Source organism: Phyllostomus hastatus, unplaced genomic scaffold (assembly GCF_019186645.2).
Source record: "Phyllostomus hastatus isolate PE091 unplaced genomic scaffold, TTU_PhHast_1.1 phas_contig_40, whole genome shotgun sequence".
NCBI classification, from domain to species: Eukaryota; Metazoa; Chordata; class Mammalia; order Chiroptera; family Phyllostomidae; genus Phyllostomus; species Phyllostomus hastatus.
Window position 1 is genome coordinate 1,971,942 of NW_025333872.1, and position 951,952 is coordinate 2,923,893.

At 39.8% G+C, this 951,952-nt stretch overlaps 3 protein-coding genes and 1 pseudogene across 7 annotated transcripts; 1 reads left to right on the forward strand and 3 right to left on the reverse strand.

The window, feature by feature from the left end:
- Positions 1–72,266: 72,266 nt before the first annotated feature.
- ZFAND3 (zinc finger AN1-type containing 3) lies at positions 72,267–403,510 on the forward strand. Its single transcript, XM_045843915.1, has 6 exons — positions 72,267–72,831; positions 176,491–176,531; positions 315,925–316,107; positions 338,964–339,029; positions 370,183–370,350; positions 401,160–403,510. The coding sequence occupies exons 1-6, from the start codon at positions 72,761–72,763 to the stop codon at positions 401,312–401,314; spliced, it is 684 nt and encodes a 227-aa protein (XP_045699871.1). The 5' UTR covers positions 72,267–72,760; the 3' UTR covers positions 401,315–403,510.
- Positions 102,853–102,935, reverse strand: LOC123822350 (annotated as a pseudogene).
- A 12,657-nt stretch (positions 403,511–416,167) lies between the features above and the next one.
- On the reverse strand, positions 416,168–870,271 carry BTBD9 (BTB domain containing 9). Of its 4 annotated transcripts, none has more exons than XM_045843294.1 (11): positions 870,126–870,271; positions 808,106–808,317; positions 804,286–804,649; positions 802,157–802,421; positions 781,296–781,515; positions 776,371–776,490; positions 574,080–574,189; positions 539,396–539,585; positions 492,315–492,422; positions 437,926–438,004; positions 416,168–419,635 (listed from the first exon to the last, which is right to left on the reverse strand). In XM_045843294.1, the coding sequence occupies exons 2-11, from the start codon at positions 808,288–808,290 to the stop codon at positions 419,438–419,440; spliced, it is 1,839 nt and encodes a 612-aa protein (XP_045699250.1). In that variant the 5' UTR covers positions 808,291–808,317; positions 870,126–870,271; the 3' UTR covers positions 416,168–419,437. The 4 variants fall into 4 exon arrangements, with proteins under 4 accessions (XP_045699250.1, XP_045699249.1, XP_045699251.1 ...); XM_045843293.1 differs by lacking the exon at positions 870,126–870,271 and adding an exon at positions 869,980–870,062; XM_045843295.1 differs by lacking the exon at positions 870,126–870,271 and adding an exon at positions 861,780–861,842.
- Positions 870,272–902,259: 31,988 nt separating this feature from the next.
- On the reverse strand, positions 902,260–930,125 carry GLO1 (glyoxalase I). Of its 2 annotated transcripts, XM_045844187.1 has the most exons (7): positions 929,968–930,103; positions 925,992–926,060; positions 912,052–912,134; positions 909,230–909,370; positions 907,595–907,662; positions 906,723–906,812; positions 902,260–903,709 (listed from the first exon to the last, which is right to left on the reverse strand). In XM_045844187.1, the coding sequence occupies exons 3-7, from the start codon at positions 912,111–912,113 to the stop codon at positions 903,621–903,623; spliced, it is 450 nt and encodes a 149-aa protein (XP_045700143.1). In that variant the 5' UTR covers positions 912,114–912,134; positions 925,992–926,060; positions 929,968–930,103; the 3' UTR covers positions 902,260–903,620. The 2 variants fall into 2 exon arrangements, with proteins under 2 accessions (XP_045700143.1, XP_045700142.1); XM_045844186.1 differs by lacking the exon at positions 925,992–926,060 and having other exon boundaries at positions 929,968–930,125.
- Positions 930,126–951,952: the final 21,827 nt, after the last annotated feature.

A 951,952-nucleotide genomic window follows, 5' to 3' on the forward strand; every position in this document is an offset into this window, starting at 1 on the left:
AACCTCAGGAAGTGTCCTGCCTACAGGGACCCCACTCTGATTAGGGTTACAGAAAGCCTGCCCTCCAGGAGCCCCTGATCTGACAGCAGGTCAGACATCAGATCATGCCCAGGACATTGGGGAGCACTGGGTTTGTTGGCGAGACACATCGCTGGCACTCAAGGGCGCCCAAGTCTGATGGAGAGGGAGCACTCTTGCCCTCAGAGAGCTCTTTGATAGCAAAGGCATAGGCCCTGGCCTGGGGGCTGGGACCCAGTTTCACCAGGGAGATATAGCGCCTGTCTACAAGGGTTACAATTCTGATGGAAGAATCACAGCTGCTGCCCTCAGAAAGCCCTTGGTCTGGTGGGAAAGGCAAGCCCCTGCCTCGGGGAGTCCCTGGTCCAATGGTGGAGACCCTTTGGTTTGCAGCGCTCAATCCACTGAGCCACCCCAGCCAGGGCTGCTGGTGGAGGCATGTGCCTGCACTCAGAGTGACCTCTCAGTTTGATCAGGAGGTTACCACATAGCCCCTGATTTCTGGTTGTCTCTGAGCTTCTCTCTGTCCAACTCCATGTAAGGGGCGGAACCTGACAGTGAGACTCGGATTAGCATGTTAACCATGCTATCCTGCTCTGGGAGGTGTGTTCAGCTCCCAAAGCCTTCCTATAGCTCTGCCCAGCACCCTCCTCCCCAATATCCTCACAGCTTTCACATTCCCTCCAGCCATTCCAGCGGGTGAGTAAGGTGATCCTAGAAAATCCCTCTCCCTCTGCTTGCTGATCTCTTTTATTTGCAGGCCTAAATCATTCATGACGTGCAATAAAGGCCACCATGCTCCCTCCCAGCCCCTGCAGAAAATATTATTTAACAGAAAGGTGACAGTTATGTAATTTAGTCTCGGTCTCCATTATTGATGAATTTGACCATGAAATATTTAGGTTCCTTCATGTTCTGTCGCTCAAGGTCTGACAATAACACTGTCACATTCCAGCTTATCCCCATGGAAGATGTGTCAACCAGGAATTCCCTGCCTCATCTCACCACTCAGCACAGACCCTCGCCCTCCCTACCCAGAACTGACAGTAACAGTTCTTTTGGTCCCAGAGATCCAGCAAAGGGGCCAGCATCCACGGAGGGACCTATGAATTCAAGGCATTCTGGGAAAGAGAAAGGCAAGGTGGGAGGGGGAAAGCATCACGTCTTGAGAATCATGTGTTATCACTGTGTTAACTCATTTAATTCTCCCACCAACCCCAAAAGGTAGGTATTATAATCCACTTGGATTTGAGGAAACAAAGGCTCAGAGAGGTTTAGACACTTTCCTAATGTCACACAGCTAGCCTGTGGTAGAGCTGAAATGGAACAGTGATTTAGCTTGCAGGCATCTGTTCCCTTCACTCTTCCCTCGTGGAAACAGTCTCTGCCATGATACATAGTCTGTTGGAAGGCACAGCTTGGTCAACGGAACACACACATTCAGTGACTCTCAGTCCAGTGTTCTCTTCTGAATCATAGTTCTGAGCTGAGAATTCTAGGTGGAGTGAAGAAAAGATAGGAGAGAGAAGACAGGATTCTTGTTCTCAAAGGATTTCCAGCCTGCTGGGGGAAGCAGTATCCCCGAGGAGTTAACGTTATTAGCAGGAAGCCACAGCCAATTCTGCTGGCCCAAATAAGGGTAGTACCAGCTGAAATTGGGGAAACTGAGGCCTGAGCATCATCTTCCTGGTCTGGAAACTGAGGGAAGGACTTTGGAGCTTTTAACATAGCACAACTCTCCAGGCTGCTTTGTAACCTTCAGGGGGTGCCATGCCTCTGAAAAGTCGCTGAGAAGACCTTCTTCCTTACAGCTCTGCAGACTGACTGTCTGTCTCTCCTCAGCTACAGATGATTGCTGAGCAGCTCTGGTGTGATGTTAAAATATGCATTAGGCTAATTGCATGTTAATTAAACAAACGAGGCCATTACAGCTGTTCAGGGGCCCATCTGTTCTCTGGGGCACCCCAGGGCGGCTGGCAGGGCTGGGACCTCAAGACACTGAGAACCCAGAATGGCAGGGGGATGGACAAGGTGACCCTCAGAGGGAGCTGAAGGATTGTCAGACTGAAAAAGTCGTGTTACTGGAGTTTGCAGGCATTTCAATGTAAAGAAGATCTTTGCAACAATGAGTCACCAGCTATTAAACGAGGGTAATGAGCTCCCTGTTCTCAGAGTTAAGCAAGCAGATAAATGAGAATCCCTGAAGCATTTTGTGAGAAGGATGAATGAATTCTGTGATTGCTTCCACTTCCATGATTATGAGTTTCCACAATATAGGACAAGGCCCTCTCAGTTTCCCTGCCACTCCCTCAGCCACCCCCCGCCCCCGCCAAGCAGAGGCATCCTTGTCCTCCTGGGGATGGCTATGGAGGGATACCCATACAGGGGATAGGAGGAATCTGGAGATTTGTTTCTTCCCACCAAATAAAGACACATAGCATGTGCCCTGGGGTCCCCAGAGCTCTGGGAGTGGGGACCCCTGGAGGCACCCCCACTTCTCAGCTCCTCCATTCCTGTTCCTGCAGGAGGGAGGTTTCTGCAAGGGGCTGGGATGGGCGTGCTTCATTTCATCATCTGGAGCCTCATGTGTAAATATTTCATATCCCCATTGAATATTTTGGGATGATTATGAATTCTTGATGTGATAAGAACCTTGGTATGTATGAGATGCAGTCGACTGCCAGGAGGGGAGACACAGGAGAAGGCAAATCATATAAATCATTACATACCCTGAGCCCAGAGCACACCCACTGACACCTGCGCACCCCTCTCCCTGGCCACCATCTACCCGACAACTCCACACGACCCATTTTCCCACCTACGTACCGTGCCGTGGCCAACCCACACAGCAGCACGCAGACACAGGCCGCCACACTCCGCCCACGTACCGCCAATGCAGCACCCCCATGCCAAGTGCACGTCGCCCATACCCCAAGTACACGCACACCATCCATTTACTCTCTGGCCCCGGTGCTCATCCTTGTCATCACCATCTCCCATCTACCCAACACCCGATCATCCCCAGACCTCCACCACCTGCACCTCACCGTGAGGTCAGAAGGCCGGCGATCGTGACCCTGAAGTAACTGTGGCACAGAGAGAGGAAACCTGTATCCCAAGGCCACACAGAGCCAAAGCAACTCTTCAGCAGTACAAAGTTCTCATTTGTTTGGTTAAAAAATCTTTCCTTTGGTTATTAAAATGTCCAGTCCATTAGGGGGAAGGGATAAGGGTGACAATGGGGATGACACGAGACTGGCCCTGAGCTGGTAACTGCTCAGTGATGGTGACTGGGGGGTCCCTTAAAGTATTCTCATTACTTGGAAATATGTTTGATATTTTCCATGATAAAGCACATTTATTTTTATAAGTCCCATCTACATATTGCCAAGGAGGCAGCTTCATATAATTTAGAAGCATCTCCCTGGCTGCCTGCCCCATATGGGGCCTGACTCTGGTCAGCCGCCTGCTGTGGGAAGGGGAGGGACACATTTCACTTGCTTTTCTTCTCTTTCCACAGTAGAGCCCCCTTTCCCATCCCCAGCTCACCAGGCCACTTGTGCCCCCCCCAAGTCTGGGGGTCGGGTGGCACGGAGCAGGAAAGGTTCCACTTGCCTGGTGCTGTCGCATACTCCGGCAGAGCTCTCCCTGGGCTGGGCGTGTGTACAAACTGCCTCTTCCTCATGGGGATTTTCAGGGATTCTTTTGAGACACCCGCCTCTCAACCCATTGCTGGGCTTTCTCACCTGTCACTGGTCCCTGATGTGAGTGTGGCACTCTCCAGCTGTCATTTCATCTACACTCCCTCTCAGGGCATCATCTGGTCCACCCCTTTGGAAAGACTAAGTCAATCCCAGTTGCCCCCACATGCTCCATGGGAAATCTGCAGCACCTTTTGTCCCTGCAAATGCTGACTCCTCTGCCATCAAAGCGGGTAACAAGAGCAGCCCATGACCCTTTAGGTTTCCCAGGCAGGAGTCCTAAACCCAGCCACTATGTCCCACTCTCCACATGTGGGGAGATGAGACTCAGCTCACTGGTAGTTCTCTTCTCCTAACCTCCCTGTTGGCTGCAAGTCCAAGTCAGGCTCTCTGCCACCTCCGTTGTATATCCTGCTGGGGTGATCTCACACCTCACTCTAGATGTCAATCACTTGGCACCTGTTGACTTCGGGGCCTCAACTGAGACAGAAATAGTGCCATCTAACCTGGTGACCCTGTGATTACTGAGCAGAAAACAATCCATGTCATTAGAGAGAGACTGGAAGTACTCCAAAAGGTCAAAGGTAGGAGATGGGACTTCCAGCATGAGGGCAGAGAAGGCTTCACAGAGACAGTGTTTGAAGTGTGAATGATGCTTTCATGTGTGTGGGTGAGGAAGGCCCACCAGGGGAAGAGCACAGAAAAGGTCCAGAAGTGGGGAATGGAGGAACACCTGCCTGACTCAGCACGCACTTCATGACCTACTACGCTGGTGTAGCAAGGGGAGGGGGTGCGGGGGATGACGTGGGAAAGCGGGTGCTCTGGGTCTGACCACAGATGGCCTGAGTGCCAAGCGAAGGAGTATGAATTTCACTGGGGGACTCTGTTGTTCTACTGAGAGTCATCTCCGGTGGGGTCCCTAAAAGCAGAGCCTCAGACAGGTATTCAAGTGATGTGATTATTGAAGGAAAACTAAGGGTGTGGGGGCAAGTAGGGCAGTGGAATGGCTAAGCGAGGTGTGGTCTACATTTAGAGTCTGGCTTCAGCCTGATCCCTCAGGAAGTTCTGAAGAGTAAAGTCTACCATAGATTTAACCCCTGCTTTGAGGCAAGAGGGCTGGCCAGTCAGTCACTGGATGCTGGCAGCAAGGACCTATCCTCCTGCAGCAGATGGCTCCCACTGGCCCAGGGCAATTCTCCAAACAAGGGACCATTATGAGTTATTATCAGTCAACAATCACAGCAGCTGGGGCTGCATTCTCATCGGAGGCTTGACTGGAGAAAGATCCACTTCTGAAGTGCCTCAGGCAAAGTTAATGTCTGTGTAGGTGTGGAAATCCAGGTAATTCCCTTCTTTGAGTCCCACTGGAGAGAGTCTCTGATCTCAGAGGGGCCCCCAGACCCTGTTCAAACAGCTTTCACCTGATTAAGTAAACCCAACCCAGGATAATCTCCTTTTTTGAATGGTCTAAAGTTCATTGGTTTGGGACTGTAAAATCCTATAACCAATCACAGGTTTCACCCACACTTAAGGGGTGTGACACACGGAGGGGTCATCTTAGGGTGTGTCTGCCCACAGCAGGAACTGAGTTACAAGGACAATGATTGTTACACACACACACGCGTGCGCGCGCACACACACACACACACACACACACACATAGAAGTGTAAGGTGCTGAGGGAATGCAGAACCCTCATCTGAGTGAGGGAGGAACAGCCTCATGAACTGAGACCTGATAATAAAACAGGAATTATATGGTCCATATGTGGAGGAAGAGTGCTGTAAAGCAGGAAGTAAAATAAAGTGGCATGTGCAAAGTCTGTGGAGCCAGAGAAGACTGAGTTGAAGAAACATAAAGACTAATGTGATTGGCACATAAAGAGGTGGGAGAGACTGGGAGCTGCACAGATGAATGCTGCCCACCCCAGAACCCTGCTTTCCTCCTGGCCACCAAGCAGCCAGTTGCTGCTGAAGTTAACACAAGCATCGATAAAACCACAGCCACACAAAGAACTTGAACAGTGGTTATCTCTGCAGGGGCTATTACTGGGAAGGGGCACCAAGGCACCATCTGAGGTGCTAGAAATGTTCTCTTTCTTGGCCTGAGTGGTGTTACATGGGTGTGGCCCTTTGTTAAAAGTCATTGACTTAGATTTAGGATTAGGGCACTTTCAGGTGTATAAGTTATACCTCAATAAAGAAACAAACCACAGCCACAGGGTAGGTCCACAGGTGCACTAGCTCCAGGCTATGATCCTGACAGTGACCAGTCACTCCCAAAGTCACATCATTTGTCTTCAGGGAGCAAGGACCTGAGATCCTCAAGGGCTCAATGTAATCAACACAGACACAGTAAACACCATCTCTGCCCCACTTGCAACCGGCCGTGAGGAGGCTCAAGGCTCTAGAATTCACTGCCCCTGCCCCAGGGGCTCACAGTCTAGAAGGGGTGATCAACTCCAGACCTGACTGCAACAGACAGCAGCGAGAATTTCTGATAAGGACCACAGGCAAGAGCCCAGGAAGAAATGGTTAATACCACATGGGGCTCTGAGAAGTCACTTAAAGTGAGAGGCATTTGAATGAGTCTCTGTCAGATAACATCAGAGACTTCTAGTTGTTCCCCCAACATCCTTTCTCCTTTCTTTTGTAGCAGTAAGGGCCTAGACAACATTTTTAGCCAGGAATATGATTCAAAATAAATTTCCCATCCTTCCTTGCCACTGACTAATGGATATAAATGCAAATGCAATGTATGAGGGAGGACTACCCCCTAAAACCCAGAATTTACTTATTAAAAAGCATGTATTTATTCTTACATGTTTAAACTTCAGTCACCTTCAAAGTACTCTCCATTTTATGCAATACACCTCTTGAGATGATTTTTCTACTGCTCAAAACAGTTTTTGAACTCATGGATTTTGATGCCTTTTAGTGCTTCTGCTGGGTTTTTTGTTTGTTTGTTTGTTTGTTTCACCTCTTCCACATTGGCAAAATGTTTCCCTTCGAGGACTTTTTTAATCCGGGGAAATGGAAAAAAATGTCATTCGGGGTGAGATTGGGTGAATAGGGAGGGTGGAGCATGGGGGTCATGCCATTTTTGGTCAAAAAATGTTGAACACAGTGTAGTGTGGCAGGTACACCCATAAATCACCCATCATGAAATGGGCAAACATGTTCAAAGAATCTTCAAAAAAAATTCACTGAAGCCGAACGCAGCCTCTCACAGCAATGTCACCTGGTGCACTGATACATGGGTTCCTAGAGCACTCACCCAGCAGGGAAGCCTATACTACAAGGGGCCTGCCCTCCAGAAGATAATTCCAGGTTTTTTGGCCTCCTCTCGTAGTACCTCTGCTAGCCTTCTTTAAATGGAGTCACACATGCCCTTTGCCCTCTTTGCTGCCTAGAACACAGAGGGGATGGCTGGAGCTCTGGCTGTTGTCTTGCATCAGGAGGATGGGGCCACACCTGAAGGATGACAAAGCAGTAAACTGGAGTGAGCCTGGGTCCCTGAGGAATTTATGGAGCAGAGCTCTGTCTGGACTGCTACATGAAAGAGAAATAACATCTATAATGTCTTGTTTAAGTCACTATTATTTGGAGTTTCTATTATTTGCAGCTAACCTAACACTAATAAGGTGAGTAGAATAGAATAGGTAGGAATCAGGGATAGAGCTGGGAAGGGCCTTTCTGGTCGAGGGACACATTTATGCAAGTTCCAACACCCAGGGTGAGGCTTAGGCAGAGGGTTCAGGGAGGGAGGAGGGAATACAGGGAGATGAGGTGGAAGGAGCCGGTTGTGACCAACATAAAGAGCTCGCCTGTGCCTTTCTGAGGAGTCTCGCCTTTATAACCTGGCTGGAGGGTGGATGAGAGATAGACAAGATGAGAAGCAAAGAATCCCTGTGACAGAGAGCAGAGGCCTGAGCCAGGAGGATGTGGGGGAAGGTGAGGAAGAAGTAGAAGAAAGAGCTATTCAGGATGGAACCCCAGGGATCCTCATGGGGCTGGGTGTGACTACCAGGTCTCTGCAGAGAGGGACTGAAAGGGTGATGATGCCGGTTGAGGGTTTAAGGATTGAAAAAGGAGAATCTAATTTGCAGAAGATTCTGACAAATTGCTATAGGCAAATTGAATTTGAGGTTTCCAGCAGGAGGGCCTAGTGGAAGTGTCCAGAACACACCGGTGATGTCCTTGGAGAAAGATCAGAACAAGGGATAGGAATTTCCTTGGGAGTCTGCTTAGTGGAAATAAAGGAGTTGAAGACAAGAGGCTCAAACACATCACACAAAAGGGGGACAGGTGGTGCCGGAATTGAATTCTGCTGGGGATGGAGTCTTGGAGGAGCTGCCTGCATTTAAGGGGAGGACCGAGCAAGGAGCCAGAAACATGGAGGAGACAGAGGAGGAGCTGCCCAGAAGGTGGGAGAGGAAGTGAATGAGTTCAGTGTCTGCAAAGTAAAGGGAGGGAGTCTCAAGAAGGAATGAGATGGACACAGTGTTGGTGTTGTGCTGAGGCAGTGGGCAACCTAGGGAAGCCAGGCCTACCCACCATGGGGTACAGGGTGGGAGGGACACGGCAGCCTCACTGCAGAAGTACAGATACCCCACTTCTGTACAGTAACCAACACCTACAGAGCACACCTGTGTCCTAAGACCAGATCTTAAATCCTTCAACAGCCCTAGGAGGACCATGCCCTTACTATCTGCATCTCATTTTACAGGTGAAGTGATCAACTGACTGGTTGCAAAATATTCAAACAGCAAGTACAAGAACGGAGCGTGGAATGGATAAAACAAGATTAGAGAAATATCGATAATTTGTAGAAACTTTGTGTTGTGTACATAGGAGTTCATTATTAACGATTCTCTTTTCGTATGTTTGAAATTTTCCATGATTAAAAGTAAAATAACAAAAACAAAGAAGCAGTTCTGGCCCATAGTATGTGCTCATTATCTCTTAAGGACTAACTGAGATAATATATGGAAAGAGCCTGCTATAATTCTCATACTCCATTGAAAGTCAGAACGGTTGCCTTTTTGCTACTACTACTATTATTATTATTCAGAACAGGCCTCTCCTGCCCTATCGCCCTTCACCAACAGCCTTCTACTCCCCTTCAAGCTCTGTCCTGGTCTCCTCCACCCACCAGCTCCCTCCGAGAGGGCGCCACAGCCCTGGACGTGACGGCTTGGCTGTAAACTTTGTGAGCCAGCGCGTGTGCCTGCCTCCTGTGTCCCTGGAAGCCCAGTGGAGCCAGCGCACAGGGAGCAAGAACAGCGTCCCTCCTGTTCCATTCAACAAACACTTTTACAGCTAGACGCCGTGGGAAGCGTGGCGCTCGCGAGCTCCGGAAAGCGGCGGGCAGTCTGAGCTCAGCCGAGGCGGATGCTAACGTGGGACGCGGATGCAGCCCTGAGGACCTAGACTGCTCTGGGTGCCGGGAGCCAAGAGACCTGCGAGACAGCGCAACTCCAGCGTGTGCCTGCCCTCCCTTTCAGCGCCCCTGCCCCGCCCCGCCCCTAGGCCAGCTGAGTCCCCGCCCAGGGCTAGGGCTCCCCTGTCAGCTTCAGCCAAGGTCCCAGACGCCCACCGCAGAGGGCGGCCTACTTGGGCTCTAATTTTAACCCTGAGGAAGGTGCCAATCGTTCATTTGCAAAGCTGTTTCAAAGTGACTCTGATAAGCAAATTGCTGGCAGCCCCGGCGGGTGATTATTCCTGCATTAATCAGAGAGAAATTATGCCAGTTACTGATTAACTAATTACAGCAATCAGACCGGCTGGGAGAACAGGGCAGGAGGAGGAGGCCAAGGTAAACACAACCTGGAAAAGGTGAAGGAGGCAGTTTGGGGTGGGGGCGAGGGCAGAGGCAGGCCCTGCCTCCTCTTGCCCAAACCACCCCACCCCAGCTGAGTGGCCTCTAGGACAGAACTGGGTGTCTAGTCTGATGGGGGAGGTAGGGCCCATCCCGAAAATTAGTGCCCAGTGTGACAGGTGGATTTGTCCTCTCCCAGCCTTTGACAGTTCCCCATCTCCTGGAGGACATGGGTTCTGGCCTTCAGGAGGCCCCTTTCTGGTAAAAACAAACAAATGAAAACAAAAACAAAAAAAACTTGAGGTTTCTACACCTACCTTTACCCCACTGCCTGAGGGAGGAGACTGGGGAAATAGTCAGGCCTTGGGCATTAAGACACAATCTCAGAAGCAGGGAAACAAGTGACAAAAGCTAGTGAGGTGTGGCAGCCAGGGTTTCAGAACCCAGAGCCCCAAAGTCACCTGGTCAACCTGGTAAAAGGTTACTGTCTCACCCCACCAGCTCCTCTCCCCACCCAGAAAGGACAGTGAACCCCAGCCTGCCCTCCCAGCACCCAGCCACAGAGCCCACCATCCTCCTGGGGAGATGCAGAGGACTCCTTCAGATCCTCTGTGCTCACTCCCTCCCAAATGCTTCTATTCGTATTTGTTTGGGTGGGGAAGGGCAGTGCGTATGCGTGTGGGTGACCAAAGTTAGAGCCTGGTCCAACAGTTTGCCTGCTGCCACTTGGCTCAGTACAGAAGGTGTCACTGAATGAGACATTGATTCTGGACATAGTAGAAACCAGAAGACAAGGAAGGCAGCCATTTTTTCTCCCCATGGCCTCTAATTATGAAGAAGTGGGAGACTCTAGGGAGGAGCTATGAGCTGTGGGGGTCTCTGGGGAGGCCACTGCTGGCCTGTGTGTGTGCGTGTAGGCCATCTACAGATGATTTATGGGGTTTCCAGGCTTACAATGGACTCTTGCGCCTCTGCATGGGAAGCTCCTATGTGTTCCCTCTCCAGAGTTCAAGATGATTTTTCTTCCTGTGGTGGCAGACCCAGGGAAAGAGTGCCCAAGGATGAGAGTGAGGCTGCCTGGCCAGAGGCTGTAGGGGTTGACTGCCAAGGTGGGTATCAGCACTGGGGGCCATGGAGTAATGTCTCTTCCCCCACGGGTACTTGTTCTTTTCCTAGAGAATAGCATCTGCTTAGTGCCCCACTCACCACCTTGAGAAGGGTCACTCAAGGACCTGTGGGGAGAGAATGGTCCTTCTGATCAATTAGAAGGGAACGGAGCCAGCAGTAAAGACACTGCCCACACCACTGAGCTCAAGAGGAGCTGCAGGAGAACCTGTGGGAGAGGGTGTGATCACTTAGGGAACATCGAACGTCTATCTTCCTTCTCTCTCTGTTCCTGCAGGTTCCGCGCAAGGGCTGGTGGGAGGGTAGGCAGGGGCTGGCCTGACCAAAGGGCTGGACAGAGGATGTGAGCAGCATCCTACACTGGACTGGAGGAAGGCTAAAGAGAAAAAGAAGAGAGAAAGATGGCTTCTGGTAATCAAAAATCACTACCACTTATTTTTTAAATTTTTATTTATTGATTAGAGAGACAGAGGGACATTGATTTGTCATTCCACTTATTTATGCATTCATTGGTTGATTCTTGTATGTGCCCTGACTGGGAGTCAAACCCACAATCTCGGTGTATCAGGACAATACTCTAATCAACTGAGCTACCTGGCCAGAGCCATTACTACCACTTACTGCAAGCCTACTATATATGGACCTATATCATAAACTCTGATTTACAAATGGGGAAACTGAGGCTTTAGAAAATTAAGAAATTTACTCAGGTATTATTATTCAAACCTAGGACTGCCTGACTCCTTGTCTATAACCATCATGCAATATTGTTAGAAAATTAGTATTTTACTACTCTCCATGTCCTTGCACAACACAGTTCCCTAAAGTGAACAACATAAAGTTTATTTCTTTCCCCTGGGCAGAGACAATTAGTTGTCCCCTGATAGCAATACTCCTTTTCCTAAAAAACCTTTAGCTGGGCACATGGCCATGAGGAATGACAATTACATTTTCCAGCTTCCATTGCAGCTATGCAACCAGGTTCTGGTGAATAGGATGTAACCAAAATTAACACATGAGACTTTCAGGAAGTGACCTTTTAAGGGAAGAAGGCATGTTACTCTTGATGCCTTCTGCTTATCTGTTGGTTAAGATGTTGAAGTGATAGCTGAGTTACAGCAGCCATTTTGGGCCATGAGGAGACCTTGGGAATAGAGGTCACTTATGATGGATAGAAGGAAGCTGGAGGCCTTCATGGGCAGAACTACCATGTCAATCCAGAACTACTTACCTCCAGAAGTTTAAGTGAGGGAGAAATAAACTTTAACCTATTTAAAACATTTGTTTTCTGATCTTCTTTTCTATTACAACAGAACCTAATCCTAATTTGACCCTTTGACATACTTTTCTTTACCTACCCCAAAATATGAACATGTACAGATTTGTGGAATCCAAACATATTTATTTTTGCTGCAACTTGATTTCATGAGCAACTTTCCAAGTCAACAAATAGGTCTATGTTCTTTTTCACAATTACATAATATTCCAAAATTGGACCATAATTTATTCAACCATTCTTCTATTAATGGACATTCAGGTTTCTAGTATTTTGTTATCACCAGCAATGTGGCAATACATGTCAAGTACAAGATTCTTGTGGGTTGGTGGTTCTGTTTTGTTTTATCTTTTCCTGTTGGACAAATTCTGCAAAAATAGGCTGGGATCAAAGGGATGTGCCTCCTGAGTCCTGGACCATTAAGGCAGCCTAGAAGGCCCTTATTAGGGTGACCTCACAATCTAGAAAGGATCTCTTCTATTCTCCCCTTCCTCTTCCTTCTCCCCTTACTCCTCTCCCCCAGAGGTGCTTAATCTTTCAGGATACAAGTACTTTTACCCCACAGGCAGAAAGAAGACGTGGCCACTTCTAATTGAGGAGCCACATAAGCCCACACAGAGGCACAAGTCCTTGGAAGCAGGTCATTTCTGGAGAGCAAATCCTGAGAGTGAAGAGGCCCTGGTGCCCTAAGGGGGAGTGAAGAACCCTTGAGACAAAGGAAAGGGAGTTCAGACAGGGATGCTGAGAGGTCCAGAGACAAAACCTTATGCAAGAACCCAGAAGACCAAAGCCTGAGACTGTCAGCCTCTTCCTTCATAACTTGCCATGCAGTCTCAGCCTTGCCTCCCACTTCACTAGCCTCTTCGCACACGTTGTGAATGGGCTGAAATCTACTGCACATTTTGCTCAGGGTGGGCCTGATACAGGCCTTCCTAATCCAGGGCGCTCTCTTCCCTGCCACTCTCACATGCCTCTGCCACCTTCTTCTCCTGCTGCCCCCTATTTCACACGGCCCAGAAGAGTAGAAATGGTGCTCCCTGACTCAGTTTCCCTCCAGTTCCAGTTTGAGGTCATCATCCTCATTCCCTGGGCAAGTAGTGGGGGTACACCTCTGGAAAGAAAGCTGTGCATACAATGGAAAGAGCCCTGGTAGAGCTCTGGCGGGCTGTCAGGGGGCGATTTAGGGCGATTGCTTTCCGCCGGGCACATTGTTTCACTGCAGCAAATATTTCCTCAGCGTTGCTACAAGACGTCCATTTGGCAAACCGCAGCGGGCCTGCAGGCCCCACTCTCCACTGGTAAAGAGGCAGGCGGGCACTACTGATGACTGGAGTAAATCTGAGCTCACAATTAAAATCTCTTTAGAGATTGCAGCCAAGTGACTGATGGATAGGACCCCAGGTTCCATCCGTCCCCCTCCACGCTCCTCTGCCAAGACAGATATCGACAGGGCATCATAAATAGCCTTGCATATCCAGGGCCTCGGAGGCTGGCAGGCAGTGTGGAGGAGAAATGCAAGGGAAGGGCTGAATTGAGCTCTGCTCTGCAGGTCTAAGTTGGTGGGGAGATCTGTGCAAATCATCTTGGATGGGTAGGGAAGGTGTTTTTATTCCCCTTCTATCAATGAGAAAATTGAGACCCAGGTGATGCAAAGCCAGACTTCTTGGACTTGAACTTTGGATCCATCCAAAACTATGTGTGGGCTTCTGAGTCATCACACCCTTTGCCCTTGCTCACTTTACCTGTCTGGCATGCCCATCTGCTCCCCCAATACCTACCATGGCAGAGATGTCAGAGCGTCCCACGGGACCTCTTTGTCGTTACCACTCCAGTGCACACCTGCCTGACTTCCACCTGCCAGACCTGTATCCTCTGCTCATAGTCTCTCTGTGGCCCCGAGAGCCCCCTTTTTCATCTGTGCAGCAGGCCAGGAGTGCTGAGGAATTAATGCACCCCAGGATGGCCTCACCAATGATTGATGGGAGTTGATGGGAGTATGCACACCCCAGCTCCCTCACCACTCAGTTGGGACACTCCGAGCCATGTTCCATACAGTCTCCCAGAGGTTCCCAGAGGGAGTGACCCTAGTTGTCCACAGTGGGGACATGCTCACTAATGTACCCGTCTCAGCTCCCTTTCCCCTCCTCTGCGATGCCTCTGTGGGCCCTCCCAATCCTTGCACACCTTTCCTTGTCTTAGGGTCTGCTTCTGGGTAAGCGCAAATCCAGGCATCTGATTTCTCATCCAACTTGCTCTGCACACAGGAAACCTTTCCCACTCCCTCCCTTGTGCCACATCCTACATGATTACACATCAGCATACCACCTCTCAAGTTTTCTAGCACATACCAGTGCCCAGATCAGTTTCCCCAGCTAGGCAGGAGCCTCTCAAGGACAAGAACATTGCTTCATGTTACTTGTATGTCCCGTCAGTCCATCACAGTGCCTGGCACACAACTGGGCTCACTAGCTGTTTACTGAATAATTAACTGAATGAATGGGCCAATGAGTGAATTAAGTGTGCCTGTCAGTTAGGGGAATGGGGAGGAGGTACGTTTTCTTCCTGCGAAAAAGAAATAAGCAAGCAAGAGCCACATGAACAAAGAACAACTTAACTTAGCTCTGTTTTGTTTTAAGCAAGGAATATAAAGCATTTTATTGATCTGCCTTTTAAATTAAGAACAGGAAATGTACAGCCGTTCAATAAATAAAACATAATAAAAACACTTTGGTTCCTAAGTATGGCTAATTAAAGGGAGACACGTAGAGAGAACAAAGCAGGAGCGAGGAGGGGACATGAGAGTCAGGCAAGAGAGACCAAGCCAGGGTCAGAGAGAGACAGAGACAGAGACAGCAAGACAAAGGAAAACTGCCCAAGTGGTGAGTCACCGACACACAGTAAGACACCTGAGGCTGGAGGTCACCCTGCAGCTGGGGCCCCTCCAGAAGCAGGCTGCTGGGGAGATGCAAGGGCAGAAGGAAGACAATTCTGTGCTGGCGTTTGGGCACCAGGAATAAAGGTCTGATGCAAAGAAGATGCCACTTCCCAGATGAAGGATAGGGCTCTTTCCTCTGAGCCCTTAGAAAGAGACTTCTTAGGGCTGGCTGGTCAGGACCAATGGGGTCATGAGATTTGTTCAGGTTAGAGATGAGCTCACGGTGGAATGCAGAAGGTGAGTCAGTCACAGGTGTCTGGACACCTGTGTTAGTTCTTCTAGTAAACTCTGGTGGATTAGCACTTCCTGCCTGCCAGGCTAAGTGGGCTAGTGTTTAAGTGCAAAATGTATTGAAACATTATAACAACTCTATGGGACAGGTACTGTTATTATCCCCATTTCACAGATTAAAAAACTGAGGCTCAGAGATTTTAAGTAATTTGCTCAATACCTCACATGGTGAGGAAGTAGTAAAACCAGCCAGGATCTAATCCCATGTCCCCTGACTCCAAAGCCTGCGCCTTAATGCCTGCCTGCCACCGCTTTGGAGGGGAAAGGCCACACGGGGTCCGGGGACAGCGGTTGGGGAAGGCTCATGAAGAAAGAGGAGACCTGTTCCAGACTATAGCTCCTGAGTCACCCAGCCCTGCCCTGCTGCTTTCTTTGCTTTCTCTATGCCCATTTGGTATTTTTTCTAGCCTGTCATAAGTACAATTTATGAACTGGCAGTGGAGGAGCTAAAAAGCAAAGTATGATGGGGGAGGGGAGGCTTACATTTTGGCCTAAGGCTTGGCACCACTAATTTGAGGGTGTCAGGGAAATGCAGTTGGGAATCCAGAAAGATGAGGGCAATGTCCTCTGTGGGTGCTATCCCCTCGTGTCCTTCCATGTAGGTCCACCTGTGGGACTAAGGTACTTACACCTGCCTGGTCCGAAGTCATCAAGACACCCCCCAGAGCCAGGGGCTTACCTTATATGAACTCAGGCTCTCCCCCAGTGACCTGCCTTTCAACTCTTCTCAGCACTCCAGGTTGCACTGGGATCTTCAGGGCCTATGACCTGGGGTAGCCCTGCTTTCTCTTCTTCTCCATCTCCTGTCATGCCAAGAATTAGCTGACTTTGTGCCTAGGAGATCAGGGTTCAGGGCAGAAGTCAAGGAGCTCAGGACACTGCTGTTCTCCTGGGAAAGAAGTCAGGAGAGGGAAGGCCCCCTATGCCCAGGAAATAAAAGAGAAAGTTAAGAAGTTGGAAAGGATTTTGTTATTGAGCATCTTCATCCCCAGCCCCAAACCAACAACAGCCAAACACACAAAACCCCTTATGGGAGCCTGCTGTGCCCCCACCCCCACCCCCACAGCCTGTGTGAGCTCCTCCTGCAGCCTTCCCCCAGCTTTGGTCCCACGCTCATGGCTGGCTCAGCCAGGCCAAGCTTCCGTAACATCCGGGGATCTCACTGACTTCCCCAGTGGATATTAATTGCCTGGCAAAAGTAATACCAATATTTATAAGGGAACAAACACAGATACTATAAATAAATACATTACTGACTCATTGAATTAATTAGTGTTTAATTACTTGAAATTACCATCAGTTACTACCAATTACTTGAACAACAAATGAATTCTTTCTCCATTACAGATGGCAATTCTCAGATGAAATCCAGAGATCCCGGGTCCCATTAGATCGCACCTGGCCCTTCCCCCACTGCTGCCCCTCCTGTTCGTTCATGCACGCCTTTGTCACAGATTTATCGAGCAACCAGTGATACGCCAGACATGGAGGTGGACAAAAACAGAAAAAATCCCTGTCCTCTTGAAGCGTACCCTCCGATGTGCAAAGATAAACAAAAATTATATGGTATTTAAGGAAGTAATAAGTGGAGTACAGAAAAATAAGCAGAGAAGAGGACTAGAGAGCTGGAAGTGGTATTTAAACAGTGCAGTCATTGGCGATGACCCAAACTTCCTCCGTTTGCCCCTCCAGATCCTCCCTCCGTCCTTCTCCACCCAGTCTGCGCCTGAGGAGGCTGACCCTCGTGGACTCCATCACCCAGTCCCCCTGCTCTCTGGCTTCTGTTAAGTCTGGCCAGCACATAGACTGACTGTATCCCTTGCCCAAAGATCTCAGTCCCTATCAAATTTTCCTTTCCACCCAGCCCTTTTTGCCTCCAGGATTTTATAACAGCTTCCTCTCTCCAACCCAACCTCCCCGCCCGTCAGCTGACCTTGGGATGGCCACAGTCCCTCACTAGTGGTTCGTAGCTATGGGGCCCTGCACTATCCCTTGTGGTTTCTAAACCCCTGCCTGCATCTTTGTAAACTATCCTGAATCTGAGTGTGCCATCTGTTTTCTGCTGGGCTGTTACAAACAGAGATGGCTTCATTTACAAGGTGACATTTGAGCAAAGGACTGAAGGAGGTAAGGGAACAAGACATGTGGATATCTGGGAGGAACGTTTCCCAGGTACCAGAAGTAGCAAGTGCAAAAGCGAGAGACAGGGCTGTACTTGGCATCTCTGTGGCAGGAGCAGAGCCAGTGACAGAGACAAAGGCAGAGAGAAGGCAGGAGGTCAGGTCAGCCAGGGCCTGACAGGCATTGTAAGGACTTCGGCTTTTACTGTGAGCAAAACAGGGACCCCTGCGGCACTTTGAGCAGTGAAGTGACTGGGAGGACCCACACTTATAAGCATTACCCTGGTGGTTGTGTTGAGAATAGACTCTAATGGAAAGGGAGACCACTTAGTTGACTATTACAGTCAGCCAGGCAAGAGATAGTTACCCTGGGTGGCGTAGCTCAGTGGATTGAGCACGGGCTGCAAACCAAAGTGTCGCAGGTTTGATTCCCAGTCAGCGTACATTCCTGGGTTGCAGGCCATGACCCCCAGCAACCGCACATTGATGTTTCTCTCTCTCTCTCTATTTCCCTCTCTAAAAATAAATAAATAAAATCTTTTAAAAATTTTAAAAACAAAAGAGATGGTGGCGGCTTGGACCAGGATGGGAGTAATGAAGGTGGTAAGAAACAGCCACATTCTAGACATATTTTGAAATACAGCCACAGGATTTGCTAATGGATTGGCGTGAAAAAAAGAAAGGAACTGTGGGCTACGCCAAGGATTTAGTCTGGACAACTGGAGGATTTACTGAGATGGGAAGACATTCGGAGAAGCGGGTTTGGGGGGCGGGGGTGAGGGTGAGATCCAGAGCTCAAACTGGAACATGTTATGTAAGGGCATAGCCTAGAATGTGGATGCACAGTGTCCCAGGTATTGGGAGGTTAGCTTGCCCCCGACCCCAAATACAGGCAGCTCTGCTCTCAGCCTCCCCCGCTGGGCAAAGACATTCTCATTCCCCTCATGCCTTCTCCTACCCCCTTCCCTTCTCCTTCTGAGTTCAGACTTCCCTCTCTCCTGGCCCAGCCTCTCTTGCTTTCCATTTAATGTCAGAGTGTGCTCTGCAGCAGGAAGGACATGAAACTAGGGAACCCGGGGGACGATTCCTGCCTGGGTACAGTGGAGGAGGAGGGAGTCTGTTTTCCTCTCTCTGCACCTTAAGCAGCTTGTGCCAAAAAATAAATGTGGATTGAGAGTAACCCCAATCTCACTTGGGTCAGAGCAATCAAAATGTAATTGGATTTGTGAATAACTAATGTTTACACTGATGTTGTCCTAATAGGACGATAAGACCTGGAGATGTGACTTTGCTGTCTCTGCTCAGTGAGAAACTTGCATTTTCGCAGAAACTGAGTCAGGCAGCAGGAGACAGAGAGAGAAGTCACTGTCCTGGGCTAGGGGGCCAGGATGGGGACATCTAGGAAATTCTCTGGAAAGACACAAGGAGGCTGCCATTTGGGGAACTGGGTGTCTAGGACAGCAGTTTCGCCCTAGAATAATTATAATAATCATTTTATGTGCCATGTATTGAGCACCAATGTGTGCTAAGTGTTCAACTATGTTATCCCTACAATAACCTACAGAGATGAATTTAATATCCCTATTTTACAGATAAGGCTACTGAGGCCCAGGAAGCATGTGACTGGCTCTGGACCTCTCATCTGGTCAGTGGCACAGAAGAGTCTAAGGTCAAGTCTGTCTAGAGCCAAGTTCCTCTCACGATCCCACTCTGCCACCATAGAACCAGGGACGGCAGACAAAAAGGATGCTTCTTCTTCCAAGAGCCATGGAGGTCCTGGTGGCAGAAGTCAGGAATGGAGGTAGAAATAGCTCTAAAATTTCTGATTACCTCATTGCTCTGAGACAAGCCAAAGTGGGTAATGAAGCCAGCCTGGTAATTACCTTCCTGTTGGTGATAATGGTGGTGATGGAGGTGGCAGGGATGCTGACTGCCGCAGCTTGAGGATGATGTCACCAGTGACACTGTTTGTCTTACTGGCCTCGTCAGGGCCTGGGGTGGTGGGAGGGCTGATACCGTGAGTGGGTGTTGGGAAGCTGTGAGTGATCCTTCCAGTGCCGCCAGGTTAGCCATGGAGGGTGAGTGACATTTGTCCCTGTGGTCCTGGTGATGCTGCTGGAGACCTCCTGGGAAGCTGGACTCAGGCTGGCATTGCTGCTGGTGCCTTGCCCCACCCCCACCAGGACAGTCCCTCTGCCCCCTCCCACCCTCAAAGAAGGGGACAGGGCTTAGGTTCTCCTGTAGAACTGGGTTTATTGCGTTCCCTGTTCTGAACAGTGTAAGCGATGGGCCTGTCTCTCCAAAGAAACAAATGTGATAAATAACCAGGGAGGACAAGCGGGAGGAGGCAGCCCAGCCACCACAAGTCATAAGTCTCTGTCCAGCCACGTGGCAGGCTCATTACAGAAAGCTCCAGGGCCACACTGGGCTGCCTGGCCCGCGGAGCCCCCTGTGTGGAAGCCTCTGATCTGATGGCTCTGCAGATGCCGGTCTCACCAACCTTCCCCGCTCAGCGCTCCCTGCACAGCAGGCCTGGCGTGCTCAGCCCATGCTTCAGCTGTGTCCAGGGGCTCAGGCCTCTCTTGCCCACTCCCCACCCCCACAAAAAATCCAGCAAGGCATTTTAATGAGGGTTTTCTGAATGTCCTTCGAAGCAAGATGGACAAACACGAGCAGGACAGTAATCCAGTTAGATGTGTTGGATTATAGCATACCCACAGAGACCTGGGCTTTAGTCCCAGCTCTGGTACTTACAAGTCATGTGGCCTGGGCTGTTCACTTACCCTCTCCTCACCTGCAGAATGAAGACAACATCTTCCCTGGCCAGTGTGGCTCAGTTGGTTGGAGTGTCATTTGACACACCAAAAGTTTACTGGTTCAGTTCCTGGTTAGGGCACGTGACTAGGTTCCGGGTTTGATACCTACTCAGAGGGAGACAACTGATTGATATTTCTCTCACAGCAATGTTTCTCTCTCCAAACCTTCTTCTCTCTCTCTCTAAAAATCAATTTTAAAATATTAAAAACAAACTAACAAAAATATTTTTTAAAATGAATAACACACACCTTTATTAGGATGAAAGTGTGAGGTGACATATGTAAGCTTTTTGATTATAATAGTTAATATTTGTGTGCCTTCTCTAAGCCGGGTCTTTGCATAAATGATCTCATTTAGTTCACACGTCAGTGCTGTGTGCTTAGGTACTATCCCATTCCTCTTTTAAAGATAAGGAACTGAAGTACAAAGATGGAAATTAACTTGCCCAATGACACATTGCTAGTTAAGTGGTGGAACTAGCATTTGAACCCAAGTAACCTGACATCAGAGCCTCTTCCACCAGATAGCCAACCTAGAACACGTCAGGCACTCAACAACACGCATTTACTGAGCAGTCACTATAGTAAGTTAGACTCCTAGGGTCCTCCCGACTCTGAGACATACATGTCTTTGGCATGAAATATTACATTTAATAAACCGCTTTCTTATTTAAACCTTGGAAAACCATGTGAAAGGGTGTTATCTTCATTTCCTTGAGGAGAGAGTAGCTGCTTAGAAAGGCTAAGTGACTTATTCAAGATTCCACATCCAGAAGTGGTGAGCCAGGCCAGCGCTCCAGCTCAGGATTTCTGACAAGCAACCTCAGTTTCCCATCACGGCTGTTGGGGCTGCCCCTTCTGCCCTGTTCCCTTCAACATGTGGTTTTTTAATCCTTTCGTCTTTCACACACCCTCACCACTTTTTAAGCAGACAATATGGCAGCCTGATAACAAACAGTGCCAACTGGAACCACCAGACCCTCCACGACATGGCTCCTCACTGAAGGGACACTCATTCCCTCCCAGTTGTCTCCTGGGATCAAATACACTCATTTGCAAAAATAATTGGCTGAGGTTAAGAGCAGAGTCAGTGCATATCCAGAATATAAAAAGAAACTACTAGAAATCAATAAGAAGAGGGCAGGCAACACAATAGAAAAATGAGCAAAAGATTTAAACAGACACTTCACAAAAGAGGCCATCGAAATGGCCAATGAGCACATGAAAAGGTGCTCCGCATCATTAGTCATCAGGGAAATGCAAATTCAATGAGAAACCACTTCACACGCACAGAAGGGAGAAAATGAAAAAGATCGACAGTGCCAAATGTTGGTGAGGATGCTCATGTATTTCTGGTGGGAGTATAAAAATGCTACAGCTACTTTCCGAAACTGGCAAAACCTACAAAATGCATACATCATGACCCAGAGACTGTGCTCCCGCAGATAGAATCAAATATGAGTAATGTGTGCACCAAATTATAAATAACAGACTGTCATAGCTGCACTGCTCATAATTGCCCCAACTGGAAGCAACACTAATCCCCAACAGTACAATGAATAAATTGTGCTAGACACAGATAATGGTATATTGGGTAACCATGAGAATGAACATCTACAACTACATAAAATGTGGACTAATCTCACATAATGATGAGCAAAGAAGCCAGAAACAAAAGAATACAACCTGTAGCTCAGTTGTTTAGAGTATCATCTGGATACGCCAAGGTTGTGGGTTCAATCCCTGGTCAGGGTGCATAAAAAAGGCAACCAAAGGATGCATGGGTAAATGAAACAACAAATCCAAGTCTCTCTCCCGCTCCCTTCTTCTCTCTCTCTAAAATCAATCAATAAAACGTTTTTAGAAAAGAATACAGCCTCTGTGATTTCATTTTTACAAAGTTGAGAAATGGGAGGGTCTGATCTATGGTGTTAGAAGTCACAGAGGGTTATTCTTGGCAGGGGTAGGTGACCTGAAGGGAAAATGGGGGCGCTTCAGGGGGCTGGTGTTGTTGTGTTTCTTGATGTGGATGCTGACTCCAAGGTGTGGCGTTTGTGGGAAGTTGCCAGGCTGCACACCTGTGACGTGTGGTCTTTTCGGTGCGGTGTCGGTGTCTGGAGAACAGAATGCACTCTTCCGTTCTGTTCTTTACAGGGTGGCTACACGGACAGAGAGGAAACTGTCTCAGACGTGGTGTGCCTGGACTTCATGAGCGATGTGACAAGGCATTTTATGATGTCCTTGTGAACGAACAAATGTGGCTGGGTGACCGTGTAATTAGTTGGATTGAACCACTGTCCCCAAAGGCTGCCAATTAAGGAGTAAGTGTCCACCTGGGGGGAACTTCTAATGTCTCCAGGCTCTGTCCTTGTCCTGGGCAGTCGAACACTGTTAACCCAGACTGCAATGAAGACATAACGGGAGCTTATCACATTCATGGATGACATGAAGCTGGGCGGAGAGGAAGGACAGGGCAAGATCTAAAATTATTTTGGCAGAACGGCCAAGTGGAGCAAATCTAATAAGATGAAATTGAGTCAAGGATCTGTGGAAGGCCCTGTGACTGGGGCTAGCTAAAAGCTAACTTCACGGGAACGGGATGGGGTGGACGTCATAGCTTGACAAGTACCGCTCTGTAAGTGGAGGGTGTATGCTTTGCAAGGACAGGGACCCTCCTGCTCTGTGTCTGGATCCCCAGGGTCTGCCTCAGGACCTGTCAGAGATGAAGAACTCAGAAATAATTGCCAAGAAGGATGGGGCTGTGCCTGGTTGTGACAGCCTGGCCCCAAGGCTGTGTGAGGGATCAGTGGCCATGCAGACCTGGATGTCCTGCTCAGCAGGTGGCACCGGCAGCCTACCACTCAGTGGACCCTTTTAAAGGGATGTAGACAAACTGACCCCAGGTTACCAATCGGAGCCGGGAACCTGTCATTTAGGAACCATTGAAGGCACTGGCCATGTTTAACCAGCAAAATGTAAGCCTGGTGGTGGGGACAGGGGTGAGGACGGTCAGGGTCCTCAAAAGCCTGCAGGGCTGCCCTGCCCTCTGGGAACTCAGGGCCCACAGGCAGAAATGGATTCCCTGTGGAGCTGCCGACACTCTTGCTTCAGGGCCCCTCACGTAAATAGCCCCCTCTTCTGAGATCCACAGATGGGAGTTGGCAAAAATATTCAAATGGTCATATGGCTTTGTAAAATTTGTAGACATAGATATTTTAACCCTAATCATTTAAGATCCCTGCTTTTTCCAGTCTGACTTCCCCTTCACCACCCTTTCCCTTACGTTGGCTGGTATCAGAGTGGCCATGGGCACTGATGGGATCCACTCGCAGGAAACTAAGTAAGGGACCCATTCAGGCCGGGTTTAGTGGATATGTGTATTTGATTCACAGTCACATCCACATTACAGTTGCATTATTGCTAGCCATCTTGGTGCAGCAGTGACAGTCAGGAATACTCCTACCATCCATTGTGCTGACTTATCCAGCTGCAGGACCCAAAGGGGCAGGGGCAGAGGGGTGGAGTCCATGAGTATGCCCTGTATGGCGGACACTAGAAACATGTGGATAGCGGAGAAGAAATCAAGTGGGAATTTATGGAGCCAAAAACAAAACAAAACCCCCACAGGGCAATCCTGTGCAAAGAATGCATTCTCCATGGCCCTGAGGCCTGGGACAGGGACCTAAGGCCCGAGGTGTGGTCATTCAAGTAGACACTTTGTCTAACGGAGTTACACAAAGGACATTCTTGTCCATGTCTGCACCTTCTCAGTATCTGCATTATCTGGCATTACTTGTGTCAAAAGTGTGGATGGAGAGAGCTCCCTGTCTTTAGAAGGTGGTCAAGCACAGGCTAGAAACCACATAGCAGGGATTTCATAGCAGAAAGTTCAAGAACCAAATGGACAGGCTTACCTTCTCTGACCTCAAGGTTCCAGAGTCCTGGCCAGTTCATTCAGGAAGAAATGCCCGGGCAGCCGTGTTAAAGGGCAGCTGTTTACCCTCTCATGCTCTTGGCTCCGTGGAGCATATCGGCACAGTGTTTTGAGAGCTTTAGTTTTCAACAGTTTTTTAAAAATTGATAAGATACACATTTACCATCTTAACCATTTTTACATGTACAAATTTGTAGCGTTCACTGTATTCATATGATTATGTAAACAATCCCTAGAACTTCTCACCTTGTAAGACCGGAACTCCTCCCCATTAACCGACAACTCCTCTTCCCCTCCCCCCCCCCCCCCCCGGCCATCACCATTCTGCTTTCTGTTTCTGTGCGTTTGGCTACTCCCGAGACTTCTATAAGTGAAATTATATAGCATTTTGTGCTATATAAATTCATTTTGTGACCATTTAGGGCTTTTATTTTTGCATTATTTAAAATAAGACACAATTTGCATATAATAAAATGCGTAAATCTTTAGTGTGAAGGCCAGTGATTTTTTACCTATTCACACGTGGGTGTTGAATCCCCACTGAAATCCAAGCATGGTGCTCCCAGTGCCACAGAAGTCCCCTGTGTAACCCACCTGACCACTACCCCCACCCAACGGTAGCCGTTATCCTGATTTCTGCCAAAGTTCTTTATAGCATAATATACGTGAGCTTGGAAGTGAAAAGCCCAAGAAATGGACAATAGTTAATCAGTCCCCTTATTAACAGTGTCACTTTAGGCAAGTAATTCTGAGCCACGGTTTCCTCAGCTATAAAACAGGGATGCTAAAATCTACAACATAGGATGCTGTAGGAGGAATCAAATTAAGTAGGATATGAGAGCCCAGAAGAGACTCAATAGACTTTGGCTGAATATGAATGCCCTCCCCTAATAGTGGTGCCACAGTGGGGTGATGAGTGAAGGGCACTGTACAATGGGTATAACAAGGGGGCCTTAGACTCTCTGGGACTTTGGGAATGAAGGTCTTCGGGGGGGATGGTGGGGAGCATCTCCACTGCCAGATAAGCCTGGTCAAACCAGCCAAGCTAGCAGCCACAGACCTGGGTGCACAGACCCATGAACAGACCCATGTGCATCCTGCTGGTCTGGCCACACCGGCCTCTCTGAGTCCCATGAGCACTGGGACAGTGACTCATTGCTCCCTGGGTGTTCTCCAAAATAAACAGGTCTCACAATTACCGAGAGGACTATTGAAAACAGAGCGTGCTGGGTCCCATCCCCAGAGTCTCCAATTTAGGGTCTCTGGGACTGACCCTGACAATTTTCACTTCCCAACTGATGCTGGTACTGCTGGTCCAGAGACCACACTTCGAGAACCACTGGTGTAGTAGAACCTCCTGACCTTTGCCCAGAAGCCCTGCACCCAGGTAGGAGCACCATCCCTCAGCTGCTGTGCCTGCTGATGGCTCCTGGCTTCCTCTGCTTATGGGCAGCACCTTGTCCTGAGGTGACACACCTCCCATGGCCCACAGCCAAGGACCAGCTGATGAAGGGCTGGCCCTCCTCTCAATGGGGAGACAACTTTGCAGTTTTGGTTTATGCTTCAGAGCTCCCTGAAGATCAGGCCAAGGTTACGTGTTAGCTGAGAGCCCATCCCCGCTCAGCTCTCAGCTTTGTGTCCCCCCTCACGCATGTGTCGAAGCCCTAATCCCCAGTGTGATGGCATTTGGAAATGGGGCCTTTGGGAGGTAATTAGGTTTAGATTAAGTCATAAGGGTGAGACCCTCATAATGGGGTTGGTGCCCTTATAAGAAGGAGAGAGGGAACCACGTCTCTCTCCATGAGCATGCACTGAGCAAAAGTCGTGTGAGCGACGCAGCAAGAAGGCGGATGTCTGCAAGTGAAGAAGAGACTCACGAGAAACCTAATCAGTCAGCACCATGATCTTGAACTTCCCAGTCCCCAAAACTGTGAGAAATAAATGTCTGTTGTTTAAGCTGCCCCACCTTATGGTATTCTGTATAGCAGCTCAAAAAGACTAAGATGTCTCCATTCTCTATAAGAGGTTCCTGAAAGCAAGCCCCCGCAGTGAATCAAATGTGTCTAAAACCCCCTCTGCTTTCAGGGACTCTGGCCCAAGACACATAGCAGGTGCACAATAGTGTTTGTTGAATGAGTGAACAAGTGTGAGACATACCAGGCTTGAGAAGAGGATACCTCCTTTCTCACCTCCCCCCAGCCCCTCTGAGAGTAGGACCCCAGCGTCCACGAGGTTGAGCTTGGCAGAGCCTGCCAGGCCCTAACCTGGTTGGAGGTGCCGCCCTCTCTGCTGTGCTGTGTCAGGGAGAGGCTGCCCACGCTGCCTGGGCCTCTGGATGGGTTGATTAACTAATTACCTCCAGCACCAGCAAGAGAAGGCAGCCAGCGTGACAGCTCCGGGCTGCTGGCAGGGCCCGTGGTGCCCCTCCCAGCTCCTCTTGGCAAGTGAGGTCTTCATTTCCCAGCACTTGGCAGAGTCAGGCTGGGGAAGGGGTAGGACTGAATGCAGGGGGGAGGGGAGCATAGTCAGGGGAGTGAGGGCTTGAGGGAACAAAGGCCGGGAGAACCATTTCTTAGGCACCTGTGCCCCAACCAGGGACTCTTGTGCGGAATTAACCCCACTGTCCAGATAGAGAAACTGAGACCGAAGGGGCACTGAGATTTGCCCAGAGGCACAGGTTTAGTGGGGGAGGGGGTGACACCCCAGGCCCTCTACCTCTTAACCTGGCTTTTGGCTTGCTTTGGAGTATGGATGGTAAGTGGGGGGCAGGATTTCTGGCAACAACTTCTCTCGCTTTTCTCCTTCCTATTGTTAACCTTTGTCACCAGTAGATGCCTTCTCAGTCTGAGACAGACCAGGAAAAACACACACAAACCCTGAGAAGGGGCCACATGTCTGCTGCAGAGGGGCCAGGGATTAGGAGGCACTCTGTCTCCAGCTCTCTGAGTTCCTCTGGGGCTTCTCGGCCCCCATCTCCACGCCCCACCCCATCCTCCCCTTTCCTGAGGCCTGGACTGAGCTGATAGCTATTGGGCTGATAGGAATGACAGCTGCTTCTGTGATTAATCACCGTATGCCACACACGGGGAGAAGGGAATGGGGAGAGGGGCAGGGGGAGGCAAATGGCAGGCAGGGAGAGACGAGGACCCTTCAGCAAAAGAGAAGGTCTGGGAGGGAGCTTTCCAGGGTGGGCAGCCTCCTCCAGGCTTTTCTCTGTGGCCCTCCACACAGTTCTGCAGGGGTTACAAGCCTGGCATTGGTGTTTCCAAGGCTGCCCATGGGGCTGTCCTCTCCTTAAAGGGGAAATGAGAATTCACCTCTCTGTGCCTCCATTTTCTCGTCTCTAAAGTGGGAACAGGAAGAATTTCTCCCCCTGGGGTGGGTGGTTGGAAAGCCCCAATGTGCTAACACATGTAGAGCAGTTAGAACAGTGTTGGCAAGCGGGAAGCCCTGTAAGCACAGCTATTACCAAATTTCATCAAATCTAAGCCATCGTGGTTTAGATGTGCCATGACTTTATGTACCTCTATGAAAAATGAGACACTGCTGAAAACAACTGTAACCTTTGATGCTTGTGAGACACACCCTGATTTCAGCAATGTTAAAATTGGGAGGGAAATGTGCTTCTTAGGAAGATGAATATGGCATTATTCTCATTCTTATTGCTCCCTAACTGAAGCACTTAGCCCCCCACCAGCCCCACGGCAGGTGCTGAATAAACGTGTGTTGAGTCAATGAGTGAGTGACAGGTCAGCACCCAAACAGGTGTGAGGAAGGCAGCTGGAGTCCAGCACCTCTCTGCCAGCCCCACCCCACATTGCCCTTCCCCCACTTGCCCCAGGTGCCTCACTCTGGAGCCTGCAAGCTCCTGGCCTTTTCAGTTGCTGCCTCTCCCTGTTTGCCTAAATCTGGATGGCCAAAACCCTTGGCCTGACGTGGATCCCACCAGGTTAATTCAGTAGACTGGCTAATGGCCCCTCCCTCCACACCCACACATCTGTGGGTGCCATAGGTCCTCTGGTGCCCCCAACTCAGTAAAACACACCTTCTTTGTGTGACCTTCAAGAGTGACAGACACGGGAAAGTGCAGTTTGAAGGACTTCCTGGCCCCTAAAGTGCAGAGAAGTGCTGTTGGGGCAGGTGGAGGGGGTGGAGGGAAGAGGAACAATGTGTGCATATCTCTCTTTTCCCCTCACCCCCAGTCTTCTAAAAAGAGGTTCAGATCCCAGCTGACATTAGCAGCATGACCTTGGTCATGTTACTGAACTTCTTGGAACCTCAGTTTTTCCTAGCTGTAAAATGGGGGATAACCATTGTATTCCTTCCCCACACTTGGTGCCAGGCTTAAATAAAACAATATGTCCACATGCTTCCTCCACCCCTCACCTGCCTCGTTCTCTCTTCCTCTACCTCGCTCGAGCCCTGACCTATGACATACTTAATGCCAACATCAATTAATTTTCCTTCCATTGCTAAGGTGGACTTCCATCTGGGTTGTGGGGGAGGGAGCGAGGTGGGGCCCCAGGCTGTTGGAAGCCTGGGGGTGGGGGCAGCCAAGCCGGTGAGAGGCCTTCCTTCCTTACACAGGGCATCTGTACTCTGGCCATTCCCACAAAGATATGATTTATGTCTTAATGGGCCTCAGCCTCCACTGTAAGTGCCTAAAGTGCCTTTTTATTTAAAAAATAATAATAATAAAAGTTGCTGATTGTGTCTGCTGCATCCTGAGGGATGGCAAGCAAAAGACAGGAGAGAGGGGAGCTCAGGAAGAAGAGGAAGTGGTAGCAGGGCCCTGGGCTGTCAGATTCCGCTTTCCCCCTAGGCCCCCTGTGCCCAGGACAAGCACCATGGGGCACTAGCCCTAGCCGGCAGTGAAGAGTACTGCTCCTGGCTGATCTGGGGAGAGCAGTTAGAGCCAAAATCCTGGACCCTCTTTCTCTGGGTCCCAGCCCCCCAAGAGAATAGAGATTGTTGGGATGCAGCCATTTGACTCAATCCAACCAACAGCCGCCAGTGGTCCACACTACCCTGTGCGAAGGTCTGGCTGGGGCCCCTGGAGTTTTACAGAGGCAGGGAGGGGTGGGAGAAGGAGGTGAGGTTGAAAATGTCACCGATGTTTAGTTGGCTGTCCCTGGAGAATGTATCCTATTCCACTTCCATCTCTCCTTCTCCACACAGAGCACCTCATGCAGAGCCATGACTTAAGACCTTGGCCTCAACCACCTCTGCAGCTCTAACTCCTCCCAGAATCCCTCTTACAGCTTTTTGTTTCTTCTGTAGCTGAAAGACCGCTCCACCTTCAATATCGGAGGCAGACAACTGCAGGGACTGCTAGGGGCCCAAAGTGTGGTATTCAGGTCTCCCAGCTGGGAAGTGCCAATTCCAAAAAACAGGACTCCCATACCAAATGACTCGAGCATCAAGATCTTTCCTTCCAACAAACTGTTCCAGGCCAACCAGGCCCAGGAATTTAGCTCCAATGGGAAGAGCAGATGAAGCTGAGAAATACAATTCTGTGCTGATCACAGTAACTTATAACACTACAGTCAACAGAAAAATAGCAAAGCTCTCGACTTTCCTCCTGTTGAGGCCTTTTATGTCCTATCTTACAAAACCAACCTCTTTCCACTAGGCATGTGCAATTGTGCCTATCAGCCCGACGGGAAAACTGAGGCAGAGGTAAAGAACATCGGTTATACAACTAAGGAATCAGAAATTCAACAAAGTCAATGTGAGACATCCTTAAGTCCCTCCTCTCCTGCCCCAGTTTCCTATCCCCAACTTTTTCTACTTCTCCAGGATTTTTTAAAAGTGGGGAATGATTAGACAAGTTATTTTTCCAAATACCCCTTTCCACTATGGTTCTCTGAAGCTCTGATCTCTGGAGTGTACCTGAACCAGTGGTCACAAACATAGATGCCTACAGCAGGAAGCCAGGAGGGAAACAAATGTGCAAATCAGACCAGGTGTAGCACTGCAGGGAGTGGTGAGGCCTGTGGCAAACTGGAAAGTACATGACCCTCCTTATAGCAGTCAAATTCAAGTAATGAAATTTAAGAATACGAATCATTTGGTTATGTTAAGAATATGAATCTTCTGATTAAAAAAAGTAATTGAATGTATACATTTACTCTGTTCCTTTGTAAATAACAATTAAAGATACTTTTAGAGGTAAAAACACACAAAAATGAAAAGAATAGAAGAGGAATTGATAGCAGATGAGAGGTATTAAAATTTTGGAAGTTGGAAAGCTGACAGATGAGTAGTAATAGATTTTTAATCATTTTAAAGCATCATTTTAAGCCTGGAAGTCGGAGGGGATGCATCATCAGGAAGCCAGACAACTCACACCGCAGGACCACTGTGAGAATTGAGCGCTAAAGACACCAAGTTCCACCAAAGGGGATAGTGAGGGGGAAGCTGAAAACTGGGAGACTAGTTTAAGTCTTTAGTAGGAACAACTGGAACCTAGGGTCCCCTCTCAGACCTCGGTCAATTTCCCTGTCGCCACCCAACAGGAGCCTGGAGGTTTGTTCCCAGGAGAGGTTGAACCAAAGAGCCTCTGGTCTCAGGGATAACAGGCCAGTGGAAGTAAGGGGCTATGCAAGTTCCCTAAGGCTGCTGTAACACATTACCACAAAGTGGGTGTCTTAAAACAGTAGAAATTCAATCTTCTCACAGTTCTGGAGGCCAGAAGTATGAAATCAAGGAGTCAGCAGGGCTGAGCTCCTTCCAGAAGCTCCAGGGGAGAATCCTTGCCTCTTCTAGCTTCTGGTGGTTCCTTGGCTTGTGGCTGCGTAACTCCGGTCTCCGCTTCATCTTCACATGGACTTCTCCGTAGTCATTCGATTTTGAGCCCACCTGGACAATCCAGGATAACCTTATCTTGGGATCCTTAACTTGATTACATCTACAAAGACCCTCTTTCCAAACATGTTCCCATGAACAAGTTCCAGGAATTACAACACAGACATCTTCTGTGGGGGCCACCAAACCTCTCACTGCAGGCATTGCACTGAAAAAGATGGTAAGTGCGCGTCTGTGCTGCAGGTTCTGGAATAATGTTGTTGGTTCAGCATCGTTTTGTTATAATGGTGATGAGCTGCTGCTGGAACTTAACTCTTGTTTATATCAATCGGCCTACGGTGAAATTGGCTCTATTACACATCACTTTGCTTAAAGTCATAGAGCCTATCGATGACGTTAAGCAGGGACTTACTGTATTCTGAACTTCGGGACTCTCACTCTCCTCTCCTGCTCAGTTCTCAGCATTCCGGCGGTCAGGCTTACACCCCTGAGTGGGGGTGGGAAGGTTGGAGATTCCCTCTCTAGAGAAACAGACTGGCTTAAGAGAAAAGTCGGTATGAACTGACACTGGGCATCCACCAATGAAGCAGCTAGGTCCCACCTGATCACCTTCCATGAGACCCACTAGTGGACAGCTTTCCCATAAAGCTATCGGATGATTTTCTAGTAACCCACTCTTAAATATGAATAGTCGGAATGTGGACAGCAAGTCTCCAACCTGAGAGACAGAGACCAAACAGAAAACAGAAGAGAGGAAAGGGGAATCTGAGGGAATAGAAACCATGCAGGGAGCACATAAAAACTTACAAAATAAAAAAATATATACAAATTATTTCCAGAGGGATGAGAATTTGCTGTATTCATTTAATAAAAATAAAATTAAAGAAAACAAGTGCTCTCAAAAGTTTAAAGTAATTTATAAGGATAACTGCCTGAATTTGATATAAAAGTTAAAAAATAAAATTATGGAAGTCTCCCACAAATTAGAACAAAAACAAAGAGTGAGAAAATGAGCCCTGGCTGGGGTAGCTCAGTGGATTGAGCACGGGCTGCAAACCAGAGGGTTGCCAGTTCGATTCCCTGTCAGAGCACATGCCTGGGTTGCAGGCTCCATCCTCAGCTGGGGCGCATAAGAGAGGCAACTGATTGATGTTTCTCTCTCACATTGATGTTTCTCTCCCCCTCTCCCCCTCTTTTCCTCTCTCTCTAAAATCAATAATAAGCATGTCCTCAGGTGAGGATAAAAAATAAAATACTGATATCTGGCTCACCTTTGTTTTAGTTTCTTATTGTTCCCATATCAAATTACCACAAATTTAGTGGCTTAAAACAACATAAATTTATTATTTTATATTTCTGTAGGATGGAGTCTGACACTGGTCTCACTGAGCTAAAACCAGGGCGTCAGGAGAAGATTGTTCATTTCTGGAAGGGAGAGCCTGTTTCCCTGCTTTTTTCAGCTTGTAGAAGCTGCCAGCATTCCATGGCTCCTAGCCTCTTCCATCTTCAAAGGCAGCAGCGTCTTTGTCACATCAATCACATCACATCACAATGCCTGCTTCTGTCGCTACATGTCCCTCGCTGACTCTGGCTCTCCTGCTCCTGACACCTGTGTCTCTCTTCCACTTTTAAGGACCCCTGTGATTACAGTGGTCCCACCTGGACAAACCCGGATATTCTCCCTAAGGTCAGCTCATGACCAATCTAATTCCATCGGCCACCCCAGTTCCCCTTTGCCATTTAACATATTCACAGGTTCTGGGGACTAGGGAGCAGACCAATCTCTTTGGCAGGGTGGGGAGGAAGCATTATTCTGCCTATGAAATCATGGATTTTGTTTTTATTTCCCTTGATTACTGAGGTTTTTTTGGTGCCCCTTAAGTTTTATGTCTGAACTTTTTCTGTCTTTGCCCACCCTTTCCGGCCTCAAGCCCAACCTGGCAAGTCCTCCTGGGCTTCAGCTGCCCAGAACCCAGACAACTTCTGCAGACCCTTTCCCAGCTATGCATTTCTCTGCTCCCGTTTGAGAGATGGGGGCTCAGGTTGCTGAGTCAGAGAAGAGAAGAGAAGTTGTTCAATTCTTCCTAGACCCTAAGTGGAGCTAGGCCCTAGCCCCTATACACCTGATCCCCTCTTGGGGCTGCAGAGATAGCCTTTCAGCCTGGCAGCAAGCAGAGAGGATCGAGGTTGGAGATGGGGGTGCAAACAGGAGAGATGAAAGAGGATCCTGGTACTGCCTGAATGTCAACGGCCACCAGCCAGCCGTGTCTGCGCCACCAAGGTTGGGGGCTGATGCTAGAAAGCTGATGCTGCACACAAACCAGAGAGGCAAGCCCTGGGGGCGGGTTCTGATTCCCTGCCACTCTGGCAATGTCACAAAGGACACTGCTGGGGGCAGGGGGTAGAAAAAGACTGGGAACTTGGTGCCTCCGCCCCAGAGGTTGGAGGAGGGGGAGTGGCCTACAGTGTAGGCAGCGTGCTACAGTCTCAGAGTGTGGAGTCCAGCGTGTAGAAGAGGAACAGATTTAAGGAGCCCACTATAACAGTCCTTGTGGGAGGCTTTGCCCCAGAGACCTTACCCTTGCACAGCTTCTTAAAGTCCCCAGAGCCCTAACTATTCTCTTCGGGTGCTCACCACACCCGGGAGGCAGGCAGGGTAATCACCATTTTGCAGATTGCGGAAGAGGAGACTCCCTGCAGGGAATTCCACAGGTCATCCTGCTCACAGCCTGGGTCTCCCAGCGCTCCTGAGAAACCAGGAACATGTGAGGGTCCCTGCTCAGACAGGGGCCAAACACCACCACTGCCACCCCCAACGACAACACGTGTGTCTCCGAGTGTCACTCTGCCAGGCAGTGCCAACCTCAGCTCATTCTCCTGGAGTCGGCCCTCGATAGAGCCCGCACAGGAGCCCGTGTGGGAATGTGAGGGACACCCCCTGCTGTCCTGCACTCAGAACTGCCTGGTCCCCCATGTCCACCACTGCAGAGAGTCAGATCAAAGGGTCCAGTGTCATTGTTCCAGGTCCCACGTGGTGAAGGTCAGACCAGCTGCCCCCTCCCCTACTCCAGGTGTCCCTCAGCACCCTGCTCCCTCAGGCCATCTCGCTTCCAGTGGCCCAGAGGTGGGGCTCCCGCAGTCCGCAGACCTCCCTGGCTGGCAGGCACATTGAGGAGGGGATTTTAGAAGGTGACTTCCCTGAAGACATGCTGCCACCGCCTGTCCCTCACACACACTTCATTTTATAGAACCTAGACACTGCCAGGCATGCAGCAGGGACCTGGCAAACATGGATTAATTCTCTTCTCTCCCCTGCCATGCCTCCAGGAAGAATCTCCCCCTCACAAAGGTGCTGGCAGCAGGTCTGGGTGTTCAGAAAGCTGTGCCATCCTCCTGGGTCCTGCCAGCATGGAAAGGCCTCTCCGCTTGCCCAGCATGGCCTGGGGGAGGCAGGGGCACGGGCAAGGTGCCCTCACAGCATGCCCTCTGGGTGTCCTCAGAGGCAGGTGTGACTGGCAGCTGAGGGTCTTCTCAATGGAGTACATTCTATCCTTTGCCTCCCCCGCATACACACCACCAGGGCTGTCTGGGTCCTCCAAACACATCAAATGAGAACCAGGTGCAAATTAAGTGACTGAGACACAAAGACATTGAAGTTGGTAAAGTTTCCATCAAGAGCACTGAGGAAAGGTCACTGGGGATAACTCTGGAGATATCCAGAGACTAGGCACAGAGAGGAGAAAGAGAGGCTGGGAGGCTGGAGGGGAAAGGGCAGGGGGCAGGGGAGGAGGGAAAAGGAAGTTCACACACTGTGAGAGGGGAGGGGAGGGGAAGACACGGAAGCTGGAGCCAGAGAGCCTGACCTGCCACCCCAGGAAAAGGTGGGGCAACTTGCAGCTTGCACAGGGATTTCTCTGAGCCTCTGGCTGCCTGAACGCTGCACTGTCCATGGTGTTGCCAGGGAGGGTGCCCAGCAGGGCTGGCAAGCCAAGGGGTCAAAGGTCCTGCTCTGAGCCCACCAACACCACACCACCTGACACTCCCCAGGGCCCAGTCAGAGGCTTGGAGCACAGACATATCAACTCATTAGTTAAAGGACCTAAGCTGGTGAGCCACAACTAATCACTAATGGTTTTCATATTTTGCATATCATTTGCATTCTCCTAGGGTCTGTCAAAGCCTCTGCAATTGCCCCCTAGAGGCCCCTGTCCCTGTTTCTCAGGTCTCCCTCCCCCTCCCTCTGTCCCCCATGCCCCCAGGCCTAGTGCCTCAGACTCCCATCTCCCTGCCCTGCTCTCTCCTTTCAGGTCAGATAGGGTGGGTCATGGGTGGGGGCATCTCTCAACCCCAAGGGTTCAGCAGGGACAGCTGAGGGCACCTTGGAAGGGGGTGACCGAGATCCATCTGGTGATTAATCCTCCTGCTAATTAATGAAGGCTTCACTGTCACCAGGGCTTTTAAGGAAACTCAGGGAAGCTCTTTCATACATCAGAGCTGTCTCCAAGGTCCTCCAAGGTCTTTGACCTTGGTGGGCTCATAAGTAGCCTTTCACCTCAAAATTAGGGGCCCCTCCTCCACTTGGTCATGGGAGAGGAAGAAAGCTTCCTGGGCCTCTGTGGCCCAGGGCCATGAGCAGAACCGAGGCAGCCTCCACTGCTCCTGCACCCACACCGACTTAGCAAAGCCTCTGAAACGGAGTGAGGCTGCCCCTGCCTCTCTTCCATTACACATGCAGCTGGAGAAGGGTTTGTATTCTTCCAGACCTGCCCTAGACAAGGAAAGCTGTGTCCGGGCCACAGGGCAAGCCTGCTGGAAGTTGGGTGTTCAGCCTCCCAGCACTGTGTCCCCAGCGTCAGGTCTCTACTTCCTCCCCCAGCATTAGGAGAGACAGCCCCTTCTCTAGAGGCTTTGGAGGGCAAGCAAGCCGCTGGCCTGGTTAGGACAATCCCCAGGCCAGAAGTCAAATGAGATGATCCCTGGGAGTTTCCTATAAGCTCAGGACACAGGGATTCTCCCATACTCTGGCAAGAGCAAATGTGGTGTGTGGCCCAATTTACTTTCAAAACTGGCTGTAAAGCTCCCCGTTGCTCGATGCATAGCAGATTAAGGCAGAGGAGGCCTCTCTGAGGGAGAAATTGTGTACAGAGAACAACAGTCAACAATCCCTGATAAAGGCTGCTTAGGAGGAAAGATGGAACATAGAAGCAACTTCATTTATTCCGCAGACGGGAGCACCTGCCCTGAGTCAGACCCTCTGCCAGGTGTGAGAGGGCACAGATGTGAAAGAGACAGGTCTTTAGTCTCAGGTCAAATCGATGAATGAATTGGAGCAAACCTTTTCCATTATGATGAGACTCAGTTTCCCCATCTGTAAATTGGGAATCAAATCTGGTGCTATAGGAAGCCTGAAAGACCATACATAACTGAGTCTCAGGGAGAAGCTATAGAAGATGATAGAAATGACAGTGAAAGTCAATGGCACAGCATCTGCCACATAGGAGCTCATGAATGCTCATCAGTGCTGTCACTACTATTTTGTGGGGGTGGCGCTTGCTCCTGAGATGACTGTCTGACCTCAGGGTCCCAGGCTGGACAGTATATATCACAACCTCCTTTCCTAGCCCCCAACAGATTACAAGATAAAGGAAATGACATTTGTCACACACCTGCTGTGTGCCAGGCACTGAGTAGGACAATTTGCATGTGTTATCTCATTTAATCCTTGTGATCACCTAATGAGATGGTTACCACCTCTCCTGTCTCTCATTTTAGAGATGAGGAAATTGGGGCTCAGAGAAGTTAGGTCCCTTGCTAAAAAAATTCTGCACCCACAATCCAATGCTTGGTGGAGGGAGTTCCCCACATAACACCAAGCAATTCTTCATAACCCCAACTGGATGCCCTACAATTCAATTCAATTCTGACACTATTTACATGGAGGTAGCATCAGATCCCCCAAGTTAAGGGCTCCATCCCACAAGGTCACCCCCTGCTTCAGATGCCTATTGCAAGCCCAGGTTGCTGGTATCTGTGCTTCTGACCCAATGGCTGCAGATTGGATGTTTCCATGACCTGCTGCCTGGGTTCGGTCAATTTGCTTGAATGGCTCACAGAACTGAGGAGACCCATTTACTCATGAGATTACCGGTTTATTACAAAGAACATTAAAAGATACAAATCAAGCCCTGGCTGGCACAGCTCAGTGGATTGAGCGTGGGCTGGGAACCAAAGTGTCCCAGGTTCAATTCCCAGCCAGGGTACATTCCTGGGTTGCAGGCCATAGCCCCCAGCAACCGCACATTGATGTTTCTCTCTCTCTCTCTCTCTCTCTATCTATCTATCTCCCTCCTTTCCCTCTCTAAAAATAAATAAATAAAATATTTTTAAAAAAAGATACAAATCAGCAGTCCAATGAATAAATACATAGGGTCCCAAACAAATGTGGAATGTCTGTCCTCATGGAGTTTGGTGCCCAGCACAGTGGCACATGGAAACATCTGGTTTTCCAACTGAAAGCTCTCTGAACCCCCCTTCCTGGTTGCTGTAAAGGCGTCATTCCATAGGCATGATTAAGTCATTGACTGTTGGTGATTGATTCAACCTCCAGCCCCTCCTTGCTCCCCAGAGGTCAGAAAGTAGGACTAAAAGTTTCAACTCTCCAATCACATGGTTGGTTCTCCTGGCAATCAGCCCCATCTTTAAGTGTTTTCCCAAAGTCACCTTACTAACATAAGCTCAGGTGTGGTGGAAAGGGGTTTGTTATGAATAACAAGACACTCATTTCACTTTTCTGTTTCTGAAGCTATTTCAGGAGCTGAGGACAGGAGAACAATCACTCAGTACGTTCCAAGGGCTTTGGGAACTGTGAGCCAAGAAGTGTGCACAAAAGCCAAATATATTTCTTATAAATCACAATATTGCATTTCCCAAGGTTATACAGCTCTTAATGTACAAAACATGTCAGGTTCAAGAATATTCGTGCCGCTTTATTTATAATCCCCCCAAAACTAAAACAACCCAGGTGTCTATTGAGAGGAGGCTGGTTGAATTAACTGGTATTTTCACACAACAGAGTACTCTATAGCAACGAAAAAGAGTGATTTACTGCCATAAACAACAATGTGGACAAATCTCATGGATACAATGTTGAGCGAAAGAAGCCAGACACAAAAGGCTGTATATACTGCATGATTCTATTCATATAAATTCACTGACCAGCAAAACTCATTTGTGGTGCTGGAGGTCAGAATAACAATTACCCCAAGGTGGTGGGGGTGGGGTGGGTATAGACTGGGATTGTGGCATGAAGGGGCTCCTGGGGTGCTGGAGATGTTTTCTACCTTCATCTAAGTGGTTCGGATACAAGGGTATGAGTATATATTGGGAAGCAAAATTTGCCACCCCAAAATGTATCTCTTTGAAGTGAGACTTGTTTTAGGCTGATTTTTTTTTAAGAAACAAGACTCAGGAAGTTCTCTTTATCTCCTCCTTAAGTGGAAGAATTGAGAGGGTGCCTACAGCTATTACCAAAGATCACTTTATTTACATCAGAAAGACCTCTGTGTGACACAGCAAACATTTATTTACCAAACATTTGCTCCCATCTCCAAACGAATGTCTTCCTCCCCTTCGAAGTCCCAGACCCCAAGCCCCCTGTCCTTAGCTCGGGATGGCGTGTGGGCCTCCACTGCCTGACTGCCTGTGGTCCTCATATTCTTATGGGACCCCAGCGCACACGTGAAATTAAATTTGGTTTTTCTCCTGTTAATCTGTATCATGTTAATTTAATTCCTAGACCAGCCAGAAGAGCCTAGAAGGGTAAAGGAAACATTCCTCCTCTCCAACAATAAATATATAAAACTCATCAAGCTGTACCCATAAGATTTTCCTCCATAAAAAGGAAAAACAAACAACAAACAACAAACAAATAAACCTGTAACATGCAGTTGACCACTGAACATTGTGGGGATTAGGGACCCCCCACAGTCAAAAATCTATGTTTTGACTCTCCAAAAACTTTGTTAATAGCCTACTGTTGACTGGAAGCCTTATTCATAACATGAACAGTCAATTACCACATATTTCATATGTAATATATATTATATGCTGTATTCTTATAATAAAGTAAGCTAGAAAAAATACGTTATTTAAGACAATTATAAGGGAGGACACCAGTTGGGTAGCTTGGTTGTTTAGAACATCGTCCAGATACGCCAAGGTTGCAGGTTTGATCCCCAGTCAGGGTGCAACAAGAGTCAACCAACAAATGTATAAAGTGGAGCAACAGATCAGTGTTTCTCTTCCCCCCTCCCTTCCTCTCTCTAATACCAATACAAAATTATAAACTACAAACAGAGCCCTGGCTGGCATAGCTCAGTGGATTGAGCCCAGGCCTGCAAACCAAAGGGTCACCAGTTCCATTCCCAGTCAGAGCACGTGCCTGGGTTGCGGGCCAGGTCCCCGGTGGGGGCCGCATGAGAGGCAGCCACACATTGATGTTTCTCTCCCTCTCTTTCTCTTCCCTTTACCCTCCTCTAAAAATAAATATGTAAAATCTTTTTTTAAAAAAAAACAGGAAATCATAAGGAAGATAAAATAATTTTATAGTATTGTACTATGTTTATTGATATCATAAGTTTATGTTGTCTGTTTTGGGCTACACAGTTCATTTTTGAGTTTTTTCAAATTGTCAATTGAAAAATATCCACCTAGATGTGAACCCTCACAGTTCAAACCGGTTTCGCTCAAGGGTCAACTGTATATCTTTGAGTAAAGTGCAGGGCCAAGGTCGGAATAGCTACGTGAATTCCGCATTCTCGCAGGAAAGGGTGTGAGGAGGCAGGCCCTGACTCGCTCTCCCTTACTTTGGAGGGAGAGGTCCTGAGGCTTTGCACAGTGGGAGGGGGTCTGTATGCTGTGCCCCCCCCCCAACCCCTCCTCCAGGGTAGGCCAGGCTAGTTATCCACTCCATCCCAGGAGGGGAAGGGGAAGTGAGAGGGAGGAAGAAGGGGAAAGGAAGAAGGAAGAACAGGGAGGAAAGAGGGGCAGATGAGGAGTGGGGAGGGGCATGGTCCTACAAGCCTCCTGTGGTTCTGACTTGGACAGAATAAGCTCGGTGAGAATTTAGCCTCCTGGGTAGGAGGCATGGGGCTGGCAGGAGCCAGCGGGCTGGGGGAGATGAAGACATTTCTGTGCATTTTGATGGTGCATGAAGAGCATTGGCCCTGAGTGCGAGATGATATTCCAGTGCATGTCCCAAATGGGGAGGATGGGGGGCCGGCGCACTGGCAGATTTCCGGGAGGGGTGGACTCTCACCATCCCACCGGCCCAGACCCAGCCACCCGCAAGTGCAGGGAGCAGAGCCAGCACCCACACTCCAGGGCCCAGGCTAGCCCTCCCGAGCCTGGAGCCCACTCCAGCCTGCCTTCCCTCCGGCTTCTTTCCATCTGCCAGTCTTTTCTTCTCTTTCTGTATTTCCAGGGCCTCCCCCCATGCTCTGTCCCTGCGGCTGTTTTTCCATCTCTGTCTCTCACCTCTTCTCCTCTGCCCCTCCATTCCCCAGACATGTGGCTCCTCTCTAGCCCAATATAAATAACAGAAATTAATTTGTCAGCCAGCACATGTGGCTGACAGCAACATGCTGAGGCAAAATGCTGGTTGAAATAATTATTCTGGACTTAAGAAATCATTTTTTTTATTATTCCTGAAGGCTAATGGAGTGAGAGGAGCACCTGGCCAGGCTGTGCTAATAGCGGACAGCATGGACCAGGGAGGGGTAGCAGCTTCTGGTTCTCCTGTAATGAGTGGATCCCCCCCACCCCACTCCACTCTTTGTTTAAGGGGAGAACGAAGCATGAAGAGGCGCTCTCCAGGTTAGTGGAGTTACTCATATGGCTTGAGGACAGGGTTTTTCATCAGGAGTGTTTCCCCAGTCCCTAACTCCCCCTCTCTCCTGTGCCAGCCCCCTCTCGGAGGGAAAGCTCTCCCTGAGATCAGGTGAGACAGGTGCAGAGCGAAAGCCAGTGCCCGACGGGAAAGGACCCTAATGTTTACTAAGATTCTACAATATACTAACTAGGCTGTAGGTACGCTAGGCCTACAACCCATGAAGACACATTAAATCCTTACAACCACTTAGGAACAAAGTTAGGACATTCACATTGGTCCAGAAAACAGAGACTAAGCAATTTGTCAGAGATCAAAGGGAAGAATCACCAGTGCCCCAGAGGAGGGGTACAAAGATCCTCACCCCAGCTAGAGGGTGGAGGGAGAGTTGTGGGGTGGGGGGATTTGAGGAATGTATCCATCAGTCCTGGCAGGAAAAACAGGGCACCCTCCAAGGGTTCACTGAAGGCATATAAATGAAGGGACTGTTTGTGGAGCTGTGGGCAGCTCTAAGGAAACTAAAAAGAGATGATGAAGCACCCAGGGCTATTTACCATCCCAGGCGTGAAGGGGGGCAGGGTGAGGGCTGCCAAGAGCTGTGGCTGTGGGAGCTGGCAGCCCACTCAACAGGAACCTTGGTGCAGAAATGCAGCCACCCTGTAAACTGCCTGGCAGAGGGGACAGTGTGAGTACCCTGGCCTTCTCCCCCACCCCCACCCCTGCCCCCACCCGACTTACTGCTAGTGGTTCCTATCCGTGGCCGGAACCCAGCTAGAAGCCAGTGAACAAACAGACCATCAGGGGTCGGCCTTCTGAGCCCAAAGCAAAGTGGAGCAGGACAGAAAGTGGGTCTGAAGGGAAGTGAATAACTAGTACACAGTGGAAAGTTTTGGGGGGCTCTCTGAGAAAGGGCCGACTGGATGCAATAGAGACTGGAGAGTCTGGAGAGGACAGGAAGAGAGCACCCCCAGACTTGGAACCCAACTGCTGTCTGATGGGAGAAACACCAATTCCTGTTGAATGGGGAGGTACCCATTAGTTGGGTATCCTTGGACCCAGACATCAGTCAGGGAACCAGAGAGAAATCCAGATAGAACCGGGACCCCAACAAATGGCTGAATAGCCAACCAGGAGGGAGTGAGCAGGTCCCTGGAGAAGGGGAGTCTGCCTGCAGGTTTGGAGGAGAGAGGAGAAGGAGCTGAGTGATCACCAGTCCCCAAGCACTGAGTCTGGTGCAAGGAGGGTACACAGTCTACATAAAGGCATCCAGGTAGGAAAAGGTGTCAGGGGGAAGGATTGGCAGCTGAGGGAAGGACCCCAAAATCACTTCTGCAGCAGGAGGCTGAAGTCATAGGAGGGACTGGAGGCTCATCTGGTCCACTGCCCTCCCCCCACATCTGTGTTTTAGAAGTGAGGGAATGTGGCAGAGAAAGCAGTGATTACCCCAAGTCCACTAGTATGGGGGGCAGGTTGCTAAGCCAGTGAGCACGGAGGCCTCAGGCCTGGTAGATGGAGTACCCAGCTGGCCTCCCTGTTTCTCACAGGCCCCACATCCCATCCATCTTCTCTGCACACAGCAGCCACCGGATCTTTCCAAAACAGAAGCCTGATCGTGTCAGTCACGCCTGAATCCCTTCAGTGCTCCCCACTGTACGGATCAAGTCAAAATCCTCAATCCTTTGATTCTCCCTGGCTGACATGGAGACCCCAGTGGGGGCCCTTCTGACCTCACCAGCCTCATTCCCCACCCTCCCCGTACTGAGTCACCAAGTGTCCAGAATGTCCTGCGTCTGCCCCTTAAACACATTGTTCTTTCAGCTTAAAACGCTCTTCCCTCCCCACTCACACCCTGATCTGGCCAATGCCCATTGGCCCTCGTCATGGGTGTCACTTTCTTCAGAAGCCTTTCCTGGCACTCCCTTGGCTTTCTGTTTTAAAGCATAGTTCTCCCGTTATGAAACTTCTTATACAGAAAAGGCGTTTGCCTGTGTACTTACTTTGTCTACCCTGACTGTTAACCCCATGAGGGCAGGCGCTTTGATTCATTTACTGTCATAACCCTACTGCCTAGCGAGGTCCCTGGCACGTAGTAGGTGCTTTGTGCCTATGCTATAATCCATCAGAGGGAAGACAATGCTGCACAGAAATGAGCAAAGCTTGATTGTATTCAGGTAGAACCACTTCCAAGACACATTGTGAAAAAGCTCAGTGTATGTTTGTGTAAAACAGAGGAAAACAACATACATGTATTTATGGCTATGTACATACTTTTTTAGAAGGAAAATAAAAAAAAACTAATGACATTGATTGTCTCTGAGAAGAACTGGGTGGTTGGGGGTAGGAGTCGAGGGAGTTTGTGGCTTTGGGATTTAGGGACCCAGTCAGTTAAAAAAAAATCCCAATTAAAACTAAATGGGAAATATTTGATAATTAAAGGGGTGGCTCGGAATCCTGGGAATGTGGAATGTATGAGTTTTATTGGAGCAACTTGCCACTGCCACCTGCTCTTCCTGGGATGACCAGACCCTGGGCCTACCATCAGTCACTTGGTGAGGGTATCCAGGTTGTGCCAGCCACCATCTCGGACCCAGAGAGGCTGGTGCAGAGAGCAAGCAGGTGGAAGGGACTGGGAGAGATTTTTCAGAACTTAGGGAAAAACAAGGAGGTAAGGCTCTGAGTATCTGTGCCTTCCCCTCTACTGACCTTTAGCCTCTCCATTTCCCGTGAAGACAGAACAAAAGAGTGCCTCTAAGAGGAGGAATGGAAGTTAGACAGCAGAGAGAACTTCCTGGAAGGGCGGGGCTGAGCTACTTCTCTGCCATCTGTCCTGAGTGCCCCTGGGCCAGCTGGAGGGCAGGTGCGTCTATACAACTCTCCCGAGGCAGATGAACCTTAACTGTTCTTTCCCTTGACCCCGATCAGTGAGTGTGGTTCTGGAGGCCAGCGTCAGCATGAGCGGCCCAGCCCTTCCTGCTTCCCTTCTCTCTGTAGGGCAGCCTCTCACCCCAGCTCTCTCAGCCTCAGCTTCCACTCTCAGCTCTCACAAGCAGTTAGAAAATGCAGGAAATCCTCTTAAAAGGAAAACCCTATCACGAATTGTACAGAAAGGGTTAGGCACCACCTAGGATAAGAGGCAGAGGCCTAGGGGGTGGGCGGGGAGGCAGGGGTGTCACTGACAAAGAAAGGCAGGACAGCTTCCAGCCAGCTCTCTTTTCCCTTGGAGTGGGGTGGAGGGAAATCTGAGCTTTCAAAGTACCCCCCGCAGGCCTATAACCAGCCCAGTCATCACACATCCTCCTTCCCCTGAGCAGCCTCCCACGCTGAGGCACCACAGTGGAGAAGCCCCGCCCCTCTCTGAAAGACCCCAGAGGAGTAAGCCTCCCCCCAACTCTCCAGAGGGAGTCTTCCATTGGGGAAGAAGAGGCTGGGCTCCAACCCACTAACTCAGCAGGAGACCTTAGATAAGCTCCTCAGTTCTCAGGCTTTTTTCCTCAGCAGTAAAATCCAATAAACCCCAGAGGTTTAAAGGAGGTAAAGCACCTGCAAGGGCTTTGCAGGCTTTCTCTGCTTAAAAGAATAAGGCAGGTCTTTACTTGGATTTGAGGACTGTCAGTTCAGTCTGCTTAGCATGTGAGTGGAGAACTCCAGGGTACAACCCCACAGATCAAGGGCAATGCCCCCTCAGAGTGACTTACAGGGTAGGGTGGTTAAGGGAGGGGGCACCCACCTGTTCCTAGACAATGGGAAGGAATCTGGGAATAGTGGGTGCCCATCCTGCTCTCTCCCCTGAGACAGGCTCCAATTCTCCCCGCCCGCTCAGATACCCTTGCCCCTCCCTTAGGCAAAGCCTTCATTTATCCATTCTGCCTCAAGTGCCCATTCTGGAGGGTGTTTCAAGCTCAGAGACTTTGGGGATGAGGCAGGTCATGGGTAACACCTGGGAGACATTAACACTAGTTTTTAAAATTGATATATAATATACATCAAAGCAAAGTGCACAAACCTTAAGGGTACAGCTCAATTAGTTTTTACCTACAGATGCATGCATGTAACCACCACCGGGATCAAGACAGAGAACACTTCCACATTGCCAGCACCTCAGAAGGTATGTGCCTCCTTGTGATCAACGCCCTCCACAGGCAGCCACTGTTAGGATCTCTATCACCATAAATTAACTCTGCCTCTTCTCAAACTTCGTGTAAATGGAATTATACAGTGTGTGATATTTTTGTGCCTGGTGTCTTTAACTCAACATTGTATCTATGAGATTCACCCATGGTATTGCCTGTGGTTATAGGAATTCTTTTTTATTCCTGAGCAGAATTTCACTCTATACTGCTAGTACTATTACACTATATGTAAATGAATATAATTTATATATAATCACAATTTATTTATTCAACTTCTTGCTGGTGGATATTTGTGCTTTTTCCAGTTGTTGGCTAATAGGAATGAAGCTGCTCTGAACCCCCTTGTACCTGTCTTTTGATGAATCCATTAACATTATTTTGAGACACGTACTTGACTTTTAAAATAAACAACAGGACGCTGCTCTCCACTTCCTCCCACTGAGCCGTGCCATGCAGGGATGAGATTGTGACACCGCTGCAGCGTGGACATGTCCGTAGGGGAGGAGGCAGCCTCGGGACCCCCTGGGCAGACCCCATAAGCTTCCATCTTGGGTCTTTGTGACACTCCTGGAACAGCTGGGGCCCTGGCCCAGGTCTGTACCCAGAACCCAGGGGCAGGGGAAAGCAGAAAAGGTCCTAAAACCCGCTTGGGCATGTCTACCATGGGGTGTATGGCACAGAAACTATTTCATAGACAAGAAAGCAGAGGCTGGGGGAGGCTGAGTGACCTGGGCTCAAACTTTGGCTCTGCCTGCTGCTGGGGGTGTGGCCTTGGACACGTTTACTTACGTTCTCTGAGCCTCCATTTCCTCACCTAAAAAATGGGAATAATGATATCTACTTCATAGGGTTTTCAGCAGAATTAAATAACAGATGTAAATACCTAAAAATGTAGTTGGCATCTGTAATAATGATTTTTTCTGGTGTATTTTCTGCTCAAGATTAAACAGAAATAAAGGGGAGAACTGGAACTCTTCAAGGAAGAAAGTAAGAGTGGAAATAGGGTCAGTGACCATGTTTATCTCTGTATTCTCAATATCCACCATAATACCTAGCACACTGTTGGAATTCGATAAGTGCTTATTGAGTGACTGAAAGGAGGACTCAGGCATTCACATGGAAATTTCTTGTAAGTCTTTAGACTGGCTACCAATCAGGAATCATTGTGATGGAGAAACAAGCTGGGTGGGACAGCAGCTTGATAGATGTCACTGGCAGGCTCTCGCCCCGGCCAGGAAGGGTTTCTTGGCCTGGGAGATGATGAGGTTTGGTCAGAGAACACAGGCCAGGGAGCAGGAGAAAGGGCCTGTAGGGAAGAGAAAGAGGCACTGAGAGCAGATGAACCATAGGGGAACCACGTGGGCAATGAATGGAACCCTCACCAGGACATGTGGAATATGGGGGCTCTGGGGTGGGAGCAGGAATCGACTTGGAGCTGGCTGGGTCAAGAGGTCAGCCAGGGCACCTGGGAGACAACACTGTCATCGCTATTCCTCCGGAAGTCCAGGGGCAGGACAAGCAAGTTTGCAAAGACTACTCAGCAAGGCAAGGCAGCTGCTCTCGGATTCCTGCCCCCACTTCAAGGAGGTGGAGTTTGTTCTCCACTCATTCATTCTTTGGAATGACTCATAGCTGAGATGTCAGCAGTGCAGAAGGTTCCAGGGAGGAGGGGCAGCTGCTGCCTCGCCCATCTGTGCACAGACAGTCCTGGCAGCCTTACAACACAAATGTTCCCAGGCTGGCCACAGGGGGGCGAGGGGGATCCAGGCCTGGCGTTCAGGCCATCTGGGCGATTCCTGCACTGGGAAGAGAACCGGAAAGGTGGGAGTCAGATCCTGGGTGCCAGCCCTTCCTGGCCTCCTACATGCTGGCCACCCTAGGCAAGTCATTTTCTCCCTCTGCACCTCAGCTGACTCCAACATGGGTGCGACGAGACCTCTCCTTCCTAAAACCAGAAGGTCTCATTTGTCATTTGGGTTTATGCCTCAAGTTTGATAAGTCAGGGAAGTCTTCCCGGTTGATTTATGTAAATAAACACACTCCCAGCTTTGTTCCCCAGAAAGACTTAGGGAAAACTACTTTCTTTGAGATTGTGTCGTACAAACCCATCACGGTGCAAACAAGGAATGAGAGATGCAATATTGCCAGTTTGTCTGTGGCAAATGCTGTGCTTTCACACTCCCCGTGAATGCTTACACTGCCCTTCAGGCTAGACTTGAGAACCAAGGGCATCCTTTCTGACTCTTTACTTTTGTATTAAGCTATAACAGACTCGCAGTAAAGAGCCCTAACCTTAAGCTCACAAACAGCTCGACAAATCTTTGCCTATATGCACAGCTGTATATCCACCACCAGATCAAGATACAGAGCATTTCCAGTGCCCTAGAAGGCTCTCTCATGCTTCATCCCGCTTAATGCTTATAGGTAACCTCTATTCTGACCTCAAAATGCTCTTTGCCCATTACACAGATGACGATACTGAGGTTCAGCAATGCGACTTGCCCAAAGTCACTTGGCTAGAAATAGCACCATTTATGTTTTTGAAGGGAGAGAGTGTTCGGAGAGCTCGAAAGGGATGCAGGTGTGCTGGATGTGACCTTAGCACCCAGCAGCTGCCTGCCGTGCTCCATCATCCCCATGGCAGCCAGTTTTGGCCTGGGGACACTTTTGCCTCCACTGGCTGAGGCCACTTCTTCCCTTGCCAACTCCTGCTTGGCCCCACTGGTGCCAGGGTGCCTCACCTTGGTTGGACGGTCCCCTGAGAGAACAGAACCATGCCCAATCCCAAAGCACTTAAGCTTGCAAGCTTTACTCAAGAAGGGACTGAGGCTTTATGCTAGGAGCGAAATCCAGCCATTTCTATTTATAGCTGGTGATCCCTCGCTGCACCTTGGAGTGCTGCAGACGGTCATGAGGAAATCTTGCCTTTCCCAGATCCTTCCCAGGGTCCTGTCTGGGTTTGGGCTAGGAGACTGCCCTGAGAAGCTATCACCAGGAAGTGACCCCAGTCCTTTCGGGAGCTTTGTTCCAAACTTCTCCTCTGAGAGGATGCTCCGGCAAGGAGTGTCACTGGGGTTTGCCAGACCCTTGTGTGGAGGTTGTCCATGACAATAAATTTGTGTTGTAATGCACATATTTGTGTTGATCTTGACCTCAGAATTCTCATTACCTCCAACCCCTAAAATGCTCTACTCCTTCCTTAAAATTTTGTAAATACCTTGCCCCAGCCTCCTGGTTGAGGGAAGCAGTGTGATTCACCAAAAGGAACATTGGCTCTGGGGGTTTGCAGAGACTGGCTTGAGTTTCAGCTCTGGCGACTCCGCTGTGTGACGTTGGGTAGATTACTTCATCTTTCTGTTTCAAAGACTGCTAGTGTTGTCTCTCTTCTTTTACAGCAATAGAACCTCCAAATTTGAGCTCAGAAGACATTGTCCATTCTCCCTTATACCTAGGTGACCATGTGGTTAAGTTCTGGCCAATGGGATGTAAGCTGAAACGTCATGTGGCAGCTTTGAAGAACCTTCCGTAGAAGTCAAGAACCCTTCCCCTTCTTATTCATTCTTTCTTCATCCATCTTCTACCTGGAACAAAAATGCAATGGCTGGAGCTCCAGCCACCATTCTGGACCATCACATAAGCAAGAAATAATCTTCTTTCTAGGGGTCTGTATTATTTACAACACAACTGATCCCTGACAATACATCCTCTAAGCATCAGTTTCCTGATCTGTAAAATGGAGATACCAATGTCTAGCTTGAAGACTGTTCTGAGGTATAACATACAAAAAGGGCCCAGCGTGCAGAGTAAACACTAACAAACGCTCATCTGTCCCCCCGCCCCAATGTCTGTGCTCATTCAGTACGGCACTGAGCATCCCCACTGTGTCCAGTGCTGCTCTGGGCACTAGTGATTCAGAAATAGGAGGTGCAGTCGCTATCCTCAGGGGACCCCCAGTTCCTGGGGAGTCAGGTGGGGAAACTGACTCAGTATGGCCAGTGCTCAGCTGGTAGAAATGCCATAGAGGGGGGAGAGGCCGTCCAGATTGGGCACAGGGGTTGGACCAGGGGAGCTTTTCTGAAGGCCGTGCTGGAGCTGAATCTAAAAACTGGAAGAGGAGTAAGCCAAAAGGGAAAGTATGCTGGTGGAGGACACCAGATGTGCAAAGGCATGAAGGCGTGGCTGCATGAGCCATATTTATGGAACTCCAGGAAGCTATTAGGACTGGAGCCCCAGTGGGAGGAAGCAGCTGCAAGAGATAAAGGCCTAGCTTGCCACGAACTGTCTGTCTTTTGGCCACAGGGGCCAGAATGCCTGCCTGTCCTTGATTAATGGCAGGTGACTGAAGTGGGAAATGTGTGTGTGCATGTGTGTGTCTTTTAAAGTGGGAGTGTGTACAGAAACTCACACACACATATAAACACATATATACAAACACAGAGAATAAGACTATACACATGTAAAAGGCTGCTTCTTAGTACTCTGGTTACAAGGAAAATAAACTAATTTAAAAAGAAAGGGGAAATGTATTATTGTGAAGGCAAAGGAATCCACAGGTACCATCACAACTGATCTCTGCCCCACCTGAGCTCAGATTACGGTACCAGCCTCAAGTTGGGTCTCACTCAGCCTCCCTAGAGCTCTCTTTCTCTCTCCTGATTTCAAATGCCTAGGCAGAGCCTCCCCTTGTCAAAGCTCAGGGTAGGTGCCATCCTTGATTCCACCCCAGGGACCAGTGAATAGGGCCATAGCAAGACCATCCCTGTGAAAGAAAGGAGGAAGAGACAGCTCCATAGGAAGGTGGGAGACAAGGAGAAATCTCAGAGACCAAGATGAGATCAAGATGTCCTTATTCTCAATTCAGAGTCTTCCAACTAATAACAATGGTATAATAATACTAATAGTATGTATTATTATTAGTATGTATTATTATTAGTATGATCATAATTAGTATAATTATGTATGATATACACAATAGTATGATATACTAATTAGTATAGTATTAGTATTATAATATAATACTACTTAGTATAGTGCTAATTAGTATAATAATATAGTTAGTATTATAATATAATGGTATTATAATACTAATACTCACAGAACAATAATGGTAATAGGAAACATGTCACACTGAGGACTTATTCTGTTGCTTGGTGCCATTGTAAGCATTTTAAGTGTATTAGCTCATTTATTCTTCAGAACAGCCCCATGAGGTAGGTGTTCTCATCACACCTACTTCACAGACGAGGACACTGAGGCCAAGTGCTTTCCTCCTTTAGTCAAGGTTACACACTTGGAAGCCAGGGTTTGAAGCCAGGCAGTATGGTGTCAGATTATGCTTTTGGAGCTGCAGTCTTCTACCTCCTCACCCCTGCAACACTAAGGGAATTCTACTGTGCCTTCCAAAGTGCGTGTTTGAGCCTTGGCTCCGGCTCACATGCACATGCACACACAGCGGGACTCGTGTGTGAACCAGACTCTGTTGGGCTCCCAGCCAAGGCTCAATTGCAGAAAAGCACCCAGGATAAGATGCCTGGCCCTGGCTTCTTGGGGCCTATATCAGTCCTCACATCCAGGCCAACTGTTCCCAGGCTGAACTGTCCCAAATTTTCATGCCTTTCTCCTCTGCTATCAAACCTGCTCCCACGGAATTATTTGAAACTCACTTTTACAAACATGTATATAACTGAGAAAAGCTTAAAATACTACTCTGTACTTAGTAGTTCGTAAAAACTAATCCTATGGATGCTTAGCCTAGACCACACCATGTTCTTTCTCTAATGTCATCTAGGGCTCCCCATTTTTCAGAACAAAGCCCAAACTCGTGCCTAGCATTCAAAGTCCTCTAGCACTGAATCTAAACTGTTCAGCTTTCTCTCCTACCTCATACAGCTAATGCATATATGTTTCAGACACACAGTTCAGATAAATAGAACTACTTGTCCATTGAGTGAGGAAGTATGGGAAAGAAGAAAGAAATGTGTCCCCAGAGATAGAGAGCAGTGCTGAGATCCTCCACTGCTGGCGGAGGATGTGGGTGGGAAGAAGGATGAGCAGTTAGAAGGATGGGGCAGAGGAGCCAAAAGAGGCTTGTCTTCCTCCCCACAGCCCCTGAGCCCCGGGACTGGGAGCTAGAGATGGTGGTGACAAGAACAATACTGATGATGATGACGACGATGATGATGATAGCAGCTAATATTTATATTCAATAAAACAGAACAGCCAGGCACTGTTCTGAGCACTATAGGTACATTAACTCGTTTGATCTTTGCAATAACACTGTAAGGGAGCTACCATCATTGCCCTCTCTGTGGATGAGGAACCTGAGGCACAGGGGCTTAATAATAAACTTAACTCCTCTGGCTCCTCTGGATCAACTTGGGGTTTTGTTAGAGCCCCATTTTGATTTCCCTCCTCTCCCAACCCACCTCTCTCGTTCTTCCTCAGCTTTAGTATCTGGGCCTCTCATTCTGCCTCCTCTTCCTCTCATCTTTCTATCTTCCCCTCATTCCACTCATGTATCTAGTACATATATACACACACACACTTCCCACTCCAATCTTGAAGTGCTGGTAATGCCTCATCCTGGAGGAGGCTGCTGGAGAGAGGGCTGGGGGACACGGAAACCAGGGGCCAGGGAGGCAGAGTCGGAGGGCAGTGCCTTGGTGGGCAGAGAAAGTCTCCCTTAATCCTGGTTGTCCCAAATGGGCTTTGGAGGGAAAGAGGCAAGGATTTAACCTCAGCTCTCCAGGAAGAATCTGAAAAAGGATCTGGATTCCTTGCAGTCCAGCTCTATTTCTGGCTGCCTCTCAGAATGTGACAGAAAGACACAGGGCCGATGAAGTTCCATTTGTACACCAGGCCCAGCTCCTGGCCCCTAAGGATGAGGCTCCCTCCAGAAACAGGGGCAGGGACAGCTTGGGGACAGCTGCAGCAGGAGGGAGCGGGCAGGCAGAGGCTCAGGGAGCCTGAAGTCTGATACAAAATGGGTTCCATGGGCTCCTGTGAGCCGGCGAGCCAGAGTGAGGGCAACTCCAGTCCTTCCCTCTGCACCACAGACTGCCTGTCCTCAGGAGGGTGGCACACTGTGTCTACAAGCACGCTGTGACCACAACAGCTCCTTTGCCAGGAAGGGGCACAAATGTACTTGGAAGTCTCTGCCATGCTGAGAGACCGATGCAAAGATGTGTGACATGCTCACCTTTCTGTCTTGTCAGTGGGTCTTTTATCTGTACTAGGGTCTCCTAGTGCAGCAGAATTAGCAGAAAAATTAAAATTAGCTCAAAGTCTTAGCACAAGTGCAGTTGGGTACAGAGCAGCACATTTTGGTAAGTTAGTGAGACCAGCAGCTGTGGGTCAAATAAACATCCTATAAACAAGAAGCTGGTAGATGGACATTCTCCAGATTATGCATGTACTTTTGGACTATGGCTTTTACTGACTTTCAGATATCAGAAATTCTTCCAGGAACAGACTTTGGCAGAAGGTAGAAATGTAAATACAGCAAACACACAAGACAGATTATGATGAAATCTAAGGAGGGGAGGTGGGATTTCCATTCTTTTTGTGCTAATGAGTCCAGTAGGAGGCAGGGATCCTCCCAGGCTCTGGTACTTCCGGGCTCAGACTTTGTGCTGTGATTACAATTCATTTTCTTTGATTTCCTCTGTGTAGGCTGGAATGCTCTGGCGAGGCCTTCTTTGGGACCACATGAAAGCTTTAAGAGATTTATAAATAGAGCTAAATTCCTGGATTGTTTTCCCACAGTTTCATGCTGTAAATTGAGATGGCTGAGGTGAGAGGTGGAAGGGCACAGTGAGGTGGGGACTTGACCCTGTCCCCGCTTGCCTGCCGGGGGCAAATTCATTGCTATTGCCTTTGCTATCTGAACCCTGGATGCTAATGCTCCTCTCCCTTCCCAGCTTCCTTCTGACGCAGGCCAGGTGCAAGTGCAGCACTCCTGGTGAGCTTCCTGCCTGCGCCTAAACTTGCTTGGCCTGCAGGCTCTGGCAGCTGAGTGCTAGGAAGACACTTAGGAATTCTAATAGCCCAGTCTGTAAAGAGTGTTGGGGGCCTACTTCTATTGGAAAATCACCTTCTCTTTGGAATGTCCTTGTTTTAGAGATCTCCTTTTGGTAAGAACTTTCCTCTTCCTTGGGAAATCCTAATCTATTGAGATCTCCTTTACTTGGGGGTATCTCTACCAATGAAGAAATCCTAAGGGAGAACCCCTTTTTGGTTTCTTGGTGGGTAGTCCTCCAGGCTGGGCTGGGTAATCTAGGGGATGGGAGTTGGGGAGAGCAGAGTGAGGGTTCTGCATGGGAGGGGTGTCTGGCGTTTAGTCCAAAGGTGGGATGGTCACGGATTACCTATGTTGGAACAATGCTATTTGTTTTAAGGAACTATGTGGGGAGGCAGGATAGATGAGACTGGTGGAGAGTGAAAAGACATGTGCACTGTAGGATTCGGTAGTCCACTCCTCCCTCATGCTTTTTCCTTTCTCTAGTTGCCTCAGCCCCTCCTCTAGGGCAAAGGGTCCCAACCAGACATGATTTTGGCTCCCACCTTCCACTCAGAGGCATTTGCAATGTCTGGAGACATTTTGGGTCATCACAGCTGGGAGAGTGGATTCTTTTGGTGCCTGGTGGGTAAACACTAGGAATGCTGTTTAACATTCTACAATGTACAGGACAGTCCCTCAAGACAAGGAGTTGTCCAGCCCAGAATGTCAATAGTGCGGAGGCTGAGGAAGCCTGATCTGGGGCAATGGAGCCCCTTCCTTGGAGGGGTGAGAGGACCCAGGGATAAAGACCTGATGAGGGAGCCATTTGTGACCCTTGGCTTGGTGGGCAAAGAGAAAGCCATTCTGCCATGTCTAGAACTCCGAAACACTGAGAGTGTGATGAGAAACAGTGAGACTCGGGGCATTTGTGAAGCAGGGGTGTCCAACCTTTTGGCATCTCTGAGGCACACTGGAAGAAGAGCTGTCTTGGGCCACACATTAAATACACTGCAACATGTGATCACACACAAAAAAAATCCCATAATGAATGTTTTAAGTAAATTTACGATTTTGTGTTGGGCTGCATTCACAGCCATCCTGAGCTGCATAAGACCCGTGGGCCAAAGGTTGGACACCGCTGGTGGAGAGCAATTAGGCGGCCCAGATTGGATCAATCTGAGGTAGAAGAAGAAAGGATAGAAGTGACATGAACTCCCCCACCTCCCAAATGGATGAATCTGGACAGTGTAGCCTGTCCTTCCAGAGCAGGAAGGGTGGGGTGGTGTGCAGCAGGGGCACAAAGCTGGCCACCCTGCTATTGCCTGTCTCCCCACTGATCTCGGGGTAGTGTTACTACTGCCCATTAGAGCCCTAGCAGAGACAAATACAGTAGCATTAATTTAATTTTATTTACATTTCAGAGTCATTTAGAGGGAACAAATTGAACTGAAGTTGATTGAAAGTGTCCTACAGGATAGGCCCTGAGCTTCCTCAGGCTGCCTGGCTTTGATGAGTGGTGGCAGCGGCTTCTGCCTGGAGCACACAGTCTCCCTGGAAGGCTGGGCAGGAGGCAGAGGGACCAGCCAGGGGACAGCCTACTCCCAAGAGCCTTAGGGCGGGGCCCAGGCCCTTTCATTTCACTGCCTTTACCAGCTCCTTCACCAGTTTGTCCTTTCTCCTCTCTGGTTTTCCTGGCAGGCCTGGGATGCTCCCCCACCATCCATCCTTTATTTAGATTCAAACACAATGTGTATTAATTGAGCTCTGGCATCTTGCTAAGTTCTCGGGGTAGAGAGACCAACAAGCCATCTTCATGGGTTTCAGAGACAGGATTCAACTTCCAGTCTCACTAATTCAGAGTGTGGTGATCAGGACAAATTACTTCACCTCTCTGGGTCGAAGTTTCTTCATCTTTAAAATAAGACTAAATCAGGAAAAAATGAAAGAGCTAGTTTTTAAAAAGCTGATGCAGTCTCTTCTACCTCCTGAATAGATGGTTCTTTCATTTAGGAAAATGCCTTGATGAGTCTTGATAGTTGATTTTGGTGGGAAAGAGGAGGTGTTATGGGCCCATCTTGGCTGGGAAGTCCCAGGCTAAGGAGAACTAAATTACTTTGCATAACAAAGTAGGGGACTAGGAAGCCTTGAAAGGGGGAAAGAAAAGGCAGCAGGGTCCCCAACGGTGGGAACTGGCTGAATGCAGGCCACTTTTATTAAAGACACCTCCTCCCCCTGCCTGAGGGATGTCGGGTTGGAGCTGAGTGTGGCTGCCCTTGTTTCACAGGGGCTATACTCTGGAGTTCATCACAGGCGCTCCTTACACCCAGGCCACTTCACACAAGTTATTTTCCTTTCCCAGGTTGATTTGGAGTTGATGTTCTTCACCAGGGACAGGAGGTGGGCAATCACATGATAGAGAAGGGAACTAGGGGGAGCCCACCCAATGACAGAATGGCCAGTTCAGTTCTGGGGCCTGTAATGCTGAAGGAGGAGCTTCAGGCCGCTTTCTGCCCTGTTTTATAATTGTTCCCAGGTGACTCCAAGTCTTCAGTAAAAATCCACACAGTCACGATGTGTTAGTGGCACTTTCAGGGGATGAAGAAAGAGGGGTGGTGTCCAGTGTGGGGTAGAGTGTTGCAGTAAGAAGACAGTGGCCAAAGAGCCAAGGGCGAATTTTAAGAGCCACCTGGCAGTAGAAAAAGGTGGGTAAGAACCACCGAGTGCCTGTTCTGGGGCAGTATTAGTGCTGTTCTAAGAACAGACAACACTCCTCTCGGGTAACAGACGTCAGAATGGTGGTTACTTTTGTTGGGGGGGTGGGCTGGGGACCAGGGATCTAATGGGGTGCTAGGTGTTCAGATGTTCACTGTCTTGACCTGGGTGATCATTATGCAAGTGGGTGGGTGTAAATCAAATTGTACACTTAAGGTTTGTGCACGTTTATGTATGTATGTTAAACCTCAATGAAAAAGGTTCAGGAAGATAACACTGAGCTGTGCCTGGGCTTCACTCCACAGAATCTTTGTGCCTATTTGCCCTCCTTCCCACCCAGCCCCCGGCAACCGCAGACCTTTCTGCCACTGTGGATGTACCTTCTCTTGATGTTTTATAGTCATGCAGTCACACACTATGTGGAAGTTTGCACCTTTCACTGAGCATGTTCTTGAGATTTATTCATGTTGTAGTATGTACAGTGCTTCTTCCTCTCCTTTGATTGATGAATTATATTCCAAGGTATGGGTTAACGATCATTTGGGTTGTTTCACTTTGTGACTATTATGAATAATGCTGCTATGAACATTTGTGTACAAGTCTTTGTGAACACATATATTTTAATTTTTCTCAACAGGTAGACACCTAGGAGCGGAATTGCTGGGTTGTATAGTAAACCTATGTTTCATCTATTAAAAACCTGACAAACTGTCTTCCAATGTGACTGCACCATTTTACATTCCAACCAGCAATAGATGAGAGTTCCAGTTTTCCCACATCCTTGTGGGAACTTATTATTGTCTGTCTTTTCACTTATAATCATTCCAGTGGATGTGAAATTATGTCTCATTGTGGTTTTTATTTTCAGTTCCCTGGTGACTAATGATGTCGAACATCCTTTCATGTGCTGATTAGCTATTCATTATCTTCTTTGGTGAAATGTCTATTCAAATCTTTTGTCCATTTTTAAATTGGATTCTTTACCTTTTTATTATTGTGTTTCAAGAATTCTTTATATATTTTGGGCCCTGGCTGGTGTAGCTCAGTGGATTGAGCATGGGCTGGGAACCAAAGTGTTCCAGGTTCAATTCCCAGCCAGGGTACATTCCTGGGTTGCAGGCCATAACTCCCAGCAACCGTACATTGATGTCTCTCTCTCTCTCTCTCTCTCTCTCTCTCTCTCTCTCTCTCTCCTTCCCTTCCCTCCCTAAAAATAAATAAATAAAATCTTAAAAAAAAAGAAAAGAAAGAAATTAAAAAAAAAAAGAATTCTTTATGTATTTTGGATACCAGGCCTTTATCAAATGTTTGATTTGCAAATATTTTTCCCCAGTCTGTGGCTTGTTTTTCATATTTTGATGCTACCTTCTGATGCACAATTTTTTAAAATTATTTTTTAATCATTGTTCAAATACAGTTTTCTCCTTTTTACTCCCAATCCAGTGATGCACAAGTTTTTATGGGCTGCTCTTAAATGAAACTGACATAAACTGCTATAGTATTATTAGCAGAAAAATAACTGATATATACCTCTTTCCCTTCTCCAAGCACAATGTCCCATAGGCCATGCAGTGTGTACAGGAGGCTATAGGAGCGAGAAAAAGTGCAAAATTCCAAGTGGAACTTGAAGAATAAAGCCTTTTGGGGAAGTTGGCATTTGAGTTAGGAGATGAGTCAGAAAGTTCTTCCTTAAGTTTCTCACCTGTCAGCTGTGTCTTTGGAGAGCTGATGTTCAATCAGTCTGTGTGGACTCAGTCCTTTTACCAGTTTTTAGAACAGATTCTATTAGTCTCTGTATTTTGTGGAAAAGATTTAAGAGGTAGGCTTCAGATGCTTTCCTAGGGGAAGAACTCCCACTCCACAGCACACAGCTTCATAAGCCTCCATTAAGTCAGGCTATTCTCCCCAAAAGTTCCTCTCTGGCTGGGTCGCCAACCTGGAACCTCTCCCTGCTGCTCTCTGCCTGGATCCCCTTCCTGAGACTCTTTTCTGGGATCTCTCCCAGTGGGACTTTCATGGCAGGAGGATCAGTCCATCTCCCTGCCTCCGCCACCAATACCCCTCCCTGGCCACCGCAGGCCAGGCACTACCTCGTGGATTATAAATCCATCTATTCTGGCCACAGCTACCCAGAATGAGTAGGAGGCATCTTCCATCTTCCAGACATACTTTCACTGGATGCCAACCATGGTCCATGCTCTGTGCCAAGTGTTTTTACTTTATCACGCCATTTCATCCTCATAGCAGTCTTTGATGACCCATTGTACAGGGGCGGTAGCCAAGACTCTGAGAGGATAATAACTCTCTCTAGGTCCCATAGCCAGTAGAGGAGAGAGCCAGGAGGTCAAGCCAGGTATGCTGGGCTTCAAAGGCCACAGTCTTCTTTCTTGGCCACTAGACACTGACTACCTTTGAAAGCCTCTCTTGTGTCCTGGTCTATTGACTTTGAACCATCTTTAACTCCCCTAGGTCCTTCTTACTCCTTGCTAGCTGGACTGGAGCACTCAGCTTGGAGTCCACTAACCTCAGCACCCTCCTCGCCATACCTCACCACTCCACCCCACACCCCCAGCTCCTCCACAGCCTGGGAGCTTCCTGAGGCTGAGACTGTGTCACCTGATTAGAACAGGAGCACCCCTCCCCTTCCCACAAGGGTAGGCTTTGTGGTTTTTTCTTCCTCTGAATCAGTCACAGCCCCTGAGATTTTTATTAAACTTTGAGCTTTTTCTTTGAGGTGAAATATTTATATAGAGAAGTGCACAAACCATACATGACTTTGCATGAACTGAATGCATACATGGAAACAGCACCCAGGTCAAGAAGGAAAATATTACATATGACTAGGCCCCCCAGAAGTCCTTTCAGTGCCCCCTTCCAGTCATCCCCTGCCCCTGCAAGGGTAACCGTTCTAACTCTCAACTGCATAGATTAGTTATGTCTATTTTTAAACATCATGTAAATGAAATAATGTGGTTGGTATTTTGTACCTGACTTCTTTTGTTCAACACTGCTTTTATGTGAATGGGTCACATTGTCCTGTGTAGCAGCAGTTTGTTTGTTACTCTCATCCTGAGAAGATTTGGAAAGGGGTGGAAATTAAACGTCACACACTATGGAATTGGAGACATAATCTCAAATACTGGCTCTATCACTTAAAAATTAAGTCCTTGGACCAATTAAGTCTTTGGTTTCCTCATCTGCAGAATGAAGAAGGTAAAATTTCTCTAGTGTAGTAGCTGTAAGGTTTATGTTACTACAACTGATGTGTGTAAAGCACACCTATTATAGTTACTGGCATGTGGAAGGTGCTCAAAAATGGTAGCATTATTATTTATTAACGACTAATTTGCTAAATAATCTCTGCGAAGGAAATAGAACCACAATGATTTTGAACTCCCAATGTTTACATCCATACTTGTGTGCAAAAACACAAATACATACAGTTTCATACCTGTGTACACTCTTGTACCTGTGTGTACATGTACACACTCCTGCCCGCATGAGCTGTATGCAGAGTTTTCCTCCCAGCAGGTCTTTCACGAAGGATACAGCATATGGGATTGGGTGTGCTTCATGCCTGAGCAGCACCCCCACATCAGAAAGTCATAATCATTGAATCCATCATGTGGTACAGCTCTGGTGAGGGCATGGCTCCCTGTCCTGCCCGCTAGGCCATAGGGGAATGCATCCTCCTCCAGAGCAGAGAGCAGGCATGGGTGGCAGCTGCCAGGTAATGGAGCCAAGAGAACAGATGGCAGCTGCACAGCATCCTCCTAGCCCCCGCTCCCTGGCTGCCAGGGAAACCCTGCACAGCAAGGATTCTGTGGCTACCTCCCTCCCTTCACTAGGCCATCCTGCACTCTGTCCTCCTAACAGGCTTTGGAGTAACACAGACCAGGCTGCAATCCTGCCTCAGCTGCAGAAGTTCAGGCAGGATGAATAAGCCTCTCTGAGTGCTCTCAACAGAACCCTAATTCTCTGATCTTATTGTTGATCCTAACCTTAACTTTGCTCTCTAACTTTTAACCAGAGGTCAAGTAACCTTACTTGATTACTCATAGCTTTAGGAAGAAACCCTTGGATAATTTTATCAAATATCACACTACCTAAATATACACACAGAGACATGTGCAGACACACACACACACACACTGCCCCCAGCTGTGCCAGACATGTAGGTGCTCCATCCGTATCCCTTTGGCCTTACCGCTTCAGAGAGCCCCCACTAACTCTCAGTGGCCTGTCTCTGCATCTCTCTGCCTGAGAGCTTTCTCTGAAACCATGGAAGGGTGTTCTGCCAGCAAAAGGCAGGCTGAAGTGTTGCTAGCAACTGTTAACTATGAACAAAAGTGGGTGTACAAATACTCAGTCCACGCCCCGCCTCAGATGAGAGAACTTCAAGGTGTGATTTTGCACAGTCCTTACAGGACTAGTCACGGGCTCTTGTAATTCCCAGAGATAACTGGTTTGATGGTACACCCTTTACAGGCCACCTTGCTATTTCTAGAAGTGTTCTCTGCACCTCCCAGTTCTTATTTCAGAGTCATCTTTTGGGAAGCAGAAATCCAAACTAAGACACTAGCCTTAGCCTTTTGACACTATCATGGGCATCTCTAAGCCTCTTCTACATTCATAAACATTTTCCTGAGCTAGTGGTTCTGCTTGGTGTTCTAAATACCTACTCCTGACCCAGCCTAATCTCTCCACCTCTGAATCCTTCCCTAATTTCAACTGAACCCTTGTTTCAGTTGAATTCTAACCCTTGTTTCCAAACCACCCCTTCTTCCTCAAGTACCTTTGGTTCTTCCCATTAGGTCAGTTCTTGGAGCCCAGCCCTGCTGTATGTGGTGTCATTCACTCTTAGATATTATGTCTGCCATCCTGAGTAAGGGACTTGATGGGAAACTTCAGGCCAGTCCCTGGAGTCTGACAGAGCTATTAGGCCACACTTCTAGACAGGAAAACAGGAAGGCTGAGACCTAAGTGTGGATGATTCACCTCAGGGCCCTGGGGCTGGCACAAAGCCTAGGGGCTGAGCGTCACCCTGGAGGCCTTGGCCTTTTGCTTCAGAGCTGAGCCTGCCTGACAGGAGGTGATGCTGGGCAGGCTGAGGGGATGGGCTTCCTCTCAGCACTGGTCCACCATCTCCTGCAATTTCCTATCTTTTCTCCTTTAATTCTCTGAGCCCTCCCTTTCTCTCTCTCTTTTCTTTCTTTCTCTCTTTCTCTCTTTCTTTCTTTCTCCCCCTCCCTCCCTCTCTCTTTCTTTCTTTCTTTCTTTCTCCCATGTGGGCAATTCAAACATTAGCCAAACTTAATTCACATAGTTCTCCTGCATTTTAGACTCTTGAAAATCAAAAGTATAGATACAATTAAAAGACAAATGACAGAGAAGTACTTTGCAGTACATGTGACAGAAGGTTGATATTTTTAATATCAACACAAATACAGGGTGGGGCAAAATAGGTTTATAGTTGTTCATATGGAAAATAATACAATAACTATGAAACCCTTATAATTTTTCAACCAATGACAGCCTAATAAATTTAATAAAATAAAATAAGTAAATGGGTTTAGCATTGAAAAATACAATTAATAAGTAATAATATAAGAAAGAACTATTTCACATAGTCACAAGTATACACCTACCTTTGCCCCATCCTGTATCTTAAACTACATAACAAAAAGAAACCTTTGTGAAAAATGGACAAACAACATAAACAGGTAATACAAACAGATAATGCACGTATAAATAAATCCAAAATCCACACAAAAATAAACTCAAATAAATCTAAATTTTGTGAGACCTCATTAATAACCAAAGCAATGCAAATTAAAACATCCATTAGGTGCCTGACTTCTGGTCAAGATGGCAGCATAGGCAGACATGGCTTGCCTCCTCCCACAACCACATCAAAGTTACAGTTAAAATACGGAACAACCATCACTCAGAACTGTCAAAAATTGAGTTAAGTGGAAGTCTGACAACTACGGAATTACAGAAACCATATCCATCCAGGCTAGTAGGAGGGGAACAGATGTGGAATGAGCTGGTCTCACACCCACATGTGGTGGATAAAAATTCAGGAGGGATACTCAGGAGAGAGGAGTCCCAGCCCAGGCCCCCAAGCCCAGGGTTCCAGTGCCAGGAAGATAAGTCCCCACAACTTCTGGCTGCAAAAGCAAGCAGGGATTGAGCCAGTGAAAGAAACTTTTGGAGCCCCAAGCAGTTCCTCTTAAAGAATACACTCATGGACTCACCTACTCAGACTTACTCCCTCTGAGCTCCAGCACTGGGTTGCAGCTTGAAAGGCACCAGTGGCATAGAGGGAGAAACTGAAGTGCCTGGTATCAAGGCAAGCAGAGGCCATTGTCCCTTTTCTGAACCCTCTCCCCACAGAGCCACAGAGCTGGCAGCTGGTGCCATATATGAGACTCCATCAACCTGGCTAAGACTGTTTGCCCCACCCTGGAGATCCCCTGAGACTCCATCCCACCCAAGCTGTTTTTCCATATGAATGGCTGGTCTTGGCTCCTGTTTCACAACTTCCTAAATCCTCTCAAACAAGCCAGAGCTGGCCTCAATGAGCCCTTGGTCCCCATACCTCTTGCTAAGTAGTCCCAGGCCCAACACTAGCAGCAGCCAGCCTAGATTCACAGTTTTACTTCACCTGGGAATCCCTAAGCCCAACACAAGTAGCAGCTGTCTCAGATTGTTTTACAGATCAGGCAGGGTGGCCACGGGGAAAATACAGGTGGGGACCGTCCTTGCCTTGTACCACCCGGGAAACCTCAGAGCCTGTGCACCCAGTGGGCAACTATAGATCACATTAGAGTACCACCTTGCCCCTGCACAGCTGATCCTCCTCAGAGGGCAGAGGTTGGTGGTCAGTGGTCACAGCCAGTCCTTGCAGCTGATTGGCCTGGATAAATCCCTCCCATTGACCTGCCGAGAGCAATCGAGGATCAGCTACAAAAGGAGAGTGTACTCAGCCCACACGAAGGGTGCACCTTGAGTACACAGCTTGGGTGATAGGGGAGGCTGTGTCACTGGACCCTAGAGGATACCTACCACATTAGGCCACACTACCAAGACAGGGAGACATATCAGCTCTACCTAGTACATAGAAACAAACACAGAGAGGCTGCCAAAATGAGGAGACAAAAAAAATGGCCCACATGAAAGAACAGATCAAAACTCTGGAAAAAGAGCTAAACAAAAAGGAGAGAAGCAATCTATCAGATGCAGAGTTCAAAACACTGTTTGTAAGGATGTGCAAGGAATTTAGAGGGAACCTCAACAGCATAAAAAAGATCCAGTCAGAAATGAAAGATACACTAATTGAAATGAAGAACAATTTATAGGAAAACAACAATAGAGTGGATAAAGCTGAGAATCAAATCAATGATTTAGAATGTAAGGAAGGAAAAAACAACTGATCAGAATAAGAAGAAAAAAGAATTAAAAAAAATGAGGATAGTGTAAGCAGCCTCTGAGATTACTTCAAGAGGTCCAACATTGGCATCATAGGGGTACCAGAAGGAAAAGAGAAAGAACAAGAAATGAAATCTATTTGAAAAAATAATGAAGGAAAACTTCCCTAATTTGGTAAGGGAAATAGACATGCAAGTCTAGGAAGCACAGAGAGTCCCAAACAAGGTGGATGCAAAGAGCCCTACTCCGAGACACATCATAATTAAAGGCCAAAGGTTAAAGATAAAGAGAGACTCTTAAAAGCAGCAAGAGAAAAGAAGTTAGTTACAGACAGGGTAGTACCCATGAGACCAACAGTTGATTTCTCAAAAGAAACTTTGAAGGCTAGAAGGGATTGGCAAGAAATATTCAAAGTCATGAAAAGCAGGGACCTACAGCCAAGATTGCTTCACCCAGCAAAGTTATCACTTAGAATTGAAGGGTAGATAAATAGTTCCCCAGAGAAGAAAAAACTAAAGGAGTTCATTATCACCAATTATTATAGGAAATGTTAAAGGGACTTACTTAAGAAAACAAAAAGATCAAAACTATGAATAACAAAATGGCAGTAAATACTTATTTATCAATAATTGAATCTAAAAAACAAACTAAGCGATCAAGAAGAACAGAGATAGAATCATGGATACAGAGAGCATTTTGTTGGTTGTGGGTATGTGTGTGTGGGTGTGGAAATTGGTGAAGAGGTGAAGGGATTAAGTAGTACAAGTAGGTAGTTACAGAATAGCTATGGGGTGTAAAGTACAGTATAGGAAAAGGAGTAGCCAAAGAACTAATATGTATGACCCATGGACATGAACAACAGTGTGGGGATTCCCTGAGGGAGTGAGGGGTACTGGGTGGAGGGGCAACAAATGGGGAAAATCAAGACAACTGTGATGGTACAATAAATAAAATATAATTAAGAAACACATCCATTAGGTGCCATTTTTTACCTTTTACACTGGCAACAAATAATGATATACCAGTGCTACTGAGATGTAGGGAAACCTTCCTTCTTATTGACTGTTGGAGGGAGTATAAATTGGTACAACCTTTCTGGATGGAAGTCTGGCCATAAATAACAAATGTGAAGCAGTATTGCCATTGTTTCTAACAATTTATTCAAGACATTAAGAGGAAAAATGGACAAAGATTCATTGTAATTTTTTTATAAAAGTAGCAAGCTGGGCTTCACTGTCCTTTAAGACATTTTTAAATACTTTAAAATTGTCTCCCTCCACCACTAAGAGGATAAACAGCACTAGGCTAGTGAACTTTATCTGCCTCATTCACCACTGTACCCTTAATGCCAAACACATAGTGTCTGTTGAATGAATAAATGAATGAATGATAACATAAATGAACCAAGAGGAAATTCATTAAATGGTTCACTTATACAGTACAGTGGTCAACAGCCATAAGAAGAAAAAATAATAATAGTGAATGTTTATGGAGTGTCTACTATATGTTGCATACTATGTTAAGGTTTTCTCATGGGTCATATAATTTAATCTTCACGATAAACCTATGACATAGGTAGATACTATGATTCATAGACAGAACTTTTCTCATTGAAACATACTGAAACCTAACTCAAGTTAGCTTAGAAAAAAATATTGGTCCATGTAACTGAAAAATCCAGAGAGTAGTTCTGGCTGCAGATTTAGTTGGACTCAAGGACTCAGACAATGTCTGAATGATTTAGTTTTTCTTTCTCTCCATATTTTTTCCTCTCTGTTGGCTTCATTGCCAGGCACCCTGGCTCCACATGGAGGATCCCTCCATAGCTCTAAGCTTACATGGGCCTAAGGACACTTGATCTCTGGAAGCAAAGCTAGCAAGTCATCCAGGGAAAGTCCTTGGCTCTCCCTGAGTCAGATGGACTCCTGGAGCCAGAGACTAGGGCTCCCTGACTAAACCTAGTTAGTGAATGCATCTCTGAGAAGGCCTGGGAGGAGAAGGGGGCCCACCAGAGAGAAACTGGGCAATTGAAAAGCACAGCTCCCGCCCTGGCCAGGTGGCTCAGTTGGTTGGATCATTGTCTTGTACACCAAAAGGTTGTGGGTTTGATTTAGGGTCATGGCATGTACTTAAGTTGCGGGTTCGATCCTCAGTCAGGGGGCGTATGGGAGGCAACCGATTGATATTTCTCTGTTACATTAATGTCTCTCTCTCCCTCTCCCTTCCTCTCTCTGTAAAATCAATAAAAACATACCCTCAGGTAAGGACTGAAAAAAAAAAAAAGCATCGCCTATTACAAATGTCTCCTGCATCAAATGAGTAAACAGAGGTACAGAGAGGCTCAGTAACTTGCTTAAAGTCTCAGACCTAGTAGGTGAAAGAATCCAGATTCAAACTCAGGCAACTTGACTTTGCAGCCCATGATTTCAGTGTGATGTTTAATTTTACGTGTCAACTTGACTGGACCATGGAGTGCCCAGATGTTGGGTTAAACATTCTGCGTATATCTGTGTCGGTGCTTCTAGATGAGATTAACATTTGAATCAATAAACTGAGTAAAACAGATTGCCCTTCCCCATGTGGGCAGGCAGGTTAAAAGCATCAGTAGTAGATCAAAAGGTTGAGCAAGAGAGAATGTGCTTTCTGCCTGATGGTCTTCCAGCTGTGACATCAGTCTCTCCTTTGTTAGACTGGAACTTCAGCCATCAGCTCTCTTGGTTGTCAGGTCTTTGGACTGCAGATCTCAGGAGCCCTCAGCCTCCATAATTGCATAAGTCAATTCCTTATAATAAGTCTCTCATATATATGGTAAATATAAATAAATAAATAAATATTATATGTACAATTATATATACTTTATATATATATAATTTTTAATCTATTTATCTATCTACCTATCTATGGAGAACTCTTACTAATACATTTAGCTACAAGACAATACTTCAAAGCTATATGCGTAGATACAGAAGATGTCCATGACATACTTCTAAGTTAAAAATAATCAGCTAGAATATGCTATGCATTGAGTCACTCTGTTTTATCTAACCATACACAAATGAAAAGCCTGAAGGGCTGTATACCAAAGCTGTATTAACAAAGGGTTTTTCAGGGGGATGATATTTGAGAGGACTTTTGTTTTCTCATTACTTGAATTTTCTCCCCATGCAGGTCAAGTATTTCTGAGAAAAACAATATTTCCGTTCTTGAGAAGAAATGTAAAAGTCAGTAAAATCAAATTTGACACCAAGATGGGTGTGAGCAGCAGGGAAGTCAGCAATTGCTTCAAGAACATGAGGGCATGGGATGTGGAACGATGGTACTTTCTCCTCTCCTCCGCTCTCCTCCCCACTGCACTCTTCATTTATTTATTTTTCATTTCCTAAGGAGGTCTGGAGAGGGTATGCTTGGTTGTTCTTCTTTTCTCTCGGCTCTGAGAATTTATCCATGCCAAGTGGACCAAAAGTGACTAAAAGAATCAACTTGAGGGCCAGAAGGAATGCTAGGTAGGGTCTAGGTCAGAGATTTAAAAAAAAATCTTTTTCTTTGAAAAACCAAGTCCAAGTGAGGGAGGAGAACAAGGGAAACCAGAATTCTTGCTCTGAGAACATGATTTGAAAGCCATTTACCTAATCTAATCTGATCATTTTGTAGAAGAGTCAAAGGTTTTCTGCTCTTGGCAAACTGAACCACACATTCTTGAATCTACACAGGTGACTTAGAGCACATCTTTTCTGGACATTCAGAGGCTGAGCAGCTTGTGAATTAGGCAACAGGGCAAGATATCACCAGACAGGGTTTCTATGTCCTGCCCAGGTGAGAAATGCCCCACTTACTTTTTCCTCTCCTCTCCTCTCCCTCCCTCCCCCCTCCCCCTCCCCTCCCCCTCCCCTCCCCTCCCCTCCCCCTCCCCCTCCCCTCCCCACCCCTCCCCTCCCCCTCTTTCCTTCCTTCCCTCCCTCCCTCCCTCCCTCCCTCCCTCCCTCCCTTCCTTCCTTCCTTCCTTCCTTTCCTTCCTTCCTTCTTTCTTCCTGCCTTCCTTCCTGCCTTCCTTCCTGCCTCCTTCCTGCCTTCCTTCTTTTCTTTCTTTCTTCTTCTTTTTTTTAAGGACTATTAAAACTGGCACCCATTCCCCACCGGGGTACCGGGTAATGCAGAGTTCTCTGCTCCTAGGAGTGGGATTAGGGTCAAGGGACACAAGAAAGAATAGCTGGGAAAGCAGCTCAATGGCAAGGCAAGGAGCTCATAGAATTAGGGTTGGGATTAGGTTTGAAATCTAGGATTAAATTTTACAGATAACATTAGGATTAGGATTAATACTGAGGCTAGAGGCTGGATTAGATGTTGGGGATAATACTACATTAGAATGAACTATAATGATGAAAGGGTGTGAACTGGGATTTAGAGAGAGTTGTGTGACAAGAGCTAGAATCAGAGTTGGAGGACTGTCTTCTCTCTCTCAGTTCTCTATGAGCTCTATGAGCCCCTCTTTTTTGGTTATATTTTCCATGGCTAAAGTCTTTGGGCTCAGTATCACCAAGAAGGCAACCCTTGTGAACCCCTGACCTTGAGTCACACTTGGCTTTTTCCCATACCACCTCAGTTGCTACTTTGAGGGTTCTGGCTACTGAAACATTAATATTATCTTTTACTAGACTCCACTGAGCATGTATATGGCTCCTTTTGGGCCATTGGTGATTGCAAACTACCTCTAAGAGTCACATCACAGGTTTATCTGGAATGTAATCCACACTAGAAAATAGTCAAGACAATTATGATAAAAGCACCTCAGTCAATTAACCCATACTTTGGTCCCACAATTTGATGATGCCTTGACAATTTATGGCCTCTCTGAGCTTTTGGCCAAATAAATGGGCATGTTATAGGAATTGGTTCAAAGGCTCTTCATATAGAAACCTTGGGAATTAAGAGTGGAGAGTTAGCCAGCTATGAACATCATAAGAGGAAGCAGATGAACACTGGGTCTCATTGCATGTAACTACATTGTGGTAAAAAAGCTCACAGTGAGTTTCAGTCTTCTAGAGAAGTGGGTGGTGATGGAGACATTCCCCCAGGATAGCCTGATTAGGATGCCAATGTGAGAGGGAGGAGGGAGAGATCAATCAGCCACACCTCCTTGTCTGAGACACCAAAGGGCTAGACGTCAGCGAGGGCTAGACCAGCTTTACTGACATCTCTTTAAAAGGGGCAGTAAACCAGTGTTACCTGAGCACCTACTGTGTGCCAGGCACCACGAAAGGCCTTTCAAATGCTTGACTGCATTTAAAATGTCACAAATAATGCTCACATACATTTTTATTGTTAAAAAGCAAACACACAGGCCCTGGCTGGCGTAACTCATTGGACTGAGCATGGGCTGAGAACCAAAGTGTCACAGGTTCGATTCCCAGTCAGGGTACATGCCTGGGTTGCAGGCCATGACCTCCAGCAACCGCACATTGATGTTTCTCTCTCTCTCTCTCTCCCTCCCTTCCCTCTCTAAAAAATAAATAAAATCTTAAAAAAAAACCAAACACACCTATCTGTAGCACTAATAGTATAAAAGCAGAAGTCATTCACCATCCTACTCCCACCCTTTCTAATTCTTCAGTTCAGTGAGTTTTCCTCCAGACTTTTGTTATGAGTTTGCACATATTATACACATGCTTCAAAACCAGTTTGTTTTGTACAGCTTTTCAAAATAATTAGTGGTGTTGCACAACATGTATACTTCTATAACTTTCATTCCCTCCTTAACTATGTACCTTAGAGATCTTTCCATGCCAATACATATAGTTACAAAGTTGACCCTTGAGTAACAGAGAGGTTAGGGGCACCTATTTGCCCCCATACAATTGAAAATCCACATATAACTTTCGACTCTCCCCAAATCTTAACTACCAATAATAGCCTTACCAATAACATAAACCACTGATTAACAAATTATATTGTGCCTTTTTACTCATTCAACAAATTTATTGAATGTCTTAGCAAATATGCCCTGGGCATTGTGTACATAGCAGTGAAAAAAACAAATATGATCATGCCCTGACCTGTGTGGCTCAGTTGGTTGGGCATCATCCTTCAGATCGAAGTGTCACTGGTTTGATTCCCTGTCAGGGCACGTGCCTGGGTTGTGGGCTTGACCCGATCGATGTTTCTCTGTCACATCAATGTTTTTCAAGACTCCCTCCCTTCTCTCTCTAAAAATAAACACATAAAATCATTTAAAAAAAAACCAGGCATGATCTTTGGAGAGGAGATACACAAATAAATATTTAATTATAAGCCGGGAAAGATGCTATAAAAGAAGAGGGTGCCATAGAAGATAAACATGGGGAAACATAATTTTAATTGTGGCTGGGAGGGGGGTCAGTTAGGACTTCTTTGACTAAATGTCATTTAAGTTTAGGCTTGAAATAGTTTAAGTAGACTTAGTTTGTTGGAGAATTCTTGGTTGTACCCATTGTTCTTTATGCTTTGAATTTCAGGCTGCAATTTATTCCTTTTTTGGTGGTAGACACTTTTTAGAATCTTTGCCAAGAACACAACTGAACTTCTTTGAGAACTGTAGGCTACAAGATGGGTCTCTGGCAGTCATATGTACATTACAAAACAAAGAGCCTTGACAACATTCTGTTCCATAGGCTACAGGTGCCTATACCTAGAATAGACAATTTGACATAAGGTAGACCAATTGGGATTCATAGATATGAATTAATCTCTGTTGGGTCTTGAAGTGAGGGTAGATATGCTTGGACAGTCATGTTCTACAATGCTCCCAGAGAAGCAGTGAAAACAAGTCTGCAGAAAGCAAGAAGCAGCTCTGTAGAGTGAGTAGAGGTCTTAGAACATTTGACTGCAGAGAAAGATAATGAAGGAATAGCTACTCAGTTTCCTGTTATTTTAGATCCTTATTCTAGTACTTCATGAGTTCTTGTTGCCCTCTATGCCCCTGGCTTCTACAAGATTATTTCCGTCAATATTTTTTTTTTTTTCACAAATAAGTTTCAGTGGGTTTCTGTCACTTACAGACAAAAGAGCTTTCACTAAAAGTAGCTTTTATCAGATTTGCTCTGCTGCTCAGCAAGCATAGCTTGAGTTTGCTTAAATCTGATAGAGATTTGGGGACCCCACAAGTCCACAGAGAATAAACAAACAGAATGACATACATAGAAATAAAATAATAGCATTTGGTAATAAAATTAATGTAGGTAATACCCTCTGAGCCTCTTGCATCCCCACTAGGTTGGGGGTGCATTGCAGCTATTTCTAAGAGTCAATCCTTTTGGAGCAAAGTTTTCTGAGAAGAGTAAACATAAATTTCCTCATCCTACAATGGACATTATGTGGGCAGATGAAAGAGGGATTAATTCTGCCCTGTCAGAGTATGGAAGACACTGAAGAAGTAACATGTGCCTAAGGTAGGAGTGTGCTGGGCAAGTGAGAGGCAGGGCGGTTGGGCAGAGGAGAACAGGAAAGACAAGGCCTTAGGAAATACAGGATACTCCACAAATGCTTAAGTTAAATAGATTGCAAACCAACAGGCAGAAAAGCAGCTTTTAAGATGACAATCGCATTTTATATTAAAATTTCCTTTTGGTTTTAGGGTTTCCTTCCCTATATAGAAAAGAAAATCAAGATGTCAATGGTCTACTTAATCTGTTTGTTAAACTCATAGGCTGTAAGTCTTCCACAAATGTGGAAACGTTATGTCAACTTAATTGCAGATTTAAGGGCAATGAGAGCTAGGTGTGCTGTATGGTTTGATTCATTCTATGGACTTCTTAAATACTTATTGAAGATTTGCTTAAGTCCACAAAATCGAAACTAAATATTACACAAAATAAATCAGCACTCACATTTAGCGGGTGACTTGGCTTTAAATGGCTTTATTTAAATGGCAATGATTCTGCAATCATTGTCTTCATTCATCATCATTACCTTTAGGAAGAGGCCAAGCTAAATGTGATCCTTGCTCTTTGGAGGCTAAAAGAAGAGACATCAATGTAAGAAGTCCACAGAGCATGCGCATACATAACGGTATATACAGAAATAAAATATTTTTATTAAAATTAATCTGGTGTCTCCACGGAGTCTGGGATACACAGCAGATACTTCTAAGAGCCAGGAAGCCTTCTTTCCTGGAAGTATCACGGCCTTAGAAATTCATCCATAAGGGCCTCCGCTGTGGGTCAACTCTTCAGGAGGTCTTGTGGAAGTTTCCTCCCTTCGAGATTAGTCACCAACAATAGCCTTCTGAGTACATTTGACTGGAGCTCAGAATGAGTTCAGAACCCAAGACACTGAGAGCTAAAGGGCTCCTTTTTCTACTGGCTCCATTTTCTTTGATCACTCATAAATTTCCATCACTGATTCGGTCTTAGCTCCCTCCCCTTCAAAATCCAAACACGTTCACTCTAGGAGGAAGGGAGGTTCTCCCAGCCTCTTCTCAAGGCAAAGAGAGTGGACTTGTGTCTCTGAGGCTTGAGGGGGCCGGGTACGGAGAAGGGAGGATGGGCAAAGAACCTGACCTGGACACCACACTCCCGACCCCGCCCCCCCGCCATTGTTGGGGCGGACCATTTCCCTTAAATCCATTACTACCAAGAGGAGACCAGCTCTTCGGGGGGAACTGGAAGAGTGGGTCGGGTGCTGGGGTACTGGGAAGAAATAAAGATTTCCAGGGGATTGGCAGTTTATTGAGAAATACGGCCCAGTATCACCTAGGAGCGAGAGCAGCCGGTTCGGGGATCTCTCTGGCAGACGTGACCCCAGTCGTCTCCGAAAGATCGAGGCACACTTCCGGGTTTGGAAGCGCTCCCTACAGCCCTCCCAGTACCCCGTTAAGGGGTCTCTGAGCGCATGCGCAATGCTCAATCGCCGCTCTGGGACTAGCCCGATTTACCCCAAACTACTAATCTCTTCTCCCTCCCACTTGGGGTATACCATTCACGTTTGGGGGGGACGGGGACGCTAGGCGCCCCAAAGTGTTCGAATCGGCTCCCCCGCTTCAAGTGTGAGGTGGGGGAGTAAGTTTGCCTCAGATGTCCCAAGAATACGAAGGCCTCAGAGGGCCGTCGCCAGTGACAGCCTGCTGCTCTCGGTATGCTCACAGATCCATACTCTTCCTCTGAGGCGCTGAACAAAGTGGCACGCCCGGATCCCAGCTGATCAGCTGCTGGGCTTTGGCTGCGGCTCCCCTGGGCGAGACCATTGTGACTTCTTGGGAGGGGTGCGTGAGGAGGGGTGGGGGCGGAGCGGCCATTGTCCGGTCAGCGCAGCCTCCGGGGGAGGGTGAGCGAGCGGGCCCTGGAGCTTCACTGCGGCCGCTGCTACGCCAGAGCCGGCGGGGGGCTCAGGTCCTTCCCAGCGCCGCCGCACGGGACATCGCTCTGGCTGGGAGCGGCGGTGGGAGCTGCCGAGGGCACCCGGTCTTCCCTCTCCCCTCCCTCTCCGCCCCTTGGTCCTAGGTTCAGCCGCACGCCCCTCCTCCTCAGCTCCCCTCCTTCTCTCCAAGCCTCTCCCGGCCCCCCGTCTCCGCTGGCCTAGTGGTGCGACCCGCCTCCAGCTGACCGGCCTGGAATCCCGGCTAGGAGCCCCGGACTGCGCCCGCCCGCGCACCCGCTCCCTCCCCCTCCCCCCGCCCCGAGCCCCCCGCGGTCGTCGCCGCCGCCTCCGCCTCCTTCGAGCGGGGCCCAGGCCCAGCCGCCGCCACCGCTGCCGCCTCCGAGCTTCGCCGCCTCCGCCGCCGAGCACCATGGGAGACGCCGGGAGCGAGCGCAGCAAAGCGCCGAGTCTGCCGCCTCGCTGTCCCTGCGGCTTCTGGGGGTAAGTGCCTGGCCGGGTGGGGGCTGGGGCCGGGGACCCGGGCACGGGGGCTTCCTAGGCAGGCCTCCGGGCCCGGGGAGGCCCGAACCCTGGGGGCTGGGCCCAAGCCGGGCCTACGTGGAGGAGGCAGGGGCCGAGTCCTGGGGAGGGGTGCCGGGTGGGGACTTGGAGTGGTCAGAGAAGGCGCTGCCCGGGGTGCACTGCCACCCTCTGGGTCTCAACTGCTCGAGGCTTGGGCCAACCGGGTCTACCCGGGCCCCGGGTGAGGGGGCCTGGGCAGGGAGAGAGGATGAGGGGCGGTGTTGGCACCTCCACTTGAACTGGGGTTCCCTCTTTCCTTGGCATGTGGATGCCAGCCCTTCATCCCCCCCCCTTCTCCTTGGTTTGTGTTGGTGCCCAGGCACCAGGAGGGTATTTCCTCTGACTTTTTCACCTCCGCTCCTCCCTCTCCCCCAGAGACTTGCATCATCACTTCCTAAATTATATCCCAGTGCCCCATTTGCTTTTAGGAAACTGTTCGCACGTCACCCATTTTTAAAAATCGAGAACAGAATCCGGGCTGAGGTAAAGTTATAGGACTGTTGAGGTCTCACTGTTATTTGAAACACGTTTGAGAAGATCTGTAAAATTTCCTTGTCAAAACTCAAGTCAGCCTGGCTTGGGAACGTGAGAGCCAATTAAGCAAATTGGCTCAAATTCCCTTCTTTCTACATTTTTTTAAGTGACAAAAATATTTGAATTGGCCACCTACGTTATTATTTGGCTACTCTGTGTTAGAATGGAAAAATATGACGTGGGAAATCAACTTTCCCACCTACAGTTTAAATTGGAATACTTGAGTTTTATAGATTGCCATCCCTCTTACTTAGCAGGTGCTTCCACAGTACCTAATGACTCTAGTCCTGTTGTAGGGAAACTGGAGACTTTGAAGGCCAACTTTTGTAATTGAGACCTTTTTGTCTTTTGGTTTTATTTTCCAAAGACTCGGTATATTTGGAGGTGCATAGAAACAGTAAGGAATTGATTTCTGGTGGGAAGAGGTATTAAAATATATTATCTTTCAGAACCTAGTAATAGTTAAGGTGATTTTAGGAGTGGAGAGAAAGATTAGGAAGTTTATCTTAATGTAGATAACTGTGGAATTTGTCAAATCCAAGGGTTATGATGAAGAAATAGTGTGTAATTTTATCATCTTTCTGCTTTTAATAAAAAATTTCTCAGTTGGAATGACATTAGTAAAAAATAAGTTGTGACATTACCAAAAGTTCTGAAGATGTAAAAATATTTTAGGTTTTATAGTCTTTCCTTCTTTTTTGACTTGAAAATAACAATTGGGTTTTGCCAAGTGCTTGGACAGTCTAACTCCCACAAGAATCTTACGAAATCTTATCTATTTATTTATAGATGGGGAAACAGGCATAGAGAGGGTGGATAACTCACCCCTTGCATAGGAGGAGTTTAGAGTTGATCTGGTGAACTCTTCAGAGGGCTTAGTACCATCATGTTTATGCCTGGAAAAATCTGGTGTCACAAGCCTCAGATTGTAACTCATTATAAGAAGACATGTGGCTCAAAGAAAGTAGCTGCCAATAGCAACTAATGCCCAGGATGTATCAGAGGTCTGTTTCCTGGCAACATGTTTATGTTCTTGGGACCATTATCATGAGTGGTACTCTGATTGAAAGACATACCAAGACTTAGAAATTAAGGAATCTGAGTAGCCTTTTACCTTTAGTCAGTAGAGTTCTGAGTAATGCCAAGAATTGGGTAGTGGCAGAGAGTGATAGACTGATGCCATATTTGGCCTATAAGCAACCAAGGCTTCTTTTTTGATACTTTCAGTATGGTACTTTTTATGAACTGCAATTTGCCTAGTAGTAGTGACCACAAAACTAGTATTTTTATAGTGAAAACTTTTTTTAAAAAAGTGTTTTTTAAAAATATGTAATGTTTTAATCTTTCCTTTAAAGGTGCTTGTGGGCAGCTGTATAGTTTGCATTTTATACCAAAGTATAATGAAATTGCTACCTAGTTTTCATCATATCTTAACCGACTGAACATGTTTCCTTTATTGCATGTATGACATTCATGTTATGTTCATTAAGTAAACTTAGAATATATTAAAACATTTTTCAGTGCCTCTGATACAATGGTGGATAGACAAAGGGGCACTGGCCGCATCCTCTGGGAGTAGGGAGCATAGAGCAGTAAAGTGACAGTTACAATAAAATGTGTTAGGATTGGTACAGGTTATGATAGGAGGTAGAGGAAGGTAGCCTGGAAGAAGTGACACCAGCCTACTTGTAGGAGAGAATGGAAATAGGTAGGGAGAAGAGTGCTTCAGGTAGAGAGAATAGCATGGGGGAAGACCTGGATGTGACAGAGCACTGCAAGGTTGTAGAATTGAGATTTCATTGGGGTTGATTGGTAGATTGTGAAAGGGGATTGCCTAGAGATGAGTCTTAGATGGTGAGAGCAATTGGTAATGCAGGGCCCCAAAGGTAATGCTTAGAACTTTGGTCTTCATCCTGGGGAGCGATAAAGAACCTTGAATGGGTAATGATGTGATTTCCTTTAATGTGAAAGATTATTGGATCATCTTGAGAGTGGCCTGGATTTGTGGGTATGATTGTGTGAGTCTGTATGAATATGGTATATTATGTTTGTTTTTGGGGTGTTGCCAGAAGTAACAGAAGTCTTGTCAGGAGGAATAATACAGGCCAGTGATGATGGTGGCTTGCACTTGCATGTGGCCAGGGAGAATGGAGAAAAACAGAGAGATATGAAAGCCATTCAGGAGGTATCTTTTGCCTTTTCCCTTCATGAAAATGAAGGTGAGTCTTAAAAATTTTAGTTCGCGTTGCACTCTGTGGAAGCTGTAGGTCTGTAAAGTCAGCTAGCCAGGGCACACACCCAGCCCCTTTGCAGAGGAGCCTCTCAAGCAGAATGTTCTGGCACCAGCAGACTAAAGGCATTTCCTTTAGGATTGCTCTTTTCTCCAGTGACTTAGGTCTAAGGACTTGCTGACCAGCATTGTCTAGTCAGGACACCATCATTGTGGTTTGGTTAAATAGGAGAGCTTTGAGGTCTTTTTGTGGGGACACAATTAGAAAGGGGAATGCCAAGAGGGGCATACCTGTATGTTGCAAATGTGTTAGTGCTTAGAACACAAAGCTTCTAGTTCTCTCCCTCTTGGTTTATATTATGTAATTGTGTGCAGGTAATTTTTGAACCATTTAATAGGGAGACCATCTTTCCATTGAGAAACTTTGCTACCTTGGAAATCATTGAAGATTCACCTGGTTTTAAAGCTTGGAAGTTGTTTGTATAATGCAACAATGTTTTTAGGTTAATGACCATAAACAGTATTTTTTCCTCTGAGACAGGGATTTGAAACATTTAATGAAGTATTAGCATTTTCTTGCTTATTTTAGATGATCAGTAATCATGCAAAATACATACTAATTTATAATTGTCAAATATGAAATGAAATAATCAATTAGAAGATTTTTCTTTAGTTGAAGTATACACTTACAGAAAAACATAAGTGTATCTGTAACTATACAGATATGTGAGATTAGTTGAAGCTGCATTTTAAATTGATTAGACATTTAAAATGTACTGAGGCATGTGGATTTTTCAGATATTTTCAAAAGTTGTTGAAAATGCACCTAGAATATTATAAAAAAAGACAGGAAGAATAAGGCAATAAGAATATACTGAGTGTATTATTGGATATAATAATAGAAAGGATAATTAGGTAGGTTGGGGAAAGATGGACTTTTTCCTCATTGTACTTAAGTATATAAAAATCCAATTACTAGTATTAATACCTTGCTTTTACAATTGAAGACAATCTCTATCATAATGTAATTTTGTGAAAACTTTGGGAAGTAACTATTCGTCCATACATAAGTTTAGAGTAGATAAATGTTCAGTTTGATATTTGGGGAATAATGGAGTATTTAAGTAAGGGATTTATTGCATAAACCATTTATTGTTTTGTTAAAGAAGCTTTTTAAAAAATTTTCTTAGTGAATCATGTCAAAAGAAATATTAAACCAGTATATATTTTGGTGTATAGGCTGATGTTCCAACCAACTGAGCCATCCTGTCAGGGTCAAATTGGTATATATTTATTAGGGAAATAGATTTTATTGGTATTTCACTTTTGTGATCTATTCTTTTGAAGCATTTTCCTTATCAGCTAGGTCTGCTAGATAGATAATAGATGTACTATTTTAAATAAAATGGGATTATGAGTATATCAGGAGTTACGAAATAAATTCTATTCCTGAAATGATTACTAATAGAAAGTTGATTGAACATATAACATTTGTTTATTCCATCTTTTGAGAATCACAAGATACTTGAGTTACCTTAAGTAGAATCTACATATATATATATCTGTATACCTGTTTTCTTTTTCTCTTTTTTCCCCCTTGAGCCTAGTCTCCGGGAATTGATTAAATCTCTTTTTCTGTCACTTTGTGAGTCATTTGGCCAGTGTGCTTGGCTCCTGGAAGTGTGTGGCTTTCACACTCAGTTTGATTCTTCAGTCTCTGTCTCCCAGTTGGAACGTGTTCCCCCACTTCAACCAGCTTAACCTGGGCTTTCAGGTTCATGTGAGCACAGAATGAATCACTACTTAATCAGTAGAATGTTCAGTCCAGTGATGTCACTAATTATCCTTGATTATAATATCTCCTTAAATGTTCTCTTAAAAACAAAACAGCTTGTTTGTGCAGTTTTTCCTTGCATCTTTGAGTGTTGTGTGCACCTGAAGACACAACATGGTTTAAGTGAAGTATTCACTGTCAATAATAAGTTTATCTACTTGCCCTGTTTTCCTGATTACATTTGGGGTGTCCAGAAAATAGGAACTTTGCCCCTTTAATGTGATGGAATACAGGAGATACTTTCTTTCTTTTTTTTTTTTTTTAAAGAAAACACAGTCGTTGTTTACATTGGTTTGAGGCAATAGCTATTTAGAGTTACATCCAGTTAACATATAGGACATATGGCTCATCTGATAATGTCTTCTCCCTCATCATCCTTTTCCTCTCCAAGAAAGAGGAGAACCCAACACTTCAAGTCATACAGAAAAATTTTGACTAAACATTTCTTATAATCCTTAATGGTATTAAAGTTCACATTGGTTTTCACAAAATAACTTTTTCCTAGCTGGAAAAATTAGAAAACTAGGAATTCTTTGAAAGGAATAAAGTCTTTAAAAAAAGCCCTAGTGTATTAAATATTATTGAGAACAGAGTGATAATTAATATAGTTTGGAATTTTAAATTAAGTTATAAGGAGGTTGTATCTGTGTAAAGTGATACAAAGTTTTGAAATCCTATAATAATTATAGATTGAGGTTCAGAATTATTTTTTATTTTTGAAGAAAGGTCTCTCAACAAAACCATATATAGGAAGTGACTGGTTACAACTCACCACTTTGATAATTTTAATGAAGCACTTAAAAAAGTCAAGATTCAGCCTGTCTGCATGTTGTAGGCCTTTGTGTCATAGTGATTTGCAAAAGAGGACCTTCATTCCAACTGGGTGGATGACATATCACTCACTTCTACTAGGGCAGCAATTTTCAACTTTTTTCATCTCATGGCACGCATAAAATAATTACTAAAATTCTGTGGCACACCCCAAAATATATTTTTTGTTAATGTGACAAAAAAATGTATAATTTTGATTCATTAACACCAGGTGGCTATCGTTGTGCTTGCTGCTGTCATTTTTTAGTTTGACAGTCTAAGGGGAAAGAGGTCAGTGTCCCTGTCTAAGTAGTTAGGTATTGCATGTTTTAAAATTCTTGTGGTACATGGGCTCAAAATCACTGTACTAGGGACTTTGAAAAACAGTCCAATTCTGTTCTGGGTCCCTATATAACAAGATTATGTTGCTGAATAAGATATTTAGGCATAAGGCAGAAACTTCCTGTTAAATGCCGAAGAGATGTTAAACAACTTTATTTGAAATGTTTAATAATCACACTCTAAGACCCTATTCTAGAATTGTGCAGTCCATTATGGTAGCCACTGGCTAAATGTAGCAATTTAAAATCATACTAATTAAAATTAAATAAAATTAAAAATTCTGTTCTTCAGTTACACTAGCTACATTTTAAGTACTCACTGGCTCAAGAACTGGTGACTACTGTATTGAGGAACACATATAGAACACTTCATTCTCCCAGAATGTTCTGTTATACAGTACTGTTTTAGAATGTTCACCAGATAGGCAGCTGGGATATTTGAGCCTATTATCTTTTTTCTTCCCAGTTTTATTGAGATATAAAGATGTACAACCTTATGTTCTTGCGAGTTCTCCAGATCCCAGTTTTCTCATACTCTGAAAATGAGGGATTTTCTAATTTAACTCTTGCGTTTCTTTCTAGCTCTGACATACTGTTGATATTTTATATCTATTGGAGGAAGCAATACTATTGTTAATCTGGACTTCTGGGAAGTGCTCCTTTGATTAGTTTTGGGAACTAAAGTTTCAGTACAAGTTAGTCTATAATTTGAACATTGTTTTCATATTAGCTTTTCAGTCAGTCGTCTTTGCTTTTTTCTTCGCCCTATTAAACTGGCAGTGTCAGAGGTCTGTATAGGAAGGTGTTGGACTAATAGAGAATCATATTTTTCCTGTGACTGTTGTAGAGGAATAATATTTTCACAAATGTAAATTTCATATGGCAGTTTTTGATATGTGATCAGGGATAAGTACATTGAATTTTCTGCTAAATTCAAGTCCTTTATATACAGTGGAAGATGGAGTATATTGGAATATCCAGCAGCGGTGGGCAAAATCACACTGATCTGTGATGTACCAAGCTTGAGGGGATGGTACAAGATGAATGAAAATGCAGTGTCATCCCTGAGGTTAGTGGTCAGAGTTGCAAACAATGCTGTACATCTGAGGTGGCTTCAGCTGTTAACTAGAGGCAGGAAGAATGTAGTAGGAAGAAGATGCAGTACTAGCTAACTGCAGCTGTTCATTCTCCTGTACCAGATGTCTTGTATCATAGGCAGGTGTGATTTTGTATTAGGGCAAAAGAATTCCTGGGAGAGGTCATTGATGCAGCTTGCTGGCTCGGTTTGGGGAGGGCAGACCACACCACAATATTTTGTTTCCAGTTTGTGGACAGGCTCTGTTTAGCCTCGTTGGTGCCTCATCATTAATGATCTGGCAAACAGTGAAGTTGGTGATGTACCTGGGACCTTTTGGGGAGTGCCTTTTCTCATTTCTTTATGCTAAAGTGGAATGGTATATAGTAAAAGCTGTTGATGTTTTATCTACTTCTTATGTGCTGCTAAGTTGAAGTCATTTGTAAAAAATAATTCTCTCTCAGCCACATTTCCTGAAAGAAGTATCTGACCACTCAAAAGTATCACAAATACTCCTATTGCAGTCAGGTTCTTGGGCCAGGCATTTGATTTTCTGTTACATGCTCGCATTGGTAGCATTCCCGAACACATGAGGTTTCTGTAGCTTATAGTACCTAACTGGAAGAGTGGGGGCAAAAATTTGGAGACTACAGATTGGGTGGAGGACTTTACTAACCACATCTATGTGTTCAAAGTGTCTGCCTTTTTCAGGTCATTATTTTTAAATTTTCAACCCATTCTAGGGTATTTTATATGGATGGACGTGCTGACAAAGTTATCTTCTGAAAGAATTTTTTTTTGACATATGAATAAGACATTAAATAGATTGAACAATACACTCATTCTTAAACTGCCCATAAGTGTATTAAACCAGCAAGAAATAAAAAAAAATAAGCTTGAGGTTTGGGAGAAGGTGTGGTGTATTTCAATATGAGATTTATGATTTCTTGGTTTCTGTCCTGGGGAGGCATGGGTAGGATTCTTAATTATTTTCTTCAGAATGCCACCGAAATCCAGAACACCAGGTTTTTCAAGTCTTTGTCTGCATGTGAAACTTTGCATATAGTATCTACAAAATCTCCACAATGTATGGCTTTACACCGTTTTATCTAGTTTGCTTTTCCCTTTTAACACAACACAGAGTTGTGCTACTCACCTTGAAAAATAAAGGGGTGTTCTTGGTTGTTGATCCACAAAAAGTACTTGCTAGGGGAATTTGTGTTTATTCGTTTGTTGATTGGCGATGCATATTCATGTAATCTCTGAGACCTGTATTTGCTCTTTCTATGGGTAGGTCACTGTTAATTAGCTCTGCCTGTTATCCATATTGTAAACCACCCCCACCCCCGCCGCCGCCAGCCTGGCCATCCAGTACTGTAGCACTTTTAAGATGTGTTCAAACTGCATTTTATTTGTGAGGCAGATATTTTTTTCTTCAGTGAACATTGGGCAGGATGTAATCAAGGAACAGTTGCCTAAATGATAAAGATCTCTTGAGTGAAAGTGTTAAGTATTGCATGATGTATAATAGAGTCTCTTTAGAGGTTTATAATCTCAATAGTATCAGTGTAGATTAATTTAGAAAATGATAGCCTCAGTAAAACCTGTCCTGTGGAAGTATATGTCCCAAAAGACTGCATGTTACTACTTTTTGTTTTGAACTGTTTAGTGACTAATACTCTAATTCCATAGTTGAAAGTTCCCTCTGTTTACTTGTATAATTTTTAGAAGATACATTAGATGCATTGTGTGTGTTTTTGGTTGGAGCTAGGGACAGAAAGAATGGACATGTTGGTTTTGTGTTTAAACTTGGGTGCAGAAAAGTCACTAGACAGATCTGTATTATACCAGATTTGGAGGTGAGCTGGAAGAGGTAAGGGCACGGGTTAGTCAAGGGGAAGACTGGAGTATGAGGGGGATGAGGATGGGAAAATGTGGATGGAAGTGGTGTGGTAATTGGAAATGAAAATGCTTTGTGGTCACCAGCTCCCAGTTAAAAAGTGAGAGATGGCTGTGTCATTATGGGCCAGCAAAACTAATGTGAACAGGTGGTGGGTGAGTTAAAGAAAGCATTCTGTCTTGAGATGTGTTGTAGAGTGTGAGTGCAGTAGAGTCTTTCAGGGAAGTTTTAAAGATAATAGGATAAGAGCTGTGGTGCAATTCCGAACTAAAGTTTAGTGGAAATGGCAGCAGCTTTCAGCAAAATTGGTGTTCCAACTGTTAGAACCCCATGGGCTCGCTCTTCTGCTAAGCCCAGAGGCACCTTCTCAGTCAGGTAAAAGATGGTGTTTAATGGTGTCTCTTTGTAGCAGGCCATGGAGGCTCACTACACCGTGTTTTATTGGGATTGCCACAAATTCATTCTTTGGGATTGATTTTTTTGTTTCCCTTTCCAACCCCCATCTTCTGGTTTACTTGTTCTTGAGAAAAACACTCTCACAAGCCCTTCTCTTTTGAAAGATTTTGCAATTAATACATATGGGGGAGGTTGCATTAAATCTTAAAGAATTTATTAATAGTGCTACCTAGGGAATAAGACCTTTTTCATTTGCTGGGAAGCTAATGAAGGGCCCCTTTCATCAAACCCAAACTCGTCCAAGAAATGCCTCCAAGGAGAAGGGTATGTTGATCTCTAGAAAACCAGCTGTGCTCAGTGGGTAGGCATGGGCTTTACAATCAAAGTTCTGGGTTTAAAACCTGACTTTATAACTTGATAACTTTGGGCAGTTTACCTCTCTGCCTCTTTTATCTTCAAAAACGAGTATCTTAGAGTTGCTTGGAGGTTCAGCGAGATCTAACGCCTGTCAAGCCCTTGGCACAGTGCCTGACCATAGTAATTCCATTTATTAAGGGCTGACTTCTCAGCTCTCCTTCTGAGTGAAGGAGTATTGGTGGCAGATTAATAGATGCAGACAATCTTGCTTCAGCTGGGCAGTTTGCATTTATGGTAATCTCCAGACCAGTGCTACCTAGTTAGTTGATGAGGTTCCTGGCTAGCCTTTGGCCATTTTTGGCTATTTTCTAGAGCCGGTCGCTAGTTCAACAAGCATTTGGTAAGCACTCTGTCGTTTCTTGAGTTCTGCTAGGAATGATATATCCTGCTCTGGCTTTTGCCCTGAGAAAGCTGGAAGGGGAGGTAGACTAATAAACTGACAAAACATCATGAGGAAAGAAGTGCTATGGGAGATCATCACAGAGTACTGTGAGAGCACTGACAGGTCTTCTTACCGAGACTGGGAGTGGAAGATAGCCAGGAGGGTTTCTCTGGGAAGATGGTTATGAAAGATGAACAGAGGTTAACCATGTGACAGTGGTGAGGAAGGGCTTTCTAGGCAGAGGGAACAGCTTGTGCAAAGGCAGAAGAGGAGTAAGAGAGCATTGCTGAGTTCAGCAAATTGCGAATCTAACTCAGTATGTTAGTTACAGTGTATGGCATGAGGGAAGATGAAGCTGGGGAGATGGACAGGGGCCGATTATTAATATGATTGCCATGCTATTGAGTTGGATTTTATCCTGGAAGAAGTTGGGACCACTTAACGATTTTAAGCATGGTTCACAGATACTTATGTTTCAAAAAATTTACTTTGGCAGCAGTGTGGAGGAGAATTGGAGGGTGTAAGCATGGAAGCAGAGTCCAGGTAGAGTACATAAACCTTTTTGGGCCATATCCTTTTGGCAATTTGATGAAGCCCATGGATCCCTTCTCAGAATAATGCATAAAATAAGATGCTTATGAACACATAGGAAACCAGTAGATCTAAACACATTTCTTTCTATCCATGGACTATGGGTGCGGTAGTTCCTAGATAAAGCAACCCTGAGCAAATGCTGTGTAAGGAGAACTGAGAATGTGAGAATGAATGTAGGCTAAAACCTCGGTATTTCAGTCTGTTTGGGCTGCTATAACAAAGTACATTGGGTGGGTTATAAACACAGAAATTTATTTCTCACAGTTATGGAGTCCAAGATCATGGCACCAGCAGATTTGGTGTCTGATGAGAGCCTCCTTCCTCACTGATGCTGTCTTTTCACTGTAACCTTATATACTGAAGGAATAAAGGACCTCTCTCCAGGCTCTTTTTTTTTTTGAGGGCACTAATCCCATTCATGAGGGTAGAGCCCACATGATCTAATCACCTCTCAAGAGCCCATCTTCAAACACCATCACATTGGGCATTAGGATTCAACATACGAATTTTGAAGTGGTGGTGGGGGGCACAAGCATTTCAGTCCCTAACACTGGGGCAGTGAGGAATGAAGAGGAGGGCTTGATGAAGGATGAAGTGGAAGAGGTGGAGAGGAGAAGAGAGGCAGCAAGATTTCTAACATTGGCAAGATTTCTAACATTTCTAACAGTGTGAAAGATGGTGCCATTTGTCCCTAAGTCCAAAGTGAAATTGTAGAAGCAACCACTAATGCCATCTGTCAGTGGTGTGCAGAGTTTCATTTGGTAGATGAGAGTTTATACTTTGGAAGTTTTTAAGTTGAAGTGACTCTGTCTAGAAGATGAGTGGGTTGTGGGGAAGAGATGACTAGCTTTAGATAGGTTGAGTACATTTTTTGGTGAATTAGATAGCATGTCAATGTACTTTTATATTGTATCCCTTTTAAAGTTTTTTATTAAAGTATGACACACATAGTAAAAAATGCATAAATCTTCAGAGTAGAGCAAAATGAATTTTCACAAAGTGAAGGTGCCCATGTAACTAGCACCTATATCAAGAAGTAGCTTTCTAAGCACCTGACAAACCCTCCTCCTGTCCTTTTCCAGTCACTGCCCTCCTCAAGGGTGATCACTAACACCATAGTTTACCTTACATTTTTTTCTTCTTAGTTGTTTTTTCCGCTTTTTAATTGAGGTGTAATTAGTTTATTGCACACATTTCAAGTGTATACTTTGATGCATTGAAAAATATTTTTTAGAGCAGTATTATATTCACAGCAAAATTGAATAGGAGGTACAGAAAGTTTCCCTATACTCTTGCCCCCCCCCCACACAGCTTCCCTCACTATCAGCATTCCCCACCAAAATTGTTCATTTGTTACTGTCAATGAATCTGCATTGACACATCATTATCACTCAGAGTCCATAGTTTAAAATAGGGTTCACTCTTGGTGTTGTTCATTTTATGGGTTTTGGCAAATGTGTAATGACATGCATCTTCCATTATAGTATTATACAGATGGGTTCACTGTCCTATAAAATTTTCTGTGCTATGCCTATTCATACTCTACTCCCTAGCAATAACTGATCTTTTTACTGTCTCCATAGTTTTGCCTTTTTCAGAATATCATAATGGTTGGAATTATACAGCATGTAGCCTTTTCAGTTTGGCTTTTTTTACTCAGTAATATGCATTTAAGGCCCCTCCATGTCTTTTCATGGATTGATAGTTCATTTCTCTTTAGTACTGAATGGTACTCCATTGTTTGGATGTTTATCAGTTCACTTATTGAAGGACATCTTGGTTGCTTTCAACTTCTGGCAATTAAGAATAAAGCTGCTATAAACATGTGCAGGTTTTTGTGTAGACATAAGTTTTCAACTTGGTAAAACCAAGGAGTGTGAATGTTGGATTGTGTGTTAAGACTGTGTTTAGTTTTGTAAGAAACAGCCACACTGTTTTTCAAAGTGGCTGTACCATTTTGCATCTCTACCAGCAATAAATCAGAGTTTCTGTTGTTCCATATCCTTACCAGCATTTGGTGTTGTCATTATTTTGGATTTTAGCCATTCTAATAGGTGTGTAGTGGTACCTCATTTTAATTTGCAGTAGCTTAATGATATATGATGTTGAGCATCTTTTTAGATGCTTCTTTACCATCTGTATGTCTTTTGTGAGGTGTCCAGGTCTTTTGCCTATTTTTAAATCAGGTTTGTTTGCTTACTGTATTGGGTTGGCTAAAAAGTCCATTATGTTCTTTCCATACCATGGCTCTAGTAGTGCTTAGTTTTCTTCAACTTGATTCAAAACAGTTTAGTTACATTGTGTTGTGACAGCTGTCCTATCAGCATGCACTTAAAAAAACATCGAAATTGGTGAATTTTTGTGCAGCCATTTAAATATTGAAGATGGAAGAATATACACCACATTTTCAGTGTATTACATTTATCATTTCAAGAAAGGTAAAAATGCAACTGAAATGTGAAAAAAGATTTGTGCAGTATATGGAGAAGGTGCTGTGATTGATTGAACGTGTCAAAAGTGGTTTGCGGAGTTCCTTGGTACTATTGACATTGTGGCTAAATAATTCTTTGCTGTGCCGCTGTCTTATGCATTGGAAGATGTTTAGCAGCACCCCTGGCCTCTTCCCACTAGAAGCCAATAGCAGAAGATAGCCGACATACTCAAAATATCCAAGTCAATAAAATTACTGGTGAAAATGAAAAATGTGTCTTTAATTTTATGGAAAAAACCTAACAGACTTTTTGGCTAACCCAATGTATTTTTTAATCCTCACCCTAGCACATGCTTATTGATTTTAGAGAGAGGGTAAGAGAGAGAGAGGGGAGAAGAGAAACATTGACATGAGAGAGAAACATTGATTGGTTGCCTCTCATCCATACCATGACCAGGGACTAAACCTGCAACCTAGGCATGTGCCCTGACCAGGAATGAAACCCATGACCTTTGATTGGGACGATGGTCCAACCAACTGAGCCACACTGGCCAGGGTGTTATTGTATTTTAAAAGTTCTTCGTATATTTTGGACATTTGTCCTCTGATAAACATATGTCTTTTGCAAATATTTTCTCCCATCTGTGGCTTGTCTTCTTATTCTCTTAAGTTTGATGAATTTTTATATGCATACACTTGTGTAATTTAGCACCTACCTGGGTTGACATATAGTTAGTACATTTCCAGCACCTCAAGCAGTAGTCTCCTTCTGCCCTATCCTAGTTGATAACCTCAACCTATTCTGACCTCTGTCATCATAGATTAGTTTTGCTTGTTTTAAAATTTTATGTAAATGGAGTCATGTAATATTTACTCTGTTGTGTTTAGCGTCTTTCCCTCAGCGTTAAGGCTGAGATTCACCTACATTTTTGTAGAGAGGTGATAATTCTCTGTTGGTATGTGGTATTCTATTGTATGAAAGCATAACTTATCTGTTTGACTTTTGGAGTTTTTTGGTTTAGGAGTATTAGGAATAATGCTGCTATGAACATTCTTGCATGTATCTTTTGGTGGACATAGTATTCATTTCTATTGGGTATATACTTGGCAGTAGAATTGTTGAGTTATAAGGTGTATGTATATACTGTAGTTTAGATTTAGTAGGTACTGCCAGTTTTCTAAAGTGGTTGTATCAATTTATATTCTCACTACCAGTATTTTGGGGTTCTGGTTATTCCACATCTTTCTCAGTACTTGATATTTTGTATAGGGTTATATTGTGGTTTTAATTTGCATTACCTTGATGACTGATGAAATTAAGTCTTTGTTGGCTCTTTGGCTGAACTTTGTTGTGAGGTGTCTGTGCAGAATTTTCTGCTCATTTGTCTATTGGGTTGCTTGCATTTTTCTTATTCATATGTAGGATTTCCTTATATATTTTGTATATGAGTCCTTTTTCAGATAGTATGTAAATGTACCTCTATAGCTTTGTAATCTTTTAAATCCTTTTAAAAAATTAATAAGACTGTGTTTATGTACTAAAACACTCAAACAACACAAATGGGAATACAATGAAAGGTATGTCTCCCTCCTAAGTGATACACTTAGTCTAACTTTCTAGTGAAAATCATGGTTAAGTTTCTGGTATATTTTCACAAGCTTCCTATGCATATATTGTATTTATTTTTTTCTAACACAAATGGTACCACATTACACACTATACTGTACCTTGCTTTTTTAAAAAAGACTTCATCTCTATTTTTTAAAGATTTCGTTTATTTATTTGTAAAGAGAGGGGGAGGAAGGGAGGAGGGAAACATCAATCAGTTGCCTCTTGCACACCCTCAACTGGGGACCTGGCCTGCAACCCAAGTATGTGTCCTGGCCAGGAATTGGGCCATTGACTTTTCAGTTTGCAGGCTGATGCTCAATCCGCTGAGCCACACCAGCCAGGGCTGTACCTGGCCTTTTTTTTTTTTTTTTTTTTAAACTTAGTTATATTTTGAAGTTCTTTCCAGGTCATCATATACATTTCTAGCTGCTGCTTTTAAATGGCAGCACAGTATTCCATTAAGTGTATATACTAGGTTTAATTTAATCATGTTATTTAATCACTTCTTGATGGGTATTATTACTCTACAAAAATGGGGTCAGACATGTTGAATTTTAGGGCTATGGACCATCTAAATGTGGAAAAGCCTTAGGTATTTGAAATTTGGGGAGAGAGTGAGCCACAGCTATACCATTTTGAACCATAGGTCATAGCTAATGGAACATGTAAGTTTACACAGGAAGTAATAGAGTAGGAGTGGGGTCTTCAGAACCACTATGGTAGACTTTTCTAAAAAAACACGTTACTGCTGCTTCCCCCAGCTCCAATTTACTGTGTCCAAGGTGGGCTTTGGGTAATGTATTCTTGCCTTTTTTCCTTCCATCCTTTGACTACTACCCCTTTGTGTCATTTTTCTTTTGAGATCCACTTGTATAGAGTGAGAAGATAGGTGAGGACGGAACCATGAGAAACACACATAGAATAACAGGAGTTTGGGACAGAGATGGATGGACAGAAATAGGAGAAATTAGGTGAGTAGGGTCACTGAACCCGAGAGAGGGGATACTTTGATGAAGAAATGGCAGTAGGGTCATGCTACAGAGTAGTCAATCAAGATGATGATTGGGACTTTTCTGTTGCCTAAAAGTGCTAGAAGAATTCAACTAATGCCTTAATCACATTGTGTGTCTCAGCAGAGTTCTGGCCCAGCATAATGGGGTACCAGGATACTTTTTGTGAAAATTGCCATAATTACCTCCCATGTGTTCCAGGAATTAATCGTTTCTATTAATAATCCAATAATCATGAACTAAGAATCTTTATAATTTAAGGCCCTGGCTGGTGTGGCTCAATGGATTGAGCACTGGCCTGTAAACCAAAGAGTGGAAGGTTTGATTCCCAGTCAGGGCACATGCCTGGGTTGTCCAGGTTCCCAGTAGGGGGCACACAAGAGGCAACCACACATTGATGTTTCTCCCTCTTTTTCTCCCTCCCTCCCTTTTGGTCTAAAAATAAACAAAATCTTAAAAAAAAAGAATCTATTTATAATTTTGGTTTTGATTCTCTTCCAGTAATAAATTAAGTTTTAAGTTTTTATGTTAGATTTTTTTAAAAAAGAAAACTTGAACTTTTAACATTTTAGGTTTGAAAAGGTACTTTTGTCATTACAGTCTTTAGGTTCTTGTGGACAAGATTGCACTCCCCTTGTCTGTCTTGATATTTTATTTAGTTTTATAGATTTAATCCTCCTCTCTCAGCTTTTGTTTTTCTAGAAAGAAGTCTCTTTTATTTAGTCTGGACTTTCATCCCTGGAAATATTCAGATGTCTTCTCTGAAGTCTTTTCAGTTGTGTGTTGTCTTTTTGAAGTGCATCTATGTTGTTGAAAAGACTCTAAATATCCTTCTTCCCTCCACTCTTTCAAGGGGGTGTAGGTTGGTGTGGGTAGAAAGGAATTGACCATGTGGGAGGTAATGAAATTAGTTTCTTAAATAAAAAGCACAATATGTATTGAATTTAGGGAAAATTAGATGAGGCATGAAATAAGATGTGGGGGCAAACTTCTTGGCTAATGTTGATTTACGCTGTTTCATTCATGATTATGGTTAATATGTGTGAATATAAGAAGGCAGGATATAGTCCACACATGGTGTGATTGAGAGTTAAGGTCGGGTTGCATTTTTCAGATACAGTATTATGAAAATATTATTTTGTGCATGTTATTTCCTATAAACAGTCTTTATTTAGCTTATATGACTGCTATATTATGACTTTAAGGAACTTTAAGTATTTCAGTATTTGAATTCTGTGATCAAAGAATTATGTCATTTGAATTTATATTATAGTTGAGCTCTTACTAAAGTACCATTATATACCATTGTGTTATTGGTAGATATGTTAATATTAAATATGTGTTAATGGTAAATATACACAACGATGTATTTTAAATTTGTTTGAAATTACAATGATACAGTTTAATAGTCTCAAGTATGATGGCAGCTTGCTGCTGTTTCAGGCCAGGAAGGTGAGGTTGAAGCTATTTTGACTTCCTGCTGGATCTGCAGGCAAAGACAACGTGCTGTATTTTAACCCATAAAGATTAGAAAGTTGGAACTTGGGTTCCTGGCTCAGACTGAATTAGATGTGTCTGTGAAGTGCTGCTGATACTTGTTTTAGCTGGAACCTTGGGATTGTCATTTTATAGTTTTGAAAGGTATTGAAAATTTTTGGATATGGCCTTAATAGTACAACATCATTGAATATGGAAAGTAAGTTTCAATTGCTTGTTCTTCATCAATTTTTTTGCTTTTTATAATTCTGAGATAGTTCATATACTGTAAAATTCATTTTAATGTATACAGTGTAGTGATTTTTAGCATATTGAAAAAAAACTGTGCAACCATCACTACCACCTAATTCTAGAAACTTTCACCTCAAAAAGAAATCCTCTACCCATTTGCAGTCATTCCACATTTCTCTCTCTGGCAACCACAAATTTTTCTGTTTTTATTGATTTGCGAATTCTGAACATTTCACATAAGTAGAATCATAAAATACATATATGGCCTTTGTGTCTGACTTTTCACTTAGAATAATGTTTTCAAGGCTTATCCATGTTGTAGCATACATTATTATTTTATTGCCTATTATGGCTGAATATATTTTGTTGTATGGATGTACCATATTTTGGTTATCAACTCATCAGTTGATGGACATTTGTGGTTTTCCTATTTTTTGGGTGTTAATAATACTGTGAACATTTGTATACAAGTTTTTGTTCGAATGTGTGTTTTCAGTTCTGTTGGATATGTATCTAGGAAGGGAATTGCTGGATCTTATGGTAACTGTATTTAACTTTTTGAGTAACTGCCAGACTGTTTTTCAGGCCAGTGGTATGTTTTACATTCCCACCAGCAATGTATGGGGGTTCCAGTTTCCTCCACATCCTTGTCAACACTTGTTATTGTTCATCTTTTTGATTATAGTCATCCTAGCAGACGTGAAGTGGTTTCTCTTGTTTTGATTTGCATTTGCCAGTGTAATGATGTTGAACATCTTTTCATGTGCCTATTGGCCATTTGTTTATCTTTGGAGAGATGGTTATTCAAATCCTGTGCCCTTTTAAAAATTGGGTTATATGTCTTTTTATTGTGGAATTGTAATTCTTTTTATGTATGTATTTAGGGTACTGGTTTCTTATTAGATAAATGATTTGCAAATATTTTCTCCCATTCTGTGGGTGGTTTTTCACATTTTGGGGGGGATAGTGTCCTTTGAAATATGAAAGGTTTTAATTTTGGTGAAGTCCAGTTTCTCTTTTTCTTTTGGTTGCTTGTGCATGTCTGAGAAATTGTTGCCTTAAAATCCAAAATCATATCAATCTTTAATCTATCAATATATGATCTGTTACTTTGGTTGATTTTCTACTAAACCAACCTTGTATTCCTGGGAGAAGTTCCACTTGGTCTTTTAGTGTATATCAATCTTTTTTTTTTGTTGCTGGATTTGGTTTGGTGGTATTTTACTGAGGATTTTTTGTATCTATATTTAGAATAGATTTTGGTCTCTGGGTTTTTTTTTGGGGGTGATATTTTTGGTTTTGGTAGGAGAATAATAACTGGCCTCATAGGTTAAGCTGGGATATGTTCTTTCCTTTTTCATTTTTTTTTTTTTTTTTTTGGAAAAAGTTTGTGAAGAACTTTTATTTGGTAGAATTCATCAGTGAAACTATCGGAGCCTGAGCTTTTCTTTGTAGAAAGTTTTTCAATTACTTATTCCCTATTTCTCTATTGTTTTTCTGTTCTTTATATCATTACTTTCTACTTATTACATCATTATCATTTCCCTCCTCCTGCTTGTTTTTTTCTCATGTTTTAAGGTAGAAAATTAGTTTGAGCCCGCCCGCCCGCCCTTCCCTTTTTCCTCCTCCTCTTCTTTTTTTTTTTCTTTTTTTTAGAGGGGAAGGGAATGAGAAAGAAATGGAAGAGGGTAATGATAGTCCCTATTCCAAAGAAGAGATTCCGGGTGAGCTTTAATGAGGGGCTATTTCTCTAATGATTTTCTTTTTTCCGCTAACATTTTATCTTGAGAAAATTTTATGATACAATTTCCAGTTATAATGAAAAAGAAACATTGGAAGAGTTCTATACAAATTGTACAGCCATTTACCTACCACCTAGATTCTGTAATATTTTGCTGTGGTTGCTTTTTACTGTGCTTTTTATCTGTTAATCCATCTTTAAAAATTTTTTTCTAAGAAAATTGCAGACATCAGTACATTTTTTACCCATGCACTTAAACATGCATATTATTAGAGCTTAACATTAAAAATTTTTTTTGAAGCACAATTTACACACAGTGATGAAAAACATACATCTGAAAAATACTGTTTGATGAGTTTATCACAAGTGTATACTCCTGTGTACATAACCTCTATCATATCCCAAGCCTTATCAAGATATATAGGGGTGAGGCAAAACTAGATTTACAGTTGTTTGTATGGAAAATAACACAATTATTAATAAAAATATGAGAATAAGCTGTTTTGTGTACTCTCAACTGTAAACCTACTTTTGCCACACGATGTATACTATACTATACCACATTATATGTTATTCAGACTTCAGCCCTCCTCATGTCTCTTTCTAGTCAGCCTCCCATTCTCTCTTCTCTTTTCTTCCCCAGGCAACCACTGCTCTGATTTTTTTCCCACTGTACATTAGTTTTGCCTGTTGAAGGTCATGTAAATGTAATCATGTGGTATGTATTCTTTCTGGTTAAGGCTCATTTGATTCAGTGTCATGTTTTTGATTTTGTCAGTGTTGGGTGTATCATTAGTACATTCCTTTTTATTATTGCATAGTACAATAATAAATAGTATTCCATTGTGTGATTATAACACCCTTTTTTGGTCTATTCCATTTATAGACACTCAAATTTGCTTCTTAAATAATAATCTAACAACAAAAATCATTTCTCAGCAAACCTGACATCAGGAAATGGACTAGAATAGATTGTATTTTTCTTTTTTTAGATTGTAATTTTCTTAGATAACTTATATTCCAGCTTTGCCATATCTGGTTGCCTCAGTTTGACTTTAGGTATGGTTTGGGAGATGCCTTGGCCCCATGAGCGCCCCATTTCCAAACCATTGCATCCATTATATATTGATTTCTATTAGGGAATGGTTTTTAAAATCTTAACATGTTTAGCTCACTGTACCCTGTTAAGGTGAATTTTGTTTTTTAAATGAAAGTGTGCCTATCCTCATGTGTGATCCAATTTTGTAAAATCTCTCTGTCTCCCTAAGCTGAAGGCTGTATTAAGAACTAATTACAGAGTTTTTATACATTACATTTTATTGATTATGCTATTACAATGGTTCCAATTTCCCCCCCTTGGCCCCTGTCCCCTCAGCACCCCTCACTCCCTCAGGCAATCCCCACACCATTGTTCATGTCCATGGGTCATGCGTATAAGTTTTTTGGCTACTCCATTTCCTATACTGTACTTTATATCCCCATAGCTATTCTTTGACTACCAGTTTGTACTTCTTTTTCAAAAATTTTTTAATTGTGTCTTTTGAAGAGACAGTTTGTACTTCTTAATCTCCTTACTTCTTCACCCATTCCTCCATACCCCCTTCCCATTTGGCAACCATCAAAACACTCTTCTTATCCATGATTCTGTCTCTTTTTTTTGTTTGCTTAGTTTGTTTTTTAGATTCAGTTGTTGATAGATATGGATTTATGACCAGTTTGTTGTTTATGGGTTCTTTTTAGATTTTATTTATTTATTTTTAGAGAGAGGGGAAGGGAGGGAGAAAGAGAGGGAGAGAAAAATCAGTGTATGGTTACCTCTCTTGTGCCCCCTACAGGGGACCTGGCCAGCAACACAGGCATGTGCCCTGCCTGGGAATCAAACCTTCGACCCTTTGGTTCACAGTCTGGCACTCATTCCACTGAGCCACACCAGCCAGGGCCTTGTTGTTCATAGTTTTGATCATCATCTTCTTAAATAAGTCCCTTTAACATTTCCTATAGTAACGATTTGGTGATGGTGAACTCCTTTAGTTTTTTTGTCTGGAGCACTCTTTATCTGCCTTTTGACTCTAAATGATAGCTTTCCTGGCTGGTATACCAGCTAGGAAAGTACCATGAGTGCAATACCATGGGTATAATAACGGGTATAATAATCCTTTGTATAACGTGCACAAAAATGTGGGTGGGCATTATATATGGGAGCACATTATACACAGCAAAATATGGTAGGTTGGCAGACTGCTGTCTAGAGCCAAATCTAGCCAAAGAACTAAGACTTTTTTTAAAAATAAGAATTGGTTTTGTTTTTAAATCATTGGGAAAAATATTTCTGTGAAAATTACATGAAATTCAAATTACAGTGTCCATAAATAGTTTCATTGGAACACAGTCACACTCATTCATTTACTTAACTGTTGACAGCTGCTTTGGAGCTCCAGTGGCAGAATTGAGTTGTTGTGACAGAGAGACCATGTGGTCTGAAAAGCCTAAAATATTTACAGAAAAGGTTTGCCAACTTCTGTCTTCGGACATTAGTGCTTAATTTTTTCTTGTGGAACCACAATTGAGAAAGGCTAAGATTACCAATGAAGACACCTGTTAGATTGCTGTGGCATTCTTTGTATTTAATGGGGGAGGGTATGTGTATCACAACTATTTTGAGAATTTGATCCTTTCTTTGCCCTGGAATGATATTCTGTGTCATTTGGCTTTGACAGTTGAAGCCTGGATTGGGTACTCAGGTTTTATTTTGTTCTAACATGCTGAGTTTGACTAATCCATTGTATATGACACTTTGAAAAGCACTTTTTAATGGCTTACGTTGAGATTTGCTTTTGAGAAGGTACTAATTGGCAGTCTAAACTGGACAGATTGAGGCCAGGTAAAGCCTGTAGGTGTCTGTCAGACAGCAGTGAAGTTAAAAATCACCTGCTGTCAACAGTAGGGAATTTTATTATCATTTTTATTTTTAAATAAATGAAGAATCATTAGATTCCTGGAGCTGCAGCACTCAGTGGGGAAAATGGATAGTCTGTCTCTGTGGAATATTTCCTTTGTCTCTGTAGTCTCATCATAAATTTATCTCTGCTAATATCTTTTTGGCTTTGGTTAAAAATTGTATCTCTGGTAAGTTTTAATTAGCAAATGCAGAAATAGAACTGCTTGAGTTGTAACTTAAACTAGCCATGGAACTTTTAAACTGGAGAGGGAGCTGTCTGGCTTAGAAAGTGACTGAGTTTATCAGTGAAGATCTGTTTGAAAAAAACCAGAGATATGTTTGCTGTCTTAATGTTGGTAGTTCTGTATTATATGAAGCTGAAGACAATTATATAATAGGTAAGGATAAGAGAACTGTTGAGAAAGATGTTGACTTCTTTCTTTGAACTTCTATTTTGTATGGAGCTTTTATAACTTTTTTAAACTGAATTCATTGGGGTGAATTGGTTAATAATAATATAGGTTTCAGGTGTACAATTCTATAATGCATCATCTGTATGTTGTATTGTTTGTTTACCACCCCAAGTCAAGTCTCCTTCCATCACCATTTATTCCCCCCAATACCCTCTTCTACTTCCTGTCCTGGAACTTGTACAACTTTGATTTAGTTTTGACAAGTGAGGTTCTTCAATATCATGTTTTCCTGTAGAAGTAGTCCTTTAAATAAAATAATCAACTCCAAGGTTTGACAGAAATCTTATGGCACATCAGCCAATAGTTTTGTATTATTAAGGTAATTGAAGTAAACTGCCTTACAAGATGAGATGAATTAGCTCAGATTCTGTGTTCTACTGCCCTTCAGCAGTAGTAGCAGATGATCAGGAAGTTGGAGTAAAGGAGGTAAATGGGGAAGAAGTGGGAAGTGCAGGTGGGCCACACCCTAGAGCTGGAGCTCTCCTTTTAGAGTCGCTTTGTGCTGCTACTTTTCTCTTTTTGTCTTACCCCAACCATGTTTTAGGGGAGGGGAGTGGTAAGTGATTTATGAACACCTGTCTTTCCCAATTTTTTGCCTCATTTAATAGTGTGTGCCTGTGCCATTAGTAGTTTTATTTTAAAACTTTACCATGTTTAAAAAAATTTATTGATTGATTTGGGAGAGAGACAGGCATCGATTTGTTATTCCACTTATTTATGCATTCACTGATTATTCTTGTTATGGGCCCTGATCAGGGATTGAACTCATAACCTTAGAATGTTGGAGGGGTGCTCTAACCAGATGAGCTACCTGGCCAGGGCCAAAACTTTACCATATTTAAGATGAAACAGAGTTGTGATAATAGCAGGAAAACGTCCTGATGGATAGTTGATGGGCTTAAAACTTTATTTAATCAAGTGCCTTGTGGGAGGGATTGTGATGGTCCCAAGGAAAGAATGAGTGAGGCTTTGTGGGTCCTGCCATCCCTCCTTTTGATACCCATAGTCTCATGTAGGTGTGGATTCTTTCTCTTCTTATCCCTTCCTCTGCTCCCTTCTACTCCTACTTGGTACTGCCACTACTGCCTGCTGCAGGTGGTACCTGTAAGGTAGTTGTGTTGTGTATTTAATCAACAAATTGAGCAGTGAGTCATTAGGAAGAATGTTGCATTCATCCTGGGCCTAGTCCCAGTAGGTTTACTGCTTTGATGGGGGCTTGCTTGTAGCCCTTGAGTAACTTATCTCAAAGGAAGAATAGATAAGAATAAACGTAGATGATTGAAACATAACCACTAATATTTCTACATATGTGTTAACAGAAACAAGATGGTTTTCTTTCTGTTGAAGCTCTTTGGAGCCAGTCAGGAGAAGCCTTTTGGAAGAAGTTAGGTTTTCTATCTGCAGAAGAATAAACTGAGGTTAATGAAGAAATTTTTAAAACTGGGATTAGGAATATGAATGGGAGTAAATGAATCAATAAATGTTATACTGTTTATTTTGTGCTAGGCAGGTTCTAGGTACCACAGATATAAGAGCATCTCTGCCCTCTTGTAGCCTGTGTTGAGAGTGACGTATCTGTCACTCCCTAGAGGGCCTAAATGGAGGCATAGTAGGATATAGTCTAAGAAGTAGAATAATGTCCCCCCTTAAAAATAAAGGCCATGATAAGTACCTTAAATATGATTTATTGAGACCATTGGGAAGATGGTCTCATTATGAGACCACTGCTGGACTGTAATATAATTAATATAATACTTGAGAAAGAATATTTCTGTGACATACAGGGAATTGGAATTAAGGAATTTTGACAATAGAGGCAGCTCCTCCCATCCTTTCACCCTCAGAAGTTTTTGTTTGTTTTTCTTTTATTCTTTTGCCTCATGGGGAGTAAATTTTTTGCTGTCAATATTCCAAGTATCATCAGGGATAGGGAAGGAGGTAGAATTCTGTTTCTGAGAGCTCTCAGAATTTAGTCTGCTCTTATTTTTGATGGTTCTCTCCCTCTTCTCTCTGCTACAGCAGAGTTGAAAGGCATACATTATTTCCATGGTGTGATAGAATCTTAAGGTATCAACTACATACAGATCAGATAAATCATTAAGTATATAGACTTTTGTCACTCCTCATTGAAGCAGAGGTCAAATTCTTTAACTTTCTAGATCTTTAAGAAAGCTTGACAGTTTTCTGCTTTGGTCTCACAGCCTTTCACAAGGTCAAATCACAGTTCCTTACAGCTACAGTTTGCTTGACCCTGTTGTTAAATTCTAAGTTTTGCCCCTTGAAATTCCTTTACTTTTTCTTGAGACAGGTATTTTTTTAGCTCTTTCTTTTTAATTTTATTTATTTTTTTTAGAGAGGGAAGGGAAGGAGAAAGAGAGAGAAAAACATCAATGTGTGGTTGTTGGGGGTCATGGCCTGCAACCTAGGCATGTACCCTGACTGGGAATCGAACCTGCGACACTTTGATTTGCAGCCCATGCTCAATCCACTGAGCTATGCCAGCCAAGGTAGCTGTTTCTTCTCAAAAGAATGTTTTAGCTCTCTCTCTAAGCTCTTATGGACTAGCTCCATATGATCCTGGCTATCTTGTGTGTTCGCCATTCCCATTCCCCATACACAATGCTTAATTAAGATTACTTTGGTCATAAGAAACAATTCCATTAAAACTGGTTTAGTAAGGAGGAAGTTTATTTTAAGGTTATTCAGTCATTCATTCAACAAACATTCATTGAGTGAGGCACAAGTCTAGGTGTTCAAGGATACTGGGAAATCTCACATAAATCTAAGGGCAAGATTCATGATATGCCTAATAAACATGGATCCAAGAGGGCTCTGAGGGCCTTAATAAGAGGCAAGTGTTTATCCCTTAGTGATTTTCAAACTTCAGGGTGCGTCAGTCACCTGAAAGAATTGTTGAAACATAGATTACTAGGCCCTGTTCCTAGTAATCTATGGGGCCAAATAATGTCTAACAAGTTTCCCAGTGATTTGGATGCTGATGCTGTTTCTCTGAGGTCCTCCACACTTTTGAGAACTTTGGTAAGCTCCTTTGAGTGATTATCTAATTGATTTACCTCTGATGACATATGGATGTTTTCTAATTATCTTCTGCCACCAGTGGTGTCTGGTATTTATTCCTCATTTAAACAAGTTTTCTAGGGGTCACTTACTATTGAAAGATGTGATGGTCAATATAGGCAATGAAACATGCCCAGTAAAACATAATCAACTGTGGCAGGTTGTGTGATGTATTCATCTATTTTTCTATATTTTGGTTTTTCTTCCTTTTTCCTACTCATTCTTCCTCTTCGTAAAACTCCCAAGTTTCTTTACACAGTCTGAGTCAGCCCTGGAGGTTCTTTTGGGAGGGAAGGTTATGGTGCTCTAATTGTCTGCAGCAGTTTTCCCTCCTGAGGTTTGACATGTAGAGGACACACATTCAGCTCAGTTATTTTCTCCTTCATCCAGACTAGTCAGAGCTTCACAGTGAGGATTTTTCTGGGGTGGGAGGGAGTGGAAAAAAATTAATTTCAGAAAATGTTAGCAGCTATGAGACTTGAAGTAGTGCAGATTCAAAGTAGGACTGGGTTAGTAGGAAATAGAGTAGACAAGGTAGAGTACAAGAAACAGGTGAAGATGAAAAATGTGCCAATGGAAAAAAATCTTTCAGAGTTAATTTTCTTAGTGTGATTTTTCTGTAAAAGATACAGTTAAAAATGTCAAGGCAGAGGTGAAACAGTGGTGAAATTAAAAACCAGGACAGTAGAACAGAAATGACCAGGAAGAAGCCATTGACAACTTTCATATAGATTATATAAGGGGTGATTACAAAGATTTGTGATAGGGAAATAAAAGTACCCCGTGAAGATTGGACTTAGTGGTAGTTTTGCCAGGAATTAAAAGAAAAATTATTCCTTATAGTAGACTGGTTCTTTACAGAGTACTTTTACTCTATTATTTGATCTTCACATACAATTTGGATGACTTATTTTTCCCCATTTCACTGAGGATGAAGCTTAGTAAAAACTTGACTTGCATAAATAAGTAAAGCCTAGTTCACTGAGGCCATGAGGCTAGACCTTATAACCCAAATCTGGCTTATAATCTTTTCCCTTGGAAATGAGGTTCTCTTACTGTTTTCTCATTCTTAGTTGTGTCCACCCAACGAGAAGCCAGTGTCATTTTTAGCTCTTTATACTCCTCCATTTTTCACCCATCATTCACCAAATTGGTCTTCTAGCTGTATCTTAATGTCCCTCTCTCCTTTCCAACCTTGCCACCCTTGTTCAGGCATCCTCTGCCTCCTACTTGACCTGTTACCTCTAAATGGAGCTATTTGGGGGAGTCTGTTTTGTTCTCTTCCATCCTGTTTATTTCTGATCTTTGGAAACAGACGGATTCATGCCATTTACCCACCAAAAGAGCATGGTGAGTGCTTACTCTTAGATAGACTTTAAATTATCTTCAGTGTTCTCACTTAAGTGGGTAAGGTAGTGTATAAAAGTAAAGATATTTGTCCAAGAAAGTTAAAACTGGGGGAAAAATACTTGGTACTTATAAGGACAGATGTTATAAAGTACTTTTGGAGGGGTGAATTTGCCTCCTATAGGACATGTGACAAGGCCTGGAGACAGTTTTAGTTGTCACCACTTGGTGGAGAGAGGTGCTAATTCCATCAAGTAGGTAGATGGCAAGGATACTGGTAAAGATCCTCCAGTGTATAGAAAATTCTCCACAGCAAAGAAATACCTGCTGGCAGTGGTTCAATTCTTGTCTGTTCAAATCTAAACTGTACCTGTTTGCTTGAAGACTTTTTTTTCTGTTTGAGCCTATATTATATACCTCCAGGTCAAAACCGTGCTCCTTTCTTCTTTTATCCCAGTGTGGTGTCTTTATCACCCATGCATATACCTTATTTTTTCCTCTCAAATTCCTTGCCTTCTTATTTTCTTTCTTCTTGGAATGTCTTTCTGTCTCCTCCTTACGTACTTATTAATGTCCCTCAAGACATAATTTTTGTGTCCCTTTAGTACTTGGTGTTAATTTAAATAATTACAGTTCTTTAATTTAACATGTTCCTATATGTATTTTCTAAACTTTTTAGTTTCTCAAGGGGCATCTAATCTCTGCTTCTAATCTTTTCTTCACTGTAGTTGTCTTTGAGGAGTTCAAAACCTGGTGGGCTTAGAAAGAAGAGTAAGATAAAAGTTTTGAGAAACTGACTATGACTGGTGCTGTTCCAGGACTATAATGTCTATTTTGATGTAGCCTGAATATTTTACTTCATTTTATATTACCGGAAACTCTCTCTGTTCAAATTAGGGGGTTCCATGTAAATTGATTCATTCATACCTAAATGGGATCAGTTACATTGATAGGGAGAAAAGGACTGGCTGGGCAAGGGTGCATCATGGGAGACCTGGCTTGGGTGGGGTTTTTTTTGTATTAGGTGGGCACAAACTTAAGGGCAGTCAAAAAATATCAAGACAAGTTGCCTATTTTGAAATTTTGCCAGGGCCTATAGCTGAGCCTCCAAACAGGTGCTGGACTTTTTAAGCTGCTATTTCTTGTTTTTATGGCTCGACCCTGGATTTTAGAACCTAGTACAATTAACTCATTACTAGAATTCAGTTAATACTATCGCTAAATAATTTTTGAGTAAATCTAGAAACTGTAACCATACTTATAGCATTGTAAGAGAAAATGAGGTTTGAATTCTGAACAGTTAACTACAGATTGTATTCTAAAAGTGAACTGGTGATATATAAAATTTATTTATATAATATTGTTTAGTAAATGTGTTTTGTTTCCAGGCCTTTGCTCATGAGCAGTGTAATAGGTATAAGAAATAAGAAGAAAATAATAAAACCTCCAAGAGTCTAAACTATTTTATTAGGCACTTGAATAAATAAGTACATTGCATAAGAATTCCTGACTGCCAAAATAAATTATTGGGGGGGAAAAACTAATCTTATAACATCTATTGTATTTTCTCATTAAAAAGTAATGCACATTCAGGACAAAACTCAAAGACACAAAAATAAGACATTTGCTCTTCTTTTTAGTGGTCTGACCCACTATAAGTCTACCAGGAAGAAAGAGAACAACAGATAAAACATTCTTCTGAATATGCTGTCTTTAGGGAAGCATGATTCAGGTAAAAACAAAACAAAACAAAAAAAATGAAAACCCGAGCCATATTACTGATTTAATTTCAAAATGTAATGGAGGACATATTAGGACATTATTATAAAACCTCAGGTCCCTGTACTTCTCAGAGGTTCTTGGATCTAGTAATGGAGGTCCTTTGGTTATTTTATTATATATTTCAAAGCCTAGAGAAATGTTAATAGAGATTAAAACATTTACTGAACATTTTCCATTTGCCAGGCACTGTTCAAACAATATTACCTGTATTGTCTCCTTTTGGCTCTAACAGCTCTATGAGATAGGTGTTAGTAATATCTGTATTTTACAGATGAGGAAACAAACTCAGATTGAAGTTACTTGCCCAAGATCAGTCAGGATTGTATCAGGTGTGTTTGATTCCAGAACTCTCTCTTAACTACTTTATTAAGGAGATCATGTAGGCTGAAATATCAACTTTTAAAATTTTGTTTATTTAACTAATTTATTGTTTTTGGTGAGTACTGGGCTGCCCTAAAATTGAACCATTTAATTGTAGTTTTTTATGCTGATCAGATTTGGTCTAAAAAAGGTTAACCCCAAAAATTTAGTAGTAAGTGCAGTTTAGAAGGCAAAATATTAGAAGTTTGCGGTTCATGGGAAAAATAGAATTGTTCTGTGTTGAGGCATTTGGGATCTTGCTGGATTGTGATAAGGATGCTTATTAACATATCTCCTTTTTGATCTCTGAGTATCAGATGTCAACCATCTAAAACCCTACTTTTTGGAAGATTGCACTGAGGGAGTTACTTTGTATTCTGTGGCAGTTGAAATTTGTCTCCATAATTCAATTAAACTGTTGATTTTTTAAATACTAATTCTTTGATAGTGATTTGAACCTAATGAAAAAGGAGAGGAATTTGGTTGTGACGTTAGGAATTTTTTCTTACCAGGGATACCTGCTTCAAAGTTTAAAATTTGAAGAGAGCAGAGAAAGAGTATCCTATCTTGTTTTGTTAGTCAAATGAAAAGCAAAACCTTTTCTCTCCTTTTTTTGGGGGGGAGAGGAAAATGCAATGACTTTATGAATATAAAATCTGGGTTGCATTTCAAAATGGAACAGTATATGTAAAACTTTATGTACTACGAATATACCTTAAAATTATTGCTTCCTTAATCCACGAGGAATAACTAGGAAGAATTTTCTTTCTGGATAGAAACTTTGTAAAATTACGATATTGTTTATATTCAGGCATAATACTGCATTATGCTCTTCTTGAACTCTGACATTGTACTCATGAATGATCCATAACTTTCCATCTTTTCCTCTCCCCTTTTAACCTATTCCTTTCTTGTGTAAACCTTGGTATTGGTTCATTTTCTTCTTTATCCTTATTTTCTGATAAGAACAGATACTACACTTGATCTTAGCCAAAAGGCCGAGAAGTGATTTTATCCTTATTTTCTGTCAGTTCACTTGCATGGCCTTTTTTTAGAAGCATTCTTTTTGGATCCCTGTTACTCTTCTTTCTACACACCTAATATTCCATTTTTAGCTCTGCCAGATACCTGCTTCTTTCATTATTCAATATACTTGACTTTCTGACTCCTTCAGAGCTCACTCAGAACTCCACTTGTTCAGTGAAGCAAACATTACCTGCGGTCTTTTCCTTATCTTCAGGGTTTTTTTTTTTTTTTTTGGTCAGGGTTACCCTCCAACCCCATGTGCACACTGTTTCTAATTACCTTGGGTTATCTGTTAAGTTCTAGACTTCTTATGGCACAATTTGATTTTGTTCTTTTGATATTGTACATTATGTTCACTGGCTAATACCTTTGTGCTTTATAAATAATGAAATAATACACATATCATTTGTTTATATGCAACAATTTTGTGAAGATATATTTAATAATGTTAATTAATGTAGTAAATACTGCACCTAAAATACAATCCATGGTTATAACTGCCCTTTTTACATGCTTGCAAGCTGTATTAGAAAATTCAGAATAATGGAGTAATAAAAATAGCCTGCTTTCAAATATTCTTAAATAATTTGATTAGGATAAATATTATGTTTGTTAACAAAATTGTTCACTTGTTGAGGATAAAACTCTGGGTTTTGTGGGAACATATAAAAGAATAGGAATGATAAAGACTAGTTTATTTGCCTTGTATTGGGGAGACAAGTGCTTTTTACAAGTGAATCTGAAGAATATGGTACTATGGAAATGATTGTAAATAAATATTACTGCTCAGACTGTGTTGGAGTAAAGCTTTTTTTTGTTTTAATTGAGGCTGAGCAGATTTCAAATAATGTGTAGCACAAGGTAATTTCTGTTTACTATAGGTTGAACTGAATTTCAAAAGTTCACTGAAATGTATGATTTATAGAACAAACTATATGGAGAAATTACAGAGTAAAGGAGTAATTTAATGTCATTTGGATCTGTGGGAGAAGTCTTGAAGGAGATGGGTAATCAAGCAGGTGAAGATTACTATGGATTATTGTGATGAGAGAGACTTTTAGGTAATGGGCAGGGTCTGACCTCAACTTCATCTGTTCCTACTGCATAATGGTTTGTATAAAGGCTTGACTGTCCAATGACCAGGTCCATGGGTGTGATGAGTGAACATGTTAGTGTTTCTAGCAAAGTAGGTATGTTGTATTAGACTTTTTTATAGCTGTGCAAAATAGAAACACATCTTGAAGAATGGGGTTTAATGAGAGGAGTATACAGTAGTGTAGGATATTGTTTGCTTGCTAACTGTATTTACTCATGGTCCCAATACTTCCCAGGCTAGAATATAGAGTAGTCCTCATGGAGAGCTTGAAATCATTTGGGAGTAGCGGTCTCCCTTCTCTGTGCCTTAGTGTTTACAAGAGGGTCTGTTTGGACAGATCTGTCACCATTCCATGCACAGTTATTCCTGTTAGGTCAAATTTGACCCTAGGGTGTCCAGTTAGTCCATGGCAGCCTTGGGCTGGAACACCAGTCACTGATTCAGTCTGGCACAGCTGAAATTGCAGGGTCATCTTCAGTGAGAGACACATGCAACTTCATGCCAGAAGAAGCTCTTGAACATTTTCCCAGGGGAAGAATGGTAAATTATAGATGGTTTGCAACAGATAGTAAGGGCCTTCAAGACTTTTCATCAGAATGCCAAGATGTGTTGGTGACAACAGTTAGACTTGTAGTGCCCAAAGGTTTGAATAAGAATTAAAATAAAAAAGTTTTATTTTAAATCTGAGTAGATTCTGGGGTATTATGAGTATGAAATCTCTTGTTTTGGAGGTTTTAGACCTAGGAAAGAGGATGGCTTTTGACAGTAGAGGGTAGCTTTTTCTTAAATTTAAATTTGCAAATATATAACAAAAGCCTACATTTCTACTTATTGACTGAAAAGTGGGACATTGAGTGTAAAACAGATCCTATTGTATATGTGTATTTGTTGATTTGAACTTGAATAGCATATATTGCTGTCTAACTTTTCTAACACTGTATATTTAATATTTGCTGAGTGTGAGTAAAACCTGTTAAACCAGGTAAGGAAAAGTTACAAAAGGTTAAGCTGTTGTTTTAGGACAATCCTTTGTGTAGTACTTTGAAGACCAATGTGCTTACTCCTCAAGGAATTATTAATGCTTGATCAGCTCTTTTGTGTTTACAGGGCTCTGCTACAAACATCATTTTTGAGTTTGCCTCTAACTTCATTATTATTTGAACTGGAAGAGCTAGAAAGAACAAATATGCTATCAGGGCCAGCATCGGGCATGTCACATTAATTGCTATTCATGTATCTATTTATTATTATTATTATTATTATTTATTATTATTATGTACTCTTTTACCAACCTTTCCCTATTTCCCCTACCCCCAAACCCCGGCCACCACTTTTCTACTCTTTCTATGAATTTGACTTTTTGACCTTTTTAAAAATTAAGATTCCACATATAAGTGATACCGTGCAGTATTTACCTTTGTCTCTCTGATGTATTTCACTTAGCATAATGCCATTGAGGTCCATGCATATTGTCACAAATGGCAGGATTTTATTCTTTCTCATGGCCTAGTGATACTCTATTGTATGTATGTGGGTGACTTCATCTTCTTTATCCTTTTATTCACTGATGGTCAAGTAAATTGACCATATTGTATGTGGGTTTATTTCTGTGCTCTTTATTCTCTTCCACTGGTCTGTGTGTGTGTTTTTATGACAGAGTGCCAAACTATTTTGATGACTATGTAACTTTGTAATATTGTTTGAAAAAAGGAATTTTGATGATCCCTTGAGTATTGTTGTTCATTCTTAAGATTGTTTTGGGTATTTGAAGTCTTTTGTGCTTTCATGCAAATTTTAAGATTTTTTTTCTGTTTTTGTGGAAAAAAAAACAGCAACAAAAAAACAAAAACAAAACCTTTGGAATTTTGATAGGGATTGCATTGACTCTGTAGATTGCTTTGTATAATATGGACATTTTAACAGTGTTCCAATCCATGAGGATGGATATCTTTCCATTTATTTGTGTCTTCAGTTTCTTTCATCAATGTCTTAAAGTTTTCAGTATATACCTCTTTCACCTTTTTGGTTAAATTGATTTATAAGTATTAAATTCTTTTTGATGCAGTTGTAAATGGGATTTTCTTAATTTCTGTTTCTGATAGTTCATTATTTATGTATAGAAATGCAGCTGATTTTTGTATATTGAATTTGTGTTCTGCAATTTAAGCGAATTTGTTTATTAGTTCTTAATGTTTTTTGGTAAAATCTATACGTTTTTTTAATGTTATATCATCTACAAATAGAGGCATTTTTACTTCTGCCTTTCTAATTTGGATGTCTTTTATTTCTTTTTCTTGCCTAATTGCTCTGGCTAGGACTTCCAGTACTATGTTGTGTAAAAGTGGCGAGAGTATGCATGTTTGTCTTGTTCTGATCTTAGAGGATAAGCTTTCATCTTTTAATCATCATTGAGTATGATGTTAGTTTTGGGCTTGTCTTATAGGGACTTTACTTTGTTGAGGTACATTCCCTTGCTACCGTTTGTCAAGAGTTGTTTTTCTTTTTAATCACGAATGTATGTCAGATGCCTTTTCTGGATCTATTAAGATAATCATATGATCTTTACCCTTAATTTTGATAATGTGATGGTTCACATTCCTTGATTTGTAGATGTTGAACCTTTTTGTGCCCCTGTATATAAATCTTACTTGATCATGGTGTAATCTTTTTAATGTATTTTAAATTCAGTTTGCTAATTTTTTTGAGGATTTTTGCTTATGTTCATCAGGGATATTGATCTGTAATTTTCTTGTTGTGTCTTTGTCTAGTTTTAATATCAGGTAATGCTGGCCTGGTAAAATGAGTTTGGAAGTATTCCCTCCTCTTTTATGTTTTGGAGGAGTTACAGAAGAATTGGCGTCAGTTCTTATTTAAATGTTTGATAGAATTCATCAGTGAAGCAGTCTGGTCCTGGGTTTTTGTTTGTTGGGAAGTTTTTGATTACTTTTTCAATCTCAGTGTAATTGATTTGTTCAGATTTGTGTTCATTCATGATTCAGTTATGGTAGGTTATCTGTTCCTAGGAATTTATTTATATTTTAGGTTGTCTAATTTATAGATATAATTGTTCATATATCTGTTATTGAAAAAAATCTGCTCTCTTTGTGGGAGCAGGTCAGACATCATGTTGTGATGCAAAGAGTTTTGACTTTGCAACCGGAAAGCCCAAGTTAACATCTTGTCCCCACCACTTGTTAACTTTGTTACCTTGAGTAAGAAAACCTTTCCACATCTCAATTCCCTTAATTTAACAAAAAAGGCATATTACCTGCTTTTCAGAAGGGTTGTTGTAAGGCTTATATAGTAGTGAATATAGAAGTACATTTCAAGCAAAACAGATAAATTTGGTACATTTTAAGCAGAACAGATAAATTTGGATATTATGTTTAGGTTCTGCCTATCTCAGTGCTTTTCATTAAAGATGCTCATGACTTAATTTCACTTAAAGTAATTTTGAGTAATCTGTGTTTGGCAGTTTGAACTTGACCTTTAGTGTTTCCTATTCTTGATCCTCCTGTAGTATCTATCCATCTGTAGCCATGCTTGCCTGTAGTTGTCAGTGGAGACTGGGCTATTCCTTAAACTGTGTCTTAGAAATACATAATTTCCACAGCCTTAACTTTTTTATGACTCTCATGGTCACAGACTAAAAATGACATTTGTTTACTGGGGAGGGTCATTATAGTTGAAGCCTGGAGACCAGCAGAGGAGGTTTTGGGATGAACAATAGAAGACGACTGAATTGTTGAGTGTCTTCTTGAAGTATGAGACTGGCCTTGTACTTCAGAGTAACATTTTAGAAAGTAGCAGCTTTTCTCCATTGTCATAGGAATTTTGATTAATATTGATTTATTTTTATGCTTTGAAAATGGATGTATGTTTATATTTTATTTATTTGGAATGTACCTATATCACAAAAGAACCTGAGGTAAGAGATGGCAGTTTTATGGAGTATATATATGATGTAGGATAATTTATAAAAAGATGGGCTCCAGGTCAGGAGATCTCCAAGATGGTGGACTAGGTAAAACACAGCTTGCCTCCTTGCACAACCACATCAAAATTACAACTAAACTATAGAAAAACCGTCACTCAGAAATGGCAGTAATCAACTTGAACGGAGGTCCTGCACCACAGAATTAAAGAAGAAACCACACCCATCCAGACTGGTGGGAGGGGCAGAGACCTGGAGATGTGGAATGGGCTGGTGCCACACCCACATCTGGTGGAGAAAAATCAGGAGGGGTATTTCAGGAGCGAGGAGTTCTACCCCCCAACACTAGTCCCCCCAGCCCAGGATTCCAGTGCTGAGGAAAAAAGTCTGTGGTGGCCAGAAAAAAGTCTGGCCTGTGGTTTCTGGCTGTAAAAACCAGTGGAGATTGGGTCAGTGGAAGGAAACTGCTGGATTCTGAGGCACTACCTCTTAAAGGGCCTGCATGCAGACTTACTCAGTCACATTTCCACTGAGCTCCAGCACTGGGGCAGCTTAAAAGGTACCAGTGGCATATGGGGGTGATGAGAGCTGGGGGGACAGCTTTCTCCAAGACAGAACTGCTGGCAGAGGTCATTGCTCTTCTTCTGAGCCCTTTCCTGACAGAGCCACAGAGTGCAGCAGGCACCATAGTTGAGACTCCATCAACCTGGCTTATACTGTTTGCCTCACCCAACTTGTGGGTCCACCCAGTTGATTAACAGTGGCTTTTCCATTCAAATAACTTGTCTTGGCTCGTGCTTCTGATTATTCTAAATTCTCTCAAACAAGCAGCAGCTGGCCTCAGGGAGCCCCATACCTTCCTAAGTGGCACCAGGCTTGGCACTAGCAGCTAGCCTTGGTTCACAGTCTGGCCTTGCTAGGGCACTTCGAAGCTCAGCAGAAGCAGCAGCTAGCTGCAGATTGCTTATGGCTTAGGCTAAGTGGCCCCAGACAGAACACAAGCAGGCACTAGAGCCCTGCTGAAGTAAGCCTTGCTCTGTGGAGTGGGTGCCCACACAGCTCATCCTCCACAGACGGTGGAAGTTAGTGGTCAGTTGTCATAACCAGTCCTTGCAGCTGACTGACCTGGGTAAATCCCTCCCATTGACCTGCTTATAGTAATCAAGGCTCAACTAGAAGAGGAGGCTGTACTCAGCTCACACTGTGGGTGCACACACTTGATTACCCACCTTGTATAATATGGGAGGCTTTGCCACTGGACCCTACAGGACACCTCTTAAATTAGGCCACACTACCAAGACAGGGAGACGCAGTAGCTCTACCTAATACATGGAAATAAACACAGGGAGGTTGCCAAAACGATGGGACAAACATGGCCCAAATGAAAGAACAGAACAAAACTCCAGAAAAAAACGAAACAAAATGGAGATAAGCAGTCTGTCAGAGGCAGAGTTCCAAACACTGTTTATAAGGATGCCCAAGGAACTTGGTGAGTACCTCAGCAGCATAAAAAAGATCCAGTCAGAAATGAATGGTACACTAATTTTTAAAAAGATTTTATTTATTTATTTTTTTAGAGAGAGGGAAGGCAAGGAGAAAGAGGGAGAGAAACATCAATATGCGGTTGCCAACTGGGGACCTGGCCCGCAACCCAGGCATGTGCCCTGACTGGGAAACAAACTGGCAACCCTTTGGTTTGCATGACAGCACTCAATCCACTGAGCCACACCAGCCAGGGCAAGGGTACACAAATTGAATCAACAGAGTGGACGAACTTGAGAATCACATTAATTATTTAGAACATAAGGAAGCAAAAAAAAAACCACTCAGAATGGCAGGGAGAAAAAAGAATCCAAAAAAAAATGAGGATAGTATAAGCAGCCTCTGAGACAACTTCAAGTGTACTAACATTCGCATCATGGTGGTGCCATGAGAAGAGAAAGAGCAACAAATTGGAAATCTATTTGAAAAGAAATAATGGAAGAAAACTTTCCTAGTTTGGTGAAGGAAGTAGACATAAAAGTCCAGGAAGCAAGAGTTCCAGACAAAAAGAGGCCCATACCAAGGCACATCATAATCAAAATGCCAAAGGTTAAAGATAAAGGGAGAATCTTAAAAGCAGCAAGAGAAAAACAGATAGTTTACCTCCAAGGAAATTCCCATAAGACATAAGACTTGTCAGCTGATTCCTTAAAAGAAACTTTGCAGGCTTGAAGGGATTGGCTGAAATATTCAAAGTGATGAAAAGCAAGGAAGATTACTACAACAAAGATTATCCAGCAAAGCTATCATTTAGAATTAAAGGGCAGATAAAGAGCTTCCCAAACAAGAAAAAGCTAAAGAAGTCACCATCACCAAACCATTATTACAAGAAATGTTAAAGGGACTTATTTAAGAAAAAGGAGGAGATCAAAGCTATGAACAATAAAATGGCAGTAAATACATATCTACCAACAGTTGAATCTAAAAAACAAACTAAGTAAACAAGCAGAACAGAAACAGAATCACAGATATGGAGAATGGTTTGATGGCTACCTGATGGGAGGTAGGTTTGGGGGAATAGGTGAAAAGGTGAAGGGATTAAGAAGCATAAATTGGTAGTTAGAGACTAGTCTTGGGGATGTAAAGTACAGCGTAGGAAATGGAGAAGCTAGAGGACTTACATTCATGAACAAAAGAGTTCATATTCATGAACCCCTTGGACATGCACAAAGGGGTGAGGATTGCCTGAGGGAGTAGGGAGTGCTGGGAGGAGTGAGGCAAAGGGGATAAAATTGGGACAACTGTAATAGCATAATCAATAACATGTAGTTAAAAATACTTTGTCAGGCAAAAATAAAACAAACAACAGCAGCAAAAAATAAACCATGTGCTCCAGTGACTTTTATGGCTAAAATTTAGAAGTTTAATTTTTAAAAACAATTTCAGAATTTAAAAAATATGTTAGCCATTAAGTACAGGCGTGGGCAAAGTAGATTTACAGTTATTAGTATGGAAAAATCTATAATATGAGAATAAATAATAATACAAGAATAAGTTCTGTTTTGCTTAGAACTATGAATCTACTTCTTCCCACCCCTGTATTTTGTGACTATGAGTTAGTGAACTTGTACACCACCTGCTGGCTGACCCTTTAGAAGTACAGTGAATTAGGGAAGAGAATCCCAATTCTCAGCTGAGGATATCTGTCAAATTTTACATTCTCTGTACAAGTGTCTAATGTTATAGGAAATATCATTATGCTTAAGCAGTTGATTGCATAATGTGTTTCCTTGCTTGTAACTTATTTGCAGTTTTTTTGATGCTTACTGGATATTCATTTAGTTTTAAGAAATTGCTTTTAGGTAAACTATTTTTAGTTATATAGCATGTGTCATAAATTTACTCTCCGTGTTCTCAAGAGCTACCTTAACTACCTTTTTTTTCCAGTTTCCCTTCTCTTCTTCCGAACAGGACAGCTTGTAATTTCTGTGCCTTTATTTAGTTGTTCATTCATATTTTACTGATTGTTCCTGTAGTTTCTGTGAAGCACTGGTAGGTGTTGAAGTGGACGTAGAAGGATGAGATGTGCTATGTGAAGACTTGGAGCCTTTCCTCTTCTTGAGATTTACACTACTGTATGCCAGTGAAATAGTAACTAAAATTTGGAGCATTATCTCATTAAGTAACGTGATGAATGTTACGGACAGTAGACAATTAGATATTAAAGATGAAGAAAGGCCATCATGGTAGTCACAGATAGTGTAGACATCAAGAATGACTTGAAAAAGACTTTGAAGAATGACATTGGTTCAGATAGGGAGAAGCAACAAGGAGGAGGACAGGCATTCCAACCAGAGGGAACAACATGGCAAAAGGCATTAGTGGGATATTAGTGTAATTTATTTAAGATATAGTGAAAAGCCCTCTTCCAAGGTCTTTAAACCTTCACTTGATTTAATTATCACGTGAATCCTCTGGTATGGTGTGACTTTGCACTCCACAAATGAAGTAAGTTCCTTAAGGGATTAAAACTACTGTTAGCATTTCCATTTACAAGTTATGAAAGTTACAGGGTTTTATCTTGTTTATATCTGGGTGCAGAGGAAGTCTCCCTCCTCTGGCTGTAGCTGAGAAGAGAGTTGGATAGGGCCATGGAGCTTATGTATAACAGTATGTGATTTTTACCTTCCAAAATGCTAGAAATATTTCTTAGTGGGCATTAAGTCTGGGTAACTGAAGCTTTATTCTAACATTTCACTGTTTTTACAACTTGCTAAAATTTTATTGAACTATTGGTAGTGAGGATAGAAAAGAGAAAATATGTTATATGTGTTGTGCTGCTCTTTACCCCACTTCTCCACCAGTGTCATGGGTGGAAATGGAATAATTGATCCATGACACTCTTCTTATTGAATCTGGATTGGGCTTCATTTTAAAAAAATGTACTCAAGGGAATAGTATAAGAAAAGTTTGTGTGATTTTAATTTTATTCATTAAGTTATACTCTGATTTCTTTTCTGTTTCTTTTTTCTTATTTTTTAAAGTATATTTTATTGATTATGCTATTGCAGTTACTCCATTTCTTTCTCCCCTTTCTCCCCACCCCCAACCTGGTATCCCCATTCCCTCCAGCATTCCCCCTCACCCTTAGTTTCATGTCTGTGGGTTGTACATATAAGTTGTTGGGCTTCTCCATTTCCTGTACTGTTCTTAACATCCCCCTGTCTATTTTGTACCTACCAGTCATGCTTCTTGTTCCCTGTACCTTTTCCCCCATTTTCCCTTCTGCTCCTCCCTGCTGTTAACCCTCCATGTGACCTCCATTTCTGTGATTCTGTTCCTGTTCTAGTTGTTGGCTTAGTTTTAGGTTCAGTTGTTGATAGTTTTGAGTTGGTTGTCATTTTACTGTTCATAGTTTTGATCTTCTTTTTCTTAGGTAAGTCCCTTTAACATTTCATATGATTGGGATTTAGTGATGATGAACTCCTTTAACTTGACCTTATCTGGGAAGCACTTAATCTGCCCTTCCATTCTAAATGATATCTTTGCTAGATAAGAAATCTTGGATGTAGGTCCTTGCTTTTCAAAACTTTGAGTACTTCTTTCCCCTATAAGGTTTCTTTTGAGAAATCAGCTTATAGCCATATGGGAACTCTTTTGTAGGTAACTCTCCTTTTCTCTTGCTGCTTTTAAGACTCTCTCCTTCTCTTTAATCTTGACTAATTTAATTGTGATGTGTCTCAGTGTGTTCCTCTTTGGGTCCAACTTCTTTGGGATTCTCTGAGCTTCCTTGACTTCTGTGTCTTTTTGTTTCACCAGATTTCGGAAGTTCTCCTTAATTCTTTTTTTAAAATAAGTTTTCAGTTTCTTGCTTTTCCTCTTCTACTTCTGGCACTCCTATGATGTTGGAACATTTAAAGTTGTTCAGAGGTTCCTAAGCTTCTCATTTTTTGAAACCTTATTTCTTCATTCTGTTCTGTTTGAATGTTTATTTCTGCCTTCTGTTCCAAATTGTTAATTTGAGTCCTGGTTTTCTTCCCTTCACTATTGGTTCCCTGTATATTTTTCTTTATTTCCCTTTGCATAGCCTTCACTTCTTCCTCTATTTTGTGATTGTACTCAACTATTTCTGTGAGCATCCAGTTTACCAGCGTTTTGAACTGCATCTGATAGGTTGGCTAGCACCTTGTCACTTAGTTCTTTTTCTAGAGTTTTGATCTGTTCTTTCATTTGGGCCATATTTTTTGTCTCTGTGCATCTTTTACATTGTATAGAGAGGAATGTTAGATACTCATCAGGTGGGGCAACCCTCTTTGCTGCGTTGTGGTGCTGTATCGGGGGGGCTGGTCAGAGAGGCTACAGTGCCTCTTCTCCACTTTTGCCCCCCTTTCAGTCCCTTCCTTGGCTCCCCACAAGTGAATTGTGCCCCTCAAGGCGCTTTCCTGGTGCTGATTTCTGGTTGGGTGTGCTTGTGTATGTTCTAGGACCCTATAGGCCCCTCCAGTGGACATCTGTGAGACTGGTAGTTTCTCCTGCAGCCACAACCCCCACAGATTTTTTCAGCTAGAGGTTTTGAGACTTTCTTCCTGGTGCTGGAACCCTGGGTTGTATGGTCTGTCTTGCTCCCCAGTTATTCCTCACAGTTTATCTACATGCAAATGTGTGACTGCCTGGTCCACAAGCTGCCATGTTACCTGCTGGTCGGCCAGACACTGGCTGCCCGTCTCTGCCCCTCCCACCAGTCTGGATGAATGTTTCTTCATTAAGTCCTTGGTTGTTGGGCTTCCTTAAGTTCAATTTTCTGGCAGTTCTGGTTGTGTTTTGTTTTTAAATTGGTTGTTAGCCTTCTTTGTTTGTGTGAGGGAGTGAAGCCTATCTACTTATGCCTTCATCTTGGCTGGGAACCTCTCTTTTTCTTTTCTTTTTTTTTAAATGTTGTTCTATTATAGTTGTCCCACTTTTCCCCTGTTGCTGATTTCTTTCATTTTTAATGATGACCTGTTTCGGTGTTATTGTTGAAAAGTTTTAGCTTTCACAGATTTTTCTGTCCCATTAGCCAAAATGATTTCTCAAACCTATTTTCAAATGGGTAAGCAGTAAGCTTTGATTATAATAAATACCTTACTAGAGCAAGGCATTTCTCTGTTCTGGGAGATGGACTAATCAATTTAGGACAGTCGGTGTTTGGAACATTTGCCAATCCTGACAGGTAAAATTGTTTTTGTGTAAATGAATGGATGGATTGGATTGATGGAACATGCTTAACTCCACATGGGAAGGGGATTCTCTAGATCAGTGATTTTCAACTTTTTTTTTCATCTCGTGGCACACATCAAGTAATTATTAAAATTCTGTGGCACACCAAAAATACTTTTTTTGTCACTCTGATAAAAAAGTAGGTATAATTTTAAGTTACAAAAACATAGTCATTACCTTTCTGCTTCAAGGTGACTTTTTAAAAAATCAGCTGCACCCTGACTGGCATAGCTCAGTGGATTGAGCGTGGGCTGCGAACCAAAGCATCGCAGGTTCGATTCCCAGCCAGGGCATGTGCCTGGGTTGCAGGCCATGGCCCCCAGCAACCACACATTGATGTTTCTCTCTCTCTCTCTCTCTCTCTATCTCTCCCCCACTCCCCCCTTCCCTCTCTAAAAATAAATAAATAAATCTTTTAAAAAATCAGCTGCCTATGCTTGTATATAAAAATTTCTGATGCCATAAATTAACCAGTCAGACTCAACCTTATTATGCAACATGAGCAATAAAATGCAACTGTTTGTATGACCTATATATTTATGGTTCAAGACAGGACATTCCCACCAGATGGCTATTGTTGTGTTGGCTGTTGTCATTTTTTCATTAAACAATATAAGGGAAAAGAGGTCAGTGCTCTGACTAAATAGTCATATATTGCATATTTTAAAAACTCTTGCAGCACACTGGTTGAAAATCACAGCTCTAGATTACTGAGGACTAAGGTAGAGCCTCTTACTCCTCCCCAGCTGATCACTTAAGGATACATGTTTACCAGGTTTATGGATTTGAAGAGGCATACTTGGATCAATTTTCAGATTAGTGGCAACTTGAAGGTTCTGCTTTTGAGTTTTAATAAAAAAATTAAGTCAAATAAGGCTTTTGCTTTGAGGCCTGACTCTTATCTAATGATTTCTTATTTTTCTTTCACATATACAATTTCCCTTTATGCTCTTACCAGACCACGTTTTCTATAATGGCAAACTTACTGGGGATCTAAGATAAGCAAAATGGTTTCTTAATTAAATATGAGAACTGTTGATTACCTATTATAATTCCACTTGGAAAGGATTATAGGTTTTCCTGCAAGGTTCTTCTTTGCAGTGGGACATGATGAATGGTTAGGAGAGGGAATGTAGCATGTTGTCATGTATGATGTCTGTGTTGAACAGCCTTTTTAAAAATTGAGATATAATTGACATAATATTGTATTAATTTTAGGTCTACAGCATTGATTTGGTATATGTATATATTGTGAAATGATTTATCACAATAAGTTTACCATCCATCACCATACGTAGTTACCTTTTTTTCTTGTGATGAGAACTTTTAAGATCTCTTTTAGCAACCTTGAAATATATAATACAGTATTGTTGCCTATACTCTAATCATGCTGTATATTACAGCCCCAGCACTTAGCTTTTTTAAAAAAAAATTTGATTGTATTTTTCCATTACCATTTATACCCCTTATACTCTCCTCCCTCCTGCAATTACCACACCGTTCTCCACGTTCATGAGTCCTTTTTCCTTTTTGCACAATCCCTCAACTCGCTAACCTCCTCCCACCCCAGTAGCTGTCATTCCTCTTTCTATTTGTGAGTCTGTTTCTATTTTGCTTGTTAGTTCAGTTTGTTCATTAGATTCCACTTATAAGCGAAATCATATGGTATTTGTCTTTCTATGACTGGCTTATTTCATTTAATCATAATGTTCTCCAGGTCCAGCCGTGCTGTCACAAAGGGTAAAATTTTCTTTTTTATGGCTGAGTAGAATTCCATGGTGTAATGTCCCATAGTTGTTTTATCCACTCATCTACTGATGGACACTTGGACTGCTTCCATATCTTGGCATTTGTACCCAGAACTTGATGTTAAAAGGCAATTTGTATCTTTTGATCACCTTCACCCATTTCACCACTCCCCCGTCTTTCTGGCAACCACCAATCTGTTCTCGGAAATTTTGAGTTCATTTTTTAAAAAGTATTTAAATACAGTATTTGTCTTTCTCTTAGCATAATGTTGTCCAGGTCCACCCATGTTGTTTCAAATGGCAGGATTTCTTCCTTTCTCATGACTGAATAATACTCTATTTGATATAGATAACACATTTTCTGTGTCCGTTGATCTTTATGTGTTGGTAAGTAGACACTTAAATTGTTTTCTTGTCTTGGCTGCAGTAAATAATGCTGCTATGAATATGGGGCTGCAGATTTAATTTTGAGATACTGATTTTGTTTCCTTTGGATAAATAGTTGGAATGGAATTGTTGGATCATACCGTAGTTCTATTTTTAGGGGAACCTCTGTGCTGTTTTCTGTAGCAGCTGCACTAGTTTACATTCCCACCAACAGTGTGCGAGTGTTGAAAAGCCTTTTTTGTAGGAAGACCAAGAAAATTATACATACACATAATAAGACTTGTCAACATTTTCAATATGTATGTAATTTTTTCTCTGTTGAAATTGATCTTTGACACACATAAAACAATATCTATAATTGCAATGATACATTTTTTTTTAGCTTTTTTAACTGAAGAATTTTCCTTTTTGCTAAAAATGTAGAGGCTACATATTTCACATGCATTGTGATATCTGAAATGCTAACCTTTAAACAAATTTTATGTGAAACAGCACTGTATGGGTTGGGGACGTGGTTTGAGCATTTTGAGCACAAGAAATAAATTGACTTTAGAATTCAGCTGCAGATTAGGGTCACAAAGGATTTTTTTTTTTTAAAGAGCTTAATTAGGTATTTAGGATGCTGGAGGGAAGGGTGCCACCATTGGAAATGGAGAGGTGGGTTGAATAGGATTGGGTCACAGAAAATGTAGTTCATAGATAGGTTCGGGGGTGGAATGATGGATGTAGAAATTTCTTTGTTTCAACTATGGAACTTGGAGTAGGGCTTTCATCCTTTAGTTTTCTTGAATCTCTGGATAAAGCATTACTTGACTTCTCTTGTGTGTCCCCCAGTGCTACATCTCTTGTGACAACCTCTGCCTGTTGTTAAAGTGGGAATTCCTGACTTTAACCTTGAGATAGTGACAGCTCTGGCAGGCCCAGGCTGATGGTGATAATATTTGGATTAGAATTATTTAGCAAGAAGAGAGCTTTAAAAAAGTGTTAGAAAGTGATTGGTTGGGATTATTATTCTTTGAACATTTTTAATTTCTTCCTGAAATTAGACTCGAAGGTGATATTGTGAAGTGTTGGTATATAGTTTGCTTAACATTATTACATGATGTGGTACTTGAAGGAATTTTGAATTACCTTGATAATTTTACCATTATTTCTTAGCTGATGGGGAAAATAATTAAATCTAAAAAGGTTTCCTTATTTTTAAAGACATACTCAAACATTTCTGAATTCTTCCTGGAATTAAAGAGAAGTTTGAAGTTACAAATGGACTTATCCAAATGTCATAGTAAAGCTATTTTGTTCAGTAGAACTTGATTTAAAATTTAGATTATCTAATGGTTTTCCTAGGACACTCCCAAAGATTGTTGAAAGCAGATGATTTTGAGTTCAGAAGTATTTGGGATACTGGTGCACTCTACCTGGTAGTTATATTATCCAATGGCCTTTGAATTTTCTGTGTTGCTTGAAGAAAAGAGGTCCTTATTTTTATTTCAATCACCATAAATGTCAGTGAGAGTACTTCTGTGATCACCCAGCCTTTTAGGAAGTTGTGTATAAAAGGCATTGTGTTAGCATCAAACATGTAAGCTACTTTATAAGGACTTGGGATGTTTACACAGGAAACAATTCTGTTTGTGGAGAAGGCTTATTTTGCCTTAATTGTTTGTTTTGTACTAGAGAAATGATGATTCATAGTCAAATGTTCACTTGAGGAAACACAAAAAGACACAAAAGAGGATGCACAGAAATAATTGGTCTATAGAAATAATTGTACCACATATGGCTGTTAAGTTTTCTTATTGTTTTTTTTCCTCTCCTCTCTGTTGTCTAGATTGGATAATAGCTGTTGGTCTTTCTGCAAGTATACTGGCTCTTCTGCGATCTTATTTCTGCATCCAGTGAATCTTTTTACTTTGGATATTGTATTTTTTCAATCTGGAATTTTCATTTGGTTCTTTCTAATAGTTTCTATTTCTCTGCTGAGGTTTCCTATTAATGAATATTTTTTCCTCTTGAATCCTTGGGCATGGGTATTGTAGCTGCTTTTTAAAAAACATATATTTTATTGATTATGCTTTTACAGTTGTTCCATTTTTGCCCCTTCACTCCCCTCCACCCTGCACACCCCTTCCCACCCACATTCCCCCCCTTTAGTTCATGTCCATGTGTCATACATACAAGTTCCTTGGCTTTTACATTTCCCATATTATTCTTACCCTCCCCCTGTCTATTTTCTACTTACCATCTATGCTACTTATTCTCTATACCTTGTCCTCCTCTCTCCCCCTTCTACTCCCCTGTTGCTAACCCTCCATGTGATCTCCATTTCTGTGATTCTGTTCCTGTTCTAGATGTTTGCTTAGTTTGTTTTTGTTTTTGTTTTTTTAGGTTTGGTGGTTAATAATTGTGAGTTTGCTGTCATTTTACTATACATATCTTTCATCTTCTTTTCCTTAGATAAATCCCTGTAACATTTCATATAATAAGGACTTGGTGATGGTAAACTCCTTTAACTTGACCTTATCTGAGAAGCACTTTATCTGCCCTTCCGTTCTAAATGAAAGCTTTGCTGGGTAAGCAATCTTGGATGTAGGTCCTTGTCTTTCATGACTTGGAGTACTTCTTTCCAGCCCCTCTTGCCTGTAAGGTCTCCTTTGAGAAATCAGCTGACAGTCTGATGGGAACTCCTTTGTAGGTAACTGTCTCCTTTTCTCTTGCTGCTTCTAGGTTTCTCTCCTTCATTTTTACCTTGGCTAATGTCATTATGATGTGCTTTGGTGTGTTCCTCCTTGGGTCCAACTTCTTTGGGACTCTCTGAGCTTCCTGGAAGTCTATTCCTTTGCCAGATTGGGGAAGTTCTCCTTTATTATTTGTTCAAATAAGTTTTCCACTTGTTGCTCTTCCTCTTCCCCTTCTGGTACCCCTATAATTTGGATGTTGGAACATTTAAAGATATCCTGGAGGTTCCTAAGCCTCTCCTCATTTTTTGAAATTCTTGTTTCTTTGTTCTTTTCTGGTTGGATGTTTCTTTCTTCCCTCTGGTCCACACCGTTGATTTGAGTCCAGTTTCCTTCCCGTCACTGTTGGTTCCCTGTACATTTTCCTTTATTTCACTTAAAGCTTTTATTTTTTCATCTAATTTGCGACCAAATTCAACCAATTCTGTGAGCATCCTGATCACCAGTGCTTTGAACTGTGCATCTTATAGGTTGGCTATCTCTTCGTTGCTTAGTTGTATTTTTTCTGGGGCTTTAATCTGTTCTTTCATTTGGGCCATTTCTTTTTTTGTCTTGACGCGCCTGTTATGTAGTGAGTGGTGGAGCCTTAGGTTTTCACCAGGGTGGGGTAACCCATGTGGCTGATTTGTGATGCTGTATGTGGGGAAGAAGTCTGAGAGGGAACAGTGGTGCTTGCTCTGCTCTCTGTCAGATTTCAGTTCTTTCCGCCACTTCCCCGAAGCAAACTGGGCCCTTCTGGTGCTGATTCCCATGTGAGGGGGCTTGTGTATGTTCTGGGACCCTGTGGGTCTCTCCAGTGAACTCTCCTGTGAGGCTGGGCGTTTCTCCCAGTACCTCAACCCCCACTGGTATTTTCAGTCAGTGGTTTGGGGCTCTATTTCTCTACTCTGGGACCCTGAGTTGAGTGGTCTGTCCTACTACCCAGTTTTGCCTGGTTTATCTGTGCATGAATGTGGGGACTCCTGATCTGCCAGCCACCTTGCATGCTCTGCCCCGTTCCACAATTCGCTGCCTCTGCTGGGTCTTCCAGCTGCTGCCCTGCAAGCCTGGGGCCTCCCCTCCTGCCAGTCTGAATGAATGTTTCTTCTTTAACTCCTTGATTGTCGGACTTCCATAGAATTCAATTTTCTGTCAGTTCTGGTTGTTTTTTGTTTTTAAATTGTTGTTGTCCTCCTTTTGGTTGTGCAAGGAGGCACAGTGTGTCTACCTACGCCTCCATCTAGGCCAGATGTCCTAGTAGGTGCTTTTAAATTTCTTGTCTATAAAGAAAGACTGAGGAACTACGTCAGGTTGGAGGAGCTTACAATATATGACAACTAAATGCAACGTGGGAGATCTTGGATTGAATGCTGGTCCAGAAAAGGCATATTGTAAATGAGTAAACCGAGGCTCATCCACGTGGTGCCTTGATACATGACCCAACAATTACTTTTGAAGGAAACAGGTTTTTTTGTTTGTTTGTTTGTTTTGTCTTTTAATTTATAGGATTCCAACCTTTGGGGGCTCTGAGAGCACTCCTGCTCAGAGTCCTTCTCTCCCATGAGATCCAGCACTTTCCCTGCTTCCTACCAGGTTGTAAGCCAAAACCATGCCCGGAAGTTCCCTATGTCCTTACTTAAGCTGGCTGTGCAAGTAGGTCTCCATCTGGAATGTGTACTTGTGGGTTTCAGAGTCGCCATCCTCTTACGGGAACTCTCTCCTTGAAGATCTGGTGTAGGTTGATCTCAGCATCCATGTAGCAGTTCAGGGAAACCATGTTCCATGTTACACTGGATCACTGGAGTATAGGGAGGCACACATCCCAAAAGAGTGACTTCTCCATATGTTCTTCAAAGAAGTAGAAGTCTGCAGTTCAGCATTCCTGGTCACAGTTCACTTCCAAGCATCTCCCACAAATCCATGCTTGGTTAGGCTGGTCCCCACACACCTCCATCAGGTCTGCCAGGTTCCGGCACAGCTTCATCAGCTCTTTCCTTACCCGCTTTCCATCCTCATGGTAGAACCCCTCCTTAACACCCCAGGCCTCGTGGTGGAATTCCCTTCTCTTTCAGCCTGCCCTTATTTTAAATGCTGGGCCTAAAACTTCCTATGTGACCTCATACCTGGCCCCTCCTGTGATGTGCTACTTTTGCCAGTTCCCCCATATCTTTTACCTTTTTTTGGCTTCCATCTTTAGTTAGGGAAAGAGTTCTCAGTGATGCAGGGGCATCTGGTTTTTCCCCCAGCCCCACTCCCTGGGGGTGCAGCACAGCTATCAGTTTGCCATTTTTTAAAATATATTTTATTGATTATGCTATTTCTGTTGTCCACATTCCCCCCCTTTAGCTCATGTCCATAGATCGTACATATAAGTTCCTTGGCTTCTACATTTCCTATACTATTCTTAACTTCCCCCTGTTTTCTACCTACCATTTATGCTGCTTATTCCCTGTACCTTTTCCCCCTCTATCCCACTCTCACTGCCCCGCTGATAACCCTCTGTGTGATCTCCATTTCTGTGATTCTATTCCTGTTGTAGTTGTTTGCTTAGTTCATTTTTCTTTTTGTTTTTTTTTAGGTTTGGTTTTTAATAGTTGTGTTTGTTGTCATTTTACTGTTCATAGTTTGGATCTTCTTTTTCTTAGATAAGTCCCTTTAACATTTCATATAATAAGGGCTTGGTGATGATGAACTCCTTTAACTTGACCTTATCTGAGAAGCACTTTATCTGCTCTTCCATTCTAAATGATAGCTTTGCTGGATAGAGTAATCTTGGATGTAGGTCCTTCCCTTTTGTGACTTTGAATATGTCTTTCTAGTCCCTTCTTGCCCGTAAGGGTTCTTTTGAGAAGTCAGCTGACAGTCTAATGGGAACTCTTTTGTAGGTGACTGTCTCCTTTTCTCTTGCTGCTTTTAAGATTCTCTGCTTATCCTTAATCTTGGGTAATGTAATTATGATGTGCCTTGGTGTGTGTGTTTCCTTGGGTCCAACTTCTTTGGGACTCTCTGAGTTTTCTGGACTTCCTGAAAGTCTATTTTCTTTGCCAGATTGAGAAATTCTCCTTCAGTATATTTTCAAATAAGTTTTCAGTTTATTGCTATTCCTCTTCTTCTGGCACCCCTATGATTTGGATATTGGAATGTTTAAAGTCCTGGAGTTCTCTCATTCTCTCCTCATTTTTTTGAAATCTTGTTTATTTTTTTCTGGTTGAACATTTCTTTCTTCCTTCTGCTCCAAACCATTGATTTCAGTCCTGGTGGCCTACCTGTCACTCTTGGTTCCCTGTACATTTTCCTTTACTTAACTTTTAAAAAAAAATTATTTATTTTATTTATTTTTTAAAATATATTTTATTGATTATGCTATTACAGTTGTCCCATTTTTCCCCCTTCGTTCCTTCCACCCTGTACACCCTTTCCCACCCATATCCCCCCCTTTAGTCATGTCCATGTTTCATACTTATAAGTTCCTTAGCTTCTACATAGCCTATACTATTCTTGCCCTCCCCCTGTCTATTTTCAACCTACAATCAATGCTACTTATTCTCTATACCTTTTCCCCCTCTCTCCTCCTCCCACTCCTCTGTTGCTAACCCTCCACGTGATCTCCATTTCTGTGGTTCTGTTCCTGTTCTAGTTTGCTTAGTTTCTTTTGGTTTTGCTTTAGGTGTGGTTGTTAATAATTGTGAGTTTGCTGTCCTTTTACTGTACATGTTTTTTCTTTATCTTCTTTTCTTAGATAAGTCCCTTTAACATTTCATAAAATAAGGGCTTGGTGATGATGAACTCCTTTCACTTGACCTTATCTGAGAAGCACTTTATCTGCCCTTCCATTCTAAATGAGAGCTTTGCTGGACAGAGCAATCTGGGATGTAGGTCTTTATCTTTCATGACTTGGAATATTTCTTTCCAGCCCCTTCTTGCCTGTAAGGTCTCTTTTGAGAAATCAGCTGACAGTCTGATGGGAACTTCTTTGTAGGTTACTGTCCCCTTATCTCTTGCTGCTTCTAGGATTCTCTCCTTTATTTTTATCTTGGCTAATGTAATTATGATGTGCCTTGGTGTGTTTCTTCTTGGGTCCAACTTCCTTGGGGCTCTCTGAGCTTCCTGGATTTCCTGGAGTATTTCCTTTGCCAGAATGGGGAAGTTCTCCTTTATTATTTATTGAAATACGTGTTCAATATGTTGCTCTTTCTCTTCCCCTTCCGGTAACCCTATAATTCGGATGTTGGAACGTTTAAAGATGTCCTGGACGTTCCTAAGCTTCTCCTCACTTTTTTGAATTCTTATTTCTTTATTCTTTCCTGTCTGGTTGTTTTTTTTTCTTCCTTCTGGTCTACTCTATTGTTTTGAGTTCCAGTTTCCTTCCCATCACTATTGGTTCTCCGTGCATCTTCCTTCATCTCTTTTATGGTAACCTGCATTTTTTTCATCTAATTTGCGCCCAAAATCAACCAATTCTGTGAGCTTCCTGATCACCAGTGTTTTGAACTGTGCATCTGATAGATTGGCTATCTCTTGGTTGCTCAAAAGGATGAGTCCTGGGGCATTGATCTGTTTTCTGTTTGAGACATGTCTCTCTCTCTCTCTCTCTTTTTTTTTTGGTGTGGTTGCCTCTGTTACAGTGAGTGGCGGAGCCTTAGGTTTTTCACCGGTGCTGGGCACCCCAGTCGCTAGATTGTGACGTTGTATGTGGGGGTGGGGGAGGGAACAATGGCGGTAGCTCCGTTTTCCTGGGACCTCAGTCCCTTCCCTGGGATCCTGGGTTGCATGCTCTGCCTTGGTCCACAATCGCCGCCTCACTGGGTCCACCAGCTGCCACTTGTGTACTCAGGGTCCACCCGCTGCGATCTTGTGTGCCCCAGATGCCTTACGTGCTCCCAGTTGCCTCATGTGCCCAGTTCTCCCTGTTCTCCACGAGCCATGACCTGCGCCCGGCTGCTTCTCTCTGTCCCTCCTACCGGTATGGATGAACGGATCTATTTCAATTTCTTGGCTGTCCGACTTCCATTCAGATAAATTCTCTGTCAGTTCTGGGTGTTATTCTGCCTCTAAATTGTTGTTGTAATCTTGGATGTGCATGGAGGTACGGTGAATCCACTTATGCCTCCATCTTGCCAGAAGTCTCTATTTAACTTTTCTCCACCCCCCCATGTAACAGTTAATATTTTAATTGTTTTGCATATATTGATATTAACTTTTAAATTTTTATTTTATTTTATTTTCATCATTGTTCAAATATAGTTTTCTCCCTTTTACTCCCAATCCAGCCCCCCCTCCCAATCCTCCCCACCTTCCTCCCATCACCACCTTCCCCCTAGTTTTTGTCCATGTGTCCTTTAAGTTTGTTCCCGTGAACCCTTCCCAATAACCCCTGAAATTCCCTCTTCTCTCCCCTGTGGTCACTCTCAGCCTGTCCTCTATTTCAGCATCTTTGGTTATATTTTGCTTGTTTCTTTGTTTTGTTGTTTAGGTTCCTGTTAAAGGTGAGATCATATGGTATTTGTCTTTCACTGCCTGGCTTGTTTCGCTTAGCATAATGTTTTCCAGCTCCATCCAAGCTGTTGTGAAGGGTAGCAGCTCCTTCTTTCTTTCTGCTGCATAGAATTCCATTGTGTAAATGTACCACAGTTTTTTGATCCATTCATTTACTGATGGGCATGTTGGTTGCTTTCAGCATCTAGCTATTGTAAATTGTGCTGCTATGAACATTGGGATGCATAGGTTGTTTGGATTGGTGTTTTAGTATTCTTAGGATAGAGTCCCAGCAGTGGAATCGCAGGATCAAAAGGCAGATCCATTTTTAGTTTTCTGAGGAAGTTCCATACTGCTTTCCATAGTGGTTGTACCAGTCTGCAGTCCCACCAACAGTGCACTAGGGACCCCTTTTCTCACAACCTCTCCAACACTTGTTGTTTGTTGCTTTGTTTATGATGGCCATTCTGACTGGTGTGAATTATCTAACTTTTCATAGCCTTCTCTCTTTCCTCTATTTTGCAACCGCACTCACAGGAATGGTTATTCCTGTGAGAATCCTGATTATCAGTGTTTTGAACTGTGCATCCGATAGGTTGGCTGTCTCTTCATTGCTTAGTTTTTTTTTTTTCTGGAGCTTTGATCTGTTATTCTTTCATTTGGGCCATTTTTTTGTCTTGGCATGCCTATCATGTTGTAAGGCGAGGAGCCTTAGGTATTCATCAGGACAGGGCAGCCCAAGTTGCTGTGTTGTGACACTGTCAGTGGTGGAGGGATCTGAGAGGGAACACTGCTGTTTGCTCCGCTCTCTGCTGGCTTTCAGTTACTTCTGGGGCTATCCACAAGCAACTTGGGCCCTTCTGGTGCTGGTTCCCCAGGCGGGTGGGTTTGTGTATTATCTAGGACCCTGTGGGTCTCCAACAAACTCTCCTGTGATGCTGGGTGTTTCTCCTGACGCCACAACCCTCACAGGTTTTTTCAGTCAGAGGTTTTGAGGTTTTGTTTCACCACACTGGAACTCTGGGTTAGGTGGTCTGTCTCACTTTCCAGTTATTCCTCCTGGTTTATCTGCATGCAAATGTGGGACTGCTTGCTCTGCCAGCTGCAACCTTGCTGTGAGTCTTTGCCACCCAGGTGCCCGTTTCCGCCCCTCCTACTGGTCTGGATGAATGTTTCTTCTTTAAGTCCTTGGTTGTTGGACTTCCATATAATTTGATTTTCTGGCTGTTCTAGTTGTTTTTTGTTTTTCAATTTGTTGTTGTCCTTATTTTGGTTGTGTGTGGAGGCACAGTGTATCTACCTATGCCTCCATCTTGGCTGGAATCTCAATTTGCCGTTGTTATGCAAAGTATCTTAAATGCTATATTGTTCAGTTCCCTCTTCCCCCAACTGAAATTTGTAGGGAATATGCTTTGCTATTTTGTGGGACCACTGTTCTGCACCCCATTATAGTATTAGCGGATTGATTGACAGAATTCACATAATGTTTATAAATTAGTTAATAGTGTTGTATCATTAATTAGTTTCCTGGTTTCTATAGCTGTCTGGGAGTTATGTAAGTTGTTACCATTAGAGAAACCTTGGTGAAGGTTAAAAAATTCTTCTGTACTAATGACAACTTCCAGATTATTTTGGTGTAGGCCTCTATTTATTATCTTTACTCTTCTGTGGGTCACGTTTCTCAGATTCTTTGATTATTTGGTAATTTCGAATTTTATCCTGGACACTCTGAATAATTCTTATGGAGAGTTTGGATCTGTTGTATACTTCCAAAGAGTATTGATTTACATATATTTTGTTTTAGTAGGGTGCACTCTAAACTCCAAATCATTTCCCCCTGTGGTTAGCAGTTTAAAATTGGATTGTTTTTAGTCTAATTGGGAATGCTTGTAGTCTGTACCAGACATGCATGTTTTAGGGATCAGCAAGAGGTTTGGGGCCAAGTTTATATGTAGACTTTGGGATCTCTCTGTATGTGGCTGTGTCCTTTTTATTTTACCTGATGGGGTCACTGTGAATTCTGTCCCCTGGATCTTTCTGCCAGTAAGAGTGTGGTTTCTATCCAAATTCTGTTACCTAACAATGCTTAGCTGGGCCTGCCTTCAGACAAAAAGACATTAAAAAAAAAAGTAAACTTCCTCTAATAGTGTTGGTCCCCTACAGTCTCTGTCTGCTTTTGGATTGCATGCTAGTGTCTTCAGGTAGTTAACTTTGTATTTTGTCCACAGTTTATAGTTATCTTAGGTAGCAGCTCCTGGAAGTGGAACTTAAATTTTTTGCTTAAGTATTGAAGTGTGATACATGATACATACACATACACACTGTGTACTAGTCATAACTGTGCAACTCAGGATGGTATCATAAATTGAACACGACTTAGGGAGAGAAATCTAACATTACCAGCATCTAAGAAGCCCCTTTCATATCCCTTCCCAATATCTACTCCCATCTGTCTGTCCCGAGTAGACACTCTCTTACCTTCTAGTGTCTTAGATTAATTTCACCTGTTATTGAGTTTTGTGTAAAGAATATTATTTATATATTTTACTTTTTGTATGGTATCTGGCTTTATGTTTGTCAGATTATTCCATGTTGTGTGTAGGAGTAGATTGTTTGTTTTCATTGGTGAAATGTATTTCATTGTGTGCATTTATATAATTCATTTCTCTCTTCTATAAATGGGCATTTGTGCCTGTTACAAAAATGTGCTGTTGGACATTCTTTTATGTCTTTAGGAATACATGTGCATGTATTTCTATTGGGTATGTATCATGTAATTGAATTACTGGGTCATAGTGTATGTACCCTTTGTTCAGCTGTAGCAGATACTGCCAAACAATTGACCAAAGCAGTGGAATTTTTTTTTTATGAGCAAATACTAGGTTTTAGGTTTTAGGAAATTGGAACCAAAGAGTTATTGCAAACACAACTTGTTCTTTCCATGTAGCCTCTAGTGTTTGATAATTGGCGGTTTGATAATAAAAGCCTTAATTCATATGTAACACTTGTTTGCCTGCTTGCTTGCTTGCTTGTTCAGGCTCACTGGATTTTAGTGGGACCATTTATGTGGTTATGATTCTTGGTTATGTCATTAACAGCTATATGGTGTATTTTATCTAGTTTTATTGGACACATTATGTAACATTGGTGGGCTTATCAGGTCCATGGTCTAGGAATATGTTGTTTCCCCTAAAATTGTTACAACTTAACTTACATTGTATGTGGGTGGAGTTTTATAATTTTCATGCTTTTTACATTTTGTAGTTTAACCAGGCATTTATATTTGTTACCCACTTGATCTACACACAGAGGAGCCTTGGCCAGTAGGTGCAATGTAGCTATTGTTTCTAAGAAAATTAGGATACTGAAGAGCAACGGAAAAAGATGGGAAATGGTAACAGATTGACCTTTTTGGTGTCTTTGTACATGCAACCAGTTGTTATGCTTTGTGACAGTAGACTGGGAAACTTCTCTCTAAAGATCTAGAGAGTAAGTATTTTAGGTCATATAGTTTCTGTTGCAGCGATGCAGCTCTACCATTGCAGCGCAGAAGCAGTCATAAGACAATACAAATTAATAATGTGACTTGTGTTTCAGTAAAAGTTTATTTATTAACACTGAAATGTGAGTTTATGTAATTTTCACAAGTTACCAAATACTTTCTTTAATTTTTTTTCCCCCAACTGCTTGAAAATGTAAAAACAATTTGTATTGGTCAGTTAGGGCTACTGTAACCAAGTATCACAAATTGCCTTGCTTATAAAACAAATTTATTGCCTCAGGGTTCTGGAGGATAGAAGTCAAAAGCTAGGGTGTTGCAGGATTGCAACACTCCATAGGATTTAAGGGAAGGATCTGTTTCAACCTCTCTCCCTGCCTTGTGGGTGACTATCTTCTCTTTGTTTCTCTTCACCTGGTCTTTCCTTTGTGTGTGTCTGTCTCTGTACAAATTTCCCAGTCATATTGCGTTAGGGACAATGCTAATGAGCTCATTTTAACTTGATTACCTCTATAAGGACCTTCTATCTAAATGGTCACATTTTGAGATACTGGTGGTTAGGACTTCAATAGATCTCTTTTTTTGTGGAGGGCACAATTCAATCCATAATAATAACTTTTAGCTGTGGACCATTAAAAAACAGGTGGTGGGCTGGACTTAGCTATCTTTGTCACACTTAGCTCCTCTAATTGAGACAGAGATGATGCTTGTGGAATCTTTGGGTGCATCTTTGGGTGAGATGGCTAATCTTTTGGATTCTTCAGGGTCATTAGAGGAACAGTCATCAGTTTCATCTTTGAATACGGGGGACAACAGTTTATACTGATTAACTGAGTATAGAGTTCAGTTGTTTTAGACATTTTAATAATTCAGGTTCAAATAACCATTTTTGTATCTTCTGTTGTAGAAAGAATAGACCCTCTAATTAGAGAGATTCCTGGGAGGTGGCTCAGAGTTATAATGTATTAGAAGGTGGCTCAGAACAGTGATTTGAAATACAGGGTTTGTCAAAAAGTCTGTATGTTTTTTTCTTAAAAGATACTTTTTTTATTTTCACCAATATTTATTGATTTGGGTATTTTGAGTATGCCAGCTATCTCCCATATGATATAACATTGATTGCTTTCAATTAATGTCTCAATTTGATCTCTATAAACTTCAACAGGTCTTCTCTACCAGGGAGCATCGTCCAATTAAAAAATCTCCAGCACAAAACCACGCAATCAATTTTGACAAGTCCAGTCTGTGACAGCACCTTCTCTATACACTGCACAAATCTGTATTTGTGGTTCAGTTGCATTTTTACCTTTCTTGAAATAATAAAGTTATAATATGCTGAAAATGTTTATTTCCTTCCATCTTAAATATTAAAATGGCTACACAAATATTCACCAGTTTTGATAAATTTATTTGTTTTTTTAATTATATTTTATTGATTATGCTATTACAGTTGTCCTGATATTTTCTCCCCAGTCCCCCTCCTCCCATCACTCCCCAGTCCCTCAGGCAATCCCCCCACCATTGTTTGTGTCCATGGGTCATACGTGTAAGTTCTTTGGCTACTCCATTTCTATACTGTACTTTACATTCCCATGACTGTTCTGTAACTACCTATTTGTACTTCTTAATCCTCTTACCCCTTCACTCATTCTCCCTGTTGCCCCTCCTATCTGGCAACCATCTGATAACTAACTTATTTTCTCTTGCTTCTTTTAAGAGTTTCTCTTTATCTTTAACCTTTGGCCTTTTAATTTTAATGTGTTTTGGAATGGGGCTCTTTGCATCCACCTTGTTTGGGATTCTCTGTGCATGTTTATTTCCTTCACCAAATTAGGGAAGTTTTCTTTCATTATTTTTTCAGATAGATTTCCAATTTCTTGCTCTTTCTCTCCTCCTTCAAACACCCCTATGATGTGAATGTCGGATCTCTTGCACTTTTCCCAGAGGCTGATTATACTATTCTCATGTATTTTGGATTCTTTTTTCTTGTTGTTTTCTGTGGTTGTTTTTTGCTTCCTTACATTCCTTATTATTGATTTGATTCTCGGCTTCATCCACTCTACTGTTTGCCTTAAATTGTTCTTTATTTCAATTAGTGTACCCTTCGTTTCTGACTGGGTCTTTTTTATGCTGCTGAGGTCCTCACTAAGTTCCTTGAGTATCCTTGTAACCAGTGTTTTGAACTCTGCATCTGATAAGATTACTTATTTCCATTTTGTTTAGCTCTTTTTCTGGAGTTTTGATCTATTCTTTTATTTGGGCCATGTTTCTTTGTCTCCTCATTTTGGCAGCCTCCCTATATTTGTTTTATGTATTAGGTAGAGCTGATTTGACTCAATGTCTTAGTAATGTAGCTTAATGTAGTAGGTGTCCTGTAAGGTCCAGTGGCACAGCCTTCCCTATCACCCAAGCTGAGTACTCGAGGTGTGCCCTTCATGTGGACCGAGTACACCCTCCTTTTGTAGTTGAGCCTTGGTTGCTGTTGGCAGATCAATAGGAGGGATTTACCTAGGCCAGTCAGCTGCCAGGACTGACTATGACCACTTACCACCAACCTCTGCCCTCCATGGAGGATCAGTTGTGCAGGGTCAGGGTGGTGTTGCTGCAGTGTGGTTTGTAGCAGTCCACTGGGTATGCTGGCCCTGGGGTTTTCCAGGGTGGTGCAGGCCCAGGTCAGCCCCTGCTTGTGTTTTGCCTGGGGCACCCTGCCTGATCTGTAAAGCAATCTGAGATGGTTGCTACTTGTGCTGGGCTTCGAGAGTCCCAGGTGAAGCCAAGCTCTAATTGTAATCTGGCTGCTGCTAGGGCTCATTGAAGCCAGTTTGTGGCTTGTTTGATAGGATTTAGGAGCCAATATCAGCCATTCTTATGGAAAAACAGCTTGGGCGGACCCTTAAATTGGGTGGGGCAGGGCCTCTGGGTATCTCTAAGGTGGGTGAAACCATGTTAGGTAGGTTGTTGGAGTCTCAGATATGGCACCAGTTTACTGGCTCCCTGGGGGGAGGGTTCAGAAAAGGGACAGTGGTCTCTGCTCACCTTCATGCCAGACACTTCATTGTCTCCCTGTATGCCATTGGTGTCTTCAAACTGCTACCCTGGTGCTGGAGCTTAGAGAGAATGAGTACCTAAGGCCATGTGTGGGTTCTTTAAGAGGAACTGCTTGGGACTCTAGAAGTTTCTTCCACCAACTCAATCCCTGCTTGTTTTTGCAGCCAGAACCCTGGGCTGGGGGGCTTGGTGTGGGGCTGGGACTTCTGTCTCCTGAGATAGCCCTCCAGAATTTTTATCCGCGTGGTTGTCAGATTAGCCAGTTCCTTATCTGTACCCCTCCTACCAGTCTGGATGGATGTGGTTTCCTTAATTTTGTGGTTGTCAGACTTCCATTCAACTTGATTTCATAGCTGTCAGACTTGCATTTAGCTTGATATCTGATATTACTGAGTGATGGTGGTTCTATATTTTAGTTGTAATTTTGATGTGGTTATGTGAAGAGGTAAGCCATGTCTGCTTATGCTGCCATCTTGACTGAAAGTCCCCAGAGTTTTTTTAAATGCATGCTGTTATGACAGTTGTCACAATAGTCTTAACAGAATTATTTCAAATTAAGTTAAAGACAAATAAGTGCTATGAGAGCCATCTTATGGAAAAAAACAAATGAACTTTTTGGCCCACCCAGTAGTTGCTCAGTGTGTTCTGTGGAAGTGCTTTTAAGGCTTTCATAAATATTTGATTAAAGTTTTATTTAAAAAATAAACTTAATTTTAGACCTGGGTGGTGTGGCTCTGTGGATTGAGCATTGGCCTGCAAACAGAAGGGTGGCTGGTTTGATTCCCAGTCAGGGCACATGCCTGTGTTGTGGGCCAGGTCCTGGTAGGGGGCGTGTGAGAGGCAGCCACACATTGATATTTCTCTCCCCTTCTCTCTCCCTCTCTTCCTGTCTCTCTAAAAATAAACAAATAAAATCTTTAACAATATAAACTCAATTTTAATACATTGGCAACCATTAATGCATTAATTGTTGATTATTGCATTGTCATTTTTGTGATCTCAAAATGCATAATTTTTTCTATTTCTGTTTAATATAAAGAGCCTCTCAAGTCTCAGATATAACCTGTTTAAAATAAAAATCTGTTATTGTTAACAACTTAGGTGTGTGAATCAGGATTTTTAATTGCCATTTATTGTATTCTTGTTTGTATAATATGTAATTTTTGTTTATGATTCTTATCCATAACTCTTGGTTTCAGCCTATATTAACTAGCCTTTTTTCAGTAATAGACTTTATAATATGTGAAGGCCTTACATTTGAACTTAGAATATATATTTACCTTAGAACAGGGGCCCCCAACCCCTGGGCTGCATGGTAGGAGCTGATGGGGTGTGGGGCACTGGTCTATGGAAAAATTGTCTTCTGTGAGACCAGACTGCTGCCTTATAACACTTGTTTTTCCTTTTTTTTAGTTATATATTTATGTTATTTGTAAGGTTTCAGTTGAAAGGAAGTATTTTATTACTTGAAATTTTGGAAAATTGCTTGTTTACCATGTGTAACAAAAAAAGGCGAGGCAGGAGATAAAGCAGATTGTCTCTTTTAATTGGGTTAATATCCTGATGGGGAAGGCACAGCAGAAATGAAATCAATTTGTTACCAGTTATCCAAATTTTGTCTTCATTCCCCTTACAACTTCTGGAATTTTATAGATGCTAATTTGTTTCTTCCTTCAACTTCAGTAGGCATATCATTATTTATTATTTCTTGGTATAAGCTGTTGAGTTTCTGGTACCTTCTGAACAGGTGAAATGACTTCTTGCTTATGCATTAGTGGTAAGAGAAGCATTATTAGTGGTCTTTGTCAGCATTATGGCAAAGCAAGTATTGATAAGTCCAGAAAGGTCTTAAAATATATAGTTCTTGACTGTGCTGATAGGTATAGAAGAAAATACAGAAAAGAAAGGGTTTTATCCCTGTTGTATATAAAAGGCTATGTTTTTGGAATATATTTTCTTTATAGCAGTTCTTATACTTGTTTATGTAGTTGAAATGATCTATGGTTCTTTTTTTTTTTTTTAATCCTTACCCAAGGATATTTTTCATTGATTTGAGAGAGAGAGAGAGAGAAGGGGGGTGGGTACAGAGAGAAAAAAGTAAATCAATTGTCTCCTGTACATGCCCTGACTGGGATTTGAACCTGCATCCTTTTGGTACACAGGCTGATGCTCCAACAAACTGAGCCACACCACCAACTCATCCACATTGGCCAGAGTGATTTGTGGTTCTTTTGAGGAGATAGTGATATATTTTATTTATTTTATTTGCCTTTCCTACCAACACCTGAAGGGTTGTAAGGACAGTCAGTTATGGTGTATCTTATGCTATTTCAGATAGATTGGAGTGTGATAGAAAGAGCACTGAGCCTCTTATATAAATGTTGCGAGAATATTACTGTGTAGAGCTCTGTTCCTGTTGGCTTGTAGTAGGATGGTTATTGCATGATCTCTTTGCTTTGTTTCTGGGATTAAGATGCACACAAATATAAATTAATTTATTGAAATTAGCGAGTTTAGCTGTTTAGTCATTTTTATGCAAATTTATTAAATTCCTTTGCTTTGGAAGTATTTCTTCACCATTGTAGAAACTCGAGAAATGTATTAATTGATTCTGTGCCTGCAGCATTCATTTCCTTGAGTGACTCATGGATCCTGGGTTTTAATGTTTGTATATTTATGCAAGCACTTTATGCATGTGAATGGAGGGCTGGAAACTTTGTGTAAGTATTCAGTAATATATTTTAAAGACACTTTTCATAATGTGTTGTCATTTCTCTAGTGGGAATACAGAAAGTGATGATCTATTAGCATTGACAAATCATACCATTTCTCATTGGTATTTTCCTCATCCTTGTGGGGAGAAAAATGCTTTAGGGTAGCCTTCTCACTTATTATTCTGTAGATATTTAATAAGAACCTCAGATTACTATGGAAATTGTTTCTTTCCTGGTTGTGTAAATACTTATTTTTGAAACTGGTTGAAATAAGAGAAAGGAAGCAACTTCATGCTGTTAGGTTGGGAATTAGTGTAGTTTCTGAAAAAGGGTTTATACTGATCTGGTTGGTCAGGTTTCTTAGTGGCAAGGAAGGAACATGGTAATCACAAGGATGGAATGTTAAGTAAAAGGGGAATTTGCTTCATTCACCGAGATAGGTGAGTACTCAATTCCTAATGTTCCTGATAAAGTTCTTGAATAGCCAGGAAAGTGTCTCATTTTTGCTCAGGACAGCTGAACTACTCCAGATACCCCCTTTTTCACCCTTCAAATTAATCCTGCAGATATGGTTTGATTGGATTGATTTAGCATTGTTGTGCCCAGAGCAAACATCCTTGTTGGTCCCAGTTGTAGTGAGGAACCTCACGGGGAGAAACCCCTTATACCTAGTCCATATGTGATTGATTATGAGCCTGAGTAAAGGTGCTTTTCTTCATTCAAACCCTTGTGACCTGTGTAATTACTGACTTTGTGTTCCTAACACAGTATGCCTTGAAAGGATTACAGTGGAGAGTGTGATAGGATGGCAAAGAGAGAACAGATTGGGAAAACTTCACTCAGAATTATCTTTGTATGCTTCATAGGTCTTTAGTCCATCAAGAACAGGCTTTATTCTGCTTCTAATTCTCATTCCAAATGAAGAAGAGGTGTTTTTTGTTTTTTTTGTTTTTTTTTAAATGAGGGGGGAAGGGGTTGAGTGTTGGGATTGATTTTTTTTTTTTGAAGGTGGGAGGATTGTATGAAACCATGTTTATTGTCTTTGATATCCTCATGGATTTGTAATACTAGTAGTAGTATTTACTTACTACTTTGGGTATGAAATAGAATTGTTTTCTGTGTGTAAACTAATACATATGTACATAGGTATTTCCATGTACCAGAACCCAACGAAATAAATTAACTGTATAACCAAAGGTACTTAAATGTGTGGGTTTGAAACTTTGTTTTGATTGTATTTAGTGAATATTTTAAAACTGTTATTCAAATAACTGAATGAAATGGATGAACAAACATGCTTTATCTTAATATGGATGATAGTAAATTCATTATTAGTAGAAGATACTATCTTACATGTTATATAAATCCTTTAGAATGTGGGTTTAGGTATGAAAACTAAGTAACAACCGGAACCAGGTATGTTTGGTATTTAATTATTTTGAACTAAGTATTGTATTGTTTTCAGGAGAGCCCTTTAAAGATACTGGTTTGGAACCTTGTGAGGGGATTGTGTAGTAGGCTATACATGGGGCCGACCATTAGTGCTAGCTATCTGGCTGTGGTCTAAGGATTAAAAGCAAAATCTTTGCATTTGATGTTTTGTATATTTGGCTTAAAAAAATCCCCAGTCTTTTAAAGGTTGTGAGGTATGGGTCTTTTTGTTGAGATAAGAGTAGGTCAATAAAACATTTACTAGCATGAAATGTTTTTCTTTTCCCCTTTCTCAGTGTTAAAAGAAAGGTGAATGGACAAAATAGCCATTAAAGGATTTGATTTTTAGAAATGTAGCAGCAAAAACCACACACTCTGTCTGTTACTTTAAGCTTCATATTTCAAAACTATATTCATAGTTTCAGAAATAAACTCCCCAGTAACTGGATGGTATTAACCAGTGGTTTTCTTTCTTTACCCTATTGTGTCAGCAGGGATGCGTAGCAGTTCTTTTTGATCTTTAAACTGCTTTGTTCTGGACCTGAAAAAGAAAAATGTTCTAATCTTCTAAAATTTTATCTGACAGTGAGGTCAGTCAGACACTGGAATAACTTGCTAAGGGAGTTCAGTGAGTATCTTTCCCTAGAGATGTTCCACAGTTGACTTGAATGAGACACTTAGAATTGAAGATCAAGCTGGAAAAATTCTCCAGGATTAAGGAATTAAAAAGTCTGTATTGCATGTTTTGATAAAATATTGCCCAAAATCATTTTTCAGAATTCAGTTTTTCAGGTATGTTTTGGGCTTTATAAACATCTTTCATGAAGGTTATATCTAATCATTAAAGTATATATTTAAAAAAGCAATATAGTTCTAGATCATAAATTACTACTCTATCATGCCTGTTTTGAAAAGTGTATTATTAGATCCTTGCTGTTGTGTGGGAGTGTGTCATAAAGGATAGTCTGCAAGGGAGGACTGAGATTATGATGACCTTTAAATTAAAGAGCTGGTGAGTGGCTGGCCAGACTGTCACGGTCATTATTAATGCCCCATAAAGGGATGCGAGAGATCTAGATGTGATTCTGTCTTTCTGCTTAGAGCAGCAGAGGTATGATTGATGCTGGAAGGAGGGTGTTAGCTCTGGGGCAAGGCTAAATCTTTAATCTTTCTGGGGTTTCCTTTGAAAAGAGAACAGCTGGACTGCTGGCATTTTGGTGTTTCAGTCTCCTTAGCCAAAAGGTACCTTCTATTTAGGGTTTTTAACAAAGCAATAGACCACTGAAGGGTGAAAACAAGGATTTTAAGTCTTTGGAACCTTCAGAGAGATTTTTATTACTGGCTGCTTAGGATTTGAAAGAAAAGATTCAGGGTTAAGAGAGAAAGAAGTAGAGGGATGGTGATTGAGGCAGGGGTGGAGTTGACCACTCTTTGTATTTAGAATTTCGACAAATATAGTTTAAAAAAATCATTCTTCTGGATGCTTATATATAGTTTAAAAGTACAATATGTTAAAAAAGATTGCTGTATAATCATATGTAGACTATAGGTCAATGTGGTGAAGGGTTTAGCAAGTTGTGCATGTTAGAACAGTTTTGTTCTTTTCATTTACTAACAGCCAATTTAATTTCACTGATGTTGCAGCAAAATGTTCAATGTTTAATTTTCCAGGTTCTCTAAAGCATGGTTATTGTACAATAAATACAGCTGTGATATTTGGGTGCTTTTAAGTGATAGACCAGTTGTGTGGTTAGTTCCTTGGACATGGGGTTGCGGGGAGGGGATTTTCATGAAGGGCCATCGTTAACAAAAGTATTACTCTGTGTCTGTCACTAAAGCAATCCGACCACCTCTGAAATAGAAAGGACCAACCTCGAATTAGGTTAAAATGGTTAAAGCTGTTTGTTCTACCATTGGTTTCTTTTCTTGTTTTTTTCCCTGTTACCAGTATGAACTGGCCAGATTAAGCACTTAACCTCAGGCTCTTCTGATTCTGGTTTTGGAGGGCACTGTTCAAATCAGAAGCATGATATAGCCCACTTATTCTTTTCCCTCTCCCTTTGCCCAAGGATAGAGGTATTTGTTAATGTTAGGACTTTCAGGACTAGGGTTCTTCTGATGTCTAAAAGAAGGATTGCATTGGAAGGTATATTTTTCAGTCTAGGGGTTAGTCCCAGCTCCTACACTTTTATTTGGAGAAGGAAAGCAGAGAAGAGTATAATTTCTGTATACAGAGACACCAGCCTCACTGCTCTATACCTCTTTACCCCCAAAACTTGCCCCCCACCCCATGTCCCAAAACCATCCCCAACCATTTGTTTAGCGTGGCAGGTTTGTTTTACCCTCTTCTTAGACATTAGAGATGGAGGCCAGGACTAGATTAACCTAGTTCCTTGGGTGGGTTACATAAAAGATGAACAGGGAGTAGTTGACCAGATCTTTTGGTATTTATCAGAAATACTCTGTGTCTCTTTATATTTGTTCATTGTTGGACTTTCCTCCCCCTTCCCCTCCTCCCCTCCCCTCCCCTCCCCTTCTTTCAGACAAGAGGAGGAACATATACCCTCCTCTTTTTATCCTCTCCTCTTTTATCCTCTCCTCCTCCTCTCCCTTTACTCCTGCTCAGGATATTTCTGTAGTGGCTTAATGTTTCACTAGCACTGTCCAGTATATGATTATATTTAAATCATCTTACAGTTCTAGTTAATAAGTTGGTAATGTGAGTCACAATAGTATAAGTAGTGGACAAGGCACATGTGGCAGGCCACTGCATTCAATTTTATCTCATTGAATCAGCAGTATTATTTGTCATTGTAAAGAGAATTCATACTGGATTTTTCTGTTCATTCTAATTTCTCTCTCTCAATATCTCTTTGTCTCTGTCTCTCCCTGCCCCTTTCCTGTTGATAATACAGAAACTACTCAGATTACAAATGAATTTTATTTGCAGGTGTTTTTAAATACGTAAGCCTATAGATATCTATTCCATATTAAATGGTATGTCTCTTTTATTGTCTGTTTCCCTTTTCCAAACCCACCTAAGAGGTTCACGATGTTCTGGAGATTTTCCAGGCCAGAGAACTTTTAGCTAGAGCTTCTAAAGGTTATAGTCATCCTTCATGGAGAAAACCTGGATGTCCAAGAGCTCTAGGGCGTTAAGAACTTGTGTGGATAGAAAGATGTCCAGAGTTCTTCTAAAAATCTATGGGAGTAGTGTCAGTGGGAGAAACTCTTAGGATTACAGGAGAGCCTGTGGGAGAGGCCCACAGGGTCTTAGAACATACACAAAGCCACCCATCTGCAAATCAGCATCTGGAAGGCCACAATCTGCTTGTGGGAAGCGAGGAAAGTGATGGAAAGTAGAACTAGAACAGAGCCAGCAAGTGGCACTGTTCCCTCTCTGACCCTTCCCCCACAGACAGTGCCACAATGCAGCAAAGAGGGTTGCTCTGCTCTGGTGAATACCTAAGGCTTTGCCCCTTACAACACAGCAGGTGTGACAAGACAAGGAAATAATGGCCCAAATAAAAGAACAGATCAAAACTCCAGAAAAGAACTAAGCAACGAAATAATAGCCAACCTATCAGATGTGTAGTTCAAAACACTGGTAATCAGGGTGCTCACAGAAATGATGGCGTTTCATTGCAAAATGAAGGAAGAAGCGAAGGCTATACAAAGTGAAATAAAGGAAAATGCACAGGGAACCAAATGTGAAGGGAAGGAAACTGGGAGTCATACATAGGATTTGAAACAAAATGAAGAAATAAACATCCAGCCAGAACAGAATGAAGAAACAAGAATTCAAAAAAATGAGGAGAGACTGAGAAAGCTCTGGGACAACTTTAGACGCTCCAACATCCAAATCATAGGGCTACCAGAAGGAGAAGAGGAAGACCAGAAATTGAAAGCTTATTTGAACAAGTAATGAAGGAAAACTTTCCCAATCTTTGTGGACCCAGGAGGACCACACCAAGACACATTATAATTAAAATGCCAAAGGTTAATAATGATAAAGAGAGAATCTTAAAAGCAGCAAGAGAAAAGGAGACAGTTACCTACAAAGGAATTCTCATCAGGCTATCAGCTTATTTCTCAAAAGAAACCTACAGGCAAGAAGGGGCTGGAAAGAAGTACTGAAAGTCATGAAAAGCAAGGACCTACATCCAGGATTGCTCTATCCAGCAAAGCTTTCATTTAGAATGGAAGGGTAGATAAAGTGCTTCCCAGATAAGGTCAAGTTAAAGGAGTTTATCATCACCAAGCTCTTATATGAAATGTTAAAGGGACTTATCTAAGAAATAGAAGATGATCAAAACTGTGAACAGTAAAAATGACAACAAACTCACAGCTATCAACAACTGAACCTAGAAAACAAAAACAAAAAATAAGCAAACAACTAGAACAGGAATAGAATCACAGAAATGGAGATTACTTGGAGGATTATCAGTGGGGAGTGGGAAGGGAGAATGGGGGGAAAAGGTACAGGGTATAAGAACCATTCCTATGAGTTCTACCTCTATCTGTCTATGAGTTCTATCTTTTGAGCCTACCTCTGAAGGTTGGCACAAAATAGACGCCGGGCGGGGGGGGGGGGAGAGAAAAAAAAGAAAGATGTCCAGAGTTCTGGCATACGAGGGTTGATGCAAAAGAACCCTGGAATATCTTCTGAAGAGCAGGCCCCTTGTAGTACAGGTTTCCCTGCTAGGTGAGTGTTCTAGGAACCTGTCTGTAACAGTGTACTAGCTGGCATTGTTGTGAGAGTCTGTGTTCAGCTTCAGTGAATTTTTCTTGGGGACTCTTTCAGTGTGTTTGCCCATTTCCTGATGGGTGATTTATCAGCACACCTGCCCACATCGCGCTGAATGTTCAGCAGCTTTGACCAAAAACAGCATGGCTCTGTGTCCCACCCTCCTATTCATCCGGTCTTGCCCTGAGTGATTCTTTTTTGTTTCCTTGGATGAAAAAAAGTCCTCAAAGGGAAAACACTTTGCTGATGTGGAAGAGGTGAAACAAGAAAACAGCAGAAACGCTAAAAGATATCAAAATCAATAAGTTCAAAGACTGTTTTGAGCAGTGGAAAAAAGTTCTCGATAGGTGTATTGCATCAAATGGAGAGTGCTTTGAAGGTGACTGACATTTAAATGTAATGTAATCCTTTTTAACATTGTAATGTTACTGATGTAATAATAAATACATAATTCTTATAAGTAAATTCTGTTTATTTTGGGTTCCCCCTTGTGTGTATAGCTCTCGTAATGGAGAGAGTTTTGAATTTGATCACATAAAAGTGAGAGGTTGTTTGGTATGGTTTTGGTATTGTTTGGGATCTATCAGGGCATTACAAGTGGTTGAAATGAAGTATATATTGATTTATAAAAGTGGGAATTGCTTTGGGTACCATTGCATGTCCTTTGAGAGATTGCTATAGTTCCATTGTGGCCTCAGACTATAAAACAGGTACCTGTGAAAGTCTCTTAATTTCTACCGTTTGTCTACTACTGTAAATATTAAGTGGAAAGGTAAGATTATCAACAAGCAAATTAGATTGTCAAGTCATTCAAGTATACAGTGATGTTACTCAGTACTTTTCTGAGAGGTGTGATTGAAGAAAAGAAATTATCAGTGGGTTCTTCAAGCTATTGTTGTATAGAGAACATTTATCACAGTTCTAGTCATTCTGAAAGCTGTTGCCAGATAGTATTTACAAATCCACACGTGAATTTTTGGGAAAGAATTTTGACTGCATTTTTATTTTCCCCCCACCTTCAAATTCCATTTCTTGTACCCAAGTAAGTCTATGTTTTTAACAACTATATGGACATTTTGCATACCTTTTGCTTTGAGCTTCATTAATTATTCGAACAGTACTGTCATTGCTCAGAATGCCTTGTGGGGGGTGGGGGGAGTCCCTTTTCCTAGGTTGGTCTTCAAGGATTGAAGAACATTTCTCTTGACTGCTCTTTGTGGTGGCCAGTCATTTCTTGGAACTTGGATATGTCTTTTGGAGGAGGGGGAATGAGTAACAAATGTTTTGGAGATAAGATTGGGGAAAAAAGGTTGTTGATCATCAAGTTGAAGACTGCTTAAGGTCTGTTTATTGAGGGTGGCTATAGAACAGTGAAAGGAGCCAGTGTTGTGTCAGGAACTTTAAAGTCACAGTACTTTCCTGACTTGGTTTTCTTGTTTCTTAAACGAAAAACATATACCCACTTTATAGGATTAGTATAGAGGAGAAAAGTAAGAGTCTTGGTGCCTAGTTTGTAGTTGGCTTTCACATATGGTAGGTAATTCCTTCTTATGGTTTGTAAATGTAGATCTGAAGACAATTCTGAAGAAGATTTCTAACATTGTTTTTGAGTACTGGCCTCAATGTCCATAATAACTTCTTTGAGATTACTTCTTTAAAAACAAAACAAAACACTTATTGGGCATATGGTTTACTTGTTTAAAGAAAAAGGAAATTACTTGTTTAAAGGAAAAGGAAAAAAGTCTATATAATTTGAACAGAAGCAACTGAGCAAATGTTTGGTTTTTAATTTTTTTAAAGACTTATTTTTAGAGCAGTTGTAGGTTCATTGAAATTGAGAGAAGGTACAGAGATTTCTCATATATACCCTGTCCCCACACATGCATAACCTCTCCCATGATCATCATTATTCAGCAGAATGGTACATTTGTTACAATTGAGCAGCCTACAGTGACACATCATAATCACCCAAAGTCCATAGTTTACCTTAGGGTTCACTCTTGGTGGTGTACATTCTATGGGTTTGGACAATGATAACAACATCTATCCATCATTATAATAACATACAGGGACAGGATATTTTATTTGTACTAAAATACTGTGAGCTCTACTTATTCATCTCTCCCCCCCATCCCAACCCCTGGCAACCACTGATCCTTTTGCTGCTTCCATAATTTGCCTTTTTCAGAATGTCTTATAGTTGGAATAATACAGTATGTAGACTTTTCAGATTGGCTTCTTTTACTTAATAATATGCATCTGAGGTTACGCCATGTCTTTTCATGTTGATACATCTTTTTTTAAAAAAGATTTATTTTTTTAGAGAGGGGGAAGGGAGGGAGAAAGAGAGGGAGAGAAATATCAGTGTATGGTTGCCTCTTGTGTGCCTTCTACTGGAGGCCTGGTCCACAACTCAGGCATGTGTCCTGACAGGGAATTGAATTGGTGACCCTTTGGTTGGTTCGCTCAGTCCACCGAGCCACACCAGCCAGGGTGGATAGGTCATTTTCTTTTAGCACAGAGTACTATTCAGTTGTCTAGATGTTGAAAAAAATGTTTTCAGTCCAAAGAATATGATGAAATACAGCCTTGAGTACTACAACCAAACTGGGAAACCAGTGCTAGGTTTTAATTGAGGAGTAATGTGATATTAGATCAGTTAAGCATCTCTGGGCCTTGCTTCTTTGTGTGGACAATTAGATGTTTAGATTTGATCTGTTAAAACAGAAGCCTAGTTAGTTTGAAAGGCTTAATCCTAAAACAGTATAGATTGTTTAGGCAGGACTAGTGATTTATAATTGGAGATCTCTCATTGCCCTAGTGTGGAAAGGACCATTGATTCCACATTGATCTCTTCACACTTTGGCTCAGTAAAGCCATTGCCATAAAAAGTTAAGGTGACCTAATACATGCCTGTGTGAATATCCATGTATTTGCTGCAGTAAGAATTCCATGTTATGGATGTTATAATCAAGAGGATATTGGTTGTACAGCATGCTTCTGTTCCTCAACAAGGCAATTCATTATTCAATCAGTGAAAATTAGAAAGCATAAAGAGTGTTTTAATGAAGTTTAAGTGTGGTGATATGGTGAAACAAGCCCTTTACATTTCTTTTAAATGTCATTCTTTTGTTCTTGGATTTGAAAACTGGAATTTCAGAGTAATGGAAGTAATTCTCTTGAAAAGTGTATCAGAGCTACTTCTCAATTTAAAAGAAATGCATTTATCCTTGGCATGTGTGAGAATTTTATTAAATATGTAATCCTTCTGACTTTCTTAATTAAAAATATTTTATTTATTTTTAGATTTATTTATTTTGAGAGGGAGAAAGAGGGGGAGAAACAATGAAGGGCTGTCTCTCATGTGCCTCCCAGCTGGGGACCTGGCCCGAAATCCAGGCATGTTCTCTCTGCTCAGGAATTGAACCAGTGACTTTACGGGTTGCAGGACGATGTTCAACCCAATAAGCCACACCAATCAGGGTGTGACTTTTTTCTTTAAATAATAATCATTAGTATGGTTGTGCCTTGTTATCCATGAGGGATTGGTTCCAGGACCCCCTTGGATAGCAAAATATGCAAATGCTCAAGACCCTTATATAAAATGGTGTTATATTTGCATATAATCTATATACATCATCTCTAGATTACTTATAATACCTAATACAATGTAAATGCTTTGTAAGTAGTTTCTATACTGTATTGCTTAGGGAATAAATGGCAAGAAAAAAGTCTATACATGTTTAGTACAGATGCAACCATTATAGGCCTAATAACTAAGTAGTACTTGTCAGCAACAATGTAACTTTTTTTCCCTTGAATATTTTTGTTCCTTGGTTGGTTGAACTTGCAGATGTAGAACCCACAGATAAGGAAGGCTGACTGTACTTTGTACCAACTAAAGCATTTACTTTATGTCAGGATTATTAAAATAAATATTTATCTTTTAAACAAGTTAAGTAACCTTAATGCACAGGTGGCAAACACAAGGCCTGAGGGCTGATTCCAGCCCTCCACCTTAAATTATCTGCCTGCCACCTCGTTTCTACCCGGCAACAGTGCCAAGCTCCTTGCTCCTAGTTAAGGAGTAGTTACATTTATACAGTCCAAAAATTACATTTGACCCTTTGAAGGCAACCGTGAGGCTGATGTGGCCCCTGGTGAAAATGAGTTTGACACCCCTGCCATAACTGCATATTATGAGAAAAGTCGTAACCAAGTTGGAACTTCTGGTAGTTAGGAATGAACTCGTAATATAAAAAGAAACAAAACACCTTGAATTGTATTCCCTGATGGAAGACTCTTGTCTGACTTATTTTAAGTTCAAAGCAAGATTAATATAAATTTGTATTTCAGTTTTGTTTCTGTTTAGATTAGAGAACTCTCTTTGGTGTCAGATGCAGCTTCCATAAGTGTACCATATATGAATTTTTTTGTCCCAAGGTATGTGATTGCTTTGTTTAGTAATTAAGTGTTTAATCAATGAGAGTTACTCTAATTAGTCTGTTAAGATGTTTGTTAACTACAACCATAATTTTGGTACAAGCTCTTTTAACTGCTGATTACAGATGTGAATAATTCTTTTAAGAAATTAATATATAGTCTGTGGCTGGGTATCTCAGTTGGCTGCAGTGTCATTGTGATAGACCAAAATTGTGGGTTTGATCCCCAGTCAGGGCACATACTGGAATCAACCAATGAATGCATAAGTAAATGGAACAACAAATTGATATCTCTCTCCCCACCCTTCCTCTCTCTCTAAAATCAACCAATAAAAGGAAATTAATACATAGCTTTTTGAAAAGCAAATGCCTTTGACAAACACATTTGCAAAGTCATTTTGTCTCCAGTGTAGTTGGGTTTTTCAATGTGTTGAGATGCTACTTTTATGTTCTCATCTGTTGTTTTTAACTGTTTCTAGTAGGCATTCACAGATTCTTTCTAAGTGTTTTCCTAATTTACAAAATGGAAAAGAACCATAAGTTGGAACTGTAAGTTAAGGTTTTTAAAAATTTTCTTAATGTGTTACATCTTCTTGGTAAATACTTTTCTAAGTCTCTTGCTATAAATTTTTGTATGTGTTTTAGCTTTCTATATCAGAATATAAAAAATTTTACAGATTATGACTAGAAAAATTTAATAGGCGAGTTAAAAAAGTTTTCCGTTGTTCATTGTTTAACTTTAAAGCCAAACTGGCAACTATGAATGTTACATAGCTCAGTCTCTGATACTTGTGGATCAGTTCAACTGAGCTCTGAAATAGTTTAATAAAGTCAGATAGTAATATATTCTAAAGAGAATTAACATCTGAAATGTAGTCAAACAATTATGGCATCAATAAGAATGCATAACAGTTCAATCATTTATGATTTATTCTTTTAGAGCTTAAATTTTTGTGTCGTTTGGATTGTATATGCATTCAGTTTTCTTCTGTGACTTTCCCTTCCCTTCTCTACAGTGCTCTGGGATCCTGGGAAATTTATGATTAGATGAGAGACCAAAATACTGTTCTCCAAATCATATTTGTTTCTATTTTGTTTAATTTCACTTGGCATGTTTTATTATTTTCAGAAAAGTTACTCTTGAAATATTTAGATGAGGATATTATAGGAGGAATTGTATAGACTGCTTTCTCTTCGATGTTGCTGAACACCTGGATATTTTGGCTGCGAGTGACTTAAAACCCACCTTAAAAGTGGCTTAAACAAATGCCTTTCTACTTTGTAGTGAAGAACCAGTTTTTTTGTTTAATTTTAGTTTATTGCAATTATATTTTGTAAAATATAGTTAAAACATGGGAATATAAAACTTCTACAAAGTTTCTGAATGCTTGCTCTTAATTTCTGTACTTATGTCATTATAGATGGGCAATACACACTTTACAGACTGGCAGCAGTCCGTGGACCACCCTTGATTAGCACAGGCTGGAACCACACAGACATTTATTATTTCACTTAACAAGAAGCCTGGAGTCAGTGTTTCCAGGATGGATTCAGCAACTCTGCAATTTGCTCATCCTTCCATTGTGGTTATAACATGGCTGTAGCAACTCCAAGTATCCCCGTTCATATTAGACATGTGAAGCAGGAAGGAGAAAATAGAGATTTCTCCTTTTGCTTTGTCTTCTAATAAGGGAATACAACTTTTCTCAGTAACTCCTCTGCCACCTTCAGAAATTTCCCTTTACATTTCATTGGCCAGAATTGAGTCTCATAGCCACAGCCATAGCCACATCACTTGTTGGCATAGAGAAACAATGGATGCCATACTGGCTTAGAGCAGTCTTGATTCTACCCTGGTGTTATGCTTTGGATCACCAGAGGAAAATGTGGAGTTTGAGTCCAGAGGAAGGAAGAATGGTTGACCATGTTACCAGTAGTATTTGCCACACTGAGAATAGAGGTCAGCCTGAGAGTCTCAAGCACTGAATTTAGTAACTTTTCTGTGTTATAGTTAAGAAAGGCATAGGAAGGTGAGATGAAAATAATAAATGCCTTTGAGACTTACTCTTTGACATTGGACTGTCAGCCCCTCTTGAGTCTAGTATTTGCCATTGCACATTGCTGCTGTATAATACTTGCCTACTGGCTAGAGTATGTTTGATCCAAACCATGTCAGTAACCATCCAGACTTGAGAAAATAGAAAATGTATTCTTGTTTGTTGATATAACTTTTATTGTATAATATATGGTTTTTTAAATTCAAATGTATGTTTAGAATGTATGTCATCTTTAGAAGCTACAACGTACATATTTCAAATAGGGATTCATTTTTTTCCTGATTACTTCTGCAGCTGTCTTTGAAAAGTGAAATGATTTGGCATGTTAAGACATGTTTTATCCATCATCTTTAGGGTACTTCTTATAATACTTCACTTGAAGAGCTAAGTCACAAGTTTGTTGTGTTATTGTTTGCATTTAGCACTTAATCTTAGTTTTAGATAGGATGAAAACAGAAATTAGTAAAAAAATGTAGCTTCTACATATAACTGCTCATAATAGCAAGAATCCTTTTAGTTCCTTCTGTATTCATATCCCAGCTGACAACACATACAAACATTGCTTTGCTGGCATAAGTCTGTAATAAATAACTTTGAATGAGAAATTTACACATGTGCATTAATAAATCCTTTCCTACTTATCAGTTATTTAATATATATTTATGCTTTTTGGTTTTAAAATAAACAGCACTTCAGTTTAAATCCCTAGTCGTGCTTCTTTTATTAAATTTAAGATATTTAGATGAGTATTAAAGCTTTATTGCAGCTATTTGGAATTTTGGGTCTCTATAGAGAAAGAGTGCAGGTTGAATGGAAGACCATTAGCTTGAGAGCCAGGAGTTCCTGGCTCTCTTCCTGACTTTGTTATAGACTACCTGTGTGGTATGAAGAAGACACAGTTGCCTTACCTGCTCTTATTATTCTATTTCATTGGGTTGTTGTGTGGAATGAATTAAACTATGAATACTCTAAAAGATTTCACGAATGTACTTGACATCATTATTTTTGTTAATAGAAAGTTTTATGGAATAATTTGACAGTGAATGGTATGCAAAACACCAGAGAAGTATGGTTAAACTAACACCATCAGATTAGTTTATCTTTTGCTAATTCACCAAAGCAGCATTGTTTTATCAGTTTACTTCACTCTGAAATATGTACAGCCTGGTATTCTAAAGTTCTTAATAACCTGAGAATTTGGGCATCGACATATATAATAGAAGTCATTTTAAATTCATTTTTGTTTTGAAATGGTTTGAACTATCTCGATAATTCCTCCAGCTTAATATCTTAAAAATAAGCCTAGAAATGACTTCAGCTAAATGGCAGAGCAGGTAGCTCCAAACACTCATCCCTCCACAGAAATATTGACAAAAACAAGCTAAAACGGTCAGAACTAACTTTGTTAGAACTCTGGAAAAAGCAGTCAAAAGGTTATAGCAGCCAAGCAAACATTTTCATCACCACAAATTAAAACCATGTATGTTTTAGCTATCACCTTCCTACCATCCAACCTTCTCCATTCCCACCAGCCCCCATCGACCACTAATCTGCTTTCTGTCTGTGTAGATTTCTGTCTTCTGGACATTTCATTGAAACAAAGTCTCATAATATACGGTCTTTTGTGACTGGCTTCTTTCACTTAGTATACTGTTCACAAGGTTCATCTGTGTTGTTGCATACATTGATGCTTGTTTCCTTTTTTATAGCCAAATATTCCATTGTGGGGATAGTGTATTTTGCTTATCCATCCACCAGTTGATGGGAATTTCTGTTATTTTCACATTTCCATATAATAGAGCACTAAAATATATAAAGCAAAACTGATACAAAGAAAAGGGAGAAATAGATAATTCAACCATAATAGTTGAAAACTTCAAAACCTAAATTTCAATAATGTATAGAAAAACTAGGCAGAAGATAAACAAGAAAATAGAAGACTGGAAACACTGTAAATCAAGTAGAGCTAACAGACAACTGTAGAATATTTCATGAAACAACAGAATATACATTTTTCTCAAGTGCACATGGGACATTTCCAAGATAGACCATAATGCTAGGTGGTCAAACAAACCCCAGTACATCAAAAATAATAGAACTGTTGTACTTCTGATTGTAATATTGAATGTAAATTGTAATAGAAAATTTAAAAAAGAAATAGAAATAATACAATTTATGTTCTCCTACCACATAAAAATGCTATCAGAAATGAATAGCAGGAAGAAATTTGGAAAACTTACCAACATGTGGAAATGAAACAACACATTCCTAAATAACTGGTGGATCAAAGAAGAAATCAAAAGGGAAATCATAAAATGCTTTGAGATGAATGAAAATGAAGATACAACACATCAAAATGTATGGAACACAGCTTACATAGTGCTCACAGGTAAATTTATAGCTATAAACAAACACCTTGACTAAGAAAGGAGTAAGAAAGTGACAGTGGAGAAGAAGAGCAAACTAAACCTAAAGCAGAGGTAGAGAAGGAAAGAACAAGGATTGGAGCAGAAATTATTGAAATAGGTAATAGAAAAATCAATAAAGGAAAATAAACCAAAAACTAGTTTGTTGAAAATATCAACAAAATGATAGACATTTATCTAAAGAATTAATACCAAATTTCTACAAACTCTTAAAAAATAATGGAGTACTTCTCAACTCATTTTAATGAAGCTGATATTAATTACCCTGATACCAAAACCAGACAAAGGTATCACAAGAAAATCACATACCAGTATCTCTTTTGAATATGGATGTAAAAATCGTCAGGTAAATACTGATAACATATAAAAAGAATTATATACCAAACCAAATGGGATTATCTCATGAGCATAATACTGATTTAACATCTGGAATGAATTAATGTTATGTATCAATAGAATAAAAGGCAAAAACCACATGATCATCTTAATATACTTAGAAAAAACATTTGATAAAATTCAGCAACTTTTCATGATAAAAATAATCAACAAACTAGGAATAGAAGGGAACTTGTTTAACCCTATAAAAGACATCTAGGTATAGCTTTTCATTGTGTTATTTTAGTGGTTACATTTATCTTTTTGACTGTCTGAAGGACCTTCTGCTTTTCATTTCTTTTTTTTTCTAAGATTTTTATTTTTGTTTAGAGAGTGGGAAAGGGAGGAAGAGAAGGAGAGAAACATCGATGTGAGAGAGTAACATGGATTGGTTGCATCTTATATATACCCCAACCAGGGACTGAACCTGGCAACCCAGGCATGTGCCCTGACAGAATATTGAACTGGGTGACCTTTGACTTGGCAGAACAATGCCCAGCCAACTGAGCCACACTGGTCAGGGATATTCTTCATTTCTTGAACTTCACGTATTGTTGTCATATAGTTTTACTTCTCCATGTGTTATAAAATTCATACTACATTGTTATTTTTGAAAGAGTATGAATAATTAGTCATTATTTCCATGCACTCACTTCTTTGTGTAGATCTGCGTTTCTATTTGATGTCATTTTACTACCTTTTTTTTTGTGGTGCAGGTCTGTTGGTGTGGAATTCCTTCAGCTTCTCTATGTCTGAAAAGCTCTATTTCTTACTCACTTTTGAAATGTATTTTTTCTGAGTATAGAATTCTATGTTGACAGTGTTTTCTTTCTGTGCTCTAAAAATATTACTGTCCTGCTTTTTAGCTTGCACTGTTTTCCATGAGAAATCTGTTGTCATCCTTACCTTCTTTCCCCATATGTCTATTTTTTCCTGCCTGTTTTGAATATTTTGTGTTTATTACTACTATCCTTTTTTTAATCCTCACAGAGGACATGCTTATTATTGATCTTAGAGACAGAGGGAGAGAAACATTAATTGGTTGCCTCTCATACATGCCTCAGCCAGGGATCAAACTTGCAACCTAGTTATGTGCCCTGACTAGCAGTCAGATCTGTGACCTTTCAGTCTATGAATGACACTCCAACCAACTGAGCCGTATGGGGGAGGGCTGTCAGTGATTTTAAGCAATTGTATTATGGTATACCTTGTTGTAGTTTTCTTTATATTTGTTGAGCTTTTTGGATCAGTAGGCTTCTAGTTTTAGTAAACATTTTAAATGTTTCTGGTGTTATTTCTTCAAACATATTTTGTTTTTCTCTTACCCTTTCATAGACTACAGTTACACATATATTATGCCTTTTGAAGTTTTCTCACTGGCACCTTTTCTCTTTCTTCATTTTCTCCTTCTTTTATTGTGAATATTTATTAGGTTTTCAAGGAAATTTATCTTTTTTCTGCAATGTCTACTGAGCCTGTTATGTCTGTCCAGTGTATTTTTCATCTCTAGGAGTTCTGCTTGATTCTTCTTTATATCTTCCAGATCTTTACTTAACTCTTTGAAAATACAGACTACAGTTATAATAATTGTTTTAATGTCCTTGGTTAGTGATTCTATCATGTGCAACAATTCTGAGTCATTCCCTACTCCGCCGCCCCCTGGTCGGTTTTAATTTGATTTTTTTTACTCTGGGTTGTATTTTCTAGTTTCTGTGCATGCTTGCAGCTTTTATTATATACCAGAAATTGTGACTTTTAGCTTGTTGGGTGATGGATATTTTTAACATTCTTATAAACAATCTTGAGCTTTATTTTAGGATGCATTTAGTTTCCTGGAAAGAATTTGAACATTTCCTGTCTTTCAAGCTTTTTCTTTAAGTCTACACCTGATTGGTGTTTAATCTAGGGTTCATTTACTCCACTACTAAGGCAAACCTTTCTGAGCACTCTACCCGGTGCCCTATGAATTATGAGGTTTTTTCATCTTGACTCATAGGACCAGGTACTATTGGAGGCCCTGTGGAGCTATATCTGTTGTTCCCCTCTATTCCATTCTGGTGATTCTTTTCTCTTCTTCACACATACACATTGATAACTAGTCAGCTAAATATTCAAAGAGGATCTTCTGTTGATCTCCAAAGTCTCTTTCTGTGCAGCTCTCTTCTCTCCTGTAACTGCCCTGAGGACTCGAGCTTCCTTGGCCCTCTTAGATTCTCCTGCCCTGTGCTGTATATAGCCTTGGATACACTTTCTTCTTTCAGTAAAATGGAGAAACCAGGAACTCATGTTGTTCACTGTCTCTCAGTGATTAGTGTCTTGAGATCTGTTGGTTCATGTTTTGTTTACTTTTGTTATTTGAGGTGGGAGGGTAAATCTGGTTCTTATTATTCTGTCTTGGTCAAAAGTGGAAGGTGAAGACGTTGTGTGTGTATGTGTGAAATTAAAAAATGTAGCATACATCAGGAAATTGTACACCACTGATGTGTATATCTCATTGAACTATCATGAAAGAATTCTCATGTAACCACTGCCCAGAACACAAAATAGCACATTTGTCTGCGTCCCAGAAACCCACTTTGTATTTTCTCTCAAGTCTGATTTCTTTTGATCAATATTAGGGGGTATATCTACATTATTGGATGTAGCATTATTTTATTCATTATTCATTTTCATTCTATGTACTGTTCCATTCTAGGGATGTACCAGTATTCTTATTCATTCTACTATTGATGGACATTTGGGTTGTTTACTACTAACATTCATGTAAAATACCTTGGGATGTACCTGAGCATATGTTTTCATTGGGTATACAACTAGGAATGCTAAGCCATAGGATTCTGTATTGTGTATTTTAATAGGTTATGACAAACTATTTTCCAAAATTGTGCATGTGGGTTCTGGTTGTTTCATATTCTTACCAGTACTTGGTATTGATTCTTTTTGATATTAACCATTCTTTTGATACTGACAATTACCTTATTGTGGTTTTAATTTACATTTGCCTGATTACTGCATTCTTTTTCCTATGTTTAAAACATTCCCTGTGCCCAAGTAGGGGTGGTTCAGTTGGTTGGGCATTGTCCTGCAAACCAAAAGGTTGCTGGTTTGATTCCTGGTCAGGGTACATGCCTGGGTTGTGGGCTCTGCTCTGCCCCATTGGGGTGCTTGAAGAAGGCAGAAGGCAATCAATGGATGTTTCTTTCTCATATAGATGTTTCTTGCCCTCTCCCCTTCCCTTCCCTTCTTTCTAAAATAAAAAAATAAAATAAAATTTCCTTGTGAAGTTTTTAGGCCTTTGACCCCCTTTACTTTTTGTTTATTGTCTTTTTTTTCATTATTTTTTTAGTTCTTACACATTCTAGATATTAGTACTAAATTCTGTGTGCTACAGATAGTTTCTCTTAATCTGTAGTTTGCTTTTTTTACTCTGTTGTGTCTTTCAGTGAAGAAATAGTCTTAATTTTAATGTATTCCAGTGTAGTAATTCTTTATGATTAGTGCTTTAGTGTTTTGACTAAGAAATCTTTATTTAAAGCATATGAAGACATTTGCCTTATTATTTAGGAGCTATGTTGTTTTGATTTTATGTTGAGTTCTATAATCCACCTGAAATTAATTTCTATGTGTGAAGTGAGATGTAGGAGTCAGGGTTCATTTTATTTCATTTAGATGTTTAAAGAGCCAACATCATTTATTTATTAAAAAAACCTTTTCACCCCATTGCTCTGCAGTAACACCTTCCTTATAAGTCAGAGGTCTGTGCATGTGGTCTGGTTCTGGGTTTTCTAATATATTAGTCTTCTTGTTCTAGTACCAAACTGATTATTACTGTAGTTTTATAGTTTACAGAGAATTTTAATAAGTTATAGAGCATGCCTTCTAGCTCTTCCCCCCACCACCAAGATTGCCCTGGCTACTTTTGGTAATTTGCATTTTCATATAGCTTTTAGAATCAACTTGTCTTTTTTTTGGGGGGGGGATTGAAATTTCGATTGGGATTGCATTGATTATTATTTTAGATTTGGGAAGAACTGTCTTTATTGAATCTTTCAGCCATGAACATGGTATATCTTCATTTATATGAAGGTTTTCTTGACTTTTTATCAATTATGTTACAGTTTTCAGAATATAGGTTTTGTAGATATTTTGTTGATTTAAGTTAGGTTTTTTTAGTACTAGGTAAAGGGGATGTGTGTGTGTGTATTTTAACTTTTGTTACTTTATTTTGTCTTTTAAATCAACTGTATTTTTAGAGAAGGTTTAGGTTCACAGCAAAATTTAGCAGAATGTACTGAGCTTGCCATGTTTTCCCAGCTTACTCGACTATTGATACCTTGCATCAGAGCGGAATATTTGTTAACCTCCATTGATACATCATTCTCATTCAGAAGTTTATATGGTTCATGTTAGAGTTCACTCTTATGTACATTATAGTATAATGCAGAATGGTTTCATTTTTCTAAAAAATCCTCTGTGCTCCCTCCTGTTCATTCCTCCCTCTCTCCTAACCTCTGACAATCACTGATCCTTTTACCATCTCCATAGTTTTGCCTTTTCCAGAATGTCATATAGTTGGAGTCATACAGTATGTAGCCTTTAGATTGGCTTTTTTCACTTAGTAATATGCACTTAAGATTTTTCTGTGTCTTTTCGTGGCTTGATAGTGCATTTATTTTTGGCACTGTATATTATCCCATGGTCTGGATGTACCTCACAGTTTGTTTATTCATTCACTTATTAAAATACGTGTTGGTTGCTTCTATATATTTTGACAATTAGGAATAAAACTGCTATAAACATTTTTGTGAAGGTTTTTGTGTGGATATAATTTTTTAACTTCTTTGGATAAATACTAAAGAGCATGATTGTTGTATTATATGGTAAGTGTATTTTTAGTTTTATAAAAAATTGCCAAACTGTATTCCAAACTGGCTGTGCCATTTTGCGTTCCCACCAGCAATGAACAGTTGCATTTGCTGCTCTACATCCCTGTCAAGCGTTTGATGTTGTTAGTGTTTTGATTTTTAGCCATTATTTTAAAATTTATTTAATAATTTTTATTGTATTTTTATCATCATTTAGTCCCTTATGCCCCCTTCCTCCTGCAGTCATCACGCTGTTGTCCATGTCCATGTCCATGTGTCGTTTTTCCTATTTACTCACTTCCTCCACCCTCAACCTTCCCTCCCTTAGCTGTCATCCTGCTAACTATGAGTCTGTCTCTGTTTTGCTCATTAGTTTAGTTTGTTCATTAGATTCCACATATAAGTGAAAGCATATGGTATTTGTCTTTCTCTTCCTGACTTATTTCACTTAGCATAATGTTCTCGAGGTCCAGTCATGCTGTTGCAAAGGATAAAACTTTCTTTTCCACAGTCAAGTAGTAGTTGATTTTTAGCCATTCTTACAGATGTTTGGTATTTCATTGTCTTTAATTTGCATTTGTGCAATGACATATGATGTCAAGTTCTTTGCATATTTTGGATGATGGTCCTTTATGAGATAGGTCTTTTGCAAATAATTCTACCTAGTCTATATCCTATTTTATTTTCTTGATACTTTCACTTTTTATTATGAAAAAATGTCAAAAAAATTAGAATGGTATTATAAATCGGTCTTGTATCCATGATGTAGTTCCAGGACGATGTTCAGTTTGCTTAATTTGTGGCCCTTTAGTAATTTGCAACAAATCCTAGCCATTATATAATTGCATCTAAAATAAATTTTAAATGTTTTTTAAAAACTCAGGAGTTTTTTTTTCCCCTCTGGGCATAACATTGACACCATTATAATACAAAATAATTATTGGGTTGGCCAAAATGTCTGTATGGTTTTTTCCATTAAAGACACATTTCTCATTTTCACCATAACTTTATTGATTTGGATACTTTGAATATGTTGGCAATCTCCTATTTTTGGCTTCTAGTGGATAGAGGCCAGGGTAGCTGCTAAACATCTTCCAGTGCATAAGACAGCCCCACAACAAGGAATTATTTGGCCACAACGTCAATAGAAACTTTGGAAACCACTTTTGACATGTTTGATCAGTCACAGCACCTTCTCCATACACTGCGCAAATCTATTTTCACGTTTCAGTTGCATTTTTACCTTCCTTGAAATAATAAAACATAATACACCAAAAATGTTCTGTATTATCTTCCATCTTCAGTATTAAAATGGCTCTACAAAAATGCACCAATTTTGATGAGCTTTTTTTACAATACACGCTGATATAACAGCTGTCACAATACAATTTAACAAAATTGTTTTGAATGAAGTTATAAAGACACCTAAATGCTACTGGAACCATCCTATGAAAAAAACTAAATGAACTTTTTGGCGAACCCAATATCTTACTATAATAATGTCTTAATATCACCAAAGACATTTAATGCTGTTGTGAAGAAATACAGTGGGGTTTTGTATATTGACTTTGTATCAAGCAGCCTATCAGAACTTTGGATTTTCTACATATATAGTCATGTACTCTGAGTTAGTTTTAACTTCTGTCTTTTAAATTCATGTACCTTCTACTTATCTTTTTACTATATTAACTGGGTTGCCTAGTATGTCACTGAAGAAAATGTGTGAAAATTGTGATATCAGTTACACTTTTGCTTCTGTTTTGAAACAAAGCTTTCAGCTTTTCACCATTAAGTTTGATGTACCCTGTTGTTGGATATCTCTCAATCTCTATCTCTATCTCTATCTCTATCTCTATCTCTATCTCTATCTCTATCCATATACGGGTTATGGATATGGATATAAGCTGCCAATCACCAGTTAACCTGTAGCTGCAGCCTTCTGAATCATCTGAATAGTTTCTGTGGAGGAATGTTGGAGCTTAATGCAAAATTTGATGCAGATTTGTTGCTGTACTTGCTCAGTCATTTTGAATGCAATGGTCACACAGTACACATGCTCACTCAATGGTGTCTACCACCCCCACTGAGTAGTACAGTGAAGTTACCATCATTCACGTATGCACATTCCCATCCACTCTCCTTGGCTGCCAGGTTACATCGATGTCACGCACATCACTCTTGTTATATATTTTTTAAACGTTTTTTTTTAAGATTTATTTTTAGAGAGAGAAGGGAGGGAGAGAGAGAGAAACATCAATGTGCAGTTGCTGGGGGTCATGGCCTGCAACCCAGGCATGTACCCTGACTGGGAATCGAACCTGCGATGCTTTGGTTCGCAGCCCGCGCTCAGTCCACTGAGCTGTGCCAGCCAGGGCTTACACTCTTGTTATATTAACAATGGTTGGACTTTTTCTGGATAGACCATATATATATATGGACCATATATATATAATGTTGTTGGATATGTATATCTATATCTAGTCATGTGTTAATGTGTGCTTAGCTTTTTCCATGATGGCTATACCAGTTTACTCTTCTAGCAACAATGTATTAGAATTCCAGTGTCCCATACTTTTGCCAACATTTAGGTATTTTCAGCCTTTAATTTTAGCCATTTTGTTGTGCATATATTGGTATTATGATTTTAATTTGTGTTTTCTCTTGTCTAATGGTGTTGAGGAGGTTGCCATTTGCATATTAACCACATAAATATCCATATTTTATTTAAAATGAATTAAATATTTATGTATTTAAATTTATTTTTATTGTTCTTCAAGTACAGTTGTCTCCATTTTCCTCCCACAACTGCCCCTGCCCCATCCATCCCACCTCTCATCCTCAATCCTATGCCCATTGGCTTTGTCCATGTGTCCTTTATACATGTTCCTTGATGGCCCTTCCCCTATTATCCCCTATTATCCTTCTACCCCCTCCTCTCTGGTTACTGTCATTTTGTTCATTCCAGTGTCTCTGGTTGTATTTTGCTTACTTGTTTGTTTTGTTGATTAGGTTCCACTTATAGGTGAGATCTAGGTGAGATCTAGGTATTTGCCTTTCACCACTTGGCTTACTTCACTTAGCATAATGCTCTCCAGTTCCATCCATATTAACTACATAGATACCCATATTTTACAAGTGCCTCTTCAAGTGTTTAGTTTAAATTGGGATGTCAGTTCCTTTATATATTTTAAGCATACATTATATATATCTGTGGTTTACTCTTCTTTTAGTGTTAATCTCTTGACAAACAGACATTCTTAATTTTAATGAAGTAGAGTTTATGAGTGTTTTATGTGATCAGTGTTCTTTGTGTTTAAGAAATCTTCTATTCCAGTCTTATGAAGACACTCTTTTACTTTTCTAGCCTTACTGTTTTACATTTCACATTTGAGTAGCTACATTTGTGGTAAAGATCAAAGCTCATTTTTCCTATATGGATATCAGGTTGACCCAACACTATTTATTGAAAAGGTTATTTTCCCCCTTTGATTTGCCATGGTATCGTTTTGTCTTAAATCAGGTGACAAAATACGTGTGGAACTCTTTTTGGAATCATAAATCTGTTCCATTGCTTTGTCTGTCTCTGTACTGATGACATATTGTCTTTATTGCTGTAACTCTTTAATAAACCTTGATATTTGGTAGTATAGGTCCTCCACTTTAAGATTGTTGTAGCTATTCTGTATTGTTTGCAATTCCACATAAAGTTTAGAATCAGCCTGTCATTTGCAATAGAAAAGAAATTGCTGGTGTTTTGATTGAAATTCTGTTGAATCTATAGATCAGTTTGGGAAGAAATGTCATTTTGTCATTGAGCCTTCCAGTTTGGGCATAGTGTATATATCTCTATTTATATGTCTTTAATTTCTCTTAGTAATATTTCATAATTTTCAGTGTAGCTGCTCTGTAAAACTTTTAGATTTATTTTTGTTAGTGATTTTTTTGGGTGCAGTGTAAACACTACTGATTGAAATTTTATTATTTACTTTTTTGTTGCTTCAAATGTAGAAATAAAATTTTCATATGTTGACTTTATAGTCAGCTTGCCAAATTCATGTGCTAATTTTGATATTTTTAGATTCCTTCACATATTTTCATATCCATTTACGTCATGTGTAAATAATGACGGATTTACATCCTTTCTAATCTTCATGATTTTATTTCGTCCTCACCCAAGGATATGTTTATTGATTTTAGAGGGAGGGGAGAGAGAGAGGAGAAGGAGAGAGAGAAACATTGATTGGTTGCTTCCCTTACACAGCATGTGCTGACCATGGATTGAACCTGCAGCCCTAGTGTGTGCCCTGATTGGAAATTGGACCGACAGCCTTTCAGTGTATAGGATGATGCTTCAACCAACTAGCCACCTGGCCAGGGCTAATTTTTAAGGTTCTTATTTAGCTTTTCTTGCTTAATTGTACTGGCTAGGATCTCCAGTATAATATTGAGTAGATGTGACTCTGTACATCTTTACCTTTTTCTTGACATCAGGGGGAAAACAGTATTTCACCATTCAGTTTGTGTGATATTAGCTTGCTATTGTCATTAATTTTTTTCTTTTCCAATTTTTATTGTTTTTAAAAAATGTTCTATTATAGTTGTCCTATTGTCATTCTTTTAAGTTTAGCTATTCTGATGAGTGATATGTTATTGACTTTCTTGTGTGTTGTGATTTTTTTCCTGTGGTGGCATCAGTACTTTCATGATCCAAAAGTATTCTTTATCTGTTCAATTTAGAATATATTGGATTTCAGTTGTATATATGTTACTACTTGAAATAAGCACCACTTAAATGAGATTGATCTAATTTTAATCCTTATGCCTACTACACACCAGAAATGCCCACTATTTTTGCATATTTTAAGTAAAAGCAATTTTACTTAAAATATTTACCTCTGTAGTTGTTTCATTTTTTGAAAAAATAATATTCACATGGTAAGAATTCAAACAGTTCCAAATGACATACAGTGAAAAGTAAATCTTTTCACCCCAGTTCACAGTTACTTTACCTTGTGGCAACCATCTGCCAAGTATTTTTGGGTCGTGGGTATACTGGGCTTAATAATTATACCTTTAAATAATATACCTTTGGATATGTACTATACATACTGTTCAGCTTCCTGTGTTATGTCTTACAGATTGTTCCATATCAGCATGTATGGAATCATATTCTTTTGGATAGCTTCATATTGTACTGCATAGATACAGCAATCTTTTTTTTTTTTTTTAAGATTTTATTTATTTATTTTTAGAGAGGGAAGGGAGGGAGAAAGAGAGAGAGAGAGAAACATCAATGTGAGGTTGCTGGGAGTCATGGCCTGCAACCCAGGCATGTGCCCTGACTGGGAATTGAACCTGCGACACTTTGGTTCGCAGCCCGAGCTCAATCCACTGAGCTATGCCAGCCAGGGCAGCAATCTTTATTTAATTAGCCTTTTTTAGTGGACATTCAGGTTTTTGTAAATATTGTTTTAACTATTTAGGCATTTAACTCTTCGAAACAGTGTTGGAGGAAACCTTGTAATACATGTCTTTTTTCATGTGTGAAGATTTCTTCCCTTATTTTTCTGAAAATAAGAAAAAAGATTTTTTATTTTCAGAACTTTTTTTTAAAAATACATCCACTTTTTTTTAAAGATTTTATTTATTTATTTTTAGAGAGGGAAGGGAGGAGGGGAGAGAGAGAGAGAGAGAGAGAGAAACATCAATGTGCAGTTGCTGGGGGCCGTGGCCTGCAACTCAGGCATGTGCCCTGACTGGGAATTGAACCTGCGATGCTTTGGTTCGCAGCCCACGCTCAATCCACTGAGCTACGCCAGCCAGGGCTCTCAGAACATTTCTTAATGTTTTTATTTATAATGCATTTATACTTTATTCTGGGGGAAAAACATACCAAACTGCCTTTTTAGTGCTCCTGGAATTGCAAATTACCATTTAAAGTTTTATCCCTTGGGTAGACTTGTAGAAGACATCTTATTTTCAGAAAATCTCAGGAGAAAATAATCTTACAGGTGGTGTTTAAGTACACTTTCTTTTATGTAGAAAGTCAGTGTAAAATTTATAATGTCACACAATGGGCAATATTGAGCATTAGCAATTTTAGTTATTCTAAACTGATTTATAGTGTACTCTTTGTGTAGCTTTTTTCCTTTTTGGAAAGACTTTGTATTTTGCAAAGAATAGATAGCTTACTTATTACTAGTATTGGTAATGGAAGGTTATGAACTCATGCAAGAAATACTTATTAAGGGTCCATTGACTAGATACTCGCACTCACTAGAGAGAGTGGCTATTCCATTCCTATTTCCCCACAGGACCTGGTTGTCTCTGTGTATGTTTTTCTCGTGTTTCGACAAGCATCCGCAGCAGAGATGGATACTGCTGGCCGGTATCTGCTACAAATATATAATAATAAGCTCATTGTTGATCAGTCTAGAGAGAAAAATAAAGCGTGCAGGCAGGCTGGTGAGTGCTGAGCTTTGGAGGGCAAGGGGATGTATTTTTAAAAGAAGATGTGCCTCAGGGAAGGATGTATAAGAAGTTGGTAATAGTGGTTCCTTCTAATATGGTGAACTGGTTGTCTGTCAGACAGGGGTGGAATGAGATATATTTTCATTAATACTCTTTATTAATGCCTTGTGAATTTTCTGTCATGTGATAAATTTATTCATAAGAATATATTTACCGTAATTGTTACAGGCTACCGTGGTGTTAGAGGTGAGGGCTAGCTACCCTGCTTTCTGCAGATCATTCTGGTCCTTTTGCTGTGGACAAGGCCTTTTATTTTTCTACCAATACTGTATTAAGAAAAAGGACTTCCTGAGAGAGTAAGGAAGTTTTGAGTGGCAAGTGAATCAAACTTGGGTGTGTTTTAAATCATTGACAAGGCTATATTTACCTTTTTAACATGAAAATGAAACCATTCATAACTACCTTCCAGTGTGTTTCAGTTAAGCCTTTTAGAGACGTGTCAGTACTTTGATTAAAAACAGTGAGGCTGGACCTGACATGTATGGCTGGGTCAGTTGGTTAAGCATGTCCCCACAAAGCAAAAAGGTTGCTGGTTGATTCCCGGTCAGGGTATATGCCTGGGCTCTGGGCTGTTCCCCAGCTGGGGCACCTGCAAGAGGCAACCAGTTGATGTTTCTCTCAAATTTTGATGTTTTTTTCCTTTTCTTTCTTCTTCCCCTTCCCTCTCTAACAAGGAAAAAAAAAAAAAAAGCAGTGGAGCTGAGTGAGGGTGTGATGGTCAGCACCATGTGCTGGGTCACTATCTTTCTGTTACTGCCTTTGAGCCACCATTGCTGGCTGACTTGAGGTTTCTCTTACACAAGCGAAAGGGATTCACAGGTCCTTGCTTTAACTACTGGAGAGAACCGTCTAATTGGGTGTTTTAACAAAATTGTAACTTATTTTCTTACATTGATACTTAATTCTATACATCAAACCAATTAATTTGTAACACTGATGCTGTTTAGGGTTAATCTTGAGTATTTTCTTATTCTGTCCCTGATAAATGTAACTATTTTTGACTTTACCTTTCATAGTTGTAAATTTGGCAAGTATGGTCAGTGCCTGCCAGAGGTAAAACCAGAATTAATTTGGAATCTGAATAAGAAATATGTTATAAAAAGAACATAACCTCAATAAATTATAAAACAAACTTTTTCTGTATCATTTAATGTTGGTTAAATCCTTCTAGTCCTTGTTTGGTGCGTGCATGTCCATGTTTCTAATGGCTATAGTCATGAATTGGATCCCATTTACTTAACATTTTACAAACATTCTTTTGTGGTTTTACTTGTCTGAAAGTGGTTTCATAGATGTTTTAAAATATTAATAATTTCAGAGATTATAACTAGTTTTCTTCAGAGTAATAGAAAGTTGGAAAATCAACAAAATATATTAAGCTGTAGCTGTAGTACCTTGGTTAAATCTTTACACATCTCTAAAAATGTGTTTAAAGATTATTTTATTTATTTATAGAGAGAGGGGAAGGGAGGGAGAAAGAGAGGGAGAGAAACATCAGTATGTGGTTGCCACTCACACGCCCCCAGCTGGGGACCTGGCCTGCAACCCAGGTGTGTGCCCTAACTGGGAACGGAACCAGCGACTATTTGGTTTGCAGGCCGGCACTCAGTGCACTGAGTCATACCTGCCAGGGCAAAAGTGTTTATTTTTAAAGGATTGTTTTGATCACCAATCTTAACAAAGTTTTTTAGAGGGTCTTTATGTGTACATAATAAGAATCTTGAAGCTTAGAAAACCATTCTTCTGTTTAACCCTCTTATTTATTGGGTAGAGTTGTTTAACCCTCTTATTTATTCAGAATTATACCTAGCTGTATAATTGAAAACCCCTGTAATTTAAAGTATAAATATTAAAGATTTCAAGTTAGATTCAGTAACAAGAAACCAAATATTGGAATGGTTGATTTCATCTTTGTTTGAAATCTTTAGGCTAATAGAACATTTTCCAGAGATTGAATAAAAGTTTTTAGTTTATCACTAATGTACCAGTCTTCTAGATTAGTATATTTTCTGTGAACTTTGTCATTCAGGGCCTGATCATCATTTTCTGAATTTTCCAATTTGTCTCTAAAGCTTCTCCTGTCACCCTGACTGGTGTGGCTCAGTGGGTTGGGTATTGACCTGCAAAGCATGGAATTTGCTGGTTTGAGTCTGGTTGGGGCAAGAGGAAGCCTATTGATGTTTCTTCAGCACATTGATGTTTTTCCCCTCTCTTCTCCCTCCCTTCCCATCTCTCTAAAAATAAATGAAATCTTTTTTTTTTAAATTAAAGCTTCTCCTATCTAGTATATAACTTTTCTTGCTCTCTAGCTTTTTACCTATAGCACTTATCCCTTATCCCCTTTAACAAGTAGGATAAGAGGGCATTGAAAGAATGATTTCAGGATTAAAATTTACAGGAGGTCAGTAGCAGTCTATGTTCTTGAGTGGGAAGGATAAAATGAGGTTTAACAATTGGAAATTTAAAACTTGTCCATTGATTTTATTATCAATGGCAGTGTACTCTAGTATTATGAATAATTTAATATAACTAGGTAGAACTGATGAAAAAAATTTTAAACTTGCAATTGATTCATAAAAATATGCCTACTTTTAAAAAATATATTTTATTGATTATGCTATTACAGTTGTCCCATTACCCCCCTTCATTCCCCTCCACCCTGCACACCCTCTCCCACCCACATTTCCCCCTTTAGTTCATGTCCATGTGTTGTAAGTTCTTTAGCTTCTACATTTCCCATACTGTTCTTGCCCTCCCCTTATTTTCTACCTACCATCAATGCTACTTATTCTCCGTACCTTTTCCCCCTCTCTCCTCCTCCACTCCCCTGTTGCTAACCCTCCATGTAGTCTCCATTTCTGTGGTTCTGTTCCTGTTCTAGTTGTTTGCTTAGTTTGTTTTTGTTTTAGTTTTAGGTGTGGTTGTTAATGATTGTGAGTTTGCTGTCATTTTACTATATATGTCTTTTATCTTCTTTTCCTTAGATAAATCCCTGTAACATTTCATAAAATAAGGGCTTGGTGATGATGAACTCCTTTAACTTGAACTTATCTGAGAAGCACTTTATCTGCCCTTCCATTTTAAATGAAAGCTTTGCTGGATAGAGCAATTTGGGATGTAGGTCCTTGCCTTTCATAACTTGGAATTCTTCTTTCCAGCCCCTTCTTGCCTGTAAGGTCTCTTTTGAGAAATCAGCTGACAGTTTGATGGGAACTCCTTTGTAGGTAACTGTCTCCTTATCTCTTGCTACTTCTAGGATTCTCTCCTTCATTTTAATCTTGGGTAATGTCATTATGATGTGCCTAGGTGTGTTCCTCCTTGGGCCCAACTTCTTTGGGACTGTCTGAGCTTTCTTGACTTCCTGGAAGTCTATTTCCTTGCCAGATTAGGGACGTTCTCCTTTATTATTTGATCAAATAACTTTTCCACTTACTGCTCTTCCTCTTCCCCTTCTGGTACCCCTATAATTTGGATGCTGGAACATTTAGAGATGTCCTGGAGGTTCCTAAGCCTCTCCTCATTTTTTTGAATTCCTGTTTCTTCCTTCTTTTCTATTTGGTTGTTTCTTTCTTCTGGTCCACTCCATTGATTTGAGTCCCAGTTTCTTCCCATCACTATTGGTTCCCTATGCATTTTCTTCATTTCACTTATTGTAGCCTTCATTTTTTCATCTAATTTGTGACCAAATTCAACCAATTCTGTGAGCATCCTGATCACCAGTGCTTTGAACTGTGCATCTGATAGGTTGGCTATCTGTTGGTTGCTTAAAAGTACTGGTTGCCAGGCTTTCAATTCTGTTTGAACCATCTTTTTTTTTTTTTTCCTTTGGTCTGGTTGTGCCTGTTACATATGAGGGGCGGAGCCTTAGGTGTTCACCAGGGCGGGGCAACCCAGTTGCTGGGTTGTGGTGTCTGGGTTGTGGTATGTGGGTGCTGGGTCTGGGTTGTGGTATGTGGGGGCGGAGTCTGAGAGGGAACAATGGCACTTGCTCTGCTCTCCCTCGGCCCTCCAGTCCCTTCCGCTACTTCCCCCAAGCAAACTGGACCCCTCTGATGCCAATTCCCATGTGGGTGGGCTTGTGCACCCTGTGGGACTTTACAGCGACCTCTCCTGTGAGGCTGGGAGTCTCTCCCTGCACCTCAACCCCCACAGGTGTTTTTAATCAGTGCCCCAAGGCTCTAGTTCCCAGCATTGTGATCCTGGGTTGCGTGCAGTGCTGTGCTTCACAATTGCCACCTCACTGCGTCTGCTGGTTGCCACCCCTCAGCCAGGGTCTGCTAGCTGCCGCTTGTGGGCTCAGGGTCCGCCCACTGTGGTCTTGTGTGCCCCGGAAGCCTTACGCCCCCGGGTCCCAACAGTCTCTGCTCTCCACGCTGCGACCCGCACCCGGCTGCCTGACTCTGCCCCTCTTGCTGGTCTGGGTGAACTTGTCTATTTTAACCTCTTGGTTGTCCAACTTCCATTCAGTTCAATTTTCTGTCAGTTCTGATTGTTATTCTGTTTCTAAATTGTTGTTGTCCTTATCTTGGTTGTGCCAGGAGGCACAGTGTGTCTACCTATGCCTCCATCTTGGCTGGAAGTCCAATATGCCTACTTTTTAAAAACATGTTTTCCATAAATAAGTTGGAATCTGTGCTTGTACTTTGCAAGTTGCTAACTGCTATTACCAAAAAATAGTCAGTTTGTGAGGTGTGAGGGTTTTGTTCTGTGGATATTCTCAAAGGGCTAGATGAGGAAATTCTAAAATAAAGAGTCAGATTAACTTTTAAAAAAAGCAAAGTACTTTACCTACTTGGAAGGGAATAAACAACTACGTTTTGCTTTTCTGGAATGTCAGTTTTCAGCTCAGAGCAAGTTCTTCAGCAGAGCAATAAACCTTTGAAAATTGCTTTATAATGGAAATGCTGACAGACCATTAACTATAGTGGTGCATATGCGCTGCTCTGACATACATAAGGTTGTCCTAAATTGCTAAATACAGTAAGCCTTGTTGGGCCATGTACATCCTGTGGAAACCTGTGTGAGTGTATATAGTTTGTCATGTTATGCCACTTAATTATTAATGGACAAGCTCGAGATAACCTTTGACATGCAGAAGTACTATTTTAGAAGGAAAGTGTGGTTTAGGTTCTGCTGATGCTGATAGTTCACTTTATATTTGCCATACTATAAAAGGCCTAGAGTAAATTTAACATGATGCATTTAATCACCATTCCAATTACAGTCTCACTGAAGCAGATCAGTGTTTTCTTACTACCAATTCATTGGAACTTCTAGGTCATAAAGTATCATTATTAGGCATTTTGGAAAGTCTCAGCCCAATGGAAATGTGGATCTAGAATTTTCCCGGTTGCTTTGAAATAGTAACAGAGGCTGCCAGAATGTGCATTTTCCCTGTGTAAAATGAAAATTGGAATTTAAGGGGGTTGATATGACAAAGTGAAAATCCTAATGCCCTGGGGAAGAATGAAATAGTGTGTTCACATGTAAAAGTGAAATAAGGAAAAGGATGAAAAGGGATGGGTTCCATAGCAGTCTGCTTAATGACTGGATATGTCCCTGTTAATAAGAAGTATGGTGCCCTGGCTGGTGTAGCTCAGTGGATTGAGCGCGGGCTGCGAACCAAAGCATCGCAGGTTCAATTCCCAGTCAGGGCACATGCCTGGGTTGCAGGCCACGGCTCCCAGCAACTGCACATTGATGTTTCTCTCTCTCTCTTTCTCCCTCCCTTCCCTCTTTAAAAATAAATAAATAAAATCTCAAAAAAAAAAAAAAAAAAGAAGTGTTGTGAGACTGTGTCTTGTTCTTGGGCTTAGCATAGTGCCTGGCACATAGTGTGGGTGCCCATAAACATTCATTGGATTTATTTGTGTTTGTTTATTTGAAAACTAATTCAGGCTAGATTGTCAGGCATGCTTAATGTTATTTAGGTTTACTAATGTGTGTACACGCATTTTTGTATATGTATAATATACATAGTAAATATACATATGCAGGTAGAATTCATAAAAAATTTATTAAAGGCATTATAGGTACAATTTGATATATTGAATATTATGAATTAATGCAAAGATTCAAGTGCATTTTGGGTAGAATCATGCCCTCTAAAATCTAAGTGTACATACAGTAGTAGGTAGATCTCACATCATAATTAGATTATAACTAAGTATGATACTCCTGTACTTTAATACCAGTTCTAACCAGACCAGGCTTATCTATTCTGCTCTATTTGACTAAAAAAAAAAAAAAAACAACACTTTTTTTGCCACTTGACTCTGGCAATTTCCAAACTTGGTTGCCTACCTGGGCTTTTAAGAAAACATAAGGATTCTTGGGCATTAACCCTGTGATTTTTATTTACTAGGTCTAGGGTGGGGACTGAGAATCTCTATGCATACATTTCTTTAACTTTTAAAATTTACTTAGAATGGAGGGGAGGGAGAAAGAGAGGGAGAGAAACATTGATGTGAGAGCAAAACATCAATTGGTTGTTCCTTGTACATGCTCCCTGGGGACCGAACCTGGAGCCTAGGCACGTGCTCTGAGTGGGAATCGAACCAGCACCCTTTTACTTTGTGGGATAATGCCCAACCAGCTGAGCCTCACTGGTCAGTGTGAATATGTATTTTTAAGTTATTTCCATTTCTTGAATGCTTATGTGCAGCCATTGTCCGCACCCCTCTTCATGATTTACTTTGAAATGAGTGGTGACAGTTACTTGGATCTTTTGGACTCTTGGAAATGATAACCAACACTATAATTGATGTCTTGGTGTTATCCTGGTGGAAGGAAAGAAATGCTAGCATATATCATACTGAAGGTCTTTTAGGACTAGTGTTGACTTTTTTTCCATATATATCACCAGAAAGCTACTATCAGGACAGTTTGGGGAAGGATATGATTTTGTTTTTTCCATAGCATGTTCATTGAGTTGTATTACTGGAAGGGGTCTTGAAAACCATTTAGTTTATTCCCTTTTATATTTGAATTAATCTTATAAATGCTAGGGTTTGATCCCACCTCTCCCTCTTACTAGTTGTTGCCTGAACCTTGGTGTCTTATACCTCCCTACCTACCTTACAGGTTTTTAGGATTAAAATGCGCGCGGGCACACACACACACACACACACACACAATACCTAGCATGTGTCATACATGGAGCAAATAGTAAATGTTAGATTTTATGGTATATTTATTATATGATCTATGATATACATAGAAGCCAAAAGAAGCAGAAGAATCAATAGATTCAAGTTAAAGACATAAGCAGAGTTTTAAAAAAAATATGGTAAAATACATATAACATAAAATTCACCATTTTAAAGTATACTACTCAGTGACATTTAGTACATTCACATTGTTGTGCAACTATCACCCACTACTGTCTAGTTTCAGAGCACTTTCGGCACCCCAAAAGGAAACCCTCATGGTAAGCAGTCATTCCTTATTCCCTCCTCCTCATTTCAGCCACTGACAACCACTAATGTGTTTTCTGTCTCTGGGAATTTGCCTATTTTGTATATGTCATATGAGTGGAATCATATAGCCTGTGGCCTTGTTTGTGTTGCTTCTTTCACTTTGTATGTTTTTAAGGTTCATCTGTGTTCCAGCACATACTACTACTTCGTTCCTTTTTATGGCTGAATAATCCATTGTATAGACATAAGCCATAATTTGTTTATCCATTTATCAGTTGATGAACGTTTGAGTTCTTACTACCTTTGGAGAATGTGAATAGTGCTGCCACAAACATGCATGTACAAGTTTTTGTTTCAAAACTTGTTTTCAGTCTTTTGGGGTATATACTTAAGAGTGGAATTTCTGGTTCATATGGTAATTGCATATTTAACTTACTGGGGAACTGCCAAAATTTCCATGGTTGCTGTACCATCTTACATCCCACCAAGCAATTTATGAGGATTCAAGTTTCTCTACATCCTGGCAAACACTTAAAAAAAATTATAGCTGTTCTATTAGGTGTCAAGTGTAGGTTATTATGATTTTTGATTTTCATATTGCTGACAACTGCTGACTTTGTGTTCATTGTGCTTGTTGGGCATTTGTGTATCTTCTTTAGATGATGTCTATTCAAACCCTTTGCCCATTTTTAAATTGGGTTGTTTGTCATTTTATTGTCAAAGGCAGTCTTTTGATATAAACTTAATTAATGAATTATCTTTGGAGGGGTCTTATTTGGGAACACAAAACTATGTTTGAGAATATAACAATAAGGGATTGGAGTTCTTTACTTTTAAAATAACCTTTTATTCAGTGTTTTCTGTTTATCTTCCTTTTTTTTATAGAAAGGTAACTCCGTTTATTATATAGTTTAACCTGATGTCTTACTGCCTGCTTCCAGTCTACGCTAGCAGATAACCAAATTTATTTCTTTCCAAATTATCATTGTTTTACATTGATATTTTTTTTCAGATCATAGAATGTTCCTTTCCTAACTTTATTTTTAAACAACTTCAGTGAGGTATAATTTACATACTATAAAATTCACCCATTTTAACTGTACAGTTTGAAGATTTTTAGTAAATTTGTATAGTATACTACTATTATCACAATCTAGTTTTAAAACATTTTTATCACCCTCAAAAGTTTCTTCAGGAGTATTGGTGGTAAACCTCTGTGTCCAGTTCCAGGCAACCATTGATCTGCTTTCTGTTTCTATAGATTTGCCTTTTGTGGGTATTTCACATAAATGGAATCATAAGATGTATTGGGTTGGCAAAATGTTTGTTTAGTTTTTCTGTGCAGTGGCTGTAGTAATGCTTATTTGTCTTTAACGTCATTCGAAACAATTTTGTTCCATTGTGTTGTGACAGCTATCATATCAGCGTGCATTTAAAAAACATTAAAATTGGTGGATTTTTGTGTAGCCATGTTAGTATTGAAGATGGAAGAAAATACGCAACATTTTCGGAATATTATGCTTTATTATTTCAAGAGAGGTAAAAACGCAACTGAAAGAAAAACGGATTTGTGCAGTGTATGCAGAAAGTGCTGTGACTGATGGAATGTGTCAAAAGCAGTTTGTGAAGTTTCTTGGTACTATTGACATTGTGGCTAAATAATTTTTTGCTGTGGACTGTTATATTCATCGGAAGATGTTGAGCAGCACCCCTGGCCTCTACCCACTAGAAACCAATAGCAGAAGATACCAACATACTCAAAATATCCAGATCGATGAAGTTATTGGTGAAAATGAAAAATGTGCTTTTTATTTTATGGAAAAAAGTAAATGGCCAAAAAGCCAACCCACTAGAAAGAAGACTAGCTTCTTTCATTGAGATGAATGTTTTAAAGTTTATCCATGTTGTAGCTTGTATCTATAGTATTCCTTTTTATTAATGAATAGTAAGCCCATTCTGTGGCTAATATCACATTTTATTTCTATATTCATTCATTGATGGGCATGTGGATTGTTTCTAGTTTTTGGCTATTATGAATAATGCATATTAATGTGCAAATAAATCTTTGTGTGGATATCCTCCATCAGCTTTTTATTTTGAAATACTTCACCACAGACAGGTTAAGTAGTGTAATGAATGTCCATACACTTTTCCCCTAGATTCACTGGTAGTTAACATTTGCTACCCATGCTTTAGCTCTTTCTATAAATACACCTTTTTCAGAACCATTTGTAGCTGTCATGACAGTTTTACCTTTTAATATTTCAGCATGGATCTCTGAAGAACAAGGATGTACATTCTTGCATATAACCACAATATCATTATCAGACTTAAAAAATTAAACAATAATTTTGTCCTGTCCAGGTGGCTCAGTTGGTTGGAGCATCATCCCATACACCAAAAGGTTGCAGGTTTGATTCCTGGTCAGGGGACACACCTAAGTTGCGGGTTTGATCCTAGATGGGGATGTGTAAGGGAGGCCACTGATCATTTTTTCTCTCGCTTTCTCTCCCTTTCTTAAATCAATAAACATATCCTTGGGTGAGGATTAAAAAAATAATTAAAATAAAAAGTTAACAGTAATTTTATAATGTCTGTATTTTACATACATATTGAAATTTCCCCAGTGCTCCTAAAATAGCTTCTAGAGCTGTACCTCCACTTTTTTTCCAATGCAGAATTCAAAAATGAGTTATAGATTGCATTAGGTTGTTATTCTTTTTAGTGTCTTTTAATGGAGAAGTTTAAAGTTCTAAAACACTGCTTTTCATTTTTCATTGTTTGTGAGGTTTAGAAGAATACATACTATTCTCATACTATTCTTAACCTCCCCCTGTCTATTTTCTACCTACTGTTTATGCTTCTTATTCCCTGTGTCTTTCCCCCCATTCTCCCCTCTGATAATCTTCCATGTGATTTCCATTTCTGTAATTCTGTTCTTGTCATAGTTGTTTGCTTAGTTTGTTTTGGTTTTTGTTTTTAAAGTTTAGTTGTTGATAGTTGTGAATTTGTTAACATTTTGCTGTTCATATCTTTGATCATCTTCTTTTTCTTAGATAAGTCCCTTTAACATTTCATATAATAAGGACTTGGTGATGAAGAACTCCTTTAATTTGACCTTATCTGGGAAGCACTTTATCTGCCCTTCCATTCTAAATGATAGCTTTGATGGATAGAGAGATCTTGGATGTGGGTCCTTGCTTTTCATGAATTTGAATGCTTCTTTCTAGTCCCTTCTTGCCTGTAAGGTTTCTTTTGAGAAATCAGCTGATAGTCTTATGGGCACTCCTTTGTAGGTAATTGTCTCCTTTTTCATTTGCTGCTTTTAAGATTCTGTCCTCTTCTTTAATGTTGGCTAATGTAATTGTGATGTGTCTTGGTGTGTTCCTTCTTGGGTCCAACTTCTTTGGGACTGTCTGAGCTTCTTGGACTTCCTGGAAGTCTATTTCCTTTGCCAGATTGGGGAAGTTCTCCTTCAGTATATTTTCAAATAAGTTTTCAGTTTCTTGCTCTTCCTCTTCTCCTTCTGGCACCACTATGATTTGGATGTTGGAATGTTTAAAGTTGTCCGGGAGGTTCCTAAGCCTCTCCTCATTTTTTTTGAATTCTTGGTTATTCATTCTGTTCTGGTTGACTGTTTATTTCTTACTTCTGGTCCAAACCATTGATTTGAGTTCTGGTTTCCTTCCCGTCACTGTTGGTTCCCTGTGCATTTTCCTTTATTTCACTTTGCACAGCCTTCAATTTTTTCTCCATTTTGCGACCATCCTCAACCAATTCTGTGAGCATCCTGATTGCGAGTGTTTTGAACTGTGCATCTGATAGGTTGGCTATCTCTTCATCACTGAGTTGTATTTTTTTCTGGGACTTTGTTCTTTCATTTGGACTATATATATATTTTTGTTTCTCACGCCTGTTATGTGGTAAGGGGCGGACCCTTAGGTATTCATCAGGTCGGGGCAACCCACATCCCTGTGTTGTGCTGTTTGTTGGGGAGGGGTCCAAGAGGGAACAATGCCGCTTGTTCACCTCTTTGCTGACTTTCAGTCACTTCCCCTGTTATCCACAAGCAAATTGGTCCATTGTAATGCGGATTCCCCGGGTGGGTGGGTTTGTGTACGTTCTAGGACCCTTCGGGTCTCTCCAATGAACCCTCCTGTGAGGCTGGGAGTTTCTCCTGCTACCTCAACCCCCACAGGTTTTTTTCATTCAGAGGTTTTGAGGCTTTATTTCTCACGCTGCAATACTGGGCTGTGCGGTCTGTCTCACTCCCCAGTTGTTCCTCCCATTTTATCCAAGGGCAAATGTGGCAGCCACCGGTTGATAGCCGCTGCCTTGCCACCTGGGTCCTCCAGCTCTCATGTTGCCGTGAGTCATCTCCACCTAGGCTGCCCATCTTTGCCCCCTGTACCAGTAGGGATGAACGTTTCTTCTTGGTTGTCGGGCTTCTGTACAGTTAGATTTTTCGGCAGTTCTGGTTATTTTTTGTTTTTAAATTTGTTGTTGTCTTTTTGGTTGTGTGAGGAGGCAAAGTATATCTACCTGCACCTCTCTCTTGGCCAGACTTATTTTCTTTCTAGTGGTGAAAGATACTCAAGAAGCAAACGGGTCAGTGACTGGATATAAAAATATAATGTGAAGGAAACAGGAAGAGGGACTGATTTAAATTGGATTGTCTGGTGAAGCCTACTGAGGAGGTTTGAAGCAGGTCCTGAGTAACAAGAAAGAGTCAGTCTTGCAGTGATTTTAGGATAGAGGCAACAAATTTGGCAAGAATGCTACAACACATTCTAGAACAGAAGAGAAGCCAGTGTGGTTGGACCATGGTAATTAAGAGGGGCATAATGGTGAGAAATAAGGAATGGAGGTAGGCAGAGCCAAGATCATGAGGAGACCTGAGGACTTTGGTAAGAAGTTTCAATTTTATACTAAATGTGATATAAATTGTTGGATGGCATTAAGCCCGAAAATAGCATAATATAAGGTTTTTTTAAAAGATTACTCTGGCTGCTATGTTTAAAATAATTGTGAAAGGTCAAGAGTGGGAATGGGGAGACTAGTAAAAAGTCACTTACACAGGACCAGTGTGAGTTAATGGTGGCTAGAGTAGAGGCATTGACAGAGGAGATTAGTAGATAGATTTGAGGTCTTTTGGAAATAGGACTAATGAATCTTGCTTAGTCTTATGTATGAGAGACTGCTGGAAAGATGGGAATCAAAGTTGGTTTCTAGGATTTTGAGTTGAGTGACTGAGAAGAATGTATTACCTTTTACAAGGTGGGTGAAATGGGTCATGTATGTTTGCGGGGAATATTGAGAGTTCTAGTTCTTTAGGTGGTTATTATTCAGCCTACTAAAACCTACATTGGTTTTAAAAACATGGTAGCCATTAGAGAGCTCAGTGAGAGCGATTTTTGGGGGAGTAGTGGGGACATTAGAGAATCATATTAATCTTTCATGTTTGCTGCCACATAGAGAACTGTTTGTCCCAAGATTGTGCATATCGATCACATGCGCAGTCAATAGTTGTATGCCTATGGTTAACTTCAAGTTTTACATGTTAAACATGAGAAAAGAACAATATTCTCAGAAGCTTCCACCAGTTTTTGTTGACCTGCGGGATCTAAGTTGGCATTACTAGTGGCCATTATTTCTGTAGCCAGAATCTGGTTTATTTCAGATTTCAGACATCTCTGTTTTGATTAATAGTACCAGGTAGCTGTATTATTTCATTAATAGTCTGATTGATAAATATATTGCTGAAAAAATCCTAAGCAGAAAGTGGAATGTATGTCATTTAGGTAATATACAGGTTTAGTGAATATTTTAAATACATGAAGTATCTGCAGATAAGAAAATGCAGAGAAAAATGCTGTTTTGCCATTTTTTTTCTTACCAGTTTATACAGATTTTAAAACTAGCACACTTGGTGCTGATCTGCCCTCTACAGTTGTTCTCTGTAGGCTTTTCATGATTCCTGCTGGACAGTGGGGAGCAGCAGAGGAGACAAAACAAGTTACCTCTGGCTCTAATGGCAGTGCATGTATAAGAGAAGGAAACCATATCTGGGAGAGAGGACTGCTTCCCTGGGGGGGAGTTCTGGTAACAAAGGAATTTACTTTTTAGATGTGTGTGTTGGAACTGGCAGCCTTGTGTTGCTCCCTATAGTGTGTACATGTTTTTGGAGGGGAGGACAGGCATTGTGCTTTCACCATATGAAAGACTTTACTTTCTTAGGGAGCTGACCTGATTTCTGTAGATTAAATCTTTAGTTTTGGGACCATTCTCCCAAATTACCCTTCTCCTTCAGTACTGGAGGCACATGGTGAGAAGAACACAGGTTTTAGAGTTAGACAGACCAGATTCGTACATTTACATGTTCTGTAACCTTTGGAAAGTTATATAGCCCTTGGAGCCTCTGTTTCCTCATTTGGTAGTTGAAGATGAAGGCATCTGGTATCATGCTTACCACATAGTAGGCATGTAAAAACAGATTCTATTATTAATACATCTTTGTTAATTTATTCATTTTATGCATTTATTGATACTTAAATTTTCTGCTTCCTTTTGTGTCTTTATATTAAGCAGAATCTTAAAGGAAGATCCACTTGTTAACATAGCATCTCCTTTGGGAAAGAGAAGTAATGACCACCCCTTCCCATTTCCTGACTTTGTCACCCTATGACAGTTACTAACCATTAGGTCTTCAGTTCCAGAACACTGGAATACAGTCATAGTCATCAGGGAATACTTCCTGAGGGAGGCTTTCATTAATTATCAAATTCACTAAGGAGTGCGGAAGAAAGTTGGTTTATTTCATGTGTAGAATCAGCTCTGGGCAAAGACTAACATATTAGGAGGGGAGTTGGTGAGGAATGAGGCTATAAATAGCTCAGCTTATCAACATGCAGTATTCTAGGAGGCTTTTGGAAGAAAGCTGTAGGAATGAGTCTACTTGGAAGAGAATCAGGAAGGGAAACAGCAATGAGAAGAAATTAATAGGTGCCTGTCATGTTGTGCATGGGCCACTGTGTTGTGAACAAAGGATGGCAGAATTGCCTTTGGAGTTAGCTTAGTACTCATGTCACATACTTCGCCTGCAGTTCAACTATGTGACCTTGGGCAAGCTGCTCACCTGTCAAATGGGCATGAGACTGTATGTCTTTGATTTCCTAAGACCTCTCAATTTAAGACTCCTTGGAGGAGGAGGCGGTGGGAACATTTTCTCAGTAATTTAGTCATCCCTTGTAGCCATGTATGTTTCCTGGTTGTACAAATGTCAGTGTGATTTCTTGAAAAGTGCATTTTAGAAGCAAAGCAATATCATAATAAATGTCCATCTCAGGGATGTTGGGAAGATTAAGATAATGTATGTGAAGTGCCCATAGAAGTTATTATTCAGTGAACTGTAGCTATTATTAACAGATGAAAGGACATGAAAAATAATGATTGGGAACATCTTCAGAAAGCATTTTAAACAAGTTCATAATGTGACTAGAATCTGAAATATGACTAGAATGAGGAGAAAGAAGATAGGATAAAAGTTCAACTAATGCAATGGAAATAAATGAGTGCATATATGAGGAGAAAGTTTTACTCTTTTTCAGACAAAGTTTTCATTGTTTGTAGTGATAACTTTGTGGTATATGTTCCAGTGTGAACATGGGAATGTGGTAGTCATGTGGGAGATAACTGGCTCCTGTGTCATCTTAAGCTACTAATCACAAAAAATAATGCATTGGATAAGTCACAAGAAGCATTGTGTTTTGTTTGTTTTTGTTTTGCGGTGGGAGAGGTGAGGCTGGTTAGGGACTTACCATTAGTTTATTAGTTCAGTTGCTTGACCAGTGATGCTGATTTTTAGCTTGCTCTTTTTTCTCTTTTGCCCTAGGTCCAGCAAGACTATGAACCTCTGTTCCAAATGCTTTGCTGGTAAGTGCAGAAAAGGATTTTTAATTTACTTTTATTTTTCTTCTTTTGGTCGTTTTTAAGACTATCTAAATCATTTGGCTTTCCTTTGGGTCAAATGCATGGGGTTTTGTTTTTTTGCTTGTGTGTGAAAGCTGTTTCTCTTCACCAAGGTGCTTCATGTATTTGCCTAGGACTGTTGAAATAGACTTCCCTGAGTGAAATGAAGTCTTCTGTGTACAGTTGCACCAAACAGACTTTCCTCATTGTAGAGTTGTTGGTACACAGTGGAATTGTAAAAACTCGTGTTGTACTGGAGTAATATATGTTTATGTTTGTTATTGAATGATTAATGGTGAATATTGCTTTACCAATGAGAATGCAAGAGAAAGAATATGTAAAAAAAGTATGTGGGGGAGGGGTCAAAAATATTTTCATGTTGGAGTTGGAAAGACAGTGATGCTCAACTAGCTATTTCTAATCCAACCCCTCATTGAAATCACCTTGGGTAAATCATTTAATATCTTTGGGTCTTAGATTCATCATTTGTAACTGAGAGGATTGGGGCTTGGTGTTTGCCAGGTACCTTTTCCTGTCCCTGAATGCTGATTGGTTGATTCCATGAATTATGATTCCTTCATAAAATTAAAGCCTTTATGTTTTCTTTTTTAAAAAAGAACTTTATATCTAAAGGCTCTTATAGAAAGTATTTAAGTCTTTACTAATTGAGATATGTTTAATGTTTCTTCTTACTTAATTTTTGTCAAAGATAAAGCCAAACACTAGTTAAAAGTGGTAAGGACAGATCTTTATCAGTAATGTGCTGCTACAATGAGGAAGAAGGTCTTGTGTGAACTGAACTCAACTTGGATTTGTGCAGAGGGACTGGATGTTTTAAAGGCAGAGTAAGAGTAGGCAGGAGTTGCTATCTTGGCTCAGTAGAGTCAGGGAAGTGAAAGATTACAGAGGGTTGTTCAGTGTGTATGATAAGGCTGGCTGTGTCTTTTAGCTGTCAACCATAGCAGGATTTTATTCTGGTACAGAGAATGAGAGCCTTATCCTTACCGAAGATTACCTTTTAAAAGAATGGCTTTCCTGTGTCCTTGAGAAAAATCTCCTGAGTTGTAGGAGATAGTATACTGCATCTCAAAGGAACAGAGGAAGGATTCACAGTTGTAAACTCTTCTTAGTAAATGCTCTAAGACAGGTTGCTCAGGGGCCTGTAGGAAGGTGTTGGCTATGACAAACCTTAAATTGTTTTGAGCTTTCCTAGGCAGGCAATTTAAAAGGTGCTATGGTCAATTTAGGGATGGGGCCTTGAGCTATTAGAAACTGTTAGCATTTGTTTAAAGTCTTTTAATGTTGGGTGAGAGGCATGGATAAAGTTAATTGTGTTAAGAGTTTATAGTGTTTTAGGCTAGGTTGAGGCCTGGTTGAGAAGAGGGTTCAGAGGAGCCTGGCTAGAGTTTGGTTAAGGGGAGAATCTTTGTCAGTTTTTATCTTCTATTTATTATGCTGTTTGGTGTGGAAATAATCATAGTATAAGCTTTAGGCCTTTGCATTTATGCCTAAACTAGGGGATAGGTGGGAAGGAGTTGAGAGGGCTGGGGAGACTGGCTGTTTGTAACTGTTAGAAGTTTAGAATTTGTGAAATACTGTAGGTCTTTTAAAGGAAAGAATATTGGAAAGTTTGATTTTTATCTGACTTTCAACAGTATCTCTGCCATATTAAAGAGTATATTTTGCTTTTCTTTCTCTCATATCTGCAATTATAGGTATCAAGAAATGCTTCCTGACTGATGAATTTATAGTAGTGATGAAAGTAGAAATGAGACAAAATGTAGGTTAGATTGTATGACTCTCCATGTAGAGCTAGCTTCCCCTTATAATTCAGTAAAATGTAGCTTTGGGGAAGGCCAGGCCCCTTTGAGTAACGTGGCTGAGATCAGATACTCAAAGAACTGTCTCATGTCCCTAACTAAATATAAAATTTAAAAAATTACTAATGAAGGCAGTTCAGCCACAGTCTTTGTGTTTCTTTGGACTTGTTAGTTTTATTTTCCATGGTTATTATTTGTTGTTCCTCTGGTGATCTAAATCCATTTACTCTGTATAGAACTTTGCCATTTTTGTTTGAAAATATTAAAAGATTTTCAAGTATGTAAAGAAGATACTCTTTCCTTCTTTCCCCTTTATCTTTACCCCCACATTCCCGATTCTCCCATCATTTGAAAGGAGTAACTAGTAACATCCTGCTTACTGAAGTAGCATTTGGCTTTCTTTTCAAAAATCAAAAGAAAAAAGATCATTCATTGTTAAAGATATACTTGTGAATTTTGTTCCTGTATGAAGATAGGTTATAGAAATGCGTTATTGTAGTAAAGTCATGAAATACACAAGACACCGTGGAGGTTATTTGGCCACAGCCACTGTGATTGTAAGTACTCTTTTTAAAGTATAACTTAAAGTGTAAAATATGCTTTTGGAGAATGGAAAAATCACTTTAAAAATTGCTGTGGTTATTTAGAGATTTTTCAAGATTCCTTTTCAGAATAAATCCTTGGTGAAAGAGTGAGTTTGTTATAGCTTGTTTACATAAAATTGAATGAAATGAGTAAAAATGTACTTAAAGTCTTGTTGAAAGAGAAGGGTGCTAGTTTAAAGTTAGCTTTGATAACTGTTTACCTCTGATGAAATACAGCTGGTGAGCACATACTCCCAATAACTATCATCAATTAGATAAATTTCCTTTTCTTTATAAAATTTTTGTGGGCTGTTCGAGGTCAGAGAAAGGGAAGGAAATGAGTATTTGGAAAAGAAAGTGAGAGTTACTAAAAGACCATTGAAATGTTAGTTGTTGGTAAATTGTATACCAAATAATAGTGGTTCTCTGTATTGTTAGAATAAGAAATGTCTGTGTCATCCATTTGCTTGTATGTAAAAGAGTGCCCAACCTGGCTGAGTTTGCTGTTCCTAAAGGTTTGCAGCTCAATTAAAATTTCTCTCTTTGAAATGGGAGGGTATTATTTTTATTTTTTGACAACCCTCATCTTGAATCCTGGTTTGGCTTGGCTGAAATCATTTAAGATAATTTGGATTCCCCACCACCACCCCCGCCCCGCCCCACCTGGCCCCCGCCAATGTGTAGTATGCTTCTTTCTTAGCCTTAAAGGGCTCTGGCCTGAAGACCTTCATCATCCATGATTTTCTGTGCTAGGATCACCAGGCATTTAAAGGAAGTATTTTGGGGAAGCTGTTAGAAAAGATTGACTCTCTAGTGTTAGGATTTCAGGTACAATGGACTTAAAATGCTTCTGGATTTTCTTTAATCTTGGGTTATTATTTATTTAATCTTTAAGCAAAAGAAAACAGGCAAGATTTAATGTGTTGTACATAGTATTTGCAGTGATTATTTCCTGTTGCACTCAATTTTTTAAATGCTAATCATGACCCATTTAACTGATTTCTCTATCCACTAATGAATCACAATGAACCCACAGTTTGAAAAACTGCATTAGAAAGTAGTGTTTCAACCAGTAAATGTTTGTTCACCATAACATAAATATTATATCATGAAATTCTGTTTTGTATATCTATCTTTTAGTAAAGTCATATAAATAATAATATAAAAAAGTGTTTAGTGAAAGAAAGGAGAGTATGACATGTAGAATATTACCAAGGGGCTAGGAAAGCCATAACTAGACCAAACAAACAAAGAAAGAAACAAACAATCCCCCCCAAAACAAAACAAAACAAAAAGGACCCTCAGCTTTAAAAACAGTCAAGGTCTGTGATAGAAGTCATGAATTGATAACTTATATTCAAGGGTGTTTAAATGCCATAATTTTCAGTAGTTTACACATTCTTTCCATAACTTCAAATAAACTGCAAATCAGCTATGCAAATCCTTTCTTTAGATATAATATAAAAATAATTAACACTCCTGACTGGGAAGGATAATACATCAAAACTCAAAGATGGGAGAATCTGGCTTCTCACAAAATAGTCTTAGTCTTAAGAGAAACCCAAATTTCTAAACATATATACAATTGTGATTTGAGGAAGAAAAATACACAACGTGTGAAGGGGGTGCTGATGGGGAAGGCAGAAAAACAGCAAATGGAATGGAAAAAATAGAGTGGAGCAAAAGTAGGTTTATAGTTGTGAGTATATGAAACACAGTTTATTTTTGTATTATTTTCCGTATGAACATGACTTAAACCTACTTTTTCCTCATTCTTTATATTACTGTGAAGTATAGTTTTAAAAGTTTGAAAACCACTCAATTGCAGAAAATCATTGAAAAGTCATTGAATTATTTGGGCTTTCATTTTCTTTGCAAAATAGGGCTTTTTTTTGGTCTTCAAGCAAGGGGTTAACCATTTGATTTCTTGTGACTTTTGTCCATTCTGAGCTCTTTAACTAGTTTGGATTTCATGATTTTCTGTGTGAAAATATGGGCTAAACCTGATTGCTGTTAAAATACACATGAAAAATCAAGCATAGCAGAAGGGAGAGGGGAGGGGATAATGGGGGAAAAGGGTGAAGGGTTTACGGGAACAATTATAAAGGACACATGGACAATAACAGGGAGGGGGTGGAAATGGGGAAGGCAGGAGGGCAGGGCACGGGTGGTGGGAAAAGGCAGAAAACTGTACTTGAACAAAAATTAAAAAACAAAACAAAACCAAGCATAGCACCTGAAGGGTAATCCTGCCCTTTACAAAGGTGAAAAATGATATTGCCTATGGTTTTATTTTGTTTGTATGCCAATTCAACTCATATTATGAATTTGTGAGTGTTAGATACTAACTGGTCTTTGATATTTAAGGACATTTATTACCTAATTTACAATGACCTCCTGTACTATCATATTGAAGCCCAACTATCATTAAAACAGTGTTTTTCACAAAATGATATGGCTACATAAAAGTATGGATGACAAAAAATCAAACAGGATGATCACAAGTGGAGAAGGCATACATAAAATTTTTAAAGAACTGACTGGATAACTTCTTCTGCATTGTGACATTATCTCTGCCACCCTTAGAAATGCTTGCTGCTAGGGAGAGAGGAGTATGGTGACTATGAAATAGCTATAATCGATAGACTTAATACTTAAGAAGGGAGTAAGCCTGATGTCCCAAGGGATGGAGGATTCTTTGAGTAGCACTGATGACAGATCCATATCAGAAGAAAAACTTAGCATGTGCTCAATGTACAAAGAACAAGTTGGTCCTGTGGACCTTTAGATAACAGTATGTATTTAATTTTTAATAACTTTCAAGAATTTCTTTAAGTAACATGGGATGGAACAAAAAAGAAGAACCCATTGACATGGACAACAGGGTGGTGATTGTGGGGGATGAGGGGGGAGGGTGGGGGTAGAAGACCGTATAAGGGGGATAATTGGTGATAGAAAAAATACAATAAAAATTATAAAAACTAATACTAAAATGTATATTATAAACTATGAGAAGGGTTCTTCATTGAGAAATCAAAGGAGGCGATTTCTTTTAAACTATAGACATGATTTAAACATTGTTTCACTTAAGGCTTACTTTTAAGAAACTTGCATGATTCACAAAATTGGCTATGTCAGGGAGAGACAATTATTCACAGTGCAAGAAGCTCTTAAAAAACTTTATAGAATAGTTTCTTTAAAAAAGAATACTTTTAATGCTATGCTGATTTACAGAAAGGGACAAGACTAGAAGAACTAAAGTACAAGAGGTCTCATCAATTAAATATTAATTAAAAATGCAGATAAAGCATTTCTTAAATTATAAGATAATGCTGAAGTTATTTAATTTTATGAAAATTAGTTTTAGTGTAATTTTTCAAAAATATATATTTCTTACTGGGAAGATAGTTAAGCCTACCTTTGTGTGATGGTTACTTATGTCTTGTGCCCATTGTTAGTGAGGAATGCTGCAATAAATAAAGAAAATGATATAGGTCATATAGGAAGCAATTCTGGTAGTTTTTACAGCTTTTTACTTAGTTTTGAAGGAATCTGTTTTCAGGTACCTGTTCAAATGAATAATCTTAGGTGTTGGGTTTTGTTGTTTAACTTTGGAGAACAATATTGTTATAATTAATATATTTCTGTTACTAGCCTTCATCAGCTAGTAGAAAACTTAGTTCTGTATGTAATTTCATTTCCATTTTTATTATTTGTTGGTATTGTTCTATAATTATTATTCTAAATTCAGTACGGACTTCAGGAAGGCTGTAAGGGATTGAAATAGCCAGTATCAGTGTAGGATTTTATTTTTCCCATTGCTGCATACTTGATATCCAGTCTGAAAATTACCAAGTTTGTTTATTGCCTGTCAAATTTTCTAAATTTTCTGAATACAAAATGTTAATTGAATAATAGAGTTCCATAATTTATGCTTTTAACGTTAGTTTATTTGGGAATTTTTTCCCTTTTAAAAATAACATGGGGACATTAATTAAATGCTGATTAAAAAAAGACTAAAAGCAGTATGTGAAATATCCTTTTTTAATTAGACTGCACATAATTTATATGTATATAGTTACATAAGATAAAGGTGGAAGAAGTTACATGAAAATTTTAATATTGGTGGTCTCGGAGTATCTGGAGAAGGTTTAAACTACACTTGATTTTGTTTATATCAGCAATTTTCAACTGGTGTGCCACAAGAGACATACTGGTGTGGTGCGAGAGTTTTTAAAACATGCAATTCCTGACTGTTTAGTCAGGGGCACTGGCCTCTTTTCACTTGATTGTCAAATAAAAAAGTGACAACAGCCAAACACAACAATAGCCAGCAGGTGTGAATGAAACAAAATTATACCTATTTTTTTTGTTAGGTCAGCACAAAGTGTATATTTTGGTGTGCTGCTGAATTTTAGTAGTTTATGTGTGCCATGAGATGAAAAAAAGTTGAAAAGCATTGGTTTATACATCCAGACTTTTATTATTAATGTAATTGTAAAAATTATAAAAATTTAGAAAGTAAAGTGCATTGTACTTATGCCTTACAGACTCCAAAGTGATTAGTTTCTTTCTGGAATGAGCAGAATGAGTTGGCTGTAGCTTACAAGATAGGAAATCTAAATGTTAACATCCAAGATAAGTAATACAGCAATGCTGGGTGTAGGGTGAAATGAAAATTTTGATTTACCACTATTCTTCGAGGTGGCTTGAGTTTCATGGTTATTTCCAGAACAGGGTAACAAATTCCTATTTCATAGCAAGTAAATTAAAACGTTTTCACATGAAGCTGCAACTCTTACTGCTTGGAATTACACTCTAATCTCTTTCCTGCTTTTATTCCCTGTTAGAAATTAAGAATAGAAGTGGCCTAATTCCAGTAACTTTTGAAAAGGAAGATTTGAGGGTTACAGCTGAATCTTGAGGATCTGAATAAGAGGAACAGAGTGAATCTGAAAATTTTAAGTACTCCTTGTTGTGCATATATCCTTTTAGAAATTGTGAGAATGTGTACCCATCAGGAAAATAGTGTGAAAGTATCCATTCCAATTAGTTATTTCATAGCATGGTGAGATACGGGCAGGAGAGTATGCTTCTCATGCCTTCATTTTTCAAATTGCCTTTTCTCAGAAGGAAGGCAGCTAATGCTCTCTCTTTTATTTTTAAAAAAAGATTTTGATTGTGCATGTATTTATTTATTTATTTATTTATTTATTTATTTGAGAGAGAGGGCAAAGCGGGGAGAGAAACATCGATGTCTGAGAGAAAGTTTGTTTGATCTGTTGCTTCTTGCACACTTCCAGTTGGGAGGACCTGGCCCACACAACCCAGCCACTTAATCTGACTGGGAATGAAACCTGTGACCTTTATATTTGAGGGAGGATGCCCAACCCACTAAGCCATAAAATCAGGGCTCAGTTGCTGCTTTTAAAATAAAGCATTTGAAATAGGGTATTTCTGTCTTTGTAATTCTGTTGACTTGATTACTGTTATAGACTGATTTCTTTAAAGCCAAAAATCCAAGAAAGATTTCTTAATTATAACACTGTTATGTACTTGTTGAAAAGAGACAGTTCAGTTCATCAGATTCTCTCAGTCATTACGTGTCATCCACTGGAGGGTGTCTGTCTGCTTTGGGTATCTGAAAAATCAGACTGTTATAAAGAGTAATACATCTACTAGTCAACCCAGAATTAACAGACACTAACATTTTGGCATTTTTTAACATTATCTTAAGAGTTTTCTTTTACTCAGTCATCCTCCTTCCTCTTCAGAGACAACCATTGTCCTTTTTATTCTTGTATTTATACTTTTATTATGAATGGGTATTTATATAAACAAGGTATGATTCTGTTTTGTTTTAAAAATGTATATTGCACTAGTCATTTTACAACTTGCATTTTTTTAATGCTTTAAATTTTTTTTTTTATCCTCACCCAACAGCATTTTTTTTCATTGCTTTTTTTTAAGGGGGGAGAGGAAGGGAAGTGGGGAAAGACAGACATACATTGATATGAGAGAGAAACATCAATCAGCTGCCTTCTAGTATACGCCCCAACTGGGGATCGAACCTGCAACCTGGGCGTGTGCCCTGACCTGGAATTGATTCTGTGACCCTTGGGTCCATGGGACCATGGTGCAATCAAGTGCCAGGGCTTTTAAAGTAATGCTTTTAGAAACCAATCATCATTTTAACTGTTACAGTATTCTGTTATAATTAATGTCGTGATTTACCTGGAATAGTTTCAGTTTTTGTTTTTTGCACTAGTACTTCTCAGTGTGGTTGGTGAATTATTGGTCACCCTTATTATACTGTGCACCAGGTTATCTAGTCCTCTGTTGATGAACATACAAATTTTTTTCTTTTTTAAAGATTTACTTATTTTTAGAGGGGAAGGGAGGGAGGACAAGAGGGAGAGAAGTATCGGTTGGTTGAGAGGGAGAGAAATATCGATGTGAGAGAGACACATTGATTGTTGCCTCTCTCATGTGCCTCATCTGGGGACCAAACCTACAACCCAGGCATGTGCCCTCATCGGGAATTGAACCCTGGCAACCTTTCATTTTATGGGATGATGCCCAACCAACTGAGCCACACTGGTCAGGGTGACATATTAAGTTCTTTTCAACTACTGTTTTTATATTACAATTGCAAACCCATGTTTTCTTCTAGTTTTTTAAATTAACATTTGTTAGAAATATGTCAACTATTTTTGTATTAGAAATTGTGTTTTTTTTGTGGGGTAGCTTCCTTGTTCTCAAATGAAAGCAAGACAAGGGCAGTGGGTCCTTCCCTGATTAGGAAAGCTGAGCTGGGGCAGCCTTTCTGACCTCTTAGTCTATAGCAGTTTGCTGTTTTACTTATAAGCATTTTTAAATTATGCTGCTAATTTCTGTACTAGTCAAGATAAATGAAGCAGTGTGTTGAAGATGTTATGGAAACCATATCGAAAATAATTGTTGCCCTTCCAATGGGAAACAAAATGCTCAGTGTTTTAAGGAGCAGAAAGGTAGCTTCTTTTCCAGAGGTGTCCAACCTTTTGGTGTCTCTGGGCCACACTGGAAGAAGAGTTGTCTTGTGCCACACATTTATTATACAAACACAATGGAAACTGATGAGCAAAAAAAAAAAAAGAAAAAAGGTTTTAAGTAAATTTACGATTTTGTGTTGGGCTGCATTCATACCTATCCTGGGCTGCATCTGGCCCGTGGACAGTGGGCTGCAGGTTGGACACCCCTGTTGGCTTTAAGTAGAGAAATTGTGACCATGTGGTAGTATTTTAGGTGAAAAGGAAGAAATTTAATAGTGAGTGGGTCTTTTAAGATAGTGTGGCTGTCATTTGGCTCTATTTCTGCCCACATGTTTGTTTGTAGCTGTGGTCTCTCTACTGGTGCATGGGATCCATTGAGGCATCGAGGGAAAATTTGAGAATTTATACTTATTTTTATCATCCTTTATATATTGTTAATTTTTATAGAGTACATAATCTTATTGGTATTAATTTCTTAGAGTTGCTGCAACAAATTACCATGAATGTGGTGACTTAAACAATAAGAAGAACTATGAGTTTATTCTCTCATAGTTCTGAAGGCTAGAGGTGTGAAATCAAAGTGTCAGCAAGCAGGGCTGGTTTCTTCTGGAGGTTCTTGGCATTCCTTGGCTTGTAGACACATTACTCAAGTCTCTACCTTCATCTGCACATTCCCTTCTTGCCTGTGTCTTTTTCTAAGGACAAGTGTCATTGGGTTTAGGGCCCACCCTGATGTGGGATGATCTTAACTTGAAATCCTTAATTACATTCTCAAAGATCCTTTTTCTAAATAAGATTACATCCACAGATTCCAGGTGGACTTTTTTTAGTGGGGGAGGATGAACATCAGGGGAGAAGTGAGGATGGGTTGCACCATTCAGTACACTGCAGGAGAATATAATTATTTTTTAAAATATGTAAAAGGTATGTGCTCAAATTTTGTACTAATATTTGCCTGTACCAAAGAATTTTGGAGGACCCTAATTCTGAGGCCTGCTTGGGTTGATGTGGTTGGCTCTTTTTCATGTAATAAAGCACCTTCTATGACATGAAAAGTAATGAGTTAACTGCTAATATTTCCTGTGTTACATGTTCTCAGCAGACTAATGCAAACTAAATTAAAATGATCAGACTTAGGTTTATGGACTTGCTTTTGGATTTGGCAGGAGTATGGATAACTATCCAATAAACTCAGGAAAACAGCATGAGACTTTTTATGTGCTTCAGTGGTCTTGCTTCCACCCTGCTGTAGATACTTAGAGTAATTCTTGATCTGGCTGTGTACTTTGTGCTTGAATTAGAGGGTTATAATGAGACCCTCTAATTTGTTGACATTTTTGCTGGTTATAACCCCCTTTCACTTAATTCTTCTATCACAGTAGAAATGGCTGGTAAAATGATAGGGCTTTATTTTCAAGGCATTAATGTCTAACTAAAATATCTTTAACATACAAAAATTTTTATCAGTTAAAAGTCTCACTGCTAAGGTGGTTCTTAGTGTGTAAAGTAGAACTAATTGTATGTTAAAATCATAACTATTACAAGGTTTTTGTTTTTTAAAATTTCTTAATTTACTTTTAGACTAAAAATTGGATATAGAGAAGAAAAAAATACCTTAATCTAAGAATTCTGGCTGGGAGAAAAATAACAGGGGTACATAATATTAAAAGAGGAATGCCAAAAACAAGATAACTTAAAAGAGGAATGGAACAAGAATTAATGTATGTGAAATAAGATGGAGGAAGGGCATGGACAGTTATATATTGTTTTTAAAAAGGTGATAAAATCCTGAGATGAAATAATTGCAATAATAAGTAAGATTTCCACAGCCCTTTTACATTTTAAAGCCATTTTGCCCAATATTAATTGCATTTGATTCTCACAGCTTTGGTGATTTTGTATCTTTATATTACAGATGAAGAAACTGCAGCTCAAATGGATTAAATAACATTCCAAGATTAAATACATTTAAAAAACATTTTATTTATTTATTTTTAGAGGGGAAGGGAGGGAGGACCAGAGGGAGGGAAACATCAATTGGTTGCCTCTCACACACCTGCAACCCAGACATGTGCCCTGACTTGGAATCAACCTTTAGGTTGGTGGGATGATGTCCAACCCACTGAGTCACACCGGTCAGGGCAAGGTTAAGTATAAGTTTTAAAGCAGAGAACTTAGATTTGATTTTAGGTATTTAGACTCCAAATGTAATCTTCCACTGTTTGATATTTTTAGGAGTAAAGGTAGTAGGTTTAGATGGGATTGCACTATAAAAACCCTGTGAGGATGTAGCAGTAGCATTGTTTTGCATTTGTGTATAGGTTAGGGTTTTTTTTAAAAAAGATTTTATTTATTTATTTATTTTTAGAGAGAGGAGAAGGGAAGGAGAAAGGGGAGAGAAACATCAATGTATGGTTGCCTCTCATCTGCCCCCCACTGGGGACCCCCACTGGGCCCGGAACCCAAGCATATGCCCTGACTGGGAATTGAACGGGCAACTCTTTGGTTTGCAGGTCTATAGGTCAGGGGTTTACGTTTATCATGTATATTCTCTTTTAGTTCAGGTACAGTTTGTCTTTAGATCTCTCCAGGGAAAATCAGAGAAATAGTGCTGGAAGCTTCACGGCATAGCTGATTTGGGAAAAAGGTTTGCATGTGTGGTGGTGGGAGTGTTTTTTGCATTTTCTATTTTGGTCGTGCGATCTTCATTTCTTAACATCTTTCTTGTTCATATAACTTTTAGTTTATTAATCTTTCTGTGCTGCATAGTGAAACATCCTTTCTAATTTGGTCTCCTGTGTTTAGCTTCTTAGAAGGTTTTTTTTTTTTAATGTTTGGAGGTGTGATTTAATTGCAGGGCTCTTTGCACATTGTCAGCGTTAAGGCAAAGACGAGCTTCATATTTAGATAATGTAACCTGTAGGTTTCGTTTGTTAAACCTTCTTGTTGGTATTCCCATTCTCTCATACATGTGTGCATAATAGTATTGAAAAAAATTCCAGTTTTGTGTTACCCATATTTAGCAATTTGGTTGAGTTATGGGGGAGAACCAAATCCTAACTGCTAGACCACCAGGGAGCCTCTGGTTGAGTTATGGGAAAGCCTGTCCTCTGCCTTGTGTATTTGCTCATTTGGAAACCTTGTATAGTTTGTAGAGACACTAGTGATTTGTTCCCCGGTCTCCCTGTGGGTTTTGTTTCATATTACAATCTAATTCCACCTCCCTGCCCCATACTCCTGTGCCTTTAATTTGTACATTTTGATGCAGTTTGTTTCCGTGGTGTGTTTTTGTAATCCACACTGAATGTAATGAGCTATGTGCTTTAGGGACTGGCTTTGCCTTGCCAATTAGAACAAAGCAGTTAGTGAGAAAGAGTATGTTTTAAATAAAACATGGCACCTCTGAGTGGGGCTGACACTCATTTGGGAGTAAAAGATGGTTTTAACTCTTTGACTCACAAAGAAGAGCCATTACTGAAGATCAGCTGTTTTTCGGGGAAAGAAGAGTAAAAATTTACCTCCATAAAATATGGTTTTGTAAATTTCCTCATGGACTAAAAAATTTAAAAGTTTGTCATTTCAGATCTACTTTATTCTTTACGATTAAGATGTGTTAGCAAAATATTCTGAATTCCTGAGTATTCATCTGTAGGGAAGGGGGCGGTTATATAAAACCGTAGCTTTGGTAGCCTTTTTATTTTCTAATATATCTAGCCAAGTTTGCAATGTAATAGAGAACCCCCAAAAGATACTTGAAAATTATGAGGAAGAATATAAAATTTTCCCATAGTGTATAGATGTTATTTTCAGATGATAATAGAATTTTGAGTCATCATTGACTTAAGACTCTGTAATTTTAGCAGCACTTTCATTAAACTTTTGAAGGACAGATGTCTTTAAATAGATATTTATAGACAGACAGTTTACTACTTCACTTCTTAGGGAGATTCCCTCTTAGTTGGCTCCAGTATTGTATTTGTATCTACACTAAAAATAATAGAGTTCTGTTTTTAGCTTATATAGCAAAAAAACTAGAAATTCACCATTGGCACAAGGAAATCATGTGTTGCTTATGTTTTTTGTTTTTCACTGGACTTAAAATTCGACAGCATCTTAACGTTTATTAACCTACACAAGCAACAGAGAACAAGAGGAAGACATTTATTTGGAACAATTAAAAAAGTATGTAGTTATACTTTGTTGGAAAAAATTGTTTTTGGAAAAAAGAGCTCCATACTAGAGGAAGCTACTTTAATTGGACCAAATGAAAGTAAACTTACACATTTTTAACACTGTCCTGTGAAAGTCTTGTAAGCCCTACTGATGCTTTGAAGAGACAGTCATTATGACATTAAATGCCCCATAATCCACATTAGAAGATTAATACTCATGTTGATAGTATTTTAAGTCTGAAAAATTTTCTCATTAAAGATAACAAAGGCTTAAATCTGCTGCTACGTTTCCCTTAACACTGTTCTAATCTGTAACTGAACTAACAGGCTGGGGCAGATAACTTTGAAATATTTACCATCTTCAGAAATCACTGAATTTGCCAGCTTTGCATAAAGTGATAATGGTGTTTTCTTTGACTCATGTGGTTTTAAATCCAGCAGGTCTATTAATCTCCATGCCTGAAGCACAAAGTAATGTCAGAGTCTCTCTCAAAAATTCTTTTTTTTTTTTTAAAGATTTTATTTATTTATTTTTAGGGAGGGAAAGGAGTGAGTTAGAGAGAGAGAGAAACATCAATGTGTGGTTGCTGGGGGTTATGGCCCACAACCCAGGAATGTACCCTGGCTGGGAATCGAACCTGGGACACTTTGGTTCCCAGCCCATGCTCAATCCACTGAGCTACGCCAGCCAGGTCAAAAATTCTTTTAACACAAGTTGTAGACGTCTAATGGCAACGGAAAGCTTGATTATTCATTTCTTCTGTGCCCATTCAGTTACTCAGTGTACATTGTAAGTGTTTTACTATATGTTTTAAAGTCTGGAAGTGTTGAATCTTATTAGGTGATATTAGGAAATGGTGATCATGGAATATATTTTTAAAGATTTTATTTATTTATTTTGAGAGAGAGGGGAAGGGAGGGAGGGAATCATTAGTGTATGATTGCCTCTCCCACGCCCCTCCCACCAGGGACCTGGCCTGCAACCCAGGCATGTGTCCCATACTGGGAATGGAACCAGCAACTCTTTGGTTCACAGGCCAGTGCTCAATTCACTGAACCATACTAGCCAGGGCTGGTCATGAAATATTTGATTGGAAGGAATGTTAAAGTCTTTCCAAAATACTGGTGCTTATTCCAAATGCCAGCTAAGTTACTGAGTTTCAAAGTAAACTGAGGTGGTCCTGAGTAAAGTGGTTTGTTTTTTTCATTTTTTATGTGTATATCTCAACCTCAGTTTTCTTCCTCCTATACTGTGTTAGCAATATTGAAGATGGGACTAAAAAGAAATGTAACAAAGTAGTAACAACTTTTATTTGTTGGTATTTCTAAGGCATTGTATACATGTTTCTGTTTATTGTTTATTCATTTGCTGATTGTTTTGTAAAATTATTTAAGTTTACTCATTCAGTAGAGTTGGTACAATTGACAATTTAAACTATATTGATTACAGTTTCTTAAAATTTTTCTTAAATATGAGGCTTGCATTATACATGTATATGAGATTTTATCCCATGTAGCAATTAAAGAATCACTAAAATGTCCTAAAAATGTTTTCTGCATCATTAGTGCCTAAAAGAAATCCCTCTGAACTTGACAAGTCTTCAGTAAAGTTTTTTGTTTCCAAGCCAGGATGAAGTATTTCATGTCTTAAGATACATACTCTCTGAGAACGGACCTTTTCTTATGGTGTCCTTCTGTCAGATAGTCTGGTTTTATATCGTTATTATAAACCAGACAAAATCCTCCTCTCAAAAATCTTAAAAAAGGACCTGCAGGAGGAGCCAAAACAATGTACTTTATATACACTAAGTATATGTACTCTCCTTAGGCCAAAATTTGTATTTATTGCAAGGAAAGTCAAAAGCAACAAATTTCTTTTCTTTTGAGATGACTGGGGTCTTGTGTTTTGACCTATAATGGGTGCCACATAGAGATAGTCCACTAATAGCTTGTGTGGCAATCAAAAAACTTAGGTAACAGTCTATGGACATGACACCCTGAACTCACCCAATGTCATCTAAAAACTTAGGTAATAGCTGTGCTGGATACTTAATATTTTGTCTTTTGAGAGGTTAGGAGAAACTACATATTGTCTAGATGAATAGCAAGTGAAACAGATGCATTGGAACATTATCGGCAGTTTTACTTTAGCTAACAGTGGTAATCACGTACTTTTGGACATGTTAAATAGTTTAATCTTTATAAAACAAAAATGAATGTCTTACCTAAAATACCTTTTTATATAGTTGCCATATGAAATATCTGATTTTGTTTTAGGCAGACCTTTTTCTTTTTTCGGTGATGATATTCTGAGTCTATGAAAGTACATCTCCTGCTTAAGTGCTTGTCAGACACCTGGACACTTGAGCCACTACTGGTTATCAGTCCTTGTTAAAATTCTTTGAGTGCCTCTAGTTGCATCATAAATCAACACTCAGAACCAGCTGCACCCTAATATCAGTGATGTTTTTGTTATCTTAGAGGGCTGGTGTGCTTTGTCTCTTTAGTGGCTCCATTGAAAGGTTGGGACCTCTGTGAGTTTTAGGTGGAAATAAATGCACAGTATTTAGGGCAGAAATTCAGACTAAGAGAAGGGAGAGGAATGTAATGGCATACAAACTTTTTTTTTTAAACTGCAACCAAGGGAACCTTTTCAAAGTATATTGGAAAGGTCAGGTTTCATGTATTTCCTATTTTAGCTTTGTGTGGCTGAATAGAGTCTATTTGGCTTCTGATTTATAGGATATTTACTATGACTCAGTATTTTGTGAACACCTAACACTGTCTTTATTGTGGCCCCACCCTTATAATACAAAACAAAGACTCATTCTGCATTTATGGAAGGTCTACCTTATAGACCTTTGCTGCATAACATAAAAGAGCACCAACCTTAAAGGAAAAGTCATTGTTTGGATTTTTCATAAACAAAAGTAGGGGTTTTCCTTTGCTTTGTATACATTGTAAAGTACCAAGATACCCTGTCTCAATAGTTTACTAATGGGACTTACTCCCTTTTTTCTGTTGTTCCCTGATCATGGTTAGGGGAGAGGGAAACATTAATTTTTCTTAACTAAATTTAAGTTCAACTACATTATTAAGTTCACTGTGCTTTAATTTTTTACAGTATTATGAAGGAATTGTTTTTCACTGTTTTGGAAATGAGTTTTTAAAAGTTTTGCTACAACATGGATGAATCTTAAGGACACTATGGGAAGTGGAAGTCAGCCAGTCATAAAAGAACAATTAACTATGATTCGATTCATGTGGGAGGACCTAGAGAGAGGTTGAACTCAGAGTAGAATGGCAGTTTCCAGGGGTTGGAGGGAGGGGAGAATGGGAAGTTGTAGTAATGTGTGGTGGTGATGGTTGCACAGTGGTATACATGTACACAGTACCATCAAACTTAATTAAAAATGTTTGAGATGGTAAATTTGATGTTATGCGTATTTTATCACAGTAAAAAGTAGGATTAAAAAATGTTTAATCTTGGTGTTTGAGTATATTTTGTTCTCCACATTTGCTAAGAATCAATCTTTGTTCAGATTTCTTTTAAAACAGGAGGTTAAGTGCTTGCTTTGGCAGTATATATACTAAAACAGGAGATTAAGCTGAATGTTCCTTCTACGCAACCAATTAGTCATCTTCAGTAGAGGAGAAAAAAATAAAATACTTACAGAAATAAAAACTAGAACTGAAATTTTTTTTCCCTTTTTGAATTACTTGTGTAAATGATGCCATGATAAGTGTTGTATATATGATTATTAAAGAGAGTGTAGCAGTTCTGACTTTGAGCAACCTACTACCCTGGAATATCAGTTAATTCTTTGTCAAATGGAGGCCATCCTACTTCTCTCACTAGGAATCATATAGATGATGTAGATGAAATCTCTTTTTAAAGTATTTATTTTATCAAAGCACCGCAAGCACGAAGTCAAAGACTTATGTGTAACAAAATGCTCCATACTCCCTCTGGTTTTCTGCAGAAGCAGTTTTCAATTCTTTTTGCTATTTCTTCCAAAGTTATACTCTTAATATTTATGATTAATATACCTACATTATTATATTTTGATTTATCACCTTCAGACCTTTTTTTAAAAAATATATTTTATTGATTATGCTATTACAGTTATCCCATTTTCCCCTCTTCATTCCCCTCCACCCTGCATACCCTCTCCCACCCACATTCCCCACCTTTAGTTCATGTCCATGTGTCATAAGTTCTTTAGCTTCTACATTTCCCATACTATTCTTGCCCTCCCCCTGTCTATTTTCCTACCATCTGTGCTACTTATTCTATGTACCTTTTTCTCCTCTCCCCTCCTCCCACTCCCCTGTTGCTAACCCTTCATATGATCTCCATTTCTGTGATTCTGTTCCTGTTCTAGTTGTTTGCTTAGTTTGTTTTTGTTTTAGGTGTAGTTGTTAATAGTTGTGAATTTGCTGTCATTTTATTATACATTTTTTTAATCTTCTTTTTCTTAGATAAGTGCCTGTAACATTTCATATAATAAGGACTTGGTGATGGTAAACTCCTTTAACTTGACCTTATCTGAGAAGCACTTTATCTGCCCTTCCATTCTAAATGAAAGCTTTGCTGGATAGAGCAATCTGGGATGTAGGTCCTTGCCTTTCCTGACTTGGAATTCTTCTTTCCAGCCCCTTCTTGCCTGTAAGGTCTCTTTTGAGAAATCAGCTGACAGTTTGATGGGAACTCCTTTGTAGGTAACTGTCTCCTTATCTCTTGCTACTTCTAGGATTCTCTCCTTCATTTTAATCTTGGGTAATGTCATTATGATGTGCCTTGGTGTGTTCCTTGTTGGGTCCAACTTGTTTGGGACTCTCTGAGCTTTCTTGACTTCCTAGAAGTCTATTTCCTTGCCAGATTAGGGACGTTCTCCTTTATTATTTGATCAAATAACTTTTCCACTTACTGCTCTTCCTCTTCCCCTTCTGGTACCCCTATAATTCAGATGTTGGAACATTTAAAGATGTCCTGGAGGTTCCTAAGCCTCTCCTCATTTTTTTGAATTCCTGTTTCTTCCTTCTTTTCTGTTTGGTTGGTTGTTTCTTCCTTCCATTGTTTTGAGTCCCAGTTTTCTTCCCATCACTATTGGTTGCCTGTGCATTTTCCCTCATTTCACTTAGAGTAGCCTTTGTTTTTTTCATCTAATTTGCAACCAGATGCAACCAATTCTGTGAACATCCTGATCACCATTACTTTGAACTGTGCATCTGATAGGTTGGCTATCTCTTGGTCTCTTAGTTGTATTTGCTCTGGAGCCTCGATCTGTTCTTCCGTGTGGTTTTTTTTTTTTTTGGTCTTGTGGTGCTTGCTACCTATGAGGGTTGGAGCCTTAGGTTTTCACCACAGCGGGGCAACCCACATGGCTGGTTTGTGATGCTGTATGTGGGGGTGGGGTCCGAGAGGGAGTAATGGCGCTTGCTCCGCTCTCTGTCAGATTTCAGTTCCTTCCACCGCTTCCCTGAAGCAAACTGGGCCTTTCTGGTGCTGATTCCTGTGTGGGTGGGCTTGTGTACGTTCTAGGACCCTATGGGTCTCTCCAGTGAACTCTCTTGTGAGCTGGGAGCCTCTCCTGGCACCTCAACCCTCACAGGTGTTTTCAGTTGGTGTTTTGAGACTTTATTTCCCCAAGCTGGTACCCTGGGTTGCATGGTCTGTCTCACTCCCCAGTTTTTCCTGGTTTATCTTTGAGTGAATGTGGGACCGCCCAGGCAGCCAGCCGCTTTGTGCGCCATGTCCCTCTCCACAATCACCGCCTTGCTGATTCTGCCCATTGCCACCCCACACCCAGGGTCTGCCAGCTGCCGTCCGCATGCCCAGGGTCCTCCTGCTTCTGTCTTACGCACCCGGGGTTTGTCAGCTGCTGCCTTGTGCACCTAGTGACACTGCTTTTTTTGCTATGACCCCTCTCCACCCTGCTGCCCAGCTCCGCCCCACCTACGGGTCTGGATGAATGTGTCTATTTTAACTCCTTGGTTGTCAGACTTCCATACAATTCAATTTTCTGTCAGTTCTGGTTGTTATTTTGTTTCTAAATTGTTGTTGTCCTTATTTTGGTTGTGTGAGGAGGCACAGTGTGTATACCTATGCCTCCATCTTGGCCGGAAGTCCCATTTTTTCTTTTTGTTATATAAAATGTTTGCTTTCCTATACCATTTTGTTCTATCCCTTACCCCCAAATATATTTATAGTGTAATTTTTTGTTAAATAATTGTTTAGTACTTATATTATCATGGATATATTATTATGATGTTAATGGATATCTATTTGCAATGATATATTTATAATGGACATTTATAATGATATATTTAAAATTTATATTTATGATATATATGTAATGGACCTGTGGCTTCCTCAGCTTCATTAAATCTGAAAACATTTTGATAATTACTGTATTTTGCCATCTATAATGTGTACTTTTTTGCCCAAATTTTTGAGGGAAAAGTAAGGATACACATGATACATGGATAGTACTAATTCTATATCTATATAAATGTTTTTATTTCTTTTATTTATGCTTGTGCATTACAAGTATAACTCTAGAAAGCAATAATGATATCCACATGCAAAATAATACCCTGGAATATAATAATCAGTTTTGTTTCTAAATATAAATAAATAAATAAATTAATTAATTAATAAATTAAAAATTAAAACAAAAGATTATTTTTCCTGAAAGTTTGGGCCAAAAGTGTGGGTGTGTCCTATACACAGGAGTGCATTACACATGGTAGGATATGGTATTTCTTCAAATATTTTTTCATAGCTCTCACTCTTTGGGGGGTTCCAGTTGTACATATAGTAAGCCACTTGAAGTTATCCCACAACTAAATGATACTTTTTTTTCTCTCTTGTTTCTGTTGTATTTTGGGTAGTTTCTTTTGTTACATTTTTCTTTTTGTAATTTTTCCTATCCTGCTGATCACATCCAGTGTATTTTTCACCTCAGGCATCATAGTTTCATCTCTAGAAGTTTAATTTGGGTCTTTTGTATCTTGCATGTCTTCTGTGTGAACATTCTGAACTGAAAAAATATAGTTATTTGTATGTTTTATGTTCTTATTTAATAAGGATATTATAATAAATTGACATTGATAAATGCCAGGACTAATACCTCTCAGTTCTTAATAGTTTTTATTGATTTTTCTCCATTTCGACTCATATTTTTCTACTTCTTTAGTTCTATTAGTTTGTGAGTTGATGTCAGATACTGTATTTTATCCTTGTTGGGTGTTGAATATTTTTGTATTACTGGAGATCTTCGTATGCTTTATTCTTGGATGCTATTAACTTGGAAACAATTTGTTCTTTTGTGGTCTTGATAGTAAGATTTGTTAGGGAGCCCAGGAGTACTTCATGAGGGCTAATTATTCCACAAAATTGAGGCAAGGCTCTTTTGGGTACTTTGTGTCCTGTGAATTAAGAGGTTTCCAACTCGGGTGGGAACAGGAGGTTTCCTGGTCCTGTGTGAGTACCAGGTATCATTCCCTCTAATCAGTCCTTCAGCATGGTTCTTAGCTTAGGGTTCCTTTCTCACACAGTGCTCTTGATTTATAATGAGCTAACCGCTCAAAAGGGACTCACTGCAGTCTCCTGTGTTCTCTCTCCTGTGTTGTAAACTTTAGTAGCCTTGGTCTCTGTGAACTGTCAGCGCTGTATCTTCAGTTCTGGGAGTTTGCTGGCTTTGCCTGTATTTGTCCACCATATTAGTTTCCTCTCTCTAAGGGGATAACTGTCTTTCATGTCTGATAACTAATGTCTTGAAAAGTCTTTTGTATATTTGCCTGTTATTTTTTGGTTGTTTCAGGTGAGCTGATAAATTCAGTTTTTTTTTCTTCATCTTAGCTAGAAGTGTAAGTTCTATAGATAATCTTTATAAAATTAGTAGGAAAGGCTAAAGATATTTATTGCTTAGTTCTGAGAGATCATCTCAATTGAATTGAAGATTGGTTGCTTTGGGGGACTTTCAGCTGTTCTGTGAATTTACATGGGCCTTTGCTTTATTGAGGTGTGTGCCATTCATTCATGCTGTACTAAGTAGAAATGCCTTGTGTTGGGGTTTTTAAGGACATGGAAATCCCCAGAGTAGAAAGGCTCGGTTGTTGGATCATAGGAAGAAACTGATGGGTATATCAGTGAAATAGGTGTTTTTTCCATGAATGCCAAAGTAGTAAGTTCAGCTGTGATCCAGTAATAATTATTAAGACATTTAGGATCTTAAGTAGAGAGTTAAATGATGTCAGTTCTTTGTGCTCCTTGGAAACAGTATAGTATGATGAATGAGAGCTTGAACTCTAGGGTCAAATAGCCAATGGTTCATTTCCTGGCTCTGCCACTTAGCACTGGAGAAGTTGCTGGTTAGACGTTTGCAACAGTAAAGTCCCAGGTTAGGGTGTTGGTATGGGAATGGAGAGCAAGTGGTAAGTCTAAATCATGTTGGGATAAAATAATCTATGAGTTCTTGTTGAGATTCATATGTAGAAAAAGAGGAAAAAATAATGTGCCTGTAAGGTTTTTAGCCAGTGAGTAGAGTAAGAAAGTTTTGCATTTTCTGCTTCTGTTTGTGTGGGTGTTTCAGTGAATTTAGTTTTGGACTCAATTTTAGGTAATGCAGGAACAGCATCTGTTTTGTAGGCAACTTAGAATTTGGGACTGCATGTAATTTGTAAAATCAGTTTCAAAGAGTAGCCATATTAAGATGGGTTCCTTGCACAAAGCTAGTGTTAAAAGACAAAATAAACTAATACTATGGAAGCTTATTGTGCGTGGGACTATAGTTCTCAAAGTTGATCATGCACCTAGAGGGACGTTTAAGACACATTGCAGTACTCCCGCTCCCCTACCCTCAGAGTTATTTTGTGGGCATGTGGAATGAGGCTGGAGTGATCTCATCTCTTAACAAAACCCCAGGTCATGCTGTTGCTGCTGCTTCTCTGTGGACCAAATTTTGAGAACCACTGACTTAGGGAAGTGAATATAGGAAGCACAAGGGAGTGCTCAGGTTTGGGTGGGGTGTTGGGAGGTGGGAGGAGGAGGAGGAAAAGATAATAGAGGTCACAGAGGTAGTGGCTACCAGTCACTAGATGATACCAGTGATTCAGAGTCTAGAAAGTATGTATTTAGGATTTCAGATTTGGGTAATAATTGATATCAAGTGAGGTTGAGAGAAGAAAATGAATAACTTACCGGTAAATATCAGATTTAATGAATAGTATTGTTATTAGTGACCTAAAAGGGCAGTGTTTATACTTTTGGGGTCACCTACTTTTGAAAATTTGACGAAAGCTATGGGTTATTCTTTCAGAAAAAGGAATGTGTGCTCTCATAGTTTTGCACACATTTTTTAGCGAGTTCATAAATTTCATTGCAACTCCTGCATCAAAGTCAAGAATTATGTTTTAGGGTAGTCTCATTAAGAGTGATGGATGTGGAAGCCAGGTTTTAAGAGGGAAAGAGTAGGAAGGAAACAACTGTAGGTGTGGACAGCCCTTGATGATTGTTAGGATTGTTGGTAGTAGACTGACTGGTAGTTGTGGAATTTCCCTTCCTGGAGGACCTTAAAATAAGCCTGTGGAAATCTGCACAACCTTCTTAGTGTTTAGGGATACTATGAAAGAAATGTACTCATTTCAGAAAACCAAAATATTCCATGGTTTTTCTGACTTCCTTTACTGGCTACTTTTTCTTTGCTACCTTTCATCGCTGGAGGGCTCAGAACTCTTGATTGCGTTTGGGATAATTCAGCCTTACAGTCTTCTTTTCATGTATTCAGCAAGTTCCCCTTTTTCAGGAAAAACAAATTACTTTTTCTCCAGAACAACATTATTTTTATATCACTTACTAATTCTGGTAGAAACATTTCACTGTGTTTTGTATTCTTGGTCAGATGATATGGTATACTTGATATCAAATTTTATTTTTTTTCATTGATTTGCAGGTCTCCTTTTGTTTCTTGTGTGATGTTGGATAAATGACTTAAATTTCTGTGAGTGACATTTTGCACATTTGCATGGTGATGATGGTGATAACTTTCCTTACAGGAATTTTAAAGGATCAAATAAAACTTTAAGGCACTTAGTAAACTGTAAACCTATATATGCATGTAGGTTGTTTCTTATTAGACACAATTTAATAAAACATTGATAAGCAATGCTAGGGGGTCTAGGTTTTTTTTTATTCAAATAGAAATTTTGGCTCTAGTATCTTAAAACTAGAAGCTGGTGTGGAAGAATTGTTGCATAGTTTAAAATAAGTGAATGATAAATGAAAACTATAAGACATTTGTGAAAGAAATTGAAGAAAAAAGAAATGGAAAGATATCATGTTTTCATTGACTATAAGAATTAATATTGTTAAAATATTCCCCAAAGTAGTATACAGATTCATTGTAATCCCTATGAAATTTATAATGGCATATTTCACAAAAATGAGGAAAAAAATCCTAAAATTTGTATGGAACCACAGAAGACCCTAAATAGCCAAAGCAGTCATGAGAAAGAAGAACTAAGCTGGAGGCACCACACATCCTGATTTCAAACTATATTATAAAGATGTATCAATCAAAACAATATGGCATCAGAATATGAACAGAATAGAGTGCCCCAAAATAAATTCATGCATATGCAGTTATCTGATCTTTGACAAGGGTGCCAAGAATGTACAATGGGGAAAGTATGGTCTCTTCATTAAATGAAGTTGGAAAAAATAAAAAGACAGTCTGTGGAACTGAAGAAAATATTTGTAAACCGTATATCTGATAATGGGGTTAATATTAAAAATATATGAGGGGGAGTCCCCCCAAAACCCCAGAATTACCTTCTGGAGGGTGGGCCTCTTGTAGTACAGGCTTTCTCCGCTAGGTCAGTGTTCTAGGAACCAGTCTGTATCAGTGTACAGCTGGCATTGTTGTGTGAGGCTGCATTTGGCTTCAGTGACCTTTTTTGAAAACTTCAGTGTTTTTGCCCATTCCATGATGGATGATTTATGAGTGCATCTGCCCACACCACACTGAGTGTTCAGCAGTTTCTGACCAAAAATGGCATGACCCCTGTGCCTCATCCCCCCTATTTACCCAGTCTCGCCCCAAGTGACTTTTTTTGTTTCCCTGGATGAAAAAAAGTCCTCATAGGGAAAAGTTTTGCTGATGTGGAAGAGGTAAAACAAAATAGGCAGAAACACTAAAAGGCATCAACATTGACAAATTCAAAAACTGTTTTGAGCAGTGGAAAAAACATTTTGATAGGTGTATTGCATCAAATGGAGAGTACTTTGAAGGTAACTGAAGTTTAAACATGTAAGAATAAATATATTACTTTTAAATAAATTCCAGTTTCTTGGGGTCACACCTTGTATAAAGACTTTGTACAACTGAGTAGCAAAAACAAAACAAAGTGTATAGGATGGGGCAGAAAGTAGGTTTATAATTGTGAGTATGAGAAATGGAGTTTATTCTTATATTTATTAATTATTGTATTTTCCACGCAAAAAACTGTAAACCTACTTTGGCCCCATCCTGTATAACCCAATTTAAAATTGAGCAGTGGACCTGAATAGACCTTCAAAGAAGATAAACAGATGACCAACAAATACATGAAAAGGTGCTCAATATCACTAATCATCAGGTCAGTGCACATCAAAACCACAATGAGATAGCATCTCACACATGTTATGATGGCTGTTATCAAAAGACAGCAGGTTAAGTATTCGTAAGAGTGTGAAGAAAAGAAACCCTTGCACACTCTTGGTAGGAATATAAATTCTTAATAACAATGATAAAAAATAGGAAGTTCCTCAAAAAATTGAAAACAGGTCTACCATATGATCCTGCAGTCCCACTAACTGGACATATATCAAAAGGAAATAAATCAGTATTTTGAAGAGATACCTGCATTCCCATGTTCTTGTAGTACCATTTATAGTCACTAAGATAAGGAAACAACCTAAGTGTCAGTGGATGAACAGATAAAGAAAATGTGATACACATGTTTGCGCACACACAGTGGAATATTACTCAACCATAAAAAGAAGGAAACTTGTCATTTGTGACGGCATGGATGAATCAAGAGGACATTATGTTAATGAGCCATACAGAGAAAGGCAAATGCTTTATGTGTAAAATCTGCACTTAAATGTAAAATCTAAAAAGAAATTAAAACTCCCAGAAGCAGAGAATAGAATGGTGGTTGCTAGGCTGGGGGGTTGGGGGAATGGGAAATCTTGGTCAAAGGGTAGAAACTTCCAGTTACAAAATGGATAAATTCTGGGTATCTAATGGGTAGCATGGTGTCTATAGTTAATAATTCTGTTTTACGTACTTGAAATTTCCTCAGAGCAGATCTTGTGTTCTCACCATACCCAAAAAGTGATAGCCATGTGAGGTGATAATTAGCTTGATTGGGTAGCCATTTCATGTTGTATATGTCAAATCATCACATTATACACTTCAAATACATACAATTTTTATTTGTCAATTATTCCTTAATAAAGCTGGAAAAATAAAACAATTGTAATAGAAATAGAGTTGTCAGCTGCTTTCTACCTAAGGAATGCGGTAGAACTTTACTTTCAGTTGTTGTCAAGGAAATGTCATCTATTCTAGGAAACTTGTTTTTGTTTTCACATGTTAGCTGCATTACAGACCTGGACTGAAATTACAACGAAAGGCAGCATGACTCTGGTAAATATTACTATAGAATAATTTATTGATATGCCTTTGGAGAAAACTCAGATATGCTATGTTTGCGACATGTTTTATAATTTATGTTTATAATTTATGATTTGCTTCACTGTATTTAGTACACAGATCTTGTACACAAATCAGATAGGGAGATTAGACCAGATTAATGTGGTAGAAAGCTAAAGTAAATTTGGATTTTTTTTTTCCCCTGGAAGAAAGAATTTATAGTATGGCTATGGACAGAAAGGTAGCTACACAATATTGGTTTTGATGGTTGTCTTTGTTCTTTATATTTATTTGGATGTGTAAATTTCCACTATAAAAAATGATTTTTGAAAAATTACTTAAGGTCTACTCTGAACCATTTCTAATGCTGTAATGCCATCATCACTCTAATTACTCCTGGAAGCTAAATGTTTGATTTAGGATACTGAGCACTTGGTTTGATTTTTATTTAGAACAAAATTGAACTGATACAGTTCTAACTATAAAGTTTATGATGAATATATATCAGCTCTTCTTCCACAGTTAAGCTTTTAAAGACATCTTGCCAGCTTTTCAAGACGCAGATGGGCAAATGTAGTTTATGTTTACATTGTTTATACAGATCTAAGCAAAAGTACATTTACATTGTTTGTATGGAAAGTAATATAATTAATAATAATACAAGAATAAACTTTGTGGGACCTCATCAAAATTAAAAGCTTCTGCACAGCTAAAGAAAACAGTATGAAAATTAAAAGAGAACCAACTGTATGGGAAAACATATTTGCCAATGACACCTCAGACAAGGGTCTAATCTCCAAAATATATAGAGAACTTACACGACTGTACTGTAAGAAGACAAGGAATCCAATTAAAAAGTGGGCAAAGGACTTGAACAGTCACTTCTCCAAGGAGGACATACAGAATATCCAAAGACACATGAAACGATGTTCAATATCGCTAGCTATCAGAGAGATGCAAATTAAAACCACAATGAGATACCACTTCACACCAGACAGAATGGCCATCATAAACAAAGCAACAAACAACAAGTGTTGGAGAGGTTGTGGAGAAAAGGGGACCCTAGTGCACTGTTGGTGGGACTGCAGACTGGTACAACCACTATGGAAAGCAATATGGAACTTCCTCAGAAAACTAAAAATGGATCTGCCTTTTGACCCTGCAATTCCACTGCTGGGACTCTATCCTAAGAATACTAAAACACCAATTCAAAAGAACCTATGCATCCCAATGTTCATAGCAGCACAATTTACAATAGCTAGATGCTGGAAGCAACCAAGATGCCCATCAGTAAATGAATGGATCAAAAAACTATGGTACATTTACACGATGGAATTCTATGCAGCAGAAAGAAAGAAGGAGCTCCTACCCTTTGCAACAGCGTGGATGGAGCTGGAAAACATTATGCTAAGCGAAACAAGCCAGGCAGTGAAAGACAAATACCATATGATCTCACCTTTAACAGGAACCTAAATAACAAAACAAAGAAACAAGCAAAATGTAACCAAAGACACTGAAATAGAGGACAGGCTGATGGTGACTGGAGGGGAGAGAAGAGGGAATTTAAGGGGACAGTGGGAAGGGTTCACAGGAACAAACTTAAAGGGCACATGGTCATAGACTAAGGGGAGGGTGGTAATGGGAGGGAAGTGGGGAGGGTGGGAGGGGGGACTGGATTGGGAGTAAAAAGGAGAAAACTGTATATGAACAATGATTAATAAAAAAATATTTTGTTGATTTAAAAAAAAAGAATAAACTTTGTTTTGTGTATTCACAATCATAAACCTACTTTTGCTTCACTCTGTATTGTATAGAGGTTTATCCCCATGGATGTAGTTAAGAATATTATGATAAAATCTCATCTAAGTTTGTTTCATGTATTAAGTTTTAAGATGATTTAGCCCCCTTAATTGTATCTGCAGAGTTAAATCTGAGTTCTAGTTTAATGTACCAAAATGGTTAAATGGCTAGAGGAACCAGTATTTTGCCATAGGGTTTGTACTTATGTTAAGGTTTATTACCCATTTGTAGGCTTCAGTTAAGATTATTTCTTGGTGAAGAACTGAAGAGCTAAGTCCATGGTGAGTGGAAATGGAATAGTGAGTACTGGAGTATGGTATTCTTGGCAGCCCATTTCACTTTCAGAATTCTCTTAAATTCAGGGCTTTGTTTTGAGGCTGCAGTTTTAACAATATGATGCAGTATAGCCTAACACAATACAGAGGTCCATAAATCAAGCTGAAGTTTAGCTCCGTGACATTAATATGCAGCAACAAAAAATGTCTCAATGTTATCAGGGCAGCTTCTCCACAGTAGTAATGGTTTCCTGAAAATGCATTTTTAGCCTGACTTCATCAAGATAGAAATGTTAGCATTAGAATCATATAGATGGCTTCACATCTGGGAATTTGGTCCTCTATTGTTATGTGCACAATGTTAAAAACAGATTTTTACCTTAAAATAAGCCTACAGTTTTAAGCAGTTAACATAACCTTGCATTTTCTATTGACTGTGGTGGTATTTTATCTGTGTTGTTTCATCATTAAAAGGATGTCAGTTTGAATAATATGGGTACACATTATGTATAGAAATGGTAATGACTTAACATAAATTGTCCAATATATAAATATAAATAGTTGAATATAACAGAATTTGATGTGAACACTGTTGAGCCTTATTAAAGACCTTGTCCTTGTGATTCTTGCTTTATGTAAATGAGCATTTTCTGGAGCTGCTTCTTGGTTTTATCTGTACTTTCAACATTTTCCCACTAAATTGGCATAACTTGTATTTCCCAGACTCAGAATTAAACAGACCAAATAGAGGCAAGTTCTTCAGACTTCTCATTTAAACTTAAACTTTTCCTTCTAAGGAGAACACTTATAATCTGGGCCTCTGAAACTTGAAAGAAATGCTGTGTGGAAATTAATTGCATTTATCCCAGAGATGATTTTCTTGAATATCTGCTATGTTTATGTTATGTTTTATGTTTATCTGCTTATGTTATGTGCTTTACATTAAACACTAAACATAGGGTGAACTGTATAGTCTCTATTCTCAAAGACCATTGGGGAGATCTGACATAAACATTGAAATAGCGGTATAGTAGACTCTTGTAATTTATGGAGATGTGTTCTGAAAACTTCAGGATACCAGCGTAGCATATCTTTTATTTAGTTTTCCCAGCTGTAAAATGTGTGTGATAATACCCTACCTCTTATGATTGTGAGAATTACTTGTGTTAAATAAAAACTGTAAAACCACACTGAGCTGATCTTGTTAGACTCACTGATCAGTCAAGTAAATCATGACTACTCAGCTGTCCTGCAACACAAGTCATTTTATTCCTAGCAATTTTTACATGTAGTAAAACTTGAAACCCCAAGTGTTAAATCCTTGAATGCCAAATGTGTAGTGTGGCAGATGTTTCAGGTCTCTGTTGCCATTACATATTCCTCTGTGCCTTCTACTCTCTGGACGGATGGGCAGTGCCATTGGTGACAGTTGCCAGAGCTTGGCAGCTTCCTTTCTTTTTCAGAACTGCTCACTCTTCGTGAGTTACATCTTAGCACGTACACACACTGCTGATATTCAAACAGCCATCTTAGAATGTTGTGTAGCTACCTGTCCATGTATGTACCTTCCCTTTATTTACCGTCTCTTTATTTAGAGGTTGAGAAAACACTTACATATTCACTTCTTTGTTGACTCATTGTAGCTACAGAAGTTATCAACATTTTTAGCCATCTCCATGTTAAATGACTATCATCTGTCCTGATAGGCCCCTCTGCCTCTTTTTAAAATTAAGGTCATGGCTGGTTTCTAGTTCTTAGGTTTTTCTCCTGCTTCATCAACAATACCAATAGCTTCTTCTGTGAAGGTCTCTAGTCTGCTTCTGAATGTGGAAGGCCTTTTCTCCCAAGTCCTTTCTTCTTTTGGCTTTCTGTTCTTTTCCCTCTGAACTGAGAACATACCATTGTTCTGTTGATCTAGGTATTAAACTTTTCTATCCAGGGTCTCTTTGTTGAATTTAATACTCTACCATGCTGTAACAGGATTAGTCAATAATTAAGGTATATAAGGTGGATATATAACTTCACACTTGTCTGTACTGTCTCAGGATCTCAATTATGAAATCTGTTATCTTACTGATTAATCCTACTTTTCCCGAAGAAGTGCCAACTGTTTTTGGCTTGGACCTGTGTTTCCTACGTGAAAAGCCTTCTCATATCTTATTTCTGTTGTAATTCTGTTTTTCATTTGTACCATTTCTTTAATTTTTTTCCCAGTGTTTTTCTTACTCTCTTCCCCAAGTCCTGTGAAATGAAACAAATCCTTGAGTCAAAATCATTCCTCACCACCTATAGGCTGGTACCATCTTCTCAAAGATAATGTAGTAGAAGAAATATGGATTTTAATGGACTTTTCAGTCCTACCCTGACCTTTAGCTAATATAGATGAATTCACTCAGGTTCTGTCACTTGACCACCATGCCAAGCCACTGTACCAGAAGGATTGCCTGAGTCATGAGGTAGCCAGCCCTTAACCTTTGACCTGTGTGAGTCATCAGAGAAACACAACTGCAAGAGAGGCAAAGGGAAATTTAAACTGGTGATGGGCAGGTATACTTGGTTTGGAACATCTTTGGTTGTATGCAGGTTGAAGCAGAGGAAGCCTCAGGCAGAGAAGAAAGCAGTGTAGTATTCATGATATCAGTGACTGCATAGCCCCTGAGACAGCCAGCCAGCCAACTTTGGTTTCTGACCATGACCCAGTTTTTGCTGTTGGATTCCTGTGGTATATGTATGTTTTCTTGTGACTACTTAAAGCAAGTAAAGTGGGTTACTCTCTCTTACACACAATGGAATGTAGTCTGAATATCCATGTTCAACGAATGGCAGCTGTTCCACCGTGCATTCAGGAATCCTCTCTCGTTATTGCCAAGTAAGTTGGCCAATTGTTTTTTTTGTAATTTGTATTGCTTTCAAAACTGTGGCTTAGTAATTAAGGACTTAAGCTCAGAAGTCAGACATATTCTTTACTCTGATACTTGGGTAGGTTGTACTAAATTGTATCCTGTGCCATAGTTTTCTCATCTGGAAAATGAGTACAGAGTTAGGACTTTTGTTGATGTGAGGATTTAATAATATATATATCTTTTTGTAAAGCAGATGTACCTTGTGTGCATGTAGTAAGTGCTTATTCACAAATTTAGATTCCCAAAATCTTAGCATATTGCTTTTAAACTGTCTGATAGGTCAGTTCTTTTTTTTTTATCCCAGACTGTCACAACTCAGTGTTTTTGTAACATGCAATAAAAATGAATTACTAGATTAAGAAATCACCAATAATAAAGATATATGTCTGGTTTTATTATATTCAGTAGATAAGTTATTCTGTCAAGTTATAAAAGTTTCTAACTTTTTACCCTTGGTATCTCTACTTATTACAGCCTATAAAAATACTTTGCAGGGAAACCATTCTTACAACATTTATTAGAATGTTATTCTACCCTTCCCTGGTGATGGAGTTGTTCTTTTTCTTTGAGCTGTGCAGTTCTTTCCTAGTTGCTCTTCAATTTAGAAATAAGAAATCTCTACTCCCTGAAGTTCGGATAAGCATGCTATCTCTTAAACAAAATGACTCTGCTAAGTGGGTGAGAGTAGGATGCTGCCTTATGGGCTGAGGTGAAAGCAGTCACTGGCAATGTGGTCAGATTAATAATTTAAGGATCCCCTAAAGCACAGCCTCAAACTAGACTGCAGTTAATGGACAAATGGGGAACCATAGAAGGAGCTTGGCATTTGTGTATTCCTTCTATGCAAAGGCAGTAACAGACTGCCATTCATTTGTGGTACAGAGTTACAAACAGCAAGTTTTACAAATAGCAACTGTGGTTGACAACCAAAAGTCTGCAACATGCTAGACTCAAGCAGGATTGGTATTCTTTTCCAAGTATCTTAAGAGGAAGCCAGGCATTATCAGATTTTATCTTCAGAGAAAGTATAACTGTTAGCAAGCACATACTAAGTGTCCATGCATTGTGCTAATATGTTTTATGAACACATCTCACTTAATTCTCACCACATATAGATTGATCCCCATTGTTAAACAAGCCAAACGAGGTTTAGAGAGATTAAACAACTTGTCTGAAGCCTTGTAGTTGTCAGTACCTGATTTTGAAACTATGTTTGCCAGACTCCTAAGTGGATTTTCTTTTTCTTTTTTTCCCATACATAAATCACAATAACTTTTTTTCTGGGGCAATTTGAGAGTAAGTTTCCTACTTGATGCCCACTCACTTCCAAATATTTTAGTGTGTATTTTCTAAAAACAATAACAATTTCACTTGTACCTAAAGTATAATGATCAAAATAAGGAAATTAACACTGATACATTATTATTATCTAATCCTCATACTGCATTCAAGTTTGGCAGCTGTCCCAGTGATGTCTTTTATAGTACATATTTCCATAATGTTTCCTTATTCTCTTCTGAAATAGTTCCTGAGTGTTTTCTTGACTTTTATGAACTTCTTGGCACTTTTGCATTAACAATCCAGTTATTTTGTAAAATGTGTCTTGATTTGATTTTCTCTTATTTCCTCATGATTCAAGTGATGCAGTTTTGGAGGAATAGTGCATAAATGATGTTTATTGTACCCTATCACATGTAATACAATTTCAGTTTGACCCATTACTAATGATGACTACTTTTGACTGCTTTATTGAGGTGTTTGTTGTCTGCTGGTCTTCATTACTGTAGAGTTACTCTTCTCACTTTTGTAATTAATAAATGTTTTGTGGGAAGGTGTTAACAACTATGTAAACACTACATCTCCATGACAGTATTTATTATTAATTAAATTTGTGTCTGTATGGATTCATGGTTTTCAGTTAATTATTTAATGGTTTATAATCTGTTACTACCATTATGTATTTTGATGTCCAGATTGTCTCAGATTTGGCTGGTGAGAGCCCCTTCAGGCTGATATGTTTTTGACATGTCCCTTGACAAAATATTTCTGAGCATTTTCTTGCCCTCTGGCACAACAGGATGCCCATGCTCATCTTGTACTTTCCATGCCACAGTCGTTTCTCCAAGGAACCTTGGTTCTTTTTAGTGGAAAATAGTATTCAGAAGCCAATATCTGGGTGATTAGTGTGGTGATTTGCTGTTGGATGTTGCTGCTCCCAGACCTTCTTAGTGGGTACTTACCCATTTAGCCCCCTTTTTATTTATATCCCTAAGTATATTGAAAAGTCACAAATTCATATTAACTCCAGTCTAATGCCACAGGTTTTGTTCTAGTTTTCCTTCTTTCTTATTTTGTAAAGCCTTTTTCTGACACTGAGAAACCTGTTTAATAAGTTTACTGAGTGATCAGTACTCCTCTGTTACCAGTCTCCCATCTCTGTTACTACTTTTTCCTCTGCATGGATGTTCTGCTTTCCTTCTTGGGCTCTGGCTCCTCATTCTAGACACTTTGCAATTTCCCTCTCCCAGTGTAGGAATACCATTGTATGATACCTCTCCCAATGGAGGATACCTCAACTTGGGCTCTAAAAGGAATTTTCATAATGACCACATTACACTGTCTCAGTCCTTTTATTTTTGTGTTTTTGATACTGTATATAAACTGCAACATTGAGAGTTCTCTAAAACAGAGAGCACCATGAAAATAATCTAAGTGGGAGGAATTGAACATTAGAGCTGAAAGATAACATATTCTAGGATCAGCCTGGGTCAGTAATTTGTATTCTGAAAATTATTACAGGAGTAGAATTGTTCTTTTGACAAGAATTGGGGCTGAGTAGGCTGTCTCTGTAAGTCTCATCAGAGATTAAAAAGAAAAGCAAGTTTTACTCTTACGCAGAGGATGTAAAATGAGGTGTGCTCCTGGGTGGGCAAGAGGACTTAGAATGGATAGAACAATAGAATCTCTTCTGAAGGAACTAATTGCTAGGCCTAACCATTGGCAAGATAATATGCATTCAGCAAGTAGAACAGGGTGGAGACTTGGAGCAAATTAGATACAAAGACTTCTCCTTGGAAGGATGATGAAGCAAATAGTGTGCCAGAGGATTAGTAGGAGGTGGCAAGAAGATGGGTATTAATATGGGGGTAGGTTGACAGTTATGTTTGGTTTGTACTGTTCTACAGGGAAAATAAGCAGGAAGGATGGCTAGCAGGTACTGAGAGGGAGGTTTTAAATCTCTTAACAATGAGAACTGTGGACAGTAAGTGAGCAAGGTGGCATACTGTTCTAGAGTATGCTCATTCTAAGGACCACACATTCTCATTTTTTTTCTCATTAGACCAAATTGGTAAGAGAACTTATTTTAAGCTTGTTTTTGAAACACCTCTGAGTGAATCTAGTAATTTGACGATATCATGAAATCCAACCCCTAAAAATCTTAAAGATGTAATTCAGTACAAATAAACAAACCATAAGCTGTATGCTATTCAGAATTGTGGGTTTGTTTGTTTATTTTGCAAAGAGAAAGGTATATTGATGAATCAGATATATAATAGTGGTCAGAGTAATGACTTACGCAGAAAAACTTAAAATATGGAGGAAATTGGTCTAGTAGTTACTAAAATAATTTAGGCTGAGTCATCATTTTTTTTCTGTGCCTCCTCTACCTGAATTCAGTAATTTGGGAATTACTTACTCCCCATGTATTTGTTCCTCTGATGGGAACCTTGCTTAGTAAGTTCTTACTCAGTGTATGTCCCTAAGAAACAATCACATTTCTTGTGGTTATTCACTTGGTTTAGTATCATTACAGTGAGAGAAGTTAGAGGTCTTATTAGAATGTCCAGTCATTTTCAGAAAGAAAAGAAACATATAGGTCAGAGATAAAAAATGTTACCAGATTTTCCATACCAGAAAATGTGAGAAATTGGTAGATCTGGGTATATGGAGGTTCCTGTACTATTTTTGTAGGTTCTCAATGTTTGAAATTAAGTAAAAATTAAAAGTCAAAAAATTTTACACACTAAAGTTTCAGCCAATTTCTTTTGGTGTACCAGGAGGCCAGCGGAGCCCATTCCAGTGACTGAGTATTGACAGTTTGGTTCTATGGCAGCAATTATCTAGTGCCCCAGCACTGAGGACCAGGACTCAGTAGGTCCAAGATCTTGACTCAAATATCAGGATAGTTGGAATGGAAGCTCCCAGTGATTCAAAAAGACTAAATATGCCTTAGTCTAGAATTCTCATTCATTCCTTCTCAGTCTTTCTGTGATGATTCACATTGAAAATGTGGATTGTGTTTCGATAAAGGTGTTTTTTTCACAGACATCTGAAAGATACCATCCAGTCTGCATCAGGAATATCTTTTAGTTTTCATTTTAGTATAGTTTTTATTCTCTACTCCTCTCACTATCACATACTTTACATAGAGTAGAGAGTACTTTTGCAGGCCTTGTTATTGTTGAACCTGTAATCTAGTCCTTAGGTTATGTGGCTTTTTTTTTAAGCCACCTAGTGTCTCAGCCCTTAATTATCGTAATTAATTCACAGCCCTTTGTTTGTATACATTCAAGCATATGTTGTAAATGAAAGAGATGCTGTTCTGTGTATCCGCATCAGAGATTGAATCCTAGGTTGATCAAGTGTCTAATTGAGATTAAATTTTTGCTCTTGATACTTGCTGATTTCACTGCCTTTTGAGTAACATGATGAGCACATCCTAAATTTGTTGTTGATGGTTTGATGAAGTTTTTGGGTAGACTTCCTCCTGTTGTCAAGTTCTAATAAAATGACTAAATTTACTTTTGATTCATTCTAGTTAACAGCTTCACACTTATTTATAGGATTTATTTAAGGTTTTTTTCTGAATCAACAATGTTTGTTTTTCATTATTTTCCCCTGGCTTAGTAGCAGAAATGATGGTTTCATATCACATTTGTATTAAATTCCTCTAGTTGATATTTCTTGTTCTTATTAAGTAGTAGTGGCTTTCCCAAATTATTTTTGGATGCGTATGAAGGAAAAAAAATACAAGACCGAAGTTGGTTATGTGCACTTAGTTTTTCTTCTTTTCCTTCCTCTAGGTTAAATAACCACCTTCATTTTATGACCTGTTAACAGTTTGCTAGGCTTGGTAAGACCCTGCTGTTACACTTCAGTGCAGTACCTTTTTTTCAGTGACTTAGGCACCAGCTGCTCTTCCAGCTGCACAGAGAGGACCCATGCAAAGTGATTCAGCACATAAACCCCACTCTTACAGCATCAGTTAATCAAACCAGTCTTTTTATTTTGCCAGACATTCAGAGTCTATATTTGCTTTTGTAGCGCTTCAGAAATAACTGATGATTCTCCTGTTGATGAAACACATCCTTAGATGTCTGATGCTCATTAAATATGTTTTTAGGATAACAGATGTGGCTACCTAGCCTTTTTTAGACCCTTGTAGGTATATAGAATTGTAAGGATGTTTATTTTAACGATCTATAAAGAGTTAGAACTTACCAAAATATGATATGAAACATCAAAGGATAACTCTTAATGTCACAATAGCTGTTATTTTATTTGAATGGGATTATATCGTTGGTATATTGATAATTGGGACCTGGTGCTATACTTTATGTCCTCCCTTCCCTTTGTAAGGTTTTTGGCCTTATTAAATTGTATATGACATTGGGAAAAGATTTTATTTTGACAGAAGGAACTTAAGTGAAAGAGATAGGTGAATGATAGATAATACTCATCTCTACTATTGCCTTCAAACTAGGATTAGAGTAGTTTTGTTAGCAGTCAACTGGAAGACAGGTACTGTGAAGACAATAATGTATAGCCTCAGTGAAGATAACACTTAAATGAAAATGGACCTGAATTATCCATGCCACTTACCATCATTTATATTATTCATTAATAAAGTTTATTTTGAAAAAACTTTGCACTTACTGAGTTTTGTTGGCTCTTCACTCACTCCCCTGAATTCATTTATAAAAGTCATTAGATCTTCTATCACTATATCCATGTGTTTGAATTATTTCACTGCTTTTTCTCAGTTCCTGAGTTGTTGATTTGGTAAAGTTATGGTTTTCTTCTCAGATTTCAGAGGTTCCAAAGAGGGCAGAACAAGTTTGAGTGCCAGTTACCGATGGTACTTGGCAGGTAGTTAACTACACCCAAGGTAATGGAAGCTTTATGGGATTTAAAATTCTGTGATGTTTTCTGGGTTGATGGTGTCTAGGGCTAATTTTATCCACGGATGACTTCTGTGCTTGGAGTTTAAAAAAAGAGCATAGGTTCATAAAATTATATTTTTTAAATAAAAATATTATTTTTACCAAATGAAACATCATTTGTGAAAATATCTAAAAGACTAAAATAAAGAGTTTGTTAAAGAGCACTGTTATCTTACTCTAAACTTGGTTATTTTCAGGAAGTTCTGCTCAATAAAAATTTCTGTGTGGAGGAAATGTCCTGTTACCTGTGCTTTCCACTATGATAGTAGCCACATGTGGTTATTGAGCACTTGAAATCTGGCTAGTATGACTGAGGAACTGAATTTCTGACTTCAGTCTGATAGACATGTGTGACAGTACAGTTCTCTGCAGATGTGCTTTGTGTTGGCACAGTTCTGAAGCGTTACATTGAGTACCTAAGCTAGAGGTTCTGAAAGAAAATGAGCCCATTAGGATTTTTCTTGAAGCTGAAGACTTAAACATTGCTTGGCATTACTCTTCTTGATTTTTCCATTAAATACGTAAGAACCATCTTCCACTCCTCCCAATTTTTACATTGGGGAAATTCTGAAATGTTCTTTATTATCTATTTAGCAAAGCATTTATTGTAAACTTAGATGAGCATACAGTAGTCAGTGTATTGTGTTACAGCTTAGATTAGTTCTCTATCTCAGAGAGACAGTTCTAGTGACCTGAGAGTTTATTCCCTACTATCTTGAAAGTACTGGATGTGGAAGTGGAAATAGCAGATTTTGCCTTTTCACAACAAATAATTCTTCACTGGGCTACTTCTCATACCTGTCACCTTTAGCTTATTACTTACGTGCTTTGAAAATTTTTTACATGTAAGTATTCTTTCCTTTATAAAATTCCATATGTAGGTAAAATTGTGAGTAATATTTCCCATTATTAAAGTATTCTTGTTTTCAAGGTAGTTTTTACAGGTTTCTCTAATTAGTAACTCTGAAGTTTGTCATCTACCTTAAGATACCCAAGTCTTCAATTGAAGGTCATTTGGAAGCAAAACTATGTTATCAGTGGCAAAATAGATTCTGTGTACAAAAAAATATTTTTTGATCATGTATTAGATAAAGCGAGGCATAATTGCCCCAAGAAACTAGTCAGGTAGCCACAAACTGGTGGTGAGCTATTTCCTCATACTTACATCTACTTTTTGTCACTGTAGATTAGTTTGTATTCTGTAGATTGTTACATAAATGGAATCATATGGCATATAATCTTTTAGGGGAGCACCTGCCTCCTTTCAGGCACATTTAGTGATTCATCCAGACTGTTGCCTGTATCAATAGTTTGTTCATTTCTGTTGTTAAAGTAGAAATAGTATTGTATTATGTGGTTTATTCTGGTTGTTAAAAATAAAGCTGCTGAAAACATGTAGAGGTCTTTATATGAAACGATATATGAAAAGATATAAAGTACAGGTCTTTATATGTGAAAATATATAAAACATATTTTATATGTTTTTCTTTGGGGCAAATTTCTAGGAATACAATGGCTAGATCATATGATAGGTGTATGTTTAACTTGTTAAGAAATTGCCATACTTTTCCAGCAGCATCTGGGAGTTCCTCCATTTCCTCCCAACTTTTGGTATGGTCAATCTTTCTCAATTTCATCCATTAATTGGCATATACTGGTATTTCATTTGGCTATAATTTGCATTTCTAGTGATATTGAACATCTTTTCATAGCTATAAAACTTAATGTTGGAATATTTTTCTTCATTTTTAAATTGTATTGTTTATTTTTATTATTAATGAGTTTTGAGAATTCTTTGTATATTCTAGACACAGGAATTTCTGCTCTGTGACTTGTCTTTTAATTCTCTTAACAGTGACTTTTGAAAGAGCAGAAGCTTTTAATTTTGATGAGGTTGAGTTTATCAGACCATAGATAGCAGTTATGAATGATAACCATAAGAAAACCTTTTTTTAATTAGAGGTTTTGTTTTTCTATTTCTTTCTTTGCCTAATAATCTCTGTTTGGATGCTAGATACTTTTATCTTTCTACAGATTTTTTTGAGCTTTGTTCTGGGATGCAGTTATTTGGAGTTGTGCTTTTATGATTTGTTTAACGAATGGATTCAGAGTGGACAGTTTAGGCTTAATTGTTCTCCACTTACAGAGCAAGATCTTCTTGAATACTTTACCCATTGCCCCTGAATTATGAGTTTTCTCAATCTGACCTTTGGGAGCAGGCGTTATTCCTCTAATCCTCTTCGATAATTCTTTCCCTGAGCTCAGATGGTTTTTTAAATATGCATGTGCTTATTCTTTCCTATGAACTCTAGCTGCCGTGGACTGACCAGACTCTCAGCTCATTTTGTTAGTTCAGGGCACCTGCCCGGCAGGACCAACCACACTGTTTGCAGGGCTCAGCGTAAAATGAAAGTGTGGGCCCTCTGTAAAAATTATTTTGAATTTCAAAATGGCAACTTCAGAACATTCGGCCCATTCTGAGCTGTAGCTGCACAGGTTGTGTGCCCCCAAACCCAGTGCTACTGTAGGGTCTCCCCACACGTTCCCTTTTCTTTTCCAGGGCCTGCACACTCTCTTCAAAGCAACAAGCTGAGACAGTCATAAGACTTGTCTCCTTTGTTTCCCGTTTCTCAGGGTTCACTGTACTTTTGTTGTTGTTGATTTTGCTAGATGTCCAGAGTACTGATCACTGTTGTCTCATTTTTTTCTGTTTTGTTTTGTTGTTGTTGTCATTTTTTCAGGCAAGAAGATAAATTCAGTTCCTATTAGTCCATCTTAGCTGGAAGCAGTCATTTTTAGTGTAAAGATTTGATAGCTTCTTTTTTTTGTTTAAGGACTTGGTAACTAGCTTCTTTTGTGTCAAATTAGGATTCCTCTATTTGTTCTATTGGCTTGGCACCTTGTTTAGATAGGGTTTGGGGTAAAATCTGTCTTGTGTCATTTGCTGATCTGTTTTCCATTCTTAATTCTTTGGCTAGAGGGTCTTGAATTGGTAACTATCAACTCATTTTCAGAATTTTACCACTTGATTTCAAGCAAGTGTTGGCTTCCTGCTTGAAATCACCCTGCCCTGATTCTTCTCCATGTTGCATTTAAATACAAGCTGTAGATGAGTGAGGACAATTCTTTTTTCTTTCTATCTTCTGCAGAATACACCCTTTGCAGTGCAATTTGATTGGCATTTGTGCAGTAAGGTATTAACTGCCTTTCAGATGTGCCCTGCCCTATTAGCAAGAATATACAGTGACACAAAAATGAATTTGTCAAGAGTTTTATGGTTCCATGATCTATTGTATAATATTAACCCTGCTGCAGTATTATTAAGTCATTTTTCATCTCCCCTCAAATTAATGTTGACGTTCTATTACTGGATTTGTTCTTGTCCCCAGATTAAAACATAAGGAAAAAAGTCTTCCCCGCTACAATATTAAAATTAATTGTAGGGTAAGCAGTACCTTGCTTGGTGAAGTAGAATCCTCCTGGAAAAATTATAACATGAATTTATTTCTCTGCTTTCTACTTGTTCTTGTGCACAAAAAAAGCACAAGTGGAACATATTTCTAAGGGCACAGGGAGAATATAGCAAGGGAGAGGGTAAAATTAAAGTATGTAATATTTTCCAAAAAGAGGTTTAAGAAAATCAGGGCCTGAGCCTGGGAGAACCACACCTTATCTAAGCTTCTAGCCTAAAGGCGGATAGAAATGCCAATGGTGTTAGATTTATAGGTAGAAGAATTTGGGCTGACTTACGATGTTTTATGTTATGTTCATGAGAATAAAATATTTTGTTTAGTCCAAGAAATTAGGTGAACTTAAAAATTATGTGGCGAGGTCAACATTTATAAAGCTGGGTGATGTCATTATCAGGACTGAGGAATAATATTGTTCCAAAATTAAGCCTAATGATGCTTTTTGTGAATGCTTTTTTAAAAAAGTAAGTTATCATTTTCACCCATAGGGGAGTGAATATAAGTCTCATGTCTGTGGGCTCTGTCATGAAATCTCAGGGTATTTCAGTGATTTCTAGTAATGGTTAAGAAGGTGATCTGGAATGCTTATTGTTCCTGTGAAAGGCATTCTACAGTAATCCTACATTTAATTGTTTAAACCAAGACATACATTTTAACTTAAAATTTTTATGTTTTTGAATGAAAGAAGCAAGCTAAAATATAGTTATCTTTTGTAAAAATATAAAAAGTACAGTTGTAATTAAACTTTTTAAATGGAAAATCGACATTCTAATGAAAATTTTGCCAATTGTATACATTTTCATATTTTTAAATGATATAAACAGTGTAGCAACCTTCAATAGGGTCATTGTTGGGGGTGGGATGAGGAAAATTGATGTTGAGTCTCTGGTAGGTTGGAAAAATAATCACCATTTATCATGTGGGTACAGTGGATATACAAATTCTATTATTTTTATGGACAATATACAGAAATAAGAGTAAAAGGATAGTGAGAAACCTTTAGGAATTTTAATTAGAATTTAAATGTGGCAAACCTCTTTGTATCAAGTAGATTTTGGTGTGCAACATCCTAAAAGGTGAGAGAATACTGTCACATGTACTTTTGGCAGAATGAGATGGTCTGTATTCTTACTGCAGAATTTAGTGTGACAGTGTCATTCCTGATAATTGACTAACTGATGAGAATACCATATTTTCTTTCTATTTCTAGAAATGTATTACAGTTTAGAGTGCCACTTTCTGTCTCTTTGCATTCATCTGATTGATAATTTTGAAACATCCTCCTCTGTTAATTTGCTTCTCTTTGTCATCATGGGCAGAAAATGAAGTTTTGATCTCAGCTATATTTTTTAAATATATTTTATTGATTATGCTATTACAGTAGTCCCATTTTTTCCCCTCCCTTTTATTCCCCTCTGCCTTGTACCCTCTCCCACCAGCATTCACCCCCCCCTTAGTTCATGTCCATGGGTTGTACTTATAAGTTCTTTGGCTTCTACATTTCCCATACAATTCTTAACCTCCCCCTGTCTATTTTGTATCTACCATTTATGCTTCTTATTCCCTGTACCTTTTCCCCCTCTCTCCTCCTCCCACCCTACTGTTGCTAACCCTCCGTGTGATCTCCATTTCTGTGGTTCTGTTCCTGTTCTAGTTGTTTGCTTAGTTTCTTTTTATTTTATATATTTTTTTAGTTTCAGTTGATAGTTGTGAGTTGGTTGTCATTTTACTGTTCATATTTTTGATCATCATCTTTTTCTTAGCTAAGTCCCTTTAACATTTCATATAATAAGGGCTTGGTGATGATAAACTCCTTGAACTTGACCTTCTCTGGGAAGCACTTTATTTGCCCTTCCACTCTAAATGATAGCTTCGCTGGATAGAGTAATCTTGGATGGAGGTCCTTGCCTTTCATGAGTTCAAATACTTCTTTCTAGCCCCTTCTTGCCTTTAAACTTTCTTTTGAGAAATCAGCTGATAGCCTTATGTACACTCCTTTGTAGGTAACTCTTTCCTTTCCTCTTGCTGCTTTTAGGATTCTCCCTTTATCTTTAATCTTGGCTAACTTAATGGTGATGTGCCTTGGTGTGTTCGTCTTTGGGTCCAATTTCTTTGGGACTCTCTGAGCTTCCTGGACTTCCTGGAAGTCTGTTTCCTTTGCCAGACTGGGAAAGTTTTCCTTCATTATTTGTTCAAATTAAGTTTTCAATTTTTTGCTGTTGTTGTTCTCCTTCTAGCACCCCTGTAATTTGGATATTGGAATGTTTCAAGTTGTGCCAGAGGTTCAAAAGTCTCTCTTCATTTTGTTTTTGAATTCTTGTTTCTTAATCCTGTTGTGGTTGGATGTTTATTTCTTCCTTTTGTTCCAAATCGTTGCTTTGAGTCCTGGTTTCCTTCCTGTCACTGTTGGTTCCCTGAATATTTTGGTTTATTTCACTGTGGGTATCTCTCATCTGTTCTTTAATTTTTTGACCAAGCTGAATCAGTTCTGTGGGCATTTTGATTACCAGGGCTTTTAACTCTCCATCAGATAGGTTGGCTATCTCCTTATTGCTCAGCTGTCTTTCTGGAGTTTTGCTGTGTTCTTTCTTTTGGGCCATATTTCTTTGTCTCTGCATACCTGTTAAGTTGTAAGAGGGTGGGGCCTTAGGTAGTCACCAGGGCAGGGCAACCCTCCTTGCCCTGTGGTGCTGCCTTTGGGGGAGGGGCCAGAGAGGGAACAATGAAGCTTGCCTGTTTAGCTCTAGTGCACTTTCCAGTGAACTCGAGTGTGAGACTAGGGGTTCCTCCCCCATGGCAACCCCTCCTGTAGTCCACAATCAGTTTTGAGTCTCAGTTTCCCATTTAGTCAGCCCTGCCTGCACAGTCTGCCACCTTGCCTCTGGTTCTATCTGCCTGTCTTACTGGTCTGGTTGGTCTGGTTAACTGTTTCTTTAATTCATTGGTAGTTGGAGTTCCATGCAGTTTGATTTTCTGGCACTTCTGGTCGTCTCTTGATTTTAGATTGGTTGTTATCCTCCTGTTGGTTGAGTGAGGAAGCAAAGGGTTTTTACCTACACCTCCATCTTGGCTGGAACTCCTCCTGTACATTTTCCATTATTTCATTTTTCATAGCCTTCACGTTTTCCTCTATTTTGCAACCATACTGAGCCATTTCTGTGAGCATATGATTATCACTGTTTTGAACTGTGCATCTGATAGATTGGTTGTCTCTTCATTGCTTAGTTCTATTTTTGGAGCTTTGATCTGTCCTTTATTTGGGCTTTTTGTTTTTGGTCTTGGCATGTGTTATGTAGTAAGGGGCAGAGCCTTAGTATTAGCCGTGGCAGGGCAACCCATGTTGCTGCCTTGTGGTGCTGTGTGTGGCGGAGGGATCCGAGAGTGAACAGTGCCGCTTGCTAGGCTCTCCACCAGCTTTCAGTCACTTCTTCCACTACCCACAAGCAAATTGGGCCCTTCTGGTGCTGATTCCCCAGGTGGGTGGGTTTTTAGGACCCTATGGGTCCAACAAAGTCTCCTGTGAGGCTGGGAGTTTCTCCAGTTCTACAACCCTCACAGGTTTTTGCAGTCAGAAGTTTTGAAGCTTTATTTCCCTCTGGACCCTGGTTGCGTGGTCTGTCTCACTCCCCAGTTGTTCCTCTTGGTTTATCTTCACACAAATGTGGGACCGCTCAGTCTGCCAGGTGCCGCCTTGCCCCTACACCTGGTTTCCAGCCACTGCCTCGCTGGTCTTCCTTTCCGCCCCAGCTGTGCATCCAGGTGTGCAGAATGACTTTAATGTATGAGAGCGAGCTGCTTTTCTAGAGGTTGAGGCAAGTTTCAACTGAGCCTGTCTAAGACAGTGAGTGAGTTGTGGTTGCTATCATTGTTACCTCATTTTTCAGAATATGAAAGCCCTAGGACTTGGTCTGTTAATTTTCTGAGTAGCTATTGTTGTATGCTGTGTGTCCATTTGGCTGCAGCAGCAGTTAGTTGTAGTTAAAAAAAAAACATATTCTTAACATGTCAAATATGAAAATGTGAAAAAATTTGTGATTGTTCAATTGTGTAAGACTTTAATGCTTTAGTTTTATTTCCCTCAGCTTTTTATGTCATAGTAAATAAAGATCTATAAGCAAGCAATGAGTATGTATTGAACACTAGGTATAGTTGAGGCACTGGAGGAATGTGATACTTAAGGGAATCTTTTAGAAAAATAAAATAAAAAATTGTTTTTGTCATGACACTGGTGAGCTCTAACAAATAGTTAAAGAATTTAAGTGGAACCAGGAATAAGGAAGTGGTAGTTGGAAGATACATAAACATGACAATCCTGCCCCACCCCTAATCTTGGATTTTATTTAATGCTTTTTCTAATACTTATGTAAAAAAGGTCACCAGTAAAGTTTAGGTTGGTGTTACTATGTATGTTAGTGCCACTACCTGAGCAATGCATAAGAAATTGCTGGGGGGAAAACAAGGAAGAGATTTAAAAAAAGAATTAAGATAATAGGAGAAAAGTTGAACAGGACAGGATAGGCAGATCTCTGTAAAGTTGTGAAACTATGTGAAATTCTTTTTATATTCTTCTTGTCTCTCTTAATACCTGAATTATTTTGTAATCTCATATGTATCTATTCATCTAACAAGTCTTTATTGAGTCCCTAATCTGCTAAAGGCATTATGCTGATATCTCTAGGCTGAGTTGAAAACCACCTATTCCAAGGGCATTTGTGGTATGACAGGAAACACAAAAAGTAGAGATTGTCCAAAGATGGTCTTGATTTGGTCTACAGTATTTTAAAAATAGGGAGAGTTCACAAAAATTTTGAGCGTTTGGGTTCTCTTTACAAAATGTAGTATTTTTCTTTTCTCTTTTAATTTCTGTGTGCTCGGGTTCCAGTCAAGATGTTGGTGTCAGTAAAGGTGGTACTCAGAACCTTCCACAACCACATCAGAATTATAACTAAATTACAGAACAATCATCATTCATCACCATTTGAAAGTGAGCTGTATAGAAGCCTTACAACTAGGGATATACAGTTGAAGTCACATCAAGACTGGTAGGAGGATCAGAGATGTAGACTGGGTTGGTCCTACACCCATGTGTGGTGGTTAAAAATCTAAAGGGATATCTCAGCTGCAGAGATCCTCTTAGGAGCAAGAGGTCCGAGTTCTACCTCAGAACCCCCAGCCCAAGTTTACAGTACAATCCCCCCAGCCCAAGTTTTCAGTACCAAGTTTACAGTGACTTGTGGCTGTAAAAACCAGTGGGGATTGAGGCAGAGTGAGACAGAGTGCTCTGTAGTTTTAGGCATTCCTCTCAAAGGGCCCATGCATGGACTTACTCAACTTACTTGCTCTGAGCTGCAGCACTGGGGCAGGTAGATGTTCGAAAGGTTCCAGGGACATAAAGAGAGGAACTGAATTGTTTGGCTTCAAGGCAAGGACTGGAAGGGCAGCTTTCTCCCAGACAGAAGTGCTGGCAGAGACCTCTGTTCCTTTGCTGAGCCCTTCCCCTACAGAGCCAGCAGGCAGGCTTGATATGTGTCTCCATCAACCTGGCTAATACTGTTAGCCTATCTTGGTGATTCCCTGAGACCTTGCCCTACCCAACTTGCAGGTCCTTGCTTTCCAGTGGCTTTTCCATACAAATCAACTTTCTTGGTTCATGCATGACCCATATCTCTTGCTAAGTGGCTCCAGGCCTGGCACTAGCATCATCTGGCCTTGGTTTGCAGCTCAGCCTCTCCGGGGCACCTCCAAGCCCAGAATAAGCAGCCACTATCCCAAAATTGCTTTCTAGCTTGTACCAAGTGGCACAGGTCATGACTGATCTTATGTCTCCCAGGAGGCCCCAGTGGATGGCTTCAGATCACGCCAGATTACAACCCTACTACCTCCTTGAATGACACTCTCAAGGGGCAGACTTGGCAGGCACCAAAGCCCTACTAAAACAAATCCTGCTCCTTAAGGTTGACCTGTACACAGCAGATCCTTTGGTGTAATTGCAGCTGGTCCTCACAGCCAGTTGGCCTTGTGAGAGCCAACCCCTCCCAGTGATGTGCCAATAGCAATCAAGACTCAGCTGCAATAGGACACTGCATACAACACCCACAGGAGGCACACCTGGAGTGTTTAGCTCAGGTGACTGGGGAGGTTGTATCACTGGCCCTTATAGGAAACCTACTACACAAGACCACTGTACTAAGACTGGGAGATGAAGCAGCTCTATGTAATACATGGAAACAAACAGGGAGGTAACCCAAATGAGGAGAAAAGAAACAGGTCCCAAATGGAAGAACTGAAGAAATCTCAAGTAAAAAAACTAAATGAAATGGAGGCAAGGAAACTGCCAGATACAGAGTTCAAAACAATGGTTATATAAATGCTCATGAAACTTAGAACTTCAGCATAAAAAAAGGACATGGAAACCATAAAAAGGAACCAGTCAGAAATGAAAAGTGCGCCAACTTAAGTGAAGAATAAATTACAACAAATCAACAGTAGCGGAGATGAAGCTGAGTATCAAGTCAGTGATTTCGAATATAAGGAAGCAGAAAACACTCAATCAGAACAGCAAGAACAAAAAAGAATTAAAAAATGAGGATAATATAAGGAGCCTCTGGGACAGCTTCAGATATATCATCATTTACATCATGGAGGTGCCGGAAATAGAAGAGACAGGGCAAGGAATTGAAAACCTGTTTGAAAAAATAATGATTGAAAAGTTCCCTAACTTGGTTAAGGAAATAGGCATACAAGTCCAAGAAGTGCATAGAGTCCCAAACCTGATGAATTTAAAGAGACCCACACTAAGACATGTCATAATTAAAATGTCAAAGGTTAAAAATAAAGGGAATCTTAAAAGCAGCCAGAGAAAAGCAGTTAGTTACCTAACAAGGAAGCTCCCATAAGACTGTCAGCTGATTTCTCAACAGAAACTTTGCAGGCCAGAAGGGATTGGCAAGACATACTCAAAGTGATGAAGAGCGAGGACCTGGAACCAAGATTAGCATGCAGAGCTATCATTTAGAATTACAAGGCAGATAAAGAGGCTCCCAGACAAGAAAAAGCTAAAGGAGTTTATCCCTACTCCAGCATTACAAGAAATGTTGAAGTGTCTTCTTTAAGAAGAAGAAGGAAAAAAGATAAAAGTGAATAATAAACAGCCATTAAAAAGAACAAAATTTATAGCCCCTGGAAGCACGCACTGTACTTCTTCCAGATACTGTGAGTAATGAACTTTATTTTGGTTAAAAAAAATCTTAACCATTTGTAATAGCATGAATGGACCTAGAACAGGGGTGTCAAACTCATTTTCACTGGGGTTGCCTTCAAAGGGCTGAATGTAATTTTAGGACTGTATAAATGTAACTACTCTTTAAGGGCATGAGGTATAAACACCAATTTCTACAGGAACTGAGCAGGTAATACAAATGAACTGTATCAGTCTGTTTTCTGTATCTCTGAGTCTGTTCATTTATATTCTTTAGATTTCACATATAAGGAAAATCATTTAACATATAAGAGAAGACAAATGGTATTTGTCTTTCTCTGACTGACTTATTTCACTTAGCATAGTACCCTCTAAGTCACAGGCGGCAAACACAAGGCCCGCAGGCCAAATCCAGCCCTCCACCTTGTTGTATCTGGCCTGGCACCTTGTTTCTACCCAGCAGCAGCGCCCAGCTCCTTGCCCCTAGTTAAGTGACTGAGGTCTGATGATATTCTACTACCTGAGAGAGGATTCAAACAGATTTGGGAGTGGTGACAGTGGTTTACTGTCATAAGGCACCAAAAATTATGCTTAGTAGGCTGCTTTCACCTGCACATAAGAAATACCTTCCTTGGGAAGTGAAGAAATAACTCCACTAATATCCTTAAGTAACTTATATTAGCTAGCTCCCAATTTTAAGTTTCTTATTCTTGGTTTAGTGGCTAAAATTAAGGTTTTTAATTAGTAAAAAACATTGACCCAGCTTTGTTTTAAAGCATTTTGGCAAATCAGTTACATTTATCTTTCTATCCAAGAAAGCTTAATCATTAAAGCAGGAGATGAATCTCTGAAGAAAGCGGTAATATTTTATTATTTAACAATCCATACTTAAACAGGAGGATGGTTTTTCCTTATTTATTCCTTTATTATATGGTTAAAGACAAACTTTGTCCTGTGCTCAACATGTTATTAAGAAGTCTGTCATAACTATGTCCATGAAAAAATATTTTTTAGAAAGTTTACTAAATGTTAAAGGCATGGGGAATACAAAGATGATAAACATGTGATCTCCTTTAGATAGGCTGTGATTGATCAGTTTTAAAACTTCTGAATGTGGGTCAGTGATTTACCTCACATCCAGTATTCAAGAATATTTAGATTGGAGTGTGGTTTTACTTTGAATCAGATTATGGTACCCACTGACATAGTTTGAAATTTAATTCTAGTTCTAGGAGATGTTGAGAACAAAGGAGGGGAGTTGGAGTCAGTGGCCAGCAGATCTCCAAAGCACGAGAGGAATTCATTCCTGTAATATGAGGAGTCAGAGGTTACAGGTGATGATGTTCAGAGGCATTAGTTTATAGATTTTGAAAAAAAATGATTCAGAGTTTTGAATTTGCCCTCAGAATCCTCCCAGGACAATATCTCATGTTCCTTTCATTGGTAACTTTATTGCCAAAAAGTTTACATTCAAATGGAGTTAGTAGATAAAACATAATTCATTTTTACAGAGATTTGAAATACAGTCCTGGTCTATATTCTTCTGAGAATAATAAGGATGGCTGTTATTCATGTATGGTATTGGGACTGTAACTGTAACCTTAAAAAACCTTCAACATTCACAGTGCAGTAATTGTCTGCTTTCAAACAGTAATTCAAAATTATCTGCAGAATTTTTGTAAACTCTAACCCCTGCTGTGTAAACACTGCTACCCATGTGTAAACACTGCTGTCCTGGTGTAGTACTTGCTTGCCCTTTGTTGAATCAAGATTAAGAAGGGAGAGAAGCAAGAGCCAGACAGGTGACATTCTGACTCCTCCTTGGAAACTGGCATGGACCTAACAACTCTAGGTATGACTTGCTTGGTTCTCAACTGTTCCTTCTTAAAAAGGGAGTACCACAAGATTTTTCTGCTATCTCAAAGTGGAACATTCCTATGAAACTTTTTGTAAGTCAAAATGACATAAAAACAAAGAAGCAATTACAATTAATTTATATGGAAAAACTTTGGAGCATTCACAGATGTAAAAAATAACCTACCAAATCATGCCAAGTGATACATAAAGCCCAAAACAACACTAAATATAGTAAAAGCAGGAATAATATGGTAAATACACAGCCTGTATAAAGTAGTAAAAATGTATGTATAGTGTTGTTTCACTTATTAAAAAGACTGACTGATTTACCCAGAAGTTTAAGGTACCAGAACACCATGATTTGTGCAGCCATCAGTCCTCTCCAGCAATAGATTTTTCTGTTTTATCCGTTACTGGATGCTGACTAGAAGAGACCACTTTGCTACTAGCAGAACCAGAATTAACTTTCGTAGCTTTTAAGATTCTCTCTGTGTAAATAGTATGAATGGTGGGCTCAGGCAAGTTCAATGTATGGATAATGCCTTTATTTTGTTCACTGTGAGGGATACCTGTATTACTGTTGGATATGCCTTCAAAATGAAAAATCTTCTTTAAAATAATGTCTTTAATAAGTTTAGTATTGTTTCTGAGGAGAAATTTGGAGTTTCTCAGGCAAGTCTAGAACTGTTTTAATTACTTGAATATCCTTTTCCTTATAGAGAGCATGTTTTTGAAAACTTATTGTTAAAGTTATTGTAGTTGGGAGGAAACACTTTATGTTAGATTTTTTGGTAAAAGTTTTTAATTCTACTGTACATTAGAAGTACAATATTAATTTTGCCAGTAAGTTGGAAAAATGAAGCAAAGTTCCCATAGTAACGATATCTTTGCCCTCACACAGCTGCATTATTACCCCACTGGACTGTGTAATTAATGCTTTTCCTGATAACCATAGAATCACAGAGGATTCTTTCGGTATCACTATGTATGAACTTTAATACTGCTTTTCTAGTAAGCTGTGTAAATATGTGGTCTCAATGTGTATCTTCACTTAGACCTTTATACTTTCTATTCTTGCCAAACTTTGTCCTTGTTGTGGTATCTTGCTGCATCTGTTGCAAACACTTTTCCATCCCCTCACTCCCTACCAGATATGTTACTGTTATGAAATTTGTTTATTTTTGTCTCCGAATTCCTGACTTTCAGCATTGTGTCCATGCCCCTCCCCCTCCGTAATTCAGGCTGTTGACATTATCTCAATATGTTTCTAACAATATGCTTACTACTTTTTTTTTGTTTTGCAGAATTAAAATATACTACTTTCTAAATGCTTTTCTTAACTCTGTGTGTTCTTTTCTTACTCCGAGATAAAATAAATAATTGATTTGTTTTCATATTTCTTCGAACGACTCTTGTTTTTCTTGCTCACTTAAAAATGTGGCCTTAACTTAGATTAGTAGCTTTTTCCTTCTTTCCTTTTCTCCAACATTTACTGAATATGCTTTATGTCAGAGACTTTTAGGCTCCAGAAATAAGAGCAATGGGAGGCTTGCCTACTTTTTCAGTGTCTAGTTTTTATTCCACAAATATTTAATTCAATACCTAATGTATACTTGGCACTATTTTACCACTAGGAATATAGCAGAAAATGGAACTGGCAGTCTACCTTATATTCTTGTAGGAGGAGAGATAAATATATTGATATAAATATGTTGTATGTCATTTGGTGATGAGTGCTGTGGAATAAAAAGAATAATTAAGGGGAGAGAGGGCTCCTAGGGGAGAGCTGTGTAAATATGCAGGCTTCTTATTTTATGTAGGGGAGGTTGGTCATTGGGTAAAGACCAAGTCATGAGGTTATCTGGGAGAAACAGTGTCCAGACAAAGGTGACAAGTCCAAAGGCCCTGAGGCTGGAGAGTATTCAAGATGTATACCAGAAACAGCAAAGGTACCACTTGTAGCTGGTGCAAAGTAGAAGACTAATAGACTGGTAAAAGATGGAATCAGTAGTAATAGGAGGTTTATTTAGACACATCTGGACAATATTAACCATTTTAGATGGTGCCAGTCTAACCACTGCTCCTTTTCACCCTGCCTTCTTAGACACCTCCATTACATCTAGCCTTGCTACAGGTACTGATTCTTGGTCTAATTTATTATAGACATGCAACTGAAGCTTGTTTCACTTGATGTAGAAATAATGACCTTGGGCAGGGCAGGTGTCCTCGAGCTGGGTATAGACCAGTAGGTCTTTAAGAGATGAGTGAGGAATGAGAATTTCTATTCCTCAGAGTCAGTTTCCACCCAGGATACTGTGCCACACTGGAACCTAATATCCTCTGAAAGATCTGTAAATTCTGTAGGTTTCATATTTGTCATTGGAAAAGTGGATCTGGAAGAGGTATGGAATAGCCCTGATTCTTGAAAGCGCATGTATTATCATTGGTTTGTAGAACTTGGCCTCTTGACTCATGAGAGAGGCATTTTCCTTTTTTGTAGAGAGTCTCTTGTGGAAGAGGATCCCCTTAGGACTTGTGATTAGTTTTTGATAAATACACTTTTCAAACAGGCACAATACCAAGGTTTTGGCTAGGATTTTACTAGGGTATACTATGTATATCAATTATTGCTATCTTAATTAGGGAAAAATTTCTTTCACATGCCTCTGTTTTGTTAACAAGCATATATTAAAGGCAGGTAGTGTACTTTTGTATTTAGTATTCTTTAGCAAATATTTGAGTACCCACTACATACATGGTACAGTTTTTAAAAATTCTTTACAGATTCTCTTTGGAGTTTCATATTTTTCAAAGTTTGTTGTCAATCATTTGGCTTTTACATATTGTAAGCAACATAAGGAAATCCTAATAGAAAAAAGATTTTTGTGCTTATTAACTTTTTGTATTCGTTCAGCATTCTTTCACACTTAACCCATTTGAAGGTAAACAAATGCAATGTTAAGATTTTCTTGCCTATGGGTAATAAATCATGTTTGATAAAGCATTTAAATTTATAAATGGGCAATGTGATTTGCATTTTTTGAAAATATTTTACTACTGTTGCTGACTGGCTTTCTTTAAATTGATTGGGGCTTTTATTTTAACTTACATAATAAGGTTTGGGAACTGTGTTGTTTCTTAAACTATGCTTTTAAATTTACTCACCCTTGAAGGGCTCTCTTCTGGTTTTGTTTTTCTAGGTAGCACTTCTTGTGCTTAGAAAAAGAAAGAATTTTATGTCTGTGCCCCCCATCCTTCACCTGTATTTACCATCTTTTGCTGCTGAGAGAAATGGAATGATGATTTGGGTGTTTTTTTGGGGAGATAAAAGTAAAACACAGAACTGCAAGTGGATGAAAAAATTTGGGCCCTCACACCTGTTCTTCTCCTCAAACTTTATAGTTTAAAAATGTTCAAACCTACAGAAAAGTTAAGACTAGAACACAAGATCTGTATATTCTTCACTTAGCCTGACCAATTAGTATTTTGTAATATATGTTTTTCCTTTCTAATTTTTCTCCCACTGTTTCTTTGCTGCCTGCTGTACACAGGAGGTAGACATCCTTGACACTTGAACCCTAAATCCTTCAGCATGCCCTAACCAAGAATAAGGATGTTCTTTTACATTTCTACAATACAATTGTCGTAACTAAGAAAAATATCAACAATTTTACAACATTGAATACTCAGTCCCTATTCAGATTTCCCTAATTGTCCCCAAAATGTTTTTTATGGCAGTTATAAAATTTTGTTTTAAATTCAAGATTCAATGAAAGTTCAAACTTTTGAGTATGTTTGTTTTACTCTACAGTGGTTTCTCTGCCATTTTTTGGTTTGTTTCTTATTTTTCTTGACTTTTTTTGTAATCTAAGCCTTGGTCAAAGTCTATTTTATACATTCCAAATTTATCTCATTGGTTTCCTTATGATTAAATTTACCTTAAACATTTTTTTTCTTTTTTTGGCAGAATGCTTTATAGCTGACATATGATGGTACTTCTATTGTATCCCATTGGGGGTTTCAGAGTCAGATTGTATTATGCTTGGTATGAGTAGGTAATTTCAATTACTTAGTTATATTAGTAAACACCAGATTACTTCTCATATTTTCCCATCTGTGGGATCTAGACTCACTTTTGGATTAAATTATATATAGGAAAACATTATCTTTTCAATCTAGAAAACCTGGGAATATTGGCCTAAGACACATTGAATGAAACCATGAAGCTACAAATATAATCTTTGCTCATTTCTGTTAACCTTAAAGTGAGGTTTTGTTTTTTTTTTTAAAGAGGCTTTTTTTGTGTCCTTATTGGTAACATGAGCTGTTTATGGTTTTAAATAATAAAGTATTGGTACAGACTTATCAATTTCCTTTCAGAGCTCAGGAATTTAACTTTGAAGTAAAAAAAGTTTTCTGAACTATTTAATAGCTTGTTTTCAACCTAATCAAATTGAAATTGTCACATGGTAGTGATTGGTTTAAATGTATTTACATTACAGAGCACATTGTAGAAGTATTTTGTTTTTTGTTTATTTAGTATGGAATTCTCAACTCTTTTGAGGCTGATTATGATTTTTTAATTTTTTTTGGCAGTTACAAAAATCCTCCTTTAAAGAATGAATGTCACCAGTAAAGAATAAATCATTATTGATCTGCTTAAACAGGATATGTCACAAAATCAATAAGAATTTAGTTCCTAACTTTTTGCATTTTTGAATTTATTTTCTAGAATTATGTGTTTGGTTTAGAAAACAAGTTGATGGTGTGTGTGTGTGCATATGTGTGTCTGTGTTGGTTTCTGTTAGAAAAAATAATTATATAATTGAAATGTTTTGATCTCAGAGTTGGAACAAAGTGGTTAAAGTCATTGGACAGTAAAGCCTAAAGTGTCTTTGGAGGACAGGTAACTTCCCATATTGGATCAGGGAAATGGGAACACATTCATTCTTTCTTTGATTTTATTTTTCTTACATTGCCTTCTACTCAGAATCAGTAGACTACATAGACCACCTGATGTCTGTCTCTAAGTGGATGAGATTATTTATGAGCAGGTTGAAGCAGTTCTTAAGTGTCCACTTCTTCCATACAGAGAGACTGCATATTCCAAGCTCAGACATTATTTTTCCCACAGAAATTGCCTGCCATCACTTCCCTAGCAGGAGAATGACTAATTATGAGCTGGAGTCTTAACATTTTTCATTGTTTTGACATTGTGTGCTTGGCAGGGTGTAGAGTACTTTACTTCTTTAGGGTGTCTATATTTATCAAATACAATGTAGATGCCTTTATAATATTAAATATGTGATTTGTAACTCTTACCTTCCAATTTCCATCAATAAAGCACAGCTGCTTAGTTACAAATCAGCCTGGATTAAGCCGTTTGTTACATTTTGTGGCTCACTAGAGTTACTTGAAACAATGAAGATTTACCAAGAGTATAAGGCCAGATTTTTGCAGGTACTTATTTCTGTGCTTTGGTAGCATTCATCTTTAATGGAATGTTCCCCAAGTGGACTGGTTCCCCAAGTAGTGAGCAGCCCTGAAATTTCTTATCTCAGACAAAAGGGATGATCCAAATGATTGTGTTCTAGAATGTTGTCTCTAGGTGATCCAGTGGTTCTAACTGCCTGTGTTGCTGGCTGTAGTGTAGTGGTTGAAGAGCTCCTTTGTGTCAGTGAATGAATGAGAGAATAAAAGGCAAGGGTATTAACAGGAAAGTGACATACTGCTGGAGATACCTGTGTGAAGACATTAGTTCTCTTGATGCAGTGTGCTATGCCCAGGGCACACAGGCAGCTATTGACTTCTGGCAGATCCTATTAACCAGATTTTTTTTCTCATTTTTTTTAGGTGATTTATTTAGTAGAAATTTGTTTCTTTCAGCTTATTTAAGGAAAGGGAAATTTCTATCTGTGTCAGTCTCATCTGCAATTGTAGGGACAAGTTTTTAGGTGAACTTACTGTCTTCAAGCATTAAATCCTCAACTTTAGTTCCCTTTAGCAACCCCAGATATGTATTAAGGAAATAAATTCTAGCTGGTGCCATTCCGTTGGTTTCTTGTGTACATTGTTTCTGAGTTTCTGTTAATGACAAGTTCTAGAATAAAGTAGAAATTCTTTTTTGGAAAAATCCATTAGGAATGTGCAGTGGTAACTGTTCCTTAGCCAGATTGTTGCGTAATTTAATTCTGTAGTGGGAATAAAAAATGTTTAAAGAATTCCATTGATGAATATTCATTGTTAACTATATATGTTGTGTATGTTGCCTGATGCTGGGGAAATATAAAGATGAGTAAAGCAGAATCTTTCTTGAATGAAATTTTATGTTTTTAAAAGTCTTTTAATAATTACAAAAAAAGTAAAACAAGTAAAATGAGTAAAAATTTGTTTGAAATATAAAAAAGTGAGCGGGTAATATTTGTCTTTTACAAGATACTAACATATTAATCTAAGTACAAAATTTTAAACAGTGGACCTGTTATCTTAAAGAAAAAATTTTAAGAGCAGGTTTTCAAAAGTTGTAGTCTTGCCAACACTATATAAATAACACAAAATGTGTTCTGCTTTAAGATTATATTGATAGTCTTTACAGTATTTCTTTCCAACACTGTTATCTGATCATCACATACGTGAATGGAATGATCACTTACATTTATCATACACTTGTTACACACTTTTTTTATTATCACAAACCTTTAAGAATAAATTTTATAGGGAACTCGTAAAGATTAGTAACTATCTCATGTTATAGATCTAATAGTGGTCAGACCCTGGATTGAGACCAAGTGGTAAGCTTCTTTTTAGCTGCTTGCTTTTATTAGGCTCAGTTATCTTCACCCACTCCCTGCAGGTTTTGGGGTTTTGTTTCTTTTTCTGTTCAGTGTGATTTGGAAGAACCTGCAAAACTCAATCTAAAGTAAAGAAATACACTTTTCACCCTTTCAAACTTGTATTATAACAGAAAAATCTTAAGGAAAAATGTGGCTGATTTCATTATCTAAATCATTTTCAATATTTCTTTTCAGTTCTGCATATATACATACTTTTGTAACGTGTAACTGTATTTGTAATCTTATATTCTACTATTTCTCTCTCATTGAATTAGGCATTTCACATTTTTTAAGAGTTTATTTTTTAGAGAGGGGAAGTGTGGGGTGGCTCCACCTGCAGGGCTCCTTCCCTCCTACCCCCCTGCCGCCATGGATGAGAATAAGTCCCCCAACACATGATCTGCTTGGGGAGGAAAGGTGGCCGATCTCTCAAAGGAGAAGGGCCAAGAGCCTTTTCCTCAATGGGATTTTATTGGGTTCAGTTTGCACAGGAATACAGGTAAAGGTCATCAATCATTGTCAGGCAGTAAGGTTCAAACAATAGATAACATACAAAGAACTACTAGGGCTTATTCTGAGTCCGGATCTGTTAGCTAAGGGCCTATAAAACTTTGGGAAACACACTCATTTCCTGATCGGACCCTTATCATTTAATTGACAGCATTCTTAGCAAAGCAGGTTTCACAGGATTTTATGTATTCCTTCTTAGGCCTGATTGCCCTGGGGAACCCACCATTTCCAGCACAGGGCTGCACCACCCTTTGTCATTGTTTCAGGCTTAAGTCAGGCAGGGGAAGTAAGGCAGCCAAGAGATTAGGAGACTTCTCTCAGACAGAATGAGGACTCAGGCTATGTCAAAGCCAAGGGGCGAGGGCCCATCACCCCCTTTTGCTATAACCCCCCAAGTCCTTTCCTGGGGCCCCCGTGATCGTGCCTGTCATAGGTCGTCCCTCCCTTGAGGAATCTTACCTGTCATTGGCTAACCAATCATGCATTGGAGAACAGGTAGGATGAAGTAAAAGGGGCAGAGGTGGCACCCTGCCAGGGAGATAAGCTTTGTCTCTTTAGTGGTTTATGGTCCCAAGGTTGCTCACTCTGCCTTAGCCATGGGGGAATTATAGCTTCTAAAACCAGGCCAGGGCGGTTCCCAACAGGGAAGGGAGGGAGAAAGAGAGGGAGAGAAATAACAATGTGTGTTTGCCTCTTGCTCGACCCCTCACTGGGGTTTGAAGCCCTTGGTCTGCAACCCTGGCATGTACCCTGACTGGGAATCGAACCAGCGACCCTTTGTTTCACAGGCTGGCACTCAATCCACTGAGCCACACCAGTCAGGGCAGCATTTCACATTTTTTTAATTAAAATTATTTTTAACTGTTGCAGATTATGCCATTGACCTAATTTATCCATGTTTCGTTTATCTATTTCCCTACTTTGGGACTGTGTTCTGGTTTTCAGTTTTTCATTATTATGCATAACATCGTAATGAACATTTTTCTGAATAGAAAATTTTTCTTCTTTTGAATTATTTTTATAGGATAAATTTCCAGAAGTGGGGCAAATCTGCTATTGAACCTCATATGTTAGATTGTGTCTAGTAATACCTTTGTGTTAATTAAGTAGGGAGAAAATTTGCAGAATAAAATGTGTTATATTCCCCATGAAGTCTGCATTATCTAGTCATTTTTGCATATAAACAATAGAGGTTGAGTTATTTATACTATTTTTATAGATATTACTGTACTTTATTTATTTTTATTTCTTTAGTTTTAGAGATAGGGGAAGGATGGGAGAAAGAGAGGGTGAGAAACATTGATGTGCAAGAGATACATCAGTCGGTTGCCTCTTGCATGCTCACCATTGGGGACCTGGCCCACAACCCAGGCATGTGCCCTTACTGGGAATTGAACTTGGTGACCTCTTAGTTCGTAGGCTGGCACTCAATCCACTGAGCCACACCAGCCAGGGCTATATTTCTTATTTACATAGGGAAAATAAGAATTGTAGAAATACAGTATTAAGTTAGAAGTGCTGCAGCATTTCAGTTTTATCCTGTGGCATGTTCTTTTAGTTTTCATACTTTTAGGAATATAACTGGTATATGATTCTAAGCCCTGTAAGAAATAGGAATGAAGGTAAGAATGGCATTGCATTGATAGAATAAGGTTCAAGAATGCTTATTGACTGGGTTGTTAGTGGATTTATGTCATACCTGTAAGAAAGGAGTTTAGCCAGAGCAGACACATAGTAGCAGGAGGAGAGGAAGGACTCAAATAAATAAATACACAGTTCATATCCCTAAGGAGTACCAAGGTAGCTCCTACTTAAGGTTAAGATAGCCACTACAGGGGGAGAGAGCTATTGGGTCAGGCTTGGGTGCCCTGTGCTTTGTGTTTCACAAGAAGTGCTTTACTTCCCTCATTGGAGGCCAAGATTACTGTTTTATTCATCCTTTGAATTCTAGTACAGTGCCTGGCACATAGTAGGCCCTTTGTAAATGCTTATTTAGTTGTTAAATTTATGGGTGGGCTTTGAAAAGAGTGGCTAGCATACATGCAGTAAAAATTGTATTAAATAACTTGAGGCTTCTTGGGCAGATGTACAGAGGTTGGTAAGAGGAGATTTTGGTGGCTTGACTGGTAGTTAGCAGAATTGGAAGATTGCTCAGGAAGAAGAAATGATGTTAACTGCTATATTGAAACCTCATTTGAGAACTTAAAACCACACAAAAATCTGCACAGAATGTTTTTGTGGTAGCTTTACTGTGGTCTTCAAAAAACCCTAGAAGCAACCAAGATGTCCTTTAATAGGTGAATGAACAAACAGACTGGTACATCCATATAATGGAATACTGTTTGGCAATAAAAAGAATTATGAACTATCAAGCCCCAAGAAAACATGAATGGATTTTAAATGCATGTTGCTGATTGAAGAAAGCTTGTCTGAAAAGGCTACATTTCGTATGATTTCTGTTATATGAAACTAAAGTGATGGTTTGAAGATCAGTGGTTGCCAGGAGTTTGGGAGGAGAAAGGGAGGGTTAATTAAGTGTGTGGGGAAAGTTTTAGGGCCATGAAACTATCCTATATGACACTAGAATGGTGGGTACATAACACTGATTTGTCAAAACACATAGTTTTACAGCACAAAGGGTGAACTTTAATGTATGCTATTTAAAAAATCATTTAGGAGATTGTGAGATCCCAGGATAGAAGACAGAGTGTGACAAAAAAATTACATTGTATAAAAACAGCCTCACTGAAGGGAAGGTAGAAGGAAAAGATACTGACCTAAGTAACTTTGGAAACAAGACCAAAGGCAAAAGACCTGCACATAAGCACTATACTTTACTTGATAAAGTTGTTTCCCAAGGAGAGGTATACAGATGAACAGTTTTGATACTGCTATACATGTATACTGGAATTGAACAGCTAAGTAAATGGATGGTGGCTGGTTGAAGTCAGGTTTCTTTCCAGTATTTGAGTGGGAGTTTACAGACAAGCAAGGGATGGAGATTACAATGATCTATATGGCAGTGCAGGGTTGTCAAACTCATTTTCACCGGGGGCCACATCAGCCTCGAGGTTGCCTTCAAAGGGCCAAAATAATTTTAGGACTGTATAAATGTAACTACTCCTTAATTGTTAATTCAGGAGTTGAAATTGCATTTGGCCCTTTGAAGGCAACCGTGAGGCTGATGCGGCCCCCAGTGAAAATGAGTTTGGCACCCCTGTGGTAATGGGTTATAGTTGGAGATACCAGTAAGAACTCATTACAGATACAAGTGATTATATACAGGAATACTTATAGATACATATACACATAGGTTGGTACACACACAAATATTTCCTTAGTCAGTGGAAGGGCCCTACAAACAGTGACAGCGCAGTAGCATCAAGTATTCTCCAATACAAAGAACCAGGGTTCCTGGAGAAATAGCAAGTTCTAGGACTGAGGCAGGAAATATACAAATACAAGATGAAAATGAAGCATATTGTAATGGTAGAAAGTAAAAGAAGTGATTTAAGAAAAAAAAATAGAAATGCCAAAGGGACATAAAAGCCAACTAAAAAGAGCTCCCCAATAGCTGAAACTGGAACAATTTGAGCAACAAATTAAGTAGTAATGGATTACAACCCAAAGCATAAAGCACCTGTGAGTCCATACTAATATAATTAGTACTTGATTAAATACATAAAAATGGGAGAAGAGATGAATTTGTTGTGCAGAAGAATTCCAAATTGTTTATGGAGATATTCCTCCCTCAGGGAAGGGGAACCTAGGCCTCCACCCCTTAAGTGCAGGCTGTGAGCAGTGACTTCCTTCCAAAGAGTAATATGGAAAGCTGGGGGAAGAGTACCTTTAAAATGGAGATTCCTGATAAGTACTTCCTCAGGTGATCAGCATCAGTAGTGATTATTCATGTTGATAGCATGTACCCTTGATATGATGTGATGAGAATGGCACTCTATGGTCTTTATCCCCTAAACCCATAAACCCAGTGTAAATATGAGTAAAACATCAGACAAACCCAGACTGATGGTTCTTCTACAAAATACCTGACCAATACTCTTCACAACTGTCAAAGTCAGGAAAAAACAGGGAAACTGTGAGAAACTGTCAAAGCTAAGAGAACCAAGGAGACCTGATGATGAAATGTAATGCGTTTTCCTGAGTGGATTCTGGAGCAGAACAAGGAATTAGTAAAAACTAAGGAAATATGAATGAAGTATAGACTGAACATTAATACGGTATCAGTATTGGTTCGTTAATTGTAGCAAATGTACCATACTAATGTAAGATATTAATGATAGGGGTATTGGCTTCCAGGTATATAGGAACACTTGATACAATCTCAGTACCTTTTCTATAAATCTGAAACTGTAAAAATAAAACTTACTTTTTTTAAAAGAAAATACTACTTAGTGGCACACAGCTAGAATTGCTTGTTCTTATCTCCTGATGAAATTAAAAAAATCTTTTTAATAAAAGCAAATTCAGATAAACCAAAAAGCTTCCTGTGTTGATCCTAAAAGTTTCAGTATGAGATCTGGCTTGATTCTTATACTTATTTACCACTTTAAGAGCCCAGCAGCTTCTGTTAATTAATTATAAATTCTTTTTCATCTAATTCTGAAATTGAGTACTAGAAACTGGTGTTCCTGTACCCTCCAAAAATGTTTATGAAAAAGTGAAATGTCCACAAATCCTGACTTTGGGTCGTGCTTACCTTCTACTTTGTGTAATAATTCTTTGTATATTTATATTAGCAGAAGTAGTCATAAATTAAAAAATTATGTACACTGAATCTCCTTCTGATGCACCAGATAAAGCTCAAAGTTTGCTCTAATTACACTCAGGAGAACATGTTGAAGATGTAGGATAATTTATAAATGCAAGAATACCTCTGTAATCTCCAAAATAAACTAGAAAGAATTCTAACATATCTGTATTTAGTGCTGCTTAAATAAATCATATTCTCCTGACCTGGAGAGGTTAGTACCAACTTCAAAGTTGAATAATATCCTTAATCCCCTAGAAACAATTCAGTTATTTCTGAAACTAGTTCACCCTTCCTTTCATCATGAGTCCATTTCTACTAGTGTCTGCCCTTCTTGAATGTACAGAGTGCCTCTGAAACAATAGTTAGGTCTGAGAACTAAAGGGCTGATACAACTGTATCTCGTGAGATAGTCTGTGTTCTGTTATAAATGGTCTTCATCCTATTGTCCCATTCTTGCTCAATTTATTTTGTGTTTCTCTGATCTTTCCACAAAGCAGAGTAACATAAACTATATTAGAATCTTATCTTTTAGTGGGCTTTTGGCTGGAGGTTCAGAGTTCCAGATTTTGGAGAGTATAGTATAGCATTGCTTTTTGTGCCATAAAATTATAAGCTTGATATTTGCACCTTTTCTTTTTTAACCATTAATTTATCCCATGGTCATAGGTAAATACCCTAAATTTGTATGATATAATTGATGTAGTGAGATATCTGATATATCTAGTTTTGGAAAAACTTTTTTTACAGCATGAATAAACATATATTTGTATGTTCCAATAGCTCCCAATAAGCTCTGTAAAGAAAGTCAAAGGAGTAAAAGTAAAGGTAATATCTTTGTCCCTGGGAATAAAAACTAGTTGCACACAAAAGAAATGAGCTTTGGTTGTTGGCCTGAGGTGTTCTCAATCTTTTTCCTTCAATCTAAATATTGATACATTAAGTGAATACAAAGTTTAACAGTTATGTGCTACTTTTATGTTTGATTCTCTGGTTATTGTTTATATTTTAGTTTTCTCATTATTTGAAATGTAGATGAGAATAGTTCCCAAACTTCGTGAAATTTTAGGGCTCAAGATCTATCAGCTTTGAATCTTCAGTTTAGATTTTAATTAAAGTGGCTAAAATTGTATTGGGCTTCCACTATTTCTCCACTGAAAGCATTGACATATACTAAAATGAAAACAAAACTAATTCAAAGATCAAATTGTTCAGTGAGCAAAAGGAAATAGTTTGATTATATTTGATTAATTAACTTTATTTTTATTTTATTTTATTTTTAATACTATCTTTATTTTTAAAGAGGGAGAGAAGCATTGATGTGCAAGACATACATTGATTGGTTGCCTTTTGCACGCCCCCAACTGGGGATCTGGCCCACAACCCAGGCATGTGCCCTGACTGGGAATCAAACTGGAGACTTTTCAGTCCACAGACCGGTGCCCAGTCCTCTGAGCCACACCCGCCAGAGCTATTAACTTGATTTTAGTATCTTGAAGGTGAGATGCTGGACTATTTGACCCAGTGGGTAGCAGGTAATAGACAGTGGTTGTTCACTAAAAAGTACCCATCTTTTATGACCAACATCTTTGGCCTGCAGTTGTCATATAAGGACAGCCTGAGCCAATTTATTATCTTACTAGAAGGATATATGTTTTCACGAATGAAAATACATCAAATGTGAACATTTTAAATAAAGGAAGCCCCAGAAGTTTTGTCCAATTAATAAAAAGCATGAGTTACAGAATGTTAAAAAAAAGAGGTGTGATTTTCTTTTCAAGAACAAAATATAGTATTATAAGAACCTGTGTGTTATATAAGCCAGTATAAACATAAACTAGGTTTGGTTCAACAATAAACACTTTCTGAGCTCTATAAAGACATGAGTACAGAGATTCCTCAGGAAGCTTAGAGTCTGGTTCTGAATTATACAGTTGTATTTTAACTTAATTTATAATTATTAAATCATCTTTTGTATTGTGTTTGCTTATAAATGGGAATTAATGAAATTTGAGTAAATGAACTTGTACTGTTGAAAGCTGGGCAGACAGAATCTTAAGCTTCCTGTTTATATCTCTCTACCTTCTCCCCTCAGGGTATACTCTATTACTTTGGTTCCTTACCCCAGCCATCATTTTCTGTATTCTGAATGAAAACATTCTAATTTATATTTTCTTTAAGGCTCTACTATTGAATGGTAACTTACTTTTTCTTCCTCTTAGCTTTACTCATTAATTTTTTAATATTTAATATCAGACCAAAGGATAACCCAGGCTCATCATTCATCTTTCTGGGATCAGCATTCTAAGTTTTATAGTGGTCCCTTAGAGGAATGTTGTAATACTGTATTTTAAAAGTTTGGTAACAGGATTTGGGTGTGTAGCAGATGGGGAAAGGCTACTATGGCAGGGGCTTCAAATTAATGCCCTCAAACTTGGGTATATACAGTTTGGGATCTTGTGGCTATAGAAAACTTTCGTTTATTATGAAGTTGATTTCTGATAGTAGATATTTGGTAGAATCTTAGCAAAGGGGATATCTGATTTCCAACACGTTAGCTCTTACTATTATATTGCCTGCCTTGTAGATATGATCAGTGTTCTTTCTGTGCTGGATTCCTTTCCTTCTTTTCTCTTTCCCTCTCATCTTTGCCCCTCCCACCTTTTGCATTTGTTGGGGTTGCACTGTGCCAGCAATATCCTGATTAAGACAACTATTATTATAAATGCAAAAACTTTGTTTTTGACAAGAATACTTTTGTTCAGATGAAAGTGAATGATATTAAATGTAACAAATTTTTCATTTGTACTTTTGATGCTATAATTCTAAATTTTGAATATTTGAATGTGCAACATATAAATTTATAACCTTCAAACTTGACTTTTTAGCCCAACACACATTATTTGTAGAATAGGAATGGGTTGGGGAAAATGAGATCCCAGAGATAATTTTCAACCTTTATTTTTAACCATTTAAAGTTAAAATGCTCATCTCTTCTATTAAATGTCCAGCTATATAACAGATGTGGTAAAGATAGCCAGATTGGAAAAAATAGAGTGGCAGTTCTTTTGGGGGGCTCAGGCAATAATCAACCTGGGCTTACACAAAGTCTATAAAATACAGATATTGAACTAGAAAATCATTATCATCCCCTCTAACTATGAAAGTTGGTGATTTTCTTGGCATCAGAAATTAGTGGAAGTGTATGTGAATTGTGAAATGCTAAGCCTATAACAAAAGGAGATAGTTGGTCTTCAATGAGATAATCAACTTCTGAAGAGCAGTGACTTTGAAGTTTTTATATGAGGGAGATCGAAAATGAGAGTCTGCCCAGCAGATTTGCAGAGAATCTTTGATAAATTTCTTTAGTGCCATTTCAAACCCCAGGAGCACCACATAAGATAGCTTTATTTTGGGCTCTCTTATGGACATATTATATATATCTACTCTCACTGGATAGACCTGTCTAAGCATTTTTTTGAAAAAGACTGCTGAACTCTCAAAGATAGGGTTTAATATCTTTAGCAATAGATGGCAGACATTGATAGATGGTTTCTAAGCATAACTCCTTGCAATCAAGCCTTAATTTCTTTATAGTGTCAGTATATAAAATGAGGAAAGGTATATATTATTACATTTTTCAATGAGAACTAACAGTTGATTGCCAAAAATACATTTTTAATAGCCCCCAACTTTTCTAGATCAGAATCACATAGTGTAGTAGAAGAAGCTCTGAAACAAGATTTACAAGTCTCCCGCCTTCTCACAGTTTTGGGCTCTTGGGCAAGTAATTTAACCACTCTGAAAGACAGTTACTTTTTTGTAGAATGATAATAATACTACCTATTCTATTCATATCCTATAATTCCTGTGAGAATAAAATATGTATATTAAACTATTTTGAAAATATACTTAAATAATTTGTGGCCATGGCCCTGTCACAAGCCCATTGTTTGGGAAGGGGGAAGAATCAGTAGTTTAAAATTGTTTATAAAACTAGTTTCTACTCTTTTATTTTAGAATTAATGAAACTGAAATCTGTCTCACATAGCTAGTCAGTTGCAGATACAGGTCAGTGACTTACGGCTCTGACCCATACAGTCCAGTTACTCTTTTCTTACTCATTACATTGATCTTTTCTCCCTTTAGATTCAAAATTAGTCATGCACTTCTCATGGTCTTTGGTAGAGGGTGGGAAGGAGAGGAAAGGAAGGGATAAAACAGGTTTTGTAACTTTGTATCCTTTTTAGACAAAAGTATTTAACATAGATTTCTGAAAGGATACTTATAATTATGTCACTGAAGTCAAAGATGTAGTCTAGGTTTTAACAGGCAAGTACAGTCTTAAGTCTGACCCTCTTCGTACTGTGTGATGGTGAGAGTTTAAGTCTGTGGCCATTTTAGGGTTTTGTGTAGAATCCAGTAAGAACTGTGTACTTATTTGATTCTAAATTAGTCATGATTATGTATATTTTCACAGATGTGATGGAATTATTTATTGTAAGAAGTAGAAAACAGTGTTGACAGAGCTATCTTTCTCTAAGCACCATTGAAATCAGAGTAATTTTTCTTCCTTTGCCAGTTATGACAAATAACTTCCCATTTATTCAGTGTTATACAAGAATATGAATACATTAAATCAAATAATCACTTTTCTTATAATGATAGATTTTTTAAAAATCTTTTTAATTATTATACAGTTATTATATTCTGCATAGTTAATAATATATGACTTACCAAGAAGAGGATATTACAGCTGAAAAGTCTTAATTTAATCAGGTCTCTAGAACAAGATAGGTTTCAAAATATTTCTGTGGTTTTACAGTTTTTTGCTATGTATGAGGTAAAGTTGACTGCTTGGCTGTTACCAGTTTGCACTAAACTAAATGTACAGTTCAGGGCACATGAGCACATACACACATTTGGCAGATTTATTAAGCCCATAATTCTGGTCCTTTGAAAGCCCTTTAAAAAGTTATTAATTAGGCAATCACAGATTATTGAACCAGAAGAGTTATCTCATGGTGTACTAAGTGAACTCAGATGAAGGTAGAGCCAGCTAGCTTCAGCATCTGTCCCCTACGTGATGTAGCCCTGAGGCTCACACTGAAGATGTATAATGTGGGTTACTTTTACTTCGGTTTTCCATGGTGACAGCTTCAACATACATTATGCCTTAGAGAAAGGTCATCATCTTCCCATTATGACACATGGTATACCATTTCTAATATATCATCTTTTGTGAGCAAAGGAATTGGAGAAAGTGTGTTTAATGGACCTGAGGTAATGTTTAATAACAGAAGATATAAGTTAAATTGACCAGCTCTTGTGTGTCTCTACATTTAATGCAATAGAGTGTGAGGTGGTGAAAATTTTCACACTAATTTTATTTCACATTTAACAATTATTTTTTAAATACAGAACATGTGAAATTTGCTTAATTAAGAGGCTGTCCTTTTAAAGTTACCTATAAATTAGGCCTACTTTAAGAACTCTGCTGTTAGTGCTTTGTCTGCATTCAGTGCTATTAATGCAAAATAAGCTTGCTAGCAACTGGCTAAAACATATCTTCTTTCTGTTATGAATAACACAGGGTGCAAAACTCACCCACATACTTCACGCAAAAAAACAAAGCTTATGCATAATACTGACATGTACTAAGCCTGCAGAACAGAGGATGAGATTTTTCTTGACTGATGGTTTTGTCAGTTGTGGATTGTTCAGAGAGGAGGGAGGAACAAGAGAGGTGTAGATTTCTTGAAAGAAAAGGCTTCCAGAGTTCCAAGGACCTGAGGAGTTGTCTCATGTAGTGTGTCTAAATATTTTAATCCCCCACCCCTCAAATCCAGAATCACCTGAGGAAGTCAGCACACTTCCTTCAGTAAATAATGTCACAACCTGGCGGTTGGAGGGGAGGACTTGAAAGTGCCGGAAGGGATTCTCATTGTTCCTGCACTTATACCTACGAGTACTCCCTCTATTGAGAGTCCAGCATCCCTTGATCCCAGAGAAGGGAGAGCTGTGGAGGAGTTATTTGAATTAGGTGGTTCTCAGAATTTGGATCACATCAAGTTGTTTTAAAAAGTTTAAAAAAGAGAAGGGAAAATGACTGACGTGGGTTTTACAGCTTTTATTCAGTTGGACATTTAAAGAGAAAGTCGTCAAGGTAGAGTTACAAATAAATTATAACAAACATAAATGTAACAATGGTAGAATATGTTTACCTTTATAAAAAACTGATATTGATCTTACTCTACTTATTTAACTAAAACATTTCATTGCCTGGTCCAGGATTGGGCTAGGATTTAGGAGTTACTAATCAAGTGATATAATTAACTTGAACAATACTATGACAGTTTAAAATTAAAAATTATGATGTTAGCCTATTGCAGCTCAAAGTTAATTCTTGCCTCATGGTAAGCACTGCTGCAGAATAATTTTAATTAATTTTAGGTTCAACAACTAGAGAGGCTTATAGAAAATTTGAGCACAACTGAGAAAGCAACCCAAATCAGTTTCAGTAGGTACTCCTGAAGGTGGGTGGTGTACATTGCCATATTGAATTACTGTATTCACAAATAACAGTTTTCTTGGGGTTGTGGGATATATACGTTGAAATCTTGAAGAATGATTTAGGGCCCGGATACTCCACCCATAATCTAGGAGCTAGCTATGTTAGTACTTGGGAGCTGCTGGAAATGAAGAACCTTGGGCCCCACCCGAGACCTGCTGAATCAGAATGTGCATTTTAACAAGATCTCTAGGTGATTCACAAGCATAACAAACTTGGATACTGCTTTCTGGGACCTTTCTGAAGGCTACGGTTTCGATTAGGTAATTTCCACATAGCCTTTCCTTTGTCTTATCTAATTAACTGGTGTTATAAGTGAGGATTATTAGAGGAAATAGGTTGTTAAAAATAGCACCTAAGCCCTGGCTGGCGTAGCTCAGTGGATTGAGTGCGGGCTGGGAACCAAAGTGTCCTAGGTTCGATTCCCAGCCAGGGTACATTCCTGGGTTGCAGGCCATAACCCCCAGCAACCGCACATTGATGTTTCTCTCTCTCTCTCTCCCTCCCTCTCCCTCCCTCCCTCCTTCCCTCCCTCCCTCTCTCTCTCCCCCCCTTCCCTCTCTAAAAAAAATAAATAAATAAAATCTTTAAAAAAAAAGAAAATTTACTTAAAAAAAAATAGCAGCTAAATCTAGCCCAAAAGTGTAGTACAGAGGGGTTTTAAGACCAACATTAATGATAATATGACATAATTAGCTTATCAATTAAATATAAATTGGTATATCTAAAGGAATCCTAAGTTGCTTTTAAGGCTTATCTTTTCAGGATATTTTTTTAAAGTCAATTTTTTATAATTGGTTCTAGAGAGAGTGGAAGGGAGGGAGAAAGAGAGGGAGAGAAACATCAATCAGTTCCCTTTTACAGTGCTCCCCAACTGGGGACTGAACCCAGGCACGTGCCCTGACCAGGAATCAAACCGACAAAAATTTGGGTTTGTGGGAGGATGCCCAACCAACTGAGCCACACTGGCCACTATTTCAGGATTAGTTTTATTTTTAATAAAACCTAGGTAAAATTGCAAATAGAGGAACATTTTTTAAGCAGGAAGAAATTTCCATTACAGTTTTTGGAATATACAGTAACAAGCAGTTGAATTTTCTAATGTTTGAAGTTATTTGTTACACCCTTCACCCCTCCTCCAGCCCAGCCAGCTTCAAAGCTCTGTTAACAGTGAATATTTTGAACAGGAAGACTCTGTTCTGTTTGGGTATGTCTAGCAATGGGGAGATCCTCACTCCCTCCCTGTTTGTCCCTCTTTCCATCTCCCCAACCCCTCTCACACTGTTTTTTTTTTTCTTTCCCTCTTTTCTACAGATAATTTCAGTGTTAGTGTAAATTTAAACTTCTTGGTGATAGTACTAAGATTCTTGAGAACTTGTCCAGTACTTATACACAAAGACTATTGTTCACTTTTAAAGACACTTTGAAGGGCATAGGTTTAAGTCTGCTAAGTGGAATTAAGATCTATAAGAATTACAATGGGCCCTGGTTGTTGTGGCTCAGTGGATTGAGAGTCAGCCTGAGAAGCAAGGGTCGCTGGTTGGATTCCCAGTCAGGGCATATGCCTGGGTTGCAGTAGGTCCCCAGTAGGGGGTGTGCAAGAGGCAACCACACATTGATGTTTCTCTCCCTCTCTTTCTCTCTCCCTTCCCCTCTAAAAACAAAATCTTTAAAAAGCATAACAATGGAAATTCTAGTAATAGATATTTAAATATATAATCATTCCTTTATGTTTGTATATAGGGTTCAGAGTCTTTAGTACCCTGTAATTAAGAATTCCCTTAAGGATGCTTACCTCCAAGCATATTGTTCAAAACTGACTCTCTCCTGTACTAGAATTAGTTCCCTTGTACTGGTTGTGAGTAAGCATTAAGTACCTACCTGAATTGCCTTCTGTGGAAGAACTAAATGATTGGAGGATCTGAGCATTAGGGAGTCTTTATTGTGTACTTTTTTATGCCTTTTGAATTTTAAGCCCTGTGAATGTGTTGCTAGTCAAATAAATAGTTAAGGAAGTGTGTGATTTCTGATGCCAGCACTTGTAAGTGAAAGGGAAGAAAATAGGTTTGGATGGCAACTTGACAAAAGATAAATGCTCTGGACATCCTTGGTGGTGGAGTTCTTCTCTTTCTCCCTCTGTAGCAAGTAATTTCTAAAACACTGTTGGGTATCAGGTTAGAAAAGAGCCTGTTGTTCATCTCCTACCTTGTGGTCTTCTGTGTAAATATCCATCTGAAAATGATTATATCTGGAGAGAGAAAACCATCTTCCAAATCTCACTCACATCTGTTAGTCTTCAAGAGCCTGCCAAAACTGCATCCTGCACTTTTATAGGACCCTGCCACATGGAGCCATCATCCAGATTTTGTCTTGGAAATGGGTTTGGTTGAGCTACTTTTTGAGGGGGTTTCCAAAGAAATTCCTGGAGCAAATTAGGTCTCCTTCCAGCTATATTCACATACCAACAGAGAGACCTATCTTTGTTTTAATCTGAGCATATTTTAAGGGAGCAGGTATTATAACTAGTAGTTATGAAAATGCCTTTAAAGTTACAAACTGTGTGTAATCAGTCTCTAGAGCAGGGGTGTCAAACTCATTTTCGCTGGGGGCCACATCAGCCTTGCAGTTGTCTTCAAAGGGCCGAATGTAATTTTAGGACTTTATAAATGTAACTACTCCTTAGCAGTTTAGCGAGAGTTCAGTGCTGCCGCCAGGTACAGACAAGGTGCCAGGCCCTGATAAAACAAGGTTGGAGGGCCAGATTCAGCCTGAGGGCCTTGTGTTTGCCACCTAGAGTGTGCTCTAGAGTAACCATAGTATTATATACCATCTCTGAAATATAAAGTTCTCATCTTATCATTTGTTTAGGTCATCCTGATGAAATGAGAATATTCAGGGGATGATGGTGTGGAGGAAAAGTGTTACTTCATTTAATTTCTGCCAGGTAACTGGCCATAATGGTATAGGCTCCTTCTGAACTCAAAGTGTCAGTATATAACTATAACTGGATTTTGAAAATTTCTATATAATAGAATTATTTTGATTGGATTAATTCAGGTTCAGTGGTATACCTTTACTTTTTTCCTTTTTTAAATGTTATTTTAAAATTTATTATTTAATCTTTATTGTATTTTTCCATTACCATTTAGTCTCCTTACAACCCTCTCCAGCAATCACCACACTCTTGTCCCTGTTTATGAGTCCTTTTTCCTTTTGCTCAGCCTCTTCATCCTCTCTCTTCCCTCTCCACCAGCTGTTACCCTGCTCTCTATCTATGAATCTGTCCCCATTTTCCTTGTTAGTTCAGTTTGTTCATTAGATTCCACATATAAGTGAAATCATATGGTATTTGTCTTTCTCTGATTGGCTTATTTCACTTAGCCTAATGTTTTCCAGGTCCATCCATACTGTTGCAAAGGGTAAACTTTTCTTTCTTTTCTTTTTTTTTTAAATGGCCAAGTAGTATTCCATTGTGTAAATGTCCCATACTTGTTTTACTCACTCATTTACTGATGGACACTTGGGCTGCTTCCATATCTTGGTGATTGTAAATAACACTGCAATGAACATAGGGGTGCTTATGTTCTTTTTTGAATTAGTGCTTTGGGTCCCTTCAGATATATTCCCATAAGTGAAATCACTGGTTCAAAAGGCAGATCCATTTTTAATTTTTTGCTGTATCTCCATGCTGCTTTCCACAGTAGCTGCACTAGTCTGCATACCCACTAACAGGGCAGAAGGGTTCCCCTTTCTCCACATCCTCACCAACACATGTTGTTTGTTGATTTATTGATGATACCCATTCTGACAGATGTGAGGTAGTGTCTCATTGTGGTTTTAATGTGCATTTCTCTGATGGCTAGTGACATTGAGCATCTTTTCATATGTCTATTGTTCATCTGTATGTCTTCTTTGGAGAAGTGTCTATTTAGGTCTTTTGTCCAGTTTTTAATTGGGTTGTTTTTTTGGTGTTGAGTTTTGTAAGATCATTGTAAATTATGGATATTAACCCCTTATCAGATGTATCAGCAAATATGTTCTTCCATTCTGTGGGTTGTTTTTTTATTTTGTTGATGATTTCCTTTGCTCTGTAAAACTTGTAGTTTGATGTAGTTCCATTTGTTTATTTTTTCTTTTGTTTCCCTTTCTTGGGGAGATACATCCAATAAAATAGTGCTATAAGCAATGTGCAAGATTTTGTTGCCTATGTTTTCTTCTAGGATTTTTATGATTTGGGGTCTAACATTTAAGTCTTTAATCTGTTTTGAATTTATTATTGTGTGTGTTGTAAGAAGGTGGTCTAGTTTCATTATTGTGCATGTATCATTCCAATTTTCCAAACACCATTTATAGAATAAATTATCATTAGACTATTGTATGTGCTTGCTTTCTCTCTGTCAAATGTTAATTGACTGTAAAGGTGTGGCTTTACTTCTGGGCTTTCTATTCTGTTCCATTGATCTTTGTGTCTGTTTTTATGCCAGCACCATGCTGTTTTAACTACTACCACCTTATACTATAGTTTGATATGAGGTAGTGTGATTTCTCCAACTTTGTTCTTTTTTCTCAGGATTGCTATTGTTCTGTGGGGCCTTTAGTGGTTCCATATACATTTTTGATATATTTGTTCTACTTCTGTGAAATCATTGGAATCTTGACAGGAATTGCATTGAATATATAGATTGCTTTGGATAGTGTGGACATTTTAATTGTGTCAATTCTTCCATGAGCATGGTATGTGTTTCTACTTATTTTACCTTCTTCATTTCTTTTTTTCAGTGTCTTATAATTTTCTGAGTATAGGTCTCTTACATTCTTGGTTAGGTTTATTCCTAGGTATTCTTTTTAAAAGCAATTGTGAATGGATTTTTTTTCTTAATTTCCCTTTCTGTTCATTATTGGCAGCATGTGAAAATGCAAATGATTACTGGATATTAATTTTGTATCCTGCTACTTTGAAGTCATCTATGAGTTTTAGTAGTTTCTTGGTGGAATCTTTGGGTTTCTCTATGTATAGTGTCATGTCATCTGCAAATAAAGACAGTTTTCCTTCTTTCCAATTTGGATGCCTTTTATGTTTTCTTCTTGTCTGATTGCTATGGCTAGGGCTTCCAGTACTATGTTGAATAAGGGAATGAAAGACGTAGCTATCTTGTCCCCAGTCTTAAGGGGAATGCTCGTAGTTTTTGCCCATTGACTATGATGCTGGCAGTGGGTTTGTTATATATGGCCTTTGTTATGTTTAGGTATGGTCCCGCTAATCCTACTTTGCTGAGTGTTTTTATCTTAAATAGTTAATGGATTTTATCAAATCTTTGTTCTGTATCTATTGATATGATCCTGTGGTTTTTGTCCTTCATTTTGTTTATGGGGTGAATCACATTTATTGATTTGCTGATATTGTACCATCCTTACATTCCTGTAATAAATCCCACTTGACCATGGTGTGTGATCTTTTTTATGCATTACTGTATTTGGTTTGCTAATATTTTGCTAATATCTCTGTTCATCAGGAATATTGGCCTGTAATTTTTTCTTTGTAGTGTCTCTATCTGGTTTTGAAATTAGGAAAATGCTGGCCTCATAAAATGAGTTTGGGAGCCTTCCCTCCTCTTGTATTTTATGAAATAGTTGATAAGGAGAGGGATTAGTTCTTGGAAGGTTTGATATAATTCATCTGTGAAGCCATCTGGTCCAGGGCTTTTGTTTGTTGGGGGTTTTTTGCTTACTGCTTCAATTTTACTAAGTGTAATCTGTCTATTCAGATTCTCTGCTTCTTTCTGTTTTATTTTTGGAAGAGTGAGTGTATGTTTCTAGGCATTTATCCATTTTTTCCAGGTTGTCCAGTTTGTTCACATATAGTTGTTCATAATATTTTAATATAGTCCCTTGTATTTTTTTGGTGTCAGTTATTATTTTTCCTCTTTTCATTCTGACTTTATTTATTTGGGTCCTTTCTCTTTTTTTCTTTATGAGACTGGTTAAAGGTTTGTCAATTGTGTTTATCTTTCCAAAGAACCAGCTCTTGAATTTATTGATCTTTTGTAGCTTTTTGGTTTTTTTTTAGATTCTTAACTTGTTTATTTCTGCTCTGATCTGTATTATTTCCTTCCTTCTACTCACTTTGGGCTTTGTTCTCATTCAGATTCCTTTAAGTGTGAAGTTAGATTGTTTATTTGAACCTTTTCTTGTTTTTTTTTTTGAGATAGGCCTGTAATGCTGTGAATTTCACTTTTAAGATTGCTTTCTCTGTGTCCCACAGGTTTTGGATTGTTGTGTTCTCATTTTCATTTGTTTCAAGGTATCTTTTGATTTCTTCCTAGATCTCCTTGTTGATCCATTCATTGTTTAATACCGTGTTATTTAGCATCCATGTCTTTATACGTCTTTCAGTGCTCTTCTTGTGATTGATTTCTAGTTTCATGGCATTGTGGTTAGAGAAGATGCTTGATATGATTTTAGTCTTCTTGTTTTGTGTCCTAACCCATGGTCTATCTTAGAAAATGTTCCATGTGCACTTAAAAGGTACGTATATTCTACTGCTTTGGGTTGAAATGCTCTGAAAGGATCAATTAAATCCATTTGATCTAGTGTGTCATTTAAGGCTGCTGTCTCCTTGTTGATTTTCTGTCTGGAAGATCTATCCATTGATGTCAGTGGTGTGTTAAAATCCCCAACCTGACTCTATTTCTGTTGATCTCTCCTCTTTATGTCCATCAGGATTTGTTGCAGATATTTAGTTGCTCAAATGGGTAGGTAAATGTTTACTTGGGTTATATCCTCTTGTTGGATTGTTCTCTTTACTTTGTCTCTTACTATATATCCTTGGTTTTAAAGTATAATTTGTCATATATAACTATAGTACCCCAGCTTTTTTTCCATTTGAATAAAATATCTTTTCTATCCCTTTACTTTTAGTCTGTGTGCATGTTTTGAACTGAGATGGGTCTCTGGGAGGCAGCATATATATGAGTCTTGATTATTCTTATCCTTCAGACCCTGTGTCTTTTGGGTTGGGCATTTAAGTCATTTACATTTAAGGTGGTTATTGATAAAATGTATTTATTATCATTTTATTGTTAGACTATTTTCTTCTATTTAGACTGCTTTTTTCCCTTTCACTCCCCCCTCTCTTCCTCCCCCTTCCTTCTCATTTTCCTTCCCCTCCCTCTCCCCGTTAATATCTGTTGCAGTACTTGTTTTGTGTTAACGAACTTCTGTAGCTTTTTCTTGTCTGGGAAGCTTCTTATTTCTCTTTCAATTTTAAATGATAGCCTTGCTGGGTAAAGTAGCCTTGACTGTAGGCCCTAGCTTTTCATCACCTGGAATATTTCATGCCACTCACTTCTGGCCGGAAATGTTTCTGTTGAGCAACCAGGTAACAGTCTAGTTGGTGCTCCCTTATATGTAACTGCCTGCGTTTCTCTTATGGCTTAGGATTCTCTCCTTGTCTTTAAGCCTTATAATTTTAATTATGGTTTGTCTTGGTGGAGGCCTCTTCGGGACCAAGTTGTTTGGAACTCTCTGAATTCCTGGAGTTGTGTGTTTATTTTTTTTCTTCACTAGACTAGGGAAGTTTTCAGTCATTATTTCTTCAAACAGGTGCTGGATCCCTCGCTCACTCTCTTCTCCTTCTGATATTCCCGTGATGCGGATGTTGTTACGTTTCATCTTGTCCAAAATATTTTTTAAGGTCTCCTAAATTTTTAAAATTCTTTTTTCTTTTTGCTGCTCTGCCTGGGTGGGTTTTTTTTTCCTGCCGTGTCTTCCAAATGGCTGATTCAGTCCTCTGCTTCATCTAACCTACTGTTCATTACTTCCAATGTATTATTTATTTCTGACTGGTCCTTTTTTTATGTCTTTTTTCATGCTGGTGAGTATCCTTGTAATCATTACTCTAAACTCAGCAGCCTGGCTTAAATGCCACAGGGTCAGGCAGAGTAATTCCTACAAGTCTGTCTATTGCTTCCCCTCAGGCTGACGCCCCTCAGGCTGATTGATCCTTAAGAGACTCTGAGTTTCCAGGAGTCTGTCCCTGGCAGATAGAAACGCTGCTGCTTTTCACGCTGGTTATTATCTGGGTTCCTTCCTGGCCCTCCTTCTGTAGGCTAGGGAGCCCAGCATGGGATTTAGAGCCCTCTTCAGGGGTAACGGGCAATTGCTGAAATATCCTTCTGGAATTTCAGCTCCCACCCATGGGAGCCCAGTCAGTACTCTTGCACTTCCTCCACACTCCCTTATCAGTCTTGTTGTGGTGAAGTGATTTCTTTTATCTGTATGTGGTTATAAGGCTTCTCTCCAGCTATGTTCAATTGGTTATTCAGGATGATTTCTCTGTAGTTTACTGGTAATTCCAAATTGGTCTGGGGAGGAGGTTAGTGTAGCTTCCTCTTCCTCCTCCCCCATCTTGGATCTCACATGAGTATGTCTTTACTTTCATCTGAATCTTTTAGTCTTTTTATGCCTTTGTTAGAGCCTCAGTGGGAATGTAGTAATGACCCACTGAAAAGCTCTAACTTTTCCGTTTTAGTTTGTTAATTTAGCAGAACTTTCTCTAAATACTTTGCAGAATATGAAAGATAACTGGTGAATGCTTAATTACAAGTTCAAATTTAAAAATAGATGTTTCCATAGGGCTGTGCTTTACATATCTAATATTTAGTTTGTGATTGTTTCAGAACCCTGAAAAGAATATGAACTTATAATTTATTCACTCTGGTAAAATCTGCAACTTAATAGTGAAGCTTTCTTTTACCAATTGAATTGAGTGTGAGTCACAACACTGGTATACTTGATGTACCTATGATCATATTTGGCTACTTTATAGTTATTTCAGGGTAGATTGAAAAAACATTTTCTATATGTATAAAGAATTTTATAAATATATACATGATTTAAAAACTTTATACATATGTAAAGGATTTTGTACATATGTACATGATTACACATTTATAAGAAATTACACCCTTTGTGAACTTCTAAGAAAGGTGATGTGTGTAAAATCAACATTGGATTAGAAATCTTTGTAGTCTTTACTGCATTTTTGCTGATAACCTTGGCAAGTCACTTGCTATGCATCCTCTGTAAAAATAGAAAAGTAGGCAATGTGTTATTTAAGGGCTCATAATGCTCTGTAATTATTTATCTAGTTTTATATAGTTCAGGGCAGTTTCATAGAAGTTAATTAGCTAAAATACTTTAGTAGGTGGCTAAAAAAATTGACAATCATGAAATTGGAGAGGGGGAAGGAAAAAAACATCAATGTTAATAGTGTAAAGAAAAGCAACAAATTTATATTCAGGATAGATGTTTAGAACCAGACTTGGAGGACCTTTAGGCATTCTTTCAGCATTTCTTCCTGAGCTTATTCTCCCAACCCTGAGCCAATGTATGTATGTTCTCTTCTTTCTTCCCCTACACCTTCCTCCCCCAGTGGTCACCTCTGACACCTATCCTTTTTTCAGTCATTAACCAGTGCCTTCTGGCTGCATTAAAGCTTTTCTGGTTCCAGTACTGAGTTCTAAACTAACATGATAAACTATGTTGACTTTTTAAAAAATAGCTTTATTGAGCTTTAATTTACATTCCATAATATTTATCCATTTAAAGTTTACAATTTAGTAATTTTTAGAGTATTCACAAGATGTGCATCCATCACATCACCACAGACTAATTTTAGAACATTTTCCTTTCCCCCTAAAAGAAATTCTGTATCCATAAAAGGTATTGATTTTATCATGCTTAATGTAGATCATTAACTACATATTTTGTACGGTAGTTGCAGACCTCTCAAACATTATTTAATAACTCAGAAGAGTGACTCTAGTGGCAGAGGTTTTAGACATTGAGATAAAGGGTATAAGGAACAGGTCATTTTGGTGTTGCATGTTGTGCCCTAGAGATGGAATGAATGGATTACTTCATTCCTCTTTTATGAAGATTTAGGATACGTAGTTTTGGGGAAAGCTGGGCTTGTTTCTTAGGGTTCCATGGCTAGCCAGTAAGACATGAGGGAACAGTGATAAGGAGACATGTTCCAACTTTGTACATTTAGTCAGCAACTGAGACTGAATGCTTATCTACATTGTGAATAGTGAAATCACTATCACTTGTGCATGTACATATCTTACATATGTAGATCTTTATACGTAGGAGCATATAAACATTCATTATGGGTCTTTTAAAGGAGAAAAATTATATGCCTATATGTACTGCCTTCCTTTTGACTATTTCTGTGCATTCTTTGATTTATTAGGCTGACATTAACCATTACAATCAGTTTATTTTGCAGGTTTTTTAATGAAATTTTAAATTAGCTTTTTTTGAGTTGTAATTTCTTTAACATTTATTGATTTTAAGAGTGTACTTTGATGAGTTTTGACATATGTATGCAGTTGTATAATCAGCACTATAATCATATATATATATATGTGGCATTTCCATCATCCTGAAAGGTTTCCTTAAAACTCTTTGTAGTCATCCTCTTCTTTACCTCTGGTCCTTGACAGTCACTGACCTATTTATTTTCTGTCACTATCATTTTGCTTTTCTAAAAATTCATATGAGTGGAAGTGTATGCAGTATTTAGTCTTGTGTCTGGTTTCTTTCACTTAGCATAATATCTTGGGGACTGATTTACGTTGTTGTATTTTTCAGTAGTTTGTTCCTTTTCATTATTTTCCATTGTGTGGATTTACCACAGTTTGTTGAGTTGATGGACATTTGGGTTGTTTTCAGTTTTGGACTATTTTGAGTTAAGCTACTGTGAAAATATTTGAGTATAGGTTTTTGTATTGACATATGTTTTTTAATTTTTCTTGCATAAATACATGAGAGGCATTTCTGTATTGTATGTAGGATAAAGTTTGGCAAGTGTATGTTTAACTGTCTAAGAAACTACCAGACTGTTAAGTGGCTATATACCATTTTGCATTCCCACCAGTAATGTATGAGAGTTCAGGTTGCTCCACATCCCTGTCAGCACTTGGTATTGTCAGTCTTTTCAAATGTTAGCTGTTCAAGTGAAGGTGTGGCAATATCTCATTATGGTTTTAATTTGCATTTCTTTAAGATCTGTTTTTAATGGATGTGGATGTATACTTTGTGGCACTTGTGTTAGAAGCACCAAATATGGTGAAGTCTTGTGGGGGGTTTTTCCCTCAGATTTTGTTACTAAATTTGTTTTGTAACCCTTATGTTCTAAGAACATAATTTGATTCTCAACAATTAGCAGGACAATTATTTTATATTAATTGGTTTTCTTGGTTGTCTAGAAATTTGTTACAATATGATCAGATTCTATCATTAGGATAGTTCTTTGTGATTGTACCTTATACCTTATGTAAATTTTCAAAATGTTTTTAACATTTTTAACAGTTAAGGGATATATAACTATACTCATATATCATGTCATTTAATTTTTTTGGTGAAACTGTAATATGAAAGCTGAAAATATAAAAGATATTCTCAAAGTTTGACATTTGATAGTTGGGAAATAATAATACTTTGAGGCAAATTCTGTAGAAGTATTCAGAATTGAGATTTTTGGCCTAGTATGTTTCAGTACATTAAAGAGTTATTGGGCAGGCAGTAGTGGAATGCTGTTACATGCTGCATAATGCAGATTTCCTATCCCTATTGGAGAAATTTCATCTTGTTAACCAAAAAGTAGAGGGAGACATTTGATTGAGTGTGTGAGCAGCCAAATTTGGTGTCTTAATTATTAACACTTTATTAATTTGAGGGAATTTCTCCTGTTTGAAACTAATTTTTAATCTTTATGTTAATAAAGTGTTAAGGTCCAGAAATTCTAACTTGAATGTCAGTCAATAAAGAGCCTTTGAGACAGTAGGGGAGGGTAATGGATGTATCAGACTTGGCCACCCTCTAGTGGCTGCTCTGGTCATATTGCATGATGTAACTGATCCTCTTTTTGTGTAAATCTGGAAGGGTAATGGCTGAGTGGTTTTTTGTTGTTTCTACAGAATTCTTTCTTTTGTACCACAGCGTAAAATATCTAAACTGACAACTTTAGTATGGAGTTTTTAAAATATCAATATTAGCTATCTGGGTAGTATGATTATGGATGACTTCATTTTCATAATTACACTTTTTGTATTTTCTGAATTTTATTCATTTAACTTTTTGTTTCATTTGTTGAAAGCCAGAGAAATAAAGAGGGAGACTCATAAGCAAATAAATTCCTCTTACTTATGTACCAGGCACTGTTAAATACACTTAATCCTTAAGTACAAATCTGAGTTACATTGATCCCTATATACAAGATTTATCTATGTACTATGGCCTATATTTTACTCATCCTTGTTTGGGGTTTTACTAGAATGCTGATCATTATCTAACGTTTCTGTGGCACAGAGTTCTTTCTGATTCTGTTTCTCAGAATGTTCTTTCACTCTACTTCAGTCTTGCCCAGTAAAGTCCTCTTTGCGCTTTAATGACTACCTCAAGTAATACTTTCTTTTGGGACCACTAACCGTTCCTGTGACTCTTCAAAGTAAATATATTATGTGTTCCTGTTAGTCTTAAAATATTTTTAATACAGCACTTGTTGCCTGCTGCTGTAGTTATGTGTTGCCTGTTTCCTGCTTTGATATGCCCTTTTTGCATCCTGTAGCCCCAGAATAACACACAGAAAACAGACAATAAGTATTTAACTAAAACCATATGTTGAAAGCTTTTGGCTTGCAATCTGATTGTATTTTTCTTGTTTATTTTTACTTGCTTGGAACTGTTAACATATTTTGCTAGAAGCAGTATTTCAGATGGTGTGTTTTGGTGCCTAGTCCCTAGGACTGGTTTTAAAACTTTGGTGCACATTTTAAAACTCTGGGTAGTTTTTAAAATCCCACTGCCTAGGCCATGCTTCATACTAATTAAATCAAAGTATTTGGGATGGAAGCAAGGCATCAGTAGTTTTATAAGATCCCCAGATGATTCCAGCCTAAAGCAAAGTTTATGAACCACTGTGCTATTTAACCTATAATGTTAAACTCCTGCCATATAAAACTTTGATTTTTATGGGAAAATACCTTCTCTAAGCTAGGTGTAAGGGGTTTTGATGGCTTAAGAACTATGCATACTTAACAGGCTTAACATCTAAGAATACTTAACAGGCTTCACATCTAGATATTTGCTATTAAAAGAGGTATTTGTTCAATTTACTTGCACATGATTTAAAAAAAACCCTCAGAAAATGAATGATAAAGTAAATTGGGTAAAATGTAAAAATCGGTGACTCTTGTAAAAGATATGTGGGAGTTCCTTGTATTAGTCTTATAACTATGGTAAAAGTTTTTTTAATGTTATAATATTAAGTTCTGTAAAAAAGATAGTTATTAATTCAGATTTCTAATTGGTAAAATGTTTAGGGAGGTACTTTTGTCTTTAATTTTAAAAAATATAGGGGTGAGCAGAGTCCATCTGGCTTTTAGTCATCTCTTCATTCATATTGTCATTTATCTGAGATTCTCTTCTTCCTGTGGCCCTATTTTGTAAAGGGTGAAGGTGGCATCCAGTCTAGCATCTGCATACTTCTCTTTCATTCTATTCTCAGGATACAGAGAAGGTGGTATCCAGTCTGGCATCTGCATACTTCTCTTTCTACCTCTTTCTTCTGCTTCATAGGCACAGAATACTGCTCTCTCAAAGATGCCTAAAGATGATGCAGGTACAATTCTGCAAATTCAGGAAATAATTATTGAGGTTTTCTAAATACAAAACAATTTGCTGGTTGCTGTGTGTCTTTGATTCATTAATTCATTCATGTATTTAATCATTTATACAGGAAGTTAAATGATTTTCCATAGAAGGGCTTTGACTTTTAATTTAAATTTTTAGCTGGAAGATACCTTCTTTTTTTATAGCTATTTTTTAAAAAAGTTATTTATTTTTTTTATTCCAGAGAGAAAGGAAAGGGTGGGGGGCGGGGAGAGACAGACAGACAGACAGAATTGATGGAGTGCCTCCCACATAAACCCTGACCATGGACCAAACCTGAAACCTAGGAATGTACCCTGATTGGAAATCGAACCCGGGACATTTTGGTTTACAGACAATACATCAGCCAACTTAACTTAGTCACACTGGCCAGGGCTGGAAGATCCCTTTGATCATTGAATTTAACCTCTTGCTTTTTACCAGCACAGTGACTAAGATCGATAGGTGAAAATATATTATTGAAGGCCTTGGGGTAAGGGGAGTACATATTTTACTGTTTTTTTTTTAATACTTTCAGGAAAAACTTTTATATCCATTTTTATATTACATCTGTGCTCTTGATCCATAGTTGACTGTGTCATTTCTTTTTTAAAAATTGTGGCTAGTAATTATGCAAACATGCTCATTTTCTTTACTAATCAGGGAAATACTAATTAAAATGAAAAGGAGATACTTTCACATCCATCGTATTGACGAAAATTAAAATGTCTGGCAATATCAAGTGCTGAAGAGGATGTGTAGGTCCTCCTGTTGGTAGGAGTGTGAATTGAACATCAGTTTCATGAGCAATTTGGCAATATTTGGTAAACGCACCCTTCCTTTTGACCTGGCAATTCTGCTTCTAAGTCTGTATCCTGGAAATGCTGTAATGCTTATGCAAAGGAGACAGGTATAAGAAGTGTTTGTATTAGTGGAAAATTAGGAACAAGCTAACTGCCCAGTATCAGGCAGTTAAGATTAACTGTAGTTTGTTCATATACTGGAATGTTGTGCTGTGGTTAGCACGGGATAGATCCCATTAACATGGCTGAGTAGAAAAAAAGGTTTCTGAATGTTGTATGTGTATTATGCCATTATATAAAGTTTGAAACATGCAAAAATCATACTTTCTATGGATGATTGTAGAAATTAGTTTAAAAACTTGCCTTGGGATGCAATTCCTGAACCAAATTTAAGATAGTGGTTACCTCCGGGAAAGAGGGAGGGAATAAGATTAGGGAAGGAGTACATATAAGCCTTCAACTTGACCTGTAATGTTTTATTTCTTTTTAAGACTCTGGAGCAAATACAGTGAAATGTTAAGATTAGACAAAAATACATAGAAGATCATCAAGTTATTCTCTATAACTTTCTGTGTATTTATAAAACATGATTTAGACACATTCAGGGTAGTATGTTTAAAGGTGGCAGAAATGCATGAGTAGTAATATATTTTGTTGGCCAAAAAGTTCATTTGGTTTTTTCCCCATAAGATGGGCCTAGTAGTATTTAATCGTCTTTAACTTCATCTGAACAATTTTGTTAGATTGTATTGTGACAGCTGTCATATCTGCATGCATTTAAAAATTTTATAAAAATTGGTGAATTTTTGTGTAGCCATTTTAATATTGAAGATGGAAGAAAATAACATCAGCATATTATGCTTTTTTATTTCAAGAAAGGTAAAAATGCAACTGAATTGCAAAAAAAAAATTGTGCAGTGTATGGAGAAGGTGCTGTGACTGACCAAGTCAAAGGTGGTCTGTGAAGTGTCGTGCTGGAGATTTCTCACTGGATGATGCTCCATAGTTGAGTAGACCAGTTGAAGTTGGTAGCTATCAGATCAAGACAATAATTGAATCAATCTAGTTTATATCATGCAGGAGATAGCAAACATGCTCAAAATATCCAAATCAATAAAGTTGTTGATGAAGATGAAAAAATGTCTTTTATTTTATAGAAAAAACCTAACAGATTTTTTGGCCCTCCCAATAGAACAGTAGACCACCTCTTGATGTATAATCCTGAGACTAAAGGCATTATTTCAGAATTTAAGTTTTGCAGTCAAATATATGTGGGCTAGAGTATCAGTTTACCTACTTAGCTGTCTAACTTTGGGCTTTATTGTGCTCATTTGTGAATGAGCAATGAAATTTACCTCCTGGCATGGGTTGTGAGATTAGAAAAAAGTCTGGGACAGGCAGCAAACACTCCCATATGTGATTGTTACCCTTAGCCTTTAACCACACAGATTAAATCATTCTAGTTATGAAGACCCATTGTTCAATAGAGATTCCTGGTGATGTGGAGACAGTGTGTTAAATACACATTATTGCTTGCTTTTTGTATGACTGGTATAATTAAACATTTTTTAAATAAAAAATCTATGCAAAGCCTAGAGACCACACTAGATTTCTATTTCTATACCGAGTTCCCCCTGCAACCTTAATTATGAGTGACCATGGGATAAAATTGTTATTGTGCTTTTCCTCTTGGATAGCCTTGCATTTTAGAAGGAAAAGGCTCCTTAAAATTAGGTCAGTTGTAATTTTTTAGCAACTGAAACCCCATGCTTAGTGAATTTGTTCCATGAAAATTATTAATAAATGCAGGTATGAATATATTAAAAATACAGATACAAGAGATGAAGTGATATTTCATAGACTGAAAAAAGGTTTTTTATAAAGATGATATTTTTGGTGATTTTTTTCCCCTTGATACTCATTCATTCCTTCATTCCTCACCCAAGGATATGTTTACTGATTTGAGAGAGAGAGAGAGAGAGAGAGAAACATTGGTATGAGAGAAACATTGATGTGAGAGAGAAACATTGAAAAATTGTCTCCTGTAAGCACCCCAACCAGGATCAAACCTGCAATCTAGATAGGTGCCCTGACCAGGAATCATACCCACAGCCTTTTGGTGCACGGTACAGCACTCCAACCAACTGAGCCACCTGACCAGGACTTTTCCTTGATTTTTTACAAAAACATTTTATTTACTTATTTTTAGAGAGAGAGGAAGGGAGGGAGAGAGGGAGAGAAGCATTGATGGGTTGGTTGCCTCTTGTATGCGCCTTAACTGGAGACTCACCCTGCAACTCAGGCCTGTGCCCTGACCTGAATCAAACCCGAGACCTTTCACTTTGCAGAAAGATGCCAGACCAACTGAATCACACCTGTCAGGGCTTTGCCTTGATTTTTAAATACAGGATTAGTGTTAATATATTTTTAACTGTCTTTTGAAAACTGGCTTTAAAGATCTCTAGAAACTTTGCATGTATAAACCAGGCACAGACATCTAATCTAGCTGGGGACTCCTTCCTTACTGTGTGTGGAAGAGAGGAGGCAAAGCTTTACTTTTTCTTTTTAAACAGTTTTAATATTTTCTAAGCTGGCATTGCTTGCCATCTGGGCAAATTCACCAAATTGAGAGGTCAGTGGTTGCACATTGATAATGGAGAAGATTTCATTTTAAAAGACTACCAGTGGAAGGATTACAGGTATTTTAGAGTTGTGGGTGGGTATGTGGCAGGTGCCCAAAATCAAAGGCTAACGAGGGAATGGCTGTTTGAGTACAGGATCAGCTTTCTTATCCAGCTTTTCCCAGTGGATTAATCATGCCTAGAAATTCCAGCCCAAAAGGTAACTCACAACTCACGGAGAGGCAGGAGGTTTTGGGGTAAAGCATGGGAGTAAGAACCATTGTGGGGGAGATCTGGGCAGGACTGTTTGGCATTCAGTTAGAAGCGCTGCCTTTGCATTCCACAGTGATTTCAACTGGTAGTTGAAGCTAGTTATTAGTGTGCCCAGTGAGCCATGCATTCCTTACGTAGCTCAGTGTTTTTAAAATAAAGTCTGAAAGCTTGATCTGCTTAGTTCCACTAAACTACTGTTCATATTTTTTTCTGAAGGTACTTTAGCAGAGCCTGTCTTTTCATTTTGTGAATACTAAACTGCAAAGTAAATGATGCTCTAAAGGTGAATACTCATTTTAGAATTTCTGTATTTGATACTTGAGAAATTGATGTGCAATTTATGTCTCACTGAAGAGAAATACCTCTCTTATTAAAAAAAAAGCCCCCACAAATTTCTACATGTACATTTTTGTCTATCTGCCAAGGAACTTCTTCATCTTTTACTTTCCTAGCCGAAGATATGGGCTTGTTTTTGGTTTTTGTTTTTTCCCCTCTGCCTGTGCTCTTTCTTTATGGAAATAGGTGCTGAATATATTTTCTCAAACAATAGAAAGTAACATTCGTTTCAGCATTCTTGGATCTCTGGTTTTGGGGTTTGTCCCCTATCCCTCAAGTCTCTATCCCTTCAATCTCAAATATGTGCTTTTCCTAGGTTTCTGGAAAACTAATCATAAATTTTTATCTTATTCTGCCTCCCCTGGCTCCTCACATTTGGCAGCCTTTTAGGTCAGCTCCATTTTGCAGTCCTTGGTGAATTGTTGTAGCTGAAAAGCCAGTTATCTCATTGGAATATGAATTTATCATGTTTATATGTGACTTTGAAAATAAGCTAGATTAAATAATGTTACTTGTAACCTGTCTCCTAAGTAATTAAAACATAATATAACAGTTTATATGGTGGTTCTTAGCCTTGTCATCCATAATTTTTATTTTAAAAGGGATCCACTGACATTACATATTCCTTTACTGTCTTCATATGAGTAAATAAAACATTTTAGTTGTTTGAGTTGTGAAATAAAATACTTTAAAATATTACATCTTGAATGCTTACCACAGATAGGTAATGGAAATTATGTGACAAGATGGAGGTGTTAGCTAATACTGTGGTGGTAATCATTTTGTAATATGTAAATGTATCAAACCAACCAGGTATAACTTACTAGTGTTTTATGTCAATGATATCTTAATATAACTACAAATAAAATACTGCTTTTTGTAGCATGTCATAAATGTTTACAATTAAGCTCTCATATAATGTTTTTCTTTTTCACTATCTTTACAAAGCAGTATTTTTAAATTTTTTAAATGTAAATAGTGACTTTTTGAACAGGAAGTACACACACATTCTGCAAAATCTTAAAACAGGTGCAAAGACTTGAGTCAAACTACCTGGGTTCAAATCCAGGCTCCTCTATTCACCAGCCATGTGGCTGTAGCCACGTTCATCGATTTCTTCAAGCCTTCAGTTTCTTGCCTCTAAAATGGTGATATATTGTAGTACTTATCTCACAGGATGGTTGTGAAGCTTAAAACAAGTGGTTACAAAGTTTGAAATCATGATAATGGAAACATGGAACAGACTGACAGCTGTAAGAGGGGAAGCGGGGAAGGTAGGGACTGGTTGAAAGGTGAAGGGGTTAGCTGAAGAATATACATGCATCACCCATGGATATGGGCAGCAGTGTGGGGATTTATTGAGGGAGTGGGGGGTACTGGGTGGAGGGGAGCAAAGGGGTAAAAATTGGGACAACTGTAATAGCATAAGCAATAAAATATTAAAAAAAAAAAAACAGTTCCAAGGTCTACATTACAAAAAGTAATCTCCTCTGCTGGACCCTGATCCACATAGTTTTTATGTATACTCATTTGGTTTTTATACTTAACAAATTCTACTGTGCCTTCATCATTTCATTCATGTTCTAGAGGTCATTTTGTACTAGTACAAACAGTTGAAGTTGGGTCATTCTTTTTTTATGGCAGCATAGTTTTAAATTATACTGTAATTCACTTTAGCAGTTCTCTGTTGTTGGATGATTAGGTTCTCCCCTCTCCCCCAGACTTTTACTAAGACAGTGTTGCAGTTGTTGTCTGTGTACATTGGGCACTTAGCACATGCAAGATTTTATCTGTAAGATGAAGTCCTGGAGTAGAATTGATTGGTCAAGGTATACAAATTAATATACGAATTAAATGTACACTTTTTATTTTGACATTACCAAATTGCTCTCCATAGAGGCTGCAGCAATTTATACTCCCAGTAGCAGTGTTGGAGAGTATCATTTCATCTACTCTTTTGGCAGCAGAGAACAAACCTTTTGATTTTTGCCAAACTAAATGATTTTTTTAAATGATACTTTTATTTTGATTTTTTTAAATGATACTTTTATTTTGCTTTAGTTCGTGATTTGTGGTTGAACATTTCCCTGTATTGTTTAAAGACTGGTTTAGATTTCTTTTCTGTGAATTGTGCTTTTATGTCCTTTGTCCGTTTTTCTTTATTTGTGGGAACTCTCCCATATTAAGAAAATCAGTTCTTTTATTTGCTATACTGTATGTTGCAAATATTTTCCCCAGTTATTTGTCATTTGACCATTTATTGCATGTATTGAAATAGAGTTTTTATTGTTGCATAGTCACATTTATCTATTTTTGCTTTTTTGGCTTCTAGGTTTTGTGTCAGATGGAAAGTCTATCCTTTCTCTGAAATTGAAAAGGTTTATTGAATATCAAAATAAACTTAAAATGAATATCAAAATATACTATTTTTTTGTTTTCTCATAATAGCCTTTGCAGTTTAATTATGGGGTGGCCTGTATGGCATAGACTATAGATCCAGAGAGACTAACAGTCAAATGATAGCTCTGTTACTTAATTGCTATGTGAGGTGAGCAGATTATGTATCTAAATCTGTTTTCTCATAAGTAAAATAAGGATAATTGTACCTACCTCCAGGATAGTTATGAAAATTGGAAGATAATGTGTATATTAGTTATATTCTTATAGCAGGGCATCACAGTTTATAATTCAACACATACTAGTTTTCTCCTTTTCCTGAACTATATGTCATGGTCACGGGAAAAATTTTAAAAAAGGCAGCATCAGTTGATGATAAAAAACATGTTCCAGATTATCTTGTAGAATACTATGCTTTAGTGATACTTGGGTATTAATAAACAAATCTGTTCATTATATCATTTATAAATAATAGCATTTGTTTTCTAAAAAGAAAGCAGTTGCAGGCTTGTATGTTAAAGCAAGAAAGTTGCAGTGGCATGTGGAAAAAATTTTTTAATGCTCTTAAAGAGGAGGTTAGAAAACACATCTTATTTTGCCCCTTTCCCCATTACACAGTCTTTTATTGTCCAGATTGCTGTGGGTCTTCTCACCAAATGAGTTTTGTATCTCTAAGTTAATTTTCTGCCAGAATCACTTCAGTCTGATGGCTTTGGTGTTTGTGTATCCATTAAGCACACTGCCAGGATACGTCCACTACCTTCCACCTCTCCCATTAAACAGCTGTCAACAGTGTTACAGAGCTACTCTCTTGCTCTGCATTAATTGTATGAAGCCGTAGGATGCAATGTAAAAGGGTCCGTAAAGGAGTTATATGGGACTGGCTTAAGTATCATAGAAGGTAAACATAAATCCTGTCATCAGTTGGGACTAATTTATTAGTGTTACATACTTACATGAGTAGAAAAGATATAGAGGAAAGTGAGTTTCAGTGTTTAAGTTCTGTTTCTTGGTTAACCTTTTTCCCTTCATTCAACAACCTCCACCAGTAAAATTCAGCAATTCTGAACAAGCATATATTGAAGGAGACTCGGGTAAGAAGCTCTCATTAAAGTTGTATATAGCACCCTGCTGAGCTTCACAATTGGTTTTGAAATGAAAATCTGTTAGATTAGAGCAAATATTATCCTGGCTGTGGTGATAAGTAATGTGGAGAAGATTAATGATTTGTCTGTGAAAGCCAGTGAGTATTGTCTGCATTTGTGCCCTTGTTAAATAGGTGGAGGTGAGAGAGGTGGCAAGAAGAAAGGACAGATCATGCTTTTCATAGCTGTATGGTTACCTTCCTTATATGAATTCATGATTCCCTAGCTCTTTTCTCCCTTGATAAAACCAAGGAAGTTTTAAATTTCAATTATACCCCCAGAGGCTAGAAAGTGGAGTGGAACCCGGAAGGAGGAGGGGTTAGGGATAAACTACCTTCCTTATGTAAGTTTAAAGGTTTTCATTTCTGTCTTCCTCTTGGCAATGCAGTTTTTCTTTTCCCCTTTCCCTGGGTAAGTTGTGGTATCATGATCATTCCTTTTGGGGCAGATGTCTAAAGGTGAATGGGTGAAAAATGGTGGTGGTGGCAATGCCGGTCCTTTGGACCCACTGCATGCATCATTAACGGTAAAATTGAATTGAGCTGCTGTTATAACCTTAGATTCCCTGACTCAGAAGGGCTGCCCAAGATAGTCTCTACTTCCTCATTCAGTTGCAAATGCCTGTTTTCTGAGCCACTCTATTGTAAGGCAGGGAGAGTGACACCCGCACGGTTCTGAAGAAGTGTGTGCCCTGGCAAAGAAAGACTGGCTTAGATGAGTACACCAATACTTAAACATAGATCTCATGTATCATAGCATACTTACAATGGTAACAACACCATTCTAATCCTGTGATTTGGAAATCAAGCTCTTGGTATCAGGACTAGTTAGGTGATGATTGTTTGAATGTGGTATCCTGTAAACCTTTGCCATTCAAAGTATGATCTCCAGACCAGTAGCATCCTCATCACCTGGAAGTTTGTTAGAAATGCATAATTTCAGCCCCTGCCCCAGACCTACCAATTACTTAATCAGAATCTGCATTTTAACAAGACCCCCAAGTTATGTGAATGTACATTAAACTTTGAAAAGCTCTGTTACAAACCATAGCTGCTTTAAAAAAATTAGCATCTATTATGCCTTACCTTTGTTCAAAGTAGGCAAGAGTGTTTTTAAAAAGAATAGAAAATGTCTTTTATTTCACCAGCAGTAGGCCTGATCATGATTTTAGTGTACCAAACAGCACCAAATAACTGCAACGCCACGTTATTTGGTGCTGTTTCTCAATCTTCGTGGAGATGCTATTTATAAATGAACTTACTTCTACCTAATTTCTGCAGCAGAAATAAGGCAGTTCTTTTAATGAACAACAGCTACTATTTATTAAGAGTTTGCTATGTTCAAGACACTATCTACTAAGTTTATAAATTCCCATTGAATCCTTCCTTACAACGTGTGCTCCTCCCTTTTCCTTTCAAATGTGAGGACGTAGGCCCAGAGAATTTTAATATGACCTGGTCAGGTCCTATATCTCCTTAAGTATTGAGTCTGAGATTTGGACCTAAATTTGTCTGAGCCCAAAAGCTAGTGTGCTTTTCTGTCCTTCTTCCATTTGATCAGAATTTATCTAAAAGCTGGTAGGTGAAATGTTAATTTTTACTAATTTAGAATATTTGCCTTCAGAGTTACGATTCTTTAGGTCTTATATAGTGCACTATACAATTTGATGGAAACAACCTTGGGCTAGAATTCAGGAGATCAGAATTCTAGTATAGTTCTGCCACAAACTCAGTGACTCTTACCTTCGTTGGCCTTGTTTTTTCCTTTATAAACTTAGGAAGCAGGTATATTGCAGGAATGGGAGGAGCTTTAAAGACAAAGAATTTTCATATACTTTGCAAATAAGTGAAATCAAGTTTGCTACTAGAATATACTATCCATTTTAAATTTCTCAATTTGTAATATACTAGGGTAAAAGGTATTTTGTAATACCTTTCAACAAATCTTTACAGCTAGAAGGGGCTTTCAGAGATGAGCTAGCCAAACACTTTGAATGGAGGAAGATTAAATTTTTCTCGAAGTTTTTATTTAGAAAACCTATATTGAGAAGCAGCTATGCACGTTATGTGAAGTTTGTTTTAAGGTAGACATTCCCCTTTTCATCGAACATTAGTAACAATTTTCAAGACGCTTTAATAACAATAAGAACGATTTTCTATTTTAAAAGAATAATTGAAAGCTGATTCTTCTAAGGAAAAATCCAGAATGTGCTGCCTTTAAGGTGCCTGTTCTACTTTTTGTCATAGGTCAGGGGGAAACATTTCATTTTGGTAAGAGGAAAATATCCAAGTTTAAGAGCAGTTTCATGCGTACAAAAGAAAAATGTCATTACTTGTCTGGGAAAATCAGGAATGATTCCTCCAGAAAAGCTCTTAAAAAGATTTCAAGTAATCAAAGTGGTATTTCTACTTCCTTACTCATTTTGGTCTCTAATACTTTCTATCAGTGTTCAAACAGACTACTCTTAAGGGAAAAAATCATGTTAATGATATTGGTCAGTTGTAGAAATCACTGTATTTAGTATTTCTTTCCTCAAAAGTATATTATTCAACTCAGTAATTCTACAACTACATATATATACCCCAAAGAATTGAAAACAGGTACTCAGACAAGTACATACACATTCATGTTCGTGGCAGTACTATTAACAAGAGTCCAAAGGGGGAAACTATGTATTTTGGATGTATTATTGGATGAATGGGTAAAACACTTTTGGTATATCTATACAGCAGAATATTATTCAGCTACAGAAAGGAATGAAGTATGGATATGTGCTGTAATGTGGATGAAACTCAAAAACATTTATGCAAAATGAAAGAAACCAGAGACACAAGAGGTCACTTATTGTGTAATTCCACTTATATGAAATATACAGAATAGGTAAATCTATAAAGATAGGACTCAGATGGATAGTCACCAGGGGCAGCATGGAAGAGGAATGGAGAGCAACTGTTTACAGGCCAGAGTTTTTTTGGGGGGTGATGAAAATAGTTTGGAACTGAATAGAGGCAGTATAAATGTACTGAATATCACTGAATTGTTCACTTTAAAATGCTTAATTTTATGTTATATGAATTGCACCTCAATACAAACTACGTATTCATGATTTATCCTTTGGTTGCATCTTTTATTACATTTGGTATGTGGTCATATGTCACATATCATCAGAGATGCTTTTCTGGAATTCAGTGTTAAGTTTAATACATTTTAATTTTGGATGCATTTATTACATTCTTTTGCTTTAGAGATAAGTTTCAGTATCTAACTCAGGGATTTTAATTAAGTTGCTATAAATATAGCAGCACTAAAAAAAGTTTTTCCCTCCAGGAATTTACAAGTCACATCCTTTTAGGAGTGGACGTTATTAAGTGGAGGCAAAGGTCTTCTACTCCAGTTCCAAGTCCTAGAACAATTTCCTTTACACCCATTTTAGCACTGTAATTAGGGTTTTGTTTACCCACATTGTTACCTACAAGTAACAATACTTGTTACTTGGGACTTAGGCCTTTAATTCAGCATCACATTATGGATTTTGTAAGCATTTATTATTTGCATTATTTTAGTATCTCTTTAGATGAACTTAAAAGGTTTTAAAATCTGACAGTAGACATCTCTTATGTACCATGTGGGGTAGATATTGTGGCTCTTTATATATTAATAAAATATCCTAACTATATGGGTGTGTGTGTGTAGTATAAACCTAGATATCTCTCAAAGTATGAGTGCTCTATTTAGGAAGTAAATTTAGTTTTAGTTCTTTATGCATATTAGCTAATTTTTTTCTCTTGTAGATGAAATTCCACATCCACTTTTTTTTTAATTGATTAATGTTCACTAAATAAGGACTAGATTTACTGACTTTTTTTCCTTTGGAACTAAGTAAATTCCTGTCCCATTTTATAAATATTTTCCCCAGTCCCAGAAGAGAAACCTTCCAAAGCCTACAGGACTTTACTGATGGATAATGAACAATGAGCACAAGCAAAATGGTATTGTTATGTGAATACAAACATCTGTTACACCCTCAAAATAAAGGATAGTTAAGAGAGTAGATTATAGTGATTTTCTTCTATGTCCTTCTGCTTTTAAATATTTCTTATAAATACGAATTCACCAAGCCTCTCCAATGCTTCATTTTTTTTTACTAGTAGTTTGTTCTCATTCAGTCCTCATTCAAGAACCCATTTTCGTGGAATCTTTCAAGTCCTTCTCAAAAAAACAAAAAAACCAAAAAACCACCAAGATATGGAGATACCTTTTTCCAAGGTTAACTTTTTCTTTTGTAAGTATATTTTAGGCAGCAGCTTGTCCTTCTAAAGGTACCTCTTTTTAATAAAGCATTTTAATAGAATATATTGTTTACCTGCCTTGGAATTAAGTCTATAAAATATTAATGAATGTACTAAAGCTTGAAAAACCCAGCAGTGTGTGTAACTTATCTAGCTCTCAGTAGCTCAGAGAGAGTAGAAAGGAATCAAAGCAAAATTTTAAAGAAAAACTGTTTTTCATGGCTGGCTGCCCCAGTAGGTATAAAATATTAATATTTGTACAAAAGGCTGTTGCTCTCAGCACAGGTTTGAAACCAATCTGGACGTCTTAGGAGGGTGGGAGGTATGGTAGGGTGAGTGGAAGACTGACTCAGCAAAACATCTCAGGGAGCCTTCAGCTGCAGTCCAAGGCAGGAACCCAGTTTATCTCATCTGAGCTGTGCCTGCTGTGTGGCCTTGTTTTTGTTGTCTCTGTAATTCATTCGGGCCTCTTGTGGCAAAGACTAGGAAGGCTTTGCTTTTCAGGATTAAAAGTGGTTAACCAACGTTCCCCAGGACATTGTTTGTTCTCCCCAAGTTGTCACTCCGTTTGGGAGAACACATTTGCTACCAGAATGTTTGGAAATTGGCTTCAGGTACTTATTTCATAGAGGTATGTAAGTAAGCCTCTCTGTAGTCAGTATCCCAGAAATACCATGAAACCTTGGAACAAGGCTGTCTCTTCTTTTCCCATTCTGTTTTGTATTTTGTGCCTCCTACTGAAATTCAGACTTAAGATCCCATAGTCAAATGGCATACTTTCACAAGATAAATAATGTATGTGAGTTAGAAAACATAGGTCTCTAGCCTCACTTATAAATTTTGGGTTAGGTTTGTAGGAGCTAAATGTCTGTGTGATATATATTAAGAGGATTTTAGGTAAACATTGAACCAAATTTTCTGTGTTGTATTATAATTAAAAATATTTCTCTCTCTTCCTTTATCTTTTTTGAGTCATATCTTGATAGCTGTAATATACTACAATTTGAATGTACAGTGGTCTGTATTTCAAGATTGTATTTTTTGTTGAGTCAAGATATCTTTTTTCCTAGTTAATTTCCTTAGGCAAATGCATATCTGCTTGATTAGGTTCAGAAGGTGATGTCCCATTGCAGCTAAAACTTGTTTGATGAAAGATTATGATAGTAAAGAATTTTGCTGACCTCTCTTTAACAGTATGGCAACAAAATAAGGTTGAAGTTAATGTGCCAGCAAGTGAATTCCAAGTTGCAGCTTTCTACCCTACTGTGGGATCTTGGCCTGGCATCTGGTTTATCATGAATAGATTTCATATATTCCGTATAGAATTCCATTATATAGTGTAACTAGGTGACTTTTTTCCTTTATGAAGAAAGCATGGAGTAGAATAACCCACTCCAAATCAAGCTCTATTTTATGCTTGTGAGGAATTGTTTCATTGACCTCTGATTAGATGTATTTTCAGTGAGGTTGACCTTGATTCTTATCACAGACACATTTGTTTCTCTTGACCAACTTGATTGAGCCTTACTTAATAGTAGCCCATGGAGTAACTGGGAAGTCAGTAGGACTCAAATAAATCTTCAGTTATGGGCTTGGCTAGCTATTTCAATTTTATCTGAATTTCTACCTTGAGAAAAACTAGGGTTAGTAGAAGAAGCTATAAGGGATCTGTCAGCCTTCTTTACCCATCTTTGTTAAAACAGTATAGTTTTTTAAACATTTGTGAAAGTTTCCATCAAGATATATCCACAAACTATTTGCATGTGGGCGGCCCTCTTTCTAACTGCTGATCTAAGGTTGCCCAAGCTGACAATCATCCTGTAAGCTGACTGTACAAATTCTCAGCCTCTGGATCTTAGGAAAGGTAGCAATTCTGATTTTACCTTTTGCTGTCACTTCTACTTTATTAGTTTCCTTGTTACTAATATTAACAAACAAAACTTTAAATGTGATTGTCATAAAATGTGTTCCTTGTGGTTTCTTTTTTTAAAGATTTTATTTATTTTTAAAGAGAGGGGATGGGAGGGAGAAAGAGAGGAAGAAAAACATTGATATATGAGGGAAACATTGACTGGTTGCCTGTCACATGTGCCCCATGTGAGGGACCAGGCCCACAACCCAGACATGTGCCATGACCAGGAATTGAACTCTTCACCTTTTGCTTTGCAGGACAGTGCCCAACCGAGCCACATTGGTCAGGGCGTTTTGTGGGTTCTTAACTTACAATTAAAGTATTCATTTGGGTATAATACCAGTGAAACAACATTTACAGGTTGTACTTGGCTATAATCTCAGGCTATAACCAAAGTGAGAACTTGTATCTAAAATGCATAAAGAATACCTACATAATAATTTTTTAAGTAAAAGATACTTCTCCCCCTTAAAAAAACCCTGTAAATAAATAGGCAAAAATTTGGCATTTTATAAAAAGGGATATCCAACTGGTCAGTAAACATGAAAAAATAGTTATAAATTCTAATGATCAGGGAAGTACAAAGAAAATATGAAGTGTTGGTGAGGATATAGGGCAATAGCAATCTATGCATTTCTATTCGGAGGGTGAAATTTTTGCCATATCTTTTACATGTGCTGTAATACACAGATAAGTTGCTGTTATTTTTGTTTTAATGAGTCATGGATGAAGGCAAATAAATATAAGGAAAACATTAAGTTTATATTTACCTTAAATTATTCTATATTTAGTATTCTTCATTTCTGTGTATAAATTTGTTTCTATCTGGTACCAATTCTCTTCTGGTTGAAGGACTTGCTTTAACATTACTTGTTATATAGGTCTGCTGAAAATAAAATCTTCAACCCTTTTTTTTTTTTTTTGGTGTATGTGTCTGAGAAGGTTTTTATTTACCCTTAATTTTTAAAATATATTTCTATTTTAAATAATGTATTTTTTCCATTTTATAGAATACATCTTTAAAATATGTTTTACATATAAAATAATATGCACCCCTGTATTCATTACAGCATTATTTCCAATAGCCAAGATAGGAGAACAACTCGTATCCATTAGTAGATGAAGAAAGTTATATACATAAACACACGGGAATGATATTCAGTCACCAAAAAAAAAGGACGAAATTTTGCCATTTGCGCTATGGATGAACCTTGAGGGTATTATACTAAGTGAACTAATTCGGGGTGGGAGGAGACCTTTATATCCTCACCTATATATGGGATCTTTACAAAAAATAAACTTACAGTTACAGAGAATTGACGGGTGATTGACAAAGCTGGGAGGGGGCTGGGCAAATTGAATGAAGGGGGTCAAAAAAGTTATAGGCTTCCAGTTATAAAATAAATAAGCCATGGGAATATAATGTATAACATGATGACCATAGTTAATAATTCCATAATTGTATATTTGAAAGCTGCTAAGAATATATTTTAGAAGTCCTAATCACAAGGAAAAAATTTAAGAGTATAGATGTTAACTAGACTTAGGGTGATCATTTCATAATAATGTACAAATATTGAATCCATGGTATACATGAAACTAATACAGTGTTATATGTCAGTTATACCTCAGTATTTTAAAATGAAGAGGAAAATATAAGGAACTGTTCTACCCTTTGGAAAAAAGACCATTCTAAATTTAATACTAAAGGGAAAAAACCCAGTAAGAAAAAGACTGAAGAATTTAATAGCATAAACATTCTTGAAGGTTAGTAGAGAAACTTATAAAAATTTTAAGAGTAAATGTCAAATTGAAAAGAAATAACAGCAACATATATGGCAAAGGCTTACTCTTTTTTTTAGAAGAAAGGTCTTTAAACTTTTTATTTATTTTTGAGAGAGAGAAACATTGATTTGTTACCCACTTATTTATGTATTCATTGGTTGATTTTTTAAAATCCTCACCTAAGGACATGCTTACTGATTAGAGGGAGGGAAAGGGAAGGAGAGAAGCATCAGTGTGAGAGAGAAACATCATTTGGTTGCCTCTCATACACATGCCAACTGGGGACCAAGTCCACAATCTAGGCATTTGCCCTGACTAGGAATTGAACCCACGGCCTTTTGGTTTATGGGACGATGCTCCAACCAATTGAGCCACACTGGCCAGGGCCATGGGTTGACTTTTATATGTACCTTGACCAGGGATTGAACCTACAACCATGGCATATTGGGATGATGCCCTAACCAACTGGGCTACTCAGCCAGAGTGGCAAAGGCTTACTTTTGTTACTATATAGTAAGCTCTCCTTTATCAAAAAGGACAGATGTCCAACAGAAAACCTGGCTAGGAACATGAACATGAAACTTAAAAAGAAATGCAAATGCCCAACAAATACAGGAAAATAACATACAATATTGCTAATAATAAAATAAATTAGGTAACATTAATCACTATTAAATTGGTAGGTTCAATTTTTGAAATGATAGACCTATTAGGATTTGCCAAAGTTTGCACTTATATGTGAAAGACTATATTATACTAAGAAGCAATGGATATCAAAATCACTTCAAAAATATCTTCTAGCCATTTACCTAGTCATTCTTTTTAGCTTATTATATTTGAAGAAGTAGAGATGCTTGAGATTTTGGTATAAGGCATTTATTATAGCTTTATTTCTAAAAATTAGAAAATATTTTCCCTGAATATAGAATTATGGGTTGACTTTTTTTTTTTTCTTTTCAGCACTTTAAACATGCTCCATTTGCTTCTAGCTTCCATGGTTTCAGATGTGAAGGTCTGCTGAAGTTCTTTTCAGCAGGACTTTTTCCCTTAGCTGTCCTCAATATTTTATCTTTTTCTGTTTTATATTCTACATGAGTTGAAATCATATAGTTCTTGTCCTTTTCCATCTGACTTGTTGTGCTTAGCATAATACTCTCAAGGTCCATCCATGTTGTCGCAAATGCCAATATTTCATCTTTTTTATGGTTGAGTAAAGTTCCGTTGTATATATCCCACATCTTTTTTATTCATCTGTTGATGGACACTTAGGTGGTTTCCATGTTTTGGCTATTCTCATAATGCTGCAGTGAAGAGAGGACTAAATATATCTTTATGTATTAACAAAACAAAAAAAAGTAACAAATGAACTAACAAAGCAAACGATAGCCCATAGATGCAACAGAATGGTGGTCACCCGAGAGGAAGGTGAGTATTAAATACAGAGAAATCCACACCAGTGCTTATCATAGTAAAATGAATTCCGTGAAAGCAGAGAGAATTGGGTAACAGCCATAACACAACTGCTAAAAACTAAAGTATTCAGAGAAAAGGACACATTTTATTGAAAGAAGCAATACTAAGACTGAACAGCCCAGTTCAACAGGAACAATAAAATCCAAAAGGCAGTGGGATGACTTCTTTAAAAAGGTAGTAGGAAAAAAATTGTCAAATTAATTAAAACACAGGGAAAATATCCTTCAGAAATGAAGATGAGAAGGCATTTTCATGAAAACAAAAACCAAGGGACACTGTCATCTGCAGATCTGCATTAAAACAGCCCTGGCTGGTGTGGCTCAGTGGATTGAGTACTGGCCTGTGAACCAAAGGGTCACTGGTTCAATTCCCAGTCAGGGCACATGCCTGGGTTTCAGGCCAGGTCTCCAGTTGGGGGCATGCTGGAGACAACCACACATTGATAAATTCTCTCCTTCTCATTCTTCCTCCCTTCCCCATTCTCTAAAAATGAGTAAATAAAAATTACAAAAAAAAAATAGAAGAGTACTAAGAGAAACAAAAACCCTCTAGGCAGAAGGGGAAAAATGCTGGTAGAGAAAATGATTAACAAAGGATGAAATAAAATTACTGTAACTTAATTTAAATGAATATTGACTATGAAAATTTATCCATTCCATTGTCTTCTGGAGTTTAAAATAGAAGTTGAACCAAAATGGAGGGCAACTGTCAACATAAGAAGAGCGTTAATTGATGTAAAAATCTGCTGAGGTTTTAGTGGTATCTGAAATAAGGTAAAAATAATCATTTGAACAAGAATGTGAAAGCTTAAGGATACAAAGGAAAAAACTGCCTTCCTCAAGGTTATGTAGCCAGGATGGAATTCTCATCGGTCTATAACCAAATTGCTGCTTTTTTTTTCACTTTATAATGTTTTTGTTTCTTTTCCATTCTTGGGCTATCACCTGTTTTCTTCCTTGTTTGCACCCTGTCTTTTCCCTTAAAACAATATATAATTACTCTGTAATTATGTACTTGCATGTCACTACAACTTTCATTCACTTCCTGACTAGCTACCTTAATACATGATACAGTTTCATGTTCATCTTCCATAACTACTATTTTCTGCTCCTGTGTTTTATGCCTCAGACCTATACTTCTTTCTAGTGATTCCACTAAGCTCAGCCCTGTTTTTTCTTACCTTACTCTTCTGGAAAGGAAAAATCCCCCCTAGCATGTTCAATCCTGTCTTCAGTTCAAGCTCTACTGGCAAACCTGTCTCAGTTTTGAATTTTTCCGTGGTGCGAGTGTAATGCTCAGACTTTGGAATTTATCAGACGTGTATCCTGACTGCCACTTTCCAGCTCTGTGACTTAGAGCAAATTTCCCAATTGCCATGGGTCTCAGTTTCTCCATCTGTAAATGAAGTTAATTAAACTACTTCAAAAGGTTGTTGGTTAATTGAAATAACACTTAATTGCCCAATAGAGTTCCTGGTTAGGCATTTTAATGTATCTCCTTTGTTATAAATACATAATTGCAATCTATTAATAGTTTTGTATCTTGTATTATTTGACATAACATGTCATGACCATTTATGGAAATGTGATAATGCTAATAGTTCTGTTATAGATCATGTAGTAATATCAATATAATTATAATCTACTTTATAGCAAAAATAATAATCTTTGAAAATATTCTTAAAAGGTATAATGATTCATGCTCTTATGTTTATACTTTAATCATTTTTTTACTGAGCATATCAACTGTTTTAAAGTTTTACTAATAGAAATAATCCTGTGGAGAATATCTTTGTGAAGTCTTTGAGATGGTTAAGTTATATCAGAAATACCATTTGGGTTCTGCCCAGTGGTCATGGAGATAGGATAGGAAGGAACATGAACCTCACTGCCCAGAAGCAAACAAAACCCTGAACACCTACTTCTTTTAAAATGTACTGAAGAAATACTGGGGAAGGTAGAAGCCTGGATTATTTTCAAAAGATGTTTGATGAATATCTGTATCTCTTTTAAAAGCTAGAATTAAGGACAACTGAGACAAGTTGCTTATCTAATAACTGGAAGACAATGGTGACCAAGCAGAGCCCAAAGGAGTCCCTAACTTAGTTTAGCTCAAGTGTACTTGCAAAGTTGGAACTATGTCTTATGTAGAATATAGCAAACTTCTTTGCTTATAATTAGCATTTGGTTGATTTAAAACATGTGTTCTGAATTTATTTATTACTATGTGTTCAAATCTAGGGTCTACAAAGTAAAGTTCAGACCTGGTTTTGTGATTGAATTTACTATACAGAGCTCATGTTGCTGCTCTGTATAAGACCATAAGTCTTGGTTGTCTTCCCCAAATTCCAATACAAAAGCTGTTATGTTATAGTTAGTTTGTTGGCAGAAATATATTTTGGTACAAAGCTAATAAGGGAAGTATATTGAAAAGATATGGAAGCCTGGTAACTGAAAAATTTGAACACTTGAGCCAAAATGAATGCAAGTAAACCCTTATCTCCTAAAGTAGATTCCTTCTTATTGAATTTATTGGGGTGACAGTAGTGAACAAAATTACACAGGCTTCAGGTGCACAATCCTACAGCATACCCATCAGTACACACTGTATTGTCAAATACACTGTCAAATATAAATCAACTATTAAGGTGTGGGTTTATTTCTGGGCTCTGTATTGTGTTCCATTGATCTATATGCCTGTTCTTGTACCACTACCATGCTGATGTGATTACTATTGCCTTGTTATATAGTTTGATATCAGATAGCATGATTCCTCCAACTTTGTTCTTCTTTCTCAAAGTCATTGTTGCTGTTTGGGGTCTTTTGTGGTTCCAGATAAATTTGGGGGATGTGTTCTAGTTCTATGATATATGCCATTGGTATCTTGAGAGGAATTGCATTGAATCTATAGATTGTTTTGGTTAGTATGGACATTTTAATGCTGTTAATTCTTCCTATCCATGAACATGGTATGTGTTTCCACTTATTTCTATCTTCTTCAGCATCTAATAATTTTCCAAGTATAGGTCTTTTACATCCTTGGTTAAATCTATTCCTAATATTTTATTCTTTTTGAAGCAGTTGTGAATGGGATTGCTTTCTTAGTTTCTCTTTCTGGCAGTTCCTTATTGGTATATAAAAATGCAGCTGATTTCTGGATATTTATTTTGTGTCCTGCTACTTTACTGAACTTATTTCTAGAAGTTTTTTGGTGGCCTATTTTGGGTTGTCTAACAGTATCATGTAATCTACAAATGATGGCAGTTTCACTTTTTCCCTTCTAATTTAGATGCCTTTTATTTCTTCTTCTTGTCTGATTGCTCTGGCTAGGACTTCCGGTACTGTGTTGAATAAGAGTGGTGAAGGCAGGCATCCCTGTCTTATTTCTGATCTTAAGAGAAATGCTTATGTTTTGCCAATTGAGTATGGTGTTGGCTGTGGGTTTGTCATGGATGGCTTTTATTACATTGAGGTATGTTTCCTCTGTTCTCACTTTGCTGAGAATTTTGATCACAAATGGGTACTGAGTTTTATCAAATGCTTTTTTTAATACCTGTTGATATGATCGTGTGCTTTTATCCTTCCTTTTGTTTATGTAGTGTATTAACACTTTTTGATTTATAGATATTGTGTCAACCTTATATCCTCAGAATAAATTTCATGCGTAAATGGCCAATAGTAGTCAAGACTGAATTACAGCAGGAGGACCCACATAACCCACACAGGAGACATTCCTGGAACACATAGCTCAGTTGATCAAGGGGACTAAACTACTGGACCCCACAGGATACCTATACATAAGGCAACCCTATGAAGACCGAGAGTCATAGTGGATCTATTCAGTACATAGAAACAAATGCAAAGAGGCAGCCAAAATGGGGAGACAAAGAAACAGGCCCCAAGTAAAAGAACAGAAGAATCTCCAGAAAAAGAGCCAAATGCAGTGGAGGCAAGTGATTTATCAGATAGATAGTTCAAAGTACTGGTTATAAGGATGCTCGACTGTGTGAAAAAAGGGCATAGAAACCATAAAAATGACCAGAAATAAAGAATACCATATCTGAAATGAAGAATCCAGTGGGTGGAATAAACACTGTAGGTTGGATTAAGTAGAAGACTGAATCAGCAACTTGGGTAACAAGGTAGGAAAAACACCCAATCAGAGCAGCAAAAAGAAAAAAAGAATTTTTAAAAATGAGGGTAGTTTAAGGGACCTTTGGGACAACACGAAGTATAACAACATCCACATCATAGGGGTACCATGAGAGTAGATTCCTGAGATCTAAGTTTAAAATAATTTATTTAGATACAAGAAGATAGGAAAGGACTTAGCTTTGCTTTAGTTTCTCTTTATAGAAACTGAACTTCATATAGATAGACTTTATAATGAGAAAAGGGACATAGAAATCAGTGATAGAAAATATCTGTCCAGTTTTACTAGTCTTAAATGTTGTTAAAGGTGGAGATTTTGCCTTTTGTGTAAATCAAGTTGAAATGTTTTTCTAGCTGGAGTGGATGTCATTGCACCAGCTGTTTGATCTAGAGAGTAGAACTTGTATTTATTGCAATGTGCCTCTCCTTCCCTCATTGTGAGGCCAAGTTTGTTGTTTGTAGGAGGCTCACAGGAATAGTGTGCAGGTTTGCTTTAACCAGGCAATTACATCAGCATGTATGTGACAGCCAGTAGTTTAAAGTAGTAATTCAGTCCTGCCTGGAAGGATTATTTACTCTTCCATTTACTCACGTTTCTCTTTTTATACTGAATTTTGCATGTCAATCCAGAGTTAGTTTTCTGTGGTAATATACTGTACTCATTATATAATTGTCAACCATGTCTTGAGTTGAAAGTTCTTTCATCTTGTATTTTACTGATAGTCAGGAAGCAGGTAGATTTTTATGTTTTCTCTAGAAGTCTTTTAGGGATGACTCAGTTAGTCACAGGACATCTCTGAAACAATTGTCATGACATTCATCTAATGGCACTTGGCAAAATAATTAAAATGAATACGTTTAGATATTTAAGCAAACAGAGTTAAATCTTTTGTTTAAATACCCGACCTCTACTTACTGTTTCAAAATGAAATTTATTCTTCAAGTGACTTAAATTCTAGGGTTAAAAAATGGAACTTTTAATAAGAGAATATTACGCATTGATCTCCTGATATCACGCTTTCTATGAAAGCATTAATACAAAGTTGGCCTTTTTATTGATATAGTGGTTTCCTCAGCTTGTTAAAACAAATTTGAACTTACCAGTCATGTTTTATATTCAATTTCGGCTTTTGTATGAACTCAGATGTGCCAAACTGCATTTCTTCAGTGTTTTTATTTAGTGAAATGAACTAGTCCCTCCCCTTTTTCTTTATATGAAGCTTTTACTTTCCTCACCACCACCTCAGCATGTATGAGAAATGGAGATGTTAAAATACAAGAAAATAATGCAGATGAGAAAGGGAAAAGTCCATTGAGATTGGTTTAATAGACCCTTACTAAGTCTGCTTTGATGAAAGGCCACACATTATAATGTGTTGGCCCTTCTCTAGTTATTTTACTAGGGGAAAAAAAAGTATTTTGTATTTCTACTTCAGTGTGCAAGGAACATCTAAAAAGAAATATTTCACGCCCTGGCTGGCGTAGCTCAGTGGATTGAGCGCGGGCTGCGAATCAGGCATCGCAGTTTCGATTCCCAGTCAGAGCACAGGCCTAGGTTGCAGGCCACGGCCCCCAGCAACCGCACATTGATTCATTCTCTCTCTCTCTCTCTCTCTCTCTCTCTCTCTCTCTCTCTCTCAAAAAGAAGAAAAAAAAACAAGAAATATTGCAAAGCCAGCAGAGGGAGCATATCCTGTGTCTGTTGAGTTGCATTGAAAAAAATGCTGTCTTTTTAAAGACTTTTAACCAAAACAAGTAAAAATAAGCAAGATAATTTTTCCAATTTTCTCTAGTTTTACCAATATCAAAATTGATATTGGTAAAACTAGAGAAAAAATTAAAAAAGATTCTCTGTCAAAATCTGATAATGGGTCTTTTCCCCAAGTATAGATGTCAGGTATATGGAAAATTATCAGTTCTAAAGGATGGTTCTCAAAAACAATGACTTTAGTAGGCATTTAAGAGAGTTAACCTTAATTTTTTAAAAAAGAAGAATTGAACGACCAACAAAAATTGTCATTTATCTGCGGTATTTATTTTACAGTTAAAACATTTAATTTGATAGATACAACTGTGTTAATATTGCTTCCTAAAAATAATTTTTAAAAACATTACGCATTAATGACCTGTGTTGAACTTGTGGGTTTAATCTTCAAACTTTACAATAGTGTAAACACTAAATTAACAAGGCAGATTACAGTTTAAAATCTTGAATTACTCAGGAAACTACAGTAGTATAACTACAGTAGTAAACCTGCTGGCTTAAAATCAAAGCTTGTAAGTCAAGCATGGCACTGACAGAAGGTTTACCTCTTCCCCAGTGTTATCGTACCAGTTTCACACATTGAGGGATTTCACTTCTCTGGGGACCGCTAAAATGCTTTAAGGAAATCACTTTTCAATCTTACTATCTTTCAATCTATCTTTGCTTTCTGGGGATATGTTCTGTTTGTTTCTACCCTTTATTAGCTGTAAGACTTAAGACAAATTAATTTGTGAGCCTCTTTTTTCCTCATCTCCTACTTCCTCAAAACAATTTAAAGCAACTAGCCACAGTGTCTGTGTAATCAGTTGCTCAGTGAACAGATAGGTGGTGGTGGTTTTGAGCTGTTAATCCTCCTCACACAGACATTACTTCCTCTGATGTTATTACTGCGTGCACCTCTTCTTAAACTAAATCAAACAAGAATATATATCTGGAGAATCTTTTTAATGGACTTCTTTTAAAGAGCAGTTTTAGGTCTACAGCAAAATAGAGAGGAAGGTACAGAGATTCCCCATACTCCCCCCGTACCCGACATGTGCACAGCCTGTTTTATTATCAACATACCCCACCAGCACAGTACATTTGTTAGAATCGATGAGCCTACATATTCATCATTATCACTCAAAGTCCATAGGGGTCACTTTCAGTACTGTGTGTTCTCTGGGTTTAGACAAATGTATAATACATATCCTCTGTTAATAGTATCATACAAAGTAGTTTCACTGCCCTAAAAATCCTGTGTTCCACCTATTCATCCCTGTCTCCCCGGCAACCATGGATCTTTTTACTGTCTCCATAGTTTTTCCTTTTTCATTATGTTACATAGTTGGAGTCATACAGTATGTAGCTTTTTTAGATTGGCTTTCTTCCCCTACTTAGTAGTATGTGTTTCGGTTCCTCTGTGTCTTTTTTGGGCTTGATCGTTTCTTTTTGCCACTGAATAATATTCCATTGTTTGGATATACCACACTTTATCCATTTACCTACTGAAGGATATTTTGGTTGCTTCCATGTTTTGGCAATTTTGAGTAAAGCTTCTGTAAAGTTTATACATCTGCATGCAGGCTTTTGTGTGAATATAATTTTTCAGCTCCTTTGGGTGAATAACAAGGAGTATGATTGATTGGATTGCATAGTAAAATTCTGTTTAGTTTTGTAAGAAATCTCCAAACTGCCTTCCAAAGTGGCTTTACCATTTTGCATTCCCACAAGCAATAAAGAACATTCCAGTTGTTCTACATTCTCACCAGCATTTGGTGTTTTCAGTGTTCTGGATTTGGATCATTCTAATAGGTGTGTAGTGATAATCTTGTTTTAATTTGCATTTCCCCAATGACACATGATGTGGAACATCTTTTCATATATTTATTTGTCATCTGTATATCTTCTTTAATAGAGATGTTTGTTAAAGCCTTGGCCCAGATTTTAATTGTATTGTTTTTATTCTTACTGTTGATTTTTTAAAAAGAGTTCTTTGTGTATTTTGGGTGAGTTCTTTCTCAGATATATCTTCTGGACATATTTCTCCTAGTCTGTGCTTGTCTTCCCATTCTCTTGACAGTATCTTTTGCAGAACAGATTTTAAATTTTAATGATGTTCAATTTATCAGTATTTTTTCCATGGGTTGTGCTTTTGGTGTTGCATCAAAAACATCATTGTGAAACCTAAGGTCATCAAGATTTTCTATCTTGAGAATCTTGAAAGAGAAAGGAGACACAAAAGACCTTTTTGTTTGTTTTTCAGCATGTGTCATGGGAAGAGATTTTCGTATATTTATATGCTATTGGTAAGGAACCAGCACATAGGGAAAGTTGAAGGGGGGCTAGTTGGCTTGAAGTGGCCCTAGTGCAGTTGTATAAATCTTTCCAGCAGAATTTGGCAGTTTAGATTCAAAGCGGGTTATGGGACTGATCCAGGGTTAGGGGTTTGTTTGTTTGCAGAACTTATGGAATAGAAGACCAAATTGAAAGGGATTGGTGACAGTAGTCTAAATACCAGACCATAGAATTTACTGGTTGGATAAGGACTTAAGACTGGGAAGAAGCTAATGATCATTTAAGAGGAACTGGGGAAGAAAAGCAACAATTGTAGGAATAAAGGAAAGCAGTACAGACTATGGAAGTAAAGTAGACTGTGGTCAGAGTATGTGGTAGTGAGTTACAGATTTTCTGAAATGGGTTGTTTGGGGTCCTCAGGGTCATTATTACCTTGGGAGTAGTTAACTGAAGAAGAATGGTGATAAATGTCATTAGAAATGAGGTGAAGGCCCAATGACTTCTGTGTTGGGGAGATTGTCTGCAGGATAAGGATGAGGATAGCAGTTCCTGTTTATTGGATTTATTATATGCTAGGGAACTGTTCAGTGTGCCTTAACATGTATTAACAAAGTCAGATTGGACCCTAAATACAACTTCTCTCGCCCTAGAATTAGTTTGAATATAGGAGGATGAGAAATAGCCCATTTTTTCTCAGAAATTTCAGACCATTCATCATGTTTTAAAGAAATGATCAAGGCAAGTTAAGTGGGAATCAGGTTGTGCTGAGACAACACACAAAGAGGCATCAAGGTTCCTCTGTTGACCTTTAGAACATACAGGAGGAACCATCACCCTTTTCGAGTGGTGAGTCCTTTCTTTTTTTTATTCGATCTCTGCACAGCTAGGAAAATCAGCACCATTTGCAAATTGTGTAAGTCTCTCAAGATTTGTAATTCACAAACAAATGAACTGTAAAAGCCTCTAAGACAGACTGTGCCCAAGAATTTTTGAACTTTATATGATATTTTTTACTGGTATCTAAAGTACTTTTCCTAGCTGCTACAAGAAACTAACTTTGGAAACTTTTAACAATGATTTTACTCCTCTCCTCTTAAAAAGGAATAGAATATTCTTTTCTTGCTTAAGAAATTCTTACTTTAAACCACTTTTACAATTTATTTTTTATTATGCTTTATTTCAGAGTGGGTTAATTACTTAAACTTAGAACACAGGTATCTTGTTAGAGGTTAATGATTTAGAGTGAATACTAAAAATTAGAATTTAAATTCACTTAATTATTAAAGATCACTTTTTGCTTAGATATAACCAAATATAAATTGTGATGGATATTTCATAGAATCAATTTAAGTAAATGTTTTCTACGTGTGATTAGAGGCACTATATTCTTTGCAGGTGTTCTCTTGTTTTTAAACATAATCAGGTTTGAAACTTCCTATTAAATATACAGGGTTGTTAATGGGATGGGTTGCTTTTTATCTGCTTTACCTTATTAAGTAGAATTGAGTGGAAATTAAATTTTTACACCTCCTGAGCCTAGTGTAGAGTTGATTTTACAGTGACCTTTGGAGTTCATAAATATAGGTCAGCTTTTCTTTCTTGGGGTTATGGACATGCATTAAAGTTATCCCTTTTTCTTGGTGAACTACAACTGAAATGAAGTATATAACTCAAGAGCAGAAGGAATAAAATGCTTTGCTTGAGAAGACATCTTCACATGTGACATTCTAAACCTTCCATTATGTTTGTTTACTTTGCAATCTCATTTTCAAAATATATAATTATAAGCAGGGCATTTTTTAAACCTCTTTTTAACAAAGGATTTCTTCCTTCTGCTGCTCTGATTTTGCTTATTCAGGCCATGTTTTATGGTTTCTAAGCAACCATGATAATACATGGTTGGACATGTATGTCCAGCATTTAAGTGATGGTTTATTTTACCTTTGAAACCCTTAAAAATAATTCTGAAAATGTGAGAAGGTGATATATTTTTAATGGAATCACATTCTGAGTTTTTAGTAATATGTATATGTAGGCACAGTCAAGACAGTAAACTAATGTTGCTTAATTAGTATATGAGAGTTCCTCATTAACATAATTCTTGTAAAAATTACTGCATTTTCTTTTCCTCTAGTACAAACTGTTGGGTCACTTCAGAACAGAGCAGACATACTAGAAATCTAGAAAAGGTGCAGATTCCGTCATATCATAATCTATGTTTTAATTTTCTAGAAATAGTCCAGAGTAAGAATTTCTGGAATGGCTGTATAATAAGGTTAGTAGACATTCTTCCTACTGCCATCTACTGAAAATCATTTTTTAAAAAATTTCAATCTCTGAATATTGTCCTGAAGGTACCATATAGCAAGTGGAGAAATGCCTATTCAATAAAATCTAAATCTTGGCAAGAACCTGTGGCGTTTGAGTCACAACCTGCTCCTTTTCACTCTCTCTCCCAGCACCAAGTATCAGAAGGTCTAGTACGGGTTAGTGCGACCAAGAGTACAGAGCTCTTTCTTCCCCCAGCTCAGAGCTGGGGGTACAGTGTCACTCTGCCTCCAGCCCTACTGCAAAAACACTTTTCTGGACATGGGTGGCTGAGGGGACTGGTGATTCCTTCCATGATGCAGCTCCCACTCATACAGCAGAAAGGACCCTACTTCACGTGTAACAAGCCAGAGATACTGGACCTGTGATTTTACTTTCCCCAGTTTGCTCATATGGCTGAGGTTCTATACGAGGAAGCGGAAGCCAAGGTGAAAGGTGAACCCAGGGTGTTGGCTCTGAGAGAGGCGAGCTGTTGTCCTGACCCTCAGTACCTATGTGGTGGTGGAGGTTCTGCACTGGGCAGTGAAGGTGTGGGAAGAATGGTGAAGACACTGACTTTATTTGGAACAAAGCCTAGAGAAGTTCAAGCCTAAGGGGAAAGGTAGCTCTATGACACTAGTAATGAAAAGCAAAAATGTAAAGCAGCCAGAAATTGAACAGAACCAAGGAAAAAGACAGCCAAAAAGAACCTTCCTGGGATCACAGCCATACCTTCAAATCTGGAAAGCTGTGGGCATGCAGTAGGCAGTACCCACTCAGGAGCAATTTGAGCAGGATGTGGAATGGACTTGAAAGCATTTCCCAAGCCACAGACAGACTCATCAGTAAAATGGCTCAAGGGGCTTAAATATAGCCTATGAACAAACATGACTAAAAATAACTTATTTCTGACCCAGGAGGGATTGATAGAAAGCCAGGTTTAAAAATAAAATTACATTCCACACTTATGTCTGGTGGTATGGAAGATTGTGTGCAAGCCCAGTGCTGTACCCTCTCAAGTAGTGACCAGAGAGGAGAGAGCCTCCAGTCTTCTTGTCTCTGGCTGACTGTAGGACAAAATCATAAATTCCTTGAAAAGTGAAAAGTCTCCAAGCCACACATACATTCAACAGTAAGGGGTGAAAAATCTAATTGGGTATGGAGACTAAAGTACAGCCTTTGATCACCAGTAAGTGCATGTATGTGGCCCGGGAGTGACGCCTAGAGATGTAGGCTAATAGATGTAAAACGGGGGGAAAGTCTGAGCAAGGATATCTGAGGCTACAATCTGCAGGGGAAATAGACCTCACAAAATTAGTCTAACTAGGCCTCTCAACAAATAATCAACCAGCCAAACAACAAGCCTCCCACAAGGGGGAGGGTAAGTAATCAGAGTTGGTACAATATATTATCTAAAACATCCAGTTTTAAATAAAAAGTGACAAGACATGCAAAGAAATGGGAAGTATGACTATACACAGGAAAAAAGGTAGGCAATAGAAACTGTCTTTTAGAGGGCCCAGATGTTAGGTAAGAATTTCAAATTGTATGTTTTAAAATTATATAAGTATAAATATGTTTAAATGAAGGCATGATTACAATGACTCTGAATCAGAGAATATCAGTAGATAGAGATTATACAAATGAGCCAAGTAGAAATGGAGATTTCAGAAGCTAAGTTGGTAAGCAAACTTTAACATGTAATAGTAAATATATGGCTATATTTTTAAAAGGTAAACTATATGATAGTATATTCAGAAACTATGAAATCAGAGTTCAGTTTCTATACAATGTGTACTTATTGGGCAGACAGCCTTTGTTCCATTTAATTCACCTTGTTTTATAGGACACCAAGTTGCTTCAAAAGCTTGTGTAAAACATAATGTGCTTTTTGCCTGAGGAGCAGGAACATCTTTACTTTAGTCACAAACTCTACTAACCCAACATATTTTTTTTTCTCTTTCTTTGGGCTACTCAATCTTTTAGGGAACAAGAGTAGGGATTCCGTGGCCATTTCTAGCTTATAACCCCTTACAGGGTTGTAAATGTAATGGGTAAGCACATACAACATAAACTATCAGGAAATCGGTAGAAAATGTTTTTAGATTATCTGAATGATAGCCAGGCCTTGGTGTAGCCCCCTCTTGTGATCTTCCTCATGTCTGGCACGGTCTAGCCATTTGGAGTTCAGCAGAATAGAATTTTTGGCAAGGCTGTTTGATGAGTGGAACTTGCCTCCCAGAATGTCAGTAAACACTGTTTCTGGCCATGTTCTCATCTCAGATTTATCAAATCCTGAACTGTAATATTCTGATTAGGATAAGCATGGTTGGGCTACTCCGGCTGATGAAAAAGTATAGGCATATTTATAATGCAGACATACATGATAAGTAAGACTTGAAAATATTTTTTCCCTCTGTGTCCTGGTATCATACACAAATTGTATCAAATGTATTTATCCTTAAATAAGTATAACAGCTTACATTCTTGTTTAGGCTGACCCAATATTCATTTGTCTCCAGGAAGAATTTGGAGTATGTCACAGTTCAATTTTTGATTCTTAAAAATGTTATGGTGCTAATTTAACAAGCTGTATAACTACTAACCCATCACCATTTTAAAGGTAGATGCATAAGAAACTTCTTGATAAAACTGTTTTCACAACCAGTTGCCCAGGTCATTAAGATGATGTTGATAATGTAATTAATAGGAAGGCATCAGCTAATAGGTGAAAGGTATATATGCTTTTTTAAAAGTATGTTTTATTGATTATGCTATTCTAGTTTTCCCAATTTTTCCCCCTTTACCCCCCTCCAGCCTGCCTCCCCAACCCTCCAGCATCCCCCCCCACACTTAGTTCATGTCCATGAGTTATACATATACAGTTCTTTGAGGCTTCTGTTTCCTATACCATTTTTAATCTCTTCCCATCTATTTTATGCCTACTAATTATGTTTCTTTTTCCCTGTACCTTTTCCCCCACTATTCCTCCTTCCCCCTTCCCACTGAACTCCCTCTGTGTGATATCCATTTCTCTAATTCTGTTCCTGTTCTGGTGGTTTGCTTAGTTTTTGTTCTCATCATTTCTCTTTTAGGTTCATTTGTTAATAGTTGTGAGTTTGTTATCATTTTACTGTTCATAATTTTTATCTTCTTTTTCTTAGGTATGTCTCTTCAACATTTCATATAATAAGGGTTTGGTGATGATGAATTCCTTTAACTTGACCTTATCTGAGAAGCCCTTCTAAATGAAAACTTTGCTGGATAGAGTAATCTTGGATGGAGGTCCTTGCCTTTCATGACTTTCAATACTTCTTTCCATCCCCTTCTTTTCTGAAAGGGTTCTTTTGAGAAATCAGCTGATAGCCTTATGGGAACTCCTTTGTAGGTAACTGTCTCCTTTTCTCTTGCTGCTTTTAGGATTTTCTCTTTGTCTTTAATCTTGGGTAACTTAATGATGATATACCTTAGTGTGTTCCTCTTTGGGTCAGACTTCTTTGGGACTCTCTGAGCTTCCTGGACCTCCAGGAAGTCTATTTTCTTCACCAGACTGGGGAAGTTTTCCTTCATTATTTGTTCAAATAAGTTTTCAATTTCTTGCTGCTGTTCTTCTCCTTCTGGCACCCCTATAATTCGGATATTGGAACGTTTCCGGTTGTCCCAGAGAACTCTCAGCCTCTCTTCATTTTTTTGGATTCTTGTTTCTTCGTTCTGATCCAATTGGATGTTTATTCCTTCCTTTTGTTCCAAATCATTGCTTTGAATCTTGGTTTCCTTCTTGTCACTGTTGGTTCCCTGAATATTTTACTTTATTTCATTTTGGGTATCTTTCATTTTTTCTTTAATTTTTCGACCAAGCTGAATCAGTTCTGTGAGCATTTTGATTACCAGGGCTTTAAATTCTTCATCAGATAGGTTGGCAATTTCCTCATAGCTTAGTTCTGAGGTTTTGCTGTGTTCTTTCATTTGGGCCATATTTCTTTGTCTTGGCACAGCTGCTGAGTTATAAGGGGCAGGGCCTTCTTAGGTATTCATTCACCCAGGCAAGGCAATCCTCCTTCCCGTGATGCCTGTGGGGGAGGGGCCAGAGAGGGAACAATGCAGCTTGCCTGCTCCTCTCCAGCCCACTTTCCAACAGACTCTGGTGTCAGACTGGAAGTATCTTCCACCGTGGCAACCCCAGCCTTAGCCCACAGTCAGTTCTGAGTCTCAGTTTCCCCCTTAAGTCAGTTCTTACTGTGCAGCTCTGTGGAGCTCCGCAGTCAGCCCTGCCTCTCAGCCGCCTCCCACTGTTTTTCCTGCCTGATGAGTCTGGTTGTTCTGGTTGATTCTTTCTTTAATTCCTTGGTTGTCAGAATTCCATGGCACTTTGATTTTCTGGCATTTTTGGTTGTTTATTGATTTTAGATTGGCTATCCTCCTTTTGGTTGTGCGAGGAAGCAAAGGGTTTCTACCTATGCCTCCATCTTGGCTGGAACTCTGAAAGGAATATATGCTTTAATGTAGATCAAGGAAACATTTATCCCCAGGACTGAGGCATGGTAGCACTTCCATTGGGGAGGAGCCACACAAAGCACCCCATCATGGTCAGTACTTCGTAATTAAGATGAGAACTCTTTGGGTCCTTTAAAAAACTTTTGAGGGAAATATGACAAATTTTTTGTTTGTCCTTATTGCGTCACATCAGGAGGCATGTGATTAAGGTGGTTATCCCTAGGTCTCTTTGCTGTAAAATCAATTTCCTCTAATTAATAAGAATTTCTGGGGAGGTACTTTGAGACTATGTAGATATCCTGTTCCTCTTAAAAATTTCACCTACTAGTTTTAGCATCCATTGATGATTTTTATTAATTACATCACTTCTGCATTTATTTGCTTTCTACTGTAACAAGAGTTTTCACTTCTTTCCCATTTTAAAAATTCTATCAGTATGAACCTATGAATGTCTGTCTGTTAGTATAATTTATTACTATTATTTTTTTGATGCTCTAATTGCCCCAGATTTGGCCTGTGCATCCCTTCAAGTTGATTTCTGTGTCCTTTTGTGTCACTATTTAAATATACTCACACACACATCTTTTTATACTTGTCTTGTTTTTCTTAAAACAATTTTCAAAGTGGAATTGTTGGATTAAAAAGTATGTGCATTTTGCCCTCATCGATGTGGCTTGGTTGGTTGGAGTGTTGTCCCATACACTGAAAGGCTGTGGGTTTGAGTACTGGTCAGGGCACATACATACCTGGATTGCAGGTTCGATCCCCAGTCATGGTGAGTATGGTAGGCAGGCAGTCAATATTTCTTTCTGTCTGTCTGTCTGTCTGTCTGTCTGTCTCTGTTGCTTTGCCTCTCTGTTTCTTTCTCCCTGTCTTCCTTCCTTCCTCTCTAAAAGCAATGAAAAGATGTCCTCCCTCAGGTGAGGATTTTATTAAAAAGTATGCGCCTTTCAAATAATGTATGGACTAAAGAAATCACACCTGTGGCCAGTTTAAGGGGGTTGGAAAGTATGCTCATTTAAATTTTTGGCATTTCTTGTGCTGCTTTGTAAGAAGCATAAAGAGATTGTGATTACTGGATTTCAGCTACAATAAACATCTAAAAGAAAGGGAGACAAAGATAAAGTAGGGATTATCTTTCAGTGCCATTCAGGACTAATAGTTCACAACCTTTAGGGTTTTATTTTCTTAAGATTTTATTTATTTATTTTTACACAGAGGGGAAGGGAGGGGGAGAAAAAGGGAGAGAAACATCAGTGTGTGGTTGCCTCTCATGTGCCCCTCACTGAGGGCCTAGCCTACAACCCAGGCATGTGCCCTGACTGGGAATCAAACCAGCAACCCTTTGCTTTGCAGTCTGGCATTCAATCCACTGAGCCATACCAGCCAGGGCCCTTTAGGGTTTTTTAAGAATAGATTATTAATGTATATAATTTATATTAAGTAACAAAAACCTACTTGGGAAAGTTACAGAGTAGCATCAATAGTGGTGTGCATTTCCCTTCTAGAGTCATATGTTTTTGTGTTTCCCTTTTGAACTTTTACTACAGTGATGAAGATGCCTAGAACAAGTCGATTTATTTTTTTCTTTGTACCTCAGTTTCCTCATATATAAAATGAAGATACATTAGGTCATGTAAGATATATCAGGTCAATACCAATGACCTAATATATCTGACCTATTATTTTTTGCTACATCCTACAATAAGAAATACATTTTTAAATTGTGATCTAAATATTTTCAAAAATATCTTTGCATACATACATGTGTGCATAATACATGTGTGTATATAAAAAACAAAGTCAGTTTTTTAAAACAAAATTTAACCTTGTTGTTTGCAGTGCTCTCTGATATTTTTTTCTATTCTTTTTAAAATGCTGGTGGTACTTTTTAAATTGTTTTTATATCAAAAAATGTTGTAGTACACTATTTCTAAAAGCTCTTCAAGCTCCAAATTTGCATGAGAATATTCTATAAAATTCTTTTAAAATGACAAGATAAAAAGTAAAGAATTTGGAACAAGGTCTGTCACAGGAATACTCACACAGAACAGCTTCTGTTGCTGATAGTCGTAGCCAGTTTAACAAGCAGTTCAATAAATATCTAAGAGTTTTTAATCTGTCCCTTCAATTATAATCACTGCTAGTATAGGCCAATTTTGCAATTTTCCCCTCTTTAAAATGACCCTTTGCACTGTGCACCCCCCCCCCCCCCCCGTTTTGTTTTGCTTTCATAGTTACATACTAAGTACTATCTACGGTGTATTTTTTTTTTCTGACCTTGACCAACTGAATAGTTAGTGGAAAAGGTTGATTTAAAAAATATTGCTGGACTTTAATTTGGTTGAAAATAAGGCTAATCCCTACTCTTTTTAAAATGTACTTTCAAGGAAACATTGTTATCTGTGCAAATAAGGTTGTCTGTAATGCTTTTCCTATATGAAGTGAATACAGTTGAAACAAAAGCTTGTCCTTTAGCTATCTTGAAGAAGAATTTGAGCTCCTGAATGCTAGCACCACAGTTCACTCTTGACTAGGTATGCCAGCATTTCTATTGCTCGGTAAGAACTTGGCTGAAGAGAATGTAATTTTCCTTGTCACTCTCAGTTTTAGTTTTTAGCAAAAAAGATGAATGGAATTTATCATCAATCAAATTTATAAACACAATATTAAAACAGAAGTTGGCAAAGTACTTAAGTTTTCCGTGTCATGCTAGCCTTTTCCCTTGAGTTTGCACTACAGTGTTACTCACATATAGAAACCAAGTGAAATAGTAAATCACTTTCATGAAATGGGAGCTTTGTGGCTGGTTGTGTCAGGGAGATGCTTGTGCTCTTGATAAAGTATGTTTGAAGATTCGAAAGTAATTACTCTTTCTTTTCAGAGCAGATCTTTTAGGTTTGTATGATTTGTGCTGAAATAATTGAAGTGTGAACTGCAAGGGAAATTGTTGTCCTGCTTTGGCAGTGTTGGCCCTCGTTTCCTAAGCATCCTGTGTTCATTTTTGTTTGTCTATTACTTTTCAGCTTCTCAGTTTTAGATGTATTATTTAGACTTGGTGTGTCTTGCCTTGAAGCCTGTTTGGTTCTGTTTAGTTGATATTTCTTTGGCATGCATTATTTGCCCTGAAAGGTAAAATGAAAAATAAAATCCATTAACTCTAATCTCCTCACACAGAAATTCTAATGCATTTTATGTAGAATTTTATTCCCATTTTGATATATATATTTTCTAGTATTTTTTTTCCTTTTGGTTTATTAGTAGCTTTCACTTTACTGTATATATACCACATTTTTCGGACTATAAGATGCATTTCCTCCATTTCTCCATTTGGGAGAAAATGGAGGTGTGTGTTATAGTCCGAATGTAGCTTACCTGGTTCACTGTTGGGGGGGGGGGTGGCCTATGTTAGTAAATATTTTACCACAATTTTTTTCCTTCAAAATTTTTTTCCCATTTTCGTCCTCTAAAACCTAGGTGCGTCTTATGGTCCCAAAACTTTGGTAGATATAAATATATGTTACTTATAAATGTTCAAAATCCCAACATAAAAAATGAGATTGTGGTATTTATTTTAATTTAATTATCACCACTTCTTTCCCCCAAAAATGGTAGTTTAGTAAAAAAAAAACAGAGTACAGTGAACTTTTCCTTTTTTAAATGAAGGAGTCAGGACAAAGGGAAAATCCAAATTGATTAGTAAGATGAAGACAAGAGGAATTTGAATACCAACTCATGCCATAAATAGCTGTATACTTCTGAAAGACAGTGTAGACAGAGATCTGAGATTTGTAGGAGTCAGAACAAAAATGGAAATGGAAATGTTTAAAGGGTCAACATCCTATGAGCTCTAAAGTGGATAGTGAGAATAGTAGTGAACAGTGTTGTCCTCAACAGCCCTTCAAAATATGTTTCACATGGCTGTTTCTTATACCATCCCTCATTAGAAGCCAAGAGCATTATCTGTGAAAGGCGAGTTCCAGGGGTAACAGTACATCTCGTTTTCCTTTTTCTCATTGGTCAAAATTAATGATAAATACAGTTTCTCAGACTAATGCAAGATACAAATGTAGTTAACTGCCTAAATTAGAAGTTATAAGGGTTTGATTTATAAGTCCTCTTGTAGGGCTACCTAGAATAAGAGTAAGGGACAATTAGTTGTGTCTACATAGAACAGTATCACTTAATTTGTTTGGTACTAATACAGATTAAGGAGGAATCTGTATCACATACTATTAAACATAATTTTAAAATAGATATATTTTTTTACTTTTCTATTTTATGTTTATTCATATTGTTGCATTTGTAATACTTTTTAAAAATATATTTTATTGATTATGTTATTACAGTTGTCCAATTACCCCCCTTCATTCCCCTCCACAACCTCTCCCATCCACATTCCCCCCCTTTAGTTCATGTCCTTGTGTCATAAGTTCTTTAGCTTCTACATTTCCCATATTCTTCTTGCCCTCCCCCTGTCTATTTTCTGCCTACCATCTATGCTACTTATTCAACTTCTTCCTCTTTATCCTATTCAAAACACATTTTCCCACATTGCAAGTTAAATAAAAAGCAAATTCCCAAATGAAAAATAATATATTTTTAAAGATTTTATTTATTTTTAGAGAGAGGGGAAGGGAGGGAGAAAGAGAGGGAGAGAAACATCAATGTGTGGTTGCCTCTCTCCCCCAACTGGGGACCCAGCCCAAAACCCAGGCATGTGCCCTCACTGGGAATCAAACTAGTGACCCTTTGGTTCACAGACCGGCATTCAATCCACTGAGCCACACCAGCCAGGGCAAAAAATACTGTTTTTAAATGGATGTTAGATATACATGTTTCACCTATCTTTAAATAATTTTAGACAAAAACAGATTGAATTATTTAGTTTGTATAAGACAGTTTCTAAGAAGGACTTTCTAATAACTTTTTATTTTGATAGGGAGCTGTAAATATTCAGAACATTGACATTGTCCATTGAGAATCAGGAGTGAGCCTGAGTTGCAGTCATTAAAAGAGAAATAAAATAAACATAGCATGACTTCATTAATTTAAAACAGAATTTTGAATTAGAGTCATACCATTTTGTAGTTTATAAAGAACAGGATTTATCATTGCCTAGAAGTTGTAGTTTTTTTTTTTTTCAGATAAGATAGTTATTTTCAGTAAACTAGCATCAGCCCAATATAGTTTTATTGTAATTCATATACCTAGATTTTTATAATACAATATTAGCATTTAAGAGAGCCTGGTAGAAAGTTCAGATTATTTTCCCACCCACACTGTCTAATAATCAGAAGCTGAGAAACATCAGAGTCAGGAATATTGTACTGATCTGGTACAGTTGACCCTTGAACAGTACGGGGGTCGGGGTGCCACTCTCCTATGCCAATGATTTTTTCAACTTTTTTCATCTCATGGCACACATAAAGTAATTACTAAAATTCTGTGGTACACTAAAGATACATTTTTTTGCTTATCTGACCAAAAAAAATTGGTATAATTTTGATTCATTCACACTGGCTGGCTGCTGTCATTTTTAAATTATTATTATTGTTGTTGTTGTTGTTGTTGTTATTATTATTATTATTATTATTATTATTATACAATCTGAGGGAGAAAGGTCAGTACCTCCTGGCTAAATAGCCAGGTATTGCATGTTTTAAAAATTCTTGTAGCACATGGGTTGAATATTATTGCCCTATGCCACTGAAAATTGACTTCCAAGTATTTAACTACAAATAGATTACTGTTGACTAGAAGCTTTAATAATAACATAAAATCGATGAACATGTATTCTTACAATAAGGTAAGCTAGAGAAAAGAAAATATTAAGAAAATCATAAGGAAGAAAACATATATTAATAGTATTTGTTGGGGGAAAAAAAAAACATGTTTAAGTCGACCTGCACAGTTTAAATCCAGGTTGTTCAAGAGTCAGCTGTATTATAAAATTGATGTATATAGTAATGGTCAAATGTTAAAGACCTGAGTTCTTTCAAACCCAATCTAATTTCTTTTAAACCTTTTTGGTCTGTGATACCTTTCAGAATATGATATCTAAATTCTGTTCTGTGAGGGGGAGAATGGGCCTGTATGCAAATACAATATTGCATATAGCTCTATAAGATTAACCTAGAATTATACAGGCATACCTCAGAGATATTGCAGGTTTCACTCCAGATCACTGCAATAAAGCAAATATTTCAATAACATTAGTCACACAAATTATTTTGCTTCCCAATGCATATGAAAGTTGTGTTTACACTATTCTGTACTCTACTAAGTATGCAGGAGCATTGTGTCTTAAAAAAAAACCCCAATATGCATAGTTTAATTAAATACATTACTGCTAAAAAATGCTACCTGTCATCTGTGCCTTCAGCAAGTTGTAATGGTTTGGTTGGCAGAGGGTCTTCCTTGATGTCGATGGTTGCTAACTGATCAGGGTGGTAGTTGCTAAAGGGTGGGGTGGCTGTGGCAGTTTCTTAAGTAAGACAGCAGTGAAATTTGCCTCATTGATTGACTCTTTCATGCGGTTTCTTTATAGCAATGTTGTTTCATAGCATTTTACCCCCAGTAGACCTTCAGAATTGGAGTCAGTCCTCTCAAACCCTCCTGGTGCCAAGTTTGTGTGATACCCATTGTTGTCATTTCAACAGTCTCACAGCATCTTCACCAGGAGTAGATTCCATCTCAAATAACCACTTGCTTTTTGCTCATCCATAAGAAGCAACTCTGCATTCATTAAAGTTTCATCATGAGGTTGCAGCAGTTTAGTTACATCTTCAGGCTCAGCTTTCTAATTCTAGTTCTCTTGCTATTTCCACCACATTTGTAGTTACTTTCTCTTGAGCCTGTCAAAGTCACCCGTGAAGGATGACTTTGTAGGAGTCACCTTCTCCCAAACTGTTAATGTTGATATTGTGACCTTTTCCCATGAATCATGAATGTTCTTAAAGGCATCTTGAATGGTGACTCCTCCAGACCCATCAGAAGAAGCAGTATCTTTGACAGCTATCACCTTACAAAATTATTTTTTAAATAATAAGACTTGAAGGTTGAAATTACTCCTTAGTCCATGGGCTGCAGAATGGATATTGTGTTAGTGGGCATGAAAACTATATTAATTTTGTTGTACATCTCCATCAGAGCTCTTGAGTGGCCAGGCACATTGTCAATGAGCAGCAGTGATATTTTGAAATGTATCTTTTTTTCTGAGCAGTAGGTCTCAGCTGTGGGCTTAAAATATTCAGTAAATCATGTTGTAAACAGATGTGCTGTCATCCAGGCTTTGTTGTTCCATTTACAGAGCACAGGCAGAGTAGATTTAGCCTAATTGTTAAGGACCCTAGGATTTTTCAAAATGGTAAATGCACATTGGCTTCAACTTAGCAGCTGCATTAGTCCCTAACAAGAGAGGCAGCTGGTTTTTGAAGCTTTGAAGCTAGGCTTTGACATCTTTTTAGCTATGAAAGTCCTAGATGAAAGTTCAGTAGAGGTTGTTTTGTCTACATTGGAAATGTGTTGTTTAGTTTAGCCACCTTTATTAATTATCTTAGCCTGATCTTCTGGATAGCTTGCTGCTTCACCTTGTACTTGTATATTGTGGAGACAGCTTCTTTAAACCTTCCTTAAACCTCATGTACCAACCTCTGCCAGCTTAACACTTACCTTCTGCAGCTTGCGCACCTCTCTCAGCCTTTATAGAATTGAAGAGAGTTAGGGTCTGCCTCTGAACTAGGCTTTGGCTTAAGGGGATGTTCTGGCTTGTTTGATCTTTTTTCCAGACCACTAAGACTTTCCCTATATTGTTAGTAAGGCTGTTCTACCCTCTCTTCATTGTAGTAGCACTTACAGTGTCCTTCAAGAACTTTCCTTTTGCATTCACAACTTGGCTAACTGGCGTAAGAAGCCTAGCTTTCAGCCTAGTTTAGCTTACAGCATGCCTTTCTCACTAAGCTTAATTATGTCTAGCTTTTGATTTAAAGTAAGAGAAATGTGACTTTTTCATTTGAACATTTAGAGGCCACTGTAATTGGCCTAATTTTTAATATTGTAGTTATCTGAGCCCTGGCTGATATAGCTCAGTGGATTGAGTGCCAGCCTGTGAACAGAAGGGTTGCTGGTTTGATTGACGGTCAGAGCATATGTCTGGGTTGTGGGCTAGGTCTCCAGTAGGGGGCACATGAGAGGTGGCCACACAATGATGTTTTTCTCCCTCTCTTTCCCCCTTCATCTCTTTCTAAAAAATAAATAAATAAAATCATTTAAAAATACATTGTTATCTGAGAGAGTAGGTATGCCTAAGGAAAGGGTGAGAGATGGAATGGCCAGTCAGTGGAGCAACCAGAACATACACAACATTTACTGACTGAATTCACCATCATATATGGGCGTTCCAAAAACAATTAACAATAGTAACAATGATCAAAGATAATTGATCACAGATCACCAGAACAAATAGAATAATAATGACGAAAGGTTTGAAATATTGCGAAAATTAGCCAGAATGTGACAGACACAAAGTGAGCAAATGCTGTTGGAAAAATGGCACCAATAGACTGACCTGATGCAAGGTTGCCACAAACCTTCAACTTGTGAAAAATGCAGTATCTGCAAAACAGGACAAGGTGAAATGCAATAGAGTGAGGTATGCCTGCATGTAAGTTTCTGTGTGCACAAGTTTATAAACTCTAGTTGATGATATTGCTCATACCTATTTGCTGCCCCTTCCAATGGGAGGATCATACCTCCCTGTCCTCATATTAGGCTCAGCCTTGTGACATCTTTTAACAAATAAAATGCAAGTGAAAAGTTTATATGCCACATATGAACAGAAACTTCTAACAGACATGGTGTAGTTGCTTATCTCTCTTTTTCATCTTTTATTCTGGATTACTGCAATGAAGACATGTGAGCAAAAAACCCTGTTGTTATAAAACCTCTAGATTCTAGGGTCATTTGTTATTGCAGCATAAGTTAGCCTATGCTGACTGATATAAGAACCCTTAGTTAAGAATCTTCTAGATGTAGACGAATTTTTGATGTTCATTTGTTATTTATTGCTATACTTTACTATTTGCTCTTTATATCTATTTTACATTAATCTGATGAATCATTTTGTTACCAGTATGTAGAGTTAAAAATGCAATGTACAAAACTTTAGGTTATAAATACCTTGTATTTTAAATCATGAGTCAAACTATTCCCTTGACAGGCACAAATATGTTGTATTTGGGAGTTCTGATTTTTATTTCCAAGTTTGATACCACATGCCTCTAGGTGAGGATCACACTTGCCAATGACACAAGCAATCACAGCTCCCTATGTTTTAGACCAGCTGACTTTGTACATTTATATCTGCCTGGTCTCTGAAAATCTTTGAGTTTGTAACTCCTGTGTGCATTGTTAATGAGACCAAGCTAGGTGTAATTCCTACCTGGTCATTTATTGACACCAGAAAAATTATTGGTTATTGTTACAGTCTCAAGCTAGCAAATTTTTAAACTGTGTGCAAGAAAGCATAAGGGAAATAATAAAAGTCACCGCTAGTATGTGCCAGGCAATCTCCTAAGTCTTCAACATGTATTATCTAACATAGCCCACACAATAACCTTACGAAGTAGATATGATTGTGCTCATTTTAGAGGAGAAACAGAAACAAGAGAAGTTAAATAACTTACCCAATGTCACACGGTGGTGAAGAGGTTGAGCCAGGATTTGAACTCAGTGTGATTTTGAACTCCTAAACACCATACTATGCAGAGGGTAATGTAGATAACTATATGTGAGCTTTTCTGAAGGTGGGGAAATTGCTTCAGTCTTTAGATGATTGCCTTTATGTGAAGAACAAGTTTTCCCTTATATTATGCTACAGCTTTTTCTATGACTATCCATAGTGTTCTTCAGAAAGGCATATCTCTTTCTACTATTAGACAAATGCCTTTTGGGGATTGTGAATCACATTCATCATACATTCAGATCACAGACATCATACATTCTTTTGCTCCCTCGAGTTCATTGGATAAAAATTAGTCATTTAGCCCTTATGTTTGGACTTGTGAAATTCATGGTCTTTTCTGAACATCCCCCTGATATGCTTTTAATAGGTGTAATAAAATGTTAGTAAACCCATTACTTCATCCTTTTAAAAAAATTTCTCTTAGCAGTTTAAGCCAGTGTATGGGGTCTGTTACTCTTGGGTAAAGAAATTCACAGTTTCAACATGTACCACATTGCACTGTTTGAAAAATATTTATTTGTGCTGAACATTTTGCAGTTTTATATTAAGGGAAAAGTGTGTTACAACCATCACTGGAGTTGAATTTCCTGAAAAAAATGAAAAGGTCATCTTGGCAATAGAACTTCAATGCAGGAGGACTGAAGATTGGTAGCATGTGACCCTGATATGAGATGATGAGACTGAGAACTGAGTGGAAATGAAGTATCAGGGGGTGGGAATGGCTCATTAAAGGTCTGAGTTACCCTCATAAATGGAGGGAAGCAAAGACAAAAGAAGACCAAGTTGAAAGGGTGTCAGTGGGCAAGAGCACCCAAAACAGAAGTTGCCAGTGGGAGGTGTTTTTGTTTTATTTCTTCAATTACTTTTGCACTGTAAAATGAAGGACTGGTAATATGAAAACTGTGGATACCACTGTAAAAATAGTCAAGGATCTAGAAAAGGGGGTGACCTTTTTCTAATTTATTCCCATGTTTTTCTAATTTTCTATTCTGTTGTCATTGAAGTCTTTATAGGGCACTTGAAACCTTAGGTCTGAACTGAAAAAGATTTTTCCAGCCTCCAGCCTCTCTACCCACACGTGGTGCCATAGAAATCATTCATGAATGACAGTAAGGACTAATGGCTTTAGAGGAGGTCTTTCAGTGGTACCAAGAATCAGCTATATGCAGATAGGTCAGATCTTTTTGTTTTGTCTTTAGGTTCTTATTTGCCTAGTATTTCTGCAGTATGCCAAACCCTATTGGTAATTTTGAGGTTGAGCTGTGTGTGTATGATGTATATGTATATGCCCACACATCATTTCAAATGTTTGTTTTGTTGAAACTGAATTCAGTGTCACTATATTCAGGAAACTTCTCCCTGTGTTTTCAGTTTTTTAAAAAATTGACACGTTTTGTGGTCAGACTGAAATGAGGTAAATGTCTCTCTTGTGCAATTATCGTAGTAGTAATGGATTTTTAGATATTTGCTGTAATGTTAACATGTTAATTTATGCCCTGTAAATGAATATAAGACACTATTACTGGGAAAACTGTATAGTCTGCACAATAAATGCTGTATAAGGAGCAAGCCTTCCTCTCAAGAACTTGTTTTGCTAGTTCACACTTCTGAGCAGTCGGCACTATAGGTGCAAAGAATCTAGGGACTGTATAATTTTAGTCATAAACTTGATTATAAGCTATACTTAATTACCAATAAGAGTTTTGTTTGTAAGCTCTTTCAGCTTTATGTATTCATTCTGTTCTTGACATTTTGCCAGAAACATTTGAAGACATGCTTTTGAGAACATAACTAATGTTATTTCTGTTCTCAAAGAAGTTTGCAGCTTTGTGGTTCGAACCTTAGCTAACAGGACTTGAGAGGTCTTAGAATTTTGAGTCCTTTTATAACCATTTGTTGAGTAGTAAGGAAGAAAATTTTGTGCAGGGATAGTTTGTAAAATTCAAACATCTGGTTATTGATGGGTACTTAATATTTCTATGGTATGTAGAAGCATTCTTGTTCCCTATAAATAAATTTTATAGCAAATTGAAGTCCACTAATGTTTCAGAGAACTAATATTTTTGTGTGTTCATTAGTATCAAATAAGTTAAAAGCATAGTATATGTTATATGGCAAGCATTTTGCTAGGGGCTGGAGTATACAGTGACTAAGACATTCATTCATTCCTCCAACAAATATTTATTAAGTGCTTTCTATGGATGATCTTAAGGCCTCCCTGTGGAAACAGGTTCAAAGATGAGTAGGAATTTCCAAGGTGGATAGCAGGGTAAAGAAAAGTATTTTCCTACATGCCACGATCAAAATAATCCAGGTTGAGAAAGAACATAGAGCATTGGAAAAAGCAGAAGAACCCCCAAATGACTGAAGCAGTGGGAGGGAAAGGAGGAGCAATGGCTTAAGAAGAGACCAAAGAGCCAGAAGCTGGTTCTTGGCAAAACTTCTAATTTCCAGGCCATGTTTTAGAATTTTGGCTCTGATTTTAAAATCGGTGGGAGGCCATTCAAGGATTTAGGGAGGAAAATGACTTGATCAGAATTTGTCTTTTATGTCACTCTGATTGCTTTGTGGAGAATGGATTGCAGCAGGCCAACAGATAATAATATACAAAGAAAATCAAATTAGGAGAATCTTTGATATAATGTTGACTTAGACTAGAGTGCAATGGAGAAGTGAATGGATTCAGGAATTATTTAGGAATTGTAAATAGCTGGATTTGGTGATTTTTGAGATGTAGAATTAAGGGAGTGAGAATGTGTAATCTGAGAGGATTCCCAGGCTTCTGACTTTAGACTCTTCGGGGAATGTTGGTGCCATCCCCTGAGAGATTCATGGACATAGGTAGGGAGTAATTTATCACCAGCAGGATAATATGTGTGTGTGTGTGTGTGTGTGTGTGTGTGTGTGTGTGTGTGTGAGAGAGAGAGAGAGAGAGAGAGAGAGAGAGAGAGAGAGAGATGTGTAATATGTATATTTCAAACTTGTCTGAAAGTATCAGTCAACATTAAAACAGTATTAGTCTGTCTGTTCTGAGATCAGTGAAGGTAGTCTGATTTTTAAAGAGGAGAAATCATCTTGAGAAACTCAGGTGAGAATCTGGTAGGGTAAAGGTTTTAGGTTTTCATTTTTGTTTTTTCTTTCATAAAGAAGCTAGAAAAGATTACGTATGAAAGGAAGTTTAAATGAACTCAGCCACATTAAGTAGATAACAGTTTTCCCCATAAGCTAGGATCCTAGGTGAGTGCATTTTAAAGTTTTAATAGTAACCAGACATTTGGTTCTTGCTAATTTTTGTTTAAACCACTTTGTTTTTGCTGAGGCTATTAACCTAGGTTCACTTTCCAACTACTAGAATCTTATTAAAATTTTAATTAGAAGGCTAAATCTCTGGTTTATGAATTGGCTGGCTATTGCCATTAGATTTTGTAGTTTTTAAAAATAAGATATCCAAGGTTTGTGGCTGAGGTGGAGGGGGGAATGTGCAGCTTTAAAAACCTCAAAATCAACTTATAAATGGAGGCTGTAACCTATTACGGACATAAATTGGGAGAAGGGATGAAGAAGAGGAAAAAAGAACCCTATTCTATTAAAAGGAAACCTTTATATTATACAATGTCTTGCATTACCCAAACCCTGCAGCTATCAGAATTGAATTTTTATTTGCAATATTTCTATTTTATTTTAATTGGATACTTGAAACATGAAGCATTTTAAGGTGTCAGACACCTAATTAATGCCTCCAGTGAGAACATGAGTTGTAATCTCTGATAGAGTTGGGTGGGGTTTAGAGACTGGGAATGTGGGAAGTGGAAAACTAACCCCTGCAAACTTCCAACTGTTGCATTTTGGCAGGCTGGGCGATGATTGCTTCAGTGGTGCGTGCTATAGTGGGGAGAGTATGGACATTATTGTCACATAAACCTAGGTCTCAGACCCTAGCTCCAGCACTTGTTAGGAGGAGGCAGGTTTCCCCAGGCTTGGCATGCTCTCCTCTCCTCTGCTGAAATGTGGGATGACATCTCTTGCCTAGTTTACTTTGAGAATTAAATGAGAAAATGAATGTACCTCTGGCAGAGTGCCTTGCTCATTGTAGGCATTTAACTCTGATTTCATCTTTCACCCACCTTTAAAGTCTGTAATAATGATATGGAAGCCATATTAGTGACCAGATACACTTAATGAGTGGGTTAGAACAAGTGCAGTTGAATTTCTCATCTTTACTTATTGATTATGAAAATGGAAATTCACAGGTACTGAGTGCTTCATCTTTTAGAAATGCTAACCCAGATGATGGTATGAATGGCTTTAAAGGCATGCAAAGTACTTTTTGAAAGGTTTAAAATAACAATTAATATATAATTTTAAATGTAATCCAGTGGTATTTAAATGTAAATAAATAATTTAATTATTTGAATTATTTGAATTTAATAATTTTAAATGTAATCCAGAAAATTACATTTAATAATTTTAAATGTAATCCAGAAAAATACTATTGTGTTTTCTGTGTTTTTCTATAGAAAAACATTTTGCCTCTTAAATTCAGATAACATTTATTGAGCACTGTTATTGTCCTGGGTCTGTCTAATGTGGGAAACTGTTGAATAAATTATTCTTATACACCATAGTAAGTCTTGTGCAGTGGGAAATCACAGGGTTTGTGCCAAGAGAATTTGAAAATATGTACCAAATGTTTTAAAAATGTACATTCTCCCTAACCTGTTGATCTACTTCTGGCAATATAACCTAAGGGAGCTTGATGAAATCTTGCTTATAATAGTGAAAAGTTGGTAACTGCAAATGTGTAACAATAGTGAATTGGTTTAATTGCTGTATTATAAATGGACATACTATGTACTCATGAGCAATCACACAGATCTCCATGTCATAAGAAAAAATATTCATGTAAGTATTGCTAAGAGCAGAAACTAGCTTACTGGGTTTTTTAAAAGACCATTTATTTTAAAAGAAAGGAAGTTTAGTGAAATCTTTTTCAAATCACTTTTGTATATTTTCTGCCTTGAAGAAATCATTCGAAAAGACATGATATTGTTATAATCTGGAAGTGGGGTGGGAATTTAAGTGAATTAATAAGCATCTTGCTAAATCGTTGTATTATGTCTGAGAGGTAAACAGTTGGGGTATATACATATGAAAGGTGAGTTTTGAGTAATGAGTAGACAAGGTATAGTCCCAGCGAGACTGCCCAGGTGAACAGACTTGTCAGCAGAGCAGGGTGAGGTGCCTTTTTAGTGCTCCCAGTCTTTTGAGGTACATCCTGTAGTAAGAAGGTAGATCTGCGACAAAATCATTCTAAAAATGGAGAAGAGTATGTCTAGAGAGTACATGGGCAACCAGCCCCAGGGACTTCACTGGCCATTTTAGCTCAGCTGGTACCATTAGATCAGTCTCTATCTTGTGAAAACATCCCAATTCTGGATACTTCAGGTTCTAAGAGTACTGTTGTTGAGAAATTATTTTTCCTTTTAGTTGATAATAAGGTAAGCTGCCAAGATCTTGGCTTGTTTTGAACAGCAGTGCTATTAAAGTTCAAAGGTTTTTTTTTTTCCCCCCCTCAGGTTTTGAAAACAGTTTAATTTGGAAAAGCTTTATTCACACAAACCTGCCTCTCTCAGCCTCACAGCTTTATTCAAGACCAAGTTTAAGTTTATACCTTTGGATATACCATTAACTATTACTAACTCACAAAATATGTAATTATTCCTAATTTTTTGTTATCTTCATGCTAGGACATGCTTATATTGATTTTTATTTTAGAGGGAGAGAAACATTAATATGAAAGAAAACTATCCATTGGTTGCCTCTTGCTCACCCCCCTGACCAGGGACCGAACCCACAACCTAGGCATGTCCCTGAAATCTAACTTGTGACCCTTCGGTTTATGGGAGGATGCTCCAACCTGAGCCACACGAGACAGGGCCTAAATTCTTTTTTTTCCTCCCAGAGATATATCAGCTTGGAGATTTCTAGTTTTCCATTTATACAAAAAGTATAAAACAAGTGAACAAGTGTTCGCTGTGTCTGGGTCAAATGAAGCGGCGCTTTTAGAGCTGAGTGTTGAGAAACTATTTAATAGCTTGTCGTGTTGTTTACTTTTTTTTACATGTGATATAAACCTGCTACTCTAGACTTCTGGGAACTTTGTTTTTGGCAGAAGTCAGAAGTTGGATGCTTAGCGATTCAGAAAGAAAGGAACAAGAGAGTAAGAAATACGATGTAAACTTTTGGGCTAAGTGGAAGAGATAACTCAGTGTCCTTTCTTTAAACTAGGAAAATACCTTTTTTTTTTTTAAGATTTGATTTATTTACTTTTAGAGAGAGGGGAAGGGAATAAGAAAGAAAGAGAGAGGTACACATGTGAAAGATGCATGGATTGGTTGCCTGTCATGTGCCTCCAACTGGGGACCTGGCCTGCAATCTAGGCATATGCCCTGACTGGGAATCGAACCAGTGACCCTTCTATTCTCAGGCTGTATCACTCAGTCCATTGAGTCACACCAGCCAGGGCAGGAAAATACCTTTTATTTTTAATGATTGTCATTTGTTGAGTACCCATGTACTACATATATAAGTACATTATTTTATTTAATCCACACTATTCTGAGAGGTAGAAATAAACCACCTCCTGCATTTTACAGACAAGACCCCAAAAGATTAAACAATTTGCTTTTAGCAGTATGCCCAGTAAATAGCAAAGTCAAGATTTGAACCCAGATTCACCTCTAAAGCTCTATTGTACAACCTGCTAATTTAGGCATAAGAGTTAGAAAACTCTTAGGATTAATTCTGTGAATTTCTGGTGAGTTGGCATTAACTTTCTTGGCTCCTGCTTTCTTTTTCTGTATGATGAAAGGATTGAGCTGTATCTGTAAAGTTCTGGTTGTAAAATTCTGTGATTCTTGGGTTGTTTATTAAATTGAAGCAGAGAACGTATAGAGTTTCTACTGGTTCTCTTGTGTGCAGCCTATTTGGTTTGTAATGAATACTTTTAGCTTGAGGATTTTTCACATCATTGCCCTGTGGAGGTGCAGGAAAGGGGAACGATGGGTTTTAAAAGGTACATTGTGTCAACTGCATATTTACAAAAGAGATTTGAAAGAACCCTGAGCATCAAGGATTGTGGCAAGTATGGACTGGAGATTGTGTGGGTGGGACCTGGTAATGACATTTTTAAACAAAAACATTATTTAACCTTAAAGAGTTATTTTTATTTTGCCTGTGTGTGTGTGTCTGTCAGGAGGACTGGGGATTGTGCTAGGTGTTACAATGATGATTCAGTTTCAGTTGTGTTAGGGTCTTTTACCATTTCCAATTAAATAGTAGAGAGATAGGTATAGGAGGGACACAATGATTATTGACATAGGAGAGCTAATGAGATGACATGACAAAAAAAGAACCATCATTATGCAGTGATTTTATTATATTTATATACTCCCTTTTTCTCCAAAGGTGCTATGCAAATAACATTGAGATAATAGGCCATTTAAAAATGTCAAAACACTGAAGAATAAAAAGTGGCTAAGAGAAATAAACAGAAAAGCAGTAGAGTAGAGGCTTTAGATCACGGATTGCCACAACAGGTAGTGATTCTCCCATGGCCCTCATCTTTGCTGCCATGGAAGTGGGTGGAAGCTTGACATGGAGGCCTTTTCCTTGGCCAGACTAGTTAGTGTTCACCATTCCTACATCCTGTGGTTGTGATTGAAAACCATGGATTTTGGTGTAAGATGGGCCTGAATTTAAATCCTGATCCTGCTACTTACTAACCGTTAATTGGAGCCAATTACCTCAATTTTTTCAGTCACAGTTTCTTTATCAATAAAGTGGTGTTAATTTTATCTCCCTTTTTAGGGTTGTCTCCAGGATTAAAGTAAATGAGTTATCTACCTAAAATGTTTAGTTTAGTGCCTAGCCACATGGTAAATGTAACATAAATGCTAGCTGTTCCGATGCTCAGAATATGTTAGAATGGTGGTTCTGATGAGGTCATAGAGTAGCAGTTTCTCTGTAGTTCAAAAGATGAAGCAATGCAGAGTTGTCAATATCTCCTATTCCTTCTCTGAACTGATATAGTAAAATATAATCTATACTTCATAGACTGGTATTAGATTTTTAAATGAAACATATAGATAATATACATAATAATTTTAACTCAACACCAGCTTTAAGAAACAAAAAATTACAGATAGATTTGAAGATGCCAATAACCACTATCCTGAATTTGATATATCATCTCCATGCATATGTTTATATTGTTATTATATATCCATAAACAATATATGGTACTTTTACATAACACTTTTTAATTTAATCTTTATTGTATTTTTTTCTAGTACCATTTAGTCCCCTTATACCCTTTTTCCCCCAGCAATCACCACCCTGTTGTCCATGTCCATGAGTCCTTTTTACTCAATCCCTCTACCCTCTCTTTTCTTTTTGCTCAATAACCTCCACCCTGCTGCTGCACTCATCCTACTTTTCATCTATGAGTCTGTCCCCATTTTCCTTATTAGTTCAATGTGTTCATTAGATTCCACATATGAGTGAAATCATATGGTATTTGTCTTTCTCTGCCTGGCTTATTTCACTTAGCATAATGTTCTCCAGGTCCATCCATACTGTCGCAAAGGGTAAAGTTTTCTTTTTTATGGCCAAATAGTATTCCATCATGTAAATGTCCCATACTTGTTTTATCCACTGATCTACTGACGGACACTTGGGCTGCTTCCATATCTTGGTGATTTTAAATAACACTGCAATGAACATAGAGGTGCATATGTTCTTTTGAGTTAATGTTTTGGGTTCTTTCAGATACATTCCCAGAAGTGGTATAGCTGGGATGAAAGGTAGATCCATTTTTAATTTTTTTGCAGAATCTCCATGCTGCTTTCCACGGTGGCTGCACCAGTTTTCATTCCCACTAACAGTGCAAAAGGGTTCCCCTTTCTGCACATCCTCATCAGCAGTTGTTTGTTCATTGATTGATGATAGCCATTCTGACTGGTGTGAGATTATATCTTAATTGTGGTTTTAATTTGCATTTCTCTGATAGTGACATTGAGCATCTTTTCATATGTCTGTTGGCCATCTCTGTGTCCTCTTTGTATGTCCTGATTAGATCCTCTAATCCCACATTGCTAAGAGTTTTTATCATAAATGGGTGCTGGATTTTATCAAGTGCTTTTTTTGCATCTATTGATATGATCATGTGGTGTTTATTCTTCATTTTGTTCAGGTGGTGTATCACATTTATTGATTTGCAGATGTACCAATCTTGCATTCCTGGAATAAATCCCCACTTGATCATGGTTTATGGTCTTTCTGATGCATTGCTGTATTCAGTTTGCTAATATTTTGTTGAGGATTTTAGCATCTTATGTTAATCAGAGATATTGGCCTATAATTTCTTCTTTGTAGTGTCTCTATCTGGTTTTGAAATTAGGAAAATGCTGGCCTCATAAAATGAGTTTGGGAGCCTTCCCTCCTCTTGTATTTTATGAAATAATTTGAGAAGGAGAGGAATTAATTCTTCTCAGAATGTTTGGTAAAATTTACCTGTGAAGCCATCTGGTCCAGGGCTTTTGTTTGTTGGGAGTTTTTTGATTACTGCTTCAATTTTACTAGGTGTTCTTTTTTTTTTTTAATCATAAATGGGTGCTGGCTTTTATCATATGCTTATTCAGATTGTCTCCTTCTTCCTGATTTAGTTTTGGAAGAATGTACGTTTCTAGGCATTTACCCACTTTTTCCGGGTTGTCCAGTTTGTTCACATATAGTTGTTCATAATATTTCAGTACAACTTTTGTATTTCTTTGGTGTTGGTTGTTTTTTCTCCTCTTTCATTTCTGACTTTATTTATTTGAGTCCTCTCTTTTTTCTTGATGAGTCTGGCTAAAGGTTTGTTGATCTTGTTCATCTTTTCAAATAACTAACTCTTGGATTCATTGATCTTCTATATCTTTTTTAGACTCTATTTATTTCTGGTCTGATCTTTATTATTTCCTTCCTTCTACTCACTTTGGGCTTTATTGTTCTTTTTTTCAAGTTCCTTTAAGTGTAAAGTTAGATTGCTTATTTGAGCTTTTTCTTGCTTCTTGAAATAGGCCTGTAATGCTGTGAATTTTGCTCTTAGGACTGTTTCCCTGTGTTCCACCAAATTTGGGTTGTGTTCTCATTTTCATTTGTTTCAAGGTGTGTTTTGATTTCTTTTCTGATTTCATTGTCGACCTGTTCATTGCTTAATAACATGTAATTTAGCTTCTGTGTCTTTGTGTGTTTTTGAGTTTTCTTCCCTGATTGAGTTCTAGTTTCATAGCATTGTGTTCAGAGGAGATGCTTGATAGGATTTCAATCTTCCTAAATTTATTGAAACTTTTTTTGAAGATTTTATTTATTTTTAGAGAGAGGGAAAAGGAGGGAAAAAGAGAAAGAGAAACATCAGTGTGTGGTTGCCTCTCATGTGCCCCGCACTGGGGACCAGGCCCACAACCCAGGCATGTGCCCTGACTGGGAATTGAACCAGCAACACTTTGTTTTGCAGTCTAGCGCTCAGTCCACTGAACCACACTAGCCAGGGTAATTTATTGAGACTTGTTTTGAGACTTATTGAGACTCAATAAAGACTTGTTTTCTGTCCTAACATGTGGTCTATTCTAGAAAATGTTGTGCACTAAACAGTATGTATATTCTGCTGCTTTGGCAAATAAATACTAACTAAATTCATTTGACCTCATGTGTCATTTAAGGCCACTGTCTCCTTGTTGATTTTCTATCTGAAAGATCATCCATTGAAGTCAACGGTGTTAAAATCCCTGACTGTGACTATATTTCTCTCTCTCTCCCCCCTTTATGTCCATCAAGATTGGCTTCTTATATATATGTGCTCCTATGTTGGGTGCATAAATGCTTATTAGGCTTATATCCTCTTGTTGGATTTTCCCTTTATCATTACTTAGTGTCCTTCTTCATCCCTTACTATAGCCCTAGTTTTAAAGTCTGTTTTGTCAGACATAACTGTGCTATCTCAGCTTTTGTTTTTTCTTTTCCATATGTAACAAATATCTTTTTCCATCCCTTTACCTTTAGTCTGTGTGTATCTTTTGATCTGAAGTGGGTCTTTTGGAGGCAGCATATATATGGATCTTCTTTTCTTCTATCCATTCATCTATGCTGTATTTTGGTTAGAACATTTAAGCCATTTATGTTAATGAGAATTACTGATAGATATATATTTAGTGCCATTTTATGGTTAGACTATTTTCTTCTGTTTTTCTTTTTTAATACATTTTATTGATTATGCTGTTACAGTTGTCCCATTTTCCCCCTTCACTCCCCTCCACCCTATACACTCCCTCCCACCCACATTTCCCCCCTTTAGTTCATGTCCATTGGTGATACATATAAGTTCTTTAGCTTCTACATTTCCTATACTATTCTTATCCTCCCCCTGTCTATTTTCAACCTTCCATTTATGCTACTTTTTCTCTGTACCTTTTCCCCCTCTTTCTCCATCCCACTGCCCTGTCAATAATCCTCCATGTGATCTCCATTTCTGTAGTTTTGTTCCTGTTCTAGTTGTTTGCTTAGTTTGCTTTTGTTTTTGTTTTAGGTGTGGTTGTTAATACCTGTGAGTTTGTTGTCATTTTACTGTTCATAGTTTTGATCATCTTATTTTTCTTAGATAAATCCCTTTAACATTTCATATAATAAGGGCTTGGTGATGATGAACTCCTTTAACTTGACCTTGTCTGAGAAGCACTTGATCTGCCCTTCCATTCTAAATGAAAGCTTTGCTGGATAGAGTAATCTTGGATGTAGGTCCTTGCCTTTCATGAGTTGGAATACTTCCTTGCAGCCCCTTCTTGCCTGTGAGGTCTCTTTTGAGAAAATCAGCTGACAGTCTGATGGGCACTACCAGACTGTAGGTAACTCTTTCCTTTCCTCTTGTTGCTTTTAAGATTCTGTCTTTATCTTTAATCTCAGGTAATGTAATTATGATGTGCCTTGGTGTGTTCCTCCTTGGGTCCAACTTCTTTGGGACTGTCTGAGGTTCCTGGACTTCCTGGAAGTCTATTTCCATTGCCAGATTGGGGAAGTTTGCCTTCATTATTTGTTCAAATAAGTTTTCCATTTGTTGCTCTTCCTTTTCTCCTTCTGGTACCCCTATAATTTGGATTTCGGAACATTTATACATGCCCTGGAAGTTCCTAAGCCTCTCCTCATTTTTTTTGAATTCTTATTTCTTCATTCTTTTCTGGTTAGATATTTCTTTCTTCCTTCTGGTCCACACTGTTGATTGGAGTCCCAGTTTCCTTTCCATCACTATTGGTTCCCTGTACATTTTCCTTTATTTCACTTAGCATAGCCTTCATTTTTTCATCTAATTTGCGACCAAATTCAACCATTTCTGTGAGCATCCTGATTACCAGTGTTTTGAACTGTGCACCTAATAGGTTGGCTACCTCTTTGTCACTTAGTTGTATTTGTTTTGGAGCTTTCTGTTCTTGATCTGTTCTTTCATCTGGGCCATTTTTTGTCTCAGTGAACCAGTTCTGTTAGTAAGGGGTGGAGCCTTAGGTATTTGGCAGAGTGGGGCAGCCCACATTAACTGCATTGTGATGCTGTATGTGGGGAAGGGGTCCGAGAGGGAACAATGGCGCTTACTCTGCTCCCTGCTGGATTTCAGTCACTTCCCCTGCTACCCACAAGCAAATTGGGCCCTTCTGGTGCTGATTCCTGTGTGGGTGGGTCTGTGTACGTTCTAGGACCCTGTGGGTCTCTCCTGTGAGGCTGGGAGTTATCCCTCTGCCTCCTCAACCCCCACAGTGTTTTCAATCAGTTGTTTGAGAGTTTATTTCCACGCTCTGGGACTATGGTTTGTGTGATATGTTTCACTTCCCACTTGTTCCTCCCAGTTTATCTGCAAGCGAATGTGGGACCACCCACCTGTTCCACCAGCCGCCTTGCCAGGTCCCCCAGCTGCTGCCTTGCTGCAAGTCCTCTCTGCCCGGATGTCCATTTCCACCCCTCCTACCGGTCTAGATAAATGTTTCTTCTTTAACTCCTTGGTTGTTGGATTTCCATATAGTTTGACTTTCTGTCAGTTCTAGTTTTTTGTTTTTAAATTGTTGTTGTCCTTCTTTTGGTTGTGTGAGGAGGCACAGGGTATATACCTTCACCTCCATCTTGGCCGGAAATCTGTTTTTCTTTCATTATCTCTTTCTTCTTCTTCTTAAAGCAAGCCCTTTAACATTTGCTGCCATACTGGTTTGGTGTTAACAAACTCCTTTAGCTTTTCCTTATCTGGGAAGCTCCTTATTTCTCCTTCAATTTTAAATGATAACCTTGCTGGGGGAAAGGAGCCTTGGTTGTAGGCTCTCGCTTTTCATCACCTTGAATATTTCACACCACTCCCTTCTGGCCGGAAATGTTTCTGTTGAGAAATCAGTTGACAGTCTAGTTGGTGCTTCCTTGTGTATAACTGCCTGCTTTTCTCTTGTGTCTTTTAGGATTCTTTCCTTATCTTTAAACCCTGTCATTTTAATTAGGGTTTGTCTTGGTGTAGGCCACTTTGGGTCCAAATTTGGGACTCTCTGTATTTGTGGACTTGAATGTTTTATTCCTTTACCAGATTAGGGAAGTTTTCTGTTATTATTTCTTCAAATAGGTTCTCAATCCCTTGCTCTCTGTCTTCTCCTTCTGGTATTCCACAGTTTTTTGGCAAAATATCAAATCACCCAGGTGACTCTGCCCCCCTACAGCCAAGATATGGTGCCCTCAAACTTCTGGCTTTTCCCCCAAATAAATTCACCTTTGAAAGGGAAGAGATTGCAGGCCATCAGTGAGATTCAGGAAAATACAACAGGGCAGCCGTTGGCAATTGGGAGAACTGTGTGAGGTCCCAAGGTATCTGCTTTGAAGGGGACTGAGGCATCATTGTCCTGTGTAGTGTTTCTTGTATCCTGTAGCTTCTTCAGTAAATGTCTCTATATTTCATATTACATGCCTACATACTTTCTGGACAAACTGTGTATATCCTTCTGTAGCTTGCTTTTCTCCCTACATTGTTTTTTTTTTTTTTTGAGATTTTTCTGTTATATTTGTAGCTTTATTCACTTACTATAACTACCATAGAACGTTCTATTATATGATTGAATATACCATTTTAATCCATTCTTTAATCCAAAGAATGGATTAAAATGGACATTTTATTGGACATTACCTATAATTTTGAGTATTTTCATGTACTTCTCACCTTCACATCTCCCTTTCTCAATGTAAGAAGTAACCACTATCCTGATTGTGTTAATATTTTTTAACAGATTTTATCTATTTTTTAGAGAGAAGGGAAAGGAGGGAAGGAAACATTGATGTGAGAGAGAAACATCGATTGGTTGCCTCTCGCATGCATTCTGACTGGGGATTGAACCCACAACCCAGGCAGTTGCTCTGATAGGAAATCAAGCCTGTGACCTTTCACTTTGTGGGATGACACCTAACCAACAGAGCCACACTGATTAGGGCACTACCTATGGCTTTTTAATCATGTATTTTCTGGTACATTTTTATACACTAGTAAAATTTTCTTGTATCCTCATTTATGTTTTTAATATGTTTTGTAAACTGCAGGGGACAAGACTTCATTTTTAATCTGAACTTTCTACCTTTTAACTGCTAAGTTCAGTGTGTTTGCGTTTATTACCATTACTGGTGTGTCTATAATGGGATTTATTATATGTTTTCTATTTACCCTGCTTTGTTTTCTGCAGTTTTTAAAAATCTTTTTACCTGTTTTTTGTTTGTTTGAGCAACTTTTCTGTATTTTTCCACTTTATATTGATTACCCCCAAAATTTCAAATATGCATTTTGCTTTGCAAAGTCTTAATTAAAATCAGCATTCTACCTACCATTGTTCTAAAAAAGATGAGAACTTTGGAAAGTTTTCACTCTACTGAGTGTCTACCAATATTATATATTTTTTACCAGTATTTTACTTCCATTTGTTAATCACCCAAATTAGTCTTTATTATTGCTGCTGTTAGTTTCATTTTTATACTTTCATTATTATATAATACCCAAGGAGATTGTGAACTCCTTCATTAAACTAATTCTCTTACTTTTTCTTTTCAGATTTTCAAAAGAAACAACCAGATGATGATTCCACTCCAAGTACAAGTAACAGCCAATCAGATTTGTTTTCTGGAGAGACCACCAGTGACAACAACAATACCTCGATAACCACGCCAACTCTTAGTCCCAGCCAGCAGCCGCTTCCGACAGAACTGAATGTAACTTCACCAAGTAAAGAAGAGTGTAAGTACCCAGATCCTGTGAAGTGGTAGAGAAATCAGCCCAAGAATCCTATCATGAGTTTCTTGGTAATGCCTCACCCCACAAAAAAGATAGCAGCTTTTTAAATTCAAGAATAAATGTTTACATATAGGCCCAAGCCAGCACGTCAGAATAAATTTCATCCATTCCATAGAGCTTAAGTTGATTTTAAAAGATAACCTTTTATGTTAACTGTGAAGATACACAAGATTTTGAACCAGTCTAGGGCAGTGGTTCTCAGCCCTGGCTGCAAACTAGAGTCCATTGGGGGGTTTTAAAACAGTTTCAGTTTTCATCAACATCCCCTAAGTCTAATTTAATCAGTCTGGATGGAGGCCCAGGAATCCGTCCTTTTTAACTCTTCAAAGGATTCTAAAGTGCAGCAAGTGTTGAGAACCACTGATCTAGGGAACTTACCCAATTTAGGAATCTTAGAGTGAAACCTTCTGTCACTCACTGAGCCTTGACTCTTTCTAGGCAATTAACTGAGATAATAACATCGCTTTAGCTCATAGAACATAGATAATTGAAGAGAGGAGGAAATGGTTTCCTCTACTCTTCTGTAAGTTCTCAGTGATAGAATTACTATCATTATGTATGTGATTTGGAAATCTGTTGTCCACTTAAGCTTTATAATGCTATAACCATCTCCTTTAGGGCATAACTAGAACTGACAATGTGTTGAAAATTATAGGAATGTTATGGCATAGCAGTTTTTGCCTTTTGAAAGCTTTAGATACAGGTTGAAATTTGTTGTTTCAAATTGAATGAATATCTAGAAATTCTTGGAATGTGGTAGGTTAGAATGTTGTGTCTACTAACTTTGGAAAGATTACCAGAGAAGGAATATTTATTCAAACTTATCATAAATCATGGTACTAGGCAAAATTGAAAATATAAAAGTAAAGAAAGCCATGGTCTCTGTTCTCAAAGAATTTACTGTTTAGCAGGGGAAATTAAATATATTTGCTATTAAAGATCATCACTGTTAAAGAAGAATGTTAGCACTAGAGAAAGTGGTGTTAAAGACATTCTAGATAGAGTGGAGTTAGATATGGAGGAAAGCTTCATGGAGCTCTGCAATAGCAAGTGACCCTTTCATGACCATTTATGGGGGACCGGGCAGGAAAGGAGGATTATAATCAAGTCATAGAGGATTGAATGCCCAACTAAGATAATTGGATCTTGGACAATATGTTTTTGAGCAGAGAAAGTAATGTTACAGTTCTTCTGGAGAAATAACCTGGCAGTATTAAAGATGAGAAGGATTATATGAGAATAACATTGCAGAAAGAGATTTTATAATACTTGAACTTTGATTAGAGACCCAGGGAAAGGTGTAGAAATTATTTAAGAAGAGAAAAAAGATGAAAATTGTAGTGGTAATGTTAAGGCAGTAGGTTTGGTTTTGTTTCTAAAAATCTGTTTGGAGTCATATACTTATTGAGCTGATGAAAGCTATGGCCTCAGAAAAATACAGACCATTCATTTATACTTAATTTTGAATAAAATTTTTCTAAAGCTCACTCTGGCCATTAGGTTAAGAATGCCTTGTCTATGAGAAAGGTTGGAACTGGTCAGGATCTCATCTGATGGAACTTAGGTGATTGGACCCACGCACATACCAGGGACGGGCCACAGGAAACCAACTTCAGCAGCCAAAATATATATGAGACTGACAAACAATAGCTACCATTTATTGAGCACTTAATGTACAAGACATTACAATATATGTTTTGCACATTTTTTTCTTCCTCCTGACAACCAGTGACATTGACACTATCTTTATCCTCATTCTATAGGAAGGAAACAGGCACAAAGAGATCAAGGAATTTGCCTGTGGTTACAAGCTAGTGCATACCAGAAACAGGATTCAAATTAGGCATTGGGCTTCAGATGAAAATGTTACTTTACTTTTTATGGCGTGTTTGCTACATTCTAAACACTCTTCTAAGCTCTTCATACATACTAACATTTCATTTTTACGATACCTTGTGAGGTAGGTGCTCTTATTCTCTCCATTTTTACAGATGAGGAAGTTATAGAGAGGTTCAGTAACTTCTGCTCAAAGTTACAGACCTCCTGGTTTGCAGTATAGTTCCACCCTACTAGTCTGGCTTCAGAGCCTATGCTTTCAATAACTGTAGCATATTGCCTCAATGTTATGAAAATGCTACAGACTCCAAACTGGCAAGCGACATTGGGATTTGGTGATCATGAGATTGATTACCTAAAGAAACTATTTCAGAGCTTTGTATATTCATTTAGAGCCTTTGCTGAGAGCCTACTATATTAAGCACCAGGTTATGGTGCTAGGACAGAAATGAATAAGAATTAGGTCTCTACTCACAAGGTCACCTTTGTGGACAATACACATGCCTGTCCCTGAGGTTCTGGCTTGTTCCCCAAAACAGGGAGAACAAGGTAAAAGGGAGGCAGCAGCAGTATCAGTGGTTCATCATTTGCAAAAACTTTCTCAGGTGGGTTTTGCATCTAGGTTGAAGACTATACTAGACTGAGGAGATGTGTGCCTGGTTTGTAGGTAGGGGGTATATGGATGAAGAAAGTAAAGGTTTTTCAGAGGTGTCAGAGCTGTCCGGGTGAATGCATTACAAGTTAAAATGATTGTCAAGGAGTAGTGAGGACTCAGGAGAGATTAGACAGCCTGATCCATTGACACCTTGCGAATTTCTTTGGCTGTGACCTACCTAGGAGAAGAAGGATGAAGGAAGAAGTGTCAGGGAATTACTTTGTGTTGATCTTTCCATATCCCCAAGGGACCAGAATTTCTTAGTTTCCTCCCCTAGAGGGGTATGGAGAAGTAGGGAGTGGGAATTGCTGGGAAATGGGTTTGGGATTCCCAATCCACAAACTAAATTTTTAAAATGTCGAGTAGTTATAGATCCATCGTTATTGTGTTGAACTGGAAGTGCTATGTCTTTGGGGCTTGTTGAAAGGTTTTACTTTTTTCCTAATAATCAAGAGAGTAAATAGTGCTTACATCTACTTTCTACTTCTTGCTGTTCAGTGAATATATGAACAGAAATGTTCTCAGAGTTAGTACGTTAATGGTGTTTTGAAAAGACTGAAGCTAGCATAACAACTATTGACAAGAGTGTGTAAAATACAGATTTTTATCCAAAAGAATTAAAACACCTGACTGAAGGTCAAATAAAACAGATATATCCAAGTGATATTTGTCTAAACACACATCTCTTCCTCTCCCATCTTGTGTATCTGCAGAAAAGTCCATGGAATGTTAGCCTTTTTAGAAACATTAAAAAAAACGGTATAAACAATTCAAATAGTGACCAGAGAAATTGTCACAGCATTTAAATATTATAATAATGGTAACTGCTAACACTAGCATGCTCATCAAGGACTGTTTCGTATACTTGATCTATATTAATCTAATTTATCTTCATAATTATCCTATAAGGTGAGTACTGTTACCATACCCATTTTACAGATGTGGAAATGGAGGCATGGGATGATTCAGTATCTTGCCCAAGGTCAGCAGCCCTACTCTCTGGCACCATACCATAGCTGTCTGTCTGTCTCTATAGTGATTTATAGTATAAAGGACATTGCATGCAAATGAAAACTGCAGAGGGAAGGGGTGTTGCCCAGGCACTTAAAAGGAACAAAACATTTCTGTTTTTCCTACTACCTTTTTACTAGTTTTTTTCATAGAGGATATAAAGTGTGATTCCTTCCTCTCCCCCATTTTCTTGAATCAGCTATTGGGGATGATGTCAGGTTGCTGGTAGAATACTGGAATGAGTTATTTTGTTGTTGTTTTTGAATGACAGGCAGAAGACTGATTACTTTAAGTTAGAGACCAGATTGGATTTAAAAATTAACCAAAATTGCCCTTCTTTTTCTCTTCTATAAATGAGCTTTCCTGTTGTCATGCTCTTAAAAACCTCAGCATTCCTATTGATGACTTGTTTGGGAGCCTTATGATGTGCATGCCTACCTAGGTTTCTCTTCCCACACTCCCAGTCCCACTACATAGTGGATGGAAATAGAGGTGTTGGAGGAGAGTTGACTGGTCTGTTTCTGAGCAGGAGAGGAAGAGAACTGATACCTGTGCTACTAGGGAAAAGGAATTGCTAGCAGTTGTTTTCAAATATTTTGACATTCTGATCTAGCATTTAGAGAAGATCCACCTGGTGCAGAACACTCTCCTAAGCTCTGTAGAGGCACATACTCAGAAATAAATAGCAACCAACACATACATAAAATTATATTTACAAGAGGAGTTGGCAGACTATAGCCCAAGGGCTGGTCCAGCAGCTGTTTTTATATGGCCTTTGAACTAAGAGTGATTTTAAACGATTGAAACAAATCAAAAGTATTTTGTGACATGAAAATAATATGAAATTCAAATTTCAATGTTCATAAATTTTACTGGAACACAGCCATGTTCATGCATGTATGTCTTTTCTGTGGGTGTTTCTGCTCTACAGCAGTGGAATTGGGTAGTTGCTACAGAGACCCAGAGGTCCTTTACAGAGAAGTTTGCCAATCTGTTTTACAAAGCACTTTGACAAACATTATTTTCCTGGGATCATCCTGACAGTGTGCAACATTGGCAAGGCAGATAATCTCCTTTCTATTCTACAGATAAGAAAGAGGTTTGCATGATGAACCGCCTTGAGTCACATGACAGGGCTAGAACTCAGCTATGGGCCCTGTTCATCATAATACTTGAGTTTTTTCCTATTCTTTTATGCTATATTTACCCAGGAGATGCTTTTGTTGTAGCAAGAGAAAACATACAGAAAAAGTGAGAACCATACTAAGCAAATGTTAGTGAAGAGTTTTAATGACTGAAGCTTAATTTCCAAGTGATGGCTGGATTTTTCTTTAATATGACAGTGATTCCCAAAACAAATTTGATAACATTCTCTATCTGTGGTTAATTTAATTTGGTTGAACAAAGAGAATTCTATTGTTTTCTTGGAAATTGGTTCCTGGAGATACTTTCTAGCTCCCTTGGGCATTTAAAAAAGTAAAGCAAAATGAGGGTGAGTTTTTACAAATTTCCTTCTAGACAGCTTTTGGGTCTTTGAACATGCATTGGACCTCAGTGGCTACTAGTCTTCATTCCTGTCTGACATGCCCACATCTGTCCCCTGGAAAATTAATATCATGCCAGCAAGTGGCTCAGCTTTTTTGTTTTTACCAATTTCTAATAATGCCCAAGTGAAACTAGTTTTCCTTTTTTTTTTTTTCTGGAGTATTCCTACTTCAGAAGACCAGATATCGGGCAAACCAGGCTAGCTTATTCTAATAGAACACTTAGAAAATATTACTATTAAAAATACTTTATGACTTCCTGCTGGACTGGTTTTACATGAAATATGGTGTGAGATTTATTTACCATTCTCTCTGTATGTGTCTTTCTCTTCCCTTTTCTTTAATGAAGCTCAAAGCATCAGGCTGTTTATCAGAGATAATTATACAACAGATGGAGCTTTTCTGATATATAATAGTCTCAAAGTGGAAGATTCTTCCCCATAATGAAAAATGCCCAAACTTTAAATGTCTCTTTTGATTTTAATTTAAAAGGTTCCCCCCCACCCAGTGCATTTATTTATGCTGAAGCTGATTCTGTAAAGTATGCTACTTTTATTAGGGCTATGTTCTAAAAAGATTGGTACTTGGCAGTACAGTATAATGTCCAGTTATATGCTGTATTGAATTGAATGGCTGTAATTCACCAGTAATGAATGCATGGGATCATTAAATTAATTCCCATCAAAATGCAGGAAGACTTGAGCAGGTTAGCAGTGTTTTCTTATGGAAATTATTTCTATTTCATAATGTTAGCTGGATCAGAACTGTTCAAGCACTTTCAGTGCCATCTGACCTTCAACTTGTATTTGAAATAAAGACCAAATTAAAGCAACATCATGATTTTTAAATTATTCATTTGCTATTTTTACCTTTTTTCTTAACTTTTAATCCTATTTTTTAAAAAAGAATCTATTTATTTTTAGTCAGAGGAGAAGGGAGGAAGAAAGAGAGGGGCAGAAACGTCAGTGTGTGGGTTGCCCCTCGTGCGCCCCCTGCTAGGGACTTGGCCTGCGACCCAGGCATGTGCCAGCTGGAAATCAAACCAGCATCCCTTTGGTTTGCAGGATGGGGCTTAGTCCACTGAGCCATACCAGCTAGGGCTTAATCCCATTTTTAAGAACGCAAGTAAAGTTCAAGACATACAGGTTTATTGCATAGAATAAAAGGTAAGAATGCTTCTTTAATATTTCTACCCCACCTCCATCAAATTTCCAACCATTCCCGAGGTAACCAGTGTTCATTCATTTTGGGTTATACATTCTTTGCTATAGTTCTATACATGCTTATATACATATAAGGTTTTCTTTATTTTTATACAAAAGAGAGTATACTATCTATATACATTGTTTTTTAATTTAACAATATATTTTAGAGATTTTACCAGGTCAGCACAAAGAGATCTTCCTAATTCTTTTTAAACTGCTCCATAGTATTCCACATACTTACCATTTTCTGTTGAGCTATTTCTAATACTTCACTACTATAACCATATGAAGTAGAAAGTTTTGTAAATCACTAATGGTGCATGGAAGAGGAGTTAATAAGTCAGAGAATATGTATATTTTAAATTTGATATTCATGGCCAAATTAATTTTAAAATTACTATTTTATACTAAGAATAGTGATTGAGACTGTTTCCCATATTTTACCAGTGTTAGGCAGTCCTTTTTTTTTTTTTGCATTCCCCTGACATCTACTGGTAGTGAAATTGAGAATTCTTTCATATGTTTATTAGTTATTTGTGTCTCCAGTGATTTGCCTGTCTGCATTCTTTGCTTATTTATTAGCCATCTTTTTCTTACTGATTTGTGGGAACTCATATCCTGGATAATAAATCTTTGTTATGTGTCTTACAAATATTTTCTTTTGTTATGTCACTTGGCTTTTATTTTTGAGTACCTTGGATTCCATGAGAAAATATGCAGATTTTAAAATTAAAGTCTGTTGGTCTTTTGTCTTCTAGGTTTGTGTCTTTCTTAGAAGGTTTTCTCTATCACAGGGTTATAAAAGTATTTTTCTCTCTATATTTTAATACTTTTATAGTTTACCTTTCAATTTATTTAGCTCTTGAATCTATCTGGAGTTTATTTTATATATGATATGAGGTGTAGGGATTTACCTTTTATTTTTCCCAAGTGTTATCTCAAAACCATTTGTTAAATAGGCTCGATTTGAAATGTCATTATTATTATACAAACATAAATTTGTTTTTAGGCTCTTGTATTTTGTTCCATTGGTCTGCTTGTGTATTTCTGAGAGTGGACTATAGCTTTGGTGTTTGTATTTATATCCGATAGACCTAGTCCTCCTTAGTTTTTGTTCTTTAAATTTTATTGGCTCTTCTTTTCTATATTCTCTTCTTGATGAATTATATAGTCAGTTTGTGAAGGTCTATTACAAATTACAGCCTAGGTGGCTCAGTTGGTTGGAGCATCATTCCATAAACCAAAAGGTTGAGGGTTCTATTGCCAGTCAAGGCACATACCTGGGTTGCAGGTTTGATCCTCAGTTGGAGTGCTTGTAGGAAACAACTGATAGATATTTCTCACAGCCATGTCTGTCTTTCTCTCTCTCCTGCCCCCACTCCTCTCTCTCAAATCAATAAACATATCCTTAGGTGAGAGTTAATAAAAATAAAAGTTATAGCATAGTTTTGATTGGGATTACATTAAATATACAGATTTCGTTGGGAATAATTGTGGATGTTTTAATACACTATTGAGTCTTCTCATATAGTTAGATCATTTGTCTTCATTTATTCAAACTTTAAATATTCTTGTGTAAAGATTTATTATTTTTTTAAATAAGCCTTATACATTTCTTGTTAGAATTTCTTCTTTACAGCTTTATATTTTTTTCTTTTGCTCATTACTAACTCTGATAAGACTACATCTAGTACAATTTCACAAACATAGTTTTGCAGTAGGGTTCTTGTAGATATTATTTATCACATTAAGGAAACTCTGTTTACACTTGCTAATATTCTTTTTAATTTGAGAGGAGTATTGAATTATTTAAAATGCTTTTTCAGCATCTGATGGTTGTGTGGATTTCTCCTTTAGTATCTAATCTCCTAATTTAATAGACTTCCTGTGTTAAACCATTTTTCCATTCCTTGAATAAACCCTACTAGTTCTTTCATTATACTGCTGAATTCAAAATGCTAATTTTACTTTAAATTTTATACCTTTTTAATAAGTGAATTAGTTTTGTATATGTGTTTATATGTGATGTGTATGTGGCATGCTTCTTTCCTATGCTCTAACATAGCCTTTTGTCTTATGTCTTATGTTCTGACATTATGTGATGTATCTATTCTTTGAAAGCTTATAGAATTTTTCATAAAACTGACCTGATACTAGACTATTCATGCTTTTGACCTCATTTAAAGTCAATTTTGGCAATTAATATTATTATAAAACATCCATTTCATCTAGATTTCTACATTTATTAGAATAAAATTGTACATAGTGTTATTTTTTAATTTTCCTCTATTAAAGGGCTTTTAAATGTTAGAGTATATATTATCTGAGTATACGAATAATCTTTATCTTACTCTAATACTGTTTATATTTCCTAATTAGTCTTTGTTTATGATCCTCTAGTTCAGATCCATGTAGAAATAATAGAGGTCTGAGAAGTTGTCACTTTTTATAGGATTACACCTTTGTTAGGATTACAGCCATAATCTTTACAATTCTGGCTTCTAATCTTGTTCTAGTCCATAAACTTGTTAGATGAATCTCCCATTGATACTGTGTTAAACTCAAAAAAGGAGATTCTTCTTTTGACTCATCACTGCCTCTTGTTTTTTTGTGTTGCTAACATTCATTTTTAAATATATTTTATTGATTGTTATTAAGTTGTCCCATTTCTTCCCCCCTTTTATTCCCCTCTACCCTGCTTCCCACCTGTATTGTCCCTACTTAGTTCATGTCCATGGATCATACATGTAAGTTCTTTGGTTTCTGCATTTCCTATACTTTTCTTAACCTCCTCCTGTCTATTTTGTATCTACCATTTATGCTTCTCATTCCTGTACCTTTTCCCCCATCCTCTCCCCTTCACCTCCCCACTGATAACCCTCCATGTGATCTCCATTTCTGTGATTTTGTTCCTGTTCTGTTTGTTTAATTTGCTTTTGTTTTTCTTCTTTTAGTTTTGGTTGTTGATAATTGTGAGTTTGTTGTCATTTTACTGTTCATAGTTGTGATCTTTTCTTAGATAAGTCTCTTTAACATTTCATATAATAAGGGCTTAGTGATGATGAACTCCTTTAACTTGACCTTGTCTGGGAAGCACTTTATCTGCCCTTCCATCATAAATGATAGTTTTCCTGGATAGAGTAATCTTGGATATAGGTCCTTGCCTTTCATGACTTTGAATACATGTTTCTAGTCCCTTCTTGCCTATAAGGTTTCTTTTGAGAAATCAGCTGATGGTCTTATGGGCACTCCTTTGTAGGTAACTGTCTCTTTTCTCTTGCCAGTTTTAAGATTCTGTCTTTATCTTTAATCTTAGGTAATTTAATTATGATGTGCCTTAGTGTATGCTTCCTTGGGTCCAACTTCTTGGGACTCTCTGAGCTCCTAGACTTCCTAGAAGTCTATTTCCTTTGCCAGATTGGGGAAATTCTCCATTATTTTTTCAAATAAGTTTTCAATTTCTTGCTCTCCCTCTTCTCCTTTTGGCACCCCTATAATTCAGATATTGGAACATTTGAAGTTGGCCCGGAGGTTCCTCAGTCTCTTGTCATTTTTTTGCATTCTCATTTCTTCCTTCTGTTCTGGTCAAATGTTTATTTCTTTCTTCTGGTCCAAACCATTGACTGGAGTCCCAGTTTCCTTCCTGTCACTGTTGGTTTCCTGTGCATTTTCCCTTATTTCGCTTTACATAGCCTTCACTTTTTCCTCTATTTTGTGACCATACTCAACCAATTCTGTAAGCATCCTGGTTACTAGTGTTTTGAACTTTGCATCTGATAGGTTGGCTGTTTCTTCATTGCTTAGTTGTATTTTTTCTGGGGCTTTGGTCTGTTTTTTCATTTGGGCCTCCTTCTTTTTTTCTTTTCTTTTTTTTGGTCTTGTGCACCTGTTATGTAGTGAGGGGTGGAGCCTTAGGTATTTGCCGGGGCAGGGCAACCCACAGTAGCTATGCTGTTGCACTGCATGTGGGGGATGGGTCTGAGAAGGAACAATGCTGCTTTCTCAGCTCTCGGCTTCTTTAAGTCATTTCCTCTGCTAGCAAATTGGGACCTTCTTGTGCTGATTCCCAGGTGGGTGCATTTGTGCATGTTCTAGGATCCTGTGGGTCTCGCCAGTGAACTCTCCTGTGAGGCTGGGAGTTTCTCCTGCCACCACAACCCCCACAGGTTTTTTTCAGTGAGGTTTTGAAGCTTTATTTTCTTGTACTGGAGCCCTGAGTTGCACAGTCTGTCTCACTCCCCAGTTGTTCCTCCTGATTTATCTGCATGCAAATGTGGGACTGCCAGCCCCTGTCCTCCGGCTGCTGCCTTGCTGTGAGTCCTCTCCGCCTCTCCTACCAGTCTGGCTGAATGTTTCTCCTTTAACTCCTTGGTTGTCAGATTTCCATACAGTTCGAATTTTCTGGTAGTTCTGGTTGTTTTTTTGTTTTTAATGTTTTTGTTGTCCTTCTTTTGGTTTTGCGAGGAGACACAGTGTCTACCCATGCCTCCATCTTGGTCAGAAGTCTCATCACTGCCTCTTTGTTCATCCAGATTCTTACTCTTGTATCAGACATCCTCCCCCATAATATGACTTATTTTTGTATCTGACCTGCTGATCCTTCTCAGCACTGATGCTGAGCTCTAAACTAAACCAGACCCTTATTGTCCACAGAAGACACCATGGTTGTCATATTACCATTTTTATTCATGTTCTTAGAAGCCTACTTCAGAACTTATCCATATTCCTGTATTTTTTACCTGTAATGTCTGTTCACATACTGTCTTGATTACCTCTTTGACATGAGAATGTCATCTCACTCAACCAATTTATAGGCTAAACCCAAAACTAGCAAAGACTTTATTTTATGCTGCTTTGCTATGCCTTAGAGCACCCAGCATAGTGTTTGGCAAGGCAATACTCAGTAAATGCTGACTGATTTAAATATTTAGAGAAATATCCTTATTTTTCTTATTTTTAGAAACTTACTTCATGTGTTTTGATATATTTAAGAGAAATGTCTCATTGCCTGAACGTGATTTTGAACAGCAAGTTCATATTCTTTTACTATTTCCTGTGTCATTTGGTGATTCCAGGATAAAGCAACTTGAAAAGTCACATTCCCTACCACATTTACAAATTTGGTTGCCTCATATGGTGACAAGTCATCACTTTTAACAGAACTTTTAAAATAATGGGAATAACAAGAGACATTTTAAAATTGCGCAGATAGCCACCTACCTGTTGTGAAATAACAGTTTTTTCTCATTTGAATTTCCATCTTCAAAATGATTCCCCTTTTCAGGAGAGAAGACTGGCAAACTTTAAACACTTATTTTCAAGGGTCCCTTTAGAAATCTACAAATCTGAAAGGTTGGTTTCTCATAAAGATTTCCTTTGGCAGGCTATGCAGTTATTGGTATTCAAACTAGGTTTTGAAGCAAAATCATCTTTGCTCCATCTTGCAAATGCAGTTTTTTTTAAATGTTCTTATTAAATGAAATGCTCTGTATTTTGCTATAAAAGTAAAGGTCATAGCGAACAACCGCACTTCATGCAATTTTAGACCTTTGCAGTTGTCATACTGTTTTTATTTTGTGTAGACACAGGTAATGGGTAACATTGTGCTGATTTTAAACTAAACCTAAGCTTTATTATGACAGAAGTGTTTGGCTGAAAAGGATCATATTACAATAGGGGAATCCATTTGGGTGTTACATGAATATATTTTAATTGTGTTTGAATTTCTCTCTGAAAATTCAGAGCTGCCAATGCCAAAAAATGACTACATGTAACTTTACATTTTTTATCTTTATGTGTTGTTACTTCATAACCATTTTAATTTTTGATCTATCAAAAGGATGATTCTTTAGGTTCAATTAAAAAAAGATTCTACCTTGCTAAGGAATTTTTAATATTCCAAAATATTGATATAAACACTTCTCTGCATAATTCAAATTGTGACATTTTCAACTATTACTTGCAAAAAGAGGTCCTGTTAGTAAAACCTGCAAGTGTCCTCTATGAGACAAGGTTGGACTAAGGTACCTTCCAGTTATTGTCACTCTGAAAATGTTGCCAGCTGTGGTACAGCTGCCTATAGCAGAGGCTTAGCAAAGGGGCAGGAAGGAAGAACACTTAGGTTCAAAAATTTTTTTAAATGTCCGTGGGATAATACCTATGGCCTAAACAGTCATCTTTTTCCATTTTCTCTGAAGCGTCTTCTGAAGAACATGCACAAGTCACTTCCTTTTATGAAGATATTGCAGCTTTTCAGTTGCTGATGCAATCTAAAGTTTATGAAAATGCTCTTGGTTGCTGAACTGTGTCAAAAAAAAAGCTCTTCTAATGCTGAGTGGTTTCTCTGTTAATGTTATGAGATTCATACTCATGTTGATGGTAAAATGCAAATATAGAAATTTGAGTTGGGCCTTAGTTAAGCCTGTAAATAGTCAGAACTGAAGTCTTAATTAGAGGAGTGACAGCTCCTGATTTCATATCCATGTTAAATATTCTTTGTCATGGAAAGAAACAAAAGTGTGTAAAAATAGAACTGAGTTTATTATCCAGGTGGTATTTCAGCCTCTTAAAAAAGGGTTTTTAGTTTTGATCCCCAACATGGTGGCATAGAATTTCAGTGTTAATTGCTGTAGTGGATATCACTACTGGTTTATCAACCAGTATTTTAATACATGGAAAGGTCTGTTTTGGTCATGATGATTTTAAGTGAGAGATTGCATCAGAAAAACTGAAATAGAACAAATTCAACTCCTTGCTCAGGAACCTTTGAGTTTCATGAGACTTGTTTTTACTCTTCCTACAAATAGCAAAAACAAAATATACTGAGTTGAAATGACTGTAGAGTTTATTCCACTGTCCCTTGCCTTTATTTACTTAAATGTTACCATCTTGTTTAAAATGGGCAGACCTTTTACTGTTATTTATACTTGTGTGTCACTTGGTTTCTGCAAGACTAGAATAAACCAGTTGGCATGTGAGGAAAGTATGGAGAAGTTGGAAATTATATTAACCTTTAGATTCATTGTTATGTTCTGTGTCATTGGTTCTCAGAGTGTGGTTCAAAGACCTGTAGAGGTCCCCAAGTGCCATTCAGGGGATCTGTGAAGTCCTTCTGTTTCCAACTACATATCTGTGTGAGGGTGTTTTTTTTTTCTTCATATACTTCATATAAACAACACATTGAAACATTGAAAATAGATATAGATATGGAAATCAGGTGTCTTTAAGCCAGGCCACTCTCATAGTTTTAAAATATTTTACAGTTATTTTTCATAGAACATTATGTTGACATGTAATTATTTTGGGAATTTTAAATGGAGATAATATTTTTACATTTTTCAGATTTAATTTTAGATCAGGTAAACATCAAAAGATATAACCCACATAAACAAAAGCTCTTTAGTGTCCTTAATACTTTTTTTTTATCCTCATTCAAGGACACGCTTATTGATTTTAGAGAGAGGGGAAGGAGAGAGGGGAAGAGAGAAATATTGATCAGTTGCCTCTCGCTCACCCCCCATCCAGGGACTGAACCCACAACCTAGGCATGTGCTCTGACTTGGGAATCAAACCTGTGATCTTTCAGTTCACAGAACGATGGTTCAACCAACTGAGCCACACTGGCCATGGCCATTAATAATTTTTAAGTGTAAAAAGATTCCAAGACCAAAATGTTTCAGAATTGCTGTGTTAGATTAACATGTAAATATGATGAAAATCAACCATATTTATTAAGGGTTCTATTTCCCTTCTGAATAGCTATGTATGTCCAGTCATTACTTTTGGCCTGGATCATTTTCATTCAGTAGTGAAAAACATGTATATTTTTGCTTTGTTTTGTTTTTATTTACTTTTAAATAAAAATTACATATTCTTAAGTTATACAACAGGCTGATTTGATATAAGGTTAAAGAGAGATTCTCATAGTTAAACTAACTTAACATTCCTTTCCTTGCATAACTTTGTGATAATAGTACCTGAAATCTACTCTTTCAGCAAATTTCCAGTTTTCAATACTGTTTTATTTCTTAATTTACTTTTCAATTACAGTTGACATCCAATATTACATTTGTTTTAGGTGTACAACACAGTGATTAGACACACATATATATATACTTTACAAAGTTATCACCCCAAAAGTACCCATCTGATACCATACATAGTTATTATAATATTGTTGACTATATTCTCTACGGCAAGATATATTCTGAATACCTAATGTGCTAGATTACCAAGATGGGTATAAAACTTTGTCTCCTGCCCATGAGGTTCATTCTATTGATGTCACTGCTTGTTTAGGAGAGAGCATTTCTTCCAAAGCACATCACTAATAGGGACGTCCAATCAGCTGTAGAAGAGTTTGTCAGTACAAGGTAATGGAAAGCATTCCTGATTTTATTTTGCTTGTAATAGTTTTCCTTGGGGAAGGTGGTGTGGGAGAATTTTTAATTTTGTTTCTGTTGAACAACAGGGTAATGAACACACATGTACATACACACTTATATTTGCAAAACTGCCCCTGGAGGCACACTGTATCTGTCCTGGGTGGCTTTTCCGTTTTCTCCATCAGAAACCTGGATGAGGCTGACATCAGTGTGCCATGTACAGATCTCCACGAACTCCTGGGGCATTGGAGGAGTGACTACTTCTGTGGAGAAGGGTGTCTCTGTCCACCACTCAGCCAGGGCCTGTGCTGGAGACTTGCTGGGCTACATGTCAAGTGACGGGGAGGGGCACCAGGTGACACTCATATCTTTATCCTTCTTTTTAATCAATGGCACTTTTCAAACTCAGTTATGTGGACAGATTAGATGTGTTCTTTCTGATTAGAACCATGAACTTCAGGTTTAGGGTGCAGTTGGAGGACAGGGTTTTCGTTTCTGAAGAGATGACTTATTTTCTTGTGCATTCTGCCCTGTTCTTGATATTTATTACAATTTACTATGGTAAGTCTTTGTGGGTACATAGAAAGCTTTTAAAAGAAGAAAACATTTTACTGCTGAAGAGATACAGACGCTTTGAATATTTTTAAAAGACAGTTTTATATTTTTTAAAGTTATATTTTATTGATTATGCTATTATAATTATCCTGACTTTTTTCTCATTGCCCCCTCCATCAAGCCCCCTCTACTCCCTCAGGATATTCCCCCACCACTGTTCATGTCCATGGGTCGTGCATATAAATTCTTTGGCTACTCCATCTCCTATGCTGTATTTTACATCCATCCCCACAGCTATTCTGTAACCATGTGTACTTCTTAATCCCCTCACCTCTTCACCCATTTCACTACACTTCCCTTCAGTCTGGTAACCACCTGGTAACTAACTTGTTTTCTCTTGCTGTTTTTAAGAGCCTCTCTTTATCTTTAACCTTTGGCCTTTTAATTATGATGTGTCTTGGAGTGGGCCTCTTTGCATCCCTCATAATATGGACACGCTATGCTTCCTGGACTTGCATGTGTATTTCCTTCACCAAATTAGGGAAGTTTTCTTTCACTATTTTTTCAGTAGATTTCCAATTTCTTGCTCTTTCTCTTCTCCTTCTGGCACCCCTGTGATGTGAATGTTGGACCTCTCGAAGTTGTCCCACAGGCTGTTTATTTATTTTGTATTCCTCATTTATGTTGTATTCTTTTTTCTTCTTGTTGTTCTGCATGGTTGGTTTTTGCTTCCTTATGTTCCACATCATTGATTGGAATCTCGGCTTCATCTACTCTACTGTTGTTTCCCTGTAAATTGTTCTCTATTTCAACTATTGTATCCTTCGTTTCTGGCTAGGTCCTTTTTATGCTGCTGAGGTGCTCACTAGGTTCCTGGAACATTCTTATAGCCAGTGTTTGGAACTCTGCATCTGACAGATTGCTTACTTGCATTTCGTTTAGCTCTTTTTTCTGCAGTTTTGATCTGTTCTTTTGTTTGGGCCACGTTTCTTTGTCTCCTCGTTTTGGCAGCCTCCCTGTGTTTGTTTCTATGTATTAGGTAGAACTGCTTTGACTCCATGTCTTGGTAGTGTGCCTTAATGCAGTAGGTGTCTGGCGCAGCCTCCCCTATCACCCACAGCCTCCCCTATCACTCAGAGTCTATCCTTTGTGTGGGCTGAGCATAGCCTCCTCTTGTAGTTGAGCCTTGGTTACTGTTGGCAGATCAATAGGAGAGATTTACCCAGGCCTGTCAGCCTGTCACCTTCCAGGACTAGCTGTGGCCTTGACCACCAACCTCCACCATCTGTGGAGGATCAGCTGTGCAGTGGCAGGGTGGTGGTGCTCCAAGGTGGTTTGTAGCTGTCCACTGAGGATGCTGGCCCTGGGGTTTCCCCAGGTGGTGCAGGCTCAGGTCAGCCCCCCCACCTGTGTTTTGCCCGGGGCACCCTGCCTGAGCTGTAAAGCAATCTGAGATGGCTGGTGCTTGTGCCAGGCTTGGGGAGTCCCAGGTGAAGCCAAGCTGTGAGTATAATCTGGCTGCTGCTATGGCTCACTGTGGCCAGCTTGCTTGTTTGATAGGATTTAGGAGCCAATACCAGTCATTCTTATGGAAAAGCAGCTTAGGTGGGCCTATAAATTGGGTGGGGCAGAGCCTCTAGGGATCTCCAAGGTGGGTCAAACAGTGTTAGCCAGGTTGATGGAGTCTCAGGTATGGCACCAGTTTACCAACTTTGTAGGGAGAGGGTTTAGCAAAGGGATAATGTCCTCTGCTCGCCTTGGTGCCAGACACTTCAGTGTCTCCCTGTATACCACTGCTGGCTTTCAAGCTGCTACCCTGGTGCTGGAGCTCAGAGGGAGTGAGTCTGAGTAGGTGAGTTCTTGTGTGGGGTCTTTAATAGGAACTGCTTGGGGCTCCAGAAGGTTATTTCCTTGACTCAATCCCCACTGGTTTTTGCAGCCAGAGGTTGTAGGGACTTACCTCCTTGCCACTGGAATCCTTAGCTGGGGGACCTGGTATGGGTCTGGGACTCCTCTCTCCCAAGATATCCCTCCCTAATTTTTATTCACATGGATGTTGGACTAGTCCATTCCATGACTGTGCCCCTCCTATCAGTCTGTATGGATGTGGTTTCTTTAATTCCATAGTTGTCAGACTTCCATTCAACTCATTTTCTAACATTCCTGAATGATGGTTGTTCTATATTTTAGTTGTAATTTTGATGTGGTTGTGCGAAGAGGTAAGCCATGTCTGTCTATTCCGGTCATCTTGTCCAGAAGTCAGTTTTACATTCTTACTTAGGTCACATCGGGAGAAAATGTAATGTATTTTACTATTTCCAGTGCATGGGTTTGTTGTTTTGTTTTTTTTTGTTTGTTTTTTGTTTTGTTTTGTTTTGTTTTAGAGATGCCTCAACAAAAAACTCTGAAGATACGAATCTTAGGGGGTGGGGGGTAAAGTGTAGCTCCTTGATTTTGTTGTCCAAAACCACCTCTGGAACAGTGAGCTGGAAAAGTTGGATGCTGCAAAGGTAAACATCATGCAGATTAAGATAGAGTGGAATTGACAAGCTGGTTAAAAAAGGATGATGCATTTCTAATTAGTCCACAGTGCCTTTAGTTGGAAATTAATTAGATACTGTTATGTAAATGTCATGTTAATTAAGCTAGAATATTGAAGTGTTATAAATCTGCAAAAGGAGTGGCTATTTTTGTGTATTAATGTTTGCACTTACCGTGAACGAGCTGATAGAATATTTGTTTGATTATTGAGCTTCTGGCAATTTTTAGCTATCTGACTCCTTGACAGTCCATTTATCTTAATTGATGTGTTTTAGCACATGTGTAACTGCAGCCAGTGAGGGCTAGTGGAACCTAGAACCAAAAATGACCAGTCATCACAGCTGTTTTAACAAAAGCTTTCTGGGTAGATATTGATCTCTGTTTTCAAGGTTAAGGAGAAATACTATTTTTCTGTATTTATTCAGTCTTAAATTTGGAGTGCCTAAAATGATTGCCAGCCTAAATGCAGCTGCCCTCCAAACCTGTGTTCTCTACTTCCTCCTGAGTAGTAAGTAGTCTTTAACCAGTCTTTGAAGTGGAGTACACATGGGGGTAGCTCAAGGCTTTTTGGCATGCTCAGTAACTCTACAGCTGAAAAAGAAAATTTAAGAATGCTGCTACTTTAGCTTGAAATGTAACTGTTGATAGTTAATGGGATACCTTTATTCAGTCCTGCTGGTTTTACAGATTACAGTGAAATTAGTATGTAGATTTCACCCGTCTTCAGTTTTACAGGCCTGAAAATCAGTACTATTTTCTCAGGAAAATCCACTGCCCTCTTGCTAACGCTATAAAGATTTCTAGTTGTTGGGAATACAGCTAAAGAATTTCATTTCATGGCTCTCATATGGACTTGCAGATGTGATCCATAGTGCTGCATTATGTATGACACCTTTAGTACAAGAGTAGAAACATTTCTTAGAAGAACATAGAGTGAATATTCAGACTTTTGGTCACAAACCACAAGCTACCACAGACATTATTTACTGCAAATTCCATACTCTAAATTATTGAAACTTAGGGAAAAGTCCTCCGAATGTAGTATCAAATGCCAAATGATAGTTTGTTATTAAATATCTTCAGATAATGAAGAAACTTGAAAAAATTCAGATATTTAATTTGTTTTAGCAAAACAAAGCAAGTAGCACTCAGGTGATTTGTTGAAAGTTAGTTTTGGTTGGTTGATCTTGTTTCCTGGTTCATAATCCCCAGAGAAACTGTCAGATTAAGGGAAGTACTTTATACTTTTTAAAAAAATGTTTAAAAATCTAAAACTTATCATTTAAAATTCAGTTGCTGCTAACATAGGCTGGAAGATAATGATGGGAATCGTGCTGTGCTTAGAAATACATTAATTTTTCCAACTTGATCCCACTGAACACACAGAGACACACACACACACTGTTCACCAGTAGAACCCAGTAATCAAGAGGCTTTCTCATCTTTCTCTTATTAGCTCTGTTCACCCTGCTGCTTAGGAAGAAGAGGAAGGAAGGCCAAAAGTAGCAGAGTTTACAATGATTTATGGGACCATATACCAGGCCCTCTCCCAGACATTAGCCCAATTAAAAAAAAAATAAAAAGCCAACAGCATTTCTTGATGGAGCAGATGCCCTGACTTTGACCCTTACTATCAACTCTCAAAATTATTTTGTTTGCTACAACCATATGGGGCTCATGGTATATTTTTATTATTGTTATTATTGTAGGCAAAAATCTGAAAAGGTTCCCCTAGCATGGCCTGTAATTTCTTGTATTCATTTTAACAGAGTTGATTTGGAATTAATTGTGTAAGAGTAGGTATTATAATCTCCTGTGGCTTTTTTTGTGTGTGACAGTACAAGAATTTTGTATTGTTAAAGAGTTTCATTGGTTATAGTCTGCCAGACCAAACTGAATTCCGAGCTCTCTGTTTATAATACTGTACAATTATCAAAGCTGGGATATATTATTAGTGCCAGTTATTCTTGCTGTCAATTTGTTTTGGCTCACCTATGGTTCTATGTATACTTTACTGTAATGTAGCAGATATATTGGATTGTGTTGTTAGTTTAACAAGCTCTCTGGAGAACAGTTTCATCATAATGCATGTTGAGACATGGTAGGTGGCTTTAAAGTTATTTGCGTATTTGCCAAACCTACAGAAATTCATTCACTAGGAGGTTTAGAAAGTATAAACTCTCAACCTACAGATGAAGTAAAATTTGTATTTATAAATGTGAGAGTGTTAATTTATGAATCCCAGCAAAATTTCTTTAGGGGGTTTTGATTTGAGCAATTTCTTCCTTCTTATAATTTTACTAGATGAATTATTTTATGATTTTTTTTTAAAAAAGTGTTCTGGTGGTTAAGCCATTATTGACTCTTTGTGCTCTGTGTAGTTACTGTATTGTGGAAACTCAGTGATCTTGGCCAGATATTGAGCTGGGAGTTAAAGAAATTGTTATCAGAGACTGGAACTAACTGGGCTGTTAATATTTACATTGTGCTCAGCTGGTTTAAAAATGTACACTAATCTCTTTCTTTGTCTGCTCCAGCCTATTGTGTCAAAATTTCCAGAGTCAGGGTCTGGGAATCTGTACTTTAAAAATGTTCCCTTGAACTTTCTGGATTCTGAAAATGCTGTTAATATTTTTCCGTGATAGTAATTACAAATGTGTGTATATGTTTAAACTCCTCAGGGTGTACATTTAAGATTTTTTTTTAAGATTTTTTTTTTAAATGATATTATTCATTTATTTTTAGAGAGGGAAGGGAGGGAGAAAGAGAGAGAAAGAGAGAAACATCAATGTGTAGTTGCTGGGAGCTGTGGCCTGCAACCCAGGCATGTACCCTGACTGGGAATTGAATCTGCGACACTTTGGTTTGCAGCCCGCACTCAATCCACTGAGCTATGCTAGCCAGGGCTACATTTAAGATTTTTGCACTGCATTTTTATATTTTATTCCTTTATTTTTTTATACTTCAATTTAAAAAATTTTAATAAATGTACATTAGTCTCTTGATTAAATCAAGCAGTTTGCAGTGGTCTTATTGAGTGCTATTAAGTGCTCCCTCTCCACAGAGTCATAACCCAAGAGTAGATGACAAATTGGGACTTGGCCTTAGGGACATAAAATCTGGTGAAAGAGAAAGTGGTGATACATAGTATAAAATGGCATAGTTTATGAAGTCTTTTTGTAGAGGTGATTCTCATCAACACTGTGGCTCATGGGCAGTTTTGCTATCCCTATTGTTTGTTAAAGAAACTGAAGAGTTCCAGAACTTAAAATGAGTCTTATATAAAAGCCTGTTATTTTCCCAGAAATAAGAATATGAACAAATAAAAAACAAGCCCTCATGGAAACAAGAAGCTCTGGCATATTTATGGAGCTATCGAGGGTAGTGTCCAGAAGAGAGTTCTCAAGGATGTGGGGTCTGTTAGGTTTTCCTGCAGCTCATTGTCTCTCTATGTTGCTTATTTTCATGTCACAATTGCCCATTTGGGTCCCTAGAATTTTAGTATGTTAAGCTTTCTCTGGGGATTGTGTTTGTAGAAAAAGGCCCTGCTCTTTTGGTCTTTCTAACTTTTGATTCCTGCCTCATTTTCAAATTCTTGAGAAGTATTTTCAGTTGATGCTAGCCAATGGTGAATATTCTTCCTGATTACATTTAGCATTCATTACTTGTTCCATATTCTTTGACACTTGATTATTTTTTGTTCCAGCTTTTTACTGCTGGCATGTATTGTCCTTTATTTATTTGCACAAATGTTATCCTCCTAAAAAAATTATAAGCTCCCTGAGCATGAGACTAACCCAGGGTAGTACATAGTAGGTATTTGCTAAGTGCTTTTTGACGTTAACAGTACACTTACTTAGTCTTTTCTCCCCTTTTCCATTTTCCTCTGTGTCTTCTTATACACACTAAAGTTTTACAATCTTTCCTTGATATAGGAAAGATTGGACTAACAGTTAACTCTTAAGTGGGGTTTCCAGGTCCCTAAACCCATGTATCTTGGTGGCATAAACTCTAGGAACATCTCAGAGCTCTCTCATCTTTCTTTCCTTACCAATGAATAACTTCAATGATATGAAGTCTTGTCATAAGTGACATACAACTCTGTCAGTTAACCATGTTTACCTTTGCTAGTCATAGTCACCTGGGGAGCCTTTTCAAAATATGTGTGTAACATTTGCCTGTGTGTTCTATTCCTTTACGATCATCACTATTGCCTCTCCTAGGACATATCAAGAGCCACTGGTCTTTATGTTTATATAATAACTTCCTATTTCAGAAGGTAGGTCATGGTTGGTGGGGAATGTTGCGGTATATATCAATATCAATTTAAGAATCTGTTGGTAGTCTTGAAATTATTGCTTTTCAGGTCTTTACCCACCAACTGACTATATCTATATCCGTATATCTATCTACACCCATCCATCCATCCATCCATCCATCCATCCATCTATCCATCTATCTATCTATCATCTTTTGCATACTCTTGAATTGTACCTGTCTATCAGATCTCTGGGCCCTCAAAGATTCCATGCAGGCCCTCTTCATAGCATATTCTTATAATTAAATTAGACATTCCCTCTTGGTCAGCAGTGTTCTCTTTATGAAAATGTTCTTTATTCCTTCTGACAAGCAGTTTGTTTTTCCTTAGGCACACATACCTTTTACTAGTTTTGCAATAAATTCAAAGGTATGGTGACCACTGAGATCAGCCTGAGAGAGAGTACTCCTGCTTATGCTTTGTGGAAAAACTCATCTCCCCAAACTTGTGAGTAATTTCCTTTCATCTGCATTGGAATTCTAGTTAAAATTTTATCCTTTTACTTCTTAACATTTTGTGAGACTTGATTTTTTTTTTTATGAAAAGCATGTTCTAATGTAGAAAGAATACAGATCTAAATTGCTTAAGGTTAACCTACCACAGCTACCACCTTCCCCATTCTTTCTACTACCTCTCTTATGCATATTTGCCAGTTGATCCCTGCATTTTTAGGCCTTTCTTAATCAACATAGCAGCTATGGGCATGGAGCGGATATGACCTGACTGATGTGCCTGCCTTTCTGTTTCTAGGTGGGCCATGCACAGATACAGCTCATGTCTCATTAATCACACCTACCAAAAGATCTTCTGGTACAGGTACGTACATCATTCCCTTATCTGGATTCATTCTTACCCGAATCCTTTACAGAAATTAGCTATTGTTTTTAATGTAGTATTCTTGCCAGGGTGCTCTTTAATCTCTTCCATCAATTTTGAAGTGATGTATTATGTGCTTAATATTGGGAGTGGCATGTGAGCTGAAGTATTGCAAAGCGATACTCTTGGAGGTCAGATTGACTGAATTAATGCTCGCAGTAGAACCAAGAAGGTGGACAGTTCACCTACTTTCTAATGCCTGAAGAATATTAAAATATGAAACATACACATTGCCCTGTTTCTAGCATGTGCCTACTTGGCCTACATATTAGACTTACTAAAAAACTTTTTAAAAAAGATTTTATTTATTTATTTTTAGAGAGAGAAGGGAGGGAGAGAGAGAGAGAGAGAGAGAAACATCAATGTGCAGTTGCTGGGGGTCATGGCCTGCAACCCAGGCATGTACCCTGACTGGGAATCGAACCTACGACACTTTGGTTCGTAACCCATGCTCAATCCACTGAGCTACACCAGCCAGGGCTAAAAAAACTTTTTTTAAATAATGGAGACTGTAGAGGGAAATCAGTTTTGGTACAGATAATCAGTGTTTTAACTTGACTGTTATAATATCCTAATAGTTTTGGAAAATTATATTTTGTCTTTCATCTTCAAGCCATAGGGTATGCTAAAATCATCCTTTTCAGATACATAAAGTCTCCCAGAAATCTTTGTGCATCTGTGACATTTTTATTAAATATGAAGCCATGAATCTTGTAGCTCTCTAAAAAGCAGTCATAATGGCCATTCCTCCCTTGCCTATAGCTTACTTTATTTTTAAACAATATTTGCCTTTTCCAATAATGTGGCCTGCTATTTAACATATCTCAAGAATTATATTTGGAAGAGTAAAAATAATTATATTGTTTTTCAAAAGGTCACATTCATAGTATTTTTCATAACTTAAAATGTCCTTTTTAACTTTTAAGCAAAAATAACACAAACTATTTCAGTGTTCAAACTTACACTGAAATCTCAGCCCCTTTAAATGCTCATAGTTTTGATGTTAAACCTCAAACAGGCCTGTCCTTGAGTAGTTTGTAAGTAACATCCAAGTATTGAACTCTGAGGAACTTAATTTTACTTTTCTGTTCTAAATGACCAGTTTTGATGCAGGGCCGTGGGAGATGGTCCTGGCATGCTCTCATGCCTCCTGTCCTCGGTATGCAAACTCCCCTGGGTAGTTCCTTATGGGGATGGAAGAGAACTGTGCCCTGGAGTGAGACAGACCAGCCTGATTAGCCAGTGGAAGTCAGAGCCAGCTTCCTACCCACTCCAGCCAGAAGCTTGAAAACATTCAGAGCCCTTTGATTTCAGGTCTAGCACTTCACAAACACAGTGTACTTTAATCTTTCTTCTTTCCTTCCAGCCTTGGCCCTCAGGGCAGGGTTTATTGTTAATACTACCAACGAGTTCAGGTAGTAGTCACAGAGTGAGCATCAAGCGCATTGGGTCATCCTGAGAGATTTAGGAAAGAGGCTTGTGTGCTCAGCTTAGACACTGAAACTAGAGGGAATTATTCTTTGCATATCATGTACTTGTGTCCTTCATCTTGTAGGCAGATCTGTTTTCTTCTCTTTCCTTCAACAATATTTTTGTGTATCTAAAAATAATAACATACCCAAAGTGTCGCAGGTTCAATTCCCAGCCAGGGTACATGCCTGGGTTGCAGGCCATAACCCCCAGCAACCACACATTGATGTTTCTCTCTATCTCTCTATCTCCCTCCCTTCCCTCTCTAAAAATAAATAAATAAAATATTTAAAATAATAATAATAATAATAATAATAATAACAACAACAACATACACTGCATGATAACTGTATTACCAGGCACCATTCAGTATCCTTTACATGCATGCCCATGTAATCTTCAGAACAGTTCTGCAAAAGAGTTACTCCTTCTTACAGATGATAAAAATAGGTGCTCAGAAAATTAAGTTCCATTTCCTGGAATATTGCTAGTAAGTAATAGAACCAGGACTTGAACACAGATCTTTCATATGTTAAAGCCTGTGTTGTTTTGCAGTACATCATGTTATTGCTTATCATACTTTATTATAATTATACTCCTAGCCATACAGTGGAAAAGAATATCACTGCATGAAATATGGAGAAAGAGAAACACAGATTTGGAAATATAGCATATAATGAAGTAGTTTTTAAAAACACTAGTTCTAAAAGAGATCTGATTTCAGAGCCCTAGCCTTGCCTCTTACAAAATGTGATTTTTAAATAGATAAGTTAACATCTCAAAATTTGTTCTTCATCTGTAAATAGATCTGTCTCATAGGTTTGATGTAAGAAATAATATACATAAAGCTCACATAGTACATCTTTAATGGTAATTGCTATTATAGTATAATCTTATTATTAAAGATTATGTATATACAGTGGCCAACCATTAAATGCTGTGGGTAACACATCAGTAGGTAACTTAGTTGGAAAGAAGAAAAGATGAGAAGTACCAAAATTCATTGCCATGTCTAGTTTAATTAATTGATTTAATGTTGGTCACATTCTTTGTTGCATTTCAGTACTATAGTAGGAACTGATGGTAATATTTTCAGGTCTCCACAGAATGAAATATAAGCGAGGAATTAAGCTCTCAGTCACACATTTTCAGGCATTTTTTTTTAGGTGACTGCATACTTCTTAACTGGAAAAAGATTGAGAATTTCTGGTTTGGAAGGAAATTAATATAATGTGCAGGCCATCTTCTAAAAAGCCTGAAGGAAAGTTGAGATTTCTCAGCTTGGATATTAAAGGCCATCAAGTTCAGCCTGTTGCACTTTTCAAGAAGCCTATCTATGCCCCCTCAGGCATCTTAAACTAGCCTTACTGCCTCAGTCTTAAATGATGGCCCTGACACTACAGGACAGAGCTTCCTGATTTATAAAGGTAAACTGAATGATTTGCTTTGAGAACTGCAGGTTTACTCTCTTTGTCTCCATCTTTCTGCATGTCTGGGAATCAGCAGGTTGCCCATGGTGGGGATTCTGAGCATTTTTCTTATGATCATCATCAGTTATAGTGCTACATTGCTGGAGTGTTCTTGTATTCTTATGTCTAGGTTCTTCAACAGAGGACTAATGCCCCTAACACATGCTCTGTGGTGCTTCTACCACGAGGGACACAGTAACAATAGCTCTCCCAAAGATTTAGAGCACAAGGCTTCAAGCATAGAAGTCCATAATTTAATTACCTTACAGTGGTATCATTTATTCCATGGAGTGAGACCCTCTCACCGACCTGCTCCAAGCCAATCTGTTCAATACAAGGTTGGACCTAAAGCATTCTCCAGCTTAGTAATAATGTGTGTTAAGAAAAGGGTATTTAGACTAGAATATACTTAGTGGTTCTTTAAGTCAGCAGTTTCTGAAGAAGGGTATATAATGTACAGTCTGTGAGGTGTGGGGAGGAAGTAGTAAAAGTTCTTATCTCAGTCTTTCAAAGTTTCTATTTTTCAGATTCATTTTTTTATTATATATTAGGCTATATTTACAGTTTAAACCCATCAAATATACATATAAATGTATACATATTAAAGGTACATAGCCAGATATCTTATTAGGTGGGAGTGTACTCTCAAAAATGGTTAGTGACCTTTTCAGTGCACAGGTCATTTTCTTTTTAGTAAATTAGTGTTAGGTCTATAATTACAAGCCTGAGTGGCTGATTAACATTTCTGTTTCAAGGGACTACTGTTAATCAGAGTGTATTATAATTTAGACAGGTGGAAAGCAGTGTAGAGTGGCTGGTCTACAACTATCAAAGTGTGAGAGGGAACTCTTTAAAAAATGGTTTTGTGTTAACTGTAAGTGTAAGAAGTCTAAGAGGCAGGTTGCAAAAAGCAGTAGTAGCAAATGAAAGATCAGTTTGTATTTGTGAACTAGGTGAGAAAGGCTTTTCTTTAGATGCTGGCTTTTGGCCACATAGCACTATTCACAGTTAAACTCTGTAATCTCTAGATGGAAAAAACAGCTGCACCATGATCATTTTGGTATTTAAAACAGAGAAAAATTCAGTGACAGTGTGTGTAGCTTTGTAGAACTTTGGGATATCTGGAGTCAGCAAAGAGTTGAAAAATGGTGACAAGTCCCAGGTTGCTTTGGTTAGAATGTGAGAGTTAAAGCATATCACACCTTCAGATTACTAGAGAGAGCTTCCATTTCTTTAAAGAGGTTTGAATGTTTTGCACATGTTCCCTTGTTAATTCTCACAACATTCCTGCCAAGAATGAGTATATTGTGAAGGAAAAGAGTTTACTTTCCTTGGCAACAAACTGCCTTTTGTCCTTTGTCTTTTCTAATTATTAAGTTATACCATAAGCCAAAACATTGTAATCTGAGCCGTGGTCATCCTTTTCAGGGAACTTTATTTGGAAGGTATTTGTATATTTAGATGAATATATTCAGGAAGTTATATTTTTATGTTTAAAGTGCTTTGTGGGAAAAGAGGGAGGCCTGTTACCTTTTCTTAGAATTTTTTATTTAAAGACATATATAACTTTTTCATAAGACTTATTTACAGAGAGTTACAGCAAAAGAAATTATTTTGTTTTTTATTTATTGGAGCTTGCTATCGGTGAACTTAGAAATTTAAGCTGTAATGGACAGCCAGACCATGTCTTGTCCTAAATTTCCATGGAGAAATCGTTTCTCTGCAGCAGGATCCTTGAACAGTGACTAACCCAAGGACTCCACTCCCTCCAGTGGAGCATTGACCAACTAACTCTTAGCTCTAGGGCCTGGGTTGGATATATCAAGGGATAGACTTTTTAGCATATGAAGAAAGGAAATTCATCCTTCCCTATTTTACCACTCTGGGGGCTTTTTCTTTTTTTCCATTTTATACTCTTTATTTCTGAAGTTAAAATTAAAAAGTCATAAACAAGCTTACATACTTGATGGTCCTGTCTACACACTTTTGCTCCGCTATATCTCTATTCACTGCACTCTTCTTCTTCCAGCAAATAATGTTGAGTAAATAATACTCTCTCTGATAGACTTGAAAAATGATGGTTTTAAAATGCTCTGTGTATGTTAAAAATGTGATTATAGTTAATAGGTTCTCAAGTAAAATAGCCATTTGTGGGACCATAGGGAGCTGTACTATTGCCTGGGATGAAAGAAAGCAGATGGGACTAGAAACTCCCATTAAACACCAAGTTTTTCCGGAAAGTATCATCTTTCCACTCTATAAGAAGCGTGTTAATTCAGTTTATATGTCCTTTGTCTGCTTTGTCTTGCCTTGCCTTACCTTTCTCCTCTCTTTCCCTTTCCCTTCCCTTTCCCTTTTCTTTCCTTAGCACATGGTTACCCTTTTAGGTCACCTATTTTCCTCTCAGCATGATGAACAGTGACATGAACTAGATAGCCTTGTATTGTTCATTGTTTCCATTTTTTTTCTCAAAAAAACCTTTTTGATTCACTTCTCTCGGGCAACCTGCTTGTGATATTTGTCTGTTTTTACAAAGACAAGAGAAGAAAATGGTTCCCCTTTCTCCTGTGAGTTAAGAAAAGAGTGATGTGCTAAACACTTTCTGCATCAGTGTTCAGAAGCCATTTAAAGGGGAATGTTTCATTGTTGTTATGTTAGCATGAGGTTTATATAAGATCTTTTAAATTGATTCAGAAGCTAAAGGGTGGCAGTGTTAAATCAGAGGTGGCCCTGTAAATCTTAGAAATACCTACAGTTGTGTATTTTATCTCCTGGTAGAGTCAATACTCATGGAAACATTTCAACCATCACATTTAATCCTAGAGAGTCGAGCCTGTGACTATAAACTGTATTGGTCAATATAACATTTTGTAAATGACTTCCACAAAGGACTCTGTAGAGCTTTAAAGGAAGGTAGATTTGGGTGTGATTGAACTGTGTAATTCAGTTCTTTTTTTTATTCTTTCTTGTTGGTCCTTAAGGTACAGCTTTTCCTTCAGATCTCCAGTATCAACATCTGAGACAGAAAGATAGAAATTTGACCGACTTATGTAATATGCAAGTTCCCATCAGGAGAGTATTAGGAAAAAGATAAACCTTTCATATTTTATTAGCATTTAATGTAACCATGGAAGAAAGATCAAAACAGTAAATCTGTCATGGCAAAGAAAAAAGTACAGTGGCACCCTGGTACTTATTAATTTGTCCCAGAACTCGTGATAAGTGCCGAAACTGACAAATGGTGAACGATGAAGCATTTTCTTTTGTGGGGCGGTGTTGTGACTCACACAAACTCGAGCAAGTGCAATTAGTCCTGAGCAAGCGCCAAGTGCTGAAACATTTTTTCCTCATCAAAATGTGACAAGTACTGAGTTTAACAAGTTGAAGTTGACAAGGTGTGACTGTACTAAAAGTTTTACCTTGTGCATTCATCATCTTGGGTCCTGAAGGAATTTATTTGATTTCTGGGGCAGGGGGAAAAATGAATACCAAATATTTGGCAATATTGCCAAGATTTTTCTAATCTACAAGGTACATCTTATGTGTTACCATCAAAAAATTAGATAGGTTACCAAAGTATAGTGTAATGTTTGCTGACAGAATGTGATTTTTGGCCGTTGAGTCAATAACTGAGGAAAGGAAATAATCTATTAATGCTTTTTTGTGTGTGGGTGTTTTTTTTTTTCCTGTAAAAACTTAAATCTGCCTGAGTTGTTGCTTATATTAAAGAATAGAATGAGGTAGCAAGGCACTAAATAATTAGATGATTTGATGAGATGTAAATGATGGCAAGTGAGTTTAAAAGCACCTCATACAATGTATGGATTGAAGAAAGGTTAAGACAGTTTAACTATTTTTCGTTTGTACTCTTGAATGAGAGTGAGGTCCAGTTGCCACCACTCGCTGTTTGTGTTATAGGCTAGCTACACATGTAACATATGAGTTTGCTGAACTTGAAGTCATTCTCTTGTTTTACAGGCCTTGTTTGGGCTTTACTTGAGAAGCAGCGGCTTCCTCTCTGAGAACAGGCTGATATAAGTGAATATGAAGCCAGGATGCCAGTGTAATCAAGAGGAATTTTTGCACTTGAAGGATAAAATTGCACTCTAGTATAAAAAGGAAAATGCTGTGTGATGAGGCTTATTGCTATTTTGGATGTGTGTGTATATGAGAAGTCTAGGCTGTGGTGTTGAGCTGCTCATGGTCTACTTGATTTGTGCTAACTCAGTTTGCATGGATTCTTGAGTACAGTTACAACTTGGGGTTTTTGCCTTTATGGTAAAATTATTTTATCACAGCTTGCATTCTTACCAAGGAGAAAGCCCTGAACTTCCATTAATTAGCTGTTCTGTTGCTCCACTGGGGCAAAAGGTCTGAGCCAATATTATTTTAAAAGGATATCAGGGGAATTTAAAACCCCTTTCCTCCTTTGCAACTTTTGGGTTATTGGAGGGGGGCTTTTAGGGGGGTGCTTTTTCAGGTGCTGCTCCACACACAGCACGTGTGTACCTGCCTCTTAGGGGGCAGCATGTTAGAAATGTACTTTTCCCGAAGCAGTCTTACCAGAGGAGCGAGATAGAACAGCCACAAAGCTGCATTATAAATCATCAGGGCCTTGCAGTGATACTACCCATTAAGGAGACTTTTTTTTTTCCCCTACTCAGTTCCTAGCTGTACTAATAGCACAGCACATCAAGCAAGGCTGTAAATAAAAGTTATTACCTAATAGGTAGGTGCTGAAGTGGAACGGACAGAGCTGAGGCATGGAGGCCTTATTACTGCTCATCAGCAATTATAAACAGGATAAAGTGTCTGGGACTTGCGCTGATGCAGTGAGGGCTAATAGAGGCTGGGAATGACACTAGGCCATGATAGGATGATGTATGCTGATGGGATTTTACTGTCTCATCGTGCTGCTTGCTTCCACAACAAGTTACATTATCCGTTTTCCTGGTTGCTCATCTATCTGAAAAGACAGTCCCATTGCTTCTCCTACCAGCAGGTAGACCGGAATTTAGTCCTCATACCTGTGTCTGTATCTGAGGCAACCCCCTTACGAAGAATTGTTGGAAATATGTCATAATCTTGCTGATAAAAGCTGTAACCTTATTGTATTGCCTGCTGTAGAAGTTGTTGTTTATGTGGAATATAGGACCAACTCAGGCCCTGTAGTTAGCCAGCCAGTCCAGTGCTTTATTCAAAGACCACTGTAACAGTCTTCTAGTAGATTCTATGGCAACATGAAAAATAAGTGGTAAAGGTGCATCTTGCCCCTGGGAGCTTATATCAGAGATAGAATAGGTACAGAAACATAAATACAACTAATTGTAGCTACAGTGAGTAAGAAATGTAACTGATGTTTATTTTGAAAAGTAAAGACAGGAAGGATCAATGATGCTAATCGTTGTGAGCAAATATAATACTAATGTTGTCTTTCTCTTTTAAAGAATTATCTTATTAGTGAAATGCTTAGAATTTAGTTCCTTAGAGTGAATAGGAGGGATAAAGGGATACTTGAATGTGAAGGGAAAGTCTAGAAGTAGGATTTTGTTTTTTAGTGAACAGAAAACAGCAAAATATGACTTTGCAGTGCTTTTGAGTAGTAGATAAGCACCTAATACTTGGTAAAATTGAGATATGGCTCTCTTCAACTTTGATCATTCAACCTCATAAGTCACAGCAATTAGATCTTAGAGATAGGATAACTCTGTAGCAGAGCCACAAAGGAATGCTTTCAAAGGAGTTTAGCAGTCTGATCTAGGAGTTTAAGAGCATTTGTGTAGTGTAATTGTTTGTCACTTGTGCCTTTAAATGAATACACCTCTCTGTGCAGTGCATTTAAAGCTAACCTATCAGGAATCTTCCTGTTGTTTGAAAAATTATGTTTTTTTATGGAGTTCTTTGATGGCTTAAGTTATGCATAGGTGTACCTCATTTTAAAGAAGCCTGATATATGATAATCTCAATATTGCAAACCAGATAAACTAAGAATTGATGTTATAAGATAGCCCTTAGGTCTATAAAATGTCCTGCCACCGAGTTAAGGTAGATAGGTTTTTACTTTTGCATATAAAGTAATATTTAACTTACCAAATAATTAATTCCTGCTAATCCTATTTGTTCACATAGTGTTTTGTGGGTAGTGGCTAACAGAATGGAGAAAGTTATGAACATGAGAAAAAAATGTTTTAAAATAATAACAGGATTTGATGGCTGATTAGAATTGGCTGAAGAAAGAATGTAAAGTTATAAACATGAGGGACTGAAAGAAGAAAGATGAAATTGTTGGCAGGGAGGAAAGACTGGTTGAATCTATTTTCAGTTTTTGATAAGCTAAATTTTAGGTTATTTTAGATAGTCTGTAGAAAAGGATAAAAATAGGCCTGTTTTGGAAATCATCAGATTAGAAACAAATTAAAGTGGGTAAGGGAAATAAATACAGAAGTACAAGGGCCTAAGGACTGTCCTTAGGGGGCTGGGAAACAAGCCAGTAAGTTAACAAAGCTAAAGAAAGGAGAAAGCTTCATACAGAATTATGAAAGATGTATGAGAAGAGGGACCAGGAAACAGGAGGACTACGGGAAGCTGTTGCCTGTGGCTTGCAGAAGGTCATTGAAACCTCGAAAGAAATCTAGTGTACTGTGGTGGGATTAAAAGCCTGATGAGAGGGCATTAAAGAGGCACTTCATAACAAGGAAAGAAAGGCAGCAGCAGATAGAAATCATTCAGTTTAAGGCGTTAGGTGAGCCTTTGAAAACCAGTTAAGTAGTGGTGGTTGGAGGGAGAAACAGGGTCAGGCATTTCTTCATATGGAGGTAGTTAGGTTAGGGAAATATTTTTCCTTTGTTAAGATACAAAGGAAAGATACATAGGAAGAGAAAAACTAGAAAATATTAGAAGAAACAGATACAAAAGCAAGATTCTTTAGAGACAGAAACCTAGAAGTATTAGTTGCTTTCAAAAGTATATGGAAAGAGATACAGATATAGATACATTTTCTCTTTTCATCTATAGATAGCTGAGGCAAGATGAACGAAGGAGTTCATCCTAGAAAGTCATCATTTTCTGAATAAATAGATAATACCATCAGCTGTAAGCAGCAGCAGAGAACTGAGGTTGTAAGGAGAGGATTACTGTGGACTGAGGAGGGAAAATAGAATTTTCAAGTAGTACCTAATCCAAACAGTCATTAAATAGTTTAAGTTTACAGTGGGCCAAAGTGTCTCTGGTTACTACATTTAACCCAAGAGGAAAGAACAAAAAGAGAACAAGTGGTACCTATTTCTTTCTTTTTCAATTATATGTTTTCATTTTTTAAAACTAACACATGGTAGCAAATCATAACACAAAATAGTTATAAGAGAAAGAGTCTAGAGACAGTCCTACTCCTCAAAACTGGCCAGCATTTCAATCCTGACAATTTCTGTTCTAGTATTTTCATCCTGTAGTTTACCTTTATAATTGTGAAAGAAAAAATGCTGGTATCCCTACTCTTCAAATGTCGCTTGGTGTGAAATGGAAGGTTTAGCTCACACTGTTACGCACCTCAGTGTTTGGTATTTGTATTATTTGTTTTCATTCTTCTCTTTCTTGATCCATCAACTTGCAGCACCATCTCTTAATGAGGACATACCTCTGATTAGAGGTACTTCCTTGTCATACTTCCTGTCAGCTAGCTATACTTGTACTTTTTTTATTGTCACAGTTGTTGACTTTACATTCAAGCCATAACCACAAGCAAATCTTCCATGTTAATATACATAGGTTGTTTCCCCAAACTGAAAGCCAGTAAATGGCATTTATTTTATTATGACTCTGTAAGTGTTACTTCTACCCAGGCAGCCATGTTATCTGCCAGGAATAGATATTTTTTTTTCTGTGGGTCTAATGTCGCAGTCCATGGGCCACTGAAGGAGAAGGTTCCACATCAAAGCCAAATTAGTTTTTTGTTATATTTCATCAGTTGGTCAAATCAAGCCATACTTTAGTTTGATTTATATTTAGGTTGTAACTTTTTCAGTTACTTTTTTCTTGGCATTTATAATTATGTCTTTTTTTGTTGCACTGTTTGGTTTTATGTCACTATTTTTTAAATTATATTTTTATTATGTTGTAACTATCCTGACTTTTTTCTCATTGCCCCCTCCATCAAGCCCCCTCTACTCCCTCAGGATACTCCCCCACCACTGTTCATGTCCATGGGTCGTGCATATAAATTCTTTGGCTACTCCATCTCCTATGCTGTACTTTACATCCATCCCCACAGCTATTCTGTAACCATGTGTACTTCTTAATCCCCTCACCTCTTCACCCATTTCACTACACTTCCCTTCAGTCTGGTAACCACCTGGTAACTAACTTGTTTTCTCTTGCTGTTTTTAAGAGCCTCTCTTTATCTTTAACCTTTGGCCTTTTAATTATGATGTGTCTTGGAGTGGGCCTCTTTGCATCCCTCATAATATGGACACGCTATGCTTCCTGGACTTGCATGTGTATTTCCTTCACCAAATTAGGGAAGTTTTCTTTCACTATTTTTTCAGTAGATTTCCAATTTCTTGCTCTTTCTCTTCTCCTTCTGGCACCCCCTGTGATGTGAATGTTGGACCTCTCGAAGTTGTCCCACAGGCTGTTTATTTATTTTGTATTCCTCATTTATGTTGTATTCTTTTTTCTTCTTGTTGTTCTGCATGGTTGGTTTTTGCTTCCTTATGTTCCACATCATTGATTGGAATCTCGGCTTCATCTACTCTACTGTTGTTTCCCTGTAAATTGTTCTCTATTTCAACTATTGTATCCTTCATTTCTGGCTAGGTCCTTTTTATGCTGCTGAGGTGCTCACTAGGTTCCTGGAACATTCTTATAGCCAGTGTTTGGAACTCTGCATCTGACAGATTGCTTACTTGCATTTCGTTTAGCTCTTTTTCTGCAGTTTTGATCTGTTCTTTTGTTTGGGCCACGTTTCTTTGTCTCCTCGTTTTGGCAGCCTCCCTGTGTTTGTTTCTATGTATTAGGTAGAACTGCTTTGACTCCATGTCTTGGTAGTGTGCCTTAATGCAGTAGGTGTCTGGCGCAGCCTCCCCTATCACCCACAGCCTCCCCTATCACTCAAAGTCTATCCTTTGTGTGGGCTGAGCATAGCCTCCTCTTGTAGTTGAGCCTTGGTTACTGTTGGCAGATCAATAGGAGAGATTTACCCAGGCCTGTCAGCCTGTCACCTTCCAGGACTAGCTGTGGCCTTGACCACCAACCTCCACCATCTGTGGAGGATCAGCTGTGCAGTGGCAGGGTGGTGGTGCTCCAAGGTGGTTTGTAGCTGTCCACTGAGGATGCTGGCCCTGGGGTTTCCCCAGGTGGTGCAGGCTCAGGTCAGCCCCCACCTGTGTTTTGCCCGGGGCACCCTGCCTGAGCTGTAAAGCAATCTGAGATGGCTGGTGCTTGTGCCAGGCTTGGGGAGTCCCAGGTGAAGCCAAGCTGTGAGTATAATCTGGCTGCTGCTATGGCTCACTGTGGCCAGCTTGCTTGTTTGATAGGATTTAGGAGCCAATACCAGTCATTCTTATGGAAAAGCAGCTTAGGTGGGCCTATAAATTGGGTGGGGCAGAGCCTCTAGGGATCTCCAAGGTGGGTCAAACAGTGTTAGCCAGGTTGATGGAGTCTCAGGTATGGCACCAGTTTACCAACTCTGTAGGGAGAGGGTTTAGCAAAGGGATAATGTCCTCTGCTCGCCTTGGTGCCAGACACTTCAGTGTCTCCCTGTATACCACTGCTGGCTTTCAAGCTGCTACCCTGGTGCTGGAGCTCAGAGGGAGTGAGTCTGAGTAGGTGAGTTCTTGTGTGGGGTCTTTAATAGGAACTGCTTGGGGCTCCAGAAGGTTATTTCCTTGACTCAATCCCCACTGGTTTTTGCAGCCAGAGGTTGTAGGGACTTACCTCCTTGCCACTGGAATCCTTAGCTGGGGGACCTGGTATGGGTCTGGGACTCCTCTCTCCCAAGATATCCCTCCCTAATTTTTATTCACATGGATGTTGGACTAGTCCATTCCATGACTGTGCCCCCTCCTATCAGTCTGTATGGATGTGGTTTCTTTAATTCCATAGTTGTCAGACTTCCATTCAACTCATTTTCTAACATTCCTGAATGATGGTTGTTCTATATTTTAGTTGTAATTTTGATGTGGTTGTGCGAAGAGGTGAGCCATGTCTGTCCATCGTAACGGGAAGTCTATGTCACTATTTTTTTTCTAACCTGCATTCATATCTTTTGCTCAAGACCTCCTTCCTGGATCCCATTTTTCTGCTTCAGTCTCTAATAGATGTTCTTTAAGTCTTCTTTGTCACCCCAGAATTTTCCTTGACCATTATTTTATTCCCTCATTTTTTGGAATACAGTCTTCAAACAAATTCCTAAGAGAAAGGGGTATTGGGGTTCTTGCATATCTAAAAATGTCTTTTCTGCCCCTAGCATGATGGAGAGTTTGTTTTAGTATAGAATTTTTGTATGAAAATGATTGTTCCTTTCCCTTCCATATTATTACTGAGAAGTCAATGCCACTAGTTTTCATTTTTATAAGTGGTATGACTGAGAATTTTTTTCACCTCTAAAACACTTAATATTGTGTTTTTTATCTTTAGTGTTCCAGAATTTGTAGTGAAGTTTCCAATGGTCATCTATTCTCCAAACCCCCCATTCCCATTCAAGATGTTGGATTTGAAGACTAGTGTCCTCCTTGAGCTGTAGACTGTCTTTGATATTCTCCCAACTTATCTTTTGGGTCTCATAATATAGATATTGGACCTGCTATACTGGCGAATTTTTCCTTAATTCCTTTCTCGATTTCCATCTCCTCTATGTTCTGGGCAATTCTTTACTTTATCTTTCAACCCTTCTTTTAACAGTCATACATTGTGAGCTTTCTTTTGTTCCCTGAAGGTTTCTTTTTCATAGTATCCTGTTCTTGTTTATAAATATAGTAATAATAATTATTATTATGTAGTAATATCTTCTTAATATATTAGTGATTAGACTTGTGTTCCTGTGTTTGCTGAGTTTCCTGTGATTGCCTTGAGGCCTCTTTTTGTATTTGTCTTAGGTTTATCCTTCATGCATCTGGTGAAGCTTGGTTTTCTGTTGACTTCTAAGAAAAAAAGGCTTAAATAGGTGGGGAGAGTGCCTGCCACTGTCTTTTTTTTTACATGGGAATTTCTACTGAGGCCCTGTGTGGGACGGAGAAGAGTAGCAATGTCAACCAGCAGCATTTATTGTGAGGAAGTTGAGAGCCTGCTGTCAAGGCTCTGAAGTGGAGGAGGAGGACTTAACTATGAGGAGCCATAGAAAGAGCTTTGCATAGGTGGGTCATTCACTTTCTTTGTAGAAGAGCTGTCCAGATTTCTGCCAAGTAAATGTAGGCTGCTACTAAGAATGGGAGGTGTAGACTAGTACAGTTGTTCTACATATACACTTTCAGTGGATCCCCCTACTTTCTGCCCTGCTTCTCATTCTGCTTTTCTTGTCACATAGTGGCTGCCTCCTCTGCAGCCACCAGGCTTCAGCCTCAATGCATTCCCATTACTATCAATGTCTAGACATTTGTTTAAAATCTGTTGTTGATTATGTTAAACACACAATTTATTAATATTACAGTAAATTCATTCTTCATGTTATTTTTGTGCTTTTATTTCACTTAAGTCTGGGGAAGGGTCAGAGGAAAATGTGTTTAGTCTTCTTGACCTAAAAGTTACCTGGAACAAAGTCAGGACTGTGCTTTCTGATTTGACCATTGGTGGAGATAAAAGGGAAGGGTAGCCTCAATAGAATGTTGTGGTTCTTGGAATCTAGAAGATGAGAATGTACCCAAGTTAAAGCCCTTAATTTTGAAAGGAAAGAAGTATAGAAGTTGGTAGTTGAAATTGTAGGCTCTAGAGGCAGTTTGTGTGGGTTCACATTCTAGTGCTCCCTTTGATCAGCCACATAGCTGAAAGAATTGTTGAATCTCTTCGTGAGCCTTGGTATTTCTCATGTAAAATAATAGGCCCAATCATAGAGGGAAATGAGACAATGCATTTAAAGCACCTAACATGGTGCCTCATAAATCCTTAATAGGCAACAGAGATGGGAACAGAAGGTATCAGATGATCTGAATGAAAGGAGAGTAAAGAGAAACAAGGTAAGGTAGAGGAAAGTGAGAAAGAACTCACACAACTCAGATAGTCTGGTTAGAAAAAGAGGTAGAATCAGAAACTGGTGATGAAGACTGGAAGCCAAGCAGATTGGAGAGTACAGACATGAAAAGGAAGTCTGGGTCAGTGAAGTCAAGAGAGGAGGGTAGAGTAGTCACCAACTCTCGTTTGAATAGGTGAGGGCTGTGAATGACCGGAAACCCAGAAAACTTTCAAAGAAAGAAGGCATCAGAACCACAGAGATCAAACTTCTTTATTTTTTATTTTTTGTTTTGTTTCTAGGACTTGTTCTTAAAAGTAAAATTTTATTGTATGTGTTGGTAGAAAGTAATTTTTACAGAGAATTCATGAGCTTGCCTTCTAAAAAAGATAGTCTTATTTCCTGACCTCTTTCTTCTCTACACTTTTATTCTTAAAATTGAGAACTTCTCTTTTTTCTGGAGAGAAACACATTTAGGAGCCACAGAAGGTTGATCATTTTCTTCTGGGTAAAATCTTGATAGAAAGACTAGCTGTTGCATCCAGACCAACAGCATAATAGAACTTGAGCCAATAAATTCACTTCTTTATGATTAAAAATCAGACAGTTTAACCTTGGAATTATTTTTGTCATGGGGGACTTCATATTGTGATTAGTTATCTTAACAGCCAAGTGCCTCTATGGGCTCAGTTAACCAGCCTCCCACTGCATATGTATAATTATTTTTAGTGCATATACACATACTGCTATAAAAGCTTATTTGGCCTTAATGCTCCCCGCCGTTCTGAGTTCTCTGTTTCATTACCAGTATCCACCCACAGAGTTTCAGAAAGCCATTCCCAAATAACAGAACCACAACTCAGAATTTTAAATAAACCACATCTCTCGTAGCTCACTGGGAAGGGGTATTAGGCATGTTACACATTTTGCACATCCATCCACTCTTCCAAAATTTATTAAAAATGTATACATATATAAGCAAGAAAATAGGGCATTCTAACTCAGATTTTATGGTAATTTTTCTGTTACTTTAGCAAGGGATAAAGAAAGAGAATATAGTAGACAACCTGTAAGATTTTTACCTTGAGTGTGGGCCGATATTTACTTGAAAAAATACACTGGACACTGCTTCTTTTTTCTAAAGAAAGTTGAATAACTCCTCTCAAGAGATGTTATCACATTATAGTCTGAAACATATGTTCAAATATGCAGGATGACTTTTAAAAGAAATTTGGGTTTGGGGAGGGAACTTAATGTAGTACTGATTTGAACAGGAAGTGTTAGCTGCAGCAGAGTCTGTGTTCCAGCTTGGCATTAACTGATAGCTCCTGTAATTGACAAGGATTCAGATCCACTTTTTATTTGGCGTCCTGTTGATAAATCCATTTCTAGAAGATTAAAATCACATCTTAAGGCCTTGATCATCATCTTTCCTGAAACAGCAGTTGCAGTAATTGATGCAGTTAAAAGTGGGTCCTTATTGGATTGGAGGAAGTATAGACTAAGAAAGTTTTAACATATAAAAGTCTGACTAATCACTAAAGTGTACTTCCAGGTAAATGTTGACTTCACTACAAACCTGGAGAAGCATGAGCTTTTGCCTTACTGTTGATTATGTGCTACAACCATTTTGTCCTGCACTTTCCCATCAGACCTAAGTAGTGTCAGCATTTACCGGGAAATAATCCAGCAGGCATTCTAGCCACTCATCTCCAAATACGGCTACTCTGGAATATAGTTGTTAGGTTTTATAAAAACATAATTTCAGACAGAAAAGTTACAAGAAGATTACATAGAATTTTCAGGCGCACATGCCTCCCCCACCACGGAGTCCCCAAATGTTAACATTTTACCATATGGAGCATCGACTTTTTTTTTTCTCTCTTCTTCCCCTACCCCTACCCCTGGGCATGCATGTATGTATTATATCCATATTGTTAACCATTTCAGTAAGTAGCTTTATGTTATACTAAAATATTCAATGTGTAATTCTTAAAATCAAGGTATTATGTTAATAGCCATAGTACAGTTTTCAAAATTGGAAATTAACATGGATATAATATGAAGTCTGTCTGAAAGAAGTCCAACCATCGTCAATATACAAGAGCAGTTTGCATGACATCGATGTAACCTGCCAGCCAAGGAGAGTGGACTGCAATGGGCATGTGTGAACAATGACTTCACTATACTAGTCGGTTGGGGAGGTAGATGCTGTTGAGTGAGCATGTGTGCAGCGTGGACGTCACATTCAAAATGAGCAAGTTAGAGCAGCAAATCTGCATCAGATTTTGCATTAAGCTTGAACGTTCCTTCATGGAAACTATTCAGATGATTCAGAAGGCTGCAGCTCTGGGCCGTGCCCGCATATGCATCACATCTCATGCAGAGTTTTTTGATGAAACATCAAATCACTCAGCCCCCCTATAGCCCAGATTTGGTGCCCTGTGACTTCTGGCTTTTCCCAAAACTAAAATCACCCTTGAAGGGGAAGAGATTTGAGGCAGGTGATGAGATTTAGGAAAATAAGATGTGCCAGCTGATGGAGATTGGGAGAACTGTGTGAGGTCCCACGGTGCCTACTTTGAGGGGTACTGAGGCATCATTATCCTATGTACAATGTTTCTTATATCTGTATCTTCAATAAATTTCTCTATTTTTCATAGTATATGGCTGGATACTTTCTGGACAGACCAGAAAGTATTTTTTTTAGTATGGTTGTACATAGCTGGGGCATCTTGATAATAATACTTTCAGTGAAGCGTATTGAACAAAGTCAATTGAATTGAGGATAAAATGTTAGGTATTTGCTCCTCTGGTGTTTTAAATATGGACTAAAAACATTTTATTTTTTTTTTAATCTTCACCTGAGGCTATGTTTATTGATTTGAGGGGTGGGGGAGAGAATGAGAGAAAAACATTGATGTGAGAGAGAAAAATGGATCAGTTGCCTCCTGTCCCTACCGGGCATTGAACCCACATCTTAGGCATGTGCCCTGACTGACAATCGAACCTGCAGCCTTTTAGTGTATGGGGTGTTGGTCAAAGCAACTGAGCCAGCCAGCCAGGGTCTAAGAACAATGTTCAGTGTAATTTTATGCAGGATTCCTTGCCTCTGGTTTTGATTTTCCAGACCCTTGTTTTACAAATAGGGTTATTTGTCTTTACTTCATAAGCTATTTTCTTAAGGCAGCTTTTTTTCAACCCACTACGCACTTGGTAGTGCCTGCATCAACAATGATACACCCTGAGTAGTGAACACCTAATATATTCATGGAGGAGGAGGACAAGGCTTTCTTTGGGCAGTTTGCCATCATGTATTAAGTTACAACTTGAGGTTCATTTACTCTCACATTAGAAAGAGTTAAAATGGCTGGTCAAGATGGTAGTTTAGGTAAACACAGTACTTGAATTCTTGCACAACTGCATCAAATTACAACTAAACTACAGAACAGCCATTATTCAGAACCACCTGAAATCTAACTGAATGGAAATCCTACAACTAGATTTAAAGAAGAAGCCACATCGAGACTGGTAGGAGGGACAGACACAGAACAGGTAGGTCTCACACCCATACGTGGCAGATAAAAATCAGGAGGGTTATCTTAGCTATGGAGGTCTCTCCTGAGGAATGAGGTGTCTCAGCCCCAGACTAGGTCCTCAGCCCAGGGTTCCAGTGCCAAGAAGAGAAATTCCTATAACTTCTGGTTTTAAAACCAGTGGGGGTAGAGGGTGAGTGGTATAGAAGGCTTCTGGAATCCCAGGCAATTCCTCGTAACGGCCCAATGTGGACTCACTCCCTCTGAACTCCAGCGCTAGAGCAGCAGCACAAAAGGCACCAGGGACATATAGGGAGGAACTGAATCATCTGACATCAGGACGAGAGCTAGAGGGACAGCTTTCTCCCAGACGTGCTGGCAGATGGCCATTGGTCCTTTTCTGAGCTTCCCAGCAACAAAGCCAGATGCAGGCGCCATATCTGAGTCTGCATCATGCTGACTCACACTGTCCTGCTCTGGTGATTCCCTGACACCCCACCCAACCTGTTTTCAGTCACTTTTCCAGACAAACGTCCTGTATGGCTTATGCTTTAGATTTTTCTAAAATCTCTCAAGACAAGCAGCATCTGGTCTCAGTGTGCCCCAAACTTCTTTTTAAGTGGCCTCAGACCTGGCACTAGTGGCAGCCAGACTTGGTTCACAGTTAGCTTGTATTGGGTACCACCAAGCCCAGCACAAATAGCAACCATCTACAGATAGCTTTGTAGTGCATGCCAAGTGGTCCCTAGCAGAACACAAGCAGTGGTTGAACTTGGCCTTCACCTACTGGGAGGCCCAAGAGCCAGCCACCTAGGTGGACAGCTTCAGGCCACGTCAAAGTACTACCCAACCACTACCACAAGCAACAGACTCAGCGGGCACCAGAACCCCACCGAAGTAAGTCCTGTTTTGTGGGGTGGAACCCTGCACAGCTGATCCTCCACAGTGGTTAGAGTCAGTCCTTGCAGCTGATCAGCCTATGGGTAAGTCTCTCCCATTGACATGCCAACAGCTTTCAAGGCTCAGCTGTTGTACCACTGGAAGGTGTACACAGCCCAGAGAGTAGAGGGTGCACCTCGAATGCCCAGCTTTGGTGAACAGGGAGGCTGTGCCATTGGACCCTACAGAACACCTAAACAAAGCCACTCTACTATGCCTGAGAGACATAGTAGCTCTGCCTAATACATAGGGAGGCTGCCAAAATGAGGAGACAAAGAAACATGTCTCAAATGAAAAAAAAAAAAAGAACAAAACTTCAGAAAAAGAACTGAACAAAATGGAGACAATCTACCAGATGCCGAGTTTGAAACACTGACTGTAAAGATGCTGAATGAACTTTGTGAGAACTTCGACAGCATAAAAAAGAACATGAAAACCATAAAAAAGAATCACTCAGAAATGAAGGCTACACTAACTGAAATGAAGAATTTACAGGGAATCAACAATAGAGTAGATGAAGCCAAAAATCAAATCAATGACTTGGAACATAAGGAAGCCAAAAATACCCTATCAGAACAGCCAAAAGAAAAAATAATCCAAGAAAATGAGGATAGTGTAAGGAACCTCTGGAACAACTTCAGGCATACCCACATTTGCATCATGGGGATGCAAGAAGGAAAAGAGAGAGAACAAGAAATTGAAAACCTATTTGAAAAAATGACAGGAAATTACCTTAACCTGAAGTCTAGGAAGCTCAGAGAGTCCCAAACAAGATAAAACCAAAGAGGCCCACATCACAGCACATCATAATTAAAATGCAAAAGGTTAAAGACAAAGAGGAAACCTTGTAACTAGCAAGAGAAAAGCAGTTAGTTGCCTACAAGGGGACTCCCTTAAGACTGTGAGTGGATTTCTTAATAGAAACTTTGCAGGCCAAAAGGGACTGGCAAAAACCAATTCAGTGATGAAAAGCAAGAATGTACAACCAAGATTACTCTACCTAGCAAAGCTATCATTTAGAATCAAAGGACAGATAAAGAGCTTCCCACACAAGAAAAAGCTGAAGGAGTTCCTCACCACCAAACCAGTATCACATGGAATATTAAAGAGTCTTCTTTAAGAGGAAGAAAAGAAAAAAAATTTAAAAATGAACAGTAAAATGGCAATAAATACATCTATATCAACAAATGGAATCTAAAAAACAAAAATAAACTAACAGGCAGAACAGAAACAGAGTCATAGATACAGAGAACATTTTGACAGTTACCAGATGGGAGAGGGTTTTGGAGGATGGGTGTAAAAGGTGAAGGGATTAAAAAATATAAATGGTTGTTACAGAATAGCCATGGGATGTAAAGTATAGCATAGGAAATATAGTCAATACTGTTCTAATAACTATGTACGGTGTCAGGTGCATATGAAATTTATTGGGATAATCAGTTATGTAATGTCTAATCACTGGGGTGTGTACCTGAAACTGCTGTGATATATTGTATGTGAACTGTAACTGAAAATAAAAAGTGATTTTAAAAAAAGTTAAAGTGAGGTACAGGAATATATATAAGTTTAAGGATTTAACCTGGGAGTAATGAGCCAAAAGACTAGACCTTGGGTAGCAAAAAACTGAGTGATAAGTAGAGGGAACTGATTTAAGCTAATGCTAAATTAGAAACCAAAATAGTTTAAAAACAAATCAGCTATTTAATTTTGGCATCTGCACTACTTAGTTATGCATTCAAGCTGACTTTTTTTTTAATAGCAAAATAAAAACATTCAAACTTGTTTCCCTTTACATTAAGCCTGGAATATAGCCTACAAGATGACAGTCTTTCATTGAGAGATTACCATCATTAGGAACTTCATCCCTGTTAGAGAGTTATTCTTTATTATTACTATCATCACCACCACTGTCGTCGTCGTTGTTGTTGTTGTTATTTTATTGTTGAACACCAGTGCAGTACTAAATATAGTCAGTTCTACCCCTGCCCCTTAGAAGCTTGCATTATAAGTCAGAAAGGCAAAACAACTGGAAAATTTAGAACACTCACAGGGAAGGTGGTTAAGTTTCATGGGTGTGAGATAATTTGCTTTTGAATATTTGACTTTTTTTCTCTGTGTATGTTTTTAACAAAGAGTCAGAAAAATTGAATTAGCGTCTCATCTTCTTTACCCATTTCCCAACCCTACTCCCATACTCAGTGTTTTTCCATAAAGGACACTTTATTTTCAGGCGTCCTGGTCCCAAACCCAAAGCTAGACCAGGTTAACTCCTGGGCAAGTCATTTATGCTTTGGAGGACAAGCCAGGGGAGTAGAACATTATTTAAATACTTCTGGCCTATCTCTTCCCTCCAGGCTTCTTCAAATATAAGTCAGCCTTAGGAACAAGTGGCTATAGTCTATGGCTGTGTACTGCCCAGGTGCTTAAAACAGTTGTGTAGTTTTATATGACATTATTTGAAAAACTCTAGGGTTTAGGTAACTCTATAGAGTAAGTAGAAGTCTTACTCCATATTTTTAGTCAATTTCTAGTAGTCATTCTAAGAAACTAAATGAAAACAGTATTGTTTCATACACAGTTAATATAAAAATAAATCTGGACAAATAGATACTTGATAGATTCTCTCAAATTTCCCTTTCTTTGGATAAGTGAAAATCATGGCTGATCTTAGTTTTCTGGAAAAACTGGAAAAGATAACAGAACAGAAGTTCAAGACCAGTCTTAGCACTGTAAGGGTCTTAGAACCCTCATGATCATTGATCTGATTTGTGGTCAGGAACAGAAATTGGGGAACCTAGGCATGTGGCCTTTGAAAAGTATGTCTTTCTCTTAGGTTTCTCTTAATCTTGCTTCACTCTGTCCCTCCTTGCTACCTTATTCTGTACTCTACAGATGCTATAAATGTAATATTTTCTAAAAAATCAATGTATTGTAATGTCGTTGAACTCTAAAATACCCAAGCAGGTTATAAAAAGGAAAGATTATCTGTTGAGGATAATTTGTCAGTTACAATGAATAACTGAAAAATCTATGAAGAAAAGTAATATGGTTTAGTTGGGCAGGCAGGACAGGTCTTTCTAATGGAGAAGCTGAAACAAGGAAGTGGTGCCAGGCCAGTGCCAGCTACAAAGGGTGACTGCTGTGTTGCTAGTTGGACAGGTATGCTGACCAGCATCCCTTTGTAGAATTTAGCTCCTAGTGATACACTTTAAGTAAATAGTGTAGCAAGAATGACACTTAACAAACAGGAATAGTAGCTGTGGTTTTTCAGATAAACCCAGGAGTGGTTTATTGGCCACCCACCCTCATCTGTGCCCTTCTAAAGAGATCTGACCCTAGCTAGTGTGGCTGAGTGGATTGAGTGTCAGACTGTTAACCAAAGGATCACTGGTTCAATTCCCAGTCAGGGCAACAACGCCTGGGTTTTGGGCCAGGTCCCCAGTTGGGGGCACTCGAGAGGCAACCACACGTTAATGTTTCACTCCCTTTTTCCCTCCCTTCCTCTCTCTAAAAATAAATAAAATTTAAAAATCTTAAAAAGCGAGAAAGATCAATCTGGTATACGAGCTGTAGGAAGCTATCAGGGTGATTGAGAGGAGAAAGCTTTGTCTTTTGCCTGTGGGGCCCATGTAAAGGTGAAGAAGGCATGTTTTACCTTTTCTGACCATTGAAAGAAATAAAATTTCCAATAACAGTAACTGGCTTTTATTATGTTACTGGGAAAAAAAAGTTTTTTGTATCTTCCTACAAATAAACAGTAAAAAACTTTTGTGGTCAGATATTTTAAAAATAACAGAGGAAAAAATAAAGCTGATTTTTATGAAAATTAAACACCGTGACTGCAATCCACAGAAATCTAGAGACTTAGCAGGAATGGGAAGGGAATAGTAAGAGCAATAAGTCGTACAAATCACATTCTAAGAGCAGAGGACAAGTAGGGTTATTCAACTCTTCAACAGAGATGTATCTTAGAGAAATTGCACCAAAATATTTGGATAAGAAGATTCTAAGTGGAACAGAGAGAGGTGTTTGGCCTTTTGGGAACAACTTCAGTCACAGACAGTGCCATCAGACTATAAGGAATCATGGGCTAAAACACCAATAGCTAGCTCATCTCATGCTTGCCTAAGCATCCATTCCTTACTAAGGCACAGATGAACTATAGTCTAATGTACCATATGTGGCAGGGATGCAAGTAGAGGCAATTAGAGAAAGAGCATTCCTCCCCGCATTGCCAAGGTGCAACAGGAACTAAGCTGATTACACAGTGCTTGCTCTTCTTCCCCTGCCCTCCTTGTGCCACCCCTTCAACCATGTGCCGACCCTTCAACCATGTAGATTTTTCAGGTGCTTGATGAAAGTTTTAATTTCTGGTCTTGGGTATGAAGCAGAGAAGATGTACAACTGTAAATCTCCTCCTTTGCAAGTTAAATGATTCCATAAAATAAATAGATAAGCTAGAAAGAAAGAGATTGAGAGAAGGGAAGGAGGGCAGAAAGGAAGGAAGAAGGAAAGGGGAAAGAAAGAAAAGAGAAAAGAAAAAAGGCACATTCCATAGGAAGACTATCCAGGACTATTCAGAAAGTCCATGTTTCAATGAAGGAAGGTAAAAAGGAAGGAACAGTTTGAAGAGCACCTACTGTTTTATATTAAAAGAGACTTAGACATAAGATCCAAATGTAACACATGAGACTTGATAGGACATACCTTTGAAAACAATGGAAATTACTTTGATATGGACTAGAATGACATTGAATCTTTCTTAATTTTATTAGGGGCAACATTTTGGTTATGTAAGGAAATGCCGTTATTAGATGTATATGTGTATGTATTTTAATGTTTGCAACTTATTTTTAGACATTTTGGGGGAAGGAGTAAAAATATGGAGAGGAGAGATAATGTGACAGATTGTTAACAATTATTGAATCTGAATGGAGTGTACACAGGTGTGTGTGTAGTATTGTAGTGTTGTTTGAACTTTTCTATATATTTGAAATTTTTCAAAATAAAAAGTTGAATGAAGACTGAGTACTTTCCTCCTGAGGTTGGAAACAAGGCAAAGATGTCCTCTCTCAACACTCATTCAACATCATACTGGAAAGCCTACTCAGTACAATAGGCAAGAAAAGGAAATAAAAGGCAGACAATTAGAAAAGTTTAGGGGAAAACCCTTGCTTTAGAACTGTTGGACTCCAGTGCCATTTTAAAGATTGTTTTATTTATTGGAGAGCTGTTCTCACCACAGCACATTAGCTTCTCCTATTCAATCTTTCGATGAATTCATATTCACTTTTTTTCTGGTGTCAAGGTGTTCCACCAAAATCAGCTTTCAGCTCCTGGTATAGCAGGAATCAGAGGAGGGAAATGGACTAAGAGGAACTGACAAGTCTGATTCCAGCTTTAAAACATGCTTTTGGGACATGTGGGTGCTTTTCTTCTGAAGGGAACATGTCATGACTCATCACGGTTCTGCTGTTCTTTAAGCTTTCTTTCAACCAGAAATGTCCTTACAGAAGCACCTTCTGCTCTGCTGTCATGAGGACCAAAATCAGATGATTACATGATATGGTTACCCCAAAGAAGGTTTCCGAACCTTATGTCTTTTGGGCATACTGAAGAGGACAGAGACCTCAAAAGTTAAGGTGCACTTCCAAGATAGTCAGCTCTACTGATAGGTAGGTAGGTAGGCAGGCAGGCAGGTAGGTAGATAGATAGACAGACAAGTAGGTAGGTAGACATACATACATAGATACATAGATAGATACATACATACATACATACATACATACATAGAGATTGAGATACCCGAGATACCCCAGGTCTCCCCAATCTTGTGTTCTCAGCAGGAAGAGGAGTCAGAGGTCTGCTTTCAGCCTTGAGGTTGTGATAGAGGAGACCAGTATCTCTTAACAGCATAGGAGACAGAGAAAAATAACCTGGGGGGTTTGGGAGTGGAGATTGAAGGAGTAGAGAGGGACTAAGAATAGTACTGGCTGGCAGTTTGAGAACAACTGACCTTTGAAATAGTTATGATCTAAGACAAGACATCCTAGCTTATTTCAAGCTAGATTCATCTCCATATCATATATCAAGTGAAAATGAAGGGATCTGGCACAAAATTTTAATGATCAGCCTCTTCCAAAGACTTGAACTTCTTTCTCTGTCCATGTAGTAGCTTTTGACAGGTGTGTTATTCCAAAACGGTCTAAGGGCTATTAGAAAGATAAGAAAGGAGGGGGAAATCCCAGTTGAATAAAGTGGGAAAAAAGTTTTTAATGGATAATGAGGGAGTTTTCTCTCCTGAAGTCTTTCATGACACACAGTAAAATGCCAGGAGAGGATGAATCTAATCCCTGCATAAACTCTGAAAGTACTGCATGAGGAGAACCACAGAGAAAATACCTATAAAACAGATTTTTTTTAAGCCCCCTAGTTTTATCAGTGAGAATGTGGTGCTGTTCGTGGACAGAGAGGTTCTGGCAGCTTAAGCGCCTTTTAAATGGTCAAAGGCAAGACAGCAGTGATGTGTGAGAGTTCATTAATTATTGCTCTTACCAATGTTTGCACAGGCTGTTGGGATCATAAATGTCAGTATGTCAAGAGACTGTGATAGGTTCTAAAAAAATTGATTGAGTACCTCAAAAGCTGTCACAGAGCCTGAGATTAAACAGATTCATCTTTCCTTCTTAGAAGTGAGGGTAGGTGTGGGTGAAGTGAATAGAAGAGGGCTTCCTTCTCTTTGTTGCCACTGTACTTCTCCACTCTCCTATAAACTGCGAGGATTGGCCTGTATAGAGGACGAAGAGCCCGCCTGAGGTGTCAGAAGGCCACAGTCGTGGTTAGTAGTCCCAGGTGTGTGCAGGCTGCCAGCTGCACAGTGACGGAGATTAAGAGAGATTGGGATTCGACTCTGACAAGTCTGACACAATTTATTTGAAAATTTCTGGGAGAGAACATGAGTAATAAAGACAAGAACTGTGACAGTGAGGAACAAACGTGAATTTCTGTCAGAGGCAAAACAGAATTTTAAAAGCAGTAGCTCTGTTTGTTGTCTCCAGTCAAGCTTCCAGTTAAACTGTGTTTCTAAATTGAAGGTCTTAGCACTGCTTTTTGCGATTGGCTAGGAAAGTACAATTAGAAGAATTTCTCTCTTTAGAAAAAAATTGTATGTTTTAAAATCACTGTACTTGTTTCTCTGTCACAAATTAAGCACTAGTTATCTTAAAACCTAGGAAACTGATCTTTAAAATATTTTTTCTAAGATTTTTATTTCTAATTTAATCACATTATAATTCTTGATCAGACTAGAAGACCTGATGTGATATTTTTTCATTCTGTTAAATTTAGGCAGAGAAAGAAAGGGTTTCTTATGTGGGTATATACAGACTACATAATGTTCTCAAGAAAAAGCATACTGGAAAAAATATGTGTTCTGTTGGCCCTTTATGAACGACCTTAATTAGAAAGCAGTCTTAACTCCTGGGGTGGGAACAGTTTTTAGCTTTCCACTACAGCTCTTCCTGCTGCTAATAAGCATGCTCCTTGTAAGGACTCTTTTCTTGTGACAGTTAAAGCTACATGTAAGAGTTATTTCTGTTCACCTTTCTCTCTGTATTTTAACCCTTCCTGCCCAAGTTCTGATTGTACAAGTAGACTGTCAGGTATTTTCCTTCATTGCTGAACAAGTTCAAAGTGCTGCAGAGTAACCGAAATGATGTTTGTGAATAAAAATAAAGAATCAAAGTTTAATTTATTCAAATACGGACTACAGACAAGAATTCATTTAGTTTGACCATGTTTGGATCTTTTCTTTCTGGTAGTCTTTTTGTAATTGACATAAAATTTATAATTGAATAGTTGAATTATTTAGTTCATTATTATGTAATTAGAATCCCTGCCCTGGACATCTGTTTCTCTTATTTAGGCAAGTCACCCCTGGCATAAAGTTTCATTAAATAATTAGCAGAGAAGATGTAAATTTCCTTTACAGACATGATGATAATCCTGTAGACTGCTGTTTATTTTATTAGCTTCTAATTAAAACAGTAAGTTGGTTTCTGAGAAAATGCCAAGGAATAGTTTGTTTCACCAAGAAGTGATATCGAACAGTCACCTCCCTGGATGGCAGTGTGTAGGAGGTGGTAAACAGTTTAGAGAGCTTATTTCCCTTCCCTTTTTGTGGTAGGGGCATTAGAAGGTGCAGGATTCCTTTCCATTGAATAGACCATGGACTGAGTGAAGGAGGTTAAGGGGACATATTTCAGCATGCAAAAAACTATGAATCTCTTAATGTCTAGGGACATTTCCTTGATTCTAGAAAATAACACATTCTGGTAAACAGTTTGTGCCTCTTGGTTTAGGATCATTGAAGGGCTGCTTCTCTTGGCTCAGACTTTCAGTATACTGATACCTTTGGTCTTAGACTTGTGCAGATGCCGAGACATTGACTCTCAAGGGCCAACTAGGGCTGGGTGGTATTCTTTTAGGATGGACACTGCAGTGCAGCCAGAACCTGTTGGCAGCATCAGGAGCCTGTCTTAGGACCCATTATTTGAAATGGGATGTTCCCATGCCTCCTGCCTACCAGAACAAATAACTCAGTAGTCTTTATCTATAATGTGGAATGGGTAAAGAAAAATTGCAGCTTGAGGCCAAGCAGACTTATTCCTTAGTTGTGTTATTGAATGCTCATTGATCAAAATGGAGAATTAGAAGAAAAGAGAAATGGGCTGGGAAGGCCTCCTTATTTTGGGGAGGGGGCCCATCAAGTGGGTTGTTTGGTGATGACCAGTGATGATTAAGATTATATAAATATGAATTCTGTCCCCCAGTTTAGGAATCATACATTTAAAAATACTTTCTTCATATATCATCCCTGGCTTATTTTAAAATAGTTAGCTGTGGATAGCATTGCCACACTGAAAGAAAATTGTCTTCTCCTTATAGCAAAGAGTTGCTTTAGGAATGGAGATGGGTGCTATGCAGGTAGACAGCACATTTGACAGTTTGAGACAGATTCATGTGAAAAACAGCTTTGTGAGCTCTGCATTTCCAGACATACACTCAATTTTATCAGCTAATGGTGTGAATGAAAGGCTTATGGTCTCAGTGCACCTCTTTTTTGTTAGAGGTGTGTTGTCCTCATCTTAAGGTCCTCCAGATGTTAAGAATATTAATAAACGCAGAGGATTCAACTGTCTCCCCCTTCTTATGTGAACCCTTCTCTGTCTTCTCTACCCTGCCCCCTGGGGTTGACGGATAATTGCTTATAAGGGTGCTCCAGATTTAGGACCTTGTCTCAGAACAGACACCATTTTTCTTTGTACAGCTTTTACTCTAGAATTTTCTCACTGCAAAAAAAAAAAAAAAAAGGGTGGGGGACATGTCTAAATAGGGTTATTAATGTAAACAGTATCATTGCTGGTTTGTGAAAAAGGATTCCCAGAGGCAGTGTGGCTCATACAAGGTGAAATCCTTTTGGCTGGCTGCTTCGTAATGATTTACATTTAGATTGTTGCTTGTTACTCTTGTAGGGGAAGGAGAGGGGACCTGGTGTGTCGGTGGCTGTCTCAGTCATCACACCGACTAGGTTTGGACAGCTTCTCTCAGCAGAGGTGGGAAATAGACTGAACTTACTTTCAATTGTTTTCATCAAAGACCTTCTTTAGTTGGTTTATTTTGGGGAAAATACCATGTGGTCATGTAGGATGGGAAGAACTAAATGAGAAAAAAATGAAGCTTACAGTTGCTAAGAATAGTGTGTGCCTTCCATAAGTCAGTGCACAGTTCCATGGGCTGGGGTGCTGTGAGCAAACACTTACCATCCTCACTGTTGGGACCAGTGAGTGCTCTCTGATGAAGTGCAGCATCATCTTCTCACAGAGGGAGCCTGGGGTAAAGGAGACAGCCTTCATTGAAATGCAGCCGTCTGCTGCTTCTCACTAGATCCACTTTAAATGGAAAATCAGGACTGCCTGAGAGAAGATTGAGTCCTTCAAGAACTATATATTGAGTTGTAGGCATAGAAGGTGTATTGGTGAACAAAGCAGGTCAAACTTCCTGCCCTCCAGGAATTCACATTCTCCTGAGGGATAATGTTAAAAGGTAAGTGCTATGGAGGAATAAAAGGCAAGTAAAGGGAGTAAGAGAAATGCTAGAGAAGGGTGACAAGAGTGGTCTACATAGGTTGATCAGGGAAGACTTGATTGAGAGTGGTGATCACTTTGTAAGTTATATAAAATGTCTAATCACTCTGTTGTACATCCAAAACTAATACAATATTATATGTCAAGTATAATTTAAAACTAAATTTAAAAAAAGGAAACTGTGACTTAAAAGAGGTTAGATCCCATACAGATCTGAGTGAAGACTGTTACAGACAAAGGGAGCAGAAGGTGCAAAGGCCCATGGTGTGGATGGACCAAAGGGAGAGAGCAGCAGGAGATGAGGTGGGAGAGGTGACAGGAGGGCACATCATTCAGGGCCTTTGTACTAAGATGGATGAGATGGTGATGATATGGACCAGTGCTGGTGGTGGTGGAGGGGTGAGAAGTGGTAGGATCTGGATTTGTTTTGAAGAAGATTGTCTAGGAGATTGCCTTCCTGAGGTGGTTTAGCACAAGCCACTTTGGGACCTTGGCAGGAGGTGCATCCTCAGTATGCAGTGGCAGGAGTTCCAGGACTACAGAGCCCCCTTGTACTGCCCTTTTTCAGGAGAGTTAGTCACAACCTCCCTATTATAATATGGACTTCATTGCATTTTAGTTACTTTTTTTAAGGTTATATGAAACACAGGTTGTCACACACTACACCGACCTCCATGTGGCAATTTGGCACCAACCCTAAGGTTGTGGTGCAAAGTGTTGCCTCTGTACCATTCCACAATAGAGGCCTGGGGCAGGTCACTGGTAAACAAGCAGGGATATTCCTTAACTCTGAACACAGTTGGAATTATTTCCAATATTAGCTCTGATTCTTATCTGTTTGGAGTAGAAACATGAGTATTTTTGCTAGAAAGTATTATGGACCACCCTTCAAACACTGGCTTAGGTATGGAATTGTGCTGAACATGGCAGTATAAGAAGTACTAGACACAGTCCCTTCTCTAAAAAATTATATTCTACTTGAGGACAAGCAAATATTCGAGAAAAAGTAGATAACCAATTGAAGTAGTAAACAGCTGCTGTCCAAAGAAGGGGTGCAAAGAGATGATCCTGTTTCCAGTTTGAATGGTCTCCACATACAGACAGCTATTTTTAAAGCAACCTAGATTTTTGTTAAGCCATCCCCACCCTCCTCTCCTGGTTCAGACCTAGCTTGTTAGAAGTCAGCCCTGAAGGTTCATGCTTGTCACAATTTGTGGAGTATAAACCAGGCCAGTCAGAGCTGGCTGTTGCTCACACAGGTCTAATTCCTGGGAAGGGACAGGAGCCTGGTCAGAAGAATGCCTGGCAGTACATTAATCAGCTCTTCTTACCAGGCCAAGTACTAACCCTAACCCCCAAATGTGTTGTTTTGGTCAGATTCGCAGTCTGAGAATGAGGCTTCGCCAGTGAAGCGGCCACGACTACTGGAGAATACTGAACGATCTGAAGAAACCAGCCGATCTAAACAGAAGAGTCGACGTCGGTGCTTCCAGTGCCAAACCAAGCTGGAGCTGGTGCAGCAGGAATTGGGATCATGCCGCTGCGGTAAGCATCTCCCCCATTGACACCTTGACCGTAGCTTTGAAAAGTATTCTAAGAGGCTGACCCCCTTTGTTCTCCTGTGAACCTCCCTGAGAGCAATAGATTTAGAGTTTGAGAAATCTGGAGTAGAGGATTTTTACTTCTAAACACATTCAAAGAAGCAGAAACATCCCCACTACTTTGTCACATGTTTCTTTAGAGTTACATTGTCACTGCTTACTGCTTTCAGCTTCTTTCCACTGATTTCTCTGGTTCCTTCTCATTGATGACTTATTTAGAAATTAACCAAACTAGCAAAATTCTGGGATATGTACCGTAAAATTCAGATATTAAATTAATTTTGAATGAGTCTCTTACTATGTATAATAAATGAAAGATTTCTCCTCCCATATCCTTTCTAAATTAAAGTTTGATTAGAAAATTATTTCTTTGAACCGTAATTCATCGGCAGTTAACCTCTTGAAAACAGCTTTAAAGTAACCTCTTCTGTATTACCTCTCCAGTGTAATACCACCTCTTAGAACTGCTGCACTTTATGCACACCCACTGTGGAACAAAGCATAGACCAATTCTTCCTCTCCCTTCAACCACTCAGAATTACATAGCTGCGTCATTTAGGCTGACTTGGAGTTTTCCTGTCGCTCTTCTTGTTTCCTGATTTAAAACATAATTCTGTGGGATAAAACTGTCACTAGGCAGACTTTGAGGCCTAGGTCTAGTCTCTGCGAATCTATACCCTTAGTCCTTAAGAGTGAGCTTAAGAAGCTTCCTTTCACCCCTGGGACAGGCATAGATACCCAACAAGAACCAATGATGGAGGTCAGGGCTAGCTGGTTCTCTCCACTGTTAGAAAGTCACAGTTACTCCAAGTCCTTTATCTTCTAAAGACACAGCTGTTCCTGCTCTTGTCCCTCAGTTATCTGCCCTGTTGGAAGTGAGAGAGTACCAGCTTTTCATGGAAACTAAGTTGGAACTCCTGTTACATGCTTGGGTGTGTGGTCTGTAAGAAGATTAGAAGCATATCTTAAATTGCAGGAATGGGGACCGGCATGGGGAGTCTAGGTGTCACTGGACAAGGTTTTATTTTTTAAATTGGCATTTAGTTTCCTCCTGAATGCTTATGTGAAAGTATAAAGAAGAGAGATAAGTGCAGAGGCTGTCAGCAGAGCTTCCCAACTTCAGTTGTGTTCATGCATGTGGCATGGCCCGGGTGAGCCCAGAATGTTATTCATAGGCTGCTCCTGGATCGGCTCTGCCAGGGAATTTTCAGTTCTAGGTGAGGTAAGGAAGGAATACCATGTTTAGCTAAGGAAACTCTGGGGCCTGATGGCTGACCACCTTTACCCATATTGCAGAGCTTAATCTTTTGTGGTGCACATTCTTGCTCTGGTCTTCATGTGAACTATTGGGGGCGTTGGGTTTCAGCAGTTCAGTCTGGTACCAGTGTTGTGAAACCTACATGGCCATTTTGCTTGTTGCTTTATAACACAGGCCTTTGGTTGTTCCTAAATTAGAATCAAGGGATTTGCTTGTACCTTATGTTCTTGTTTCCTTCTTGAAAGCAACTGAATCCTGGGTATTACACAGGATTTGCCTTAGTGGATCAAGCAGTTGGTCCATGAGTGTGCTGTCTTGCCTCTGGCAGTGGTTAATACCTCCTCTCCTTGTCAGGCAAGCAGTTTAAAAGTTCAGTTTAGTGCTGAGAGATCCAGAAGTGTTGTAATCAAGTCTCCCAGTTAACTCTTCAGCTTTAATGGACACCATCTATTTCCCTAAGGTCTTAGGAAACTGCTGAAAAAAAATCTAGAAATACATGTTGGATAAATTCATATGTTCCTAAATGGGACCAACTTGATTGTCTCTGGTAAGTGCGGATTACTCTCCTGTGCTCTTCACCTTTTGGGCAGGAGGCTGGATTGCTACGTACTTACTGGGTTTGCAACAGATGTGTATTCTTTTAAATGATCTAGTGTGTATCCCTTGGCTTGTGCCCAATTCTGAGGGTCTGCTTATAGAGAGATTGGATTTTTCTGGTGGAGAAGAAAGTTTTGAGCTTTCTGCAGTCCCTCCAGATGTAGCCTTCCCAGAGAGCTGGGAGTTCCGTTTGGCCCACTGAGAGCATTACACTTCTGTGCCCAGAAGGATGACTGAGTCAACTGCCACATTTCAAAAGATGAAGGGCAGCAGTGGGAATAGACACCTCTGGGACTGTCTTTGACAAATAGCTCTTGTGTTCCTCCTGCCTGTCTGCTTGGATCTCTCCAGGAAAGGGTGAGCTGTATAGTTATTTCCTTGAGGATGCATAGAGTGTTGGAGAGACATTTAACTGCCCTGAAAGGTTTTAGAGGGGTGGGGGAACAGTACTTTTCTACTGAAAGTGAGGACTCAGGAAGGTAGTTTGAACTCAAACAGCACACTTCTCCACTGCAGAAAATTTATATATATTTATTCACAATCTTTTTTTCCATTCCCCTTCCACTCTGTACAGGTTATTAACTGCTGACAAGAAATTCACATCTCATAAATAATGCTTAAGAGCCATTGCTATATAAATTGAATGTGTTATGAATTGTGATGGGCCTTTTTGTAGCATTCACTGCCTAGAGCAGGAAGAACAGAGGATGTCATTTTCATTAATTTCTAATGAGGTGCCAATTAAAGACAGGGAAGATGCTCCAAAGGGAAGAGTGGCCAAGCTCCCCTGAATCCTCTGCCCTGGGGCTGTCATCCAAACATTGCCAGCAAGCCTTTTCTAAAAATTCCATTAAATTACAGTCTCATGGAGAGCACACACAGACACATTCAGCTTCCCTTTGATCTTCAGGAGAGCAATTTGTAAGACGAATTTCTGAGCCTTCTCACTTAAGGAGCAGCTAGAGGTGATAGGAATTGTTAATTGCCAAGACACTCCATGGGTTTTCAGTAAATAGGTGAATTTTGAAGATTAATTCTACTTTGCTTCACTGTGACTAGATAGCCTTTAAATCAACAATACCAAAGTAACACCGTTTTCCTGTGAAGTCACTCAGGATGCCAGTTAGAAAAGGCATGTGGTGAGGATGGGATGATACCCTCCATGCTAGAGTATCTTCAGCAGTTTAGCTTCTCAAGATAGAAAACAGTTGCATAAAAATGGATTTGTTCTATTTTCTACTCAGTAAGCAGATTGACAGTTCATTCTCTTTATAGAAGTCTTTTTCTCTCCAGATGCCACCTAGAGGATGTTCTTCTGAAATCTGGCCATCCTCATCAAATCTGGGCCACATTGCTGCCACATGAATGCTGTGTTTTCTAAGCAGACCTTGCATGATACACATAGCATGGCTTTTTAATCACTGTGCATTTCTTCCCAGGACCACAGAATTAATTTTTAAATACCAGTCTAATAGCTTGCATAAGTTATCACGTATTTTCAATGGACAGTGACTTAACAAACTGTAAGCTGATACGCTCCCTTTAGGGACAACAGTGCTTTTACTATTCTCGTGAGTAATCTGATTTCCTTTATTGCTTTTGAAATAAACTTTACTTTCACTTTAGAAACTCTCAGTGATGCTTTAGCCGGGACCGTTAGAGTAATCATCTCCAAGTGCCTCAGTGGTCGTTTCTGCCAAACTAAATTCAGCAAGCTTTTATTGAGATATGACACAATGCATTTTGCTAGGTTTTGTGGGAATATAGGAGCTAGATATACAGAGTGTAGGATCTGTAGTCTAGGTCAGTGGCTTTCAATTAAGTGGGTATGAGAACCATATGGAGGGTGTGGTAAAACACAGCTCCTCGGCCTCGTCCCCACAGGGTCTGAGTCAGGAGGCCTGTGCATATTTAACAAGTTCCCATATGAGGACCTTGCTTTGAGAACTGCTGTTCTAGACAGTTATCAATCTTGGGGAGCTTTTAAAAAAATAGAATGCCTGGGTTTCACTTAAAACAATTAAAAAGAAGTCTCCAGGAATTTTTAAAAAATTTTTTTCATTAGTTTCTCCCCCTTAGTTCTGTTAGTAATTGTTTTAAATATTTCAGTGTTATGTGGTGTTCCCTTTATCATAAAATGTCCATCTTTGTCTCTTGTTACACATTTGTCATCTTAAAAATCTATTTTATCAGATGTGAGTATGGCTATGCCTGCTTTTCTGTGAATACTCTCTGCTTATAGAATCATTTTCCACCCTTTTACCTTAAGTCTGTCTTTGTCTTTGCAGCTTAGATGTGTCTCCTGAAGGCAAGCATATGGTTGGGTTTTGTTTTTTGATCCAGTCTGCTACTCTGTGCCTTTTTATTGGTGAATTCAGTCCATTTACATTTGAGGTAATTATTGATGTATGAGAATTTCCTGTAGCCATTTTATCTCCTGTTTTCTGGTAGCTCTGTGCCTCCATTGGTTCTGTTTCCTTTGTGTTTCTGTCTGTTGTCTTTATTTGGCGGTATTCCATACTTTTTTCCTTGGTTTCCTCTTTTTTTAAGTTATATGTCTCAGTTTTATTTTGGTGTGTGTGGTTACCATTAACTTTTTTTTCAGATTTTATTTTAGAGAGCAGGGAGGGGAGCAAGAAAGAGAGGGAGAGAAACATCGATGTGCTAGAGATATATCGATTGGTTGCCTCTCACAGGGTCCTGTGTGTCGTGTGTCGTCCCCCCCGCCCCCCACCAGCTAGAGACCTGGCCCACAACCCAGGCATGTGTCCTGACTGGGAATCAGACCAGTGGCCTTTTGGTTCACAGGTCAGCACTCAATTCACTGAGCCACACCAGCCAGGGCAACATTTTATTTGGAAATTAAAAGTTTTCTTCTGGACTACTTGAGAGTAAGTTGCAAATATCATTGCTATTCAGTCCTGTAAGCATCAGTGAATGTTTCCTAAGATGAGGGATATTATTTTATATAACCACAGCACAATTATCGATGTCAGTAAACTGACACAGATACAATGCTTTTATCAAGTCTCTCATCCATATCCCAGTTTTGTCCATTGGTCCAATAATGTCCTTTACAAAAAGCATTTTTTCCTGTCCAGCACAGATTCTATTCCATGATCAAATACTGCAGTTAGTTGTCATGGCTCTTTAGACTCTTTTAACCTGGAGCACTCTCACAGCCTGTCTTTGTTTTTAATGACACTGGCACTTTTAAACATTATACCCTTCTCCCCCTACCCATGTACCCACCCACACATTTTTTTAGTAGAACATTTATCATTTGGGGTTTGTGTGATAGTTCTTCAAGATTAGATTCAGAGTACATACTCCCAGCCAGAATACTATGTAAGTGATGTTGTGTCCTTCTCAGGGTTTTATATTGGAAGGCATAGGTACCTATTATCCTCTCATTGTTGGTGTTGTGATTCACTCACCCATTCAAGGTATTGTTTGATTTTTTGCTATGTAGTTAATACTTTTAGCCTTAGAGCTAGAAAACAAGCTGGGGAAATACTTTTTAAATGCATTTTTAAAAATTTAATTGAATTTATTGGTATGGCATTGGTTAATAAAATTATCTAGTTTTCGAGTGTACAGTTCTGTGTATTGCATAGTGTGTTTACCATCCAAAGTCAGATCATCTTCCATCACCACATATTTGACCCCCTTTACCACTCCCCACCCACCTGCCCTCTGGCAACCACTGTACTGTTGCCTGTGGCTATGAGTGTATTTGTCTTATTTCTTCATTTGTTGTTTTTAGTTTTATATCCCACATATGAGTGAACTTGGTTACTAACTTTTTCTGGCTGACTTATTTCACTTAGTATTAAATCTCAAGATCCACCCATGTTGTCACAAATGGCAGTATTTCATCTTACGGCCGAGTAGTGTTCCATTGTATGTATGTACTACATCTTCTTTATCCAGTCATCTATCGAGAGACTGGTTGTATCCATGTTTTGGCCACTGTGAATAATACTGCAGTGAACATAGGGTACGTATATCTTTGTGAATAAATGTTTTCAAATTTTGGGGGAAATACCCAGAAGAGTAGGTTGCTGGGTCATATTGTAACTCTTAATTTTTTGAGCAACCTCCATACTGTTTTCCATAGGCTCTGTTCCAGTTCACATCCCCACCAGCAGTGAATGAGGTTTTCTTTTTCTCCACAACTTCTCTAACACAGTGTTGGTTGTCATTGTTGAAAATAGCCATTCTAATCATATGAAGTGGTATCTCATTGTAGTTTGATTTGCATTTCCTTAATAGCTACTGAAGTTGAGCATCTTTTCATATATATGTTGGCTATTTATATGCCTTTTGGGAGAAGTCTTTTATATGTCTTTTCAGGTCCTCTCTCCATTTTTTAATTGGATTGTTTGTTTTTTTGGTGTTGACTTATATGAGTTCTTGATATATTTTGGATATTAAGCCCTTGTCAGAGGTATTGTTTACAAATATTTTCTTCTATTCAGTTGGTTGGCTTTTTGTTTGTTGCTGGGGGGAAATACTTTATGACCATGTAAATGTCCCATTCTTCACCAAAAAAATGTCTCCAAGGTTTAGCATTCATTGATGATTGTTGCCTGAACCAGTCTTTACTGTGATGGTTGCACAATGATGATTTTCTAACTCTAGCCTTTCTTCTAACATTTACCATTTGGCATTCAATGTTCTTTAGTAAGTGAGAACCCTCTCCCACCCCATTTATTTACCTTTTATTAGTGTGGACTCATGGGCTCCTATATTTTTTAATGGTTTCTAATTCATTACTAAGCCTAATTATTTTGGTGCTGAAATTGTCCCATACTGGCTGGCCAGTGGAAGTTCTTTTAAGCTTCTGTGTTTCCATACCATGTTTCAAAACATGTGTCTCTGTGACATGGTATGCCCCTTACCTTTACTGAGTTCTGGAATGAGCCACTTTGCAAGGATTCCCAACATGATTTTAATATGCGTGCAAAGTAGAAAGTTGTTGGGCCTGAGAGGAAGGCAGACATATGCATAAAGTAACTGGTGTGTTAGGGCAGCCTACCATAAAAGTTTTAGCTGAGGTATGAACCCTATGTTGTAGGAATATGGGGAGAGAGATAAATTTTAATTGAAAGACTCTGGACAAGCTTCCACAATTAGAGCTTTAAAGGAAGAGTGGGACTTAGATGTGGGGAAGAAGGGAATGCTTGGACAAAGCTGTATCCTGGAGGTGACCTCTGGGCAGCTGGGTGGAGCCTTGGGGTAGAATGAGGAGAGACAACTAAAACGGGAAGGAAGGATTCCAGATTCCAGGCCTGGAGGGTTCGGACGTTGGTTTGCAGTGAGACATTATCAGTGGTTGTGAACCAACATGGTCTAATTTGACTTTTTTTTTTTTAAGTAAGCACACAGGAGAGCTGAGGTGGCTGTTGGATCTTTTTAAAGAATAATCTGGGAAGTGTGTGAATTGATTTCACTGAGTGAAAAAGAATTAAGGTGTTGTCACAGCCTTTGCTGACTCTACAGGGGACTGCACAGTGAACAAGTCGTGATATACTGAGGCTCCGTGTGGGGCAAGGTGATTATGAAGCATGTTGGCGACATAAAATTTCCAGGCTGGCCTATTTCACCAGATCAAAAATGACCACAAATAAGCCCATGTGTGTGCCTTTGTCTTTACTCTTGTCCAAGTGTGATGTAAACCTAACAGGAACATTGGGTATTTTATCCTATGACTCTAAAAGAAAACAAGGCAGCAGATAAACAAATAAACAAACAAACAAGTAAGAAAAAGGAAAAGAAAAGAGAAAAGAAAAGGCAGTATGTTCTTATGAAAGGCTGTATTCCGTGTAGAGAGTTCTGGCCTGGATCTGTCATAATACCCTGCTCTCCAGAGAAACACCTGAGATCTTTTATTGTGACCAAATTGATTTGGCTGGTTAGGTGTTACTATTACTGCCATGGAGTGCAGAGTCCATGCTCTGCCATATGTACATAGAGAGTGGTTGTCAAGTCCTCAGCCCTTTAGGAGCTTCTATTTTTTTTTTATGCTAAGTCTGGCAGTGAAAGGCAAAAGCTTCTCCAGCACTTCTAAGACAGCTGGTAGGTGTATGTTACCTATGGCTCAAGAGAAGAAGGTGTCCTGCCCACCCTCCCAGAAACACACACACACACACAAAGTTGATGGGAATTACTATGTTTGTGAAAGCTAAGTAAGGGCTATTAGAAATCTTTAGGTAAATTCTGAGGAAATTCTCTTTTTCCTAATCCTTTTCTTTCACTCTCACTATATTTTTACTTAAACAAGAATATGCTGTCTGCATTCCCCATTTAATCTTTAACGTATAAGAAGTGTCATCTGAAACAAAACAGTCCCTCTGCTGCTCCTCCATAAATTACAAGTTGAAGTGTTAAAACAAAACAAATCAACCTTTTACAGAACATGAACTTCATGTATTTAGCCCATTAGTTCAGCACTGTCCCAGAGATCCAGCCTACCATCTGTCCTTTGACAAGGCTGTAGAGAGATTTCAGAAACATGAAAAGCTCCCTTCCCCAGCACAGGCATCAAAGACCAAGCTTTTAAAAGACCGAATGTGCAGAGCACATCTGCTGAAGCCTGTGCCCCATCCCTGCTCATACCCTACCGACTGACAGGTGAGCCAGGAGACCCTTGTCCCATGAAGTAAAGTATTTTCCATCTGGATAGCAAATTTGCAACCACTCCTAGGGTCTGTTCTTAGCAGCCATCACAACACAACAATAATTTTCTCAAGGCTATTTGGGTAGGTTACCCTGCTTAGAATACTTACTTCTTTATAGGGAGAAAAATGGATTGTTACAAAAGGAAATTAATTACTGATATTTTATTGTTTTAGGTCCAAGAGTAAATAGTTTCAGTTAATTTTTTGCCCAGCAAGGTTGTGCGTTTATTTGGGGTTTTTTTACAGATTTTTTTGAGATATAATTTAGATATCGTAAAATTCACCTACTTTACAGTTCATTGAGTTTTAGTAAGTTTAAGTTGTACAGCCATCACCAAGTTCAAATTTTAGAATTTTTCTATCACCCCCCAAAACTTCCCTTCTGTCCCTTTTTAATGAATGTCTACACTCTTCTACCCCAGGCTCAGGTAACCACTGATCTGCTTTGTTAATATAATTTTGCTTTTTCTTGATTTTAATATTGATGGATTCATACTGTATATAGTTTTATGTCTATATTGCATGTTAACCTGTTTTTGAAATTTATCCATGTTGTTGCATACCATTAGTTCATTTCTCTCTAATGTTTAGTAGTAACCCATTGTATAGATAATATCACATTTGTTTATCCATTTACTAGTTGACATACCTTTGGGTTGTTGCCAGTTTGGGGATATTATGAATAGGACTGCTGTAAATATTAATGCACAAGTCTTTGTGTGGCCATGTGTTTTAATTGCTCTTGGGTAGATACATAGAGGTGGAATTGCCAGCTTGAATGGTCAGTATATAGTTAACAGTTTAAGAAAGCCCTGTCAGCAGTGTATTAGGGTTCTGATTTCTCCTTAATTTGCAACATTTAATGTTGTCATTCATTTTAACTTTAGCTATTCTAGTGGTATGTGGTACTCTGTCACTATGCTCTATTAATTTGCATTTCCCTCATGACCAGTGATCTTAAGCATCTTTTTCATTTGCTATTTTGCCACTCATATATCTTCTTTTGTGAAGAGTCTGTTCATACTTCAAATAGTTCACCCATTTATAACATTTACAGAGTTGCCATCTTAAAATATTCTAACCAATGAATACATATCTCTCCATTTGTTTAAGTCTCTTATAATTTCTCAACATTGCTTTCTATTTTTTAGCATATCTTTTGTTAAATTCATATTTTAATTTTTGGTGCTTCTGTAAATAGAATTTTTAAATTTATTTTCAGAGTATCCTTTGCTGTGACTTCCTAATAAGTTAGTTTTTATATGTAATCTTTTTTATTCTATAACCTTGCTAAATTCATTTTTTAGTTCTAGATTCCTTAGGCGCTTAGGGCAAGCGCCTGTGTGTGTGTGTTTGTTTGTTTGTTTGTTTTTCCTTTCATTTACTGCACTGGCTAGGACCTCCAACTACTGTTTAATAGAAGTGTTGAGAGGAGGAAGTGTTGAGAATATACCTCCTTGCCTTTTCCTTAACCTTAGGTTGAAAACATTCATTTTTTTATCGCTGAATATGATTTAGCTGTAGATTTCACGCAGTTGCTTTCCATCTCTACCCCTCACCCTGACAAATTTTAATATTTATAGCTGTTGAATGCATTTTATGAAAACATAGGAAATGTTCAAATGCATTCCCCAAAGCAGATATTGTTGCCCATGGTGAGCTACCATATTGCCTAAAAGGTCCACAGAACTGTGTTTTGAAGAGTTTTGTCACCCCATGGTTCGTTACTGTTTTTACGGCTGAAGCACACTCCGTTTGCACTTACTCGTATATGATGTGTGTGTCTGCAGTGGGGAAAGCTGGTGGCCTGAGAATACTCCTTTTTCTCCAACCCTTATGGTAACACACACCCCAGGTGCTTCTCTGGGTTATTCTTACATGAGATAATGAAAGCAAACCACACTGAGAGATGCTTAAAGATACTTTGTTTAAATTAAATGCTTTTACCATAAGACAAAATTTTTAAAATGTATGGGTAAATAACCACCAAGATTAAAAAGAGCCTTAGCAATCATTTTGTCAAACCTCATTTTTTTCTTTCATAAATGAGGAACCTGAGACCAGAGAGGTTGTTACTAGCTTCAGATCAGACTTGCGTACTAAGTATTATTGGTATTTCATGTAGCCTTTGATCCCCAATACCAGGACTACTGTAACATTTCTGACCCGTGTGACTCCCATTCCCCCTGTCAGCATACATTTCAGCCCACTAACTACGGCTTCTCCTCATGCATTCCTGCCCATCCCTCCCTGAACATCTGCTCCGTTGTCTCCACTGAAACCAGCTTATCTTTCTGAGGTACTCAGAAGATTTCTTGGTCTTTCCACCAAATTAATACACCTGATTCTTTTAACCTCCTCTTACTTAGTTTGGCCTTCAAGACCTTGCTCAGGACTCATGTGGACCCTTCATGGCAAAATGTCACCAAATTAGACCAGTTGTAAAAATAGTATCAGCCAAAAAAATAGGACTTTGAATTTTTTTTAAATTGATAACAAGTTGTTGAAAAACCTTTGCTGAGTAATTTGTGTTCACAACGCTGTGTAAATATCTGCTACTAGACATACTCAGTCTTCCTACTATATTCTTCTTACGAGTCCCCCTTGAGCAGTGCCTCTTAAAAAATGTGGGCCTGAGACCCTGGGTAGGGGAGGATAGGATACATCTTTGGAAAGTAAAATTGCAGTTACTCAGGTAATTCTAATACACCCCAAAGTTACACTTAATAGCTCATTTTTCATAAGAAATGCAAAGGTAATTTAAGACCAAATAGAATTACTAGAAGTTTCTAGTACCAGGTGATCCACATCATAGATGTTTTATATCAGATGTGGCTGACTCCATTTTCTTTCACTTTGAGATTTCTATCTTCTGAATTTTTAACACATGCCTTCTTCCACTGGTCTGCTGTCCCCTGCTGGATTCTAAAATCACCCAAAATGACAGGGGCCAGGATCATTCTGCAGCTTCTTACATTCCCTGTTAGAATATAGCCTACAGTGGGTACCTGGGTGGTGTTGACTAATAACTACAAGGAAAAATTAGAAGTCACAGGAATGTGGTGTTCTCATGAGCCTGCTGATTACCTTTAGGGGAGAGTCCTTTTGTAGTAGTGTTTGAAGGCAGACCCAGGCAAGTGAGCCATAGAATGTTTGGGTCAGTCTCCATGCAAATTCTCGAGGCCAAGGTACATGTACCACCTGAGGGTTTCCCAATTGAATATTTGGCTGAAGGAATAAGGTCTAGAGAGAGAACCTTAGCATTATTTATTATTACATACTTTTATCTGCCTTGAATTTTTATTGGTAGGTGGAGAAAAATCAGACAAAACATACAGGGTAAGGCAAAAGTAGGCATACAGTTATGAGTACACGAAGCACAGAGTTTATTCTTATATTATTACTTATTAATTATTATATTATTTTCCATACAAACAATTGTAAACCTCCTTTTGCCACCCTGTATATACTATCAGATAGGGTAGCATTGCTTACTTGGTCTAATTAAAATTATTTGAAAAGCTATGAAAATTATTTGAAAAGCTATGGTTTAATTAAATACTTGACTTTGGGGTAGGTGTATTTGCATAAATAAAACCTGTGGTTTATCTGCCTCATGAATAAGATGGGCTGTTTGGATGTCACAGACCTACTGTGTGAAAGAAACCTCACTAATCTCCTGTTCGTGCCTAACAAAGCTGTCACTCTCTGATGTAAAATCTAAGCACTCAGATAACTTGGAAGTTACCTATCTGGTGCCAGTCCAGCCCCCTGAGCTGGCACAGCAGAGACCATAACAGTTGTGTCCTGGCACACATAATCCAGCCACCGTGTGCACTCCAGCCTGCAGGAAGTGTGGCATGTCTTAGTGCCAGGCAGTGTAGATTGACTAGATGCTGCTTCAACTAAAATGAGCCTCTTTGTATAACATGTCCTCCTGCCTCCTCACTCTGCCCTCCAGAGTGACCTAGCACAAATCACCGTGCTCTCCTGCGAGCCTGTACTTCCAGTATTTGAATGCAGTGGCTGCGATTTTCCAGCACCTTGTTACTGAAGTGGCGAGATCATTCACAGGGAGAAAGAACTGGTGTGAGGGCATCAAGGACACGGTTAGTCACAGGAATGCCAGACTGGACTCAGTGTTTATCTCCACAGTTTTTCTCATCAGAGACCCTCACAAAATCTGGGTGTCTTTTTTAACAAAACTTTTCACCTGCCAGTGTTCTTCTGAGAGTGCTCAAAAGTAGTCTCTTTGGTGTAGTTTATGGTTGGCCTCTGTTGTTACACTTCTCAGAACACATTAAGAATTGTCTGTCTACATATCTGTCCTCCTGGAATGGGAGGGACATACCGTGTTCTTTGGTGGCTCCAAGCGCCTACTGCAGTTCATGGTGTTAACCTCTGGGTGAAGGAAAAAGAACTGGTTTATTGAGCACTTGCTACACACTGGATGCCTGCATCTGTGTTATTATCAGTTGACCCCTATGAAAGCATCACTGGACAATGATACTCCATTTTTAGAAGTGAAAACTCAAGCTTTGAAGGTAAGTAAGTAAGGGAATTCCTGGCATTCAAGCCCAGGTCTGTTGAGTTCCCAGAATCCCATCACTTCGTATGTCCCCAAACTGGCCCATGGGATGCCCTGCACAGTGAGATGATTGTAGCATGAGTTGTCTGTAGTCTCAGCCATGCAGATCTTAGCCCAGTCCTTAAGCACCCCTCATTTCAGAGGTGCTTTCTTTTGCACACTGAATGGTAAAAATGTGTATGACCTACTGTGTGAGAACTACTTGAACCATGTTAATCCCATCCCAGTGCACTGTGTTCAGTTGTGTTCCATGTGCCATTTGTTAGTCCATCTAGACAGATGCTCCTGGAGCACAGGGCCCACAGTGCTTACCACCTTTTTGTCCCCCACTGCACTGGGTAATATGAGCCACACTTAATTCTTATTGATGTGTACATTCCATTTTCTCCTGAGTGCTAATTCATGTCCCCATTTTCCTTGAAAACTTATCTCCTCCTGGATACCTTATGCAGTTGACCTCTCCTCGGTGCCCCCGATTTATTACACATAGTGGATTGTATTGATTTTATTTGCAGTTGATTTCTTGCTTTTCCTTTTATGTCCTTCAGCTGATTTCTTCTCTGTGCATCTCCAGCTGTCTTTAAAAGCAGGAACCAAAGACATTTTTTTTTTCTTTCTCTACCCATCCCCCACACCTAGAACTCTGTAAACAGGGCACAGATGACCGGTAAATACTTCTGACTCCTTGAGCCTGATAGCTTCCTTCCCTTGCTGGACTGACATCCCAGGCCTGGAGCCTGAATCCTTTATTTATTAGAGGAGATTTCTATAGCATCTTCCCTCTGAAGAGATCAATATCAATGAAGTTTGTTTCTGCTTCTGGAAAGTGGTTTTACCTAAGCAGACCAATGTTCTGATAAGATCACATGATAGCCCTTACTTCTCAGCTGTTGGGCCCTGGAGAGGCAGACTCCAAGAAAAGCCTCACCACTTCAAGGTTTGCTATCATGTTCCTGGCAGTGAGCCTGAATATGACTGTGACAAATAGCAGCCCCAGCTCTCCAGTGTTGGTGACATTGTGCTTGCTGCAGGAAAAGAACCTGCATTCTGGGAGCATTGCCGTCTTTTGGAAGGCAGATAGGGAGAAGCCCTTCTTGGAACTCAGTACACCTGCCCACTATCCATACCCCAATGTACACTGTTTGTGGGTTGTTGATTCACACAAGTGCCTGGTGTCAGTAGTCTCTTGAGACTGAAAAGTCATGCTTCTAGGGAGCTGGATCTCTGGGACAGATCCACAAAGGGCATGATACCTAGACACTCAAGTGCTGGATGGGCAGGGAATTGGCGCTGAGAGATGGTCTCTGCTAGCTAATGGGAAGAAGAGCTGTCCTACTGCAGATTTGGGTAGTTTGGAGTGACTGAAATATTGGAACAAAGTTTAGAGGCCAAAAGCTGAAAAGGGTGTATGAGTCAGTCCTGTAATTCATTGGAGAAGTACCTAAAATAATTGGATCAGCTGGCCTCTCTAGGGAATTGCTCCCCTTTCCACATCTTGTTTGTACAGGTGTTATTCCCATCCCTATTCAGGGTTAGGTAGAACTCAGTAGGAAATGAAGACGTCTCCTGTGGGCTCTGCAGACGGGTGAGAGGTGCATACATAGAAGCTGCGTGATGTGGATACTTACAGCATCACCAGACTTGGCCTGCCCTCGATCCTGCTGTGCAGAAAGCACCCTCTGCTCTCAGATCAGGAGTTACGGCAGCCATAGTTCCTGAGGCACCTTGAGAAGCAAAGAAGAGGGGTGTTGGAGAAAAAGAGGAAGTCAATAGAGAAGAGAAGGACTAGGAATGTAAAGAGATGTAAAGAGGGCTGAAATGGGGATGTGGTGGGTATGGGAAGCCCACCAGCATTTATTCAAGGGTAGAGTGATCTGAGGGAGGGTGCCACTGCTTATTCCCATCTGAGAATTGAAAGCTGTTCTCTTTCCCTGTTGCCTGTGGGTTTAGAAGGAGGAGATGGCAAGAAGTGCCTTTGTTTCCTTGGGATACCTCCTTATACGTGGTCATGGGGCCTCACCAACTGATGTGCATGCTGAAATGTGCAGTTCCTGGGTGGACAGCTGGAAGACAGTTGACACTGGTTGCCTGTGTATTCAAAAGAGTACTCAGGCTGCAGGGGAGCTGGGGGAAGTGTAACATACAGGTATTAGATGCTCTCCTCAAAAATTTTCTACTAAGTATCAGTCAAGATACTGCTTTTGATATAGGAGATGGGTGGTTGTTGGGCCATAGCATGGGAGGCAGCAGACAGTGGCTATAGAAGATATTTCCCATGGATCGAGGAGACATAGTCTAGCAGTGATCCACTTGTTTCTAGAGGAGCTGAGCAGGCCTTTTCCACACTGGATTATAAGCATACCTGTTGTGCACCTCAGGCCACTGCTCTCCATACACACACTCTTCTTCTTGAACCATGTCAGCCCAGTAGCCCCTGGAAGACAGAAGCTGTGAGTCAGCACATGATGCAGTGTGTGTGTCCTTGTGGTTAAAACACAGGATGATATCTGCTCTCAAGAGCTATGCATTGCGGTGTTACAGATTCACTCAGGAAGGGACAGATGTTCCAGATTTACAAATGAGACGGCCAGGTTTGTGTTAATACTCTTTTTTAAATAACCACTTACTTAATTTTTACCTTTAAGTTACAATTGATGTACAATATTTTATTAGTTTCAGGTGTATTATGTCATGAATAGACATTTATATAACTTACAGAGTGATTACCCTGATAAATTTAGTGTCCATCTGACACTGTACATAGTTATTACAATATTATCAACTTTATTTCCTAGGCTCTACTTTACATTCCCATGACTATTCTGTAACCACCAATTTTGTACTTAATCCCTTCACCCTTCTCACCCATACCCCCTCCCATCTGGCAACTGTCAAAATGTTCTCTGTATCTATGAGCCTGTTTCTGTTCTGGTAGTTTATTTTGTTTTTTAAATTCCACGTATACATGAAATCATCTGGCATTTGTCTTTTGGTCTCATTTCACTTAGCATGGTACCTTCTAGGTCTGTCCATGTTGTTGTTGTTGGCAAGATTTCACTCTTTTTTATGGCTGAATCATATTCTAATGGGTATGCAGCACTTCTTTATCCATTCATCTGTTGATGGACCTTAGCTTGCTTCCATATCTTGGGTATTGTAAATAATGCTGCAATAAACATATGCATGTATACGTCCTTTTAATTTAGTGTTTTGGATTTCTTTGAATAAATACCCATAAGTGGAGTTGCTAGGTCCTTCTATGTCTCTTGTAGCCTTTGTTTTAAAGTCTATTTTATCTGGTATGAGTATTGCTACCCTAATATTTGTGCATTTGTTTCCCTTTTCATGAAATATGTTTTCCCATTTCTTTACTTTGAGTGTGTATGAGTCTTTTGATCTTGAGTCTCTTGCAGATGGCATATGTAAAGGTCTTGTTAGCCATTCAGTCACCATATGTCTTTTGATTGGAGCATTTAATCTATTTGTATTTAAAGTAATTGTAGATAGGTGTGTATTTATTACCATTTTATTATTCATATTTTTAATCTTTTTTTAAAGAAGACTTTAACATTTCTTATAACACTGATTTGTTGATAATGAACTTCTTTAGCTTTTTCTTGTCTGGGAAGCTTTTTAACTGTCCTTTTAATTCTAAATGATAGCTTTGCTGGGTAGAGTAATCTTCATTTTAGGCCCTTTCTTTTCATCACTTTGAATATTTCATGCCTGCAAAGTTTCTGTTGAGAAATCAGCCGACAGTCTTACGGGAGCTTTCTTGAAGGTAACTAACTGCCTTTCTCTTGCTACTTTTAAGGTTTTCTCTTTGTCTTAAACCTTTGGCATTTTAATTTTGATGTGTCTTAGTGTTGGCTTTTTCAAAGTTTTTTAATTTATTGATTTTGAGAGAGAGACAGACAGACAGACATCAATTTGTTGTTCCATTTACTGGTTGATTCTTGCATGTGCCCTGATGCAGGGATCAAACCCACAACCTTGGCAACCTCAACAGCTCTAACCAGCTGAGCTATCTAACAAGGGCTGGAGTGGGCTTCTTTGGGTTCATCTTGTTTGGGGCAGTCTGTGCTTCCTGGACTTCTATGTCCATTTCCTATAGCAGATTAGGGAAGTCTTCTATCATTATTTTTTGCAATAGGTTTTCAGTTTTTCACTCTCTCTCTTCTTCTGGCACCCCCATAATGAGAATGTTGGTATGCCTGAAGTTGTGCCAGAGGCTCCTTACGCAGTGCTCGGGTTTTTTTTTTGATTCTTTGTTCTTTTTGCTGTTCTGATTGGGTATTTTCTTTCTCCTTATATTCCAAACTGCTGATTTGATTCTCTGCTTCATCTAGTCTACTGTTGATTCCTTGTAATATTCTTTGTTTCAGTTAGTGTATCCTTCATTTCTGACTGGTTCTTTTTTATAGTTTCTATGTCCCTTTTCATGCTGTTGAAGATCTCACTAAGTTCCTTGAGCATCCTTATAACCATTGTTTTTGAACTCTGTGTCTGGTAGTTTGCTTGCTTTCATTTCATTTAGTTCCTTTTCTGGAGATTTCTCATGTTCTTTCTTTTGGAACCTGTTTCTTTGTCTCCTCATTTTGGCTTTCTCCTTTTGCATTAGGTAGAACTGCTACCATCTCCCAGTCTTGGTAGAATGGCCTTATATAACAGGTGTTCTGTAGGGCGCAGTGGCACAGCCTTCCCAACTCACCTGAGCTGGGCACTCCAGGTGCACCCCCCATGTGGGCTCTGTGCTGTTGTAATTGAGCTTTAATTGCTGTTGGTGTCACTGGGAGGGATTGACCACCCTCTCCCCCACCACCAGCAGTTTGAGCAGCTGCGAGGACCAGCTGTGACTACATGGAGGAGCTGCTGTACAGGAGCTGACCACACAGAGCACAGCTCACTTCAGTGGGGCTTTAGTGCCCACCAAATCCACCCCTAGATTGTGTTGCTTGTAGAGGTGGTTGGGTTGTAAGCTAGCATGGTCAAGCTCTTCACCACATTTACTGGCTCTGAAGCCTCCCAGAAGGTGTAGGCCAGGGTCAGCCACCTCCTGTAGCCTCCCTGGGACCACCTGGCGTAAGTTACTAAGCCATCTGCAATGTGTTAATACTCTAGCATCAATTAAATTGCTCCTCCCTTGAACTAAATTGTTGTCCTAGGATTAATTTTCCACAGAATCTGGGGTAATTGACCAAAATACCAGGGTAGAACCGGAAATGAATGTCAGTGGAAACCTATATGATTATGTTCAGTTGTTCATTATCTGTACTCACTGAATTTGTGATCATGAGTTACAGCAAAGTTTTAATTCCAGGAGAGTGTCTAATGCTATCTTGGACATCTTGGGATGCCTTTCAGAGTGACCTCAGCAAATACTGGCTCATACTCACCATGGCAGTAAAAAAGAATAGTTAGGAAAGTGAGGAAATAAGATACTCCTTAGCCAGACAAACAGTTTTGGGATTGTGCTCACTGCACCCCTGCTCACCTAGGTGATTGGAAGTAGACAGTGTGGTAGCAGGCCTCTCCAGGACTGGGGTGAGGAGCCCCATTACCGGCATTAAATATTCTTTTATTGCTAGAAGTAATTTTTTCTTTTTAATGAGGCAAATGTTGACTCAAATTATTTATTTATTCAGTCTACTTACTAATCTTTATTGAGTTCCAGAGGAATGGCAGAGAACAAGACTGATAAAGCCACTGACCACATGGTGCACTTACTCCTTAGAGGAGAGATGCAGTAAACAGGGAACAGGTCAGGGATATGCTGATGGGAGTCAGTGCCGTGATGTAACAGAATGGCAGCGAATGAGGAGGGCGACAGAGAGCTGGCAGAGGGAAAGCCAGCATCTGGAAGGATGTGAAAGCTGAGCTAAGACATAAAAGCTAGAGAGCCAGCCATTTAGAGAGTGAGGAGGAAAGTGTGCTAGACAGAGAGAGCAGCGTCGGCTGTGGGGGCCAAGAAGGCAGCGCTGGAGCTGGAGCACAGGGCATGAGGAGAGGAGAGAGGCAGGCAGGAGCGTGGGGGGCGGCTCACAGGCCTTTTGCAAGGAGTTAGAATTTTATTCTAAAGTAGTGGGGAGGCATTGACGGGTTTTAAGCAAAGCAGTGACATGATCTGATTTCCATTTTAAAAATATCCCTCTGGAAGATACACATAACTACTTGTGTATGGATAGGCTCTCAAGAATATGTAAGAACCGGTAACAGTGGTTGCTTTGCCTCAGAGGAGGGTAACTGAGAGAATGGGGCTGGAGACTTAACTTCTTGCTGAATCTTTTATACAAATTCAGTTTCCATTATATTGATGTGTTACCTATTCAAAGAGGAATTAATTAACAAATATTAAAAAGTAAAGCTCAGAATAATTACCCTGGAAAAGAAAAAAGAAAAAGATAATTGCTCCAGCTACGGTGAGGGAGAAGGCCTGGAGTGCAGCAAAGGCAATCCTGGCCCTGCTGGCCTCCTTCCTGTTCCATCAGCATGCTGCACTCATTCTTGCCAGAGGATGGTTGCATGAGATGCAGAGAAGCAGGGCGGGTTCAGGAACAGCCAACAAGATTACTAAAAAAGATGCTGTGAGGGGTAAGGGAAAGAGAGGAATCAAGAATGAGTCCTGGGTTTGGCCTGAGCAGCTCTGTGGATATGGTATCATTAACTGAGGCAGGGAAGATTGGAAGGTGAGCTAATATAGGTGTCAAGAGGGTCGAGAGTTCTGGTCTGAGCATGTAGAGATTCCTATTAGTTAGAGGTGCTTGACAAGTAGGGAGTTGCATGTAGGAGTTTGGAGTTTAGGGGAAGAATGTGTGGATGGAAACAAGTTCAAGAGGTACCAGCATTTAGATAATACTGAAGCTGTGGGTCAGATGAGATTACTTAAAGGGGGGAACATAAAAGGAGAAAATGCAGGAAGACCAAATTCTGTGGTGGTTTTTGGAAGAGAAGCTAGTAAAGAATTCCAAGGAGTGACAACCATTGAAATGGGAGGAAAATTAGTGTGATTATCGCTGAAGATGAGAGAGAGAAATACTTCAATAAAGAGGAAGAAATAGACAAATACTGCTGAGAGGCCAAAATGAGGATATTGGATTTGGCCACTTGCATTCTTGACTGTCTTTTACTTGTCTCCCTTGAGGTTCAGAAAACAGTCTGTTTGTAATTGACTCTCACTCACTCAAGCAAAATATTTTGAGTGAGCCACACACTGTTCTAGGCATAGGGGATGTGTGATAAATTACAGAAGCATTGTTCTTGTTTTCATAAGATCTAGTTAGAGAAACAAGGTAAATGAAAAAAATCATATAAATGATTTTATAATTGTGACTAGTGACTGAAGGAAAAGTTGAAGATGCCATTAAAGCCTAGAATGCGGTCCTAGCCCACTCTGAGCACCTAGGAAGGTCATCTTGAGGAAGAACCATTGAAATAGTCCTGAAGAAGCAAGAATTTAATTAGGAGGTCAGTGTGTCTAGAGCACAGAGTTACAAAGAGGTGAATGGCATAAAGCAGGGACGTCAGACTCATTTTCACCAGGGGCCACATCAGCCTCGCGGCTGCCTTCAAAGAACCAAATGCAATTGTAGGACTGTGTAAATGTAACTATCCCGTAACAGTTAAGTGAGAGCTCGGTACTGCCACTGGGTAGAAACAAGGTGCCAGGCAGATAAAACAAGGTGGAGGGCCGGATTTTGCCCGAGGGCCTCATGTTTGCCACCTGTGGCATAAGGCGAATGAAAGAGGCAACGGGAACAAGAGTGTACTGAGATGGTGACATTTATACTATTAATTCTTGGGAGACTTTTAAAGGGTTTAAATACAAAAGTCTGCTTGTCACAAAGAGGGGTGTACGGAATCACTTTGGCTGCTAGACGGAGGATGGATTTGACGTTGGTGACAACCTAGAGGAGGCTGTTGGAGTAGCCTGAGCAAGAGATCCTGGTGGCTTTGACCTGATGGTGGCAGTAGAGATGGAAAGAAGAGAAAGGATTTGCTCTTTGGAAATTGCTTCCACAGGACTTGGTAATTAAATGCGAAGAATGAGGAAGATACCAGTTGATGACTCCAGGTTTGTCTCATGAGCCACTGGCTGCATGGTGGCCTCATTCTCCTAGAGTGGGGGACTCTGAAGGAGAAGTAGGTTTGTGGGGAAGTAGTAGCAAGTGTTCCATGTTTGGTGTCTTCAGTCAGGTATCCCAGACACCAAACTAGATCACTGGATACAGAGGCATGGAGCTCCAGAGAGAGTTTTGGGCCAGAGAGAGGAGCTTCAGAGTTGTCAGCATATACAGTTAGAATATAAACTTTGGGAGAGCATGTGGTAAGATAAAGAGAGAGCCCAGCACTGAATAGTTCTAATATTTTATGGACAGTAAATGAGGAGCTACCAGAGAAAGAGAAGGAAAACAAGGAAAGCAAGTATGTCACAGGGCCTGTTGGATTTAGCATGTTCAGGCTCCATTCGTGCTGGTGTTTTTATACCCAGACTGTAACCGTTGGAAGTTTTCATGTCCGAACCCCCACCCCACCCATTCCCCAAGTGAAATGGGTCTGGGCTATGAGGACAGCTCCTGTGACCTGTCCAGATAGAAATTCTCTAGAATCCTGGAGCAGGCTCTCTGTTCAGTGGTGGGTTCACTATATATAGCCCATAATCTGACTTCAAATTTGAACTCATGTCTGCAGTCAAAACAATCTTCTGCCACCAAATAAGGCTCTTTTCCTCCAGGGAAGGTGTGTTTAAATAGACTAACTTTAAACACAGAGAATCAAGAAGCCAGCATCTCAAACTGCACCCCCCCCCCCCACTACATGCACGTGCACACACAACAGTGAACAGCAGATGTGGGACTTGTGACCTTAGAACCCAGATTGTGTGAAAATAGAGAAGCGTGTTTATACTCCTAAGGTCCTCAGAATGACCTTTCTGAGGTACTGGGAAAACAAGAATCACGTGGACTTTTCATTCTCCAAGGAAGCTCATAAGACAAGTGTGCGGGATGTGGCCACAGTCTGGGTAAAAGCATCGGTTGTTTGCAGTGTCCACAGCCCATCACTTTCTCTCTTTCTCATCCTTTCACTGTGACTCCCAGCTCATTGGTCTCAGGGAAATAAACACAGGGCTCTTTGACACGTCAGTACGTGACCAAACTTGGGAATGCATGTGCTCTGCCTCTGCTTAGGAAAGAAGCTTGCAGAATTCTCAGCCATACCTGTGGAGAAGCCCCACAGGAGCAAAAAGAAGCTGCTCTCTGCTGTCCTTGGAAAATTTCTATGTCCCTTTCATGGTGTCCCTAGCACTGAGTGCTTTCCAGCCTGCCTTGTGTAGTTTTCATGTATTTAAATCAGGTTTCTCTAAAATTTGCATATCTTCAACAGAAATCTTTATGGAACTTGTCACTTACCGTGCATTTATAATCTGTACAGACAGGTTTGTGGGAACTTGTGCATCACACGTTTAAAGGAAGAGTTCCCTGTTCAATCTCCTTTGTCAGTACAGGCTTCTCAAAGGAGAAGGGAACTGTAATCTAGACTGAGCAGTAAAAGATGGCAGAGCAGAAGCCATGGGGTAAGCGGAGCAGGGGTTGGGGCTCTTGGCCTAAAGCCAGGTTTGTGAGGTGACAGGATGACAACAGCTGGAGGAGCCACGCCGGTACCAGCCAACCCTCTCTGTGCGGGGACTTGGCGTGCACTGACTGCTGTAAGACCCGTAACAACCCCGTGTCGCAGGAAACACAGCTGAGGCTCTGAAAGGTTGCACAGCTTACCTGCAACCACACAGCTTTAAGGTAATGCGGCTAGAATGTGAATCTGTACTCAGGTTCCAAAGCATGAGTAGCACACTGGATTATCTAGAAGGAGAACTTGAGGTTGAGGTTCCTTGTTAAGTAAGGGACTTGCCATAGGTCTCTTCCAACGCACGTCTGTCATTTTTGTACTCCCTACAGCCCCAGCATATGGACTGAGAGGCTAGCAGAGAAAAATGTAGAAAGTATTCCTTTCTTTCCCAGGTGTTGCTCTGGAGAGAGACGCATGGCATTTAGTCTGATGCCCCTAATGGCATTGTCACTTGGATACTCTGTGACTTGAATGAACCGTCTCCTGCTAGTTTAGCCCTTGGGGATGGCCACAGTCCAGCCAGCAAGCCATGGACCCAGGCCATGCCCTCAGGGGCTGTTGAGTAATTTGAGTGTGGCCCTTTTTCTTTGCTTCACTTCATCTTTGGAGCTGGTTTTCTGGAAGACATTTCTGTTTGAGAAGATAATCTTTTAAAGGACAAGGAAATGCTGAAAAATAAGGCCAAACAAATCAGCAGCCTGCCAAGAAGAGGAGAAGGTCACCCGGAAAAACAGAAGTTTTCTACCAGCACCTCACTATTCTCCTGAGGCATGGCAAGGAGGCCAGGAGTGCAGGCACTCCCTAGGGTTCTTCAGATCCTAAAATCTGGCCCAGGTACCGAGAGACTAATGCTGCCTGCTCCCAGCCACTGAAACGAAATGATGTTTGCAAGAAAGACCAAGTCATTATTCCGTTGAACTGCCTTGAGCCCTTTTCTCTTAGGTTTTAAATGTATGTTCATCTCTAGATAAAACAGCCTAGCATAATGTGAGCCCACCGCCAGCTCCTTCTTGTGCACTGAGGACTTGAAGGGCTTGTTCAGAGGAGGGTTCTCACAAGTCAGAGTGGACCGCACAGGATCCTTCATGGTGTGGGTGCTTTGCCACCAGGCCCAGCCCGCCCCCAGCCCCAGTGGCAAAAACAAGTTTGTCCTCCTGGAGGCAAGAATGAAGGGTGGAAAGACTTGTTCTCTGCATGTCAGGGGAAGTGAGGCTGCCAGAGTCGAGCATTGGAAGAGGACATTTCTGGGACAGGGCACACATTCCCCACAGAGGGTGGGGAAGGGGATGTTCGGGTTTTTGCTAGAACAGGGCTGTCTGGAGAGCTACTGTAAAGGACACAAGAGTGGTGGATTTTGTACACTTCTAAGTGACGGGCGGACACACTGCGGCAGGAACTTCATTAAGCTGGACCTGGGACACAGTTTCATCTGCTGACTCCTCTCACGGAGCCACTTACCGAGTGCACACAGCTGCCTTACGAGTTCCTCTTGTGTCTTTGCCTCCTTTTGTTCTGTTGATAACTTTTAGCTTGTATCTAACTGGTATGTTAATTGATTGGGGGGGCAGGTGATTGCTGCTGTTTTAGAATTGTTTCAGTAGGATTTGGTGGTTTTTATTAAATTGTTAAGTAGAATGGGCTCTTCTCCTTCCCTTCAAGAAACAGACACACTGATGTCCAGCTTGGAGATTCACTGTGGCTTTGGTTCCAGCGCCCTGGACAGCTGACCTCTGTTCATCTGCACGTTTCCTTCCTCAGCCCAGCCGAACACTGTGTCAGCCAACTCAGTGAGCTGGGATGCAGTCGTTTCTTGGAGTGTGATGCTTTTTCCTTCACCACGCAAGGCCAGGGATAGGGGAGAATGTAAAGTAGATGCAGTCCATTCCCAAAACGGCTGCGGCTGTGGCTGCTCTGCCTGTACCATGAGCCTGATGAAGTAAATGCATTAAGATCCTTTAACGTGTTTCTGTGCTACAAACTCCACCTTGGGTCAGGTCAGCGGATGTGGTGTAATCCAGGGATTGCTGCTGGTAGGAGTATAAACGGCTAATGCTTTCCAACAAGCTTTCCTGTAGCCACCTGCTATTAAACACATGGACTTACAAATGAGCTATGAGGTCAGTTGCTGTCCTGAGCTTTAAGAAACTCTTACCTTGCTAGAAAAATGTGTTTCTTTTTTTTCTAATGAGCTTGCCTGATCATTTCAGACACATAGGTCAGGCATATTTGTCATTTATTTTTTAAAGAGTCACTTTAGATAGCCTGTTGGTGAGTTGAGATTTGAGGCATCCTTACCTAGGTCTCAGGACGCTTCTGGAGGTCTGGGTTAGGCTCGGTTGGCTGGAGCGAATGCGCAACTATAGGAGCAGCTTCGGATTTTCCTCCTAACTGGACACTCGCGCCAGGGCCGCAGCGCTAGACGGCAGCTGGTGCCCCAGGACCCACGTGGCTTGCCAGTGTTTTTAGGTTCTGCTTGAACCTTTGACAATTGGGAATTCAAATGAGCAAGAAAGTGTAAAACATTTCTTGCAAGTGAGATAAAAACACTCGAGCAGCTAGAGCTGAGGCCATCCTGTTCCCCGCCTTTACTAAAATGGCCGCTTTGGGGGAGCCTCCAAGTGGGAGGAATCTGCAAGGAAACAATTGTTTAATTAATTAAAGTCCAAAAATACCCAGAGCTGCCCAGTTTTGCCAATTTTAAATGGTGCTTTTTACTCCAAGATAAAGCTAAAAAGCAACATTTCAGTCTGGCAGGATTGAATAAAAATGACAAGGGCTCAGACTTTGAATGTGAATTTTGGCATCACTTTCTTTGTCTCCCATAGGAAATTCCATAGAAAAAGACAGTTCCAACCTCTGCTTAATCCTTAGGGTTTGGAAGGAAGTGCTGGCCTTGGGGCCCAGGGCCTCAGCCAAAGGAAGGGGTGCGCTGCCCGCAGGATATGCTGTCCCGCGCCGCCCCCCCCCCCCCTTTGGCCCTTGAGCTCGTCCTCCACCCACCTTCCTCACTCCACAAATGGTAGCCATTCTCTGTGGCCTTTGGGTGGGTGAGCAGTGAGGAAAGGGAGTAGGCAGATGAGGCCACTTAACTGGTTTTGCTGCCCTGGGGGCCCTGCCTGCCAGAACTGAGAAGTGGAGAGCACAGACCCTCTCTCCTCAGGCCCAGTGAGGCCTGAGTGTTCCTCTTGGACAGCCATTTCTGTTGGTTTTTGTAAACGAGTCAAAACAGGAAATATCGTTGCAATTTCCCTAGCACTTAGAGCAAGGTGTTGGGTGTTATGTTATCTCTGCCTAATGACGGCGTTTGTACAGATTGTTCTTGATCTTTCTTGTTTAGTCTTAAAATATCCTGGCCAGCAGAGGTGAGGCTTATCTGTGAATGGGTTCATCTGAATGAACTGCACAACTTTCAGGTACTAGCTTGAAAAGCTGAAGGGTCAGGTCAGAGGTTTGGTTCCCATGAAATGAGCATTTTTAGAAACCTGCTTGTCAGACCATAATGAGTCTTGGGAGAATGGCCGTCAGTTTCATTGTCTGCTGGGACCGTGTTCTCAGGGCCATCGCAGTGGGCGTCTTCAGGTTAATGTGGCTCATTGAGTCATGGGCCCATGTCTGCGCCAGGAGGGCTGAGTCCTGATGTGCTTGTTTACACCCAGGAGCACCCTTCATTGAAACGCCTGCTCTCCCCAAGGGTGCCTGCCCCTGGGCCCTGCATTCAGAGTGAGTGACGAAACGCTGCCTTCTGTGTTTCTCATTCCATGGGATTCTTTCAGGACAGAGGGTTAGATAGGTCTCAGATTGTTTTTTATTTTGTTATGTTTTTTGCTTTATGCCATGATCTTGTGTCTCTGATGGTGACAGAGTCAGAGAAGCTCCTGCCATCTCCCTGTCTCCTGCTGTCCACAGCCATAGGCTTGGGCCAGTGTCTTGGGACAAGCCCCCCAGGTGGTTCATCTGCTGTGGCTGACTCGGCAGAGTGGTCTAGGCATTCTCTCCCTTCCCTCCTGATGCTGCCTACTTAGTTGAAGAAGGTTTTTTTCACACTGACAGTATAGCTGCTGGACACCTTCCAGCCCAGCTCGACAGGGTGCTGACTGGTATCACATGCTGTGGTCAGGCCTGCTCTCCCTGTTCCCATGCCCAGGATGGCTTGGCGGACACCGGGTGGTAGCAGGCGGAGAGGGGCCTGGAGTGGAGGGGAGTGGAGGGGAGGGGTGGCCCTGGAACAGTGCTCATAGAGCTGCTGCCTCGCCCTCCCTGTCCAAGCAAGGGCTTGTCCCAAAGTGCTTTTCAGTGCCAGCAAACAGAAAAATGCCCACAAAGGTTCTTGAGCAGTTTGTGCATATTTCCAAAAAACTCTGGGGGCCTTAAAGGAGCTCTGTGGCTTTCTCCTGGGCCCGTCCCATATTTCATGAAAACCTAGTGATCTGGGGTCCCCGTGACATGGCAAGGAAAGGCCTGAGGTTAAGCCACATTTAGCAGGCAGATCATATCTTCAGAAACTTTTGCCTTGGTTGTTTTCCTCTCTTTTGGAGGTCAGCATCCTTTCACTGATATTCTCCTACCCCATATTTCTCCTTATCCCTCAAGAGCACTGTGTGGTATACAGCGACTGTAAGCAAGAGTATATTGAAAATGTTTTTAGAACTATGGGGAAGCTGAGTTGGACACCTACAGTTCCAGCTGCCCAATCAATCAACGTATGTCTTACAAGCCCCTGTGAAAAAAGGTGGTGGGGTGGGAGACTACATGTGAAGCTGAACCATGAGGCCATAAGGGAAATGTAGATATGTATGGATTGTGTGTATGTGGGTGAGTGAGTGAATTCAATTTTGATATATAACTTTTTAAAATCAGGGGAAAAAGAACTATGTGATAAATTACCACAGCCTGGGTCACAGTTCGGCTGCTTAGCTCAGTGTCCTTTGTGCTTTTGTCCCTCTTGACACCACCTTGTCCTACTCTGGAAAGACTCCACCTGGTTTCTGGTGAACGGTGCGGAGGATGGGCTGACCAAGGTGGGGGCTGTAAGTGCCCTGGTGTTTTAAAACTGTTGATCACTGAACTTAGGGATAGTCATCTTCCCCAGCAGCCTGAACACGTGTCTCTCCAGGCCTAGCCTGGTCTCCAGATCCCATCAGAGAATAATTGAAAGTCCATGACACTTGCACTGGTTTCTGGAAACAGATTTGTGGGTACCAAGAAAGGAGGGTAAAGGTGCATCCCACCCTCCCCCGTGGGCTGTCCAGAACAGCCCACTCTGACTACTGACACTGAAATGCACTGAGCCACCGGGCTGCTGTCAGTGGATAAGACCTGCCCAGCATTTGGGACAAGTTCCGGCATACAGCTTTGTTTTGGTGAGTGATCCTGAGAGGAGAGGGAATTGAACTTAATTTATGCCATCGAATAACCACAGTGCAACAACTTGGGAGGCTTTCCAGAAATTTCCCCTTGGAATTACAGTGCCATGTATTCTAAAATGTACAGTACTGTTCCCAAAATTTAGCTGCTGTTTGATGGTTTTCACTTTTCAAAAATCAAAACCAAGTGTCAAGGTGTATCAAACCTGAGGTTCAGAGAACTTTGGTAGAGAAATGAGGTGTTTTGGGCTGGATGGTGAATCCTTGGGTAGGTATAGCAAGTATCAGGAAGTTGCTGTGGTTGTCACCACCCCCCCGGAGGGGTTGTCACATCTGCCTAGGTGGTTGCCCCTCTAGCTGTAGAAGGCAAGCTAAGCAAAGGGGTTGGGTGCGTAAGTAGGACAAGACTGCAGCTGAGCCTGTCCCCTCTGCCTCAGTCTGCCTTTGACTCACGAGATCTTAGTCTGAACCAGGGCCAAGTTAATTTTAGGAGTAATCCATTTCCTGCTACTTCTCCTCAACCAGTGCAGTTCATCAGCAGGAGAGAAGAACCTCTGGGACCTTCCTCTGCAGCATCCCAGTATCTTGAAGGAAGGGAAGGGAAGGGGCGGTGGGATCTCCCCACCCCTTATAGATGCTGCAGATACAGAAATAAAATGCTCACACCTCCTGCACATAGCAGGTACCCTCACCCCAAGCTGGGACCTAGCAGCTTCTCCTCATTCAGATGGGGTTCGCTTCACAAGGGTGATTGCAGTGGTTAGACAGGCACGCATGCTGAGACGGTCCATGCGTCTGCTGTGAAATCCTTTAGGAGAAAGACAACTGGCTTTCAGTAGCTTCCAGTAATGAACTTATCAGTAAATATAACACATGAGCTCATTAATCTTAACTTTGGTTTTGGACCAAATGGGAGCTCAGCTTCTCAGGAGACAAAAATTTCATCTCTGTTCTTTTCCTTAAACCCAGTCCAAATTTAAAGTCGAGCATATTGCCATGCTCTCCCTGGGAAGCTGTTACTAACGGTTTTCTCACACCGGGTGGTCCAGGCTCAGCCTGTGCACAGCAGGAGCTCAGGGTGCGGTGGTGGCAGCTGAGGAACATTCTCTGGGTGAAGTTTATCTTAAAAGTTAAGGCTGTTGAAACTTTTTGTCCATCCTGGTCTCTCAGTCTTTGCTTCAGCTGCTGCTGTTCTTCTAAAATCACTGCCTCCATCCTCGTCTCTGAAAAGAAAAGTAGGATGTGGAGATGGATGGATCGCAATTTGCAAGGGTTGGCTGCCCTGGCCATTGGCATCTAGGCTTAAAAGAAAGAAGTCTCTGAGATAAGACGATGTTTGCTTGGACAGTGAACGGGAAGAGCACTGGGTGGCAGGGCTGCTGAGGGAAGCCTGCTACAGGCGCAGAGAGAGGTGGTTTCGTAAAGGATTCAGATTCACTTACAGGTTGGTCCTGTGGACGTGGTGTAAGCTCATGGGACCTGCATGTCCCAGCAACTGATGGGATGAGGAGCTAGCCGGCAATGGCAGGAATCTTCCCAGCCTAGATGTCCCCTTCCCCAAAGACAGACTCAGGGGGCTTCAGGTGTCTGTCTCCCCCTGCCCCCCCCACCACCACACACACACCCCTGTCTGCAATTGGGAAGGAACCATCACATTCTGGTGCTACTGTGTGTTCCCTTTGTCCCCTGAGCCTCTCTGCTGACCCCCTGAAGCCTCTCATTGTTTCCTGTCAGGGGGACCTCACCCACCCCCTCGGCCTCTCCCTCATGCTTTGTTCTACCAGCCTCTCCAGTGTTTCCCTTGGTTTTTCTCTGTGGCTGGAGAGGACCAGCCCTGCAGCCTCCTCCACTTCTGGGAAGGTAGGGCAAGTGGGAAGGTCTGAGTGTAGGGATTCAACCTCCTACCTGCTTAGTGCAGTTAGAAGCATCAGCCTCCTTTGAGATGACAATTAGAGCTCAGCACTTCTGATTTTCCTCTATTTGTAATACCTTTTCCAGCACTTGACACAATCCATTTTCCTTTGAGAACCCCCACTCACTTTGTAGGTTGTGGTTTGATCACTCGCATGCTGCCACACCTCCCGGCGCCCCTGCCCCAGCCCTAGCTGTGCTGGAAGTAATGTGTAATTTAAGCCTAAGCCATAATCACTTGTACCGCTCCCCCTCTTCCTCCTAGAAATGGTGGTGTCCTGGGGTGGACATTCCAGTATGCCAAGCCAGGGAAATGCTGAGCTGGCAGCTCTGTGCTCTCTCATCTACTTGGTGGCTGGGAGGGAAGGAGCTCCGTGCCCGCTCTTTCCTAGGGAAAGGGGTATGTCTCTCAGCAGCAGCCTCCTTTGGGGTTCTGCCTTCACAATCCATCCAGGTGGGAGCAGAATTAAATGCATAGTCAGCCTCCAGAGCCGCTGCCCTTGGCAGGGAGGGGTCTTGTCCCTAGGATGTCCTGAGGACATCACACTGACTGGAGGAGCTGTGAAGTGTGGAGGTGCAGGCCCTCTTGTTAGGGGCGGGCACTGCTGTAATAAACTCTCCAGCGGCAGCGGCAGCCCCATCCACTCACCGAGGTGCCCCCCAATCCTTCTGGGCTGTGGGCGTTTGGAAGCCTCCCTAACCCTGTTCTCTCTGCTGCCTCTGCTCCTACAGGTTACGTGTTCTGTATGTTGCATCGCCTCCCCGAGCAGCATGACTGTACGTTTGACCACATGGGCCGTGGCCGAGAGGAAGCCATCATGAAAATGGTGAAACTGGACCGGAAAGTGGGGCGCTCCTGCCAGCGCATCGGGGAGGGGTGCTCCTGAAGGCCGGGCACGGCCGCCACATGACGCTGTTCTTAGTTCACTAATGTTAGCCTTATTTAGGACAGAGTCAGCCAGACACCTTGTACTGGGCACGCGTCAGACCACAGCCAGTCCGTTTCCTTTCTTTAGCCAGCCATCCTGGTACTGTAGTTTAGGGGTTGACGGTGGTTGAAATTGATTTCTGGCTGGTTCTAAGGTGCCTGCTAGCCATTGTATAAAATTAAAACATGAAGAATATTTTTTGTTTGAGCATGGCTAGTGGATTTAAAACAACACATACCTGTCACTGCTGGAGTCAGACTTATAAAAAAGCCTTAAGCGGAAAGTGTTCCAGATGGAGACTCTGAGTTAATAGAGGAGTAGAAGCTGATGTTAAAGTTCCCACAACGCACATGGCTCTGCCGGAAACTCTGGTTAATGTCCGGCCTTTCACCTCTCCCCTTACCTTTAGCCCCGGGAGCCAGGATGCCGGATGGCCACGCGTGCCTTGTCCACAGGAGGCTGCTGAGATTGGCTACGTGGCTTGGCAGGGTGGTGGCCTCGCTCTCCCACAGAGTTGGAAACGGGGGTGGGAGAGCAGGTTCTTATGAAAATCTTACGAATTTTTTTACCCGACTTGCTATGAAAAAACTCATCACATGAGAAGAGAAACAATAACCTCACTTTGAAAATTAGCTCCACTCAAGACTAGTCCATGCACGAGAACCACCTTTCTACACAGGACCCCGTGGTCAGGGAAAGCAACCAGGGAGGGACACTCCCTGACCTCGCTGGCTCTGGTTTGCCACTTGCCAAGTACAGGGGTCTGGCAATGGATCAAATAAGGCTAATTGCAGCACAGCAGCTGTGGCTGGGCTCCACAGACTGGCCTCTGCAGCTAGATTTCTATATTGGGAGTTTTTAAAAAGACATTTCACAGCCAACAGGAATCACTAGAAATGCTGGGGAGCACCTGGGAAGCTGTGTCCACAGAGTGACTCGGCCCCTTCCAGCAGGAGCCTGCTGCGCCCCCCGGGGGCCAAGGGGAGGATGGCCTCGCCTCTCCAGCCTGTGCAGCCCTGTAGTCCAAGGACAGCCTGTCCACATCCACCACACAGCAGGTTTAGTAGGGGAGGCAGCATCTGCCACAGGACGGCGGGTGTGATCCGTCTAGGACCGTGGGTGGTGGCTGTGGCCCACCTCCAAGAGAGCTTGCTGCAGAGGGTGGCCGGGGGCACATTTCTCAGCCTGTGGCACTTTGCCTAGGCAGAGAGGAGCGCAGTAGCTCAGGCCAGGTAGGGAAGGGAGGAGATGGGCCTGTTTGCCCATGTTAGGAAAGAATTACGCATCAGGTGGGGGGAGGTAAGTAGACAGGATGAGCCAAGCAGGGGTGAGTGGCCCAGCGCCCCTGTCTGGTCCAGGGCGGTGACAGTCGGAGGCTCCTGCAGAGGCAGTTCAAATCTGCCTACCCACAGGCCACTGGAAGGGTTTAACCCAGCAACTTGCCCTTTTATACTGCAACACGCATTTCAACTCTGTCTGCAAATTAATACCTGCAACTGCAAATGTTTTTGATCCAAAATACTGAAAGAGAAAATCATGCTCTTCCCAACCTTCTCTTCCCCCACTCCCACCCCCACCCCCACCAGAGTGGAATCCGCTACAAAATCTCCAGCCTTAATTCTTGCTTCAGGACCCAGACCGGTGTCTTGCTCTAGGGCAACCCAGGGCAGAGGGCCAGGTCTGCCCACGTTTACCACTGTTTGTCAAGCCACGGCCCTCCGGACAGTCCATGGCCACCCTCAGTGAGGCGGGCCACCTAGGCCCCTGCCAAGCTCTGATTCCGAAGAGGCCACCCCTGAGCCCTCCGCCCTCCTCAGGCCCCACCTGCTGCTGCTTGGAGGCAGCGATGGGGAGCAGGCTCTGGGGAGCCGGCCCTCGGGCTCGCTGCCCACATTCACTTCCTGATGGTAGAGCTGGCGGGGAGGGGCTCGTTCCCCTGCAGTATCTGTTCTGTGAAGTTTCTTAAATGTAAGGAAGCTTAAATTCCGTATCTTTAAAAGAGAAAATCTTATTTAACCCTTTTGTGTTCTAGATTTACTTACACACATAGCCTAGAGCTCAGTTTTAGTTTTAACATTGTGAAAATATTAAAAGAATCTTGTAACTTTATTCTTTTTTCTCCTGCTGAAAAAAAATTAAACCAATCATATAAAAGCTTGGATTGCTCTGTTTCGCCCATTCTCCTAAGTGCTACTGGGATAACCAGAACGACAATACAGGGCTCCCCATCCTCAGCTTTGAAGAGATGGGGCTCCCGTGTGCCGAGCCCCTCTGGTTGTCCCGTGAGCCCGGGGAGCGTCCGGGCTGATCAGCCACTGCCCTGCTCCGCGCAGCAGTTCTGCCTCGGGAGGCCTGGGGCCTGCGCTCTGCTGTCAGCGGGGGTTCCGTGTCTGGGATGTGGGGGCGGGGAGAGGTGCGCACCGACCCTGGGCTCCCCGGGTTTGTGTGGGTTGTGGGGGAGGGGGTAGCACTTCTGTGACCTAAACCCCAGCCAGGGAAGGACCCAGAGAAGGAGGTCTCCCTGAAGGGAGGATCAGAATGAGGTGTTGGCGCTGTGAACTCTCCAGTGTAGAACAGCGGTATTTAACCTTCTTCACCTCGCGGCACACGTAGACTAATTACTAAAATTCTGTGTCACACCAAAAATTTATTTTTTGCTAATCTGACAAAAAAAAGCATAGGTGTCATTTTGATCCATTCACACTGGATGGCTATTGTGTTGGCTGTTGTCATTTTTTAATTTGACAGTCTAAGGGAAAAGAGGTCAGTGCCCCTGACCGACACCCAGGTATTGCATAGGTGCTGCATGTTTTAGAAATTATTCTGGCACGTTGGTTGAAAATTGCCGGTGTAGAGGATACACTTAATATATTGAAGATGTTTAAAAACATCTGGCGGGACGTGACAAAGGAGTGGCAGCCATCCCCACCACCTTGAAGGCAGAAATGTTGGCCACACGGTTGTCACGACGGCGATGAAGAGCCCCCGGAGGAGATCAGAGGTGCGGGGTGGAGGTGAGCAGGGTGGCAGAGAGCGCAGGGCTATGCTGGCCTCGAGACACGCCAGGCCTGGCGAGAGAGAGTGGCACTAGCTCTCCCCCGGCCACCCGCCTCCACCCAGCTTTGGGAAGAAAAGGGGCCCGTCTGGTCGGGCAGCAGGAACAGGCAGCCCCGGGCTGGAGGTCGGAGTGGGACGCGGCAGTAACAGCAATAGAAACACTCCAGAAAAGTTGCATGGGCCTCAGAAAATTTACCTTCTTTGCAGCCATTCTCAGACCTTTCCGGGGGAGGGCTCTGACAAAGAGAAGTCACCAGAGAAGGGGGGGACGCACGGGAGAGTGCAGCAGGCACCCCCCAGGCCCGCAGCGCTGTGAGAGGCTCTGAGTCTGAGAGTGTTGGCACTTGATCTACGCTTCTGTCGTGGGGTTTGGTTATGAGTCTTAGATACAAAATTACACAAAACAAAAAGACAATTGATTGCAAAAGAAAAAAAGAGGAAAAGGAACCATAGACCCTGCATGACTTAGCTGTGAATAATACCAAATACAAATAATGTGAACATGTAAATAACGGTGAGTGCTGCTTTGGTGGGAACCAGTGCCAGGACTCTGTTAGGAGGCTGGGAGCCTGCGCCTGTGTTTGTGAGGAGTGAGAGAGGTCACATTCCCTTCGTCCGTGGCAGGAAGTCAACAGTGTCTAAAATTTAGAAGTGTAAGTGTACTAGAAAAATCTAAAAGTCCACTCGTTTGCTTTGGAGCAGGGGATGGAAGTGAAGTCAGCTTTATGTTTACTGCCATGACTGTGCATGTGTATAATGTTGATTTTAAAAACTCAAACACAGAAGGGACAGCCCTTCCAAGGTGTGGGAATGCCGAGCTCAGAAACCGGCGTGCCCTGGCGCTCCCCGAAGGGGGGCACACCCAGGTCCCCACCACGCGAGCGGAAGGTTGGCTTCCTGGTCAGAGATGTTTCGGAAGATGCAGGCGGCGGGTGCAGCTGCTTGCACGGCATGAGACCCGTGTTGATCTCAGACCTTTTTTTTAATCAGCACAGCTTGGGACAAGTTGCCCCAGTTCATCGAGCACCTTCTGTGTTTCTTGAGGAAAAACTTCGGCCAGTCTGGAGGTTCCAGCAGGTGCGGGCCTCTGGGCTGCATGCACCCTGACAGCAACCCGAAACCCAAACACCTGTGGGGTTGCTGGCCAATTTCTAGAACTCCACCTTCCCCCCCAGTCCTGCTCCCTGGGTTTGTACATCGGGGTGTTTCTGATCAATCACTGGAGGGAGTTGGAGGTGGGCCACCGTGGGCTCCAGGGCTGGCTCCTGCCTTGGAGACGCTGCTCCCACTGCCCCGCTCACAGAGCCCGGGCAGGCTTCAGCAAAAGGCCTGCAAAATAAAACTGACAGGCCCCCTCAGCTTGTGCAGGAGTGGTCTGGCTGGGAAGGGGCTGACACACAGCCACTGGGGCTCAAGGGGGGTCTCACACATTGGGCTGGTTAAGCTGTTGGTGAATGAGGTGCTCCCCAGACTGTGGTCACAGCGATGGTGATAAAACACCTGGTTGGGTTCGTGGACTTAGGAGGCAGGCTGGGCAGGTGGCTCCCAGCATCCCCTGCTCTTCCCTTCTCCTGGCAGTGGGATGAGCCTGAGCTTTGGGGGGAATGTGGACTTGGGGGGGCAGGGCTGTGGAAGGCTTTGGGAGCAGGAGGGCCACGCTGTCAGATGTGAGAATTTACCAACCCCTTGGGGCGGGGGCTTGGGAGTCCACCAGGCCACATGCGGAGCGGGGGAGGGGGAGGGGGAGGGGGTGAGGCCCCGGACCAGGAGGAGAGGGATCTGACGCAGGCGACACGGTGCCCGGGAGGAAAGGGGCAGCGATGAGGACACAGGCCTGAAAGAGGGACACTCCTGGTCCGTGCCTTTCGGGCCCATCCAGCAGAGCCCTGGCTTGGTGCCCTCACTCAGCACCTGCTTAGCACTGTTCCAGGTTCTGGGAGTACAGTGGTGACCAAAATCACTTGGGGGAACAGGGAGCAAAAGAAGGGAAGTGCAAAGACTATTCCAAGGGGGTGTGTGTCTGACGAAGCAAGGCAGCTAGTTAGCAGGGTCGGCGTGATTTTGTCGGAGATGGGGGCCATCCAGAGCTTGAGCTGTGCAGGGCCGGGTCTGACCTGGGTTTTAGGGAGAATAGCAGGAAGGGAGCAAGGGAGGAAGTGGGAGGCCGCCACTTGATAACCCAGGTGACAGGTGGTGGGGTCGTGGACCTCAGGAGGAGGGTAGACGTGAGAGAGAAGAGAGGTGAGCGACTCCATGGTTTAGGCTTGAGCCCCTGGTAAGATGGAGATGTCATTACTCAGGACTCTGGCGGGAGTGCAGTTAGGGGTTGGGTGGGAACAGACCACGCTGGGGTGCAGACCAGGCATCCAGGTGGAAATGTGGAGGAGACACCTGGGTACGCAGCTCTCGAACTCAGGGACCCTGGCTGGAGATGTGCATTTCTGAGTCACCAGGACACAGTTTGCACTTAGAGTCCCCAGCCTGGCTGAGGTGACTGGGGGAGGGAGGGGCTCAAGCTGTGCCAGGGACATGCCAGTGTTACAAGGTCCAGGGAGACAGGGGGGAACCTGCAGAGGAGACCAGGAAGAAGCTGCCAGCAAGGAAGGAGACCGAGGGCGTGGAGTCCTGCCGAGTTTCCAGGAGAAGGGCTGGCGGTCGCCCGTGGAGGTGCTGCTCGGGGACTCGGCATCTGGGGACTGGCCTCTCGGCAGCAGCACTGGGACGCCTGGCTACAGGACCTTTCTTGACCAGGGGTTTTGCTGTAAAAGCAGCAGAGAAACTGGCAGTAGTGCAGCAGGTGTGGGAACAAGAGAGCTTGTTTTCAAATAGAGGAGAAGTTAGTGTTTTACACCAAATGACCCAGCAGAGAGGGAGACACAGGCTATGCAGGAGGGTGGGGACAAGTGCCTGAGCCAGGGCGTGGTGCACAGGGGCGGGCGGGCAGGAGGCCGAGGCGGCAGGAGCTGGTGGAAGTTTTCTGTTGTTCCCTCGGGGAGGCACAGGGGCCTGTGAGGCTGGAGACGGGGGTGTGCAAGGTTCGATGGGTGCTGCGGGGGATTCACAGTGAAATGGCGTTTAGCCGGGGCCCTTCCTCACCCCTGCAGAGGGCCTTGGCAGTGGGTTCCCGTGTTCCCAAGGTTTTATAAGGTTTGCAGGAGCGGGGTACTTCAACTGCAGTTGGTTGAAACTGGTCCCTTGTTCCATTCCCACTTCCACGCATCACACTTCCTCTTCTTTTGGGAGGTGCTGAGGCCACGGGGGTATTTTGGGGATTTGGCCGAGGGGTAGTCGAGTTGGGGAGACAGTTTGGAATTAGCGGGATATTTAGTGTGATGTGCAGTCACCTCCACGTCTAGTTGGGTCACTGATGGTCATCCTGGGGTAGGGACAGCTTCCAGGGTGGCTCCAGCCGCCCAGTGTGCCTTCACTCTTTGACTGGAAAGTGCAAGGCCAAGGTTGTTGCAACCCGAACACGTCCTGCAGAACCTTGCCCAGGGAGTGGGTGAGTTGCGTGTGGCAGTGGGGAGACAAGTCTTGAAATGTATGGTGCCCGAAGCTAGTCTGTGGGGAATTCTTCGGTCGCCGGGTGTGTGAACTCGGAAGAGGAGGACGCGGTTCTCATTCACCCTCTGAAACAGAGGTTTGCCCCGCGGTGCAGTGGGTGCCGGACTCCGTTCAGCAAAGAGGACGAGAGACCAGCGGTTCTCGATGTGTTCCGGAATCTCACAGCTCATGCGTGAAAGAAACTTCCTAATGGTTTCCCCAACAGGTCTAAAAACTCGTATCTGTGCCACTGAATTGTGACGATGAAAGAAACTTTTCTCAAGTACCGATAATTCAAAGCAAGTTCCGATCAGCCATGCGGAGGAAAGATTGAGGACTCTTTCTACTCTTACGTGAGATTGTGGAGTCATCATCACGTGACAGGGTGACCGAGGGGACCTGCCGGCAGCGTGGGGCCCAAAGACTCCAGAGGAGCCACGGGGGCACCGCTGTGGCTCCCTGTGTGGGGATTTGTCAGCTTTTAAAAATGTGTAGTGTGTTGTGATTTCTCATTCTTCGTATTGAACCTAACTTTGTAGTCATTTTTTATTTTCCTTAAAGGGGGTGCTGTCAAAATGTGTAAACTTCAGGCCCCATAAAATCTGGGGCAGTTGAGGAGGACGTAAAATGGTCATTTAGGCTCACAGTGCTGCTCAGAGGGGTCCCTGGGTCCCCTCGTGTCCCGGGCTGGGAGGAGGAGCTGGGCTCAGGGTGGGCCCCTGCGTAGCTGTGCCTCTGCGCCCGCTCCAGCGGCTCCAGGGCCTCAGAGGCAGCGGGCGCCGGCTCACGTCTAGCATGAGCGCCACCTCGAGCCACAAACTGGCCTTGCGAGTAGCACTGGACTAAGGGAGTAGATGAGAAATGCTTTGGAGGTGTCATGATTTTAAAACATGTCCCTAAATTCCTTGACACTCCTCCCTTGAAAAAGTGGAGCCCCTCCTGAGTGTGGCCCGGCCGTGTGGGGACTTGCTTCCGGCAGCAGGCGTGTGGCAGAGTGCTGCTTCCTGACTGGGCAGGGTCCGAGGGTCTCCTGCGCGCAGGGCTGACCGGCGAGGAGTCTGACTAGGCACCCGCACGAGGAGGAGGACGGTGGCCACTGGACAGTGGAAAAGAGCAGGTGCTGGGAAGCCTGTGGCGACTGGGGCGGCGGGGGTGGGGGCACTGTTGTTGGGAGTGTGAAATGGGGTGGCCACTGCAGGGAATGGTCTGGCGGCCCCTCAAAAAGTCAAGCAGAATTACTGCCTCATCCAGCAGTTCCGCTCCGGGTTACACATCCCCCCAAAAGGGAAAGTGGGAACTCATGCTGTGCACACGTTGGCAGCAGCTCTAGTCACAACAGGCAAAAAGTGGGAACAGCTCAGGTGTCCTCAGAGGGATAGAGAAGACGTAGGACATGCGTGCAGTTCAGCCTCAAAGCAGCGCTGACATGAGACAACTGGGTGAGTCTCAAAAACGTGCTAAGTGAAAGAAGCCAGACACAAAAGGCCACATGCTGTGGAATCCCATGTACATGGAGCGTGCAGAACAGGCAAATGCACACAGAAGACAGACAGCGGGCGCCCCAAACCCGCGGGGTTGCGGGGAGAGGAGACTGACTGGACTGACTCCCTAAAGAGGAGGGTGTTTGCTTCAGAGGTGGTGGCAATGTCCTGGACCAGGACGCCCTTTGTACAGCGTTGTAAAGGTACTCAATCCCATGGAATTGTTCGCTTAAAATGGAGGATTTTACATTATGCGTATCTCAACTCAGTTTTTAAAAAACCTTGTCCACCCCGAAGCTGCCGCGCTGGGAGCCCACAAGGAGCGCTCGCACGAGAAACAAGTCCCAGAGCCGGCAGTCTGCGGCCTCGGGTGCTGCCGCGTGCTCACTGGTGTTGATCGAGGTGGGTCCTTCCCTTTCGCCAAAAGGCACACCCAGCCAGGGTCTGTCACGCCAACACCCAAGCCCCAGCACCCCCATCAGGTTCGCCTGCTGCTCGGGGTTCGCCCGCCCTGAAGGGACCACCCCTGGGGGGGAGGTGTTCGCGGGTGGTGGCTCCAGATGCTCTGGAGGAGCTCCTGCTCGGGGTCCTGCGTGGCATGATGCCAGCAGATCACCAAGAAGCTAGCATTCACCACACACCCACGTCGTGCCAGGCACTGTCCCCGCAGCCTTTCACATCCTGTCCTAGTTCGTCTTCAGAGCCTGCGGAGTATTAACCATCAGCTCCATTTGACAGATAAGGAAACTGAGGCCCAGAGTTGCTGGCCTTGCAGCCCACACGTCTGCCCGAGCCTTGCGGCTGCTCTGCAGGCCCTGGGAGAGCCCTGAGCTGGCGGGGAGGGGTGGGGCGGGCGGGCCCGCACGTCTCCCAGCAGAGCGAGTGGAGCTGCTTTGCAGAGACGCCAGCGGCAAATTGCTCTTGTGCGTCTGAAGAGACCTGTGTCCTCCCGTTTGTGTTCTGCATGTGTCTAACCAAGCTTGCCATGCTTACCTTTCGCCAGTTCCAGCGTTTCTGACACCCCCTCCTTACTTCCTCTTCTGTATTTATTCCTTAAAATACATACTGTTTTGGTCATTGCTTGTGATTTGGAGGGAGGGGAGGCAACAACGTCTGCTCTTTGTGCCTCGTTCTCACACGTTCAATTGCTGTAGAGACGGCCAGTTGCCTTCCAAACTAGCCGCCTATTGAGACTTTGATCTTTAAAATGTAAATAGGTGAAACAAATAGAATATCCTGGAAGTTCTGTGGTCCCAGGTAGGTGGAGGGACAGTGGGGTGTTTAGCCACTTCAGAAGAGTTTCTCCCTCCAAGTCCTGGGTAAGCACCTCCCGGGCACAGATGCTGCAAAGTCCATGCTGGTCGTTGGTGGGAAGGTCTCACCGATGAGGGACCACTGACTCTGAGGGGCAGGCACAGGCCGTCCTTACAGCCTGGCTCTGACCCCCAGCAAAATGAGAGGGCAGTATGTGAGGAGTGTGGACACTGGAGAAATGAAAGTGGGAGTCCCAGGTACCTACCCGTGAGCACACAGCCAGTCTCAGGGGTTGTCCCAAAGGCGATCAATTCAGAAAACCAGATTCCACCAGAATTAGATGCTCTCTAAACCCCCAGTCAGTCCTTAGCCCCCACCTTGAGTCCTCAGCCCATGCGACACAGTGCTCTGCCCTCCCTCTGGGCTGTCCCCGCAGGGCCTAGGCCCAGGCGCTCTGTTCCCCCTTCTCATCGCCCCGGGCTCTACCCGCAGGCGCACCGGGGCTCAGCCTGGGACCTGTCTCCTTCCTGCTTGGTGATCTCTTCCAGGCTCTGCAAGCACTGGTGACCCCAGATCTCCCCCTACGCACCCCAGACGTCTGGGCTCAGTTCTCAACTGCTTTCGTGTCTAGTTCCGCACCTTCCACAGGCTGGGTGCATTGTCAGAACCAGACGCCCTGGGGCACTTGAGAATGCAGCCAGAGCCGCAACCTGTAGGGACAGGTGTGCAGGTGACTCTTACTCGTCACAGAGGCTGAGTCCTGCTGCTCTGGAAGTCATCTCCAACTTGCAGGAGGAGAAACACACTGCCTGCCAGGGCGCCGACAGCATTTCCCACACCACCTTCAGGCAAAAAACCAAACCAGCTCACACCCGGAGCTAAACCGAAATCAACAGGGCCATCCTGACTCGGCCTGGTTCCCATATAACAAAATCTTGACTCTTTCCCACAAGCAGAGACCCCCTGTGTTAAGGCACTTTTATCCCTAGCTTTTTGCTCAGCCGATGTACAAAGATAAGTCGTGACCTTTTGAGCTTTCCCATCACAGATGGGCTAGTGTGAACTTGACCACCTTGTAAAGTTTGTGCTGTTTTCCTTAAATACTTCTTGGGCCTGTGTTTGGTGAGCTGGTCGCTCTGAGGTCCGGCTGCCTTGTCTTCCCTGTGACAAACCCGGCAGGGTATGTCAGGCACTGACCCACCCTGGGCCGACCTCTTGCACCCCAGCTCCCCTTGGAGTCCACAAACCCTGTGGACCCTGCCCACCCACAGCCCCCCTCACCTCTGTGGCTCACTCAGTCCAGGCGGCCACCACCTCTCCCTCATTGCCGTAACAACCCCTTCCGCTCTCGGCTGCTCCTCATTCCCTTCTTCCTATGGGAATTCTCTGCAGCCGGAGTCAGATCACAGCCAGCTCCTCCGAACCTCTCCCTGGCTCCCAGCGCACGCAGAGAGGGGCCTAGAGCACCCTCCGTGCTCCAGGGCCCCCAGCCACCGGCCAGTGCAGCTCGCCCCTCTCCCACCCCCTGCCCAGCACGGGCTCCCGTTCCCTCCTGGAAAGATCTCGGGGGCCTCAGCCTTGGTCCTTTCCTCTCAGGGCTTTGCCCAGCTGTCACCTCCGGGAAGCTTCTCTGGACCTCCGGCTGGTACTCGCACTTCTGCGGCTAGTCCTCACCTGCGCGAGAGCACACAGGGCGTGGGCTGCAGGCACATTCACTCGGCTGCTTGCCTCCTCCCTCTGGAACGTAAGGGCCTTGAAGGCAGGATCCCCGGGGTCCCCCACTTAGAAACTGGCCTAACCACCCACTGTGCTAAATGACAAGCTGGTGGTGGTGGCAGCAGCCTGAGGGGACAGGACCCGGGGAGGGAGTAGCGGTGCTCTCTGCATTTGCTGTCGTCTCATTCAACACTTAGGTCAACACGTTGGTGAAATGTTGTCAGTTCCTGATGATCAGAGCTTGGAGGGGAGACACGTGAAGGCGACTAAAGCAAGTTTCGAAATGGCTTCGCTTGACAGTAGGCTCCACTGTGAGGCTACAACCACCAGGTAGAAGTTAACCAGAGAAACGTCAAGTCTTGGGTTTAGGTCCAGAAGGAAAGCTATATCCAATGGTAACACACACCTGCTGACTCGGGCTGTTTTAAGGGACCTGCTCAGCAGGAGCCAAGTGCTCTCTCGGGTTCTGTGCTGAGCCGCGGTCGCTGTGCAGCGTCGGGCAGCTGCGGGCACCACGTCGTGCTGGGGCCTCAGGTAAAGGAGAGTCTGAGTCGGAGAGAGAGCCGCAGCCTGGTTCCCATGTGCTGGTCACATAGAAGAAGAAAATCATGGCAGCTGGGGTGGAGCTCAGAGCAGGAGAAATGACAAGGGATGTGGACCTGGTTCAACGTGATAGAATTTTCTTCCCATCAAAAAATGCCATTGAGGCGGCCACCCCAGGGTGGTGAGCGGGTGACGGGGCCTCCAGCGCACAGGGGCCTCTCTGAGAAGGCAGTGAGTGCGCCCAGCTGTGGTCCCAGCGGAAGGCACGCGCCTCTTTCTGTCTCAGAGCAAGTCAGCCCCCGCGCCTCGCTGTCCGCGTGGGGGCATCTGGCCCACGCCCAGGGCTGTATGGGGACTGAGGGTGACCGTGCTGGCTTGGGTGCGGGCTCCCTGTCCACAGGAGGGGAGGCGGAGCAAGGGGCCGACAACGCACGGCTACCTGGGACCTGGGTGGCCAGTGGCCGTTGGAGGGGACTGGGGCAGACGGGCTGTGGAGGGAAGGACGGCGCGGATTTCGGTGGAGCAGGAGGTCGTCACTTTATTTTCAAGAGGACCCACACCAGTGGTCCTACAGGCGTGAACTTAGGGGTGGTTTTGAACACATGCCGTTTGCGTGTTTGCTCACTCAGGTTGTTCCACGCAATGAAGAAGCCACAGCCTGCCCTCAGATTCGTCTACATTCCAAACACAACCCTTTGTGCTGCTTTAGGATTTCGGACAGATCTCTCAGGTGCGTCCATCACAGGTGGCTCAGAGGAGCCGTTCCCAGACCAGGCCCAGACTGTCCCCCCACCGCCTGCCGCCTTTCAGGCTCCGAGACCCCAAAGGCAGAGGATGTCATGTTCTCTGGTAAATTCAGGATATACACAGGTGTGACAAGAGTAGCACGTGGGCCCGTGTCGCCCTGAGGTGTTCCTGTCATCCCTTCTCCCCACCCCAGTCGAGAGGCTGAGCCTCAGACCTCATGCTCCTGACTCTTCTGGTGCTGGGGTGCTAGGAGGGGGTGTGGCCTTGGGACCGCAGTGTTTTGGGGGCGGGGGGCAGCAGCGGTGAGCAGTGCTCCTGGCTGCTACTCAGGTCACCTGTGGAGGGAGGAGCTCTGACAGTCAGAGCTGCCCTCTGGGGGAGAGGCTGGGAAAGGCCGCCCCTGGTCATCCAGCTCTGTGTCCTCCGTCCATCCTCTTCTCGGATCTCACTGGCAGTGCCCTGTCCCATCGATGTGGGGCTGCTAAATGGGGGCCAGGAAGACCTCATTGCCTGGGGCCACTTTGCAAGGGTGCCCCACCCCCACCCTGCACACACCATCAGGCCCAGGTGCAAGGAGATATGGACGGGCAGTGAACCCGAGAAACTGGAGCCACAAGCAGCCACGGGAAGGACCAGCCTGACCCCTGCACCCAGGGCCAAACACTGTGGCCACACTTCCCAGGGCAGACATGGCGACCTTGGACAGGCTGGTCCTGTCCACCCCAACACTGCTCAGGAGTGCCCAGCCCATGGGACTCACGTGGCAGGAGAAGGCTATTTGGTGGTAGACGGACAGCCGGTAATCATCAGCGTCACCTGTGCACCCAAAGTGTCCCAGGAAATGCATGGCCCAGGGCTCAGACCCCTACCCTGAAGGCCTCTCAGACCTGCCACCCATCCCTGCCCACACCTTCTTCTCCGGGTGGCACTGTCTGCTCCCACCGGGGCCCAGAGTCTCGCTTCCCGGCTTTCTGCGTGCTGGCCCCCCAGGGCAGCGTTCCGTAGCTGTCCCAGCCACCGCCACGCAGCAGACGAGGGGAGAGACAGGTGCAGGCCGCCTCCTCCTCACCTCCCCAGCTCAGGGCTATAAATACTCAGGATACAAATGGTAAATGCTCAAGACATTTATCACAAATTACAGGTGGATGATTGTGAGTCTTTAGGCTGTGCGGCCTCTGAGGGAGTATTGCAGTTCTTAAAAAAGAAAGAGACTGAGCCAGTGCGGTGGGAGGCCCCCTGGCTCGTTGGGAAGAGGCTGCCCAGCTCAGGGCGTCAGCCACAGACGAAGTGGACGGCCAGGCCCAGGGCAAGGGTGACTCGGAGCCAGACAAGGGGGAGGGCACCCTTGCCCCTTTTGCTAGGGTGGAACATTATTCCATCAGCATTATTTCTTTAATAATTTTTCAGATGAGTAATTTAAAAATTCCAGTTCTATTCTAACAAGTGTATATTGTGGGGGACTTGTCAGGGCCCCGTGTGCCTCTCCCACGCCCCATTGGAGGCAGGTCCCTGGCCCCGTCCATCCGGCACACAGTCCTGCCCGGGGCGCGGGGTGTCTGGGCTCCCCATCGGCCAATCCGATGGAAACCAGGATGATCCCACACCCTCTCCTCCGGTGCCCTGCAGGGGCCCGATGGGGCACATAGGAGGCCAGTCCACCTTCCAGCCAATCCCTTCTCGCCACCTTTCCCAAAGGTGACATTCTGTCATACCTCCAGGGCTTCAGACTCCCGTCCAGTAACTGGGCGTGATGGGTCAGCCTCGAGGAGAAACAAAGCCTGAGGACTGCCCTGCACGCTAAGTCATTCCCTTCCTCGTTTCCAGAAACTCCTGAACAAACACCAGGCACCAGGAGGACTTCTAATTTAATATTATAATAATAAAAACCACGGGGGCACAGAACCGTGAACTGCATTTTAAATTCCCAGGGCCGCTAATGAGCACAGAACTCCTGCTGGTGCTGCTGTCAGGACAAGCACCGGAATCGATGGCCGCAGCCGCAAAAGCAAATAGAGCCCGGCCCAGCCTGTTGCAGCCACGGCCACGGGCAGTCACCAGGCCGCAGGCCGCCTCTGCCACGTGGAGGAACACGCCCCCACCCCACATGCACACACACACGGCATGGTGACGCCGAAAACACCACAAAGCAAACACTAATGAAGAAAAACTCCTGGAAGGAAACAAATTTAATTTTCCTTTTACCCTTTGACACCTTTCTATTCTGTCCAAAGGGAGGTTCTTAATTGAAGTCCGCGTGGGGAACTATCCCTCTTTATCACCAAGTGGCTTGGCACACAGGATGCTCTGCTTTTTATCACAGATTATACCTTCTTTTTCCCCTGCGCCTCTGGAAAGGATAAGCGATTACAATTTTGTTATCTTCTAAATTAAAGAAAAGGTGAGGTTGGCTGGGTTGGAGCCGTCTGCACGGCAGTTGAACAATTGGGGCGACAGCATAACTACTGAGCAATTCTTTGCACAATTCAAACGCTTTTTATTTTTTTGCCGAAGAACCAGTCTAACAAACATATCCCACTGTTGCTGAAAATAATTTCTTTTCCCAATTCTTCTAGGAATAAAACACTTTAATGTATTTGTCATTAAATAAGATTTAAAAAGTGACAATTTAAAGAGCACAGGCTCATGGTTTTAAAATCAGAACAAAAACAGTAAAAGGACTGATAACACGGGAAAACAAGTGTGCGCGCGGACCGCTGTGTGTGACACTAGTGCGCTGGTCCCAGGTCGGCAGCCTGGACGACTTCCGGGACCCCTGCCGGCCTCACTCCGCACACGCCCCGCCCAGCACAGAAGCCCCGCTCAGCACGCTCAGCGCAGGGGCCCCAACTGGCCCTCCAAGGAGCTGCCAGAAGGTGATTTTGATAGCTTTCCCCAAAAGCCCTAATGAAGTTTGCTTTTTGTACCTAAAACACAAGCAAGCAAACAAACAAAAATGTGATGTGAAATGAAGGGTGGGAGTTCTGGCAGCAATCTGTTTCTTGATCTGGGTGGCGGTTACAAAGCTGTTGCTTTAGTTTGTGACTGACAAGCATCACAATCAAGGGCCAGAGGTCACAAGCACCTCCCTGCCCATCTCTGCTTAGGGTGCAGCCTCACCTGACCTTTCCTCAAACCGCACACCACCCAGGCCGTGTCCTCACGGAGGAAAGGGAGCCACACCTCACCGCTGGGCGGAGGACTCCAAGGGCGTCTGGGAATCCTTCCAGCTGAGTGCCAGCCCATCTTATCACCCGCAGCCCCAGTTAGCTGCCTTGGTCTCTTCAGGTTTTCAGGCCATTTTGGTCCAGCTGGCTGCAGGGGAGAAGTCCTCCACAGGCTCAGCCAGGGCTCTGGAGAACACCAGTCGTCTGGGGACTTTCCATGGTTCCCCACTCATCCTTCACGCCCTGAACATCCAGGCCTCGGTCTAGGCCTGTCTGCTGTGACCAGCTTGAGTGGGGTCTCCAGTCCCAACCAGCAGGCCCTGGCCCAGCCGTTCCACAGAAAGAGCCCCTCCTGCTCCCCAGATCAGAAGGGGAGGCAGCGCAGGATTTGCTGAGCTCCGTCAGTGGGGGCCTGGGGTCCAGGGCAGCTCCCATGAAGGCAAGGCCTCCAGACAGGCCAGGGGGGCAGCAGGAGGCAGGCTGGTGGTGGCTTTGGGGAAGGTCAAAGTGGAACCTTGGTACAGAGCGCCTCTCTGTACCATGTTGTCAGACTCAGTTTCCCCTTCCTTCCTTTTATCCGATAACGCAAGCACCTGAAGTGCTGGAGGGGAGGGCGGGGGAGACAAACTGTTCTCTCAAGACATACCTAGGGCAGAGATCAGGAAGGGCAAACTGCAGAGGAAATTCTCAGGAGATGGGGAGGAGGGGCCTGGTGGGAAGGACACTGATGTGGGTCCAGTGCTGAGGCTTCTGATGCAGTCTGTTCCCCTCGGGCGAGAAGCTGAGCAGCTGGGCGGTATGTGGCACGTGGGCCAGGATGGTGAGGTGTGCTGCACACGCAGCAGAACCGACAGGTCCATCACCTGCCCACCCCACACCCCGGTCCACAGTGTAGCCTCTGAGCCTGGGGCTCTGCTCTGAATGGTGGGCTTCAGAGTTTAAATAGAGAACCTTCAGCAGGTGACCCTTTGAAAGCATTTGCATTACACCCTTGCTCTGACTTCCCTGCCTGCCCAGCCAATGCACGGCTGGAAGGAGTGCTGAGCGGACAGGATTCTCCAGCTAACAGGCAGCCTGGGGCTGGATGCCGGCAGAGGGTGGCCTATAGCGGGTGGCACTGCCACTGGCTGTAGGAGCCTCCCTCCCCTTTCCAAATGCCCAGCACCCTCAGGAGTCCATCCCACACAAGGGCAGGTGGGTGGAGACCAGAGAGTGAGAGGGCAGGGAGACTGTAGCCCCGGGGCTTGCCCTCGCCTGCACTCACTCCGGAGACTGGCTTCTGGTGAGTCCCGCATTTGAGGCTACCCTGCTATTCCATCCGTCACTCAGAACTCAGTTACGTGAGGAGAGAAGTTAGTTGTCCCATTGCTCTTTGTATCCCCACAATCAACGTGTCCTTATGACACCAGAAATGACCCCTCTGAGCAGGTCACAGGGTGTGGAGCTAACAGCCAGCCACCAAGGGAGGACCTGCAGAATCACAAACACCTAACACTGAGCAGAATCTGATAGAATTACAAAGGAGAACAGGGATGGAGACGGTCAGGCGGCGGCGTTTCAGTGAGGATCAGGAGCAGAGCGTCTCAGAGCTGCGTTTTCTTCAATCCCAGGTCGAGTACTTTGGGGGGGGGGGGGGAACATGGCCACCAGCGGACCCTGCACGCAGGCAGAGGCCAGGGTTGTGTCCCTGACACCGCGGCTGCCCTCCCTGCCCGGGGCCAAATGGGCGATTTGAGGACAAGTCCAGCCCAACTGGAAGTTGGTGCAGATTTATACACACAGACTTGTGAACATTAAATTAGCAGATGGCATAATAATGATTTCCTTGTCAACCTCCCGAAGGCTGGATACATTTCAGGAAGGGCAGGTTAATAACCAAGCACTCGAGTGCTGATTAGCTCCAGTGTCCACAGGGGTGTTTGCTCCTTGTGGTTTCATTGAACTTCCTCAAACGAGTTTTCCCGTCAGCCCGGGTGTCCCGGTGAGCTGCACCTGAGCCCCACTCGGGAGCTGGGCACGGGCTCTCGCTGCACCCGGTTCAAAGCCAAGGACTGAAAATCACAGCGTCAAAGGGATTAAACAAGTGATTTGCTGTTTGAGCATTTCAAAAAGATCAGGAACACACGATTCAGCAAATGGAAAGTAACGAAAAGAAATTTAAAAAATCATCTGGTTGCCAGGGCGATGTGGAAACCCATTTCCTAAAAGTACTGAAGGCCCGACCCGCTCTCCTCCACACCAGAGTCACTCGCCATTTCTTACCCCGACACGCCTGTCTGTCGCTTCCTCTGTGCCCTTGCCCGGGTTAGATGAGAGAGGTAGGGTGTTAATGGTGGACTGATGAAGATTGAAGACCCATTTTCTACCCCTGGAGACCAGCCTGATTTGAACAAATTGAGGAGAACAAAGCAGCCCCTTCCTGTCCTTGGGAGCAAACCTGTTCCGCGTCTGTGTTTGCAGCCAGGTCTGCTCCTGTCTGGAAAGGGGGAGGGGCAGCGACAAAGATCCCTGCTCAGGAGGACACCAGTTCCTGCTGCCATCTGGGCCCACCGAGTCACGGCACATCAGTGCCCCCTTTATTGGTGCTGCCGGCTGGACGAGCGAGAGTTGGAGCCTGGGCTGGAGGGCAGCGAGCTGCCACCAGGGGCCTGCAGGGCGCGGGGCTCCGGCTGCTGGCCGGCCGGGCTGCTGTCCCCTGCCCCCAATTCCTCGCTGTTTTCCTCTTTCTGGCTGTTCTGCTGCTCTGGACACTCAAAGTGCACACAGTGAAACACCTGGTGAGAGAAGGCAAAAACCCATGAGTGACAGGCCAGTGTCCCACCCTGGAGCTGCCACCAGTGGGGACACTGTCCTGCCCAGCTCTGGGGGCTGTGTCAGGGAATTAAAGGAAGTCCTTCCCACTGCCCTGTCCCCATGCCGACACCCAGCAGCAGCTGGAAGGTTGTAGACACATTTTAGGATAAAAGTAGGTGGATGGACCGATGGGCTATAAGTTACAGCAGGTCTGGATTCTTGCAAAATGTTCTCACTGGATTCCTCTATTGTTGGTTACTTTTGTCTTGGGAGCTCTTCTTTCTAATTAGTTGGTTAATTCTTGCACTCAGCCGTTGGGTTAAAAGTCAATAGGGCAATGCCGCCTGTGGTGGAGGCTGCACAGCTCTGTGAAGATGCTACCACCACCGACCTGCACACTTTAAGCAGGTGAATGGTATGGTGTGTGGATTACCTCAATAAAGTTGCTACTTAAAAAAAGCCATGGGGGTCTCCCCAAGGGAGAGCCCAGGCTTGTCCAAGGGCACAAATGAGCCCCTCCTGCTCCAACTCCCGCATTCTCAGGAAGCAGCTCTGAGGCACAATTACACGCTGGGGAGGGGAAGTCACTCTGGTTGGCCTGGGTCAACCTGGAACACACGCCCTCGCACGGGGAGGGGGTGGGCAGCCACCAGACGGGGGCCAGAGAGCCTGCCTTCTGTGTGTGCGAGCAAGCGTTTTTGAGCTCCGTGCTTGGTGCCGGGCCAGCCCCTGTGCAGACCGCACCGGCAACCCACGGTGCCCAGCCAGCAGGGGTGAGCCAGGGCCCTGTCCTGGAGAACACACAGCAGGGACGGGGTGGGGTGGAGGGGGTAGTGCGAGTGTGACACGCCTGGCACAAGGTCAGAGGCTCTGCACTGTGAGCTGGCGTGTGCAGGGAGGGGCTGTCAGCGGTGGGCCTCTGGGGACCTGCACCACCCTAGGCACACTGGGAAGGTCCTCTCTCACTGGGGTTCCAGCTGCCACTCGGGTGCGGGCCCTGAGCTCTTTGCAGAGGAAGCCTTGCATCCTCTGCAGTGGTGGTCTTCCGTCTGGGGTGCACACAGATTGCTTTCCAAGGAGCATGCTGGGAGCTTTACGAAAATGAATTTCCAGATCCTCAAATTCTGTATTTTCTAAAACTGCCTGAGAACGTGACTGAATTCACAACGCCCTCCCCACCTCACCGAAGGAAAAGCAGAGCCCTCACCTGCCCTCACCCGGCTGGGCTGGGCTGGGGCGCAGCCCCCCTCCCGGTCCCAGGTCTCGAGGAGGAAGTGGCCTGAGTGAAGTCTTCTGAATTCAGACCTGAAGAGTATTCACAGCTCATATAATTTTTAAAAATATACCCGGAATTTTCCCAAAATTATGAAAACATTTTCAAAATACCCACGGATACCCACAATTTCACATTCACTGTGCCTTGTTCAATGGGCTGGTTAAAATCTATTTTAGCAAATCATGTCATCAAATATTTATTCCTAATAATTACTCCTCATCTTCCATCTTATTTTTTGTATCTCATATTAACAAAATAACTGTATTTAAATTTATGAGATATTTTACTTCTGAACCTTAAAATGTTCCAAGGATTGTGTACAGGTTTTTCCGAAGCTCTTTCAGGAGACACGCAGACGCAACGTTAGAACGCCGTGCCGCGCGCGCACTCCGGAGACCCGCGCTCGTTGAGGTGACGGTCACAGGCAGCGCCTGGGGGGAAGGCGCGGACGTGACAGACGTGTTCCGGGTGCAGGGAGCGACACGTGGGGACACTGGGGAGGAACGGGGTCCCCCCAGAACTGCGCAGCAAACCAGACCACAGGGAGGGGCACTCGGGCTGTGGAGCTGCGAGGGCTTTGGAGCAGGAACCCGGCGTGATCTGCTCGTTTGTGGAGACTGCCGGGGGGCCTGTGCGTCAGCTCCGACTCGAAGAGCTGCGCTGGTGACCTCGTACCTGGATATTTGGGAGGACACTGCCTGGAGGGAGATCAGCTTGGGCCCCTAGGGCTTCTTCAACCAGAGGAGAGAGCTTTGAGCCAGAGACCGCAGAGGCCAAGAGGAGGCGCTAGGGTCCATGAGGCATTTAAAGAGAAGCACAGAGAGACCCAGGCTGCTGGTTAGAGGTGAGGCTTAGAGGACTGGGATCGATCTGAGAGGCCCCAACCCTCAGATCAGGATGGTCTGGCACAGGGACAGCCCCAGCGCACAGCTCACTGGGGACACCGAGGGGTGAGGAGGAGGGGCCTGCAGGACCCCAGCATGAGGCAGAGGTGAAGGTCAGTGAGGGGGCAGCAGGGAGCAGATGAGGCCTCAGCTGGAATGAGATTTTTAAAAGCAGATTTTATTTATTTGTAGAGAGAGGGGAATGGAGGCAGAAAGAGGGGGAGAGGAACATCAATGTGTGGTTGCTTCTCATGGGCCCCTAACCGGGGACCTGGGTTGCAACACAGGCATGTGCCCTGACTCAGAATCGAACCAGTGACCCTGTGGTTTGCAATCCACTGAGCCACACCAGCCAGGGTGATGAGATGTAAGGGTGAGTGAGTTCTAGCTCCTGAGGGTTCCGAGGGCCCAAGAGAGCCTTAAAGAAAATGGTGTGCTGGGCCAGTGATGGGACACGGACCAGGCTGGGGGAGCCACACAGCCACCAGAGACTGGGGCTGTGGGACTGGGGAGAAGACCAGCCCTAGAACCAAAGCTTCCTGAGAAATACCTGGTGGGGCCCAGGCTTCCCACACGGCACTGCGGTACCCTGAGGCTTTCTGCCTTTGAGCCCCTGGCTTCTCCTACACTAGCCAAAGGCCCTGGATAAGTAAGGTGATGGATGTAAAGCTATCACTGAGCTTGCAAACGCTAAGGCTAAACTGTGGAGGAGTGACTGGTTTGGACTGATATGCTTGTGAGGGGGTGGGGGCTGTCCGAGGCCAGTGTGGCCCCATGAAAGGAGGCCACGTGGCAGAGAGGTGTGGACACACTCCGATCCCACGAGGGCGGGACGCACTGCGGCCCGCCTCCCTGGCCACGCAGTGCTCACGGAGAGTGCGATCCTGGTGCTTCCCTGGGGGTGGGGGCCAGGGCGGCCCACCCTTTCCTTCCCAGGGGTCTGTTGGAGAGCCACTGAGCTTTGGATCTGCCCATGTTTGCTGAGTCCACTCCTGGATAAGAGCCCGTCTTAGGGGAGAAGGCACTGGCACCCCGGATGTGGGTGGGACTTCCCCGCCGAGGGAGGAGCAGGCAGAGGAGAAGGTAGGGGCTCAGGGAGTGAGGGCACGGCAGAGAGATGGGGGCCGGGGGGCTGCCACTTTCACCCGGAGCTCTGCGTCTTCCACGGCTTGGACAAGGACACGCACACACACACACACAGCACACAGAAACACGCCAGGTACACACGCACGCACACACTCGTCTGCTGAAGAATCAAGTTCACAAAGAAGACAAATGTAGTATCAACTGTGAAATTATATTTAAAATATAAGTTCTCTGCTTACCTTCCTATATCACTACTTTTCCATATCCCTACTCCTCATTTATCTACAACTGTTTCACATTTCACATTTCAAACTCTAATATTAAGGCTAAGTGAGGCATGCATCTTCTGGTCTGTGCTCTTCATTTTGGCAGAAACCGTTTTCTCTGGAGTGAACCGATTTCTCTCCTTAGAGCTCAGGCCTTCGCTGTTCTCATCCCGGCCCCTCCTGCGGACCCCACGTGGCAGCCGCCCGAGCTGGCCCTGTCTCTCCTTCTCGTTCGTTCCCTTCTGTCCTCCCTCTCTCCCTTTCACAGCAAATCGCCCCCTTCAGGCCCACCTTCAGGTGCTTACCTGTCCACAGCCAGATGGGATGGCTTTTCGTGGAGATTTAAAAACTACCTGAGCCCTCAGCTCTGATCTAAGCCACACAGGGTAAATCTGAAAATCTCCTCCTAAGCAGCAACATCAATCTACTAGTCTCCATTGGCTTCGCCTTCTGTAAGAATCTGAACTGACATGACCACCTTCTGGCAGACTATCAACAGTCTCTCCTGCTTTATGAACACTCCCCCTTCCAAGCACCGGACAGTTGGGGGACACGCCCAGAGACACTCTTGCTGAGCGGCCAGGGCCATCCCCCAACACAGCTCTGCTTCCTCACCTCCCACCCGACACTCGTGCTGCTCCGCAGCTGCTGGTGAGCGCGAGCACGCAGCCTGTCCTCTTCCTCAATCCACCCAGCCACGCTTCGTCCCGCACCAGTGTCCCAGCTTCTCCGAATGTGCTGCGTTTTCCTGCGCCTTCCCGAGCTCCTCATCCTGCCCCACTGCATTCTTTAATCGGTTATTTGTGTAATCCTCGTGCTCCTGTGCCTGTTGACACCTCCGGAGGCTGCTCCTCCAGGCTCCAGACTGATGTAACTCCCACACTGACTGACATCTCTCCTGCTCCTGGTTGCCTTTCTCAAGCGCTACCCCTTTTGTAGCCACTGGGTTTTCTCTCCTTGTGCTCTTGTGAGCTGCTCTTCAGCCTCTAGGTTCCCAGGTGGGCTCTTCCCAGCCCTCCCTGGGAGGCTTCTGGGTGCCTCCCACCCCCAGGCCTAGCCCACCCTCCTGCCTCTGTCTGCTGGTCTGTGGACCTGACTTGAGGACCATGCGTGGTCATCCTTTCTCCTGCTCAGTGTCTTGCAAAGGAATAAACAAATCAATAAAAATCCAGGATTGAAAAATAAAGTTGAAAAAGGTCTCAGTGTGGCCTGGCACTGACTAATGGCTAGTTCTTCAGGAAGGTCTCCCAGAGCGATGCTACTGGAGGGGCAGGTGGCTTTCTGCTGTGCACGGAGCTGGTAAAAGCCTGGGAGGATACTGTCCGCGGGGAGCACTTAATAAACAGGGGTTCACTGGCCTGACTCTTGCTGCCCCGTTCAGTGACAGGACGTGACTGAGCGGTAGCCATTCTTAGATAGCAGTCGTCTCAAGGTCGCACGCTAACCCCCGCATTCTGCTTCTGTAAGCCCACCTCCCGCCAGCAACTGCGCTCCTCCCTGCTCCTGCTTCTGCCTTTGCAGCAAGAATATAAGCCAGCCCCCGCCTGACCTCGGGGCCCAGAATTCAGAATCTGCCGCCTCTGGGTCCGCACGCGTGAATGAAACTCCACTTCGTAAACCCCGAAGCTGTCTGAGTCGCTTTTCTGTAACAGTTCCTGGTGTCATTCCCACTTGTCTAACTTGGTGATGTTAACTGCACACCTGCCTCTAGCCCATGTAACCAACCTGTGTCAAAATAACAGTGCAAAAGGCTGCTATTCCCAACAGACCGAACAATACCAATGGCAAATCCCTGCTGGCTGTTTTGGTTTTCTCGTCTGCATATTTCTCCGGAAGTCATGACCATTTCTTCCCAACACTGCAGGGCTCACGGCAGACCCTTCTACCTGAGGTGGGGGAAACTGGAGGCCCTTGGAAGTCCCAATGCTCCCGGCCTGGCTAGGCTCCCTGGGGACTCTGGGTGGGCGCACTGTGACCAGGGAGTGACGACCAGACATGAGGACTGAGGCTACCTCAGAGCCACGCTGCACTCTGTGACCATGGAGCCCCAATAACATCACTAAAGGACCAGCTAACTTGAATGCGGGCTGAGCATTTCTAGAGAGCCAAGCAGGCTCTGCCAGATTCAAAGGCAACACACAGGAGATGGTTATTTTTTTCTGAGTCACAGAGGTGGAGAGTGCAGTGGGTGTCCAGGTGAGCAGGCTGAGGGCAGGCGGGCCGGTGCCTCCACACGCCAAGCACAGAGGCCAGAATGAGAGTGACACGTGCAGTAGGCGTGGTCAGAGGAGCTGAACGTGTGAATGGGGTTTGAAGGTCAGGATGTCTGAGTGCGTGCATTCATTCATTCATTCATTCATTCCACACACTGAGGAGGTGCCTCCTGTGTGCCCCCGTGGAGGTCTTGGCTCTTGGGGTGCGCCGCCCAGTGAGGACAGCAGAGCAGCAGGGAACAAGCGAGGGGCTCTGGGTCTGTGCAGAGCCACAAAGTGGAGCGGGGACGTCTGAGCTGAGTAGGGAAGGTCAGAGGAGGGAGCCCTTCGTGCAGGAGGAGAGGGGGAGACCACTGTAGATTCTCCAGCCGAGGGTGATGACAAAGTAGGAGGTGTGGGGTAGGGGGAGCAGGGGCAGCGGAGGCAAAAGGCCGCAGCCCAGGCCGGGGGGACGCAGTGAGGACCCGGCCGGATCTGGGCAGGGCGCTGGGTACTCTGGAGGGAGGAGACTCTAAGCAAAGAATATTCCTTAAGTTCACAATAGCACAAAAGGAATACTCACATATGGTGAGAATATTGTAAGTGTCCAAAGAAAGAAAGTGGATAATGACAAACACTAAACCTCACGTAGAAAACACAGTGATGTAAACAGAGCCCCTTTAAGACGGAGCTGGAGTCGCGCCCAGGGGTGGTGCCTGGCACGGCTCAGGCCTCAGATGCCCGAGACTTTAAAACGGGGCAAAACGGCCTCTTCATTGGGCCTTGGCAGCACCGTGCCCCGGAGAGCTGTTTGCAAGGGTGACAGGAAAGCAGGCAGTGTGACGACCGGACTGAACACTACAGGACTGGCAATTTAAAAGTTGACTGGAATTGCATAGCATCCCCACGGCATCTGCGCCAACTGAAATGCCTCCCGTCTGCTATCGTGAGGTCCCCTTCCCGTTCTCACAGATGCCACTGCCTGGGTCTCCTCGTTGGAACAGTATTTGGTTTTCTGCCTGAAGCAATGCTTCCCTATCAGCTATTCTTTGATCACAAATAAATGCCTGTTGCCTTTCACTTTGAAAGGCCTTTTATTTTTAGGTGAATACTTGAAATCCCCTGATGCAGAATTTAGCAATTTGGGATAAACAGGGAAGACTCATTTTTAAATGAAGAATAACACAACTTGAGAACAGATTCAGCAGACTGACGGGAAAGAAAAGGGCCCGCGGTGGTGCCAGACTCTTTGGGAGAAGATGCTGGCAGGCTGCAGTGCTGCTGAAGGCGACAGCAGCGGGGCCCCCAGGGGCCTCCAGCTCAGCCAGCCACCGAGGACCTGCACCCCCCTTCAGAGCCTTTCTCTGGTTTTGTTTCTGAAACTCTGACGACCTCACTGAGCAGGAACACAGCCCAGGCACCACACCTCCCACCCAGCAGGGGAACCGGCAGCTCGCCGCAGCTCATAGCCGTGGTGGGAGTCAACCTCTGGGCCAAGCACTTCCCAAGCCTGTGCTCTCTGTGTCTGGATGCCTGTCTCACACAGAAAGTTCTAATAGCATCATAATAGGATTGTGATCGGTAATCCTAGAAATTAATTTTGCTTGGAAGGCGGAGGTCAGAGAGGAAGAGGGATGTAAACCAGGCCATGAGGAGCAGGGAGGCAGACGGTGGGGGGAGCGGCCCTGGGGGTGGGAGAGACAAAGGGAATACTCCCAGATAGAGTCTGGGCTCCTGCAGCCCGCCCCCACCCGCCCGGCACGCCACGGGAGGCTCTGCTCAGCCCTCCCCAGAACAGTGTGCTGGCTCAGTCATCTCAGTGGATGATCCAGCCCACCAGCCTCGCACCTGGCATGGCACCAGTGCAAAGCCAACACCGGCCAGGCAACCTCACCATCACCATCTCATGCAAGGCTAGGGCTCCTTCCCTCAGGCTGCCAGGTACCTTCCTACGTGTGCCGGCCCATTGCTAATGGGCACTCAGAGAGGGGCCTGCAGTTGGTCTTGAAAGTGTTCTCGGGAGCAGAGGTGGAATGTAAGCCCATCCTGGGGAAGCTGGTTCCTTCACTGGTGGCCATGCAGTGGGGCTGTGCACCAGAGGAGGTGCTTGAAGGGAGGGGGTGTCTCTGCTCTTTTCACAGGAAGCTGGAGGAGCAGCTGATTCTTGGAGGAGTTGTCACTACCACAGGTGTTGGGGGGGGTCTAGAAATGCAGACCCCAAGCTCCACTTCCCACCACACACTTGTGAGCCTCCCTCTAGGTGGAACAGCCAAGGCCTGAGTTCCTCTTTCCTCAGAAGCTTTTGTGATTCAATTTCTTTCCTCTGAACCTTCCTCACACCACAATACAACTCGGACAGGATGTGACCAGAAGTGAATGCGGCAGACAGGGCAGCGCTGCACTACTGCTTTATGCAAAACCACCACCACCGTCCGGCACTGGTCTCCCTTCCCCTTTCAGCTCTCACGTACCCCATCAGCCTGTTTGATGGCCACTGCTCACAAAGGGGCACCTTCGCTGAACCAGCTTCAAAGGCCTCTGGATCTGTCCCCAGGGAGGGCCGGCTAATTTGGAATGTAGTCCCGTCTATGAGTCGGCCACAGCCCCAGTCACCATCCGGGGTCCTTCTCCAAGCTGCCGTTTCACAGCACTTTGCCTGTCCTCTCCGGAGCCATCCCTCCCAACGTGCCTGCGACAGACATCCCGGCGTTCCTTTCTCCGTGAGCCCTGGGGCAGGGAGCAGTGGATGCAGGGGCCCCTTCTGGGCGATCCGGCTGCTTCCTCCGTGGTGCCGCCGCACCTTTCATTCATTACAGGGATTCCCCAAGCACTAATTGTCCAACATGCCTTCAAGGTTTTTTAAAGCAGAGAAGCCTCTGCTAATTTTCCCATGTTGGCCTAAGAGTCCACTGTGAACTACAACAGAAACTGGGGAAATTTAGTAAATGGTGATCAATGACTCTACTACCTTGCTTTTCTGGCTTCTCTGGAGTAATTTTTACCAGCTGCTTTCATGCCAACCGAACCAATAGGATTTCTGACCCAGGATTCCAATCTGCATTACGAGGGACGCAGCTGCACAATAGACACCTGCTCCTCAGAGACGCCTGCCGTGGGTCAGACACGAAGACACGGCTTCTGAGCGGCACTGCCCTGAGGACTCCTTACGTTTCTCTCACACGCCCGGCGTGGCAGCGCTGCACACCCACTCAGCACGCAATGAGCCACTGATCCTGTGAGGGCGACGTGAATGCCTTTCTCACACTTCTCTCCGGGGTGCGGCCCCACAGACTGCAGGGAGGTTCCACTTGTGTCCCTTTGAAAATGAAGGCCAAGTGTTTCCAACAGAATGTCCCTTTTTATAAACCAAGGTTTTGTCTATGGTCAAACAACCCACAGCATTGTTTTCGGGTGAGGAACCCACTTCAGACTGTGAGCAGCACCTGTCAGCACTGCGGAGGGTGACAGGAAACCCAAACAGTTTGCACCATTAGGAATAGCACCCATTCCTCACAGTGTCTTGGTGACTCTGCTTGTATGTGACATCAGTGTGTTAACTTCCTCACCCATATTCACATAGGCCAGGGCACCCACAAATAACCAGAACTCCATTTCTTGGAAGGTTCTGGAAAAACAGCTATGCCAGTGCTACTCCCCTAGGCAGCCCCGGGACTCCTGGTTGTTTTCTATGCGTGCACACTCCCGAGTTCAGTGAGAGTGATTCGCTAACTCAGTTAATTGGGCCCCAAAGTGATAGACAATATCTTTTTATTTTCAAAAAACAAAAAGAGGGACATGTTCTAGTTGCAGGCACATTTGGTGAGTGTGGCCTTACGAAGGCCTCGTCCCTGCTGGACAGGCATCATGGGAGCCTGGCTGCAGCCCCAGCCTCCTGGGACGGCCGGGTGTAGCCGGGCTGTCCTGGGCAGCCCCTCACTTCAGCCAGGTGACAGGCACCTGTTTTGTCTGGAAGAGCTCCAGCTGCACGGAGATCTCAGGCCTGACCCCTACCTGCGGGCTCAGCAGCGGGACCCCGTGAGTTATCCCCACAGCTGATGTCTCGTCCCCCTCACTGCTCAGAGGCTCCGGCACTTTCCCCTCGGCCAGCTGCCGGTGCAGAATCACCGCTGCTCCAGTTCCGGGGGCCTGAGGGGGGCTGTGGAGTGTTTGGGACAGTGACATTACTCACTGTTGTGTCATGTCCCTCTCTTTTCCTGATAAAATCTTTCATAATAGACATTTAAGTATAAAGATGCCTACAAAAGGATCTTTTAGAATTATTCCACAAATTAAACATTTTTCTGCTTTTTACCTATCTCACTGGAAAAGAACCTTTAAGATGTAGCTCACTCTCCTTATTTTAAATACGGGTGTCCCAAGAGCCAGGGACCACAGCAGCAGGCTGGGGCGAGGCCGGCCCCAGTGCTGAGGTCTCCACGCACTTGTCTGCCCTCCTCAGCCTTCCCCCGCCTCCCTGCCCTGGTCATTACGGCTGTTTCTCAGGCTTACTTCTGGATCCTTTCTTCCTGGCCTGACTCTTCAGGGGCAGCTGACCTTGACCATTGTCTGCATGTGTAGTCCTTGAATTCACATTTTTGTTTGGATGGCTTATCTTTAACCACCCCTCACCATTTGTTTTCTTGCAATAAATGCTTCCAGGCTTCCTCACAGCCAGCATAGCCCTACCATCCCCCAAGGTCAGGGGACGGCAGCCATGATATGATCTTCTCTTCTCCCTCGCTCCTCAGATGCAGGTGGTCATGAGTGAGTCCTGAGAGCTGATCTCCCTCAGAACCCTGCACCCAAACTCTGGTCTAGTCTGATTTATTGGCGGGGGGGGGGGGGGTGCCTACTGTGTGCTGGACACTGGGTTGAGTGATCGGACACAAGGATGCCATCCCACTGTCTGTGCCCTCAAGAAGTGCACTGCAGTAGGGCCCAGGCAAAGCCTCCTGCCAGGACCATCGGCAAACTGGCCGATGCAGGCTGGGCTGCCTGTCCTGGGGCCTGCTGCTGCAGTGCTCATGCTCTCTCTGGCCCACACCTAGTCCCGCCCCTGCCAACGCCACCTCTGCCTCTGTACACAGCACAGGGCACCCAGATGCCGTCTCAAACCTGGTTTCTTTCAGTTGTCTCTACTCTGAGCGGGTTTTATCTGCAAGTACCCCTTCCCCATCACTGCCACGTGCAACCCTTGGACACCGGGTTCTGTTTCCTTGTTGAAGAAGGGGTTTGAGGGCTGGAACTGTGTCTTTCTCTGCAGGTCCTGATGTCACAGAGGGAGGGGCTCGCCTGTGCGTGAGCTCTTTCAGTCTCTGCCCCTGATGCCAGTTCTAGTGCTGACCGACTGACTGGGAATTCTGCCCTTGGGAGCCGGCACATGACGGAGGTGCATCTTCAGGGCTTAGAGGGCCTCCTCCAGAGGACGCTCTGGGGGAAACCCTCTGGGAGCCGAGGGACGTGATCAGACCTAGGGGCTGGGGGCTGGTAAATACTGATTACTAGGCTAGGAAGGAGGTCTGGTTGTTTTTATTTAGAAACAGAGTCCATATCCCTCTCTCTCTTTTTTTTTTTCACTAGAGCCACATGTTGCTATGGGAACAGGGATGGCACTGGGAGCCCACAGCCACTCGCCGGCCTGACAGGGCCTGTAAATAAACTGTGCCTCACTGCCAGCTCCGCCGAGTGGTCCTGGAGGGCAGCTCCAGCAGCCGCTTCTGGACCTTCAGATCTGCTGGTGCCTCTGGGTTTGCGGGGAGCCTCCTGCGGCAGGTGCACGGGCAGAGCATCCAATGAGGAGGAGGGGTCTGCCACCCTCCCACTCTCCCAAGCCCTCACGCAACATCTCATTCACGGCTCCCTGGACCCCTGTTGTAGACAAGGAAAGCCCCTCCCCAGCACCTGGCCCACACCCACCCACACCAGCCTCTGCTTTGGCACACTCCCCTGTGCTTTGGTCTCAGACACTGACTGCCACTCGCACCGTCCCTGGAGTTAAGGTCCTCTTCACGCAGGTTGACTTCTCTCGGCAGCGGACCTGTGACCCCCACAATGAAGGGCCCTGCCTCGGTTGCCTCCTAGATGCAGCTTGGGCTGTGGCACAAGCCGGCCACAGGCGCCACTTGCTCACCAAGGTCTGACTCGGTAATGTGGCCACGGCAGAGCTGGGCTTGTTTGCGCCGCCTTGCTATTTATTATGCCTTTTTGGGAGATGGAGCAGCCTGAGTCATGAGAGCCATAGTGGCAGGGTTCAAATCCTGGCTCTGCCACTCACAGTGGGTAGGGAGACTTGTGCCAATCACTTAACATGGCTCAGCTTCAGTTTCCTCATCAATTTTCCCATTTTGCTGAAAGCAAAACATTTATCATGAAAACCATGCACTAAAAAGTGCATGAAATGCCTACTGTATGCATGGCATGTAACCACTGTACAACAGCACGTACACCCCACTTGGGTCAAGAACCAGCAACAGGGCTGGGGCCCCGGTCCCTCCGCATGACTCTTCCTGATTTGAGCCGGCCTGCCTGAGGAAACCACAATTCTGACTTTAATAAGAATCATTCCTTTGTTTTAAAAAAAGCTTTCACCACCTGTATATGTATCTTAAATGTTATAGCTTAGTTTTGCCTATTTTTTGACATTTGTATGAATATAACCCTACTATATGCATTTTTTGTTATGTGTCTGGCTTCTTTCCTTCGCACGGATGGTGGCCCCCTCGGACCACATGATGAACTTTGCTTGTCCTTTCTCTGGAAGCTGCACCATTGGGAGGGGTCCCTGTAGGTCTGGTATGGATAGTGCTGCTGTGAGCACCCTTATTCCTGAATCCTGAACTTGTACAAGAGTTTCATTAGAGATTATATACAAAGCTGTGAAAATGCTTAGTCATGGGGCAGGTTGCACATACTTAACTCTGGCAGAAAACTGTTCTCCAAAGTGACTGTACCCGTTTCTACAGCCACAGCACTGATGAGAACTGCCCACAGCCCCTCGGCTTCATCAGTGCCTGGCACTGAGTTTCCTCATTTTTAAAATGCAGTGAGAGTAGAACCTGCTTCACATGAGGATTACACAGTGCGATAAATATAAAGGGCTTGAAATAGGACCTGGCACATAGTTAGTGCTCAGTAAATATTAGTTATTATACTTTATTATTACCTCCTAAAGTAGGAGATGCTGAGGTATTTAGCATACAGATTTTTCCATTTACAAAAGTTTCTGGTTTAAGAAACTCCTCAGTGTGACTACAGAAACTCTGCCTTGGAATGATGAGAAACTGAATTACTAAATCTTTCCCTTTATCTGGCTGGCTGACGGGGAGAAGCAGAGATGGACAGACCGAATGACCCACCCACTCATGCAGCCAGCAGGTGCTCTGTGCGCCCACGCGCCAGGACCACGCTAGGTGCCAGAGATGTAAAGATAAACACAACACAGCCTCTCTCCTCCGCTACATAAATTCAATAAGTAAATGGAACCCTGAGAGCTGGCTGCAGACTGTCAATATGATCTTCAGCTTCGTTATTGACTCGGCAAAGCCTTTCACATGGCTTTTCGAGGGCAGGAGCCCAGTCTCTCTGTGCTGCCGAGCTAGTTTTCCTACAGTCCTTTTTAACTCTTGGGGTCGTCTACGCCATGAGCTCAATGCCCAATAACAAAAATCACACCAAAACTTGCTCTCAAACCCAGCTTTTCATAAAAGCCACAAAACAAACAAACATAACTCCTATTTCTTTTGATACACTGGCTGATTTTCATAGGGCTACGGACAGGCTTCACGTGGGTCCGCCTGCTCTCTTTAAGGATGCGGAAGTGGCCTTTGTCACTTTGCTGTGGTAATCACTGAAACGAAATGAAGGGTCCGTGAGTGGTGTGGTATCAGAACCAGTGTGGCTCTCTGACAGTCACTGCAGCTGAAACTTCAGATCCAGTGACATTAGTGGTGGTGATGACAAGGGCCAGTTTCTAACCTTTTCCTGACATGAGAAAATGGGCAGAAATGCCTCCTGCGGAGCTCAGAGTCCATCAGCAGCTGAGGCAGGTGGGCCCAGACACCCCGTGAGGAGACTGAGGAAGGGGCCACAACGGATCTTCCTGGCTCAGGCACCGGGGAGAAGCACACGCGTGAAAACAACTGAAGGACAGCAGGGCGAGGGGCTATGGTGGAGGACAAGCTGACGTGTGTCTGCCATCCAGTGCTAAGTGTGGCAGACCGACAGAGGAGCCCTCGAGAGGGGCACACAGGATGTGCAAACAGGCACCCGAGAGTGCAGGGGAGAAACACGAGACGGGTGGAAAGTGTGCCAGGCACGGGGGCGCACCGAGCGGAGAGCGGAGCAGGGCACCGCACACGCGCACGCACACGGGGATGAAGGGGAACTGTTCTGAGTGAGGGCAAGGGACGAGGAGGACACCGGGTACACAGGAGCAGGAGGTCGTGAAGGAATGGCGCCACTTTTAAGAGGCAAGCATCAGGGAATTCACTGACAGAAGTCATAAAGGTAGCGGAAACATTAAACAAATTCGTTGCTGCAGTGCTCACAAAGGAAGATGAGCGACAGATGCCCGCAGCAGACATACACTTCCCAGAGGAGAGGGATGAAATGCCACAGGAAATCAGAGGCATGCCAAGACAGAGGATCAAGAAATCTGAGCCTCCACAGACTGCTCAGGCTGCTGTCACCTGGGAGCCAGCTCCTGCCCCGTCGAGAGAAGTGAGGGAAATTAACGTGCAGCGGAGAGATGCTGAGCCCTGCGTGCAGGAAGGCCGGGCCGGCTAGAGCCACACAGACACATATCTGCAATGGGCAGGAAATCTGTATCTGCCTTAGCTTGGGAGGCCTCTGCTACTCCAATAGCAGCCAGATGTTTGAAAGTCAGGGCAGTTTCCACGGCCACCGTTGCACAGCTGCTGGTTGCCATGACCACTTAGGCACCGTGCAGGCCTTTTGCCAGAACAGCCCAACTCCATCTCTTCTGAATGCTCAACTCCCAGGAGCCTCCACACTGCACGCTCCCCACCGTCCCCTGCTCGCACCCTCCCTCTCTGGATGGGCCAGCACCTGAAGAAGACAGAATTACCCGGAGATGCGGCAGGTTATTCAGCCACATTTCTCTCTGTTGTCACACAGACGAGCTTCACATCTATGCTACACACCAGGACCAGCTATGCTCCTGAGACCAGCCCCAAGTCTTCGGGCTGCTGAACACGCAGTGTCTGCATGGAAACGGGCTCTGCCTCTGAGTAAGGGGAGGCCACTGATGCGGCTTGGCAAACCAGCAGTGGCAACCCTGAGTGGCAACCCTGAGTGGCAAGGCCGAGGAAACCCCGCCTCCCCTCCACATGCCCTCCACAGTGACAAAGACGCTCCAGCTCCAACTTCCTGGTGGCATGGTTCTCGCTCCCATGGGACTCGGGATTAGACACGTCCTGGACCCCAGCCCATCCTGGTCCCCTGACTCTGCCCGGCCTCCTTTCCGGCTGTCTGCGACATCTGGGTGCTCCTCTAGGGCTGCCTCTGCCAACCAAGTTACCCCCTTCCCTTACAACAGCCCTGTCCCTCACCCCTCTTTGCCACACTGGCTGACCACATTCCTGCTATGCCTGAGATAGATGATGTTACTTCCTCCAAATGATGTCCCAGAACCCAGTTATGCTGCAGTAAAGAACATTCTCTGGGATGGTTTGCTGCATGCTTGATGCCCAGTGAAATTTAACTTTTCGTGCCTTTTTTTATTGGTTTTGGAGAGAGAAAGAAATGGGGGTGGGGAGAGAGAGAAACCTCGACTCATCGTCCCACTCATTTATGCGCTCACTGGTTGACTCTTGTATGTGTCCCGGTGGGATCGAGCCTGCAGCCTTGTTTGTGGGGACAGGCTCTAACTGAGCTGCCCAGCCAGGTATTGTGTGGCCTCTTGTGTGCTCTGGGAATGATATGTTTCGTGGATCTTGCCTTATGACCCAGGATCGGCCACTATTTATTTAAGGATTTAAGATGTTTCCCAGTGGGCAACACTATGCTGAACTTACTTTCTTGATCAACAACTGACTCACTAAGGCAGCTGATCAAGTTGCTCATCGGCCAAATGTGACAGATCACAGCGGCCAACCCATTCACACAGGCTGGTCTGAAGTGGCTGGGCCCCTTACACAGACAGTTTTGGGAAACTCATCAGGGAGAGAAGGTCTTGCGCCCCCACTTCAGAGTTGTGCGATGGGGCGTCATTCCCCATCTGGTCACCGAGGTGAGGGGCGGGGACGCCCAGACGCATTGCAGGGCATCTCAGCCTCCTGTGCCTTAAGGGTTTCTTCTGTTGTAACACATAACTGCGCAGTCCCTCTCAGGAATTAAAGAAAAATCTGGTCTTTTTTATGTTTTATATAAGAAACAAGTGACTGCAAATAAAATGATTTCATTTTAGCTAACAAATTTAAGTGGCAAGAAAGACTGGCATTTACTGGCAAAATTTAAAAAAATATGGGGATCCTATATGTATTACAATGTAGATTTAAATTTACTTTTGTTACATCATCAAAAAAGTGCTTTTATGAACTGCTGTTTAGAATTCTTTAATTTAGTGTTTTATAAATTATCATCTGGTTTACTTTTAGAATTTTCAGGTTTGTCTTGAATTAAAGAGATAAGAAAAGAGTTTCAGGCTTCTATTTACAAGTTCTCTGCAAGAAACACATTGTAGGGGTGTAATATTTTTATTCTAAAAACTAAAAAGGCAAAATGAATATAAAATATCACAATATTCTCACTTTTTAAAATGCTTTTGAAGTACCAGAGCAACCTTGATGTGCCCCGGAGATTCTGATTCAACAAACACAACATACAAATCTCAGACCAGCTTTATAACATGCAGAAACCTCTTACTCAAAAAGCAGGAAAAAAGCTTTTTTCCAGTCTCTCTCTTGACCTATCACAGGGTTTGCATTTGCTCTGTACTGTGTTGCTCTCTGGGCACAGGGGACTCTTCAGGCCAGGGCAGACACAGGAGCCGGGGCCGTACCCAGTGACTGTGCGCACTCGGGCTTCCTACCCGAACCTGACCCCCTGCCAACGTGCCAGTGCCCATCACAGTGGAGGGAGGCGGTGACTGGGAGGCACTGGGGGTCCCAGAGTGGGCAGCTGAGAACCCGTCCTGGGAAAGCGAGAGGGGCGGAGGCAGGCCTGAGAGTGAGGCTCCAAAATCTGGGTGGGTGTTTCGCTGTCCCATTGGGCTTCCGTTACAAACAAAAACGGCGACAACAAAACTGCTAAGAATTTCAAGGTGGTGCTGAAGTGCATTCCACCTCCAGCCCAGGGTCCCCCTCTGGGCGAGGAGCCCCATGCAGGTGCCCTGATTGCCTGCCCGGGAGGCTGGTCCATACAGGTGTGAAAGAGACCACATTAAGGTAAAATCGCAGAACTGTTATTACTTTGATGCCTTTCCTTTACCACCGAAGTTTCAGCCTTACTGTTCCTCCCAGTTCCTGTCTTAACCAGTGGCCCTTCAGGGGTGTGCACTGAACACACGTCTGTACAGACAAAAGCAAGGGATGAGCAGACTAAGCTGGCAGCACAGCAATCGGCTAGACACCAGTCTTCTCTCACTTAAGAATGAACTATGAATTGATTATTTTAAACTCAAAACTGAAGCAGATGCTATTCTCACCTGAAGTTGTGCGAGTGAGCCCCGAGGGGCCTCTGTGAGCCCAGCGGGCCTCCACACTGTTGCGGGGACTGCAGCCCAGGTGCGCCTGGCTCCGTCCCAGTTGGCGCTTGCCGCCCCAGTGCAGTCGCCGCTAGCGCCTCCCTCACACTCAGTGTCTGGGCATCTGCAAGCCCTGTAGGCACTGTCTCCTCTTTTCCAGTCCAGAGGAGCCCCATGCCCTTTTTCTGAGCCATTTTCATTCCAGACAAAACAACATGGCAGTGCCAGGCACCCCACCCGACTGCCTCCCTGACCTCGGGCGCCAGAAATGAGTGAAAACAACCCGCCCACTCTTTCCTCATTACACCCAAAGGTGAAGGGACACCTACAAATAGTGTGGTCCGCTGGCATGGCTGCCTGTCCCTGGGGGCCCGGCGTGGGGCCAGGGGAGGAGCAGGCCTGGAGGGAGGGGCTCCATCAGAAACATTTCTGTGCAGCCCGCACGGGACCGAGCAGACAGACAGCAAACCAGCAATTGCGTACCATGACCACCCCTGTGGGGCTGGGGTTCCTTAAACACCACCTCAGAGGGCCAAGGGACCTCTGAAATAACTGTCCTCTGGGAGGATGGAGGACTCTGAGGACAGGGCACTTGACCCCTCAAGGTCCCTGTGGTCTCCAGTTCCACAGAGGCAGGAGGAGTAGGCAAAGCCACAGGAGCTGGCTGTCACTTGCCAGCGAAGAGACGTTCAGAGACGATGATGACATCCCCACCGTGTGAGAGCGGGACTTTCTTCTATACCAAGCTGTCTCCATAACGGGCCATGAGCGGGTGGGACAAACGGTTCCACTTAACTCAGGGTGTAGCATTTACCTGCGCATCACGAAACATCACAGCATCTTCTGAGAAAGGAGACCCTTACCTCATTTGCTGTATTGTGTGTTCCAACGATGCGGATGAAGGAGGCAGGCTGTCTTTCGAAAGTTACTGATTGCCAGGACCTGTGAGAGGAAGCACAGCCATTCGCCTGGTTAGACGGCACAGGTAACCGAGCACACGCACACAGGGAAGGTCCGCATGGCCTCTGCTCTCTGGGCTGTGCCACAGGAGGGGTGGAGGGCGGGGCGGGGCAGCACCCGCTGTGTGGCTGAGGGAGGTGGCAAGTATCTAGCACCCATTCAGATCCCAGTCTCATTACAGAAGGTGCTTCTACCCTTCTGTGAAGGTGACACAGGTTCTTATAACACTTTTCACAAACAAGCACTAAGTACAGACCAAGGTCCCGTCACGAGAGAGTGCGGCCTAACAGAAAAGAGATCAAGGTCAGTGGGAGTTCATACGACACATCTCCCCCTCCGTGACTCGGGGCCTACCGCGGAGGGCCGCTGGCTGGACGGCCGTGTCCGAGCAGGTGCGGGCTGCATAGGAGGGCTCCGGGAAGAGGAGGGTTTTGAATCAGAGCAGGACTGTGGGCAGGGCAGGGAGGGCTGTGGAGTCCCACACTCTGGTTAGAGAAGTGGGGTCACTCACTGTGGTGCAAACCCCAGCTCTCCCGCCTGACCACCACGTCCCCGGCCCTGCCCTGCAAGTGGTGGCACCTGGGGAGGGCGAGGCCATTTCCCACAGGCCTCCACCCCGCCTTCTTGACCCCAGTGCACCCCACGGCAACAGCGACGTATTCTCAAGACTCCCAGGCTCTGGGCGGGCCCCAAAGCAGCCCCAATATTTTAAAGGCAGTTCCTCGGGGTCAACAGGGCCTAGGCCAGGTTTCTTAAAGACCAGCCTTAAACCAGCCCTGAGAGGAGGAGCCCTGCCCTCGGTTTACCGCCCACAGCTCCCCGGATGCACAGGGAGGGCACAACACCCACGACTACGCGCGACAGCAGTGTTTTCTGTAAGGAATGTGAGGGGTTCGAGGTTGTGCCATCCCTCCTCTGTGCACACAGTGGAGATGCCAGCTGCTGGGAAGCTGTCCCCTGTCATTGTCTAATTACCAAGTAGTGCTACCAAAGAAAATATATGTATCTGTGGTTTGTTTTTCCCTCTTTGGTTTCAGGTGTTCCATCTTGTCTCTCACTACGAGCCTCCCACTGAGACCGAAGCACTGCTGCCTGGACACCAGGCCCTCAGGGTCGTTAAAAAGTCGTTACCATCCTGTGTGCGAAGTGTGTTCCTCTGAAAGCAGTTTTCTGGAAACAGCACAAGAAAAATCACTCTCCTTGTAAAAACGCTATTCCTCACACGTGAAGGGGATGCCATCTGACCACCCCTAGAGCTCGCGTCCCTGGCCATTTTCTTGGCGGGGGGGCTGTCCTCCCAACCCGCTCGGCTCCCTGGGCAGCCTGCTGGGTGGGTTGTGGCCGGTGGGCCAGGTGGGCCCTGTGGGGCTTCGACACAGGCCCAGCTGTCACTTCCTAGCCAAGCCATGTAACTCGTGACAGACTCACGTCCTTCTAGCAGGTCTGGGGGCCCACACTGTGCCGGGCATCAGGTCCCATCATGTCCCTGCTTCTCAGATCACCCCTCAGGTACCGGAAACAGGACTAGGGTAAGTGACAATAGCCAGTGACAGTGATTAGGTCCAAGTTTGTCACAGAAAGGATTGGGGTGGGGAGGGGTGGGAGTGGAGGAGGTAAAGGTTTTGCTCTTAGCTTTCTATCCCCAGGCCCACCAAAAAAATCTTCAAGTGCTTCTGGATGTAAAGGTGGAACTTGACACTTGTAAGCTCAGGGTCCTCACAACATGCTGGGGGCTCTGAAAGTGCAGGCGGGATCCTCAGCCTCCGGGGGCCCAGCCCTTCCCACAAGGAAGAGGCAGAGGCCCAGGGAGGCAGGTGAGGCCTCATCCGGGCGCCTTCCTCTCACTGGCGGCTGCTCTCCTGCCCTCTCCCCCCCAACACATGGGACCCCAGGCTTCCGCAGTGGGCTGGGGTGGGGGCTGGGGGCTTTGTTGGGGAGACGGGGCAGCAGCCTGAGCAGGGGAGAGCATCTGTGGAGTAATAAGATCCAAAGGCTTCAATTGAATACAAATCCTCCATTACAGTACATTAATATCTAATCACATTAGAGTTCATTTTCACTAACACAGCCTGAGAGTTGAATAGATGATTTCATTTTCAGCAAAACTGGATACCAAACCTAAGGCCAAAGTATCAGTAGGAAGGGAGTGAGTGGGTAGAATGAGGTAATGAGCCTGTCTCCCTCCCCAAATATCAGATTCCATTTCCCCTCAACGGCTTCAAAACAACCTTGGATGCTGCTCCACGGGAAAGGCGGCGCTGGAGCATGCGTGTCACCGTCGTGACTGAGCCACGCTTGCGATCACTGCATCCTCGAAGGAGGCGGCTGCGGCCGAGATTTCACAGGGTCGGACGCCGCCGCATCGCTCAGCCGGCTCAGAGGCTGGAATGCCGTTTCTGTCGGGCGCTGCAGGAACGCTCGAACTCGCAGTCACTCCGATCTCTCTTGCGGCAGGGAAGGCAGCGTCAGGGGCGTGGCACCCACTCAGTCAGAGGGAGGCCCGGGGGCTGGGAGGAGGTGTCTGAACGGGAGCCTCGGGGGTCAAAGGACACATGTGGTGTCTGCCGTGGGCACTACCCCCAAACCATCAAAGCCCGCACAGCCCGAAGCCCCGCCCCGGCCCTCGGCCCTCGCTGGCTGTCCGCCAGAGGAGTCCATCCCCTTTCCTGAGCTGTAATTCCTCATGTGTCCAGTGCTGGTGGACATATTACCACCCCCTGGTTGCAGAATGAGGTCCCACTCACAGCACACTGTAAACATGTATCTACGCACGCAGGAAGTGAAAGATGTCGACAGGAATGCTGGCCGAAATGTTGATCAAGCTTTTAGCTTTGGATAGAAGAATTTCAAGAGATATTTACTGTACTTCTGTACTATTCGAATTTGATAGGGAGTATATGTAATCATTAAAAAAAAGTACCCATCTTACTACTGCCTAAGGATTTAATACTGATCCCATGACACAAACTGAAAATGCCATCACTGTATTAGCACGCGAGATGTTTCCAGTTGGGAGGATCACTGAGGTGACGGCCGAGACAGCGGATTCTAGCCCTGGTCCTTCGAGGGCGAGAGGTGGTGTGGTTCGGGGGCTGACGGCCTGGGGTCTGCAGCCAGGCTGTAGGCGTGTGAATGTCTCTTTTGTGAAAGTGAAATGATCTCCGTGACCTTAGGCAAACTGCTTACCTCTCTGGACTTCAGTGTCTTTATCTAATAATAACAATGACTATCAAAAAAATTTCAGTGAAGATTAAATACAGGTCCAGCAGAAGTAACACCTGCTTGAGGGTGGTTGGTAGGATAATAATATAGGTGTAATAACCTATAGTTTTAATTTGAACATTTCACCTAAAATGTCACATGGAGTGCTTGAATGTGATACTACTATGTTACAGAATTACAAACTTATGATTTTGTAATAAGAGATTCTGTAATAAAACAGGGGTGTCATTTGTCCCGGACCCCGTACATTCACAAATGTAAAACATCGATTACTACTATAATTACCATTCAGCTCAGTGAGCCTGGACAAGACACACTGCTCCCCTGGGCCCCACCCGTGAGTCATCCAGGTGGACAGTGTGTGATTTAATGACTCCTGCAGAGGTCCCCAGGGAACCCTAGGCATCCCCATCAGCACCCATTTCTCAGAGGCAGACAAAATAGCTAGATGTCATGGGCATCCACACAGCTGTGGTGCTTGCCCTTAGGAAGTCTGTAATCTCCGTGGGGAGACCCGCTACCCTCCTTGAACTGATTAGAAAACAGTGCACACAATATAGTGGTCCCAGCTCACGAACTGGTGGTGTTCTAAAATTTCCCTTGTAATCAGTTGTTTCAAGCTTCAAAAGGAATTTTTCCAGAGAAATAAAGCTATACATTTTGATTGGGTTCCCAGGCCCACCCATAAAACTTAATTTAACCCACAAGGAGGCTGAAGTATGATATACATGAAGCTAAAAAAATGATGTTGTTGCCATAGTAGTAATTAAACAAGCTAGAAAAGCAAGAAATTTAAAACAATCTCCCTAGCGCTGCTGCTTGAGGAGTGAGGATTAAACGCTGTAATGAATATAAAATCACGGGGACGTGGCTGGAATATGGCAGGTGGGCCGTCGATAAGGAGCATGAGAAGGGGGGCGGCGGCGTGCCCTCCTGAAAGCCACCCTCCGTAGAGCACTGTGCCGCTCCCAAGCACGTCACAACCATGACCCTTCTCGCTGGCCCCGAATGCAGTCTGTTCAGCAGGTAGGCACCAGCTGCAGTCCCACTTCAGAGGTAGGACACTGAGGCAGCAAGAGAAGGTAAGTCATCTGTGAGCACCCCAGAGCCACGGAGTGGAGTCAACCACAGAAGCCGGATTTGATGACTGTTAGTTGGTGCTTTTTCCACCAAAGGTCACAGTGGAAACTTTCGAATGATTGAGGGGCTGGGGCACTTACTATTCACTGCCACCCGAGTCCCAGAGTTTTACAGCACCTCACCCAGTGTGGGTGTCACGACTCCAGGACTGGAGATCACACCCTCCCCACACCGGTGGATTACAAGATGACCTCAGGTGAATGACAGTCCCCTGAAACCTCAGTTCCCTGTGTGAAATTGGGGTAAGAATTCAACAAGCAAACAGAGGTGCCTGGCACAGGGAGCGGGCATCACAACTGCTGGCTGATCGCAGTAGGTCTTCACATTCACACACACGGAAAATGGGGGCAGGGAGCAGGATCGGCAGGTGCTCCTTCTCTCCACACACACACTCCGCGGAGGGCTCGAAAACGCAAGGTTTACTGAATGCAAGTCAGAGGATGCTACGTATCGTGTGGGACCGCACACACAAATCTGTACACAGGTTACTCATGAAAACATACATGCTGGTAAATACTTTTAAATGCTCTGGGAGGACGTACGCCCAATTCACGAGAGTGGCTGTCTCCGAGGAGAGGTGGGGAGTGGGATTGCTTTGGGGGCACAAAGGAGGCTTCAACACTAACTGGAATGTTTTATTTCTTTGATTAAAGTAAAAAGACTTGAAGTATATGTGGAAAATATGAACTAGCCAATTCTGGGGATGAGTATATGAGAGAATGTTATACTACTCTTTAATCTTTTCTGTATTTTAAACAGTTCTTGAAATAAATAAAAAGAAAGAGGAAGAAGAAAGGGACTAAAACCACATCTGTGTGTATGTGAGAATTTGCCAGAGGATTCTAGAATTATCTAAACAGAAAATACAAAAATTATGGGGAAAGGTGGAGTTCCTCTCAGTGGGGGTGTGGGTTTGCCGGGTGGTGCCGCTTGCTCCAGACAGCTGTGTCTTTGTGGGAAGCAAGCGGAGGACAGGAGAGTGGCCGGGTGGGGGAGGAATGTCGCTGTCTGTAAGTGCAGGGTTGTGCTCGTGGCTCTGGATGAAGGACACCACCTCACAGGCCCCTAAGGGCTAGAGGAGAAAGACCACTGAGAGTGGCTCTCCAGCCTAAACCTCGTCCTGCCTCCTCTGGAGATGCTGCGGATCCAGTGCCAAGGGTGCCTGGTCTTTTCGGCCCTGGGAATACATGACTCTGCTGCCTGTGCTGTCAAGAGAACGTGAAGGTCAGGATTTTTCTGTAGCAGACCTGCTGAGCAGTGGGGAGACGGAGACAAGAAAGCCTCTGGCCAGCGTGGGACACCTCACGCCAAGATTAATCGCAGGGGTTAATCTTTGCTTCCTCCACTAAAAACACAGGAAGGAAACTTAATAAACGCTTCATATCTAACATATGTGTTACAACACACACACACACATACATATGAGCACAAAGCAGAGAAAGGGAAAGGATAAGGAGATGTTACCATTTCTCTGCATCAACACCTCAGAGAGAAAACACATAGGGAGCAGGCGGATTCACCCTGCAGAACCTGAAAAGGCTGGTGTCCTTGACTCACCAGCCACCTCTGATGATGAGGGTGTGCAGGGGGCTGAACCAAGAGCACTAGTTGAAAGCAGGGAAAAAGAACAGGTGGGCTCTCCAGCTCCCCTGTCCTCCGCCCAACCCAGTGGGGAAGGGCCCCCTGACACCTGGCAGCGGACAGGGATTTCACTTGAGTCTTTGAACACACAGAGCCTGGACTCTGGGGGCACCAGGCACAGCAGGGTGGGACCCTATAGGTGCTGAGAGCAAGGGATCACACAAAGGTGAGTTTCCCAGGTGGACAGTCCTGGGCATTCAGGCCATTGTGATCCAGGCTTAAGCCCCCAGGCAGGAGACTGACCAGCCCGAGAGGAAAGATCTTGGGATACTGATCCACTGTCCTTCCCTCTGTCCCTCCTGTCTTTTTCTCATTGATATTTATCAAGTGCTTCCCATGGAATAGGCCCTGTTTCAGACTGCCCTCAAGAAGCTTCCATTCTAGTGGAAGAGAACGACAAACATTCATCTGAGTTAAAGAAGGGCTACGGAGAAAAACAGAGCAGTGTAAGGAGACAGAGCGGGGAGCCTTGCCTGCAGTAACAGCTTTAAGAAGTACTCTCTGGTACAGGGGCAGCTGAGTTAAGACCCACAGGAAAGGAGAAAATGGGCACGCAGAACTGGAAGAGTGCTCCAGGGAAGGAAGAGGAGGCAGCCAGAGCGGGGCCGGAATAAGTGGGCAGGGGTCCCCCAGGGAAACCTAACCCCTGTCTGATGACCTGCAGTGAGGCCCACAAAACCATCCACATGGAAGGCTCCCAGACAGCTTTCTCAACGCCTGACTTTAAAAGGTAAACAGCCAGTCAAGGATCATCAAAGACTCTAACATGAAAGACAGAGACCAAAAGCAAATAGAAAAGAAAAATAACTCAGAGGATATAGATATAATTCAATAAGCAGAATAAAACTTCAGAAAAAAACTCTATACTCCCTCCAGAAAGATAAGAGAAAGTATTATTACATGTTTGAAATAAGAATAAAATAATATGAAAAGAAGTATTCAGAGAACAAGAAAATGCTCTTATAAATTAAAACTATGATTTGAAATAAATAATTCAACAAAATAGTTAGAAGCTTAAGTTGAGGAAATTTCCCACAATGTCAGACAAAATGACAAAGATAGAAAATAGAAAATAAAAGATAAAAGAGAGAGAAAGAGGGAGAGAGAGAAGAGGGATGAGAGTCAGCCCTGGCCGGGCAGCCCAGTTGGTCGTAGTGTCTTCCTGAGAGGCCAAGGCTGTGGTTCGACCCTCGATTAGAGCACATGCCAATGAATGTATCAATAAGTGAAACAACAAATCTCCTTCTCTCAAATAAATCAACAAAATTTAAAAAGAGAGAGAGAGAGAAGGAGAGAATCAAACCAAGAAGTCCACCATCCAGTTACAAGTTCCAGAAAAAGAAAGGAGAAGATATGACCCAGAAAATTGTCACAGTAAAATGAGGCACTTTCCCAGACATGAAGGGCATAAGTTTCCAAGTTAAACAGGCCACTACAATAAATGAGAACACCCACACCCAAGTATAGTATTGAGAAACTTTAGAAGGTCTAAAAGGCAGGTCAACATAAAGACGCGGGAACCAGAATCAATGGGATTTTTAAAGAGGAACACTGGGGGTCTGAGGATAATGGAGCCCTTCAGTCCAAATGCTGAGGGAAAGCTTAGTTCCCGGCCAGAGGGCTTATTCCCAGCCAAACTGTGATCAAGTATTAAGACAGAACAAAGAAACTTTCTGGCATAAATCTCAAAAAATTTACTTCCACTGCATTCATAAGAAACTACTGGAAATGTACTCCATCAAAAAAAGCACTAAACAAAGGCAAAGAAAGTTATGGAATCCAGAAAACAGGCTCCGCCACGGAAGAGAGGCGGGGGAATTCCCGGGTGACAGGAGACGGGAGGGCTGTGTGGCGCACCCCAGCGCAACCAGCCCCGACGGAGGGGAAGGCAGGGCTCCCAGCAGACTTCTCAGGTGGGGAAAAACTAAACTGATGTAGCAGGTGTTAGAGCAGGTTGAGGAAATCTGCATCACCCTGAAAAAAGTTTGGTGGAAGAATTAACGATAAGTACATAGAAAACTAATGAAATATGTGCATATATTTGTGTATATGTATATACACACATATACATGTACATGCATGTATAATACTAAGTGATTTTTAACTACAGGAAAGATGAATGAAAAAAGAAAGGTGACCAGAACATAGTACGTGGCTCAGCTCTGAACAAGTATAACTTTCTGGCATAAATCTCAAAAAATTTACTTCCACTGCATTCATAAGAAACTACTGGAAATGTACTCCATCAAAAACAGTCACTTAGTCACGCCAGCAGCTGTGATAAATGACACAAAGAAAAACTGCTCTAACTAGAGAGGGAGGATGGAGAGAGGAGGAGAGTGTTGTAGTTGCCAGGGGGAAGGGCAAGAAAGCCAAATCCCTATCTTCCAAAGTAGGAAGACAATAGATAATTCTGATAACAGAATTAAGAAATAAAACAAGCATATAGTTTAGAAACATGAGTGTATAGACCAAAAAAAAAAAAAAAAGAAAAGAAAAATAAAGGTCTAAAACAAATGGACATGTTTGCCCCCAAACCTGAGTCTGATCACATGCTATGTGGGACAAGTGGAGGGACTGTCACTGTCACACGGCAAGAAGGGTGTAAACTGACACACCCCCAAGCAGCAGTATTTGAAATGTCCACGCCCCTCGAGCAGCAACTCCTCCCACGTTCTGTGGCGTGACGCACTCACAGCGTGGGGACACAGCAGGAACGGGACCCTGTAGCAGCCCTGTGTGAGCACAAGAATAGAGTCAACCTAATGCCCATCCCTGGACACTGCTAAGTAAATTCTGGCACATCTCTATCCCTACTAGGGCAGGCTAGCAGCTGAACAAAAATAAAGACTAGAACTGTCTGGGGGAAGGGAGAGGGAGAGGGAGGAGAGGGAGAAACAGAGCAAGCTGGAGGAGAGAGAGGAGAGAACCAGTCACCGGGTGGGGGCGAGACTCTGGAGATCTTCAAGGTATAAAACATAGGGAAAATACACACATCTATTTAGGCATCAACTATGATCTCTGGAGGAAGAGGTGTGTGGGAGGAAGACATTACACAATCTCCACAGTTTTTAACTTTTAAACCATATTAAATGCATTTTCTTTGAGTGTATAATCTTTTCAAAATATTAACTTTTTTTAAAAGGAGAAGAAGGAAAGAAGTTGCCTGTGGGGAGTGGGACCTGAGGTAGAAAAGAGTGAAGCAAGGATTGCTGCTTTTTGTTATAAACCTTGTGGTTCTGCTTGACTTTTAAAACTATGCACATATATAACTTTTATAAAAGTAAAAAAAAATTGAAAGTTAAAAAAAAAGAAGCAAAGCAGAGTCAAGAAAGGGAGCAAAGCCTGCGGCGATGAGGGATAGAAAGGGGACGTGGGAAACAGATTTATTTACAACCTTTGGAAGCAAGGCTGGAAGGCAAACATGAACCTTCCAAAAAGATTCTCGAAAAAGGAGGAAATAATAAAGGCCGTTCCCTATCAGCTGAGCTTATGCAGTGAGGGCGGCACCCTCTGCGAGCCTGTGGCCTTGAGTGAGCCTCCAGATCAGCCTGAAGACCGACCGCTCTGACAGTTCTTTATGAGTGTGCCTCTCGTGCTGACCCCACAGCTGCCTGCCATCCCTCAGAGCAAGCTATTCTTATTGTCTTCCTCGCCCTTGAAATGGGCCAAGGACCACAACAGCCATCTCTTTAATCATATCTAAAGACACGCTATGGACTGGGCATGGGAGGGAGAGCGTGTCTTCCACAAGACTGGGTGAGGCGGGAATTCTCGAGTTGTCACAGCCCTGAGACTGGGCTCTGGGTGCTCTTCCCCGGTGGCTCCCAGCCTGGCACATCCTGGGGACTCCCTCCCTTGCTCCAGAGGCACAGAGAGGGTGTTTATGCAGTGGAGTCTGCGGTGGAGTCAGCCCAGATCCTTGAACCCCCTCCAAAGAGCTCCCCAGTCCCCAGATCTCTGAAGCCTTGGTGCAGATCTCACTGTCTAATCTGGCACCGGGAGGAAGTTCTCTTGTCTTGCACGATGCCTCAACCGGATTTTATAGCTGGCTCACTGCCCTGATTTGCAGGGAATTTAGACTCACTTATTCATCCTGTCTGCCCATCCATTCAACAAGTACTTATTGAGAGCCCTCTATGTGTCAGGCTTAGGTAAACTGGCACCAATTTGTCTAACTGGACTGCAGACCTGAGGTGGCAGGAAAACAGCTTGTTAGGAGCCACCAGCATTGGAGATCATTTAGTCACATGCTGATCAGCCTAACGCATACTGAGAGCAAAGGTCACACATGGGAGGCTTGCAGACATTTTGCTCGTTTGCTATGTACTTAAAATTTGAGCTAGTTGCCTCTTAAAAATGGGAGATTTCAAGTAAAAATGCAAAATTTTGGTTTCTCTTGAAAACTAGGAGACCTGGCATCTTCGGATCCTCTTTTCCACAAAGACGATATTGGTGGGAGCTGAGGGGACTGTGACAGACTCAGGCCCTCGAGCTTCCAGTGGCCTCCGTCGCTCCCTGGAGCCTGTCCTGGCACCAGCTCACGCCACCCACCTGGTCCAAGCAGAGACAGAACTCAGGCGGTAGTGAAATGGAATAAATTAAATTCCTAACTTGTACAGGAATCACACCACCACAAAGTTCTTTGGGGGATCTGGCACGAGAATTGATACACAAATTATGCTTCAGTTAAAAAGAAGAATTTATCTTCTTAACGCTGTTCTCTTCTTAGCCTCAAGAGAGGCACCAGTGAGGTTCCGGGAAGGACGGAACAGCTGATAGATAGTCTTCAGGTGCTCCTGTGGGGCTTCTAAAACCCCAGCTCCACACCACGCCTCAGACCAGCTGGAGCCCAGAACCTCTGGGCGGGCCCTGCATGAGTCCAGCGTGGGCTCCCCGGGGGATTTGAACACACAGCCAAGGTGGCGCCCTTCCTCCTGCTGGAGATGGGGCGGTGGGGAGTGGCTTCCTGGGACAGAGACGGGTCATCTTTCCTCCTAATTACAGTCCAGCTCAGCCTTCCCCTAGGTTCCTCCTGCCCCTGGGGCTGCTGGACCTAGGTGGCTGAGGAGAACTTCAGGCCTCTCTGGTGAATGAGGGCACTTGCCTTTACTGCTCTAACCTGAGCCAGTCTTGGGTTTTGCCTTCCCTGCACATAGCATAACTTTCCCCTTTAGAGGAATTTCCTCTCAGAGAGAAGAAGGTCAGGACCCTCCAGCCAGCTCTTCATGAGCTGAGCTGAGAGCTTCTAACCCTGTGGCAGCTACAGGAAAGTATGTGTCCCGGGGACATTGGTGGAGTGTCTGAGTGAGTATGTGGGGGGGTGTGAGGAGAGGGGGGCTGTGTTAATATTCCAAATCTCACGCAGTCCCCATCCCCTAGCTCCTGCTCTCACTCGCAGCCAGAGAGCGCTCCTCGATTCCCCCAAGGGGGTGCAGTAATTGATGATTAGCATTCGAAAGCATGGCTTACATCCTGCTAGCCCGTCATATTTAATTACATTTTAACTATATTCGTCTTCGATAATAGCACGAACATAATTTAGATAATTATCTCCCTCCCTCATTCTCTGACTCTGTCTGCCTCACTCAGAGCTCCCTGCCACAAAAATCACTTTCTTGGCTCCAACACATAAACAGACTCTGGGGCCAAGTGCTTTTCTCTTTTGCAGCAGCAGCTGTGCTACAAACACAATGATTTTGAGTATCCTGCAGAAAAAAAAGAAAATTCCTGCTTCTTCCTGCTTCTCTATTCATGTTTGTACACAACTGGTGATGGGAAGTTGGTGTGTTTGGGTGTGTGCGCACACCCACAGCCGTGCACATCTCTACGTCGGGGCGAGAGCTTTTGTGTAGTGTAGAAGCCGGGGTGGCCGAGTCAATCAGATCAGGGGTCTGGCATTTCTTACAAGGTTTAATGGCTTCCCTCTCAAATTTAAACCAGCGGACAGTTCTAAATGTCTGGTAAGTCTTTTGAAGAGAAGTTCTTCCTAATAGGGTTTCTGTCACAGTTGGCTCTTATAATTAATGACTGTTAGCCTTGCTGACCATCAGCCTCCTCCAAGAGACCGCAGGCATGAGAGAGAAACTTGGGGCTTTTCTGGCAGCGGGTGAATGTGTCGCAGGCCTACTGTTCCAGTGTCGGGGTCCCTCCAGACCCTCCCCAACACCAGCTAGGTCACAGGCCATCTGAAGGCCTCGGCCTAATGGCTCCCATCTCGTTCCCCGCTCAGGAGCCTCGTCCATTGGTTTCTCTGGTGAAGCTGCCCAACATAGCTGGGTTTTTTAGGTGTAAAGATTTTATGTTACAGGACTTCAGGCCAAGATGGAGATGTAGGTAGACACACTGTGCCTCCTTACACAACCAAAAGAAGGACAGCACATGCAAAAACAAAAAACAACTAGAACAGCCAGAAAATCAAATTATATGGAAGTCTGACAACCAGAGAGTTAAAGAAGAAACATTCATCCAGACTGGTAGGAGGGGCAGAGATGGGCAGCCAGATGGAGAGCAGTTGAGGCAAGGCGGTGACTGGTGAACGAGGCAAGGCAGAGGCTGGAGGACCTGGTGAGGTGGTGACTGGTAGAGTGGGCGGTCCCAAATTCATGTGCAGATAAACTGGGAACAACTGGAGAGTGAGACCAACTACGCAACCCAGGGTTCCAGCCCAGGGAAATAAAGCCTCAAACCTCTGACTGAAAACACCTGTGGGGGTTAAGGTGGCAGTGGGATAAACTCCCAGCCTCACAGGAGAGTTCGTTGGAGAGACCCACAGGGTCCTCAAATGTACACAAACCCACTCACAAGGGAATCAGCACCAGAAGGGCCCAATTTGCTTGTGGGTAGCAGGGGAAGTGACTGAAATCCAGCAGAGAGCAGAGCAAGCGCCATTGTTCCCTCTCTGACCCCTTCCCCACCTACAGCGTCACAACCCAGCAACTGGGTTGCCCCACCCTGGTGAACACCTAAGGCTCCAACTCTTACATGTAACAGGTGCAGCAAGACAAAAAAAAAAGTCCCAAATGAAAGAACAGATCAAAGCTCCAGAACAAATACAACTAAGTGACAAAGAGATAGCCAACCTATCAGGTGCACAGTTCAAAAACACTGGTAATCAGGATGCTCACAGAATTGGTTGAATTTGGTTGCAAATTAGATGAAAAAATGAAGACTACAATAAGTGAAATGAAGAAAAATGTACAGGGAAGGAAACTGGGACTCAAATCAATGGAGTGGACCAGAAGGAAGAAAGAAACATACAATCAGAAAAGAAGGAAGAAATAAGAATTCAGAAAAGTGAGGAGAGGCTTAAAAACCTCCAGGACGTCTTTAAATGTCCCAACATCCAAATTATGGGGGTACCAGAAGGGGAAGAAAAAGAGCAACAAGTGGAAAAGTTATTTGAACAAATAATAAAGGAGAACTTCCCAATCTGGCAAAGGAAATAGACTTCCAGGAAGTCCAGGAAGCTCAGAGAGTCCCAAAGAAGTTGGACTGAAGGAAGCACACACCAAAGCACATCATAATTATACTAGCCAAGATTAAAGATAAGGAGAGAAATCTTAGAAGCAGCAAGAGAAAAGAAGACAGATACCTACAAAGGAGTTCCATCAGACTATCAACTGATTTCTCAAAAGAGACCTTGCAGGCAAGAAGGGGCTGGAAAGAAGTATTCCAAGTCATGAAAGGCAAGGACTTACATCCAAGGTTACTCTATCCAGCAAAGCTTACATGTAGAATGGAAGAGCAGATAAAGTGCTTCTCATATAAGGTCAAGTTAAAGGAGTTCATCATCACCAAGCCCTTATTATATAAAATGTTAAAGGGACTTTTCTAAGAAATTGAAGATAAAAAACACGTATAGTAAAATGACAGCAAACTCACAATTATTAACCACCACACCTAAAACAAAAACAAACACAAACTAAGAAACAACTAGAACAAAAACAGAATCACGGAAATAGAGATCACATGGAGGGTTATCAACAGGGGAGTGGGAGGAGGAGAGAGGGGGGAAAAGGTACAGAGAATAAATAGCATAGATGGTAGGTAGAAAATAGACAGGGGGAGGGCAAGAATAGTATGGGAAATGTAGAAGCTAAAGAACTTATGACACATGGACATGAACTAAAGGGGAATGTGGGTGGGAGAGGGTGTGCAGGGTGGAGGAGAGTGAAGGGGGAAAAATGGGACAACTGTAATAGCATAATCAATAAACTATATTTAAAAAGATAAAAATTAAAAAGAAACTGAAAAAAAAAGATTTTATGTTACAAGTTCCCACCTCTAAGAAGATTTCTAAACAAATAAGGGAATAAAAAATGGGTTCAGAAATAGCTACTACCAAAAACAAACCTGTCCAAAGTTTAGAAATTTGGAGCCTGAAAGAACTTCAACAAACTAATCCACAAGCTACAGTGCAGAGATGGGAGGTTCTCACCCCCAGATTTTCCAGGTTCTGTCCTTTTCCTTGCAGTTTTCAAAGGCTCCAGTGAATATGGATTTTGTATAAGTATTCACTTTGTCTGACATTGAAGGATTATCTATTTGCCAAAGATCAGTTACTTGTGTTCTTCAGATAAAATTCATTGCTCTTATGGTTCTAGGTCCACATCAGAGAAGAATATCCTTTATTTCCCCCCAGAAAAATAAATGCCAGCAAGTGGACAGTGCCTGCTGTGTGGAGGTACAAGCAGGGAGGCTGACAGGAGTGTGTCTGTGTTGTTCACAAACAAAGGGACTCTTGCTGCCCCTTGTTTGGGAGGCCAAAATTCCTCGCTATCTCTGGAAATACACTCAGGCAGACTTCAGAGCCAGAGAGTTGTCTAGACCAACATTTGCCATCACCGTGTTGAGTCCAGCAACCGATCCTTCTAATGTGACTGGGCTCACTACTGGCTGAGGTGCAGAAGGGAAACAGCGCCCTCCTGATCCTGAAAACTGAGTGGTGACTGTTGGCCCAGCAGAGAAACTCAACGTGGCGACCAGGAATGGTTGTGGAGTCCTGCCTGGGCAATGAGGAGGCAGCAAGGATGTGGTCCTCCCTTGGACGTGAGGAAAGTGGAAGAGTTCTCTTCTGGATCAAGGGCTCTCCATCCATGGCACAGGTTCTGGGCTATCACCTCCCCTCAATGACAGCTGGGCAGAATGATCTGGACCCAGCACTAGGTGTGTTCATCCCTGCCTGGGGCTGTGGTTTCACACGTTGTAGAGTTCCTATCAGTACAGCCTAGGCTACTGTAGGCCAGGCAAGTGGTGGGGCGATGGGACTTTAGAACAGGTGAAGGAGGACTCAGTTCTCCTCCCCCACAGCCCTGCACACTCCAAACACCTTGATTCGCTCCATGTTGTTCATTAGGGATGTTCTGATTTCTCTGTGCCCAGCTCAGGCACTTGGGAATTTTGCTGAAATCTGCCTGAAATGTAAGAACCATTGGGTGTATGGAGGGGCTGGCAGCTTGGCCACACTTTGTGCCAGTAGGCAGTTCCAGAGCCTGGTGGGAGAGGGCAAATTCAGTCTGCTGTTCCCCAGAGGATTCCCTGTCCCCGGCGAGTCGATGCTCCACAGAATAACTGATTTAATGACATAAGCGACTCCTTCCAGCCTGTGAGGAGTGCACGCTCAGCCTGAAGAGGCTGTTGCCTCTGCGGAGAGTGCCACCTCCTCTCTCCAGCCTCTGCACGGCTGTCCAGCGCCACCTCCACCTCTCTCCAGCAGCACACTGTCTCTGGGATGCACACTGGAAATATGAGGACTAGGCAAGAGCAGGAGCCAATTTTCAAATGTTAAGCATTTGGTAATTTTATTTCCTAGTGTTTTAAATATCAAATGCATTTAGAACACAATGAGGACTGAATGCCCCTTGAATTTCAAGTTTAAAAAAAGGGCTGCTTTCATGGAAATTCATGCCAAAAGCCTGTGCAGAACAAAGCCTGGCCTTGACCTCAGAAACCCACTACAGGGCGCACAGTTGGCAAGCCAGCAGCCTCCAGAAGGACTGCCAGACATCCTCTGATTCGAACCTGACCAGTTTCATACCTAAAAATTACACTAAGTCCCTGCAGGTATTCCAGATCTGATGACATGCCAAAGTCATTCAGCACCTAACACTGGGGTATATTTAGTACAAACTTAAAAATAGACTCTCTCTCCAGCCATTAAGGGCATGATATTTGTAGCTGAACAGATAAGAAATTGGGGGCACTGGAGAGAGCTTTAAAAATCTCCAGAGTACAAAAAAAAATGTTTTTCTACGACGGAAACTTAGGATCTTAGCGTGGAGCCGCCTAAGATTAGCCTACAGCCATTTAATGCACGAGTCTCCGAGTGCGAGTTCTGTAATGAACAGGTGACAAGTGTGTGCGGCAGGCCCCATGAAGGCCTTCTCCAGAATTTGCATAAACTGCCACATTCAACACAATTAAAGCAAGACAGTGAATGGCCTGAAAGCTGATACAGTACATGTAACAATCTTTCTTCTGGGACTTTCCTGACAGTAAAAAAGGTGATCTTTAAAAAAGCATTTCTTTCTCTTTTCAAACACTTTCTTGATTAAACAAACAAACAAAAATCACCACTACCCTCAACTTGGTGTTGGTGACTTTCTGGGTCCAGTCTTTGTTGGCCTAGACCTTTCAAGACTTATGAGGCGTGTGTTCTTTTGTAAGCTCCTCGCTCTGCTTGTGCTGGTTCCAGGTCACTGTCTGGCCCCTTCCCCAGATCCCTGCTGTGCCCTGGCCTGGAAGCGGGCAAGAACTTGCCCTGAGAGTCAGCTCTGCCCATCTCAGCGCCTTCAGCAGGGCTGCTGTGCGGTGTCAAAGGGCAGGCAGGGAAGAGGCAGCCTGTGGGTTCCCTGTGTACTCACAAAGCATGATGGGCAATGAGACAGGACAGCTGACAGCCAGGGCACGTGTGAAATATATGAATTAAGTTAAACAATTTAGATAATGCATGACACAACAATCAGACACCAAGACAGGTAGGAGGATTTGGCCAGGCAAGGAGAGAGGCTGGAGGTATGGCAGGCCAGGGGTTCTCTCCAGACCATTTTAGTTAGCCACCAAAAGAAAATCAGGGAGCAAGAAGTTGCGTGGGAGGCATCTCACTCTTTGTGACGAATCCCGATTCTCCTCAAGCCAGCAACCTCAGAGATTCTCTCTCTGTATTTTCGGAACCAAGGCCACGTGTGTTTGCATGCACCATTCCCAAGATGTGATGCAGCATATTTCTTTCTTTATCTTTTTTTTTGCTTTGTAATTTTTTTAAAAATTGACTATATTGGGGTGACATTTGTTCACAAAACTATACAGGTTTCATGTGTACAACTCAACAAAACATCAACTGCACAGTGCATCGTGTGCCCACTGCTCCAAGCAAAGCCCCTTTCTGCCTCCATTTTCCCCACCTTTGCCCACCCCCACCCAGCCCCAGCCCCTCCCCTCTGGCTGTCACCACACTGTCGTCTGTGTCCGTGTGGCATGCGTGTATGTTTTTTGGCTAACTCATGACATCCAGCCCCCCGTCCCTGACAGCTGTCAGCCTGTTCCATGCCTGTTTCTATTTTGTTTGTCAGTTTATTTTGTTCATTAGATTCCACATATAGGTGAGATCATATGGTATTTGTCTTTCTCTGACTAGCTTATTTCATTTAGCATAATAATTTCCAGGCCTATCCACATTGTCACAAAAGGTAAGATTTCCTTCTTTTATATGGCCATGTAGTTTTTCATTGTGTAAATGTACCACAGCTTTTCTTATTCACTCATCTACTGACAGGCACCTGGACTATTTCCAGATCTTGGCTATTGTAAATAATACGATGCAGTGTATTTCCTAACACCTGCTCTGCATTTTGTTCATGTCTCCAAGGCTAAGACATCAAACAGTGACTTCTTTACTACTTCCGGGTAAACAAGCAGCCATGTGACACACACAAAAACATGCTTCCTTTCAGGTTGTTTCAATATACTCCTAGTTATTCCCCATTCTGGTCCCCTGCCCTGAGGGTTCTGCAGAGTTGAAGGCAGATGTCAAGAAGTCAAATTGCATTCAACAAGGTTAAAAGTTATCCTTGGCACATGGAAATCTCTTGCAATAAAATACTGTGAGGATGTTGCTGAAGCCAAATCAGCTTATTCTTCTGTATTCTATTTTGGGGAGAAAGGTTGCTGGGTGAAGGGAATGGATGAGAAGACTGACCAGTAACTCTTTCTGATTCCACTGTCAGGCTTTAAAATCAGATAGATCAGCTATTAATCTCAGAAAGCCAGAAGTGAATGTGTGCAATAAATTTGTCATCATTTTATGAATAAGCTCTCGGTCATAAGGGCTTACTGTCTGGCAATTCACCTTTTCTGTGATATTTTCTTTCACTTGTATTTTAGAGCAGCTTAGAGAGAATATTATTTGTGTTCCTGGAGAGCGGAACATAAAAAAGGGTCAGAATGATGGAGATGTACAGGCAGGCTTCGCATCTGCCCCTGGGCTCGCTAGGCAAACAACTCACCGATGCTTGAATGAGCACCACTGGGGGACAGGAATCACTCATCCAGGCTTGGAGAGCACCCATCCCCTCGGCCGCTGCTAATGAGGCCCTGTTACTGCTGGATGACGTAGCAAATGCCCGTCGGCTTTCTGTCAAAGGCTGTCAAATAGAGCTGTTGGTAATCACAGCTGGCAAGTTGTTTAGTCAATATTTGTGAAAAATTCAACCGAGTGTGTGAAAGCACAAAGTAGATTTTCCTAAAGTTGCTGGGTAATATACTCATCTGCCCATTTTGTTGTGGCTCTACCCCCATGCTATCATGCTGGTGTCCTGCAGGGCGGTCCCGGTGGGCTGTGGGGTATGATATGTAGCAGCAGATGAAACTGCAGCTGCTTTGGCATTCAGCTCTTTTCTCTTCCCCACTGCATCAACAGAACTTGAGATCTGAAACGCTGTACCGAGGAGCCTTTAAACTAGAGATGAACAAACAACCTAACACCGCTGCCAATAATAACATGGTTTTGCCTAAATAACGCCCCAGGGAGAAGGCCCCTCAGTATCCATTTTATGGCTGTGGGGAGAATATATTTCTGCCTTTCACTCCTTGTGAAGGACCATTGCTCTATTCTGTACCTGAAGGTGACAAATATCCTTCTGGAGCCACTTCTTCTGGATATGACACAATATCGCGAAAGGAAACCACACTCAATTTAGATCATAACTCTGACAGGTGAATTTGGGGACCGGCAGACTGGTACAAGCTCTGCAGAACACTTCTGAGCACCCTTGGCTAGGACCACTTTCTGTAGTGAGTGAGTCTAGTTAGATGCACTAGAGTGCATTCCACTGAAACGTAGCATTTGGGAAACACAGGTCTCCCTCTGAAGATCTTAGATGTTGGGACTCCCAAGTGTGGGTCCCTGGATGAATGGTTTTTCAGCATGTATGGTAGAAGGTTTGTCCCACACTCCTGAACTCTGTTAATGACCACCCTCCCCCCCACCGTACAGGACTGCTTAGCAGCTGGGGCTAGCATTTGAAGAATATGCCTGTAAGTGAAATTCTCACTGGCCTCATAACAGAGCCAGTATACAATGACCTGTGCTGCAGCTGTCACCAACACTTTCATAGTCAGTGAAGCATCAGCAACTGCCTTCTGGAGAGACCATATCTACCACGCTGTCCAGGGGCTCCCAAACTTGGGCATCACTTGGAGGGCATGCTAAACACAGACTGTGGGGGGCACTGGGGGGGCACAGAGTTTCTGATTCTGGTGCCTGGATCTGCACTTTTAACTCATTTCCAGGTGATGCTGGTGGCCCAGGGGCCATACTTCGAGACCCACTGTTTTAGTCAATAGCATAAAGGACAAGCTTATGCTCCAGTAGTGGAAGATAGTGAGTTGGAGAAATCAAGGGGGGTTTAGAATAAGGGAATTGGAGAGACTTGGGAAGGTAATTTTTGTGGCAGGGAGGATGGGGGACTGATACGGAAGTGATGCTGTGAGCTGGAAGGTTCCAAATCCAGCCTTCGGAAGTACCCCATAGATATCTTGGTCAGGTGGAGAGGTTTGTGGCCAAGGATGACAACCACGGGGACGACTGTGGTGGAGCAGAAGTCCACCAGATAGGAGACACGTATCTGGGCTTCTGCCACTTAGTGGCTGCAGGGCCTTGGGTGACTCACTTGATCTCTGGAGCATTTGCTGTCACTCCTGTAACACACCTATCCTGCAGGCAGTCCAGCCAGTCTGACAGGCGGAGGCTGCGCAAGCACTGTGTAAACTGCCAGCAAATGTCAGGCTCCCTCTGCTGCCGCACCGCCCATCCAGAGAGCTTCCCGCCTGCTGCTGACCCACTCAATTCTCCCTCACCTGCAGACTCTGCCTGGTCCTTGGTTTAGTCCCATCCCCAGTAAGGGGGAATGCAGTTAGGCGAGCCCTGCTCTGGATCCCGCTCTCCTTATGGGTCCCAAAAGCTGGCTCTCACCTCATTCCTGGCAATTCAGCAAGCATGTCAGGCCCCTGGTTCCAGCAATTACTCTAATTCACGTCTATGGTTACCCCCAGGGTCAGCAAACTTTACTATAAAGGGCCGACAGTGAATATTTTAGGCCACATAGCACCCCCATCTCATATTCTTCATTTTTCACAACCTGTAAAAATGTAAAAACCATTCTAAGCTTAAAGGCCAGACAAAAGCAGGCCATGGGGCAAATTTGGCCCTGATGCCCTGCTCTGGCCAACCCCCTTGACATCCTCAGGGCCTGCCACAGCCCTTCCAGCCTTCCTAGGGCTATAGTCTGTTCCTGACCCCAGGTTCCAAAGCTGGGTCCCTGCTGCCACCTGCCTGGAATGCTCCCTAAGTGCCAGCTTCTGGGCTGTGCTATTGTCCAGAACAACTCCTGGACCTACCAGATTTCCCCGAGGACTGCTTATCCTGACTTCTCCTGCCTCCTGCAGCAGTGACCTTCTGAAGCATTTTCTTACGCAGGAGTAGGTTGGACCCATGCCCAGGTCCTAGTGTTCCTGGTCTGGAATGTCTACCGCCAGCTGCCCGGTTCCCCCTTAGGCTGAGCATGTGTGGCACAGACAGAAGCTCACAAGGACAGACACACTGAATCTATGACTGGGCAACTTCACAAAGGAAACACTGTCCTCTTGATTTAATTTTCTTTATTCTCAAATCCCAATGATCAATAGATTGTATATTTCTCAGGCACAAAAATTTAATGACGAGTTATGCGACATTTAATTTCTATATATATGAAATTTAATTTCTAGTTACACATGACATTTTATCTGATGAGGGAAAAATAATCCAATTGTTGAGTGTGACTTTCTAGGTAGACCACCCTTTCCTGTGCAGTTCTTGCGTTGTGCCCACGCAGATGGCACCAGGTTGGGGACACGGATGGCTCCTCCGAGCTGTGACTGACGAGCTCTCTGTGCAGGTCTAGTGAGAAGCAACACGCATGCACATGCTGCTATCTGCTCCTTCAGGAGGAGGATGAGGACACTGATTTATCACTGTCTCTTCTTCGGACTAAATATTCTCTCCTCACAAATTAGCCACCTAAATCCAGCTTCTTCACTTTCATCTTTTTGATAAATGCTCTGATTTGAAACTGTTCCAGTTCTGTCACACAGTCTAAGGGTTTGCCATGCATCTCACGTTTGACCTGACCACGGAACAATACAACCACAAAGTTCTGATATTTACTAAGACAGAAGAGGCCAGGTGGTCTTGAGGTGAGTGAGTTCTTGTGGTAAAATTAGATCAGCAACCACCAAAAGATGGAAAAAATAATAATTTTGGCTCTTTTTGCCACGTGAGTCACCAATGGCTTTGTTACATCTTTCCAATGCATAACCTAAAATAGATACCCAAATACAAATAATCTCAAACACTAAAAAAGCATTTGACTACCCCTGCTATCTCGGAAACACTCTTCGAAGAGCTGACAGGCCGTCTTTAGCTACTGTATTTTTAACAGAGTATATCGATGGTATTTAATACAGTATTTAACATGGTAATACAGTATTTCAGATTCATGAGTTGACCTGGCTGTCTGTGCTTAAAATAGAGAAATAAACAACCATGGAAGTGAATTTGTTAAACATCCAGATAATGGAGAAGCGGTCCACTTCTTAGTATTTGCAGCCCTGGGCTGGTGGCAGGGCAGCGGGAGCAGGAGAGCAAGAAGCCCAGAGTGGTGCACGAGGTGAGCCAAGTATCCTTGAGGGTAAACATGCCCATCAGGGCAGGCCCCACCTTCTTCCCTAATGTGCTTCTGGGATACAGACTTTTACGAGCCCCCCAAAGAGCGAGCTGTGGTCTTTCAGCACAGAGCTGAGTGGTAAGATCCTTTGAATGGAAGTTTACTCTTGGTTGTTTTTGAATAAGCTACTTTGGCAATAAGAAAAACTCCTTACCATCCAAAAGGAGCTTGTACTTGAACTACTGCTTCTAGAAAGGGGTGTAACCCTATCAGTGTTCTCACTGGGATTTGAAGCTATCCTTTGTGCATGGTGTGACAATATACACTTGTACTGGCCAACAAGGGATCTTTCATTCACCTCTCACAAAGTTTTGCAGTGTATGATTTTTTTCAGAAATGAGACTTGACAATGCACATTTATCGCAATGAGAAATCTGCCTTTAAAATGTAATTTAATGACGTCTATAGTTATTCACTGACATCTTTATAAAACTGTTAGTGTGGAAATATATTTGTCTTTATGAAAATAATTATCCTCTTTACAAGCATCACGTAATACAAGAGCCATACATTAAAAACACAGCAGGAAGAGTAGCAGTGGTCTAATTATATTGTGCTGAGGCAACATTGCACCGCCACACTGAGCACTGTCTTTTATAGATTCTAGCTATCCACCAGGCAAGGCAAACATTTCCTTTCTGTTAACTTCCACCCATGCTTCTGAGTGCTCAGCTTAGGGATGCTACTGAAACCAGAGAATTGAGAAAGGCTCTCCAAGGTCACACAGATGCAATAATGCAGCAAATAAACAAGCTACTGATTGTGATTTAATGCTGCTTTTCTTCCTACCTTACCTTGGTTTATGAGCAGACATTGATGATTTAACCTTTCAGACAATTAGAGAAGAAGGTTTGATTGACAGCAAATGAATAAATAATGTTTTAGTGCAGGAGACAGAGTCATCCTCCCCTATTAATCAGTCCCTCTGCCCACATACAGGTAACGTGATATTTATCATGCCACTCTGTTACAGTCCCTTGGGGTGTCATTTCATGGCTTACCAGTAAAAACTTCACATTTACAGCAACTGCCCCTCTATTACTGTCGATAGCATCTAATTGATATGTCAAACCTCCAAGGAATGCAGTAAATTGAAACACTCCCTCCCTAAAGAAAATCAACTGGCAAACAGGTAAATCAGCACCCGCCTTCCTGTAATCACTTAGTTACCTCCTGACCAAAAGCCTCCCCCCAGAAAGCTAATGCCACCATCTTCACTTCCGTCTCAGACATCCCTGTGCAGAAACATAGGCCAGGACCACCACTAAATCCTGCCCACAGAACATCACAGAGAACCCTGAGCACAACCCAGGATGAGCCACTGCATTTAAATTACTTTGCCAGTGAAAGTTTAGCTCAACTGTGGCGCCACAAGCATTATACTGCATGGGGTTCAATTCAGAAGAGAACAATAACGACCTAGTAACAACACTGCAGAATGCCTCTGAAGATCAGGCCATGCTGTCAGAGATATGATCTCATTTACCTTCCGAATATCGCTGCAGTGCAGGGTGGAGCTGGAATAATTATTTGCTGTCCTGAAGAAAAAATGAAGCCCAGAGAAGGTAAGAAAATGGTCTAAGTACTTATCATAAATTGGACATATTCAACACTGAAATATAAAATTTGTCTTGAAAAAACAAGATTCTTGGTCACTCAAATATAACACTTAAAAGTATTAACAAAAATGCTTAAAATCACACTGATAAATAGAGAAAGAACTAAATTAGCATTGATAATTCATCCAGTTTACTTACTTAACAAAAGAACCCTGACTTTAGTTTAATAATGGGCAAAAGGGATGTAGCATATGTGTAACGGTTCCAGTGGAAGCATATATAACATTCATCTTGGTATCTCAAAAATGGGGACCCACACATATATCCAATGTAAAGTAGAGAGATGGACGTGTGAAATATACATTTATAGCTGGGTGTACACACACAGGCGGGTGCATGGCCATATGTGTCCTCTCTGGTGTTCCATCCTAGTTCCCCCATACTGCTTTCTTTACTTATTCTTTACCTATTTTTTAAAATGCACGTCTGATGTAGGCAAGTCAGCAGGAATGAAGTTATACCCCTGAGTTTGGGGGAAGATTTGTAGATTATAACAAAAATAATTTGAAAATATTCTAACAACTGATCCCACTAAACTATCATGCCAAACAATTACTCTCTAAAACACGGAAGGTATTCTCACATAGGCATTCTGAACTTAGATACTCAGTCATCTTTCTTTCTACCCAGTTCCTCACCCATCCACACATTTGCCCTTACCCTGTCACACTACTTCTGCTCAAGTTCACCCGAACATTTCATTTACTTGCAGTGTTTTTATTTTCTGTTCTTTAAAAAAAAAACCTCAAATTGCTTACGTCCACCCCCACCATGTTCCCCAAATTTTCCCACTTTTTTTTTAAGATTTTACTTATTTTTAGAGAAGGGAAGGGAGAAAGAGAGAAAAACATTGATGTGTGGTTGCCTCTCGAGTGCCCCCTACTGGGGATGTGCCCCTCAACCCAGGCATGTGCCCTGACTGGGAATCGAACCAGTGACCCTTTGGTTCACAGGGTGTCACTCAATCCACTGAGCCACACCAGCCAGAGGCCAATTTCTCATTTTGCTCTGGAAATTCCCATTTTGGTTTCCCTTCTTCCTACAGTGTTTGGAGTGCCTGGGAATTCTGTACAATTCTGAGAAATGGATAAGTCAGTAATAAGATTTATTTGAGTCTCCTGGCCAGCACAACCTGCTTTTCTATGTTGTCATTCCTCTTCTTGGATTTATCTGTCTGCCTGGCTCAGCTGGCAAACCCCGGCCTTCTGAGCAATGGTCCTAATTTTGGATATAGCCATGAGCATAATTCTGGATGAGGGCCATCTCATAATGAGAAAGAAAAGGATTATCAAAACCCAGTGCCACTGCTTGGGGAAGAGGACCCTTGGGGTAAAACCAAGGTTGACGGAAAATACTTAAAAACTGAACACAAAGGCTTTTAGAGATTCCCTAGGTATACACAATATGTAAGTAGCAGAAAGGGAAGGTCTGAATCGGGTAAAAGAGTGTCACAAAAGAAGGTAAAATCAGAGAGAAAACACCTGTGTGAGACCATGATTGGCAGGAGAGAGAATGAGCTGTTACTGAGCCAAAGACCAGTGTGTGGCGGTTCCAGTGTAGAACTGACTTGTTCTTTCCGTTTCTGATTTCCATCATTTATATACTTAATCAGAGTTATCCAAACATCACCCATTACGAACTTGCAGCTTATCATGGAGCTTGTTTCAGAGTATGTGTGTCAGGTGGTGCTTATATTGCTTACAAGTCTTGGTCATTCAGAGTGAAATTGTGATTTCAAGGTAATAATGAAGTCTGATACTTCAATTCCACAATCTAATTAGGGTAAATCCATAAATGTGGGTCTGAAAGACATTTAGTTAAAGGTAAGTGACGTCTGATGGAATTCTTGCTGGTTCAGGTGACTGTCTTAACGAGCTCCCTCTGAGAAGGGCACGCAGTGTCACCATGGACAGGAAGGTATGAAAGAGCATGCATTCTCCTCAGGCCTTTGAAGTTGTCTCTACATGCTTGGCCAGAAGTCCACTTACCCCCTTCTCTGAATCCGGAGCCCCAGAGCCATCCAGCCCTTCTTGTCCTCCAACACCATGGACAAATGGGGCAAGGACAAGTCAACTAAGGCAGCTGCCATCTCTGACCCAGTAATGTGTTCTCGAGGCTCTGAGATTTATGTGAATCAAGTCACCAGCAGTCATATTCAATGGTAATGAGAAGAGGGGGAATGGTCCGGGTACTTCAGGAAGCTGGCCCAGCAGAACCTGAAGGAAAGGCCAAGGACTTCCCCAGTTGGTAAGATCTAGGAGAACAGAGACATTCTCTGGCCCTAATGTCCTCCTGGGAACTACTCCTTGAGTAACTAAAAAAAAATATTGATGTGGCTCCTGGGAATGTAGATATGAACAGAGCAGACAGGGCCCCTACTTTCATGGACCTTAAAGCCTAATGGGACACACATACAGTGATAGGTAAATTACAGATAACATAAAATTATAAATTGTGACAAGTGTCATGAGGGAGAAAACACAGTGCTATGAGAGAGAGTAACAGGAAGTTGACTCTAGCTTGACTGGAAATGATCATTTAACCAGCCAGGCAAGGAGCAAAGAGATTAGGGATTACCTGTGGGAGAGCAAAGAAGCATCAAGGGCAACTTGAGGAGCTCCTCTGAGCTTATATTCAATGAGCTTATGCTCTAGTTGAAGAAGTTGAATGGTACCTTCTGTTTGTATAGCGTTTTACCACTTAGGGACAATCTCCATGTGCATCAATTCATCAGAGGCAGATACAACACACACATAAAAAGAGAAGTCTAACCATACTAGTGTTCAATGAGCGAGGATGTGAGGCCAAAGGCCAGAGGCAGATTAGCTTCTCTCCTTTCCAGGTGTCCCAAAACCTAAAGCAAAGCACACCAGACTGTCTTGTCCTAAGGTACTTAGCAATTCTTGTGCCTTCCTATTGCTTTACAAAAACACCTGCCCTATGCTGCTCTGTCTGGGTCTCCCCGCTCTATTCATAGGTATGTTGGGCTGTTTCACATTACTCAAAATAGCTCACTTCAGGTTTCAGAGAGGGAATGGGAGTGCAAACCCTTTCTCTTGTGGAGAACTGATAAGATACTGATCCCTGCCTAAGTGGTTGGACTGCACAATTCAAAGCATGGCGACCTATACATAAGGAACCCACTGTGGCCATCCTTGTCAAGATGGAGCAACTGGGTAACACTTGGCAGCTTTCACGGTAACTGAGTAGAGCACTTCCGAGATGGGAGAGTGGAGGCCCTTGCTGTTGCTGCAACCCTGCGAAAGGCAAACAGGGCTGGGCTGGCACACAGCAGGCGGCAAGCCAGCGGAGGTTCAGAACAGATCTGTAAGTACGGATTAGAACCGCCCATTAAGATGAGTCTGGCTGGGCAGCTCCAACCGGCCCCCGAACATCACAAACAACCAAAGAGTGTGACAGGAAAAAGTCTAAGAATCTAGGGGTGATGCCAAGATTTTTGACTTTGGGAAAAAAGTATTAAAAGCTCAAACCTGTGACCTGGGTTAGGAGACTAAAGTCTCATGGTGCTTGCTCAGGTGTGAAGGCACATATGTACATATGCATGCCCACGCACAGCCACAGAGTTATGTCCCCGACGCATGAGGCTTCTAAAGCCATTTGCAGTACCGTGGGGATCCAATTAACTGCAGTCTCTCGCAAACATCCAAACACTGGTTAGACGTGAAAAACACTGCTGCGGCCCATCAAAGGCAAGCCTACAGCTGAGAGGGCAGCCCTGAGTAAAACAAAGACCTAGAGATGCAGGGTTGCTTTGAACACAATCAACTTTATAACCACAATTTCACCCAGCATTTTCCAGCTGTGACAAGCAGACGTTGGACAGTGTAAGGGTTACCACTCAACACGTGTGTCCTGGAGTGGCTTTGCCATCCAACCTGTGTCTCAAGTCTTCCCCAGTGCAAAGTCACTTAACAGGGAAACCAAATCCTCTAGGGCAAGAAGGACACACAGAACATCGTCTAGAGAAGAGGTCAGATATTTCCTTTCTTCAAGTTTCCAGAGAATTCTGGGACTGTAATTTCTTCCCAAATGAGGTCATTTTGGGAGTTTGTGCTTTGAAGTCCTGGCTGTATTCATTAGCGCTGCCACTTAATGTTGTCTTAAGGGCACACACATTTATTATGTGGTTTGCAGCTTAAATTCTTCTACCTCCTGGCTTTGAATTCCTCAGATTTCTAACCTAAAGATTCTCGAAGGCCTAAATGATGAGCCTATCAAAAAGAGCTGGAGAGTAAGGAGCCACACAACCAGGCTTGGCTGAATGCTACAGAGCCCCAGACACTCGTCGGTCCCTGGCCCCTCTGCTCCGATGGGCAGAAGGGACAGAAAGGGATCCAGCAGCAGGAGGTGGCCGAGGCAGCAAGGCCGGTGGCCCACAGTGGCAGTCCGAGTTAGCTGGTTAGGGGTAGGCGCAAGAGCACTTCAGAAGAGGCCATAAAGACACCTGCCAAAGGTCGCAGCTCCACATCTATGAAAAAATGAAGGATCACTTTCCTTTGCGCTGCAGGTCCTCCTGCAGACGGAGCTCTGAGTGAGTGTAATGCAGAAGGCGGCATGGGGCCAGCAGTCTTTCCATGCTGATTAGCGGACAGACTTGAGAATAGTGGGTTGTATTGCAATGGCACTTCTGGAATAACGTGGTACTTTTCTCAGATGAAGTCCTTCAGCCTCTGACTGGTTTGCTCTCGGCAGTGCAGCCTACTGACTGCTTGCCCCAGCTTTGCCCCTGCCTCTGGCGCTAGGGCACAGAGTTACAGAGTTTTTCCTAAAGGGGACCACCCTACTTCCATTTCTCACCTGGAATACTTTCTGTCCCAACTGCTAGAGCTCTAGGTTAGCATCTCATTACCACTCATCTCTAACTGCCGCTCCCTGGTTTTCCTGTCTCTACCTGCTCTTACTAATAACTCATTTTATTATTGTAGGAACAATGTATCTGAATCTAAAGCATAGCTTTATCACTCCTCTCTTCTGTCTAAAGAACAAGTTACTCCCTTGTCAAGGTAACTCCCTGACATGGTGTCCAGAGATTTCTATAGTCCGGTCCCAGTTTGTCCCTCCAGCTTTGTCTCTAGCGCATTCCCCAGGGGCTGCCAAGGGCACACTGTTGGAGAAACCCCCTCACTCTCAAGAATGGGCCATCCCCGGATCTCCCTGCTCTCCGGTCATGCCAACCAAGCTTAGTTACATATGCCAGGCTACGTCACCCCTGTGCCTCTCTGCACATGCTGTTTGCCCATCAAGCACGTGCTCATCTCTCAAGGCTCAGGAGAAGTGGTGCTTCCCCCAAGAGACCTCTCTCAACCCTTCTCAGGTAGGATGGTCACTCTGTCCACTGCATCCCCATCGTACTTGATGCATACTTGTGGCCTCTGGAATACTTATTGTATTTATTCCCTTATACAAGTATATCCATTTCTCTAGATCACAAGTGAGTACCATACATTCACAGACTTTTTTTTAAAAAAACAGTCACTGGCATAGAACAGATGCTAATTAATATATGTTGAGGGTAGGAATAGAAAGTTTATTTAGTGTCAGCTTCTAGGGTTAACAGAATTAGGTCTCTTTTTTTTTGAGATAGCTGTGCACATGTTTAAAGACAATTATCATGACCTCAGAACTCCCGTGGTCTTGTCTTATCTGAGTCTTGTCTCATCCCTAGTTCCTTCAATTGACCGCCCCCCATGAAATGGGTTCCTGAATTCACAGCATCTGGTCACCTTCAGTGCACCTCTCTAAGCAGGGCTGCCTGTGTCCTGACCAACACAGAGAACAGTGGAAGGTCACATGGGCACGTGGACACTAGGCAGCCAGCATTGACTAATACCGGCCCAGGTCTGTAACAGCCTCATCCTAACTATGATCTCACGCTGAGTTTGTGGCCAGCTAAAAGCACAGCTCTTTTTCACATAAACTTCTCTTAAGCTTGACTGCCTCCATACTGTATTTATACAATTGATTTTCTGAACCTAAATGGAGGGCATCACATTTATTCCTATTAAATCCCATCCTGTTGGTTTGGTCCCACATTAGAGGCTGCAGAGATTTCAAATCTCACATCTGTCATCTATCCCAGTAGTCACCTCTCCCATCTAAGACACCCAAGAAGCATACCTTGTGTCCTATTTTAGGACACTGAAAAACAACAACGACAACGGTGAAGTGTTGAAATGTCCAGAACCAAGGACAGAACCAGAAAGTACACATCTCCCCCATCTCTATCCTGGCCCTCGGTCCAGTCCATCAACAACAGGTTTTCCATAGCCAACCACTTCTCACTATTTCCAACGTCAGCACCCTAGTATAAGACCCAGTCGTCTCTTGGCTGGGTTATAGCAACAGCCTCCTTGCTGGTTGCCCAGTTCCATATTTACTCCCTCCAATTCATTCTCCACACAGCAACCCGAGTGACTTCTAAAAATCAGAAAGCAGTTCATAACACTCCTTTGCTTAAACCCTCCAATAACTCCCATCACTCTTAGAGTCCACACTCTTTCCCAAGACCTAAAGGTCATACATGGTCTGAGATCTGCTGGCCTTTCCATCTCATCTTGTACCACACTGACCAAACTTTTCAGCAGCATTAGTCGTCTCTCTGTTCTGCACACACACCAAGTTCTTTCTCTCTTCATAGCCTTAATTCTAACTGAAATTCTCTTCCCCCAAGCTTTTGTAAGGCTGACTTCTATATCACTTACCTCAGCTGAAATGTCACCCTTTCGGGGAAGCCTTTCTGACCTCAAGTAGCTGCTTCCTGCCTACCAGGGCCTTGTCACTGTCTACCTACTGCCCTGTTTCTTCTTCTTAATGGCATTTGTCAGGTGTTGAAACGTTCTTATTTATCCGTCCTTGCCATTACACCCACTAGGATGTAAACTTAATGAAAACAGGGATCTTGTCTGCCTTGTTCAACACCTAACACTTACTGGGTGCTTAATTTGTTCATTTCGTGAATGAATGAATAATAGTGAGCATTATGGAATCAGGAGAAATCAAATATATCTGCTATGTCTTCACTTGATTTAATAAAAATGGTCCTTGGTTCCAATCAAACACCATTATTATTATCAACTTTGTTATCAATATTTTATGATGCCACCAAAAAATTAATTGAATTACCAGCACTGAGTTAGGGCAGACAGTAATTGGTAGTAAAAATGCATTATGTGGGATAACACAGACATGCTACTTAAAAACCACGTCCTATGAGAGACCTCTATGAGGTCAGTGCAGAATTAATCTCTAGAATGTAGCTCTGTCAGAGGATTCAACTGTTTCCATATCAAAAAAGGACTGTTGCTCAATCAGGTCAAGCTCATGCAAATGTCTCTAACTCTTGCATTTATATGTACTTATTCCACTGTAACATCAGGGGCAAGGATCATTTTGATTTCAGAATCTGAATTTTATTGACTTAAAATCCCATTATAACACAAGGGTAAGACTATTTACAGTAGAAATTCACACTGTTGATTTAGTAGCCAGCACATAAAGTGGCTGTGAGAAGGGCTGAAATGGCTGATCAAGAGCCTGACAATTCATCAACCCAAGGCCAAAGAACCAACACTCCTGAAGCCTGCGCTGGCTCCTGGGGGCAGTGGGGCCCGGCCATGTGTGAGGAAGACTGGACCATTCTTTTTACTGTGGCAGCAGGGCCCTGTGATGTGTGCTTTGCCCTCCCCTCACCCCAAAGCCCCACAATGAAATCTCTGGGTTTGAATATGTAAATGAAAATGCATTAAAGCAGTGATCTTTGGTTCAGCCACACATCTCTGCAGAGAGAACCATAAGAAATAAGAGGTGGGGCAGCGGCAGGAAGCAGGAGAGAAAGGAAAAGTGAATGTGACTCTTCCTTCTGAAGGAACTGCAAGGAGACAGCAGAACAAACGCAGTGGAGAGAAAAGTTATGTGTCTTGGCTGCAGTTTCAGTCTAGCCTTCTTCAATGGCTGAGAACCCCACTAACGTGGTGCTTCTGTGAACTGGAAGCTGCAGAGGTTTGTAATCTGCACTATTCACGTTAACACAGCAGGAAAATGAGGGCCTTTCTGTCACACAGCGCTGTCCCTGGTCTCTAATATAAACAGTCCTTCTTACAAGGGTACTTTCAGTGTCGGATCAAGAAATGTCCCACAGTCTCTGTCTCTGGCTCTCAAATAACAGCTTTATTGTGATACAATACACATACCATAAAACTCATCCTTTTAGACCATACAATTCAATGGTTTTAGTATATTCACAGGATTGTGTAACCATCGCCACAATCAATTTTAGAACATTTTCATCACTCTGAAAGAAACCCCTTACTCTTTAGTAGTCATTCCCCATTCCCCCACACGCTCAGTCTCTAGAAACTAATAATCTACTTTCTGTCACTATGGATTTGCCTATTCTAAATACTGCACAGACATGAATTATATGGTCTTTTGTGACTGGCTTCTTTCATTTAGCATGTTTTCTTTCTTTCTTTAAAAGGGGATTTTATTTATTTTTAGAGAGAGGAGAAGGAAGGGAGAAAGAGAAGGAGAGAAATATCGATCAGTTGCCTCTTACATGAACCCTGACCAGGGACCAAACCCACAACCCAGACATGTGCCCTAACTAGGGATCAAACTGGAGATCCTTCAATTTGCAGGATGACTCCCAACCAACTGAGGCATACCAGTCAGGGCTCAATTAGAATATTTTCAAAGTTAATCCATGATGTGGCATATATCAGAACTTCATTTTTATTGCCAAGTAATATTCCATGTATATACCACATTTTGTTTATCTATTCATCAGTTGGTAGACACTTGAACTGTTTCCAATTTGGAGCTATTATGACTAATGCTATGAACACTCATGCACAAGTTTTTGGGTGGATGTATATTATAATTTCTCTTGGGTATATACCTGGGAGGAGAATTTCTGGGTTCCATAGTTTCTTTTTAATTATTATGTTATCCATAAGTTCCCCAAGTTCCAATTGTAATTTTTTAAAAAAGATTTTATTAATTTAATTTTAGACAGAGGGATAGGGAGGTAGAAAGAGAGGGAAACATCGATGCGTGGTTGCCTTTCATGTGCCCCCTACAGGGCACCTGGCCTAAAACCCAGGCATGTACCCTGACTGGGAATTGAACCAGCAACTCTTTGGTTCTCAGGACGGTGCTCAATCCACTGAGCCACACCAGCTAGGGCCCCAGTTGTAACTTTTAAATTCTAGATTAGGAAACATAATATTCTGGATAACTCATGCAAAGTAACACGCAACAAATGGCAGGAATATAGTAGTGAACAAAACCAGATTCAGCTCCTCCCTCATCACCAGAGAAGTGATGTGAAGTAAAAGTGGTTTCATCATTCGATCAGGCCTGAAATGCCCCCTTTCGCCAAGTCTGTGATCCTGTTTTAGGACTGAACAAGGAGAACAGAAGGTCTTTGCCACATTTTGCCTGAGTTGGGTATTCTGGCTATTCCAAGTTTAGTCTGTGGTGGTGGTGGTGGGGTGCTCAGAATTCATAAAGGAGGTGACACAGCTGGGCATAAAGGATGACCTGGAAGTCACTAGTCAGAGAAGGGTCAGGGATAGACTTTCAAGCTGCCGTTCATTTCATGAGGCCTTTTAAAATGGGTGTCTCTGGATCATGATTTCGTCACATCAAGAGGCCAGGCTTCCTCCTAAGGCCAGACTGGGCCCCGTCCACTCTGCAAGCCCTTCTCAGGGGATGTTCTGGGGAACCATCTGCTTCCTGTATCCACCCACTGAGGAGCTGGGCCAAATGAGTTTTTAATTCTCATTTAGGGTAGGGTGGTCATACTTCCTTGTTGGAAGACCTCTCTAGATCTCAGAGCAAAAAAACTGCTTTGAATTAGTTTAAATCTCATTTTCTACTCTTCCATAGTAACAACCTCTACCCAATTCACTGTAAGTCTCACAAATTTGTGCTATAATTTAATGTTTAAAAAATTGCTCCCCCAAACAACTACTTATTCATTCATTAGTTCATTCATTTATTTGTTCACAAATCATTTCTAAGCTCCTACCACATCAGGCTGTGCTGTGTTTTGGTGATTCTCAGATGAATAAGACATAGTCCCTGACCCCTGAGGGGCACCAGACAACGGTGTAAATAAATCAGAGTGCGTCTTTGCAGCACATATTTCATTCTTATGACCACAGCCCCCAGATCCTCAGCACCAGTGGGGCATTCTGGGAAGAGTACAAACCCCTCATAACCCCACTCTCTTGCCTCCAGCACAGGATTAGGCAAAGAGCAAGATCAATAAAAGTGCTCCACAGACTGTTCAAAGACAGCCACTGCACCTTTAATGTGGCCTCACTTTGCCTGCCAGAAGCTTTCAATTCTTACCTTTTGGCAGGTAGAGTTTAACATGAAGCAACAGCCCTGCTACTAAATGACAGACGTGCGGGTTGGTGACCTTTGTATTCATTTCAACAACTCAACCTTTCTCAACCGGAACAGTCATGCACCTCCACTTGCGAGCCCGAATTCGGCTGCCACATTTGCATGCATAATGTATCAAAGCCTTCTTTATAATGTTTACTTCTATGTTTCTTCCAAATGAAATCACTGAAGGGCAAATTTGATTTTCAAATCAGTTTTAAAACATCTGCCTTCTAAAAAAGTAAGAGTAAAGAGATAAGACTTTTAGATTACAGGCAAGGGCTAATTATTTTAACTGATACTGCTGTGTCCATGCTAAAAATACAAATGTTAAGACATTTTTAATGTGCACTCAACATCTTACGGATGTTCATATTTCATTAGGAAGGCTTCCAGTCATGAGTTATGTACTTAATGACTTTAGAAGAAAAAGGCTAACTTCCTAACCCTTCTGTCAATACAAACTCATCACCTCTGTTTGTGGTTCTACGTGACTATATTTCTTTCAAATATAATTTCACTATATATGTTACAGCAGCATGAATCTCCAAGAAGCTCAAGGTATTGGATATATTTCAGATTTGTTTTTGTTTTTCATTTCTCAACAAGAGTATCTGTGGTTGAAAGCTTTTCTCTAGAGGTGGAACTCCTTGTAGCTGTCTGGGCCCCAGCACATCACAACGCTAGTTTGCAGGGCCTAAGAGATGGAGAGAGGCAGCTAAAGAGATTGGTTCTACCTCATATGTAAGAGTTAAAAACTCACTTATAATGTATTTTATACATAGAGTACACATGTATGTCAGTGTCTGTGTATCTGTCCAGCCAACGCACCATCCTAAGACTGCAGAATCATGCTACGTAAGTGTTAGAAGGTGCTTTTGAGGTAAATCCATTGTACTTCAATTTTTACAGAAGTAATATGCATTTTTATTGATAGCATGACAATAAATTGTACTATTTCAATAAAGCAGCTCTTGGAGTCTAGCTGTAAGCATCTTAGGAAGCTGCTTTACAGATGCGGAGACAGAGTACAGGGAGAGTGAAGGACTTGCCCAAGGACACTCGCCAGTCAGGGTAGAACATGGCTGAGAGCGAGGCCTACCGATTCTCACCCAGGGGTTGTTATTTTGCCTGTTCTACTTCATTCATGTGCAGTGAATGTTGCCACACTGCACACTTTTCCTCCTGGTGCCGAGATACAGGTATTTCAAGAACATAATCACTAACACAAAGGCTGAGATTGAAGTAATTTTACATTTAACAAACAATTCCAATGTACATTTTTTACTTTCATTCAGGCACACATTATTTCATCCACTAGTCTGTACCTTCCCTGGGGGCGGGGCTCTGAACCCTCCCCTGGCCAAGTGTCTGGGACACGTGAATATGGGGATGCACAGTAAGCTGCTCACCCACAGGGACCCTGTACTTCACACTCTTGGCAGTTACCTGGGGCCGCCAAGTTGCAAGCTTCAGATGTCCGTACAGGTTTCCTGTAGGTAAAATGGGAGTCCAGGAAGAAGGCAGGCAGTCAAGGAGGGCTAGAACAAGGGCTAAAGCTTCCCCAGCCCTGATCTTTTAGAACAAACCTACAGGACTGATATGCAAATGCAGCTGCAAAAGGAGAAATGATTCTGAAATCTGAGTCTGGTGAGGAGGGCTCAGGTTTCACTGTGCACTTCATTTGGTTCCTAGCACCACTCACATTTCAAGGGTTATGGTGGCAAGGTTGATGATGAAAATGAGCATGACACAGTCATCTTAGCAGCAAAGGGCCCCAGACCTAGGGTGTGCACCAGGTGGACAAGGTCGTAGGAGACCAAGTAGAAAGAAGGTAAAGGACACCAGTAACAAAGATGTCAGTAGCTGACACTTCCCGTGTTTTCCAAGTGTCTGCTTTTCCTGAGGGTTCGCATACGTGGGTATTCATCGGACCCTTGAGTCCTCCCTTTTTGTGCCATGGATCTCTCGGGCAGCCCCCTTCTCAGAATGCTTTCAAACGCATACAATAAAACACATGGGGATACACTAGTACAGAGACAGTGCTGTCCACAGATCCCCTGGGCAAAAGGACCCCTGGCCAGAGGTAGAAAGGACAGGCCTCATCGTTTGCATGGGACAAGACTTCAGAGCAAGGAACCTCATTTCTCAAGAAAACACGGGTCAGAAGCTCTCATTACAATAGCGGAGCATCTTATTTAAGAAATAACAATGATGACAACAGCTTTCACCTTGCTTCCCCTCACCCTCCTCCTGGAGCCCCTCTGCTGTGTGCTTTTCCTCCTCTGCTCCCTTTCCAAACAGACTGGACACCAGGAATTGGCAACACTGGTGCAAATTTTAGGTGCTCTTTGAGAACACAGTGCTGAGTTTTCCATATCTTCCCCCTACATTACCTTACTTCTCACTGGTAGTAAAATTAACAAATGATTTGATGTAGACTTTTCTAAAAGAAAACACTGGTCTGTGACATTATTTCGAACAACTTGGAAAACTAGCCCCAAACCTTAAACCCAAATACCCAACACCCTAACAAAAGCTAAACAATAACACCAAGTCAAATGTAGGCAAACCACTCTGCTTGCAAGGGAAGATCTTCATTTTTATCACAAGTGTCTGCTAACACACCGTGTTCTTCTACCTGCAGTTGGCACAGGGATGTGTCTCCATGTAAAAGGATCCCACAAACCATAAATTTGAATTTAATTAAATCAATCTAAATAAACCCCCAAAGACAACATGCTGGGCTAGAAATCAAATCCCCCTAAACAACTAAAAAATGTGGGCACTAGTGATTACTAAGACTCCAGAGATTTTGGTAGAAAATGGGTTGTTCTCAGGTATTTGATTAAAAATCTATTCCCACCTGGGTCAGTGCATTTCATGTGCTGCACTGATTCAGTTTCACATGCACAGGGGCTGTTTCCAGCTAGGCGCTGTGGGAGAAAGAAAACAATAGCCATTGAGATGGTGTGTTCAGGACACAAAGGGGCTATGAAAGTGCCAGATGGATGAGAAGCACTTTCCCTGAGCAACACGGGCGGGGGCGTCCCACCTGCGGGCCACGCGTGGCCCAGGACGGCTGTGACTGTGGCCCAACACAGAACTGTAAGTTCACTTAGAACATGAGAGAACAGGCTGACAGTGACCAGAGGGGAGAAAGGAGGGGGTTTCAGGGGAATTTCAGGGGAGAATGGGAAGGGTTTATAGAAACAAATATAAAGGACCCATGGACAAAAACTAGGGGTGATGGAAATGGGAGGGAGGTGGGGAGATGGGTGGGTGGGCTGGGATGGGAGTAAAGGACAGAAAACTGTACTTGAACAACTATTAAAATAAAATTTTAAAAAATATTGGGAAAAAAACATTATGAGATTGTTCTGTGATCACATGTTGCAATGTTTTTAATGTGTGGCGCAAGACAACCCTCCCAGTGTGGGCCAGAGACGCCAAAAGGTTGGACACCCCTGCTCGACGCTGGCGACCGTAGGAAGCATGGTCTTCACCCAGGCATGCACTTCTCCCACACCTCACTCAGAAGCAAACTAACTTTATAAAGGTGTGATTCTCTTGCTTTTTGGTTCGACAAACTGCGTTCTTAAACTGTACACAATTTCTTCTGGTATTTGGATGAACTTGTAAGCAGACACGGAAAGTATACAATCATTCAACTACAGTTTGCTTTTTAGGTGACACTTGGAAAGAGTCAGCTGATAGGAGAGTCTTTTTTGATGTGTATGTTGCTTTTGAAGTAGAGTACAGGCAGGTAGTCTATCTTCTCTTTTCCTCATAACTCCATACAGAACTCTGCACGCAGAAAGGATCAATCTATCATTCTGATGAACAAATCCAACCTTTTGTGCCAAAAAGGCACAATCATCTTTAAAATGTGAGGTCAGCTCAAGTATCTTCTGCATCTTAGTTGACACCACTCACTGATACCCTAGTTTTAGAAAGGCAGATGCATCGGGGTGCCATGCCAGCAATCTGCAGGAAGGCCAGCCTGCGACAGACAAATGGCAGGAGCCCGCGATCATGGAGGCACCAGGGCTGCCGTCGCCATGATTCATGCGGCTTCCCCAATATCACCAAATGAACGGCTGCCAGTCTGGCTCACGCTGTCTCAGAGGGTAAGTGGTTACCAAGGGGCCCACAGGAATGCATGAATACAGAATGCAAGCCATGTCTCAGAAACAGGTAAGACAGTCTAATGAAAGAGAAATCTTCATTTATTGCAGGAAAATACTGAATTTTATGGGTTCTGACCACTTGTCAAGGGACAGTCAAGAGCTGACTTTAAATAGAGGTGGGGAGGATTAAAGTGTAAAGCTGGTGTCTATTTTTTTAAGTGTTTCGTAATGATTTAAAAAAAATCAGGGCACGAACCCCATCCAGTCTTGACAGTGTGTGGCTCAGGGGAGAAGAGCACAAAGCATGATGGGCCTCCTCTCTCAGGGAAGGGCACCAAGTCATCTAGGGCGAGCTCACTTTATACTTAAGATATAATCTCTTATAGAAAATTTAAAACAATAACTTGAGACTTGGCAGTTTTATCATCTAAACTATTGGGCTAAGCTTCAAGCCACTAATCCCTTGAGGAAAAGCACAGCCAGGAGAGAGCTAAAACGAGTTTAAGAATGGATATAGTCATTTTATTACAAATGGTTACTTCAGAACCATTTGATCTGACTTTGACTTTTTAAAGGCAAGATGAGACATTACAAATTTTGGACACACTTGGAAAACAACTTGCCAATCTATCTTGTGAAAAGAGATGCCTCTGAAAATTCATCATCTTTGTAAAAAAACCACCCATGTTTTGGCTATCACTAAAAGCCAAGCAGAAATCTCCTGTTATCAAGGGTAAGTGGGAAATTATTGCTTATTATATGGTATTACACAGCCCACAGAAACTGTAACTGCTCATTACAGAATGAACATCACACTTATCATCAGAGAGGGCAGGGAAAAAGCACTGGCACGGGCCTGCAACAAAACATGCTCAGTTTGCTAAGGCTGCTACAGCGGAGGCTATTGTTTCCAGTACAAAGGTAACAAAGAAGTGGATTGGCTGAGTGAGCAGGCTGCAATCCTGCAGTCTCTGGGAAGATCTGTGCTCAAAGGCACATTTGAACTTTCCTCCAGGGGGCTGAAGGGAGAAGGAGTGATCTTTCCATACCTACCACGGCTGAGCCTGCTCCCTTCTGCACAGTATGTGCTTCCAGGCATAGCAGGCTGCTTGCTCCCATGAATGTTGTCCCTACTCATTCCCTCTGGGAAGATATGGTCCATCTAGGTGTGTCAGAATCCACAGATGCTTCTATTTACAGTTGGATCAAGGCCTCTCAGTTCCTACTGGCCCTGAGCTGCAGGGAAAACTTTATTGATGAGCCCAGGAGAGGAGGGAAGTGCCCAGCACAGGGCCTGGCCTAGGACAGTGCCTCAAGATATGTCTGCTAAGTTAATGGACAGGTAACACATTTTTGAGTTAACATGGTTCTGTGCCCCACACATCAGGGCAATGATTAGTTGAATACTAGTCTTAGTTAAGAAAGTAACAAAAGGAGAAAATAGTGCCTGAGAATATCAGTTGCTCATCCCCAAATATGAAAGGCATAGAAGACAGTGTGTGCCCCGTGTTTCCTCCACATCTCAGAAATTTATAACATTAATTAATATTTATGTAAGAATGCAATATTAATTCAATGAGAAGGTATAAATTTGATGATCAGATTAGAAATCCAAAAATGAATGCATTCATAATTGTAGATCACAGTACATGCCACGTCTTACTAAAAACTTGCTTACTACTAAATGTTATTGCAGAGGCTCTCTGTCCTCACAGGGCGATACAGCCGCATCCCTGTGCACCTGAGGCTGTTATTTGTCTACCTGAGGCACCTACAAACAGGCAGAAGCAATGATATGAGGGGCTCAAAGGCACTGTGAGAACAAGAACTTTGGAATCATATCTTCTTGTTAGTTTAAACCTGTGATCTCCACATTCGATTAGCTTAGGTTCCAATTTTTGTTTTAATTAGGAGAAATGAATTCAGAAGCTTCAGAAATGTAAAACAAGCAAATAAGCATCCATGAGCCCCTCCTTCCCCCATCCCAAGCATACCCTAGAGAAAGGACTATACATTTCAAAGCTCCAGCAGGCAGAATTTCTATTAAGCCTATATATCCACTGCCAAATTCTACAGAGAATTCAGCAACTCCCTAGAGAATTAGGAAGGAAAAAAGAACAACGTACACAAGTTACTTTCATTTAAGAGCAGCTGTACCAACACTGCTTCCCTCCTTTGCCTGCGCATCACTCCCGCTTAAGAAATTTACACTTGAAGGCTCAGAGAGGCAGGCGATGAGGAAGCAAGGAATATCACCCAGTCTTTGTCACTTAGAGGAAAATCACGAGCTCTCTGGGACAAGTTTAATGTACTTAAAGGAATTCTCTGAAGGTAGAAGGATGGACATAATGACTGCTCAGCACCCCTTCTAGGTCAAGACTGCTAAGCCACATTACTTAGAGTACAAACACGCTTTTGCTCAGTTAAGGTTTGTTACATGGCTCCATTTTGTTGTATAAATTTGAATAAAGAGGTGAAAAGTGTATGAGCAGAAAACAATCGCTAATTCCCTCTAAAGCAGCTGGTTAATGTGTGCAATTCCAGATGATCACCAGCTCGAAACTACACTTTAAAACTTTGTAAGAAATGTTTATTACTGATACTCAGGACATAATTTATAATACCATGGTGAAATTCACTTACACTCCATTTCAAGGGATCGTGAAAAGAAAATGTCAACTGTGGGGGAAAATATGCTTTATGGATATTGGCTTAAAACAGAAAGAAAACACACACACACAAGTCTTATTTTGACAGAAGGGAACAACCTGATGAATAGAGTAATGAATTCTTTTTTTAAGTAGGTAATAGGAAGGAAAAGGGAAGCAAAGCAGAGGCTGATATACTCTGTAACTTGGATAGTGAAGTCCTAGGCAATCTGGTCTTGACCACTGGTATAGAGACTATACTTTAAAAGCTGGTTTTAAAATATGAATTATGATACAGTTAAGAGGCTGGACATCCTAATATTCCATGGAGCAAATAGTAGTGACAGCAAGGTAGGAAATCATCTGAAGTGCCATATATTTATATTTATAATCTATGGTCTTCATAATAACTTCTGGGAGGTGAGTCTATTTCTGATTTGTTCCTCTATGTGATTTTAAAATCTGAAGCTCATAGGTTTCTGTGGTTGGTGAATCATCAGTTTTTTTTTTGTAGTTGGTTTTTGTAGTTGGTGAATCACCAGCTACAGTGGAGGCCAGTAGTAGGTGGCTAGGCTGAAAAATGCATCTTTTCAGAAGAACTTCCCCAACTTCAATCATGTCTATATTCTGATCATGTCTCTATTCTTACAGCCCCTATATGTCTGTATTTTTTTTACTATGGTCTTATAGGTCATGCAAAATTCTGGGAAACTCAGAATCAGAACATCTGGGTTCTAACCTGGACCATTCCACCAGAGGAGAACTTGGGAAAGGCATTTGTGGTTTCTGCCTCAGATTCTCATCCATAAAGAGAGAGGCTTGGACTATGATTTCCAAGGTACTTTCAATTATAATACTCTATGATTATAGGACCCTGTTTTGTATTTTGTACTCTGTGAGTGTCTGAGATGGTTCCCAAATGTCTGGAATGCGTATAACCTGTAAGTTCCTTCAGAGGGAAAATGTCTTCCTTTCTCCTAGGTATTCTCCCTTACAATGTAGCCTGTACCTAGGTCACTTAATAAATATTAGACTGAAGCAAAGTTGGTTGGGCTATGCATTTGATTACAGCTGGACTTGCTAGAGGTTGCTGGAAAAATTTGACCCTATACTTTTTTTTCTTTAAAGATTTTATTTATTTATTTTCAGAGGGGAAGGGCAGGAGAGAGAGAAAGAAGCATCAGTGTGTGGTTGCCTTTCACATGCCGCCACCAGGGACCCGGCCAGCAACCCAGGCATGTGCCCTAAGTGGGAATAGAACTGGCAACCCTTTGATTTGCAGGCCAGCACTCAGTCAACTGAGCCACACCAGCCAGGGCGGCCCTATACTTTCACAGGGTCACTGCACCTTTAAAAATGGTTAGATTTTTTAAAAAGCAAACGTCCTCCCAGCCTAGCCCCTTATTTCTCCATTCTCTGAAACAGACCCAAGAAAAAGTGAATGTTATCAAGTTATATGCAAACAAATTAGGATGAACATTCTGCTAATAGGGCAGTTATTTGTGTTTGGGAGAAGGAAAATTAAGGAAGAATGCTCTGAGCATTTTTGGCTGGGTTTTGAAGGGAACAGAGGATGGGTAGAGACCTGAAGATCAGCAGGTGGAGATAAAGATAATTAGCTATCTAAAGCATGGACTCACTTGGCAATAGTAATTGGGCCAGACTGAAAGGAAAGTTGGATACCTGTAAGGAGAGAATTAAAGAGATAAAGGTTAGAAAGTTTGGTGAGAGTCAGAGAGACGTGGTAATTATAAATTTGAAATCTGGACATGAGATCTGACAGTGGCACAGAATATTGAAAATAAGATATTTGGGAAAAGCTGATCATGTAGAGTAGAGACAGCAGATGACCCAGGCAGGAATCAGAGGCTTTTCTCAGTAGACCACTGGCATGCTACAGAGGGGACTGAGGATAAGCCAGGCCAGTCTAGCAATGTGTTCCAGACACCAGGACAACCACAGATGCAAAGAGTATAGATTCCAGGAAATCCATTAGAGGCTCCTGTGGTACTGTGGGAGGGACATGTAAGATCTGAATTCAGGTGGACCAATGGGACTAAGCATAAAGGAAGAAAAGGTGTAAAAGAGAAGTTAGGATACCTGACTGGCTGTGGAAGGGAAGGAAGAGTCAGAGCAGTAAGAGATGCCCAGAGAGGGGTTACCACCAATGCAAGCAGGGACATCAAAGAGGAGGAGCTGCTTTCTGGAGAAAGACAACAATGAGGTTAGTTTTAGAGAAGCTGGGTTTGAGAAGCCATTTCAGAAGGGGCCAACCTTTAATGGAAGACATGAATGGATGAGACAGCTGAAGCCACAAGAATAAATCAGAGTCAAGGAAGAGTGACGTTTCAGCTCTGAAAACAAATTCTATGTGCATGCTGGATCCCTAAATCCGTAAGAACAATTTTTTTCTTTTTGTTTTTTAACCTAGGAAGGAAACACAAGGCTGTTAGCATTCTGGGACACAGCTGAGTCTGCGTTAATCACAGCATGATTACCAGGACAGTGCTTCTCATTAGGACTGAGAGGTAAACTGAGGACTGAGAGGTGGACCAATGGGACTAAGACCACTTTAAGAATATATGATCAAAACTACACTGACTTTCCTAATAGGCTTTACTCTCCTCTTTCACAGATGAGAATGATGAAAATTCATTTTTAAAAATGTATTTTTACGATGACTGTTATTCTGGTGTTTCTGAATGCTCAGTTTGCTTGCGTACATTAGGTTTCTCTGATTCCTACTAGAGGCCCATTGAGGGGCAGTCTGCATTGCTCTACGGGCAGTGCCTATTTCAGGAAAGGGGCTGACCATGGCTTACTCATGGTAAGGCACACCTCCAAGCACCTCTCCAGCCCACGCTGAGGCTGGGCCCTCTGCATCCATCCTGAAACTGTGTGAGGGACCCAGAGCTCCAGGATGCCAGAGTGGGGTCTGTTCTGTTGGACAGACCCTACCCTGCTTGAGAGGTTCACAGAATGCCTCAGCATGTGGTTTAGAGTTCCTCTCCAGAGACTAAGGCCAGCTTTTTTTTAAAACCTTTCACTCTGAAACCCAGAGAAGCAATTGAAACATATTAGCCTGGCAAACTTGGGATTTTAAATCAAATCAATTTCCGAATGAAAGGGGCACAGCTGGCAAACAGTTTTTAAAGCACTTGGCCTCTCCATAAAGAAAAACTTAACTCTCTCTAAGAGTGGTTAAAAATAAAGGTAATGGACTTCCAGTCAGTAACCAATCTCAAGTGATAGTTACTGGGGTTTCCAAGTCATTAACTTGAGGGGCAAGGATAGATGTGGAGACCAGAGAAAACTGAACCTTTGACAATGATTGAATCTGTGGAATAAGGCTGTAAATAAATCAAGGATGACAGACCAATAATGGATTAATAAAGAGAAGTGGGGAAGGCACATTCCTAGTATATAAGGATGAAATTATCAGGGGCAATGAGCAACTCTTATTCTCCTACATAAACTCTGCCTTGCTCTACGTGACAGCATCTGAGCAGGGATGGACAAACCTCCTGACGGAGCCCTGTGATGACAGCAGCTCCAGAGAACAGCAGGACAAATGAAGCCAACATGTGCACATGCCTGGAGACAGAGCGGTAGCACTCGTTCACTCAGACAATGCAAGTGTCAGGTCCTTGCTAGGCTATCATGGATAAGTGTGGGTAAAAGAGACCAAATCCCTGCTCTCACTGAGCCTACAGCCTAGTGGGGAAGAAAAATAGTCACACAATAACCACACTAAGGAAAGGGTCATTGCAAACACTGATGGAAGTTGTGAAGGGAAGTAGCTCAGTTCAGTGAGAATGGATAACAAAGTAATCTGATTGAGATGGGTGGTCAGAGCAGATTCTCCTGAGAAACTAGCCCGTGAGCTAGTTTCTCCCAAAGAATAACAGAGGTTAACCAGACAAATGGCAGAGTGCAGGGCTCCAGACAGAGGCCACGGGGTGTGCAAAAGCTCTGTGGGAGGGTGCGGCACGGTGCGTGGAGGGAGGTGAGAGGAAGCCAGGTGGAGGTGAACAGGGAGAGTGATGCAGGAAGGGAAGGAGCGGCAGAACGGGGCCAGACTGTGCAGGCACTCCAGGCCAGGTAAAGAATGCTGGTTTTCACCTAGAGAACCATTAGTGAGGAGCCAGCGAAGGGTCCTAAGCAGTATCATATCAGAGCTGTGCTTCAAAAATGCTACCCTGGCTACAGTAAGTAAACTTGAAGAGGGTATGGAGAGAATATGAGGTAGCAGTTAACAGAGTGGAACAGAGAAGGGAGATGATGGCAGCTGGACTAGTGTGGTCTTGACTTTTGTCATTATGAATGTAACATTAATATGAAAGTTTTTCCATAATAAAAGAAAAATCTTCTGACCATGTACATTTTAATGTGCTCACACAGCTCACTGAGAAAATTTTACTGAGGCATGCTTCATTTTATGTATGACAGGCTTAGAAAAAGTTATTATCCTCACAGAGTGATGTGGCTCCTGGATTAAGCAAGGCAGAGAGAAGGAGCTCTCAGCTTCTCCCTCCTGATCATTCGCCAGCTGAGGGAACTTCATTTCCTTCCAGCTCCTTCATCTGTCAGATGTTCTGGTGGGAGGAACCTCTCCACTGGTGGTTGACAGAACCTGCTGATAGCTCTGACTTTACAACTCAGTTCACATACTTAGCATCAAAATCTACTTTCCACATGGCTTCCAATATATGGGTAAATTTTTGCATAAGACTTTCTGCAATATAGAAGATAAGCCCCTTGTCTAGATACACAGGTATGAGTGACTGACTCCCTAGTGATGTTTTCTATAGCAAAATATTCATCTATTCCTGGTACTTCATTACCCCATAAGCAACAGTTTGATTAACAGGCATCTCCAAGTCTGGTCTAACAGACAGATGCCTTCTGCAGGACAGGCTTTGATAGCTCACCATTAACACAGGGGTCTACCTAGTGTTGGACTTGTCGTGTGTGTGTGTGTGTGTGTGTGTGTGTGTGTGTGTGTATGTGTGTGAGAGAGAGATCTAAATTCTGTTATTTTTCATTTTCATTTTTTGCCAAACTCTTACAGGTACATGTTCTTTTATCATTCAAGCTCTAAAATTTTTGAAAAAATTAACACCAATGTTTGCCCTTTGAAAATAAAACATAGGAAAGAACATGACTGGCTTTTTTCATTTCTGTCAGACGCTATGTAGAAAAATGGAATTAAGTATGAGAAGAGAAAACATCTCCCCAAGCATTTTAAAAGTGGCAATTACACAACCAGAGCCCATTAATTGGCTGGCACTTCAAGAAAGAACAAGCAAGTGCACTTCTCCAGCCTCACAGGGAGGAGAGCAGCCCGTCTGCTACCACGGCGGGCACTTGCGAGAGGCAGTCATATTTCAGTGCAGGACTATGTGACAGTCAAGAGCTACAATCTCATCCTGGAAATGAAAACTTGGCACTAAATATGAACTTCTTCTCATCAGCAGTCTCACTGGTGAAGACATTTCCTCCTTTAAAACCCACTTTTGTTTTATTGCATCACAGTAGTGACCTCAAGCCAGAGGGGTCACTACTACACACAACCCCCAGGTCACATGTTCAGCAGTGACCTCCTGGAACCAACCCGAGACTTTTGTTAAATGTCAGGCTAAGAAACAACGCTGGAAGAAGGAAAGCTTTTTCAACTTTATTGCTAACATCATGAAAAAAGATGCAGAAAATCACAGGCAAGGTAAATAGTTTAGATTTAAATGTGCTGTTTTTCAAACCTGCTACACTTTGGAAGAGTTTACTGAGGCTGTAAATCTCCACCTTTAATTTATCTCATCACCCTCAACTGAGGCACTTAGAGAAAGAAACATGGCCCCTCGTTCTAAGATTCCTAGTAAACAGTGATTAGAACCAGCTACAGAAACAGACCCCTGAACAGAATGTTAACCTTCCCCAGGACTAAAGGACAGTATATCAGTGAGGGGGACACACTGCTTCTCAGATAGGAGTGTCGTCATGCTGAAGACCAGGGAGCAACAAGCTGACCGCACAGAGGCCTTTCCAGGTGACGCAGAGACAGTCCAACTGCTCCTCAGGTACAGTGTAGCAACTGTCTAAAGTTAGGATGCTGTCTAAAGTCAGAAATCACCTAAAGTTAGAAACTGTCTAAACTTAGAAATTGCCTGATCCAAGGTGATTCTCCAAGTTCTCAGGTAGGCCAGGCTCCTTTGAAAGGGAAACCCACGTGGAAATGGACTGCTAAGGTCGAGCAGAAGAGGTGCTCTCAGAGCACTGGGCTTCCAGAGGCCCACGGGGAGAAGCACAGGAGTCCTCTTCAGGGAAGCACAACCTGTGCTCCGTGTGAGTGGCTTCCAGGTTCTGAAAAGCTACTAGAATATCACTATGGACGGCACTTATTTAATTTCTCTAATTAATTGCTGACTGAATAAACCATTCTACTCTGCCAGCATATGCTACTCTGGCAAGGACAAATATCTATAAAACATTTGTGGCTGCAGTAAGACAAAACTCTCTTTCAAATAAAGTTTTCTTTTTGATTTTAAAATAAATACATGTAAATTGTCAAAAAATGTAGAAAGCTAGATAAGTCCATAATCTCAATACACAAAGGCAGTCATTTTTAACATTTTGCCATATTTCCTTCTGCCTTTTTCCATAATTTTATTTCCTACTTGTGATAATACTTCTATAATTTTGTACCTTTGCTTTAGAAAATCTTATTATATAAGTATTTTCTTAAGTTATTAAAAACTCTTTACATCATTTTTAATGAACACTTAGGTTAAATACAAAAAGAAATCTGGATAGTATATCTATCAAGGAGATACACAGTTTGTGAGAAAATTAAACTAAAAGCTGGAAATACCAGGCAATTCTACTAACCTGACCACAGAATTCTCAAATGGAAATAAAAATTTCAGTATTATCCAATTCATTATATATAATCATTTATATTTGCCAAAATGTTTTCCAAGGTCATTCTTGGGCAGTTGATGGCTGAGATCATTAACACTTTGGCAGACAGAATTACTAGTCAATGGGACCATAACAAAGTGAAGAAACAGTTTGAAATGAACACAAATGAGGTCAATATGCTAAGGAAACACACACTGGCAGGAAACAAGACAGCTACATAACATGGGAGAAGCGCAGCCAGGCACAAAGAAAGAAACGGAAAGGATTTGGGTCAAGGGAGTATCAACAGCCTGTGCAGCAGAGCTTTAGGAAATTCAAGTTCAAGATGGCCCATACTGCAGGCACATTAACCTTTCTCCCTTCCTAGGAACCCAGTGAAGTGACATCAAAAAAAAGACAAAGGGAATATAGTCATAAAGGTGTTGCAAACTGGAGGGAGGGATATTAGCAAGTCAAGGCTTTGGTGAATTTCTGGAAAAAGGTAGATGGATGAAATATTCATAAATCTGAGGGAAACTGGGTAGATTTCCATACTGAAGCAAAGTAGACAGGATGAACCCACATACACCATATCATTGTGAATCCAAGGATAATGAGAAGATCCTAAAGGATTCTATTGGGAAAAATAAATTACTATAATGAATGAGAATCAGATTTATCAGATTTCTCATCAGCAATGTTAGATGCTAGATGGCAATAAATCCAAGCTTTCAAATTCTGAAGGAATTGAATTCTATACATAAACTATGTTTCATGCATGCAAAATTCTGAAAATTTGCTTTTCACATACCCTTTCTGAAAAAAAAAATCACCTATAGATTCACTGTATGTAATGCCCACGAGGGATCTCCTTAACAAAGACCTACAAAATTGCATTTGACTTAAGAGTCACCCAGCAGAGAGAATAGACAACAGCATGCCACTAGGGTAGCAGCAGGCATTTGACCTCAGGGGCAGTCCTTGTCATAGTCTACACAACTGTAGAGGAGTTATTCCTGCTGCCATGCAGGGGTCAACTCAGGTGAGAGTGTACGAAACAGGGCAGGTGTGGGGCCACTTTGGCTTAGAAGCCTCATATTTTAAAACAACTATTATCTCGTGTAATAGCTCCATAAACACAGATCCCAGAATTTTCATGATGGACATGCCTAGTCACAAAAGTCAGCTTACTCAGAAAATCCAAAGCTATGGCTTTCAAGTAAATATTTACAGTCCTCCCGGGACAGACGCATTCACCAATCACAGGTAATTTTTATCATAAACAATAGTGCCTAATGTATGGCTGACATTCCACATCTATCACATTTCCAGGGGACAGATCTAAAAAGGTAACCACTGGGTCCCAGGTCAATGTCTCCTGCAAAGGAAAAATGGGTTTTGTTATTAGCCTTTTATCCACATTCTACAAAAGAAAATCGAAGAAACAGTGGAACCAACCCAGATACAAAAGAAAAAGAAATTTTAAGATCACAGCTATAGAGCTGGTCTAAGAAGCAGTCTGTTCAAAAATTAAATAGTGACCAAACAGAGGCTTCTGAAACAAGGAAAAGAAAGCAACTAGGAACTCCAGAAAAACAAAGAGCTGGAGATAAAGCTTTTTATTTATTATTTGTGGAATAATTCTGAGCACTTGTAAGAAAATCGAATTTCTACTTGATCTGAACACAGTACAATTCTTCCAAGAGGGGTATAATTCCAGCGACACTGAATATTTCCCTCACTACAGATCTGTAGTGAACAATGTTTATGTAGTCATGTTACTATATTGAGTTCTCAGCAGCTTTTCCTTTTTAGGAGCAATTTATACTTAACACATAGAAGATGTAACTATAAGTTACAGAACAGAAAAATAAGTATCATAAATATTTATAATGCCAATGTGGTGGGACAGCTCACAGAAGATGGGGACAGACAGAGAAATGAAGGGATAGTAATTTCTTTATTAACATAGAAGGCATTCAAGAAATACTGTCCATACTTGATGTATCAAAAACCAGAGATTTAAGTATATTGTTTAACTTTAACAGGTAAGTAATAGCAGAACAAAACAAAACAAAAACTACACTAACAAAGATAAAGAGTGCTGCCCTGGATGGGTAGTTCCTTTAGTTAGAGCGTCATCCCAATGTGCCTAGGTTGTGGGTCTGCTTCCCAGTCAGGGCACATACGAGAATCAACCAATGAGTGCATAAATAAGTAGTTCCTTCTGAGGAGTGGAACAGAAGATGGGAAGGTAAAATTTTACTTTTCACTTATATGATTTCTATTATCTAAATTAATTTTCCATGTGCATGCTTTACACTAATAATAAAAAGACTGATGTCTGTAATCTTACTGTATTAATACAGACTTAGGATTCGACAATTTAGAAACAGTGCAGAAAATGAATAAACAAATTGGAAAGTGAAGTTTTTGAAATAAGGCGAAAGGGTACAGGATTAGATTGTGTATAAAAATCGGAGGTAAAATGTAATTTTATAAAGTCAGTCAATACACTTGAGACAACATGGATAAACCTTGAGGGCATTATGCTAAGTGAAATAAGTCAGAAAGAAAAAACAAATACCAAATGATCTCACTTATATGTGGAATCTAAACAAACAAACAAACATGAACTCAAAGAAACAGAAAAGATCAGCGGTTGCCAGGGGCAATGGGATAGGGGTAAGGAAGTGGATGAAAGTGGTCAAGGGGTACAAACCTCCAGTTATGGGAGAAGTCATGGGGATGTGATGTTCAGCATCATGATTACAATGACAATACTAAATAGTATTTGAGAGTGCTAAGAGATGGATATGTTAGCTAAACTCATTGTGGAATCACTTTTAATATATACATATATCAAATCATTATACTGTATATCCTGAACTTACACAGTGTTGTATATTAATTATATCTCAATAGTGCTGGGAAAAACCAAAATCATTCAATATAAAAACAGAGTTCTCTGTAACAGAAAATGAGCCTTTATTCTAAAAGCAAAGAACTTAATGTACTAACTAATACAGGAAAACACACACACACTCCAACCCCCAAAGAGCAGAGGGGCTCACAGGGAAACACTGGAGCATCTCATTCCCTAGGTATTTTTCAGAGGACCATAACAATCTGCCCTCATGTTATTTCTTGACTACCAGAGGGCAGAGCTGTGATCTATAAAGATCCTATAGAATTTCATTTGTAACATGACTTACATTCTTTATTTCAACTAAAAGCAAGCTACAATACTTGAAGCTAATAGACTCCTTCAAAGTATACAAGTTAAAAAGGAAAGGTTTCCTTTTCTAAAATCAAATCTGCATATCTTCTATTATAATTCTTAAGACTTAACACAAAAATGAAAGCCACAGTAGACTGAGGTCATGCCTATAAACCTAAAATCACAACATTTGGTTCCAATGATTCCTGGAGGGCTGACAGGCACCTGACTGCTTGCTACTACTCTTGTTCTTCTCATATATTATTTATTTATTAACTTATAAAACACTGCTGTAGCATCTAAGTGCTAACATACAAAGTTAAAAACATGTAAATTATTTACATCCATCAACTAATGGAAACAGAAAAGAAAAAAGAAAAAACAAAGATGTCGATAACTTAATGCAAACCTACTAGGAAAGCGTCTAATGAATGAATGGATTTTTGAATCAAGAAAAAACATTTCAGTAAATATAAAATAGTTATATATGTACCTAATCAGTAGTTAGTCAGCCAATTCTTATTTTAAAAAAACCACACCATAGAACACCTTCAACAGGGGAACATAAAAGAAAGAAGTAAGGAATCCAATTTGTAATACATGAAATGACGAGAGGGGTGATGGTGACCAGTGAGATGCGTAAAAGACGACAAGCGCTGAGGAAGCGGAGGATCTGGCCTGCGAGCTGTACAGCCAGTAAGTAATGACTCTGGACAGATGAATGGACTGCTGCTCGTGCGCCTTGAAGGCCTTCCTCTTGTATAAAAAGAGTTCTGGGAGCTTGGAAACAAATTAATCCCTTCATTTACTAGTTTTCATCCTCTATCTTGGTTTAGTTTTTTTTTTCTTTTTTTACTAATGCTAGGAGGCAATGCAGTACAGTAGAAAGAGGCTTTCATTTTCTACTTTTAAAATGGAGACAATACCCCACAAGGTGTTTTGTATTCAGGACAAAATAAGATAAAATATGTAGAGTACTGGAATACTAATTATTACATAATTATTGGTTTTCTTATGCTATGTCAGAGATAGCTATGAGATTTGTGCCCCAATGAGAAGTCACTGCCCAGCCAGGAACTGACCATATTTCCCAGCCCTACTAGTGCGACTGTGGCAACTGACAAGTTCTCTCTGGGGTAATGCAAGTGGGAGGGGTATTCGCAAAGCCCAGGCCCAGGCTGTTCAGAACCAACCAAATACACCTTCCCTCTGTTCTTTCCCTAGCTGCCAGTTAGACACAGGTGATGCTGACAAGGCTGTAGGTGATGGCAGAGCCACAGGAAGGATGATGCCTGGGTTCCTCCATCACCTGTGGAGAACATCCACGTGACAACCAGGAATGCCCATACTGACTGTTACACAACTGAGAAATAAACTATTGTGTGAAACCACTGAAATGTTGAAGCCACTATTTGTTATAGTAGCAAGTATTACCCTAACCAATATAAGCATGCTACATGATAACACTATGATAATGGTGAGGGTGTCAGACATTGCATCAAACTAGCCATCGTTAATGCAATTATAAAATCTTGGCCAAATAGTACATGAAAAGATGTTCAACATCATTAGCCATCAAGAAAATACAAATCCAAACCATAGTAAGATGCTACGTCATTCCCACTAGGATGGCTATGAACAAAAAGATAGACAATGACAAGTACTGGCAAGAATATGGAGAAACTGGAATCCTCATACATTGTTGGTGGGAATGCAAAATAGTGTAGCAGTTGTGGAAAAGTTCAGCAGTTCCTAAAAAACTTAAACATAGTTACCATATAACCCATCAATTCTACTCCAATTCTAGGTATATACCCAAGAGAACTGAAAGCAGATGTTCACACAAAAACTTGTACAGGAATGTTCAAAGCAGCACATTAGCTTAAAAGTGAAATAGTTCACATGTTCATCAACTGATAAATAGACAAACAAAATTTGATATATACATATGTATTTTTTCATATGATGAAATATTATTCAGTTATTAAAAGGAATGAACTGCTGACACATGCTATAACATAAATGAACCTGGAAAACATACTATGTGAAAGAAGCTGGGAACAAAAGATCACTTACTATGATTCCATATATGTGAAAGATCCAGAACATATAAATCCATAGAAACAGAAAGTAGACTGTTGGAGGCTGAGGGAGCTGGAGGGAGATGGGGAGACTGCTGATGGGTAGGTTTCTTTTGGGGGTGATGAAAATGTTTTACAACATTACGTGGTAGTGGTTACATGAAGAATATATTAAAACCACAGAACTGTATGGTTTAAAATGGTGAAATTTATGGCATGTGAATCATTATCTCAATTTTTAAAAAGATGAGCTGTTTGCTTTATCTTGCCTTTCAGAGGATCTGGCTCCACACTGAAAAGTGCTGTGCTCTTCTCGGGTAATGGCTGGGAAAGAGTATGAGGGAACCCTCCAGGTCTAATTTTGATCTAAGTACTAGCTACACAGGTATATACACATGTTCACATTCATTCTAGGCATGCCTCTAGGGTCAGAACTAGCAGAATCTTTCTTACTGGCTTCCCCCACAACCAGGTTAAGCTCAAACAGACCCAATACCCCATGCACAAAATGCCCCATTCGCCTATAAAAACCCAAGGTACAAGCTTTCCTTAGTTTCAATAACAATGTAGCTAACACAGAGACGAGACAAATATTTAAAGCTACCCCTGAAAATGGTATGAGGGTGGAGAATATGATAGAGTCCCAGAATAACTACTAAAGTGAGTATTGCATCTGCAAAATTCCCTAAGGAAGAAACAAGTCCTAAAGGGGTAGTGTGGGATGTGGGGAGAGGATACAGGACAGAATTACAGATAGAAAATACTATTTTTTCCCTGCTTAGGTGTCTGCCATCTTCAAAAATCAAGTTCAAATCACAAAATAAGGAGAGTTTGGTCTTATAACGTAAATTCTCATTTAAGTACTTAATAGTCAAAACTGAAGTGATCATCAGAATGTTTTCAAATTCCAAATAAGATAAAACTTGGTGATTCTATGACTCTTCCTTGGGACCTTCTGAATGCATTGGAAAGACTGTCTTTAAATTGGAATAAATTCTTCAAAGGACATCACTTACTTGCAGGAGACTTTCGTTCTGTCAGCCACCATGGTCCATTGCTGCTGATTGGTGGAAACCTCAATGTAGTAGCTATAGCTTCGATCGTCACAGTCCCAAAGCAACAACCTGAAGAAAGGGAAAACGTAAGAATGCTGTGAAATGTTCTAACGGGCTGTTTCCTTAGGCTGCAGGCATGAAGGGATGTGCCTACTCTCTCCTTCCCCCTGCCACCACCGCCGCCTCCGCCCAACCAGACTTTCAGGACAGGAGGAAGTATCAATAAGCCTCAAACAAAAGTTTGATGAGAGAAGATGGAGTTAATCTGCAGCAGGAGGTTTGTCTGTTTAGGACTTTATTTCGTAAGTCACCCAATCCCAGGCTGTCTCTGTCCCCCAAGTGGCAACACTCTTCTGACTAGATAGTTTATCAGGGAAAAGATGTCAGCAAATCCTCTTCCCAATTCCTTGGTCAGCTGTGCTGACCAAAGGTAATATCCTGAGACCACTGTTTATAGGGGAATCTGTGCTTTCTAATCAATTGGTAGTTTTGCAGTAACCTAATTATCACGTTCAGGTTCCTTGTCATTATTACCCAACTCTTTGTTTGCGGCGCTTTGGTAAGATTATCTGATTTGGACGTACAGGAAAACACACTCATTAGTAAAACTTTCTTATTATTTAAAAATTATTTATCTGGTCCTGTTATTCTTATCCCCTGCCCCGCTTTTAGCCCAGGTAAGAACCTAAGATACAGGATTCCGCGTCCACAAAGCTCAAAAGAGACAACATGTATACATGGTGACCGGAATGAGAACAGTGGTTGCCTCACAAGGTGGCAATGACTGGGACGGGGTGTAAGGGAACTTTCCGGGACACTGGAGATGTGCTGATGGCGATCTGAGTGGTAGTTATATGAAAATATTCATCGAGCTATACTTTAAAAATCTGTACACTGTATGTGTGTTATTCCTCAATTTAAAAAATAGAATATAAAAGAGCCTAAGTATTGCAATACGGGATCAGCCTAGAGCCCGGCACTCTGCCTGGCCTTGCCACAGCGGTGAGGACTCACTATTTTCTGCCATCCCAGCCTCACTACTCCTTCCGACACAGTGCGCCTACTTTACTGTTTTATAGCTGGTCACACATGCTTGTTTCCTCCACCAACTAGAAAGCTAGTGAGTTCCCTGAAGGCAGTACCTATGTCTTACGGGTTTTTCTTTTTATTTATTTATTTATTTATTTATTTATTTATTTATTTATTTATTTTTAATTTTTTATTGAATTTATTGGGTGACACTGGTTAATAAAATTATATAGGTTTCAAGTGTACAATTCTATAATGCATCACTTATATATTGTACTGTGTGTTCACCACCAAAAGACAAGTCTCCTTCCATCACCATTTATCAACCCTTTTACTCTCTTTTACTTGTTCCCCCTTCCCCTCCCATATGGTTTGTCTGTGTCTGTGAGTTTGGTTTGTTTTTTTGCTTAATCCCTTCACCTTTTCACCCAGCCTCCCAACCCTCCCCCACATCTGACAGCTGTCAGTCTATTCTCTGTAGTTATGAGTCTTTTTCTATGGTTTGCTAGTTTATTTTGTTCACTAGATTCCACATATCAGTGAAATCATATGCTTATTTCCCTTAGCAGAAGGCTCTCCAAGTCCATCTATGCTGTTGTAAAAGATAAGATTTCCTCCCCCCACCCTTTTTTTTTTTTTTTTTTTGGCTGAGGAGTATTCCGTGGTGTATTTTTATCTACTCATCTACTGATGGGCACTTGGTCAGGTTCCAAATCTTGCAATGAACATAGGGGTGCATATATTCTTTCAAATTACTGTTTTGGGTTTCTTTAGTTATATCTCCAGAAATGAAATTTTTGGGTCATAAGATAGGTCCATTTTTCATTTTTTGGGGAAACTCCAGTTTTCAACAGTGGCTGAACCAATCTGCTTTCCCGCCAACAGTGCACTAAGGTTCCCTTTTCTCCACATCCTCTCTGGCACTTAATGTTTGTTAACTTACTAATGATGGCCATTCTGACATTGTGGTTTTAATTTGCACTTCTCTGATGATTAGCAACATTGAGCATCTTTTCATACATCTACTGGCCATCTGTATGTTCTCTCTGGAGAAGTGTCTGTTCAGGTCCTTTGCCCATATTTTAATCAAATTGTTTTTTTGGTGTTGAGTTTTATAAGTACTTCATAAATTTTATATATTAACCCATTATTAGATGTATTGGAGAATATGTCCTCCCATTCAGTAGGCTCTCTTTTCATTTTGATGATTCCTTTGCTGTGCCAAAATTAGCTTGCTGTAGTCCTTTCATTTTTTCTTTTGTTTCCCTTGCCTGAGGAGATATATCAGAAAAAATAATGCTATAAGAAAGGTCCCATATTTTGCTGCCGATGTTTTCTCCTAAGATTTTTATGGTTTTAAGTCTAATGTTTGAGTCTTTAATCCATTTTGAGTTTATTCTTATGTATGGTGTATGAAGGTGGCCTATTTACTTTTTTGCATGTATCTGTCCAATTTTCCCAACACTACTTATTGAACAGACTGTCTTTACCACATTTGTGTTCTTGCCTCCTTTGTCAAATATTAATTGACCATAAAGGTGTGGGTTTATTTTCGGGCTCTCTACGCTGTTCCATTAATCTATATGTTTGTTTTTATGCCAGTACCATGCTGTTTTTAAAAGATTTAATTTATTTTTAAAGAAAGAGGGGAAGGGAGGAAATAAATGAGGAAGAGAAATAGCAGTGTAAGAGAGAAACATTGATTGGTTGCCTATTGTATGCGCCCCAACGGTGGAGGAGCCCACAACCCATGCATGTGCCCTGATCAGGAATCAAACTAGTGACTTTTTGCTTTGTGGGACAATAAGCAAACAACCGAGCCACACTGGTCAGGGCAGTATTATGCTGTTTTGATTATTAGGGCCTTGTAATATAGTTTGATATTAGGTAGCATGTTTTCTCCAACTTTGTTCTTTCTCAGGATTGCTATGGATATTCAAGGTCTATTGTGGTTCTATATACATTTTTGGAATATTTGTTCTAGTTCTGTGAAATACTCCATTTGGTATCTTGGTAGGAATTGCATTAAATCTATAGATTGCTTTGGGTATTATGAACTTTTTAAAATATATATATGTATATCTTGCTAATTCTTTTTTTCAAGTATAGTTATCTTCATTTTTCCCCCACTACTCCCCACCCACCCCAGTCATCCCCACCTCCTACCCTTGATCATACCCCCCTTTTGGCTTTGTCTATGTGTCCTTTATACATTTTCTTTGACAACCCTTCCCCCTTTGCCCCCCATTGTCCTCTCCCACCTCCCCTATGATTACTGTCAGTTTGTTCTTAATTTCAGTGTCTCTGGTTATATTTTGTTTGCTTGTTTTGTTGATTAGGTTCCACTTATAGGTGAGACCATATGGTATTTGTCTTTCACCCCCTGGCTTACTTCACTTAGCATAATGCTCTCCAGTTCCATCCATGCTGTCACAAAGGGTAGGAGCTTCTTCTTTCTTTCTGTGTAGTATTCCATTGTGTAAATCTACCACCATTTTTTGATCCACTTATTTACTGATGGGCACTTAAATTGCTTCCAATACTTGGCTATTGTAAATTGTACTGCTGTGAACATTGGGGTGCATAGGTTCTTTTGAATTGGTGTTTCAGGATTCTTAGGGTATAATCCCAGCAGTGGAATTCCCAGGTCAAAAGGCAGTTCCATTTTTAGTTTTCTGAGGAAATTCCATACTATTTCCCACAGTGGCTGCACCAGTCTGCATTCCCACCAACAGCGCACTAGGGTTCCCTTTTCTCTACATCTTCTCCAGCACTCGTTGTTTGCTGATTTGTTTATGATGGCCATTCTGACTGGTGTGAAGTGGTATCTCATTATGGTTTTAATTTGCATCTCTCTGATGGCTAGTGATGCTGAGCATCTTCTCATATGTCTCTGGACCCTCTGTATGTCCTCCTTGGAGAAGTGTCTGTTCAAGTCTTTTGCCCATTTTTTTAATTGGGTTGTTTGTCTTCCTGGAGTAGAGTTGTGTGAGTTTTTATATATTTTGGAGATCAAGGTATCCATTGATCTCCAATGGATATAATATATCCATTATATATTTTGCAGATCCGAGGAATCATCTGCAAATATGTTTTCCCATACGGTTGGTTCCCTTTTCATTTTGCTGATGTTTTCTTTAGCCACGTAGAAGCATTTTATTTTGGTGAAGTGCCATTTGTTTATTCTTTCCTTTATGACCCTTGATCTAGGGGACATATCAATGAAAATACTGCTGCTTGGAATATCTGAGATTTTCCTCCCTATGTCCTCCTCTAGGACATTTATGGTGTCATGGCTTATATTTAAGTCTTTTACTCATCTTGAGTTCTTTTTGTGTATGGTGTAAGTTGGTAGTTGAGCTTCATTTTTTTTTGCATATAGCTGTCCAGATCTCCCAACACCATTTGTTGAAGAGGCTATCTTTACTCCATTTTATGCTTCTTCCCCCTTTGTCAAATATTAATTGACCATAGAGACTTGGGTTTACTTCTGGGCTCTCTATTCTGTTCCACTGATCTATGTGTCTGTTCTCATGCCAGTACCAGACTGTTTTGATTACTATGGCCTTTTAATATAGTTTGATATCAGGTATTGTGATACCTCCTACTTTGTTCTGCTTTCTCAAAATTGCTGCCACTATTCAGAGTCATTTATGGTTCCATATATATTTTTGAAATGTTTGTTCTATATCTGTGAAATATGTCATTGGTATTTTAATAGGGATTGCATTGAATCTATAGGTAGTATGAACATTTTAATGATGTTAATTCTTCCTGTCCATGAGCACGGTATGTGCTTCCACGTATCTGTATCTTCTCCAATATCTTTCTTTGGTGCCTTATAAATTTCCAAGTTCAGGTCTTTTACATTCTTGGTTAAATTTATTCTTAGGTATTTTATTACTTTTTAAAATTGTTCTATTGTATTTTTTCCATTACCATTTTAGTCCCCTTATGCCCTCCTCACCCCCTCACAATCACCAAACTGTTGTCCATGTCCATGAGTCTGTTTTCTTTTTGCTCAATCCCTCCATCCTCTACTCTCCCCCATCAGCAGTCATCCTGCTCTCTATCTATAAGTCTGTCTCTAATTTGCTTGTTAGTTGTTTGTTCTTTAGATTCCACATATAAGTGAAATCATATGGTATTTGTCTTTCTCTGACTGGCTAATAAGCATATTTCTTATATGAAATAATAAGCTTATTTCACTTAGCATAATGTTCTCCAGGTCCATCCATACTATTGCAAAGGATAAAATTTTCTTCTTTATGGCCAAGTAATATTCCATTGTGTAAATGTCCCATAGTAGTTTTATCCACTCATCTACTAATGGACACTTGGGCTGCTTCCATATCTCGGCAATTGTGAGTAACACTTCAGTGAACATAGGGGTGCTTATGCTCTTTCAAATTAGTGTTTTCGGTTCCTTCAGATATATTCCCAGAAGTGGGATAGCTGGGTTGAAAGGCAGATCCATTTTTAATTTTTGAAGGACCTCCATACTGTTTCCCACAGTGGCTGCACCAGTCTGCATTCTCAACAACAGTGCAAAAGGGTTCCCCTTTTTCCACATTCTTGCCAGCACTTGTTGTTTGTTGACTTATTGATGACAGCCATTCTGACAGGTGTAAGATGATATCTAATTGTGTGTGTGTGTGTTTTAAGATTTATTTCTTTTTATACAGAGGGGAAGAGAGGGAGAAAAAGAAGGAGAGGAATGTCAATGTGTGGTTGCCTCTTGTGCACACCCCACTGGGGACCTGGCCCAGAACCCAGGCATGTTCCCTGACTGGGAATCCCACTGGTAATCCTTTGGTTCTCAGGCCAGCTCTCAAGCCATTTAGCCACACCAGCCAGGGTTCAATTGTGGTTTTAATTTTCATTTATCTGATGATTAGTGATGTTGAACATATTTTTATATGTCTATTGGCTATCTGTATGTCTTCTTTGGAGAAATGTCTATTCAGTCCCTTTTCCCATTTTTTAATTGAGTTATGCTTCTGGTGTTGAGTTTTGTAAGTTCTTTATGAATTTGAGATATTAACCCATTATCAGATATATGGTCAAGAGACCCACTTCAAAGTGAAAGATATACACAGGCTAAAAGTAAAGGGATAGAAAAAGATACTTCATGCAAATGGAAATGAAAAACAGCTGGGGCAGCAATACTTATATCAGACAAAAGAGACTTTAAAACAAAGGCTATAGTAAGAGACAAAGAAGGACACTACATACTGATAAAAGGAAGAATCCAACAAGAGGATATAACCCTAATAAACATTTATGCACCCACCATAGAAACACCTAAAGATGTAAAACAAATCTTGAAGGACATAAAGGGAGAGATCGACAGAAATAGAGTCATAGTCAGGGATTTTAACATCCCACTGACATCAATAGGTAGATCTTCCAGACAGAAAATCAAGACAGAGACAGCGGCCTTAAACTACACACTAGGTCAAATGGATTTAATTGACATCTTCAGAGCTTTTCACCCCAAAACAGTAGAATGTACATACCTTTCAAGTGCACATGGAATATTTTCTAGGAGAGACCACATGTTAGCAAACAAAACAAGTCTCAATAAATTTAAGATTGAAATCATATCAACCACTTTCTCTGACCACAATGCTATGAAACTAGAAATCAATCACAAGAAGAACACTGAAAAACACATAGAGATAAGGACACTAAATAACATTGTATTAAACAATGAATGGGTCAGGAAGGAGATCAAGGAAGAAATCAACAGATACCTTGAAACAAATGAAAATGAGACCACAACAATCTAAAACCTGTGGGACACAGGGAAAGCAATTCTGGGAGCAAAATTCATAGCATTATAGGCCTAGCTCAAAAAACAAGAAAAAGTTCAGATCAATGATCTAACTTTACACTTAAGGAAATTTGAAAAAGAAAAACAAACAAAGCAAAAAGTGAGTAGAAGGAAGGAAATAATAAAGCTCAGAGCAGAAATAAACAAAATAGAGTCTAAAAAAATATACAAAAAGATCAATGAATCCAAGAGCTGGTCCTTTGAAAAGATGAACAAGATCAACAAACTTAACCAGACTCAAGAAAAAAGAGAGAGAGGACCCAAATAAATAAAATAAGAAATGAAGGTGGAGAAATAACAACTGACACTAAAGAAATACACAGGATTATGCTAAGATATTATGAAAAACTATATGCTAATAAACTGGACAACCTGGATGAAATGGATAAATTCCTGGAAACATACAATCTTCCAAAACTAAATCAGGAAGGATTGGAAAATGTGAACAGACAGATTGCACCAAATGAAACTGAAGCAGTAATAAAAAAATTCCCAACAAAGAAAAGCCCTGGACCAAAGGTTTTACCAAACATTCCTAGAAGAACTAACACCTCTCCTTCTCAAACTATTAGAAAAGATTCAAGAGGAGGGAAGCCTCCCAAGCTCACTTCACAAGGCCAGTGTCTTCCTAATTCTAAAACCAGATAAAGACACTACAAAAAAAGAAAACTATAGGACAATATCCTGATGAATGAATATAGATGCTAAAATCCTCAACAAAATATTAGCAAATTGAATACAGCAATGTATCAAAAATATTTTATACCATGATCAAGTGCGATTTATTACAGAAATGCAAGGTTGGTACAACATTTGCAAATCAATAACTGTGATTCACCACATAAACAAAATGGAAGATAAAAACCACATGATCGTATCAATAGATGCAGAGAAAACATTTGATAAAATCTAGCATCCATTTATGATAAAAGCTCTCAGCAAAGTTGGAGTAGAGGGAATATAACAAACATAATAAAGGTCATATATGACAAACCCACTGCCAACATCATACTCAATAGGCTAAAACAAAGTATTTTTCTTAAGATCAGGAACAAGACAGGGGTGTGCTTTCACCTCTTTTATTCAACATAGCACTGGAAGTCCTAGGCACAGCAATGACACAAGGAGAAGAAATGAAGGGCATCCAAATTGGAAAGAAAAAAATATAAAACTGTCTTTATTTTCAGATGGCATGATACTGTATATAGAGAACACTAAAGAGTTCACCAAGAAACTACTATAACTGATAAATGAATCCAGCAAAGTAGTAGGATACAAAATTAATATCCACAACTCAGCTGCATTTTTATATGCCAATAACAAACTAACAGAAAGGGAAATTAAGGAAACAGTCCCATTTACAATTGCTTCAAAAAGAATAAAATACCTAGGAATAAACCTAATTAAGGATGTAAAAGACCTGTACTCAGAAAATTATGACACTGAAGATAGAAACTGGAGAGATACAAATAGGTGGAAGCACATACTACGTTCATGGACAGGAAGGATTAACATCATTAAAATGCCCTTACTACCCAAAGCAATCTATAGATTCAACACAACTCCTATCAAGATCCCAATAATGTATTTCACTGAACTAGAACAAATATTTGAAAAATTTATATGGAGCCACAAAAGGCCATGCATAGCAACAGTGATCATTGTTTTTGTTGCAATTTTATGTTTTTTTTCTTAGTTTCCTTTTCTGCTAGTTGGTTATTGGCAACATAAAAATGTAACTGGTTGCTAGATAATAATTTTGTATCCCACTACTTTACAATTTTACTTTTTTCTTTCCAATTTGGATGCCATTTATTTCTTCTTCTTGACTGATTGCTGTGTCTAGGACTTTTGGTACTATGTTAAATAAGGCTGGTGAAGGCAGACATGCCTGTCTTGTTCCTGATATTAAGAAAAACCTTTCAGTTTTAGCCCACTGAGTATGTTGCTGGCTGTGGGTTTGTCACATATGGCCTTTATTATGCTGAGGTATGTTCCCTCTATTTCCACTTTGAGGAGTATTTTTTATCATTGATGGATGCTGGATTTTATCAAACGCTCTTTCTGCATCTATTGATATGATCGTGTGGTTTTTATCCTTCATTGTTTATGTGGTGTATCACATTTATTTATTTGAAGATTTTATACCAACCTCACATCCCTGGAATAAAGCCCATTTGATCATGTTGTATGATCTTCTGAATGTCTTGCTGGATCTGGTTTGCTTATATTTTGTTGAATTTTAGCATCTATGTTCATCAGGGATACTGACCTATAATTTTTTTCTTTGTAGTGTCTTTATCTGGTTTTAGAGTTAGCATAATGCTGGCCTTGTGAAATGAACTTGGGGGTTCTCTCTCCTCTTGAGATTTTTGGAAGAGTTTGACAAGGAGAGGTGGTACTTCTTTGAATGTTTAGTAAAATTTCCCTGTTAAGGCATCCAGTGAAGGACTTCTGTTTATTGGGAGATCTTCCTATTACTGCTTCAATTTCATTAGTTATAATTGGTTTAATCACATTTTCTGATTCTTCCTGATTCAGTTTTCAAAATTGTATGTTTCTAGGAATTTATCATTTCATCCAGATTGTCCAATTTGTTGGCATTTAGTTATTTGTAGTATTTTCTTACTTTCTTCTATATTTCTGTGGTGTCAGTTCTTACTTTACCTCTTTCATTTCTGATTTTATTTATTTGGGTCCTCTCTTTTCCTTGATGGGTTCTGAATAAAGGTTTGCCAATTTTGTTTATCTTTTCAAAGAGCCAGCTCTTGGTTTTATTGATTCCTTTGTATTGTTGTGGGTTTTTTTTTTTAGATTCTATTTCATTTATTTCTGCTTGATATTTATTGTTTCCTCTCTTCTACTCACTTTTGGCTTTGTTTAGTGGTCTTTTTCTAGTTCCTTTAAGTGCAAAGTTAGATTGTTTGAGATTTTCTTGTTCCTTGAGGGAGGCCTATAATGCTATGAACTCCCCTCTTACAACTGCTTTTGTTGTGTCCCATAGCTTTCAGGTTGTCTTGTTCTCATTTTCTTTTTTCTTTGTCTTTATTAACATTATTTTTATTGTTTACACTAGTACAGAAGTGCCCAATTTCATTTGTTTCAATAATATTTTTCTTAAAAAATCCTCACCTGAGGATATGTTTATTGATTTTAGAGGGGGGAGCAGAGATAGAGCAAGCCAAGGAGAGACAGAGAGAAACAATGACGTGAGAGAGAAACTTTGATCTGTTGCATCCCGTATGCACCCAGACTAAGCATCAAACCTGCAAGCTAACGTGCCCTGACAGGGAATTGAACCTGCAACATGTTGTCATACGGGAAGTTGCTCCAACCCACTGAACCACCGGCAAGACTGTTTCAAGGTATTATTTGATTTCTTCCTTGATTTCATTGTTAACCCACTCACTGTTTAGTAACATGTTATTTAGCTTCCATGTCTTTGTGTGTTTTTCCATTTTTTTTCTTGTGAGTGATTTCTAGTTTCATGCTATTAAGGTCAGAGAAGATGCTTAATGTGATTTTAATCTTCTTAAATGTATTGAGACTTGTGTCCTAATATGTGATCTATCTTAGAAAATGTTCCATGTGCAGTTGAAAAGAATGTACCATATTTTGCCATGTATAATGTGCACCCATGTTTTTGGCCCAAACTTTCACGAAAAAAGTCTTTTGTTTTAATTTTTTAATTCAATTATTTATATTTAGAAACAAAACTGGTTATCATATTTCAGGGTATTATTTTGCATATGGATATTGTTATTGGTTTCTAGTGTTACACTTTTATTGCATAAGCATAAATAAAAGAATTAAAAACATTTATATAGATATGGAATTAGTAATATGCAGGTATAATGCCGATCTTTATTTTTCCCTAAAAAATGTGTGCAAAAATGTGATACATGTCAAAAAATGGTATGTTCTGCTGCTTTGGAGTGACGTGCTTTGAAAAAATCAATGAAATCCATCTGTTCTAGTGTGTCATTTAAAGCTGCTGTCTCCATGTTCATTTTCTGTCTGGAAGATCTATCCATTGATGTCAATGGGGTGTTAAAAACCCCTACTGTGACTATATTACTGTCAATCTCTCCCTTTACGTCCATCAAGATTTACTTTATATGTTTAGGTGCTCCTATTGGGTGCATAAATGTTTACACAGTTTATAGCCTCTTGCTGGATTGATCCCTTTATCATATAATGTCCTCCTTTGTCTATTATTGTAGCCTTTGTTTTAAGGTCTCTTTTGTCTGATATAAGTATTGCTACCCCAGCTTTGTTTTTCATTTCTATTTGTATGAAATATCTTTTTCTGTTCCTTTACTTTTAGTCTGAGTATATCTTTCATTCTGAGGTGGGTCTCTTATAGGGAGCATACATATGGGTCTTGTTTTCTTATCCATTCAGGTAGCCTGTGTCTTTTGATTGGATGATGTAATCCATTTACATTTAAAGTGATTATTGTTAGGTATGTATTTATTCTATTTATTGTTCTTACAGAAGATTCTTTAACATTTCTGGTTTGGTGGCAATGAACTCCTTTAGCTTTTTCTTGTGTAGGAAGCTCTTTATTTCTGCTTCCATTTTAAATTATAGCCTTTTGCGTAAAGCAGTCCTGGTTGTAGGTCCTTGCTTTTCATTACTTTGAATATTTTGTACCAATCCCTTTTAGTCTGAAATGTTTCTGTTGCAGAATCAGGTGAGTCTTATGGGAGCTCCCTTGTAGCTAACTATCTTTCTCTTGCTGCTGTTAAGATTCATTCTTTCTCTTTAGCCTTTGACGTTTTAAATATGATGTGTTTGGTGTGGGTCTCTTTGGGTTCATCTTGTCAGGGACCTTATTTACTTCCTGGACTTGTATATCTTTTTCCTTCACTAGGTTAAGGAAGATTTTAGTCATCATTTATTCCAATAGGTTCTCAATCCCTTGTTCTCTTTCCCCTCCTTCTGGTGCCCCTATGATGTGGATGTTGTTAGGTTTCATGTTGTCACAAATGTCCTTAAACTATCCTCATTTTTAAAAATATTTTTCTTTTGGCTGCTCTGGTTTTTTCCCGCTACCTTGTCTTGCAAATTGCTGATCTGTTCCCCTGCTTCATCCAATATACTGTTTATTCTTTCTAGTGTACTCTTCATTTCAGATATTGTACTCTTCATTTCTGACTGGTCCTTTTTATGGTGTCTATGTCCTTTTTTATGCTGTTAAAATTCTCACTAAGTTCGTTAAGCATCTTTATAACCATTTTTTTAAAACTCTATATCTGGTAGATTGCTTGCTTCCATTTAATTGAATTTATTTATTTATTTATTTATTTATTTATTTATTTATTTATTTATTTATGAGTTTTCTCCTATTCTTTTATTGGGGGCAAGCTTCTTTGTCTCTCCATTTTGGGTGCCTCTTTGTGTTTATGTTTATGATTAAGCATATCTGCTATTTCTCCCAGTCTTGGTAGGGTGACCTTATATAGTAGGTATCCTATTGGACCCAGTGGCACAGTCTCCTTGATCACCTGAGTTGGGTGCTCTAGAAATGTCCCTTGTGTCGGTTATATGCACTCCCCTATTGTAATTGCATCTTGATTACTATTGACCCATTTGTACTTGGGGTCAACCCTCAGGCTGGCTGACTCTATGGATCAACCCCAACCACAATGTATGAGCTGTGGCACAGATGCTGACCACACAAAATAGAATTCACCTCAGTAGGGTCAGTGCCTGCCAAGATCTCTCATTACATATGCTGCTTGTGAAGCTAATTGGATCCTGCTCTGATGCTGCCAGAAGCTCATCACTGGGTGTTGGTTCTGGGGCCTCTTGGAAGGAACTCTGCTGCAGGTCCATGATAGATACTGCTTGTGACTGGCCCTGTGCAACCTGTTTGGAACTACAAATGACCCACAGTCAGTGGCTGCCTAAGCTTGGCCCAGGTGTGCACTGGAAGGAGCAAGCTGTACATCAAGGCCAGCTTCCACCAGCCCTGAGTTTGTGGGGCAAGTCAGCAAAAGGCCAAGGCACCCGTGATCTGCCTCTGCCTGCCTCTACCTATTGGCTGCCTGTTAGGCTCAGTCACTGAATGAGCCTCTGGAAGTACTCAAGTTGCATGAGGTAGGTTCTCAGTGAGTCACCAGGTAGTGATGAGTGGTGTCTACCAGATTAATATAGGTTCAAACTCAGTGCTAGTGCTAGGTCTGAGGCCACTCAGCAAAAGTCCCAGGGTATATCAAGTCTAGCTGCCACCCACCATGTGCCCACAGACCTTTGTGGTGTGGTGGGGTCTCATGGGATCATCAGGGTGAGGCCAGCAAATTTTATTAGCTGGACCACAATGAGAGCCCAAGGTCAGCAGAGCAGGCATGCTGGCAGTCAAGAGGGTGGGGCTAGTGGATCTCCTCTGAGGGGGAGGCTCCAATCAGGCTCTTAGGAAGGTGGGAGGCATATTCCCTACCACAGTGCTATACAACTCAGTCTGTCCTAGATTCTGTCCATGTCTTCTGGGAAGCCCAAGCTCAGCAGGATGCAGACACTTGGAGCTGGGAGGGTGGGACTGGTAAGAGCCTGGAGGGTGGAGCTAGTAGATCTCCTGTGAGGGGGTAGCACTGGTCAGGCTAATGGGAATGTGGGAGAAATGGCCCCCATCTTTCCAGAACAGCACACTCAGTTACTGATGGCCCCTGAGTCTGCCCAGCCCTCTACACTCTGACCTAGGCAGCTGACTCCTCTGCAGGGCATGAACTCTGCAGGGTTGGGTGACAGGGAGTTCAGAGGGTGGGGCTGTTGCATTCCCCCAAGGCTGATGCTGTAAGGAGGGGAGTGCTCCATGCAAGAAAGATGGTGCCTGCTGTGTGGGTGAGGGACTCAGCACAGGGAGCCTGGCAGCTGTCCTTTTAGCTCTCTTCTCAGAGCCACAACCCCTGTGTCTTCTCACGTGACTCTCGTCCACTCTGCCCTCCCTCCACCAGAGCCCAGGGTGAGTGGCTGCAAATGAGATTTTGTGTGCTGAGCCTTTAAGAAGACTCTTGGGTTTCTAGCAGCCTGCTGTCTCTCCCTGGCAGACAGAATCCCTGCTGATTTTCACAGCCAGATGTTATACAGGTGTCTCTTCCTGGCTCTGCTGGGAAGCTGAGCTTGGTTCAGACCCCACACTTCTTATGGGGAATCTTTGAAGCTGAGGTAACCCTCTGGATTCTCAGCTGCTACCCATAGGCCAGCCCTTTTCCCACATCTCTGCCCATCCTGCCGGTCTTGATGTGGCTTCTTTTGTAAATCCTTGGTTATAAGACTTCTGTTCAACTAGTCTTCAGTTGTTACTCAGGTTAACTTTTCTATATTTTAGTTGTAATTCCAGATTGATCCTGGAAGGCGGTGAGTGTAACTTCCACTTACTTTACTGCCATCATGGATCCTCCCCTTTGGGTTTTTCTATACCCATAACTTGGCACAGCGTCTCACAGAGCCTATACTTAATGGATGTTTGCTGAGCAAATGCATTATTTGTAACAAATAATGATTATTATAATCATAGCAGCCAACAATTCTCCAGTGGTTACTGTGGCCTGGGCCCTATGTTAAGTGCTATATATAATGTAACATTAAACCCTTTGAAAAATCCTCTTAGCAAGCATTATTATTCTCATCAAATTAGATGTTGAAAGTGAGGCCTAAAACTATTAAGTAACTTGTCTAAACTCAAACAGTTAGTGATGGTGAGTACCAGGTTCCAGCCTGGTGTCCTGACCAAAGCCCGCTTCTGGAATCCCTCTGCCAAATGTTTTCCTTCCTCCCAGTATATACATCTGGGTCATAATTTACAGCTGGTAACCTATCACTCTACAAAAGTAGTTCATATTACTTCCCCTTAATCTTGCAATAAATATCTTTTGTATATACAAGGTTCTGTTTAATGTCCTTATAAAGCTGTTATTGAGGATAGAAAAATGAGGAATGCCACTGTGTTCCCCTTTCCTTTAACCCTTTATTCCTTGTTTTCAATTTATATATATATTTTTCTCTCTCTCTAAATCCATAATACCTAATATTTTGGAATTCATCTTTTAAATAGATAAAACTATTAAAAGGCTTTTGGAAAGCCTACACATACTACGCCTATTGACTCCCTTTAATTTACCCAAGTATTTAGTCTGTTAAAGTACTCTGAATGAATCTGACAGGATTTTACCCTACTGTGTTTTTTTAAAGCATCTAATAATTCTACTCTTATCAGCTTGCCTGATAAGGAGAATCGTTTTCCTCACCAGCCATTTCCTCAAATACTATTCTAGTCTCTCAGCACTTTTATCCAGTTAGCCTATGTTAATTTATATTTATGTTGAGTAACTTTTAAAAGTACATTTTTTGCTTCTATGTTTGTATGGTTATCAAGATGATTATAAGCCTTTTATAAAGACCATTGATCCTTTTCTTTTAAAAAATTCTACTCCAAACATGTGCCCTGGTCGTAGTGTATGTTTTATACATGTTCTGAGCTGAAATCATTCATAACTCTGTTAGAGTAGATAAAAACCAGGAAAAAAAATTCAAATTAATTAATAATTCCCTTAACAGTGCTGGTAACAGGCATTTTGGGAGTCATTGTTGAGGCTATTTCCCCAATAGAATATTTGGATTATTTATGGAGAGCCAGGTAATCATAATCCCTCTGCTTCTGGATAATAATGTTAGTGTTCCTATCAGTGTATCCAAATTAAAATAATCAGTCCCATTTGGAACAGAATCTAACCAGATCTCAAACTATTTCATAGGAAAAGACTGTCCTGATGATAAGGGATGTGCTGAAGATAAAGAGGAAGATGAAATATGAGTATCATGAAGGTTCTAGTAAAGATTCTTGGAGTGGTGGCATATTAAAGGAATTTTTAAAGTTGTGCATATTGTGCCCCATAGTAGCTTATTCTACAAAGTCCTCCAATTTGTTTCATAGTAAATTATTATGTTAAAATGAGGGTCACCTATAATTCCAGTAATTTTGTAAACACATACAAACTTCAATTATTTGTAACTTGATTGTTTTGCTTCATGATCTATTATGAATACCTTTTTTTTAAATCATTGAGTAGTCTTCCTTATTATATGTACTGGCTTCACAGAATTTCACTTATGGATATTCCATAATTTATTTAATCAATCTCCTATTATTATTGGGTACTTAAGTGTTAATAATATTGCATTGCTTATGAAAATTCTATGGTGAACATTTTTAAAAGCTAAATCTATGATTATTGCTTTGAAAGTTTCTATAAGTGAAACTCTTGAACCAGTGCATGTAAGGCCTTGAGGTGTATCAGAAAACAGATGCCCACCTTTGCCTGTCACCCAAAACAAGAGTCTGCACCCTTTTCCACTCACACCAACAGCAGTGTATCACAATCCTGTCTTCGTGCATCCCCACCGGTATCGTGCATTGTCTTTAAAAACACTGCCAATTTGATAGATGAAACATAGCTCATTATGTACTTTAGTTTGCAGTTTTTACTTATCATTGAACTTGAACGTTTAACCCATTTTCTACTTATATTTATTCTTTTGTTAATGACTTACAAGATGCCCTCTATATTTTAAGGCTATTAATCTGCTGCCTATCATAGTCAGCATGCTGAAGGTATTAATTTTTATTAGCCTAGTCTATCGATCTGTACCTTTGTAATTTCTCCTGGCCTAAAGTCTTTTTTTCTGAACAGCAGCCAAATGCACATACTGGTTGAGACATCTCCTCTCTATTTCTCTATTAGGAGTCCCTGGGGGCTGGAAATCAGGGTCATAGTGACTCCTGAGTGGAGAAGGGACACTGATGGATCTGAGCTATCAAGCCTAGGGCTCAGAGTCACCTACGCTTTGGAGTTTTTAAGAGAGATTCTAATTTCATGTGTCAGGATACGTATTTACTTGGAATTTGGGCTTAGCCAGGAATGAAAATCCCTTTGTTTGATCCAACTGAAAAAAAGCAAGCACAGCTTTACAGTAAAGGGAAAATGAGCTCAATTTATTTTTTCCATGCAGAGGAATTTTGTTCTAATAAGGCACAACAGCAAAGCCCACCAACTCCCTTCACTTCTTTCCCTACCAGCAAAGTCTGTCTGATGTCTTTCTACCTGCAACACAGAGCTACTAATCTGCTGAAGAATGCTTGCCCAGTGAGCTTGTCTGGGACAGACACACTCTCTGACTTTGACCGAGAGCAGATCCCTGAACATATGCCCCACATCTCACCTCTCCACTGTACATCAGAAGCCATTTCCAAGAGGGGCTGAATAAAGGAAGCTGCTGGCCAGAATCTATCACTGCAGATTGGGTTTGTGTTTAGCTGTTGCCCCAAACCCCTCTCTACCTAAAAAGCACTGCATGAAGTGCCTGGTGATGTAATGATGTGGTGATGTGAAATGTCTCCTCCATCTTCCCTTGTTCTCATTGTGGAGTTTCTCTTAAAAACAGGAAAATGCTGGGCTTTTTAAAATTGATTAACAGCTGTGATTTTGCCTACATCTTCCATAAATGTTCTGGCTGGCTGCATACCATTCATTGATTACCAGGGTTCAGTTTACAGCAACTAATTGCTCTCCTCACTGGTGTTTTGATGCAAAATTCAATAGTGAATATGTTTTCAAAACTCTGTCTTTGTGGCTCAAGTCAGAAGTGACTTCAGGCAAACCCAGTGGGCTGAGTTTTCCCTTCTTTAAAATAATTGCTCTCTCATCAGTCTGTGAAGAAAGTTTCCAAATTGTAGCATTCTAATTGGAAAGCCTGCATTATGCATGCAATGACAAACTATGTTGCGCTGAATGGTGGGTTTTTTTTCCGTCCCTTTCTTAAGGGATTAATTCTGTACCAGACTGTGAACAATGGCTGAGATTTAACAGTTGAGATCAACAGCTTCTCCACAGAATGGTGTGGCATTTGGATCAGGAGCAAGGGTCTGTTCTGCCTGTTTCTAACTGTCCTTTGCTTGGGGGAGACCCCACTGGAAGGCCTGGGGTCCTGACTGTTGCTGTTGCAGTTTTCTCATTGGAGTGAAAACACATAACGAAGGGAAGACCAACTGCCAGGACATTAGTAATATAAGAGTAAGTCATCACCCAGCCTATTTCTAATCTCTTGCTCAAAATCAAACCTGACCTCAAAAAGTTTATACAGACTATTCTTTGTTAAAGGTCTTCAGAAATAAGTTATTTAGAAAAAATTGTCTTCCGTGCAACAATTCACCAAATATTTACTGAGTACTGATTAAGTGATATTAGGCAAGTCACTTAAATTCAGTTTCACCCCTTGTGAAATTAACAGGCTAGATACAATGGTGCTAAAGCTCTTCCAGTTCTAACATTTTACAATTCTCTGCAACAATGTATGCAATAGAGGTTGTTTTGGGGTTTTGTGGGGGTATCTATCTGTTCATTATATATTGATTCCTCTCTTTGAGACTGTTTATGGGCATTCATGAGCTTGGTTTGCAGAACTGACTGCATTCTAGGAAGAAATACAACCTATGCTGGGCCAAATCAGATTTCCTCTAAAAAATTTAGAATTATGTGATAGTCTAGCTTAATTGCCCCTGTACACTTAAAACGAGAAGACAAAATGCAGGCATTCTGGGGTGATCGTCTTTCATCAGACGTACAAAAGAAGCAAAAAAAAAGTCATCTGTAGTGACAAGTAAATAAAGAAAGATGGTGTGGCTTGGGGGGGGGGGGTGGTCGTCTGGGCTCCTGGCAGGATTCCAACATCTGATTTTAGTCCACCGGGATTTACCAGAGTTTCTGTCCCAGTGTTCCATGAAAAATCTGCCAATTACCATAATAAAGTCACCATTTATGGTTTCCGCAGCTGTGAGCCAAAAGGGCCTAAGCTTTTAGCAGAATGAGTGAGACAGAAAGGGTGCCCAACAAAGACTAGATTTTCTGATGATGAGGATGATGAGGATGACAAGATGGCTTCAGGACCAGAGAGACAGTGAGAGGGAGAATGGGGATGGCGAGGAAGCTCATTCTGGACGACCATCTTTTCATTCGAGTATGAAAGGAGGTTCTTCATAGCACTGAGAGGGGGCAGACTGCACTGTGGGGTTGAAAGGCAAAACAGGCTTTGGAACAGGCTCTGGAGGGCCCGCTGTGCTGCAGGCAGGGGGCCTTGCAGACAGAACACTCAGCATAGCTCAGAACTCCCTTCAGCAGTGGTACCAAGGGAAAGAAGACAGCAGGGTCAGCAGTGACAAGGAGGATGCAGTGCAGGGTCAGGCAAATGAAGGACCAGTAAGAATATATTTACCAGCTTAGGCTGTTAAGGAGGTAAGTGGGGTCAGAGGGAGCCCACCAACTTCCAGAATAGAGAGGGGCTGGAGGTCATGAGGTGAAAGAACACTTGCAACGGACATGAAGATGAGGGAGGAATCTAAAAAACTGTGGACACAAAGGGAAATTTCAGTGTTTCACCTCATTCAGAAGATTCCAGTTCTCACTCTTCTCAATGAGAAGCAGAAAAACAAACATCATGTTAGGGACTCTGTTCTAATTTTGTTCTAATTTCTGCTCTTCAGAGTCAGGAGGGAGCTTAAAACAGCTGCCAGAAGGAACTGATATAGGTTCAGGGGAACAACGTTGCTGGTGAGAAACTGGGATTTGCCTAGAGATGAGTGTGTTCCTCATTGTTGGCTGTGACAGGGTTCAATTATGTAGCTTCCTCCTCTGGTAGGGAGCAAGGTCAAGCTGAGAGGAGCTGCTGGAGGTCTGCAAGTCCAAGATGAGATTCTCAGCAGGAGCCTGGGACTAAGTAACAACGCTTTATCAGAAGTGTGTGAATTGGACCAGGTGGCTGCCCCCTGCAGGCCCCAGACATGAGAACTCCCAAGAAGCTGCCACGACGGGACCCTGCCTCTAAGTGGGCCCCAACCTTTCAGGACAAAGACAAGGCCAGCCTGTTCCAACAGGCAGGAGGTGGGAAGTACAGGCTGCTCGCCGCATGGAATGGGATCTTGGGAAACAGGTTAGTCAGTGGACATTACAGAGTGTATGTCTTGTCTGATACTGTTTAATTTCTCATCTTGGACACAGAAGGTGATTTCTCTAAGAGAGGGAGAAATAATGGCACTGGTAAACAATATTCTTCTGGAACTGATAAGGGAAAAGACAAGTACAAGCTCTGGGTTGTTTGGCATATGCAGTTTCTGTGTGTAGTTACTGAAGCCCCAGGATGACAGACAGTGAGGAGATGGCAAAGTACACACTCGGGCTCCACTGGGTAGGTTGGCACATGACAAAGTGACAAAGGGGCAGTGAAAGATGAAAGGCAGGGCTTTCTCTCCATCAAATCTCACGTTCAATGCCATATAATCCAGGTAAATCATGTGAAAGTGGAGAGATGTCGACGGAGAGTATGACTGCAGGCTATGGCTACAGGGATGGCTAGACAGGACAAAACTTTCCAAAAGTTTGAGAAAATATAAAACTACCAACTTGTAAGAATTTACTGAGACCACCATTTCATGTCTTGGAGGGGTTACAATTTTAATTTTACATTTCGGTGGTGACATAAAAGGTAACACCATACAATCAAATGGCATGGCTGCAGCTGCAATGTTCCATAAGCACTGAGTGTGGATAAATGGTGAACTACTAATCATAATCCCACCTCACATTCACACACACCTCAGTGGTCTTAAAATGTTTTTGCATTACATTATCACATTTCAAAAAAACCCACAATTTATAATCAGCACATTTCTTGCTTTCAATGCAAATCTATTTTTTTAAGTCACTTGGTTCATTTTCTTAGGGGTACTAAACACTGCACAGGCAATTTTTTATAAATTATTCAATCACTTAGCAAACCTTTCATTAATAAATAAGTTTTGGCTTATGTCTAGATTTCATACTATTCAATTTGATGAAAATTCTTTAACTTTATGTTTTCAGTGTGAATATATGGAGGAAATTATGTCCAGGCCAAACAGCCGTTGACAAGAAAAGCTGTTTTCTTCTATTTTTCAAGGTGATTCTTTCCAATGTAGCCCCTTTCTTAGGGAAGATGTTAGCATCAAAAATATTGGTAACCCTTTCAAATGGTCTTGCTACGTTTTAAAAGGTGAAGTCTCATTATGTTACAGATCTTCCCGGCAGTGACACACTACGCAGGTATGCAGCTTTCACAGATCTTTCCCTGGGTTTAAATTTGGCACCGTCCATTTCCCTCTCAGCAGCAAGGCCGTCTTCCTTGATCTCAGCAGCTTCCTGATCACGACCCGGATACACAATCGGTGAGATTGGCCCAATTTGGCTCACCAGCAGGATCAGAAAAGGACAGGCAAGAGGTAGGAATGCAGGAGGGCCTGCCCAGGCCACAGGGCTTATCTCCCTAGGTATCAAGTCCAGCTCATTTTCAACCTCATTTGCTGGTCAGGCTATTATTAGGGGTTGTTGTAATTTTAAAAGGGCCAGAATCAGCATCCTCTGTTAACAGCTATAGGGAATATGTATTTGTGGTTTTTTGTTCCCTGTCCCAAAATCTATAAAATTATTAGGAGGTGAGAAGAAGGGACAGGCATGTTAAAGAGCTCAGAGCTCACTAACCTCCCAGCTGAGTGTTGGGGATTTTACTCCTTGGATCTCTACTGACATTATGACTCCTACAGAACAAAACGGCCCCAGTGTGAACCTTCATCCAACAGGTGGGGAGTAGAGTATCACCTGGCTCTAGGTCCCCTGGTAACACCATCCAGTGCCCCTTCCCTCAGCTTTCAGGACCAAGTCCAGTCAGGAGGAAGCACCCTGAGTGTGTACTTCTACAGTACAGGGACTGTGCCTGGCTATGGTCTTGGTGTTCCGCATGGTCTCCAGCACATCACAGACCCCACTGAGCTGAACTAAGGAGACATGGGAGCTGGACAGGAGAGAAGGATGGGAAATGGAGAGGGAGCCACAGATAAATCCTTCTTACAAAACCCAGGCAGCTCATCCTACACAGTATTTTTTGTCTTTTACCATCCTTTGATTTTCTTTTTTTATTTCTAATATTTTTATTGAATTTAGTGGGGTACCATTAGTTCATAAAATTATATAGGTTTCAAGTATATAATTCTGTTCAATATAATACATCATTCATATATTGTAGTCTGTGCTCACCACCCCAAGTCAAGTCTCCTTACCTCACCACTTACCCCCATACCCTCTTTTACCTCCCCCCACCCCCCTTTCCCTCTGGTAATCACCATACTGTTGTCTATGTCTATCAGGCTTCTTTTTCTTTGCTTAATCCCTTCACCTTTATCACCACACCCTTCCCTTCTAATAGCTGTCAGTCTGTTTTCTGTATCTATGAATCTGTTTCCATTTTGTTAGTTTATTTTGTTCATTAACACTCTGTGGATTGCATTACATTTCAATCCAAAAATAGCCCCCAGACAGTCCTCCACCCCCACCATTTTGGAGAGCCTCATTTAAGAGATATTTATGAATATATCAATTCTGAATGCTATTTTTTCTCTTGAGTTTATTCTTGTGCTCCTCCTCTGACCACATGCTAATGTGTGCCCACATGTACAGAACCTACAAAGCACCAAGAAGCAGAGTCAAAGAGAAATTTAATAAGCTCCAAAGCTCCTTTCTAGTCCCTTGGGTCATGTTTTCATAGGAATCCACATCTGTGAGAGAAGTCACGATTTAGCTATAGGCAGATCTTTGTATTCTTTCAACCTGCTGATAAAGGGAGAGAATGGAAGGGCAAAACAAGGTGGGAAGGCTCAGCTCTGAATAGTATAGGTGAGAGAACATTCCAGCAGGGATGAACTTCAAGGCACAACTCTCCCTATTCAGTCATGTCGCCTCTTTCTTTCTGTTCTCACCAAATCTCTTCTCTGGTCTCTCTTAACACAGCCAGTACAATTTCCCTACATCTCTCTGTCTTTCTTATCAGTCTGACCTTTTCACCCAAATCAGATGTGGGTTTCAACCTTTGCTCCAGCTTTAAATCATAGTCTTTTCTCTACAGGACACAATCTACAGCATCCTGAACTCTTGCTGAAAATGATTTTAAAATACTTGCCCATCCAATTCAGGCCCTCATCCTCCTTCAGCTGTACCACCCGGACTAGCTGTTGCTCATTTCTCCTCTAATCCTCTCTCTACTAAGTTCTTGCCTGACTCCGCTCACATCCCCAAATCTCGTACTTATTCTGTTAGCTCCTGTACGACAAAAGGCTTGCCTGCACATGCTCTCTCTCATACTTACCTGGTCTGAATTCACTCCCTTTAAGAACTTTCTTTCACGAACTTCCTTCACAGAATTTTTTTGTAAGGCTTTCATATGAAAACAATTACCCTCTAAAACAGAAAAATAAATCTATAAAAACTACAAGTGCTGTAAAATTTAAACACTCAGAGGAAGAAGACTATTCTATTTGAAGTTGGAGGTGTCTCACAAAGCACAATCCTCCATGTGGCACATGATTTACCATTAAAATAAAGACAAGATTAATCAGAATAATAATAGTAACATCTTCTCTATTAATATATAAAAGTGAGAATCCTAACTACAAGTACTTATAAACAAAAGATAATTAATCAATTGAACATGTAACTGTGATAAATCTTTTGAAGAATGGTAAGAGGCAAAAAAAAGCACAATTTTATGTAGTTTTTTGGTAACAACTAGAGGGAAATATGGCTAATTATGTTTTTCACTGCAATTCTTTTGATCACTGGTCACTCAGTACAGTTTTTTTGATCCAGGTCTTCAAAGCTGGGATCATAAGTTTTAATTCAAACATTTTCAGTTGAACATTAATAACTCTAACTTTCCTAACTGCTAAACAGTTGTAATTAAATCAAAATGATGTGGGTTACAGGACCAAAGGCTAAATGGGCAGCTGTCATTTCTTTTCTGGGATCACCTGTGCTGTTTTCCCCAGAATGGGAGGCCTAGGCAAAGGCTCCAAGTAGGGAGGGTTGTGGTTCTCCCCCTTGCTACAGAGGATGTGACGATGTAGTTTCTGTCTCATAAATACTCACCAGGATTGCAGAGTAGCTTCTCCTCCCTCCCACATTTGTTTGGTTGAAGGATCAGTAGGCAAGAGAAAAACACTCTCTTCAGAATGTATTCTGCACAAGCTGCCTTTTTAGAACTAACCTTCCCAGGTGCCGGCATGAATATTCACCAGAGTATACTGGGCACAAGGGCCAGTCTCTATGCCATGTACACTAATCCTTCAAAATGTATTCCAGGCAAGCTACCGGGGTAAACTCCTGTACAGAAACTGGGCTCTCTGGTGATGGATATTGGACAGCTGAAAGGAGAAAACTGGAGTGAAGGAGGCAGAGATGAATAAATCACTCCTATCTAAGGCCCTGCTGCAGCTAGTCCTTGCCACTTTGACTCAAGCACAGCATGAGGCTTCATTAGAATCTTACACTCTGTGAATTAAACCATTTCTTTTATTCATCTGGCTAATCCTTCCTCACCAAGAAGAACAAACATTTATCTTCTCTGTGTTCCAGAGGGTTCCACAGCCCTACCTGTTGTACCCATTTTTACTTTCTTCTTATTTTGGCTGATAGGCCCTACAAAGGCATCCTGAGAACACAGTCCTAGTACCATGCAGATACCCAATGTGCATGTGTGCATGCGTTTATGTGCGCACACGCACACACACCCTATATCACTGCCCTGACTCACATTTAGGAAAGTACAGACAACAAAGATGAAGAACTTTCACAAGCCAGGGAAGGAATCATGCTCAAGGTGATGAGATCACAGATTTCTCAGGATCCTCCCACTCTGGCACTGAATCCCCAAGAGTCAACACTGAAATTCATGCTGAGGGGGAAAAGGGGACCTGGCTAAGGCAGCCTGTCTGAGACGGTTATAACCAACAATCTTCAGACAATCAGATCAATGCTTAGGTGTTAGGGAATGGGAGACATCCTAGGGTGACCTCCAAGGAGCAAGTGCTAGAACTGTCAGAGCTGTATGCATATTTCATGCCCTAATAGCTTGAGGCTTTCAGGAGCTTGGGGGCTCCTAGTAGCTCGAAGGTAGAAACACCCTGAACAGGGAAGAAGAAAATACTGTGGTTTTAATGACGTGGATCAAGATAGCCTCTCACCCTATCTGAATCATGAAGGAATCTACTGACTCTCCTCCAGCCTCTGATGGGCACAAAGATATTCCGAGGTCATGTGGTATACTAGCAGCAGCAGCAGCGGACAGGAGACGGGAGCCTCAGCTCTGCCTCTGTTCTGCAACCTATCTTCCCCAATTTATAAATGGAGTATAAGGGGTAGGGGAAGAGAGGGAGATAGATTTAAATTTAGATGATTTGTGATTCCTTTTCTCTAAATCTTTTCTTTTAAGTATAAAGTCTACTCAGCCCTTCACAACTGCAGGTTTCACATCCATGGATTCATCCAACCACAGAAACAGTACATAGTTTTGATCCATGATTGGGAATCTGTGGATGCGGAAGGTTGACTCTTCTACGCCACTTTATATAAAGGACTTGATCAGCTATGGATTTTGGTATCCATGTATGGTAATGGAAACAATCCCCCGTGATTACCGAGGTATAGCTGTAATACATGAAAAAATCCCTTGGTATTTCTTACAAAGTATCCATCACAAAAAGGTATTATACTTACTGCAAAACCCCCCACAAAAGCCTATAAAGCTGTGTTTAAAAAAATATTCTTTAGTAGCAAAACTCTTTAGACAAACATCGTCCTAGAAGAACCTCAGTGTTCATAACATAAAAGTAGAGTTACTTCTCTAAGGTCATATTTGTGGCTTAGACCTCATCTGCCAGCCCCCTTGGGGCAGACCCCTAGTCTGATCCCCCATGAAACACAGGAGAAAAAACAATAGGTCATAGTGTTTATCTTGTCCCCCAAACTAAATGCTGATATTAATATTCATATCTTTCAATAACATAAGGTATAATTATTTACACTTTTTTGAAACTATGAAAAGCAAATGGTCTGCCCTAACTCTTCACTTTCACCTGTATGAACCAGAGTTGTTAGGAAGGGAAGGAACTGACAGATTAAGCACTGCTCAACTATGGCCCATGACTGCTTCTTTTGTAAATCAAGTTTTATTGGAACACAGCCACACCTACTTGGCAGAGTTGAGCAGTAGTGACACAGACTATAGCATATCAAGTCAAAACTACTACCTGGCCCTCTATGTGAAAAGTTTGCCAATGCCAGAAATAGAGAATAAAGCTGTTCTCATTGAGCAGTAAAGACTCATGGCACCAAGGAAGGAAATAAAGGCACAATTTAAGGTTAAGCTTAACCTAGAAATGTCTAAAATCTCTTCCATTGAAAATGTTTCAATGCATTTTTCATGTAGCAAATTTCACATGAAATTTTTAGATTCTGCTATAATCCTAATCCCACTTTTGTTACTGTGACAACTGTAGTGACAATTCTTGGCTTACCTTTCACCCAAAATTTCTAATATTTCTCCTAAGAGTAAAAGAATAGGAAAAGAAATGGGAGCCCCCCACCACACCGAAAGGCTCCAAATAAAAATAAAAACCTGCAAACCATTCCCAAACCCTCCCTATTCCCTGATCCGATTAAGTGCCCAGGAGCTACTGGGTTGGCCAAAAATCCCATTTAGTTTTTTTCTGTAAAATAAAAGACATATTGTTCACTTTCACTAATAACTTCATTGATTTGGATACTTTTTAACATATTTTTTATTGTTGTTCACATACAGTTTTCTGCCTTTCCCCCCGACCCCTCCTTACCACCCCAGCTCTCCCCACCTCCCTCCCCTGTTTCCATACCCCACCCCATTGTTATTGTCCAGGTGTCCTTTATAAATTGTTCCTATCAACCCTTCACCCTTTTCCCCCATTATCCCCTCCCCTCTCCCCTCTGGTCACTATCAGCCTGTTCTCAATTTCAATGTCTTTGGCTACACTTTGTTCGCTTATTCATTTTGTTGATTAGGTTCCTGTTAATGGTGAGATCATATGGTATTTATCTTTCACTGCCTGGCTTTTTCACTTAGCATAATGCTCTCCAGTTCCATCCATGCTGCCACAAAGGGTAGGAGTTCCTTCTTTCTTTCTGCTGTATAGAATTCCATCGTGTAAACGTACCATAGTTTTTTGATCCATTCATTTACTGAAGGGCACTTAGGTTGCTTCCAGCACTTGGTTATTGTAAATTGTGCTGCTGTGAACATCAGGGTGCACAGGCTCTTCTGGATTGGTGTTTCAGGGCTCTTAGGATATAATCCTAGCAGTGGAATTGCCAGGTCAAAAGGCAGTTCCATTTTTAGTTTTCTGAGGAAATTCTACACTGTTTTCTATTGTGGTTGCACCAGTCTGCAATCCCACCAACAATGTACTAGACTAGGGTTCCCTTTTCTCCACAACCTCTCCAACACTTGTTGTTTGTTGCTTTGTTTATGATGGCCATTCTGACTGGTGTGAAGTGGTATCTCATTGTGGTTTTAATTTGCATCTCTCTGATGGCTAGTGATGCTGAGCATCTTCTCATATGTCTCTGGACCCTCTGTATGTCCTCCTTGGAGAAGTGTCTGTTCAAGTCCTTTGCCCATTTTTTAATTGGGCTGTTGGTCTTCTTAGAGTGGAGTCATGTGAGTTCTTTGTATATTTTGGAGATCAAATCCTTGTCTGAGGTATCATTGGCAAATATGTTTTCTCATATGGTTGGTTCTCTTTTCATTTTAATGCTGTTTTCTTTAGCCATGCAGAAGCTTTTTTATTTTGATGAGATCCCATTTGTTTATTCTTTCCTTTATGTCCCTTGCTCTAGGGGACATATCAGTGAAAATATTGCTGTGTGGCATATCTGAGGTTTTCCTTCCTATGTTCTCCTCTAGGACTTTAATGGTGTCACAACTTATATTTAAGTCTTTTATCCACCTTGAGTTTATTTTTGTGTATGGTGTAAGTTGGTGCTCAAGTTTCATTTTTTTGCATGTGCTGTCCAGCTCTCCCAACACCACTTGTTGAAGAGGCTATTTTTACTACATTTTATGCTGCTGTCCCCTTTGTCGAATACTAATTGACTGTAGAGATTTCGGTTTATTTCTGGGCTCTCTATTCTGTTCCATTGGTCCATGTGTCTGTTCTTATGCCAGTACCAGGCTGTTTTGATTACAGTGGCCTTGTAATACAGTTTGAGATCACATCTTGTGATCCCTCCTACTTTGCTCTTCTTTCTCAAAATTGCTGCAGCTATTTGGGGTTACTTATGGTTCCATATAAATTTTTGAAGTGTTTGTTCTATGTCTGTGAAATATGCCATTGGTACTTTAATAGGTATTGCATTGAATCTATAAATTAATTTGGGTAGTATGGACATTTTGATGATGTTAATTCTTCTGATCCATGAATATGGTATATGTTTCCATTTGTTTCTGTTTTCCTTAATTTCTTTCTTCAGCATCGTGTAGTTTTCTGAGTATAGGTCTTTTACTTCCTTGGTTAGGTTTATTCCTAGGTATTTTATTTTTCTTGTTGCTATATCAAATGGGATTTTTTTCCTGATTTCTGTTTCTGATGTTTCATTGTTGGTATACAAAAATGCCTTTGATCTCTGGATATTGACTTTGTATCCCGCCGTTTTGCCAAATTCATTTATTAGGTTGAGCAGTTTTTTGGTGGAGTCAATATGCACACTATCATGTCATCTGCAAACAATGACAGTTTTGTTTCCTCTTTTCCAATTTGGATGCCTTTTATTTCCTGTTCTTGTCTGACTGCTGTGGCTAGGACTTCCAATACTATGTTGAATAGAAGTGGTGAAAGTGGACTACATTGTCTTGTTCCTGAACTTAGTGGGAAGTTTTTCGTTTTTGCCCATTGAGTATGATGTTGGCTGTAGGTTTCTCATATATGGCCTTTATTATGTTGAGGAATGCTCCCTCTCTTCCCACTTTGCTGAGTGTTTTATCATAAATGGGTGCTGTACCTTATGAAATGCTTTTTCTCCATCTATTGACATGATCATGTGATTTTTGTCTTTGCTTTTGTTTATGTGATATATTACATTTATTGATTTACAAATATTGCACCACCCTTGCATCCCTGGGATGAATCTCACTTGGTCATGGTGTATGGTCTTTTTAATGCATTGTTGGATGCAGTTTGCCAATATTTTGTTGAGGATTTTAGCATCTATGTTCATCAGCAATATTGGCCTGAAGTTTTCTTTCTTTGTTGTGTCTTTATCTGGTTTGGGGATTAGGATGATGCTGGCTTCATAAAAAGAGTTTGGGAGTCTTCCATCTTCTTGGATTTTTTGAATAGTCTGTGAAGGATAGGGGTTAGCTCTTCCTTAAACACTTTGTTGAATTCTTCTGTGAAACCACCTGGTCCAGGGCTTTTGTGTGTTGGGAGTTTTTTTATTACTACTTCAATTTCATCAGCTGTTACTGGTCTGTTCAGGCTTTCTGCTTCTTCTTCCTTGAGTTTTGGAAGATTATATTTTTCTAGAAATTTGTCCATTTCACCTAGGTTTTCAAATTTCTTGGCCTACAGTTCTTCATAGTAATTTCTTACAATCCTTTGTATTTCTGTGGTATCAGTTGTAATCTCTCCTCTTTCATTTCTGATTGTGCTTACTTGGGTCATCTCTCTTTTTTTCTTGATGAGTCTGCTTTAAAGGCTTGTCGATTCTGTTTATCTTTCCAAAGAACCAGCTTCTGGATTTATTGATCCTTAGAATTGTGCTTTTAGTCTCTATGTTGTTTAATTCTGCTCCAATCTTGGTTATTCACTTCCTTCTACTTGCTCTGGGCTGTCTTTGTTGTTGTTTCTCGAGTTCTTGTAGGTGTAGGGTTAGGTTGTATATTTGAAATATTTCTATTTTTTTTTTTAGATAGGCCTGTATCACTATGAACTTCCCTCTCAGGACTGCCTTCTCTGTGTCCCATAAGTTTTGGGTTGTTGTGAGTTCATTTTCATTTGTTTCCAGAAACTTTTTGATTACCTTCTTGATCTCATTCTTGACCCATTCATTGTTTAGTAGCATGATATTCAATCTCCATGAGCTTGAGTGTTTTTGAGTTTTTTCCTTGAGGTTGGTTTCTAGCTTTAGTTCCCTGTGGTCAGAGAAAATGCTTGATATGATTTAAATTTTCTTGAATTTGTTGAGGCTTGTTTTGTGTCCTATCATGTGGTCTATCTTTCAAAATGTTCCACGTGCATTTGAAAAGAATGTGTATTTTTACTTTGGGATGAAAGGCTCTATATGTATCAGTTAAGTTCATTTGATCTAGGACATTGTTCAATGCCACAATACCTTTGTTGATATTTTGTTTGGAGTATCTATCCATTTTTGACAGTGGGGTGTTGAAGTCCCCTACTATAACTGTGTTGCTGTCTTGTGTGTCTTGAAGTCCTCCAAGACTGAGTGCTCCTATGTTGGGTGCATATGTATTTACATGTTTATATCTTCTTGATGGATTGTTCCCTTGAATATTATGAAATGACCATCTGGGTCTCTTTTTATGGCCCTTTTTTGGACGTCTATTTTTTCTGATATGAGTATTGCTACCCTGGCTTTTTTTTCCCGTCCATTGTTTGGAATATTTGTTTCCAGCCCTTCACTTTCAGCCTGTGCAGGTCTTTTATCCTAAGGTGGGTCTCTTGTAGGCAGCATATGTGTGGGTCATGCTTTCTTATCCATTTGGCTACTCCATATCTTTTGATTGGAGCAGTTAATCCATTTACATTTAAGGTTATTATTGATAGGTACCTATTCATTGCCATTTTTCGTACCTGTGTTCCTCTCCCTCTCTCTCTCTTTTCCTTCCCTTTCTTAAAGCAGTCCCTTTAGCATCTCTTACAGAGCTGGTTTGGTGGAGGTGTATTCTTTAGACTTCTTCTGTCTGGGAAGCTCCTTATTTGACCTTCCATTTTAATTGCTAGACTTGATGGGTAGAGTAATCTTGGTTGGAGGCTTCTGGCTTTCATTACTTGGAATATTTCCTGCCACTCTCTTCTGGCTTGGAGCATTTCTATTGAGAACTCAGCTGCTAGCCTTATCAGGGCTCCCTTGTATGCTACTTTCTGTTTCTCCCTTGCTGGTTTTAAGATTCACTCTTTGTCTTGGAATTTTGCCATTTTAATTATGATGTGTCTTGAAGTGGGACTCTTTGGCTTCCTCTTGATTGGGACTCTGTGTTTCCTGAATTTGTGTGACTTTTTCCTCTTGCCAAATTAGGGAAGTTTTCCATCATTACTTTTTAAAACAGATTTTCTATCCCTTGATCTTCTTCTTCCCCTTCTGGTATCCCTATCATATGGATATTGTTACATTTCATGTTGCCTTGGAGCTCTCTTACCACCACTTTGTTCTCTCTGACTCTCTTTCCTTTTCTTGCTCTTTCTGAGTGTTTTTTTTCTACCTTGTCCTCCAACTCACTGAATTGGCCCTCTGCTGCATCCAGACTGCTTGTAATTCCTTCTAATGTGCTTTTTATTTCTGATATTTTATTGTTCATTTCTTCCTGGTTTTTGTTTATAGTTTTTATCTCCTTTTTCATGCTAATGTAGTTCTCACTCAGTTCCTTGTAGCTGTCTTTGAGTTCCTTGAGCATCTTTATAACCATTAGTTTGAATTCTATATCTGACAGTTCGGTAACTTCCATTTCGTTTAGTTCTTTTAGTAGAGAGTCTTCCATTCCTTTTGATTGCAGGTTCTTTTTTTTTGTCTCCCCATTTTAGATGACTCCTTTTGTTTGTTTCTGTGCTTCCTGATGTTTCACTTTGCTGGCTGTCTTTGTAGAGTAAACTTCTATGGTATGAATTCTATGAGGTTCAGTAGTGTGGTCTCTGACCTCCTTGTCTGGATGCTCTAGGTTTATTCTTTTGTTGTACTTGGGTTTTTACCTTTTTGGTGGTTCCTTTGTTGGTAGTTTTTCTTCTCCAGGAAGTATACTGATGTTTGCAGCTCCCACCTATTCTTGTGTATGTGATCAGTGGCAGGGGGTAGGCAAAATTGATTGAGACAGCAGAAGAGTATTTTATGGGATTTAAAGTACCAGCAACTAGAGAAGTGATAGGAGAGTCTTTGGATAAGTACAGTGTTAACTGTGATATTTCACCTAACTAGCTACTTTTTATAGAAGGTAAAAGAGAGATAAGACTCTTGTTAGAGGGGAGGATGATTGTGAGCTGAATCCAGAAAACAGAGCACTTGTGCAAGGTTAGATGATGAGATACAGTGGGAGTAAAGGATAGAAAGTAGGCATAGTGTGAGAAAAAAAAAGAGTTGACCACAATAATAATAATAATGCTCAGGACTGAAGTGAAGTGGGCTAAGGTCAGGGAGGGTTGCTGTGTAGTGTGTACAATTGTATGGAACAACAATTATTTACAATAGTACATCTGTTTTTCAATGTCCTCTGCAATTTTTTGCCTCAAAACTTCATATAAGCTGGGATTCCATTGGCTGTTCACTTTGTTCCTTAGAAGATCAGCTAGGTGTTCCAGCTAGGCACGAGGAGAACTGGGCTCCATTCCCACCTATGTCGCCACCATCTTCCCTACCTGATTTGGATATTTTCAGTATGTCAGCTATCTCCCCCAAGTTATAATATTGATTGTTCTCAATTAATGTCTCTATTTGATTGCTATCAACTTCAGCTGTCTACCCAAACATGGAGCACTGTCCAGTGAGAAAGCGCTAGCATGAAACTTGACAAACCACTTTTGACGTTTGATCAGTCATAGCATCTTCTCCATACACTGCACAAATCTTTTTGTGCTCCCATTGCATTTTTACCTTTCTTGAAATAATAAAGCATGATATGCCAAAAATCTTTTCTTCCATCTTCACATTTTCTTCCATCTTCAATATTGAAATGGCTACCACAAATATTCACCACTTTTGATATGGTTTTTAAATGTATGCTGATATGACAGCTGTCACAATACAATCAAACAAAATTGTTTCAAGTTAAGTTAAAGACAACTAAGCATTACTAGGACCATCATATGGAAAGAAAACCAAATGAACTTTTAGGCCAACCCAATACATTCTCAAATTTAAGATGTGCAAATAGGACAGTCACTGAGCACCAACCTCCAGATCCCTATAAACTACATAAAAATAGTAGGTTAGGGTGAAGAAGTTATAAAGACGTTTAGAGTCAATAAACAATCTACACATATAAGTTATACAGTCACTGATAAGGCAGTTAATACAACAGCAGTAAAATAATACTATATAGGTTATAGAGGAAAATAACACCACAGGCTAAGCCATACCAATTAGGTAGACAGTGTTGCATTGTTTATTGGTCACCAGCAGAAAATGGATTTGTATGGATCCATCCCCTTGCTATCTCTTCAGCTCTGTCTACTGTGATTATAAAAAGCAGTTTATAAGATAGCTGACCAGGACAGTCTGACCACAGAACAACAAAAACCTTATAGTGCTTTGTGTTTTATCAGAATAACTTATTTGAAATCTTTAATGAAACCAATTTTAAGTGGATGACTCTATTTAACATGTTTTTCCCAAATAGTTCCAACTAATTTCCATGAATTCTCTTTGTCTCCAAGTCTAACACATACAGTTAACATCTCACAATAGTGAACACAGTTATGTCAAAGCCATTTACCTATTCTACCAAGAACATTATTTATCAACAAGATATTAGTTATTTTGTAACTATCAATTATCAGACAATTCTCTATAGATAATGCTTTAGCTGTCTCTAATGGGGCTCCTGTGAACTTCCTAATAAAGACACTACTTGCTTATAGATACTTTTTTTTTAACCTCAGGGAAGAAATTAATACAGAAGGCTAGATACCATGAATATAATTAACAAGGGTTTGAATTAGACATCAGGGGACAATTAAATGGTATGTGCCTAAGGGATCTAGGAACAAGATCAATATCCTAGACCACAACTACCCCTTCCCACAAGGTTCTTGAGATAAGTATATACCAAAGAAAATCACAAGTGAAAGCAAAGGAACCCTTATTGCTGGTAGAATTTTTGAAAACTCAAATGCACAAGGCATAGATATGGAGCACTCCCTATTCCCAAGTTGGTTACACCTGATCAGCTTCAACCAAAGCAAGCTAAGAGGCCTGCTCTGTGCCTTCCTCAACAACCATAACTTATTATTGGTTTTTACCACTAAAAATTAAGGAAGGATCGACCTAATACACATTCTAGTACCACTGAAACAATAAGGGAGGGATTATTGTCTCTTGCTGCCCAGCACAAGCTGTTCCTGGGCTGAGGCAGTAACCTTACCCTGACTGCCTTAAAAGATAAAAATGGAAGTAAGAATGACCAAGGAGAGAAAAGGATGGGTCTGCTTATCACTTTGTTGTAAGGACAGAGGAGAGGAGTGAGGAGAGATGGGAGAAAGGCAGGAATAAAGGAAGGAAGGAAGGCCTCTTACAAGCAGAATTAGTCTTGGCCCATGCCACTTAAGGCCCAGTGGGAGACAAGAGACACAGAAGTGATTCTACTGGACTGAGCACCGCCACCCCCCTCCCAGTCCCAACAACTCACCAATCTGATCAGCATCTCCCGGGAAAGGAACTAAATGCCTTGACCACGACCACCATTTCAGGGAAGGGTGAAAATGGGGATAAAGGCACAAAGAAATGGTGGGAGAAAAAGCAGAGGGTATTTGAATTTCTTCTCCCAAGATCTAAAATCCTGGGATTACTATAAACACCCTCCCACTGACTGTACTTCTTGTTTCAAATGTTTCACAAGCCAGAAACACTCACGGTAATCGCACAAAACAAAACACCATGTTCCAAGAACTTAGAGGAGGAAAAGACTGGAGATGGTATGAGAGTTTTTGCCCAATATCCCTTTTGAAAATCAGAGGTTTTTTAATATATCATTTCATTCTAGGGCAGAAGGGCCTACCTAACTGGTTTAATTTCATATCTTAAAGATTAAACATGTTATTTCTAGCAGGACTTTTGACATAATGAAATCTGTCACCACAAAATAACAGGGATGTACAATAACATTTCTGTTATTAGATTTTTTTATATGTACAGAAGAAAAGTCAATTCTCTATTACCTGGTTAGGTAAACAGGTGTTTTGATTAATCAAATATGTCTGGTTAACACATTCCATATGAACTGCAAATTTTAACAAGAATTCAGATATGATAAAATACACTTAAACTGGAGTAAAGCCACACCAAATAAAATGTATCCCTCTTTTGATCAATCAGGAGGTACTTGGGATCTTGATTGCCCAGATTTCACTAGGTGCATCCACTATCACTGTGCTGGTAAAGCACGAAGAGCAGTTACAGAAAACCAGTAAACCGAATGCTAGATAACAGTTTGTAACAAAAACTTACAGTTTATTTTCAAGAGGTAAATTTCCTGAATAAGAAATCAAATAAATGCAATCAATGATGCTTCTCATTTTGGATCAAAATTACCCAATAGGTAGATAAAGGCTTTTAATTTACTGAACATTTTAAAAGCTGAGAATAATATAAAATGTAACTATTATATCAACTGGACACATCCAGAAGTTGTAGGCTTAAAAAAATAAATGGACAAGATGGCAGGTAAGTAAACATGGTACTTGAATCCTCCCACAACCACATCAAAATTACAGCTAAATTACAGAACAATCATCATTCAGAACCACATGAAATCAAGCTGAATAAAAGAAAGAAGCCACATTGAGACTGGTAGGTGGGGCAGAGACGCAGAATGGGCTGATCCCTCATCCGCATATGGTGGTTTAAAATTGAGAGGGATATCCCGGCTGTGGAGGTCCCCGAGGAGTGAGAGGTCCCAGCCTCACATCAGAACCCCCAGGCCAGGGTTGCAGAGCCAGAAAGAGAAGTCCGGTAACTTCTGGCTATAAAAAAATAGTGAGAATTGAAGCTGCATGAGACGGAAGGCTGCTGGAGTCCCAGTCAGTTCCTCTTAAAGGGCCAGCACATGGGCTTACTCAGACTCACTCCCCCTGAGGTCCAGCAGTAGGGCAGCAGTTTCAAGGAACCAGGAACATATGGGAAGTAAGTGAATTGCCTGGCCTTAGGGTGAGAGCTGGGAGTCAGCTTTCTGCAGACAAAGTGGTGGCAGAAGCCATTGGTCCTTTTTTGAGACTGCCCCACCAACCACAGAGTGGCAGACAGACACCACATCTGGTTTTCCATCAACCTGGCTCATACTGTTTGCCCTTCCCTTGTGATTTCCTGAAACCCAACCTCAGCCAACTTGTGAGCCCACCAAAGCCTATTCCAGTGGCTTCTCCATATGAATGGCCTCTCTCGCCTTATGCATCAAACTCTCCTAAAATCTCTCAAACAAGCAGCATCTGGCATCCGTGTACACAAAGCCACTCCACTAAGTCCAGGAGACACAATGGCTGTATCTTAACACATAGAAACAAATACAGGGAAGTGGTCAAAATGTAGAGACAAAGAAACAGGTCCCAAGTGAAGAACAAGAGAAACCTCCAGAAAAAGAACTACATGAAGAGGAGGCAAGCAAACTATCAGAGGCAGAGTTTGAAACAATGGTTACAAGGATGCTCAAGGAACTTAGTGAGAACTTCAATAGAATGAAAAAGGACATAGGAACCATAAAAAAGAACTAGTCAGAAATTAAGGCTACATAAACTGAAATAGAGAATAATTTATAGGGAATCAGCAGTAGAGTAGATGAAACTGAGAATCAAATTGGTGATTTGGAATATAAGGAAGCAAAAAGCACCCAATCAGAACTGCAAAAAGAAAAAAGGATTTAAAACAATGAGGATAGAGTAAAGAGCCTCTGGGACAACTTCAAGTGTATAAACATTCACATCATGGGGGTGCCAGAAAGAGAAAAGAGAGAGCAAAGAATTGAAAACCTATTTGAAAAAATGACAGAAAACTTCCCTAGCCTGATTTTAAAAAATAGACATGCAAGTCTAAGAAACACAGAGTGTCCCTAAAAAGATGAACTGAAAGAGACCCACACCAAGACATATCATAATTAAAATGCAAAATGTTACAGATAAAGAGAGAATCTTAAAAGCTGCAAGAGGAAAGCAGTTAGTTACCTACAAGAGAGCTCCCACCTATAAGACTGTCAGCAGATTTCTCAATAGAAACTTTGCAGGCCATAAGGGATTGGCAAGAAATATTCAAAGCGATGAAAGGCAAGGACCTATAACCAAGATTAGTCTACCCAGCAAAGCTATCATTTGGAATTGATGGACAGATAAAGAGCATCCTAAACAAGAAAAAGCTAAAGGAGTTCATCACCACCAAACCAGTATTACATGAAATGTTAAAGTCTTGAAGATGAAGAAGGAAGGAGAAGGAGGACAAGGAGGAAGAGGAGAAGAAGAAGCTGCAAAAATATAAACAATAAAATGATAATAAATATGTACCTGTCAACAACTCAATCTAAAAAACAAAACAAATGAGTAAGCAAAACAGAAACAGACTCATAGATACAGAGAACATGTTGATGGTTGCCAGATGGGTGAATAGGTGAAAAAGGTGAAGGGATTAAGAAGTACAAACCGATTGTTGCAGAACAGTCATGGGGATGTAAGTACAGCATAGGAAATATAGTCAATAATATATGGTGTCACATGGGTATAAGTTTTTATCAGGATGATCACTTAGTAAGTTATATAATGTCTAATCACTGGGGTGTACACCTTAAACTAATATAATATTGTATGTCAACTGTAATTGAAAAATAAAAATGACTTAAAATATAAGTAATTTTTTAAAATAATAAATAAATGGAACCCCCCTCACTGAATTCTATACTCCAAATGGGTAAATTGTATGGTACATGAATTATATATCAATAAAGCTGTTTTAAAAAGTAAAAGGAACACATGAAATATGAAGACTTAGAAAAATTCCAGAAGATGTGGAACGTGAAGCAGGAGGCAGGGTTTGTGGCACGGTTGTTGACTGGATGAGCAAGCCCTTATCACGCCTTCAACTTCCTCTCCAACCTTGCTAGGGCAGCTGGTATGACATAGTTCTACCTAAAAACTAAGTGGAACCTGGCAAGGTGTGGTTTCAAATACAGCTTTCACTTTTCTTAATAAGAAGGGACAGACTTGGCTGGCAGAGTTCTTCACCCTTTTACCCTCCTATGCCCTTCTTCTCCTTCCTGTCTAAATGGAGACATAGTAGTTGAAGCTGTAGCAGCTGCCTTGTTTCTCTGAGGCCCTAGAGGGCCTCAGACTGAGGAAAATACTGAGAAAACTGAAGAGCCCACTGAATTGCAGAACCAATACCAGTAGCCACCCTCCTACTTGTAGACTTTTTGCTATGTGCAATCAAAACAAATAAAAGCAAAACAAAAAAAATCTCGCAACATTTTAAAAGTCTTTCTTAATTGAGTTCTTTGTTATCTGCACTCAAATGAAATCCAAATGCAAGCTGCTTTGGAGCAAATGAGCACTAGTAGTAAAAATACATGTTGTCATATCTTAGCTACAACATTTAATGAAAGTTTCTATAACTTCCACCTCTATGAAAACAAGGGCAGGTTGACCAGAAAGTGCGGTGCTTTCTCTAATTTTCCTTTTAAGGCAGAGGAGGCTGTGTAGGATCTTGCAACAAATGAGTATCTTCCAAGATACAGTTTTAACACCAGCTGCATTGCCATGTCCATAGTGGAGAGAGAGAGAGGAATTCGATTATAGTTTGGTTTCTTCATCTCTCACATGGGGACAGTAAGGCAGCTAAAGCTCCAGAGCTGCTCTAAGACATGGCAACTGAAAGGACCATTAATCGTTTCAAAACATTAGACTGTACAGAAAACCTAAACAGCCTTGCCTGGCATTCGGTTACAATAAAAGCATAATGTGACAAGGCCAGTAATGTCATAATCATTGAGGGATGTGGTTTCAGACATCATAAGGTAGGAGGAAGGAAGAGGATTCTTACTGTTAGGCCTTAGGGGAAAAAAGAAAGAAAATCAGGCAGAAGTAAAAGCATAGTCTGCAGTTATCCAGTAACCGATACTGCTTATATGGAGTCTGATAACATTGTTGAAAGAGGCAACACAGCAGAAAAAATGATTCCTCAGCTGGAGTTAGGGCCCTGAGTGTCCAGGAAAGTTGCTGAAAGGAGTCACTGAGGGGCACCAACCAGTCTGTCATAATCATTTTTCCCAGGAGAAGGATGAGGAATGGAGGTGGATGGAGGTGGACGGAGGTGGAAGAGTTTTCCTTGATCTTAGTTCTGTTTGCTCTTAAACACAGATACGAGAACATTCTGTTCAAGTGTCCCAGTAGTTACTGGTTTACAAAGGGCTAAGCTCTCCTACCCTTTGTGACAGCATGGATGGAACTACAGAGCATTATGCTAAGTGAAATAAGCCAGGTGGTGAAAGACAAACACCATATGATCTCACCTTTAAGTGGAACCTAATCGACAAAACAAAGAAGCAAGCAAAATATAACCAGAGACATCGAAATTAAGAACAAATAGACCGTAACCAAAGAGGAGATGGGAGGAGATAATGTGGGGAAAGGGTGAAGGGTTTTCAGGAACAGCTATAAAGGACACATGGACAAAACCAAGGCGAGGTGGGATCAGGGGAGGGAGGTGGGGATGGCTGGGGTTGCAGGGAGAGGAGGGGGGAAGAGGCAGACAACTATACTTGAACAACGATAAAATTTTAAAAAATGGGGGAGAAAGGTGAGATACACTGACATCAGGGGCTACCAAGATGCACCAAAAGCATGTTTACAAGGTGACAAAATTGGGCTCCTGGGGGAAAAAATCTCTGATTTAAGAATACCTGAGCAATTGAAGGTTTTCAAAGGTAGGTTACTGCTCTGGATTAAATAAATTATTAACCTTAAATGACTGTGACCCTTCATCAGTTTTCAGATTAGCTTTACTTAATACTCAAAAAGTATCTTCAAACAATGTGATGTATTAAATTTCTAGAAATTTAATTCATTTTGCTGAAAGGCCTATGCTTCTTTCAGTCCTCACGAGAAGAGTCATACGTCTGTGATGGTGTATGGCCCGTCCCAGTGTAGCAGCATGTAAAACACCTGGCAACGTACAAGTGCAGAAGGAGGAGGTTGAGGCTTCCCATTCATTTGATCTTCCAAGGTGAATGGTTCCAGTTTTTAAAATGACTGTTTAAAGCACTATTGGTGAAGTGAGTTTTTGTTCAGAGGGGTCTTGAATAGCAATTCTGGATAATTATTAAACATACATTTGTGCATGAAATACTGGCTCAAACGGAGCTGAGAGACTCTGTAAAAATGTCTTCTTGATGGATTGATCTTTAAAAACTAAAAGGTATTTTTGGTTATGTATCCAGCTATATTTTATGACGACTAGTTGTCAAGTTCTCTAATCACTCAAGAGAGATAACTGGTTGACACATCAGGTAAATCAAATACACACACACACTTTCTTTTTTGGGGGGTGAGTGGGGGCACTTAACGTTTCCTGCTTTTCCAAAGAACATCTGAATTCTAGTGCCCCTCCTGTATTTTTAACATGGAATTTAGTTGCCCTAACAATCCTTTCTGGTCTTGAAGTGCCTCTAGGGTGAAACTGCCAGAGGCATATTTCCTGTGCTCCCTTAACTCTACTGCTTCCAGGCGCCAGGTTTTCTGAATCCCTCAGCATTCACAGAGTTCAGACTCCAGTGTCTAGTGGGAACCACAGATAAAATTTTTTATTCAGTAATTTTTGGGGGGAACCAGAGTTCTGAGGTCTGAGGGTGATAAGAGACTTTAGTGCAATGCAGACAGGCGGAGAGGGAAACAACACTTGGTAAATAAATCATGAATCAGCAAGACAAGCAAGAATTCCTTTGGTTCAGGGCTGGGACAGATGACATTCAGCATGACTGATATGAAGCAAATTTTGTAAAATATCTTTCCAATTTTGACGAGAATTATAGGCAGCCTTAATCCAAGCCAGAGGAGTCATATATTTTGATGTTTATTGTATTTTTTAGACTATAAAAAGGAAATTTCTAGCTCTCTAGGTTGCAAAGGAGGCTGCCCTAATGTAAACAGATGCACTGCTTGCCTGTGCAGCATCTGGCAGAATGAGATGGAAGCGGCATGGAACGTGTGGGGCAAGCATCCTCACCTGTGCTAGAGTCAGCACCTGACTCCAGAGCTCAATCTCAGTCATTTGCTAGAGATGTCAAATCTTTAGCAGTTTCCTCACATACTTAGATCAGACACACTGAGCAAATATGATGTCCAATTTAGTTGATAGATAGAACTCCCTTTAGCTGCACTAACATACTATGTTGTCAGTTCAGTCAATGAGTATTTATTGAGTACTCACAGCACAGAGAACTATACTAGGCTAGGCCCTTGGAAATCACGGCCAAGACTCAAGTCCATCTCAATCCTACAAAATCACTACCTTCAACTGGAGATTATCTGTGGTCCTATGAGAGACTGAGGGCAGCAAAGATGTGGAAAATACTCCAATAATTACAAAACAACACTTGAGTCATTAGCTTTGATTCCTCTCTCCAGCCTTATTGACTAAGCCTTCGTTTGGAGCCATTAAATAGAAAACAAAATGGAATGTATATGATTCCTCTCCTTTTTCTCTTCCATGCCTAGCCTTTGAGCAAGAAGTGGATGAGCAGTAGTTTGGCAGGGTGGTAAGCAGTAGGATGAAGGAAAAATAGCAGTCAAAAAGGGGTCTCAGGAATTCACAAACTGAACAGATCATCTGGAGCTGGTAGTAGTCACACAATAGTGAGAGGGCAGCTGAACCAGGCCCCAGCTGACAACTCACAGAGAAAGGAAAATATGCTGGGGTGAGTAAGGACTACAGTGGCACATCTAATTTTTTTTTTAAGAATCAACTTGTTATTGTTTCATTCTAAGTTTAATAACTGCAAAACATAAACTGATCTGCGGTTTAGACATTGTGTGCTAGATTAACTTTTATAAATAGAACTGGCTTTTCCTACTGCAAAACAAGAAGATCCTGACCTCCCCCCGCAAACTAAAGAGATTATGAATATTGAGAACATACTTTGGGCTAGGACCATTTTGTCCTAACATATTCATCTAACATTTTCCAACTGAGGATCTCAAAATCTTTTTGTGTCATTAACTCCTTAGTCCTCATGGCACCCCGAGAGGTTCTGGGTTTATTTAGCAGATCCCCTGTGCTGCTTGTCTTTGGGCAGCCTGCTTACTTACAATTAGGTTTGTTAGTTAAAGCATTATGGGCATTTTACTTATAGCATTGCACATATCAATTACAGAACCATCACTTTCAAGCTAATGCAAAAATTGTTAATTTAACTGACTATCTTATAATTACGGTTTCAACAAAGTGCTCCATTTATTGGCTAAAAAAGACTGGGTGAGAGGTGTACTTAATGTATGCCATATGTGATTTCTCATACTAACCTGAAAACACATAAAAGAATATCATGATTAGTAAGTGAAAGATAATAAGTCTTAAACCAAGGTGACAGAGGGGCTATAAACTAAGACATTAGGTAGATCTGGTTGGTTATTATGACTCTACCCTGGTGTTTTTATGTGGTCAGGCCTCTGAAAATTTCCTGTTATTTAAATTTTAATGTTTTTTAAATGGCATGAAGCTAATATAATTAGTACTCAGTTACCCATTATTATGGCACATTCCAGGCAATTTCTCCCTTTCTCTCTCAAATAAAATGAGTAAGTTTGGCTGTGCCTGTGAACCTAGCAAAAACAAAGGCAAACTCTATTTCCCAGTTGTGCTGCCTGCTCTGGCTGCTGGGAAAGAGAAACACAAAGGATGGGGAGAAAGCTTCCAGTTAGACTGTATGGACTAGGATTCCTCCTGCTGTTTCTATTCTAGAAGCCAGTTGGATAAAGGCAGGTCAGAAGCAAGGAAGGTGCTTCTAAAGGCATGATGGCCCCCAGCCCTGCCTTTCTCCTCAATAAAGAAAACTCTCCTCTACTTGTGCTAGTAAAATACTGGGACAGGGGTCATGGAGGTAGGTGAGATGGTTTGGGAACTGGTGACTGATTACAGAAACAACAACAAAGCATGGGGGGGGGGCTTTCTTCTCTCCAAGTGACCTCCCTCTGCTTGCCTCTTACTCTGCTCCAGCCACAATGGCCTCCTTGAGGCTCCTGCAACCTGCCAGAGGTGTTGCCCCCTCAGGGCCTTAGTACTCTGCCTGTGATGTTTGTCCCCAAGTCCCCAGATGGCTTGCTTTTCTAAATCTAAAACTGTACTGTCTCCATCCTCTAGTCCTCCCTCCTGATTCCCTCATAACACTTGTGAATAACTGACACATTACACGTAGTATTTGTTTACTGTTTATCTCCCCACAAAAATGTCAGTTCCATAAGAACTGACATTTAATGTCAGTTTGATGATTGTTTTCTTTATCCAGTGCTGTATTCCAGTGCTTAGAACAGTGCCTGGAGCATAGGAAAAGACTCAACAATGGTTCGTTGAATGAATTAAAGAAAACAGGGAAAGGTAGAGATAGTCAGAGATCCTATTTCAAGTTCAGCCTCTCCAGGATATGACAAGGGAACTGGTACCAGATGCACTAGCAGGAGTAGGTTTCTGCTGACTGAAATAAGGCTCTGCTTGCCTATCCAGCTACAAGGGAAACTCCCAAGAAAGGAGGAAATGGTTTCTGTAGATGGAAATGACAGAAATGAAAACAAATAGTTTTTTATCCACAAAATAATTATGTCTTCTCATGGGAATAAAGATGAAGTGATGGAAATAACTTGCATTTGAGACCTTTGCCTTTGTAGTCATCATCTACAAGGAAATGTGAAACTTTAAAGCCAGTGTACCGAGAGTTTTCCGGATTGCCAGGTCTCCCTTTTAGACGGAGAAAGTGTTAAGTCACTCAGCTTTGTAATGCTGTCCCTCAGGTGTTGATTCAGAATCACTGGGCTTCTTCCAATACAGTGACTAGCAAAGCAAGTCAGTCATCAGAAGCAATAGAAACTGTAGGTCAAATGTCACTGACTAATCAGCCTGTCATTGGTCAATAACCCATCCCCCGAAGAAGTGCCACTGATCTCCTTTCCTATCAATAAACATCTATCTGGGCGCATCAGCTGCCGCTAACCATGGCCTGCCAAGATATCCAGCATCATCCACAGGCATTGGTGGTTAAGAAATCCCTCTCCCTTTATTCTTAATAATGTCACAGAAGAGGCAAATGCAGTCCCTGACAACATAATGTGAGTTTCACAGAGACGTGTCTCTTTCAGCACTCAGCCAGTTACACAGGGCTTCAATTGCATGGATTTTCTCACTGCAGAAACAACAGCAGGGCTGAAGGAAGTTGGAGGCTTCACACTGTCCTGATACACAATTCTGCCTTTGGTTTTGCTCATGCCCCTATGCCCTCCTCTGAGTCAGGGAAAGAAAATTGAAGAAACAATTTTAATTCCACATTTAAAGAAAAACTAATGGGCACTGTTCTCTCTTGCTTTAAGCCCTAATCATACCTTTCTTCTGGAGTCAGATTCAACCTCTCTGATGCTTTGACTAGAGCTAGAGTCCGAGGTAGCCTTGTCACACATGCAGCCTATTTGTCTCTAAGGTGTCACTTTGGCAAAGACCTCATGAGGCCCTGTTGAATCTAAAATTCTAGATCTCCTACTGCACTCACTGTAATTTCCCCTTCTGACTTGACAGACTACCTCATCTGACAGGGGATGTTCATTCTGAGTTGCCACAGGCTTTATGTATCAGGTGAGGCTGGGAAGAGGCAGCAAGCAAACAGTGACACACATATGACATATGCTCTTGTAGGAAATATATATGGAGTGTAAGAAATGTAAGAAATCACTGAAGAGGAGTGTCTAAATCAGCCCAGGAGATGATGGAAGGTTCAAGAAGCATTCCCAAAGGAGTGGAGTCTTCAAGGGGGAATAAGAGCCAGGTAAAAAGAGGGTGATGAGAAAGTAGTGTGAGTCACAAGCAATGAGAACAGCATGTTCAAAGAGTTGAAGGCATGAGGGTAGCAGAGGTGATACATGTGCAAAACTGCAAGTGGCTGGATAGGCTAAGACGGAGTAGGTATAGGGTGGGTGGAGAAACATGAGCCAGGCTGTACAGACAGAAATCAAGTCAGGTGATTTTTAAGTGTTTTTGTCTGAACTTTCCCCTGAAGGCAAATAGTAGGCATGAATCTATCTTCTTAGGAAAGGGCATGACTGTATCAGATTTGTGGTAACAGGTGGGAGACAGTTGCTGGTGCGGAAGGAAGGGCTAGGTGAAAGTCCGAAGACCAGGCAGAGAGGAGAAACTACACAGGTGCAACTCTGGTGATGGGAGTGGGATGGAGAAGAGGAAAGGATCTGTGAGACAGGAAGGAATGGTATTGACAGAACTTTACAGATGACTGGTTGAGGGGAGGAGGGGAGGGAAGGGAATAAATTTAGAAAGATTCCCATGTTTTTGGCTCAGGTGATGGATAGAGGGGTGGCATCACAGAATAAGACCGGGAATCATGGTATAAGACAACTCGAACAGGGGAAAAGAAGGATAACAATCCATTCCTGAACTGAGATGCACATGGAACATTGTTAGGTGGGGGAAAGGGATGGGGTACCAGGCAAGCAGCTAGAATGCAAGGGACATTAAAAGAGAGTGAACCGAGCTGCTAAGCTGCCAGTTTGCTTACATCTTCATTGGCAAGAAGACCAGTCTTCAAATTAGAAATGGCAGAACAAACATAATAAAAAGAAAATTGAAGCCCCAAATAGGTGAAGTGAAAGAAAAAGAGTATCTAGTCAATTTAAATGATTTCAGGTCTCCTGGCTCAGATGAGTTACACCACAAGCCTGCTGAAAGAAATTGCAGATGTAATCTCAGAGACACGATTGGTAATCTTCAAGAAATTGTGGAGACTATAAAGAGTGCCAGTGACAAGAGAAGGACAACTGTTTCCCAGATTTTTAAAGTGAAGAGGGATAAATTGCAATAAGAAATATTCAGATAAGCTTTGCACCATCTATGACAAAAATTCTAGAATGGTTTATAAAATAGATGGCTTATGAATATTTACTTCAGTTAATGCATGCAGCTGAGAAAAAGGAAGGAGGGACTGTTGATTGCTATGTGACGGAAGTTTATTTGTACTGGTAGTTTGTCCAGACTGATTGTGGCTTGACTCTCCCCGCCTTCCTAAGCACAAAGTGGGCTGTCTGGTGGCCAGTATAAACTTCAGACTTTTCTACCTGCAATTTGTTGTCTATGGTACTCAGACTATATAAGCCCTTTACGAAAATAGTTGACAATTTAAATGAAGAAATCCACAGTCTGAATTCTCCAAGAAATCCACCATCACTCGTCAGGGTACTTCCAGGAACTGACAAGCAGCAGTAAGCTTCTTGATTATTAGCCTAAACATGAATTAACCTTTGCCTATTAGGAGCCTACTACCTTATTTTTCTGTGCTATTTCTCTTTTTACATATACTGACTTCAAAATGAGAACAGGAAACAACACAGCAAATGTGGTGGAGCGTGATGAGGGGAAGGCAGCCATATCCCACCATCATCTCTAACCATGGCAGCTAAGATATAATGTAAAACATCTTATCTAATACTATACATATACATATACATATACCATTAGTCAGTCTTTCAGAGAGCTTCTTAGAACATTAAAAAAAATAAAGGCAGCCTACTCAAGACCCAGATGGCTCTCTTAACTGAAAGTATATTCTCTAGGGGATGTCACCAGTCTCACACTTTAAAATTATATGACTCTGTAAATCAAGCAAAATTGAGTTAAAGTTCCTTTTTTAAAACAAAATTAAAACAACAACTAAAAACCAGACATGAAGATCATTACAAAGACTTTTTAGAAACAGGTCTCCTATCCAGTTCTACTTGGTTCCTATGTAATTTATTAATGTTGCAAATGATTTCTGATTCTATATAACCTGTCTTGACATTATACTGTAAGTCCCTAACCAATATAAACTCAGGGAGAGGCCTCTATTCTAGTTTCTCCACAAGTCTAATTTTGGTGCATCTCCCCACCAGAGAATCCAAACAAGCACTTTAAATCCCTTTGTTCCCCCTTTCCTACCTTTACTTGATAATTTAGAGCAAAGAACAGAGGAGTGTCTTCACTGAAGGTATTAGGACCATCACTGTCCAAAAATATAATTTGCACACATGTCTCCAATTTTAAAAGTGGTGAATGAAAAAGAATCTTCTTACCGTATTGATCCAATCATGTACGGCTGTGCCAGCTGAACCACAATCGCACCACTCCCTAGCTGATGACACGTGTAGCCAGAATCCCAATCATAATTCTTGGTGTCCCCGTTTAGCAAGGCATTTCGGCTCCGACTGACTCCTTCAATCACACTGGCACAATCAGCAATTGTTGCAACGTTCTCCGTAGGAACTGTCAATCCAACACGAGATTCAGCATGAAGATGAGAGAAGCCAAATGTATCCCAATAGTGTTCAGTAAAAAAAATTAATTAATATCTATCTCAAATCAATGATAAAAGGAAAACTAGAACATCTTGACTATCTCAATATATGAACACATTTGCCATGCCAAATAGCTTTTTAAAAAAAAAACCAGTTGAACCTAAGGTTGGAATAAACCAACTACATGTAGCAATTAACCCTAAAGAATTTCTTTATAAAGAAACATACTGCCCCCCAAATATAAAATGAACAAAAACATTGCAAAATATTACTACAATGGAAAACTACACAGTAATTGAGATTAACAAACCACAACTGTATACAAACAGATGAATCAAAAAACATAATGTTGAACAACAACAAAAAAGCAAGGCACAGAAAAAAAGAGTGAGTTCATTTATACAAAGTTTTTAAAAAGGTAAACGTAAAAATATATTTTGTTTAGAGACACATACATAAATGTAAAACTAAAAATGAAATCCAGGGAATTATTGTACAAAATTTAGGATAATTCGTCTAGGAAGGGAGAGGTGAAGTCTTGGAGGGACTTGAAAAATACTGGTCTCGTTCTGATCTTAAGCTAGGTGGTAGGTACGTGGCACTTGCTTTATCAGTATTCTCTCAACTGTACTTATTTATTACATTTAAACATTTGTTTATAGAAAGATTACACACACACACACACACACACACACAGGTGTGTGTATCTGTATTTACTATTTTAGAATTTGTAAAGCAGGAAAGTTATCCAGGTTGTGGCACCAATCCCTTTTCAGAACATACAATTGCCCTCAGCTATGATTCAGTTCTCTTTTTTGTTTACTATTTCATGCATTTTATTTTATTTTTTAAAGATTTTATTTAATTATTTTTAGAAAGAGGGTGGAGGGGGAGAAAGAAAGAGAAACATTCATGTGTGGTTGCCTCACACACCCCCTGCTGGGGACCTGGCCTGCAACCCAGGCATGTGCCCTGACTGGGAATCAAACTGGAGACCCTTTGGTTTGAAGGCTGGCACTCAATCCACTGAGCCATACCAGCCAGCGCTATGCCATGCATTTTAATACACATGCTCTTCTCTTTGTTTGCAAACTGCTGTAGTTTCAAACATTGGCTCTATTCATTCATTCACTCATTTACTCATTCATTCATTCATTTATATTTTATTGCATTTGTTCCATTATCATTTATCCCACCTACACCCTCTTCAACCTTCACCTATCCTCCTCTCCTACATGATCCTAGCTGTTTTGATCCTGGGTTTCTCTCTGTATGTGAAAGCCCTATCAACCTATTCATTTATAAAAATCAAGGGCTTCCACAAAATGATAGCTGTTCAAAAATAACATAGATTTTCTGAACACTAAGCAGAGAATGGTAGAAGGTGAGGGCCTTTTACATCCCTGGGACATTTTCTGTACATTTACTAGTACTGGATTTTTCCTTCAGACATTTAGGTTATTTAACCTGAATCTACAATTAACCCTAGCTACTCACATTCAAGATCTGTAGTTTATTTTACATTAATTTTAAAAGTGATCAGGGGAAAAATAAAGTTTGTCATTAGGTCTTTCCAGAAAAACTCCAGCCATTATTAATATAACAAGAACAGTTTGCATGACATGAATGTAACATGGCAGCTAAGGAGAGTGGACTGGAATGCACATGTGTGAACAATGATGACTTCACTGTACTAGTCAGTGGGGGTGGTAGTCACTGTTGAGTGAGCATGTATACTGTGTGGCCATCGCATTCAAGATGACTAAGTAGAGTAATGAATTTGCATCACATTTTGGGTTAAGCTTGAACATTGCTCCACGGAAACCATTCAGATGATTTGAAGGTTGCAGGTGTGGGCAACTGGTGATTGGCAGCTTTATCACAACAACGCACCCACTCATGCATCACATCTCGTGCAGAGTTTTTTTTTGTGAAATCTCAAATCACCCAGGTGACTCAGCCCCACTCCAGCCCAGATTTGGCACCCTGAGACTTCTGGCTTTTCCAGAAAGGGAAGAGATTTCAGACCATTGATGAGATTCAGGAAAATACAACAAAGAAGTTGATGGCAACTGGAAAAACTGTGTGAGGTCCCAAGATGCCTGCTTTGAAGGGGACTGAGACATCATTGTCCTATGTACATGTTTCTTGTATCTTGTAACTTCTTCAATACATGTCTCTACTTTTTATATTTGTGTGGCTGGATACTTTCTGGACATACCTTAGCATACTGTACTTTTTAATACAATATTATACTCTTTGAAAAAAAGAGAGAGTGAGCAGTATTACCACTGCACCAAAATATTTCTAACTTTGTAATGATGCTGAGAAATGTTACGAAAGAAATGTTATGTTAAGAAAGGTTATGCTGATACATAACCTTATATGTATCTTTATGCAATGCATTTCTTTCCCAAAGTTGGGCACGCCTGCACTTGAGCCCTCATCTCACAGACCTCTAATGGCTGTTCTCAGCAGATGAGGGCAGCCATGCACAGATAAAGGGAGGAAGGGAAAGGGGAAGGAAGACAGGACCGATTTTCTGATGATGAATCTCTCAACTGTGAAGCTTAACTCCAAAGCAAAAAACAAAAACACTGATGAAATAACTTGTTAGGACAGTTTCCTGATGGAGAAGAGGCACAGAGAGAAGCTTCTCATGACTTTCAAAAGAGACAGATGAAAGACTACATTTAGAGGCTAAGTCCTGGCTGTGTCTCATGGAAAAGAGGAAGTATTCTGTGATTTGGAAGAGAGAACTTAAGAAGGGACACAAGATGCACAGTAAATTGAGCTGAAACATAAAATAATACTGTAGGTAACTTGGGCTACAGTAACAGCTCCCACTCTCTCAGAGCTTAACATAGCACATGTTTCTTCTTGGCCTTCCGGATGTGTTCAATGACAATCAGCTTAGTACCTGTGCGCATTGTACCACTCAGGCACCCAGCTGCGAGAGGCTTTGGGTGCCTCTCACACCCAAAGAGAGGCTTTGGGTGCCTCTCGTACCATTAATATGCGGTTCCTCCATCACAGTAGCAGTGAGAAGAGAGTGAGCTACTGGCTTTTAAAACTGTTCCTCCAAAGTAACAGACATTTGGCTTACATTTGGTTGAGTAAAGTAAGTCATAGGCCCTTATCTAAATTCAAAGGAGGTGGGAAAGGGTAACCCTGCTGTGTGCCCAGGAGAAGAAAGGGAATGTTTGTGAACAATATTAACATTTAACACAAACATTAAACCAGGATGAAGGAATATATAAGAGATAAATCTAGTTCATTCTAGTGTAAAGTATTTAAAATATTTCAATATGTAAATATACAAGCATTTATATATCTAGTCTCCTGCTAAGGGACATTCAGGTTGTTATCATTCTTGTCTTTGTGATTATAAACAAAAGTGTTATCTTGTGCACATGGGTAAGGGTTTCTTCAAGTAATATATATTTGTATTTACACTCATGGCTATGAGTTAACCTTCCAATTGCCAAATTATTCACCTAAGTGGTTGGAAAATTTATATGCTCCACTCAGTGCTCCTCCTTATCATCTCCTGGTAATATTAGACAGATGAGTGTGACATGGTATCTCAGTGTGGTGTAAATTTTTGTGTTTCTGTTAGATAAAATATTTTTCTCTTTTTTCTCCCTCTTAAATCATTCTCCACTTCTCATCTGTAAACCATCTTTTGTCTGTTTTTTTTTTATTGTCTTTCTAACTGATTTGCAGAATGCTACTGTTTTGCTGGTTAATATACTGAGTTGAAATATTTAATATTTTCCTTTATGATTCGTGCTTTCCTTTTATTTATAAATTCTCTCCTACCCTGAATTTATTTTTATTAATAAAAATATTTTCCTATATTTTCTTCTAAAAGTTCTCTAATTTTGCTTTTCACATTTGGTTACTGAATTTATTTAGGATTTTTGGTATGCTGTGAAATAGAAATCTACTTTTATTTTTTACTCATAAGGTTAGTCAATTTCCCCAGCACCGTTTAATGGACAGTCCATCCCCACCTCAATTTATGTTGTTTACTCATATATAAACTTCATATATATATTTGTGGCTCTTTTTAAGATGTGCAGTTTATTTCACTGATTTGCCTAGCCCTGTGCCTGTATGATGCCGTTTTAATTACTATAATTTTATAGTAATCTTAAAATCTGATAAAATGAACATCTCACTACTCTCCTCATCCTTTTTTTTTCTGTAAATTATCTTGAATATCCTTGGCCCTTTTAGGAAAATTTTCCTTTAAAGCTTTTAAATACGCTAGCTTATAAAAATGTTCACAGTATGTCTTTTTATCCAAATATTTTTATTTGTATCTTTTCTTTCTTTTTTTTTTGATCAATCCTATACAGGTTTGTCTACTTTATTAGTGTTTTCAAAGAACCAACTTTTGGTTTTATTGATTCCTTATTTCCTACTTCAGTAAATTTTTATTATTTCTTCCTTCTATTCCTTTGCAATTACTCTATTTTTTTAACTACTTGAAGTGAATACTAAGTCATTAATCTTTCTTCTCTTCTAATACATGTGTTGAAAGACAATATTTTTTAAAAGATTTTATTTATTTATTTTTAGAGAAGGAAGGGAGGGAGATATAGAGAGAGAGAGAAACATCACTGTGCGGTTGCTGGGGGTCATGGCCTGCAACCCAGGCTGGGAATCGAACCTGTGACACTTTGGTTTGCAGCCCGCACTCAATCCACTGAGCTACGCCAGCCAGGGCTACTAAAGACAATATTTTACCTCTAAGTCCTGATTTGTCTTTATTTTTAAGTTTTGACATAATAGTATTTTGAAGGGTACTACTGGTCAGTATTGTATAGAATGTCCCTCAGTTTGGGTTTGTCTGGTATTGTAGTATTTTAAAAGTTGATCACTTCTGCCCTGATCAGTATGGCTTAGTTCGCTGGAGTATCACCCTGTAACCAAAAGCTTGTGGATTCAATTCCTACTTGGGGCATATTCCTAGGTTGTGGGTTCTATCCCAGTCCTGGAGCAGGTGTATGCTGGGATGTGTGCTATCCTGGGTCCAGCCACTGATCCCAGACCCAGAGCACATGGGAGGCAACCAATCAATGCTTCTCTCTCACACTGATGTTTCTTTCTCTCCTTTCTTCTCTCCTTTCCTCTCTCTCTAAAAGCAATGAAAAAAATGTCCTTGGGTGTGGATTAATAAAAAAAAATTGACCACTTCTAAATATTTTCTAAGTTCATTATGATTTTTTCTTTGACCCATAAATTTGAATTACTTAAAAGTATGTTTCTATCTTCCCAAAATTTAATTTTCCAAATATAATTTTTCAAGTTAGCTTTTTGTTACAGATTTTAATTACATTGCAATGTGGATAAAAAATAGTGTGGTCTGTATGGTACTGATTTTGTAGAATTTGTTGAGACTTGCTTTGTGGCCTAGTACATGGTTAATTCTTATTGATAATTTATGTGTGCCTTAAGAGAATGTGTAGTCTCTTATTTGGGAGATATATGGTTCTATATATATCTATTATACAACATGTATTAATTGTATTGTTCAAATCACTTATATCCTTATTAATTATTGAGATATGTTTGTTAAAATCTCCCACTATTAGCTATAGATTTGTTAATTTCTCCTTATAATTTTGTCAATTTTTCCTTTATATATTTTGAGACTATATCATTTCACATGTATCCTTTTAGAAGAATATCTTCCTGGTGGACTGAACCTTTTACCATTTGTAGTATTATTCTTTATCCTTAATAATGCCTTTGTTCTAGAGTCTACATGGTAAGATGTCACATAACTTATAATGCATTTTTCTGGCTACTATTTCCTTAGTATTGTTCTACTTTCTATTTTTCTGGGCTCCTGTAAATAACATAAAACTAGATTTTTTAAAAAGGTGAGTGTTTTTTTAACTGGCAGATTTATATGACTTACATTAATTGTTATTACTGATATCTTTGGATTGACTTTTACTTTCTATTTACAAGTTTTTTCTTGCTGCTTCCCCACCTCTCCATGTACTCGGGTCCTGTTTTCTAATGGAGTGACAGTTTCCCTTACATCCTCATCAGATATTTCTATTGATTTGATTTGAAAGGTACATATTTCTACTCTTACTAAATTTTAGGATGCAAACTACACTTAACAATGCCTAAAATTAAAATTCACAGATGCCCTTTTCCTGAACAATATAAAAGACCTTAACAGTTTTTAATACACATCACCTGCCTTCTAGCTTATTATTATTTAACATTTTAGTTCCACCTTGTTTTATATTCTGTATATCAATTAATATTATTTCATCCAGTCAAAACGTATTTATTCACATTCACCAATTTGTTCACCATTACTTTTTTATACAGTCCTTTCTTCTTGGCTCAACTTCCTTCTTTCTAAGACACATTTCATGTCATTAGTATTCAGCAGTCTTTGTTTAAAAGTGTATTTTGCCACCACTCTCATAAAATAGGTTAATTGGGTATAAAAATTCTATGTTAAAAGCTGTTTTTTCCCTCAGCACTTTGAAGACATTACTCCACAGTCTGCTGGCTTCTACTGTTATGTCTGTTCAAGTCTGCCACCTTCTACTACAATTGTTAGTTTCTCTACAGTTAATATAGGAAGGCTTTCTCTTTGGTTTTGGTGTTTTGTAACTTTACTACATTGTACCTGGATGTAGATTAAATTTATCCTGCTCAGGACTGAATATGACCATTTATGACTTTATCAAGTATGGGTAACTTTGGCCATTATTTGTTTGGGTATTGATTCTCTCTTATTTTCTGTTTTTTTCTTCTTTAGAACTCCTTTTAGACCTCTGTTGGAACTTTTCATTTCATCCTCCATGTTTCTTAAACTTCTTTTCATTTTTTCCCCTCTTTACCTCTTTTTTGAAGCATTCTGGGTAATTTCTTAAAATTCTCCTTAGGTATGTCTAAGCTGTCCAATGAATTATTAAAACTTCACTACTAAACAAAAACTCCACAGCACTTAAAATGAATGAACTAGAGCTATGTGCATGTATCAAAGCTCAATTTCACATAGAAAGCTGTTTAAGAAATGCAAGTCAGAAAAATACTAGAGTATGTTTCCATTTTTACTGTGTAGTGACACATACCTATGTGGTGAACTTAGAAAGAAAAGCTAGAAAATGGTAAACACTAAAATTCAGAGGAATAGTTACCTCCAGATAGGAAGATAGTGGGAATGTAAATGGGGGAGGGATACACAAAAGCGCTTTAAAGGTTTAGCAGTGTTTCATTTCTAAAGTTGGGTAGTGAACATGAGTGTGTTTCTGGCTTCCAAACTTTACATATATGTTCCTTACATTCTTTCCAGCATATGGAATATTTTTTTAAAGAGTCTCTCTTTTTTTTTAACATTTTTTTAAGATTTTATTTTATTTATTTTTAGAGAGGGAAGGGAGGGAGATAGAGAGAGAGAGAAACATCAATGTGCAGTTGCTGGGGTCATGGCCTACAACCCAGGCATGTACCCTGACTGGGAATCGAACCTGTGATACTTTGGTTTGCAGCCCGCGCTCAATCCACTGAGCTACACCAGCCAGGGCTAGCATATGGAATATTTTTAAAACAGTCTCACACATTTTAACACTGTTGTTATGAAAACCAGAATGATGGCAAGCCTCTGAGAAAATAAAAAGATCTCAGAGGATATCTTTGAACAGATATCCTCTGTTCCATTAGGTCTTACCAGTTATCTTTGCTGACGCTCCCTGAATTTGTCAATTTCCACCTACCCTATGTTACAGCTTCACAATTTTATTCCTAGATAATCTGATTTTAACTAATGGCTAATTAGTATGGCAGCATCAGGGACTATCACAGAATCATAGGAGATGTAGTTCCAAGGTCTTTGGGAAAACAAGTCTAAGGTAAGTACTCAGCACTCCTTTCCTATAGACACATAAGTGGGTTTATTTTTACATGTGTGTAAAACATTATATATATATATTTTTTAAATTGTTTTTCAAGTACAGTTGTCTCTATTTTCCCACCACCACTTTTCCCTGCCCCACCCACCCCCACTCCCACCCTCACTCCTTCCCCTCTTTGGCTTTGTCCATGGGCCCTTTATACTTGTTCCTTGATAAAGTGGGTTTATTAAAGAATATTCTTTTAGTCTCTAACATATTCTCTAAGCAAAACTACTTTAGTAACATCACATTCTGACCCTCTGGAGTCTTGAGGTGGTCTAACATATGTGCTAAATTAAATAACTTTTGCCTTCTTAACAAGGAATCCTATGTCAGGGTCCTGGAGAATAGCATCCCATGATTTCTACTTTGATTTTGACATAATCATTTATATCCTTATTAATTAATATTTATTAGTCAAAATTTGGGTATACAAGAAACAGTGCCCAATACAGACACATTTCAACATACACACATAGAGATGGACTTTATCAGTGAAATCTACCCAAGTCCAACATTTCCTTCTAAGAAATAACTTTTGCTAGAACTCTATTAGCAACCTGATAAACAACTGTCTACTTCATAAGATACAAATCAAAAGACTACCATTTTTCCTAATTCTCAAGTCTATTTTTTTGATAATCAGTCAAATGAATAGCAAAATGACCAAATGATGCCAACAGATGGAAGGAAGAGGACAGGGATTTGAGCACAAACCCAGTGTGTAAGAACCTTCTGTAAATAACCACCAAGATGAGACCATCACTCCAGGAGCATACCAATCCAATTCTTAATATGCAAATCAGCACTTCAACCTGACCTAACCTGATAATCAGATTCAGTATGTGATTTTCCTAAGGGCAGGAACTTTTATTTCTCTTCTTCACTGCTGTACTCCTAACTGCCAAGAAACAGTGCCTAGTGTATAGTAGGGATGAAGTAAATATTTGCTGAATGAATGAATCAGAGCTGGAAAAGGATGCCTATGTAGGCTCTGGTACTTAACCTTGCTTAACATAGTTCCTTACCAAAGATAAAAAATCTAAAAGTTACTGAATAAAGCAGAAAAAATTGCTTTCTCAGTGAAAATTCTCTTAAAAAGTAAAGTATAATCAATCTTTGGGTCTTGACCTAAACATTAGAAAGAAAACTGCTATGCCCACTGCGGGAGAGCTGCCCTAGAAGCATTACACACACCCTCGGCTTTTCCAACTTCTCCTCTAATGGTTTACCTTGCATACGGAAAGTTTGGTTGCTCATGGTAGACTGAAATATCTTGTGATGAAGAAACCATTTTGGGAGTTCAGGCAGGAGAGGAGGGATATATATAACGGTGTGGTGCCTGAGGGGTGAGCCATAGTCACAGGATGGGAGTTTTCACAGAACAGGTCCGTCCGAACTGTCACTACTGGGTTTGCTGACACAGAGAGGCCAATCCCTCCATTTCAGCAGTAAGTAATTCTCTTATTAGTTCATCTTCCTAGAAACACAAACCTCAGCCTGCCTAGTTGGAGTGCCTGTTAATTACTCAATGGTCTGAATAAGTTCTGTGGTCTTCTTCACAGTGAAAAATTAGAGTGATTCTGACTGCAATGCACAGAAGGTGTCATACTGGTTTTCTTCCCAGAGGGGCTGGACCACACCCTATTTGAATGTTCATTACTGTCTTTCATATGCGTCTGATAAATTTATTAAAAACACCATCTGGATAGGACTCCGCTTTATGCTGTATTTCCAGTCTCCCTCTTTCCCCCTTGTCCCACTGGAATTTCTGCCCCAATCTGTGTCACTTTGTTTACAAAACCATACTGCTCAAATCCAGCATCTTGTGTCTGTCTCTTTCTGGTGTCTCTCTGCTGCCCTTCAGTTACACACCTATCACAATAGCCTGTGCTATAAGCAAAAGGCAAAGGGGAACTGCCTGGGTGCAAATGACTTTTCCCCCTCTGTGCACACAGCAATTCTGCTCAAACAAATTAAATTTTCTGCTTCTGAATGCAAAAGTTGCATATTAACAAAGTGTATACATTTTGTGAGTATATGGATGTTGGGATGACTCAGACTGTGGGGAACTGCAGAAAAAGTGATCTGAAAACATTTTCACTGTTCTCCATTCTTATGCAGCACTGGGGGTGGTCAACAGCTCACCAGTAAATTTAATTCAGGACTGATACATTTTTAAAAGGCAGTATTTAAAGGCTATATTTAAAGATAAGACTGACATGTTATTTAACTGTCTCCAGAGATCACCTTTGAGAGGTGGGGAAAACAAACTCGATGAAATTTTTGAAAAATGAAATAGCACTTAGCACTTGCAGAGGACCATCACCTTCAAAACCCTGCTCGTGCTGGGCTTCCTTACCACTGCCTGCTTGTTGTCATTACACAGTGGTTTCTAACCGCACAGTGGTTCATGCAGCAAACAAGTACTTAACAGCTTCAGCATAAATTCTTCTCTACTGCCACGATTTTCAGAGATACAAGGTATTTCTTTCAACAAGACAACTAAGGCTACCAGCTGAAGGTCACACAGATATATTCTCCTACAGACCCACACTTTGTTTTCAAATGGGGATTCACCCTAGGGGCCTATCACCAGGCCTACATGGGAACTTACTGCTGACCAGGCAAGCTTCCAACCCAACTGCAATCCCCTCTCTGTCGAGTAGTCTAAAGGAAGAAACACCCACAGCTGTTATGTCTGAACAGCTGTAAAAGAACAATAGGGAATTAGAGCACAAGCTCATCTTTCTTGGAAACTATCAAAAGCTACAAAAATGTATTCTACAAACACTGGCACTAAGTTACATTAATTCTTAGTTTTATCTATCAGGTTAAAAAAATCACTTTTCAATCACATATTACATCACCCTGCTGAAGAAAAATCTTGCAAACTTTTCCTTCCCTGTTCCTTCCCCAAATTTCCCTAGTTCCCAGCTCTGTGAGAAGGCTGCTTCCTAACCCCATTTCAAGGATGCAGTCAGGAGCACCTCTCCATTCCTGCAGGGGAAGCCCATGGGAAGAAGACAGACCGCCTTTGAGTGCTGGAGTCCCATTACTCTGAGCCCTTTCCTTTTTCTTTCTTTTCATTTTACCTATTTTAATTAGTATGAATCTTAGTGTTCTCATCATTTCTGTTCTAGCTCTAATTCTGACATCACCAAGGTTGCCCAAATCACAGCATATCTTGATATTGATTATCAGGGCTTGGACAATCATGCTCGGCTCTATTTAGCCCATGATAGAAAGTAGTAACACTTTTCCAGACTTCCCATGTGCTCAACCCCCAACCCCAAATAGTAAACCTTTTTAACTTTTATAAAGCTATAGCTCCAAACACTTCAGAGGAAATGGCCTTTTTCTACAAAATGAAGGTGAGAAATCAGAGGTAGTTATTGCCAGGGGCAAAGGTGAAGTGAGGTGTGGCCAGGGCATCTCATGTACAAGTTCACCAGGATCAGTGAATTCTCTCTTCTTATCCTTGAGCCTTTGAAGAAAAGCAAGGCCCAGAACTAACTCTTTAAGAGGTCTACTCTCTTCTGTGTAGTTTGAAGGCTGGAGGTTTTAGCTGTGAGAACCTTCAATTCAAAAAGACCTTAAAGCAGTGATTTCCAAACAGTGCACTGCAAGAGGCACACCGGTGTGCTGCAAAAATTTTTACAAACATGCAATATTGACCCTTTAGTCAGGGGCAATGACCTAATTTCCCTATTTTATTGTCAAATAAAAAAATGACAACAGTCAATGCAACAGTAGCCATCTGGTGTGAATGAATCAAAACTATACCATTTTTTGTTAGATAGGCAAAAAACATAATTTTAGTCATTAGTTTATGCATACCACGAGATGAAAAAGGTTGAAAATTGCTGCCTTAAAGAATCAAGCATCAGACTTTTAACAGAAGTAACCACCGCAGTTTATCAAAGAGGGATTCACTTTGTTCGTGAGGCCTTGAAATTTAGGACAAAAGCATTTCCAGGTGTAAGGAAAAAGATACTCGAAACATCCAACTCTGTGTTTGAACTAATAGGCAATGTCTCATTGAGGTGTTTTTTGTTTTTTGTTTTTCTTCTCTCTGGATATAATCTGTCAGAGAAAGAGAGTCTACATCTGCCACCTACATAGGGACAAGTTATTCAGGCGGATGGGGATGGGGATAAATACCTAACATACAAAGAGTTATTGAAATTGATTTTACAGGTTTTGAAAATTATCTCAAAAATTTTTTAAAAGTTATAATGTAAAGGGTAACATTTTCTGTATCCTAAGAGTTTTACATGGATTTATTTTTCTTTATCTCCTAAAAGATGTTTAAATCAACAGTTATTTTTATTCCACTACTTTTGAAAGGTTTTGTCAGGCCACAACAATTCTGTGACTCGGATTGGAGATGTCACCACAGCTTGGGGGAATACTTCTCGTCCCGTTGAGCATAGAACAAAGGATGTACAAAAGGTTTTTTAAAAGCCTCACAAAAGACGTGGTGGTTTGCTTAATACTTTTTTGTAAAGAAGTTTTTTTATTAAAAAAAAGATCCCTTTCATAAAGTAGTAGCTTTTTTTTTTATTTTAAGCAGAAGGATGGATCTGGTTCAGACAATTTTACGTTGAAATGATTCTAGGATAACGAATAACTCTTCAGTATTAACATCTTGAATGATATTTCTTTAACATGCATCAATAACTATAAAATTTGAGTTTTTACTAAAAGTAGTATTGGTAGTGAGCTGTTCAAACATTAAGTGAAGCCCTGTACATTGCACCAAAAATGTCCCAGTCGGATCTGTGACAAGCATGCCCAAACAATCCTCTTTGGCAGAACATTCCTGCCAGAGCTTTTGGAGGAAGAGAGAAAAAGGCTAGAGATGATGCCAAATCCTTGCACGTTTTAGTGCCCACAAAGCATCCTGGATTGAACTGTGAGAACAAATCTCTGAGAATCTCAAGGGAGCAAGGCTGGAATTTAGCAGAAACATACAGGTGATTCTCCACATCTGAATATTGGGCTCTCAGAACTGACACTCAGTAATCAAACCACAGACAATGCCTAAGAGAAAAGCTTGCTTCCTGGGCCCTCTCATAGTTTTAGCCTGAGGGACCAGCCCAGGGCTGTGGGGAGGTGAGACTGAGGTGATAATGCTTCTGGTGGGGGGGGCACGGTACACTTCAGGGTCCCTGGCTCCCCAGCTTCAAAGACTGACAGTCAGGGTCTCCAAAGTGACCTGGAACAACTCTATTCTCACCTCTAAATAAAATAGTTATCCGGAAACAAAACAAAACAAAACAAAACAGCAAAACACACAGTTTATACTACCTTCTGAAGGCCAAAGTCAATCTAGATTGAGGAAATAGAATCATGTTATGTTTTCCAGTAAATTTATAGTATGTGATGAAAAAAGTCTTGCCTAAAATACAATAAAAGGTAATTTAAAAATAGCCTTTTGCTACTACTTTCAATTAATCATTCTTTTAATGGCTTAACACAGTGTTTTGGGGAATGATAAATGGTAATTTTAAATGGAACTTTATTACAAATATTTCATATCTGCCTGTTAAGAAGCATCTTATTTCTGAGGCATAGCTCTCTCTGTATCATATCTATACACTTTAATTCTGAGAGGGGGGCTGGCTGCTCTCCTGCCCACCTTCAGCTGTACAAGGCAACAGATTAGACAGCAGACGCCCAAAGACTAACCCTGGTTCTGTAAATGGATTCCTAGGCCATCTCAAGGAGGACATTTAACCACTCTGGACTGTTTCTTTGCCTCTAAAGAGAATAATCCCTTCTTCTCTCTATACTCTTATGAACATTGACAGAATATATTAGATGATGTTTATAAAAGCATCTTGACATTCTCAAAGGCAAGACCCAGGCTTAGTACTTCCCAGCCATGAAGAGCCGGATTTTGCCCCATGTGGAATGGGCAGATAGGATAAGCGTTTCAGGAATCTGGGTATTATACAAGCAAGGACACTTCCATTCCCATGAGCCACCTTGTAATTATAAAAGGATTGGGGGCAAGAGAAAGAAGAACCAATAACAATTCGACTGACCTGCAAAAAAACTATTAGCACCTGCTAGTGTAATATGCAGCTGGCAGTTTCAGAATAACCAAGAAAGCAGTTCCTTCTGGTCGATATTTGCTGGGGACAGCAATTTCTGACCCACTGAATCAGATCAAGATGATCCAAATCATTAGAGCAAAGAAGCTTCTTTGTGCTAACAGTATGGTGACTACAGGTCTCTTTTCATTAAACAAAGAGATCTGTCTGTCCACAGCCTGCTTTCTAGGACAGTCACTGCTCTGGGTTTCATGAGTGAGAAATCAAAACATTTAAAAAATCACAGAAACAAATGGGCTTATAATTTGTCAGTGAGAATGACAGTGGTAAATGCCATGTGGCTGCCCCACTCTCCTCAGGGGAAGGCAGGTGGGGGAGCAGGGAGAAAGGGGAAATATAAGATTCCCTACAGTATTTAGATGGTCTTCAAATGTTCATAATTTCCTTAGGGTGTGCTCGTTGCCAAGTTGACAGATGTTGCTGGAAAAACCTGTACTATTCTGAAGAAAGGCTAACCTTTCAAGAGCGGGAAAGGGGGAGGGAGGTAGCCCATCCCTTCGGTGAAGGGATGACATTAAACTGGACAGCAAACTACCCTTAGCATGCTGCACCTTTGAAAGGCTGTGTGATAACACTGCCAAAGAGAACTGTCCTGGGAAAAATCTCATTTTACCATGGTTTTCCTTGCCATGAGTTTAAATTAGTTTTTAAAGCTAAATATTAGCATGCCCTAGATTAATAAGTGATTATTGATTATTACTTTTTTAAACCACCATGACTCTGAGCAATTGGTTGCACAACATCTCCCTAAGAGAAGCCACGACTCCACCATTTCATGCTCTCTCTTGAGCGTCTGCCACCTTCTTTCTCATTCCTTCTTCCCTGTTGTACTTTATGCATGAAGAGAAACGGGTTCTGCAAAGCAGACTGACAAGGGTCTTATCCCAGACTTCCAGGCAGGGTGCAAACTCACTGGCCTCTTGCCTGGCCCTTGACATTTCCCAAAGAGAGCCTTCAAACAGAGAATCAAGAAAGCTGAGTATTAATTTATGGAACAAAATGTTAGCTTTGCAAAGCCTCAGTCCTTTGCCACCAAAAAAAAGGGGGTGCGGAATAAAGCACATCAGGACTTCCTTGTTTAAGATCATCAACCTATAAGTCAGTCAGTGTAGCAAAGTCAGCATCCCACGTGGTAAGACCTGGGGCTGGGAGGCAGGAGGGAGAGGTGAGCGAGGCCGGACCTCCGGACCTCCCTCTTCGCAGGCACTGCCTTTGTCCTCTTCCCAAGGAGGACTGCATCTCCCTTTTATCTCCAAAGGAGTTTTCTTGCATTCCCAACTTGAAACCTCCCACATACGAATCCATGTGCTCTTGCTCATTAATGTGACCATTAGTCATTTCTTCCTGTGTCCTGGTTACACTCAATGTTTTTATCAGCTCTGATAAGAAGCAACTGGCCTAATGCCTTCTTGTGGAAAGGAGATTAACCAACCACCCTACCCATTTAAAGACGAACAGTAATGTGCCATAAGGAAAATTATACCTCCAGCATGAAGATCTGCAATTGGGGACCCATTTTAAAGGACAGCATTCATTTATATCAATTATCTTGTTTATCAAAGACAATAAAACCCAAACTGGTAGTAAAAAGGTACAGAGTGCACTGTGAGGAATAATTAGGTCTTACCCTTCTGGAGGCCGATGGCCATTTACCACTTCACTATGGGAGGCGATGTTTACAGTGCCTGTTTTATGACTCTCTCTACACTAACTTTCAAATGTCAAAAGCAGGTGGTTAATTGTTTATCATACGAAATGTCACATATAAAAAATACTGAGAATTAAAATTATTATAACCGATCTACCGCAAGAAATCCTAGCTTTTAAATTTTATAGCTTGTTTGTCAGTCTCTGGATCACAGCTTAACTGCCATTATATGGACTGTGTGTGCCAGGCAGGCACTGTCTGAGGAATTATCTTCTCTGTGTGCACTCTGTCCTCAGCCAAATAACAAATAAAAACAACATGGTGTGAAAAGTACTGTTGTGGTTTAAAGTAATATGTACTGAGAAGAATGGAAGATATCTGAATAGCAATGCCATGAGTTCTGATTTCATTTTAGTTTTGACAGTGAGATTTGAGGATGAAGCAAAGCTTATTGAAGCAGTTACCTGACAAGAGCGTGCATGGCCCAAGTTCTCGAAAACCACCAGGTGCTGACACCTGCACCCTGTGTCTGCTCCAGAATCTCTCCATCATGAGACTCTGCACCATCCCAAATGTTTCTTTTCTATCACTTGCCAAATTGGTAAATACCAACCCCTTCACTCTGCTACCCATTACTCTGACCTTGGATAAACCATCCCTCTGGTAATTTTTCTCTCTTTTTTATTTTTTAAATTATTTTATTGTTGTTCAATTACAGTTGTCTGCATTTTCTCCCCACCCCTTCCCCCCACCACATCCAAACCTACCTCTCTTCCTTGCTGTACTCAGAAAACTATGCATTTCTCTCTTTAGGCTCAATAAACCCAATTCTCCTCTAGAGCCATAAAAATCCAACAGCAGGAAGGAGAAGAGTACAGTGGGAAAGAAGGGAACAAATAGGAATAAAAAAGGCAGTGTATTTTTATATGGAAGGAAAGGAGAGTCTAGAAAATCAGCTGGGGTGGGAGTGAGGCCAGGAAGACCCTTTACAATGAATGCATTACACACAATTTTTACACCAAAATTTATGTGGCTAAAATTCAGTAAAACAAATGAGTGGTCAAAAATGGATTCAGGCTGACTAAGGAATTCCTATCTACAGCCATCAATGGGCACATGATGGAAAAAGAGCATTTTGTGCCTGTAGCAGGTTAATTCCCTCTGACATCATCAGATCTTGCATGTATGTGAATCGCCTTGGCTCATCCAGACAGCCAGTGAAGCACTGGTGAGAGACTCACAGTAGCTCATCAAGTCATCAAATTTACAGTTAGAAAGAAACCTTGAGAAACACTTATTTCAAGGAGTAGATAATTTATATCTTATTACACATTGATCCAGAAAACAAAAAAAAGAAGGAAAGCCGCTCAAGTCATTGTAATGTAACTTTGGTTGTAAAATAACTTAGAGATGGGTCAAGAAAATAAATTTATAGGCCTGTTTTCTTTAAGAAAACAGGTATAAACATTCTAAAATAAATATTAGCCAACCAAACTCAATATTTATTTAGAATATACATCATGTCCAACAGCACTTATCCTAGGAATGCAAGTATGAGCTATCATCAGACCATCTATCATTTCAGTGGATTAAAGAAAAAAAAAGCCTCTAAGTGATCCTGAATAAAACAGTATTCCAACGTGATGCCTCTGGCTGGGGTCTGGAGAACCATGGGAAGGACCAGAGAGGATACGGAGACCCGTGAGGAGACAGGCCTTGGCAGCAGTGAGGAGATGGTGGTGGCCAGCACTGGGTGGTGGCAGCAGCCGTGTAAGAAACTCACTAGGCATCAGAGAATGCAAATTAAAACTCTGTGACGCTATTTCGTGGCTGAGATGAAGTGCAGAAGTGTGGGTGAGGGCACGGGAGGGAAGTGCTCTCTCGCATTCCCAGGGTGACAGAGTGAACTGGCACAGCCACGCAGGAAGGTGATCTGGAAGCACAGAGCAAAGTTAAAGACTGTGCTTCAGCACTCAGGGGCCATACTTTGAGACTTTTGAGTACAGGTCCCAAAGAAATTCTCACATGGGTGGCAAAGGAGAGAGATACGAGGAAATTCATTGTAGTATTGTTTCTGAGAGCTGGAGACAAGAGTATCTGGTATCTGGTATCTGGTATCCGTCACCAGGGCAATGAATGAATAAAACAAGTCAGAACAATATGTACCCTACAACTGTTGTGAGGGTTAAATGATTTTATGTAAAGGGCTTAGAACAGTGTCTGGCAGATAGTAAGGACTATATAAACTTGCTAATAATAAATTTGTAATTATCTGATAGAATACTAAGTAACATTGAGAAGCAATGATATAGAGGTCTTAAAACATAATATTGGATGAGAATGGTATGAAAAAGAATGTATAAAAACATTTTGAAAATTAAAACACATATGCAAACCCCAAAATTACAGATTTGACAAATATGTGCATATTAAGGATCTGATCAAACACACTAGAGATGGTGTCTAGGCGAGGGCAACAGGGGCTGGGTTCAGAGAAGAGGAAATATAAATGAGAGAGAAGTCCTGCTTGATCCACAGAGGATGATGGATTATGACCCGAGGTATCTGATTAACACAGTTATCTACGCCCAAAAGATACTTGTTTAAAAACAAAAAAATTCCCAGATCGTTAGGTTAGTTTTTTCATTTTATAAATGAGAAATCTGAGGCTCAGAGAGATTGTGTCTTATGTATTATGCTACAAATCGGCAGTAGAGTGGGAATGAGAATCTTAGTTGACCTTCTGGTCCTCAGAATGCAAAACATCATTCCATCATTCCATCCATCTATCCATCCATCCATCTAGTAAACATTTACTGACTGTAAGGATCCATGTGTTGGGAATACAGCAGCACAAATGAAACTAAATGCTTTGCGGGAAAACCCCCAGATCTATTAGCAACATACAAAGAAACTTTACCTAAATTGGGGTAAGACTTAGGTAAACTTTTCTTAAGAAGTGACATTTAAGCTGAAATTTAAAGGATCAATAGGAGATTACCTAGATAAAGGGAGTGGGGTGTAAGGTGAGGGTAAGAATGAAGACAGGGTAAGGGGTGTTCCAAAGATGGTAGTGCAAAGGCCCTGTGGTCAGAGAAATAGGGAAATAGGAAGAAGGCTTCCTATTTGGGAAATAGGAGGAAGGCTCAAGGCCTGAATGTAGGAAGTTAGGTGGGGATTGGCACAAGATGAAGCAATTATGCTGGCCAGATTATGCAGGACCTTGCGGGCCACAGTGAAGATTTTGAACTTTATCCTAAGAGCAAAGGAAAGGCTCTGAGTGACTTTGAGCAAAGGAATGTTCCTGTAGGAGTGTGGAGAACAATGAGAAGGCCTGAGAGGGTGCAGGGACACTGCTGAGAAGACAGGCATGACAACAGTGCAGGTGGTAGCAGCAGTGGTGGCAAGAGGAAAATAGATTTGACATTTGGAATACGGTATCAGTATAAAAGTTATTTCTGTATTATAAAAATATCCCATGATATATATTTTAGTGTGCTTCCACAGCTCACTGATGTTTTACTGAGGTGTGCTTTACTAAGGTGTGCTTCCAGTTTTTTATAACAGACACTGACTGAACATTAATTCATCAAAGGATCACTGGAAAAAAGCAGGATGACGCTCCTGGGGTGACAGGTTCCTAGGTTTTGAGCAAGACGGAAGGAAATAGGGCTCTAAGCTCTTTCCTAAACTATCATTTCCCAACAAAGACCACTTCTCTGTCAGCTGGCTTCTCTGGCCTTCAGCAAAATGGTAGCTGCCCAGCTGGGATGTGGAGGAGCCCACCTCCCGCAGCCACGGGATCTGCCCGCACCACTGACAGTTCTGAACTGAGAATTCAATCAATTCATATTTAATATTTTACAGAATCATTTCCTGCAGATTCTAATTCAAACATTCTAACACCTTCTGCACTTTTACATCTCACTTGAGTCCCTTACTTTTACACTCCACTTTATTACCATTTTAGATGATTTCATCACAGCTTCATGGAAAACAACCTCACCAACGGCCATTTCCTGTCATTATGTGGGCAGAATTGAAGTAATCCCCTGCTTGAATACTAGGTAGTTTTTATGATAATTTTACCACAGATAACGTTGTGATTTTTAAGTACATTTCTATCTTGCATAGCACTGTACTGGTTCCCGTCTTTAAAAAGATAAGTATTAGATGCAGCTATAAAAGAAACATACCCATCGTCACAATATTAAAGAGCCAATAAATTCCAAAAGATTGCTGCATCCCAGACTTGTCTACCTACCAGGCACCCACTATCATATGACCACTTAATTTTACTCAAATCAGTGACACACCCAGGCTTTGTTACACTGAATTATGAGGCAGAAAAAGGCCATGAGCTTCAGAGGCCCCCTCCCAAAATATTTTATACAGCAGTCTGCTCCAGCAGTCTTCAAATCCTTAAGGTTTTATTTGATTCACAAAAGCATAGCCCTCATATCACTGTATTAATAAATGAGTAATATTGTAATGCCCAAAAGGCTACTGAGATCTTTTCTTCCAGTTCCTTCTTGCCATTTTTAAACATCTTTTTTGAGATATAAATGACATACAATAAATGGCAAACATTTAAAATGTACAGTTTGGTAAGACAGACATATGCACACACCCATGAAGCTATTAGCACAGTCGAGATAAACCTTTCCACCACCCTCAAACGTGCCCCCATGCCCCTCTGTATTCCTCCCGCAGCCCCAGAGAACTATGGGTCTGCTTTCTGTCACTCTCTATTAGATTAAATTATCAGGAATTATTTATAAATGGAACCATACAGTATACACTGGTTTTGTCGCCTCTTTCATCTAGATTTTCAAGAGCTCTTGCTTTACTCAATAGAATCATCAGGTAAATCACTATCCTTCATGAAGAAATTCCTCTACCTAACCTGGAAGCAGTGCTTGAGTAATTCAGGGGCTACCTGAGGGAGCACGTGGGGCCGTGATGCAGGGAGGGCACTGGTGCTCGCCCTGCCCACTCTGCCTTATCCCTCACTTGAGACAGGCGACGTGGAAACAGCTTTATTTGGGAAAGGAACATTAATTTCTTTAGGATTATGAAGGTAATACACAGTCACTGAAAAAAATATGTAAATGCAGAAAAATACAATAAAAAAACTAAAATTACCTGTAACCTAACCAACTAGAAAACCTGTTAACATTTTGATGTCTTTCCTTATAATCTGTTTAATGTACTGTCACACACTGAAATGTATCCTCCCCAAATTCATAGGTTGAAGTGGTGATTCCCAGTTCCTTAGAATATGACTGTACATGGAAATGAACCCTTTAAATAGGTCATTAAGATTAAATGAGGTCATAAGAAAGGGGCCCTAATCCAATACGACTGGTGTCCTTAGGAGAAGAGGAAGAGACCAGGGATGGGAGCCCCTGGAGAAAAAGCCCTGTGAGGACACAGGGAGAACGTGGCCGTTTGCATGCCAGGGAGCCAAGCCTCAGGAGAAAACAAACATGCTTATTGCACCTTGATCCTGCACTTTTAACCTCTATTTCTGTGAGAAAATACACTTCTGCTGTTTAAGCCACCCAGTCTGTGGTATTTTTTTATGGTAGCCCTGGCAAATTAATACGTGCACATATAAAAATACATATATTACCTTTAATTTTAAAATATTGACATCAATCTGGCTATAAAGGTGGTATCCTGTTTCTATTTACATTATATTATGGGCATTTTTCTATGTTATAAATGGCTATATAGAAATGTGATATTTGAATGTGCCATAATTTATTTCATTATGCCCCTATTGTTGGACATTTGTAGTCCTTCCCCTTTTCTGGTTGTCATAAATAACACTGTGCAGAACATTCATTAAAAGAAATGCTCTTCCTGAATATTTTTTTAGGATAAATTACTAAAGGCAGAAGTAGTAGATCAAGGGATATTTTTACAACTTTTAATACAAACTGCCAAACTGCCTTCTAGAAAACTTACACCACACATATTTCAGCAGTGTATGACACTGCCTATTTAGTGACAGCCTCACTCATACAAAGCATTTTCATTTAAAACATCTTTGCCAAGAGGATTTAAAAATGAAACTTGACAAGCTGATTTTCAAGCTCATTGGAAAAGCAAATTTAAAAGAATAGCCTAAAAAATTTAGGAAAAAATAACTTTAAGTATGGATTTGCATACTAGACAGCAAAATATATTATAAAGCTATAGTTATTTAAAGGATGTGACACAATCTAGAATAAATATACAGATCCATGATATATATGATTTTAAATCAATGAGGGAAAGGATAAAATAAACAATACAGGATTTCAAAACAATTGGTCACATATTTATTTAAATAATTAAAAAAATATTTTATTTATCTATTTTTAGAGAGAGGGGAAGGGAGGAAGAAAGAGAGGGAGAGAAACATCAATGTGTGGTTGCCTCTCACATGCCTCCAAATGGGGACCTGGCCCACAATCCAGGAATGTGCCCTGACTGGGAATTGAACTGGCCACCATTTGGTTCATAGGCCAGCACTCAATCCACTGAGCCACACCAGCCAGGGTGAATTTTTTAAATATATAATCTTTATTATATTTTTTCCATTACCATTTAGTCCCCTTCTAACCTCCCCCAGCAATCTCCACACTGCAGTCTATATCCATGAATCCATTTTTCCTTTTTGCTCAATCCTTCACCCCCTAGCCCCCATGCCCCTCCAGCTGTTATCTGTTCTCCATCTATGAGTCTATCTCTGTTGTGCTTGTTAGTTCAGTTTGTTCATTAGATTCCACATATTAGTGAAATCATATGGTATTTGTCTTTCTCTGACTGGCTTATTTCACTTAGCATAATGTTCTCCTGGTTGCGTATTTTAGAAATAGAAGGTAAACCCCTACTTTAGACCAAACACAGAATAAAGTTTAAATGGGTTAAAGAGCTAAGTGCTAAAAACACACAACAATGACAAAAACAATAATCAACACTGACAACTACTACAGAGAACCATATTCTTATATTTTGGTCCGGGGAGGGAATTTTTAAGCAAGTCACAAAATCCAAAAGCAAGAAATGGCTAACATATGTGACTAAATCAAAATAACAACCTTCTGTACAACAACGACATCATAAACAAAATCAAATGACTAATAGTCTGCAAGAAGACATTTGCGATGTATATAAAAACAAAGAATGAATATCCATAATCTACAAATAGTAAAAATATAAGCAAGCAAAAAACAAATTAACAAAAAAATATGAAGTCATACTTCATAAAAATATGATATGGTCAAGAAACATAAAAAGATATGCCTTTTGACCATTTCATATTTTTTGTATTAACTAGGCAATATCAGTAGTAACTAAGCAAATGCAAGTTGAAACACATAGTTTTTAATGCATGTGCTTCTGTATTGTTTGCCTTTCACTGACTGATAAATGACTGTTTTATTACTCATATAAATAAAAAAATTTAAATTACAAATATTTACCAATAAAACAAGCCAAAAATGGTATCTTATTTTAGTTTGCAATTCTTTGAATATTAGTGAGGCCAAACTCTTTCAAGTTTATTGACTATTCCTTTCTTTTTCTTTCTTTTGAAACAAATTGTTGTGTGTACATACATCCTATTGGGAATTCATATTATTCCTTAATATTTGACAGTACTTCATATGTATTAAAGTGAATATTTCATTGTCACTTTTGTTGTAATTATTTTCTCCCAGTTTGTCAAACACCTTTGAATTCTGTTTATGGTTTCTGTCTTTGCTTTTATGCTGAGGAAGTACTTCCTCACCTTGAAATTAGATGGATACTTAATAATAGTTCTCTACAGTTCTTTAGAATAATATTGTAAAAATCTAACTCTTCACAAAAAACTACTTTAGTATATAGTGTAAGTGTGTGTTTTCAATAGGCAACTGTCTCAACACCATTTGCTGTATTACCCTTCCATTCTCAACTAATGTGAAATGTCATCTTTATCTTGTGCTATACCCTTACATGTCCTGGGATATATTTCAGAGTTTGGATGATTGCTTACTTTGCCAGTTTATTCTTGCATTAATGCCAAACTACCTTAGTATGTAATACTAACTTTAATACATGGTGGTAGTCGACCTCTCATTTCATTAATTTTGTTTGTTTCATTTTGGGGAGAGATAGATTTACATTTATTTAGACTCTTGGAAAATTTCTTAAAGACCTCAGTCAAAGTTGTTTTTATTTTTTTGAAGAACAATTGGGATTCTGAGTAGTACTGCATTAAACTGGTAGATTAAGAAGAACCAACACCTTTTCTGTATTAAATTTTCTCATCCAAGAGTATCTTTCCATTATTTAGTGTTTCTTAAAGATTTATGGCTTCTTTACATAGAACCTGTGGGTTTATTAACTTTATTTCCAGGTAGGTATTGTTTTTTAGGGGGTGGGAGTTAAAAAAATTCTAGCTTATCTCCCTGGCATGCTAGCCTCCTATCCACACAATTTATGAGCTCAAATCATTTTTCTGCCTCCCACCTTCTGACACTTATCCCATCTCTAATGGCATAGGTGGTTCAGGAACGGGTGATCTTTGGTAATAAGGTTAGAGATGGACTAGGTGTAAAGGAGAAGCATGGCTCATGGATTGTGACTAAGTGTTTTATAGTTTTCATCGCTATGATGAATGGAATCACCCCCCTACCCATTATACTTTCTAACTGGTTGTCATAGGTATTTGAGAAAACCTTTGATTTTTGTATATATGATAATATCTGGCTACAATCCTTAGAATTCTTTTTAGTAATTATAATTGTTCAGTTAATTGATCTGCATACAATATTTCACTCCTTTCCCCAATATTTATCATACTTTTTTCTTGTGTTTCCCCTTCCCCATTCCTGCTCCCCGACCCCAACCCCACTTCCCCAATCAGGACTTTCAGAACAATGTTAAACAGAAGTGGTAATCAGGGCCAGCTTCATAGACATGCAACCTGTGCTTTCAGACCAGCCTCACATGCAGAAGAGACCCACACTTAGTCTAATGTTCCACTTTCCCTGCCTTGAAATTCTTAATAGTCTTATATTTGAACTTATGTTTTGGAAGTAAAGTCTGATAGAACAATGGAGCAAACCTAAGAGGACACACCCAACACATGCCTGTGCACAATTCCCTGCTGCCCCAGTTTGTATGTGGCGTTCACAATGCCCCAGGCGTGCAGATTTCCAGTGGGCCCACAATGTGTGGGAGCTGAGCGAGACTAAGAGCAAGGACAAGGTCAATGTGCTATGACAGAGACGGAGTAAGCAGGGCTGTGGATGACCTTGAGAGGCCACATTTTCCTTTCCAACCAGACTTTGCTTCAAATGTAAAAAGGAGGCAACAGTGTTCCAAGAAGCACAAACGGCCCATTTCACTCTTATTTCCCTATATCAGCCAAACCCTTATGCTGAAAATAATGACATAGAGAGAAAGGGAAAGACAGGGCAACCACAGTTCCTTTCCCTTTAGTCCTTACCTAGTCATCAGTAAACCAAAGGTGCAGATTTTTGGTAGAATGTGTATGAATTAAAAAGTAAAATAACAGTTTAGTTTTGTGCAGCATTTCCATTGTTTTGGTAAGAACTAAATACACACATATGAGCTATCAAATGTGAATTTCATGATTTTGATGATTCTGCATGTAAGATAAATGCTCTCATATTTGCATTTAAAACGTCCATTGCACAATAAAAGGATAAATGATAAAACTGATGCTAATAATTTAAGTTTACTTTTCTTTACTTAGAATAACATTAAACAAATAACACTATGCCAAATAGAAACTGCAAAAGAAAAGAGCCTCTTTTAAAAGTATGTTTAATGCAGGTTTTTCCTGTTCTTTGAACAACAGGGTCCCACATTTTCATTTTGCAGTGTGCCTGGTAAATTATGTAGCTGGTCCTGGGTTACAGTGGGCATTTTTTTGTTTCAGGTTTTACTGAACCTGCCTCTGATTAAACCTCACTATTTATAAAATAGGTCATCACAAAATTGTTGTAAAAGACGGCAAAAACTGACATGTCTGTCAAAGGGAGCTGTTTAAATAAATTACAGAGCCTCTGTTCAATGGAATACTGCACAAATGTGAAAGAGCATGAGAAAGCGCCACATGTATCAGTAGGGAAAGATTTCCAAATAACACTTAAGTGGGAAAGATAGCAGTTAAGTGAGAAAGATATATGTGAATATATACTACAATTTTTAATAAAAAGGGGGAAAAAGAATATATACTTATAATACTTAAAATATTAAATTAAAAAATCACCTACTAGGTTTTGGGATGGAGGACTGAGGTACTGAGTTATGGACGAGGCCCACAGAGTTAGGATTTACATCTCCGTGGCCACTAGACTATCTTTCACAGTCAGTGCCAGAGACATATCTTGCCCATTAATAACCTGGCATTCAGAATGCCAGTTTGAGGAAGAATCATGGTTTGTAAGAAAGTGATATTGTTGCATAATGTTGGATATATGCTCCAAGATGTCACATTTAAAAACAGCTGTGTTAATTCCACTTCTGGTTATTTATCCAAAGAAATCCAAAACACAAATTAAAAAAGATATATGTACCCCTACGTTAACTGCAGCATTATTTACAATAGCAAAGATATGGATATAACCTAAGTGCTCATCAATAGACAAGTGAATAAAGAAGATGTGGTATATACATACAGTGGAATATTACTTAGCCGTGAAAAAGAATGAAATCTTACCATTTGCAATGGCATGATAAACTTAGAGGGCATTATACTAAGTTAAATAAGTCAAAGACAAACACCATATAATTTCACTTATATGTGGAACCTAAATAAACTAACAAAACAGGAACAGACTCAGATGCAGAGAACAAACTGATGGTTTGCTTCTGATGGGAGGGGGTTAGAGGGCAGGGTGGGGGAAGGTAAAGGGATTTAGAAGTACAAATAGTAGTTACAAAATTGTCATGGGGACGTAAAGCACAGCATAGGGAATATAGTCAATAATATTATAATAACTGTGTATGGTACCAGATGGGTACTAGACTTTTTAAGTTATATAAATGTCTAACCACTATGCTGAACACCTCAAACTAATATAAAATCATAACAAATGCCAACTGTAATTGAAAAAAAATTATGCACATTTACCTGGACACATATACAAAAAAAAAAAAATCCCCTACCCCCTTATACCCCTGATGTAACAAGGGAATATATATTAGGGTCCAAAATATTCAATCCTGTAAAACATATAAGTAAATTCTGTAAAATAAGAGCAATACAATCTTTCAGGCAGTCTTAATTCTCAAACACATAAAAAAATAAAAACAAAAACAGGTATGAAGGATAATGAAACTTCAATGTATACGAAAGACCACACTAAATCAAGAATCCTTAATGACAGTGGGAAAGTCACTTTATAATCATCCCCAGACTCTCCTCCACATAGGAACTCAGCCCATTTTTGTTTGAGAACATGGACTCCCCAGGGTAGGAGGCAAACAAAAAACTGTACTATATTCTGTATGCATTATCATGGAGTATTTACTTTACCTGAATTTTTGTAAAACTCTTAAGATCTTGTGAGAAGATAATGCTTAATTTTCTCCAGAGGAAGAGTGAGGGACCACAAATAACTATAATTCCTACTTCATCCCCTACGAGATGAGAGGTAGTCCAATAAAAAGGATGCTGGCTTTGGAGTGAATCAGAGATGAGTAAGTCTTTTTACTTGCTAGTCATTTTGTGTGATGCTCCCCTGATCCTCACCTTGTTCCTCTGCTTAAGGACTGGCCCATTTATAACCTCCATCATATTATCCCCCAACTCAGGTTAGGTGCCCCTGTTCCAGTGTTCCTATACCATCTGCTGAAACTTCCCAATAGATGACTTATTCTGCTGTATCGTCACCTTCTGTTTAAGTGTCTTTCTCCTCCATTAGCTCATACGATTCTCCAAGGCAGAAACTACCTATGTATCTTTCTATTCCCAGTGCCGAAGATACACTTGGAAGCCTCTTTATAAATGTCTGCTAAGGCCAAGTAATTTACTGTAGATAAAGAAGTTAAGCTTCACTGACAATTAGGACCAGCTTTAATATCTGGTTGGAGAAACAGGCTGGGAAAAGCACAGTCTCTTGGTCTAGATTAGTCTAGACTCAACAGTGCCATTTTAGGAAATTATCTGCACCAAGGTCTTTAGGGGCCCTCTGCTGCTCTAGCAAGTTTGCTTCTTTGCCATATTCTAACACCTTCAACCTCTAGTGAGCTCCTCCATTCCCAAGTTTCTTTTTCTGCTCAAGGAGACACTTATTTTTTAAACACTCTTGCAAAGCACAAAACGCATAACCCTAATTCAGTGGATTTCAAAAGCCCTTCACAGTATAGATTCCTAACTCCTTTTACTTTCCCAGGAAATTTACAGAATTCTAAACATACTGTTATAATTTTACAATACTTTTAGATGATAGAAGCCACTACAGAACACCTATTTCTATTTCCTGCCTCCAGCTCTTCCAAGGAGACCAAGCCGCACCATTTCTGTTGCTACATAAATTAGCACTTCTGTAATGCTCTGTATAGTTTACTGAATTTTTCAAGGTCCAGCTCAAAATATCATTCTTCATGAAGCCTTATTTTACTAGGCAAGAAAATAAGTTGGGTTCCTTCACAGCCTAAATATTTAACCTTTCTCCACACTCTGCTCGTGCCTTTGTCCGCTCTCCACTCCACATACTTCTGTCTTGCCAATGTTCTTATCCAGCCTTGAATCGGATGTTTCCTGATGTCTGGAACCCCTTTTACAACCAGTCCTGTCTGTCTGCTCCCAGCTCCATTCCCTCCCTTGCTCTTAGAGGCTAAAGCTCTAAAAACTATAGTTCCCAAGCTTGCCAGCTTGGTTGTTAGTGAAGTTCTGCCAATACCAGAAACTGGTAAGAGACTGGAAGATGGGAAGAGGAGAGAAAACATTTCTCTGTTTCTGGTGGTATTGCAGCTAGTACAGTGGCAGAGACCTATGGGTTCTAGCATTCCCGTTCAGACAGCATGGTTCCACGGTGGCAGCAGTAGTATTCCCAGGCTTTAGCCATGCAGAGTTCCTGTGCTTATGCTGCCTACTTTGGTTTCCCTACATCAATTACTAACAAGAACCTAGAACATAAAAGCCACCAGGCTTTGTGGGTACACTCTGACTGCTGGCAGACACAGCAGTAACACTGAAGGGCCTAATGCTGTAAGGAAAGCTTCTTCTTGTCCTCCAAAAGGGCTAGAGAACCTTGAATTTTGAGCCCAGGGCTCCATGCTCTAGTTACTATCTCTTAAGCAGAGATAGAGCCAATGGTAAGAATGGAGAGGGACTTATGAGAGCTCATGTTTTCCAGAAGAACTAGGAGACTTTAAGAAGGGAAACAAGACTCATACAATGCTAAATAGCACAGGCTAGTATCAGTGTAAAGTGCTTACTGCTCCCCCAAGTCTTTGTAAAAGCATATTCTCTATTCATCTACAAGACTCATAAGAAGAGCTATTAAAAAAAAAGAAAAGAAATGCAAATGGCCCTTAAACATCTGAGTAGATGTTCAATTTCTCTCATAAGAGAAATGTACTCAAAACCTCACTGAGATACCTTCTTTACCTATCTAACTGGCAGAAACCCAGAAGTCTGACAATATATGCCACTGGCAAGGCTGGAGGAAATAGTCATTATCATACATTGCCAATGAGAATTTAAAAAGGGTACAGTCCCTATGGAGGTGAATTTGGCAATATCTAGCAAAATTATCCTTGCATTTACTCTCTGATCATGTAACTTTCTTCTTGGGATTACACAGATATATTAGCAAAAATAGGAAATGACTTATGCACAAGGCAACAGCATAATTTGTAGCAGCAGAAGATTGAAAACAACCCAAATGGTTCATCAATAGATAACTGGTTGAATAAACTGCAGGACCTCTACACTAATGAATACCGTGCAGCTATAAAAATGAATCAATAACATCTTTCTACACAGCTAGCTCTAGCGTTAAGAAAAAGAAAGTGTACAAAATATAGCTAGACATATTTGTCTAGCGTGTGAAAAAGAAAGTATGTATAGTATACAGTATGCTACCAATGTTGGGGAAGATACAATATACAAGTTAAGGTTACTTATTCTTCATTTTTAAAAACAGGACAACCCAAAAAACTAAGGAGAAAAAGAGAATACCTGCAGGAGTGGGGGTGGTGGTGGTAATATAAGCTTGATTTCTATAATATAGCTCTTTCATAAATTTGATTTGGAAACCATGTATATATTTTACATAGTTATAAGAAAAAAGGTACTTTGAAGACAATCACTAAATATTGAAAGGGAAATGAAACAAATGAAATCAAACTGTATACTAAAATACTGGCATGATCACACAGAGAATTATTTTAAGTGACTTTAGAGCACAGCAATTTTACTATATATCTCTAGTGGATATACACTAAAGTCCCAAAAACTAATTGCAAAAATCTTAAACTATTTTTAAAAATCATATGGCACACAGTTGTACAGGTACAGTAATTTGAGACTGTTTGGTAGGCACTGGGTACAGAGCAATGTATTATTGTGCTATGTCACTGGTGACCAAGATTTTCAGCACAGAAAAAAGGAGATGAAAGATGAAAAAGTGAAAGTGCAAGTGATTGAAAGGTGTCTAATTTATTTAATCCCATAAATGCAAAATAATATATATTCCCCCCACTAAAAAAATAAAAACAAACCTCATTGATCAATTTTAGAGGATGCTAGGTTCACTTTGAAAACTGGTAAATGAAAAGAAAGAATATAACATTTATCCTTCTCTTCCTGAGCAAAAAGCACCTATCTCAGGATAACCAAATGAGTGCTGAAAAAAATTTTCTCTTTCTAGCTACTGCATGAAGAAGGAATGACAGAATCAGCTGTTAACTATTTTGCAACTTTGAATAAATGTGACTGAATATCCAAAAGAGGCAACCAAAGATTTTCTGTGTTTCTTGACAAACACATATCCTACCACCTATAGGGCATTCTGACAAAAATAATAAATTAAAATAAAACTTGAATCAGATTAAGCCTCTACCAAGTTACAACAAATACAACAGAGGAACATATCAGAAATTACCATTGGGGACTTAATCGACAAAATACAGGCTATTAGAAATGCTACAGAATAAAAACTTAGTCTCTTCAACAAATAAATTGTAATTAGAGAGAGAGAGAAACAGAGAGAGAAAAGGGAACCTACAGATTTAAAGACACATGAGAGTCACAACAGCTATTTATTGATGGTTTGGACTTTATCTGAATTCTGATTTAAACAACCTGTAAAAACACATAGATTCATTCCAGACTTTCATTCACCCAATTAGGGACATATGAACACTGAATATTCAATACTCATTAAGAATTGTTATTCAATTTTGGGGTATTATAATGATATTGTGATTATGACTACAAAAAGAGGAGCCCTTAATTTTAGAGATTAATTTTGAAATATTTATGGATAAGACAATAAACTCTCTAGGATAGGCTTCAAAATAATCTGTTGGGGAGGAGTAGGTAGTATACAGATAAAACTACGTTGTCTGTGAGTTGATAGTTCCTTAAGATGGGTGTTGGGTACTTGTCTCTCTATCTGAATAACTAATAGGGTATTCAAAGAAGTGAATTTAAATTCACTTATGAGATTAAATGCAAAGGAAGTTTTGGCAACGATTATGAGAAAGTGGAAGGACTTAGCACATGCCATGTGTGAATCACAAAGTGGAGAGCCAAGGCAAAGCAAACACATTCTTTGGGAGGTTGAATGCTTATAAAATAGCAGTCGTATCTATTCTAATTATTTCTTCCATGCTTCACTGGTAAGATAGGTTCAAGCACCACATATATGCCTCCTAACAAAGAGGAGACTGTCATCACAGGCTGACTCTCCTGGGCAAGAATGTAACCCAGCATGATCCCGAAGCAGCCACCACAGGAAGGTGCAGATGAGGTAGGAGAATGCTGTGAGGAGAGTGTGAGGCTCAGGTGTGGTCAGTGTGGTCAATGCTCCCCTGGATACAGGAATCCACTTGGTTCCCAAGCTTCCCCGTGAATATGTACAAGTGAAGCAGCATGAAGAATGACATGCTGTCAACAAAAATGGGGGAAAACCCTTTAGAAGACAAATCTTATAAAGCAAATATAGTTTATTTTTATTTGTGTTTTTCCTGGCATCATTATACATTTTGAGTAATAACATTAAAATTTTATTTTAAAAAATAACACAAATATTTTAAAAGTAATTTTAAGGACTATAAGGAGAACACTACTCTAATTAGAGTAGCTTACACCAGGAAACAGAGACCAGGAACTGTAAAAGAAAGTTCTGAATCTTGAAACAGCAAAGCAGGGTTTGATACCTTATTAGTTATTCATGATGACTTTGTTTTAGTTTTACTCTTTTTTTCCCCATGAAAATCTGGAGTTTATATCAGTGGTTCTCAAGGGTGGAATGCATATTTCACAGGATGTAGGAAGAAGGAAGCAGCTGTTCCTACAATTGGAAAGCAACTCTGGGTGGTTCTGACACACACTGTGCCCACACTAGAGTACAACTCCTTCCTTAGAAGGTCTGTGTACAGCCAAAATGTACCTGAGATCATCAACATGGAAAGCTGGCCATTACTACTGCAGACACCCCTTTAAACTAAGCAGATCTGCCACATCAGACATGCACTCCCTCAGGACTCACACACCTCCCTGCCTGCCCAGCATGGGGGCAGCTATGAGCTAAGAAGATGGTAGGAGGACCAGAGAGAATCCCATTGTAGGCCGTCTGCCCACACGTGCACCACACACCTGCCTACCTGCACCACTGTTCCATCTGGCTGAGGGATGTTGACAAGCAGATGATTTCAGTGTTCTCTGCTCTCAGACTTGTGAATACCATAGAAAAGGCTCAAAAAAAGTGTTTTGACCACTGAAAACACTTCTTGCATCTCTGAAATCTTCTCTCACCCCTTGACATGCCTGAAGCTATCATGGCTTTTGATAATGCTGACTGGTTCAGTGTGGACAAAACACGCAGTTGGAGAACAGCACCCCTCACTACAAGTGATGCTGAGTTTCATCCCTGTAATGACCTCTCATGCCAGATGGGCTTGTTTCTCTGGTAATTACAGTGTCCACAAACCTGTTCTTTCTCCAATGGAAATGCGGGCTTTTTTAAAGTAGGTGACACCTTGTATGTAGCATGTTTAAAACTGCAGTGCACTGGGCTGAAATAAGTAAACAAATGCTTCACATTTTATGACTAGGAAAGTAGCCTGGTTTCTAAGATCCTTCCCAGTGAGGACTCTCATCAGTACACACACAGTGAGGTCTGCAGTCTATAAAAGGATCTGGGAGGACCCATGACCCTCCCCACAGCCCCCATCACACAGCCCACAAAATTAAAAGCCTTGATAATATCAGGTAATGCTTCAGTACTATTAAACTTCAAATTACTTAAAAGTCACAAAAATTTTTAACATTTATATTTAATATTAAAAATCATACCCATAACAAATTTAAAACCAAATTACTTATTTTAGTTAAGCTCTAGAAGTTCTCTATATGTTGGAATAGTTTCCACTCCCACTACTTTATAATATTACTTTCCTAAATTTCTTGTAGGTAAAGGATTCCATTTAGGGCACAGCAGGTTTTAGGAAAATTCACACTTATGACCAAAGAATTAGAAAAAGACTTGCAAGTTACATTCATGCTCCCCATTCTGGTCATCACCATGTTTTTAGGACGTCTGTCACTATGTTATGTGTCCCAGCATGGACAGGACTTGAGAAAGAGAGGGGAAGTGAATGCCTCTGTAAAGGCAGAGTTCTGTTTTAGGTATACCAAGGCAGGGGCATCTTATCACCCCGATCTAAACATACAAGGTACATGTTCAGAGAAGCTACAGTAAAGGCACAGATTTAAGACTCTAGTCAAACTATGATCCTTGCAAGAGCTAAGTAAAAACCTGAGGGCATAGGAAAAAGGAATAAAAAGAAAAAGTCACTCATGATATCTAGAATGTCAAGACCTGGATGGACTATACACAATGCCAGACTAAATAGTACCTGAAACTAAAACAAACACAAAACACAACAAAATACAACACAAAGCACCCAGACAAATAATTAAACCAAAATTAAAAACACACTTTTGAAAGATCAGTCTGGAAGTATTTCCTTCCAGGAAACTTGACTTTCACAATGACAATTCAGTTACTCTGGTCTTATTCAAATTATATGTAAGCATTTTCTTGAGGTGAACTTGGATATGGACTGATGTGTCCATGAAAAGAAGATAGATTCACACTAAATAAAAGCCAAAAATACCTGCAGAGCCTTAGGAAGTGTGAGCACTAGATCAATATTATACAGACTTCCTGATCTTACCCACCATTAAACACAGAAAAGCCTTCAGTGTGAAAGGCTTTGCCTGACTATCATAAGCATTCCCCACATAGCAAATCTCAATGAATCACTAGAACATTTTCAATTCTTAACTACTAGTAAAATACTTATATTCTTTTATGTTTATTGGAATTATTATTTTGACTATTTCTAAAAATATAAGCCCTCCCCTATGTAACTAAGCTATATGGCATTCAAATCCACCAGACTTTAGTCAAAGCTGATTAAGGGATGAATTTAGATCAATTAATGGAATAACAAAATATTTAAAGATAAAATATCCAAGTATATGTACAAAATGTGATTGTAATACTTACCTATCAGGCCCTTTTCAAGAGTGAAGGTTTTGTTTGTAAACATACATTCAAAAGCCACAATGTGAAAAATCTTGTTCACTGTGTTGTGAGTCCCAACTATTCGAATATACCTGGGGGTAAAAAGAAAAGAAAATCTGTTGAAAAAAATGAGCTTCCATTGCAACCAATCCAAAAATAATAGAATAAGACATATTACATATAATACAGTGTACCAGGGCACGAATTAAAGGAGACTCTGAACTTGACTTCAGACCCTGCTCCTTAGGGCTAGCAAAATTAGGGAGATACCACTTTCCAGAGAATTAAGTAGATCTTAGATTTGATTTACCTAGAAAATCAAGCCAGGTACTGTTCAGCTCGAACCCCGAATGTCAGTGCAATTATACGTCCATGAGACATTTATGCTGGAGACTAACAAACAGCTTCTATTTTCACCTTGTGGTTAGGAATGCGCTGGTGCAGAGGTGCACAAACACACGCAAAAATCAAATGCTTTTCAACTCAATAAAAGATTTCATCCATTGGAGACAAATGCATGAAATCAATATTGCTTTCTGGTTTAAAAGAAAACCCACAGAAACTACTGGAAATGATTCAGCTTCTTGTATTTTAATATTGCTCCCAAATCCTTGCTAGGAAGTTAACCCTTTATACTTACCCCAGCCCCCCCACTTGAGTGCTGGGGAAGCCTTCTCCTGACCTGAGGAAGTGATGTGCAGAGGTGACCCAGCCTGCTCTGCAGCCTCACTCCTGGCCACACGGATCTGGCATCTGCACACAGTGCAGAGTTTCACAGGGCTGGTCTTGAGCATCTTGGCCTGTTCCCCCCTGTATCTCCCTGGAGGCTTCACCTCCAACAAATAAGCATTAACCTTGGAGTGACTTGTTCCTTTCACTCTCCAAAGGGATCCAACAGTTCACAGGTTAATGAACAGACAAACTCACTCTTCTGAGTGTCACAAAAATCCAAGAGGAGTGTGCCACATTCTTGTTGGAATTCAAAGGAAGAACCAGGAAAATAAGTTTATTAACTGATAATGCTCTACCAAATTATGAACTATGTGCTCTTACAGGATGGGACATATTAAATGAACAGATTTCAATTAGGAGACGACAGACTGGGCCAGGGTTCGGCAATATCCTCTCCACACTGTGTAAAACCACCTCCAACTTAGATGATATAATTTTACTTCTGAGTTAATCGCTGTTCACTAATTTGGTAATTTCCTTACATTTCTCATCACTCCAAGTTAACTGTATAACGTAAATGCTGATTTAAAAAATTCACATTAAGGAGATTTGGAGGTTTTATATCATCAGTATTTTCCCTCCTGTTTCTTCAAGCCTGAATCTCACAGCATTCCCTGTGCACCTCATTTAGCCATCTGCTCCTTGAGACGAGCTGATCACTCATCTTCATAACCAATATAAATGCTATCTCCTGGACTGAGTTCAGCATGCCCACACACAATGCAGAGTGATGCTGTTTTCCCAGTGTGGAGAGTCAGGGCAACTGCTCCATTACCTGAGCTCTCTGGTGAAACAGGAAGTTGAGTCCTGTTCTCTTGAGCCCTCAAGGCAGACAGAAGTTCCTGAATTTACTGGGTTTGGGTGGATAGTTGGGGTTCTTTCAAAATAAGTTCTAGCCCTGACTGGGGTGGCTCCAGGGTTGAGAGCCTGCAACCTGAAAGGTTGCCCTTTCCATTCCTGGTCAGGACACATGCCTGGGTTGCGGGTTTGGCCCCTGGTTGCAGGCGTGTGAGAAGAAACTGGTGTTTCTCTTGTATATTGATGTTTCGCTCCTTTCTCCTTCCCTCCCTCTCTCTCTAAAACTAAATAAATAAAATCTTTAAAAAAATCTAAATGGTCTGAGCAGAACAGATTGTGTTGTTCTTTAGTGTTGATGGTGACACGCTCTCTGGGCTTTCTGGAAGGGGAGGGGTGTGTTAAGCCTGGCACCTTGGCCTGAATCTAATTTTGTCCATTTCCTTAAACCCACAGAAACTTAACCAGCATAGCATTTTAAACTGCTTATGGTCGTGACAGCCTGAGTGCTGCTGTCTGCAACTTTGGTGGGAATGGAGGGAATGTGGTTTGGTGGAATTTGATCAGACCATTTTCCTGTTCCCTAGTTCCACTAAAGGAGAGACAGCTCTTCTAATACTGTGTAAGACAGAGAAGCCAGAAAGTGACTAATAGGACCTTTTCCCATAGGCATTTCTTAAGGTTAATAGTCCAGCTGACTAAGGGATGCAGTAATGATCCCCCCTCCCTTTCTTTCTTTTTAAAACATTATATATGGAACCAAGATCTCATAGTCATTTCCCAAATTTTACCCCCTGCCTCGTTCCCCAATTATAAGGAACTGAAAATAAAAATTGTACTGGAATACATTTTACAGACTTAATGATAGTGTTTGTGATAACAAAAAAGATAATACATATGGTTGGAAAAGGACCGAGAGATGCCTCCAGATGAAAAGTTCTATATAAATGAAGATACTATTATCTCTGCTACATAATCCTGAGGTCAAACTAGCAATTTACCACTGTATATCACACTTCTTGATTAGTCTGTTAAATGTAATGCTCATAACAAGTTTAATTATTCCATTTCTACAATACTTTCTAAGTCTCCATAAAATTATAGCATAATTTACAGAAATGGCATAAAGTCCCTATTCAAATACACATTTAAAAAATGGTAACAAAGTCACAAGAATGAACGATGCTCCTTTTCTCCAGCAAGTTGCTGCTGAGCATATAGGATTCTGTCCTTTACTGAAAATCTCAACTACAGCTAGCAAACAGGCTTCACATCATCCCCCAGCCTCACTGACTGGAGCTTTACATTAAGAACATAGAGGCCCTGTGCAGCTCAGAAGGAGAAGCAATGTGCCATGAGCAATGTCTAGATGGAGAGGGAGGCAGCACAGATTTTCTTAATGGGGCTCACTATGGAGTCTCCCCGAGGCAGGACAGAAGTTATTACTACCTGAGATAGTGAAAATCCAAGGGATGGGGGTGGAAAAGAGTCCCCTCTTCTTTACTTTTTGAAAAGCAGAGCAAAACTTGCTCTGGGTCATAACACTTAAACAGGAGAGGTAGACACCACATGTTTTTTTCCGTCATGAAAGATTTTGAATAATAAGCAAAGTTTAAGATTAATTTTTTTCCTTTTAACGTCATCCTTTCAATACACAGTCAGACTCAGATTTAGCCTGATAATAAGGGCAGTGACAGCTAGTGACTTCATCAATGTTCAGGGAGACTACTTTTGAAAAATGTAACAGCGATATTTTGTTCTCTCGCAGGTCCTCAACAGCAGTGCAGACAGTTGGAAGATAATTAAAACTTAAACAGCGCTAAGGAAGGCAGATACGCGACAGATTGGCCATTTCTTGTGAGGATGAATGCCGTCCACATGAGCCCCACTGTAACAGTGGGCTTCCCAAATTCTCCCTTCTCTATGTCAGTTGTTAGCTGCTGACAAAGACTGGGTCCTGAACACAGTCCACAAAAGGATGTTTCTTTTCGATGCTGAAGTCTCTAGGAGCTATAATATTGTGGGTGAAAACAGATTTTGTCTTCTTCAATGAAATGGAATCTAAAACCTCCAAGGATAGCACTCTGAAACTGAAAGGCACTAGAGTTTTGAAGAACATGCTTTGGAGTCTAAAAGAACCAGGTCTGTAGCCCAGCCCCATCATTTAATTAGCTGTGTCACTTTGGGAGGAAAATGCTTTAAGCCTTTTAAGCTTTAGTTTCCTTCTCTATAAAAGGAGGTCAGTAACACAGACCTTATAGAATATAAATGAGGTAAGTATGTAAAGTGTCTAATGGCAGTGCTTGGCAAAGCAGGATATGTTTAAATAAAAATTTAAAGAGCAGATCGTTATATACAGAAGTTCTTGGCTTGAACTTTGAGAAAACCATTGTCTGGGAGAGAATTCCTACCGTGGATGTTAAAATGGTGCATCGATAATGAGACAGGCCCAGGGGCAGACTTCAAGAACCCAGGCAGGGTCTCATCCTTCCTCTTAGGGTACAGCAGCAAAGACACTAAGGGCCACAGTAAGAAGCTGCATCCCAAGTATGGATGACCTGGCTCTGTGGTATTTCTGCTTTAAGGCCCTAGTCGGTAGAAAAGCTTGTTTAAAATGCATTTGACCTGACTCAGCTATGCATGAGAAGGCAAGGGAGGAATCTTTTGCCCACGTTTGGTCCAGCAACCCATAACCAACAGAACATTTCTTTATTGTACTAAATCTAGAAGTTTAAGAAAAACAGAATTTCCTAATAGTAGATAGACATCAGAATACTGTGACCTACAGGAATTTTGCTTTGGAGAGTTCATCATATTCCCTGTCTGCTCTAGGAAGGTACAAATTCCTATTCTCACCTATGTTTCCATCATTTCTTATCAGGATGCTAGCAGATTTATTTCCTAAGTCACACACATCACATCTTTAGCATACTAAGAGAGAGAGAGAGACAGAAAGACAGAGAGAGAGAGAGAGAGAGAGAGAGAGAGAGAGAGAGAGAGAGAGAGAGAACCAGCAACTTGTATATTCCTAATTTAAGTCCCTTGGTATTTATTCTCTAGTCTTCTCTAGTCTTTCTAGTCTTTAGTTCTGGTGGAGTACAAGCCTACTTGTAACAGGTTATACTACAAGATAAAACTGAATTCAGTAAGAAATATTTAAATGAGCTCTCAAGGGATCAACTAAAGCCAAAATCCATCAGAATTCTATTTTTTGGTAGACAAAGTTTATTCTCAAAGGGAACTTTGTATCCCTGGGTTAAACAAAGACCCTTGAGAAAACTAGAGTTGGCCTAAGACTGGTACAGAAGAAGGGATCCTTCCCATGCCGGCTCTCCCTCTAAGGCAGCCACAGAAAACTCAGAGGAGAAAAACTGTTCTTGGCTGTGGCCAGATGCAGTGACATAACAAAAACTCTAGCTACAGCTTTCCTAGGGATTTGGAACCATGTGGAGTTTGGATCACCGTTTCTAAGATTTCCTATTTGACCTTTCCTTTGAAGGATATACTAAGAATGTACATAAACAATTCTCTAACCCCAAACGCAGGTAATGTCTGTGAGTTTCCCTAGTCTAAAATTTTCTGTCTGTTCTGGGTCCAATGCTAGTGCTCTTATAATCAAACCAGACTGAAGGGGGAAGTGAATTCAGGTCTTGTTGCTAAGGCAGCAAGTAGAAAACAGTTTACTGCCAGAATGACGAAAAGCTTCTAGAAAAAGCATGTTGCAACAGAAAAGATTTGTTAGTCTTACAAAACCTTCCCTCTGGCTGATCTGTGGAGCTATAGATTCTTGTCCACTGACTTCAGCAAAGGCCCCAGCAGCATTTGCTTATTTGGGAGAGGAAGAATTATTGGGAGGTTAAACACTGCGTCCAGAGTTAGCCTAAGCAGAGGCTGCTGTCTCAGAGAGCAGCCCTGACGCTGTGGGACAGTTAGCCCTGCAGAGGGAGCAATCCCGCTCCACCGCCTCCACCACTCAACCTGAAGGGCACAGCAAACCAGTCGTCTGTGTCTCAGAGAAAACTGATGGTATGCACATCAAGTATGCAGAAGGGAAAAGATGGGCAAATAATTACTAACACATCAGAACCCAGCGCTACAATAATAGGCAGTCATTCCAACTTTAGAGATAAATATTTAAGTGCTGTTTTTTATTTGGAAGAAATAAATGAATTTTGAACAGTGATGGGCTTTTTTTCCCATCCTCAAATATGCAGAACCTAAAATCTGCCATGAAAATATGGCTTCAACTTATGAAATTATATTTGGAGTTAATATCACAAAAATAATTTAATTGTAATGTTTATATAAATTATATGAAAATAATATAATATGTAAAATTTGTGTAATTCACTCAAATTCTCTGCTTATATATTTACTCTTATAGGCATATTGGGTAAGTCTGCTTTCAATCAAGATTTAAACATGTACAAGGCATAAGAAATTGTGTTAATCACTGTGAGGAATGGACCCAAAAGACAGGACATAAACCTTCATCTAGAGAAGTTTATAGTGCAGTCTAGAAGGGAAAACTAAAATACGCAGAGATGAGGAGAAAGACAAAAGAGCTTCTTACCTATTCACACATGGTAGTCTAACCTTCAAACACCAAATTTAGCAATATGAACTTTAAAATGAACATGGCTAAAAGAGAAATACACACACACACACAAATGATGACTGACTCAGCCAACAAATATTAACTGAGTATCTACTGTGTGTCAGCTACTGTTCCTGGGTGTTGGGATATGGAATTGAATAAATATAAAATCTCTTCCCCATGAAATTTACATTTCAGGTCAGGAAACAGCAAGTTAAAAAGTCAAATAGTTACATACTAGTTGGTAGGTGATCTATTTTGCACAGAACTTTACAGACCATCTTGTTAAACCAGAAGGATAATAGTCTGAAACCTGTCTCTGCAAGAAGAGAAGAAGGTCAAGGGGGGAAGGCACAACTCTGCCTGAGAACAGGGATAAAGTGTAAATGAGTCTGGGGTGTAGACACAGTATACCTATTACAGACATTTAAGAAGATATAAGCAAAAATTTAATTAAGTAGGCCTCTTTGAATCTGGAAAGAGGAACTGATTTGAATTTCATGGGAAGAAATGTGTTATTTATTTTATGGTTTAGTTTTCTTTTCATCTTTGTTTTTTTTAGACAGTAATTTTCAAGGGACTGTAGAGACAAAATGGGAAGTAGAAGATATAAAATGAAAAATGAGCTTTAGAGAGAAGGACAGAGGGAAGGACAGAAAAAGAGGGGAGAGAGGGAGAAAGGGAGCATGAATATGAATAAACCAATCCCTTCTCTATCTCTGTTATGTGCTAATGTGAACAGATCCCCATGTGGGAATACTGTTAACCAATCTTATTACTCAATAAAACATTTGAAACCAACACAAAGTATATTTTAAGAAATAGAACTAAATTACCAAAAGTTCAACATTTGCATTTTTTCATTAACTTTTCCCCTAGTCTGAAATGCTAGGAGAGAGAACATTTCACTAGTTTTATCTTTAAAATGGCTGCATTATCTTTTTCAGTTTATCCAATAGGCTATGCATTTCCATGAATGTAGACAAATGAGTCTAATGGAATTGTGCACTAGAGAAAAAGCAGAAGAAAATTAAATTTGTTAGTTTCCCTACATATTTGTAAGAACTCATTTGGTGGTTATGACCTGTAGCAAGCCTGCTTTAGAAACATGAAGGGTAAGGAAAGTCTCTCTCTCTTTCTCTCTCTCTAGTTCTCTATCTCTCAACTAAGATTATGATGGGTATATGCCATTTATTGTAACTTAAAATTTTGAGGGCTGGAGGAGTCCATCTTCTTTCTTCCTTTTAGAGTGAAAAATTAAATAGTGAAGAAGGCAAACAGAAGGAGAAAGGATTTGCCACTTCTCAAAGAAAAATCTCAGAATCCTTCTAAGCATGTAAACATTTGACACACTAGGAAATAAGACAGGAACTGCCCAAGATAGTCAGAATAACAGGAGTGAAAACTGAGCATCAAAGCCAAGGGAGTAATAAGGAGGGCATGGGGAGTAAGGAAATCACAAATCTTCAGCCCAGACCCCTGAGAAATTAGCACTGGAATCAAAGTAAATGCTCCCATCTTCTGAACACACCCACATGCTAGCCTTGGAATGCGTCACCTCCTTCCCCGTTATCTCCAATCAGGCTGGAGACTGTGCTCAAAGTTCCACAGAACATCTGCCCCTCAAAGGTTCTGTATTGTTTACAAGACATGTAAAGAAACCTGTGTTGCAGGTAATAATATCTCCTTAGAGAACTAACTAAAAAATATTTGGGGAAACCAAGCCAAACCCATAAAAGCCCCACACTAGTCCCAGACTGCTTCAATGTTCACAAAAACTATCAGACACCCTTCTTCACCTTTGGGGAGTTCTGGACCTTCACCTAGATAATGCGTCAGGGGAAAAAATCTAGAGATTTGCTTAGCACATAATTCAAGCATCAGTATAATTATGTACAAAGCAACCAACCAGAGGCAGAGTAGTCAAAGTAAATTTAAAAAATACTACCAAACACTGGTGAGAAGTATTTTTGTCTCGGGTACCAAATGGGTATGGATATGTACAACGTGCTAGCTCGGGGACTGTTAAAGCTGGAAGGGCACGACTGATTTCACTGTGGAAGCCTGTCCTCCCATTTCCAAAGAGCATGAAGGATTACTAATTTCAGCACTACTGGTATAAGAGATCTTGCTGCTAAAATCTGTCAATGTGTTATCACTTTAACATAAGAAAAATAGAAAAGAAAACAGCAAGATGCTCTAAGCAGCACTACTTGGTGGTTTACAGAGTCAGCAGTTTATAGTAAGGCTGAGCAGACACGGGAGTTTCAAACCTAACACTCTGCCCAATTGTTTTAAGAAACCTCCCCATATTCACACCATTTGTGCTAGGAGTCCTATGCACAGCTTAAGTTCAATTTTGAAGACTATACCCAACCCATATTTCTGGATTAGCAAGAAGGATGAGAGATGGAGTACTTGGCAAGGATTGCTTTTCCCCTACCCAAAGCTTCTTGAGAATTCAACCATTCATGACCTAGACTTTACTGGTACAGCATTAGTGCTAAGCCACTGATCAGAAAGGAAATGTCAATCTTTACACTTGTTTCAGAAATTCAAGGAAAGAAAAACATATGAGGTAAAGGCATATAAAGTAAAATGTGTACTTTGTAAGAGAGGATTTATTTTTTTTAATAAACAGAAAGGCTCTATGATATTATTAATAGTCACTACTACTGCTGTGGTGTTGGGATTCCTCATTAAAATAAAACTGACTTAACTATTTCTTTTTCTTCTTTAAAATTTTTTATTGTTGTTTAAGTATAGTTGTCTCCATTTCCCCCCACCATTTCCCCTGCCCCACCCATCCCCACCTCCCTTCTCCATCCTACCCACCTTTGGCTTTGTTCATTGGTCCTTTATATGTGTTTCTTGATGTCCCTTTGATGCCCCCCCCCCCCGTTATCCTCTCCTGCCTCCCCTCTGGTTACTGTCAGTTTGTTCTTTATTTCAATGTCACTGGTTTTATTTTGCTTGCTTGTTTGTTTTGTTGATTAGGTTCCACTTATAGGTGAGACCATATGGCATTTGTCTTTCACTTCCCGGTTTATTTCACTTAGCATAATGCTCTCCAGATCTATCCATGCTGTCTTTCTTTCTGCTGCATAGTATTCCATGTGTAAATGTACCATCGAGACTTCTCCAGGGAGGACATACAGAGGGCCCAGAGACATATGAAAGGATGCTCAGCATCACTAGCCATCAGAGAGATGCAAATTAAAACCACAATGAGATACCACTTCACACTGGTCAGAATGCCATCATAAACAAATCAACAAACAAGTGCTGGTGAGGTTGTAGAGAAAAAGGAACCCTCATACACTGTTGGTGGGAATGCAGACTGGTGCAGCCACTGTGGGAAACAGTTTGGAATTTCCTCAGAAAACTACAAATGGAACTGCCATTTCATCCAGCAATTTCACTGCTGGGATTATACCCTAAGAATCCTGAAACACCAGTCCAAAAGAACCTATGCTCCCCAATGTTCATAGCAGCACAATTTATGATAGCCAAGTGCTGGAAACAACCTAAGTGCCCATCAGTGAAGGAGTGGACCTTTTTCTTCTTTTACATTTTAAACAATAAAGTTTTACACATATGTAATTTAAGAAGTTGAACAGCCTGTAAGGTTTATATAAAACATACTCCTCACATGATCTATTTTCTCCCTTCACCACTACCTGTTTTAGTGGGAGTTTTAGGATTTATTTCATATCTATAATTATCCTGCTTGTAATGCTACTTCTTGGATTTTCAGTTTTAGGCTTTATCTACAAATATTTAGCTATCCCATCTCCACATGCACCCTTTCCTATCCCCCCAATTTGTTTATTTATTTAATTTTTACTTATTGATTTGAGAGAGAGGGGAAGGAAGAGAAGGAGAAGGAGGGAGACAAAGAGAAAGAAAGAGAGAGAGAGAAACATAGATTTGTTGTTCCACTTATTTATGCATTTCTTGGTTGCTTGTATGTGCCCTGACCAGAGATTGAATCAAAACAAAGCCTTGGTGTATGGGGACTATGCTCTTAACTGAGATACCCAGCCAGAGCCTACTCCCTCCCAATTTAGATTAGATTGTAACTTTGGCTGACTCAATATTCAGTGTTTATATTATGATTTTGTAAACATTAATCAAAACTAATATATGAAGTAGTTTCCTGCACAATTTTTTCCCTACTAGAGTTAAAAATTGTCTTGGTTTTTTGTTATGCTTACTTTTGTACTCAACACTAATTCACCTCTTCTGTCCCAGCTCTCCCTTACTTGAACTAAAGCTCTTCTCAAGACATCTGACACATCGGGTATTTCTAGCAATTTCTTCTTCTTGAAAAAGTCTCCTCCTAGGTCTTTTGGCTGGTTTCAATCAAGTCTGATCACTCTCTAAATCTTAAACAAGCTGTCATCCTGGGATCTGTCTTCACCATCATTCTAGAGATTCCTTTCATCTTCCTCCCACGCTAAACCGGCCCTCTCCTGTGTCTCGTGTTGTTTCCTTTCCTGGTCCACTCTCTTATCTTTATGGAGAGCATCCCCAATAGCTTTTTCCAATGGAATTTGGAAGGTAAAAATTTTAAGGCTTTGTTTGTCTGAACATATCTTTAGTCTACCTCCATATTTGGTTGGTAGTTTGGCTGGATATAGACTTTTAAGTTGAAAGTAGTTTTTCTTCAGAACTTGAAGGTCTAGTCTACTGACTGTCGAGCTTCTAGTTTTGCCAGAAGCCATTATGATACATGACTTGGCTTCTCTCCTCTTCCTCCTCCTCCTCCTTCCTCTCCCCTCCTCTTCTCTTTCTCCTTCTCCTCCTTCCTTAAAAAAATGTCCTGCTATAGAAGCATGTAGATTTCCTCAACATTTCTAGTATTCCGAAACTTCATGATAACATGCCCTGGTGGGGGTCTGTTTTCTTCCAGTGGGCTGGGCACTCAGATGGCCCTTACAATCTGAAACCCATGTTGTTCAGCTTTGGTAAATTTTCTTGAATTATTGTTATCAACTTCTTCTTCTGGATTTTTTCTAATCTCTCTTTATGAAACATTTAGTTTTAGATTGGACCTCCTGATCTTCACCTGCACTTTCATACTTTCTCTAGTTGCTGTCTTATTGTCATTTTGTTCTCCTTTCTGGGAGTGTTCTTTATCATCTGTGCTATCTACCAAGTTTTTCATTTTTGCTTTAATATTTTAAATTGCCAACTATATTTCTTATTCTTCTAATGTTCTCTTTTTATGGCATCTTCTTCTTGGGCTAAGATTGCCATATTTACTCTAATTCTCTGAAGACTCTAATCGTCTTGAAGTAAATACGGCAATCTTAGCCCAAGAAGAAGATGCCATAAAAAAGAGAACATTAGGAAAGTATTATTATATAATAAAATAAAAATAAAATATTATTATTATATTTTAGTTTTTATTTCCCCATATAATTTTTTTTCCTGTTTGTTTCCTATTTGTTTTTTCAGATGTCTGGTTGTCAAGAAGGTTTCCAGGAAAAAACCTAGACATACAATAGAAAATTGTGAAAATATAGTTGCCTGAATGTGTCAGTTGCCAGGAAATCCCCACTTTCAGATTCTTTAGCTCTTGTCTGGTCAGATTGCCTAGGAAGATGTTTTTAGCTCACTGCATGGAAGGTATAGGCTTGACTAACAGAGTTCTAGGAGTTCAGGGCAGGGGTGTGTGTGTGTGTGTGTATGTGTGTAGGGATGGAGGGCAAGGTATTACTGAGAGGTGGGGTCTCAGCACTTGACCACTTAATCTTCTTATAGTACAACCTTTCTTAACTGTGTATGGTGTCTTTCTAGGTTTAGAGACTCATTTTATCCTCATCAAAGAATAAATTTTCAAAGTCAGACAGAGAAAGACAAATACTTTATGATCTGATCTCACTTATATGTAGTTTCTAAAAAAGCATAACTCACCAAAACAGAGTAGAATAGTGGTTGCCAGGGGCTGGGGATGGGGTGGGACAAAAGGAGAAGTTGGTTAAAAACTTATGAAGACAGGGAAGGAAGTTATAAGATAAATAAGTTCTGGTGATCTACTGTACAGCATGGTTGATACAGGGTGCAGCCAAGAGGGGGGCCCCAAACAGGGATTTGGAGTGGGGTCCAGAAATCAAGGTGTCCAGGAAATATTAGAAAGACATATAACATGTCCTCACCCCCTTCTCCTTCAGGTGTTAGTTAGGGGAAGGGACAAACAGAGCAGGGCCATTGAGAACTGTTTTGCATAGCAACAGCCTTGCAGCTACCCTCTGGCATGGTCATTTAATATATCTATAACCTTTAAGTGGTTGCATAGATATGTTAAATAGCTGTGACCAGGCTTTGAGCCAGGGGGATGGAAGTCACTTCCACCAAGATGTAACTGGAGGGCAGATCCCTTGAGTTACAGCACCTGTGTGAAAGCTTGGAGATGATTGGCTCCATGACATGGGACCACACCTGCCCAGGCTCATGATGGCAACCCAGTAAAGCTGGAAGGATATGGGAGTGCTGGAAAGTGTAGCTGATTGTGGGAGGAGTCGGAAGTGGGGCTGCAGAGGAAGACTGGAGCAGGGATTTAAAACCAGATGCAGCAGCCATTAGAGGAGAGAACCACTCGCTCTTTAGCAGAGTGGGGACTCTCGCAGTTCTGTGAGAGAGAATCACCCTACGACTTTAGCAGAGAACTGCCACTCGGCTTTGGCAGAGTGGCGACCTGTCCCCCATCCCTGCAGCTTTCTGGAGAGATCCATGAGGTTTTGCTAGAGTGCAGACCCTTGCAGCTTTGGTAGAAGAGGGCCACATGGCTTTGGGGCGCTCCCTTTGGCTGTGTGGCCTGGGAAGCAGGACAGACTTTGCCTGGAAGAAGGCTGAAAGAACTCTTGCCAGTAGGCCATGAGAAGGTGCCACATGGCTTTGGGCTAATTGGAGATCCTGCCTGGACAGTGACATAGCTGATTATGCCAGTGGCCTGAAACACAGACCTTTGCTTCTTTTCTGGAGTTACGGTACCCTGAATTAGGGCAGGGGGAGAAGGAAGCACTGTGGGCATCTGTGGGTATCCAAAAGGACTTTGATATTTTAATGAAGACATTAGGTCACTACTTTAAGTCTGTATAGCATTAAATAAACATTTCTTTTCCTTTTCACAAATTTCTGGCATTGAGAGATGTCTTTCCTACAAGGCGGCGGACATAACAAACCTGGGGGGGGGTTCCTTTTGGTAATAGCATATCATGTACCCGCCTTGGCCCTGTGTGGGTGTGTTCTGTAACATCGTGACTTCAATTAACAAAGCTGCATTATATACTTGAAAGTTACTAAGAGAGTAGATTTTAAATGTTCTCACCACAAGTGTACAAAAAAGGTACTGTGTGAGGTGAAGAAAGTGTTAACTAACCTTACTACGGTAATGATTTGACATTATTTAAGTGTATCAAAGCACCATGTTACACATCATCATATTAAGCTTATACAATGTTATCTGTCACTATATCTCAATAAAGCTGGTGGGGAAAAAAAAAGAATAAATTTCCAGTTTTTTATCAGAGTGGTGGAGAAGCAGTCAAAGATCTCTGAAGTGGGGGAGAGAATCTGGAGCTCTTCATTTTTTCATAAACAAAGAGTTATCCAATCCTCCTCATTTTAGCCTTTTCCTACTACTTCATACAGTGCAGCTTCAAAGACTAGCTCTTCTAATTCCTAAGCCTTTGCAGATTCAGTGGCTTAGAATTCAGTTTCCTTGAGCCTGTTAAATCATTTACCACTAGTTCATCTGCTTTGCAGCTTCCTCTTTCATGTTTTACCTCCTCTTCCTATTTTCTTTACCCTTGTAGGTTAATACCTAAAACAAATCCCTTTATCATCATTTTAGTGGAGTTTTCTTCGGAAGGGCTGAGACTTGTGTGTTCATTCTGCCACCATTTCCTGAAAAGCTTAATTTGATTCACAAGAGTGTGTCCACGCCCGTGGCTACTCCTATAAGGATAAAGGTCCAATCAAGATCTTTCTGGACTAACTCACAGAGTCTGAGACCTTAGGTCTTCCAAGCTGCCATGGCCACAGGGCACAACCTCTAAAACGGTTTGCTCCTTAGGACAATAAAATGGGAGATATCATCATTCCTCCTCACTTCCTTCCCTGCCTTCCGCCTGAGGGCTACAACTCTATTCCTCTCTGCCTCAAAATAACATTTTCACTTTGTTGCTGTTCCTCCTTCCTCTTCCTTGTGCCATTTCTCCCACCAGGTCTTCAACCAGTTGTCTCAGATTATTTAGCTATTTTATCTTCTGAACTGGCTTTTTGCCAATTAAATGTCCAAACAGGGATATGTTCAGACAGTCCCATAAATTATCACCATTCTGCAGAAAGATTCAAATCACTGAGTGACTTTGTTAGCCATGGTCTTCTCTCTAAAGGAAAGAGATGTGTGTGTGTGTGTGTGTGTGTGTGTGTGTGTGTGTGTGTAATTTCTACTGAATAAAAATAAAATAATTCAGCTCATCCTCACACTGAAACAGCTGCACAGACAGCATTGGCTGCTCTATTTATCTTGATAACTGTGGAAAAACACCATCTCCTCCACTTCCCGCTCCTTCCAGAACAATCACCACACTCCACATGCAGATGGGGCGATTTAGCCTCGCAGAGACAGACTTGTCTGGTGTCCTTCCTGCATGTTCACACAGCACCCTTCCTTTGCTGCTGTTGGCAGGACCCAGTTGGTTCAGATTACAGCTGTTGCAGAGGACCTGGTAGATTCAGCTTAGTTGCCTGGAGGCTTCCTAATGCCCCAGCTCAGCCAGCTCTATCTAAGCAGAGCCTTGAAAAGTGAATGCCAAAGTTGGAGAAAATACATACTGACATCCTCTAATCCTTAGAGCTATTGCAGCAGCAGCAGCGAAAGACAGGGGGGAGGAAAGATGAAGGAATACCTTATAGATGTGGGGAGCAGGGTGTCCAAGATTCTTCAATAAGACAAATGGAGAGCAAGATGCAGGTGAAATCGGGAAAAACCTTTCAACAAGGGTCCATTCAATTTTACTGCTTACTCCAGGGACAAAAAGGAAACTCTCAAGTTGTCTGTTTTTATTCAGTGAGTCAGACAGGATTTGAAGACAATAGGAAATGATTTCCAGCTGATTGTGAACTTTTTGTTAAGCAAGGAAAGTGCACAGGATGACCAACCATTCAGGTTTGCCAGGTAACAAGCTGGTGTTAGTGGCAAAAGTCTCACAGCCCAGAAAACTGCTCAGTCTCAGGCAAACCGGGATGGATGTTCACCCTGCACCCCCAATAGCTATTTCCCCTTCCAGACTCAAGTGAATGAAGCTGGGCTGCATTCACATTCTGCTCAGCGCCTTCCTTATCTTCCAGGGCCGCTCCTGTCACACACACACTCTTCAGCCTATATCATGCACAGTCTAACAGACAGGGGCATGAAAAGGCCAGCCTGGGCTTGACTCTCAGTAGAAAAGGGAGCTGTGTCATTCAGAGTTCTCCCAGCTTCCTTTCTAGAGTCCCTGTCAAAAACGCAAGCCTTGCAGCCCACACAGCTGAATCAGAGTGATCAAGGCAGAAACTGAAAGCACGACTCCTCTCAATGCCTGGAGAAACAGAGCATTCCCCAATACCTTTAAAATGCTGAACTCTGAGAGAAGAAAGCCAAGGAAAACTCCATTACACAGAGGCTGATAATTCAGGGTGTGGATTACTCAGGCTCTCTCCTCTGTTCTCTCCTCCCTCTGGCACTAGTTATTAGGCCATTTTACTGCTCATTAGCAGGGAGGAGGAGGAAAGAAAGGAGGGGGAAAGTCGAACTAGCCAATTTTTCTACTTATGAGCAGGTTTCCTAGGGAGGGTGTTCAAAATATTGATTAAAGTGGTTCCTCAGTGGGGAAAGAGAACTGGGAAATGGGGGTTGTAGAACTACTTGTTGATTTTAATCATTTGGTCTCTCTCAATTCCCAAATAGAATGAATTGCTGGTCCTCTATTTTCATTGACAGGCTAGCAAAAGTATGAATGTTAGACAAGAATAGAACCACACAAGATCTCATCTTTTAAAAAGAGTCCTTTGACAAACACCAGAGACAACTGGTAACGCTGTTGATTTACAAAATAAATATAATTGGATAATATATTAGCCTTAGAAAATGTTACAGCTAAATTACAAAAGTACCTCCAGTTTAGACTAAGTGTGATATACCAATTTGAGAAAGATATCAGAAAGAGCAATTCTGTTTTGGTTTATTCACTTAACTTCTCAAAGCCTTAAGTTTCCTCATCTTTGAAGGGGAAAATAACAGTAGCTAACTTGGGGGTTGGTTAAAGAATACACATGGTTTAAGCAGTCAGTACTTGACCAGGCACATACTGAGTGCTCAATCATTGCTGGCTAACATACAGTAGTAGGCACTCAAAAACTGACAAGTCAATATATTTAACATGATTAACTTAGCAAATTCTTATTGAGGAATTATTGTATAAGTACTGTTAGGTACTAGATATGAAAATAAATATGAATAAGTCAATTCCTAAAAGGCCCATTGTTTTGATGCAGACACGTAATTACAAAATATATTAATAAATGCTATTATACAAATTCTACACAAAATAGCATCATAACACAAAGAAATGGCACCTAATCCAAATTGGGAAGATCAGGTAGGGCTTCCCCAATGTGGTCTCTGAGTACTGAAAGACAGGGGGCAGGGGAAGGGGTGCCAGGGAAAAATGAGGCAGGAGGAAAAACCCAGGAAGAAGAGTGGAATGTATAAAGTCCAGGAATGTGACACGCTGAAGGGCTGGGACGAGTGTGGGCGGTGCAGTGGGACTGAGTTGGAAGCACAGGGTGTGGCTATGAAGACAAGAAGGATGATGGGAGACTAGAGAGAGACTCTGGAGTTAAGAGAGGGATCTGGTTTGTTAGTAAGTGAAAATGATTTGAGCATATTTCAGTGCTGCTGGGAAAGCTATGAGTAGAGGTAGAGCAATTCTGTTTTGGAGGTAGAGGTTGCTACTTCTAACCAGTGCAAGGGGGGAATGGGTTCTGACTTAAGGTTCCCCTTTTTAGTTTTAATGAGTCTGGGTCTCCTCAGGTACTTCCACTAACCTGTTCAAGTGTTGAGGAGGTCTTGATCAGTAGTTCCCAAACCTGGCTACCCACCAAAATCACCTTGGGAGCTTAAAAAAATATGAATCCCAACTTTAGAGATTCTAATTTAACTGGAATAAGGCAGAGATTTTAATGTAAAGCTAGGTGTGTGAACCAATAATCTAAATCATAATAAACATCTATAGACACACACATTTCAAAAGCAAAAATTAATTCCTTTGGACAATGCTCCTCTGAATTACCAGACTGCTGCTCCTCTTTGTCAGTGTACCTCCATTTACTTTTCTGGATCCTTGTTAGCTGCTTGTATCACATGCCCTATGTTTAAATCACGGGTCATTCCTTACTGTATTTCAGATACCTATGCCTTCCTCATATTGGTCTGCTCCTGGGCACACCTTTCTCTCCTTACTCCCTTACTGAGCCCTTACTTCTGTAAAGCTCAGCTCAAATGGCGCATACTTTATTTTAGCCACTATGAATACTGATTTATCACAAGAAGCAGTAACTTCTCCCTCATCAGTGCCCACAGCACTTCTACTACAGGGTATCTCACAATGCATGACAGTTCAGTGTACACTGTTGGCTTCTCCTACTGAACTTTGATTTTTTAAAAAGAGACCTTTCCCTGTTTATTTCCCTTTTCAAAGCACTCAGTACAGTGTCCAGCAGAGTACACTGAAGGCCCTCAGATGTTGGCTAAGTGAACAAATCAAAGTGAATAAACAAAATGTAATCATTTTAACAACTGCGGTGAAAAATATGAGAATTTTTAAGGATTGTTAAAATTTATCAAAGCAAATCATATTTTTATAAAATTACTATTAGAGGAGTATAAATTACCCCAAAGAGCAAAGTACAAAGAACTTTCCACTGGTGTTATATAGAGTATGAACCCAATGACTATGTCTTTGTGTAAATATAAGGGGGGACCCCCCCAAAAAAGCATTATCTTCTGGAGGGTGGACCCCTTGTAGTACATGCTTGCCCTGCTAGGTGAGTGCTCTAGGAACCAATCGGTATCAATGTACCAGCTGGCATTGATGTGAGAGGCTGCGTTTAGCTTCAGTGAATTTTTTTTGAAGACTCTTTCAATGTGTTTGCCATTCATGATGGCTGATTTACAAGTGCACCTGCCCACACCACAGTGAGTGTTCAAGCAGTTTTTGACCAAGAACGGCATGACCCCTGTGCCCCACCCTCCCTGTTCACCCAGTCTCACCCCAAGTGACTATTTTTTGTTTCCCTGGATGAAAAAAGTTCTCAAAGGGAAACATTTTCCCAATGTGGAAGAACTGAAGCCAAAAATGGTGGAAGCACTAAAAGGCACCAAAATCAATGAGTTCAAAAACTGTTTGGAGCAGTGGGAAAGAAAAGTCTCAATAGGTGTATTGCATCAAATGGAGCGTACCTTGACAGTGACTACAGTTTAAACACATAAGAATAAATACATAGTTTTTTATAAATAAGTTCTAATTTTGGGGGAGTCCCCCCATATGTCTAAATTAGATAGCATTTATTTTTTCAAAACTTCTTTTTATAAGGCAGCCATACACTGCTGAGACAGGCACAGCTGCAGGAATGAGGAGGCAGGATTTGATGAGTATAGCAGAAGAAAGGAAAAACACCAGTAAAGTTTCTAAGTGACAATCGTCAGCAGGTTGGAAAATTGCTTACAAATACAATAGAATTAAATAACCAGGTATGATGGCAGAGTTGCTCAAATATCATCACAGAGGATAGATAAAAATTCCTGTCTAGAAAGATGATGATGTTGAAATCTACCTTTCACTCATGGGAGTGTCAGTAATAGCAGAAAGTAGCCTAGAAATGACATGACTGGATGATTTCAGAGAAGAAAATGCAGGTAAAATTAAAAAAAAAACCACATCAGGACTACCTGATTATTGCATTAAGAAGGTAAATACTGTCTACTTGTATGGGATTCATCAATATCTCCTTTTGAAAAAGTTACTCTAATGCTGAAAAATCTGTATGTAATTCTGCCAATAGAATTATCATGAATACTCTGGGAAAACATAACTGGGAAAACAGAGAAGGAGGAGATAAAATTATTTATGTAATCAGAGAAGCACAAAGAGAAGAATATAAAAGACTTGAGAGGTATATTACCAGGAGTAATGGTAAGAAATTAAGAAAATATAAAATTAAGGTGCAGAGCAGACATTCTCTTAGCATGGTTTCTACTGCAGTATGAAAGCACCTTCTGGAATAAAATGCTAATTTTAAATGTCCTCTTAATAAAATGATCAGGTTGCTATAGCCTATTAGGCAGCAATTAAGACATTGTGAGTGCTGCCACCCCTTTCTCAGGTTGGCTGCAGCACGGCTGCCGCAGGAAAGAAGGCCTGTGAGTCCTGGGCACTCTGGGTTACCCTGGCCAGGTAAAGATGAAAGGTCATCACTCAAATCATTTAAAATTGGACACAACATTAGAGAAAATGCAGTGGAGCTGAGAGGGATGAACTAGAGAACCTAATGTAGCATTAAAAAAAAATCACATTCATTGGTGCCAAGGGACATTTGGAGGACACTGTGTTTAAGGTTTGGACTCATGTTGCAGAAATGAGTGTTAACTGTCCTTGACTCCACACACAGGAACAAAACTCCCTCCTAAAAATATTAAAAGCATCAACGACCTGATAGGGAATAGTTTAAATCTTCAGCTCACAAAATGATTTCCTTTTTTCCTTCTTTGGTTCAGTGGTGATGATGTCATCATGCATCTATGGTTTATTATTTTTATATGGACACAAAAGCAGATAGAAAATACATTAAAGTGATGTGTAATTTTCCATGCAAATGATTTCAGACTAACAAGAGTTGTGCTTTATGATTAAGTGGAAATTGGTTATTTGCTTTAAATATTTATGATAAAATGTTTGGAATTAACATTTAAGCTCCTCAGTCCACAAGATAAAAAAATATTCCTTGGCTGACCTTGGCAGCTTATGGTGATAGGGCATATACATATGTTACCTTCGCTGTGGAAGGGTTTTATATAATAAACCACATCCACAAATAGCAGTCAAATGGTTTTGTGCCTAGTTCTCCTACCAAACTGAGGTAACCTAGAGCAAATCCTTTAACCTTACTCTATTTCAGCTGTTCTAACAGGATAAAATAAAAATATTGACATATCAGACAGAAGAAAAACTAAGCCAAATAAGCCATTATGTGATGAATAATACAAGGTCCTGTGGATCTTGAGAGGTGATTTATTCCCTCTGCTCTAAGATTTCTCCCAGAGATTCCTCAAAATCATTCAGTAAGGCACCAGTTTTGTGTAAATAAATCAAGCCCTAGGAAAACTGAATCCTATGGCACAAATTCTAAAGCACTTGAGGGAGACTGCGCAATCCAGCCTCCAAAGGTGTCTTCAGGACTATGCTAAATTGTAATGCTTATAACATCAAGGCCAATGTCAAATGGCTCATAAGGCTAACATTTTAATTATGATAAAGAAAAAAATCAGTTAACATCTATTGAGCACTGAGTCTATGGCAGGCACTATACTAAATTCTTCGCCCATTTTATCTCATCAAATCCTCATAACTTATGAGGTAGACACTATCACTATCCCCATTTTAGAGATGAGTAAACTGAAGCACAATTGTAGTGTTTAACTAAACTGGGCAAGTTCACAAGCTGAGAAGCAAAGAGCTATGCTTTGAGTCAGGCTACGTCAAGGCTATGTTTCAGTACATTACCAGTGCTTTGCCAGCCAGCACAGAATGACAATGGCTGATGGGTCACAGTTCCCCACTATTTTTTTTAAATTTTTAAAAATTCCTCACCCAAAGATATGTTTACTGATTTTTAGGGAGTGAGTAAGGGGTTGGGGTCGGGGAAATCAATGTGAGAGAAAAACATCTATCGGTTGCCTCCCATATGTGCCCTGACCAAGGATCAAACTTCCAACCTTTTTGTATATGGAACAAAGCTATAACCAACTGAGCCACTTGGACAGGGCCTGTTGTTTTTCAACTTAAACTTGCATTTGTCCATAAGTCCCTGGCCATGGACGTGGATGCTAATATGCATAGCTATGTGAACTGAACTAAAACAAGTAAAACATGACACACTTATAATTGTGCTATACAAATTGGCAAGGTGACAGGCTACTAAACTGGTAATATAATCCCTGTGACTAAGTCAGTCTGTAAATAACATTTTTGTGTGCTCCTTAGTGAATAATTTGTAGATAATTTTTTAAAATTTTTCTGCTTTTAAAAATTAAAGGAAGGGCTGCTTACAAATTAGACAACTGCTGGTTTCCAGAAACAAGGTTCAGAAGGAATAATAGAAAACAGAGACAGCTGTTTCCACGTTAACTGGAGAACACTCACTCAAAAGGAAGAGATTACACATTGAACTTTGGCTTCAATCAGGTTCTTTAGTGGCTAAAGGTGAGCCACTTGGACAGGGTGAAAAAATACCAGTGATACCGCTTCGGAATTAAAAGGGGAATATGACCTATTTCATAAGTGAATAGGCTTGATTCATCAAAATGTAAAGAATTCACAAGTTAAATATTTTTTTTAAAAACCTGCTGAATCTGATTTTTCACTTGCCAAGAAAAAAGGCTCACAATTTTAATTTGCAAAAAGTGTCCCCCTTCCTTGCCTCCATGGTGACAACGAGTGTACCCTTAGAATGATGTGCAGGCATAGCTTGGCAGTTTCCTCCAGCTTCTTTTCAAGGAAAACCTTTTCCTGTCTACAGATTAATTCTGACAGCTATCTGGAGTTACCAAGGAACCACTCCATTTCCCAGCACTGCAGACACCCATCAGCTGACATGAAAAGCAGGGTCTGAAAAGGAAAGCTGTCCCCAAAGCACATCATATAAAGCATGTCTATACTGTTCACTTCGTCACAGGGCAGAACCACAGAGTATATGTAAAACAGAGGCCTGGGCTTCCCTTCACAAAACAGAATTTTTGGTTTATGAATGAAAACCAAAACATGTATTTAAAATCAAATATTTGGAAGTTGCTAAACATTGAAATGCTCCTAAATAGTTATAAGCACAAAATCATTATTGATCCCATGAAAGTGAAAAAGAATGATAAATATAATGATGATGTGTCTTGTAGGTTCTTTTTGGAAGAAAGAAAAGAAAAGGCTTTCAACTTTATGGCCTTTCACTAGGATGGGAAGAAGAATGATACTCCCTTCTAATGATACTTCCTCAGTTCCTCCAGCATTTCCATACCATCGCTATCACAGCGTGGCCACCTGTCGTCAGGGGTTAGGTAAGGTAGGCACATGCATGGCATGCTCTCAGTGTCCGGACTGTGGAGGCCCAATAACAGACCCACTTTCAGAATAAAGCTTCAAGATAAACAGAGGTTCAAAGGGCTGAGATGTTTTTCTTGAAGTGCACAAACATACAGTTACCCTATGGAAACCCACACCCACGTATGTTTAAAAAAATGTGAACACTTCAGAACAAGAGTTAATGCAGATGAACTACTTCTGACTTAATGGACCATGGTGGCCAGAAACCTGCTGATCTTGCTTTCCCCTTCTGAAACTTGCTGCTCTCAGCTCTGGCCCCAAGGGTGGCCAACAATTTATATCAAAATAAAAGAATAGAAAGATTAGGAAAATTTGGTTAATTCAAACATCTTTTTTCATAAGCAGCTTATAAAAGAATTAAGATTAGACATACACAATACATTGCACAGTGAATGCCAGCCTCCAGATATTTATAGTAACTTAGGTTTTCTTGAGAAGGGACTCAGAGTGTGATTTGACGATTGCACCAAAGCAATGACTTGCTTCTGAAATGAACTGCTGCTTTTTTAGGGGAGGGGGGACAGAAGCTTCTCAAAGAGGGTACTAGGTCCTCTTTGAATTCTACAGAGCTACTCAACATTTAAATCTGGTGTCATGTACACAGAAAGGCTCAAGAGATACTCAGTGGAGAAAAGTATTAGCTATGGAAGAGGAGATAAAGAAAAGACCCAAGGGAGAACCATTCCTGGAAGCTCCTAGAATCCCCAGACCACAAACAGTGCTTGCTTAGTCAGCAGATAGGGTAAGTAGTCATATCCATTAATGTAGAAGACTAGCTTTAAACTGTTCTAAACTCGAGATTTTCTTAACAGTTACTCTGTGCATCACAGTAACTGTGTTGCACCAGAAATGGCGAAAAGACCCCTTTCTGAAAAATAAACTGACTTTCCTTTATGCCCTTTACCCTTAGTAAACTTAGGTCACTGCAACAGAACTTTTCAGAAGGTAGACACAGGATATGTGTGGTAGTGGTGGTGAAGGTGATGTAATAATAAGAAGGAGGAAGAGGTGTGGAACAGCAATATTACTGCCAGCAATAAAACTATAGATTCTCTGTCCTCAGCTTTATGACATTGAGAACCCACTGCTCCTCTTACCCCACTCCTTTTTTCCATATCACTCCCCTAAGGAGCCTTTTAAGACCTTTTCTTTCTAATTGCCCCCATGAAACTTTAATACCACAGGTGTACTGTACATCTGTACCCACCGTATGTATATATGCACTTTATACATAAAAAAGTAATACTTTTTTGCCCCCTGGAAACCAATTTTTGCCTCTTTGGGGAGAAATATTGCCCCCTTTCAGAATGCATGCTCTATACCAAAGTTCATTAATCATTTTTGATTTACAAACTCCTTAGAGAATCTGAAAGCTGTAAATTCTTTCCTAACCACCATCCCCCATCAATATACATGTACAAAATTTTATACACAACCAGGGCATTCATTAGAACCTCTGGAGCCCATCCACAGATGCTCTGGTGAGATTCCTGCTCTGCATGCTCTCCTGGGGCAGCTGCAATAGGTTCTCATCCCTCTACCTGCCATCTGAGTATGCTTGGGTCCCAGTTCATACCCTGAGCACTGATCTCCAAATTTCAGACTCAGAAGATTAGGCTGAGAGAAATATCTATTTAGATGTCCCACAGATGCTTCAGACTGAATTATCCAGTTCTGAACTCCTCATCACCCACCCAAACCTGCTTCTGGATCCCAACTCAGTTCATGCCACCCTATCATCCCAGTTTCCCACTTAGAAATTTGGATTATCTTTGATTCCTTTCTCTTCACTTCACAGCTATCCAATCCACAAGCCCTGCCCACCGTACCTCTTTCACATTTCTCAAAGCATCCCTCCCATTTACCTCTCTGCTTTAGCTCAAGCCTTATCTCCTACCTGAGACTTCCACTCAAATGATGTCTCAATGTCTCTGCCTCTACCCTTGCCCTTCTCCATCCAATCCATTCTTGAAACATCTGCCCACATAAGCTTCTGAGAATGCAAAGCCTGTCAGTTTTTGCTTAAAATCTTCAATGACCAACTTTTTTCCCAGGGTGCAGGGAAGATAGACAAATACACACAGAAAAATGGCTTTCAAGATAGAGCTCTAGATTCCTATCAGAGTCTCCCAATTATTTGTTTCTCAAGTCTCATTTTCAGGCCATTCCACCTCCTTACTTGATGACCAACTAGTAGCAGTGTACACAGTTCACTCAGCACATTGTGCAGCTTCTTGCTCCTGCTGTGTCCTCTGCCTGGAACATCTTCAGTGTCTTTCCTCCCCTTCTTGCTCTTGTGAGGTAACTGTTCTAAAACTGCAATACTTACAGAAAAAGAGAATTGTGTATGGGAGGAGAAATAACAAGAAATACCTTTAGCCCTAGTGCCTTCCTGGTGCTGGACTACTGTGCTCTCTTGGCCATAGCTCTTAGGCTACCTGAGTACCCTGGGCCAATCAGATTCTATTTCCAGGAATATGGATTAGGAATCAGGGATCTAGCTGGTTGGCTGGTATTGCTTGAATTGGGAAGGAATACAAGTCTGAAATAAAGGCAACCATGATAGGCCACATATTTCTCACTGAAGAAAAGTCAGTACGCAGTCAGAAATGGTGGTGAGAGACAGGAGGCCACTGTACAGCCCTAAGAGAACTACAAAAATAACGCCAGCTCTAGACCACTCTCTAGTATCTTTTCTGGTCCGTAATGACCACATTGCTTTCCTTGGATCCATCAACCATCCCAGTATCCTGATTGCAAATTCTCAGTTTGTTTCCACCAGTCTGAGTAGGTTTTGACTTCTTGCAACATAAAGGACTTGATTATGTCAGCCTTAGCAGAGAATTGACACCCAGTATAGAATCCAAATCACCTTCCTTTGTTTCATAGCCAGTACTACTCACTCATCCTGCTCCTTTGAACATAATATATTACTTGCTGTGTAAATGGAAGGTCAATCATATTAAAAGTCATAAATGTACCTCATTTAAATAAACTAGCCAAGTTTCAATGCTCCAGAAAACATAAGACAAAATTGAAAACAAATGAATCTTTGCTGTGGGCTTTAAGGTTTATAAATTAAATCAGCTATTAATCAGACTTTGAAAAACTCTGGCTTCTTTCCCATAGTTGTTACTATAGAATTATTATAAAGAGTCAATAGAACTCACTAACCTACATGACTTCCTGGTATTTTCACTCTTTAGTTTACTCCAGAAGTTATTGCTAATTACTGTAGGTCTAAAAGAATCCACACACAAGTGACAAAGGCATAAATTATTTACAGGGCAATTCCTCTGCAATGGACATCCTATTAGATTCAACCTTGTAAGTGTCATAGGACCAGTTATTTTTAAATCAGCTTATATTTTATAGGAAATAGTAAGGATGCTATAGCAGCATAGTAAGTCACACTAATAGCAGATCTGCATTTCATTGCAACAAATATCTCTACTCCAGTAAGCAAGCACTGAAATTTGCCCTTACTGTGCCATGGACTCAAGGGTTTCCCTCAGAATGTTCTATAGACTTGGCAGTTGTCTGAGGCTAAAGGCCTAGTGTGGGACATTTTTTAAATACCCCTTCCCCCACCTGAGTTTCCATATGGGAACTACAACTCTCTTGGATCTGAAAGGACTTGCTTTAGTCTGAAAGGACCTTGCTCCTGGCATTTTTCTCATCTGAAACATTTTTTCTCCTCTGCTGTGATCCATTTTGTCTCTGCAACAGAATGGTGTTTATCATCTGGGACTTATCACATTGCTCTTGCTGACTGACTGAGTGGTCAGCAAAAAAAAAAAAAAAAACAACAACAAAAAAAACAAGCTGATGAGTCTAGGATGTGAGTACTTGGCAGCCCCCCACTGCTTTAATGGATCTCAGCAGTATTAGTTTACTGAAAGGTGATCCAGTCCCCTGGGAAAATTTATCATTCTGTGTATTATGAATAGATGAGACCTTTTATTTTGTTAGAGTTTAACTTTGGTTTTCTCTCTAAAAGACAGGAAGACTTAAAGTGTTCAGATAGTCAGGTAACGATGAATAAAACCAGCCCAGTGCACTTGCGATGGATGCTAAATCACTCAGGATTACCAGATGATCACCAGCCAGGAGGACCAGGGAGACAGTCAGCCCTCCTTCCCAGGATCTCTTCCCCCACATGACAGACAGGCCCATGCTACCCAGAGGTGTTGTGAAACACAGACCTGTGCAAAAGCACGGAGTGAATGAGATGGATGACTTCTCAAGGTCACTGCCATCGCCATGATTCATTAATGTCTTTGCTGCTCTAAGCTGTGTTTTCCTAAAGCAATAGACTCTACTGTCCACCTTCTGTGAATAATAAATCAGCTTCCCAATCTTTCTGTAATCGGTACACTGGCACACTGAAAATAATGTAAAACAAGGTTAGCTCACAAAATACGTCCTGCACTCAGTGAATCCAGTAAGTATGATGTGGCTGATGTTCTTTCCCGTCTCCAAACTGTTACACAATATCTAACCTGTGATTACAATTGGAAAAATTATTAAAAATGTCAACTTCGTGTACCTTTTGTGTCCTCATGTCTATTTCTAATTTTTATAAAACTAAAGGGGAGATTTGTATACAGTTTTGAACATCTCCAATAAAACAAAACAATTTTATCCACAGACTAACAATACGAAATCACAGTACCTCAATGTAAAAATGTAGGTTCCATTAGATGTCCACCCCGCTCCACTTTACCTCCCAAACCCCATGGGAAATGCAATGCACACGATTCATCATCTTCTACTACGCCATCGGTCACATGCGTCAACAAGGAGACAAGTGTCTCTGGGCCTTGAGTGATGAAATTTTAGCCACATCTTTTGGTCACTCATAACCCCAAATCTAAAGTGATTAGAATTTAAATATCACCAAAATCCCTGTGGAATTATATCTTTGTAAAAACTGCCAGTTTAATCTCTTCCCATGTAGAGTCACACTCATTATTAAAAGACTCTAAGCCTAATCACAGTATGATGAGGTACACTAACTTGTCACTTCCTCAGGCTATTTCTGCAGTGGTGAGCTGGGGTTTGGTGAGTTGGTGTGGACTGACATAACTCATTTTCTAAAAAATCAAACATAGTGCAACGTCAGCTAAAAGAAAATCCTACTTCATCAATCTACAGATCATTAAAAAAAAGACTGAAAAAGAAGAGGAAGAAGACTGAAGTATGAGGCAGCATAGGATAAAACTCTTTTCATTCATATTTTCAGGAAAAACAAATTTATCATTTCCTGTGTTTATTTTCCTTTTGGGGGGATAAATTTTTGGCACTCTCAGCATTGAGACCATGGCCTACCCATCTGGTGCTAGGAAATCCTAGAAGGGCTGTTCAGACTCCCTGGTTTTTATTTTCTTTTAAAAATTTATTTGTAATTACAGTTGACATACAACATTATGTTAGTTTCAGATGTACAACATAATGATTAGACATTTATGTTCCTTACAAAGTGATCACCCCAACTGATAATTCTAGTCAGACTCCCTTGCTTTTCCTTCTGGGCCCTCCACGTGGATCACAAGGGGCTCTTTGCAGTCTTCCTTCCAATAATTTCCTCCACGTGACACGATTTCTTCCACTTTCTACCTGTGACACATCCAAATGCCGTCCCTCTAGCCAAAAGCATCTTACACTTGGCATAAAACAAGCACAGCAAAGGTCTGTCAGATTCTTTGAAAACTCTAAGATGGACTTCCTTCTCCATCTGGTTTTCCATGTTTTTCTGCACCACCCCTCTAGAATTCTCTGTGGGCCTTGCATGTGTACATGTGTTCATCTCTTTACTTTCAGGAAGAGGCAGGATTAGGTTCTTCTATTAGCTTTTTCTGCAGCTTCAGGGATACTGGCTATCTATGAGGTAACCCACACCAAGAACTAGGAACTAGCATTTGACAAGGGCCATGGTGTTGGTCCTTGCTGGCTACTTTCCTCCGAAGGCTACACAGCCACAAGAGATCAAGGGTAAAATGTATCAGTTTGCTGTTTCCAAAGATTTCCTGGACTTCACTAAAAATCATCTAGAATTCAGAAAAATTTCTGTTAAGCTTTAGACCTTGCTTAATAGGCTTTAAGTTCACTGACTATAGGAATCATGATTACGTCATATTTATATTTCCCACGTTGTCACTAAAATACCCAATTTGTATTGCAAGGAACACTGAGATAGTTTCCTTTTTAGTAAGACCATAAAATATGCACTTTAGAAAAGTATTCTGCTATAGTTAGTGTTGAGAGGTACATAAAAACTTGAACATTCAGGTTTAAAAGTCAATATTAAACATCAAAAGTGGAATAGGAATATATAGATATCAAGGTAAGTGACATTCAACTCTGATTCAAGGCCTAGCAGCTTTTTGACAAGTAAGTTTTTTAGATATCAATACTTAAACTACATAAGAGTAAGAGACAATAGCACAAAAAAGTTATAATCTATAAACTTCAGAAGTAGACTTATTAATACTCAGAAATATCTACATTATTATAAATATCATTATTTGAAAATCTAATAAATTATTTTGACTTACTGAATCCTAATTGTAAAAAACTCTCTCCTGGAGACTTCTCATTTTTTGCTTAATCACCATAATGAACAAACTAATTAATAAAATGTTTTAAAACAAATTATTTGAAAAGTTTGCATGCATGCAGATACTGCCCTCCATTACACACACACACACACACACACACACACACAGAGGAGACCTATGGGGAGAACTAACCCTGCATAGAAATCAGCATCAAATCAATATCTTTTATGTGGTTTTGAGAGCACTGATAGATCTATGGATATACCTTCTGTGTCTTAGGAAAGTGTCATTGGCTTTTTTTCCTGACTATAGTGATTTGGGATTTAGGAAAGAGATTTAGAGTTTGCAGCAACATTTTAGTGATTTTTGGAATACAATGTCCAAGAAACACAAGGCACCCCAGGCACAGCTACAGTGTGATAGCCATCGCTCTAGAGATTGGAGGGGGGAAAGAGGCTTAGAGTTGTCTTTTCCATGTTCTCATCTTTAAGGCAGGACTATGGACTGAATCACATCTCAATATTCCTTCCAGCTATGGAATTCTAAGTCCCTTGATAAAACCAGGACTGAAGGAGCAGTCAGGAGGCAAGATGTACCAGGACCGGGTACATTGCAGGAAAGTTAGTGGAACAAATGCTGTTGTTGAGTTGTCCCCCAAGTTCTTTCTCTAAATGCAAAGCATAGACAATCAAGATAATAATGAAACATAAATTTGGTTAAAATCATGTCCAACAGGAACTGTGGAAAGGCTTATTTGGATAACCGAATTGCCTGCATGCTGCTTTTTATTAGCATCAAATACTGAGCAATAAAAGATGCATACTGATGTGCTTGAGTTAGCATTGAGACGTTTTAGTGGAAGTTAGAAAGTCTGTGTCCCAAAAGGGCTTACAGTCTTTTAGACACATTCTCTGCTAATCACAGTGACCAGTAACTAGAAAAGATGGGGAGTTGGCAAGCACCTGAAGTCAGAGAGTTGAGGCTTGGAACAAGGTCTTCCAGACTGTTGTCTATTACTGCTCATCACAACATGAAGGGTTACTAGATATTTGAACTCTGACTGTAATATCAGACCTTTTCTTGCTCAGAGGAGCTCAACCATTTGAATTATTGAACAGACTTCTTCAAGAAGACAAGGTTTGTGGGAAAGGGCAAGTTGGAATTGGAAAATTCAACCTTGCTTGAGTTGCTAGGGATAGACACACAGACATACACAAACACACCCTCACTGCACACTGAGTAATTCTAGTTCCTTTAAAATAAAAGTAATATGTTTCAAACATCAGTTTATTACTAAACTAAAAATGTAAATCTTGACTTATCCAAAATGCTCTCAAAGCAATTAACCTTGAGCCAACTAGAAAATTTGCGGAGGGGTAACAATGACAGGAAAAGAAAGCCAAGTCTGCCATCTTATATGTGTTTATTCAACACAACCAGAAAGCACACCCCGATTCAGGGGCAAAAAGCTAACTCCTAATGATCTCTTCTTGCTTAATGAGTATGGGAGGCCACAAAGAAAAGTTTCTTTAAAAAAAAAGTAAGATGTTATACAGAGTAAATAAAATGTAGGAAGAGCAACACTGGAAGAAAAGCTCAGACAGAATGATTCAAGCAGGAGTTAAGTACATACAGTTTGGCTAAGGGCTGGCTAAATAGGCAGGTTTCTCTACAAATAATGTTGAAGATTATTCCAACAATGAATTTTTTGGTAATATTTGCCAGTGTGGTATGAAACAGGGGATTGAAACAGGAATGAAATTAAGGGAAGGAAAATTTATTCTCAATGCCAGAATTTTCTCACAATCTATGTAATATAAATATTATGTTTGGAGGTTACTGTATAAAATACACACATCTTGAGTGGTTACTGTATACATGCAGATGGACATTTAAGTTAAATAGAATGAAGGCTGTAACAAAATTATTCTCAATGCAGAAACAAGAACTGTGTTAACTCTCCGATAAAAGGAAAATCATTATGTAAATCATTAACCACTAAGAAACCTCCTAACACTCTGCAATGTACATCAAATTTTATTGCAATTGTGTACAAAGAAAACTGGAGACAAGTTGATGTATTCTATCATTCATTTTACCTAGTCTATGCACTCTGGGTACTCAATAGCTTTGTATGCTTATTATCTTATGGTTGTCCTTCTTAGAGTGGTTATAATCATAAAAAGCTACCCAGCACTCTGAATGGACTGGATAATTAGAATTACAATGACTTCCATATGAATACACAGTGTGTCATAATTTCTTTTAAGTGCATCATCCTATTCAGTGACACCCACCCAACCCTGCCTTGTACTGAATAAAGGCTGCTCTCTAAGGCAAAGATAAGTTTCTTGAGCAAAGTTGGGCTTATCTAAACCAATTTTTTTGAGTTGATGGATGAGATCTCCAGTATTTCATCAGGTTCACTTACCTGAATCTACTATATTTCTTTTATAACCATCTTATTCTGTTCAGAAGGTACATAAATTTTTGGTTGAACTTATTACAAGTCTATTCTGACATGTAGATAAATGAAAAGTAAACATTTTACATAATGATTTCTTACTCCTTTGTAGAAGATGCATTTTAGTATGTAACTGTATACTGCTGCTTAATACATCCATCTCAGAAGAAACCATGTCAGGCACAGCAAGAAAATTACTCTGGGGCTAGGACTAGTGTTTCTATGGGAAACAATTATTCAGAAACAGAATGAAAACATCCTCTCTATTTAGCAATGAAGGGACAGATACTATTTATTATGGCATCTTTTAAGAATATTACAGACCAGTGATAGTAGACAACTGTTACAGCTGAGGCCAAAGCAATCTACCGTCTAAAGATGAGGAACAAGGTTAACCTCTACTTTGAGTTTTTGTTTCTCAAATTACTGTGTATTCATTTATTTTTTCATTCTGGAATGTAAAGCTCTTTTTAATTGAAGTATAGCTGACATACAATATTATATTAGTTTCAGGTGTACAACTAGTTATTTGACATTTACATACTTTAAGAATTGATCACCTTAAGAAATCTAGTAGCCATCTGTCACTGCACAAAGTTATTGATGTATTATTGATTGTATTCCCTATGCTGTACTCTATATCCCTGTGACTTTGTAAGTTTGTACCTCCTAATCCTCTTCACTTTTTGCCCACCCCCACCCACTCTCTGGCAACTATCAGTCTTGTTCTCTGTATCCATGAGTCTGTTTGTTTTGTTTGTTCATTTGCTTAGTTTCCATACATAAGTGAAATGATATAGTATTTGTCTTTCTCTGACTTATTTTATTTAGCACAATACCCTCTATGTCCATATCTCTTGGAAATGGCAAGATTTCATTCTTTTTTATGGCTGAGTAATATTCCATTGTATGTCTGTGTGTGCGTGCGTACGCACATGTGTGTGTTTGTCATATTTTCCATATCCATTCATCTAACAAAGGACAACCAGGTTGCTTCCATAACATGGCTGTTGTAAATAATGGTGCAGTGAAAATAGGGATGTAGTTATCTTTTCTAATTACTGTTTTCATTTTCTTTGGATAAATGCCTAGAAGTGGAATTGCTGGGTGCTTCTTTTTCTATTGTTATAAAGTCTATTTTGTCTGATATGAGTATTGCCACCCCAACTTTTTTTGTTTGTTTCCATTTTCATTAAGTACTTTTTCTATCCCTTTACTTTCAGTCTATGTGTCTTTCCATCTATACTGAGTCTCTTGTAGGCAGCATATGTAAAAGTCTTGTTTTTTTTTTAAATCTATCTGGCTACACTATGTCTTTTAAATGGGGCACTTAGTCCACTCACATTTAAAGTAATTATTGATAGGTATGTGCTTATTGCCATTTTAACTCTTTTCATATTAACTTTATAAGTGGTTGGTCTATTACCTTTACTATGTTTGCCTTTATTAGGAAGACTTTTTTTCTTTCATAAATGTTCTTATTTCTAATTTTGGCCTTTTGTTTTTACTTAAAGAATTCCTTTTAATATTTCTTGTAATGATAGTTTAGTGGTGATGAACTCCTTTAGCTTTTGTTTGGGAAACTCTCCTTTAACTAACTGATAACTTTGCCTCTTGATTTACTTCTATTGCATTATTCGATTCATAAAAAGTAAGAGCACACATAAACTTCGATTAGATTTAACCAGAACTCACTCTCTCACACTTTCATTATTCTGTATTCTCCTGGGAATTTCCAGTAACAATATTTGATAAAGTTCATTGTTAAGTTGTTATGTCTCTTTTCATAATCATATTTACCTAAAACATTATTTTTCCATATAGAGTATTTTTTCATTTTAATAGAATTACTAATTTTTCTACTATGAAATGTTTTATAATCAACAGAGTGGTATACTATACTATACTATACTATAGTTAAGTTCTTCCTAAAATAGAAATCTTTAGATTTGTTTTTGAAAAGACATTTTAAAGGATATAGTAAGAACTTTCATTTCTAGCAATACAACTGACCATAGTTGTATTGAAAAGAAATCCCTCTTCATGAAGAAGACAGAGGCAAAAAAAACAAATAAAGAAATGTAAAAAAAAGCAATTTGAAGTAAACAGAAAACTTAACTGTTTAAGAACAAAACTGAGCTCTTAAAATTAAAAACAAGAAAGCAGAAATTTTAAAAATCAAAATAGAAATCATAAAATTAAAATGTGGCAGTATCCCAGAATGTAGAGCTGAAAAACAAAAAGAAACAAAAAAAAAGCAATGAAAAAGTAAATATGAGAGATAAAATAATAAAATTGAGCCCTGGCTGGTGTGGCTCACTGGTTGTGCGCTGGCCTGCAAATCAAAGAATTACTGGTTCAATTCCAAGTCAGGGCACATACCTGCCTGGGTTGCAGGCTAGGTCCCCAGAAGGGGGCCTGTGAGAGGCAACTACACATTGATGTTTCTTTCCCTCTTTCCCTCCCTTCTCCTCTCTAAAAAATAAGTAAGTAAAATCTAGAAAGAAAGAGAGAAAGAGAGAGAGAAAGGGGGGGGGGCGGAAAGAAAATCGAATCGAAGATCAGTCCAGGAAGGATAATATTTAAGTAGTAGAAGTTTCAGAAAAAGACAGTAGAGAAAACGGACAGAAGAAAATTCACAAAATTGAAGAATGTGAGTTTTCATATTTAAAGGGCTGAGAACAATGATAAAAATGGAACTAGCCTAGGCATATGATTATGAAATTTGGAACATTCGAGATAGAAAAAAACCTTACAAACTTCCAGATAAAGAAAAACAAAACAAAAAAACCCAAAACATCACATATAAAATATCAGTTTCAGATTTTTTGTATCAGAACAGTTTCAGATTTCTCAAAAACACTGAAGGTAGAAAACAATAGGAAAATGCCTTTGACTTTCTAAAGGAAAATACTTTCTAACCTAGAATTCTGTATGTAACCAAACTGTCAAATAAGTGTGAGGATAGAGCAAAGACAGTTTCAGACATCCATGGTCTCAAAGTTTATTTCCTATGAATCTTTCTGAGAAAACTACTGGAGGGTATCCTCTACAAAAATGAAATTTATCCTAAATCACAGAATACAAGAAACAGAAATTCCAACAAAGAAGAAAAACAAGGGGAAACTCCAGGTGATGATGGAAGGAGGTGACCACTGTGCACCAGGCATAGAGGACAACCAACGGGAATAGTCCAAGTCCTGTAACTCAACAAACAGGAATACTGATGGCTCTCATCACCATACCCTTGGCCACTATAATCTTTGTAATCTGACAAAACTTCTGAAGGGTTTGCTTTACTAAAAAAAAAAAAAAGGGAATGAATCAAGAAATGGGAAATAGGTAATCCAACTCAGAAGAAAGGCATAAAATTCTGAGAATAACAAAGAAGAAGAGCCCTAGAACAAAAGTTGTGCATAAGGCTTAGAGAGCAATGCGAGGAAAGCAGAGGTCTCCAAGAAGGATATCTATAAGGTACAAAAAAAGAACGGATACAGTGCTCTAAGAAAACTGTATTTGGAGGGTACTGGAAAGTACAAAAAATCATCAACAGCTACTAAAAACTATAGGAAAAACAAAAACAATAAAGAAGGAAATAATCGTAGTACATATGCTTGGGTGTGACAACAGTAAAACACGGAAGCAGAGGAGTTGGCAGTGTAAGGGAGCCAAACCTTCACCTAATAACCATAATAAAAAGTTCATAGAAAATGACTAGAATTGATTAATCAAAAGAAAAACACCGCAAAGAAAATTGTAGATCTGTGTAAATGCCTGAAGAAAAAACTAAAGGAGTAAAAAAACCTTTAGAGACAGAGTCTGTACTGAATGAAGATGGATGGGTACGGGAACTGTGGTGTTTGTTAAATACGCTTTTAGTGCATTAAAATGCATATTTGACTTTTTAAACCATATGCATGTGTTACTTTAATGAGAAACAAAAACAATTGTAAATATATAGCAAGTTAAAGTATATTCAAGAAAAAGGGTGAAATAAAGACTGCATTTTCGGACAAAAATGGAAAGAATCCATTACAAACAGAATCTTATAAAAGGAAATTCTGAACAATATATTTCAGAAAGGAAAATGATCCCAGAAGGAATATTTGAAATACAAGATGAAACAGTGAGTCAAGAATATAAAATATTTGTGGATAATACTAAACAACATAGAATAGGTAAAACAAACACACTATGTCACATTTGTGGGGTTAAAAAATCAGAGTACACATAAAATTTTGGAAAAGAAGAGCATTTAGGTCAGATCAAGGATGATGGGAGATAAATGTATTCTAAGGTCCTTATAAAGTCTAAGAGGAGGGTAAAGATACAGATTTATTTCAGGCTAGTACATTAAAAGTACATCTTAAAAATTTCAAAATCTAATGTAATCATTAAACTGGAAACAGAATGTGTAACTTCCAAACTAGTATGGGGAAAGAAAAAAAAAACAATGAAGAAAAAGAACAATAATAACAAAAATCAACATAAAAGAAAATAAAAAAAGATAGAGGAAGAAATGTAAAATAAAAAATTGGACAAACACAAAGCAAAAAATCATAGCATAGAATAATACATAAAATGTATTAGGAGTCACAACATACGGGGAATAAATTCAGTAGTTTAAAAGACAAGATAGTCAAGCCCTGGCTGGCATAGCTCAATGGATTGAGCGTGGGCTGCGAACCAAAGTGTCACAGGTTCGATTCCCAGTCAGGGTACATGCCCGGGTTGCAGGCCATGGCCCCCAGCAACCGCCCATTGATGTTTCTCTCTCTCTTTCTCCCTCCTTTCCCTCTCTAAAAATCTTTTAAAAAAAAAGACAAGATAGTCAAACTAAAAAAATTTAAAATACAATGATACGCTGTTTATAGGAAACACAAAACATTAGCACAAAGAAAGCCTGAAACTAAAAGCATAGAAAAAGATACATCAGGTAATTTGCAAAACTTAAAATAGTATCAAAGTAAACAATAAAGTGAAAAGTATTACACTAAAAAACCCAGTAACTACATACTGATAATGATTTCATTTTGCCAGAAATATATAACAATTCTAAATGCATATGCATCTAATACCATATAGTGAAAATATAGAAAGCAAAAAGTGACAAACCATGAGAAACTGACAAATCAACTCTACTGGAAGATGTTAATGGCTCTCTCCCAGCAACTGACAGGCCAACCAGACAAAAGGATAAAATACAGAGTACTGGAGCAATACAACGAAAATAACATGAGCGTAAAGATCAATGTTTCCAGTAACTGGAAAATACACATTCTTTTTAGGCACACAAAAGACATTTACTTTCAAAAAAAGAAACACTACATTCCAGGTAAGCATCAACAAATTTTAAAGGATCATCACATAGATCACATTTCCTGACCACAATCAATTAACTGGAAAACAATTAACAGATATGTACTCTCCTTAAAAATAACTTTAAAAATATAAATATATATTTACAAATATATATGCATACATATATATTTGTAAATAAATATATTTCCAAACAATCCATAGGTCAAAAAAGGAATAAAAAATTCAATTTAAAAAAACTAAGATAAGAACAAAAATTAAAATAATACATGAAAAATTATGGGGCAGTGTCACTGAAAATGGTGGTGTTAGTAATTTCAGAGCTCCATCTCTTCATTGAAAGCAACCAATAAGCACCAGCTGTCAGAATCGACTTTGCAGAATTCTAGAATCTAGTAAAAACTTGAAACTTAAAACACCAAAGGGAAGGAAAAGTGAAGAAAAGAAGATTGCCCACTTACTCTCCCTCGCAGCTCAGACTGGTCACAGCCCACACTTTTGGTGCAGATCTCTAGTGCCAGAAGGAGCAATGTGGACCTCGATCCCGAACAACTGCGGTTGTTCCAACCTATCTGGCATGAGTGTGCTGAAGGACTGGAGCAAGGATTTGCCTTTCTTTTGCCCAACTAAGAACATTCCCAGGGCTCAGATGGCTTTCTAAATGGTGTTTAACAACAGCATTTCTGCCTCAAAAAAAAGTATATTCTGTCCTCAAATTTCACCTTAAAATTTTTCTTTTAAGCTTGCAATTGATTCTTTCTGTAAAGTGTCTTGTGATGCTGTGAATTAGGCTATATAAAAATAAAGCACACTGCATTATACAAAATTTTACTGCTTCTGGGCTATAACATCAGATGTGCTTGATTCTTCTGGCCTAACTTGTTTATCTTTAGACTCACTAAGTAGTTTTCACCTTTTGAAGAATTCAATAAAATGCTATTTAAAGAGACAAAGATTGCTGTCAGGTATAAATTCCTTTTATATTTACTCTGAACCTAGGCCTCTGACAAATGGTTCTTTCGGATATGCTAAACGAATCCCACCAGCAAAGCCCTGCTTATTAGCTAATAGAGAAGTTAGATCAGTTAGTATTTACAAACTGGAATAACCCATCTCCAAAAGAAACTTATTAGAGGGTCTTCACAACTAGCATTTCCTAACAGTCACATAATTGATGCTTAGGCCTCCAAAGACTGGAAAACAGTTTAATTGGGGTATTGTGTATTTGACACCTCCTGAATGACTTCAAATGTCAAATGAAGACAACGCTTGAATACAGTGGCCAATTCACTAGAAAAACATTGCTAGGATAAAACCTCCATGCTTCAAGGGGAATTTTGTCTCATTTTCCATGGAGTATACTAACAAAAATACACTTGCTTCATATCACATCTAAATCTTCAGGATTCTTTTAGCTTTGACTCAGCTATCTGTAATTTGATAACTTTAACCTTTGGAAGGGTGTTAAAAGCCTAAGACCTGCTTCAGTGTCATTTCTGGCATCCTTGAATGTATTCACGGTCAAAGATCATGTGACATGTAGGTTCCTGTAAAAATATAATTAGTATAGCAACCAAAGTAATCCGAACAAGGTATGCTGTCAGGACTTCCAGCCAATTATGATTATTTTTTAAATAAAGGTAAGCATGCTAGATGCAACCAGGTATGAGAAGCTCCTTCTGTACTTTGGATATTGAAATCTTAATCAACTGAAGTTTGAATTTGTGTTTATTATTTTAAGAGTAAATGCTGCTATGCTAATGATTATGGTGTGAAAATTATTAATTTTACATACAAAATTAGTTATTAAAAACCAGAATGGTCAAATAAATGAGGAAATTGATTAATACTGCAAATATTAAGAAAAGGTAGATTTGCTTCATATCTTTAGGAAGAACATTTTTTAAATCAAAATATGACTATAAAATTAAAACAAAATACCAAGCCAACTATTAAATATTAGGTAATATCGTAATTATAATCTTTACAATATTATTTGGTAAACTATTATTCATAACTTTAAACAAAAGCCCTTGATTTAATTTTAGTTATTTTGTTGCATTTGGGAGACGAGTTCCAAGAAGCAAGTCTATTTGAGAAATCTTCATGCCACACGAGGACAAATGTCAACTTTAAAGTAAATGTCAACTTTGTCACCTCAAAATTTCGCAAGAAGGAAAGACTCTAAAATATCCTAACAACATCCATGATAAAGTATCTTAAACTTAAATGAAATAATTACCAAGAGAAGGAATAAAAGATTACAGAATAATAGAAAAATGAGTTGCCCCCAAATATCCTGCTCCTCTTCGTACTTTAGATGGAAGAGTCTATTATTATGCAATACAGCAGCCACAGGGTCAGTTTATCGGGTGATAGAACTGAGAATTCTGGTTCCTGCATTAGTAGGTCAAATTTAAAAATTCTGACTATTAAAAATGTAATAAAATTATAATAATATCTATACTTGGGATACATTTTTGGGTTTATTGTTATTTGCCAAAAGTCCATATTGTGATTACTTCTGCTCTCAATTTTCTATTTTGCCAAAGTATGTATCTGAAATGCCTCTAAAGTGACATTCTGTACTATGTAAAAAGAAAAGAGGGTTGGCCATGGCCAGTGGCTCAGTTGGTTGAAGCAATGTCCATGCACGAGAAAGGTTGTGGGTTTCATGCCCAGTCAGTGCATATACCTAGGTTGCAGGTTCGATCCCTGGTGGGGGCACGTATAGAAAGCAACTGATTGATGTTTTTCTCTCACATTGATGTTTCTCTCTCTCTCTCTCAAATCAATGAACATATCCTTGAGTGAGGATTTTTTTTAAAAAATTTAAAAATAGGATTAACAATGATGCATTTAAGAATTTACTCTTGGTCCTGGCTAGTATGGCTTAGTTGGGTGAGCTTAGTCCCACAAACTGAAAGGTCACAGTTTGATTCTCAGAGCATATGCATGGCTTACAGGTTCAGTCTCCAGTCAGGGCACATAAAAAAGGCAACCAATTGATGTTTCTCTCACTCTCTTTCTCCCTCCCTTCCCCTGTCTCTAAAAATCAATAAGTACTTCCTCAGGTAAGGATTTAAAAAAAAAAGAATTTACTCTTGGACATTCATTTTACTAATAACTCAAGTTAAATCAAATCACATTTCTTTTTCTATTATGTTTCTGAATAAAAATCTTTATATATTTGTTTGCTGTAGAGGGAAATTATACTAAATATAGAATTATAAGACAAAAGCCATAGAAAGAGATTATGTATCTAACGTGCATTATTCAGCAATGGGTATCTGGTCAGAATGACAGAAATTATGAGTAATGGCCACAGATATAACATATGGCTTTGAGAGAAACCTTCTAAAAGTTCATCATTTGCTTTGTTCCATCTGTGCCCAGGGGAGAAATCAGTCAAACAGATAAGCTATTCTAATAAATTTTGGGGAAAAGGACTTTCCCAGATGCCAAATTCAGGCACAATCATAAAGGAGAAGAGTGAATTCAGAATGAATGTGGCAGACATCTGTGGTGAGGAGGCCTGAAAACCACAAGAAAAAAAATAATGATCCATTTCATTAGCATTCCATGTTCTCAGAACTAGGTAGCATCACTTTGATTTGAAATGCATGTGTTCAACTCACACCAACAGGATATTCTAACTTCTCACATACCCTTTCTAATCACAGCCCATAGGGCTGTCATCTAGAATAAAATGTAGTCTCCATGTGACAAATATAAAATGATGGAAAAAGTGTTTTCCTAACTCAAGTGAAATCTGGTTTTATGGTGTTCTTGATCAAGAGACATCTGTTAGCATATTTGGATTTAAGTGTTCAGATGTGCACTTGGTGCCAAGAAAATGCTTCTGTATAACTGCTCTGACAAAGTCTGCTTTAGTAAAACAGCTTTGAGGTTCACAGTTTAATTGGCTGGAGCCAGACTGTATTGGTAACTAGGGCCCCTCTCTTCTTTGTCTTGTACAATGACAGCAGCATCAGCTCTTGAACATCAGGAGCTGTTTTATTTTACCTTTTAAGAAAAGAAAAAAGGAAGATGGTATAACTTAGTACCCATATTAGCAATTAGGGTTACAGTCTTCTTAGACTTTTATAATGATTTGTTTTACAGCTTTATGTTTTTCACTGAGGAAAGGGGAAAAAAGATGCTTTGGAATAGTGAGTTATTTGTGTTTTTTCTGCACATGGTGTATTAACTTTTTCCTATATCTTCGCTGTATCACTAGAGTTCATACTGACTGAAAGGGAACATACCCACTGAGTTTAGTGTTTAGAGATTTGATATGGTCCTTTTCAAATGAAGTGTGTTGAAAACAGCAGTCCCTATCAATCCTTTGGTCAGTAGGATAATACAAATCCTTTGCATAGATTTGAAAACACCTATTCTGTTTCTAAATTTTAACCTTGAAGTGACTCTGTTCCTAATAAATACTAATACCAAAAACCCGAGAGTCACTTAAACTTGAACTTAAAATTAAACCTTCATGATTTCTGAAATGCTATTAAAATGTGATCATAAAAACTACATTTTTAAGGGGTTACATCAATTGTTTTATGACACATTGTCTTATCCTTTCTCAAGAATGAAATCTGAGTTTTGTTAGACCACAGGTTTTATACTAGCAAGAAAGATTTTTAAACAAGGGGAGAAAATGACAATAGTACAGTAATAATTTGTTTTTAGGGCTATGTAATGTACCAAACTCTCCACTTGATCTCTTAACTGTCTTTAACTGGCAGGAAATCTATGAAAATTTATAGGATAGACATTAATTAATAGAGGTGAGGGTTTAATAAAGAATCTTTTAAACTTAGTTTTACCACATTTTAAGACATGTTATTTCTAGAGCCAAATTTCTTTCTGCTTGCCCTTGCTGGGCAAGTTTCATTTCCATTAATTCAATACATAACATCTGCACCTTTGTTGACAAAGAAATATGCTCAAGTCATGGTCTGTTTCATGGCTTGATGTACCACGATAAATTGTTAATGAAACATTACTGCAACAAAAACAAGCAAGTGCAATATTCTTAGTACATTTCAAATAGAGCCAGGAAATGTCAAAGTATTATACACTCCTTTAAACCTTCAACATCAATATCACCACCAATACACATGTATTAAAATCTGCACTACACTTACAGCCCTGTGCTGGGCATTATTGGGTGTTCACATTCATTCACAATTGAATATACTTTAGATCAACTTTATAGTATACAGAGATTATATGGGAAAAAGCCAGTAATTATTCATCACCTTTTTCAAGAATCAATCACTTGAATACAGAAAAACCCAAATTAATTACTGTCAGGTGATATGATAAAGAAAAAGCATTAAAAAATCAAGATTAACTCACCTAAAGAAAGAAAACACTGAATAAAAAATTAGATGTCTTAATCTAGAGATTAAATAGACAGAGAGAAAAAAATCTGGCATATGATAGCTTTAAAATCCTGGGCACTATGAATATTAAACTATACCAGAATGGTACAATTTACAGTTTATATTTTCTCTCTGGTTTCTGGTGCCTCAAGCTTCATGTTGGTGATTTATGACTTATATTGTCAGTCAAAGCTCTTAATAAAAATACAGCTTTATGTCATTCAGTTGGGAATAGAATTTTCCCCCTTTTCTCTATAGAGCCTTTCATACATATTGAATATATTCTAGTAGTAATTATGAAATATGAGGTTACAGGGCCATCATTGATTGTCATCCTATGCCACTCAAACTTCTTTCTGATGGTACGATGAGGTGACTAGAAATAGCTTTCTGCTGGTGCTGTCACATGTCTGAGCATGCTGGGCTGTAAGGACACAGAAGGCTTTCATACTCCCTGAGGGGTAGGGTACTCCAGACATTTTCATGGTACTGTCACATCAGGCTCTTTGGACTTGGGAAATCTAGCCTTCCTACACAGGCTTTTCTCACACACATTATTCTCCACCATGCAGTCAAAAAGGGGTTTCCAACGTGGGGTGCATGCACTCCAGGGGGCTGTAAGATTCTGATTCACTGATTATGAAAAGAAAGTATCATTTATATCACCATTACCTTTATTGTATACTTAAAAAATGTCTGTGTCTCATAATGTACATAATAGTGCAGAAGTACACATACATGTATAATTTATAAGTGGGTAAATATACTTGTACGAGGGGTGTCCACTTGAAAATCTTTTCTGTAATAGCCTTAGTAAGATAAAATTCACATGGCGTATGATCACCCACTTCAAGTATACCACCCAGTGGTTTAGAGTACATTCACAGATCAATTTTAGAACATTTTCACTGCCTCGAAAGCAAACCTCTATCTTTCACCTGGCGACTCTCTATACTGCTCTGTAACCTTAGCTCTCACCAACCACTAATTGACCTACTTTCTGTCTCTATAGATGTGCTTGTTCTGGACATTTCATATAAATGGAATCATATAATGTGTGATATTTTGTGACTGGATTCCTTCACTTAGCATAATGTTTTCAGAGATTTATCCATGTTGTAGCATGTATCAGTACCTCATTCCTTTTAAAGGCTGAGTGATATTCCTTGCACAGCTATATCACATTTTGTTCATCCATTTATCAGTTGATGGACATTTGGGTTTTTCCTATCTTTTGGCTATTATAAATGATGCTGCTATGAACATTCATGTTCAAGTTTTCATGTGGACACATGTTTTCACCTTTCTTGGGTATACGCCTAAAAGTGGAATTGCTAGGTGAAATGGTGATTCTACTATTTAACTTTTTGAGGAACTGTCAGACTGTTTTCCAAGGCAGCTGTACCATTTTTATATTGCCACCAGCAGCTTATAAGTGCTCTAATTTCTATACATCCTTGCAAACACTTGTTATCAAACTTTTTTATTCTAGACATCCTGCTGGGTGTGAAGTGGTGTCTCATAGTTTTAACTGGCATTTCCTCAATGACTAATGGTGTGCAGGAAAAAAGGAGCACCCTTAGATAACATACAGATCAAGACAAAAAGCATGGGAGACCAGTGGCGCAATGAAAGATCAACCAGGTGTAGATATTTAGACACCACCTCCAAATGAAAGCCCTTATCCAATACAATTCTGAGGAACATGCAGAGAATCACTTTCACGGTCACCACTTCTTAAGCTGATACATGTCTCCACTCTGACTACAAAGAGGTAGTGCTTTATTTACTTCCTTGGCACATCAGCAGCAGCAGTCCACAAAAGGCACACTTAGGGGCAACTTTGAGCAAGGCACTCTGCGTGGAGCAAGAGGACACTGCCTGTGTCTGTGTAACAGCAATCTTTAGACCCCAAAGAACTATATCAAAATTTTTAAATATAGCAAAATACAATGTAAACAATTTAAAGAACTGCCCTTTTTAAAAAAACTAGATTATACTACTCTGGTATTATGCAGCAACAGTGACAGTCAACATTTTTACTTAGCAAAATTGCTTTCGGAAATTGCATAGGTTGGTGAAATCCAAAAGTCTGTGAACTTCTGCTCTAGTAGATGCCTTCCACTCTAGAAAAGACCTACGGTCTCCCTAACTAATGCTACTCATTCCTCCTGTTCTCCTAACCCTGGAATACCAAGTCTTCAAATGCTACCCATTTAAAAAAACCCAACCTCTTATTCATTCAGTCAGTGTGTCAGTCAGTTTACTCAAATATTTACTGAACGTCTAAGTAGAAGGCACCATGCTTGGCTGAAAGAATTAGGAGAGCGTGTGTGCCAAGATGGTCAGCTCATGAATCCTGCTCTCAGGGTTTTATGTATTATGCTCTCTACCAAATCTCCACCAGTGATAGACTGATTAACAATTTGTGGATCACATCATCTGTTAATGGAATGGTGAATGGCCAGACTCTTTAAAATCAGAATTGCTTTGTAGCAAAATGTAGCACATAGAGGTCACAGTACCTACTACACAGTACAGTCCCAGAGAAGGCTTTTTGGATGAGTCACAGCTTTAAATAGGAAAGAAGGCAATAATAATGGTCTGTACCTTAAGTCAGACCAAGTGAAGCAGAGCTTCCTAGCTCCCTAAATCTAAGAACTAATGTCAACAAGTCTTCTGATTATTTTACCATGAAAGAAAATGCTCTAATGATTAGTTCTTTTTTAACTAATCCTTTTTATTCCTCTAATACCAGAGTGCTTGTTTCTGAATAAAAAGTCTCCCTTTTCCTTTTTTCACAGCCATTCTCTCTCTAATCCTCACCCTGCTGAATTTAATTGCCTTGGCAATGCCAAAACAATGTCTGATCCTAATAGGTCAGCATTGATCGCTTTAAACCAATTGGTTCCTTCATTAGCAAGAAAATGAAGTAAAGAGAAAAGGCAGGTGGCTCCCGAACAGGCAGCTAGACTTTTGCTCTGTTTGCAGTGCCTCTCTCATTATACAGTAGCTGATCGATTGGCAACTTGCCGAAAATCCACAAAAACTATTCATCACTTTTGACATGGACCTGTTTTAACAGGCCACTCAACTCAAGATTTGTATACCCCAGACAGTTTATTTGTGGGGCCCATCATATTCTTTCTAGACAGATCCTCTCTGAAGATGATATGGAGAAAAAGGAGGACACATCATCCAAACAATCACACCCTGGCAGGGCATCAGGTAAAGGCCTGAGTGAGAAACCTCAGGAGGACGGCTCTTCCCCCACAGCCTAGATTCTATAGCTTTGGAAAGGCAGGTATGGTGAGGAGCTAGTCTTAGTGATATCAGCAAGTGGAAGGAAGAAGGGATCTAAAACTATCAATCATTACCAAAGGGAAGGAGAAGAAAACAAGGTCAAAGAGGGAAAGGGAATACAAAAAAGAAAAGAAAACACACACAGAAAAAGCACAATACGTTCAGATTCCACTATTCGGTTGGAGGAAGTAAACTCAGGAAAAGAGCAGACTAAGTTTTGTCAGATGACCTGGGGAACTACCTCTCTGCCAGAATCAATGAGTCACTTATTCCTGAGGCAATGGGGCTCTGATCCCCATGATACTGCTAAGCACTGCTTCAAGCTAGGAAAAACAGACTAGGGGAGGTGGTATTACCCAACCTTGACTGAACATCTACTATATGCCAGCAACTATATGAGGCACTTTACATCAGAGAATTTATTGAGTCTGATGACAACCTTATGAAGGGGTCACTTCTATCCTCATCTTACATACTAAAACAATAAGACTCAGAGCCATCAAGTGACTTACCCAAGCACACAGAGCCAAAAAGAAGTGGTAGGCAGAATTCGAATGCTGTCTGTTCAATTGCAAAGCCCATGCCCTTTTAACAACCTCTAGTAGGCAATTTGAAAATAAAAATAAAATACAGAATTAACTTATAAAGTATAAAAATAATAAAGGAAAAGAAGACACTGATTTTTAAAGGAAATTAAAAGAGTGGAAGGAACACGTGAACACATTTTATTTACTGCATTATCACTTTACTCCCAGTGGGTTCTTGCTAACTGACCCCTGGTCTTGCACATTTGAAGGGGAGGGACCAGCACTGCTGACAGCAAGCCTCCCTTTCTCTTGCTGCCTTTCTTCATAGCCAGCAGGGTAGCTGAAGAGAACTGGCCTTAAAAACAATCAAATGCCAAAGTCGTAGGTCAATTTTCTCCTAAATTTCAAATCCAGAAACAGAAACAATTTATTTCAACTTACATGTCAGTAATTCCCTGTCTTCACAGAATCAAGATCTAAGAAAAACTTTTCATTTTTCATACAATCTGAAGCTTCACCATACTTACTCAGTAAAAAGCACTGACCAATAAGGTGAATTTAATTACCATTTATGAAACACCCTTCATGTTTCCTACTTAATGTACCTACTTAATGTACCTACTTAATCCTGAATGAACACTGCTATGATTATTAAAACACAAATACAAGGTATAAATTATCTGAAATATTATTACAATGTTGACTTATAGGAGAATATCAGCAATAATTGAAATAAGAAATAATCAAGAGGTAAGTTTTGTAAATAATCAAATTTAACACTAATGATAGACCCGGTGGAGATGTTGAGCCTCTCAAGATCTTTATTCCATTAAAAATAATAGGGGAAAGATAAGGATAAAGAAAGAGATATTTACTGGGGGCCGACCATCTGTGCTAGGTAGTATGCTATATCCTTGGGAAACAGAAATGAAAAAACCAGGACACTGTTCTCTAGGAGTTCAGAGCCTGGTAGAAGAGACAAGATGTCTCGTAAACCAGTCATCCATCCACTCACTCATCCTTCCTTCATATGTCCAACCAACAACTATTTACTGACAACCTGCGATGTGTTACCAAGCACTGTTCTGGGTAGTAGGGAATACAACCATGAACGAGGAAGACAGGGTCTTTGCTTCCATTAACTCAGAGTTTAATGGGGGAAACAGCAACTAAAATAAAATATAAGTGCTATGATAGGAGAAAGATACAATACTCTGATAGCATGGAATAAGGATGCCATTGGTGAAGAATAAACAGGAGAAAGGCAAACAAAGAGGAGAAACAAAGAGGGAATTCTTTTGTGGTGAGAATAAATCAGGGCATGTTAGAAGGACTCAAAGAAATTCTACAGGTACATCACTCAGTGGCAGCCAGCCTCCAATGTGCCCCTCAATGGTTATCTTATGTTATTCAAGTCCATGTGCAGTTCCCTCCCATACCTACAAATTCTAGAAATGACAGTGTGTGATTTCTAAGGTTAGGTTACAAAAAGGAAACTGCAGCGTCTGCTTTGCTCTCTCCTGGATCACCCTGGGGGAAGACAGGCACCATACTACGAGGAGACTCCCCAGCTCCTAGAGATGCCAAAATGAAGAGGAACTCAGGCCCCTGCCAACAGCCAGCATCAACTTACCAGCCATGTAAGTGGCTGTCTTCACAAATGAATCCCTCAAGGCTAGTCAAACCTTTGCATGGCTATAGCTCTGACTGACATTTTGGCTACAATGAGCTAGAACCACCCAGTTCAACTAGTCTCAAATTCCTAATCTATAAATTGTGAGATAATAAACAGCTGTTGTTTTAAGTTATTATGTCTGGGGTAATTTGTTACCCAGCAATAGGTAGGTAATATACATAGCATTTAAGAAGGGAGGGAGGTGGTTGGGACCAGAAGCTAGAAAGGGCCATATCAAGTGAGACTTTGAACAAAAAGTGTGTTACACTTAACCCTGAAAACAATGGGGTATCATTGGAGAAGGGAAATGACAATCAGATTTATATTTAGCAAAAGTACCATCTAAGTATGAAAAATGTACTGAAGAAAAACAAAAACAGAGTCAAAAAGCTCAGTCACTGTACTAAATACAAACTTAGTACTGACATTAAGATTCGTTCAATCTCCTCCAACTTTTTCTTTAACCTGTGCTGAGTTGCCTTTCCACTTGCAGACTTGGATAAAATGTCATACTGAGACAGGATAGTAAGAAGCTAGGAAAATTCCTTAGCAAGTGGAATAGGGAAACTGAGACAGAAAGGTGAACACAACAGCCAAGCAATTACAGCCAGATCAGATGGTCACCAGGGAAGACGGTCCCCAGTACCTGGCAGGGGGCAAAACTGGGAAAACAAGGACCTCACCCCAAGGGTAACAGTTCTTCCCCTGGCCTTTCCTCCCTGGAGACAACATCTAGCCCTCAGTTGTATTTCAGCTGCAGGGCCAGAAAAGCAGTAAAACAGGTGGGTGAAGCCAGAATCAACTGCAATGACTAATGACTCCCTGCCCTCCTGGTGACCAATCAGTGGAGACCATGACCCTAAAAGAGCACACCTGGAGAATGATGCCTATTCTCCGAAACCCTCCCCCTGAGACCTCCCCTAACATTCCCACCTGCAAGAAAAAGATAAAAAGCCTTAAGTTAAAGGACACAGTACTTTCTCTCCCTCTGGGGAGCAGTTGACAGGATTTCCTCCTTCTTCCCCCACTTCTTTCTTCACAGGCACATGTCTCCTAAACTCTAAGGCAATGGGCAGCTGACAGCTTGTCCCAGGCTGTTCCTCCAAACCTGTCCCCACAGCCCGCTTTGTTCTGACTTCCCAGTGAGCTAAGGCAGCCCAGCCCAGGCTCTCCCGTTGCTTCCTCTGTGCTAAGCCCTTTCTTGTTCCACTGTCCCCAGCTGTAATATAATAAATGGATCCTCATAGTCACCTGGACTCGTGTTGTGAAATCTTCCCCACACGAAGTCAAGCACCCACACACTATCAGCTGTTCCTAGGCAGACCCGCTCAGAGCTAGGCCCATGTCTGGTAACAATACTGCCTTCCAAACAGCTGTCAAAGGGTTGCAGGAAGTGCAGAGAAGTTAACTTCCTGTGGGGAAAAACAACCTGCTCTGTGTGTGCAGTGGTCGTAAGGTGGTGGCCAGCATGACAATGCACTGTATCATGTTTTTTCCTCATTTGACCTTTATCTTCACCACTCTGGGCTGAAATCTACCAAAGACAGTATCAGCAGGCGCTATATTTTACAGCTGTAATGTTGAACATAGTAACCATGAACTATAGTTACCTAGAGATAGTAATGTAGCTCATCTAAATTGAGATATGCTGTAAGTGTAAGATACACACTGTTTTTTGAAGACTCAGCATTAAAAATGAGAGTTTAAAATACCTCATTAATAATTTTTTATATTTGAAAATGTGATATATTTAAACAACGGAACATCATTCAGACTTTAAAAAAGAAGGAAATCCTGTCATTTGTGACAACATGGATGAAGCTAGAGGACATTATGCTAAGTGAAGTAGGCAAGACACAGAAGGGCAAATACCACCATCATATCACTTATACGAGGAATCTAAAATAGTCAAATTCATAGATGTGGAGACTAGAATGGCAGTTGCCAGGGGCCTGGTTAGAGGTTAACAGGGAGGTGTTAGTCAAGGGATATGAAGTTCAAATCACGAAAGATGACCAAGACCTAGAGATCTACTGTACGGCTTAGTGCCTGTTGTAAGCAATACTATATTGTTATACTTAAATATTTGCTAAGGGGCTATATCTATGTTAAATGTTCTTATTACCATCATAAACAAAGAAGGCAGTAGAAAACTTTTAGAGGTAAAGGATATGTTTATGTAATAGATTGTGGTTTCATGGGCATATACTTATCTCCAAACTCACCAAACTGCATACATTAAATGACTACAGCTCTTTTGTTATATCAATTATAACTAAATTAAGAGGTTTAAAATATGTAATAAATCATTTTAAATATTGATTACATGTCAATGATATTTTGAACATACTCATTTAAATAAAATCATTATTAAAATGAATTTCACCTGTTTCTTTTTACCTTTTTTAATGTGGCTACTAGAAAATTTAAAACAATATTTCTGTTGAACAGCACTGTTCTGGAGGACATGGAATAATACAGTAAGCAATTTAGGCAGGAAAAGGGCAGCTAGTTGTTGCAATGGAGATACAGAAAAGAGGATGAACTGGAAAAGAATTTGAGGAGAAAGAACTGCCAGAACTGAAATGACTGGATATGGAAGAGGGAGGAATGAAAGATGGTACCCAACTTTCTGGAAGGGGCAACTGGGTGTCTTTCACTAAGATAAGAAGATAGGAAGAGGAACACATTGGATTGTAGGATTAGTTAGCTTGAGGGATTCTGTTGTAAATTTGAAGTGATCTGCATTGTTCTGAGGAAGCTATGCAATGACCACTGCAGTGTACTGGCTGGAAGCCCCGAAGACAGAACTAGGCAGGAGGTGAAGATCTTTTGTTGACTAATGCCACAGGAGCCCATCAGATTGCCTGGGAGACTGTGCAGAGTAAGAAAAGCAGAGAATGCAAATAAACAAATACATCAAAGAGACTGTTCTAGGTGGTGATGGGTATTATGTCAGAAACAGAGAAGGACCAAAGGACACTGAGTGACAGGATAAAGCTGGGTAGCTAGTTTAGTCTGGGGATACAGAAATGGAAGCTAGGAAGTTAGATGGACAGATGGAGAAAGCATCCTATGTAGAAGAAACATCGAATGCAAACACAAGGCAGTTGTGAAACAGCCTGACAATTTCCAGGAAGCAACAAGAGGCTGGTACCACAGGATTATAAAGTAAGAGAAATGGAACAGAAGAAACCATGTGGGTACAGACTGGGCAGATCATGAAGGGCTTTTTGTTCCAAGCTAAGGACCTTGGACTTTATTTTGTAGGCAAAGAAGAGTCCTGAAAATTTTTAAGTAAAGAAGTGAAATGACCTCATTTGATTTTTATGACATTTAAGGTACATGTTCCTAACTTCAAGGAGCCCCCATTCACTTGACCCTGACATATCACTGGGTTCCATGGAGCACAATTTGAAGATCACTGAACTAGATGACTTCTTTAGGCCTGAAACAGTCTATGGTTAAAGGTTTAGTGAGAAAAGTATAAAAATGTACCTGTGCCTATTATTTTACAAGCCTCTCTCTTTCCTCCCACCGCCACCGCCCTGCCCCAATTCACTCACTCTCAGCTAATCATACCCATGTTAAGCCTGACTGTTAGGAGTATGAGGGCATACTGAGAAACCAGTGCTTATTTTGCAGTAGCGTATCATATATTCAGGCAAGATACCCAGGAAAAAGGAAGTAAACACCCTCTTGAGGGATGTCATCGAACAACTCAAATTAAAAAGACACAATGAAAGTCACAGGCTGCTTCCCCATCAAAGGCCTCATCCAGGCCCTTTCACTATCCTCAATATGCCTGCTCTTCAGCTCGGTGATTCCTCTCCACACTTTCCCTGCCTTCAGGGGCAAACAGTTTAGGAAAAGACGGAAATTCTCTTCAGTTCAGGAAAAACAAGTAAATTCTGACAATGAAGGAGAAGAAAATTAAACTAATAGCTGAAACACAATATAATATTATCTGTTTATTTCAAATGCGTAAGTCCAAGCACTTACAATTTTTCTCCTAATGTATTCTCTCATCCTTTCTTTTAAAAGTAATTGTTTTATTTTATGGTTAGAAGAATGAACAGACTTGCCCAGAGTCACATACTCCCTGCTCCTCAATTCAGAGCCTTTTATCATCACACTACTTTTGTTCCATCATGGGTTTTCTAAGATGAAATATATTTCATAGTACTAAGATGGAGAAACATTTGTTTTTCAGTAGGAAAAGATTTGTTCTTAAAATAAATGGTGTTCAAGAATAGCCTTCTCCAGTGTTCTTTATGATAAAATAGCAGGTCCTATGGCGGGAAGAATTTGCAAACACTTTGACAAAACTGAGAAATGACAGTGTCTCAAAAGCCAGATGAGATTCTGAGTAAAAACTACATTAAATCATTATAAAAAGCTTTTCAATGGACCACATCTAAATTTTACTGATTTCTTAATCTTTCTGGACTTTAATATAATGTATATAATACTACTTAGAATATTTATATCTGCAAGTAAAGCTCCAAATCTTAAACTTGCCTTTTAGTTGAACTCCTATCATCACATGGAAAGCAATGGTGCAGAGCAGAAAGAGTGCTGGGCCGGCTGCATGAAGACTGGTTTCTGCAGTGCTGCCTACTCATTATGTGAACTGAGTTAACTTCCTTAATCTATCAATACCTTCCTCAGTGTCAGTTCACTTGTCAGTAAAATAAGGTGACTGATGAGCTATCCATCATTTTCATTTCATATATATGCTCACTAACCACCTATACGGGTTTGGTTGTCTGTGACAGAGACTGTGAACTGCATGCCCCAGAGTCTGTTCTCCTCTTCTTCCTTAATAAAACAACCCTGACCGTTCTGCATGCTGAGCACATGGCTGCCGGGAATGAAAACTACACTTCCCAAACTCCCTCCCCTGCAACTATCTAGGAGTATCCATTTGACTATGTTCTGACCAGAGATATAAGAAAGAAGGTTATGCAAACCAAAGATGCCAACTCAGCTGGCAAGGGCACTCTTTGGTACTTCTTCCCTTCTTCTTTCCTGGGATCTGGAATTTTGTCATGACAGCTAGAGTTCCAGCAGTATTTGGACAACATGGGTGAGAATGGAGCTAGGATTCATGGTGGCAGAACAGAAAGATAAGAGGAATCTGGTTGTGGTTTTTTTTCCCCATGGAGTCACCAGACTAGTCCTAGAATGCCTATACGAGGGAGCATCCAAAGAAACTGGGATTATCTTCTGGAGGGCGGGCCCCTTGTAGTACAGCCTTCCCTTGCTAGGTGAGTGTTCTGGGAACCCATCTGTACCAGTGGACCAGCAGCTGGAGTTGTGAGAGGCTGAGTTTGGCTTCACTGAATTTTTTTGAAGACTTTTTCAATGCATTTGCCATTTCATGATGAGTGATTTACAAACGTACCTGCCCACACTACGCTGAGTGTTCAGTTTTTGACCCAAAATGGCATGACTCCCATGCCACACCCTCCCTATTCATCTGATCTCACCCCAAGTGACTTTTTTTGTTCGCTCAGGGAAACAATTGCTGATGTGGAAGAGGTAAAACAAAACACAACAGAAACACTAAAAGGCATCAAAATCAACAAGTTCAAAAAATGTTTTCAGCAGTGGAAAAATGTGTTAGGTGTATTACTTCAAGTGGAGATACTGTGAAGGTGACTGAAGTTTAAACATACACAATTAAGAATAAATATACCATTTTTATAAACATATTCTGTTTTTTAGAGGTCCCCCCTTATATTCAACCTTCTCTTACATGAGTGTGTGCTTAAACTACTGTTACCCTGGGTTTTTTGTTATATGCAACTGAACCTAATTCTAAATGATACAGTGGACTCATATGTGGACTCATGAGACTATGTATTTCCTCATTTTAATACCTACCACACTTGTACTGTGTTTGCTCACTTGTCTGCTTCCCCAACTAGACTTTAATTTTAGTGAGGGCAACACTGTGTCTATTTCATTTGCTACTGAATCCAGAGTGTCTGGCACAAGGTAGATAATAAATACCTACACAATGATTGACTACTTTCTCTGTATGAAAAAGGAGAAAGATGGAAAGACAAATGAAGGTGTGATAATCAATGCATCCAGGCATCTGTTTCATAGCATTACTGGAGAATACACTATGTAAAAGCACTGTGCAAATCATAAAGCCTATAGTACAAATGTGAATTGCTACCATGTAAGTGAGAAAAAACATATTCCCATACCTCCTAGTTATACCAGATTTTGCAGAGCCATTAGAGTTGCTCAGCAATTCCTTCTTCCTATAGGCTTCTCTTCTTTACGGGGACCATTCTAAACCTGTACCTCTCTCTTAAAGCACTCTACCCCAACTCCTGTATCATTCACTCCCAGAGGTGATCCTGTGTCCTGTTCATCGAAAAAAATGGAGACCATGAGACATGGTGTCTTCCAACTCTCCTTCTTTTTCGTATTTCCCCCTTTTCCTGTCATTCTCCCTTTCTAATGAATACCTCTCTGCTTGTGTTCCTGGCCCCGCCCTGTCGTGCTTCCTTCACCAATTCCTTCTTCCATCTTCCCCATCAGTTATTCCTTCTCTCAAGTATCTGTAGCAGCTCTCTCTACTAGTCACTTCCTGTCAGACCAGATCCTTGAACAACATGCCTGTTTTATACCCTAGTCACTTTGTAAGCAATCATCCCTTCTCTCCCTCCCTTTCTTCTTTTTCTTTAAATTCACTGATTTTTAGAGAGAAAGAGAAAGGGAGAGAGAAACATCAACCTGTTGCTCCACCCACTTTATGCATTTATTGGTTGCTCCTTGTATGTGCCCTGACCAGTGATCAAACCTGCAACCTTGGTGTATGGGGACAATGCTCTAGCCAAACTGAGCTGCCCAGTCAGGGCCTCTCCTTCTCTTTCTCATCAAACTTCTGGAACTCAGTCACACATACACATTTCACTTCTTCACTTCAGATTTAGCTTCTCAATCTGCTATATTCCTACCTAAAAACTGATCTTAAAGGTCACCCAATGCCCTCCTAAAGGCCCGCCCCATGACCTTTTCTCAGTCTTTATCCCACTTGACAGCCTTACAAGCATCTAGCATGATTAAGCATCCATTCTTCTAAAAAACCCTCCCTCCATCCACACCTTTTATAACATCTCCCCAGTTCTCTGCTGCCTGTCTGACCATTCCTTCTCAGGCTCTTTTGCACCCTTGCCCTCTCTGACTTACCCCAATGGTCATTCCCTGGATACCACCCCATCCACTCTTGTTTCAGCATTTCCACTTTCCAAGGCTAATTCAGTCTTTCCCAGAGCTTCAAGTACTTTTAAACAGTAAAGTGAATTTGGCTTTCTGGTGATAAAAGTATCCATGCTCATTGTAATGGCCTTTAAAAAGGGGTTTGTTTTAAAGCCCACGTAGCAAACACAAGCCCTGAGGGCTGAATCTGTCCCTCCACCTTGTTTTATCTGCCCGGCACCTTGTTTCTACCCAGCGGCAGTGCTGAGGTCTCACTTAACTGTTAAGAAGTAGTTACATTTATACAGTCCTAAAATTATATTTGGCCTTTTGAAGACAACCTCGAGGCTGATGTGGCCCCTGGTGAAAATGAGTTTGACACCCCTAGCCCCTGTAACTGGGCTAGGCTAGGAATTATCATGAATATGATCTATTTAATCCTCACCAGAAACTTACGAGATAGATATTGACTATCTCTTCTGCCTGGATGGTCTCTCCCATTTTAAGTCCGGCTACTTCCTACCATATATTCAGGTAGGTCACAGCTCTTGAGTCCCTTCCTAACCCCCTTTCCAGATCAGAACGTCATATAACCCTCTCATAGTATCCTGTTCTTTCCTTCCACAGTATGCATCACACTTGCTATTTACACACTTTGTATTTACTATGTCTGACTCCTTCATTATAAATCCCATGAAGATAGGAAGCATGTCTGCTTCTTTACCATTACACAATCAGCAACATATTTCTTGAATATATAAAATGAGAAATATATAGTGATTGATGAACTAGAATATAAACCAGTTTGTCTGTCTACTGTACTATACTCAAGTTTCCAAACCTTTATATTACCAACTTCCCTCTGCTGCCCCAGTAAACTCACCATCCTCTCTGACCTAACTAATCTACTTTCCAGCAAATCTACCAGCATTTATTCAATCATTAAAACTAACCTCATTCATTTTTACTTTTTTCTTTCTCATTTCCCATATAAATGGTTTCTTGTTGTACTTTCAAAATGTCTCTCAAAGCCACACTCTTATCTCATCTTCTCTACTGATACTTATCCATCTCCCAGTTGAGAGAACCTCCTGTTCTCAGGCTCCATCCCTGCTCATACATTCTGCTGAAGGGTACCACTGAAATTAAAGTTCCCCAAGGGAGGGAGAGAACACCACTGTACAAAACTAAAATGATCAACTCTAGTAAGAGATAAGAATTAGAGACCTAAAAATATTTCCATGTTACTTAATTTATTGCCTGGCTTCCAAGATAGAACTAGTTTCAATTATTCCTCAAAGGCAGTTATGGTTAAGTGGTTAAGATGATAGGTTTGGGAGGTGAGAGATTTTGGTTCAAGTCCCACCTCTGCCACTTATTTATTAACCGTAAGACTATGGACAAAGATTTTTCATTGTAAAATGGAAATAGAAGTAAGCACTAAATGAGAATAATTCAATGTAACATATATATCATAGATGCCAATAAATGTTACTTATTCATAGTCTCATCTTTAAAAGAATCCCCAAAAAGACTACAACTACTTTTATAAATTGGTTCTAATATATTTGAAATTGTAATTAGAATATATTCTTAGGGGACTAAATGGTAATGGAAAAATACAATAAAGATAAGCAAAGAGTATATTCTTAAAAGTAGCTAATATAGTCAATATAAAAATCAGTTTATTTCAATATGCAACCAATAAACAATATAAAAGCAAAATTAATCATACATTCCACTTATAAAGCATAAAAAAAGATAAAATAATTAGGAGTAACTTTAACAAAAATGAATCCTAAAATTCATATGGAAATGACCCAAAACAGTCAAAACAATTGTGAGCGGAGAAAAAGTTGGACTCACACTTTCTGATTTCAAAACTTACTAGAAAGCCACAGTAATCAAGACAATGTGGCACTAGCATAAGGACAGAAATATAAACCAATGGAATAGAAATTGAGGGTCCAGAAATAAACCCATTCATCTATGGACAGCTCATTTTTGACAAGGACTCCACAACACTTCAGTGGGGAAAAGGACAATCTTTTCAACAAATGGTGCTGGGACAACTAGATATCCACATACAAAAGAATAAATTAAGACTCCTAGATACACACCACATATAAAAATTATCTCAAAATGGATCAAAGACATAAACGTAAAAGGTATAATTATAAAACTCTTAGAAGAAAACATAGGTGTGTACCTTTGGATTAGGCAATAGTTTCTTAGATATAAAACCTAAAGTACAGGCAACCAAAGAGAAAATAAATTGGACTTCATCAAAATTAAAATGTGCTTCAAAGGACATTATCAAGAAAGTAAAAAGACACTCTGGCTGGTGTGGCTCAGTGGATTGACTACTGACCTGTGAACCAAAGGGTTGCCGGTTCAATTCCCAATCAGGGCACATGCCTAGGTTGCAGACCAGATCCCCAAAGGGGGAGCATGACAGACAACCACACATGGATGTTTCCCTCCCTCTCTTTCTCTCTCCCTTCTGCTCTGTATAAAAATAAGTAAATACAATCTTTTTTAACAAAGAAAGAAAAAAAACAACCTACACAAGGGAAGAAAATATTTCTAAACCATATATCTGATGAAGGTCTAGTATACAGAATATATAAAGAACTCTTAAAATTCAACAATAAGAAGACATATAACCCAATTAAACAATGGACAAATGGACTTCTGGCCAACTGGAGATACAGGTAGATACACTTTGCCTTTTTCCACAACCAAAAGGACAACAAATTTAAAAACAAAAAATAACTGGAAAATCAAACTGTATGGAAGTCCCACAACCAAGGAGTTGAAGAAGAATCATTCATTCATATTGGTAGGAGGGACAGAGAGGACGAGGGACAGAAAGGACAAGCAACACAGCGGCAGCTGGAGGACCAGGCGAGTGAGGCAGCAGCTGGCAGACTGGGTGGTCCCATATTTGCATGCAGATAAGCCCAGAGGAACAACTGGGGAGGGAGATAGACTGCACAACCCATGGTTCCAGCACAGGAAAAGGAAGCCTTGAAACCTCTGGCTGTAAAAACCTGTGGGGATTGCAGAAGTAAGAGAGACTCTCAGCCTCACAGGATAGTTTGTTAGAGAGACCCATGGGGTCCTAGAATGTACACAAGTACATCCATCCAGGAATCAGCACCAGAAGGCCCCAATTTGCTTGTGAGTAGCGGAAGAAGTGACTGAAAGCTGGCTGAGAGCTGAGCAAGTAGCACTGCTCCCTCTTGGACCCCTCCCCCACATACAGTGCCAAAACCCAGCAACCTGGGTGGCCTCACCCTGGTAAATAACCTAAGGCTCCACCCTTACAACATTAGAGGTATGCTAAGACAAAGAAATATGGCCCAAATGAAAGAATAGATCAAACCTCCAAAAATAGAACTAAGTGATGAAGAGATGGCCAACCTATCAGATGCAGAGTTCAAAACACTGGTAGTCAGGATGCTCACAGAAATGGTTGAGGATGGTCACAAAATAAAGGAAAAAGTGAAGGCCATGCAAAGTGAAATAAAGAAAAATTTTCAGGGAACTAACAGTGAAGGGAAGGAAACTGGGACTCAAATCAATGGTTTGGGGCAGAAGAAAGAAATAAACATTCAACCAGAACAGAATGAAGAAACAAGAATTCAAAAAAATGAGGAGAAGCTTAGGAACCTCCAGGACAACTTTAAATATTCCAACATCCAAATCATAGGGGTGCCAGAAGTAGGAGAGGAAGAAAAAGAAACTGAAAAGTTATTTGAAAAAATAATGAAAAGGAACTCCCCCAATCTGGCAAAGGGAATGGACTTTCAGGAAGTCCAGGAAGCTCAGAGAATCCCAAAGAAGTTGAGCCCAACGAAGCATACACCAAGGCACATCATAATTACATCACCCAAGATTAAAGATAAGGAGAGAACCTTAAAAGCAGCAAGAGAAAAGGAGACAGTTACCTACAAAGGAGTTCCCATCAGACTATCAGCTGATTTCTCAAAAGAAATCTTGCAGGCAAGAAGGGGCTGGACAGAAGTATTCAAAGTCATGAAAGGCAAGGACCTATATCCAAGATTACTCTATCCAGCAAAGCAATCATTTAGAATGGAAGGGCAGATAATAAAGTGCTTCCCAGGTAAGGTCAAGTTAAAGGAGTTCATCATCACCAAGCCCCTATTACATGAAATGTTAAAGGGACTTATCTAAGAAAAAGAAGATGGCCAAAAATGTGAACATTAAAATGATGACAAACTCTCAACTATCAACAACTGAACCTAAAAACAAAAACAAAACCAAACTAAGCAAACAAACAGAACAGGAACAGAATCATAGATATGGAGATCGTGGAGGGTTATCAGCTGGGATGGGGAGGGGGAGAATGGGGGAAAAGGTACAGGGAAATAAGAAACATAAATGGTAGGTAGAAAATAGACAGGGGGAGGGTAAGAATAGTATAGGAAATGGAGAAGCCAAAGAACTTAGATGTATGCCACATGGACACGAACTAAGGCGGGCAATGCCAGTGGGAGGAGGGGTACAGGGTAGAAGGAAATATAGAGGAGGAAAAAAATGGGACAACTATAATAGCATAATCAAGAAAATATACTTTAAATTAAAAAATTAAAAATAAAATTCTAAAAAATGGACAAATATGCAAAGAATAAATCAATTAAGATGGGCAAAGGATTTAAATGAGACATTTCTCCAAAGAAGATATGCAATACCCAAAAAGCACATGGAAAGATGTTCAACACCATTAGTGATCAGGCACCCTGCATTTCATGCCCACTAGAATGTCTATAACCAAAAATTCTGATAGCACATGTTAGTGAGGGTGTTGAGAAATCAGAACCATCACACAAAAGTGGTTAGAATGCAACATGATGCAGCTGTGAAACCCAGTGTGGAAGTTCCTCAGACGTTAAGCAGCCTTAGCATATGACCCAGCAATTCCACTCAAGAGAACCTGAAAACATATGTCCACACAAAAAATTGTACATAAATGTGTATAGCAGCATTATTTATAATAGCCAAACAAGAGCCCACATGACTAAACACACATTCCTGAGCCTGCCTGGCATACATGAGATCTATTTTTGCTGAAACCCAAATTCAGAACAAATACCAAGATTCTAGGGAGGACAAAGCTCAAATAAACAAAAACATTTCCAGTTGTTTTCAGCAGGTAAGGGAAAGTAAACAGATGTGTTTCATTCTGGACTTGTTATCAAATGGGCCTTGGCCAGCAAGCAGGGGATAAATGTGGGAGTGTAACTCCAGGTGAAAAGGTGGAGCTCTGCTCCAAAGTGGCCCTTGCATGAATCACGGTCTACCCCAAATAATTCTCACAGAAAAAAAAAGGCAAATTCAGAAAGCTATTCAGATTACAGATCTGTTCTTTTTCCTTTCACTGTTTTAAAATTCATACTGGGAAGTGGCTGAGGCAGGAAATATTGAGGCATTTAGTGCTTATTGTGACTCATTACCAAGCACTCCTTGTCAGACGCACACCTCCAAACAATCAGAAGAAACAAAGTCACAATGTGAGAGTTTCAGGAATAAATACAAAATTGTCTGATGGCTGTGGCTTTGACTTGTACAATTGTAGGAGTGCACTATGACATCTAGCTTCTGTCCAGAGCGTTAATGGAAAGTCTTGTCCGAGAAAGGGCCTGTCCCCTCACAGCTGGCCTGGGCAGGCTGTCACTACATGTCTATCACCACTTTGAACCTTTTAAAGAAAACAGATACCCTATAACTGAAGATAATTTGGAAATTGGCACAACAGTTAAAAAGATAAATCCAATTGGACAGTCATTGTAGGGCTCCTGCCAACTTCTGGTTTCTTGCCATAGAGAGTAATGATTCCTGTCAGTCACTTAGAAAAAGAATAGCTTCTAGAAAAGCCAAATTGTCGTGACCTAAAAACAGCAACCCTGCATCAGCACATAAAAACTTACAGGAAGTTGGAAGTCTAAATTCAAATTCAGAAAGTTAATCTCTGCTTCAATATTGAAGTTTTAATGAGAAACAAGCTCCTGCAAAAACACATATTAATCATTTTATTGGTTCTGTTGTAAAACAGGAAAGAAAACACAGTTAGTATTGCATTCCCAGAGCAAATGATATATTGTTTTGCGACTATATCTTCAAATTATTTTATCCAGATTTGTTCTGTAATTTCTAAAAACCAAATATCCTAAAAAAAAAAAAAGAAAAAAGAAAGAAAAAGTGTAATCAGGAAAAGTAGCCATTAAAGCCTGTTCAAGTTTTCATATTAATCACAAATATTATAGTGGGCTTTAAGATGCTAAACAGTTCAGCATTTAGGCTAATTTTACATGTCACAGACATACAATAGTTACAACTTAAATTTTAAAAAGCCTCGGGGAAGTAGGGGCTTGGTGAAGATATTAGGGAGTGGTCATGAGCTGTGGGTGTTTCAGAGTTCTGTGATAGTGGTGAGAGCATCAAAGGGCTATGAAACCAGCAGAGATATATTAGTAAACTATGCTTCAAGTGGCTAAATTTTAGGCCTCTTAATCCAGAACCTAAGCTTAGATCCAATAGGTGCTCATAGGCCCTTAGGTAAAAGGCAGGGGAAGAAGACCAGGAAAGAAGTCCTTTGCAACTCTACGGAAGGAGATCTAGCACTTTCTTACAAATCACTGGCTACAATTTAGCTCAAACACTTTAAAGTTCCAGAAAAGAGTAACAGTAAGGAGCATGAGCACAGACCAAAGGCAAAATTCTTTGCCAAGCTGGAAGTTCTGTTAAAATTCTGATCTATAGTCTGAGATGGACTGTTTAAAAAAATCTCCAAATTATGACTATCAGCAAGTTTAAGCAAGTTCCACATCACAGTATATTGGAATGTATACTTTACCATTCCATTCAATTTCTTGTCAGCAGTGGCATTTGGAAAGGCCTCTTAGATTAGCAAATTGAATTTTCTTACAGTAAGAACCTGGCATTCCCAATTCCAGAGAGTTTAGAGGTGGCAGAAGGATTGGGGAAATAGTGTTTTGATACCCCACCCTCAAAAAATAGTGTCCAAGGATTAAAGTAGTAATCCTGGATGTGTGATCTCATTATAAGAAATGGAACTGTGGGAAATTAAAGTTTCCATATCACCTGAAATCAATAATCTCCCTGATGAGGGAGGCAGGCTAGATAATTTCTTCTTCTTGCTCAAGGAGGCTCAGTGACCAGTCTGAGGAGTCACACAACTAGTGACAGAGCGAGGTCCAGAAATGAAGTCTTCAGAGTCCAAATTCCTTGTTCTTCTCCTACTGCCTGACTGTCTTTTGTAAATAAACACACAAACATAATCAGGAGGATAGAGATAGGAGTGAACAGGGAAAGAACATAATAAAAACATACATTGCATCTGAGTAATGCTCAGATTTTAATTTTATCTTCCTATAGGTCTGGAAAATTGTTTGGTGATCACACTGTTCCAGGGGTGTCCAACCTTTTGGCATCTCTGGGCCACACTGGAAGAAGAAGAGTTGTCTTGGGCAACACATTAAATACATTGTGACATGCAATCACAAAAAAATCTAATGTTTTAAGTAAATTTACAATCTTGTGTTGGGTCACATTCATAGCCGTCCTGGGCCGCATGCAGCCCACGCAGGCCACAGGTTGGACATCTCTGGGAACTTTAAACTTTTGTTTTAAACTGTTTAAAACTGTTTAAACTTTTGTTTTCATTTTGAATCCAACTTGTAATACATTTGTTGATCACATAATAAAGTGAAATTGTCAGAGATTAAGCATTGAGTTGTTGTTTTCACTAAATTTCAACATCCAATTCAAATGACAGCTTTCAGAATGAGCCCAAATTGAAAGATCATTTCTGAGCAATAAGAGAGGAAGCTCTTTTGGTGGAGGATCAACTTTGAATTCTAGTTCTTTGAAATTTTATGTTCACAACCAGTTAATTCTCAGGTGTGTTTGCCCTATCTGATGCTGATGCACAAGCCTGGCTGTGCGTGAATCACTATGAGAAGCAAAGCAGCCAAAGTTCTTCCTATGTTCAATCTGCATCATTCGTGAGTAGTCTGGTTAGGGTTTTGAAAAATTCCAGCCATGCATTTAAAGTCATTTTCTCAATGTGTTAGACTTCAGTTCTAATACTTTAGAAAAAGGGAGTTAGAGTGTGTGGTTAAGTGTGGGGAAACATGCAAGATAAAACCAGTTAAGGAAGGGTCAAGTCAAGGAACATGTATAAAGGACCCATGGACAAAGACAATGGGGGGGGGGGGTAGGACAGAAAGTGGAAGGTGTGGGTGGGTAGGACAGGAGAGAGTAATGGGGGAAAAATGGGGAAAACTGTAATTGAACAAAAATTTTTTAAATTGAAAAAAAAAAGCAATTGTTACCAAAAGCAAAATAACACAGTTATGTGTAGCTTAACAATGAGGGTGCATTCTGAGAAACTCGTCATTAGGGGATTTCTCTTACACAAACCTAGATGGTATATAGCCAACTACATGCCTAGGCTGTATGTGGATGGGTTATAGCCTATTGTTCTAGGCTCCAAACCTGTACAGCATGGTGCTGTACTAATACAGACAGTTGCAACACAATGCTATTTATGTACCGAAACATAGAAAAGATACAGTAAAAAATATGGATGCCACACCTTATTGGACACTTGTCATGAAGGGAGCTGGCGGCACGGGAAGCTGCTCTGGGTGGGTCAGCCGGTGGTGCATGAGTGTGAAGGTCTAGGACATGCCCACACACTACTGTGTGCATGCTTCATAAACTCTGAACATTCATTTAGGCTACACTAAATTTATAAAAAAATATTTTTCTTTCTTCAATAATAAATCAATCTTAGTGTATTATAACTTTTTACTTTACAAACTTTTAAGTTTTTTGAAACTTTTTGATGCTTTTGTAATAACAGCTTAAAACACAAACATGCTGCATAGCTTTGCAAAATATTTTCTTTGTATTTTATTCTGTAAATGTTTTACTGTTTTTTAAAATATTTCTTTTTTTTCTTTTTTAACTTTTGTGTTAAAAACTGTAAGACACGAACACACACATTGGCTTAGGCCTACACAGGGTCATCAATATCAGTGTCTTCCACCTCCACATCTGGACCCGCCCCGAGGGCCTTCAGGGGCAATAACACGCAAGGAGCTGTCCCCTCCTATGGTAACGATGCCTGCTTCTGGAACACCCTCTGCAGCCCGGCCTGAGGCTCTTCTTGAGAAGGCATCACTCTTTTCAGAAATATGTCCATGATGGTTTGCTTAATTTGTTCTTTTTTTCATCATAGTTTGCTTATAAGGAGATAATGTATCATGAACATTGTTCTCTATCAATGAAAACCTTTCAGTGTTGGGGGAGGGTCCATGTTTTGAAACTTTTTCAGGAGCTGCTAAGGTCTGCAAAAATGCTCCTACTAACCCCGTCACCGTGAACTTTCCTGAGGGTTCTTTTTCTTCTCCTACAGCTTTCCTTTCTCTTGCCTATTCTTCAGCTACATGTTCCTGTTCCATTTCCAGCAACTCATCGGTCAGCTCCTCAGGAACTACTTCTCAGAGCTCCTCAACGTCATCTTCATGCACACTGAAATTAAGGTCGTTTGCCATCTCAACCACACTTGTTGATTTTTGCAACCTTTGCACTACAATGTTAAGATAATTACAATGTCACTAGACAACAGAAAATTTTCAGCTTCATTATAATCTTATAGGACCACTGTCCTGCATTTGGTCTGTTGTTGACTGAAATGTCATTATGCAATGCATGACTTTTATTTTCCTAGGATATTTTCACAATGTTTTCCTATATTTATGGCTATGAAGATAACCCATAGGAAAACTTGAAAAAACTATGCAAATGGTTATCAAAACTGGATTCAATTAGAAGACTACAAAATCCATGATGCTTGCTTGCTAAATATCTAGTTTGATTCAAGAACCCTTGCATTCAAAGACCTGAAAGGGCCCACTCTGATGTATGCTCAGATGTGTGATTTAAAAAGAAAAAAAAAAAGGCTGCTTTCTGGTTTCTTTTTAGAAGTAACTGATTTTTCCCCCCTGAAAAAGAAGTCCCCCAAAACACTTAACATATAACCTAAAAGTAAGCTTTTTAACTTATTCATACTGAAGGCCATGACTTAAAATCATGGCATCTACAGGCCTCACAGACAGGAGCAACCACCTTCTGTCACTGACAGGTGGGAATGCCTCTCTCCAAAGCTGTCCCTGCCACAGCACGCTGCTTAGTTAAAGTAGTAGTGAAGGCTGAGTGAGAATGAAACTTCCTGTATTTCCCAACTTTTTATGCTTTCAGATTCTTATTCCTTTTGCCCACTTATTCTAATGCCAAAAAGTTAAATGCATTGCAAATGAAAGAATTCAAACCTTTGTAAAGCAGATAGGGAGATGACCCCACCAAAGTTAGTTTTCCTTCTGCAGGTTGAAATAATTATAAGACTACTTACTAAATTCACACCTTAGCCCTGTGTCAAAATAGTTGTGAGGGTCATTATGTCTACCTAGTAGCTTAACAAGAAAAATTCCTGAAAAATCATTTAACCTATCTCTATTCCCTAATTTTTAATATATAACATCCCAACAAAAATACCATCAGTCCCCTCCCAGCTCCCATTCCTGGAATTAGACAAGTTGATTAAAAGCTAATTTGGAAGGGTAATCAAGCAAGAATGCCAGGAGTCCTTGAAAAAGAAGAGCAGAGATTAAAATATATTATAAAGCCTTTATAAATAAAATAATGTGATATCAGCATGTGTCAACACATCTCAATGGAATGGACAGAAAACCCAAAAGACAGACACAAACTTCCCCCCTGAAAAAAGGGGGGTTTCATATATGAAAATGTATGCATATTATATAATAGAGTTAACATCTCAGATTAGGAGTTGGAAAAGACTGGATTTTTTAAATTACAATTTATTCATTATGCTATTACAGTTATCCTGATTTTTCCCCCTTTGTCCCTCTCCACCCAGCACCCCCCACTCCCTCAAGCAATCCCCCCAGTATTGTTCATAACCATGGGTCATGTATATAAATTCTTTGGCTACTCCATTTCCTATATTGTATTTTATATCCCAATGGCTTTCTTAACTACATATTTGTACTTTTTTATTTTTAAAGATTTTATTTATTTCTAGAGAGAGGGGAATGGAGGGAGAGAGACAGAGAAACATCAATGTGTGGTTGCCTCTCTCGTCCCCAGGTGACCTGGGGCGTCAACCCATGAATGTGCCCTGACAAGGAATAGAACGGGTGGCCTTCTAGTTCACAAACTGCCACTCATTCCACTGAATCACACCAGCCAGGACTATTTGTAACTCTTAATCCCCTCACCTCTTCACCCATTCTCCCCCTCCCCACTCCCATCTGGCAACCTTCCAGTAACTAACTTCTTTTCTCTTGCTTTTAAGAGTCTCTCTTTATCTTTAACCTTTGGCTTCTTAATAATGATGTGTCTTGGAGTGGACCTCTTTGCATCCCTCATAATTGGGACTCTCTGTGGTTCCTGGGCTTGCATGTCTATTTCCATCACCAGATGAGGGAAGTTTTCTTTCAGTATTTTTTTCAGATATATTTTCAATTTCTTGCTCTTTCTCTTCTCCTTCTGGCACCCCTATGATGTGAATGTTGGCTCTCTTGAAGTTGTCCCACAAGCTGTTTATACTATCCTCATTTTTTGGATTCTTTTTTCTTCTTCTTGTTTTGCGTGGCTGTTGTTGTTGTTGTTGTTTTTGTTTCTGTATGTTCCAAATCACTGATTTGATTCTCGGCTTCACCCATTTTACTGTTGTTTCCCTGTAAATTGTTCTCCATTTCAATTAGTGAATACTTCATTTCTCACTGGGTCTTTTTTATGCTGCTGAGGTCCTCACTAAGTTCCTTGAGCATCCTTATAAATAGTGTTTTGAACTCTGCATCTGACAGATTGCTTACTTCCATTTCGTTTAGCTCTTTTTCTGGAGTTTTGATCTGTTCTTTCATTTGGGCCACGTTTCTTTGTCTCCTTGTTTTGGCAGCCTCCCTGTGTTTGTTTCTATGAATAGGTAGAGCTGCTTTGACTCTGTGTCTTTCTAGTCTGCCCTAATGTAGTAGGTGTCCTGTAGGGTCCAGTGACACAGCTTCCCCTATCACCTAAGCTGGATACTCAAGGTCTACCCTTTGTGTGGGCTGAGTACACCCTCCTCTTGTAGTTGAGCCTTGGTTATTGTTGGCAGATCAACAGTAGGGATTTACCCACGTCAGTCTGCTGCAAGGACTGGCTGTGACCACTGACCACCACCCTCCACCCTCCGTGGAGGATCAGCCGTGCAGGGACAGGGTGGTGGTACTCCGACATGGTCTCTAGCTGTCCACTTGGTGCACTGGCCCTGGGGTTTCCTGGGAGGTACAGGCCAAGGTCAGCCCCCATGTGTGTTTTGCCCAGGGAACCCTGCCTGAGCTGTAAAGCAATCTGAGATGGCTGGTGCTTGTGTTAGGCTTGAAGATTCCCAGATGAAGCCAAGCTGTGACTCTAATCTGACTCTAATGTGACTCTAGCCAGCTGTTGCTTATTTGATAGGATTTAGGAGCCAAGACCAGCCATTCATATGGAAAAGCACCTTGGGTGGGCCTATGCCTTGGGCATGGTAAAGCCTCTGTAGATCTCCAAGGTGTTGGGCCACACAGTGTTAGCCAAGTCAATGGGGTCTCAGATATGGCACCAGCCTACCAGCTCTGTGGGGGGAGGGCTCAGCAAAGGAACAATGGCCTCTGTTCACCCTGATGCCAGACATTTCAGTGCCAGACATTTCACTTGTATATCACTGGTGCCCTTCAAGCTGCCACCCTGGTGCTGGAGCTCAGAAGGAGTGAGTCTGAGTAGGTGAGTGCATGTGTGGGTCCCCAGTGGAAACTGTTTAAGGCTCCAGCAGCCTTCTCCACGGACTCAATCTTCATTGGTTTTCACAGCCAGAAGCTATGGGGAGTAGTCTTTCTGGCACTGGAATAGCATGTCTGGAACACAGATTAATTTACCAAAGCGAATAATCCTATCATTACAGGTACTGTCAGCTATATTCACATTGGACGTTCATACAATACTTAATAGCCCCAAAAGTTTCACCAAAGTTTAGGTGTTACTTTTAATACCTCCTCTTTTTGTCTGTGGACTATCTATCACTGAAGGAGACTTTAACAACTGACAAAATCTGCCACTTGCAAAAACACCATCATTGCTATTCAGTGCCTACTGTTTGTTAAGGTGCCTATTTTAAGTGGATTGTTTGATGATATGTTATAATATTTTGCCAGCTATTTGGAATATGAGGACATCTGGTGTGGTCCTGATGTGGGTCTGGGACTCCTTGCTCCTGAGATATCCCTCCTGAATTTTTATCCATGTGGGTGTGGGACCAGCCCATTCTGTGTCTGCGCCCCTCCTACCAGTCTGGATGGATGTGGTTTCTTTAATTCTGTAGTTGTCAGACTTCCATTCAACTTGATTTCTGATGTTCCTGAGTGATGGTTGTTCTATATTTTAATTGTAATTTTGATGTTGTTGTATGAAGAAGCGGGCCATGTCTGCCTATACCGCCATCTTGACCAGAAGCTCTCAAGACTGAATTTTTAGTAAGTGGAGTTAGGTTAACATCCTTCACCCCATACACAAGGATAAATTCCTAATGAATCAGAGACTTAAATATAAAAATTTAAGAAAAAATTAAGCACTAGGAGAAAAACAGGTAAATTCCTGTAGATTCTGGGAGTGGAGAAATTCTTTCAAATAAATTACTGAAAATCCAGAAGCAAAAGAAAGAAGACTGATAAATTTGACTATATGAAAAACATAATTCTACATAGTTAAACAAAACCCTCCATTAGCAAAACAAAAGTACAAATAAAAAAACTGAGAAAAAAATAACTGCAACTCCTGTCACACAGGTTAATATTCCCAATATATAAAGAACTCCTAAAAATAAAGGATTAAAACTCATGTAGAAAAGTGAGAGAGAGAACCAAGGAGAGTTCACAAAAAGAATTGCTAAGTAGCCCCTAAACATGAAAATACACAACTTCCCTCCTGGTAGGAGAAATAAAGATTTTTCTTCAACGAGGCTTCTAAAGTTGAAAAGCATACTCTGTTCACAAGGTTGTGGGAAATAGGTCCCCCACATATTGCAGGTGGAAACTGCATTTGAGGGGACATGGAGCAATGAGGTTTTGTTACTGTGCGACAGCCACCTGGACTTTAATAAAAACTTCACAATTGGAAATTTTGTAAACTGCCTTAGAAATTTCCAGTCCGGGCTACTGTGCCTAGATGGGTATGCACAACCCCAAGGGGTGGCTTTCACAGGGCTACATAAAGCAGTGCCCATTAGAGCTGTTCAATGTACGGCCCTGCTTCCAACTGTCTAACCCTGAAAAAAAATCATTTCTTCCCACCAAACTCTTATTTTGATAGAATTCAGTTTCTTCCCTCCCACTCCTTCCCTTTGTTCTTTTTCTAACTATTCCCTCAGGGAGGGCAATAATATCCCTCTTTTAAAAAGCATTCTTTCTCAAAGCTAGACTCCTCCCCAGCCAAGGTGCCTTCATCTAGGAATGACAAACTGAAATGTCCATGTGGGTGGCATGGGTAGAGGTCCAAGGCATACTTACTGTAGCCAAGGGGCAATGTGAATTTAGTGTTGACAAAGCTTCCTATTTTTTAAGCACAGCTGGTGATTTGGATTTTTTATGGGAAATACCACAAATTTTTAAAAGCTAACATCCAATTCAAATTTCTCTATATTGTATAGGCCAAGCAAAAATGCCACTGTTTAGACCTCCAATTTGTAAGGTCTAATTTAAATCTTCTTCCAGGGGGCCTTATTTTTTAGCTAATTAATTATCTGGGTGGTTCTCCAGATCAGCTGTTATTCATCAATTGTCAAAATACAGAGATCAAAAACAGGAACATAATTTTCTAAGATATGATGTGATTGGTGTGACATTATTTTTACCTGTCACTTTCTGTATAAGCATTCTAGGATCTCATTCTCTAAAATAGAAAGAAAAGTAGTGCATCATCCTACGCTGGACTTGCCCACAGTCTCAAAGCTGCCTCTCTCTCCCTCTTCTTTTTAATTAAAGAGAGTTCAGATTAGAAGCCAGTTCCTTTGATGCTTGATTCAGCCCTTCTGTCCCACTGACCTACTGTGTGATCTTGGAGAAATTTTCCATCCATAAAGTGGAAATAATAATATAGTATTTACTTGATGGAGCTGCTGTGAAGGTTGAATGATCTGACAGGTGTAGTGTTATGCACAGTGTCTGGCACACAGGTTAACTTACCAAAGTGACTAATCCTGTCTTTACAGGTACTATGTCAGCTATACACACATTGGACATTCATAAAATACATAATAGCCCCAAAAGTTTCACCAAAGTTTAGGTGTTACCTTTAATACCTCCTCTTTTTGTTCGTGGACTATCTATCACTGAAGGAGGCTTTAACAACTGACAAAATTTGCCATTTGTGAAAACACCATCATTGCTATTCAGTGGTTTGTCAAGGTGCCTATTTTAAGTGGATTGTTTGATGATATGTTATAATATCTGTCCTCCTATCTGGAATAGGAAGACATCTGTAATTATTGGGGTCATCCAGAAACTATTATCTAGTATAATAGTTTTTTACAGCTCTCTTTTGTGTTCCATGGCATCTTAAAAATAATAGCTAACAGTGGCTCTACCAATAAATTTTACTAATCTTTTGAATAATAGAGGATATAAGTCATAGAGCTCTGCTAATATGAATTCATCACTTTTCCCCAACCATTTATTATTTAAAAAATTAAAGAAAAACTTTTTTCAAACCTATATCCTCCCTCTGGCTACTGCCCTTTCTCTTTTCTCTCCTTCATGTCAATCTCCACTTTCCCGCTTCCCATTCATTCCCCAGTGTGCTGCCATGAGTCTTCTGCACCCACCATTCCTCTGGACCTGATCAGGTACTTTTCAGTCCTACTGACTGCAAAACATTCTTTGGTGACACCATTCTTTTATTCTTTGTGCCTCTTCCTATGCTCTTCATCAGCATCTTTCTCTTTGATGGTCTTCTTCCTTAATTTTGTCCCTTAAATACAGGTGCTATCCAAGAGGCTCACCTGATCTTTTCTTGTTTTTACTCTACATACCTACCCCAGGCAATCTCATCCACAATCATGACTTCACCTACCATCCTTAAATTAAGAACACCCAAATTAATAATTACTAAGCTCTAAGCTCCAGAGCTACACTTCCAACTGCTGACAGGATATTTCTCCCAGAAGGTTCTACAGACACATTAAACCCCAAATATCTAAGATAATAATCATCAACTCGATGCCCCCACCCCAAACTTTTTTCCTTTTCCAATGTAGCAATGACACCACTATCTATCATAGGCGTTTTTGTTAGGTAGAACAATGTCTCTCCTCCCAAAAATGTCCATGTCCTAATTTCTAGAACCTGTGAACAGATTAGGTTACTGGCAAAAAGGAGCTAAAGTTGCTAATCAACTGACTTTGAGATGGGAGCTTATCTGGATCACCTGGGTGGGACCAATGTAATCACATGGAAGAGAAAGTCAGAAATCCAGAGCCAGATGGATGCAGTATGAGAAAGGCTCAACTAGCCTGCTGGTTTTGAAGGCAGAAGGGGACCATGAATCAAAGAACGTGGACAGCCTTTAGAATCTTGAAAAAGACAAAAAAATTGGTTTGTCCCCTAGAGCCTCCAAAAGTGAACCCAACACTGGTGACACCTTGAATTTAGCCCAGTGAGTCCTATTTCAGACTTCTGACTTCCAGAGCTGTAAGACAAGAATCTGTGCTGGTGTGATCCACAAAATTTGTGGTAACTTGTTACAACAGCAATAGGAAACTAGTCCAGCATCCAAGGCAGAAGCTGGGGAGTTACCCCCTGCTTCTAGTCAATTATCCTCTAAGTGTTACTGCATTTATCACCTACATAACTTTTAAGGCCAATTCCTCTTCTTCATCCCCATTAATAGAACCTCATCTCATTTTATCTAGACTATGATCACAGTTTCCTGTTGCATTTCTGTCTTTCATTTGGTACTCTCACAAGTTAATTCCTATCTATTGATACTTGCTGTCTGCCTGAGGCAGAGGGAGAGGAGGGGAGGAGATGGAAGGGAAGGAGAACGTCCCTTTGCTGATCTTATTTCTTCCAATGGCTCCTCAATGACTTCAGGAGTAAGTTCAAACACCAGCATAGAGCTTACAAAGCCCTATCAGAACAGAGATTGGCTATATGGAACCTTAAAACATTGTTGGGGACTAAACACTGCTAGAATATAGAGAGATAGAAGAAAATTACACCAAACAGAATGTCACTGGGATGTGGGGAGCATGGGGAGCAGTTAAAGTTCTCAGGAGCATTCTCGAGTGCATAGGTAGGTGTTGAATTGTCATCTAAGACAGATCTATGCCTTTAACTAAGGAGCATGGCTGGGGAGGCTCTGAGATCTAGGACATAGTCCTCAGTGTCTCTGGTAATGCTAACAATTAGTTCTGGGTACCATATAATTGGTCTTCCCAAGACTCAGGGAATGTGTTCTCTCATCCCCTGTTATTCTGTGTACACACTCAGGTTCTAATCCTTGTTTAAGCACTTCATCTATCTGTGGGCAGCAGGTACCCCCTCAAGACTCATACTGCCTGGGACACTCTGTTGTATGTATCTCACTGAGAAATAAGGTTTGAGTGTTTTTTATTTATTTATATTTTTTGGTAATTTTGAGTACATTTATTAAAGCTAGGGTCAATGACACAAGGAAGGGCCTAGGGTAGAAGCAGCAACAGAAGAGCCTAGGTGGGGATGCTTTGGCTCACTGGGAAGTCAGAGAAAAGGGGCTCTAAAGACAGATTCAGGGGGTTAGCTCAGGATGAGCTGCCACTGCCCACTGCTTCCCTGGTTGCAAGTCTTGTGGGGTCCTTTAGAGTTTAGGGGATGCACACCTGTGGGAGAGGAACAGGGATAAGCAGAAAGGAAAGGTGCAACTGGCGAGGGTGGGGTGGGTGCTCTCTGGAGGGAGAGCATGCTGATTGTTTTTAAAATCTAGTTCCTGTGTCTAGAATGTAATCTCTTTGAAGGTAAGACTTATTTTATTCATGTCTGTGCCCTGGTACCTAATAAAGTGTTCACAAATAACTGGTATTCAACATTTATTGAATAAACAAATAAGTATATAAATATAAGTTTTAGTTATCTTTATAATTTTCCCATAATATGAGTAACATTTGTTTTGGGTAACTGATCATCACAGCTTATTTTTCTCTAAGGGGAAGGTGTAAAAATGAAAAACCTTTAAAAAGTCATTTATTAGTTTTTTACCATGAGAAAAGAATGCAGCTGAACAATGTACCCTACAACTCTTGCCTGCTATAATTGAGGAATATTTTTTCTATTATCATTTATGTCTTTCCTTATGGCCCATAAAGAGTCAGATTTAACTACATTGAAAATTTAAGGGAAAAATATAAAGGATCTTGATGAAACAAAAGTATTGGTATGAGATGAGTATTCCAAGGGAAATAAATTACACAAAATCACTCTTTCTGACTCTAAGTATAGAAAGAAATATGTTTAGGGTTGTATAACTACCATGTAGTTATACAAAATGTGTATATCTAAATGTGTTAAGACCCAGATACAGAGAGTGGCCTAATCATATATAAGACTGTCCATTTACAAATCAGACAAGCTGGACCTGTCTACCCAAGTGTATTTTGGTCCTTTCCTTAATCTCTACCACACCCAAAACCTCCTACCTCCACCCCTAAAAAGAAGGGGAGGAAGGAGGTGGGAGCAGGAGAGAGTATATGTGTACATGAGTGGAATAAGTAAGCTAGCCAGTTTCCTAGTTACTATAGGAGATCCTTAGATCTGAAGATCCCCAAATGGAGCCCAAAATTCTCCAGGTCCCTTTAGAGTAATGATTTTCCTCTTTATGGAAGTATTCTTCAACATTCTCATTATCATTTTTCATTATCATCTCCCCTTAAGGAGTTTTTAGGGTTTTTTTGGGTAATTGTGCCCCCCCCATGAAATTTTAGTGGGACAACTACATATTTCTTTATGTTCTGTGTATATATCTGTGAATTATATGTAAAAAAAAAGCATAAGAACTTTTTGACCCCAAGAGCCAGTTTTCACCCATGTGGGGCGATATCCTCCTGGATGAGAATTCATGGGTTAGAGGTTACAAATATGATACCCACTGTTCTTAAGCAAATTAGGCCAAAGATCACTAAACCCATTCTTACAAAATAGCTATGTGTGGCCCTGGTCAGGTAGCTCAGTCGGCTATAGCATCATCCCCATATGCCAAGGTTGCGGGTTGGATTGACAGCTGGGGCACATACAGCAATGAACCAATAAATGCATAAACAAGTGGAGCAACAAAGCCATAAAAAGAAGGCCAAAAAGAAATAAACTACCTATCAGTACATGTACTATTCATATAGTCAACATGGATAAACCTTGAAAACATTATGCCCAGTGGAAGAAGTCAATCACAAAATACTGCAATTTTATAATTTCATTTAAAATGAAATATTCAGATTACACAAATCTAAACATACAGAAAGATTAGTGGTTGCCTGAGGCTATGGGAAATGAAGAAACAGGAGGGTGACAGCTAAAGAGCATGGAGTTCCTTTTTGAGCAACACAAACGTTCTAAAATTAATTGTGGTGATGGTTGCAAAACTGTGAAGATACTCAAAAACGTTAAATTGTACCCTTTAAATGGGTGAATTGTATGGCATTCCAATTATATCTCATTAAAGCTGCTACCAAAAAGGGGTAGAGTTTATAATTCAGAAATGGTTGGATATCACATTTGAGACCCTCTCATTAGTCCTTTTTACTTGGTCTGAAATTATAAATTCATGGTGATTAAAAGAATCACAGTATGATCTAGTTCATAAAGTAGAGAAAATATTCATTTTCAAGGACTCTAAAATACTGGCTTAGAAATATTAAGAGACAACTTTTTAACACTTTTAGTGGTGCCCAAAGCAAGCTTCCTCTCTAACAAACTAAATGCCCAACAGCAGGGTAATATAAATAAATCACACTGGACCTCCTGAAATAGTCAAAACTGACTCATCCCAAGGTATTCATAAATCTACAATTCTGAAAAAACCTCTTGACAATATCTCATTTCCCTGACAAATAAATAAAACTGGAAAAAATAATCCTTTTAAACTTTCAATTATTTTATAAGTAGAAGACTATAACTACTTATAAGGCTAATACAGCCAATTTTGCCACTAAAATGAACACTGTTCTGTATCATTACTATATGACTCTGTGAGGGTATTATTTTAAAAAGGATCAGCAGGGCCCTATAGGAGGAGAGAAAGGACTGTCTAGAGCTGCTTCACATCTATTTCTGCATGTTGCAGGAAATAATAAAGATGTCTGATGTGGTACACTGTTTGGACTAGGAGACAGAACCACTCAGCCTTTGACACTTCCTTAACTGCCTGAAACGAACTTTCATTTTCTGGTCTCCCCGGATTCCCAGGTGAAGTCTCTCTGTACTCTGCATCCTACAGCTTAGGCTGACATAACCTTTCTGCCCTCAACAGCAGCACCATGGTGCTCATACCAAGCATCCTGGGACACATCAATAACTGTCATACCTGGATCCCTTAGGTACCTATTAAAATTACCTGAGGAGCTTTTAAAAACACTATTAATGGCAGGTCCAACCCAGACCCATTTAGCCAGACTCTCCAAGAGGCAGGATCTAGGCACTGGAATGTTGTTAAAGTACCCCAAATAATTCCAGTGTCCTGCTGGAGTTGCAGCAAGTCCTCACCAAGGGAACAAGAGCAACCACATACTGCAGGGGTTAACCAAGCTCAGAAAAGACACGTCCCTAGAAGGCAGAAAAAGGAATCTCGGCACCTAGAAGTACTAGAGTTTTATTTTTCTAACCTGTGTGTCAAAATATTTCTGTGGCATTTATGAGCACACAAAATAATTAGATTATATCAGTACCAAGAAAAACTGTCAACAATGAAGATAATTATGGGTAATAAAGAATTAACAAAACAAAGAGAAAACACACTAAGATCTACTTTCACGTATAAAAGAAATGCTATTGCATTCTCCAGGTCAACTGTTCTCTATTTGATAATTACAATACAGCACAATAATGATAAGGTCCATTATTATGGTTTTGTGTTAACTAGAGTAAGTTTTATTTGATTACAAGATTAAAACATTTCCCGTACATTTAACCTTCATAGTTTGTTACTCCAGAACACAGTACTGTTGAAGGGAACATTGCTCCTGGGCACTGGGAAGTGTTAATGTCCAACATTTGCATAAGTAAGGGTATTTTTATGTATTTGCATAAAAGGGGGTAACTGGGGCCCTCTGAAGGTATGAGGAACAAAGAACAACTACTCCCAAGGTTAGAGGTTCTGGGAAGGGTGATTTGTTGAGGGTTTGAGGGGTGAGGGTGGAGCCAAAAAATGGGGCTACGAAGACTGAAATGCATCCCTTAAAATCTAAACATCAAGAGGTGCATAAAGAGCTTTTGTAAAGGAGGCAGAGTGAGACTCCTCTGCAGGAGTGGGGCATTTGGGAGAAGACAGCACTGCACGTAACAGCACTCTGGGTAAGTTGGCCACTCCTCTCCTGTGGCCTTAAAAGACCTTTGTACACACCCCTATGTTAAAAACTGCTCTATTAAGACATTCTTTTACTTATTTTTTTGAAACTTCAAACACCTTTTATTACCAAATTCTAGTAGGTTTAACTTTGAACCAGCTAGCAGCAGAACAGCATCTCTAGCAGGATCTGGGATGGAGATGCAGACCTAAAGAAACATTCTTTTAGCATACTATATGGTGTTTGAAGGCAGGGACCATGATTCATTTCTCTTTGTTTTCCCACGTATTCCCAACACCAAGAACAGTATTTGACACAAAGCTTTTGATAAATACCAATGAATGAATGGTTCCCAAATGATTGTTAAATAACACAGTTTATCCAGTCATTGAGATGATTTATTCATTTAATTCTGTAATCTGCATTAGTTCTCTCCATGTGCCTATTATGTTTTTCTCTAGGTTTCTGAAGACCACTGGGCAGGATGGCACCAGAAACAAAATCCTGTGATACTCCACTAGAAACATTATGAAGGTCACTGATTCAAGAACCAACACTCTGAATATAATTGCACCATCCTGTCAAGTGCCTTGCACATGCAGGTACCGGTACTTAAATGTTAGCTCATCCTTCAAATCCACGTCATGCGAAACTCCACCAGACACTTTGCTGAAATTAACATACACTATATCTACACCATTGCCCTGATTTTCCAAGGGTATTCTAAAAGAAAATCCATTTATTTAGGAATGACATATTTTTAGACAACTTTAATTGGTTACTGGAACTATGCATTTTCCCCTAAATACTCATCCATAAACCATAAGTTTAATCACTAGTTCTAGAATTTTGCCAGGGATAAAAAATCAGGCCTACTGTTATTTGTATATAGAATTTCCCAATTCAGGGGAAAGGTCACCCATAGTATTAGCTTTCTGGCTAGAAATAATGGTGAATAAAAATTTCAAAATCAGATCTGAAAGTTCTCTGGGATGTAATTTGACAAACCCTAGAGACCAGACCAATCTAAAGCAGCAGACCCTTCTTTACTCTTCCTCTGACCGCCTTGCTAACCCAGGGCTTCAATTCCTTCTTAACCATTGCTTGTTTTATCCTTTCCTATTTCAAGTCCAAAGGCATACTGAAGAAAATGGAAGGGAATCAGAAATTTAATAATTCTGTTTTATCACTGGTAGCAAGTAATATTACAACATCTTTCTATGTAAGGACTGCCCCTTCCTTATTGTTAAGAATGCACTGGGTTGGCCAAAAAGTTTGTTTCTTTCCACGAGATGGCTCTTAGTAGCACTTAGTTGTCTTTAACTTCATTGGAAACAATTTTGTTTTATTGTATTGTGACAGTTGTCATAGTTGTGCATTTAAAAACACCTTATCAAAACTGGTGAATTTCTGTGAAATTCTAATTTTGATATAAAAGATGGGAAAAAATAAACATTTTGGGCATACTATGCTTTATTATTTTAAGAAAGGTAAAAATGCAAGTGAAATGCAAAAAAAGATTTGTCCAGTCTGTGGAGAAGGTGCTGTGACTGATCAAACGTGTCAAAAGTGGTCTGCGAAGTCTCATGGTGGAGGTTTCTCGCTGGATGATGCTGCACGGTTGGGTAGACCAGTTGAAGTTGATAGTGATCAAATAGAACATTAATTTAGAACAATCAACATTACACCACGAGAGACATAGCCGACATACTCAAAATATCTAAATCAATAAAAGTTATTGGTGAAAATGAAAAATGTGTCTTCTATTTTAAAGAAAAAACAGTTTTTGGCCAACCCAATAGCTTTAAATTTTTTTAAATCAATTTTTGTTGCCTACAGCATTTGTCTAGATCTTCAACTCATTGTGAATACTTCAACTCTTACCCTGTCTCTCACTCTTCACCTTATACTTCATTTTAAAAGGTATGCAATTAAATAGAAATGACCATCTTTCTATTCCCAAATCCACCATCTTACTTATCTTGTCTTCTCTTGTTTTCTCTTGTGTCTGCATAGATAATCTCATCATCCTATAGTTTTAAATACTCACCTACATGCTGATACTATCAAAGTTTATTTCCAATCCTTACTTCTGTCTTGAGCTCCAGACTTATATATATATCCTATTGCCTACTTAACATCTCACATGGATATGTACTATTTTTTATAATAATATTAATAACAACAGTAGCAACAGCAGCAGCTAACATTTACTGAGAACTTAGTATGTGTTCAATCCTGCTTTAAGTACTTCAGGGTATTAATTCATTTAATCTTCATATCAACCATATGGCACAGGTACTATTACCATCCACATTTTACAGATGAGGATAGTGAAACAATTTGTTCAATATTTCTTAGCCGAAAATGTCAGAACTACGTATTTCAAAATTAACACGGCTAAAACAAAACCCCTGATTCCCATCCCTCAAACCTGCTCCTTCCCACGGTCCTCCTCACGTATCACGCATCCACTAGCCCAAACCAAAAAGTTCTCTCTTGCCCTCTCTATCTATTCCAACAAATTCTGAACATATCCTGAATCTGACCACAGCTCTCTGTCTGCTACTAGGACCCAAGGCCCAGCTGCCATCACTTCTCTTCTAGGCCATGGGCTTTCTCTCTGCTCTACTCTTATCTACATCCCTACTGCAACAAGAATAAAACATTTTTTTTAAGTTTTAAAAAAATTACTTAAGATCTTCTAATGGTATCCTATCTCACTGAGAAGACAATGACGCAAACTCCTTGAAATAGCCCACAGGCCCCTACAGGACCAGGGCCCAGCCACACCTCCAGCTTCACCACCACCCTCCCTCTTGCAGCACCAGCCTGCCTTCTGGCCTCTGAGCACACCAAGCTCATCCTAACCCGGGACTGTTCCAGTGCTCCTGCCTGGAATGCTTCCCCCGAGATTTTTACTTACCTGATTCTATCCTCCCATTTAAGCTTCACCTCAAATTTAATCTTCTCTGACCACTCAGTTTAAGGTTTCCCACTCCTCAACCATATTTTATTTTATTCTAGTATTCATCATATTTGAAATTGCCATTTTTGTTTATTATATTATATTTCTTTCCTCCACCATAAAATACAAGCTCCACAACAACAGGGATTGTATATGTTGGGTTCATCGCTGTATATCCTCGGTGACTGGAATTGTGAGTGCCAAGCACTCGTTTAATATTTGCTGAATAAGTGCATCCAAATTCAAATAGCTTTCTCTTATACTCTCTTCACAGCAACAGTCTACATTTAGAAAGTCTTTGATGACACGTGAAATTTTGTTTTGTTGTTTCATGTATGTATGTGTGTTTATACATATATAAATATATAGATGCATAGATATAGATAACATATTGATATCCATAGATAGCAATATGATAATATAGAAGAGGATATAGATAAGGATATATGGGTAATATCAGTATCTCTCCATATAGGAACTTTTAGAGAACAGGAAACATGCTTTTATTCTAGGAATGTGTATAACGCATAATACAATTTGGTCTGTTTTGCCACAGCTAAGGGGATATGTTCCTTTGACTCACTGTTAGCCCAGAGAAATCTACCACCTCATGTTGTTTACCCAACTTTCCTTTCAGCCTTTCACAAACACAGGACACAGATGAGTATTAAATCTGATCTTAGAGGAAGAGTGATTAGAAATTTGTTCTATAAAAAAATCTAGAATAGACTAAAAAACAAAAACAACTATCTTTCTAATAATACATTAAGGCCTGAGAGTGTTCTGGTATAACCACACATCTAAGGGAATGTTCAATATTCACATTCAGAATGTAAAGTTAACAATTCGGAGCAAAATCATTAAATGCCATAAATCTCTTAAGTATCTTGAAACTGAAAGTTATACAGAATCTCTGCCCAGTACTGTTAAGTAGATAAATAGGACATACCATTTTATTAAAGGTAAAATGTGAGGCTCAGATTGAAAGATTCTTGCAACAGCTAATAGAAGCAGCAGAGTGAGGAACATTCCAATTTCTCATCTTAAATCCAAATCTCCCACTTGCTTCCCTCCAAATATTTCAGTGTCTAACATTGGAAAGAAAAGCTAAGAAATCTTCAACAATGAAACTAATGAAGCAATAATAGCCATCCAAATTCTAATTTGGATATATGTTAACATCAGCATTCTCATTCTTGGAGTTTTTCATTAAAGAAAAAAAAAGGTGGGGAAAATAGGTTTGGATGCCTCATTCCCTAGCCCTGCATTTTTTTCTCAGCAAGAACCAGAATCCCTGTCTGTGTGAGTCATCTCTTGGCATTATTCAGTCACAGAGTGAGCCCCTTTTCCAGTATCTGTAACAGGAAGTGCTATGAATTACAAGTGTACAGTGATGTTAGTTGTAGTAAGAGGGATATGTATATGCGTACTACTCTTGGAGCATCCACGTTTTCCCCCGACTTCTTGTGATACCCAAAGCAAGCAGTTTCTCCTAAAGATGAAGAATCAAACATGTTATCAAAGAGGGCTGAGTTAGTTATAATGTACTCTATACCACTGATTTTCAACCAGTGTGCTATAAGACATGCAGTGCCTCACTATTTAGTCAGGGGCACTGACTTCTTTTCCTTTAGACTGTCAAATAAAAAATGACAACAGTCAACACAACAATAGCTGTCTGGTGTGAATAAACCAAAATTAAATCTATTTTTTATCAGACTGGTAAAAAATATAGTATATTTTTTGCCGCAGAATTCTAGTAATTAGATTATGTGTGCCATGGGATGAAAAAGGTTGGAAATCGCTGTACTATACTAATGTACTAATAAACTTACAATAAACCCAAGACTTCCGGAGTACGACTATATATGCAGAGTGAACCTGCATATACCACCTGTATATGTTTCAAGATTGAAAGTTCACGGTGACAGAAAAAATAGAGGGAGAACATGGACATCGATGACAAAGTGCCCCTGGATGTGTCCTACTGCCCTAGGGAAGCCATGTGAGGGTGACAACAATACAACTCCTTGCAAGAGAGAAAGGGGTCCTAGTCTGTATCTTGTCCCATGGCTCTGAGGGCTATTGACAACAGAATTTGTCAGCTCACAACAGCAGGAGGAAGAAGAAATATAGAAAGATGCAAATATCTTATTTGGATTCATGTTATTTTGCCATTATTACTAATTTTTACTTCTATTTGCTGAAAAGAAGAAGTGTAAAAATAATCTCTTTTTCTGGACTGATTGTTATTTCTTTTAAAAAAAAAGACATCTTCCCTTGGGTGGTATGTCGCAGTGGACTGAGTGCTGGCCTGTGAACCAAAGGGTCGCCAGTTCTATTCCCAGTCAGGGTACATGGCTGGGTTGCAGGCCAGGCCCCCAGTGGGCGGGGGGGGGGGGTATGTGAGAGGCAACCAGACACTGATGTTTCTCTCCCTATCTTTGTCCCTCCCTTTCCCTCTGTCAAAAAATAAATAAATAAATTCTTTAAAAAATATAAAATAAAAAAGAATGACATCTTGAGAAGGACTGTGGAAACTCTAATACCCTTTGCAGATTTTCTGACACAGTTGTTTTTTAAATCTTATAGCCAAGACATACCTGGTCTTACTTTGCAATTCTTATCAAATGAAAATTCTAGGCTTTCTGCTCAGTATTTAGTTCACATAAGAAAGATGGTTTCCTCAATAATAATTAAGGGGGAAAGATCATACAACTAAAATGTACAAGATTAACCCAGAATATAATTTTAAAGCCAGGGACAGTGTTCAAATGGGGGAAGCTCTGCATTTAAGGTGTAAAAAATCCAGCAACTGAATTTCTTCTCTGGGTGGGAGATGGGAAGAAGGGAAAAGGAAGCTGAAAAGCCAAAAGGAAGTAACCTGTGTTGAAGGGTGACACCTCAGACCCAGTCTCAGATTTTAAGCAACCTTTTCAAAGTCACACAGCAGGGTGGCTGAGTGTCAGAGCTGGAATTCTAATCTAACTCCTGCCCTGCCCCCACCCTCACCTTGGGCTCCAAAGCCCAGTGATCTCTGGGAAGAGAAGGGAGGACATCTTCACCTACATCAATAGTACTGACTATCAAGTTCTTACACATTTATAGAAAGAATAGGACTTTAAAAATGTTACTACCCTTTTATAGGTATATGGCAATGTAGTACATAAATAAAAGTTTCCTCATACCTTAGACTCTCAATAAGCTTGGGTAGCAGAGAAGGAGTTGAAGTGGGGAGATGATGATCACTATATGAGGTACACCCTGGGAGCTAACATCCTTTCAGAACCCAGATGACAAGTATATAACTTCATTTCTTCAGGCAGAAATATAGGAGTGATGAATAGGACTCGATTTCAAAAAGAAGTAAAAAGCAGTATACAAAATATCACCCATGTACCACCAATAGGAAATATTTTCAAATAGAAACATTCCTAGGAAATGAACCTTTTGGTCACTCAGGCCTCAATTAGATGAACAGTTTCTTTCCTCTGAAAACCATACAGGAAGAATGAGTTCACTTTTTCAATTTTATGTATGTTTATTGAGCACCTACTATGTACCAGGTTTGGTTTTAGATCCTGGGGACCTTCATTTTCCTGGGAATGAGAGAGAGACAGTAAACAAATTAAATAAGACAAAATAAATTAGTAAAATATATATAGTATGTGGCAGTTGGCATGGAGAAAAATAAAACAGAGATGAAGGACAGGTATTGGCAACCTTAAAAACAGGATAGTCAGCAAAGGTCTTACTGAGGAAATGACATGACTACAGACCTGAGGAAGGTGAGGAAATGAGCCATAGAGAAATGGGAGGAAAAAGGTCCCAACAGAGGGAATGGCAAGTTCAAAGGTCCTGAGGCAAAAGTATGCCTTGTATGTTCAAGGAAGAGCAAGAAGGTCAGTGTGGCTGGAATAAAGAAAACTAGAGAAAGGTAGTGAAAAATAAAGTCCAAGAGATAATGGGGAACCAGATAATGTGGGGTCTTAGAGGCCACTATGAGGAATATGACTTTTCATTAAGGTGGGATGGGAAATCACTGTAGAAGAGGCTAGGAGTGTTAATGAGCAGTGGCATGACTGGACATTTTTAAAGGACCAGATCATGATCCTTTGGCTGTTAGGCTGAGAAAAGACTCTTGGAAGCAAGGGCAGAAGCTCTGTCGCTGGGCTATTGTAATAACACAGCAGGAGACAAGGGATAGGTGTTGAATTGAGGTGGGGGTTGTAGCTGAGATGGTCAGAAAAGATCATGTTCTGGAAATAATTCTGAAGGTAAAACTAACAGGGCTTACTGACAGATGATGCCAAGGTTTTTGGCCTGAACCGAAAGATGAAGCTGCTATTTATCAAACTATGGAAGACTACAGGATGAGGGGAATTTTAAGGGCCAGCTCAGAATTGTGACTTTATGTTACATTTCATATGTCAATTAGACAGTCAAGAAAAGGTGTCAAGTAGGCTGTTGAATTGATGAGTCTGGAGTTCAAGGAAGAAGTCTGGGCTGGATATATAAATTTGGGAGTCTTCAGCCTAGAAGTGGTTTAAAGCCCTTGAGCCTGAATGAGATCATCAAGTGTGAGCCTGAGTATAATAAGAGAAAAGAGAGTCACACACAGAGTCCAGGGCATTCAATTTTAGAGGTCAGGGAGACAAGAAGGAACTGGCAACACACACAAAGTAGGAGCAATCAGTGAGGAAGGAAGAAAACCAGGAAGAGTGGTGTCCTGAAGTCAAGTAAATGAAGTGTCTCAAGGAGCAGGGTCTGATCAATGGAATCAAATTATACTGGCAGGCAAAGGAGGACTGAGACTCAGAAGAGACCAATGGTCTTGGCCTTACAGAAATAACTGGTGACCTTGACAAGGGCAGATGAGGCCACAGTAAGAGGGAAGGCCTGTTGGGAATAGGATGAGAGGCTAGGCCAGCTTCTGGACAACTTTCTTAGTATTTTTGGAAAGTATCAAACATTCTCATATAAGGTATCTAAATTCCTCCCATCAAGTTCCTTCCAAGTTGTAAAAAAGCAAGCAACATTAGTGTTAATGAAATGTTTAATGTATATTATAGCTAATGTGTTACTTTTGGGTTATGTCATATTTATGTCATAATAGATGTATTTTTAGTGTGTTCAATGTATATAGTGTAGTGCATTAGGGTCTTCTGTATCACATATACCCATTAAAGATTTAGGCATATCTTATAAAACTTTTAAAGGAGAGATAATGTGATGCACACAAAAGATCAGGGAGCCAGGAGATCTGGGTTCTAGTGATGGGTTTGTCCTTTAAGTAGCTATATAAAATTTGGAAATTATTAGCATCTATGGGCCTCTTTTATTAACTGTAAAATAAGTGGATTATACTAGATCATTTTTAAATTCTTTGCAACCCTAAAATCATAGAAATTTTAGCAATTTTAAGAACTTAAATGTTTTATTTGCTGTGTCTTTACACATTTATCAGTGGCCAAATCTAGAATTTTTTTATACTGAGTTCAAAGATAGCAAAGTATTTACACTTACAGTTTGCCTACAGAAAAACTATAATACATTTTATCATAGGATTTCCAGAAACATCCTGTGGCGAAGCAGAGGAGCTGGGTGGCTGCCTATGAAGGCAATAAAGAGAATTATAACCCTGAGGGTAAGAACCACTATTCTACAGCACTCATGGTTAACACTAAGGTAAAAGAGAAACCTCCCGAGGGGCACTGAATGCTGTTTGACCCAATCCCAGGCCCAAAGTGCCACGGGGCTGTCCACAGATCAAAAGGGGCTATTGGGTGCTATTGATTCCTCTGGATGCACTAAGTCCCTCTCATTTCTTTAATAATTGACACAATTTTTTAGGAAGAAAAGAGCTCTCTGAATATAGAATACTATATTAGATGCTATTACAGATAAGAAAACCTATCCTCTCCCTGTTCTAAGCATTTTACATATTTTACTCACTGGGAGGTATAAGGAAGGCAACAATAGCTAACATTTATTGAGCTTTTACTATGTACCAGGTACTATTCTAAGTTCTTTACATTTCCTGACAACAGGTATGAAGCAGATATTAAAAACAGTCCATTTTTACATATGGCATAAACAAAAGTTAAAGTCATATAGTTTACACAGCCTAAAGTTACATAGCTAGAGTGTGCAGAGGTAGGAAATATCCCAGTCTGGTTCCAGAGTGACTCTCCTAAGTAAAAAGGTTTCCTCCCCCAAATTCCTCAGAGAAAACAAAAGTTCCTATTTTAAGGGCTCAGGCAAAACCATGCAAGAAATACTGGCTCCCCAGTACTAGAATGTATGAAAATACACATAACAGAATCATGGCACCTTCATAATGCTGGTGTTGGGGGACAGGGTTTTGTTCCACTCAACTATTATTTTGTGGGAACAAGATTTAGCATGTAATAAACTTGAATTCATTAGTAACAGAGTCTTGCTGTATCTACATATAAATAAAAAGAGAAATATTGAATGCCTAGAGAGAAAGAAGACACCCATGCTAACATGATGCCATGAGCAGCTTTACCCTATCTGTGCTGCTCAGCAACAGATGTCTCTTCCTAGGAAGAGGGAAAGCTGGAGGGAATAATGTAGCATAGTCTCACTTGTAATATGGAATATGGAAGTAGCAAGAGTATTTGTTTTTGAAAAAACAAAACATTGTGAAGGAACTCAAGCTGGACAGAATCATCCTGATTTCTGCTTTGTATGTCAAGCAAATAGTTACTTTGCAGGCAAATGAATTGTGGTGATAGGACTTTATGTCACAAATGAACAATTTCCCAAACAAGACTGGAAAATACATCTATACTAACTTATTCAGACAAAAACAGATTTAGACCTCTGTGAGGAATACCAATAGACACTAAAACCCTGATATTTCACACAAATGTCCTCTGTGAAAAAAAAAATGTAAATACATAACACACTTTAGATTAGTCTGGGTTGGCCCTGTGTCCAAATGAAGGCATGAGATGGGTTTCTCTGGCTGAATCATCCCATGTCCCAAACCTAGAGATGTATCAGCACCTAGCTGTTGTTTCTGGCATGTGTTTTCATGTTCACTTTATGATGGACACCTTCTCCCTTATCTTGGCCTTTCCACTCCTGTTTCCGCCTACAAAGGTAGACAAGGCCCCTCATCTTCCCCTCCAAAGGCTTCTCCACCATTCCCATTGTAGAGAAAAAGCAAGCACTCAGCTGCTCAAGTCAGAAATCTGGAAATGGGCCTTATCTCCCCTCTCCCTCTCCCTCACTCCTCCTCTTCTCTCCTTACCACCACTGACTCCCATACCCACATCTAGTTAATCACCAAGTCCTAAACCAGCTTCCTTCTAAATCTCTCAAATCTACTTGCATCTTGGACCCCTGCTGCCACGGCCTCTGTCCCCTAACTAGCCTCTCTCAGGAAAACTGCTATAACAGTCTCACTGGTCTCCCTGATCCACTCTTGTTTCTGTCTAACCCATTCTGTACCTCTGCCAAGAGTGGTTTCTAGACACAGATCTGGCCATGTCATTTCCCGGCTTAATGGTTTCCTGTGTCTACAGGCCTGCATCCATGTGACATTCCTGCCCTTGGTCTCTGTTCACAACAGACTTCTCCCAGTTCCTCACTGGTCACCTGCCTCTCAGCACTGGGCCTTCTTTGCACATTCCCTTACCCTTTCCTTTTCTGCCTCATCAATGACAAGGAGGCTTCCCCAGCTCTCTCGGAAGATGTTAAACCCCCTGGCTATAGGCCTTCATGGGACTTTTTGTGTTTTCTTTCAGTGATTACTCCACAGGAACAAAATCTTCATGAGAACAGGGACCACATCTGTTTTATTTACTATAGTAAATCCCCAGAGTAACTAGCATAGTGCCTGGCACAGTCATTTTTTTTTTCTCTTTAATTTACTCAGTTATCAGAACAGAAGCACAGGGCTAGAAAGAAAGTTCTTGGTCACCTAGTCCAGCCCCATTCCAAGACCTCAATTCCCCTCTTCTTGCCTTAGGAGTCCTCATTATGGCACATAGAATAATTATTTAAGAAATCAATTTTCTGAGGGAGATGATCTGCTATGAAATTTTTAAACTACCATGTAGTCTATTCGTTAAAAGCCTGGACTCTGGAGCCAGGTTAATTGAGTTAAAATCCTGGTTTTGTTACTTCCTAGTCAGACAACTTTGGGCTTCTTAATTAACCTTGTTGTGCTTTAAATTAAATATCTTTAAATGGGGGGGGCAGTAAATACCTTTTTCATAGGGTTATTATGGAATTAAATGAATGAAAATATGTAAAATACTTAGAACAGGGCCTTATACAGAGTAAGTGCAATGTTGGTAGTAACTACTGTTATTATAACAAGAGTTTATGTTATGTGTATGTCACAAACTATATGTTAAAATAGCTTTATCGAAACAGTCTAATTTGTCAAATACAATGTTAAAAACTAACTTCTCAAGCTCAACATACACACAAAGGCAACTTCATTAAGAGAAGATTGGTCAATGTATTCATAATTGCTCATTATTTCTACTCACTGATCTCGCTATCCAGTTCTCCCATCTAGGAAATGGAAGATTGAATGGCCTATTCCTCTGTGGCTGAATGGCGCCACACGAATTGTAAATGGAAGTACCTGTGCTATGTCTGAGCTGGAAGATTCAACAGCTTGGAACTATTTCCCCACAATTTCGACGGTCATGGAAGCACGTGCTGAGATGCCATCTCTGTCCGTCTGGGTCCCTGACAGACTTCAGTGAGCACAGCCCCCTACCAACTCCCAGTGAATGTGTTGAATAATAAGAAGCCACTCAAGATTTTAGACTAGTTTGTTACTACTGCAAAACCCTGCCTATTCTGGCTGACACAATAATATCTACAGACTATCACTTTCTTAAATGACCCACAAGCTTTTTTGGTCGTAACTCCTTTCCTGTTGACTGCTCCACATCTGACCAGCACTCAAGCTGAAGAGTCTCATAAAAGGTTGGTGGAAGTCAAAATATGCCAAGAAAGACTGACTAACCAGTAATTATGAACTTAAAATAAATGATGTTAGCCTGACAGTGAGTGAGTGTGATCTAACAAAACCCTCCTTCAAGTCATTCTCTCTAACATTATCGTTTGATTACTCTAAAGTTTATACGTTCAAAGACTATTGGAGATTCACTCTCTATTAAAAATTCTTAAAGTAGACATCTTAAAGTAGACATCTTTTTAACCTTTTGGGGTTATCCGTATCATCATAGTTTCTTCATCAAATGCAGACAGTCAGACAGAAATATACAAATGTCTGAATGATTACACGTTGAAATAAAAAATATCATCAGCAGATCTTGGAATGAATGCACAGAATTTACAGTTCAGGACATATTTGTGTTGACATTGTTACCACATAATCTGGCCAGATGTCAAAAAGGACAAAAGACCACATGCTTAGTCCATGTGCTTATCTCTTGGCTAATCAAATTTACTGAGAGCCTATATGTGGAACATCATGCTAACCAATGCTGAAGAAAACTCAGTTCCAGAAGCATACAATCTAGATGGTAGTTGAAACAGTATATTAAATGTCAGTAATGTAATTCATCTCCCCACAGCAGAGGCCTTGCTGGTCCTCCTAGGAAGTTCTCACTGAACCTATGGATACACATTAGAGCAAAACAAAAAGCAAGACACTAAAGTGGGGACTCCACCCTCATGGCTCAATAACTGGGGGCTCACATCCTTTCTAGCAGAAATACATCTGCCTAGCTGAAGACCCAGCACATTCACTCATTGTAAACCATCACAAGGGAATGTCCACAGAAAAGCAGCCACTTTAAATGTACCCTGTACTTTGCCCAGGCACATAGGTAATCTATTTAAACAATTACTCTTATAAGGATTTGTTTATTGTCTTCTTCACCATTAGGCAGTAAGGTGCACTGTGTTCATTAAACTCTTGTTCATCACTGATACCTGACATTTATTGAGTGCTAGCTCTATGCCAGGCACTGAGTACATTTACGATTTCATTTAATCCTGCACTCTATGAGGTAGAGTCTGGTATTTGCCATATATTTAATAGAAAAGAAAATTGAGGTTTAGAGAAGTAGCTTACTGAAGGTCATACAGTTGTACTTGAACCCAGGTCTGTTTGATGCCAAAGCAAATAAATGTTCACTACACATTTAAAGAGGTAGGCAGAGTGAAATTAATCTCTCTAATACATACTGCAAAGTCCTAAGTCAAATCCTGCACACAAATCTAGACAAATTAAACAGGGAAGGCAAAATTTTATGCACACCTGGCTAATTAGAAAGCTTGAATGATCCTTTAAAAATCCTTGGTTAAAACAACAACAACAACAACTCTTCCCTACGCTTTTCTTCTTTATTAATGACAATTTTACAACTCATCAAAAAAAAACATCATTGCTTGGATTTTGTTGCCAAGATTACTTAACTGTAGGGTTTTTTTTTTAAAGAAACTATATCAATCTTCACAAAAGTTGACTAGTACTGTGACAAAACACTGCAGTAGAGTGAAGACTCACAAAAACCCAACTGTTTTGTTAGTACTCAAGGAAGTATGTATGACCCATCAATCAGAGACAGAGAATTTAGGTCAGTGGGTATAGCAATTTGTTACAATTCAGCTATCAATTTTGGGACCAGAAAAATAGGGAGAAGGACTTTTCAATCACCTGCTATAACAAGAAACAAACAAAAGATGTTGCAAATAATTCAGCAAAGTCAAAAAGAAACTAAAACAGCAATATTTGGAAACTGTGATTGACTTCATGTAACCACCGGCAACCTTATTCTGGAAGAAAAACATCAGCAGAAAAAACAAGAGCTCTTACAGTCATCAATAAATTTAGTATGTTGCCAAAGGGCAAGCAAATGAAAAAAATTCGAGGATATGAAAGTACAGACTTTGTCCAGTATACTGAACTTTGACACAAAAGAGCTAATTAGTAGACATCCTTTCTGAATAAGATTACAAAAGAAAAAAAAACTGTATTACTTCCTCTCTTTTTCCCTTCCTACCAGCCTATTTATGAGAAGAAGGCTACCTGATATAGTTTATCAGCTTGGAGAAGCACCCCATCTTGAAATAATTGATATTTAAGCTTTTCTAAGGGTAAATTCAAATATGTTGGGGGGACACAAAAACTGACTAAAATTTAGCCATAGAGAATGAAGCCTGCAGGAAGATCAGTAAATGTTCTTTGGTACTATTCAATAGCTTTAAAACAGACTTAGAGACATACATTAACCCTCCAAGAGGCAATTTATGATTTAAATTCAACTTGCTCAGCTGTAGCTCTGGTTACTTAGCCTCAGAGTCCAAGCTTAAAAACTTCCTATAGCAATCAGGATGTGTCAAAGGTCACACAGGAGAAGAACAGAGATGGAAATGACTGCTCTGTCCCTCAGCCCCTCTTCAACCATCCCAGTTCTCCAGGACTGTCTTGCTTTTTGCCTTACCCCAAAATACCTGGATGACATGAAAGCACAGAGAACAAAGTCCTTAACACAGAAAGGAAAGGAAAAGGAAAGGAAAAGGAAAAGGAAAGGAAAGGGGAGGGGAGAAAGAAAGCCGTAAGAGGGAGGAAGGAAGAGAGAGATATATATTTTTATAAACCAAGATGGCAGTAAAATTAAGCATGGGGAAAGGGAGTAGGGGACAAGGACAGCATTCCCTCTCGTTCTGTTGCATTCCAAAACCAAGCATACAAGCCAGCCCCAGTCCCTTTCTTTTCTCAGTGGTATATAATCTCTTAATAAAGGTTATTCCAATCAACCCTTTGTCCCCATGTTTCCATTACAATATTTATGAGGACCATACGAGAAAATAATTGATAAAACCACATGGCCCACCTGGGTACTATTCACTTACAACTCAGAGACCATGCAGTAATAAAGTTTAGCTCTGGGTGTTACACTTTACAAAGGTCACCCAAAACTGGAATGCATTCAGAGGCAAGCTTCCAGGACAGGGAAAGGACTCAAAAGTAAACCAATGAGGACCTGGATGAGTTCAGCCTACAGAGGAGAGGATTCCAAAACTTGAAGGGCTCTCACATGGGAAAATATCTATTATTGTTTTCTCTGGCCTCAAGAGATGAGACCTAAAATCAATGGATAGAATAGACAGAGAAATTTCAGCTCAATGAAAGGAAAAACTTTCTTAGCTGGGCTATTCAAAGACTGACCATGCTTCCTGGAAAGATAGTTCCATTTCATGTCAAAGGGTGGACAATCACTTGGCAAAGATGTTTAAAAAGGGGTTCTTTAATCACTGATGGAATGTTTGGGACCAGGTCAGTGTTTCTAAGTGTGTAATTCGAGGAAAATCTGAATTAGAACCATCCAGTGTGCTTATTAAACAGAAAATAATAGGAATTCAGAAAATCATGGATGTTCTTGGATCACTTTCTAGGTTTCATGACTCAGAAGGGGGAGGTGCCTGGGAATCTGCATTGTAACAAGTTCTCTGGGGCAATTCTAATGTAGACTCAACACTGAGAACTACAGTAAGGGACCTCTGAAGTGCCACTATCCACTCATATCACTTGGCTGCTCAAACAGTTTGCCTGCTTTTATTGTCTTTTATTGTTATTGCCTCTGTCAGAAAACATCTCACCCAAGTTTCACTAACCCCTTCTTTGTCTATTGAAAACCTATCCACCCTTCAAGATGCAGCTTAAATGAATGATAAATGATTTTTTCTGATTTTCCAACCACTTGTGATCCCTGATTAAACTGTATTGCTACTTTGTACCATACCAATGGAGCTTGTTACTACAAAATTAAGTCAATAATTCATATCCATACACTAAAAATACTTTGACGGAAAGGTCTGTGTCACCTTTCTTGTTTTATCCCATTACTTAGCACAGAAGTTGGCACACAATGTGTTATAAATAGAAACTTTAAATATTAACTGAATGAATGAAGGTCCTACCTCATGAATATTTTGTGCTTACTTAAGTATAAGCTCACTGAGGCAGGTACTCATCTCTAGTCACTATGGTTCTAGCACAGTGCCTAAATAGACCAGAGGGTCTGATGAAACTTGATTCAAACTAACTAATGAGTAACAGCCATTTTCTTTCTGGGTTTTATGAAATAAGACATGTTAACAAACAGTTGTCTCATCTACTGTCCATACAACTTCTTATAACTCCCACTAGTCTTAAATGTGTGCCTCAAATGTGTAAATGGCAAACATTTTGAGATTTCTCAAAGATTACAATGTTCACAAGTTGAAGAAGAGAGGCAAAAGAATAGTAGGCTTGCCATGGCCAGGTGGCTCAGTTGGATAGACTGTCACCCCATACACCAAAAGGTTGTGGGTTCGATTCCCAGTTAAGGCATATGCCTAGGTTGCAGGTTCAATCCCCAGTCAGGGTACATATGGGAGGCAACTGATTGATGTTTCTCTCTTACATTGATATCTCTCTCTCTCTCTCTCTCTCTCTCAAATCAATAAGCATATCCTCAGGTGAGGATTTTTTAAAAATATTTTATTTATTTATTTTTAGAGAGAGGAAGTGAGAGAGAAAGAGAGGGAGAGAAATATCAATGTGTGGTTGCCTCTAGCCCACCCCCTACTGGGGACCTGGCCCACAACCCAGGCACGTGCCCTGACTAGGGATCAAACAGGCAACCCTTTGGTTCGCAGCCCACACTCAATCCACTGAGCTATGCCAGCCAGGGCAGATTTTTTAAAAAAAGAATAGCAGGCTCAAATTCCTCTCTGGTACAAGGATAGTGACCACACATGAAAAATGAAGACAGCAATAGTGCCCCAAAGCAGCCCAAGTACAACGTAAAAAACAGTATCATTAGTCCTTCCAACTCATGGAGGTCCTTGTTTTCATGTTTATCCCCAACAATGGTTACTTCTTGTCTTCTAAATACTTTATGTCACCACCTATAGTAAAAAAACAAACAAATAAACAAAAAAACCCTCCTCATATCCCTGTTGCCTCCTACAGGCAGTGCCCCTATTTAATTCCCTCTTTTCACTATAAGCTGGTTCAAAGGTCTACCACTCTCTGCCTCTATTATTCCATTTATTACAAAGTTCTCTTGATTTATCTTTGATAATTTTTCTTATGTCTAACTCTCTTATTCATTCCTATCTGGCAACCTATTGCTCTATATGAAACTGCAATCTGAAAAGTCAGCATTAAGTTCTTAATCATCAAAACCAACCTTTGATAATCTTGGGATTCCCTACATCTAAAAGAACCAGAGGAACAACAACAAACAAAGCCCAGAGTGAGCAGAAAGAAAGAAATAATCAAGATCAGAGCATAAAGGTCATAGAGACTGAAAACGCAATTCAAAGGATCAATGAATATAGGAGCTGGTTCTTTGAAAAACAAAATTGACAAACCTTTAACCAGACTCATCAAGAAAATAAGAGAGAGGACCCAAATAAATTAAATCAGAACTGAAAGAGTAGAAGTAACAACTGATATCACAGAAATACAAAGGATCGTAAGAAATTACTATGAACAAATACATGCCAAGAAATTGGGCAACCTGGGTGAAATAGATACATTTCTAGAAACATACAATCTTCCAAAACTGAATCAGGAATAAGCAGAAAACCTGAATAGACTGATAACAACCAGTCAAATTGAAGCAGTAATCAAAACATTCCAGCACACAAACACAAAACTCTTGGATCAGATTGCTTTACAGGCAAATCATACCAAGCATTCAAAGAAGAACTAACACCTATCCTTCTCAAACTATTCCAAAAAATTCAACAAGAGGGAAGACCCCCAAACTTTTTTTTACAAGAACAGTATTATCCTAATTCCAAAACCAGGTAAAGACACAACAAAAAAAGAAAATTACAAGCCAATATCTCTGATGAACATAGATGCTAAAATCTTCAATAAAATATTAGCATACTAGATCCATCCAGCAAACATTAAAAAGGTCATACACCATGATCAAGCAGGATTTATTCCAGGGATGCAGGAATGCTACAATATTCACAAATCAACATACATGATATAGCACATAAAAATGAAGGACAAAAATCACATGATCCTATCAATAGCTGCAGAACAACATTTGATAAAATCCTGCACCCATTTATGATAAAAAAAAGAAACTCAGCAAAGCGGGAATAAAGGGAGCATACCTCAACATAATAAAGGCCATATACGAAAAGCCTACAGCCAACATCACACTCAATGGGCAAACACTAAAAGCGTCTCCCTTGAGATCAGGAACAAGACAAGGGTGGACATTTTTGTCACTCTTATTGAACATAGTACTGGAAGTCCTAGCCACAGCAATCAGACAAGAAGAAAAAATAAAAAGCATCCAAATTGGAAAGAAAGAAGTAAAACTGTCATTATTCTCAGATGATGTGAGAGGTACACAGAAAACCCTACAGGCTCTACCAAAACTCTACTCCATCTAATAAGTGAAATCAGCAAAGTAGTGAGATAGAAAGTTAATATTCAGAAGTTGATGGCATGTCTGTACATCACCAGAAAGAGAAACTAAGAAAAAATCCCATTTACTATAGCAACAACAATAAAAATGTACCTAGGAATAAATTTAACCAAGGAGGTAAAAGACCTGTACTCAGAAAACTATAGAACACCAAAGAAGGACACTGAGGAAGATACAAATAAATGGAAGCATATACTGCATTTATTAATTGGAAGAATTAACATCATTAAAATGTTCATACTAACTAAGCAATCTATAGATTCAGTGCAATTCCTATTAAAATACCAGTGGCGTATTTCACAGATCTAAAACAAATATTCCAACAATTTACATGGAAACAAAAAAGACCCTGAATAGCCTCAGTAATCTTGAGAAAGAACAGAGTTAGAAGGATCACAATACCTGATATCAATCTATACTACAAGGCCATTGTAATAAAAAAAAGTATGGTACTGGCATAAGAACAGACACATAGGTCAATGGGAAAAAATAGGCCAGAATTAAACCCATGGTGAATTGATAAATTTGACAAATGAGGCAAAAGCATACAGTGGAATAAAGATAGTCTTTTTCAATAAATGGTGTTAGGAGAACTGGACCGGTACGTGCAAAAGAAATGAAACTAGATTACCATCTTACACCATGCACCAGAATAAACTCAAAATGGATAAAAGACTTACATGTAAGTCATGATACCATAAAAATCCTAGAGGAAAACATAGGTATTAAAATTTCAGATATCTGCCCTGGCTGGCGTAGCTCAGTGGATTGAGCGCGGGCTGTGAACCAAAGCCTCTCAGGTTTGATTCCCAGTCAGGCCACATGCCTGGGTTGCAGGCCACGACCCCCAGCAACCACACATTGATGTTTCTCTCTCTCTCTCTTTCTTCCTCCCTTCCCTCTCTAAAATAAATAAATAAAATCTTTAAAAAAAATTTCAGATATCTCATGTAGCAATATTTTTACTGATACATCCCCTGGGGCAAGGGAAATAAAGGAAAAAAATAAACAAATGGGACTACATCAAATTAAAAAGCTTCTGCACAGCTATAGAAACCAGCATCAAAATGAAAGGGAAATGACTTCATAGGAGAACATATTTGCCAGTTATATATCAGACAAGTGTTTAATCTCCAAAATATATAAAGAGCTTATGTAACTCAACACCAGGAAGACAAATAATCCAACTAAAAAATGAGAAAAGGACCTGAACAGACACTTCTCCAAGGATGACATACAGATAGCCCATAGACATATGAAAAGATGCTAACATCACTAGCCATCAGAAAGATGCAAATTAAAACCACAATGAAATATCACATCACTTCTGCCAAAATGGGTATCATTAATAAATCAACAAACAACAAGTACAGGTGAGGATGTGGAGAAAAAAGAACCCTAGTGCACTGGTGGTTTAAATGCAGACTGGTGCAGCCACTCTAGAAAAGAGTATGGGATTCCCTCAAAAAACTAAAAATGGAACTGCCTTTTGACCAGTGATTCCACTGCTAGGAATATACCCAAAGAATCCTGATACACCCATTGAAAAGAAATTAGTACCCCCATGTTCATAGCAGCACTATTTATAATAGCCAAGATTTGTATACAGCCTAAGTGCCCATCAGTAGATGAGTGGATAAAAAAACTGTGGTACATTTATACAGTGGAATACTATGCAGCAGAAAAAAAGAAGGAATTCTTGCCTTTTTCGACAACACAGGTGGGACTGGAGACTATTATGCAAAGTGAAATAAGCCAGTCAGTGAAAGACAAGTACCACATGATCTAACTTATAAGAGGAATCTAATGAACAGAATAAACTAATGAGCAAATTAGAACCAGAGGCATGTAATCATGAAACAGTCTGACAGCTGTAAGAGGAGACCAGGGAGGCAGGGACTGACTGAAAGAAGGTGAAGAGATTAGTCAAAGAACATATATGCATGACCCATGGACATGGCCAACAGTATGGGATTGACTATGGAAGTGGGGGGCTGGGTGGAGGGGGACAAAAAGGGAAAATTGGGACAATTGTAATGAACAATAAATAATAAAATATTTTTTGAAAAAGAAAAAATAAAGAACATAATATTGTTAAAAACCAAAGAAATCTTAGTTCATATATCTGAAAAATTACAATATACAGTCTATTTAAGACCTAAATATATATAAAAAATGTAAACATTATAAGAAATGCAAAATATAAAACCCCTTATTTTTTTGGAAGCACTTGCCAATAAAGAAAGACTCTTTCCCCTTATGATTTCTAATTGAGGGGATCACCACTGGTTCCATCTTCTAATTTCTGTTCCCTTTCTCCATTTTGTCCTAAAGATAATAACAGCATAAGACTTTTATTAATAACTGTCATTATTAATTGAGCCCACTAAGCTAGGTTCTTCACATAATGTGGTTACTCCTTATAATAACCATTTTCAGCTGAAGAAACTGAGGACCATTTTCAGGTGAAGAACTCCTTACAATAACCATTTTCAGTTGAAGAACTCAGTCCCTAAGGTGATACCACTACTGTGGGATTAATCTGAGATTCCAACCCATCTTTACTTGGTTCCAAAGCCAATATACTATGATATCTCTTAATAATACAAATAGCTTCAATTATTTTTGCAATCACTTCCAAACTTTCAAATTGGTAAGCATAAGAAAAGTCATGTTTTAGTAAGATAAATCTACTGGTAAAATGTAGGGTAGATTAGAAAGGAATTAATTGGAGGTTGGGAAACCAATTAAAAATATAATAATTTAGGCATGAGTCCATAATGGCCTGCACTAGAATGCTGGCAACAGAAATAGAAAAAAGAAACAATATGAGAGAAATTATGAAAGATGAATCAAAAGAACTTGGCAACTGCTTAAACATATGAAGAGAAAAAGAACCAAAGCTAACTTAAAAGTGTAAGTCTGTGTGACCAAGAAACAAGATGAACTGAAACAGGAGAGACAAGGGCAAGATCAGTTTGTAGGGGAGGAAGTGATAATTTCTTGTTATAATTATTAAAAGTAAAACAATGCTGTGACCTAGATATAGGAAGGTGACCACTTTAGAATACACCTGTCTTTAAAATAAGAGTAAAAATGCCTTTCTGCTTTTCCTTAATGTGAACACTAATGCAAAGGATTTCAACGAACAAGTCACATTAGAATACTGATCTCTGATTGGAGTAAACACCCTGTGTTACTTGCATGCAATTCCTTTCTTTTCCTAACTTGTAGAAAGTGCAATGCCAGCAAATTCCAACACCATTCATTAAAAGGAGATGAGTAATAGGTCTCATCTGTTTAAGTAGAAAGCATATAACAGGTCCTTCATAGGAAGACCATAGACAATCATTAGAGTAAAATTTTATGCAACGTAACAGATTAGTAATAGTTTTACACCAGCAGGGCTTCATGTCTCATTATTTTATACTGACTACTAATAGAGTTTAGTATTAGAATTTGAAAAGGAACAAAATGGAAAGCTCTCCCTGCAGAATTTATTGTACGCTTTCAGCTATTATGGGTTTCATTACAGATTTCTACTCCAAGGCGTTATTCTTTGTTTTATTTCCAAAATGTGGCTCGTACTTTAAAAATGGCTTTCTGGGAAACCTCTACATTTGCATGAATTCAAATGAAACTGTTCTCTGTCTACTGTCATCATTCTATTCAGCAGCTCGTTACATATTTTATAGGGTTAGGACATGATTAACAATGGACTCCACTACAACATTCCATAAAACAACAAAATCAACAGTAAGGCTCAGCAAAGTAAACATCCAGAGTGCTTTTAAATATCTGCTTTATAGTTTTTAAATGACAAGTTTTAAAAGAAATGCTATGATGTAGATGAAGATGTAGCTACACTACCATCCTGTGATTGAGGACAGCCTGATAACTGGATATATTTTGTATGAAGAATGTTCCCTACTTAGCTCTTCAACATTCTCTTATGATATCCACTGGAACATCAAATGTCCCCTTACATATTGCATAGCATCCCAAATGGAGAGAGAAGATGATAGAGGAAATTAAAATGCTACAACTGCAATAACTATTACCTAAATAAATTGAGTTGCTTTTTGGAAAGAGAAGACATCAGAAAATGGGATAAATTTCAAATGGTGCGGGAATGTTGAGGATGCATTCCAAATCCAACTCTGTATTCTATAGACTCATAAAACTTACAGGTCACACATCAGCAGGACAAAAAGTGGTTTCCTTTTGTTGAGGTAGATAATAGAAAAATAAATGCAGGGAAGTTTTCAAAGGCAATCAAAAGGTGCGGTGAATAATGACTCTGATGTACTTCAGAATGGAAATCCTTCAAGCAAATAAGTCTGGGTTTCAAGTAATTAACATAACATTTGCACAACGGATTGTGACAAACTATAATGAAGTTAGTGCACAAAACACTATCTGATAAATGTTAACTCAATATTCGTATTCTCAGGTGGGCACAGCTGTTTTATTAGAGACGAGCACAAAGATTAAAAATTGGGGAAACACTACCTTTTTAGTCTAATTGTTTTTCAGGTTAAAGAGTTTAAAATTCACATATGGAATGCTGGGTCATTAAGTACTGACCCAGTACTTTAAAATCATCCCACTGTTAGGAAATTTTAAGTTTAAAAAATATCTTTCCACTTTTTTATAAAGGTAGTTTTAAAAACATTGTGGACAAAGAAGAGATGCTGTAATAAATCTACCTGAAAATAACCTCACAGATTTAATCATAAATTCCTACCTGGGTCATAGTAGGTAGTCACTCCGCAGGCACATAACTTCTTTAGTAAAAGGTTTATCTTTGCCTTAAGCAAGCCCTGTCCACTGCTCCTGTGCACCTAGGTGAACACACCTTCGAAATAAGCATAACCACCCTTAAGAGAGCACATAATCTTGTTACCTATCCTATAATCCAATTCCTCCTTGCTTTCTCCCAGCCTTCACATAATCTTCCTTATGTTCCCTCCTTAATTTCAAATGTGTAAAAAAAACTGCAAATGTCATTCGCTGGAGCATTTGAGATCTTGCTTCCCAGCAATTTTTGTCAGTTTTGGCTCAAATAAACTCATAAAGATTCTCCACAGGTCTGAATATTTTTTATATCAACAGGATAGGTATTGCGTTATATCCAATTTTTATAAATTATTAATAATGTTGCTATAAACATTCTTATTTAGGTTTTTGTGTGGAGTGGTTGGGTCATGTGTAGGTGTATGTTTAACTTTTAAGGAACTACAGAACTATTTTCCAAAATGGCTGTGTCATTTTGCATTCCTACCAGCAATGAATGAGAATACCAGATGTTCCCTATCCTTGCCTAGACTTGGTATTGCCAGGTTTTCTTTTTTTTAATCTCACTGAGGTTTTACTTTGCATGTTTCGATTGACTAATGATGTTGATCATCTTTTCATGTGTTAATCTGCCATCAGGATATCTTTTTTGAGGTAGCTGCTGTTTACATCTTTGCCTTTTTAAAAAAAATTGGTTTTTCTGTTTTCTTATTGTTGAGTTTTGAGGGTCCTTTATATATTCTGGATACAAATCCTGTGTCATATATGTGACTTGCAAATATTTTCTCCCCCTTGGTTTTTTTTCTTTTCACATATCTTCTCAAATATCAAGTGTTTTATTTATCATTCCCCTAGCTCAAACAGTTTGCCACAGGCTTTCACTAAATTATACTGTGTGGCATGAAAATAATCACTTTGAAGGAAATAAAGTACTATGATAAGGATAGTTACCAGGAAAGACTCTCTGAGAAGGTAGGATTTAAGATCCAAAAGATAAGATGCTGAAGAGAAGAATAGATGGGCAGAGAGAAGAGAAAGACAAATGCCCTTTGGTGGGAAAGGGCTGGGTAGCTTCCAGGGGAAGAGGCAGGCCATCCTGTGGAGCTCAGTGAGGGAGGCAGAATGAGGCATGCGATGAAGATACAAGTAAAGGCAGGGACTAAAGCATGTACAGGCTTACAAGCCTTAGAGGAGTATGAAGGTGAGATACCATTGAAGCATTTTAAACACAGAAAGTAATTCAATCTTCTTTAACTTTTTATTTTGTCTGGCTACCACATGAAAAATTAATGCGAGGGGCAATCTAAGAGACCAGTTAGGAGGCCACTACACTCCAGACAGGAAGTAATACTGGTGTCACCTAGGGAGGTAGCAGTACAGAATGACTGTATGAATTCAAGATGTAGTTTAGAGTTGAAACCAATAGGACTCTCCAATGGTCTGAAATGTGGAGAGTAAGAAAAATGGAAGAACAGAAGATGACTCCTAGTGTTAGGGACCAAGAAAATGAGGTGGACAATAATGCCATTTACTAAGATAGAGAATAACTAATGGAGGAGTGAAAATCAAGAGTGCCGTTTGAACGTGTTAAATTTGAGATGTCTAAGAGATACTCAATTATGGATTTTAAGTCAATAACTGGAGCACAAGGGAGAAGCCTCAACCAGAGAGATGAATTTGAGAGCTAGAAGCACATAGATGTATGAGAAAAGAGGGAGTGCAGCATAAAGCCCTCAAGCACTCCAGTGCTTGAAAATATCATTGTACATGTCTCTCTCCCCAAACTGGCCTGTAAGTTCTTCGAGGACACAAATCATGTCTCTTCATTATTTGACAAATCTTGGTGTGTAATACTTGACAAGTGCTCAGTAAGTGCTTGTGGAACTTACACAGGCATAATATATGAGAGAGAATGATGACATTGAGATGTCCAAGGTACACCAGAGTGGCAAAGATGAAAGGAGTCTGTAGTCCCAGAGTGGAAGCTTCAAATGCCAGATTTTGCAGTTTTTGCAGATTTTGCAGATTTTCCATGATGAGCAACTAGCATCTCAAGCAAAAAGGAGCCCTAAAAACATATTAAAATACTTGTTCACAAGTAAAAGAAGGTGGTTTTCAACTGGAACTTTTGTAAGGATTCACTTTTCTACTATTTCAGTTTCCTACATGCAAAATAATGATGAGGTCTTTCCTTTATTAGAGTTTACAAATTAATAGGTCAAATAACTGAGTTCAATTGGGACTGAATATTTTTGGATTTAATAATTTGAATATAAATCTCCCTGATGTCCCTAAGAATGCCAAGGGACTCGAACAGTTCCAGCCATTGCTACCCTAGATTACTCCCACATTTTATTTGTCTTCTCCTCCCCACCCTTACAAAAGCTTAGAAAATGGCCTAACTAAAAGCTCAAGATAATACTATCATGATGTAAGACTGTCCTCAATGGTTTAGCTTTACAGGAGGGAAAAGCAACATAAAAACTCAGCAAAAACTGGGCCCGAGTCACCCCTCACAGGAGAAACTCCTAACCAAAGATACCTGAAGTCACACTAGCTGCTTTCTAAATATATCACAAATTTTCATCATAGCCACATATTTCTATACAAACATACACACAAAATCTTTCTTCATGGTCAGAAGCAAGGTCATTTTGATTATGTGGAAAATGGAAACTGGCAATTTACTATTTACATGAATAATAGTAAACTGAAGAATATATTAATTCTCTTTTCCTTTTCCTTATTAACAAATAAGAATACAAAAGAATTTAACTGTGACATAAAAAGTCCTTTTTATAAACATCCTTACTAGTTGGATACTTTAATTACATAACATTATGCCTTCTATTAAAGGTATTACTTCAAAAGTGCCAGGCAAAGTAGACCTTCTGTGTTGTAAAAATCTGTCCATCTTTCCATAGCAAAGACATTTACTTATCGTGGACTATCTATGAGCTCCCCCACAATTCTCCAGATACCTTGGAGTTATAGGTGGAGCCACATTACTGGTTCTGGCCAATGTGTTGTGAGTGAAAGAACATGTCAATTTAATGCTAAAAAGGCTAGTGTCTGATTCTCTAACTCTCCCTTCCCCTTCTCCAGTGACCAAGGAGGCCTCATGTTCTAGATGATGTAACTATAAAGTAGTAGTGCTTTCATCAGCCTCGGTCCCTGAAAGACTATGTGGAATCTCTGACTATGCGTAATGTCAACCAAAAAGACTTTTGTTGTGCTAAGTTACTGAGATTTTGTTTTTGTTGTTACAACAAAGCGTAGCCTAACCTTATAAATACACCTTCACAGTTGAAAATCACATTTATAATTATGGATAATCTGGAGACTAATTTTGATCCAAAAATCATTCACATTACACAAAGCATGTTTAATTTACAACTATAAATACTTGCAAAGACTAACTGTTTTAAAGTAGAGGTCAGCAGGTAATGTGCTTTAGAACAGCCATTTTATTGTTATCCCCTGAACTGCCATGTACAACATGGTTTGCAGCATCCCGTGGACATAGCTATAGCTTTGTCTCATTTGTTTCATCATCTTTAGGGATCATCGTGAGCTAGCTTATGGTAAAGGTATCAACTAAAAACCCTACCAAAACAGCCTATTTAATAGAGTGGGGAGTCAATGCTAATATAATTACTTCAGAGAAATAATGTTGGCTTACACTTTAGTGCATAGGTTAACAGATTTCTCATTTCAATATTAAACTTCCAAGAGTTAACTACATCTAGATTGAATAAAGAAAATGCAAACAATCTTTTTTCTACATGAGTTTCTCTGTGTATTTATGTATTGTGTTTTCTTCCTTTCCAACATAGTGTTATCACAGCAATCACCAAACAGTTGGATTTGAGAAATGATAAAACCAGACTGCCCCTTATGTCATTTCTACCCAGAAAGCTGACAACACTTTGCTATTTGTTTTTGGATTGGTAACAACATTAGTCTGAACATCATTACGCACACTGTGGTTGCATATTTATTTCTTCTTCCAAGAGAAAAGCAAAAAGAATTTACTAGTGAAATATAAGAACAATGGGACATTTAAACTAATAGCTAGTGAATTTATAATAAACAAAAAGAAATGTTTCTTCATATATCATATAGACATTCAACCAAACCTTGGAATATGTTACTAATTATTTCACAGTTGGGGCTTTTTAAAAAGCTGTATAACTTAATACTTGATAAAATCTTTAATTTTTGTCACCTAACTATAAAAGTAATTAAATTTTGCTCTTTAGGAAATCATCTCCTTGGTCCTGATGAGGACTTTCACTCTTAAGCTGTTCCCCTCTGGGGTGAAGGAGTGGCACAGTAAGTCTTACAGCTGCATACTGTGGTGTCTCCATTAGGAATGCCTCAGGCAAGTCCCAAGTCTCTTCCAGGTTGGTAAAACCTCTGAGCCTCACAATTCCATTCACCTTCTTAAAGAAAGGCAAGTGGTGTTTTAGTTTTTAACAGCTTTATTATGGCTTAACTGAAACAAACTGAATATACTTGAAGTGTACAATTTGATCATTTTTGACCTATAAAACCATCACTATAATCAAAATAATGAACATAACTATCACCCACAAAAGTTTCCTTGGGCCCCTTTGTAATCCTTCCTCCTCCCATATCTCACCACTCCCCAGCTCCCTGTTCCCAATGTGCAGGGCTTTCGAAAATTATAGATCATTTTGTATTTTCTAAAATATTCCCATAAATGTAACTATACAGTATGTACTCTTCTTATTTGGCTTATTTTACTTATTAAAATAATCAAACAAGGAAGCCACTAGACTGAGGGGGCTCTAATGCCTTGGTAGTCCATGTCAGCAAAATGAAACCTATAAATGCCTCACAGTTAGGAAGAACAACCAATTACTAGCAGCCAATTAGGCTTTACCAAATAATGCAATCACTTAAGCAATAGCCAATCAGTTAATTTCCTTGCTTTGCTTCCTGGTCTCCCCTGTAAAAATCCTGCCCCTAACTCCTGCTGGTGGGGCACTCTTAAACACTTGTGGTTTGGCGCTGCCTCACTGGAATCAATGTTTGCTCAAATAAACTCTTCAAAATATTTAATGTACCTCAGTTTATCTTTTAACACATGCAGCGTAACTATTTTGAGGTTCATCCATGTTGTTACATGTATCAGCAGTTATTTCTTGTTGCTAAATGAATGACAACTTATTTTTTCGTTTATCTGTTGATGGACATTAGGACTGTTTCTAGTTTATATTACAAATGAAGCTACTGTAATCGTGCAAGTCTTTGTATAGATATGCAAAGTCTTTGTATAGATATACTTTCATTTTTCTTGAGTAAATACATAGTTGTGGAATGGCTAAATCATATGGTGCTTGCATGTTTAATATTTTATGAAATTGCCAATTTAGGAATTACCAAACTGTTTTCCAGTGTGGTTATACCATTTTTCATTCTCACCAGCAGAGTAGTAGATTATGAGTTATAGTTCCTTCACATCTTTACCAATACTTGATATAAATCAGACTTTTTAATTTGAGCCAACCTAGTGGTGTGTCATTTTGGTTTTAATTTGCAATTCTCTAATGACTAATGATAGTGGGCATTTTTACATGTGCATATCAGCCATTCACATATTATCTTTGGTGAACTGTTAAAATCTTTTGCCCTTTTATTCTTGGGTTTTGGGGATTTTTTTAATTAATAAACTCTAAGCATTCTTTATATATTCTAAGTGCAAGTTCTTTAACAGATATAAGATTTAGAAATATTTCCCTTCAGTTTGTGGTTCAAAAAAACAATGTCTTCATAGTGTTTTTAGAGGAGCCAAAGCTTTTACACTTGATAAAGTTTAATTCATCAATATTTTTATTTTATGAATCATGCTTTTTGTGTTTTATTTAAAAAACCATTACCTAAGCCAACACCATAAAGGTTTTTTCTTACATTTTCTTCTAGAAGTTTTCTAATTTTGGGTTTTACATTTAGATCAATGATCCATTTTGAGTTAATTTTATGTGTTGTCCAAGAATAAGTTGAAGTTCTTTTGGGGGGGTTGGTTTGGAATATGGATATCCATTTGTTCCAGCATCATTTGTTACAAAACTTTCCCTTTTCCATTGAATTGCCTTTGTACCTCTATGGAAAATAAGTTGTCCATAATTATGTAGGTCTATTTCCAGACCTCTTCTCTGGTCCCAACTGATATATGTATCAGTTTTTACACCAGTACCATCCTGTCTTGATTTATAATTAGTCTGAAAATCAGTTAGTGGTATTTTCCAATTTTGTTCTTTTTCAAAGCTGTTTTGATTAATCTAGAGTCTTCACATTTCCATATGAATTTCTTTAAATGTGCCTGCTGGGATTTTAATTGAGATTGTGTTGAATTTATTGATCAATTTGAGAATGACACCCTAACAATGTTGACATTGTTAGCCCATAAAAGCAGTATATGTTTCTATTTATTTAAGTCTTTAAGTTCTCTCAGCCTTGTTTTATGGCTTTCAGTGACTTACACATGTTTTGCTGATTTTCTCTACTTCAAATTTTTGATTCATTGTAAATGGTATTGTTTTTAAGTTTTTAATTGCCAATTGTTTATAGATATTATGCAAAAATACAATTTTTATACAATGATCTTATACCCTGCACCCTTGCTAAACTCATTTATTAGTTTTAGTAGCTTTCTTTGTAAATTACACTGGATTTTCTACATAGATCCATAGGTGATGATGTTGTCTGAGAATAAAAACAGTTTTACTTCTTCCTTTCCTATCTGAATGCCTTTAATTCTCTTTCTTGCCTTACTGCACTAGCTAGAACTTCCAGTACAATGCTATATGGGAGTTATGAGCATGAATATCCCTGACCTGTTCTGGTGTTGCTAGTCTTTCACCATAAATTATTATGTTAGATATAGGCTTTTTTTTTTTCTTTTTCAATGGATCTGTTTGGGTTTGTTTGTTTGTTTGTTTTTTAAGATTTTATTTGTTTATTTTTAGAGAGAGGAGAAAGGAAAGAGAAAGATAGGGAGAGAAACATCAATGTGTGGTTGTCTCTTATGCACCCCCCTACTGGGGACCTGGCCCACAACTCAGGCCTGTACCTTGACTGAGAATCAAACAAGCGACCCTTCGGTTCACAGGCCAGCACTCAACCCATTGAGCCACACCAGTCAGGGCAGCTATAGCTTTTAATAGAAGTCCTTCATCAGTTTGAGAAAGCTCTCTTCTATTTCTGAGTTGCTGAATGAGGAATAGATGTTAGGTTTCATAAAATTCTTTTTCTGACTCTATTGAAATGATCACATGATTTTATAAAAAAATATTTTATTTATTTACTTTTAGAGAGAAGGGAACGGAAGGAGAAAAACAGCCATGTGTGAGAGACACATCCATAGGTTGCCTCCCACATGCCCCCAGTCAGGAACTTGGCCTGCAACTCAGGCATGTGCCCTGACCCAGGAATTGAACCTGTGACCATTCAATTCACAGGCTGGAGCTCAAACCACTGAGCTACACCAGCCAGGGCTAATCACACAATTTTTCCATTTTAGTTTGTTAGTATGGTGAATTACATTAATTTTTTAATGTTAAGCTAGCCTTTCATTTCTGGGATACCCTCACATCCTTGATTATGATGTATTATCCTTTTTATGGATTGCTGGATTCAATTTGCTAAAATGTTCTTAAACATTTTAATCTGTGTGTCATGAGGAAATAGTAGATAATACTGCTTTGTGGTTTTCTTTTTATGTTTATGTAATATCTTTGTCTGTTTTGGTATCAGGGTCTCACACAATGAATTGGGAAATGCTCCCTTTTGTTCTAACTTTTCTGCTAGAGTTGTGTAGAATTCATGTCATTTCGTTCTTAAATATGAGGTAGAATTCAACAATAAAGCCATTTGGGCCTGGTGTTTCTTTGTGAGAAGGTTTTCGGCTATAAATTATAATTTATTTAATAAATATATGGCTATTCTGACTATTTCTTCTTGGGTGATCTGGGTAGTTTCTTTCAACAAATCTGTCCACTTTAACTGAGTTGTTTAATTTATTAGCACAAAATTATTTATAATACTCTGTTATTTTTCTTTTGGCATCTGTAGAATCTGTAGTGATGTTAACCTCTTCCAAGGTGATTATAACCCTGAGTTGCATACTTCCTTTGCTTCTTAAAGAAGGCAAAGTGGGTTTTTTCTTTGTGTTGTTGGTTTGTGTTCTTGAACTAAAACTTCAAAATGCTTCTCTATGGGTACAATTCAGTTACAGAAATGGACAAAATATTTTTATTGGGGTATATACTTTATTTGTATGTGGTTCCACATTTTAAAAACATAAAATCAAGATAGACCAACCAAAGGGACAAGATAGTGCTCTAAGACCCAAAAGAAAGGTCACACCGAATGAACAGAAAAGAACTAGAAAGAAATACCTGCCACTCATGTAAAAATCTGGCATTTTCAATCATATTTTAAAGAAGTTAGAAAATCCTTGAAATCTGGAACACTTCTCACCCTGATAAGCTGTACTACTGATAAATATAAGCACCAAAATTTAAGAACAACAATAATAACAAAGCTATGCAAAACCAAATATATAGAGAGAGAATACAGTCAATTTTAGTCAATAAAGCAGAAAACACATTAAAGTATGCTAATGAGCAAGTTGATTAATACAAAATGCAAATGACAGATTTTCCTATTTATAGCTCTGAATTTAAGAAAAAAAAGGATTACAGGTCAGAAAAAGTTATTAAGACTGTTCCCCCAACCCATATGGAATATTATGGAAAAGGATCTCATTCTATTTTTGTCCCTCTCAGGTTTGGTTCCCAAAAACGGTCACACACTTCTTTTGCCTCAAGGTTTCTTCTCCCCCCAGACTTGGGGAAGAAAATGTCTGTTATTTTCACAAAACAAACATAAAACTATTTATCTGTCTCTAAAAATCTGCAACTCTACCAACATCTTTGTATGTAAATACCTCAGTCATAAATCCAAAGTAGAAATCACAGGAATCATCGCTACCCTATCAACAGAATATCAGGCCATAATATCAACTTAAATATGAATTAAGAATGCAAAGGATATATTTAGGAGAAGGCAAGTAAATTGCAGGGATAATCAGGGAATGCTTCCTAAAAAATATTTATATTAGGCCTTGAAAGATGTCTAGGATTTTTCCAGACAGAAGGATCTAATATAAATATTTTTTAGGAAGTCTTTACTGATTATCCCTACATATATTGGTCTCCTTCCTCTAGACTTCTACAGCATTTGTACTTCTGTTATCTCACTTAACATATACTACTTTTTTTGGCATTATTTTGCACCCATCAAATGGTAAGCCCCTTAAAGTCAGAAATCATGTTTTGTTCTCCTCTGTTAAATCTCCAGGTTCCCAAGGATAGTATTTTAAAATTCAACTCAAAAGGAGAGAACTCTCTGCTATGTGCAGTATACCACCATAGAGCCAGAGACTATACTCGAACATTTACAGAATGGCCAATGAATGAATATAACAACCTCAGTATGTAAAACTTTGGTTAAAGAATGTTTATAGGTATAAATACAATTTCCATATTCCTCCTCAAAGATTTTTGACTACCTCTCTTAGCCTTACTTCCCTAAAACCATCCAAAATAATGCCAATATAGAGGAAATCCTGAGGATAGATTTGGGACTCAGAAGATTGTCAAGGCATTAAAAAAAAGAAGAAGAAGAAGAAGAAGAAGATGAAGAAGAATTCCATTCTTTAATAAGGAAATAAAATATCAATTTTCAGACCTACTATTTTTGTTTGTATGCTTGTAAAAATCAAAAGTTGTATCCCCTCCCCCCCAAAAAAAATGTCTACTCAGAAATGCTGGATGATTGACCAGTACAAATAAATATTCTGAATGAGGCCCAGGCTCACCAATTCTGACTTTCAACAGTGCTTTGTGATCCCTCATCTCCAAATGAAGTCTCTCTGTGACCTGCTTGACCAAGATCTCAAGGAATGTAGAAAGGAAGGTCAGGAATGATCACACAGCCCACTCTAAAAATACTCTGCCTGATTTGTAGCATAGTAACTCCCTCATCTTTCAAGAAAGGCATTGTTAGAAGACTGTTACACAGGCAACGTGATCATTTCATCTAAGTGATCTTAATGTGGATTGTACAAATGATCACTCAATTTTCACCTTGAAATATATCTCCTGTACTCCATAGCCATATCTCTGCCCTTTCAGTAAACTTTCCTATCCACCTGCATTCATTACATGTGATGTGCTTTTTTAGTCTTCAGGCATTTGGAAGTCACACAAAATATTTTAATATTTAACTCAAAACTGTCCATGTATACCAGTATTTAGAATTATCTCAAAATTTCATTGTTGGCAGGAAACACTATGAAGTATTTCCTCAGAAATCAAAAGACATTAATGTAATATCCTGTAGACTGAATTGTTTCACCCGATACCAACAATTTCCAGAAAGAAAGAACAGGGAGGGAAAATTTATCTAGTGAGTGGTAAATTTCAATCCCTTATTAAAGACATAAATATATTTTGTTGCCAGTAATCTTTAAGGCCCCTGCAGACTGTGTGCTTTGCTATTGTTAAATGGGCTTTGTTTTCCTTTCTATAAGAACAGAAGAAATAACCAGGAAGAAAAGAAATGATAAGTGAAGAAAGAACCTGGCCATGAAATGCAGTCCAATTTTCACATTTATCATCCTGCCCAGCACAGGCCTAAGCTTAGATGGGATGCCAGGCTTAAATGGGAGGACAGCTGTGGTCCTGGCTACAGGATTTCCATCTAGCCAAAGGATATCTCAGTCTGGAAAACGAAAGCATAGGTTGAGGATGGGTGGATTATAGCTCGGGGAGTTGCAGGCAATGCTTTGTCTATGGATATAAATGTTGGTTAGAAAGTGCTCATTTTATTGTGAAATCAGAAAAAGCCTCTTTTTAGAAAACCTTTATTACCCAGATACTACCTTTTGAAAAATGCTTCATCATCTTAATGTGAACATTTTTGAAGTTTCTAAGTAAAAGACAACCAATAAGAGAGGAGTTGCTGGAGTCAGTACCTATGTAGAGCAAGGTGATGATAGCATGAGCCATCTAAAGGCATGAGGAGAAGCACACTGCTAGTAAAGCACCCTTCACACTTACCTGCCTTTAGCAATGAGCTCTGGAAGACCTCCTGCCTCAGATCAACAGGCCAAGCAAAATGCCAGTGAGTATCAACTGGGAAGTGCCACCTCAGAGGCCTTTCAAATCACATTCAGTTATATGATTCACTGCTTCTTCTTTAACATGCATTGAACGAAGCAGTAAATTAGAAAGCGAGCAGTTTTCCAAGATTCATTTGCTATATTTAAACTCTTTGGGAGTTGTCTGTAAAAAAAAATCTTCATCACAGATGATGGCTTTGGAGCTCTGTTGAACCGTATAAATACAAGATAGTAAACTTCTTACCACAGCATCACTATTTTAGGGGAAGAACAAATAACTTTAATTTTCTGCAAATGTATTTTAAGCAAGTTGTAAGATTTTCCATTTATGAAACTGGTTATCAAATCTCAATGTACCCTTCAAAGGTGATAAAAAGCTCTTCTCTGGATGGCTTACTTGGCCACTTAAATCAGTCTGTCTTTTGAGACACATCATCTTTTCAACTGGTCAGTAAATACTAGCAACTCTGGGTTCACCAGGTCATGGCTAGTGACTATGCTGCTACCAAAGCAAGGAAGATAAGATTAGTCATGGGCCACCTAGGCCAAATGAATCAGTCATCAGAACATCAGAAACAAAACTAACTCGTATAATTAGGACTTAGTCATAATGAATCTACATTCTTTTACCCATTTTTACTAGTGGGGGAAAATTAGAACTCAGAATTGAATACTTTTAGGTAACCAGTTTAAATGACTTGTTGTAATTAAAGATCAGTCAAAATGATTCAAAAAAACTCTTCCAAAGTCTTAAGCCTTCCATCCCCTAAATCATCTCCTCCAGCTCAAGAACACTTAGAGAAAGAAATGAGATGCCAATCCCTGGAATTATGTTTCTTCACTCTCAGAAAGAGTAGATAACATATGTTATTTCTGACTCATTAAATAATTTTTGAAGGTGAAACTTTGGTAATTAAAGCAACGATGACTGCCTCTTTTGAGATGAATACATTTACAGTTTGAGTCCTTTATTAGCCTCTTAGAAATATGAAAAAAACATGCAATAACAGCTTCCCAGAGCATTCTGCAAGATTCCAATTTGTCTCTGTAGAAAATATAGGTATTGTACATAGATTTTCTGCAAAGTGCTCTGAAAAATTCCATAAATCCCATCCTGCAGGGATTTCACTTTTCTGTAGTCTTTCCACCATACTTGAGTTCCTATCCCCTCTAAATATATGTTGCAATATGAACATTTCCATAGTCAGAGCACTGCACACTAATAAAACACAACACTGTTTACATACAGTGCAAATATATAACATATTTTTAGTGTAGCTTATGAGCAATATTTTTAGATGGATGGAGCCTGCAGTGATATTAGTAACAAACTTCTGTAAATTAGTGGCCTAAATAGAAATTTATGTTCCATAAAACCCAGCACGAAACAATAAGTTAGAAATATTTAAATAACATTTTACAGAGCATTAAGCAGCCAATACCACTGTGTCAGGCTAAGCTGGGTACTGGAAAAAAGAGCTGGGCACTGTCATAGAAAGCAGCAAAAGACAATTCCTTGGCTTTTAAAATAACTTCTAAAGAATTATGCATGACTTACAGATTGTATCTAACATCTCAAAGTGGCCTCAATCTTGAAAACAAGTGAAAAATGACCCATTAGTCCAGGGATAAATTTTATAAATTCTATAGATGCACAGCCAGGAGGTACCTACATGAGTTGGGGGTTTGGGTTCATATTTTCATTTATTTTTCTAAAAGTATGCTAGGTCTATTATATGTGAAGAGATACACTTATATCTAGGGTTGGCTTGCTAATGTCTATAATCCTTCTCAAGTCAAAATCTACTCCATTCTTGCATTGCTCACATTTCAGAAAGCAAAGAGTATTTCTAGGGAAAAATCAACTTTTAATTTAAGTTTATCTTTGTAACTCTGTAAAATACCATGACTTTAAGCACTATACTCAAAATCTAATATCACAATTCTGATACTATGGTTGGATCCCAGTAAATATTGGAAACACTATAGAATCTCCCCAAATTTGTAATTTAGATATTTTCCCGAATATAATTGGAGTGGGAGTTTATGGTAGTTGTTGGGGTAGAAAGAAGGAAAGTTTCAACTTCTTTTCTCCTCCAAATGGGATGGGGAGGTCTCCGGGCTTCAGTAACAAAGAGGGTAGCATGCCATGTCTTCAAGTGAGACTAAAATGCTGGCTTTATACTTTATATTTCTTCATCTGCAATCTAGGAGAATAAATGCAATAGTCTAGAAAAAAAACCTTCCAGGACCCCAATAAAAAAAGAGAGAGAGAGAGCTCTGATTCATGAATAATATCCCCAAATAAAAAATGAACAATAGGTTTGGATTAAGGCTTTGTTTTATTAAGGCAAGAGACTGGTATGCTGGGTTTTTCCAATGAATTATCCCAGTTAGCCCACTTTAATCCTTAAATTCCACATGCTGAAAACTGGATCCATCATTTCTCTCCTAATCTGACTTAGCCTAACCATTTCTGTCAATGACATCTTTATCCTACTGACCATCTAAATTAAGGCTCTTACATTCATCATTTCTGATTATTCTTCTCTTCCCCTCAGAGCCAATATGGAGGTTCAATAAGGTTATAAACTGTAAGAAGATTGGGACTATATCTGTCTTATTCAGGACAGTGACAGGTAATGAGCAAAAGTGAACAAGGCAGTCATGGTCCCTGCCCTCAGGGAGCTTATAGTCTAGTTGGGGAGTCATACATTAAGTAAATACACAAATAAAGGCATCATTACAGATTGTGATAAGTGCTATAGAGAAAAAGGACTGGTTTCTATGAGGAATTAAGGGGTGGTGGTAGTAAAAAAGGATTCTTGCCTTGGCCAAATGGCTCAGTTGGTTGGGGTGTCATCATGTACAGCAAAAGGTTGCAGGTTCGATCCCTGATCAGGGCACATACCTATGTTGAGTGTTGTTCCCTGGTTGGGGTGTGTATGGGAGGCAACCAATCAATGTTTCTCCCATTCCTCTCTCTCCCCCGCCCTCTGACTCTTTTTCTTTTAGGTCAATAAACATATCTTCAGGTGAGGACTTTTAAAAAAGGACTCCCTAAGGTATTGAAAACTGAGTTGAGACTACTAAAGGGTAGACTACTAAAGGGTCTGAGGTAGTTAGGTAGCTAGGTGAAGACTGGGGAAAGATTGGGAAAATTCATTCTAGGAAGAAATGTAACATGTGGGAAAACTGTAGGGTAGAAAAAAAAAAACTCAGAACATTTTAGAAAACCAAAAGGGCCAGTAAAGTTGGAGGTAATAAATGGGCAGTGCAGCATCCATATTAAGGTTTTGGGGGTTTGGCCCAGGGTATAATGGAAAACCTACAGGTAACATGCATGATCTGACTTAATGTCTTAAAAAGAACACCATAGCTGCTGGGTGGAAAATGAAGGGGAGCAAGCGTGTAAACAGGGAGATCAGTTAAGACACTACTGCAGTGGTTCTAGGGTGAGCTCTTGGTGACTTTAATCCAAGCTATCCTCATTCCCACGGTTCAGCACTGCTCCTGGTTCAGATAAATGAATGAATCAATGAATTGTTATCAGCATCAGTTCTTATAGTCTTCTCTCATGACACTCCTACCTATCCCAGGTTAGAGCCATCCTCTAGTTTTTTTCTAAGATACAACCACATTTATTTTTTAGAGCCAAATTCTTGGTCAACATTATAATTAAAAAAATTTGGACAGTATCTAATGTCTACAATTTAAAGTTCAATCTCCTCAACTGTCACATTAAATTCTATATGAAAGTATAAGTAGTTTTTGAAATCTCAAATAATCAGGTAATTTGTATATAAAAATAAGCAAAAATTAACAAACAGAAATAGTGACCACAGCATTATTCACAATATCAAACAATCTATATGTGCTTCAATATAGAAAAAAATCAAACTATGACACATATATAATGAAATAATGCACCATTAAGTGAAAAAAGGACATAAAACATATATGATATGATCTGGAGTTCACTTTTTAAAAGAAAACATGCACATGATCACAAAGAAATAGATCAAAGACCAAAGTAATGATTTATGGATTGTGAGGTTATAGGTGATTTTTAATGCATACTTTTCTATTTTCTAAATTTTCTACAATAGTAATACTTTTAGTCTCAGAAAAATCTCCCATTAATGGTTATATTTAAAAGGAAAACATTTCAGCCCTGACAGGTATGGCTCAGTTGGTTGGGCATCTGTCCTGCAAACCAAAAGGCTGTTGGTTCAATTTCTAGTCAGACCACATGCCTAGGTTGCACTTAGGTCCTCAGTCGGGGTGTGTATGAGAAGTGACCAATAGATGCTTCTCTCCCTCTCTTTCTCCCTCCTTTCCCCTCTCTCTAAAAATAAATAAGTAAGAATTTAAAAGGAAAGCACTGCAGCCTAGCTCCGTACTGCCCTCCCAATCTTTGCTCAGAAGTCTGTGATTCTGTGTCTCATGACCTGCTTCTGCTCCTGCCACTGCCTGCGTGTGGCATGCAACTACCCTGCAGCTCTGAGTCTGTGAGGGCCGCCCTCAGTGTTCCAATCCCTGCTCTCAACACTTACTCTACAAAACACTCATCTGACACAACATATGCTGTCTTGACTCATCCATTAGCTCACTTCTCTATCAAAATGACTGTTTTTGTTTTTTCATCCTGCCCCACAGCACCAAACGTAGCATCTTTAAAGAAACACAGTATCTGTTGATTGTTCAGAATGAAGTTATTCTAACAGTACTACTATTTGGCTCTCAGAAGACTAGCATGGCTGTGATCTCCTGTGTTCTTGCTGCTTTTTGACCAAAAGCTGCTGCCATACTTCCCAATTTGAATCACAGATGGTTAGGACAGAGAAGAGACCCGAGACAGAGTCTAACTCAACCCCTGAAATGAATAAAAGAGAAACTGAGTCCTAAAATTACACAGAAACTCTTTGTGGGTCCCTGGGAGAGGCAGTAGCTGGTCCAGGCCTGGAAACAAAATGATTCCAATTCAGTGATCTTATCCCCAGTCCATCCTTTGGCAGTAAACTCCAAGAGGCCTTCTCTCACTCATCAAATAATGTGAACTTGCAAGCAAGTTTGGAAATGCTCATTCAATTTCCTGAAAATCCATTTGACAGGTTGGAGAAAATTAATTTGGGATTGCCATTGTGTTTTTCACTCTGTATAATCTAACCGTTGAATATCAAAGGTTCACTGAAAGTACATGAAAGTGGTTTTTAAGCTTAACCATTTGGCACTTTGGAAATTGTTCTCAAAGCAGCACAATAGAAAGGCCAGAATAATCTGATCACAAATTCCTCCCAGGGATGTAAAATTAAAAGCATAATTCAGTGTACCAGTGAGGCTACATCTTCCCTCCTCACACCCTGACAATGAATGCAGGCCTGAGTGAAGCCAGGGTGTGTGATGCATGCTTACGAACTAGCATAGAAAGAACACTTTTAACCACTCCAGGAAGGTATGTTAAAGTCACTGATGAATAATTATTCTGATAAAGTACCAAGATCCTACGAAGTTAGGCTGTGATCTGAGTTGACAACTTTGCTTATAAACACTGGTTCTAAAAAATACCAATTAATGATTCATTTGAATCCTGCTCTGCTGTGATACTGTCCAAATTCTGGCATTTCACGTCATGCCATCATCTTTTACTGCATAAACTTCAGTTTTATCAAGGCAAAGAGAGTAAAAGAAAAATACTTTCAAGTGAAAATAATACAAATAACAAAGGACCTATTCTATTGTTGCAAACTCTGACAATTTCCTCTTCGCATTAAAAAAGATAAGTGTCAAACCAGTTATTACAACACATGACAGCTTCAGAATAGAGACAGCACATCCGCACATGGGAAAAGAGCAAACAGTTTTTCTAACAGATTTCTCTGCCTCAATGCCAATATGGCAAATAATCTTATGAAAATGTTATCACTCTACCTAATTTTCCCTTGGAGCTTTTAAACAAAAACTTCTAAAGAGTGATTTTTTAAAAATATGCAGAGAGAGTGGAGATGGCAATAACACCATGAAGGGTCCTGCCCAAGACACCCGGGTGTAAGTGAGGTGACACCTGGGATGGGTGGGGTTTTGAAGATGACTGATAAGGGCTGGGGACCAGAGATCCACAACAAAGACAGATGTCTTTTCTAAAGTGGAAGGGCTCCGGAAATGGCATGAATGCCACTGAGGCAGAAGTTGGAGAAAGGATAAGAGAAGCCTTCATCTGTGCTTTCTTTCTCTAATCACTGGGGATGACAGTCAAAATTAGAGGAGAGTACAGCAATTCAGAGGTAAAAGGAACAGAAGCACAATGGAGTAGTTGAAAGGTGACAACATTTTATTAGAGACTGAGATCGATTCATTTCAGCTAACCTGTCTTAGCTTGGCTGCCATAACAAAATGCTACAGACTGGGTGGCTGAAACAAAAGACATTTATTTCTCAGAGTTCTGGAGGCTGGAAGTCCAAGGCACTAGTCAATTTGGTTCCTGGTGAGAGCTGTCTTCCTGGCTTACAGGTGGTCACCTTATTGCTGCATCCTCACATCTGTCAGGAGACAGAGAAAGACAGAGAGAGAACACTCTGGTCTCTCTTCTTTTTCTTATATGACACAAATTCCATCATGCCCACTCTACCCACTAGTGACCTCATTTAACTCTAACAACCTCCAAAGGTCTTACCTCCTATTACCATCACATTGGGGATGGTTATGGTTTCAACACATAAATTTTTAGGAGGTTACAAACATTTAATCCATAATATAACTTTTGCCTAATACCTACTCTGGTGCTAGATGCAAGGCCTGAATAAAATTAAAAACACACAACTTCTTTTCATCTATAGAACATGCTGATAATAAGATGCTCAGAAGCAAGATTGTATTTTCTTTTACACCTAAAAATGCTTGTTTAGCAAAAGAAAGTTATCTTTATCTAAAATGCTTTTAAAGCCTGTGCTTTGTATTTGTCAATACTTTTTAGATAAGACCTACTTTGTTGCCAATTCTCACATTTTACTGATCTATTAAGCAGTAAGATACATTTATCGATTTTATTTTCTGTCACCCTAATGTTATCATAACTTAATGCTATCAGGGAATAAGAAAGAATCAATGCTGATTATAGTTAAGAAAGTGAGACTGAAAGCAATCCTAACTGGGGATATCTGTTTTTTTTGTAAAGCCTGGACAGGATGTCCTTTTATCATGGAGTCAGTTAAGAATCACTAAGTTGTCTCACACAGAGCAAACATGCTACAAATACATCAGGTAAAGATGTCAGCAGTTTCCCGCGAGACAGCAGTTTAGTGGAAAGAGGATCCACTCAAGGTCTTTGGAGTCAGGTAGACCTGGTTTTGAAATGTGGCACTGCCATGGTTTTGTTGTTGTTGTTAACACTGTGACCTCTCTGAGTTTCAACTTCTTCATCCATAACAATGAGAACGCCCCCTGCTGCACAGGGATGCTTTCCAGAGTTAAGTGAGATGCAAGTAGGTGCAGGTACCTAAGAAGTAGCAGCATGTGGTCAGTATGCTACTGCCTGTGTTCCCTCAAATGCCTTCTTCTCGGGAAGAATCAGTGATTCAAAAAGATTCACTACCAGTTCTGCCTGAATGTATATACATGCAAGAGAGGGGGGCACGTGCAGAAGTGATGTATTTGTGAGCAGTGTGCTTTCCTGACCTTACCATCTTTAAAATATTTTTGGCTTTACTTTGTTGATTTGAATATCATATTAATTTACCCACATATATCATCTGACACCTCTGCTTACTGGTCTTGTAGGCATCTCTGGGCATGTGCATGCTTGATAAATAGTCTATTCATATGACTTGACTATCTCTATCTTATCTCCCGTTTTTTTTTTTTAAGAGAATTACAGGGCTGGCAGTGAGAATGGCATCAAATCTCATCACTCATTTACAACCACTTTCTCCCCTTTCTGTATCACTAATTTGACTCTGTTTCTTCCTGTACGCTCCTTACAAGATCATCTCTGGTCTCTCTTCCCCGAGAGGAAATGTGCACAGGCAGGCAAAGCAGAGGACTAAAGGAAGGAAGAAATGTGACTCTTGGCTTCTACATGGGTTCTGGCCTAGTTCACGTGCCCTCAAACTCTGTGAATCTATTTCAGCAACTGAAGGGAAAGGCTAAGGAATCTGGTTTTCCTTAAAGAAGGGAAAGAAAAATCACCAGACTGAAAATTATGAGAAAGGCTGTTACTAAAGGATGACTATGTTGCCTTGGTATGTCTCATAGGCTAAAATTCCGTTACATTTTCATCACACACAGAACCAGAATTACAGTGCCAGGAAGAGCTGCACGTTGTGTTCCCTCTGGTCTGCCTGAACATTCCAAGCAGTATCGCATTCTACCTGAAGAACCCCCTGGAACAGACTGACAACACTTCAATTATCTTGGCTGTAGGCAAAGACAAAATAAGAGTCTCTGGAGCTCTCAAAAAGCTTTAAAAGTTCTCTCTAAACTATGTTATTGGATGGAAACTGTGAGAATACAACCAAAATGGTAAGAGAAGAGATTTCCCTGGGCTTTGTTCTAGCTATAAGATAGTTTCCAAATATGCAATGAAGACAGAGAGGAGCAGGGTAAATAGAAGCCAGGGGTCCAATGCACATCAAAGTGACCCCAATCCAGGCACACAACCTGTTGAGCAACTCTAGCACCCCCCAGGCCCCCGGCCTCCCATTCATACAGTGTTATCCAAACTCTGCTTTACCTAGCATCCACCTTCCTGTTGAAGTTTATCTGATAATCCATAGTGTAGATTTGAGAAAATGGAAAGACAGAAAGGAGAAAGCACAAAAAGAATATTGTCCTTAATGTTAGTAAAAACATAACTTTGTTACATGGCAAATGTGAGGTAGTAATTAACAATACAATGGCAAAGTTATCATCTTTGGAGGAAAAAATCCCACTTTTTTACAGTTTTACATTAAAATGCAGGTCCAGCTTGAGCCATTGCTGTGCAAGGCAACACCCCCTTTCTGAACCCCACCTGTGTGACTGGGCTACTGACACTGCCATTACTGCTCACCAACACACCCCAGAACAAGAATTTCATTTCTGAACTGAAGTTGTTCGAGTCCTCCTGGGGAAGTAAGCCAAACCTAGGCACATCCAGCAATGTAAAAAATTCTCTTAACTTATGGCAGTAGCCTTATGTTTAAACTCAAAAATGCCTTTCTACTTGTATCCGCCTCTCTCAGGTAAAAGGAAATAAAAACAGAAGCCATGGGCCCCTTGAGTAAAATCCTATTGAGGAGGGAGAAGCAGAACAGGAGGCTTTAATTTTAACATGAGGGGCCCCAGGATGGTGTAAAAGGACAAGGAGAGAGAAGAGGAATGTCACATAATCTGCAAGAATTAAGAGCATTCACAGAAACATTTTCCCAAGGTGTGCAAGCAGCTAGCTTTCTTTAAGGAGACAACCACAGCATTGTGTAATTCAAATTAACTCCTTTCTGAATGAGAGCTGAGTAACAAAGACAGAACTTGACAAGATGGCACAGCACAGTGAGGGCGAATTGTAGTCCCAGCTGATACTTGGTGAGATGTTAGGTTGTCAGCTTAATGTAACATAAAATGAGGCCACACATCGGAAAGTGTTTTGAAAAATAAAAATCCTGCGGAAAGATGAAGGCAGCATTATAATGATCTAGAGAAAATAAACTCTGTGTGGTGGGGGTACTGGCTGTGACCTTTCTTCAGCTGGTGGCCATCCACCTCTGGGAAGGGAAGAGACATGATAGAGAGACCAGCGCCCACCTCCTTCCCCTACACGGATGGCAGCACCTTTTGCCAGCACCTGGCAGCCCAGAGAGAAAGAAAGCCTGGTATGGAGACCTCCTGTCCATTAAAGCAAGAGAGTGAAAAGTGGGAGAGAAAGCTCCCAATACCAACAGAAGTGACCTGGGGTCATATAGTAAGGAGTTATAAAGGCATAAAAGCGTCTTTATTCAGATGGATCCTTTCAGGGCAGCTCATTTCATGATACTTAATGCAAGCGGTTAAGAGAACAGTTGGGCTGGATATAACTTACAGAACGCCACACAAATCTGGAGTGCCCACGGAACATTAATTTCAGGGCATGCATTGAGATTATGCTCTTAAAACAAGCCTCTTTGCCAGGGGCAGCTTGTAACTCAGAAAAGTCATGTTTCATCTAGGATGTGCTGTACAATGTTGAAGGGGAAGTTAACTATTTTGTTTTGTTGTGGTTTCTTTTCCCAAACCAAGCAGAAAAAAGATTTGGGAAAGAGCTATACATGCTAAACTGAAATTTCCTATAAAATTATCTTCATTCATTCCATAAATCTGCTTAGGTCATATATCTTTAACACTCTTGTGGAAAAATGAAACAAAATATTTACTCTTGTTCTGAATACATGACTTCCCCTGCTACTCTGAGAGCCCCACAAGCATACTGACCACACCGGGATTTGCAAATTTGCTTTTACTACACACGCCTTTGTCTCACTTCCTCCTGAACCTAGAACTGTGCTTTCCATCACAGCATGGCATCACTACACTAACTGACCCTACTCAAAGTGGCCACTAAAATCCCACCTTCTTCCAAGTAGTAGTGAAGTGGCACCTTTCTTTCTTTTTTTTTTTTTTAACTCTTAGCTACTCCTCAGCTCTGGTAACCATTCATTCAAATTTAAAAAATCATACTAATTCTTCTAAGTAATGCAACACTTAATTTTATTCATATTCTCAAATTACTTTCCTTTGCTACTGCATGTTTGTGTAGTTGTTACATAAATCCCTTGTACTGATGTAACTGTCATTTCTTCAACTCAGTTCTTGCCAAACACTGAGCTGTGTCTGGAGATACAAAGATAACCACTCCTGTTGAAGAAATGCCAGTTTAGTGAGATAGAGAGACATGTAAACAGATCTGTAAGTGAGATACATGGCCTAGAGAGGGAGCAAAAAAAGTTATTGCACAAATAAATCAGCACAATAGCACAAAAAGGTCTAGAGGCTATAACATACCACAAAGACCCAGCAAAACACAAGGATTATGAACATGAAGATAATGCTTCCAATTTTGCTATTCAATCTACCCATGCATACCCATACTCTGCCTTTCCTTCTGTTACAAGGGAAGAAGTAACCTCATCCCTACCTAAAGCCAATCTTCTACTTGAGCTCAAGGTCCTAGCCCCTCTCTATCAGGGACTTTTACCTTGCAGTGGTCCACTTTCCTGCATTATCAATTTTCCCTTCCTGCAGGATCATTCCAATTGGAACACAAACATACCTTAAAAACACTCCCTTAACCCTCTGTCTGCTTCTCCACCCAGTGACACCCCTTTCATCTACATTTACTGTTACCCCAGCTGCCTCACTCTCCATTCTCTCCTCCCACAAGAGAATGAATTAGCTCTTTAGCAAGGTCACCAATAAGCTCCATCCTGCCAGATCAGATCCATTAGTTAATGCTGCCCAGTACCATTTCTCCTCTGCCCATATTGACAGACTTATCTTCTTTGGGCTTCCATGAAAATTCTCTCCTCTTTTTCTTCCTGTCTTGCTGGAAACTCCTTTCCAATTTTCTCTATTCACTTTTCCTTGCCTGCCTAACTTCCTGGCCCCTAGAGTCCATTCTCACAGTAGCTAGAGTGATCTTTCAAAAATCTAACCCACGTTATTTCACTCCCTGACTTAAACCTTCCAATGGCTTCCCATCATCTTTAGAATATGTTCCACGCTGCCAAGACTCTGTAGTCTCTGGCACTTTCCTACCTCTCTGCCCTCATTTCTAGCCATACCTTCTCCCAACATCCCACAGACTACCTACCACCAGATTTCAGTCATATACAGCCTTTTTCCCATTCCTCAAACACCACAAGCCAGTTCCCACTTCACAGCCTTTACCACTGCTGTTCACTAGCCTGGAACACTCCCCTTTACCTCTCTGCATGGCCGACTTCTGATGATGCAAGCCTCAGTTCAACTGTCTTCTTTAGAGAGGCCTGCACTGATCATCCTGCTCAAATGTCCCTTCCCCAAACTTAGTCACCTGCTAGCTCATGACCCCATTCCAATTTCTTCAAAACACTGCCAACAAGTATCCCATTTATTCCTCTACAGTTTGTCTGTCTACCTCTCCTTCTAGAATGCCAGCTGCGTGAGGGCAGGGGCTTGGTCTTGTGCACTGCAGTCCATCCAGCTACAGACACTGTGTTCAGCACATTGTCGCTGCTCTGTAAATATTTGCTGCATGGATGAATGAAAGGATGAAGAAAGTCTTGTTCAGAGTCCTGTGTCCAGCTCTTTGCTCTTCAACTGCAGAAGGGCACAGTAAGGGTAAAGTTGAAACATAAAAATAACTAAATCATAGGGAAGTCAGACTTATGGCATAAGGTTAACAGAATCAGAATTAATAAGGAAGTAAAATTTTATTTTCATTCTTCCGGGGGTCATAACTAGTGTTTTTTAATGTCTAATGAGGATTAACTAAAAAGAAGGAACTACAGGTTCAGTAGACTGGGTTTAAGTTCCAGAGTAGATAGATGAGCTGTGGGTCAGAGTTATAAAAACACTTCCTGGGATTGATTACTATTTGAGATAATAATTAGCTCCTGAGAAGAAACACTTACTAGGTTTCTAAAACAAAAGAGAATAACAATAATAATCCTATATCAACTGAGTACCTCTTGTGTGCCAAGGGCTATGCTAATAAGACTGTATGACCAGCTGATCTCCTTGGTCACTTAAAGCAACCCTGAGAAACACATTACTATTGTTTCCATGTTAGAGATGGGGAGACTGAGGTTTAGCACATTTAACTATCTGGGAAAGGACACACAGTCGATAATGACCAAGCTGGGGCCATTTTACTATAAAATCTGTGCTCTTAACGACTCTGTGTAGAAGGGAAAGTTTATAGAACTGGATACAGCCCTGTAAAAGTATGAGGGTCACCTTTTTGAGTCTTCACCCAAATGTAGAATTCTAAGATATTTTCAGGAACAATATAAATAACATGATATAATGAACAACTTAAAACAGTACTATAGTCCAGATTCTGTATTTGAGCTTTTGGTCATACAGGCATTTGAAGAACTGAACAAAATAATGTGCTTTTGGTTACTCATTACATAAATTCTGTCATCCTAAAAGATTAGGTACTTTATTTATAGTCTGAAGACTTGTCTTAGAAATATGAAAAGAGAAAACCAAGTTTGCAAGTATCACCAGGTATGACAAAATAACTTCTTGTTCCTCTAAGGTTATGAGCAGAGGTCAGCAAATTATGGCCTGCTTATGGTCTGCAAGATAAGAATTTTACATCTTTTAAAAGGGTTGTTTAAAAGGAAATGTCACAGAGACTGTGTGTGGTCCACAAAGCCTAAAATATTTACTATCTAGTCCTTTACCAAAAAGGTTTGCTGATCCCTGGTCTAGAATTTAAAAATGGATGCAAGAGTATGAAAGAGCTGTAACAGAGAATAAAATACCTGATTAGAAAAAGTGATTCCCTGAAGGTTCTATAAAGTATCTATGAAGGTTTTCATTTGCTTATTTGTTTTACCATGGACAACAAAACTTCCTGGAGCCAGAATGTAAAGTGGGGCTGGCCTCCCAACCTAGGATCAATGAAATTATAAAAGGGGACACAAAAAGAAAAGCAGAGTGTTAAATAGCTTAGGCAAAAATCAGAGTGATCCAATTTTAGAGCTGTGTGGGGCCACAGAGAAACTAGGTGCCTGGGTCAATGAAGAAACCCCCCAGGGGAGGGGTGGAGACTTAGTTAGGTGGCCATGGGCACACACTGCACAACGGTGTGTCCCGGCTCCTGGGCTGGGTCTGTTCTCACTGTGCTGCCAGGTGGCCTTTCTCTTCCTACAGACACGCTCCACAAACCACAAAGCGGGAGATGACAGCTTTTTAAAAGGTCAGACAAGAACCAGCAGATCTGCAAAGATTGTGTGATCTGAAGGTGAGGTTCCAATCCCTTTTATAAAATGTTTGTTTCTTTTTTAAATTGCAAAAGTAGTACACTTCATTACAGAAAATTTAGAAAATGTAAAACATTTATAAAAGAATAATCAGTCACAATCCTTCCATTCAATGACAAACACTTTTAAGATTAGGTGTATTTCCTTACAGAATTTAAAAAATGAATATACATATATGTCAATTAAAAATTAGAATATTGTTTATTTGGTAACATTTTTCCACTTGTTACACATTAATTTGTGACCATTTTTAATATAAAATTCTCTTAAGACAGTTTTAATGGTCATATAATTCCACTGTATGTATTTATCATAATTCAATAACTAATTAATCCTCCCAGGACCAGCATGTATGAGAGAATGTTTTGGCTCACCCTCACCAACAGGACTATACACATAATTCAAAATATTTTCCCATTTGATAAGCACAAAATGGTTTCTCTTTGCTTTACAAAGAGGTTAATCTTTTCTTCACATGGCATTTATTTACTATGTCTTCTTTTGGGAATTGTCTAATTCCATTGTTACATGTCCTATTCCCATTTTTCTTCTGGTGCATTTATCTTATATTTTTTTAAGAATCAAACTGCAAAGATTGTAACCATTCTTTTAGCATAAATTTTGTGTATTTCCCACTTGACCATTTGCCTTTTAATTTTGTCTTTTACTTTTTGTTTTTAATTTCAGAAGCGTAGCATTTTGTCTAGTCCAATTTCCTGCTTTTTGTTCTTTGTGACTTGGATAGAAATCAGTAACAGCTCAGTGTTGACATGGGCTGTATAAGGGACGATCTACTGGAACGGGCTTGTCATCCATTGAACTGTCTCTAAAAGCAGCCAGCATCAGGCTTCCAAGTCTGCTGAGCCTGCAGAGGTTCGGCCTAGTGGCCAAGGGGAGGGACTGTGTAGGGGACATGCCATGGGATGGACTAAGAGTCGGGACACGGGGGCACGAGTCCTAGGTTCACTGCTCACTTGCTGCATGTCCCAAGGCAAAGTCTCTCTGCACACCCATATCTCACATATAAAACAAGAAGTGTGGAGACTGCAATCTCAAAAGACACATTTGGTTCTAAGGCTCATTCTTATTTGACAAGTGAAAGAAGGGAACTCAGTACTAGGTGTTGCGGGCTGGTTAGAATCTACACCCCAGAGAGACCTGTCAATGAGAAGAGTGAAGAAGGTGAGAGGTGGTAAAAGGGAATGTCTGGCAGGACAGAACTTGCAGTCCTTTCGACATGCAGGTTATAGAAATATATTTCAAGTAAGTCAGCACAATCTGCAGGGTGAAAGAGAGAAAGAACCAAAGGTGGAAAGGGGCTCGACATCAGTGCACAGATTTTTCCTGGAGAAAGTACCAGGTAACCTTACTGTGGCTTCCTCTGAGTAGGTTGGGGGACAGTAAAAGGGCCTAAAATCCAGAATAAAACAAAAACAAAAACAAAAACAAAAACAAAGGGGGACGAAGATGAGAAAAAGCAGTGAAAGTTTTGAGGTGACAGGGAACAGATGTTATGAGGGTGGTGTTGAGAGAGAGCTCTTAGAGGGCAGGCATACATTAGATGACAGAGACGGAAAGGGATCTGTACAAGCAGTGAAACTTGAGCGTAGGACAAGAAAAAGCCTCCATCAGGCTGGCAGGGATGTAGTAAGAGGTGAAAGCGACGTTCCACGATCCCTGTGAGGTATATGCACAGTCCTATGAAAAGATAACACGTGCTCTTACGTATTTCTGGAAAGAAAGGCAAAGTGTTGATTAAGTAACAGTAGCACCAACAAGTCTTGGGTCTAGGTTACATAAGATAACAAGGAATCATATTAATAACCTAAAGCCCTTACCTCTATTTGGTAACTAACTAACTAGATTTATTTACATGTACTTAACAAGTAATTGTTTTTTCTGGCATAATATTAAGTAATAACACCATTTCATTTTCTTCACTTTATTGCTGTTAGCCATTTATCTCTTTCATCTTAGCACTGATTAAGACATAAAATGTCTTTAGGAAATGTTATGTCCTAATTTATGGCTTAATTTAATCTCAGCAGTCGAACACTGATAACATTGCAAGTCTTGAAGAAATCAGCATATCTATTATCACACGCCAATAAGTACATTAAAAAAAAAAATCTCATTCCCAAGTGAGAAGAAATTGCTGCGAAGCTAGGAAGCAATGAAGGAAGAAAAACCCCAAGTCTTCCACCTGGCGCAACAAGGTTTATTAAGAAGAATTAGAGGATACTTCCCTGTGTTTCAACAATGGAGGATGCTTCCTTCCCGTACTTTTCAAGCTTGTTTATTGTCTTTCATTTAAGACAAAGAAAAGAGCCACTTCCCCTTCCAAAAATACAGAAAGTAAAAACTACACTGTAAATAGTTTTTACCGCCAAGGCTCAAAATTCTCAATAAATTAAAACTCCATTATTATTTACTGTCTTGGATAAAACTGTAAAATGACTAGCCAGATCCCATTTTAGAAGCAAGAAAACTAGCACACGGAAAGCAAGTCTAGAACACATGGGAAAACAAGGGCCAGCCTTCCCAGCAGAAGGCCTCTCCAGGGACAGCCTCCCTCCAGAGTTCACAGCCACAGCCTTAGACCGTGCTACTGCAGTCTTGGGAAAGCAGTTTTAACGTTACAATATAGCTCTGTTTCCTTCACAGTAAAGTGGGGGTAATATTTATATCTATTTCCTAATACAGTGTTTGTAAAAATCAAATGAAAAGATGTGTTCCTAATGAAGTACTGGGCACTTTGTCATTTACGGCTTTAAAAGAGAAGAAAGATGCAACTAAAATAATGATTTTTAAACTTGCACCACTCTGTTATTCATGACTTTCATAAGCTCATCTCCTAAAAGTGCTGCATGGCATATATTTAAGAATAAGCATATGCAAAAAAAAAAGCAATTAAAAAGGTAAACACATTTTTTTAAAAAGAATAAGCATAATTTTTGTTTCAATTATTTTGTTTTACCCAATGGAGATAATTTTTATGTATGTGTGTATACAAACACACACAACATTTAAACTATATATGCATACATATTTTTATATAAAGCACACATATATGTTTAAAATTATAATAAGGAAAATTACAAATATATAGCACAATACCATATAGTACAAATATCATATAAATTTTTTTAATTGTTAATAAACAAACTAGCATCAATGTGCATTTTGCTCATGAAATTAAATTTAAGCTTTCAACTTAAGATTTTATTTACAAAATTAAATAGTGCCACTGGATATAAAGAAGTACATGATGATATAAAATACTATAAAGAGTTGACAAATTCTGTTTACAGGGTTTTTTTTTAAAAAACTAAGACAACAAATTCTCATTTAGAATTCAATCTAAAAATGATGAGACACTTTTACATTTTTAATCCTTAAAAAGTTGTCCAGGTAATAAACAAAATTTCCATAGACTCTAGAATATTAACAAAACATACTATAACCTAACAATTACTTTGAATAAAGGATATTTACGACAATTACAAAGCATTAAAATGTTCTTTTCTCTGCTACCCTGGAGGAGCAGTGCTTCAGAAGACAGGATTCTTCATGCCCACAAACAGAGAACTGTAGTAGGCAGTTTTAATATAACCCATCAGAGCAGCACAAGCAAGCTGCCAGAAAGGTGCTGCCTTGTTTTAACTTACACTCATCTGATTTCCACGACCAGACTAAAGGTTTGAAAATAGCTGGGGTTTTTGGTTTTGTTTTCTGTTATTATTGAGCGTCACTGGCAACAAGATGGGGTCTTCAGGCAGGAATACTGAGGTTCCCCATTTCCTGCTGAAAATGAGTTCTCACGGACTACTAGGACTAGTGATGCCAACATGTACTTCCATCTTTTCTTCCTCTTGCTAAGTGCTTACAGTAATTTAGGGATTTCAATCATTACTACATTCATTTTAAAGTAACAAAATGATGTTAGGAAGTTCTTATCATAATACACTACAAAGACAAGCTTTCAGAGGGAAAACCATGTACGGTTAATCAGTTTTGCTACCAACTGCAGCTGTTAGTATACTAAAATCAAATTAATGACAGAAACAACAGGAAGAGGGTGGAAGGTGTGTGGGGCAGAGAGCAGGGCTGAGGGGAGATGAGCACTGAACCGAGATCAGCCTGGGCCAGAGGGAAACCTCTTTATAGTCTGGGCGGGCAACAAAACAGGGAAATTGGTTTTTGTGTTTTTAACTTCAATTAGTCACATTAATTAATACTAAAAACAATGTTAACAGTATATTATTTTCATCTAGTTAAATAAAGGATTATACACATTTGAGTAAATTACATAGCATTAAACATTTAAATAACTTGAAATGAAGCCATTACTGTCATTCAAACAAGTTTCTACAGCTAAAGGTTGAATGTTAAGTATGAACTGATTTGGTGTTACAGGAATATAAATCCTTTATCTTTTTAGTGAGAAGAACAAATGAAGAGATTTGATGACTTCTGACTTGAGTAAGTGGTTTGCAGTAGCACAGCGCCCTCCAGTGGTAAAAGGCTTAAGTGCAATTCCCAATGGTCAAAATTCAGTAGTAAATCTTTCATTTTGAAAAAGGGTGTTAATACAAAGTTAGCTCCTTTAAAAGAAAAAATGGCTTATCTCAGCACATAGCTTCAACATCCACAGCCAAACTTATCTCATCAAATTTAAATGTTTTTTATTTAAGTCTAATTTGTTCCTATGAAATATTCTAGAGAATAAAAAAGAAATCAAAGTAAAACAATACAAAACCTTACATGGACAGACACAGTTGCAATGACAAGTGGATTATTTTCTATAATCCTGGAATAATGGCTGGGATGCCAGGACTATAAAAATATGAAGTGATATTTATGTGTTAAAATGTAAACTCTAGAGTGAGATTATAAAAATTATGAAACTCCTTTGCCTGTTACACAATATGAGTGCATATAACAAGTGCAAAATTATGGAAATTAATTAAAATTATAGAAATATTTTTTACATATAGAAATGTCTTTTACTCGTTTTTAATATATGAATATTTCTGTTTTAATATAAAAGATTTATTTATGTATATTATTTTTCATCATTAAAATGGATCATAAGTTAGAGCCCCAAATATTATTCTGAAGGAGTAGGGGAAAGTATTTACCCTTACAGATTACCATAGAAAAACTCTCTTAGGCGAATCTATCATACTTTTATTCTTGCAAATATTTCAATTTCTTATATGCAAGGGGATCATAATTCTATTTATAATAACTGAAAATAGAGTTAAATGATTATAACATTCTTGGTCTCCTACTCTATAAACTGCAAAGTATGAAAGCATTATCCAGATCCTTCAGCAAACAGCTATTAGGTAGAATAAGGTAGTTATTTCCAAAAGAATAATAATGATTATCAAATTATTGTTTTCTTATTATTATCCAAAGAACAGAAATGTTTGGATATGATTTTGAAAGCATCATTCATTTCACTGGAACCAATGAAGCAGCTTTGTATAATGTAAACAGAAATGGCTTTGGGTTGGATTTTGACTCCACTAGTGCACAGCAACTTCGGCAAACAACATCTTTGTGCCTCAGTTTCTTCCTCTATGAAATGGAGATAATTTTTCCCACCTCATGGGAAAGCTGTGAGGATTTGGTGTAATAATGCAAGTAAAATACTTGGCCTTCACTCGCATGGGAGATTCTCAAAGAATGTTCTTTTTCTTCTATCCATTCTTACCACTGAAAGAATGAAGAAGACCTATTCTTCCCTCAAGGAGGACTAGAACCAGAGGAGGAGATATGGAGTCACATGGATAAAGCAATAAGACCCACTTAGAATTTCTTCTATGAAAACGCTGCCCTCCTTTATTATCATTAGAAGACCCAAAGAAGCAGAAACACTGAATTTTGTGGAGGGGAGAGAAGGAGGAAGGAGGGGAGGGCAGGGGACAGAACTAGTATTTGTTCTGTGTTTCATATGCTACCCATTGCACCAAGCCTTACTACACATTATCTTATTATTTAAAGCATTGCAGTTCTCTATCCAGCAGAATTATTACTGTGATGGCAATCAGGGATTCTGGCTTATTCTTGTTCAGGTAAGACTGGAGGACAGAGCCCAGCTGACCATGGAGGTAAATCAAGGGTAGTTAGGACAGGGCAGTGAAAGAGCACTAACAGCACAGCCCATGGGGATGGCGGCTGAGAGACATGGATGTGCTCATGAATAACAATGTCCTGCTCTGGCCAAGTAGCTCAGTAGGTTAGAGTGTCATCCCAATACACCAATGTTGCAGGTTCAATCCCCAGTCAGGGCACATACAAGAATCAACAAATGAATGCATAAATAAGTGGAACAACAAATCAATGTCTGTATGTCTCTCGCTCTAAAATCAACCAATCAAAAAAACAATGTCTCCCTTATCCTGTCTTAATCACTTTCACCTGTTTCTTCTTGAGTGTGTAAACCAGGGAAATGGTGGAGATGGTAGGGGAGTCATATCAAAATCTTTTTCTGGAAAAGATGGTGCATGTTTTAACTAAAGTTGCATTTTCAGAATTATAATAAAATAGATAATATTTGCAAAACAGGCTCTCTGCCCTTTGTGACCATGAAAACAAAGCAGCTAAACAGGTTTGATGTGAAAGTGACCCTATGTTGTACTCTGTCACAAGAACAGGCAAAATGCTGTGGCAAACAAGCAGACCTCACTTTCACACTGTGACTAAAAAAACTCATCTCCTAAGACTGTCATTGCCTTGATTCTTTTGTTACAATTCTTATTTTTTAATGGATATTTTAAGTAATATTAAAGATGTAAGACTTATAAGTTTATCAAAAAGGACATGAATTTTAAAATGTTTAAAAATATGTTTTGTTTTGTTTTGTTTTAATTTTTAAGATGCAAATCAGCTTTGGTAAGGGAGGAAATGCAAATGGTAAGGCTTCTAGCTTTGGCCAGCTTGTCAAGTACCATGATGACTTACTAGTGGCAACAGCCATTATGCCTTCCCTGGCTGTGTCAGTGTCCTAAACAATGCCCTCTATGCTTAGGACAGCTGATGCCAGATCCCCAAGTGGGCAGTGCCTAGCAAACACACACACACACACACACACACCAAGATTCACCCTGAGGGTGGAAACTCCACCAGGGCAGCAAAGGTACTGACATATTCCACCCATCTACACAGGAAATAGCTTTTTCTCAAAAGGCAAATCTCATGTCACAGAGCTAGGACCATCTAACAAGCAAAAGACAGATGAGCTTAGAATCATAAGGTAAAGGACAGAATTGGTTTTGGTGACTCTAAATATTCATAGAATCTATAAAAAGTCCAATCCTTTTAAGATGCAGTCTGTTAGAAATGAATATGCAATTGTAGCAAATAAAAACACTGTATTCTCAAAATGTACATGGGGTGGAAACTTTTTCCTTGTCCCTTTGTTGTCACAAACAATTTCTGGATGAAGTACTATCTGAACTTTATATTGATTTGTGATTTATGTTCTCTAATGTAGGCCTGACAACATGCTTTCCTTTCTTTCTTTTTCTCTCACACTGCAATCCCTCGTTTATCATTTCACCATCACAAAAGATGCTACATTCAGTACAATGCTTCCTAAGTATAGCATTAGAATCTAGAACTAACTGGCCTTCAAAATGATCAGGACTCCTGGACACCACACATGGCAGAAGTATGGAGTTCCTTTCTTCAAGTTTCCCAGATCATTATATGGGAAGAGAGACGGAGACAGAAAGGGCGGGCGGTAAGGGGAGGAAAGGGGAGAGAAAGGAAGGAAAAAAGAATAAAGTATTCAGTAAGAAACAGCTGTTATAACTACAGATGACTATTCTGTACAACTAGACCTTTTACAATGAGAATCACTGTGTACTTGAGGATTTCCAAACCTTGTTGCTATAAGACTCCAACCAAGTAGCCAAGCAACCACTACAGTCAGCAAAAGTTTCAGACTTGGCTATCCTCTCAAGTCCCAGGCAGGGATGAAGGTCTTTTTTCAAGTCTGAATATAAAAAGCTTGGTTAGAGTCAAACTACAAGCAATCAACCAAGATAGAAACACCCAGGTTTATACAAAGGCATTCAGTGGACATAACGTGTTAGGTAGGCTGAAAACAAATGGAGTCAAGGCTGAGGCATCCCTTAGTCTCAACACTGCTTTTTTGAATTGTGTTGTCTTTACAGAAACACTAATTGTAAAGTTACTTTCATATTAATAAAAATCTATAGTAAGATCAACATTTGACTGTTTCCTAACAAAGTATCAGAGACAGACATCTGATCATTTATTAAAGTGGTTTACTGTATGAATTTGGCTACCTAAGTCACCTGTCTAAATATCTAAAACCAAATTCAACTTCTCCTAGTTCTTTCCACAATGAGGCTTTCCTAGGGCTCATATGAAGTATCAAGGACCAGCCACAACACCAGAATTATTCTGTCATCCACATTCCATATTCATGAAGGAGAGAATGCTATGCATATTTGTAAATAGCAGGTGGTACTAAAAAGGTGTATGTATCATAAGCTGAATGTCTGCCCTTATTTAGAAGCATATATACATATATATATTTCAAAATGTAGAAAGTTCCATTTTGTTCTGTTATCTAATACCAAAGAAAGGGTGGGGGGGAGCAGGAAGTAATCCAGAAAGGGATAGAAGGGGCACAATGACTTTTAAATGCCTTGGCTAGGAAGTGTCATACATCCCTTCTGCTCAGAGGCTATCTGCCTAAGCTAGTCACAGAGCCCAAACCTGACAGCAAAAGAGGCTGGGTAATGTAAGGGGACACATGAATTAGTCGATGAACACTACTGCTTCTCCACACCATTCAATTTTTAAATTCTTCAATTCTAAAAATCAAGCAGCCCCATACTATTTCTTTTGTAAGCTTTGCTCTCCATAATCAGGATTCATGTGTGTCATCTCCTTTGGTAATTTCCCCCCATAACTGACACTGGACCAGTGCTTGGCTCCGTGTTGATTTTCTTACAAAATTACATCCAAAATGGACATGGCCCTATGGATATAAATTCCACAGAACAAAAACCTATATAATCATTAAATCCCTACACACTTTTCTCCAAGTCAAGTATGTACTATATTTTATTAAAAGAAACATAAAACATGCTAATGAATGCTCTGCCACATTTGGAATCTAAGCAATGCCTGTCAGCAACTGCCAGAGGTTCGTCTTTACACTGGGACTTTAGCTGAGCCTATTTTCTGTTAGCTTTCTTCTTTTCTCTTTAATTTTGCTAAGTAAACATTATTTTGACAAGGGGTTAAACAATACACAAAAAGCAGAGAAAAGTATTAACAAATTAAGCACTTTTGTCTCATTCTCCTCACAACACTGGGCTGGGTACTGTACATTCCCCACTGCAGCCTCAGAAAACGCTGCACAGATGCCGCTCTGCACTCAGCACACAGACCACTTCATCTATCATCACATGTATTTATTTTTAGAATCTCCTCATTGTTGCCAATGACAGGAATATTATTATTACTAATCCAGCTACTCCTAATAATAGTATTTAAGTAGCTTGTCATCTTGGGAACTTAATAGACAATAATTAATTAATTGTCAAGCATTAATATAACAGGATTCTAATCTCTAACCTCTGAAGCAGTGTATTTATTTGTTATAATGGTAAAACTTTTGTTTGAATTGCTTATTTATGCAATATATATTCTCTATCACCTCAATTCTAATTTTTATATCTACTTTGTAAGTAAAATAATCACATGCCAAAAGACACAGACAGTACACTTCACAAACAGTAATGAATTTCCTGCGAGTCCTTTTATTCACACTACAATAGATTCTGTATCACCATGCAGAGAAAAACAAAACAAAACACCATAGATTATTTCCGTTATTTGCAAGATATGCACACAGTTTTCTGATAGGAACAAGAACTTGAAGGTGCAACATGCTATGTCTTAGGAATGTGAGTAAATACAAAATTCTGTTGACATCTTGTTCCTTGCTTTCAAACAACCAGGTATGTTACATATGAACTGTCAGAGCAGCTAAATAAGTTTTCCTGTCTAAATGTGCCCACATTCTTGTCAGAGACTTCATCTTAAGCTGATCTCCCTTATCTTAGTTGAACACTGAGGTAACCATTTCTTAACTAGTAATAGTCATTTCAAATCAATATTTAAATGGTATAAACACCACCACTTTTATCCCCTAACCTTCCCCTCAAATACACCATACGTACTGTCCACACGACAATGCAAATGATCTGCATCTGGAGAAAACAGAAAGGTGTCAAAGAAAGAGATAGAATCCCTTTCTCTCAGGCCCTTAATGAGGTCTCCAGAGCCAAAGGCAAAGTAATAACAAATTGTACTTTCCACATATTGGGGAAGAAAAGGAGAAAGGCAAGGGGGTGGGGGGATGGTGAGCTTGTCATTTGAAATTAATTGAACTTAGCCATGCCAAGAAAACACTGGTAATAAACCCTCCCCATCTAAATTAAGGGTTTTATACCATGAAAAATAAAAATAAAAATTTATGGCAGTAATTTCATCCGGGTTTTCCAAGAAGTGCTTGCTGATTTTCTTGTACTCAGTAGAAAAATCCCCAAGGAGCAATGCAGACTGCAATAAGGCAGACTTCTAAAAAGATACCATTTAATTTCTCACTCCTCCCCTTGTACTATTACCACATTTCCACTTTTCCCCGGCTCAGTATTAACTCTCTCAACACAGTTCTCTTCCATTAGCTCTCAGTAATATCTTATGGGGCAGGGGAAACATGCTCAATCTATGAGCACCCTGCCATTGCTCTGAGTCAAAAGAATCAGAAACCCCAGAAACACACATATTTATGTGTCTTTGGTTTTTCGTCAGGACACCCAGCCAATCTTACCTGAAGGTACCAAAAGTCAAAATGGTTTCAAAACAACTCCATCGCTCAAAACCTTTAACACTAATGACAAGAACTGATGACTGACTTCTGAAGGAAAAAAAAGCAAACACAGAACCACAGTTCCCAACCTGTGGACTGTATGTGGTGGGGCCAGGCACAGAGTAATTTGCAAGGGTTTTGCAAATCCCCATGGACACCAAGCACTACCTGCAGAACAATCTGTATAATGGGTAAAAATATAGCCACAGTATTTGTTTTCTAATGTCCACAGATACTGTTGTAGTGACTATTGAAATTTATTAAAAACTACAACTAAACTCACAGTAGCTTTTTCTCATGTTCTCAATTAATGGAAGCTATAAGTAAAAGAGCTAATTTATAATCCTAAAATATTTCTGAAGTCAAGTTGAGTCTTCATATTAAAGAAGACAGAGAATAATTGATATGACTGTTGGTACTTTCATTCCTTACATGCAGACACATGGTGGGCACTCAGCATGTGTGGATCACAGGCATCAGCACATTTTTCTTAGCCCCATTTGTATCTATTTTTTCTTATATTTGTCCCATCTCTTTATGTACAAGACAGCAGCAATTCTCAAAGGAAGGTCTGGGGACTCCTAGAGATCAGTCCCAAGATCCTTTCAGGAGGTCCATGAGGTCAAGGCCTCTTAATTTTAAGAAATTACTTGCCTCCCATGCATGTACAGCTGAGCTTCCCAGAGGCTACATCTGTAACATCACATTAAATTAAATGAGAAATAAATATGAGAATCAGCTATCTTCTGTTATATCAGAAATTAAGGAGATTTGCAAGGTTACTTTCCTGACAAAACATATTTTGTTTTGAAAAATAGTTATTTTTCAATAAAAATGTTCTTATATTGACATGTAATAGGTTTCTTATTGCATTTTAAATTAATTAGTAAATATTGATAAGATATATACCCTGTATAAACAAAAGCTCTTTGAGGTTCATAATAATTTTGAAGAATACAAATGGCTCCTGGAAACAAAGTTTGAGAATTACTATAACAGAGCAGAACCTGGTTTCTGTTCTCAGTACACAAGCAGATGCTGGACACCCACCTGGTAGGGATGTTGAAGAGGGGACTCAACTGTTGTACAGGGTGGCTGGGCCAGCTGCTCTCATGTCCCTTCTTACATTAGATTCTATAATTCCATGTTACAGGGAACCTATGGGGGCCTCCTTCCAAAGTTGTGGATACTGACATGGAATGTGAATAAATACTTAAAAGTTCCTTCATTTTCCTACTCATGAAACAATATCAGCACATTTATGGGCAAATTAATATTCTCCATAGTTGTACAGTCCTCACATCAGTATAATATTTCCAACATTATGGAAACAAGGTGATTTTTTTAAAGATTTTATTTATTTACTTTTAGAGAGGGAAGGGAGGGAGAAAGAGAGAGGGAGAGAAACAGGAATGTGCGGTTGCTGGGGGCCATGGCCTGCAACCCAGGCATGTGCCCTGACTGGGAATCGAACCTGCGACACTTTGGTTCGCAGCCTGTGCTCAATCCACTGAGCTACACCAGCCAGGGCTTGCAAGGTGATTTTTTAATTTTGCTTGAGTTCTTTTTATAAGAAAAGCCCTCTCCTCCAGTTGGAGCCTCCCACAGCTTTCAAATCACATAGTGCAATTCTATTCACTCTGAAGGGAAAGAACCCTAGCACAGTACTATTCACTCAGAAGAGTATAGCCATTGACTATATTCTCAAAGAATGTCCTTATGACCAAATGGTAAGGTCAATAACAAGGCTAAGATTCTGCTGACAGAAATTCCCAATGTAAATAAATTCCTGCCAAACCTATAGATTCAAGGGAACATCTTAATCTCTGCACAGGTCCTGTTTCTTGCATAACATGAAAATAGGATGAATTATCTTAATGAGCACACTGTGACCATAGAAACCATTAAGTAGTTTAGAATGTATAGTTTCAGATCAATGAAGGAAAAGGAGTATCAAAAAAAATAAATAAATAAAATGACCACACTTGTGTAATTCGATTCAATTCAATGAACATTAACTGAGGGCCTGCTCTGTTCCAGTCATTATTTTAGGTGATCATGAAGAGAAGATAAACGAGACATAAGCCTTACTGTCTAGGAATTCACACTCTAAACCGGAAAGGTAAAGTACGATGTGATAAGTAATATAAAAATAAGTGTTTAATACCACGGAATCATAGTTGAAAAAGCAATTAATTTAGTCTGGTGGAAATAGGGAAAGAGACAGGACATATGTAATAGGAAGGGAGGGTAGGGAGAACTTTGTGCCTAATTCCTAATCTCCAGTCTTAGCTGAGTCCTTACCATCTCCAGATAATCCTTCTTTGTGTCACTTCCATTCTTCCACTCTCCACAAATGCTAGGTCAAACCTCCTCCATTCCTCTCACAACTTTTATTCATTCAACTCTCCACAGCTGTGCTTATCGCCTTCCTCAGGAGACCAGCCTTGGGCTACCTAACCAGCAGGCTTAGTAACCTACGCCTGTTGCCCCTCCACCTGCCCTCTTCCTGGAGGCTAAACTTAATCTTTCCAATGCAACTCTACAGTCCATCTATTCTCCCTTCTCAGGAACCTCTACCTCACTCCTGATTTCTTATCTCCAGCATTTAAACATGCTTCCCCAGCAGCTATCTCAAGAAGTGACTGTTTTTTTTTTTTTCTCTCAATGCCCCATAAATCCCAGGGCCAGGATGCAAGGGAGGGAACTAGTTCCTCATTACCATACTCCCAACCAGCCTCTTCCCACTCTGCCTGCAAACCTCCCTCTTATTTTGAAACTCACGGTCCACCCTGTACTGTCACCATTATCTACCAACTCCATTCATTCCACCCCACTGAAAACTTGTATTCCTGGCCAATTCCCCTCTACTCCAGTTCTGATCACCACATGCTAACAATGATATACACTACACAAACATCTTGGCCTCCCAGGTCCCGAATAGCCTCTTCAGGGACCCCTCCTCAGTGGCTCAAATCCATGGGCAACACCCCTGACTTGGTCAACAGAAGCTTACACCATGCCAAAATTCTAAATTCAAACAACCAATATTTCAACACCCCTTCTTACCCTTCCCCTTCAATTGCTTTAGTATCCCCATTGCTAAAAATTTTTCCCTCTCATTAAACCTTCTAATCCACTGATCCCGTCACAATCCCTTCTGTCCCACTTTGTTCCTTCCTCTGTTCAGCCTAGATTCTTATGGTATATGTATAACCATTCCCTTGCAGAATACCCTATTTCCCTTGTCCCTCTCTCCATCATACTTGCCTGGGAAACTCCAGCCCTACTATCTATTTTCTCAGTGCACAAACTCAAGTAACAGTATACAGGCAGAGAAAAAACACATAACCAGACTTCATTTTATCATGGCCAAATAATCTTACTATAGTCCTTTTTTACTTTTTAGGAAGAATTTCATATTTTGAGCCTTCTAAGTTCCTCTTTTCAACTAATGATTTCATGTCTTATTTCACTGAGACTACAAAACTTCTTCATGCTACTACCATCAAAACTACAAAATTATAGGCATCTAAAATCTTCTCCCCCCTCCCCAATTTACAATGGAGAAAGTGTCCCTCTCCTTATCAAAGCCCAGTCCCTTCACATGTACTTTCATTTTTTTAAATCCATACTCAAGGATATATATTTTTAAAGATTTTATTTACTTATTTTTACAGAGAAGAGAAGGGAGGGAGAAAGAGAGGGAGAGAAATATCAATGTGTGATTGCTTCTCACTCATCCCCTACTGGGGACCTGGCCTGCAACCCAGGCATGTGCCCTGATGGGGAATCAAACCCTTTGGTTCACCAGCTAGTGCTCAATCCACTGAGCCACACAAGCCAGGGAGAGGATATGTTTTTTTATTGATTTTACTATTCTTTCATTTCTTTTTCTTTCTTTGAAAGAATTTTAATATTATTAAAAGCCACAGTGAGATCTACATAAAACTGAAAGTTTTCAGAATATATAAATAATACTAATAACAGTACCATACAAATTCTAACTATAAACTCTAAGAAAAAAAGCAATAATAGAAAAATAAGGGATATAGACTTCATTGATTTTTTTTAGAGAGAGAGGAAGGGAGAGAGACAGAAACATTGATGTGAGAGAGAAATATTAATCAGATGCCTCCTATATATGCTCTGAGAAACCCTAAACCTAGGTATATACCCCCAGGATTGAACCTGCAACCTTTTGGTGTATGGGATGATGCTCCAACCAACTCAGCTACTCAGCCAGGGTTCTTCACTTATACTTTAAACCCATCTCCTCATAACTATTCAGTTTAACCCCCTTCTCAAGTACCATCAATTTCATATAAACTGCTCGTGAAAATGTGAATTTTTACTGTCTTTTGGTAAGCTAAGTAGTAATACCAGCTAAAATTACATAAAATACTCATATCCTTGAACCCAGTAACCCCAATCCTAGACCCTCTCCTATGCAAATAAGTTCACCAGTATGTAATAATGGACACATACACCACATACACATGGGGAGGGGGAAAGGGGAGAAAATGTTTATCATAGCCTTATTTTCAACGGAAAAAAAAATGAAAGCAAAGCAAATACTCATCACAGTGAAAGGCTGAATAAATTATTCTAGAATCACACCATGGAACATCATACAGCCCTTAAAAGAATGAGATCACTTCTAATAGATCTAGTGCAGGGGTGTCAAACTCCTTTTCACCGGGGACCACATAAGCCTTGTGGTTGCCTTCAAAGGGCCAAAATAATTTTAGGACTATATAAATGTAACTACTCCTTAAGTGTTAAGGAGCTGAAATTACATTTGGCCCTTTGAAGGCAACCATGCGGCTGATGTGGTCCCTGGTGAAAATGAGTTTGACACTCCTGATCTAGTACAACTGGTACAGTCCTACTTCCTCACTTCTGTCCCCAGTCATCTTCTGTCCCCACCACAACACTGAAAATGCTTTTGCAATGACAACTACTAATCTAGGTGATGCCAAATTCCAAACTACTTTTCTGACCCTACTAGAACCATCCAACAGAGTAATCCTTCATTCTCAAAACACCTCTCTCTCTCAGCTTCCATGATACTACTTCCTCCTGAGTTTCTTTCTTTTCATTAGCTTTCTCAACTTTCTTTGCAAGTTCTGTCTCCTTTTGACTTCTAAATGCTGGCATTCCTCAAAGGTTTAGTGCTACATCCTCTTCTCAGGTGATCTTGTCCATTCTCCTGACTTGAAACACACCTAGTACCAACAAATTTTCATTGTCTATTTACAAACCAAACCTCTCCTCTAACTTCCACATATCTGCATTTAATTGCTGTGTTAAAAATCTCTTATGCAAATACATTGTAGAATGTATAAAATGGGAACTCTTAATTTTACATGTCCTCCCAACACACACCAAAAATTGGGACCCCTCTCAGTTTTTTCCCCTCAGTACATGGGGTCACCATTTACACAGACACTAACCAGACACTTAAGTGCTCCCTCTTCCCTGTCCCTTGACCACTCAGACAACGAGCTAACTCATGCTGATTCTATGTACACAACACGCTTCACTAGCTAACCTCTTCTATTTTCACCCTAATCCAAGCATCCACTTACTGATGTCCTTGCTTCTATTCTTGCTCTACCTCTATTTATAACCCATTCTCCTCAAAGCAGCCACTGTGACTTTTTTTACAACTTAAATCAGACGATGTCATTCTGCTTCAGATTCTCCAATGGCTTCCCACTATTCTTGAATAAAATACAAACTAGTACCATGTGTACACGCTTCAACTCATTCTACTCTACCCCAGCTCACCCCACTGTGCCCATAAAAACCTTGTGATCCTGCTGGTTTCTACAATATACCAAGTTCCTTCTCATCCCAGGACCTATGCACTTAATGTGCACTCGCTCTCTCTCTCTCTTTCTCTCTCTCTCTCTGCATGAAATATTCTTTCCTGGGTTTTTTATATCCTGTTTCATTTCCACCTTCAGATCTCAATTTAAATAACACCTCCTCAAAGAGGCCTTTCCTGGCCTCCATATATAAGGTGTGTCCTCACTATTATTCTCAATCACAGCAGCCTGCTTATTTCCTTCATAGTGCTTCGATTTATTTTTATTTGTTTGTTATTCAATTATTAAGTAGCCACTCCAATAGAATTAAGATCTATGAGAACAGAATCTGGTTCACAGAAGGCTTTTAATGAATGATTACTCCAGGACAGAGTCAACAGAATGATCAAATCTCTCCTGTCTCAACAATTCTCCTCCAACCCCTCCACCCGGAGTAATCAGCCATCCATCTTATCTCTTTTGTCTCAAACTTCTTGAAACAATGATCTACTCCAGTTTTATTGATATAATTTACACATAACACTACATTAGTTTAAGGTATAGAACATGATAATTTTATATTACTCATGATTATTTCACCTCACACCTTTCAACCTATTTCTCTCCATGACATCAGCTGCTTTTCCTTCTGATATAAGGTTCTTGTCATTAAGGCAAATGGAAATTTCTTACTGACCTCTTCATGATATTTAACCCTGGTGATCACTACTTCCACCTTAAAAAGTTCTCTTGCCTTACATGACAAATCACACTCTTAATGTTCCTCCTACTTTTACTACTCTTTCTCCGGCTCCCTCTAAGGCTCCCCTTTTCTCCTTCTTTCCTAAAATGCTGCTATTCCCAAGGATCCAGACCTTCTGAATCATTTCATACACTTACAGTTTCAGTTACTATTGATATGCAAATACCTCCTAAGTCTTTATTTTTCTCCCAGATCCTTCTCCCTGGCTTCAAACCATCAGATCTCTATTTGGATGTCCAACTGGTACCTCAAACTCAATATATTTAAAGTGAATTTATTGCCCTGGCTGTGTAGGTCAGTTGGTTAGAGTGTCATCCTGATACTCCAAGGTTGAGGGTGCCATCCCCAGTCAGGGCATGTAGGAGAATCAACCAACAAATGCATAAATAAGTAGAACAACAAATCAATTTATCTCTCTCTCTCTCTCAAATCAATACATTAAAAATAAATAATGTAAACTTAACCCCTTTCCCTGCCATATCTGCCTCTTCTCCTATGTCCACATCTTTGTGACCGGTACCTCCATCAAACCCATGACCCCAAGCCAAAAACCTAGTCTTTGACACACTGATGTCTCTCATACACATCCCATCCCAATACATCTACTTTTAACCAAGGTCAATATATTCTACCAACTAAGTATTTCATTAAATTGTCCACTTCTCTGCATTTCCACTGCCATTACCTTGATTCAAACCACTGGTATTTTTTGCCTAAACTTCTGCAAATGTCTTCAAGTTCTATTCTTATTTCCCTGAAAGCTATTCTCCATAGAGTAGCAAGAATGATTATATGAAAACATAATAAATCTTATATTAATTACTCCTCTACTTAAAACCCATCAATGGGTAGGTAGATACCCTTTACTTCCTCCTACAACCAACAGAAGGATAACAACAAATTTAAAAACAAAAAATAAACAGAACTGCCAGAAAATCAAACTGTATGGAAGTCCAACAACCAAGGAGTTAAAGAAGAAACATTCATCCTGACTAGTAGGAGGAACAGAGATGGGCAGCTGGGTCAGAGAGGACTGGAGACAAGGTGGCAGTTCGTGGACTGGGCAAAGTAGCAGGTGGCCCCACATTTGCATATGCATAACCAGAAAGAACAACTAGGGAGCAAGACAGATCGTGCAATCCAGGGTTCCAGTGTGGGAAAATAAAGCCTCAAAACTTCTGTCTGAAAAAACCTGGGGTGGGAGCAGTAAAGTCTGTTGGAGAGACCATGGGGTCCTAGAACATACACAAAACCACCCACCTGGGAATCAGCACCAGAAGGGCCCAATTTGCTTGTGGGTACTGGGAGAAGGGACTGAAAACGAGCAGAGAGCTGAGCAAGCATCACTATTCCCTCTCGAACCACTCCTGCACATACAGTGCCACAACATAGTGATCTGGGTTGTCCCTCCCTGGTGAATACCTAAGGCTCCAGCCCTTACTATGTAACAGGTTCACTGAGACAAAAAAATATGGCCCAAATGAAAGAACAGATCAAAGCTCCAGAAAAACACAACTAAGCAACGAAGAGACAGCTAAACTAACAGGTGCAGTGGTCAAAACACTGGTAATATGGATGCTAACAGAATTGATTGAGTATGGTTACAAAATAGAGGAAAAAGTGAAGGCTATGAAAAGTGGAATAAAGGGAATCAACTGTGAAGGGAAGGAAACCAGGATTCAAATCAACAGTTTGGAGCAGAAGGAAGAAAGAAACATTCAACCACAACAGAATGAAGAAACAAGAATTCAGAAAAATGAGGAGGGGATTAGGAATCCAAGACAACTTTAAATGTTCCAACATCCAAAACATAGGGGTGCCAGAAGGAGAAGAGAAAGAGCAAGAAACTGAAAACTTATTTGAAAAAAATAATGGAGAACTTCCCCCACCTGGCAAAGGAAATAGACTTCAAAGGAAGTCCAGGAAGCTCAGAAGTCCCAAAGAAGTTAGATTCAAGTAAGCACACACCAAGGCACATCATAATTAAATTACTCAAGATTAAAGATAAGTAGAGAGACTCCCGGCCAAGATGGAGGCATTAGTAGACACACTGTGCCTCCTGGCACAACCAAAAGAAGGACAACAAAAATTTAGAAACAAAAAACCACCAGAACTGACAGAAAATTGAACTGTATGGAAGTCCAACAACCAAGGAGTTAAAGAAGAAACATTCCTCCAGACTGGTAGGAGGGGCAGAGTTGGGCAGCCAAGGGGAGAGGGGTCACGGCAAAAAAAGGGGTAGCTGGCAGACCCCAGGTGTGGGGTGGTAGCAGGCAAACCCAGTGAAGCAGCAGATTGTGGAGGGGTGCAGCGTGCAAGACTGCTGGTGGGCCAGGCAGTCCTACATTCCTGCTCAGATAAACCAGGCGAAAATGGGGAGTAAGACAGACTGCACAACCCAGGGCTCCGGTTCAGGGAAATAAAGCCTCAAAACACTGACTGAAAACACCTGTGGGGGTTGAGGTGCCAGGACAGATTCCCCACCTCTCAGGAGAGTTCGTTGGAGAGACCCACAGGGTGCTAGAATGTAAACAAGCCCACCCACACAGGAATCAGCACCAGGAGGGCCCAGTTTGCTTGGGGGAAGCAACAGAAGGGACTGAAATCCAGCAGAGCAGAGCAAGAGCCATTGTTCCTTCTCAAACCCCTCCCCCACAAATAGCATCACAATGCAGTGACATGGGTTGCCCCACCCTGGTGAATACCTAAGGCTCTGCTCCTCACTATGTAATAGGGGCATCAAGACCAAAAAAAAAATGGCTCAAACAAATGAACAGATCAAAGCTCCAGAACAAATACAACTTAGCGATGAAGAGATAGCCAACCTATCAGATGCACAGTTCAAAGCACTGGTGATCAGGATGCTCACAGAATTGGTTGAATTTGGCCACAAATTAGATGAAAAAAATGAAGGCTATGCTAAGTGAAATAAAGGGAAATGTACAGGGAACCAATAGTGATGGGAAGAAACTGGGGCTCAAATCAATGGAGTGGACCAGAAGGAAGAAACAACCAAACAAAAAAGAAGGAAGAAACAGAAATTCAAAAAAATGTGGAGAGGCTTAGGAACCTCCAGGACATCTCTAAACGTTCCAACATCCGAATTACAGGGGTACCAGAAGGGGAAGAGGAAGAGCAACAAGTGGAAAACTTATTTGATCAAATAATAAAGGAGAACTTCCCCATTCTGGCAAAGGAAATAGACTTCCAGGAAGTTCAGGAAGCTCAGACAGTCCCAAAGAAGTTGGACCCTAGGAGGAACACACTAAGGCACATCATAATTACATTACCCAAGATTAAAATGAAGGACAGAATCCTAGAAGCAGTAAGAGATAAGAGTTACCTACAAAGGAGTTCCCATCAGACTGTCAGCTGATTTCTCAAAAGAGATCTTACAGGCAAGAAGGGGCTGAAAGAAGTATTCCAACTCATAAAAGGCAAGGACCTACATCCAAGATTATTCTATCCAGCAAAGCTTTCATTTAGAATAGAAAGACAGATAAAGTGCTTCTCAGATAAGGTCAAGTTAAAGGAGTTCATCATCACCAATCCCTTATTATAGGAAATGTTAAAGGGACTTATCTGAAAAAAAGAAGATAAAAAAATGTATAGTAAAATGACAGCAAACTCACAATTATTAACAACCACACCTAAAACAAAAACAAACTAAGCAAACAACTAGAACAGGAACAGAACCACAGAAATGGAGATCACATGGAGGGGTAGCAACAGGGGAGTGGGAGGAGGAGAGACGGGGAAAAGGTATAGGGAATAAGTAGCATAGATGGTATGTAGAAAATAGACAGGGGGAGGGCAAGAATAGTATGGGAAATCTAGAAGCTAAAGAACTTATAAGTATGACACATGAACATGAACTAAAGGGGGAAATGTGGGTGGGAGAGGGTGTGCAGGGTGGAGGGGAGTGAAAGGGGAAAATGGGACAACTGTATTAGGATAATTAATAAAGTATATTTTTAAAAAATAAATAAATAAAGAGTAAAAGAAAAGATAAGTAGAGAATCTTAAAAGCAGCAAGAGAACAGGAGACAGTTACCTACAAAGGAGTTCTCATAAGGCTATCAGCTGATTTCTCCAAAGAAACCTTGCAGGCAAGAAGGGGCTGGAAAGAAGTATTCAAAGTCATGCAAGGCAAGGACCTACATCCAAGATCACTCTATCCAGCAAAGCTATTATTTAGAATGTTAGGGCAGATAAAAGTGCTTCCCAGGTAAGGTCAAGTTCAAGGGGTTCATCATTATCAAGCCTTTATTATATGAAATGTTAAGGGTATTTATCTAAGAAAAAGAAGAAGATCAAAAATATGAACAGTAAAATGACAACAAACTCATAGCTATCAACAACTGAACCTAAAAACACAAAAGCAAAAATGAAACAACAACTAAGCAAACAACTAGAACAAGAACAGATTCACAGAAATAGAGATCACATGGAAGGTTATCTGCAGGGAGCAGGAGGAGGGAGAATGAGGGAAAAGGTGCAGCGAATAAGAAGCATAAATGGTAGATGCAATTTAGACAAGGGTTAATGGGACAACTGTAATAGTATAATCAATAAAATATATTAAAAATAGACAAGGGGAAATTAAGAATGGAGAAGCCAAAGAAATGATATGTATGACCCTTGGATATAAACTAAGGGTGGGGAATGCTGATGGGTGAAGGGGTGTACAGGGCAGAGGGGAATAAAGGGGAGAAAAAATGGGACAAGTATAATAGCATAATCAATAAAATATATTTTAAAAATAAAAATAAAATGCATCAATAGCCTCAACTGTCTTCAGATAAAATTCAGATTTCTTAAAAAATGGCTGATAAAGTCCTGAATAATCTAGACCTTGCTTGTCTCTCCTGTCTCATCTGTTGCAACTCCTTGCCTCCTTTTCTATCTTCCAACCACAATAAACTATCCATTTCCCATGCTTTTTCTTCCTGCATTCCAAACATGTTATTCCCAAAGTCTCCATCAGGTTTTTGCCTTCCACTCTGCACCCATACCCTCCTCATCTATCCACCAACCCTGATCTTCCAAGCCTGAGCAAGGTGATCATCTCTGGTACTCACTAACTATCCTGTTGCTCACTTCAGAGAATTTTATTTGCCTATTAACTTGTCAGCAATCCTACCTACCCACTCAGAATTATGGAATCAAAATCTCCAGGGCAGGGACTCCAGTGTCTATACATTTTTAAGGCTTATGTGTAGAGCTTATGCACAGCTAGGGTTGAGAAAAATAGCTGTACCCTCTGAGGACAAGAAGCATTATGATTACTATTGTAACCCAATACCCAGCAGAGACCTGACACATAGAACTTACCCAATAAATATGAGGAGAAGAAAGGAAGGGAACAGGTACTCTTCCCCCTGAGAGCATGCCCTCACCTTTCCTGTCCCCCTCCCCTTCCCCCAGGTGAGGTTTCTTGCCGCTCACTCTCTCCAAATGCTCACTTCTACCCTTGTGACCTTTGAAACAGAAAGAGAGGGGGAGGAGGGGAAGAGAAGGGAGAAAGGGAGGGGAGGGGGAAGGGAAGGGGGAGGGGGAGGGGAGAGGGTAACAAACAAAAGGGGAAGGAAGAATGAATTTAATATAATCCTCAAGAACAGGTTTGAATGTTCTTACACACTTATAAAAGGACATATTACCAGGAATGTGATCTTTAAGAATAAAGTTTCTATTCTGCTTTCAGTGTTACTCAGTTTTTCCTTGCTACAACTAAACTATATTCTCTTTCCATCAACTATAAGTAAAGAATGCCAGCTTAAGTATGTTAGGCCTGAAAGGTTCAGTACAAATCAGCCTTCACATATATAATACTGCATGCTCCACCTTCTTGACCTTATAAATATTGGCTGGAAAGGCACAATACACAGAAAAATGCCAGCCATTTGGGCACTGTACTCTCCTCAAAATGCAGAGTGAGAACTCCTGAAATAAAGCAATGGAGTGGGTTAAATGGTTCTGAACCTTTTAGACAGAGCAATAAGTGCACAGTGCTTTAGTAGCTAGCATGCATAAAACAAAATAAAATGGCACAGAATTAATACTTCTCAGAAAAAAAATCTAATAAAACCCTGAATTTGGGGAAGAAGCACTGCACAAACAGGGCAGAAGCATCATTATCTCTCCCTTGTTGCTCTGAGCACAGCAGCCTCAGTATATATTTGTTGAATGAATGCCTGATGAATGAATATGGTTCTTAAAGGATTAACTCACATTTTCCTTCCTGGATCAAACAGCCAGCTACTCTCAGACTCATATTTCATCAAAAAAATATATATATATATTTAACAAGGGCATAAATCAGCTTATAATGTGCTAGTAGACAACATTCTAAAAGAACCACATGGGCTTGGTTTTGCGCTGCAGAGCTTAGTATACTAATCCTATTGGTGAGTGTGTCTCCCAGCACCAGCACCACCAAATAACATGCACACCATGCAGTTCAGCCATGTCCCTTAAACATGCAACATGCCCGATTCTTTCATGATGGCATAACTTTTCACATCTACTATTCCCTCTGCCCAAAATAACCTTCCCACCTGGAAAACTCTTCATCCTGAAAGAGCTAAATAAATATTATCTTTTTAAAATTATATTTTACTGTTCATGTTATTAGTTATTTCAAAAGTTTCCCCTTTGTCCCCCTCCACTTTCCCCCTCCCCCACTTCCTCAGGCAATCCTCACACCATTGTCTATGTCCATATGTCCTACATATGTTCTTTGGCTAATATAGTCTCTATATTGTATGTTATATCCCAATGACTATTCTGTAACTATTAATTTGTACTTAAGGGTAACCTTTTCACCTATCTCCCCAATCCCCACTCACATTTGGCAACCATCAAAATGTTCTCTGTATCTAGGAGTCTGTTTCTCTTCTACTTGTTTGTTTTTTTATATTCACTTGTTGATAGACATGTATTAATGGCCATTTTATTGTTCACATTTCTCTTCATCATCATCGTCTTTTTCTTCTTAAAGAAGACCCTTTAACATTTCATATAATACTGGTTTAGTGATGATGAACTCCTTTAGCTTTTTCTTATCTGGGAGGCTCTTTTTCTACCCTTCAATTCTAAATGATAGCTGTGCTGCATAGAGTAATCTTGGTTGTAGGTCCTTGCTTTTCATCACTTTGAATATTTCTTGGCAATGCCCTCTAGCCTGCAAAGTTTCTTTTGAGACATCAGATGGAAATCTTACAGAGGCTCCCTTGCAGATGCTAACTACTTTTCTCTTGCTAGTTTTAAGATTCTGTCTTTGCATTTAACCTTTGGTATTTTAATTATGATGTGCTATGGAGTGGGCCTCTTTGGGTCCATCTTGTTTGGGACTCTGAGCTTCCTGGACTTGTATGACTATTTCCTTCACCAAATTAGGTAAATTTTCTTTCATTTTTTTCAAATAGTTTTCTAATTTCATGCTGTTTCTCTTCTCCTTCCAGCAACTCCATCATGCAAATGTTGGTATACTTGAAGTTGTCCCAGAGGCTCCTTACATTATCCTCACTTTTTGGATTCTTTCTCCTTCTTGCTGTTCTGATTGGTTATTTTTTGCATCCTTATGTTCCAAAGCACTGATTTGATTCTTGGCTTCATTCACTCTACTGTTGATTCTCTCTAAATTGTTCTTTATTTCATATCCTTCATTTCTGACTGGATTTTTTAATGCTAATAACCTTAGAAGGTTAACATGCACACCTTAGAAGATTATTAGCACACCCTTCATTTCTGACTGGATCTTTTTTATGCAGCTGAGGGCCTCGCTAAGTTCTCTGATCATCTTTATAATCAATGTTTTGAACTCTGCATCTGACAATTATCTTCTTTATAAAGCATCCTCTGAATTCCCCAGAAATAAGTAATCATTTCCCCCCTGTGACCTTCTGCCATAGTATATTCTAAATATCTTCAGTATATTTTAATCCCATTTGAATTAGGATGATTAACTACATTTTCATTATGCATAAATCAAATTATGAAGGGAAACCATTCACTTTTTTTCACATAAATCTGAAAATTGTCCACATAGGAGAATAAAAAATAAAGACTTGCTTGGATAGATGACAGGAAGGGCATAAGGTACAGTCCTGGGAAAGACTTAACCAAGTACAGGAAATATAAATGAAATGATCTGGGGCCCTCTTCAAAGCACAGAGTGGGAATTTTGAACTTGATCCACTAAGTTTTATAGCAGGAAGTAGACGGTAAGGTTCACATCAGCCATTTAATCGTGGAGCAGTAACTGTGGAACATGTACACACCAAACACCATATGGTGACTATCGATTAGTTGACATCAATTGAGATGACCCACGTAAAATTCCCTCTTCCAGTAAAGTGTGAGCTGTTTAAGGGTATGGATGTTGGCTCATTCAACACTGTCTCTCCAGTGCCACACAAAAGTAGGAGCTTGCTTAATGAACGAAAATGAATTCTTCTTTAATAACTTTACATAACATGCTCTGCAAAACCTTTATGAGCTTATGTAACAGAGCATATATGTTGCTGGGAGGTAAATTACTTTGCCTGGCCCTTTAACTAAAAAACTAAAACAAATAATCCTTTTAGAGGCAGTCATCAAAAATTTAATAAATTTCAGGAAATACCATCACACTTAAGAAGTTTTTAGACCTGGCTGGCGTAGCTCAGTGGATTGAGCGCGGGCTGGGAACCAAAGTGTCCCAGGTTCGATTCCCAGCCAGGGTACATTCCTGGGTTGCAGGCCAGAACCCCCAGCAATCGCACATTGATGTTTCTTTCTCTCTCTCTCTCTCTCTCTCTCTCCCTTCCCTCTCTAAAAATAAATAAATAAAATCTTTAAAAAAAAAACAAAAAAAAAAAGAAGTTTTTAACTCTAAAAGGGTGGATTTAAAAAGTGAACCCATTGTCCCTGGCCAGGTAGCTCAGTTGGTTAGAGGGTCATCCTGTTATGCCAAGGTTACAGGTTCAAGCCCCAGTCAGGGAACATTTAAGAAGCAACCCATGGGAGACCTAAGATAGTAGATGAGTAAGTGGAAGCTACACTAACCTCCTCCAGGACCAATCTGGAATTACAACTAAATTGTAGATAAATCATCCTGAATAACCAACTGAACAATAGCTGGTGAGAAGCCTTATAACCAAGGATGGACAGAAGAAACTACTTCACAAAAAGACTGGTAGGGAGAGCCAAGGAGGTACAAGAGGACTGGCTGGGCTCCCACAGGTGGCAGCTGAAGTTCCTAAGGGATATTTCAGCAGCCAGGGGGTTCCCCCCGAGAGGTGTGGGTTCTAAACAGGAAGCTGGGCTCACCAGCCTACAGCACCAGAAACAGCAAAGAAACCAAGATAACATCCAGCTGTGAAAAAAAGAAGCAGGGTTTCTATCTGTCAAGAAGAGATGGCTGGAGACACAGAGAGCCTCTTAAAGGGCCACCACACAAAATTCCATTTGCAGCCACTTACCCTGGACTCCTAGGGGGTAAGAGCAGAGTGAACTAGAGACACTTGATAAGAGTCTGGGGCTGGACTCTTATCAAGTGTCCATGGCTCTGGGAAGAAAATGAAGGAACAGCTGCCAGGAACCCTGTGCTGAGTCATACTGCAAAGGCCATCTTTCTCAGGCAGAGCACTCCCTTCCAAATGGTATCAGCCTAAGAGAAAGCAATAGCCCACAGGCAGGAATTACTCTGCCCCACCCTGTGGATCTTAAGCTGCAGCTGTTAAATATAGCTTGAGGTTATAACTGATTAAGTTTAATAACTAAGGCAGATAACTGGGAGCTCTAAGACTTTAGCTGACTCTGCCCCTGGGCCAAAGCTGGTAAAAGCCAGCCTTGGTGTGCAGCCTGGTTCTTTCTGCACACGAACACGCCCAGCAGAGGGAGCCACATGCTGTGGATCCCTGACAGCTCCCAACAGGTTACCCAGGGCCAGTCAAAAGCAGCACTGGACAAAGATCTGCACCAGAGTCTTTGCAGATCTACTGAATACATAGAAAGAAAAAATACAAAGAAGCCAAAATGAGAAGGCAAGGAAACAGACCCAATGAAAGAACAAGAGAATTCCCCAGAAGAAGAACTAGATGAAATGGAGGCAAGAAATTTATCAGATAGAGAGTTTATAAAGTAAAGATTATAAGAATACTCAACAACATGAAAAAAAGACGTAAAAACCATAAAAAAGGACCAGTCAGACATAAAGAACACAATATTTAAATAAATAATACACAGGCAGGAATAAACAGTAGGTTAGATGAAGCAGAGGACTGGATCAGTGAATTGGAAGACAAGGTAGAAAAAAACATGCAAACAAAGAAAAGATTTTAAAAACTGAGAGGAGTTTAAGAAGCATTTTGGACAACATGAAGCATAACAACAACAGCATCATGGGAATATAAGAAGGAGAAGAGAGTAAGCAAGGGATTGAGAACCTATTTGAAGAAATAATGACCAAAAATATTCCCTGATCTGGTCAAGGAAAAAGACACACAAGTCCAGGAGGCTCAGAGAGTCCCAAACAAGTTGGACCCAAGGAGGTCTACACCAAGACACATCATAATTAAAATGGCAAGACTTAAAGACAAGGACAGGATCCTAAAAATAACAAGACAAAAGCAGATAGTTACATACAATGGAGCACCAATTCAACTGTCATCTGATTTCACAACAGAAACAATTCAGGCCAGAAGGGAATGGGGTGAAACACTCAAGGTGATGACAAGCAAGGACCTACAACCAAGGCTACTTTACCCAGCAAGGCTATCGTTTAAAATCAAAAGAGAAATAAGGAGCTTCCCAGACAAGAAAAAGCTTAACACCAAACCAGTACTGCAACAAATATTAAAGGGCTTGATTTAAGAACATGAAGAAGAAAAAGATAAAGAAAAAAACTGAGGTAAATAGTCTAACAATAAAATGGCACTACATACATATCTAGCAATAATCACCTTAACTGTAAATGGCTTAAATGCCCCAACTAAAAGACACAGTGTAGCTGAATGGATAAGAAAGCAAGACCCATATATTTGCTGCCTCCAAGAGACACATCTCAGATCAAAAGATACACACAGACTAAAAGTAACAGGACAGAAAAAGATATTTTATGCTAATGGGAAGGAAAAGAAAAAAGCAGGCATAGCAGTACTTGTATATAACAAAATAGGCTTTAAACTCAAGGCCACAGTAAGAGACAAAGAAGGATACTACATAATGATAAAGGGAACAATCCAACAAGAGGATGTAACCCTAGTAAACATTTATACACCCAACATAGGAGTACCTAAAATTGTGAAGCAGATCTTGAGGGTCATAAAAGGAGAGATGAACAGAAATATGGTCATAGTCAAAGATTTTAACACCCCATTGACTTCAATGGATAGATCTGCAAGACAGAAAATCAACAAGGTGACAATGGCCTTAAATGACACACTAGATCAAATGGACTTAATTGATATCTTCAGAGCATTTCACCCTAAAGCAGCAGAATATACATACTTTTCAAGTTTACATGGAATGTTTTCTAGGATAGACCACATGTTAGGACATATGTCTCAATAAATTTAAGAAAATCGAAATCATATCAAGCATGTTCTCTGACCACAATGCTATGAAACTAGAAATCAATCACAAGAAAACATTGAAAAACAAACAGACATGGGCACTAAATAACATGTTACTAAACAATGAATGGGTCAACAATGAGATCAAGGAAGAAATAAAAAAATACCTTGAAACAAATGAAAATAAGAACACAATATCCAAAATCTGAGGTACACAAAGAATAGTGTTTCTAAGAGGGAAATTCATAGCAGTACAGGTCTATTTCCAAAAACAAAAACAAGAAAAAGCTCAAATAAATAATCTAATTTTACACTTAAAGAAACTTGAAAAGGAACAACAAACAAAGCCAAATGTGAGTAGAATGAAGGAAATAATAAAGACCAGAGCAGAAATAAATGAAATAGAGTCTAAAAAGTTATACAAAAGATCAATAAATCCAAGAGCTGTTTCTTTGAAAAGATAAACACAAGTGACAAACCTTTAAACAACTCATCAAGAACAAAAGACAGAGGACTCAAGTACATTAAATCAGAAATGAAAGAAAAATAACGACTGATACCAAAGAAATACAAAGGATTGTAAGAAAATATTATGCACAACTATATGCCAACAAGCTGGACAACCTGAACAAAATGGATATATCCCTAGAAACATATAATCTTCCAAAACTAAATCAGGAAGAATCAGAGAATCTGAATAGACAGATTACATCTAGTGAAATTGAAGCAATAATCATAAAACCCCCACAAAAAGCCCTGGACCAGCTGACTTCACAGGTGATTTTCGTCCAATATTCCACAAAGAATTGACACCTATTCTTCTCAAATTATTCCAAAAAAATTCAAGAAAAGGGAAGAGTCCCAAGCTCATTTTACAAGGCCAGCATTATCCTAATTCCAAAACCAGATAAAGACACTATTAAAAAAAAGAAAATTATATGCCAATATCCCTCATGAACATAGGTGCTAAAATCCTCAACAAAACACTAGCAAACGAAATACAGCAATGCATCAAAGAGATCATACACCATGATCAAGCAGGATCTATTCTGGAAATGCAAGATAAGTATAACATTTGTAAATCAATAAATATGATTCACTACATAAACAAAATGAAGGCTAAAAGCCACGTGATCATATCAATAGATACAGAAAAAGCATTTCATAAAATCTAGTACCCATTTATGATAAAAACTCTCAGCAAAGTGGGAGTAGAGGGCAGGTACATAACTAAACATAATGCCAAACCTACTGCCAGCATCATACTCCATGAGCAAAAACTACATGTGTACCCCTTAAGATCAAGAACAAGACAGGGATGTCCAATTTCATCTCTCTTATCCAACATAATACTGGAAGTCCTAGGCACAGCCATCAGGCAAGAAGAAGAAATAAAAGGCATCCAAATTGGAAAGGAAGAAGTAAAACTGTCTTTATTTGCAGATAACATGGTACTGTACATGGAGAACCCCTAAGATTCCACCAAGAAACTACTAGAACTGATAAATGAATTCAGGAAAGTAGCAAGATACAAAATTAATATCCAGAAATCAGCTGCATTTTATATGCCAATAATGAACTAAGTGAATGAGAAATTAAGAAAACAATCCCATTCAAGGTTGCTTCAAGAAGAATACCTAGGAATAGAATGTGGGAGGTGGGGTGTGGGTAGGGCAGGGGAGAGTAATGAAGGGAAAGTGGGGAAAACTGTAATTGAACAACAATAAAAAAATAAATAAGTGAAAGTTGTTGTTTTTTTTAAAAGAACACCTAAGATTAAACCTAACCAGAGATGTAAAAGACCTGTACTTGGAAAATTATAACACACTGGAGAAAGAAATTGAAGATACAAATAAGTGGAAACACATACTGTGTTCATGGACAGGAAGAATTAACATCATATAAATGTCCATGTTACCTAAAGCAATCTATAGATTCAACACAATTCCTATCACGAGTCCAATGATGTATTTAATGGAACTAGAACAAATATTTCAAAAATTTATATGAAACCACAAAGAGCCCCACATAGCCCAAGTGATCCTGGGAAAGAAGAACAAAGTTGGAAGAATCACACTACCTAATATCAAACTACACTATAAGGCCATAGGAATCAAAACAGCATGGTACTGGCATAAAAACAAACACATAGATCAGTGAAAGAGAATAGAGAGCCCAGAAATGAACCCATACCTTTACAGTCAATTAATATTCAACTGAGGAAGCAAGCACACACAATGGGCTAAAGAAGGTTTATTAAAAAAATGATACTGGGAAAATTGGACAGATACATGTAGAAAAATGAAACTAGACCACCTTCTTACACCACACACAAGAATAAATTCAAAATGAATCAAAGACTTAAATGTTAGACTACAAACCATAAAAATGATAGAAGAAAACACATGCAGCAAAATCTCGGACACTGCTTGTAGAAATTTTTAATCAGATGTATCTTCCCAGGCAAGGGAAACAAAAGAAAAAAATAAACAAATGGGACTACATCAAACTACAAAGTTTGGTACAGGAAAGGAAAACAGCAACTAAATAAAATGACAACCCACAGAATGGGAGAACATATTCACTGATACATTTGATAATGGATTAATACCCAAAATTTATAAAGAGCTTACAAAACTCAACACTAAAAAGCAAAACAAAACAAAAAACCCTGAACAACCCAATTAAAAAATGAGCAAAGGACCTGAATAGACACTTCTCCAAAGAGAATATACAGATGGCCTACAGACATATGAAAAGATGCCCAAAGTCACTAATTATCAGAGGAATGCAAATTAAAACCACAATGAGATAAAATCTCACACCTGTCAGAATGACTATTATCAATAAATCTACAAACAACAAGTGCTGGTGAGGATGTGAAGAAATGGGAACCCTTCTGCGCTGTTCGTGAGAATGCAGACTGGTACAGCCACTGTTGAAAGCAGCATGGACATACCTCAAAAAATTAAAAATGGATCTGCCTTTTGACCCAGCGATGCCACTTCTGGGAATATATCTGAAGGAACCCAAAACACTAATTTGAAAGAATATAAGCACTCCTATGATCATCGCAGCATTATTTACAATCACCAAGATATGGAAGCAGCCCAAGAGTCTATCAGTAGATGAGTAGATAAAAGAACTTTGGAGCATTTACACAATGGATACTACTTGGCTGCATTTAAAAAAATGTTACTCTTTGCGACAGTATGGATGGACCTGGAGAACATTATGCTAAGTGAAGTAAGCCAGTCAGGGAAAGGCAAATACCATATTTCGATAATATGTGGAATCTAATGAACAAACTGTAGTAACAAGAAAAATAGACACAGACTCATATGGTATGGATAGAGAGCAGGATGTCAGCTGAGGTGGTTGAGGTACTGAGCAAAAAGAAAAAATGATTCATGCACATAGACAACAATGTGGTAACTGTGTGTAGGGGGGTATATAAGGGGACTAAATGGTAATGAAAAAAATACAATAAAATGTTTTCAAAAAAGAAAGATGATTTAGTTTTTCCTTCAGTATAGTTAATAAAGTTTTTACCTATTGACAGCTTCAAAAAATGCAAACAATGAATGCATAAATAAGTGGAACAACAAATAGATGTTTCTCTGTCTTACCTTCCCCCCACCTTTCCCCTCTCTCTCTCTAAAAATCAATAAATTAAAAAATGAACACAAGGCATTATAAACTATTATTTTCAGGGGTGTCCAACTTGTGGCCCATGGGCCACATGCATCCCAGAATGGCTATGAATGTTGCCCGACACAAAGTTGTAAATTTACTTAAAACATTACGAGATTTTTTTGTGATTACATGTTGCACTATACTTAATGTGTGGCCCAAGACAACTGTTCTTTCAGTGTGGTCCAGAGATGCCAAAAGGTTGGATACCCCTGCTTTATATAAATATATAACAACTACTACACTGACAAATTTTGTTCAAGCCTTAAGTATTTCCATGTAGACTAATGCTGAAGTTTAACATTGTTATACATGTGATGTAAAAATAGCAAGGTTTTAAATTATGTATAGCCTAAAAGCACCAAAATTAAGAAAAATATAACAAGAATCCAGTCAAAAAGCTATGTTAACAAGCACAGTGGTTTTTGACTAGGTTAAACCATACATTCCAAGTATAAATTCTGAGAAATTCATGGGGTCTACCATTAATCCAATGCCTAACTATGGACACATTAGAGCTCAGGGATCCTTGGGGTATACCTGGCTTACAGAATTTTTGTTATACGGTTGATTTAATGAAAGTTATGTTTTAAGAAGAGCTCCTATCTTGGTTTAAAAGTTCCATGATGTTTTTCAAAAGCTCTGATGTAAATGAAGAGAAGAAATGCTCCTTGGGCTGATGTTAAAATCAAACTAGGAGTACTGCTAATAAAAATGAACCCCAGGAATGATTCTGCTTTGGAGAAAGAGATTAATGTGAAGATATACATGCATACATATCCATTTACAGCCATTTCACAGTCTTCTACAGGCTGTAAAACTATCAGGAGAGGTGAGACAGACACAGAAGCACCAATGCCGTCACCTAGACATATCAGGTGGTAGCTGTTTTGGGAGGTAGGGAGGTTGTCTGTAGCTCACCAGCAACAATGCAGTGCTCATTCAGATGATATTTTTATTTTTGAAGCCTTACTAACATATCTCAAGTTCCAAAATGCAGTATATGATCCTTGACTGCAGAAACAAATTGCCAGCTGTCTCATAAAGGACAACCTCATTTAGTAGAAGGCAAATGCTAGCATAGAACAAAAGTAAATAAAAATGGCTACATATGCTCTAGTTTTCAAACTGGAGAGTGGCAGCGATGAGAGAAGCAGAAGAGAGAAAGGATTAAACATGAAGAACAGCTGTCGACTATCTGATGATTTAAGCAGTCTAATAACGCAATGCGGCAACAACGCCAATTAAAATGGCTGGTGTGAAGCTTTATATCCAGAGAGCTTAAGGCAAAAAAACCACGGGAGTCCAACCAACCCAACCCTCTGTTATCACACACAGTCACAGTAAACTTGGATGAAGAGAGTTTTGTAAACTGTAGTGCTCTATAGAAGTACATGGTACTCTCGTTATTCCTAATATGGGTTTATTTCTTCTTTTAGTTGTAAATTTATCAGAAGTCCTAATTCCTTTTGCATTTTTTCATTTATGATCAACAGAGTCGATACACAACTACAACTCTGTTAATAATATTACTATTATTATTTTTATTGTTTTACTTTTTGTTGCCTGGAGAACCTTCAAACAGCATATGCTGCTCAAACTGAGAATCTTGCAGGTATAAAAGCATGAATGGAATATGCAGTTTATTAGAGAATAAAACCTGAACAAGGCCCACTTCATTTCCACCCACAAAATGCCAGTTGGATCTATCAAAATTGTCAGATGTCCCCATATCTCCACAGAACCAACCACTCATTAAAGGTTAAGGCAGGAAGGGAAAAAAGAATGACTGGCCTTTCTTGACAAAGAAGGAGGGCTTGGTGAAGCGGTTTCAGTGAGTGGAATAAAAGAAACATGGTTTTGAAGGGTCAGAAGGAGAGAGCATGAAGAGAAGCTTAAATGTCTGATTTCCCCACCCATCTTAAAAGGACTACTTCATCCAGCTGAACTCAAATAGACCACCACTAGCTATTACAAAACCACCTAACAAAGAAAGAATTTCTACAAGTGACCTCTGGTTACCCTTCAACACTGCAGCCCTTCCAAACAAACTGGCACCAGAGTAAATGCAGCCAAGAAGAACCTAACATTTATATTTTATGATTTTATTTCAATTTTTCATGTAATTTTTAATAGACCTACTTTGTGGATATAATTTAATTTTAAAGTATTTGGGAATTACATTTAGTTCAGTTGTGCCTTAAAAAAAGAAAAGAAAAAGTAATTTTCCAGTTTTACAGATGCTTTAGGAATCCTGTCTGAAGATGGATTAATCTATAGTTACTCAGCTGCAGAGTATTACTTTTATTCCACAGACTTGTATATAAACTATTAAATCCATTAGATCGATAGCAATCCCTCCCACCTACTCTTAAAGAGCTGATTTAATGGAAACACCATTTTCTTAGCCAGGCTTTCTTTCTTAAGGGAACACAGTCCTATGTGAGCACAGTCAACATTTCCTCTTACATCACGGTAACTTCATATAAACAGCCTGCGACAGAGCAAAATGTTGGGTGGTAAATAAAAGAATTTGTTTAAAAGACACTATTATGGAACTTAAAACTGAACTTAACTTACAAAGGTTAAAAGGAAACCAATATTAACCATTTTCTCAAAAAATCTTGAAATGACACAGGCACTGGTGGCATCATAACAGAAAAAGGAAGTGTTTTTTCTTAATAAGTGTAGAACTATCACCATTAAATATTTCAATATCCTCTCTCCACTTTCCTTCTGCAACTAAAAGACAAGAGTGGAAAGAAATTTCCCCTTTCATTCTTTCTGGACCTGCATATTAATAGAGATAACAGTGACTTATGCCCATTTTTCCTGGTTTAGATAATATAAGCAATGGAGGCCTCAAGATACAGTCACCAGCTACTAAGCTCTCTCCTTTTCCTCTTAGCCTTTACACACAATAAGCATAGAAGAAATCATAAAGTACTACATAATGCCCCCAAAATTAAAAATGGAGACAGAGGGCGGATCAATGCACATTGTCTCACAAATACAGTTTCAAAGATAATTGCTAATGTTCTTTTTGCAAAGAAGTGAGGGTTAAATATAGTCACTCTGTACAGAGACGGATGATCTTTAAGATGTGTAAATTATACATTACAGTTACATAACAGACTAAATCACAGTCATCAACAAAAGAACAATTGGCACAATTCTTGAATTTGTATATGATTCTAGCTCATAAGTAGAGCCCCAAAAAGAAGAAAAATCTCACCTTAAATCAGTCCCTATATGCAGCCTCACACCTCATGACAGATAACAAGTGCCCAAGGTGAATGTAAGAGAAAGGCAATTATCTTCACTGGACTACAGAATGGGAAGGGACTTTTATTTTGAACACTTTCTTAAATAACACTCAGTAATTCCATTAATTTTAAAAAATAAAAAGTCCAACAAATGAAGAGGGCCAACAAATCCAATACATGTAGAACTCTGTGTTTTTACATCAAAAGATCTAACGTGCCTTTACATTCCTAGGTTAAAATCCAGACACTGAAGTCTGGTGAAAGAACACAGATCCTATCGGAACATTCAAATATCTAGATAGCACAAACCAAAGACTGGCAAAGAATTCTCATGCTTCCAATGCAGCTCAAAGGGCTACTGGGCCCCACAGTATACTGCCAGTGCCTCTCACTGTAGGCAATGCAGAAGTGGTCTGGAGCACTGAGTTAGCAACAGGCAGAGATTGTCCAAACATTCTGCCTCAGTTCCTATGATGACACAGAAACAGGAATTCTCCTCAGGCTTATTAGATGCACCCGATTAACATTCATCTCTGACAGGCTCATCCTTTAATCTCCCGTACAAAAACAGCTATCATCACTCTAGAATACCTATTAAGAAGTCATAGTGATCTGAGTAAAGTACACAATGGAAAAAAACAGAGATCTTAACCCAAGAAAATGGAAGAAACCTAGGAGGAATGCAAAGACCAAATCAACCAAGAAAGGACATTCTTTCCTTCATTCCATCAGATTGTCTTTTCTCCTACAAATTCAACACAGTTTTCTCTCTGCACTCTGAACAAAAAGCAAAAGTTGCTCTTATTGAAAAGAGATCAGCCTTGTAAGAATTTTCAGAACTCAAAGCCAATAATCAGAGAATTTCCAAGTGTCTAAAGCTCCAAAGAATCCCTCAATCTTGATCTGTTTTGAATGACCGGACAATCTAAGGGTACCTAGAGCGACTCCACTCAGCTTGTACCATATCTTAAGATGACTATGAAGAAGTCAATGTTGACCTAGATCCACAACGACCAATATGGTTTGTGGACTCTGAAACACTGCCAACATTTCTTGTTAGAGATTCAAAGACCACGGAAAAGTAAAACATTTCATAAGGTGGTTATCTTAAACTTCATAGTCTTGGATTGCAAAAGCAGTCTCTGGCTTATTTTCTGAAAGTAATATGTTTCCAAATAATTAAATACCAAACTAATGCTATGGCAAAAAAATTTAACTTCAACCTTCATAGGTGTACCTTCTTAGATATAACCACCTCCGTGTCTGTATGTCCTCTTTTTCTCTGTCAATTGGCACCTTATCCAAGTCACTTTTGGACTTGGAGGAAACATCACACTGTAGGGCATGAGATTTGGCATCTTGAGCAGCTACACAGGAAATGGATGAGGCAGCTTGGGAATGCAGAGGAGTTTTTTTCCCATGGGATAAACCTCCATCAACTAGGAACAGGAGACCTGAGGAAATTAGATAAATTCTCCCATTCTTTCTCTTTTCCAAGAACCACTACAAGTGTAGTTTGTCCTTAACAACCCTTTCAGAGAAATCCTGTTGGCAAGTGAACATGTTTGCTGAGTGAATTGCTATGCCTCTTCCCAGCTTGTTATGAAGCAAGAACTAGCCCTACAATCCACCAAATCAACTTCTTGGCCTCTCTCCTTGCTTCTCCTCCTTTTACCCTTACCTTTACAGACCTGGACCTGTGCCTCTCAAAGAAAGCATTAACACTTTAATCCTTGCCACAGGCTCTGTTTCCCAAAGAACCCTGGCCCTGACATTAGGCTTAAAGAAATTTTTTCCCAGAATTAAGAAGAAACTGTTAAAATTTACAGTTTTTCAAAATACAATTGGAGTTGAAGATTGATCAATCCTAGGAAGTAGAAGATATTAAGCAGCTAAAACTTAAAAAACCGGGGCCAGTACAATATCATGTCACTGACTGCGAAAGCATTCAGGTAGCAACAAGAGTCAAATACAGCATTTGTTCAATGTGCCCTACCCTCCACAACCAACTTCAGAGGACAAACAAGATCAGGCATTCTCAACAATGCTGTGAAACAGGTGATACCTACTGCCTGTACAACATCTCTTCTCTCTTACTAGCAGGGTTCTCATTGTATCAGTATGATCCACTCTGTTTTCCACTCTCCCCCATGTGAAAAGCAGAGGGATGCCCTATCCACAGGTAAATACTCATCAGAAATCACCATGGTTCCATTATCTTGACCAGTAACTGATTGGGGCTCATTAATATCAACTAGTTCTAGCCAATGACATATGGAGACCTGCTCAGGGGCCTCTGTGAAACATTTCTTAGCTCTTTTGAGGGATAGAAGAGACATTAATGCCTCTAGATGTGATGCCTGGACCTGTAACAGCCATCTTATAACCGTGAAAGGACACAGTCTGAGGACAAAGCTGTCACAGAAATGATGGCAGAGCCTAAAGACAGAAATATCCTAGGTCCTTGACAATGTCATTAAGCCACAAATTAACCATCCCTGAAGCTAGCTAATCTCTGAACCCTTACATAAGGAAGTATACTTCCTTATAACTTAAGCCTCTTTTAATCAGAGTTTCCTGTAATACTTGTGGCTGAAAGCCCCTTCACAGATGCATAAAGAATCTGAGTATCTACCATCACATGCCATTATACAAAGGATAAGGTTTGATTTGAAACAAAAATGGTCTTTGCTCTCAAGAGTTTGCAATATATTTTTCAAAAGACAAAACATGTGCTATATCAATTAAAGAAAAAAAGTGATGAAGTACAGGTATATACAGTAAAGAAATCATCACTGTGGATATTAGCGTCAGCTTTCTAAAGAAGATGAAAACAGCTTTGGCTGGTGTGGCTCAGTGGGTTGAGTGCTGGCCTGCAAACTAAAGGGTCACCAGTTTGATTCCCAGTCAGAGTATATGCCTGAGTTGCAGGTCAGGTCTCTGGTTGGGGGTGTGTGAGAGGCAACCAGTTGATGTATCTCTCACACATCAATGTTTCTCTCCCTTTCTTTCTCCCTCCATTCCCATCTTTCTAAAAATAATTAAATAAAATCTTTAAAAAATTGAAACTAATAAACATGCTTTTTTTCCACAGCACAAAGGTATGCTATCTAAATTCAGTTAGTGTTATTTAGTTTCCAGGAAGTTCTCTCCTATAGATATAAGTATAGTTCTATCTGTCCAGCACCCTCTTACATATGGGAAATGCTGCTTCCTTCACTTTCTGAGCCCAGCGATGGGTGCCAGACCCAAAATGGACTAGTCAGAACAATTTCCTGGGATTTTTTAAATCTTAGGATCATAAAGTGAATCTCATAACATTTGGGTTACAGATGTGTGCATTTGTCAGAAGTCAGCAAATAAAAACTTAAAATGCATTTTCTTGGATGCCAATTTTACATAAAAATATAAACAAACAGTGAGCTCTAAGTTAATGGTATGCATGCGGAAGTATTCAGGTGGGTGTGTACTGATGTCTGAAACTTACTTGGAATTGAATTTTTAAAAGATGCACTGATAAAAAGCAGGACTGTTAGATGAACAGATACATGATAAAGTAAGTATGGTAATAACATCCATGCATGGTAAAGCTTTTTGTTTGGGTAATTTTCAAAATATAGTTTTGAAGGAAAAAACAAAGTGAAATCCCACTCTGCTGGCAATGCTGTGAACTGTCTGCAGTCATGTTTTCCAGGGTATGGAGGGATACTGTTTCAGAAAACAAACAATGCAGAAAGACCAGGAACAAGGAAGGGAAGGGGGGTTAAGGTATCTGAGTTGTCCCTGGCTCCGGCTTACTATAAGGCCCAGCTGCATCTCTGCCACTTCAGCAGTTAAACAAGCCAAAAAAGATTCTGATTTTACTAAGTTAGTTCAAGATGGGTTCCTAACACAAACTAAGGAGTCCTGACCAATTACCTAGCCTAAGGTGATAATAAAAACTGTAGGCAAAGAAAGATGGCCACTGTAGCACTACTTATTTTTAAAAATACAAAATGACCTGATTGGACAAAAGAAAAATGGCAAAATTTATGGTACATTTGATGACATTACATAATAAAATTTTAAATTAAAATCTTACAAAAAATATATGTATATGTATATATATGTGTATGTATGCATGTATATGTATGTATGTGGGTGTGTGTATATATATGAGGTCTGTCTGGAAAAAGCCCAACCATTGTTAATATAATGAGAATGGTTTGCACAACATCAATGTAACCTGGCAGCCAAGGAGGGTGGACTGGAATATGCATGTGTGAACAACGACAACTTCACTGTACTGGTCAGTGGGGGCAAAAGATGTATTGAGTGAGCATGTGTACTGTGTGGCCATCACACTCAAAATGACTGAGTGTGTACAGCAATGAATCTACATTAAATTTTGCGTTAAGCTTGAACATTCCTCAGTGGAAACTATTCAGGTGATTCAGAAGGCTGAAGCTATGGGCAACTGGTGATTGGTAGATTCATCACAACAAGCCCACTCATGAATCACACCTCGTGCAGACTTTTTGGCGAAACAGCAAATCACCCAGGTGACCCAACCCCACTACAGCCCAGATTTCGTACCCTGCAACTTCTGGCTTTTCCCAAAACTAAAATCACCTTTAAAGGGAAGAGATTTCAGACCATTGATAAGATTCAGGAAAATACAACGGGGCAGCTGATCGTGATTGGGAAAACTGTGTGAGGTCCCAAGGGGTCTACTTTGAAGAAGACTGAGGTGTCACTGTCCTATGCACAGTGTTTCTTGTATCTTGTATCTTGTGTCTTCTTCAATAAATGTCTCTATTTTTCATATCACATGGCTGGATATCTTCTGGACAGACCTTGTATAAACTACATAGTTTTTATATATAGTTATATAGATATATAATTCTATACATAACTATATATACATGTATATACAAACAGACATATTTATGATACAATTTTGGAAAAAGAAAAATAAATTTAGAAAAATGTTACATGAAAATATACAAAACTGTCAACATTGGTTATCTTGGGTTTAGGATTATTATGCTGAAATGCACATTTCATTTCCTAAGTTTTCTCCAATAAATATATATTACTTTTAGAATAACTACAAAAAGAGGTCATTTTTTAAAAAAACTCACTACCATTAAATATGTTTTAAAATATATCTTATGCTTGCTTCCTGAGCACCATTCCCACCATAAATGTTCTAAATGTTCATGAATACTTGAAATCTGCCATTCATTCTCCAAGGCCTGGGAAGCGATAGTCCATTGGTTAGATCATGATCCATGAAGCCAGGCTATTTCAATTGAAGTCCCCATTATGCCCTTATTTTTGGCAATGAAACAAAGTGTATGGTTCAGGGCAAATTAGTTCATCTTTCTTGCCTTAATTTGACCATCTACTAAGTGGATAAATACCTTACAGGTTTGAGAAATAAGTGAGCTAATGCATGTAAAACACTTAGACTGGTCATTACTATTTTCATGAACACCTTGAAGTCTGGTGATCTTGTTGCCTACTTTAATAACAGAATTTAACTTATGAGGTATTATTAACTTTCTCTTCTTAAGATTTTTATTTATTTACTTTTAGAGAGAGGGGAAGGGAAGGAGAAAGAGAAAGAGAGAAACATCAATGTGAGAGAGAAACATCTGTCAGTTGCTTCTCATATGTGCCCTGACCAGGGATGACCTGCAACCCAGGCATGTGCCCTGACCAGGAGTTGAACTGGTGACCTTTCACTTTGTGGAACAATGCCCAACCAACTAAACCACACTGGTCAGGGCTTAACTCACTCTTTATCACCTCCTCCCTATTTGTCTTAAAGCAGATGTTCCTCCAGCAGTAAGCCCAACTCTTCCTATTCTGTCTCTTGAAGATCTTGATTCTTCCATGGCTCAAATAGTAGCTCTAAGGAGATGACTGCCATATTTCTAACTCCAGCTCTGACTGCTCTCCTGAGTTTCGGTCCTTCATTTCCAACTGCCTGCCAGGCATCAGGCAATTTCCAATTGGACTTTCAGTCTAATAACCATGTTCAAAAAATCTGATAATTCCATCCACAGACTGCTCCCTTTCTGATTTTCCCTCTGTAGTAAAAGATACCAAATGAGTGGAAAAATCCACAATTCTATCAATTTCTGCTGATTTTGCAGGTCTAAAGTATCAGGTTAATCTTCCGTTTCAACACAAGAGCAAGAATATCTCTTTTTACTTCTTTTCTTTTGAGAAGTACTCAAAGAAAAGAAATACTTCTTTTTTTGAGAAGTAGGTATGGGGAAGAGTTAGGGGAAAGTGCTTCACTTCGAATTGACATTGAATTTTATGTATGAACAAAGAAAACATTAGATATAAGATGGAGTGGCAGCCCTCCAAAATTTGTTCTCTCCTCTTCAGCAAATTTTAGCTGGTACATGGCTACTCAACTGAGACTATATTTCCCAGTTTCCCTTGCCAGTAGGTGTGGTCAGAAGCTCAGTTCTAATCAACAGAATCTGAGTGGAAGTGATGAATAACATTTCCAAGCCTTGGTCTTAATACATTAGGCAAGCACTCCTCTGCTGTAATGGAGTCTCCAGAGGAATCATGGAAGTCACATCTAAAGGACAGAAGAGTCACCCTGCCAACCTGAGTTCCATGAGGTTATGAAGGAGAGGCTGCCTATCAGTCCTAGACTGAGAAAAATACCTTCTGTTTTTATCAAAGTCATTGGGCCTTTTTGATGCAATAGCTTAATCTGTATCCTTACTGATACAGACATAGATAAAATTAAACATCAGAACTGCTTATTAGAACTTACAACCACTCTGCAAATTCATAGTACTTTGGTACCAATTTAGAAGAAAAAGTCATCCAGAATGAATTTATTCCTACATACTTGATGCCTAGGAATTCATTAGTTTCTTAAGATAAAAAAAAACAAGTACTGGTTGAGTCCCAAGAGACAAGAAAATTACAAATTACTTTGGGGAAATTAAGGGGTTTCTGAGGAGCACATGCATTGTCAACACTAGCAATAAAAAGGAAATGAGAGTGGGAGGAGTGGGAGAAATAATAAAAGTATTCACTGTGATTTTAATTCTGAAATCCACATACATTTTTGGAGTGACAGGTGTTACCTACATAATATTCTTTTAATATTTCTTATATATAAGCAGGAGTAATTTTGATACCTAAAATTATCTTCATCAATTTTTTCATCTAAGTCTGTAGCCCTTCATTTACCAAATTGTTAATCACTTGTACCACATTAAATATCAACAATTAATAATGTCAACAACTAATGAAACATTAACTAATATTTATGCCTTAATTCAACCAAATATTACCAACCTTAGCCTTATTTAAATGTATTTATTCCTCTAACCAAATTAGTTCAGGGTTAACACTAATATCCAAGAGAGTAGAAGTGAAGTGAAGAATCAGACTCTGGTGCCTGAATTCCTTTAGGACAGATGGCTGGTTTAAAATTATTTATAACCAGATGACCACTATTCTATTCAAGAATGATATTGTGTCATAGCCAACTTTTGATTATTTATGTTAACTGAAGGCAGAAGCACAGATGATCAAAAACAATCTGCAAATCACTTATAGTTGGCTTTGAAATATCTATTAATTTTTTCAAAGAGATTGATTTTATTATCTTTTTCTCAGGATAGTATGAAAAATGACTTGTGTTCCCTGGGTACAAGCCAAATGATGGGGGCATAATTGGTAGCTGAATCAATTAAACATGGGTATAAAATTCACCACAAAAAAATGGAAACTGACCAGCTATAAGAGATAAATGAGACTTGATGACAAGTATTAAAAATAAGATATTTTAAAACATAATTCTATATTAAGCACAATATAGAATTAAGAATCATAGAGATATAACCAGAGAAAAATTTTGTGCTATACTTGATTTCACAAGTTCAGGGAAATAAATATTTCTAGAAACCCCTCAGTGGCTGGATTGCCAGTTTTAAAGGTATCTCACAGAATGAAGGGCAGTGATGTTGACATTATCAGTGTTTTCCTCTTAAAAGTCAAGGTTCTTTATTAATACCTACTATGAATAGGACACATGGATCATAAGCATTGCTACATGTACTCCCAAGTTTAAAATGGAATGAAGTCATTTAAGAGTCAACAGTGTGGCAGGGGCACAGGCACCAAAACAGGAGGCACACAGATAAGTAGCACTTTTCTTCCTCTGCCTTACTCCCATGTAGTGTGTCAAACGACTTTTTCACCTGGGTCAAGTTCCACTTTCTGCCCCTGTTCAGTGCCTAAAAAATGTCTGGCATTTAATAAGCACTAAGTAATAATACACACAGTGGACTTATAATAAATTACTATGAAATGTTCCACAGTGGGGCCCATTTTATGGATTAGGCTAATAATCTGCGAGCCATATTTTTGATAAATTGGTTCATATTACAATAGAATTTATTGTATTATAACAGATTCACTGACTTACAGCACGTTAAACACGTGCAAATCCCAAATCTATAAGGCATTTATCTTTTATATAAGATTTATAAAATCATGTCCATCTTAAGATGCCTCCAGGCGCACATATGGTATAAAAGCAAGTACAAACTTGTAACAAAAAGAAAAGCCAGGCTCTGTTCAGATTTACCTTTTGTTCTTTTATTCAACACTAAACAAAAGCAGTATGTCTTATACCTGAAGGTCAACCCAAAGGGCTAACTTCATAAAGATTTATTAAAAAGTCTATCTCAAGAAAATACTTCTATCTCTGGACAGGAAAGACTTAGGCTGATTAGCAGGACAGCTTTCGGCAGTGCCTCACTGGAAGTCAGTGTTAACATACCTAAAGGTTTAAGTATTCTTTTTTAAAAAAGAAAATCACTACTCTGAATTTAATTCCAAAGCAAAGCAGAGCTGTGATGTATCTCCTGCTGTGTTCTATGAGTCCAAATGCTGCTGTGTGATACCCTGCACACAGCATCACCCTCACGTGGTCTGTACTGAGCAGGGTCCTTCTCTTTCACATACACATTCACAGCTTGAGAAGAAGGACAGAAAGGCGAGAAAACACAATAGCTGTCTTAACGTTGAACAAAGGTGAAATGGTAAATAAAAACTTAATGAAATGTTTCTGGTAGTCTCAGGTGAACAATTCCTAAAGTGAAATGCATATTATTCATATTAATTCGGATTTTTATTTTTGGGCCTCCCACACTAACCGTACCCCTATAAAAAGTGTGAAAAATCACAAAATGGATGTCAGAATAATAAAATGCTTGAACAGATATTATTACTGCAAACAGACAGTAAGTTTCATGGGGTTTTTTTGTTTTGTTTTTTACTACTCTTATGTTACCTATGCTTATACAAAGCCTTGTATACAGCAGATGCCCAAATATTTGAGGAAGATAGGAAGGTCAGGAAGGAGAAAAACATTAAAAAGTAGGGAATTTTTAAGTAGAACATGGACATAAAGGTAACTATAAAATTTTCATTCTGGGGTTGACTCACATCCTGAAATCTCTTTTCAGAATTAGCCCTGCTTTCTTCCTCTATTTCTAACATATTTACTATAAACCCAGCCATTTCTTGTAATTGTGTGTGTGTAACTCCTTAGAAGTTAAAATTCCTAGAGTTCCTAAGGTTCCCAAGATTATTGTCATATTTACTTAAAAAGATAAAAGTGGTATTTTCTCAAGTAGAAAACATATAAATTTAACTTCATATTTAATCCATAAATTTATGTAGAGTTTATAGAAAGGGAGAACAGAGATGGTTATTAAGAGAATACAATTATGATTCTCAAGCTGGACACATGCCCCTCCTCTACTCTCTCTCAATCCCTCAACTAGCTGAGTTTATCTACTCCGGTAGCTTCAATTCAGCTGTATGTCAGTAACTCTCAATTTTTATTTCCAATCAAAACTCACTATCTATGCACCAGTCCTTTACAGCCAACTCTCTATGGAAATCTCCAGTTGGATGATTTACAAGCATCTCAAATCTAAAAAGCCTCAATACTAAATATTGGTCTTACTGCACCCACAACATGCCTTTCCCCAGATTTCTCTATCTAAGTAAATAGGCCACAATTTACACAGTTGTTCATGCCAGAAATCCAGTGTCAATGATGAGGCCTCCCTTTTATCCCCATCTCCTGCATCTTCCACATCCATGCTTTCATCACTTTGTCATTATTGCCTTCAAAATACTTGTATCTCAATCCCATCTACTTTTCTCCATCTCCAATGTCATCACCCTAATCCAGAGACTGCAAAGTGTCATATATGGGACCCCACTATATTTGCAGGTTGGTGTGTTTGGCCCATATTATTTTCATAAACTACTTAAATCAATTGCTAACACCTAATCATATAAAAGTTGAAAGGTTCAACAAGACAAATCAGATCCCTGACTTCTCTTGGAAAATTAAAAGAGCTGGCAATACTGGGCATACATTTCTATTTCATTTAAACTTGGTGGGATTCAGGAGGGGCTACACCTCTCAATGTAGGGCCCATGCCCTCTGGTTTGTTTGCCAGCCGCCTCTCTACTATCTCCCAACACTTAGGCCAAAGGAGAGCTGCCATTTATTAATGCAGCTTCAGTATTATTTTGTTTTATATTTTTACACTATGTAACCACTGAAAGCAAATGAGTGTGTGAACCCATTCCAGTACAAGTTCCCATTTAAAATGTGAATCAGATCACATCACTTCTCTGGTTAAACTTTCTAATGACTTACCATTAAATTAAAACAAAACCTAAACTCTTACCATGGCCTAAAAGGCCCTGCATGACCTAACCTGTCCAATTTCATCTCCCGCCACTCCCCTAACTCACCATGCTTCATCTACTATCCTTCTTTCTCTTCCTTGTTCACAAGTTTGGAAGGCCCTTCTCATAGATATCCATATGGCTGGTTTCTCCTTGCCGTTCAGGTTTCAGCTCAAATGTCACCTTCTAGAAAAGTCTTCACTGTCTACAGAACATAAAGAAGTGTCCCCCTACAACCTACCTTCATTTTCTATACCTCGTCGAAGTTTCTTCATGGAAGTCATTGTTATTTAACATTATCGTGCTTATTTATTTACCAATTATATATATCACATTTCTAGAATGTAAACTCTATTACAGCAGGAATCACAAATGTCTTATTTGCCATTATAACTCCATTGCTTAGTACTTAGTAAATATTTGTCAAATAAATATTATACTACTGTAATAGTTCTTGAAACTTTAAATGGGCTTGATCAACACCAGCTCCCAATCCCCTTCTCACTTCTACTAATCTAGAGGGTTGCCTCTTTTGCAGCCTGGGATGTGGCATGACACAGCTCAGTCATTCAACAAATATATATTACAATTATTCAAGGTGCTGGGATCACACAGCCAAAAACCCCTACCCTCAAGGAGTTTATAATCTAGTAGGAAGAGACAGACAATAAACAAAATAAGTTAGTAAATTATATACTATATTAGCAGATGGTGAAGACTAAAAGAAAAAATCGAGAAAAGGGATACAGGGAGTGTGGTGAATATTGTCAGTAAGTGTGTATGTGTATATAAGGAGGGGACTGAAATGTAACCAGTTACCTCCTTGTCATTCCTCAGGTCTCAGCTTAAACACCATTGCCTCAGGGTGGATGTCTTTTCCTTCACTACCCTTATGATATCATTTAAGTGAAATGATATAATCATCTGTATGTTTATTATCTGTCTCCTCCTGTAGAAGCAGGGACTTTGTTTTATTAATAATATAACCTGGCACACATAAGCTTTCAATAAATTTTTGTTATATGAGTGAAGTTTCTTTCCCATTGTAAACAATTTGCTAAATTCTAAGAAGTTTAAAAACAATCATTCTTAGCTACAGATTTTATAGTATATATTATATAAACCACTATTATACTCTTATTTTTCATACTTAACTTAGTTACCTCTGATTCTTTACTATGTTTTTTTACAGCGAATCTACAAGTACACCACTCCCTAGAAACACATCAAAAACATTTATATGTCTTATTTTCAGTAAGGAATAATAGAATTATTTCAATTTCACTCATTTTCACTCCACCAAAATGGTATAGATTTGCCAGGCTGAAACAATTCATATTTCCCCTTCATTTACACACTTATGTGTGAATGCAGCATCGAGTATGCCACAGGAATCATCTCTCTTCTAAGCCTATTATGTATGCTTTGTAATTTACTGGAAATTGAAATCATCAGTAATCGTTTTTTCCTGTTCTCGTCAAGCTAGAGTCCTTCTTTTGAGAGGTTTCTTTTCAGGTTTTGCCAACACATTTTAAAAAGTCATTTTCTATCGTGTTTTATAATAAAAATGTGCCTACAAAGTTCAAAAATTTTTAATAGTTCATTCCTACAGGGCACCAAAAAATAAAGAATACGGCAATTTCAAAGCAAAATTTTTTTGCCCGATTCAGACATTTATTGTTCCCTAAGGATATGTAAATGAGTCAAGAACTGAGGTCCACACATTAAAAGAAAAGAAAAAAAAAGCACAGTATACTAAGATGTTTAGCTGAAAACCACACTATAATTCAAATACCATTAAGGGTCATTGTAAAGATGCTTAGGCCAGAAACAATCCATCTTTAAATTATTGTAAGCTGATACAAGGGATAGAAGTTTGACAGTATTTCTCTAAGGAGAGCAGGGTAAAAAAGATGGGCAATAAACCCATCAGAAAGTGAGTATGGTCAGACAAGAGCTATAGAAAAGGCACCAGGGAAAATCAGTAACTGCAGAAAGGAACAACAGAACCCATGGTTAAAAGGGGCCTATAAATTCTACATATTTAGGATCTTCTGGATAATTTTCATTGGATTTCATTTCATTTTATTTGGCTTTTCTCAAAAGCAAGCCTCTCAGTTAAATAAACAAACAAACAAACAAGCAAGCAAGCAAGCAAGCTTCTTAACCAGGAGTTTATAATATTTAAAAAGTACTCCACAATGTAACCACTTTAAATGTCTCTGTGCCTAGTTCCGCAAATGTGCCTGGCCCTTCACAGTTATTCATAAAACATCCCTGGGCATTTCAATGAGCTACCAAAGTGGATGAGATAAAACAATGCTAAGAAGGTTGTCCCAAATGCCAGTTAGTTATCTGTAAGATTTTCATTATGAAGCTCTATCACCCCAAGTTGCTATTATGGTTAAATGGATAATGATGTAAAACACCCAGACTGTGCTAGCACAGAGGAAGCACTGGATAAATATACACACCAAACTGCTGCCCCAACTATTAGGAAATGCTGTGTCTCCAAACTGACATTCCTGTTAACCTGCTTTGGAGGACAGTATCTTTGTCCCCAAACAAAGGCTGCCTCAGTATTTTTTTCAGTACTTTTGCATCCTATTTGAGGATCAGGAAAAAAGCAAGATTTCAGTAGGTCCTAACTTAGGCATCGTCAGTGAGGGAAGCAACCCAAAATGACAGCTGTCAGGAGGGGAAAAAAAGCTTAATGGTAATAACAAAGTTTCTGCAAAAGTAACTTTCCCCAGGCAGCTGGTACCAGAAGTGATTGTGTTGCTAAGCCTCCAGAAAGCAGGGAACCACTGCTCTACTTCTTTCTTTCGTTAAGCTTCTCAAAAATGTTGTCTATATGTGCTGTTCTCAGTTCTTTTCTTCTTTTTTGAACCTACTCCAATTAGGCTTTCATCCACCTCATCTAAAACTACTTCACAAGGGTATTCGGGATCGCTGTGTTGCCAAATCCAATCATCAGTCCTCATCTACCATGACCTCTCAGCAGCACAACAAAATTGGTCACTCCGTTCTTTGGCTTCCAAGACACTATCCTTGCCTGGCTTTGCTTCCACCTCACCACTGGGTCTTGTGTGCTGGATCCTCCTTCTGTCCTCAACCTGTTTTTTTTTTTTAATTTGCTGATTTTAGAGAGGAAGGGAGGGTGGGGATAAGGGGGAGAGGAGGAGGGGGAGAGGAGGAGGGGGAGAGGGAGTGGAGAAGAGAGAGAGAGAGAAAGAGAGAGACCTTGATTTGTTGTTCTACTTATTTATGCAGTCACTGGTTGATTCCTGCGTGTGCCCTGACTGGGGATCAAAGTCACAACCTTGGTTTATGAGGACAATGCACTAACCAACTGAGCTATGCAGCAAGGGCTGTCCTCAACCTTTTAACACTGGTGATCTCATCCAGTCTCACCCACACCTTTAAGAAGCGTCTATGCTGATAACTAACTCCTAGATTTATATATGTAGCCAAGACTTCTTCCTTGAACTTTAGATATTGTTCAACTGTATCTTCAACATCTCTAACTGGAAATCGAAAAGGTATCTCAAATCTAAAATGCTCAAACTGAGCTTTCCTAAAACCTACTCCACTGTCCTCCTTAACTCAGAGAACTACAGTTCCATCCTTTCAGTAGTTCAGGCCATAAACCTTGATGTCACCCTTGATTCCTTTCTTTATCCCATACCAAATCTATCAGCCAATATGACTAGCTTTACCTTCAAAATATAACAGAATCTGAAGCATTTTTCCCTACCTTCATTGCTTCTAAATCTGGGAGTTTTCATAGGGAAGGTAATGCTTAGACATCAGGTGAGTGCAGTTCATTCAGGGCAAAGGATGTATCATGTTTAAAGACACAGAATAATAAATTAGTACAATATGCATTTGGAATCTGTAATCAGTTTCATTTGGTTGGCTTAAAGTTTCAGCAGGAAGGAGACTACAAAAGTAAGCAGAGGTCTAACACTTACTAAGCATTTACTATGTGTCAGGTATTGTTTTAATTCCTTTATGCTGTTTTTAAACAATTTAACCTGATCAATTTAACAACTGATCACAGCAATCCTTCTCCTACAAAGAAGCCACTACTGTTATCTCTGTTTTACAGGGGTGCAAACTGAGGACAGAAAGGTTAAGTGAACTGGCCAAAGTCACTCAGCTAATAAATGAAAGGCAAACATAAAGCCAGGCAAACTGACTCTAGAATTTCACTCTTACCTGTTACACTACATTGTCTTTGTGCTAAGGATCTTGAGTTTCATGGTATAGGCAAGAAGGAGCCACTGAAAAGTTTTATGCAGGGGAATGACAGGATCGATTTGCATGTGGGGAAGATGACCCTGACAGCAGCGTGGAGAAAGTACTAGCAAAGGACAAAGAGAACAGCAAGATCCAGGCTAGAAATGTTGAAGGTGGAATTTAGGGTAGGGAATAGGAAAGAAGAAAACAGATTTTAGAAACATCCAGAATGTAGAAATTATTAGGAGTTTTGATAATGTTGTGGCTGAAGGCAGGAATTCCAGCTCTTTCATTTATCATTCTCTCCATATATATTTACAGTAAAAAAAAGAAAAGAAAGAGAAAGAGAGAGAGAGAGAGAAGGAAGGAAGGAAGGAAGGAAGAAAGGAAGGGGAAAGAAGAAAGAAAGAAAGGAAGAAAGGAAGAAAGAAAAGAGAAAAGAAAAGAAAAGAAAAAGAAAGAAAAGAAAAGAAAAGAATGAAAATCAAAGTATCACTCTACCATTGGTTAGTTTAGCACCCAAACACCACAAAGCCAGAATTCGGTAATGCTGGACTACAGCATTTGGCTTAGGATGAAGATGCAATCAAAGGCCTGTGTCTTTCCTTAAATCCAATTCTGTATCTTGGGATTTTTTCCATTTCAGACAAACCACAAGTAAAGAAACCTGAAGTAGTCTGTGCTTGGCACACTTTTCAACTCATGTACTGAACAAACAAGAGAGAATGAGAATGAAATGGTCATAAGGTGAATGTCTAGGTTACATGAAGTATTCTGGTTCAACTTACTACACAGACTACACAGAAGGAGGAAGTACAGAAGTAGTCCAGAGGGAGAAAGTGATGGCAGAACACCTCATAGAGGCAGGAAAGCCCCAAGAGGGAGAACAGAATGGCAGGGTCAGGTCAGTCCCAAAACTGAAGGAAATTAAAGACAGAAGACTACATGGCTGCATGAATTTAATATCCACCAACCTTACTCACTAGTAAATACATCCAATGTCCTGGACTCTGATCACTTAGATTAGCATATTGTGAACATACTAGAAAAAAGCCACCAGATACAAAGTGTGATGAAAAATAAGGGGCAAAAAACCAACAGGATCACCACACTTGTCTGTAAATTTGAAAGTCAAATTAATTCCAAGATAATGGTGAGGAGACTATAATTTTTCACTCAATTTTAAATAGATATGGAAGGAGCAGGCTGGTCACTGATTTAAAAAAAAAAAAAGCTGTCACCTCTGCAACTTTACCTGAATTTTAGCATCTTTAAGTGGACATTTAGACTATTAGAGAAGAAAAAGCTGGACAGATATACCTCAGTTACTAATTAATATTAGTTGAGAGGTGGGACACACGGCCTCTCTAAAAGATCAAGGGCAAAAGTCTTTTTTAAAAAGATTCTAGACAATGGAAGATACTATCTAGCATAAGAACCAAGAGATAATCCTTCCACCCTTGAAAAGGGAGGTATGACAAGATGTCCCATTAGTGATCTAGCTGAATGATACAACTTAAAATATCTAAGACTGATCACTAAGCACTTGAGAAGAGGAATTCTGGGTCTAGTAGATTTCTAGGCTGTTCTTAATACCTGGCACATGGAAAACATTCAACAATATATACTGTTTACTGTTTAGTCTTCATGGTGTCAATGCTAAAGAGGCCTACCCCTCCCCACCAGTCAAACCTAATAATCCCTCTGGGAAAGCTCATTAGTCTTATCAAAAAAATATGTCTTTTGGTTACAGAAAGTTAATGATTTTAACACAGTCCACCTATCTTTAAAATATATAATATCGAACAACATGAAAATTTATTAGCATATAGACCAGAGAAAACATGAATGTAAAAACTCTTCTAATTACAATAAAATCAAGCACATATCTGATGTCATTGCCCTTATAATCCAGTCATGCAGAAATGATGAAATAACATTAACAACATTAAAAATAAACAAGTCTGCTTTAAAATAATTATATTTATATATAAATAAATTTTTGAAAGATTTATATACTAATTTGGTAATTTAATAGTATTGAAAATAAGCTACATGAAACTTTCAAATTTTTTTATTTTATTTTAGGTTGAAAGTCATATTTTTTGGTAGGCTTATTCTGATGTGTCTATGATATACATATATAACTACTTCACATGTCATCACAGAAGAAATTTTTGTTTTTCATAAGCCCAACTGCCTGGTAAGGAGTTTTAACTAAGTGCTCTCCCACATGGACTGTAAAATCCTTGAAGATTATATCCTCAGCTTCTAGGAGGCAGACTGCAGAGAACAAACGCCCAATAAATATTTGTTGAATGAATGAATAAAAAATGAATGAATGATGTTGCCAGTGTGTGGTTTAGAATAGTTTTCTGAATCTGGGGGTAAAATCTTGGCAGGAACATGGTATGTTTTATAAAAATTAATTTTTGGATAGGACCTGGAGACTAGCAGAAGTGCTCTGCCTAACAGAGGAAGAAAAACTTAGAAACTCTAGGAGAAATCTTGGAGAAGAGAACCAACAAGATTGGACACTGAGAAATGGACGTGTCCAAGAAAAAAATAAAGACGACAGCATTATGGTGAAGATATTCTAGAAATTTGCTTTTTTCTCTCACTTCTTACTCCTCTACCCCAACCCTCATATCCTCTTCGGCCAGTAAATTCCTTTTTATCATCAGCCACCCCCATCCCCAGTAAGGTCAAAACTCTCCATTAAATGTTCTCAAGTACCACAAATGTCTTTTTCATAGCACTTATCACAGTTAGAATTTTACATCAATCTGTGTGCCTGATTGATTACCGGGCTCCCCCACTGGTCTATAAGCTCTATGAAAATGGAGACCTGGTTATTTTTTGCTCATCCTTGACTACCCAGTGCCCAGCACAATGCCCAACTCATTAAATATGCTTCACTAAATAAATTAAAAACAATGTCTAATGGAATACATGATGTTAATTCTTTCCTTATCTCTCCCAGTGAAAGCCTCAGAAAAGACTACATCAGTAACTAATGCTTCTGTTGGAGAGGACTCCCCTGCAGAAACTTAGAAGCTGTGTTGAGCTTCACACCTGGGACAAAATGATGCAGCACAAATTTAGGACATTAGGATAAAGAAGATCAGAGTCAGGGAAGCTGTAAAGAAGACCTGGGATTTCTCAGATATCTTGGGAAAAGGTGTAGACTTCCAAAGACCATGGAAGTGGGGGTCTGAGGCACTATTACCTAGACTGCATGGACTGGAAGGCTCCAAGTTAGTTATACTACATAAACTGAACCCTTGAAAGCTCATTTGAAAACAGAGATCCAGGCAGAAAGAATACTACCTATAAGCATCAATGGAAAGAGTAATAAAAAGAAGCAAAGCAACAGAGGTTTAAATAGTAAGTTATAAGACAAAAAAAGAAATTATGTTTTTGAGACTATATCATACTCTTTTAAATACTGTAAACTTAATACAAAGAAAAAAATTTCCAAATTCTGTTCTTGAAGGATTAAAATACATTATTATAATAAAGGTCATGCAACTGTTCTTAAACTTCATTTAGTTATTAGACTAAATTCTCACAAGAATCAATCAATTAATTAGCTAGCTCAGTCAAGAAACAGTCACTGAATGCCAACTCTGGGTCAGGCGCTGGACCAGCAATGAGAAACCATCAACTATTCAGTCTGCTAAATATAATTCTGCTCTGATAATATACTTCTATAGTTTTATAATATAAAACTATATTATATAACTATAAATATAAAACTATATAACACCACAGTTAGATAACTGCAACACATTTTCTGAAATTTTACTGTATATGTGATATAATGCAAAGGTACAAGCTGGCCAAAAAGATGGCTAAGTCTTCCCTGGGGGAGCTACTGTTTCAATACATACATTTTTAAATTTTCTAACATGTTTTCTAAATAATCCAATCTAAGAGATTTATGCTTATTAGCTAATTGAATGCAAGTTTTTAAAGATTTTTTATTTATTCATTTTTTTTAGAAAGGGAGGGGAGGGAGAAAGAGAGAGAGTGAGAAACATCATTGTGCGGTTGCTGGGGGCTGTGGCCTGCAACCCAGGCATGTGCCCTGACTGGGAATCAAACCTGCGACACTTTGGTTTGCAGCCCATGCTCAATCCACTGAGCTATGCCAGCCAGGGCTTGAATGAAAGTTTAAAAAAATGAATATACCAATGTACAGTAGTCCCTGCTTTATCTGCAATTTCACTTCCAGTTTCAGTTACCCGCAGTCAACTTTGGTCCAAAAATATTTAATAGACAATTCCAGAAATAAACAATTCATAAGTTTTATAATTGTGTGCCATTCTGAATAGCGCAATAAAATCTTACACTGACCCTCTCCATCCCCCTACCAACTCCCCACCACACTGTATGTGAATCATCCATTTGTCCAGCTTATCCATGCTGTAAACAATACTCGCCCTTTAATCGCTGAATAGCCATCTGTGTTATCCGACTGACTGCCATGGCAGTGCAGTGCTTGTATTCAAGTAACCGTTATTTACAAAATTTATGGACTATGATCCTTGGATGGGATACAGCATTAAAGTTACCCATATGATTACTGAAGGATTACAACCTCTGCAGCAACACTGTGATGAGTTAAAAAGAAAGAGACAGCTTCCAATTATATTCTATCAAAAGGTTTCAGAAAAAAAAACCTTAAAACCCTCAACTTTTGAGCATCCCCAACCATCAGTATCATCTGCTCCTAACATCCAATTATTGACATCGTCATGGCTCAATGATCCAGGACCACCCAAAGCACATGATCCTACTTCTGACATATGGTCAGAAGGTCAACGGGAGCCTACAATATCTATATCATTCACCTCACTTCATCTCTTCACATAGGCACTGTATTATCTCACATTGTCACAAGAGGAAGGATGAGTACAGTACAATAAGATATTCTAAAAGAGTCAGACCACATTCATATAAATTTCACTACAGTATATTGTTATGACTGTTCTATTTTATTATTAATGATTGTTGTTGATCTCTTACTGTGCCTGATTTATACATTAAACTTTATCATAGCTATATATGTATAGGGAAAAGCATAGCATATATAGGATTTGGTACTCTCCAAGGTTTCAGGCATCCACTGGGTGTCTTGGAATATATCCCCTGTAGATAAAGGGGAATTGCTGTATTTATCTATTTTCTTCTTATAACAAACAGATGGTATAGTTTAATGAAAATACATTTTTAATCATACTAATAAAAATAAACCCTATGGCACTGAACCTTTTCAGCTCTAAGAAGGTGAACCTGAAAATAAAATCCTTAAAGAAATATAAATTAAGATTTATAGTTAGCATGACATATGAGCTACATGACTGGAGCCAGCCACACATCATACTTTTCAGTGAAAAGCAATCTCACAACTATTAAGAAATCCACAACATGTCCCTCACACAGGCACTACAGACAACTCGAAATCCTGCAATGTTTTGTCCCCAAAGGGACTTACCTAAACTACACAATGACTAATTCAACCCCTCATAGAAGAAAAAACTTTTCCAATAAAATAAATAAATAAATTGAAATGTCAGCTACTTTAAATCAAGCACTTAACTAAGATGTTGCTACTTAAATTGCACAGGTAAGTATTCTGGCCTAAGTTCAAGGGAACCATGAATGTAAATTGGGGTCATAATGAATGACCTCTATTTGGAGAATGGCTTTAAGGTATATATTACTTTTCAGGTCTCAAAAAAAAATCTGCTTCTGTTTTGCACAACACTTGCATGTTGTTGGAAGTTCAGAAAATCAACTATACATTATAGTTTCAAGTCATATACGTTCTTTACACATATTTCAAAACCCAGGAAAGACTGAATTCTCTAAAACTACTAGACACTACTGTGGGCATTCCACAGACTTCACGACTTAAAAAAAAATCTAAAAAGGAACACTCATCTACAGAAACAATGGGCACCCAGAACTGTGGCTGCAGTGACAGCAGCCAGCAGGGAACATTAGATTCCACTCTTGCTGCTGCAGCTGAGCCTGCCAAGTCTACCAGGGGGCCAAATTAAGGTTGGTATTCACAAATACATTTTTCTTTTCAAATGGATTAAGAAGCTCCAAAAGATATTCATCTTGGAGTCTAAGTAACATTAAAGGTGCAGGCAATGCTACTGAAGAGAAACAAAGAATTCAAAAATAAAACTACTCCAGTCCTCTCAACCACCTCCAAAATGGACATTTTTCTTTATGTAATGCCTTTGATTTAAGCAGTGACCTGAAGTCCTTTCTCCAAGATAGAAGTATAATCTGCAGGTCAGCTAGTCTTCTAGGAGAGACTATGGCTCATCAAGGTTCTGTTTCTTTGCCTCACGGGTTAAAAGACAATTTTCCTCAGGATGAGGCATTCCTATCTTTAACTCGCCACACCAGTGTTTGTTGCTGCTGCCCATTACTGACATAACTGGAGAGGAATGACATGCAGACACATAAAGACAAGTATATAAACCCTTAGAGGAGATTCTCATTATTCCTGGACAAGAGTTATCTGAAAAAGGACATTTAAAATCAATTCACTTAAAATAAGGGCCAAATTTCATAGTGAAAGTAGATTTAAAAAGTTTCATTAAGTTAAAAAATTGAGAAATCAAACATAAATATAATTTATCTACTATTTAACAAATTTAAATAATAAGTGCAACTATGTGGTAATCAAAATAATAGTAGTAGCAGTAGTAGTAAACAACTGTTAAATACCTTTTGGTATAGTTTTTCTAACATTTCCTGACTAGGTTTTTCAGCACAATTGTAGTGACAGAGATTCTTCCAAAAATACATGAACATCGCCATGTTTCCCTTAATTTTTAATATCACTTCCTTCTTTTGAAATGCCTAACATGAATTTTCTCCTCTTCAATCATCACTGGTCTAATACTGCCATAATTTCATTTGCCAATGGCTTTGCATGCAAGTCTGGCAGTTCTTCAACACTTCTCTTGTTTCCATTAAATTTTTATTTCCTATATTTTCGTAAAACCTGCCATTTGACTTTGCAATCGAATACAATGATTTTACATCTTCCCGATAATCAGTGAAACACTGTAACTAACAGGATGTTAAGGGATGGTATTCATCAGGGATGAATGTTTGAGTGGGAACTAATTTTACATGTAGACAGTTCATCAGTGAACATTTTAATATTATGGTGACTTCTGTTTCACTATGCAACCTTTGTGACTGCAAGACATGAAATAATGAATATTCAGATAACAGGGCACCTGTTAATGAAAGGCCAAAGTCATCATAGAAATGCTTCAGTCTTCAAGAACTAAATAAGGTTCTCAAGGGACTAGAAGCACATCCCAGAAGCACAACCTAACATTCTACATTTAATATTATCTGTCTGCATGTCCTATCATCACAGTATCAATAGACTGAATAAAATGATACCTAATATGCATCATACTCTTTAATAATGGAAATGATTTTAATCTGGCACCATTCACTAACCATAGCAGCAAAATTAAAATCTTGATTTACTTAATTATCCAAATGTATATCTGACAGCTGCCAGAATCTGGATCTACTGAGTACTCTAAGTGTCTTTAGAAGATTAAAAAATATGTAGCATATGGATTTTATCCTTGTCCTATAAAGTGTATGTATACTGATTACCCTGTAGTAAAAGCTATTACTTCAGAATCCTGAAGTCCAGAATAATATTTTTTATCTTTGAAGCCTCACATACACAAAATGATAATGCAAGAAGATGACAAACAGAGATGGAAAAAAACAGCACTATGTGTTAAAAAGACCTTTAGAGTCAGACAGACCTGGACTTCAATCCCAGATACCATGTTCTAGCTGTGTGATCATACGTTCTCTTTGCTAAGTCTCACTTTCCTCATTTGTGAAATACAATTTTTGGACAATAATGCATAGCTTCCAGGAAAAAACAAATGACATACTTACAGTTTCTGGGAAATTGTGGGCATTATCTGTGCTATCAACTGTAACTTAGCTAATAAACAATAACTTTCCTCCTTCTTCCAGGCATTATGACAATACATAAGCCTCCAAAGTCTCTGATGAAGCTCTACCTATCTATAAAAACAAGGTTTAAGATATAATTTGAAGTATCACAGGTTCGATTCCCAGCCAGGGTGCATGCCTGGGTTGCAGGCCATGACCCCCAGCAACCGCACATTGATGTTTCTCTCTCTCTCTCTATCTCCCTCCCTTCCCTCTTTAAAAATAAATAAATAAAATATTTTTAAAAACTAAAAAAAAAAAAAAAAAAAAACAAGGTTTAAGATATAATTTGAAGTGTCACAGGTTCGATTCCCAGTCAGGGTGCATGCCTGGGTTGCAGGCCATGACCCCCAGCAACCGCACATTGATGTTTCTTTCTCTTTCTCTTTCTCTCTCTCTCCCTCTCTCTCTCTCTCTCTCTCTCTCTCTCTCTCTCTCTCTCTCTCTCTCTCTCTCTCTCTCTCTCTCTCTCTCTCTCTCTCTCTCTCTCTCTCTCTCTCTCTCTCTCCCCCCATCCCTTCCCTCTTTAAAAATAAATTAATTAATTAAAAAAAAGGATATCATTTGAAGACTTTGTCAGAACCCTTTGAGAAAGCCAGTATTATAAAAAAGCTCCCCTAAAACAGTGAGATCCCAGACCCAAGCACATATCTGCTAAGTCTTATAAATAAAAGGAAAGAAGTTATTTAAATTTCTAAAAGGGATCTTTTTTAGTGACCCTGTATGCTACAACTGCCTTTGAAGCTAGCCACATCTGGGTTAAGAATACTAGACCTTTCTGATTTTGAGATCTTGGGCAAAGTATTTAACCTTTCTGAGATTTTGTAAAATGAGAATAATCAAACCAATCTCCAAGAACTGAAAAAAAAAATTATGTAAAAGCACCCAGTACTCAGAAGGCATCTGTCTTTATTACCAACACTCTACAGATAATGCCATTTTAAAAATATGATAACAATTTATATTTTAAAAAACACACAAACACAAAACATTCAAAGATCAAAATGTGAGTCTGTATTTTTCAGACCCAGATTCTGTAGAGTATATTTTAAACCATAGTATGACAGTAAATCCTAAGGTCTGTTCCAAAAGATGTCATATCTATTGTCATGTCTTCTCTAAGATGACAACATAGATAACGAATTAATAAAACCAATGGAAAAAGTCAAATCATGAGTGCTGTTCACTGACAATGTTCAAAATAATCTCTCCATTGACCAAGCAATTGAAAAGTTCACAAACAATGCACTATCCTCTAAGTACTGTACAATGTGGGCAATGGCAATAAACACCATCTGGGACATATTCTCAGTTTCAATTAAACCTGCTACTTTTTCTTAGTTTGCTTTCTCTCCAGATTCTGGGAACACATGAAGCTTTATACAAGTTTTATATTTAAAGATAAGCTGCAGGATCTATTTTTAAGAACTAGAAGAAAGCCAAAAATAGCTATATCTTGTTCATAGTTAATAGGTCAAAGAGCTGTTCTTTACATTGATTTAAAACCAACAGTAGTGGTTGACAGTGGTATCAACATAAAAAAAAGAAAATAGCAAACAGTACCTGGACATGAACAATTATTATTATCCCAGCAGCAATTATCTCTAGACTTTTCTTTTGAGTCTTAGCAAACACTCTCCACATTCTTGCCCCTCTCATCCACCAGAGCCCTCAACCACTTACTTCTCTGAACATTAACCTGAGCAACTGAATTTCGCCACAGAACACCACACAGTGCTCATGGAATCACTGTTGGCAGATCCTGCCTCCCAATCTCATACACAATGAAACCTGCCAGGCATGCCACCAAGTTTCCCTGGTTAACTTACTCTCCTTTTGTCTGCAACAACTATTTCCTACCTTTCTCCATTCCATGCAAACCTCCAACTTCCTTCTCCCTCTCAGCTGATGATTTTGTTCCAGACATCCTTAAGGAAGTAGAAGCCAACACACTAGCACTCGCAGTCTGGAACAGACGCATGCTCTCTTTCTTTCCTCCTGTCCCATAACACAAAGGGGTCTCTCATTCCATTGGCTGTCTCTCTCCCCTCTTCAATCTCTCTCTCCTGGATCCTTCATCAGCATTTAAACATGCTTTAGTATCCTCATCTCATCAGAAAGCACATCCACTTCTAGTTTCCCTCTATATCTTTATTCATCTTTACAGCCAAGTTTCTCAAAAGAGTTATCAATTCTTTCTCCATTTCCTCACCTCCTACATATTCTTTAAAGCTCAACATGCTTTTTACTTTAAAAAAATGATTTTATAGCAAGTATAACAAAGATAAATCATAATCAGATACTATCTTTCTATTTTCATTACCCCATCTTCATTTTCCTGAATTAATCAATATTAAAATTTAATATCTATCTTTCCACATCATTCTCTATGCTTATATAAATCCATACAAACATTTATATGCATACATAAGGTAGTTTGTTGACCAAAAAAACGTAATTAACACGCTATCTACATAATGTGTTTTTCATATAACAATTTTTATGGAATGCCTTCTCTGACAATTCATATGAATACAATTCATTCTTTTTAATTTTAATGAATTCCCATATTGTGGGCCCTGGGGTACTTTATGGTTTTTTTGATTCTATGAAGTATTGCAATAAGCATTCTTACATACATATTTCCTTTGAATGAATTTTATCAAAAGGAGAAAAAGGAGTATGACATAGTTTGTTTTATTATAAATTACATTTAATTTATTAGCCAATTGTAATCTGGCTTACACCCCTACCAAGTCAGTAAAACTGCTACTGCCAAGGTGAGCCGTGTCCTCTACATTGCCAAGGCAAAGCCAATGGATACTTCTCATTCCTCATCTATTTGATCATGCATCCACCACACTTTCCTGCCTGTTTTCTCACTGGCTGCTCCTTCCCCATTTCCTTTGTTAGCTTCTTCTCTTCTATCTTATCATATTCTGGAGCATCTCAGGCTGAGTTCTAAGCCCTCTTTTCTTCTCCTCCTATGCTCTACTACATTCTATCTCTTTTTAAAAAATATATTTCATTGATTATGCTATTATAGTTTCCCCATCCCCCCCCATATTCCCCTCTGCTCAGCCCACACCCTCCCACCCCCATTCTCCCCTGCCTTTGTTCATGTCCATGAGTCATACATATAAGTTCTCTGGCTTCTACAGTTCCTATTCCTATTTTGTACCTACCATTTATGCTACTTGTTCCCTGTACCTTTTCCCCCATTAACTCCCTCCCCTTCCCTACTGATAACCCCCCACATGATCTCCATTTCTGTGATTCTGATTCTGTTCTAGTTGTTTGCTTAGTTTGTTTTTGTTCTGTTTTATAGATTCAGTTGCTGATAATTGTTAGTTTGTTGTCATTTTACTGTTCGTATTTTTTATCATCTTCCTATTCTTAGGTAAGTCCCTTTAACATTTAACATTAACATATAATAAGGGCTTGGTGATGATGAACTCCTTGAACTTGACCTTATCTGGGAAGCACTTTTTCTGCCCTTCCATTCTAAATGATAGCTTTGCTGGACAAAGAAATCTTGGATATAGGTCCTTGCCTTTCATGATTTTGAATACATCTTTCCAGCCCCTTCTTGCCTGTAAGGTTTCTTTGGAGAAATCAGCTGATCGCTTTATGGGAACTCCTTTGTAGGTAATTGTCTTGTTTTCTCTTGCTGCTTTGAAGATTCTCCCCTTATCTTTAATCTTAGGTAATGTAATTATGATGAGCCTTGGTGTATGCTTCCTTGGGTCCAACTTCTTTGGGACTCTCTGAGCTTCCTGGACTTCCTGGAAGTCTATTTCCTTTGCCAGATTGAAGAAGTTCTCTTTCATTATTTTTTCAAATAAGTTTTCAATTTCTTGCTCCTCCTCTTCTCCTTCTGGCACCCCTATGATTCAGATGTTGGAACATTTAAAGTTGTCCTGGAGGTTCCTATTCCCTCCTCATTTTTTTGAATTCTTGTTTCTTCATTCTGTTCTGGTTTAATGTTTCTTTTTTCCTTCTACTCCAAACTGTTGATTTGAGTCCTGGTTTCCTTCCCAACACTGTTGGTTCCCTGTACATGTTCCTTTATTTCACTTTTCACAGCCTTCACTTTTTCCTCTATTTTGCGACCATACTCAACCATTTCTGTGAGCATCCTGATTACCAGTGCTTTGAACTCTGCTAGAAATGATAGGTTGGCTATCTCTTCATTGCTTAGTTGTATTTTTTCTGAAGCTTTGATTTGTTCTTACATTTGGGCCATATTTTTTTTGTCTTGGTGCACCCGCCACATAGTAAGGGGTGGAGCCTTAGGTATTCACCAGGGTGTGGCAACCCAGGCTGCTGCATTGTGGCACTGTATGTGGGGGAGGGGTCTGAGAGGGAACAGGGACACTTGATCAGCTCTGCCGTATTTCAGTCACTTCCCCCACTACCCACAAACAAATTGGGCCCTTCTGGTGCTGATTCCCAGGTAGGTGGGTTTGTATACATTCTAGGACCCTGTGGGTCTCTCCAATTTACTCTCCTGTGAGGCTGGGGGTTTCTCCTGCCACCACAAATCCCACCGGATTTTTCAGTCAGAGGTTTTGAGGCTTTATTTCACCACACTGGAACCCTGGATTGTGCAGTCTCTCTCACTCCCCAGTTGTTCCTCCCAGTTTATCCATATGCAAATGTGGGACCACCTGGTCCAGCAGCCACCACCTTGCCATGAGTCCTCTCTCCCAGCTGCCCATCTCTGCCCCTCCTTTAAACTTAAGTCAAAACACGTCACATCCTTGCATAATGCCCTTCCTAGGACCTACACTTCCAATAGACTACAATCTCTTAAATGTGGCTCTGCCAGTCCTGAACAACTTGGTAATTACCTACTTCTCTCCCTCTATCTCACCACCACTCTCCTCCAACCACACTAATTTCTTCTCATTTCTTTGAATAAGTCAAGTTCTTTCCTCCCTCCAGGCTTTCCTATCTCTATTTTCAAAATGCTTTTTCCTTTTGTCTTTGCCTACTTAACTCCTAATTATCACTTAGGTCTCTACTTAAACATTATTTCCCTAAAAACCCCTGACTCACTCAATTGAAACTGTATTCTTCTGTTATACCAGTAATGCTTACTTCTGTTTTTCTTCCCTTACATTTATCATAGATTGTATTTCTTCGGCTACATGTCATTATTTTTTTTTCAATATCTGACACTTATACTAAGCTGTAAACTCCACAAGGCAAAGGATGTGTATATCAAGCTCTCCACTGTAGCTATAGTACCTAGCATAATGCCTGGCCTGTAGCAGGCATTTGGTAGTATTTGTTGACTAAATGAAAAAAAAAAAAACCATTTTTATTTCATTTGGGGAGATCAGGGAAGACTTCCCAAAGAAAATGGCACTTCATCTTGCTAAAAAAATAGACATGATTTCAGCAGGAGAGATGAAAGAACACTTCAGAAAGAAGAAATTGTCTGAGACCAAATAAATGTTTGGTACCAGTTAGAGATTTTGTAACCCAAAATCCAACACAATCCTGGCACCAAGTGTAAAATTAAAATCTCGTTGTATAAAAGCAAAGCAGATGAAACAGCAAGGAGTACCACTATGCATTTCTGAAGTAATAACTCCACAAATACTTCAAACTGGCTCCCTCACATTTTCTGTCCACTAATGTCATACCACTTCCCAGCCACCTAGGTTCCAAACTTTGAAACTCTTTTTGATTCAATTTCTTTTTCTTTTCCTCCATACTCAGTCACCAGACTTGGCTGGTTTTTCCTTCTAAATGTCCTTCTCAGCTTCTCTCTACTTCTATTTTAAGCAACGACATCCTAATTCAAACCCCCTTCACCTATGGAATTACCGCAACTTGCTCCTATATCAGGGTTTCTCAACTTTGGCATTATTGTCATTTGGTCTGGATAATCCTTTGTTGTAGAACTCTGTCATGTACACTATAGAATGTTTAGCAGCATCCTTGACTTCTACTCACTAGATGCCAGTAGCACCCTGTCCCTCAATTGTGACTGCCAAAAATGTCTCCAGACATGGCCAAGTGACAGCTGGGGGGCAAAATCGCCATTGACTGAGAACCACTTTCCTAGATGACCTGATGGGAAAAAACTTCTAAAATTACCCAATTAAAAGTCAACCATTCCTACATAGACAACAGTGCAGTGATTGCAAGGGGCAGGGGAGTGAGTATAAGGTGTATGAATGGTAATGGAAAAATATATAATAAAAAATAAATTTAAAAAGAAATCAACCATTCCTTTCAGGCCAACCTGAATTTCATCTTTTCTATGAAAATATAAATGCTTACCAAACAGCAAATACACAGTTACCTTTACAAATAATAAAAATTCTGCATAATAAGACAAATGAGAGATCACGGTTTGCTTGTCAGTTTGACAAAAGATTTAAAATGGTAATACCCACTGTTGATAAGGATGTAAGGAAATAGGTATTATCATGTATTACTGGTGGAAATAAACTGGTACGATGATTTTGTTGGTATTTAGAGATATGTTTCACACTTTAAGATGGCTATATCCTTGGACTCTGCTTATGCAAAGAGATAATCAGAAAAGTATGCACAGTCTACACTGTTCTATAGCAAAATCGGAAACATCCTAAAAGTCCCTCAACAGGAAACTAATTAGATGAACAACATTACTTTAGAACACTGTGATATTGTTAAAAAGGATAAAGCAGAAATGTATGTACTGACATGAAACAATATCCACATGAATATAAATATATGTATGTACAAGGTTTCAATACAGTATGCACCGTAATACCATTTTTTATAAATAACATGTTTATGTATGGTTATATACAGAAGAAATACTAGATGAATATATGTCAAAATATAAACGAAATTTCTGCAATCAAATCATATTTCAAATGTACTAGAGGAACTGTTAAATCTTTAAAAATCTTGGAAAAGTACAATTTATGAATCTATATTTTAAATTTTTCAACTTACTTAAAGTAGGCTTATACATTTATTTACCACCTTTATTTCAGGAAAATATCTTGAGTTGGAATATTCTGTTCAGAATCATATTTTTGCCCTAGAGAAATCAATGGTAAAAAGGAAGTTTACAGAGAAAAATATATTTTTGTGCATGACAGCTTACCGGTGTGATGCATCCATGAATCATACTGAAAATATGTCCCTTGAAATCAAAGAAAACAATATGTTTATACAAAGAATGTGCCCCAAAGTTCCTCAATAAAGAAGAGTGTTTAATCAAAATATTTGTTGACAGCTGGTTAGTGTTGATTCTAAAGTAGAAAAGAAAATCAGTGTCATTGTAGTCTTTTGTTTTGTGTACAAGAGCTGAATATGCAAATTAGCCAGAAATGGAGACTCATTATCTGTTTTACACTTCAAGTGTGATTTTAAGCACTGTAGGTATATATACACACACATCCAGAATACACATATATCTCAACAAACCATGCACATCATCTGTTCAGACTGGGAAACGCATGCATGCTGCTACAACATTAAACAGAAGGCAGATGGTAGGCACTGATCAACAGAAATAAGATACAATCCTTCTAAATCCTACTCTTGCTAACAGTCCTTCTAATTTTTTTCTTTAGAAAAATATCAAGCAGCTCTTCATAACTGTTGATTTGCAACTTTAAAATTACAATAGGCAATGCAAAAGAGAATTTCAAAGAGGGAAAAATGTCTTTTGGCACAGGTTCAGTTTCATAGTCTTAGGCAGGAGATAACACTAACTTTGAAACGCATAGCATACTGTAGTTTTATCAGTATCTAATGTGTAAATTAGCTCTTTCTATAACTGGTGGTTTAGCTTTCAAAATACACAATTACTGATCATTTTAGCCTGTATCACATTTCTTTTACAGGGTGAAATGAACTAAAACAACTGTTAAAACCTAATAGCTTCATAATGTGCATAGAATTTCTATGACTATTAGAAATTAAACCTATAGCTTCCTATCAGGCAGAGCATATCCATGTGTATATATGACCCACATTATTTGGAAGAGCAATTATTAACTTATGAAATTATAATTTGAAATATAATGAAGTAAGGCTGCTAAAGAAAATATTACAGCTCTTAAATGAGGTCAAAGCCACCAGTCCACAGTAATCAGTTCCCCCACCTTTCCTTGCAACAATAAAGCACTTTCGGCCTAAGAAGTCCAAGTGCTCACGCTACCACCATTTGTTCCAGGGATCGAGCCCTCTATTTTCATAGTGGAAGATGAATTTTTAGAAGGTGAATCAAGGCTGGCACTGGCACTCTGCCCAGAATTTCTGGCAGCTGACAAGCAATCTGGTTTCACTTCTGGTCCACTCTCCCCTGAGCTAACCTTGTATCCACAGAAGGAACACTGATCTAGGGAATTTGTACTGTTTATATGATCATATGATCACTGAGAAAGCTCTAATGATTTTATTAACCATGGGACTTATACATACTGTTCTCTTTAAGCATATTTTCTATGGAAAGAAGTATTATAAAAAATCTTCTTATTTCCTGGTATCTCCCTCTAACACTGGGGGAAAAGATAGCAGTGTTAAAAGGATTTTTCCAGAAAACTTGATTATTATCCAGGCACCTGCATTCAGAGATGTTAGAGGTCTAAAAAGATTCAACAAACTATCTCATTTGCAACTACTATAAAAAAATTATACAGCAAGGTCCAGGAATCACAAAATAATTATAGAGGCATACAAGATATATTATGTATAGTGGCTAAATTGGGTGATTCAAGCTATAAATGCTATGAAAGGTCAGAGCAATCACTGCTGGGCAGTGTGGGGTGTCATTTAAATATATATAGGTCTAACTCTCCACTCAGAGAATTTTAACTATTTAACCAATGCCTTCTTTGGATTACCATTTCCAAAGTAAACAGAATTGGAAAAATGACTATGCAATCACAAATAAATCTGTGTCTAAGTTTGGTTTTTTTGACCTTCAAGATTTAGCTGTCCTTCCCTCTTCTTGATCTTCTAAAAAGGAAAGTCAATGAAATTTTACTCCATTAGTATTTTCTTATTCACTCTAGTAGCCAAGTTGAAGGTCCCAGAAAATCTTCCCCACCATTTCCATTAATTCCCAGGTTCCTAGTCCCAGTTCCATAGTTCACCTTTGACTCTATTCCCTATGCTGCAGGCTCCTGGCTCATACATGGTAAGGGGCCTGGAGCCCCAGATGACTCTGTAGTCTATTGCCCAGTAGTTTACTACTTGGCTTCCTGCTTCAGGATGTTCTAAGTTCCATAATCAAGTGGTGGGAGAGCTGCAGTCTCAAAACAGTTTCCAAAAGGAGATCTCCAATAGGAAAATTGATAAACTAATGGCACACGCAGCATATTCCAATAATGCCTATGAAAATATATATTTTCCTAAGTAAAAGACACACTAACTCAAATCCCAACTCCAAAATAGGTACTTTTTCTTCATCTCTTGGGAATTTTTACTATTTCCTGAATAGTATTTGTAAAAATTAACGTAATTTACAGTTCTTCACAAGGAGTCTTCTAATCTTGTTGAAAGTTTAAAAAAAAAACATAACTTTTAACTAAAACCAAGTCCCAGATACCCAGAAACAATTGTACAAGGTCACATAAAGGGGAACGGATTGTCATTCATGTACAGTCTCTGAACTTAGGTACATAGGTAGGAAGTACGAGTAAGTAAATAGATGAGATTGACTAGTGAGACAAAAACAGGGCTTTTAAAATAAGAACCAAAGATGAGCTAGAGAAGCAGAAAGGCCCACTGATAAAGAGCTCTGGGCGAAGAACTTAGATGTGGCCAAGTCCATTGCAAACTCTGCCTTCAGCAAATGTCCTGCAAACACAGTACATCCTTTCTCCCTTGTTTTTGCCTGCTCAACCCCTTGGTCCTTTAAGATTCAGCTCAAATCCTCTCTTCAGTACAATTCCCCCCATAACTATGCTCCTGCATTCTTGTTCATTCTCTCTCTCCATATATAGTAAGTTAACTTAATTATACTTATTTATGTAATTGTGCCTATTATACTTTATCAATCTTCAGAAGGTTATCATTCTTATTGTATCATGAAATTCTTGTTCACCCTTTTATGCCTGGCACCTAAACTAAGTGTCTGCAATATAGCAGGTGTTCAATAAATGTTTGTTGAACAAATGTCTAAATGAATAAATCCTATAAGTAATTGAGTAATATTGAGGAAAGGAAAAGCATGAGAAAAAGGATGTTTGATGGTCAACTAGGGAGGTACTATCTGGACTTTACACTGGATCTAACTGCTTGGGAAGAAACTGTTAGCACCACTAAATATAGTTCTTGCCCTTCCAGAATGAAAAACAAACAATGACTATTTGTGGTGATAATAACAGATCATTAGTGTTATTAATATCATCTCATGCAATCAGCTTATTAAAAGACACATTTATATACTAAAACTATAAAATAAAGTATAAGACAAAAGGGCAACCATGTTTTATTTTCTCATGTCCTAATTCTTCCATTACACACAAAAGACCCTCAACATGTTATCCTTTGAACAAAATATAATAAAACAAAAAAAAATCCTAGATTTGACTGAATAACTTAAGTACAATCAGCCATGTTTCAAAGGTATTACTAAATATAAAACACAGTGGGGTTTTTTTGGCCTAGTAAGAGGATTCTAAGTGAAAATAATAAATACAACTTAAAAAAATTCCTCAACTTAAAAAAAAAATCAAGCCCTGGACAGGCAGCTTAGTTGGTTAGAGCATCCTCCCAAAACGCCAAAGTTGTCAGTTTGATCCCCAGTCAGGGCACATACAAGAATGAACCAATGAGTGCACAAGTAAGTAGAACAACAAATCAATGTTTCTCTCTCTCTCTCTCTCTCTCTCTCTCTCTCTCTCTCTGTTTCCCTCCCTCCCTCTCTCTAAAATTAATACATTTTAAAAAAGCAATTCAAGATATGAAGAGATCTTGTGAAGAGAAATTCTATAATATATGAAATCTGTTTCTAAACACAGCTGAAGCAAAACAAATTAGGAGTTAAGAACATCAGGTTCACTGTAATAATAAAATCTAAAATGATTTTACAGGAAACTAAGGGACAGGAAAATTCAAAGCAGCTCTATTGACAAACTGACAAAACAGACCTAGATGAAGGACTGCTACATCCCCTTTGGAGTATTTTAAAAGAGAAAAACTTCCTCAATTGTTCATCATCACCCCCATCACCCTCAGCATTAATATCATGATTGCCTGGGTGGCTATGACCAGCATGAGCAGAGGATGGCCATACCAGGCCCTTCTTCAACATCCTGGAAACTGCTCCCTCCAAAAAGGCAACAAGAGCTTCTTCAGGGCTCTGTGTGTGTCTCTTCCTACTTCAAAGCAGAGCTATTTCTTTAACCTCGTATCCTGCAGAGGCAATGTAAGACTGTGGTGGTAACTGTGTATTCAGACAGACCTGCAAATTTAGCCTCTCTCAGGCTCAATGTCCACATTTGTAAAAATAGTTCATGGTATTTCTCTCACAGAACTATTGGAAGAATCATATAAGGCAACCATATGTGTCTGGCCCATTTGCAGAAGCTCAGTAAATGTTAGACTGTTCCCTTCCTGTCTCTCCCCTGAGGTCCTATAACCCTCTCTCTCTTTTCTTCATTCCTCCTTTATTTTGCTTTCTGATTCCTTATAAATATTTAATGGATCTATCACCTTTGAGTTAATCTTCTATTTATTTCAAAATTCCAAAGGAATATTTTTTAAAAACTTATTTGTATGAAACTGAATAATTGTACTATAGAAGACTACATATCTGCTATACTTTGCAGATGACAAGTCAAGAGCTGGCTAGCACCTCAATGTACATCTACAGACTTCAGGCATAATTAATGCTCCACATGAGTAGAATGGCTTAAATGGTACAAATAGTTTCACATGTTATTTCACAAATGACAGATTTCAGAACAATTTATATTTAAATACAGTTTTATAAAAAAGGCAATTTCAACCTCTTATGCTCTAAGTAAAATTGTAATGATATAGTGACACCATGTGGCTACATTTTGCTTTGCATTCTTAGAAAAAAAAATGTTTACATGCTGGGTTGCTCTGTGCTAGTTTAATGATGACATCCAAGTTATAAGTAGAAATACAATTCAAACTAAGTATAAGCTAAAATGGTTACTTTTTAAAATTGAAATTGTTCCTTTTAACTTACACCTGAATAAGCCATATCTTGTTCTGAAGATGTCAATCACATAAAGTAAAGGCTCACCATAACTCCAGAGTTATGATTCTAAAGCACTCTGGTGAACCAGTGTGTAGTGTAAAGGTGCCTACCTTTAAAAGTAAATAAATATATCAATGCCAGTTATGGGGCAGGGAGAGAACAAAAGAAAAAAGAAAGACACACATGCTTTTGTATAATGCTAATATGGTAGGGAAAGAACACTGCTATAAATAACAATGTTTATTTTCTCATTTGTTTTATGTCTTGTAGATGTACAGTACTGTGTAGGTACTATAATCTAATGAAGATGGGTTAAAAAAATTATGCTGCATCTAATAATGGCAGGGATTAGGAGGGACTTGAAAAGTATGGTAGCAATAAAAGAGATTAATGTGCCCAATATGAAAAGCAGTATAGTTTTAGTACTCATCTAATGAGGACTCCTACAGTAGGCCAGATACTCCTGAATACTATTAAATGTACACCACAGAAAGCCTAAATATCTAAAACATTGGCCAGAGAATATCACTCCCTTCATCTCAGTTTAAAACAACCACCTCCCCCTCTTGGGGCTTCCATGACCACCTACTGAAAATAACTACCTTCCTTCCCTAGGCCCTGCTATCACAACACCATCTTCATGACACTTACAATTATGTGATATGTTCCTATTATTTGTTTATCTGTTTCTTCCAAATTCTCTGAAAGCAGAAACCATAGTAGTCCTCTTCAGTGCCGTGGTCTCAGTATCATATACAATACATGGCACACAGTAGGAGCTTATTTGTGGAATGAGTCAGTGATGAATAAATAAACAGATGAAGAAAAATCTAGTTCCTTAGCTGGTGAATCATGCCTGATTTCTTCTTATAAGTGAAAGTAGAACCATTCTAGTGAAATGTTTGTTTTCATTTATGGCCTCTAATGTGATTACTGGGATCAGAAGAGAGGGGGGCAGATGCTCTATAACACCCTTCCTTTTTTTCATGACACATTTGTCATATTCTAATTTCTCGCTGTAAGAACAGAAGGAAAAAAGGGGAAACTACAATAATTAAAACACTTGGACAATGGTCAAAGAAATCAGTGGAACAGAGCAGAGTACATGCTAGATCTGAATACATGATAAATATGGCTACTCACATTAGTATGGTAAGAAACAATTATTAAATAAAGTTGTAGCCAGCTGACTATTCCTACCTGAAAATATACACAAAAAAATATTCTGACTGGATTAAATACTTGCATATAAAATAATTAGTAGAAAAAAATTAGAAAACTATAATATTCTTTAATGTTGGAAGTGAGAAACAGCTTTTTAAACATGACACCAGACCACTGGACATCATAAAAATGACCAACAGATTTGATCACATTTTTAAAAAAGTAAAATTCTATATAGCAAAAAGTACCAATAAAACAAAAAAAAAAACCCTAATAATAAATTACACAATACATGATAGGCAGTTCCTCTCTGTCAACTCCCAGGTTTTATTCCAAGATCACTTATTTGTAACACCAGCTACCAGTCATATACAGGCTCTGAAATCTATCTCTATCCTTACCATCTATTTTTCAAGTCTTCTCATATGTCAGCAATATTATATGACTGCCAAATTACCAGTACCATGTTAAGAAACAGCCAGAAAAAAAAATTAAAAGCCCCCAAGGGTACTCAACATTTGCCAATCCTTATTAATGTTTTTTGTTCAGTCTCAGGCTCTACCATCTAAGAAAGCTGTGGAAGGACTTGATGAGAGCTTACTAGATAGCCAAGAAGCCAATTTGAAGGTTGGAGAATTTATGGGTAAAGCAGAAATTGCCTTTTCCCAAGAAAGAGAAAGAGAAAGCTAGTAAGACATAACATGGTTCTGAGTATATATGACAAATTGTGCCAAAACTGACAAGCCACTTTTCTTCATCCCCAGGTGGGGGTTAAGGGAGGAATTATTAGTCTAGGTTTTTGTCTACATAGAGCAGTCCCCACCTCAGCCACAATACACTCCTCAGAAAGACTCAAAAGACAGAGCAGATCATTTCCCTCCATTCACTGTTATGGCTGGCACAATCACTCTGGCTCTGAAGTCTGACATACTTATTGTCACTGATAACATCTACTACCTGGGCAAGATGAAATGCTGACTGAATTACATTCCACAAAATAGAAAAGTTTATTAGTAGAAAAGTTTCTTTATATATATTTTACCATAATAAAAACTAATTTATAAAATCAAAATATGTAAAAACTGCTGGAAACACACAAATGGGCACATTACTAAGATAAACAGCCCTGTTTAACATGTTTTGGATTACTATACACGGACTGGCAATATGGCAAAGTGCTGCAGCAACTAGGCTCCCAAGGTAAGGAACAATTTCCTCACAGTGAGAGCCACAGTGGCCAAAGAAGGTGGCAAGGATGACTTTCTTTCTCTGAAGGTCAAACACTAGTTAAGAGTTTTAGAAACTAGAAAAAATAATTTTTAAAAATTTTAATACTAAACACAACTATTTACTGAGCCTATTTTGGGACAGGCACTGTGCTTAGTTGTGCTCAGTACTCATATGTGTCCTATGCCATCTAACCCTCCAAAGCAGACCCCATGAAGGGTGTGGCTGGCTATTCCTGTGTTTTACTGGTACAGAAACAAGGGCTCAGAGAGCCACAACTTTACTAAGGTCATAGTGTCAGTATTAGATGAAACCAGGATTTGAGAAAAGCTCTCACTAACTTTATAGCCCAGCATTTTTCTACTATAAAATGCTGATTTACATGCAGTCTAGCCTAGGCTTAGAGAGAGGGCTAGGTAATCTCATACTCTCCAATTTACAGAGTGTATATTTGATGTAATCTTTCATCAATACATGGCACTCATATTCTTTTAAATTAACCTCAAAATTTAGTTTCCTAAAGAAAAAAACAGAAAGTAACATTTGAAAATAGTACAAAACAAACTATTTACCACTCCAGAGTTTTCCAAGAAGGGATATACATTTTAACAAATACATAAATAAAAAGAACCAATGAACATACATACATATTAATGTTAAAGAACTCTCTATTACCTAGTCAGTGCCCATGAAACCTGTGGTAACATTTAAAGAGTATCTAATGCATACTAAGTCATAACCTGAGCACTGTAAGAATACTAAAAGATTAGATTCCATACTCCTTGACTCCAAGAGCTTGTAACCTTAGTATCAGAGGCAAGACAAGCATGCGAAGAACACTAAAGAACAAAGGTAACATACAAATGTGCAAATTAACATAATGCAAACCAAACACTTATGTGCTAAGGAAATATGTGCCTAGTGAGATTCATAAAAGAAGTATATTTAGCACATTGGTTAGTCAATAAATGATTGTTAAGATAAGGAACACCAAGTATAAGACATCTTCGAATAATCAATAAGGGCTTATTCCTAGGTTCATTTAAAAATACTACCAAAATTCGCCCTGGCTGGTGTGGCTCAGTGGATTAAATGCCAGCTGGAGAACCAAAGAGCTGCCAGTTTGATTCCCAGTTGGGGCACATGCCTGGATTGTGGGCTGGGGACCCAGTGCGGGGCACCTGAGAGGCAGCCACACATTGATGTTTCTCTCCTCTTTCTCCCTCCCTCCCTTCCTCTCTGTTTAAAAATAAATAAATAAAATCTTTTTTAAAAATATTTTATTTATTTATTTTTTAGAGAGGGAAAGAGACAGAGAGAGAGAGAGAGAGAGAGAGAGAAACATCAATGTGCAGTTGCTGGGAGTCATGGCCTGCAACCCAGCCATGCATGTATCCTGACTGGGATGTTGCTGGGACACTTTGGTTCGCAGCCTGCGCTCAATCCACTGAGCTACGCCAGCTTTGACTCTAAGGGCTATAAAATCTTTTAAATAAATAAATAAAATCTTTTTAAAAAAATTCTACCAAAATTCCAACCTATTACAAAAGGCAGAGTTTATGAAGGAATGTAATAATTAATATAGTACTTTAAAGTGGTTATAAATATTTTAAAAATTAACTAATATCAATATCAAGGCTCCTTCCTCTTCTTGTTAACACTATCTCTAATGCCACCTTTCCCCAATTTTCTTATTTTTTAATTATATTTTACTGATTATGCTATTACAGTTGTCTCAATTTTTCCCCCTTTGACTCCCTCCACCCAGTACCCCTCTGGGAGCTAGGCATACCAAGACAAAAACTAGCATCATGAATACAGCCAGGCTCTACAACATATGAAAGCTACACCAACAAAGGAAAGGCCACATGGGAGAGACAAAATAAGGAAAGAGGAGTATAAATAATGCCCATTGATAAATAAGAGGAAATATATTTTCTGAAAGCCACAGACTATAACTGAGGCCATGTTTTAAGATGGGTAAAGAGCACAGACTCTCTGTCATGGCTGGTTTTATATTCATGATGATTTGTTCTGGGAGTTATGTTCTTACTGTCTCAAATTAAATACAAGCACACAGTCCTTTGGCACATCAGACACTTTGGTTGTTACACTGTTTATTTTTCAATCCAATACAATAGTAATAAACTGAGTCGATGCAGACTCAATCACACCCTCCACATCAGGGCCCCTCTGTCACTCTCAAAGTATCCCTAGGCAGGTCTGAGATACAGAATCTTCACTCAATTTCTTGTCCCTCTCATTTTAATCCATTCAAACTTCCTCTAATAAAAAAAATAACCACCATACCTGAGACACTTTAGACCCCCTTTGGGGAAATGAAATTGATTTTCTTCATTTTCCACAAGAGGATCACTGGGTAACAATATTGTCTGGTCATACCCATAAAAAAATGTAGGCAACATTCTTTACTATACCAGAGGCTGAAAGGTTTTGTGAAGTTCCTGTGGTGGAAGTAAGAATTCAGCCTGATGTTGCTATGTCACAAATTTAATAAGTATAAAGGTGTCTTCTGACCAAGAGAGTAAGTGCTGTGGGGCACCCACCTGCTCCAAGTCAGCCACAATGGGAGAGGCCACAGGTAAGGGTGAGGAGGTTACTGACTGAGGGATAGGCTCCACATTCTCCCTGCTTTACACCTACCATATCCCTCCCCTTCTTTTCTGGCCACACCTAACCAAATGAACCTGCCTTTGAACCTTTGACTCTAAGGTAAAGAATATCTGAGGGCACTTTTCAAGAAGAAAATTAAAACAGAAAAAACACAACACAGTTTTGGGAGCCTTAAACCACCTTTCCCAACTCCCAAATTCAATATTTGTATAGATTTTATAGAATTTCATAAAGTTTAAAATATGGCTTAGACCTAAAAGAAGAATATGAAATAGTAGGACAGTTGTTCATTAATACTTTTTAAAACAAATTAACATGGGACTGCAATACTTAACAACAATAAAAGATAAGGTGCTCTAACTAAAGGAACGGTGTGAGCTTGAAGCCCCACCAGCTCAGCCTCCCTTGCCCCAAACCCAACCCCACCTGAAACACCTGCTCTGTCAAATCCCACGGATATCCACTGACCTAGAAAAAGAGCACATATATTCAGAGTATGTACACTACCACCTCAAAATCTCCCCCTGGCACTGAGGAGTGCCGGGGAGCCTCCAGAAATACTCTCGTGGCTTCTGTGGGAAGAACATACCCCATAACAAGAACTGCTTCCAAGGTACAGCATGCAGGTCAGAAAGTACTTCCACTTCTCAGTGTTCCCTGTCCCTTCTTATTCCTCTGCATGTCTACTACATAAAACAATACAAAACACTTTTGACATACAGTTCTACAGCACGCTGTGTATTTTAAAATGTTCAATTTTCCATCGTTTCCCTAAGTTTTACTTGGTATGCATTGAAAAACTCTTCTGTGAGATGAAAAAAAATGTAATCTGTTCCTCATCTCCATAAATAAACATCAAAATCATTTATTAGCTATGAGAACTAACCTGCAGACACGGGCTGGAAAATACAACTTTTGCCAAGAACGACATAGATATTGCGAATGATCAATCACTCTGATCCAATCAAGTTCATCCATCGACACTTCAATGAAGTATGAATAAGACCTATGAATCAAAAAGAAAAAAGCAGAAAAAAAACAAATTAAAATAACAACACAATGTTATACTTTAATAAAACATTAAAAGGCACAAAAACTATACTATTCGTGAATTACATTTTCTGCTTAACAATCACATTTGGATAATGACGAAATCTATATAGATCCCCCTATTATAGCATTCACCACAATGCGCTGAAATTCTCTCTCAGCACATCTGTCTGCTGTATTAGATCACAAACTGCTTAAGAACAAATACCATGCCACATTTATTTTCAAATATCCATGGTCTAGCACAGTGATTGGCACATATCAGTCATGCAAGACATTTGTTCCTCTTCAAACAGGGCCAGGATGCCTGGCTCACCCCACATCAGCAGATTAAGGCCCTGACAAAGAGAAGACAGAAAACAGAAGTAGGTGTCCCTTCTCCTTCTACCTTCCCTGGCCTGGAAACTCAGCCCTACCCTCTCTGGAGGAAAGCCAACTCGAATGGTTCCCCACAGAGGCCATCTTCTCTCCCACTCCCTCCCAGTCTCTTAGCACCTCACACTTACATGCAGCCGGCGGGAAAATACATGACATGGGTGAAGAGATGATACATGTTTATTTTGGGTACAACTTAAAATTTGCCAGCTAATAATCTGGCAGTAATGAAAATAGCCTATCATCCTTCCCTAGTCAGCTATACTGGACCGTTACATGCTGGTCCCATACTGAACAAATCTATATTCCCCTGTCATAAGCCAAATTTAAATTTGAGATGTGGGTATTACTTGTACTGTAATATCAACAGGAACAATCTCATAAGATTTAGGTGACCATAAATGTCAGCCTGCAACCAACAGTTGTGACCAGAAAAGGTCAGCTCCCTTTGTGCCATCCCCACATTTTCTGCTGTCCTCTCTCGCCCAGTCATTTTATCACGCAGTCTCAGTCTGGTTATAACCTTTCACTGAACCGCTCTGAATTATCAGTAATGCAGGACATACATTTACAACACATGTCAGAATCTTTTCAGTTTAAGATTCTGAATTTTTCACCTTTGCTTAGAATGATAACATCTGTGAGAAAAGAATGTTATACGGTAAACTTAAGTCCCCTGTGAATGAAACACACATACTAAAATTAAGTGGCCTGCAAGTATTTAACATTGTGGAAATGATCATAACTACTTTCAATTTCAAACATACCAATCTTTTCTTTTATCATTTTTATACTATTTCATTATTAATTAAATGAGTGAGTGTTTGTGTAAAGGTTTACATAATAGTTCATGCCATACAAAAACAATGAAAATACTGTATAAGTATTTTACTATTATTAATCAGATTCTTAGAAATGATATGTGAATTACCTCCATTTTGCCAAAGCATCATATTATATCCAACAAGATATGTGGAGAGTATTATGCTAGGTGAAATAAGCCAGGCAGTGAAAGACAAATACCATATGATCTCACCTATAAGTAGAACCTAATTAACAAAATAAGTGAGCAAAATAGAACCAGAGACACTGAAATAAAGAACAAAACTGACAGTGACCAGAGGGGAGGGGGCTGATAACAGGGGAAAGAAAGGGATGGGTCAAGGAAGATGTATAAAGGACCTACAGAAAAAGACAACAGGGGTGGTGGGGGATGACAATGTGAGGGGATGTGGGTAGGGCAGGGAAGAATAATGGGGGGAAATGAGGACAACTGTAATTGAACAACAATAAAGTTATTTATAAAATAAAATAAAAAAATACATTCTTTTTTAATATAGTTTATTGATTACGCTATTACAGTTGTCCCATTTTCCCCCCTTCACTCCCCTCCACCCTGCACACCCTCTCCCACCCACATTCCCCCCTTTAGTTCATGTCCATGTGTCATACTTGTAAGTTCTTTAGCTTCTACATTTCCCATACTATTCTTACCCTCCCCCTGTCTACATTCTACCTACCATCTATGCTACTTATTCTCTGTACCTTTTCCCCCTCTCTCCTCCTCCCATTCCCCGGTTGATAACCCTCCTTTCAACCAATTCTGTGATCTCCATTTCTGTGGTTCTGTTCCTGTTCGAGTTTGTTTTTTTGGTTTTTTGTTTTAGGTGTGATTGTTAATCATTGTGAGTTTGCTGTCATTTTACTGGTACATGTTTTTTATCTTGTTTTTCTTAGATAAGTCCCTTTAACATTTCCTACAATAAGGGCTTGGTGATGATGAACTCCTTTAACTTGACCTTAGCTGAGAAGCACTTTATCTGCCCTTCCATTCTAAAGGAAAGCTTTGCTGGATAGAACAATCTTGGATGCAGGTCCTTGATTTCATGACTTGGAATACTTCTGTCCAGCCCCTTCTTGCCTGTAAGGTCTCTTTCGAGAAATCAGCTGACAGTCTGATGGGAACTCCTTTGTAGGTAACTGTCTCCTTTTCTCTTGCTGCTTCTAGGATTCTCTCCTTCATTTTAATCTTGGGTAATGTAATTATGACGTGGCTTGGTGTGTTCCTCCTTGGGTCCAACTTCTTTAGGACTGTCTGAGCTTCCTGGACTTCCTGGAAGTCTATTTCCTTTGCCAGATTGGGGAAGTTCTCTTTTATTACTTTTTCAAATAAGGTTTCCACTTGTTGCTCTTCCTCTTCTCCTTCTGGTACCCCTGTAATTCAGATGTTGGAACATTTAAAGATGTCTTGGAGGTTCCTAAGCCTCTCCTCACTTTTTTGAATTCCTGCTTCTTCATTCTTTTCTGATTGGTTGTTTCTTTCTTCCTTCTGGTCCATTCCATTGATTTGAGTCCCAGTGTCCTTCCCATCACTATTGGTTCCCTGTACATTCTCCTTTATTTCCCTCAGTGTAGCCTTCATTTTTTCATCTAATTTGCAACCATATTCAATCAATTCTGTGAGCATCCTGACTACCACTGTTTTGAACTGTGCATGTGTTAGGCTGGCTATCTCTTTGGTGCTTAGTTGTATTATTTCTGGAGTTTTGGTCTGTTCTTTTGTTTGGGCCTTTTGTGTGTGTGTGTTGATGTGCCTGTTAGGTAGTGAGGGGCAGAGCCTTAGGTGTTCACCAGGGCGGGGCAACCCAGTTGCTGGGTTGTAACACTGTATGTGGGGAAGAGGCCCAAGAGGGAACAATGGTGCTTGCTCTGCTCTCTGCCAGATTTCAATCACTTCCCCCACTTCTCACAAGCAAATTGGGCCCTTCTGGTGCTGATTCCCATGTGGGTGGGTTTGAGTACATTCTAGGACTCTGTAGGTCTCTCCAACAAACTCTCCTGTGAGGCTGGGAGTCTGTTCCAGCACCTCAACCCCCTACAGGTGTTTTCAATCAGTGTTTTGAGGCTTTATTCCCCCTTGCTGGGACCCTGGGTTGTGTGGTCTGTCTTGCTCCCCAGTTTTCCCTGGTTTATCTGCATGCAAATGTGGGACCATCAGGTCCTCCAGCCGCCACTTTGCCACAAGTCCTCTCCACCCAGCCGCCCAACTCCACCCCTCCTACAGTCTGGATGAATGTTTCTTCTTTAACTTCTTGGTTGTTGGACTTCCATACAGTTCAATTTTCTGTCAGTACTGGTTGTTTTCTTGTTTCTAAATTTTTGTTGTCCTTATTTTGGTTATGTGAGGAGGCACAGTATGTCTACCTACGCCTCCATCTTGGCTGGAAGTCCCCATAAAATACATTCTTAATTAAAAAAAAACATAACTTGGGGACCTTAAAGACCCATGCACAAGAGTTGTTGACTCCCACTTCATAAAGCTTTTCTCACACTTGGCTCTCATAACCTAAATGGCCCGGGTGGTGGCCAGTGGTGCTAACAAGAAAAATGAACTAACCTGCAAGATTTGCAGGGTATCATCACTAATAATATTAAGCCCTTCATGCCCAGACTCAAAGAGGCATAAGTAGGACCGAGGGGACCCTCTGTACATCAAATTTTTGGTGTGTAGGGTTTAAGTTAACGGTAAGCAGCAATGAGACAGACAGTTCAGTTCTTGGTCACCCATCACCACTCTGCTACTTTGGCCATCATGGCTGAACCCCAGAAACCACAGTGGGTAAAAGTATAAGAATGGCTAGAAGCAGGGAAGAACCTTGAAGCTACAGCAAAAGTGGGTGTACTCCTAGGCTAGAGACCACCACATTTTTTCACAAATTTCTTTTCTTTTGAGAATGATCATTATCTACACACTTAAAAACATTGTTTTTCTTCATTTATAAGATAAAATGCATTTTAAAAGTTGTTATAACATCCAAAAGGAAGGAATCAAGTAAATAAACAATGGGAACCCATAGGGTAGAATACCAGACAACCATATAAAGTAACTTTTAGAGGAATATGTTTAAAGGGTAAAATAATTCTCAATGTATTACTTAAAAGTGGAGTTAGCTTTTTACACATCTAATCTTTATTTTGTAAAACTAAGTGTGATTTTACTGGTTTCTGTTTTGCATGCACATGTATCAGGGAAAGAGAGATAGAGAGATGCTATGCATAACAAAAAACACTGATTAGATATATACAAAGATTAATAATGGATGGTGAGATTACCAGCAATTTTTATTTCCTTGTGCTTTTTTTATGTCCTATGTTTTCCACAATAAACACACATTCATCATTTTCATAAACAGAAAAAGCAAAAAAGTTACTTTTTAAAGGAATAGATCTTTCAACTCTCCCCCCAGAATGTAACTTCAATAGAAATAGCCAAATGACCACAAAGAAATAAATCAGCAAATCTGTAAAACCAAAGTAAATGACCACAAGGTGAGACCACCTCGATCAAATACAATGTTAGTATCTCTCCGAGTCAGATAGACTCACCGGCTATCTCGATCCCACAGCAGTATCCGTATGTGATTGATAATGGACGGCTGACCTAGCTTAATCTCAATGCCAGAACGGCAGTCATCATCAATTGGATGCCTCGAAAATCCATGGTCCAAATCATAATTTTGAGTATCACCATCTAGTAAGGCAGATTTCAGCTCTCCTTTTACAACCTGGGCTCCATACTTCATAGTTGCAATGTTTTCTTCTGGTACTACAGTTAAAAATACAAAAAACACAAGGTTAATGGTTAGTTATTAAATCATTCTATAATTGGGAGGAAAAATAAAATGCTAGCATTCTAGTTGATTCTTGTATGTGCAGTTAATTTTAAAATGGCAGAGAAAAGTCTATGGAAATAGAAGATATGAAATGTCTATAAGGGATTAAGGTACCACCCACAGTTTAAATTTAATGACACCATCATAGCCACAAAGTGTTTGGGACTAATATTAAGAAAAAGTTGATAGTACTGGGGGAAAAACATGTACTAACATAAACAAATCAGCTCTGCTGAGTTCCTTCTATTAGTAACTTTAATTTAATATCTACTGGACAAAAATAGCAGGTAAGATAACCTATACCTGCCATCTGGACTGGACACAATGTAGAAAAAGCAAACAGGTCAGACATCTGATAAAATAACAGAAAAAGAGAGTTTCCAATATAGAGAGCTATTGGTCATACATGAGTGTGCTAAATCAATTAATTTACCTAATATATATATATATATATTTAAAAGAAGATATGTTTTTACTTCACTTGAGTATTTTTAAAAATGAAAATTCAGACAGTCTGTCATCAAAATCAGTATTATGGTTATAAGTAAACACCCTTCCTTCTCCAGCAGTAGATTTATTAAGTGTCAATCATTTCTGGAACTCTGAAATCGTCTATGCACATTTTGCTTCACAGATCTGGAACCCACCCTCCAGGTGCTAACATTCTAAAACCCACACTCTCCATGGACAGACCAGAGGCAGCATAAAATAGATGTCCAGATGAGCTTCAAGACAGTTTTAAATAGTGTTCTCCACCTTTAACCATGTGTGTCACTTTGGGATGTTACCTCCTCTGAATTTAAATTTCTCAATAGGGCAATATCTATCCCCCAGGTGTTTCTGTTTTGTTTGTCTGTTTGTTTTGTTTCAAGGATTAAATTAGATGATGTCTGCAAGGCACACAGTAAGCTCTAAAAAAAGACCACCATTATTATTATGAACCGCATTTTTAAAAGCACACAATAATAAAAGAACTAAGCAAGTTTACACACTGTAAAAAAATAGTGAATTCTCACAGTACATATACATCTGGGCTATCTGATTTGAATAGGGTAAAGTATGAGCCATAATTAGGCTCTTAGGGAAATGTAATTCATTATTGCAGATTACCTGAAAAATGTGGGGTTTAAAATTTTTTTCAGGCCCAAGCCAGATAGCTCAGTTAGAGTGTCATCCTGATATGCCAAGGTTGCAGGTTCAGTCTCAGGTCAGGGTACGTACAAAAATCAACTAATAAATGCATAAATAAGTAAACAACAAATCAATGTTTTTCTCTGTCTCTCTCTCCCCACAGCCTCTCTCTATCTAAAAGTCTACCAATCAATAAATTAATTAAACACAGTTTTAAATTTTTTTTCAAATGAAGATAGGTAAGAGAATGGCTCCAGAAGTCAATAATAAGTGCAAGTGAAATGCAATTGGGGTGGTGTAGTTAACTTGCAAAAACTAAGGCAACTCAGATGCAAAACAAAATAAAACTTAGTCATGATCAATTCCTTACCACCGGAAGCTTAAATGCCACAGATTTATAATTTTTTAGTTCTATTAGATCATGGTAATCAGAGATGTTGTTCATATTTTTTTTTAACAAACCTTATTAATTCCTTTGACTTGCTCCTCTTCAAAATCCTTTGAGCAGTAATCCTTTGAGTAGTAATATTACTACTACATGCATTTTGCAGATGGGGAAGTAGGGGCAGGAGAAAGTTTAGATGGATTTTCTTGCCCAGGGTCATACAGCCAGCAAGTATCAGAGTTGCAATCAGAACACAGGCAGTCTGCCTCCAGTGTCCCTACTCTGCCACCTCCCTTGTGAATGGTTTCTGATGGGAAGAACATATTTACCCCCTCTTTCTAATCCCTTCCTTCTAAGGTGATCTAAGACCCAGTGGAAGGAAACAGACAGTATAATATATTTTTTTTAAAGTTGTACTTAAAGCAAGAAAACCTAAGTTTGAGACACAAGCTCTACCACCAACTAGCTGAGAGAGGTCTCTTGGTCTCTGTTAATCTGTTTTCTCATCTAAAGATAACACATTGCCCAACCCACCCAAAGAATTACTATTAAAATTATGCTATAAATAATATATGCTAAAATACTGTATAAGAATAAAGAATTTGATCAGTTAAAAAACATTCACTGCAGACTCATTCTGTACCATGTACCACGTGAGGGGTCTAGGACTACCTCAATAAACTACACAGATAGGCCCTCCCTCCTGGTGCCTCCTAGAGATCAAGCACTTTATAAACCAAGCAAACAAACAAAAGCTTCAAATTTGTGCTTTTCAAATATCAATGATATGTAACTACTTGGTAAAAGGAAACATGAATCCCTTATTATTAGGTATAAGATGTGCAGTCCAAAGTCTGTTGCTGCTGACCAGTGAAACCATCTCCTCCAGTTCTGACACCACTAGGCAAGACCAAGGAAAATGGGAACATGAACTTTCAGATTTAGGAACTGTCATTACCCTTTGATTTTCTCCAAACATAAGCTTCTTCACCTCTACAATTTACCAAGCTAGAAATAACACTAGGCACAAGAGTTGCAAGTGACTGTAACTAAGAACCTAAAATGGAAATGAAACTTCTAGCACAAGTCTAAGTCATCTTTTGAAGTTTATTTCAAGGGTACTCGGGAACTTTTCTAACTCTTCTTCATACGGATTCTCTGAAAGTATCTTTCGCTTTAAAATGGGCATCATTTACACAGTGCAAATTCTCTGATGGTAACTATAATCTGAGTACCAGGATAAAAATATAACTCCAAGTATTATTTTTTAAATCTGTAGCTAAATGATGAATTCAACACAAAACGTGAACATGAGAAAATTGAAGTCATAATAAAATAATTCAAACTATAAATATCCTTACTGCTTATATTTGTCTATCAGTAGAGAAAAAAAGCTCTGAAAAAATATGGTGGAGGGTCCTGGCAAGATGGCAGCAGAGTAGAAGGATCTTTCTCACACCTCCTCCAGAACCAATTGGAAATAAAACTAAAGAAGAGAACACCTACCCCAAATAAATAACTGAGGACTACCTGAAAAAGAGATTGTTAACCAGGGACAGCCAGGAACCAATTAAAGAATGGTAGGAAGGACAGGAATGTGAAGGGGGACTGCCCGTTCCTATGGCCAAGGTTATGGGGTGGCTGTGGGAGCTTCCCCTGGAGAAAAGCCTGGACCCCAGACCTGGCTCCCAAGCACGGAGAAGCACCAGTGCCAGGATGAGCCACCCATGTAGTACCCCACGGTAAAAGGCCTCAGGGTTTTTGGCTGCTAGGGAGAGATGAGACGGCTGGGGGTTTTTTTTGTTTTTCCCTTAAAGGGGCCAAAAAATAGGTTGTGTTTACAGCCGCTCAACTTAGGCTCGGCGAAGGGAAGACAACACGGACTGGAGAGTCTGCAGTGGGAGGCATTGGGGAGAGATGTGGGGTAGCAGCTGTGAGGATTTCTGTAACAGGATATACCTGGATCCCACTGCAGCCATCTTTCTTGAGAAGAGCAAGCCCTTCCCAAGGGAAAAGCATTACCCCATTCTTTGGGGTACCGCTCGCCCCACCCTATGGAATCTTTCTCGCCCCTTCCTACATCTCTTTTTTGTCTGTTTTTTGATTTGTTTTTTTTGCTTTTCCCCCGCTTTCCTTCTTTCATTTTTCCTACCCTGCTTTTTAACTCCTGCTAAGGAAAGAGCAACATACACAGACTCATGGGGTGTCAGAGACTGGCTTCAGAGTACAGCCATTCCATACACTTTCCTGGGAACCACACTGGCCCTTGCCCCTTATGGGAAAGCCACAGAAAAACACCCTCCTAGTTTCTGGTAGACCCCAAATCTGGGCTCTGGAGGCCCCATGCACTAGCCTCATAGGGACTCTGCCCTGCTAAATTCAAGAAAATAATCCCAGACAGACTCAGATGAGTGGCTTGGGGGGTTTAGGGAACACACCCACCAACTTCCCTAAAATTTGAAAGACACCTCCCACAGGAGATCTAGGAGTCCCATCCTCCTGATTGCACCAGAAGCCCTCTCAGAAGCAGTCAGGTCAGCAACTAGTCTAAGACTGACTGCAGGCCAGCAGGCAGAGGTGGGTGCAGGTGGATGATGCCCTGCCTTGGGACATTTGCTGACCTACCCCTGGGCCCAGTGCTGATAAAACCAGCCTTGTGGCACAGCTTGGCCCATACAGTGCACAGCCAAGCCTGGAGGAAACAACCACAAACTGTGAATCGCTTCTAGCTTCAAATAGGCTACTAAGGGCTAGACGTGGACAGCATTGGACATTGGCATACACCAGCCTCACACAACATGAAAGCTGTATTCAAAGGAAGAACCCAGCAGGCAAACACTAACCTCTCCTAAGATGAAGTCCACTTTGTTCTTTTTCACTGTTTTCATTATTTTTTCCTTTTCGTAGCCTTTTTATTATTTGTTAAAATTGTCTTCTATTTTTGTTGCTCTTTCTTTCATATCTCTTATTTTACTCTTACCTTGGCTTACACCATTTCCCCCTTATTCTTTCCTATTCTTACTTTTGTTATTCTTTGTCTTTCTTTTTCCCTTTCCTTCATTTTCCTCTTTCTATTCATTACTCGTATTAGTTCTCTTCCTCTTCTCTCATAATCATGTTTCTTTCCTTTGGTCTTCTCTTATTCTTTTTCACCCACTCCCTTACTCCACTATTTTATTTCTCTTTCCATTTTTATTATTCTTTGCTCTTTTCTCATTGATTTTGCTGTTGTTGTTGGAGAAGGAGACTTGCTTTGGTTTCATTTTTTTGTATTGTTTTGCTTTGTTCTGTCAGCACCTGTACAACAGCACATGGTGGGTTTGAGCCTCTCAGTCAGCCAGCAGGAGAAGAGATCCCAACAAGAAATGGACCAACAACAATCAGGACCCATATACAACAGGGGAGCTCATAACCCACAGAAGGACATTCCTAGAGCATCCAGCTCAGGAGATCAAGAAGACTGCATCACTGGGTCCCCCAGGACTCCTGCCACCCCACTAAGACAGTAACTCAAATACAGTTCTATCTAATACACAGAAACAAAAAAAAAGAGAGAGCTAAAATGGAGAGACAAAGAAACAATGTCCAAACAAAAGAAAAGGAGGAATCCCCAGAAAAAGAGCTAAATGAAATTGAGACAAGCAAATCAACAGATACAGAGTTCAAAGTAATGGTTATGAGGATGCTCAAGGAACTTAGTGAGAACTACATCAGAATGAGAAATGACATACAAACTATAAATAAGAACCAATTAGAAATGAATGAAGTATCTGATATGAAGAATAAACCAGAAGGAATAAAAAGCAGGTTAGATGAAGCAGAGGATCAAATCAGCGATTTAGAAGACAAGGTAGAAAAAAACACATACAGCAACAAATAGAAAAAAGACTTAAAAAAAAAAGAGGATGGTTTAAGGGAGCTTTGAGACAACATAACACCTAATATTCATATCATAGGGATGCCAGAAGGAGAATGAGAGCAAGGAATAGAAAACCTGTTTGAAGAAATATGATAGAAAACTTCCCCAACCTTGTGAAGGAAAAAGTCACACAAGTTCAGGAATTACACAGAATCCAATCAAGATGAACCCAAAGAGACCCACACCAAAACACATCACAATTAAATGAGCAAAGTTTAACAACAAAGAGAGAATCTTAAAGGTAGCGGGACAGAAACAGGTAGTTTACCTACAAGTGAGCTCCAAGGCTGGCAGCTGATTTCTGAACAGAAATACAATGGACCAGAAGGGATTGGCCTGATGTATTTCAAGTAATGAAAAGCAAGAACCTACAATAAACACTACTCTATCCAACAAGGATGTCATTTAAAATAGAAGGCAAAATAAAGACCTTCCTGCTCCAAAAAAAAAAGGGTAGAGGAGTATATTTATACCAAACTAGCATTGTAAGAAATATTAAAAGGACTGCTTTAAGAAGAATAGAGAGAGAGGAACACAGGTTCAAAAGGGAAAAAGGGCAATGAATAAGTACCTATCAATAATAACTTTAAAATGTAAACAGATTAAATGTTCCAATCAAAAGACATAGGGTAGCTGAATGGATAAGAAAACATGAACTGTATATTTGCTGTCTACAAGAGATCCACCTTAGAACAAAAGATTTTCACAGGCTGAAAGTGAAGATACGGAAAAAATATTTCACACACAAACAGAGACAAAAAGAGCTACGACAGCAATACTTACATCTTACAAAAGACTTCAAAACAAAGGCCATAACAAGATAAATAAAAGTCACTACATAATACTAAAGGTATTAATCCAACAAGAGGATATAACCCTTGGAAACATACATGCACCCAATATAGAAGCACCTAAGTATATAAAGAAAATCTTGAAGGACTTTAAGGAACAGATCGACAGCAATATAGTCATTATATGGGATTTTAACACACCACTATCATCAATGGACAGATCTTCCACACAAAAACTCAACAAGCAAACAACTATCTTAAATGAAACACTAGACTGAATGAATTTAATTGCCATTTATAGAACGTTTCATCCCGAAGCAACAGATATACACATTTTTCTTGAGTGCACGTGGATCAAAGACAGACCAAATGGTAGAACAATCTTGGTAATAGATCTTAACAAATCTAAAACAATTGAAATCATGTCAAGCATCTTCTTGGATCACAATAGCTTACAACTAGAAATAAACCACACACACATACACAAAAAAAATAAAAAATATTCAAATACATGGAAGTAAATAGCATGTTATTAAATAATGAATGGGTCAACAATGAAATCAAAAAGTACCTGGGAACAAATGAAAATGAACAAACAACAACACAAAATCTATGGGACAGGCAAAAGCAGTTCTCAGAGAGAAGTTCACAGCATTACAGACCTACCTAAAGAAAACAGAAAAATCTCAAATAAACAACCTAATTCTACAACTAAAAGAACTAGAAAAACAATAAACAAAGCCCAAAGTGATAGAAGGAAGAAAATAATCAAGATCAGAGCAGAATAAATAATATACAGACAAAAAACACAATTAAAAAATCAATGAAACCAGGAGTTGGTTTTTTGAAGAGATAAAGAAAAATGATTAACCTTTAACCAGACTAATCAAGAAACAAAATACCTAAAAATGTTTTAAAAATCAGAAATGAAACAGGAAAAGTAACAACAGATACCACAGAAATACAAAGAAATGTAAGAAAATACTTTTAACTATATGCCAAGAAAATGGACAACCTGGTTGAAATGGTTAAATTCCTAGAAACATACAATCTTCCAAAACTGAATCAAGAAGAAGCAGAAAACCTGAATAGACAGATAAAAACTAGTGAAATTGAAGCAGTAATCACAAAACTCCAGGCAAACAAAAGTCCTAGACCAGGGAGCTTCACAGGTGAATTTTACCAATTGTTCAAAGAACTAACACCTATCCTTCTCAAACTATTCCAAAAAATTCAATAAGAGGGAAGACTTCCAAACATTTTTTTACAAGGCCACTATTATCCGGATTCCAAAACCAGGTAAAGATACAACAAAGAAAGAAAATTAGAGGCCAATATCCCTGATGAACACTGATGATAAAATCCTCAAAAAAATATTAACAAACTAGATCTAGCAATACATAAAAAGATCATACACCATGACTAAGTGGGATCTATCCCAAGGATGCAAGGTTGGTACAATATTGGTGAATCAATAAATATGATGAATCAAACAAAAAGAAAGATAAAAATCACATGATCATATCAATAAATGCAGAAAGCATTTGATAAAATCCTGTGCCCATTTATGACAAAAAAAAAAAAAAAAAACGAAGCAAACTGGGAATAGAGGGTGCATACTTCAACATAACAAAAGCCTTATATAAAAAACCTACTGCCAATATCATACACAATAGGCAAAAACTAAAAGCACTTCCCTTAAGATAAGGAACAAGGCAAGGGTGTCTGCTTTCAGGACTCTTATTCAACATAATACTGGAAGTCCACGCCACAGAGATCAGATGGGAAGAAATAAAGGTATCCATATTGGATACTTGTCATTGTCTGCAGATGACATGATAGTGTACATGGAAAATCCAGTAGACTCCACCAAAAAAACTACTCAACCTAATAAGTAAATTTGGCAAAACAACAGGATACAAAGTCAATATTCAGAAACTGAAGGTATTTTTATGGTTTTATTTTTTAATATATTTTATTGATTACACTATTACAGTTGTCCCATTTTCCCCCCTTCACTCCCCTCCACCCTGCACACCCTCTCCCACCCACATTCCCCCCCTTTAGTTCATGTCCATGTGTCATACTTGTAAGTTCTTTAGCTTCTACATTTCCCATACTATTCTTACCCTCTCCCTGTCTACATTCTACCTACCATCTATGCTACTTATTCTCTGTACCTTTTTCCCCTCTCTCCTCCTCCCATTCCCCGGTTGATAACCCTCCTTTCAACCAATTCTGTGATCTCCATTTCTGTGGTTCTGTTTGAACTGTGTTAGGCTGGCTATCTCTTCGGTGCTTAGTTGTATTATTTCTGGAGTTTTGGTCTGTTCTTTTGTTTGGGCCTTTTTTGTGTGTGTGTTGATGTGCCTGTTAGGTAGTGAGGGGCAGAGCCTTAGGTGTTCACCAGGGTGGGGCACTGGTGAACAGTTACAACCCAGTTGCTGGGTTGTAACACTGTATGTGGGGAAGAGGCCCAAGAGGGAACAATGGTGCTTGCTCTGCTCTCTGCCAGATTTCAATCACTTCCCCCACTTCTCACAAACAAATTGGGCCCCTTCTGGTGCTGATTCCCATGTGGGTGGGTTTGTGTACATCCTGGGACCTGTGGGTGTCTCCAATGAACTCTCCTGTGAGGCTGGGAGTCTTTCCCAGCACCTCAACCCCCACAGGTGTTTTCAATCAGTGTTTTGAGGCTTTATTCCCCCTTGCTGGGACCCTGGGTTGTGTGGTCTGTCTTGCTCCCCAGTTTCGCCTGGTTTATCTGCATATGAATGTGGGACCACCCAGCCCGCCATCCACCTTGTGCATTGCACCACTCCAAAATCCGCTGCCTCGCTGGTTCTGCCAGCCGCCCTGCCATGAGCCCTCTCCATCCCAGCTCCCCTACTCTGTCCCTCCTACTGGTCTGGATGAATGTGTCTACTTTAACTCCTTGGTTGTTGGACGTCCATACAGTTCTACCATGAACTTACACCATACACACAAACAAACTCAGATGGATAAAAGACTTAAATATAAGTCACAACACCATGTAAGTCCTACAGAACATAGGCAGGAAAATCTCAGATATTCCACGCAGAAATATTTTCATTGATATGTCCCCAAGAGCAAGGGACATAAAGGAAAGAATAAGCAAATGGGACTTCACCAAAATAAAAAGCTTCTGCACAGCTAAAGAAAACATCAGCAAAATGAAAAGGGAACCAACCATATAGGAAAATATATTTGCCAATGACACCTTGGAAAAGGTTTTGATCTCCAAAATATATAAAAACTCACACAACTCCACTCCAGGAAGAAAACATCCCAATTAAAAAATGGGATAAGGATCCAAACAGACACTTCTCCAAGGAGGACATACAGAGGGCTCAGAGACATATGAAAGGATGCTCAGCATCACTAGCCATCAGAGAGATGCAAATTAAAACCACAATGAGGTCCCACTTCACACTGGTCAGAATGGCCAACATAAACAAATCAACAAGCAATAAGTGCTGGTGAGGTTGTGGAGAAAAGGGAACCCTAGTACATTGTTGGTGGGAATGCAGACTGGTGCAGCCCCTGTGGAAAACAGTATGGAATTTCCTCAGAAAACTAAAGATGGAACTGCCTTTTGATCTGGCAATTCCATTGCTGGGACTATATCCTAAGAATCCTGAAACACCAATTCGAAAGAACCTATGCACAATTTACAAGAGCCAAGTGCTGGAAGCAACCTACGTGCCCATCAGTAAATGAGTGGATCAATAAACTATGGTACATTTACACAATGGAATACTACACAGCAGAGAGAAAGAAGGTACTCCTACCCTTCACGACAGCATGGGTGAATCTGCAGAGCATTATGCTAAGGGAAGTACGCCAGGTGGTGAAACACAAATACCATTTGATCTCACCTATAAATGGAATCTAATCAACAAAACAAACAGGCAAGCAAAATATAACCAGAGACACTGAAATTAAGAACAAACTGACAGTAACCAGAGGGGAGGAGGGAGTGAAATAACAGGGGAAAGATGGGAAAGGGTCACTAAAGAACATTTATAAAGGACCCATGGACAAAGCCAAAGGGAGGTAAGATTGAGGGAGGGAGATAGAACGGGGGAAACTGGTGGTGGGAAAATGGAGACAACTATGTTCGAACATTAATAAAAAGTGATAAAATTTTTAATTAAAATAAATAAATTAATTATTTTTTTTAAAAGTGTTTCCCTTAAGATCAGGAACAAGACAGGGGTGTCTGCTTTCATGCTTCTTATTCAACATAATACTGGAAGTCCATGCCCCAGAGATCAAACAAGAAGAAGAAATAAAAGGCAACCATATTGGAAAGAAGGAAGTAAAACTGTCATTCACAGACAATAAGATATTGTACACAGAAAACCCTATAGGCTCCACCAAGAAACTACTAGACCTAATAAATGAATTCAGCAAAGTAGTGGAATACAAAGTCAATATTCAAAAATCAATGGCATTTTTATATACCAATAATGAACTATCAGAAAGAGAAAGTAAGAAAAGAATCCCATTTACTATTGCAACAAAAATAGCAAAAAAGTACATAGGAATAAATTAACCAAGGAGGGCCCTGGCTGGCGTAGCTCAGTGGATTGAGCTCGGGCTGTGAACCAAAGTGTCACAAGTTCAATTCCCAGGCAGGATACATGCCTGGGTTGCAGGCCATAACCCCCAGCAACCGTACATTGATGTTTCTCTCTCTCTCTCTATCTCCCTCCCTTCCCTCTCTAAAAATAAATAAACAAAATATTTAAAAAATTAACCAAGGAGGAAAAAGGTCTGTACTCAGAAAACTATAGACACTGAAAAAAGAAACTGAGGAAGATACAGTAAGTGGAAGCATATACCATGTTCATGAATTGGAAGAATTAAAATCATTAAAATGTCCATCCTACCCAAAAAAACAATCTATATATTCAAAGCAATTCCTCTTAAAATACCAATGGCATATTTTACGGATCTAGAACAAATATTCCAAAAATTTATATGGAACCAAAAATGACCCTGAATAGCCTCAGCAATCTTGAGAAAGAAGAACAAAGTTAGAGGGATCACAATACCTGATATCAATCTATACTATAAGGCCACTGTAATCAAAATAATCAGGTACTGACATAAAAACAGATACACAGATCAATGGAACAGAACAGAGGGCCCAGAAATAACCCACACCTTTATAATCAGTTAATATTTGACAAAGGGGACAAGAGCATACAGTGGGTAAAGGCAGCCTCTTCAATAAATAGTGTTGGGAGAACTGGACTAGTACATGCAAAAAAATTAAACTAGACCACCAACTAACATCATACACCAAAATAAACTCAAAATGGATAAAAGACTTCAATGTAAGTTGTGATACCATAAAAATCCTAGAAGAAAACACAAGCAGAAAAATTTCAGATATCTCACATAGCAATATTTTTGCCAATATATCTCCTGGGGCAAGGGAAACAAAGGAAAAAAATAACAAATGGGACTAGATCAAATTAAAATGCTTCTGAAAGCTAAAGAAACCATCATCACAATGAAAAGGGAATCCACTGTATGGGAGAATATATTTGCCAATGATACATCAGACAAGTGTTCAATCTCCAAAATATATAAAGAACTTATAAAACTCAACACCATGAAAACAAACAATCCAATTAAAAAATGGGCAAAGGGCTTAAATAGACACTTCTCCAAGGAGGACATACAGATGGCCCATATACATATGAAAAAATGCTCAACATCACTAGCCATAAGAGAGATGCAAATTAAAACCACAATGAGATGTTACCTTATACCTGCCAAAATGGCTATCATTAATAAATCAACAAACAAGTGCTGGCAAGGATGTGGAGGAAAGAGAACCCTAGTGCACTCTTGGTGGGAATGCAGGCTGGTGCAACCACTGTGAAAAGCATACAGTTACCTCAAACAATTAAAAATGGAACTGCCTTTTGACCCCACATTTCCACTACTGGGAATATGTCCTAAGAATGCCAAAAGATCTATTAAAAAGAATATATGCACCTCCATGTTCACAGCAGTACTATTTACAATAGCCAAGATACGAAAACAGCCTAAGTACCCATCAGTAGATAAGTGGATTAAAAATCTGTGATACATTTCACAATGGAATATTACACTGCAGTAAAAAGAAGAAATTCTTAACTTTTCTGACAGCATGGATGGAACTGGAGACTATTATGCGAAGTGAAATAAGCCAGGTGGTGAAAGACAAATACCATATGGTCTCATATTTAAGTGGAATCTAATGAACAAAATGAACAAACAAGCAAAATAGAACCAGAGGCATAGCAACATGGATCAGACTAGTAGTTGTAAGAGGAGAGGGAGGACGTGGAGACTGTTTCAAAGAAGGTGAAAGGATTAGTCAAAAAATATATATGAAGGACCCATGGATATGGACAATGGTGTGGGGACTGACTGTGGAAGCAGTGGGTGAATTGGGTGGAGGGGGACAAAGAGGGGAAAATTGGGACAACTGTTATAGCATAAACAATAAAATATTTAAATTCTAAAAGTATATAGTGTGGTAGGTATTATAGGAAATAGTAACAATAGTTTTCTTTACATTTGTCATTTTTTAAAGAATATTTTATTGATTATGCTATTACAGTTCCCCCGTTTTCCCCCTCAATGCTCCACTCTCTCCTGTACCTCCCTTCCCTCTGGCAATCCCCCACTTAGCTCATGCCCATAGGTCATGCATATAATTCTTTGGCTTCTTCATTTCCTGTATTATTCTTAACATTCCCCTGTCTACTTTGCGCCCACCAATTAAGTTTCTTAATCTCTGTACCTTTTCCCCCATTCCTCTCCTTCCCCCTCCCAACTGATAACCCTCCAAGTGATCTCCATATCTATGATTCTGTTCCTGTTCTGCTTATTTGCTTAGTTTGTTTTTAGATTTGATTCAGTGGTTCATAGTTGTGGGTTTGTTGTCATTTTAGTGTTCATAGTTTCGATCTTCTTTTTTTTTCTTAAATAAGTCCCCTTAATATTTCATATAAGGGCTTGATTATGATGAACTCCTTCAGCTTTACCTTGTCTGGGAAGCACTTTGTCTGCCCTTCAATTCTAAATAATAGCTTTGCTGGATAGAGTAATTTTGATTATAGGTCCTTGCTTTTCATCACTTTGAATATTTCTTGCCAGTCCCTTCTCGCTTGCAAAGTTTCTTTTGAGAAATCAGCTGATAGTCTTATGGGATCTCCTGTGTAGGTAAATGGCTCCTTTTCTCTTGCTGCTTTTAAGATTCTCTCTTTATCATTAACCTTTGACAGTTTAATTATGATGTGTCTTGGAGTGGGTTTCTTTGCATCCATCTTGTTTGTGACTGAGTTTCCTGGACTTGTATGTCTATTTCCTTCACCAAATTAGGGAAGTCTTCTTTCAATATTTTTTCAAATCAGTTTTCAATTTCTGGCTCTTCCTCTTCTCATCCTGGCATTCCTATGATCCAGATGTTGGGACTTCTGGAGAAGTCCCAGAGTCTTCTTATTCTCTCAATTTTTTTGTGTTCTCATTTCTTTATTCTGTTTTGGCTAACCATTTCTTTCTTTCTTATGTTCCAAATCATTTATTTAAACCCCAGCTTCCTTCCCTTCACTGGTGGTTCCTTGTGTATTTTTCTTCATTTCATTTAGTGTAGCCTTCATTTTTTCCCTTATGCTCTTGTTGTACTCAGTGAGTTCTGAGCTTCCTTATCACCAGTGTTTTGAACTCTGCATCTGATAGCTTGGCTATCTCCATTTTCTTTAGCCCTTCTTCTGGGGTTTTATTCTATTCTTTCATTTAAGCCATATTTCTTTGTCTCCTCAATTTGGCAGCCTCCCTGTATTTTTTTCTGTGTATTAGGTAGAGGAGCTTTGACTCTCTGTCTTGGCATACCTGTTAAGTTGTATGGGGCAAAGCCTTAGGTATTTGCCAGAATGGGGCAACCCGATTCACTACTTTGTGATTGTATGTAGGGAAGGGATCACAGAAGGGACAATGCCACTGCCTGGCTGCTGGAGATTTGCTCAGCACTTACTCCATTTTCAGTCACTTCACACACTCTCCTGTTGCCCTGGTGGTGGTGCCCTTCTACCTGTTGCCCTGGTGGTGGTTCCCAGAGTGAGTGGGTTTGTGGATATTCTAGGACCGTGCAGACCCTTTGAATAGACTCTCCTGAGAGACCAGCAGTTTCTTCCACTGCCCCAAGCCCCACTGGTTTTTACAGCCAGAAGTTATGAGACTTTATTTCTCAGTGCAGGAACCCTGGGCTGTGTAGTCTGGCCTGGGGCTGGGATTACTTGCTCCCCTGGTATCCCTCCTGATATTTATCCACCACACATACATGTAGTACTGCCCATTTTTCTAAGCAGCTGCCACCTTGCCACCATAACACCGTGTCCTCTCTACCCTGGCTCCTTGTCTCACACCTACTACCCATCAGGATGAATATGGCTTCTTTAAATCCTTGGATGTTGGACTTCCATACAGTTCAATTTTCTGGCAGTTCTGGGTGTATTTTGTTCTGAAGTTACTTTGATCCTTCTTATGGTTGTGCAAGGAGGTGAAGGACGTATATCTATGCCTCCATCTTGACCAGACCACATTTGTCATTTTTGAAGCATTTTACAAACATTAAGGGAAGGAGTTAAGCTTTGAAGTATCACAGCTAAGCAGAAACAAGCAAAATCTGAGTGGTACTAGGTTAATTATCTTGTGGTTTTTCTTTTATTTCCTTACATTCTTAACCATCTTTTACTGAACTTTCTATTATTGGGTTGGCCAAAAAGTTCATTTCATTTTTTCTGTAAGATGGCTCTAGTAGTACTTAGCTGTCATTAACTTCATTCAAAACAATTTTGTTAGATTGTATTGTGACAGCTGTCATATCAGTGTGTATTTTTAAAAAACTTATCAAAATTGGTAAATTTTTGTGTAGTAATTTTGATATTGAAGATGAAAGAAAATAACATTTTTGGCATATTATGCTTTATTATTTCAAGAAAGGTAAAAACTCAACTGAAACCCAAAAAAAGATTTGTGCAGTATATGGAGAAGGTGCTGTGACTGATCAAACGTGTCAAAAGTAGTCTGTGAAGTTTCGTGCTGGAGATTTCTCGCTGGATGATACTCTGTGGTCGGACAAACCAGCTGAAGTTGACAGTGATCAAATCAAGACATTAACTGAGAATATTCAATGTTATACCACATGGGAAAGAGTCAACATACTCAAAATATCCAAATCAACAAAGATATTGGTGAAAATGAAAAATGGGTCTTTAACAGAAAAAACTAAATGAACTTTTTGGTCAACCTAATACATCTAGGCTGATACAGTTGTTCACCCTTAATGGATCTTTTGGATTCACACCTAGCTCTCTGATGACCCCTAAATCATCTTCTCCCCAACATGACCTCCCTGAAGAATGATGAGTCCCCTCTTCCAACAAATGTGGTATCACCTATGACTTTCTTAACAACTCCTGTCTTACCTTAACTTTCCCATTATCTCCATGCTCTGCATGCCTCCTTTTGATATTGTGCTCAAGCATCACAAAATAGAAATAGGCTGGAGACTCTATTGAAGAGCACTGGCCTCATGAGTCAGGTCAGCACTTTGGTTGCAACTCAGGCATCAATTTCACTCCGTATTTTAGGCAAATTACTTAGAAAAATCAAGGAATGGAAACATATAAGAGCTGAAAGGGACCTTCATCCTATTTATTTAAAGGGAAAAAATCCTAAGTGGCTTTCTATGTGCTGGTCCCTGTGTTGGACTCAGCCCTCTAACTGCTCACCATCTAATGGAGTCAAGAGTTCACATCAGACATGAGCTGCCTCCCCAGAGGAACACTCAGTAGAGATTACTTGTGAACCCCCTGGTTTACAGATGAAAATACGATAAACTATAGTTGGGAAGATATACTAGTAATAGAAGTCAAAGAGTTTTAAAAGTATTAACGCCTCACTGTTGTCATTGCTGTCTTTGTGTGATAGGTGAGATGAATTTTAAATTCTAGTTTAGAAGCAAGGGATAAATCTATTCAGCCATTTACTTTGAAGTCTAGATTCAGGCACTATGATAGGTGTTAGAAAAATACAAGTGAAAAGACATAATTACAGCCCTCAAGAAGCTCTGTCTAGTAGGAGTCTAGGCCAAAGAAGTAACAATTTTAATATTACAGTGGCAAACTCCATTGGTCTGAGATACTGGAAAACATGGGAATAAATATATGTTACCATGTACCTATAGCACATATATACACTTACAGCAAACATATAGACTTAAACACATATATACATATATATTTATCAATAACTAAGCTGTCCTACGAACAGACTGACTTTTATGCAATAAGGAAATCCTGAGGATGAAAGTTGTGACATAAACCATGCTATAAACATGAAGAAACGAGAAATTACTGTTCTCTTTGCCAAAGTCCAAAACCTAAGATAAGCAATACAAAGTATGAGTACAACTTAGTCTGAATAGAAAAAGCACCTCTAACCTTCAAGACAGAAATAATTATCTCTACAGCTAAGACAAAACTAAACATTGAGAGAATGGTCTGAGTACAAGTAGCTCAAATACCCTAGGGGAAAAATATTATCATTAAAAGTTAATTCCCTTTCCCCAGGTTGATAGACAAATGCTCATCATTATATATACACAAAACTAATCCAAACCACTTTCCCTGAAAGACTAACCATTGCTGGTAAGTTAAAACATCCTTTGGGTCCTCTTTTTTTTTTTTCAAGAGTGTAAAAATCTCTGTAATTTGGTAAAAAGCCTCAGGATATGCAGCTCTAAGAATTAAACCTTCCAGTAACCATGCTAATGAACCAAAAGAAAAAATTTTAAAAAGGATATTATTCCCTAGTCCCAAGATAAAAAGTTCTCTACACTTTATGAAAAGTCCCCAGAGACAAAGAACCTGTACCCAGAAAAGAACAAAAGAAAACAAATTTCCTCAATAATTTCAAAATAAGCAAAATTATCTTCCAAAACAATAACCTCAAGAACAGTTCTGAATTTTTAGACCCTTTTTTTCCCCTAACAGTAAAGCAATCTGATGAAAGAAATAATAATACAATGTCTGGATAACATTTACTTAGGAACAGCTAACTTGCTTTTTAGGGTCTGATGGGAAAATAATATGCTTCCTTAGTATTTATATTATTTATTTTACTATACATATACCTAAAAAGTAAATTTTAAAAAAGCCAACTACTTAGTCATTTCTCAAATTTAGAAGTTAGATAAAAGATTCCCAAATATTTGTATAACCTCTTCCTTGAGTTCCCACAGAATCATTCCAAAATGAAAAACTTAAGATTTATGAGCAATAATTACAGTATGTCATTCCAGAACTTTGTATGCCTCAGCTAGTTGACTGACTACTCCCTTTCACAGTAATTTCATGGGTTATTATAACCCAGGTTGGACAACTATACTGAGCAGCTGATCAATTCCAAGCTACCAATTACTATGTGAAATGTCCAAAGCACCTCAATACTCCTGCAGCAATGTCTCAAGCCTAGCCTTAAGAACAAATCCAGATAGGGAGCCCCATGAGCACCTCAGATCAAAATTAGGGCAACAAAAGGAAAAAAAGGAACTTATAGAAGAGGATCCAACAATGACAATTTAGAAAGTCTAAAATTATATTACTTGTCTTATTATCTCTCCCCCCTCCATCCTCCCATACTCTATCTAGCACCGTTTTCTAGCACTTCCAAATCCCTCCCAGGACCTCTCCTAACATGTTCCCTGCAGCTACCAAACTACTTCTCTACTACCTTTCACTCCAATTCACATAGCAGTTAACATGTTGTAGTTACCACCTTTTCAAGTCTGTGGCCCAATTCCCTGTTTAACCAAGCTTCAGTCCAGACTACTCACCAACTCACCACCATTTATATCCAAATGTTTTCTCTCAATTCTCAATTTTCTTGACCTCCGAGCATCATCAGATACCACTTACCACCCTCTCCATGTACGAGCTCTCTCCTCTGTGGCTTCTGTAACCCTCTTTCAGTTCTCTTCCTACCTCTCTAACTCTTTCTTATCTGCCTTTAGCTCCCTGGCGATAGGTCAGCTATAAATCATAGACTATGATCTTTACTTCTTTCTCTATGCTCAAACCCAGGTTTCAACTCTCATCACCAGCTTTGATTGCTTCCTAAACATCAGTAACCTGCTTCCACTGTCATTAGACATTTTTCCTTGCATTCATTCACCAAATGTCTGCTACATGCTGTTAACTATGTTAAATGTTAAGTATATCAAGATTAATAGGGCTTACAAAGATCATCTCTACCTTCAAGGACCAAAGGTAAGTAAAAAAATGTTTAAAATAATGCAATAATTCCTACACAGACATATAGAGATGCAGAAGAACACTAATAATCATAACAATGGCTTCCTATATAGAGCTTAAACACATTATTTGTGTGCATTATTTCAATTAATTCTCATACCAATAACAGGAAATATAAAACTAAAGGTAAAATCCGTTAGGTAATTTAATACCAGGTTATATAACTAGTAAGTGATTAATTGGACATTTGAAGTCAAATTTGTCTGGCTCCAAATCTATGTTTTCTCTTCAATGTTCAATGAAAAGAAATCTAAATCTGATGAGTAAGGAGAGAAGTCAATTAGCACACCTATTTAAGATCAGTCAATATTTCAAGAGTGTGTATAAAGCCACAGTCAAGGAAAGATTGGTCAGGGAAATGACAAACATGAGAAAAAACTTAGGACCTGGATGTCCCAGAAGCCCTCAAACTCAGTAAGTGTAACAATAAGTTCAGGATTTCTTCAAATAATTACTATATTTCATTAATTCTAAAATACACTTTTTTTCAAATGTTAACATTTCTGAAACCTGATGCTGTGTCATGGTTTAAATGGAATTATTGTTTCCTTTCTCAGCAGTGCATAAACAATGGTGCTTCAGAATTTCTGATTTCTTAAATTTGATACAATAAGGTAACTTCCTCCCAAACATAATCTTTAAATTTAAATCCTTGAATCACCAAGATACGATTTTTAAAATATCTCCTCTATACACCCATTATTTTCCATTTTCCCAGCCATCACTCTAGTTTAAAGTTGTATCAGTTGTGAGCTGGTTAAATACCCTCCTTGCTGGTCTCTGGTCTCCTTGAATCAAGTTTTTCCCTATTCCAAATCATCAAGTATAGCACCACCACAGATCAATCTCTCAAAACTACCACTGTACTCATACTTCTCCCCGTGCATAAGTAAAATCCCAAATTAGTTTCAAAGCCTTCCATGATTTTGCCTGAGCTAACATTCACAAACTTTCTTGGTTACTAATCAACATAAGCCTTTCTCTCCAGTCAAGCTCCTCTGTTCAGTCCTTAAATGCTCTAATTTTTCTATTAACATCACCAGTCCTCCCATCTGAAATACACCCCACCCTGATGTCATTCAAATCAAATGCCAATACGCTCACTACAGGCTTTATAATCTCCATGAAATTTCCCTCAGTGATTCTAAGCTGTGCCCTTTTCTAAAGTTCAGAGCATGTACCCTTCTTAAATATTGCCATATTTAATTCTTCATGGGGTATGTCTTATTTTCACAATGAAATTAAAAGGATCAAAGGCAGAGACTGTATTTTTCACTTTGTGTGTTTAGTGGTCAATTACATAGCCTAAGTCTCAGCTCCATCACTCTTTCTGTGTGACCTTGGGCAAGTTACTTAACCTCTCTGTGCTTTGGCTTCCTCACTGGTAAAATGGAATCAGTAATGGTATGCACCTCAGAGGATTGCTGTGAGAATTAAATGATCATATAAGACAGTTATTGAGACATAAAAAAACTTTGTGTTCAATGCTATTGTTTTTCTATCAAGAAAAATTACCATGTAAGGGTTGGAAATGATACATAAGTGTTAGCTATTATTATGGTTATTCAGAATCTCCATGTTCACGGTGCCTAAAGAAATAAGTACATAGCATGTACTTAGTACTGATTTGACGGAAAAAGTGAGGAGATGTCTTCACATGAGAAAAAGCTTTTAAGGAAAGTATCTATTTCCAACATTCTAGGGAACCACTAGAGAAATCTGTCCAAGAATGGCAAGAAACACCTTTTTGGGAATCTACAATGGCTATGCACTCTCAGGAGGAATTAGTAGGAGAATGACAAGGAAAGGCATTATATAGGAAGCAGAGCTATGCGCTCTTAGACCCACACAGGCCATGTACACCTGCACTATAGTTTTGTAGCTGAGACTGTCATACGATGCAAACAAAACTCCTTGATAAGATTAGGATGAACAGGTACTTACTGAGCATGCCTCTGTAATTGAGGTCCATATCCCGACTCTCTGATCGAACTTTAATAGCATCCAGAATGGCATCAGGAGACAGCAGTCCTGAAGGCCTCACAACATTCAGAAGTTCCGTGAGGCTCATCAGAGGTAAACGCACAGCCTGCATGATTTCAGCATGATTCTCCTTTGAATTGTGCTTACACCAGTTTAACAAGGCTAGGAAAATATCTTTTTCAGGAGCTGCAAATGAATCTCTTAATACGATGTTTAAAAGTGCTGTCTGAAAAGGGTAACAAGAAAAAATTCCAGTTATATGGAGCTCAACCATGTGCACTACCCAAAAAAAATGCAAGTGTCAGTTATATGTATACAATTAACTCTTTTTGACCATTTTCTCTCCATCATTGTGCCATGCACTCTCCTGCACATTGTGGCTGTAAGAATAGCTGCAGGCATCTTGTACCATTACAGCAAACATCCAGTCTTTCCAACACATCTGCATCCATCTTTAATAAAATAACAAGAAAAAAAATGGCAACATGAGGAGCTAGCTGTCTTTCCATACACATTCTTCAGGAGAGTTTACATTTATGAGCCAGTAAGATACATCTGGCATTTAAAATTCAAAATCTTTTGTTTCACAGTACTACTGCACTACCATACTTTTGGTTCTCGGATTTTCAGACTGACCTCCAGCAATAGAGTGCAACCCTCAAAGACCTTGCCTCTGAAAATAGAGTAATAAAAATCATAGTTTAAACTCAAAACAAGACATGTAGCTTTTTAAATCAGGTGTTCTCATTCAAAATATCCATGTCCTAGAAGGAACACAGAAAGGGAAAGGAGAGACAGCCACCAGGGTTCAAAGAAAGATTTGAGCAAAGTAGTTTTACTCTATTATACAGTGTAAAACACCAAATAATATGAATGTTGAGCCAGCAAATATACTGAGTTGGTCAAAACGTTCTTTTAGTTTTTTTCCATAAAAGACACATTTTCACAAATAACTTTATTGATTTGGATATCCTGAGTATGTTGGCTATGTCCTGTGTTATATAAATTTGGTTGTTGTCAATTAACTTGATTTCATCACTATGAACTCCAATTAGTACACCCAACCGTGGATCATTATCCAGCAAGAAACCTACAGCATGAAACTTTACAAACCACTTTTGACACATCCAATCAGTCACAGCACCTTCTCCACAGATTGCACAATTCATTTGTTTCAGTTGTGTTTTTAGGTTTCTTGAAATAATAAAGCATAATATGCCAAAAACGTTGAGTATTTTCTTCCACCTTCAATATTAAAATTGCTACACAAAAACTCATCAATTTTGATAAGCTTTTTTAAAAAAGATTTTATCTTATTTATCATTAGAGAGAGGGGAAGGGAGGGAGTGAGGGAGAAAAACATCAGTGTGTGGTTGTTTCTCGCATGCCCCCTACTGGAGACCTGGCCTGCAACTCAGGCATGTGCCCTGAATGGGAACCAAACCAGTGACCCTTTGATTGGCAGGTTAGCACTCAATACATTGAACCATATCAGCCAGCGCATTAAGCTTTTTTTAAAAATGCATGCTAATATGACTGCTGTCACAGTACAATCAAATACAATTTTTTTCTAATTAAGTTAAAACCAACTAAGTACTATGAGAGCCATCTTATGGAAAAAAAAGCAAACTTTTTGGCCAACCCAACATACGCAAAACAGTGACTTAAAGACATCCAATGACACATCTGATCTTCTTTATGAATTTTTTCTCTCAACATAAGGAGTTATTCTCTTTATCAAAGAAATACAAATTGAAAAAATAGTATGCAATACCACAAAGACTGTCATCATTTGACTGTCATCACACTGAAAACAACCACCCAGCATCACAGTCTCTTCAGCACACAGAATTTACCAGAAGAACCTTAAAAGAAAACAGACATAATCTGTTTTCTTATATAACAGACACAATCTTTCTCTTATATAATCTAGAGTCTTAGTAGCCAGAGACAAGGTGGCTAGGCAGACAACCTTTCCCATACCTTCGACTTTTATTTTTTATTCTTAGTCCATTGCTGTATTTCTACTGTTCAGATATAAGTAAAAAATGTACAGTGTGCCTGTACATTCCTTGTAGGCAATGACCCACCTTAGAAAGAGAGAGAAAACCTTCACTTGAAAGCACCTCCTGAGCATTTCTGTCCATAAACATGCAGCACATGCAAGTTAACTTGGGAAGTGAGTAGAGACTAGCAACATCAAAAGTCATACAGACATTCTGAATGTTAAGTATGGTGCAGAGATACTCAGAGGTAGAATCCTCCAGCTCTGGAAATCCATATTTATGAGCCAGGCTCAAAAAGTCCAGCAGCACCTCCTCCTTCTCATCCGTCAGTGTTGCCCGCCCAGTGTAGATGTATTTAAGTAGCATTGTGAATGCTTCTGCAGTGGTGTCTTGAAGAGGGATTTCTGCTTCGGGCTGAGATTCACGCATTCCACCATACAGTAATGCTCTGCATGTCAAACAAGAAATGCATGAGAAAAACCTCAAGTAAGATTTGCTACAAAATTATGAAATAATGGCTATCAATATTACACAAACAAGTTTGTATAATGACAAAGATTCAGGTAAAGAAATGCATAGTGATCATTTTAAATAGTTCTTTAAAACATTAAGAGAAATCATTTTAAAACTATTTTGAATTAATTTATAGACAACTAGATTAATGAAATATCCTGAAAGCTCAACATATATAATAGACATTTATTAAATAGAAAGATGAGCCCTTGCTGGTGTGGCTCAGTGGACTGAGTGCCAGCCTGCAAACCAAAGGGTCACCAGTTCGATTCTCAGTCAGAGCACATGCCTGGGTTGCAGCCAGGTCCCCAGTAGGGGGCACAGGAGAAGCAACCACACATTGATGTTTCTCTCCTTCTTTTATTCCCTCCCTTTCTCTAAAAATAAATAAATAAAGTCTTTTTAAAAAAGATGAAAGTGCTCTTTTGAGAGGGACACTGAAATCAATATAAACATGTTAAAGACCAATAAGACAGTTTAAAAAGTAAAACTCTATAGAAAAGATATAATCAGATAAAAACAAGCACAATCAGGTGCTATTCTTCCCTTTTAGACTGGCAGAAATTAAAAAGCCTGTTAATATTCAGTGCTGCAAAAGCAATGCAAAAATAGGTTCTCTCATGCCCTGCTTTGAGTATAAATGGGCACCCCTTTTTGGAAAGTAATTTAAGTAATATCTGTTCAAATCTAAAATATGAATATCCTTCAACTCAGTAATCTCACTTTTATGACTCAGTTCTAGAGACATAATACTGTATGGTTTTAAAGATAAACATATAAGAATATATACTGAAATGATGGAAACATTGGAAAAAATGTTAAATGTCCACCAATAGGAACATGATTGAGAATATTGTGATATGCATTAGAAAGATTAAGGGAGGTCAATATATGCTGTCTTGGATAGGCATCCAGGATTTAGTAGGTTAAGCTGCAGATCCATATGTGTTGAATAAAAAAATTTACAGCATATATTTATATGTGTATATGCATAGACAGATATATCTATTTATACTGAGAAAAATCAGGGAAAATTCATACTAACCTGTTAACAGTGCTTGTCTCTGGGGAATGGGAATAGATGGCTGGGAGGAAAGGACTTTCACTGTTACTTTATAAATTAAAAATGAAATTGCTGATAAAATTATGGATGACTTAACTTTTTTTCTCTTTCAGTGTTTGTCAGAGTTTTAAAAATTCCCACTTTATTGCTTATCTGCTCATCTAAAAAAATGAAAACTAGACAATTCAGTCACCTAATGGATTTAAATTTCTCTCTCTTACTTCAGAGAAATAATATGAACCAATTAAACTTTCAATCTATTTGGAAAGAAAGGGCAGCCAGAGGATGACAAGGTAAGAGCACAGAAAAGGAATAGTAAAGAGTGAGAAAGAAAACTTGTAAAAGTGAGAGCAAGAAAATAAGGGGGCATAAAGAATTTCCCCCTGCTCCTAACATTATGAGAACAGGGTTGGCATTTCAGGATCCCCTCCACACCTGACAGGAATTTTTCTCACCCCCCCACCCAGGATCAGAAAAATAGGTAAAACCATCCAGCAAAAGATTCACGAATATCCTGAGCATACCTCTTCACTAGGTATACTCTGCCTAAAAACACTCTTGAAGGTTTCAGCTAATCCAGAGAATATCCAACCACAACTTTAAAATCACTAGATTAAAAACACCTTCCTGGGAAGATCTCACCAAGACTTACTCCAGTGTGACCTATGGTATTTACATGGATTCTCAATGCTTTGAAAGTGGTTTTGATGAAGCTCCCTTGAGATCCTAAATATGAATCCCCAACTTGTGGGAAGTTCCCTCCTGTCCTCCTCCGGGAATTGACAGGCTCTATGACAATGCTTAGCAAAGCCTCTCCTGACTACTAACAGTTAACTTACCTTCACAAAGGAACGGTGACAGCAATGAGAATTTAAGACAGCATTGGTAATGACTCTGAGTTTAGCCTCATGAGCCATCAGATATTAAGGTTCAATATCCACAGACATCAAGAACAAGGTCAGTAAGTAAAGCAGTATAAGCCATTCATTTAATATGGTCTTAAAATTTTTTTAAGTATTTGAGTTTCTTTTAAGAATATATTGATCACCTAAAAGATATCCACTTATAGTTGTCTCAAATTATTTTTGAAAGAGGGTAAGGTATAAACTATTAACAAATAATAAGCATAAAGCTGAAATGACTTAACAAAGAAAGGATTCTTCATAAAACACTTTATTAGTAATAAGTGGACCAAAAGTAAGAAATGGAACAGAAACACGAAAGGAAAACTGTGTGGAGGACAGAGGCTGATAACAAATAATGACTATACCAAGGCCACTAGCAAGAGGAATAGGAGAGTATTAGCAAGAACTCCAATAGACTCTTCTATTTTCTAGGCTCCGCATTTCATCTACAGTGGTTCTTAATATGCACAAGATGGAATGTTCTAAAATATTTTATAAAATACTATAAAAGTTCTTGTTAAGTAGTAAATATTTCTAGGAGACACACTCTACTATGTGACTGTAGGTGTTCCCATTACACTGTTTCAGTTACTTCTGATTATAAAACTCAGACCGCAGTTTTCATAGAAGGTAACTGAATTTTTCTCTAAGCCATCAGTCTCAAATTTAGATGTCAAGCTTCCAAGGGAAATCAATGATTTTACGGATAGAGACCAATGGATTTATCAAAGATAAAATATCACTCAGTGATGATTCCCTTCTAACTAACATTAGGCATAATGCAGAGTAATCAGAGCTCACTTTAACATTTATAACCCTGGAAATTAAGGATTTGAGTAACAAAAAATAACTACATATAAATACAAGTTTTACATTAATTAAATACATACATATTTTATTTAGTTTTAGTTCTAGGGTAACTATGAAACAGTACCAGTAAGTACTGTTTCCTTTAATTTGGGATATCAAATTGCTCATCTTAAATAAGGTATATCTGTCAGGTCCTACCTACAGGTCCTGGATGTCAATAGTTTGAAACTAAGAAGTATTTGTGTTCATTAGCAAGTCCGAAGGGTTGTCTGTCTATACAAGCAGAAGCGTATCTGCCAATTAGTAATCAATGCTGAGGAGAAGGTAAGGGCAACAAAAATTCGGCCTAAGAAATATTCTTGAGATATTGAAAATTGATTGACTGTGTACAGTCTAGTCTGGGGAGCCTTCTAACCCGCTAATTCTAAGATGGCTCCTGAAGAAAAGGTGATTTTCAAAAAATAAAAAGTTATTGCAAAGGTGAAATTCTAATAGATGTTGAAGTCAAGGATTGCTAGTATTTATTGCTATGCTTTGTTATTTTTTATAGGCTACAAAAATAACAATGTTTCCACAGGTTAACTTGAATCTTCAAAAAGTATTACAGACTTACCGAAAATATTGGCACCTCGCTGCTAAAATTACCCGGTGGGCGGGAAAACGTTTCTTTTCCACAACAAATGTGACATCACCATATTCTTCCCCAATCAACAAGGCACCAATATGTTCAGACAAAATGTGCACATGATCAATTTCCCCCACTGCAGTGAAGGGGCGAAGAGGGTGGCTGTTACTCATCTTGTAGAATAGATAATAGTTGCTGATCTAGTTTAAAGAAGAGATGAGAGTTAGTGGTGGGAAGGGAGTACACACAGAAAATCACATACCATAAACACAGCTAAGTAAAATTTAAAACTACTTTAAAACACTCATATAAGAGAAATGTCATCATTACTGGTATCTTTATTAACCCATTTATTCTGGGAAGCAATTCAGCCTGCTTCCATTACATTAACTCCACTACCTTCACTGCCTTATCACACTAGGAAAGCAAATATAAAGTCCAGGGTCCTCAAACACTAGCAGTATTTAGAGTTCTCACAATCCAGAACAGTGCACCCAAATACAGGTTCCTTATTTCTCAGTACCTTGGGAAAATGAAAGTCGACTACCAGAAGAACTCCTCTTTTAGCACAGATTTAATAAGGTAGGGTATAACTAACTACACCTAGGAGAAAAGGCATTTGGGCACAGATCTAGACCTAAATCAAAAAGAGAATAAACTAAATCATCACATTTCAAATACTTTCAGAGGAAAAATTTTGGTCAGAAACCATCTTAAATATTTTAGGAAAAAAACTATAATCTTCTGTATTTACAAAAATATCTTGACATTTATTAATGAAAATTTATACCAAGCATCCTAATCCCCCTCAAAAAAATAACCCCAAATATTTTTCTCAAGACTGTAACTTCTAGTCCATATGTTTGGCTCTACTGATCATGTTACCTGTGTCTACAAGGACATCATTACACTTCATCTCATTTACAGGCACTTCCTTGCTTTTGCATGCAATGCCCTTCAACAAACATGAACTGAAAATCTAAAAGCTAAAACTTAAAAACTTTACATGTTAGAAAAGGAAATTATATGCATCTAAACCTAACAATGTTTATATTCTTAAATCTCTAATGTACTTGCATATACTGCTTTTTCCAGTATAAGCAACCTATTAAGTGGATGAGAGCCTTCACTAGCATTCAGGTGCCTAAGGTGATGTGGCCTACAGCTCAGAGGTGAGCCAGCTACCCTCTACTGAACCAGAGACTAGGGGAATTGAGCCAGGTATGATCTCTCCACTAGTCCTACACACCTTCTAGAACTCTCCACTTGGACCAGGAAGGGTTAAAGGTTAAGTCACTCCTAATCTTGAAACTTTCACATCCAGATCCATTACTAGCAAAGAGTATGAAAGATGGTCTTTATCCCCATAGACTGCAGTGGAAGATCCTCCTGGTCCAGGTTTGCCAGTTACCTGCTACTCCATGACCACCACCAACAGAGGGATCAACAGCAAGCACTGTGATGCAGAGGAACATGGAGGATGGCGTAGGCAAACAGACACCACCCCAGGTAAGTGAACAAGCTCCTGGTCCCCCTATGTTAGGAGCATCGAAGTACCAGCAGCACATTACCCTCATTGCCAAGGCAAATACCTTTCCCTCAACAGCAACCTCCATTGGAAAGCCCTAAAAACGGAATCATTTTGTCACCTGTATGTGAAGTGTGTGAACGACAGCTTAAGAGGATCAACTTAAGGAGTGTCAGCAAATCATGTGTAAATCAATCATTTAATGTATGATACCACAGTCTAACACAGGAGTTGGCAAACTTTCTGCAAAGGGTTCAGACAGTAATTATTTTTGGGCTTTATAAGCTGTATAGTCTATGTTACAATACTATTCAACTAAAAGCAGCCACAAACAGCAATTAAATAAATGAACATGGCTATGTCCCAATGAAACTATTTACAGGAAAAGGGTGGACTTAACATTCAAGCCATAGTTTGCCAACCCCTGCTCTAACATATGATCAAGGTTTGACTATGACCTACACAAAGGTTCTGTTTTGATTTTTTGTTTTGATTTCTGGCTAGGTTATCCAACCAATGTTCAAAACAACATAGTTATTTCCTATATCAATCATGAAATTCTGAAAGCAACTCATACCTGATTTCAAGATTCCATTCCTCTTCAACATAAATTTTGCCATCACCATCTAATGTTTCAGTGATGGGGCATGACTCTGAATTAAATTGGTGCTTTCCTGGCTGAAAAGATGCAATGCATACACAGGCATACCTCAGTTTCAGACCACAGCACTAAAGTGAGTATAGCAATAAAATAAATTGTAATCTGTTTCCTGGTGGAGGTTCTTGCCTTCAATTTGTAAAAAACGCAACATCTGTGAAGCGCAATAAAGAGAAGTGTAATAAAATGAAGTATGCCTGTTCCCAGTGAATATATTCTCTGTTATAACACTCTCTTATGAGTGAGATTCAATAATTAACTAGATGGTTCTTTTTTTCAACAACTGATAGTCAATTTATTTAAAAGGTTGATATAAGCCATCTACGATAATGACTTCAACTTCGACTCCTGGCTCAATAGTGATGGATGTAATTTGCTTAATAATCTCAGAAGGGCTGTGCAAGTCAATGAGGCTATTGTGAATCCTCATCTAAAACAGATCCCAAGTCTTAAAACCCTCCACACAGGGAGTTTTTCTTGTAGTGATTCTCAGAGTGTTGGTAGGCATCTGAACTGGTCCTTTCACTTTGCAATCCTTTTTCTTTGCCCCTCTGATCGAGTCAGCACACACCTTCCCCAAAGACTTTACACTGCAGCTAGTTAGAATAATTATAATTTGGTGAATCACCACCTCTGGTGCCATGGGTGTATCTTTAAAAGCCATTGCAGCAGCATGGCTTCCTGACCAACTTGTTCTTTGGCGATAGTGAACAGAAGTGGGTCAAAAGCAGGAGCAAGTGAGACAGCACTTAGCTGTACCTGCAACTGTGTCTTCCTCCAAAAGCAACTAAATGACTCTTGATAAGCAATAACTGGTCTTTGGTTAACTAGCTCAAAAGTAAATTTATAATTTTTCAACTGATATACAATAAACACTAATACTACATATGTAAATATCATCCTAGTAGGTTCTCTAGATCTGTACTTCTTAGTCATACAATTTCATTTACTAGATGTATATTTTAATTATGCTTTTCCAACTAGAGACATAAAGCTAATATTGCCAGGTGTAAAAAATATCCACTTAGTATGGAACAAACACAAATTTTATTGGTATATAGAAAAAAAAATTTTTTTAATTGTTCAAGTATAGTTGTCTCCATTTTCACCCCACCTTGGCCCCCACTCCACCCATCCCCACCTCCCACCCTCGAACCTATCTTTGGCTTTGTCCATGTGTCCTTCATGCATGTTCTTTGATGGACCTTCCCCTATTTTCCCCCATTATCCCTCCCCTGCTTCCTCTCTGGTTACTGTCAGTTTGTTCTTTATTTCAGTGTTTCTGGTTATATTTTGCTTGCTTATGTGTTTTGTTGATTAGGTTCCACTTATAGGTGAGATCATATGGTATTTGTCTTTCATCACCTGGCTTATTTCACTTAGCACAATGCTCTCCAGTATTGGAATTCCAGCAATTCCAGTATGGAATTTCCTCAGAAAACTAAAAATGCAACTGTCTTTTGACCCAACAATTCCACTGCTGGGATTATACCCTAAAAATCCTGAAACACCAATTCAAAAGAACATATGCACCCCAATGTTCATAGCGGCACAATTTACAATAGCCAAGTGCTGGAAGCAACCTAGGTGCCCATAGGTAAATGAGTGGATTAAAAAACTATGGTACATTTACACAGTGGAACACTACGCAGCAAAAAGAAAGGAGGAGCTCTTAACCTTCATGACAGAAAAAATTTTAATTAGACCAATGATTCTCAATGAGTTTGCCACATGTTGGTATCACATGGGTAGCTTAAAAAGGAAAAAGGAAAAAGAAAAAAGATGCTTGAGCCCCACCTATCAGAGATTCTTGTTTAATTGGTCTGGAATGTGTAATCACTATTATGAAGTGATTCTAATGAACCGCTGATTTAGACTCTGTTGTAAGTTCCCAGCCCTTACTGAGATGCACAAATATACAAATAAACACCAGCCAAGAAAATTCATATAATTCCGTTTTAAGTCTTATTGCAAAGAGGCAAACAGTGCTAACAAAGTTACCAATGCCACAGCTTGTATGTAGAAAACATTTGCACCCTATGCTGTAGCTTACCTACAAAGTCACAGTTTGGGTCCACTGCTTGCTTTTTAAAAAGCATGTTTTACAAACCACATACCAATAAACTTAATTTTTTAAACAATCAATTTTAACTTGATAGATATAACTGAAAAAATTTAAGTTTATGGGGCAAAACTATTTATTGACTTCTTTCTTCAGTTTTGAAACTTATTATGCCACTAATGACATATGTGATCTTTAACAAATTTTCTAACTTCCATGAGCTTGTTTCCACATCTGTAATGATTATATTAGGTTTTTCTTAAGTTATATTTTTTAACTTTGCAACTGCCTTTTAATGTCACTGTGTTGGCTAGTCAAATGAAATGAACTCCCATGACTTGAGTATATGGTTGTACTCACGATTGTTATTCATTACAGGAAAAGAATACAGAGCAAAATCAGCAAAGGTTTTGAAAAAGCAAGTGGGGCAAAGTCTGAGGAAAACCAGACACAAGGGACCTCTCCAAGAGAGTTACATTGGATGTGCTTAATTCCCCCACAGAGCTATGACAGCCTGTGTTAGAGACTCAGTACCCAGGGTGTTTAATGGGAGGCTGTTAGTGTAGATAGCCTTTGACTGGCGTGTATCCAAATTCCACACTACATGAAGGAAAGCAGTGTTCAACATAAACCATTCTGTTTATATAGTTTAAATGAGACACTCTCATCAATTAATGACAGGAACTCCTAAAATCCAAGTTTCCAGATGCTAGACAAGGGACAATTTTGCAAGCAGGCTTTCTAAAAATAAAAGTTCAATCCTGCTATGCTAACATATTTTGTATAGCTCCAGAAACAACCAGAGGATCTAACAATGTTAGAAAAAGCAATGAAAACAGAGTCTAAAAACCTATCTGATACACTTATTTAATCTTAGATTTGGAGAAGAGAAAGGACATTAAAAAATTAACCTTCCCCACCTGCCCAAATATATTACTGACCCCTGATCTCCAAATTTGCCAGATCCAGTTTTCTGGACAGTTTTCTTCAAAACTTTAAAGATCACATAATTCCAATGTTAACCTATTCCTGTGCACAAAGGAAAAAATAAAGTTTTCTGCTGCTTCTTATGAAGGCAATATAACCCTAACACAAAGATGTGACCATAACCACACACCCAAAAACCAGTGTAAATGAAAAATAAAATCCTATGTAAAATATTGGAAGACAGGATTAAGCAGAAGGATTCATGACAGTGGGTTAATTCCAAAAGGATGAAGAATATTAGGGAAAATAATTGTCATCAAATTAAAAAGTCAAAGAAGAAAAAAGTCAGGTAAATAACACAATAAAAGCTAAAATAGCATTTAATGTAATCATTAGGTTTATTTTTAAAAGTTTTAATTGAACAGGAATAAAAGGATTCCTCCTTTACTTAATACCTACATACACAGCTTAACTGTAACAGATGTAAGCAACTAGTTAATAATAAAACACTAGAAACATTCCTAGACAGTTCAGAAATACAATAAGGATGTCTCATACAATTTTCAGGAACAAAATGCTAAGTGAAATACATCAATCAGAAGAAGCTAAGAGCTATATGATTTCACTCATATGTGGGATATAAAACTGAAACTCAAGAGAGACAGACAAAAAAAGTATGGTGGCTACCTGATGGAAAGGGGTGGGGAAATGGTAGAGGGTAAAGAAGTCCAAATATATGGTGACAGATGATTTACGGTAACTATGGGTGGTGAGCACACAATGCAATATGTGGATCATGTATCATAGTATTGTACAGTTGAAACCTATATGACCCTATTAACCAATGTCACCCCAATAAATTTAATTAAAAAACACAATGCAATTAAGAAAACCAAGTTAAAACTAAACTGGTGATGAAACAGAGACAAAATAATCATTATTGCTAATAATCTGATTGCCCACATGAAATACCCATGAAAATCAACTGAAAAGATATGAGAGAAAACAAAGAAGGTTCACTAATGAGACCACATAAAATTATTACATGAAAATATATAAAATCCTTCCATGTCAAAACAACCATCTAGAAAATGAGGAAAAAACTGCAATTTATAATTGGAAAACACATGCAATCCACAGAAATAAACTCACAGAATGTGTAAAGGAAATTATAAAACTCCACTGAGTAACTTAAGAAAAAAATGGACATACACTGCTTGGAGATAGAAAGATACAATGTTGTAAAGAGAGCAAACATCTCTAAAACACTATATAAAAAGTATATTTAATATTTTATGCTACTTTATATTGTGAACAAAAACAACAGTAACAGAAAGCAAAATTCAACCAAACATTCTTGGTAGGAACACACAATTAAAAACTAATAATTTGCCCTGGCTGTTGTAGCTCAGTGAATTGAGTGCGGCCCGCAAACCAGAGGGTCACTGGTTGATTCCCAATCAGGGCACATGCCTGGGTTGCAGGCCAGGCCCCTAGCAAGGGGCACATAAGAGGCGACTACACATTGATGTTTCTCTCCCTCTCTTTCTACTTCCCTTCCCATCACTCTACACATAAATAAATAAAATCTTTTAAAAAAATAAAAGCCAATAATTTGATAAATGGGTACACGTATTAGAAAACTGAGAATGAGAAGTGAGAATTTTATATTTATCAAGAGGATTTTTTAAGCCGGCACAGTTCTAATTAATACAGGAATTAAAAGTAATCCTTATCAGAATCACAACAGAGTTTTTAAAGTAAATTGGGATAAAGGAGTTCATATGAAGAAAAAATATATGATTTGGTGTATACTCTGAAAAAAAGTGATAAAAGGGACCAGCTTACTAGATGAGAAAGTAAATCATAGATTAGAAGAGTATAAACAATGTTATATTACAGACACACATCATTGGAACATACTAGTCCAGAAATATAGCCAGGTACACATAGGAAGTTAGTATACATATAAATGTGGCATTTCAATTCAGTGAGAGAAAATGTAAATTTTTTCCAATAAAAACTATGGCTAGCCATTTTGAAAAAAGCTGAACATTCAGAAAACAGCACACAATTAAATACATAAGGATGTCAACTTCAGCACTTCCTATAACAGTAAAAAACTGGAAAAATATTTAAATGCCCATTTAAAGGGAACTGGGTAAACAAATATGGTAAGTCTGCCCTGGCTGGCGTAGCTCAGTGGGTTGAGCGTGGGCTGTGAACCAAAGCATCGTAGGTTCGATTCCCAGTCAGGGCACATGCCTGGGTTGCAGGCCACGGCCCCCAGCAATCCCACATTGATGTTTCTTTCTCTCTCTCTTTCTCCTTCCTTCCCTCTCTAAAAATAAATAAATAAAATCTTTAAAAAAAGCATAAATATGGTAAGTCTATCCAATGGAATATTATACAATGGTTTTTTAAAAGAATGAAGTTAGATACTACTGGCATAAAAAATCATAAATATATATAATTGTACACAAAAAGGCAAGCTATAAAATAGCATTATAATAAAATCCCATTTCTTAATAAATAAAAAGCAAACTTCGAACTGTTAACACAGGTTAACCCAATGGATCAGGGATGTGGGAAAAATTTACATAATGCAATACATATTTCTGTAATGTTTAAAATTTTTATAACATGCATATTTTTGTAATAAAGCTATATACAAATATTTCAATAACTTTGGCCACTAAAATTACAAAATAAATTAGTTTGTGTATGAGGCAGCAAGAGATTTAATTTGCCACAACCAGCAGTATCTGATTTAGTCACTAAGGATAATAAGCAGAGGGACTATATATTATCCCCACAGATAAAAAATTAACAACTTAAAGGCTGAGACAAAAAGTTCATTACACTAAGACAGGCAAAAAGTAATAAATATCAGACACCTGGGTAGCATGACCTACTAGGACACTCTATCTGACACATCCCAACTAAAGATCTTCACCTTGGGGGTTTTCAGTTTGAGTTTCTTCTAAACTTAAGGCAGATTTTTGTCAGATGCACAAAAAATGTTCTGAGATTTGCTCCTGTTGACAGTCCCAAAGACTTGTGACATTCACAGGATAGGGCAGGAGTAATCTATTTAGTTAAACTATTCCTTCAAGGAGGGAGGAAGGAAAAGAGAAGGAAGGCAGGGAAAACAAGGACTTACTCTAAGAGAGGGCAGGGATCCTTCAACCCAGAAATGGTGCCATTCAGCATATCATACACAATAATTAGTCAAGGCTTCTGGGGCTTCATATTTACCAGGAATGGTGGTAGAGGACCTACACTACTTTTTGTGGTTGGCCAACTTAACATGAATTCAGATACATCAAAAAAATTTTAAAGACTCAAACATCTGTATGAAACCCTCAGGGTTAATGACTGTTTATTATGCAATAAGAAACCCACACCATTTTGTCCTAACCAAAATAATAAACAATGTCCATCAGTTAAGTGATAACACCATACGTAGTTCATAATGCTATAATGCTATAATTGGCTCTTAAGGAGTTTGAAAAAACCAAGTTGACCTAAATATTAATTTCTTTATTTAATGCTCACTTCCAGTAGAACTGTTTATAAACTTTTCTTTAACAAGGGTTTACTACATTTTTTAGAATCAAAGTTTATTCTCCAGAGTTTAATCAGTAAATAGACAAAGAGCAAAATTCTACCTGGTAGTGACGCCAATGAGTCCTTGAATGCTGTACAAATCTTCCCTGGAAGCCCTCTCCATCCTGCAAATTTCCTGACTGAAAGGCTGTTACAGGAGAAAAGACTTTCTGCTCTTTAATTGCAAAATATAAATGATCTTCCTCTTGAGGAAAGAGATGGCATTTACAAGCATATGGTTCAGCAATTTCTTTTTGCTCTTGGTACCCATGTGGTGTGAAATTTTAAGTAGTATTCTTTAAAGTGTACATTATTATCACTTGGGGAGATAAATGATGTCCTGCCTGCATCTTAAACATACTAAAAAAAAATCACATTCTACTTTCTCATGGGAAGGATACCTCACTTCCCTTGATATATACTCTACCCATGTCATCCAAAAGTTTGAATAAACAGGAATAGAATGACCATACTGGCAAGTATAACCTTGGTTCTGCTACTCTGCAAATCCAATCTAAACTCTGCAGAAAAGTAATAACACCCAGGCAGTAAAGTGCTACAGTGAAAAACATGACTGGACTCCATGGGCATTTTCTATTCAGGATTCCTGCAATGTTTTTCTCTGGGAAAGAGTAAATGATTTCCAACATCCAATCCAGCTCCAAAATCTTGTCAATCTATGATTTTATAGATAGGCTTAGCTTGGAACACTATTGAATTATATCATAACAAAAATATTTGACAAGATTATTTTACTGTGATTGTATCTAACTCCATTTAGGAATTACCACATTGATTCTCCAATTCTCTGCCAAGGGACAAACTAGTTTCTGTATCTGTATATAATTCATTTGATAAAGGATTTATTGAGCTCCTTCTACAATACAGGCCCAGTGCCACATGACAGAAACACAAAGATTAATAAAAGATAAAGTTACTACCTTTGAAGAACTCACTGTCTACTAAGGAAGGTAAGACAAGATGACAAATAATGTGAATTCTACAACTAGCAGACCATGATTTTATGATTTTTCGAAAGTCAAATGTAGTTATCTACCATAAATACTATGCCAAAATAACTATGGCTATGCCAAATTATTAAATGAGTAGGAGCTCAAAAAATTATGTTATACTCTTATATCAGAATAAGAGTAAATATTTGCCTATGTAAATAACTTGCTCTCCAAAAAAGAGGTGTCATATTCCAGGGAGAGTGCAATACAAACCATAGAAATTTATAAGGAAAACTTTAACACTTCCACTGATATGTATTTTTAACCCAGAAAAAGGAGGAAAAAAATAAGCTTTAGTAATATGTGGATATACATTGCTTCTCTCTCTTGATCGGCATGCCAAAAACTTGTCTCATAAGACAAACAGGTGTCTTGAGAGAAGAGCGGGAATTCCACAAAACTGGCAAGGCTGAAGGTAGTATCTTCATTTGCTTAAGCGAAGTATCAGGTTCACTGGTGTGCTTGCTTATGAGAATTTCCCAAATGTAATCTCATTTTAATTAAATTACTACTCACAAAAATGACAAGTAGATTAAAAAAGGTTCTTGCAAGGAAACCACTGATTGAAGGTAATGTATGCCAACATAAGCAAACAAGAAAATGACTGTTATGACAACACTACCAGTAATTAGATTTTAAAGGTGACCCTCTCCTAAGTCCTAGAGATCTACTGTAGAGTATAGTAAATACAGACAGCATTACTGTATTATGTATAATCATCAAAACTGCAAAGAAACTACAGCTTTAATTGAACCACTAATAAGCAATGATAATTATATAACATGATAGAAGTACTAATTATCACTACAATGGCAATCATAATATATAACTATATCAAATTAACATGTTATACATCTTTAATATTTACACAATGCTACATGTTAAATATATTTCAATTAAAAAGTGAATATCCCAAACTTGAAATAATCAAGATCATTTGAAACATACACAATTAGCAATGAGTATTCATACAAAAGGAATTAAAACATATGCAACATATAAATGTTGGTTGAAAGTTTTAACCCAAAAATAAGCTTAGAAGAAGTTACAATCTAGTAAAAAATAAACCATTTTGCAATAGGGACACAGAAGTGCTTCTCACCTAGTAGTAAGGATAAATATTTATTGAGAATTTACTATAGGGCAGGCAAAGTCCTAAGCATTTTACATACAACATCTTATCTAATAGTCAAAGAACTGGATTAGGTAGGCACTGTTTTTTAATCCTAATTTACAGGTAGAAAATTGAAACACAAGATTACGCAATTGTCCACCGTCACAGACAACAAATAGTGGATTCAAACCAAGTTTTGTCAAGGTCCTGAACTTACAAGAGTTATATTGTAGCAACATGGAAGAAATCAGAAATGTTTCTCACTCAGACTCTTAGACCTACCAATTGGCTCCTTGGTCCAGCAGTTCTCAAACTTCTTTTAACACACCCTACTCAAACCAGAGAAAATATGTCATGGGTAACATGAATAAAGTCATTTTTCAAGACAATGTTTGGAGAGTATATATACATCTGCTTTTCTAATATGGGGATAAAAAGTCATTTTAACTACAATTTAAAGTCTAGTAAATGAAAAGTTCAGACCAAGAATATTGTTAATATAAATATGCATCAATATACACTAGAGTTAACTGAACAACCTACAGCAAATCAAACTGACAATGATAAGGCTAAACAGTAATTTATATTAAAAAATAGGACTTCAGGCCAAGATGGGGGTGTAGGTAGATATACTTTGCCCCCTCACACAACCAAAAGAAGGAAAACAACAAATTTAAAAACAACTAGAACTGCCAAAAAATCAAACTGTATGGAAGTCTGACAACCAAGGAGTTAAAGAAGAAACATTCATTCAAACTGGTAGAAGGGGTGAAGAGGATGTGGAGCAAGGAGGCAGCCGGAGAACTGAGTGGGCAAGGTGGCAGCCGGTAGACCAAGGTGGGCAGGGCAGCAGCTGGCAGACCAGGCAGTCCCACGTTTGCATGCAGAGGAACAACTGGGGAGCAAGACGGACTGCACAATCCAGAGATCCAGCATGGGAAAAGAAAGCTCCAAAACCTCTGGATGTAAAAACCTCCAACCTGTGAGGGTTGCGGCGGAAGCAGGAGAAACTCCCAGCCTCACAGGAGAAGTTGTTGGAGAGACCTACAGGGCCCTAGAATATACACAGACCTGTTCACCCAGATCAGCACCAGAAGGGCCCAATTTGCTTGTGGGTAGCAGAGGAAGTACAGAAAGCTGGCTGAGAGCCAAGTAACAGCATTGTTCCCTCTCTCACCCCTGCCCCATATATAGTCCCACAATGCAGTGACCTGTATTGTCTCGCCCTGGTGAATACTTAAGGCTCTGCCCCTTACAACATAACAGGTGCACTGAGACAAAGAAATATGGCCCAATTGAAAGAACAGATCAAAACTCAAAAAAAAAAGAACTAAGTAACGAAGAGACAGTCAACCTATCAGATGCACAGTTCAAAACACTAGTAATCAGGATGCTCACAGAAATGGTTGAGTACAGTCACAAAAGAGAGGAAAAGTAAAGGCTATACAAAGTGAAATGAAGAGAAATGTACAGGGAACCAACAGTGAAGAGAAGAAAACCAGGACTCAAATCAACGATTTGGAGCAAAAAGAAGAGTAAACATTCAACCAGAGCAGAATGAAGAACAAGAATTCAAAAAAATGAGAAGAGGCTTAGAAACCTCCAGACAACTGTAAATATTCCAACACCCAATGCATAGTGGTGCCAGAAGGAGAAGAGGAAGAGCAAGAAACTGAAAACTTATTTGAAAAAATAATGGAGACCTTCCCCAATCTGACAAAGGAAATAGACTTCCAGAAAGTCCAGGAAGCCCAGAGAGTCCCAAAGAAGTTGGACCCAAGGAAGCACACACCAAAGGCACATCATAATTACCTTACCCAAGGTTAAAAATAAGGAGAGAATCTTAAAAGCAGCAAGGTGAAAGGAGAAGGTTACCTACAAAGAAATTCCCATAAGACTATCAGCTGATTTCTCCAAAGAAATCTTGCATGCAAGAAGGGGCTGGAAAGAAGTATTCAAAGTCAGGGACCTACATCCAAGATTATTCTGTCCAGCAAAGCTATCATTTAGAATGGAAGGGCAGATAAAGTGCTTCCCAAATAAAGTCAAGTTAAAAGAGTTCATCATCACCAAGCCCTTATTATATGAAATGTGAAAGGGACTTAGTCTAAGAAAAAGAAGATGACCAAAAATATGAACATTAAAATGACAAACTCACAACTATCAACAACTGAACCTAAAAACAAAAAACAAAAACAAAGCAAACAACTAGAACAGGAACAGAACCACAGAAATGGAGATCACATGGAGGGTTATCAATGTGGAGGTGGAGAATGGAGGAAGAGGTACAGGGAGTAAGAAGCATAATGGTTGATACAAAATAGACAGGGGGAAGTTAAGAATAGTGTAGGAAATGGAGAAGCCAAATAACATATGTACAACCCATAGACATGAACTAAGAGGGGACTGCTGGTTGGTTGGGGTGTGCAGGGCAGAGGGGAACAAAGGAAAAGAAAAAAAATGGAACAACTGTAATAGCATAATAAATAAAATAGACTTTAAAAAATAAACAGTAATTTTTTAAAAATTTTAAAAACTGAAAAGCGCAACCAACTCAGCATACACTGATGATATGCATCTTACCAAAAATGTAAAATAATTCTACCTCATGCACATTCACATGTGGAACTGGAGCTTTGCAATATTGCAACTGACTGCACAGTAGCCAAACTTCTCAGTAGAACATTAAATCAGAATCCTTTATAAATTCTAGTATTATGCTAATGTGAATTTATGAATGCTACATTTTGCATAATGTTAATGCTTTACTTGATTGGTTATTAGTAAGTTGCTAAAGGATATGAGATCACCTGACATTTGACAATATTTTTTTATCAGGGCCCCCCAGTGGCCTTAGGTCATCTTTTGAAACGTGTTCTCCTAGACTAGGCAATGCCCGTGGCTCAGTTTGACAATAATACCTAATTCTGTGGTAGTTGGGAGAAGCTACTCTATATTCAACCACAAAATATCAAAGATTTCCAAGGCAAAACAGCCCAATATATAATTTGCATTATTATTTTTATTTTCTGTTAAATTCAGGCCTTCAGTTTCCCTGAATCCAATCTCTAATTAAAACAATTTTCCCAAAATAACTGCAAATCTTAAGATGGGATGACTTTTGGAAATAATGAGTCACAGACTACAACTCTAAGAAGTGGCTATCACTTAATAGATCTCAGAGTTTATAACTATCCTTTTACAGGCTCTCAGCATTTTTGGTCCCAAGCCATTGAAAACTACATGACTGTATACTGAAAACAGAAAAAAAATGCACCTAGAGCCATAAAACAACGAAAAAGTCATGATAAGAACAGAGGTTCTTAGTTGTAATGATACTTGAAAACACAGGACAAGCCATTTCTGTTTAATTTCTTCAGTGGCAACTTATGAGTCTGCAATAGTCTTGCCTAGATTTAAATTATATTATATTTTCCTAATTAATAAAGGTTATTATAACGTGAACTCCCATTAAAGCAGTGGAATCATCAATTGCACCAATTTAATTTCTATGTAGCAAAGCTACTGTGAACATTTGCATTATTGTCTCTATAAGGAAACTGGCTTTTCATTTGTAGATGTTATAAAAATGTTCTACTGAGCATACTTTTATGCAGTTTGTTAAACTCCTATATCTTGGCTATTTCTGCAAAATAGTGAAATTTTAAAAAAACAATCAACTCTGAAAAATTAGTCCACCTAAAATCTTGATTTATACTTGTTGCCATTCTAGAACATAATCTAAAAGAAATGTTTACAAATTATTCACTAGTCTTTCTTTTGTTCCTTTTTTTCTCCTTTATAATTTCTTTCCTTTAGTTTTATGAGCATTGTCTCTTTAAAAAGATTTTATTTATTTAATTTTTTTAGAAAGGGCAAGTGAGGGAGAAAGGAAGGGAGAGAAACATTAATGTAAGAAACATTGATCGGTTGGTTGCCTCTTGAACACTCCCCAACCAGGGACCAAAGCCACAACACAGGCATGTGCCCTGACCAGGAATCAAGCCAGCAACCTTTCACTTTGCGGGATGACACCCAACCAACTGAACCCCACCTGCCATGGGGAGCATTGTGTTTATTCCTCCAACATACTATTCTCTACTCCTATGGGAAAATTAATCATCCTCGAGTAGTCTAGGAGTTACTGTCCAAAACCACAGCCACTGATCCAAATCTATAGGTAAAGCGAAGACTACAGCCAAATAGAAAGTGTGTACTTAAGAATAAGCAAATGAAAGAAAACAGTGGCCTTAAATGACACACTAAACCAGCAGAATTTAACTGATATCTCCAAAGCATTTAACCCCAAAGCAGTAGAACATACATTCTTGTTAAGTGCACATGGAAATTTTGTTAGGCTAAAATACAAGTCTCAATAAATTTAAGGAGATTGAAGTCTTATCAAGCATCTTCTTTGATCATAATGCTATGAAACTAGAAATCAATCACACAAAAAAAACGCTGAAAAAAGCACACAAAGACATGGAAACTAAATAACATGTTACCAAATAATAAGTGGGTTAACAATAAGATCAAGGAAGGAATCAAAAGACACCTTGAAACAAATGAAAATGAAAACACAATGACCCAAAACCTATGGGAAATAGTGAAAGCAGTCCTAAGGGTGAAATTCATACAATTACAGGTCTACTGCAAGAAACAAGAAAAATCTCAAATAAAAAATCTAACTTTACATTTAAAGGAACTAGAAAGAAAGACTAAAATGAGTAGAAGAAAGAAAATAATAAAGATTACAGCAGAAATAAAAGAAATACAGTCTACAAAAAATACAAAAGATCAATGAAACCAAGAGTTGGTTCTCTGAAAAGATAAAACAAGAGATTCACAAACCTTTAACCAGACTACCAAGAAAAAAAAAAGAGGACACAAATAAATAAAATCAGAAATAAAAGAGAAGTAACAACTGACAACACAGAAATACAAAGGATTGTAAGAAAATATTATGAACATCTGCCAGAAATGGATAAATTCCTAGAAACATACAACCTTTCAAAAGATTCCTCTTGGCCCTGGCTGGCGTAGCTCAGTGGATTGAGCACGGGCTGCGAACCAAAGTGTTGCAGGTTCGATTCCCAGTCAGGATACATGCCTGGGTTGCAGGCCATGACCCTCAGCAACCGCACATTGATGTTTCTCTCTCTCTCTCTCTATCTCCCTCCCTTCCCTCTCTAAAAATAAATAAATAAAATCTTCAAAAAAAAAAAGATTCCTCTTGAATCAGGAGGAAACAAAACTTGAATAGACTTATTACAATTAATGAAATTGAAGCAGTAATAAAAAAAACTCCTAACAAATGCAAGTCCTGCACAGAATGGCTTCACAGATAAATTTTACTGAAAATTTCAAGAACTAACACCTAGTCTCAAACTATTTGAAAAAATTCAAGAAGAGAGAAGACTCCCATGCTCATTTTATGAAGCCAGCATTATCCTAATCCCAAATGCAGGTAAAGACACTACAAAGAAAGAATATTATAGGCCAATATCCCTAATGAACAGAGATGCTAAAATTCTCAAAAAATATTAGCAAGCTGGATCAGCAACATATTAAGAAGAGCATACACCATGATCAAGTGAGATTTTTTCCAGAGATGCAAAGTTGTTACCATATCCACAAATCAACAAACATGATATACCACATAAAAAAATGAAGGGTACAAATCACATGATCATATCAACAGATTCAGAAAAAGCATTTGATAGAATCCAGCACCCTTTATGATTAAAACTCCTAGCAAAGTGGAATAGATGGAACATAACTTCAACATAACAAAAGGCATATATGATAAACCTACAACCAACATCATACTCAATGGGCGGACACTAAAAGCATTTCCCTTAAGATCAAGAACAAGACAAGGCAGGCAGTGAACCAAAGTGTCGCAGGTTCGATTCCCAGACAGGGTACATGCCTGGGTTGCAGGCCATAACCCCCAGCAACCACACATTGATGTTTCTCTCTCTCTCTATCTCCCTCCCTTCCCTCTCTAAAAATAAATAAATAAAAATCTTTAAAAAAAAAAGAACAAGACAAGGATGCCAGTTTTCACCACCTTATACAACATAGTACTGGAAGTCCTAGCCACAACAATCAGACAAGAAGAAGATATAAAAGACATTCAAATTGGAAAGGACGAAGTAAAACTGTCATTATCTGCAGATGAAATGATACTGTGTATGGAGAACCCTACATATTCCACCAAAAAAACTACTAGAACTCTGTAAAGTAGTACCATACAAAATAAGTATCCAGAAATCTGTTGCATTTCTGTACACCAATAATGAACTATCAGAAAAGGAAATTAAGAAAATGATCCCACTTACAACTGCATCAAAAAAAAAAACAACAATAAAATAAAATACCTGGGAATAAATTTAGCCAAGGATATAAAAGACCTGTACCCAAAAAACTGTAAGACACTGAAGAAAGAAACTGAAGAAGATACAAATAAATCAAAGCATACGAGGAATGTCCAGAAAAAGTCCAGCTATTGTTAATATAACAAGAACAGTTTGTGTGACATTGATGTAACCTGGCAACCAAGGAGAGCGGACTGGAATGTACATGCAAGAACAATGACAACGTCACTGTCCTAGTCAGTGGGGATGGTAGATGCCTTTGAGTGAGTGTAATGCGTGGCTGTTGCATTCAAAATGACTGAGTGAGTAGAGCTATGAATCTGCATCAAATTTTGCATTAAGCTTGAACATTGCTCTACAGAAACTATTCAATTATTTCAGAAGGCTTTCTTGAATGATGAAATGAGTTCAGTGTAAATAAAAGTGTGGCACAAATGCTTCAAAGATGGTCAAGAATTTGTTGAAAGTGATCGCTACCTTTTTTTCAAAGGTGATTTTAGTTTTGAGAAAAGCCAGAAATCACAAGGCGCCAAATCTGGTCTGTGGGGAGACTAGGTCACCTAGTCGATTTGATGTTTCACAAAAAAATTCTGCAAGAGACATGATGCATGAGCGGGCGCATTGTCCTGATGAAGTTGCCAATCAACAGTGGCCCCTAGCTGTGGCCTTTTGAATCATGTGAATGAAGAAGTTTCCGTGGAGGAATTTTAAAGCTTAACACAAAATTTGATGCAGATTAATTGCTCCATTTGCTTAGTCATTTTGAATATGGCAGCCACACATTACACATGCTCACTCAACAGTATCCACCACCCCCACTGACTAGTACAGTGAAGTCATCATTGTTCATGCAGCAATCAGACACTCTCCTTCACTGCCAGAGTACATCGATGTTGCGCAAACCATTCTCATTATATTAACAATGGTTGGACTTTCTCCAGACTGACCTCATATATGCACCCCTATGTTCATTGTAGCATTATTTATGATAACCAAGATTTGGAAGCAGCCCAAGTGTCCATCAGTAGATGAGTGGGTAAAATAGATGCAGTACAGCCCTGGCCAGGCGGCTCAGTTGGTTGGAGCATCATTCCATACACCAGAAGGTTGCAGGTTCCATCCCTGGTTGGGGTGCATACAGAAGGCAACCGATCAGTGTTTCTCTCTCACATCAATGTCCCTCTCCCCTCCACTTCTTCTCTCTCTAAAAATCAATACATATATCCTAGATTAAGGATTAAAAAAAGTTGTACTATATTTACACAGTGGAATACTACCCAGACATTAAAAAGAAGGAAATCTTATCTTTTTGCAACAATATGGGATGGACCTGGAGAATATTATGCTAAGTGAAATAAGCCAGTGAGAGAAAGACAAATACCATATGATTTCATTCACATTTGAAATCTATGAACAAAAATAAAAAAACAAAATATACATAGGCTCATAGATACAGAGGGGAGAGGGTTGGAGGCTAGGCAAAAAAAGTTGAGATTAAGCAAAAACAAAGCAAAACAAAACAAAAAACCTCACAGACACAGACACAGACAACAGTATGGTGTTTACCAAGGAGAAGGAGGTGGGGGCATATAGAAGGGGGTAAAGGAAAATAAATGGTAACAGAAGTAGAATTCACTCTTGGTGGTGAACCCACAGTACAATATACAGATAATGTATTATAGAATTGTACACTTAAAACCTATATAACTTTATTAACTGATGTTACCCTAATAAATTCAATTTTAAAAAAGAACCAGCAATAGAATTATCATATAAAAAAGAATAAGCTAGTGAACAGTGCATGTCAAATAACTTTCATTTTAGAAACAGAAAAACTTAGGCAAAAAGTTCAAGAAGCTCATGTGTTTTAAGATTAAGAAAATGGACTTTTCTTGTAAAACTGGTACCCTTTAATATTCCAAACTTGAACTTACCCCAAATATTCTACAAACTTCCATGAATAAGCAAATATTTGGCCTGCCTTTCACCTTCTTCTGGTACACACATAAACTTTACTGACACTAGGAAAATAAAATCCATTAAAAAAAGAGAATAATGTATGTGTTTTTTTTCTTGTTTTAGAAAAACTCTAAAGGGTAGTGGAAGGGTCTTCCATATTCTCTGCACTCAAACCCCTGAGATGCCACTGAATAATTGATGAGCTTATGATTAGACTGCTATTCTCAGTTTTGAACAACATTCAAGGACTAAATTTAATTCACATCTACTACTGAATTCTATCTCTTTTGTCATGATCAAAATATGCATCAAAGCTGATCTCAGTTCCTTAGAATTGCATCAGTTGATTCTTTACCTAAAGTCATAACCTTGATATGTGACCAGCTCAGCTGCAGCATCAACTTCGGATGTCACTGACACAAATTCTCATAGCACATCAAGAAAAGATGCTAGGACCATGCCTTTATAAGAGAAGCAAGCCTACAATGTATGCACCTGAGGAATGAATACACCAACACAAGAAAAGGAACTCTGTTCATACTTTACAAGCAGAATACATCCTCATTTCTAAGAGAAAAAATAAATTGTGATTTAAAAAATGTTAATGCTATTAAAGTTGGATATCACTTAATTGAAATGCCATCACATTTGACAGATATATAATCATCACACATTCCAGAAATGCTATCATAAATAAATGTCTGCCATCTATTTCCTTTTCCAAGTTTAACAATGAAGAAGCATATGTTTTATTCAGTCAATAGGGTGGGGTCAACTGCTGATGAGGAAACAAAATTCATAAAATACTTCCTTTGCTTTGCTACACCCATGGGTAAATCTGAAGTAACCCATATACCCTGTGAATAAGGTGGGTTTTAAATAATGGAAGAAGGTAGCTTTTTAAGGATATTAAATGAAAGATGTTCCACACAGACAAGATAGCAAGGGCAGAGTCTCCTGGTACTGTTGGAAAATGTGAGGCTGAAAAGAAAGCTTGTTTTGAGTAACAACAGAGAAGAGGAGACGATAATAAACAGTTTGGTAGAGCTTGCAATATAAAATGTGTCTGGAGTAAGATGCTTCCAAGGGAATACATATTGAAGACTGGGAAGTACTCATAGTTCTTCTGGGTAAGATCTAGGCAAATCATTTCAAGTCCTGAAACTTAGCTTATACCTTGGAAAAGGGATGAGTTGGGAGAGGTTGAGCTACATTTTGTGGGCCCTTCAAGTTTAAAACTCATAACTAAATCATACATGTAGGAAATGACGATCTCAAATACTGCTGGCAGTATAAACTGGTTCAGCTTTTTGAAGGTAAGTTTGGCAGAAGCTGTCAAATTTGTAAATATACATTTCCTATAGCCCAGCAATTGTGCTTCTAGAAATACATAAGGTTATTAATTCAACATTGCTTGGAATAGGAAAAGGCTGTGGGGGACTAAATGTCCACCAATATGGCAAGTGTAAAATAAATTATAATGCATCCACACAGCACAGCCATTAATAAGAATGGAACAGATCTGAAAGGTCTGACCTTAACTCTAAAACACAGTGATTAAAAAAAAAAAGCAGGCCTCAGTACAACATGGTCCACTTATGTAAATGTATGTGAATGGCTATATGTATTTAAGAAGGTACTTAAATATCTATCAAACCAATTAAGTAAAAATAGACACAGAAAAGAAGGACTGCAAGGACACACACCACACTGTTAGCAGCAGGAACCTCCAGGCAGAGCGGTGGAGTGAGGGGACAAAGGGAATGAATGGGAAGTTTTATGTTTAAACTCAATGTACTTCTAAAGTGTTTCCTTTCTTTAAAACAAGAATTGATTTATATTTTATATAAATAGTACTTCAAAAACTTTTAAGAAGTGGAAACTTTTAAAAGTGATAAGATATTTATGTTTATCAAAAGGAGACTTCTAAAAAAAAAAGGATGAAAACACTGATATAGACTAGCTCTCACATGTTGCACTTTACTGAGAAGTAATGTGAGTAGAAATAAGTGAACACTGACAAGAATAAATTTTTAGTAAATAACAGGTTTTTAGGAGTTAGTGAAAAATAAGCCAAAACACAAATTCCTGAAGAGCAGCAGTGACTGAGTCTTTCTCCCCAGTGTCACACGAAAGCAGCATTCAAAAAGCAAATATTACATCAAAATAAAATGATCTAAGCATAGATTACAGACAAAAATGATGGACTCCATGTTTTCTCAGGAACTAAATATAAAATTACCTGTGCTCATCTTAAAACTATGAACCATCTATAATCAAATGTTTTCATTATGAAATTCTCCCTTCCCTTAATATTCAGCAGCTATGTGGTTTCCCAATTTACACTTTACAAACCAAGGTGATACTCCTACATCATACTTTGTATAATGCTTCTCATATTTTTCAAATATTTCCTAACTTATAAAACTACTTATTATGTAGCACCTTTCTTGTTTTTTTTCCAAGTCTCTAGAGGTTTATGGCTTTTTCAATGTAAATTATATAAATATTTCAGTGATACATAAACAAATATGAACAGTATAATCCTGAGAGTCAACATTCCTGTAAAAATCTTCAATATATCACTAGTCTATTTTTCCATTCACAAAAATATAAAAATCCTGTTGATGTGCTTTTAGACAGTACACAGGTTTGCATTTTCAGAAGAGGAAGGACAGGGTTGTCCATTCTTTCTACACTTCCATGTTACTTAGGATAAGCCTGTGTTGCTCTTTATTAGGGTTAGGACCCACAGGAAGTAAATGTTTAAGAATAGAAGTTCATGAAGGAAACAATTCAAGTAGCTGAGTTCTGAGGATATTTGCTTTTTAGTTAATATTCAACTCAACAAACAATTCGCAAAGGCTTACTATAAGAGGAGCTCTAGAAAGAAGTAATAGGTAATAAGTATTATCCTTAAATAGAAACTAAAAAAGTTAACTCATTTCCTTGTTCTTTAACACCTATAACTTTGCATCAAGCAAATGATCACTACAATTTCTTCTCCAATCTCACTCACTCCCTCCACAATTAACAAAAGATGACATTCTAAAATCAAGCTATTTATAAGCTTTAGATTTTTTTAAGAGAGAGGGGAAGTGAGGGAGAAAGAGAGGCAGAAATACATCAATGTGAGAGAGAAACATCAGTTGGTTACCTTCCGCACATGACCCAACCAGGAAATGGCATTTGCTGGACAACATCTGACCCACAGAGCCACACCAGACAGGGTTAGATTTTTTTTTTTAACTCTTTTCCATAGATGCAATGTTACAATATCTGGTAACCAGCCACAAATGCCTACTTATTCCCAAAGTGCCTTAAGGAATGGCTGTGGAAACTCACCACTATGAGAAAAACTAACCAGTATGGGAAAATGCTGAGTCTCATTTTGGGAATTAAAAAAGATACCTTTACTAGCTGCAGTGTACTTGCTCATTCCCTGGGTCAGACCCAGGAATTACCACTCCACCTTTTTCTCATTCAATTTGCTTTATCTGCAGATTTTCGGCAGGTTTTTCTCTCCAGCTCCCCTAACTGTCAAATTTGGTCAGAACTTTCCACCCATTTTCCTGTCCCTTTGGAACTGCACTGGCTGAAACAGTAGCCACTCACCACATCTGGTTGTGTTATGTGGCTAGTCCAAACTGAGATGTGCTGTAATTGTAAAATACACATTGTAATTTCAAAGACTTAGTAAAATATCTCATTTACTTTTTCATATTGAATACATGTTGAGAGGATAATATTTTAGATATATTGGACTTATAACCAATCTTACCTGCTTTTTCTCTTCAGCATGGCTACTAGAAAATTTTGAATTACAAACATGTCCTGCATTTTTAGCTCACATTATATTTCCATTGGACAGCACTGCTTTGAAGATTGTCTTAGGAAAGGCGGTAAAGAGTATCCAGAGTCACACTGCCTGAGTTCAAATCTTAGCATCACCATTTACTACTCTGTAACCTTCGATTTAACCTCTTTCTAAACTTCCATTTTCCTCTTCTGTAAAATGTGGTAATAATAAAAAGCTACCTCAGAGTGCTACTGGTAGAATTAAATGAGGAAAGTAAACCAATTACCATGGGTGCCTGACACAATAAATGTACAACAAATAGCAATCACTACTATCACTACTACAACTATACTATTATTACTATTCACATGATGAAAAAATACAGAAACACAAGTGGGCAGAAGGAAAGATGGAGAGAGAATACAAATATAGGCAGTCCAGAGAAAATGCTCTATTTAAATTCAAAGGAGTAGACCCAGTAAGAAATAGGTCCACTGTGTCATACAGTGGAACTAACTCTAGGCTGGGCTGGCATCAGCTCCCAAAGACAAAGCCCATACGGAGACTTGCATAACTCAATGGCAGCATCTGGGTATTTCCAGAGATTCTCTTTCTGTATAAATATGACAGTGAGAATGTGGAAATACACAGTAAAGGGCACTGCCACTCCTGCAGCCTGGACTCTGGGAGACAAGGAATTGCTGACCAAGCAATCAGCTAGTTAGCTCTCCTCTTTGGCTACTAGTAACCTTACTTGTGAATGAGAAGAAATGGCTAAAATTCCCTGAAGTGTCTTCCAGTCATGAATAGTCTTCTCTTTCCAAAAGGGTTGCAGAGCAAGAACAGCTACATCAGAGTACCACCACCACAACCACCATAAAACATCCAGCTTAAGCACAGACATCACTTCCCCACTTGTTTAGTCTATAGTGAAAAGCAGGGATTTAGAGCTGTTGGCTTTTCTGAGACATCACTGGCTTTTTTCATATAACCACAGCTTTTACTACTAGAACTTCTTGTATTTCCCTATCTGGCTGACTGCCTCCTTTTCCAAGGCTCAGAATAGGCCCCTGCCCTTCAGCAAGAGCCTTTGCTGATGTTGCCAATTTGTGTCGGGTACCCGTTTATATGCTCTGGAATCAGCTTCTGTGTCCCTCTATCACCGCCCCCATTATATTGTACTTGATTTTGTCATTGATTTGTCTTCATGGTAAGTAAGCTCCTACAAGAAAATAACCATGACACAGTGACTGTAGATAATTAACAAATACTGAATGAACATCTTACTCATTTTTATATTGCCAGAATGTAATATAGTGTCTGGCATTATTAAGTCTCAAAATTAACCAAAAGGCCATATAAATATTAACAGACTTCACTTAATTCCAGATTCCTACAACTCACTGCTTACTTTACACCTCCACTTGGGTACTTCAAAGGTATTTCAAAACTCACTTCATACTCTACATTCTCTCCCCCACTAAAACCCTGTCCTCAATGTGCCCCAGCTCAGTGAATCTAGTTATAAAAACCAGAATGACAGCTCCCTCAACCTCACTTTCCATACCTAATCCATCAGCAAGTTTTTTTTTTTTTATTTTACCTCCTAAACGAGCTCTCAAATCCATTTACTTCTTGGCAACTTCTATGTGACCATTCTAGTCCAGACCACCATTGTCTCTCACTTGGACCATAACTTAGCTACTAACTGATCTTCCTGCTTCCACTCCAAACTGCTGTCCACATAGTATTCAGCCTGAATCTGTCAAATTATAATACTGATTAGGAACAGTTTCCCTCCACTCCTCCCTCAACAATTCCCACCCTCACTAATACCCTTTAGTGACTTTCCAAGGATCTTAACATAAAAGAATAAGAAAAACATTTCACTAGGCCTTCAAGGATTACGGATCTGGCTCCTGACTCCACAGTCATTTTCCTTAACATTCCTTGGCACTTGACAAGCTCCTTTATGCTACTTGGCCTTGGCATAAATTGTTTCCCTTGCCGGGACCACCCTTCCTCTTTTCACCTTCCATCTCCCAGGTGCCCTCAGGCAGCCTTCCTTGACCTCAGTCTAGACAGGGTCCCTTGCCATCTGCACTCATGACTGCTGTATTCATTTCCTTCACAGAGTACATCTCTTTGTATTTATACATTTCCCCTAACTTAGAGACCTTTTCTCAATACAAATCTTTTGAAAATATAAATCAGATTGGTCACTCCATCATTTAAAACCTTCAGCGCCTTCCTGTCTCACTTTAAGTAAAAGTCGTACCCTTTACCAAGGCCAACAGGGCTCTGCAAGAGCTGTCACCCAATCACCTGCTGGAACTCATCCCCTACCTCTCTCCTGCACATTCTGTTCCAGCCACACTGGTCTTGCTGTTCCTTAAACACAGACAAGCTTATCCCTGAATTCAGGGTCCTAATAATTGCCTTCCCTCTGCCAGAATGTTTTATTCTCAGAGTTCACACTACTGGCTACTCACCCTTCAAGTTTCTGCTCCCTGACCACCCTACCTAAAAGAACTCCTACCTCACCCCACTGCTAACCCTCTACTCCATTTTATTTTCTCCACTGAACATATTACCAGGAATAATCTCCCTGAGAACAAGGACTCAGCCCTGTTCATCTCAGTGCCTGGAAAAAATAGGTACACAATAGGTACTTGATACCTGTATGAGTGTTTAAAGTAGCTAGTGAGGCCCTGTTTCAAATAAATGAAATCCACTGACATACAGAAACGTCATGGGTATGAAGATTTGATACTAGTGGCTGTAATGGGCAGAATCCCAACATGGCCCCATGATTTCCACCTCTGGTATAGATGTCCTGTATAATCCCCTCCTCTTGAGTGTGGGCAGTACCTATGAATATGGGATAGTCGCTCATATGATTAGGCTACCTTATATAGCTGATTGAAGAGATTTTTCCACTGGCTTTGAGTAAGTTACTATGTTGTGAAAGGGCCACATAGTTAGAATCTGAGATTACCTATAGGAGCTAAGAGTGACCCCCAGCTGACAGCCAGCAAGAAAATGAGAACCTCAGTCACAGATCACCACAAGGAACAGAATTCTGCCAACCACCAATGAGCTTGGTGGAGGACCCCGAGCATCAGATGAGATAAAAGCCCATGCAGACACGTTGATTTCAGCCTGGTGAGACCCTCAGCAAACAATACAGCTATACCATGACTATACCTACAAAAACTGTGAGATAATACATGACTATTGTTTTAAGCTGTAAGCTGGTAGTACAGTGTTCCACATTAACGAGTGTGGAAACTAATACAACATAACTAATGTAGAAAACAAATACAATGGCCATGAACCCTATCATACTCAAAGCTCACACTTTTTACAACAAATATCTTGTTACTCCCCTTACTATTTTGAAATAAAATTAATAGATTTAGAACCTACTGAATAGATTTAGGTTTAAAAACCTAAGTGTTTTTAAAAAATACATTGGCTATAAGGGAAAAATCAAAAGAAAGTAATAATAAAATAATATATATCTCAACCACATTAGAAAACAAAAATCCTCCTATAAATTTTCAAAATGCCCTTTGAGCAGAGATTATATGCACTGAGAACCTCTCCTTGCCAGGATCAGTGTGTCTAGAACACAGTGGCTTCAAAATGGGAGAGTATTTCATCTAGTGTTAACCTAGTAGTTGCTAATTTTGTTCCTTCATATATCATTGTTGTAAAGCACGCATTTGAAATTCATATTAGCATTATATTTTTATCCTAACTTTTTCCAAAATGGACTTAAGAAGGTTTGAAAGCCTCATAATTTCCTTTTTCCCTCCTCTTCCTCAATTATTAAGTACTCACTAGGCACATAATACTGTTCCTTGAAATTAATTTTCACAACTAAATATGCCTTTACAGCTTCTGTTTCATTTCCCAACTCTCATTTTTCAGAGAATCACATTATCTAGTGGCTCATTATATACGCTATAAAATATTTCATCCCAGCTGTGAAATTGGTCATTGTAAATACGTTTTGTTGCCTTAATCAAGATTTATGATAATATAATAATGTAATTTTTAAAGGCCACATGCCAAAGTACTTCCTAAATTAATAAAAATACTTAGCACTTAACCCATAACACACTTTAAAATCATCACACAATCTTGCAGGTAGCTATTTGTCCATGTGCCCAGGGCTAGTAACAATTGATGGAGAGCCTGTCACCAAGCCTATTTATTTGATTTATTTTACAGTAGCCTTCTAAGCCCACATACATAACAGGTACTCACTCTGTGATGGGAAAATAAATTATTTAGCCTGGACAACCTGACAGTGTTACTATGAAGTTATTAATTCACTGGGGGTAGGGGGAAGTCCTGAATAGTCTTTTTTTTTCATGGCCAAAAAGCAACATTATTAGTAAACAGGCACAGATTCCTAGAGCCTTAAAGCTGGAAAGGACTTAAGGATCATAACCATGGCCTTTTACAGGTAAGGAAATTGAGGTCCAAGGTCACAGCCATCAGTGGCAGAACTTGGGATAAGGAAAGATGTGGCTATAGAATTTTAATTTCCTATTTAGAAAATGGGGATAACCCCACCCCAAATAGAGTTGCTATAATGATGAGATAAAATAAAATACACCAAAACACAGGAAATAACATGGCATAAAGCCTGACACTTAACTGCCATTCCATAACTATCATTTTCCTTCCCAGGGTTCCCTAACTCCCACAATGTCCCCATCACTTTTTTCTTTTTCTTCTGTTTATTTTTTAAACCAAAATATCACTTAGGATGCTGTGTTCTGGTGATAATTTCCAGACATATATACTGTATCAATAATATCTATGTTAGCAAATTGTAGTCCATTTGGGAATACAAAGACTCAGCAGGATGCTACAGAGGAAGCAGCTAACCCCTAACTCTCAGAAATTGAGTCTACACTCCCCTAAGTGCTAAGCTCAAGTTAAAAGGTTTCAAGGATTTTCAGCTTGTTCGACTGAGTACAAACCAGCTTCCCCAAGGTTGAGAGCAGGCAGAGCTTAAAGTCATTTCTTCATCCTTGTGCTTCACACATAATAATTAGAATACCCAAGATCCACTTTTCCATCCTTACTTTCTTGGATATCTCTGCACCATGTGACACTCTTGCTCATGCCCTTCTTGAAACTCTATTCCCCTATCCTTTGTGACACTCTCCTTTCCTGGTTCTCCCTTTACCTCTATGTGTCTATTCTTTCACTACTGTCTCATTTAAGAGTTGTGTTTCACCGGGCTATCATTTCCTGATAAGTTTATTCTCTATCCTCCTGGTTTCAACCACCACCTACTAACTTCCAAATCTATCACTAGGCCAGACCTCTCCTCTGAATTTTAGATTCATATGCCTGCAATTATGATTCCACTGCCATGTCCCCACTAGCACCTCAAATCAACATACGCAACTTCAAACGAATCTTCACTTAATGTGCATCTTCTTCTAGTGTCCTTTATTTTAATATGCAGTATCACTACACAGTAACCCATGCTAAAAACATGTAAGTCTCCCTTGACTCCTTCCTCACCCTGATCCCACCCTCTCTATTCAATTAGTTAGATCTAATTTCACCTCCTAAAGATTCTTCTAATTTAACCCTCCTATGCCTATCTAATAACTTGTATTCTACTTCAGGTTTCAAATATCTCTCCCAAACTACCTCAACAGCTTCTCAACTATCTTCCTTTCTCCCATTTTGTCCCACTCAATTCTATCTCCACTAAACTTTCAGAGTAATCAATCAAAAATGAAGATATAATCATGCCACTCCCCTGCTTTACATTTTTTTTAATAAAGCTCAAGTTAAAAGGTTCCAAGAAGATCCAAGATGGTGGAGGAGTAAAGTGAAAGCTACACTAACTTTCTCCTAGGACCAATCTGGAATTACAACTAAATTGTAGAAAGATCATCTTCAATAACAAACTGAACACTAGCTGAAGAGAAGCCTTACAACCCTGGACAGACAGAAGAAAACACTTTTCTACAACATGACTGGTAGGGAGTGTGGAGGAGATGCAAGAGAGCTAGCTGGGATCTCACAGGCAGCAGCTGAAGTGCCAGAAGGATATTTCAGCAGCCAGGGGTGTTCCCCATGAGAAATGTAGGGTCTAAACCCCAAGCTGGGCTCCCTGGCCTACAGCACCAGAGCCAGAAAGGGATCCAGATAACATTCAACCAGGAAAAAAGCAGCAGGGGTTCTGTTAGCCAGGGAGAGACTGCTGAAGATGCAGAAAACCTTTTAAAGGGCTAAAGCACAGTTTTGAATGCAACCACTTACCCTGGGCACTAGCAAAAGGAGGGCAGAGTGGAATAGAGACCCTACAGAGAGTCTGGGGAGGGTCTGGGGAAGAGAACTGAGAGAACAGCTGCTAGGATCCCTGTGCTGAGTCATCCCCCATACTGCAGGAGCCATCTCTCTCAGGCAGAGCACTCCTCTCTGAATGGCATCAGTCTGAGGGAAAGCAACAGTCCACTGGCAGGAATTACTCTGCCCCACTCTCTGGTGCTTAGGCCTGACTGATGATTACATATTGATTAGATTAACAACTAATTGGTTTTTAGGGGCTGATTAGTTTAGCATCTAAGGTAGAACACACAGAGCAGCAGCCAAAATGGGAAGACAAAGAAATTGACCCAAATAAAAGAACAAGAGAATTTTCCAGAACTAGATGAAATGGAAGTAAGCAATTTATCAGAGTTTAGAGTAATGATTATAAGGATACTCAACAGCATGAAAAAAGGGTCAGTCAGAAATAAAGAATGCAATTTCTGAGATAAATAAATACAATGCAAGGAATAAACAGTAGGCTAGATGAAGCAGAGAATCAAATCAGTTTTTTGGAGGACAAGGTAGAAAATAAACAACTTGAGCAGGAAAAATAAAAAACAATTGAAAAAAATGAGGAGACAGTAATAAACATTTTGGACAACATGAAGTATAACAACAACCACATCATGGGAATACCAGAAGAGAATAAGCAAGGGATTAAGAATTTATTTAAAGAAACAATAACCGGAAACCTCCCTAATCTGACGAAGAAAAGACTTGCAGAACTCCAGGAAGCTTAGAGAGTCCCAAAGAATTTGGACTCAAAGAGGCCTACAGCAAGACACATAATTAAAATGACAAGGCTTAAATATAAGGAGAAAATCCTAACAGCTGCAAGAGAAAAGCTGGTAGTTACCTACAAGGGAGCACCAATTAGACTGTCATCTGATTACCCATCAGAAACATTTCAGGCCAGAAGGGAGTGGCATGAAGTATTCAAGGTGATGACAAGCAAGGATCTATAACCAAGGCTACTCTATCCAGCATGTCCATCATTTAAAATCAAAGGAGAAATAAGGAGCTTCCCAGGCAAGAAAAAGCTGAAGGACTCTGTTTACACCAATTCAATACTGCAACATATGTTGAAGGGCTTGCTTTAAAAAGAAAAAGAGCAAGAAAAAAAAAACAGAGGAAAACAGTCTAACAATACAATGGCACTACATAAATATCTATCAATAATCATCTTAGGACTTCTAGCCAAGATGGAGGCATAGGTAGACACACTGTGCCTCCTCACACAACCAAAATAAGGACAACAACAATTTAAAAAAAAAAACAATCAGTACTAACAGAAAATTGAACTGTATGGAAGTCCAACAACCAAGGAGTTAAAGTAGACACACTCATCCAGACCACTAGGAGGGGCAGAGTTGGGCAGCTGGGACTGAGAGGGCTTGCTAAAAAGCAGTGGCTGGAGGACCCAGTAAGGCGGCGGATTGTAGAGAGGCGCAGCGCATCTAGTGCCACATTCACACGCAGATAAACCAGGTGAAACTGGGAAGCAAGACAGACCACACAATCTAGAATCCCAGCTCCAGAAAATAAAGCCTCAAAACAATGATTGAAAACATCTGTGGGGGTTAAGGTGCAGGGAGAGACTCCCAGCCTCACAGGAGAGTTCACTGGAGAGACCCACAAGGTCCTAGAATGTACACAAGCCCACCCACCATGAATCAGCACCAGAAGGGCCCAATTTGCTTGTGGGAAGTGGGGGACATGACTGAAATCCGGCAGAGGGTGGAGCAAACGCCATTGCTCCCTCTCAGACCACTCCCCACATACAATGTCACAATCCAGTGACTGGGTTGCCCCACCCTGGAGAACACCTAAGGTTCTGCCCCTCACTATGTAACAGGCATAACGAGACAAAAAAAAAAAAAAATGGCCCAAACGAAAGAACAGATCAAAGGAGATAGCCAACCTAATCAGATCCACAGTTCAAAACACTGGTAATCAGGATGCTCACAGAATTGGTTGAATTTGGTCGCAAATTAGATGAAAAATGAAGGCTATAGTAAGTGAAATGAAGGAAAACGTACAGGAAACCAATAGTGATGGGAAGGACACTGGGACTCAAATCAACAATGTGGAGAAGAAGGAAGAAAGAAACAACCAAACAGAAAAGAAGGAAGAAACAAGAATTCAAAAAAAACGAGGAGATGCTTAGGAACCTCCAGGACATCTTTAAACATCCAACATCTGAATTCTAGGGGTACCAGAAGGAAAAGAAGAAGAGCAACAAGTGGAAAAGTTATTTGAACAAATAATAAAGGAGAACTTCCCCATTTTGGCTAAGGAAATAGACTTCCAGGAAGTCTAGGAAGCTCAGAGAGTCCCAAAGAAGTTGGACCCAAGGAGGAACACACCAAGCCACGTCATAATTACATTACCCAAGATTAAAGATAAGCAGAGAATTCTAGAATCAGCAAGAGAAAAGGAGGCAGTTACCTACAAAGGAGTTCCCATCAGACTGTCAGCTGATTTCTCAAAGAGACCTTACAGGCAAGAAGGGGCTGGACAGAAGTATTCCAAGTCATGAAAGGCAAAAACCTACGTATAAGGTTGCTCTATCCAGCAAAGCTTTCATTTAGAATAGAAGAGCAGATAAAGTGCTTCTCAGCTAAGGTCAGGTTAAAGGAGTTCATCATCACCAAGCCCTTATTATATGAAATGTTAAAGGGACTTATCTAAGAAAAAGAAGATAAACAATATGAACAGTAAAATGACAAGAAACTCACAACTATTAACACTATTAACCACACCTAAAACAAAAACAAAAAACAAACTAAGCAAACTAGAACAGGATCAGAACCACAGAAATGGAGATCATCACATGGAGGGTTAGCAACAGGGGAGTGGGAGGAGAGAGAGGGAAAAGGTACAGAGAATAAGTAGCATGGATGGTAGGTAGAAAATAGACAGGGGGAGAGTAAGAATAGTATGGGAAATGTAGAAGCCAAGAACTTGTAAGTATGACACATGGTCAATGAGCTGAAGTGGGGGGAATGTGGGTGGGAGAGAGTGTACAAGGTGGAGGGGAGTGGAGGGGTGAAATGGGATTACTGTAATAGCATAATCAATAAAATATTTTTTTCAAATAATCAATCATCTTAAACATAAATGACTTAATTACTCCAACCAAAAGAGAGAGGGAGTTGAATGGATAAGAAAACAAGACCCATATATATGCTGCCTCCAAGAGACCCATCTCAGATCAAAAGATACACACAGACTGAAAGTAAAGTGATGGAAAAAAAAATTTCTTGCAAATGGAAAAGAAATAAAAAAGCTGAGGTAACAGTACTTAATCTGACAAAATAGACTTTATAACGAAGGCTATAGTAAGAGACAAGGACACTGCATAATGATAAAGGGAAGAATTCAACAAGATGATATACCCTAGTAAACATGTACACACCCAACATAAGAGCACCTAAATATGTAAAGCAAATCTTGATGGACATAAAAGGAGAGATCAACAGAGATACAGTCATAGTTGGGGGTTTTAACACCCCATTCATTGGCTTCAATGGATAGGTCTTCTAGGCAGAAAATCAACAAGGAGACTGAAGCCTTAAATGACACAGTATATCACATGGATTTAATTGTTATCTTCAGAGCATCTCACCCCAAAACAGCAAAATATATATACTCTTCAAGTGCACATGGACTATTTTCTATGACAGACCACAGACTTGGACACAAACCAAGTCTCAATAAATTTAAGAAAACTGAAATCATATCAAGCATTTTCTTGGACCACAATGCTATGAAACTAGAAATCAATCACAAGAAGAACACTGAAAACACACACAAAAACATGGACACTAAATAACATGTTATTAAACAATGAATGGGTTAACAATGAGACCAAGGATGAAATTAAAAAGACACCTTGAAACAAATGAAAATGACAACACAACAATCCAAAATCTGTGGGACATGGAAAACAATCCTAAGAGCAAAACTCATATCATTACAGGTCTATCTCAAAAAACAAGAAGATCAAATACACAATCTAACTTCACACTTAAAGGAACTTGAAAAGGAACAACAAACAAAGCCCAATGAGAGTAGAAGGGAGGAATATTTAAGATCACAGCAGAAATAAACAAAATAGAGTAAAAAATTTTGATAAAAAAGAGCAATGAATCCAAGAGCTGGTTCTTTGAAAAGATAAAAAGGATTTACAAACCTTTAATCAGACTCATCAAGAAAAAAAGAGAAAGGACCCAAATACCTAAAATCAGAAATGAAAGAGAAAAAATAACAACTAACACCAAATAAATGCAAACGATTCTAATAGGATGAACAACTATGTGCCAACAAACTGGACAACCTGGACAAAAATTGATAAAATCCAAAAAACACAAAATTTTCCAAAACTATATCAGAAAAAAATCAGAGAATCTCAATAGACAAACTACACCAAATGAAATTGAAGCAGTAATAAAAAACTTCCATCAAACAAAAGACCTGGACCAGATGGCTTCACAGCAGAATTTTAGCAAGCATTCTGAGAACCAACACTTCTCCTTCTCAAACTATTTCAAAAAATTCAAGAGCAGGGAGGCTCCCAAACTCATTATGAGATTAGCATTATTCTAATTCCCAAACCAGATAAAGACACTACAAAGAAATGTAATTATAGGCCAATATCCTGATGAGCATAGATGTTTAAATCCTCACCAAATATTAGCAAACTGAATACAGGAATGCATCAAAAAGATCATACACCATGATTAAGTAGGATTTGTTCTGGGAATGCAAGGATGGTACAACAATCACAAATCAATAAATGTGATTAACCACATAAACAAAATAAAGGACAAAAACCACATGACCACATCAATACATGCAGAAAAAGCTTTTAATAAAATCCAGCACCCATTTATGATAGAAACTCTCAGCAAAGTGGGAATAGAGGGAACATACCTCAACATAATAAAGACCATATATGACAAACCCACTGTCAGCATTGTACTCAACGGGCAAAAATTACAAGTGTTTTCCTTAAGACTGGGAACAAGACAGGGATGTCTGCTTTCACCTCTTTTATTCAACATAGTACTGGAAGTCCTAGCCACAGATATCAGACAAAAAGAAGAAATAAAAGGCATCCAAACTGGAAAGGAAGAAGTTAAACTGTCTTTGTTTGCAAATCACATCATATTGTACATAGAGAACACTAAAGACTCCCCAAGAAACTACTAGAAGTGATCAATGAATTCAGTAAGTAGCAGGATACTAAATTAATATTCAGAAATCAGTTGCATTTTTATATGCCATTAATGAACTAACAGAAAGAGAAATTAAGAAAACAATCCCATTCACAATTGCTTCAAAAAGAATAAAATGCAACCTAGGAATAAACCTAGCCAAGGCTGTCAAAGACCTATACTCAGAAAATTATAAGACACTGGAGAAAGAAACTAAAGAAGATACAAATAAGTGTTCATGGACAGGATGAATAAACATCATTAAAATAGCCATACTACCCAAAGCTATCTATAGATTCAATGCACTTCCTATCAAGATTCCACTGACATATTTCAGAGAACTAGAATAAATATTTCAAACATATTCATGGAACCACAAAAAGCCCCACATAGCAACAGTGATCCTGAAAAAGAAGAACAAAATTGGAGGAATCACACTACCTAATATCAAACTATACTACAAGGCCATAGTAATCAAAACAGATTGGTACTGACATACAAACAGCAACACAGATCAATAAAACAGAAGAGAGAGCCCAGAAATAAACCTACATCTTTATAGTCAATTAATATTTATCAGAGGAAGCAAGCACATATAATGGGCTAAAGATGGTTTATTCAATAAATGGGAAAATTGGATAGATACGTGCAGAAAAATGAAACTAGACCACCCTCTTACACCACACACAAGAATAAATTCAAAATGGATCAAAGACTTAAGTGTTAGACCCCAAACTATAAAAATCCTACAAGAAAACATTGGAAGCAAAATCTCGGACATTGCACATAGAAATGTTTTAGCAGATATATACTCCCCAGGCAAGGGAAACAAAAGCAAAAATAAACAAATGGGACTACATCAAATTAAAAAGCTTTGGCACAGCAAAGCAAATTGTCAACAATATAAAAACAACCCAAAGAATGGGAGAACATATTCACTAATACATCTGATGAGGAGTTAATACCCAAAATTTATAAAAAAACTTATAAAACTCAACACCAAAAAAACAAACAACCCAATTTAAAAAGTGAGCAAAGGACCTGAAAAGACCTCCAAAGAGGACACGGATGGCCAACAGACATGAAAAGATGCTCAATGTCACTAATCATCAGAGAAATACAAATAAAAACCATAGTGAGATATCATCTCATACCTGTCAGAAGGCCTATCATCAATAAATCAAAAAACAACAAGTGCTAAGCCCTGGCTGGCACAGCTCAGTGGATTGAGCGCGGGCTGCAAACCAAAGTGTCGCAGGTTCAATTCCCAGTCAGGATACATGCCTGGGTTGCAGGCCACGGCCCCCAGCAACCACACATTGATGTTAAAATTTAAAAAAAAAAAACAAGTGCTGGCAAGGATGCAGAGAAAGGGGAACCCTTTTGCACTGTTGCAGGGAATGCAGACTGGCATGGCTATTGTGGACAGCAGTATGGAGTTACCTCAAAAATTAAAAATTGATCTGCCTTTTGACTCTGTAATCCCATTTCTAGGAATATATCCAAAGGAACCCAAAATGCTAATTCAAAAAGAAACATAAACACCCCTATGTTCACTGCAGCATCATTTACACTTGCCAAGATATGGAAGCAGCCTAAGTGTCCATCAATAGATGAGTGGGTAAAACAATACTGGGACATTTACCCAATAGAATTCTACTCGGCCGTAAAAAAGAAGAAAATTTTACCCTTTGCAACAGTATGGAGAGACCTGGAGAACATTATGCTAAGCGAAATAACCCACTCAGAGGAAGACAAATACCATATGAGTTCACTCATATGTGGAATCTAATGAACTGAACTAACAAGTAAAACATAGAGACCCATAGATGGAGAGCAGATGACAGCTAGTGGGGGGTGGGGGGTAAGGAGGTGGAGGGATTGAGCAAAAAGGAAAAAGGACTCATAGACATGGACAACAGTGTGGTGACTGCTGGGGGAGGGAGATGTAAGGGGACTAAACGGTTATGGAAAAAAGTATGATAAAGATGAAAAAATAATATTACAAGAATGGGAAAAAAAGAGGTTCTAGAGTCAGAAACTCGGCATTTTAGAATCCATTCTCCAGGAACAAATTTAAAGGACACATGGACAAAAACTAGGGGGAAGGTGGTAATGGGAGGGAAGTGGGGAGGGTTGGGTGGGTGGGCTGGAATGGGAGTAAAAGGGAGAAAATTGTACTTGAACAAAGATTAAAATAAAAAAAATTAAAAAAAAAAGAATCCACTCTCTGTACTTATTAAACATGTCCTTGAACAAGTTACTCAACTTCTCTGTGCCACCATATTTTCACTTATAAATGTCTCAGATGATTAAATGAGATAATAATTATAAAACATTTAATACAGTTTCTGGCATTTAGTAAGTGCTAAACAAATGGCAGTTACTAGTGATATTAATACTAATGATGGTATTGCCGTCACTGACTAGTATACAAATTCACCAGCATGTACAGCCCTCCATGAATTGGACCTTTCCTCCTCTCTAAGAAACCCTGCCACTCATTTTATGCTTCAGCAACATAAAACTTAGCATCCACTTACCCTGACACACTTTGCGATTTCTCTGACAAAAATTCTCATTCTTTTCACCCCCTGTATAAGTAAAACCTTATTTGTTCAGCCTAATGAGGTGTCACCTTTACCAAGAAGACTTCTCTGAACATCAGAGCTTATTAAGATGTCTCCTCAGAAGTAGTGGTATGTATTCATGACATGTAAGTACTCAGCTTACAGTCTTCTAGATATAGAATGTCTGTCCAGAAGGTATCCAACCATGTAATATGAAAAAGAGAGACAATTATTGAAGAAGATACAAGGTACAAGAAACATTGTACATAGGACAATGACGCCTTACTCCCCTTCAAATTAGGTACCTTGGGACTTCACACAGTTCTCCCAGTCACCATCAGCTGCCCCATTGTATTTTCCTGAATCTCATCAACAGACTGAAATCTCTTCCCTTTCATAGATGACTGTAGTTTTGGGAAAAGCCAGAATTCACAGGACTCCAAGTCTGGGCTTCAGGGGGGCTGAGTCACCTGAATGATTTGATATCTCACCAAAAATCTCTGCATTAGATATGATGCATGAGTGGGCACACTGTTGTGATGAAGCTGCCAATCACCACTTGCCCATACCTGTGGCCTTCTGAATCACCCAAATAGATTCCAGGGTAGGAATGTTCAAGTTTAAAGCAAAATTTGATGTAGATTTGTTCCCCTACTCACTCAGTCATTTTGAATGCAATGGCTACACAGTACACATGCTCACTCAGTGGTGCGTATTGCCCCCAGTGACTAGTACAGTGAAGCTATTACTGTTCACACATGTGCATTCCAGTCCACCCTCCTTGGCTGTCAGGTTACATCAATGTTGTGCAAACCACTCTCATTATATTAACAATAGCTGAACTTTTTCCAGGCAGACCTTGTATATCTGTCACAGCACTTACCATTTTATATTACAAATACCTACTTTTTAAATTTACCTAGATTACAGATACTTAGTGGTCAGGGAACAAAAATGATTCCACAGTATACCAACAGCACGTAACATCACGGAGCAGGAGGTTAACACATCTTTTCATGGATAAAACAAAAGCTGTCTGGAAATCTCCTTCCCAATCCCACCTGAATTAGGTCAAGTCTTATGATAAAGGAGTCACACCATACTCAAATTTAAATGTGAATTCAACTAGTTTATAGAAGGAGGAATTAGAAAGAGTGCAAAAGACTTCCAGTAAAGATAGAGGCAGAGGTAGATACACTTTGCCTCCTCGAACAACCAAAAGAAAGACAACAAATTTAAAAACAAAAAGCAAACAGAACTGCCAGAAAATCAAACTGTATGGAAGTCTGACAACCAAGGAGTTAAACAAGAAACATTAATCCAGACTGGTAGGAGGGGTGGAGATGGGCAACAGGGGCAGTAAGGACGTGCAGCAAGGTGGCAGCTGGAAGACCAGACAGGCAAGGCAGCAGCTGGTAGTCCCACATTTGCGTACAGGTAAACCAGGAGGAGCAACTGGGGAATACCACAGACTGCACAACCCAGATACCCAGCGCAGGGAAAAGAAAGCCTCAAAACCTCTGGCTGCAAAAATCTGTGGGCATTGCACCTATGGGAGAAACTCCCAACCTCAGGGGAGAGTTTGTTCGAGAGACCCACAGGGTCCTAGAACATACACAAACCCACCCAACCAGGAATCAGCACTGAAGGCCCCAATTTGCTTGTGGGTACCAGGGAAAGTGACTAAAAGAACAGCAAGAGCCGAGGAAGCAGCATGTTCCCCCTCTGACCTATTCCCCACATAAAATACCACAACACAGGGACCTGGGTTGCCCCGCCCTGGCAAATACCTAAGGCCCCTTACAACGTAACAAGTGCGCTGAGACAAAGAAATATGGCCCAATTGAAAAAACAGATCAAAACTCAAGAAAAAGGAACTAAGTGATGAAGAGAGAGCCAACCTATCAGATGCACAGTTCAAAACATTGGCAATCAAGATGCTCACAGAAATGGATAAGTATGGTCACAAAATAGAGGGAAAAGTGAAGGCTATGCAAAGTGAAATAAAGAAAAATATACAGGGAACCAACAGTGAAGGGAAGGAAACTGGGACTCAAATCAACGATTTGGAGCAGAGGGAAGAAATAAACATTCAACTGGAACAAAATGAAAAAATAAGAATTCAAACAAATGAGGAGAGGCTTAGGAACCTTTGAGACAACTTTAAACGTTCCAACATCCAAATCATAGGGGTACCAGAAGGAGAAGAGAAAGAGCAAGAAATTGAAAACTTATTTGAAAAAATAATGAAGGAGAACTTCCCCAATCTGACAAAGGAAATAGACTTCCAGGAAGTCCAGAAAACTCAGAAAGTCCCAAAGAAGTTGGACCTAAGGAAGCACGCACCAAAGGCACATCATAATTACATTGCCCACAATTAAAGGTAAGGAGAGAATCTTAAAAGCAGCAAGAGAAAACAAGACAGTTACCTACAAAGGAGTTCCCATAAGACTATCAGCTGATTTCTCAAAAGAGACCTTACAGGCAAGAAAGGGTTGGACAGAAGTATTCCAAGTCATGAAAGGCAAGGACCTACATCCAAGATTACTCTATCCAGCAAAGCTATCATTTAGAATGGAAGAGCAGATAGCATGCTTCCCAGACAAGGTAAAGCTAAAGGAGTTCATCATCACCAAGCCCTTATTATAGGAAATGTTAAAGAGATATATCTAGGAATAGGAAGATAATAAAAAATATGAACAGTAAAAGGACAACAAACTCAATTATCAACACCTAAAAAAAAAAACCTAACTGCTTAGAAAAAAACTAAAAACTAGAACAGGAACAGAATCATAGAAATGGAGATCATTTGGAGGTTTATCAGCAGGGAGGGGGAGGGAAGAGAATGGAGAAAAAGGTACAGGGAATAAGAAGCATAATTGGTAGGTACAAAATAGACAAGAGGAGGTGAAGAATAGTACAGGAAATGGAGAAGCTAAAGAACTTATATGTACAACCCATGGACATGAACTAAGTGGGGAAGGAATACTGGTGGGAAGTGGGGTGCAGGGTGGATGGGAATAAAGGGGAGGAAATAGATGGGACAACTACAGTAGCATAATCAATAAAATACACTTTAATTTTTTTTTAAATAGTGAGAGCTACCCACCACTCCACTACATGCTCCTTGCTATAATCAAGCCTGATACAGAAGGTGTACGTGGTTTTAGAAATTTCTCAATCACTGATAAATAAGTGGAGACAGTGAAGAATTAATTTTAAAGACTCTAGTAAAACACTGACAACAAAGAGGTAGAGAACTGGTAGACCTCCCTGACCGGTATGGCTCAGTGGATTGAGTGTCAGCCTGCAAACCAAAAGGTCACCCATTTAATACCATCAGGGCTTATGTCTGTGTTACATGCCAAGTCCCCAGTTGGGAGCATGCAAGAGGTAGCCAATGCATATTGATGCTTCTCTTCCTCTTTATCCCTCCCTGCCCCGCTCTATAAAAATAAATAAATAAAACCTTTTAAAAAAAAAAGAGAGAGAGAGAACTGGTAGTCCAGGATATCCCTCCTTAGAAGAATTAAACTTTTTTTTAAAAAACCCTCAGTGGGCGATTTCTCCATATCCAAATAATTCAATAACCACTAAAATAAATGGTATACAATTGGCTCAGCAATTAACAAAGTATACACATTAATGTTTAGGTAATTAAGCCTTCAAAGGAGGGATGCCCGGGCTGGGCATTTTGGTTGGTTGGTTGGGCATCATCCCATACACCAAAAGGCTGCAGGTTCAATTCCCAGTCAGGGCATATACCTAGGTTCTGAGTTCAACCCCCAGTCAGAGCTTATACTGGAGGCAACCAATTGATGTTTTTCTATCACATCAATGTCTCTCTGTCTCTCTTCCCCTCCTCTCACCATCTCTGTATGTCTCTATATATCTCTATCTCTATTTCTCTCTTGCTCTCTCTTCTTCTCTCTCTAAAAATCAATAAAAACATATCCTCAGGTGAGGATTACAAAAATTAAAGGAGAGATGACAGAACAGTAGAAAGAGCAAAAAAATCAATGAAAACAATGTTAGTAGTAGTAAAATAAAAACAACTGTAGTAGATTACTACTACTACAGAGTAGCAGACTAGGTACTACCTGTGAGAACTCTACCAAACCACCCAATGCATAACTGCAAAGACAGTGACCTCACTGTGATACTTCTGAGGCAGGCCAAGAAATGCCTGGTAGTGGTGGCACTTGTGAAGTAAAGTGGTAAGCCAAACTAGGGAGTGACAAATAAAACTTCCAGTAAAATTAAATTCTCATAGTCCAAATTAGCTTATTTTGTGATATGCCAATATTAAGAAAACCATGACATGGTACTTTGTGGGCATTAAACGATTTTCTAAAGAAAATTTTGACAGTACTTAATTTTTACGTTTTGTCCTATTAAATATAACCATTAACCCCACTCCCACCCCAACTATGTGACTCCACTAGATTCTCTTGATAAAGCCACCATCTGTAAGAACAGGTAAACCACTCTGCTGCTAACTAGAGCCATGGGGTTCCATCTAAGTTTCCAAGACTTAATTAGTTCCACAGCCAGCATTAAAAAACAGAACAGTGGTACCCAGTGTCCTGAGCAAAGAGCTGTCCAATTCTGCCTCATCTAGCCCCAAGAGGGAACCTATGAGAAAAGGCAGATACTGTAAGGAAAGCAAATCCATGCAGTTTTTTCTCACCCTTAGGGGAACTTAAACTTAGTTCTCTTAGTAGATTACTGAATACCCCTTCTACTCTTCATCTGATATCATTTCTACTCCTCCTCTAGATTATAAACTCCTAGAGAGCAAGGGACTAGGTCATAATATTTGATGGAAAAATTATCAAAACTGTTTCATCCATCAATTTTCTTGGCAATGAATACTAGTACTACTTCACAACAGCACAGATTTTCCTAGTGATTAAAACTGATGTGAGCTGCTTTATAAAGAAATGAAATGTCCATCAAACAAAGGGCATTATAATATATGTTAAAAGGTCATTTAAAAAAACCATGACAGATACAAATACTATAAAATATGTCAAAGATTTTATTTAACTCATTAATTAATGAAGCATCCAGTATGATACGATACATTCAAAGGAGATGTCAAAGAACACACATACATATATATAGGCTATCTGAAATGCTGAAACTGCTTTACAAAATGATGCAAAACTGGTCAATATCCCTAGGACAATATTCAATTGCATTCCACTGGACAAAATCCATTTGTGTTTCTATGGACAAGAATCATTTACATTACTATAAGTTTTCTACAATTTAGAGTTATATGAAATAACTCAGACAATAAAAGGTATAGATAACCTAGAAAAGCAGACTAGATAGAACAGTCAGTAATCTGTTGTGCCCACAGCAATCTTTCACAATTTTTCCTGATAATACTCATACAGTGGAATATCATGCAGCTGCTAAAGAGAATGAGACAGTCTTTTCATGTAGATATAGAGTAGCCTCCAAGATATAATGAGGAAAAAATAAGGTGCAATATAGTAATGTGGTAGATAATTTGCATTTAAGAATAAATAAAAGAATGTGCCATATATACAGAGTATTTCTAAAAAGATATGTAGGAATCATTACTTTTAATGACCCTAATTGAATGGAAGCCTCCATAAATGGGAACAAATCTTTGTTTTCTTTGCTCACCCCTCTATTCCCAAAACACTAGAACAGTGCCTGGTATTTAAATGGCATTCAATAAAAACTTGTTGAATGAATTAATTAATCAATGGTAACAGTAGCTGCTTCCAGAAGGAGTGACTGAATATCTGAGGATTGAGGATGAATGGAAGGCTTGCTCTCTGTTGCATACTTCTTGGTATTTTTAAATTTCGTACCATGCCCATATATTACCTCCTTAAAAAGTGATTTTTTTAAAAAGGTAGTGACCAATATTCATAGCACAATTTACAGTAGCAAAGTGCTGGAAGCAACCTAGGTGCCCAATAGTAAATGAATGGATCAAAAAACTATGGTACATTTATACAATGGAATTCTATGCAGCAGAAAGAAAGAAGGAGCTCCTACCCTTTGCAACAGCATGGATGGAACTGAAAAGCATTATGCTAAGCAAAATAAGACAGGCGGTGAAAGACACAAATACCACATGATCTCACCTTTAACAGGAACCTAATCAAGAAAACAAACAATCAAGCAAAATATAACCAAAGACACTGAAATTGAGAACAGGCTGACAGTGACCAGAGGGGAGAGGGGAGGGAATTTCAGGGGAAGAGGGAAAGGGTTTGAAGGAACTAGTATAAAGGACACATGGGCAATACTGGGGGGGAGGGGACAAACGGGAGGTGGGGAGGGCTGGGGGGGTGGGCTGGGATGGGGGTAAAAGGCAGAAAACTGTACTTGAACAGCAATTAAAATTTTTAAAGGTAAAAAAATAAATAAATAAAAATAAAAAAGGTAATGAGTTGGTGCAGCTGAGATGTTAAAGGGGATTTCTTCATTAAGCTGCTTTCTATCTCTAAAACTTTAGCAAGGTAATGAAACTGCAGTATGAGTATAAGCAGGCTTGATACAACTGATGGTCAGTGTTAATGTAAAGGTTCAAAAACAAGTAGAAATATTTACTTGATCTAGCCACTTTAAAAAAGTCTGATGTTATCTACCAAAGTTGAAGATGTTCATATCATACAACTCAGCAATTCTACCCTATTATATCCTAAGGGAAGATGTATTCATGAGCATGAACAAGACTGTCATTGCAAAACACAAAACAAAAGACTCTAGAAACAATTCAAATGTCCATCAGCAACACAAAGGGCGAATAAATTATGTAGTTACATGGCTCAGTGGATTGAGTGCCGGCCTGTGAACTAAAGGGTTGCAGGGTCAATTCCCAGTCAGGGCACATGCCTGGGTTGCAAGTCAGGTCCCCAATTCAGGGGGCATGTGAGAGACAACCACACACTGTTTCTCTCCCTCTCTTTCTCCCTCCCTTCTCCTCTCTAAAAGTAAATAAATAAAATCTTTTCAAATAATTATGTAGTCATGAAATAGAATAAACAGCAGTGAAAATGAACAAAATTAGCTGTGTGTAACAAGATGGATAAATCTACAAATGTAAAATTAAGCTGAAGAAGCCAACCACTAAGAATACGCATATATGATTGTATTTACAGGCATATCTCAGAGATATTATGGTTCAGTTTCAGACCAACACAATTAAGCCAGTTAAAATCTTTTTGCTGGCAAAGGATCTCTTGCCTTCAATTTGTAAAAAATGCAACATCTGTGAAGCACAATAAAGCAAGCACATTAAAAAGAGATATGCCTATATATAAAGTTCAAAAATAGGCAAAGTAACCTATAGGCATTTAATGTGTATACTTAGGAAGTAATGCTATGTAAAGCAGGACATTGGCTACATCCAGGAGAGCAGTTGTGTTGGGGAAGGAGCACCTGAGGGGCTTCCAGGTACTGGCAATGTTTTACTTGTTAGCCTGGGTGGCAATAAATTGGATGTTACTTTAAAATAATTCATTAAGCTGAACATTTGTATTCCATGTACTTTTCTATATGTGTATTATATTGAACAACAGAAATAAAAGTTTAAAAATACAGAGACATTCTCTATGTAAGCTGCAACCCAGGAAGGAGAAATTGCCACTGTAAGTTCCAGAATCTTGGGCCCAAGACTATGTGCCCTACAGTACAAAAAAGGAAAATCAGGAGAGAAACAAATGAGTTTTCAACCTTTTCTGAGGCATACTGTGCCTGGGTCACCTTCGTAAAATTGGTCCTGCTTTTCACAGCTTGTTCCCTTTTTTCCCTTTTAAAAGGAGCTTTAAAAGCTCCTTCTATAACATTAAACTCTATGGCTGTGGTTCTCAAACTTTAGATGTATCAAAACCACCCAGAGAGTATGATTAGAACACATATTGCTAGGTTCCATCCCCAGTTTCTGAGTCAGGAGGTCGAGAATTTCCATTTAGGGCAAACCCCAGGTGACTCAAATACTGCCCTAGAACCACTGTTAAAACTCTAATGCAATAATCCAGGCCATAAACTATGAGGATTTCAATGAAGGTGAAAGCAGTAGGAATAGAGTGGAGAAAATGGATATGAGGGATGATGAACCGATAGTTCAGGACACTCAGGTTTCCATCTTAAATGAATAATGTACCATTCACCAGGACAAGGAATTGACAGGGAGGAAAATGTAAGCTTATCTGATAACTTAATCCATGGCCTAGAGAATTTGAACAAGGAGACCTAAGAAAGGTACCTAACCTTAAATGAGAAAGGCAGAGAGAAGCATGAGTGGAATGAGGCAACAAGATGAAAGTGCTCTGAAAGCAGTATGTAAAAATATAAGAAACCCTGTAAAAAAGTAAACAGGTGACCTCCTCACAGTGGAATTTTATGTAACTGTTTTAAAAAAAAATAGGGAAGATCTCTGTGAACTGAGGTGGGTGGCTTCCAGGACATATTGTTAAGTGTAAAAAGCAAAAGAATATATATCGATAGCACCTTTTGTGTAAGAAAAAAGGGGAAATAAGAAACTATACAAAATCTGGTTATTTGTGCAAAAAGAAGCATATGAAAGATAAAACAGAGATAATAGATCATCTACAGTTGGGGGGAGGTAGAAAGAGGGTAGAATAACAAAAGGAATAAGAGTGACACTTCTCTGTGAATGCCTTTTTGTTTTTTACAACCATGTTTCACACATCCAAAAAAAAAAAAAAGACAGTAAATAAAATCAACAAAGATGGGGTAACACGAGAGGATAACATGAAATACAGACAATCAAATGACCTGAACACATTTGAAGTACATTTCAAGAGAGTCACATAACCACACTAAAGGAGTTACATACACCATGTAAATTTTGAACAAAGTATTTGCACTATATTCCTTCAGGCAATTTTTTTTAAGTTAAGCAAATATTAAGCTCTAGTTAGTGGGCTTCATTTTCACAGAAGCATAAATTTGCAATTTTGTACCTTCTTTTTAGGTACATTAGGAGTATACAAGTAGGTAAATATGAAGTCAATAAAAGGGAAGTAGGTTCTCAATGTTGCAGAAAAGAGTTACAAATATAAAAAGGGGAAGGGCCATAATAAACCACGTGATGTAGGATTGGAATTGGAAGTGTCAGTGTGAACTCATAGGTTTAATACGGATGGAGATACACAAAAGTAGATATAGATGGGGGGATTGAAGGCACACATATCTCTGCTATGAGGGCCCAGAAACAATGCTATCCCAATAGCTGTGAGATTTCAATCTCTAGATACAATTTTCTACTAGGGTTTCTCTGGAGCTCATTCCAGGGCCGGGGCAGGGAAAAGAAAAACTTTTGATGTATCATAAAGTAAGGAAGTGCTCAAAGAATAATGGGGACATGTCAAAAAGACATTAGCCAGCTTGAAAGGGCTTCTATTGATTGAATATGGAACAATTTGAGTAAAAATAAATAACTATTTTTTTTTTTAAGATTTTATTTACTTATTTTTAGAGAGGGGAAAAGAGGGAGAAGAGAGGAGAGAAACATCAATATGTGGTTGCCTCTCACACGTCCCCTACTGGGGACCTGGCCCACAACCCAGGCATGTGCCCTAGAGTGGGATTGAACTGGCGACCCTTTGGTTTGCGGGTTGGCACTCAATCCACTGAGCCACACAAGCCAGGGCAAATAATTACTTTTAAATATGAATAAATTCTTTATAAAGAATTATAACCCACTGCATAACATAGGAATCTGTGAGTTCCTAGTGATATTAATTAGTTAATTAACTAATGGGGAGATGTCAACTAATAAATGCAGAGGAATGATGGAATTAGAAAATATTCATTTGGCAAAATTGACTGAGAGAATAATCAATAGATCCTAAAACTAGTGGATGAAAGTTTAAGGGGTAACAGGGTATTTACAGAGTCTCAAAGTATTTTCCCAGGAGACTTACAAAGGAAACATTATAACTTTACCATGGAGAAACTAGGCAAAATCTGTCTTCACTAAATTATCAAAATTAACATTAGCAATAATGGGACACATCAACATCACTGGCCTCCTGAAAAGACATACTGAGAAAACCACATTATTTGGAGAATACCACATTATGTGGTATTTGTGGAATACCACAAATGTGGTATTCCTCCAAAATGCATTAACATGATATAATCATGTAGAAATACCAGACAAACCTCAAATGAGAGGCATTCTACTTAGAAACAAAACACTGGCCTATTCTCTTCAAAAATGTCAGTGTCTAACAGACAAGGACTAAGGAACTGTTCAAGATAAAAGAAACCAAAGAAAAACCAAGAACTGAAGGCACACTATGTGAACTTTTTTTATTTTGTCTTGGGATATTGAGTTTTTGTTGTTGCTGCCATAAAGGGTATTGATGGATAACCCAATTGGGATAACAAGGCCTGTAGATTACATAATAGTATTGTATTAATGCTAATTTCCTGATTTTGAGGATTACAAGATGTTCAGTAAGAAAATTCTTTTCTTTTTTTTTTTTAGGAAATTCACACTAAAGGATTGAAATAAAACAGCATTATATCTGCAACTTACTCTTGAATAGTTAGGAAAAACATATAGAAGAGACAGAGAAAAGAATGAAACAAATGTGGTAAAGTGTTAACTTTTGAGGGATGTATTCAAGGTTATATGAGAATTCTTTTCTACATAAAATTAGGTTAAAAGTAAAAGAAGAAAAAAGTAAACAGGTAACTGATACTTGTTGGGGGTAGACATGGTGAAGTCAAGATTTGATTAACATCTAAAGAAATAAAGTGCTGAAATATAAACTTAACTGTGACATGTTCTAAAGAGATTCCCTGACTAAACCAATTGTGTTCTACATACACTTTCTAAAGAATGAACAATGTTTTGTGCTATGTAAGCTCAGTTATGGAGGAGAGACTTCTGGTTAAGATGGAGGAGTAGGTAACAACACCCCACCTTTGCACACAACTATAGTAAAAAACACAACTAGACTACAAAACAATGCCGCCCCAAACTGTCGGAAATTCAAGCTGTGTGAAAGTCCAACAAGCAAGGATTTAAAGAAGCCACATTCATCCAGATGGGTGGGAAGGGTGGAGAGGAGCAGAAATGCATGGAGAAGTGTGGAGATGCAGAATGGTATGGAGGTGTGTAGTTGGGAACAGATGGGATATCTCAGAAGCAAGGGATCCCAGCTCCAGTCCAACCACCCAGTCCAGACCACCCAGCCCAGGGTTCTAGCAGCAGAAGATAAGTCCCCATAACTTCTGGCTGTAAAAGCAGTGGGGGTTGGGGCAGCATAAGAAACTGCAGGATTCTTAAGAGACTACTCTTAAAGGGCCAGCAATGGACTTAGGACTCACACAGACCCATCCCCTCTGGTATTCAGCACCAGGGCAACAGCTGGAAGGGCACCAGTGGCATACAGGGAGAAAGTAAAGTGTGAGTGCCAGGAGACAGCTTCCTTCTGGGCAAAACTCCAGAAGCCAGGCAGCAGCATTGTGTCCTCTGTGAGCCCTCCCCTACACAGAACACCAGAGTAGTGACACCGGTTGCCCTGTCCTGGTGATTGGCTAAGGCTCCACCCCATATAACTTAACAGGTGCACTTTTCTACAATGGGCCACACTACTAAGACAGGGAGTCAAAGAAGCTCTACCTAATAGGTAGAAACAAACACAGGGAGGCTGACAAAATGAGGAGACAATGAAATATAGCCAAAATGAAAGAACAAAACAAAATCCAGAAAAAGGACAAAGTGAAATGGAGATAAGCAACCTATCAAATGCACAGTTCTAAACTGTGCATTATCAGGATGTTCCAGGAACTCACTGGGTACTTCAATGGCATAAAAAAGACCCAGACATAAATAAAGGTTGCATTACGTGAAATACAGAAAAATCTACAGGAAACCAACAGTGGAGGGGATGATGCCAAGAATCAAATCAATGATTTGGAACACAAGGAAGGAAAAAGCATTCAATCAGAACAGTAGGAAGAAAAAATAATTCAATAAACAAGGATAGGCCAAGGAGCCTCTGGGACATCTTTAAATGTACCAACATCCAAATCATAGGAGTGCCAGAAGTCAAAGAGGAAGAGCAAGAAATTGAAAACTTATTTGAAAAAACAGTGAAAGAAAACTTCCCTAATTTGATGAAGGAAACAGACATACAAGTAGAGAAAACACAGAGTCACAAACAAGATGGATGTAAAGAAGCCCACTCCAAGACATATCATAATTAAAATGCCAAAAGTTAAAGGTAAAGAGAAAATCTTAAAAGCAGCAAGGGAAAAGCAGAGAGTTATCTACAAAGGAGTTCCCATAAGACTGTGAGCTGATTTCTCAAAAGAAACTTTGCAGGCAAGAAAGGACTGGCAAGAAATATTCAAAGTGATGAAAATCAAGGACCTACAACCTAGATTATTCCATCTGACAAAGCTATCAATTAAAATTGAAGGGCAAATAAAGTGCTTCCCAGACAAGGTAAAGCTGAAGGAGTTCATCACCAATTAAAGGAAATTCTAAAGGGAATTCTATAAGAGAATGAAAATCAAAACAATGAACATTAAAATGATAACAAATTCACAACTATCAATAATTGAATCCAAATAACAAACTAAGCAAACAAGCAGAACAGAAACAGAATCATAGATATGGAGATCATTTGGAGGGCTATCAGTTGGGAGGGGGAAATGGGGAGACAGGTGCAGGGATTAAGAAGCAGAAATTGGTAGGTACAAAATAGACAGGGGGATGTTAACAACATTATAAGTAGTAGAGTAGCCAACTTATGTGCATGACCCATGGACATGAATTAAGGGGGGAAGGGATTGCTGGAGGGAATGGGAGTACCAGGTAGAGGGGGGCAAAGGGGAAAAAATTGGGACAACTGTAATAGCATAACCAAAAAAAAATTTTTTTAAATAACAAAATAAAATGTGGAAAAAATCTTTAAAAATAAAACCACACCTCCCATAAAAAAAAAAAAGACTAGTTATGGAAACTATTAAATAAGGGTAAATAAATTTATACCTGAATACATGAAATAGGATAAAAATGAAAACAGTCTAACTGTATTAGGACTAAAGCTAATGAGATAGATGTAAAACTTCAATAAATCACCAACAAATCTGTAATTTATGAAAACTTGCTTTTGATTATAAAAGCCATTACCTTTTCTTCACAGCATTTCCAGAAAATACTGTGAATACATAAGTCAGAAAAATTACAGCATTACAGTGCTACAATGGGGACAATCAATTTCAGCTGAGGATATGGTTTCACATGACAAAAGATTTATGATTGCTTTAAAATATATCTACAAATTCTTTGACAAAACCCCTCTTTCCCCCCTGCCCCCCAAAAAAGGTGAAGTCTAGTGTCTTTCCTTGAGTGTGGGCTAGACTTAATGATTCACTTAGAACATAGCAGAAGTGGCAATGTGTGTATTCAAGATAGGACATATAAGGCATGTGGTTTCCTCTTTGCTCTCTCTTGCATCACTTGCTCTGGGTAAAGCCAGCTGACATGTTGTGAGGACACTCAAACAGCCCTATGAAAAGACCTAAGGTCTCGTGCCAACAGCCATGTTGAGAGAGCCACCTTAGAAGCATATCCTCCAGCCCAGTGACACCTTCAGGTTGACTGCTGTAGTGCTGGTCAACGGTGTACGTCACCAGACACACTGAGATAAGCTGCCACTGAATTCCTGACCCATAGAAATGCTTAGATATGTTTGTTGCTTTAAGCTGCTACATTTTGGGGTAATTTGTTACCCCACTTCTATAGCAATGATAACTAATACAGGGTTTATATTTATCCATCTGTATAATAATAATTATATAGAAAATTTTTGTGAAATTAGCTGAAAAAGACTATACTTTACAAATACAGCTGACCCTTGAATAACACAGAGGTAAGAGGAACCAACCCATATATAACTTTTAACTCCCCCCAAAACTTAACTACAGTCCCTTGGTATCCCTGGGGGATTAGCTCCAGGACACCATGGAGACCAAAACCCATGTATGCTTAAGTCCCTTATACAACACTGTGTACAACAATGCAGTCAGTCCTGCACACCCACCACAGATTCACAGCTGCAGATCAAAAATAGTTTTTTATCCATGGCTAAATGAATCTGCGGATGCAAAACCCAGGGATATGGATGACCAATTATATTTATTGAAAAAATATCTGTGAATAAGTAGACCCATCAGTTCAAACCAGTGCTGTTCAAGGGTCAACTGTACAGTCAATACTTCCAGGAATGTATAAAAGAAGACCCAAAAGGAATAAAGTAAATCAAAATAAACATTTTAAACCATAAATAGAATATACAGACAAGAATTTAACTTGTAAACAGATTTAAAATAGACAGTTGGCTAGATGGAAGGAGTAAATGCTATAGAAAAAGGGGAGATTAGCTGGGAAATCTCAAGTACACATTGTTTGGAGTGAGAAGCAAGATATTTTTCACGAAGTGACTGGTCACAGGTTCAATTCCCTGTCAGGGCACATAACTAGGTTGCAGTTCAATCCCAGTAGGGGCATGCACGAGAGGCAACTGATCAATGTTTCTCTCCCTTTCCCCTTCCCCACCTTGTTTTTCTCCCTGTAAAAGTAAAGAAAAAATTGCCCTTGGGTGAAGTTTTTTTTTAAAGGACTTCTGAATAAACCAGTCAGAAAAAAACAAGTACACACATGGAATCTAATGATCAAAATGAACTAATGAGCAAAATAGAGACAGACTCAGAGAGCAGGGTGACAGCTGTTCAGGGAGTAGTTTGGAAAGCTGGGGCAGGGGGTAAATGGATTGAGCAAAAAGGAAAAGACTCACGGATGAGAGTGTGGTGACTGGAGGGTGATGGTGGAGGAAGGTAGGGGGTGATAAATGTTGATAGAAGGGAACTTGACTTGGAGTGGTGAACATACAATACAGTGTACAGATGTGTTGTGGAACTGTGTGCCTGATATCGGCATAATTTTGTTAACCAGCGACACCCCAATCAATTCAATAAAAAGGAAATAAAAGGAGTTCTGACTTTAATTTAAATGTCATTAGCTTAGAAAAGTGCAGCTCCTCTTCTAGAATAGTTTGCACCTATACATAAAGTGGAAATCTGAACATTTATGCAAAATCTTTTGTCAGTCAATTAAAAATTAAAAATGTAGGGTCAAATATAGCATATCTTCGCAGAATAATCACCATTAGTGATTATCACCTTTTAATGTCCTCCTCCATTCCTATTCTATCCCTAATGATATTATCTAATTGTCTTCATTTTATGAAAATTCTAATTTCCTCCAATAACTTTTCCCAAGTCAGTAGAAACAAGGCTGGACTTCTTCATTGGGATATTTGCATGCTAAGGCCCCATGCTGTTACCAGCAGCTGACAAGAAGAGCACTGGCTCTGGAGTCCAAGCCTGGGGCTGAAGCCCTGTCCCACCTCACCAGCCACAAACTGCAGGAAAACTGTTTTCCCCATTCTGAATCTCAGTTGCCTTACTGGTAAAATGGGAATAATGTCCAATTTACAAGGTTGTTATTATAAGGATTAAATAACATATAGAAAAGGCCTAGCCTAATACAAGTTACTAGGCCTTGTAAAAAACAGTAACTAGTTGTTAGTGACCTTTCTGCTTACATGTATTATAAGTACATTTCCCAAACCAAGAAAATAAGGGCACAGACTGCCAGAATATTTTTTGTATCATATAAAAATACAAAAGGCTACCTACGAGATTAATGGGGATTTATGACATTTAATTTCTGGAACATTATACCAGCTTATGAGTTTAAATCAAAACTGAACACTAAGGCACTCAACAAGCACTGGAAAATCTAGTCTGTGATCAATATTTACATAGTACTTATTATATTCTATATAGTACTGTAAATATGTTTTTTACTCCTCTAACAAATTATATTCTTTGAATGCTTAAAAATTCATTTACCATTATATTTTTCATGGCTCCTCACATACATAAGGCTGAATGAATTTAACTTCAAGTCCTTGATGTCTTCTCATATCAATATATTCTTAAGATTATAAAATCCAGGCATCAGATCTATCCCCGACAATGTGTGTGCACACTCATGCAGACAGTATCATACCCCTAACTAAAGCTAGTGTCAGATGCCCAGAGCAACAATCATTGCTCTATGCCCAGCACTGTGCACAGCTTCTGACACATAGTAAATACTTAATGAGTGTTAGCAGAAAGAATAAATTTGAAAAAACAAGAGGCCAAGAAGAATAAGAAGCACCGTGAATTGCTACATTTAACTCCTAAAATCTCTTTACTGTATACTTATCTTTGCACAACTAGTGTTTGATTTCCTATATAGTAGACTCCCTTGTAACTCTCTATCAGAGATCAGAACTAACATTTGTGCTACATGCCAAAGTCCTCAGTATATGAGAGACATAAGACCCAAAGTATTATTGGCAAACAAGAAATAAGTACTTATATGCAGACTTCTCTCCATCCACATTTCTATGATTATATCTCCTCCTGTTCCTTTCCTTTGGGGTATTTTTATTTTCTTTATTGATTCTAAAGAAATGGGAAGGGAGGGAGGAAGAAAGGGAGAGAAACGTCAATATGAGAAAAACACCATTGGTTGCCTCTTGCACACACCCCAACTGGGGACCGAACCTGCAACCCAGGCTTGTACCCTGACCTGGAATAGAACTCTGTGACCTTTTAGTCTGCAGGACAACGCCCAACCAACTGAACCATACCAGCTAGGGTCCTTCAGGTTCTTGCCCATTTTGCCCATCCTATTGTAAACTTCCCAGGTACAGGGAGAATATTATGTGCTTACCAATAACCTGCAAAGTGCCTAACACAAAACACAGATTGTAATCTTGACACCTCTCATCGACAATTATTTTGCAAACTGGATTCTGACATTAAAAATAATGGGGGAAGAGCATCTAACACAAACTCAAAGCACCTAGCTATGCATCAGCTGTTTGAGAGAAATTTACTGTGACTGCACCCACATACATACACATGTGTAAAATTAGAAACTACCTTCTCTATGACTCAGCAGAGACATGAGGATGAATGAAATCGGTGTGAAGTACATGCAATCATGCACCAGAACAGTATTAAGCGTCAAAGGTTCAGTCAAACAATGCTATATGCCAAGCATTATGCCAAATCCTGGAGAAGAAAGAAATAATAATGAAATGAGGTCTATGTACTTGGAAAGCAGACTAGTGGATCGAGTCTGCAGCCTATTACTTCCTTCTCTAAACTCTCTTGGTTCTCCATCAACCTTGGCCTTTTCATTAGTCTCTGTTGTGGGTTTTCTTCTTTCATGCACATTCTAAGTCAGCAGTTCTCAAAGTGTGGTCCTGGAAATAGCATCATCACCTCTGAACTTGTTCAAAAAATATGTATATTCTCAAGCCCCACTCAGACCTACTGAATCAGAAATTATCAGAATGGGGCCCAGAAATCTGTGTCTTACCAAGGCCTCTAGGTATTTCTGATGCATGCTCAAGTTTAAAAACAAATCTAAGTTTCATCTACTTGTGGATTTCTTAAAAAGTACCATCTCTTGTCCTTTCCAGTTCTCAACCCTCCTCTACAACTGTAACTACTACTACTACTAGCAACAGCTGTCATTGATGACACATTTATAAGCCAGGTATTGTGCTAACCACTGTGTACATGCTATCTTAATCTCTAAGAATTATTTTGTAAATTTTTTTAATTTATTGATTTTTAGAGAGAGAGAGGAAGGGGGAGAGAGAGGGGAGAAGAAAAGAGGAAGGGGGAGGGGAGGAGGAGGGAAGAGAGGGGAGAGAGAGAAACACTGATTTGTCATCCCACTTATTTATACATTCATTGGTTGTTTCTTGTATGTGCTCTGACTAGGGATTAAACTCAAAACCTTGGCATATCAGGACAATGATCTAATCAACTGAACTACCCAGCCAGGGCCCTGAACAACAAGTCTTTGAAGTATTATTATCCCCACATTTTAGAAGAAATTTAGGCTTAGAGATATTAAGTAACTTGCCCAAGGTCACCCAATCCAACCAAATAAATGGTATAACACAGATCTGACGTTGGATTTTTCTGACTCCAAAGGCCACGGCATTAACCACTATGCTAACTCCTAGTGGTACTACTTCCATAGCTTCAGAGGCACTCACGTAAACTGCAATTATTCCTAAACTGTATCTGGAATAGAATTTCCAATTACATAGTGGATCTCTCTAAACTTTGAACAAGGACCTTAAAATTAACATGCTATCATTTCTACTCTCCATTGCAAGTCAGTTCTTCCTCTGTTTTCTAACTTAATGTCTTCATAATCTCCAGATATTCAAGCTAGACAAGTCTTCTTTGACTTCTCTCACTTCTGGCTGGTCATAATATTTAGGGACTGTAAAATCCAAAGTTTCTCTACAATCCATCAATTCCCACAGTCCCTATTCAGGCTCCCAGCATCTCTCACTTCCAATACATCCTAACTGGTCTCCCTGCCTCTCCACTCTAATGCAATCTGTATGTGAACTGCCAGTTAACTTTCTGATCTGATTATTCTACCTTCCCAAGAGCTCCATTGCCAGCATAGGAGTAGAAGGGGGAAGTCTAGGCTTTTTAGAATGAAATGGGGTACAAGGTTGCCACAACATCCCCAAATCAATAAATGGGATGTACCACATAAACAAAATGAAGGATAAATATCATATGATCATACTGACAGAATCAGAAAAAGCATTTGATAAAATATAGCACTCATTTGTGATAAAAAAAAAACTCTCAGCAAAGTGGGAAGAGAAGGTACACACCTCAACATAATAAAGGCCTATATGACAAATCCACAGGTGATACCATATTCAATGGGCAAAGTAAAAGTGTTTCCCTTAAGATCAGGAAAAAGACAGGGATGTCCGCTTTCACCACTTTTATTCAACATAGTACTGGATTATCCACAGCAATCAGACAAGAAGAAGAAATAAGACATCCAAATTGGAAAGGAAGAAGTAAAACTGTCATTATTTGCAGACAACATGATACTGTGTATCAAGAACCTTCAAGATTCTACCAAAAAACTATTGGGATGGCCAAAAGTTAATTTATTGGGTCGCCCCCCGCCCCCCGCAGCATAAGATGGCTCTAGAGGTGCTTAGTTGTCTTTAACTTCATTCAAAACAATTCTGTTTGATTGTATTTGTGACAGCTGTGATATCAGTGTGCATTTTTTCAAGTATCAAAATTGGTAAATTTTTGTGTAACCATCTTAATATTAAAGATGGAAGAAAATATGTAACATTTTCAGCATATTATGTTTTATTATTTCAAGAAAGGTAAAAAACACAACTTAAATGCCAAAAAAAAAAAAGGTTTGTGCCATGTATAGAGAAAGTGCTGTGACTGATCAAACATGTCATAGTGGTATGCAAAGTTCCATGCTGGAGATTTTTCCCTGGATGATGCTCCAGGGTCAGGTAGACCAATTGAAATAGATAGCCATCAAATCAAGACATTAATTGAGAACAATCAACATTATATTATGCAGGAGTTAGCCAACGTACTCAAAATATCCAAATCAATAAAGTTATTGGTGAAAATGAAAAATGTATCTTTTATTTTATGGAAAAAATGAAATGGACTTTTTGGCCAACCCAATACTAGAACTGATAAATGAACTCGGTAAAGTAGTACAATACAAAATAAATATCTAGAAGTCAGTTGCCATTTCTATACACCAATAATGAACTATATCAGAAAAGAAAACTAAGAAAACAATCCCATTTCCAATTTCATCAAAAAGAAAAGAAAATACCTAGGAATAACTTAACCAAGGATGTAAAAGACCTGTACTCAAAAAATTGTAAGACACTGAAAAAAGAAACCAAAGAAGATATAAATAAGTGAAAGTATATACCATGTTCAAGGAAGGGAAGAATTAACATTATTGAAATGTCCATACTACCCAAAGCAATCTATAGATTCAATAGAATTCCTATCAAAATACCAATGGTATATTTCACAGAACTAGAATAAATACTCCAAAAATTTATGTGGAATCACAAAAGTCCCCCAATAGCCACAACAATCTTGAGAAAAAAAGAGTAAAATTGGAGGAATCATGCTATCAGTTATCAAACTGTACTACAAGACCATAGTAATCAAAACAGCTTGGTATTGGCATAAAAAAAAGACATACAGAACAATGGAACAGAATAGAGAGCCTAGAAATAAACCCCTGCCTTTATGGTCAATTAATGTTTGACAAAGGAGGCAAGAACATACAATAAGGTAAAGATAGTCTATTCAATAAATGGTGTTGGGAAAATTGCAAAAAATGAAACTGTACCACTTTCTTACACTATATATAAGAATAAACTGAAAATTGAGTAAAGACCCAAATCTTAAACTCAAAACCATAGAAGTCCTAGAAGAAAATATAGTTAAGATCTCAGACATTTCTCATAGCCATATTTTTCTGATATATCTCCTTGGGCCAGGGAAACAATAGAAAAAGTAAACAAATGGGACTATATCAAACTAAAAAGTTTTTGCACAGCAAAGGAAACCATCAACAAAATGAAAAAACAAAGATAGAAAATTGTACTTGAACAATAATTAAAATAAAATGATTTTAAAAAATGAAAAAACAGCCCACTGAACAGGAGGATATATTTACCAATGATTTATCTGATAAAGAGTTAATATCTAAAGTTTATAAAGAACTCATACAACACAACACCAAAAAACAAACAATCCAATTTAAAAAATGAGCAAAGAACCTGAACAGACACTTCTCCAAAAAGAACATACATATAGCCAACAGACATATGAAAAGATGCTCAATGTCACCAATTATCAGAGAAATGCAAATTAAAATCACAATGAGCCCCGACTGGGTAGCTCAGTTAGTCAGAGCACCATTGTAGTATGTCATGGCTACAGGTTCAATCCCCAGTCAGGGCACATACAAGAACAAACCAATGAATATATAAATAAGTGGAACAACAAATAGATACCTCTCTCTCTCTCTCAAATCAATAATTTTTTAAAAAACCCACAATCAGATATCACCCACACCTGTCAGAATGGCTATTATTAATAAGTCAACAAACAACAAGTGTTGGCAAAGATTTAGAGAAAAGGGAACACTCATGCACTGTTGGTGGGAATGCAGACTGGTTGCAGCCACAGAGGTAAGGAGTATAGAGTTACCTCAAATAATTAAAAATAAAGTTGCCTTATGCCCCAGCAATTCTACTTCTGGGAATATAGTTAAACAAACCTGAATTGTTAATTCAAAAGAATATATGCACCCCTACATTCATTGCAGCATTATTTACAATAGCCAAGATTTGGAAGCAGCCCAAGTGTCCATCAGTAGAGAGTGGATAAAACAGTTATGGTACATTTGCACAATGGAATCCTACGTGATCATAAAAAAGATGGAAATCTTACTTTTTGCAACAGCATGGATGGACCTGGAGAATATTATGCTAAGTGAAATAAGCCATTCAGGGAAAGACAAATACTATATGATTTGACTTAGATGTGGAATCTAATGGAACAAAAAAACTAACCAACAAAATAGAAACAGACTCAGTTACAGAGAACAGACTAACAGCTATCAGAGTGGAGGGGGTTGGGGGACTGGGTGAAAAAGGTGAAGAGATTAAACAAACAAAAAAAAACACCCTCATACACAAACAGTAAGGTGATTACCAGAGGGAATGGGAGATGGTGGGGGGACAGGTAGAAGAGGGTGAAGGGAGGGATAAATGGTGATGGAAGATGTAACTTGGGGTGGTGAACTCACAATACAATATACAGATGATGTAGAATTGTAGCCTGAAACCTATATAATTTTATTAACCAATGTTACCCCAATAACTTCAATTTTTTAAAAAAAGAATGGAAGACCCTCTCATAATTTGGTCCCAATTATACCTTTCCTGTCGCATCACTTCTGCCATACAACAAGCCTACAAGAAATAACTCAAAATTTTACAAAACCCTATTCAATTTTTAATCTTTGGCAACTGTTTTGTTCTCCCTTCTGCCTAGAATGTTTGTTTTCCCTTTTACATGTGGAAAAATTCTACTCAACTATTAGGGCTAAGTTAGTTCCTCTTCTCTTCAAAGTTTTCCCTGAGTCTGTCAATTTTTCCCCAGCCAAAGTAAGCCACTCCCTCAGCATTTTATTCATTCCAAAAGTGATTAACTCTTACCATAACATGACCTCATTAGTGGTTTGTCTCCTCGGACACTTAGTGTCTCAGGAGTATACTGTATCTTATTCTTTGTCTTGCCAATACCCAACACAATGTTTATCCACAGCCAGCACCCAATAAATATTTGCTGAGTTGTTAAATAATACAACATTTAGTGTTGTAACTTTTCACATCTTAGGTTAACTTCAACTTCAGGTTTACAAACCATTTGAAAGAATTTTCACTAAACCACAAAAGATATTGTAAAGACCAAAGATTCAATATTTGGCAGAAGCATCTCTAATTTGCTCAAATCTTTTTGTCAATATTTTTGAGTGTCCTTCTTCAACTAGCCTCCTTTCCCAGCTAACATTATTTGTATTTTTACAGGATCAGCAGTAACTGCAAACCTCACAGGCCCCTATAAGAGATAATCCCAAGCAAAACTATGTCACTGAGTGTGGCTAGATAATTACTTTGGGTACATCATTTCAGTAAATTTCCAGTGGAATGGCCCAGCACATCAGGTATATTTTAGAAATGGGGACATGTACTGCTGACTAAACACATAAGACACAGGCACATTAGTGAAGCATTTATTCAAGAAAGTAATGGGAATCAGAAGTATGCAACAACCTGATGCTGTCAACCGTTAATATCCTTTCATTTTACATAAAAATAACATTTACTCTTGTGTAAGATTCTACTCAAAGTAGCACAACCCCCATCCCACCAGCAAATGGACTCTACCTTGTTATCAGTGGGATACTGATAAAGCCTGCTTGAGCCGTAACACTTTCCCTTCCCCTTCTACTAAACTTTCTCTGTCCAATATTCCCCTACCAAAGACCTTCTATCCCACTCATTCAACAAGTGTCTCAATATATCCCCCAAACCAAAATCACGCTGTTTACTCAACATCCGATTTCGTATCTCTTCTCTAATTCAAATTTTACACTTGCTTAGAAAACCATCTCAAATCTTACCTCAATAACTCAGCCCACCACAACTCTTACCTTTTCTAAATCTCTGCTGCACTTAAAGTATAGCAGCTCACAGAGCACCTATTTACATACAACCACATTTGGTTGCATAATCACTTTTATACATATGCTTTATTTTCGTAGCTAGGATATTCGCTGTTAAAGTAACAAAAGCTAGGTATTCTATGTCATTTGAAATCCCACAATCCTCCTTCCACATGTCGCATAACACTGGGTAGAGAGGCACAAGTATTAGCTCCTTGAAGGGCTGAACTAAATGTTATACACCACTTATACAGTGTGATTGATAACAAATATCTAGTGCTTGCCTACTCTGTGGCAAGCACTTTGTCGGTACTAAAGAAGGAACCATGACAAAAACATATGTGATTCCTGTCCTAAAATCTATTGTACTCCAGGGAGCAAGAGACACTGAATTTCAAGTTAAGTGCTGCAGAGCAAGGGTTTTTTTACTGGTTCCAAGATGTAAGAATTTCAGGCAACATACTTTACAGATACTCAGTTATAAAACTGAACCACAGTATTTTAGAGCTTAATGAAAACTCAGGAGCAATTTTCTTGCACAAATCACGATTAAATTTCAGTACAGTTTGTCTTTCTACCGGTTCTAGGCACTGCCTTAATCAACACTCAGAAAAGAATGACTTCTTCTCTACCTCCAATTCTGCTTTCTTCCATAGTAACTACAACCAGCACACATGTACCCACGAACAGCCCAGCACACTGAGGAAAGCACTGGACTGATTATTTGCTGCACCTTTACACTCAGGCTTGTCCGACCGTCCACACTCTCCAGCCCACACGTTGAACAGAATCTGTATTTTCTATCTAGTAAATAGCAACCCTGTTCTACGTTTAAGAAAGACAAAAAACAGTCCCTCCATTCTGGGAAATGAAACAGTCATCTGAATCTATGAGGAGGCACTGAAGATAGATATCCGCCCCTTAGCCTCAAAATCTGTAGTAACAACTTGATAAAATGCCCAGAGCACACAAAGTTTTAGGTGTGCATGAAGCACGTGCATATACATGTGAAGTTGGAAACTAGGCAACAGGTAGGCAGCCCCCTATCTCTGACAGATCGCCTTCTTTGGGTCGTGGGTGTGTTCGACGCCGCACGCCGCCGGCACAGATTCACAATCCCCTACACAACAACCGGCTCCTCCTCCCTGCCTCGCCAGGGCAGGGGCACTGAAGGCCCCACCAGTGCCAAACTTCCGAACCCGAACCCCGGGGACCCCGGTTCCGCTTCCTCTCAGTCTCGGGCAATCTCGTCTCACACAGGATGAGAGGCTGCTCTGGGAATCCGGGAGTCTCCTGATTCTACTCAGTTTGGGAGTCTGGCAGAGCCATCCTGAAGCTCCCAGACAGCTATTTCCCACTACACCTTTCAGAACTACAGTCTTCGCGGCCCCTCGCAGCCGCATCCCAGAGCGCCTGCGTCCAGAAACTGACCCTCATCAGCCCCCGTCTTCCAAGAGAGCAGCGGAGGGGCGTGGAGTGGCGCGCGCGGGTGCGGTAGGGGCGCGCGTGCCCGCACCCCGGCCCGCGCAGCAGGTGCGGCCAGGCCCCATCTGCCCTGCGAGGTCCTGGCTACTCACCGAGACGACGTTCTTCTGCGACCTAGCCACGGGCTCTGAAACCTCTTCCGGCTTCTCCGCAAACCCCTCGTAGCCACCGCCCCTTCAACTGCTGGCGCCGCCGCCGTCCTCGCCGCCGCCGCGGCGCGCGTCCTCTCTCACGCACACAGCCGTGGCCGCGCACGCGCTTCAGCGCGCTGGCGTCACTTAGCAACCGATCGGCGGCTGGCAGGCGAAATCTGGTTTAGGGCCCCAGAGGTCGCCTCAGGCGGGATTTGCGGGTTTTCCCCACTAGCGGGACCTGGGGTCCTACGGAGCTGGGGCGCCCCAGGATGTAGCTGCTCTGCGGGCACCTAGCTCCGGGTAAGTCACGTCGCCTCACGTCACTGTATGCCGTCACTGATCTCGTCACTGCGGATGAGAAGGTCCCCATCTTCCTCACGGGGCGAGTTTACAGGCTGCCTGTGGTGGAGAGAGTAATGACCTCTTCCAGACTGGCGTGGACCCCACAGGCTACTTCTGTTAGGTCCAGGAAGTTTCTCAACGGAGTGAAGCCAAACGGCGCTGAGAGCGAGCTTAATGTGGAAGACTGCTGAGCGACCCAGTCGTGAAGTCCCCTGACAGTTTCCTCATTCTATAAATAGGGATAACAATACCCACCCATCCAGTCTGTGTGGTAGAGTTGTGAGGCAGGGAAGAAAGAATGTATGCAAAGGTGCTTTGTAAAGCTTTATTATAAGAGAAGGCAGTCGGGCAAGAGCAGTTAGGAGCATTGACTTTGAAATCAGGCTCAAGTCTGATCCGGGCTGATGTTGGGTAGTCAATTATGCTCGACACTGGGCAAACTGGGGGACCAAAGTGTGGGAGTTTGGAGAGAGTAACTGCACGCCATAATTCCAGGCAAAGGAAGCTTCATGAGTAAAGGTATGAAAGTGAAAATGGACAGAAAGAGCAAGGCTTGAGACAGGGAGATTAGTTTTGAGGTCATTGCTGTACTCCCGGTAAGAAGTAGTAAGAGCGCAACCAAGTCATTTGCAGTGGGAAGGGGAAAATGTGAGAACTGTTAATATGGTAGACTCGACAGCATTGAGTAAGGGAGAAACAAGTAGGCCAAGTTTCTAATACAGGTTCTAGGGTAGATGGTGGAAACATTTAGCAAGATACAAAGAAAAATGAGTCAGAGTTATCCACAAGTTTTTAATCTTAAATTACTAGTGGTGGCAATCCTAGGAGGATGATTAGATTTGTGGGATATGATGATAAATTTAAATATAGGTATGTTTACTGGGAAGACACTTACTCTCCACTCATGATGTCTGGTTCCATGTGGAGTGACATCCATTAACGCAGTCATGGCCTGTTGCTGCACCTGCCACCAGCTCACTCCTCTGTGAAGCAGTGACTTTCTGATGGGTGAAGTTAAAAGAATGTGTGCCCATCCCATCCTTTTGCTCTTAAAAGAAAGCTGCCTTCACACAACTGTCCTGATGTTCTTCTCCTACTTCTCCAGAAACAGAGCCTGGGGGTGGGGTTGAGGGTGCCTGGTCCAGGGCTACAAAGTTAGTAAAGCTATTTAATTCCAGTTCGGCATTAGGAAGCTCTCTGTCCACAGATAATATCCAATACTGACTTCATCAGTTGTGGTGTACAGAATACAGGCCCCCCAAAGACATTCATGTCCTACTCTTCTAGAACCTGCAAATATGTTAACTTTTTGTAGTAAAAGGGACTTTACAAATGTGATTAAATTAAAGAACTTGAGATGGGGGATTTGTCTTGGGTTATCAGACTGGCTAGAGGCAGGAGAGTTAGAGTCATAAAAGGAGAATGATGACGGAAGCAGAGGTCAGGGACAGTGAGAGATTTGAAGAATCTGCACTGCTGACTTTGGAGATGGAGCTGGGGAATGCAGTCAGCCTCTACAAGCTGGAAAAGGCAAGGAAACAGATTTTTCCCTAGAGCCCCCGGAAAGAATGCAGCCTTACCAATGCTTGATTTTAAGATTTCTGATCTCCAAATCAGTAAGATAAAAAAATGTGTGTCTTGCTCTGACTGGTATGCCTCAGTTGGTTGGGCATATCATCCCACAAAGTGAAACTCCGGTTCATTTCCAGTCAGAGCACATGACTTACGTTGCAGGTTCAGTTCCCTGTTAGGCAACCAATCGATGTTTCTTACATCGATGTTTCTCTCCCTCTCACTCCCTTCCCCCTTCTCTAAAAATAAATAAAATGTTTTTTAAAAATAAATGCATTTGTATTTTAAGCCACTAAGCTTGTAATTTGTTACAACTGGAAACTAATACAGTCAGTAGTTATAGGGAACCGTTCTGTGTGGCATGGCGAATGTAGCCCAGCCCCTGATTCTGAAAACGGAGGGGGAGCAAGGTCAGCACACAGGACCCAAGCCCACAGATAGGTTTTCCCATCGGGGACCAGGCCTACATTGTATCTGGGCTGCTTTGAGGCCTGCTTTTGCTAAAACTCTCCCACCCTGAATTTAGGCAGCAAATGTTTACTGCATGTCTTTAAAGTAGCTTCCTAAATGCTAATCCTCCCAAGGACAAGTGTAACCAATTCAACCACTTTTTCCTTTGCATTTGCAAGTACCCTTTTTCTTTGTAGTAATTAGCAACTTCCTCTTTTTTGTTATTTGTAAAAGGTAACCACCTAAAGTGAACCAGTGCATAGTAAATGAGGACCATCCTCAATATAATGTGCTCAGAAAAGCAATAAAAGCCTGTCCAGGCAGGGGTCAGGGCACTCTCTGATTCAGAGAGTGGCCATGCCGTCCCTTTTTCTTCACAGGACTTCTGCAGTCTATGTGAATTAGTTTGTCACATCCACGACACATGGACCCCACGGGCTGGAGTGTGCATCAAGTAGGAAAGATGATAGTTGGTCTCTGGCTACATTCTCCTTGATCTGGAAAAGAAGGGTGCAATTAATTATGTTCCCTCAAAGATTACTGCAATCTTTCTTTCCCCTGTGACTGTGACTTGATGGGAGAAACCTCCACATTCACAGGGAAGTATCCAATAAGCAGTAGAATTACACAAGTCTATAAATGATGAGAGAAGTTGAGTTGAAATAAAATAGATTTGGGGAACATTAACTTAAAATGGGTCATGTAAGTCCTAGTCATGAATGAGATCAATCAGGGAGAAAATGCAGAAGAAACAATAAAGAGGACCAAAGACAGAGTGAGTTCAGGAAGCACTCACTTTAAAAAAGGAATGACAGATGAATAGAAGCCCAAAAGAAGTCTGTGGAAGAATGGCCAGAGAGACAAAAGAACTAGGTGAACAATGTCTCTGAGGCCAAGGCAGGAAAGAATTGCAAGATGGAGAGGGGTGCCATCAGAGTCAGAGACCACAAATAGGTTAAGTATTTCAGGGGCGAAAAGCAGTGACTGGATTTGGTAGCATAAAAGCGTTTGATGACTAATGATTGTAGTATGGTAGTAGAGATAGATACCAAATTACTAGGATCTGAAAGGCAGGTAAATATGGTGGACTGGCCTCTGGACTGGTCGATGTGAGTTTCAGAGCCTAGCTAGATAACCTCAAGCAAATCACTTAACTATTCCAGGCTTTGGTTTTCTTACCTATCAAAGAGAATTCGGCTGAGTCTGTGATTTTCACATAAATTCCTAAATAATATCCCCAACTTTATTTGCTTATAAATATAGGCTCATTTGCTTATACCAGCACATATCAAATCCTACTCACATCATTTCACCAAACAATGAGAGTAGTATATGAATATGACACAGTGTTCAAGACACTCAGTTTTGGAAGGGAAATAAATACATAAGTATATAACTGATTGTCATACTTGTTTTTTTAAACAAAGCAAGGCATAAATTCAATGACCTATAACTATAACAACATACCATATGTTATATTAGAATTCTGTATGAAATGAGCCCCAGCTGGTGTAGCTCAGTGGATTGAGTGCAGGCCTGTGAACCAAAGGGTCACCAGTTCGATTCCTGGTCAGGGCACATGCCTGGGTTGCGGGCCAGGTCCCTAGTTGGGGGCGTGTGTAAGGCAATCACACATTGATGCTTCTCTTCCTTTCTTTTTCCCTCCCTTCCACTCTGTCTAGAAATAAATAATGTCTTTTTTAAAAAATTCTGTATTAAATGAAATGAAGGATGCATAAACTCATAAAGATGAAGAAGTGATCAGTTTTGCCTGATAGATGTCAGGGTATATTTGCCAACTGTCTGAGGTAGACACAATGTGCCTCAAAAATGGACATAACTACACCAAGGCATTTCCATGGTGATTAAAAACAACAACAACAGCCCTGGCTGGTGTGACTCGGGATTGAGTGCTGGCCTGCAAACCAAAGGGTCACCAGTTCAATTCCTAGTCAGGGCACATGCCTGGGTTGCAGGCCAGGTCCCCAGTGGGGGCCCTCGTGAGAGGCAACCAGTCAATGTATCTCTTGCTCCTCAACCCTTCTCTCCCTCTCTTTCTCCCTCCCTTCCCCCTCTCTAAAAATAAATAAAATCTTTTTTTAAAACAACAACAACAAAACAGGAGTTGTGCTAAGCCAATGCTGATCATTTAACATTCCTTCTAAGTAGTTTTGTTGTGACCTGAATGAATATTTATGTACCAATAAATCCAAACTAAGTACACTGTTTAATTGGTAAACAAAGGGGGACACATAAAAAATTGAATGCAAAAGTAATTTATTTACTTTTCCACCAGATCCAAAAGGAAACATTTATTCATTATACATTTCACATTCTGTTACATTTGCTCATCTAATACTCAGATATTATTGTTAGTACACACAAACCTAGGAACAAAAAGCCCCAAGACTGAAAATACCCCCATAAACAAAGGGCAGGGAACAACTGAAGAAACAGGCTGGTCACTCCAGTCTGCTAATTAACAGAGTTTATTAAGGGAAGCTTACATATAAGGAATGTCTTGGGAGGCTTCAAGACAAAATGGATCTCTGTAGCACCCACCAGGTGCCAAATAATTATATAAGATAAAGGAGGGAATTGTCACAGGTACTAGTACCTAAATGCTATCAGATATGGGAAATTACATGCTTGACCAGGTCAGGACAACAATCTGTTCCAGGAACCAGCATATAGCAGGAGACAAAGAAGGGGTGTTGATTTATGTCAAAATGACAATCAGACATCTTTAAGGGGGTTTTGCTGAAAGTAACTGTGATCTGGCCTCAGTTTAGTTCACAGGACAAATAGCAGTCAGGTCGTGAAACAGTGTCTTCTCCAGTTATCTCATTTAATTTCATAAACGTCAGCTTATTGTATTAACATCTGACATTATATCTCTGTTTTAGCAGGTGAAGATACAAAGTCTAAGTGATTTGGCCAAGGTTAGACTAGCAGTAGTTAAATAATTAAGATTTAGATCCAGCATAAGCATCCTTTTTCAAGGAAAATGTCCCTCAGGCCATTAGTTGGTTTAAGTGTCTTTCTGTATTATTACATTATTTGCACACCTTTATTTCATTTTTTATTGTTTATGCCATTACAGTGGTCCCAATTTTTCCCCCTCTGTCTCTTTCCCTGCAGCACCCCTGTCATCCCTCAGGCAGTGCTCACACTGTTGTGCATGTCCATGAGTCATGCATATCTGTTCTTTGGCTAATCCTGTCCCCTTCTTTCACCCAGTCCCCACCCCCCCCTTCAGCTGTCAGTCTGTTAGATGTTTCTATGCTTCTGATTCTATTTTGCTCATTAGTTAATTTTACTTATTAGATTTATAAGTGAGATCATATGGTATCACGTTATTTGTCTTTCACTGACTAGCTTATTTCACTTAGCATAATAGTCTCCAGGTTCATCCATCCTGTTGCAAAAAGTAAGAGTTTACACTCCTTTATTTTAGCATTTACTGTAATAATGATGATGCTTACTAAGTGCCAGTTGCTGTTTGACGTACATTACAAGCAATATGCTATTTAAGCATCATAATCACCTGTTTGAGGTAGGTGATATTATTAATCACAACTATAACTCATGAAACTAAGGCATAGAAGGTTAAGTAATTTACCCAAGGTCACACAATTAATAAGTGAGAGAGCCAGGAATCAAACCCGGGTAGTTGAGTTCTGGAGTCCATGCTTTTTTAAAAAATTTTTTTAATTTATTGATTTGAGAAAGAGAGAGGAAGAGAGAGGCACATCAATTTGTTGTTCCACTTACTTATACATTCATTGGTTGATTCTTATATGTGCCCTGACCAGGGATCAAACCCGTAACCTTGCTGTATCAGGATGTTGCTCTAACCAAATGAGCTACCTGGCCGGGCTAGAGCCCATACTCTTAACTCCCATGCTGCTACTTTACTACACACCCTCTGCTCACATTGAGGGCTTTGAGACAACATAGTTTACTGAACTCACCAATGCAGTTATTGTAAGATCACTGTGTGTGATATCACATTGTATTCTTTACTAAATGACTAAATTTCTCTGAGTAAATTTCTAGCTTAGCATCAGTAACTGGGAGGACCCTTGACTGGCATATATGCATTCTGTTGGTTTGAAATTTTTCTTTTCTTTTTTTTAATGTTTTATATTTATGCTGTTACAGGTGTCCCATTTTCCCCCTTTGTCCCCCTCTACCCCACTTACCAACAACTTCCATAGTCAATCCCCACACCATTGTCCATGTCCATGGGTCATGCATATTTGTTCTTTGACTAATCCCTTCACCTTCTTTCAATAAGGCTGGCCTCCCCCATCCCTGCTTACAGCTGTCGATCTGTTCCATGTTTCTATGCCTCTGGTTCTTTTTTTCTTGTTAGTTTATTTTGTTCATTAGAATCCTCTTATGCGTGAGAGCATATGGTATTTGTCTTTCACCAACTGGCTATTTCACTTAGCATAATAGTCTCCAGTTCCATCCATGTTGTCACAAAAGGTAGAAATTCCTTCTTTCTTTCTGCTTTGCAGTATTCCACTGTGTAAATGTACCAGTTTTTTTATTGACTCACCTACTGATAGGCACTTAGGCTGTTTTCCAAATCTTGCAATAAACATGGATCTAACAATTTTAAATAGAACTTAGTATCCCATAACAGAATATATTTATTGTTCTTTCCAAGGAACATTCACAAAAATCAAGCATGTGCTTCTTCACAAAGTGAACTGCAGTAAATTAAAAAAATACAGTTCACATTCACTATCCCAATGCAATAAACTACAATTAACATTGAGAGGATGGCAAATAGAATTTATCTTCTTGAGTTACAGAGGAAATCAAAACTGAAATTACAAAAAAGAATTATAAAAGAATAACAATAAAAGCCTATATATGAAAGGCTGTTATAACCAAAGCAGTTCTGAGGAAAAATATTTTAAAATGCACTTTTGAGATTTGAAAATACTGTCAGTAAGCAAATTAATCATTCTACTTAAGAAGTTAGAAATAAGTCCTGACCAGTGTGGCTTAATTGGTTGGGTGTCATCCCACAAAGCAAAAGGCTCATCAGTTTGATTCCCAGCCAGGGCACATGCCTGGGTTGCAGGTTCAGTTCCTGGTGGAGATGCATGTGAGAGGCAACTGATTGATGTTTTTCTCTCACATCAATGTTTTTGTCCTCTTTCTCCCAACCTTTCCTTCTCTCTAAAAATAAATAAATAAAATCTTTTAAAAAAGAATTTAGAAACAAAATAAATTAAGAAATTGTGGTGAGAGGAGATATAGAAGCATACCAATCAGTTATTGCCACAAACTGCTGTGTAACAAATAGCCACAAAATTGTCAGTCACATACAATAAGCATTTATTCTTGCTCATTCATATTAGCTAAGGTCATCTGCCTCAGGCTGTGGGACACCTGGGTGGCTCTGGGAATCAAGCTGGAGGGGCAGTAGCTCCCTGCAGGATGTTCTTCTCTTGCTGATGGCAACCCACAGGGCCTATTTTATAACAAAGGAGGTGCAGCAGTGAGCACAGGGCTGAACCTTGGAATCCTTTGGGCCTTTTGAACACTGCACCACCCAGAAATTACTGGTCTGAGAGAGCGATGAAATGGCTTTTGAAGTTGCAGCTGAGGTGCCAGTTTGTAGATAATACCTTACAATGAGGAGGTGCCTTCTGACAGGACACATTATATATCCTAAATCAATTGTCCATATTAGTGCTGTACTCCTAACAGGTATTACATGGACTCAGAGACCAAGTGTTGGGTGGCAGAAATATGAGCAGCTCCTCTGACCACTTTGCCCTAGTTGGCCACTGGGAACTTTTGTGTTTCCTGTTGCCACAGCTATAGGTTCTGCTTGTTGAGGGGCCCTTCTTCCCCAAAGGGGAAGAAACTTCCCCAAAGGGAAGTACTTTCACCAGGCAACACAACATGAGTCCCATTGATTTCTTTTATTGTGGTAAAATATACAAAAGATAAAATTTACCATTTTAATAATTTTAAAGTATACAGTTCAATGGCATCGAGTACATTTTACACAGTTGTGAAATGATCACTACTCTCCAGCACCCCATCTCCAGCACTTTTTCATCTTTCCAAACTGAAAATCTGTACCTGTTAAATAACTCCCCATTTCCTCCTCCCTCCAGCCTTTGGAAACTGCCATTCTGTCTCTACAAATTTGACTAGTCTAGGAATCATACAATATTTATTTCTTTGTGTCTGGCCTATTTCACTTAACATAGTGTCTTTAAGGTTCATCCATGTTGTAGCATGTGTCTGAATTTCGTTCTTTTATAAGGCTGAATAATATTCCATTATAGGTATATACCACATTTTGTTTATATACTCATTCATCACTGGACATTTGAGTTTGGTTGTTTCCACCTTTTGGCTTTTTGTGAATAATGCTGTTATTAATATATTTACATATTCAATTAACTATAATTCCAGCAGATTGGCCTTAGCTGGTGTACAAATACCAGTTTGAATCTCTTCTTTCAATTCTTTTGGATAATTGCTAAATCATATGGTAATACTATGTTTACTTTTTTGAGGAATTCCTAGCAGCTGAAGCATTTTACATTTCAACCGGAAATGCACAAGAGTTCCAATTTCTTGCAATTTTCTGTTTTTAAGGGGTTTAAAATTTTTTTATCTATTTAAGTTTTTTTTAAATAATAGTCACCCTACTGGGTGGAAATGGTAGCTCATTGTGGTTTTGATTTGCAGAACCTGCGACCTTTCACTTTGTGGGATGATGCCCAACCAGCTGAGCTGTACCAGTCAGGGCCTTTGTTCATTTTTTAACAGGGTTGTTCTGTTATTTTCTTGAGTTGTAGAAATTCTTCATATATTCTTCACATTAACTCCTCAACAGATATATGATTCACAAGAATTATTTTTCCAATTCCAGGCATTGCCTTTTCATTGTGTCGACAGTGTGCTTTGATGCAAAAGTTTTAAATTTTGATGAAGTTCTATTTATCTTTTTTTCTTTAGTTGCCTGAGCTTTTGGTGTCATCTCCAAGAAATCATTGCCAAATCCAGTGTCATGAAGCTTTTTTCCTGTTTTCTTTTGAGAGTTATATACTTTTAGCCTTTACATTTAGGTCTTTGATCCATTTCAGTTAATTTTTTATGGTGTAGGGCAAAGGTACTTCACTCTTTTTTTTTTTAATGTGGGTATCTAGTTTCTCAGCACCATTTGTTGAAAATATTGTCATTTCTCCATTAAATGGTCTTGGCATCCTTGTCAAAAATCATTTGAACATATATGTGAGGGTTTATTTCTGGGCTCTCTATTCTATTCCATTTGTCTATATGTCTGGCTTTATGCCAGTACCACACTGTTTTGATTACTGTAGTTTTCTAGTAGTTTTGAAATTGGAAATTGTGAGTCCCCCTACTTTATTCTTCTTCTCTGGGTTATTTTGGCTGCCTGGGGATCACTTGAGATTCTATGTGAATTTTAGTATGAATTTCTGCAAAAAAAAAGCTGTTAGGATTTCTATAGGTATTTAATTGATCTGTATATTGCTTTGGGGAGTTTCATTAGCTTGTAAGCTATGGTTGCTTTGGACAAGAAGAAAATTACCATTCTAGCAGAAGTAAGTGACCCTTATCACTAGGAGGAAATAGGGCTGCTTCTACACAATGAGGACAGCTAGGAATATGCTTAGCACCCATGTGACCTGCTTAAGTGCCTGTTGGTATTCTCATGCCCAATTTTGATGGTAAATGAACAGGTGCCCCAACCCTGGCTGGTCTGACAAGGACATGATGTTCAGGGGATCAGACCCTTCAAGGATGACAGTCTTGTTCACTCCATCAGGTTAGCCACCTACACTAACAAAGGTGCTAGCCAAGGATGACAGGAGTCTAGAATAGCAGTAGAGGACAAAGATGGATATCAGTTGTGGTCACAATACCAGTTGCAGTGGTGGGGAGAGTAGTTGGTTCCACTTAACCTTTGTCTCATGAGTTTCTCCAAGAACCAGAAAAATAAATCAATCAGAATCCTAGAGGAATGGTTCCAGCAAGGATTAAACTTATTATATAAAGTAAATGAATTTAGGTGGTACAAGGGGTGAGCTAGATTGCTGCAATGCGCTGCCCAGATCCCACCAAGATACCCATTCCTCCAACTGCTGGGTTGCTGACGACTGTCTCTCCCCAGGAATTTTCCTTGGCATAAGGAAAATGCCTTGCCCAAGATTAGATTCCCTCTCTGGGGGCAGTGTACATCAAATGACTGGTCATCATATGAGTACAAAGGGCAGGCCTGGACCCCTTGCCTCAACTTGTGACATTTCTAAAAGACCATCCTAGCTTCAGAGCTCCTCGTACAACTGGCTGAGGCCGCTGTTGCCACTGCATTACAGCTAAACCTCTTCCTTGCCCAATTGTGGTGTTTTTACTTCATTACAGGCTTTTTTTCCTGAAAATAGTCCCAAATATAGGACCTGTACATCAGTCTCCTTTTGTGGGTCTTTTTTCCTAGGCACCTGACTCCAACATTGCCCTGTACCTATTGCTCTGCAGCCCTACCTTTCTCATAAGTCTAGTAACCATCACCTGAAGATCTGTTTATGGATTTCCTCTTCTTTCCTGTTGATCTACTTGTCTCTCATTATACTGATACTTCACTGCCTTAGTTATTGTAGCATTGTAGTAAGTCTTGACATCTGGTAGGAAAAGTCTTCCAAGTTTGCTTTGCCCTTTGCATTTCCATATATATTTTAGAATCAGTTTGTCAAATACCATAAAAATTCTTCTGTGAGTTTGGGATTTCATTGAATTCAAAAGTCAATTTAGAGGTAAATTACTTTTGGCTATTGGTTCTTCTAATTTATAAGCATGGTATATACCTTCATTTATTTAAGTGTTTTTAAATTTCCGTCACTGAACTTATATTGTTCTAGTTTATAGAAGTCTTGTGTATCTTCTTAGATTTAGTTCTAGGTATTTGGTGGGGTTTTTTTAGATGCTATTTTAATTTTTTAAATATTTTATTTATTTATTTTTAGAGAGGGAAAGGAGGGAGAAAGAGAGAGAGAGAGAGAGAGAGAGAAACATCAATGTACAGTTGCTAGGGGCCATGGCCTGCAACCCAGGCATGTGCCCTGACTGGGAATTGAACCTGCGACACTTTGGTTCGCAGCCCACGCTCAATCCACTGAGCTATGCCAGCCAGGGCTTTTGTTTTGTTTTGTTTTGTTTTTGTGTTTTTTTCTATTTTAATTTTTTTAAGATTTTATTTATTTACTTTTAGAGACAGGAGAAGGAAGGGAGAAGGAGAGAGAGAGAAACTTCAATGTGTGAGAGATACATCAGTTGTGTTGCCCCATCTGGGGGCCTGGCCTGCAACCCAGGCCTGTGCCCCGACCAGGAACAGAACTGTTAACCTTCCTATTAGCAGGCCTAGGCTCACTCCACTGAGCCACATCAGTCAAGGCTAGTTGCTATTTTAAATAAAAGTATTTAAACTTTTATTTTTTAATTGTTTATTACTATTTTACTGCAATACAATAGATATTTGTATATTGAATTTTTCTCCAGCCATCTTGCTAAATTAACTTAATTCCTCACTCTCTGGCTTCAAGCTCATTTACAAGCATCATATTCCTGCAGATTCTGGAAGCAGATGTTGGAAACCTTACTGAAGAAGGAAAGCAGGTGAAAACAAAATGCTGAGAATCTGGGAGAATATGTTCCCAATGGAACCAAGTCTGTATGTAGTACACTAGGAGGAACAAACAGAGTGTGGAGGGGAAACAGTGAGGAGTGAGTTTCAGAACTGCAAAGAAATGCAAAGGAAAGGGACTATCAGGAACGGACATGCCATTTATGTCATTTTGGAAAGAAGGTTGGAACTACCCAAGGGACACATACTAATGATGGTGGATGGGGTTGCAAGTGAAAGAATAAGGGATTTCAGGAAGGGCTAATAGATTTCACAGTAATTTTGTAGAATGAAACCTGCAAATCCATGGAGAATGCTGGTGTGCAGGCCAAAGTGTGGTCCCTGACCGCCAGCATCAGCACCATCTGCGAACCTGTTAGAAATGCAGATATTCTAGAGCCCATCTCAGCCCTACTGAATCAGAACTCTGGGGGAGGCACCCAGACTTCTATGTTTTGACAAGCCCTCCATGTGATTCTGGTGCACGCCAAAATTTGAGAACCAATGATTTAGGGGTGGGCTCTTCAAAACCTGGTTCTTCAGATGCTGTAATTGCCACTAATAGCCCCAAATAGGGTAGTTAGTATTACTTTTATACCTATTTTACTCTTTTTGATGTTATGTTTGTCCCTGTGCTCTCGTCGTTTTGTTAGTTTGCCTCCTCAGACTATAATGTTCTCAAAACAGGATTCCTGTCTCATATTCTCAGCCTTCTCGTTCTATGAGAATGCTTAATAAGATTGCATTCTCCTAGTCATGCTCAGCACACTCCTCTATAATATTAATAACAATATAACAATAGGATATAAATTCTTGTGCCTATTATTCATCTGACATAGTATTTTGAAATATTAACTTTTCTCTCTGTATTTCTATAACTCATGATCCTTCCCCATTCAAGCAGCTAGAGCACAGGTGGCAAACACAAGGGCTGTGGGCTGAATCCAACCCTCCACCTTGTTTCATCCAGCCCAGCACCTTGTTTCTACCTGGCTACAGCACCGAGCTCCTTGCCTCTAGTTAAGGAGTTGTTACATGTATACAGTCCTAAAATTACATTCGGCCCTTTGAAGGCAACCATGAGGCTAATGTGGCCCCCCCTGAAAATGAGTTTGACACCACTGAGCTAGAATATGAGCCTAGGGATGTTAAAACGAAAAAAGGCCTTTGACTTTCAAAAACTGAAACCTAGCCTTGGCCATCATGGTTCACCTGGTTGACCTGTTATCCTGCAAAGCGAAGGGTGACCAGTTCAATTCCTGGTCAGGGCAAATGCCTGGGTTGTGGGCCCAGTCCCCAGTTGGGGCACATGCAAGAAGCAACTGATCAATGTTTCTCTCCTTCTCTTTCTCCTTTTCTTCCTCTCTGTAAAAATAAATAAATAAGGAGACCCAAGATGACTGCAGAGTAGCTGGAAGCTCCATCCACTTGCCCCCAGCCCTGGACCAGTCTTGGAGCTAAACCACAGAGCAATCAACTCAAAAACCCAGCTGAGCATGACAGAGAGTGAGTGTGTGTGAATGTGTATGCAGTAGAGTACATGGACGTGTGTGAGTGGGTGAGAGCCTGCTGGCCTGCAGGGCACTCAGGAACTGGCAGCCTGGGCTCTCCTGGAGGAGCAGGGGCTGCTGCCATTGCCCAGCTCAGGACTTCTGACTGCAGATTAGGGTTGGAGGCATTCTGAGGAATTAAAAATATCCTTCTCAGGAAGAAGCCTCCAGAAAGCCCGCACCTTGGTGCCCAAACGTGTCTCTGGCCCCTCCACCCTGGGCAAGGTTGCGCACCTCACCACTGCCAGAAGCCAAGGTCTGGGGCCTGTGGTACTTACTCGGGCGGGGGTTATGGCCTCTCCGGCTCTGGGCACCATGGGAACTGTGGACAGGACAGAGTCTGAGGAAGCTGCAGATCAGCCCAGGAGCCACAAGAGCACCAGGGCAGAGAGAGGCAGCCAGGGCAGTGCTGGCTGCAGAGATCAAACTGGCAGTGAGGCAGGAGCAAGGCAGCACAGTGGTGGGAGCCCAAGGCTGCAACTCATGGGAAGGAGCGGTGCAAGTGCCTCACCACCACCCTGTGTTACAGTATTACTGGCAGACTCTTCCCAGTGCCATTCGGGAGACAACCAGAGAGAAACCCTATATAATACAGTCAGAGACACAGGCAATGTTTTGGGGGAGGTGAAATGTGAGGAGAACAAGCCCCCCAAGGCTCAGTGCTGCAGTGTGGGGGCCACATAAAAACTCTTTTAAAAGAGAACCTGAGGAGGGACTTGAGACTCCATGGGGACACTGTGCTTGGGTAAGCATGTGTGAGCACACAATGGCTCTGCCAACAAAGAAATCAGCGTGATAAAGTCGCATTGAAGGGACTGTGGGACCTGACCCAGCACTGCTGGTGACCAGGGAACTGTGTAGAGTGGAGAGTTTGGGCCTGAGTCTCCTGCAAAAGCAGCAGGCTGGAGCTGAGAGTGCGTGAGTTTCCTGGCAAGCCAGGCAAGTCCCCTCATGGGCAGGCATGCCCAACCCCCACCTACTGGATTACAGGCTCTGCAGATGAGTGAGGCCAGGTTCAGAAGCCCGGGGGGGGGGGGGGGTGGGAAGAGAAGCTCTGAAATGGCTCTTTCAGAACTTCTACCAGACATTACAAGCTACACTGTTCCTCAGGCCCAGACCCACTGGAACCAGCAGAGTAGAGAGATTAGAGATAGGCACAAGGAGGCGTGTTCCGGGTCTCACTCAGCCTTGGCTTTTAGACTGAGCTGCCATTGCACCAGGTAGGAAAGAGCTGCCCCCTTTACACAGACTGACCCCTCACAGGAAACAGATAGCTAATTCACCAGAAACCATACATTATTGGAAATAATCTGGTGCAGACTAAGATGTGGTGAGAGGATGGGAAAACACTCCCACCATCTTCCCTGAAGACTGAACAGTAAGCCCCTCCACCCCTGTGTGGGCTGCCTAGAGGCCCCCTCTGGAAGCAGGTAGAGGTGGTACTCGCAGTGCTCTGTCATTAAATGAACTACTCCTGGACCCTTGCTGATGGAAAGCCAGCTAGGCAGTACAGTGGGGACCAGCGAAGCCTGAAAGAGACAGCCACAGACTGTGGATCATTGGTAGTCTCCAACAGGTTGCCTAGGGCCAGTCTAGGACACCATCAGACAAAACCAGGGTCAGATCCAGAAGGTGAAGACAGTGCAAAATGCTAGACTCTGCTGAGACAAACTCCACCATGGTCTTCATTATTTGAGTTACTTTTTCATCTGCATAGCTTTTTAACATTCATTTCTTTTTCTTCAAGTTTGTTCCTATTATTTCACCAGTTTCTTTATTTTAATTTATTGCAAATCTCATATTTTACTCCATCCTTCTCTTACTCCATTTTGACTTCCCCCTTCATTTTTGCTTTAAATTTTATTGTTTCACTTGCTATGACTTGTTTCTATTTTGCATTCTTACTGTATATCCCTCTTCATCCTCTCAAAACCATTTTTCTTGTCATTAGGCATCTCACACTCTTTTTCCTATTCTTAAAATACCCTTGTTCTATCTCCACTTTTATTAATCTTTGCTTGTTAGTTGCTGATATGTTGGTTGTTATTGCATTTCAATTTTATTTCTAGATCTTCACTACTTTTGTATTTCAAATCTCAAATTTTACTGTTTCCCTCTCCTGCTCTACTTTTTTCTTTCTTACTCCTACTGAAACAGGGTGCAGCCAAGAGGGGAGCCCCAAATAAGAATTTGGAATGGGGTCCAGAACTGAAGGTGTCCAGGAAATATTAGAAAGATAATAGGATGTCCTCACCCTGTCCCCCCACAGGTGTGAGCTGGGGGAATGGACACATGGAGCAGGACCATTGAGAGCTATTTTGCATAGCAACAGTTTTGCACCTAACCTCTGGCATGGTCATTTAACATATCTATAACCTTTAACTGATCTCATGGATATGTTAAATAGCTGTGGCCATGCTTTGAGCCAGGGAGAAGGGAGTGACTTCCACCCAAGATGTAACTGGGAGGCAAGTCCCCCTGGTTACAGAGCTTGCGTGAGAGCTTGGAGATGACTAGCTCCACACCTTGGGGCCACACCTGCCCAGACCCACTATGGCAGCCCAGTAAAACTGGAAGGATATGAGAATGCTGGCAAGTGTAGAGGATTGTAGGAGGAGTTGGAAATGGGGATGTAGAGAAAGATTGGTCTGGGGATTTAAACCCAGACACAGCAGCCATTGGAGAGAGAACCACACTCTCTCTTTGGCTTTGGCAGAGTGGAGACCCCCTCATAGCTTTGCCAATGAGGGAGCCACATGGTTTTGCCAGAGTAGTGACCCCCACAGCTTTGGTTAAAAGAACCACGCAGCTTTGGCGAGAGTGAGGACCCCACAGCTTTGAGGTGCACCCCTTGGCTACATGGCTTTCGATTAACTGAAGATCCTGACAGCAACATAGCTGATGGTGTGGCAGCCTGAATCATGGATGTCTACTTCTTTTCCTGAGATACGGTACCCCAAATTAGGGCAGAGGGAGAAGGAAGCACTGTGTATGACTGTGGGTATCCTAAAGGACTTTGATACTTTAATGAAGACATTAGGTCACCACTTTAAGTCTATATAGCATCAAATAAACATTTCCTTTCCTTTTCACAAATCTCTGGCATTGAGAGACGTCCTTTTTCCTCTGACGGCAGACAAGCAAACCTAGTGGAGGGTCCTTTCGGTAATTGTATATCGTATCCCCCTTGGCCTGTGTTCTGTAACAGTTTTTGGCATCCCTGGGTGGGCCAATAATTGCCCCCCACTGGTCTGTTCTGTAACACTACTCCTATTTTACATTTTCTCTCTTAGCCTGGTTTTCATCCCTCACTCTTATTATTTCTTCTCCCTGTATCCTCTCAAAGCACTTTTCTTTTCTTTAAACATCTCATAAGCCTTTTTTCTTGCTTATTACCTTTCTACCTATATTAATATTTGCTCATTTGTCATCAATATTGCTGTAGTGGATGTTTCTCTTCAACTTGGTTCCTATTTTTCCACCATTTAAAGAAATTTTTTTAAACCTCATACTATACTCTTCCTTTTTCTTACTCCATTTTGCCTTCTTCCCTCCCTTTTGTATTTACAACATAAATATTATTTTCATTCTTCCTTTACCTTGTTCCTAGTCTCTAGTCTTATTATTTCTTCTCCCACTATCCTCTCAAAATCATTTTTCTTTCAGTTACCCATTTCATTTTTGTTTTTCCTTTCTTGTGGTACTCTTAATCTTTTTACACCTTTATTAACATTTGCTCATTTGATGTTGATAGTGTGGTTGTGGGTGCGGTTATTTTGAGGGGTGTGAGTTTTGTTTAATAAGTTGGCTTGTTTTGTTCTAGAAGCACCTATACAACAGCATATAAGACATGATAAGCAGTGTGACTCTCAATCAGCCAGCCAGAAGGAAGATCCCACCAAAGATTTACTCAACAACAACCAAAACCCAATTAAAACAAGAGAGTCCCCCCAAAATGGCATAAAAGATATTACAAGAACATCCAGCCCAGGAGATCAAGAAGACTGCACCACAAAGTCCCACAGGTATCCTAACACAGAAGGCCACTGCATGAAGACAGAGAGTCAAAACAGATCAACCTAATATGCAAAAACAAACAAGAAGAGTCACCTAAAATGGGGATACAAAGAAACAACCTCCAATTGAAAAGAAAGGAAGAATCTCCAGAAAGAGTGCTAAATAAAATCGAGGCAAGCAATCTGTAAGACACAGAATTCAAAATAATGGTTATACTCAAGATACTCAGTGAGAAATACAAGGACCTCTATGGAAGCTGCAAGAAACTTACTGGGAACTTAATCAGCATGAAAAAGGACATAGAAACTATGAATAAGAGCCAGAAGGAAATGAAGAATACAATATATGTAATGAAGAATACACTAGAAAGAATTAAAAGAAGGCTAGATGAAGCAGAGGATAAAATCAGCGAGTTGGAAGACAAGGTAGAAAAAAAACACCCAGACAGTGCAACAAAATGAAAAAAGACTCAAAAAGAATGAAGAGCCATTAAAGGAACTGCAGGACAACATGAAACAAAATAATATTCATACAATGGGGATACCAGAAAGAGAAGAGGAGCAAGGGAAAGAAAACCTATTTTAAAAACTCATGACAGAAACCTTCCCTACCTTGGTGAGGGAAAAAGTCATGCAGGTCCAGGAAGCACATAAGGTCCCAATCAAGATGAACCCAGAGAAACTGACTCCAAGACACATCATAATTAAAATGGCAAAATTTAAAGACATAGAGAGAATCTTAAAGGCAGTAAGGGAGAAACAGGAAGTAACATACAAGGGAGCTCCAGTAAGCCTATCAGCTGACTTCTCAACAGAAACACTACAAGCCAGAAGGGAATGGCATGAAATATTCCAAATAATAAAAAGCAAAGGCCTGCAACCAAGACTACTCTACCCAGAAAAGATCTCATTTAAAATGGAAGGTGATATCAGGAGCTATGCAGAGCAATAAATAAATAAATAAACAAATAAATAAATAAAAAGGCTAAAAGAATACACTTCCACCAAACCAGCATTGCAAGAGATACTAAAGGAACTGCTTTAAGTTGAAGAGAAACAGAAAGAGAGAGGAACACTGGTCAAAGGAAAAGAATGGCAATAATAACATAAATGCAACTGGATTAAATGCTCCAATCAAAAGACATAGGGTAGCTGAATGGATAAGAAATCATGACCCATATACATGCTGTCTACAAGAGACCCACCTCAGAACAAAAGATCTACACAGGTTAAAGTGAAGATTTGGGAAAAATATTCCAAGCAAGCGGGCATGAAAAAAAGCTGGGATAGTAATACTTACATCAGACAAAATACACTTTGAAACAAAGGCAATAAAAAGAGACAAAGACAGTCAATACATAATACTTAAGGGAGTAGTCCATCAAGAAGATATAACCCTGGTAAACATATATGCACCCAATATAGGAGCACCTAAATATGTAAGGAGGATATTTGGAGGAATCTTGAAGGATTTCAAGAAAGATATCAAGAGCAACACACTCATCATAGGGGATTTTAACACCCCATTGTCAACAATGGATAGATCTTCCAAATAAAGACTCAATAAGGATATTATAGCATTGAACAACATTCTAGATCATTGGACTTAATTGATATATACAGAACCTTTCACCCCAAAGAAGCAAAATATACATTCTTTTCAAATGCACATGGGACAATTTCAAAAACAGATCACATGGTAGGACACCAACAAACCTCAACAAATTCAAGAAAACTGAAATCATATTAAGCATGTGCTCAGATCACAATAGCTTGAAATTAGAAACCACCCTCAAGGAAAAAACTCAAAAACATTCAAAATCATGGAGACTTAACAACATGTTATTAAATAATAAATGGGTTAACAAGAAGTCAAGGAAGAAATTAAAAAGTATCTGGACACAAGTGAAAATAAACACACAACAACCTAAAACCTCTGGGACACATAGGAGGCAATCCTGAGAGGGAAGTTCATAGCAATAGTGGCCTACCTAAAAAAGAGAAAAATCTTAAAGAAACAACCTAACCCTACATCTGTAAGAACTAGAGGAACAATAACAAACAAACCCACAGCAAGTAGAAGGAAAGAAATAATCAAGATCAGAGGAGAATTAAATGACATGGAGAAAAAAAAAAAGCAGCAATGCAAAGGATCAATAAATCCAGGAGCTAGTTCTTTGAAAAGATAAACAAAATTGACAAAACCTTTAACCAGAGTCATCAAGAAAAAAAGAAAGAGGACCCCCAAAAATAAAATAAAAAATGAAAGAGAAGTTACAACCAATACCACAGAAATACAAAGGATTGTAAGAAATTACTATGAACTATATGCCAAGAATTTGGGCAACCTAGGTGAAATGGACAAATTTTTATAAACATACCATCTTCCAAGACTGAAGCAAGAAGAAGCAGAAAGCCTGAATAGACCAGTAACAACTAGTGAAATTGAAGCACTAATCAAAAACTCCTGGCACATAAAAGCTCTGAACCAGATTGCTTCACACGCAAATTTTACCAAACATGTAAAGAACAACTAACTCCTATCCTTCTCAAACTATTCCAAAACATCCAAGAAGAGAGAAGACTCCCAAACTCATTTTACAAGGCCAGTATTATCCTACTTCCAAAACCAGGTAAAGACACAACAAAGAAAGAAAATTACAAACCAATATCACTGATGAACATAGATGCTAAAATCCTTAACAAAATATTGGCAATCCGGATCCAGCAGTACATTAAAAAGATCATATACCATAATCAAGTGGGATTCATCCCTGGGATGCAAGGATGGTACAATATTCACAAATAAATAAACATAATACACCACATAAACAAAATGAAAGAAAAAATTCACATGATCATATCAACAGATGCTGGAAAAGCATTTGATAAAGTACAGTACCCACTTATGATAAAAACACACAGCAAGGTGGGAATACAGGGAGCATACCATAACATAATAGGCTATATAGGAGAAACCTACAGCCAACATTGTTCTCAATGGGCAAAAACTAAAAGATTTCCCCCTAAGATCAGGAACAAGATGTTGGGAACCGCCCTGACTGGTATCAGAGGCTGAAATCCCCGCCTAGCTAAGGCTAAGGGAACGCCCCTGGAACTGTAAGCCGGCAAGGAGATAAAAGCTTATCTTCCTGGCAGGAATGCTGCTTCTGCTGCTTTATTCATGACTGAACCCCATAAAGCTTGGTCGGTTAGCCAAAGACGGGTAAGATTCCCCACGGGGGGAATGACCTAAGCCAGGCACGATCACTTTGGGAGGCCCCCCAAAAGAAGGACTTGGGGGGCTGCAGCAAAAGGGGGTGATGGACCCTCGCTCCTCGGCTTTGACAAAGTCTGAGTTCTCAGCATCTGGGAGAAAAATCTCCTTATCTCTTGGTTACCTAGTTCCCTTGCTCCACCTAAGCCTAAAACAATGACAGGGTGTTGCAGCTTGTACTGAGAAGTGTGGATTTCCCGGGGTGATCAGGCCTAAGAAAGAACATGTAAATTACTGTGAAACCTTCTTTGTTTAGAATGCTCTCAGTTGAATGAGAAGGGTCTTAGGAGGAAGTTAGTTTGTTCCTCAGTCTTACAGCTCTTTGACCCCCCAACTCAATAGACCGGCAGAGTTCTTTGTTTTCTATAGTTCCTTACTTCCCCTAATGAGTACTGTACTTTACCTGAATTATTATGCAAAATGAGCCCAATAAAAGCAGGTATGGACTGTAAATCGGCGCGCTCCCCACTAGGGGGGGTGGCCATTCCGTCCCTACTTCCCCACAGAAACTAGTTTGTCTCTGTGTATATGTTGTTTTTTCTCGCGTATTGTCGAGCCATCCACAGCGTTCCGTGGTCACTGCTGGCCGGTGACCCACGCGCAACAACAAGACCTGGGTGTCTGGTTTCCACTACCCTTATTCAACATAGTACTGGAAGTTCTAGTAACAGAGATGAGACAAGAAAAAGAAAAAAGGGCATCCAAATCAGAAAGGAGGAAGTAATACTGTCATTATTCACAGATGGCATGATAGTGTACATAGAAAACTCTATGGTTTCCACCAAAAAACTACTCGAACTAATAAGTAAATTTGGCAAAATAGCTGGTACAAAGTCAATGTACACAAATCAAGGGCATTTTTGTACACCAATAATGACATAACAGAAACAGAAACTAGGCAAAAATCCCATTTACTCTAGCAACAAGAAGAATAAAGTACCTAGAAGCAAGTGTAACTAAGTAGGTAAATAGTTTGTATTCAGAAAACTACAGAACACTGAAGAAATTAAGGAAGATACAAATAAATGGAAGCATACACCATGTTCCTGGATTGGAAAAATTAACATCATCAAAATGCCCATACTACCCAAAGCAATCTATAGATTCAGTACAATTCCTATTAAAATACCAATGTCATATTTCACAGATATAGAACAAATACTTCAAAAATTTATATGAAACCAAAAAGACCTCATATAGCCTCTGCAATCCTGAGAAAGCAGAACAAAGTAGGAGGGATCACAATATCTAAGATCATAGTATACTACAAGGTCAATGTGATCAAAACAGTCTGGTCCTGGTGAAAGAGCAGACACATAGATCAATGGAACAGAGCAGAGAACCCAGAAATCAGCCCATGTCTCTATGGTCAATTAATATTTGACAGAGGGGCATAAAATGGAGTAAAAATAGCCTCTTCAATAAATGGTATTGGGAGAACTGGACTGGTACATGGAAAAAAATGAAACTAGACCAATAACTTATACCATACACCAGAATAAACTCAAGATAGATAAAAGACTGAAATATAAGTTGTGGTACCATAAAAGTCCTAGAGGAGAACATAGTAAAAATTCAGATACCCACACAACAGTATTTTTGCTGATATATCTCCTATGGCAAGGGAAATAAAGGAAAAAAATAAACAAATGGGACAACTTCAAATTGAAAAGCTCCTGCACAGCTAATGAAACCATCATCAAAATGAAAATGGAACTGACCATATGGGAAAACATATTTGCCAATGATACCTTGAACAAGGACTTGATCTCCAAAATACATAAAGAATTCATATGACTCAACACCAGGAAGACAATCAAGCTAAGAAATAGGCAAAGGCCCTGAATAGACACTTCTCTAAGGAGGACATACAGAGGCCCATAGACATGTGAAAGGATGCTCAACATCACTAGCAACTGGGGAGATGCAAATTAAAACCACAATGAGATACCATCTTACACCCATCAGAATGGCCATCATTAAATCAACAAACAACACGTGCTGGTGAGGATGTGGAACCCTAGTGCAGTGATGGTGGGAATGCAGACTGGTGCCGCCACTGTGGAAAACAGCATGGATTTTCTCAAAATATTAAAAATGAGACTGCCTTTTGACCCAGTGATTCCTCTGCTGGGATTATACCCTAAGAATTCTGAAACACCAATTCAAAAGAACTTATGTACCCCTATGTTCATAGCAGCATTATTTACAATAGCAAAGTGTTAGAAATAGCCCAAGTGTCCATCACTAAATGAGGGGACATAAAAACTGTAGTACATTTACACAATGGAATACTATGCAGCAGAAAGAACTTTTTGCAACAGTGTGGCTAGAATGGGAAAATATTATGCTAAGTGAAACAAGCCAGGCAGTAAAAGACAGACACCATATGATCTCGCCTATAAGAAGAATCTAATGAACAAAACAAACAAACAAGCAAACAGAACCAGAGGCATGGAAACAAGGAACAGACTGACAGCAACCAGAATGGAGAGGGGAGGGGGGAAAGGGTGGGAAGAAGCAGAAAGGACTAGTCAAGGAACATGTATAAATGACCCATGGACATGGACAACAGGGTGGGGATTGACTGAGGGAGCAGTGGGTGTGCTGGGACGAAGAGCATAAGAGGGGGAATGGAGACAGCTGCAACAGAAAAATGACAAAATATTAATAAAAAGACCACTTCACCTGAAACAAACAAACAAACAAACAAACAAACCTTTAAAAAAATTAAAATCTTCATGCTTTAGGTTGAGGAGGGGAGTCAGAAGGGAGAGCTCCATGACCTGTTGAGTCCCTATGAGGCTCTACCTTCATCTGCACCTGTGGGTTAAGATAAAGGCAATTCGCTGTCCTGAGATACAGGTGTCTGAAGATCTAGAAGGAAAGGGGCCCTGTATTTAGCTTCCCAGGTAGAACCCCTGGAAGTCAGCAAGATCCCTAGGAAGAAATGGCTGTGAGAGTTAGCTTCCTATGGCCTCACATGATGCAGGGGCAGCAGAATGATCCAGTGCTCCCTGGGTAATGTTGTGGAGGTCTTAGCCCCAAAGATTTCCCTGTAGGCGAACATAACATAGAAACTGAAGAATGAGGCAGCAAGGAAGGTACCAAACCTGGCACAGCCTCAACAATAAGAATGAATGATGGTCTAACAGCAAGCAACACAGATTTACAACAAAGGACTAAATAGGATACTTGACATTTTACCAAATGCAAAAATGGGACTTTAACTATGTGCAATTAAAAATTCCACTTCTTACACACTTGAGTTTGTGGATTATATATATATAACACTTCTATTCATTATAACAAATGAGTGTTTTATTCTATTTATAATAGTGGGTGAAAGTAATTCCTATTTTTGGAGCTACACTTCTCTGATATTAGTGGTTTATTATGCACACAAATCACCTGCAGATCCTTTGAAAATATTCTCATTTAGTATGTCTGCAGTGAAGCCTGAAAATCTTTTTTTTAATCCTCACCAGAGGACATGCTTATTGATTTTACAGAGATGGAAAGGATGGGGAAGAAAGCGGGAGAGAAACATCAATGTGAGAGAGAAAATTGATTGGCTGTCTCATACATGCCCCAACCAGGGGCTGAACCAACAACCTAGGCATGTGCCCTGACTGGGAATCAAACCCACGACCTTTCAGTTTATGTGACAATGCTCTAACCAACTGAGCCACGCTGGCTTAATATTTAAGTAGTTGATGCTGCAGGTACAGAGACCATTTTTGGAACAGTGAGGCTGTTCAAAATACTGGTAGATGACTACACTACATTGTTTTTCAATATACATTGACCAGCACTTTCTTAGTTAGATACAGGATGGCTCTTGTGCCTAAACTGTAGCATGTACTTATGATATAATTTCAGACTACAATTTAAAATGCAAAATTAATGAAACAACAAAAAGAAAGTTCATTCAGAGTAAGTCAGCTAAGAGCAGGTAATGTGGATAAAAAGACAATACTGAATACCTTCATGGATTATCAATAACATGTTTCAACTTTTTAAAAACTATTATCTCTAAATGTTTAAATAAAGTTTGAATACCACTGATTTCATCTTGATCATTTAGAATTCTAAGTCATTTTAACCATATAAACAATTTAACTTAAGAGCATCTTCTAATCTTTAATATAAATTACCATCTTCAATAGAAGTTTATGTAGCAGACAAGAACACATTTGTTTAAATAATTCATTTTACTCAAAAGGTAAAAACAGTAAATGTTAGCAAATTAAGCAGTGTTTCTCATTTTTCCAGATTATAAAGGTGATACTTGCTCATTTTAGAGAATTTGGGGAATACAGAAAAATATAAAGAAAGGAACAAAATCACTAGTAATTCTGGGAGCCAGAGAGAATCACAATTTGGTACATTTTCTTCTAGTCATTTATTTGCATACTTGTTTCTTAACAAAATCAAGAACGTATGTATGTTAGTTTGCATACTGCTTTTTTCACTTAATATCTCGCAAGTATTTCTCCACATCTTTAAATATCCTTTAAAAACACAATTTAATGGTGTAAAATTACATAATATCCTATTACACATGGGCGTTATAATAGTTAACTTATTTTCCCATTTTTAGACATTTAAATTGTTTCTAATTTTTTCTATTGTGAATAATGATGGAAGCAACGAATTGGACATAATTTTAAAACTAAAATCTGATTATTTTCTAGGAAACAAAATTCCCAGAACATAACAATAGTACCAGATAAGAGGATCTGAACCTTTTAAAGTTTGAAATGACTCTTGAAACCTATTGCAAAATTGGTGTATCAATAGTTTGGATAAGGTCTATGAAAGTGCCTATTTCATCAAAACTACAGCAGTCCTAGACACTAGCCTTTTAAAAATTTTGTATAATCTTTGCTAATATTGATAGGGTTCAAACTGATGTATTTTCAGTAAGAATTCTCTTAACCCATCTCCACTTCACTAATTATTGGATCAACCTGAGTCATCATTTCCTCAGTAAAAAACGGATGCCCTAGCAGGCTCAGTAACTATTACTAGCTGCCCATGTTCCAGGACACCCGTGCCCTTCCACTTCCCGCATGAGTTGTATGCTCACTAAGTCAACTGTGTCCATTACTACCACGTTCAAGCCAGTTATCTTCATAATTCTAAGTATACAATTTTATGAAATAAAACAATGAGTTTGTGTGAAAGGGAAGTTGAACATTCCAAAGGACTGCAAACAGCTAAAATAAACTGCTGAATTAGTGGTAAACATAAATTTATATAAGAAGGAAAGCAAAACACTGGATTCTGAACTCAGATTCCTTTTCTAAAGAAACTATAACTGGATCTATTAGACCAGTGGTTCCAACAGGGCAGTACTGACCCCTAGGGGTTGTTTTGGAAACTTGTGGGGCATTTTCAGTTGGGTTTCAATATTGGTACTTAGTGGAGAGAGGCAAGGATATGAGACTTCCTGTAAGAACCTGCACACTTTCATAGTCTCAGCAAGTATTCATTTAGGTCTAAAAGTCACTTTTCCCCTCAAGGAGGAGCATAACTCCTACACCTTACATATGGGCTTCACATAGGGATTTCCTTCCTAAGAGCGCAGTACGGAAACGGGGTGGGTGGATAGTAACTCTATAAGTGGAGAAACCTGACATTACCACTGCAGTGGGGGGATCAGGGTTAACATCATCAGTGATTCATCACGGCAACACCATCTGTCTTTGATGTGATGACAAGGGCACTTACCTTCTAGTCTTCCTCCTAAAAACCCCCAACCTCAGTTTTATCATGAAAAAAAACTTTTTTTTTTCCAGAAAATCCCAACTGAGAAACACTCTCTAAAGTATCTGATGTACTCCTCAAAACTGCCAGCTACCAAAACAAGGACAGTCTGAAAAACTATCACGTTCTAAAGGACCCTAAGCAAACATGGTGACTAAATGTAACATAGGATCCTGAAACAGAAAAAGTGGGTAAAAACAAAGAAAACCTGAATATAGACTTTAGTTAATAATAATATATCAATACAGGTTTATTAGTAGTGACAAATGTGCTATACTAATCAGATTTTAAAAATAAGGGAAACTGGGTCTGGCGCATATGGGAACACCTCTGTACTATTTTTGCAACATTTCTATAAATGTAAAACTATTCCACAAAATTTTTAAATTGTAAAATACAAATTTGCAACTAGCAGATAAATAAGTCCTGGAGATCTCACACACAGCATAGTGATTAGTCAACAACACTGGATTATAAACTTCAAACTTGCTGAGACTGGATTTCAACCACTCCCACCACAAAAATGAAATGACAGTTACGTGATGTGCTAGAGGTGTCATCACTGTGCAACACTGTTACGGAGGAACTCCAAACCAGGGAGCTGTGCCTGTGTTCTTGATATTCCAAAACCACTATCCGGAGGACCAGCAGACGTGGACCTGCCATTGGTTACTCACATCACAGAAGAGCGCACTGATGGCAGGCAGTCCGGTGGCACAGACCGCACCCCTCCAGCCTTGGTGCTACTAACACAGTTAGGGAGGTAGCAGCTTGTGAAAATTCTACACTTTTGTGATAAACACAGGAGCCTTAAGACACAGGGGCTTTGAATTGGCTGGGATACCTAAATATAGACTGTCTTCCTCATTCCTCATGGCCACTGGCCAGGCAGCCACCTGCTCTCCGAGGTTGTGGGGGGGCCATGTTCTGAATTACCCTGCAAGTATGTAAGTGTATCAGATCAACACCCTGCACATGTTAAGCTTACACAGTGTTGTGTATCAGGGATCCCCAATCCCTGGGCCATGGAATGTACCAGTCTGTGGCTTGTTTGGAACCAGATGAACAGTGGGTACTGAGTGGCAGGTGAGCAGGCCAAGCTTCGCTGGCATTACCTCCTGTCTCCCACCACCACTGTCTGTGGAAAAGTTGTCCTCTACAAAACTGGTCCCTGGTGCCAAAAAGGATGGAGACCGATGTATATCAATAACATTTTAATTTTTAAAAACTGCAAAGTTTTTTTTTATTATGTGAGCCTGTAACTTCTACTTTACCTATTTGTACATATAACATTAATATCCACCAGGGACAAAACTATCCTATACACAGGAGTATTATTCTTTTTTAAAATATATTTTATTGATTATGCTATTACAGTTGTCTCATTCCCTCCCCTTCATTCCCCTCCACCCTGCACACCCCCTCCACCCACATTCCCCCCTTTAGTTCATGTCCATGTGTCATAAGTTCTTTAGCTTCTACATTTCCCACACTATTCTTACCCTTTCCCTATTTTCTACCTGTTGTCCATATTACTTATTCTCTATATCTTCCCCCCTCTCTCCTCCTCCCACTTCCCTGTTGTTAACCCTCCATGTGATCTCCATTTCTGTGGTTCTGTTCCTGTTCTAGTTATTCGCTTAGTTTCTTTCTGTTTTTGTTTTAGGTGTGGTTGTTAATTGTGAGTTTGCTGTCGTTTTACTATACATGTTTTTTATCTTCTTTTTCTTAGATAAGTCCCTTTAACATTTCATATAATAAGGGCTTGGTGATGATGAACTCCTTTAACTTGACCTTAGCTGAGAAGCACTTTATCTGCCCTTCCATTCTAAATGAAAGCTTTGCTGGACAGAGCAATCTTAGACGTAGGTCCTTGCCTTTCATGACTTGGAATACTTCTTTCCAGCCCCTTCTTGCCTGTAAGGTCTCTTTTGAGAAATCAGCTGACAGTCTGATGGGAACTCCTTTGTAGGTTACTGTCTCCTTATCTCTTGCTGCTTCTAGGATTCTCTCTTTCATTTTTATCTTGGCTAATATAATTATGATGTGCCTTGGTGTGTTCCTTCTTGGGTCCAACTTCTTTGGGACTCTCTGAGCTTCCTGGACTTCCTGGAAGTCTATTTCCTTTGCCAGATTGGGGAAGTTCTTCTTTATTATTGGTTCAAATAACTTTTGCACTTGTTGCTCTTCCTCTTCCCCTTCTGGTACACCTAGAATTTGGATGTTTGGACATTTAAAGATGTCCTGGAGGTTCCTAAGCCTCTCCTCATTTTTTGAATTCTTGTTTCTTCCTTCTTTTCTGTTTGGTTGTTTCTTTCTTCCTTCTGGTCCACTCCATTGATTTGAGTCCCAGTTTTCTTCCCATCACTATTGGTTCCCTGTGCATTTTTCTTCATTTCACTTAGTGTAGCCTTTATTTTTTTGTCTAATTTGCAACCAAATTCAACCAATTCTGTGAGCATCCTGATCACCAGGGCTTTCAATTGTGCATCTGATACATTGGCTATCTCTTCATCGCTTAGTTTTATGTGCTGTGGAGCTTTGATCTGGTCTTCCATTTGGACTTTTTTTTTTTTTTTGGTCTTGTTGCACCTGTTATGAATGAGGGTCGGAGCCTTAGGTGTTCACCAGGGCGGGGCAACCCAGTCTCTGGGTTGTGATGTTGTATGTGGGGTGGGGTCCAAGAGGGAACAATGGCGCATGCTCCACTCTCTGCCAGATTTCAGTCCCTTCACCTGCTTCCCCTCAGCAAAATGGGCCTTTCTGGTGCTGATTCCCATGTGGATGGGATTGTGCATGTTCTAGGACCCCATGAGTCTCTCCAACGAACTCTCCTGTGAGGCTGGGAGTCTCTCCTGATACCTCAACCCCCACAGGTGTTTCAATCAGTGCCCTGAGGCTCTATTTCCCAGGGCAGGGACTCTGGGTTGCGCACAGTGCCTTGCTTAACAATCTGACCCTTGCTGGGTCCGCCTGCTGCAGTCTTGTGCACCTGGTGCCACCACTTTTTGTGCTGCAAGCCCTCTCCGCCCGGCTGCCCAACTCCGCCTTTCCTACCTGTGTGGGTGAATGTGTCTATTTTAACTGTTTGGTTGTCCATACAGTTTCTGTCAATTTTCTATTAATTCTGGTTGTTATTTTGTTTCTAAATTATTGTCCTTATTTTGGTTGTGTGAGGAGGCACAGTGTGTCTACCTATGCCTCCATCTTGGCCAGAAGTCAGGAGTATTATTCTTTTATTCAAAACTTCAGCAAGAAGTGATCACCATTTTGAAAAATAGTTTCTGATAGCAGCATTATTCATGGTCTTTGACCAATAAAACACACCTGTTATCAGTATGCATTTAAAGTTGTAACATTATAGCTCCTCATTAATTATGAACTCAGTTTTTATTTTAAAATATCAAATAGTGTTAACAGTATTTTATTGAAGTTTTACTTCTTCCATATTTAGGAATAAGCACCTGACTACTTCACTGTTTTCTGGCATAGTGGTATCTGAACTTTTACATGTTAAAACACATTTGATTAGAAATTGATTCTTCTCATTTGTATTACAATGAAGGCATTGGATTGACCCTTTTTAAAACTGTGTATACAGGGAAGTTATGTATAATTTTACTCTAGGATAGTGGGAGTGATAGGTGTTATAAATGTTCCAATGTTATAATAAAAATGGGTCTGCTAAGTCTGAGAACCACAATCTTAGACTAAGCTCTTCAAGGGCAGGAAGTGTTTTATCTCTTGCAGCACCCTGCACGAACTAGGTCCTCAATATTTAGTTCCACCCTGTTGCAGTTTCTTTTCACGCCTACTCAGAAGCCCTTACTTGGTCCTCCATTCTGGCAGTTGCAAATTTGATCCAGTGTCTACCCGCATGCAGGCAACTTGGATAAATAGAATCCATTTCAGTCAGTGTTCTCATTCCCTTTGCCAGTGATTAGAAACAGGCAAGTGACCCAGTGCTGATGAAGACATGAGGAATTCTGGGGGCAGGGAGGGGTGTGAGGGGATAAATGGTAATGGAAAGAAGTACAATAAAAAAGAAAGATGAGGAATTCTGCTGAGAAACAAAAGTATTTTCTTTCACTGGACATTGTTGGTGTATATCTGACACCTGGAATCATGGTGGGCATCTTTGATCTGGAGTATTATTAACACAAAAAGAAACCACTGGGAATGACTGAGAGATGGAAGGAACCGAGGTTCTGGGTATCTCTGAACCCTGTATCAACCCATTGTAAAACCTCTTAAGTGCTTGTTACATTTGACAAAGTAGAGTCTTATAGCCAGCAGCAAGAATTCTTACTGATGTAACTCTCTTCACAAGCAAAAAAAATGTATGTACACTGTACACAGTGCTGGTCAGAATGCTATGGAGGGAAGTCATAAGTGACTCTTTCTCAACCATCAGTTCCTATTTCAAACCGCTTGCAGCAGAAATGAGTACCAGGCTTAGCTGTATGGGGCTCGTGGCAGAATGATTTACTTTACATTGACAGTAGGCTACACAGTCTTGCTGTCCAGTCGTGGAAAACAAGAACACTTCTCGGGTTCAGCTTTACCCTTTCACATCACCACTTCTCAGGTAAATTAATTTGGAAATAGGTGAATTGTCCTAATTCTTAGCAAAGTTTGGTGATACAAATAGCTCTTTTTTCAAGGCATATAAGGATGAGTTTAAGAAATAAGCAAGGGCTATCTTTTGATAAGTTTTACTTAGCAGTAGAGAAGGCTTCATCTGTGGAAATAAGGTTTAAATGCCTCAATTTATGAATGTAATAATCCTCTCACTTGATAATTCCATACCCAACATGTGCAATTGGTCTTCGCTGGTTCCCACAACTCACCTTTTGATATGTGGCTGTTCTTCTTCTCTGTACTTTTTAATTCCCCCACCTTCATTCCTTATTTAGTTTCCTCTGCCACCTTCCCCACACTTCCTTACCCACAGAAACTGTATGCTTTGCGAGGGATACAGAACTACCACTCTCAGCTCAGCTCTACTCTCAGCTCAGAATGAGCCCGAAAGCCCCTCAAACCCTTGCTGCACTCCCTGAGGGCAGCCTTCGACTTCCTTTAAGAATAAGCCAGACAGTGAAAGACAAATAGCATATGATCTCACCTTTAAGTAGAACCTCATCAACAAAACAAACAAGCAGGCAAAATGTAACCAGAGACATTGAAATTAAGAACAATCTGACAGTAACTGGGGGGGCGGGGGTAGGAGAGGATAATGTGGGGAAAGGCAGGGGAAGGTTTTCAGGAACAACTATAAAGGACTCAAGGACAAACCCAAGGTGGGGTGGAATCAGGGGAGAGAGGTAGGGATGACTGGGGTGGGGAGGAGTGGTTGGGGGTAAATGCTGACAACTGTACTTGAGCAACAATAAAACAATTTTTTAAAAAAGAACATGCTGGACAGAAGTTTACGTCTTATTTAAATATTTATTTTATTTTGGTCTGTGAGTATTGCTATTTGTTTGAGTTGCTTCACATAAATCCATTCCATCCAAAAAGGAAGTGTAAAGTGCCTCTAGCAGTGTAAGCACAGTTGGCATGGCCTGCCCAAAGACCTTCCACCAGAGTCTACAGGAAATCTACCTGTTGTCAAACCACTGCTGGATGTTCTTTTTCTCCGGGCCCTAGGAGATTTTCCAAATCAGTTTAGTTTTTAAAAATCCACCAATGTCAATCATGGCAGGGAAGACCACTAAGCTGATTTCTGATAACTAAGTATTGTTGTCACAGATCATAATTTATCCTAAATGATTACTGGCATCTGGAAGATCTTGGGGTAAGGGCTCTTCATAAGTAAAACAAGCACCACTCACACAAGAACAGTGGGCATCCCCAGAGCAGCTGTGTGCTACAGGCTGCTTCCCTTCCCGTGGTACCCAGGCTGAGTGAGAGGATAACGTTAACTCACTGAAGGTATTCACGACAGGGGACTAGTGAAGGGCATGTCATGAGGTACTAATTTATGAGGTACGATCTAAATACTAAAAATTATGATGAAATCTTGAGTACTTGAGACTATTTGCATTGTCTTAATTCATTCAAGTTATCTTAAATGTCTAGCCTCTTTCCTTTCTCACAGGATAGTTGGGAGGATTAAGCGAGATAAAATATGTGACATACATACCCAGGAAATAATATTCCCATCCTCCTCCCCATCCCAAATTAAAGAGTTTAGTCCTTGAACTTTGAAAGTACTTTATAAATAAGAAGAAATTAGTTTTTCTGCCAGCATCCTTGTCAGCAGGATTCTGAACTGCTCTCAAGAGTGCCTTCTCTTTTGTAAACACTCTATACTATTTGAAGAACACAGAAAGTTTCATTTTTGTTCAGTGCTCTTTACTTTCTACTGTGAAGAGTTATCTCTGAGGAACTAAAACCCCAGAAGGTAGCCTCAAGAACATGTTAAATGTTTTTTTTAAATGATTCAAAGGCAGACTTGTAGAGAAATCATAGTTAGGAGAGAGAAGGCAAATGCAGCTTTTGAAGGGAACTGTTCTAATTATTACCTAAAAAAGTAATGTTATACAACTACATTCAAGGACACATGACAAAGCACTACTTTAAAACTAGAATGACTGAACAGATAGGTTAAAAACAGCTGAAATAGGAGGGGAAATGGACTTAAGAATAATTTGAATTGGGAATAATTTGAATTGGAAATATCAGTCCTAGATGCTTCTGTTATCTGAATATCTCAAATCACATTGTTTCACTTTTTTACCTCCCACACTGTTCTTACTGAAATCTCAAAGCATTATTGTCACAGAACTAAATAATAGTTATCATTTTGTTAGGATTCAAAATTTCAATCCAGTAGCCATCAGGATCTTGAATAAATGCCAGGCCTTTCATTTTACCTGTAAAATGAAATGATTTTCATAATTAAAAAGAGTTTTTAAAAAACCTGAAAAATTTAAAATATACTTTTTATTACTTCAAATTTCAATTTGCATTTCAATAAAATACATTGTTCTGTTTATAGCTTTAATTTAAAAAATATCTGTTGTCAGTGTGGCCCAAATGTATGTTTTTCAGAATGATGAATTATCTTCTACACTTACCTGGAATCCAACTCTAATGAAATAAATTGTGGGACTGGCTACACCTTCTAGTTATCAGGTGATTACTTCAATTCACAGTATCACTTCATGCTACCAGTTGAGAAGTTACAGAAATTGTCTTATTTTGAAGAGGAAGAATAAGGACATGCTCAAGGGACACCCAAGGCCAAAAGACCCAGGTGCTTGAGTCATACAAGCCCTGTCAGGACTACTCTGTGCAGTCCAAGGTCTGCCAATCAAATTCTTTCTCACAGGAATTCACACCTGGGACTGAAAAGCTAGTAGGTCCAACAGTAGATCTGTTTGCTTAAAGGAAAAACATGACCTCAGAAATTCATCATGGAACCAAGATGCTGAATTAGTTGACTCCTATCTCTGGTTCCTTTCTCCAAGGTGTACCCCAGAGGAACACAGATGGCAAGTGGGGGGAAAAAGAACCCTTTGGGTGATGATTGGGAGAGGAATTGTGGTGATGGGGTGGGATGACTGTTTTAACCCATCTATGTGGAATGGGGTACTTTAGGTCTAGACCAGAAGGCAGTCAGTCCATCATTGCTGTAGGAAAATAAAGAGAGGGAGTTCTATGAGTTTGGTTCTTGTTCCTCCTAGTATCTTGGGCATCAGCATAACATAGGGGTGGGATGGGGGGTGGGTTTGTTCTAGTGGTTCAGATGTCCTCAGGAGTAAATGAGAGCACTACAGAAGACTGTGGGAGTTGAGAAAAACATGTGGGAACCAAGTAATCTCCAGCCTTTACTTTCTACACAACCAGGGTTAAGGGATGATAATCTCAGGACTGTCTCTTACTAATACTGCTAATACTTTGTCCCCGAGGGACAAAGCAGGAAGATCTAACTTAAAAACTTGTTATGCAGAACGTGATGTGTTTAATTCTCATTTTCAGGTGCCTATGGGTCTCTGCCCAGCCCATCTCCCTGAAGTCAGTGGATTGTTAAGGACTGAATCTGGTCTTCTCTTCATTCTCACTGCCTAATGGACTGGAATAGCTGATAGCTGCAGCAAACAAACAAACAAACAAACAAAAAAACCAAAAAACCCCAAGACCAAAATAACAAGATTTTGAGGAACATAATCATAAAACAAACAATGGATTATGGATTCAAACAAGAACATATATTAGACTGATGGACCAAGAACTATTAAAACATGTACAAGTTTTATAGAATATGAAATATAACCAATATGAAAGAAGTTAAAGGAACCAAGCAAAACTTGAGAATCCAAATTATAATAGCTGAAATAAAACAGTAGATGAGAACACAAAAGATGATGATCAGAACAGATACATTTGAGGAAATGTTTGCTAACTGGTATGCCAGTGTGAGTAAATCTCCTAGAAAGAAGGCAAGGACAAAGAAATAAATTTTAAAAGCATCTAAAACAAAACAGAAGACAATGTACAAAAGAACACAAATCAGATAGCAGATTTTTCACCAGCAACACTGGATGAAAAACGAAGACAATGGCATTCTATTTCCAAGACTGAAGAAAAATAAACCTAAAATTTATATTCAACCAAACTGCTATTCATGTAATAAAGACATGGATCCCAGACACACAAAGCCTCAAAACTCTTTGCAAACAGTTTGAGTTGAGGTATTTAATAAAGAGACAGAAAAGTAAAAAGTGCTGTAAAAGATGTACAGAGAAAAAGGTGATCAAACACCTTGATATACAGCACAGACAAAAGTAGGTTTACAGTTGCATGTGGAGCAATTTATTCTTGCATTATTAATCATTGCATTTTTTATTTGTATTATAGCTGTAAACCTACTTTTGCCCACCCTTGTATTTATTATCTTTAAAAAATCAATACTATTCCAGAATGGGCAATAGTAACATGACAGGAGTAAAAGGAAGCAAGTTCTTCTCCTACTGGGGAGAATATCTGGTAACAAATCTTTTAATTGAAAAAATGAGCCCTGGCTGGTGTAGCTCAGTGGATTGAGCGCGGGCTGAGAACCAAAGTGTCGCAGGTTCAATTCCCAGCCAGGGCACATGCCTGGGTTGCAGGCCATGACCCCCAGCAACCGCACATTGATGTTTCTCTCTCTCTCTTTCTCTCTCCCTTCCCTCTCTAAGAATAAATAATAAAATCTTTAATAAAAAGAATCAAAATCATATATTTACTGCTAACATTTGTGCTTTTTTTATAAAAGAAAAAAAAATGAAAAGATTCAAATGAAACAGTGAAAAGTTTCAAATGAAAACAGAAATAATAAATTAAGATGGCAGAAATAGATTTAAGTAAAATAAATTCTAATACATGTAAACCCAAACGTCCAGATATACACTATTTTAAGAGACATATAAAACATAAGGACATGCTAAGGTCGTAAAAGATAAACAAGAAATACCAGGCAATTATTAAGTGAAGAGATCTGGTACACTTACAGTAATATTAGAAAAATTAGAAATATTAGAAAATAGACTTTAAGGAACTTATTTGGGGTGGGACACTAGATAACCCCTGAGACAGTGAAAGCTGGCAGCCAGTGAGAGAACATGGGAGGGTCGAAGGGTGGGTGAAGGAGCCCAAATCTTCGCTGGCTGCCCACATCCTGTGTCTAGTCCCTTGTGAAGCCATCCTAGCTGCTGGCTTCCATTTCCCTAAAATAAGCAGGTTTCTTCCAATACTTTCCCTTCTTCCCTTAAGCTGTTTGAAGTACAAATCTTCAAAGTTACTTCCAACCAAAAGGGTTTTACTACAACAGCCCCCTTTCTGTGGATGCTTAGCAAATGTGCTGTAACTAACAGAGAGGCCTGAAGAAAACAACAGCAGACTCACCATCATCAGGTTTCTTCACAAACTTGACTCCCAGTTCTTCAAACCTTTTACAAGCACCGTGTACATCAGGAACCGCAATTCCAATGTGACCTGAGGTGACCACCCCCAAAACAAGGCAGAGAGAAGGAAGAAATCATTACAACAGGGCAGCCAAGAGCCACAAGAGGCTTCCACAACTAGCATATTCCAAAATAAAAGGCATCCAAGACCAGACTGAATCAGGTAGGATCAAAAACTATAATGTACAGTGCAGGGCAAAAGTAGATTTACAGTTCTTTGTATGGAAAATGCAATAATTAATAAATAATAATATAAGAATAAACTCTGTGTTTTGTGTACTCACAACTACAAACCTACTCTTGCCCCACCCTGCATTACAGAACAAGAATCTAAGTCTAACTGGTGGGGTATAGTAAATTAATTATTCCTCTGATATAAGTTACTTAAAATATGCCTAATACTGGCTTATACACAGTTTAATCTATTAAGACTTGAAAGGTTTAAGGTTGACACTAACCATATAGAAGCCAGTTTAAGCCTATTATCTTGTTATCTTGACAGAGATTTCAGTTCAAGGCAGAGGTGTATGCTAGCAAAAATCAAGATTATTATTAACCATAGTTTTGTTTTGTTTTTTATATTGAAAAGTCACTATAACACAGAGACAGACAAGTAAAATCACTGTGAGAATAGATCTAAAGTTTAGTCTGAGACTATGAGATTAAGCAACTCCTCAATAAAATTTTTTGCGCAAATGAAAATAACCATAAATTAATTACACTTAATGTTTTAGACTTGTTATAATCATAAATAGGGACACAACACGAAAGCACACAAATCCATATATATTACATACAAATAGGGAGGCATACCAAATCCTCGAGGGTCTGAATTGCCACTGTGGTAACTCTGGGTCTCATCATCCTCAGTGCCCCAATTACTATAGAAGGAGGGGAAACATAATTACAAGTGACCTGTAGAACAGAGATTCCGAAAAGAAATCTGCAACAATTTATCTTTAAAATCTTTATATATAGATGGGGTCTGTCTGGAAAACGTCCAGCCATCGTTAACAAGAACAGTTTGTGCGACATCGATGTAAACCAGCAGCCGAGGAGAATGGACTGGAATGCGCATGTGTGAACAATGACTTCAGAGTACTAGCCAGTGGGGGTAGTCAAGGCTGTTGAGTGAGCATTGTACTGTGTGCCCATCACATTCAAAATGACTGAGTGAGTAGAGCAATGAATCGGCATCATATGTTGTGTTAGGGTTAAACGTTCCTCTGCAGAAACTATTTGGATGATTCAGAAGACTGTAGCTATGAGCAACTGGGGACTGGCAGTTTCATCACAAAAACAAGTCCGCTCATGCATCATACCTCATGCAGGGTTTTTTTGTGAAACTAGAACACCCAGGTGACTCAGCCTCCCTACAGCCCAGATTTGGTGCCCTGTGACTTCTGGCTTTTCCCAAATCTGAAATCACCTTTGAAAGGGAAGAGATTTCAGACCACTGATGAAATTCAGGAAAAACAATGGGGCAGCTGATGGCAATTGGAAGAACTGTGTGAGGTCCCAAGTTGGCTGCTTTGAAGGGGACTGAGGCGTCATTGTCCTATGTACAAGGGTTCTTATATCTTCTTCAATCAATAAATGTCTCTATATTTCATATTATGTGGATGGATGGATACTTTATGGACTGACCTCATATATATACCACATATGTATATATACACTTATACGTAAATTTGTATATGTACTATATATTACATATATACACATGTGTATATATGTGCTAATCTACTTGGTCTAATCTCTGCTATTGTAAATATTAAGTTTTCAACTACAGAAAGGGTAAACAGACCAAACGGGCCAAGTGTGATTTTAGCTAGACTAAGGAGACTAAACCAGGCATCCGGATACCAATAAAAGTAACTATCATTTATTGTGCCGAGCACATTTTACTTCATTAAACCCTCACAACAGCTCTATGGGCTGTCTTTGAGCACCTCCATTTTATAAACTAGACTGTCACTTAAGGAGGTGATATAACTTGTTCAGAGTCAAGGCTGACGTCTAGGTCTGTCTGATCTCAGAGCTGCTGTGAATCTGGTGACACACAAAATCACACACCCTGAAACAAATGCTGTTTACTGGTTGTTAAAGAGTGCACAAAAACAACATAAAGAATAAAAAGAAGGGGAATACCTATTTCAACACTTTGTAAAACCTTAGTTATAGTACCTAAATATCTCTTAGCTCTAGTTTGGCAAATATCTTGCCATTTCAATCTTAGATTATCTAATAAGCAAATGATCTCACTTGTTCTACTTATGCCACAAGAACCATACAAAGGCCAAAAGCTCCATAAAAACAGTCTAGCATATTGCTATAAACACAAAATGATTGGGTAGACCAGGTTTGAATTAAGCTGGAAAGGAAAAAAAGTGTAAAACCAAGCTTTTAAAAAATGTAGAATGTAAGAAGATAAAAACTCATACTCACTGTGTCAGCTCAAGCGTAGCTTTTCTGGAGAATACCCATGCTACTTTTTCATCTTTATCTTTTGGGATGTCATTTTTATCCTCATACGCCAAGAAATAGAGTGAAAACTTCATAGTGGGAAAATCTAGTTTTTGGAGTAGCCTGAAATTAAACAACAACAAGCCTGAATCAATTAACAACAGGAAGAGTTGATTCATTCTAAAATTAACATAAACATATTCAAGTTCTACTAAGAATAGGACCTGTGTATAGTGAGGCCATTTTAATAGGAAAAGCAGGGGAAACCAATAAAAAAGTATTCAGCCAATAAAAAAGCTCTCATTAAAACAAAACAAAACAAAACACCTATTTACCTATAATATCAGTGAAATAAAAAACTTTTAAAAAGCAAACCTGTAATTTATCAATTCTCCAAATAGCATCAATTCTTCAAATATGAGGAAACTTAGCTGGAATTATGGTACTTGTTTATAAATGGCAAAAAGATATCTTCAAAAGGAAATTTTATTTTTAGTGAAAAATACAATGCATTACTTTTTGTCCTTTCAGATATATAACATGCAGTCATATATTCAGTTAATAAAATAAATGCATTAAAAGTATATGATTGTCTAACTACTAACCTGGGCACCTGAAACTAATACAAAATAATATTAAATGTAAATTATAATTGAAAAATAAAATTTAAATTTAAAAAAGTAAATAAATAAATAAATAGACTGACTTCTTACTAAGCCAAAACTCCTAGGAAAAAAATTGAGGATATGTGGTAAGAGAGAAGGAAGGACAGACTACTACCACAGAGAATGTGAATGTCAACAATAAAGTGGTTAATGGTGTCAAATACTGCAGAAAGGTCAAACAGGACTGAGACTGAGAACAGGCCATGAGATATGGAAGATCCTATGAGGGCAGTTTCAGCAGCGTGGGGCAGCAGAGCCTGGAATGCCCGACCTGGGAGAGGATGGAAGGTGAGCAAGTCAAACAGCAAGCATGGTCTACCTTCACTGATGGTGGGGGACGATGGGAAGGAGGGCAAGAATTATCCTAAAATAGAAAAGACTTAAGCATTTTTGTATGTTGCGGGGAAAGAGCCAGTGGAAAGGAGTGACTGATGAGAGAAAGAGAGAATGAATTACTAAATCCTGCAGTTTTAGAAAAGATCATTGAAGTTATGGCCTATAAAGTGAGTTTACAGTATAAGATTATTTTGCAAGGAGTAGTTTAGAATGAGCATACATACATTACAGTTTTTTTTAGATTGCTATGGATTAAATGCTCTAAGATGACCTCATCATAATCATAGCAAATGAAAAGTTTCTAGAATTCTATTCCAAATCTTTTACTTATCACTGCTATGTAATATGCCTTGGCCCACTAAGATCTATCTATGTATTGACTTATCACAAATAAGATTTATTCTATCTAATCTATTTATAAAAGTATCAAATATCTCAAATACTCCAACCATGAAAAACTATCTCTGCACCTGAAGCAGACTGTCTAAGCCTTATAGCCTAATAAGATGGGAAATAAGGCAAATGACCCTGTTGAAACTTGCTTTTCTCAGCTGAGCATGTCTTTCAGTACAATGTCAAGCCCCCTACTTGGGGGCTCTTTAAAAACAAGATCAACCTTGGAACCAATCAGAACTGGCTTCAAATTTGGGGTCACTAACTTAATGTCTTTAAGCTTTGGTTTCTGCCTTACAGGCCTACTCTGAAGATGGAAGGAAATAATATGTAAAATGCCTGCAAATGGCAAGTGTGCAATTACTTTGTTTTTCATTCTGTCCTTTAAATATGCCATAAATATATGCAAAATACTTTTTCTGAAAAATATTACAAGAAATTGTTTGCAGCAATTAATCTTTGGGGAGAAGAACTAGGAGAGGGAGGTTACTGCTTTTCATTTTGTATTTTTCTGAACTGGTTAGATTTTCTAAACATAGACATATACTGTATTACCTGAATTTTTCTCTCAATGTCAATGTGAGTTATCTAGGTAGTACATTAAAAATCATTTTATACTTTATCTATATTATCATAAATACACAACAATCTCAAATCATGAAAAATACACAAAAATACTTTAAGAATTATGAGATCTGTGGATATTACCTGTCCAGCAAAACAAACAAACAAAAAAAACAAATCCTATAAAAATGGGACAGATGGCCAGTTTTAGGTAAAGTCATTCATTTTCTGAGTAATATGTCTTCATATCTATATGTTTTCTGAAGTAAACAAGAGGCTAAAAGTGGCTATAATATCAAAAGGATATGGACACACCTAGGATTTATTAGAGAAATAGTAATTTATTAATTTTTAAAAGATTTTATTTATTTACTTCTAGACGGGGGGAAGGGAAGAAGAAAGAGAGGGACAGAAACAGCAGTGTGTGAGAGACACATTGATCTAGATCTGTTGGTTGCCTCTCACACGCCCCCAGCTGGGGACTTGGCCACAACCCAGGCATGTGCCCTGACTAGGAATTGAACTGGCAACCCTTCAGTTCTCAGGCTGGCAACCAATCCACTGAGCCACACCAGCCAGGGATAGACACACTAAGGATTTAACTGGCAGCTCTCAGAGAGAAGGGAGTTAAGAGAAAATACAGGTACTGGAGTCACTGTCCAGTGAGCCTGGCTGGGATGGAGGGGAGGAGCTTAACAGAAGCCCTAGCCAGCAAGCCTTGTCTAAGACTTTTGTGATTTATGAAGCAAACTTTAACCCATTTTTAAAAATTGGTCTCAAAACATTCACTATATTTGCAAAGCTATATATTTAAATATTACAGGCACCAATAGAGAGTTTACTTACGTCATTCCAAGAACTCTAGTATAAAAATCCAAAGACTTCTTAGGATCCTTAATTCGCAGCATGGTCTGCTGCAACAGAAAATCCTAAGGAGAAACAGTATATATTAAATACCTTGAAGCTTTACCATTTATTACCAAAATTAATTGTGTTTACTATAACAAGATGTAAACAGTCTACCACTGCAACATAATGTTTAAGAAGAAAACAACTTTGTCTCTTCTGCCATGGAAATCACCTGGAAACGGTTTCCATACCTATTACCTACAATTTGTGCTCTCTGCCCAAAAGTATATTCAAGTCACAGGGTGGGGCAGGTCCAAAGTGCCAGGGCGTTTGCACTCCAGGAATGACCCTCAGCCAATAATGGACAAAAAAACCTTGCTTCCTTGCCCTTTAATGGGGCAATTCTGAGGCATGTTCTACCCAGTTTCTCAGAGGCTTCCTAGCAAGACTGAAGCCCAAAATGCCCTTATTCTTACAGACTTTTTATTGCCTCTCTTCCCCATTCCATGGAGATTTCTTTTACTAGCTCCCAAATAAACTATTGAGAACAAAATCCTTATCTCCAGTTGGTTTTCAGGTTAGCCAAACTAAGTCAGTGACATTAGAAATAAAGAAGCCCTAGCTTTATTTAAGAGATTGAATTCTTAAAATCTCTGAAAATTTGTTGAATGGAGGCATAAATGCCCTCACAGAACTATGTATTGGTAATCATAGCAAGGAGTTACAAGATCCTAAACTCCTAAGTAACTAAAATGGTAAAAAGTTTCTGTCTCTAACACCATTGAAAACTGTCCAATTTAAAAATTAGGAAACAAAAGGCTTAATTTGACTGATAAAAGGGCAGAGAGTATAACTCATGGAGTTAAAATGACTAGCTTTAATAATATGCCGAGGGGTTTAACCTTATGAGGCATATTACTATGACACATCACTATCTATAGATATTAATATCCCCATGTACTAGATGAGAATCATCCTCAGGGTGCTTAAATTAATTGTCCCAACTTTCTAAGTTTGGGTCTTCTTCTACCACAGGTATCTTCCAGACCATGAGACTGTTCATTAGTTTGTGCTTCCTAAAAAATTTTTATTCTTGTCACCCAAGGACTTGACAAGACAGGCCGGAAAATCCTGAACTCTCCCTTTGCAGCCACACAGACATCTCTCCCCTACAACTCACATCATATAAATACAAACAGATCTGATTCATTCAGTATCATTAGGAAAGTATATTTTTTCTTTTTGCTAAATTTTAAGTAACCAAAATGTACTTTTATTTCAAGCATTAAAAGTCTCATTTAAAACAAAAACAAAACTAGACTAAAAACTACCTTAATAAGCTGACCTTAATGAATGTAGCAACTTAATTCTTCATTCACTGCTTATAATATCATATAAGGCAGTTGGTTCTGAAGTTACAAGTCTAGAATACTTGGATGGCTTTTCTCAGTCAGGTACTACACTCCTTAAAGTCTCAGTTTCAGCAAAGAGCTGAAAAAGAGAAACGCAGCTCCTGATATCCAGGCACGGATCTGGCACTCACAATCAGGTCTTGATTTCTCCTGCTGAACCTAAGTGCAAACACGCCTACAAAGTTTCTCCTGACTGCAATGAAGTGAGACCAAAATAGCAGCAGAACCAATTCCACTTCATATTCTTGTTGCAGCAGCAATTAAAAAAGGCTCTGTTAACACTACGAAACTAGCAAATATCCTTCCCTCCCGATTGCTCTTATCAGTTACGATGTCTGCTTGAGAAGGCTGGCTCTAGGCCAAAACACAGGTCCAACATCAGGCAATTACGAAGGCTATACCTATACCTGGCAGGCCTCACGGAGGACAGTTGCCTGCCTCACACCAGACATGGTGCACAGCCACTGCACTGCAGGCTCCTACAGGAGTTATAGCCAAGGACTAAATTCTAAAGATGTTCCTAGTTATTCTATCAAACACTAATCGCTGCTGTGAATAACTTTGCAGATGGAATTAAGGTTACTCATCAACTGACCTTAAATAGGAAGATTATCCTGGATTACCCAGGTGGGTTCAAACTATGAGATGTTAAAAGCAGAAGAGGAACATCCAAGAGACTGGGAGATGGCACAGAAGGTACAAGTGGAGAGGTGTAGCAGAAGAGCAAGTCAGATTCAAGGGTGGGAAGGATTCAATGTGCGGCTGCTATCTAGGAGATGTAGGGGCACATGTGCAAGGAGTTAAGGATGACCCCTGGGTGACAGCCCGCAAAGAAACCAGGACCTCAGTCCCACACTGAAACGAGGTGAATTCTGCCAGTAACCTGAAAGAGTCTGGAAGGCCTTTCCCCAGGAGCCTCCAAAAGGAAGGCAGCCCTGTCCATACTTTGATTTTAGCCCAGTGAGACCACATGGGACCTCCAACTTGCAGAACTGAGATAGTTAATCTGTGTTGTTTCAAGCCATTTACCAGCAATAGCAAATGAACATCTCAAAGTTAAGTCTGTCACTTGAGGCTTTGATTTATTACACCGGTTTTTTCAAATGATTACAACTACCTGAAATGTTATGACTACTGCATATAGAAAACCTCAGCTATCTACTTATCTATCTTAAAAATGCACAGAATTTAATTTTATTTTGATGATTCTAGAACATTGCTATAGACATCAATTATCGTTTTACAATGTAATACAGGAGCTATTACTGGCACCATTAGTACTGCTTGTCCCTATCTTGAGAAAGTCCCCAATTCCTGTTTTTATTTTACTTTCTAAGTGAGTTTTTAGTCCCCTCCTTCACCATTAAGCTATTAGTTGTCAGCAAATTCTGTCAGCAAAATTCTTTCTTGGGCACACAGAGCCTCCAACTAGTTTCCCTAAATTCTTTGACGCCACACTCGTCACCACCACCCTCCACCCCCGCCAATGCCCTGAATCCAGCTACTGTACCCCCACCCAGACTAACTGGCACTCCTCTCTTTCACCTTGCCCCTACATCTATTCTCAAAGGGGTCTTTTTCCACCACGTTCCAGCCACAGGCCTTGGAGCTGCTAGTTCCTCTGCTGAAATGCTCCTCCCCGAGAGTCACTTCTAATCTTTTAAAATCTTTGCTCAAATGTCATCCTCTCAATGAGGACTTACCTGACCACTTTAATTAAAATGGTAACTCACCACAATCCTCTTACCCTAGCCTATTTTTTCCATATTTATTTTTATTGTTTTTCTTTCCACATTAGAATATAATGTGTTAAGGGTAGGGATGTTTGTTCATTGAGTGATGTATCTCAGACTGAACCTGGCACACAGTAAGTGCCCATAAATATTTGTTGAATGAGTAAGTAAACTTTCATTAGACTTTTCTTTCCAATCAAGCTGCATCCAACATTATTGGTCTCTTCTTTAGTTTTAAAACAAGTCTAAAATCTAAAAACTACCTTTTAGAACCTGTTCTGTAATGACCCAGTTTACCATTCCACCACTAACACATTGGTCACATTCATATTTTCTCTCTTCAGCATCTTTGTAGTGCTGACATTAGTACCACTAGACTGCAGATAACTTTGTCATTACTTCTATTGAGTCCATGGAGGCTACGCTCAAATCCATGCATCTTACACACAGACTTTTTTTTCCTAAAGATGCTGTGCCAAGTACTATAAAATAAGTTCACCAACCCTGCCTACCCTACCCCTATCCTGATATCTTTCTGGAAAGCAATTTGGATCTTAAGAATCTTTTAAAGTTCATAGTCTTCGTCAAGAGGTAGCCCTACCCCCCACTGCCAAAAATATCTAAGGAAATAATTGGAAAACTCTAACAAAGATTTATGTACAAAGACACTCATCACAATGCTTACATAGTAACTATGTGGCAGACAACACTGTTCTAAGTGACTCACAGAAATTAACTCATCCAATCTTCACAACAAGCCCATGAGACACGCATTACTACCACCCCCACTGTATAGCTGAAAGAGCAAGTGGCAGAGAGAAGATTCCAGCCCAAGCAGTTTGACTACAAAGTTTTTGCTTCCAACCACCTTGGCTAAACTGTCTCTAACAACAAAGGAATAGTTAGATAAATGATGATATAGATATAATTCTGTAACTTTCAGTACTTCTAGCAAACACTTGAATGATCTTGAGAAAAAGTTCCATTTTAAAAAGATCCTTAAAATGACTGTTTATTGCCATAGTTATAAAATACTGTTTAAAATAAATATATTTTGTGTTTTAAAAGACTTATATTCATGTTTTATCTCATCAGACAATCCTTTGTTTTATTTTTACTTTGTTAATTTTAATTTTTTCAATTACAGTTGACATTCAATATTATATTAATTTTAGGCAAATAGCACAGTGGTTAGATATTTATATACCTTACAAAGTGATCCTCCTGATAAGTTCTGTACCCACCTGGCACCACACATAGTTACTACAATATTATCAACTAGATTCCTTATGCTTCATCAGACGATTTTTAACTTTGTCTTTCCCCTATCACGTTCAAATTGGGAACTATAAAAGTAAGAGTTCTTGATGTCTAAACTATCTTTAGGTTTTCTGGCATAACTACTATGTAACAGAGATTTGTTCCTTTGCCTTATAAAAAAAAGAATAAAAATAATCCAGTTTTGAGGGAATATACTCCCAACTTGACTTAAAAACTGAGTGTGTAAAACTATAGTGTGTAAGAACTATAAAGGTACAATCAAGAATGCTTCTAAAATAAGCGGAAGCATATTCCATCTTCATGGACAGGAAGCATTAACATCATTAAAATGTCCACAAGACCAAAGCAATCTATAGATACAAGGCAATTCCTATCACAATTCCAATGTCGTATTTCACAGAACTAGAGTAAATATTTCAAAAATTTAAATGTACCACAAAAGGTCCCACATAACAACAGTGATCCTGAGAAAGAAAAAGAAAGTTGGAGTAATCACTATCTAATATCTAACTATACTGTAAGTCCATAGTAATCAAAACAGCATAGTACTGACATAAAAACAGGCACATAGATCAATGGAACAGAATAGAGAGCCCAGAAATAAATCCACACCTTTACAGATGGAGGAAGCAAGCACATATAATGGGCTAAAGATATTTTATGCAATAAATGGTATTGGGAAAATACCATTTATATACCAATTGGACAGATATGTGCAGAAAAATGAAACCAGACCACCTTCTTACACCACACACAAGAAGAGATTCAAAATGGATTAAAGAGGTAGATATGCTTTCCTTCCTCACACAACCAAAAGAAGGACGACACCAATTTAAAAACAAAAAACAACCAGAACTGCCAGAAAATCAAACTGCATGGAAGTCTGACAACCAAGGAGTTAAATAAGACACACTCATCCAGACTGGTAGAAGGAGTAGACACAGGCAGCTGGGGCAGAAAGGACGCATAGCAAGCAGCGACTGGCAGACCAGACAGTCCCACATTCTAGAGTTGATAAGCTGGGAGGAACAACTGGGAAGCGAGACAGACGGCACAGCCTCAAGAAACTAAAGCCTCAAAACACCTGGCTGTAAAAACCTGTGGGGGTTGTGGCAGTGGGAGAAATTCCCAGTCTCACAGGCATTGGAGGGACCCATGAGGTTCTAGAACATACACAAACCCACCCACCCAGGAATCACCACCAGAAGGGCCCAATTCACTTGTGGGTAGCAGGGGAAGTGACTGAAAGCCAGGCGAGAGCCAAGCAAGCAGCATTGTTCCTTCTCTGACCCCTTCCCCACATACAGCTAGAATGCAGCCCTGGTGAATACCTAAGGCTCTGCCCCTTACAATGTACAAGTGTGCAAGACAAAGAAATAGAGCCTAAATACAGAACAGAAAAAAACCTCCAGAAAATGAATTAAGCAACAAGGAGATAGGCAGCCTATCAGATGCAGAGTTCAAAACAATGGGAATCAGGATGCTCTCAGAAATGTTTGAGTATGGACACAAAATAGAGGGAGAAGTGAAGGCTATGAAAAGTGAAATAAAAATATTCAGGGAACCAACAGTGAAGAGAAGGAAACCAGAACTCAAATCAACAATTTGGAGCAAAAGGAAGAAATAAACATTCAACCAAAACAGAATGAAGAAACAAGAGTTAAAGAGAAAAAAATGAGGAGAGGCTTAGGAACCTCTAGGACAACTTTAAACTTTCCAACATCCAAATCATAGGGATGCTGGAAGGAGAAGAGAAAGAGCAAGAAATTGAAACCTTTTCTGAAAAAATAATGAAGGAAAACTTACCCAATCTAGCAAAGGAAATAAACTTCAGGAAGTCCAGGAAGCTCAGAAAGTCCAATTTCTTTGGGAGTCAAGGAGGAATACACCAAGACATATCATAATTACACCACCCAAGATTAAAGAGAAGGAGAGAATCTTAAAAGCAGCAAGAGAAAAGGAGACAGTTACCTACAAAGGAGTTCCCATAAGAATATCAGCTGATTTCTCCAAAGAAACCCTGCAGGCAAGAAGGGGCTGGAAAGAGGTATTCAAAGTCATGGAAGGCAAAAACCTACACCCAAGATTACTCTATCCAGCAAAGCTGTCTTTAGGATGGAAGGGCAGATCAAGTGCTTCCCAGGTTAAGGTTAAGTTCAAGGAGTTCATCATCACCAAGCCCTTATTATATGAAATGTTAAAGGGACTTAATCTAAGAAAAAGAAGATAAAAAATATGAACAGTAAAATGATAAACTTAAAACTATCAACAAGGGAACCTAAAAAAACAAAAACAAACTAAGCAAACAAGTAGAACAGGAACAGAATCACAGAAATGGAGATCACATGGAGGGTTATTAGTGGGAAGGGGAGGGGGGAATGGAGGAAAGGTACAGGGAATAAGAAGCATAATTGGTAGGTACAAAACAGACAGGGGGGAGGTTAAGAATAGTATAGAAAATGTAGAAGCCAAAGAACTTATATATACCACCTATGGACACAAAGTAAGGAAGGGGGGATACTGGTGGGTAGCAGGGTACAGGGTAAAGGAAGATAAAGTGGAGGAAAAAATGGTATGACCATAATAGCATGATCAATAAAATATACTTTAAAAAATGAATTAAAGACTTAAATATTAAGACCTGAAATCATAAAAACCCTGAAAGAAAACACAGGCAGTAAAATCTCAGACATTGCTCATAGCAATATTTTGATATATCTCCCCAGGCAAGCAAAACAAAAGAAAACAATAAACAAATGGGACTACATGAAACTAAAAAGTTTTTGCACAGCAAATGAGACCATCAACAAAATAAAAAGACAACCATAGAATGGGAGAACATATTTGCTGATTCATCTGATAAGGATTAGATTAATATCTAATCTGATATGGATATAGATTAATATCCATAATCTATAAAGAACTTACAAAACTCAACACCAAAAAAACAATCCAATTAAAAAATAGGTGTGTCTTCAGGTGAAGACACACTTCTCCAGTGAGGACATACAGATGGCCAGTAGACATATGAAAGATGCTCAACATCACTAATCATCAGAGAGATGCAAATTAAAACCACAATGAGGTACTATCTCACACCTGTCAGAATAGCTATCATCAATAAGTCAAACAAGTGCCGGCGAGGATGTGGAGAAAGAGGAACCCTTTTGCATTGTTGGTGGGAATGTAGACTGGTATAGCCACTGTGGAAAGCAGCATGGAGATACCTCAAAAAATTAAAAATGAATCTGCCTTTTGATTTAGCAGTCCCACTCCCGGGAATATATCTGAAGAAGCCCAAAACACTAATTCCACAGAACATAAGCAGCCCTGTGTTCATTGCAGAGTCATTTACACTTGCCAAGATAATGGAAACAGCCCAAGCGCCCATCAGTAGATTAGTGAATAAAACAACTATGGGACATTTACACAATGGACATTTACTCAGCTATATTAAAGAAAATTTTACCCTTTGCAACAGTTGGACCTGAGAACATTATGCTGAGTGAAATAAGCCACAGAGAAAGACACATGTACCATTACCATATAATTTCACTTATATGTGGAATCTAAAGAACAAACAAGCAAAATAGAGACAGACTCAGAGAGAGCAGGATGACAGCTATGGATGGGGGGAGGTTGGGGGTGGAGGGATCGAGCAAGAAGGAAAAAGGACTCATGGACATGGACAGCAGTGTGGTGATTGTAGGAGGGTGGGGGCTAAAAGGTAATGGAAAAAATGCAGTGAAAAGTTTTTTTTTTTTTTAAAGAATGTTTCTAGTGCATGTCCTATGTGTCTACAATATAATCCTGATAAAATTATAAGAGCAGGGCAGGGATATGAACCAAAGAAAGGGTCAAGGTCCCTTTGAGTACCTCTAAATGGAGTTTTTCTTTTCCTTTTTTGGCATGTGAGACTTAACTTAAAGCTTCATTTGTATCTATGTATGTTCAAACACTCCAGCACCATTTGTTGAAAAGATAGTGATTACTGTGGTTATACAGTAAATCTTAAAAAACAGGTAAAACTAATTCCTGCCACTTTATTCTTTTCAAAATTATTGTAGTTTCTTTACCATCCATATAAATTTTAGAATAAGATTGCTTATGTCTATAAAAAGGTTTGATAGGGATTCTGTTAAACATATACATATCATTTTGTGAAGAACTGACATCTTTACTATGCTGAGTCATCCATTAATGAACACAGTATGTCTTTCTATTTATTTAGATCTTTTTTGATTTCTTTTATCAGCACTGGGTAATTTTTTTAAGATTATTTATTTATTTATTAGAGCAAGGGGAAGGGAAGGAGAAAGAGAGGGAGAGAAACATCAATGTGTAGTTGCCTCTTGTGTGTACCCAACTGGGGACCTGCCCCTGCGACCGAGGCACATGCCCTGACTGGGAATCGAACCAGTGACCCTTTGGTTCACAGGCCAAATCCACTGAGTTACAAATGCTTTCAGTTCACACTCAATCCACTGAACTACACCAGCCAGGGCTTATCAGCACTGGGTAATTTTCAGCATACAAGCCCTAGACATGTTTTTTAGACATATACCTAAGTATTTAATTTTGTTTAGCAACTGTAAATGGTATTGTATTTTTCATCTTGGTGCTCATATCCTTTGCTAGTGTATAGAAATGCAATTGATTTGTGTATGTTTATTTTGTATCCTGTGACCCTGCTGAACTCAGTTAGTTCTAGAAGAGTTTTTTGTAGGATTCCTTAGGATTTCCTATATAGACAATTGTCATCTGCAACTAGGGATTGTTTTATTTCCCCCTTCTGATCTGCATACTGTTATTTCCTTTTCCAGCATTACTGTGCTAGGTAGGACTTCCAGCACTATGTTAAATAAGAGTGGTGAGAGCAGACATCCTGGCCTTGTCCCCCTAAAGGTAAGAAGCATCATGATTATGAACAATGTTAGCTGTAAGATTTTTATTGATGCTCTTTATCAAGTTGAAGTTCTCCTCCATTCCTATTCTTTTCTAGAAAAATTAACCATGAATGGTATTGAATTATATCAAATACCTTTTCTACATCAATTGATATGATCATGTTTTTCTTCTTTAGCCTCTTAAGGTAAATATTTTAACTGATGTTTGAATACAAAACTAGGCTCACATAACTGTAATAAACTTCACTTAGTCATGGTGGGTAATTCTTTTTATATATTGCTGAATTCTATGTGCTAATATTTTGTCAAAGATTTTTATGTCTATGTTTATGAGGGATATTGGTCTGTAGTTTTCTCTTTTTGTACTGTCTTCATGTGGTTTTAGTGTCTTGGTGATAGGAGCTTTGTAAAATGAATTGGGAAGTGCTCCCTTGTCTTCACGTTTCTTGAAGGGACTATGTGAAACTGATATGAATTTTTCTCAAAGTTTGGAAGAATTCTTCAGTGAACTCATCTGGGCCTGGAGATGTTCTGGAAGATTATTAATTAAGAATTTGGTTTCCTTATGTTATAGAGCTATTTAAATTATTTCACATGGGGTAAGTTGACAGTTTTGTGTTTTTCAAGGAATTGTTCCACTTCATGTAAGTTGTCTAATTAATGTACATAGTTGTTTTTAGCATTCCCTTGTTGCAGTAATTTTCAGCCTTTTTCATCTCATGGCACACATAAATTAATTACTAAAATTCTGCGGCAAACCAAAAAATATATTTTGGCAATCTGACAAAAAAAAAAACAGGTGTAATTTTGACTTATTCACACTGGACAGCCATTGTTGTGGTGGCTGTTGTCATTTTTTTTTTTACTTGACAATCTAAGGGAAAAGAGCTCAGTGCCCCGACTAGTCAGATATTGTGTGTTTTCAAAATTCTTGTGGCGCACCAGTTGCAAATCGTTGCCTTACTGTCTTCTGATGTCTGCAGAGTCCTTGGTGGTAGTTCCTACTTCATCCCTGATGTTGGTAATTCGTTTTGGTAGCCTTGCTATCATCTGTAAGTTACTTTTAGGGCCCATAACATGGTCTATCTTGGAATATTCTCTGTGGGCATGTGAGGGAAAAAAGTGTTATTCTGTTAATATTGGGCAGAGTGTTCTATACATGTTGATTAGGTCTTGTTTGCTGATTGAATCTTATTTGTTAAAGTTGTTGTTAAATCTGTCTAGTTCTATTAATAGTTGAAACAGGAGTAATGACGTCTCTATTACTCCAGTAGATCCACAGTAATTGTGGATCTATTTCTCCTTTCCATTTATATTTCACCTCTTGCTTCACACATTTTGCAGTTGTTTGCTGCACACACATTTAGGATTGTTATGTTTTCTAGTCAATTGACCCTTTTATCATTCTATAATGTATTTCTCTAAGTTCATTTTCTTTGCTCTGGAGTCTACTTTATTTGATATTATCATAGGCACTCCTGCTTTCTTTTGATTAATATTTGCATAATATATATATTTTTTTCTGTTCTTTTACTTTAACTTTCCTCTATCATTATATTTGAAGTGAGCTTCATATAGGTAGCATATAGTTGGGACATTTAAAATTTTTCTTTCAGTTTAATTTGATATACTTGACATATAGTACCATTTAAGTTTAAGGTATACAGTATAATGACTAGACTTTATGCTACAAAATGATCACAATAAAATCCACCACCTCATATATGGATAAGCTGGGGCATGTTCTTAAATCTACTCCACCAATCTCTGTCTTAATTAGTATATTTACACCTAATGTAATTATTGAAATATTAGGGCTTAAGTTGGCCATTTTATTTTTGTTTTGCTTTCTCTTTGTTATTCTTTTCTTTTGCCCTTCTGTGGATTATTGAACTTTTTTTAAAATAATTTCACTTTGATTTCTCTAGAGTGTTTTTTTAAATTTTTTATTTTATTTTTATTTTTTTATTCCAGAAAGAGAGAGAAAGGGAAAGAGTGAGAAACAACAATGTGCGAGAAACATTGGTTGCTTGCCTCCCACATGTGCCCCAACCAGGATGAACCCACAACCCAGGTATGTGCCCTGACCTGAAATGAACCTGCTACCCTTAGATTTATAAGATGATGTTCCTACCAACCGAGCCACACCAGCCAGGGCTAGAGTCTTTTTACATGTATTTCTTTGTACAGTTCCTTTAGTGGTTGCTCTAGGTGTTGTTATATATAGAAGTGGGCAAAAGTAGGTTTATAGTCATGAGTCCATGAGCTGATTCTTGTATTATTTTTTATTGTACTATTTATTACTATTAATCTACTTTTGCCCACCCCTGTATAAGTAACTTATCACAGTCACTTTGTGCCATCATTTATCAGCTTGAGTGAAGTACAGAAACCTTACCTCTCTTTACATCCTTTTACTCTCTCCCATGTATAATTGTCTTAAAATATTGCCACAGCTGGGTTGTGGTGGAATTTCAGGTTTCCCGTATTTCTCCTCTGACATAGCATTGGGGTGGGAGGGAGGGACTTGTAACTTCCAGTGCGAGGAAAGTTCTGGCTCCCTGCTCAGCCTCCTCTGATACTACCCTAGCAGGGGGAGGTGGGGCACCTCAGTGCAGCCTGTTGGGCAGAAGACCAAGCTCCCCACTCAGCCTTTGCTGGCATACATGGGGTTGCACCCACAGTTTTTTCTGTGGTGTCGAGTTGCAGCAGAGCTGTTACTATCTAAAAGTTTCTGTCTTACCAGGAAAAACTGCCTATTTCCTGGTCCTGTGGCAAGAGGGAGGCTTTCACTGGGCTTTTTTTGTGCGCACACCCATTGGCATTTCTGGGTTGCTAGCTTCTTTAGCCTCAAGTCTGGGCTATATGAGAAAAAAAAAACTGACGAAACTCACTACCATGTTGTTTTTAGGGTCTCGAGTCCCTAGCCAGTCTGCCTTCTTCTCTTCACCTTTCAGAGTCTTCCTGTGTTGGTTACATGTATATAATGCTCAGAGTTTTAGCTGTACTTATCATTAGGCACAGGGAAGTGTACATGTACTCCATTCCCAGAAGTCTCCAAATTAATTTTATACAACTGCCCCCAACAATGGGACATGTTTGGTCACTATGTGTTTTCAGGATATAGCAAAACTTATCAAGATGCCAGAACAAATGGCAAAAAAATTTGCTTGACTTTGTGTTCTCTACCTCTCAGATTATCTTTCTAGTGATGAAGACACTCATTTCTCTAGAACTATTACTAGGGAACTTTGTAAGAGAGTACATCTTATTTAAGATCAAAATCTCCAGTGTCTCTATCCCCTTCAGTCTTCAGAAAAATTTCAAAAAAAAAAATTAGCACTAGCCAAATTTCAGAAAATTTTAAATTTCTTTGGCCTAACGTGTATATTTTGACCTTAATAACAGTGATGCCAATTCCTTTTGGAGCCTATCAACAATTTCTCCCAAATCCATTTTCAAAGGTGTTGCATCACTCCCAGCAGGAAATCTTACAGCTCAACTAAACATTCAGACTTAAAAGACAAGCAGAGGCAGAAGAGGTGTATCAGTCAGGAAAACCGCCTGCCACCGAGCAGCGTCAGGTGTTCCTCTTCCGCAGGAATCCTTAAAAGGGGTGGGGCAGATCAGGTGTGGGGAGAAGGTCCACAATGGGCAGGTGTGCAGCCCTGCGTCCCAGAGGAGCCAACATTGCTGGTAGCAACTCCACAGGCATCACTTCCAGAATCTCCACAAAAGAAAGAGCCACTGAATTCCGGGAAGCCCAAAGCTGTGGCTTCCCATTTGGTATTTAGAAGTCTCCCTCTCCAGATGCAATTTACCAATTGAGTTATTTTTAGCATAAACAATATTCCGAAGGAACAAACACCATTTTAATTGTTTCCTGGGAAACAAATTAGAGTTAGTCAAAGGTCATATTGTTATCAAAGGGAAAAGGGCTTAACTCTTTACCTCTAATGTCATATCTCCTATAAAACAAAAAATGATAAAGTTGTGTTTTTTCCTGACTTTTTCAAATCACAACTGCCTTCAGTGGAAGATCCTCTCGGAAACACAGTGTATCTGAGGGGAACAAATTGACTACTATATGATAACTGGGCCACCAGGCTGATGCACAATATGGTACAATATATTTTTTTCTTTACTGCTGTCCTCCTTCTAGTGTCATTTCCCTGACTCAACTCGTGTCAGAATGTGAAGAATGCTCTGGAAAATAATTCAGCCACTATCTCTACATTCATTCTATCTTATCTAAATTGGTTTCCTGTGGTCCTTTCCTTCCTACTCTATAACTCCACAGCCAACAACATACTTCCAATATACTTTCCCTATAGATAAGGGAGACAGAAATAGCTAGGAGACACAAAGGAAAGTTTTCCAAATGTAAAAATTACCTGAGATATTAGTAAACACACCTGCCAGACTACTCTTACAATATAAGAGAAACAGGAAAATCCTAGAAGCCCTCAGTATCATGAGACTTTTCAAATTTCATGCAAAATGCAAAAGGAGAACAAAAAACACAAATGTGAGAGAAATAAATCTTCCTTGGCAATATGGTTCAAATGCTGACTCTACCACTGTTATCTTGAGTAAATCATTACCTTCCTTAAAGCTCAGTTTTCATGTCTTTTGAATGGCGATAATTACAGTTCTCAGTTCCTAGGGTTCAGCTGAAAAGCAAATGAGATAACACATGAAAGTGCTTGGCATAGAGCCTGTCCCAGAGCAAACTACTCTGCTTATCATTGTTCCTGCTGTTATAAAATACACCTAGAGTTTTCACTACCAGCTGTTGCTTTTGATTCCCAAGTTGCATGCCCCAGGCCATACCTCCAACCTCAGCTCTGCCCTGAAGTCTCCATCAGCATACTCATCAGTTCTATTTGGGTCAAAATATTAACTTCATCACAGCCAAAATAAACATTCCTTCCTATATTTCCATTAGGGAATGTCTCTGGAATCCCTTGTTAGCCCAAGTCAGATACCTGGAGTCTTCCTAGATTTCTCCCTCTTTACTCCTACAGAATCCAATCCAGGTGCCCCATCCACCCAACTGCTTACATCCTCTGGAATCTTCCTCCTTGCCTTTCCAGTGTTCATTGCCTTGACCAAGTCTTCATTACTTCCTGCCTGGGTGATTTCAATAGCCTCCCTGGTCTCTCTGCTTCCTGTAGGTTTATAATGCAGTCCAGAATGATCTTCCCATAATACTACCAGAGTGATCTTTGTATAATGAAAACCCTGTTGGGTCATTTATGGATTAAAAATCAATCCTTCAGTGGTGCCTCACAGCTTTTAAACTGAAGTCTCAAAAGCAAGCACATATGGTTGATGCATACTTCCTAACTTCATTTTTTGTCACAAATCCCCTAAACTGGTAGTCTCAAACATTTTTTGTTTCATTCCCTTATCAGTTCAAAACAAACTGAACCCCAATAAATGTATATTTATTTTAATTATGTACAAGTACAAATATACTATTAAAACACACATATTATAAAACATATTTACCAAATAAAAATCTTTACAAGGTGAGAAAAACAAGTGAATGCAATGCGAGTGCTCATAATTTCTTTGAGCATCCCAGTGGCTGTACTGAGTACCTTTCCCTCAACGGCGCACTACCTGTAACTTCAGTCTCATTGTATGTATTACTTGTAGGTCTGTATCAGTTCTCTGATATCATGATTTTTTTATATACTACAACTCTCTCTGCCTAGAACAATCATTTGTCCATCTAGCTTTGTCCTTCCTTCTTCTTTTTCAAATTTCTTCTTCCCTTTACCCCTGAACCAACTCTACCTGGCTACCTCCTTTGTGTTTGGTAAAACTCAGTTTAAATATCACTAACCCTGAAAGTTTTCCCCAACTCCATCACCTATCACTCCAAATTATTGGACTAAAGGACACTGATAGAAATAGCTGAAAGAGTGAATTTCTGATTACCACTTGGAAAAAGAAGCATTTGGCCTTATGAAGAAAGTTAGCACACAGGCTTTGGTCTGCCTTTACGACACAGATGCAAATGATCAACAAGCAAGCTGCCTTCCACCACTGCTGCTGTCTCCTTTTCAAATCAGACCCTCATCACTTATGTCATTTTCTGGGAAGAGCCTTTTAGGTTTCCTTATCACCTCAGGCTTGGATCCCTCCAATCTACTCAACTGAATGCTCCAAAATCCTGAATGGTTCCCACTACCCTTATAAAATCCAACTTCCTTTGATGTGACATTCAAAGCTTTCTCCAAGGTCTGGATTCAACCTATCATTCTGGCCTTCTCTGCCACTGCTCCACTGCTTAGATGACCCGCATTTCAACCAAAAATGTGTAACTCACCTCTCCAGAACATGCACCACGTTTTTACTTAGATGTTTCCTCCACCTAGAATGCCCTCCTACATAATTCTGTGTCCCAGTGGTATTGGAATCCCACCCATCTTTCAAGGAATGCACCCACTCCCACCTTCTGCTTTAGCAGTCCCTGATCTCCAGTTGAAATACAACCTTAAATTGTATCACCCTTCACAGTTTAGAGAACACCAATGCACTTTATCACCCTAGCAGCCCTCTTTATGCTGCTTTTACAAACTCAGCCTAAGTACCCTGCTAAAAGCACTGCAGCCAATGACAGAACAAGGGATTCAAATATAGGTATTCACGCTCCAAATACCCTATGCACACACCATACCACTGATGCTGCCTTCAAAAGTTTCTACCTCTTGTGCTCCCAGGGTGCTTTCTAATTTCAATAGGACATTACTCCCAGTTCCACTTAATGTTAGAGTTGATGTACGTTTGGTGAAGGGACCACATCTTGTTCATCCCTGTATCCCAAAACATTCTTTATATATAGCAGGTATATATGTATATATATGCAGCTATATATAGCTGCATCTCTACATAAATGCAGCTTGATTAGCAATCAGGCTGCATTTAATTCATTTAGATGTTTTACTTTCCTTCAAGTTCCAAAATTAGTGCTGAAATCCAGAAGCTGATTAGGGTAGAGGCTGGGAGTGTGGGCTCCTCCCTGGGCAAGTTACTCAATACCTATGTGCCAGAGTCTCATTTGTAAAATGGAGATAATTATGCCTCCCTCGATGGTTTTTTGTGAGGATAAAATTAAGTAATGTACTTAAGACAATAACCAGGACCTGACACACTTAATATGTACCAGCTGCTAGTACATAGTCCATTTTATGTCCTCCACATGGTAGTATCTCAAAGGCCAAAAATTACTGATCTCAAAAAATAACTGCTCCAAATCACCAAGAGAAATTTAGATTATGAAAAGTGTAAATTAAGAATGCAAGGATGTGTACTGAATAAACATTATAAATATCTCCCTGAAAATTTTTTAATAGCTCATTACATAAAATTCCCAGATATCTGGAAAATTCACTTGTACTGAATGACTCTATATTATGTGAAATAACTAGGTGTTACTATATATTAGAAGGTATACAAGTGAGATGAGTGTGAGAGATTACATGTATGTGTATATATGTATGTACATATATAAATGTATTTCTTCACCCTTAGTTTTGCAGTGACTAAGGTTTGTCTAACCTAAGTACCAAATATTATTCAAACGCTTTAGCAATGAGAAGTGTGTGACTCTTTGTGTCCTGAACACAAAGAACAAGCAGGGATCAACGTTATGCACCCTTCTTACAGGGCTGCCTAAAGCATATTCTTCAAAGAATTAAAAAATTTCCCAGCCCATTGTATAAATACACAAAGGCGTTTACTGACACTGATGAGTACACAGGAATAAACCAGCCAGCTGCTATGTCTAATCTTGACAACGCACGGATGCACCACACCTCAGTGAGTTAGTTACACTGACTCTTACTTAGTACAGACATGTTAAGCAAGCTGAAGGGGTGAAAGCCTTCATATGCAACAGGTCCTTCCACTACAGGGTCTCAGCTGCAATGAGAAGATTGATGAAGAAATTTCTAAGATTCCTGTCAGATCTAAGCTCCATGATTGTGGCATCTCTCCTGGGGACCACTACAGAGGGAGGGCAGAAGTGCGGCCGTGCGCATACTTTAAGAGCCAAGGAAAGGCGAAATTCTGGGCGCGGTTAAACCCGAAGCGATCAAATTAGTTGTAGGAGTTTAAGCCTGGAGCCAGGGCAGTTACGGAAAAATGATGCAGACTGGGAGAGGCCGGCACGTATAGAGACCTTCGAACCCAAACTGGAAGCTCTGAAACTGCGCTTCTCATCTGCCTTGGTTATTAACCTAGGGAACATGCACACTCACAGACAAGGGATTTGACCCGGAGTTAGTTATGGCTTCCAGTTACGGTTCCCAAATTAAAAAGTTACTACAACCTGGGTTGCAGGCCTTGAAACAACCTCAAGACAAAGATTCTTTCACAAATTCCCCATCGGATACCATTAGCCCTCTTCCCAGCCCACTCCAGCCGTCCAAGGCGGGCAGAGGTGCAGCAGCGGTCCTTCGAATTCAGCCCCAACCGGGCTGGCTGAGCCTGGGCATCTGCTCCCTTTTTGAAGTCAACTGCGCCACGCCAGGACCCAGTCTAAGGAAAATTAGGTTCTGCGCCCACCTTGGTGCTGGGGTCCGGGTCCGAGCAGCAACCGAGGGCAACCTGGTCGGTAAGGCCGCCAGACGCGGGCTGAGGTTCTGCCATGGCTGCTCTGCTGTATCACGGACGACGGTCCTCAGGACTCGGCGGGCCGCCCACACTCAACCCAAACCCTGAGTTGCCTTTACCAATGACCACATCGCGCAGGGGCGGGCGGCCGCTGACTTCCAGCCAATAGCTGTGCAGAGAGCAAGTTGGCTCTGTGCTGATTGAGTGCCAGTGAGTCAGCGCCTCCAGCCACAGAGCTCTGTGCCCCAAGACTACAACGTCCAAGACCCTTTTCGCCTAATGGAGGACTGCTTGAGGGAAGGAAATAACAAACAAAACCCCAAAACCACTGCTGGCTGGAAAGAGTGGTTTCTCTGCTTGCTTGATGACCAGTTTTGTTTCTGTTTAACTGTTAAAGTTCAGTAAACACCCATACCTCAAGGCTGCAACTTGGTAGGAAATTGGAATCTAAGGGATACAGAATTGGGAGTTACTCTTTTTAAGGTGTAAGAATCCCAAAGTCTTTCTAAGTTTAAACTGATAACTTAAACAGGATAAATAAAAACAATCGACTTACTCAAAAACCTAGGTTCAAGTTTTGGTTCCACTATTTATTAGCTTGGAATAACTGATCCCTCTCAGCTTTCTTTCAAGATTTTGGTGAGGCACAAATGAGATTTAAGTTATGGTTTCGCTATTTATAAGCCAAAAGGGTTTTACCTTAATTTTGCTAAGGCACATATCTTATTGTCTTCAATGGAAGACTTAGTCTTCACTGTTGTCAACTGATGGTTGTTGGTGCCAGTTCAATGTCAACAAGAATCCCCAATTTGGGTGCAGTGAAAAAAGAAACTATTCAGAGCTAAGAACTCAATTTTGGTACAGTATGGCTGACAACTGTGAAACAGCACTAATGCCATGTAGCCCTGGGGCCAGGACCCTGTCTGGGTCTCCACTCTGCTTGGTTCTGTTCCTGCTCTGGACTCCCCAGACCTGGAAACACAGCCTGCAACCTCCAGTATTCTTTGAAAAGGGAAACTGCACCCTCTGAGCTAGAGGGGAGCTGACTTATATAGACAGAAGTTTCTGCCTCTTTTCCCTCGTAGGTCTGTCCTCATGCAAATGAGAACACCAATTCTCAAAGTTTGATTGGTCCAAAAAGCACTGTCCTGATTGGTCAGATTGGAGCCTCTCTTATCGGTCATTGAAGAGGCTGATGGGAATATAGATTCACAGCTCCAATTGAACAGAGAAAACCTCAGTCCTATTGCTTGAGGAACTCCTTCATAAGGGCTGGCTCATATGGCAGAAACACAATGCAGGTGGGCAGTTCAGTGCAGGAGGTAGGCAGCTAGTGCAGGATTCTCCCTGAAGTCCAGTTTGTCTGAGAGACCCCTGTGTAGAAATGGCTGCCAGGCTCTGTTTTGTTTTGTTTTGATTTAAGATTTGATTTATTTAGTCCTGGCTGGTATGGCTCAGTAGATTGAGCACTGGCATGCAAATCAAAAGGCTGCCAGTTCCATTCCCAGTCAGGGCCCATGCCCAGGTTGCAGGCCAGATCTGCAGTTGGGAGCATTAAAGAGGTAACTGATCTCTCACATTGCTATTCCTCTCCCTTTGCTATTCCTTCCCTTCCCTTCTTTCTAATGCAAATTTATAAAATCTTTTATTAAAAAGTTGCTAAACCAGCCCTGGCTGGCATAGCTCAGTGGATTGAGCGTGGGCTGAGAACCAAAGTGTCACAGGTTCGATTCCCAGTCAGGGTACACGCCTGGGTTGCAGGCCATGACCCCCAGCAACCACACAGTGGCTCCTCTCTCTCTCTCTCTCTCCCTCCCTCCCTTCCCTCTCTAAAAATAAATAAATAAAATCTTTAAAAAAAAAGAAAGAAATAAAAAGTTGCTAAACCCAGAAATTGAGGCAATACACAAACCCAAACACTGTGTATTACCATTCAATTTTTGCATTGCAAGACCAGACAAAAGAAATTTGTCTGAGATATTTTATTTAAAAGACATCCCAAACTGGTTGTTTTCTTTTTTCTTCCTATTCTAACCCCTCTGGTGAACTTCCTAGAATATGTGAGAGATAAACCAGGTGAATGATAGGAAGACTCAGTTTCTTAAAATATTGATTTGCTTACAAATTATTAATGTAAAGCAATTCCAATAGAAATCTTATGGGGTTTCTATTAACTAAATAAACTAATTCTAGATTCTATTTTTAGAGCCCCAAAAGGCAAAGCCCATTTGAAAATTAAATAATTAGGGGAACCTACTCTTCCAGATCATGATTTAATATAAAGCAGCAGTAACATAATGTGATAATGGCACTGGTATACATCAGTAAATGGAAACTGTTTTAGGTGGGTGTAAGATGGGCTCAATGATCCCCACTTCCAGGTATTCATACTCTTGTGCTGTTTGGTAGCAGCTGGGAATAAGAGGCCAGAGGGGAAATAAAGGCATGGCTCTCTCCATTACAGTCTAACAAAGACCTTGACATAGGAGGCTAGAAGTGAAAGAAAGATGTATTTCACCAATTAACTCATCAGTCCTGAGCTCAGTTTGATAAGATTGCTGGGTGTCCTGAGCATTACAAGCAAAATAGCACAGGAGGAGGAAAGAGTCCTTGAGATTGTGCTGAGAAAGGGGGATTCTGTAACCATCTTACTATGATTGAAGCACTACAATGCAGTGATGCAGGTTGCCCTGCCCTGGTGAATACCCAAGGCTCCACCCCTTACTATGTAACGGCTATGCCAAGACAAAAAATTATATCTATATATATCTATATCTATATATATATATATATATATATATATATATATATATCCCCCAAATGAAAGAACAGATCAAAGCCCCAGAAAAAAAAATAAAGCTAAGCCAGGGGTTTCAAACTCATTTTCACTGGGGGCTACATCAGCTTTACAGTTGCCTTCAAAGGGCCGAATGTAATTTTAGGGCTATATAAATGTAACTACTACTTAACTAGGGGCAAGGAGCTTGGAGCTGCTGGCAGATAGCAACAAGGTGCTGGGCTGGATTCGGGCCACTGGTCTTGTGTTTGCCAACTGTGAACTAAGTGATGAAGAGATAGCTAACCTATCAGATGCACAGTTCAAAACACTGGTAATCAGCATGCTCACAGAAATGGTTGAGTATGGTCACAAAATAGAGGAAAGAGTGAAGGCTATGAAAAGTGAATTAAAGGAAAATGCACAGGGAACCAATAGTGATGGGAAGGAAATTGAGACTTAAGTCAATGGTTTGGACTACAAGGAAGAAATAAACATTTAACCAGAACAAAATGAAGAAACCAGATTCAAAAATATGAGGAGAGGCTTAGGAACCTCCAAGACATCTTTAAACATTACAATATCCAAATCATAGGGGGACCAGAAGGAAAAGAGGAAGAGCAAGAAATTAAAAACTTACTTGAAAAAACAATGAAAGAAAACCTCCCCACTCTGGCAAAGGAAATAGACTTCCAGGAAGTCTGGAAAACTCAGAGAGTCCCAAAGAAAGGACTCTCTGAGGAAGCACACACCAAGGCAAATCATAATTACAATACCCAAGATTAAAGAAAAGGAGAGAATCTTAAAAGCAGCAAGAAAAAAGGAGACAGTTACCTACAAAGGAATTCCCATAAGACTATCAGCTGATTTCTCCAAAGAAATCTTGCAGGCAAGAAGGGGCTGGACAGAAGTATTCCAACTCCTGAAAGGCAAGGACCTACATCCAAGATTACTCTATCCAGCAAAGCCATCACTTAGAATTGGAGGGCAGATAAAGTGCTTCCTAGCTAAGGTCAAGTTAAAGGAGTTCATCATCACCAAGCCCCTATTATATGAAATGTTAAAGGGATTTATCTAAGAAAAAGAAGAAGATCAAAAACTATGGACAGTGAAAGAACAACAAACTCACAACTATCAACAACTGAACCTAAATAAATAAAAACTAAGCAAACAAATAGAACAGGAACAGAATCAAAGAAATGGAGATCACCTGGAGGATTATAAGTGAAGAGAGGGAGAGGGGAGAATGCGGAAAAAGGTACAGGGAATAAGAAGCATATACGAGGCCCTGGCTGGCGTAGCTCAGTGGATTGAGCGCAGGCTGCGAACCAAAGTGTCGCAGGTTCGATTCCCAGCTAGGGTACATTCCTGGGTTGCAGGCCATAACCCCCAGCAACCACACATTGATGTTTTTCTCTCTCTCTCTCTATCTATCTATCTCCCTCCCTTCTCTCTCTAAAAATAAATAAATAAAAACTTTAAAAAAAGAAGCATAAATGATAGGTACAAAATAGGGGGAGGATAAGAATAAGAAAGGATATGTAGAAGCCAAAGAACTTAAATGTATGACCCATGGACATGAACTAAGAAGGGGAATGCTGGTGGGAGGGGGTGCAGGGCAGAGGGGACTACAGGGTGGGGAAATGGGACAACTGTAATAGCAAAATCGATAAAATATATATTTTTTAAAAGTTATAGACTTAGAATAATGACTTAATGTCTTCATTAAAATCCCAAAGTCCCTTAAAACACCCACAAACTCACACAGTTCTTCCTTCCCCCTTTTGCACAGTCAGGGGTACCATATCTCAGGGGGGGAAAAAAAAGAAGTCTGTGGCTCAGGCAGCCACAGGTTCTTTCCAATAATCTGTGCTGGGCTGGCAGGCCTATGGTTCCCAGCACCATCAGCTGTGTTGTGATCTCCAGTTCTTAATCCAAACCCACGTGGCACCTTTCATGGCCCACCAGTGAGAGTCCTTAACCCGTTTCCTTCCTGCAATGTCTCTTCTGAATTCTTCCAAACTGCTGAGAGAACTCTATATGGCTGCTACATTCTGCTTTCCTGCTTCCTAAGCCCTGTGGATAAGGGAGCCCCCAAAACCACATGGTCCACACCCAAAACTGTGTGGTCCACTGCATAGCTGCCCTGCCTGGGTTTAAAGTCTGGCAAATCTTCCTCTGCATCCCCATTTCCGACTCCTCTTACAATCTGCTACACCTGCCAGCATTCCTGTATTTTTCCAGCTTTTCTGGGATGCCGGGAGGGCGTGGTCCTGTGACATGCAGTGAACCATTTCCAAGCTCTCACGCACAGGTAACCAGGAGGAGCTGCTTCCCACTTATGTCATGGGTAGAAGTCACTCCCATCTCCCTAGCTCAAAGCAAGGCCATAGCTAGTTAACATATCTATGAAACTAGCCAGCTGTTATAGATTTGTTGCATAACCATTTTTGCATATTAGGTATGAAGCTGGCCAACTGTTAACATGCAAAATAACTCTCAGTGGCTCTGCTCCATGTGTCCCATTCCCCAGTTCAGACTTGTGGGGGTGAGGATAGCCTATATTTTTATATTTCCTGGACACCCCAAGTTCTGGACCCTATTTTAAATTCTTCATTTGGTGTGGGAGGCCCTGGCTGCACCCTGTTACAGTATCACATAGGAGACCAGTTCTGCTCCCAGATCCTACTGGGCAGCACTATAGGCCCAGATGCAGGCAGTAGATTGGGAGGCAGCTGAGGCAGCCAGGGCTAAGGGGTCAGCATCTTTCCTAGCAAGCAGTAAACATGCTAGCCCCTCTCATTTGGGAAGTAAGCTCCTTAGTCACACTGTGGTTGCTGCCACCTACTTAATTGTCTCCACAATTGCTGGCGAAGGAACAGCTCAGGGTCAGGACAGTTAGGTGTTGCAGGTTGGCACACTCCACAAGACAAGCAGGGGCCGCTGCGGGGCCAGAAACCTCTTCCCACTGTATAATCACTACATGTTATTTCTTAGTATGGATGCACCGTGGTTCATTTAATGAACTTTTCTTGTGATTTTTTTATAATCATTGTTGATTTTTTTCTAGTTGGCATATCTCCCAGTTCTCATTTTGGATTGAATCTGTACTATATTCAAAGATTGACTTTAACACCTAATTAAAACCACACCCATCACGTCGTGTGAGAATGTTACCGGAAAGCAGAACATTAGTGCAACGAGGAGAGGGTGGACTTTGTATTCAGTTTTCTTCAGTCTTTCTTTTCTCTCTGTATTATCAGTCATAGATTTTTGAGCAAAGGAATGCAACAGAAAACATTTTAGGTTCTCAACTCAAACACTACAGAAAATGTAAAGGTTACAGAAAACGTTATTTTATACATTTACACACTTTCATGCCAATTCCCTCCAAGCATACCTTGAAATCCTCCCCGGGCCCCACCCCACAAATTTCCATCTCTGAGCAGCTGCCCTTCAGTGGCCCGGACCCCTAAACAGCCTTTCATTTCTCCACTGCGTGGGGTTAGCGCCCAGCGCCAGAGCGGGCGGAGGCGGAGGCGGAGGCGGAGGTGAGGGTGGGGGCGCCTGCAGCCCGAGTCCCGCACCCTCCCGAAGCAGTACCCTTCCGAGCCTGCGCAGCGCGCTCTGAAGCAAACCGGCGTTGGACGCCCAACGGTTGTGTAGAAAGTCAAGAGCTGTTCTTCCCAGGCTGCTCGGCTTCTAGGGCCGGCTCCGGCTTGGGCCGGCCGAGGTCGGCGGCGGTGAGTGTGCGGTCGAGGACACGCTGTGAGCAGGGGCACGGAGGCTCCGGCTGCAGGAGCCCTGCTCTGGAGGGTTTCCAGGCCGCTGAGGTCCCGCCTGCTTTGCTCCCTAAGTAAGGAACTGGAATCCATGCTGAACTTTAGTCCTCCACCTCCCAGAGAATCCTTCCAACCAGCCTGGTAACACCCAGCTTCCAACGCCAGCTAAATCACCCCCCTTTGTAAAGCTCAGTCTCTTCACTTGACCGCTAAGCAACTTCACACCCTACTTCCCTTTCTAACAATTCAAAAGTAAAATAGACAAAATACCTATCCCTCCAGGCCTATTTTCTGCTCCTCTCCTCCTCAGTTCCCTATACCCCATACGTCTCCACTGAATTTACCACTTTTCTAAGCAAGCTATGCCTTCTCCTGTTTTCTTGCTTTTGTACCCCACTTGACCCCAACTTCTGCCTAAATACTCCCTTCTCAGTCACGTGTCTTCCACAAGTTTCTTTCACTGCTAGTTTCTTTCAGCCCTTTGTTAATTCACCTTTTCTTGATATTGGCCATGATGTATGCGTTTAACAGTCTGTCTCTCCATTTGAGCGTTTTGCTTTGGAGAGGCTTCTCAGTTTTTGTATGTGGGCACAGTGGCCAAGCATGCAGAAGACCCTCAGTGATCACGAATGAAGGGGGATAGCATTATAGAAACTGTCCAAGAGAAAGGGGTGTGGTTGAACTGGCTGTCTACTTAGCACACAAGTGCGCAACTTGCTTACTTCAGGATTCCTACATGTGGAGGAGGCCAACACCTTATTGTTTTTGAAAATGACTACGGATGACTTGTGGACATCTAATAAACCTCCAAAATACCTCCAAAATTGAACTTAAGGAGAAGAGGTGGTGAGAATTAAAATGATTTAATGTGGCAGTAGGTTGTCTGTGGAGGAGCTGAGAGGAAAGGGGGGAGAAGATGCACAAGTGTTTGTCCTGCATTCACTCTGTGCTCTTAGGGCTGGAAAAGTGTGTAAGGTCCTCCTTTTTCATTGTAGAATTACTCTTGCTAAGCCCTGAAATATAGAAGGAATTTTAGGCTCTAAAGTTTAAGACTTAATATAGGGGAAAATATAAACACATTATATGGTATTATATGTGATATACACACACAATACAAGTAAGAAAGGCATTTGTTACTATATTTTTAAAAGAACCATACAGAAATTTATAAAATTAGATTTCTGGCCAAGATGGAGGCGTTGGTAGATACACTTTGCCTCCTCATACAACCAAAGAAGGACAACAACAAATTTAAAAACAAAAAATAATAAGAAATGCTAGAAAATCAAATTGTATGGAAATCCAGAGGCCAAGGAGTTAAAAAAGAAACATTCATTCAGACTGGTAGGAAGAGCAGTGACCAGCAGCCTGTGGGAAGAGGACTTGTGGCAGGGCAGCAGCTAGCTGACCAGGCTAGGCAGGGGCTGGTGGACCAGGTGGTCCCACATTTGCCTGTGGATAAACTGGGAGGAACAACTGCGGAGCAAGGCAGATTGCACAACTCAGGGTTCCAGTGTGGGAAAATAAAGCCTCAAAACGTCTGGCAGTGAAAATATGTGGGGGTTGTGGCAACAGGAGAAACTCCCAGCCTCACAGGAGAGTTTATTGGAGAGACCCACAGGGTCCTAGAATGTGCACAAACCCACCCACCTGAAAATCAGCACCAGAAGGGCCCAATTTGCTTGTGGGTAGCAGGACAAGTAACTGAAAGCCTGCCTAGAGCTGAGTAAGTGTCATCGTTCCCTCTCTGACCCCTCTCACACATACAGCTCCACAATGCAGTGATGTGGGTTGCCCCGCCCTGGTGAATACCTAAGCCTCTGCCCCTTACTACATAACAGGTACCAATACAAAAAAATATATCTATATCTATATCTATATCTATATCTCTATAGATATAGATATAGATATATCTCCCAAATTAAAGAACAGATCAAAGCTCCAAAAATAGAACTAAACAATGAAGAGGTAGCCAACCTATCAGATGCAGAGTTCAAAACACTGGTAATCAGCATGCTCACAGAAATGGTTGAGAATGGTCACAAAATAGAGGAAAGAGTGAAGGCTATGAAAAGTGAAATGAAGAGAAATATACAGGGAACCAATAGTGAAGGGAAAGAAACTGGACTCAAATGAATGATTTGCACCAGAAGGAAGAAATAAACAATCAACCAGAACAGAATGAAGAAACCAGATTCAAAAATATGAGGAGAAAGTCTTAGGAACTTCTGAGTGAACTTTAAGTATTCCAACATCGAAATCATAGGGGTCCCAGAAGGAGAACAGAAAGAGCAAGAAATTAAAAACTTATTTACAAAAATAATGAAGGAGAACTTCCTAACCTGATAAAGGGAATAGACTTCTAGGAAGTCCAGGAAGCTCAGAGAGTCCCAAAGAAGTTGGACCCAAGGAAGCACACACCAAGGCAAATCATAATTACAATACCTAAGATTAAAGAGAAGGAGAGAATCTTAAAAGCAGCAAGAGAAAAGGAGACAGTTACCTACAAAGGAATTCCCATAAGACTATCAGCTGATTTCTCCAAAGAAATCTTGCAGGCAAGAAGGGGCTGGACAGAGGTATTCCAACTCCTGAAAGGCAAGGACCTACATCCAAGATTACTCTATCCAGCAAAGCTATCACTTAGAATTGGAGGGCAGATAAAATGCTTCCTAGCTAAGGTCAAGTTAAAGGAGTTCATCATCACCAAGCCCTTATTATATGAAATGTTAAAGGGATTTATCTAAGAAAAAGAAGATCAAGACTATGAACAGTAAAATGATGACAAACTCACGACTATCAACAACTGAACCTAAAAAAAAAAAACCCCAAAGCAGAACAAACTAAGCAAACAAATAGAACAGGAACAGAATCACAGAAATGGAAGTCACACGGAGGGTTATCAGCAGGTAGAGGGAGGAGGGAGAATGGAGGAAAAGGTACTGGAAATAAGAAGCATAAATGGTTAGTACAAAAATAGACAGGGGGAGGTTAAAAATAGTATAGGAAATAGAGAAGCCAAAGAACATATATGTACAACTGGACTTGAACTAAGGGGGGGGGGGATGTGGGTGGTAGGCAGGGTTTAGGGAAGAGGGGAATAAGTTGGGGGGAATGGGACGACTATAATAGCATAATAAATAAAATATATTTAAAAAAAAGAAAGTTATAAAATTGAACAGTGTGGTTCTTCTCTACTCCCTTCAGTTTTCCTCACTCAGGGTAATCATAGTTAATAATTTATTGTGAATTTTTCCTGGAAAGTTTTTAATATATTTTTATGAAATCTAAGCTATTACTGACTTTATGCAATTACATAAATTTTATATTTTCAATTTTAAGCTTTTAATTTTTAATTTAAATTTTGAAACTTTTAGTGCATTTTATCAAAGCTAAACTTACTGATTTTATGCAACTACTTATGTTTTAAGGAATTACATAAATGTATGCAAGTACAGATATTTTAAGCAAATTACATACAGGGTGGAGCAAAAGTAGGTTTACTGATGTGAGTACATGAAACAGTTTATCTTGCATTATTATTTAATTATTGTATTATTTTCCATATAAACTTCTGTAAACCTATTTTTACCCCACCCTATATTATATGTAATTACATAAAGGAAAAACTGCAAGGAAAGAAAACAGTTGCTAATTAAACCTTCTTATTTTTTAATTTTTATTTTATTATTTTTAAATGATGCTATGTTGTTTTAAAATTTAATTTTAGAGGGAGGGGAAGGGAGAATTGGTTTCCCAGACCAGAAATTGAACTAGTGACCTTTTGCTTGGTGGGACAACTCTCAACCAACTGGGCTGCACTGGTTGGGGCCAATTAAACCTTTTTAAAGTGCATCTTAGAATAGGTGAAATACCATATATATGTGTGTATACACTTTAAAAATGCATACAGTTGCTATCATAATGGAATATACTGTATCTTGCTCTTTTTTTATGTACAACTATCTGTTGATCTTTCTACATCTGTACATATAGCTCTACACAATCCTTTTTATTGCTAGTGTCTGCATTAAAATTTTATTGAGTAGGGTATTACAGTACAATTATTGGGTACTTTTTAAGGGACACTTTGATTGTTTCCAGGAAGTTAGTTTGTCTTCCTGCGTGTTTTTACTATAACAAACATGTTGAATGGCTAACATCGTGTGTGTGTACACCTACATACCTACAAACACATATGATGTGTATATACAGTAACCTAATCGATATTTACTATGATTTTTTCCATTTTAGCTATGTAATATATTCAAAATTTTGCTATAGTTTTAAGGAATTTTTCTGTATAAAATAATGTAACTATATATTTTATAACTTAAATAGTTGTGTCAGTGTTTGGAAGTGGTAAGCCGATATTTTATATTTAAAGTTCATTACATGCCAAGTACAATTTGGCATTTGAATACCATGTAGAAAGTGCATCTCAAATTATTATTATTTTTTAAATTATCTTGTTAGAGGAAGAATTCTACAGCTTCCCTAGGCAAAATTTCCCCCCAAATGGCAGTGGTATATATTTACCACTTTTATATATAAATGTATATATTTATGCACATAAATTTATATATTATATATTTATATAAATATACAATATATAATATATTAAAATATATTTATATATACCATATACATCTAAGACTATATATATTTAGAGTCTTTTTTTATATTTAGAGTCTTAATGAATCTCTAAGTATATATGTAATAGATAGCTGACTTACATAAAATTTGAACCATAGAAATTATTTAGACTTTATTTGTTTCTCAATCATGATAGTGATTAATACCTAGTTATCAGTTTCCATACATTCAGTACTCACCAACTACCAACCACAAAAATTCTTTATGTTCACAAAATAGGAGCTTATGCTGTCCTTAGTATGTGACAGCACTCAATTAATAGAGCACACATTGAACTCTTTACTTAGAACATGTACTCCATGAGGGGTATTCTAATTAAGTTTCAGGAATTCACTTCTGTGTTTTTCCTTTTCTTTAAACAGCTTTACATAAATCCCAAGGAAACTGAGGTAAGAATGAAACTGGTAAAGCTGATGTTTGTGCTGCCTGTCACCTACTAGACCCAATAAGCAGAAACAGGGATTGAATCTTTATGGGCGCTTTATTCAGATGGTTGGCAACCTGAGAAGATGGCGGGTTGTATCCTAATAGACCATCTTAAATTACATTTTAAAATGGCCCTTTTTAGCCCTGGCTGGTGTGGCTCAGTGGATTGAGTGCTAGCCTGCAAACCAAAGGGCCATCTCTTTGATTACCAGTCAGGGCATGTGCATGGGTTGTGGGCCAGGTCCCCAGTATGGGGTGTGTGAGAGGCAACTATATATTGATGTTCCTCCCCCTCTCTGTCTCCCTCCCTTCCCCTCTGTCTAAACACACACACACACACACACACACACACACACACACACACACACACACTGCAGAATTCTTGCTCTGGGCAGTGGTCTTTAGCTAAGTCCTGAGTGGTAGTCATCTAGCTCTGGAGCACAATGGCTGAGATACCATCTGGATTGCCTGCAGTCCACCACGGGCACAAAGGTGGAACTGCTTGTGGTCTTCTGGAGTCAGGCTGAGTCTACCTTGAGTTCCTGGAACAATAGCTTTTATATGCATTGATTACTAAACTTATTAGCTATTATTTAAACTAAAATTATCCGACTTTTGAGTCTCCCATCATTCCCCCACTGTTAGTTTAAACTCTTATTTCTATGAGATCAGTTTCATGTGGAAGTACTCATTTTGTTGTTGAGCACGTTTCTTAGTACTAGACTGTCTGGTAGGGGGCTTAGGAATACATTTAATTGCAGTTCCACATAAGGGGCACAATGTATGCAACAACAAGCTATGATAAAGCACAAAACAGTTTTTAGCACAATTGACAGAAGTTGCACACTCTCCAGCTAGCACTACATTAGTGACTTTTAAGGAAAACATTTCCCTGTCCTTTAGAATTACCACAGGTTCCCAATTATAAATACTGGAGTAGGTTATTTTCTTATTGATATGCTGAAACAAAATATAATTTCAAAGGCTTTCTGAGAGAGTACAAACACCTCCAAGACATGAAGTGAAAACTTGTTCAACATAAGTTCCTCCTGCAAGACAAAAGTCAGAAGTGTTTAGAACATTTTTTGCTAAGTATACCCAAATATTTTCATCCCATTTGAAAGGGTAAGTTGTCCATAATATGGGGTTGAACAAAAAGTAATGAAAAAAGTCATTGCTTTCTTTTTGTTTATTTATTTATTAATATATTTTGATTATGCTATTACAGTTGTCCCATTTTCCCCCTTCACTCCCCTCCACCCTGCACACCCTCTCCCACCCACATTTCCCCCTTTTAGTTCATGTCCATGTGTCATACTTATAAGTTCTTTAGCTTATACATTTCCCATACTATTCTTGCCTTCCTTTTGTCTATTTCCTACCCACCATCTATGCTACTTATTCTCTGTACCTTATCTCCCTCTCCTCTCCTCCCACTCCCCTGTTGTTAATCCTCCATGTGATCTCCATTTCTATGGTTCTGTTCCTGTTGTAGTTATTTGCTTAGTTTGTTTTTGTTCTAGGTGTGGTTGTTAGTAATTGTCAGTTTGCTATCATATTACTATACATGTTTTTTATCTTCTTTTTCTTAGATAAGTCCCTTTAACATTTCATAAAATAAGGGCTCGGTGATGATGAACTCCTTTAACTTGACCTTATCTGAGAAGCACTTTATCTGCCCTTCCATTCTAAATGAAAGCTTTGCTGGATAGAGCAATCTTAGATGTAGGTCCTTGTCTTTCATGAGTTGGAATACTTCTTTCCAGCCCCTTCTTTCCTTCAAGGTCTCTTTTGAGAAATCAGCTGACAGTCTGATGGGAACTCCTTTGTAGGTAACTGTCCTCTTATCTCTTGCTGCTTCTAGGATTCTCTCCTTCATTTTAATCTTGGCTAATGTCATTATGATGTGCCTTGGTGTGTTCCTCCTTCGGTCCAACTTCTTTGGGACTCTTTGAGCTTCCTGGACTTCCCGGAAGTCTATTCCCTTTGCCAGATTGGGGAAGTTCTTCTTTATTATTTGTTCAAATAACTTTTCCACTTGTTGGTGCTCTTCCTCTTTTCCACTTGTTGCTCTTCCTCTTCTCCTCCTGGTACCCCTATAATTCGGATGTTGGAACGTTTAAAGGTGTCCTGGAGGTTCCTAAGCCTCTCCTCATTTTTTTTTAATTATTATTTCTTCTTTTCTGTTTGGTTGTTTCTTTCTTCCTTCTGGTCCACTCCATTGATTTGAGTCCCAGTTTCCTTCCCATCACTACTGGTTCCCTGTACATTTTCCTTTATTTCACTTAGCGTAGCCTTTATTTTTTTGTCTAATTTGCAACCAAATTCAACCAATTCTGTGAGCATCCTGATCACCAGGGCTTTGAACTCTGCATCTGATAGGTTGGCTCTCTCTTGGTCGCTTAGTTGTATTTGTTCTGGAACTTTGATTTGTTCTTCTGTATGGGCCCTTTTTTGTCATGACGTGCCTGTTACACATGAGGGGCAGAGCCTAGGTGTTCACCAGGGCAGGGTAACCCAAGTCTCTGGGTTGTGATGTTGTGTGTGAGGAAGGGGTCAGAGAGAGAACAATGGTGCTTGCTCAGCTCTCTGCTGGATTTCAGTCCCTTCTGCCACTTCCCCTGAGAAAACTGGGCCCTTCTGATGCTGATTTCCATGTGGGTGGGCTTGTGTACATTCTAGGACCCTGTGAGCCTCTCCAATGAACTTTCCTGTGAGGCTGGGAGTCTCTCCCAGCACCTCAACCCCCCACAGGTGTTTTCAATCTGTGTTTTGAGGCTTTATTTCCCTGCTGGGACCCTGGGTTGTGGAGTCTATCTCGCTTCCTAGTTTCTCCTGGTTTATCTGCGCGCAAATGTGGGACCACCCAGTCAGCCAGCTGCGTTGCACACTGTGCCTGTCCACAATCTGCCATCTTGCTGGGTCTGCCTGCTGCTACCCCACACCAGGGGTCCACCAGCCACTGCTTTTTTTTGCCACAATTCCTTTCCACCCAGACACCCAACTCCGCCCCTCCTATCAGTATGGATAAGTGTCTATTTTAACTCCTTGGTCATCAGACTTCCATCAGTTCAATTTTCTGTCAGTACTGGTTGTTTTTTTGTTTGTCTGTTTTTAAATAGTTGTTGTCCTTATGTTGGTTGGTCGAGGAGGCACAGTGTGTCTACCTATGCCTCCATCTTGGCTGGAAGTCCTAGTCCAACGTCATTGTTTTCAAAGGATGACTTTCAGGTCTTCTTGGGGGTTCTGCAGTCCTTTGTTCCTCTGGTGCTTTCTTCACTTGGGTGTGATGAATCCAAGGTTTTATTACTACCAACTTCACCATAGTTGGGGTGGTGATGAGTATGTCCCAAGGTCCAGTCCACTTTTCTTCTAGTTGGTGCTCTGGAGATCCTGTCTTCCAGGTCTTGAGTAGTACCTTATCTCCAGGCTCAAAGGAATGTGGCAGGTCTGTAGAGGAAAGGTGTCTAATATAAGCAAGGTCATTAATTACAGCTAAGGTTTGACTTAACTGTTGTCCATATTTTTTTACCTCTACTTCTTAATCTATATACATATCTCCCACCCCAATCATAGCATGAAATGATTGCTCATACACAATTTCATAAGTACTCAGTTGAATTCCACTTTGAGGGGTCACTCTTATTCTGAGCAGAGCAATAAGTAAAGCTTGATCCTAATGGGGATGAGTTTTTTGACACAGCGTGGCTATATTTTTCTTCAAGGTGTGATTCATCTTCTCTACCTTCCCAGAAGCCTGAGGTCTCCATGCTATGTGAGTGGCTTCATGCAAATGCTTCATGACTGGCTCTACTAAATGTTCAGGAAGCAGTATAACTCCTTTCTTATTCTTTCTCCATCTACTATCATCTCCTTCTTCATCAAAAACCCTGGTTAGCTTTCTCTAAGTCTGCAGTCAAATATTCAGGGACAAATTGTGACAAGTCTAAAACAGGTGACAAGTCTAAAACAGGTACCAAAGGCATTGTAAATGTTCCTTTAGCAACCTCTTTTCACTGCTGAATCAACCAGATTGTTTCCTTTAGCCACTTCAGTATCCTTTTTCTGATGCCCTGGGCAGTGCATAACTGCCACTTATAGAGGTGTTTGAACAGCCTCTAATACTTTTAAAATTTCTGCTGCATACTTAATCTCCTTTTTATTGGAGGTTAACCATTCTTTTTTCCTTCTAGATGGAACCATGTGATTGCAAAATTAGGAAAGCTTACCTTGAGTGGATATACATGTTCACTCTCTTTTCATGTGACAACTCCAGTGCCCTTGTCAGTGTAATCAGTTCGGCTGAGCAGAGGTTCCCAACAGCAAGGCCTTGACCTCTACTATTCCTTCAAGAATCACAACTGCATACCCAGCCTTTCTGTTTCCTTTGTCCACATAACTGCTTCCATCTGCATATAGAATGGTCTGCCTCTTCTAGAGGGTGGTCCTGTACATCAGTTCTGCTAGAATTAACTTCATCAATTATCTCAGCACAATCATGTATTAGTGCAGCTGAATCAGGCTCCGGGAGAAGAGAGGCAGGATTTAACTTAGTTTTGAGGGAGACATTGGGATTGTCAAGAAGAATGGCTTGGTACTTGCCCATTTTTCCAGCAGTGAGTCACAAATTCCCGTTTTGCTCCAGCAAGCTCAACATTTGGTGGGGTGCATAAACTGTAATAGGCTGTCCCAAGGAAAATTTTCAGCTTCCTATAAGAGCTAACAGGTGGCTGTCACAGCTCTCAAGCAAGCTGGACACTCCTAGATGGTGTAATCTTCCTTGAGAAGTATGCAATGGGTAGCAAAGTGTCACTAAGCCTTTGGGGGAGGATACCTGGGGCAATGCCTTGCATTTCATGAATGTACAATTGAAAGGGCTTTTAGTAGGTTTGGAAGCCCCAGGGCTGGTGTAGAAGCCAGGTGTGCCTTCAGGGACTCAAAAGCCTGAATGCACTCTTTCATCTGTTCTAAAAGGATATACTCTGGTCCTTTCAGAGTTTTTCTAGTTTAACAGATCTGATGTAGAAAATGGAGCATGTGCCCAATAATATACAGCAGGCTGGCCCTCTGGCCCTATTACCACTGGAAGTTTTGGTAAAGGGTATTGCCCTGCCCTGATAGAGGCTTGTCCTCCACTGAATTTTGTTCCCTGATGGGTTTGAGATGGCAAGACCAGTTCAGGCTCACTTTCCTCAGTTCTTTCAGTGAGGAGGAAGGTCCTCCGGGGCTGGAGGGTGCCGTGCTCCATGCTCACAGCAGCCATAATATCTAGACCTTCCTGGGCCCTCTCCTCTGACCTTCTGCTATCTTTCAAAGGCAAGTTTCTGTTTTTTCTGGACCATTAATCTATGTCCTTTTAATCCTGCATCCTGATTATGTGAACTCGTGAAAGTTTCTAGTTAAGGCATTTTGTCCCACTTCCCTGATCTTTGACAAAACAACTCTAGTTACAGTATAATACAGTAATTTAAACACCCATTCAGTGGCCAGCACTCTCCTGAATCTAGATTATGCAATACATAAACCAAACAATATTATAATAAAATATACTTTTTATTTAGTCATAGGTTTATCAGCATAGGTCGACCAGTCAGCCAAAACTTGCCTTGAAGAGCTGTTTACTGGAACAACTCTTCCCCCCACCCCCCACCATTCTACCAGAAAGAACTCTGTAAGAACAAAAAACCCAGAAGGCACCTTTTTGCCCCAGACAGAGTCCTGTAAACCAGACTAAGTTGTGACCCAGGACTTTAACCTGAAAAAGAAAGTGCAATGATTCAATCAAAATGATGATAATGGGAAGTGCTGAGAGTCAGATAAAAAGAGTCCCCATGTGAAATCACTTGGCAGCTGCCAGAGAGTCTCCAATCCACACCCCTGGGCCCCCCAGTCCAGGCAGCCAATGGAACTCCCAGCCAAATACTCAGACTTACCAGAAAGTCCCAAAGTCTGTCCTGGCAGAGTCACCAGAGAATATGAAACCGGAAAAGCCAGTGTTTGTGCTGCCTGTCACCTACCAGACCCAATAAGCAGCGACAGGGAATCTTTATGGGAGCTTTATTCAGATGGTCAGTGCAGGAACCAGAGAAGACAGTGGGTTTCTACCATAACAGACCATCTTAAATTCTACTTTAAAATGGCCCTTTTATAAGGAGAACAAACTATAGATAAGGGGTAAAAAAGTGGTGGTCTTTAGCTGTGCCCCAGGCAGTGGTCTTTAGCTATGTCCTGGACAGTGGACATCTCTCCTTGGAGGACAATGGCTCAGATACCATCTTGATTGCTTGTAGTCCTTCTGGGGCACAAAGGTGGAGCTGCCTGTGGTCTCCTGGAGTCAGGGTGGGTCATACCTCAGTCCCTGGAACAATAGCTTTTACATGCATTGATTACTAAGCTTATTAAGTATTACTTAAACTAAAATCTTCAAACTCGAGTCCCCCATCAATAAGACACACACACAGGTGGAAAATATATGTATGTTATATTTAAATGTGTTTAACCAAATTGAGTCTGTAAATTATGTTTTGTTTAGATTACTATATGATCAGAGTAACTCACAATGATCTTTTTCAGTGTATTTTATTATAAACTTGATGAATTCCTGACTATGAGATTTTTAAAAACACCTGAGGATTGCTGGGGAAAAATGTACTAAGTAGAAGTAGCCTATTTACTACCATGTTAATATTAAAAATCTATGCTTATATTAAAACCCATTTTATTTTTTATTATTTAACTATTTTAGCTGATTTTCAATCTTTGCTATATGTGGTCTTTTGGAAAAATATATATGATATGGTTGCTTATGTCAGAAACATCCAAACCTGTAAGAATTTTTATGAGTTAATTTGAGCCAAACTGAAAACAATTCAAGCTTTGAGAAAATGCTTTGGAAAATGGCAGTTTTACCATTTATTTTATACATCAAATCAAAAGGGAAGATATAAAAGGGTTGTATGAAATTCATTGGTTAGGGAGGCCTGAGAAAGCAAAGCAGGGCAGAGGGGAATCTCTGGGATTAGATAAAAAAATAAAATGAATAGACACATACTTCTTTTACACTGGTGCATATAAGATAGTTAACAATTCACATCATAGCAATAACAATGAGATTGTGCCCTGAAGGGTCTGGAAAAGGGAAATTACCTTGACATTGCAAAGGTTTGTTATAGATGCGAAAAGACAATAGGCTTGGTTGAAGTAAAAATTGACCCTTGTCAAGGAAGATGCCTGCCTAGGACATGACTACTTGCCATGACTTGCTTTTAGCTAGGAAGTTTTAATTGCAGATCATCCTATATGGTTACTTTAGGTCTCTGAGTTTGCCAGGCCTCCCCTGAGCTTGTCAAATTTAGTATCTAGCCCCTTTTTCATTCACATAGCATAATTCTAAGCTTTTTTCCAACTAAATTCTTCCCTCTTCTGAGTTCTACTTACCCTTCAAGGCCAATTAAGTCCAAATCCTTCATGAAATCCTTTTTGTCTATATTGTCCACACTGCTTTTTTTTCCTTCTCTAAATTCCTTTTCCAGCACAACTCCACAATTTTACACTCTTGATTTATTCATGAAGATTACTTTATCTCCCCAATAAGATTGTAAATCTTGAGAACAAGAGTTTTGTTTTCTGTCTCCCAGAGTGACTCCCATTGCCCTGGGCATATAATAGTTACTCATACCAAAAAGGGAACTCAAGAGTTAATGATTTTATCAGTAGTAACAGTCGACAGGTTTAAGTGGATATGAATGCATATGGAAAGCTGTTATTCCAAGAACTGGAATACATGACTCCTGAAGGTCAGCCAGCAATTCCACCTTTGTGCCCCAGTGGTCTTGTGTTTTAGGGAGGGAATGTAAGCAGATAAAGAATTGTCGATCAACCCTGGCTAGTGTGGCTTAGTGGATTGAGCAGCAGCCCCCAAACCAAAAGGTCACTGCTTAGATTCCTGGTCAGGGCGCATGCCTGAGTTGCAGGATGGTCCCCAGTTGGGGGTGTGAAAGAGGCAACTGATGCAACTGATTGATGTGCAACTGATTGATGCAACATTGATGTTTCTCTCTTTCTCCCTCTTCTCTCTCTAAAAATAAAGAAATAAAATACAAAAAAACCCAAAAACCAAAGAAGAATTGTCGACCAGCAGATAAAGCAATACTAGGAAAATTGCCACTGGACCACAACTCTTATCTGATTAACCTTTTTTCCAAACCCTTTACCTATCCTTTTCTTTTTATAAAAAGGTTGGCTTGAGATAAGATGTTAAGATGGTTTTTGAGGGTACATAACCCTCTGTCTTCTCAGATTGCTGGCATCTGAATAAAGTGCCAATAAAAATTCAATCCTTGTCTCTACTTATTGATTCTGGTGGTGACAGGCAGCATGAATGGTGACTTTCCCAGTTTCAATACCCTGAGTGGTAGCTGTGGCTGTGGGGCAGAAATGGGGGGAGAAGCTTTCATTTTCTTATTTCTTTTCATGTTCTATCTTCCTCCCAGTTTTCTTTTTTTTCTTTTTCCTTTTCTTTTAAATTGCTTCCAGTTTTCCTTCTCTGAGCCTATGGATTTAGCCTGACCATAGTAACTATAGATATTGTTTAACTTAACTAATGGTATTCAAGATAATTGAAGCATTTTTAGTTTTTAATATCCTTTCTTTAAAAGATTACAAGCAGCTGTTTGAACAAAGGGGGAACTGGTGCCTATAGTTCCTCAATGCCTCAACTGATTCTATCTTTTCAACTTTCTTTTGTTTCAAAATGTTCCCCCGACCTGGCAGGTTTGAGGGGAGGTTTTCCAAACAAACCTCCTGAGAGACTATCAATAAATTGGTTGTTTCCTTAGTGCAGTGTTTGTCATATTTTCCTTTTTTAAAATAGTATTTTGAAATTGAAATATACTTCATATAACATAAAATTCAACATGTTCGAGTATACACTTCAGTAGTCTTGTTATATTTTCTGTGCTGTACAACTATAACCACTGTCTAATTCCAGAACATTTCCATCACCCCAAAAGAAACCCATGCCTATTAACAGGCCCAGTTCGTCCTTCCCTTCATCCCTGGCAACCACTAACCTACTTTCTGCCTCTATGGATTTGCCTTTTCTAGACATTTTATATAAATAAACCCATACAATATGTGGCCTTTTGTATCTGGCTTCTTTCACTTAGTTTGATTTTCAAGGTTCATCCACATTGTAGCATGTAACACTCCTTCATTCCTTGTTGAGACTGAATAATGTTCCATTAAATGTATACGCTACATTTTGTTTATACTTCATCACCTAATTTGACATTTGGGTTATGCTCACTTTTTGGCTATTACAAACAATGCTGGTATGAACATCTGTGTACAAATTTTTCTGTGAACATATGTTATCTACTCTTGGGTGAAATTGTCAGTAGAATTCCACCAGGGAGTGGAATTACTGAGTCATATGGTAATTCTATGTTTAATTTTATGAGAAACTGCCAAACTCTTTTCCCCAGAGGCTGTACTATTTTACATTCCCACCAACAATGTATAAAGATTTAAATTTTTCTACAACTTTGCCAACACCTTTTATTGTCTTTTAAAAATATGTATATTGATATTCCAGTGGATGTAAAGTGTTATTCTCCTTGTGGTTTTGATTTGCATTTTCCTAGTGGTCAGTGATGTTAAGGATCTTTCCATGTGCTCATTGGCCATTTTAGTATCTTCTTTCAGAAATAACTATTTTGATTCTTGGCCCATTTTTAATTTCCCATTTTAAATTGGGTTGTCTTTTTACTGTTGAGTTGTAAGAGTTTTTAAATATATTCTGCATACTACTAGATCCTTATCAAATGTATGATTTACAAGTATTTTCTCCCATTCTGTGAGTTGTCTTTTCGTTTTGTTTGTAGTGTGAAAAGTTACATAAAAGTTAAAAAAATTTAAGACAATTTATTTACTTACTGATTTTAGAGAGAGAGGCAGAGAAAGAGAGAAAAATATCGACTTGTTCCACCCATCCATACACACATTGGTTGATTCCTGTATGTGCCCCAACCAAGGACTGAACTCCCAAGGTTGGTACATCAGGATGATGCTCCAATTAAATGAGCTACCAGGACTAAAAGTTTTAAATTTTGAAGAAGTTTATTTTTTTTTCTGATTAATTGTGGCTTTGGTGTCATATTAAAAGACATTGCTTAATCCAAGATTTGGGCAACTCTGCCTAATCCAAGGTCACACAGAATTTCACCCATACTTCCTTTAAAAGATTCACAGTTTTATATCTACAACATTCAAGTCTTTGATCCATTTTGAGTTCATT

Bases quoted from the DNA above. Each gene is read 5' to 3' on its own strand.
- ZFAND3 (XM_045843915.1), top strand. From the start codon at position 72,761: ATGGGAGACGCCGGGAGCGAGCGCAGCAAAGCGCCGAGTCTGCCGCCT. The intron at 176,532-315,924 runs GTAAGTGCAGAA...TTTTCTTTTCAG, and splicing joins CTGTTCCAAATGCTTTGCTG to ATTTTCAAAAGAAACAACCA. The intron at 370,351-401,159 runs GTAAGCATCTCC...CTGCTCCTACAG, and splicing joins ATTGGGATCATGCCGCTGCG to GTTACGTGTTCTGTATGTTG.
- BTBD9 (XM_045843293.1), bottom strand. The intron at 539,586-574,079 runs GTAAGTATTACA...TTGGATTGACAG, and splicing joins TCTTGAAAAGGGCCTGATAG to TTCCTACGGAGAACGTTGCA. The intron at 492,423-539,395 runs GTAAGAAGATTC...CCCTTTCTTCAG, and splicing joins TACATGATTGGATCAATACG to GTTGTTGCTTTGGGACTGTG.
- GLO1 (XM_045844186.1), bottom strand. From the start codon at position 930,051: ATGGCAGAACCTCAGCCCGCGTCTGGCGGCCTTACCGACCAGGTTGCC. The intron at 909,371-912,051 runs GTAAGTAAACTC...GTTTAATTTCAG, and splicing joins ACTAGAGTTCTTGGAATGAC to GCTACTCCAAAAACTAGATT. The intron at 903,710-906,722 runs GTGAGTCTGCTG...TTCATTTTACAG, and splicing joins TGTGAAGAAACCTGATGATG to GTAAAATGAAAGGCCTGGCA.